We start from the raw sequence: 1142724 nt of genomic DNA on the forward strand, positions 1-1142724 counted from the left end.
GGCAACCTTGAAAGTCAAGCACAGGGCCGATATTTCTGCTACCCTTATGAACACACTGCTATCACTGTAAGGCTGCTCGCCTGTTTCAAGACTCAAGCATTTGAGAAAGCTTGATCATTGAGATGGCAAAAAATGTAATGCAGCAAAGTGCATTTAGAGACATTTGTGTAAAACGCCCCTTGTCCCTCTGGTTTTTTTAGACAACTTCCACCTCTGCTGCGTAACAGCTTCCCAAGAGTGAATGTGCAAATTTTGCTCTCAGTTGTGATCTAGGAAATGTAGTGATGTTTTCATGATTATTTCTACACTAAAATCAATTTTTAACAATGCTTACTCTAAAGTCAGTCCTTAGCTTGTAAATATCTGTCACCACTTACTGCTCAACTTCTTTTTAAAACTGGCATTTGGAGGCACAAGTGATGGGCTTAATCTAGTAAATGATATTGATATTGCAGTGCAACTCCTCATCACTCATTAAAAAAGGTGAAGGAAGGTAAGTACAGCTGAGAGACGCAGTTCTGTAAGATGAGCGCTCTTTCTTGCATACTTTCTACTTGAAAATATGTACTTACACCCCTCAGTCTCCCCACTGAAGCTTTTTTTAGCTGTTCCAACACTTTTTTCAGATAAATATTTTCAGCAATGAAATACATTAAAAAATAGTAAGTGGAGAGAATATTCCGTTCCTTAGACAGGGCATTCCTGTTACTTTGCTCAAAGAAAACCAAACAGGAAACAAGAATCTGATGTACAAAAGGTAAGGTAACTTGTTTTTCAACGCTGCCTAGCAATTACATGAAGTTTTAATGTGCAAGCAGTAAGACAGACTTGGACTTTCTACATTCTTCATTTTACAGCTTTCAAACTCTAGGTTGACATCAAATACTAATCAAAATAATTCTCCTTTTATTTAAAAAAAAAGTTTTCCAGAGAGAGAGAACCTGTATTAAATAAGAAGGAACAATTAGGTTCCTTCTGGGGGTTCAGTGCTAAACTAAGAGCAACCTTTCATAGAATCATAGCACCATGAAGGTTGGAACAGACCACTGCTGCCCCCTAACCCCGTCCTGCAGTGCCACATCTGCCTCTTTCTTGAACACCTCCAGGGACTGTGACTCCACCACCTCCTTTTTTTCATGCTTCCTTCTTTTGCAACACTAATTAAAATGAAGGTAAAATGAGAGAGAAAGGGCTGCAATTAAAATAACAAGAACACTATTGAAAAGCATGCTGATCTGTATACAGCACTGTTTCCATCACTGCCAAATGCACATTTTATGGTAATGCTCGGTTATAAGGGTGAAATCCTAATCCCTGGGTGATGGTCTAAGGACAGTCAAGCTACTTAACCAGTACATTCCTGGCTTATGTATTTTAAATTCTCCTCTACCTGAACAGAATACTATTTCAAAAAGTAATTCTTAGATCAGACCACCTATTTCTGGTCACCTGCTGCCTGATTTGACCAAAACACCTAAGGGAAATACCTAAGGGAAAAAACACAGGCTCCCAGAAGATACAATGCAGAGAAGTGGTGCAGGTAACTCACCTGATGGTTTATCAGTGTATGTATCCAGTAGATGCTGCTGAAAGATTGTTACAGTAACATCAAAACCAGTCTGTAAGTAAAGTGAATGGAAACTGATAGGTTGTCACATCTAGTATTTTATCTATTTTTACTGGTACAGTTAATATTTATCCTAAAAATTATTCAGAATGTTATTTCCTGAACTTTTTAGATGTAAATGTGTGTGTCAAAATATGAATTACTACATTAAATGATGATATTGAATCTTAAACCTAAAATTTAATTTATTTTATTAAAATAAGATAATCAGAGGAACCTTGGCTTACAATAAATGCATTTTCTCAGGAGCAATAAAAACAAAATTAAAACCCAAATCAGCAAGAAAAACTGTATATGCTCAGTTTCCTCTTGATAGTGCATCTCTTGGACGACAGCTTCAGATGGGATGAAAACTATGCTCATTCTGCAGAAGTATACTGATACTGTTAATTAGCCTTTATCAGCCACAAAAGCCTGTCTTTCTGCACTTTCCACCTCATTGGGCTGCAAGAAACAAGTCCGTAGTACCAAAATAAGCCGCTTAAGTTACCAAAGATGACCATAGCAAGACTGGCTAGCTTCCTTCTCTGAGCAGTACAGTTTAGAATATACTCCATTCCTTTGCAAGAGTTTTTTTTCTACGTGCAAAACTATTGCAAAACTATTTTGTGTTGAATTAGCATTTTAACTTATTTCATTGGCTTGATGAAAGCTCTTAGGCAGGAGCTGATTTCCAGAAAGTTTTTTTCTTCTTCCCTCAGTCTTGTTTGCAGATACCCATTTCCAGCAAAAGTCCCCTGACGTGAAGCGGCACGGGGCAATCAGAGAGCACCAGATCACATCATCTTTCTTCCCTCAAGTGCCAAGGCAGGTCATCCCTGCTGTAAAAAATACCAGTTTATCAGCAGATTCAAATCAACCCAGAAACACTGCCAAAGAAACATCCATCTCTTCTGTGTGTGGGAAAAATAAGGCTCAAGTGCATCTATTAAAAAAATAGTAATAGATCTCTTGATTTGTAGTCTGTTAACTATCCCAGTAGAAGAAACTGTAGAAAAAGGCAATGTGGAGCTTTGTCCCTGCAGGGTAAGAACTGCAAACATCCTTAGCAGCTTGTTCTTAAACGGGGATGCGGATGATCCGGCTGGTCACTGATCCTGTACACTGAGGCATTAAAAGCACAACTTCTGTTACTTCTGTTCCTTTCCCATCACTGGAGAGATCAAGGGAAGGGGAGCACAATCCTAAAAAACAGGCAGTCTTGTGGATGTTAACGTGCAAGAATTTATGTCCTCTGTATGGGATGCGCGGTGCAGAGATGGTTCGGAAGCACTCCGGTTGATCTTGGGTAAAGAATGTTGCAGCAATTCAATGGAAGACAGTATCTGAGAAGAAGGCACATAAAATGGAAAGGTGACGTGTTACAAAGAGCCACATTCTTTTCAAGTAAGTCTTAAAACTTCATTTCTTAGGGCTTTACCAGTATCCATTACAATATACTACGTGGAGATACTGAAAACAATACTCAAGGAATGTTCCAGTTTAAAGAATCCAACTCTGCCACAGAGTTTCATTGCTGTGAGGACCCTCACTGAGTTTCAGGGGACAGGCAGATACTTCTCCATTAACAGTTCATCAATATAGCAACCAAGAGGCAAGCATCTATGCACTCTCCAACAGTGTAACAGGGAAAGAATAGCATCCTCTTCCTAACTGTCCGAATTTAGAAAGAAGCCAAGTACAACTTCTGTTGTTTAACAAGTAACATCGTTTTGAGAAGTGCTGCAATTCAATTCCAGATATTTTAACCAGTACCAGGAAGTGCCTGCATTATCCTCACAGTGACAGGAAAAGGTCAAGTATCCTTTGTAAAACAAGACCAAAACTTGCGATAGGAATATTAAATCCCCCTTGTGAATTTTGTTTGCTTGTACAAAGATGTGGGGAAAAAAATGAATTGTCCTTACAGCAAAGTGCTCTGATGTTAGAGCAATACGGTGTTCAACACTGCTTCAATCAGGCTGGGTATTATTTTTAACTTTTTTGTACCTAAATCATGTATCTCAGTATTAGAAACTGCACAAGGGAGCCGGGTTATTAAAGGTGCACATGTGACTAAACAGAACCAGGAAGCATGCTACTCTTCATTCCTGCATCTACTTCCAGTTTCTAAACGTGTGCTTTTATCCACCTATGGTGCTTTGTGGTAATGGCTATTTATAAAATACTTAGGAGTTGTTACATGCTGAGAAAAGCCACTTACTTGCGGAAACAGAGGTCTTTCTTCCCTAACTTTCTTCAAACAATCTGCTACAAGCCTCTTCATTGCTTTGGGGCAGTTCTTGTACAACTTGCTGAGGTCTGGAGAAGCATATCCTCGGCCAACCATGAAAATAATCTAAAAAAAGAACAGCCAGTAGGTAGCAGAGAACTGAAGCCAAACAAGCTGCTTTGCTCATTCAAAGCTCTGATGTCCCAAAGTCATTAAACGTGAGTGCCAAAGCCAAGCACACCAGCAGGCCTTGTACATAAGTCCAAATCAGTTAACTGAAACAATGGCCTTGCTTTTGTGTAACGTAGAACATAATTAAATCAGAGTGACGCTGTGGTTTATAATACTCCCGAGATGCAAAGGCATTATTACAGTCAGAAAAGAACAGGACATACTATGTGACATGGCAGTTTCCTTCAATTGAGGATTACAAGTGACAAATGATCCCCAATTTGAGCACTTACAAGCTCAAGCCATACGCTATCAGGGTTTGGCATGAACATGTTACTGCTCAGCAGAACTGTATTTTCAGGTATCTCAGTAAATACATCTGCCAAAGCAGATTTACAGCGAGTTGAAAGTGATCATCATGACTAATGTAACTACTGCAGCATAAAGGAAAAGGGGTTAAGGCAAACACTAAGTGATATTATTAGCGATGGAAAACATTTTCTGTTTTAGTCCAGCACAGACTATAAAATACAACAGAGGCAAAAATAATGGTTTCTCCCCATGCAGACACGTGCAATGCTCTTAATTCAATCAAAGCAAAAAGCAGAATGCAACAAAGCAGCAATCAAAAAGCTGTAACAGTTTATGTTCGTGCTCTACAGAAGAAGGCTTTCAATAATGAAGTAACATTTAATACTGAAAGATTTGATCATAAATAGCCACTTCTTTTTTTGCTTAGTAAAAAGCATGAACCTAACTTTACTGATTTATGAACAGATATTTACCTTCAGAAGGAAATTTTTCCTACATACGAATTTACTTCACTGATGTAACTAAGCACATCAGCAGGACGTGCTTTCCTTGAGTTACTGCCAGTATTTAAGAAAATATTCTACTACACACATTTACTGCTGACACAAACAATACTGTAAACAGCATTCCAGTTCTTGTTTTGCATCTGTCCTACACTTCTTGAGGAAAATACAGCACACCAGAAGCAACATGCAGCATTGAGCAACCGCTTCTTACCTGGTCGCGGTTGTTGATGTGGGAGTATGGCAGCTCTCCTGTCATTAGCTCATACAACACTATTCCATAGGAGTAGACATCTGACTGAAAACTGAACGGATTACTGTCCTGCATCCGTATCACTTCTGGTGCCTTTAGAAGGAGAAAAGCAATTAGTGAAAAGTGGTATTAACAAGCTAAGAAACAGAAAAGACAAGTGAATGGGAAAATGGGAGGCCAAGAGGAGTCAATCAGTAATCAGTGAACAAAGGATGGAATCCTCAGGACCTCCTCTAAGGCACTGGAGCAGTCCTGTCAGTGCTATTCTACATCTTACTAAATGAGTAAACGCACATTTAGCATATATGTAGATATGCCTATAACAACACTTCCAGAGAACCCTCAGAAAATTTCCTCTATTACTTGAGGACTTCCATACATAAACTGACACTGATCTGCAACAACTGAGTTGCCTCAAAGCTTACTGCAATGATCAGCCACAAGGTAGAGGACAGCAGCGGCGCTAACAACCATAGCTTGGTACACGTCAAGCACCACAGATGACTTGTGCTCACTCCCATGCTTCAAGGAGAGCTCTGCACACTTTCCCATCCACTGATAAAGCTGCTGAATGCCAGATCAGCAAGCATGCATAAAAAGAGATGCTGCCAGGTCCTCAGCAGGGAGCAGAGGAAGAAGAGACGAAAAAAGAAGACAGCCAACAAAGACAGGGTTCACCCATTCCACAAAGCTCATTAAGCAGATTCAAGGCCATTGCTTGCTCTCCAGTTGAGAAGAGCCCTTCTGGGGAGAGGTGGTCCTGGGACTACAGGAAAAAGGCTCTTCCCTTGGAACTGTTCCTCGCAGTGCTATTGACAGCCCTTGACAGCCTTTGCCTTGTATGTTTAGAACTCCAAAAACGCAGGAGGAAACACTGCCGAACAGTGCCTACTTTTGGGCAGTTAGACACTCCAGCACTTTATTCTTCAATTTTAACCTATCCTGTAATTGGAATAAATGTCTGCATAGTGCTAACAACATAGGTTGTCATTTAGATGTAAGGACCTGTCAAAATTACTGCATTCAACCAATGAAACTTGTATTAACAGAGTGAAAGCAAACTATTAACACAGCAGCAAAATACTTTGCTCACCATCCACAAAATGGAACCAGTGGGTTGCTCCACCTGTTGCGATCCACTCCACCTGGATTTTACAGTTGCTAGACCAAAGTCTCCTATTTTCACTGTGAGGCCTTCATGAAGAAATATATCTAAACAGTTGTTAAAGAAATTCTATAGAAAACCTGAATGAACAATTCTGAATTTTCTGACATGAGTACAAAGTCTGGTGAGGGTTATCAGAAATCCAAGAACTATCCAAGAATATTGCTGGGTTTGGTTTTTTGTTTTGTTTGTCTTACCTGCTACAAGTTGTATCTTAGAGAAAAAGTAATTTTATGGCACCCGTTACCAATTAACACCCATTAACAATTGGCACCCATTAACAATTAACCGTTAACAAAAATGCAGGTGTGCAATCTATCTACTTAATACTGAATGTTCCTTCTTCTCAAGTTTAAATTAAGATTTCTGGCTTTATTTGTGCCTGTCTTCTGAGGATGTTTTAAATTTATTAAAAATATACGGGACACAGTATAGGACATACACACATATCCCTCATCAAACAGAAAGCTTCTCTCCAGCACACTATCTAGATAATAGAGACATCATAACACCACTATTGATATTATTCAATTAAAGTAAGTCCCACGTGAAGGATGCTGCTTCTCCTTTTGTCACCTCTATAACAGCAGTTCGTTAAGAAAGCTATACCTTCTATGAAAGACCTTGCTAAAAGTAACTTTGTACTCATCACAAGAAATTACTCATTTTTGTTACATGCCTTTACAACAACTACTTCACACACAGCCCCCACCCTCTCCCAGAAAAAGCTCCAAGTTAACAACAAATCACTCTCATGTCACAGTGAGATGAAATTAGGAAAGGATACTATTGGATTTCATGTCCCTATGGATGATGTTCTTTGCGTGTAAATAGCTGTGAAAGAAGCAGCAGAAAAGTGACATAAATGGATACTGTTCATACAAATTTAGTTTTCTGATATCAGTTTACCACATGACTAATGGTCTAGCATTAATTAAGACAGGATTCCATACAGGAAAAATACAAAAAGAACCTAAGTGCTTAATTAAACATGTTACAATCTTTGTCACTTGAGAGCTTAACATTGCGGTCTTTAACAAGTCCTTTAACATGGATCAGATACTGAGATACAGACCTATGTGGCAAAGACTTAAATAGTGTTTAAGAGGTTCTGAAGTATTAGGCAGATTCATCCCCAGACATCATTCACAGCATCTGTACTCAGACATGAGCTCCTGACTCAGCATACCAGTTTGACCTACTGCAGTGTGACAGCAGTAGCACATACCAGGGCTCGGGGAAGAAAAAGGGAACATCATTCCAACAGATAAAACAGGCACAGACACTGCTGCTTATTCTACTCACTCCATTCCCTGTGCTGTCTGCCGAGCAATGTCAATGAGCTGGAACATCTGGAACTTGGTCTCTTGAACGTGCAGGTGTTTATACAGACTGCTGCCTTCACACCACTGTGTGACAATGGCCAGGTTATCTTTAGTCATGTAGCCCATGAAGAGCAAAATGTTAACATGCCGAGTCTTCCTAATAGAAGTAGCAGAAAAAGAAATTAGTATCTTTATTAAAATGTTTTCGTGTTCTTTTGAAAAATGTTCTTCTTGTCTGAAGGGACACATTTCAGCTTTCAAAAGTGAACAAAAAAAATCTCATGAAATGAATTATTGTTTTTGAAATCAATAACCACATCCTGCTCACATTAACAGAAGTGACTGGAGTAACAGAAGTGACCTTGAAAGCTGAAAAAGTGACAGCTTAAAATATGACTGAATCCCAAGAGGAAACCAAAGGGTCATGATAAACTGTAAGGGAACAAAAAATATAATTCTTCTATATAGGTTCAATTCCAGGATTCTCTTTTAAAATTACAGTTACTTAATAGGACATTACAAAACCAGTATTTGAAAACAAAATACATGGATCAGAGAATAGATTAAAAAAAGGGAATTATGTTGCAAACTTAAAAAGCTGTACAGCTCGAGTATTCTGCCCAGCCATGAGAATTACAGAAGGACTTATTGGTCTTCACATTCTCCTATATGCCAAACATGACCTGAGGGATTGTGGATGTTAGTATCACTTATCTGAAAAAGCTTCCAGAAATCTCAGTGAAGAACCACTGAATATCACTGCTGTCTCACAGCTCTACAACAGTATTTACCAGTATCACTGTATGCTCTTTTTTATTTTTATTTTTTGGAGATCTGCTTTTGCTGCCCATTAAGTACACACTATTCAGCAAGACAGTTTAGTCTGCAGGCAAATGCTGTGGCTTCAAATAACAAAATTTAGCAAAGAAACTGCAAAACTCACCTTAATACAGCCACTTCGTTTCTGAAAGCCTGGAACTGTTCTGGGGTCGGATCTACAACTTTTAATATTTTCACTGCTACATCCCCTGAAAATACATTTATAGTTCAAGTTAGTAGCAATGCAGTTTCTTCCCAAAAATCACATTACCACATTGTACACATAAAAACCCAACTTTGTGCACAGAATGCCCCTAGTAATCTGTGAACAGACCAAGACCATAAACTTCTGCAGGACCACATAATTAATTTACCTGAATTAGAGAACAGTAAAAGTCATTAATTTTACACCATGCTTCCCTATCTAGAAAACAGTAGAATGGAACAGATTATAAAAGGTACGATAGTAGAGTGAAGCTGACTGTTCTAAAGGTAACCACTAACAGCCAGACCCACCAGTTCCTCCGTGAAAGAGGCAAACACCAAATTCACATTAACTATGGATGGTCGGAATATTTACAACAGGTGGATAAAATTGCCCTGATGCTGCCACAGGAAGGTAAAAGGAGTTAGTAAACTGGAACTTAGTCCACACGTAAGAGAAAATGCAGAGACTTTCTACTTCCAATTATGTTTATCCCACAATATAAAGGCTGCTGCCACTTAGCATTACAGAATAATCGCTTACATTAGGATAAAAATCCCTAGGAGGACAGATTTATCTGCTATTGCAATTACCTCATCTTCTTACTATCTTCTCTTTTCAAAAACAGACTTGAAAAACCTTAGCGCATCTCTAGAATTGTACCATCAACTAATTTCGTTAGCAACACTGACAGCTCAATTGAAAACAATGTTTGGAAAGGAGATGTAAATGGTACTGAAGGATACAGAGAAAGTGCCCTGACAGAGACAGTGGCATCTTCCACTGTAGTTACCAGCTGTTTAGTTTGCTGTGTAATTTGAAGTCAGAAAGTTCACAAACACTGAACACATTCTAATACATTCATATTTTCCTTCAACTTCAGTAAATGCACACACTTCCTATTTCATCCTTCAGCATCTTCCTAAAGGGAACCATCTCATGTTTTCAGTATGCAGAGGTCTGGTGGTTTGTTTGTTTTTGATGATGTTGGGTATTTTTTTGTTTTTATAACTGAAGAGATCTCTGCTCACACATCAGAGCAGTACAACACAAGAGGCAGAAAGACTAACAGTTTCACATGACGATCAAATCAGGCTTAAAAGGGGCCGGTTCCTACTGCAACTACTGTTTATGTACAATGCAAGACCAATAAAAGGTCTGTCAATATTAGAAGCATTTTGCTAGGAGCTATACCAACACAAGGATGCAGCATCCACTGACTGTAAGCCAAATGTTTTCAAACTGTTTTTCAATATAGCCTCCATTATGATCCTTGCTCCACTGATGAAGAGATATTTTTAACCTCAAGTTTTTATTGAATCATGTGCCACACCTTTCTAAGCTCAATGGCATTCTCCAAGCAGTTTTCACTACAGAAAGAAATAAACAACAGCACTTGTTTTGTTTAGCAGCAATCTGAAGACAATTAGCTTCCACCACCCCCCAACCATCAAAAACCTAGAGCTGATTACCAGGGCCAAAGGGGAAATGTGAGTGTTTATGATAGGTAGTCTTCCAACCCATTTAAACTGCCTTGGTTTTCTTTCCTCCTTTTAAATTTAGAAGCATGCTACAGGACACTACAGGATCCAAATGAGGTCTGTAACAGAAGTGGTGCAAATATTAAAATTAGTACTTAACCATCAGAACAATCTGGAAAAATATGGAAGTGCAAGACTATTCAACAAGACATGCACTCCTCATAGCAAGACCATCCTTGGCACTATCCGCTTCATTTTTATTTGGGAAGGCTAAGTCAAGGAAGTTTATTGGAAACCTAATACAGATTACACACAGTTGTACACATCCTCTAGCAGGCCTTCCATAGGTGCTCTCCAAAGGTTCAAACAGCCCTTCAGCACTGGGCATATTAGGAGGTCTGACACCTCCATTCTAATCCAGAAATTCGGTTTAAGTTTGCAGCAATCTGCCCCACTTCGATGCTTTCAACTTCACCAAGAGATTTTAGTTGCTGCATACAACAGCTTACTACAAAGAAAAGTGTACAATTCATTCATTTGTGCACTATGAGCTCCCCGTTCTAAACAGAAAAAACTAGAAACTCTTTCCAATCTTTCAAGACCACACTACAAATGATGGCAACAAAACAAAAACAAATAAAACAAAAAGCTCTCCCACTATTTCACCTTTAATAGAAAGTCAGTACCATTAAAAAAAAAGTGTCAATTATTTGCTAACATCAATTTAGTTTATAAAATCAGATCCAGCTGTCATTGCTTGGTAATTTAACCTCAGCTTTCCCCAGGAATCAGGAGAACTCTGTACAGTTACCTTAGATGTGATACTGAATCCTATTTACACTGAATTCTGTGATAGCTGTACAGTCCTTTTATGTGCACAACTAAAGGTTATTTGTTACTATGTAGCTCCATGCATTTCCTCTTTAAAACATCAAAGTTCTTGATACATGAAGAGTAGTTGCAAACATTCTGATGAAACATATTAATAAGAAACTCACATTCATTTTTAGATTGGGGCCTGAAGGGAGTTGTGCTTCTGTTTAAAACCGGACGCCCCAAATTTGGACCTAAATCTGGAGTCCTGCAGTGTGCCTCTTGTCAAAGTCCTCAGCAACTTTTTCTCATTAACTCTCACATCAACCATTTCTTTAATTAGAAATACTCCACCATTAAAACAATTTATACTTACTTCCTTTCCCTGTCACCTCGAGTACAAGTATGCTAATTAAACGACAGGTATTCAAAATAAAAACCGGAAAGTAAACTTAATTTAACATAATGCTGTGAAAATTTACAACGTGCTGATAATGATGCTGGATTCAGCATATGGATGGAGACAGAATTAGCAGCTGTAAGGTTCAGATTTCAGCACAGGCACTGTGCCTTAATTTTCTCAATGGAAAAATTAGGAAATCCGTATTTCTCACTTAGTTCTTTTGCTGGTAGATAATCACACAGCTGCACCATTCAAACACCTTTTTTTTTTCTGCATTATTGTCCTTCTACAGCAGTAACATTTTGAGAAGACAGTGATAGCTGTGAAGAACTTACCATGCCATTTGCCCTTGTAAACAGTTCCAAAAGAACCTGACCCTATTCTGGTAGAAAGCATGACTTCACTTGCTTCTATTTCCCAGTAATAACTAGAATCTCTTTGTCCACGAGGCCTCTGCAACAAAAGAAAATATTAAATACATATGGTACTTATTTTATTAACAGCATTCAGGAAAAAAAACTATTTCATTGTTTCCCTAGCTACTTTTTCCCCACACAAGAAAGTCAGACATTTCAGTGTAAGGCTTCAGGCGCTTATGAAGGTATCATTAGTTCTGCTCTAGAGATACAAACTCTGATCTGAGATCACAAGAGGAATGAGTAATTGGGGATTCTTGAATTATTTGAAGATATCTTAAATATTTAAGAAGCTTACTTTAAAAAAAGTCACAATGCTCAAATTACAGAACTCTGATATATTTGAAAACAATAAACAAAAAAATACGAGAGCAGAATTTTCAAACATCCATGTGATTTACAACTGGGAGTCCCACTGAGCAAATGTACTTTTAAAAAACAGAATAACTTAAAAATCCAGACACTATTATTTTTGTCTTTTTCTATGTTTAAAATCAAAGCTTTGAGGAAAAGTTGCTGTTTTGTTAAATTGACTTTTCCAAGACTCTTTAACCAACTTTGTTACCAATATGATGGCATATGCATTTTCTATGAAAACCATGGCAGTGCAATTCAAAAAGCACTAAGGAGGTTAAAGATATTAAAAAGAATAAAAAGATGCAGCCCCTAAATATTTAGAAATGTAAGCCTTGAATCTATACTGAAAAATAATCTCAGAACTCTGTCTGAAATTAATTTTTAAATCCAAACGCTTTTCCAGGTACTGAAATCACAAGCTGGATTTACATCCCTGTTACACATTCAGTGCAGAGTAATCAACGAAGGTTTCCATCAGCTTTCGTTGACTTTCAAGTACAGATCTTTATCCCAGCACTCCATTAATTTCACCCCACTTTAACACACTGAAAGTATTTACACACAGTGGTTCGAAAACACTTACAATTTTGTTTTTTTCTTGTGTATTTGTCCCAGGGGCTCTCTCTCTCTGGGCTGGGACTGGGGTTTTGGGCTGAGACCAGCCAGTCGGGCTCATATTGTTGGGACTTCCAGACAGAGCAGAGGGTGAAGCTTATATTGAAAACAGAAGAAAAAGAAGTTACAAGCCATGAAATAAACACAAAATACAATTGCAGTACTTGATTTTTGGAAGCCATACCTGATTCACTATGGTTTCGAATTGCATCCTAAAACAGAGAAAATATCAACATAGTTAATAAAGTATATGGCAGTGCAAACAACCAAGCAGAAATAAATGTGTTGAAATAGTTCTCGACAGTTTAAACCAAGTGTCATACACGACTGACCAAGTCCCTTTAAAAGATGGCAGCTTGGTTACAAGAATCCTATTTGCTTTAAAAAAAAAAACAAAAAAACAACCAAAACAACCCATGCAGCTGGCAAATTCTTACAGCACATTAAAAATATTCACAGCATATTAAAATTACTACCAAAAAAAAAAAAAGGGGGGCGGGGGAAGAAAAACATGGAACAAGAATAAACATGAATAAACATGAGAAATACTGTCTCCATTCCCACCCCTCCATTGTTGTTCATGCTTGTTTGATCTGAACATAGCTCCTGTGATGGCCCTGCATCTCCAGGGGACAATCATGTAAAAAAGGTTCTGGACTTTACGTAGGAAAACTTTTAAAAGGCCCTAAAATATTCCAGGTCAATAAGCATTTAGAAACAATATGGTAGAGGTATTTCAACACATAATAGACTACATCTTGTGCTCTAACACAAAAACATTTCCATTTCAAAACAAGTGCTTTCCACAGAAGTTTGATGATGGTTGAAAAGCATGTTCTTACACAGCTCACTACTCGGGACAGTGCAACAACTCTCACCTCATGCCACAGGCACTTTACAACACAACTCTACAGCCATGCACAAGATAAACTAAGCTCTGACAAACATGACTATACAACTTTTCTCACCTGCTATGCATTATCCCAAAGTACATACAGGAAACGTAAAATATCCAGGTACTGTATAAGTACAAAGCAAGAACATGCACTACAGAAATGTTAAATACTGTAAAAGTTAATAGAAGTCAATTCAAACTTTCTGACTAATTAGTAGAATAATAAATGTAAGACTTCATAGGAGGACAGGACAGGCCTATATTCCACTGAACGGCTTTCAAATTAGCCCAGAATTTCCTTACTAATGATTCATTTATGGAATACATCATTGTTGCTAGTTAGCTGTGTTCTCCCAGGCTTGAATTCCAACTAGCATATTCTTGCAGAATTCCTCTACTCTGTGCCTGAGTGAGTTAAAATCTCCATAAACTACCAGAGAACTCTTGCAAATTACTACCTTTGTCCAGTTTGAGGATGTAAGTCTTTTTAAGAATCTGCATTAATAACAAGTGGTGTTTTTTCTACACTGGCCTGAGAATGTAACTTCTTTCAAGCAAGCTGGCAAAGAACCATTAAATAATCTTCAATTTCTCTCATATTTAATTCTTAAGGAATTGCTACCTGAGGAAAAAAAAAAAAGTATCTTTGTTGAACTTCAGTTCTGGTTTGAATATATTTTCTTTTTTCTTATGGCTCCTATAGCAAATACACCCCAAAAAGCATTCTTCACAGTTTTTCTTGCAACACAAATGACACCACACAGCAGTGCTGCATTCGGCCACCTTTGCTCTGATGTGAAGTGCATCATATTCGTAATCCACACTTTTGCACAGTTAAATTTAACAAAATAGTTTCCAGAGGAAGACTGTCACACACAGATGAACCTGAGAATGTTTTATACCTCAAAAGCTGTGTGACCGAGCAGATCCCTAATCCAAGCTTGTTTCTAATGCATAACAAATATCACAGCAGTATGGTTTCACCCAGCTTAACTGAAATTGAACTCTTATCAATTTGCCTCTTCTAAGTGTTGTCCTCAATATTTATGTACAAACATGCTATAAAGACTTTAATTAAATCAGCTCCAGATTAAACACTTCATGTGGACACTGCCATAGCTTACAAGTTACAGCAATCCTGTTAATCACAAGAAAACAAAAGGCACCAAGAAAATACCTACTCTTCCCCTCAAACAAAATCGTCTGCACCAGGAACTGGGAGAAGCATTCAGGCTGTTATTCTATGCCAACAGGGTAAGAGATAACAGAAAGAGGAAGTATAAAAAAATTAAAACTGAAATTAGGATAAATGAAAGAAAAAGTAACCAAAGTTGTTTGGCATATGATAATGCAGTGAAACTTAAATAACTATTCCTGTTCCAGCAATAATCAGTCTGAATAAGGTGACTTTTTTCATACCATTCCTAAAGGTGCTCACTACCTGTGTCTGGTTGTTTTTTTAAAAGCCTACTGAAGAAGCAGCTACTGCCTCTAAGACAGGGCAGCTATTTTTATTCGATCCGCTATGATAGGCAGAATAGAAAGCATTTCTTTCTCTACCACTAAGCATAAAGAATAAAGAAAGCAGTATCTCAAACCTTATCACACCACTAAGCCTAATAATTCACATTCTCTTTCTGTAAGGCTTCATTTTGTTTTTGTGCCATAGAAGACAGTAGGTTCAAAGCCTCTGTGGGAGGGGGGGCGAGGAGCAGACAATCTTAGCCTGTAAGGAACGGTGCCTCTCCCCACAAAATCCAGCTTCTAACCAATGCTTCTAACCAAGAAATTGTCACAGGGTTGCAGCGTACTTCATTTCACCTCACTGAAGATGCAGAGCAGTTCTCTGGCACATTTAGGAGAGTCTTTACATTTCATAGAAGCCTACAAGCTACCAGCTGAAGCAATAAGCAAGTAAACTCAGAAGTCAAAGGATTTTGTTTGGCCAAGGACTTTTTAACTTATTTTAACTTATTCCAGGAGGGGCAGGGGGGAGAACAGGGTGCTCTCTGAAGTCCTGCTGTTCATCACTTTGTTTCTGCAAGCCTTTCCTGTAAATCATTCCCTTACACAAACAAACAGGATCCTTTAGACTTCACTTCCAAAACCTCTCACTGTTTCCAGTGTAAGGATCCAAACTAAGGGGAAAAATAGATTAATAAATAATAAATAAAGGGATTACTGCAATCAAGTAACAGCAGAAGTATTTTCAGATACAGGTGGCTTTCCTAGGATCCACAGTTCTGTAAGGGTGTAACACAGCTCCTGGCAGTAAGCTTTGACTTAAGCATTCAGACTCTGAGAACTGCAACCAGACTTCCACCTCTAGTCTCTTTTTAAACAACCATCGGTCCCCCTCCCCCAGTCCAGATCTTTAAGTTTCAAAGAACATTCTTAAATATCTCAAATAACACATATGTTCAGACAAGCTGAAATTGTTCCCTTTTCACATCTGCGAAACTTACTTGTTAAGCCTCCCTCACGACTTCAAAGACATTGAAATCTACCTAGAACTTAACTGAAGTTGATAAAGACTGTGAGAATGAGCTATTAACTTTCTAGGCAGATGTGCCATCTATATATTCTTATCACAGCCTGTTAAGGAAAACAGTACATGAATTACAGAGAAAGAAAAAGCACCAACCAGTGACTATTAGATAGCCAGTCACAAATCCAGTGTAACTGAATGACAATCCACCCCCATCAGTATTACCTCAATTATCCGGCTGTCTACGGGCATTGTAGTGCTAACCATGTGGACATTTGGTGTGGATGTAGATCGCTGTCTTTGGGAAAGGGTGCCCTCAGAGGAAGGATTTGATGTGTTGAATGTAAAGACATGAGGTGTAGAATACCTGTGCTGGGAGCTAAAAGAAAAGAGAGAAATTTGTGGTTATTTTTTTTCCCCTCTCCCCTTTAGCAGTCAGAAAAATATTCTTCAGTGTAGTCTACCAAAAGCAGTAATACACACAAAATTTCAAACGTGGGAAATGTTGGGATTTATATGCTAACTAAACTATTTGGTCAGCCAAACCATTTACACTTTAACTTAGGAAATAAATTTAAGAACTTGGCACACGGATCTAACATGTTTAAGTGTACTTCTGCCATTATAAAATGTGCCACAGTTCACCTCAGTCCCCATTAAATTATATTTAATATATTGATGAATTACAGGCTCTGTTGGATTAATTAATTCAAGCAGTTAAATTTAAACTCTCATTTCAAGCTTATTAAATGAATAGCCTGAAAGATACTTTTTTTATTGCTAAGCCCTGAGTTTTTGAAGGTTGCAAGACTGTTCAACTTCTCACACAGAACAGCCAGCAAGGAAGTCATGAAGCCCAACAGCAGTTAGTAGGAGGCCAACAGTAAAATCCAGTTCAGCAAAGAATTATAAATCACAGCTAACCTTAATCAAACTTCACTTATCCCAAATAACAAAAGTAGCTTAACCAAAACCAGACAGCCTTCACAAAAACAACCAGCTAACTAATCACTAAGTCATTGTGCAGCAACACTAGAAATAGAATAACTTGGCAAAGAAAATGAACGCAAGATCAATTTCTGATGTAGTTCCCAGTAAAATAAATAAATAAATAGGACCATTTGCAAGTCAGCTACGTGCTGTGTGCCTCATTCCTGAACAGGTCAACATTTTTCAAAGGGATGGAGAAAAAACAAGATGGCCTGTCCTCTCCAGCCTCTAGAATTTCAAGGAAAAGAATACAGGCACAAATTATCATCAGAAGACAGGCTGCTTTGGAAGGAAAGTGATTTATATTCTAGCATTAAGGCTACAGGAATGTTCTTAGTAATCAGGCCTCAGGACTTTCTGTAAAGTGAGCCTATTTTCTATTTCCACTGCTCTCTTTAATCTCTTACCTATAGTCACAATTCAAGATGTTATTTTAGTTTATGCATGTGACTCACGCAAAAAAAAAAAGCAAGCTATAAACCCTTACATGTATGCTACATGATCAGACGAAATAACACACAATATCAATTCTTCTTAGGCAGGTAAACAGAGGTCTCCACAAAACTTTTAATATCCTCACTTAAAATCTTCAGACTAAAATTTAAAAACAGAAATTCCAGGATTGATGCTTTGCTTGAAGCTGTAAGAAATGACGCTAGATATTTTCTATGTAGGCTGTTGCCTTCTTGCACATTTATCTCAACCTTCTATGTTCTTCTACTTTCAAGGAGTTGGGAGTGTGGATTTTTTTGTTTTTAAACAAGTGTATTTCCCAAAAGAGAAATGACAGGAAATACTAGCTTACCTAACAGGTATCCGGGAGACAGACTCCCGCATCCGTCTCATTGTCAAGGGAGGTAGTGCAGGGACACCACTGTCACTGATATTTGAATTTGGGAACAATCTGAAATATCAACAAAAACAATTACAATTTCAACTGCTACACTACCTCCTGTACAATGCTCTTAAAACTGAGAATTTAAAGGACTTTTGCTCTGCATGAACGCGTCCCCAGTTCCTGCATACGTTTGTTCTCTGTATGGTACAACTAAAAACTACATCATCGGACTCTCACGGAGAATTTCCACGTGTTCTTAATAAAATTAAGACTTCAGATGCAAATCTGCAATACTCCAGACTTTCTCAACAGGATATTTGAGAGTAACATTTTTTAATTTTTATTAAACTCTGGTAGCATCAAGTGACGCAATTATCCTAAATTCTGATTGCTCATCAGAATAATTGCATGTCCAAGTTCAGTTATTAAAAAAAATAATAACACAATCACTAATAAAGATACAAACATATTCATAGGTTTCAATTGTTACGCATATAAGGACTTCTAACAGCGATTTTCAACTTTCTCTAATCAATATTTTCTAAGTATTATCCTTCATCAGTTTTCTCACCATTCCATTCCTCTTTGGTGGCCTATCAAAAGCACTGACACTCCTGAAACATTCATCTTTCCAACAGGTAAAACCACCGAGTCGTGATTTTTTTTTCTTATAACTGAAGTATTATAAAAGAGGAATTAGGATGCCTTCCCACGCTAAATCAGAAGGGCACTATAGCACCTGCCTGCTCATTCAATACATTCATTTTTTGTCTGAGAATGCTGAAATTCACAGCACTAACAAAATGCATGCAATTGGCCTTCTTCTCCTGGGAACAGACAGTCATTGCTGGCTGCTTTATGAAATCAATACATGTATTCTGTAAACTGGTGAACATGATTATACCTCCCAAAGATCCAAATCATCTCTATGGTGAGATTTTAAAAACAAAGAACAACCACCAGAGCCCAAGAGAGCCACTACTGCTATTAGAAAGGAACAGTCCTTACAAGAGTTGCCTGATATTGCTCCAGTCGACACACATGGTTGGAACTTTAGTGCTGCAGTGCTCGTGGAATTTATAACCGCACGTCTGACACCGAAACCCATTTAGGAGGAACTTCTGGCAGATGTCACAGAAAGCAAGCTTTAGAAATGTCTTCCGAGCCTAGAAAATGCATGTAATCATCAATCCAACATTCTCTTAATTAGCTGAGATGAACATCTTTAGAGCTTGACATAAATAAAAACAATGATAAAATGTTCCCAGTGCCCCCAAGATGTTACTGAACGTAAAGTTACACAAGTTTTCTTGTGTGTATTTCTTGTTTGGCTGTAAACCTGGAAAAGCTTACAAATAATTAGGGCACTGCCTGCCCAATCATTTAAAATGAAAAGAAAAAGGCACACATCTGTTCCACCAGACTCAAAAGCAACATCTTGCACTTGGTAAGGTGACAGAGATGGGTGGGAATTGGTTTTTTTGTTTGTTTTCTGTCTAGTTGGTATCGTCAGAAGTGAAGGAGGATCAGATCGTAAGAACCATGCCTTTTTCTTTATTCATCACAGTATCTGTTGTGAGCCCATAGGTAACCAATAACCCTAACACAAGAAATCCTTTCCTTAGGATATAAAGCAGTTTAAGGAAATGCCATTTTTCAAAATGACATCCAACATTTTTAAAGCTTCTGAAATCCGAAGAAAAGACATTAAAATGAATGGATGAAAGGCTTTCTGCCTACAATGGAACTCTACCATACACAACAGCTGCAAGTCTGAATTTCCTCCGGTTCTGGAACAAAATATTAGGCTTTGTAACAAATTGCAAACAATTTTATTTCTATTTTTCTAATACTGCTAAGTATAAGCAAAGCTATTTTCAGTTACTGCAAATCAATCCTAGGCTCTCTAACTGGTAAGTGATAATCACTTTGTACAATATACTTCTGGAGCAAAACAACAGGCTACAAAGCAGAAACAGTTGATTCACATGGAAAACAAAATAGCAGAAGGTGAAACTCTCTAACAGTTGGACACAATCGCTGTTTAACAAAATAACAGCCTCCATCATCTACTTATCTGTAACCTTGATTGCTTCTTCCTCTACATATGTGAAGGCCTAAAAGTTTTTATTATTAATTTATTAGCTCTATTAATTTGCCCTATTTTGAGCAAATCTTATATTTTCCCCCTCCCCAAAAGACTGTCAATTTACCAGGCAGTATCAGCTCTCAAAGCAACCTCAAACCTCACAGAACTGACAACACCTTTACATATTCAGTACAATTGCCAACAGAACCATAAGGCTGCTGAGCTTGTCCAGTGTTTTTTTTAATTTAATCACATAAACACTGAAAATGCAAGTTGCCTCCCAGTTCTGAACTCTAAAGACCTGATATCTTAATATAATAATTACAGAAATATACCCTAATGTAATCCCAACTAATAGAAATGTTGATCAGGGTGCTGGTGGTGTAAAGGTAAGCTTCTAAAGTCTCTGACATCTAGAAACCGTGAATATAAATAAAATTCTGACACTCCATTGTCAATTGATATTTAGCCAATTTAATTAATGGGGAGCAGTGGGGAGGAAAAAACAAACCATTACTTCTGAAATTCCAACTCCCATGTTTACAGAGCTAGAAGGCCTCTATATTCCTTTAACATCCCTTGACTGAATATGCAATTCAACTAATAACATGTATTTCAAAATACACAAGAGGAGAGAAGCTTACAAAATTGTGTGTAGTGAGTGGAACATGATCAAGAAAGTCCACCTGCAGTTCTTCACCAATCAAGGAGGCAGCATCGGTGTTCCAATCCAAACGCACTTTTTTACTGAAAGAAAGAAAAAGTGGGCAGGCCAGATTTACTTAGGAGGTAAGAAGTTGCATCTATCAGTGATCTATGTTTTGTGAGCTTTCTTGAGTCAACTGAAAACAAACAAAAAAGCACAGCTAACCTCTTATAATGATCTGCAGTTCAATATCTTTACCTTAAAAATATAACTGACTTTAAGGCATAGCAATTAACTCTTTTTGTTTGTTTTAAACAAGTCATTTGAATACATGGATTATTTGAAGTAATCAACCTAGGAGCTACAAAAACAAAACAAGAAATTATGAACTATGACTTAGTGACATGAAAGCTGTATTACATGCTTCAGCACTGAAGTTACTTGTGACCTCAGAATGGACTCAGTTATACAGAGCTGTGAAACCACAAATGATCGCCTTGTGACCGAGGCTTAAAGGAGCATTAAGCCCACGCCTTTCGAGGTGTGAAGTTAAACGTATTAACTCCATGAGATACCTTCACTCCCTCAGCTTGTAAAAGAATCATTTGGTATTTAATAGCAGCATCCCCGGTCCTACAAAAAATAAGGAATACCTGAAGTGAGATTTTAAGTCCAAATATTGAAAATGTGTAGAGGAATGCAGGGCCTTAAAATTGAGCACAGAGGAGATCTTCAGTCAACTTGGTTTATGAACTACAAACGCAGAATGAGAACTGCACCTCAGATATGAAGGCATATCACATCATTTCAACGAGAGTATGAGAAAAAGACGCAACAAGCACTTGGCATGTAGCCCTCATTCCTCATTTAATACTTAGAAAACGTTAAAGAAATACCCAGGAAGCTTAAGGATTTGCGCTAGCAGAGGGTAAAGAAAGCAACACGGAAGTGTTCACAGTCTGCATTTTCAAAAGAAATTAGCAAAAAAGGGAAAGAAAGCATTACTGCCACTACTCTAGAAACAAGATTTTTAAATTCTCTAGTTGACAGTTTCATGTATAACATTATGGACTCTTACCCTTTTGGTTCAGTAACAAGACGAAAAACTGCACAGCATTCTGGCTGCAGACCTCTTACTTTAAGTGCCTTCATGAGACAATCATGTAAGGTCATCCCATTTCGCACATTTACCTGTGTCCAAAGGAAGAAGAAATGCACTGCATGACGGTACAGTTCATTTAAGCTTCTTTGGAGAAAAGGAAAGTATTATGCCTCAACCCTTTTCTGCAACTGATGACTTTTAAAATTAACAAATAAATAAATAACTGTCCAAATTATGTAACAACAAACTTCTCTGCCCTCCAATTCAAGTCACTGCACATTAAGCCAACCTGTCAGGCAGGCATGTTTTCTGCTATCCTGCACTTAGGCAAAGGAAGTTTTAAGGCCATTTTATTACTTTCATTTCTTATAGCTACTAAGTTTCTTGTAAACCAGATCTGTACAAAGCTCATATACACAGGTAGGCTACAAAAACAACAGAAATGCAGGCAAATGGAAATACTAAGGTTAAAAAAAAAAAAAAGAATTTAGATTCTAGAGAGCTCTGATCAAGATTTTAGTTATTACTGGTGTCTTCAGCTCTGGGAAATCTCATAGAAGTGAAGCTTCTTGAGGGAACACCAATTACCACGCTTCCCTGTGGGCATACTTCAAGTGAATACAACAGTGATAGAAATAACTGTGCTCGTGCACAATGGAAAAATGCAGCAGCATGGTAGAGAAATACTAGGTCTCAAAATACAGCCACACAGCTTACAACATGTGTCCTCAAGAATTGGAAAATTGATGACACCATATTCAAAAACACAAGGTTTCGTGAAGCTTGTCATTTCTATAGTAAAAATAAACGTCATAGCGTTAGCAATGCACCACAATTCTTCCATCAAGGTAACACAGACTTACCACTGTACGTTGCTTGTTGGGCAAGAAAACTCGAATGGTATTACTGGTTTTAGAAGTATCTGATATTTTGCCATCATCAGATGCTCGGCGCTGATAACCAAACTGCTGGACAATGGTTGGTGAAATGCAGTTTGGGCCATCAAAGACAGAATCCTTGAGTCCAAAACCATTACTGATAGTCTTCCAAGCTCCCTGAATGTGCTCCATGGATGCAGTCTAAGGAAACAACAAAATTAGAGGAGTGAGGGAAAATTACAGCATCTTTCACTAAGAGCTATTGAATCTTCCTGGCACAGCAGACCTCACCATCTCTTTTCAGAGGTATCTGGGGACTGCACTGCCTCTTCCTTTTTGACAACCTACACATATACAGTACAGTTCACCCACATCTGTGAACTCGGCCCGAGTTTTGACAGCACTGGACTTTCTGCACAGATCTACATGTATGTATGTGCAATTGCATTCTCACTACACCTGTAGTTGTTACAGCAGCTCGTTACCATCATCTTAGTTTAGACAGTCAATGCTTGAAGCTAGCTTTGATGCAGGCCAAAATAGTCCTGTATGCCAGATGCGGTTGCAATCATTAGCATACCTGTATTTTAAGAAAGAAAAAGTGGCCCAACAGAAATTATAACAAAAAGCAATGAAGAAATCCCATTTTTATCAGTGATGTCAAGGGACTGGTTTGGGTGTCTTTCTGTTCTGTGGTTTGGGTCTTCTTTGTTTGCTCCAAAATTATTTAACTCCAAATTATTTTCCAAATCTTATTCAAAAACTAAGCAAAGTCAGAAACAAGTTTTGAAATCTAAAATGAAATCCTTGGTAAATTTCAAAGTGGCCAGATTGTCTACTAAGCTTTCAGAAAGAAAATAATAATAATAATAAAAATAATAATAGAATAATGCAAATAAGCTTAGTAGTTTATTCTCCCCCATAAATCTTCATCTCTCTGTAAACCTCTGCAAACTCAACGCTTAGAACTGCCCAGTGCAAGTGCCAAGTTAGTAGATGAACTCCAGATTTGCTTTTAGTGACTTCTGCACACTGCCTACATTCCTGGTCACCTCTGTGAAAGGGAAAGAAAGTCATATAAAGCCTACTAAGTCAAAAAACACATAAGTCAGGAAATGCCAAAATAAAGATCTTCCAAGCAACTGCAATTCTGTCCCCTTATGGTACAAGAAAATACTAGACTGACAGACCTACACGGTTCCCCAGATACCCAAAAAAATCAGTGCATAACACCAAAAACTCCTTTACTGAGCGCCTATCAGCTTCTAATATGTCTCATTTCATTCTGTGCTTTCTCTGTTGCAAATTATTTGAACGCTCCCATCCATTTCCTCACATCCTTGCTGTTTTCTACAATTGAAGAGATAAAGCAATAGAACTCATGGAAAAACATCTCACTAGTATTAAGTGCCCATCTGGGGATGTCCAGCAGGGTAAACTTGAATTTGAAAGTGTTACTCAAAGCACAACTCCAAAAAGCCTTCGCTAGATTCATAAGCACTCAAAACTACTGAAGATCTGAACCCAGATCTGACAAGCATTTAAAAGGAAACATAATCAACAACTGTAAAAAAGGGCTGGCTCATGTGAGCCAACCTACCATCGCACACAGACTTTGCAATAGAAGAAGAAAATAAATAATCCAGCCACTCTCTGCTACCTACCTCATTCTTTAGGCATCTTTGAGCTTATGTAATGAATCCACTGTAGGTGATACTGCTAAAAATATTAACAGGAATATCAGGTTTCTGTTTCATATTTCAGTGAAACCCTATCAGACAGAAAGGAAACGTCATAATTTTGGTGCCATTTTATGGCCTCCAAGTAATTTTCCATCCCGAGAGACTGCATACAAGATTTTGCCACAATCTCTCAAAAGCGTATTTCTGCGGTGTGTTTTTAGCACCTCCATGTTTGTCACGTCCTACTGGTATTTCCTAGCAAGCTCTTCAATCCACAGCCTCAAAACACCAGCAAGCAAGATGACATCATAAGCTAGGCAACAGTCAGAGAACCATAGAATGGCCTGGGCTGAAAAGGACCACAATGATCATCCAGTTTCAAACCTCCTGCCACAGGCAGGGTCTCCAACCACCAGACCAGGCTGCCCAGAGCCTGATAGACGGGAAGTCTGAAAACGTTCCAGCAAAACCACAGTGGTAGTGACTCTATGACTGATACTGTAACAGTGGCACTATTCCTGAATTTGAAGATAACTGAATTAATCTAAGTTAGTAAGAAACCATTGCAGTGAAAGAACTGTTTTCTCCCCTGTAAGCCCCTCACCCACAGGGTCAAGCGAGCACTTGTTCTGCCAGAAGACTGCAGGCTGAGGATGGGCAAATGTGCAGGAGAGTGAATGACTGTCAGTCCAACCTGCTCAAGAACTGCGTAAGCACCAACTGTGAACCCCAGACCAGATGGCCCTGTCCAGTTCTGCCCTCAGACTCCTGGTACTCCAGTTCAGAAGCTCTGAGCTGCAAAAAGTCACTATAACTATACCAAGAAGGTTTTCTTTCACATCCTCACAAAGAAAAAGCCACTGTGGTGTAATTTCAGGTGGATAAATAAAAGGTCTTTTGCTCACCCTTTCACTTCTAAGGCCTCCATACATCTGCCTGTCAACTATCCCATGAAACTTACTGTAAAACCAAAACCATGTCACGTATCTCCATATGCATATTAAGAACAGCACACCTCCACCCTCCATTCCACATTCTACACTATGGCCTTTTATACCCTGTGCTACAAAGGGACCTTACGAGTTAGTTTGTGAGCATTTCTTTCACTGACAATTCATACAATGAACACAGACATCTTCTCCTTGCCAACTCGTGTCATCCCTGAGTCAGTGCTGTCAGCTGTCCAGGCCCAGTTGCACAAAGTTCTGGACGTTGTTTAAAATATCAGCAACATTTAAAATTCAGTTTCTAACCAAGTTCTAATAAGATTTAGATACTTGAAATTATTATTTTTTTTTTAAATCTATGGAAGGTAAATAACAACAGTTTTATACTTGATGTAAAAGGGATAAGAGAAATGGCAAAACTGAACCTCTGAAAAAAGGAGATAGAAGTGAGGAATACAATACAATACTTCTGCATATACAACCAAGTACCAGCACAGTGGTCTAGAATTTGAATGTATTTTCCTAGATGTGAAACAGAAAGGTGAAAAAAGTTACGTGCAGTTGCAACAGCCACATTATGCATATAAACAGCCCTAATAAAAAGAGTGGAGATAAATTGATAGGTAAGGGTATCAGCATGAAAACCAGTGAAGTTTGTCTTCTATCCTCTCAACTTACGTAATACTTCATGTCAAATGTCTAGATACTATATAAATCATATCACCAAGGGTGGAAAAGACCTTCAAGATCATCCAGTCCAACTGGACTCCTTCTTGCTTTTGCTATTATGAAAGTAGGTTGACCACAACGTAACATTACAGCCTATACATTCAGTATTTTGATTTGCTGCCAACATTTCCTGAAGAATTCAGAGAAAACAGGAAATAACAAAACATTCAAACTTGAATCTTGATGAAAGCTGCATTTTGTACCATAAGAAAAGTACTTCCCTACTCTTAGCAGTGTTCTCTCATCCAAATCTGAGAGGCCTACTGCACACTACAGAAACTAAAGGAATTGGTTTTGTAATTGCATGTACAGCAGGCTCAAGATCAGCTGCTGTCAGCCTTCTGCACAAGGCAAACATCAGCACTGTCTCTGATCACGCACTCCTAGGACCTTTATTTAAGTAACTTATTTAATTCCCTTAAGTAACAGTTACTTAAGGGAATTAAGCTTTCCAAACACTTCTCTTCAGACTGTAGCACTCTGAGCAGTTACTGACCAGCAATTCCCACAGATACAGAAGGGCTGCTCCGAAAGTAATGCCACCTATGTTATTATGTTGGCCCACGATGTCGGAGATGGATGTTGGTCGTGTGGCAGTAGAGGTGGAACTTCCCACTGGAGAGGACAGGCTTACAGTTCTTGAAGAAAGACAGAGAAGTCGTGAGCCCTTGTAACTTTGTTCTTGATGTCTTATTTTTCTTGGATTGATGGAGGGTTTAGTCTAGACAAGACTTGCATTCCGATACCACATGGGCCACTCCTAGACACCTTCACTCCCCAAAGACCAGGGACAATTAAGCCATCCCTTAAGAGGTAATTTATGAATTACTTACACCTTTCCACTGCCCTCTAGGGTAAAGAAAGCCAGCTAAGAAAATTATATATTTTAAAAACAAAGATACAAAACACTGTGTATTCAAACAGCTCACTGCATGCATACCAGTAAGACACAAACATGGTAACCGTGTGACTAGCTCTGAACTGGTAACAAATACACCATCACACAAAATATGCACATGGACTCTAGTTCTTAATTGAACACGACAGCAGATGACAACAGACACCAGATTCACAGGACATGGGTGGGTTCCATTTCTGGTCACCTCCTTATATGAAACACATATAAGCACTGCTTACCTCCTAGTGTCCCACATCCTGTGCCCTAGCATTGGTTTATTTATTCATTTTGGATCTTCAACTGCAACCACTATCTGATGAAATACATTTCTACTGAAACTACATTAATATTCCTCAAACTCTCCCAAGGTCCACACCAATCCATTTCAGTGAAGAGATGTCCAATATCTTCTAAGAGAAATTTAATTTAAAATATAAGGATTTCACAACAATGCCTTCACAAATACATAATTCCAAGTTTATGTCTATCCCAGCAGAAACTAGTTTTTCTTCTTTTAAATGAATTAAAAACACATTTCTGAGACATGATATTACCTGTTATTAAGGCTTGCACTGTGTCCAATGATCCATTGCCAGCTGAATGTTAGATTTTTGTTCCAGCTACTCTTCATCAAAATTACTACAGTCTGTCTACAACTGAAGAGCTCCAACAGCAGCATTCAAGTAACATTTTAAGATATTAAAGTATGAGCAAATTGATCTCCTTCTAGGTCCACTACCACTAGAAACTGACTGTGATAAATCTCATATTAAACACTCTAACAGAAAAAGATCTCCTACAATTCCCTTACCCCCCACAGATATATGACACACTATGATCCAGACTGCACTTTTAACCAGTACGCTTTGAAGGATGACAGCCATTTGTACACATTAAAAGCAAACACAATAAACTGCTGTGCCATGCACGTACTGGCAGCAACAAATTCCTAAAAATGATTGAGTGAATTGTCCCTAGGCTTCATTTCTAAAACCAGATTAGGCAGAAAAATCTCACCAGTGATAAGCACTCTAAAATCTGATACACACCAGAAGCTTTTTTCTTCCCTCATTCACAGTGACATTACAGAGCAGTGTATCTGCTTTTATCTATTAAGCTTTACCAATACTCTCCACAGACAACGTCATTACAAAAATTTAATCCCATCCTAATCACAGCCTGAACAAAAATTTTATTTTTTTTCACAGTTGAATTACTGTGAAAGTCACATTTTCCTGAATCTGTTTGCCTGCTAGAATAAAAATCAGTACTAAAAATTAAGAACTATTAGAAACTGTAGACAATCTACCTGCATAGAGTAATCATGTTTGGAGAATAAAAAGAAAGATATCCTTTGATTGGGAAAGCTGGGAGAAGCAACAAAGATCAACAGTTAAATGTATTTCACCAGCATGAAGTCAAATCAGAATCCTGTCTTTTACCATCTACAGAGCGAATCCCCAAAATACTTAAAGTTACTTAAACTCTTTCCATGACCAGCAGAAGTGTTTAGTCTGAACTGTCGAGAATCCGGGTCCGTCTCCCTGAGGAGTGCTGACTGCTGCAAGAGAAGGCTGAAAGCTCACAGGACACAAAGCGCAGCCCCCTCTGTATACTAAGTGAAGTGCCTTGCCCTTTCCTTTACTTCTGGAAGAGACTCCAAGAGCTTTTAAAGACAACATAAATCCAGTTCTCCCTTCCAACAAACACACAACTCTGCCTGTCTTTCCCACGTGAACAATTAATGGTCATGTTCACATTTAGCAAAAATGCATACGAAGGCAAAATACCAGAGAACAAAATGCAGAATTTGTTTGAAAACTGCCTTTTAACAAATGTTTCCATTTGAAGAGCTGCTCACGAGAAAAATTTTTATCACTGTAACTAAAGATCATCAATATATTCAACTGCGGTCCCCCTCAGCTCCCCTCACTTACAGATTTCCAACTGATTCAGTACTGCTTGGGTGAGCTGTGGGAAAACAACACAGAACAGCAGCAACAAACAAACAAGCCCTCTGCACCAAACAAGTACCTACTGTGACACATGGCTGTACTTCCTAAACATCTATCTTTACATACCAGAAGATAAATGTAGACCCATTCCTAATAAATGAAGCTGTTATCCATGCAAATAAGCATGGGGCAAGAGTTAGGATCATGGCAAGAACTCGAGCGCATCTCCCACACACCTGTAAGTTTGGGGTATTTCCTCCTAACCCTGATCCATGACATACAAACCTTCTATGTTTCCCTAACAGTTTTTCTGATCTTTTCAGCAGCTGTATTTCTCTGAACCATCCATTTCATAGTCACCAATTCCAACATTCTCTTGCTATTGTAACTGTAAGGTATTCAAGGAGGAAAAAGAGTTTTTTTCACTGTTTGTTTTTCCAAGCACTGGGATCTACTTCCAGCAGCAGGGGATACAACTGCTCAGGCTGACATACCTTCAGATAGATTAAACCTTTGCAAGATTAATACTTTCCTGTATCTAAGAAAAACTTTGAGACTAAAATTTTGGTTAGAAAACATCAATGAAGCCATACAACTGCAATATTACAGCCCTAAAGGGTTCTGGCTTTTTTTTCCTGGAAAATGCAGAACATTCAATAAGCTTAAGCCATAAATGTTTTGAAACAGTATTTGCACCTCTGGAAGTATGATTAAAATAAATATAAAAGCCACCACACATTCCCTCTGCAGTAATAAAGGCAGCACACTGCTTGTACAGTGACCCAGAAACCATGGAGCTCTACAACGAACCATCTTCCTTTTCTTGCAGGAAATCACTTTTCTTAAGACATTTCTGCTCCTAGATTCTACTTCGGGCTCTGGCTATGAGGTGCTTATCTCCAAAACTATCTGCACCTTCAGCTGCTTTGTGCTTCTCCTCCTGGTGGTTACACTGGCTCCAGACTAGTTCTCCTAACCACGTGCTGCTACCATCTGTTTGGCTTGTGCTTTTCCACACACACAGTCTGGCTGTCAGTCACCCATTTCTTCCCATGTGAAATTTCTATTAAGTCCAAACTAAGAGAGCAATGTAAGCTCCCTTATAAAAATCCAGATTCCCTCGTCAGAGAACCAGAAGCACTAAACACTCTGCCTGTATCTAACAGAACATCACACAGCAACCACCTCAGGTAAAGAAAAACACAGCTGGTATTTACAAGCACTCAATCACAACTTTTAGAAATTGCAGTTAAGTACAATTGCTGACTTTAGATTCCCCCTCAAAAAAAAAAAAAAAAAAAAAAAAAAAAAAAAACAAAAAAAACCACCCAAAAACCAGCAACAAAAAAACCATTAAACTGTTATTAGAACAGCCATGAAAGAACAAGATGACCTGGGAAAGCACAACATTTTTTTCAATTTACATTAGGTAGAAGGTTTGTTAACAAAGCACCATAACCCTACAGTATGGCATAAAACCTCCATTCTTTGATGTCTATTCATTAGTACTAGGAAGAACCCTAAACTGATTTAGCAGCCATTACCTGAAGTGTGATGTCCTATAACATTTACCTTATGATAAAAATTGATAAACATTGAGAGGGGCTCACTGAATGTTTTAAGGTGTTCTTTCAACATTATGAAGATTACTGCAGCCGAAGTGATATTTAAGACTTCAGTTTTTAAATGTGGTAAATTCAAATGCATTACTAGAAATAAAAAGCATATTGACCAATGCTTTACTTTACCTGATTCTATCGGAATTGCATTACATGACACTCGTGTCACACTCAGACTGGCTTTTCACCATAATGTTACTTTCTTCCCAGCAGAGTTCATCAGAAAAGGATGTAGAGAAACAGACAGATGCCCAAAAGGACCCTGCCTGCACAAGCAGGGCTATGTGTTCACAGGGTTATTCACATTACACAGGCAAGTCAGACTTTGGACAAGCATTTTTTTCCCACAAGTCTTGCTATCAACTGCACACACATTCTCAGCCTATTTGCATTTTGAGCTTTCTCATGCTTGAATTGTTTCAAGTACGGATGAAAGCCCCAAACTGTGTTAAGAGTTCCCTGGAACTCATCCACTTTACAGCAAGGATGAAAAAGTTACTCAAATGTCAGCAATCCACCAAATGCCCTTCCCACACAAGTTCTTGAGAATTGAACAAAACTGACGGAGAATTTCAGCACAAAGAATTATCAGCTTTCTCCTTCAGCTGCATGTAGTAATTGAATTAACACTGAGGATGCCACAACTGCTCTTCAAATAAACACCAGTTTTCCGAAAAGAAAGCCCGAGGTGAGGTCAACTAAGTAACTACTGACATGTGATAGCTATGCAGGCTACATACGTTCGAATTGTTACGCAGCTCAAGCACACTGCAACTGCTGTTAAAAATGGCTACGAAACAGCAGACAGTTGGAGGAGGATGCAGAGATCCAAAAGATTCAAGATTCCAGTGTCCTCAGACCAGTTTTAAATTTTAAGTGTATTTCACTGAATGGGGATCTGTGCCAGAACCAGCAGTGCCACAGGAGGTCAGTGCAGCAATTTCATGGAACTGAGCATAGAAACAACGAGGGAACCTGTCACGAGTTTGGGATTCCCTACCCCATCCCACCTGGGGGGCGTGAAGGAGCGGCTGTGCAGTGATCAAATGGTGTTTGGTCACCGGGCCTGTGGGACAGAGAGGAGCAGGGGCAGCAGTAGCCAAGAAAAGTCTGAAGGGAACCTTGAAGATACCTTCTGTGAGCTTACAACACAAGAACAAATTATTCCTCCTCGTACTTCAGAGCCAGTAAATGCACCTGGGAATAATTTAACATAAGTTTCTGCAGCGTGAACCAAAGCTAACATGATAATACTTGAGTATTTAAGTTACAACATGCCTGGACAGCTCGACTTGTTTCCAAAACAGATACTTGCAAAGAAACCTGAAAATTGGCAAATAAAAACTGAAGGAGAAAGTACAGACTGTATCCAAGCAAAATTACTTAGAACATCTCAAACACTTAGTGCCCTGAGTGCCTGCAAAGAAAAATAATGCGACAGTTCTACCCTATATTATCTTACTAAATACTTCCATGAATTTACAGTTGTGTGGGTTTTCACTAGTCAAAGTATTTCAGAGGTACAATCTCAGGAAAAATAAAAATTTTTTTTTAAAAAAAAAACAAAACAAGGAAATCCCACTACTTGGAAGATAATGCCACAGACCTGACTTAGCGTGAGGTCTGAATTATTCACAAAACATATGTAGTTGTGTGGAAAGGTAAACGGTATCTAGAGGAAAATATCAATAAAGTTCCAAACAGAGGAAGAGCTTTGCCCTGCAAAGTAAATACCCGTTGATACTGACTAAAGAAAGAGCTTAAGTTAAACATACACTTCTGATAAAGCAAACACTGAAACAACTCTAGACATCATATGAATGTTATGGAATTTTTCAGAACACAAAAAGCAAGTTTTGGTAATGGTCAAGGAATACAAGCACAGAACTCATTTGTACTGCGCCCCTCCCCCTGAGGATAACCCATGGAACCTGGAAGGAAGGATGAGGCAGGATAAGGAAGAAGGGCATGGCAGAGATTTGTACCTTTAGTTTTCCTTTATGTCAATGAAGTCCTATGACAAAATGATGAAGTGCATCATCTGTGGAAGACAAGACAAACAACATTTAATAGGCAAACTCTAGCACATATACAACACACCAAATCAACAGCCAACCAATGATTTCATCAATTACAACATTAGAGTTACCTTACTTTCCATCTACTAGCAGTTTTCATGGCCATCTACTGCTTTTTAGACAACACTTCAGTGTAAGGAGATGCACTGTGTAAGGCCAGACTACGTGACCACCACAACTCAGTATAAACTCACAGTTATTCAAGAAACACCACAAAAGTCTTTTACAGCTGAAACTCATTGAAGTACATACTTCCTTCTCAGACATCAGGCCTTTAGTTACACATGCCATCACCTTGCTGACTCACAAATGTCCCATCAAACCTTGAATTATATAAAAAAAGCAACAAGCTAAGTCTCTAAGGTTATTGCTATCTCTTGTGTACAACTGTAATTGTAAAAGGAAGAATTCTTAGGGAATCTGAAGAAGTCTTGATTAAAAATACAAAGCTAAGATTAGCTAAAGAAGCAAGAGTCATATATACAGAAACATTCACTAGAAAGTAAAGAGTAAAATGCCTTCCCACTTCACAGTTCCCATCCTACTTAGCCATTTCCAGAACAAATCTCATGCTAGAGAAAGCAAAGACGGCCACACAGCCATGAGGGCTAGCAGCACCTGCGGAGCACCTCTCCCTCCTATGATGAAAAGTTGAGGGAGTTGGGCTTGTTTAGCTTAGAGAAGGCCCCAGGGAAACCCCACTGCCACCTTCCAGTACTTGAAAGAAACTTAAAAGCAGAGGGGTGACTGACTTTTTAATAGTCTGATAGCGATAGGACAAGGGGAAATGGCTTTAAACTAAAAGGGAGATTTAGGTTAGATGCTGGGAAGAGAGATTTTGCTCAGAGGGTGGTGAAGCGCTGTAACATGTCAACCAGAGAAGTTGTGGATGCAGGCATTCAAGGACGGGATCCTGAGCAGCCTCATCTAGTGGCTGGCAACTCTGTCCATAGCAAAGGGCATTTTTAAGGTCCCCTCTAACCTAAACCATTCTGTGATAAGCACAGAGTGTGGAGAAGGCATGGCGCACTGCCCGCCACACACCAAAGAAAAAGCTGACTGTACAGTTCTAACAGAACTGGTGAGCAATAATGACACACTTAGGAAATAATCCATACTGGATCAAGTTTTGATTTCTTCTTTTCTCCATACAGATTACATTACTAAGGAATACTAAGGAATACTGTCTAGAAAATAAGACCAGAGAATACGTGGGGGCCAGAAACAGAAAAACAGAGCAGATCAGAGGAGCAGAGAGATACATCCTCAAAACAACTACAAAAGACCTTTTAAGTGGATATCGTGGCAGTTAGCAGACTGATAAAAACAAGGATACAGTTACAATCCTCAAATTTAGTTAGAAGTCTGAGACAAAAAAACAACTTGTACTACAAAATGAGTAAGAAGAAAAAGAAATCCCAAATACGAATTGAGAAAACATAGCATAAAATTCATGTGATGGGTTAAAGAAGGAGCAGTTACAGCACTGCTACCTGTACCCAAAGCAACAGCTGTAACGGAGTAAAGCTGTGTACTTTTCTTGACAGATAAGAGAAACATGGAAAACGAAAATCACAGGAGAACATCTGCTAACAGAATTGGCAAGAATCAAAGTTTAAGTAGTGAGTGAATTGACAAAAATACCAGCTGCTATTGCAGATGTGAGATTCAATTAAGTGTAAGAAGTGGAATTGTTTGCCTAAGACAATGGCAAAACTAAGGGAGAAGAAAATGCCTGCATATTGGAGGAAGTGTGCCTACTTGCAGGATTTCCACCTGAGGCACTGCAGGACAAGACAAGGAGCAAGGGAAGCAGGTGCTTTGTACAGGAACATGGAACTTGCACAAGTTCATCATGGACCATACTTTGGTATCAAAACACTGCATTGGAAATATTAAAAATTCTGCTACAAAAGTACACCTCATTTCACAAACAGGCAGAACAAGAACTGTGAAACAATAGGTTTGTGTTTCAGTGTTTTCTGGTCATTTTTTTTTTTTGCTGAAACTTTTAAAACATACACCTGGACAATATTTCAGGTTAGAAAAACAGAAATTAAACATTTCACTATTTTTGATTCAAGCAGTCCTTCCACAAGTGACGTTCTCCACGCGATGCTTCTACAGCCAAACCACACTTTGAGGCCACTCTTGCTGCTTACTCAGTTCTCATTACCAGTTGGGTAGGTACAGCTATCTGCCACCAGCAGCGCTGGACATCTCTAACAAGAAACAATACTAACTCCTTTCCTAATGGGTGAAGGAACCCATTAGGGTTCCTTGATGAAGGAACATCAAGTTTAGTTAACATCAGTTGGAGTTTTTGGAAGTTATGACTAAAAAACTCCAACCTGCTTATTCCTGGGCTTGTCCTTTACATCACATTGCTTATTTAAAGCTTCCACGTGAGAGATGAGATACACAACACACTACAGAAAGGAAACCAAAACAGAAAAACAAAGCAAAACCTCTGCCTGCCATGAAATACACAAACAGAAATTAAAGAATCACAATTAGAGCAGAAGTATTTGTGGTGACAGGAGAAACAGTATTTTCAAACATGAGAATTTTAGTCTTGATCTGCCTGATCATTTTATTAAAAGTCTTCGTTAGAGCATATAGTGCTTCTGTAAAACAGAATAATTCCAGGTAACGGCCTGTAATTTAACATCACAAGGGCAGATCTTACTGGAATAGGTAAAAATAGCACTCGTGGACATGCCAAAGGAGAGTCTTTCCACTATATGGCCACTGCCTGGATTGCAACATCAGCTGGCTCTCTTTTTATAACCACTTGATTGCCAGTGAACAACTTACCCAGAGAACTCAGAAGGTTGGAGAAACAGAAGAGCAAGGCCAAAATTGACTTTTAGGTGAAATCAATCCACTGTATCACCGACACATGGTTTCACCATGCTATTATTGCCTCTGTAAGCTTTATACTTGCTTCTAAAAGCATTTAACACAAATTAATCATGTAATTCAGAATAGAGTTTATTTTCTGTTAAACGTCAGCATAAAATTAGAGGCCACTGTTGTTTCTTTTGGCTGCAGTGCATCCTGGAAGCTACCTTATGCCATCCTAGTTGCCATTCTCCAATAACCTCGTTTTGACCAATTTCTGGGAACACACCTCGCATTTCCAGACAGCTTGGAACAGCTACTTTGTAGCACCTGAACCCCACAGATTCCTTTTCATGCTTGCAAGTAAAGACAACATCTACAACAACATGAACGTTTAGAACTGCTAGACCAGGGATCAAACAGATAGGAAAGTTATTTTGCTTGAAAATGTTCCTGTCAGCCAGCCACTGGACTTGCCCAGCTTTCTAATTGGTGCAAGGAAAACCAGCATCCTCCAGTCCCCAACAAGGCCAACAGGGTTCTGCCTGTCCATACCTACATGGAACGGACTGGACATGGCTTACACGGCTTTTTGAAGGGGGACTGGAAAAGGCTCAAAACAAACAAACAAACCAAGAAACACGACATGACTTGGCTTACAACGTTACTATCACATCTTTTACCCCACTACATAAAGATGGAATGAATAACAAAATATTTAGTTCACCTTAAGCTTCAAGCTGCTGCTATAATAAAAAAATGTTTCCTATTCACACACAGCAGCCTCAGTATGAAATAGTTTAGGCCTGAAAGGGTTCATATTCAACCAGGGATTATTAAAAATAAGGAAAATATTTACCTGACAGTAACTTGTCATTGACAATTGCTAGGTAAATCTGGGTCCTCTGGAATTCTGAAAGAAGGTCTTATGGAACGTGAAGCTGGAGCTGCATGCTACAAATATGATCAACTTTAGAGCAGCTTAAAGTTTCTAAAACAAATCTTGAAAAATATTAAGTTCTACTGTGACTCAAAATGCACCTCCTTCAGCTGGAAGCTGGTTCAGAGGTTATCACTGGTTCTTTCAGCGTCACATTAAGCTTTTTATTTTTCAGTATATTTACAAAACTAGCAATTCTGGTTGCAGTTTTGGTAGCAGTGAGTTAGGAATTTGTTTTTTTAATCATTAAAACAACATCTAGCCTTTTCTTCCTTCCGGCAGCACTGCTACCATTGAAGCTTCCCATCTAACTGTACTCCCTCCACGTGCTGCTCTGCTCTGCAGGACCATCACTGTGTGCCTGCAAACCTCACTTCCACAAGCATTCCATGCAACTGGATGGCAGGATCTGCACCCCCACCTGTTACACTGTGCTTCGTTCAGATTCACCAAGAAGTTCTCGTGTCAAATATCACACTTTATTTATTCTAAACAGGGAAAATTGTGGACTAAAGCAAAAAGGATGGTAATTTACATGTTTGTCCAACAAGCAAGTGGTGTTCGGGGGGGGGAGCGGGGCAGAAGATACTTAATTTTTTCCACAGGTAGAAAGAGAGCAGAAAGTGAAAAGAGCAGTGCCTTTGGAGGCATTCTCACAGACAGGAAGATCACTCCAGAAAATACTCAAGAGCACGAGCAGACTAAGCAAACATGGTGAAATGATCGAGAACAGAACAAGAAAGTAGAATACACACAAAGAAGTTTGAATTACTGATGGAGCCAACAGAGACATGTACTGAAGCAAATGACAACCAAAACAAAACACTACAGGAAAATAAAACGGCAGATTAGTCATATGTTGAAGTTTCTCAATAAATACTTAAATGTTAGCCCTGCAAAGGTACCACCAAAGACACCTTTCCTGCAGCACAGCACTACCTTGCAGCTCACTGGTGCCTCCCCAGCCTGGTGCTGCCAAAACACCCATTTCCAGAACTCCAGCTTGTTCTCTTGTGAAAGAAATTATGTAACAAAGCGCCCTGCTGGGGGCTCTGAGCCATTTTTTAAAGTCTAAACCTCTGAGCCAGCTTTAATTAACATGGTTAACCCCACGCCACACCCTGCTCCAAGTTAGTGAGGCCACCTCCCTCCAGCTCGCGAGCTAAAAATACGCAGTCCCACTGCTCCTAACCGATACTACATATTTCGGCTGGAAGGCAATATTAATTAACACCTTTTTGGCAGCTGTTTGTCAGAAATGAATATTTTAGCGTCAGCAGCACAAGCTGAATCCAAAATGCAGCAACGTTCTGCAGAGGTAAGAGAAAACAGGCAGCGCTACAGCAATCGGTGCAACATCTGCAAAGAGCCACAGCGCAGCGAGCAGCGTGCAACCAGGAACAATAAAACAGCATTCTATCAGTAAACCTGGAAATACAGGTCCCATCTGCAGGGTTTTCGGTGAACTGCAAAGAAAACAAAGCAGAGACACACACTCATCACACACAAAGATGGCTGTGAGGCAATTCCAAAACTCTTTTGCCTGAAGTTAAAACCAACTGGCTTTGGTTTAACCACGCGAGAGCTGTGCTGCACGTAGCGTGGTGAGCAGGATGCGCAGAACGCAGACACACCTGCAGCTGCAAACAAACGACTGAGCAGGATTCACTGCTGCACTGTTCCACGTGAACCCATGGCTACACAACAGCCTTAGCTCTAATTCTTGGCATTCCCCACCAGCAGGCAAAAACCTTTGGAAAACAAATAATTGCATCCCACTGTGTCCGTTAAAAGCCTCTAAAAAAATGCTCACTCCTGCAAACACTGTTTACTGTCACTTACAACTCTTTGCTGCGAGGCGTAGCAAGAAAACGCTTTACTCGTTTACAAACGACTTGAGAAGGGTTTTGTTTATCCCCATCTACTACATCACTGCAGCATCTCAGTACACAAGATGACCACAGTCTATTAAATTGCAAAAGGTCAGCACTCAGTGCTGCGATAAAATCAGCCCTGTGTGAAATAGATGGCATTTCTAGTACAAACGCAATATCCAAGTCACCAAAGGAATACGCGCATGCCAGCTGCTTTTCAAAGCAAAATTGTTGTTTGCAGAAAAATAGTGTACGCAGCAGGAGCCAACAGAGCACTGGGAATTATTCACACAAGTTTGGCCCAATCACAGAATTGAATCACAGAATTGTAGGGGTTGGAAGGGACCTCCAGAGATCATCGAGTCCAACCCCCCTGCCAAAGCAGGTTCCCAAACAGACTTTCTTTTCAGAAAGGCAACGAACAACACCAAACACACATCTGGATTGCCAGCACAGAAAGCCATGCAAATTGAGGTGAGCTTCATGCTGTCTCAAAGCCAGTAAGACAAAGCAAGTGCATACTCATCATTAAAAAAAGAAAGAAAAAAGCTGTTAATTTGCCACAAAGGTAGCAGCAGCATTTGGACACAATTTCCGAGTGCTGTATCAACTCTTCTTAAAATTAATTTCTAATTTAGAAGCTGCTTTCCACGATTAGATTTCAGATCAGAAAACAACCAAAGGTTTTTGTGTAAGCAATTACGTACCAAATTGGTACAATGTTGATGTAAGCCAGCCGCTCATTTACAAATGTATTTATCTTACGCTTACTGAAGTCATGCTTAAAACACTGATTAAATCATAAGTTTTAATCTTGCTTTACGTATTTCTGTTACTTCCTCAAAGAAAGATAACTTGGATTTATGCAATTTGGTATTTTAGGAGAAACTGAAGCTCTATTTCTCATTACACATTCCTTAGATTTCTGCATTTTTAGGTTGGAATACAGTCCATGAACTTACTCCTTAAGAACCAATCGCCCTTTCCAATTATTCATCTTTTTTAAGCTTCATTTACATGCAAGTTTTGGAAATCAATCTGCACGCACATTTTCACTCCTGTTTCCTCAGCAACTGGCTTTATGTTACTATGCCATCCACTGTCCTTCCTCCTCGCTTCCAAATGCTCTTGGGCTTCTTTGCTTATTTCAGCAAAGCAGGCAGGTAGAGGCATCAGGAATACAGAGCTCCCACAGGCTTTGGAAATAGGAGGCCAGGCTGCAGAGGAACCTCCTACTTACCCCACCAGCACTGCAGCCCCAACCCCAGGTGCCAGGTGCAGCACGTCCCACATGGCAGAACCCAACCAGGGAAGCTGCTGGCAGCCAGGAGGGAGGCGAGACACAAAGGAGCTGAAGAGAACACGCCTGGAGAGGTTCCAGCATGGCAGTATCGAAAAGGGGATGCCAGGTGTACTGCAAAGCAGTGGCGAAGGGAATGACTGAAGGTATCATGGAAGGGAGCGCTGGCAGAGCGCAGAGGTAACACAGACCCAAACACAAATAACAGCCTATTAAACGCAAATATTTAATTTAGCTCATTTGCTTAAGTCATTTAAACATTCCGTGTATGTAACACAAAAATGAATTTATTAGCACAACTCCTCCATCTGAAACTCACTGCTTAAGGACTTCTTTAGTCACAGCAATTTCACATAACAGCTTCTGGTTTCCACCTCCTGCAACAGCTGTAGAACTAACAGCTTACCATATCACCTTAACTTGTTTCCAAAGGCAGAAAACCGGGAAAACTTGTTTTTTTCCTCAGCTCCCGGTTTCTCAACAGCAAATGTGACAAATAACTAAAGTGAGGGGCATGTATGTCCCAGAAGAAACCAGTGCTGATCGAGCACACCAAGAAGTGCTGACCAACCATTCCCGTAGGTCATGTCTGTGGTTTATAAAATAGGAGTTATTTTAATAAGCCATAGTAAGTTCAAGCCCTGAGACAGCAGTCAAATCCTTAAGTTAGTCAAACAGACCTTATTGCTGCTTAAAAAAAAAAAGATAGCTTTTACATGCACAGCAAAAGCATTAAACGGACAACAATAGTTTTATATCTTCTTTGGAAAAAGAGAGACTTTCCCTGTCACTTCCAGCTTTTTCTTCAGAACAGGTCTGTCAGCAGTGTTGCACAATACATTGTCCAGTCCTGAAGATATTAAGCATGGCAACAAACCACATGAAAACACATTCCAGATTTCTGGAAGCACTGCTGCTCTGGCCCAAATAAGCCAGTCCACTGCTGATTTAATGATCTAAGATTGAACTGCTTACCGTATTCGTCAGTCATCCACTACATAAGCATAAAATACAGATCCACACTTATTTTTATGATTAACCGTAGCCTTAGGGCTCGCCCACAGAAAATATTCTTAAGGCAAATTAATGAAAGTCACTTCCATTCTTAATGAATGTCCCCAGAACAGATTTAATCAAACTGCTTGGAACTTAACCCTCCTATTCATCACTGCGATCTTTTCTTTTGCACCTACACTGCAGACAAGCGCTAAAGGATAGGAACATCCATTCCAGTTATGACCTGATATTACCCAACAAAGAAATCTTAGGCAGCACTTGGATCAGGGTCTTTCAGAAGCTTTAATAAATAGGTAGACAGATTTTAAAAGCTCTGAAGGTCTCCTGTACACAATTACTTCCAAGTATTTTGACTGAAGTTTAAGGCTTACTGCACCATAGTCCTTTCCCAGTCTGCGTGCCTGCAGCACCCCGCAGCAGCACCCAGATGGATACAGGTCGTGCCGCAGCAATTCCACCATAGTGCCCGAGGCCTCACAGCCCCAGGTGAGGTCCCTGCACCTGCGGATGTGCCCGAGAGGCTAGGAGGGTAAACCCACGCAGGTTGCTGTACCTGACACGGGCAGGGCGCGCAGGGGACAGGAGGAGCGCTGCTGTCGGCGAGGTTATTTCTGTGCACATTTGAACCGTAGATAAAAGAGTCCGGGAACAGAGCAGCACCACATCTGCATGGCAACAGCGGGGCAGTGCGAGGGAGCCGGGAACCTAAACAACTACACTCCGGTTTTTACGTACTTCTTTTTAAACTGAATCCGAACGAACGCAAGCGAGCGGCTCACGCCGCTCTCAGTCATGCTACCGCGATACAGACCCATTTTCCACTCGGCCAACGGCGGATCCCGGCCCAGAGCGGCCGCAGCCCCGCAGGAAGCAGCGCGCAGACACCGAGCTGCAGCCAGCGGTGCCGAGCGCGGAGAGCCGAGGAGGCGCTCTTACGGCCCGAAGCCGCCGGGCAGCCCCCAGCCCTCAGCCCCGCGCCGGAAGACACGCAGTGCCGGGCCGGCCGCTCCCCGCAGCCGGGCGCTGACAGGCAGAGGCCGCACCGCGCCCGGCCCGCCCGGCGGCCGAAGGACCTCCCGCGCCCCGCTGCCGCCTCTCCCCCCTTCCCCCGTCCCTTTTGGCACCTTCCCCGCCGCCGGGCCCGGGCTCAGCCGCAGCTCTCGGGGCTGAGCCCCCCCCCCATCCCCGCCATACGGCTACGGCCGAGGCCCCGCCGGCCCCGGGCCCTGTCAGCGCCGAGCGGCCGCCTCTCCCCGCGGCGCCGTGCCCGGGGCTCCGCTCCAGGCGGCGGCGGCGGCGGCACCGAGGAAGAGCAGGGAGAAAGGGCAGAACGGAGAGAAGCGAGCCCCTCATCTCCGCTCGCAGCCCCGCACCGCCCTACCTATGTCACTCCCTCCCGGCCGCCGCCTCCGGGCTCATCTCCCCTCGGCGCCGTTCGTTTCGTTCCTCATCTAAAATGGCGGCCCCGCACCCAGCGAGACATTTATCCGCCGCCCATCGACCCGCCGGCGCTCGGCTCCTTCCCCGCGCCTGGCTCCTTCCTCCTCGCACCGCCCTCCTCCCGGGCGGCCGAGCACCGAGCTGCCGATGGAGCGCTCCTCCCCGCTCCCCCGCCCCCTCCAGGCGCCGCCATTTGGGAGCGGTAGCGGCCGAGGAGGTGCGGTGCGGCCCCTCGGAGCCGCGCGGGCACGGCGGGCTGCGCCCGTGGCGGCTCCTTAAGGCGAGCGCCTTCTCAAACGTTGGGCCCAGCGCGGCCCCCCGGCCCGCACCTGCCCGTAAGTCTTACCGGGAGCAGTGAGCCCCGCGCTGCGGGGAGCTGGCGGCGGCCCCAGGGGCGGTGCGTGCCGCCAGGGGTGGGGTATCACCGCCGGAAAGGTATCGGGAAAACACGGCCCGGGCGGGCGGCTTTCCCCTCAGCGGGCGAGGAGGAGCCTTAGGACGCGGGCTGAGCCTCGCTTGCTCCTGGCACTGAAGGCATCGAGTGCCTACGTTAAATGGCAATGAATTTATCGTCATAAAAACGCGGAAGGATAGCCACTGCAATATAAAACCTTTGTCCTATTGCTTTTTTTATTTTTTTTTAAGAACATGCACGTTTTCAGTCGTTAGATTAATTGACATTCAAACCAGCATTTCTCCAAAGAGAGCCTCCAGTAAAGCTCTCTCGGCCTTATTTGGCGCTTCTCTGCAGAGGGAGGCTTGTGCTGCATAATCCGAGGCTGCAGCTCAGCTGAAGTCACATCAGCAGCAAGGACAAAGGAAAAGCAGCGGTGCTGGGCAGCCTCTCCTAAACACCAAATAAGAAGAAAACAAGATACAAAGGCTGCAGCTACTGATGCCCTCCAGGGAGAGGTGTGTAATTGCCATCCCCATTTCAATCTGCTATGAGGAACCCTAGAAGGCTGGAACAGAAATCTCCATGTCCTCAGAAAACCACAATTCAGTGCGTGATTTATGAACATAAATCACACCTTTCAAATTCTCATGGAGTAGCCTTCCCCGTATGTGTCACGTTTAAACCAAAAGAGTCATCTGGTGCACACACAGTTTACATGACTTTAACAGGATTCATAGCCAAACTGTTGGCCCAGGAGAAACAGGTAAATTCACAGCTGTGTGTACAGTGAATATTTGGATTGCTCAAGAGCTAAGCATGTCGGTGTGACGTTGTAGGCAGCAGTGCAGATATTGGTAAAAGGAGAACCTTAAAGTACCTTAAAATAATGTAAAATGAATAAAAACATGACATGAGAAGCTTAAATTGTAACATTTTAAACTTTCAAAAAGAATAAATCAATATCAGAGTCACAAATCAAACCACCTCAGATAGGGAAGATCTCAAGCTGAGTTTCAGATAGTTAATGTCATTTATAATTTGTTGGGTTTTATGTCATTTTTTTTGTCTGCTTTTTATTCCTGAATTGTAGAACTTAAATTGCTTGTGTTTTTATAACAATAGAACATCTTACATCGAAGTTCACAAAGGAGTATACTTGTCTTGCTGGAAAGGAAATTAACAGTCTGTTCCTATGAGTTATTTTTGCTATTTTTGCTATTTTATTCAGAACAGACTCTTTTCATTTTATCCGTATCCAACTAAATACGGATGCTGTTGGTCTGACAACATTGCATACTGTCACTGTTCAGACACATACCTTTCCACCTCTCCAGTCAGCATCTTTTCAACCACATACTGAAGCAAAGCCTTGGAAGCTTGTCTTTTCCTATGTTATTAACTTAGGACACCTCCTCCCAGGTTCAGTCTTTACCACCACAGATAAGTGTGCAATGATCTCACTATTTCCCTGGAAAGCATGGATTCTGGAGCAACCTGTGCTCTCCAAGAACTCGATGGAAGTTGCTCAGACTGAGATGGGGTTGTGTAGAGCTGTGTGCCTGCAGGTTCTAACTCCTGAAGGTTTGCATTAGATCTTTTAGATCATCATTTAGTTTGCTATCTAGCATGGACTGTCCAATACAAAGCTTGTACATTAATATCTGTATTTAAATTCATGTTATTTGTTTTCAAGGTCAAGCTAACCTAAATACTTGAGAGTTAACACAAGAAATTTTGCACAACAGTTCAGTATGCGTTACAGAATCAATTCATCTCTAATACTTTACTCCACCTATTAGGCACACGTATGCCTATGATTCTTATGTTGCCCTTATATAAACATAACAATAAAAATATTTGACAGAAATGTCAATTGAGGTAGGTTTTAAATGCAAATTTATGTGGAAACACTTCAAAGTAAAATTGAGTTTTTCATTAAGCATTACTGAAATAAGTTATTTATTCTGAGAGTGCAGCTCTATAAACAGTAAGCAATGATCTTTTACTGTAAAAAAACATCACTGATAGTCTTACACGAAGTATATTTTTAAGATTTTCAACAAGCTGCCTACCAGTTTTCAATCCTCCATATGTTCTCTCTGCAATTTGTGGTATTATAGATATCCAGTATCTCAGGCTTATTATATGTAGTGCAGCAGAAAATTTCAGCTCCAATTTCAACGCAATGCGACTTGCTTCTAGGAAAATCCAGAGATCCTGCACTGCCCCATCCAGTTCTCTCAGACTCCTCTCTAGACAGGAGGTATTAAGTTGCTTTCTTGAATTTTTAGCTATTCATTTGCAGTACCTATTACCAAGACTTATCTTCTAACGTGAAATGGAGCAGTGACATATGAGAATGCTGGTCAGAACTTTGGAACTTGAGAATTTAAACAAATGTGCTGGTTACAAAGCATCATCCCTGCTGTGCAACTCAGCCTGAGTCCACTGGCTCACTTGGTGTTATACACACCTTGGCTGCCCCTTTATTTACAACGGGGTAGCCTGACACAAAAATAAACAAACCAACAACCCAACCCCCTCACCAGCAGAGCCATTTGGATTAAAAGTGACCTCTGCCAAGTTGTGTGTGACGCAGCTGTATTTTATTAAGTAATCAGCACTGTAGCTGTCTCCATCTCCAGATAGAAATAGATTGGAGAGAGCAGATTCTCAACCTGCGGACTGACTGATGTACCTTTGGTCAGAAACAAACTTACAAGGCTTGAAAGAAGAACACGAGGCAAATGTCAATCAGAACACCACTGTATACTGAGAATATCAAAGCAAGAAAATAACAGAGTGAGGATGCTGAAGTGATCTGTGCCATCTGCACAGTGGAAAAATAATTAAAAAATAATAATAAATACAAATCAAGGCTTTCATTTGTTTTGCTACCTGGATAATCCTTGTTACTTCTTGGACAACAAACACAGTAGTTTGACATATACATGTAGTCTATTTTAGAAACCTGACCAAGCTGGTTTATTGGGTTTATTTTGACTTTCAGAAGGAGCCTAACAACAAGAAGATCTACTCACAGCTAGGTACTACAGTCTAAAAATAACCATAAGTAAATAGCTCCTTCCTGACAAATTTCTGGAAGATTTTTTTATTATTATGTTTCAAATACCTGACACAGAGCTGCATAAATAGTCTGGTATCTGACTTGAAATGACCTCAAGCTGTGCATTATTTTTCCTGCATATGGACAATTTGTTGTGTGCAGTATCTGAGCTGCATTTTGTACTTAGTTTGTCTAGAAACTGGCCATTGTAGTGATGCACACAAAATGACAACAATTTCAGCTTCATGTGAAGAGTGATGGGTATTGAATCAGTAGCAGCGGAATAAGAAAAGGAAGATGCATGCACGTGCACATGTGCATGTGATTATTTCTGAGTTTGTGTACACGTGTTCAAACATACTGAGGGATGACAGGCAACAGAACTAAAAGTTTTAAGTTTCCCTTCATCTTCTCACAGATCATATATGTTGTGATTCTTCAGAAAACTTTTTTTTTTAAATTGATTTGAAGAGGATCCTATTCTTGTAGACATACAGTTCTGTTGTACACAGAAACACTGGCTTACGTTCTTTTTGACATCACACAGCATTTATCAAAGGTGGATTTTAAGAGACACGAATCAAAAGCAGTCTAGCCAACCTATCTGACAGCTTGCAAGCTTCTCTCCAGTACTGTTATTCCCAGATAAAGCCAAATTAATTATAATATAGACAGTAAGTTATAAATACCTGGCTTCATTCAAGGGTTTGATGTATTTCTGCTTAGCAGGAAGATAGAAGTCTATTTCAGTTCATACACACATGTTCATATACTAAGAGAAGTTAGATCCTTCGTTTACTGAATTTATTTTTTAAGTATTTGCTTTTAGCATAAATCGTTATCCACTGTTTTTCAAGTTCATCTTAAACATTCAGATGAGCAGAGATAGGTGATCAAAGGCATATATTAGCCTTGGCAAGCATACCTGTTTTAGCCACCCTTTGATACTTGGTGTATCAGTGTAACACATAGCAAATTGTGCTTAGAAGGATATGACAGATGTGCTTATGCCATAATTTTAAATTTTCATTATTCTATTTCTGAAATTATAACAACGGTGAAGGATTTTTGAGTTGGTTGAGCAGTGTTGGTAACGGAACTGTGAGCTATAAAGCCTGCTGGCACACAGTATTTCAGATCTAGGCTGAAATGCGTTGGTGAAAGTTTCAGTGTATGCTGATGGGCCACATCTCTGTTACAGGTATCAACATCAGCATTCTTGCCAGCAGCAGAACACATTGCTAGCCTGCAGCATGTGAGGCTCCGTTGGACAGTCCAGTGTATGTATGCTAGTTCAAAGAAGTATATGCATGGTTAATTTAGAGTGTAGATTATCAGTTTGAGGGATTTTTTCATCAGATGTTTGATGTCATTTGTTAATTTTTGCTTGCTTTTGTTACAAATTCATTTCTCTTAGACTCATCTATAGTAATCACATTGATTACATGTGTAAGAACATGCTTTTCCTCCAGTGGAAAAGTCAAATTACTTTTAAAGCTGCTAGTACAAGATGGTGTTCATTTTGGTCATATTTTTGTAAAGCTTTCTTTTGTTGTTTCTTTTTGCAAGATTAAAAAAACAATGCTATGAACAAAACAACTAAATTACTTGAGCAGTAATTAACAAAGACATCAGGTCAAAGGAATGCAAACATACAAGTCTACTGCTATGCCTTACTCCAAAACTGAGCTATGCTGTGTTAGTAGATTTGTTAAATCTTTCAGCAGTTGCTGAGAAATGAGTATCAACATGCCTGGTCATACCCGAGTATTTTTAATACTTTCAAGATGGATATCTAATACTCAGATGTTGTCAGACCTAGTTATTCAGCCTTTCCTTTACTTCAGATTTTCCTGGTAGAGACAGAAGCTTTGTATTAGCAACAAAACAGGTTAAATGCAGAAGAAAAGCTTACATAAATGAAACAATGACATAAGAGTTTAAGTATCTGCTGAAACATTACCGCTGAGACATCAGTTCTGTTCAATTCTAGGGCTGGATAAGAAAAGCAGAATTTTTGTAGAGGAAAGTTATGCACTGCTAACTGCTCTGTGAGTTCGGGTATTCTGACTCTGTGCTCAGACACTAGCTTTCATACAGGAGATCAAAGAAGGCCTTCCCCCACCACACCCCTCCATATATTTTATAGTTGAAGGGGAGAACAGGAACATCAAATTCTTGTCACCAGTACATAATATATATTTATATGTAATTCTAGGTTGGAGATTGATGATTTCAACGTATCACTGCTTTAATTCGTCCATATATTCCACACCGATACTTTAATCCCAAGAGGAATATTGCTTACAGTGTTACAGGGCCACGGATGCTTTATGAGGGTTCTGACAGACTAACTGAAAGTAAAGTTAAATCTTTCCTGAGGCAAGTAGTGTGAAACTCAAAAGCTATCTGAGAAGAATCAATGCTGAGACATCTCCCCAGGACACTCCTGTCAGATACGTATCTTTCAAGACTATCTTTTCAAAATAAACTGAGGTGGATTTCTTGCCCTCTCTTCTGAAGGCTGTGAAGTTAATAAGAAATATCGCGACCAGAGTTATCTTACATTGATGCATGCAGTCCGCTTGACACCAAAGCACTTTGTGCTTGCTTGACCTAGCCACACTGGGTAAGCGCTCTGCCTTGTTGCACCTTTCAAGAGCAGAGTTCAAAAGTAGGCATTTAATTAAATATTTGGGTAAAACTTTGAATGCAAAGCAACAAAGTTATTTCCTCAAAGTTATATGGATTATATTGATTTACTGAGTTTAACATGAGATCATGCTCTTAGCTGACAAAAATGCAAGCAAAATTATTTGTTCTTTTTTTGCTAGATTCTATTTAATGTTTGATGCCATGTAGTCAGTTCATTGTTAAATGTGCTTGTGTCCATCAGCACAGTTTTGTTTGAAATAAGCAATGCGTACTTTATAAGCCAGTTTTCAGATTATTTGAAATATATAAGATTTAGCAAAATTTAGTAGATTTCCTATTAGTTGCATGAAAGACAAGTCAGCTCTTCCAGATGTACCTGGCATTCTGATTTGCTTCTTGATTCTCTCCAAGGCAGGTCATTCCTTCTAAACATGCAAATATGTGCCAAGCCTTAGCTTAATTATGTTTTCATTTGCACACAGCATAGATCAGACTACAGTATTAAATGTAATCAGTGTAAAGCTTTGGCATCATGCAGTACAGAAAATACCATATTCAACATGGTGAAATTTGGTATTACCATCTATCCCAACCCCTCTGGTAGCCAGAGTAATATTGAGTAGTTAAGCATTATCACAGCAAACTAAGTTAAAGGTGTCAGGCAGGTATATTAGCCTGTATTTTATACTTAAAGCATGGGGTTTTAGAAGCTTACAAAAAAAAAAAAAGGTGAAATCTCACAACTAAGTGAACAAAGGGAAAAGCAAGCCTATTCAAGAATAATTTCAATTTCTGTAGCAACCACAGGAAATCTTTGAGAATGGGAAGGAAATAGAATCTGTTCTCACATGTGACAGTATATGTCACGTTAAGTGGTACATCACAGATTTGTTTCTTTTAATAAAGGCAATGCAATTCACTTGAGTATTTGACTTAAACATGCAGAAAATCCTACTTTCTCTTAGGCATATAAAATTGACTCAAGTGATTAAAAAACTTCTGTTTTTTTTTTCCTGGTAGCTTTCTGTTGCTTGTTTTTATAGGAAGTTAAGAATTCTCTGAGGAAAGCGCCAAGATGTTTGTGTGGCTTTATGAGTAATGGAAAGAATTTACAACAAAATATGCTACTGCTGAGTTGTGATATGGAACAATAAATAGTAAATCAGTTCAGAAATAAGGATAGCTGAGATTCCTATTCTATAAAATAGCTTTTCCTTGAGGAATGTGGAACTCCTATAGAACAACTTATATGAAACGTTAGAGAGGGTACTTGCCAAGGAAGCCTTTACTTGGAATTTGACAAAAAGCCAAAATGTTTTAAGTACCTTTACTTTGTAGTTGAACTTCTTGGTAAGAAAGTGCTACTTGAAAAAAAGTGCTGCTGCTCTAGCGTCTGATTACCCTGAGTAAATTCAATTGTTCCACTGGGCCAGAAACCTAAGCAGCCTTTCAAAGAGCATATTGAAAGTAATGTTTTATAAAAAAGACTTGATAAGGAAATAAAATCCTAGGTAGCCAAAGTTAAGCAAAATTTTAAATACTTAAGTAGGTTATTAAAATAAATATTTTCTTATGGAAACAGGTAGTTTTCACATGGAATACTGCATTTCTCATTCAAGGGAATAAAAGAGTAGCAGCTTCAAGAAGGCTTTCATTATGAAAGGACAGAACATAGAGTTATTCTTTCACAGTAATTTAATACAGAGAAAATCTTTCAAGGCAGTAAGCAGTATGAGTGCTACTCTTACATACCACTGCTGACTACGAGGGATAACGCTGCTGGTCTTCATTAGCATTATAGAATAAGTAAATGTAATTATGAATGCCATTATGAGTGCCAGTATGTCATACTTAACCAGCTGTTGGTATGCTGTATGTATGCTAATGCTCCTGAAAGCAGCTATCTTCAAACAGTCTGAACTGCTTTATTTTTAAGTTTAACCTGAACTTGTTACTCTGACTTCCCACTGATAATACAAGAGTAAACAAATAGCAAAAAGAGCACTGTTATCACGGAGCCTTAATGGCTCTCTGCTTTTGTGCTTAGTTCTTTCTTGCCCTGTCTTCACAATTGCCATCAGTTCTGAAGCTGTTGCATCACTTGTGTGGCATTAGATCTGTGCCGCCCAGCATGCTTTCCCAGCAAGAATGCCAACTGCATTCATCTATTTTTATTTATATAAGGCTGCAGTGGGCCTTTTGATTCATAGATGCAGGCTGAAAATTAAGATTTCGCTAGTTATTCTAATTGGAACTAGACACTGCCAAACAGACTGAATTGATCTTTTTATTTAATTAGAGAACTTCACTTATTGACTTTATTTCTTGGCGCAGGTTTTCACTTTCTGCATAAGCAATCTGAATACTGACCAGCATAACAAGCACAGATGGGCACAAAGCAAGTCACAGGTCTGATGATGTGGGCAGCCATTAATCTTTTTTTTGTGTGAGGTTAAAACTTTACCTTGAATCAGAACATCTGGGCGACATGCCTTTAATGCTCTGGACTGGGAGTGAGGATATTCTGGGTTTTGTTAACTTTTCAGTACAGATTTGTCCTCTGTAAAGAAGTAGGAGCACTATGGCTTAGGTGCAATTTCACAATACGTTTAACACAGTCTAATTATAGACTATTCCCAAAAGAACAGTTCTTGCCTCCCCTTTTCAGCCCAGCTGCATGTTTCCTGCCCTCTCCCTCGTACTGGATTTAGCAATCATAAATGCATGTGGTGATTCAGATTTTTATGTTTTCATGACTAATCCCACAGTCCTGGGACTTCTTGATCAATGCAAGGAGAGGAGCAGAAAGGCCCAGCTTGTGGATGGTGTGTACAGAGCCTGGAATCTCCCCGCTGAACAACAACCTACACATCCAATTATTTGGTTTGTGAAACTGCAATCTAAATAGTTGGAACCTCAGGATCACAGGAAGAGTATCTTTCTGCATTTGCAAAGTATATCTCAAAGGCCATACCTTCTCACTCATCTGTTTATCACACTGATAAAAGAAGCAATATTACATACAAGCACAGCTGAAGTTATGAAAAGTATACAAACTACTTTAACAAGTTCCATTTGCTGTAGTTTATTACCTCTTACTTTATAGGTTCTGCTTGAAAAAAAAAAAAAAAAAGCAGAATTTCTTCAAAAAGTTGAAAAAAAACAAAAACAATTGGAGAGATACAAAGGTAAAATAATTTGCTGATAAACAGAGCTTTAAAGATAGTCGAGATAAATGCAGACATTGAAAAAAAAAAAACAATATTAAATTATGAAATAGATTAAATCTTTTGCAAATTCACTACTGGGAAAATAAAACCTACATCATACAATGGGTTTTCTGGTTCAGCTCTTGTCAGATAGATAACGAGATGTGGGATTACTGTGAATACCTCCCAGAAATGCCAGCTCAGTGCTCAGCAATGGCTAAGACAACAAAAAGTGTTGGGAATTTAGGATGAGAACTGAGAACAGCAACAACAACAACAAATAGGAAAGGAAAACTTATTTTATGGTAAAATAAGTCAAGCTTGTACCCACATTTTGACTACAGAATGCATCTAACAAAACTGAAAGAGGAACAGAATAGGGCTAAAAGGATTGTTGAAGATAAAGAACAGCTTCCACAAGATAAGCAACTAAACAGATTAGGACTTTCCAGTTGGAAAAGTAAAGTTATTTTTTAAGAGACAAGTACTTGTCACATGTCCATTTGTCACATGTCACATGTCCAAAATCTTTTTCCCTATCCCCTACAAGATAATTAGCAAGTGGGCAATTGCAGAAAGTGGATACATTTGTAGGCGTTTCCTATTGTAAGTTCTGAATTCATGGCTAGATTATTAGGAAGACTGCTACAAACAAAACAAAGAAACAAAAGTATTTTTCCCTGACTGTGACCTCCCAGGCAATCAAAGTAATTGATTTTCTAGAAATGAAGGCTGATTTTCCTTGCATTTGAAAATGTCTTCTGGTGTTTTTATGCTTTCTTTAAGTTATCTTTTGCAGTTTGTGTCTGCTTTACTATAATTTTATATTTAAGTTGTCCTTTTGACAAATGACTTCTTGCATCTGATAGCACTTTCTCTTCAGCTGATACTCCTTTATGTTTGCAGGGAAAGGTCCTTCCTAGTATTTTAGTTTGTTTTGCTTTTTAGAAGTCTGTAGGCTATGCTGGATCTCTAACACCTACAAGCATTTTAATGTTTTAGCTGTTACTTCAAAATGAAAACTAAGTACACATTGTGTCAGTGAGAGGTGCCCATAACAAAATTGAGTAGCAAAGGCTGGCAAGCCTGTTGTTTTGATATCCAAACCATATTGCTTTGCAAGGAGGAGTCTGTCTGCCAGAATATTTTGTGTTATTCTGATGACTTGAGAGGAGTTTTGGATCAGGAGATACTTCCACAAGGATCTAACTGATCTATCAATCCTTATAATTTGGCCTTTACAAGGAGGCTTTTATTCACCTGATTAATAATCAGTAAAGCACGTAGGAAAAGCACAGCTCATGATTCAGAAGATGGCCTCTAACCTGAAGAATCTAAGTTAGTGTTCCAGAAGTCGTGCTAACTGAAATGCCTTTTGCAGTTAAATATATTTTCAGCGCTAAGCAACATACCCTGCAGTGGTCAGAGATCTAGCTGTGACGCAGTGTAAGACAGAGGGTAGGCAAAAGTCAGGTTTGAGAAACCTCATTATCACAACACATCCATCTACTTGCAAACTTGGTGGGAGAGTTAGCTTTATGCATGACCAATCGGGGAGGAAGTTGTATAGTGTAATGCCAATAAATCTAGTGTAAGAACAGCTATCATCACTTCTTGGCAACAGTTCCACCGTACAACCTGTTACAGCTACCTGAGATGTGCTAGGAGTCAAACAGCACTGAAATATCCCTATACATCAAGATTTCACTTTTGTTTTTATCTCAGTACAGGCCACAGTGAATCAACTAAATGAATCTAGAAGTAACTTACAAAGAAAGTACCTTCCATTCTTAACATATTGGGACAAAAAAAGACTTATCTGAATTCAGTTATCAGCTTTCCATTTAGATTCACCTCAGAAAAATTAAAACATAAATCTTCACGTTTAGTATATGTGGCAAGTGCATGTAGTAATGATAGAATTACACGGCAGATTCCCACCACACAGGTGTACACAGCTGTTCTGAAATTATTTTCTACTTTTATAAAATGCAACCATATTGAATAGATTACATTTACTTTAAGAAAGAAACCCACACACCTTACTTTGGGTGAAGAAAAAGATTACTGATTATCAGTTTTTCACTTTTTAAATGGCAGTTCTCAGTCAAGTAATTTCAAGCCATTTTCATCCCTTAAAAAAAGAAGTACAATGAGGAACTCTGCAGTCAAAAGAAATACAGAAGTTCACAAATAAATTAACATTCACTGTTAAAATTTATCATAGGGATTCTAGGAACTAAGTGATATGACCATAGGCTACAAAAATAGCTACAGGAGAGTCACATGGAATGATGTAATGTTAATGTGGAATAAAACCTTGCTTTTTTAAATTGAAGGAAATTACATTCGGTGAAACTCGAGGAAAAGCATGAACCAGCAAAAAAGTTAATCCCAGTGCAGTGAATCAAGTCAAGGGCAGTGTTCCTCTGTATGCATTCACTGCTTACATCAGTATCCCATAGTAGAAAAATCTGATACTAACCTTGGCATATGAGTGCAAAGCACTGTACAGAAGTAATGGATAAGACCTTCATTTCTGGAAATGTTACTCTGTATTAAAGGCATCCTCGTGCAGCCACTTAATTTCTTCTGCCCAAGGACAGAAGTAGATATAGGAATTTAAAGTACTCCATTATGAGGCTCATGTCATGTATGGAGGATTTTTGGTCTGTTGCTTTTCTACTGTATGTTCTTTTAAAGAAGCGTGCACAGGAAATTTGAGATGCAGCAAAGGACAGTGCATTGCATTTCAATTTTGCTCCCACTCCTATATTAATAGGCTTCAGGATAGAATTTTCCCAAGTCTGAAATATTTTGGAAAATTCATTCAGAAGCGTTATCCTAAAACATGACTAGGCTAGTCAGAAAGAAAAAACGAAACAACTTTCATTATTTCTATTAACATAGATTTGAAAACACACAGACTGCAGTACTGAGCTGTAAATGGTTAAAAAAATAAATAAAAGACGGTATGCAATGTGCTAATATGCTAATGGAAGCAAGAGCTTCATTCCATATGCCCTGGTACATGAGATCATTGGCCAAGTGGCTGGATATTTCAAACCACATGAGAAGCACTGCTCTTTCCAGCTTGGAATACGGCCATGCACAATTTTAGAATCTCCTTTAAAAGAAAGGAAAACAAAAAATAAGTGGTCCTGCTACAAGTTGCACAACTTGCTAGATCCATCTTTTAGAACTGGCCTTGAATTTCTGGTAGCCAATAAATATATTTGTTACCTTCTCTTTCTACCACATTGTTACACAGTTCAGTAGCAGGCTCTTTTGGCTTTGAATACTGTCATAGCTCCTGGTTGCTAGGGGTACTCTTACCATTCAGCTCCATTAGCTCCTGTTCACTTTTATTCTAGAGTGCTTGAATGTTCAAGTGTAATGTTTTGTACAGTTTAATTCTCTTTGTAGAGCAAGGTGTTAATGAGCAAGTAATGTGACTATAAAGTAAAATGTGGAATAAAAACATACATCGTAATATCATGGCAAGTTTTAGATTATAATGAGCAACAACTACAAAGGCACTGGTTTTAAAGCAGAGATGGGTTCAACTTGTGGCTCTGCCAAGTCAGTTAGGTAAGTAATTGGAATGGGCTGAGGCAGATGTTAAGCACTCTGCCGGTCCTGAGATTAACACAAGAGATTTTCCCAAGAATCCCAGGGTGACTTTGTTAGTGAAAGCACATGTAAGGAAAAATTGTCAAGTATCGACGCAGTAACAGGGAATATCTGTGGTTAGCCACACCTATAGCTGCTGCCTCTTCAGCAAACAAACCCAAAACAAACAAACAAAAAACCCACAGCCATTGAAACAAAACCAGAAAGTTATACCATGAGGAAAAAAAAATCCTGTTTAAAGATTAGATTTGTTCCATGGAGGAGGAGAGTAGGGAGAAGTGTTTGTTGGTCGTTTCTACTCCCTCAGCTACCCCCAAAAGATAAGAAGATAGCAGATATAATTTCATTGCCACCATTCTCAAACTTATTTGACCCTAGATTCAGGAGCTCTTTCTCACGTTCAGATTTCAGTCTCTTTACTAACAGAAGTTCCACTTCCTCTTCTGGCCTTATCTACTGCTAGAAGCAGCAGCAGCAGAAAGGCTACTTCTAGCAGTACAGCAAGGAAAGCAGATTTTCAGAAGAGTTTTGTCCTCATAGAAGGCTTTGCAAGCCACAGTAGGGCTAGTATTTCTCATATCCTCTTAAGGTTAATACCAGCCCTCACCTAATTTGCTTGATTCAAGGAAGTCACAGAACTTGGCAACACCAAACTAGGGATTGAGGTGGGAACCTTAGCCCAAGTAACACACATGTGCAGAACTCTCAGCAAAGCTGCGTCTGAAAGGCTCTGAAAGGGCAGAGCAGCTATCACCACAACGCTCCTGAGCACCTATTACCTATTGCACTTCTGCAGGCTGCTAATCTACTGCATGCTTATGAGGTGTCACCTTGTCCCAAAAATATGCTCCAGCTATGCCCAAGGCAGTACCAACAGTTTTAAAGCCTTAATGGAAGAGAGGTCTTATCACAAAGGCAATCTGTGAGATCATCTCTGTGAGACATAAAGTTTTAGTTTTCAGTTCTCAGTCCTGTTTTATTTTTGTTTTAAACTTCATTTGACAAGGAAGGATGAAGCAATGGATGGCAAACTTCACAAGACTCCTGGATTCTACTTTAACAAGGATTAAGCTCCAATATTTTTGAATGTATTTAGGAAATGTTTTGTTCAGTAGGGGTCCATTGCTTTGATATTCATTGATGCTTCAATTTTCTAACCTTGGAAAGGAAATAGTCATGTTTTCCCTGTTCTTTAAGCGCTTTTAACTGTTTGAGGCAATAACATTGGCTATATGAAGGATATACCCATTCATAAGCTAAATTCCTCTAGTATGAGAAGTAACTGGAATAATGACAAGAAAAACACCCAAAATAGCTGCTAACACTGGAAAGCTATGAAAAAAAAAAAAAAAGAAAAGAAAAAAGAACTGAACTAGTGAAGGGTAAGCTACTGGAAACTGAAGAAAAGCAAATGTTTTGAACAGCAAGAACAATTCAAATGCATGCTAGACTGCAAAGCAGAGCTATCTGCTACATAAGTTTCCCTCCCCAGCCATGAGTCAGCTATACAAGTGTTCTCACTCGTTGTGTATAAGAGGCAGAACACACAGCTGAAATCAGGCAGGAGCAAACCTCACTGACGTTCCCGTGCCAAGCAGACGTATGTGCCTATATTTACACATAAGAGAGAGAGTCCCATCTGCATGTAACAATCTCTTTCTTCATCTGAGTTATCTGCTCCTTTCTTTTTCATTTGTCCATGGGAAAAGCAGAGAGCGGAAGAAAGAAAAAAAAAAAACCATCTCAAAATGGACTCAGTAATTGGGAAGTTTACCATGGAAGGGTGCACTACCTAAAAGAATGTTATATGCACATCTTTTCCCCCTAGAAAAACTAATTCAGATTTAATGCACCTTTCTTGCATTCTTACTGTTTGTAGAATTTGTGCATTTGTTCTAAACATCTACAAAATCTAGCATCTATGAGGAGTTTCTATAGACCACTTGCAGCATGAAAAGTCTGCTGTTCCTGTCCAAATCATAATGAAGCCAATACTGAGCAAGTTGTTCACTTCTTTGCATACTTAGATGATATTATAATATATGAACATTACACTTGCATTGCTAGCAACAATGTTGTCCTTATGGCCTGTGGTAGAAGGAAGAAAATCACTCAGCTCAAGTTGCAGTAGCTGGAGATGCTACATAGTCCTTCTGACAATATTTCATAGCAGCTATATTGGTCCAAAATTGTAAACGTCTGAGAAGTATCAAACATAAATGCCACCACAAATCATCAAGTTCCATAAATATTAAATCCAATTATCACTTCATTTGCAAGCAGTCATGTAATATACAGTTTTTTCTTATTTTGACTCATCTGATCTTTAATGGGATGTACAATTAAATACTGTTGAGATATTCCATACCAGGGACACACAGATACCAGGGAGAGTACAAAGGAGTATGGATTGCAGATCTTTTTGGAAAGAGCATGCAGACTTTCAGTAGCAAGTTTGAAGTAAAAAGTTATGTGGCAACAATTTATCTTAAGTTCTCTGGCCAAATACAAGTTCTTGTTAGCAGTAAGGTCTGGTCTCCTGCAGCCAGCTGTATATCAGCAACTCTGTGTTTTACCCTTAAATTCTGATGCATATCAGAAATTACATAGCTCATCCATGAGACAGTCTGTTCCTCAGGCCAAACCAAAATTACAGTCACTGACCAATTCCTTTGAACTGTGACAGTAGTGTTGCTAATTCTCATGATTCTACTGTGTGTAGAATGATTCTGTCCTGCGTTCCAGCCAGACTTTTGGCAACCCAGCAGCTCAGCCCTCATCTCATTTCCAGCCCTATCTGTGCAAATTCTCTTTGACTATTTGATACTTCTGTTTCCTGGATTAGAGCATCTAGCCCATTACTTCACAAGGCAGAAGGAGCCTTCCTTCTCACCTTCAGGATCCAATTTGACTTTTTCCAGCTCAGGTTATACAGGTATGGGAATGATTAATGCCATCCTCATAGGAGGAAAGGAAGCAGAAAATATCTGCATGTCTGGTCCAGCACACAGCCCTTCTTCCTGTTCATTTCCACAGTGACCCAGTGGAGTTCTGCTCTCCCTTTCAACTTGGAGGAGGACATAAGAATGGGGTTTCCTGTATTTGTTCAGGTCTGAGAAGAGAACTCCATTCTAGTAGCTGTCTTAAGTCTGTAGTAAGAGCAGGTGCACACTGCAATGCACAAGGAGTAGAGATGTAAATAAGAGCATCAAAGCCATGATTACATGAAAGCTAGCTACGGTAAGTATTGATGAGGGATGTTGTCTTCAGGTGCATCACTAACTCACATCAACAGATAGATCAGCAGAACAGAATGTGAGGCATTGCTGGAAGCATTTATCAAGCAATTTCAGAAGTTCATGTGCCCTAAAGGCAAATTGCATTCCACACATTTAGGACAATTGGCAACATTACAGAGTCAAGTTCAGAATGCTCAGGATAATTTCAATAAATAAAACACACATTCCCTCCGTATGTTTTTCTTGTTGTTGCTGCTGTTGTGAAAGCTTTCTTCCTCAGGATGTTTCAGCATCCAGCCTGTGCTTTTTGAATTCTGCAATACCTACTAAATTTATAGTTGAAGACATTCTGCAGTTGCTCAATACTGAAAGCCTGTCCATAATACTAAAGCACATTACCTGAGGATTAACTAGTAGAAGCACACAGACATGTGAAGTCATACTCTTAATATCTGAGTTTTATGTCTGTAGGAAATTAATTCAAGAAACAATATATGTTAGTTTTTGTTTTGCATCCCTGTTTCCTCTAAAAAGAAGTGAGGTTTAATCTGTCCTTTTTTCTTGTGATGTCTCCAGGACTAGACCATGAAGAGTCAAAGAGAACATGAATTATCATTCATTTGTTTTCCTATCACATACTGGAGAAATACTGGTATCTTAGATTATACTTAGTATGAAAGCAGATGGTGTTAGGAGAGAAAGACGTAGTTGAAAACTAAAGGGAAAGGATTGCTGTGGTACCATGCACAAAAGGCTCAAGTAGGGCACATTCTGCTTTAAAGAAGGAATAAGGTAAAGCCTCGTCAATAGAACAAAAAGTTAGGGATAGGTCTTTCCAGATGGAGCTATTTTGCTTCAAGTAACACATATTAATAGGAGCAAAATCCTGCAAATTATTTTGTTCCAAGCAACTGGCCTAGTGACTACATTATTTTCTAACCTGGAACAAAGGGCTGTCTCATCTAAACCAGAAATCTGGTCTTGAAAATTAATCTATTTAGATGAAACTTTGGTCAGAAAAGTGTTCCATGCATAGCTTTTGCCTCTGAATGTCACTTTCCTATAAAAAGCTTTTTTTTTTTTTTTGGGGGGGGGGAAGATTCTTGATGAACTCTTTCTAAACCAAAATACATTTTGAGTAACGTTTGAAAAGTCATGAGCTTTATCAGTGTCATCCAACAGATGCACTTTGCATAAGTAATTAACTTGAAAGAAATAAACATTCTTTACTGGTTTACAGTTATTTTCAGGATATAAGTAATCTAACACTGCATGCATGAAAACAGCTGCAATTTATAGATGAGTAATTTTTGCATATGAATAGATTTTGTTCTGTGTCTGACTAATTTCTTCTTCTGAAAGAAATTAAACATCTTTTCCTGTTAGAAAGCAATTACAATTTACATGGACAATTTATTATTATTATTTTACTTGAAGGAAGTATTGCATTTGCCATATTGAACACTGACGCTAGATTGGAAACTATATTTCATTTTTAATTTACTTCAGTTTTGAATATTACCCAAGAAGTTCCACTGGAGTAGAATCTTAAGGTCCATCACATGATAAATTACACATTCACATATTTTAACTGCTTAGAGTCATGAGGGAATCTGAATGCTTTGAATTTCTTTGTGCTTATTTCCAACATATGTTATATACAGTACATCTCTTTTTGTTCATGCACCTACATTACGAGAGGACGATATATCCATGCTAGTTATGGTACAGGCGGTACTGAGATTTAGTTATTATTATCAACACAGAAAACAAGTTGAATGTATACACACTCCATAGACTCAGAAGTGCTTGTGCTCAAGATGACGGTATTGTTACATGTCCAAAGTTCAGTAACACTAAGAGAGATATGTGTACTGCTCCTATAACACGAGCTTCACGGGGAGTGTTGGTACATCCTGTGTAAGGAATTCAGATTTGAATTCGAACAGTTGAAAAGGCTCAACTTTCATGATGTAGGAACTGTTAGGTATTTCAGTGTCTGGGCATAATTACTGACACTAGGATTTTTATTTATTTATTTATTAAATAATCTCTGGTCACTATTTGCACAAAGATTAATGTAAACAAGACAAGCATCCTTGTGAATATCCAGTTTCTCTCTGATTTCCCCCCCTCCTCTAGTGGGAGATTGACTTGAATACTTTATATCTTATACTTAGCTACACTGTAGAAGAGGGACCACCAAGACTCTTTTGACATGACCAGTATATTGGTGGGTGTTTTGTTTGGTTTGTGTGGTTTTTATTTCAGACTTTTCTAAAAACCAGTCCTACATCCATGCAAGAGCTACCAAAATTGCACTAAGACTTCTGCAGCTATGTTGAAAAGAGCAATGAAATACTTCATTTTGCTTGTTGAATTAAAAAACATAAGGATTAAGCTCACTGGTAGTTAGATACGCTTAAACAATGAGATGATATCTTTTCATATTAGAATTTAATGCATAATTGAAATCTGTCTTTTGAAAACCAATTGTATCCATGCAGTATGCATGAACTCATATTTGGAAGATACAGGATACAGACATTTGGTGCAGTTTGTTATAAAGAGGTAGAGTTTCATTCAGGAAATTAGGAAGTATGACAAACAGTGGCTAAGAAGGGCCAGTGTGAAGGCTATGCTGGTACTTCAAGCACAAAGAATTTCACCGGGTTCTATCAGAGAATGATGACCCTGCTTACTCTGTGGGTCATTTCTTGTATCTATGTCTATGAAAAAAACACTTAAAAGTCAGCCATCTCTTTCACTCACAATTATCCTGATCAGAATATGAGAGTTCATTATACACCATAGCATCTATTTAGACTTTAGTATAACAATCAAATTTGATTCTGAACGCAATAAATAAAGCAATATTGCACACGACTAAGTCTAAAATGATAAGATTTGGCTCTAGTTTCATGGAACAATTCTTCCTCAGTAGCCTACTCAAAAATCTGTGAAATTCTTTTAAATTTTCTGCAAGTCCCTGTTAGCAAATAAACTTTGGTCACAGGAGTTAGAAATTTACATTTTTATCAGTTCTTCAAATGCTATTAATTGCTTGTATACTCCTGATGGAAATTAGTCTGTCATGGCATTATTTCAGCACTGTGTGTATGTAGCATATTCTGGTGAATAAAATTATTACAAGAAGCCCTTTCTGTATATTCCCATGTATATCAAAAGCATCATCTACCATTCAGAGTATAGAGATAAAGTCGTTGATGGGTAAGGGTTAATCTGAACAGAAGATAATAAAATAGCCAGTTGCACTACACATCCTTTAGCTTGTGAACTAACTGCAGTGATTTTGTAAATTTCTGCACTCTAGTTGCTTGATTCAGTTTGCCATGTAGGCCTCAAGATGTACATTCTTATAAAGCATTTCTAAGCAGTGTTTATTTAAGGTTTGTGCTGAATCCATATGAAGAGAATAGAGAACTGTCATAAAGAACTGTTATCTACTTCATGGAAACTTAAAACTGGAGTAGCCTGCAGTCCATATGTACAATTAGTTATGGTATTCAAATGCTTTACTCAACCAGCAGTGTACCAGTTTATGAAGTACTACACACTTAGCTCTCTAGACAGTAGCCATATATTTTTGTACTTAGTGGACAACATATTATATACTGCTCAGAGTCAGACTATCCACACAGGCAACTTGAAATCCTTGCTCATGCCAAAACAAGATTTATAAACATTTAACCAACATTAATATGTAATCTGAAGAAGACCAGAGCTGTTTCTACACTTCGAAAACATTATCCTTGATTAAACAGTGATTACCATCTTCCCTCAGATAATATATGTAGTATATATATATATTTATGTATGTAATTTTAAAATCAAAGCCTTGTACTTACTGCATCGTCTTCTGCACATCATCTGATGGCACTGGGAACAGATCCCAGCATCCCAGAATGCAGCTTGGCAGGTATTAATCTCCTGCTTATAATGGGCTCTCTAATTGCAATGCATTTTTTTCCCTTTTGAACTAGGTAGCTAACCTGTAATTTTTCTTGTTATCTGCCCAGAGCTAAATGAAGTATCTGATACACCCAAGGAATTCCTCACCTGCTACAGGTGACTTCAGACTGGGAGTTGCCGTCACCAAATAAGTATGAATCTACATGTAACCAGGTTTTAATAATAACCCCAGGCAAGGCAGATTGCTCGTGCTTCCATTTTTATACTGTTTATTCTTATGAGAGTAGCAAAGCCCTCAGCATGCAGGTCTCCTCCCCTGAGCGCCAATGCAAGGTTGAAGCTGAGAGATTCTGATCATTAAGCATGTATTGACTTGATATAATAAGGCAAGGAGAACCTCAGTGAGCAATTGCAACTGCTTCTGCTACCCATTAGCTTCAGGTGCTTAGCAATTCAGCAGATCAGCAATGAGTATGCTTAAGCTTGACCCACTTTCTCTTCCTCATTTTGCAAAATCAGTATTATTCTTGTTATTTTGCATTTAGCACTTTGCATTTAAGCAAATGCATTACAGTAAATATCATCTACTGTCACAAGTTGAGAAGAATCTGTTATTAATATACCTAGCTGTAAAAACCAATGCAAATGCAAAAGTGAGGAAGAAGCAGAATTAATTGCAAATTAGTGTGCAATGTTGATGCAACAGCAGCAGGAAAAAAAGGGGGGAAAAGGGGAGAGGCTTGATCTAAAATACTAAAATTTTTCTCTCCTTTTTATTTGATCAGCCTTTTGCTCTTTCAGCTGTTCCTTTCCCCTACCATCCTTAGTAGCAGTTAACAGACTTACCAGCTGCCTCTGTGGTCCAGATTAATATAGTGTGGTTATGGGCTGGACTACATGTCTGTTGGTGGACAAAAGTAAGTGCTTTTACTTAGAAGGTAAATATAAATACGCAGCTTCTCTAAGGGTGGAACTGCTGTGACCAGTATAGTGCTTCTCCTTTAGCTCTTTTCTCTGCTGAAGATAAAAGTTCTGCAGCATAGCAAATTTATTTCTGCAAAAGCATGGAGTCAGGGAAGAGAGTTTGCTTTCTTTCTTTTGTTGTTGTTATCGTGTCATTTCTTTCACTGTGTTCTCCATCTTGTGAGAAAACAGACAAGAATCTTAATAATAATATGAGGAGAAGAAAAGCAGGCTCCTTATTCAACATGTGTGAGCTTTGAGTAGAAAGAAAACTAATTCTCTTGCAGGAAGATGCAACATTTCCCTACTGTATTTCCCATATGATCTACTGGTCAAGGCAATGTTGTGCTAAAAATGTTGTGCTACAGCCTCCCCCAGTATGGGTTGCATGTAAGCTAAATGCAAAAAACCTGTAGTTAAGAAACTAGATTTGAAAATCAAACACACAGCCAATGCAGAATGAATGTTGCAAAACATGGTAAAACAACAGCTGCTTATATCATTGCCCTTCCCTGAAGCACAAAGCCATACTTATGCAATTTTTCTCTTATATTTCTGGTGAAATCTTCACCTTCCTAATTAGAAATCTAAGCAAGAGATCAGTTACTTTTACTAATATCTTTAAGTATACTGGGAGAAAAAAAAGAGTCTGAGTTGGATGCTTACCAGAGAAATAATTAATCACAAGTATTTGAAGTTTGGCTTTTGGAACAGAAGGTGCAAGTTTTATAATAGAAATACTTGGGTAGCCTTCATTGCTTTCTCTGCCTGTAGTTACAAGCTTCTGTATCCAAAACTGTTTCATGTAACTACCAGGCTTGTTTGAAATCCACTGCAGGTTTCCTAACAAAAAAAACGGTTGAGTAATTTTCCAAATGAAAAGTTTGCAGAAGGTGCTTGGTTTTAGCCAGCTTTTTATGCACGTGTGAATAGGCAGACAAACAGATTCAACTAGAATTATCTCCATGTACCTGATAAGAAAAATAACTAGTAAAAGGTTGCACAAAAAAAAGCTGATGGTTAGGCTTGATTTCAGTTCAGCTTAAAAAAATGCTGTCTGTAAAAATGAATGGTTTTAGTTCAAGCGCTTTTTTTGTGTTTTAGCTCACACTTGGACTGCAAGTGATGCACAACGTGAACAGGGGGAAGCAGGCAGGGGTTCTGTGACGGTCTCTAATGTACCATTACAAACTTGGAAGAGGTTGTGACACTAATGAATGTGTTTGTTCATTCACATGTTTTTGGCTTCTGCTTCAGATCAGTTTAAGTCCTGCGTTGCCCACCTGCAGGTTCCCTTGTTTTAGAGAAAGGAGACTTGTGCATATTCTTTAGTAGAATCATCTGTTTCAGATAGCTTGTTGGCAAGGATCTCTGTGAGGTGACTCTTTACACGTATCGTGCTGCTTTGATCAGCATGTTAATACAGTGAGAAAGATTTTAGGTGTGTGAGTAGATACTTTATAAAGGAAAAGCAATCTACAGGTGCAACTAAAAATACTTCTGCATGAAGTTCAGTCAACTTGCTAAAAATGCAAATAAAGCACCTGCGTCAGAGGGTTTGAATCTATCATCATTTAACAAAAAAAAATATTTCTGCTCTGTATTTTTCCCTTTAATACAATGACTAAAAGCTACTCTGTGGTTGAATGAAGACATACTGCAAAAATGCACTCTGGGAGCTTGGCCTCTATAGTGTGCTCCAGCTTTTAGATATTTTCTTCCAGACTTCTGTGTACAGAGTTTTATTGTATATGCAGATAACATAGTGCAGGTGTCTGACTGGTGTTTGGGGCATACAAAGCCAGGGCTTGACAACATTTTGATTTTTTTTTTCATAGCCAAACAATCATTTCACATCCCAAAACGTTTGGGCACCAGAGGGATGTGTTTTTCCATGTCAAGAAAAACCTTTGTTCCTTATGCAACTATTTATGTTTTTTTGTGCTGCAAATTAATAATGGTACAAGATACCAGAGAATAAAACATAGAGTAAGAATTCTGGTACCATTCTCAGTTGCCTTAATAGCAAGAAAGTTTCTGTATTAACTCCTTGACACTTACTGCAACCCAATACACTCCATGGGAACAAAAGGAGAGTCTCCCAAATGTGAGCTGGAGATAAGAGTGGTCCCTGGTTGGAAATATCCAAAGGAGGGAACAAGTTAAGGAGACTCAGACATCTTTAAGCAGGGACTTCTGCATTCTTTCTGGAGTCAAAGTGAGCAAGTATTAAATTTGAGTATCAAATTGAATATACTTGTATTCAGTTGACCGACAGATTCAATAATCTCCCAAGTGAGAGAGATGAAATGAACAGATATTCAATTAAACTGTATGTAAACTGTAAACTATATGTTTAAAAACAAAATAAAACCAAAAGTGGTTTTATTTTTGTAGGAGTACTTCTTTAATGTAGTATGGTTTTGCAAAGGAATCATTTCAATGGCAAAGGAAACATAGTTCATTTTCTTGCAAATGCTGGTCCATTCTTCAGCTTTGCACACAACCAGAGCATGATTACTGATCTGGTTTATGTGTACAGCATCACTACCTTCATTTGGCTTGCCCACTGAGAGTGACTGTGCTTTGAGCATCTTTGTGCTGCAGGGAGAAGAGGTACAATCCGTATTCTCTTGTTCCCCCACCTACGAAGAGGGTCTGAAAGAAGCACAGAGGCCTCCAGCAGATGACACCACTCATGCTATAGGAATATAAGCACACACACAAAAAAGCATACAGACTTTAAAAGTTAAGCAGGTAGAGTCCATATCAACTATAACGTAATCCAGACTAATTTGCTGCTGAGGCAGTGCTAATTTAATCATAGTATGCGGAATAGATAGCCAACAATATTAATCTAATGAATACCCCAAATACTCATCTCTTTATTTTTACTTCAAATATTGAAAAAGTATGAGACATCTGCCAATGATGTGAAATAGAGAATACTTTAGCAGCTTAGATGGATCCTAAGCACAGTAACCTAACATTCTGGAAAAAAATCGGGTAACATTTCATTTTGTTATACCCATTCTTTTTCCTACAGCCTGATTAATGGTAAACTAGCAATGATTTCGGTTCAATTCAGTTGAAGTTGGAAATGCAGCTTGACATTAATATGAAAACCTTGTAAGTGCCTTCCTCGAAGCAGATGCCAAACAATGTGTGCTTGAGTCTGAAACACGAGCACATATCACTGCCAAGAAAAAGGACACTGGGCTAAGGGATTCTGATGGTTATTGTTTGGCTTGGGTCTGTGTTTGTGAAAAAAATGCACTTCCAGTCATTTGGGTGTGGGGATTTCATGGAACAATCTTGATTAGCTTGCTTTCCTAAGGAAAGGAAGCTTATGTAATGGTTCAGTTTATCTCTCACTCCAAATTTCGTACATATTTGACACATGAGCCAAGGTCTTAAAAATAATTACATTTCTACAAGTTTCTTGGAAGTCTGCAACTGCAGGGAGAAAAAGGAACCATACTAATTCACTACCTGAAGAAAAAAATAAAAAACTCAGAAACCAACTATTGTACATCATGCTGTTGGCCAGGCACTATTAAAGCTGAAATAGCCACAGTTTTTGAGATGTTTGCCCAGTGAGATGACACTGTAATAGGAAACAGTCAGATATCCTTATATATTCTTACAATTTATAACATAGTTGAGGCACCAAATAATTAAAATACTGGATGGAAGTATGTGCAACATTTTGGTCCTAGCCAGAGAATATTTATTTCATGTAGCTCTTGAATGGGTGATGGTGGGCAATGACTTTCGATCAATCTATTCAAGATAATTTTCCTTTACCCAGACTGCCAGAGAGTGAGAATCTGAACGCAGCTGCTGTTGGCATTATGTTGACTCAGGCTTTTCTCAGGAATAAAAGCAACGCAGTGATATAACTGTGCTGGAAACTGCCCCAAATCACGAGCCTTTTTTTTTCAGCTATAGGACAGCCATATCTGTGTCATTCCTTTTTTCATTTGTTCTCAGTCTGAATTCCTTAGATAACTTTGCTAGAGATTTGAGCTTTATTGTAGATATGGAAAGCTGCCTAAAACTTCTGCTCCTTGGTTGTTCTGGCTGCCTTCCTGCCTCACCAATACTCAGATGTAACATATTCTTGCTTCAGCAAACGTTATTTAAAACACGGCCAAAAAATTGACGCTGTGCAAAATGAACTCTGCTGCTACCGCAGTGACTTGAGAAACCTGCAAAAGTGAGTTGTGAACTGGATCTTGAGAGAACTAGCCCTAATTCCATCCCACCGGTTATGTGGGTCTAAAGTACAGCAACAGGTAAAGGCGGCAGCGTTAGCATAGAAGTCACTGAACACTGCTCAACACTGCAGATCTCAAATTACTCATGTTTATATGACCATCCAGTGACCAAAGAATTTTGGTAGCGTACTCCAGTCTGAGCAGACATTTGAATTGTTCTCAGTGCTGGTTTGGCTAGCACCTGCTGCAGACAGTAGTGCAAATGCATGGGGGGGGATGTTAGGCAACATGGTGAACAAAAGCTGAACTAACTTCTGTGCAATGTTTGTGGCTGCATACAACAGCAACAACAACAACAAAAGTGTAGAATAATAGATGGAGTTACATGAAGCATGCAAAGATAATAAGCTAGATTTTAAAGCTATATTTAAACACGACACTTAATATACACTACATATCTTAGTGGTATAGATATCCATGCCTGCTTGATGTTTCCAAGCATAAAATTCTGACTTCTGTTCTTTGTTAGTTTGCCAACAGATTGCTTGTGCTGTAAATTTTTATGCTGAGTCTCTGCTCTAAGATGATTTTGTGGGTGTGGGTGTCCACATAAAATAGCAATAGTCCCAATCTTTTCACATATTTCAAATGTAATGAGTTGATTGCTTTAGTTAAGGATGTGTCTGTTGATATCTTGAAGAATGATAAAAGTTCCCCTTGCTGAATATTCACCAAATTTACTTAGAGGTGAGTCATTTCTTCATTTGCAGTCCCTAGCAAACCAATAATAAACAGCATCAGCTTCTGCATGATCTGCAGGGGGCCGATGTTGTGCCTGTTGTCCTTTCTCATGGTGAGGGTTTAAATATCCAATCCCTGAAACTTAAAACATCTCCATGAAGCCACTCAAGGAACTTTTGCATGTTGCCTAGAGCATACCCCATGGTCACTGTTTGCACTCTCAGAGAACTAATAATGGCCAAACACAGGGCCCAAACAGTGCCTGAGTCTTTTAACATATTCACTCTTGGAAGGTACATCAAAGAGAAGAAAAAAAACCCCACTCTTATTTCTATCACTTGATTTCCTCACTGCTCTTGAGCAGATCAGGATCTGTACTATGCATCTTTTAGGTTTCCATGATTCTTTTTTGTGTACCTTGACTTTTCTGCAGAGCTTCTATCTTTCTGCCTCTCCTGAATGTCAGCTTATTTTGACAGCATTCTGACCTACCATGAAATTGAGTCTACCTGGTACAAAAGTCTGCTTGTCTCTTCCTCTATGGCACTCGTAGCTTCCTATGAGCTTCAGAGACTGTTTAGGTTCCCTCACCAATGGTGGAAGCTGTTTCCTTGAACTATTTGCCTAGTCTCTGCCTCAGCCCTCTGTTCTGGAAGAGTGGAATTGGTATTTTATGTCCCTTACCTTTTGTCTTGACCTGTTTCAGTTACTAGAAGAGGTAGAGTAGACTTTCCTAGTAGGTATATAATAGCTTATTTTTATGGAACTGTGAAAGGAAGGATTTCCCAAGTATCTTAACCTACAGAACAAGATTTAGGGAGTTAAGAGAAGTTAGGATTCTGTGGCAGCTGAAGAGATTAGGAGTTAGGAAGAAGCTTCAGACTTTCCTGTGTGCCTGCTGTATTGTATACATGTAACCTTTCTGCAAGGAGGATATCATTGCTTCTTCTTGCAATTTCTGACCTGCTATCAGAAATTGTCCCATGGTGGACAGCTACCAAAATGCTTGCCTTTTTTTTTTCTGTCAGAGGATATAAATGGCTGTTACGTCCATAAAATTAATTACAAATAAAGGACTGAAATGTATCAAACCTTAGACTATCCAGGAAAACAAACAACTAAATCTTCCAGAGGTGAGGGTGACTGTTTTCTGTTCCAACAAGAAATTTAACCTATGCACTCATTTTGATTATATAGAAGCTTCAAAGGATTTGTTCTAGAGTTGAGGCAATAGTTTGATGAGTTATTACAAGATCCCAGCAGTACACAGAGCAAGAAAATGAAGTTTCTTATGTGTGTGTGTAGTATGTGGCTCAGTGGGGCTCCCATCCTGGCTTGGCCTTCTGACTGTTTCATAATGTCCCTGAGTCCTCACAGAAACTCTGCCTCGACTCGCACTAAGTCAGGTGTACTAAGTTGGGGACTTGCATACCATAATACAGCAGGATCTTTCATTCCTTTGTACTCTCACTGCAAGGTGCACTTAATCAGTTATTAAGCTGCAAACTTGAAGCACTGCAAAACTATGAAGAAGTCTGTCATGTTCATATTCATAAATGATAGATGTTTTGGATATTTATTTTTTAGTTGGTTTTTGTTTAGAATACACACAGCCTGAGACATTGTGAAAAAGCTTCAAATGCCTGCCAGATGGTACCATTACCTTTTCCTCTGCTGCAAATTAAAATACACAGTTCCAAATTTGTTCTACAAAGCTAACGAGGGAATGAAGAAATAAAAATTATCAGTACAGTTTTAAAATACTTGAACTGTGTCTGCTAAATTGTTATATACTTTAAAAAAAAAAAATAGTTTTATCTATACTACTACAAAGCAATTAACTCATAAAAAGCTCGTGTTAGATATTTTCAAGTCACACAGTTTGGACAACAGAGGTCCTGTCTAAAAATACTAGAAGTCACCCCAACAAAAATGCAGTTTTAAACACCCATTTAATAACGCTAGCAGAAGATCTCCTCTAGGTTTCTTTAGAAAGCACATCGTGAGCTTAACATAGATCAAGAACCAAGGCACATCCTAAAATTGCATAACATACAGGGCCAAGAAAGCAAGGTATACAATCCCATTGCTTCACTGACTGCAATAGAATTAATTGCAGCAGTGCATTGAGAAACTGAGTGCTAAAATGTGACAGGGTAGCATCTCAACAGCAGGGAACAGGGCTGGCTGAGGTACACAGGGCTGAACTTTCTTTTGTTCCATATGAAGGAGCAGAACTTCAGAGCTTTCATGAATGCTGATGAGTCCCATGACTTTACTGCGGCATACTTGGAGACTGCAATCCATAATGCATATAATCTCAATCATCATTTGGAAACTTCTGACCTGTTTGCAAACTTCCAAGGAGCTACCACTGCAGATACATTATCACTGCAATTACGGGTAGCCATGGAGCTCTAGTATTGTGTATATATAATACATTGTTATGCAAACACACATCTTTTAAACCTCAGTTTCACAGTCATCATGGTTTTAATTTCAAAGCATTAAAAAGGAGGCAAAAATAAAGTCTTTTGCAAATAGATCTTGATTATATCTGGGAAGAATTTTTGCAAACAATTCAGAAGCAGGCGGTCTGAAAATCCAAAAATGGAACTGTGCTAAGCAGGAAGGGACGGCTATGGCAAATGTTGCCATTAAAAATGAAGCTGTATAGTTAATAAAAATTTTTGTGCTGGTTTAGTGTTTAAACAGGAAAAGATAAATTCAAAGATAATTAAATTTTCCTTCTGAATATGAGGAAACTTTTTTTTTTTACATGAGACTCATATAGTGCCAGTTAGAAATAGCACTCATCTCTCCCTATCTGAACTCAGTCTAATTATTTCAACCTTGTGAAGCAATATTTAATCCTGCAAGTATTTAATCCTGACCATTTAGCCTGCACAACTCACAGATTAATTCCTCTTCTGTTTATCACTGTACAATCAAAAGCTCTGCAAAAACAGTGACAATAATATTCCCTATCCATTCCCCCGGGACTCACCAGAGCCTGAACACACACCCGGCAGCCCACTGGCACCATCAGCAGTGGTTTTGATCCGAAGGAGAAATCCAAAGACTGAGAAAGGATCCCATCTGTGAGGATGTGCGTAAACAGAATCAAAGTGTACCTGGGGTTAACAGTTCTTGGGGAGAGCAAAGGGAATAAGCTGAGATGCGCCTTTCCAAAAGGCTGTAATGAATTCTTTGTGTTGGCAGAAATACCTGGACCCACACGCTGAACTCTTGAGTGTCACATGGGTGAGGAAGCTAAAAAAAGGCAAACCTATAGGCTTCGTTTAAACTGCCCCCAACATGCTAGTGTTTTCCCCCAAGAAAACTAATGTGTTTCTTCCAAACTTTTCTACAGTTTTCTTGGGATTTTAATATTTCGCTCTCCTTAGTTTCATACTTTTTAACTCTTTTATTTTTAGATTCCATATTTCACAGTGGTCTGTAGAGTCTGCTTGACGCCAGCGAATGTAACTGGATCCCAAGCCCCTGCAAGCCAGGAATTGCAGCCATGATCAGCATGCTGCCGAGAACGCAAACCTTGGCACTGGCCAAAACCAAATACTCTGAATCCTCTATTTATCTTATGGCAGGGCTTGGGAAAGGAGGAAAGAGGAGTTCATCAAAAGGTGAAAAAAAAATGGCTGGGAAAGGCTAGGAATAAGTAAATAGAAATCCACGATGCAAATAAGTCAGTTCTACAACAGATTTATGAAACTTCCAAAAGCTAGAACAGGGGTTTGCAAAAAATATTTCGTTCTCCAGTAACCTGGTAACAGCACAGGCACGCACAAAGCAGATCGCCTTTATAAAAAGCTTGTGTCAGCAAGGTTGACTTTAGTGGAATAAATAAGAATAAGCTACTTGGCAGCAGATCACTGCTGACAGTAATCTCACAGGTCAGATTTTCCAAGTTCATTTCATAGCTCATTCAATACACACATAACTCCAACTACCATTTCTGTCTAGGAATAATACGGGGCACCATCTTCCACACAGCCTTTGATGAGGTGTTGGGTTTTTACCTTAATTTTACGTGGTGTGCTGCTGAAATAAATCTGGTCTCTGACACTAAGGAGCTGTATTACTTTGCCTGAACTCCTTTTTTTCTGTCACTTACAGCCCTTTCTTCCTGTAGAAGAGAACAAAATGAAGGATTGATGGTTTATTTGACTAAGAAGTTGTTCATCCTAACTATTCTAGGTTTTCTAACTTGGGTAACTTGTGCAGTGCTCACAACAGTGTGAGCATTTCACAGAAGAAAAAACAAGTGTATCAAGGCAGTTATTTGCCAAAGGTGACATGATGAGTCAGCAGCACAGCCAAGATTAGAGTACAGCGTTCATACTGCCCATCCCACATGGGGCTCACTAAACCACTGCTCCTCCTGCAGCCTCCAGGGAATAAAGTTCATTTAGTTAGGTGGTAAATGCTCAACTCCTGCCCTTGCACTTCACCTGTTATTTATCTGAGTTTTGGCAGGCATAATTGTTTGTAGCCAAGAAAGACTACAGCTCAAGAGAAACAAAAAAAAAGCATTGATCTTATCTGTGCAAGAAGGGACACTGCAACAGCAAAGTTTGAGAGAACAAGAACAGCAGTCTGCACTGGGAATATAGGTTGTATGTAGCACTGAAATTGCTTGATGTGATTTTTGACAAGTCAGCTTCTTTGCCTCTTCATCAGTAAGAAACACAGAGCGAAAGACCTGTAAAGCAAAGATCTTGAGCACAGCAATTGATTTTATATGTCACTTTTTGTCAGTGTGTAAAGAAAGTTCTGTATATTTTTAAAATCCATTTAGCAAATTATGTAGCACTAATGTATTTTCTCCTCCTGGCATAGATGTATTTGGTATTCACATTTGCTCAGCTAACAAGAAGCCAGTCCTCAGCAGTGCTGCCAGCAGAAAGTGATGCTGCATTACACAGGTGCAGGAAGTGTTCTGCCTTCAGTGGGCTGTTGTAGCGTGGCATTGAATATCTCAGTTTAGGAGTCGCTGTTGTCACTGTGGTGCTTCAGTTTCTTATCATATTAAGTATAATAAAAGTGGGAATCTTGCTGGTTTCCCATATTGCTGCAGCTTTTCTTTAGAGTTGTTCTTACGAAGAATTTTCTGTAAATGATCCCAAACTATAACTTTATCTTCCTGCTCCCGGCTAGCAGCAGCCTGATACACTTCCTTGAAAAAGCTTCAGATGCTTAATGATGAGTCGAAGTTTTTAGTAATTTACACATTGGCAATTTGTCCACTGAGTTGCTTTTTATTTTTTAAAGGAATTGCCAAAACTTTGTTGATTGTTTTAGTAAAGGAGTTTCTGATCTAGAGTACCTATCTATTTATCTATCTATTTTTTTTTTGTTGTTGTTATTTATTGTCTTCCAGCATTCAGGACGTTCAATAGATTATGTAAAACAGTGTAAACTGGCACAGTAGTTGTTGGAGATTAATAATATCCCTAAAAGCCCTCTGCTTGCTTCACAGGGCTCAGAAAAGGCTCACGGAGCAGAAAGTCTAGTGAGTGCTATGAGGGCTGGTCTCTGGGAAACTGCAAGTAGCTAAGAACTGTTGCCACAAAGCAACCTCTTGAGGTCAGCAGAACCCAAGATGGAGTGAGCACTAGAAAGCAGGTGACCACCAGGAAAGAAAATGTGTGACAGTGGTCTCTGTCAGTGAGGTACTTTCCTACTTGGGAAGAATTTTCCATGAGAAAGCATGGATGGCTGCAGTACAAGTTCTTATAATATTGAGAGCCAAACTGTAATTTGGTGGTATATATCACATCCTATTTAATAAGTTATCAGGCTAAAAATGGCTTTAAGTGTGGAATCTGTTTCTACATGGATTTGAATGCATATGGCAGTACTTTTTCTGTGATTGATGATGCAGAAATGCTTGTGCTGGCAGGAAATGCAGCCAGATATTCTAGGAAGCCTCCATGTTAGGCTAAGACAGCTATAAAAAGAAAATAGGGTGCTGCTTAGATGGTTTAATAGTAAGAACTGAGTTACCATTACTGGTCATGTTTCATCAACTTTTTGCATTTCTATCACCAAGAAATATATAAATGATTCCATGAGAGCAGGACACACAGGCAGCCTTAAAGCCCTTAGAATGTAAATATTTGTAAAGCAGATGGTGAGCCCTGAGTATTAGGGTAAACATAAATTTTTCTGTTTTATTCTTATGTGCAAGTGTATTTTATTCAGACCTTAATCTTTGTGCTGTGTAACTGCCACTAAATAAACAGTTTCTTTTCAACTAATCTCTAGAGAAAGATTGCTTCCTACCTATTCCTGTCGTGCTTCTTGCAGGCATGTTGCTCCTTCCTTCACAGACTGACTCTTCCTTTTATTTGGGGATAGTAAATGAAAGACTAATCTAGACATCTGTGGAGAAAGTAGATTTTAAAACTAATGATACACAGATATGATGTGGGAGGTATAGATAGTTTAAATTCAAATCCTGAGGTTTTTATTCGGTTCTGTAACTGTAAGGAGATGAGCTGTAATTATGTTTTTGACAGAAGAGAGCAGTATCCTCGCAGTCTGACTGGCAGTGTGTAACTTTAGGGTCTTTCTGGGAAGAGGTGGATACCGTTCTTTATTTTGAGTTGCTTTCTGGAAGATCCTGTCTCTGTCTGTTGAGCACAGAGTGTGCCAGGATTAGCAGAGCCAAACCTTGTTCACATCAATTCCTTCAATGTGGGGGTTTTTCTTTAGACTGAGGAGCATTCGATCTCCTCTCTCTTATTTCAGCTGCAATGAAAAAAATCCTGTCAAATGTTAATCAGATTCAGATCCTTTAGCTCCACTGGTGTTTTGCTCAGTTAATTATTCTCACTGCTGCTTTTCCCTGTCATTTTTGCCATCAGCTGAAAAGCTGAAACTCTACTTTTCTAAGTATTTCCATCAGCTAGGAATTTCATACGTGCCATGATCTGAATTTATCAATGGACTGAACAGTCATTTGTAACATATATTTTGTACTTCTTTGAACCATTTGTCCACGTGCAGAGAGATTACTGAATTAGCTGTAGCAGGTTTGGTGATGAAACATTAAGTATGCAAAGAATATTTCCCAGGAGCTCAGTTTCCCAACAGTGCCATTCTGTTACTGACTTGGGCTTGCTTCATGACTGTTGTTACAGTATTTTTACTGGATTTCTTTCTTGCTTTTTTGAAGTATGCTTTGTGGTTACTTACTCAGATCAGAAACCAAAGCCCAAAGGGGACCAAGTGCTTTCCCAATTGTAGATACACAGACTTGGGCAGGACAGGCACACAGATGCCTGGATGTCTGTAGCAAATACAAATCTTGGCTGCTATAAATATATCAGCAGCAAAATGAGCAAATATGTTATTCTGAATAAATGATTTTTTAGATGCTACATTTTATTACAATGTTCAAATGGTTTTATTTATTTCAGAATCAATGCAGTAGACTACTCTACTTTTTATATCACTTTTATATCTTGATAGACTTGTGCCCTCACTTTCGTGGGTTAATACTGAACAAAATTAAAGCCAAAATAACATTAGAAAAATCCTGGATTTTGTATAGAACTTCTGTGTGGCCACTTTGATAACCTTTGATGATGTACCAGTTAGCATTTTGTTTATGTGGGCTCTCAATACCCTCGATATCTCTGTGTAATATATAGAAGGAGACAGAGAAAACCAGCAACTAAATGGGAAAAGGGGAATGAACTCCCATGTGACTATTACATCATTGAGAAGTATCACCAGTCTCTCCTCATGGTATTACTAAGTAACAACTTGAATTTTTGTACATTTGGGACTGGGCTGAGTCTAAAAATGATAACGTAAGATATTGCAGAAGTTCAATAGTTTTGGAGGGAAAGAACCATTTTGTTTTGTTTATCTCAGAAAAATGATGGTCAGAATAGTTCTTGAGGGTGAGCTCGGCTGCAGTACACAGCAGGAAGCACTGAGGTGCTGGGCTTCATAAACTGCCCTATGAGTAATTTGGCATCTCGGCAGAGGCAAAAACAGGGAAAGTCCCCCAAGTCAACAGACACAGCCGTGTTACTGTAAGGACTTGTGGAACAGAGCTCTGGGTTTTTATTCTCAGACCTGTCACCCACATGTGACTATGGACAAATTCTCTGCAATGCCATTAATAACATAACTGAGTAACACAGTATCGGGTGTTATACTATCAACATGATCAACACGCCATCCAAACTGCATGGAGCAGACGTCAATATTCATAGATAATAAGGATTTTGAAAAATGTGTACTTGCTGTGTATGTACTGTTCAACAATTACCACTATAGCTGCTTTCCAGTAAGCAGAAATTTCATTAAAGATATTGTTGCATACAGAATAACATACATACTTTTATCAGGCCAAGATTTCAACTGAAATCGTTGGAACAAGATCTTCAGACTTTCATTGCCGTTCATTTTTGCTTATCCCGTGCAATATACATACATAGGAATAGCAAGCACAAAGCATGCTTATCTTCAAGAGCCAGGATGAGAAGAAAGACACTCCTTGGTGTTGATAACAACTGCTTTGTGGTTGAAACTGGATCCTTGATGTTCAGTGCCTTGTTTTATGTGGTGAGGTGGGAGGAGTCCTTAGGCTCCGTATTTCTCTGTTATCAGCTGGGAAGCAAGTGCTTGAGTTTCTTTCCTGGGGGAGACCAACTCCTGACAAGGTTCTCTCGCATTTTAACAAAGGGCCAAGACAGCTTTTTAAGTAAGTATGCTTTATGAAGTTTGGAATCAGTGTCCTAATCTTAGGAAAAAATAAAAGCAACAATGAAAGTCAAATCAATGAAAGCAGCTTTTATTGGTTATATATAGACAGATATTTATATCCGTATAATTTTTTGCAAACCAAACACGTATTGGAGAGTGAAACTCAATAGATGCAACTTCTATTCATCGATCTGGTTTCCCTTCCAGGACAGAAAGTGGAAACTGTAGAACAAAATAAAATAGAAGTTAAATTTCAAATCTAATTGTTTAACTACATAGTCACAAAGAGAACTTCATTTTTCATAACCATACATTCTAACTGTAACTGGTCAATCCTTGCTGTTCACCATATAAAAAGTAGAAGATCCTAGAAAATAATGGAAGAAGTAATAATTACAGGGAGCTTTTTCTAAGTTCCAAGAAGAACAGAGCAGAAAAACCAGTCACGTTAAAAATCTCTAATTATTTAAATGTATAGACTGTTTCAGGCCAGTCACAGTTTGACATTTCTAACAATAACCACAGCATGTCTGTTGGTCCAACTGTGACACTTTGAATCTCCGCATGGCTTTGATTGTCACCTCAAATCAGGTAGCTGAATTGTACCTAGAAAACAGCTGCACATGTGTTCAGCTATGGTTGATGCTTTTTAGTAAAAGTGCTGTTGAAATAATAGTTTTCATCAAGGGTAGGGTTAAATGAGTTTCACTTAGAAGTTTTCAATTGCTATCTATGAAGCATGAATCAGGAGGAATCCTGCTTGGCTCTAGGCTCCCCAGGGAACAGGCAGACTTGGCAGTTCAAGGAAAAACTTGTTCATAAAATGAACAAAAGACAGATTGAGACAGCCACAACGTCACTTTGAGAGTCACTTTTAAGATTAGAAATGCACTTTAGCTGGGCCTGTCACCTGCTCTCAAGCCTGTTTACTGTACACATTACTAAGTGCAGTTATTACTGCTTGCTCTCTTTCTCAGATCTGGGCGTACCTTTTCAAAAGACATTATGGAAAATGCCTAATGTAAACCTAGCTTGCTCCTCTGGAAGCTGGTCAGCTTTGTAGCTATTGTTCAGCAGAGCACTGGTTATCTGACACTGCATACCGGGAAGGTTAAGTGAATGTCAGCTCCTTTAAAGGCACAGGTACCTGAAGCACTGAAGTTTGTGTCCGTCCTTTATATGTGGTTACATGCAGCCTTTTTCAAAGTCATTATCTGTCATTCATAGCCTAAATGATTTTGGCTATATCAGACTGGGTCTAAATTCCAAATGACACCTACCCCTAAGGCTTTTTATATAAAGGTAACTGGTCTCTTGCATATGTTGTAAAACATGCTGATCCGCTTTGCATACTTTTCTGCTCTTCAGCCAGTCTGTCTAACAAGGCCAAAGGCACGCTGCTGACTCAGGCACAGCATCTCTTACAGTCTGTAGTTCTGTGTCTCCAGCCAAGTATCCAGAGAGACACTGCAGTTCATTAGTGAAAGAGGCACTGCAAGTACTGGGGGAAACTACCAAACCAGAAGTGAAATGTTAACATTAATTCAGTATTAAATTGGAAAATTTAATTTAAAAGTAGTCTTGCATCTCTGAATCTTCCATGTTTCATATCCTGTATACTTTATGTAGTCTGCCAAGAGCAAATAGCTGTGACAGTTGAGTTCTACCTCACAAAGGGAAATATGTAACCAAAGCCAAGTTAGCATGTGAACAACGTGACCTTTAGAAATCACCAACTTTTGTAAGCTCAGACTCTTGATTTTAGGGAACATTTATATTTCTCTTATACTCTCTTTTTCACAGAAATGTAGAGTTACTCAGGTGGGAAAGCTTTTGCACCACCTTGAGGAAGGAGCTATTTGATGAATATATACGGATTCTCTTCTGTGCAGTCGAGCATAGGGCAGGAGGGCTGTGGGACACGTCACGCCCAGTTCTTGCACCAGCCCCAGTACAGCTCTGAGAATCTCTGATGAGGATTCCTCCCAAAGCAATGTTAACCCATCGGGCTGAACTGAGAGTCACTGAGAACTGATTCTCCAAGTCCAAAGAGGGGATGACTTAAGTTGATTAGAAATTTGACTAGCCAGAGGGCAACATTTTGTATCACAACATTGAAGTCTCTTTCCTACCTACTCTCATTTTTGAAAAATTCACATCTGAAAACTCATTTCATTTGGTCTTAGAAACATGAAAGTTGGTCTCTGGTCTGGAACCAAGCATAGTGAGCTTTGACCCAAGAGGAATGTACTTATTAAAACTAGAAACAATAGAAGCAAAGGTCTTAAACGGACAGCCAACAGTACGTTTTTAAAGACTACTTTATGAGTTTGCTAAGGTTGTGTATAAAGATTCAACTTACAGATATAGTATAAAGTATTATATTTATTGGAGTTCTTCCTTCTGTGCAGTTCTTTCCAAACCAACAGTTAGGTATTCTGATAGTTTTCATTTATTTACAGTTTCTGAGCTCCTTTGCTCCCCTTGCTAATGACAATTCTCTATCAGGCTAAGAAGTATCCTTGGACAGTATCTCCAGAAAGGGGTATACATAGTGGAGTATCCTGAGAAGCTGAAAGCAGTCTGGCAATACGTGTTTCTATGCTGCCATCACAGCCATCTTCCTGATGCCTCCCAGTCTGCCTGAGCTGTGGTTTGGCTGGGGTTCCAGCTTAGTGCTGCTGCCAGGGCTGCCTCTAGCAAGATGGGGGCTGATGGTGGCCTTCCTTTTCAGGGGACTCTGAGACCCCCAGCCAAGCAGTCCCTGCACTGCGTGGAGAAGCCCACTGCTGCCGCATGCCCTGGCTCCTCCTGCAGCTCCTCTGATAACATAGGGGTTGTGCTGGGGTGCTCAGAACCCCCACAAAAGATGCCAGGGAGCTCATCAGTCCTGGGGCCTGCAGGGCTGGTGGAGCTGACTGCTGGGCCACAGTCAGGAGGCTCCTGATGGGAGGCCTGCTGTCCTCCTGCCCTCTTGCAGCACAGGTGTCCTGGCGGTCCTGCTGCTGGTGGATCTGTGGGCCATATAGGGCTACAGCAATGATAATGAGCTTCCTCACAAAGTGTGCTGTGAAGCCTCTCAGACTGGGCTGCAGCTTTTGCAGCAAGGTTGCTTCGTCATACCCATACTTGCAGATGAATCCAAGAATGATGTTCTATTTCGCATGTACGTCCCACCACCCATCAGTGCAGATCCAACTCATCTCTTGCTTCAGCCATCGGAGCAGGAGCCCGTTGTCCTGGATGTTTTTGAAAACAGGCAGCCCAGACCTCAAGCTTGGAATGAGCACTGGCTCTGCAGGCCCCTGCATATCCTGAAGGCCATTACCTGAGTGTGCTGTGGGGTGCAGGACAGGACACTCAAGATAGTCATCATCTGACCTCACTGAATATTGAATTGTTCTTATCTTATGCCCACATATGGCACATCTTGGCTTTTTTGCCCACCACAGTGCACTGCCATAACAAAGCTGGTGAAAACAGGGCGTCATATAGGCCACATTATCCTGGCTGTGTCACAGATGAGGCAGTTTGATGGCACTTCCATGGCCATGGAAGAAATAGATAGAAGCTGGAAATGTCATTTATTAAAATACAAATTTTCTTATTCTCTTGTCCAACAAAAGTTATATGGTGCTTTGTTGATATGTCAGTACCACTCACACACTCAAATCCCTTCCAACATTATTTTTATAAATGTTTTTGTGACTCTCCTAAGCAGGCTCTTAAAAGTTTTCCTCCCTTGGAAAGTCAGAACATGGCTTTAATTTCTGCTAAAAGCTGTCTGAGAAACTGCGTCATATACTGATTGTTGTCATATTTCCTTTCCTATTTACATCAGTAGTAGTTTGAAAATATTATTTAAAGTGTCTGCAGCTTTTATGGGGAAAGTTGCATTGCACATCCAGACTATTAGGAGCTCAGCTGTGTGTGATCCCTTAAAGCAACATGCTAGCGTAGTGGTACAATCTGATGAACATAGCCTCCTGTACATCAGATCTGAGATGGAGCAGAGGCTGATGATTAAGTGAATGGGGACTATGTACTGTATTGAGCATACGCTATACAGTTTTGAAAATTGTATTCCTTGTTTGACTTCAAACATACTCTGTGCCTGGACTTAAGTGGTACAAATTCAGACTTGAGTACCACAAGAGGAGCAGTGAGAGTAAATCCTCCTTCTCACCTCAAAGCAGATGACAACTTCCCATTTTTTCTTATGTTGAAACTCAGAATACTAAGAGCTTTGTTAGGTGCTTGCTTTTGGCCATTAAGCCTATGTGGGTTGTGGGAGCTCCTGAATAAAACACTGCCATTCATGCATCAACCCTGTGTTTCTGTCTCACTTTCAGATTACAGATTGACCTGGAAAATGTTAAAAATAATTTCCCTGCTGTCTTGCCAACAAGTCTTTCTTTCTGTAGAATAGCTGCAGGTAGCTAGAAACAATTTCCTACTGTGATATAGGAGCAGAGAGTATTCTGAAAACATTTCCTTCTGCAGCTAGCAGACAAGCAGTAATGAGCATTTCTTCTAATGGCTAAACATTAAGTCACTAATGGCTGTTGCTGTGTTGGATGGAGTCTATTGATTAAAGGTTTGAATATCTGAAGACTCTCTTTCAGGTGACTGCATTCAAATCACAAAGTTTTGTTGATGCTTATGTCTTTCTCAGAAAGATGTGGATTCTGTGTTCACTGCTGGTTTGGGAGTGCTGGAATTAGCACGTCATGGCTGTAGACTAAAAAGTTCCAAATACAAGGATATAAAGAACATGTAGAAGCTTCTGCAGCCAAGTGCTTGCAATCCATAAACCACAAACTGTATCCACGCTTGTGCAGATGGCAGGCACTGTAATTCATTAGTGAGTACAGCTGCACATGTAGAGGACTCTGTATTTTAAGATGTGTTTGGAGTCTGTATGACTGTATCATGTATAAGCTGTTGCTGTGGTACAATGGCTAAGCTGTTCTAAAGGACATAGCTGGTATTCAAAGACATCATCACAATTCTTGTGCTGTAGAGTCCATGACTCAATTATATGCATCTTTGTAAGAAACTGTGAAACAAGGCCTAGGAAACAAGCAAGAAGATTTATAACTTTATACCTACATTTCAATGTCAAAAAAATAAAAAAAGAACAATGATAAAAAAATGAGCTGCATTTCATATTTTTCTTCTCAGCTCTAGGGAGTCAAGTCTGAAAGGCCCATCAGTGCAGCTGGCTGTCAAGCAACTAGACAAAGTGAATACCTGGTCAAAACAAAACTACTACCAGTAAGCAGTTAATGTCTATTTCTAAATTAGACTTTAACTTCTTGGAAGTCATCTATGAATTCTCCCCTAAACAGAGGATTACAATGTGCATGTACATGATGTAATTATTCTGGCACAACTGTGAACTAATTTTGCTGTGATTATTTCATTCGCAATAACCAAGTAACTGAATTAATCTATATTGTTGTCCAAATTAGGACATAGAACTAGGAACCTCAGGTTCAGTCCTCTTCTTATCACAGAAAAATTGCTTATTATCAATTGAGTGGTGACCTGCTACCTCGCATTCTTTACTTTTTGAATTCTACCTGGCCCAGCAGAGAAGCCTGAAGGAGCTGGTACATAGGACTGGTTGTATAAACAATGCTAACATCATTTTCTCTGTGTCAGATGATAAAAGATTTGTTTGTGCCTGGAAACAAACCATTTGAAAATATAAAATTTAGTAATTTTCAGGCTTTCCTCTTTAGTATTCAGATGGCAATACATTAATTTGGCTGGTGATGTGTAGAACAGAAGACAGTGAATATGCAGAGTACAACCAGAGCTGTGGTGACACTACTGTGAATTACACAAGTAGTGCTGAGTAGTTGAAAACAAAAGCTTAATGCATTTTGTAATGGGTATATTGTAAAGTATATGCTTGAATGTGATAATTCTAATACCTGAATTTCTAAGTTTTGTCAGCTTACATTTTCTGTGACTTGATGTGTTTCAATGAGTCATAGCATGTTTAGAGTTATAGTAAATGCCAGCAATTGTGACCACTTGCTATTTATAGAATGGAGAAGTGCTAACTAGTATTTTCAATGTAAGAATTTAAGCTTGCTGAACCCTTTCCAGCCAGGACAGTTTTCCACTTGAAAATGTTGATTGAATGGAAACTCCTTGAGCTATTTGTGGTTGATTCTTAATCTTAGCATCTCTCTGCTGACATTGAGATGCGTCTTGCTTAGCTGATACTGTGAATGATCTTTTCTGCTCATTTTAGAATCATAGAATCACCAAGGTTGAAAAAGACCTGGAAGATCACCCAGCCCAACCATCCACTGATCACCAATAGCTCTCACTAAACCATGTCCCTCAACACAACGTCCAAACGTTCCTTGAACACCTCCAGGGTCGGTGACTCCACCACCTCCCTGGCAGCCCATTCCAGTGCCTGACCACTTTTTCAGAGCAGTATTTCCTAACATCCAGCCCGAATCTCCCCTGGCGCAGTTTGAAGCCAGTCCCTCTAGTTCTATCACCAGTTACACGAGAGGAGAGGCCAATCCCCAGCTCACTACAACCTCCCTTCAGGTAATTATAGAGAGAAACAAGGTCACCCCTGAGCCTCCTCTTCTCCAGACTGAACAATCCCAGCTCCTTCAGGCGCTCCTCATATGACTTGTGCTTCAGACCCCTCATCAGCTTTGTTGCCTTTCTTTGAAGACGCTCCAGCGCCTCAATGGCTTTCTTGCAGTGAGGGGCCCATTTTCTTCTTCAGCTCAGATCCAGTAAAACTGTGGGGCTGCCTTTGCACTCTAGTGCTGTATTTTACACAAAATAAACTTACAGATATGAACATGTGGCTGCAAGGTCCCTTCCCAGTTTAGACCATTTTCCTCCATGTTCTTTCAGCTGACGTAAGCCATGCTGTTTAAGTCTGATATAAACATTTGCATCATTAGAGTCTGCCACTGTCAGCCATCCATCCTCGGGCTACCAGGCCAACCTCCATCTGCATTTTGCATTGTTCAGGATAATTCCTAAATGCAGTGAATAACACTGCCTAGCTTCTTCTGAGGGAGGTCATGTCCCTCTAGTCTTCAGAATTTGCTACTTTCTCTGTCTAATGCTATAGTAAGAATTTCCCTTCTTGATTTTAAAACTGACCGTCCTTATTCTTGCTTTGGACTATCTCAGACTTTGCTCTACTGTGTACTTCTGCTGCAGTGCTAATTGCTTTTGTCTCTACAATCACATCATATTGGATACAATAGCTTCCTCCTGTGCAACTTTCCTGGGCCTCATTAACTCATGCTGAAGTTTCATATTTCAGATGCCAGTTTAAAGCTTTGGTCATAATCTTCAAAGTAGTTAATGGATCAAGCCTCAGCTGCATTAAAGGCTGAATTTTGATCTGTGATCCATCATGACAGCTGCACTTCCTTGGGGCAATGTAGATTACAAAGCCTAGAAGGAAGTATATGAAAGGGAGGAACGAGGCAATCTTAACTGAGAGAAACAAGTGATGGAAAAAATATCTGGAAGATATTCTACAGATCCAGACCTTTCAAAGCCTTTCCTTTTGAATCACTCAAAACATTGATTTCCCCACTATCCTAGAACAATCCTACCAAACAAATGAACTAGCAATACCTCAGCACTATCCTTAAAATAAATTCTACTGTGACAAAATTAGAGAGCTGCCAAAAGATATTTGAACACAAATTGTGCTTAAATGCAAAGTTCTGAAATATCCAAGTGATAAAATCTTTTCTCTGTCATCTTCAGTTGCATTGCTGCCTATGTGTTAAAATTGTATGAAGCAGAATTAACAACAATTAGTGAGAAGTATTAAAATAAAAAGAAGCAGATTCAGAGGAGTATTTCTTCAAGATGATTCTCTTCTTCAAGAGAGACTCTCTGTGAATTTTGTGATGAATATAGAACACAGTTTACATTTGAAGTTAAACTAGACTTTTTCTTTCCAGTTCTAAGCTGAATTAGTGTATTTCAGGCTTAGTGTTTATGCAAACACAAAAGTCCCAATGGTTAATCTTCCATGGAGGTTTTAACCTATTCAGTAAAATTGGTATAAACACTTCTGTAAAGACTCTTAGTTTAGTTTATGTCAACTTGGAATCTGTTTATGGCAACCCAAAATAAGCTACTCTTAAACTTGACTACAAATGTCAGCCAACTTCTTGCACCGATTTTAACTAAACTGATTTAAAATAGAATCTTAACATAAACTGGTGTAACTTTCCTGTAAACTGGAAATGAATTTGGTAAATTTCAGCATACTGCATGTCACGTCCTCCCTCTTGTGGCTGACACAAAGATTCGCAGTTGGAGGAATGCAGATTGAAGCCCTAAAATGGATTAGGCTGTCCTTAGCCGTGATCTGGCAACAGGGACAGTAAACCAACAGTAATTTTAGTATTTCAATATATACAAGGCACAGCTTTATAACAACAAAATTACAAAATACTTGAAATTGTTAATTTGGAAAGGAGAATTTATTATTGTTTTGGAAGATAGGGATTTGGAATAAAGTTATATGATCAGTAAACATTTCTGTTAAAACTGTTGGTGTTAGCATAGCTTGTACTGAAAGAACACAAGACAAGGAGAGTTGGCAGGGATGGATAACCAGGAATTGGAGTGGCTTGAGTTAGGGACAAAGAGAAAAGCTCCAGAGGAGCTATTCTCCAAGCAGAATAAGACTCGCAGATTAGAGAGACAGACTGGAAACTACATTTTCCAACTGAGTCCCCCTTGCATCCTCTGGTGGTAGGAAAGTGGCTGCAGAGCAGGGCACAAAGGAGATACTGAGCACCAGCATCTGTGCCTCACTGCACTGGTGCAGCATTTGTTTGCAGTGTCAGGCCGTGCTGGCCTTCCTAACCTGCTCTGCCCATTTAGAACTAAAGAAGGAAATAGAAAATTGTGACTGGTGGGTGGGGTAAGCTGTAGTTCTACCAAAGACAAAATAGCTGCCCAAGAATTCAGCAGAACCATAACTAAATTAAATTCCTGCCTTTATTTGGCTCCGCCTGATTGATTATCTAATATAACTAAGCAACCATGAGGTGCTTTTAAACATGCTCAAGGGAGGCTTGAAGTTATGCGTGGATCTCAGTCCTGAACACCCAGATTTATTTAGTTCTGACACCATTATAAGGTTTGCTTCTTTGGAATTGGTGCCAGACGAATACTATATTTTCTTGCTCTACTCTGATAGGATAAGCGGTTTTACATTCAGGCACAGCATTTGCCTATTGCATATAATGTATTTCAGAATGAAAACTGAAATCTGGAAGTCGTTTTGGATCTGCAGAATCCTTTTTTTCTGTCCAAATTGTTATTGATCTCTATGCTGCCAGCACCAGAGCTTCCCAAGGCCCTTCTAGCCTTTGCAGTGACCTATTCAAGTCTGGGTGTAAGTCCTTTTACTGCCTCAGTACCTAAATCACCAGGTTGGGCAAAGGAAGAAGACTTTCCACTTCCATTCTGAGAAGCAAACAACTCTTCTGAAGGGAAAGATGATCCTGCAAAGAGAATAAAACACATCATTTGTAAAATGTAAAATTGATTGAGAAATATTTCCTTGCTGCAGGCGTAACTTTCAAAAAGCATTGGGAAGCTGCATGTTAACACATAAAGTATCCACACTCCTTGGCACTTTATCCGCATCCTTGCTCCCCACTGTTTGCACAACAGGTTCCCGTGTCCCTATTATAGCTCTGTCCCACATGGTTCTTTGCACTAAACATCTCAGTTTCTTCTTATAAGGGTGGAACAATCCAACCTTGTTAGTATTAACCTCTTTCATGAGAGCACCAAGACCAAAGAATGTGAGTAAGTCTGCGTATCTGGTAGTCCACAAACTGTTATTCTAGGAAAAGAATAAGGTGGTGGCACAGGAAGTGTATCTCAAGGAACAGATGAATGAACCTATGGCAGTCAACAAAATTCACTGCACCAACCAAGCAGGACATTGCATGCAAAATAAGTAACATAGGATAAAGCATTTGTGTTTTGCAGCAGGGTTGGTGGGATAATCAGAGTTCTAAATTATTTCTCAAGATTTTTTTCCAAGTCTCTCTTCAGTTCCATTGTCACCAAATCTTGGATTGTCTGAACTTTTGGAGGAGCTGTGAACAACTCCAGACTAACAAAGCTGTGCCAGCTGTCAGCAGCAAGTGCCAGCTACTCCCAAAGGGAGCTCAGCCAGCTGCTGAGCTACTAACACTGCCACAAACCAGCAACTTAGTACCCAACCAAGGAGAGCAGACAAGCCCAAGATGGCAGCTAGATTCAACCATGAGTCTGGATCACCCCATAAGTTCATAGCGATGAGGCAGTACCAGGGTCAAGTCAGGAAGTCAGCCCATGAGTCAGGGCCAGGTTCAGGACTCCTGGGAGTCTACAGTTCAGTGATTGCCAGGCAGTTCCCTAGTTAAGAAATAGATCCAAAGTCAAACTGGGAGATCAGATCAGGGTCCACGGGCAGGTACAGCCGTGGTAGAGCAGTATTCCTGCAGCATAGCCTGGGCCAGGACTGAAGGCTCAGGGCTGTGCCTAAATGTGGCTCCATGGCCCTCATGCAGGGACTGCAGGAGGAGGCTCGATGAAGACCATTAAGGCCCGTCAGTGTTCTCAGGGCCCTGAGAGCCAGTGTGAAGTACACAGGTAACTTCTGGCAGTGCCCTCCAAAAGAGGGAATGGAGAAAAAAAGAGAATCCACATGGGAAAGATAACTGGACGCGTCCCCAAGGAGCCTGGGGAGATAAAGTGTTTGAAGTGTGTTCATAGCAGATCTTGGAGTGGCCAGGAGAGAGGGAGTGTATTTGTTAAATATGTAACGGCCAGTTTGTCTGCATGTTTCTGAAAAGACTGGGCTTCCATTCAGCAGAGCCAGGATTTGTGATCACTCAGTCCTGAGAGGAGAAGTACACTGAATTCAACATGATCATGAATTGCTTTTGTCATAGTTATTCCCACAGTAACAATATTCTATTGTTAAATAGAAATGTAGTGTGTGTAAGGATTTCAAGAGAACAGCTAGGCCAAGGATGAGTATCTCTTCCATACGGAAGGCCAAACAGGCATTTGATGATCATAAACCCTTACTGACATCCAGTAATAAGGAAGAAAATGTCATTTGGCTATTTAGCTTTATTCTGGAGTTGTACGTCTTGCCTAATAATCTGGGCTTTTCTCTCTGATCTTGGCTATTTTTCTGTGAACACACACAATAAAATGGCAACTGTAAGGAAAGGAAAGGTAACCATGCATAAGGTACCCTTGCTGAAGAGCAAACATATAACGTATTCATTGGCTGGGCACAGTGAAAACTGGATAAAATATTGCGGAGTTACTTTGTTTCACATGTATTTATTCAACCCACTGACACAGTCAATTTTATGCTTTGCATTAAAGCATTATGAAATTCCAAATTCCAGATGTTTTTGGATTATTTTGGTTGTATAAAGAGTTTGACTTGGGTACATGGAAAATGTAAAATACTTTGGTAGTAGCTTTAGCAGGACTGCATAGATTGCGTTTGCTTTATTCTTCAACTATTTTATCTGCCTTCTACACATTATATTCTGAGTCATGATAAAACTGTAAAGCATGTATTGAAATTTACTGACTTTCCAGAACAAAGTATGTTCTGTAAAATGCTTAAAGGGGTTGACGTGAAAGGAAATTTTTCCTAAAGATCTGCTTATGTTGAGAAACCACACAGTGAATTAAAATAGCCCTCTCCTTCTGAATGCATGCCTCCTAAAAATGCATTCAGCATGGTCCTGAATGTGAAGCTAAAAAAGAAAAATGAGTAGAGGTCAAGCATACGTCTTTTATTCCTGTCCGTAATTATTTTGCTTGCTTTACCTAATGAGCTAAATGAGCCATTTACCCACTATTAACAGGGATTGCATTTTTCTGATGAGCTTTCCTTGCTGCAGCAGATGAGCATGAGAACTATAAATACAGAGTTAACTTGAAATTAGATCTGCTGGAATTCACACATCCTGTTCTACATAGTATGAATAGGGTGAAATGGCTCTTGTACTTTCTGAATTTCATCCTGCATGGACCACTGTCCTGTCACGTACTGAGTGGCTTCTGCCTTGTCATTATCCAAATATAGAATTACTTCTCAGATCCAGACACATTCCCAAGTGCAAGAGGAAAACATTGACCTGGTTAGACCAGTAGCTTTCTAGGATATAGTAATAAAAGTAAGCTGTGTTGTATAATAGAAAATTGTAAAGTGACTTCTTTAACTGCGTGTAGTTTTCTCTGGTGTGTTTAAACTCTCAGAGACGAGCTAGAGACTGCCTTTCTCTCAGCATCCTCTTTTCCAATTTTTGAAAATACTTTGCTGCTTTTCAAAGGTAGCTCAAAAACAAGGGTATGACAAATGAACAGTGATCTTTTTCTCAAGGCATAAAGGGAAGCAAGCTGGTGTCTCCAGGGGAATTCCACTGGTTCTGCTCAACCTTTTCTAGCAGTTTTCACTTCCCCAATTTCCATAAGTATTTTTTTCCTGAGTTCCAGAGAGGCATTTAAAAAAAAAAAAAAGAAAGAAAAACAGGAGTTCCAGATTTGTTTTTGTATTGCCAAAGAGTCTGTGTTTCCAGTTGTACTGCATTCAATAGACTGAAAATCACGGACTTACATTTCATTTAGTCAGTCTCCAAGTGTTCTAGAATTATTTGCAAGTAATTCTGTCAAGTTTATTCTCTAAAAATAAAGTAAAATAATGCAAAGATAAGGAGTCTTGCAAGCTATCACCAAAAGCTGTGAGCTTCAAATTAGACCTGCACAGAACAGTGGTCAGTAACAAAATTGTACAGGAATCACTACTCTGAACATTGATCTCTTAAGGTAGTTTCAGCTGAGTTACCAATGCAACTGAAAGTAGCTGCTGATGCCAGCAGAGAAGGTACTAAGATCTAGTATTTTTAGAGGGGTGGGGGGCTGGAGGAGTGGGAATAATTCCAACTCAAATGTCAGGCATTACAAAGTACCATGATCTTGCTGAGGTCAGCATCACACCCAAGATTTAGAAAGGCTGACTGCAATGGTTTAGGTCATAACCTTAGAGCAGGATGTGTGCTGATGGGTTTGCTCAACTCTTCACTAAGTTACAGGGTGGGGTATACTTCAGAAAGGAGATTTAGAATTAAACAGTCAGGATACCTAGACATAATGGTAGAATGAGAAAGCTTGTAAAGCAGATATGAAGCTTAGCTTTGCAGTTACATGCAGGAGTTTTGTTTTTCACTATCTGCATTAGTAAAAATTGTACTTGAGCAATCCCAGTTTTAATGAATGATCAGCATAGAGGAACTTGCATGAGCAGTTTTTAAAATCTTGATGTTTGACCTATTATGTATCGAATTATACTTTTTAAAACTAGAAAGACAGTCTTCCTCACTTGGCCACCTCTCCCACTGGCCTGCCATCCATCTGGAGGCAGTCCAGAGAGGTCTACAGTAATGTGTTATTTCCCAGTGCTTTCCTTTGGAAGACTCTGGTGGATTGCTACCAAATTTTAATAATTTTCCTACATTTTTAAAGCCAAATATCTTCTCCCACATGGGTGGACACCTGGTTAAACATGCCCATGGGGACAACAGTTTTCAAGGATGACTTCCTGTTTAGAAGTTGCTGCTGAGACCTCTTCTGAATTTCTCCAGTACGTTCTTGCATCAATGAATGCATCTACAGTTTTGATTGCTCCTCACTTCTGAAAGTGTCTCAAATAGAGAACCTTTGAAAATGAAACATATAAACGTAGTCACCACCCAAGAAAAGTTTAGTTCATGAGAATTCCCTTATCACACAGATACTCAGTAACACAAACACAGATAAAATTCAGTTAAGCATGACTTCGCTCAGTTTTCTAAGCCTCCTTTCTGTGTCCTTTCCCTTTCCAGCAGCCCTCTCTTATGCATCTGCTAGTTTTTACAGTAAGGTGCACAAGCCATTGTCATGCAACCCCAATTCACTTCTAAGGAGGCTAGTGAAGAAGATAGTGTTCAATTACTTCTTTAATGGCTATTGTAATTCTGTCCCCAAGATTTTTATAGCAAATTTCTATAAACAACCCTATCTCTAGCACAGTTTTGGAGTGCTTGGTCTATAACCTATTGCATATGTTCTAATAACTCATTTTCTGCATGAATTTTGTCTAGAAATTCACTTGCATCATCAACATTCTGCAGGTACTGTTTGTGCAGGAACTGGATTTGCCAAAAGGCACTTTCCTGTGTTAGTAGGGGAGGTTTCATTTCATTAAATCAAAATTTAATGAGAGAACCAAGTCAGACCTTCCTTTGACGGATGTGCAAGGGAAAGAGATTTCTGTTTCCACCAGAAGACACCTGAGCTGTTTGGTTAATGGGACTCCCTGTTCCTCCTTCAAAACTGGAAACTTGTCCAGACTTGCAGGAATCGTCACCGTTAGGGAGCAAAAATTCTCAGCTCCATGCAGAAACATCTGCCTTTTGGTCATGGATTGCTAGGCAGATTCCAGTCATCAGGACCACCTACAACACAACCTGCAGCTGTGCAAAGAGTAACAGTCAGCACTACAATGGAAATCCTGGATTTCAAGTTGCTATTTCAAATCAAATGGATAAAGCTTTTAATTACTCATGTAGGCTGGCAGGAGTTTCACGACCATAAACCTGTTTATCAAGTTGACTAATTGACATATTTGTTTCTGAATGTTCCAATGCCAATGTTAGTCACTGCATGAACACTTTTAACAATAGTGGGGTCAGGCAACACCCAACGTCATTCCAAAGAATGAAAATACATTATTGTTGTACTTTCCATTTGCTATCACTTCTCTCTCTTCCCACTTTGAAGCTGAGTGAGAACTGCTTCCAGGAAAACACTCACAACCCCAGCAGGTGATGTGTTTTTTTCTAGTGTACAGTAAAGACAAAAATGTGTTAATCTTCTTGTTTTAAAGGGAGGAATCAGTTAACTCTATTTATTCTTCAGTTTTCAGGGGTTTCTGATTTTTCTTGTAATTTCACATACAACTTCATTTTTCCTACCATTTGCTAGAAAACAATATTGTGTCGTTCTCATGCTCATATGGATAAAATGTTCTAGATGATTCATTTTATTAGTATGGCCAGCCCTAGCTATGCTTGTTTGTGATACAATTGTGCCTAGACTTCCAGTTGTCAGGATCTTAAATATAATTAAAAAAACCCTTAAGATCTTAATGTGAAGTGTTCCTATTAAAGCTGGTGATAAAACTAAGGCTCAAATGAGTTACTGCACATTTCATTACTACAATATGGTATTAAAAAGAAGAAATTCAGTGAGGGAAAACAAACCATTCCTTTGAGCAAAGAGAGACTTTTATCTCCATTTTATTTGAATAACAAATGCTGTAAACACATAATTTCTGTATCATCCTCTTAGGTGATTCTTTTCTATGTGCTTTTATAGAGTTTGTATAAGAAACAGCCTTTGTACATAGTGCTTGTTGTGCTGTCAGCCAGGAAATAGGGATGCCTTCAGAACCAAGTGTCTACAGTTCTGAAATCCATATGCACCATTTGATATACGTTACCAAATAGACAAGTGGTGATTAAATCACTCCAGTAGCTCATTTGGAATCCTCATTTGGAGGATGAATAAACACTCTATTCCACTCATCCGTATCTGACACTGAAGAAAGAAACTTTGCTGACAGCTCTCCTCAAAACTACATTATAATTGTTGTATTCCCACTTTTTTTTTTTTTTTTTTTAATCCTTGAAAGAAATACAACCTAAAATGCTGGCCAAATTGAATCAGCAGAGCTTTTCAGCAGATCCTGTTTTCAACCTGGGAAACTCTACTTCAGCAACAATCCTGTTTATCTTCTTTCATTCCCAACATTTTGTAAAGTTTCATTAATAATTGTGAACCATTGGGGGAAAAAAAAAAAGCCTTAAAACCGTGAGGTGTCATTGCTCATGTAGTAAGCAAGAAACAAGCAATTCAGACAGCATTCCCAAGTGTTCTGAAAGACCTGGAATTGTTTCTCACTCCTCCTTCACTCTTAACTTTAAGGCTAAACTCTTCAAAAAATGACTTCTTATCTTGCTTTAAAAAGTCAGTATTAAAGACATACTTGAGGCAAAGTTGTGCCAAACAGGTGTCCCTGTTTATTGGGCACTATTTCTTTCTCTCAGTGTGAATGAGGATTAAGCAGCAGAGTTGCTAGTGGCTCTTCTGTTCCTTTCACAGAATCACAGAATCGTAGGGGTTGGAAGGGACCTCCAGAGATCATCGAGTCCAACCCCCTGCCAAAGCAGGTTCCCTACAGCAGGTCGCACAGGTCGGCATCCAGGCAGGTCTGGAACATCTCCAGAGAAGGAGACTCCACCACCTCCCTGGCAGCCTGTTCCAGTGCTCCGTCACCTCACTGCAGCTCAGTCAAGTTAGAGAACATGCAAGAATGAACATCTTTCTCTTTATTCCTTCGTGCCACGTTTGGATATAAAAGCGCTTAATCCTGTAATTTTCATAATAGAACCTTTTGGTTTTTCTTGTTTTCATTTATTTATGGAGTGATGAAAGCCACTTTTCATTAGTGGCTAAAAGCAAGCGAGGTGTTTAGTTACATACTATAGCCTATGTGCAACACTTGTGCAGTATGCGTAAGTCTGAAGTCATGCAGTGTGTGCAAGTGGGTTTTCCAGCCACTCCAGAGAAACCAGATGGGAAGAAAAAAGCTCAAGGGAAACAAAATGTCACTGCATAAGAAAATTACAAAACAGAAATAACCAGAAATATACAGCTTCTTTACAGGCCAGATGTTGGAAACACCAGCTTCCACTGAATCAACATTTAAGGAGTTCCAGTGCTCTGTGTGCATATAATGGAGGCTGATGAGATAAACCTATGAAAATCAAGGACTGTGCTTCTCAAAGGAACATGTGCTATGTTGACACAGCCACTGGTCTCAAAAGCAGCACTCTAGCTACACTGAGTTGTGTTGATTCTGTTAGCTATTCATACATGCAGATAGACATCTAAGAGATGTCAAAACCTTTGAGATTATGAAAGTTCCGATGATGGCAACACATGGTCTTAACTCACTTTAGTAACAGAACTCAAATTGTTAACTGAGTTGTGGATGCCCTATCCTGGATGTGCCCAGGGCCATGTTGGAAGGGGCCCTGGGCAGCCTGAGCTGGTGGCTGGCAGCCAGCCCACGGCAGGGTTTGGAGCTGGTTGGGCTTCAAGGTCCCTTCCAACCCAAGCCATTCTGTGATTCTGTGATTTCCAGGACAATTTATCCTAGGAGGAAGTAGGCCTGAGAAATCATTGTAACAACTTGAGAACGTCCCAATAAAAGAATAGCTCACATTGAAACTGAAGATTTTCTTTTTTGCTTGAAGCTAACAATTAGATCTCTAAGTTTGTATTATTAACAAAAAACTATAAATAAATAAAAAATAAATTATGTTATTATACAATTATCTAAATCATATGAAGTTGTCATGAAAGGAGTGCAAGTCAGAACTAATTATAAGCATTTTTACCTGGAAACCTTCACCTTTAACAATTCCAACCACAGCGTGTTTGCACTGCTGGTGAACCCTACTGTATCTGGGATATTTTCTTACCTTTTAACACTGCCCCACTGGTATTACTGCTCTAACTTCTTATGATGTAATTTAAGCAACCTCAGCTCAGGTCTGTACAACACTTAACATACATGTCTTTATCGTAACTTTTCATTCTCATTTGTCTGTTCCAATGCTTTTTTCCACCTTCAAGCCATGCACCTTTTTATGATCTTTTACTCATCCTCAGCTTTTAGTTTCTCATGCGGTTAAAGCGAGACATGCCTATTTTTAGCACATTAAAAATATTCCAGGAACTACAAAACTGTTTGTCATCTCTGTTGGTAGGGCCTGATAGTTTTCATTTGTTAGCTGGTTGAAAATAACATGGAATTCAATTATCTTGCTGTTGTTGATAAGGTTTACATTTTTTAGATAATTTCAGCCTTGACTTCATGCTGCTCCTTCCCAACACATATCCCCTATCCTTGCTTTCCACAGAAAGCAAGCATCTTTTTTAATTTGGTTACCAGAAGAGTATTTTTTATAATTATGCTTGTACTTTTACTTAATATTTAGTGAAGTTGAAAGGATGCTGGCATTTTTATATCCACGCTTCAGTAAGAGGTGGATAAATCCAGTTAGCTCTCTTTCATGTATACTTTGTACTGTTTCACGAAAACAGCATACTGAGGAAAAAAAACAAAGAAAAACTGATAGATCTCTGTAACATAAACACATTTTTTTTCTCCCATTAGATATCTATCTTTCTATATAGAATTTATGTCTGAAAGGAATGTGGCTGTAGCATTTTCCATTAAAGTTTTGTGCTGCTAAACCTTTCTTGGCAAAGATTATGGTATGGTAAAGAAACTCAATTGCTTGCTTGACAGATTGTTCCAACAAAAATGTAGAGAGGGAAAAAAGTTGCTAATTATTTCAGTAATGAGATCTAGGGGGAAAAGAAATTTTAATCCCTTTTGCTTTGACAGGCTGCAAACAGGACACCAAATGGGATATATTTAATAAATAAACACTGCAGTCTGATCCAGCTACAGCCAAGTCCTTACTCAGCCTTCTCTTTCTGAAGTCATTTGGAATCTGGTCAAGTAGAGATAAAGAGCTCGTTTCATTTTTAGATGCAAGCTGAGCATTGGTGCATCCAAACTGAGTCAGGAATCTGATACTGGGGAGAGGTGGGAGTGTGAAGGGACAAAGGAGCTTTGTTTTTGTACTTCTGGTCTAGGCTTTAGCTGTCTTGTAATCAAGTCGAGTTAGAACACCCAGTGTTTACCTGTAGTTGTCACCTGATATCTTAAAAAAGCTGTTCTAGAGTCTGCATGTATCTGTGCTGCAGCTGTATTATTGATACATTACTTCTTGTTTGAAGAATCTTTTCCCCAGAGTTAACTGGAATAGCGGCGTGGAGAGGCCCTCTAAACAAAGTAAAACCTCAGCTGTCCACACAATTGCTTGGCAGAAAAACATGTGATGATACAGCATGGGTCGATTATGAATCTCAGATGTAGACCATACAATCCACTCTACACAGTTCAGTACAATTGCTCACAAAAGAGAAGTTTCAGCAATTGGATCGGATTCTCTTCTGGAGCCACAGATCAGGAATCACCCCATAAATGGAACTGTGTAAGCATTCAACTGAGATCTAAATCATGGAAAACTTGGGACTCATACAGTCCAATCACATTAAATTAATATTTTTAATTGTATTTGGAATAAAACACCATGTACAGATCTTTTCTCACTAGTTTCTAGTCAGCAACATTTAAGTTTTAGAATCACTTGTGTCAGTAACTGGGTGAGTGAGAAAGGCATTTGAAAGCAAGCAAGCACCCACCCAGCATTACAGATTGACTGCAGCAGATGCCTGAGGATCAGACAGCTGATAATACGTTTTAGCGTGCTTCAATGCATTTGCTGGTACAATCAAGGGTACCTCTTGACCTTGATTTTACAATGTAATGTTTTATCCTTAGAGCACTGCCCAAAAATAGAAGAAGCAGCACTACAAATTCTGACCTTTTAGTTGAATATCCTGCTTTAGAGTGATACCAGAACTCCATCAAGAGCATGAACACTGCTATTATTATCACAGTGTAGCGCCTTTACACTCTACATTATGTAGGTTATTCTTCAACCTTTTTTATGTGAATGGTCTCACTGATGTACTTCAGCAAGGACTGCTCCATCATGCACTAAACAGTTACTTCACGTGTTATACAGGCCATATCTGAGTGCATTTTTTAACACCTTTAACATCTCGGTCAGCAGGCATTAACAGTTGCCTCAGTGGTGCAATTGCCTCAGTGACAGAATGAAGTGACAGCTTGAAAATGGAAACAGCACAAGATCTTATGTTGGGCAGTCTGGAACCAACATAGATTATTTAAAAAATAAGAGGACAAAAAGTTTAGTTTTTTTATATAATATTTTATTTTGTGTGTGTGCGCCAAAGAACACGCTCAGAGAATACTTTATTGAGAGATTTTCACACTGTATCTCAGATTGATACCCTGGCCATTGGTTATGTGGGATATGACCTCATAGGTTCTGTCTTCCCATTTTCACGTGACATTGATTTACTACTTCAGACATTTGCCCTAACTGACTCCTGAAGACTTCTGACTTCCTTCACTCCTTTTAAATTCTAACTTTTTTATTCCACAGAACATTCTGAATTAGCAATTTCATGTAAATTTTAAACTTTAAACTTGTCTGGCTAATGTACTCATCTATATCATCAGCGAAAAATCAATGTAATCATTCACTTGAAGTACTAAATCTTACAGCAGAATCACTGAGTACATTTAATATCAGAGCCATGAGTGTACTAACAGAGTCTAATTGCTTTAACCAGCTTTTCCTGGTGTGTCCAGACACCCCATTTAAATCACAGCCCTGGGTCTTCTACCCCTTCCTGAGCCATGCTGTGAGTGTGCTGGTCCAGCTCCACGTTCAGCTTTGGTACAGCCATGTCCACACCTGGTCATAGCCTTCCCTTATTGAAGCCTGACTGTCTTCTTGGCTTTATTGCAGCCCTGCCTTTGCCACCGTGGACTTGGATGCAATCACCAGCCCGCATCTCACCTTGCTGTCACTGGACCTGACCTTGATCTGCAGATTGACTTCTAGGCGTCACCTCATACCTGCCTCCTCATTACGAGCCTGTGGGATGAGCTGGGCTGCTGGCTGACCCCAGCTGCCAACCTGGAACTGCGTGCTGCGGGGATTGGCCCTGCCTTGATACCCACTAATCGTGCCTGGTTCCTGCCTCCCTGCACTTGGGGAGCAGCTGGCCTGCTGCATATATGTATCTCTCAAAAATATTTAGAGTGTATAGCAGTTCTCCAGGCATATTTAAGAGTTTTATTTTCTTTAGAGAAGAAAATGATGTGAAAATGATGGAAAGATGATTGTGTTGCTGGACTTTTTAGTTAGCAAAGGAAGTTCTTTCTGACTCTGGGTTAACATGGCTTATCAGTCTGTGCCATAGCCATGAACTAACTACTCATTCTGTATTATTATAAACATTAAGTAATTATTTGAAATCTCATCAGCTCATTATAATAAATTGAAGTAAGCTTTTTGAATCAGTCAGAGTGATCACTTCTCTTCAACTAGCATAGTTTTACTGTAGAAGTCTTTATATGGCTAATTTAGAATTGACACACTCACCAAGAAAATGTGTTTATAAGCATTAAAATTATGAAGTAACGATACATGAGAGACCATGAAATAATTCAACCATAAAGCCTGAATAGAAGTACAGATATTTTATAAAGAAGCAGGCAGATCTTTCCTAGTATCTGTTGCTTCAGGTATTGGAGACTTGGAGACTGTCTTCTGTATTTCAGAAGTCTCGTGAGATTACCAGTGAAGCTCAGTGAAATGCCATGTATGTAGACAAGTATTAACCAGAGTCGAGTTTGTCTTTGCTCCACACTAACTGATTTCATTGGGTGTTTTATCAGACCTCTTTCAGTGTCCAGTTGTCCATTGGCTTTTAAAAGTAAACATACAGAGCTGGATGGAAGAATCACTTGGCTTCTTTCAGCAACATATGATTCTTTTTAGAGTCTTTGTGGATCTTGCTGACCCATTGGGCTTAAGATAGGTAAAACAAGTTTCTCTTAGATGTCTGACACTGTAAGACAGAATGTCACAAGGAATTTACTGATCACAGGGAGAAAATGTCACTTACCAATCTTTAAAAACAAATAATTTCTCCCTTTGGTATCGTTCTACCAGTGAAACTGTATTTTCTGCAGAGGCTAGCACAAAACACCCAGGAGTAGAACTGCGTAAAGATAACTGTTTATTCCTGCTCTGCTCTATCTTCCTGACATGAAAAATGAATGGTTGGGACTGGGGAGGGGAAGGAACAGGTGACAGATACTACTTGCTCCGAAACTGCTGCTGACAAGCTGTTTTCAACTAAGCCACATTCCAGGAGATGTTTCTCTTTTGAATACTTACAATTCCTAATGATTATTTTAGGTATCTTTGGCTTTGAAAAATCCCTCGTGCAAAATGAAGTAATATTTACTTTAAAAATAAAAATACACAGCTGAGAAGCAATGGCAACTGCTCAGCAACAAAAACAGTTTTCCATCACCGTGTCCAACTATTTGGAGAAAAACAATGCAAGAACACTGGTTTCAAGAAGTGATTTAAAATGATTTGGCTCTTTATCCAACACTTCTAAGAACTGCCTGCATTAAGAAAGATATATTGCTGAAACAGCGGATTTACCATCAACTATTACTGCACTTGAGCTCCTCTGAACACTGTTTTTGAGTTGTTGTTGAGGTTTGGAATTTTTGGACGGACTTAACACAATGGCGGATTCTTGAGCTAACATAAACTTTTCTTTGTACCTACGAAAACTGAAGACTGCATTTCTAACTTCTTTGCTGTCTACCTTGTTTTCTATAGGAAATACTGACTGCACCAGAGAAAAGCTGTCATGCTTTTCTCTTTTGTTGTTGAACTGCAAGACTACCCTTGCCTAAATATGAAAGAGAAACCTGCAAAACAAGAATTGCAAGCTTCACTGAGATATAACAAGCCAAATTAATTCTTGAGGTAAGTACACAAAACAAATGCTGTTAGAAGACACTTCTCTATCAGGGGAAGATTTCATTAATTATAGTGAAGAATAGCTTAAAATAGTTTATACTGTAAGATCACTGCATTTGTATTTGAGGCAGTACACTTACAGTGGATAATCATTTGTTTTGTCACTAGCAGTAACTCTTGAGTAATACATTTTCACTTGCAGTTGTTCCCTACTTTCAGGTCAGTGCAGGGAGAGTCCATTACATGATTTCAAGCTGCTCCAAATAAAGCAAACAGTTTTGATTTCTTCAAGGGAATTTACTGACTATATCAATCACAAAACTTTGAATGACATTAAGCCTGCAGATTACTACTCATGTTAAGCGTGAGGTTTCCTGACCTCACAGACAGTAGTAGAAGTACAACCAGCAGAACACTGGAAAAAGTTAGGAAAGCTATTACAATTGTTTTGTCAATCTAAAATTCTTGAGTCATAGAAGCATAGCCATGGATTCCTATCATAAAGACGATATAGAATATAGAAGCCATATTCTATTTTGAAAAAATTAATAAGCTAATAAGAAAAATTGGAGAATGTATGATTTTCTTTCTGCATTCTTTCTCATCGTGGATTTTTATTTATTCCTTTAGCTGACATATCATAACACACAAAAACACAGCCCAGGAAACACAAAGAAAACGAAGCGATGTAAAGGCCACGCAAAGAAGAGGACACACGTTGTCCTTCCCATTGGCACAAAGCTAACCGTAGTGCTGTAAGAGGGAAGGCACACAGCTGGAGGTGAGGGGCTCCGAGCTTCGTGCCCTCGCTCAGTGCAGTGCCCATCTCAGCTCCGTGAGAGCTGCCGTGCAGGCTGGAGCCTTTCGGCAGGCACCCGAGCGGGGCGTTTTCAACACGCACACCGAGGAGCTGTGGATAACGCTGCGTCGTGCCCTTGCACCCCACGGGATGTTCAGACTGAAGCGGGTTTGGTGCAATACTTTGTTGCTAATTACGTGCATCTGAGTGAATTCGTTTTAGTAATTCAGTGCTTAAAAAGAAAATTCCTCTCGTATCTTTCGGTTGTAATGTGGGAAACCACCCCGGTCCCGTTAGCCGCCGGTGGCAGCTCAGCCCCGTGCGCTGCGTCCACCATTTCGTCGCTGCCTGCAGCTCCGCGCCCGCTGCCCCGTCAAGATGGCTGCCGCCGCCCCGCGCGTTCCCCGCCTCGACCCCGTTCCTCTCAGCCCCAGGCCCCGCTTCCAAGACGTGGAACGGAGCGCCCGCCGGAGGGCGGGGGGAGCGCGCGGGAGCAGGGAGGGGGCCGAGGCAGCTCCGCGCGGGCACGGCAGCGGGCGGGCCGGGGACGTCCGAGCGTGGTGCGAGACTCCCTGAGGCGCGGCCCGGTCCCGCCGCCGGTTTTTGCCGCATCACTGGGCGGCGCGGTGCCGCCTCCGGTATGGGGGAAGGGAGAGGCGAGCAGAGGAAACCGGAGCTGCTTAGGCGGTGAGTCACAGCGCGAGGGACAGGGAGGGGCAGGGCGGTGCCGTAGCGCCCGCCAGCAGCCCGACTGCGCCGCGCCGTCCTGCACCGCACCGGGAGCTCCCGCCAAAGCCGCGCTCCCGACTCTGCCCCCCCAGCACGCAGCCGAGAGCACGGAGGCGCCAGGCGGAGGGGGGGGTAGGGGGGCGGCTCTTCCCGCCTTCCGGCAGCGATGATTGGTTGTTTACGTTCTCAACTCTGATTGGCCATCCGGAAAAGCGTTCTCACTCATTGGCTGAGAGGTGGACTCGAGCGAGCCGTGTGCAGAGTTGTAGGGACGGGCGGGGCCATCTAGGGGAGAGCGCGCTGGGCCGTGTGCAAGCCGCGTGTGGCGCAGCCAGAAGGGATCCGGGAGCGGCGGGTACGGCCGGCAGCCAGCGGGGCCTAGCGACGTGCGGGCGCGCTTCTGCCGCAGCGGGGTTCGGAGTCTGCAGGTAACCGCCATGCAGGGCGGGAGGGCCGGGCGCCGGGCCGGGAGCGGGAGATGGCGGCGGGATGATGGCGCTGGCGCACTCCGGCCTAGCGCGCGGGAAAGCGGAGCCGGCCGGGTTCGGGGCGGGGAGCGGGGCCGGAGGGCGCCGGGAGGGCGCGGGGCCCAGCGGGACGGCCGAGAGGTGGCGGTGAGTTGGGTGCGGGCGGGCTGCGGGTGGCGCCGGGGAGCCCGCACCGCTCTGGGGGATGGGAGGCCCGGCCGGGCGGGGGCCGTCCCGTGTCGCTCTCCGCGCGGTGGCGGCCTCCTTCGGGGTGCGGTTCCGCGGTTCCGCGCTGCTCTGGGGCGGGTGGTGGCGCGGGCACCTCGTGGCGGGGGCAGGGCGGGCGGTGCGGGCTGGGAACGGCGCCGCGCGGCGGGGAAGCGCGGGTAGAGCGAGCCCCGGGGCCGGCGGGACGTGGGTGGAATAAAAGCGTTCTGGTTTTTCTTTCTATTTTTTTTTTCTTTTTTTTAACGATTTCTGTCTTTTTAAATCTCTCCCGAAGCCCGCTCCGCCGGGACGGACGGGGCACGCTGGCGGAGGTAGTGCGGCCTCGGCCCGACGCACCACGTGGCTCCCCACGTGCTGGGCCTCCGCGGGCTGAGGGTCGAGGTGTTGCAACTATGGGTCTCCGACCACGGGCGCTGACGGTGGACGCACATCCAAGTGCGACCTGTAAATGGATAGGAAAAACAGTCTGACATCTGCAGAGCACCAACCAGAGGAGATGCTTTTTTTTTTTTTTCTTTTTTAAGTTCCTGTCAGACTTAGTTTTCAAGTAACTGCTGTTACTCATTTAGTATCCAGAACGGTCATAAGGCGTTATTAAATGTAATAGTAGGTTCTGCTTTAATTTCAGCACTTAATTAGATCCCTTCACATTAGAGTTGCCTGCTCCGTGATTTCTTCCTCAGTGCAGAATGGTGTAGAGAGCCATCCTGTGCCCGTCCTCCAATTGGTTCCATGAATTTGCCAGGGCTGCATAACAGCTGTGTTAGTGCCATGCCTCACCTCCCTTGGGTTTTTTCCCATTAACTCATTTCATTAATATGATATTTGCACATTACTGACATTGCTCACTTTTCCTAAGTTTGAAACTTGGTCCAAATAGCAATAACAATTAAAAGGGAAAGAAGAGAGATACATATTTGGCATGCGTGTCATAGCCATACAACTGGCTAGTAGAGATAGGAAGAGCTCCGCTTTCAGCTTCTGCAGGTTTGCTTGAACTTTCAAGCTGCTTCCTTTGGAAATTAAGTATTGTTATTTGGTGCCCAGAATACTTAAGTTTTGTATCTTTCCTAGTAACAATAAAACCTGGAGGCTGAGGCACTGCTAAATGCTCTATCATGTTTTCAGGTTACAGGTGGGGAAGTTCAACTAAACATACACTGAGGAGTTTCCATGGCAGTACTGTCTCTTGAATTCTGGAATTCCCAAACATTTTTCTTAAGGAAATAAAACTGTCTGTAGGTAGTTATTATTTTAAATGAGTAATATTTTAACTACTCCACTGGAACTGAATGCTAGTACTTTGTTAGTATTGCTTTATATTTATTGATCTTCTGAAAAAGCAGAGGTCTGCTGCTGTTGCACAGGGTTTTTAACATTTCAAGTGGGCTCTGGCTGACGTATCCCATTTGACTATGGCATGGTGCACGGGTCACCAGCAGCCTGCATGGAAATGGGTGGTTTCTAACAGTGTTTGCCGAAAAGGTTTCAAGTATATGGGGGTTAGTGCTTTCTCTCTAGTCTGTCCGTTTTAGTGTAGTCCTATTAATATCAGATGTGATGCTTGTAGATCAGAGGGAGCATTCGGTAAGTATAATGGCTATAATTGCCTCTGGTACATTCAGCTTAAACTGTTAGCAAGCTGTTGAATTCTGAGGAACTGCTAGCATTTAGAGGAATCTTGAGTAATACGTGTCACCTGTAATTGCAACGGTTGTCTGCTGCTCCAAAGCAGTTATGTTGCTCTCGGTATGTTCCTTCCTGTTTTAGTCCATCCCTTCTGTAAAACAGTGCTTGTACAGAAAGGACTGCTCATTCATTTCTAAGGGACATTACAGTACTGGACAGGAGTTGCTGTTCAGTGTTCATGGCTTTTCATACTATGAAATGTGATGTGAAGTGCATGTAAAGTACAGAGGAGGTATTAACAGGCAATGCTTAAATAAGTACATATTAAACTGTTTTCATGAAGGCTCCCTAAAGTAGGCAAAGGGGAACATGTGTTCAGAGTGGGAGACTATAGGTCTGTGGGCCTGATCTTTTCTCCTTAGTATTTTCACACATTACAGCTCTCTTGCCATTATGTGGAACAGAGCAGGGTTTGGCAAAGAAAAATACATTATTGCTGCCTCTCTTAAACAAAACCTGCACTGTTTTTTTCTGTGTGGCAAAAGGTAGTATCAAAAGTGGAACTTCTGCTGCCTGTTGCGTTACTCGGGGTTGTTCTGAACAAATTCTAGCTTCAGCTTGTCAACTGATTTTGGAGGTTGCAGTCAAATGTCTTTCAGATAACTGGAATAAGTGTTCAGTACTGGAGTATTGCCAGAAATGCTTTGCTTCCCTAATTGGAACAGGGTTAGGTTAGTGGGAAATTTAGCTTCCTCATTACCAGAGGAGCTCAAGTTAGTTTTACTTTGATCTGTTACAGCAGACTCTAGGTGCTGCCTGAGAAAGTAGAAGCCATAGAATAAGGAACATCACAGAGGAGCTCAGTGGTAGTTCTTTCCATTTTCTGGTGTAGTTGGGCTACTGACTCAAACTGGGAAATTTGAGTAAGTTTGTGAAGACTGGATAGTAAGTGTTGTAACTGAAAAACCACAGAAGAATGTCCATACTGCATTTCAACAGAAGCGTCTTGAGTTCATCGTGTCAAAGTTTGGTGCTAAGGCTGCAGTCAGAAGAGTCAAATCTGACATAGGAAACCATTGTGATAATGCAGCTTTAAATCTGTGAGCTGCTCAGCTCTTTAACTTCAGTAGTAGGGTGGTCATCCAGAACCAAGTCTAAAGTAAATGGGATTCACTGAATAGTGAACAAGGTGATAACTTCAGCTTCAGACTACAGCTGAGGGTGTCTGTACAGTGAGCTCTGGTAAACATCTGCCTTCTCTCCTTTGTAGGGAGATGTTATTTGAGGCGACTTCATTTGTTGCCTTTGAAGTTTTGGAATTTTAACTGAGCCACTGTCTCATCAGATCTGTCTTGCAGAATTTGACCAGGTTTGGATAAGCGAGATGAGCCTGTAGTTCTTCACTTCATTTTTTCTGTGTAGACTCTGGTGAGGTGAAAGGGGGGTAAAATTGTTCTGGAATGTAAGCAAATGGGGGGGAGTTGACTTGTGTAACAAGAGTTAAAGAAGTCATTGGTAGATGAGACTGAGTGAAAACAGCATGAGCTAACTGCCTTGGTACAGAAGGCTCATGGAAAATGGCCTTGGTAGATAGAAGGAATTGCTGAGAAGTAATCTGTGATGACTCCATGAAGAAGTAGTGACTAATAGAGGAGCACTTGTGTGGTTTTCTAACTTTATTTTTTGTCTTGTAAGTAACTGAATCATGAAGCTGTGTCCAAACTGCTTGGAGGGTATCCATTTAAGGACTTGTCTTCTGAACTGGCCTTTTCTGGATACTGTTCATAAAAAGTGTCTGGCTTAATTGGAAAGCTAAATTCTTAACTCTTCTTAAAATGTTTATGTAGTTGATGAACTTTGCCCTGTTTCTTAGAGCACGGGGTGAATTAAAACTAGTATCGGTTAAATCCACCTCTAGCAGATGAACTTGCATTCAGTTTCAGATCTTCAAGAACAGAGCAAACATTGAGCATTAAATACTGGTGAGGAGAGGAAGTCCAGGCAAACTGCTTGGTGCTTTCAAGTGTTCAAAGTATCCGAGGATGCAGTAGTACGCTTCGTAATTGTGTTGATTGCAGCTGTGACCTTCAGAGATGTCAGAGTTCAGGGAAAAAAGCAGGCCTTTGAAGAGTAAGGTTGCGAGGTGAATCTGTCTTGTTCAAGCTGTGCAAACACTGTTGTTTGTCTTTCTCTGGATTTCTCACTCAGTTTGCCTTATCTTATTTGGCCTTCTTGATAAATAGCGGAAGAGAAGAGTTTTTCTCTTCGAGTCTTTAAAAAGTTAGGTTCAGATGTAAAAGTACATCTCAGATTGCTCTGGAGCAGTGAGTACTGTGCTGTTTTGCACCTTGTGCTTACAGTTACTGGTAAAGGAGATGTGGGCTGACAGCATATCCTATTTGAGAAACTTCCACTGTGTTTCTGAAGGAGATCTAGTTCACTTATAGAACATTTCTCTTACTGTACATCAGCTTGACTGGTTTGATATGCAGGTAACTGTTGGGGATACTTCCTCATTGCTTCATGTTGAAGTGTCAGATGTATGGTTTGAATGAGACCCTGGGAGTTACTGCTTCAATCAATAGGCATGTATTCCTGTTCAGTTCAAACCGTTGCAAACTGAGCCAGGAGTTGTCTTGATACGCAAATTGGAGGCTCCATCTTGTGCCTCTTGAAATGAAAAGCAGCATCAAGTATTGAGGGGCCTGAGATCAGCTCCTGCAGCTGGCTTTGCCTGTGTTTTCTGCTGTGTCAACATGGTTGCTATGAAAGCAAGCATAAACAGTGGCACAGAGTACCAGCTGCTGCCACCATTACAGAGAGCTCTTCACCTTTGGGTGTCCTAATACATTTGAAACTTTGAACAGTGCGATGGACCAGTGAATACCTGCTAGCATGTGAAATGACTTAGTTTATTGTATCTTAGGCACTCATACAGCCAGCTTTATTCTTAACATTTGTGTCCTGCAGAATTTCATTTTTGAACAGCAGCTGGAAGATGTGGGATTACAGAAGTAGCATATGAAACTTCTCTCATATTTTAAATTCTCCTGCTTTTACTGTGGTGGGAGAGACAGATGGTCACTGGTAGAAGGTGACTGAAGAGGAAGGAAGTGTTCTGAGAAAGGAGTGGCTAAGCCACTGTAATTCATTCTACATTCAAGTACCTTAAAAATAACTGAATAAAAATTGATGTTCATATCTTAAATCATAGAATCACTAAGGTTGGAAAAGACCCACAGGATCACCCAGTCCAACCATAAATGGATATGGTATATCTCCATGCTGGAGTGCTAGTTCTGGTTCCTACTTGAGATCATGTGTCTTGCTGCTTCTATAAGGACTTCTTCAGGATGCTGTGTATTCATGTTCCTGGTGGTTTGGGACCTTGAACAGTTGTTTTTTAAGTACTGGTGCTTCTGGTCATAATACTAAGATGTCACTTCTTTCTTAAAAGTGTCCCTGTGGGAACATACAGATAATATTCCTGTTGTTCTGGTATTAAACTTGATTTAAAAATAGTTTCCGTAACATGGATAAACTAGGAAAATCAGTCTGGAGATGAGATAGCCTAATGGAAGTAGAATTATTAGTGGTAAGAGTAAGGAATTGGGTGAGGCCTAAGGAGCATTCAGGCAGTTTGAGACTTCATGAAAGCAAAGCTTAATACGCAAATTTCTAAATCAGTGTACTTCAAACTTAATATTTAACTGAAGCCTAATCTAACTTGTTCTTTTGCATCTAGTTCTAAGAAGTGTTGCTTTGTGTTACACCTTAGGGGGGGAGGTAAAAGTACAGTGATTGCAATCTGTTTAACCTGCCCCATCCTGACTATGTTCTGTGGTCTGTAGCAGACTGACTTTCCTGCTCAATGAACCACCTTCCTCCATTCCCCAATATGGGCAAAAGTGCTTTGTACTGTCATGGACAGGCGTGCCTATCTGATGTTTCCCTAGCATTCTAAGGATGTTTTCCAAGTTAGCCTTGTAGATATCTGGCCAGTGTCTGATGTCTCTTAAGGAGCCAGATTTCTTAAACATTTTCTTTTGTGTAAACTAGGGAGTGAAGAGTGAAGTATGAACCCTGAACTGTGAGATACTGTATTGAAATACATGGAGAAATGGTGGTTCTTCGTGTCAGGTCTAACTGCTCTTTCAGTAGTGGAAGCACTGCAGTCTTTCATACAACTGCATTGTGGCTTGTTCTTACAGGGTGTCTAGTATGTATTATATAGAATATATGTATATCTATGTAGAATTGATTAGTGAATGAACTCTGAGTAGCTGTCATCCACCCATTCCCATGAGAAATGTAACGACTACCAGGAAGAAATAATTCATAGATAGAAGTATCTGGCTTTTGAGCTTACCTGAGTGATAAGGAAGAGGTAGTTGCTTAAAAAGAGAGAGCAAAGACAGTGCTGTTAAAGCAGTAGTGAAGAAGTGCACTTTTACCCATTTTTAAGCATTTTGTAAACATTCGGAGTGAAGACTGGCTACAAAAACTGATGAAAGGAAGGGCTGTCTAGTTCACTGTGGTTTGAGCTGTTAGCAACTCCAAGCCGAAATGAGATACTGGCTATTATCATGGCTTTAATACTATTGCATGGGTATTGTACAAGAAAATTCAAGTCATAAGTTCTGCTTTGTTTCCAATTCCTATGCTAGAAGGACATGAAACCTCTAAGTTTCTTACTTTAATGTTTAGTTGGAGGAAGATGTTCTAAAAATGTGATTTGTTCTTGTTCTTTTTCCTCCTCAGGCAGCTGATCTGCAACCATGAGCAGCAACGAATGCTTCAAGTGCGGACGCACTGGCCATTGGGCCCGGGAGTGCCCAACTGGGATTGGCCGTGGTCGTGGGATGAGAAGCCGCGGCAGAGGTAACTCGGCTGGGTTTTCTGTTCGCTGTACAGTGAGATCTCTAGCTGGCTGCTTTGAGTAGTGCGTAAAATAGCATCTGGTCTGTCAAGAAGTAATACTGAATTTGTTAATGAAGTTACCTGGTTCTTAACCCTATAATTTTTTTTCCACTGTTTCTGAGACTAGACCTAATTTGTCTTTAGTTCAGGTGGCAGAGTCCTTGATTAACTTTTAGAGATGAAGAACATTCTTAAGTATTTTTTCTCTTGTTACTCATATCAAGCAGGCTTCCAGTTCATGTCTTCATCTCTCCCGGACATCTGTTACCGCTGTGGTGAGTCTGGCCATCTTGCCAAGGACTGTGATCTTCAGGAGGATGGTAAGTATCAATAAATATTCTTTCTCTTCAGTTACGTGGAGAGAGGCCTGTGGTTGAAGAGAAAGATGTTGTATGCTCATCATAATTAGCTGGAACAGACAAAAGTCCTTCATTAAGAGCATGCTACCCTTCACTTAACCAAGGTTTTATAGTCTTGTTTGGTATGTTTTTCTTATTGTGGAAGCCTGCTATAACTGCGGTAGAGGTGGCCATATTGCGAAGGACTGCAAGGAGCCGAAGAGGGAGAGAGAGCAGTGCTGCTACAACTGTGGCAAACCTGGCCACCTGGCTCGTGACTGTGACCATGCAGACGAGCAGAAATGCTACTCTTGTGGAGAATTTGGACACATTCAAAAAGACTGCACCAAAGTGAAATGCTATAGGTAAGAGCTGAGAGAACAGGTAAAAGCATGAACTGTACCCAAAGTGATAGATGCATTCTTTGTCTTACTTTGATGGGGAAGTTAAGCTTCAAACCTGGAGCGTAGCTTACTTTGAAAAATGGCTATCTACTGATACTTAAAACTGAGAGCTGTTAAATCGGTTTGAAAAGCTGGCTTCAAAATCCTGTTTGTTCTGTGAGCACGGAACACAACTGCAGGTCTTCTAGTGTGCAGTGATGACTGAGTTGATCAGTTGGGGAATGATTTTTTGCTATTGTTGAAGACAGTAATAGTGCTCATATCTAAGAATGTCTGAGAAGCAGAAGTCTTGAGTGCAGGTCTGGCATCACATGCATCTTCAGTAGATAATGCACTGGACAGAGTGGGTTTGGTTTTCTGTGCAACTGATGAACGGTTTCATTAAAAGCGTTCTTCGTTTCTGTTTTGTTTACCCCCTCCCCAGGTGTGGTGAAACTGGCCATGTAGCCATCAACTGCAGCAAGACCAGTGAAGTCAACTGCTATCGCTGCGGCGAGTCAGGGCACCTTGCACGGGAATGCACAATTGAAGCTACAGCCTAATTATTTTCCTTTGTCGCCCCTCCTTTTTCTGATTGATGGTTGTATTATTTTTCTCTGAATCCTCTTCACTGGCCAAAGGTTGGCAGATAGAGGCTACTCCCAGGCCAGTGAGCTTTACTTGCCGTGTAAAAGGAGGAAAGGGGTGGAAAAATCAACTTTCTGCATTTAACTACAAAAATGTTTATGTTTAGTTTGGTAGAGGTGTTATGTATAATGCTTTGTTAAAGAACCCCCTTTCCGTGCCACTGGTGAATAGGGATTGATGAGTGGGAAGAGTTGAGTCAGACCAGCAAACCCTCTCTGGGTTACATGGAAGTGATCCTATGCAGGAGAAAAGAAATTCTGGAAGTGTCTGAACTTCCTCATAACTTTAATTTTATTACAATGGCCTTGGATTGTCTGACCTCAGTAGCTGTTAACACCAAGTAATATCTGTATCAGGCCCTACATAGAGCATATAGCTGAGTGGGAGTAAATAAACAAGATGCACATGCCTGTTGATGGCCACGAGAGAGAGAGAAATCAGGAATAAACTTTAAAATACCAGTAATTCAGTCAGTGAATGTCCATGTTGGAGAAACAGAACGCAATGGGAAGCTTTTGAATAAATACTTCAAAGTAAATCTGAAACCCAGACATCAGTGCTCATAGCATATACAATTTGGAGCTATTCAGGAGTTGCAAATAAATGCATTTTCACAGAAATCAAGATGTTATTTTTGTATACTATATCACTTAGACAACTGAGTTTCATTTGCTTGTAATCAGTTTTTAAAGTAAGATGGTAAAAGCAATTGAAGTCCTAGAACATAGAAAATGTAATTTTAAACTATCAATAAAGCTGGAGGAGGAAGGGGAGTTTGGCTAAAATTCTTTGTTTATTTTTGGTTTTCATGTACACAGTGCAAAATAACATATTAAAAAGGGGTATGTGGAGGTGTAAAAAGTTTACTTTGGACTTCTCTTTTGTTCTGCCTTGCATCGAGTTTCTGTTCTGTAGCATCAGACTGTAAATACGCAGTCCTTGTTTCAGGCTGCTGAGCTGCCTGAGGATTACCTGCTCTGTGGGGGCTCGGGCTTCTTGCTTTGCTGGTGTGGATAAAGCATTTCTTTCATTATGACTTTGAAGACAGATCATGTTCTAGATGTGATCTGGAGTAGTTCCATAGTGTGCTGTGATACTTTGGCCTTCAGCTATCAGCACACAAACTAGTTAAAAGGCCAAGAAGTGCAAGTACATGCTGTTTTCATACTTTGTTCTCTAACATAACTCGTTTCTGAAGCTACACGCGAATTGCTGGCAGTAAGCACACGAAGGGTTTTCCACCTGATGTGAATGCAGGCAGTTGTTGACTGCTCAGTGGCTGACTAAGGGGGCGCTGGGGCCGCGCTGCTGTCTTTAGCTCGGGAATGCGAAGGAAAACCAGCTTCCAGGTGCCTGGGCGCTGCCCTGACGGCGAGTGGCAGCCTGTAGCGTAAGGAGGCAGCTAGCAGTGGGAGTGCTGGTGTTTGGAGCTGGTACAGCGGGCTGTGGGTGCTTTTGTGTGGGCGCTCCCGTTTGAAGTTGTGGGTCGTGTTGGGTGAACGGAGGCGTCCTCAATCCGTGGCAAATGGCGCGGAGCCTTGGGCGCGGCGGCCTGCGCGGCCCGCTTCTCTTCTCCGGGCCGCGCATGCGCAGTTAAGCGGTGCGGCGCTGACGGAGCGGGCCGCCGAGCGGGGTGCGCACGCGCACGAGAGCGAGGCGCCGAGCAGAGGACTTTGCCGCCGTGCAACGCGCTGAGGCGAAGTTCCGCTTCCGGGGTTACGGTGCGGCGCTTCCGGGTCCCGCCTGAGGGGTTGGCGAGAGATCGGCTGCAGCCATGGTGAGTGCGGGGCCTCGGCGCCGTTGTTGTCCTTTGCGTGGCGCTCGGGGCTGCTCCGGGAGGATGGGAAGTGAGGAGCCGCCAGGCGCCGTCGGAAATAACGCGTTTGTTTTCCATTACAGGCTCGGAACGCGGAGAAAGCCATGTGAGTACGGCTGGAGATGAGGCCGGCAGGCCGTGTGCTCGCTGCTCCGCGGCGGTGTCCTGTCGCTGTGCGCTGTCCGCATCCAGACACCCGCTGCGAGGCACTGCCGCTCCGACAGCGTTTGTCAGCGCCTTGCTGCGCGTGTCGCGCGGTTTGACGGCGCCGAACCGAACGGTGCGGTACCGCGTGCTGCCAGCAGCTCTGTTCCTTGACGGCTCCATGCTGGAACGCGTGGAACCGGTCAGATGCCGAGTCCGGTTATGCATTTAAAGGAAGGGTGTAAATTGCTCTCGGTTGTTTTGTGCTCGTTCACGTAACGACTGAATACCTTATAAACGAATGTAACTGCGTATTAAAAAGGTGAGGCCTGTGTAATCTGCTCCGGTGTGAGAGACTCAAAGTAGTCATGCCAATAAACTCGGCTACAAACTGCTGCATTCCTCACTGAAGCTTTTCTCGTCTTGATTTTTGTGTTTTGTTTACCCTTGATGCTTATAACTTATTGACACCCTTTGGTATTAAAACTTTAACATGCTGAAATATGCTAAATAGAAAAATCAGTTCATTTCTTGCTAGAGTTTGTGTTTACCAAATAAGTTAACGCCTGAGGTTTTCTAGAGTTGAAACAGTTGCTGCTGAGAAGAGCTAGTAAATGGATGTGTAAGCCTTGCTTTTCTACAAACTGTATTAAGTCCATAACAAAAAGCCACAGCAGAGCTTGCTACTGTTGGAGTTTAGTTGTGTAGAAGTAAATTTTGCTTCCTTTGTTGTTTTTTTTTTATTTTATTTTTAGGACAGCCTTGGCAAGGTTTCGTCAAGCTCAGCTTGAAGAAGGAAAAGTTAAGGTATGATGTGAAACAGTCAAAAAGCCTTATGGCTTTGTTAGCTCTGAGTGTCATGCAAGCTGTGTATGTAACTGTGGGACAGCTTCAGAACATCCATATGCTGGACGAAGGCATCGTATAGGAGTTAGATGTTCGTATATGGGAAGGGTTCAAGTAGAAACTGTGCTTCACTGTGTGACCAGAGAAAAAAAGTTAATAAAATTTTCTTAAACAACCTGGTTTGAAGGTTGTGTATATGTATGTTTGAGAGGTACATTGGCTGGGCTGATAATGGCAGGGAAAGATTGGGCATTGTGTATGTTTATGTAATATTTTAGGAAGAAGAATATCGAGTCGTTTAAAAAGCTGTAGTGGCATTTAGCTGCAGGCCGTGTGCTGGGCAGAAAATGATCTTTTGAGATTTATCTTCTGCAACTGCTTACAGAGGTTGATGTGCATACGCTTATTTTTACTGATTGTAATCATAGGGTTTGCTTGGATATTTTCCCAGAAAAGGTTGAAAAGTCCTTCTGATCTTCCTGTTTGTTGGTATAACAATAATATTGAAACAGGACCTTCAGAATCATTCTGAACTCGAGGCTTGCATATGACCCAACATTGGCATGTTACTAAACCAACACGTGATGTCTGCAGCTGACATAACTGCCTGATGTTTAAGGGTAAACTTGTGGAAGCACTGTAGGGAAAGGGTCAAAATGCTTGCATGCAGCATTCTGCAAATAAGATGAAATATTACCTTGTGCATGCAAGTCAGTGGACTGTGATGATTAGGAAAATCATTATTTTGGGTGAAGAATAGTGGGGAGAAGGTAAAATGAAGTTATGCTGGAGAAAAGTTACAGCATTTAGATTGTAGCAGTTAAGAAAGAAAGGCCTGAAATTAATTACTGCTTGGAAACCAGTGTTTTTTGTTTAGATGGCAGTATGCTAAAAATGATGTGGATTGCAGCTGTCTTAAATGAAGCATTGTTTTTGTAGAATGGTATTGTGGGGTGATACGAAGAAACAGGTGACAAGTTTTGCTTTGAATAACATTAAATTAAGTATATTGTAATGTTCTTGATGGTTTGTTTTGGTAGGTCTGTAAATAGTCATTTTTTCTACTTATAAAAAGTTGGTGGGAGCAGAAGTTACCAGCAGGAGGCTGGTAGCATAGTTTGGGACTAATTGAGAGGTAATGTTTGTATGGAATGCTGTGAGTGTATTGCTAGATTAAAGCTTTGCTGAGTGTGGCTTTTTATCAAACAGGAGCGAAGACCTTTCCTTGCATCAGAGTGTAATGAATTGCCAAAAGCTGAGAAGTGGAGACGGCAGGTAATGAGAAACCATAGTTTTTTTTATTTCTGTAACAGGTTGAACTTCTGTAAGCAGGCTGTCTGAAACTGAAGAGCCAAGTGTTCCAGACTTCTTGAGTATACAGGCAGTTAAATCGCAGAATGTTTTACCCTGGAATATGGTATCATTCACCACGCTTGTCCAGAGCTGATTCAGCCACGTTTTACTACCTAGGACCATATCCAATGCAGTTTTTAATATCTTATGGGATTGGGATTTCACAGCTTGTTCTGGGCCCCTGTGCAAGTGATTGAATACCTTCTTAATGAAGGTTGGATGGACATTCTTACCCACTGGCAAATCCTGTATTGGCTGCTCCTTGTCACCACCTGGGTCTTTCACTTCCTTGGGAGCCCCTTCTGGGAGGATTGGCTCCATAACCCTTTGGTCAGGCTGACCAGCCTGTCAGACAGTCCTTCAGTCCTTTCTGCCCTTCTTTGCCTGGAAAGTCAAAGGTGAAGTTGCTGGAAATATTTATTAGGAATTTGGTTATGACTGCTGCTGTAAAATAGTTCCATGTAGTTTAAGCCTCTGAGGTACTACATTTGTCTGAATAAAATGTTGGTATTTGAAATTGTTAAGCTCAGATCTACTTTCTGGATCAAAACAACTTCTAGAAGGATCTTACCACGTTTTCTAGTTGGTTGGGGGTGGATTTTTTTTTTCCTTTATGGAGAAATTCACTTCTGTGTTCTTGTTTAACTAGATCATTGGGGAAATTTCCAAGAAAGTGGCACAGATTCAAAATGGTAAGTTTTTCTAATAAAATTTTGTTTGAACCTGTAGTCCTACCCTGTTAGAGTAGAAGTAATGGTATTCCATGTGAGCTATGTGCTTAGAGTTGGATTAATTCTGGTGTTCTGGAGCTTCTTGTAAACTGCTTAATTTATTGTCTCTTTTCCCTCTGACAGCTGGATTAGGTGAATTCAGAATTCGGGACCTGAATGATGAAATAAACAAACTTCTGAGGGAAAAGGGGCACTGGGAAGTCCGAATAAGGGAGCTGGGAGGTCCTGATTATGCTGTAAGTGTAGACTGTTTTGTACTGTGTGGTTCTTCCAAGTGACTAACAAAAAATCTTATGTTCAATGTTTATTATTTGTCCAATGTTTACTAGAGAAGAATTTAATTCAGTCCCTAAATATTCTTTCTAGCACGATCTGACATACTTGTTTCCATGATGAGCAAATTTGACTTTGCTTTTGAAACACTACTTTAAGCAGTGTTACCCTTCTGTTAAAAGTTCACAGCAATGTTCTGATTTGACCCAGCAGTAGGCCTTGTTTTTTCTGCTTTATACCTCATTAGTGTGTAGAAAGATTTTAACTTGGGTCACCTCGTTACTGCTAAAAACAAAATAATGAGACTCTCGCTTTCCAGAGCACTGAAGGTGTGTTTATTGTCAGACACACTGGTGCTTATTTGTGGGATAGCAAAATACACTGGGGCAGAGAATAAAAGAGCTTTACAAGGTGAATCAGGTATGGGCCCTTCGTGGTTTGCAGTGTTGTTTTAACTGTGTGATGTCTGCTAAAAGTAGATGGTATATAAAAATGAGCTATGAGGGCGCTGTACTTGTTCTCTATCAGTTCAAACCACCCTACGTCTGTTTTCTCAATCCTATATCTCATTAAGATGCCCAGGAAAAAGCAGGAAATACAAATGGAAGAGGAATAAAACAGATCTACTAATTGTTTATTTTTCAGAGAATCGGACCGAGGATGTTAGATCATGAGGGGAAAGAAGTTCCAGGAAACAGAGGTTACAAATACTTCGGAGCTGCAAAGGATTTACCAGGAGTTAGAGAGCTTTTTGAGAAGGAGCGTAAGTAAATATCGGTTCTTTCTGAGTACGAATCTACGTAGCAGTAGCTGTTGATGACAGTGTCTACTGTAGTACTTAGAAAATGCTTGTAACTGTATCTTGTTAGAAATGAGTGAGAATTGCTTGGCAGGCCTGCTGAATCACATCTTTCTTATTTGCCATCTGAAAAAATAAAATAAAATTATGGGGGGTGTGAAATTTTCTGCAGGAATTTACGACAGTTTTCTAGTTCATTTTGTACGCTAATACTGGTCACTGTGGGGACTTGAGGATAGGGAAGGAAAAAAATAATAATGGAAAGAAGACAGGGTTGCCAGAGACTGGAAAGTATGTGATAAGAAGTATCCATCTTTGTTCAGACAGGTTTTTTTGCAGGATGGAATAAAATACCAGTGCTTCTGATACTGTCACTAGTTCAAGTGATCCACTGGTTGTTGGCTTAATGAGGTGGCTGTAATGGCTGTAGGGTTGGTAAGATCCAGAAATGTATTGCAAACTATCAAGACTGACTTATTAGAAGGATGGTCATGTTCTTCCAGCCCTCCCACCACCCCGGAAAACTCGAGCAGAACTGATGAAGTCCATTGATGCAGAATACTATGGCTACAGGGATGAAGATGATGGTATCCTAGAGCCCCTGGAACAAGAACATGAGAAGAAAGGTGTGTGAGATTCAAAATCCAACATGAATAGTCGTTGAGTTTTACTTGAAATAAGATGTGTAGACACTCAAGTATCCTTGCACCTCTAGTGTAGGCAGAAGTCACTCTTACCTCTTCTTGAAGTGACAGCGTTGTTTACTTGTCCTGTATGTTACTTCATGGTGACATTCTCTAGTAGTTCTGATTGTGGATCTAGCACCCTCTTTCCTGGGGAAACCTAATTCCAAACAGAGGTGCACAGTTCTGAGACAGTTAACTTTTTTTCCTATCTTGTTAAATAACAAGATTTGACATTTCATGTCCCATGCTATCAGTCCCAACCAAATACATCTGATTGAGATGTACATTTTTTTTCCTACTGACTGTAGTGTTTTGTAACTAAGCAGTGGTCTTGTTAAGTAACTTCTTTGATCCTTCTGCCTCCTCCAGTTCTCCCACTTGCAGCTGGCACAGTGATTCCAATCTTAGCAATACTCTGCTTTGCCCAAATCCAGCACATCTGTTAGTATCCATAAGTAATAGAGGGTGGGCTTCTCACCAGAAGAGGGAAATTTTTGCAGGTATAAAAGGAGTCGAATACAGCAGAAATAAGCTTTGGACTACCAGAAATACTTGCAGGCAATACTGGACCAGATAAACCTGATTTTAACCCAGCATATCAGTTCCCATGAAAAGCAATGAAGGAATTGGGCCTTAAATTTGCAGGAGATTTCTTGTATACATTTTAATCCTGTTCAGGTTTGGCTGATTTGGCTTTGGGGAAATAAGTAGGTATGAAAGTAAACACTGGACTGGATACCCAGGGGAGATGGGGGACTGTATGCAGTAGTATTTGAGTTCATTCTTAGCCTCCTGTTGTGGCTAATGCTATTCTTAAACCAGAGTTGGTTTTTTTTATGTAATTGCTGATAGAATCTTTTTTATATAATTGCTGATAGAGTTTGGTTCATTGATTTTCTTATTTTTGTTTCTTTTCCTCTTGTGGAATCTGTATATAGTTATTTCTCAAAGATGTAATGGCTGCTAGGAGCTTATTAGGTAAGTGGTTTTTTGAAAACCAGAAGCAGCTGCCTTTGCTTTAGATCTGCAGCTAAGATAGCTAATGCTCTCTTGATTTTCTGCTAAAAGGAGAGAAAAGATTTCTTCTCCAGGCTGCTAAAATTTTTTTAACACCTCCTCCCTCGTTTCCCTGTGCAGGCTTAAGAGGTTATTCTTATGTACACATTCTTTTCTCTGTACCAAAACAGTTTCATATATTTTGATCATCTTTGTTCAATGACGTTTAGTCAGGTTTTGACTGATGCTGAGTGTTACGTTTTGTGTGATTCAAAGTCTTTTTGAACATTAAATCAGACCAAGAAGGAAAGTTGGGGAATTCTGAAGTTCAGATTTCTTTTCTCCCTGTGGGTGATTGTGTTTGGCTGTCTGATCTCATCTGTCACGAAGATATCAGTGACTGTTGCATAAGGCATTTCTGGGCCTTTCATCTTTATATCTGTTAGTGGGTTTTTAATTATTGTTTTTTAACAATTCATTATTTAAGCTAAATCTCTGCCTTTTCATGCTTACGCGTGTAAAAGATTAGATTGCAGGAGACATCTATGAAGTTGAGAGTTTACCTCCCTGTCTTGTGAAAATTGCCTGTACAGTGTTTTACATTTCAGCTGGTTACTTACCTGTATTGTGTTCTTCCTCCTTTAGCTGTTAGGCTTTCTTAAAGTCCTCTGGAAACCCTGAAATCTAGATGGCCTATGTTATTTCTTCACAGAGTTGTCAGCTCTTGGAATTTCAACATGCTTGTGGTGTTTTCTTTTTCCTTTGAAACACAAACTTACTCAATAGATGACATTTATTCATATGCCTGCCAACATACTGTCCAGCTTTGTTCTACTGACTTGCCCAGTAAAGACAGGATTAGGAGTTGAGTTTTTGGAACCCTCTTTAAAATCTGGCTCTGTTTGCCATCTTCTGGTGTTTGTGTGGCTTTAAGGAAGACAGTGCAGCTCTATGAAGAGCTTAGCTGTTGTGTAAATAGTTCTTCTAGTGACTTCTAGTTCTTCTGGTGAACGGTCAGCCATCCTGGCAATTTGTTACTACTTCCTTCCTGTTTGTTTTATAATGCCTTCTACTGAAGCTTACAGCATTTTTGTTATGAAAACCACACAGAACACAGTGATGTGATTTAGATTCTGCTTTCTTAGGGAGAGCATTTTAATGTTAACTCTTGGTGCCAAGGAGCTTGACTGCTGACTTCTGTAGCTATAGGCATTTCTGCTGCCTACTTGCATGAATCTTGCACCTCCCTAGGATTCTAAAGCACTGATGTGACCAATGTTACATGTGACCAATGAAGTTTTTTGTAAAAACTTGTATTATTAAAACTTGCATGAGTTTTTTTCCATAGTGAAGATAGAGCCACCTAACAGATCCTAGCTAGGAATGGGTTAGAATTTGGATCGTGCTACAAAATGACAGAAGTGCATTATGAGATGAGAAGAAAGTGAATTATGTGGGTGATGACTTGTGATCATATTTAATTGACTACACTGTAACCAGTATTCCTGTAGCCACTGACGTTTACAGAACAGAGTCGCTTCGCATGCCTGCGTGACCCTGTGCTGTTCAGAAGGTCAGTTGTTTCTCCGTGACACTTGGACTCTAACATATCTCCAAATGAACACTGTTACAGCATAATAATTCTTTACATTTTGCTTAGACAGCTCTAACAAGGTTTACAGTAAAGGTGTGTTACTGATGCTGAGGATTTAACTGAGAAGTTTAAGTGTTGAAAAAGCTTTAGAAATAGGAGACAAGTCAAAGGAGCTCTAGCTGCAGTTGTTGGAGGGTTGGAGGGCTGCTGCGCTGCTGTGGAGAAAACTGAGGTTAAAGCTGGAGCATACTGCTTTAAGTTACTCTCAAATACACTTCATACACATTTTCCTTTGCTAAACAGTTATAGCAGAAGCAGTGGAAAAATGGAAGATGGAGAGAGAGGCAAGACTTGCGAGAGGTGATGAGGAGGAGGAGGAGGATGAGGAGGAAGCAAATATCTACGCTGTCGATGATGAGGTATGTGATGGCTAAGGGGATGTTACTTTTTTCTGTCTTCTGTGCTGCCTCCTTCAAAGAAGAGTTATTTCACTGAAAACCTTTCTGCTGTGCTGAATTCTGCCTAACTTCCTGTTCAGTTGTCCTGTTTAGTAATAGATGAGTATGTTTGGTTTAAGTTTAGAGAGTGATGAACGCTGGTGGCTAAGAAAGGTGTTTTGCTAGAATGAAAAATAGCAAACAGCTTAGACCTTGTTATGACTACCTGTCATTGCCTGGACTGCTGGTATTTGTAACATTAACAGTGCAGTGTTGAGTCATGCTTCTAAGTACGATCTGTACAGGGTTTTTTCATACTTGAATTCTGATACAAGGTTTTGCTGATGGTGCAGTCATTGCTGTGACATGGTTTTGGTTCTTTATTTCCCCTGCACCCAAAGGTAGTAAAAAGCATTCCTAATGCTCTCTGAGTTTTGTGAAAGGGATATGGAGCCAGTTCCTACCTAAGTGGGTTTGTCTCTAGAATAACAAAGGTAGCCCGTAAGTTAAACCTGGTCATTCCTTCAGTGTCTTGTGTTGTTTGTATTGTCTCATAGTTCATAAGCCCAGCTCTCAGGTGTAAGAATGAAACAGTGCAGTTACACAGAAATGGAAAATGGTATGTTATTTTTGAGACATGGACTTTCTTCTTGATAGCTTAGCTCTTCTTTTGTTTATAGATGTGCTGTGGCAGCCAGAGACATGTGGAAAAGGGGGGGATGGTGGCTTTATGTTTGTGTTACTTCCACAGAAGAGAAAAAACTGTATGAGGAACAAAAGCAGCAGTCCTGAAAACGTAAAACAGCATGAGATCCGAATGTGATGCTTGATATGTTCTGTGGTTGTTTGGTCCTATACACCTCCATCCTGCATTTGTGTATCCACATCCATTTTCTGCCTGGCTCCTTCTTGCAGAACTGTTTGACTTCTTCAGAAAGCAAACTTGATGTGGCTTCTTTTTTATTTATTTTTTATTTTTTTTTTCAGTCTGATGAGGAAGGTGGCAAAGAAAAAGAAGGTGAAGAAGGCCAACAGAAATTTATTGCACATGTTCCAGTGCCGTCTCAACAGGAGGTAAGACATTAGAAAACTGAACTGCAGGGATATGCTCCTGTAATTTTATTCTGTATCTGTTTAGTGCTCTTGCAAATGCTATGAAATTGACCAGAAATAAGGTACCACTACTATATCCATCTTCATCAGAGAGTTGCCAGAAGTGTCATAAGTGTTGCGTAACACTACAACACATTCACACTTATCATAGAATCACAAAATTCTGGGAGAACTAGACCTGGATGTAGTACTCCAGGTCGGGTCTCATAAGAACAGCACAGAGGGGGAGAATAACTTCCCTTCTAACCACATTTCTTTTAATGCAACCCAGGATATGACTGGTTTTCTGGGCTGCAAGAATATGTTGCCAGCTGCCGTTCAGTTTTCTGTCCACCAGTACTTAATGTCCTTTTCCACAGGACTGCTCTCGCTCCCTTCGTTGTCCAGCTTGCGCCATGCAGCCAGTGTTTGTGTTGGAGATTGCCCTAACCCATGTGCAGGACCTTGCATTCAGCCTTATGAATTTCACAAGGTTTGCACAGGCCTACCTCTCAATGCTGTCAGACCTGGATGGCATCTCATCCGGCACCACTCCACTTGGTGTTGATAGCAAACTTGCTGAGGTGCACTCAGTCATGGTTGCTTATGATCAGTTATTTATCAGTTATGATCAGGATAACCCTGGTTTCCCACTAAATCTTTACCGTGCTTTTCTGCTACTGGTCTAACAGTTTTTTTCAATTTAGCAATTAGTTCTAAATTGCAGTTTGCTCTCACTTACCAAAAATGATTTGGGTGGATTGACTTTGAGTGACAGTTATGGACTGAAATAACTCTAGGATATATATTGCATTAACCATGACAGGTAGCTTGATATGTAACACAGTCAGGAACATTCTGGAGTTAGAAATGTGTTGGTAGGTATGCCTTGATGTCACTCAGATGGCTTGTGGTGTTTTACCACCTACTGTCATCTTGTTAGATCACAATGCTGTATTCTGCTGTGAAGTCATGATTCTGTACCTTCAGCAAAATATTTTTAATGAGTTGTCAAAACTGTGAAGAGAGAAACGCTGATTGAAAACATTGCTTTCTGACTGATGGTCTTCTCTAAATGAAGAGAGCGTAACAGACTGAAGACTGGTTTTGACTTAACCATTGATTGACATAGCAGTCTCCCTAGTTAGGCAGTAGTTAATTCAGTCTTTTTTTGAAGTGTCAAATCATTCCATGCCTTACGCCTGTGGGATTTTGCATTCTGGATTCTGAAGTACAATTGCAGCTAACTTCCTCATAGAAAAGGGGAGGGGCAGAGATTTGAAATAAAGACATCCATTGTGTTGCTTGTTTTGACTGCCATGAACATTTGAATATTAAAAGATGAAATTGTTGATTCATCTCTGTTCCACTAATTTATAGTAGCACAGGCCTCTGTCACTGCTTCTTTTGCATTTCTCTCTTAATAGCTGGGCATTCTTGGTTTCAGCATCTGAGTTAAGCTGAATGTTTTCATGTTTTTATATTTGCAGATTGAGGAAGCTCTTGTACGGAGAAAGAAGATGGAGCTTCTTCAGAAGTATGCTAGTGAAACTCTGATGGCACAGAGCGAAGAAGCAAAAAGACTTCTAGGATTGTAACATTGCACGAGTATGTCCTGTAGTTCTATAATCTGTCCTAAAGCAACAGTTTCTTTCTATTCCAGCAGCAACAAGTTTAAGCTCTGAAAGTCCTGTGAATAGAAGGAGTAAGCTGTGATTAAGTTAGTGTTTTCTACAAAAGGGAAAACACCCTTTTTGTTTTATCTGCTAGGATGGCTTGACTTTGGTGCTGAGAAAGATCAAGCCTAGTTTAACTTGATCTCTGCATCTTCAGTAAACAGTCTTCAGTCCTTTCACTTTGTGTGTCTATGCAGTGGTGCCTCTTACAGGTAGAGCAGCAAGCCGAGTCACTTACAAGCAGTGAGAGAAATCTGACTGATGGTTCTGCCATTCTGTATCCTGACAGAAAGTGCACACGTTTTTCTCGTGTTGAATTTAGCTGACCTGAGTCCAGAAGTAACTTCCTCTTTGATGCCTGGTTAGTTTACCAGAATAGCCTAGGACCTGTTTCAGAATGACTCGATGGGCAGATCTTATGATTGGCTTTGAAGGTGATTTGCTTCTTTATGTAAACATGTCTAAATTTGTTGCCATTTTTATGGTTTATAGCCATGTTTGTGTGAATTGCCTGAGTGCTGGATATTTCAGCAGCCATTGTAAATACTTGCATCTTTACAATACCTTGTTCAAATATTTTTAGTAAAATTTTTGTACAGACTGATGTCTTGTTTCATTCTGGCTTAAGGATCATTTTCTCCTTAATCACCATGAAAGAATGGGATCATGAAGTCAGACATGCAGTGATTTGCAGTCGTGCGCCCCTGCTGCTCACAGCCTATGTGTAGTGGTAAGAGACAGCACAGTAGAGGACCTGCTTAGGGTCTTACAGTGACCCACGGTGTTGTATGGGTCTGAATGAGGGGAACTTCAAACTGTACAGCCAAGGAGCAGAAGTGCTATCTATGGAATGTAGTGTTTAACAGCTAACCGTGCCAGGGAGCTACAGAGTTACTAATTGCTTTTAATTTTGATTTCTGTTTTATTTCTATTTCTAATTTAGCTCTGTTGTTACAAAGCAGCAAGCTAGTAAGTTTCTGACTGATTTGGTGTGCTTTGAGTTGCACTGTGCATCTTTCTGACGCTGTTCTTTGGTTTTTGCTGCCCCTTGAGTAACGGTTTCTGGTCTCGTTTTTATAAAGTTAGTGCACTTCATCTGCAGGCTGTTTGTACTGCTGTGGAAGACAACATTTTTTCCCAGAGTTTCTTCCCTGAAATGTCTGGCCACCAAAGATGAAACAACAGGCTCCTCCTATGTTGGCTCAGGCCCATGGACTGGCAGTACTGGATCACAGCAGTGTACTTCACCTATGGGATTGTTCAGTGTGTGCAAGCTGCCCAGCACTAAGCCACTGAGTTCCTGGAGCTTACTACGGCAGGCAGCCTGTTAAGTCCTTGCCATTGGTCAGCCCTACCTGCTGTAGGGAACCTGCTTTGGCAGGGGGGTTGGACTCGATGATCTCTGGAGGTCCCTTCCAACCCCTACAATTCTGTGATTCTCTGAAATATAAAATAAAAAGCAAACTGGAACTGCCTAATGGGCTTGCCAAAAGGGCAGTTAAAGCTCGCTTGTAAACAGCCCCTTTGCAACCATGCTTCTAGTAGGCTGTATTTTTTTGTTGTTCAGTACAATGACTTTTTCTTCTGGTGGAATAGTTGTAAGAAAAATGCAAAACTTGTTATGCTCTGCAGATAACCAAGCTAGACTTAGCGGGGAATAAACCCACTAGATCTTATGGCCTGCTGTGGTTTGGGAGTTTATGCACACCTGTGGTTGATTCTTCTGTCACCATAAGCATGAAAGAAAAAGGACAGACAGAGATTTGGGGCAAAGTAATGAGAAGTGGCATAAAAATGAATATTCAGGAAGAATGAGGAAAAGTTTAAAACAAGATAGTAATTGTATTCATGTTCGAAAGAGTAGCTGACAGCTCTGAGCAAGACCAATGTAATGAGACAGAAGTTGTTGAAGCAAATGCTTATTTCCAGTGACCAACACAGAAATGGAATATATATATAAAAACGCAGTGTGGAGCTGTGCAGTGCAAGCTGCCAAACACTGCAGCACTGCATGAGGAATGTTCTTCAGCATATCTGAGCCAACAAATTGTGCCGTAGTCATTTCTCAGCAGTGACCTCTAGCAATACCTGCATAGTGCTGGCTTTGCAGGCTGTTAGGCTGCTGGCAAGTTGCTGTAGCCGTGAACCTGAACTAGCAGTTTGGCTTGGCAAACAGAATGGTGCACAGGCTCTGTGCTAATTGCTGCTTTGGGTGTGCAGCTGGACTTAGAGATGTGGATGTAGGGGGCTTCTAACTACCACTGGTGCAGCAGCTTAGCTTTGACTGTGCCTGGGTGATGATGATCACTGTGTGTGTGTGAGCATGTGCTTTTGTGTTGTGGAGTTCTGCGTCGTGCAGGATCTTGGCCCAGACCGTGAAGGAATGATCTCTGTAGTGCTTGAGTTGCTCTGTTCACCACAGCGCTCTGCTCGTGCTGTTGTGTTTCAGAAACGCATTGGCTTTGTTTCATTCCTGCCACCCGCTGCATAAGAGCCGTGTGGGCCCCGGAGCTCCGTTTGTCCCTTCAATCTGAGGGGCTGGTGGGAAGAACGGCTCAGGGTGCGGTGCCGGGACTGAGCGGATCCGCTTGACGCGCGTTAGCCGACAGCACTGCGGGGTACCCAGCCCCTGGTAGCGCTGTTTGGCTCCTCGCGTTTCAGTCCAGTCGCCGGGAAGTGCCGCGATGTCGGTCCTGCATCCGAGGTACCGCAGTGCCCCGTACAGATGCGATGCGCTTCTTTTTCGAAGGGCGGTGACCCCGAAGCGCCGGAACGCGTGCCGCTGTTGTTACAGAAGAGACGCGCCGTTCCCGGTGGAGGTGCTGCGCCGTGCCGCTGTTTCCCATGGCGGTGGCCGCGGTTCTGCCGGCGTCGTGCGGGCGGCGTCCCCGCGGCTCGGGGCGGGGCGGGGCCTTCCGCGGGGCGGGGCCGGGCTTTGAAGCCGGGGCGGCGGCGGCGGCGCGGCCGCTCGTTCAGTTCCGCCATGCGCTGGGCGCTGCCGCTCCGCGGGCTGCCGGGGCCGCTCGGGGGCGGCGCGGTGGGGCGGCTTCCCTGGCTGTCGGCGTTCGGAGGGCGGCGCGGCGGCACGGCGGCGGCTGCGGGGAACGGCGGGAAGGTAGGAGAGGAGAGGGCAGGGCTCGGCCAGGCGCTGCGCGGGGCGGGGCGCGCCGGAACGAAAGCGAAACGGCGCCGGGCGGAAGTGCGGAACGTGGGGAACGGCGGCCGCGGGGCGGGTTCTGCTTTCTGCCGGGCGCCGTTCGCTGTGCGGCACGTGGGACGGGTGTTTGCTGTGCCCTAAAGCGAAGGGCTGCGGTTATGGAGAGGAGAAAACAGGGCTGTCCGCGGGAGCTCGTGTGCGGAACTCCAAGCGGCAAGCGGCGCGGATAAGTCAGTGATACCGCGGTGCTTTTAAGGCACTGACTTCGTTAGGTTGGGCTCTATAGGGGAACTCGTGGGTATGCAGACGTGCTCTGAGTCGCGGTTTTAGGGAAGCGCTCGTCGAGGCTCGGCCGGCAGCCACGAACGGTGGTGTCCATGTTGTCCGTGTCAGCGCTGTGCCCGGCTGTGGGAAATGCGTCAGATGAATAATCGATGGGGAGTGAAGCGCTGCTTTGGAAGGCAAGGTGCCTTTGGGCTGTGTTGTCATTCTGTCCCTTCAGAGAGCTTCAGCAGCAAATGCTGTCCCGGCTCCATTGCCTGCAGTCATTCCCTCCCCCCTCCCCCCGTTCTCGCTGTCACGCTTAGCACTGGCCCTTATCCTCTCAGTCCGTGTTAATCCTGAAGCCCTGGACTCTGTTTCAGGGCTGGCAGAGGAGTGAAGCTTGGTTCCTTCTGTTGTGTCCCTTCTAACCTGGTGTGGTAATAGTGCTGTCCATGGGCAGCCCTGCCTCACCCAGCTGGTTATGGTCCTCGTGGGCCGATGAACCCAGTTCTTCACTTATTCAAAGACAGAGAGTTAAAATTCTCAGTAACAGCTTTAATGAAGTGCCAGCTTTAACAGCAGGCATTAGTGTGCTACGTACAGAACTAGGAATTGCTGAAGTACTGTATGAGGGCCAGGAACAGATAGCTGTAGCAGGGCCAGGGAACACAAAGAGGACGAGTGGCAGCAGGAACAGTTCCAGCACCTGGTTGTCTTGTAAGGGAGGAGTCTGTGCAGTGTGTGCAATAAACCCCTACCCACTCCTGAAACGTTTCCATTTCTTGTTGCTTTTAGTGGTTTCTGTCAGTATTCTCTGCATTAAAATTGCCTTTTGGCTCCCAGGTCAAGTGAAATCAGAAACAGGCTCACTGGCATCTTGCCCCTCGTTTTACCAGCATAGCTCAGTTTGTTCTGGTCTCTGAAACCACACAGACTGGGCAGAACTCATGGGTCATGTGGATAAGGAGAAGCAAGCTGTAGTGTTGCAGCACGTGCCTGTAAGACACATTAAGAAGTGCACAATAAAAGATCCATTCCTTCCCTGTGGAAGTGTGCGTTTTAACTGAGCTTCAGGTACTGTACTTTTTTTCAAATGTGTGTGTATGGACAATTAATGTACTCCTGCTTTTCTGTTCCTTCTCACAGCTGAATGTGCTGCCATCCTTTGGGTTTCTTTTTGACATTGACGGTGTGCTGGTACGAGGAAAGACTCCAATACCTGCTGCAAAAACAGCCTTTCAGAAGCTGGTTAACTCCCAGGGCCAGTTCTTGGTGCCTGTAGTATTTGTCACCAATGCAGGGGATTGCCTTCGCCAGAAGAAAGCAGATCAGCTGTCCCATGTACTGGGAGTTCCAGTGAGTAGCCTAAATCCTATGTATTTTCTTACTTTTGGTGAATGCATCTAACACACGATTTTCCACTACATGCTGCTCAATGAGTTTTTGTTTTAGCACCATAATTAAAGCCAGAGCATTTCTGAGTTTTCTGTCCCCATCTGTTTACTAAATGAATTTAGAGAACCTTGTGTTTGTGCTGAATAGAGGAACTGTGGAAGCTGGAAGGGTTGTGAATTAGTAGTGTAGTTATGTCTTTTTTTCTGGAACTATCAGTACTTTAGCTGTGAATATTAGGAAGAAATGATACGACAGGGTTTTATGCTGACATGTATGATTGGTTTGTAATTCGTAGAATATGCATATCTGTTAATTAAATATATGTATAAATAGCTTCTCTGAAAAGCAATATGCTTCTCTTTGTTTTTAAATTCCAAACAGATTTCACAAGACCAAGTGATGATGTCTCACAGCCCACTGCGGATGTTCAAACGTTATCATCCAAAATGCGTTCTTGTATCTGGACAAGGACCACTGCTTGATATTGCTCAGGAGTATCTTTAAAAGGACAAAATAAACTTTCCGTTGGAGTATTTTCCTTAATCAAGTTCAGACCAAATATTTTAGCACTACAAATTCAGTATTGAGAGTTCACTAATTAGCTACTTTAATTCTTAATGTCAAATTTAAGTTTTGAAAATGGTTGGTTGTTGATTTTTGCTTCAATTTATTCTACACTTTTTCATATTGCTATTACATATCTTTAATTGGGAAGGAAAAATGACCATTATTTCTTTGTCTTATGTACGTGTAGTGAGCCTTTGGCATAAGGGTTTGTGTTCTCTTGAGGATGAGAACATGGCATCCTTCAGTACTCTGTAGTAAATCATATAGTTAGCTTTATCTTAGAAATGGTATTTCAGAGCCTGAATTTATTCTTTCTGTTCTTTTGTCTCCTGTTGTCGTTCTTCAGGTCAGCCTGCTCAGGTTTGTTAGGGATGTTAAGAGAGAAGAGTGTGATAAGATTGAATGCAGCAAATAAGCAGCCAGTTTGTTAGATAGCATTTTTACAGGGGATAATCTTATTTTCAAACAAAACCCGTAGTGTTAATTCTAAAAGAAAATCCAGTGGCTCTGCTTGTATAATCAATATATTTAAATGCCTGTTGTTTCCATACTCATTGAGGAGGTCTTATTGGTAGTAGCGTCCCTGCTGCTTTTTACAAAATGAGCAGATTTAGTTTGGTTATGTCTTAAGTGAGTTTAAATTAATGGGATGTATCTGTATTTAAGAGTAGCACTATGCAGATCTGGGAATTTTCTCACTTTTTGCTCCTTTCTTTTTTTTAAAACATGTTTCTAAATTTGCCTTACCCACCTGCAAGGCGTAGTTAAACCTTATTGGTCAGTCCACTGTTTTGCAACAGACGGAGGTTTCCTTCCTATCATAATTACTTGAGTTGTTGACTTTTTATGTTTATGTAAAGATAATCTTGGGGGAGTACGGCAGGTGTTGAGTGCCTTCTTCCTTTTCATCTTGTATTTTGAGCCAGCTCTCTACGCCATTTCTGTCAAGACTTCAGACTTCATATAGGACTTTGTAAATGAAGCAATGATCATTTATCTCATGCAAGAAAAAGTCTTTGGTAAAATGCTTACAATTCCAAATAGTTTGTTTTACCAGATGATAAGCAGCACATGTGAACATTAATTGTCAAAATTGAATTACAGATTAAAAAAAAATATATTTTGATATAAGCAGTTCTGCATCCTTAACTGGTGTTCTGCCAGCCTTGGGTTCAGCCAGCCTGTCACCATTGAGATGTTGAGGGCGAAGCACCCGCTGCTGGATGTGGTTGACCACGACAGAGCACCGGGTGTTTTGGTGAGTCTGTGTCTAAATATTTTTATTTGGTCATTAGATGACATTCAACTGTGGAGGTCAATATTTGAACTGTAGAGCTGTGATGTTGTCTTATGTTGCATCATGACTTTACTTTTATTTCCTGCTTCTCTATTTGTTTCATGGCAACATTTTTCAAGAACCATGCAGAGTTTTCCTTCTGTTAGTGGTAATTCCTTCACAAGTATTTGCGCTTTGTAACTCACTGTTGTGTGATTACTACAGATATCTAATTCAAAATCTGTTTTGGAAAGCTTATTGGCTTCCTTAGATGCATGGAAGATGAAGTAAGCTTTTTCTTCCGGTAGAGGAATGTTGTGGAGCTGACTCTATAGGCCATGAAGTTGCTTTGGTTGCAATGATTTACAGCTAATGAACTTTTCTCCAAAAGGCTGCTTTTATCGTTTGTATGGTTATTTAATTATATCTAAATATTAACAGTACCTACTGCTAGTTTACATAAGCAGCATGTTTTAAACTGAGTCTTGCAGAATTTCAGAAAGAAGTGAATGCATATGCCACAAATACATGCATGTATATTGTGCATATACAGGGTCAGTAAATGAGGGGGTTCTTCCCTTCTGTGTAGACAGAAAGGTCTTTGTTATGGTTCGTACAATTCATTACTTAATTATATTATCTCTTTCCTTGCTCCTCAACCAGGCACATTCAGAAATTCAAGAGACTATTCATGTTTTTGTCACCATGGGCTGTAGATCATAAAGTAAAAACTGTTTCTTTAGCAAATATATTATGAATTAACAATATATTTCTTCTTAGCACTGTTAAAGGCACGTACTTCAAAGCAGGTATTTCAAATCCTTTGTTAGTGCTGGAGGACTGTGTTACTGCTATAGAAAAATAAACATCCATGCTTCTGTGCAGAAGTGAACCATCAGCTGAAGCTCTGAGCCTTGCCAGAGGTAGTTGAATAAATTGTCTGAAGCTTCTGAATGTGGAATGCAATAACTTGCCTGGTATCCATTTGCTGCTGGATTTCAGTTTAGAACTTGAAATGCAGATTTCATAGTAAACTGGCCTTGGTTGCTGGAGTAGTAGCTGCACCAAAATAGTGCATTTCCTTTCAGTGTTGTGGAAGGCAGCTGTGGGAACTGTACTTGAATTTTATTCTCTTGAAATAGTAGCAGATGTTTAATCTTGCAGAAAACTTGCACTTTTTTTCTTATTTCAGTACCCCTCTGCTGTGGAGCTTCCCAAGATTGAGGGTCAGTTATGTTTACTTAATTTGTAACTATCCCTTAGTAGATGGAATATCTTTATTATACTTTTCATTATCGTTAGAATTTATTTTCATATTGGTCATATTGGGAAGTTGGCTGAGACAATTCTAAAGCTTCCTCATTGGTGACATCTGTTATTGATACAGAATGTATAAGGTGTGGAAAAGCTGTTTTATGTGTACAGTTTTCAGTCATGTGTTTTTAAAGTTTCCAAAGGAAGGAGAGGTCTGTTTTCCTCTTTTATCTTACTTTAGCAGGCTGTTACTGAATTCCTTTTTAATATTAAGAATGAGTTGACATGTTCAGAAATAACTGGTCTTGATTTCAGGAGGGTGACCTGAGAGCTGTAGAGTGAGAAGTATCTTGTTTCAGCATATCATATCTTGTCTGAATCTTGTCTGAAGAAAACATTAAAATAGAAACTAGCCAAAGATTAAAATAAAAGTGCCTTGATTTTTGGAGACCAGAAAATTGGGTAGAAACAGCATCCAAATCCTGTTTTAACATGAACAAAGTAACATTACTGATGGATTATTTCAGTACTGTACATGAACTTAGAGAGTTCACAGAGGTACAGAGAACTTAGAAGTATAATTTATAAGTTAACATTTTGTGCTGTGGATCAATTTGGCCATTGCAAAGAATCAAAGAATTTCTTAAACTTCTAGATTTTGCATTGGAAGCTTTGTTACTTCTGATATTCTTTTGTGAAAGAGCAGGAAACATTAAAACATTATGCAGGTATTTCATTTTGTCACCTTTAAATCAAAGTAATGTTCAGCCTTGTTAAACCAAGCTTGTATCAGAGGTGTGGTGCCCTGCTAACTCTGTTATGTATTTCTGGGTTTCATAGCTGTCATTTTGTTTGGGGAGCCTGTCAGATGGGAAACCAACCTTCAGCTTATAATAGATGTTTTGCTGACCAGTGGCTACCCGGGAAATCCATATCACCATGAAAATTACCCTCAGATACCTGTACTTGCTTGTAATATGGATCTAATGTGGGTAGCTGAAGCACAGTCTCCAAGGTAAGTGCAGCTACAACACCATACAGGTATGCCATGTGACATCTTAGGTTTTTCCTCACTTCTTTAGTACAATTAATAGTCAGTATTTCCATACAGCATTTTTATATGGCTTTATGGTGGATCTCAGATTCAAATACAACGTTTCAAAAGCAGCGTGCTGTCAGCAAATACTGCCTTATTACTATCTGTGTCATTGTATCAGTTGCTGGATACATTGAAATCAGTTGCTGGAGATAAGACTGCTTTTATGAGGTCAACTTTTTTGTTTCCCCACTCACAAAAGAGAGCTTGAAGGCTTAGAGTTTGTCCAAAGGGAAAAAAAAAATCAAATCTAATGTTTCATTTAATTAGATTTTTTTTGTTGTTGTTGTTGTTTGTTTTTGTATTTTCCAACTTAGTTTCTGGCAGGGTGAAGAATTGTCACGCTAGCTAAAAGCAATGAGTTCTTGAGCTGAAGACAATATAGTGTAAAGGAACATAGGAAAAAATGAATAGAACACATAGGACAGGATGGCATGATCTCTGAGAGTGTTTTATTTTGACTTTAACAGAAGGCAGTTCTTTAACGTGTTTATTTCCCCTACCTTCCCCCTCAGTGTAAAATGTGAACATACACTGAAATAGAAATTGTTATTATTGTGACCTGATAACGGTTTTGATCTCAGGTAGGTGATCTTGTCAGATATTCCTAGTTGGTTATGAAGACCACATCTAACATTAGCAAACTATGTGTGTGTGCTAGTTCAGCTAGAGTAAGGTGATGAGAGTGTGTGTATAATGTGTAAAAGAATTAAGAGGCGTATTTCCAGTAGTGTTCCTCAGGAAAGATCCAGTATTAAAACTGAAATAAAGTTTGCTTTTTCCTTCGAGTTTGTTACTTTGTCTGTTGGAAAGTGACTCCCTGAGCATGTGGTTTTAAATTGCTGTTGGTATTTACTGGAAATAACTTTATGCTGATTTATTCAGATTTCTTGAAACAATAAACTGGGTGGAGAGGGTGAATGAAGTGATATGTATTAGTTCATGCCTAATTCCACATGCTGATTTCACTAATGATGTAAAGCTGCTTTTTTGGTTATGAAATTATGTCTTTTACTATTTTACTGCCTTGGATGATGAGCTGCATCACTTGCTGCTCACACCTTGCTTGAGCAAATAAATTGAGTTATCAGCAGCTTGGTGCAGTGTTAATTTGTTCCATGATTTTTTGCATCTCTTCTTGAGAGAAACCAATGAGGTTTTTGTTTTCACATTATAGACTGCATTTTGGTATACTCTTGTTTTTAAAAACAGAATAATTTTCCTCCTGTTGGTTTCTGACTTTCCTTTTCCATTTCTCCTCTTTGTTATTTCAGCTGCTTCTGTTCAGTCACTGCAAAGAGCAGATGACAGCCTAGGCATTTTTTCAAAGGGTGTCCATTCTGAAAATGATCAGATCTGTGTAAATGCATGCAACACCATTACAAATTATTGCTATGTTTTTGAAACCAATAATTTCCAATTATGTTTTCTTCATTATTATCTTTATAGGTTAGCTAATCAGCACTTAATTATTACTGAAAAAGCTGTGGGAATGCTGCATGCAAATGGAGAGAAATCTCATAGTAACAGGAATTGACTCTCAACAGATAATGAAATAAAAAAGGTCTTGTTTTTTTTTCTGTATGCTTGATGTAATTTGGTTTGTCACATATCTTTCCATCTTCTTAGGTTTGGGCATGGGACATTCATGGTTTGTTTGGAAAACATCTACAAGAAGATTACTGGCAAAGATCTGAAATATGAGGCCTTAATGGGCAAGCCTAGTGAATTGACCTATCAGTATGCAGATTACCTTATCAGAGCTCAAGCAGCAGAAAGACAGTGGAAGCAACCCATTCTAACTCTTTATGCTGTTGGGTAAGAAATTCTAAGTCTAATGAATACATCAAGAAATTACTTTCAAGATAAACACTGAAAAATAAAAACACACAACTCTTTGTATGGTTAGGCCCATTATGTCACTGCTGGGACAACTGAAAATGGTTAGCACTGCGTTGTACTTAGGTGTTTTCATGCCTCTCAGTTTCTAGCCTTCCACTTGATTCTTAGATGTATGTACCATTTCTGTGCAAGTATGAAAGGGAGGTTTTATGTTTCTTATTAATTTATTTAAAATGCTCTTTGAGCCCTTAACAAAAAGTTTGTGAGGGATTGTTTTGTTTTCTTTAACTTAGTGGTATAACAACCACAAGCTTTGAGTAGTACATGACATTTTAAGGAATGTTGGAGCTAGAGTTGATTTGAGGTGTAATTGAACTTGGTCATATACTACTATGCGTGCAGTGAGTGACATTGTAGAATCATTTTAATAGAATGAGATAAAGCTGTGTTTTATCAAGGATTGCTCCAGAATCTCCAAGATGCTTGGAAATATAACCTTTTTAATGGACTGCTAATAGCTGTCCTTGCTTTCCCTTCACCCTATCCCAGGTCTGGAAGTCTCAGTACGGGGAATTTTCACTCCCATTATTTGTCACGGTTAATGAAACTGCATAACAAAATTGCTATATGACTGGATTTTCTCCTGTGTAAATAATTCCACACGAAGTTATGGAAAATGCAGAATACATAGTTAAAACCTTGATGTCCTTTCATACACTTGGAGAACTAAAATTGTGCTGCTGACTGAAGTACTATTTGTATTTCCAGAGATAATCTCATGACTGATGTCTATGGTGCTAACCTTTACAATCGCTATCTCGAAGAGAAGAATTCCAGAAAAGGCTCAAAAACATGGATTCAGGCCAAAGTTGCTGGTGGCAAAGGGTCTGCTGCTCTCTCTCAGGATGATGAAATAGTCAACAGCTGGGAGAATGAACTGGCATCCTCTGCTGCTACCCACTGCAGGTCTGTTCTGGTTTGTACTGGGGTTTACAACCCTCACACAGAGGTACCCTTGGATACCAAAGAGAGCAGAACTGAAACGATATTCCATGGCCACAGAGATTTTAGGTTTGATCCTGGTTTAGTAGAACCAGATCATGTGGTACCAGATGTTAATGCTGCTGTAGACCTGATCTTCCAGTTGGAGAACTTTGCTCCTAATTGACATGACATGATTTCTTCAGGACAGCTCAATGTTACACTTGTCTTCCCCAAAACTGTGCTTTAAAATCATGCCACAAACTGCTTTTTTATTTTTAATTTATTTTTTTGTTTACTATTTAACATATAATACTATATAAATATGAAAGTAGATTAATGTGCTTAATATACTTAGTATAAGACTATGTAAATTAAAAAAAATCTGTTTAAAATATTTTAAGATTGTATGAGTATAAATAATACTTTAAAAGTATTTCAAACTGATTTATTGCTTTAGCTGTTCTTTATTTGGATGTTATTCATTATTTTAGGTATTCCAATAGTTATTTTTCATAATTGCTTATGTTTTATCGGTCCTTAAATTCCTGTGTGAACATTCTTTTCTTTCTTGAAAGATTTGCCTTCTAGTTATTGGAGGTTTCTGATAGTGAGACTGGGTCAATCACATAATTACAAGTTGTTTGATATAGAGCACAGTAAGTATTCTGCAAAAGATGAGCATTCTTGCAAATATGTTGCTTCACATAAGAGTTGAATTCAAGAATATTCTGTCTCTGTACTCACTCAGATGTAACCATGCAGCCTTTCTTTTTATCTGTTTTCCAATGTATCTGGACCTGCATTGCTGCTATGCTCTGACACGTAAACCCTTAAAAGAAACGCCAGTATAAGCTGATGAAGGCTGAGTTGTTAACAGAAATTTTGGAACTCCTGCTAACTGAACAGTCATACAGGGAAAGCAGCAGATAGTGAGTGTCCTATGTGGTGTAACACCTGGCCTTTTTGTTGTTGCCTTTTTATTTGCACTTCTGTGGGTAATTTTGGAAATTGTTTTGGGCATTTCACCTGGACTTTTCCACTGAATGAGTGACTGCTCTTTGGGCAAAAAGTGCCTACTAGTTTACTTGAAGCTTTGTACCACTGTGGTAGCTGACTGCCCTCGAGTGTAATATGCTTTGTCTTGTGTCAATGTTATGTGTTTGGTTCATGGTTTTTTATAATTGTTCATTTTTTAAAATACTTATTTTTATAAAATACTTCTAACCATTTTAATCCAAAAGATGTATTTGAAAATGTCTTCTGTGTTGGTTATAACACACTGAGATAACACTTGAGATAAGCTGTGTGTCTGTCCCTTATTGCTTGGAAAATATAAGTCAATTAAATGCTTAAAAATGAAGTCAACTTACATGGAAGTAGCATGTAAAATCACCTTAGGACTAGTGAGGTGTGGGATCTGTTTTGTTTCAGAAATAAGAAATGGTACAACAAATCTGAGAGTCTTCCAGAGTTCTTGCAGAAGCAGAATGCTGCCTTACAAGCATTCTCAGCTGGTGGGGTAAGGAGAAATGATGTCCTGGCCAACTTCTATGTTGCTTATTATCCTGAAATCCAAATCTGAGTACTCTTCATGTCATGAAGAGAACAACAGTGCTGCCATTAAGTCAGGCTTTTGTTGTGTTTTCTGTTTGCATGCCACTCCAGTCACTTCCACTACTGTCAGGATTGTTGATTAATTCACTCGTGTTTCGTAAGTAGCTTTCAACATACCTTGCTGGATGCAGGGTTTTAAGTTTAAGGACACTGTTCCAAATATTGTATTTTGTTTTTATTCACTGGAAAACTATTACAGCAGTCCATTCTTACCTTTCTTACTGTTGCAGCAAGTGAATGTGTCTGTTTCTTTATCTCTTTTCTGTAATATGCCAATTACTTACGAAGCATGCCAAATGTTTTTAAGTAAGAATGTTGTTAAGGTTTTGTAAGATGTCAGGATAACCAGAGTTGTGTTGTTTCAGTATTGAAGCACATTGCTGAATTCTTTCTTACTGGAACCCGTTTCAGACTTTCAGTGAAGCAAGGAATAAAAATGTGGAAGTTGATGAAGAAGGCACTGTTCAATTTTTCTCCTTTTATTCCCTCCCAGATATGCATGAACATTTCAGCATCAGTTGTCATTTGTCTGTCAGCACAAAACAAAATATAGGCAGTTGGTGCCACGGATGATGAACAAAGATGACCTATATATTGGAATTACTGTAAAACTTGAAAGAACTGTTGGCATACTAAAGCACTGGCCACAGCGTGTTAGCTAGGCTTGTTCCATGTTGTACAAGTGAAGATGCTACACTGGCAGACTTCTCCTTTGAATGTTGTATCTTGTTAACTCAGGAAGTGGTGCAGGTGAGATTTTCCTTCAGCGTGTCATAGAACATTGCATCAGAGTCAATAATGAAATGGGTAACACTGTCTGTTAGAAATGATGCTTTAACGTGGTAAATTGGTACATTGGTAAATGAGTTAAATGTGGAACTCTGTAGAAGAAATGTTTCCATTACTTGAAAGGTAATGCGTAAAGTGAAAACCAGCATGGTAAAATGTTCTGTCTAACCAGTGAAGTGCGAGATGAATGAATATCAGGTTTGTTGAGAAAAGTCTCAAACTGTATTAACTTTTTGTCTCTTTGATTGTCCTCCTACATGGATTTTCACTTGTATTCTTTTGATGTGTTTTGAGCTTCAGTGCTTACCTCACTGAAATCGGCAGCACGTCCCACGTGTTGTTTGGTGTGTTTGGCCGCACTGCTGGGTGTGACAGCACTTCTTTCAAGGCTAAAACGTCCTGTTGGAAATGCAGGTGGCCCGAGATGCTCCGGAGTAACGCAGTGAAGTCACTGTTAGCAAATGCTGGGGGTTGTGGTGAAGTTTCCGTCGTTACAACTTGTCCTTCATTTCTGCACTGGTGGCATTTTCTGTATTCGAGCATTTTCTGTAAAAAAAAAAAAAAAAAAAAACCTCCAAAGCAACCTCTGAAGAATAAGTCCTGTGCTTTTTACTAATGTGAATTTGCAGTATTTTAAACTCCTGTCATGTATGCTCTTCAGTTTCGTATCTTTTTCTTTGGGAGTATTTTTGAGGAATTTAAAGAGTTAAAGTTTGAGGAGTGTGATGCTTAAAACACTTTTGAAGATATTTCTCCATCCATATATTTAAGAAAACAAAACCAAACCAAAGCTTGATTTAAAATAAAACTTATGTCACATCTTGGAACTCTTAAATGTCAAGAAAGGAACCATCGGCTTTGCAGCACGCCTGCACTTTTGAGCTGGGTGCCGTGCGCCTGTCGGTACCGCTGGCTGTGGGTTAATCGCGCTTCCCGCGGTGCAGCTGTGAGAGCCGCCTCAGCAGAGGGGCTGCGCTGCCGTCGCGCGCCGTGCCCTGCCCAGCCGTGCCGGTGCTGGCGCTGCAGGCGGGCCGCGGGGGGCGCTGTCCGCCATGCTGGCTGCCCGCCATGTTGAGTTACCTCAGAGGGGCGGAGGGGCCGGGTGTGGGAAGGCGGTGTGGTGGAGGGCTGATAGTCTCTTCTCCATGCTTTTATTTGTTCAAGTAGTAGCTACCGCCCTCACACGTTCTCCGAGGTCCAGGGTGTTTCAAGTTCATCCTCGTGGACCAAACCCCATGTTGTTAAGTGGTAAGTTGGTAAAATGCTGCAAAAATGGCGGGTGCCAGGATACATCCTCTCATCCACTCTTGATTTCAAATGAATACTAAGCACTCGGTCCCTCCTCACTCAGTGTTTGTGTCGGACGCGTTCTGCCCTAGCAGACTGAGAGACGAGCTCAGCATGGTGCGCCTGAAAGCAGCAGCCAGACGTTGCTCCCCAGTTTGGCTGTAGGTGACTTCAAATATATCAGTCATGTTAGATTTGGGAAAACATCTGAATTCTAAACAACTGGTTGGGCTTTCTTCAACGAGAGACAGGGGAAAGAAGTCACACTAATTTATTTGTTTTTCCTGTGAAATGTGAAAAGGCTATAGGAGCTGAAAGGCCCTGGAGCATCTGGGTTTTGTTTTGTGGGTGGATTTGCAGAGACCATACAACCATTATGTTTTCCTTGCACTGGATTTTCAGAACTTCAGTTTGCCAGCTCTCTGTCAGCTATTTCTTGTTCAGAACGTGTTTCAGAGTGATGCATAGAAAGGAAAACTAACAAATTATTCACAGAAATATTTTTCTAAGCTTTGATTTTGCCACTGTGATTTTTTTGTTCCCACCACCTACCTTTGAATCTCAATAGGGTAAATTACTTGTTAGAAGCAATTATTTTCAGTGCAGCTCATAGTGTTAGCACATGGTGACACAGAGGTATCATTCTGCCTTTGTAATGACTGAATATAGTGTTGTAAACTGATGTGCAAATATATCTGAAACTAATGCAGCTACATGTTGTTTTCAGTTATGCTGATTGCACAGACAGCTGAAGGTGTGTGAACATTGGCTCAGGCCAATGGCTCTGATCACTGACTAACACAGACTGTATTCAAGTATTTTGTATACAACTGTGGATTTTGGGGTGATGAGATATATCCTGCTTTCAACATTCAAACAGCCTGCACATCAGAAGTTTCTGAAAAGAGTGTGTGGTCAGTTCTATGAATAACAGATCAATATGTATTCAAAATAGCAAACACAAAGTAAACCCACCTGAAAATCAGCTGAGCCTGAATCTCTTGCTTAATTAATCTTAAAAGATATTCTTCTTTGCTTTTGTTGATCTTGTATGCCAGGCTAAGAATCCACGATCATGCTAAACATGTGCAGTTAACACCCAGCTAGCCTTCTGGCAGGTTTATCTATTACCTTCTTCTGTAGCAGAAGCAGTGCTTGTAATGTAGCTAAGAGTTTTTCTCAAAATTAGAAGTGCATTTTCAATGGGACTCAAGTCTCACCTGTTGCTTTATGACAGTGTATCTGTGTTTACGCTTTCCACTAGCTTAATAGTTAAGTTCCTGGCCATAGATGAGGATGCTTTGTTTAATTTACAATAACTAAATAAAATCGCGGATCTAAATGTTCCTTAGGGAAGGTGCAGTTTTAACCACATTGTTTACATTTAATTGTAAACATTGAGGAAAAGTTATCTGCACCTCCAACATGGAAGACTTTGAATCCTTTTTATGTGCATGCATTTATGCAGGTGATGGGCAACTCTAAGTATGTATGAGTCAAGTACTGCTTGTTTAACAGAATACACTGAGCTATCTCGTCTAAAATTAAAAGAACATACAGCACTGTATAAAGGATACAGAGTTTCTTAGATTTTTCATTTTTTTGTTTTGGATAAACAGCCACAGCAAATTACATGCATAAAATAACCACAAAAGATATTAATTGCCAAATGTTTAATTAAATTTTTAATGATACACAGTACAATGTATCTACTAGACTACAATTCACAACATAAAGCAGGTTTTGTATCTGCTTAGAAATATTCTTCATAATAAATTTATAAATAGATGAAGGTAAAGTATAAAAAGTTACTGTAGTATGCAAGCTTGCTCCCTTGTCTCCTCATATTCCAAATGACCCAGTCAATATTGTAATAAGAGAAGTAGTTAGTGATGATTAGAAACGTACAGCCTGCATCTCTCGAAGAAACCTTGGAAAAAACAGCAACAGATTTGTCCTAGAAAATGCAGAATATTTTTAACACTGTTATCCTCTAAACCCTTCACATCATTTCGGAATGCAGTGAATGAATTCAATATGAATCAGAGATTTGTATTTTCTCCCCAGCAGGTGCATGCGCCAGACTCACTTGAATGCTGTTGACTCTCTGGAGTTGTGCATCTCAGGAGACTGGGTGTTCCAGCCATCAGGTATCAGTGAGCGAGGCACAAAAGAGGGAAAAGTTGGTTGAGAGCACTGAGCACATCTGACTATTGAAACTCTTAGCGTTTCTCCACAAAGGCAACATGAAATCTTAACACAGTTACAAATAACTAAATTCACCTTCTGCTCAGTAAGCCTGTATCTATGCTGTACCTGGGAGGTGGAGCAGTGTCTGGTCTGGTGCATTGGTTCCCAGGTTTTGAAATGGTATGTTCACATAGCACCATTTCAACACTCAACTCTACTGAATCCCTCATATTACGCCACCGAGTTTTAGCAGTTACTCGTCAGTACATCGCTTTCTTAAGAAAACATACATAGAGTTTTCTTTTGTCAAGTATCAAAACACTTTTCATACCTAGATCTATTTTTGTACCACTTACAAAGGGGAAAATCCTTATCTATGCACAGCATTGAAATAGGGAATTAACATGAAAAACAAAGAATGAGTATGCTTTGCCTTCTGCATGAATGTATTTTTATCTGATAACCATTTCCTTTTTCTGAGAATCTAGTTCCACACAAGTCTTGTGCTTTTTTTGCAGCGGTAATTGGTGAAATTCAGCTCTTAACTCTTACGAGTAGCTTCCAATTGTCAAGGCAAGTTGGCATGCCATGTTCAAAAGACAATCTTTCATACCTTTGTTTTCATATGGAATAGTTTAGATAGTCAAAATGGTCAGATGTTCTAAAAAGGCAGTTTCTAAGGAAAAAGTCTTTCATTTAATGCTTTCCTGTTTCTGTTTACAGAAAGATGTTATGTGTATATTTTGGTTGATTGAATGATTAGAAATCACAACTGCTAGCTTGCCCCAGAGTTGGTCATGTGTAAGGTACTTAGAAACTTGGATCCCTCAGCTAGCTACTACATTTGAATAATGTGTCCTTTAAGATGTCTTGGTGAGTGTGGGGGGCTTAAGACTGAAACTCCTATGGTGTAGCCAAATATTAGTTTGAGTAAGAATAAACTCAATAGGGGAACTGTTGTTCCTAGTATCTTAATCCAGAATGTAAACATCAAAAATATAAATGCAGAGTGATATTTTGGTTTATGAGTGATTTTAAAAGGACATTTCACTTGTAGTAATTCAGCTGGAATACCCAAGTTTGCATGGTTAAGCAAGCTTTAGATGGAAGTGGCTTAGACAGAAGCAGCTTTGGGAAGCTGCTGTACCTACCAGATGTCTTACCCTGCTTACAGCACCTCATCAGCTGAATGAGTGCAAAGCTAAACTTAACTTTTTTTTTTTTTTTTTTTTTTTTCAGAGTACAGTATTATATGCATGTTAAGATCTTAAGTCACTGTCACAGAGGTGGGAGAACTGTAATTACACGTGCAGAAAACCTCTGGGTTACAATCCCACTGTGCCCCTTTAGAGATTTGTGAGGAGATTCTTCTTCTTTTTTTTTTTTTTGTATATTTGAGGTTGAGAGAATAGAAATCAGTATCAGCAGTTCAGTTCAATAATCAATTTGGAAGTAACTCAAGTGAAATCTAAAAGTGTCTTGCAAAAGAAAAATACAAAGTAACTTTTTAATGATAAAAGAGTCTCAATTTTTTCTTTTATTGATTGCAATGAGGTTGTATCTGATCCCCCACTATTCTCAGAGGATGTCCCTGGAGAAAGGTGATGTACTTTTACATTAAGCTACTCTGTTATGTCAGCTATAGTTCAGCATTCCACTTTTGTTGGAGGTAGACAGCCATCAAAAGTCAAGCAGGAAAACCTGTAACTACTAGTGCAGAGTATTACTTTGAGAAGAAAATTACCTGCTTTAAACTGAGTAATCATTGACTAAACTGCCCAGATTTAATGAGATAAAATAGAAAATTCTTCTTGGCTAACTCAAGCATAGGCTTTACTTTTCTCATTCTCGGGAACTTACTGTTAATTTGTTTTCCAGTGGCCTCATACAAATCAGTACGTCAGAACAAGGCCACTGTTGATACAGTCTGCCTTCAGTCACACCTAAAGGTACAGAGGTAATCGGGGTACCTGCTGTTATCAGTATTAGCGTGACAGAAACCCTTGTTGAAAAAAGACAGTAAAAACAAAGGAAATAACAATTTAAAAAAAGAAAAAAAAGAAAAAGCTCTTTTGTTCTTCAGACTAAAATGAAATGATAAAAAGGGGTACAGAGGGCTAAACATGCCAGGAATCAGAATGTCTTGTTGTAGAATAGCTTTTTTTCCTAAAGTATGTGGTGGGGACTGCATGGAAGTCCAGGGAAGCACTAGGGAAAGGCTTTGGTGTTATTTGAGTGTACCACTGCTCAGATGTATGCAGAATGTTCAGGTTTACTGCAGTAATGCATTTAAACTACATGTGACAATCTGTTCTTCATATAAATATGGTTTCCTCTGAAGTCAAACAGCAGTAAGAGCCCTGGTTTTCAGGAAGCCCTAAGAAATCTACGCTGTGTACAGAGAGCTTCATTTGGTTTTGTTACTCCCTCATAAAGTCACCTCCACTACACTGACAGCAGTAAAATCATTAGGACTTTTCTTCTGTTCTCATGTTTTAAATTATGTATATATATATATATATATAATTTGTTTTGCAAAACAAATATTAGCATGTTTCTAGGTTTACATTTATTTGATACAATGGTTATGTAATTATAAAATCCCATCCATTATGATGGACTGGATGGCTAACCAGAGGTAAAATTAGCTTAAATCAAAAATCAGTACAGAGAATAACACTGCCCACGCTCCTGGGAACCATGTTCTGCTGATCGTTTCAGTTCAGTATTTGCCTCTGCATTCCATTCTTAATTGTTATAGGGCAGGGATCAATGTTCCCTTCTGTGTTTATGTAATATTTTGCACACTTTGGGCACTGCCAAAACCAAATGATAAATACCTGGTCAGCCAAGGAGATCTGCTTAAAGGCAGTTAGTGCACCATAGTCTTGTTAATGATCAGCTGCCAGTAAACAGGTCTCTTGGCAAAAGTTTACGCTGTGAACTGTAATCATGTGCTGCTGAATTATTCACTTGATGTACATCAGCACATTTGTAACCTGAGAGCTGAAACCATTTTTTTTACCTGTAAATCTCAGATTTATTGCTACTCACTCTCTTCATCCAGGTAGCCTTTAGAGTTAGAGGACAAAGCCTACCTGAAGCCACAGTCCCTTGTCTTTTTTACAAAAAACAAACCGCTGAACCAGTGAGGGTCATCACTGGAAAATGCAGTGAACAAATCACTGACAAATCTCCTGTTTTCTGATTGAGACAAACCCAGCCTACAGGCAGAGTCACAACCTTCAACTGTAGAGTAAGAGAAATGGGAGCCAATACTAAGGAAAGGTCAGCTCCTTGGTCTGTGGCTACTCATTTACTAGACGGGACTTGAAACTAAGGAAATGGATTTCTCCATTTACTGTAAAAAAAAAAATAATAATAATAACAATAATTAAAAAAAAAATCACTGACTGCACTGGAAGATGTATGTTACTTTTGTGTCTTGATGCAGTTTTAAGTTGATTTGCTGTATAAACTACTGATTTTGAGTAGTAGCAATACTGTCCTTAAATGCACATGAAATTTTATCTGCGTGGATTAAATAATTTGGCACTAATCCTGCAGATACTGGAGGCTGAGCTTATCTGAGTGTCCATGTGCATGCATGCAGACCTGCAGGACTGTAACCTACAGATGTAAACTATGAGAAGTCATGACAAGTCCAATGCTTGCCAGTATTCTGTAGCTTAAGGACCATCTAACTAGGAGGAAAAACAGCAATCAGGACTGAATTTTAGCTTGGACTGTCTTCATAGATTTTCCTGGGAGCAGAATGCATGATTTCCAGGCAAAGTTTGGACGATTCTAATTTTTGGTTTTTAGCTACCACTGGGAATTCACTGCCTGCTATCTTTGGATGTAGGAGAGCTGAATATGTCCTGCAGTGCTACTGGGTATGTCCTCTAAGTGCTACTGAATACTGTGGCTTAATCTGCCCTTCCATATAAAACAGTTGTGAAAACAATGCTAATTGAAAAAGGTAAAGCCCTTTCAGTCTTACAACTATAAAACTTGAAATGTAGGCCCTTAGGTTAGAAGCAAACAGGATACAAAGCCAAGCAATTCTTCAATAATCCTACCTCATACTTCAACAAACAAACAACAACAACAAAAAAAAAAAACGCAACAAAAACCCACAAACAGAAAGACCAAGGAATGATTTAATATTTTCTGTGTGAAAATGAATAGCACTGAAATTAGGATCTAATAGCCCTTTCTTCAGTCTTCCAGACTTTCATGATACCTGATATGCTGAATGGCTGAAAACAGGTGTAGCCTTGGTAGCAAACCAATCCACCTGGTCAAGATCCAAGATTTTCAAAAGGAACAAAGTGACTTCACTTCATGTGGGTGCTTTCTGTAAATGAGCTACTTTAAATTATCTAGATTGGAAAAATCATTTGTCACTTCTGAACACCTTTGCTTTAAGTGCAGATCTGAAGATAAGCCTGCTTCTGTTCCTTTTTCTAATCTGAGTTTGTGAGGTGCTTCACGTGTAAATCCAGGGAGGACTGCTGCCATCAGCATTTCAACTGTATCTACAACGTGCAGTACAGAGCTGAATCTGAAAGACAACTATGTGATTATGAAATCTATTTTACTTCATAATGTGAGTTTTGAGCAACAGTAAAAGATTTTCCCTGCTAATTGTTTTTAAGAAATAAACAGCAATTAGTGACAGGGAGAGAGAAGCAGAGGAATACAAAGGGGGAGGCAATCCCTCATGAAGATGCTAGACTCTTAAAACCAAAAAGCTGCAATGCATGCAGTTCTCAGCTGATGTGGAAGTCTTCTTTCTAATTACATGCCCAGATTAGATTTAAAAAAGATGGTTAAAAATCAACCGAATCCTACTTACACCACTTAAACAATAAACACTCTGGTAACATTATGTCAAATGTATGACCAGAATTAACCCTGTGTATGACCGTGAGGCACGTGGCAAGGGATGGCTACCACTCAGTTCAAGGTTTCTCCAGTTCCTGTTTCCAGTGGTGCAGGTCTTGAGTTTCAAATGAAATTAATAGACCTGAGGGCAAAAAATCCATGACACTCACTAGTAAAAGGGTGTTATCACTGCAAACAGTAACAAATGCAATACATTTTCCCTCTTCTCAAGACTATATTTAAAATGACTGAACTGGTCCAACCCTGCCTGACAGCAAGTCAGATATCAGCGTGATATCGCTCAGGGTGATTTTGCTATCTGTTAAAATGATAACTTAAGAAAATGGAAAAAAAAAACCAACCTGAGAGAAGGCTGCCCTTCCTGGGCCTGTTCCATTACTAGCTAGCAATCCACATGCCCTTGGACAGATGACTGCTATTTGGTCCTGTATTATGGGTATTTTGGAAACTGAAATACCTTTATCAAAGACATTCCTTGTCACTTCTAGGCTTTCTGGTCACTTGTGGAGCACTGAGGATTTGAAGAGACGCTGTCAAGCGTGCCTATTCTAGAAGTAACCTTTGCCAACAATTCCATGCTAAGTGCTTCAGTACTTTGGATGTGAGGCAGTCTTTTCCAGCCATCTGCCTCCTACCCTGCATCACCAGTTCAAAGTTTCTTTTCCCATGTCGTTCCTGGCATGATGGTTACAGAAAAGGAAATGGCAGGGAAAAATGCTGATTATGTTTTTACAAAGGGCCTAACTTTCAGGACTACCTCTCAGAAGTCCCCTTATTAAAAAAAGAAAAAAAACAAACACCAAAGCAACCAGGATTGTGTCTAACTAACTTCTACAAAATGGCTGGTTTCACAGGAGGAGGAGAATATGGCTACTGTGCTACTCAGCATTAGGGTAAAGCACCATCTAAATTCCAGTAAAGTCAGGGATTTCACCTAGCTCGTATCAGCAACCACACCCCCAGCCTTCTACAACGTCTTTGCTGTCAAGCTTGATGCTGTCAGTATTCTTCTCACTGAACATTGGGCCTCCATGCCTCATCATGAGCTCTGTAGCCATCTTCACAAAAGCCTCCTCCACGTTGCTGGAGTCTTTTGCAGAGGTCTCTATGGCACAGATGATATTATCATAGTGTTCAGCCAGACTCTGAGCTTCTTCCAGCTGAACTTCTCGAAGGTCACTTAGGTCAGACTTATTTCCTAGAAATAAGAAAGAGAAATTTATGATGACTGTTTATGCCAGAGCTAGAGTTTGGTAGAAGGTTGTCATGTCACCAAGAGCAGCTGCAGAATTTCCATTCTCGGAGATTTTCAAAATTTAACTGAAAAGGCCCTGACCAACCTGACATCAACCTTGCTTTCAGCAAAAGGTTGGACTAGGTAATCTCCATAAGACCCTTCCAACTTGTATTTCGGTGTGACTCATATATAGAACAAAAAAAGTCAACAACCAAAGTGACAGGATTGAAGAGCAATGGCTGGAGAAAGAAAAGTGGGTTAGAAATCAGAGCTAAAATCATTTTGTGAGAAAAAAAAGAAAAGAAAGACCCACTGAAAACAACAGCAGTCTTCTGGTTCCTAAGGACATCTGGGATACTGAAGTACTAACAGATTCACAAGCCTCAAAAATGGTGTCTGAGTCAGAAACACTGGAGCTGGGAGGCAGTATTTCAAATAGGGAACTGATGGATTCTAATTGCACTGAAGTTCTTCCAAAATCTTCGGTCTGCTGAAGGATGTGGGTACACTGGTCCATCAAAACACGACTGCTTGATATGATGGAACTTCCTGCCCTAGAAACTTTACAGTTGTACTCATCAGAATAGCTATATAGCAGCTCTCCTTCAGAACCTGGGTATTTGGGTACTTACTTCACCACTAAGTGAGACACAAGGGTTTAAAAGCTGGCTTCTGATACAGAGCTGCCTAACGCTTAAAAGAACTTAATCAAAGCAGACAGGCTTCTTAAGCATATTTGCCTGATGAATCAGCACTTTCTGATTAAAAAAAAGAAAAAAAAGAAAATTTCCAATCAGCTCTATTATGTACATTTTGATTTCAAGCAAAACCAAAACTTTCAACCATCAATACGTACTGCCACATTGCCCAGCATCCTGTAGTACTGAGTATTAATATTTTCAGTCTGTGATTTTGACTCACCAATCAGTAACTGCACAATGTTGGAACCAGCATACTTTCTCACATCCTCGATCCAGCGAGGAATGGACAGGAAGGAGCCTCTCTTGCTGATATCATAGGCTAGGATTGCTCCGTTGGCGCTGCGGTAATAACTCTGTGTGATCGTTCGGAATCTCTCCTGGCCAGCTGTGTCCCAGATCTGCAACTAAATAAAACAAAGCATGCAATGACACACTGGCTAGTAAAGGTTTTAAAATACATTAAGTTCTCCTGAGTCAAAAGATAGGACTTGATTCAATCACCTTGTCATAAATCTCCCTTATGTGTAACACACTGTGGCATTATACTTTTCATGTCCTTTGATCATGATTTAAGGATAACAGTGTATACTGGAGAACTTTTCCATACTTGGCTGCCTGAACTTGGTATCTGCACTGAGATGCTTTGGGTTCCAGCCAGCGAGCTCTGATGCAGTCTGCTGCAGCAGACTATGAAATTATCACTTTGGAGTGTTTAGACCTATGCCTCTGTCCCCTTCAGATACAAAGAGCTTCCAGACACTTTGCTTTTAGGTGGTAGAACAGACTTCATATGGGAAGGAAGAACAAACGCTCAGCTGATGTACTTTTGCCTCAATCCAGTAGTGTAAAAACTATAGATTTAGTGTCAAGTTTTGAGTTCCCAGTACTAGATGTTCCAGAGGAAGAAGCCAAATAAAGAGAGAGAGTGCACAAATATAATATCCTGCTCATATGGAAAGTTTATTTTTAAATCCTCTTGTTTTGCAGGTTGTCTAATGTCCTGGAACATGACAGCTTGTATCATAGGAGCTTTTAATGTAAATTAACTGTGGATTCTCATTCTCCATATAAATCTCTAATTCTTTCTGAATCCTTCACAACTCTTGGGTGCAAGCAATAGTAATAATGGAAGCAAAGATTTGTTTTTTAATAATTTTAAATTTCACTTCCCCTCCTCCTCATTCCCAAACAATGATAAATGAGTACACCATTGCTTTTTTGTGTGCATGTGTGTGTTTGTACAATTCATTACATTCTGTATCTCCTCTTAATTGGATCGGACATAAGTAAATACTCTTGAGTCTTATTCCTTATTGTGGACCTTTTGTTAATTTGTTCCCCTCTCTGAACCTCTTTCTTTTAAAAAGCTGGTAGTAACTTCAGTGATGTTTTACACAGAGCAATACAGAGCCAGATTCAATGTATTTATTTTACAAATCAGTATTTTGTTTCTATCATCTGACTCTGCTGCATGAAAGGATAAGACTTCAAGAGGTGCCTGGGTGAGGAGCTACAGGATAGGGTTTAGTAGCTTGTGCTAGCAATAGTAATGGGAGGACAGTTGGACCAGATGATCTTGTAGGTCCTTTCCAACCTTGTGATTCTATGATTCTATGCTCAAGCAGAAATTTTCATTTTGAAAAAGGCTGTATTGATCAGATAACGTTCCCACGCTAAGTAAGCATTTAGATCTCAAACAATGTATGTACAGCTTAAAAGGAATCGATTCAGTGAAGAAGTACTTCTCAGTTTTGATAAGTTTTCTCAGAGAAGGGAAAGGGACTGTAATGGACTCAAGAAACCACAAAACCACACTTATTATTGGAACTGTTAATGATCTAGAGAAGCAAGCAGACAATTACTTGATAAGGAAGTTAATGGCAGGCTTTTTATGTTCTCTGTACTCAAGTCTCCCACTAGACCTTTTTGTTCTTTATGTAGTTTAAGTTTCAGCTCTTAAGGTCATGTGCAAAATAAGGCTAATGATGATTACCCAACTCCTGGGAGGAACTGAGAGATATTACACATATAGAAGACTTAAAATATTTTTTTTAATAAAAACTTTTCATGTGGTATAAAATGATTTACCTGCAGAAAGACTAAGCAAGCTGGTCTTGGGCCTTATGCCATATACTGAATTTCGAAACCATCTCTACATGTACCTTCCATAGAATCACAGAATCATGGAAGTTGGGACACATTTGAAGAGTTGACAGAGACAACCACCTGCTCAAAGTGAGATCAAAACTTAATTCTCTGAGGAGGATTTGCTCCATAATTTTCTGAGTGACCAAAATGAATCTGATCAGCCTGTAGTTGTCAGCATTTCTTGCTCTTTCTGAACTCGAGTATGACCTGGTGTCTCTGATCCTCACAGATTTCCACAGTTGTTCCACAGCAGTACAGCAACATCACAGTGACATCAGGAAGCTCTTACAGCACTCCCAGACATTTTTTACTCAAGTGTTTATGTCTGTGTTTCCACAGGACTAAATGTACAAAGTTGCTGAAGCTCTGAATCTCTGCTGGGAACAGCACAGACCACAGGCTTGATCTTCTGAGGAGCTCAAACAGCAATCTTCCTCCCAGCCCATGTGCTCCAGGTAGGTTCTCATAGAATTCTGATGCTTGTGCTTCTCTAATTGTCATTTCTCTTTTATGTAAAGACAGAATCATTCAGCTTTTTGTGAGATCTCATTTATTGTGGGTTTTTTTCCAACGCTGAAACTACAGTATGTGTTAGCTCTATCTCTGTGCCATAACCCATAAGCATACATACCACCTGACAGACCTTTCTGTCGCTGCTCCCGTTGCTTCTTGCAGAAGGAGCTAGGTGAGTGATCACTCTATTTCAAACAAAGTCAGGCAAATAAGGACATGATTTGCTTAAGCTAAACTAAGGCTACACCGTCATCAAAGACTTGCCCTCCCAGCTGCATAACCTTGCCCTCTTTGTGCTAGCAGCTGCTAATCTGACTCACTATATGGCTTCACTCACAAATGTACCTAAAAAATAAGGATTTTTCTTTCGTTTGAAGAGTTAACACTTTGTAGTCAAAATCCCTGGAGATTTTCAAGACCAGACCAGTTTAGACCCTGAACAACTTGGTATGTTCTCAAAGCTGACTAGTTTGATCAGGAGGCTGGATGAAAGACATGAAGTTATTTCAACCTGCAATACTCTTGATTCTATGCTTTTAGATTTAAAAACGCATATATATCTGCCTGAAAATAAATGATGGCAGGCAATCATGTTTAACAAAGCCAATTCAAAGAAACCTGCTTTGCACTTAGAAGAGTAGATCAACCCTAATACACAGGTTGCACAGTCAATTCTTGTTATCTGAGAGCATGTGCACAGGACTCTTATGGTTCTGCTGAGAAAACATTAGGCAAAATATAGGAAAACATTCCATGTATTTATATGCACCCATGCTCCTTGGATGGTAAGATAAGCCAAATGCTTTGTAGGCACTTCAGATTTTCTGCAGATGTTTCAGATTTATAGTGTTTGTACTGTTTATTTGATCTATCAATGTGCACGAGTCTGATATATCTAAACCAAACCTGCACTGTGTTATGGAACTGTAAATAAACAGCCATTTTTATGGGACTCGTGGAGTTACTTTACCAACCTGGTTATCTGAGGTGTGCTGCTTTAACTAAGATGCACACACATTCAGAGTATGTGAAGAAGGAAGATGGAGAACCCATATGGAGTTACGAACTCCAGCAAATCACACATGCCTTTAAGTCAGAAGGTGGTAAAATATATGATGGCTTTCTGGAAAATCATTCTTGATTGTCTGATTAGGCTCAAAGAAAGCAGAGTTTCAACCACAGAAACTGACCACGTTGAAAATGGTGAGTGATAGACTGACCAAAGAGCACAGTAAATTAGTGTTATCAAATGATTTAATTTGGACTTGCCTTGCATTGATAAACATACTGTTTATCAAAGGTTAATGCTTAACAACTGGCCTCAGGACTATTTAAATAAATTCCCCTTCCCTTATTTCCTACATAATTTATAAAGTACTTTTCCAGTTCTTCTAAAATACTGCAGGAGTCCAGGTTTACCTTTGTTTGTGAAGCAGCATTAACAATAACTAGGAGTCCCGCAGTCAATAACTTCTATTACAAAGATAGAAATGTCATTTTATGTTATGAATTCTTCAAAATATAGCAACTTCCTTAAATTTTCCCAGCACTAAATGGTGGATGCAAAATCTCTGCTAAATGATTCTAAACCAATAGGCTGTGTCTAACAAATCACAACATTACTCCTAACAAGTCTTACTGAAACAATCTTGCAACTTTGACAGAAGCACAAAAAACAAGCTCTGTATAGCAATATATTTAAAGTAACATTCACACATGCAACAGGTATGATAAACTGATCCTCTTGATTATTTTCACTACAGAATTTTCAGAGAATGAAGAATCACTGTTTGCTAAGCATTCTGCATTCCTGTTTGCTCTCGTGTTAGGAGTGTCAAAGTAGTTGAGAAGAGAGCTATACTTTCCTCTGAATATCAGATTACTGCTTCCATGTAATAACCAATTGATTTGGTGTTTTTAGCAGTGTTAGTAAATGCAACTCTTTCTTCCATCTTCCTTTCATTCCTATCTTTGATTTTTGTCTTCTTCCTCAAATATTACGCATTTCCCATTTTATTCTTTCTACTATATATGATACCATTGCACACTAAATTTGGGATTTATTTGGAGTCGACTCTCCCATCAGTCAGGAGGCAAGACAGCTAACAAGCTGTAATTTTATATTACTTGCAATTTGGCCAGATAATAACACATTACATTATGAACAGAATATACATATGTTGCTCTGAAAGCAGTGCTTCCTATTTATTTCCACAGAAACGACAACACATACAAGGAGCACAATACCACCATTTGATAGTGTCAATTCTCAGCTACAAAATGCTCTTTCTCAACACAGGCACCACCATTAGCTGTGCATTTTCATTAGTGATGAACAAGAGCCTGCATGCCACGCTCATAAAAATAATGCACAAGTGGAGGTGACCCACAGTCACAGTGGCCACTGTTAAAAATGTACCACCCACCTCACCACTGTGCTCACACCCACTGTTTGTCTCCATAAGCGTTCAGCAAGTGTTGATGAATGTTAATTTGTACAATTTTTTCTGCATGGAGGAATTCAGATCCACTCCCTTGCTTCATACACGCTTCCATGTCAGACACCATTCTGTCAGGCTGCCCCTCTGCTGCCATCTGTCACATGGCGACAAAAGGTAACGGAGTACTGGTGGGGAAGGTTCAGCCTCCACTTCCATACCACCACCATCTGCCTCTGACATTGTGGGCCAACATAATAAAATAGGAGGCATTACTTTCAGAGCAGCCCTCCTGTTTACAGCCATAAAGTCTGAATAAAAGGCCAGAACCTTCATAACATATGGACTGAAAAAGCCTGTAAGTTAAAGAGTGCAGTGGTACATGAAGAAGTATTTGTTTTAAAATGAATGTTTGTTTTCAACAATTCTCTTCTGCTGCTTTTCTGAAGACACAGTAAGAGAAAAAAATATAATGGAAAAAAATATTTGCTGTATGTAAAATACTTTAAAATGGCAGCATGAAATAGACTTTAAAGATACTCCATTAATTCATCAGTCCACAAGGAGGTTCATGAAAAGAAATGGAATTTTGTTATTTCTAACCACAAATCACAAACTTGGACTTAGGAATATCCTTGATTTTCATTGTGCAAAATCTCAGTTCCAGTTTTATATTTTCTTACAATGACATAACTGTTAAAAATTTTTGTTCTGTTTGCCACATTCTTTCTATCAGTCAAAGAACAAAGAATTATTTTATCAATAGGATTTTAATTACTATGCATTACACCAACAACCATGACTTTTGGGAACTATGCTCTCTGTTATCTAGGGTTTAGTTTGCTAAGGAGAGAGCATGTAATAAACCACAACTGCAGCTTATAAGACAGCACACAATAAAGCATTTTTGTTCATGAAGATAGCTTTACGAAATCAACAGTAGAATGGCTTAAGTTGGAGGGGACCTTAAAGATGATGTATTCCAAGCCCCCTGCTATGGGTAGGACTGCCAGCCACTAGATGAGGCTGCCCAGGATCCCACCCAACCTGGCCTTGAATGCCTCCAGCAGTAGGGCATCTCTGAGCAAAAAATGTCTTCTCAACATCTAACATCTCCCCTTTTAGTTTGAAGCCACTCCCCCTTGTCCTGTCATTATCAGACTTTGTAGGAAGTTGGTCCCACTACTGATCGTAAGCTCCCCTCTTGGAAGGCCAGTGAGGTCTCCCCAGAATCTTCTCTTCTCCAATCTAAACAAGCCGAGCTCCATCAACCTTTCATCACAGGAGATAGAGGTGCTCCAGCCCATTGATCATCTTCAGTGCTCTCCTCCAGGCACACCTCCAGCAGTTCCACATCCCTCCTGTACAGGGAGTCCCAGGCTTGGACACAGCATGGAGCCTCACGAGGGCAGAGTAGAGGGGGATGATCATCTCCCTGCTGACACCCCTCTGTGGATACTGTTGGCCTCTGAACAGTGAGAGCACACAGCTGGCTCACATCCAGCTTTTTGTCCATCAGGACCCCCCCAAGTCTTCTTTGTAGGGCTCTTCTCAAGGAGTTCTTTTCCCATTCTGTATACATATCTGGGATTGCCTCAACCCAAGTGCAACTTGGAAATCAAGATGGTAATCACATGCAGTTTGGATTTTGACATTCCATTAGAACCCAACCTGCCACATCCCCACGTGGCTCTGTGTGACATGGTCTGCTTTTTAGCCCATGGCTCACAGAAGCCTGTCCCAAGATAGCTGGCTCATTTAATCCACTGGACAGTATCTCAAACTGCAAACAGAAATCTTAAAGAAAGTACAAAAAAAGAAACAGACTCGTTGGCACAGAGAGTGTACTTGTTCTTCCTCTCTGGAAGTGGTAAATCTCTGCAAATCTGTGATACCACATACTGGGGATTCTTACACTACCAGTTCTTTATGTTTTGTTACTACAGAGAAAGTTTCAGTTACCAGGACCATCTGTGAATAGCTTCTTTCTCCGGCCTCTCTTTATGTATGATGCTTAGTCAGCTTCAGTAGCTGCTGAAGCACTGGTGTATGAGATGTCATTTGAGACATTTGAAAGAATACAGCTTTAAGATGAAAGTCTTGTTTGAGTTAGGAAAAAAAAACATTATCTGCAGATCCTTCAACTTTACTCCCCCAACACGTTTCTTTTCCCCTATTCAACAAAAATGCATCTAAAGGAAATCAGACTTAAAATCCTTGGGCTCCAGCTATTTCAGGCACATATAACGGTAGTGAAAACATTCAAGGTTTGACACAGAAAGGAACACTAACACAATTAACTTGAAAATGTTTGTTTGAATCTCAAAATAAGTGTCTGATTCATACTCACTCAGCTGTGTTGAAATACTATCCTTAGCCCAACTAAAAATGAAGCACAGGCCACTGGGGATGTGGAGGAGGTAGTGTCCAAATGCTCCTTGGGACTTTTTTGGACACGCTGTTGCTCTGAAAGAACTTCTAAAGATGATCCAGTTAAAAAAATGGATTTTCTCATTTGTGCACCATTTGCTGAACACAAAACAAGCCTTCTCATTCCTTAGGAAGATTCTGCCTTGAGTAGCATAAATCCACAATGAAGTTGGAGCTGCACAGGGACATCGCCTGGCATGCATTGTAAGGGTCTTAACAATCAAACTTTATTTTAAACACATCTTGGATGCTTCTTAATTTGAGGAACCCCAATTAACAACTTATGTGAAACACTTTTAAGCAAGTGTGTCTCACGCGACTGGCACAATGAGAAGTTGCTCTTGTGGAGAACATGTGCAGGCTTGTTTGCCAACACCTTAGGATGTGACCTGTTCGGACAGCTAAAGAACTCTTCCTAGCATCAGTAAAACCTCCAGCACAACCACACCTGTACAACGGGTCAGACACACACACCTGACACTGAATTTAACTACTAGAGAAGGGAGCTCACAACAGTGTAAAATAATGCCTCCTTATTTTCTTTTTCCTATGAAACGCAGAGCAAACCTTTCTACATCAGATGGTCTGCTCTGAAATCTCAATCCAACTGGAAAAGCCTGACTGAAATTTAACCTTTGCATATAATTCACACCTTAACAGAGCAAACAAAAAAAAACCAACCAAAACTCCAAGCAATGTTTTCATATTCTAGCTGCGGCCCTGGCTCGGCAGCTAACAAAAACACTTACAAGGTAAATCAGCAGCAATATTGGATCAATTTGCCTAAATTTGTGCTTAGAATAACATTCTTCAGCCTGTGCACCCCTGAATTTTTCTAAGCAGAAGTACAGGACAATCTTAAGCAAAAGGAAGCCTCGAGAGGCCTACATTTTCTTGTCTTCTGTAAAGTACTGAGTAATAATCCACAGGTTTTGCTACAGACTGGCAACTAACGCAGGGATACTCAAGCTTAAGTACTGCCAACATGGAAGAGCACACCTAGGGAGTTAGCTTTATTTCCAGGGCTAGTCGTCTCCTAGTCGTGAAGTCCCTAGCTGAGACCCCTGGCACCAGTAACAGATACGTGTGTCAATCTGTGTGGCATCTAAAGTCAGCCTGGTTTCAGTGTGCGAGGAGAAACCTCTCTACTAGCTGCTCACTTCCTGGAAAGCGCAGAAGAGCACAAGCTGAGCATCTGTGTTTCCTGTTCAGCAGCTAACCTCATATGTCATAGAAAAGGTGGAACACCACAAAGAAAAGAGATATCTTTGCTAGGTCTTGGACTTCTCATCTTTTTGTAAAAGGTGAGCCTTCATTTCTTCCATTTTCTAGAACTTTATCTGCTTAATATTCTGCTCACCACAATTAATTTGTAAGAAAAAAACGACAGAGAACTTTCACCCCTACTTTGTTAAACACAGAGCAAAATTCAGCTGCAATTATCGTATTTCTTTCCATGTTTCATTTCAAAAGCTTTACAGTTTTACGGTCATTTTCTGGGCAATGACTGAATTTGTTCTTTTTAGTCCCACTGGGAGTAAGCAGAGATAGCTGTATGTCCTCATTCCAGAGGGGAACAGCACAGGTTTTTGTACCGCAGCCCCCCACAAGTTGCTGTGTGCTTCAGCCTCTCTTTCCTACTGCCTGACAGCATTCCTGCACCCAGAGGTCAGGTCTGTTGTACGGAGTTTGTGCCACGGAGTAAGGATAACTTCACTGGGTAAAAATCGGGTCTACCCAAACAATTAGCTAATTTTCTATAGCACGAGAGGAGCAGAAGTCAAATTTAGGGTTGGTTTTTTTTTTTTTTTTTTTTTTTGGATTTGAGAACTATAGAAGCTGCACTTTCTAGCACACTCCATTAACAGTGCCTTAAGACAACTTTTAAATATATCTAATTTAAAAAGTGTTGCCCGCCTCCTCGGAGGCTGCCAGCTCCAAATCCCGTTCTGCAAATAGAACACCGCAGCCGAGGTTCTTTCTGGTTTGTAAACAAACCACCGCCGGTCGCCCGGCTGGAAAGAGCGGCACCGCTGTTAAAGTACAACCCAGCAGAGCGTCCTGGGGCGCGGGTTTGCAGCTGGGCTTCTCCCAGCCGGGAGCCGAGTGGTTACACAGCTGGTCCCACTGCAGTTAGAGAAGTTAATATATAGGCTCCGTTCAGCCTAGTGCCCGAGGCCGTTTGGGAAGGAGGCACCGGAGATGCGCAGCCCTTCCTCCAAGCACAGCAGCACCGCAGGGATGGATAAGTACACAGTGGGCTGGGGAAGCCGGCAGCGGGCCGGGCAGCCCTGCGGCAGCCGAGGGCTGTGCCGAGCCGAACCGAGCCGGCCGCAGTTCCCCCCGCAGTTCTTCCCGCCGGGCCGGTACCGCAGCACGGGGTAGCGGCCGTCCCTCGGCCTCGCCGCTCACCTTCACCCGCTTGCCCTGGATCTCCAGGCTCTTCATGGTGAAGTCCACGCCGATGGTGCTGCCCTGGCGCTCCGCAAAGGCCCCTGTTTTGAAGCGCTGTACGAGGCAGGTCTTGCCCACGCTGGCGTCCCCGATGAGCACCAGCTTGAAGAGGAAGTCGTAGCTCTCCTCGGGGTCGGGGCCGGACCCCGGCGCCGCCGGGCCGGGCATGGCGCCGCCGCCCTCGGCCTTCCGCCCGCCGCCGCCGAGGGGAGCCGGGCTCTGCGCAGCGCCCGCCGCCCCCCGCCGCGCCGCCCGGCCCCGGCCTCAGCCTGGTCCCGCCCCACGCCCGCCTCCCTCCGCTCGCCGCCTCCGGCCACGTCCGGCCGGGCTGCTGGCGGGGCGGCGTCGCTCCCGGCTCCGCCGCAGCCTCGTTTCGCTCGACGGCCTGTGGCCGCCCCCGAGCCGCTGCTGGGGCCTCGGTGGGACTCGGGTCGCGGTCCCACCGACGAGTGGCACGAAAACGTCAGCTGTCACGGGTAGCTGTGGGCTGCCGGTCGCTGCCGCTGGGGAAGCTACGCGTGCAAGTGTCCTCATTTGTTTGGAGTGACGTTTTCCCGATACGTTATTTCTGGCCCGTTTACAGTTACATATGCGCTGAAATAAGCAGGTGCAGTTGCACCATTAAGTCATCCGGGAAGTGCAGCCGATTTACTTCATCTTGCTTTTCATTTTTCGGCCTGAGCTGGGGTGTGGTTTGTTTCCAGAGTTCCAGCCCAAGGCTCGGGGCGATGGTTTCTCCCTGCACGGTGCTGTGCCACTCATCTTTCAGTCTGTTAACATCATGCTAAGTGTCTGACATGTGACACGTGTCTGTGCGGTTGTGTATCGCCTTATAAATTGGCTGTGCACTAAGAGAAATTGTCTCAGCAATCTGGTGTTGCATTTTAACTGCTACCTAGCTTATCTGCAAAACAAGCTGCTGTTTAATAGATACTCCCTTTTAGATTATGTAATGAGTCAAGATGCTAATAATAATAAGTTTTGCTAATACTTTGATACAGCGCTTCTTGATACTCCGTTCTTTGTTTTAAAAAAAAAAAAAAAAAGCCAAATTCTCTTCTCAGTTTGAATGGACAGAATTGTGAAATGGAGTATATTAATGGTAGCATTGCTGAATGAGAGGTGCATTTTTCTTAGATAGCTCTGCAGGACAGCTGGCCACAGCTAGCTTTGTGACTGAGCTAACATAGGCCAGCTTGGATTACTCTGAGTCAGTGGATTTTTGGGTAGCTTCGTGGTTATTCCTTTTCAAGTTCCTGTTTGGCAATCCATAGTAACCTTCTAGTGTGAGCAGACATGTGAGTACTTGGTTGGGCTTTGTTTCAGGTAGTCTGCAGCTGTGAATTCAACAGGCCACTGACTTCTAGTCTGTTGATCAGCCAGGACAAAGTGTTAGAAGAAAGAAGACATCACTCTCACATTAATTAGCACTTCTTATGTTTTCAGTGTCTAAGCAAGGCACTTCAAAGTATTTTTATTTAGGAAGATATATTCATAGAGATTTAATTCTTAATATTTAGAATTAATTGTACAATCTCATTTTAGTGCAAATAATTATACTACCTCCACTGAGATAATTACATGACCAAGTCTTCCTCTGTCTTTGCTATAGATCATACATATTACATCGGCAGTCACTGTTGCTTGTCTTAGTTAGCTTTTAGAATCAGTTAAAACAAAGAATTGCCCAAACGCAGTCTTCTGACTTAATGTTTTCTGTTGCTATGCTTGTGTAGAAGGTTTTTTGTTACTTTTCAAATTGTGAAAGCTGCAAATAGTGGTTTGAATGTTGAAACACTTGTCTTTGATCCCCAGGTTCTACTGAGGATTAGCACTTATTGCATGGAAAGCTTAGGAGAAGCAAGGGTTTGAGCCAATTTCAATTTGTATCTGCCTGTGTACTTGAGAGTCATTCATCAGACAAGAGCAGAATGATAGAAAAAAAGCACCAGAACATGGTGGGAGGATCCCCTAGGCTGGCCTTCCTCACAATCCTTTTCTCTCAGCTAACTCAGTTTAAGAAGCAGTCCAATTTCTCATGTCTAATAAAGAGGTTGAGTTGCAAAGCCTTTGTTACAGGTGCAAGATTGCTTGCGCATTTCCACATTTGATAATGGAATTTGGTTGGTGGTTATATTTCAGAGCAACTGCTTGAGATTTGAAGTTACAAAGCAAATTAATTAAGTTCTGACCCTTCTAATAAATGTATATGGTGACTTTACATGAAATGCTGTGGAAGAAAACCCACAGAGGAATCCTAAAATATACTACACAGTCTTCTGATGCACTGCTGCTGGTATTACAGACTATGCTCTATTATAGAAATGAATTGTTCTGAGTTTTAGCTAGAATAATTTTGTAGTATTATATTATTTAGTAATTCATCCTAAACTGAAGGATATGCTGATGTAAGTAAATTTGTATCCAGTTTAGCAGCTCCTGATCCTTGCTAGTTTAAAATACTAGATTTAGATTTAATTTGTTAATGTTCGACAGCCTTTTTGAGAAGAAAAAAAGCAATTATGAAATTTTTTTGAGTGTTTGATATTTACAGAAGAGAGGAGATTTTGTACGTGGATAGGATGGAGACCTTTTAATTCATTTGCAGAGGGCCAAGACAAATATTAATAAAGTTACCTTGAGGTCTCTCACCAGTACAGCAGAAGAATCAGTTGACAACACAGCCTCTGTTCTTCCAAATCTGTATGTTTGCACTGCATGAGAAATAATGAGGGAACTGCATGTAGGTGGGGATGTTCTTTAATGTAATGGTAATAATCACAATTAATTGGGAAGCCCCAAAGTTTTAGAATGGTTTTGTCCTGGAGAGTCTTAAGTGCTTTGTTCCTCAAAACCACCGTGGTTCCTGCATTAGGAGGCACTAGGAAGACTCCTGGAGTCCTGAAGAGTGATGGACCATGTAGTGCTTGTGGCCTATTCTAAAGAATTGTTGTTTTTGCTTGGCATTCTCTTATCATTGTGGCAGTGAAGCTGTCAAGTGGTAAGGAAGTTGCTGACTTAGTAAACAGGGAAGAATTTGGTGGCTGGAACTCCTCCAATGAAGAATTTTTGCATTCTTCTTGTACGTTTGCAGAGCCTTATCTTGCTCTGAGAAAATGTTCAGAATGTTCAGTGTCTCCTTCATCATCATCATAAGCGATGTAACTAATGTTACACAGCTGCTAGGCAGAGTGTACCTCTTCGTCTTATGTGACGTGTTTGTTACCCAAGGCAAGTGCTGAGTTTATCAGCCAAGCTGCAGAGCAAGCTGGTAAAAAATAAAAAAAGCCTTCATGTGGTTTTTGAACTTACTGTTTTGAGTATTAGAAGCCATAAGCTTTCATATATCTGTGTGATATCATGTGACAATCCGCATGATTGTGGATACTGGGTTAATTGTCATTTAAAATTCCAAATTCGTGTACATAGCTTAATCATCTGTATGAATGCAGTGCAGATTCTCCTCTGTTAAGTTTCCGAAGGCTTTTATCTGTCTTAGTCACCCATCCATTTTCCTTGTCTGTTTTCAGGAGTGTAAGAGAGGATGTTCAGCTTCAGAAACTTTTCCTGTTATCAGAACAGATTTCTTAAAACACAGCTGTTAATCACAGTTTCATGCACCAAAGGGTTGCTGATGAAACTGAAAACCTTGGTACCTCTCAGTCAGACTGGGCAAGTCACCACAGACCAGAGCCTAATTCCTGGTATCTTTGTGTGGTTCCTTGAGTTGATTGTTGACCTCTACCATCATCACTGCAGACTGGAGGTGCCACTTCAGGACTGTAGGGCAAGGGGAATACTGAAATCCCTTTGAACAGTGTGTGTTCCCATTAGTATTCCCCTTTTTTTTTCCAACTTCAATCCAAATCCCATGGAACAGCAGTGTGTACATGTATAGACACTACCAGTTGGTCCACGTGTGCACATTCCCAAAATGTTGCTTGATGTGCTCAGTAAAGAAACAGCTGGAAATCTGCATGGTTCATTGACTTTGATTCTTCTAGGCGAGATTAATGTGGTGCATGTAAATTCACCAGACATCCTAACAGCAGCGTTCTTGCAGTATCTGTATGTCCGTCTGCGACGTGTCAGAAGAGTTGGAGTTCTTGATGATAATTTCTGTCTTCCCTGGTACAGATTTCTGGGCGAGCTGAGGCTGTCCTGAGCAGATCCAACATGCTTCTGGCTCACAGCTGCAGCCCCAGGCTGACAGCTTGTCTTGTGTCTCTGTTTTAGCAGCTGTGCTGTCGATATTTTTCCACCAATCACCACATGCTGTTTTCTTCAATTTCTTTGCTTTATTTACTTAATCTACATTTATTCCCTCTTTATTTTATTGTAGTTTGATAGCATGATATTACAATGGTAAAGCGGTTATTCAAATTATGATTTGCATTTAAGCTCTTCAAGACTTTGGAGGATGGAAGAAAGAAAATGCGGGAAGCTTTAATGTAAAGATGGAGCTGTGACTTTGGGTTGTAGTAGCAGAAAACCTGAAGTGGGCCTAAAAGTTATTAACCAAAGTGTGTAAAATAAATTTTTACGTGTATTGCCCAACATCCAAAAGTATACTAACTTTAGGTTTCTGTCAAGAAAAGGAATTTTTTTTCTGTAACATCTGAAATTTCATTGCAGAAATTATATTAACGCTTTAGAAAGAGCAAACAGCACTTGTGGCTTGTTTGGAAAATCACTCTATATCAACCTGCTACTGAGATGCTGATAGGAAAGGGCGGGGAGCTCCAGGGAGCCATTGGGTGGCGATGTTGATTCAGTTTCAAGCCGTGTGAGTCTGAGCAGGCTGTTAGGAAGTTAAAAGAACCACTTCAGGACTTCGGTTTGTGATTCATAAACAGCAATTGCTCTTTTTGTTCGGGCTCCAATAGAATCGAAATAGAATAGAACACACGCTTGCTTCTAAGTGAGCTGACGGCAGCCTGTGGGGAGTAATTGCTGACATCTTCTGCTGCTTTGTACTGCTGCTGGCCTGAGTGGGTGGCGAGAGGCATTTTGTGCAGACCTGTCAGCAGGAGATTCCGTGCTCCTGCTCTGTGGTCAGCAGACACAAAATAGAAATCCTAGATGACTTCTTAGTATCAGAGGCAAAAACAGACAAACAAAAACTTTTGACTCCAAAGGACTTCTTTCATACCAAGGCCATTAAAGGATGGACTTGTGATTTTTTAATTTTTATTATTTATTTGTTTGTTTGTTTATTTCTGATTTAAGATGAACTCTAAATGAGCCCTGAATTTCCTTAGCATTAGATATTCTTGAGAGGAAAGAGGTGTCCATCCACTTTTCCTACAGATTGTACCTGTACAGAACAGTGCAAGTGACCTTTAACAGCTATGGATACTTGATGGCCAAACAGGAAACTCACACCTAAAGCTAAATTAAATCTGAATGAACTTCTTCAGGTAGCTGAGATTTGTTGCCTCAAAGGAGCTTGCTGTGTCAGTGAGCAGCCATGTACTTGCTGAAATGACATCAGTGCTGCTGCCCATGGGCATTGCTTGGATGCACCCAGAACCAGGGGAAGGCATGTTGAAAGGTCTGCCATGGAGCAGATTGCCCCAGGAAAGGAGTTTGGCACAAAAAGCAGCCACATGGCTGTTATGCAACTAAAGCAATTTGTTGTCATGCTCTTGTTACTGAGTGTAATCTAAATGCAATTGGTATTGATGGAATAGCAAAATATTTACATGGATTTTAGCAACAGACTAAGGGCTTTTGAAACTGTTTTGTGTAGTGCTCTGAAGAAAGCAATACAGTAAGCTTAAAGCAATAATTAGACAGGAATTGTTAATTTTTTCAGTGTAGTCAATTTTTCCTGTTGATGTAAAAAAAGGAAGTTGAGTTCTGTATAAGGGTAGTTGCAGACTCAGTTGTGGCATCAGTATTTGGCAAATGAAATCAGACTTTCACTTGCAGAAGGCGGTATTTGAAACAATAAATTTATATTCTCAAAATACTGGCATCCTTAGAAAACAAGGGTAAAAAGATCAAATACACTGAATCCACAGCAAGTGGAATGATTGTTTAAAAGCAGACACTTGTGCCAAGGCAGAGAGAAATGAGCTTGCTCTGTTTTAAAGCCATGTAGTTACATACAGAGCCCAGAAATGCTCAGCCCTTCCTGACACTGCAGCTGGTAGCTGTGGTGCTGCAGTCATCTGTTTGCCACCTCCACTCATTTTCCTTTTTAGTTCCTCCCTTCATGTACAGGGCATGCTGTGCTTTTACTCCCCTGGTTTCTCTGCACTTCCTGTGGTTTATCCTGAGGAGCTGAGGACCTGGCCAGGCTATTGCTGCCCCACTGGAAATGGCACTTCTGTTGTTGGTTTTTGGTTTTTTTTTGGTCACATTCTGTCAAAATTTTGTTTTGCTTTCCTTGTTGCTTGCAATCTTGTAAATTAGCAGAAATGCTTTCATTCTTAAGTGCCAGGCTACCTCTGGTGAAGAAAACAGCATTTGTAGCTAACTTCAGAATACACTATCCAGGGTGGCTGCATTCAGCAGAAGGCGTTAGTGGCACTAAGCAAAGCTGCCAGATCTAAAGAGCTGTGTAATGATATTACAATTTGACTCCATTAATGCACGGAGGCAGCTGTAATTGACACAGTGTATGTGTCTTTCAGCATACCCTGAGCTGAGATGTCATTTGTAGAGAGTGAGCTTTTTTGTTTTACTTTATAGAGCTCCAATGCTGGCTGTTAGCATATTGAAATAAATGCCTTCCATTAATAAAACTGAGGCCTTAAGTGCAATAGTGAATAACACTGTGTGATGCATGTGTAACTCTAACATGAAGGTAGGGCACATCTGAGTTACTGAATTTATGGAAAAGAAAAATAAGAACAAAAATCCAACCAAATTAAGTGCATCAGAAACCAACCCAAGACAATGTGTGGGATGAGCTGTTGAAAAAAATAAATAAAATAGGAAGTCTGCCATTCTCTTCAATAACATTTGCAGTAATTTGGGTGCAGGATGCAATTGTAAGGACAGAACAAAAGGATCTAGTTTGTAAGCCTCCCTTTCTATTTATTTACTTAAAAATAAGCAGCTATTTTGCAAAATATGCTGAACATTTATTACTGTTGAACAAAATCCAAACAGCAGCAAAATTTCCTGATCATGAACTCCAGCAATTCATCTGTAACAAACCTAAGGGTAGACAGAAATAATGCATTGAACTAAACAGAAGTTGTTCAGGTTGAACAGCAACGTTCTTCAATGTTAAGAAAATATTAAGCATTTCAAGAAAAATTGTGACCAATTGGCCATTCTTTTTAATAAATGAAGCCCACATATATATGCCCTGTTAATTGAATTGCAGTATGCACAAATCTACTCTGCATGTTAGAGTGAACTGTGTAAAAATATTTGTTATTCATACTCCATAGTTCTGCACGTGACCACTTGTCTTGCTAAACATCAAAAAACCCAAAACCTTTATTAATATATAATTAATCCCCACAGTCACGTCTGTGCCACCAAAGATTGCATCCACCTTTTTAAAGCACTGCACTTGCTGTAACTTCTAGGAGAATGTGCAACATTTATTACTGGTTTGCATTTTTGCAGGCATAATATACTAATGCTTTCACAGTAGATTCTGTGATCCTTACAAACTCCTTTGGGAATACTTCCTGCTTTCTTTTTTTTTTAGGTAGCTGACACTGTATTCTCTTGTCCTTGCATATTGTTAGCATCTGAAGTATTATTTATGGCCATTTCGTGGAGTACATGGCTTAAGCAGGATACCGTGGCCTTGCTGATAAACACATGGATGTTGCTTGTGAGCCTTTACTTAGTGGTTCCAGCTTTCCTCTATTCAGACTTTTTTCAGATAAAAGCCAAGTGGTTCACAGGTGATAAACACAATTCTGTTATAGTGGAAAGTGAAATCGTCAAAGAGGAAATTCCCCCTTCTTTCAACTTATGAGGCCTGAAAAACATTTCCTCAAACTGCCATTTTTTTCTGTATCCTGTGTGTTGACACAAGCAGAGAAGTTTGCTAAGTGCTCATTCGATATGTTTATACAAGTAAAGCTCTACAGTAGGGCATGTTACTCTTTTATCTATAGTAGCAAACTTTTAAGTTGACTGGATTCCAGTGCTTTATGACTTCAGTTATAACTTCATCCATTCACCTGCATTGATTGTTGTTTTGGTGTAGGTCCATTCAAATTCATTTAGTTTCATTGCTTGTTTTTATGACAAAAAATGCTTATCTAGCTTTGTAGGCACAAAGGAGCTTTTAGTATTAATAAGTTATTTCAGAGAAACAAAAAATATCATTTAGGAAACTCTCAATTGTAGAGTGCATTTCTTATGTACTGTTCTGCATGATCACAAACTGGTGGTTGCCTTTTGAAGACTTGAAAAGTTCACTGCAGAGAAAATACCCTAAAACGGCAAGTGCAAACGTCATTAGTACCGCATTATTTGACTTCTCCGAACTGTCCTCAACCCCTTTTTTATTTCTAGATGCATGACCTTGCTTTGGGTCAGCACTCCATGTAACTCACTGTTCTTTGCATTTATCTGTTCCTCCTCGTTCCCCGCTGTGTGTCACTGCAGACTAACATTCCACAGTGCATGTTGTCTCCCAGCTATGTAATGATTTTACAAAGGAAACATCAGACTCTTCCTTGTCTCAGCCTGAAGCCCCATCCTACGCTTTGTTATTGAGCTGTGGAACCCTCTGCCTGCAGTGCATGCTTTTTCCCTTAATCTAACTATTCGTCCCTCATGAAAGTGTCTCTCAGCAGTTCATCTGTACTTGGCCTTCCCTTGTATGCCAGGCAGGGACAGGTGTCAGTTTAGGTTAGCAGGTGGTGATGTCTCTGTTGGCCTGTCTGTGCTAGGAGGAAGAGAGGACCAGCAGGGAAGGTAAGTTGGGGCAGGGTGTGTCTCAGTTTGAACTGCCAACAGCTGTATGAATGTAGGAGGCCTTTGGAGATCTCCCACCTGATCAGCATAGCTTCAACTGACTGGATGGGATCACGGCATGACATGGTGTTCGTGGAGTCTTATGAATAATCACAGCAAAGAAAAAATGATATGCCCATGAGGACCACAAGAATTGAGAAGAGGAACGTGCATAAAATCCTGTGTATCAAATGTCAGTAGTAAAACTGCAAGAAAATCTCTGGAAATTTCTTGGCAGTTTAGAACTGTGAGAGATCAGACTGAAGTGAGCATGAATGTTCAATAAGCATCCTTTATTTTAATTTTGCGTACATTTTTATTTTTATTTTTATTTTTTTAATCTGGGAAATTCAATGATATTTAAAATAATTTTTACTGATTATTTTCTCATTATCTGTCTTAGACATATTATGGGATACATTCAGTGGCTGATATGTTAGTAGTTCTACTGATAGGAAACTTCTGAACCCGAGGAAGAGAACTGAATTTGTCTGCACACATGTATGATCCTACAGGCCACTGGGACTCTGAAGGGGAAGCAGAAACTCACACAAAATAAGAAAAGAATTGCTAAAATACCATGATCAGTGCTCATATCCACATATTAAAAAGTATAGGTTTTGGTAGGGCAGAGAATTCACTGGAAAAATGCAAAATTAAAGGATTCTTTAGAAAATATAGAAACTACTTTCTGTATGAGTAGGCAGTGGCAGATTGAAATTTTTCATTCAACGTATCACCAATCTTGTTTTTGAAAGGAAATTAAACTTGCTTATCTGAGGACCCAGATTTTGTGTCCTGGGATCCCTCAGTAGCGTCTTACTGTTGCAGCTAGCATTGCCTGTGCACACATGTTTTCTGTGGTCGAATGGTTTGATGGTTCTGCTCAAGCTAGTGAAGAGCTCATTGCAGCTTGTAGCTTTTGGAGATATGTCTCCGCAAATACGAACGCCTAGAAGCGTATTGACTTAGTTCTATTTGGCACACCAGCTTTTTTGAGGATCTCAGAGCCCATCCTAGTAAAATAAGGGTAAAGATTGCTGCGGCAATTAAAATGAGGTCTCTCCAAAAGAACTCAAGGCTTTTTATTGGGAGAAGCCTTTTGCAGACCCCCAGCTCATTCCCCGTCAGCTGATTCAAGGGCTTCATCCTCACAGAGGCAGGCGTTGCACATCTGATGTTTGCAAGAGAGGATTCAGAGATATCTTCCAGCCAGAGTTTTAAATACAGAATATGACAGTCACAGTTCCATGGATTGTCAAATATTTTTATTTCCTCCAGGCTGAGCAAGCTGTCAAAGGCACCAGGAGAAACCGTGGTCAGGCTGTTATTCTGCAGATAAAGCCTCTTGGTGTTAATGGGTAAGGAGGGCACTTCCTTCAGCTTCCTTGAACTGCAGTCTATCTGCAAGCCCTTCATTTCCTCCAGGGGCTTACAATTGCAGGAAGGAGGACAGACTTCAGTTTGGATCACGTGCAGCAGCAATGATATGGCAAATCCTGCAGCAGTGATGAATCCTGCCTTGTTCATGCTTTAGCTACCCAGAGAACAATAACAATAATAGCAATAAGTATGATTAATTAATTAGCTATGTCTAATTGCAGAACTAGAACACAATTGTTTCTTTCTCAGGATGGCTCGTGAGGCTTCGGTTTTTGGAGGACAGTCTTTACCTTTCTTTATTTCCTATGAGCCATTCTTTCTCGCACTAAGTATCTCAGAATGGTAGAATAACCAGAGTTGGAAAGGACCTACAAGGACTATCGAGTCCAACTCCTAAGTACAGTAAATACAACTGAGAGAGAGCACAGAGGTTCCATTTTTTGCCTCTAATTTACTGTTTTTCCTTTATAAGTGTGCAAAATTTGTTATTGTTTAAAGTTCTGGAACAGAATGACAGCATGATGGTAAAAACTAGATTAGTTTTAAGCAAAGATTTTGATTCAGTTTCTGTACTTATATAGTGTTAAAGTTATGTGTTAAAGTCAGATTTCAAAATTAAGTTTAAAAGATTGAATAACTGTAAACTAAATAATGTTCTTTCTGGGACTTTAACCAGAAGAGAGGATTTTGTGGTAAAAAGTTTGTTTTTTCCCCTGTCCTGTAGCTTCATTTCACCATGTCTGACAAAAGACAATAAGATCTGGATAAATGGAAATTTTGCATATTTATTACTGCTTATTTTTTAGGGATTAAGTTATATAGAGAGGCTCCCAAGAGACATCCACCGTAGTGCTTTTTTTTTTTTTTTTTTTTTTCCCCCAATTTAAAGCCTCCTAACATGTTTGCTATTCTGCCTTTGTTGTTATTACTATTATTTTGATGTAAATACAAACCCCCTTACTTTAAGGTAAGGGGGTTTTGTATTTGATAAGTTTTGATCTTGGAACCACATTTCTTTGAATTTAATACCTGATCTAGTGAATTCACTTTTTTTTTCTTTCCAATTCACTTGGAATAAGTAAGTATTGAGATAAAAGTATCTGACTGTGCATTGCCTTGGTTGCTACTTGGAGAGTAACAGGTGATGTAAAAATGATGTTTTTTGTATCACTACACACTTAGAAAACCTCCTTCTTCCATGAAGATGGTGAAAACAGGTGAATCATTTTGTTTGCAGGCACACCTTAGAAGAACTCTGGATGTGATTTACAGTTACACTGATCAAGCCTTAAAAATATCAGGCAGATAGGACTGTCCTATAAACAGCAACAAACACAGAGTGAAAGAGTTTTTTACTTACCTAAGGTGATACAGAGCTTACATTTTACTTATGCAGAATGGGATTTTAAAAAAATAGTTTTCAATTCAGTGTTATAAAGTGGAGAAAATTTTAGAACTAAAAATGATTTTTTTTTCTCAGGTTTACAATAGCTTGTCACTGATTTTTTGTTTGTCAAGGAAGTTTCATTTAATAAAGGCTAAAATTGTATGTGGGGGAAAAGGATTGATTTTGTTTTAAATTAATTTTGTTTATGTAGTTAGCTTCTCAAAGTTAGACAACTTTAGATTCCTGTTCTAAATGCTACATTTCTATATTTTAAATGGAATTAATGCTACATAAAAGTACAAACTTCAATAACAGAGTAGCTGAAATATTAATCTTGACCTTGTGTGCCTCTGTTAGCATGTGTTTGGCCTGGATATTTTTGGTCTGAACCTACATCCTTATCCAATATTTTTTGAAATTCTATTAGACTTTTTTTTTTTTTTTTAAATAGACATTTTAAAAGGACAGATGAATGTCCTCAGATATAACTGAAAAGTAATATCTTACAAAAATAAGAATCTCTTCAGGTTTAGTATTTAAGCATGAGATACTTCACATCAGGTAAAATTAAGAACTGGCAAAAATGCAGAAAGGAAGGGCTGATGAGAAGGCAGATGCTGACACTTACCTTTATTTTTCACCTCTTGCTTCCTTTCCTCTGCTTGGCTAAGAGCTGGAGTGCATATAGCAACCAGAACTGGCTTTTTAAAGAGTCAGTAAGGAAACAGCATAAAGTTGATGAGCTTTTTTCTGTGCACAAATAGGAAACCACTCTCAGTGGAAATTGTCTTGTCAAATGGTTGACATCTGTCATGGCATATTGTGCTTGTCTGTTTTGTTTTATAGTGTTTTGTCTGTTACAGACAAGAGGAAATACTTCTCAGTTACTTTTATTGCCAATATATACCTATTTTTTGCAATAAACCTGAACATTTTAATTTCATACAAATTTAAAATAACTCATCTGATAAATTTCTGCCGTGCTGTAGTAATCTGTATGCAAGTATATAGGTTAGCTTCAGCCTCACCTTGGTACTTGCAAGCATTTCACTGAGAAGCAAAATTTGTAGGATTAAAGAAACGCCATAACACCAAGATAACATGTTTTAGTCAGATGAGATCGTTAGGGGATAGGGAAGCATTAATGGCATTATGTTGACATAGGGGTGAAAAAGTTGCCCAGTCCTTGGATAGTGTGTTGTTTTGGAGAAAGGCTTTGAGCTTGTTCTGTGTTTTGGAATGAAACTCAGATGAGTTTCCTGTCTTGCAGATGTGCTGCACAGACCTGCTTCTAAACTCTTGTTTCTTTGTAACATGCTGTTCTTGCAGGTAGGAAAATGTCTTACACGTAAGATTATTTGGATAGTGATTACTATTTAATTCTTGTTTATTTTTAAATACTTGTCTTCTTTGAGCCCAAATCAGTTACCATAGTCTGAAGTTTGTTACGAGCTTCCATAAGAAAATGTATTTCTGTGTATTTCTGCTCTTCTTTAAATGATACTGTAAAGGTACTTTAAAAGGTACTTTTAAAAAGTACTTTAAAAGGTATTTTAATACAGCTGTGAAGAGAGGAGGCAAAACTACTTCAAACCTGTTTTGAATTTTATTTTTCTATAAGGTGGGGGAAGTAATTCCTCCACTGAGAAATGAATAGTCCTCCTGCCTCTCAGATGTCCAGCAGCTGGACCCATGAGTGAACTGCTGATAATGGGAAAATCCTTCTGTCTTTGGGGTCGTTTCATAAAAGGATGGATATATGTGGGATAACCAGTTTCTGATCTGTCACTCTTTATGAAGTTGAAGCACCTTCAGCAGAGATTAGAATTTTCAGATGACAGGTGTCAATTGTGGTGGCAATGCATTCAGATAGCAAGAGACCAGATTAAAGTGATTTTTTTTTTTAAGGGAAATAGGAGTTTGCTTATATTTTTGCTCTAAATTTCATCCAGTACATATTCTACTTATTGTGTTCTTTCAAACTGCAGTTAGCTTAATTTAATTTTAGCAGTGTCAAACTAAATACCCAATTTAGTACAAGCAGGTAAGCTCTGATTACTTAGGAAATTCTTCTCCTAAATTATACTCCACCAATTTTATCAAATAATTCTTTCCTTTCTCTTCCCATTCTCATAAAAAAAATCTCTCCTTGTTTTCACTGAGCAAAACTGCTCGCTTACTGTGTAACTCTCAGCTATTGCTCGTCTTTCCACTAGGTGTCATTCATGTTATTCTTTTGTTAAATGTTGCACCTACATCGAATCAGCCTTTTAATGGAGTTTATCAATTCATAATGATTGTCAGAAAGACTGAAATACTCATTTGAAATACTGACTTCTCCATCACATCCAAGACAAAAGTTTTAGGCTTTGAGACTGTTAATGAAAGAAAATACTAGTAGATGATTTGAATTGAAAATGTCCTTAGGAATATACTGCTATCATGTATGCTAAGTTGTAGCAATGTTGGAGTGCACGTAGGGAATTTCTAGAGAGAGGATCTCTAAGAGCCTCATCTTTAAAAAGCACCATCGAGACAGTACTTCCCACAACAGGATCATCATGCCTTGGCAGTTCCCTGCACACAGTTCAATTAATCAGCTCTGAACAGGCAGCAGGGAGCCCGGTAATCTCACTGCAGTCAGTGCTGTCAGTGTTTCTTTCATGCATCTCATTAGCTGAAGGTTGCTGCCTCGATGGGAAGCACTGGGCTTGGTAAAACAGAGTCAGCTGCACCCCTCTCTGCCGTGCTGCTTTGTTTAATTCAGTATTTTGCTCTAATTTAAAATAATCAGTTTTCCAGCTCTTTAGCAGCAGTCACCATTTTCAAAAAGCGACGCTGAGTTCCACTTGAAGTGTTACAACACAAAGCACCATTTATTTTAATATTTTTCTGGGGATCAGGATTGAGCTTTCAGAACGAATCTCGCAATCTTCTGCATTTTCTGTGTGTGCCTAAATTGTGATAGACACTCTGGAAATGCATCTGGCCTGCTCCAGGTGCTAATGGAAGTTCAGTAGTAGGGGCCAGACCAAAGATAGTCCAAAATAACATCTTCCCTCCAGGTATGCATGGTTGGATGAGATATCTTCAGTTCCAGATTGTTTCACTGCCCAGATCCAGTTTGAGTATATGGATGTAGCCAGAGTGACAGCCAAAGAACTCTCTGCAATTGAACCATGTCAGAATGCCAGTCAATTCCCTGGTAACAATGTAGTCAAGCCTGCCAAAGATACCCAAGTGTTCTTACCAAGTTACAGAGTAGTAAATGTGGTGAGCTTATTCATGAGAGTGAGCATTGCTGAGTGTTGTGATGAGCTCCTTGTTTAACAAGTTTGATAATAAACAAAGTCAGTCTTCAGTGCCATTAGCTAAGGTTCTGCTGTTTTCTGCTTGAAGAGTTAGAAATGTTGAAGGCAGGACATTGAACTTCATGCTCACACTGAACAGTTAGATCTTGGAAAGATCAATTAGAAATTAATTAGAATCTGATTTAAAAGACTGTATTGGAAAAGCCTAAGCAATGAGTTTCCTGTGGTAATTAATTGTAGAATTTAAGTCACTGTTCATAATGAATTAGAACTGAGTTTTTACATTACCCTTTATAAAGCTGTGACTACATATATATATATATTAAATAAAGCATTTGATTTTGGATATGTTTTCAGTGATGAGATATTTTCTTCTGGTGTGACTAACTGCAGTCACATTATTTTTTTCCGTACTAGTGTTGTATTTATGTACTGTTTGTATTCATAGAATCATAGAATGGCTTTGGTTGGAAGGCACCTTAAGGATCATCAATTACCAACCCCCCTGCAGCAGGCAGGGTTGCCAACCACTAGATCAAGTACTAGATCAGCATTGCTCAATCTTGCAAATTTGCAGACTTATCTGCAGTTCTTTGTGCCACAGGGACCTGCAGAAAATTCTGCCTGGACTTCTGATCATGGACAGAAAGTCACTGAACAGATTGGGCTCTGCTGCCTTTGAACTCTGCTGCAAAGCAGATGGATTGCTAAGAATGCACTCTCTAGCTAACACACTTAGCCTATTTAGAAGGTGCTGACAAAACTGCAGTTTTCACATGGCTGGGAAGATAGTTATGAACAATGCTCCCAAAAATGTATTACCGTACAGTATTTGCTTTAGTATGGGAGTTAACTTTACTGTCAATCCCAGTTTTCCAATTCTTGCACTGCATCCCTAATAGCATAAATATATTGATTTATTTTTCTTTCTTTCTTTCTTTCTTTCTTTCTTTCTTTCTTTCTTTCTTTCTTTCTTTCTTTCTTTCTTTCTTTCTTTCTTTCTTTCTTTCTTTTTTTTATTTAAGATTGTGGTCATTAAAGCTTACATTTTTTTCAAGGTCTGCTCACAGTCATTAGTATTATCAGTAAAACCAGAGCTTCATCTATCATAACCTGACTTCAAGTGTTAGGTTCCGAAGGAAATCTTCATATAATGTGATCCATGATAAAATCGTAAGAGCAGAAATGCTGCTATGCTAATCCTGTTTTTTTCTATTACTGAATCCTAATATACTTAGCAGCTTGGAGAGTGGGTTTTATCAAGCTGACAGATGAATTAATGATGTGACCACATATAGTGGGGAACAAATAAGCAATGTTCCTCTGAGGAGGTTTGGAAATTCATTTAAAGATGCTGTAAGTCTCTTCCCACATAATCTAATTCTTTCTTTGCCCTCATTTGCTCCTTCTAGCTCAAACACAGTGTTGATGGCTGTACTGCAGTGAAATTTCCTAATGGAGCTAGTTGGAGGTTATTTATAATTCATTTCCACATCAATTTTGATGAATGTTGGTGGTATGATGTTGTCCTGCAGTGACACAGCGTAGTTCTCTCTGTGCTGGCAGGCAGGAAAGGACCAGCGGTATCTGAGCATCTAGCAGGGAAAAACGGAACTCTGGGAGAGAAAAGTTTTCTATCTACTTTAGTCAACAGCTTGTGCTGATTATACACATGAAATCAACTGGTATTTATGTCATACCTTGCTGGCTTCTTTCTGAAGGCCTAGCTTAGTTTACAGAAGCTAAAGAACATTGTTCAGGTTTTGTGAATGCAAAAATGAATATTTTCTCTTTCATTTTTTTTTTAATGCCAACAACTTCTGTGAATTATTCTGAAATCCTAGGTTTTTTTTTTTTTTTCAGATAGAAGGATGAAAAAATGAAATCCATGAGATTCTGTTTCCCTCCCTTTGCCATTGAATCCCTGTGATCAGCTTCCTTCAGAAATACATGGTAGTTTTCCCTCTTTTAAAGGGGGGGCCTTTCATTATGATCCTAGAGCGTGTTGGTGAGATCAGAGTACTTTGTCTGATGTTTTACTTCCATGTTTTGCTTTTTGCTTATCTTCTGCACTATTTGGGATGTTTTAATACTTCCCTACAGACCCCTGTTATTTTCCCTTTTCTTCCTCTCTTTACACAGGGGCATTTCTGATAAATCTAAATCAATAAGGTGGGCGACAACTATTTAATCACTCCACAGCCAGGTGTATGATAAGGAAGCTATGGTAGATGTATACATGGAAATGGAATTGATGAAATTGCTACTCAAGGTAGTGAATTAAGAGCCTATAGTTTCGTTGTAGAAAACAGTGCCTATACATAAGCATTTTTTTTTTTTATCTTAATGTGTGTCAGCACCTGGCTGAAAGAGGGATTCTTGGAAGAGAAAAAAACTAACTTCTAGGGCTAGGACCTAGGGCTTGAGGCCAAGACTTTCGTTTATATGATCAGTAAATAGGTGTATGTTTTGGTTAAAAAAAAATCTGTTTCATGTGGGAAGAAAAAAATGTGAATCTCTTAATTTCCAGAGTTCTAAAATTACTTTTTTTTTTTCTTTTTTCTTTTTCCGGACTTGTCAAGCATCACCATCCAAACCCTAAGCTTGAAAATGCTTGTTCAAGAAGCATCTTGTTTTGGCTGTGATTAATGGTGGAAATAAAAGAACATACAGAGCAGTCAGCAATTTTACTTGGGGCAAAGTTCTTAGTGGACGTAAATTGAACATCTGAGAAAAGAAACAGAGGAACTAATTCTCAATTCAGCGAAGACTGAGATTTTCTCAGCCTGCAGGATACTGGATACAACTAATACACAGTGCAGATGCCACCTTATTTTTAGGCTTCTATTATTTCCAGGGAAGTCTGTAAACTGATTTTCAATACCTGTCTTTTTTCCTCAGAGTCAGCACATAAACCAATGTCTTGAAGAGGGTGAAAATACTTGTGACTCTGAACAAACGCTCCTGATATTCATCTCTGAGCGGTTTTAAAGTTGCTGGCGTGATGGGAATTTTCATGAGTCCAGAGTTGCTAACGGCATTTTTCATTTATGTGTGGAAAAGCCCCAAGGGCAGAATGCTTAAAATACAATGAACAGCCTGGGTGCTACCTGATACAGTACAGAAATAACAGCAATATCATTGCACAGCCGCTGCGGAAAAGCAGACAAGTGTATAAATCTGCTTGTGCAATCTGACCATGACAAAGGCTTTTGTGGTCATCCTTGGCAGTGTGAAAAAGAGGACCTGCAAACGAACAGCTGTCACTACATTCTTAACAAGACAGCCTTGGCGATGCATCATGGTATTCATCACATGCAGAAAGCCAAGGAATCACTCAAACCCCATGTAAAGCCTTAAGCGAATTAAGAATTATAGTGATAGTAGGGATATATATTTCCTCTTTAGAGAACCAAAGTAGACATGGATCGTGGAGGTCTCATTTGCTCAGCAGCCTCTTCAAAAACAGCTACTCTTGATGAATTCTTTGTGGACGCATGCTGCAGAAACTCTTTCCTTTTCTTTAATCCAAAAACATTTGTCAAAACTGAAGAAGAGAAGGGCATATTATTCCAAAATAATATCCAAACACAGTAATAGTTACAATTTACAAATCAGCACAACTTATCTTTAATTAATAGGGAAGAAAAAGAAATTGAATAGCTAATATACCTTTTTCAATTTCTCTCTCTAAAAGCACTTCTTTCTGTCTACTCCAGATTCTTATTTCAGCATTATGATGCTACCAGAGACAGATGTATATTCTTCACCACTTAGTTTTTCTCTTTCATCCTTCCATCTGTTCCAGCTATTACAACTCCATTATTTTCAACAGAGATGTATGCAATATGCAGATTTATCCTGCAGCTGTTGTCCTGAGGAGAAGAGGCATAGTTTGTAGTAATTCATAACCTGGTTCAGGCCTACTTGTTCTAGAACAGGTCATTTGTCTTTATGTAGTTTCATTCTTTCAAGCATTCAGAATGACTGTGAGTATATGTGCACGCATGAAAGCTGCCCAAAACCAGCCTAGGTTTAGAGCCCTGCTGAAATTCTGTTGTTGTCTGGACTATATTCCAACTCTTAATTAACAAAGTTGCACTCAGCCTATTATTGTATAAGAATCATAATATATCACATCTTGAGATTTAGTACTTTTTATGTGGTAGTTTTCCTTAAAAACTTCTACTTGTCCAGACTGTAAGCTAAAGACCATTTGCTGCTATTTTCATGTTAGAGATAAGTGGGTGCAAGAAACAAGGCATTGAATGATCTTCTACTAATGCAACTTCATCACAGCTCTGAGTATGAGAATGCCTTGCACTAGGCTTTTGGAGTAGATGCAAATCTTTTGGCTTTTGAGATTTTGGCCACCAGGCTGTCTCAGACTGCTGAAAAAAGTGCATAGAGGATGGGTGGGAATAATATTATCTGTCTGCGAAGCAAACAAAATAAAGAAGGCATGTGCTTGCTGCAATTCTCTTGCTTTTCAAATGCAAGCATTTTTGATTGTTATGCTTACAGTTTCTGCTCATGGTATGAAGAGAAATATTTCCTTATTCTTGCGTATCCAATATTTATTTTGTTCAGAGAAAAATGTGAATATCAACTGATGAAACAATAATTATGGATATTTCCCTCCTAAGGAGAGTTTTCCACATAGCATTGTGAAGTTGGTGGGAGTTCTGTGGGCTGGTTCATAATAAATAATACATGCGTTTTAGAGCACAAAGACAAATGAGAATTGTTAGAAATGAGCAGGGAATATAAAGCACTGACACAAGTAGTTGTCCTTGACCAGACAGTGTAGAAGATGGTTGTTGGGAAATATCTCTTATCTGCTTTCTGCCAGACAAAGGACCATTTATTCTTCTGAGACAAAATCTAGGGTCAGAGGAAACAGTGAATACTGGAAGATCTGAAACTGGGGAAGGTTGGATTTCAGTGATTGGCTAAGTGCTGCAGATGTAGCTGAATAGCAATTTATCATTTCATTGTCATTGCTGATTAAACAAAGCAAACATGGAATGCACAAATTGTTTGAGTAGCAAAATTACATTGTGGTTAGTTAGGATGAGGTAGTGTGTAAACAGCACAGTGATTGCTGAAGGTATTTTCTGAACATTCTTATAACTTATTTCAAGGAAATAAGCTCAAATCTGAATGACTTTTCAATTATAGTTCATTTTTCTCCTTATCACGGTGAAAAATCTTTCCAAAGACCTTTCTGGGGGTCTGCTGAACACACTTGCGAGGTAACATAGCCACTGTAGGCCACAAAGTGACTTGTCAGCACTCCTCGGTCTGTAGCTGCAGTACTTTGCATTGAAATTTTTATGTAATATTGGCTGGAAAAGGAGTGACAGTGAAAAAATAAGGGAAAATGTGAATTGTATTTGCTATTTATTTGTCTGACAATTTATGAGCCAGTCAAACTACACTTCCACTATCTTCCAAAGATCTCCAACTGTTAATTTTCAGCAGAAGTTCTAACCAGGTCTCCAAAATGTTATCATTCAATAGCAGGTCCAACTTCAAAATTATTTACAGAGTTTATTTATCTGCACAGAAGTGAATTGAATCTGCAGTCTGTAACAAGGAATTTCCAAAGAATACGTACAAATAGCTGGATTTGGTTCTTTCTATTTTTTAGTAGCACTTGGGCCTATATGTTGATTTTTGTTACTAATTCCGTTCCTGCCTATTAGGGCAGACGGCCCGTCTTGCCCAGGCTGAGCAGCCCTAGCTTTCTCAGCCTCTTTCTCAGCCTCTCTGTCAGCTTCTCCAGTCTCTCGATCATCTGTATGGCCACTGTAGTGCTGCACTCAGCACTACAGATACAGTGCTGAGCAGAAAGAAAGGATCAATCTCTAACCTGCAGCCCAGGATTCCATTGGCCTTCATCTAGGTTGGAAGACACTGGGATTTAAGTCCTTCCTGATCCAGTGCACAAACCTGAATTTCCACTCCACTTTTCCCAGATGGCTACTCTAGCTACTGTACTGTTCAGACTTGTGTGAAGGTGGGTGTAATCCTGTTGCAGTGCTGCAGTTTGAATGTAGTACCATTCTGGGGCAAAACCCTGTACCTCTGTATTCTTAGTTCCTCTCTGATGATGTCGTTCTATCAATAGGCTATTGAATATTTAATTATTTGTCTTCATGTGGGTTGATCAAATATTTGATCTCTTAGACCTATGTGGTCTCATAGTACAAACAAGCATGATGTTTAGTTATTTCTCATATGATTTACTAGTCAGTAATCTATATTTAAACTTATATTAAATTCTACTGAATTATATTCTCCCTAATTTTACAGACTTTTTCAAATACTAATCCAAGTTCTGCTAATGTACCTTCAGAAACATTCCTCAAAAAAGGAAGATTTTTATCCTAACTTGCCATGAAGTTCTTCACATTCAAAATTTTTAAAATATTAGTGGTAACATTTAAAATGCCACGTACAAAAGCAGCAGTTCTACCTTGCCAGTGTTGCTTCAGTTCTACATCTGCTGCCATCCTGTTCATACGGGAGATAGAAAAAGAACATGAAAGAGTTTGGAGATGATTTGTACATTCAATAGAACAGTATAGATTGAGGTCAACACTCAATGACTTGCAACAACTGCCTTTTTATGAAATAATGGTTTCTAGATGAGCAATTCTTCTCTCTTTGGAAAAAAAAGTTAGAAAAAAAGAAACCAAACAATAGTTATAAATATTAATGTCTTTCTTGAGGCTTTATAGCTGTTGAAATGGAGGGCTATATGCATAAGCTAAAAATCTTGTAGTGTAAGTGAGAGCAACACATTTTTGTTAAAAATATCACCACAGAAATAAAATGTTCACATTTATCAATATAATACAAAAACCTTATTTATGTTCATTAATAAGTTTGCTTTCCAAATTCCATGCTAAAGACACTTCCTTCATAGATGTGACATCTTGATTCTATACTTCAAATAATTAGGTTACAGTGTTCACTGCAAAAAACTCAGATTCTCCCATCTGCATCAGCAAACCTTTGGTGTTCTCTGAGTAGAAAAGCATCTGATATGCAATTATTTCTTATTTCTCATGTCCTGAAATATTTCTGTTTCGGGATTTGAAATGTTTCCCGTTTCTTTTCTGTCTCTACTCCCTAGATTGTTGTTTGGTTCAGTGACTCCTTAAATCTGATTTTGTGACTCAAATTATTAGTTCTGTCACTTTTATTTATATGTAGCTTCCGCCAGATGCATAAAAGCAGCTCCAGTTGTGTTTTCCTTCTTGATAGATTCTCTCTAGCATTAATGATTTTCTCTAAAGCATTAGTTTAACACAAGTTGTCATACGTCTGGAGTTACAAAATGGATGCATGGGATCAGGCATTTTGCTTCCCTCCCTACAAGACTAGAAGTGTAACAGCAGAGTCTGAGAGAACACCTCACACATAGTCTGTACATTCCCGTTTTTATACTGAGGAGAGTATACCTTGTTATTTGTGGCATATTATGTGCAATTACAGTAACAGTTAAGCTGTTTACTGCATTCTTCATTGGAAAGAAGTGTGCTGTAATGGTGGAGCTGGTGATGTTTTCTCTGTGCTGTTATGTAAAGGTGACCTAGAAATGGTTTCCATGGTAGTAGCATGTGCTACACACTCTCAAGTGGCAGCTCTCAGAGGGGCCCTGGGAGGCTGTTGTGTTTAAAATCTGAGCACATTCAAGAGTCTTTCAAATGACTCTCAAAACCTGGTGACGTTTTTGGGTGACTATCAGTCTTTCAGTGGATGAGGCAGTGGTGTCTCAGCCCAGCACATGACAGATGTTTGTTCATGAGCAATTAGCAGCAGCACTGACTTCTTTGGGTGTCCTCAGAGCTGATCCCTGCTGGTTAGAGCTACAATGCTTGACAAGAAAGCAAGCAGTACACAGTGCTGGACTAGCACTGTGAATGTATAATCAGTTTAAAAACAAAATGACCTTCCCTTGCTATTGCTCTTTTTTTTGGGGGAGGAGGGAAGGAAGGGGAGGGATGTCTAAATATGGTTAGGGCACGTTGTCTCCTTGTATTTCCAGCTTTCATGTCACTCTCCATGTATTTTCTGGTTTTGCTTTTTTTCTTGTGTTTTTTTTTTTTTTTCTTCAGTTTTTTATTTTATTTTTTTTTTTTGCCATCATCCAGATAGAAAATTCCTGATAACGTACTGAACATTTACTTTATCAGAGTAATTTTTTCCACTCGTACTTGGAAAAAAAAAATAAAAATCAATACTAAAGAGTCAGCACAGCCAGAACAATGAAACTTTCTTCAAGAACTAAAATTATTTTCAACTACAGACACTTAGATCTTATGACCTTTTTGCTTTGCAGTGAGGATGTGGGTAAAACCACTTGAATGGTGATATTTTTCAATGTCATCCTACAGTCTTTGCTTACTCCTTGACAAAGATAAGTTAGCTCATAGTTCTTTGAGGCAGAATCATAAAATAGTAATTTGTAGGGTAATTGTGTCATGCTCTCCAGAGTGCCATTCATACAAAAAAACCCACACAGAATAGAGTATCTGAGTGTAGTTTGGAGCACAACTGAATTGCACACTAAGAAACACAATCTGGTGCTTTTGCATTATACAGAATTATGAATAAAATTATTAAACACATAAGATAATGTAAATATAAAAGGATTGAATGTCTTTAAATTCCATTAAATTATAAATCTATGAGAAACCCTTCAGCTGGTAATGTGATAAGACACACATGCTGGGAATATGTATTGTCATTCTATCATACCTAGCAATTCCATTTTATGCAGCACTGTTTAATAGTGTTCTTAGCAGTAAAATGAATACAAAGACTGAAGTCTAAACAGTCTTTTATCATGAAATGCACCATCTAGTAAATTAATTGACTGTGTCATAAAGGAGAGGAAATTCAATGTCAGCAAATTCAGCAAACATACATGCCAATGCCAGGGATTTTTTTCTTCCCAAAGTGTATGCAAACACCAGTTTTGAGCCTTTTAGAGCAGCTCTGGCTGGAGACTTCCACATTCATTTGGTGCTAAAATTCTGTAAATCCCGTAGGTGACAAGAGGTCACTTTGAGCTGTTTCAGAGAGAAGTTCAATGAAAACAAATGGTTTAATCATTATATAATTTTATATATCAGATGGAGTTTAAAACACTAGTAGTTCATAACTTGTAGTAAGTAAAAAATGGAGGAGACTTGTAGGGGTGACGTCAGAAGTGCTGGACCATTCCAGGCAGCTCTTTGGGGAAAGGGTGGACATCAGTGTTAAAGCGTAATATCTGAGAGCCTGAGGACTTACTGCTCTGTAGTTAGTGGTGAGCAAGGAACTCTCTGTGGGAAATTAATTGTATTCGGGAGTTCCAGCAGACGTGAATCAAAGGAAATTTTCTGTTTTCTGTAAGAATGGAATTACTATCTGGGGAAAAAAAATGTAGATTTTGTAATGAGCATGCTGGTGGCAGAGTGAAATCAAGCATGATATAAGGCCGGAGTTCAACTACAGTGTCTCAAATCCAGCATAACTATTTAGCCCTTGTATCTTTTTAGCCCGTTTATAGATGCCCGTTGGCTTTTTAAACAAAGACAATAGTTTGGTTATCTTCTACAGCCAAGACCTAAGTGACCTTTTACCAGCTGGAACCTGTGCAGCAGAGCTCTGGTCTCATCTGGTAGCATGCCATGTGTGCTCTTCCATACTGTTCTTCCTACTGAACAAAGAAATGCTGGGAAGGTATGTTCTGAGGGCTTTTGACTACGTATGCAAAGTTTTAGATGGGCAATTACACTTGCTATGTTTGCAGCACATGTGCTGTGAATTTTTTTTAACTGACAAGTAAACGTGGAAGCAAATGGCCATTTTATTACCGTGTGGTAAACATAAAAGAGTTTGCAGAGATCTGTGATAGGGGTTTGCAGTTGTACTTTTTAAATGGGAGGCTCTTGAATGTGCTCTGTTATCTTTTCAGTTTTTGTCATGAGGACAATTTTTTTACAAAAGGTGATCTGTTCCCTGCAATGTGAAGTGCTCATCTCTGAAAATCTAAGATCCACATGCTAATGAGAAATCACACAGCAAGGGCCATTCAAAGGAGGCATTTGTTATGCAGCCAACAGTGCGGGTCATAACTGCTCCCACATTAATGTTTGAAATGGTGTGAAGATAATAATGAGACATGATCAGGTATTTCTGTTTATTTGGTAAAAATTCAAACACTACAAAAGGCAAGATTTATTTATTTTTTTTTTAATAAAAAGAAGCTGAAATCTGTTGAGGTAATTGGACTGAAGGAGGTCTCCAGAAAACCTAGGGCGCTGGGTTTGCTTCTCAGAATTTCTATACAGTCTCTCTTGAATGAATTCCAAATAATAAATTAAGCTGTGGAAGCCTACCTGCTTTTGAGGCAGAGCTAGAAATTTCTCAGTTACATTGATCTAAAATCAGAGATTTATACAGCTTCGTTTTAAATATTAATCAGCCCCAGTAACACTGAGGTTGACAGACTTAGTATAAAACATTGAGGTAAAAGTATTTCAGAAAATAATCAATTTTAAGGTCAATAAAGAAGGTCTTTAAAAAGTACAATGCCTTATTCTGCCTCTGATTTACAGGATATGAGGGCTGCCTCTTGATCCATCCTGAAGAACATTCTTCTTAGGAAATACTGTAAGTTTGACTTGCTCCACATAAATTGCCTTTTGAAGTTAAAATAATCAGCCTTTTTTATATGCACCTGAATTGCTGCAGCAATGAAACATTCTCTCCAGCTACACTGAAAATAACAGAAGGAAGTGCAACTCTAAAGATTAATCAGGATATGCTGATGTATCAAAAATCATTTTGATATAGCCATTTCTAAGGAAATAAATTGAAGCTAACTTAACAAGATATGATTTAGGTGTTTCTTATGTCAGTTAAATGGTGTCTGTTTATTCAGAAAATCTTCCATTTATCTCAGCTGTTTGCTATTTCCTTAACACCAGCTTAGGTGATAAGTGGCATTTTCCAATTTCTGTTTATGGCTCAACTGCTGCTTGGCTGAGCTGGGCAGCACTCACTCAGACTGTATTGCTCCTCCCCTCTTTTGTTATTAGCACATCAGTCTGCTTACATCTAGAGAAATAGATGAGAAGGTTAAGTAGAAACTTGGTGAAAAAGATACAAAAAGTATACAATTAACATAGCACTATTAAGGCATTGTTAAGTATATATAATACAAGTACACATGCATATGTATATCTAGAGTGGATACAGTAAATATTACTAATTTGGATGCTAATAGAATCCTGCAATACATTAAGGTAGCCATAATCAGGCATGTACATGTATTACAAACCTATTTCTGAAATGCTCCTACTGCCAAATATACACACAGATCATGCTTATCTAATAATTTCATGACATTTTCTCTCTTTCTGGGAAAGTCCTAGGCATATATAAGCTATAGAGTGCATTATGAACAAAAAGAAATAGAAATCCTCTTAATCCCCATATTGGATTGTGGCATGGATCTTTTTTTTCATATGAAATCAATTTTCATGGAAAAAAAATTCATATATGCACAGTTCTGAATTTGAAATGCCTTATTTCATCGCTGGCACTATCTCAGGCAAATAAATTCATATTCTTAGAAGATCTCCAGTGCATTTTCTAAATAACGTAAGTTCAACTGAATGGTTTAGGGACTTTGCTTCTTAATTTCTATGTTTGAGAGTTGAATAAAACAGTGAAAGTATTATGGAAGCAATATGTATTTTTCTTCCAACTCTGCCCCCAGGAATTATTTGGTTGCTGATTAAAATGACACCATGGTTAGGGTCAGCATTTTACTTTAATTTGTTTGCTAGTGGGGTCCATCTTTGTGTAAGTCCACTTGCACTGAGGGAAATTAAATGTGAGAACAAGGTCAGGTACTGCACGTGGCTTTTGCTTGTGCAACAATGGCAGCTGCTGCAAAGTGAATGTTTCGGTCCTTCCCCTTGGGCTGGGGAGCAATGTTGTATTATGCCTTTTCCAAGAAGTAAAATGCAAATTTTAATATAAAATCTAAGCCTTTTGTCAGCAAGGGCTATTGTAGGCATCTGTGTAATTGCAAATATGAAATTCAGCATAGCGATAGCAAATCTATCTTTAGCATTAAATAAAATGAATAACTGAATCACATATACAGACGCACACAAATATATTTTATACATGAGTCCTTAAGACTTGCACTACTGGCATACATTTGAGTGTATGTTTTTAATATAGTCATTTGGTTACTTGTATGTTACAGAAGCAGTTTACTTGCTACTGAATACATAGGCAGACTTTTGCTTTTGAACTGAGTTATGACAAAAGCTAGAATTTGTGCTCAGGCAGCGCATAACCAGGGCTGTAAATCTAAATGGGTCAGTTGATGTATTTGGAATTCTTTTTATTTGGTTAACCAGTTCAGTTCCAGGTCCACTGTGCAAGCGTGGCTAAGCTGCTAAGTAAGGTAATGCTCTTTAACTTAAGGGAGGACGTGATGTTAGCTGACAAACCACTGCTCTTCCCAGAAATGGCAGACGTTTGATATCATGGCTTTATTATTTTGTTGCTCTTCTCCATTACTGAGCTAATTTGAATTTGACAAATCTTATTCATTCATCCCATCTTTGAATGAATGAGAGCTGTTGCTCAGTTGGTTGTGTGGCTGTAGCTGGCACTGCTGCTCAGCAGGAGATGACCAGTGGGTTAGACAAGGACTGGCGACTCTGAGCCTTCTCCAGAGGCTGGCTTTGTAAGATTTCACAGGCTGTCAACTCATGGTAAAGAGTATCTAGGACTTCAAACAGGTGGGCTTTTCCTTTAAAAAGAAAATGGCAAACATTATCATTTGAACAAAGACAGAAATTTGCACTTAAGCTATTATAACTCAAGCTGTCTTCTTTACAGGTACCAGTGCAAGTAGTTAACAAACAATATCTACATTCTGAGATCAAATGATAAATTCCCATTTCTACAGAAAAAGGGTCTGCTTTCTTTACTATTTCTCTTGCTTTACTCACTGCTTGTTGAGTTCTCATGTACTTGTATAAAAATTACTATTTTGTATCACAGTGAAAAGTTGCTCATCCAACTATCCACTTACTTAGTCTTGTCAAACATGTAGGAAATGTTTGATTCAGAGACTTAGGAAAGCTGCTTAAGTCACATTAAGTGCGCAGTCAGAAAATGGAAAGCAGAGAAGGTGAAGAGCTTATGGCAATGGTGATACAGAATGTACAGAGAGCTTCACAAGGCTACTTCAATATTCAACTCATTTTAGAAAGCTGAACTGTGCTGCAGTTACAGAGGGAGGTAGTTTGTTTCAGCAACATCATTCAGAGTCACCACTCCCCTGCAGCATGAGTAGTGCCTTTGGACATGTGTAGTGTGGATTCTCCCAGTCTCCTCTTGTGTTTGACAAGGCAATACCTGATCTATAGGTCAGATACAGTTTCTTTCTGTATGGGTGTCTTGGAGTCAGTTGCCGCAGAGTAGCAACAGCAAGGCTTTGGAACAGAAAAACTCAGGATGCTTTGTATTTGTTCTTCCTAAATTACTGTTACTAATATTCTCCAAAACCAAACCTTTGGGCCACATCTACTCTTCTATAATCTTGTCTTTGATCACCATCTCCCTGTTAAAAATCCCCCCAAACCATGTTCTGAAACTTGGTACAGAATGTTCCTTCTTTGAAGGTAAGTACAAATGCTCTGCTAATAGGAACAAAGTAATCAAGTCTAAACCTCTGGGCTGTGATCCCTGTATAGTTCCTACAAAGACAGCTCTGGTACACTGGACCATTGTCCAGGGAGAGGATATTGCAAGCTGAATTTTCGTAAGGGGAAAATGAAAGATTATTAGAGGAGTTCAAGGTTGAAGCAGTTTATGAAAATATTTTTTTAATCCCTTCTTGTTGCTGCAGAACAAGAATACGACATGCACCCAGAGAGGAACCTAATAAATAGCTGGCTTACATATTCAGCGTCATGTTTTTGAATGAGGCCCTAATGACATTAGTGGAGTACTGAACTGTTCCCCTACTGCCAAACTCCAATTACAATCTAGCTAAAAAATGCCACGGATGCTTTTCTATTTCTTAAGTGTAGTAGATTAGAAAGCATCATTGTCTCCTCGTAATCTTCCTGGATAGTATTTCTTTCTCCCACTCTCTCCCCCAGCATTTGGAATATTTTTTTCACACTTGTTTTTTCATTATCCAGTGTTGTTCCTAAAAGGACTATTTTCATCCTTCTTGGTCTTCATGCATGATTTACTTTCTTACCATGCTGGGGGTCATGACAGGATTCCAAAGTGCTCAGCAAGATTTTCCCCAAGGCTCGCTTAGATATGTTCTTTGAAAAAACAAAATAATATTATGGCACAATTATGTTCTTCACCAGTTTAAATGTAGGCAGTAAAATCTATGCACAATGTGTTTGCATTTGAAAAATCAAAACAAAACTGAATCCTGATGATACAAGACCTGGTACTGGCTTTATTTTCATGCATTTTAACTTAGATACTGCTCAAATAACGGCAGTTTGTCCCCAGTCCCTTAATGTGGATGTAAAAAGAGAATCTGTAGTCAGTCAGTGTTGTTTTCTGAGTCTTGTGTGTGAACAAATCTAGATGGCAAGCAGTGTAAGCAGCAGGTGCATAATAAATGTTCAGGCCTCTGCTAAGCCTGTGTTGAAAAAGAAATGGTCAAATATTGTACTGTTATCTCAGAAGGAGCTTCTCAGCCCCATCTGTTCTAAGATTTACTGGGGACTATTTTAGGTGTAGACAAATCAGAGATTGTTTATGCCATGTGGCAGGCCTGCTATTACCTTGAGATTGAGATGTAATAATCATTAGCAAAAGAGGACTGTAAAAACTACATAGGATTTGGACAGTCTGCTTTACTAATAGTTTTATATTAGAAATTTGTTGTGAGGTTCATAATAATCTGGAAAGCAAACTCTCTTAATTTTGCTATCTAGACACTAATGCATGCTTTATGGGAAATAGTCTTGCAATTATTTTAATTAACACTTAGAGCCTCCATGTCTACAGGGACAGATTGTTCTTGTTAAAACTTTGCAAACTGAAATTAGATGAAAGCTGTTCTGGAGGAAAGATGATGCACCTACCAGCAGCTCAGGCAACACTGCCACTGCTTTCTAAAGTCGGTCATCTGCCTTCTGCCTATCTGCCCCAGTGGGGCTGGTGCACAGTGAAAAAACAGGTTCACGGAATCAAAAATAACAGAATCACAGAATCTTAGGGGTTGGAAGGGATGTTTAGGGATCGTCAAGTCCAACCCTGCTGTTAAAGCAGGTTCCCTATAGTAGATTCCACAGGAAAGAGTCCAGATATGTTTTGAATATCTCCAGAAAGGGAGACTTTCGTGGCAGGCTGGGATTACGCAGGATCTCTGCAATACATTGTGAGCTTTTAATACTCCTGACAAAGTGTGTTTGCCTTTGGAAAGTCATTGCTCTCTAGTAGATTCTGTTGCAAATGAGATACTGGGATGTTTGTAACATGAAGGAATATGTAATAAAAAAAAAAAGGCATTTAAAACTATAGTTACTGATGAATAAGTTTTCTTTTGCTTGAATTGTAACCCATTAGAGATTTAGGGGATCCTTGCTCAATTCTACTGGGAATGCTGTAAATCTCTTTGTTCACTGACAATATCATTGTCTGTACTCGTGCTATGGAAGCTGGCAGCATGTGATGGCTTATTTCTAGCAAAGATTAGCATTAAGTGCTATTATCACCAAGACATGGCACGCTGGGAGATGGATTGTCTCCTAAGCAGAAATGATTTGCAATAATATAAGTGACCAGTGAATGACATGTTGAAGTCTTGACACAGGAGGTTATTATGCAGGCTGCCACTCATAATTGTTACTAGTTTAATCCTCCACTGGATTGTTATTGATGCATATGTCAGACTAACAATATGAAAGGAGAATTTCCTTGTCAAGTGTAGAATAAGTTACCACATTATGAGATATTGCATTTGTTCCCTGGAGTCATCAGTGGAACATGAACATGCTCCTACCAGAGCACAGTGCTCATCTGAGGAAGCATTCTCATCTCACACAGATTAAGTAAAGCTTTGCTGAAAATTGAGGAGAATTCTGAATCATTATCCAAGATATTAGCTCCCAACAGTACAGTATGGCTCCCAACACACCCCATGTTCTGCAGATTACCCAATTTGCCTGTCTTTTGGCTGGCCATTATCAGTCCCCAAGAAAGAGACTGAGATTTGTTTTCTAAAGGCTTACCACCCTGGCTGTGTACTTCTGTGATGTCCTTGTATCCACCTTTATAAATGCATGCTTGGATTATTAATCAGATAAGAAACTTCTCACAGAAAAATACAATATTGGTATATGAGAAGGGGTATTTTTAATACTGAATCAATGCTATTGTAGGATGCAGTTTAAAAAAGGCTCCCAGCTTTTTCTTTTTCTTTTTTTTTTTTTTTTAATTTTGCTGCAGGCTTCCTAAACTGCTGAGGAGAAGCTGGACTCTTATTCAACTACAGAACACTGGCCTCAGGTTCAGGCTCAGGCCTTGGCCTCCACTGGTGCCAGGAGCCCGTGCTTTGCAAAGGCAGGATCCCTCTGATCAGCTGCTATGGCAAGGCAGAAGATGCTGCTGTGCACGGGTGCTGTACAGCAGGTAGAGCCTGAGCCTGAGCACAGTGTTGCTGGTGCTCCTGGACAAGCTGTCATGGAGTGCTCACTTCCTAGCCTTCTACAACTTGTGACTTGAGACTGAGACATAAAAAGGTTTGTGAAAAAAGAGATTAGAGTGTTTTAGCCAAATTCTAGCCTGGAAGGCCACTTTCTGCTTACCTAAGTACTTGACAAATATTTTCACTTCCTTCACCATAATGTCATGTAATGTACTGAAGGGGATGGTGTTGTTGCTGCATTTTACCACACCTCCGTGCAGTCCATGCTGATATGTAATTTCAAAGGAAGTTTATCTTGTTTCCTCTAAATAATGAGAACCTGAGGACCCACATCCAAGGAGACCTCTAGGACTCTTTTTGAAAGTCATCCTGAGTAGTTTAAAAGTTTTTTGAAATCACTAGGCAGTTCCAAAGGCAAATGCATGTAAAAATGTTTCTTGGTGTAAAGGACTTTGTGCTGAATGGAATGTATGAATATCATTTTTTGGTTTGAAGAAACACTATCATAAAGAGCTTTAAGTTACTGGACTACTTTCTTGCCATACCAAGTCTCGCAGCTGTTGAAGAAGCTGTAAAACATCCATGAGCTTTTCTTCCACCAGTGACAGCCTAACTCTCTCAGTCTCCAACATCTGTAGCTCCATCTTCAACATTTCCGTTTCCTCCACCTTTTGCTGCAGTTCAGTTAGCAATGGGCCTTTCATCTGGATAATGACACAGGAATTAAAGCACTGGAGCTTTTAACTTTCTTGCCTAACAATTGCAAAGCTGAGTTATCCCCTTTATCTGGTAAATGTTAGTTCTCTTGAGAAGATTATCTTGAAAAATACATTTCTTTAATGTACTACATAAAGAATTAATAGTTGCTAGGAAATGCATGCTTCACACTTGCACATAATGGCAATTCATTCAAGTTTGGATGCTAGCAGATCATTCTAGATCTTGTAAGTTGTAAGTACTGCCTTTCCTACTTCAGCTTTCTAACGCTTTGCATTCCTGTGGTCCTCTATAAAACATAACTGATTTGTGTTCCCTCACCAATGTCGTTGTGTTTTGGTCTTGCAGCTTCTCCAAGTCAGTTCTCTGTATATTCACTGAAACAGGAAGGTAATTACCCAATTTCTTCAAAGTATTTTGGCTGAGGGAAAAAAAGAAAAGTCCTACAGAATGATTTCCAAGACTCTGGTTCTGCAAAACACTGGTACGCTTTGCAACTAAGCACATAAAGGTCCAGATTCAGCAAGACTTTAGAATGATGTACAGAAATTCTGCACAGGAGTGGTCTTCTTAGATCTGGACCTACCAAAGCTGAACCAATCTGTTGTTTTCTAAACCTGCCTGTGAAAAAAAACGCTTAGGATTTGAACATTACTTTTTAATGCAGAACTTAAGTGAGTAATACTGTACTAGAATGCCACTGCACCTTTTCAAAAAGTGAATATCTTTGTTTGCCACAGACCCACACCCACTGCAGATGCATTGCTAACTTGAGCCTGGAAAGCATCCTCTGGAAAGTACGTCACTTATATGTCAATTCTGGACCTTTGAGAGCACTGACAGATTTCAGTTTTATGAACTTCATTTCCCACTCGTTGCTGAACCCAGCATTCTGAAATTACCAGTTTATGAAATTTCTTGTTGCAAATAGAATCTAAATCTGTTTATTAACATTACACTGAAAACCAAAATCATGTGAGGTAAATGCTAAGTTTGCTGGCATTTGTTTGTCATCTTTTATCTTTATTGCAGTTTTAGGAGCATTTACAGAGAACCAGAAGGGCTGCAGACCTCAATATATGCAGTACTTAATAGATTTTATTTGTGGAGATTTCTATCTTAATGTATTTTTAATAAATGGGAAAGAATTTCAGTTCCCTAACACATAAATGTCATTAGAGTCAAAAAATAAATTAGTCCCTGATTCACAATGAGCCTTGCAGAAGGTTTTAGTTTCTGACAGTGCTAAAAGTTGGCTGTTAGTTGGCACTTATTGCTCCATCAGATGCAAATTTCCCTGTTACATTAACTCGCTGTGTGCTTTGCTGTGTGAGGCTTTCCAGCTCATCTGAGCTATACATCTCAGAACAGCTACAGAAGCTTGAATCACTTAACCTGGCCCATCTGCAAATAGTGATTTCAACATCACTGTCTGAACACAATTTTAGACAAAGAAACTAACATTTTCCTGTATGTTGAGCCAACTTTGTTACCCTAACGTGGCAGCAGTCTGACTGGGATGCTCTAGAGGCTATGTGAGGCTTTCAGTGAATTAAACAGAAGGTTTCCTTTATTACATTGCAGAAAGCCTCTGCATTGTAAATGCCACCTGCCACAGATGTTCACTAAACACAGGAAGTGGTTATATTTCCCTGTAGAGCAGAAACAGTCATACAAAGTTACACAAAAGGAAGAAATGTCATTATTTTTATGTGGGAAATGGACTTTCCAAAAATGCAGTCAAACAGGCGCTCATGGAAATTGGTAACTGGTACCCATCTATCCTGCCAGGTCCCTGTGCCCATACCATCATGTTGCCACTGCTTTCAGCTGCTGCTTTAGTCGTGTTGGCTTATAGTTAACCTTTTTTCTTAGCTGTTTTAGTATAATGGTCTTCTTGTCCTATGTAAGCATGCTAGTTTCTGAATACTGTTATATTTACATACATTTGTATGTATGTGTATGTTGGGTTTTTTCTCTCATCTTATGTGCTTTCAGACAGTAGCTCAATGTAGTGTTAAAACATTCTGACTGCTTTCCCTAGATAGGTTACATTTAACAGCTGCTGATAACATTTGCAAACAAGAAAATGATGATTGTAGAGCACAAGCTATTTTTAAAACTTAGATAATGAGGAGGGGTGGTGAATAATTGGGTTGCAGGGCTCAGAGGAGTGGGCTGTGTCCTGGGTTCTACCCAAGTCCCTTAGCACAGCCCGATTTTGGATCTGCGCCTTGGTGGTGAAATGGAAATACTACCTTGCCAAATGTCAGTTTTGAGAATAAGCCGTTTGCTGGTAGGTGGTACGCTTAAAAAAGAGAGAGAATGCTACAGGAAAAACCTGAGCTCTGGAGTACAGCACGCAAATAAAGCTAGAATAATGAATAAGAAGGATAATGAATAAGAAAGACGTGGAGCTCTTGGAGAGGATCCAGAGGATGGCCACTAAGATGATCTGAGAACTGAAGCACCTCTCCTGTGAGGAAAGGTTGAGGGAACTGGGCTTGTTCAGCTTGAAGAACAGAAGGCTCCAGGGAGACCTCAGTGTGGCCTTCCAGTACGTGGAGGGAGCGTATAAACAAGAGGGGGAACAGCTGTTTGTGAGGGTGGACAGTGATAGGACAATGGGGAATGGTTTTAAACTGAGATGGGAGGTTTAGGTTGGATATGAGGAGGAAGTTTTTCACCCAGAGGGCGGTGAGGCACTGGAGCAGGTTGCCCAAGGAGGCTGTGGATGCCCCATCCCTGCAGGCATTCAAGCCCAGGCTGGATGTGGCTCTGGGCAGCCTGGTCTGCAGGCTGGTGACCTGCACACAGCAGGGGGTTGGAACAGGTGATCATTGTGGTCCTTTTCAACCCAGGCCATTCTATGATTATATGATTAATTAGTCTGCAGAAGTCCCTGAAGGACTGCATTGTATTTTCTACTGAAGTTAAGGAGGCTGTCATATTAGTCTCATGTTTGCCAGCAATGAAGCTGAGAAAGGTTTCCCAGAACAGGAAGAAAACAGCAACAAAACTCCAGAATGAAGTGATGAACTGTGCTGTGCAAACTATCTTTTAAATCAATTCACCCTCAAAGGAATGGAGGGTGGCCAATGTAGCACCAGTTTTTAAGAGATGCTGCAGAGATTTGAGGAGCAGCACGTCGCCTTGGGAGTATCAGTTATGCTGTATGGCAAATTGTCAGGAACTGTAATGCACAAGGGACTTGGTGAATATGTAGACAAACATAAAGAAGGAATCCATTAGATATATTTGAGAGCGTGTATAAATAATGTTAATTCAGATGAGTGTATTTTGAAAAAATAAATAAAAGTTCTCAAAATAAAAGTTTTGAGAAGATACATAGCCAAAATGTAACTGGACGCACAGTGATTAAAAGATGGGGGTTGAGCACAGAATGGCAGACCCAGACTGGAGGGTCAGCTTTCACTAGCAAGGATCTCACAAAGATCTGATTTAAGACCTGAGCATTTTCATTAATTATTTTGAGGAGGAGTGAACATCAAAGTGTTTGTTTGCTACTGATACGTTTTGAGGGGGTGGGAGGAAGGATGTAATCAAAGCTGTCTGCAAAGAATTACTGCTGGATTGCATGAGACTGAATAACTGCAATAAAAGAGCAGAAGAAGTTCAATGCCAATATAGCAAAATAAGGTATATAGGAAAGGTACACCACGTCATAAACATGCAGTGATGATTACTACAATTCAAGTAGATCTAGGAGAGCTGTAATCTCCTGGGAATAGCTCTGTGGTCACCAGAGATCAAAAGGATATTTGCTAGGAGCTATCAGAATAGGAAGTGGGAACAGAACAGAAACAATAATTATGCTGTGATGGACTTCTATTCAGCTCTTCTCATTCAAAAAAAGAGCTTGAAAGGTACATTGAAAAATAAAATAGAATAAGGGAAGGAATGGTTTCTATACAAAGAGAGCTGAAGCAGGCTAGGAGTAGTTGGTTACACTCACTGCAAATGACTATAAGCTATTTTTCCCAAGGAAAAGAACTAAGTAAGAGTGGATGATTCAGCGACGGATTTAAAGTGAACAAAAACAAGTCCTCAAAGCTTGTCTCTTTGTAACTAATTTGTGTGACTCCTAGCTGGGAGATACCAAATGCATTGCCAGCGAAAGAAAGAGGATGTACAGAAAGTAGATGTTAAATAGCTCCAAAACTGGCCATTAAACGTGAAGCTGTCAGTGCGTTGTCTGGTTGAAGGTGCGTCTGTTCCCTGTTCATTGGAAACCAGGTGACTAATACCAAGAGGAAAATTCTCTGTACTGTTTTTCATTCCTTTTTTCTAAATAACCATTGCTTGTTGCCATCAAGCATGTGATGTTAGAATGAACTTTTCATTTGAACCTGTATGACAGATCATTAATTACTGTCTTCTAATTAGACTGACAGTTTTAAAGGGATCTTTTAGAGAAAACCATTGGCATTTCTTTACAACACAACACCAGGCAGCATCTCTCTGTATTGTTAGAATTTGGTCATATTTTCTCCACCTGTTGTGCCCCTGTCCTGACGTCTTCCTCCCAGGTCTTCAGTATTTTTTTTTTTTAATAGTTCAGTTGTTTGAAAGAAGAACTTTCAAGACATGAAAAAAATTCACCCTGGTTTTACAGTGTTCGATTGGATCAGTTATTAATCAGTGTTTGAGAGTGTTGCTTTGCACTTGCCTGCTGAGTTTCCTTGTTAGCTTTGCTGTTATTTCTCTATTCTTTCAGCCTTGAGCAAGTCCAAACAGAAGTACATAGAGCAACACACAAAGTATTTTTTTCAGGTCAGAAAAAGTGTTTTGGTGGTTTGTTTATTAAACCACCAAATATATTTATTTGCAAATCAGATCTGAGAGAGCATTTCTCAGTCTTCCAGTTCATGTGGTACTGATTACAAGGATGGTAAACGTCTTGGCAGAAATTACTTATTACTCTTCTGCTTGTATTGCAGCAACAAAAAATACCAAAAGCTGTGCATGAGATACAATACTGGCTAAGTAAATGTAAAGGACCTTAAGAATACATTTCTACCAGGCTCAAAATGACTAATCCTTCTGATTTTAAATTTACATTGCAATGAGTCAGCAATCTGTCTTATTTTGTTTCATGGAAAGATTGATAGCATTTAAATCTATGTCTTTCATTGGCTGCCATTTGCAGGATTTAAAGTTACATCACACGGGACTATCAGGATGCTGCACTGAGGAACTACTATGGTTACAACTTGTTAAAGCAAAGATGAGCATGCTGCTAAACCTGGGAACTATTTTTTTATTTACAAATATGCTAGTTTTAAGTCTCAGAGCTGGCCAGACTAAGCTAAATGATTTTCTTTTAAGGATAGAAAAACGGTGAATATCTGCATCTCAGTCAGCTGAGGGATTTCTTGAAGTTGTTGTGCTCCCAGAGGAGAAGGAGGACACAAAGTGTGCATCATCCAGAGCTGAGGGACCACTGACAGCTGCCTATAGTAACCCTGTTGTTAGCACGTTGCCCTTTGGGCTATAGCAGCACCTGTCCTAAAAACACTATCAGTGAACATCTTAGGCCAGTTCAGTAAAGAATGGTATTTGAAGAGCTTGGGTTTGACTGCAGCTGATGCACATTTCATCCTCCAAACAAATGGAGGTTCAGGTTGGAGCCATGCTGAAAATGCAGGTGGCACGGGAAAGCATGACATAGTTTTGCAAAAGAGTAGCAGAGGGAGAAATGCCAGGGAGAGAAAGTGGAAGGGTTAGAATAAAATTCATATGGATATGGGCATAGCCACTTAAAGGTACAGAAACAACTGCTTCAGCATATGCTTGGCACCTGTTACCTCCTCCATATCTGTTTCCAGTTTCTTCACCTCGTGCCCCTTAAGCTCCAGCTGCTCACAGAGCTGGCTGATTCGCTCCTCTAGCTCCTCAGCAGCTTCATAGCCATCAGCACTGCTGGTCTCCAAGTAAGTCATGAACTTTTTCCGTTTTTTTTCATCACATCTATGAGTATATATATGAAGAAAAAAGTGAGTGAAAACTCATGATGATCTGTGTTTTAAAAATATATATAAAACAACATCAAAAACACACACAAAAAAAAACCCAAATCAACCTTCCCCCAGATCTTTTGGCAGAGCAGGCAATGAATAGGTCCCAGCTGATGCTGATTAGGATTAGGTGTGAGCATTTAAGTCATTGTTTGCCCCATGCTGCACATGGGCCTGCTGGTTTTGGTTCTACAAGATTGCTGCCTCTTACTGAAGCCACAGTGCCCACAGATCACGAGGGAACATTCTCAAAGGGCTCAAGTAAAACAAATCTCAGGAACATACCCACTGCCACAGCAAGGGAGCTTGGCCACTATTTCCTTTACATAGGCTGCCTGGGGCTGCTGGCCTCCTGCCCACTTCTCCTCCTCTTCATCAGAGGCCGCCTGGCCCTCCACTGCCCGGAACAGCTGCTCATCTGCTGAGAAATCAGAGCTGCTCAGCTGCAAAACAACCCCAATGTACCACAGCTGTGACAACTGACATTGGTGAGACAGAGGTTTAAATTGCTTGAGTAAGGCACAGTACTGGGTCTTTCCTCAACTGTGGAAAGAGGCTTAGAGCTTGGGCGATGTCATCTCAGCAGAGATTATTATTTTAGGAACACTGAGCACTTCAGCACCCTCTTGCAGGGTAAAGGTTTCTTTACTTTCATTTAAGTGTGAATAGATGATGTATTATTAAGGAGCACAATTGCCTTTCACATATGAAATTGAATATATGATCTTCAGCAGGTATGAAACTGTTGTATTTGTTAGGGTGGGCTTTTTTTGTTTGTTTTTCACCTTCCAAATGTGTGTCTGGAGTGCAAGAGTTTGAATTAATTTTTCTCTGATTTGTTGTCTTACTGTTTTTTATGGGGAGGGTGATTTACATTTGACGTGTAGGTACCAACTTTAGGTGTATCTCTGTAATGTAAACATAATGCCTCCTCGTGTGCCAAGTATGTTATTAATGATGTGCCCATAACGTGTGTATGCATACATGTACCGCTTCAGAAACATTTCAGTACTTTTTAAGCTGTACGTTAGAAAAGCTGCTGTATCTATCTCTTGCTTCTACTCCAAGAAGGTATTTGCTGGATCCCGGGAGGCTCGCGCTGCTGGAGTGGACGCAGCGCTCCATTGCGTGCCGTTGGAGCCCAGCACCGCGCCGTGCTGCTGGCAGGAGCCCCTCCGGGGGGCAGCCGCGCTCCGCCATCGAGCCCGGCAGCACGCGGCCTTTGGGCGCTGCCGGCTGAGGGCGGGCGGCCCCTGCTGCCTGCTTTGCCTTCGGTCAGTTCGCCACGTGCGTGTTAATGACATTTCGGTTCCAGTAGCGTTCAATAAGTTACTGGCTGAACACGAATAAACATTATTGGGGAACTAATTCCTTATGGTTTTGTTTTTTTTTTTTCTTTATAGGCATTTAAAGGGATAATGATCAGAGTTCACAAACACAGCAATACGCAGCCACTTCAGAACTTCAAACTGGTATGTGTAATCCACTGCATTCCTTTTGCACCTGGTTATTATTTTTGCTAGCTGATACTCGGGTTAGATTTTTAAAATTAAACAAAAAGTGTATGAACCTCAAAGTATTCTCACACGTATCTGAAGAATTCCCAATACTTTCCCTTTCCTATGTGATAATTTCCTCTGCTCTGTTTGAAAATGCATGTAGGTAAGGCTATTTTAGGCATCCCTCATGTAGGTTATGATTAGCAAGTTTGGAAGCCAGAAAAGAAAAAGCCAAAGTTCTTAAGTATCTCTCTTTATGTAAAGGCAGTGTTTTAACAAAACACTTCCATTCATAAAATCACAGAGCACTTTGTTATTATGACCCTTAAGCAGTAATTTGTAACAGTTAATGCAGAAAAATCTGCACAATTCCATTGATCCAAGTGCTCTTCTGCTGTGAGAAATCAATATTTGTAAAAGTGTAACTAAAGATTTCTGAAAATATCTGGATTCACGCACCTATTGTATCTGGGTTTATCCCAGACATCCAGCCTTTCTTTTTTTTTAATTTGCTCAACTTTACAGTTTTGTCCTGACTCATTTTTCTTCTCTGGCTAACTTATTTGAGAAACTTTTGCTAGAAAGCTCTCTGAACTTGAACTGTGACATATATCATATGTAGAAACTATCTTTGAGCTGGCTAAGTGCCTGATTTAATAATGTTTGTATATGCAGGTTCATTTTGTAAGCCTAGCCAAATGGAGAACATGCTGTAATGCTGTGCTTATGTTTATTGTTTTTTTGCATCCCTGAGCAGCTGCTTGCCAACTCCATTACATACCCTAAGCCTAATTTTACGCATTACAAATAGATCTCTTAGTCTGTGGTAAAGATGTGTTATTACTTGCAGCTGATCTCAGGTAGCTGTTTTTCACATCTTTGAATGAGATGTGTTGAAAATCACTGAATTGAATTGCAGCTGGATTTGCTTTGCTGTTGCTGTCTACTTGGCATTGAGCAGGAGGTTGGGAGAAGTTTGGCGTTGTCATAAATGTCTCCGACGATTACGGCAGTTAAATGATCCACCTGAAGTGGTCATCTCTTTAAAAGCCCTAAATCCTAGTCTAGGTCAGTTTCAGCAAGAGCTGGTCTAAGCAAACCTGAGGATCTTAGAAGACTTTCAAAGAATGCTTCATTCAGTCCCATGAGGAATGTTAAGTGAGTAGCGCAATGACTGTGGTTAGGGGTACATGTGCTAAATAAGTTGGATCGTCTCAGAGCTGCTGAAGCAGCCAGAATGTTTCCAGGTATCGTGATCAAACTGTTTTCTTGTAAATAATTTTAGCTGATGTTCTGAGGTTTTTATTGTTGAATTAAATAAATAAAAACTTCTAAGAAAGGAAGGCTGCTTTGGTAAGGCGAATAATGAGGGAAAAACAGTTACTTTAAGTCATAACACTAAGTAAGATGTTCAGTCTTGCATGAAGCAAAACTATGTTGGGAGGGAGAAGTAGAAAGCTGCGATATTACCTTTCATTTAAATCAGGGTTTCAAGCTATATTGAGGCTTATTTGTGGCTTTGGTGCATTAATATCTAATCAGTTTTCTGCTGAGGATCTTTAAAAATAGCTGAGGGAGTAGTTTAGTACTGGGCTTGATACCGTTTTCAGAAATCCCAGCTCTGCCCATGGGAGATGTTCGATCTTGTTGCACAACAGAGAAGCAGCATCTTCCATCTGACAGAGCTGCTGCATCTTTCTGCTCTGGGCTGCTTCTGGAAGCAAGCTGAAATTTCACAATTTCTGATCTGGAAAAAAAAGACAAAGAAAGGTGAACTTGTAGGAAATTTGGAGAAAACACAATGAATGTCCACAGCGTGACATATGAACGATGAATGAAAAATACACTGTTCAAACAAAGAAAGGGTCATCATCCTTCAATGCCTGTGAAATCAAACTGCCAGGGACTGCATTGAGTCCTTTTTTGCTGGAATCAAAGGAAGGTGCATTTCAAATATTCTTATATTTAGATAATAAGAACTAAATTTTGCCTGTAGCTTTTAGTTCATGTCAAGGGCTTCTGGAAAATATATATGGAAACAGTCTACTCTGGCCATAAAGCCTCCCTTCTCCACTGGCAGTGAGAGAGCACGTGCTTCATTTTTAACATGAACACACTTATAGCTAGGGTAGCAAGTCTTACATCCAGTCACTTAGAATGGAATGCAGGCTTACAAATGTCAGGCTACAGCACTGAACCAAGACTCAGTTCAGCCTAAAGACCAGCAATAGAAAGCAGTTCTGCAAGAATATAATCTTCCTTAATGCTGATATTAAAGGCTTTTTGTGAGTCCCACAAATCAAATTGCAGGGAACGAGGTGCCATGTAGATAGCAGTAGCAGCCAGCAGGGTTGTATTTCTCAGGTTCAAACACTTCATATGTACTCCGCAATTGGTTTTCATACTGCCCTTGTCAGACATTTCAGTATACCTTATGCGTAAAAATACGTATTTTGTGGTCTGCATTTCATAAAGACATACAAAACTTGTTTCCATTTGTTTCAGTGACACTGAGATTTGAGTTATTTTGTTTGCAGGAGCTTTTAATGATACTATGCAATTAATTCAAAAGCAAAGTTAAGATTAGTATGAAGTACTTCTGCCTTCTAATTCTGTGCTCAGTTATTTATAACAGAAGACAAGGTGCCTTTAGGCAGTTCAGATCTAAGCTTCCTGAGCACAGGGGATGAAGAGACTGGAAAATTGAAAGGAACGGCACGTGAACAGAATCACACACCTGCAAATGTGATCACTGCTCTTCTGAACTGCTAGCAATCCTAAATCTCTCTTAAAGAAAACGATTTTTCAAAGCATGCTACTCCTGTCTTTTTTAAGACAGGGAAATACCCTGATTATCAGCTACGTTAGACACAAGTAGCATTGCTTATGGATTAAAAAAAGTGTACCTGATGAATGCAAGTCCTTAAACTTGTCAACAAAATGTTTTTTGTTTTTTTTTTTAAATGTAGCTGAATTTATGAGAAAATAATGATTATTTGAACTGAGGAAATCATAGCAAAATGGACAGAGTTGAGGCAGTACCTTCAAGGAAATTCAATGTAGGAGTAATAATACAGAGTAAATTTTCATGCAGTTGAGATTAAAATGCTCTAATGGATACACTGAAAGACAGTGTAGTTATCACCATTGTTACTTTAGACAAAATACAATGGCAGTGTGCAATATTGGTGACAAAGGAAGTGAATCCAGATGATCCTATTTACATCCAAAATAGTAGAAATGCAGTTCATGGAACTGAGACAACTTACAGTACTGAATTTATTTCAGCAGTCCAGTTCTTTTCACTATATATTAGTAACTCAATACCACAAATGGTTAGTGAAATTAGAGTTACGATGGAATTCTAAGACCAGTTATTTGTAATAAATACATAGTTGTATCAGATAAATGCAAAATCAGTCTATTCATAAACTTTGTATCAAGTATTTTCAGAGGTAGGAATAAGCAGCCTTTGGGATATGAAGCTCAATGAACAGAGACAGCTCATTACAAGGTTGTATACGTTACACGTGTATGCAGTGAAATGTAATATACTTCATTAGAGTACTTTTCTATTGTTTCCTTTTCTACAACTTGGAGAACAATTGACTTTCAAAACTGAACATCAGTATACTTCCCCATTTACACCACACAAACAGCACCATCACGTTGTTTTCCCAGTAGGAGCCATCACATAGGTCATAAATTGTCTTCTGCATGTAGATAGCAAACAAATTCAGATCTACAGTAAATTAAGTTCCCTCTAAACACTACCTAGGATTAGTTTTGGTTTGATGAATGCTAATTATTCCCTGCATTTAACACACTAAATATTCATCAGCAAAAACTGAGAGTTAAAAGTCCTAGAAAATTCTGCTGAAGCGAGTTATAGAACACAATATTGCTGTGCAAATCTTACAAGTATTTCCTGCCAGTAAGTTCAACTACTGCTCAAAAAAAGACATGACTTGTAGTAAGATGAAAACTGGTGCCAAGTTAGAGATAAGTATTGCTGGGAGCTTTTGTTTAAAATACCACAGCTGCCGTTGGTTTCTGAAGAACCACAGCAGTACTGGATCTCATGGTGTCTGTGGGTGTACGTGCACTGGGTGTCACAACGTGACAGTTGTGAGTTTAACAAAACAGAAAGGCTATTTCAAAAATCTTTAGGCTAAAAACTTGAGGCAAACCATGTTAGAAAACGTTGCTTCTTTTTCACTACCTCCAATAGAGCCAACTGCATGAAAATTAACAATGTGTTTTGTTTACAGCTTATGGTATTAACTTAGCAACAATCACACTTCCTGCAAAGTCAAGGGAAACAGCAGCCTCCAGAACGAAGCCTGGCTGCTCATTTAGCTTTCATCAGTTCAGGGAGTGGGAAGAAGGAGGGAAATCCTTAAGTAGCCTGCAAATAGCAAGTCTGGGAATTCAAAATGGAGGCTCCTGGGATCGTCACTACAGGGTTTTGCTGTGAGTTTAGTGTTGTGGTGACTGTGAAATAGAGCAAAATATTTCCTTTGACAAGGATGTTACACTTCATTTTTCTGAATTATGCTTATTTCCTTTGTTTCTAAAGAAAAATAAGTTGAGGTCTGATATTCAAGAGATGCCTGATCAAGGGATCATTGATAGTCTTCTGATGGCTGTCTGGTATTTGTGGGTGGTTCTTTTAATTTTGAATTACAGTGTAATTTACATATGTTTGGAGATTTTTAGAGATACTGAGATCTCATGGACTACTAACTGCAGTGTCAAAGCTGGTTAAAACTTTTAGCCCATAAGAAACTCAAAAGAATATTGAAGTATTTTGAAAATCTTTTACACTAAAGTGGTAAGTGCTGTGATGTTTAATGGGAGAACTGTTGATGGTAATAATGTATTACATATGGCAACCTTGTTTCAACTTAGCTTACAGTCCAAAGAACATTGAGAAATTCTGATTATTTTCTTTCATTAAAAAAAAAAAAAGCAAAAAAACCCCCACATTTTTAAAAACCTTTCCCATAAAATTCAGTGCCTTTATGAGGACTTAGATAATAGACTATATCCACTCTGGCCAGTTTCAGCATAGACATAAATAACACCTTTCACCTCTTCGCAATTCTTACAAAGGGAGTTAAAACTAGATAATGAAATACGAAGTACAATCTCTGTAGTAATTCTCCTGAGGTGTTGTCATCAGCTCTCTTTAAATGTTGAGAAAGAAAGAGAGCCATACAGATGGTGTGTTACGTCTTCCTGCTCAATGCATGATGAAAGACACCCATATTATTCTCCTCTGGAGATACTCACCTGGGCAGCTAGAAAGGGGAGCCCTTTGAGCAAGAGCCTTCAGACCTGGTGCTTCAGAATCAAGATTTAGATCTGGCTCAGGCTCTGTTACTTATGCCTTAGTTTCTCCAACGGAAATATAGCAAAGCTAGAATTTCTTATGCCCTAGATAAAGGGCAAAGATTACTAAAACTAAGCATAACAAGTGTGAATATTTCAAGGAGCTTGGGAATGGAATAAATTTAAATGTGTGAAGGAACACATGGCTGGACAAGCTGGAATTTCAGAGCTTTTCTGTGCCAGATAAAAAATGAAGAAAATATGGGAGGGCGAAGTGAGTAAATATGGATATTTTTAATAGAAAACAAACAAAATACCCAAGAGACTTTCTATTTGATGAGCTAGAATAAAATGTCAAGGATCTGTTGGAAATAACTGCGCTGGAGATAAATTGCCATGGTGTGCCTTGCCAGGCATCCAGAATGTGATGTTGGCTGCAGTTTTTATCATAACAGTGAATGGGGAAGGTAAAAGGAAGGGCCGTGAAGGGAGGAGGTGCAGGGATGGGAAATGTCCTGTGCAATGGAGTTTTAAGGAAGGGATGTATTAAACAATTGTTTCTCATTCCTGTAATCCAAAACATTTTAAGACAAGTTTGACAAGTTCAGAGCCAAAGATCAGAGAGGCAGAGCCAGAAGTCTGACTGTATGGAAAACTGGGGGTAGGGGGAAAGGGAACTGCTGCTCCTCACATTGCTGCAAGGAAAAGTTGGGCATTCCCATTGCTAGACACTGAATGTGAGATGGATTCTCATCTGAGTTTGAGCACAGAATTAGAAGAGTAGATTTACTTAAGCAATGAATCTTTACTGTCTACTGGAAGAAAGGAACTGTTTATTTTACATGAAAATAGAACTCCACGTTGAAGATTTCAATATTCAAGAAGGCAGTAAATTTGTGGCTGGATTTTCTCAATTCTTCTGAGTTTAAAAGTAGACTTAAACAAACCAGCAGCATTTTGTTTCATGCTCCACACTATTGGAATACACAGTATTTCATACCCCAAAGTGAGGTGATGGAGGCATGAATGGAGGCACGATGATGTTGTTTGTGGTGGTGGAAACACCATGATCTCCTGATTTCTCATCATATGATTTAACCACTACATTATTTTTTCTTACTTGAGAGCTTTTTGTTGTTCAGTAAAGCTTAGAGTGAGATCCAGACACTACATTTTGAACTGAGGGGGGATCCCAAGAGTTAAAGAACAAGCATAATGAAACAGGCCAAGCAGTCTGCCTTCTCTGTCATGGTAAGTGCATAAAAGAGGAATCTCCACTCATTCTTAAGCGTTGATTAAATTCTTTTCTCATTAGTATGCATGCAGCATCTAGTGGGTCTTCATAAATGAGAAGCAATATGAATAAACAGCACGTTTGTTTAGGGCAAAGATCAGAGGGGCAAGTAGTTCTGGAGGTGCCTGGGAAGCGTTTGTGTTGGGTGCAGTGAGGTCTCCCTGGTGACAGGCACACAGTGCCCATGAATGTTGGGTCTTTGTAGTGAGAATAATGGGCAGCTCCAGAGAAGGGAAATTGAAGAGCAGAGAGCTGGAAAGAACTGGACCTTAAAGTAATATCCATGACTAATTGGCTTTTAATTGGCACTGCGCTTATTGTTATGGAAACTTCTAAGTGCAGCAAAACTGCACCTGCTTCTGGTGCTAAACAAGTCTGACTTAAATAATTCCTCACTAATCATAAGATAACTCTAAGGAGTTATTTACCTTCACGTTCATAGATCCTTAACCGTTCCCTTTTAGAGGCTTACTTAAAGCAGATCGAACAACTGTGTGGGCAAGTACGTGGCCCAGAGGACCAGTCAGACAGACTGGTAAGCAGTCTGGTAAGCTAAGCTTTGTTTTGTGTTTTTAACTAAAATCAGTGTGATTTATTTTTGTGCTACTTTCACCCAAACTATAAGAATTCAGGGAACTTGAAATGGTTTTGGTTTTGACTTGTCTCCAACAGGGAATGGCAGAGCTCACAGTGTGTGCATATTTTGTCTCATTTTTGGCTTTTCACTTATCATACAGATGAAATCTGTTTTCACTCTTGAGCTAAGAGAATAAATCTGCCTTTGGTTGATGCTTTAAGCTGTGCATCCCTCTGCAACAGAAATCAGATTGAATGAATATTCTATGAACAACTTAGATTTTAAATTGCTCAATCTATAAGGCATTAAAAAGAAATTTCTGAAGGCATGATTTTTCTTATAAAAGGATGAGTAAATATCCTGCTTTTAAAATGAAATAAGGGCAAAATTGTATCATAAGAGCTTCAGTAATACTGGTTACAGTTTGGGGAGATCTCCTGTTACTAGCTGATCACTTCAATTTTCTTGCCAAAATCACCATTGCCCAGCAAAAGTCATCGTGCTGATGGCAACACGTTGTCTGGCTCAATCTTTCCATCTACTGTATAGAAACAGGCAAACCTTGCAATGGTACCATCATGCATACCAGAGTTATGAATTGTTTCATACAGCTCTGTCTACTATGATGTCAAGTATTTTTGAGACAATACCAGCACTTTCCATCTTCTGATTTTTGGAAAAAATATTAACATTTGGATCAGTGCATAGCCCCAAGCATTGCATTTTCCAGGGAATGCAAAAATGCAGGGCTTTGACAGGAGAGCAAAGCTGGGAGACAGACCTTTCAATCAGGAAACAGACAACTGAGTGAGTTGTAAGGGCCAAGCACACTCCCTGATGAAATTTCATATGGTATCCAAGTTCTTGTCATCTTGCCATTCTTCTATCAGTAAATGTTTGGGAAAAAGCAGCCACAAATTAGCTTCTCTTCCCCTCCCTCTGCAATCCACATGGAAGATAATAATTTACTGTGCTGTTAGCTGTTCACTTAGAGCAGAAATCTGTGAAGAGAATGTAGAGAATCTGACCCTGTTGGTAGAAAACAGATGTTACGGTGGTGCTACCTGACAGAAATACTTATGCTTTAAGCAGATTGTTTTTTCCCAAGGCTCTCAGCTTACACAATGTCATAAGGTTGCTTTAAGTCTTGGAGCACATGCATTACATTAGAGTTATTTGTAAGATCGCCGTTTATTTTTCCTATTTGACCCTTGCCCCATTCCTGAGAAGGTTCCTTATTGACTGTTGCAGAAGCTGCTAGTACCCAGTCAGGTGAGGAAGGATGTTATTGTTAAGCCAGAGAAATTCTCTTTTGTGGAAGAGGGCTCCTGTCTCTGTGGAGTCCCTGCACACTGCTAGGTGAACTACTCTTGTTAAGCTTTCATAGGTAATTATTGTTACCTATGTACAGTTAATAACTGGGTCCTGATTTTGCGTGGGATTTGAGTCTTTGGGTATGAGAAATGCATTTGAAGCATGAAATCACAAAAGCTATAATTTGTGTTTTGCTCTAAAATACTAGGTACTGTGAATGTTATTGTAAGTCAGGGTGAGCACCTGAAATGGCTAGCGGATTTTGATGGTAGCCTTTCTTGTCTATTATGTTATAATGTGAGATGAACCAATCATTTATATTCAGACTAACACATACGGCCACTTTCATTATATTAAGTAAGAACCATCTAGATGCCTTTATGCATGGGTACACACACTCATGCAGTTAAATTCGTTACAAATATATGAGAAAGAAAGCTAAACTGAAATGGCATGGCCAGGTTTTTCCTGTGATTTGCAGAATGCATGGCTATCAGCTCTGAAATGCAGCTCAAGATCTAAGCACTGCTATTTGATGCTTTCCTAAACTTGTTTGTCTTTGAAACTTTACCATTAATAAACTGTTAGTCATTTGGACTGCTTAATGGAAGATGGAAGATAATTAGGCTAAACAGAGGAAGTAATTACAATGCTTTTATAAATCCTATACTTAGTGAGGGATTATATTGCATGGTGGTAGTTCTGAGTATATATGAGATGAATGAAACTGCTCTATGTGGGGTATTTTGTGTTCAGTAGCCACTGATTTATCTAGGAGAAGTATGCATCACTTTGGAATTATGTCACTCAGATATTTCTGCACCATTAAGGAATTGTTTTGTAACAAAATAAAGGAAATAATTTCCAGATGTTGCTCTACTGGAATGAAAATCTATTGCCACACCCTTATCTGAATTTCTAGAGCTTGCATGCATGCAATTCAGATTTAATTAAAGCTAGAAAAATATATATCACTTGTTTTTGGTTTAACCACTAGCTTAGAAGATATTTATTAAAGCTTGAACAAAACTTCTTGAAAGTGTTTTCACTTTCTTGGTGAAAACCCTGGGTTCAACCTTCCTACAAGGCACGGAAATGGCAGTCATTCCATTACTCCTTTTTTCTTATCTTTTATACAGCTGTGTCTTTCCCTTCCTTCTGCACTGGAACAATTATTTTAATTTACACAGATTGCTCTGAAAATAATGTGTCCTACTTATTTCTGTGGAAATGGCAACAGATACAAAGAGCACAGTAGCACCGTTCCATAGAGAAAATTCTCAGCTACAAAACATTGTTTTCCAACACAGTCACCACCACTAGCTTTGCATTTTTGCTGGTGATGAATAAGAATCTGCATGCCACACTTGTAATGAGCTGCACCAGAGGAGGTGACCAACTGTCACTACTTCCAGAAAGCCAAGTGCTTCACTGTGCTCACAACCACTGTTCGGTCTCTATCAACGCTCAGCAAGTGTTGATGATTGTCAGTGCGTTCTTTAAAGCCTACGACCAACAGAAATAACTAAAATACCACAAAATTTTAAACCACAAGGGTATAGATGAGGAAGATAATTGATATGTGGCAGACAAACAAGTGCAACAGAGCTGTAGTGCTGTAGATAGTTTTCTTCTGCCATTGCTTGTATTTATAAAGGAAAAAAGACCTTATATATTCAATTTGTGTAGCCAAGTGCTATTTAATTCCTATGAATCTTTCTCTTACTTCCTGTACACTAGAGTGTATGTCATTGAAATCTTTTTATTGCCTCCTAGGTAAAGAAAAGTGTTCTTCTAAAGGGTAGGGGCAGTCGGATAGAGATCCTACTGAACTCAGCTCGTAGAGCTCAAAGCATTTGATAAGACATTGTTTCTCAGTTCTGTTTGCATGCATGGAAATCTGTATGTATCACTTAACATAGCAGAAACTGAAAGTTCATAGTTAATGTCATGCAAGTTCCTTCCGTACTTATCTCAGAGCTTCACACAGAGCCTAATAAATTCGGAGAGGCAGAGAAGGAAGGTTAAACTGTGTGTGAGTTATTTCTGAGTAGTCTTTATTAGGTATTTTGGAAGATAGGGTACTGATGTTAGCAAAGGAGGCAGTAGCCATCAATGCCCTAAGTCAAGTACTTGAGTTCTCCCAGAAAAGTCACAAGTAAGTGCAAAAGTGTTCCTCCAAGAGAGCTTTCCTGCTGTGAAAGATGAGCCTGGGAGCTCAAAGTGAAAGAGTGTAGGACTGCTTTGAGGCCTGAGGCGTTGTTGCCAGCAACTTTCTGTTGTGAATGTGGGGAATTTACAGCTTCAATGTTCCTCAGATCCTGTATCAGGAAAAAACGATAACAATTACCTCATCGTGTTTTGTTTTCTATTCCACTAATGTTTGTAAAACACCCTCAGATCTTTAAAGAAGGCTATTTAATTATTAGATACTGTTCAATTCTCCAAGCTCCTCTATATTTAAGCTCTGTGCCTACTATTCCAGTGTTTGTTTTGAAGTAGTTTTAAGTTTCCTGAAAGCAGCACGTCCGTTGTTTTCAAGTTTTACATTCTGGTAGGTGATTTGCAAAACACAACAGTGCCTTTACAGTAATCCCCAAATAATTAATTTCCTTCCTCATAACTTATTTACCAGTTCATAGAGATCTGACAAGTTTGCCTATTATTAGGTAGACTTTGACAGCAACTATAGCAGCTTCTGTTTAGCCGTGTGTTGCTTTTATAGCTGAATAAGCAATGTAATTAGGAGGAAGAAATGCTGATGACAAAAATGTAACAACCATATATAGATGCTCCTTCTCACGAAAGAATTTATTTCTGATGCTGTGTGCTAAGCCTTCTCTGGCCTCCCTGTTGGTGGATCTCTGCTTACCTCAGCAGTATTTCAACTGACAGGTCTTCTGCTTCATCTGATGAACCTCAGTTCCAATAAGTTTGTCAAGCATACAAGATATCTTTTCCTACAAGAGCGAAGTACTTGAGAAGGTGTGTAATTTTTGCTAAGTGTAGCCTCATTGCCACAAAAGAGTTTAATGACATTTTATTTTCAGTAAGGTGCATTATTTAGGTAGGACCTTTAATCATATGTGACTCAGTGCTACACAGCCTCACTCGTTGAAAAATGGCTGGTTATGGGTGGACAGCAGACTCCTGAGCGGCCCTGCAGCCCTTCTCAAGTGAGAGAGCTAATAAGTGTGATGAAGGGGGGCAGATGGAAATTGTTACAAGGAAAATTCTTCATAGGAAGGTTGGATAACCAGGATTCACTTTTCCCAATCAAAATTAATTTAGATTATTTTTGACAAAAGGTTTTGGCTTCTCACTTTTTTTTTTTCCTCCCCCTCTTTTTCTTTTCTTTTTTTTTAAGCTGACAATACTTAAAAAGGGAAAACCCTGCACTTATTGGGCCTCCTGCCGTGCAGTGGCCCCACTGCATCAGTGAGATGCAGCCTGCTCACATGGGCTCACAGCTGCCTCTGTGAGACATGGTGCTGCTTACAGCAACAGGAGCCTCGGAGTGGCAAAGATGGTTCTTTTGAACAGTCTTACAGGTATTTGGAAGCAGATACTTCCTTTTGTTTTCATAGAGCTTCCTCAATAGATTTCCCCAGGAAAAGAGGGAAATCTGTATGAAAAACAGGAAACAGTTCTCAGAAGCAGAAAACTGTAACAGAGCACTAGGAGGAAGACTTAAAATAAATGTGGTTGTTTGAAACTGTAGGTGATACTACTTGTATTATCCTACTGCAAAAACAATGATTAAATTTAACATCACAGAACTAAAGTAAAAATTAAAAATAAAAAGGTATTTATAAAAATATATTTAGCCCTTCAATTTAGTTCATAGTAGGTGGCTAATATCTGTACAGCTGCAGCCAGATTTTAAGCCATATTTTCCATTTCTGATTTCTTACCCTGGACAAGTCTTCTGGAAAATTTCTCATATGCTTCAGCCTTGGATGAGATCCCAAGCTTCCTAAAGCTGATCCATCCCTCTTGCATCTGAGACTTAATATTTTCCCTCAGCTCTGTGTTCTACAATAGAAATTTCAAATCCTAAAATTCATGGGTGTGTTATAAAAAGCATAAAATCTGACATGCAGAAAAACTTGCTAAACTAAATCCTCTACTGATTTCACATCAAAGCCCTTTATCCATCTGTTATTCTCAGAGTCTCGTGAAGCACTAACTGCCTTGGAGAAGTTATTTTAACTTTTGCTGTAAGCACTGAGAAAGGATGTGAAAGGTTGTCCGTAACTCTCAACCTTAAAAACAAGTGTGGTCACATAAGGAAACTGCTGGCTGCAAAGGGGACTTATTAGCCTACGTAGATTTGAGGATGAAACTCTTATGTTTGTAAATCCTTGAGGAGAAATTGGAGCTTCATCTTACTTTCATTTTGTATATTTAATAAAACCAAACTCCAGGAGAACATGGGTTTGGCCTTCACACTGTGTTTGTATTTGAGAATATCAGGGATAATATATCCTGTTCTCATTTAATACAGAAGTGGGTTAAAAAGAAGTTAGACATTATCACAGTGCAAATGCATCTAATAAACCTTCAAGCCTCAACAAAAAAAAACAAACAAACAAACAGAAAAACTGAGCAAACAAGAAAGCCTACACAGAAAACGACTTCTTACCCACAGCATTTGGCTGGCAATGCTGCTATTTTAAATTTTATAGCTGTACTACCTACATAATAGAACTTCATGAGAACATTTCAGGCTTGGCGTATTGTACTTCTGAAATTTCATTAGGCTGAGTGAAAGAGGCTTTGCAGATCTGAAGCAGTCCCATTGAAACCAAAGCAGAAACAGGCTTGATGTGCCGCAGTGTTTTGCAGTTTCTTTCAGCTTAGTCCCTCAATAAAGCCTGCTGGTTTTTATTTATGTGCATTAAAACTACTGCGTGTACTGGTGTTTGCCTACACATCTCATGCAGAGCGTATAGATGTTGTTTGATTAGAGATGAGCTATAACAAAACGGTAATAATGTAGATGTTTTCTTATTTTTGTTTTCTGTGGATGCTTTAAACAACCAACTGGGGGAAAACATGATTATAGTGCATGTGCAGCATGTGTATCATTCAGCCTGAAATGTTCAAGTAGAGACCCCTTCTCATTCCAAAGCATCAGTTCCAGTTATTAAAATGATCTTGATGTACTTATTACTTGAAGGAACGTGCAACAATCTGTCATTCTATGATGTTTCAATGCTGTACAGTGTGCCATTTTGTTCAGTAACTGAGAGATGCTAATAATCCTCCAACAGTGGATTTTTATGCACTGTAGTGATTAGGCCAGTGATAACAGCTAAGGGTGGAATTTAACTGCTTGTCCTGGACATCTGGTTATAAATTCCTTGAAACAGGGCATGAGCACCCAAACATCAAATAGCTGACAGGTCATTTAAAACAACAATAAAGATACTAGCAGTAAACAAAGGCAGCTGTGCATTTATGCCCTCAAGGGATTAATGACCACATCCCATGATCATGAAGAAGTCTGGATTGCATTACCAAGGGCTCACTGAATTGTATTAATCCTGGCCAGAACTGGAACATTTAGGATAAATATTGCTTGTTTTCAAGCTTCTGTCCCACTGGAAATAGGAATGACTTGAGGTTTCAGATGTAAGGGCCACTACTAATGCTTTTTTGAGAAGAGATAGGCCCCAGATTTGATGAATAGTCTAGGCTGGTTGTTTGAAAAATAAAATATAAATTCATTTTCTAGCAGAAGTGTTTTGCTTAAAAGTGAAAAGCCAAGCCCTTCATTTCCAGATCTCTAGTTATAATCTATGCACAATGTTAATAACAGAAAGAAAGGATATACCACTCTCAAATCTATTTCAGAGGATTTCAAATCACATCATGACAGACTCATGCAACCTTTAGGTGCCTATTCTGATTAATACCTTATGGTGAAAACTCTGGCAGCTGTTTTAAAAATGTTGTTTAGATATCCTCATCAAAATAACAGAAATCTAGGTTCTTGGGTTCGTAGCAGTGTGGGAAAGACACAGTGGCAGACATACAAGCTCCCAGCATCCCTTAAGACCACTGCTTACTTTGGTTCTTAGGCCAGGCTGCATCAAAGGTTACTTGAGAGTGTATTGTTACTGTTCAGCAAAGGGTTTAGCAACATCTTGACAAATGGCAGAACTTAAATGCCTGCATTCATTTCAAAGGAGATTATTGTATGCAGCCTTTTAATCAGGTTCAGGTTTGATTCTATGGAAGTGTTTTTTTTCTAAACTAAACTGCAGGATTCTAGGAAATACTGTTGTGGGTTTTTTTTGTTTGTCTGTCTTGTTCTGGTCCTGGATAACCTGACATTGTCACTCTAGTTTTATTCACTTGATTGTATAACTTTTCTGTTTCAAATGGTGCCTACAATATGAGGGCTACAATAATATAACTGTTGTTAAAACTAGATCATATTTAATGCATCTGCTTTGTGCGTGTTGCACTGCTCATTGCACGCTGTGTTTAGAGATGGAGACAACTGGAGTGCTATTCAATTTATCTTACTCTTCCAGTACACATATGGTAACTTAGCAGAGCCAAACCCAACTGATTTCAAGTTTTGGGATGTGTTATTGTTGCAGCTAACTGTATTTATTTTCTGTACTAGGGCAGAAGTCCACAGGGACTCATGAAGTACCAGGTGTGCCAGCAAGTCACTGAGACTTCCACCACTGTTGTGGGCAGGATTTACATGACCTATTCATGCTAGCATTAGGGTGAATTCCTTGATCAATCAAAGGGGGAACCTTTGATTAAGTTTTTCTTAAGTCTTTATGCTTAGGAAATTGTAATTGAATTCTGCTATTATTGTTGTTTTGGCTTAAAGCCTAAGATTAAATAAGGTCTCATCTCTTACCTGTTAATCCTACTTTGTATCACCTCTGTACAAAAATGGTAGCCTTTGCTGTGGAAGGACCAAGGATTCCCCTGTTACGATTCTAAAGCCAGAGTTACTTCTGTGATTATCTGTTCCCCAAACCTGTATTTCAGAGTATTTGTACACATATTCACAGCAAAGCTGTCTGTCCACCATGCTACATGCTAGGCAGACATAAGCTTGTGCACAGGTTAAATTCTGTGATAAAATGTTTACAGAGAGCACTAGAATTATATAACATTCATCTTGGTCAATTTTCTATTGAAGGCTTATAAAGAAAAATTATTTTGTGCGGGACTGAGTTGAATTTTAGAAGTTACTTGAAGCAGAGGTGGTTTACAAAGTTGATTAAAGACCCAGTTAGCACTGGGATTATTGGCTGCTATTGAACAATAATGGCAATCTAATTACCATGCTTTCTTGAATAGAAATAAGCCCCAAAATTGGGAGCTTCATAATATAGAATCCAAATTTCATATCACAAACATTGTATTTTTGTGGCTCAGCTTAAGCCACTTGGAGCATGACTAAGTAATGATGTTACATCATGATTTAATATAAGTAACTGAAATCCAGGTGAAGTGCACAGCTTTACAAGAATTCTTTTTTGAAATGAATACAAGACTATATATAAGAACTTGAGAACTACCATGCTAGGTTTTAGAGTTTCAACACTGTCCCGTCTCTGATAGGGATTTACAGTGGAAGCTTCAAAAAAGAAACACACACACACAGAAAATTTAGAGCAATGTTTTTCCCACTTCCAATAGTGAGCATTCTGAAATTTTCCACAAATCTAATGTGCGTATGGACTGCAGTGGTGTTTTGAATGACACATAAAAAATGTATCCTTAGTGATATGTAAAAGCTTATTTAGGTATTTAAACAGCTTCACAGTTCCCCAGAACCATATCATTAATTTTGACCACATTTATTCCTCTCCATTGGGAAGGACATTGGTTGGTTAAATAGCATGGAGTGCCCTTTCTCTCTGAATGCTGGCTCTCTTTGCACAGTAAGAATGAGCCAAGCATGGGTTAGAGCCTATTACTTTAAGGTACTTTGCAGCAGTAGACACACACAGGACAATAATTCCTGCTGAGCAGACAGACCACTTCTTGCAGTGCAATAAAACCAGGCTGTGCTTATGTACAGTGGATTGGAAGGCTTCAAAGGTCTCACGGAGGACTTAAGAAAAAAATCACATTTACTCTTTTCAAGCTCTGTTTATTTCTGTCATCCCGCTGAATTTTAAAGGCTGCATCTCATCAAAGTTTTGCTTGCAGAATAGCCTTTTTTTAATCCCTAAGGGTGGAATTAGTTGATGGGTTTTGACAGTTTCCATTAGGAAAATTGGATTTTGAGCTGTAGTTACAGTGCTGCCCTGTTCAGTGCTCTTCCTGTTATTGAATTCTCATGTCACTACGTTATTTCAGAAAAAAACATAAGCTGATAAATCTTAACACGTTAATGAGACACCAGCCTGAAAGGTACTCACTTCTTAGTACTTAAAAACTCCTGCAGCTACCAGCAGGAACTCAGGGCAATTAGCACCTCTCCAAATAATACCTGATGTTCTTGAGACTCCCTAATCCTGTATAAGAAATGCTGAAGTCAAAGCAACAGCATTTTGAGACAATATATTTATTTCTTCTACAAGACACATAAAAACTTTGAATGTAATGCTAATGCAGATCTCAAACTGCTATTAAATCAATCTCACCTCGTGCATGGGTTCATTTCATAGTTACATGCTTTTTCTTTTCCTGTGCATATATGGCCAATTGCAAAGTGCTTTGGAGTTCAATTTTAGCATCATATATAAAATCTATTAGAAATGAGTTTTTTAAAGCAATGTCTGCTGTTAGGCATTTGCAATTGTCTGTCAGCACAGAACCTGTAACTACTGAAAACATTTCTGAATCATAGAATCCACCTCTGTAATGCAGGGGAAAACCACAGTTCAGTACTTGGAATACTGATGAATTCTCCTTAGAACTCTTCTTAACTATTTTTACTTTTGAAAGTGTTTGAATTTTGAAACTCATGATGTTAGTTACCTAGAATTCAGGACATGCAGTCTTTTCCAATGCATTCACCGACAGGAGTAGACACTAGATTAGATTTTCCTGTATTAATCTAAACAGATAATTTTGGCATGCTCCATACAAAGCTGCATCCTTTCCCATGTATGGCTTGTAGTTTGAATCTTCTGTTCTAGCAAGTACACAGTAACTTCTGCAATAGAAACAGCCAGTGTTATAATCCCAGTTCAAAATACCCATAAGTCCTTGACCAGCTTTGCACAGAACAAAGTAGTAAGATCTATTACACAAACCTACTTTCTCATTCTGCTGTTTACAATGGAGTTATTATTCTGGTGATGTGAATTATTTCAGTGGTTGAAAGGAGTTGAATAGTACAGTTTGAGTGGTCTCCATATAATTATTAATAAAAGTCTAATAGTACAGGAGAAGCAGCACTATTTAAAATCAAATTAATTGTATTCTTAAGTAGCAATACTGGTCACAGCTTGGAATGATTAATTCCCTAAAGAATATTCAAGACATAAGCAAATTATGCAGGTGGTCTGAATGTGTTCTTTAATAATTTGTATCATTAATTCTAATTAAGCTTTCTATTCTATGGGACAACTACTTCTGTCTGATTCTCTTCCATTTGTGTAGTCAGGCTGCTTTTATTACCCTTGTAGGGACTCTTAAGGGAGTGAAGATTCTTTTAATGCATTTTTAGAACCTCTTCATTCAATTATTTTTTTTCAATTATATGTTATAATATTGTATATTTCTTATTTCGGGACTACTTGGACTAGAAAGGGGGGAAAGCCCTCTTCCAGGGCTATGGAACACCATTTTTGCTCCCTGACGTTCTCTGGCAACATGTGAGAAACTAATTTAGACATGCATTTTGGGGCAGGTACAGACACTTGAAAATGCACTGTGAATGTGACGTATCGTAAAGTCCTTTAAATGATCAAATGGAACCATTAATACCACATGCATATGCATGTAATAAGCTGCTAAGATTGAAATGAGGAAATGTGAGTGAAGTAATACCAGTATGTCAATGACAGGCAGCTGCAAACAGCATGAAAGTCAAGTAAATGTAAATGCTCCAGTACGTATTTTATTTCTGATAAACATACAGTATATTTAAAATTATCTGCTTGCCACCACATCATAAACTATGATGTTAATCATCGGCCCAACATTTATACAAATGATCTTCTTCAGTTACTTGGCTGCACGTAGGAAATATTTGCTATGCCAGCAAGTCAGAAACTCTAAGCCTTGATTTTCAGACTAAATTTTGCTGTATGCATGAATGGATCAAAAGGATCTTTGCAATATTGGTATGGTTGTCTTTCACACAAAAATTGACAACTACATTGAATAGTGTATGCTCGTTTCCAGCTCGGCAGGGGACTTCTGAATTTGAATGGAAATGAATTAAGTAATCTGAACCTGGACAATAGACATCTGTCAAGCTGAGTCTAGGATGTGAAAGCATGACTTGAAGGCAGGGACTTCTGCTGGGTTTTGTCATATTCAATTTTGGTTAGGCTCTTCAGCTACCTAATCCTACATCCTATTCATTATGTCCCATGAGCAGCTGCTTATGAGAAGTGTGCAAGGCATCCTGTGATAGGATGTTAGGGGAAAGAGAACATAGTGAAATAGAGGGTTGGAGATTGTTCTTAAAATCTAGCCAATATTTATCACTACAACTTGGAAGTTCTTTGTACTGGAGTAATAGTTTGTCCATTTTAAATTCCAGTAATCTCCAGGTATTGGTCATACTTTGTAGCAAAAATACTTCAAATATATCCTTGAAACCACCTCTCATTTGGTTACCCAAAGAATTATAAAGGGCATCTGTAAATTTATAGTTCATCTTTTCCATGCTAAAGGTAATTTTAGAAGCATTAAATTCTGTGGGCAATAGCAGCCTATGTCTGTGCTTATTGTAATCTTACCTTTTTAGATGAGAGAAATGATGTGAGAATAATTTCAGTGACTCTTATTACGCTTAGAGCTTGGATGCTCCTGAGTTTGGAGGTACATGAGATAAACCAGAGGTTTCTCAAATTCCTCTAGATTAAGATAAGGCACCCTTAATTTTGTCATTTTATGTATATTAAAATTTCAAATATAACACTTCTATATATTTTTCTCAAATAACTACTTACTGTGTTGTATCCTTATTCTTTCCCTGGAAGAATGTGTGTAGATTGACTTGCTTGGTGACTCAGATATTTGCTGCTTCTGGAACACTTTTCTAAAAATCTGTATTTTATTTTCTTTTAAAAATCCATGTAATCTTTCATCAAACTAAGGATCTTGCAGGAAGGAATTCCACACTTCCCTTCACCTGCTGTATAAGAACTGCCTTTTTCTGTGTGTTTTGAATGTGCCTCCTGCTTTCACGTGATAACCCACAGTTCTTTTGGAATAGACTGAACAATTATTCCCTATCCATCTTGATGTCAGTGGAAATTTGATCGACGTTTCTCACAAGTCCCCACAGACTGATATCTACAAGTGGCTAAGAGTTTCCACATCTCTTGTAAATGCGTTTTCTATGGCTTTTCCAGTTTTATTCTATCTGTATTAGATGGAAGAATCCCAATATCTTGTGTCTGACGTAGGTGGCTTGCAAAACTGTGATTGTTTTGTTTTCTTCCCTGTTGCTTTCCTAATAAATTTTAATAGTCTTTGATTCCCTCATTGCAACTTAGCAACTGAACTGACACACTCCTACAGTGACAAAACCCTAAGATCTCATTCCTGAGCAGTTACAATCAGCTCAGTCATCACTGTATCTGTGAAGCTGGACCTGTTTTTTTCCAGTGCCTCTTCATTAACACCATGTCACCTGCCATTTTTATCATCCAGTCGCTCAATACCCTAAGATCATTCTACAGTTCTTCAGTTGACCCTTGTTTTTAACATCGTGAAGAATTCCAAGTAATTTTTTACTCCCACTTTCTCTAAAAATAAAATAACTATTTTTACTGTTATTTTGCCAGGCGATAGAAAGCACTGTGTTTCTCCAGCTAAAATAAAGACCAAGCAAAAAACATTTTCAGGTACTAATCAAGGCTCCCAATCACAATTAGCATCAAGATAGTGATTCAAATGCACTTTTAGTGAAAACTGCTCTGAGGCAGAACTTCACTGCATTCAATTCCAGAGGTGAATTCACCCTCAACTCTGAACCACAGAATCTTCTGCAGTGTTTTTAATAAGATACAAACATCTTGACAGGTCGTGTTTGCTAATGTGCTACAAAGCACCTTCTAGCACAGGTTTATCTTTTTAAAGTATCAAACTTATAATGCCTACCATCTAGGAAGTATATTAATGATGTATGCAGTGTGAATTTGCTTAATTGAGGGAGGAAGAAAGGTCATTTAAATTAAGGATATACAATCAGGGCCATGTAAACATGACAGCTGTTTTATAGCACTCACTTCTGACCTAGAACTTTGTATGCTATATTCTGAGCCAGACCAGATTTTTATAGATTCATTTATAAAGGGCTTTATCTATATACAATATCTATCATGTGTGTAATCATGGCAAAGGAGCATATGTTCCCACAGTCTTGGGAGGATTACTGTCTTTAAAAAAGTGCTTATTTAAGGTTGGTTAAAACACAAAGCAAACATTAAAAAGAATCAGTTTCCTTAACTTCACCAAAATAATAGAAACCTGAAACTGAATTAGGCTTTCTGCATCCTGAACTGGAAGATAATTCGTGAAACTGATTTTAAAAGCAATACGGCATGTAGATATCTTTCCATGTTTCAGCAGCTCTCCCACTTCATGTTCATCTTGCCTCTTGTGAACTGTTACATCAATCTCCTTGCAATGCAGAACTTTGGTGAAGTCAGCCATGTTTTGTTATTGAAGTTTTATTTTGAGCCAGCGCTCCAGCCATTTCTGAGATCAATCTCATCTTTGTTACTTTGTTCTTCCCACTAATCCTGTTCCCTCTGACCACAAAATAGGTATCTAAGCCTCTAAGTGTATTTTATGCATGCAGGAGCCATACACACTGTGCTTACAGTCAGAAAATGAAGGGGGGTTCATCTTCCCACCAGGGCAGGTTCAAACACTGGCCTCTGTCATAATGAAATTGAGGAAACAAACAGCTGAGTGTTGTCTATCTGCTTTGGATGGGCCCCCTTTTTTACCACCCTCCACAGCCTCCTTTTTTGTTTAGTACAAACCATGCACTTTCATCATTCATTCTGACTGTTTGATTTAAGCTTCCATCCCTTGGGTCAAGAAAAGGCTGGCAAAAAAGGAAGGATGAAAGAAGGTGACATTTTGACAGCTCCTTTTTCACGATAATGAGCAAAAGTGCTTTTTCTTCCCCTGCTCCTGCTCTTCATGGCCTTTTCTTTATAGAGCCACATGAAGGGAGAAATTGCCAGTTGAGATCTGCCTTCCATGGACTGACTAGATAAACTGGAGGGATCCATGTGGCTTTTGTGAGCTCTGTCTATACAGTCACTGCTTTGTTCACGGGCTATTTTCTGTGTTTCCTGTATGTAATCACAGGTAAATGCAGATTAATAGAATTAGACTTGAGTAGGTGGAGCACCAAGGCCCATGGCTCCTTGTATCTTCTCATAATTTGGTTCTAACCAGGCAGAACACTTTGTCGAGTGTTATATGACTGACCAAAGAAAGTGCTTGACAGGTTCCATAATTGACAGCTAACAAACATGATTTCTGTTGCAGAACATCAAACTTAAAATGACTTTTCTAATCAAAGCATCATGTAGTTGCCCATTGAATAATTCATATACTGTCTAATATTTATCTAAACAGCTTTAAGTTTATGTACTTTATTTAAAATGCATTTGTAACCACTTGGAAACTCAAAATGATAATGAGCAAAAAATAAAAAATCAGACTGTAGCTGAGATGTAATAAAAGGGAGACAGGAGAACACAGCACACAGATGATAGGAAGGACACTACTATAGAGCTTGTTTTTTTGACAAGGGACAAAGTGGCAAGTGCAAGACTTGCAGCCCCAGAATAGAGCAAGTATACGGAGATTAATCATAACCGTTCTGACAGGTATCAGCCCTCTGGCTACACTGAAAGGTCTTTGGTTCAAAGGTGGTGCATTCATCCAGGAATATTACCTCAGTGGTGGTAATATTTCACAGCCAGAGGACTTTCCCTATTGCAAAGCCAGGCTGATCACAACCAGGGCTCTGGCAGTACTGGCTCTGAGCTCAGTGGGCACAGTCACTGTCAGAGAGGTCAGTTATTACCTTGTGCCAGATCTGTCACCAAGTCAAACCACTACAAACAAACACCTCCCCTGTTTTCGTTTTGCTCTGCAGTACAGAGTACCCACTGGAATTGGGCTTTTAGGGGAGAGACTATGTTGTATGGTATCAAAATCACATGAACTAATTGCAGAGAGCTGGTGTTTGAGTGTTTATGCCATGCAGCTTTGAGGTGCTGAGAATGTTGTGCTGATGCTGCTTTGGTGCACTCAGCTCTGGAGGAGATGCAGGGGGTGTCAATACCTTGGTGCATCACAAAATATAGGTGTAACTCCAGTTGCACGTGTACTGCTGGACATCCCACCTTTGGATATTTGCTGATACAAATAACCTGCTGCTCTGCAGTTTTCACGAGCACTAGCTTTGATTGCTCATTTTTCAGCCTTGTGTAATTTTCTGCTAATCAGAGTTCTGATTAGGCACAGAAGCACTAGGAGTGTGAACGTTCCACGTTCAGAGCTCTGCTTAAACCTGACCAAGTTGTGCTTTCAACTTGGCTGACCTCACCATATGCAGTACCAGATACTTTTACGTTACATGAACTAATGCCAAGGACATGAGATGGGGTCAAGTACAGAGAATAGAAGCAGAGCAGATGTGCTCTGTGTACCAGATTTTTCAGTGTTATGAGTAATGTGACATCATGAACCTATACTGAAGCATTATGCTATGAAAAGAAACAAAACACAGGGCCTGACTTTATTCTATGCATCTATTGAAAGGTTTGAGAGCTTTCCAGCATAATCCATTTCCTAATACTTGGCACCTCTTTTCTTGAAATGGATGATGTGTAATGTGATTGCAATTAGCAACTTGAAACTCGGGCGCCCACTCTTGAGAGAACTTTTTTCCACAAAGGTGGAGGATCTGCAACACACACAGTCAATCAAAGCCTCTGTGCTGTATTTTTTGAGTGGTTTTATGCTATGAAGGCTGAAGTTATTTGTTCTACAAAGGAACAAATCCACATTTTAAAGATGTGCCATGCTCAAGGTTTACATTTGACATTTATTATCCAATCTGTTATTTCATAAAGTATGTTCCCATGTACTGATTGAAATGACATTTGTGAACAGAATTCAGTCATTATCCTGTGATAAAAGGGATTTGCAATAATGAACAAGCTTCATTTCATGCTTTCAGTTTACATGTCTTTGAAGTTGACCCAAAACTTTGTGATCCTTTAAGGACACACATGCATATTTATCAAATTTAGTCAAATTTTCAGGTGGACATTACTAGAAACTACAAAAACACATTAAAATGTCTTATAAATAAGATCTAATGCTCGGTTCTTAATATTTCTCACAACTTCCATGTTGCTGGAGTTGAGCATATAGATAATTAGACATCTGGAATTGTGGAAACATCTCCTCTAGAACAGACTGAATCAATACTTCAAACAGCTGATCACCCATCTCTATTTCTTTCCTTCCTCCCCTTGAAAATGCAAGATAGAAATTCTAGTTTGTGTCCTGCTTTTACAGTTTGGGAATGTGAATTTAAAATCAGATATGGAGACTGCTCAATCCAAGTTTTCATGACCATGTAGGACATTCTTTCCTAGCTCTTTTCTAGTTTAAGGGCAGCAGTTTTGTTTAGGTTGGATCAGTGGTTACAGTTCTGAATAGCTGAGATACAGACTGCCTGGCAAATCTGGCAAGTATGCTGAGTAGATTTCACAAAGAAAAGACCTTCAGTCAAGCACTAGAAAGGCAATACTAGTCTAGATTTTAATCACCTGCATGGCATGCAGACAAGATGATGATAAAGCTGAAAAAAAATGTGCATGAAAACAAAGGGAAGAGAGTAGCAGAGTAAACATAGCCAATGGTCCAACAGAAATTATGGCTACAGTGAGAAGATGGACAAACAGAATATGGCACTCCAGCAAATATTTGCAGTACTGCTAAATAACTGTCTTGTGTCATTGCAAGCTGCTTCTTACAAGTCAGAGGAGTTTGAGTTGTTTTTTCCTCTAGCATTTCCAATTTTCAGGATTCTGTGCTTTTTCCTGGCACATAAATGAAAAAAAAAATCATTTTTAACTTTTATGTGCAAATCTTCCTTGAATTATTCCATGTGACTTCATATCTCATCAGATCATTGTCATTTTTGGGATGTATTCACGATGATGCCTCCTCCCCTGTAGGCTATTAACCTTCCATATTCTGAGAATATTTTGGCAGAATGAATCAGTTTGATTTGTTTGAAAACTTAGGTGATCAGTATCTGTTTACAAATTATCTTATATATCCTGAAAGTGAGATGAGGAGCAAAGAATAAATAATTGCTTCTAATTAATGAAGTAATTTTCAGGTTTTATGTAGAAAAAAAAAATTACAATTTTCTTCCCTTCTGTACCTCCAGTGGAGTACAAGGCTTAAAGAAACTCAGAGTTCTTTGGTTGTTCCTGAGATAGATTATCAGCACTGTTTGATTTTCAAAGTAATTTATGTGAATTAACAGCAGAACTGACATGCACTAAAGCCACTTGAAATAGGGCTGGTATGTTTGCTTTAGTCCAGCCTCTGGAGAGGCTATGTGGAGTCACTAAGCACTTGATGCTACACGTATGTTTGAGTGCCTGACTACAGTACTGTCAGCAGCCTGGTCCTCTCAGCATCTAGACTCTGGTATTTTCACTTCAGATTTTTGTCAGTCTTTGATGTCTAGGGAGACAGACTTAAAAGACTCAAGTTGAACATGAACAACTACTTTAAGATATAGTATTACTTTGTCTCACTAAACTGAAGAAATGGAACCTGAAGAAAAAGCAAGGTTTTAAACTATGGCTGGCTCCTTAATAAAGCATCTTTCAGGAAGATTTGGAAGACTTTCAATCTGTAACTGATTTATCTCTTGGTTATGGTCTTGTTAGTCCTACAAGCAGAGGAATGCCCCCAGTGAATCCAACAGGTCTGACCATATGAGCCACAAGAAACACAGTGTGGCCCAGTCAGGCAGAGCTGTGTTAGTGAGACAGGGAAAACTGAAATGCTTAGGCAAACTTCCCTATCTGCAGATGCTCTTTTGCATAAAAGTGATAGAACATGGCAGGTTTGTGTAAGAAGCAAGATAGAGGCAAACAGGTGACTGCAGGCACCACTAGCAGTCCTTGTAGCTGGATCATGAGGCTCCTAATGAGCTACGACTCTGTGACAGGAGGCTTCAAGCTCCTGGCTCACTAATGCATTCTGCTTGGTAACATACAATTGTTCTTTTTGCACAGCTCTCATACACTGATGTTGGTTGGTTTACGGGTCAAGAAAGATGCATAAATCCCAGTCTTGTCAAACTGACAACTCCATTCCCAGAATAACCATGATGCAAGCTTTAGTTTTCTTTGCCTGTATCTGTATGCAGAGGGGTCTGATTCATCAGTACTGCAAGCCCAATCATATCAAGCTTAATGCAGTTCTGAGGTCTGTAAGTTGAGCACACCAGCAGTGCACTCGGTGACTGTCACTAGTGCTGGGACTGTCACTGCCCAGCTGGGCCCTCAGACAGAATGCACCCAGGAAGCCCTGTGGCACTCAGGTGACACACCACCCATGTTTGGTAGAGGAGGGGTCAGGCAGCAGTTCGTTTAACTGCAGTGCAGTTGAGAACTATTTATGATGTGTGCCTTTCATTTGAATTTTTGTTCTGGCAATAACTGTGGAGGTGACTGTTCCAAGCGATGAGCACAGCCTCCAGCAGGGATTGCATTTTTACAAAATAATGTGAAAGGTGTACATCAGAGAGCAGTTTGTTTTAGTTAAAGAGTTACCTTAGTGTGTGAAATTGATCTTTGCATTTTGCTGGCATAATCCCCATTGGATAACACATAGCAGCACCTGGAAAGTTTTGGCAGTAGAAGGCACCTTTTTTCTGGGTGAAGGACTGTAAAAGCCCAGGGTGCATGTCTGGGCAGCCAGCAGAGGGAGAGCAGTGCAGGGCTGTCCCAGAGTTGGTCGGGAGCTGCAGTAATGCCACCTGCACACTCCTTGGCAACAAGTGGGGCAGGAGGGGTTAGAATGATTCACACGATGCACAGAAGTGCAGAGAATGGCTTTAAAAGGCAGCTGTGTGATACTGCAGGTGACAAAGCGACAAAGTTAATTCCTTTGGCTCAGACTGCCTTTTTGTTGCTGTTGACTACAGCAAGGCTGCACACTTTAACATCCCAATTGCTAGGAAGGGCTGTACAATGGGGGCTGCTGGGTGACTTCAGCCCATTCCACAAACTGCTCCTCCTCACAGCTGCAGAGAAGCCCTGGATCCGGTGAAAGCCTGTCCAGCCCAGTGAGCGGTCGGTGCCATAGATGTGTGTCTGCTAATGTGCTCGCAGTGAATGACTCCAAACACAGCAAACAAGGGCAGCCAGATAAGAAGGTGGGTTTAGCGAGGAACTAGGGAAAGCTTTCCCCATGTAATCATCATTGCAGCGCTGAAGAAGGCAGAAAACTGACTACATGTCATATGTCAGAATTAGCATGCATGCTTCCTTATGGATAAACGGACTTGCGTAAGTTTTAATGTTTTAAAGTAAAGGTTTTGTTATTATTATGGGAAGTAAATATAATTTAAATATATTTAAAAAACAGTTCTTGCATTTAAAATAAAACTAATCCTTTCATAGAAAGATGCTATACATTTTCTTCTCTGTACAATTATTTCTCCTATATATAAAAATACATTCCAGTATCCTGTTTTATAAAATCACACATTTTCTTTAAGTTGTTCCTAATGAGAGTAGTGATCTGATTTGATTGTTTAGCTTATGATTCCCCTGTTGCTAGAGACATGCAAATAGCCTAAGGCTGATATGACAGGAACGTCTTAAGCTGCTACTGTTAACTTCTTGAAAAACTTTGGAACTTCTGACATTTTTGGCAGACTTCTATGTAATACATAACTTCTCACAGTCTTAGGTAGAAGAAAATATTAGATGTAAGCAAAATTAGAAAGCAAAATATCATGAGTTCATATGAAGTCTGAATGTTCTTAGAGATGAGGACTCTATAAAGAAAGCTTGTTTAATGTCTCTGATCTTCATGAGTTCAGCTTCCTGTCATTGTTCTTACTGACTGTCACCATTGTTCCCTGACTGTCACCGCTCTAGTCCAAGGATGTACTTATCAGCTGTGGTTCTATGCAGTCTTTTGTGTAGTCCAACAAGTATACACTCACAGGCTCCATTTAAATTGAGCCATCTGATAAATCCCCAAAATGCACATCAGCTTACAATCAGCAAGTAGCTGATATTGATGACGCTACTCAAGTAGAAAGTTGTCCAGATTCCTTTTATTCAAGGTCTAATTTTCTAAATAAAAGAACAGAATGGCTAACTGTAAAATGTACATTATCATTCAGACTGGACTTAACCTACTATTTACACCTTATTTTGTGGATAGGGTTTCCTTCCTAGATCTTTTCTTTATTCACAGAATCACAGAATCACAGAATTGTAGGGGTTGGAAGGGACCTCCAGAGATCATCGAGTCCAACCCCCTGCCAAAGCAGGTTCCCTACAGCAGGTCGCACAGGTCGGCATCCAGGCAGGTCTTGAACATCTCCAGAGAAGGAGACTCCCCCACCTCCCTGGGCAGCCTGTTCCAGTGCTCCGTCACCTCACTGTACAGAAGTTCTTGCGCACATTTGTGCAGAACTTCCTATGCTGCAGTTTCCAGCCGTTTCCCCTTGTCCTGTCTCCACTCACCACTGAAAACAGTCTGCCTTACCACTCTGCCCCCCACACCTTAGAATTTATAGACCTGGATGAGGTCCCCTCTCAGTCTCCTTTTCTCAAGGCTGAACAGACCCAGTTCACTCAGCCTTTCCTCATAGGAGAGATGCTCCAGGTCCTTCACCATCTTCGTGGCCCTCCGCTGGACTCTTTCCAAGAGATCCTTGTCAATTAATATTCAATTAAGAGAACTGATTCTGTACTGGTTAGGAATATTTCTGTATTCCTTTCTTTTTCTTGGATTATTGATTTGGGTCTGTTTGTTCCATCTTGCTATGTTTAGAGATAAGGATAATCAGGGGAGTTAGAGAAAATATCAGGACACTGTCTGCTAAAAGAAAAGAAAAAATTGAACGGCTTCTGTTATAGGGATAATATAAAGTGTAACTATTTAGAAAGATTAACACTGACAACTTCGTCAGAGAGGAAGATGGGGGAGATGATGCTATAGAGGCCTCCATCTTCACGTTTATAAGAGACAGGGAGGAAAAGAACCAAGCCACACTGCATTCCAAGTAAAAAAGATTCCTACTCATTAACACATAGAAATGCTGATGGATAATTAAGTAATTTGGGAGACAGACCATGAATATGGGAAGCATTTTTGGTATTTTATGGCCCCTTTCACTGACCTATGTAATTACTGTCCTGCTGGCTAGCACAGCAACATAAAACTTCTGTGAACATCTCCATTATGAAGTCTGTGTAAATCCAAAATGACCCTTCCTTTTACTTCTTACACTAGGATGAAAAAAAAAAAAAAAAGAAGGCTGTTAAATCCTATTATTCCCTCCAATGCTATTAAGGAGAAAAAAACGGTAAATTTTATTAAGTGATCAATTTTTCAGCCATCTACAATGTCGTACAGAAAACAGAGCCAATTTGTATCTGGCAAGAACAATTCATGTCATACCAATCTTATTTCCTTCTCTGACAGGGGAAATGGCTGAATGGAAAACTAGGAGTAGTAGCTAGCATTTTTGTGTGACATTCCTATGATATGCACCATAGGACTATATCAGAATATATGGGTGGTGTCACCTTGAGCTGGAATAAAATTTACTGTGGGGAAAAAAAAAAGATTTCAAGGAATAGCTGTTGGTGATTTGCACTCAGATTAAGAGCATCAATCAAGCAGAGGTAGCCAGAGCCTGTCCTGGCACCACATTCAGTATGTTCTTTCATGCTTCCAACTTGCAAATATACAACTGACACCAAACTGGGAGGGAATGGCAGCATTCTGGAAGCTGAGTTTGAGTAATAACAAATGACAAGCCTTATACCTAGGAAAATGGAATCAAGTGTACCAGTTCAAAATAGGATTCTGTGAAGACCTGCATAAATATGTAGCCTGCATAATCTCTTAAACTTTCCTGTATACTGATGTAATAAATTACATATTTTTATTACAATACCACATGGTAAGACATACAATTTCTTGTGACATGTCTTTGTGCTCTAAAATGAATTTAACTCATGCTTTTCAGCAAGGAATTTTCTCTAAATTTACCTTTGAATTGTCTCAGCTGACTCATTAAATTGGTAGGGATTAAACAATAATTAAAGATTAATAGAAATTTCTAACAGTGGAGAAAACAGGGGACTAAAACCTGACACATGCATGGAAGAATACAGTGTGCATCTTAGGGTAAGGAAAGTCTTTGGTCTACTACGTTGGTTTAGGAATCTAGCAACGTGACTGGGAAATTTCAAACCCCGATGCAGCAAACTGTAAAATGACCAACCTGTTTTTAATTCATACAGCCATCAGTTAGCAAATATTTAACAGACCTTGATAGAAACTTTTGTCATGCGATTTACAGACACGTGAATCTCTGGGCAGAAAAGGTGATTGTTTATAGGTACTCCAAGTCAGAAAAATATTTAATCACTTGCAGGTACTTAAATGCTTTTAGGGTTTATAATTTCAGGTCACTGTGATTCCAGGACTAACTGATGGCCAGATAATCTAAAATGAAGCTATAGATGCAGGATCTAGGCACTTACAGAGCTTTGAAAACTGGAACCTAAAGAAGAAATCATTTTCTTCTTTACCTTGGAAATATTAAAGTATAAAGAGGAGAGCAGAAGAAACTCATAGACTAGTGTCATTATTGAATATGGTCCTCTCTGAAGGAAATTGGACTTTTCCTGAGCTAAAATAGTGGTCATACGAAGCCAGTTGAGGTAAATTCTCAGGAGACAAATCTGCAGCCTTAATGCTTTCTGTAGTATACTAAATCCCCACTCACTTCTCTCTGCTACTACCCTGCAGCATTAGCTCTTGCCAAACCTAGATCCCACTCATATGCTTACAAACATTGTGGCACATGGACACAGAGAACTGCCCACTGGAGTAGTAACACACTTAAATACCTACCAATTTCAATGAAATTACAATCAACTGTCTGGTCTAAGAAACCTGTAGGATATAGCAGCTGTTTCTCCATCTCCACGCTTTGGCCAACTTATTGTCTTTCCCTCAGCATAAGCTTCCTTGCATCTCTACTCAGCTATGCCCAAGGGTTTTGGGTTTCTGCACAACAGAATATAGGTTTCTATGAGCAAAATTAGTTTCTGACATCTGCATCACACCTGCAAGCAAGTAAATTGAGTGGGAAAAGCTATGATGTCAATGGCTGCATAGGGTAGACAACCACGCTGGTGTTAAGCTCTATCATCACAGTAAGACAGAGCTCTGCATTGCTTTATTTACTGTTTTTCTAGTTCTTTGGGCATCTCTGTACCACTGTATGGAATATGTGGAACTGCAGCATTCCACATATTGTAGACTGTGACCACAGGCATGGAAGTCATAACCATCATTAAGTGTTAGGCTGTTTATGCCAAGAGCTATATTACATAGAGATGAAAATGCTTTATGGCTAACATGGAATCAAGACCCATTAAAAGGTCTTGCATGTGGATGCTGCCCTGGTCCTAGGGTCAATAAGCTGCATGGTCAGTGCAGCATCTTTCCTGAACCTTATATTCACTTTAAATTAGCATGCAATTTTAAAATAAATTACTAGAGATGAAAATATCTTACAAAGAAGATATAATTTGGATTTTGTAATTCCCACTATTTGTTTTGATGTAACCCATAGAAGTTCCAGCTCTGCAAGTCCCAGTTAGAGTTTCTTACTTTCCTTAAGTAGTTCATCTCCATCTATATGATGGTGTTTTTTAATGATTCATCGTACTTTGGAGAATTAATTCTGCAGCACAAGAACTCATCTTAAGTCTGTTCTGCTCATGCCAGGGAGAACTTGACAGATTAGAAAGTAGTGTCATCTACCTCAAAAGCAAGGGTTCATTCATCCAAACATTCCTGTAAATAACAGTCATCTGGACATTACGTGAGCCAGTGGTGTTTTTAAAATCCTATAGACTTTAAAATAAATGTTTTTATCTTCCGCAAACACAGAGGTATTAACATACACAATGCTTATAGACACCGGATAAAATCATTATTTTTAGAATTTCCTTACTTCATAAGGCAGCACAATAGCTATGATGCTACAAATAACTCAGTATGAACTCTTCTCACAAGCAAACAGAGGAAGTATCAGTTTAGGAAGAGACAAGGAGTTCAGAATAGATAACATATGATAATGCTTGTTTTAGTACTCTTAGTACTAGCATTAGCTTTACTTCAGATCAATAAAAATATAAACATTTCATTCAACAGGTAATTTGAAGCTCAGGCAGAATTACCTGGCTAGCAACAAAAAACCATCCAAGTTTTAACTAACCAGGTTTTATCTGAGATAAAAAGCAACAAAACCAGAGTACCATTAAGTTTGTGACCAACTTTCTTAGTTTTGGAAACATATTTATTTATGTTATCAAAAACTGATTTCTAATTAGATGATGTATTTTTTGTTTGAGACTCTCACTGTTTTATAATGTGGTTTTAATGGAAGTGTTTTAACTTCTCCCTTCTTGAGTATTCCAGATTCTGCTGTAACTTCATCACTTTTTCACTGACAGAATTTAATGGCCAGAGGTTGGCCTTGTGTATTTTTCTCCAATTTATGTGACAAGTTGAAAAGCTTTAGTAGTAAGCAGAGCATCAGCAAGCTGATTGCAGCTGGTTTTGTATGTGTAACAGCCAGCGGGAAATTACTGAATTTATTCTAGTTAGTGAAGGTGAAAAATCAAGTGTTTTAGAAGCAGACTGAAAGACTGTTAAGAATTGCTTTTGAGGTTTTCTTGAGTATGACCATTGAGCGCTAGTGCCCTGCGTGTGAGGAGTAACTTCAGCTCTCCATAGATCAGCAGACATACTTTGGCTTACTTTCTAATGATGTTCTGGGATCACTTTCAGATTCCTACCTTGCTAAGTAGCTCCTAATTTCCCTCTGCCTGTATTTTAGAAGATGTATTTGAGGATTCATTAAGTTACAAGCAGTGATTTTCAAGTTAAATTGTGTTTACATACTGTGAATATATAGCCACTTTTTTGACAGACTCAAACTTACCTATAGTGCTGCAGTTCAGATTCTAGCTGCTGAATGTAAACTTGCAAACGTGGCACTTCGTTAGCTTTCACTTCTAGCTCCTTCACTTTGCCAAGACTGTTACGGACTGCCTGTCTCGCCTCTTCCACCTTTTTCCTCATTTCTGCTTGTTCCCTCTTCAGGTTACGGTTGCAGTCTTCCAGACTGACTAGTGCTTCCTGAGAGCTCTTCAGCTCTCGTTCTAGTTCTTGATTGAATCTAATTGCTTCTTCGATTTGCCCATCCCTGGAGCTCCGGATGAGTTCTACTTCTTTCAGGACACTCTGAAGGCACTTGGTCTGGGAGTGGTTCTGTGTCAACAGTTTCTTACTCCCTATAAAACAGGTTCCCTCTTCCTTATGGTTAGCGTGGCTTTTCCGCAGTCCTACCTATGTTGAACAGGAGCATAAAACAGGGACAAATTTATGTATTTTAAAACAACTGCCATTTTAATCAAGACTGAAAATGGCTTGATTGGTTTTTGTTTGTTTTCTTCAATAACATATAGGTGATCAGTGAGTAACAAACTGCCTATCTTTGCACAATGCAGAGACAAGGAAACAATCTCTGGAAGAAAGATTTAAAATATGTATCTACAAATTTAATTTTTGAATGATGCAAGAGGAAAATTATTTTTTGCAGTAGTTTCTATGTAGCTTTAATGTCACCACATTGGTGTGTGCTCAAAAGGCAAGTATTCTGGAAAAAGGTTTCTGATTTTATTTTTTTTTTTTTAAGCTGTGCTCAGCAGAAGCAGACCAAGAGCAGCTAGTGGTTCTGGAGCTCTCTCTCACCTTTGTGCTCCTGATTCCTCCTGGGACCTCTGACTAGTGACTTCATTTGTGTCCCTGTGCATTGCAGGGCAGTTGAACTACATGACCTTTAAAGAAGGTCCCTTCCAGCTCAAATTATTCTATGATTCTGTGATTCATGTCTGCCTCTGACTTCCCATTTGAAAACAGTAAAACTATCCTTTGCCTCTGTACTGGACACTATGAAGGTGGCCAGCCAGCTAATGCCAAGTGGCAAATATGGAGCAGCATTCCATGGCTGCTGTGATAGTATTAAATCCATCCTGATTTGAGTCACCAGGAATGGGAAACAGCCCTTGAGTGCTCTGTCTATTCTGTGCTATTTCACGCCAGAGTAATTTAACTGCTGTTAAGTATGTGCTTGTTTCACCCAAGCCAGTACAGCAGGAACAGGCCACAACTTCTGGGGCCCTGCACGGCAGCCAGGGGCTGTTCATCAGACCCCAGCAGAACTGGTTCCAGCCCTGGGCTCTGATGTCCATGCTCTGAAGAAAATACACTTCTAATGTTACCGAGTTCAAGTATTTATGAACAAGTAACTGCTTATGCAGGTATAAAGCTCCCAAAGCTGCTTCTATGAGTTAAAAAACAGCGATGTGTAAATGTTATTGAGCTGGCTGGCTGCTGCGCGACTGGAAAAAGCAGCATTATGCATACAGCTTCGTGAAACCCGTCTGCAATTTTAGCACGACGGTTTGCAGAGCGTCGCCTATGTGTAACGCTGCCACGGCTGTGAGCCTACAGCATTTCTGCCCGAAGAGCCAAGGGGGAGCGCAAACGAAGCTTCGCTCGGAGTCGCCGGGGCGGCAGCAGCCCCGAGCCGCCACAGGGCTTCGCACCCTCACCTGCAGCGCCAGGCAGCGCGCGTCGCTGCTCTGCAGGGCGGCCCGCATGTCCTCCACCAGCTCCCGCAGGCTGCCGTTCTCCTCCTCCAGCTTGGCGATGCGGTCCTCGGCCCGCTCCAGAGCCACGATCTCCTCGTAGCACTCCGGCGAGCACGGCCCGGCCGCCCGCCGCTCCGCCGCCTCCCCGCAGCGCCGCCCCGAGCCGGGCTCGGCCGCGTCCCGCCGGCGGCGGCGGCGGGGGCTGCGCAGGCGGATCTGCGTCTCGATGTGCTCGCTCTCGCGGCCCAGCGGCAGGCGCGGCACGGCGCTGCCCGCCTTGGTGCTGAAGTAGCCGCACAGCCGCGCGTGGAACTGGCGGAAGGTGAGCTCGGCAGACAGGCCGTCCCACAGCGCCGCGCACTCCTCGGGGTCGGCCGCCGCCTCCGCCGCCGCCTCCTCCAGCCCCAGCACCTGGCACAGCGTGCGGAAGTCCTCGCCGGGGATCCTGCCCTCCCCGGCGCAGTCCAGGTGGTGGAAGATCTCCTGCAGGTACTGGTCCAGCCCGGTGGCCAGCACGACGATCTCGTTCTCCACGCCGCGGTCCAGCCCGTAGTGGTAAGCCAGGGCGCTGACCAGCCACTGCGTGCGCCGGGCCGGCCGCCCGTACGGGTCCCAGCCCTCAGGCGGCTCCATCGCGCCCGCCGACCATCCTGCCCGGCCGCGGCCCCGCCGGCAGCTGCGGCGGCTGCGCCCCGCCCCGCCCCGCCCCGCCCTGGCAGCTCTGAAACTGCTTGCACGTCCCGCCGTTGGATGAGAACAGTGATCCACCTCCACGGACTGAATAATCGAGAAAAAGCATCTTTTACAAGAAAGTCTGTTAACTGTCCTCTACAAAAGATCCTATTTTTCATCATTTAACTTGGTAGACTGGCAGCATGCAAAGCTGTTTCAATAAAGATCTCCTCCTGGTTTTTATGTTGCAAGACCCAGAGTTCCTCCCAGGAAAGTCAGTGTTCCACAGAATCAGGCTTCCTGTGTCCAAGGGCTGAGTTCTATCCACCAATGATCTTCTGTGTGTTTATGATTCAAAACAGTAGTGTGGCCTTTGATTTTACAGTAATTAGGAATCTAATGTTCAGTTTATGGATTCACTTCTGGTTTTGTGTGTTTGTTTTTTGTTCTGGGTATTCTTGTATCTTTAAAGATACAAAGATATTGTCCTCTTGTTGGAATTGATATATGATTAGTAACTTAGGTTTTTGATTGGCGTGAGGAGTGACTGGATGAACTGATAAGTTTTTTCATGTTTAACATATACGTATATATTCATTTTCAGTAGCATAGATATGTATACCTAGAAAGCTTTTTCTTAGTTTGATAACTATTTTATCACTATTTAAGGTCCACCAAATGTTCAGTGCTGGAAAGAAAGAGACAGGAAAGACAGAACGTAAACTGTGAATGCTTTTAGCAGATATTATGTAAATCCACATCTGTTATCCACACACAACAAATGGGCTGATCCCAAACACCACCTAAAGCATAAAGGCCCTGGAGCAAGACAATGCCGTAATTTAAGCTTGTTCTGGCCTAGCTAGTTTCAATTGTAAAAATATTTATCAGGTTGAAATAATTGCTTTAAAGTCTGACAGACTCCCTGCAAAGCTATAAACATGTCAGCATAAATTTTCCTTCAGCACCAGTTTCCAGTTGGGTTTCTTGGTGGTATCTCTGGGTAGAGGAGAGGCATTGTTAGCAACACTGAGGAACATTTGGGCCTTAATTGAATTTCCCATTGCCCATCTGCTATTCTTCTGTTTTAAAAGAACGAAGGGTGTAAATGGCACAATGAATCTTTGGCTTTCTGTTTTACCTCTGCATCAGCAAAATGAGCTTGTTAGAATGATGCCAACAGAGTTTCACCTCTGAAAGCAAGCAGATATTAGATAATAGCAAAAAACCCCAAGCATTTGGTCTTTGTATCTTATTTGCTTTTTCAAGAAAAGATCTGATGCTGAACATTTTTGTTTTGCATCATGTTTTTGAAAAGAAAAAACCAACAGTCAAAGCCAATAATTTAAACACTAGGCAGCTGGGCCAGAGAAATGTCCTTCCTGTAACCAGGGGTTTGGATTCAGTAGAACTGAACTTTCTTTTTGCAACTTTTTTAAAGCAAATAAGCAAACCAGTAAACAACAGCAACAGCAAGAAACAAACAAACAAACACAAAAAAAACAAACACAAAAAAAAACCCCAAATGAACAACAAAAAAAGCCAACTACAACATAAAACAACAGCATGAATTCCTACACAGCCTTTCTTCCAGTGCACCATTACTGATACCAGTCATACAGAAAAGCTTACTCTAAGTGTAATGACAACTGCTGTATTTGCTGCTGACTTCAGCAAGACTCAGGTTTTACCCAAGCCTGGCAAGGTTTGCTTGATCCCCTGCTTATTCTCTGAACTTGCCCTGATGTCAACATTTTACCCAGTGCTCAAGGACTTTCTGTTTCTAGTTCTGATTGTGCACTTCAGCATGATAGGATGTGAAAAGAGTCCTAACTGCAGATAAGAGCTGATGGCAAAGCATGGTTTGGGTGGAGTGACTGTTTCTGCAGCGTTGTGATAGTAGTTGAAAATTAGAAGTATATTGAAACACTGTGTTTGGAATTAATTAACTGGAGATTTTAAAGAGATTTATAGGTGCCACAATCAGATTTAAGTCTGCCGACATCATTGATGAAAAGCTGTTTTAAATTGTATGAGGTAACAGTGGGATTAGGAAAGGCATATAAACTGTGTTTACAGAGAAAAATGTTTTGGACTTAATTTAACTGTGCTCATGCTTCATTTCACAGTTTATATATGTGGTGGGGCCAAGGATCAGCTCGGTTTGCTTTTGTGTCTCATGCCCCAGGGTATCAGTAAGGCCAGCACTTGTGTGGGCTGTCATTGAGTCGTGCTGCACACAGCCAGAACTGTTTGGCCATGAAAGGCACTCATCTTGCTGCAAAAATCTCTTCATTACTGTAAAAATTATTTTCTGTTGTCCAGAGTTCCTCCTGACAAGAAGAAAAGTGAAAATTTAGTGCTTTTTCTGACCTATTCTAACAAAGTCATACTGTGATGCTATAGATCATTTTTTAATTGTTTGGTGCTTATGAAACAGTTGTTTTTACAAGGAACTTCAGAGATGAGCTAAAATAATATTAGTGATGTGATGTTGTTCTTGGCATATTCTTTCAATTTCTTCTAATTCCTAAAATCTTAGGCGTTGTCATCTCTTTTGTTTTGCAGTGTATTTGGAACAGCCCTGTGTGCACAACACAGTAAGAGAAAGGAGGGAAACAGGAATGTCCCTATCTGTCATGTAAGTCTGTTCCTGCTTGCAGATTTTTTTCATTTAATACAAGTGTGAGTAATTCTAACCTGTGTAATAAGGTGTTCTGTATGTTCAGCTACATGGAAACAGGAAGGAGTGTCACTAATTTAGGGAACCTCAGTGAGCTTCTGGACATAAGAAAACTGTATATACAACAAATGGAGAAGAATGGAAGTTTGAAGACTCTTGTGTGGAGCTTATTGGAAACCACTGAGGTTAATGACAGATCTTAGGTACCTGACTGCAGTTTGTTTTTTGTCCTGAGATAATACCATTGCTAATTACATTCAGGTCATTCCCTTGCTGTAATTCACTTGGAGGAAGAAACAACATTACATAGTCTACAGAGGAAACAGCTGCAGCTCTCTGAACAACCAGATGTGTTGTTTGACATTTCTTAGCTATTCAGCATCTGGAGCAGTTTTAAGGATCTTCTACATTAATTAAAGAAAAAGAAGTCTGCTGCTTTCAACTTTTATTCGGTGGTATTCATGAGATGGTTCTATTTTATTTCAGAGTAAATGGAGGGGGAAAATCACAATAATTTCCTATAGCATGACTGAGACCAGAGCATGGCTCATGGTGCTGAAGCACTGCTGGCTTTGTGCTCCTGCAGCTAGTGAGTCGGTCTGCAGTTCTCATGGAGGCTGCAGGTAACAGAGACGTGATCTGAGCCTCTGCCATGAGGTTGTGAGTCCTGTTCAGAGTATGTATCTAAATTACTTCAGAAAAGTATTTTCCTCCTAAAACAGCTGCAAAACAGCTCTGAGGACTGGAATGGAAGGCTGGTGTCTAGGATTTGGGCTTTGATCTAGAATAGGTGTGAAAGGAGGACCAAACTTATTTTAAGAGTTGGATCCTGTAGCAGAAAAGCGAAGTCACAGCATGAAACAGTGATGGAGCCCCTGATGGGAAGGCAGGGCTAATCCAGGGGAGCTCAGGTGCATACAATGCAATGCACCTGAGTGACCAGGAGGGGTGAGCCAAGATCCACCTCTTCCTCATTTAAGGGTTGGCAGTGGAGGCAAGGGGCAAGAAGTATCTCACTTGATATTCCTACCTACCTGTGGCCTTCTAAAGGTAAGCAGATTCTTTTCTTTGTTTCTCTGGCTGTTGCATTTGGGCTTATCTTTGCTTGTTGCTTCTTAGGACTTTGCTATGCCACTATTGTTGATGTGCTTTCCATTGCAGTATAGTTCTTTTTTGTGGGTGTGTCTTTTGTTATTTTCAATTCTGTATGAAAAAATCAGGTGCTGTTGTTGGATCTGTCTGAAAGAGATCTGCAAAAACCTGTGTGTGGAGGCAGTGGCAGGTACAGGAATGGTGTACAGTAATCCATGCACTCTTTCTTTCCCATGGAATGCTCCCCAAAACATTGAAGATCTTGTCTGTTAGGAAGGTGTTCCATTACAATTATGTTTTATTGCTTTAGCATTTTAGTTTCTGCCCTGCTGCTGCTTCTCAGACATCAGCTCAACAATCAGGTGTGGGATGTGGTTGTGTGGAAAAACACAGAACAGGGATCTGTGAGTTGAATTGCTTCCCGTTTTTTTTTGCCTTGTTTGTATGAAATACTGCCAAATGACCTTAAAATTGAGCAGCCCATCTCAAAAACGGGGCGTTGTGGTTTGTGGAGGAAGCCCAGTTGTCCAGTTTGGAGTTGGTTTGTAACTGTTGAGCTGACCCGTGGTGGTTTTGCTGCTCTGAGCAACACGTGGGGGTTGGTTGGCTGTGCTGTGGGCGAGCTGAGAGCAGCCCAGCGCCAAACCTCGCCTGCTGGGTTCCTGCTTCAGAGCTCGCCCTGCTTTTCCTGCGAGAGTAACACGGGGTTAAATACATCTCTAATCGTATCTCTCAGGTTTGTCCGTATTTCAGAGCCCGTGCGATGGTTACGCTCCTCACATTAGCAGGAAGCGAACACGCGTCTTAGTGATCTGCTAACGCCAGCGGCTGCTCTCACACCTAGCGCTGCAAACAGCAGCGATCGCCCGGGGCTGAGCGCGGTGGAGCGGAGCGGAGCTCTGCGAAGCAGGCCCGGCCGTTCGGCAGGCGACGCGGGGCGGCTCCTGGCGACGAAGCGCCGCTCGGACCCAAGCCGCGGTAACGAGGCGACGGCCGAAGCGCGCCGCCCGTTCTCCTCCGCCCTCAGCGGGGGGCGGCTCGCGGGCAGGTGCCGGCAGGACGAGGGGGCGAGGGCTGCGGGCTGCCCGCTGTGAACCGGCCGCGTAGCCGCGCAACGGCGGAGCAGGAGCGTAAGGATTAGAGAAGTTAGCGGGTGAGGAGGAGATGGAGGAGGGCGGTGCACAGGAGGAGTTGGCGGAGCTGGGTGCTGGGAGCAGCTGCGCGAGCTCGGAGCGGGGCAGCAGCCCTGCGGGAGGCGCGAGGCAGCCCAGCGGCACCCACCGCGTGCCGTGCGTGCTCACCTTATCGCTCGCTATCCCTGCCTTGGCCGCCAGTAAGTACTTGGCCCAGTGAACCCTTTATTTATTGCTCTATAAACGCGTCTTCAGTGGTTTAAGGAGGTAATGTTAGAAAAGATGCTAGCTGATTTGGAATTTTCTCTGTAGGTTGTTAAGGAGACTGTGTGATCTGGGATCATTGCAACCGGTGCCTGAAAATGTCTCCCAGCAGCCTGTTACTCAAGTGTTAGCTGTTATTTATCAGTCACTGTCTAATGGTGAAAATAAAGATGTTTTTGACACATGTGCTCAGTTTAGGTAGTTAAGGGTAGGAGTGTCATGTTAGCTGAAGGGAGCAGCTTTTCAGATGAGGCATGGATCTCCTGCAGCATGGAGGTTTTGGGTTTTTCCTCTGGGCAGCTCTGCTTTATGCCTGTTGTCTGGGTGGCAGGACGCGTGTGCTTTGGGAGCTGCAGGCATGGGGTCATGCTTCAGGAAGAGTGGGTGGAAGGAGCAGTTCCTGGCATTTTGTGGGCCCTTATGGCAGTTAAACCCGAATAAGGGCTGCATGGTTGGTTGAGCTCTGGGATAAGTGTTTCGTGTTCTGCAGCTGTGGTCATCATTTTTCTGTTGTCACTTTTTAACTCCTGTTGCCATTAAATCAATGCAGAGTGTTTCCCATGAAACTATCATGTTTGATCACACTTGACACTTTCAGATGATTCTCATATTTTTTTTCTCATATTCTCCAGAGCAAAAGCAGATGACAACCAGTCCTCCTAATAGGCAAGGAAAGGGAGCTCCAACTGATGAACTAAGAACGAAGCGTTGCTATCACATTGAGTACTTCCTTTTACCAGATGATCTCGTGCCTAGAAAAATGGATTTGATGGTGTTTGGGACGGTTGCAAAGCTATTTGCAGAGTCTGATTCCAAGGTAAGGGATATGGTAAGGCTGGGTAATCCCACACATCATGCATGGAATGCAGGAGGATGTTTTCCAGAGCGAATTGTTCTAGTTGTATGTTCCAACAACTGCTTAGCCCCTACTTGCACACACGGATTTGGAAATAAGTATTGAGGATTAGAAATGTATGCTCCCAATCTACATCACCAGGAACTTCTTAGGTTTGTAATCAGAGGTTGTTGTCTTTTGGAGTTTTTATAATTTTATAATATTAATTATAAAATTGCATTTGTGTAGATTATTGGAATTGTATGTTTGTACTTCAAAGGTAGTAATTTGAAAGCAAGTGCACATTCCATTAAAAGATGGGGAAAAAATGAGAATTATGCTTCTGATCTTTGAGAGGAAGATGATTTTCTTTTCTTTTTTTTTTTTGAAGATACTTGAAGAATGTTGCAGATGTCTTGCTTAGACACATCTGGGTAAACCCTCTGTGTTCAAATCCATCAATCTAAATGTTGGATGTGTTGTTCTGAATTCACTTTAGTTTGTTGAGAAATGATTTTAGCACTGACTTTTTAGAAATAATCTGAAAGAAGTGGGAGACTGTTGCTTTTAAAGTACTGTGTATCGTTCTCAGCCTGTATCTGGATAATCCTAGTAAAGATAGCTTATGTGACTCGAGTTAATTCTGTTTACCTAAGTCCCAGTGACCAATTATTCATTTGAAAGCTTGTTGCGTTTTTCTCGTTAATACTAAGTAACAAAATTATAGCTGTCTTTTACCATATTTCCACTTTTTGGTGAAAATCCTGCAAGTAGGAAGAACTCAGAACTGGTGGTTCTGTTCATTCACTATTACATGCAGTTTCTTTTAGTATTAGTCTGTTAATTCATGTTGAGCTATAATTATGCCTCAAGTTACATAAGAAGAGAAGACTGAACTTAAAATAAGCCCAGATTTTTTTTTTATTCACAGACCTTTTAATGCAAAGGCACAGTTTGTAGAACAACTTTCTGGAACAAGTCCAGTAATACCCTGTAGGAAAGAGTGAAACAATTAAATAAAAGTATTTGCTGTTCAAAATCTCTTGTACTTTTGACAGTCTTTCTTCTCCCTTGCCTCTCACTGATCAGCAAAGAGAACAACCTAAGAATTCTGTACCATTCCTAGTACTGAAGGTATGATAGGTAACATGGTCACATCTTTCCCTTGCCAACTGTACTTGACTTTTAAGTACGTAGCATTTAAGCATACTTATGTAACAAGCCAAACAATAGTGTGGGTAGGCTACAGTGTAAATGAGCTTAGTCTGTAGCCTGTCTATACCCCAAGAATAGGATGTGAACAATCAGTGTAATGTACAGGTTGTTAGATGCACACGTATAGGCTTACCATTCATAGTACAGTTATGTTAACTATGTAGCTAGTGTTGCTGAAAGATGAATGACTTGTAAAAGAGACACAGGAAATGCTGTGTAGAGTAGTGCTCATGTTTTCCTTTGTTAACACCTGTTTTTTTTAAAGTGTCTGTTTTAGCTTTTGTAGTATTCCATTATGCTATTGGCATTCATGTAAGATGTAGCATGATTTGGAGACATAAGAAAGGCACGCTTTGAGAGTAGTAGTGATGATGGTCAGCATGTGAATTTAACCACTTCTATTCTGATGAAAGCCTTTACTGGAGTTCATCTTTGTTTTAACAGACTATTGTGCCATGGCTTGAAAATGACCAGATGTGGATCTCGTGGAACCATCATACAAATGTCAATGTCACTAATGAATTTCTAATAAAATTAAGAGATCATAAAATAACCTTAAAACTTTGGGACACCAAGGACAAGGTTTTCTCAGAAGCAAGGCTTAGTAAACCAGATGCGTCCTCAACAGAAAGAGATGCAGAGTCAGTTGGTAAGTCTAATGCAAACAGATGTGTTATCAAATGTATCTTGAAGCTGTGACTATACCTATTACTAAGTTATGATGAGATTATCTGATACTTGCCTGTCATTGCCATTAAAATAATTCTAGCTTGTTTGTACTCTGAAGGCTTTAGTTTCTGAAAATTCTTAAGGTAGAGAAATGTAACTGGGACTGTCATCTGAGCCTATGTGAATTGAGGAGCTATTTTAGGCTATTGGGTGCTAATAGTAGTAGTGAATATGCTCACTTTGTTTTTCTTTTTGTGCTGAGAAGATGTGGAACTTGTACAGCTGTGTTTTTATGCTGTGCATCTTTGTTTCATCTCTTCCTCTTGTTACTTCCCGCAACTTTGTAACTTCAGTCTATGGCTAAGTTCTGGCTATGCTGAGTTGAAGGTCAGAGGTGTCAAAAACATCTTTCTGTTGTGCAACTCTGCTAATTTTTACTAGTTGATTTACTAGTTGAATTAATTTGAGGATAGAGACCTTGTTAGAGCTCTTACGGACATGTATGAAAAAATACATACCAGAGAGGCAGCCATGAGATGAAGTGCACAGGAAATAGGGTATCCTTCACTCAGCAGGTATGGAACTACTGTTAAATTAAGCACATTTGAATAGTAAAGTTAATTTTATCAGTAGAATACTGTAACTGTTTTCTCTCTATGTATTAATGGATAGTTATTGGATGATGCTACACGATCTCAAATGCCAATTAGTATGGCTTGGGTTTCTTTTTGATTGAACTAATATTAATAAGTATTTGCTCAGACACGGTGGGCATTGTGAATAACTGAGCTTTGCATCTGTTTGTGTTTGTAAGATAGACTGAGCATCTCAGTAGCTGTTGTTGAGGAATGGAAATTTGTCAGTAGTTCTTTCTCTTCTGAACAGCTGCTGTAAAGCTTAGCAACAGGGGGATTAAAAGCTTTCCTTCCTGAAACTGCACTGTTGCAGGTGTCTGTGTGGAGAGGTCCTACTCACTTCACTGTCAGGGCTGTTTGCTTCGTGGGTAAGCCCAGTATTCTTTGAGCTCTCACAAGCCTCACCTGCCCCAATGTTTTCCTAAAGTATGCATTGTTGAGGAGAACATTTAATGCTGGATTCTTCAGCAGGCTTGTAGGTAATTCTGGTGCTTTTCATTCCCACATGCTATGGGAAAATAATTGCTCAAAACTTGAGTGGCCCAAACAGAACAAGCAGAAAAATCAGTGTTTTTATTTATTTATTTCCTTCTCCTGGTAGGTGGAGTAAAACACACAGTACTGCTGCAAAGAAAATGGTTTGAAGGGAATCAGCCAGCACCCAGCTGTACAAAAATTAGACAAGCAAAGGAATCCAAGGCACAGAAAAAGTCTTCAGCCCTTCCAGTCAAAGGTATAATATGACAACTAGAACTGGCTTTGTGGGCTGAATGGGAGAAAAAAAGCATAACTGGCAACTTGAGTAATGAGCAAGCAGGGACATGGACTGAGGGAACAAGATGCTGCAGGAAGGCTGAGGATATTACAGTTGGAGCAATTTTCTTATAGCTTTAGTATAGATCTCTTTTGTACCTCAATTCTAGCTGGCTCATGGAAGGTTTTTAAGGAACGCTAGAAAATAGTGTTTTAGTTGTGCTGCTGCTTCATGTTTGGAGGTGATTGTATTAATGTCTAGAATTTTGGCCTGGACAAATTTCTGCATTCTTACTGTTTCTCAGTTGTTGGTAGCTATCTGTAGTCCAGTACAGGATATTTTGTTTCCTTTGAACTGCTGGTGCAGGGTGAAGTATGAAATCTTATTCCTGACATTGATGAGATCCTGATTTTATGGAGTTTATGGTGTTGCCTTGTGCCAGCTGAGAAATTGCTGCAGAGCTGCAGGAGGTTAAAAAATGTGGTGTAGTGTTCAGCTGCAGCAGCACTCGTTAAGCCAAGAAGGGGAAAACTTCTCCATCTAGTGGCAGTGTTGTTTGTAGCCCCATCTTAAAAACTGCTGGTCTTGTCTGTATGGGAGCCTTACTGAGTCCATTGTCTGGAGGGCTGCCCCTGAGATTTCTTTGCACCTGGGCACTGTTGAACTGTGCAGAGCGCTTTGCTGTCAACTCCAAAAGTGTGTGGTATCAAAGTACTTTTTAACTTAGCTATTTGTTTTCACCATTAAACAATAAAACTACTTTCTCTCCCTTTGCTACACCTACAGTTTTTGTTAGATTTACAGATGAAATCTTGGGACTTGCCAAGTATTTAGATAGAATTCTCTAAAGAAAAGTGCAGTGAGGTACCAGGGATTCATGGCTTCCTCCTACCTTTAGTATCTGTTGCAACACTACATCTGTCCTTGTGGGGAACACTGAGTCACCAGTTTCATATGATTTGTCTATAAAATTGTTTTTAGTTTTTCTAACAATTCATGCCATGCATCATCGAAATAGGAGCAAATTGCTGGTGTAATGAGGCGGCGGAGTGCATCTGCATTTTGGTGGTAGTGCCATCTGGTGACAGGTCGAGAGAGGACTGATGGACCAAATGAGGTGTGATGGTCAGTACACTAGGAGGTAAAGGATGGGAGCATAGCTTCCAGTTCAGATGAATGGAAAAATGCCAGTGTTTGCCCTCAGTGCTCACCTGGTCTGCATTAAGAAAGAAAGCAATGTTGTGAAGGTCTCCTAATGTTTTTTTCATTGACCTTAAAAAATCATGTGTGTTATTGGGTGTGCAATTACTGTGCTCTGTGAAACAGGTGAGTAGTAGTAATTTCTCAGTGTCCTGTTTATACAGCTAGGTAAAAACCTAATATTCCATTGATCCATTGTTGCTTGGTGATAGTGGCAAATTTTATTCTTTATTGTGTGACACTTATTCAGCTAGTTAAGTGCAGACTTTTCTTGTCATTCATATCATGTTGATTTGCTCTGATCTTTCTGTGAGTAGGAGATATATCCTGTAATTAAGACTGATACATTGTGAGGCTAAATGTTGAGTAATTAACACGTAGGTCTGTGACTGTAAATTGTTTTTCTGTAATTAAATGACATCTGAAGCCAGTTAGTTATAGTATACCATACTTGTGGCATATATAAGCACTGATCAAGTATCAGAGCACTTCTCTATATTGTGTAAGAGATCTGCACACTGGGCATGTCACTTTTTTTTTTTCTTTCTCCCTGGTTTGCTAGAATAACTATTGGAATAATTTGTTGGAATAAGGAAAAATAATGCATGATTTCTTATGGATGTGCATTAAGATAATGTTATCGGTACCTACTAATGTACAGTTAGGATATTTGCTGGTAACAAAATATTATTTGGATACACTTCATTTTAATTACTTTTTAATTTCTAGTTTTGTTTTGAATGATAATTACTGTGGGACTTGATTTTCTAGGAAATAAAGCTCGACTTATCATATATTTGTTCTTGCATGATCTGTCAAAATGCCTCAAATTATTTTATATATTTTAAGCTTATTCAAACTCAGCCTTGGCACAAAGATGAAAGTTAAACAGATTGTGGTTCTGGGTTACACATCAGCTTGCATTTGTGTGCTTTGCAGATGCACTTTCTTGGTCTTATGAGACTCGTCAAAAGTAGACAAATTTAGAATTTGTTTTACTTTCACAGAAGAAACTGATCAGAGAGGACTAGAAACTTCAAGTTATAATGTACTACATCCTTCAGGGGCAGATGACTTCCTTACAGTAAGGTAAGCATGCTACACTTCCATGGGAAAGTGTTCATGTCCTAATAATACAGTTGAAGATGCATATTTTTTAGTATCTATGTTTCTTTTAAGCTTGTTGTAATTATACTCTGCTTTTGGCTGACTGTTGCCATAACACTTCTTGCAGTCGTGCCTGCTGATCATAGGACAGGACCGAAAGCATTGTTCTCTAACAACTACCTTAAGAATTTTAGTGGTAAATTTCTAACAATCAATGTACAACTTTCTGAAATTGAAGATTCAAGACCTGAGAAGCCATAGCAGTTTTAAAAAATAAAGTGTTTCTCAAGTTTTGTTCATGATGCAGAACTTTACTATGTCACTATTGCTCTTCCAAGCACCTAAGCATTTTCATTCTATCTGTATTAAGAATGATATTTCTTTCTATCTCATTGTTCAAAGGAATATTATTGTTGTTATGATCATTCCTTGTGGAGGGCTAGGGAGTTATCTGACAAGGAAGCTGTGCTTACTCTAAAAACACATCTGAGATTCAGAAAGTTACATTTCACCTGTTTTATCATTGGCAAAGTTTTGCTGATATTTTGAATGCCTGGAGAAGAGTCTTTTCCCTTGTCACTCACTTTATGTCAAAAGTATTCATAAGGAAGTACAATCATCATGATCCAATATCTTCTATGCGTTTGCAATGTGCAGTGGGGAGATTTCCAGCAAATCCACCAAAAAATTCCATGCTATCTCCGTAAACTCCACAGTATGATTTCCTTCACCAACTCCTAACATCTGGAGGTTGCTGTGTATTGTGATGGTTTCCAGGGCCTTTGCTGTGATTTTCTTTTATTGATGCAAATGAAGCATCCTTATCATTTTTATTTTAGTGGATATATATGTAACTTTTAATTTACTTTTAAAACCACATGTAATTCTGTTTTAATTTTGATTGCTTGTTTGTGTCATATTTGCTAGAAACAGATTTGAGGGTAAGGCCCAACTTCTGAAACAGAAAGCAGTTGCTGCTCCTTTGCGTAATACAACTTCAGAAGAAACTGGGCAAACAGCCAACAATGTGGGAATTCTGATGTGTCAAACAGACAAGACAGCTACCTGGAATGGTAAGTTCTGGATGGAATTATGGCATAGGGCTTATGAAAGCTAGATTTTAAAAGGTAAAGGGTTCTGTTTGTGTATTATTTTTTAAAAAGAATTCAAGATTAGAGAAGTGTGTGTTACCAGACCTGCATTTTAGTCTTTGCTTTCTGTGTTTCTTCAGAAGCAAGTTATATCTCTTGTTTTCTTAGCCAGTAGAATAAAGCGGGGATGCTGATGGCCCTTTTCCACCACTTTAAGTGTTCCAGTGGTGAAATGATGGATATTTGCAAGGGCTGTGAGTGTGCAATAATAAATTTTGTAAAACATTTAAAAATTAATGTTGTAGCTGAAACAACTGTTACAACTGTGAGACTACCAAGCTTGCTATTCCACATTGCTTGTGCTGCAGTTGCCACTAGAGGCCAGGTTTTCATCTGTGGTTTATAGTCCATATTTATTTCTAGTGCTTCTTCATGCTGTTAAATGAAGAAACACATCTCTACTGACAAATATTTTGCTCTCTCATCTGTAGCTTATGATTAACTAAGGTTCTATGAAAGATGATAACCACAGCAACAATGAACACTACCATATACGTTAAATCACCCGTGTTGAATGTCATGCTTGTCTGACTGAAAAACTAGCATGGTGTCCCAGGGTTCCTGCTCACATTATCCCAATATACTTTATAAAAAGGACATTTGCTTATCAACAAGCATCACTGAGCATGAATGTTAACATTCAGTTGTAGTTCATTCAAATTGAGTGAATGCATCAATATTGTCAACCAAGTTGTCAAGTCCTTCCTTGACAACTATTTTGTGGTTGGGCAGAGTGCCTGAAGATAGGAGTTACATAAGTGGAGGCTGTGGCTAGTTCTGCTGGTATTGATTATGTAAAGATTGAATGTGGGTGAAAGGAATGTAGGGAATAATCACTCACCATCTGAGTAAACTGGATATTGATTAGCTTGTCTTGGTGATATCCTTGGGATTTAGAGGAATGGCATTACTCCTGTTTTGTGAGCACAAAGTTAAAAGATGGAGATTTCTGGAAACAGTAAATTACATGTTGCTAAAAATAATCACATATGCATCATAATACATATGTGAAAAGGAAGAATAGTAAGATGGCAAATATAACTTTAATCTTGGTAATTCCATTAACTTTTAATGCCTACTGCTGTAAATTTTTTTTTTTTTTTGAGATTTCATATACTAAAATACAGTGAACTGTGCAGAGGAGTTCTGAGCATATTGAAATACTAGCCTAAGTTGGTTTTAGAAAGAAGAATTGACATCTTTTTCTAAGGACGCGTAACTCACTGCGTTCTGCCTATAGCAAACTTTAAATCGTTTCCTCCTTCCTTGGTCTAACCCTGCCTTCCATCAGCAGGTAGAAAGAATCCTGGTGCTAAAAAGGACATGGGTACTACTAGGGCAAACATTGCTTTGCTGCAGTTGGATCTCATGCCTCTCCTCTCAGGTATTATTCTGTAAGGAAGAGGCAGGGAGGGAGCAGGATGTGAGATGTGCTGTGTGTGTCTGAAGCAGCTGTGCTGGTGGGTCTGCCTGGTGGAAAACAAGCTGTTTTGGTTGTTTTTTTTAATCTGTTGAGAATGTGTTGGAAATAGGATATTGGTCAGAAGAAAGTGGATTCGTTCTGGGGCTTTCTGACTGTAACTAGATTAACATCACACTGTCCTGTTTTTGTGTGCAGTGACTTAAATCTTTCTGTGCTCATAGACAGAATTGCCAAGATGTCATAGAGGATGAAACTCAGCTGCTGAGTACATACAGCAAAATTTAACATCCAGAAACATTTAAATATGCTTCTGTACCTTTAACAGAGACTTTAATTGTGATGAAAGCCTCTAAACTGTTTTAATATTTATGTGAATGGTATATTTGCATCTTCAAAGTGACAGAAAGCTTCAGTACGCTTTTAGCTCTTAGCCCAAATGAGACTTCTGGCATTGTTCTAGATACTATTTTCTTCCCCACTGCAAAAGGTAAATAATATATGAAGCAATTATTATTCATTTTATTTCAGTACAAATTCAGTGGAGGTTTTAAATTTAATCAAATACTGATGCCTTGATGAGATAACTTCTGTAATAATATTTCATCTTGTTTTTAAAAGGAGAAAACTCAGTGATCAGTCGACTGGAAGAAAACAGTCCTATTCTTTCAGATGCTTATGTGTCTTTCACTGTAGAAACACCTCTTCTGTCTGAAAGACAAAGGCATGAATTGAATCCACTGGTTATAAAGATTTATTCAGCTACCAGCCTCCCAAACACACCTATACCAATAGAAGAGCTACAGGTAATGCATCCCACTCCTGCTTTCTGAAGGAATTCTCTTTGTTACAATGAAGTAATGTTGCTTACAATACGGGCATGGTTTTAAAGAGAAGTTTTCTTGTCGCTATTTGGCTAGCATTTCCTGAGAGAGGTGTCTCCAGAGTAGTGCCTCTGTATTGTAGGCACTGACAACAAAATTGCAGTCCTTGCATTTTCCATGGGCAATAATTTACATGTAATCAGCATATTTTTATTTTTGAGCAGTGGAACTTATTTAGTTCACTCACTGTGCTGTATTGTTTGAAGCTTTGCTGACAAGTCAGTACCTGATGATTGGCTCATTCAGAACAGCTTCTGTGTTGAAAGTAGTATTGAACTTGTAAAGCATTCACTTTTTTTTTTTTTAATCTTTAAAAAAAGGTGAAAATTATAGTTCTAGATTGTTTTGTTGTTGTTTTTATAAAAATAGCTCAATGTTAATGTCAGGAACTGTGTATCTTTGAGTTTCACGTTGCAGGCCTGTTGTGGCAGACTAGGCAAATTGATATACCAGTTATGAAAAGTAACAGGGAAAATATTGCACTGCAGTTTCCAGTGCAGTCTTCAGAGTGATCACAGTTTTTATTTTGTTTCCTTTGCTAAATGTGGTGAAATCATGCATTGTTGAGAGCCAGGAATTGTCAGGTTAGTCCTTGACAGCCAGCTTCCTCTTTGTGCTGGTTGCCTTAATGCTGATGAACACTTGCACAGAAGAATCACAAGTATTGCAGAATGGATCTTGCTATTTAGCCCCAAATGTCTAAGTAGCTAATAATGGAGCTGATACTGTCCATTCCCTATGGTATCTTTGGATAATTGTTGAATTTTATAACTACCTATAGGCCTTGAATCCTACAGATACACGAAGATAAAAATATATATATCAAGGAGTCTTTGCAGTCCTCTGCATGCCTCTTTAATAATCTAGAAAGAAAAGGTGTGATTATTTTTTTAAAATATGTATGGAAAATCAGGAAATTTGTGGACAGACAAACGAAGGGGACAGTAACTTCCTGAAACACAGGATCCAGGCATGTAGAATGGCCTCCTTGTTGCCTTGAAAGACATAGTTTGTACCATAAAGTACATCCCCATTTTGCCTTCTACAATAAAGGCCAATTATTCTGTAATATGAAAAATAAGAGGGAGGAAATTAACACTTCAATTATCTGTTTCTCTCTCTCTTTTTGTTTGATAGAGATTATGTGTTCCTACCTATTGCAAATACAAATTTCACAATTTTCCAGCTCATCAGACTCATGGACGAATCCATGGAACTCATGTCTACTTTAAGGATGTTAATGTATTTTTAACAGGAACAATGAAACCTGGGGAGTTAGAAAGGTATCTTAGAGGTCCACCTTTGGAGATTGAAGTTCATGATCGGGATAGAAGGATTGAAGACAACAAAAAAAAGCCATATTTATTTGGGGAGGCTCAAGCTGATGAAAATCTGGGAGAGGTGAGGCCCCTCGCTTGCAAATCCACAATATGTAATTCTTCTACAGAGAATGAAATGTGGCATCCACATGGGGTAGCTAAAGTAAGTCTAACTGATCTATTGTTGGGTAAAAAGTACATGACTATTAGTGCGCCCATTCGTAGCTGTTCAACTCCAAATACATCTGCTTTCAATAAAGAGGATAAAAGTAAGAAGATAAGGAAGAAGCATCCACAGGTTCTGTTACCTATGGGACATTATCTACAATCAGACTCAATTTTGAAAGTGAGAGTGGAAATAGCAGTGCCATTGAGAATGCATGCAGAAGGTGATGATGCTCAAGTGGCAGATTGCCCATACAGTTGTATAATCTACATTTTTGACTACAGTAATTCATCTTTATTACGTGATTTGGTGGAAGAGATTACAGAAATCAATGCTAAAGCCCTTCAGCTGGACTGTTATCCTCCACACGTAATCAGAATGACTCTTGATACATTAAAACTGAAAAGCACACTAGAGAAGGCTTCTGAGTTAGATATTGTTACTGGCTTTCACCTACTGGATGGAGCTTTTCATCTCTTTGTCTTGGAGGGATTAAAAGACAAAGCCATCAAGAGACTCTGGGATAGGCACTTTGAAAGGTAAGAGTGACATTTTTAATTAATTATTTCCATTGGCAGCTGAAAGTTGTAGTTTCACAAAGTGAATTCTGCTACTTTCTATAAGTGGGAGAGAGGGCAAAGAGAATGATTGATTGGAAAAAAGCTTTTAAAACTCTGAGACTATACTACTTCACATCTTGAGGATACATCAGCACAGTAAAGGCAGTATAGTTTAAAGAAGCTGAAATGATGTGCAGAAAACATACCTGACTTCCAAAGCACAGGTTGTCTTAGCTTACTTGACATCACATACACTGATGTGTAGCCCCGTGCTATTTCTGTTGGCCAAATATCTGTCCTAATTTTCAGTGGGCCATACAAATGTGCTCCCAGTTGAATTTGGCCATGGGACACCCTGGCATGTGATCTGTCATGTGAGTCATTGTTTGCTAATACCCAGTGGGATCTAAAAGCTGTGAGGAAGCTGGAGCTCAACCTGTATTTTTCCTTCATACTTAGGAGGAAAGTATAACAAATGCAAAACTAAAGTTTCCCTCAAATTTCATGTTTAAAAAATAATACTTTTTTTTTCACTGCTATAATGTTATTGAAGCTTTTTTTTTTTTTTTTGTGCAAGTTGCTTCATTGTGCTTGCTGAAATTATTTGTTACATGAGAAGTCATCTCTTGTTAGAGGTAACCCATAGCTTCGATTGAAGCTTTGTTTTACTGCTGCAGTATGAATTTTTGTATATTAGCAGAAATATTTAGAGAGAGCTCTTGAGTAGGGCCATTAAGCACACAGATGAAACTGAGGTGAGCTGCTTTTGAGATGACTGCAATGTGGTTTAAAAACAAAATCCGTTCAACTCATTCATGACATGAAGGTTTTGATGTTTTCTTTCTTTGTCCATAATCACTTTTTCAGAACAGTTCATGTGAAGTGGAGGCTGTGGAATAAGACATTCCATTTAAAGGACAAAAGGCAGTTGGTTTAATGAGAGATAGTAATTGTATGGCAGAACTGAGGAAACCTGAGATATGAGCTGATGGTTCTAACCTTGTCGTTGGCACGCTCTGTTACAGAGCTTACAGACGTGAAGATGGACAACTGGAAATACTGTATGATTCACAGCTGTCTTTCAGTCAGCGCCTGTATACAGACCTGGAAGCAATCTTTTATCATTTCCACCTCTGTAAGCCCCTCTTCAGTATAGCAAAACAGCCGCTGCTTTATGTCAGAGGAGCCGTTCCTTGGGCATGTTTCCAAGCCTTGTCCAGGTATGACTCTTCTAAATTTGTAGTCAAGAAATAAAGAAATATTATGATGGAAGAGTGAATATTTGATATCAAAAGTAATATTCCTTCATCTTTTCCACCATGAAAGCAGTCTGTGGGTGTGGTGAGTGGTTCAGGTTCCAGATGACTTACAGGCAAGCATGTTTTACTAACTACTGATGTAATGGTAACTGGATATTGGTGAGCTCACTTCTGTGGGCAGAAATTCATAAATTTTTATTTTAAAGAAGAGAACTGTATCAGTAGGGTAGTATGTTGGAACATGCCTGAATGTAATACAAATAGAAGAAAGAGAATTTGGGTGCCAGAAGCATCAGCTAGGAAGGATTTATTTCTCTGCTCTGTTCTCTTGGAGTGATGATTTAGAAGCGAGTAAAGGAGAAGGACTTGTTAGAATCAGAAAGTCACTTGAACTAAGTGGGAAATTTCATGAACGGTTTTCCTGAGGTAACTGTAATAAGGAAGGGTTCTTTATGAGTTGGGGAGACACTGTTTCCTTTCCATAGCTTTTTCTTTAAAGTTCTTTTATGTGATTTATTGCTGAGTCTGTCAGTTAGCTCACTTTGTCTGCGTGCAGCAGCTGTTAGTCTTAAAGCATCTTGACAACTTCTGAGGGGGATCAAAAAAGAAGTGGATAAAGCTGCATGTGCATAAATTATCAATATAACTTCTAAAACCATGAAAAATATTCTGTGCATGTCTTTATTTGTCACAAGTAGCTCATAGGATAAAAGTTGATCAAAACAAGTAAAATAAAAGTGAAGCAGAGGTGATTTTAGTGAAATTTGGCAAAAATATGAGTCATGTACTGGAACCAACGTGCATGAAGGAAGTTTCCTTTATTGGCCCGCCAGCCAGGGAATAGGAATTCATTAGCTAGTAACTAATCTTATATCTAATTCTAGTGCCAATGACATTCCCAGGCTATTCCTAATAGTTGTAATGAACTGTTATCCTTCTGTATCACTGCCAAATACTCACACATCTGAGCTGACCTGAACTTGTTAATAAATAGATAGTTAAAGTTCCCCAGTAATTTTAGTGGTGATGCTCTGATTGCCATAAAGTTTTTATAAACTAATAAACTGTTGATATCTGCTTGTAGGCTCAGTTACCTCTGTCGCAGTAAGAGGTTGAGGGATGTTATTCAGGGGGAGCTGCTGCCCTCGGCAGAAATGATCACAGCGCTGAGTCGAGAGTATGGAGCTCCATTAACTGATGAGGATCTCTTCACTCAGAAACCTCCTTTACTCTCATTTTCCTCTGACTATGCGCCACCAGGAGATGTTAGCAGAGAGAAAAAGACAGGATATTCTTCATTAGATGACTACAATGAAAAATACGTGCAGTGGAAGAAGGAAGTAGCAGACAAAAAGTCTTTTGAGAGAAACCATATTAGGGTGAGTTGTTTGTTATGTGAAAGAGGCAAGCCTAATAGCTGTGTCACTTCATATCTTGATTAACACCCCCTTCTTCTGAAACCTTAGAAAAGTTTTTAAGCCTAATGTGTTTGTAAGTGTTGTACAAACATTACTAAAGTGTAGGGTGGTTTTATTTTGCAGAGGCAACTGTTTTTTAAGGGGGAAAAAGCAAATTTGCTTGCAAGCAAATAGAGGAGGTGCTGTATGAGTGGAAAGAAAACTGATGGATTATTTAAAGGATTTGCCAATTTCTTCTCAAATTCTTCTCGTTGGTTCCTATTTTTGTTCTTCTTCATAGCATCCCCACATCAACCAGTTACATAGTGCTTTGTGGGGCCAGGCCAACAAAGCCCATGTAAAATTTGTGCTGCTTTCTCTTGCCCTGCAAAGTACTTGTTTAGACAGCCAGAATGGTTAGCCAAATCAAATCAGCAGTTGAAAACAGATCTTTTAAGTAAAAAAACAAAACAAAACAAACAAAACAAAAAACAAAAACCTGGAATAATTTTATTACTCTTCTGGTTTGTTCCAGGCTGCCATCTGCCCCTTCTGTTGTCTCGGGGCAAACATTAGAATTGAAAACCTTTCTGTTCAGGTAGACATTCGAGCAGAGATACCACACGTGTTTCTGGGGAGTCTGAAGTGTTTTTTGAGTACGTTTCTTAGCTGAGGACTCTCACCATCCCATGGTTTGTGAAGGCTAGTTTGGGCTGGTTTTAACACAAGGAAGTTGTCCTTGATGTTAAAAGCTGCGTTCCTGTGTAGGGGTACTGCCTTGGAATTATTGAACAACGTTGAATTTCTAAGTATTTCTAATTGTAGTTTGCTGCTAGAGAGGTGTTTGATGAGGCTAGAAGAGAAAACAATCTTAAGTAACATCATATTAACTTAACATATTAAGTTCCTGGTAGTTGTTTGTAACAACATAAGAGGATGCAAGCAGCAGCAGTCTTTGGTCTGAACTTTCTGTATAGATGAAGTGTGGGGTCATTTTTTTTGTTCGTTTGAAGTTTGCAGTCTTCTGAGTATACGTGCTTCAAACAGCTCTTATTTTATAAATGCTTTGAATCAGGAGCACAATAGAGGGACTGAAGTCCCTTGTAGATTAAAAAAAAGAAAAATAATTATTTTTAAATAACAGGTTTGATTAAAATAAATACATCTTTTGAATTGAAAAACTTGAGTGTGTTAAGGAGTTTTAAACATTAAAAGGAAGTGATGTCCAAAATGCAGTGTTGCTCTTTTGCTGCAGTTACCTATTGTGGCAGTCTGAATTCAAAGCCTTAATTTCCATAAGCAAAGTTCGATAGTGTTGGCAAGTAAAGTAAAAGATGTGAGGGTTTAACTACACTGTGTCAGCAGAGAAATTTGAGGAGTCATAATTAATATCGTTGCTCATGTATGTAACTGCAATTGCTGGGGTTTTAATGGAATGATGCAAATGAAAAAACTAATCTTATTTCATTTGATGAAGACCGGCATCAGCTCTCCAGAACACTGATCTGTCTATAAGCAGAAGCCATTCTCTGCTGAGTCCCTGCCTCCAGTGCACTGCCTCTATCTCAGTGTGTCATTTGCTGGGACAAAATGAGCGGCTAAGCTGTACAGAAAATACAGTCCTCTTGTGGAGAGTCTTATTAATGAAGAACTGTTGTGCACTTTGTATACAAATACCTCTTTCTTTCTACTTGAGCATCTTCTGAAAGCTTTTTAATGTTTACAGTATCAGTATAATGTTTACAGTTTGAAATATTTTTGTAGCACTCTAGATTTCCAATTCAGATGGAATTCACACAGAATCTCTCCTAGCAGGCTAACATTGATGCTGTGTGCCAGCTTAAAGGAAAGATGAAGAAGCTGAAGTTTGAAGCTTTCAGAATTTTTCCTGCTGATGGCAAATCTGTTTACAATTATAGCTCTCAGAGACTGAATTCTGCAGAACTTGCAAAGGAGCATCTTCGGCAGGAAATGGCAAAGGTAAGCTATGGAAGACCTTGGATTGCTGTGCGTAGGGCTAACAAAGAGAAGAAATTAATTAAATAGACCCACAGGATGACTTCCATATTAGCACATTAGTTACATATTAGTACATAGGATTGGAAGGGAATCCTTGGTGTGTAAAATTATTATTGTTGTGCATTGTAGCCAAGTTGTCTCCTCTTCATGATTTGGGCTCTGAGTTTGACAGTGGACTTTGGTATCCTAGAGGTCACAATTCTGAATTCCACATATCTGTAAGCAGTGAAATTTGAGGGATTGCAATGCTGATATGGTATAAAGTGATCTGAAGAAGGCATTTGTGAGTATACTTGAAGAATCTCGTTTATCTGCTGTTCTCAGTATTGCTGGCTTCAATCTAAATAACAAATGTTTTCCTATCCACTGGAGGAGATGAGCTCTGTGAAAAGTGTTGATAATATACCCATGAACACAATATAACCTAAAGTTACCTTTTTATAATCAAAAGTAAATAATATTAAAGATTTGTCTTCCATCCTTGGATCATAATGTAATGTGAAATTCAAAAGCAGTTTTTTGATTGCTTAATGACAGTTCTTTTCTCTATATAATTCTTATCTACAATTACTTCAAGCCTTAAGAAATGTTCCTGCTTCTGTACTTTTGATTGTTTTCCTCTCCCAGCAAAGGGAACTTCACGTTACCATTTACTGATTTATTTATTTTTGTAGGAGCCAAAAACAAGGTTCACTTACTGTCACGAGTATCTTTCAGCCATGTTTGACCCAGTTGATGTGGTTACTGCCTGTAAGGAGTCCTTTGCAAAATCCAGGAGTATGTGGCTGTCGCCAGATGGATTTGTATTTCCTGGGTTTAAGAGCAGCATTGAAAGCAACCTGCACCCTCAGATGCCTGATGAGGCACGTGTGGAGGAGTTACAAGAGGTAACAGAGTACTTAAATGAGCCAAGGGAACAGAAGCATTTTAGGAGACTTAAAAGAGGATGACTGCTTTAGCATGTGGAATTCTGTCTTGTGGAGTACAGCCCAGGCAAGCCATCTGGGGATACATCTGAATTTGCAATCGGTGTATATCAGAGCCCAGCTTTGGATATGCAAACTGTGCTCTCGGTGCATACAGAAAACCTGTTGGCCAGTATTACCAGTGGAGTGCATTGTGTTTTGTTTTACATATAAAAGTGAGGGTATAGAATAAAAACAAAAACAAAAAAACCCCTAGTGTTGCATTGCATGGTGGATGGATTTCAGGCTGTTCTTCATGAGCTGCCAAGTTAATTGTAGCCTTCCTTTATCTATCCGAATTCCCTCACTAGTTATTTTCCCTCCATCTTTTATTTGTGCCTTGTAGTTCCAGTTTATTAGAAGTTTTCTAATCAGTTTCTCTATGGGTTTCTTGCTGCTGTGTCCTCCGTTCTTCTGTTTATTCTTTACTTCTTGTTTTCTGCCTTTTTACTGGCTGTCAGCTGGACTAGCTTACTCTTCCCCATTTTGAATAGTCTTCAGCATTGTCACCTAAGCACATGTGGTCTGCTATGAGGTCTACTATTAGATGACTTGTATGTTTTTAGAATTGGCAAGGTAAGGAAATAAAGGGAACAGAACAAATTATTGTTTTTTGTTTTTTTTTTTTTGTGCAGGGCAAAATTTATTGAACGCAGTCACAGCATAGAGTGGAACAGGCTGAGTGCTGGGGGGTTACCTTGCAAAAACTCTCTTTCAAGCATGTGTACGTGTTCAGTTAATTTGCAGATTTTATTTAATTTTTTTCCTCTACAAATTAAAGTAGTTTCTCAGAAAGGTTAGAGTATAACTGAAGTGAAGTAGTGCAAACAAGGTGCTTTCTTCTAGTCCATCATGTTGGAGAATGAACTTTTTCTAGAAGGGAGAGATTAACTACTCAAGAGTAACAGAAGCAAGTTAGTGCAGTATCATTTCTGTTGCCTTTTGTTGAAGGCAGCGGAGAGGAAGGCAGCTAAGCAGTACATGATAAAGAACTGGGCAAGCTGAAAAAGGAGCAGCAAAAGGAACAGCAGGTTTCTTAAAGGGGTTCAAATTTATTTTAGAAATGGCAGGAGAATGCTCTGTATGCTAACATGAAGCCAATGCTGCCACGGGGCAGATGGAGCTGGGACAAACGGCATGTTGACTTCGAGCTCTACAAGAAGCCACCTGAACCCCCCCTGACAACAGCCTCACTGTCAGGTAAGGTGGTGTTAATTAGCTACTAACAAAGCTTTTAACTAACAAAGCTTTTAACTTGATGCTCTGATATACAGGTCCTGAAGCTTGCTCAGTTCTGCCATCAAGGGAAGGGAATGTAAATGTAAAGAGGCTTATCAAGGACATTAATGTACAGCAAAACTGTTCACACTTGAGCATATGAAGCATTAGAGGATGTAAGACAGACCTTGACCATACTCCAGTCTAACCCCTCCACTTCCTTAACTTCTTAGCTTTAGTTTCTTTGCCTGCCGTATGACAGGAAGCTATAGAGCCTTCTTGGTATACTCTTCTGTAAAGCTTGTCCTGGTGGCTGCCTTTTCTTTCTTCATATGGGTCAGTAATGATCAATCAGCTGTTGTTGCTGCTGAGGTCAGACAAAGAGCTGTATCACAGTCTGCAAGTAATACCAGCAGCTGAATTCAGAGGGGCCCCAAAATGAGCTGGTTAAATGCCTGTGCTGTTGTTACAGCAGCCCGTAATGCGTGCCCTGGTGAGCTGGTCAGTGTCCACATGTTCTCCCACTAACAGTGAAAGAAAAGGCTGCATTTAATTATGATACAGTAACTTGACAAGTTTGCTGTGTGTTTCTCTTTGCTCAGAACCCAGTAAGACTCAGTGGCATGTTCAATGGTAGAAAATAATAGATGTCTCATGATTACTGAAATTGTCTTTTAACTTTTCTGCTGCCACATTACCTGTAAATTGTAAAACACGTGAGTAGTGCAGTTCTTCTCCATTGCTTCATACAGAAAAATGCTTCTGGAAGTAGACAGGATTAACTAATTCGTTCACAGAATCTACAGGACTATGGATTGTCTTTGCTGTGAGGCACCAGCCATTATTCTAGCACCAATATTTGTTCTTTGATTCCTTGTGAAAAATGATGTTCACTGCAATAGCAGGCTTTTAAGCACCCCTTTTCTAAGTCAAAATTCTATCTTTCCCATCTACAAACATCCTGTTTGTGTCTTTTTTTTTCCTCTCTCTTCAATGTATTTTGACCATGTGAAGCTGCTACTCATTTTGTGCACAATGCATTTGATGATACCAAGCTGAAAGTTCACCGGTGCTCCGCAGCAGCCGAGTTGCGCACACGAGGTCCAGGAGCCAGTTCTCAGCTACAGAAGCTGCAAGGACTTCTGAAAGATGAGCCTCAGAAATTCTCACTCAGGAAGCCAGGACTAGTTCTGCAGGTAAAGGATAACTGCTATCTCTGGGTGCTGATCTTGGCACCTACCTTTGTACAGCAACACCAGCCCTGTACTTTATGGCAGGCAGATAATGACAGCTAATGGAGCAGAACACTTTCTGAAGTAAAAATGTGTGTTAGGTTGATGCTTAAACTTACGAAGGTCTTTAAAAAAAAGAAAAAAGGCACAAAATTATTCTTACTACTACTTTGCTTTGGTGGTCAGAGACAATGGAGTATGGGGGAGGATTTCAGTTAAGTTGCCTGTTGCAAGGGATGAGAAAGGAAGAATGATTTTTAGCCAGCTGGCTTCCCAGCTTTAAAAGGGATTGTACTGTTCTCTAATGAAATCTGGGGGTCGAGGGACTTCTGTTGGCTGCATGCTGAGTGTGTAACCTTGTGCTTGATTGCTGTAGTGCTCTGTAGGCTTTCAGAGCATTGCCTGTCAGCCTGTTGGGGCAAAAATTGGATGCAGGCACCTCAGTTTTGGAAGACAAAAGGATCTGTGCTCATTAATATGAAAAGCCGCATGGGTGGCCTGCATCTAACTGTCCTTTCGTTGGCTGAAGCACAGTCAGTGCTTGCGTGTGAATGGCCCTAGCACAGCTTGCTTTTAAAGCTGATTTAGATCAAAGGGAATGAAATGAAATCTGTTGGCTACAAATGCTCTAGAAAAACAAATACAGGAATTATGAAAATGCTAATAATAAAAGCAGAGCTGCAGCTTGGGAGTCTACACCCTTTCCCCACCCTCTCTGCCCTTTCAAAGATAATATTCTAAACACCAGTTCTTGCATTAAATGGATGTATAGCAGCAAAATGCCTATCCTTAGTTTAATGTCAGACTTTGAAATGAATGCTACTTTGTGCTCTGCCTTCTGTTTTGATTTGGCTCCTCAAACTATTAAACTTATCCACCTTGGACTGTGCTTGTTTTCTGTTCTTTTAATACACAGGTTTGGTTTGTTGGTTTTTTTTGCTAGATTTGATGCAGCTAATAGTATTAATTTATTATGTAACTTGTAGCTTGTGCTTTGTGATGTTCTGCTTGACTGTCAGACTTCACTTAACTTGGGCTACAACGGTCTGTTAAAAATATTTCAAGGCTTCCTGCTGAAGCCCGTAGGAAGATATTTCTGTCACAAAATTTTTGCCTCATTTGTGAGTTTGCAGTACCTACCAGTAGTCTACTTTGTGAGAAACAAGCATGGAGGTAGAGGGCAAGAAGAAAGAGGAGAGAAGCTTCCCAGAACAAAGCGTGTTTTCTTGTCCTAGCCTATCCCAGCCCTGTCAGCGTTGGACTCTCAGAACAGCTCAGATGTCCTGCCAAGAAAGAAAAGTGTTTGTAGTGGCTTTGTACCAGGCCTTCAACACTGCCACAGCCTGAAGTGGAACGAGAACAGTATTGTTCCCTGTCACAACAGAGAGCATAAGAAGTTTGAAAAGAAAGGCGCAGATTTCAAGTAAGGTAACCTAATGGCTGGAAGTGGCTCCCAGAAGTGGTTCTATGGTATTTGTCAGGAGTTACAGGGTGCAGGCTGCAATAATGAATTACGAGGTTGATCGGTTTTTTGAGTGTCTCTAAATCAGTTATGTAGGGGACAGGTTGTGGTGTTCCTGGGAGGCTGTCTTTTCAATCCTTAACCATGAAATTAACGAACTGGGATTGCCCTGTGTCACTGTGTGTTACCTACAGTCACAGAATTGGGTTCTCCACAGTACCCTCAGAGGCACTGGCGCTTCAGCTGTGTTTCATCTTATGTTGTCTGTTACTGCAGAACAGTTTTACAGTTTTAATTAGACTCCTAGAAATCTGAAGAAATTTCATGATGTTCAAACTCTCTAAATGACCTCATGAGACAGCACATCTAGCATTAGCAAGAAACTTCTTTTAGTTGTTCATCCATCTCACCTACAATATGGAATGCAAAGTGGCTTAATAGATGCACTACTATTTATTGTGGAGAACAATATTTGTTCTTAATTTCACAATCAAACACTCAGAGATATTCATCTTTCATTTCCTTGTTCAGTCCATGCAGAACTGTACTCTTCCAGAACGCCATACTTGTCCTAAGTCATGCCTAACGAGGTCAGGTTTCAGCCTTTTCCATTTGTGAAATGATTTATTAGCTGTTATGTCTAATCTGATATTCTAGTCGGTTGAACAGTCGACTTAAAAGCTGAGTAACAAGAATGAAGTCATGTAGTCACAGTAATTGATATGTGTAGCAAGCTCATTTAACAGGTTCAGTAGCAATTAGTAAGCCTCTTAATATAATGGTGTTGCAATTATTCTTTCAAAAACTTGTGGATCAAAGAGATGCGGCCTGATCTTAGAGTACTTTTTTTGTTCCAGTTTACTTGGCTCTAAACAATCAGTTGACAAGAGTGAGCAAGCAGCAAGCAGAAGCACTACTACCTGTACACAACGGGATGACCCTCTCCAGAATGATATTCCGAATGCAGGTAACTCAGTGAGTAGAGAGAATGTGTCACAGGACAGAAGTGATGCGCTGAGCTGATGGGTAACTAAGTTATATTTGGGGTTCCCAGGAGAGTGAATGTGTACCTTGTCATCATATCTGAATAATGGTCATGAAAGTTCTGTTGTCCGTGACATCACCATCTTGGACAAGGCAATGACAATTGTGGTTGGCCCTGCTGGCCACAGTGCTTTGAACAAAATCAGCTCCTGAGGTAACAAAATCAGCTCCTGAGGTCCTTTCCAAACTAAAGGGTCCTCGTCCTTCAAGTCTTTCAGCGCTCCTCTGAAGGCGCGTAAGTCGTGGATTTAAGCTTAAAGAACCACATCCTCTTCCTGGGAAAACATAACTCAGTCTGGATGTCAATTGATTTTTATTTGGCATCAAAGATAACAAAACATATTTCTAAAAATAAAACTTGAAGATTACAGTAATTTCTTTCTTCATCCTCTTTATATGAATGAAGTTGGTTTTAGTCTTATTTTACAGATACAGCTACATTTTGTAAACTCATGAAACAGTTGTTTTTAAGGTGTCAAATACTTGAACTGGAGAAAAATAGTTGCTGTTTGTGTTACATTCATCAATATTAGCTGTCAATGAAGTAATTAGAATGTCCTGTCCAGTGGGTGTGAACAGATATAAGCTCTCTTTTCCAGTACCTGTTTTGCAGCCTTTTTAATGTAGTCATCCAGATTTTCATCTGCATCTACGGAAAAGCAAAAGAGCTGTTGTTCTAAATTTCTTTCAAAAAGGATTGCAGAACACAAATTTAAGTGTCTGAACATCACTGGTAGGAAAATTCTAAAATGATTCTGATTATGGCTGATTGAGTCATTCCCAAAGCAAATCCCTGTTGGTTAGTATTCAGATGAACAAGTCATACCCAATTGTTACTTAATATTTTCTTCACAGGAGTATTTGTTACTAATAATTCTTCTTCACCACAGCTGAAAAAATAGTTTATCCCAATACTGGATTCATCTATAAGAGCAGAGACTGTTCCACTCACCGGTTCTGTTCCTCATCCTAATTAAAGGCAGAGCAGAACTGTTCTATTGGTTATATCAAAAATACCTACTTTAGTTGAGAAACTGCGAAAGCCACTGAGTACAAAATGCATTTTATAAAGCTTACATTTTTGCAGTTGAGCCATGGCATAATTATTCTTGAAATATGCTTCGCTGCAGAAGATATTTGTAAGAAGCACCTGCAAAACAGAGTATTAAAGTTTTAACTTCATAAAAAAAACAATGCAGGAAAAATACAATACTCTAAGTTGCTAAATATGTAGTTTGTGTCTTAGATAAGGAGCCCTGTAAGAGTGGTGTATGCTGCAAGCTCAGTTATTTATTTCCCACAGCTACTGCATCACAGTGCTGGGATGGCCCCCTCACTGGATACTGACTGGAAGACATTGGTGCTACTACGTTCAGCAGGACTTGCACACAAGATCTGAAGTCTCAGGACCACTGAAATTCAGCAGTTTGGATTTGTCTCACAATTAACTGAAGCAAACTTAATTGTTATGCAGCGTAATTGTAACTATGAAACCTTACATGAGCTGCATTATCATCTCCAGTGTGTCAAAGTCTCTCATTTTACTGTCGAGACATTTAGTAAGAAAAAGTTGTAATAATTTTTAATAGTTGATAATGTGGAAAGAATTTGGGAAGAACAGCATGATGCTAGAAGGGTTAAGAGAGTGTGTAAAGCCCTAATTCATTCATAAGTGTATGTAGGTCAAAGGATATGGATAATCACAGAATCACCCGGGTTGGAAGGGACCTCAAGGATCATGTAGTTCCAACCCCCCTGCCTAGCAGGGCCACCAAACACACACATTCAGATCAGGTTGCCCAGGACCCCGTCCAACCTGGCCTTGAACACGTCCAAGGACGGGGCATCCACAACCTCCCTGGGCAGCCCGTTCCAGGGCCTAACTACTCTCCTTGTGAAGAACTTCCCCCTAACATCCAACCTAAATCTTCCCTCCTTCAACTTGGATCCATTTCCCCTAGTCCTGCTGTTGGCAGCCCTTCTGAAGAGTTTACTCCCCTCCTGGGTGTAGGTTCCCTTCAGGTATTGATAGGCTGCAATGAGGTCGCCCCGCAGCCTTCTCTTCTCCAGGCTGAACAAGCCCAACTCCCTCAGCCTGTCCTCCTAGGGGAGGTGCTCCAGCCCCCTGATCATCTTAGTCGCCCTCCTCTGGACCCTTTCCAAGATCTCTCTGTCTTTCTTGTACTGAGGGCTCCACACGTGGACACAGTACTCCAGGTGGGGCCTCACAAGAGCCGAGTAGAGAGGGACAATCACCTCCCTGTCCCTGCTGACCACCCCGCTCCTGATGGAGCCCAGGATCCCATTTGCCTTTCGAGCTGCCAGAGCGCACTGCTGGCTCATGTTCAGTCTCTCGTCCATCAGGACCCCCAGGTCCTTCTCTGCCGAGCTGCTCTCAAGGACCACTCCTCCCAGCCTGTACGGGTGCCTGGGGTTCTTCCGGCCCAAATGCAAAACCTTGCACTTTGTCGTGTTGAACCTCGTTAGGTTCACCCGAGCCCAGCCCTCCAGCCTGTCGAGGTCCCTCTGAATGGCATCCCTTCCTTCCACCGTATCAACCGCACCACTCAGCTTGGTGTCGTCAGCAAACTTGCTGAGGGTGCACTCAATTCCCTCATCGATGTCATTAATAAAGATGTTAAAGAGCACCGGTCCCAAGACAGACCCTTGGGGGACACCACTTGTTACCGGCCTCCACCTGGACATGGAGCCATTGACCACCACCCTCTGTCTGCGGCCTTTCAACCAATTGCTTATCCATCGGGTCGTCCACCCATCAAATCCACTTCCCTCCAATTTGGAGATGAGGATGTGGTGGGGGACCATGTCAAAGGCCTTGCTCAGGTCCAGGTAAATGACATCGGTCGCCTTCCCTTCGTCCACCAATGCCGTCACTCCATCATAGAAGGCCACAAGATTAGTCAGGCATGACCTTCCCTTGGTGAAGCCGTGCTGGCTGTCTCGGATCACATGCTCATTCTTTATGTGATCGAGCATGTTGTCCAGGAGGATCTGTTCCATGATCTTCCCAGGCACGGAGGTGAGACTCACCGGCCTGTAGTTCCCCGGGTCCTCCCTGCTCCCCTTCTTGTATATGGGAGTGACGTGACCCTTCCTCCAGTCATCCGGGACCTCACCTGACAGCCACGACTTCTCAAATATGATGGAGAGCGGCTCAGCAACCACCTCAGCCAGCTGCAACCACCTCAGCCAGCTAATAATATAATAATATGGCAGCTTGTATGCTCAGAGAACTGGAGAGGTAAGTGGTGTGGTTGGAGGTAAGTGGGGTGGTTGCTGTACCCAGGCGTGAATCAGTTGAGAAACAAATGGGTGCAGTTTCATTGGAGTTTCATGGGAGTTTGCTGCAGTAGGTGCACATCCTTCACAAACGCAGAGTGTAGCTTTAGTGTAATGAAAACTATTTGTCACTGAGGTTTTAGGCAGTGGGAGACATGAGCATGCACTGTCTGACAGCTCAGCACGCTTTTTAGAACGGCATCACCTTGTGAGGCAAAGAATGCAACGGCTGTATTTCAGAGGGGAGGGGAAGTTGGCCAGTCGAGGAAAAAGCAGCTCGTTAGAGACAAGTTATCCAGGTTAACATCTCAAGGAAAGGTCTAAGCATAAATATATTGCACCTTACTCATAAAACATGCAACTAGACAGAATGATCCTAATCACTGCTGTGTTAGGGAAACCCCTGGGCACAGATGTTAGATGGCTGTGACTGATACTGAAGCACACTTACTTCATGGTCGTGGTTTCTTAGGCCAATGCTGATGGACCGGCTTGCTCTGGAAATAGCTGCTGTCATGGCATACAAATTAATACAAATATCTGCCACTCTCTTCAGAGCCAACTGCTCATCCACTATTGTCTAGAAGAATAAAAATGATCAGGTTATAGGCTTCAGTCAGATTGCTTTTTTCCGTACTTTGTATTTATGTTCATGCTTATTTAGAGCATAGACAGGTAAGTTATTACACTGAATTTCCACTCCTATGATTAAATATGCTCCACCTTTTCCAGACTTCCTGGCTGCAGCCAGAAACTACTTTGGTAAATGCTAAATCACAGAGGGGTTTTTGGCACTTGAATTTCTATCTACCCCCAAACAACAACCAAACACATTTGTTAATGCTGAGTGGCGCAGTCTAATAAGCATGCTCAGAACTCATAAATCTGGGGTAGCCATAGCTCCCATTTTAGCTAAGCTGCTTTGCATGGTGTAATTCTGTGTTTGCTGTATAATATGAATGAATAACCATAACAGAAAGCATGCTGGTACAGCTCTTCTTTTGGGAAATGGATTCCAGTGACTGCTTACAGCAGCATACTTAGAATAGCCACAGCCACAAGCTGTGGATTTGTGCTTACAGGAATATAAGGACACATGAACCTGATCCCAGTGATTGCTTAAGTAAGTGAAAGTTGTTTGTTACATCAAGTTAGTATAGAGTTGGAGAATGTTTTCTCAGTCAACAGCTATCAGTTGTGCAAAGGAAATCCTGGCTCTAGCCATACACTGTCCACTCTAGATTGCAGTGCGACCAGTTGAGGAAAAGTTCAAAGATAAAACTCAACACCATATTGTTGTTACCTTGCCAAACCTAGTGAGTAGGCCTCTCACTGTAGTTCCAAAATAATAAACATTTTCCTCAAGTTTCTTGCCACTCTCCTAAAAAATAAAACAGACAAATACATACTTAAAATATTGAGTATATTTAAACAATTTGAACATTCTCCAAAGGTAAATGAAAACCTTTCTTTACCAGAAATGGGATGCTTGGATAACCAACATGCTGGGATTTGTGTGTGCCACTTCTAGTCAATGAAAAGAATTCCCTTTTAAGACTTCAGCGTTTTACATTTCCCCAGCTATCAAGGATAGAGACTTGGCCTGTGTACTTAATGGGATTATAAGCCACAGAGTGGAAAACTACTGCATAGTTGTATTCCTTTTATCTGCTAAATTTTTCTCTTGCCAACTACGGTGTTCTTAACACTCAGTTAAAAGCCAGTTAAAGCACATTTCTTTAGCAATAAGATAAGCATTAAGCAGTTTGATTTTACTTTTCAGTATAACTTCTGATTTAACTTTTCAGTGTAGTCTTCTTTATGCTTACACAAATAATAGTTTGAAAAAAGTCTGTGCACCTTCTGCCCAACAAACCCGATTCATATTTTACGCACCGCATGCTACAAAAACCCTGGAAGTCAGTATTGTGTGCTATTGCCCATGTTTTCAAACTTTGCTGGTAAGGAGGTAGGAGAGTTTCCAGTGCCACGTTTGGCTTTTATTAATTCTTGAATGCAATTGCTAATTGGTTCTTGTAATATGAATGGGTATGGTCTTCATGTTTGAGGTATTAGAGGTGCTCCCACCCAGTGCACAAGGTAGGTCAGCATCACTGCTGTTAACACAAGCCACCCACGTACACTGGTGGCACTGCAGGACACACAGTGTGTTTATCTGAGGTGAAAGCAGGGCCGTGTGCACAGCACAGGATTAGCAAATGCTCTTACATGTGTGCCTGACACAGCTGACCTGGGGCCACAAATGCTGACATCTCAGATCATTACAAAACACCATAGGAAGAATATATCATAATCTTTCCTTCCCTACTAACAACTTTAAAAACAAAACAAAAAACCATCAACACCTTTTATCTTCTTGGCCCTAAGAATTAAGTGATGAAGCAAGTGTGTCCATAGATCACCAAAATTCATAGTTACAAGCACATTACCATTAAACAGGAAAGTAATGTGTTATACAGCTGAGCATATTACGTAGAGCAGTTTGTAGATATTACTTGAAATTGATATAAACCTGGATTTGTTGCAAGCACAGAGTTGTAACATGGTTACTTACCTCTGAAATAATACAAACACCTGCTTAGATCTGCACATCTCCCCCTTCCTAATCATACTTCATTCTGCATCAACAGACACAAAGTTGTGACAAGCCTCCAAGGGAATCAAACATAGAAGAGCAATGCCTGGCTCTCACCTGGAGGCTGGGATGCACCAATCCACCTCGTTCTTCCATTATCCCATAATCCACTTTTCTGCCCGCTGAGTCCCTTACTTTGTTTACCAACTCCTGCAGTGCCAATCCTATGTTTCCTTTCTTGATTTCTCTAAAATGTTGAGTAAAAAACAGCTGCTGAAATACATTTGCTGATTTGCAAGGGAAGTTTCAGGATAAATTAATTATCTAGTTATCTGCAGTGTTTTCATCTTTTGAATCCATTTTACTATCAAGTCCAGAGAAGCACACAGCCTTAAAAGCACTCAGCACGGCCCGTTCCTCATGTCAATACAGTGATTTGCAGACACCAGTCTGTGTATGCACTCTGTCTTACAAATAACACTTTGGTATAAAATCTTAAGCTGTTTTAATTACTGGTCTTATAATTGTACACAAGCTGGAAATATAAGGTAACACAGTCAGCAAAGATTCCTAAATATATAAAATAATGCCAACTAAAAAGAAAAAAACCAGACCCCTATACATTGAACTGCCCTTCAGAGAACTTAATAAGAAATGCAGTTTTTTTCGAACCATTTCCCCCTTAGATACAGTTAAAATTATCACTGTTTAGTTCATTAAAAACTATTAGCAATAAATAAGAACATACTTAATTTTGTCAGTTAAGATTCTGCCTGCATGCTGCATACCCGTCAGAGCAATATACATTCGCAGGATTTCATTTGTTCCCTGCAAAACAACCAGTAATATATCAATAACATCAGACTGATATGTAGTATGAAATAAAAAAGTGTTTTTAGTATTCAGAAAATCTGGATATGCTGTGCTAACATTTTATGTATTTCCTTGTTTCAATGCTGCTTTCACTGCCTACACAACTTCCCTCCTTTTCCTGGGAACATTCTAACATGCATTACTGTAAGGTACAATTATGTTGAGAGATGCACAGCAGACAAAACGTGGCCATCACAGGTAGGTAAATGGTTTTGCTTTTTCTAAGTACATGCATGGTTTTAAAGAGAGGTTCTTTTGTTAACTATTTACTTCATACATTTCACAATGTAACAAATATTTCTAAGCAGGTCTTCAAGCTGATCTTCCCCTTCTAATGCTACACTGCATCAGTTTTAAAAGATCACTCTTTACCAATCCGTGAATGTTTGCCAACTTCTCCTTTAGCTCACTGAGTGATGAAAGTCTGACCTCCTCTGATTGTGAAGAGTTGAGCTTTTCGTTATTAGCTTTTCGTTATTTGTAACAGAGCTAGAAGGAAACCAGGCTGAATGCACCTGGATGAAAAAATAACTTCTGTATTGTTCCAGTAAAGGAATACTTAAATATTCCCTTGTGTTCATTATGCCCATTTGGAAAGCAAAAGCAGATCAGGAAATGGAGATCATGAGCCTGTACAAACGTGACGTTCAGGAATCCACTGTAAGATTGATTGCCTTAACACAGATAGCTGGAAAATAACTTCATGAACAGGGAAGAATAGTGAGAAAATGAACTGAGATACTGAGATGTGTTGTTGAACACAACACTTCCTAAAGCCAATCCAACAGAGGAGGATGTTACATGCTGGCAGTTTTTGCTCGAGTCAGTACTGGAGTTGACTCTTCCTACTTATGTGAGATTTCCACAAACAGCTGGGGGCAGGGTTCAAGCTCAAATCCTGTTTGAATGTTCTTGCTTGCATTCACTTCCAGCTGAGATCTTTGCTGCCCTGACAACAGGAGACAAACACTGATGCAGAAAATGCCCCTCCCTTTGAGAGGAAACAAACAGTATATTACAGTACTGGGATACAAGTTCTTTCCAAGGGCAAAGTCAGTTCCTAATGGGCCCACGCTTTGTGGTTAATCTATACAATCCATGATCTCCAAGTTTATTATAGGTAGTATTCTTCCTACATCACCAAAGAAAACAGGATTAGTTCTTCAGGCTTATTCCAACCATTACAGACTTCAGAGCTACCAGACAAAGGCCTACTCAAACAAGTACTGCGCTGGATTTGTTTCACCTCAGGCTTACAGAAGGTGTGTTTCTGTCAGTTTCTGGTAAAACAAGCAGCATATTCATACTTGCCTCAAAAATGAGCAGTATCCTGGAATCTCTGAGATAGCGTTCATAGGGGTAATCCTTCATATAGCCGAGGCCTCCAAGAATTTGCAGAGCTTCACTTACACAAGCCCACGCACCTTCAGAGCTGAACACCTGCCATTAACAGCATTCAGTACCAAGGTTCACACAGTAAGAACAGACATCATAGCTCTGTTACTACACTGCAAGTTAAAACAGGAAGTAGCACTGGATTTGGAAGGATTCTATCTGTGCACCATTACTGTAACATTCTGTAGTGCTTCTACAGTAGTCCTGTATAAAGTTTTCCTGCAATAATATTCTTGTGCTTCAGTGTCAACATGAAAAGTTATGTGAAAAATGAACGTCTCCTGTATTTGCAATCCACATAAACTTCTCAATAAGGCAATGTTTCCATGGGGGTCAGAGCCACAAGCTGAAAGAACAAACAGCTGGTCTTTCTGAGTGCTTTACATTGCCTCACTTCACAGGCACATGTCCTGAACTCAGCAGAAGACCAGCATGGGGGCTGAAACTTCTGACTTCTCTTCAAGGCTGCACTGCCAGCCTATGGCACCCACCTGTGTGCTGCAGGAATGCCTTAAAAAGCCACACTCCTTCAGAGAGGGCCTGGCTCTCACCAAGTTTGAATTCTGCATTCAAAGCAGGAGGGAAGCTCCCTAATCAGCTCTGTAGCTGGAAATAAAACTTAAGCACTTTTTTTGTGTGTGAAATTGCATACAAAGAGAATGCAAGAGGACCCCAATATGCCAAATGTGCTATATGCAGCCTGACTTTTGTGTGGGGATACAAACCTGAACATAAGGTACTTTGTAACGTATGGAAAACAGAAGTCTTTTTTTAATTTTTAAATCTAGCTGAGTCTTTGTATGTACATCTAGAGTAACACCTGAGCCTCTATGCAATCTGTAATGTAGACTGAAAATCAAGAAAGGTGTTTGTCTTTATTGGCTCAGCACTGTTGGCAAGTCCTTCAGTAAGATTAATTACCTTGACCATGGCTGCCTCCACGGAGCAGTCTGGGAGGCCTGGCCTGTCCATCATTCCTGCTGTGAGGTAAGCCATGCTCTCCATTACGTACGCTTTCACAGCCATAAAACAAAACTTCTCCTGTCAGATAGGAATGAAAGGAGTCATACACTGATGCATACACTGATGTAGTCAAGCTTGCAACAATGCTGAAACTGAAGAGTATATTTTCCTATGTTTTAACACATTATTCAATAATACTTAATAAAAGTACTACTGCACGTTAAAATGAAATATTTTAAAGAACTTGCTTCATTTGTTATTCACTTAAAATTACATAAAAGATCAATGTACAGAAATCTGCACTGAATTTATAGAAATGCAGCACCTCTTGTGTTTTTTTTAATCTAGTACACTCTGAAGGATCTCAGCACAGTCTGTGTCACAGCACCTAAGCAAAGCACAGAGATGGAGCATTGCATTTTTTTTTAATTACCTGAATTAATCCAAACTCGCTCAGTTTCTTATTGAATTGTTTCCTGGTACAAGCGTGCTCTGCTGTCAGTTCTTCAAAACAAAACAAAAACACCACAGAACAATAATCTCAAAATAGTACAGCTATCATTGCTGTGATGCATCATTCCTGCTCTATGGAAGCGGTGTTTTTCTACTGACTGATCAACCCCTACTGCTTCAGCAACAGCACACAGTGAAAAGCACCCTCAGAATGCCTGCACGATTGAGTCTGGGGGTGCTGTGCCAAAGGCTTTTAAACAAGACCCACCCACTATGCCAAATGTGCTCAGAGGAAGCACATTGTAACGCTAATTACTTTTTTGAGAGATGCTGTTAGTATTTTGGGTAACTATTGGTAGAAGCCAATTTTAGTACTTAGCAGTGCGTGTAAGCCTTGAACATGACTGAAATTTGAAAGGAGGCTACACTGCCTAAAAGCAGTCAGATATCTGTTATGTAAGAATTCATTACCTCAGAATAACTGTAACAGAGGCATCATCTTCAGTTTTTTACAAGTTTTTAAATCAAAACTTAAAATAAAATTAGTGCTTTAAATACATCAAAGTATGTTATGACTGCCAGTAGTGATGTTCTGATCAAGATAAATGTTATGTATTGAATCAGCACTATCACATACCTTACACAGATCAGATTTTTTTCCCATGGCATGCAGTAATCCAGAACACCTAATTCACTCACCTATCAATTTTTTAATCACTCCAGCAGATGCACTGCCCATGCTGAATCTTCCACTGTTCAGGATATTCATGGCAACCTGTAAAAATAAAAAGAGCTTTTTTGTTTAAGGTGAAAAACTGCTCTCTGGCTTCATGTTTTTAGTGTTTCTTGGATTTCATTCATCACCACTTACACTTCTTACCTGCAATACCAGTCCTCAAACTGGGCAGTCAGTGCAGCATTGAGCATCTCACCAGAAATGCTTTAAAACCAGGTATTTCAGACAACCTAGCACATCCGATTTCATACACAAAACAGTTTTCTGATGCTGATGATTCAGTTACTCATTATTCAGTCATTTCTGTACTGAAAAATGGACAAGGTATTGGATTTCAGAGGGCTGAGCTGGAGAAAACAGCCCAGAAGAAGCCCCCAGACAGAGAAATATCTGTTCTGTATTGCACAGCAAAAAGGCACATGTTTATACTTGTGCTACAGCTTGTCTCTGCTGTTATAGAGGAGGAAGGCAGAAATTCTACTTAGAAGCACAAATACCCATTCAGTTTTTCTTTTATATTTTCACTCTATATTCAGCAGTCTCATCTTAGTCTTACCCTTGGGCAGGCTGTAACACCCACCCACTAAAAGCAGTTAAAATGTACCAATTCTTTTAAAAAGTCATCCTGAAGCAAAACAAAGGACTCCTGCCTACAGAAGGCAGAATTTTGGTGATGTAAGATGTTCATTCAAAATACATTTTGGGAATATGTGTCTGTCTCAAACAGCAATTAGCTTGTCAAAATTCTGCTGAATCTTACAGCAATGTACAAGAAGGGGAACAAGATGAGAAGTGCAGAAATGAAATACAGACCCACACTGTATAAAGATGCTGAAGTTCAGTACTATTGCTTTTCAAGGGAAACATAAATGACTCAGTTCAAAGACAGACACTGTTAAGTTTAGCAAAAAGCCACCACTACCTTTTAAATTGTGGTCATTATATGAAGGAAAAATTGTGAAACTTACCTTTTCTTATGTTAACTACATTGGAGGGAATTCTATTTAGAATTTAGAGCTGGAGCTGAATGCTATTGGAGCAGTAAGAAAACTGTAAGGACCATTAAGGAGAGTTTTCCAAATCACACATCAGACTCAGAGAAAGTGAGCAGTACTGTCCTTAAGGTACCACATTGCTTGGGTGCAATGAAGAGAAGCCACGCCTGCAGCAGCATTGCAGTGTCCTCCCTGCACCCTGTGCTCTATAATCTGGTCCTGGGAAACCTCACTGTCATTCTCTTGGCTGCTGTCTGGACAGACTTTCCTTGAACTATTTCCTGTTACACTCATTTCTGTCTTCCCCCTTCTACAATCCAATTCTGGCTGCAGAAGAAGATGACAGCTGAGTGTGTAAGCTCTGTTAGAAGTTCCTTCCTCTCCAGAAGAGTGCAGAGTGTTTCCTATACTAAAAACCAAACAAAAGCAGGATCTGGTCAAGGATTTTACGGATACCCAACTCAGAGCTTATGGCACATTCATGCACTACCCTGGTGAAACCAGTGAATAATACCAGGCACATCAGCTAAACTGAGAATTCTGTTCTTGTTTGGGAGTGTTGATACTACCAATGAGGAAACTGTAGTACAGTTTAACAAATAAGAATAAATCTTCAGATCTGAAAGAATTGTTACTGCTGGTTCCTGCTTACCTTAAATCCTCCTCCTACTTCTCCAAGCACGTTCTCTACAGGCACTTTAGTGTTTTCAAAATGCACTTCACAGGCTGAAACACAGAGTTAGTTTGTTAGTAACTGTTGAATCATAGTGCAAAAATATTTAAAAGGTGTCAGGAACACAACAGACTTTTGTAACAAAAAGTAAAGTTTTCCTAATGTACTGTGAATGAGAGATTATGAAACTTTGCCAAAGGAGCTTGAATTTAGGAAATGATTGTAGCTGACATCAATTACTGATTTAAAATACTCAATAGAATTAATGTACATAAACTACAGAACTATAGTTTTGACTCTATTTTATGGAATTGATACCACAATAAAGTCCAAATGATAGACTGTGAAAACGTGCAACCATCAGTAAGCTGAAGAAAAACCTATGAAAACTTACTTCTAGATTAAAGTTACTTGGTTACTGAATCTTCTGAGTTATTTCACTGCATGAAAGTGCAGCTTCAGGTGTGCAGAAAAGAATTGTACAATATGGATTTCTTATTTCAGAGCCTGCATGAGGAAGGACTCAGAAGAAAAGCTAGGTAAAGAAACATGAAACTTACACTGATACATGGAAAAGATACTGATTTGCCTTTGAATTCAGACGATCTTAACAAACAGAAGTATTAAAACAATTTCTGTTGACAATTTTAAATGATCCTTACTATTGGAGCCTCGAATGCCTAACTTATCCTCAGGTTTCCCATGTGTGACTCCACCAAAATCTCGCTCTACGATGAAAGCAGTGATTTTGTCTTTTACTTGTCCATCCTTCTCAGCAATCTCTGTCCTAGCAAACACTGTGAAAACATTGGCAAGGCCGCCGTTCGATATCCAAACCTGTTTTCAGAGGGGAAAGAAATACACTCATTTTGAGTTTATTACCACTGTTAATTATTTTGTAACAGATGTCAGCAATGAATGGAGCAAAAACAAATTGTTTCCTCCCTTACAACCTAATGAGTGCTCTGCTACTACTTTGGCCTTGTTAAACTGTTTCCAAAGATAGTTGATTGGAGTATGGTCAGTTTGGAGCAACTGTACAAATAATTTGTAATAGAACTGAATTAAACAGTGCATTTTCCCAAAAGCTTGTGCAGCCTTTTGTGTATGGCACGTGAGGGGTGCAAGAGCAATACAGGCTCCAGACCCCTCTCTGCCCAGTACAATTTTACCTTTGATGAAAAATACCAAGTTTTAAGCCACATATTTATGACCTCCACAGATGGTGTCACCTGACAAACGTACCAAAAACTTCAGATCAAAACCATCAAATACTGCTGAATGCAGTATGCTGTGTATCTTTCCAGAGTATTTTGCCAGTTTTAGAATGGTCCAAGCAGTCCAATTTCTAATTCACGGCTGATTTTTTCTTCCAAAAGTAACTACAAAATCTGGCATGACGAAGAATGAAAGAAGGGGAAAATAAGGTGTCAGGTATCTCTTCATCTATGGTGTCACAGGAGAGCTAATTCATCCACCCTACAAACCTAAGCACTGATTTGGGGACACGAGAGAAGGAACTTGATGGGAGGGTGGTCTGTATCTTCATCACTAAGAGTTCAAAGTTAATCCCTGAGTTGTGCACTTTTCTGCCTGGCCCACTGTCATTCTTCACCAGTTTGGAGACCCTCAAAGTCCAATGCAGTTGCCCAGCTAGAATCTTACTTGGTAAAACAAATGATAATGCTGCAATAGACTAGAGTGTTTTCTATAAGCTTTTAACAAAAATATATTTCCAGTCTGTGAGTGGATACCTTGGAACCATTTAATAAGTAGTATTTCCCATCTTCACTGAGGGTTGCTCTTGACTGGATGGATGCAGCATCACTTCCACTAAAAGCAAAACAAGTTGTTCATTAGTGTTTAAGGACATAAACGTGTTTTAGGAAACAGAACTACTTTTTCCCACCTCCTTCCCATCTTTTTTTTTTTTTTTAAAAAAAAAAAGGATTAATAATTGTATGCAATGGTACAATATCAATTTTCATTTGTAAATAACAAGAAAACTTCCTAGATTCAAAAACACTGATGAATTCTACTTAAGTCACCCTGAGGGGGACATTTCTGCTGATTAACTTCTGTTATCCACCTTATCAGCTGACCCAAGCATCAGAACGCCACGTAAGCACCTTTGTTGGGCTGCACTATCAGCTATTAGGCCATATGCTGAACCTGTTACCCTAAAGCACAACCAAGTTTATAACATGTAAGCTACTCCTCAACAGCTTATACCCTGCTTGGATATCCTAACAGAAAAAAAGGCTCAGCAGAAATGAAAAACAGATGAATATGCAACAGGACTCCATCAACAAACATTTGGGCACATCGCATGCTTTCTACAGGAGTAAAACTGCAGGCAAATTACAACAAAGACATCGAGAATTGCTGTTCTGTGATTAAATGTTTAAGCACTCCCCTCGATCATCACCTTATTACATAGGTGAGAAGCACCTCATTTCCCCCTTGAAACAAATTTGAACACAACAGTGTCTCACACTGGGCTTTCAGCTGTAGACAGTCAAGTTCCTGGAACACCAAGATCTCAGCTGATGCTTTAATAGGATCAAAGTTTTAAAATTCAGCTGCAAAAACAATGCTCCTGTGTGCTAGAACAGAAATACCAACAGAGACTGAAGGTGCACTTACCAGACTAGCAATTTTCAAAAATGATACAAGGCTAAATAAAGTTGTTAGGGGGCTTCCAGAACACAGTCAGCTCTTGTTTTCTTCCTGCACATTATTTCAAAGTCCCTTGCATGGATGACTTTGCTAAAAGCTTAAATGTTACTGGTGCATATTCTGCTTGCAAACAGAACAGTTTTTAGAGGGTCAAAGCTGGGCTTATGAGTAGAAGTCAGCACTGCTAATGGAAAGAAATCTATATCACAACAGCATGAAGATAAGCAAGTGAATCAGTCACTGCAAGGCATATTAGCAGAGAAGGTGTCAGAAAAGACAGTTGGAAACTACTGCATTGTACAGGTAGGTGAGATTCACCTTCAAGTATTTGACTGCTCTGTCCCTCTACCAGTGCCTTCAGCCACCCACAGCAAACCATCTGCCTGCATGATTTTAATAAAACCACCTCTTCTGCAGTGACAGAACTCGCTGGTTTTATCGAAGAGTAAACTCAAATACAACCCTGTCTTCAAAAAGAAGTTGCTGCTCCAAAGACATCTTGTCTAAACTCTAACAGTAGACCAAAAATCCTTCTTATTGTTTTTGGTAGCACCTTCAATACTGGTGCAGGCTTTTATGATTTTGAAGAACTGAAAGTCACAGCACATTATTTTTAAAAGTAGATGAAGAGTTGAGCTGGGAATAACTGAGAGCATTAATGCAGCTACAATCAAACACTGGTTAGTGATTTCCTAAAGGCTGCCATAAGCAGGGGGGAAAAGACAAATCACAAGGTTTTAAAAATGGATACTGACATACACAGAGACCACAGGCACAAATTAGCAAAGATTTGATACAGTGACAAAGCAATCAGGCAGTAAAGAAAGTATCATTTTGGTGTTTTGGTGCTTTCTGAAGATTTCATAGTTGCAAAAACAGTACCTTCCAGGTTCAGTGAGACAAAAAGCTGCAATGTGCTCCCCTGAAGCCAGCTTAGGCAGATACTTGGCTTTCTGCTCATCAGTGCCAGTAATCAGGATTCCCTATACAAAGAATTAGGAGAAAACTTCTCAGCATCAAACTACGTCAGCAGAACTGAAGCTGGCAAACTGTACCAACTTCAGGAATCTCCATCTACAAACCATACGGCATAAAAAGGCAATACTAAAAAAAATTTAACAAACGGACATTATTACTGATCTGGCATTAAAAGATGCCAAAGTAACAGCTGTTCAGAGGGCCCCAGGAAGCAGCTCACTGTTGAGGCTGCCCTCTCAGGGAGATTTCTGGATCCTTATGCCTTAAGTGAAGATGTAACTGTTGCTCTGAAAGGCACAGAGACAGTCCTCCCTTCGTGACTTGTCATACCTTCATTACGGTTTTATTTAAATAAGTAAATCAAAAAGCATCAATTCCAGAAGCTCCAAATCAGAGAACAGAACACGATTTACCTAGTTTCTGGATTGTTTCACTACACCCTCAAAAAGCATTAATTTTATTTTAATTACTTCTTTTTGTAGAGAGTTGTACTTATTTTCTGTACAGGGGGTTCTTATGATCAAGCAGATAAAATATCAATACCCAACAAATGAGGAAGGATTAATGTCAACTGATCCAAACTGGTCAAAGCAGGAGAAAGAGCAGCAGCATCTGACACTGCACTCCTCACCAGACTGCTCTGCAGCCCAGGCAGCTCACTGCAGAGGGGCACTGTAAGGTGAGCTGATTTGCTGCGTGATATGGTTTAGTACTAGTGGTGGCAATGGTGATGAGGAGACGGTTGGACTGGATGATCTTATAGGTCGTTTCCAACCTTGTGATTCTTGATTCTTGTGAGGAACACGCACTCATTTTTAATCTGCTCAATTTTTTATTCTAAAGACCTCTGTGCTATTTTAAGCTTCAGAATACTACCAGCCATTCCTCATAAAAGCTGTTAGTGTTAGATCCCTAAGGCTACACAGAAAATCAGTTTGAAATTCATGCTGGCCACAACACGCTGATCTCAGGCAGGTTTTCTCTGCTTACTTCCCACAATATGTGGCCTTGTTCAACGACAACTGAATTCTCTGTATGACTTCCTACGATGTCAGCCCTGCCGATATTTTACTGTTTTCAGTACTTCATTGTTCCCAAAGCTTGGGATTGTTTCACTCTGATTTGCTATAGGGTACTCACAGCCCACACGTACACAAACGTCCTCTCACCTTTTCTACGCACATCGCACAGAACTACTCGACATAAGAGCTTTACCTTCAGCCCAATAGCCTGGTGAGCTGCCAGAGTCACTGCGATCGATCCATCTAACGAGATGATTTCTCCCAGCCGTGCATACATGGTGTTTGACAGCCCGAGACCACCTGCAACAAACACTGTGCTTTATTCCAAGTACATACCTTGGACTTCAACTCACCCCCTCCCACTCAAAAATTAAAATAACACTGTACACCTATGTATAGACTGCGTCCACAAACAACTCCACGCTGCTGCACTTGTGTCAAAGAGTTGAATGTAGTTCTGTTGAAAAAAGCACATCATCTGTGCTCAGGAAAGCACAGCAAACACAGCATAATCCACCAAATGGTAGGACAGGCCAGTTAAACAGTCTCCACGTGAAAACAGTAAAAGATTTGGTACAGAAATGTCTTGATTCTAAATTATGTGCAACCAGGATAAAATTATTTTGTGACCTTACAGAAGCAGGCAAGGAAACCCGGCAGAGCTGTGCAGCCACCCGGCAGGAGGCAGCAGGGGGAGCAGTGCTGCACAGGGCACACGCAGGGCACTCAGCCAGGCTGTCCCAGCGCCGGTGGGAACGGCAGGAAGTGACATGGAGCAGATCTCCAGTGAGACCTTAAACGGGCACTGAAGGAGAATGAAATGCAGCACTTCAAAAGATGCTTTTAATTTAAAAAAAAAAAATTAAAAAAAAGTGACATTTTCAAGAAAAACTTGACACCAAAGTCTCCTTTTGGAGGCATTTTGTGATCTGCTGCTGAAAGTACTGAGGCTGCTGGTAAGGAACATGGGAAGAGCAGAGGACACGTCACACATGCACCCGTCTGAGTGCAGCGTCCAAGGACACGATGACCTCAGCACCACTGGTCCCACTTCCCGTAACTTAAGACTACTATGTGTGTTACTGAACAAACAATTTTATCTCATCAAGAGAATCTTTTGCCCAGGTTTCTGGGTTTATAATCCTTTACGAGAGACAGCGACAGAAGTCAGGATAACAAACACCCGAATTTCAGCAGACGTCTCAATAGTGCTGCTATTTTCTGTGCATGAAATAAAGGCCAGAACAAGTCCCCTTGATGCCATTCAATCCAATCACTGCTCCTTACACCCTCTTCCTTCACAGCACACTCAGATCATTAGAAGTCAGAGTCCCACCCAGCCACAGCTCTTTCTTTTCCCACTCTGAGAGGCAGCAGGATGAGCGCTCAGCTCAGAGGACTGATGTGTGCACACTGACTGCAGAGATGACAAGACAACGAGAAAACTCCTACAACATGTGCATGAGCTCCATTTTCCCATTAAAGTTCTGCATTTTAAATGCAAATACACCACTGCTACAAACCCTTACAAAAAATACCATGCAATGAACAAAGCATCAATTATATGACTGAAGATTTTTCGAGTACAACAAGCACCTCTAGCAAAAATACAGCAGGTTTAAACAACAAAAACCAGGAAATAACCTCATCATAAGGTGTATTAGTTATGGTGCAGTGAGAAAAGTAACTTGTTTGTAGCAATCTGATTTTTATCCAGCATATATGAATACCAGACAGCAGGACTATGATTTTCTGCAAGTACCACGAATGGACTGAAAGCTTTTAAAAAACAGAAGCTGACAGAGTATTATATAGCAACACAAAACAAAAAGTAATAATAATTTATTAAGGATTTTAAGTCAGATACTAATTTCTAATTAACAGTAAATTACATTTTCAATGCCACGATGCTTTCTCATGATCTGCTCTGAGTTTCTCCTTTGTTCTCTGCTTCCAGCACCTCCTTTCATCAGACATTAACTTCCTGCCTTCTCAGTATGCTTCTTAATTCCCAATTGCCCCCTCTCCCCATGTGGGTTAAGCTCCGAGACAGTCTCCCGAAAATAAAATCCTGACAGAGCTTGCAGATCTCTTCTCCATCCTACTGCCTCTTCACCTTGCCATACTCTAAATACCCACTGAAAAACACTTTACAGGATTTCTAATGCATTCCAAAAGCATTAACGATTAAGCAGAGATCACATAATGACACATTATGTGCAAGCTGTCCAGAATACTCTGATCTGTATAAAATCTCTTTAAGGAGTTGAAATTAGTGGAGCTCAGCAGCACCAGGTATATTAATACAATAAAACAACAAACAAAAGCCACTATGAAAACAGGATATTACCTCATCGGCAAATAGACACTGAGGTATGTCTCCAGCTCTACACAGCATTCTTAAAATATGCTGTTTCACACTGTTCTCTTTAAAAATCAGGTATCATCCCCACTGAAACTAGTTTCTGCAGATTGTCAAACCCAGTTCTATTATCTTCCTTTGAATTATTATCTTCTTTTACACTTGAAAGCAGACAACACAAGCATCTCTTTCATTATTTTGTATATTTCAAGTAATGAACCAGTTTCAATCACATTTTCAAAATGCATCAGAATATGATTGTAATTTTCTTGCCATTGCAAGTTTAAGAGTTAACCCACTGAGTAACTACTGTCTGTAGTTACCCATATGTCTCCCGTAAAGACATAAGCTTTGTGTTCAGTACTGTTTTTACACAAAAGCTACACTGAATCACTAGGCACTACACTTCTGTAACTGTATAGTCAAACACATTCCTATCTGTGAATGACAGCTTTGACAAATCCCTTCCATGAGACACTGTTGTCTGTACCTGGTGTAATTTTAGAAATCATCAGCTGATACTGCAAGTCCCACAGAACATCAAGCTCCACTACCACCAAAAATTGAACAGAAAGGAAAATGCCACGCCAGGGAGAACGCACACCTTGTACAGGTAGCTACCCAATTCAGGTACCTCTAAGCCAGGAGAGCACACAGCACCCTACTGACACCCCTGGAGCCCACACTCTGTTAACTGGAGAGCCACAAGAATGCACCGAGGATATTACAGACACATTATGTGAGATCCAAACTATCTTGTCACAGGTTACTGGGTGATTCTTTTTGATCACTTACCATATTCCTCCGGAATCTGCATGCCAAAGAGACCCAGATCCCCCAGTCCTTTCAAAGTTTCAGGTGGGATTTTTGCATCTTGATCGATCTTCTTGGAGTCCACTATAAATACAGAAGGTTTAATAATTTAAAACCTTGATTTTCAGCACAGAAAAAAGCCCTGAGATCACAGCGCTCTCAAATCAGAGCTAAGGTCACCGTGTTCATGAGTCACCGGCACTGTGCCCTCTAACCTAAATACCAGCTTGAGAAGAACTGAAATAGCCTGCAGAAAAAAGGGCTGCAAGAACAGCACGCCTCTCCCTCGTCTAATTACCCTACAGATGATTTCTGAAGCAGCTTAGTAATATTGTGCTTGTTGCATCACACACATACTTACGTACACCTCATCCCTAAGGTCAAAAGAGTTATTTTTCTAGGTTTAGCCTGATGTTATGAACCATTCCATTTGCCTCCAACCCCTCATGGCTGGAAATCTCAAACCCTAAGATGCCTGTAAGATTAACAGTCTCAGCCTGCTGCCCCAACCAGTCCTCCACCCAGCAGAGCAAAACACTTTCCAGTCTTTGAATGCTGACAGCACATCTACGGTCCTATATACTCCTGCTAGAAGTCCAACTCTGTTTCCAGAAAGCAAGCATTTCAAGAGGTTTTGTCCTTCAGGAGAGACATGATACAAATTAACGAGCAATCACTTTCCCAAAGGCTATTTTCTAGTTTTCAGGAATCACCAACTTTACTCACGAAATAAACTGAAAGCATTAAGAAGAACCTAACCTGCCATGGAACCAACACTCCACCTGATCACCCCACCTTATTACATACACCATTAAAGCCAAACCACGGAACATACTGGAAGCTCCCAGAACACCAACTATGACAATCAGATCATGACAGACCTAAGGAAAAGACTTGGAAGTGGGGAAAAATCTCATTTTTGTTTCATTACCTCAGATGCGTACAGCCCAGGACTCAATGACTACAATAAGTTAGGCATTTCTTCCTGAACTATACCATGGTCATAGTTTTTTTAGAAGTACTTAATCATGGAATCATAGAACGGCATATGACTGCAGAATGGGTTAATTCCACAACTCTTGTTCTTATGAGGCATTTGAATTCTTAGGAGATTACCACAGTGGTTTTGTACAGTGACAGGGAAAATATACCAGAATCACAATAGGCAGCTGAGGAAGGGTGTCAGCTACAGCACAAGGAATGTAAGCCATCTTTCCAGAGCGCACTCAGAAAAGAGTAACTCTGCAAAAGCAGCAGCGTGTTCCTAAAGGAACTTCCCATTCACCCTGGTTAAATGATTCTGTAATTTCTGTACGAAATGTAACAGGGGTGTGCAGCTAAGCATTCTGATCCTCTTCCAAGTGAGGCCATTCAGAAAAGACAGACATTTTTGAGGAGATTTTTTTCCCCACACAGATTTAAGTTATGCTGTAGAAGATCCATATGCCAGTGGCTCTTCTAGGAAGAACAATGCGGTCATTCCTTCCTCCCCCATTACACCCAGACCTCTGCACCACAGACTGCCAAGCTTGGAATGATGGCTGCACTAAACTTCTTTGGTTATCCAGTGCCAACCACACATCAGGTTTCCAAGCACCTACGGCTGCTCCCCTCATCTATTTTATACCACACCCACAAATTGTCCTAATCATTAAAAAGAAACAGCCATAAATGCAAACAAAGATGATCAATTCCTACCTTCTGTTCAGGTGTCACAATCGGATAGTTTTATTTCTCCCTTTTCACTTTTTTACTCGATAAATGTCGTTTCCCAACAAAGCAAAGAACTAAAATGTGTAATCTGTATAATTTTAATGCTAAAATTACCTGTATCTCATAAATCATCACCTGTGACATTGACATTACAGCTTCTTCAATCTCCCACAGCGCCCGCAATCCAGGCCTGCTATCTTTGTCAGCAGGAAGTCTCAGCTGACCCTTATTAACTGACTCAGAGATTGCTGTTTGGAAAAAACAATTTTCTCCAGCTGTTCTAGAGCTGGCTCATCTATTGCACCAATAATAGAAGGAACACCTGCAACCCTATCTGGACTGCATACAGCTAATGTGACTTTTCCAAACAGAATTACTACTCCTGATAATAGGAATACACATAAAGGCTTTTGATTTTTCATTGCTTCTCAAAGAGTTACCATTTATGAATGTCTACAGTGAACTTTACTGAGAATAGGTTTAGTACAGTACAACAAGTAAAATGTTTCACACAGAACTTGCAATATCTCAAGTGGTAAATGGCAATATGCAGACAAACTAAACACCATTTCAAATCCTACCTCTGAATCCTTTCAACTCCCTTGCTTCTTTTATGTATTTTAAAGATTTATTTCTTCTCAACAGCATCCAAATAGTCCTTTACACAGAAGCCATAAACTAACATGCCTGCATCATCGGCATTATTGTGCTTCTGGAAACACATGCACAAAGTAACTTATCTATGTAAATTTTAATAATCTTAATTGCTACAGTTAAACTACTTTGTAATCACTAAATCACACAAGTAATAATTATACCTTCTTCAGCGAAGAATTTTTCTACAGGTCCTACAAACTGGTTGATCTCCTGTAGTTCTTCTTTGCTAATTTCTGGGTAAGGGAAAACTTCTTCCTAAAATAACAGACATTTTGTTTTAATTAAAAAACAAACAAACAAACAAAAACACAACCAAAAACAGAAACAAAAAAAGCCCTAAAGCAATTGAAAGAAAAACTCAAGAGCGCAAGTCCTTCAAATACCAGGCTCTAAGACCTGTGAAAATTAAGGACTGTGCTGAGCTTTCAGAAATTTTAACTGATGCAATGAACAGGACTTGACTAAACTTCATATCAAAGCACATCAGAGACACCGAGCGGAAAACAGAGATTTCAAGAATTCTAAAGATACAGAAATTCTTTGTTAATCGTTAGTTTTGTCAACTTAATCCCACTTTGGGATTAAAAACAGTTTCCATCTGCACCAGAATCATCTTGGCACTACAGTGTTCTACATTGCGGGTACACAGATGTGGGGGTGCTGTTCCATGCTGCTCTTGATCATCCTCTCAGCAAGACAGATTCTTCATACAACCATTCTGATCATAGACTGAGAGTGGCACAACCCGGTGGGTCTGCATAAACAAAACCTTCCAAGCAATCAACATACAGAACCGTTAGAGCCGGGAGGGACCCTCACAGCCCACCTGGCCCCACTCCCCCATGCTGAGCAGGGACACCTGCAGCTCCATGCAGCGCTCAGGGCCTGCCCAGCCTGACCTTGGAGTCTCCAGGGCCTCCTCACCACAGCCTCTCGGTGCCAGTGCCTCAGTAAAGTACTCCAAAGTACAAAAATTCTTCCTTAAGTCCAATTTAAATCTCTCCTCCTTCGGTTTGAAAGCATTTCCCCTTGTCCTGCCACGCGCACCCTGCTAAGAGTCCGTCCCCTTCCTTCTCACAGTGGGGATGGCAGGGTTGCCGGGCCCCACACCTGCACTCGGCGTTGCACTAATTACACCTCATGAGGTTCACCTGGATTTGCTGCTCTCCGGGTCTCTCTGGATCTGATCAACGCCATGCTTTTTCAGAAGACTGCTCTGTTGAAATTTGAGTGGAAAAAGGCACACACCAACAGGCACCTCGTGGGACACAGCCTGACTGCGACTCACCCACCTCCCCGCGCAACGAGCTCTCAATACTTCGTCGTTAAACTCGGCGCTGTCGGTAACACTGCAGATTCAGGAGACCCGCCAGCCCGGTGAGGCGCACCCCGCAAACCTCGCACTGAAACGTCCGGCCGTCACACCGCCCACAGTCGCACAGCCCCAGACCCACCCGCAGCTCCCAGCGAGCCGACACACGTGCGGCACGCAGCTGCCCGGCCCACGGCACCGCCGGCACAGCCAGGCAACGGGCCGGGCACCCGCGGGGCCACCCGGGCGCAGATCGAGGACCGCTCGGCCCGGAATCCCCGCGGGGCCCTCAGAGCCACCCGGCGCCGACCCGCCCGCGGTGCCACCGCGAAGTACGGACGCGACCCCTCCCGCCCCACGGCGCCGAGGGGGCCGAGCCCCGCCCGCCGCAAGGCGCCGTTAGCAGTCAGCCGGTGCCCCGGACGTGCCGCGCTCACCTTGCGCAGCGCCCCCAGGAAGAGCTCCTTGGCGTAGGCAGGCCGCGGCGCGGCGGTTCGCAGGCGGCGGACGGCGGCGGGGCCGGGCAGCGCTGCGCGCAGGGCGCGTACCAGGAGCCCGCTCATGGCGACACGGTCGGCCGCGGCGCGCGGCACTGACGGCAAAGCGGATGGGGCCGGGCGCTGGGCGGGCGCGTGACGGGGCGGAGCCCGCCGTGCTGTCGAGGCCCCGGAGCGGAGGGCCGGACCGGCGCTGCACGAGGGGCGGGGCACGCGCTTCTTTTGCGCCACGCCCGGCCGCGGGTGCCTAGCGGCGGCTTTACCAAGTTTCGTTCACGCAGGAGTCGGGTGCATGTGAAACTCCTCGTTTAAAGGCTGCCATCACGCGTGCCCTCGCAGCTGCCTCTCGGGCAGCGCGTTGCAACGCGGGATCCGCTCCCAGCAGGCAGCAATGCCTGCCGTCCAGCGCAGCGGCCCCGTGCACGGCTCAGACCAGGAGGGGTCACGGCCTCACGCTCCGCTAAGTGTAAGCACAGGCACCGCGTGCTCGTGTTGCGGCAGCCTCGTGCAGGTATAGGGCTGATGACTGCACCAGCCACCGGTCTGTGCGATGCAAGGATGCCTTAGTAACGAGCACAGCAATAGATAAGAAATACCGATTTCTGTAACCTTTCCTAATTTTCTGTAGATAGAAAGAGACTCCGGTTCTCTGTTAGATGGCAGTACGTTCACATTTCCATAGCTAGGAGGATACAGGACTACCAAGTACCAAATCCAAGCTTCTGATCTCCACCTGAGATGATGGAGGCAATGCCTGGCACGTGTGGGTGAGGAACACTGAGCTGACTTTAGCACTTGGCGGTCCTTAGGGTGGAATAACAACACAGTAATGTCTCTAGAGAGGATAAACTAAGAGCGTAGGTAAAGGATTGCCTGAAGAAGGTGATCCAAACAGTGACAACAAAGCTAGGCCACTAGAAAACAGCAGGAGAAAGAAGACTCACTGGAATTTCAGAAGATCTGAAATAACAGCATGCTGTGTGTTTATTTACTGAGAATGAGACTGTGATCGTATCCTACAAGAAGTACCTGTAAAGAATTTTCTTTCAATCACAGAACAAATCACAGTGGAAAACAGCAGATCCACGGCATGAAACTACGAGCAGTCTGTCACTCGTGGATAAAGAACTCTCTGCTTAGTTCTGAAAATCTCAAGTCTACATCAGAAGTGTATCACACCATTTATTTTGCCCCCTTCATGCAACTCTTCCTAATGCTCTGTATGTGACCACAACTGAAAGCAATCTTCTGGCAGCTGTAGTTCTCTGCAGCTCGCCATGAGACTTAATTCCTCTATTCTGACTCTTAGCCATCTTCATTGCACAGAACTGTGCAATATGTTGCTAAAACATCTTTTCCCTCTACTGTTTTAGGGATGTCCCTGGACTTCTTCGCCCACTTTAACACTCATCTCTGCTGTCTGCCACTCAGCTATGCACCCACATGTTCATTTAATTCCAGCTTCCTCTGAAACTGCTAGGCTGCTCTTCAGTATACTGCCTTCCTCTAACAGAGAGCCGCTCAGCTGTTAGCTCTCCAGAACACACATTCTGTGCTCAAACTGTCTGCCACAGTGATGTCAATTTCAGCCTATTCCACACAGAACTGCTTTCATAAGGAATTAATACAACAGATTTTTGGATCAGTAAATGAGTATCATGAGATTATGCTACAGTTTTCTTTTTCTTTTTACTCTATTTTTCAGTAACTGCTTAAAAACTGGTATTCAATAATATAACTCATTGAGAGATGTATAACTTACTGAAAAAGTACCACTGCAGCTCTAACTTGCTTTACACAAATATTCGTCAATCCTTGCAGTTCTTCCAGGAAAATACAGACAGTTGCCTTAGTAGCTTCTTCTCTCTTTATAAAATTGTTTTCACCTTTTCAGTCAGACAGATGCTAGGGAAGTTTTAGCACGTGCAGTTCCTTACTATCTTCCCTTTGGATATGTGTTGCTGCATTCACTGCATCATCTCTCTTGTCTCTGAATATTTAAAGAAAGTTGGTTTACAAATTAAATCTTGAGAAAGGTGAGAGCAGAAACTGGTATCTCCATTTTATTTCCCAGCCATGTGCTGTGGGAGTAATGTCACATTTGAAACACGGATGTTAATGGTGTCACTGTGTAATGTTTGTCCAGGTTAGCGTGCATCTGGAATTGAACTATGGCTATCATGAGAAGTATCTGAGGAAAAGAAATGAATGCACATCATTAGTGAAAGGGATTTCCCACATCTTACAGTGGCACTTACAACTTACAGAGGCAAATCACCAATTAACTCTGGCAATCTTCATTACAGAAGCACTAAATTATCTCAGCATTTTATTCTGTAAAGTATTCTGATTCAAATAAGGAAGGTTCACAAAATTTTCTTTTTAACTCAGTACACATTTTCCATTGGGCTAGAGGGTGTTTCTTGTTATTACTCTTTTAAGCTTTAATCACTTTAGTTTTGAAGCACAAAAGAAGCACTCCAAACTATAGCCATTCTAACTTCTTTGTTTGTTTGTGTTTGCTCCATGTCTGAAAATCAGATTGCTCCTCATTAGAAACAATTTCATAGCGCTAATTATGAAATTAATTTCCAGCCATGAGTTGCCATGGTACCATTGCTGATAGATACCATTGCTGAATAGCATAGCCTTCTAATTCAGAGCACTTGCACAGTCCTTGCGCTTTCCATTCCCTTTGGCCAAAAAAAAAAAAAAAAAAAAAGAAAAAAAAAGTCACATTTCTTTGTGAAACACTTCTTAATCTATTTTTTGTAGCAGAAATGAGAAGTTGTAAAGACAAAGTATTTTCCACTATGCATGCATAACATTTAATTTCTGTCAGGAGGAATTCACCTCATTTATCTTATTAAAAGAGTGCTTTTTCCTTGCTCATTATACATATCTGTTTATACCTCTCTGTTTTACTGTGAAGAAATAAATGAAAACTGTATGTCATTTTACAACAGAGCTGATAACTTGTATGCTTGTGTGATTTATTTGAGCTGCCTCTGCCTTGTCAACCATGATGCTATTTCACACCTCAGTTATTACAAAGTGCTAAATAAAGAGGATGCTTTTTACAGCACTTTATCATAGAAATATGCATTTATATGATTGATTAAAAAAAAAGAAATCTAAACATCCTAACATTCACGACCAGTCTCTTCCTGAAGTTGATTAGTTTTGCCACATAATACAGAATTTGGCTTTAATTTTTAAAATAGTAGGAAACAAAAACAAAATGTTATTAAAAATATACCTAGGATAAAGCAATTTTTGCATCATACTATCTTCTTGTCTTGGAATTTTATATCAACAAAATTTAGCAGCAAAAACCACTAAGAGACTAGTAAGCTAGCTAGAGATGCAATATGCTTCCTTTTGAAAAGGTGTACGAATGCAGTCATAGCACTACTACAGATTTATTCTTGCATGCTACTCTAAGTACAAGTATGTTCTTCAACAAATGTTTATCAGTACATATATAATTTATCACACAATACTAACAGCATCATAATTCTGTCAGTTGTTTGAATACTTGCAGAAAAAACTCACTAGCAAGAAATTCATTCAAGATGTGTACTGACATATGACACAAACACCTAAGTAGACAAACACGAGGCTAATTTTAGGAGAAGTTTTCAAATCTTAGACTTCCGTGTTTTCTGGTTACAACTCATACCAGAAAACCTTGGCCTCGTCCTTAATATTAGAATTAAATTGCTTATCTCCCCAGGATGAAGGCAAAAGCTTCTTGACTGAAGGCATTTTTCAGTAGGTAGGCACATACGAGTTCTTATCAGCAAGATTTGAGGAATGCAATTCCAATAAGATGTGCACCTTGAACAAACAAGGATATTAAAATAATTTTAACAACTTAAATAACTGAGCATTAGACTATCATATGCTTAACTTACATTTATTTTTTAATAAGTTGCTGAGCATTATTGGAGCTGGTGCAAATCTGTCATGCAAATAGCATTTGACACTGACGTTTTCTTCGGCTGTTTATTTTTCTTCAGTAATGCCAGATTATAAATGCTTTCATTATAGTCTTAGTTGAGGTAAGAAAACGTTTAGAGATGTTATTTAGGCCCTACTTTTAAGATGGAACAATAAAAAACACAGATTATTAGTAATACCAATATTTATTTCTGAATTCTCTTAAATTAGAGAATTCAGACTACTTGGCTTCTCCAAAGGCAGAAATATACCAAAGTTCTCAAAATCATGGTTTCTAAAATAGGAAAAGAAAGACCAATGGAGAGCAGCACTGTCAGTTCTTCTATTACCAGTAACAGACTGTGTGATAGTACCAGACCTACTTTAATGTGTCACACAGCTCCAAGGGATAACACACTGGTAGTATCTAGAGATAGATGGGTACTCACCCATAAAAAAAAAAAGATCAAGAATGCACTTTCTGAAAAAACAGCCATTCAGAAAAGGTCTTAGTTGACTATTCCTTCAAAACAATTCAAGAATCTCCTAAAATTCATAGGAAAAGAAAAAAAAAGCAAACAACACTTAAATTGACAGGTAAGCATTAGTTTTAACTGAGACATTAGACGCACTGTGATTCATTTGAAGTATAGGAAATGAATAAAAGTAAAAACAATTGTCATCTGAAGTACCTGCTGAAGTACAACATGTGAGTCAAACATGCCTGCTTAGCGGTGTGTCATAGTGTACATTAAGACACAGCAAACAAACACAACAGGTACAAGTACAGGATAGCACTTACCTCGTTACATCACTTACTGAAATATGATGCTCTCTGCCAACAGGTGCGCAGAAGCAATGAATACTCTCTATTTGATCTCAAGAACGTAGATTACACTTAGGAAATGAAGGACATACCCCTGGGAAGGACAAACTTGAAACATAAGTCAAGGGTAGGCAATCATCTGAACATGGACTCCTACGGAAATGTGATAGCCAAAAGATTAATGGGATCAGTCCAACATGCTGGACAGCTCACGCTGAAGGAAATTCAAAATATGGTAACTATTTTTCAGTGTTAAAATGCTTTCAAAAATATTACACAAGAACCTCTTCAGTGTTGCCTGCAGATCTAAGTGTTTTCTTTATTGCCCCTTATAGTACTTCAGAACTAAGTATATTCACAGTACCACCAAAAAAACCTAAGGCCTACTGAGACGTGGCCACACTCTTCACAGTACCAGCCATTATTTCCAACAACTTATCTTTAATTTGAGATGAAGACAGAAACCTTGACCCCTTTGAAAAGAGTAGCAGAATTCAAATCGACCCAGCGGGTCCAGGATAGCACCTGAAGGAATTTCCTTCATTTCATGTCTGAATAATTAAAGTTCTTGGATTACACAAGATGAGAAACAAAGAGTTTTAAATGATTTATTTGATTTCTCCACATGATCACAGTTATAGTTTTACATCAATAGGGTCTGTTACTACTTACAAACAGAATGCATATTAAAATGAAAGCACTCCTTTCTTCCCCATAGTTACAAAAGGGGTCTCAAGCCTCCCCAGAACAGAAGCTTCTTGTAAGTGTAATTGTTTTTGAAGTCTTTAACAGTCTGCATTCAACACCTAATTCTAATAGTTTAATACAACTCAAAGCAGATTTTAGTTCCTAGCAGGAGATAGGTATTGTAGGCAACCTCCAAGTGACTGCAGACTTAGAGTAATACTAATTTACACACTATGTACAATTTAGAGAATTGTCTACTCCCCCTACTTGGTCCCATTTTCACCACCCCCTTTTCTATTTTCCAAATTTAATCTTGTTATTGGTTCCTCTTTTCTTTTAAATATATACACAATAATCCATTTTGCAGGCAAGAAGTGCGATGGTATTTTACAACGGAACAGCAAAATGCATGCTTAACTGCAGAAAACACACAGCTTCATATGGAACAGCAAGTCAACATCTAGAGATTCATTTTTTTAAATATCTGCTGACTGTCTTTCAGCTCATTTTATCAAGAAACAAGAGGCTTCTGCTGCATGCAGTACATGATGGGAAAATCATTCTACACTGTATGTTAGACTTTTTTCTTTTTAGCGATACAAGACGTACATTATATTAGGATGAACTCTGTTTTCTGTTTTTACATTGTTGCACATTTCCATTTTTAACTTAAAAGAAAATTAAAAACCCCAAATATATATTTAATTGTTGTCCCAGAAAAGATTTTTGTCGCCACACCTTCATTCTTTAGGCTTCTCTTTCATTTTTTCAAATCAGCAATACAACTTTGCCGCATTTTTTTTAATGGGAAAAGAGAAACATGGTCACTCTACACAGTTCTGTACCAGTTTTTATTTGGCAATGGCACTTGAGAAAAAAATCTCAATTTTATACCTGCCTGCAGGCTAAAATATATATATATATATTAGTTTTTTTTAACCGCACAGTGTTTCAAATACTATCATTTTCCTGTTCTAGACATGACTCACACTGTTCTAAGCAACTGTTAACCAAGAATGGAATCAGAGAAGTTATACTAAAACCCTTAATACAGTTTAAAAAAAATAATCGAGTCCACTGTTTCTCCCTATTGTTTTGAAATAATGTTTACAGTTACTGTGCTCCTATATGACCACCCTGATTTTTTTAAACTAGTCTCAAAATAGTCTGATTTTACACATGCAACTTAATGCACCTTAAAAGGTAGGCACAAATTCTTTCTCCACGTGCAGATGAAATCATTTGCAAATGTTTTTTGCATGCACAGTTGTGATTCTTCTGAACATTTAGTTGATTGCACATGGAAAATCAGTGATCGAGCATTAAAATGTGGCTTACAGTGTAAGTATAGAATATTTATATTTGACTAATTTAAATGAATGAAAGGGGTTTTGAAACAAAGCAAATGCAGATCAGGGAGATTTAAGGTCTTCACTGTTAACTGAGTAACACAGCTTGAGTCAGATTTTCCTCTCAGCTGTTACTGAACGTTCTGCATTTACACAGTACACGGTGAATTTTACATTAAAACTCTGCACCTGAAACAAATACAGTCTCTGCTACTCTCAATGAAGAGGAGCACTCTTACCTCCATTTCAATCGAAAGATGCAGTTTGTGAAAGATATTTGTAACCAAATGACTCTATCTTTTCTGGAACAACCTATAAATTACAATTAGACTCTACTATTGGTACAGATGTATGAAGAAAAGTCTACATATTGAAATATGTTATCACTTTACTTCAACTAATATCAACAGTTAACACTGATATATTTTGCAAATATACAATATGTAGAGTGTAGCCTCACACTAATAACATTAGATGACATGCAGACAGTTCTACTTTCCCCTATAAGAACAGTATATATCTTTTTAAACTGCAAGGAACAGAGCCTCAGGGGACCTGTAGGAGCCCTCTTAAGGTCAGCCGCAGACTTTAGACTTGTATGAGTGATACTTAAAAATCATAATGCAATCGCTTGTTTTCTTTTAATGAAGACAATTTAGAGAAGGAGCAGAATGGGAAAATATTGCACGCGCGGGAAACAAATATGGACAGCTTTAAACAAAAGGCTAAACTCTAGATTGCTGCATTTGCTCTCTGTGGAGGTTAACAAAGTGCTGAGTTTGCAGTTTTGCTGGTATTGTGATATCAATGGTATGGAAGGGAAAAAAAATTACACACACCCCAAATATTATAGATGCCATAACAAGGCAGAACAAGCCAATATGAAGGTTACTCTCTTATTCTCACTTCAGTCTCACTTTAACTTCTTTCCACTTTAACTGAAAAAATATTATTAAATATAAAATTGACTACTGTTCTTACTTTTACCCATCTCACACTGGAATTTTTTCCAGAGCTCATCCTCTTCAAGGTTTGCTTTTAGGCTGGTACAGTTTTGCAGTTCTGATTCCTTTGCCTCTACTGTTTAGGTGTAAAGTTCTTGCAGTGGCTCAAATTGCTGAAACTACAAAGTAGGTGCCATGTGTAACTGTACAGGGTTTAGGGATAAAATTTTATATCAATTTGCAAATGGTCTGACTACAACACATAAGCAACAACAGCACAGCCTGTTTTTATGTGATGTCTTGCAACTAACTGGACTATGGAAGTGAGGGTTTGAGCATAAACTCAGCCTGCTGAGTGCTGGTTACTTTCAAACTAACAAATGTGATGAGTAAAAATGGTGAAGCCACTTCATTGCTAGTGCATGGCTACATGGAATTACAGATCTTTTTTTCTTTAGTATATACATAAAAACCCTACACTAAATTCTAAAACAAACCTTCAAGTTTTAGAGCACTTCCACCTGGAAATGCTCTCAGACTAGAATTCAGCTTAACAGGGGAGTAAAAATAAGAAATTATGGTAAACAGGAAACAAAGTAGCTGAGAAAGATGGAAGTTTGCAATTTTCATGTTTGAGATGAATGTTTTTGCAGTGTATACATGCACCTGTTATAACTCTTCATGTGTGTTCATTAAAACATATGCATACAAAAGAAATGTGGATCATGTAAATTCACAGTTATCACAGCCTTTAAAGTGTCTAAATTTGTGTGACCAATGCTTGAAGATGACCACTGGTGAAAAGGTCATCCCTTACATTGCTACCATATAATTACTGCATCTTAACAAGTTTGCTTACCTGAAATAGAAGAGCAGTTATAATACTGATTACGTATGATATCATGTTAATAAAATAAGGATTTATACAAAGCAGTATTTGACTACAACAATTAAATGCTATGTTACTTGGCACATTTAATAATGATTGCTTAGAAATCTTAGCAAGTCCAGAGGACTGACTTCTAATGAAAATACTGAAATGTCTGAAATTTATTTCTAACATTTAGTGTTTTTGGTCTACTCTTTCATATGCTATTCATCTATAATACTGTCCTATCAAGTAAGTGGAATTCCTTGTAAAGTCTATATTGCTAGCTTTGTGGACTGAAAAAATTTCTTTCCAAGCACAAATGTTAACTATACAGTATATATATATATATTTATATGTATATATTTATATTATATAAAGTTTACTTACGTACTTTCATCAACCATATCAGGTCTACTTATTTTTTGCCCATTGACAATAAAAGAGCAAGAATGCAACACTTGGTTCTGTATCACTTTTTTCCTTTTATCATAGACTATGTTTTTATTCTGCAAGTAAAATTGTCAAGGGATTTGGTGTAAAAGGTAATTTTACTCATATTCGGCAAGCAGCATGTTTTCAAGGCAGTCTGGAAATAAGAACTAACCAGATGGTAAGCATCTATGGAATAGATAAGTGAAACCAGTATTGATTGCACTAACTTGACTTATTTTTAGTATCAGCAAGCCTTTAAGCTCACACGACTCAGTTTAATTGTTTGTCTAGGTAAAAACTGACAATATTATTTGTTGCTTCCTGTAAGTGCTTTTGTAATTGTGTTTAAAACTACAGTTATTAAGAGGGTCAATACGTTCTAGACTATTGTGCTGATGCCGCTGTGTTTGGGCTTAGTGCTGGCTGAAGTGGACGGAGGTGGAGGCGGTCCATGGTGATGCTGAGTGTGCTGGGGATGAGAAGAGTGCCCTGGGTGTGGAGGGGGCAGTGGTGGATGAGGAGAGTGCGTATGCTGTGCGTGGGGGTGCTGCATGTAAGGAGTATGCTGGGAGTGTGCCCCATGCTGGGAATGGGGCACGTGTTGGTGATACTGGTGTGGGTGCTGGATGTGCTGGGGAGGGTGATAGTGGTGGTGGTGGTGATAGGGTGGTGGGTTCTGCTGCATATGACAGTACTGCGAATGGTGAGAGTGTACTTGTGCCTGGGTCTGTCCCTCAGCTGGCCCTGCATGATGCATGGCAGAAGGATGCTGTGAGTGTTGCTGATGTGGGATTACTGGAGGGTGTGGAGGTTGCTGTGATGAGCCAGATGGTGGATGGCCTTGGGAAGGTGGCTTTCCCCTTTTACTACCAAATAAGGAACCTAGGAGTGAGGAGGAGTTAGGCATAGTCTGGTGAGGGCGAGATGGACACTCTCGGGTTGATGTAGCTCTTCGGCGCATGTGAGGACTGCTAATGATGGACCCCTAAAAAGAAATTAATAGAAATAAAAATTAAAAAAAATTTTAAAATGTTTAAAAGAAAAAGTTCACACTGACCCACAAACTCCTCCTTCAGTGCTCACATGGGTGGAATATGTTAAAGAGTTCTAGGAAAATTTTATTTCCAACTTCTCTAAGTTGCCAGCAAGGCAATCGTGCCCTTTTTGGGACATTTATAGGCATTAACACTTTAGTATAGAAAGCTATTGCTTTAGGTATGAAAAATGTCACGGAAAAGTAGCATGACAAAATATCTAGGAATGTGTATTTAAATGAAAAATACATTTTAAAATACTTAAAAATTACCATACTTGCTTTTTTAAAAACAACAACAAAAAAAGTTAACTCAAACTAAAAGGTTAAACACATAGCAGCAAACGTTACAATTCAGATTTCAAAAACAGTATTTAAACTTATTTAAATAGTAGTATTTTACTACTATACACCATGATGCTGCTTCTCAAGCGTACCTCTAAATTATGTGTTAAATGGAACCACATCACTTTTGCCACTAAGTTTTCTATGTGATTTTGTTTTCTGAGCTGTGGTCCAATGTTTTCTATTATTTAGCTTGGAACGATCTATTTAGTTTCCGGAAGTTTTGGGTTTGTATTTTGTAAAGAGAAATATGGGACACAACATTTACTATGCAAAATGTGCTAGACTTAAACTGCAATCTATCTAAAGCAAACCAAAAAAAAAAAGAAAAAAGAAAAAAAGAAAAATCTGCAAGCTGAATTCAGACATGAACAGTATATATAAATGGTTTGAAGATGAATGAAATCTCATGAAATCCACATTGAATTAACCTGTCTTAATTTATTTTTTTTTCCTCCCATGCCCTATCTGTGCAATTCCATGGTGTCATGACTGCATACACTGAACTAGAAAATAAGCAATGGGGATGGTTGAGCATGAAAATCAATAGTTTTAGCTAAATATCAAACAGCAAGAACAGTGTACTTTGTAACAAAGAGCAAGTGGGCTTTTAAGCTGGGACTAGACTGAAATGGTGGCAAAAGGACACATCATATTCATTTAACCATGCTTGCAGGAACAAAGGGAACAAGGTTAGCTCAAACCAAAAAATGGCATTGGTCTAAAACAAGCTGTCAGTGCTTTTTAAGCTGGAAGAATACAAAGTGAGTAGCCTAGGCATGCATTTTATTTGAGGCAGGCAGGTTATATGTTAGAAGAAAAAAGAGCAAAAAAATATGTATATAAAAGAAAGGTTTGAAATGCACATCATCACATCCAGCTAGACATCAGTAACTTCCTACTTACTTCCATATTGCTGTCTAGCGATCCTGCACTGCTGCGTCGCCCACGCTTGCCTGCCCAGGACATGCAACACCATAGATTAGAGACTGAGACAAGACCCGGGTGAAGAACAGCCGCTTGCCCTGAATCGCTAGAGGAGTCTCTAAATGCTACTGGGGGGTTGCAGGGGAATTAACATTGCACTGGACTGCTACAGTAGCTCCTGAGGCAGAAACTTAGGTTTTTAAGGCCGTTAGTTAAGTTTCTGTACTTGACTGTAACTTAGAAGGCATTTCTGCTGTGAATCAACTGTAAGTACTGGGGTGTGATATTGCAATTTGTACAACTCCTAACACACATGTCTCTTAACATCTACATTTAGCAGGACGGTCATGATGTTGACCAGCAACAATTTTAAGTTGTTCAATTTCCTGGTATCTAATTATTTATGAAGCTTTCTTTACAGACCTGTAGCACTGATATATATTCGTGGGGTGGTATTAGCTTAAACGCGTAATCTAATATTGGCAGATTCTGAACTTCACTGGGGGGGAATGCCAGTGGCATCAGTTTCAGCATTTCAATTTCGAACCTCAGTGGATTTCATATAATCTGCTTTCATGATGTTTTAAAAGAAACTAAACTTAATTTTTGATTAATAAATAAAACTGGAATCTGTCTTGACATTATGGCTAGATTTTGTTTGTTTAGCTGTGCAGTGCTTTACATTTAAGTTTGATGGACCTGTTGTTTGCTTCAATACTCTCAGATTGCCCAAGTCATTTGCCTACAGCTACACATGAAATACCAGGCTGTTTGCCTAAAGAACCAGTATACCTCAATGATTATATATGATTATATATAGGACACAGGATCCCAGATTTTATGTCTCATTTCAAAGGGGAGAGAAGCCCATGGCTGCAGTGGAACTAGGCATTTTTAAAAGGATGTGTTGTTGAGCATTGCTTATGAAAGTTTCAAAATACTTTACTGGAAAGGTTATAAATAATGCTAATCTCTGAAGAATAGCCAGTTTCTCAGGCTGCTGTAAAATTTGTATCTTTGTAGATAGATATGTTCTCTCAGTACAGCCATTTTCCTGCACTGCCAACTATCAGTGAATCTCCACTTTGTACTGGCAGGTTGCTGACCTCAGAATTTCCTACCCTAATTTCCTACCCTGATTTAGGAGAGAAATGTGAGAATTTCAGAATCACTGACCCTACAAGCCACACATCCTCACCTTTAGAAGCCCCAGAGTCCCCTAATATCTGTTGTGTATCGCAGATAGTTCAGAAGAACTTTGGGACTGGTTTGGTAGTGGTTCCTGGGAGGTTTGCCTTTGCTTTTCGACAAGCCCTCTCAGAGACAAGTTTAGAACATCCGTAAATCTTATGGATCAGTATGATCTAAGATTATAACCCAAGAGTGTTGGATCTTTGAACACAACTTTGACGTATTTAGCCATGGGATGCAGCCCTGCAATACAGCTTTCTCTTAAGAGCTACTGTTCTCTCTGGGCTACAGCAATATTTAATCCTCTCATTATCACTGAGAGTTACTCATGAGTACAACCTCCTGCACTGACATTAAATTCAGGGAAAAGCGTTTGTCGTCAGAGCGTTTTGGTCATCTTGTATGTTTGTTGGAATTTTCAGCAGCTCCCTCCAGACAGACTGTCATACATCTCTTGCTGCAAGATTTAGACTCATCAAAATCATAACCGACCCTCTCATGGTTATGACAATACTTCACTTTCACTTCTAGTCAGGCTTTGATCTTTTTCTGCTCTGCTAGAGGGATTAGTACTGATTAACATTCAAATAACTCTTGCTTGTTTACACAAAAACAGAGAAAGACAACCATCTCTGAACTTAGCAGTGAATATTGCAAGTAAGACTGACAGTTGCTATAAGTCATTAGGTATGGCCAAAAATAAAAGAAAACAGGAAAATCGAATCTATTTTGCATATTGTGGGAGTGAAAGTACTTAAATGAAATAACCATGAATGCAGTATATATGGACAGAAAGAGACAGATGGATTTTTGCTTAGAATAACTTCAAGGCACAGAAGTACGAGCCAAGAACAAATGGAATATTCTAATTTAAATGCCTGTAACTTCCCACAGATAGGCACTATCCCTACACAGAAAACTTTGTTTATTTTCTTGAAAACAAATTGAACCCAATTCCGCATTGGCCAATGGCACAATATGAAAGATATTAACTAAATCCTCCAGAGCATTCTCCTGTCAGTCTATGTTTCTACAAGACTGTACTCTGGCCTTTGAGATGACAAACCATCTAAAAATGTCTTTCTAAAGTAGCAGATCAAATTGCATTTCAGGAAAAGGGTGACTGTGCTAGAATTGTGTGAAAGTACAACTGCACTGATACAAAGATTCATTAGCTAATGTAGTACAGTGATATAATAACAATACACAATTTGGCTTTGTAGGTCTTGAAAAAAAAGTTTGGAAAAAAACTTTAAATGGTCTTTTTGATAAAGCAAACTCATTTAGCAGCTCTTCTAACAATGAGTCATTACCCTGACTGTGCTACACAGGTTGTGAAATTGAGATGCACAGCAGCAGCAGAATCTGCAACTACCTAGCTACAGATATAATGGATACTACCAACATAACTGGCTCAAAATTATCTACACAATAGGCTCTAATGATAATCCACAGAGACCACTTCTCAGAAAGAAATGTCTCTTTGCAACATCAATGTTTTCATCTTGTTTTCTGTGTGAGGCAGCTACAATACTGTGATCACAGGTCAATTGTGGAAACAGTTGCTGGGTTTCTTCAGAAAGACTACTCTCAAAATACTGATTACGTTCCAAACTGTGAGGGTACAACATAACTACATGTGACCTTACTGACCTCCTTCACTGGAAAAGCAAAGGGTGTCTTTTCCAGAAGACAAAGGTTGTTGACACAAAGGTGGCCATGAGGTGTCTTTATACAATATATCTAGAGAATAATTTGGTATTGACATGGACAAATCACAAAAAACCTTGATTCACAAAAATCTATTTTATTAAAAATTACTAAATTATATAGTGATCATTACTATTGTTATTCCATTGAAGAAAAGGAAACTGAACAAGACGAAGGGAAAACCTCTCCCTGCTCAGAAAACTCTTCTGGTAAGGGAGGAAAAGACTGCTGGTATTCTGTAAGATGCTGCAAAATCTGTGGGGGAGGAAAAAGATAACCGAGTAACCCTGCCTACATCCAATGAGGACAAAGCCAAGGGAATGCACCAGCTCATCACAGATTGAGTCAACAGATTAGGAGATTCCGTAATTGCATGAAGCCAGAGTCCCTTTAAGGGGATTACAGTGCAAAAAAGTTTTACAATCTTTTTTTAATTACAATTTACAATAAACTATTCTGAAAATAAATAAATGAAACTGTATGTCTGTGGGGGAGAGATGGAGAAACCTTCTCCCCTGAGCGCAGGAAGAAATATTTTAAAAAGTTAACAGTCAACAAATGAGACTACATGAAGTATATAGATAGAATTGTTTTAATGCTGGGACTGCTTTACTGCAAATGCTTTTAAAAGTGATCTCTACTGGTCTGTGATTGTTTTGACACTGCTCAGGAGATTATGAAACAAACACTATCTATATTCATAGTAACCACTACACCACCCTGCACTTCCGTGCAGATTTGAGTACACTATAACCTTTTAACCAATGCAATAAATATTATCTGCACCTTAAAAATTGAGAGTGAGGGGCATAAAGCTTGATTTCCACTAGTGCTCATTGCTGTAAGCCCAATGTGAAAGAACTAGCTCCTCCAGGAACAGAAAAAACCACTGGCATTCAGATTGACTAGCCCAAAGTCATCCAAAATCAGAAAATCAAATAGCTTAATCCATGCTCTGGCAAACAAATCAATCTTCCCACGTACTTACACTTTCCACATCTTCCTCTAAATCTACTAATGAAATAACTGTATATTGCATAAGTGGTGAAAAGGTCATCATTCCACTAGATTTCACAAAACTCAGCTACAACTGCATTAGAATTTGTTTATTGTTTAATATTTTTATGTAAATTAAGAATTCAAAATTACAGAACAAAATCTCAGTTCTTCCTCAATTACAGCTCAAGAACATGTAGTAAAAATAACCATTTTCTTTTCTTTTGAGAAAGAATAGAGCACAAGCGCTTCTGACACATTCACACCTTTGAGCAGCTGGTTGCCACATTATGCTTTTTAGTCCTTGGAAGTAACTGTCAATCCAAAGCGATCACTACTACCCACAAAATCAGGACCTCATTCATACCATTTTCACAACTATCATCTAAACTATCACGGCAAAAGCACAGAAGACGACCTCAGAAAGTGGTTCCTGACGTTTGCTTTCTGACAGAGAAATCTTGTTTTTCCTTATGGTTTACAGCTTAAGGGTAGAATCGTTATGGTATCGACACTTATTAGACCTAAGCTTATATATTCACATAGTTTTCCAAGACAAGAAATGTAAAGTCTGTTTCTACAGCCACTGTTCACCAGATGTTGTGACATCTGGTTGAGAGTAATGGACTGGTTGTTGTATTTTTTTTGTTTGTTTGTTTTTAAATACAGTTTTGTCATATACACATCCAGTTCAATCAGATTCCCCTTTCCTTGAATCAATCTTTAAATGTTTTTATTTGCTTTTACAATGTTCACTGGGTAGTTATCTGCCTTCTTGCAAGCGTATGTAACCAGGGAGTTCCAACATTAATTACTTATTTTTTAATATGAAAGGACCCTTTTGAAAAGTCACTTACATCCTACAGAAAGACACATATCCCAAATAGTCCCACTCCTCATTTCTCCTTGTTTTTTTCCATGTTCCATACCACAAAAAGAAGATTTGAGGCCACCTAAGTCAGCAACTCTTTACGGAAGTACTCTCATATGGTATCTCTGGGACACAGTAACTTGCTAACTAAAAGCGATGCATTTGTTACTCTTTGAATCATCTTTCCCATATCAAAACCAAGTCAGCCTCACATGTAAGCTAGTTACTGAGAAAAGGTAGAAAATGTTGGTATGATAGCAGTAAAATTATTATATGAAATAACAAAGCAAGTAACATGTCATTTTTCAAGTCAGTTGCACTGCACAAGACCAAACAGAAACTCTCCATAATTCTCAACTTGTTAAAATTAAGTTTAGTTGGGTTTAACTCACTGATAAACCCTGCAGTCTGTGAATGATTTCTATATTTTATCATGGAAAAAAGTTATTTTCAGTAATAAGCATGCCAAATGTATGCATGCCCTGTTGAAATGTGATGTTTTCATGATTATGAATACTTGTTTATTGCGTAACACCCAGAACATGAATTTAAACTTATGGCAACGTTCAAATGACTGGGATGAAAAATTTCTTTGAGATGAAAAAAATTGACTAAGAATTACATTCATGTGTAAACATACCTACTGAACTCACATATTTAACAATATGGCAGTTCTCATTCTAGTGAAATAAAAACAAAACAACAAAAAGGGATGATGAAAGTATCCTCAAATCTGAGATAAAGTAGTGGTGAAGACTTAGTGACTTGATCTAAAATCCATTGAAGCCAATCAGGCAAAAATATTCGGCTTCAACTTCACTGTGGATCAAGGCCCTAGGTCTTTCATATGAGGCAAATGGGCATGAGGATGAAAATCTAAATGGAGAATAAAACAATTGAAAGAGCTTACTCTCTCTATACTTGTATGCACATACATAGACCCACAAAACATTGGCTATAATTTTAGTTAGATTTTATTCATTGCAGCTAGAAACAATTTCTCCGTTAAAAAGAAAAAGACAGAGAACATCTACTACCAAAGACAGACACAGTACTGAAATTGTGGCTATACTGTAAACCATCACTGCAATTAAAAGAACAAATCAGATTAGGCAAGGCAGACTATGAACTAAAGAAAATAAAAAATATAGTTGCTACTGCTTCCAGAAGTACTTTCTGAATACTGGACATAGTGTTCAGATGTGACTTCTTGCAATGACAGGAATCACATTTAACACTGAAACACACGTTTACTACCTGCGGTAGCCTGTATTACCATGGGTATGGCAGTTGTGCATTACACACACAAATCACAAAATAACACGTACCAAACTTTCTCCTGATTCTTCTTTAGCTTTTAAGTCCCACCACCACTCCTTTCCAGTCCTTAGCCATATTTATCAGCTAATAAATTTTAGAAACATGAGTGGCTTTGTGGGATATCAGTATTCTTTTCCAGATTGGTTTCTTTCATTATATTGGCAGTTATATTTCACAGTCACCTCTTTTACAAGAATTAGGAACTTTATCTTGAATTGCAAAATAATAAGATAGAATTGGGGACACTGTATAACTGAATTACATAGTTCTAAACAGAATTTAGTAGGGCTTCACTCAATTTCATTCATCAGTGTGGTAACACAGGTACACTTGAGCACAAAATACATGGAAAGCAATTATTACACAGAGATCAGTTTCTCTGTTTCTAAGCCTACTTTATCAAGGGAAGAAGCAAAGCAGAAGAAAAAGAGAAAGGTAAACTAAGTGGGTTACTCTTAGCGCAAGTCAACCATTTCTTCTATAAAACACTTACAATTTTTCCACCGTCTTCACTCTCCTTTTAAAGTATATATAGCAATCTACAATGGTTTAAATGTTTTCAAATAATTGTGGCTCAACAGAACAAGGGTAAAAAAACAAACAAATTAAACACAAAGTATGACAGAGGAGCTATTAAAAATGTTTGTAGTTTCGGTGTTATTGTAAGTTACTCAAGTTTCCGTGCTCAGTTCTTAAGGCCTACTGTGAGCTGCGACTTATGCATAAATCACACATCTTTGCATGCTGTAGTCAAAGCAAGGAAATAAAGGCAGTGCTTACCTGCTTCAGACAGGTCTCTAAGGGAGCTGCTCAGTGCACTTCTTTTCAGCCCTTCCCCTGTAGCGTAGCTGTCATCCAGGCAAGCTCTGTTCAGTGTCCCATTGCCAGAATCTTTTTTCAGACTGGAGCACTGAGACATGCTTGGACGCACCACTCCCTTCTGTTTTTCTAACTCAGCTGAAACAAAAGAGAATAATTTTTCAATTCATAGTTACTGGCTGTAATGAAGCAGCGTAGTAACATCATGATTTCTGTATGTGATCACACAGATACTGTGGATAACAGCTAAGTGTTCATTTTGGTAGATGATGATAAATTTGAGAGGAAATTTAGCTCTGTACCAACAGCTTTAAAGCACAACATACAGGATGAATGGCTATTACTCTGTTGGAAAAACTGAAGATAAAATTCTGTGATTAGACAGTCACATGAAATCCAGCAAAATATGTATGTATGATTTGTATGAAAGCTACCTAATCAAGAGAATACAGGAATATAAATGTGGAAGTGCAGGAAAAAAAGCAGAATCACAGGATGGTTTGGATTGGAGGGACCTTAAAGATCACCTAGTTCCAACTCCCTGCTTCCTTTAATTATTGAAAGGCCACAAGGTCTCTCCCTGGAGACTTCTCCAGGATGAACAACCCCAACTCTCTTCAGCCTCTCTTCACAGGAGAGGTGCTAGAGGTCCCACAGCCCTCTGGACATCCTCGAGGCCTTTTCTGGACCTGCTCCAACAGTCCATGTGCTTTTTATGTTGGAGGGCCCCAAAACTGTATGCAGCTTTGCAGGTGGTATCTGACAAAAGCAAAGTAGAAGAGTCACCTCCCTTGCCCTGCTGGCCATGCTACTTTTGATGCAGACTAGGATATGGTTGGCTTTTGGGCTGCGAGTGCATACTGTTGAATCACATTAAGTTTTTCCATAAACTAACATCCCCAAGTCCTTCTCCTCAAGACTGCTCTCAAACTGTTCTCCACCCAGCCTGTATTTGTGCAGGACCTTGCACTTGGCCTTGTTGAATTTCCCGAGATTCACATGGGCCCACCTTTTTAACTTCTCAAAGTCCCTCTGGGTGGCCTTTTTTCCCTTCAGCATGCAGAAAAATTCAGTGAAAACTATCTGAAGGGCCGTCACCAAAAATTTCAGTCACATAAATTACTCTTTACATTCTTAATGTAATTTATACTAACAATTATAAATCTGTTGCTATTTAGAGTTTGTCCAGGCTAACTGTCCACTGCATCTATATTGTACTAAATTACTGTAAATAAACCTAGATGAAGTTTAAGGGATCATTGTGTTTTTCTTCTTTTAGGAATTAAAGCCATGGAAAAAAACTAAGTTATTTTGAAGTTGAGAGGAGTTCTAATGAGCTATGGAGACATTAAAGACTTTCTTACTTTGATTAGTTTGAAATTGCTCTACTATATGTACCTTTGTACTTACACTCTATTCTGTGCTTTTCCATTTCTTGAACTTCTGCAACTGACTCCCTCAAATCATCTGTAAACTTCTTCCTGTCCTGAGGATTTGGTGCATTGAAATTTATTAGTACTTTGATATCTGCTCCTGGAACAGCTGATGTGAGCCGTATGCCATTGGGATAATCTAAAAGAAAGAGTGAAGAAAAATGTGAATACCAAAGCTTTGATTATTTCTCTAAATTAACATAGGAGACAAAATCAGGGAAGTAAAAGTCAAAGGGCACGGAAAAACAAAAATCTGTAAGACATTATGAAACTGCTTAACTGTCGAGATACAGAATAAATATTGAAAGGCAATCTTTATGCAGCCTTTATCCTTAAGGTATCATGTAAAATATATAAGAAAAATCACAGAAAGAAAGAAAAATGTAGAGGGATTGATAAGTCTTATTTCACGGAACAGATCCCATTACCTAGCTTAATCAAGTTAAGTTTGCTGTGTAAAGACTACTCAAATATTTCTCAAGTACTAGAAACTGACTCATCCTGTCAACATTTTTAAGAACACAGACACACACTAGCGTGCAACGTAGTGTTTAATATTCCCTAGTAATTTTGCATCCTGGGCACCCTACTTGACTGTCTTTTTTTTTTTTTTTAAATTTTAAATGACTTGTGAAATTGCATACTGAGAAGTAAAATAGTCCATATTGTGGGCACCATCAGATAAAGAGCAGAACTTTCAGAAAAACCCTCTTTGTCTCTTGTGCTGTATGAGGCTAGAAATTTTAACAGCTACACAAAAATATTCTGTAATTGAGATAAAAGGTTCATTTATGGAAAGACAGTATATAATGTACAGACAACAGAATCAGCCTTCTCTTGAATCACAGATCTCCAGAGACAAGAGGTCAGAAAAATTCAAAACGTGCATCCCAATGCACAAAGTTTTCTTTAACTCACTGCTTGACTCAAATCTCTAGCTATATATGCAATCTGAAGTCCAGGTGACCCCATGTAGTAAAAAAAATCACTGAAGAACCAGTTGATGATGTAAGGTAGTGTCTTCCCTCAAAGTCATTAGGTTTCAACAATATATAGAATTAAAATATTGAGTAGCAAGTGCAAGTACTAGTCCATTCTCATACTGTTCTCTCAGGTGGAAAAAAAAGCTGCCAAGTACCCCAAGCTTCAAGGGACACAGAGAAAAAGGAGGGAGGAAGAATTTAATGCTTCTGCTAGGGTCTAATCTGCTTCTCCTAAACATATGACAATACCAGCTATCTTTCATCAAATAAGACAGCTGTCTTGTGTATTCTGCAGCTGCTGTCACTCAGGATACAGACAAATGGCCAAAACTACAGTGGAGTCTGATGCTAAGTAATGTTACAGAAGTGGATCATATGATATAACACTATGTATCAGTTTGAACCCTGAAAACAGATATCCAGAGAACAAGTCTAAGAAGTATATCAGTTGAAGAAAAGATGTTTTTGAAACTGAACAAGTAAAGAAACTTATTAACTCCAAACAGTCACATTAGCTCCTTCACAGAAGAATAAATAAACTACAAAACTTCACATATTACACAAACAAAACGTTTTATTTCCAAATGATACTTCCCTACAACACACTGATTAAGCATCAGGAAGCACTGACATAAGTATTAATGGGTTTTAGATATACTCTCTCTAAGAAGATTTACTTGTCCTGAGTATTTTCAGTGATTTTGACTGAAAATGTAAAATATTCCCTGTGGTCTACTTATTTACTAGAGATAAATGACATAATTTCTCTTATGGAGCTCATCCACCTGTCAACACAGCTGATTTCTATTATTAACCCAAATCATTTTGTTCAACCTCACTAGTAGACAAACCAGTATTTTTGTTGCTTCTCCTTTAATTACACTAGATTTCATTCACTTGAAATCAGCTGGTCCTGACAGCTGCTACATAGGTTTAATGACTGGCACGATGGCTCTGGCTAAGATACCCTAAAGCTTGACTGGAACAGGGAAAAGGGAGATGATCAATTTTATGAATCAGACAAGAACAATACTTCTCTTTCCCAAGTGAAAAATCACTGCATTCTACCCAAGAGACAGCAATATTAGAAGTACAATCAGCTCACTTATTCATCATCTTCTGGAATGTCTTACCTGAGAAACCCAAATAGATCTACTGAAGTGTCTCAGTCAACTGCCTACATTTCACTGGCAAGAATTAAATCATTTTCTACAGGTCTCACTATAGATATTTTTAAGTTTACTTGAATAAAGTGCTCCTACTTGGTATGCTTATTGGTATTTTTCTTTTTCTTTTTTTTTAAACTGATATCAGAGGAAATAAATATTCTTCTACTTACAGTAGAATCCAGTACAGAAATATTTGCAGTTCCTCTCTAAAAATGAATTTTATATTACATAGAATATGCATGAGAGAAAGAAAGAAAGAATGAAGATGTTTACATAAAAATAACTCATAGGCTACATCACTGCTATGAGGTCTTCTCATTCAAAATCTCCAGATGCTTTAACTCATAAAAAACAGTAATTTCTTTTGAGTTAGATGAGCGTTGGAGCTCATTTTCAAGGACAAATGAATATAAGAGCTTTTCACAAGAGGGAAGCACAGAACTACTGAATGTCAAACTGAAATGTATCCAATTTATCATGAAAATTGAGGTTTCATCAAATAGACTGTCTCCCTAAGAACCATGCAGACAACTGAGCATAGCCACATTATTACAGATATTGCCTCTGGCTTTAAAAATTGCAGGAGCATAAGCAAAACACTAGATTTCTGTTGGACTGTTGACAGCTAAGACTGAGAAAGCACTATGGAATATTGGATTTATGCAGATTATAGCTGACAAACAAAAAGGTGGCAGAAAATCCAAACTTCAATCCAGAATCTTTGCCTAATTCTGTCTGCATTTATATTTGAGTAGGTAGCAGACACAAAGGTAAGACCAAATCAGGAAAATATATGAAACAGTGGCTTAAGTTACAGAAAACACTATAGTAGTCATTATTATCATATACTGAGTTCCAACTAATTGTACCACTGATTCAGCAACATTTACAATTTATTTGCTTTTTTACAACCATTTTATTATTTACAAGTGTTCACAAAACACATTTGGTTAGATCTGGATTCTGACAACTACCAGTCTAACAGCAGTCTTTGCATGCTGACACCAGGCTACAACCTTCAGGACTAAACTCAACTCACAGCAATTTTATTCCTAAATTTAGAATCAAGTCCTGTCCAGCCTTTTGTTTTATACAATTTTTATTTTTTATTTTTTTTTTAATAAATAAAATCATGCAAAAACAGAGAAAAGACTTACACTGGTTCTCAAAAAGAAGAACTTGCATGCCATAGAGGGAAAAGGACTGTCGAAAGCTGTATGTAACAGAGTTCTTCTTCTTTTGAAATATCTTGGTCACCTAAAAGTTACCAAATAAATAATGTAAAATATCCCTTTTATCATGCATTTATAACCTTCCAGCAAAAATTAACTTCCTATTTCTTTCTTTTTCATATTTCAACTTATGTATTTAATCTGCTGCTACCCCAGAAACAAAAAACTAGCTTTGAAGTACTGCTCTCTCATTAGAAGATTCAATATTTTATCCAGATGCAAAGCCTGTGTTTTCTGTTCTCCAGGACTCTACTTTTCTACATTCAAGAAGAAAAAAACCTCACATTTATTCTACACTGCACATGTTAGGAAAAACATATATTTTTTAAAATAATCTTTTTAAAGAAATTAACTGCTACCACACTTTCCTTCATGCTTTCTTCTCACTTTGACTACAGACAGCCCATTGGTATGGACTTCTCAACCCAAGTTTAATTCTTAGCCCTTCTCTCACCTGCAGTGTGATCTTCCAAGCCTCTTCCACTTGTGCACCTCCAAATATTGTCTCACACCATCTCATCCAATGAAGCCATTTTTACCCTGTCATCCTATCTGAACAAAAGCTCCAAGGTCTGTGGAAACCTTTACTTCTTACTACAACACAAGTAACATAACCCTACTTACATCAGTTCTGGGGTTCTCCTAAGTAGTGAAGGGAATGACTCTCCAATATCAAGAGATTGATTTTTAATAGTTCTTTCTAACTTTTGCTTTTTCCATAGCATTTTACTAAAATTAACAAATCTCTTCTACACTACCTACAGAAAATTCTGATAAAATTACAGGCATCTAAGTAGATAATAAAAATGAACAAGAAGTTAGCAGCCTGAAGATGACAGCACTTTACCAATTTACATCCAAACTCACATTTATGTATCCTATTGCTGTTTCAGTGAATAAACATGCTTGGCTCATACAACGTCCACGACAACCACAGAAATACATAATCTTGTTTTTCTTCAAGTAACTGGAATTCATTATTTATTGAAGGGAGACATTCCGTAGAGATACACTTAAGCTAGAGGTTATTTTTGTTCTTTAAAATAAGAGCTATTGTTTTAAAGTACTTTCTTATGCTCTACTGCAGTAATCAATAAAAGGCTTCCGTTTAAAAATAATTTATATATAGTGAACAAAAGTAAGAAAATTAAGAAGAAAAATTAAGAAGAAAATTAAGAATTAAAAAGTAAGAAAAGTAAGAAAAAAAATATTAATCATTCTGAGATTGCAGGATTTCAGAGTAAAAGATATTTATGTCTAGGAATGTTCATGCACTTATTGCTGCTGACTTCACAGACAGAGGCATTTCTGAATACCACACTAGAGGTCTTTTCAACCCCAGAGATAGTAAAAGCATACACTGAAAAAAGAGAAGAAGTCATTTGTCCCCCAGAGTACTCCAGAAAAAAAATGTGTTAGATTTTATAAGCAATAGGTAAAAATCCCATGAACAACCTGGTGATAGTTCAGTAAAGGCCTCCCATATCATAGTCCTTACTCCTACACAAAAACACGGTGAGAATTACAGGCAAAATTTTGTTTCAGTGTAAGCACATGAACAGAATAAGTCTTGTAATATAATCAGGTTTAACACTGAGTAAAAAGGAAAAACATCAGTCCTCTCTGAATCTTAGCATTAGCAAAGGTAATCTTACAAAACAAAATGAAGCAAGACCCCCTGAAACTGAAAATACATACCACAAGAAGGTCATTAAATAAAAATATTTCCCGCTGGTGCAACCCAAGCTTCTGAGGTTTATTCGGATCAGGAACTTCAAAGAGTCTACAGTAGCAAACAAGCCTTCTGTGGGGTAGGGAGAGGACCTATGGTAATACAAAAGTTCATGGTTACTATAGCAATATTTAGCCAAAGAAGAGGACCTTTCATACCAGGAGTCTTTTATGAGTAATTCAAATATCTTTTACCTCTAAGCTCATTACACTTTTTCAATAAAAGAGGAACAATGCCAAAAAAAGATTTCTATGCTACAAACTGCATGACATTCAAACTTCAAGAACACTCTTTTATCAATTCTAACAGCCTGCATTTGGATGTCAGTGGAAGGCTCATTAGGGGTAGATCCTTACTTTGTGAAAACAATAAAACCTTAACAGAACTCAAGATTAAGCTCACAGCACATTTTATTTGCTGCTTTCCTGATCATTTTCACATATCAATATAGGAAACAAATTCAGCTTCTGTGAGATGACAAATTTAGCAACATTGTAGATTACTTTTTGTCAGCCACTGAGTTAAGTCAGGTTTTTCATTCCCTGACACAAAGGAAAAGGTGACATTAGGATAGTAAATGCGCTTTAGCATGGCTTGTTTTCTCACGCCAGCAACAAAACCAAGAATTATGTTCCATTTTTTTATTAGAAATGCCTGCTGAACCTATCACCAAAGCTGTATTTTTCAGTCCAGTGAGACTCCACTTCTTTCAAATGCAAAAGATTATGCTTTGTTAACAACATTGAGAGTAACCCTTTAAATTTTCAAGTAGAGAATACTCTTCAGTAACTGGACGTATTTCATTTATATCTTGTATTTACTTATAATTCCTGATTCCACATAGGAATGATGGCATTTACCAGGAAAACAAAAGCAGTCAGACTATTAAAGCTGCTTCTTCCTCTATGTGAGCAGGAAAAAAGAGCAGAGTGGAAAAAACCTTAGTGTTTTTTATCTGCCCTTATTCCTGATTGTTGTCACTTCATATGATGACACTTCAATCATCCCTTCCAAATAAAATGACAGCTGCTATTAACAGACAAAATTTTAATAGCACTTAATTTATCTAAGGCATTAGTTTAATTACTCATCCTCCCTGGACTTGCAGGGAAAAGGATTTAAAAAGTATATCTGATATTTTATAAAGAAGCCAATGTTGTGAAGAATGCTGGAGAAATCAATGGTTTCAAACTGACTATTCTGGTAATTGAACAGTTTATGGGGGTTCTCAATGAAAAGTAGCAGGAATAAAAGTTGCATGTCCTCATTGTTCCCTGCCTCCAGGTACATGGCAGACTTAAATTTGCTATTGCAACATAAAGGGTATCCACTCTATGGACTTGCAAACAACTACAGTGAGCTTGGTGTTGAAATTTAACTATAAAAAATGTTTTCACTCATAGCAATGGATGATCCTGTAAGATTCCCTTCCACCATACTTCACAAAGGTAACATCTTTCAGTTGGTTTTCACAATTCAGTGATACTCTTAGACATGCAACCATGAAACAAAGACAGAACAGAAAGCTAACTCTGAATGCTTTTAATTACTTACATGGCAAAAAAAAGAAAAAAAAAAGAAAAAAGTAAGAAATAGAAGGCAAACAAATGGAATTTTAAAGTAACCTCCTTGGATTGCCCTGAGTGAAGATGTTAACATGCAGCACATTATATTGATAAAATCATAATTGATTAAAAAAAATCATTAGGATCAAGTTTGCAGAAGGCTATCAGATTTCAGAATACTACATTCACTCCTTGACTATTTTTTTTCTCTTTATACGTTTGTTCTTTAAATTTAGAACTACCACCAATACTGCTATCATGAAATGAAAGTAACTGAAATACCGTGTCAGAAGAAGAGTTTCAGAAATACTATTTTATGCATTCATATATTTTAGTTTTATAGATGTTATTGAACATGTCTATCTGGAATCTGAAATCAGTATCTTCTGTGTAGATCTAACTCTCACAAGAGAACAGTTAACATAAATTGCAATATCTTTCTAGAGCATTATACAATATCAAAATGGACAAGAAATAACAAATAATAGACACTGGAAACCAGATGGAAAGGTGAGATACAGCTGTAAATTTGCTTGCTTGTTTACTTATTCTTTACTGGCTATTTAATGCCTATGGAGATTACAGCATTTGAAATAACAAAATGAGCACTATAAACTGCAGGCAGTAAATTAAAGAGTGTAGCTGGTAAACATACTTGTAAGGAAATCTTCATACTTTGCAGAGTTATTACAATAACTGAAAAAAATTTGCTTGATAGAAGCCCAATTTTTGAAAATGCTACAATGTAACAGAGTGCATCATCACCAGTTAAAACAACTACAAACTTTGAATGAGTACAAGAAAAATACCTACACAACCAAGTCCATGATGCAGAGATCCAATCTACAGTAGAAAGACATATACAAGTTCATTAAACTTCAGAGAAACACAGTACTGTATCATAGCAAGTAAATACGTCATGGTCTTACTATGACTAAATGCCTATAAAGTAAAAACAAATATTTCTATCAATAAAGACTACTGGCTATTTCCTATATTTTCTTTCACACAGTTAAAAGGATCTCAATAGAAGATCCTTGATCCTAGGACTCCATCGCAGCACTGTTTTTCCCCACAGCAAAACATGAGGCACCTCAGGTTACTCAAAACCAGTATTAGAACTCCTTGGACCTGATTTCCAGGTATGTTCTCAGAAAAATGATATGATCTCCTCTTACAATTACCAGCTCACTGAGCTAGCTGCAAAACTCAGAAAAGTGTGCATATGAAGTTCTCTGCCACCCTTTGTAAATTCTGGAGTCATAACTGATAGCATAAATGTTGAAATATTATTCTCCATAACATCACGTTTTACTGAGAGAAAATGTTGGAAAAAATATCTTAAATCGAGTTCATGATTTGGAATACCATCATTCACAAGTATCAGACTAAAACTGATTCCAAAACTAAAGATTCATCCGCACTGAATACCTGAATACTCCAAAATAAAAAACAATCATAATGATTTATTATTTTGTCATTTTCAACTATCTGCTTTTTAATAAGCAATTTATACATCTAAGCAATATAATTATGTGTTCTCCTATACTGTGCATTGCCCTACATCTCCTTACTATGTACTAAGTTACATTCTGGGCAAAGACTTACAGGTTTCTTTCCTACTATGAGTTTTTCAACCTTCTGGACTTGGGATACATGATCCTCATTTGTCTTCAGCTCCCGCTTGCGGATCCGCTCATAAATCCCAATCAGCATTTCTCTTGGGATATCTTCACCATCATCCACACCTACAGAATCCAACAGTTTTATGATCAATTGGTTTCGACTCATAGCTGTTGGACATCTCCCGTGATGTGCTTGGGCCCACCTTACCCAAGTGGCCCCAGTCATGTTACTGAGTACTGAAGCACTGAATTTTGCCCATATGCTTGCTATCTCCATACAACAAGGCATTGATTGAAATCAAACTATTGGGTTTATTTTTTTAATTTTTACATCATTACTCTAAAACTAATTCCTAAAAAGGCTAATTTCCAATATAGATTATTTCCTTTTTTTCTTTACTTTTCCTCTGCTTTCCTATTAAAGCTCTAATGAATAAACTAACTCTTTAGATATTAAAATATCCTTCTACCTCAGAACAGTATAACCTCTGCCCCAGTATTACTCAACACTGCTCAGAGATTCATTTCTACAAGACAGCCTTATAAATAACCAGTAAAATTAATTTAACCAGTATTTCCTGTATGATTTCAAAATTAATTAAGTTAGCCTGGAAAAAACCAGATCAACAGAAGGGCCTATTTACAACATCACTGTTTAGCACTGTGTGACTGTCATCAGCACATCAGCATACAAGCATCCCAACAAATGCCTGGAAGTTGAAAGCTTGAACATGCGTTTTTAACAGCAGTGGAAGGTGTCTGATTTCAGTAAGTGACTGAAAGGTAGCACTTCTGGCACAGGGACATGCATATTTTTTTTTTTTCTCACACTAGTTTTAAAGCAATAACCTACTGCTTCCCAGTCAGAAGGCAAAATACAATATTTTGTCACCAGGTGGAAAAATTGCTGCCACAGAAAAATACTGTGATAAAATATGGTTTCTTTGCAATGAGGAAAAATGACTTCTCTTTCACACCTGCAAATGTCCCACAGATCACCCTTGGAGATCATGGCATTTAAAGCTAGAAGTGAGGAAGTGAAAAATACCTACTATAATGAATTGCTGACATGTATGTTGGAGTTTAGAGAGACCATACTGCTCCCAATGCAACAAATACAATTGCAGTATTACCCTATCAAATGAATATCTGATGAATACCAGGTCATTCTTAAATCTTTGTGAACTTATGTTAAAATCTCAATGCTTACTTAAATTTTGCTAAGCTAGTGCACCTGCTAAGAATAGATTGTTCGTTACTGTCTTACATAAATCTAGGGGAATAACATCACCAAACAGGACTTTATTTTCAAGATATGAAACTCCAGAACATTACAAGTATTTTATTTTCACTAGCATTAAAATTATACTGGATGTGTAGCGTGCACTCCTGAACACCAACTGTCATATACCTGAGAGTATATCTTCTCATGCAGAGCAACTTAGTTCTGTCTGTCATTTGTTCCACTTCTGGGTATCACTGAGAGAATGGCTGTTAAACAGTACATCAACACTTGCTGATGCCTGCAATAGCTGGCCTGTTTTTATACAATGCTGTTGCATTCACTGTTGCTAAGAGAAGAGATGTGCACAAAGTTGTGCTTATTGTGTGCTTGAATGCAGAGGGAGGAGGAAGGCAGTGTTACAATGACTTGTGTTAAAATGCGATTTTTCTGGGCTGCACACGAACACATGGTAATGGAACTACAATGAAAGCTTCTCTTTCCCTACAGACACAAACTACCCTAAAAAAAAAAACAAAAAAACACTCGACATCTGAGTTGCAATAAAGCAACTGTTGATAAAGTAAATGTTATCTGAACACCCAGAAACAACAGAAGGTATCTTATCTCATGCATGATCTTCCTTAGCTGTACTGTGACAATTTCCTTTTAGACAAAGCTGAGCTCTTACTTCATAAAAATCTATTCTTTTTTTTTTTTTTTTTTTTTTAACCAGGAAGTAAGGTATAAAGAGCTGAGATACAGACATGGAATAAAAAATGTTTGGCAATGTAATTACAGACTTAGGTGTGCCATAAGCTGAAAAATAGTTCAATTATTAGAGAACGTACCAGTGAAGACACTGAAGAAATTTATGTACTATTTACTATGTACCTTTCAGGAAGGTTTTGAAGTTGTGATTCAGAACTAAATTTATATATTTGTAAACATGCATGTGCATATTCTTTGCAGAATGTCTTTACTGCAGCAGAATTTATTTACCTTCATTCCTGTGCACAGAAGTTGCTATCTTTATGAGTTGTCCTTGGACTTTGTAAAGGGTTTAAGCATGGCAAATTTCAATTGCATTTACAAATTTGAGGCACTGGATAGTTCTGAATACACGGTAACAGTCACTTTTCAGCTACACTGAAAGAACTGAGAATAAAAGGGCTGCCAATACGTCTCCTCAAGAAAGACAAGATACAAGTGACAAATCACTACATGTTTAGTTCTGTTTGCAGTATTGCAAAAATGTCTAAAACCTGTGCAAGGGATGGTGATTTTCAAAATCAGGAGAAATCAGCAGAAACCAACCCCCTGCATTTTGCTTTTTTCTGGAAGATACATGGTATCCTTCCAGTGACAGTTAAAGGGAAAAACAATGACCACTGTGGTTAGAGTTGGCTCACCCCTTAGGTTCTTGACAAAATCTTCTAGCTTCATTTTGCGTTCCGGTTTCACATTTGGGCTGTACATATCTGTGTTCAGCAGTATAATGGCAAAAGCTAGAATGAAGATGGTATCAGGATTCCTGAACTGTCTCACAACTCCTGGATTGCAGATGCAGTAACGTTGGCTATAAAAAAGGAGGAGAAAGCTTTCAGTGCTATGAATTAATATTAGAATTTCACCACATAAACCAACTGCTACGTTCCAGAGGCTGTGTAATTATTCATGCTCTATGCATACATTTTGTTTTCCATCCACATATATTTTTCCATCCACTATATTTTTATAGGCCTATCCTACAATTCTGGAAGGCTTTTGGCTTTTACTGCCTTTTTAACTCGTCTTCTTAGTACAGACCCTGAGCTCCAATAACTTCAACTTCTTTATTTTCAGTAACGCTCACTGACATCAGTTGAGAACACAGCATTGACATTGACATCAGCTCACTGCTGATTTACATCCGCCCAGCATTAATAAATTAATACTCTTTATTCTGCCATTGTTAGAATTATTAACGAAAGGTTAAAAGCATATATACTCTAAGAAGTAAATGGCCATATCATTTCACTCAAAAAATGCAAATATTGTATGCAAATACATTGATAAAGACATTAAAAAATACCTTGAATTTCTTTTCAACTGATGCATGAAAACTTTCAGTTACAGAGCCTTCCTCGTTAGTGCAAATAATTTACATGACCAGCACTAGCAAATAAAGCTTCCAGTAAGTTTTTATACTTAGTGAAACCACCACAAACAACACGCTGTATTTGAGACTGTCCATGACTCACAAGGACAGTGCAAATAAGGAGAGAAATAACTTAGACTCAATTTCCCCACCTCTCCAGTCTGACAGTTAGACAATAGCAAGTTCCTCGTGACTGAATAATTTATTTCAGTGTCATACCTAAAGGCTTCAATGAGCCGTTCTACTTTCTGGGCTTCTCCTTGAACACGGATATGAGCCTGAAATTTCCTGAGTGCTTCATCCAGTTCCATTGTTGAGAAGTCCATCTCATCCACAACACAACTAGGATAAAAACATATTGCCACTGAGTCACTGCATTTCCAACAGTACAGCACCAAAGGTAAGATTTTGAGACCAAAAAGTCCTTTCAAACTTCAGAGTTTTTTGAAACCCTCAGCAGCAACTGCAGTAACTGTAGGTGAACTATGAAGGAAGGACTGCAAAGAAGAGATCAATGAGAAAGTGCACCTGGAAGGAGGCCCTTAGTTGTGGTTTATTCTTTTTTTTACTTTTTTTTCCATTAAGCAGCAGAGTTGCTAGAATGACAACTGTCTGACTAATCAAAGCAACATGTCAGTATCAGGAATAATCACTGGACTTATGCTTCCTGCCCAATCAATAATTATTAGCCAGCGTTTATAATAAAGAGCTTATATTTTTTGAAATATCAAATTTTGCAGCTAGCACAATCACCTGTACCAAATGGTTGTATCTAGGAACATTCTTATACACTGAGCAAAAAAATTAATCTTAATACACGTCTACTATTGCTGTAATTCTCATCTCCCCATCATTTGCCATGTCTTTCAGGTAACTTTTATGGAAAAAATGATTACTTCCTTGCTCTGAAAATACAGTGCTGATCAAAAATAAAAAGGAACCAGTTAAATATAATCAACAATGCGAACTGTGCCATTCCAACACTTTGTTTAAAGACTGCTTTAAAATTGCAGGCTTATGAATTTCCTTTGGTTAAACTTTGCTCATAGTTTTTAAATAATCAGACATGAATCACTGCAAGTAACAACACTGCAGCGCAGAAACCACAGAAAGCAAGCACAGTCTGGTTTTAAAAGCCTTTCCTTAAATCTATAGTTATACAATGACAAATTAGAATAGCTCACATTGTTTTTTCTAATAATATTGTAGCTAATGTAGATTAATACTGAAGCAATTTATTCACTTGTATATTTTTTCTCTCATGTTGAAGTGCAGGGAAACAAACAAAGTTGGTATTTCTCACGCCCTTTGCAATCCACACCTAAAAACCTATTATCAATTCTGCAATAATGTTCATATTCTTCCCACCTATTGTAAGACCTCTAACACTTTCAAAAGCTCTTTCTTCCATCAAAGATGAATAACAAATGTGCAGGCAAGCTGGAATCCAACTGTAGTACAATTAAAACAATTAAGAAAAATGCTGGCCAGCAGCACAACAGGAAGGGGATTTAATCTTCATAACATGAACTGCAGAATCAGTAGGTACTCCGTTCTTAACTGGAATCAGTTAAGATTCTGCAAATATTTCAAAACAGCAAACAAAACTTTTCTAGTGTCCATGTAATGACAAAAAAAAGGGAGGGGGGAACAAATTATTTGGTTAGATCCATATCAAGTGAAACAGCAGTATATCACTATTACACACTTGTTAAATTTGTTGATTTTTTGTTAAAAATGGTTAACAAAACGATAACCTTTGATAGCAATATCATAATACTAATGGTGATGAAGAGAATGTGATCAAAAGGACTTCAGACACTGCAGGCACTTCAGACACTGCACTTCCTAGTTGTGTAGGCACTGCAGGTAAGAATATGTGTTTTAAGTGAAGACTCAACAAATAAGTCAACTTTTTAAAATTATTATTATTTCTGCTCTACTCTGTATATAAGGATAGGAAATTAATGACCAAACTGCTCAAGCTTAGTCTTCTGGTTCAGTTTTTTTTTTTTTTTTAACAACACAAACAGATTTTATTTATCTAATCTTTTGAAAAAGAACAGTTTGCACAGAACTCGTCAACATATGCCTGTACTCTCTAAAATCCTTGTTTATCTAGCACTTAAGCCATTTGGCTGTAATAGTTATTTTCATGTTCTGTTACTGACGAGCCTTATGTAGCATACAGTATTATTTTGTTTTGTTCAGTAAATAATAATGATAATGATGATGATGATGATAATAATAATAATAAATTGTTATTGTTATTATTATTATTATTATTATCATCATCATCATCTTGAGCAACCTAGTCTGGAGGAAGGTGTCCTTGTTTATAGAGGGGCTTGGAACTAGATGATCTTAGAGATCCCTTCCAACCCAAATCATTCTATGATTAGAGAGATTGAGTAAGGAAAAAGAGTTAAAAATAACATACTCTAACACCAGTGAAGTTAAAGCAGAAATTTGGAGAAATGTAGGCAACTACTGAATATATAAATCCTTGTAAATATCTTTCTGAATCTATAAAGGAAATTATGACTTAGCTGCGGAGCAAAGAAATAAATATTTGTTTCTGTGCATGTTTTCTTTTTGATCCTCAGAGTTTGGTTTCCTCCTCCCTCCCTCAGAACAATATCCAGAGAGGTGTGCAAAACATGCAGTGCAAAACTACCTCTACCCTGATGAAACATCTTACTGTAGACTAAAACATGCTTGGTGCTCCCTACATGCAGTACTCACTCTAATACATCTCTGTTGAACTGCTTCTGTCGATTTCCCAAGAACTCTCCAATCATTTGTCGGCTGAGACCTTTTCTTTGCAGGAGAAAGTGAGCAACCCCAACGGGAGTGTCGGGCACGAAACCTCGCTCAATTAGGTACTGGACTCCTTTTTCAGGTTTTCTGAGGAGAAATGAGAAGACAAAACAATATATATATATATATTTTTTCCATTGAAGACATCTGACTAGAACTTTATAGCCGTTTTCCTATCACTTCTGACTAACATATCACTACGGGCTCGTATAGTTTCAGGGTAATTGTAATCATGCCACAGAGCACGTGGTTTGCTGTTGATTGCTTACTGGCTTTGAAACAGACCTTTGCATGCTTTTACACATTTCCTGTTCCATACCCTTTTCCAAAGAGAAGCTTTGTATGTTAGCTTCAGGCATGAAAGTCAGCACTTGTGAAAGGAAAAGAAAAGCCCAAAGTACCCAGAAAGTAACAGAAGAACACCACTGACAACCTCAAACCTCTGCTCTCATAAGTTCAGCTAACCAAACAAAAACATCTGAAGAGGTATACCTTGCAAGCTAAGAAAACAAAAAATAAGGAGAAAAAAAAGAAAAGTAATACATAAAGAAGCATTTAAGATAGCAGAGTTCCCATCTAATTTTGTCTTTTTTTTTGCCTTGTCCTTTACCTTACCAGAACTCTTACCCCCAGATTTACCTCCCTCAGACAAGCACCATCATATTTTCTGGAGTATTTTACATCTCTTTCTACCTCAGCTTCAGATTTAGCTGCAATCATCTTCAGATCTCAAAGCATTTTACTCATTTTAACATGTTAAGCAGAGTTTGTTGGGGAGGAGCGTTGGGCAATGAAGTGATTTTGGGCAATAAAATATAATTCTTGTAAAGACAAACTCTGCTTACAGTATGAAGTGAGGTAAAACTCCCCTCACAGCATGCATTGTGCAGTGCGCTTTCCAGCAGCACGAGACAACACATAACCTTAAGTTCTCTTCAAGACAGTAAAGGAATACCTTCACAGAATCAGTAATCCTATCACCACCTTTATTTTGCAAGAACTTACAATACAGTGCCCACCCTTAGAAACGAGTGACATGCGCCACTTCTGCCCACTGAGAACAGAGTAGATCCTTCGATGTGGTGACTGCTGAGAGTCTTCCACGATCAGGAAATTTCCTAGCGATGGCTTGTTGATGACACATACAGGGAAGGTAAGAGTCTATGAATAGCAGCAGTGGAAACTGCATAAGCCGTGTTATTATTTTCAGATACATTCACTAATATAAAAAAAATCTTCTAAGCTCACACCTTACATAGCTGATGATACACATATTTACAGGACTTTTCACATTTACAGGACTGCCACACGTCCAAAACCAAGCTAAAAATCCAACTCAAAAGAATATATCAAAACGAATATAGGGAATGGAAGAAAAAAAGAAACAACTAGTACAAAAAGATGTGGAAAAGAAATATTGAATTAAGGTTTTCAGATGCTGCATAAAAGGCTAAGGAATTTCCTAGAAACTGGTTAATAACACCTTTAGGATGGTTTAAAGTGGCATTTAGGGAGAAATAATGGGAAAACAAAAGTAATAAAATTTTGAAAATAGTTGATCAAAAGAATGCACGTTTAAAAGCATGCTTTTTAGAGAGCACTGATCATCATCACAGCCAGTACAAATGGTAACCTTCATGTGTTTCTGAAGACACGTTGGATCCCCAACAATTACTGGAAATAGACATTTTTAAAGGAAAACACATTCCAGGAACGAAGATTACAGCAAAATCAGACACAAATACAATAGTATAAAAAAGAAAAGGAAAAAGATTAAAAAAAAAAAAAAAAAGAAAAAGTAGCATCCCTACACCAAGATAACAAACCCCTGCACATCACTGCTGTATCCTTTACTCCTTAAAATAATTTAAACATGAATATTTAGAAAATCTAAAACGTGCTGTAGTTACTAGAAGGAGATTACTTCTTTACTTACTCAGCAACTTATACACGTAGTACTGCAAGCATAACTTCAGGGGAAGCTTATATAGCTTGCTGATTTACCTTTTGGCTAAGTCTTAGACATTTGTCTAAATCTGCTAAATCAGTAGCTTGTTGGGGGAGCAAAGATAGGTATGCTTAAGAGTTTTGCTAATGTAATTGATCAACAAAGCTTTTCTAAAAAGAATCTAAGTATTTAATAGCACAGGGTAGAAGAAAAGATGAAATAATGGGGTAGTACTACCAGTTGGTACATTCCCAAGAAATAAAACCAACCCTGCAGTCCATGAATGACTGCATAAGGACCGTCAAAATCATGTAAACGCAGACACTGGTTTGACATTTCCTCTGCTTGAATTCTGTTTTCAGAGACGCTCAAGACATACCAGAGTTTAATAATACTACCGCACAGTAGATCATAAAAACATAAGGAAACCAAGAAAGCCACCATCCGGACCAGATCCTCTCTCCAGGGTGGGCAGGAGAACAATGTGGGATGGCTGACCCACTTCCCAAGCTGGTGCAGCTGCCAACAGCTGTGCTCACACAACCCAGCAAGCAGCGTAGCAGCAGGGGCAGAGCACAGATTGCAGGTTAAGCCACAGAAGGATTCACTTAGAAATACCCATTTATGCTGCTGCCATTGGACATAAAGCAACACTAGATTCAAAAAGTTAGTGTTATTTGGAAAATATGGCTTCGTGTTATCCAGATATTCAAAATGGTATCTTTCAAACTGTAGGAAATAATTAAAAACAAACTAAAATGCAGTGAATTTGAAAAGTGAATTTGGTAAAAGAAAAGCTTTTAGCCAGGCTACAGATGGTAAGGATCAGCTCTAACTTACCATTTACTGTCATCTACTAGACTTTGTGGTACAACCAGTCTTGATGTAAAACAACTTGAACTTAAGGGCTGTGGTCTGGTGAGTCTTTCAATGGCAGTGCCAGTACCAGCATCTGTCTCTTCTCTCATTCCCATTGCTAGCTCAAGATAAATTGAACTAGGAGAGAAAGCGGTTTTTGTGTTTTTTTTTAATCCAGACAAGAACTTCACCTAGCTGCACTTACAGCTGTAACAAAAAAGCCAGAGCACAGCTGCAGGGTCACTGCCTCACTTGTGCGGAACAGCAAACACTGTGTCTGAAAAAACAACTCAGCAAAACCACCTGCAAAGGTGTATAAAGCCTTCCCTGCTTTTGACTTGCTGGATACGTAAGCATAGAAGCATCTCAAACCACATTAAATCTTTTATTTCCTTTTAAATGCTCAGACAGCAAAGCTGCAAAATGGAAGCATTAAGAAACAAATAAGCACTGAAAACAGCTTGCCCAAGTCTAATATCTAGCAATGCCAGAAGTATCTTCCAAGGTAAACTAAGACTTTATTCACACAATAGAAATAACCACAGACATACTGTTCAGCCACTGTTCAATCTTTTCATGCTGCAGGGGGAGAATTTAATGCAGCTCCAAAGCAGGGGGAGAATTTAATGCAGCTCCAATGACAGCCCTGTGTTAGAAAAAAAAAAAAAGAAAGAAAGAAAAAAAAGAAAGAAAATCTTCCTTGTCTTTAATACTAGAGACACTGTTCTGAAAATATTTACAGTTCTCAAATACTAAGCATTAGCTTCTAACTAAAATCCAAGGATGGCTCTTTTAATTGAAAGAACCTAAGGCTTTTCTTGGTTACATTTAATAAATCAGTGCTTTTTTAAAATTGCAGCTGTGGGAGTAACAAACTGACTGAACATTCTCCTGTTTGGCAGGCAGCTACATTTTGTTCCCATGGCCGTATTTCTTCACTTTTGTTAAATACTCTACTGCTGCTGCAGTGACTCTAAGAGAAGCACTAAGCCCGTTTTACACCTTCTAAGAGAGAAGAAAAGCTATATACTTCAACTACTACCAACATTAGTACCAAGACAAACTGTCAAAGTTCACTCAACCATGCAGCAAGGCAAGAAAGAGACTGATAGGAAAAAAATTTAGAGAAACGGATGGTATCTTCCTCGTGTTACACAACTGGGCAATGAAGAGGAAGAAGAATTAGATGTACACTGCATCTTCTGGTAATTTTAGAGTCAGTAGGTCGAAAAGCAAATATATAACTGTGCCTTTCTTATAGCGCCTCTTTTTTTTTTTCTTTTTCTCTTTTTTTCCCATGAGATCAGAGAGACGGTCATCCACACTCCTTGGATAGAAGCCCTACAAGTTCTCCTGTATTGTAAAAGATTTCTCCCCATCCAATTATAAAAGATTACTCTTCTTTGCCTCTCTTGTTCAAGACCAAACAAAAAAACTACCACCAGACCGGTAGAGATCCCAGCTTACTTGCAATTACACCAAATTACCTGGAGGAACGTTCGTTCAGTGACAGTTAATTTGTACTACTGACAATAACAAAATAATTCACTAGGAAGTGATCTCAGTGACCACTTTTATTTCATTTGGAAGCAAAATAAAGACAGGAAACTTAGTGAACATTTCCTTTCAAAAATAAGTAGCTAAACAATTCTACAATTACTTTCCATCTGATGGCTTCTTTATGTGACCATTCCCTAGTAAAGTGCTAGGAACCTAAACATTTCACATCATCGCTCTTACTGAATGCTTAGGCTTCTCTGAAAATTATCACCTGAATTAGAATTGATTCAGTCACTTAGTACAGATCTGTACTAAGTGCAGGGTATATGAAAGTCAGCTAAAGGCTCCGAGCAGATTAAGTCTGGGTCATTCTAATGAAGTGAAAGACTAGAATTTAAAGCTATTAGAGAAATAGTTTTTTTCTGTATGAGAGGCATCAGCCTCAAGGGGAAAAGCAGTCCACACAGTGAAGAGAACCACAGGCACATCCCAGGCAGTTGCAGTGCAGTAGCTGGACAAGCCCTGGCTACCAATAACAATCCTGAGTCATCACACTACAGCAGATTCTCTGGCTCCTCATTATTCTCTCTTTCGGCAGTGCCACTTTTTTGGTGTGTTTTGTTTTGCTTTGCTTTTTCACTTTTACTTTCCTCACAAGAAGGAGGAAAATTCTCTTTTATTTAGAGAAATAAAAGAACCAAAAACACCATATGAGGATTTTCTCACCATGTCTGACCCAACTGTATCTCTGCATTTGTCAAAGCATAGGGAAAAGACTTCCCAGCAGCCAGACTAAAACATCTCTGCTTTGAAAGAAGGCAGATGAAAAACCTGCTGGATCTCTCAAAACTCTGCCAGGATTGAGTATTGCTTTTGTGTTTATGCAACTGTGAAATGAGACATCAAGGAATGAGACATTACGATGACTACGTCCTTGAAATTGAGGAACAGCCCCTGCCTTAACGTTGCCAGTGTCCCTGCCCTAAATTCTCTTTCCACACCCTTGCACCCCAGCTACATGTAACAGAAGTACTTCAGCTTTCATTTTTGCAATTCTGCTGACTGCAAACACAAAACACTAAGTCACATTTATTTTTAAAAGGCTGCCTTCTGAATTGGTGATGCAGAAACGCAGTTCAGAGACTTCTCAGATTTTTTCATTTACAGATGCAAACTGCAAATCAGAAGGCAGTTGTGCATTGTTAAAAAGGAGGCAGAGTTTGCCCGCCTTCTCTATTTCTTAGATCTCTTTCCAAAAATTCCTATATGCAGTCTGCTATTCCAGCTGCCCTCTGTATGCCTGCGCAAGCAGCTGGATGCATTTTTCATTCTCAAAATGCAGTCATTTGGGATTTGGGCAAGGGGAAGAATGAATTAAAATTCTGGCATGCAGAGTCACCTCAAACACTCAGCTGGGAGCAGCTCACCAATCAAGCTCCCCAGGCACAGGGTCATTTTCTAATAGGGGGCGGTATCCCGAGCACGCAGGCAGGCATTGTGTTCCAGCAAACCGGTTAGCAATTCCTGGCACGTAGCAGCAGCAGGGAGACGTGTGCCCAGAATGTTTAAGGGCAGGCAGAGCTGGTGGAAGATGAGGTAATGGCTCTTTCACTGTTCCAGGGACATTTGCACAGTTAGTGCTGCTTATAGTGCAGCGTTTCAAAAGACAGATTTGTTTTCAACATTTGGTAAAGTTTATGCTCCCTTTTAATGGCAATAAATGGGAATTATCCTTATGCCCATATGTGAAACTAATGTGCTTAAGTATACTATTGGTTGAATTCTTAGTTACACATTTCAGCTGGTTTTTTTGGGCATGATGCTGTATGCTAATCTCAAAGCACCCATCGTGGAAGAAAAGGAGAGGAAAAATAACCATCCTCGGGGAGAGAAGATAAATCACACAGAGAGCAAAACAACACAGCTTTTTTTTTTCTTTGGGTGTTCCCACTTAGGGCCAAACATTTTTAGAAATAATGAGAGTCATTCTAAAAACATTCTTTTCTTCTTACTGAACCCTCAGCATGTTGGAGGACAAGCTACATGCAGTGCTTTGATTTTAGCTTTTGTTGGAATCGTTTGCGGCTGAATAATCTGCAGTCCAGATGTTGCAACAACAGGAAAGTCCCTTTCAGCATATACAAGAGGATGGCAAATAGCTCTGTTGCAAAATCCTAAACAATCCTCCCGTCTCCGTCTTCCTTTTTCTACTGAATCTTCCCAAAACAAATCACAGAAAAATAAATTTTGCAAAGATGTTACAGGTCAGTTAGCAAAATAAAATAATTCTAAGGAAAAAGAAAACCAAGTCAGTTTCATTTACGCCTTCTTCCTCCCACTCAATCTGCATTAACAAATTCTAACATCATTAAAAACGCTTCCAAGTAAGCTTACAACTTAAAATGCTAAGTCCAAAATTACATGTTTTCAGATCAGACATTAGAAAGCTGAATGGTATCTTACGTGAAATTCATTAGGAATGCATTCCATACAAATAGACAAACAACAAATTAGTAGAGCTACTACAGTGTTTAAATGATAGCTTACTATAATGCTTTTTATATTTTCCTCTTAATAAAATCTAACATTTTTTAAGGATTTCAGATGGAGAAAAGGTTTGCAGTACTTTCTGAAAGTCACAGTACTTAAGATGCCAAAAAAACATTCCACTCTACCTACATGTAAATGATATACAACTCCGTTCAACAGATAAAGATCCACAGAGAAGTAAATGGCAAATGTGCCTCCTCACAGAGAGATATTTGTATCCCAGATTTTCAGCAGGAATCTCTCTACAATCAGAATTTGTAATTTTTTGTGTGGTATAATGCTTCCAACACATAGCAAATTCCTCTCCTATCTGCTTAGTAAAATAAACAAATACTTCAGTAAATATTCCAAGGAATCTAGATGTGCTTAAAAGAGACTGCTCGTGGAATTAATATTCAAATCACATCCATAATGTTTTTTTTAATTTTAAATAAAGCCATTCCTATCAAACAATAAACAAAGCCAGTAGGGCAGTCGAGGTTTACAGCTCCCAAGATGATCACTCATCATACAAATGCTCTCGCCGTTTTAGCTCCATCAATAAATCCTTTGAAAGAACCGAGGAGGAGTGGCACCTTGATATTAGCGTGTTCCAAAGGAAGCTGCAGAAAACTTCAGAACCGTAAGCTGTAATGCACTGGAGGCACACAGGGAGCAGTTTTCCATCTGTGGACACAGACAACTGGCAAGGAGCCAGGTACTACCACTGTAATGGTGGCACAAGGGAAGAGAACCTTCTAGCAATCCACTGCTTCCTGCATGTGCATGGCTCTGCACAATCTGCTAACTACTGACTGCTAAGCTGACCCAAGGGTAGGACGCGTTTCCTGATGTTGCTGAGGTTAAGCCCTGCTGCCCTATTTTAATCTCTTAGAACCATCAGTGCACTAAGAGTAGCAGAATGGAACCCGAGTATCCGACCAGTTTGGGCTGCAATAACTGGCAAACCTGGTGTTCCCAGACTGCAGTCAAAACAAGCATGAGAAAAAAATCACAGTTGTTTTTTTTTTTTTTTTTGTTTAAGCCGCAGTCAAAAGCCTTCTTGAAGTCTTATTTACAAGCAAATCAGTCTCAAAGGCTGAATTTGCATAGGCAGGGTTTGGAGACTGCAAAATAAACCTTTCTAGGTAGTGTTTTCCTTCTGCCTACAAGTGAGGGATGTTTTCCAGCATAATTTCTCCCAGACTGCATCCCTTTCAGACTGTGCTGAAGAAAAGGCCTAATTCAACACAGCTGGCCTCACCAAGCTTCCCCAGAGCCCTTGCACTCTGAGCATGCACCTGCAATCCTTCCTTTAGGAACTCAGTGAATGGCAACACACAATTGGACTCTCTATCGACTGGGTCAAATCACTACTACCATTCAAAAATACCAGGATTTACAGAAGCTGCTTCCTAGTTGCAAATTCTTTGACAGAAATTGTTCTCTTTTAGGGATACTATATATTCTAGTATAGTGAATGCCACAGACCATCTTTTAAATATGCATTTCCTTAACACTGAGGTTCCAAGTTGAGAGCCAAGTTCTTGCTTGAAACAAATTCTATGATTAAGTGATGGAACTCCCAGAATAAATGGTTTGAATCACCTGCATTTCTTTTCTCCTCTGTCCCTGATTCTCCATTCTCCAAAGATCTTTGTGCCTCTATGCTTTTGCATAAAATGGTGATCACGTGAACCAGCTGTGCTCAACTTTCACTCCGCACACAATTGGCTATTCTAATAAAGAGTTAAGAACAGCACTTAGTTGTCTGAAAATTATTAAAGTGATAGGAAAGCCACAAAAATTACAAAGCATCTGTTAAAATTTCAACAGCAAGGAGAGTGACTTTTCACGGTTTCTAAGTCTCCACTCTTACAACATTCCCATTGAACAAAGCAGAAGTATTTATTACAATTTAGGCTCTTACAATTTCTAAATTTTTGGCATTTTAGTCAAGCAAGTACCAAAAAGAAATCACACAATTATTTGTTACCAAAGGGAATCTTAATTTGCACAACCGCCTTCAAGGACGCAACAAAATTAACAGAAACTTCTTGGAAAGTAACTCCCCAAAATTTCCTCTTGTAGATGCAAACAACTGGAAAAAAATCTTGCCTCCTTGTACTAGGTGGCCTGGAAGCTGCTTTCAGTTCCATGCACGGCCCTTCCGCCTGGGTGGAGCCACCCAGCACATCCTCTCAGCTGCTCATCACCGAGACTTGCACTCCTCCCTTGCTTAATAATCGTGTGTCACGAACGAGGAATGACCAGAAGATATCTCTATGGTTCTGCAGCACTGACGTGAGCACTAAAGAACAAACTAAAAAAGGTACTCCGTTGCATTGCAGGTGTGTGTGTAGGCATGACAGCAACACAACACAAGCAGTTGGCAACACAAGGCAGTGTGCAGGCATGCCCCCTTCTCACATGAGATGCTGGGCAGATGCCAAGATGCCAAGCACCTGAACACAATCTCTGTCACTTTGATTTATCTCAGAATATGCAATTTGCAATCACACTGATTCCTGAAAGTATCCTGCTGAGCATTTTCAAGAATAAAGCTCTGGAAGTTTCCCAGTTACCTTTTCAGAAGAGTTAAAGACTCACTCTCCACCATACTCTATGATGGTTTAATACTTGACATCGGACATAGGGAAAATTAAGCTATTAATGAAATGTCACAATCTCTGTGGATTTGAAGAGCCATAATCAAAAACAAGATGCATGGGATATCTGGGGGCTGTCTGAGCTACCAACAGAATCAAAGTGACTCAGCATAAGGTAATGAGGCTCTTCAGTTCATTACCAATACAAGAGACAACACAGTAAGGGAGTGCAACCACCACACAGCAAAATACCATCCACTGAGGTGCAGCCTGGAGTTCTGCACATTGCTCTGTTTTAGAACTCACTGCTATGAATTTCAAGTCATCTCATAACTAGTCAGTATTTATATATAAATATTTTCCTATTTTCTGTTCAAGTCTGTGCAGCAAGATCACTCCGCTCAAGAGGTATTTCAAAGAGTTTCTATTCTTCCCTATTCTTGACATTTATTTTCCACTTCCAGCCTCCTTCTGATATGGTACAAAATGTGACACCAGACAATTCCCAATGCTCTCATTCACCTCTGCATGCTGCTTGAACACTTTTTCCATTCACTTTTTTTTTCCTTATATCCTTTTGCAATTGACTCAAAAGACTACATTATCAAGTCTGCAGCTCCCTGATCATTGACTACTTAAGCTTTAATTACTGTGCAAAAAAAAAAAAAAAAAAAAGAGCAAATACCAAGTCTTTTAAAGGTCAGCCAGCCAGTTCTAGAACCTACATCACTATCCCAGCTGCTGCCAAGAGCGTTCATGCTTTCAAATCTTGTGAAAAAGACTTCATAGTCTATTTCAAAAGCTCTGAAAACTGCAAAGATCCTCTGACCACTTCCAAATGTTTAAAAGCTCTTGTAAAAAAAGGCCTATTAACTTAAAAAAAAAAAAAAAAGTATATATATACTTATATACATATATATATGAAAAAAAAATTATATATGTATATATATAAATTTAAAAAGAAAGCTTTCACAGCCAAACTTGACTTAACCATACTTAGCAATAACCTCTGGTGATGGCATCAAAAAACTTAACTACATGCAATGTTACAACATATTATTACACAGTGAGCCAGTGATCTATTAAATCGAACAACACAAACCACAGCACTGCTAGCCACAAAGGAGGGTTGAAATCATTCAGGCTGTAGTAAACTACAGTGAAGAGCGGTCTATGGTAGCACACTGAAACAATTCCTACTTTTTCAGAAGTTACAATATTTTCATAGAGAAATCCTGAAATACTCTGCAGACAGCTTCAAAAGCTTCCACAAACAATACTGTGAGCTGTCAGCAACATTTTAATGGAAAATAAGAACAAATACTGGCACTTAGCATCTTTCACCTAAGTGTTCTAAGGAACTTTATAAGCACTAGTACCAGGACAGGTTTAAGTAAGAAAATTATGCCCACTTATGAATGGGAAATCAGCACACTAGACATCATCCGAGCAGTGAAGGAGATGTAGGATTTCTAATGACAACCACTTAGCTGTTCTTATCTTCAGAGTATGATAGTTCTAATGAGATCTGTGTAACTCCAGTAATAAGAATACACAGTTTAAGTAGTATATTTTCTGTTACCCTCTATCATAATATTCACACTTCCTGTATACGCACAGGAGTAACCAAAGAAGAAAGCATTTCCAAAAGAAGAAACTTAAGCATGTTATTTTATAGGAGCCTTCAACAACTCCGTAAGTGGGAAAATTAGCAGTCATAAATGGAAATGAACATTCTACAACAATGCTGTACTTCAAATATATATTTAGTGCAAAAATAAAGTTTTGATGAGATTTATTTATTGATTACTGAATAATTTTCAACCTCTGCCAGTGTTAAATATGAAATTAATCTTCCACTGCTTGTTATTTTTAATGCCTGTGACAATTGCAACTATACATGATTAGGGCAGAAGAGAATTTTGAATTTATTATACCTGCAAACACAAAAAATGGATGAGAATTAAACAACCATATGTAATTTTACTACCGTATTTATTTCCCTCTGAAGCTGTTTAACTACAAAGATACCAATTTGTAAGTACTCTAACACAAACAGCTAACATGAGCAGACAAATCAGTTATTAGAACTAGGCAGACTGTTACAATAACTGCCTACTCTGATTTTTAGAGATATTATGTATGTGTACGTATACAAAGTGTGTTACCTCTTTTAGCATCTCTACGAAAACACTGGGCTTATTTTTTTCCACTGAATAGCCAGTATCAGACTACATTCTTACTTATCTGATTCAAGTAAAACATTCCTTGTACCGTGGCCATGAAGAGGAAGAAACACTGCACTTACTTGTTAAAAAGGTTTAGCCCAATTCTATAATGCCGTTTCCTGATAATATCGTTACTGAAGGCAGGGGAATCCCAGCTGTTACGAGTTTCCTTGTGGTATGTTTGTTTGCTTAAGGTTTGCTCCCTTAGGCTGTCTCTAGAAGAAGACTCTGAGCTGCAATTTATTGTATCGTTAGAGTTGGAAGTGCTGTTGATGCTGTCATTGTCTCCATCCGAATAATCAGACTCTGATTTGCTTTGTCTGTTTGCTGTGCCATTAATAGCTAAATGACTGTCTATAGGCCTAGGCCTATGTCTTGCCTCCTGCTCCTCTCGGGATATGATCTTGGCAGGAATATTGTGAGGGATATGTTTTGGGCTTCCCTGTTGACTAGTGATTCCTCGATCATACGCATTTTGTCTCTTTAATGAACCTCTCTCTGAGCGATCGCTCAAGTCCACTGAGCTGTCACTGGGTGGCTCTATAGTTAGCAGTGGTAGGTGATCCATCCTTATCCTCTGTTCCTGACATTCCAGTGAAGGGGTGCTCCTGCAGCTCGTATCAGTGTCTATCTTATCATCTTTGTGGGTCATGGACCAGTACTCTTGAGAAGAGTTCACTGACCGGAGCCTCAGATCAGATTCTGTGCTGGACGGTCTGTCCACTGACTGGGAAAGCGGAAGGGGTGGAGATAACTCCTCCTCATCGATATACAACGTAACATCACTATAGGAAGCTGTCATCTCATCAAGCTTCCTGTGATCCACGTTGTGCATCGTTGGTTTGGTTTGAGCACAGCTATCCCTTTCCATTTCGTGGCTTCTGACTTGGTCAGGAGTTTGGACTTCATCAGAATGTAGGCTACGGCAGTTCAGTGCATCATCAATGGACTCGGCGAGGGATTTCACCTGCCTGGAAAAAGCATCCTCCAGCTCTGTTATAGCATCAGCAAAGTCAGTAGACGTTGCTGGAGACTTCATAGTAGCTGACTCTCCAAGGTCACTGCATTCAGATTGCACTAGAGATCCCAGCTTTGACCCATCATTTGTAACAGAAACTTGTTTTCCTTCAAAATAAGAACTGTGGACTTTCTCAGGTCCTTCAAAGGAAAACTGCATTCTCATATTGGACAGTACAATGCGTCTTGACATACGATTTTCAGACATAGAACTTCTAAGGCGCTCAAAATTTTTGTTCATCTGATATTGGCGAAAAGCTGTCTGGATGGTCCGAGCAGCATGCCGAGTTATGAGACGGCCTCCATACTTCCGTTCTAACATTTCCACCTATGAAGGAGGGAACAGTTACTTCACAACTCGATGAGGGTTACAACAACAAAGAAGATTAAGAATTCAGCAACTTTTTCATAGAATGTACTGTTTTGGAAAGTAAAAGCTCAAAGCTGTAGACAAATTACTGCACAGACAGTGAATAGTCATTTGCAGAGACCAGCATAAAAATACACACAAAAATACAAGTGTGGCAACTGAACTCTGCCATATAAAGCTGCTAGAAACTTGTGTGTGTTTTAAAGTTTGTTTCCACACATTTCCATTGGTGTGCCCATATCAAAGACAGCCTAGAAATGCCACATAAAGCAATGGCTCTTTCTAGGGAGAGCTGTTATGAAATACAAGTATGTTACAAGATAGCATATTTTAGTAATAAATTCTAAAAATGGCTGTTGCTATTCCAGGCATGCAACACTTTCTACATGAATAAAAAAGCACATAGCACCCTTTCATTGAAGCCTGACACCAAAGCAAAATCGAGCCTCCTAGGCTGCACCCTTCCAGAGAGGTTGCTCTGAGAAAGTATCCCATATATAGTCTTCTTCAAACCAAGAACATGCTTTTTAGACTTTCTAAAGACAATTTTGTAGCTATTTTCATTCTTGTAATTACACTCAGCATTGCCAATGCTTCCAATTAACAGAATGAATATGCAAAATAAATACACTGTAAATCCTATCAATTTAACCAGAAAATGACATCAGTAGTTCTGGAATACTCTTTAGATATTTTCAATCTTTCCTTCCAAAACATCAAAAATATTCTGTATTTAAAGATAACTGAGTAAGATTAATATTCCATCTTTCCTGTTATTTCTGTTCTTCCTGTTAGCCTTTACTGGATCCATACTATTCACAAATAGAAAATGTTCTTTCCAAGTAAATGTTAAGTTCAGATGTCAGTGTGCAGAGAGGAGTCATCCCCATATTGAGGAAAGAATGAAATGCTACTAGAAACATCCTCTGGTCCATAGTGTCTGCCATTGAGGATCAGCTGAAGAAGTATTTCTTTTGGTGCTAATGACAGGTTCAGCAGTTCCGGATTCCTTGCCACATAAAGTTGATCTTTTTAGCTAGGCTCTTTTTAAATGCAAATCACTGACATCTTGGTTTGTTTTTAAATACAAACCACTGATGTTTTTGTCTTGTTTTTGTTCTAGATGCAAAAAAAAAACATTGTGTGTGGTTATTGGCATAACTGAGGAGGACAAATGTACTCAGGTCAGGATTACTGCTAAAGAACTGCTCTTCTGATTGCGTTTAATTTTTCTTTAAACTGAATTCACAAAGCTGTGACTGATCTCTGAGATAGGATTCTGAACATTTCTCAAAATGTATCCCTATTTGCTTTTAAAAGACATTTGGCCTTTCACTTAAAGAGAAAGTTATGTTACTTGTTGCACATCATGAGGCTGTGAAGTTACTTGTACAGAATTCTGAAACTGAAAACATGACTATGACCTTCTATCATAACCCTGCCACTGCTGTCACACATTCATTACCATTTCTATCCATAGAATATACGAGGTCATGTGTGTTTAAATAAGTTGTAAGAAATTGTTTTCCTGGACTGATAGCAAGCAAATGATGGAAACTAATTTTCTATAAAATAAATAATCCGGACTTATTCTTGCAAATAGGCTGTTGTCGTTCAGGTTTACATAGAAAATGATATCATAACTGACTATCATAAATCAGGGAGTTTTTATGGGAATTCTAATTAGGAGTATCTTAGAACTTGCCTAGATGATTTACTGAACTTAAGACTGATACTTCTAATATATTTTAATGCATATTTAACACACCTGTCAAAGCATATTTAAATGCACACTGCCTTCAGGTAACACCTTGGGCATTTTCCTAAATAATTTACGTATCTTCTGAGATCTCACTGAGAGCTTTTTAAGAGCATTTAACAGCTCTTAGGTATCAAGCTCTCCTTATGTACCATTGTCACTTTTTACTGCGTAGCAGTCCCTGAACAAATACAAAATAACATCTGCAGTCCTCATTCTCTATCAAGCTGACATAAAAGGACACACAGAATTAGCCTCTGTGGAATATCTGCAGTGCAGGACATCTTTTTAGTGAGCCTAGCACTCTATATCAACCTCTTATGCAAGACCTATCAAAAAACTGCCGCAGGTATAAAGGAAGTAATGTTCAGACCTCACAAGAAGGTCTAATTTAATGGCAGGCCTGTCATAAGGCAGCTCAAGAAAGGGAAAAACTTGGTATTTTCCCAATATTTACAGAATTTGGTGAGCATAAAAGCAAACCTAAACGCATACTCATCTAGAGCACTGGCTTCATCTTTAAGTCAGAGCTCAAGCTCTGTTCTTCCAGGTCACTCTGGAGAAACATTATATGCCTCTCCAACTTGAAATTTCAGAACAAAAAGATGTCTTGACAGAATACCAGCAGTAACAGGCGCTTCCTTTCTTTCAGGATCAACAAAGATATCCAGATTTCAGAATGACTGACTGTCTTAGAAAGCCATCTTGCACTATTACATTCTTTCAAATAGTACTAATCTCAGGCATCAACTCACCATTCCTGCCAGTTTTTACTTTTAACAGTATTAACGTATCTTTCAGGTGTTTCTTAGAGATTATAACAAAAATTCAAAAAGAATTCAGAAACGTTCATTTTGAACAAAGTTGATTGCAGGAAAAAAAAATTTTCAGCATCCTAACTGAAGGAATGTTCAAAAAATAATTTTTCCAGCTTACAGACATGTTGTCATTGTCATAAATGAGGCAAAAAATCTCAAATACCTGCTTATCCTGTAGGTCTGAAGAGAGTTCATAGCTCTCAGAAAGTGATCTTGACCTTTTAATAGCTTCTTCCTCTGCTTGTTTTCGCAGTATTGATGTTGAGTGCTGAAGTTTTGGCCTCCGAGTTCTTTGTTGTCCAGGGGAGACAGAATACAGCCCGTAAGCTGAATGATCGTAATGGTCCGGACTTATAGCTGAACTGTGTGTTATAGGTCCTTGATGGTAAGCAGATGGGCTGTCCAAAGATGTGCCAGTTTCACTACTTGGAGCTTCACCCTCAACACTAGAGAGACAATAAGAAGACAGGAAAATCCTCTGGTGAGTATTTGTACCAAAATCCTCACTAACAAATAGCACAGTTTGCCTAGCATAATTCTGCAGCCATCCAGCACATTTCGTTTAAATTCAGATGCAGATATTATAAGGCAAAACAGACATTATGTTAAATACGACAGTTTTCACCATAATCTAAACAAGTTCTATTTTTGTTGTGGAGGTCACCTTTAGAAGGTGAGACATGCAGGAGAATGGAGATTTCAAGCATTATTTAACTTTATAGAGTAATTATCAGTAGCATCCAAAGTAACTTAGCAATTGTAATGTAAATGAAAACTTCATTTCTTAGAAGATTTTGTTGTGATCTTTTCCAAACTATTCTACTTCAAAATGACAGATGCTTATTTTTATCTCTTTCCTTGCTTTGACAAATAAAAACCAATACTTTCTTACCAATACTTTCTGAATTAAAGGATTACTTTCACTTTACTCAAAGGAGATTTGACAGGATCTTGTGGGCTATAATGTTCCTCAAAACTAAAGTTGGGAAAAAATATCTCCAGAAGAAATTTCATTTATTTCTCTGCTAGTGAAAGATTGCTCCCATGAGATACTTTTGGCATGCTTTCTATTAAAGTATCCCAAGGGATGGTGTTTCGAGATAATAGAAGTAAAATATTTTCAGGTAGGAAAGACAAAATAGGAGCTATAAAACGCTTTGTTTTCACATGAATGCTGTCACTGCTATGAGATAATGAAAAAACAAAACCAAAACAAAACACCTCTGCATTAAAGATTTGCACAAAAGGAAACATTTTAAAACTGAATCCTAGTCAGCTTTATGCTGATGCAGTGATGACTTTTTAATGGTAATTTTTTTTATTTGTTTGATATTTATATTAGGACATTCGCACATTACAATAGCACGTGTTCTTCTCTTTCACAGTATCTGTTTTTCCCATTTCACATAAATATTTACTATTTGCCTCATACAATGTACAGAGAGTACTGATAGAAAATGAAATCCTATTTACTATTCCTTTTTAATCACAGTCCCAGCAAGCGCTCCTCACACACACACAGACACGAGCACTTGCAGCACTTCCCCTACCTTTCGTTTTAGGAACAGGGAGATCCAAACTCTAAAGGAATACAGTTCCATGTGCTTCCCCAGTATGTTCTGGTTCATATAGTGCTTTCATTCACACATACGTGAACATCAAACATAAAGCCCTTCTGTTGTCTCTTGGAAATGAAATGCTGTGATCCTCGCTACACACACATACCACAGCAGTGCCTGCCACAGTTCAAAGTACGGAGCGACTTCTGAAAGAACATTCTCCACCGGACTGCAGTGCCAGAAGAGATCAAGGTTAACACTGTCAAAACTCCCCTAGCTTGAACACTGTGTACTTTCTAAAGTGCAGGGAAAAACAAGTCCCTCAGATGTCTCAAAATGTTTCTATAAACACGTAGAACTGAAGTTTCTCTTTCTTTGCAAATCCTCTTCCTTCGCCCATCAAAATATGACTCTATCCAAAAGGTATTTGCAAATATACTTTACCCAAGCTGGAAATATTTGCAGTCTACACACATCACTTTTTCCAAAAAGGAAGCTGACAGGAAACTAAATCCCCTTCCCTCAATGACACAGATGGCTTTCAACTTAAAAATGATAAATGATCCGGAGTTTTGCTAGTGACATTGAAACTGTGTAACCGCCCACTAACAGCAACAAGTTATTCTCCCTAACGCAGCCTTTAAGTACATTTATATACTCTAAAACTCTTCACATTCTCTCTTTAAATACTACAACACAATTCTCTGTTCTGCTGAGCTAAGAGACTATCAGAGGCTCCTAATTTAAATCTTATTTGTAAGTGCTTTTCATACACATACAGTAAATTTCTTTAATGACCCAGTCAAAATAAACAAGAATTCAAGAATCATCACTATTTCCCTCTTAGGTTCCACTGCATTTTTGCTTTTCTCTTCCCTTAATTCTTAACTATTTACAAACCCTTCCACACCAATAACCATCTCATGTTGGCATCTTAATAACAATATCCCCAACGGATCACTTGATCTTTTCTCGACAGAAACATTACTGCCCTGCTAGGAAGGAATTGGAAGCAGATCTACCCAGGGTTCCAACCAAAGCTTGAGGTTTCTTCTTTACTTGCAGTTTTTCTTTCGTACCTTTTCCCAACTCAAACATGAGCCCTGAATGAGATGGAACGCTTGATCTCACTTTGCTCACAGGCCTAATTCCCTGCCATCACACGTCAGGCCTCTGAAGCAGGAAAGTAATTACCTTTTGCAACGTGCAGCTTCCTGCACAACAGCACGATAGCCTTTAAAGCAACAGAGCACGCACAACTATGACTGCGTATTTGAAAGCTTTCTCCCATTCATTTCTTTCTGTTAATTGAACAGGAGCTGAGGCTTCACACAAATTATTTCATATAGATGAAAATTCCACTGACAAAAGCATTTTGATTTCTTCTTATTACTACTTTACATACGTTTGGAAGTGAAAAATATTTCAATATACACAACTGTATGAAGTTTTAATGACAACAAAAATGATTGCTCAGCTAAGGAGGAATCGCACACGGAGCATTGTGCAGGAGTGCACAATTGAGAACGGTCCTGTCCACGTCCATTCTGAAAAGCTGTGTGCTCAGAATGGTACCTTTGCTTCAGCCAGCCTCTGCAGGGTTAGAAGGTTCTTTCAGCTCCCTCTCACTAAAAATGCCAACAGATAAAAACCTCAGAGGCTCTGTTCCAAACTTGCAGCAACAGCTAGCAGAAGTCCTCTATGACAACAGGAATAGATGGGCACTTTGGGCATCACTTCCCTCAGCATTCACCTTGCACATGCTTTCTTATATAGGTAAGAAATTAAGTACCTTGAGTGCTCTGCAAAAACAGACAATGCTACTTAGTCCCAGGCAAAATGAGAAAGAAATTCCTAACTAAGGCCTCTGATATCTGCTACCTACCCACGTCAAGAAGAATTACTGCTAATTCCAGGACATAAACTCACAGATGAGGTTGGTTTATCTCCCTGCAATTTACCAGAGCATATTACTTGGGAAAAGAACACTGCAGCAAGCATTCCAATTCAGGAGAAGGCAGAACAGTTGAGACATGAACCTTTCATTTCTAGAACTTTATCTCTAGTATCGCACTCCTGCCTCAGGAGTAAATAGAGATTCATAATCTGCCAAGACACAAAACGAGAACAGTTGCTTGCCAGTATTTTACTGAGGAGCAGAGAATGGAGCAGCTTCACAGCACTACACAGAGAACGGAAATTAAACATCTAAAAATATTTAGTACCATTAACGTGGTTTTGCATGAATAGAACTTTAGAATAGAGCCATGGAAAATCTTTGCTTCTTTGAATATCTAAAATACTTTCCTGAAAGAGTGGGCAGCATTGACTGAATCAGCATTTTATCAAAAGGAGTCAAAAGCTTCTTCATGCACAACCTCAGCTTGCACTGCTATTAAGAAACACACTGTATCAAGGATCAAATGAGAAGATGAAAAGCTCAGAGAAAAATGAAAAACTAGAGAACGGGACTTTTGACATGGCAGCGGGTGTTTGAAACTACTGGCAAAAAAATCAGACGAACTGCACTTCTTCCAACTAATACGAGCCAGTGTAATGCCAAAGATAGATAGACTTGGGCATTTTCTTCTCTTTTGTGTGTTTGGCTCTATAGAGTTCCTGCAGAAGCTAAGTGATGCACTCTGCAAACATTTTTAAATTAAAATACATCAACCAAAGTGACATTTGTGCACAGGAGCAGGACCTGCTCTTTCCATCAGCAGGGCAGCGAGCTCAAGGTCATTCCGCAGTGCAGCTAACCCTGAGTTCGCCCACCACGTGCACTGGGCTCAACAGCAGCAGAAACAGAGTCCACTGCTCTCTCTGAATGAAAGGCACAACAAGGTGCAGGCAGTGGCTGCCAAGGAGCTGCTTTTCTAACTCATTTGCCTAGATGTCAAACCTGAATAGCATGGTGCATAGCTGTATCTTTGGACTCAGGTAGGTATACAATAGATCCAAGCTGACAAAATACAAAGCACAGGCTGCTGCTAACTAGAACAAGGTCTGTTGGATTTTTTTTCCTTTTCATACACTTGTTTCCCAGCATAGAGGTGACATGTTCATCTCTGGAATTACATAATAAGAAAAAGCTCTGTCATCCTCCTTCCCTCTGTCCATAGCTGAATGCAGTGACGTGCTTAACCACAAGGGAGGCTAACTGTTCCTCTCTGGGCACTCTAGTCACATGAACCTGGCACATCTTTTCTTCCCTGTATCTCATTTTACATCAGAATCTCATCATTCACATCAGAAATTAGTACTTGTGATCACACGGGCTGTAATTAGTTGATGAGTACACTAAATGCGTTACCATCTTTTATAATCACATATTAATTGGGATTTTTTAATATCTACTACATTCTTTGGTGGGGTTTGTTTCCACTTCTCAAAGACCTGTGGGGCTCTTACGTTCAGAACTTCCTGTTCCTTCAAACCTTATCAACTACAGTCTTAGCAAAAGCAATTATAAGCTCAATTAAAAAAATTGAAAAATGAGAAAGCTTCAACATTTGAGCTTAAAATAGAAACTGGAAAGAGTTCCAAAGACCTGAGTTTCAGTGAAGAGCAAACTCCAGGCTTTTCCATAACTATAGATTTGCTCACTGCACTTACAATAATGGCAAAACAGTCGGTTTGGATGACAGAGGATAACCAGAAAAAGTAGAAATTCACTTTCTTCTGAGGCCCGCTGTCCTATCTTTAAAACTGCACAATGTGAATGAACGAGCTCACTAACATCAGATGCAAGGAACCATTTAGTATTCCCATTTGCCCCAGAAATCTCACAGTTTGCAACTCCCAAACTGTCCCAGAGCGCTTACAGAACTGCAACACAAAGATACTGTGAATTTATGCCTACAGAAAACTTCCAAATGCTGAAGCCAATACATTGTAGCCTTTGTTTGGAACCAAAAGCAACAAGGAAATTCAACATGCTTCCAAGTAACATAAGTGCCAAACCAAAACTGCATGCAGTATTTTAAAATAGAACTAAAAAGCCCTGTGAGTAAATATTTTAAAAGTGACTTTACCAATGAACATCCTCTGAAATCACTAGTAATTTTCATCATTCATTTACAATGGGCTTTCAACAGCGCAATATAAAGACACAAAATTGAAAACAGGCCCCCACAACTGGATGGTACATTCACAGGAACCAATTTGTGTTACACCCATTTGTAAAAAAAAGTTAGTTTGGACATAAAAATTAACAGGAGAGTATAATGCCTTTGTGCTGTTACAGCTAAGATTTTTCCCGTAGTATTTTAGTACTCTGTAGTATTTTATATTACTAAAAGAATAAATACTAACTCAAAGGCACACACAACAAATCAATTTCTGTCTGACTTCTGGAATTCATACAAATACTATGAATACTCCTAAAATCACTGCCAACTTCTCACCCTGGGCAGCCCCACAGCATAAAGCCTGCACTCAGCCTCACTTTGCTCTTTAGGAAGCAGGTGATTTCTAAAGCATGGCTGCTGTGGAGTATGGCAGGCCAGAAATGGCAATCAGCAATCCAGGCAGCCTGTGTAACCTGATTGAGCTTAATGGAGTATTTGTACATTTACTTGTTGCGATGGTGGAGCTTTTGCATGGTAATTTTTCATGAAATTCTTCAATCAAATTTGTCCTTTCTCTAACTTGCTTGTTCCCTCAATCCATCTCATCGTATCTACACAGAATAATTCTGCAAGATACTTTCTTTTTTTTTTTTTTCCTTTCTTCTGATCCAAACAATGACTGTCCTGAAATTTTACCAAGGTGGCTACAATTGAAGTATTGAAGTACCTAGGGACTCAAACATGCTATCCATGGGATGGATTTAAATGCAAAACAAAAAGACCATAGACATGAAAAGTTCATTTCATAAATACAACACCCAGTGAATCTCCTATTCTGTTCAAAAACACATGTCCTATATAAATAGGCCCAATGCTCAGGAAGAAAGAAGTGCTTACACATCTGTTTTACACCAACTATCTCTTTTTAAAACTTGGAGGTTAAAAAGTCAAACTCGGATCATAACTCCTAATTATAAATACCCACTTGAAACTGATCCAAATTCTCTACCTTGCTCAAAGAATGCAGACCAAAAGTCGCCTGTGGAACTGTGTAACAGAGAACAGCTCAATGGCAGCTGCTACAGCAGCTGGTCTGACCACACATTTCCATCATGAATGCTGAAAAAAACCCTTACATTTAAATGGCAACAACGTTTAGGTCAAACCCAGGCATTCCACATACAAACAAATCTGTATGATAGTTAATTTCTTGCATAAAACTTTGTCTTTACAACAAAGACCTAATTTAAAACTGCAATGAGAAACAAAACACAGCACACAAACTATGACTCTCCATAGGCAACCCAAGCTGAGTACAATGATTCATTTGACACAAGGGTGCACCCCACTGCTTCAAAGCTGGCTTGCATTTCTGTACCTGTGGTGCTTTCCACTATCAACTCGGAGGTGTGCTTAATTAAGGCTCTGATGTATGCATTGCATTATCCCAAATTACTCTTTGCAAAAAGTCCTGAATGTAACCTCTTAAAATGCGCAACTAGCCATATGTAGTTCACACAAGCTAGTTTTATAAGATTTTTCTTTTCTTCCCTCTTCCACAATCCAATATTCCCCAATGGGGTGAGAACATTTGAACAGAAGTATATTATTAGTACAATTTGGAACAGATGAGAATCTAGTTCTTCCCATTTCTGTTTTGTACTCCTCTAGTACACAAAAGTCAATTTTATGAAGAACTTACACAAATCCCTAAATCCAATAAACGCAATAACATTAACAAACCAATCCACCTTCAAACATACACTGTCAAAAGTTCAAAGCCATTATGATGGACAGCAGTATTCACAGGCATTGACGAAAGCTTTGATCCAGGAAAGAAATATCGACCAACTTGTTTTACTTAGAATGCACTCTCACCAATTCAGCTGTTTTTGTTAAAAACAAATGAAACCTTTGAATGTACATCAAAGTAATGTCCCAGGTAATTCATCTTACTGAAGTTATATATCATTGCAAGAAAAATCCAGACAAAATTTGCATGTTCTCAGAAGCGAACACTAACAACTAATAAGCCAACCACTTTGCTCTGTAACGTTCTGTGTAACAGACTGCCAACAGCAGCCAGTTAAAACACAGTTTGAGGACCATTGACAGCCTGACCAGATCCGCAGACAAAACACCACTATGTGCCTTGCAAACTTCCATTTGCTTTCCAGTCCAAGCCCTGGATTCAAACTTAGAGAAATCCCCACCATCTGTTCGCTTGGACACTACTGAACTTTAATTCCCGCTGAATAAACTCACGAAAGGCATTTAAAAAACAATCTTTATTTTTAAGGCTCTCTGACCCACAACCTTACGTGCTGCTAACAACAGCAGAGAGCAGGGGAAGATGACAGATCATGTTCTCTTCTCTGGAGCAGAAATTAGGAATTAATGCACTCTTTCTTCTGAAGCAGAGATGCACATAAGCAAGTTCAAAAGAGACCCAAACAGAAATCTACCCTACTTTATTTAAGGGAACAACCTTTATAATAGATTTAAGAACTAAGAATGTTTATTTGAGAAGAGCTTACTTGAGATTATCTTCAGCTTCCAAGGAGAAGAAGGAAGGTTAAATGCCTCACGTATCACCTTTGTCTATGTCAGTCAAGGCAGTGCGTTGCCTAGCAGACAAGTTTCTGCTACATAAGGGTTAAAATCAACAAAAAAGCAACCCTCCCACAGCACCCATTCAATGCCTGATGAAGCTTCTCTGCTAAAAGCAAAGCTGTGCTTTATTTTCATTATTTAGCAGCTGGAATTATCATTAGTGATAGGACCGGGGGAATGGTTTCAAGCTACGGCAGGGGAGATTCAGGCTGGACATGAGGAAGTATTACTTTTCAGAAAGGGTGGTCAGGCACTGGAACGGATGCCCAGGGAGGTGGTGGAGTCACTGACCCTGGGGGTGTTCAAGGAAAGGCTGGATGTTGTGTTGAGGGACATGGTTTAGTGGGAGCTATTGGGAATAGGTGAACGGTTGGACTGGGTGAGCTTTTAGGTCTTTTCCAACCTTGGTGATTCTATGATTCTATGGAAAGTAACAAAAGAGACTGGAAGCATCAACAGAACTTAAGCACAGCTTGCTTACAGAAGTTACCTTCTATCTTAGGTAAAGAAAGTACATCATTCTCTGCTTACCTGTGATAACCATCGCCCGACATATGCTCATTTAGCAGTGACCATATTCTGTACTTCAAACTGTTTTTATAAAGTGGACAAAATAACATTGAAATAAGGCAACAGAACAAAGTGAGGCTTGTGGCTAGAAGAGTTCTCAAAATGATCAGCACAATTTTTAGAGGTTTGTTTTTAAGGTCAGCTCCTCTCTGCATGCCAACATAAAACGCTCATATCAGAACATTCTTCAGAAGGATGTTTACCTTTTTTAAGTGAACTAGAGCTAAATTTCTCAAGTTTAACTGCACCACCCCACATTAACAGCACCTGTGAAGGTCTCTACTACCATTACAGACTGTGCCCTGTTCCTCTTAAGTGAACTCACACAATCGAAGTGTTATAAATCTGTACAGTAACTCAGTGCAAGTATATAACCTCAACTATTAATTATCTGTTCAGATATAACATTCAGCACCTCGAATCCTCTTATTTACCAGACATATGCTACATGACACATATTTAAGATTGCAAGATATTAAAACATTCTACCATTTATAACATCATGACATGACCTTTATTCAATGCTAATTTTAAATAGGAAGATTTAGTTTCTGCATTTGAGAAAAAAAAATTCATTTGCATGCACAGCTGAAGCAGCATTTGATATAATGCAAAAATCCTTGGCATCGTATCCCAGCTATCGTCGTATTTCACCTCTGCTGTGGCTTCAGCTGTTGTGTCAAGGCAGCCAGAGGTGATGCTGAGTGACACTGCTGAGAAATCATCTTGCAGGCAATGAAGTTCTGTAAGAAACTATCTACTAGTTTGCTCTGCCCGTTCAGGTCTTGGTGGATAACAATATACTTTCATCTCTTGTGGACTGTGTTTATCACACATGTGAATTAGTTTGAACAGCCTTAAGGAAATCCTGTTCTCACAGTAATAAGAAGTTTCAGGCATTTAGATTTCATACCTGGAACAAAATCATATCATTTTAGATCTAAAGTATTTGATAAAGTCAATTATTTGACCAATTTTCAAGTTTTATCCCTTTCCTAGTTGAAATGATTACAAATAAACTACAGTATACACAACTTTCAGTGGTTGTTTGACTTCTTTGAGTACCAGATAGACCTGATGAATTGTAAGAGCAATGCAGTTACAAAAGCCAATCCAAATCCAAAGTCAGTATGGATTGCTAACAGCCAGATCAGAAAAGAAAAAAGAACCTTTCACAATCTGAATCTAATACACAAAATGCCGTCACTCAATTTTAAACACAGCTTAAACCCTGCCTTGGCTGCCAGTTACCTTGTGTTGGGACTGAAACAAATGAAAACAAGCAAGAAAAGACAAAAAGCCTTTACTGGTTTTCTCTAAGGGAAAACAGTGTAATTTCAACACACACAAATGCATACAGGAATGAGAACCTCACACTAACTAGGAGAAAAAACCACTGACAGAACAGAAGCCTTCTTCCTGCTTTCAGTGAAGTTCAGAGTTTTGCTCCAACGCCAGTGGGAGCAGGGACCAGTCCTGAGCATTCTGCACACATGGAAGAAGTCTGCGTAGTCACTTACTGGAAGAGAACCACTGCAAACCAGTCTTTAATCATAGGCTCATAAGTGTGAGATTTTTATCCTGTGCAACACACCCTAGTTTAAATTAAGGCATACAAAACTTAATGTTCAGGGAAACAAAACGGTAAGAGATCTTTTGTTTGAGGCACAGAGTTTAGCAGAAAATAAACTGTTTTAGGTATTACTCAGATTCAAGGCAATGTGTTCAAGACAGAAGGTACTTGCAGACACACTCAGACACGTGTGGATCTTAACTCTGAGGACAAATGAGACATCAGAAGATTACCTACAGACAGTCCCTAATCAGTTGAAAAGCTAACATGCTTTTTCTCATTCATAAACTTCCTTCCTTTTACATTTCCTCTCCATTATGCTGAGCCCACATATCTTACAGTTTGTTTTCTGTTAGCGAGGAATTAAATGTAGCCTTTCAGTAGGACTTCTGATCCATATCACTGATCACAGTTAACACGGGTCTTGGGAACCTATTGGTGCTATTTCAAAGCTTTCTATAAGAACGTTGTGCTACAAAGCCTACCCACTGTTATATTTTAAAACCTTCTTTATGTTCTATTTGTTATCTTGAATCAATACTGAAATACAGAGGAGCTGTACACACACAGCACTGGAGTGGAGCTGCCTGGCCACAAGGCAGCGAGCAGCAGCTTTGTTCAGATGCAGCACACTCACACCCACAGCAGCTCAGACTTCTGGAAGCATCAGGAATCCACACTGCCTTCTGCTGATACGACGTGCCTTAGCTGGGCATGTAAGGCTGCTCAACCACAAAAGAATGTAAGGTCTGAAGCACAGAACCTGGATTATTCTTAGAATTTACAGTCTATTTTCCATGACTTAATCCACAGATCTTTCCTCAACGGAAAATGGTCTTTAGGATGAGGGCAGAAGCCCAGTTCCTGAAAACAAGGTCACCTTTTGGTGAATCAAAAGTCAAATGTTTACAACAAGTTATTTGCCAAAACAGATTTAGAAAATGTCAAGACTGTCAGAATAGATCTCGTGCAACATGTTGAACTATGGCAGCCCAGGAAAAAATCTACTACTGTTCTTCCAGGCTGACTGAGATGTTTTTGATTCAGTTAAGTTTTAAGAATGAAAGAATCCAAAACTGCAAGTTTGTTACCATTTGAGCCAATCTCCAATAAATACTGGGCAACACTCTCTCTGTCTCACAGGCACTGCCCACTGGCACTAACAGGAATCCTCACTACAAAGTCCCACCCTCCCCATCTTGAAGCATTAGAACCAGCTCCTTCTTGAAAGCAGCCTAATCAATACTTCACAGCACCGATCATCTCCTAAACAATTTTCACAAAATAAAGAATATATGAACAGCAATAACGAACTGCCTTTTGAGAATCTAAGAACAGCTGAGAACATTATCTAACGTTCAACACCCTGTGAAACGTCGTTAACTTCAAAGCATGTGAATCACCCCAGACACCTCTATAATGGAAACAAAGCAGCTGTTTACCCACACATTACAATAAAGCAGAACCACGCAAGAACAATAAAGATAATTTTTATTCCCAGTTGAGATCGCAGAGAGAAAAGCTATAATTAAATAGAAACACAACCAGAAAGTTCACGCAGGCCTTCCCTGTCAGAACTGTTAGAGCTCTCAGAACAGCAGCTGGATCAGGAACGCTGCTGTCCACCTCGTTTGAATGATGACTTCCTCAACACAACCTCCCAAAAGCAGAGGGGAAACACTCACTTTGGTGTTACCTTTAAAGGCTGGGGTGCTTCCAACTCAACGGCCCGTTCCTCCCTAAAGATTTGTCCACAGAGTTCTGTGCAAGTGCTGACACAGTCTGCCGTCTTGACTCATGGAGCTGACAGGATCACAGCTATGATCGTTACGGCTGTAGGCTACACTACAAAGAACAGGCTAAACTCAAGTTATGTGCAGCCCAACATACAGATGTCTGAGCTTCAGCACTTATGGCCGCTGCTCTGTTTAACTCTCCACATGATCTGAGATCAAGTCTGGTCTGAAGGTTGGGAGTGAAAAATAAATGAAAGTAAAACTGTGAGCTTTGTGTAGTACAGATGTAGGAATAGCAGCAAATACACCCTGTGACAAATATACATTGGGTTTGTATCCACGTCAGGTCATAAGGATGGCCTGAGGGGTCACATACACGTATCAACAAACAGAAGGAAGTTTTCTTTTTCTCAGCTCTTACCGCAGCATTTCAACTCCTGACATCCATCCTCGTTAATCTGTAAGATCTCTAAGGGGAAACTGAATTTTTTTGGACCAAAGAACAGAGACCCTCAAAACAGGATTGACAGACTTTCGGTTCTTTGCCTGTGTTCCTCCCCTGTATGCAGTCACTACATGAATGGAAACCAAGTCAGAAAGGTTGCATTTTGTTTCTGTTCGTACAACACAAAGCAAGAGGGAATTGAGTCCTTTGTTTTTAAGCACAAGTTCAACTCAAATGACACTGAACTACTGAAAGAATCTGATTACCAGATATACTACATCAATTTCCTGAATTAAAGGCTCCCAGAGCCATCATTTCAATATTCCTCTTCTCCCACAAAGATAAAATAGTTTGATTTTTTTCATGCCAAAACTTTGCTTTTTTTTTTTACTTTGTTTTTATTAATTGCAATTTAAAATATTATAATTTAAGATTATTCACGATAATTTTATGAAAATGCCTTTGTCTAGGGTAAAGAAGGAAAAGAAGATTTATTTAGCTAAATTTGCAGCCCTCTTTAACGTAATACTGGGGCTTTGTGCTACAGTGGATTAAAGCAGCATCTGTTCTTCTCTGGAAACCTGGAGTCAAATCACAGCAGTGCAGCACACTTGCAATCTCTGTCTGTACCCTAATTACAATAGTCCTTACCCAAAAGAAAATTCAATTCCTGCACGATGCAAGAAGGTCTGTATTTATGTAACTAAAATGCTTTTGGTTACTAAGTGTTACCAAAAGCCCACAGTTGGTATCTTCTAGAAAATAAAGATGCATAAATTAAACAAAGTCCATATTTACATAAATATTGGTGTAAAATAGCAACATACAAGATGCTAAAAAAAATGAACTGAAGAGGCTTGATTCTATTCTTGCAATGCAACAGTCTTGTTAGACAATAGAAAAACAGGGAAATAGGGAGAAATAGGGAATGCGAATTTGGCTTGTGCCTGTACTCTGCTTAAATATAAATGAAAACTAAACAAAGCACTTACCAAACACTGCACTAACACGCCTCCCCTCACACCCTGCTCGTACACTCGAGTGTTCTGCTGATCAGACAATATGCAGGCTAAGGGCACATCCTCATACATTTAATGTAACAACTAAGGCAATCGGGGCTCCATCTTGAGGACAGTTTCCGAGACCTCCTGCAGTTCTGTTATTAAATAAACATAAAAAGCTACAATTGATTGACAGCTACCGTAATTAAAATATGCCCAGCTCTGAAATTAACGATAAAATTCCAATTGATTCTGATAAAAAAAATAACCTCATGAATGTTGAAACATTAAGAAAGTTGCATCCTTACTGAATCCTTCCTAAATGGTAACGAACCCTTGTAATGAAGAGGCACAGCCCAGTTATTCTACATCCACATATCGCGATGCTCAAAGCAACTAACTTTTTTTCCTCATCATGTTCCGCTGCTCCATACTTTTTTGAACACAAGAATAGCTACCATGTAGCTTGAACCATTCCTCTGCATCATCTGTCAGAACTGACCTGGGCATAAACTGGGAGCTGTGTGGGTTCACAACAAAAGGCACATCAGTCTGAATCCTATGGAAGTGTGGTGGATAAACTCAAGGATAGCTCTATGACATTAATAATTCCAAAATACAGACACCCTGAGAGCAGGCTAAATACTGTGTTACTCACTGAGAGAAGCACAGCCGAAGCTATCAAGTTAGGGCAATACAGTGCCTTGAATACCAAGTGGAACACCACATGCTATGCAAGAGGACTCCTTTCACTAGTAAAGCAGCAACTCACTTCTAGCACACATTTCCCAGTGGTCTGCTAGATGCCTGATGTCCACATTGGAGGGGTGTTAAAATCAAGAAGCACGGGTGAAATAAGCGAGGAAATATTAAATGCCACAGCCAGAACACTGCTGGCTTGGGTGCAGGATGACACCCTGCAGCCACCAATGGGTGCAGGGGATGGGCTACCACCAGGCGAGCCTTTGTCATCCACAGCTACAACTTCTTGCTGTTCAGGGCAAATGGAGTTTTCAAGGATAAATAATTAAGCATTCAAAATCAACTATATAATTACAGTATCTCCCTCTCTGTTCAGAAAGTTTGATCCCTGAATTGCCATCTTTATACCCAGAAGAAAACACGATCAATATAAAGAAAAACTCCTTCTTGAAGTTGTTGTTGCACCCAAAACCCTAGCAGCTAAGCTCCAGATTCCCACAGGTATGAAACAATTCCAACCTGTTGAAGTTGGAAGTTGATGGAAGACTATTCTCACGATGCTAAATACTTGGAGGAATACTTTCTACAGCCATACAAACATGAACACATTTCTCTTCAGCAAATTTTAATTCTGCAATTTTGCAACACAGTCACAAGGTGAGAAGCAATACGTAAGGCCGTCCAATTCTTCCTTGAGGAGAAACCACGTCCCAGGTCTCAAAAGAAGCACCCTGCCCAGTGCCAGCAAACACACCTCCTCCAGCAAGGAGCCAGAGCTCACTGCCTGGGCTCCTAGCAACCTACCCATACACACTTCTAAGCAGAGCAACAAACCAGTTACTGTTCTGCTTGGTATGTGTGTGTAAAACCAAACACTTTGAGCTTCCTGACCTGTATTCAAAGTATTGAATTACGAGTATTTAAAGGATAGAAATTGCAAATTGGTTTTAAGTGTGTCAGGAGAGCACCTGAAGGGGTGAAGAAACAACTAAAAGCAATTGATATAGTGAGTGCTCTAACTTTCCCTAGTTAGTTCCATTTCACGTATTAAAATTGGTATCTTTGACTACATCGAATTAGTCGAAATGGGGGGGGGGGGGGAAGATGCTAGCTGACTTCCCACATGAAACCTCACCACGGACTAGGCCATCTATTTAACTAACAACTATATTAGCAAACTGCAAAAAGACAATAGAATACTATGAGGCACTACCCCTAATAGCTGCAATTTCAGAACTAGAACAGGAGAACACAACAACAAAGCAAACCTGATACAAAAGTAGATGCAAAATGAGAAATGGGTCGTTTTACTCAGCAGGGCTTGAGTTCCCCAAAAGCACTATAGAGATATCATGAATTCTGATAATACATGGGTATCTGTCACAAGAACAGAAACAGTTAAACACAACCACCCAAACTAAGTGCTCAGCAATTCCTCTTTCAACACATCAGGCAGAATAATCAAGTTTAACTGAAAGGAAGTGCCTATATAGCAATGTGCAAACGTAGGAAAAAAAAACACTGAAACAATGACTGAATGGCAAAATATCACTGTGTGAATACGGGCAATGTGTAACTGAGGGAACGTTTAGGAATTGTGTTATGAGCAAGCCATGCAAATAGAATGTGCTTAATGCAAATATTGCCAACTGCACAGAGGAAGCTTACCAGCTCAACTTTATTGTGTTCCTTAAGGATAAAAACAGACTCAAATGCATGACTTTAAACTGTATTATCAAACATCTTTCTTCCCCCAAAAAGCCCTTTTCCTTTCTTTTACAGGACAGACACTGTAGAAAGTCACAAGCAGTTACACCGAATCTGGCCACTTCCTTCTCCGTGTTTCTCCGCACAAGCACACACCCCATTTAAGACACGGCCTGTCTCTCCTTCAGTTGTGGATCTCCGTAACAGTCCATCAGTCATCAAGTTCATTTCTTGGGATCCTACAACATCCCGAGTCGGAAGCGACCCACGAGGATCACCGCGTCCAACTCCCGGCTCGGCGCAGACCACCCAAAACCCAGACGGACGTCTGAGCGCGGCGTCCAGACGCCGATTCGTACTTCGTTTTGTAGTTTTGACACGTTACTCGGTGAGCAGCAGCAATACGAAGAGGCGCGCGTTAACGCGACGAGCCCCGACTCCAATCGCTCGCCCTGCCCTCAGCACAGCCCTTCGAGCCCCGCGCCCGCCCCGCAAGGCTGTGGGTCCCGGCGCAGCTCGACAGCACGAGGTGACAGCCGCGCGACGACTCGGACCGAGCGCAGTTAGCGGCCAGAAGCGCGCCCAGCCGGCGGCACGCAGCGAGGCGCGGCTCTGAAAGCTGCGGGCAGCTCCGCGCCGAGCGGCGTTCGGACGGCTGCGGGCAGAGCGATGCCTCTGCGCCGCACCGACCCGGAGCCGGCCCGCTTCCCCCGTTCCGAGGAGAAGGAGGCCGGGCGGCGAGCGGAGCCCTTTGTGTGACGGGACGGCGCTCCGCCGAGCGGGGCCCCGCCGAGCGGCTTACCAGCTGTCGAGCTCCAGCTCCAGCAGAGACTGGGTCCTCTCGGAGCTGCAGTGCAGGCACCACATGGCCGGGCCGGAGTCTCGGGCGCGCAGCTCCGCGCTGCCACCATAGCCGCCCCTCGGCGCCCCGCCCTCGCCCGCTCCCGCTCCCGCTCCCCTCGGCGGCCGCTCGCGGGGCGGGCGGGAAAGGCGCGCGGCGGGAGGGGGAATGGCGCGCTCCCGACGCGGCTCGCGCTCCCGAAGCGGCTCGCGCCCCCCCCGGCGTCCCGCGCGCACGCGCTGAGGGCGGTCGTCCGGGGAACGCGGGCCGCCTCGGGGCCGCCGGGCGCTGCCGGGCCGCGAGAGCGACAGCGGTGCCCGCCGCAGCCGGCCCGAAGCCCGGCGGCACGCAGGTGCCTGGCGGCAGCCCGGGAGGGGTTTTACCGAGCGCTAGGCGGGCATAATTAACGCCTGGAGACTTAATTACACACAGCGGTGCTCCGCGCGGCCTGCCCTCCGCTTCAGGAGGAGATCGGGGCCCTCCTCGAGCTCCTGCACCGGGCGCAGCGGGCTTTGCCAATGGCTGCCTTCCGAGCACAGCAGTTTCCTGACATCCAGATTATTACTATTTTTTTTTTCAGCGTCAAGCTGTTCCCATGTGCTTCAGTTCCCTCTCCCTCCGTCTGCTAAAAAATCCTGAAAGTTCCCTTGAAATTATTTAAAGTCCGAGGTGAGAGCGTGTGCAGGACTGAGGAGCGCCGAGGCCCGGCCCAGCTGTGCCTGCGCCCAGCCCAAGTTGCATCCCTGGAAAGCACAGCGCTCAATAGCAAAGCTAAAAATATTTCTGATCTGCCACAATAAGAGCGTAAAATAGGAGTGCAGCCTGTTTAAAACCCTAGCTCAAGGCAACGGCAGCAGCTGTGCTGGTGGCACGTATCCCACCCATTTATTCTGAGGCACGCAAGGAAACGGAGCGGTGTCGTCAACTTCACAGACATTCAAAACAGCAGCATCTAAGCTTCCCTGTTGTTGTTTTGAATGTTAGCATAACAGCTCCAATCCCATTTCTTTTCAATAAAGCATTTTTCATAGACTGCATTAGCATGAGATGGGCTGAGGTTCTCAATTACGAGGCAGAACATGAACTCATCCAGCAGAGCGCACACAAAGCAGCGGACAAAGGACGATGGCACACGCAGGGCTGTGCAGGCCTGCTGACAGGAGAACAGCCCTTCTGTGAGGAGAGGCTGATTATAACAGGAAAAAATATTCATCTACCAGAGCCAGATTTTTGGGATAAAAATGAATAATAAAAAAGAAAAAAAAAAAGTTAAGGTCCTATTATCCCTTGCTGCTTCACTGAATCCTGACCCAGAAAGCTTCTAGTTTTTGCTGTATCATGCCCTCAGTATTCTCAGCATTTCTAATTGGGAGACTTCCACTGCTTCAGAAAGCACAGCAGCTCTGTAGTAAAGCAAGCTCTGGCAGGCAATAGCTCCTCACTAGAATCATAAGGAATATCTGAATTTCATCATCACTCTATTTGACAGATGACTAAGAATCTCTCCCTTTTTTCTTTTCTTTTTTTTTTTTTTTTAAAGTGGATCCACCATGCAGTGATTAAAGTAATGCAAAAAATGAAGTCTAAACAGAGTTAATTAAAACTTGTTAATTTATAAATAAAAACCATCTCATCTCCTACAGGACTGAAAAAGGTGGTTTAGCTTTCATAACCTTACATACTCACACACCTCTTCCGTAGAAACCACACAGTTCTGCAAAAATATTAACACTGAAATTGCATGATTTTTTTCCGCACAATATTTAACACTTTTTTTCCTAATTAAAAATGATTAGGCATCATGAAGCTTTCCAAGCCATCCTCCCTCAAAGCCTGGAAAAAAGAGAGGGCTTGCAGTGCATCTGGAAGGTAAATCCAAGCTCTGTAGAGCTAAGGAACCAGCCAGTTCTGGAACCTGTTGCTGCCATGGAACAGTGCCTTAGCAGCTGCCTGCCCACGTTCAAAATGCATCCTGAGTTCCTCTGCTGATCTACACCACAAATAATTTTGAAGACTACCTGCTCCTCACAGTTTACAAAAACTACTCCCAAAGCATTTTTAGTTTTACAGGTCAAAAAGAACAGCTGAAACTGCACTATAAAGCCAGTGACAAATATTGCTGCCTACAGGTATACAGAAAGGAGAGTTTCAAAAAATAGCAAGGCCAGTATGATTAATATCCTGTAATAATACAAGAAAGCAAGATGAATTTTGAGTTTCCTGTGAAAACGTTTCATGGAACCATCAAAACAACTTGCTTTCCAAATTAAGTTTCCCTTCATCAAAATAAGCATCATGTCTGTGTAAGCTGGGGAAACTGTCTAACCACAGCCACTCCTTGTCTTCATTTAGATGCCAGGGTACTGGAGAACTGGAAAGTAATTAAGAAAACAGGAACCATTCTTGGAGGGCTGAGTTTTTTGTTCTTTTTTTTGGGGGGAGGGAGGGTGTTGGGGGATACATGGCCAGTGCGTTCACTGCTAAAGGCTTCACTCTTAATCATCTGCAGTTTTTAATGAAGTTTTTTCTGGATTTTTTTTTTTTTTTTTGAGGGAGAGCAATTTGCACGATACTTTTTAGTAATGAAAACATTCCAGCACATAAAAACAGCACAGATCCCTGCAGTTTAGAGAATTCTCAGAAGTTTAGTCAGAAGCTAAAAATGCTGCTTAAACAAATCAGGTACAAGCGAGAGCATAATAAAAGGTTCAGCTGTGTCCTTGTATTGTGCATGCAACATACTTCTTATTTACAATATATACCATGAGAACTGATTGTATCTGTCTGATGATAAAAGCAGCAAAATGACTTAAACCCAGTTAAACATTTGGATCGAATGTGCATTTTGCAGTTTCCTAAGGAGGCATTAGGCATGGATTCCAAGAGACTGGGTCTAACCAGCTTTCAGCGAAACTCAAATATATTAAGGACACACCTACACTAACTGTTTTGATAGTGATGTTACTGCACGTCTATAAACCAGAGACTATTTACACTGCAGTGCCTACTTTCAAGATCTCACATTTATCCAGGCAGCCTCTTCACACAGAAGTCTTTGACATCGTAGACAGACGCTCCAACTATTCCATGTTTTTTTGGTCCTGACTCAATGTGCTTCTGCTCCAAGCTTTGTCTCTATGTGTAATCAGGCACAAATCCAAAGCAGACATAAGCAGTCCACAAGTCAGCTGCTAAGTGGAAACTGGTTTCCAGAGGAGAAACCAAGTGCAGACAGTTTGAATGTAGGCTGGATATAAACCAGAAAGGGCAGCTCAGACACTCTGATCTCAAAAGCAGTCAAAGAATTTTCTGAAAATGTTTTTTTTCAGAACACGTTGCAGTCCTCCTTCAGCAGATACAAGCATGTATGCTAGATAAGCAAAACAACCAATCAGTGCTAACAAACCTCATTTCAAATACCACATGGATAACTGTTATAGCTTCCCCCACCCTCAACTTCAACAATCCCAAATTCTCAGTTTGCTTTGACCATTCTCCTGTAAAATTTCCATTAAACTACTTTTAAATTGTTTTTAGTCTTTAAAATCTGAAGTAGAGATTAAATGACAAAGTATTCTATAAACACAAGATCTCACATGTATTGTGATACGGGAAATTAAACACAGAAAAACAAATTATTGACGCACTACACAGATGGCATTGTGGCTTCTGTGTCAAGGCAGCCTGGTGTAATTATTTTTGGAAGGATCTTTTGTTTACGTTTAAGCATTCCAAACCCATCTTTGCTGGACCACAGTCCATCAGGTAACAGGCAGCTTGTGATTTTTCATAGGCAGGTGGGGCTTGACTTTTTAGGACAATCTTTTTATAGCACATAGCTACAGGTCTTTCCTGATGACACAGGAGCAGTACGTCATGCTTTGTACCAAACACAGAGGTGATGTTTCAGGCCTCAGAAGAGAGTGGCCAGGAGGGGATCGAACAGAGCTCACGTGTGGACTCCTACTCCACTTCATCTGCACTTTCTAGGAGGCTTTGGCACAACCAATAGCGCACACACACACAAAAAAGAGGCTGTACGCCCCTTGTTCCCCAGCTGACATTTTGACATCTAGCTGCTGCCACCAGGATACTGTAGAAAAACACAGAGCAGGGTAAGGAGACAAGAAAGTAAATTTTTGTATCTTAGTATCCTTGCTCCTAGCAAACTGTTGGAGCACAACTAATAATGCGACACAAAGTTATCTCTGCTTCATAAAAAAAAAGATCCAGCAGAAGAAATTAAGAACTAGGAAATCTGTGTGCAAGAGGAAGTAAAACAAGATTTCACACTATGAACTCATCCTCACTAGATTGGAAATTAGGGGTAAATAATTCCAAAGCAAGCAGGCTGGCTGACCTCAGGAAAAGCTCACTGTTGATAACTGGTTAACTCACTGTAGCTGTTGGTTCACCCACTGCATGTCACTCCAGTTTTTGGTCAGTGCAACCAGCAAATACTAAAAGACCTACTCAGAAATGCAGTTTCAATTTTGCTATTGTTGTTATATTTAACTCTTCAGTAGTGAATGTTTAACTGTTCAGTCTTCCTTGCTAAAGCCGTGTTTTATTTGTAGTACAGAAACATAATTAAACCTTAAATTAAGCACAACTCTGAAATTTTGGTGTACCCAGTAATTTACATAAATCATTGTTATTTAATACGTTAATAGCTAAGATAAAGTTTATAAACCCCAGAGTGCAACAAACTCAATTTGGAATTACAAGCACACAGCAATTTGTAAAACATGTCATCTAAATCTACAGTAATTATGACCCTGCTTAAGGGTAATTCCCAACTTAATCACATTAAATACACTATTATTTCCAAGACTTAAAAGGCCAAAATGGGCATTTATCTTGCATTTTGCTTGAATAAAAGCAAAGTGCTACCCAAGGAAGGGAAAAAATAAAGCGAAAAAGAAAAAAAACAGGGTTATAAAGTTCTGTCTACATATACAGAGCATGAACACATGACGTTTTGTACATTAAAATACACACATGGGCCTAAGTACCTCACTTCTTTCTCAACAGGCTTTTGGGAGTTATTAATCTAACTCTGCTTGAAAAAATTATGCTAACATGTAAGGACCCCCTTTCTCTTCCCGTGATGAATTCTCAGCTTCTCATGCTCCCTCCCTCCATGGTACCTGTACACTTCAGAAAAATAAACTGCTTCAAGAAAACCAGAACTCTGGGATATATTGATTTCCAGGATGTACAGCACAATGCCTTGTCACAATGTTTTCAGATGTCACGTGAAAACTGTTACTAAACATTAACTGATTCCATAACTGTATAAATGTAGCACACCATGGTAACTTTCCCACAGGAGCTGGAATTACCTAGAAATTCTCAAATATGCCAAATAATTCTTCACAAGCAAATACTTTACTGTACTTATCCTGGTTTTGTATCCCCAGAATGGATTTTGTATCTTCTCTCATATAAGCTCATTCATTTTCTTCGGCTGTGTCCTAGTCCACTTTTTCTTTTTAAATGCCAATAACACAAAAATTGGCATTAAAGCAATAATTACAACATCATTTTTTAACTGAACTTAAAAGGCCTTTAAATAAACACATCTGGGAAAAGGCCTTATGGCATCAGTTGCCATGGAGCAGGCAAAACAATGAATCTTTGTAATCACTCTGCTCTTCTAAGAACAGATCCAAAGGCTATTTAAGGCGACAGAAACCTTCTCTGACTTGGGGAGTTGTAGACTGCATACTGTAATTTGCAACTACCTATCTCAAAAAAAGAAAAGCACACCACACCTTTACAAAATATAAGACAGCTTTATCCCCGTGTGAAAGAGCAACACTGAAGGACAGAGACCATAAACCCTACAGAGGAAAACCACAATAACTATTCAACGTGACCTTGCAGATCTCTAGGAGAGCTAAAAGTGAAGTAGATCTATACGTTCAGCTTCTTTATTCCATTCCATAAAAGAAGACACTCAGCTTTTGACAGTGAGGAAAGAAAAGGGTCTGTCTTTCACTCCTCAAAGGAAACCTTGCCAGTGAAAGTCTGAAGTCTGTAGCAAACTCTCTCCTTAGGCCTGGTTGGTGGATCTGAATTAACATTCTGATTTTGATTTGGGGGGGGGGGGGGGGGGAGGAGGGAGAGAATTTCCACAGAGATAAAAACATTATTAAAAATTAAGATTAATCTCGTAAAGCAGCATATGCAAACAAGACAACCCAGAAAGCTACAGCAAATTGTAAAACACACAAAATTTCAGAGATGGAAATAGGAAAGCATAAAGAGGATTAGATCACAGTCACACCAGTCGCCAAAGCCAGGATTCCTGCCTGAAAATTCTCTGCTGTCAGTACTCTGACCTGATTTTGTGACTCAAAGTCAGCAGTTGATCTTCCAAACCCACACTTGTGTGGAAAGCTATTGTAAATGATATTTCATACTCTGCAATGCTGAATATTTACATCTATAAGAACAACATCCAAAGAAATGATATGAGAGCATTCTTACTTAGTACAGCATGTAGAATTTTCTTACAAAGAACTATGAAAAACTGATCATGCTGCTTCTGAGAGGATCCTTTATTCTCTCGTTCTGCCTACCGCCGCTTCCCTTAGTGCTGCTAACAGCAAGACATTCCCGGTGTTCAAAAGTAGTCAGCAGTTACTAGATAGCTACATATCATTATAATATTACTAAGCAATTCAAAGCTTCTTTTGACAGATCCATAGACCTGTGTGATTATTAATTTCTGTTTGAATTACATGCAAATTTTCTCTCAAAAAAAAAAAAGAAAAAGAAAAAGAAAAAGAAAAAGAAAAAGAAACACAACCAGGAGACCCTCAGCATCCACGCACGGTGCTGTGACTCACCCCAGCAGCAGAGCTGTGCCTGAGCAGTACAATCTGCGAGCTAGTTTACCAACAGCAAGCAGTGGTTCTTCAAGAGAAAACACCTTCTTTGTACAAATCCATGGTAAGAAGGAGAGCAGATGCTTGGAAATCCCCCCAAGAAAAGTGCAGGCACTGACAAGGAGCCAGAGAGCTGCTCTGGAAAGGAGTTCATCTGTAAGCTAAGAAGGCCACTCTACTATTGCCAGGAATTGTATATCAAAACAGAATAAAAAGGAGAGGAAGACCTTTGGTCTGCATTCTTAGGGGCAATAAATCCCTAAGGACTCTGTACTGCAAATACAAGGCGATTGCAGTTTGCAAGTCTGGCGATACTGAGGTACATCTAATAGTCCTTTGTCTCTGAAGAGCGAAATATATGACAGGCTCCACCTTTTTCTCACCTGGAGCGCCACATCCTCCAGTGAACCCAGAGTTCTCTTTGCACAGCAGACACTGGGAGGCAGGGGCTGGCAACATGAAGTCCCCAGTGCAGGATCTCACTGGTTGTGCCTGCAGGGCCACTGCCAAACATGGGTGGTATCACCAGGTCTGTGCTGATGCACACTGATGCTCCAAAGCAGCAGATCTCACAGAGAGACACACCAATGACTAACATGAAGTAATTCTCCTATACAGAAGTGCAGAGGAAGTTTTTCACACAGAGGGCAGTGAGGCACTGGAACAGGTTGCCCAAGGAGGCTGTGGATGCCCCATCCTCTGGAGGCATTCAAGGCCAGGCTGGATGTGGCTCTGGGCAGCCTGGTCTGCTGGTTGGTGACCCTGCACACAGCAGGGAGGTTGGAACTGGATGATCATTGTGGTCCTTCTCAACCCAGGCCATTCTATGATTCTATCATTTATGGCCAGATAAATCACTGCCACTGAAAGATGTGGTTTATCTTCACCCTGGACTCTGGTTGTCACCTCTGAAGCTTCCTAACTTTCTTGCAGACACATTTTCATTCTTTGATGCAGAGCAGGACATGAAGAAATTCAGAACAGATCTGATTTCGGCAAGTGAATTTTGGAGGTTTCAACTTGTGCAGGACAGTTGCAAGTAGCAGTTAGAACCTGTAAGACCCACTTAAGGCACAGAAGAAAAGCAATACAAACTTTCATTGTTGTTCTTTACCTTCAAGTATTACCTCCAAATGAGACTACAGTGAAAACATTATTATGATTTGGGGTATTTTAGCACGACTAAATACCACTGCTAAAAAGCCCTAAGGAAACCCACTGACACAGGGTGATGGCAAACTGCACACACAGCCCACACAGCAGTTAGCAAACTTGTCACCGAATGAAAAGCCCTCAAATGAGGTTGGACAAAATAAGAATATTGAGATGATCCCTACAATCCAGGCAGCTAATACACAGCATATTAATGCTCTTGAAGCACCTAGTGGATGTCAAGCTCCCTCTTAAAAATACACAGCATGAAAAGGTTTCCTGCAGCTTCCTCTTTTTTTCCACTTTCATTCTATGTCAGTAATAATGTGCTGTCTGTGCAAAGCGTTTATTTGGGCTTAGCAGACAGCTGAGATTAACAACACTTAGTTATGCTTCATGTCATCAGCATCGTCTCAAAAGCTCTCAATCTGCAAGAAAAGCCCAGCTTTGTTTGCTTAGAATGTTTTCTTTTCCTGTTTAAGCTATTCACAATTTCAGTAAGATGAGTGAACTTGTGCATGCCCATTGTGTTTTGTACCTATACAAAAGCCAAGCAGAACAATAAATGACTACTTTTAACACAGCTTTATGAAGACTGGCTAATTCTGGAAAACACAATTGTGTTCCTTTGAAAAAAGAATGTGAAAGAATTCCCAACTCCACAAATACTGCCTGAAGGCTATGAAAGTAATTATCAGCCAGGATTAAAGTGAATATCTGAATGTTGCTAATTTATGTTCTGTATAAAACAGTGCCTTTCCATATGAGCATTAGTGACATCTGGCTAAATAATGTGCTATATTGAGAAGTCATGTGTGCAGCACACAGTATGGAGAAGTGCATTCCATATCCTGCAAGTAGCACTCTAAACCCAGTATTTTGTTCTACTTGAAGCTCAGATTGCATTACAGTTGTTTATTCTGATGGCAACCACTAAGTTCAAATGGTTTCTTCGACAAGCTTCACTAAAATGTCTCACATATATAAAAAATGTATGTGTTACATATACATAGATGTCTCATGTATACCACACACATATCTATATGACAGTTGATGGAAATCCAATTTTAAGGTAAATAAATGACTTTTTTTATTGCTTATTTAAACAAATGACTAAGAATGTTAAGGAGAAAGTCTTATCACAGACCTAATGTTGTATTTAGAAGTATTTTAGTAAAATATTTTCATAGCTTCAGCATTAGTGGACCCCTGCACAATGCAGAACACAGGAAGAGTATTTATCTGCTTTTAAACATCTCACCATGAAGATGCACTGTATCACTTGAAAGCCTAAATTAAAAGCCAGGAATATTTACAGACATGCCACTTTCTAGCTGTTGCACACTCTTATGCTCATTGCCCAATACTGCAAACCACTCAGTTGGCACTGCAGAGCCCCTCACACAAAATTCACTGCAAGTCTGATGTTTACAGTTTTTTTTAGGATGCAGCAAAGTGTGATCACTAAGGAAAAAAGAAGTACACAAAACTGCATTCACCAACAGTGACCGCACTGCAAAACGAGCTACTGTACTAAGGTCACCCTCTATATATACATAACCTAGGAAACAGCTGTGGTGTTGACAATAGCACTGTGTGTGGTAGCAAAGTATAAACCTCTACTAATTGACATAAGTCCCTGAACTCGATTCAGTAGCCATAAAAACCCTTATGTGGACCAGCTGCAAGAAGGGGAATGGAGGAAATGGCATTTAGTCCTAGGGTAAATTATGCAAACAAATATTGACTTTCTCCATGGTAACTTTTATAGCTAATAGAAACTTTGAATGGTATTTTGAGCCAGATATAAATAAGCAGAAATACAAGAGAAACCAATAAACACACACCTCAGAAGAGAAACATTCCATCCCAAAACACAATAAATAGCTTTGCAACGGGAATATTTTTATTCTGCAGTTTCCTGAGACCAGAGGGCACCATTTTGTCCTCCCTATGGAGTCTGGATGAACTCTAAGAAAAGACTGGGCCACACTGCTCACTCCTACAGGGAAGCCTGATGTATTGCCTGAGCTCCATGTGCCAAGCTGCCCTGGTGCAGCAGAGCAGGACAGAACTGGGTGACAAAGATAGAATCATAGAATCATAGAACCAACAAGGTTGGAAAAGACCTAAAAGATCATCCAGTCCAACCGTTCACCTATTCCCAATAGCTCCCAGATGGGACACATGCTTTCCTCACTGACCTGCCAGTGGGCACCACGCACCTCTCAGCTCCAGTAACTGAAAACACACCTACCATGCACCTCCTTCTGAGCTGGGGAGGCAACACTGCAGAGTGGGACAGCTTAACATTACCCTTCTAGACACTGTGAAACAAGAGGAAACAAACGATCAGAAAATATGAAATTTTAGATACTGGACTGGAATTTACATGTAATGCATCAGAGATCTAGAAGCACATTATGCATCACTACAGAGTGATAAATTCAAGTATAAGGAGGGTTAAACATGTTCCAGCACGCTCTTGCAGATTTCTCCTTAATACTGTCCCTTAGCTTGCCACACTGGATGTGCCTCCATAGATCACACACTTAGCTGGAAACTTGTATCAAAATGTACCTGCAAATGATCTTATTTCTAACACTGACCTATGCTGGTATGTTAAGGAAAAATGGGGACTGGGAAAGTCTGTTTGAAAGCCTTTGGTGTGAACCACTGCACCTCCCCTGGGCCATGGCCAGACACACAGAATGCTCTGGGATCACTGCTGGGGAACAACCCCTTAAAAAGCACCTACCACATTTGCCTTGAACTTCCATAAGGCAACATTAGGAAAATAGAAGGAACAATTTGCATACACTGATACACAGTACATGTTTGTTCAAGGATGAACAGCATACTTGTTTCCTTTTGGAACCTCCTGAAGATCATCCTGCACAAGGCTGTATTTTGGCACAACTGCGCACTGACTGAAGAGATAATGGTAAGACAGTAGGATGCTAACTGTTCATCTTCTGAAATTACTGATTACTACCGTCATAGTTTTGAACCTACATCTAAAAAAAAAAAAAAAAAGTCTAAAAAGAGTGATTGAACAACATAAAGCAGCACTGCCACGTCCCAGTGAAGAGCCAGCCAGGGATCTCTGACCAGAACCTCCTGCCAGCAGCCCTCCGCTATTGGAAGGAAAATTCCTGCAGAATGTGAGCTGCCACTCGCCCCACAAGGTCTCAGGTGCACAACAGGAGACCTTATGCCATAAGCAAAAGTGTATTTTGATCACTCCCTTCAAAAAGCAAAACAGCAAAGAGAACTACGTTCCTGTTACTCACAACAATAAGATTACTTTGCAATACATTCCATTACTGAAGGCACTTCTGAGTTTTTAACTTCTCACCCAATCACAGCAAATATTAATAAATTAAGACTCATCTACAACCTAGACAAAAAGAAAATGGAAAATTATTATACTAATTAATTACATGGTACAGTCAACAATCAGTACCCACAAGGAATTTCAGATGCAACCACTTGATTTATGGTAAGAATCACCCTCAGGTGTCTTAGGAGAAGATGCTAAGCAATCTAGAGATCATAGGATCATAGAATGGCCTGGGTTGAAAAGGACCACAATGATCATCCAGTTTCAACCCCCTGCTGTGTGCAGGGGGGGCGCCAACCAGCAGACCAGGCTGCCCAGAGCCACATCCAGCCTGGCCTTGAATGCCTCCAGGGATGGGGAAATCAGAAACAGGAAGTCATTTCAATGTAAATTCATTTTCTCTGCCACCATAAAGAGGCAAAATCTCCCTTTTCCTCTCTTATCCATGTGTCCATGCTATAAAAGTGCAGTAATTTGATGAATAAAAATGAGCTAGAAGCAATGAAAGCAATAATATAGAATGTGCTGTAAATGGGTGATCTCTGGCACTTACTGTATGAATTTTCAGTAAACTACTTTGTATCAGCATTACTTATCCTCACTAACAAGAAGGAAAAATGCTCTGGATGCAAAGAACAGTTTTTCCTCCTTAGCTCAACACACACAGGACTGCAAAGCACTGGCACTTAATCACTTGGTATCCTTTCATGTTAACTGACCAGGGAGATTTCCTCCTACTCCAGGGTAGAATTTTTCTCAGCACATTTAAAGCTCTGCTGATCAAAAATCCAGAAGACTAAATTACAAGAAACGTTTTAACTTGTGGATGGGATTGCCCAGTGGTAACTGAGGGCAGAGCATGGCCGGCAACGTGCAGCTGGAATCCAACACAGCTGGCACAGGGTAAGAGAGGATCCAGTTCCAGCCAATGTTATTGTACGGAAACCTGCCCACGGCTTTTCTATCTGATGGGCCTGACAGGTATGACAAGTACAGATGATGATAAAATGGGCTCTTTCATAGGCTGAAAGTCACTGCTGACCACAGAAAGTTTCTAGTATGAATGCTGTTTTACCAACTGTTCAGCTGAACTCTAACTGAAATGGAAAGCTAAGCTTGAGGTGCAAACTCACCATGCACATACATAGGAGACTGCAGCACATTGGCAGAGGAACCAAAAAGGTGAAGCTAAAGAGTTGACTAGTAACACTTTTTTTCTGGAAACCCATTTTCAAGTATAGCAGGTATTTCACTCTTGGTAAAAACCTGAGATGAAGTGACACGACACCCACGGTGCCTCTGTGCAAACCCAGCTGACCCTCCAGATCCCAAATGGCATCTGAGAACATCACCAGCCATGCTATACAGGGACCACACCTCTGAAATCCCCCTCTATAATCCTAAAGGGACATTTACATTACTCACTGCTGTCCAAACAGCCCATTCTGTTCACCATGAGCAGACTGCTTTGGGCCTGAAGCCTCTCACACAAAAGCAGCCTGCTGAGCTAGCAGTCCAACTTCTGACATGCTCCTTAAATAACCCATGGAGTACAGAAGTGCAGTGCAGTGAGAACATCCACTGCTACCTATGGCTATCCTGGTAACACCAAGCTGTTTCTGTACATGCATAATGCCATGGTTATTCCTGTTTTCCATCCCTCTGAAAAGAATGGAATAACTGGAGGACAAGTACTAAGATTTGGTTATCAACAGAAAAATCCTTACATAAGCACAGGAAGAGACTTCTACCTTCCTTGAGATGGGAGAAAAATGAATATTACTGTAGCTCAAAAAAATGTTAGAAACCTTTTGCATTTACTTGATTGGATCAGCAGTTTGTACATTATGCCATCTCTCGTTTAAATTATGAACTGCAAAGTAATTGAAATGTGAAGTATTGCTCAATCAGTTTAAATTATGTCAGCCATACCTGACATCCAGTAATGATATTTTTCTTCCTACAGAAAAAAAAGGTCCAAAATTTTTGATCTTGCACTCTGCATTGGTTTAACAACTATTCTCCACTGGCAACATAATTCATGCTTCTTATGTCAATAGTTACGAAAAACTTTACAAAGATAATAGCAAAATTACTTTAATGTGTCTAAAATGCACCCAGTTTCTTCCTTGCACAGCCATTTTGGTAATTTTTCTTCCAAAACATGTAGCAATCTTTGGTTACCAATCACAATGAGTGTCAACAAATAACTTTTCAGATGCACGACCGGCAGAAAAGATGCATATTATCTATACGATTCTCCTTCTGCATGTTGTAAGCTACACTGTTTACCTGGGCTAATACAAATGAGGTCATTTATTTTGTGTTGACCTTGCCTATCGGATCAACAGAACCTATCCTGGTATTTAAGTCAGTGATGTCCCCTTGTATTTATTTAATATTAAATGTCTACTTGCAAGCATACTCTGTATATATTAAGGATAAGAGTTACATTCAGTATTGATAGCAGGATGGTGTTTGGGCATTTGTTCTGTTGTTTTTTCTTTGTTTTTAATTGATGAAATTAGCTTTCACTGATAGTGAAATACTTGTGAATTTTTTTTCTTTTTTAAATTGTTTTGAGAACTCTCCAGTAAGCCAGAAGGAAAGAAATAATCAAAGCATCCAAGCTGGAATTATTTCAAATGGATTCTTCCTCAACTCTGTAGAAAAAAATACATTTTGAAGACTTTAAAAAGAGTACAATGGATACCCTCAGACTTCTCCTTAAAATGGATAAGCACAACTTATGGACCTCATGCAGCCCTTCCCAAGACAGAGTGACTGAGAGGACATTATTTCTGCTCGAGCTCCTGCCCAGCACTGCGTTGAGCCCTGGGATGGAACGAGACAGACAAGACTCTCCAGCCTCACTGTAGATGGAAGTTGAAAGGAAACACATTTCTCTCAGCAGCCACTTCTCATAGCTGCCATCATCTTTCAATGCTACAGAGTTGAGGTGTTATGCATATAAAATTTAAGCCCATAGAAAGCATTCAAACACTGCTGTTTTTACACTGCTTTGTAGCGTGGTCTGTTGAAAAGAAGCAGCAATGCTGCTATCAAAGGAAGCCTTCCACACTGTGACACAGCATTCAGTGCTACTTAAATCCCTTCAGGCTGACCTGTCAGCCCTCTGGAACTTGCCTAAAACATTACTATAAGAGCTCAAAAGAAAACTGCTCATTTAACAAATCTAGACTTACCCTCCCTTCAACCAAACACACGCATATATACACATACGTGTGTGTAAAGCCAATAATCCAAAATACTTAAAAGGCACTGAATTCCAGCACCACCAGCACTCATCACACAGTATTCCATGCAGACCCAGTATTCAACCCCACTGCTGTTTCTGTCCGGATGATGAGAAATGTTATTTCTCATCCAAATGGTGTGACAGAACATATGTCTTAAGAAAAAACTCATTCATTGCTTCTCCTAAGTTTGCAAATATTATGTATGAGCATCCAAGATCACTCTTTTCTCCCCCGTTTTCAACACCAGTTGTACTGTCTGCTCACAAACTGAGATCTCCTTGTAAGTCAAAGACACGCTCTTGAGCAGACATCTGCTGAAAACTTCTGCATATGCTCTGCATGGCTTACATTATGCTACGGGCACCATGCAAGGGAATAGAATGGCACGTGTTCTTCATTAATTCTTTCAAAAAATGAAGGATTAATTACTCCAAAACTGTTAATAGAAAGCCCAAGTACTTCTATAAATTTTTCAAATAACTTTCGGTCAGCTATGGATTCTATTGCAGCCAGTAAATGACTACATAAAAACATCAGGGATTTACTCAGACTAATTCCAAATGCATGTGAGGTTCTCTCTGCCCACGACGCCTCTCTTGCAACACTCAGCTTTGCACTCCCATGTGTTCACACACACTTGTTCCATGTGAAGTACTGCACTCCTGAGTCTGCAAGTACGCAGTATAAACATAAAAAGAAAGGCAAATGAGCTTTCAGAAAGGTTTCCCAGGGAGCTTCATCTTGGAGAATATATTTCTGCATTTATGCTTCTCAGATCATGCTGACCCATGTGCGGTTGTGGCCCACAGAATGGCAATTCCCTTTGTGCTTTATGGAGGAGGTAGAGAAGCTCTGGCTCCACGTGAAAGCCAAGGCTGCAGAATTCAGACACAAACTCCAGCAAGTAAGGCTTTCTGCATGGCTGTAAGCACAGTTAGTGCTTCAAACAGATCTGCAAGCAGGGAAGGGTATGGCAGAATCCCACACAGGGAAAAAAAAGCCTGAAGCAATTTAGGTTCTGCTATAGGAAACATCCAGAAATATACTGAATGTTCAAAGTCTGTATCATTCAAAACCTAATTTAATCAATTTACCAGAGCCATTAGAATGCTCCCCTCCAGGGGAAAGGCAAGGGCACAAAAAAAGCATCTCATCTTGGTTCATTTCTATAAAGTGTGGTCAGACATAGTCTAATCAGGAGGCCAGACAAAAACATCATGATGCTGAAATGAGGGTTTTTTGCTGCTTTAGTATGGTGTTTTGTGTTAGCTGTTTTTTAAAAAACTGTTTTATTTTACATATACACTGTTAATTGGTGCACATAGCCATGCTCTGACAGCTTTCCCTGCTCCACTTTCTCTGTTTGGATGTCAGTAGGATTGTTAGAATGGAGTCACCCAGCCTGCTTCTGCCATGCCATCACAACAGTTTTTCAGTCACATTTGGACTTTGTTCCAAAAACAGGAAGCTGTTTGTTGGTCTTCCTGCTGCAGACAATCATAAAGTAATACTAATATTCCATGGGCTCAACCAACAGACACATTGCAGGTGGCACTCATAACCAGATGCAAACTCCTCACCATCAGCAAAAGCGTTGGCTTCAATGGAGCTGATGGGAAGTCAGTATGCTTCCACACTGGCTAGCTCAGGCTCAAATGAATGCAGATACCTATGCCTGTAGATGTGGTTAAATGTACACCTAAAGCATAACACAACATGCACAAACATGAAACCTATAAGCTTATAGGTGGCCCTTGGTGATCTTTCCTAAACCAGCTATAAATCCAAAGCTTGATGTGCAGCAACTAATCTCAAAAATTAAAGTCAAAGTTTTCTGGGGAATATGCCCTCTTCATTTAGCCTTCAGATTCTATTGAAATGGTAGAAATAACATGGATTTTCCGATCCATTTTATTAAAATAAATAAAGCCTGCAATTCATGATGAAAGGCTCAGTATGGATTTACATTTTTGTAGAACGAAAAGGTCAGCATGTGAAGAATTCCAGCAGCCTTACAGGTGAACCCAGCAGTGCAAGGAAGCACAATAGCCTTAGAGACTGGTGCTAAAAAAAGAGGTGGAACAAAGGCTCTGCTGAAATAGCTCAGTTCAGTATTTATAGCCAGCTTTCACAAGAACACCAGAAGAGATAAAACTTTGCTAGCTTTGTTTGCTGAAAACAAAAACAAATGTGGCTTAGAGAAATATATACATCCCTGCTTCTTTCTAGTCACATAAATCTGGCATTTCAGTCTAAAACATCCTGGGCATTGCCTTACCTGACACTGCTAACAACCACTGAGGGCAGCGCAGGCAGCTGCGGCTTTCCTGGGGTCAGCCTGCTGGTGCTGCTTGCCTTACCACAGCTTCTTTTCCCACACTGATTAAGTTGTCACTTGTACATATGGAAGCATTAAATATCAGGTGATCTATGCTGTACATTACATACTATGCAGTTTGCTTAAGTTTTGATGCAGGAAAGTAAAAGCTTATCAATAAAGATTTACTCTGGAAAACATCTTTCCTCCAATCTCTGATACATCTTGCTGCTCCTGCCAGGCAAGAGAGCAATTTATGATCATTGTCAGAATGATAAAGCAAGGTGCCTCTCTTTCACTGAAAAATCTGCACTGAAGCCATCCTGTTGCAGCCTGGAGAAACAGAACAGCAGCTTTGTGTAATGCCTGCCCTGAACAAAAGCCTTAAGCACCTTAAGGTGCTTTGCTTCTCAGATGAAGAGAGCATTCTGAATGTAAAAATACACATGTGGATAGCCAAGAGAGGGAATTTGTAGGGCATGAAATATCACAGATTATTATTAGCAATATAATTCATCTGTGTTTTCCAATACAGTCTGTTTCAAAGTTGCTCTTGATTTATAGGTGAATATGAAACCAGCATGCATCTTAGTGAAGCAAAAGAGCACACAGAATTAGGGGAGAAGTGGCAGTGAATGAAAAACCTGCAGTAAATATCTTCAGCAGTGCCCAACCTTGGCCCAGTACCTTGCAGCTCCACTGAAACTGAAGTGGTTTTGTTCTCTAACAGCTGGTACAGCTGATGAGGAGCCTGAACATGGGATAGTGAATAACTATTATTTTGTTTGTATTTTCCAAACCACAGAAATCACATTTTAGTTACTTTATTTTCTCTGTGCGCAGTAAAAGCTAACTTTTTTTTACTGTCTTTTTACTTCAGATTACACATTTGTTATATTATTTTTGATGGAAATTATAACATCTACATTAGTGCCTTGAATGCCAGTGCATTTTGTACAAGAATTTATAAATATTAACAAGATAAAATTTTAAAATGCAAAATACACCATTAGCTGTTGTAAATGTTTCATTTTGAGGGAATGGGAATAATATTTTCATATTAATGCAAGTCAAATTATATTAAAATAATTGTAACATACAAAGTGTTAAAATTAAGAGGACAGGCCATCGTCTGAGATTACTCCAAGGATTTTCTGCTCTGCTGTACAGTCACAGTTCCATGTATGAGTTTTAGATCCTAAAGGCCTGTTTGGTATTAGTAGCAGCTGGCAGTAATCTGGTAAGTGGAAGTCTGAAAAATAGTGCCTGTTTTAATAAGTCAGTGTACCTTTCCTGGCAGTGTTTGCCAACATTACATCTAAAACTAAGCTGGCTTTCATAAAGCACTTCTTACGTGCAGACCAGGCAAGGCACAGTTCATGAGGGTCCTCCTTGGCTAACCAGCCTGGCCGGCAGGTCGTGGCACTCATTGCTTTCCCCGCGGACAACAGGCCGAGATCTCCAGAAACTTGCTGAAAATCACAAGCTAGGCTACTACTTTAAAGAAATAAACAGCCTTTGAAACTAAGCCAGGGTTCAAAGCTTCCGGAGGAAGAATGAAATCTCCATCCAGGACTGAGGGACTTTCAAACAGATCGTACTTCTCACAGGACAGCAAAGGGCACCGAGAGCCCAATTGCTGGCTGTGATCTTGGCAATACCTGCCTCACACTAACACACAGGGCTTGGCTTTTAAAAATTCCAGCTAAGGTGTCTCAGTCTAGATGACTTTTTTTCCCCCAGAGCTGCAATATTCAAACTTTTTTCATAAACAGAACAAAATATTGGCACATTTATAACCTATCGTAGTTTCAACCTTCCTACTCAAGAGACACCCTGGCTGGAGTAGGAGATGAAATCAAAGCATTACAGGGGGCTTGGGGTTTTCTATCTTGAATGAGGAACTTGAGCTCTCCTATTTCATCAAGACCAATGAAGGCCAAGACCACAGCTCTGCTACAAGGTGGCGACTGGGAAATGATCTGAGTCATTTCATTTTTCACTTCTAGCAGCAGCAAAACATTTGGGAAAAGAAGAAATGAAAAAAAAGAAAACTGCTGAAGATCGGATTTCTAACAGCTCAAGATCTCAGCTGGAGTGCTGCTCCTGCTGCCCACAGTGGGTGCAGCACCCATTCAGATGGGGCTGTAGAGCTCTGCTTTCATGCTCACTGCAGTTTAACTCACAGTAATAATTTACTAGTCTCATTTTCACTTCTAAGATCCAGGCAAAGATATTAACGCAATAGAAATAAGGAATCTCATTTACGAACAGAATTTCCATACCCATACATCATACAAAACACAGTTCTGCAATATCCTGCCATGAGTCAAAGCAGAACAGCATCAGCGAAGCAGCAGCAGCAGGGGATAGGAAGATCCTCTGTTCACAGAGCTACAGAGAAGGCAGACTACCAGCTAAGCATAAAGGTACACCACATGAAAGCACTAAAACTGTAACTCATTAAGAGGGATACTTCCAACATTTCAGGAATAACAAAGTAACCTGTAATCACCTTAGAAGGACTTCCTATTCCTTCATTCTAACTCACACTGGGTGGTATTTTTCTCCTTACATGGGAGGAGGGAAACAGTATAGAAGGCAGGCTCTGAAGGCTGTCACACAAAGCAGACATCACAGAAACCAAAGCAGCTAATATGAGACAGGACTAAACAAAATTGTTCCACACAACCTGACTTTCTTAGCTTAGGCCAACTGCTGCACCACCAGCAGTAAATAACTGCTGAGCTGACAGTTGATCACACCATCACATCACTTTCAACACATTTTCTTAAGATACTGTCCAAAACAATGAAAATAAACAACATAACCTAATTCTCAAGTATAAACATATAGGCAAAGTGGATGATGAACCATTTAACCATTTATGTTAATTGCCTTTCACAGCAGAAAAAAAATCCCTCACAGCCAAGTCCATGCTAGCTTCCAAAAGCCTTAGCTGCTTACACAAACTGGGCTCTGAGACCAACAAGAACCCCAAGCATTAAATTCTCAAAGAGACTTTGCAGTTAACAAGTCCAAAAATCAGGTTAGACTTATTATTTCATAAATGAGATAGGATTGGTATTTTATCAGGTATATTCATAATAGAATCTTAAGACTGTCCTTCTGAGATGGTGCACAGTTCACACATCCCAGGATCCAGCTGGCTGTTTTGCTGTAGCTGCTGGATCACAACACACAAAGGGGGTCCTGGACTCTGGAGTCTGAAAACTGCTGGAGCTGCATGGAGCCCTCCTGGCTCTGCATTGCTCATGGCATTCTGCTTAAGTCTTTAAAGACTAAATGACCCTTTACTGATTAAGATCCTTCTGAAAACAGTATTTTAGTTCCATGACCTTCTGTGTGCGTACATACTGTTTTGCAAATACGCATAATATTTATATTTAGATGTATATGTTTAGCTATTCAGACTGTACTTAAACTCCAAGAGTGAGGAAAATGAGACAGCAGCGCAGGGTGGATGGGATGCAATGGTATTTTAATTATGCCACCAGTGAAGTGAAAGCAGCGCATTAAAAAGTGTCCTTGAAACAGCTGAACAGTCCTTAGTGAATTCCAAAGCTAAAACATTTACTTCTGCATTTTCACTTAAGCAGGTGCCCAAAACGCCACCATATACAATATGCCCACTGCAAACATTTGTGTTCTATGGAAGACAGTAGAGGAATATAAATCATCTACCAGAAAGCCAAGGTGCCACGATGTGTGTTGTTAATCTTCCTGTTCAGAACACACACTCAGGGGAGTAGCTATATTTAGATATGGACTTCTGCTATTTTATCCTATGTATACATACACAAGTAGCTCCCAGCTCTCAACTCTTCACCTCTATCAGCTGTTCCTCTTCCATAGTCTATAAGGCTGTCATTATTCCAGGTCAGGTTTCTTACAGCAGTAAGTACATCCCGCTTTCCACAGTAGTTTTATAATGGTAAACTGCCTACATTATCTGCAGAACAAGCTGTAAGAATATTCAAATATTTAAAAGCCTTCACCTCAACTGTATTTACAAGGTGTGGATGTACAGGCTGGAATAAAAACAGGTGAATTCTCTTCCCACTTGCTTTCTGAAATGAACAACAGAACTTCCCAGCCCCTGAGGTAATACTATTGGTTTCCCTTGTGACAGTCTGACTACGAGGCAGCCCCGATCTTACACCTAGCTGGTAAGCACCAGATGGCTTTGGACACTGGCATTGCCATGCGTCAGATCATTCTGAAAAGAGACAATTTGACTAAAACTGCAATTTCCTATTCTTTGTCATGTTCCTCCTCTATGAAAAAGCTCTGTGGGAACCAAGTCAAGATGCAGAGAGAGAAAGGTTATGTCTCAGCTTGGAAAGCCTCTTTGACCTCTCCAGAGCTACTCAGCATAGTGCCACACCAGGGAAGGGTAAGAGGGATAGTTCAGTCATCTGTCATGAACTAAGATAGCAATTTGTGACAAACTGTGGCCATTTCATTCCCACACCGATGAGTATTTTGCTCTCAGTAGGAGTGACTGTACATGGTGGTGTGAGAGAGCTGTTCCACCTTTGTGTAGCTGGAAAAGCTCCAGCTACTCCACAGGGATAGCAGCTGCAGAAGTCTGCCTCCACCCAACAGATCCTGCAGTAATTTCAGGAACTGGGAACAAGAATTTGAATGTCTTCTCCCCTGAAGCAATAACCTGAACAATCAAATTCATATTACCTGGAAGGTGCAGAACTCTGGTGGGTGGGCATCTAAAGCAAACTCAAATAAACACTGTGGCACTCTTGAACTTTATCACGTGAGTGCTTATGAATCACTTTATTTAACTAACTCAAGAGGCTGCCAATGGCACTGGGCTGTTACAGCAGCTTTTGAAAAGTATTTTTAAAGGGATCCTTCAAGCCAGGCAGCCTTCCTGAACTTGTTATGCAAGAGGTCTACGCACAGTTCATTCAGAACAGCCCCGAGGATTAGTCCTGTTGGACCCCTTGTGCTTAATCTTCGCCAAGCAACTGTGTGGTGCAGGCATTCCTCAGATGTGCTGACAGGAAGAATCTGCTGCCAAAAGTCAACCAAATATGCAAGCCTTCAGAATAGAGTATTTCCTTAGATACTTGACGTGTCTATTCTCCATTATCCCTCATAGTAATTACATCAGGCAACCTCACATTCAGTTGTCATGAAATGCCAACTCACTATACGAAAAACACGTAAGGTGGCATTTTAGCACTATTGTAAATGACAGTTTAGGGTCAGCAGCCAACCACAGCTGAAGTAAACTGTATAGAGGAGAATTTTCACAGTGCTAGCAATAAAAAGGGCTCTGCCACTGTTAGTAGCAGTCTTCTCTGAAATAAAGCTATGGTTAAGCCCTCAGTGGGTAAGAAGGGTGTTGTCTTGAATGCCTATTTATGTACATTCAACTATTGTAGGCTCACAATATGATTATAATATGAAACTGATTATACATCAATGTAAAATCCCTCTTCATTTTTTACTTTGCTGAGAAATAGAAGTACAAATATTACATATTCATCCTCGGCTCAGAAGCTCAGAGGTGTAGCCAGGCCAGGGCAACGTTGTTCACACCCATCAGGGAATTGTAACTGCAGACATTCTGCACAAGCTAATAAGAAATCAGTGGACTGAGACTGTGAGAAAAAAAAAAAATACTCTGAGAATTCACAGAATTTAAAAACGAACATTAAATTAGGATTACATCATCACTGGAATATACAGTGAACAGGTCGCAGCTCTTGGTAGTGCTGATCTCAGCCACAAAACTCAAAACTCCACCCTGTTTTGGCACTTGCTTGGAACATTTTATGCATATCGAAAAATTACTTCCTCAATCTCTGGCTAAGGCCTCCTCCTCTATTTCTGATAAAGAGTTAAAATAAAAAGACCTTCAGTAATTAGAAAAATACATTCCAGGTCCTCTAAGTATTTAGAAAATCTTCTGGACCTTCATTGACACAGATCAAACCTGCTTTTGTAAAGAGTTTTTATCAGAAGAGCTTCATATTACAATATACATAAGATGTTACACTAGCCAAAATTCCTTCCTCTTAATTTAAAGGTAGGGAAACGTGCAGTGCTCTGGTAGCCAAATAACATGGATGTTTTTGCTTGAAGAAACCCTTGTTAACTGTTGTAGAAAGAATTTTGGCAAGCATCTGCAGCAAAGCATACATCAGCAGCTACAATTCCTATTGCACATAAGGAACTGCCTGATGGCCCCTCCACGCTGACGATGCAGCTATGTCATTTGGGGTGGATGGTAAACTGTGCTTTAAAATTAATTTTTCAGTGTAGGAGTCAGCTCAGTTAATGAAGTCAGATGGTTTGCCCTCATGTAAAACACCGTGTTATGTCTCCACTGACTGTCAGCAGCTCCCTCTCTCTTGAGGAGGTCTTTGCTGTTCTCCCTGACCATGCTCTGAGTTTGTCTCAGAGCTTCTATGCTTTTGCTAAATAGCTGTGTGCTTCACAGGAAAAAAATCACTGTATTTCAATTTGAAAGACAAACATTCATGCCATTTAAGACACTGTTCAAGAGAAAGCAGCCTTTGTGTTTTCTGGTCCCTAGGGACTTCATACAACTCTCTGGTCCCATAGCTGCACCTGATTTAAAAGCTGCACTGCTGTGGATGTACTGCTTCCTAAAGTGCTTCTGCACAGCCCCACTGGCTGTCTGGGAGGGGAAACTCTCCTGTTCCAAAATCAGAAAGGCCAGGTTTCAGAAGTCATTGTATCAAGTTTCTCAACCAGCCAGGCCTCATCTCACAGGGTTAGGGAAGGGTTTCTCACACTGGGACTGTCAGGGTTTGGCAGATGAAGGTCACATCCAGAGAAGGGAGTTAGATACTGCACAGGCAATTAATGTCACAGAAGTGCCTTCCAGAGCTGTTCCGCCATCCTTCAGCTCATAGGATGGCTATTAAAAGAAAGCAGGTTTTTTGCAGTGATCCAGTCGCTTTGAACAGGACTTTGAACAGGACTGAACAGGACAGCTCTGGTCACAGCCTTTTCTATTCTTATTTAGGAAGCAGAGACCATCTAGTTATTTCTGCATAACTGAATAGGTCAATTGAAATATTAATTTCCATTAGTTCTAATTCTCTAAAACACTTCCAGATAGAGCACCCATAAGTCTTAACCCAAAGGCATCACAATGCTCAGGAAATGCTGAGCAGTTTAATATGAAATCTTTTGAATATTTTCATTTCAGATCATGCCCACAAACCTTTGCTTCTTTTACACTGCAGTAAGAGGGAAGAAGTCTCTGCTCTGTGCTGCCAGAACAGAGGGACGAGGAAATATCTCTGCCAGTAGTGAAACGCTGCCTTGATAATAAGAGCAGTCAGACTAGGCCCCTTCTCATTAGGTGCTCCAGGTGCATGAAAAACAATCAAACATTTTTTTCTTTAGGAACTGAAGGATTTTAAACAGTAGCTGTGAAACATCATGTATGCACACCTAAGATCTAGGCAAGTGCAGAAGCAGATGTCCACAGCGTGCCTCAGTACTTCAGTGGTGTAAGCACTATTGAGGTTACTCAAAAGACACAAGGGTGCATGCCTCAAAGTATTGCACAGCATGTCCCCTTCCTGCAGAAATGGTAACTTCTGCATTTCTTAGCAGACTTTATGTTAGATCAGCTCATTATTCAATGCCTGTGGATCCCTGTTCCAGATCAAACACACACAATCTATCCTCCTCTTCCTAACAGTAAGCTTTTGCCAGTTCTTACGCAGTAAGTATGCCCCAGAAGCAGACCGTCTCTTTACACAGGAAGCAGAAGGAAATGTTTTTCAGACTCCGTAGTTCCCTGCATGCTGGCTGAGCACACAGCACACCCACAGCACACAGCACTGTTTGCAGCAAGTTTCAGTAAACGATGACACTGATAGCCTGAAGATTGCACCCTGCTGATCTGCAGTTTGCATGAAGTGAAGAATCAAGATTGCTGGCTGGCTAACAACAATAAAAGAAAATCCTACTATAACTTTACACATCATAAAAATATGATCATTATCACTGTGATAAACTTCCTTGTTTTCTGTACTGCTTTGTGCTGTAGAGTACATGCAGCAGCCTCATTTTTCATCTTCCCAAATCCAATTCTGGTTGTATGAGAAACAAATGGGTACTTGGCTATCATTCTAATCTAAACAACAGAGATCAGTGGAATCTTTTACCTGTGGTACTGGTACTGCAGCTATGCCTTTATGTACCTAGGAAACATTGATAAATGTGCAAGGATGGACATTCAGCTACCTTGCTGCAACCATTTTAACACAGCCAGAGGGACAAAACCCAAGCCAGCATTAGAGATGAATTTCTTATCACCATTCCTAGCTTTTTGCTTTTTCCCTGCATTGCCATCTGTTGTTACTTGAGCCTATCTTTGCCACCGAATGAAGAGAGGTCACACCTTCAGGGGAGGGCTTGGGCACACAGAACTTGGTTCTACATTGAGAGAAGTCATGAAACAGCCTGAAAAAACAGCTCCAATCTGGGGAGGAAGAAACATCTCTCAGGCCTGGGAACTGACTGACCAAAACTTCAGGTTGCTGCCCTGAAGTCTCTGTGTAGGCAGCTACATGGAAAGTTACTCCTGTAAGTTCTGGGATACAATTTTACTCTGATGTACCTCATCACTGCCCCCTAAAAATCAGTATCTACACATGATAGTTTCTGCTTGTGTATTTTGGGGTGATTGCAGGGAATGTCATTCAGGTGCAGTATGAAGGGAGCAGACACAGCATTCCCCAGAAGTTGAAATTCTGCAAGAGAATCAAGGCAACAGTGGGCCTCCAAGAAGACCAGAAAGAAAGCACATATGAAAATGATACCAAAATAATATCTACTACGTTTAAACAATGTAGATATGGGGAAAAAGACTCTCCCAGTATCCTAAAGCATGGAAGAAGAATAAAGACAAGTTCTCTCTATTTTATACATATAGTATGTAAACAAACAAACAAACAATCTGTGTGGAAACAGTATCTAATTTCCCATGTCTGACCTATTATTTTACAATTTGAAATGTGTTGTTCCAAGTAACCAGGCTCTGTTAGATACAAGCCTATATTTAATGCAAAGCACCCAGACAGTAATTAGACAATCTTTAAACCTGAAATAAAGAGTTTACTCAATTTCATTTTGATGCCTGTTGTGCAGCAAAGTGTTTATAGTGAGGGATTTACTAAAAGATGACAGAATATCATTTTACAGTAATTCAAATGCTTTAAAGGCTAAGAAACCTCCACTAAAATGACGGGTCTTGTGAAGCACTTAGAAATACTGTTTCATCCATCCTAGACAGATTTAGAACAAGAAAATTCATATGTTCACAACACAAGATAACATGCAAAACTATTTCTATAATCACATTATCCACAATCTGGTAAGATTTGCAACATTAATACCAAATAGTTTTTCTGAGCTGAGATCCTTTTAGCTCCTTGAGAGAACCAGAATATCTGGGAAGACATTGCTGCAGACTGGGATCGTTCTTTTTAACTGCAGTCCCTCTATCAAGTTATCTGAAATTCTTTAGCAAGACTGAACATTAGCTTCCTTTGAAAGCACTGAGTTCAGGAAAGAGGAAACAGCTTAACCCAGTGCTTTTGTGCCAAAATAAATAAAAATGTCAGAGGAAGTGAATATTTTAGCAGATTGGGTAAACATATCCTAAGAGGGTGGCTCACTTTTCCTCGATTGTTCAAATACCCACACTTTCCCTTTTTCTTTATGAAAACCAACTGAAATGGCGCTCAGTGATACAATTCTCCTGCAAACACAAACAAGCAGAAGAATACAGCCTCTGTCCAAGATCCTGTATTTGGTCAGACCACGTTTGACTGTCAGCAGATACCATTTCTTTTTATTGGAGTTTGGTTCTCTACGATCATTTTCTTACCACAGCACGAGTAGCACGCAGTGCCTCCTTTGTTTATTCCAAAGCAACACTAAACTGAAAATGTGATTTAGCCCATTTTCCTCAGAAAGACAATCTTTTATGGTTCTGCCAATGTTTCAGTCAATTCAGGCAGCAAACGTTATCTAAAATTTTATCTACTGGTCTGAGCAACAGATAGGGGAGATGGAACAGCCATACAGTGATAAACCAAGGTACACAGTTCTCCAATGATCATTCAGTGGGCACAACACAGTTTCTCTTCAACACAGTATGTCCCCCTCGAATACTGAAGCTCAGTCCTGAAGGGGTGATACTGAGGGATATCCTTCAAAAATGTGTTTATCTGTACTGTGCCAACCTCAGTTTTCAATGCTGCTTCTCCTTTAGTAGGTAGATACTTTCTGGACAGCCATTTTTTAGCTCTCCAAGAACAAATAAAAGTCAACTTTCTGCACACATCTGCACTGTCATACTCCCACTGTACCCTTCAGTTTATAATCTGGAGTGATGACAGGCACTTTGCCCAAGCTTTGAACGCAGTTAATGATGACAGTCTTGAAAACACAGACACGAGTTCACTAGATAAGGAGACAAACACGGTTGTTTGCAATCTGAATAAAATCCAAGGCTTCATAACAGAAATCTCTCCTTACTTGGTGATCTGGTTCACAAACTGGATTTTTATAGGAATTACTGTTTGGCTTCCAGGAGGCTGTTTATCTTAACCTTTAAGATAATCACTTAAGATGGAAATTTTTGCTAGGCGGACTGGCAGACACTGAATTTTTTGCAAAAGTTATTCAGATCAGATATTCTGACAGGAGCACACTCAGGAGGATGATGCAACACTACACAGAACATATAGCATTCAGAAAACAACTGGAATTTGCAAGAGAACAAAGCTTGCAAAGCCAACATAAGGACTAACTGCATGTACAAGTGTTTCCAGCTCTGATATTATTCCTGACCTCAAGCACCAGTTATGCTATGTGTCAGATGCAAACTAGAAAACACTTCTCATATTGATATGCAAACACGCACATCAGGCATCTCGCTTTATTTCAGACTTCCTAGATTTGATGTTGCTGCAGCAAACGGCTTGTACTCAATGCAGAAATCTCAGCAGCAATGTGAATTGTTTGGTATTAGCTCCTTTTACATACTAATGCTTGGCATTCTCCTACAGCTGACAGCTATTTCATTCACTTGTGCTGATTTTGAGCTCTGGGGCAAAGCACAAAATGCATACAAATCTCTTCTGCAGGTTTCCTCATCTTTTCAAAAACAGGGAAGGAGCAAAGGCTAACATGAAAAGCTATAAGTGGGTTTGGGGTAAGACCAATTGCAGAAATGAGGACAAAAAGAAATAAGAGTTCTAGACCTACCTCACTTCTTTACAGGTTGAGGCTGCAGATGTTGGCTCTAGGTCCACTTCTAATTCAAAGTCTGCTGTAAATGCCTGGACTGAACGTACCTATCTCCTCTGGGAGCTGAGAGAACATGTCAACTCCAATCCAAATTCAGGGCTGCTGAACGCATCAGCAAGCACTGGAGAAGGAAAGAAGTTATCTGCATTTACGTTCTTTTTCTGTCCCACTTTGTACTTCAGAAAAATGTCTGGAATGTGAGTTTTGTGCTCATAAAGGTTGCTGGACTGACAGTTAAACAGGGCATGGTCAACGGCATGAAACATTACCCTTGTGAGATCCACACTGCAGCTTCCTGCTTCGCAGCAGCCGACCTTGCCTGAAAAGCTGGCTCTTGCCTCAGAGCCTGCAGAACACATCTGCTCGGGGGTTCTCTCACTGCTGCACAAAGCCTGCCCTGTCCTCCCCTGAAAGCCATGGCGTTCCTTGCAAGGCACTTCTGTCTTGGTCCCCTTGCTGAGCTCACCGAGCAGCCAGGATGCTTTGTGGTGCAAAGGTTGTGCTAAGAACCAGATCGGGATAAGCAGTTGTGTTGCTCGGACAGTGTGGACTTGCAGACTGAGCTGTATAGGAATGTTTTGCTGAGTAAAGGGAATAAGAATTTCTGAAGCGTGGTGTAGTGTGAAGAGATTAACAGAGCAGCCAAGCAAGTAATGCTGGTAAGCTATAAAGTTCAGAGCAAGCACTAGGGTGGGATGAAACAGCAAACCAAACGGTATTACAGAGGAGTCGCATGACAACAGGACTCAAAGTGACACGCAGACAGGAAGGGAAGGAGGAAAGGATAGCCGAGTGAAATTTAACCGTGCAATTATTTTCTTTGGCTTATTTCCTTTCCATACAGCCTTTTATGCTTCTCTGAGCAGGGTAATGTTTCTGTCACTCCCATCCTCGAGCAATATTCTTGAAATTCATGTGTGCCACTGATGCAACAGCATAAAAGCACAGATAAGCTGTTCTATGGAAAACAAATGCCTCATGCTCAGGCACTCAGAGCGGTGTCACTCTGCCCTCCCCATTTCTTATCACATCAGTTCTGCTACTGATAACATGCTGCAGATTTATTTTTCCATTAGTCTACTCACGTTGAGACACAAAACATCACAGTTCAAGTAACATCTCCTACAGACAGTATCCAACTAGTAAACTCTTACTAGCAGGAAATATTTTCCTATGGCCCTTCACTGGAAAGAAAACACATCTAAGGCCAGCCTGCTCTGGCAGCAGCCAGCAAGCAAAGAATAAGAGAGCAGTGTCTAAAGGGCAATGTTTTCTTTTTCATCCCATCTGGGACTGAATCCAAGAATATTCTCTGGATGGAGCTCTGTGGAAGGGGCATGCAGCTGAACCAACACCCAGCGCTGCGCTCGGAGCAGCAGAACAAGCACACAGCAGCACCATGGGCTGCTCCTCCAGCTGCTTTCTGTGGGCCCAATGTTCTCTGCTGACTGCTGCCTTCAAGGCTGTCTCAACGCACTTTATTCATCTTCCAAGCAGACCTCAGCAATTTGCACGATTACTTAGGAAAACAGGAGAGACTAGGAAATATATTTTCATAACTTCCCTTTTTCTGTAGATATGAGTTGCTTCTGTTGTTTCAATTGTCAGTTGGGCTCATTATCAGAAGTTCAGAGATGGTCCAACTTTGTTTCTCTGGTGCTTTAATAACACACTGGAGTAAGAAGTGGGGTGCAGTAAGCTGTATTCTGATACACAGCATACAATGACATACATTTAAACAATACTGTCAATTCAGTATTGTCTGCAAGACATATCTGAGAGATGGAGATTCCCTTGCACGATTTAGAAACACCTGCTACATATTGCATTCAGTAGGCACCACATACACAACATGCACACAAAATCACACATTATTATTTGTCTCTCTCATTTTTAGCATATGTGAAGTACTTGCTGTCTAACACTCCCAGGCAGCTGCATGAGCGCAGCATGAGGAACCAAGGCTTTCTGGACTCAGCTCTGCCTCCCGTGTCAGCTTTCCTCTGCAGCTGAACAAACGCTGCTCGCCCTCCCTCCCCTTTGGTCTTTCCATCTGGAAAAATGAATACATTTGCATCCGTCCTGTGGGTGCCTGTGCTACGTGTATAAATCAGTAAATGTTTACAGAAATGATTTCAAGATGAAAAGTTACACATTCCTGGTTTAATGCATTTGTTTATGTTTAACCCAAACCAGCAAAACCCCTAGCTTATCTACATTAAAGATCCAATCCAGAGTTCATGAAGCTATTTCCTTAAGGTTGCAGCACAGGCACCTCCTGCCTGATACTAAATGCAAAGGAGTTCTCATCACAACCTCAGCCGGACTTCTAGCAGCTATCGTGGTATAACAACGGCACTGAAAGGAGAGGGTGCAGCTCTCCTCCCTGTTTCTCCAAACCACATCCAGGTGCCACTGGAGCAATCAGCAGCTGCTGGTACCCACAGGAGCACCGAGGCGCCCACTCCTTTGGGCATACCCTAGGGCACATTCCCACTGCTCACATCAGAAAACTGAACTCAGCTTTCTATCAGAAGCTGACACTGCCCCAAGTGCAGACTGCACCCTCTTTGCATACATTAGGCCATTTTTTTCAGACTCCTGAACGAGGAGCATAGACAGAACTGCATTTTTTATTTTGGCAAATCTATTCTTTTGAGGAGGTAGCCAATGATGTGATCTACAAGGGCCATAAACGTGTTGTTTTCATGAGAACCAAGTACTTATTTAAAAATTTATTTCTTCTCTTTAACTCTTTCTTATCCTTCAGGAGGTAATTTAACTGACGGCCCTCTGCACTTGGGCAAATATGAACTTCCTCCTTCTGAAGGAGACCCGTCCGACACATGCCGGGCTTTCGGCTGGGCAAAGTCCCAGAGCAGGAATGAACTCCTGCAGCCATTTATTTCCCTAATAAAAATTTTTTCCTGGAAAGGGTGAATTTTTTTCTGTAAGCTTTCAGATGCTCTGAAGACAAAGCAATGGGGAAGCATTAGCATCAAAATACTGAGAGATCACCATTACAGCAAACAGAACGAATTCGCACCTGTCTTTGCTGAGGATGCTGTTGTGGCAGCACCACCACTGACAGGTAAGAGTGGCAAGAAGGCACAGCTGCCACACGGCCCCCAGCAGCCCTTCCTGCTCCCTCACAGCACTGCCCAGCACCTTGCTGCCTTTGTTTGTGCTCTTGCTCAAGCACAGCAGAGAACACAGGCGGTTCTGATCAGCCCAGCACACCACTGGTGCTGTAGCAAACTACCAATGTCGTGCCTGCGTGTTCAAGTAAACCTGATATTATTTACATAAAATCATCTAATATTGGTAATACAGTAATGGGAAAATGCACCAGCTTCCCGTAGTTGCTGATGCAGTGTTTGCCCTTCACAAACACTGTTTCAAACTGGCTGTGGTGTATATGTAAATGAGGGATTTTATTGCTTTACTGCTGTTCAGCATGGGGGCCATTCACTTTTTACTAGAGTTCCTTTGGCATAAGGAGCATGACTTGCCTAGCAATAATATGAGACTTGCCTTGTCTGTGCCCACTACAAAAACAATGCTTTCATTAAGGCCTGCAGGGTCCCACCTCAATTCCTGAGCTGAGTAAGAAACTTCTCCATTCCACGTGAACCATCATCGCTACCCAGATTTCAATAAAACAAAAAAAACCCCACAAAAATCTCCAGGTCTCCAACCATATAATCGTAACTACAACCACAAATTCTTTAATTCTAATGCAGCCATACATTTATAGATTTAAGGCCTACATTTTTTCTTAAGTTGCAAAATAGTATATTTTATTTTCATTTAATTTAGAAAAAATGTTGATTTAAAAAAAAGAATTAGGAAAAAAATGGCACCACATTTAAACCTAAAGAATAATTTAGTAAAAGAGAAAGTCACTCTTCATAATACTTAACTGCATTTTTTGATTAATCAAATACTTCTGAAGAACAGAAGTCCTCCTTAGGAGCTGGACCCACAGGTGTGGGGCATTGACTGGCACTCAGATCAGCACTGCATTGCTCAGGAGCCCAGCACATGCACTAGCCAACACTTTCCAAAACACAGCATGGTAGAAAGAGAAGAGCACACATCCCTGTTGGGTTGGCAGAGCTGTGCACATAGCAAGGCACTGGGAGAAACGGGAGAGTTCATATTTATGGGAAACCAAGCTGAGTTTCTCTGCCTGTGACCTTCTCAAAGTGACAAACATTCTCACCCCCAAATACTCTTCAATCCACTGATGCAATGGTACGGACACCTGTGTTGGGTGAAAGAAGTTCCATATTTAGAAGTCAATCTCATTCAGCCCCCTCAAACCTGATGACCAAGGCACTTTCACAGCATACAGAACTCAGGCCTCAACTTATGAGCATGTGTGATAAGTCCATTTTTGCAAGCTTTATACAGATTCTCCAACAGCAGCAATCTGGCAATGAATACTAAGTTTAACTAGCTATGATGGGCTTATTATTTAAGGAACTTTTTCGTCCCTTTACTTCTAACTGTATGCAAACATGACGAGATCCACTAGCAGACCATCTCCAGAATGTCTTGCTAAGTAGCATACAGAAGTTTTGTTATTAGATGGGAATCTCTCAGTTTCCTGTCCTGTGAACTGGCTGTGGTGGCAGGGCAGATTTCTGGTTTGTTGATCCTAGCCATTCATCAGCTTTGACAGAACACAGTCAAACCAAATTCAAAGCAATTTAAAGCAAGTTACTTAGTAAAAACAAAAGAAAACAAACAAACAAAAAACCACCAAAACACAAATAGGAAGATTAATATCACACTGAACTAAAAAATACTGGATTGAAAAGATAATAACCTAATGACATTGACAGTAATTAACAAGTTCGTTTTATGAGTCTATTAAGAAATACGTTATATACTAACATGTGCAAAAAATGAACTCTCAACTCCTCCATCCACAAGTTCCAGCTCTCTGTTACACAACCACAACACACCCATGCACATAGGCCAGGCTGAGTTGCGTTGTGGGACCTATTTGAAGGATTAGTCCAATGGGTCCACATGCTCCTGAGTACAAGACAGACATGGGACTGCTTAAAAAGAAACCCTAAAACAAATAAACAAAACTAAAAAACAAAAACCCCAAACATACTCACAGTTGACATTAAAAACACTCTGTTAACAACCGCACAGATTGCATGCGATTCTACAGAAAGGTTTTGGTTGCTGAAGCGCTCTGCTATGTCTGCTGTAGGATCACTTATCATTCTGGTGATTTATTTTAAAGCAGATGCACAGAGAAGAATAAATACATTGAGCAACAAAATCATCAGAAATTCACCAGAAGGGATGCAGGGTTGGCACAGACTTGATTGACTAAATGCAAAGAAGAAACCTGAACCTACAGTCTGGAATCAATGCTCGCAATCTGCATAACACAGTACATCAGCTACAATGATTAACAGGCTGATATTTTTTTTGAGAACTTGATATGCATTTATAAGAATGAAACACAACATTCTGTTAATTCTAGCAGGCTAAATACATAGCTTTGCCTCAAAAAGACAGTCTTTCTGCAACGTTAAGGAAAACAAAACCCTCGTACATCACTACTTCAGATATAACAGAAAGCTATTCAATTAGAAAATGTCACCCACTGCACTTAGAAAGCCTTACCCCCTGCCCAATACACGCACAAACAGGATCTATTAATATTTTCCTCCACCGTTTGCCCGATACATTAAATCATCATCTCTGTAGCAGAGCTATTGCTGCAGCAACTTCCTGCACTGCATCATTCACCTACCTCTGACTTCATTGTTCCGTAGGGCATGAATAAATAAAATCAAACATCCAGGTGGAGCTGTTACAGTTTCCCTTTGCAGCTGAAATAATATAAAAAGAGCTGGCGGGTCCTACAGGAGGAGAAAGCTGGGTCAGTGCCTCGTTATGGAGCAGGGAAGCGCAGGGCTGCGAGCGACGGATGCGTTGTGCTGATCAGCACATTTACCTAACGGCGTGGGATGGGCCGGACCCGGCAGCTTCTCAGCAGCTTTCAGACCGAACAGACCCTGCGAAGTACCACGTCGCTACGGCAATTGTGGCGAGTAAGCAATTCACAGCAAGGCCAGTGCCTCTCGCAGCCTTACAAGATGAAGCAGGCAGCTTCGGCAGAGATGCTGAATTCTATCAACATGATGACGCCATGTGTGCTTCCCCAGAACTAAATCAGTTTCCAAATCTGCCACTAATTCTCAGGTAATATTCAATTCCTATGTTTTTCAGCCCCAAACTCGGTATATTATTGACCTACAATGCAAAATTGGGAACTATACCATTCATGTATAAGCACAGAAACGTATAATCCTAAATTTATGCCTAAGTAGAAAGCATCTTTTTCCTTTCATCATTTTGTGTTATTTTACCTGTGCCATCTTCTTAAACATCATTGAAACAGAGAGGACATCTACCAGCCTCAGTGCTCCTGCAGTAAATCCCAAGCTCTGCCCATTGCCTCTGTCAGACTTTTGCATGCTCCTGGCTGTGCTGAATGCCTGCAGCTCTTTCTAGCTGTACCAACACAGACTGTGCTCAGCACCTTGCACTGAAAAATGCATTGCCCATTCCTCTCTACTAGCCAAAGGAAACAAGATTTCATATCCCTTCTTTGCAGCAGAACTATCTCCTTTTAACACTTAATCTGCACATTCCATGTTTGCTCTTACTGTGGCATTTTAATATACCTTGAAGTAAAACTGGCATTGCAGGTATTTCTCTGTGAAGGGCAGCCCAACTAGTTTAGGGTCTAAAATCATAAATAACACATAAAAATGACAGCATTTACACGACATCCACTTAGCCTATGAAATTAGAACTAATTGCTGACTTACCTCGCTCACTGCTGTGATTTGTAGAACAGCAAATCACAAGACAGCTAATGAAAGTAGTAGATCAGGATCTATTCACTCAAATGCCAAATCTTTTCCTCTGTTTTGCCACAGAGGCTTTCATATCCCTTGAAAAGGTAAAACAAAAACAGTTTTCTTAACTGCTTTAATTGAAGTCTTGTATACCTCTGCAGCAGTGCAGATTAGGAGCTTCAGGTAAGGAAGCATTCCTGTCTCCTTTAGGATGGAACTGCAGTGAGTTCAGCCAGACTCAGCTTGGAGCCCACAGGTTTTTCCAATCCTTTTCCCAACACCAAGGATTCCTTCAATTCCTTTCTTATTTAACAAATCCTTCTGATAATAAATTAACTTTATTTCAGTCAGGTCTATTGGTTTTCTGTGGTAGTATTATTGTTACTCTCAAAAACATCTACCAACAGAAAAGGACTGATTGGTTTTTCAATAAATGAGAAGTGTGAAAAAAAGTACAACTGAGGGTGGGCAGGCAGGGCTTTTCCCTTCTGATCAACTACACTTTGTGAACCTTGGTGCAGCATCTAACAGCCAGGCTGCCACTTCTCGGCCTGCCATAGGTTGCTGCCATAGGGACTCGCTCCTCCCGCTCACGCTCCCTCCTTTCCCAACCTTTCCATCCACCTCTGCAGGGTCACATGAGGCAGATGCTTTTAAGAGACAGAAATTGTGTTTTCAAAGGGCTGGAGTGCTGACACGCAATTTTGGGCAAATTCCTGATGCAGCCAAGTGAGCTCACTGTGCAGCAATGGCTGTGAGTAGTCAGTACATTTCCAAAATGCAGACATGGCCACACAAAACCCTTAAAAATATAACTCAGCTAGCACAGGAAATACAAAAAGCCTATAAGAATGCATGAGCACACCTGCCTGCCAGTCTCCCATCACACTTTCTCCATCACTCCCATGCATTCCTTCAGCAGCAATCAAGGTCTCCAAGGCAGCCAAGCCTTCCCTACCTCAGGCCTTGTCACAAGGAGGCTGTGTGTCCAGTGGGACCCTTCTCAGCAGGAAAGTCACCTGGTCAGTTTTCATGCTGAATGACTCCTTCATCAACTCTGTCATAATTTGTAAGCAAATAAAAGCAAGCTCTCTTCCAGAGTTCAAGGTCAAAATTAGGACACACCAAAATATTACACAGAGCTTCATAGCAAATGGAAGATCTTGCAGCTAGGGCAGTTTCTTGCTCCCAGGCCTCATATCACTGTCTCTGGAACTTCTTTCCAGTGCAAAGGTCAAATAGATAAATAAATAAATAAATAAATAAATAACTGACAGAAAAAAACTCCCCAAATGTCTACATTCAAAGTCTGCATATGCTGCCTCTCCAAAATACATGAGAGGTTCTTAACAGCTTGATTCAGTTTTCCCTACGGAAAAATAGGAGATAATTTTCTCTCTTCTATTGCACACATCTGAGATTTTCAATGCAAACATGCTGAATAAGTACAAAATGGTCTAAAAAGACGTACTGTCAAGAATAATTTATATTGCTCTCTCAATGACAAAGTCATGGAGACTGCCTGCATGCTTCAAGACCAGCTGGAGCTGGGAAGAAACGTGGCATGAGGCTGGCTGGTGAGCTGGCTGCAGGAAGGCACTCATCCCACTGCACTGCAGTCATTTCATAATGGTAGATCTAATTTTCCTGCTAGTTTTCTACTTGAAACTTCCTAATAGCTCGAGTGACCTCAGCCTCATTTAAAGCAAGTGGGTTGGGATGTCAACAGTGAGGATGTTGACCTTCAGAGACAGATGACATCACACTGTGAAACTCGGGCATCTGGGATGAGGCCCAGATGCAGGAAAAAGCAGGCAGAGAATGAGGAAGCCAAAACAGATTGAGGGATCTCACGAAAAGGAGAGTTAACAGAAGTACTGGCCTACCAGTGAATGGTGTCTAAGCAGCTGGTATGCTTTTACAAAGCATTGTTACCCCTTTTTTGAGTTAAAAGTCTATTGGCTTCTCATGCTTCTCCCTAAAAAACGAAAGAAAAAAGCTCAAGAACATAACTGTGATCCTATTTTTATTCACCTCTGTGAAATTAGGAAAATACCCATTTACATTCATCAGTTTGCAACTTACATCTGAAATTTACCTTAAGTATATTATGGTTTCTTTTCTCTCTTGGACTTGTACAACTCATTTGTGTAGTTTACTGTCTGTGTGCCTGCCACCCCCAGTTCAGAGAGGTGCCAGATGGACACTTGGTTCTGCTTAGTCAACAAACAAAATCCATGTACAAGCCCTCTTGACACCTCATCAGGCATTCGTGCACAAACAAAATATTGTGTGTTATTTTGCATTTTAGCATATGTTTAAGCAACAATTCCAAATTCTTCCCCAATGAGAACACATCTTTCAAAAGCCCTGCTTTGTCTACGTGCAGTTTTGCAATCATGCAAGCAAACATATGTTCTGCACTACCAGCAGCCATCCCTGCAACCTGCCATGGCCCACATTGTAAGACACAGGCAAAAGGAGACCAAGCAATTCAGCACCAGTAAACACATGGGTTTTCTTGGGAAAACTTAATCTTGAACAACAGATCATAGCTAAATATTGTCACAGTTCTCTGGTACAACTCACTGCATTCCTGAGCCAGAGCATGCCTGTTCAGCTGATGTAATTTATCAGTACAAATCTTAGCACTTGTAGTGTCTGACCTAAAACATACCACGGATGGATTTAATAGTCTAACTGCAAAAAGCTTGGCACTTCTGTGAATTCACAAGATCTTTCCTATGTAAGGCATTTGCATACTCATGAAAGCAGGCCAGCTCTGTGCCAACATTCCCTGCTGGGTGCAACACTTATAGCCTCTAAGAGTTATAGGAGGGAAACTAATTAGATCTGAAAGAACAGTTTATTCTAATGATCATTTCACCATAATATCATCAGAATCTCTCATAATTTATTCTGTTCTGGATTACTGACCTCCAAAAAATGCAGGCTGAAGGGAACCCGCATGTGCCATCACATATAGTACGATTTCAATTCCTTTATAATAATGCCAAGTCCAATGTGAAGAAATTGCTACATGGAAGGTTTGAAATTAGATGGCACAGAGATCCATTTCAGCTGTACTGTTGGCAGCAATTTAGCACTAGCAATGCAGATAGAAAAGGACATCACATAAGATGATTTCACTGCTGCTTTTTGTGAAAACAATAATGAGCACAGTACCCTCAGCCAGTCTGCAACCAGGAGAATCTGCTGGGACATGAAACAGAACTGTCTCACAGCTGTGCTGCATGCAAGCTCATGTCCCAGGGAACAGAGGCAGATGCACACAGGCTGCAGGGGCCTGGCAATCAGCTGCATGGAGCTGCAGAGGCTGCTGAGCTGTGAAGACCTCGCTATGCCTGCCTGAGGTTTGAGGTCGGCCCTCTGCAGAAACTGCACTGCAGACAAGGACTGTTGCAGCATGGCTGTGTCTGAAATCAGAGCATGTTACATGTCACTGAACCAAGACACGATCGTTGCTGCAGCCAAATGAAAGTGGTACTGGTGGTAAAACTGAGGTAAAAAGCTGTCAGTGGCAAGAATAAGTACCAAGTAGTTATAAATGGAGAATTGCTGCACACACCTTTCCTTTGCTAAGAATAAACTACAAGCAAGAAACATTCCTCTAACTACAAAAAAAAAAACAACAAAACCATCCTTTCCAGTTTGACAGCAGCTTAATCCTGATGCCCATTGAAGTTTACACATTGATCTCCTTATGACCATGAATAACAAATTAAAATAACTAAATCTTTAAAGACACTGTTTCCTACAGTGCATGGTAGGGGAGATGCTGGGCATTTCTTATGTATGAAAATGATCATTATTCTCCATCACTTGGAATGATCTTCACTTTCTAAAGAAAGAATTCAATTTGCTCATTTATGGATAAAGATATTTGCTTCTTTTATTTGGAGGCTCTCATGGTCACTTGTAACATTATCACTGCTGGCTTCACAGAGAGAGTTTTCATCATTTTGCAGGAGTTTATTTCGTAATGATCACTTCTTTCATGTTGCAGTCTCAACCACATTCTCCTTATTTCCCATTTGGAAGTCTAATTGCTGGCAGGGTATACATTCAGGGGAGAGAAAGAGGCAATGAAGACAAGCCTGACTGGCCATCATCATACTCTATGATCAGAACAGTCATAAATAAAACAAACTGCCTAAAATAATAGAAAAATGATCACAACTATAGACCAAATGTAATTTGAAAGATGATACAGATTTAGGTATAGATATATTTAGAGAAATGCATCACACAACCTGTAAGATTTTCACTGAAGCATAGCTTAAATTGGCATCTAACAGCTACATGCTACAGCTAACTTACTGCAAGAAAAACAGGATTTAACCCCTCTATTTGATTTCCAAGATTTCATCCATTTTCTCCACTCTTCTAAGGAGCTTCAGTCCTGAACTCCACAACATTTTGGTAGCACATAACAAACACTTAGGAAAATTAATTACAGACTGGCTGTATGATAAGTTAGCATGAAACTTCTTGACTTAAGTTCACATCCAAAAAACACAGACAGGAATAAATAAATACCATCAAATATGTAAATGTAAAATGCAGACAACAATAATTCCTATATAGGTGAGCAATTTACAAAAGAAAAAAAAATCCCTCTTTTGAAATAAATTCTGTGGATCCTTATGCAGAAAATTAATTGCACCAGCATAACTTTGAATGAATAACAGAAGAGCACAGGTACAGACACAGCAAGAAATATTACAGTAAGTGTTAACACACCAGTTTTAGATTAGCTACCAATACAACTGTCTGGTTCCAAATTCAGTCAGCTGAATATATGCAAGGTTTTACCTTTTTATGCCAACTAGAACATGAGTTCTCACAAAAAGAATCATTTTCCACTAGCTCAAGATGGCAGAACAGAATAAAGTAACCCAACCTATCCAGGCCCCATCTCTTAGAACTGCTCCTTCAATGCTTTTCTTCTCAGTTACTAATTTTACCTCTGCAAAGTAAGATTGCTCTGTAGATTATAAGACTTGAAGATATAAATCACCACTGACATTTAAACGAGGATGAATCCTGTCTGAATGGATCTCTGACCAAGCATCACTAGCTGGCCGGATGCTGTAACACCCCAAGCAGTGCTGTCCGAGCGCTGCGCAGCAGGCGGATGTGCTGCAGGCATGTGCAGGGCCTGCCCTGCCACCACAGAACGGCTGTCGAGTTCTGATGGGCTGGGCCAGGGCTGGTGAGGTTCCTGTTTAACAGAGATCTGCCGACAACTCAGGTTTCCCACTTCCTGTGTGTCCCTGTAATCAAGGTTAGCACATCCTACTCTTGCCTTGCACACAGCTAACTTTCACCCTGCGTACAGCTGATTTTCTTCTTAGTTCTTTCTTATAAACCACTTCTTCCCAGCTTATCCGCAGTCCAGCACTGCCCTGAGGAAGGGAAATTCATGGACTCTCTGTCCGCCTCTGGAGCATGTTATGTTTTGTGGTTCTCATTCAATGTTTGCCTTATTGGAGAACTTCCCATATTTCACTTCATTGCACTGCAGAGCTCATTTACAATATACCCCATAGGATTTTTCTCTGCCGCTTTTCACTGTTGCCTTTGCCCACTTTCTCTCCCTCTGTACCCTCCAGGAGTGCTTCTCTGTCACGTTTCATTTGGTCCCCACTTCTCATTTCTTCTCCCCAGGGTGCTCTGAAGATCATCAATGTTTCTACTCTAGGTACTGCACCTCAAATGCTTCCCAAGAATTAAAGTTACTCTACAGCTGCTGTCTTCCTTGGGGACTTTCTTTCAGTTGAACTATCTATCTGTTGTAACTCTGTTCAGAACAGAGTGAAAGTTATTATCTTCCCCTTCTCTTTAAAACAAAAAACAAAATGTAGAAATTACTATTTTGGCTACATTATGAGATCCTTTCATCTTGCTTACAGAAGTATGCCAATAAAACTACTCACTGAAGAAAATTAGGTTAATTTGATCCCTTTCCCTGCCTCCACTTATTTTCATCCGTTCTTTCTTCTAAAGCAACAAAAGAGGAAAAAACTAGATTTAATTTTCAAGATGTCTACATGCATAATGACAGCTTGTAAAGGTTTCCAGCACAGGTTATTTTTTGTCTTCTAAGAACTGATCCAAAAACCTACTTATAGAACATCGTCTGTAGAATCTTTATCCCATGAATACACAGTCACGCTTGACATAATACGTTGATAGTCAACTGTGACTAAATGAGATTAGCTAAAGAATGAGGCTCATCCTAAGTCAGTATTCAAGGACCAATTCACAGAAAGCAGCTAATGACTTTCACACAGGGAACATCACAATGGCACACAAAAGGCAACTCTTCTGGCTGAAGAAATAAATTCCTATTTTCCAACATTACCTTTTTGCTCTTTGATTCTTTTTCTTTCAGCTGGATCAGTCTGGTTCATGGCTCTGCCTCATACACTGGCACTACAGTTTGTGCAGCACAGCACAGGACCAAGAATTGCTTGTTTTAGGAGGCAGAAGCCATTTAAATGTGCGTCACATTCTGACCTCTCTTGCCAAAGAGCAATTATAAGCCTGCCACAGAGCTAGAAATAGAACTCACGTCTCTTGACTTTCAATCCTTTGTATAATTAATTTTTATTCACTTTAAATAACCCTTCCTATCCCCCTATTTCATAAAGAAGAGATTGTCTCTTTCCATTTTTATCAAAATGAAAAGCTATGGAAAGAACGAAATAAATCCATAACAAGTACCAGTACTTGAATAGCAGTTAAACTTCTACTTCCTACCTCCCACACATTCAGACACACTCTGTCTCCTCCCGCCTTTCAGGAATAGACCTTCAAAGGTTTGATGACACGAACAGGTTACCATGCTTAAGTTATTTGGGAAACCTGCAAGTTCCAATGCATTGCAACTAAAAACTTTCACTTCTATCAAGATCAAAACTGCCCAAAGGGGAGGTGAACCAGATAACTTACATGCTCCCTACTTCACCAGAACCCTTTATGTTCTCTGACTGACGAGATTTTAACTGTAGCCTCCTCTTCCACCTCCCTGCCTCCCAAAACTTAAGAATTTGATTAATTTTTCTGTAATTGCATTACACGTAATTATTTTATGCATTACATTTGAATATAATTATATGCTAAAGGTCACGATCTATGGAATCAAAGATTACATAGCAAATTAAATCTTGTGGCTCTGGAAACAGAATGTATGTTACAGATGTAAAGATGACAATAAAGTATAAAAAGTAGCCATTTAATTCAGAAATCAATTCAGTTGTACCTTGTAGAGAAGAGTTACCAAAAAGCATTGTATTTTACACAGAGATTATATGAAACAGTTGTTAGACAAACTGAGCGGTGACTTGGAATCAGGGCTACAGGATTTCTCTCTATTACTTTCTGTATTTCAATCTCTTCGAAGTCTAAAAAAGCAACACAGCTTGTTGCACTTCTACGAACACATAACATTTCTATGACCTGTTATGGAAACTTCACAGCCACAGAATGTGACTAAATGCATTTCCATGTAAAATGAAATAACTTAATGCAAGTTAAATATGGACTCAAGTTATCTGCAAATTAAAAAGGTGCTTCATTTCCTTATGAATTTATTCAGAAGGGCATTTTGTCAATCATATTATTTACCAGCACAGCCAATGAACCAGCCTTCTATTTCCTTTAGCACCCTCATAAACAGGGTCTTGCAGTCCCTGTTTGCAGTCCAGTCGCTCATATCTCTATATACTTGCTCCAAATGTGGAGGTTTAGCTAATATAAGAGGCACAAATGGATAACCATTTGAACACAAGTGGTGTTTGACTTCTTGGTACTCAAAGTTATCAAGATCAATCATAGAATTACTCTGACATCTGCCTGTGAATAAAAGAGTCAAGAAGCAGACTTTCTATTCAAAGTTTTCCCTGCTGTTGCTTGCTAATGCTAGTATTGGCATTTCTTTCAAGCGTTCTTTTCTGTTAGAAAAATTTCACAAGGATCAAGTACATCTGCAGAAACTCTTTCAAAAGAAACTACATCAACTCAGACGGTTGTCATGTGTCCTGCACTAATGCTATGCAACATCTGACAGAAAAGGAGATGCTTCAGAGCAAAAGGTCAAATTTAATTCAAAAATTATTCAAGACTTCACTTCTTTGAATTTCAACTGAATAAACAAAGACTCACTTCTAAATAAGTATTTACAGACGTGTACAGTTCCTGCAATTGCTATGGTTTATTACGTGGGTTTGTTTCACTTCCCTGGCATATATCCTACAGTACTGAGAATGTGAGAGAAAGAGGAGCTGGTGAATTTTCAGGAGCATGTTTTGGTACCTTCATTGGAAGCATCAGGCTAGTAGTTGTAAAAATTGAATGACACGGGAATGGGTTTCTTTCTGTTTTCAGTTTAACTATCAGTCCAAGATGCAGGGATATAAGGAAAAGCCCACAAGTTAGGCATTAAAAAAATCCTAAATATATTCATGTCAGACTGCCAAAAGGCAGGCTAGCAAGAAACCATTCTTCTGAAAGCCAGAGCAAACAGTGTAGGCAGTCAGCTACTCTGTCAGCTGTCTCCAGCTCTCAAGCAAGATATTTGTACCAAGTTGCTTCACTTTGGAAATGCTGACTGCTCTTGATGCTTATTTCGACTTAATTACCACGTCTGTTATACAGTAACAACCATTTCAAAACAAAGGGGAGACCTATACTAGAATAACTGTGTTGGTCTTCTGATCTATGCACTCTAAGAAAAAGTAAATCAAACCTTGCACTGGGTACATAGAAGATCTCTTTGGACGACTGAAGAAAAGAGAACCTTCCCTGACAAACATGGACTGCAAAAGATTGGCTTGTTAAATCTAAAAAAACCCAACCAAGCAAACAAAAAAAACCCTGGAAAAAGACATTGTTTTTTCAGTATATGCTGATGGGGTGAGCATATGGGCTAGAAATGAAAAAATATTCTTGGCACAAGAAGATGTGTGCACAAGTTGGAACTGAATTAGGATAGAAATAGAAAGCTTTCTAGCTCTATGAGCTGCAAAATTGTGGAGCATGACTGGATTATGAGAAGAAAACATACAACATTCTTGCCTGAGGTAATAGGAATTAAAATTGATAGCCCAGAAACTCCCATTTCAGTCCTCCTTCCCATAACTGCTGCTACTTTCAATGCTTATTAATCACTCCCTGGTATCTCTAGCTATGGCTTACTTTTTACAGGCAGAGGTTTGATCTTGGCAAACGTGTCCATCAGTCTCCTATCAATGGATGGAAGGACTGGACACCAGGCTCCAGCAAGTTTCCCAGACTTCCTCTAATTCTATCAACTTAGCATACATATACGCACATTGCTTCCCTTTCTTGCACTACCCATACACACATTTTAACATAAATTCACTTTTTCTCTTTCATCAAGATGCTTCTTTGTGAATGATGTTTTACAGCCTCAGCTTCAGCTATGAAATCACAGCAGTACTTAGCCCTTTCATTTGGAAACGTTACTCTCAGCTTTAAAACACTGCCTATGAACTGTTTAGGAATGACGTTCCAATTTTAGAAATGCAAACATTAAAAGGGCAGAGGGTTGGATCCTCAGCATGAGTTGGGACTTCAATAAAGAGCTTTAATTGAGCTTCTGCCAAAGATTAAATATTTTTCAGGATGAGGAAAAACCAGTTGAGATGATAGTCTGAAGGTTTCTGGTCAATCTCTCATTTAAGCCTATCCATTGCGGAAGGACTCAGTAAAATCATGACTGTGCAAAACAAACTGCAGTATTCCCTGTCACTTAGATACTGGCAATAGAAACAGTTGCTCACCTGCATAAGCTCAGGGTCTAAAATCTCTGCACGCTACTCTGTGTTTATTCAGCATTGTTCAGATGCCTGCTTTAAAGCCACCTCCATATCAGAAACGATGCAGCTGTACAAGATTGCTCCTACTCCACAGTGCCCCTGTAGGGCTGACAGGAGACAGAACACGCCCAGCACACAGCGTGTGACCATTGCATCCTTCAACGGGTCGTGATACACATGCTGCATCAGTGTCACGCACTGCCCATGTCACAGAACTTCATGAAGGGCATCTGCACACCAGGAAGGATAGACCACAAACTTAGATACAGGTTGAGGATGTTGATAAAAAAAGAAAACAATACATTTTGAAAAGAAAACACAAACAATTATGACTTTTAAAGTTTTGCACTCCTTCTGAAGGAATGAATGTCCATTAGAAATGAAAACCAGCAAGAAATAAATACTAGCAATACAAATGAGACAGGGAGAACAAAACCTCTTCCATTACCCTCTTGATGAGTTCATTTTATAATCCATCAAACCAATATATATATACCTCCTTTCTAGACATTCTGATTAACAAGATCAATTGTCACCCTGTTAAAGAAAACATTTTGTTGTTTTTCCAGTACTTTCCTCCTAAAACTGCTTTAAAGAAGCTTGATATTATACACTAATTCAGTAAGCTACTGAAGACAGCATCTGACTTTTCTTCATCTCTATTATCCATCTGTTTATGCTTGGTTCCATGTACATACTGAGCACTTAGCTGAATCACGGAAAAGAGCAACATCATGTCAAATGTTACAGATGTACAGCAAATAGGAACTTAAGCTTTTTGTTGGAATCACATCAACTTTAAAAACCTTTCAACATGCCAATTGAAAGCTGGAAATACAGGAAGAACTATACTAATTCATAGTTACTAGACATGTATGTATTTAAGAAAAGGTATTTAAGTTAACAAGGTAAAGGTAAAATTGGTCTGCAGTCACAACATTAACTCATTATCCATTGCCACTGATACATTGTCTAAATCCCACAAGAGGCCACTTGAGATAGTCATCCCTCAGCCTCACACAGCCTATGAGGGCCAGAAACCAAACCTATTCAAAAAATCCCAGACTGAAATGAACATTACGGCATCCTTTCTATTTTTGCTTTGAAATGGTGATCCTTACATAGGCAATGGCAGCAATTCAGTTCCCAATTAACTGCATGACCCGTAACTTCATTTTATGAGTCTTCTTACAGAAAGTATCAAGTATGTCAATAGAAAGCAAAATTAAAGTTCACTTACAACAGGCACAGAGAAAAGTGAAAAGGCTGCACTAGAAGATCAATATTGACTACAGTCCTGCGATGAGTTATCAAAATCTACAGCCTCCCCATCTTAAACAAATATGTAGCACCAATCTTCTCTTCATGCTCTTCAAAAAGCTTTTTCAGGAGATGTCAGGAGAAAACAGAAGTTACTCAAAAGGCTCGGGACTGCTGGTGTGCTGCCTCGACTGCTGCTACCACGACCACCAGCACCACTGCGTAGCACCTTCAGCATCAGCATCTTCATTGAACCCCTCAGGATCTCTAAGATGGATGTTTTTTTCTTTGTAAAATGACATACTCATTTAAACATTAAAAGGACAGCAATGCATAAGCTTAGTATTAGAATAAAATGATTTGGGCTAGGGTGTTAAGAATCAATTGTACAGTATGAGAAAGATACTACCCTCATTACTGTGATGGAGACACATAACGCTGATGTGACACACATGATGACACCTAATGGTGATGATAATGCTGGTTTCTCAGACAGTGACAGAGAGAATCCAAAGCAGAACATGGCAATGAACAGAAGGGTCTAAACCATGGCTTTGCCCACAGACTGCTTTTAGCTTATCAGGAAATTGGATGAGTTTCATACTTCTGCATTGCAGGTGCGAACTCTGCAAATCACAGCTATGTGCATCAAGGTAACACAAAAATGACAGTGTTTAAGTAATTAGCAAAAAGGAAATAAAGAATTTGGCACATACTGCCTGCTTGCACCAAGTTCTACTTGTGTGTGAGTGTGTATATATATACATATATATATATATAAAAGGGTGTGTGTGTGCCTGTATACATATATAAAAATATATACATATCTATATAGATATACACCAAATCTCTCTATTAAATTCAAATTAAAATAGTAGCACTAGGCCATGATGGCATTTTTTTCAAGTATTAAGTGACGACACAGAGCTCTAAAACCACACATCCAGTATTTCATATCTGTGCTTGACTTAAAAAAAAATAAAAAATCAGCACATGTGAAATGAGTTAGTAATGAAACTGACTAGAGATGACAGAAAAGGGGAATCTACTCAGCAGTTACTTCTGGTATCCAAAAAGGCATCCTGGACTTTGCAGTTTCTGAAGGTAGAAGCTACAAAAGTATTTCAGCTGAAATGAAATGCTGGAAACAGTTTGTGGAAACAAATAGCAAAGGATGCTTTACTGAAGGATATTTTGCTTCACACGATGGAGCATAAACAAAACCAGCTCTGATTCAAAAGCAGGGTTTGCTTAAGCTGAGAAACTGCAGCAGCTTCTGAGCTGGCATCCTACACTGCCCCTCCCATGGCTCAGGAACAGATGAGCTGCTTGTTCTGCTGCCTCACGCAGTCCATGTGCTACAGTCTGGCCCACCTCTGCATTCCATGTCCTTCTGTCTGCAGACTTTGGGAGTTCAGCACCCGTTACTTGAATCCAGCAAGAAAGATGCACAGATGACTGAGAAAAAACTGGCACATGGAGGAAAGTGCACCTGTTCATAAGTTAAAAGCCCAGGGAGACTTAAAAATAACTCAGCGTTGCAGAGATTTTAACATCATATTTCAGTTAGAAATTAACTAGTGACATTGTAATGTACAGTAAAAATAGCATTTTCCACTAACAAACATGGCTGGCTATTTCACTCACTCTGTCCATCCCCTACATATCTTAAAAAGGGGCACAAGAGGATTAAAAATTTACTACCATCCCTCCCATTAAAACTGTCAGTCTCAAATTTGACCTGGCTACTCCTGGACACACTGGAGACAAAGCAAGCATAGCGCAGAAGCACTTGAAGGCAACATCGAGATTCAGTGCCATATATTTGTTGTATGCCCTACCAGCAGATGAGAGGATGAGAATTGTGTTTCAACCATAAATTTGAGAGATTCAGTTTTTCAAAGCACAGGACCCAGCTCAATGTATCCCCACTACCTATTGCACGGCGTGAACTGCTGCCATAAGTACTAACATGTGCTCAGTTTGTAGTTCAGTGAGAAATCAAGGTTTGAGACCTACAAGCATTTTCCAACTAGAGTTGCTCAGTTGAGTAAAACTTAGGTTTATCCATCTCTACACCAGAATGTTGAATCCAGCACAATAAAGTGCCTTGAACACAATAAACTCCATAGAAAAGCATTAAGGCTACCATGACAAAGCTATTCCATATACATTTCTTACAGGATGGATACCAAAGGCAGTAATCAGGTAATTGCCTGTAAAACAGAATTGTTTTGCTGTATTTGTTATGCTTGTTAAGCTCTTTTCTTCTCCACCTCCCTTCAACAGAGTCACTGGAAAATAGATTTTGAAGAACTGTTTGGAGCAAAACACTGCAGCTGCAAATAAACATTAAAATTCAGCCTGGTGAGAAAACTAAATAAAAAGGGTGGATGCTCTTAAACAGAAGTACAAGAAAGTGGATTAATGATAGTTACAATTCCTTAAAAACTAATTAATGACACTGATAAATTCTATTCAGTAAACAATAACCAAAAGTGTAGTTCGCATAGTTGTAGATACGTTTAACACAGGACTAGCTTATTGCCACTCCATGAGTCAGTCCGGCTTGCTGTCTCTGCATACACACACATGTACATATGCAGTTATTTCCTCAGTGATTTCTAACAGACCTTCTATTTCCAAAATCATTTTTAAGAGTGGGTGTAACACCAGAACTGAATGTCAAAAGTAAGGTATCTTCCACCGCATCTGAAATTCCCTTCTGTAAGAGAATCATGCTTGACACTTTGTTTGCCTCATTAGTTTGCTGATAATTCAACATGGTCCTTTACAGAGCCATATTCTTGAGGTTCAGTCCCCATTCCTGTAACTGCAGTTTTCAACCCTAATGTACAGAAATTCAGATTTACATCTGAGCGTACTAACATGTGCACATCATTTGCTTGGGCTCTGCTGACAAAACTCTTTGAACTCTTGCCCTCTTTGTCTCCTTGTGTCATCTACAGATATTACAAGAATTTTCTTCCCACAATATTGGAATTTATCTATTGCGATTCCCTAAGTCTCTACTATAATTCTAAGTTGCAGCCAGGTTCGGAGGAATCAGAATTACATTGACCATGAAGGTTTTGTATTCTAGTTGCTTACATTGGTGGTCTCCAAAGTGAGGTACACAAGGTTATCTTTTGGGGCATAGGAAGCAAATATTGGAACTTTGGTAGCCCACAAACACAATTAACACAAATAAATAAATACTGAGAGTGTCTGCCTCAATATTTTTTGCTGATGGGGGTGTTTGATTAAAAAGAAATTTGGAGACCACCGCCTTGGGCAAAGAAATCTACCAAAAGCATACTAAACTGCAAAAACAAGCAATATCTGTAGAAAGAGAAGTCACGTCTGTTTAAAAAAAAAAAAAAAAAAAAAAAAAGTAATGTCAATAAACGCCATATAAATTAATGACAAAGAATAGCATAATTATGTTCCATACTGACTATTTCATGATTCTATCATAAATCAGCAGCAGGCTCACATATATTATCAACTGTCCAAATAATTCTTTTCTTCTCAATCATGGATATTGCACTAAGTTGCACTGGTGTGGCTGCTGTTCTCCCCATCCGCACAAAATAGCTGAACACTGCGTGTTGGAGAGAACGCATTGGCCAACTCTCCTTAGAGCTTCTGGATGCAGTTTATCCAGATGTGCTGCTCTGACAGGTGTTCTTTATCTTCTTGAAATACAGACTAGAAAATATGACCTCATAAGATGTGAAAACGTTTCCTAATTTGGTTCCAAAACCACAATGAATATGTCGGATTAACTACTTCTGCCCTAACTGACTAATCTACTAACTCTAATTAATACCATTAGAATTTTTTGGTTCAGTATGTGAAACATTGCCTCCCTGTGTCTGTGATGGCTGTAAACCAGCATTCTTTTGCTTCACTCATGATTCAGAACAATTTCTTACTTGCCTTATACTTGCACAGAACCCCTGTTCCAGTTTCTGGTGCCGTGGGTGCCTCTTGAGCAGCACCAACTTCTGCTTGATCAGACATTGTCACGGCTTAAAAATATAACTTAATAATAGCATTCACAGCCTCTACTTTACATTTCCATTCCCAAATTACATTCCTAAACTAGAAATACAGTTCATAAACTACTTGACTGCAGTACAATTCAGCTCAGTCACATCGCAGAACTGGTTTTCAGACAGGACCACCATTCATTCCTTTTTGTCAGAGGGAATGAAGTGCTGCTCACACCTGACAAGTTTGGGTCAAAGGAAAAAAGCACGTTTAAGCTTTAAGCAGCCTCACAAAGCAGAACACAGCGCGCCGTCAGCCCGCACGCAGCCGCCCCTACCGAGAGCTGGAGGCTGGCGGCAGCGGGGCTTCAGCGCCACCTGCAGGCGGAGCGGCCAAAGCGCTGCCCGTACGGTGACGGGTCCTCCGCTGGGAGGGATCACCGTGAGGGCTTTCTTTTCTTTCAGGGAGGGTTGTTCGTTAGTTTGCGACAGATACAAAGAGCGCAATAATGCCTCTTGACGGAGCCAATTCTCAACAACAAGCGACTGTTTTTCGGCACAGTCACCACCAGCCCTGCACCTTCATTGGTGATGAACAACAGCCTGCACGCCGCACTGGTGAGCACCTGCACCAGGGACCCGCTGTCAGCGCTGCTGAAATGCACCAGCTGCCCTCACTGTGCTCACATCCACTGCTTGTTCTCCACTACTGTTCAGCAAGTGTCAGTTTATGACAGCGGGTACCACGTGAATGAATTCAATGACAGCCCTTTGTTTCATGTGCACTTCCACAGCAGACACCGTTCTGTGACACCATCCCTCTGCTGCCACCTTTCACATGGCAACAAAACACAACAGAATGTGGTGGGAAGGTTCAATCTCTACTGCCATACCTTTGACATTGCAGGCCAATACCATAAGACAGGAAGCATTACTTTTGGAGCAGTCCTCATCTTCATTGAAACAGAGCCTACTAGAAGAACTGAAATTATTTTGTCACTACATCTTCGAGTCCAAGGCATTCTGAGAGGACATCAGCAAGAAACAGGATTTTGCCCTGCATAATTCCAGTAGCCTGGGACCTGTAGGACGTAATACTTTGGGTAGAAGTGCTGAAGTGCTGGCTATTTGAATGATCTGTTGAGCTGTGGCATTTCACACTTCATAGTCATGCTAAATAAAGAATTTTCTCTTTGGATGTGTCAGCATCTCCCTTCCTTTCCCAGCTTATCCCCACCCTAACACTTTCAGCTAGAAGCAAGTCAGACCCAGGCCCAGCTCTCCCAAAGCTCCCACATGGGCCTCAGCTATAAACCCTAAGCTAATCCAGAAAGCCTTTAAAAGATACTGCTTTGTCTTATGAGTTTAGGCCTAACAAACACTTTCTGTTTCGATGCAGCCCAAAATTGTTTAAAACAGAAGCAGAACCAGAAGCAAAAAGCAATTAAAAACCCACAAAACACAATGAAGACCTGTGGTTGTTGAGAAAGCACCAGAATCCCAAGTTCCCATTGCAAACTTGACTACAAGAACATTTTGAAAGCACACTCACCATGACACGAATCATTTAATAGCCATGGCAAACACTTAAAACACCAAATTATTCTGTTATTGTTAAACCATAACCGTGATCCTAAAGATTCAACAGCCTCTGGATGAAAGCTGTGCAATAGGATAAACATTTTCAACACACCGCATTCTTACACCATCTGTAGCCGCAGGAGCAAAGGAACTTATGTGCCACTGTTACAGCACCTGACCTTTAAATATCGCCTTGATAGAATTTCCAAATTATTTGACATTCAATATGCACTTGGAAATATTGAAGGAGAAAGAAGGAATACTCTGAAGAGGAAAACAGATACAAAAGCTATGGAACTTCATGCAAGTGCTGGAAAAAAGTGATCATCTCAATGTCTAAGCTCTGTGTGCTTACCAGAAGTCTTTTTTAGGTGCTGTGTGGGCTGAAAACGAGTCCTGTTAAATAGGACAAATGAACACAAAAGCAAGAAATAAACCTTTCCTGCAGCATTACCCCATGGCACTGTGACACACAGACCTTCAGGCAGCTGACAGAGCCATGTGCGCTACTGGACAGAGGAGCCACCAGGTAAGGGTAAATCCTGCACAACACTACAGGCTGAGAGGCTCCTATCAAGCATCTTTTGCTCAGCAATGATGGTGGTTTACAGCACTTCATTGTGTTAGCGTAATTTTTAGAAAAATAATTGTTCCTTTCTGAATCACAGTACACAAAATAATAGGATGCATGTCCTTTTGCCTTCCCACACTCTTTGTTCTCTGCACACCCTTGCACTATCTTATTATACAGCTAATCATATGCTAAAACTGCTTTTAATTTAGTCCACAAGGACAGATTGCTGTACGTGGACCACTGACTGGGAGCAGAGTTTAGCTTATATTACAATGATGAAGTGGGCCTACCAGCTGCCTGGGCAGCTTGTCAGTCCCCTCTGGTAGCACAAGCAATCAGAAAGTCAAACACATGCATGGCTGGGCTTTTGTTTTCACAGTCAAGTTAAAAAAATAAAATGAAAAACAAAGACCAGGAGGCATCATCTGCAGAACAGCCAGCTGATCAATTTCAGCATAAGAGCCACTTGGAGAGGATATTAACTGAGCACATTGGTCTCTTCACCTGCTAACAGGGCCGATCAGTGTAAAAGCAACTAATTAAGCTTTAGGAACATGCAAAATAGATGGAGTTGTTTAGTTTTAAAGGAATCAAAACTAGAATGGGTGGGCAACAATAGCAGAAAATGTGAGAAAAACACCAAAAGCAAGACTTCCAAGCCTCCTCATTAGATGCTCCGTAGACCGGAAGACATCAAAGTGCTTCTATGAGAATTCTTCTTTATGCTTTATTTTTGTATCGAGTTTTAATACACTCAGGCTTAGATTTTATTTTTTTTCCACACTCTTCCTTCGAAGCCAATTTTGGGTAAATAATTTAAAAGCTTGTGAGCTGCAGATTATATGACTACAGAAGGGTTTGGAAGTCAGCACGGAAATCTCTTTGAAACTGCCTGTCAGCTTTCACATTTCTTTTAAAATCAGACGTGTTAACTGTAACTAGAACAGATTAGCTGCACCTACGTTTGTAGCTTTAGCAAGTTGTTTGGCCATGACACAAGTTGCATTAGAACTGACACCTGAGCTAGCCCACATTCACAGAAAGCTTGTGGATGGAGGTGAAATCGGATGAGCAGCATTCATAGATGCACTGCAGAGCTGAGTCTGCAAATACACTGACTGTTTATTGTGCATTTGTGCCTGGGGGGAAGAAAGCAGCAGCAGTATTATTTGTACATATAAATGTTATGTCAAACTCAGGTTTACTGCTGAAGAATTAACATATACAAAGAAAAAGGACTTCCTGAAGAGAGAATAAGTTATCTATTTTTCTGGCCTAATGTTTTGTAACCTCAACTTTGGATTTATTATGTCTTCAAACACATTCTTTGTACGATCAGCTAATGCTTTTACTAAGAAACACCTTTACACTGTAAGTCCAGACAACAGTTTGTAGAGATAGATCTAGCACAGGACGGCTTTAGTGAGTGACATATTTGCTGCCATGTGTGATACAGTCTGCTCAAAGCTCCTAAGTTAAAGAAACCAAGGCATATTGCACAAAATGAGGTTTGTCTCCTTATTAAAGAGTTTAGCTTAGAGGTGGAGTTCAGCACGTGACTTCTTAAGTACTTTATGTGGGAACCTCCAACAATAATTGTATTTTTATCCCTGAGTAACAGAAACACAATAAGAGGACACTGAGTGACACTGACAAAGATCTCCTTTGCAATAATGATTGAAAGGAACAAAGGAACATTTCTCTGCGTCAGCATCACGCTGCTGTGTAAGTTTAATCGAATCTATACATATTTCTAAAGCTTAAAATGACATGGTAAAATCAGCAGAGAAGAGCACAAAACTGGCCCAGTGGGTAGAAATTGTTTACTAGAGAGAAGAAAGAGGCTCTTCTACACATCCTGTTAACAGATTGATTCCCCCAGGTTTGGACAAGAGCAGTTTCTTTCTATGGCACTGCTCCGGTGCAGTACAGTGAGAACAGACCAGCTCCCAGACCAACACATACAGGAAACACACAGATCAACATCCTGCTGTTTGCATTACCTAGGCTGTTTGACAGTGACACAACCCAAAATAAATCCAAGGACACAGTATTGCTATACTTGCACACAGCTGACAGTGAATGCGGGCGTTACAGTCCAACCTGTGCTCCATCGCAATTACTTTACATTTGTTATTGATAGTTCTGCAACAGCAAATAGGCTTTAACCATCCACAGGAACTGTAAAAGTAAACAACACCGTTACACTTCTTCCCTCCCTGCTGACATTTTCATGTGCCTTTTATTCCATCCCTTTTTTAGGGCACCTTCAGAAACTCCTTTGACATTAGAAATTGATGGGAAGGGAGTGTTGAACAAAATACCTCTCAAGCAATAGAGCATATCCTCTGGGGAATCTTTTCCTCCTACCTTGGTAATTCTTAGCAAAAGTCAACATAGAGTGGTATAAATATTTGATAGTAGTACAACAAATTGCCTTAATATTGGCAGCGTGAGAGAAGACGAATAAAAAAAATCCAGTGGAACCCATCTGGTAGCTAAGATGCACATAGATATTGACCATCTGGGATTTGAACTGTATACTTGACCCTCAGCTGGACAGCGTTTGTTGCCATAGTTGTTTAATTAGAAGGCTCCCTAGCATGGAGAAGAGGAAACACTTGGAAAATATTTGTAAAAAATCAATATGCCTCAGTCTGGGGTTTTTCCAGTGCCTTCCTTCCATTCAGGAACTAAATGTAGTTATAATTATTTGCATGCTGATTCATTATATTAGGCCTTCTTCAGCTTTTGTTAGGAATTAACTTGTGACATGTAGGTTGAAAAAAACCTCTTAATCACCAGCAAATTCCCAAGACATGCTACTGATTCATTCAACAGAAGTAATTACTTTAGCAAATGTTTGAGTATTTTAACACCAAGGGGAAGATTTCAGGTATTTCTAAGTTTTTTAAAGTTAGCCTGTCTGGTTGATATCCAGAAACTTCTAGCCACTGCGATGCCAAAAAATGGACACATCACTTCATCAGAAAAATGTGATGTTTCTCTGATAAAAAGATTTAAATGTTACTTTTTGTTTCTATTAATATATTCAGACCTGACATCACATGGTCCCTGGGTTTCCCCTGGGGGCATAGATTTTAAAAATCCAGTGGGAACTGATACTTCCATGCACTGATTTGCTGACATATGAGCTCTGAAATTACCATAGGAAAGAATTCTGATGTCTGCAAAGATTATTTCATGATCTCAAGCGCATCCTAGCCCTCGGCTTAGGAGCTTTTTGAAGGGAAAGTGATGAAGTACGAGCACAGACCGGGGACAGTAATTTTTTAAAGCATTGTTGCAAAGTCATCTCCCTTTTAATGAGCAGTAACTATTTGTACAAAACATTTCCTTTCTTTCTCTCAATAGATTCAGACGCAGTGAAATCCATCTTTCGCGCTTTGCTCGATGTGAAAAATTAGAGGCACATACAGAAAAGGCTGAGTCTACCATCACAAGTGTTGTTTTCTTAGTACTGCCCCATCTGTTTGAGACATATATACCCTTGGGGCTTCGAATTATATATTTGTTTCTGTTTATCTGATGAAGAGTAAGGTAAATAGCTCCTCTTATTAACAGCACCACTAGCCACTGGGATGGAGGAGGCAAGGACCATGCATCTGACCTCACCACTTAGAAAATGAAAGACAGAATAGCCCCAATGAGCTTAATGGTTCTGAGCAGGCACTGATAGATAGCAGGTCATCACCTCACAGCCTATTGAAGGTTGGACACGTGTGCATGTGAGGCAAGGAGTGATAATGGTCCTTTTTTATTCTTTGAAAGTGTAAGAAAGCTATGCAAGGATTTCTTCTCCACTCCTGAACTTGCATTTTTCAAGAAGCGTATGATTTTCTTTTTAGATATCTTTATACAAACAGATCTTTCCATTTTTTGCTTTGAAATGACACATATGGCACATGCACTTTAAGGGAGCCAACTCTCATATTCTTTAAAAATGTCATTTTTTCACTATACTGGAGGAAATGGGGCTGCTAGTGTGGTTATGCTTTTGTTTGCAGAACATTTCTTCCAGAAACTGCAATCACAGAACCACAGAATTGTAGGGGTTGGAAGGGACCTCCAGAGATCATCGAGTCCAACCCCCTGCCAAAGCAGGTTCCCTACAGCAGGTCGCACAGGTCGGCATCCAGGCAGGTCTGGAACATCTCCAGAGAAGGAGACTCCACCACCTCCCTGGGCAGCCTGTTCCAGTGCTCCGTCACCTCACTGTACAGAAGTTCTTGCGCACATTTGTGCAGAACTTCCTATGCTGCAGTTTCCAGCCGTTTCCCCTTGTCCTGTCTCCACTCACCACTGAAAACAGTCTGGCCTCGCCACTCTGCCCCCCACATCTCAGATATTTATAGACCTGGATCAGGTCCCCCCTCAGTCTTCTTTTCTCAAGGCTGAACAGACCCAGTTCACTCAGCCTTTCTTCATAGGAGAGATGCTCCAGGTCCTTCACCATCTTCGTGGCCCTCCGCTGGACTCTTTCCAAGAGATCCTTGTCTTTTTTGTACCACGGAGCCCAGAACTGGCCCAGAACAATGGCATAAGAAGCACTGATCACACTAACCTGTTAGCCCTGACCTGTTTTTGCTGCCTATTTTTGTCAGGGATTCTTTTCCTTGTATATCACCATGCAGCAGTACCCCCAAACCCAACGTGTCAGAACAACTGGATGAGATGAAGCAGACAAGAACAGCACTGGCACAAGAAGTACATGCAAACTATTATTTATACCCTTTCCAACATAATTTCTCACTATTCATTCCCATTTAAGAAACTCCAAGGCTATGCCTGCCCTTGCAACATCAACATTAAACGGAACAGTCTTACAAGATGCAAATATGAACAGTTGTAGAAGCCTCTATAACCCAAATAACAAACCTGCTCAAGTACTTAGAATAAGCAGGTAGAATAACCAGTAAAATGGCATGGGTTCAGAACCTGAAAGAAGACAAATGACTTGGGACAAAGCTTTCAAGAGATTGACTTTAAAGCACGGGTTCCTTTCCATATGTTTATTTTCAAAGAATTAATACTACTCACTTGGAAGGAATTCAGGTATTTATCTCAGTCTTACTGGCCTGATTCCTACACAAGTGTTTGTTAAATTAACTTGAAAATATACAGCTGAAGTGAAATTCTATCATTGGTTCTTTGAATACATGTCCAGAAAAATCACAGTAGAGTAAGAACCCTGCAGGATAGGGAAATCTCAAGTATTCCTATCCATGTTAAATTGCTTATGTTCAGAACTATACGCCTATCTATAAAATTTGAACTAAGCTCTCCCAAACAGGCTAAAAAGTATAGTTTTCACAATCACAACATCACAGGGGTTGGATGAACCTCTGCAGATCCCCGAAATCCAAGCTCTGTACTAAAGCAGGTTCTCTGAAATAAGTGACATAGGAAAGTGCTCAGGCAGGTTTTGAACTCACCAGGCCAGAGTGAGGGGCAAGATCACCTCCCTCAGTTTGCTGGCCAAGCTCTTTTTCATGCACCAAAGATACCATTGGTCTTCTTGGCCACAGGGGCACACTGTTGGCTCACAGTGAATCTGTTTGTCCACCAGGGCACCCAGGTTCTTTTCTGAAGAGCTCCTCTCCAGCAGATCAGCCCCCAGTCTGTACTGACACACATGGTTATTCCTCCCCAGGTGCAGGACCCTGCACTTGCTGAACCTCATTAGGTTCTGCCTTACCCAGCTCTCCAGCCTGTCCAGATCTCACTGAAAGGCAGCACAGCCTTCTGCTGTGTCAGCAACTCCTCCCAGCTTCATATCATCAGCAAACTTGCTGAGGGTGCATTCTATCCATTCATCCAGGTCATTAACAGATATTGAACAAGACCGGATCCAGTACCAACCCCTTGGGAGCACCACCAGTGCCTAGTTCACTCTCACTTTCAAGTATCAGAAGATAATTTCAGATGGATAATAAGCTATTCAAAAGACCAATCTGTCCCTATTTCACTGATGTAGTTAATTCTTACTGATTTGAGCATGGAAGGGAATTAGACCATACAAATATCTGCTAATACAAATGCATCTGCCTATACAGTATTTAAAGCTAGTATACATGTCTGCAGGCATTTTGTGGACATCCCGTAACTCTAACTAAATTGCAAATAGGCTTTGAATTTAAGCAGAATGACTACAAATAGAAATATGTATTTTAACTCACAGTTATTGCTGATTTGGTTCTCCAACCTTTGTTATATCAACTTCAATTTCCTTAAGACATTTAAAAAAAAAAAAAAAGGAATAACATCATTGAATATGCTTTTCTGACTGTTAGGGATTATTTTTTTTTTATATAATTGTATTTGTCAATAATAGCTATTATTTCTATTTAGTTGTTCTAAAGAAAACAAGACTCATTTCTGAATGAAAGAATCTAAGGCAAAAGTAGAAGCTTGCCTTTTATGTTCCAGGAGGCATCAGAAGCTCAGCATCACCTTCCCCAGCTTTCTCCAAGGCTGCTCAGCTGCTCTCACCCAGTAGCCACAGCTTCAGGACTCCAGCAGCTGAGGTCTGGGTGCACTTCCCAGCTGGGCTACCAAGAAGTGGTCAATAAACATCTTTTTGATGAGGAAGGACTGATCACAGTCACGCATTTTCCCTGCCAGCTACTAAGAGAGGAGAAGTAGCCAAAGAATCATTGAAAAGTCAAGAGGTGGAAAAAACCTTTGGAAAATATGAGCCAAAGATCCTATGAGCCTTATGATCCTCCAAAGCCTGAGAGTAACAGTTTGCAGTGTGCCAAAGGGCTGAGATTTGGGGCTGAGGTTGCAACCCAACTGTCATTTTAGAAAAACGTGTTATCCGTATGTATATATATTCTGAAGGCTCCTAAGCATCAAAAAGGTCAGATTTCCCTTTGCATCAGCCTGTGCTGGGCTTTGCCATCTGCCTTTTTGACAGAGCTATTTATAATGTGCTCAGATTTTTGGAAATATCTGTTGTTCCAATCCAAAACATGTGCAGGCTGCAGGTGATTTTGTACCACCAGACTCCTGTTAAAGGTCACAGTGAAATACTTACCTAGGAAGTGACAGCGTACGTAGCTAATGCTAAATACACAGCAGAGCCCCGACAGAGGTGCAGCTTCTTAACTAGGTTAAGCTGCCATGCTACCTTTGCTTTAAGTACAATGCTGCACCAACCGACAGATGACACAGAGCAGCTATCACAGGTATTCCATCTCCACAGAAGTTCACTCCACAGTAATTCAGCAGCGTGAAGTGTTCAGATGCTTTGATCAAGCATCTCTTCTGAAAAATCTCCTTTCTTGCTACCTGAATAATGCCAAGTTATTTTCAGGAAAGCAAGTGGTGACCAAACCATCTGTGAACACAGCCTACTCCATGGGATTATATGGTAAAAAGATGCTATCCAACATTAGAAAAACATATTAGAAAAACAACTTATGTGAAAATAGATAACTTTCAGCACTGCTGAACCAGAATGCTTCCCATCAGGGTGACAACTTCTGCTGTGCAACCTACAGTTGTGGTGTAGGGTAGGTGTTGGGCCTTGCACAAATCAGGCCCTGCTAGACCTTGAAAGCGCCCCCCTGATGGTTAGAGAGATTATTCCTCTCTCTTTGTTACCACAAATGAGAATTCATGAAACATAAAATGCTTTGCATGCTGCTGAGAGTTTTCCAGAATCAGCGCAGATGACCAACTCAAGAATATAATTTTTAATCCATCACCTTGCAGCATGCAGGCTGCTCTCATCACAGAAATGCTCTAGGAGCGAAGCCGCTCAGGCAGCCATGCCTTGCCTACCTCAAATTTTGCTTAAGTTTCATTATCTCCCTATTTCAGAAGACCAGATCTGAGTAGCTAATCAGCTTTGATTTTCTTGCATTTGTCAGCAACTGCAGCTGACAAGAGACCCTCCTAACAAAACAATGCTGCCATATCCCCAACCAGCCGTGGGTGCAGGGAAAACCAAAAACCGATCTGTTAACACCTGAAATACTTCAGTCACTCACTACCCATCAGACAGCTAATTAGACGAATGAACTGTCTCCTGCTAAGAGATGACTGAATGTGGGACACTGCTCACTGCATAAATTCATGCTGTTTTTATAATTATTGTCAAAGAAAATGATTAATAAGCAGATACTGCACGGAAACAGAAAAGAGATGTTCAAAACCCCTATCACAAATGAGAAATTGCAAATGGATATTAAAATAAATTTCTATTTAAAAAGGAATAAAAATTGTACAGAACAGAATTTTTTTATAAACAGAATTTTTTTCCCATTAAAACCCCTTTTCTTCATTAATTTCACTTTAAGTTCACAATCAATTTTTAGTCCCCACAGATGTTACTCACATGATTCTTAAGCACTACATATTGCTGCACTCACCAATTACTAACAAGTCATCTGACTCATTCTGGAAAACACAAAATCTCGTTAGCACCAGATTAGCTCTGAGCTTCATTTTTCTCCCTACCTAATTTGTTTTACTATTCAGCAGAAAATGATCCTCTTCAAATGTAAGAGTGGATAATGCTTCCATGTGGTTTGTTTCCTTCTTTTCCATGATCAGGGCAAAAAGAAACAAACTGAAAGGCTGCTTCAGAAGTTCTGCAATTATGATTAAAAAAAACCAATCTACACATCAAACAATTGGGTGATCTGTAACCAGGACCAAGAGCAGTACTCTTTCAAAACAAATCCTAAAAGACAATTTCTAGATGTGTCTGAGAAGACAACACTTGCAGTGGAAGCGTTATCAGCATCAAGCAGAAATCCTACTCTAAAAGTTTCCATGTACGTTTTTACAATGTGCATCACCTACTACAAGCATTAAAACGCAAAAAATTACCTTGAGTATGGCTGAACACCTCATGTCTAGAGGAGAGATGTTACCAGTTCAGTAACCATGGTTCTGCATCAACAAGCTCCTCTCAGAGCTCCATGTAACTAAATAATAAAACAGTCTGATAACTTCTCTGTAGACCGCCTTGGATTAAGTTTCTGACTTCTGGGGTTTCAGTGCTTATCATTATTCCGTGTCACAAAAAGAGCTTCAGCAGAGTTTCAGCCTGGGCCAGCCCTCAGATCTCACACTGTCCATCACCCACTATTGGCAATTACTTGACCCTTTTTTCCAAAGCCATAACACACTTTTCAAGTTGTTAAGAACCTTAACTCTTTGTAGAAGAAAGCACGCAAGCAGCGCTGGTGCAAGACTGACAGATTCGATATACTTCCATGTACTTACACACCCTAACCCGTAATTTTTTTTATTTTTTATTTTTTAATGTGAAAGTGGGCTTAATTATGCATAAATAACACAGCTTCTGTGGTAGTTCTGTAACACTGAAAGTCCACCAGGGATTACCTGGAAGTCATCTACTAACAGCCCCTGCTTATATGTTTTCAGCTTTTAGCCATAGCACTGCAGGTGGTGCACACAGAAACACTAAGCACGGGATTTTAATAAGAGCTCACAGCAAAAAGCAAATGGAACTGAAGAGAACCCGGTCCTGCTCCAACAGGTCTGGGATCTGTAATGCTCACTGTGCCCTTCCTGAACTCATCACAGCCACAGATTTGTACTAACGCTCAGGTTGAAAGAACCTAGCTGTGTAAACAGACACATCCTGGTTGAAAAGAAGCAACATTTAAATAGAATTTAAAATTTTCAATCCAAACAAAACTAAAACTATATGTAGTTCAGCCCCCGAAACAAGTCTGCTTTAGGCAGAGCAACTGGGCTTAGGTGTATTAACACCACAGTCATTTCCTCTCCAGATTACTATGCACAGACCAGAGCCAATAGGAAATGTATGGTATACTTAACCAAATAATATATTTTATTATGCCAAATGCACAGGACACATTGACACATTGCTAACACTGGATTCTAAAGATACCAACTCCATCCCAACTTGGCAATGATTTGTTATACTGGCATCAAGAGCTTATTACAAATTCATTAAGTGCAGTTGACACTGTCATTCTGAAGAGATCTTTTAACCCAAAGAAAGGTTTGAAGGTTTGCACTTGGATAATTTCAGTTTTACTGTATTAAAATAGAAAACTAATGGCTATGAGAGACACACACTATGTGAAGATTAAAGCATCCAGACTGCTAATGATGATAAGCATTCAGTTTTGTCTCAGAGCTTGTCAAATGCAGTATTTTGCAGATTTCAAGACAACAAAAAAACTACACAGCACTGTATATAAAAATCAATACATCCTGAAGATACATGAGTCAACGTGGAAGGCTTCAGAATTTGTTTTATCCCTTTTTAGTCATACAAACGAATATCTGTATTAGTAATTCTTGTCAGTGCTTAAAGCCATATAACTAGAGGGAAATCGCTTTGTTCATGTCTGACCTCTACAAAAGATGCCAACACTATTGCTTACTGTTATAATAAAACAACACATCCTCTTTCTCTGAGAAGTTTTACAGATATTAACCCTGTAGCTGCTAGGAGGAACATCTGAGGTGGCTACTCCCATTTCCATTTCAGAAAGAAAACAAAATGCGTAAGTGAAAGATCTGGTTATATACCCCATAACAATGGTTACACAAGACCATAACAAGAGGAAGGTGCCTTCCATGGATATTTGCCAAAGAACTTCAGAACGGACCATCCCCAGCCTTGTCTCTTAGCTCTGCCCTTACCCAGCCCATCTCCCATGCAGGGGGTGGCTGTGCTGAGGCTGTGAGCACTGTGTCCCCTGGCTCTCCTACCACAGCTCTTGCCCAATGCCAGCACAAACTGCTGTGCGCCCTGCTGCTGAACCCGACCTCTGCTTGGTAGGAAACAAAACCTTTCTTGCTAGCTGACTTTCCTGCACAGCTGTTCAATGCTGGTGCCAGAGCCATGTGTGGACATGGTGGAGGCAGGAGCAAGGAGCTGTGATGCACAGGCAATACCATCACACTGAACCTGAGCTTTGCAATAACATTCTTTATGTTGTTCCTTTACATTGAGCTCTGTTTAATGTATTATTGTGTAGAGCAGCTTAAGCTGTAGATACTCAGAAATGTTATGAATAAACCCCCACTATGAGACGCACCCAACTGCCTTTATACACTCACACTTCCCAGTCACAGTTGATCATGAGGCTCAAAATGCGATTAAAGCTCGAGCGAGACCCTTTCACTTGTCACAGTGCTGTTCTTTCTTGGTGAAAAAGCTGCACTGTTCTGTCAGTCTTCAGAAAAAACAAAGCAGATGACTAAAAATAAAGCGTGACTGAACTAAGATGGAAAATGTTTGTAGCAGAAGGAAAATAAGTGAAGAAACTCCATGACAACTCTTACTGAAGCCTAATTCTTACTTTTTTCCAGATGTGTAGAGCACTAAGAAGTAACTATTGACTATTTTCCTCCGTTACTTGCAAATGGAACTTCAAGATGCAAGCTGAAAACTATGCATTACATTATTCTAAACCCTTTAATTTATTCTCTGCGGGCTGTGGATCTGCTGATTCAGATGGCTCCAGTCTGCTCTGCTAACCACTAACCCATCCTGAGGGCTGACTGGCATGTGGCACAGTACTGAGAGCACGGGGAACATGCAGCTGATCTGCTCCCCTGCTTTGTGTGATGTGTTCCTCTGTTTTCAGACTGACACGACCCTATAAAAACAAAAGCTAATACGAATTTGCTGACAGACAATTTTACAGCTAAGTATTTGCCTATCCCCCATCTATGATATATTAGTAAAATGCAATGTTACAAGAAGTAACTCCCTACTGATTCTTTAAGCCCAGCGCTGCTTTCGTGCTCTGCCAACTTTGACTTCGGAGAGTCTTCCACCTGCAAATATCCTAACAAGCAGACATTTGCCAAAAGAACAAAGTGCTGTTTTTCAGGGCAATATGGCCTCAAAATGACATTCAGCACCTGAAAGGGCACTGTCTGCCCTTTGTGCACTAGGACGGGAAAGGGCCCAGTACGAAGAGAAAGTAACAGGGCAGAGGCTGCAGTGACAGCACAGCTGGCAGTACTGCTCAGGCCTCACTCAGCAAAGTGTCTGTGACACACACCACTGCTCCCTTCATCAGAGATAGCAGTGACAATTTACAGCACTTCTGGGCAGGAGAATGCTGCAGCCAAGGAGAGTCACAAACATCACGGTGTGCCACTAGTCCCTGCAGAAGGACAGAGACTGAGCACCAGAGACCAAGCACTGTAACAGGACAGAAGTTCCCTGGTACGTGGCACAAGATCAGCTCTGTTATGTTGATGAAGAAATCCCTTCATCTTTACTATTTTTCTAGTTCTGCTGTAGGAGCAGGCAAACACTGCATGCAAATAGACAAACAAAAGTCATGGCAAACTTAAGCATGCATACACGGATTTGGATCATCTCTCTCCCCGAGGCTCACAGTCTAATTAGGACAGACAACAAAGACTCAGTCAATTTTGTAAGTTGGATTCCAATGAAAATAAAGACCAACCCTGAAACCGAGCAATAATAATTTTCTTTTTGGAGTGGGACTGTTCTCTTGAGGCACAAACCCCTCATTCAGGCTCTGTGTGTTCGTTAGGAGCTGCAGCACAACCAGCCCAGTGTAGTCTGGGCCACGCAGGGCTGTGTGCTGCGGTGGCACGGTGGGTGTGCAGCAATGCCTTTGGCAGGGAGGCTCACACTGAGGAAACAAACATGCTCACTGACTATTTAAGACACATTTAAACTGACAAATCTCCAGCAGTGACTGCGTGGGTTGCGCAGTTTTCCAGAAATGGGAGGAGGCAGGAGGAAGACTGGTATAGCCTCATACTTGGTGGATAGAGACATGAGCCAGAAGAGTTGGTGACAACTCCTAGAATGTAGGGAGAGGTTCAGGATTCCTGAAGGACAATTGAAAAGCACATTTAAGGTGGTAGAGAACTTTTTCCACAAAGTAAACATTTTCTTTATGCTCTCAAGCTCACTGATTTGCTTACAATGAAATTATCACGCATTAGAACAGCCCAAAACTAATTGAAAATACTCACTGCACAACAGCAAAGAGGAACTTCATTTTGCATTATGCTAGCTGTGGGAGCCAGCAAGAAAAATAAGCCAGATCTAGAAATAAGCAACTGCAGTGAGCAATTAAGCTAATGTTGAACCTATGTGCTCTGAACAGTGGTAAGTTTACTGATAAAAGATGTGTCTCTTTACAGCTGAGCACAGCTTGCATGTTAAACATTAGAAAAATAGCCACACCCAAATGGCTATAGGAACCTTCAAAGCTCACTCTTACTAGGAACGTGCACTTTGATCACTTGCATTTTGCACTGGACTTTTCTCTGAGGTCTCCAGCAGCACCAAAGTCAGGATGATATCTGTGCTCTAAAGATGGTTCCACTGTACTTAAGCACCGGTTCAGTTTGTTTCAGGCTTACCCTCTATCTCTGGTTCTAAACCCAGATCATAAATGACTTTTATGTTAACTGAATCCTCTCTCAGGGATTATTTCCTGTTTCTGTTGTATTGATTCACTCTCTGACAACGAGGAGACATTTTAGTGTTATTTCAGCATCCTGATGATAAAGGCTCTCCACAGTCTCATTCTGGCTGTCACGAACATCCAAGCAGGAATTCAGGCTCACTACACTCTTTCCTCGGCACAAAATAATTATGCACTGTGAAAAGCAGTAATTATTTGCGTGACGTGATTTCTCAAGGGAAGCTCGCGTGACAAAATCTCATTATGGGGTTATATGGTTTGAATGGTACAAAACTATAGCATGCTATTTTTAAATATATCCAATTGCTGTGAGAACACACGATCACCAAGCGTCTCACTTAATAGCTCCATTCCTGGAATCAACTCTGCTGCAATCTACAGCAACTGCGCTTGGCAGGGAGCACGCAGCTTGTCAAACACCAGCGCTCCAGGAATGTGCCCGGTGATGCACGGCAGCCCCAGCCTGTCATCTCGTCCGTGTCGGCTGTGCTTTCACACGAGGCATGCAGGTAGGCTTCTAGCACCACGCTAGCTTAGAGACATTTGAAACTTGAGAGACTTTTCTGCCATAAAAGCCGCCGCCTTTTCTCCCCGCTTCTCATCCGCCTGAAGCAAACGACGCTCACGGGGTGCTAAACACACACCCTGCATCTCCACATTTGGGAGATACAACGAATTAAAGATAACAACGGGCAAATATTCATGAAAGTAAGGTGTCGGTGCTTTTCTTTTTTTATATCCCAGATTTTGTCTGCATGCAAATGAGATAGAAGTATTTCCAAAACTGAAACCATGAGAACTCCACTTTCCTTGAAGATTACTTTCAATAACCCTGCTTTTTTCCTTTCAGAACTTTACTATAAGGACAAACCAAAGCCACCTTAGCAATCATCTCAGACTATGCAGAGTTAACTGCACAGGGAAAATAATACAAACAGGGGAGAGACCATCATTAATGCATGCAGCTCTCAGAAACTTACCACAAAGTAAAGTTTTAAATATTCCTACTGTACCTGATTGTCCTGACAGAAATGCAGTATTTCCACATCAGATTCCACATTGCACTGCCATCTCCCTTCATGACCTTCTCTGAAGTGTTTGCAAATTTAAAAGGATTCCAAGTAATGTAAGAAAGAAGTTTAGCAGCACACGACAAAGTTAAGTCCAAGGTTCACACAGCAGCCAAGCTCTGATTCACGATTTCCAAGTGATTCCTCTGACTTCCACTCAGATGAACTCAGAGAGAAGCCAGCTCTCCTCATCTGAAGTCTCGAATTACTCCTTTCTTCATGATTTACGAGACTCCTTGTTTACATTATTCGAAAGCCAGAGACGATTATTAGAAGCTGTTCAGAAAGCTACATATAATATTGCTCCAAGTTGTCAAGAAAGCAAAATCTACCTATGAAGCATCTACACAAAGTTATTATAAATTACTCCACTTGAAAAAAGAAAAAACAAAAATGAAACCAGTCCGGCACCAGGGCCTTAGCAAACCATTTACTGGAGCTGTAAGACACACCAAACACACACTACATCATATCGCTGAGGCTGAATAAATTCCCAACTGTTTGCAAAATTTCTTGTGTACTGTAATAAACTTTGGAGTGCCAAAAGAAGTAATGAGTCATTTTCCAAAGATGTGTTTGAACTGCTATGATTTTCAGTGGTGAATGTCAGCTGTGACATTCATGATCCAGCCTAGAAATCACATCAAAAATAAAATGACAAAACCTGATTTAAAAATCCCAAACTTATTCACCATGTACGTAGCATTGTCTTACTGCATTGAAACCTCATAGATAGGTATATGGCAATTGGATTTTGTCTTTGTGTCAACATATAGTATAGTCTTCAGAAAGATCCCAAATCCCATACTTGACACTGCACAATTTCTCAGTGATGATAGGCATTTATGAGCAATATTAAACATCCAGCTTAAATAAAAAGTACCAGCGCGAATAATTTTGCCCTTGGTTTTGGCGGATTAAGTTGAAGTGCACTTCATTTATCACCAACACTTTCAACTGAATTTAAGCCTCAACAGACACATCTGGAATCACCCTGATAGAATTATTATTTTTGTTATTAGCATTGCTATCTTTTATTCACTGAAGGATGAGTCCTTGAAATTCTGCCCCAGTTCTTCAAGACCACCCAGTCAGTCAGTGTTGTTGCTATGACATGACAACTTCCTGAGCTCAGCCCACCAGACCGCATTTGTCTCAGAGGTCAATAGCACAGTTTTCAGGGCTTCTTCTGGATCAAAGAAATCAAATGTGTGTTTATATTATAAAACTTAATTAGGCAAGAAACTAAGTTCATGCTACTTCTTGATAGAGCCGGACGCTTTTGTAATTAAATGCCTGTTTTCTGTTGCATAACTTCATTCTGTACAAAAACATTTTATCTAGGATCTCATGGCCAGTACCACTAGGCTGAAATAGGCTCTGTTTCAGTGATTTTCTGACAACAATTCCAGGAATAAGTTACTGACAGCTCGTAAAAAAGTTAGAAAAAGTGGCACAGCATATTGCACATTTTACATCAGTAGACTTAATAGAGAAAAAATCACATCAAAAAACTTAGAGATCTGTTCTTGACATAATCAGTGAGATAGACTTAAATGATGGAGAAAAGTCACACAAGTTCTGCAGACCAGCTGAATCCAATCACTAACTTGCAAATATGAGAGAAGAAGTGCAAGAAAAGTACTTCTTACTCTTGATGCACTCTTGGAGTAATGAATTTAGCATAAACAAGCCCATTATGTCTTTAGTATTAAACTAACAGAAGTTATTTTCAGAGTAGCATAAAAGTATCACACATGCTAGTAGTGTCAACTATACCTGCTTAAGCATTTATTTCACGCATCAGAGTAATTGCTGTGCTTGTACTATGCATACATTGATTCATACTGAAACATTTTGACATTACCAGCATCCACAGAAATATGATTTTATCTGTTTCTAAGAAATAAATAAAGGCAAATATCATACTCAGATCTACAAGAGCTTTTTAAATACAAGAGTATTAACTACCTGCTTCATTCAAGTTTCTAGAATTTTTATGTATGTCCAGTGACCAAATGAATTAAAGTGACATGACAGTATCATCAGACAAAGCTGAGATGCAGCTGATTTTTTGCTTTTTTTGTTCTTTTAAATGATTGCTGCAGCTTGATCACATGGATAGTTCTATGAGACAGCAGTGTTTCAGCTGGGTTTGTTCACTAATTCCCAATGCGACCTAGGCAAATCAAGCTAGTCCTCCTCCAAGCAAGCATTTACTCTGCAGGGAATAGGAAGCTCAAATTTGGAATTATTTAGAACGGATAGGCAACCCGCAAAGACAAAATAATATACATCCAAAAAACGCTGAGCACTGTGCAAACCATGAAACAAGCTGACAAATCTAGTGTTTTGGTTCTACAATTAATTCTTGGTTGCAGATAATTGCTGTTTATCCTGGTGTAAACATGAGGAAAAGATTGCTGTGAAATGCTGCTGGAAATGATATTGGAGAGGCATGCTGTAAGGCATCACGAGAGCAAGGAGAGCAGCGCTAGATTTGACCAACGGCAGGTGTAATGTTATCAGCCATAGCAGATGATTTCTGTATGTACACAGATGTGGAGAATGGTGATTAGCTAAAGCCTATGGCTCATTCTGTGTCTCTGATGGGCTGCCTTTTCAGAAAACATCACCTTCATAGTACGATTAGCACAGAGGGAACAGAGCAGATATTAAAGAAGAAATTGACTAATAACTACTTCTTACTATTAAGGAAAGTCTTATTTGGGAATGGAAGAACTTTTCTAGCGGCAGTAAGACAGACAGTACATCCCTTTCATCTGAGCTGTTCTTTTCCTTTGTTCACAGGGACATTACCATGCCTGAAACAAGACGTAGATTAGCATATCAAATGAATTCACTTCTTTGAAGCCTTGTTTGCTTTTACTGTAGGACAAGTCAAGATGAGCCCCAGCACCGCAGGGGCGTTTTGGCATCATGTCTGCTTTTGACACGGATTTTCCATTTTGTACAACAATCACAATCTATTGTAATGATTCCAGCGACAATTTTCTTCTACACTCACACATTTGGCCAAGCAATCGCAGCCAACGCAGACTGTGGGCTGGTAACAAGGGCTATTTGGAGACAGATGCTGCCTGGCTGGTTTATTATTCCTCTTTGGGTGTGGTAATAAAAACTTCAGTTATCTCTTCCCCTTGAAATGAAACAACAGATTCCATTCATAGGACATCACTGCATCCACCCAGTCGCACTGTGCATGGAACCATGCGTAGTACGAAGCAGAACTCCCCAAACAGATATTCTTAATTTGATTTATTTTTCCCTTCCCATGATACTCCCTGGAAATCTTTACTGAATTAGTCTTGCTTGCAATCATCTACAGCAAAACCCTCACCCATAGCAATGTCCTGCTATCAGTGTCTCCTCTCAGCTGTCTCCAAATGACTAAGTTGCAACAGGAAGCTGAAAAGAGTGGCTCTGCTGCATTCCCACTTTCCCACTTTCCAAGGCCACTCATCACTTTAAATGTTTTATTTTCAGTGGATTAATGAAGTGCTTTCCCCTGCATCAGATGGCTGTGTTGTGCCTTGGTTTTCCCACAAGCTTACTTCCATATTTATGCACCGAGTGGGCATACCAACCCTCTTGGAATTGCTTTTCACCGTAACAGGTAAAACAGGTAAAATAATTCCAAGCTTCATAAAATACACACATCTTTTAAGGAAGAAACCTGTAATTTTGACAATTGGTAATTCGGACAAAGATAGTGCTGTGATACCAGCTTTCCCAGGTGGCTTGCAAGAGCTCACCCAACAGCTGAGGCAGCCAAGATGCATCTGCACTGTGCTGTCCCTGCCCCTCCCACAGGCAGTGCTGTGTCTTGCAAAGCCAGCATGAAGGGCTGCCTACTTCTCCACTGCCCCAGCTGCTATTGAGCAGGACCTGAAACTGCAGATGCAGGTGAGCTTGCACCAAGACCACCTGAAAGAGCTGAGACAGACACACTGGCTTTGTTTTGCTGAGTGCCCACAGCTGGAGCAGGGAAATCAAAGCAATTGGAAGGACACCATCCCAAACCTACTGTAACTAAACTCACCAGAAGTTCTCACAGCTTGGCACTTTCAAGCACCTACCAAATGTTTTAGTAACAATACTATGGTACTTTCAATGGTTTTTATTACTGAAAACCCAGTCACTAATAGGTTTCAACAGGATAAAGCACAGTAGTTAAGGAAAAATGTTACTGGAGAAGGGTAGGGAAGCAATGGACAGAAATGAATAAGCATTGGAAGATTTTTATATATAAATATGTTTTTACACTTGAAAAAAAAGCTGCTGCAAGCAAAGATGTAACAAGGTACATGAAATGCTATTTGAAAATGCTAGAGCTAAGATTCCTTTAGAAGCTGTGTGTGGTGTATTAGAGTGATATTAATAGAAAGGCGATGCTTAATTTGGAGGCTCACATTCTGTTATTCTCCCTGTCTCCTCCGATTCATTCCTGCTTTGCACAGAAGTCTGCACAACAAGCAGTGCTCAAACAGGGGGGTGAGTTGAGTGAGCCAAGCCTCCATCACACAAGTCATGGGGAAGGGCTCAGAGAAACTGAGCAGATATGGTGTCCTGGGTGATCTGCTTCTGGATAAAGTCCCGTACGCCGGATGCATGCGTCACTTTCCACATGACATGTCTACAGCTAAGGTCATCTTACTGCCTTAACTGTATGAGGTTAATACAACATTCCAAAGAAGAGGGGAAAAAGCATATTGAAGTCTTCATGAGTGAAGAAGGCATTTGCTCATTTTCCTGAAGTTTCTACCAAGACAAAATGATCAGAAAACAGAATTTAACAGCATTTCTATTATTAAGTAGGTTATATTTATAGGGCATTTAACAAAAGGAAATGGTGAGTGCTGGAGTTAGCAACTGTTCCTGGTTGTCAGGAGAATTCCAGATTTATTTTTAACTTAGGTAGAGCTGCCTTTATACAACAGTTATTACCAATTAAGGAGTTAAAGGAGTCTCCATTTTATTTTATTTTGTAATAATAAAAAGCAGTCCGACTTCTTGGGCAACTCTGGATATCTTTAAACTCTTAATCTGTAACAAGGCAATGTTTTCCTTTAATAGGGGAAGGTGTTTAGATATAATACAATGACTACATTTCTTCCTTTGCCTTCACTGGATTTTCTTTCCTTGCATTTAAGCCTCCTTTCCAATTTCTCAGACGTTCCTAAGGGCATACAAAGCACCATGTTTTCTGGGAGTTCACAGCAGTGACAGACACGTACCAATCCTTCTGTGGAACAAAGTCAGCACGGTTTTGGCATTTTGCTAAAGGGCATCTCAGCCCAACAAGCTGGCAGGCCTGTGCTGCCCAAGAGCCCTCCAGCACCCTTCCAGCTGCAGCTATGAACAGATTCCTCGTGTGCCCAGGCCTCCACCACACTCCCAACACCCTTTTCTGTGACTTAATCTTGGAAGACTATCAAAGGAAGCTCAGAAAGCTTCCAATTCATGTAGGCTCATAGCCAAATGCACAATTAAAATGTGACAGCCCCAGGGTCTGCCCATCCATCAGATGCATTTAAACACAGTAGAGACCAGACACTGAAAGAGAAAAGCCTGGCACACAGCAGGCTCTCAAGGGGCACAGCTAAATGGCAGACATCGCCAACAGCACATCTGCAGGAGTCCCAGCACACCACACACCGAGGTTCTTCAAAGTCCTGACACAAATCTCGGATTGTGGAAGGTAGAAATCCACACAAATGTGAAGAATGCTGAACGTGATCACTCTGAGTTGGGTCCTGGCTGAAAAATGCTTTTGGAAAAGACCAATGCTCCACCACTTACTGCAGAGGCAGAGAAAAGGCACACATGCAAGGAGCCATCTTCATTCCACAGTGCACACTATCAGTTACAGCAGTGGTGACAGGAGACACACAGCCCTTTGTATTTGCACAGGATTTTTGGCAGTCAGCAGCAGCAAAGACCCACAGCAGACTTCAGTGAAGTCAGGGCATGGAAAGGTAAGGGATTCCAAAAGATGGCTGTCCACTGCACAGGAAAGAAGAGCATCCCAGAGAGCTAGGAAAAGCCAGGAGTTTGAATAGAAGGTACGTGGGCAAAGCAGTTTGAACACTTTCATGATCACTGTCAGACACGTGGTAGCATTAATTGCATTGAAATGAAGGGTACAACGACACTAAAAAGTATTTGGGGTGTTTTAATTTATTGGCTTGAAATCACTACTTCCTTGAGTGTAGACAAGGCATTTTCATATTTTATTTATTTACTCAATGGCTTTCTTTTCATCATTTTTATGCTGAATATGGGAATGCTGCAATCTGCGCCTTTTGCTGGCTGTGCTTCAGGAGGATGTTGGATTTGGGGGATAAAGAGGAGGAGAGAATTGTGTGCTCTCAGCTGCTCTGTGATTGCATAAACACTGCCAGCATCAGCCTCCTGGGAGAGCTGTGCTATAGGCACTATGACTCAGTCCTGCTCTGGATGAAGTCACTGTCAAGCAGAAGCAACTATTTGTTTCTAACAACATATATGGTGAACTCCAAATGCAAGTTCAAGACAACTTCAGTTACTTATCCCACAACTCTGCTATGACTTGGTTCAAGACAGATTGCAGAGGAGCTCATAGTTCAAATGAGAGCCAGAAGTAAAGCAAACCAGCTGACATTGCTGTCAGTGTGAACAAAAGAAATGCTTGTTCTCATGAACAAGAACACAAAGATTTATTTTTCTTGCTCGCTGTTGGTGAGATTTGTCACTACTGTACAGCTATTGTTTCCAGGGATGTAAGATCACAATAGGTAAATAACATATCAACAGCCTTTATCAAATCTTATTTCAAATAATGGATTTAAAAACAGCATTCTCTTTACCTAAGTAGTAGCACATGACCACTGAGACAGGTGTCTGTCGTTTATGCTGTGCTTTACTTAAAGGAGGCAGCTCTGCTCCTTGCGTCCCAGCAGCCGCATTGTCTGACACATTGAAGCCATCCCACATCATCTACAGGCAGAGTCCACGCTGTCAACACCAGAGGTGAGGAACAAAGACTATCAAAGCACTTTTTTAAAAATAATTCTTTTTGACAAAGTACCTAGAAGACAATCCTGACATAGATCACTTACAGCACATACGCCACCGTTGGAACTGCATCTAAATCAGGACTGGTAATTCATTTAATGGCTTCAAACACTACAAATTTGTCTTGGATAACAGAATAACAAAGAGGATGAGCCCGGAACTGCAGGAGCCCCGCAGAGCTTGATGCTTGATATTGGAGGGGCTTAAGCAGCTTCTGAGACTCAGTTACTTTGTGACATTCTGGTATAGCAGCAATAAGCTGCTCCTGCCACGGAAAAGTTATGAAAGTGTTTTCTCTTATAATCATCACTGAAACATCCTAGTGGGACTGAATCATGCACCAAAATATAGACCTGCTCTTGCCTGGAGATGGGCTTAAGCACATGATTCAGTCTATCCTGAATCACAATGCTGGCACTGCCTGCCCCAACTGGAGACATTCAGAAACAATTCCAGCTAATTCCTGCCTCAAACAACCTGCCATCCCTCCTGACCTGAGTCCATTGGGGTGGCTGCAGTCAAAGACTCCTGCCTCCTTTGGGGTGAGCAAATTGTAAAAAAGAAAAAAGAAAATGAAGAGGTCATTTTTAAAAATGACTTTTTTTTTTTTTTTTTTTTTTTTTTTTAATATGTCCTCATCTTTAAAGAGTATTGCAAGAAGGAGAGGAAAATCCTGAGAAAAAACTCCCCCTCCCAAAGTACAGGTTGCAATCATCTTCACTGGCAGACAATTCTTCTCACCTTATGCTTTCTCTTTAATGCAATGCTAGCAGTAACAATTTCCCACACGGGCCATTACACACCAGCTGGCAGAAGCACAGCACGATGCATCTCCCAGCTACAGAAATCTTCACTTCCACACGTTAAATCTGAAGTCACGTGGTTTTATAATAATTCTCCAAGTAAGCACGAGACATCCATCCTCAAAATCACACAGCAACCCTACAGTGATTTGTTCATCTTACACTTAATCTACTATAGAAATTCATCTCCACACTTCTAGTATTTGTATTCAAAGGATACCAAAGCCCAGCATGTGAGGGGCTATAGCACTGACCAACACACAGCCACTGCTAAAGACAAAGAGCTGAAATTTGATTTCCTTAAATTAATGAATTACCAATCATTTCCATACTGGTTCTACCTCAATGTCCCAGCTTGCTCTATGCAATCTGCTGTCCCTTGGATAAAAGCAGTCTGTTTGCTCAGGTATGTGAGCTTGGAGTTAGCTGGACTGAATTTTGGTTTGTGAATATGCCATGCCCTGGCTAGGGAAGCCACAGCCAAGGTTAAGAAATAGGCTAAAAGCACAGTTTGTTTTGTCCTATTTCTCACTTTCCCCATGCTCAGAAAATATACCTGACTGAATTCATTCTTACAAGGGACTGAAAACTGCACAGAAGCCCTGGGATGGGTGTCTGCCCTCAAATGGGTTTCTTGTCAGGAATGTCACACACACAGCTTGGAACAGAGTTTTGGAATTGCATTTCTGCTTTGAGTACCTGGCTACAATAAGAAACTGCACCTCAGAAGGCAAAAATTGTTCTGTTTCTACTCTGTCCCATCCTCCAGAATTGCTGCGTTCTTGCCATGTCCCAGCAGGCACTGCAAGCACAGGGAGGGACATACTTGTCCTGTACCTTTCTGTGCTCCCAGATCTGGGCAGCAGGGACAGCCCTCCTCTCCACAGCCTTGCTCTCAGGGAGCTGAGGAAGACCTTCCCAGCCAGGTGCATGGAGAGCAGACCCTGTACTGTTATCCACTCAGCTGTCTGATTCAGGCAACAGGCTTGATCCCATAAGACATCCCTGAGTAACAAAATCCAAAACCACAACTCGACTTCTGAAATACAGCAGCATGCCACAGAGCTTCTGAACTGACAAGAAGCATTTACTTTAGTTCTCACCACTGAGCACAACTGAAAATAGAAGCCATGCTCTCCTCAGACAGGCCACAAAAGCAAACAGAAGAGCAGTCCCACTGCTTGCCATGCTGGCTGGCTGTGCCCTGCTGGGCTGGGTGAGTGCATGAGGAGTGACGGGCAGAGCTCACAGGGCAGAGGCATCCCACAGCAGCAGCAATGCGCCTTGAGAGGGCTCTTGCACAGCCTCCCCACACCTGCCCTGAAGTCACCTGCTGTCATACCACCACTTGCACATTGCAAAGGCCTTGGTGCTCAGTACTGCTTCCTTGGCACACAGGCACTTCCCTGACCTGGCACTGCACCTCTGCACGTGAAGCTGTGGCCAATTCCAGGTGACACTGGTGGCAGAAGGAACGTCATGCAGAGATGTCTGAACTCTCTGGCACTTGCATTCCCCTTCATCCAGGTGAAACAGAGGGCAGGCAAGAACCCTACGTAATACTAACCATTCAACAAGTAAGCCTCACACGAAGGAACTGTCCATTGAGTCCTATTTTGGTTATCTTATTTCATACATAAAAAAGGAAAATGTACATACATGTACACAAAAACCATTTTGGCTCTTCTCCAAGAGTCTTTTAGACAGCTTACAACTGCTGGCAGAAACTAATTCAAAGTAAGTCTAAAGAAAGTGCTTTTTTTCTTTACTTCTTTTTTTCTTTTTTTGTAAGTGGTCTTTCTTGCATTTTGTTTCTTTATTCATTCTGTACCATTTGCTTTCCTCACTCATTTGTCATTCTGCCTTAATCAAGAAGTTATTTTGTTTAAAATGTGAGAAAGTTCAAACTTCAATTCCCCTTTCCTGACAAGAACACATGACAAGAATAAGGTACTTCTATCTGATATTTACATGCTTAGGCTCTTTTTACTTCTGTTCATACAAATGCACTCCAGGAGGAGAGTTCAGATGCGTGCAAGGTTTGATAATAAACAAATTACTGTCTGGAAGGATGCAAGTGGAAAGTCCTTAGGTACTGCAGAGGTTTCCATTAGGAGATGCAGAATAACCCTAGGGTAAATCATTTGCAACAAAGATGGGAGGTCGCCACGAATCCAAGACATAAAGCTTAAGTTTAGTTGTATTTGCTTGCACCAAAACTGTCTGCCTGTGTTTCTTATTTTACATGGATTCTCAGCGAGGAAAATACACAATGGGCTGGGAATAGGTTGGAACTTTTTTTGGCCTAAAAACGAAACTTGTGAAAAGCAGTAATAGAATAAAGCTATCCTTTGAAACTTCAGCAGCCAATGGTCACAGATGAAGGTCCTATATTACTCAATGCCAGAAAGTGGGGGCACCCCTTAAACCTTGAAAAAGGTTGGAATGGTTCCCTTTTCCAGCCTCCAGTCACTGCATGAAAAATTCAACTGCAATTAGCATTTAGTACAAAGCACTTTCTGTAGGCTGACAATAGATAGTCAGACCACAAAGTGTACATAACAAGAACAGAATCCTGTTTTAAATTGCATGGGTTTTGTTAACAATGAAAATCTCTCCACTTTTCCCCCTAGAAAATTCAGAGACATACAATTACCATTGGTAGTGTAAATCAAGAGTAAGAAAACAGAAGTTTAGATTAAAAAACAGTGATCTAAGTTCAGGGACACGTTAAATGGAATTGCTTATTTTGCTGTTCCATTAAATAGGCAAGCTGAAAGCATCTGACATCCAGTGCTATTCTTTACGATCCCTATTCACCATCAATCATTTAGGCTGTACATCAGGCCCGCCTCAGTGAAGTGCCCATTGCTCTGAATGACGGTGATGTGCACTTTACACCAAGAGGGAAATGAAAGATGAACTATTATATTACTAAATATCTCTGAAAAAAAAAAAAGATCTTTGCATTATGTGAATTTCCATGACATTTCAATTAATCTCGGTGCTATTTGCAGTCTGTAAACTACACAACACAAGCTACTGTGCCTAAGGATTAAGTATCAGACAGAGAGTAAAGTACCAATCGAGTCTTAACTGAGGTGATTCGACTCAAAGTAAATGGTGAAACCAAACAGCATCCTCACCTTTCACATCTGCAAGCAGAGACAAAAGTGGCTGATAATGAAAGCAATAAAAAGGCAGCTTTACAACCTTTGTCACAAGTTCTGATTAATTCCCTACCACTCCCTTTTCCCGAGTACATCTGCCTTTCCAGCAGAGCAGCACAGTGAGTAAAAGCTCCGAGGGCATCGTGTGCGGCTACACAGTCCTGAAAGGAATGTCTGAGTTAACGTTTTCTTACCTTTTATAGAAGCCGTGGAGAGGCTGGAGACACAGGAACTGCCAGTAATCCAAGCAGAAGGCCTTTAACTTCAGCATTTTCAAAGAACTGTACTGCAGCAAGCGGATCCTGCAGCTAGATTTTAACACCACGAGTCTTCTTTTTGTTTTGATGTGAATGACTTCAACCCAACGCAACGCACCGCTCCCCTTATTGCTGCACACAAGCGTTTCTAAGTGCTGGCGGTGCGGCAGCCGGCGCACATGGCACAGCACCTGCACGGCACAGCACCCACTTCGATACAAAGAGGCAGCGCACAAAGGCTACGGCTCGCAGACGCTCTTTGATCCCCACTGCAGTTTATCTTCCCCAGAGTGTCCGATGCCACCGGCTAGCTGCTGTTACACACAAATCCCGCTTCTCCTTTTGGCTATTTTAGGCCACTCGGATGGCCCTCCGGACAAATAACGCGTCTTCGTTCCAGCTAAGGCTGCAAAAGGATCTTTGCAAAGCATCCTGAGAGCTTGCAGAACTTATGAGAAGACAAGCAATTATCTCAATCAACCTCACAACTGCCTGTAATCACAGCAGCGCTATGATCCCATCACACGGGAACGGCAGTCCCCCTGCTCCTTTTTTTTTTTTTTTTTTTTTTTTTTTGTTGTTGTTGTTGTTGGTCAAATAAAGCAGCACACAACTCCGCACATCAGCTCCTCCTGTGTAAACCACATCAGCCCCATTGTCTGCCAGCACCTATGAGAACTGTGGGCTCCTTATGACGGGGAAAAAAAGACCAAAACCAGCCCCCAAACCCGAAGCGCAGACCCTCCCCCCTTCCATCCCCCCCCATCTCCCCTCCGCACCGCGCCGCTCTCAGCGCGCAGCAGCGCCCGGCGCAGCAGCCCGGCGGGGCGCGTTGCCGGGCAGCGGCAGCACAGCGCGCCCCCAGCAGCGGGCAGCCTCGGCCCAGCGGGCACTTGGCTTGCATTTAGAATCTCCGGCCAGACGTGCTAAAAAGCATAGAGCTTTTGTTCTGAAGAGACGGCTGTCCAAACTGCTGTTTTGTCTTTAATAGAATACCCAGCCGATTCTCCCACCTTTCCGTTCCCTTCGAGCCCACAGCAGGTTCTCTCCTCGCGGGGTGCCCGGGCAGGAGCTCACGCAGGGCTTACGGACGGGAATGGCTTTAGAAGCAAAGCAAAGCACATGAGCCCTGCTGGACACTGACCAGGTCATATGCCCGTCGCTCTGCCAGAATCACCTTTCCTGAAAGTACAGTTTGGGTGAGGTTTGAAAGTCATCAATAGGAGCCACTGGGGGTACTGCTCACTATCAGTAGAGGGAAGGAATTCTACACAAATAACAGAACCAAGGGCAAAACCCAAGGAAACATATGAAACAGAACTAAACATCTCTTCTGTTGTGCTTTCTTCTTTTTTACCATTTTTATGCTGTTTAAAAAGAAGACAACCGAACTGCTGAGGCTTAACCAGAGTCCCACCAAGAGTGCAGGCACATCTGAGCCCCGCAGGACCATGCAGGGCAGTAATTCGGGGCCCTTTGGGTCTGCCTTTACTCACTGTCACCATTTAGTGCCACAGGCACCTTGCAATACCCTGAAACACGGTTGTGGAAGGGTAGTCGAAATGAAACCATAAGTTAGCTGCTTCTTCACTTTAAAGAAACCACTGATCCCTACTCAGATATGTTATGCTTAGGCAACAACCTTCAAACATTTGCATGTCACAATTTCTTTTACTTCCCTTGAAACAGACTGTACAGAACAGGATGGGTGGAGGGAATGAATTGATCACAAAGAAACACCTAGCAGGAAAAGAAAGAAGCACATTTCATTTGCATCTTTAAAAAAAAAAAATCTTAAAAAACATTCCCTTAAAAAAACCCCCAGCCCTTGCCTGGTGCCTGCACTCACTCGCTGGGATTTCTTTCACACCAGCAGAACACTGTTGAAGCGATTCCCAAGAAAACAACTGCTTGCATTTAATAAGCCAGCCCGCTAACAATATAACACACACCATGAGATTTCCAGCCTGCTTTTCTTCCTGCTCATTCTCCTGGGCTTCAGTAGCTTGGCGGTTTTCCAGAAAGTGATAGCATCAAGCTAAATGTTACATTTTCATATCAAAATCTTCCAACCCAGTGTTCCATCCCTAATATAGGCCTATGCTTTAAAGGGACAGTTTTATTTGAAGGGGAGCTGAGCAAAAGCCCTTTGGGATCCTGTGCCTGCTGGCGCCTCCCCAGTGTCCCTGCTGCTGAGCTCTAACTTTGGCTGAGATGGCACTTTCCCATTTTGGTGGTGTTTGATGGCAGTTACTGCTTGTAACAGACCAAGAAAATAACATGGAAACCTTATCCTCTTTTAGAACAAATGGATGGCCAGAAAATGCTTACCTTTGAGGTTTTCCCTATCTGAACATTCTTCTGTCTGAACTTCTTGAGATTCCTCAAGAAACACCCCGAAGCAGCAAGGAAGGACTTGCTCCATAACCAAAACCAGCTACTCTCAGGATCAAGAAAGAAGGGGAAAGCCATACAGAGACAGTTAACCTGATGAGACATCATCTGAAGTTTTAATGCCCAAATGATACTTCTGATAAAACACATCCTTTAACTATTCACATTGCAAAGTGATTTCTTTCTGTCCATCATACACTTTACTGGGAGAAAAAAAAAGAAAAAAAGGTATTTGTCACCTTAATTGCTTGCTTCTAAACACTGGACTTCTAGTGAGATAAAGCCATGTACCCATGAATTTTCTGACAGCAACCAGCACTGATTATACTGCTCTGCATGCAGACAAAATGCTAATTAGGGCTTTTGCAAATGAAAAGCACCATGTTCTCAACACAGTCTACATTTTCACTTGTCTTCCATAGGAAACCAACAAAGAAAATTGAGCTTCATCTCACGCTTATGCCAGTATAAAACTGGTTCTTTCAGAAAGACATTTACTGCTTCCCTTGACTCAGAATTCCCAGGCCTAATAGGGCAGTAATTTCTGGCTGAGCTGCAGCAGTGCCACAAGTGAGCAGCATGCTGGAAATGTTTGCAGTCATTTAAGTTTAGCTAAGGAGAGGCAGCTCTGGCAGCACTGTACTGAAGACTCTGACAACTCTTTCAAAATGAGCCACTAAAATAAAAAAGGCAAGATAAAACATACAGTGTAAAGTCCCATTTTTAGGGATGGCTGCCTTAGCAACCTGGGAGGCTGAAGTAAAGCTGTCCTCTGATGAGGGAGCATGTTGTATAAAACAAACCCACTATAAAGTCAGTGCAGGAAAATCAACTTCTCTAGCTACATGATCTTTAATTCTTGATAAAATACGTACACTCAACTGTTATACATCTTTAGTTACTTACACCCTTTATCATGATATGACAGGAAGAATCCTGAAAATGTTTTACTTGTGTGGAAGTCTACCTGTGTTTCTGTCTACTTACAGAGTACAGAAACAGGAAGCCTGCAGCAAGAGAGCTGTTTTCCATAAGTCCTTCCTGACTCCAGGACAGGGTATCAGGGTATGTCTGTAGGCACAGACAAGAACTTCAAGCTAATGATTCATAGGTTGTGGAGCTCTAGCATGTCATGAGAATAAGATCACGAGGTTCCCATAGTAATTCCATGACATTCACTGTGCATACCACATTGAGGAGCAAGGATTGTACGAAGTATAGTTAACATCAGATTTTGTGCAAATGAATAGGCCCTGAAGTAGCTTCTTCAAGGCCTCAGTTTATAGAATATAGTGGCATGTACAGCCCCTATATGCTGCAGCCCTTTCTTGATAGTGGAAAACAAATACTGTTCACGTGAAAGTGAATGGGAAGGTTTCCTAGGTTGCTCCTAAAAAAAAAAAAAAAGAGAATAAGGGATGTTTTCATGTTAGAGGCTCTGCAAAACCAGTCCTCTCTCTTAGGACCTTTGATGCATATCTGGGTGCCACATCAGCAAGAATCCCTTCCTGACTGGGTAAAATGGAAAGAGAAACATGAGCAGAGCTCTTGGGCTCTGCTGCACCATTGTAACACCCAGACGTGATGGGGATGTGTAAAGAATCAGGGAAGAAACAAAGGTTCTCGCTGCCTTCTCTTTACTCAAGAGGAAGCTCGGCTGCCTACATGTGCTCTGACAAGTTATTTTGCTTCACAGAGATCTTTGATTTATTCAGCTTCCCCACAAATTATTACTAATTGCCACTTGACATTATTCTTCATTCTTGGTTACTAAAGCTTTTGAAATTGGCAAAGTTTCACAAGAATAGTAAGATATTTGCTGTTCTGTTACTGAATGTCTGCTCTCTAAACAGATCAACACTGGTTGATCATCCTGTTACAGAAGATGATAAACAGGCCACAAAAATGTGAACATCTGAAGTAGGTGTGATAATACGACAGAAGACTCTCCTTGGTTCAGGAATCAAAATCTTTTCAGACACCAGCTGAAAGCTGATAGAGGACCACTCAAAATATCTGGAAAGTATACTATGTGCAGTCTGAAAATGTTTGTGCAAAACATGGTATGCATATATAGCATGTCATTGTGTACAGGTTTTTCTCTTCTCAATGGACATAAGCCCTTTTCCACATTAGCCTTTCTTCTTTACAACACTGGACTCCTTTCTCATCTCCCAGCTGTATAACTTCCCAGCTGACAGGCAGAATACAAGTGCAGTCTACACAGATCCAGGGGAAATAAGTAATCTGTTGGGTGGGGAATCTATGCACAGCTGAAATGAAACAAAATAAGATATCCAGGTCACACTGTTCCAGAGAAGCCAAGATCTAGAAGAGTGGCTTTAATTGGGCAAAACTTACCTTGCTGATGAAGACTGGAACTTGATGAGCATTATGCAAGAAAAGTAGCTTAGAAAATTTTTTTTGCTCGATAGGATGCTAGATGGATTCATATTAACTGATACCTTCTGTTCCACGGGTCATTCAAAGGAAAATTATTAAAAATTATTCTCTTTAATATTGCCTACTCACAGCTTCAGAACAGGCTTATTCTTACTTGACCTACTGAAGTCAGTTAGATTTTACACACTGTTTCTTCAATTATTTTACCCTAGGGAAGAAATCACTGTTTCTGTTGATGACATCTGGAAGATTCTTTAATGTCTCCTCTATGACTGCTTTATTTGAAAGTTTCTAAGTGTCATAACATTTTTTCACTCATAGTTAAAAAGCAGCATTTTCACTCCCTCATTTGGTAACTACAAGATATTTCTTTCCCATTCTCAAAATTCAAAAGGACTTTTCACATGCAAATGCATTTACTGCCAAATTATTTTTTATGAGGACAGTTCTGTAAAACAACATGCATTCTCAAAACATTTATTTGCATTAGCATAAGAACACGGAAGTTTTATGGAAGTGCATGGGATAAAGAGGGAAGTCTCGAAACCTCGACTAACTTGCAGTTTTTCTTTTTTTCTTTTTTTTTTTAGAAGGTAGAACATAGGCTAGAATAATAAACTTTTGTTTGAAATATAAAGAAGTGCAATCAAGGATTCCATACCAGTTTGCATCACTCTGCTGCAGGCTTAAGAAAAGAATGCAACCCACTGAATGCATACTAATGAGACCAAGGCCATCAAAATTAGCAGTGTGAGTGAAACTTTATGATTTATGGGGCCACGCAGCAAGGGCAGAGGCCACATTTGGTGAATAGTAAGTACTGCAGTCTCTTTTTTAGGAAAATAAGAGAGAAGAAGAAAATATTCACAGGTTTGTACAGTGCTTAGCAACTTAAAACCATTAAATCACTACATTTCCTAGGTAAGCATGTATTTGCACTCAAACTAAAGCTATACACTTTCCCACCGAGTTTAACCTGTTCTCCTCAATTCTTCCTCATCTCCACTGACATCCTCCCACAGAAAAAAAATCATTATAAAGAAAAGCATTGTAATAAAACTTGCTGTTCTCACAAAGGTTTGCCTAGCCTGGAATAAAGATGGCAGCAATGCTTTTCTCTGGGATAAGGTTCCCAGAGCCAGGTAAGTCAAACCAGCTACAAGGTTCTTGCTCAAGTAAGATTTCAGAAAGGCTGAGGGGAGTGGAAAGCTGCTTCCTGCGTTGTCCTGCCACACAAAGAAACAGCATGCTGTCAAACCGGGTGCTGGCAACAACATTGCAGTCAAATCTGTCTGTTGTCCACTGTGACTATGCTGAGCTGAAGACAAAGGTAATATTACTCACAGGAGCTCGTGGGCATTTTTTAGGAAGTGGCAGTAAGGCACGCGCTTCACTTTCAGGATATTGTGCACTGGGAGATGAATGAGAGAGAGAGAGGGCCCATATATTTGCATAAGGGTAAACGAAGCAGTTCCCAGTAACGCTGTGTCCAGGCAAACTTAAAACTATACAATATGGAAAAGTTTGCATCCTCAAAAGCAAACACCTTGGAAAGGAAAACATCTACCCAACAACTGTCAGTTTGGGAGAAAAGGACTTTGCCCCTAATTAATCAAAGGAAGCTTACGAGTGATGCACACTTTAATGTGCAGCTATGACAGTAAAACATCCAAAGTGCCCATCTGATATGCAGTGTTAAAAATACTAGCATTTTTTTCTTAACTGAGTGATCAAATTTCAGTCACTGTGATGGATTCACGTGGCCCTAATTTCTTAACTCTCACTTGTGATTGTATGAAAACACAAAACAATTTAAAAACAAGTAACATTTAAACAAAATGAGTACTGTTATTGAACTGCTAGGATGATCTGTTTAGCACAACTTAGGTTTATAAAAGTCTGAGAGAGATTGTTTTGCCATGTGCATGCACAAGCACGCCCTCTCTGTCCTTCAAGGTCCTCTGAGAGCAAAACCACAGTGCTGAATTTAAGTTGGAAACCGTGAAAGAGAGAGTTATCCCAAACTTAAAAACAAAAACCTGAATGCTTGGTCAATATGCCTTCACTAATTACACATTGTAAGATAAAGTTATGTGATGTAAAGCTGATACAGATTGGAGTTCACTGCTACTATTCCAAACCTAAAATGAACAGTCGCACTGCTACAGTACCTGAGCGGATCGGTGGAGATGCTGCTTCCTGTTTCCAGTGAGGTCCTGAGATGATAGCAAAAGAATAAAATTATAAAATATTAAGGCAATTAAAAAAAATTGTCTTCATTTTTTATAGACTTTATACAGTACCTAGCATGACATTAAATATAGTTTGCAAAAAAACAAGAACCAAACAAGCATACAAAAAACCCAGCAGCTATTTCCTATTCATTAGTGAAAGGGGAATTAAAGAAGCATCTTTAGGCAAAAAGTGATCAAATATGACTGACAACACTTGGCTACATGAATACCTGACCAAGCTGTACTGCATGCATTATTATAGTAAACATTTCCAGAGCCTCTCTTCTGTTTTCAGGCTTGCACTGTGTGCATTGGCAGTCAAATCTCAGCTCAATCCACCTGTGACAGTACAGCAGAACCTTGCAATAAACCAACATAAGTAGTACAGCCTTCCTTACAAAATGTCAAAAAGCTTTACACTGTTGAAATTTTCAGGCCACGCAAACATCTTTGGAGCTGTGAGCTCATTCCCCAGCAGACACACCTGCATGTTGTTTGCTGGGACCCAGCCCAGAGCACACGCTGCCTTTCAGCACACTGTGAAGCTGATTGTTGATTTAGGTATGTAATTTCAAGATCCAAAAAGTGTCCTCGCCCCACTTCCTACTGGCTAAGAGGAACCTCAGAACAGGACAGCACACAACCAAATCACAGTCACAGAACAGCACTGCAGCTCACAGCACGTGCTCACAGCCGCACTGCTTTCATCCTCAGTACATCTGCTACGCAAAAATAACAGTGGCACACAACAGGGAGCTGGGTGAAGCTCTCCTGTGAGACTCTTATGCGATTTTATTCTCTGGTAGCTTCTCTCACACCAGGAAACAGATTTCTTGCACGCATTTACATGCATTTAACAGAACGGTCAGCCTTCAAATCCTTGGGCTTCTCTCTCCAGAAAGGCAACTACAGTTGCTGCAACAATTCCCAAACAATTATTGCAGCAGGAAGTTTTAAGATACAAAGTACAGAAGTGACTGCAACTGCACTGCTGTTTAAATAGCAACACTTTAACATGAAGCACCGCATTAGTGATTAAACTTGCTCTCATTGTACATCACTTTAGGTTTATTATAAACATCCATATGACAAAAATCAAATTTTTAGAGTAAAAACAAAACAGAATTTCCACAGGCTATAAGGAGATGTTAGCTGAAGGCTCACAATGAACTTTCCATCATCATGTTAGGTACCATTTTAAATAGCCACTTGTACTTATCCGTTTCCATCCCTTACCTAAGCTGCCATTGGTCAGCTTCTCCTCTGGCAGTCATGAGCGTGTATGGTTACAGACGCTCACACAATTAGCTTTAGAATTGCCTTCATTATATTTACCGAGGTTATTTGTAAATCAATTGCAAGCCTTCAGTTTTAATACCAAGGTTACGGGCATGCTTACACACAGCAAGAGGGCTGTGTGAGAGGAGGTGGCCATGGGCACAGCCTGCACAAGAATCAGCTGCACAGGAATGGAAACGAACCACGCTGCCCAAATAACTGCAGCGCAGGCAGAGATTTAAAACAGACGTGAGGAGCTTTTCCCACCCTGTAATTTGTTTGCTCTCAGAGTTCAGGATCTGTGAATACCGATGCACTTTGATGGGTTGGTTTACACGTGCTGGCTATTTGTTCTTTTAACAGTTGGGAAGGGTGAACCTAATTTCTTTATAATTAAGTTTACTGCTGAACAATCTGCTGTCCAAGTGCCAACCTGCTCACTCGATGGACTTTTTGCCTCACTGTTAGCAAAGATTCAGAAACATTCTCTGAACAGTTCTAGCCCTTACTGCTATAAGTAAATCCTGACGAGACTCTGTGCGTGGTGACAATGCACCATGCATAACAAAGAGATGGTAATGACACAAGGCCTGGCTGATTAGCCTCCACGAATGCAGCTTTGATTGTGCCAAGTGACACTGAGCACGTCGTGACCTCGGGGACTCCTCGCACAATCACAAGGAGCAGGATTACAGCTTCATTAGGAATACCTTGTTTTCCATCAGAGGGCCCCCTGCGGTAAGGCTCCCCAACAAATGTCAGGAGATGCAGATCTTTCCGAACACAAGGAAGAGAGCTCAGTTTCCACAGCAAAAACGCCCATCTTGAGGCCACCTCCAAATGTGGCTAAAAGGATCTGAATTTATTGAGAGTTTTCCAGAAATTTTCCTGTTGCCAACAGTGTCGTGCTGTGCTGTTAGCAACAGTGTTTGTGCACCTGGTAACTGCAGTTAAGAACACATAATGCTACAGATCTAATTGATTTGGCAGCTAGCAGCCATAATAGCTGCTGACACACTTGGGCTTAACCCAGACTCGGGTCTGGTGGGTGCTGGGCAGTGCCATGCCATGCAGGGTTCTGGGCAGAGCAGTGCCCAGCCTGGGAAGGTCTCTGTGCTAGAGAACTCCCATCCATGTACAGTTTACTTCTTCAGTCAGACAGATGAGCAGCCCAATGGGGAAAGGCTTAGGACTGGCTTTCTGAGCTGAAGATCTGATATAAACATAATATCAAACACAGGAAAGGTTACTTAAACAGGATGGAAGTCACTGGATGGGAACAACCAAATAAATCACTGTTCCAGAGGAAGAAAGAAACCAAGAATTACGCTGAGGTGAGCTGTACACCCAGGCAGAGCCGCAGCAGAACCCTTAACCTGGTCACCTGCACCAAAGTCCAGCTCACCTCTGTGAGATGTCTCAGGAGCAGGCTGATGGCATGTGGGGCAAAGTTTTGTGGCCAAGAAAAAAATGACAGCAGAGATGGGAAAAATTAGGCTTAAAATCCATTGAGACATTTAAATTTTGGGGTACACAAAGCCAGTTAATTTCCAACAGATTTACAGAATACTCTTAATGCAATCACACAATCAGTCTTTTACACTAAAATCATATATTAGCTTTTGGTTCTTTCTGAGTACTGTACTGTAAAATTAATTTAAAACATAAAAGCAACCTGAAACCTAAACATGGTACCACTATGCTACAGCAAACAAAATGGATCATTTACACGAAGTGATTTCAGGATTGCCTGCTTCAAGAATATCTAAAAAAAAAAAAAATCTATTTTGTTTTGATTTTTTTTTTTTAAAAGAAAAAAAGCTAGATATGAGCTATAAAGAAAAAAAGAGGCAAATTTAACAACCCTATTTGTTCACTCATAATAGAATGAACTCCAAAATTCAGTACATTTGTCCACCAGAAAAAAAAAAAAACCCACAAAACAACCATACTTTAAAACAAAGTAAAATCATATTATACTTGTATTTGCCCAAGGAAGTGGCTGAAAATTGAACTAAGAGACTTAGATTCCCACCAAAAAGAAGGAAACCTACTGCAGAGCAATCCAGCATTATCAGGAAAATGCTGTAAGCAACCCTGTAAGCAGTTTTGTGTTTGTTTCCATGGAATTTAAAAAGCTCTTCTGGGTAAGGAGCAAAGGAAATCTGTACCAGCGCCACTGATGAGTCAGTTGAATGACATCTTCATACAAGTACTTAACATTTCAGAGAAAAGGCAGAGGAATCTTTGCATGAACTGGAACTAAAGCTAGCACAGAGGGCTACAGTTCAGCTGGATTCTTTGGAGCTAACATGGTCAGCATGAAACTTGAAGAATGCTGTAATTGTTGGTAGAAACAACCTCTTTCAAGGCTGAAAATTATAGGAAATACAGATATGCATGGTTTCTGATTTGAAGCTGCAAGCTCTAAGCAAATACAACAATCATAATCATGTTATGAGGGACAAAACAAATATTTCCAAGGAAAAAAAGGTCAAAAATTCAGACAATTGCTGTCTTAACCCAATAGAATTTATGTTTCCAAAGACACAAATATTAAATACAATACTGAGAATTCTGCCCTGAAACAAAACACAAGGCCACAGGCCATTACACCTGCTACCAGCACTGTATCAACTGTTAAAGCTGTGCAGTGAGCTAACCTGAATACGAAAGATGCCTGGCATCCATTTAAAAGATCATGTTCTAAAATGCTTTATCAAGTTTGATTCAAGCACAAAATTATTTTCTCGATACCTTGAGCTCTGACAAGTTCTGGGTTTTGCGCATGCGTGTGTGGGGGGGAGGTTCTTTTCCTCTTCATTTTCTTTCTTTTTGTTCTTGTGATGAAAGAGACTGCTGATTTCTGATAGGTACGGAACCACACTTAGTGAAGATTATGTAACTGCACAGCATGGATTTCCTGATGCCACAGACAGAGAAAAGCAGAAAATGAATGCCTTGAAGAATCAATAATCTGAAGTCTTGCTTTCTTCAGCTCTGATAATAAACAAGGAGAGTTATTGATCTAAGAAACAGCATTAGAAAGACTTTAAACTATTCTGTGTCTCAGCGTGGAACAGTGATGACGTAAATCATTATGATATTTCTAAGAAAGATGTCAATGTGAATGCAGCAAGCACCAGTGTAGTGGAACTATGCAGTAACTGCTCTTGCTGAGACCAAATAAGTAAAATATAGGAACTGCAGTAGCCCAGCACCGTATTGGTGCTATAAGGCTTCTGCAGAGTATTTGTTAAAAGATCTTGACTGAGCACAAAGTTATATGGAAGCTCTCACCAAGCTGAGCAGATCAGATGGTGCCAATCTCTGTGCTGTGACAGCTCAGTATGGCCGCCTCCCTTCCAGAGGTCCCAAAGGCAGCCTGCAACTCTTCAGGTTCAATTCTAAGCTCAGGCAGGCACAATCCATTTCCATCACTGGAGATGGCTGCAACTGCTTCAGTCTCAGCTAACTAGAGAATAAATGAGTTCGTGCTACTGCCTATCTTAATGGTGCTGGAGACTACAAGTAACTGCAGATAGTGATCAAGCATAGTGTAGAGAGTCAGAAAAATTTCCAATTTGAGAAAAGGAAAGATGTTCCAGCATGAAAGTATGCAGTAATGACAGATTAAATAGCTGCAATTGAAAAATCCACAGCTTGATCCTCACAAAAATTGCCTAAATATGTCATCCTTTGGCTAAAAAGTGAAATTTATTTGGGGCATCCCAGTACGTGCAAAGATAGACTGTCAGCAACTGATAACTCTGGATGGTGTGTATAATATGGGGGAAGATACAGTTCTGAGCTCCATCAAATCCCTAGTGCTAGAAACAGCACGGTATTGCCTCTTTCCAGTGCTGAGAAAAGGAATGCAGAACACTACATTAAAAATTTAAGACACTGCTACATACTGCTCAATGAATAACTTCTGCTTGTCACAGTTTCTTTGTACAAGCTAGCAGCACACAGAAGAAAGGCAAACCTTTACATTGCAGCCTGATGATGTTGATATTCCACATACAAAGAATGACCAAATTGTTCGTATTCTCTAATGCAACTTCATTACATAGAAGTATTTACGCCTTCTTGAAGGCATTCATGATGAACACTTTGTATGCCAGTACTCCCTTTAGTAGGCACAGCCAAAGCATCTAACCACAGTGGGCCAGAAGAAGGTAACAAAAGGAACAGTCTTGGCCAGAACACACTTCTACAGAAATGGAACTGAGAAGCCACTATCTGCAGCCATTACATTAGTCATCAAACAACCTACTGCCAAAAGCATCCTTTCATATTCTGTTATTTATTGTTGTATTTAAATTATTTTTAATCAATTCAGACTAAGCTTTTTTTCTTTTTATCCCCACAGACATCTGTAAGAACACATGCATTAGAAAAGGTATGTAAATTAAGCTCCACCTCACACTGTAGCTGCTCTGGATTGTATGTGTTTCACTGGGATCACGTTGTGTTCAGTTTTTCTCACTAAAACCAATGACATCGTGTGAACTTGCCCTAAGTCACTTCTCTGAGCACTGACAGGGCTCCTGGCTGTCCTAGTGTGTCAGCCAGCATGCATCAGCTGCAAGAGTTAGCCACCAGCAGCTCATGACACGCACTGGAAGGTGCATCTCTGTGATGTAGTTCAACAGCAACACATAGCCAGCTGCATCACCCTGCCTCTGCACCCCCCCTCAGTTGCTCAGTGACTCACAGCATGGTGAAGTTACTTAATGCAGAGCTTAGCGAAAAAAGCAAAAAAGTAACATTTGCGATCATTTTATCTTCCCTTCTCTAACGTCTGCTCAGCACATCATCTTGGCTTCCTTCTCATGAGAGGAGCCCGGCTTTGCCTGGGGGTCTGCCAAATTACCAAGTAGAAAACATTCCCCTAAACCTCAGAACTGCTTGAAGTTGAAGGGATCAGCGGCTTGCAGTTCAGTGTTTGCTTTTCTTACGCAGACAAACAGCCCTGAAGGAACCTGAAGGAAGCTGTGCAAAATTCTGCTTTGAATATCATGGATCAGAAGCTAACGACACCAGGTTCCTCCCGGAAATTAGAAGGAATCTGGAAATATAGCTAGAAGCTCTGCCATCACATCTTTTATGGATGGAGTGTCATTTATCAGCCATGCAGCTGTGTCCTGTACTAGTGCAACACAGGAACTGAAGGCAGAGCAGCACAGCAGCACGCTCAGCTCGCTCCCATACATCTCAGCACCACTGCAGAGCACTGCCAGAAGTAGGCACTGGCCCAGGTGCAGCACGGCTGCTGTCAGCCCTGCTTCCATCCACCCAGAGAAAGGGACAATGTCCCAGGATGGCTGCAGTGCCACTGGTAGCTGCACTGGAATTGGATTCACAAAACCTGTCTGATGGTAGCCTGTCTACACCATAGATCTGAAAGTAAAGTAGAACAACCCAACTTCAGAGGCTTCAGTCTAATGGCGTGGTAAATAGGACAGAACTAACCAGCACTCCACTGACATTAGTAAAAAAAATTACGCCAGTAGAAAACATGGGTAACTAAATCTTTCTTTTTATGTCAGGAAAAGATATTGCATTGTATCATACAAACTGGTACCAATCACCCATGAAGAAACAGCATTCATAAGGACTCGGAATGTTAAGTAATACCACTGAAATTCTTGTTTCTCATTTTCCTGTTCTAATATGTTAAGATCTGGATATTTTAGTGAAATACTTAGGCCAAAAAGTACTGAAATATGTTTAATGCTGCTCTTAGAAATAGAAAGCTTTCCTCTCCTGGGGCATGAATGGCACAGCAGGCTCCTGAGCGCAGTTCTGCTGGACCTGGACATTTCACACAGCACCCAGTTGGCAGCACGTATTTCATGGCCTCAGGCAGCAGCTCACTGCCTCAGCTCTACAACAGTTAAAGCTGGATTACAAGGCTAAGCAGGCAACAGATTATGACAGAACTGACTGATAATCAAAAGTGTTTTTTCCATCTCTTCCGGACACTGCATGGCAAAGTGACAAAAATATTGGCCACAGAGAAAGAAGCAAATCAGAGAAACCACAGCTCTAGGAAAACTTTGATCACACTTATCTACTTGACATACAGGAGACTACTTAGTTTGGGCTGCATGCAAGCTCTGTACATGAGCTTTCTTTTAGTTTTCCTCCTTCAGAACACATCCCTCCCTTGGTGTGACAGGTTTCTATCATAATTCAGAGAATCTTCAGCACAGAAGCATATTCAAACATTCATCTTCACATGTTTTCCAAACCAAAATATAATCATGGCATCTCAAATAGATTTTAATCTTTAAGAAAAAACAGCGTCTAGGAAACAAAGCCCTTTCCCCATGACCATGAAGAAATAGATTCAGAAGCTCAGCTAGTTTTATTAATTTGAGAAGACTGTGTGAAGGTAAAATTTATTTTCTATAGAGAAGGACAGATTATAATAAATAAAACTCACTTTGCACATAAAGACAAAACTGAGGCCTATATTCCTACAGCAACCTGTAGCCTAAGAATGGGGTGTCCTGGGGAAGCTTCCTTCTCAATAAATGCTGTAGTGTTACAGTAATACATTACACCGTGAAAGACAGTATTAAAAAGTAATAATTTTGAAAAACTCCATCAGCTACATTTGCTCCTCCAATAGCACATAAAAGTTAGTGGCCTTCATGCTTAAGGCTCTTCACCTGCCTTGTGATACAGTTTGAGTTCAGTGATGCCTTGCATGTAGGCAGCCCACCTGCAATGACTTTGAGTAGGCGTTCCAATGGAGCTGCAAAAATTCCCAACCTTCTTATCCTGAAGAAAAGAAATCACCCTCTTGACAATAAATGGTCAAGAAATCATAATCCACTGGACATCTAATCAGCATTCTTATTCAGGCTGATATCTTGCCAGAGGAATTGCTTTCTTATTAAAATATCTCAGGGATGTGGTTTGGGATGCGTTAGAAAAACACTCCGCCACTTAAATCACACTTATTCCCAGACTTACATGAGGATCAGATGTTTATTAACAAGCTTTACTACCATTTGCAGCTCAAATTTGGAGCCATAAAAACAAAACCAATTGATGTATGCAACATGGGAATAGAGATTTTCCAAAGAAGGAAGAGATAGTGAATTGTTGATAACAGCAGCCAATTGTGCACAGTTCAGTCTGAAGACATTCAAGCTTCTAGATCTGTGTTTAATCTTCCACGAGGAAGGACACTAATGTAACTTGAGAACTGAAGTGTCTGAAAACATTTTGTTCAACAATATGATGGAACAAACTTACTGCCCATTAAAAGTTCTCATTTGTGTGGCTACGGTCAGAAGCAGCTAACTTAACCTTTCCATTTGTGAATCATGCGGGAGCTACAAAGGTCTCAAGTCTACAAGAATCCTCACAAGGCATTTGAGATCATTAGAATGAAAATAGCAGAAGGTTATAAAGGAAAACTAAAATGGTCATATAATTTAAAACAAGTGTTTGATCCCCATATTTCCCTTTCAAAGCTATATTGTTACTACAGTCCTTCTAGAACTACTAGCAAGAGCTCTGCACTAGTGTAGTGAAGTCAAACAAACAAAAATTGAATATGACAGTGAATCAGCAAGAGTACATTATATGCTGAGAACACAGACTTTTGACTTCATCCTTTAAAACACGGGGACCAATTCTGCTGGGTGTATTTTCACATAGGCTTATGACATTTATGATTACAGACAGTTCAAAGTATAAGAGACCTTTTAGTGTGGAGCAGTAACACAGCTACATCACAGGAGTGGAGCACTGACTTCACCCCACGTTTCATACTGGTTAATAGAGTAAGAATTTGTTTTTCCACCTCACATCAGCAGATTTTAATTCCCTGGTTCAGAATGAGTGCTCCGAGAGAAACTTGCAGCTCAAGTATTTCCTGTGCACTGCTACAAGCTGCAGACACCTCCCTGTTTGTACTGTACCTGCTTACATGCACGCAGAAAAACAAAAGGCTCAAAGAAGAGCCTTTTTCCCTTGTACAGACCTGCAGGTAGCATGAGCCAAAGGCTGTGCTGCCTGCAGCTAACTCATCATGCACTACGACAAAGCTATTTGCTCCTATCCAGAAACATCAACTACAGCTTAAGAATTCATATGATTTCCAATGTACTTTGATATGTTCACTTGTAATCAATAATTATTTTTACACATATTAGTGATTTTTTCTTAGATTACCCAGCATTTGACAAGCAGCAGCAGATCACAAAAAGATGCCACGCGCGCAGAAGCCTTTTGTTTCCCAGCAAATGGAACACGATTACACTAGCAGTTAGGCAGATTCAAGGACCTGCAGTCAAAGTGCTGTTTCCCTACCAATCAGTAAAACTGCATCTATTTGTTATCATTTCTGAAAAAGAAAATTGCCAGATAAATCCACATAGGCAAAGTCAATGACTTAAAGTGCAGTGCACTACTTTATCAGTCTGCCAGAGGTTAGAATACTTCTTTTAAATATGGAAAATAACCTTTTTATCACTACAAAACAGAGTAAACAGTAATTTTGCTGCTGTTGGCTACAAACCTACTGAATTGAAAATTGAGTTAGATCATCTTAAAAGCATAACGGTTTTCTGGAAGAAAATGCTTACAGATGTAAGCGAAATAACATGAAAGCAGCTAACTCCTGCAGAATCTGAAAACAAGCACAACTGGAGCTACATCATCAGCACGTCTGTGGCAAAACAACAAGAGAGGTTAGTGGTGTGCTGCTGGAACCAGGAAGGGAAGCCACAGAGCAGCCTAGCCCACAGAAAGGAAACAAAGTTTTTCAGCTAACTGGCAGTTTACATTTAACAAATACTCAGAGTGAATTTACAGAGGTTCAATGAAAATGAAGCATGGATAAGAAATGGAGAGGCCCTTCCCTGACTGTACCAGCTGGCACCAAATCCTGCAGCCCCTGCAGCCCCAGTACTGCAGAGCTGAGGTCAGGGGGTTCTGCACAGGGCAGCGTGTCCCTTCATAGGGGCTGATGGGCAGTGGTTGTGAACCTCAACCTGAGAAAGTACCAGAGTAAGTATCAGATCTTATATTTTACATACCAGATTTTATACAGATTATATAAAACCTTATACATAAATTAAATTTGTTGTAATAATAATGGAAGAATAATTTTCATTACCATAAATTTCATGAAACAGATCAACCATAGCAAGATGACTACTTGGTTAGTACAAATTCAGAGCTCTAAAGAGATTCAGTCTATGCTCCAAATGGTATTTACAGTAGATCTGTTCAGGACACCTTTGTACCATCTATGGGAACTAGAACAGCTTCAGTGTAAACCAAGGAGTCAGAACCATGCAATGCCAGATGTATTTGAGAGGGCCAAAAGTTCTGGCTGCCAAGTGGATGCAGCTGTGTATGTTCTGGAGCGCAGTCACACTTGGGACATTGCTGTCTATATACACACAGGTATACATATACATAACTGCTGCACATATCACCCTGTGAAACTTTTGAAAAAGCCCTCAAAACACCAAAGTCATAGAACAAAGTCAAAGTACCTAAAAAGAAAGCTTTAAATGAATCTTTCCCATTCATTTCCGTAAGATTTACCCAGACCGTATTACACCATTTAGCTTTTCAGCACTATAAAATTGGATGAATCAAATGACTGGTGGAAACATGCAATGTTAGGCGTTTACACACATGCTTGGCTATGGCCAATTTAGTGCTAGCTCCTATTTTAAGCATTCAAAGATCTGACAGAGAATGCACACTACATGCAAATTAATAAATACTGCCTGTTGTATTTTCCTGTTCATGGGTAAGCTATCTCTGGACTAAGACTTGTGGCGGAAACCTTTAGCCTCATCTGTAGTAAAGCAATAAGCTTCCACCTACACCTAAACCTTTGCCTCCATTGATGGACCCGGTGCGCCTTCAGCCCCAGAAGGCAGCGGTACCCCGGGCTGCATCAGCAGGGGAGCGGCCGGCAGGAGCAGGGAGGCGATTGTCCCTCTGCTCTTGCGAGGCTCCTCCTTGAGCAGCACACCCTGGCCTGGGGCTCCCAGCACGAGAGCTGTGGAGGCATTCTTTTCCGCTGAATGCCACGAAATTGAAATTAGAAATAAATATAAAAAGAATTGTCAGTAATTAAGTCTGATCGTTAAACAGAACGTGCATCTTCGTGGGCTGCACAAGAGCACAACACATGCGGAGAGCACCTCAATTTAATAGTGAATCCTAGAGACAACAAATGCAATTGTGCAGCTTCCACGGTCAGCTGACAGCAGCAGGCACAGCTGAGGGCTCACTGACTAACAAAGCCCAGAGCCCAGGGAAACGGCTTTCATCAGGAACCTTGTAGCCAGCCAGCAAAGCTGTTGGTCAGAAACACCTGCTGCCTCTATGGGACGGAGCAGTGGGCTGCTCACCCGTTCTTTCCCGTATCAGAATACTTGTCAACTGATTAATAATAATACGGCTTTTTGAACAACAAAATAAAATTAAGTCACGTTGCCCGACTGAGATAAATTATCTCTACTATAGCAGCCTCTGGCAAAGCCTTGTCATAAAACATCAATTACAATTAATTTAATTCTCTATTAAGGTGAGTTTAACTGAGAAAGAGAGCAAGACAGATTTTCAATACTATCCAATTTTCAGGTGTGCCATGCTCCAGTGATGGGCTAGAAGAAATTCAGAGGTTAACGAAGCATGACATAATTTCTTTAGGAAAAATACTTACATTATTGGGTTATAAATTGGGTTTATTTCATGCATTTGCCCTATAAATGCATAGGCCAAAATCACTAAAGGCTACAAAGCATACAATTAAGATCAGAAAAGTAAGAACTATAACGGGTGTAGAAACAAAAACACACTTGAAACACCAGAAAAGAGGTCCATATTTTTTCATGAAAATCCATATCTTCTGTGCAATTTTTCACTCGAATACGGAAAACCAGATGTAATATTGGGAAGAAATGGTCCTTGGGTAATTGGAACATCAGTTACCCACCTTGTTTAGTAAACACAAAGTCTTTCACATTTTCGGAAATCCACTGCCAGCTCTAAAGGGAAGCATATGGGAAACACCCATATTTTACAGCAACAATCAGGGCAAAACATCGACTGCAGAGCAAAGAGGCCATACTAACCAGGATCTTTGAACTTCCCACCTTTCTAAGCATCTGTATTGACAGAATCAGTCCTTCATGAGTACCCAAACCATTGCTATATATTACGTATGTAAAGAATACTAGCATTATGGATAGTTGTTCTTTCCAGATCTATAATTTCATTCTCTAGCAAAAAAAAAAACAAAAACCAAAAACAAAAACAAAAACCAAAACAAAACAAAAAACAAAACCACAGAACAAAACAAAACAAAACACCAGCAAAACAACCCTCTTCCCAGGAGAATCTCTCCAACACTGCCCAGGAGGTCTCCAAAGTCTCTATTAAGAAGATGAACTCAGTTTTCTACATTACAGGGTGGAAACTGGATGGCAGCAGGACTGAGTCACGTAGTAGCCAAGAGCAGGAGGCTGTTTCCTTCCAACACAGCCAGGCAAAACTTACTCAGTTCATTACATGTTGTTTCTCCTTGTAGACTGACTCAGTTTATGCCTCCTCTTTATCTATCCATTTCTGACAGCTCACCAGAATGTGGGGAGCCCCCTGAACACAGCTAGGAACCAGTCCCTGCAACCACTGAGCCCAGTGCCTGGCACATTCTGGTAATCCTGCAACTACCTCATGACCTCCTTTTGGCAAGGGAGCCCAGTGTCTTTCAGCAAGTTGCTGGGGAGAACAGAAATCAGATAATCAAGTTCATAGCAGGTGAGTCACATCAAGCTGTTAGTGTGGCAGGTGATTGAAACCTGTGCAGCTGTGCTGCCTTACAGATCCCACCCCCAGTACTGAGCAACTGCTGTGCACATTTTGTCAAGTTAAAAGAAAACATGAAACAGACCTGCACAGAGAAGGGAAAAAGCCAATGCCCTTTCAATAGGAGCGTGGTACTCTTAACTGAATTGCTATAATTAATTTAGTAGAGGTAGAATAGTGAAACTAGAGTTTCTGTTGCTTTGACAATAGAAATCTCTCCAGTAGTTTCGAGTTGCTCACGCTTTTTAATTGCGATATTTTTTTTTCCCACTTAAAAACTGACTTGATAACAATGCTGGATTAGCTTCTTACCCAAATGTTCCTTAGCCTTGGAGAAGTACCACTGTGCATTTGTCCTGTTCTTGCACTCCTTTCTCCTTAACTGTCAGCCATCTGACAGTAGGACAGATGGATCTCTTCCATCCTACCCCATACACATACAGCTACACACTGCACTTCCCTGAACACATTCTGCATTGCAGCTTGAGAATGCCAAAGGCAGACTATGTTATACAAGCAGACATGTATATATGACAATAGATAAACAAACCTGACTGTAGGGCATGCTGGATATATATCCAATCTGTAATTCCACGTGATCAAACAACCCTTCATCTCCAGTGTTAACAGACTTTAAAAGTAAACGTAAATTAATCTAGGTTGCCTCTCCTTTTATCTACAGCTTCGTGCTGCCTTACCCACAACGACTTACTTGCAGAGAAAGCTTTGAAGCAGATTGCATTGGAGCTCCCTCTAGCCCCCATTTCAGGAATTATTCATTTATTATAAAATGGAAATTTTTGTAAAATTCAGTCCTGCCACCAGCACAATGATGCCCCATGCTTCCAGACCTTTGTGTAGATACTTTTATTTTTTTCTTTTTCTTTTTAAAAAAAGAATTCCTTCTGATTTTGTGCTTGAGATGAAGAAGGATTTGGTGCTGCACAACAAAACACTCAGTTTGGTAAATCGATATTATACACTAGGAATGTCACCCTTTCAAAGTTATGAATCAAGAGGTTTCAGAGGGACTCAGCCAAGTCCCTCACCCTTGTCAAAGACCTCAATGAGTCACCTTAAATGCTATTTTAATGCTGCTTCATTTTAAACAGCAGATTAAACTTTTCCATTCCTGGACTCCTGATCAAAGAGGTTTATGGCTAAGGAGCTTCCTTAGCCATAGACTGTGCATAATTCTAATTCATTATGAATCTTGAGTTACTTGAAATAGTGGCAATCCATAGCACGTTACACAGCTGGTCGAATAGCTAAGGGAAATTTTTGAAAGCTTAATTTGATTCACGGTGAAGATCTACACCCCATTACATTTTTCAGGGGATTATTCCTTCTCCTCATGTTATAAAATATTTTGCTTCAGCTAGTTAGTTACTTTTAATACTACTTTGGGAGATAAGACTTGAATTTATCACAGTCGAACTGTGCTCTGCTCCATCTAGTGGTGCATAAATATCCATGCCTTCCAAGCATCTGCATAATATGCTCTGAGCTATGGAACAACAGCCCATAATCAGAGCCACAGAGGGGAAGTGATGCATGTACAGGAAACAACAGCAAGTCAGTAGTAACTGCGTATAATGGGTCCTACCCACCTATTTTGGGCAAAAACAATCAAAACAACGTAAGAATGGAGTGTGTTTGCAAAGGAGAAATCCACATGGCAGAAGAAGAACAATTCCTGATCCTAACAGGTGAGAGTGCCTAACAGTGCCAGAAGAAAAACGTGTGAACAGAATTTCTACAAAGCAGCAGCTTTAGTCCAACCTTTCAAGGTCATGACTGAAAAGATTTGGTGCATGAAGACAAGAAAAATGCGATTTCCTTCCACCTTCCACACTAGAATGCACAATAAGACAGTGTTAACTATTCGCAAAAGCAGTTGAAAAAATCATCAAGGAATAGGGAGGAAAAGGGAATTTTTCCACTGCAGCCTGTGTCTTGTAATGTTGTGCAGCATTTAGGCTCAACTCAGCCTAGCTAAAAAGGAATCCCTTCCAGGTTCCAGTACTAAATCCAGAAATTCATTGCATGTTTTATTAAGCCAGCCATGACTTATTTAAATAGAAAAGTGTTTACTTGTGCATTTCTGACTTCACAGCATGAGAGAAGGTCACTTCTCTATCTGCTCCATGCAGAGTAAATGCCAGGATTTGACAATATTGTGGATATCAACTTAAATTGTTTCAAATGCCAGCAAATTGCAATGCTACTACCTTTTTTTAACTGGAAAACTACCAGATAGAAAACAACCAATGATAACATCCTGCTACAGCTAATAACACTGATCACTTCTCTACCTTGCTTCTCCTGAGGCCCATCATTAACCACAAACCACATTTGAGGCAAAAGTGCTGGCACCACCTACAGCTGGTGGCTTTAATTTTCACATTTAAACAGTAGTCTTTCTTCTTTCCTTTCCTTTATACAAACATATAAAAGATACTTATTAAAAGATTGGACAAATCCTACCCTATGGAAGAGAATAATTACAGTGCTCTAGTTCAGTGCACCAAGGAGAGAGAGCGAATTACTGTTTACATCTGAGAGGGAGATAAGCAAATCAAAATATCCGAAATTCCTCCTGTTGCTATCTCTGGGTAGCAACTCTGAGAAACTCCTCACAGCAGTTAAAGGCCAAAATGGTCAGCAACACTTACACGTGTTGTACCCTGCCCATGAAACATTAGAACACTTCCACTAACATATTGAACTACAGTGATCTACTACATAATTTCTGCATTGGGTAATTCACACATTTTACGATGGGAGTGAAAGACCTTCATGTTTATCCAACGCCAAGAGATAGGAAAACATGAAGCTATGGTGCATTCAGCACCAAATAATGGAAAAAGCCGTATCTTCTTTAGTCCACACAGTCACAATAAGAGACATGGGCAAACTGTCATAAAATCATAAAGGCAGATTAGCTTTCTACAAGCAAGTTCTTCCCTAGGCTTCAGACACTTCACTATCATGCCTACAATAGGCACAAGCAAACATTTATCAGGACGTGTAAGTTGGTATTGTGTTGAGAAGCAGTGAATCAACCCTAACTGTTCAGAGTCATAAGCAAAGAACATTACTATAGGACGAGACAATCTTACACTACCTTTCCAGATTCTTCCCTTGATTCTGATCTTCCATTTATTCTATACTCAAAATTACATATAACTAAAACAACAACAACAACAAAAAAAAAAAAACAAAAAAAACAAACCCAAAAAACCAAACCCAAAACAAACAAACAAACAAACAAAAAACAAACAAAAAAACCCACCAGAAACAAAACAAAAAACCACAGTTGTTCACCCTACACTCAAGCAGCTCTCTGTTCCAGAGAGCTGGAAGGAATATTTTAAACAGCCCCCCCACCCCTCCAATTTTTCTTCCCTGCTAGCTTCTGGCTAGTAAACGACACTTCATAGAGAATCTGTTTCCCATTATACCTGCTCTGGCTGTTTAATTTTGGAAGATCCAAGTAGTGGAAATTCTTCAGTTATTCTGGAGCAGCAAGACATGCCTGGAAAGATATAATCAGCAAAGTGCCCTTTGGGCAATGGTAACTTGGTCTCTCTTCTTCGACGCACATGGACATGTTCACATTTATCTACCTGGAGCTCCAGGGCTATTCAATTAGTTCACTTCATGCACAGCTTAGAGAAAAATATTTTCATCAATTAGGTACCTGAAGTATACAAGAAATGATCATGTGCTTGTGCTAACACTTCATATGGGACATTGACAAATACAGGCTAGCAAACTTAACAAACAGGCTGCAAAGAAACTAAGAAATGTAATCACTCAGACTATTTATCTGTGTAATAACATAGATGTTCTGGTTATTCATAACAAGCAAAAAGCAAAGAAACAACTGTTACATGTAATCTTTATAGAGTAACATGCATAAAATGTCATATTGGTGGTTTCCCAGCCTTGAAGCAAACTTCTAGGATCAACAGCAGAAAAATCTTGGCCTAACGCAGACTGTAATAAACAGCTTGTCTCTCTTCCTCTCCTACTAGGGAAGAAATCACATTAGTTTGTACCTTCATGTCACATGACCACATACAACAACAAAACGCACAGTACACTTAAAGACTTACGATACCGTTTATTTTACTTCAAAATAAATTGTGCAATTTATGTGTTTGTTTACAGTTTGCAATTGTTTTAAATACTGGACACAAGGAGGAGAGCTGTAGAAGAGCATGGAGAAGGGATTACCAAGTACTGATGGCAAAAATGTATGGCTGTGACATTCTGAATAAATCAAACTTGATACGAACAAGAATCCTATGGCATCCATGCAAGTTTCAGTCCCATACACACCAGTAAGAGAGAAGAGGAGAGATGGACTACACAGATGTAGCACTGACTGCACACTTAGCGACCCCGAGCTTCTCTGTTATCTTGAAGATGGACTACTAGACCCCGAAGGCGGACAGCAGAACTGGTGCAGAACATTATCTTCCCTGCCAAGGAAGAGGAGGGCAAGAAAGAAAAGAGACAGAGGAACAGAATCATAGGGAACAGCATTAGGAAAATTAAGCTTGAATTGTTCATTTGGTTTGCTTTTAAATCCACAAATAGTGCAATTTGCTGGTAAATACCAGCTGGCAGCCCATTTCACGTCAGCAATTGGACTTTCAGTGCAATGATTAACAGTGCTAAAGGAGTAGGCTAATGCTTAACAGTTAAACTCTGATCCAAGGATGTTTTTAAAAATTTCTATTTTTCCCATAGGAAAAAATTACTTTAAGCAGCCATATAACATACTCTGTCTACTATAGCCTCAGAGCTTTTATTTTAAAATGTTAAAGAGAAATGTTTCATGATGATTTTCACTTGTTTTTCACAGCAAATGCAGAACAAACACACTCCCCTTCTGCTGGTGATTTACACACAGAAGTATTGATGATTGATGGAGCTCTACTTGACCCTCCACACCATCTCCCTCCTCCCCCCCTTTTAAATTAGAGAGAACTGTTTCCATGCAGCATTGCCAGCATCATGAACGGTGCTACTAACCAGAAGGCACAAAGGCTGTTAAAGAAGCAGTTTGGAATACCTACATCTGTAATGCTACAACGTGCTTTATGGCAGGTGGAGGAGGGGATGCAGGCAGAGCAGGAAGCTTGGATGAGGTCACTTCTTTACCAGTAACACAACCATGGGTGATTGTTTCCTTTAAACAAAATAACAAGCTAAAGAAGAAGAGTGGAAAGGAACACAAGGAAGAAAAAAAAGCCAACAAGAAAATCCAAAACCAAATTGTAAATCTCACAGATTCTGCCACCTTCTGATTGTTTTCTATTAATTTGCTGTGTATGAACACAATTCACTCTTTTTGCATCTCTAGATCACGTAGGAATCAAGTAGAAAATTACAAGTTTTACTATAATTATTCCAGCTTTCCTACGCCATAGGGTATGAACACACGCCTTATGTAATCATCTGAACCTCGTACTGATTTCACACAGACTGTGTGTTTGGATTTGTTTTGCTTTGTTCATGAAAATCAGGATAACTAGAAGCAAGATGCGCTGGCTGGGCTGAGCAACATAGTTTTCACTCCTTTGCTTAATGTGAGAAAACATTGTCAAGCTTTTAAAACCCTGCATATTACAAAGACGACAGTGCTTGTGCATACTAGGTCATACAGCTAGGAATTGCTATTCGGTTAGAAATAAATTTCTGTTCAGCTTTTTTCGGTAGAAATTTTCAATAAGCAGCCAAACAAACAGTAGAAAGGACTCCGAAGCATAGCTCCTGCTGTTGGTTTTGTCTGTGACTAATCATTAATTGGGAAGGTACCACATGACTGAGGCATCTGTTTGGTAGCGCGGGATGCCTTTATAAATGCTCATGTGAAAGACATGAGAAATATTGATGATTTGTCTAAACCTGGCAAACAGCAGAGAGCTTATCAGCAGAAACAGAATCTGAAATTATCTGAAAAACAGATATTTTTCTACTTCAAGAATTTGAGCAAGAAGTTCCCAATTTACCTTGCCTAGTGTGCAAGAGTTCCCTCAGTGCTCCTGAAAAGAAGATAAAAACCAAAGCATACTGATTGAAAAGCATCTGCAGCCAGGCATCGTTGCAGGTTAAGCTTCTGCATTAGCCAGTTAGGGTAAGAAAATAGGTACAATGCCTACCACTGGTCCGGGGAAAAGAAATAGCACCATATCATTATCATTTATATCATCTTCTATACAACGGTTTGCTGCACATAAGCCAACATTTTCTGGTGAAACGAAGCTTCCACATTAAAATTTTACAGAAGTGAAGTATTTTCATAACAATATTTTTACCTCCCAGAGGTGCTGATTAAACATTAAGCAGGTAGACACTGCAAGAAAATGATGTGATTTCTTTGGTACTATAACATCCTTTGCATTATCTGTTTGTTTTCACAGGTACCACTGGGGAAAAAAAAAAAAAAAAAGAAAAATCTCTAGTTTCAAGATGCCTTTGGACACGATAAGGGCATCTAATTAAATATTAGAAGCATGGAAGGTAAAGCAGATGGAGAAAGCAGTGAGTGACAGTCAAAAGTGCATGCAAAACAAAACAAGCAAATCACAGAATCACGAACAAACACATCACATCACAAGATTCTTAGATATTAGGGGTAAGCAAATCTGCTTGCAGTTGTAGCTGCCTGTAATATACCAATATACTTGTACACTTAAGAGTATTCTCAAGCACAAGCACTCTTCATTATAACTTCTTGTCTGGAGCTATTCCTACAGCAACTTGCCTCACAAAAGGCTGAAGAGATGACAGCTACAATAGTAATCAGGCTGCAGGGCACTAAAAACAAAACAGCCTCTCCTCCCCTCACCTCCAATTTCAGCAGATTAGGAAGCCTTCTATAGGGCTGGCTGGCAAGCTACCCCCAGCCTACAACTTTAAGGTGTCAGTAGACAAGAAACTGGGAAGTTCATGTGAAAGTGGTGCACAATTTAAGAGGTGCACAGCGAGTGCATTCTGTTAGTGCAAGATAGCCAGCACCTGTACGGATAGACTGACGTACTAACTGAACCTTGTTGACACAGAAAAATGAGTTTGGAAAATGCTGGGAAAAGATTCTTCTTCAACAAGAAACAGATATGATTAAATTTCCTCCCTCTGAATGCCATTATATCTCTGGGCTTTGTTCTCACATGTTCTAGCTGCAAGGTCACTAAATTACCCGGGCCATACCAAGCAAAAGGCTCCGCAACAGATGCACAAGTAATACTACAAAGATCCACGGCTGTTTTCTTTTTTGACGCCTGTGGTTCCAGTCACCTCCTTTACTTTGCCCTCAGACCAGACATAAAATCCGTATTCAGGTGGTCACTAACAAAGATGGAGCACCTCATGGAATCTGCAGCTCGGAACTGGAGCATATTACTTCTAAGACTCTACACCGCAAAGCAGGAATAGGAAGGGACTCAATGAAGCCAAGCTACAGACATTCTTTTTGCTTTGTTTTCTCAACTTCCAAACCAGAATAAATAAAAAAGAGCAGACATAGGAGGCATATGGGCAAACTGGAACACAGACAGATAATAACTGGCTGGAAGCACGTTATACGCTTCCTATAACTGCCCTTAGAATAGGAAAAAGGCAAGATAACTCATTTTATTTCTATTTTGAACATTGTAAAGTGAGCAAGCAAGGGATTACTGCAAGAGCTGCAGTTATTAAAAATGCATTATTTCTCTATTAACAATTCAAAACAGATGCCAAAGATCATCTTGACTGGAAATAAAACTGCTGGAGTGAATAAAACATCCTGCAATTAGCTACCAGCAAATCAGAGATGCTCCAGATTTCATCGTAGTGCATTCATTAATTGCTTCTTTCAGAGCAAATTTAATTTTTAATTCTGGGCTAGAAAATTAATCCCTCTGAGTATTTTCTAAATAAAGCTTCAAATCTGAAGCTAGAATGAAGCATCCGTTCTTGTTTGCATTGTTTCCACCAACTTCTATTCATAAATTGATCAATGGGAAGACTAAGAGCTAATTTTAATACTATTAAATGTACGTGCAAATTAAAAGCCTAATTGTGCTAATATTCTAGTAGCTGATTTTCATTCAGAACAATAGGATTCCTGCTTACAGATCATTTATGCAAACATGCAGAATTAGTACTTGACTAAGAGATTACAGATGCAGGGGTGGCAAGCTGTAACAACCACTTTGGAAACAGCAGCTTCAAAAACCTAACTTTGGGTCAACCAAACTGTTGACAGGAGGAAAGAATACAGGGGTGACCAATGCACCACCATGCAGTAGCATGTGGGACAGACAGCATTAGCGTCCCCAAATAATATGAAACCACAGTTCTTCAGTCCAGTGAAGAACAAACTTGCAGCTTGTTTTTGTTCTCCATGGAGGAGTGCTTCATGATCACAGGATGCTTTATGCTAGAAGACACTTCTGCAGGTGCTGGTCTAGTCTTCTGCCCAAAGCAGGGCCAGCTACATAAGGTTGACCAGGGCTGTGCCCACCTGAACCGAGTACTGTTGAAGACAGAGCTACCATCTCCTTGTCTGGCCTCTGATCCAGTGTTTGGCTGCCCTCACAGTGAAATTCACTCCTCATCTTTCTTTATATCTAACTGGAATTACTGCAATCTGTCTGTTGCCCCTTGGGCCATCATTGCACACCTTCTAGATGAGGTGTGCAGCACCTTCTGCATATGCTCCCACTGAGGAGTTGAAGACAGCAAGTGCCCTGATCCTTTCCTTCACACCAAGCAGCTCCTTTCTCTTGGCTGCTCCTCACCTGTCACACACTCTGGCCCCCAACCATCTAGGAGGCTGTTTGCCAGACATGCTCCAGTATCCTGATGTCTTTTGAAAAGCCAAACCCCCAGGATGTGTTCTGGCAGATGGGGAGAGAGGCCTCTCTGCCTGCACTCTTGCTAACACAGCCCTGAGTGCAGTTGGCTGCTTTTGTCGTACGCTGCTGACTCAGTCTCACCCTTTGCAAAAGTCATCACCCAGGCAACTTGCGTGCTGGGGAGAAGATGTATGAGAAGAACAAGGCCATATCTAACTCCTGACAGCTCTTCTTCAGCAAGTCCTAATAAAATGGAGAGTTAGCACACATCACGTGCTGCTGATAGATATAAGCAGGAAACAATGAGGGAGGAAGGGAGGAGCAAAGCATGTTAGCTCTCCTAGCAGCCAGTGGCAAGCCTACTGCTTGCTCCATTACCACTATATGAACACAGGCAGTGCTGCTACAGTTATATTGTCAATTGTTGGGAGCTCTCATATCTCCACAGATTGTAGCTAAGTTCTCATTACACATACACACACAGTTGCAAAGTTTGAGAACTAAATTTCCCTGAGAGTAAGGTTAGTGATGAGTTCCTACACGCATCCCAATTCTTAAGCAAAAGCTTGCAGACTTACAGCAAGTTTGGGCATTGTAAAAATTGTTACATTTTGCATTTTTGCACACTAACATTCTCCATAACAAATCTGCACATGCTTTGCAGATCCAGCCACACTTATGGCATTTATTACTTTACTGCACAAACAAACACAGAAGTAAGCCAGAGATGGATGGTATTTTTTTTTCTCCCAAGGACAAGGTTACGCTGCTGAGTTTTCTTTCCAAAAGATATATTAAGACACACAAATAAATTTTGTGGTGCAAGATACTGAAACATTAAAGAAATTACTGATTTTACCATCAACATTGCTATGGGAAAATCCCTAAAAGAACCCTAAAACGAAGCATTATAAACTAAGAACAAAGGAAAAATAAAATCCTCATTAAAAAAAACAAGAGAGCAATCTAATTACACTGAAGTCGCACTCCTCACTGAAGAAATACTCAATTGTTTTACAATTGGGCTACAGATTCACTACCACCAAATAAAACTAAGAGCTTTAATGAGAGGAAAGAAAGCAGACAAAGTGACATTGCAGTGTAAAATAACAGGATGGATCCAAACATGCGAGGTTATACATAAGTAAGACATGAAAGATTAAAATCAGAAATATTTAGGCATTCACAGATTTAGGATTCAATTTAGGATTGTTTTTGCCTTTCTTTATTACTAGTGCAAAGCAAGTTGATTTTTCAGCACCAGATTTCCAATATTTTGATACTAATATTATTCATGAGCTGGCAATCATGATTAAGTTAATCACAGTTAAAGACAAGTTTCTTCATGACGTGTGCAGAGTTTCTTAGCAGTTTTCACATTCCTGGTAACTTAGGTTACTATACTTTGACGTTTCTGTAAGCTGACTGCTAAACTCTGGCACTGATAATTGCTTTTATTAAGATGTACAGTTACTGCTGCCCCCATTTAACCGAAGATTTGAAAACACACATGCTAAGTTACTAACTGAAAATCATGTATTTTAGATAGATGTAGGGTAGGCCACTCAGCACTGAGAACCTGAATCTTTTTAAAAACCCTTATTTCAATCAACAGGCAGCACCGAGCCTTCTGCAGGTCCACGCATTGCATAGAGCCATGACTTACCTACATACTGTTGTGAAATACTCAAGGGGCTTCAAAAAAAGGTTGTGCTTGGAAAACTTTAGCCTACACAAACTATGTGAAAATTTCAATGCTTGAGATGTTCGTTTTGTGAGAACTAAACCTATAATTAATTTCTTCCTATCTTTCAAAACGTCTGTAGCTTTCAAATAGTCTGGGGAGACGTGCCTCTTAAAGCGCATAAAACCCATTTTACTATCTAATTAAATAGTGCCTAAAATAAGCAAATAGCCCGACCCCTTGGGATGTTAAAGTTGTTTGAGACATTTCCTTAGCACTCAGTTTTTAGTTCATTCATTCTATATTTTAAAACTTAAACTGCCATTCCTCTGCTTTTGTCAAATCGTAAAATCAGGTCTCTCTTCCAAAGAAGCAAGTGGGTGGATCATATCTACTCTTACCTGTACTCTGAGTGTGTGGCAGGGACTGCTAGCTGGGTATGGTACAATGGAGCTGGACAGCAAAACTGGTGCAGAGTATTTAAAGACCTACGACACAAGGAAAAACACAAAGTCAAAACACCAAGTGTTTAGAAAGGGGCTTTTTAGGGAAAAGCAGGTGCTAATAAGTATAATTGAAAATCCTGTTAAGTTTGAATGAAATTTGAAATACGGCTGTCAATTTTGAATCCCAGGAAATGAAGAGGGAAATAGTCTAGTTTAAATACAGACATCGATAATGATAGGGATGAACTGTTGCAATGAAGAATCAAAGTTTTGTCCCAACACAAATGTAAAATGCCAATTTAAGACTTAATTTTTGCCTTGCTGCATGGAACAGAGGCAAAAGATAAACATCGAGGGTTAAAATTTGAATGGAAATGGAACTTCAGACTTGCATGTTACTCTGCACCAGTCAAGCTGTTTCTTTATTAATGACATTTCAAACACAGTGCTTAAGCATGAGGAAGTACAATGAGATGAATAAGGACATAAGCTTTCTTCAGGCCCAGCAATTATACACACATTGCAATACAAATTTGAAAGAATCTAAGCTTCAGCCAAGTTTTAAGCAATATCCTGAAATGCGCAGTACAAGTTTAAGTGATGTCATGTTGAAACATGAGAAGAAGCTTAACACCACAAAAAGATATCCTACATCATAGATAATTTGCATGTTTCAAATTAATGCAGACGGAGTTGCAAAAGGATACAAGGCACTGCATCTGAAGTAAAGCTTAGACAATCTTTAAGCAACACACAGTACACTTAGCATTGTTGATGGTTTTGCTCGGATGCATTAAACAAGGTTTAGCACAGTAAGTCATCCATGATAAAAGCACCTAATCAAATTTTTTAAGACACAGCATTCCCCTATGAAATCATACAATTTAGATCATTATTTCCTCACTCCTGCATTGTGAACACGTGGATGAAAAACCTTTAAACTGAAAATCCTCATTTAGAGTCAAAAGAATCCAAACTGACTATTTAATAGAGAATGTGTGCACGGCACATACATTTCCATCCTGCCTTGTCTTTTGCCTGGCATCTTGACAAATGTTTCAGAAGATTGATTTTGGTCTTTCTGAATCCCTGAGGCTTAGAGCAAAGTCCTGTGAGATCACACTCTCATAAGATCAAGCAGCATGGTTATGCAAAAGAAGTTAGCCCTTTCAAGAAAGGCATTAGTTACTAATCTCCTTAGAAAAAAAGAAACCCCATAAGGTCAACCTGTTCTGATTCTATTGCCAACATTGTGTCAGCAATTGCAAGGCCAAGATGAGCTGGATTTTCTGTTTAAAGATGGCAACTGATGGTAACTCCTATAAATTATCTGAGTGTTTGGAAACAAAGTGGCAACCGAATTCAGTCATTAGGCAGACTGCCATCATGGGACCTACCCTGCTAACACCTCGCAAGTGCAATGGTGGCACCTTCGTGCCACTGGGAAAGAAGACCTTCACAATTCTAAAAGAAGATGGACAACGTTGTCAAAAACACTGATGGACCACGACAAAAGCAGTTCAAACATGGAAGAGTAACGTTTCCTGACAAGGAACATATGATATTCACAAGCTGCTCCACACAAGTCATGGAACCAGGCTAGTATATTATCACTGCGCCTTGGATGGTAAAGTCTCACATTAGGTAGGGAAACTGATCACACTGATGAAATCGCTGCTCCCTGCTTTGGGAATACCTAAGGTTTTTGGTAGAAGCAAAACGAGGAGATTAGCATGAAGATGCCCCAGACCTCTCTTCCCTCCCCCACCTCCCTTTCCTTTTTTTTTATCCCTCTACCAATCTTTCCATTCCCATCAGTGGCATCTCCTTCAGAGAATAAACTAGTAAAGACATCAATGAATCTGTCTGTGCTTAGCTCTGTGCAGTAAAATATTCTGAACAGAGCTCACTCTCGGCTATCCCAGCAAGGTTCTGTCTAGAAGGGGGTCCTACTCTGACTTCTTAGGTTCAAAAATATCAAAACAACAACAAAAGTTCTCTCTGGAATCTGAGCTTCCTCATTTGCAGTTAAGGTCAATACTCACCCAATGCACAAGACTGCTTAGGAGCTCAACTGCTTTGAGTTTCTTTTCGAAGGTGCAGTGGAAATGCAAAAGTCCAGTCACCTTGACAGCAAATGAGAAGTGCTATAGGTTTGTCAGATAGCAACTACACTGGCACTCCACTGCCTTACAGATGAAGGTATGGAACAGACAAAACAGATGACAAAACATTCAACTGCAGACTCGTAATTAAGTTACCACATACTGCTTTCTTCCAACAAGAATATCCCAGATGTTAAAGACATATGTTCAGTATGTGAAGTTTGATTTCAGCCCTTTCTCATGGTGTTCAGAGATAGACTTTTATCTAAACAGTTACAGAAACAAACATGAGGTTTGGACTGTGCTCCAAGCTGTAAAATTCAGGAGTTTTCATGACCCAGCGTTTTGGTTCCACTAGGTCATAGTGACTGATGCCCAGTCAGTATGATAACAGATAAGGGCTCAGGCTTACAGCCTCTGTCAGCATACTAATTTTACCCAAAGCAAATCCACCTTCTGCTGGTACATGGTAATATCTGCATATTGCATTTTGTACCTTTGGTCACATGCTAAAGCAATACATTCATTTATTTTCTCCTCTGGATAGTATCAGTTCAGTTTCAACTTCTCTTTTGTAAGAAAGAGAACCACTAAAAACTTAAAAAATATACATGTTTCAATCAGCCTTCAACACAAATTTGCACTCAAAATAGAATTGATTTAAGTCATAACACCTGAAGACATAAGAAATAAATGTAAATAGTTTGGAGAAGTGATCACCTTCATCACATCACTGTTGGCAGTATCAGAGATGCTTGATTTTACATCTTCCAAAGGTGATTTAAAATCAGAAATAGAGGAGAGATGCTTCAGAACTGACACAAGACAAATGACTAAATTGATGAGTGCTGCTTCTGGCCATTTCAGTCTCTAAAACATCACTGCAACATTGCATGGAAGATTGGCATTTCCCCTTTGCAGGCAGTTTCCTCCAGCCCTCCCCACATTCTCATGGATAGGTAACCACTTGTCATTTAAAGGTTTACTTATTAGTTCTTTTGAGAACATACTACTGACACAGTATAAACAGAACTAATTCCAAAATAGCTTCTATGATTGCATGATAAAACCAGGAAATCACATTTCCTTCAAGATACCGATACCACCATTAAAGAAGTCCAATCTACAGTGTTAGCATGCAGACCCAAACGAGGTTTACCCATTCCTTTATCTCCTGTATAAATTCCCATATTTGCCATTAGGAGCCACTCATTTTAACATCACTTTTGTATTCATCAACTGAACAAAAACATCACTTGCTGCTCTCTTGGTCCTGCAGCCTCGTTTAAATACACAAATTAAAGTGACCTAGATCAGCAAGTAAAGCTACAACTGCAAGGCAAAGTATTTTCATTTTCTGCTATGATCAGCAATGAGCCTCCTAAACACAGTAGATGTATTGCTCAGTATTGGTTTCAAAACAACCTGGGAAAACAGAACACCCAACCATGAACTTGGAATTCCTTCTGCTTTAACAATCCATTCTCTCTTTCCCAAGGGAGCTGTTTGCAGGACAATGACAGTGCCACCACGCCACCAGGCAGCAATCACAGTGAAGCACCAGGATCCCACAGAAGGCTCCTCCTCCTACCTCTCACCAGCACGCGGCACTTCCTGCAGGATAGGATATCCTACTCTTTCTGTTTTACTGCTGTTTTATTCTAACTGCATATAACCTCTGAAAAATTTGGTAGAATTATTACACTTCTACTGTCATAGAACATCTTCCTAACAGTACTGTCAGCTTTCATACAGATGATTTTAGGTGGTACTTGTACATAGACATTAGAACACAGTTGTGTCATCAATAATTAGAAAACTGTATTAATACAAACATTTCTTCCTAATACAGTCCTGCGTTGACAATGACACAGCACCAATAGGTATATCTGGTCATCTTTACTATTGTGATGTTCTGTAGCCCTATTACTTCATATACTATTCCTCTTCTTTGTCTGAAAGAACAATCTGTCACCTCCATCTGCCAATATTCTTCTCTTTCTTCTGGTCTATCTTTACATCAACTGCTGCATTTTAATGACTATGTACAAGTACCACCTAAAATATACACCAGAACAGCCTCTTGTGCTGCCTAATGCAATCTGTATACCTGGTGCTAGCTAACACAGATCCATTTTTAAATTAGCTTGCAAACAGCAGATCTACTGGATAGGGCTATTTGCTCCACTGTCATCTGAGGCAGCTCACAATATAATGATTTATTTGATTGGATTCATGCCTACAAGGTAATAAGAGGAATGCTTTCATTTTAATTCCATTTTAACCTGATGAAGAATAACTTTCCAAATTGATAGTTTTCTTTTCCACTTCAATCCAGAGTTACGGTTATGGCTGAGGTTAGAAAAGATCACGTTTAAAAGATAGTAAAGTCTGTCCAGTTCCTCTATAATGAACCTAACGATTTCTTTAGCAAAAAATGAAGTTTTAAATATAATAACTGACTTCCAAAAGGATGGTCAAAAAATCAAAGGCACTGTAATAAGGGCTCATATCAACTCTACCTAAGTTTTTGTTAATTAACATTTGGTCAATCACGCTGGAAAGGCTTTCAGTGTGTTAACTATTCCCACAGGATAACTTTTTTTCAGAAATTCATCGTGCAGAGGAAACAGCAGATAGTTTTATACAGCAACTCACACCAGCTCCATAGTCTGAGTTAGATCTCAGCTCTCTGCAGACATGTCCACTGAGGTGCAACTTCGTGCGTATCACAAGATCCACGCCCAATAACTGCCAACATAACAGCACAACCATACGCTCTAGATCTGCACTGCTGGATCTCCCTCCTTCCCTCCCTGCTCACCATGCAGTTTTCATGTAAACTAATTGAAAGCAATATAGGACAGAATTTTTCTTAATAAAAAGCAGAGATAGTTTTACTAGGCATCAATAATGTTCAAAAAAATCAATAGCTCTAAGAGTTTAGTACATGCAGTTTAGAGTACAAACTGCTGAATTTTGCATAAGAATACGTAAATTCAGTTGTCATCAAAATGATGGAATATCTGCATTTCTACAAGTTACAATATAAACATAAATGGAGAGGTTCTTGTTTGTCACTCCTTACGTATTTCCAGTTTGAGTGTCCACAGCTGGATTTAAAAAATAAACAAAATTAAGTATGCTTGCACTCTCATTCATCACAAGGGCCTCAAAATAATCATCTCTTCAGAGAACAAGACCAGTACCATGACAACACACTAAACAAGAAATGTCTCATTTCTACCCCATCCTTGTGCTTATTAACATTTCAGATAATGATCTTACAAACAATGATTATAAATCATTTTTGGTTTTATGGAAATGAAGTATTAGCCCACATAACCCAATAAACAGGCATTAGGTGATTCTTTTACATCCTGGCCAATGCACAGTTTATAGGCAGTCTCCAAAAGTAGGATAACTGTACCTAGGGTGAACCTAATTAAGACTGTTCACATACAGATAAATACAATTGAGATCATTTGTTTTCCTTTTGACTAACTCTTAATGCAAGAAATCTGTTCTGAACAGTGACATACAGATATTTACATGACAAATAAGATGCAACTTTACGCGCTTTGATTACTAGTCATAATTTAACATTCATAGAAAAAATATACAATCCAAAACACGAAATGAAACAGATAAATGAAGCTGCACTTGATTGAAAGATGGTAATATTTTAAAGGGAAGCAGAAGATCGCATCTTTTCTACATTTCTTACTTGATTGTAAGTAAAAAGGTTTGAGATTTTCTGACGGAACTGCCACTCATGTTACAAAACAGAGCCCCATCTATAATTGCACAGCATTGATCACAGTAAAACAAAACACAGAGCCACATCTAGAAATGATGACCCTGATGAAAAAAAAAAAAAAAAAAAAAAGGGAAAATCAGTGCGCAAAGAATGAAATTAAACAGATACACATAAGAGATTTACAGCAATGCAAATCCTATTGTAACATGGCACAGTGACACCTTCTACTCAGCGCAGCTTCTGAAACGCGATGCTTTTGCTAATCCCAGGAGTCTGACATTACTGCTGCTCTAAAAAAGCCAAACCACAATCTAGATTTTTTTCCTGTATTTTTCATCTGAAGAGTAAAAAAGATGCATCTCATATTTTAAAATGCAAAAGCCCTTAGTGCCTATTATTAGTATGTCATCAGATTTACCCTATCTAAGGCTTCATCTCAAAACTAACCCACACATTAAAGAGCTGGTGAAACCAACTTCTTAATGTATTTCGTTTCTGTTTGGAACTCATTAGTTTTAAAGAACTGAAGAATTTACACACCGACACACAGACACGTTCTATAGAGTTGGTTCCATAACAGACGTAAAAGTCTTCAGTTGTCAGCATTTACTTTCTAATGGACGAGCAGTGATACAGAATAATATAAGGATAATTCACATCATGTTTTCTACAGCAACGTGCTGAGGCAAGTAAAGGATACCAACTGTAAACAGTAATAGAGGAAAGTACAGCACAAAGTGGTTCTACAAACGACTGGAAGCGTGGATGTCACTGTTACAGAAAGTAACCCACAAAGAGGAAATATTCTTTAACATCACGTGGTAAACAGTGTAAGAAATTCTGTTGCTGACTGAGAGTTACAAAACCCCCAAATACCAGAACCCAGAAAACAATGGAGTGTAATACAAATCACTTCTCCCTTGTATTGATGTGTGGCATTATTTTCAAAGCTGATGTGCATACATCTTGAAGATTACCACCTGTTTTCCAAGTTCACTTTTCTTGTTTAGATTTCCAATGTACGGCTCCAAGTTTACTCTCATTTTCAAGCATTTCAACTCAACCATTGATGCCATCTCTGTAAAACAACAGGCTAAAGAAAATTTAAGAACAGATTGCAATACTCTTTCAAAACTCGTTTTGGTTTACTCTTGAATGGCTGAATTTACTCTGCACGCGGACAGGGCTACTGAACAGGACATAGATTTAATCAGGACCTTCAGCCGCTCCTCAAAAAGCAGACAGCAGCTCCAGGGGACAGCTGCACCTGCCTTGTGCACGACCGCTGCACAACTCCAGTGGAACCCTCTGCGTAGGGGAACTTCAAGCAGAGTTCAAAAACACAAATAACACATACAGCCATTTCAGACCAGTGGATTAATAGTGAAGCACTGATAGTAGTGAGGGTGGGGTTTAAGAACAACTTAACTGCACACTCCCACGATTTTTATCTGAAGCAGGACAAAACTGCAGCACGCTTTGATAGCCCGCAGTGAGAGCCATGTGCAGCCACCAGAATTCGGCCAACCCTTCTGATTTCTGTATGCAGCCTGACGCTGACACCACAAACACGATCAAACTTCAGCACTGCCTTTCCTCTGCCTACAAGTGGATCAGCACTGAGCCATTCTGCCAAACGTGACAGCTCATGTGAAGAGCTGCTGCACTGCATTAAATGAACAAAATATTAAACTCCTGCTGCTTGTGAAACTGTTGGAGTAAATAATAAGCAAATAATGCATCTTTAGGATATAGACAAGCACATACAGCAACAAAACCACACCAGAATGTACTACGCTCATGACTGTAGTACATTCCTTTTCATTACCATTTATATATTTAAAAGACAGATTACATCTTTATATGACAAATCATTCAAGCAAAATGGAAGAGATTCTTGACTCATCCTAGCATCCTACATTGTTTTTATGCAAAGAATTGGTTGGGTTTTTATTCCTTTTCATCATTCTTTTCCACTGCAATAAACTGCTGGTTTATTCACTTTCATTAGGTTAAATTTTTGAATATCTATGCACGTAAACACAACCACCATCTGTGCGTTTCTAAAATACAGATCATTCATCTGCTAAAAAAGGTAACACCCTAAAAATGGTTCATGGAAAGAAACCTACCAAACAATAAACCGATCACTACTCCCACTTCTGGAATCCTCAACACAGATATCAGAGACGTGATGACAGATGAAGAAGGAAAAGGTACTCACAAATAACACCTTCTGCAAGCCATCCTTGAATGTGTTGTGGATCTGGTATTTATATTTTCTTTCACGCAATCTGAGGTAGAAAAGCTTTCTTAAGGAAAAAAAATTGCATTCACAGTTTTGCAGGCTCATTCACGATCAGCCATGGTGGAACATCACAGATAAGTAAGCTGGTGATGTAACCAGCCCCAAACACCGCATCAGATAAACCCAAAGGCTCTACAGGGTTATATTTTGCAAAGCCAAAAGGTTTTTCCCAGAGAGGAGGTTCAGCAAGCACAAACCAGTCACATTGTTTTCACATTCCTGATAGGCTTGCTTTCTGCTTCCAAAAACAATCCAAATCTGTATTTATCATTTAACTTCATCATCAAGAAAAAACAGTATGCTTCCTCATTTGATATTCAGGCTGAAATTTGAAAGCACCAAATGGTGCATTTTCGAATGCACCGTCTCTGTATGAGCACTGTAGTACAGTCCAAACCAAGAAAAGGCCATTGGTCCTTTTATCTCCATGGTAACAGCAGCATCTGTGAAGACGAAGCGAATTCCCTCCTCACTGCAAAGTCAATTTATAGTCACGTACTATGACATAAACTGATAAGACAGCAAAGCTAATCAGCAACAGGGAGAAACAGGAACCAAAATACGAGATTAAGCTCCTGCTCAAGAGAATGCTCTTCTGTGTATACCATTTCTCATGTGGAAATTGTAAGATGAACTCAATGAAGCTGTTCCTTTGAGCTGATGCAAGCTGGGAATTTGCAAACTACTAGTTTAGCTAACAAGGGCAGCGGTGGAATATTTTATAGAATGAGTTTTTTTATTAAATCCAGTTATACCACATTTAATGGGGTGACAAGCAACGTAGTTGTTTGCAAAAATCACTCAGTGGTTACTTAAATGACATTTTCCTTTCAACATTTCATCAAAAGACTTATCACTATTAGCAGAGGCAGAAGGTTAACAGCTCTATAAGAAACTGCCCCTCCCAGCTTTTTTTTAATTTAATTTTTTAAAAGCAACATCAACAATGCAAGAATTTCAGCAGCAGCATTCCTGTGCACTAGCAGCAGCTATCTCCAGATAAGAGATCATATGTACAGGCTTGAGGAGTCACATTCTTGCCTTTATTTAATTGCTGTACATGGTTGTCCTGTGATCATCAAGAAAGCAAAGAAATTATGCTTCTTCCTCCCCTTGCTTATTGCCCCACTCTGATGCTTACGTTATCAAGACAGCCACGCTGTCTCCCTTGCTTCATGAATCAATATAATGACCATCTGCTCACATTATTAAGTTAAATATATACCAGAACACACTGATGAGGGCAGCTGATTTGCCATGGTCAAGTGATCAGTTCATAGTTGTTCCACAGCCAATTGTAATATTTCCAGAATAAGAGAGAGCAGGTGGTCAACCAAATGCTACTTATCATAGCACTACCTGTGATGCTCCCCGGGCTAAAGAGAAGCATGAACTGTCGCTAATTCATGCAACAAACAAATAACAAAATGCTAAGGCTTTTCTGATGGTCTGTGTTCAGAACTGATTTGCAAGAGACTGCAAATTTTATTGAAAAATACCCTCACAGCTCCTTTTTGGTCAGGCCTAAAGCTGAGCAATTAGCTTCTAACTTCCCTCCCACCTCCACACAAATTCCCACTGCTCTGGAAACCAATGCAGAAATCTTATTTAACAGACTTGCACTTAGTTTTACCTAATCACCTTAACCTTCCTTCCCTACCGAAACAGAATTTATGCTCAGTTACAGAATTTTCAAGGAAGCCACAGCCCTGGAGTCACACCACCATGTGATAATGTTACATCAGTACAATAGGAAACCACACCTAATGCAGAGAGAAGTCCCCAAATTGTCCATTCATCCCCATAATTAGCCCATAATGCTTGCATGCTGCACCAACGGGCACTTTATCTGGTGTTCAGGTTAAGCCACATTTATCTAACTATAGACTCGATGTGACACTGCCCCACATAGCAGAGAAATATGGCAAATTCCAAAACGGATTTATGTTGCTCATAAAACCTTCACTGTGGGCCTGATCCTGTCACTCTAACTCATGCAGGCTCAAGGTTTGGCTCAGGTCCCCTAGCAAAATGGACCCATTCCACAATGTAAGCCTGATTTAAAGCATTCAAACCTCGATACACATATGGACAGCACTGCAACAGAGTAATATGACTGCTTGGAATCTGCTAAATTTGTAAGTTAAGAATCTTTTCCACAAATTAAGGTAAATGTTTTTGTCTACTGCACAGAGAATAGCCAAAAGGTAGCTTTCAATTTTCCATAAAAGTCTTTTTGGGATTTGAGTACTACCTTATTTTTAGCAGATCCTATATACAAAGTATTGAAGAAACAGAACAATTTTAGAAGGTGCTTAAGTATTGTGAAATTGTATATCAGAGCTAACGCCCCTTAACAGCAACCAATACATCACAAAAATAAATGCCTCCTAAGCAAATACAACCTCTGCATAAAGAGTCCCATAAAATGGCTTTCCAGCGTATTCTAATATCAAGTAGCTTAATCACCACTATTGTGCAAGGTAGAGGATATATAGACTTCTCAGCTTGGACTCGTTATTCTACTTTAAAATCCATTTTTTGCAGTTATCTGGCAGTACAGTGCACAGAATGAATGAAAAATGAAGAATAAGTTACACAGATACACAGAATTGAGCTCACTGGATGATAATCATTCCAGGAGAAAGTACTTGGGCCAGGTAACTGTAATAGTTAATCATTTCAGCTATTGTTTCAAAAGTACAGTTTTATGGAATAAGAAAAAAAAAAAAACGAACTGAAAAACCAAATAAAAAAGCACAAGCAAAGTGCACATTACCTGCATTCCACTAATGGCAATGCTGGTAGAGAAAGGCTCTCAGCTGCTGCACTCATTTTGAATTCTGTACCCACACAGGCTTAGGGCTGACTTCTGTTGTGCTAACTTAGGTTTCCTCCAATATTTTTAGTATCAAGCTTCTCCACAAGCAGTAACTCACCTTTAAGCCAGTTTCTTAGTATATGAAAGGTACATTCATAATATAACAACTACTTCTTCCTGTTCTCCGATGAATGTCATTGAAGGTGGAATTTTAGACAGGACAATAATAAGGAAGCTTTTTGTTGTGTATAACATTTTGTCTTGTTTGGTTCCAGTTTTCTGCTTGGTGTGTTCAGAAAAAGATAGCTGAAAAACCAGTCACCTGAGCCCTTACTGTTTTAGTCAGGGTAACTGTTTGAAGGAATACATCTCTCATGCATTAACTTCACCATTTCTCCCCTAGTAATATGAAGCTGGTCTAATGAGTAAGCATATGATAACACCTGCCCACACTTCTTTTATATGAATTAGAAGAATTTTACAATTGATGAAATACTAAGTACAGACTGCCAAGCCTTAGATTTTAACTTAGAAAAGAGATATATATATATATATTTTTTTAATATGAAAAATATATTAAGTAGGGCAGACTTGGAACATCAGGGTTGCAGTTTTTGCTGATGTTATGAAGTCTACTCAGCAAGATACTCAGAACAGTACGTTATCCAGTGCCACCCTGTGAAAAGACCTAGATGTAAGATGCCAAACCATTATCCTAATGAGTTTGCAGTGCAGAATTTTTAAATATAAATGCCCTGATCCCTCTTGAATTATTTGGGAAGAACTCCTATGGGTTTCACCAGGGGCAGAATGTCACAGTAAACATTCAGTTCTACTGATTCCTACCAATATTAGCAATCCGTCTATGCAGCAAGTAAAGCATTTCAAAACAAACAAAAAACAGTTCTCTCTGCTCAGATTCCTGTTCCTTTAATTACAAAAAAATAAACACACCACCTGAACAATGCCAAATAGCGGTGTATACAATAAACTTGGGGAGGCCACTGCAACTTGTGCACCACATGAGTTGTAACTCATATGCCAGATAACATTTACAAAGTAAAATGAGCCTCTACTACTTGCTGGCTCATTTGTTTTATATGAAGACCTGAACTTATCTTGAATGTTTCAGGATGCACTACCATGCACAGCCATTTGTTATCATTTATTGTATTCTCACGCTTATTACTTACACGTTGGTCTCTGCATGATTAAGATACTTAGTTGTTGATTCATTCTAGAAAATCAGAAGAAGCTCAGAAGAAGCCAGGCTTGTGTTTGAAGTTGCAACTGAAGTCACTTGGGATAAAACATCTTGCCCCTGAAGTCTCTACTTATCTGCTGGAATGTACAACCTGCCAAGTGTACTCCAAATCTCAACAACACATTTACTGGAACAAAGCCTTATAAAACCTAATTTTGATCTCTAGATTCTAATCATTGGGGTGATTAGAAGCAGCTGTATTGCCTATTGCCACGTTCTACCTTGTTTGCTTTAAAATAGCATTCCTATCAGACTCTGGTTCTTTGTTTCAAAGATCTCCTCCCACTTTTTTCAAAAATACTTCTCACAAATTAAATACAGACCTTTTCCTGTTAGTCTTCGTTGTCATGGCCCCAAAAGCTACCTTACATTTTTAAGACTTATCAGTATTTCTGGACGTCAAGGACATTATCTAAACATCACCATCAAGAAATACTTCTGCGGCTTCAGAAACATACAGACCTCGCACAGACTGATCTGGACAAAGTTCAGCGCCCTTATTCTGTTCGAGCCTCTTTTTTAAGCATCAGTGTTCCCGACAGCGATCAAATGGGAGCCTGCAACAGAGCTCCCCAACAGCAGGAAGGCTCAGGAGTCCCCATTTCTCTCCACTCGCCAAGTCACACCGCTCTGTATGATTCACCGAGGGTCAGCACTGTTATGTAAGTGACCGCTTTGCTGCACGCTGTTCTGCCGGCCGGCGCCAGCCCGCTGTGTGCCCGGAGGTGGCGGAGCGCCGCTTCCCGCCAAGATCTCCTGGCAGCGGCCCCATGCCGGCGTGCCGGGAGCAAGGAAAGCTGCGCTTCCGCATCCCGAAACACCGCGTGCGAACAAGTGCCTCATTTCAGCGTGTTAGAGAGAGATTTCCTATGCCTGTCTTAAAAATCCTAAATATGAGGGGGCTCGATGGTGCAATTACCTCAGCACGCTGAGGGTACAATGCTGACAACTGCCCCTCTGAGGGATGAGAGCCATTGCTTCCACAGGAAAACCATATTCAGTACTGGCTACAAATCCCCACACATTCATCTATCCTCTCTACCACACAAAACCGAACTATTTCTGAGAATCTGGGGCTTGCACTGCACCTCCTGACCTCCGCTCAGCTCACAGGAGTGCAGCTGAGGCATGGACCCAAACCACATCTGAGGACACCATGGATGGAACAGGGACCCGAACTCAGGGGCCAAAAGCACCGCAGCCCTGTGATCCCCTCACCTCTCTTCCAAGGCTCCCGCAGGGCGCACAGCGTTCTGTAAGGAGAGGCACTAGCATTCGCTTCTTGGCTTCACAAACAAGTAAAAGAGGATTTAAGCTGCACAACCAAAATCGTTATTTCCACAATAAAAAATAAACAAGCCTCCTTTTCCACACTGCATGGTGCACACCTTTCCCGCTTTAAACATTGAGCTGCTCAGTCCCATACCTACTTTACTGAATTTCTCCAACTTGCTCCTGTCTCACCCTTCTGCCCCCAGCAGCCAGCACTGCCTGCAGGCTGTCCTCGGGGCACAGCTGCCCGGAACGCCCTTGCTGATGGATGCAGCCCAGCCCAGTGAGGCAGCAGCTCAGCAGCTGTGGAATTAATCCACAGCTCTCACTGCTGAAAACTGCAGGTGTCACCATTACTGGCAGCACAAAAGAGTTCTGGGAAACTTGAATCATGGCCCACAGTAAATTCTCCCCTATTCAAGCTCTGGTTTTAGCAGTAAAAGTGTCCTTTGTTACTGGTAGACAACACAGACTCTAAGTCAAGAAACAACTTTCCTTTAAATTGTGCATAAGAACTCTGCTAAAGCAAGGTTCTAAGGTTCTAAGTACTTACTTCTACCCACTTCTCCTGGGCAAAACAACTTTTAGAAGGAAGAAGCCAAACAAAAATCTACCCCATCCCAGTTCCAGTGCTTTTAATACCCTTCTATCAGTCCTAACCACGTACTTTCATTTCAATTTAATAAAAACTATTTGTTACCACCTTAACAAAACTCTAAGACTTATTTTACTACAGATATAAATACATACGTGGTGAATACTTCTCAGTACCCTTACTCTCTGGACTTGCAAACTTTATGTTGTGCCAGTTTTATCCTGCAAGCTATCCAAACTGCCTTGCACTTCATATGACTAAAAAGGGCCTTTTCTCTCTGAAGGAGCCCAATAAACACTATTTAAATTGAAGTATCAAAATACCAAGTTCTGTAAACGCTTCTATACCAAGTAGGAACTATAAGTAACACTGTATCTCATCATTCCCTGAGCGCTTGTTTTCTGCTTACCTTTCTAAGGATTTCGCTTGTTTGCAAACTTGGAAAGAAAAGCAGAGCGATGCAAATACACTTGATACCTGTGTATACACACACATTTGATATGCTTTCAACTATACGATTCCATTTCTTTCACTGTAGCAAATACAATTATCTGTGAAAGAAGCAGTGGGATATGGAAAAGGCCACGTGTATCAGCAATATCCTCCCCTCAGATACAACACCAGCAGAGGAGAACTTCCTGCTGCATTCTGTGTAAACATTTTTTTCTAATAATCCCTGAACACTGAAAGGACAGCAGCCTAGTTGGCAACAACTGAGTTCTCAGTTTGAGTATCACACTTGCTTTGCCACTGGAGAACACTAGCAGACAGAGGGGCAATGCACTGCAGTCTGCTTAATTTAGAGCACGTACTTTGTGTGAACATTTTACAATAGGCTCAGCAGACCCCCCTGGCAGCGTTGTGCTATCAATCAGGATGTACATATGGCTTGTTAGATTAACTATTTTCCTTGAAATATCTAGGGCAAGGCAGAATTCTGAACTAAGGAATAAAGTGTCACTTTATTCGCTACATAAGCTCCAGCTCAGTGTACACATTTCCAGCTCAAGAATATTTGTTACATAAAATACCTGCTAAATAGCAAGAGATGGCAGAGGATCTGCAAATACTGATTTGGCAGAAATATTCCAAAAGACCTGTGCTGCTTCTGTGTGCTGTTGACAACAAATCCAATCAATTTGAAAATTGGCTTCCAAGAAATCCAACTGCATTGGCAATGATTTGTGATGATGAAGGGATTCTTATATAGATAAACTTTGCTTTGGTACTTTACTAGCTATTGCTTTTAGATCCAACTAAGATGTATGTACACTGGTAATAAGATCAAAATTTACATAGTCTTTGCAAGAGATGACCTGAAGACAGCTTATTCAAGTAACACTGCTATGTTAAATAACTGTCAGATATTTTCTTCTGACACCTGATAAAAAGACAGAAATATTTCAACAGAAAATCTAAGCAGTAGCAGGGCTAACTGGAATACAGCCTAGAAACAGTTGTGGGCAAAGAATAAGAACTGTAATTTTGGCCTGAGTCACTCTTCTGAGCTTCCTGATATCAGGTCACAGCTGCTGTCCTCCTCAATAAACACATACATTGATAATGAATCACACTGTAATAGGTATTTAGAAAGCAATTAATTTTCTTCAGGGTTGGGATGGCTTCTTAATTACTACTTTTAATTTCACATATAGCACGTAGTTAATAACAGAAGTAATAGAAGTAGAAACTATTTGCTCAGATTCATTCCATCATGCTTTGGACAACAGAACTGAAAATGCAAAAACAGAACAAGACAAATCTGCTGTACACACCTTTCAGTGTTTAGGATGGTATAAAACTGCGAATGAATGTCAGCAGAAGAATGAATACAATGAGCAGAATGTAATTAATGCCTGCAGATCCCACGGCCTAAGTAAAGCATATCTGTCACCATAAAATATCTCACTAACATTAGCAAACTAATGGGCAATGTAATAAATCATTTGAGAAGAGACAAAGAGGTGACTGTCTACAGCTCAGGATGTCACACTTGATGTTTTTTCTTCTTTGATATGTATTTCTGCTCTAACCCAGATTTAAGAAGTCATTCATCCAACAATTAGCGAATCCAGGGCATCTTCTCAGAAAAGCATCCAAGTGGGCTACAAATAAATAAAGTTCCAAAAAGATTCAAAGTTCAGAAGTATTTCCCACATCTTTTACTCGTAGTCATCATGCACTTTATTTATGTCTTTATACTTTGCTGACTTCAGCTGCTAGTCAATGGATTTTATATAACACTGCTGTTTCTGTCATTTGTTTCATTTTTGCTACATAAAAATGAGATGCCACCTGATTATTTTTTCTTAGTATTCATTTACTGTGAAGGCTTTTAAAATATATTTTGTCCCTGGTTGTTTTAATAAAAACCCATCTTAATATGTCTTCAGATGAAGGAAAAAAAATACAGGTCAATGATCACGGAACTATTTTGGCAACTAGTGCCAGGAAAGATTTCACAATAAGGAGCTTAAACTCAATTTTAGTCACTAGACTCATTGGAATATTTGCCACAGAATTATTATCTAGATGTTCAGTAGGTCAATTATATTAATTAAACAGACAAGACTGAAGACAACTGTTATCAATAAATATGTCAATATGTTAATAAAGACACCAATGCCATCTCTCTCCCCAAGGCAAATATAAAAAAAAAAATCTAGTTGGGGATTTCACGGGTGCAGTGCTGATGGAAGTACTGTTTTCATATTTACAACAATTAACATTCTCCATGAGCTTATAGAAGCTCCTGAGCACATAATAAAGAAGTTACAGCTGAGATCCTGAATTACAAGTGTTTATGTCTGTGTTAATCCCAACCCCTGGAAATGCCTGGGAAATACCTGAGTGGCTGGGCTGAACAGAGTGCCACAGTGGTAGGAACAGGATGAGCTGGCTGAATTGAGCTGCTTGTACATCCACAAGGAGTCATAGACTGCGTCAGCCTATTTATGGGCAAAAAAATTGCCAAATTTATTGCAGGGCTAATTGCCTGCACTTACATGACAGTCAACCACTGCAGCTTGTAGCACCGGTCTTGACAGACTGCATGAGGAGATAACAGCTTGTGGCAAAAAACATGGGAAGTGCAGAGCAGTCCTGCTCTGGTGTGGGGTCAAGGGCAGGGTCACCACCTGGTGCTAGAAGCCTGCCAGCATCGAGCTCCAGTCTGTAGGTTCCTACGTCAGAAAGTGGCTCATTATCCTTGACAGCCCAATCACACATTGTATGCGTTAGGTTTTAAAACATATTGTCAATATAGAGAAGGCCAAAGGGATTTTCAAAAACATTCAGGAGTTCTGAGAATGTGGAAGCAAACACCAATTTGATGCCGCTTGGTGCTGTAGGGGCCATCAACCCTGACAGCAAATAAATACAGGTCCCAAAGAACATTTTGGAAATGATCAGTGCTGGAAAAGAAGGGGAAAAGACCGTTCATTGGAAGCCTATGTTTGAAGTTCGGACACAGGAGAAGAGTGAGGCAAAGAAGATTTCATTGGAGAGAAAACCCTAGAAATCAGTATAGTGTGCACGTAAAATTAGTGCAGCAGGGCATGAAACTTCTGGAGTGATTTCACTTGAAAAAGCATCTGCAATATTCTTTCAGATGATGATTTATCTGCAGAAAATGCAAGTGGATCAGACATTCTAAATACTTATGATTCCATAGGTAAGTTTGCAGAAAAAATGAAAATTCAGGGTACGCATTCCGTGACAGTTGTAATAGAGTGGAAATTTTAAAAATCCATTTTATGGCTTCATGCAATGTCCTCAATATTATAAAGCATCAATATTCAAGCCAATTCTTATTCTTCCTTGCATTCTCCCGAAGCCTAAAGGCATCTGAGATTTGAGTCCAGAACAACACATGAATCCAAAGGACATGCTTCACATTATGCTCTGTTCTGAAGGCAGTTAAACTCCAGGTCACAGAGCTGATTATAGAGTTAAAGGCTTCAAATCAGAGCACTTGTTCATTCAGTGAGTGAACACGGGACTTTAAAGGCCAGAAACAGAGTCCTGCCATCCACGATTTGCTTCCAGGTCTGTTCCATTTGTCCTCTAATTCCCTCTGTCCTATCCTGTAGTTCTGTAATGGCAGAAATTATACTATTCCCATGTTTTATTTAGGCTTAAAATAATAGAATTCAGTATTCTGATAAACTATTGATTGACAACTTTTGCTCAAGAGTCAATCCCACATCCAGCAAGTAATGCTTCCTTCTTTTCCCCTGCGCTACAATTATCTCAGCATTTGCTTTTCTGTCCTGTTCAGCTTATGTTGCCTAAACTTTGAATGGCAGAGGGGAAATTCAGTGCTTCCAAAGGGATTAGATAGACAACTAAAATTTAGAATACTTAATACAGGAGCTCCAATCAAAAGGCCATCAGATTTCAAAAGTTATTTCCACAAGCACTAATACACTCTGACATATCTTTATTTATTTTAACTCACTAAAATGTCTTTTCAGATGTAAATCAGATCAGATTACTGGAATTAGTGCTGTGGGTGGAGGGTGACTGTTTCAGTACTCCTTTTTGTCATTCATTATATAGAACAGAATCGTCGAGTCACGAAGGTTGGAGATCTCCACGAGCATTCAGTTCAACTGTCCACCTACCACCACTATTTTCTCACTAAACCGTATCCCTTAGGGTGGCACATCAACTCAGTACAGGATTGCCCTTGCTTCATTTCCTCAACAGACCCAAATTTTTATTTTAATAATGAAAATTATGACGTGGAAAAAGTAACTAGATGAACTCCCACCACATTCTTGAATCAGTATTGTTTTTCCACAACTCTTCAGTTTACAGTCAGATCAGTTTTAGAAGGAACAGCTCTTAGAAGTACACAGTGCATCTAAAACTCCCAGAAAAAGTCAAACTGTCCTATATTTTTATCTAGTGTTTCTAATATGCTCACAGACAGGAATGGTTTATAGGTGAATTCACATTACATGAAAAAAAACCAACATAGATATCCATCCTCTCAAGGCCCTTCTACAAAAGCCTTAAATAAAATACCTCCACTCGTGGTGTTCAGAGTCTTAAAGACAACTCCATTTGAGTTTGTACACAGAAAAGTCATTTGCTCACAAGAACCACATAACACACACTTGTAAGCACAAAAATTCCTCTTGAGTACCATTTGCCAGTTCCCTTTTCTGGCAAGAGACACAGTGAGCTTGGCCAGCACTACTCAATGCAGCAGAGGCATCAGGCTGGTGAAACAGCTGCTTGCGCAGGCAGCCTGAGTAGGAGTAGCTGGCCAGCTTCTCTGAGAGGTTTTTGGAAGCCAGCCACCATCTGAGCGAGCCTGTTTGAGAGCAACTATATTGGATACTAATGACCTTGGCAGAACACATCATTAAAGTGGAGCTCCTCTAGAAGAATCCTAAAAACCTCTACACAAAGTTCTTTCAAAGGGTAATCTGCTGCTTCCTTCCTATGCTGCAGTGATAAGATATTGACAGCGAATACTTAAGAAATTTAAATGACCTTTCCAAGCAATGCAAACAAATAACAAAGCTCCTAGCAAACATCTGCTGTTAAATCCACATAAATGGGTCATTTTTGCAGGAATGCTTCAGCAGACATTTGCATTTCAAGCTGAAATTTGACATATTGAGCAATTCAACCTAAGGGCAACACATCTGAAAGTTTGATGGAAAAGGGATGAGTCATGAACCTATTATTATTATTTTATATGCCGAAATGATTTGAAACAACTTCATAAATTCTGATAACAGCATTTAGAATGATAAATTCATTTTAACAGCCTTGTAAGTTTATTCCATTTTAATTCTCCTTCACATGACCCCTACGCACATTTGAATATTACAGCTGTTTTAGAAAGAACAAGATACTGCCCTGCTTGCAGTTACCAATCACATAGACCTAAAGATTGTGTCCTTTGAAGCAAAAAAGAATGAGATGTTAGCATTCTGGCACGAGACTTGCCATTCACCCTTGATGGGCCCTAACACACACACACAAACCAGATAAAATGTGTCTGCTTTTAAGAGGTCTAAGTTGGTGCCGATGTTTTCACAGCCAAGCACTGGATCAGAAGGAGAGCCAAAGAAAAAGTATCAGTGTTACCCCTCACAGCACAGGGGATTTTAAAAGTTTTTCCTTATAATGTTACATTAAGTGATTTAAGAAAATAAAGAATTTAACATGCTTTTAGTTCAGTATTTGTGTATCATAACTGCATACATTCCTTATTTCCACATTATCATGATATCATAAAACAATTATATTATTATTTGATAGTTTACTCAGGCTTTCCTGAGATTAAAAATGACTAATTTCAAATGGTTTTTCTACATGCAATATGCAATTCTATGAGAGCATAACCTAATGAATTCTAACCATAAGCCTTTTGAACATAAGGTTGTCTGAACCCATTAGCCTCTTTTCTATGCAAACATCTAAAAAGAGAGCAGCACTTGACAAAACAAATTTGTTGTAGATTGGTGCAACCATTGCAGGTTGTTAGCAAACACCTACAAAAGTAACCGCACCAATGACATTTTCATTGGATGTTCAGAAAATCCAAGGATCTTTATGCCCTTTGTTATTAAGAAAAGACTTTCTAAAAATGGGAAAAAAGAATAACACAATTTACATAATTTTCATGAACTTCATTTCTGACGCGGTCTGTAAAAGGATGAATGCCTTGATGAACCAGCACTGAAAGAGATCCCAGTGGAGGTTTACTACCGTCATGCCTGGCTAGACTGAAGTTCCATTTTGTCCGGGAGCCCACACTTATCACCAGCCAATAACAAATGTGTATAGATGGGTACGAAGAGAAATTTATTCATTTATTAGTGAAGAGAAAAGAACATCTGGGGGAACTGAGTGCAGCTTCCCAGTACCTTCAAGGAAGCTACCAAGACTGATGGAGTCAAATCCTGCACTGCAGTGCATAGCTGGGGAAGACAGACACCCTGCTGATGCAGGTGAGTACTGGCTGAACAAGGCGAGCGCTTTATGAGGATAACTAAGTACTCAAAGAAGTCCCAAAACAGTTATGAAGTCTTCAACTTCAGAGGCACAAGACTTGGCCAGACAATCCTTCATCAAATTGGTCTGATTTCAGCGTTGATGCTGCTCTGGCAGGTTGATGGAGCAGATGACCTCCAAGGTCACTTAAACTTGAACAGTTCTGTGATTCAATCATACTCCGGTGCTTGCCAGTTTCCAAGTGCTTCCAGTTCAGTGACTCTCTAACCACATGAGTGTTTTAGAGGTTAATAACATACGGTGAATTTCTCTTCCATGACTGCGTCTTTTGAATCTGAATGAACTCAACTTGAACTACACACTATGGCAGAGCACTGGAATTTTTCTATTATGCTTTACAGGGAAATATACTCATATTTTCTTAATCAGCCTTCATTTTCTGTTCAGTAGCTATGATTACAGAAGAGGCTGAATGATTACTCTCACTCTCTCTATACTCTCAGTCCTACTGACCTTTTGCATTCCCTCCCTCTCTCCCTCCCTCCACCCCACTAGTCACAACTTGTCAGGCTGAAGGCCAGTGCACTTAATCATTCTTTGTACAGAAGTTCCTTTGATCAAAAGGATTCATAAGAAATGAAGAAAATTTTCAGCTCTTTTCAGCAAATAGCAAGAACAGCTGTCTTACCCAGCACAGCCTCTGTGAGAAAAAGCTTTTCATGGCAGGGCCAACTCCTTACTTCCTTATAGGATCAGGATCATCAATAGCTCATTATAAAACTTCCCTCACCTGGTAATTAGGTTGCAACTCGCAGATGTAACTGCGGTGTTTTGTGTCACTGCTATGACCATACAGGATATGGATGAGGACTGAGGCAATATGCCACCTGAGCTAGTTGAAAAAATGACAGATGGAGCTGGAGACAGTGATCAAAGCTATAGCAGGTAAATCTGTTCTGTTTTCATAATTATGGAGGGTGTTTCATTTGCTAGATTAATATCAAAAAGTCATGCCTATTGATTCAGGTTTTTGCAGGCCTCAATAGCATAGAGTATTTTTGTTCTTTACAATAAATATTCACCAGATCTTTTAGGTATGAACACATCCTTTTTTTTTCTGGAATAAAAATTATTGGCATCCATTTTACTTAAATAGGATGCTAGGCATTCCTTATCACATACTCTCCAGAAAATAACAGCTGTAAGCTAAGTTAAAATGGAACCCAAAAATTCAATTGCAGAACTTCGCAAATGCATCAGAAAAAATGTTTTGTGCGTGTTGTTTTCTGACAGTGCTGGTTTTAAGACTAACAATGTAGCTTTTTACTAGACATCTGACTACTCAGCCCCAGGAGCCAGTATTTTTCCTTTATGCCAGGAATTCCTCATATTTAAGGTCATATTAAAGATAATAACATGGATCTGAGGCACATGGCATATGTTGCATGCTTTCCTCTAGAAGCATATTCTTCTGCTTTGTACAAGCAGTGACCAGTGCAGTTCAGAAAGTGAACATTCACTAAAAAGAACTTAAATATCTCTTAAACTCCTCAAGTCTTTCAGTCTTGAGGATCATAAAGATATATAGGAATTACTTATACAGAACAAAATTAACAGTTGCTAAGACTTCTTAAAGTCCATAGAAAGAACAAAAGCAGCAGGCTCCAGAAGCTGTCCAGCAAAGCTGACTTCCCTGCTGGGATGTCAGGTCTGGTCCTGGCTCAGGTCAAATCTCCTGCTGCTGTTTGGTTTCTGTAGGTCACTGCACTCTGTGGAAAAGGGCCTCAACAGCACTTCATTCTCAAGCCTACCTATTTCACATAGAAGATACAATGGAACTACTTCTAACATGAAGATGAAAAGACATCCAAAAGACCAGATTTGCTTGTTTTGAGAGATTTCCATAGTGACAGAATGATGTAACCTCCTTGATACAAGAGCACAAGCTACCTAGGCAGAAAGGTTTCTGCTTTCTTGAGAAGGAGCCAGAATTTTTGGGTACCTCATCTGAGTTGGCTCGAGTAGCAAATTTTTTTACATCTTTGTGTATCTGACAACTCAGCTAAGAGTGAAAACAATATAAATTCTACAGAACAGAACTCTGATGTGACAGGACACCCCAGATTACAAGTGATTTCACTTCCTTAGCAGAACAGATAAGCTACTTCTGTCACGGTTAAGGAAAGCATGCAATTGTATGCCACATTTTCTGGAAAGAACAGCAAAGCTTATTACTCCCAGCTCTATTAGAGAAGCCTAATAACAACACACAAACATTTGTTAAGCCAGAAGTAATTTGCTCTGAGTATAGTAGACTAAGTTCTATTGAATTGAATTAGGAAAGCTAGGATTTTTCTTCTCAACACTTGCTTAATATTGATTTTTTCTCCTCTTAATAGAAAAATCTTTTTTTTTTTTATTTTTATTTATTTGTTTTTTTTTAAATTTTTGCAAGACAGTGAAAGAAGCAGTGAACAGGAAATCTTTGAAAACATCTGTGAGGGCTTTTATTTTTTATTATTTTGTTATTTATTTTTATTTTTTTATTTCCAATTAAGAAATTTGCTGAAAAAACAATTGCTATTCCTGATTTTTGTCACTTCCACTTTGTGTTTTTAATGAGATGAGAGCATGGGCATTACCTGGCTGCACCAACCCCATGGTCCTTTTGCTGGACAAAAGATACAACAGTCACAAGTCCTATGGGCTGCCAGAAAATCAGGAGGTACCCCCAACTTTGGCAAAGATAGAAGGATCAGTGTGAGGGTGTGCTCTGTTCTTGCCTTGCTTTTGTTTTAGTTTTGAAGGAGGATGGGAATGATTCCTGTTCCTACATTTTCGTACTGCTACGTGGAACCAAGGACAATTACTCCAAGCAAGTAGTTAAAACTTAGTGAGAAGTAAACTCTTATTCTCTAACAGAACAGTGAGAGTCTTAATCAATAATAAAAACCTTATAATCCTATTTTAGTTCAGTCAGAGTTGAGACTGAAACAAAACCTCTGTTCAACCTCTGTTGACCTCTGCTCAAGGTTCACGTTCTCCAAAAAGAAATTCTCCAATGTTGTAACATTCTCATGTTAGGATGCAGCACCAATTTAGGCATTAGTACAACTAGAGCGCTCATCATTTCCAGTAATGCCCTCCCAGATTTTCTCTGGAAGCCACATCAGGATCTGCAAAAGAAACTCACCTCAGACAAATTAAGAAGCCTCAGAAGCTCTGCTGAGCACAGTTATGTTTCCCAACTCCATAGAGCAAGGAGCCTGAGAAATCCTGTGAGCTCAGCTCCAGTTTTCCCAAGCCCTCTCAGTTCCCTGCTGTGGAGCTGGAATCTCTGGGTTTGCTCCAGACCACCTGGAGCCCCTCTGTTTCACAGCCTAAAATAGGGCATTTACAACCATTCTTCCTTGGGATAGTGTGCAGCCTGCTTAGTCTTGGGGGGAAAAGTGAAAGGAAAAACAAAAAACAAGGCTAGAAGCTTGACATAGATAGTGAATGTTCTAGATACCTGAGTTCCAACTAGAATGCTTTTGGCAAGCGGAGAAACTTCAGTGCCAAGAGCAAGTCACCCATAGTAAGAACAGAACACGGGCAGACCTGCCAACAGCTCTGAGCTGATCTCTGCATTCCAAGTATCTGGTGAATACTGGTTACTGATGTGTGCAGCTACACACCCTCTGGAGGGTATAATTAGGTACAGGAATTGATACAAGAAGGGCTTTTAAAGCTGAAATCAGGTCATTGCCACGGGTGGTTCAGCCTTGAACTTAAATTCAAGTTTAACACGTAGAAAATAGTTTCTAGAACTCCCTGAAGTGCTACTGTTGTTCCATGTCAATAATGTGAAAAGGAAACACCAAAAGAGTGCATTTCTCATACTGGGCAACAGGTGTTCCGATAACTGACATGTTACTGCGCTGGATATTAAAGAGCAGCTCATATATGCTGAGTGAACAGGTCTGCACAAGGTATCAAAGTGGCTCAAAGCAAAATAGCTTTGCTTCTTACACAATCAATACATGAATTACCTTGTTGCTATAACAACATGAATTGCCAAGGTGGAAAAACATCTGCTGGTGGTTCCTTCATGTAAATCAGCTCTTGTCCTATCGTATGCCAGACAACACATTTCAGATTGTAGGCACTGCAGTGGCCAGATGAAGCCAAAGGTTTCCCCTTTTAAGAAGATTCATTTCAATGTTAATTTTTTTCTTAACAGGTGAGAGGAGTAAGCTAGCTGCCCCGGGGATGACCAGATGGCTATGAAATACAGGCTGCTCACCACGAAAGAAAATAATACGCTCAGGCATGATCTGTGCAACATGCAAGCCAAATATCTTTCGCTTCTCTGATCAATGCAACACATTCCATATAAACTGTGTTCAGAAACACAGTTATAAGTAGACTTTATAATGTAGAGAATAACAGTAGGTCTCTAACATGAGTCACTGAAATGACTCAGCTCTCACTTGCTCTTGTTATTCAGACACTGATACAATATGGCACTAGTCTGCCTTTTTTAAGGCATATTTATAGAAGCTTGAGTCACTGACTAATGAAAACCACCTTTCTGAAATGAAACGAAACACTCATTAACGAGTCAGCTCACACATTATCCTAGCTCAAACGTACTGCCAGAGACACTATGAGGATATTACTATTCATATCTGAATCCACACTTATGATATTAAACATTCAGCACTTCTTATTCGATGTCTTTTTTTCCCCAACATCTCCACGTGTGATGTTCATTAGAGATTAAAGGTTTTATTAGTTTTCACTGCTGCACAGCCCTACAGACACCCAGCCATCACAGACTATTTCTGAAGGAGGATCTATTGGCATACTTATTTTAGGATTCATCTCCATGCTAACTATCCCAATATCCTGGAAGCAGGAAAAGTGCATAGGTTTGGTCAAAACCAGAATTTTACTACAAAAAGGGAAGCATGAAAATGTTAGATACTTTCAACCAAAGTGATGCAAACCAGTGAACTCTTATCACATCAGAAGCTTTCAGGAGAGGAACAGGAGATACCAAAGGAAAAAAAAAAAAAAAACAGCAAAACAATGGAACAGGTGCAGCTTTTCTAGAGACCAAGGGAATTGCTGCAGTGGGGTTTTCACTGTTGTTGTTGAGGTGTTTTTGTTTTCAGTACAGAAAGGTGCTGCTTAAGCAGTTACTTCTTTCAGCTGAATACTGAAAGCTATTTGATCAAGCTCACATCCTTCCAAGTTAAACAGCTTGGCAGATTTCAATAATAGATGCATTGGACAAATATCTCCTTCGTATTTCAAGCACTGTTCTTAAGTAATGCACTTTATCTTCTGATCTACAAAAAGATTTTCTTAATGTAGTCTATGTCAAATATTTTAGTCCAGAACTTATAGGTGTCAAATCAAACCAGACTGCTCAGCAATATAACCAAGGATGAAGATTCAGAAACCAGTCTGTATGAAAGAAGGCTATTTATGGTGTAGTTCTGGCTGTGAAATGTAGGTATCATATTAAATGTTTTATAACATGATCATTCTCTCACAGGAAGCACCTGCTGGAAGAAGGCAGGTGAGCAGATTTTTGAACACTAAAAACAATGTTACCTGAAGCACAAGGATGTTCTAAAGAATCCTTTGATGAGTCAGCAGATGAGTCCCTTGTTGGGGATTTGATAAAGCAGTGCTTGGAATAAACTTCAGCACTCAGATGGCTGCTCTCTTGCCATACATGTTCTGTTATGTCTTTACCATAGCTTGACTGGGACTGAATCACCCGGTGTAAAAGCATTAGAGCAGAAAGGAGGCCGACTGCAGCTGGGATCCCAGCTCTGCTCCAGCTGAAGGCAGCTCATTCACACAGCACCCGGCAGAGGGCAATGCCTCGCTTTGGAAGATTTTGCAGCCCTTTCGCTTTTCTCATGTACGGCATGCAAGCAAGAATAAATAGTTCTGCTACTAGCAAAATCACAAGCAAATACTCTGAAAGGAAGCTAAAAGAGCATGCTTCAGTTTATTTCTGCTCATTTCCAGCCAGTACTGGAGGCTACCCACAATAGCTGCACTTTAACTTTCTAATACAAGAGATAAACGGACTGAATTTACCCAGTGAGAAAGCAACTCCTTGTTTCCTCCGCTCAGATGACCAGAAAACCCTCTAACAGGCAGTTCCAAATGCAACCATTAGTTACCTTGATGTAAACCATTCTGGAAGCACTATCACAGCAGAGCAGGAGCAGCAGTACCCCACACCTGGGCAGCCTTGCTGCTAGTTTGAGGCTGACATGCAGAGAAACACAAGTCTCTTTTCCTTAGAGACTAATAGAGAGTGATCAGTGATAACTGTTGTAAAGGCCATGTCATTTTACAGCTGAAGTCCTAAAGCTCCTGATGGCCAAGTGGAATAGGCCCAGAAAGTCAACCCAAAAGTCTCACCTAATTTAAGGGTCAGTTCAGACCTTCTCAATAAAACAAGAACAGTCACAGCGTCGTAGAAAAGGGTAAACAAAAATGCTTGGTTTAGGAGCAATAATTTAAGTGTGCTTTTTTTTTTTTTTTTGAAATTAAATATTGAGAAATGGATTGAGAAATCGACTACATTGAGAAATTTTCAAGTCACTTAGGAGACTTCCTCTTGAAAATACAGAGGAAAAAAAAATGAGAAAATTGAGGAAAACTGCTCGTGATTTTAATGAAAACACTTCTTAAATGTACTTTTTTTTTTTTTTTTAGGTTTCAAGAGAAAAAGTATTTTCAAGAGTCATACAACTGCAGAATTCCATCAGTAAATCTACACTGCAAATTAAAATCAAAAGAGAGAGCAAAAAAAGCCTCCTCCTTTCAATCAAAGCCAATATGAGATCCGTGGGAAGCTATCTACATTTTTAGCAGAAGAAATTATTGCAGCAGACCCAGTTTTGACCTGAAACAACTGACAGATGAGTCTAGCTTCATGATTAAACTCTGCAGAACATTCCCATTGTCTTTTCTTTCTGGCCAGAACAGTTGAAGGCTTTGAGAGTATCTGATTTTGTCAACCTGGGTTGGGGTGCTGCAGGTGATTGTTGTTTGTTTTGTTAGTTTTTTTTCTCCCCCTTTCTTTTTCCCCTCCCTCAAAAAATATCAGAAAACTACCAACATTCTCATATGTGTGACTGCAATAAAGAGCGCTGAGAGCTGCCTTGAGACATCATGATTGCTGTAAGTACATTATAAAGATTGATCACTTCTCACAGCACAATAAATCACCACAGTGGTGCCTTTGGTGCATTTCAAAGTCTGAAAAAGTGCTTTTGTAAAGACAGATGAACTTCAATTTCTTGAGGTAATAACTTTTTAAATAAAGCCATGAAGTTCTGAAAAGCAGAAAATCTTGATTCTTCAGACGTATAAACTACACCTATATGAATTAGCCATCTTTACCATCAGTCATTTATTTGCAATTCTCTTGAGTTAAATGTTTCACTGTTACTGAAAAAAACATCCTCCCAGGGACAAAGAAGAGCTATTTAAGTTGAGAAGCTCCATCAGCATTACAAGAAATTGGTATGAAATAGATAAGTTAAGTAAGGATCGAATGGAAATGGGAAAGTTTTAAGTTCTAATGCACTCCTGGCATAGGCTGGATGCCTGGGGAAAGGCCTGGCCAGGCTTAGGAAAGAGTTCACAGGACAGCTTTCCAAGGAGAACAGGAGAATGAACAGCTGAGCATTAGGTTGACTTAACAGCCATGAAATAATCAGAATGAGTGATACCTTTTTTCCTATCTTTTGAAAAGGCCCCTTAATGCATCCCTAAGGACAAAACTGCCCAAAGACACACTGCAGCTCCAGAAAAAATAGCAGGCACCAACAAGCCACCAGAGGATATTTATTCATTGGAATTTACGGTCAATATTCCCTGAAGTTCAGCAGGTAGCAGGATCTCCCACATTCCTACTGCATTAATATTTGAAGTATACTGTTATTTTATTGGATTCTTATTTTATTGCTTCTGCACAGATCAGTGTTTCTGCTCCAGTAAAGGGAAATTGTTATTTTTTGGGCAGTTGAAAGTCCTTGTAACCTGTGAGCTGCCTCCAAACACTGTTGGGAAGCCATCGCTCCTCTTCCATAAATATCCCCTCGTAATTGATCTGCTGATTGAAGCAATTGAGCCCAGGGGAAGTGTGATCGTATCTCAAATGCCAGCTTCAGAGAAGTGCATACAACCACTGTTAAAGATTCAAAGTACAGAACTTGGAGACAGAGGTGCTACTTGCAGCAGGTGGACTGCAGCTTGCCCTTGCTTTCTTCTGCCCAGCACACAAATGGCTGTCAGCTTCAGTGCATGAGAAGTATTAGTTAACACTCAGATTTGATGCAGGATCAAAACTACAGCAACAGTGTTCTAGAGATAGCTTTTTGGTGTGTGCGTGTGTATATCTCACAAGACAACATTTTTGTAATTTTATACTACTACTTAAATCCAAAAGCAGAACAGTATCATCACAACTGGATTTGGTGCTCATAAGAGTGCTGTGCAGTATTTCAAGAAGCAATGGAAGATTATCACTGACAGCCTTGGTTCTGTGTCTGGATCCTGCCCACATGCAGACACCACCCCCAGAGCTGGGGCCTGAGATCTGCACAGATGGCCCCATGGAAGGGGGTGCTTGGGAGCACCTGGGTTGTTCCATTGCTGTCAGCAGCAGAAGAGGCTGCTTTTATTCCACTCAAACCAGGTGAGCCTAATGAAGTCGTACCTCCATGTTTATCAAGGGCTGCCAGCAGCCATTTTTCACAGAAACTGTACCAGTAACCTCTACAGGGTTCAAAAGACATGGTAAGAAATAAGGTAAAAAAACAAACATTAACTCCACAGGGCCAAAAGCAGTTGCCCAGTTTTGTATGCATTTTGTTGTTCTTAAGCAGAGTTTCTCTGCTTCTGGAAATCAAGCACCTCAGCACCAGAATTGCTCTGAACATCCCTCCTGGAGCCCTGCTGCTCTGCAGAAGATGAAGGCATTTTTTAAACATGGTTAATGCTCACCTGCAAGATTAACAGTGGACATTCAGGGAGTTTTGTGGGTTCATTTTCTTTTTCTTTTCCCTGGATTACTGTTGCAGCTGTTTGTACAGATATATACAAGATGCTCAATTCAAGTTGTGCAGGATACTGAATGTTCTTCTGTCTGTCACTTCAAATTTGTTTTCAAATTTTGAAGTCTTTAAAGTCTTGATACCTTGCTAGTATCAAGGTATCAAGTCCTCAGAGAGGAGAAATCATTCATTACATAAAGATCCTGGTGACCAGTCAAGAGATATAAGAAATTTTAAACACCCTGTCAGAATGATGAGAGACATACAAACACAGAATCACTGAGTCACAGGGGTTGGCAGGGACTTCAAGAGATCATCATCCAGCCCCCCTGCTAAAGCAGGCACCCCACAGCAGGTTGCATAGGAAAGTTATATCAATCCATCATAAAACTGCAATCCAATGCAGGATATGATCTTTCATAATGATGGTTATTTATAAAATATATTGCACAGTTAAATTATTAGAAAAACAAAAAAAAACTTTGTACTTTGACAGTTTCGTTGGTTGCTCCTGATACTAACTTCTCATTTTCCTATGAGAATATAACACTAGTCAGTCACTACTATGTTCAGTATTTTATTCAATTACTCTGGTAATTACCATGAAAACAGATGATCATTTTGTAAAGAAGAAACAGAAGACACTTCATTATTACAGTTTTTAAGATGCATATAGGTACTTGGAATTTTGTAGATAATTATTTGCTAACACTCCATACAAATGTTCAAAGTTTACGGAGGAGTGTATGATGTTCATAAAGCACAGCTGTGAGGAAGGTAAATACCAACATCTTTAAAGGTGAGAGAACAGATGCGCTGGGATTCTGACCATCTTACACAAAGAAAAACCAAAGCAGATTCAAAAATAGAATTTAAGTTTCTCAGCTTCCAAATCACAAGGTACAAACAGAAGTACAGCCATTAATCCCCTTGCAAAGTCAACGTTATTCTGCAGACAGCCAAGCAGAATTATTTTAATCTGCCTGCATATCTACAAATCTAACTTCTATTCTGCATTGAAACTTAGAAAGTTTTAATATATACTTAAACATAAATGTTATATTTTCCATTGTTGATTAAGATGTTATTAATCAAAGGAAACTACTCCACTGCAGTTCATTATTCATTTTTTTTCCACACTATGAACAGTTTTACATAATAAAGATAATAAATAATAATAAAGTTTTTTGAAGCCCAAAAAACACAATGATTCCTTTGGAATTCTGCTAGAAACCATGTAAGACTTTCCTACAGGCAGATTCCATGTTTGATCGAACACCTCTTGCAAGAGTTCTACAGCAGCTAAAATAAGTGAAACGCACCATATTAGCTTATGAGTCTAAGCAAAACTTAAATGTTACCAATGTAACATCCTGAAGTTACACACAAGTGACTTGATATTTGAGTTAATTATTGTATAAAAGCTTCCTGTGTTTTTGAAGTGTGCTGGCAGAATGGCTCAGAATTTAGTATTGTCATATGATGATATGAAGGAGAATGGGATTACTGCATTTATGCAGTGCATTATTTTGTATTATCAATTCTTACACAAAATAGGTGGTAGAGGTCTAGAATTTGACACACAATGAGTTTTGTCACGGTCACAGGCAGAAATGAATCCCGTTTTATGTAAGCCTTTGCAGCAAGGACATTTCCCCAGGGCCACAAGTTCATCCTAATGCATCTGGGCTAAGAAGTTGGATTTCCAAGGCAGGCACACAAAGGTGAAGAGATGCTGCCTGGCTTACTGCTTCCATGCAAATGAACAATTGTTTAGATTTCATCAGTAACTTCAAGTACTTAAATCAATTGAATGAAAGCAATGAAGCCCAAGCATTTACTTCAGAGCAAAGTTAGACAATATAAATATTTCTTAGTAGAGTTTCTCTGCATGAAGATCAATGGCTGATCACAAGTTGGGCAAGAATCTGTGTTGTTGCGCATGTGTGAATGAAAATATCAGTTGTGTTTTGGACTTGCTGAGCTTTCTGGAATACCCTTTCACTGGAGCAGCAAAGACTGGAGCAATAAGACAAGTAGGGACCAAGAACTCTCACCTCATAAATACTTTCACTACTCTATTAGGTATAGTTGCTGGAAATTTGCTGTGGATGCCCCATTCCAGGAAGTTCTCAAGGCCAGGATAGATGGGGCCCTGTGCAACCTCATCTGGTGCGTGGCAACCCTGCTCACAGCAAACGAGTTGGAACTGGATTATCTTTCTTTAATGTCCCTTCCAACCCAAGCCATCCGATGGTTCAGTGAACATATTCACCTCAGAAAGAAAAAAAGTTGATGCCATCTTTTAATAAAGCAGTGCCAATGCTCTCCTGGAGTGCCTCAGTCCATTGCCCACAGTGTTTCTACCCATCTCCAGTAACACCAAATTTAATCTCACAGGCTGATACACAAGGGGAAAAAAATAGCAGAACGTAAGCAAGATACCGTCACTGTTTCTATAGATATTTTCAAAAGGAATAAGAAGCACCCACTAGTTAAGAAGTGTTTCTGCCTATAAACAGATCTTACTCATGTGATTACAAATTGCTTGGAAAAGTCTTAGAGGTACGGGAGCGCTGACCTTCGTGTTATTACATCAGGCACTAGAAAGCTGTATGAAAAGTAAGGCTGATGTTTCTCTTAGGTTATTTTTATTTTTTCCCCTAAAACACACTGGATGTGGCCTATTTGAAAAATCAAAATACAGGTAAAAACTCTTACTTTGCTTTCTCAGCCAGTTTTTATAAAAGTACAGCCATCTTCTGTCCCAAAGAAAGAAATATACACAGCTTTTAATTACTCTCCTCTTGTACTTAATCTTATCACACTTGATGCTGTCACCATCTACTACACACATGTACTACCATAACAGACACATTTTGGTTGAACAAAAAATTGGCAGGCAAACACACAGAAATCTAAAGCCTTCTTAGAAGTTTCGACAAGCTCACCCTAACTAGACACAAAATAAAACAACATTGGGCACATTTCATTTTATGTTATAATTATTTACACAACATTATTTCCATGTAGGCTAATTTTTTTCTAGCTTCACAACAGTTTGCACTGGATTCTACATTTGTTATAGCAATCAAATTGAAAAGATGCTTGGATCTTCAAGTTTTACTGTTATGAAGCCTAGCTAACATCTTTGTTTTATCTAAGCAATTGGCATACAAATTACAGATGTGGAAAATGAGCAATCAACTGTCGTGCTTGCCATAGTACAATGTTTAAGAAGCATAAAAGAGAGCTTCAAGAAACAAGGAAAACCTATTTAGGCTTATGACTTAAAAGCAGATGAATAAAGAAAACTGGAATAAATACACAAGAAACAATAATTGGGAGAGGAGGTGGAGAAATTAAAAAGAACCACACATGGGGAGGAGAGAAATCTTTAGCTTTTCTCCCCTTACAAAAACAAGTCTTTGAAGGTTTGAGCATATTTCATGTCCATTCTGCCCAATACTGCTAAAAACAGTACTTTTTTTTTTACCTTCAAAAGACAATCTTTTCCATTCATTCCTTACATAGTGGTTGAAGACACAAAAGATAGTACATGAGAAGTCTGCAAGTGTTTAAACCCAAGACAGGGATCACAGCTGCAGTTCTTAGGTAAGTGTTCCCAGCCTGGCCATCCCTCCAGCTTAGTATATACAGACCAACATAGAACAAAAACCTAGGGCACGTAACGCTGAGAAAAACATGCAGCCTTAGTGTTATATTATGCAGTGCAGCATTCACAAACAGCCAAAAAGCACTGCCATTTTGATGCATATTGAAAGTAAACCAACAGCCTCTGAAAAACAGATGTAGGAGCAGAGAGAATGCGACTTTTCCACAGGCAACCATCTTTATTCCAGGAAAAAACTTGATGAGACTGACACCTTGCATTTAGAAACAATCAAACCTACCAACAGGCCTAGAGGAAGGAAGGGGGAAAAAGGATAAAAAAGGAAAATGAATTGCTTCTGAATTAAATTCCTTTCCCTATCCTTCTCTTATTTGCAATCATGTTGTAACCTTACCTCAGTTCTAGAAAGAGGGGAACTAAATTCCCATGAATGGACATAATTTTAGTAACACAAATGTTCACATAATTCTTCCAGCATTATTTTTAGAAAGGTAAATACAAAAGTTTCATGTTTCTCCTGAACATTGTTTGCCCATTACATCCTTATATGCAGAAAAATATTAACTAGAAGATTGTCATTAGAAGACTGAAATTGCCAGTATAAAAAAGAAAAAGCAGCCCTAATGCTGAGAATGAAAGCCAGAGCCTCCCAACGCTGCCATGGGGCTGAATTTGCTTTAATGAGTGAAGTTCCATGTTCCTATTTATCCAGCCCCAGAGGCTTCTACATCTCAGCTTCACAAACTCTGAAATTGAATAGGTCATCTCCGAGAAGAGTTTGCTCAGGAGATTCACAGACATGTGGAGGTACTCTGACCAGTTCTATGCACGAATGCCAGATGTATCCATAACTGATCTACGTGCGTATTTTTTAACAAGTTCAAAGATTCTTTTATAATTCTGGTTTGATACATTTCCTTGCCCATAATTAATCCATCTTTTAAATTCCAGCATTAACAAGCTTAGATAGTTTCGATAAATGCAGAACTCCTGTTCCGATGAACATTTTAGGAAAAACACAGGGGAAAAAGAAGTGGCAGAACAGTACTGCTTTGATACAGAGCTTCTAGGAGTACAGAAAGCAATAACTGCTGTGAGCAGTATTAACTACACGTAACCAGTAAGCCAGCTAGCAGCCACTGGATGTTTTACAAGCCCATGTGGGCCAATTTATAAACACAAATCAAGGGAAGGATTTTCAGACATAACTTCAGACACCAAATTATATCCATATTTTGTATGAAAGCATGCTGCTCCCACTCATCAAAACATCATAGCATCACAACTTCCACTAGCACGTGCAAAGGACTCAAGTACTCCTACACTGGAGTACAGAAGGAAGATTATTAAAAGGCCAATTTCACCAAACAAATAGGACACAATCTGTAATTATTATTACTATAATTAATATATACATTTAACCTCGATGGAAGCTGATGGAAGTTAATTCTCTATCTTCCAAAGCATCACCTTTAATACTCCTAATGAAACAATACCCTTCAGGTTTATCATTCATCAAATGCTTTTCTCCTGAGCATAGCAGTACTTGTACTGTACTTAAGAGTAGTTGTACTCTTAGGTAGCAACTGCCCTTTGTTCTTCATTAGCACTGCGGCTGTTCTGTAAGCCCTGCTCAGCAGCCTCCAAGCCTACACCACCCATCTAAGTCATTCTCCACTCATTCTGCTCCTTATTTCTGTTACAGCTTCACAGTTTGCATTTCTTCTCTCAGTTCAGGTAGTTCCCTGAACAAGGACATTTTTCATCTTTATTTGGTAAAGGAGAAGCCACCATTTTGTCTGGAATAATACAACATAACACAAGGCAAAGACGTAGTGATTCCCATGGGGAAAAAACTCACTAGAAAACATTGTACTGTCTTCATTAAGACAGATTTGGCCAATGCGATCCACTCCTTTGACAAGCATATGGATAAAATACTGAAAAAATAAATCACTTGGTAGCTGAAAACAAACACTCTTGAAAAATGTAGAGCCATACAGCTATTGTAAAGCTTGAAGAAACCTCTGGAAGCAAGCATATTCTGCACATTTCTTTAATATCTCTACCTGTAAATGAATTTAAGCACAGGGAATATCAATCTTGAAAAGGAAGGTGTTTGGGAAGGAAGCTGTAGCTGCAATACTTTTTTAATACTAAAATTACTGTGTATCTACATACACAGTACCCAACCTCACGCTTATTTCTCTAGCAGACTACTACTGACCGCTGTAGGGACATCATCTGTGCAACCTCGAAGCGTGAGAACCACAGCCATTACTGGCCACCCAGACTATTACTTTGCTGATCCTCCACCCCACAGTCTTCAGGAAAATACTAAGATTTTAATTACAGACTGATTATAGAGCCATAAATTTACTCTTGAATTCTTTCATTAGCTATAGATTTATCTGCAAGACAGAAACGTACACAACCAGCAGACTGCTAATGCAGCACAGTTCTGCTGTACGTGCCCCACTGCCCGTGTGTGCCGCACTCAGCTTGCCTGTGTTCTATGCCTCTACACAGGCAGGGGTCACTGTTCTCCCGACAGCTCAAAAGCATTGGGTAGCTTAATGCATCTTTCCTCAAAGTATTCCTGTATTTTTGAGATTTTCAGTGACTGTAATCATCACACAGCATTACAAATGTTTCTACTGAAATACTGCTTACAAATCCGAAGTATTGCTTACAAGCCGGGTTCTTTCCGGCTTCTGCCTGGCACGGGATGTTTGTGAGCTAGTTAAATTACTCACATAAATACTCTGCATGTGAGCTTTCTATGTTTTTCAGTCCACCCTCAGTAACTCAAATGCAGTGGGGATCTAGCAATCCTGTGGAATCACGGATGGTGTTGGTCTTTTATCATACCACCATGAAGCCCATACTGAATGCTTTAAAGTTAAGGGCTACAATTTAAAAGCAATGTGAGAAACATTTTTCCAGATTGATTCTTTCGTTGATATCAGTGGGATCAAGGTCAGCAAGCAAAATTTAATCTCCCATATTCCACCTCAAGTCAGTGCGACAAGGTATGAACAAAATACTTGTAGGATCATGATCATGTTCACAAGCTTCTTGCCTGCTTCCTCAGATAAAACACCCCTGAAAGACATGTGCAAGACAGGCACAATTCATTGCTGTGTTTCAGCAAAGTAAGAGCGTGTGCTGCCATTCCTGTTAGTGCTATTCCTAACTGGGCTGTTTCAAGTGAAATGTGTATCTAGTTCACCAAGACAAAGATCTGCTCTGAGCAAATTATACAGTGTTTGACTGTAGAAGCCCATCTCATTAGCAGATGCTGATCCCACTAAGTAATTAGCAAGTTTCCTTAGCTCTTAATCCCACTCTGATATATAGCAAAGAGAAGCATCCATAGGAAAGAGAATAGGAGTTGCAAAGGGTAGCACAGCTGAAAATTAATCATAGAATCATAGATATCACCAGGCTTGGCAAAGACCTCCAAGGTCATCCATTCCAATCATCCACCTGTCACCAATATTCCCCACTAAACCACATCCCTCAGTACAGCATCTAAACATTCCTTGAAAATCCAGGGACAGTGACTCCACCACCTCCCTGGGCAGCCCATTCCAGCACCTCACTACTCTTTCAAAGAAATAGCTTTTCCTAACATCCAACCTGAATCTCCCCCAGTACAACTTGGGCCATTCCCTCTAGTCCTATTGCTGTTGCCCAGCAGAAGAGGTCAATCCCCAGCCCACCAGTCTCCCCTCAGGAATTGCAGGGCGCGATACGGTCACCCTGAGCCTCCTCTTCTCCAGACTGAACAACCCCGGCTCCCTCAGCTGCTCCTCATAAGACTTGTGCTCCAGATCCCACACCAGCTTAGTTGATAAAAATTTTTGTTACAAGTACAAAAGAACTGAAAATCAAGCAGGAGCAACTCAATTTCTGATAACATTCCTTATTATTTACCTACAATACTACTTAGCCACTATTACAGCCACTCCAAAATAGAAGATAGGTTCCCAAATGCAGGGCACTGGCCCTAAGAGAGGTGAGGTTCCTCACTTTGCACACATAAGTGCTCTTTTTCTCCTCAAAGGCTGCAGAGAGGTTGGTTCTTTTCTGTTTTAAGTCAGCCAGTGGTTCTGAAAACCAGTTTCACTTGGAATAAACGATCCACTGTTAATGCTAGCAATTTTGTATTCAATACAAAACAAAGATGTTATTTGCTATTTAAAAAGTAGTTTATTAAATTTAATATAAATTAAATTTGTTGTAGCTGAATGATTTCACTTTAATAAACTGCCCCTGAAGAGTGTGAAGTACCTTTTCTCAACATAAATCTCCCTGCCCCGACTGGCTCAGTGCAAAGAGCGTATAACTCTCTCCTACCTCTCTAACAACAGAGAAGCTGCTTGCATTTCATCAATATTACCAGCACTCCATTAAGGAAATCTAATAGCTACTTCCAGTCATCTTTTTTTCCACACAGATTGATCTTCTCAGTGGCTTAGAACTTCTTGGAAAGACTACAACAATTCCTTCCATTTTCACATGCACATATTAAGCAATTATGTTAATGTTTATCTTAGCATTCTATTGAGAATTCTAGTTTAGCAAATAATTTTAGTTTCCAAAACTTGTATTTGTCATATTACACACAGCAGTAAAAGCTTATAGCCTTTATATACCATAATATGATGAATTACAGAGCTACCTCTGGAGTAATCACTGACTAGAGTGGTCCAAAGAAGAGGAATAGAGAAGTAAAAAGATTCACTTGCAAATAAGTTCCTATGAATGAAGGGGAATTAATTTTGTGGCCAAACAAGACATTCAGTTACATGCTGCATGCCACTGCACTGGAGTACTTTTAAGCTGTGCTTTTCTAAGGCACACAGTATCAGTATACACAAACTTTAGTAGCCCACAAAAGACTGAAATCCTCTCTCTCACAAAGCCAGTCTGCTTTAACAACAAGCACTGCTGACATAAAATTCAATCCAATACAGCCCAAAGCTGGCATAATAGATAGGGACTATACTCAGGGTGCCACCAGCAGCACTGTGTGTCCCAGCAACACACTGGGGTTCCTTCCCCACTGCTGAGTTCCTGTGGGATGCACAGCACCACAGCCTGGGTCCCCTTGGTGCTGCCTGCTGAGAGGTGATGCAGCCACACAGCATCATGCTGCCCACTGGGCACGGGGCTCCTGTGTGGTTAGACACTGCTTAGGCACTCTTTCAGAAAGGCTACAAGAGGAACTGTCAGAAGTCCAGGTTATTCGTGCTCTTCAGACAAAATTTCCTCCCCAGATTCACCATAGATCTTTTTGAAACATATTCTCAGTATTATACTAAGTTGATCTGGATCAACACCTGAGACAATGTCAGGCCTACTCTTAGATCATTTGGGCACAGTACTGAAGAGCATGCATGTTGTAGCACCCAAAGGCTGCCAGCTAACACACAACTTGTGTGACACAGTGCAGACTGTCATTGATTTTCTGCTTTGCTAGTAAACAGTCATTTTTCAGCCTTCACAGCAACACATAATTGTAATCTCACCTATGGTATAACCTTCAGAGTGTCTTCAAATTCCCATGACAGTTCTTAGTTTTTTATTCCTTAATAGCATGTACCTTTACCTCTTTTCAATATCTGACCTTTAAAGCTCCCTTTTTCCAGGACTGTAAACACCTGGAAATCAGAGAATGCTGAGATGATTCTTTGTTAGATATTGAAAGTGAGAGACTGAAGGAAGAAAAAAAAAGCTTAGGTCCTTTGGTTTTGCAGTGCCAAGGCTCACGTGTCTTTCTGGAAGGCATCACTGAATGTTATGCAGCAGCGCTGCTCTAAGCCTCAGAGGTAGGAAGGCTGAGGGAGATTTGGTACAGGGAAACAAAAAGGAAAGGATAATATTTTGAGGTGAAAAACAGTTCTTAAAGCAGGATACTAAAAATAGGAAATAGTGATGGTTCATCACCAAAAACAAACAAAAAAAGCCAAACACCAGAATTCAATCCAATGGTATGCTCTTGAAACATGGAAGTGTGAGTAAACCATCAAAATGTAACAATGGAAATGGCTAAGCCTTAAGTCTGAAACTCAGAAGTCATTCAGATGCAGAATGTGTGCAAGTCAGTACGCTTTTGCTACACTTCTATCCTTCCACACTCAGAAGTCATGGAAACACTCACAGTGCTGTATCTGCACAGCTTTCCCACTTGATTGAGTTGTCTTAGGATGCAGCATCCAAAAGAGCCAACTCCTCACTTAGCAGCACTGCTTGTGAGCACACCTTTAAAGGCCAAAGCAGTAGCAATGAACTACAGAGATTGTCAGCCTAGTTAAGTAACTAAAAGGAACAAAGATCTAAACTGAAACTTGCTCTACAGCATTTCACATTACAGTTCCCAATACTGCTCTGTTTACTGCATTATGATCCTTGGCAGCACAAGTGGGACTGTTAGGTTATTGCAATTTCTGTTATTTGTGCACACTGCACAAATCTCTCCCTCCTCAGGAAAAGAACTCTGAAAGCACTGGATCATCAGGCTATAAAATCTGTGATAAAAATATTTTTGTCATCTGTATGCATATTTTAGCAAATGTCTGACAAAATTAAATACAGGTATAATTTTTGAGATGCGCTGATGGCACTACCATTGAGTCTGTGCATACTGTGATCACATCAGTACAGGACAACAGCCTTTACAGCAAGGAACTCAGAGCACAGATGACTATCTGTATACATGTGTATAAACATACACTTGTGCACACAGATCAGTTTGATACTCCCGAGTTTGGGTTGCAAATTAGAAACATGAGCTGCAACTCACTCATGCCTCCTATTTTTCATCTTGTTCATTTCCGTGCTGGAAGGGAGCAGTGAAAGGGTTCTGAACCAGGTTTGTCCTGAGGAGGGCAGCTCTAAATCTCAGTGGTGGGATTCAAATGTTAGCATATTAGTCTCTGCATGCAGTGAATAGAATAGCATGTTAAGCAGAAAAGGGGAATGAATATAAAGGCAGGAAAACAGATTACTTTTATTAGAGAAGTGTTCCTAGGAAAGAGGGTAGACTGAAACAGTCTGAATTTGAAAGCCTAACTTCACGTTTCTTGAGATGCCTTACTTTTCTGAGAAGCTCCATCACAAAGCTAGCAGAGTGTTTTTTACTTGTATTTATTTGTAGCATGCTGTTTTCTTACTTACTGCCTTCTTCACTTCTATGAAGCTAGTTTTGTAAATCAACATGACAGGTCACATTCTTCCCTTGGCAATCACTGTGATTGGACTTCAGACATTTTATAGTCTGATGAGTGCTGTGTCCAGTTAACATCAGCAGTGCTTCTCTCCTAGCATTGTCTTCTGCGCTGTGATGCCAAAGCTCAGTACTGAACTCCATCCGTGTTAATTAATTCTAATTTTAGTTCCATCTCTTTTTGACCACCAATAAATCCATGAAGCTTTGCAATCCAGAACTGGGATGTGTTCCAGCATTACAGAACTTGGCACTATAAAACCATTTCTGTACCTACCCCATTTGGCAGCAATCTTTGTGTTTGGCATATAACAAAATATACGTATCTGCTTTCAGGTCAAATAAAGCCTATGGGATGTAATTCCCAGGACTACAGACAACAGAACATAGTGATGCCATTTAGTATGGAATAAGTTTATTTGTAGAAAGAGCATGACCTATTGGTCATCAAACAGGAAGTTCTTCCAGTGCATCAGCTACTAGAGACTGAAATTCTGTAGCAAAACTACAACATTCTCTGAAAATCCTTTACATTCCCCTCACAAAACCTTTATACCAAGACAAAACTTTGATTCTATGTGAAAAAAAACATCCTTTCTTGGAGTTTTCAGAGCCTTTTAAACATAAATGGTAACAGAAAGATGCTTTCATTAGTCCCAAGACTGTTGCTCAACAAATCCTCAGATATTTTATAAGCCAAGAAAGAACTCCAGGAACTCTCTCTCTCAATCCCCCCCCCCCAAGAAGATTTTTCTTATAGCATGGCTCTACTTATTTAAAACTGTGTCTTTCAAAGAATCCTTCTGTGATGAGAGCACAGTAGGTAGGGCTTTTACCAGGCTTTATTACCAAGGAAATTAACTGTTACAACTGGTGTCCAACCAACTTGACAGGGTTTCAGCACTGTGCTAAGCCCCATATCCTCAGGCACCTTCCAATTACACTCAAGCAGAAAAGACTTCCACTTAATTAAAATACAAGAAAATAAATAATTTGGTTCTAACTGAATGGGGGAACAAGGAGAACAGTCCATTCACAATGAAGAGCACTTGTTACGCCTGATGGAGGTAACAGCTGTACAGATTCATGCTCTTGCCTCTCAGGGACAGCATGAGAACCCCACTATGAACGCATTCTCCTGGTTCAATGAGATCTCTGAAGTAAAGGGGAAGGTAACTGACATGTTAGAAGGAATCAAAAGAGCCTGATAAACAGTATGGAACACAGTAAAAGTACCATTGCGTTGAATACTTAAACCAATCTCAGTGCACGATGCTTGTCCCACTTACAAACACTTCCAATCTAACAGTCCCTACGCTGTAAACAGTATTTTGATTAATCCCACTGAGCATTCTCTTCTCAGTTCCATATTCCACATTAGCGACAAACACTCAGAAGCACTGTATTTAAAGAAAAGCTTACCTATTAAATATACACAGCCTGCTTAATGATGAATGAAAACCCAAAATATATGAAGCTACAAAAATGTCTTTGATATACAGATTCCAGAGCCGCTTCTTAAACTTGTGCCTGACTGTCCAGAAGGATGACTATGCAAGATTCTGTCTATTTTGTCCCCAGACTCAGCATGACAATGGGAAGACTGGCAATGCTGCTGACAACTGGCACAGCATTTTCCAGGAGCACTCAAAGATAAAATGTTCTTTAATAGTTGAAACAGAACAAACTCATTCAACAAAAATAAGTTAATTCTCCAGCCCCATGCTGTTAGACTTAACAGTGCAACCCAGGGGTTGCTACCCTCTCTCCATGCAGTAGCCTGTTCTCAATGGCATTTCACAATTGCCAGCCTTTGAATTCTATTTTCAAACAGAACTGAAATGCAGAGCTGGGGATATTCTCTGTGACTCACATTTCAGCCTATGGACACTGAGATATCAGCACACAGCCAGCCATCCCATTATGTTTACAGTGCAGTTGTTCATACAGAAGCAGTGAAATACAGAGTGGTCAGTTACTCTGCAAGCAGATCTGAAAACAGCAGGAACTGACCCAGAGCCACCAGCCCTGTTGGGTGAGGAGCGCTCTTCCAAGCATGCCAATGGATCAGCAGGGAGGAATAAACTCTCAGTACATCTTTGTCCACTGTCACCAGTATTGATTCAAAGAAATACTCCCACAGGAAGACAGACACGAAATAAAGAATGTACTATAGATATTCTTATAGTCTCAGATTTTGTCGGTAAAGTATTAGCTGCTTCTAAGTAAATAAGTTTTTATTCAACATTAAAGCTCGAGGGTGCTACCCCTGCAGTCTAGAACAGGTACAAAAGAAAAGTGGTAGAAAAAAAGACAGTGAAAATTCTCCATAGCTGAGTTACCTATCCAAATATTAAAAAGGAAAAATTGAGATAGGAGAGCAACAACTCATGAGGCAAGTTATGCTTTCAGATAACTCCAGTCATGTAACCAACATATTGACACTGTTACACTGATACAGACCTGCTCTAAAGACAGTAAGATTTATACCTTATAGTAAGTCTTTGACTCGCTAGAATAATATAATCTCTAGAATTTTATTTCTTTTAAACAAAAGCCCGCTATAATGCATGGAGATGACTTCAAATGCAGGCAATCAGTACACCCATATATTTCAGATGTGGATTTACTCTATTCATTGCAAAAGCAACACCAACAGCTTCAGACATTTAACATCCAGCACTCACACTCAAACAATAGAATATTGCTCCAGAAATTATTTCTAAAAGGATCTCCCACCTCAAATAGCCAATAGAGCTATTGAAACATAGATCCTATGCATACACCTTTACTCCATCACTTCCACGTTAAAGCTCAGACTTGCACTGCTTGCTTTTACTTTCAACATTAGGTTGCATTCTACATAACTCTTTCTTAGCCAATGAAAACGACCAGAAATCTGTTTGCCTCAACTATTTGCACTTCAATGTGCAATTTGTATGACTCAGACAGGCGAGCCCATTGAATTCAACTTAGAAAAATGCGAACATAATTTTCCTTCTTTTCACATGCAAAATCACACACATGCTCTATTATTGCATCAGCATTAAGGAAAACTTCTTCTTTAGTATTTTAAACAAAATTACCTTTTTTTTTCATAATATAGCAAAAACTGAAACATCCATAAATTAATAAAGGCTTTAACTATTACTCATTTAACCACCAGGCGCAGAAATATTATCAGCTTCCCACTTAAGGAAGGTTTCACAGGCAGGCCTCATTAAAGTGGAAATTGAACCTGCAACATTGCCTCTCGAATTCAGCTGTTTATTGCCTGAAAGCCCTTCCTCTTGGAACGCCGGGCATGGCATTTTCTTTGAACCTGCAGCTTCTTTCTGTTAATCAAGAAGAATCCAAGCCCTGATGAGTCTCCTTTGAGAAATAACAGAATTTCTTGCAGGTGGAGGGGATTGGGGTTAACAAAGACATGGGTGACAGAATAACATCATTCAGGGGTATATTTTTGTTTCTAACAGAAGAGATCTCATCCTTCAAGTAATTATGTTGTTGGTGTTCAAGAAGTTGTTTGTTTCAGACAAAATTTACTCAGCAGTGCTCAATTTTTCTTTCTTTTTGTTCTCCTCTGAATCAGAAGGGGGAGGGAAAAGGTGCTGGACCACAATTTCAGAAATCTAAATTGAGGAGAGCATTTTAACTCATGCTGCTTTTGGGATAGAACTGCAGTCTGTGGTACAGCCTGCACTGTTAATCATTACGCAGAGGATGCTTCCTGCAGATCTAGCACAATTCCCCCCCACCCCCCCCAAAAAAAAAAAAAGAGATGAGATTTTTCTATTAAATATTGTTTTAGAAAACTACTCATCAAGACTCACAGAGAATTTACAGAGAAGTCCCAAACACATAATTTTTTCCAGGTTCAAGTAACCTGAGCAGAGACTAATCTCCGCTATGTGCTATAGAATATCAGGAAGACTGTCCCTGAGAGATTTTTCTTCCCTGTTAAGAAGTGAAGAAGTAATTCAGCTGATATTAGTAATGCCAAACTATTAACAATAATGCAGTGTTAGTAATGCCAAAAACAATGCATATAAAGATGTCTCAGTGCTGTCATTAAAGGACTTGTTGGAAGAGAGATCATGGCAATTGTGCCCATATTATCTTAAAGAACCTTAAATATATATTTAAGTTTTACCCTCTAGATGGAAATGCTCTGATAACTTCAGTCCAGCAGGTTGGGGCCTTACAGGAACTTGTCCTAGGGACTGGTTTATGTGAAGCACATGGACAAGGAACATCTTACTGCACTGAGCTAAAACTGTCCTAGTCTTGAAAATAGCTGCAGCCTTTTGGGCCATGGAGTTCCCCAGCAGCAGCAGGAATGTATTGCAGACAGAAAGAAGCTGCAGTGAGGATCTCGGCTCTCCCAGCTATTTAAACATGCACAGAAAATGCCATAGATACTTTAAAAATATCTTTTGCAAGCAGATACCTATAAGCATCTAATGTTCAAGAAAATGTGAATATTTTGCCAGCATTATTGAAGACTAAATATTTGTGACAATTTTGGAAGTAATATAGTGACATTAAGTATTTTCTATTACAACTGTGAGCTGACCCACTTTCAGACCTTCAAAGCTAAAACTGCTTGGCAGAGTGGCAAAACCGTGTGCAGACATTTTCTGCAGTAAAGAAACAGCAACACTATTAAAAAATCCAAGAGACAGCAGAGAGCAGCCTGGAAGACATCGTGGATGGCAGAGGAACGTCATCCATCAGCACAAAGTCAGGCAGTGCTTGTGTTAAGGAGACAGGCTGCAAAGGGGCCATCAGGCCCATGACTCCATCGCAGGTAGCTGCACAGAGGTGTCCCACAGCACGATTAACCTCACAGCTCTCAACTGAAAGCTGCCAACTGCCACTGCAACAGCACAACAGCTTCAGGAGAGACCCTGGTCATCGCCACACTGGGCCCTGACAACAGCAAACCCCCTGTTAGACAAAAGCACAGAAGTTCTCTTCAGAAATTTACTCCCAACTTCTTTGCCTTTTGTTTGCCAGTGTTTTAAAGCAACAGGATGTGTCCAGTGATGCACAGTCACACAGACAATCCCATGCCATGGGACAGCACTGATAGGTGGTTCTTCCCACGTTAAGTAATACTAGAAAAAGTAAGCCCAAGTGTTCAGAAAAAACCATTTGTGCTAGATCACATCAAGGTCCTCTGACTCGCACCAGTATGAAGTTTCTAGGCCAAGGAGTTTAAGCAGCAGTACGGGAAAGCAGAAGGCACCTGATCCTCCAAGAATTCAGTTCAATTTCTCAAAAAAAAAAAAACAAGAGCAATTCCACTGTCTTGTATCAACTTTAGCAGTGACGCACTAAGTAGCATCCAGCACAAACACACATGTACACCGTTGCATTTTCCCCCCTCTCTTTTCCTGTAGTCTGTCTCAGGTGGATTACAGATGGCTCACCTCACAGAACAGTTCTTCAGCTACACAGCACTGCACAACCAGGAGCCTGCGTGCAGGAGGGCAGGAGAAATACAGAGCATGGCTTCTACAACACCTAACTGTAACAAAACGGCAAATGAGATTCTGCCCAGGGCTCTCACTGCAGAGATCTCATTAGAGATCATTAGTTATTATATTAGGAAATAGTTACCATGGATAAGAAATACAGAGAAATACTGCAAGTGGGAGAAGAGTTATACATGAAAAAAGACTTCAACCCCCCACAACTGCTGAACAGGGCACAGGTGAGAGATGAAACAATGTTTCCCACCACAAAGTCCTCCTCAGCCCTCAGGGATCTTACTTTCTGGATTCTGTAAACCTACCTGATTGACCCAGGACCACGCAATGGCAGCCTAGTGGTAGGTACTGGTGCAGGTGGGGTGGCAGTGATACCAGCAGCAAAATGGACAGAGAAACACTTCAAGGCTATTCCTCAGCTATCTGCATCTGGATAGAATTTTATCATGCCAGCTTTGTGATGTCCAGTGAGAAATTACTAACAGAGAATGATTTGAGCAAGAGTCATTAACATGCCCTCTGAGGTTTAATGGCAGGATTACAGTAGGGCTCAGCACACCAGAAGGCACCATCAACCACCAGGCTGCTCCTGATTTTGGCTGCTGGCCCACTGGGGCTGCCAGAACTGAGCCCTGAGCACAGAGCAAGAGCAGAACAGCAGGGAGGAGTAACAGACATTATCTGGTCCCCAACACCAGAGCTTTCATTTCATATTCACTTTGCTGAGCTCTTCCTTCTCTCTGTGCACACTTAATCCACTAAGTATCCTGTGAATGTGTGTTTACAGCCTAATGACTTTTCTTATCTTGTCTCTTTTCTGACTGGAGCTGGAAATTAATGAACAGAAACCTCTGCCGCCATTGCAGTGCACTGTACATTAAGGAGCACATCCCAGGCACACAAACCATCAGCATCTAATTTGGAAAACCAAAAAACAGGAGACTTCTATAGCACGCTTCAGTGCCTCACATCTGTGGCTGTGGCTATTGCAGGAAGCAGAAGGGAAGGAAGTATTAGTGCAATAGGAATACTCCTCCCGTGGATGATGTTGACAAGAAAGCAGCAGTGTGTGATGAGCACAGCAAGTTCTTAAGGTCCAAAAAGCACTCATTAACAGTGAAGAAAAAGCTGATTTCTTGACAGCTACCTAGGGGTGAATTTTACTCCTTTTTCCTCCCTTTTTGCCTTTAGGTCATGACAAACTTTTACAAATGGATTTTATGGATTTCAATTTCAACATTTTTAAAAAGGTTTCTTAAAGCAAAGGCTTTAAAGGCTTCAGAGCACAGCTGGCTGGCAGGCTAAGCATTCAGTAAGGCTACATTTGGCAGACCAAGTGGGACACACAAGATGACTTAATCATTCCTCCCTACATAAAGACACGTCTGCATTTCAGTTAGCTAAAATCGCACCTAGATCTTTATATGGCTTTCTATCAAAGCACTTCAAACGTGACTGAATTAATCTTTGGTGTGAGGCAGACAAGTATCTAGCAGTTAAGTACGATCCAATTTTGCAGAGCAGGGAGCAGATTAAAACATCTGTGAATCAGTTGCACATCCTGTGCTTCATAGGCACATCCACAGAAGGTTGGATGGCTGGGTTCTTTTCCACTATGAGAAGGAACACTGATAAAAAGCAGTAGATGGAAATGATGAATTAAACAAGTTCACAAAATTCCCTGACCGAGATTTTATCTCAATCTGAAGAAAACTACCCAAGCATCGGGATACTGGGAAGTTGTTGCACACAATGTTCTCATCAGCTGTTCAAGACGTCATTAAAGCACACTCCTGGGGTTTGATCCCACTGCTGGCAGTAGCACATTTTGCTGTCAGGAAGAACACCGTCAGGTCAGTGAGAAGGCTGAAGCAAGTGCCAACGTAAGAGAAAAGGTGGCAAGTAACTAACATCATAGGAAAGAACTTCTATTGAAATGCACGAGTGCATCAGGAACAACAACTCCTCTGCATTATTTAAGGAGTTTTCATTTCTTTAAAAAGGAGAGAAAACATATTTTGGAAAAAATCTGCTTGAATGCCCTTCATGGACAAGCACAACCTCATGGTTCATCAGATCAGCAGCGCCTGTAAATCTGCACCCCAAGGAAAAACTGGATGAAGCTGCAAATTCACAGAAACAGTTTAAATGTTTCCCTTTGCAGTTTGATACTATAGAATCAAATCCCCTAGAGATATTCTTACACCAAAGCAAGTTTAACTCTAGTGCACAAACTACTGCAGTTCAAGCAAGTATTACAAGACCTTTAATCAGGAATGCTGGTCACATAATCTGTTTTTCTGACTATAACTGCTGAAGTTCTCTGCTAAGACAAAATCATACTACAGTCATGTATTTATCCAGTCTTTCCAGTTGGCAGCATCTACAGCAACAGCAAACAGCACACACAGGGCATGCTACCCACAGCCAGACATCTCATGCCAGTTACCTCAGTGCAAAACACCCATCCTTAACATCAGTTTTTCAGGAAACTCTGTTCCTGATCTGATAGCGAGTAACAAAAGCAGATTCTTATTTGCGACTATTGAGTTCAGTGAAGTTCTTTTGATCTCTGGATTATTGAGATGTTTGACTTGTTTTTCACTTTGCAGAGTCAGCAAAGAGCAGAGACAATTTACTGAGTGGATGTTTTCTCATTTCCTAATCCAGACACTTTGAGACTGATGTATTGTCCTTGAAAAGGTTTAGCACAGAGATAATTAGCAAGCATAATGGAGCTTTTATCTAAGGACTATCTTTATTTTCCTTTTTAATTTTTCACTTTCCCACCATTTGATCAATTCACAGATGTCTACCAAAGTTCATTATTCCCTCTCCTCACTCCCGATATAATTCTTGAGAAAGAGTTCGTATAAAATTATGATAATAGAGATCTATCCAGCAATTCTGGTAGCAATAGGCCAGCTGAAATCAGGCTGCATCTTAAGATGGATTCTCTTCACTCCATCTTTTTTCTGCTCTTTATATGTTTGTGTTTGAGGTGGAAAGAGTTAAAAAAAACACCACAGCAACAACAAACAAACAAACCCCAAACGCATCCACCTTCTCCAAGGATTTCAACTAATAGTTCCCAATGTAACCAAGTGGTTCTTTGTATTTTGGGAAGTTCTTAGAAAAAGGCTTACAGAAAACACTAACTTTCAACTAAAGACAACACTGTCTTGAAACATGAAATACCTTTTTCTTAACTGCTTGCTGAAGACCAAATTTCAGTGAAAATTAGATGTTACTACCAAGGATTACACTGAGGAAAAAAAAAAAAAGTAATGTTCAGATAGCATGTTTAGGGATGAAATCCAGCTGTAGACACGGATTAGGTTTTTATCATCCTTAGAAATATTGAATTTTCTTTATTTTTCCCAAATGACGAATTGGTTTTTAAAAACAGAACAGTGAATTGTTCTGGGCTGTAAAATTTGAAGCTCAGGAAGATGAAATATTGCTGATCTCACTAAGGAAACAGCCGTCCTTCCTCTACCTGTTGCTGTCATTCAGGTTTGAGAGAAAAGCAAAACCAGAAAGACAAACTGTGAGACTGTGAGGAAGACAACTCACGTAAAGATGTTCAGCTTTTTCAAAAAGCATCCAGCAAAAAGCTGGAGAGTTCTCAGAAGGGTTTTCTAACAGGTGGTGGACAAATGCAGGCTTTAAAAATATTCAGGTAATTTGCTGCCAACAAAGCAGAGGCAATTAAAACTTCAAGGCACTCCTGTCGCTGATCATTTGTTCACAAGCAGGAAGTGCTAATGAGACACTTGCCAGAAAGAATGGGGGGAAGGGGGCATTTATGAAAGGGGGCAATTTCTTTTAACCCAGCCAGAAGGTGAGAAAGGTGTATATCCCACTCACAGAAAAGCAGATGGGAAGAACCAAGTCTCCCTGCACTGAGGAGGCAGCTGCTGTGTGCCCCAGCCATTCGGTTCAGCTGGAGCTGAGAGGCTCTCCCACCTTGCTGTGTTTTGGGAAAGGTAGGCTAGCAGATGAAGCTTTTGTTTGCATGAAGATTACCGATATTCACTCACTGCCCCCTCAGTGGTTCGCTGTATACATCAGCTGAATTTTTTTGTTCCCAACATTTTTCACAGTAGCCTTTCATAAACATTTTAGACTATTGTCTCTCACCTATGCTGGGCTCACTTGAAACTTCTTCAAGAGGAGCCCATATTGGCTTTTATGAAATCCCTGGAAGTAAAGCCAGTACAGTGAGTTCAGGGCTCACTTTTGATTTCACATCATGCATATTTTCTTCTCAGAGCATACTGGAAAGGCACAACTCACCCAGAATCACAGCTCTGCTGCTGCGCCTCATAGGGATGAGCAGCAAGGCTCAGTAGTTCTGAGCTGTACTGTACATGCCCTTGACTCCCACCACCTGCTGATACCAGCTAGAGCAGCCCAAACATAGCCAAGGGAACCCCCTGGCTCCTAGCAGTACCAAAAAACACCTGAGCTAATATTACTCCATTGCAAACAATCTCAAATCAGGCTTGGAAAAGTGAGCATAGGCATTCTGCAGCACAAGACTGATCACACTTGTTCCCAGAGGCTCAGGAGTTACCTCAGTGAGAGCAGAACCCCTTCATTCAGCAGCGTGATGAAGGTGTGGTGCACACTATTTAGCTATGCAGGCAGTGCACGTGCAAGTTCACCGAATCCATCCATCTCTAACAGGACAAAAATACAAATCATCATCACCCAATTTCACTCCAGGCTATACCTGAAAAAACAGCCCATTTTCACACCCTCTTGAAGGACTGTTGGAAGGCTTATCCTCCACAACACTGTTGAAGAGGGAACAAATATTTTTAGTCTAGTGATAGACTAACTTCACAAACAGGTTCACAGCAATCAGGTGGCTGTGAGAAAGCAAAGTAGGAAGATAAGACAAAGACATGAAAAATGTGCTGTTTTCCCCAGTACCTACAACATTTCCCACGACCACAACTAAACCTTTGACCATGTGTAAACACGTAACAAAAACATGCCTGAGAGAATTTCTCTCACAAAAATACATATGAAAATCTGTGCATCCAATCAGCAGGAAACTTTGAAGAACTGTTTCTGTCTTTGCCTTTGGGGAACAGATGGGGCAGGGGGGAACAGTCCCAGCACCATGTCAGTTTACTACAAGGTAATCCTGCTACAAGAACTGGCCAGGTGCACCTGCATGGTGCTGGACAAGAAGTAGACATGCCTGCAGTTACCAAGCAGAATAAGGCTGCATAGAAACAAAGCATCTACAATATATTTGCAGTCAACTATTGAGTCTAAAACACTTTTCCTATCTTGCAGAAATTTGATATCTAAATGTTGCTCTTGTTCCAAAAACCACCTCACTCGGTATCAAATTCTTTTGAATAATTTGATGAAGAAAATCAGTTTCAATGTTAAGGCTCTTTACCTGTACCGCTTCTGCAGCTCCAGAAGAAATATTTCAGCGTATTAAGTCAGGGCAATAGTGCAAAGAGGACTAAAGAAAGCAAGTAATGCAAAAGGACTACAGAGCTCCAACCCCTGTTAATCTAGAAACTGCTGCCAGAACTGCTCAAAGTAGTTTATAATCACTGAGCACAACTCTTAATGGTGCTGATGGTGGCAGCTCCTATTCTTTTCAGTTGGAAGATTTATGACTATGGGGTTTGTAGCACTCAGCTCCTCAGTATCAAGACCACTTATTCACCATAGTAAGATATCTAGGAGGTCCTGAACACTTGACAGTAGCAGCTTGTTTAGCTGCTACTGGAATGTTTAAGAGAATTAAAGACACTTCCTGCATTTAATTGTAGAACTAAGTAGTATCTAGGCAGATGAAGACAGCATTGCCAAAGATGTAATTTTTGTATCTCATTTTCTGTGAAGCACAATTTGGCATTTTCAAAGATCAGTAAAGCTCTATCTAATCTAGGAGATCAAGTGTTTTTGGTTTTTTCTCCCATAATTTCTGCATTCAGTCCCAAGTGTTACCCATTTTATGTAATTACAGGAACAGAGATTTATTCATCAACAAACAGTTGCCCAGAAATAAAATTCACTTTTGTACAGGAAAACCAGCAAAAGTCAGGTCTCATGTAAACCCTGCAGTAGGCTTCACCCAATACACAAATGAACAGCACTTGAATAAAACCTCAAGTTAATTTTTCTATTAATCTAGAGCATAACAGCTCTTACAACCAACATTTATTTTAGTAACATTGTTTGCAGGTGTTAGCTGTTCAATAACAGCTTTAGTTTGTTCAGAAATTCAACAAACAACTCCATGTGCAGCAGTGAGTTGCTCAGCACAGCTGGACTCTGCGCTCTGCTCTCAGTGGGGCTGGGAATGGGACAGGAGCATCTGGTCACAAGGCACTGGAGCTCTGGAGCAATTGAAGCTGCACGATTTGCTGGAAAACACTTGACTGAAAAGTAACTCAAAATTTATAGCAGTTCCTAAGTTAGCTATTAAAAACTCTATTATAATGAAGTTAAGCCCAATTACATCGGTGTAAGGATGTGGCATAGTCACTGTTGTCCCACACAACGCACTTCACCACCACTTAGTCCTACTCTGGCAAGGCAAGCCAGCCTGAGGTCCTACAGTTGTATTTGAGACAGCTTTCCAAGTGTCTAACGCAGAAATTACACCTGGGAAGTTCTCAGTACGCAGCGGTTATTCAAGAAGCAGCTCCTCTGATAGCACTGCTCAGCATCACAATGGCAATTTCCATCAGATTTTTCATCTTCCTGCTTTAAATATAAAAAACTCCTGAAATATCGAAATACAAGGATCTAGTGCTGCAGCAGTTGAAATGCTAAGGAAAAACAGTCTGCATGTATGCATTAAGATTATATTAAGGATGTCTTCTAGAATTTTTTCAAATGACAGTATCAGCTGAAGAAGGCAAATATTTGAATAGCTTCAAGACAGAAAATGGTGACTTGCAGAACAAAATGCTGTAATTTCAAGAGCTGCACTTCATAATAATTTTAAACAGAGTAGGGAACAGTGCTACAAGCAGTGGGGATACAAACCTAACAGTTGCTGCAATTAACTTGTTTCTTTGTAGCTTCATATAATTGCCAGTTTTAAAAATCATTTTCTCTTTTTGAATACAATACCTACTTGATTCCTACCTCTGCTGGAGGATCTCTGGCCACTCAGCTCCCTGTGCCTCTATTTTCTGCTTGCTAGCTGCTTGCAGCGTGGGCCATGCTTGAGACAAACAGATTTAAGAGATGCTGTCACCTCGAGATCCCAGTGCAGTGTCACAAAACTCTTCCTACCACCTTGTGATCCTCTCAGTGACATACCCTAACACAAGAAAATCCTACCCGTGCTGTGGACTTGCTGAGCAGCTCTCACTGCTCCCATGGCTTTCAGCTGGGAAATACTGCCTTCCATGTTTACCATAGCCGTCAGTGGACACCTCAGAGGACAAATCCCAAGGAAAACTCAAGATGATTGCTAAGATCATTGCTAAGAGGGATCTGACATCCCTAGAAACAGGCTGGACATCCTGAAGAGGAGGTTATCTACTGGTGCAAGATGACTGTGGGAGAGCACACTGTGGGACATCCTGGCTTTGGCTGACCCGATGGCAGCAGCTCTGCTCTCAGCATCAGGGCACACAGGCAGGGCTGTACTCGTGGCCTCTCCACGAGCCTCAGGCTCAGATCATCCCAGCATGGCGCAGTTTTCTAATTCCACACCAACCAGAGTCCCTCCAGCTTACAGATTTTCCATATTTACATTCATGTTGCACAGCACGAGCACTGCTGCCTGTACAACTTCCAATCATTAAGGAACATGAATAAAGAACTGGCAGAGTCCAACTATGATTTCCACTTCCAGGGAGGCCTTTACTAGGATCCCATCAGCAAGCATTCATACCACAGCCATGGTAATTGACTGTCCAACCTTTAGTCTTGTGTAAATCTCAGATCAGTGCTGCACTTTATGCATATCAAACTTTAATGCACTCAAGAAAGCATGCAGAGCCTAACAAAAGCAAGAGCGATTTGTGCCTTGGTACAAACTGCAATAATCGTCTTAAAAACATTCCGTCTATCTTCACTAGGTGAAAAATCACTCATACCAGGGCAGGCAGCAGACTGCTTATGCATAATTTAAAAGCCTCATCTAGTTTCCACCAGGTCAATGAAAAATCTCTTGCAAACCTTAATGTCAACCGAATTGTGCCACAGGGACAGAACTGCTTAACTCAGAGCTCCCACATCAATGTCTGCAGCTCAGCTGCTCTTTCATTTGTTTCTCCATCATCTTTGCTCCTCAGTCAGATAAAAGAATATGTGAATTTAAAGCAGAAGTAGGAAAACAAGCAAATCTAATTCTATAGAGAACACAACAACAAAATCACTTCAGAGGAGCACAGATTAAATGTTTGAAGCACTGTGGTGCTTTGCATTACAACATAGCATGGCTTCTGGAAGGGCTGGGTAAAACCAAACAGAGCAGGGTGGCTGCTCAGCACAGGATTGGCAGCTGCTCCAGGGAACTGGGCAGAAAGCAGAGATAACAGCCTGCATTACAACAAACATAGCCAAGGCCATCAGGGATTTCTGTGCACGGGTTTTTGTTTGCTGTATTTTTATGTTTTTTAAACAATTGTTTTTAGAAGCAATTGGTAGAAGGGAAAACTAAGTCAGAACCTTTTTTTGTCACCATTATATTTTTAATTTCTGGGAGGAGGAAGAGCTTTCCTGGCACACTTTTGAAGTATGTGCCTCACTGTGCAGGCTCCCTTCAAAGAGGGATGCTAAGAGCCTGACCAGTTAGGACCGCAGCAACTAAACCCATTAGAGAGCTGGGGGCAAGGCTCAAACCGGCTTTATGGCGCTTACAGTCTGTGAGTAAAGCACTCTTTTTGTCACAGTTTGGACTCATGCCCAGTTACAAGAGCTCCACTTTGACACTCACAATCTACAGTCCAGGTACAATCAGCCGAGCACAATGCTTTACATTAACAGATGCGTCCTGTCCTCCTGTACATCACCGTGACACTCGTGTACCTAAAAGCTGCAGGTTTGATGCCCATCAGCTACTAACAGCACTATGTGAGATGTAACAGAGATTTTCCCCAAATCCAGCAATTTAGGGTGTGAAGCTTTGCAGTTAAAGTACTGCTAAGTTTTTTCCACTTTCTGTTCCACAAATCTTTATGGATTTCTTTTTCTTTTAAGCCTCAGTGCCCTCTCCTGTCATTACAAACACAAATTACGCTTGTTAAACATTTTAAGGCATGTTAGTAAGCTGTTAATTAAGTTTCCCTTCTGTTTTAAGATAGACCAACGCTTTGCAGTGGATATTTTCTGCCAAGAGACACTCTGTTCCCTTGCTACAATACTCAGCAGTGCCTCACGACTTTCTGCTCTGCAGCTTGGACTCTAACATTTGCCAAGATTCAGTCAGTTTTACAGATGAGACTTCCTATTGAGCTGACAGCTTTGATAACATATTTTTAGAGGCATTCACTGAAAAAGGAGAAAAATGGTCACTTGTCCTTATTCTCAAGAGGCTCCCCAGCCCCTGTGCACCAGCAGAAACTCCTCAGAGCCTTGCTATTAAGAACAGCTCTCACAGAGGGACGTTTGTAAAAGGACCGGTTCAGTTCTATCCACAATAACCTCAGTGCAAATCCACACTAGCTTGAACAAATCAGCCAAGTTCCCTCAAGTATTTCAATCCATTCTTGGATTTGGATATTCAAAGTCTAAGGAAATGAAATCCTCCGCTAACACTTCAGCTCTGCCTTTCTTCAGCAGGGAGCATGTGAAATGAGAAGGCTCTCCTGGTGAACAACAAAGTGGCCATTCCACTTCTCATATCATTCTTTCCCACACCTCATTTTGCAAAGATCTCAGCAGTATTTTAAAAATACCAAAAATATTTGCAGTATTTCATGTTATTTTCCATTAAGCAGCTGAAGCGGAAGACGAAACCCTTTCTGTCTCCTAACATTTATATACCTTGACTTACGCCATGCTACTGATCAGCTACATGTTTCTTTCCAAAAGCAGCAGCATGTCTTCCCCACCATCTTTCAGTCTTTGAAGTGCTTTAGCCTCACAAATGCAACCCACTGCCATAGATGTAACATCCAGCTCACTTATATGATGTTGCAGTGTTTTTAAAGGTAAGTTCAAGTACATCAGTATTATGAGGTGCTTTCATACCGCATTAAAAATTGAAGGGTACATCAGCCTTGGATCTCTGCATTCTCAGAAAGGTTCCTCAAACGTGTGGATTATACAGCTCCCTCATTCTAGGAGATAGCTTATCACTGCTGGCACCGTTAGGTGCCTAATGTTTCAAATGGTTGAAGTCAGCTCATCCAAATCACATCAGCTTCTCCATATTGAAGAGAAACCAGTACAAATGCCCTCCTACCACCCCTCCATGTGGAGTTGTGTCAATAACCTGCAGCTTTTTGTGAGCTGCAGAGTATCTGTGAGCACTTCTACATGAAAAGTAAATATGAAGTAATTAGTTATGCTGCAAATGCATTACAGGTTCACTATGCACCTTCTAAAGAAGTTCTATAGAAGGCAGAAGTTTCTGCCGATTTGTGCCTGTGCCAGGAATTCATATTCTTTAAGAAGTCTATGCTTTAGCAAAGAAGTTATTCCCTAGGGTCAGACATGCTCTTCTCTTAATTTGTCTTTATTTTTATATATTCACATCCCTTTCTTCATTATTCAACAGGAGAAGTAGTTACCTTTAAGATCTGCCTATGAGCAGATTATTAACAAAAGATTTTCATTTACTGCCTTGCTCTTCTGTTATGTGAAGATAGCAGCAAGTTCCATTTGCTGCTGGGTTTTCTTTTGTTGTTGTTTTTTTTTCTTTTTTGTCATTGCCATGCGAGTTCCCTGGACAAGTCTTCTTTTTCTCCCTACCACTCAGCTTGTGGCCTGAGAACAGCCAGTGCAGAAAACAACCTTCTGCTTCTTCCACTTTCCCAGCACCTCATTTTATGAGGATAAATCAGTTTAAAAGTGGCCTAGAATGCTATTAGGGATAGACTGGACAAGCACCCTGTGCACCCAGCTAAGATATCCAATAAATTCTGTCCCTGCCCTGCAGTCACTGGCTGCTGGTGATACACAGCTTAGGTGCAGTGTAAGAGATTGCACTTCAAATTCAGTGGTTTAATTTCAAAGTTGCAGACATTTTGAAAGATGCATTACTCATATTAAGAAACAGCATGCACCTTCTTATTATTGTTTTGTCCAGGAATGATGATGTAAAGTCAGTAGTCTTACTAAGACCATATCATTTTTTTACACCACACTGGGCAAGTCAACTTGCAACCATTTTCCCTCCCCTCCTTCCCATTAGAATCACAGCTCAGAGTAGACCAGAACAGAACTCCTTATGGCATGTCCCAGAGCAGACATCAACTCTTCCCAAAGCAAGTCATGAGAAGATGAAACCTCAATTTGCCTCAGCAGAACTTTCACAGCTACTATGCATAAGTGTAGTAAGAGCACCATTATGCCTTTTTTTTTTTTTTTTTTTTAATTATATTCTCAGGATTTATGATGGAATGGCTTTGTGACAGGAACACCACAAAAACAAAAGCATTTCTATCAGTCCTTTCAGAAAGGATAAACTCAAAAATCTGGTATCATGGGACCGACGTAAAATTAAAATCTGGCATTTATACATTGAGGATTCAAGTATGGGACACATTTTATACTGTTATATACCATGCCTGTAAGATTCATGCCAACCACTTCAGAATTGTTTATGCTGCAGATCAGTCTCTATTGCTTAAAAATATCACTTCAAATCAACTACACACAAAAAAAAAAGTCATGGAAGAGCATTGACTTATGCATTAGTTTTGTTGCATAACTTCTGGAGTACATTTTCTTGATAAGCTACAGTGACTCCATTTCAGATTGCAAATTTTCCTATGGAATTACAGCAGCTCCTTAGCTACAAAAATAGTATCGCCAGATATAGTTTAGAACATCACTAATAATCTTTAATACATTAGTAATTAAACTGATAACAATCAGATGTTAAACCTGCTTTCTTTTCTTTGCCAGATATCCTGCGTTACAATTAGCTTTCTATTCTCTGCATGTACCACAGTAAGTTCTGTGCATTTCTTGCAAATTACTCAGCTTCAGGGTCATGAACAACACCTCTTGGGAAGAAAAATGCAATGAATGTTAGTCCAAAAATAATAATGAAATCACTAATAACTGATTTAGTCTAACTATTGAATCTTGAAGAAAAAAAACTTGAGATGGTGATTAGGTAACTGAGTTTTCATGAACAACAGGAATCTCATCTCAGACATTAGAATTTTTACTACTTAGTGAGTTCAGATGCTACCTAAAGTACCCAGCTGACCCTCCAGTTCTCACAGGACTGAACACACAGATCATTTTGAGACGCTGTCACCAGTGCATCAGCTTCCTTGACATCTCGTTACAGTGTGCCTTGGGCTCCAGCTCCCTTCTCATGGCTACAAGAGCAATTCTCTTTGCCTTCCAGAAAATGGAATAAAGTAATATATGACTTCTAGTAGAGCACTGGTACAAAACCACACTAAAAATCCACTTAACATTTTTCAGCTTTGGTATCAGTGCCTTCTGCTATTCCAAATTGAATCCATTCAGCATTTCAAAGCAGGAAGCTTTCCGTGTCGACATTTTGAGAATGCATTTTTCAAAGCAGTAGGATGCTTCGTACACGCAGAGGGTTGCACACATGCCATGCTTACACAAAGTATTTATAAATCAGTTTCCCCTCTCAAAAACAGAAATGTAACAGGACACCAACTGTCTTGCTGACTTCAGAGTTCTTTGGGTCTTTGAAATGAAGAGAAATTATTTGCAGAAAGTCCTTTAGTAAAAGCATTGCTGTGCACTTGCACCAGGGAACTGATTTAATAAGCAGCGTGAAAAATACACGACGAAATTATTCCAGATACGTCAGCTCCTGGATCCCCCAGAGCTCACAGCTCCTAGGACCCCAGAGCCCCCTGCTCCGTCCCTGCTGGCACCAGTTTTCCCCAGGTTACCACACCAAGGTCTGCAAAAGCCTTTCCTATACAAGGATTTTCCTTGTTAGGGAGAGGCAGGTGAGCTCTTTCTGGTAAAAACTATTTACAAAGTACTCAAGGGCAGCTCAAGAAATAATCAGAAAGTAACGTATACCTTATCTGATCATCAAAGGGTTAATTTTTATTCTCAATCTCTGATATTTTGACTGCCATCATCATCATCTGTAATTATTCACTAGAAACTATTAAATAAAATCAGGTGCTTACATAGAAATAAGTGCAGATTCAAGTGCTTGGTTAAAAACATTATTTCTGTAAAACGTTCATTGTTTCAGCATTGCTCCATAATTCATCAGAAGGTGCTGACAGAACACGGTGCGTTATTTGATCAGGGCTGTGAGCTGTGGGCTTTCTAAAAATACTTTCAGTTCTATTTTTTGAGAACTCGATTCTATTTTTTGTTTGTATAAACCAATTTCACGGCAAGCTGAAGCACAAGCAATCAGCCAGTGTCATAAACATGCCAACAAATAACAAAAACCCTAGAAGCCATATTTCATTCACTCTAAGTTGCAGAAGTCCTACAACCTTAAATAGGGTTGAAAATGTTCATTCAAACAACATCCCCCCTAGGGTAAAGGAACATGCCCCTTTACTCTCCCACTGCACTCCTCACAAAACTTGCTGAAGTTCTCCTTCGGCACAGTCTATCATGTTCTAGAAGAACGCTTCACAGCAAAATGAGATAATCAATGTAGTAAATTAGTTTGAACTCAGAATAAACTTCTAAAGCCACACATCTCTCTCAGTAGTTTAATTTAACCACTTTCTAGCCTAGGCCAAGCACTTTTTCAAGTTGTATTTTGTAAATGTGAATTGGATACCGTGAGACTGCAGCAGTTCGTGCAGGCTTATTGACATCAAAAGGAAAGCCAATCTTAGTTGCCATGCATTATGACAGCACTGCAGAGATGCAAGTTGACATATTCCTGCCCTATTCCTGCCCTAACAAAGGAAATGGTAGGGCACGGGAAAGATAGAAAGACAATTTCCAGTATTGAAAGCTGAAGTAAATCAGGCAGTTCTAAATCAGAGAACCTGGTTGTCTATCAGTAACACAGGACCTGCATCGGATCTTTGAGACAGGTTCCTAAAACCTTCAAAGCAACAGCAGCACATCAGCTGAATAAGACAGAAGTGCGTGTGCTTACACTGTACTCCGGTTTACCTCTCAAATTAAAAATACCTATTTCTGATAAGTTATTCTGCAACACCTCAAAAGCATTGCTATGTTTCATAACATATCAAGCAACCCAAAGGAACTGTAGTGATGTACATTCAAGAACTTACAGAGAGCAGTCAGAAGTATTTTTGAAGTTATGAGTCTTAAGGAACAAAACCTACAAAAAGAATCAAACTAACAAAAGTAGTTCCCCAAACAAGTCAGACTACTGACATGTTGTATCAGTTGGAATTTTTTGTTGTTTTATATAAACCATCAGAAAAATCAGACCATGTAAGTGCAGAGGGAGCAGCCAGCCAAGCAAGATTTTCAGCCTGTATACCCAGATGATATCTTGGAACTAATCACAGAAACAGCAGCATGCTGAAGCTGAAACAGGACAATAACCTTATGATGGGTTATTATAACCTTATAATCAGCATAAACAAGAAGGGTTGGAAGAAAAAATACCACAAAAGGCTATTACAGGTATATCAAAACAACAAAGTGGATATCTTAAATATACTTAACCATTTTCCCTGCTAAAACCATACTTTAAGCATTTCTGTGTTTCATTTTAAGGTCCTTAAAAAAAAAATCACAAGCATTCTTTCATTTCTACAGACTTGCACCATGGCCCTTTTGCTTATCAGGAGAGTGAGGACATTCAGGGTAGCCTGCTGTCTGCGAGCACAGCAATGGCCACCGGAGCAGGGGACTGCAGAGGTATATATTCTTTGGAGAGGATTCCTTTTTATGTTCACATCTAACAAATCAATCAGGAAAAGGAAGGATAGAAAGAATACAGTACTTGAACCAAAGTTTGGCTTGTTTTTTTAACATCTAAATTGCTTAAAGGATTCTTCAAGAAGTTGTTTACACGTGAGTTTAAATTAAAAGAATAAGTCACAAAGAATGAATTTTTGCTGCACGGTGCCTTAGGAAAAAAAATAAAGAACATCCATTATAAAACTATAACTAGCAGTGGCAAACTGTACTGTGTTTATCTTGTCACTTGGCATATCAAAATACCCACTTAGTGTCAGCAAAACAGACAAAAGAGTCTACAAAAGCAGAATTTTGCACTATGTTTGGAATTCTTGCCCTTATTTCAATGACAAGTCTGACGAATACAAGAGGTTCTTAATTACACTCTATTTTTCAGTACTTACGAAACTGCAGACCAGCAGTGATGTTGTTAAAGAAAGGCTTGATCTGTGAGAGGGACTCCAAGTCAGAGGCTAGTAAATATTTAGAGACAGACTGGTTTTATTAGGTAGTAAGACTGCTGGATGCATTAGATGTTATAAATTCACACTACACAATCTCTGAGCAGACTGTATCTGGCCAGGACTGTAGAGGGACACACTTCTGAAAGGAATTCCTAAATAGCGACCACATTTTCATCTTTCACATCACATCTGCTTTCATTAACCTTACAGAAGAGATGATTTATTCATTATAAAGATATTAAAATGCACTAAGCCTTCTATTATCTCAAGAGATTTGTCATTATTTTGTACAGAAAATGGCACTTAGGAAGTTATTTGAAGTAACTGTCACTTCTTTTTAATTACTGTTTGCAATTGATTGTCTCCTTTATACACACCAGCCTATTCACAGATGTACTGCAGCAACCTCATGACGTTCCAGAAGCAGAAAGCTGTCACAAAGCCAATGAATCTAGCTGCTCACATTTCCCTGGAATGGTTTTCCTGGCAGCGCTCAAGGATAGCAAGCACTCCCTGGCTGAACAGACTTTATACACCTTGTTACTGGAAGCTCCACTTCCACTTGAGGACTTGACCACAGAACCACGTGTCTCCAAACTGACAAAGCCAGCTAAAAGTCATCCTTGCTCACAAAACATTCTCTTTGGTTGCAATTGCTTGAAGGCACGGCTATAATACTGCACACATCTGAGATGCTTCCATATACAAACATTAATCTACACACGTCCAGCAGATCAGCTATGACTCCTTAATAGATTATCCTCAGTTTAAGTCTTCTGCTCTGTAAACAGCCTGCAAAACACGCATTTCATCTGGTCGGTAACTTTTTATAGCCCATTTCTTTGGAGAAAAGTGTTTGATTCAATCTTCCTTCTCAGGATAAATACTGGATTTTGGTCCTCCCCTGTATTTATAGGGGCTGTACAACAGCACATCAACTGACTTTCCTTGGAAAAAATAAGTTTGATCATGAGAAGAATGAACAAGAACTGCAGTGAACATCTTAGACCACATAAAACAGATGTCTGTATTTCTCTACAGATCTACTTATTTGGCCAAGCCACTGCATTTCCTGTCCTGACTCCACTGATTGTTATAACTCCTCAGTTATTTCCCCCATGATGAAGGACAGCTCTACTCACCTATCCGAAAGTACTCCAAATTTAAATTGGTAGTAGTGGTCCATTCTCTTACACTTTGGTTACGTTTATCCTTAATGGAATGGTGAACAGAACAGACTTGGACAAGATCCAGCTGCTAGATGAATAGAAACATTGAACAAGCATGTACCCTCTACTTGGACAAGGCTGAACGTGGCAGAATAATTGAGCTATCTTGCCTTGCATAAAATCATTATTTCAGTATTAAGTTTCCTGAATTCTTTGATTATGATTCAGACACCATTTCACCTCGAGCTGTTGGTAAAAACAAAACAATAAACCTGTGGTTGTCTCTTCCAAACTGAAGATTTTAATTCATGAGCAGAAATCACAGGGATCACATACAGCAATCATCTTTTATTTCATGCTTCAGACGTGCTGAGTGCTATTTCCACTGCATTCAATTTATTACAGCCTGAAATCCATCTTAGCAAAATAATCTTAGCCTTTCAGAAGTATATACACTCCACTTTCCTCAGTTTTCAAACCTTCTACCTCATTCACACCACAAATCTACACTCATTTAACATAGGAGTCAAAACAAAAGACACAGAAAGGGAAATCTAACCAGGGAGCCATTATGTGAACCTCCCTTCCCACAGCAGTCTCCAAGCCTTACAACATTTACAGACCTTTTCAGCTCACTGTTCCAGCAATTTCACTGGAAAGTTTACATGATGTAACCTTACTGCTGCACAGCACAAAAAGATTTTGTACGAAACATACAGCTCACCACTAGTAATTAGAGAAACAGGAATTTCAGTGAAAGCTAAGAGATTGTTGTCTCTCAACCTAAACACCCTCTCACAGCAAAGCACTTGGCTATTTGGGGCCTGGTACAGCAGTGGTTGCTGGTACAGTCAAGTTCTGCAGGAATAAAACTAATTGAAATGCAGCTTCAGTAGGTCACAGAACTCTGTCCAAGAGAGCTGATAGGTTTAGTCCTATGCCTGGCATTTCGTGAGCCTCCAACACCTACTCTCTAATGCAGTGTTAGAGCCATTCACACTCCCCAAACTGGGTCACAGCATTTGGCTGTTGCTCTATGGTCTCTGCCCAACATCTCAGCTTCTACAAGGTGCCAAAAGCGATCTTTATAGATGGATGGAAGAGAAGCAGTGATTAACTGAAGAGGCAAAGCTGTGGCAAACATATGTGCTGCAGCAGTGAGGGTTAGCCTATGCCCTGCTCCAACAACATCCTTCTTATTTAAATAAGCAATAAAGTTTGCTTTTGCTTGTTCCCGAATAATACATAGTGCAATTGGACTAGAAACACTGCAAGCACAGGAAAATCCTCCAGGAATTGTAGTAAGAGATTTCTAGTTAAATCTAGCAAGTTTACTTAAAACTAGCTCATGAAAATTTGGTCTGTGATACTCAGTGTGTATCTTATTGTCCAAGATCTCTCAATACCAAGGTCATCTTTTTCTGGAATTTCACTAATTTCTTAGCACTTTAAAAACTTGCACCATCTTGTCTTGTACTTAATCCTCCTTTAAAGTAGAGATTTGGTTATTAAAGATGCTAAGGCAACAGAGTATTACTGTTCCACATTACGCTTATCTTCTAATATTAGTATGTTAAACTAACGAGCCTGGGTGCATTTGCATTCATTTGGAATGCACACATTGTTCACTTTTTTTTTTTTTTTTTTTTTGCAGTTGACAATGTTTCCTGTTCTGCACAATCAGCTTTTCTGCTAAGGCCCTGGCTGATCATTGCTGTTAAATTCAATCCCAGCCTAATCATAGGCATTTTGCAGCACAGTTCCTTACAAGAGTGAAGTCTTAGTACCAGAACAAATCCTTCAAAAATACTGTTAACAGTTCCCTGTGAGAATTGCCCTACAAGTTCAGAAACAAAAAAGAATTTGGAAAGAATATGGAGTTCCTGTTCCAGTGAAGGTGTCAAACAGCTCGTGTCCCTGCTCTTAACAGTGCTTCACCAGCTCTTGTCCTAGATTTGAGTTGGGTTTTTTTGTTTGTTTGTTTTTAAATAAAAAAGATTTGGACATGCAAAGGATCCCTAGAGGATTTTGTGGAAAACATTCACTAAGGAAGCTGACTGCTTCTGCTGGATGCAAGGCAGTAGTACTAATGAATTCACAGTTACTTCAGGAATTGCAGCACATTGTAGTGCCACACAATTACAAATAACATACTAGTTCATAGTCACATTAGACCCAGGTCTTGAAAGTCAAATACTAATTCACAGTAGATTAAGTGCACTACTGAATAATGGTCAACTATCTACCTCACATCATCTTGGTTAAAGCCAGCATTCAGCCTGTGCACCTGAAAAGCCTATTTGTGGCAAAGGCAGGTGTAGGTCAGGTTGCTTACAGCAGTGCTTTACAGAACAGTTAATTTCCAAACCAAAGGTAAAAGGAAAAGAATATTAAAAACAGAGCTGACACCTCAGGTGCGCCAAGCTTGTTTTAGTACGTTCTGAGCACATATAAAATGGCAATGTACAAGCTGAAAGGCTCATCGTCACTGCAGAATGGAAATTTTCCTCAATTTATTCATCAGAGCTGAGGGGTTTTATTAGAAGGCAAGTGATTTAAATCAACTCATGCTAGATTTTTGATGTTTGTATGAGGATAAAAGGACTTCTCCCCAAACTGAGTAATTGTAAGTCATCTTAATTCTTGCACATTATTGGTCTGCAGGAAGGAAAAATTTTATTGAGCTCAAAATTCACTTTATTCTCAACAATGTTCTAGTAATTACCAGTCCTAAAACACTGAAGATCAAATTACCTTCAACTGTACGATAAACAAAAGCACTCAAAGAAATTGAAAGACTGAAGATTTCTAAAGAGCGTTCTGTAAGTGTGCTGTTACAGATCTTCACCACGCAGCTCTTGAATGTGACTCATCACATTTGCTCCATGCACCATACATTAGAACTCCAGTAAAACCAGGAGCAATTCACTTAATGTTTATCTTCAAAATACTATTTTCCTACTTGTTCTATAGTGAGTGTAACTAGTATTTCATGCAGCTCTCTTAATTTCAGCTCCACTCTCTAATTCTGCATACAGAGATTGCTTCTTTCATTAAAATTCAAAAGAAGAATGTTATTCCCCTGATAAAGTTAACTATTATAAATAAATTAAAGGGGCATCCCAACTAATGTACTTGATTTAATCAACAAGAAGTTAATGAGACCAAATTGATAGCAGAAATTAGTCAAGACTAGCTGGCATTTATTTACAGATATTTCAGAAAAAGATAAGACTGGAATCAATATGGGGTTTCAGCAAGTGAGATCCTCCATTATAGAGACAAGTTAAAGTGCTTTACTTTCTCCTCTTAATCTGAACAGAGGACAGCTAATGATAGAGCAAGGCAAAGAAGCCCAAAAGGTTAGAGCTTTCAGTTAATCATTTTTACTAAAGAAGTTACAGAACCCTTAACATTCTTCACTGTGCTTAAAATACAAAGCATGCAAGGAAAGCAGCATGCATGAGTCTTCACCCAGTAGATTAAAGCTAGCTTCATTTCCAAACAAAATAGAAGTGCAAGTATAATTTGAAATTGGTTGATACAACATTTGTTTTCTGCCCCATTCCTGAAGGCATTCAAGACAAGGCTGAATGTGGCTCTGGGCAGCCTGGTCTACTGGTTGGCAACCCTGCACACAGCGGGGGGAGGTGAAACTAGATGATCTTTGAGGTCATTTTCAACCCAGGCCATTCTATGATATGAGTCTATGATTGTTTTCTAAAATATTCCATAAACAAAATCTTAAAATATTCCAGTTTCCATATGGCCATGCCTTATTACTGTTCTCCTACCAGTGATGTTGCTCATCACAGCAACCTGAAGATAGACATTAGGGCCAGACACTGAAGTAATACCATCACAGAACACAGATCTTCAGCTTTTACTTCCATATCCCAGAATCCATGGACATCTATACTTACACTTGGTCATTCACCCAAGTTCACCACAGTCATGCTTCCAGTCAATCAACTCACAGGACTGCTTCCAATGCACATCACACGTGCAACAGATAAAAAGTGACACAGCAGGCAGCTTGTTGCTAAGGTACTTTGCCCTTCTCTGCTGTTCTGTTTCCCAAAGGAAGCTCTGCACTTGGAAGAAATTACCTCAGGGATATCATTTTCAGTTGCAGCTTGCAGTTGTGATAGGAAATGAATTATCCACTGATACTCAGGTTCACTATGTTCCATATAAAAAAAATAAATTCTACTGCTTCTTTGTTATGCAGCAATGCAAAGTTTGTCTACTGCTTTTATTACTAATTCGTCTTTTCTGCCCTTCCGTATAAAATGCCTATAGATCTTTCCCCTGTTTGTTACAGCTCTCACATGAAAGACTGTAAAAATCTTGATACTGTTTAAGGATAAGCCCCCATATTAGGAAATATGTTCTCAAAGTCTGACAAAATAATTGACAGAATCCCCAGAAAAATTTCCGTATCTACAAGAGGTTGAGAAGTATGGCTGACATCCTTAAATGTGAATTAAAGTTTAACATGAGTGACGTGCTTCTTTATAGCAGCAGGTGTAAAATAATATCTGAAACTGAACAGCTTTCTTAGCTAGAAAGTAAGGACAACAAGCTGTTGCACAGTGAGCATTGTGCAGGTAATGCTTCCTGAAATTTAGGATTATATTCCAGGAGAGACAGACTTAAAAAAAAAAAAATCAGCTGAAACTTGAAAGATAGTAATTAACTCAACTGGATTTCAAGGTACTGCATACTCCATTACACTGGGCATAATACATTGATAAAATCTATTACATACACCAAGTTACTTTCCTTCTCTCTTTCAGTTAGAAGATGCATGCTTATGTGCTGGTTCAATTGTGATAACCTAGAAAGTTCTTTTTATTCTTATAGTGTTGTTAACACGCTCTTCTGTTGTCATCTTTTGAAGGCATAGCTTGCTTGCTTCATCTTCCCTTTACTTACAATTGCCCTTAATGGAAAATGTCTAAAAGCATCACTCAAACAGCTCAGATGATGAACCAGATACCTAAGTTGTGCTTACAGCCTAAGCCAGGGATCATTCTTGAACTACACTGAGACACATCGATTAGAGAAAGGGAGGGGAGGAAAGAAATTCTACAACACTATTTTTCCTGCATGCTTTTTGAATAGAATTAGTTTAGCCACAACTACTTGGGTAAAGCAATGAGATCAGAACAAAAAACTGGAAAAATAACATTAAAGTTCTATTTGATTTTAATGTATCTGTAGATTAGAATCCTAACAATAAATATGCAATACATGCATTCTTTCTGAAGATAGATTGCGTGCAAGATAGCTTAGATTTTATCGGAGCTTTATAGATAGCAATATTAAGAGAAGTGTCTCCAGCTCATGCTCCTGTCAGTTTGCACGTACACATTGATTTCCACTAGTTACTGGAGACTGTTCTCAGTGATGAGGACAAAAAGTATACTGGTTAATCGTGTTCAGATTTCACTCCTGCCCTCACAGAGTTGTTCTATTGTAAAAGACTAACTGCTATAAATAGATAAGCTAAGCTGGCTTCAGATCATACCCTCTTCTTCTCTGGATCTCCCACAGCCATAGCAGATGTGAGGTTCTGTTTGGACTCAGTGTGTCAGTTCTTTTCTAAAACAGATGTGGAGCTGGGACAGCTTTGTACTGAGAGTACACCACATTCTCTGTTCTTCTCAAAAAACACACGCAAAAAGAAGCTGGAAAGCAGCATCATTCAGTGAAAGCTGCATAGCAGGATCTCTTCAGCATACCACTGATCTTGCTGACAGTTCCTGTCCCACAAAACAGCTGGTAGGTGTGCTAAGTTCTACTCAAAATACATACTGCTTCTATTTGCCTTACCAAGAATTACAGTAAGAAATGAACTGAGTAATTACAAGCAGTTCAGCAGGTGCTGCAGAATCAAAATTGTCCAAAGCCCGTGAAGAATATTACGATAGAGATAGCAAGTCTAAGAGAGTCTCTTTTCTTTTCTTTACTCTCCTATTCCATCCCCCAGATTCACGCCAGTTTTTCATGTGAATTCTAATAGAAAAGAGCAAAAGCAACTCAGCATTTACTGTGGAATGGTGAAATCATGAAAGAAATTTAAACTACTTTATCTACACAAAAGATAAATCCTGTGGCATTACAAGTGCTCAACTTACTGAATTAAGTTGTACACACATGTTGCTCATTAGGCAGGCCTTATCTTGCACTGTAACCAGTGGGGACTACTTGTGAACAAGAACAACTCCTTCAAGAATTGACTGTAAAAAAAGTAGCTGCATTGAATTAATGTGAAACCATTTACAAAGCTTTGTCTTTTCTTCAAGACTGCAAATTTGACAACTGCCAGCCTGTCAAGAGAATTCTATTGAGCACAAACAGCACTTTGAAACTTACATAAATTACAGCTGCCTATTTCCAGTGGAAATAATCTCAAGCAAACTGCTTACATATGCTAGTTTATCCACCTGGATGGCATCCGAATTTAGCAAGAATTGATTCTACTTCCTGGTACAAAATAGTATTCTCAGTAATTCATAAGTCAAAATATTAATATTTTGACTTTGATTATTTGATACTGAAATAAAAAATTAAACCACAAACATATGCCTACCTATTTACACAATTACTGCCACAGTAAATCAGTCCTTTTCTAAATTGATTCACCTTTCAGCTCCATGCTATTTCTTTGCCAGTTGAGGCCAAGGAAATATTATTTAAGGGAGTTAGGAGTTTAAAAAAAAGAAGTTGGCTTAGTTCAAGCTTTTTCCCCAAATACAATTTGTGCCATGGCCGTGATTGCTTAGAATCATTTACACTGCTTGAAGCTCTTGAGTCATCAAACACTGAGTTCCCTAGAGTTTATTCATTCCATGGAAAAATAAGCTTACAATTTGAAGGACAGAACAATGGACTGTCAGGTTAAAGAAGCTCCATTCACACATCTTCCCCCTACTAGCTAATATCATACAGTTACAGGTATTCAAGGGAATAATGTGATTTTGTCTGTATCACCTGGGAAGAAGAACACATAACTCACTCCCTTGCTTGAACTTTCTCAAGAAAGAATGGTATCCTTTTTTTTTTCTCTTCCAGCAGAGGATAAATAAAAGCAATAGAAAGTCTATGGAGTTGGGTATATACTTCTCAGTCACATAATGATGACAACTTTCTAAAATTCAACTACTTAAAACATCTACTATTTCAGCCACTAAAAGGTAAAGTGTTCTGATTAAGAATCCATAGTTGATCAGCAAGGCTTTGGGTTATTTTTTTTAATATATGGGTCACTCTGGAAGTAATGTCTCCTGCCTATATATGGAAACTGCAACAGACACAGGAAGCATAAAATGCTGTTTGACAGAGCAAATACTCAGCTACAAAACAGTATTTTTCAATGGTTTCACAGCTGCTACGATGACAACATTGCTAAAATACACCACCCACCACCTCATTTATGCTTGGTCTCCATAAACATTCATCGAGTGTCAACAAATGTCAATGGGTGCCATATTTTCTGCATGGAGAAATTCAGCACCACCCCTTTGCTTCACACACACTTCCATGCAATACACCATTATGGGAGACTGCCCTTCTGCTGTCAACTGTTGCACAAAAACAGCATGTAACAAAATATTAGCAGGTTCAAGGATCAATCTCTTCTGCCATACCACCAGCACCTACCTGTTACAACATCGGTCATAATAAAATAGGAGGCATTACTTTCGGAGCAGCCCCCATATTAGTAATTCTGCTTGTCAAGTCAGTATGGAATTTAGAACACTTACAACAATTGCTCAGATACACAGTCGACCTTCTTTGAAAATCAGAAAGTTTTGGAACACCTCGAACTGAGTACTCAAAGAAAAAATTAAGGCACTCAGTATTACTAGGAAATCAAAGCCTAGTTGCAGTTGACAATCCATTTTCCTAAAACTCCAGTATCAAAAATGCCACTAATGACACCATGAAGTTATTTTGTTATACTGAATACAATTGCTTGCTCTTGAGCAAAGAGCTTTGCCACTCTAAGTGTATTCCACTTAGAGTTAAGTGAATGGAAAAAAACTGTGAGCACTTTACTATTCAAAGTCTCTGATGACATCAGTGCACAGTACATCCAGAACAGCAGGGTAAAATGTGCAGACCAGACTTTGGTTTCAGGTACCATTGCACTCGAAATAATGAAATGCTAGGGAACTGATTGCACGAAGCAGCATCACCTTCACCTCTCCCAGCTCAGCAGCTTGCAAACATCGTATCTCCCTTTGCCCAACCATCCTCTGCTCACTTCCCTCAGAAGGATGATGGAGATGACTGACACCGACCTGCAGCCTGCATCACTGAATTAAATCAAATGTGCAAAGAGTGACTTCTTGGTGGTCATGCTGCTTGGCACACTAGCAGTTGCCTTCCCAGCACATCTTAGAGAGACAAGCCTTACTGAGGCAATGGAGAAGAGAGAAAAACCCTATTTAATCTCAAACTATAATTTCTTTGTATTGCAAAGTCATTCTGTTTTGGTAAGGCATTCATATTCCATCCAAGCACCACCTCACAATACAAAAGTTGTGTTATCAGTTCATTTTAATATAACTTTCACCAGTGGTGAGCTGGTGTTTGAAATATAATTAATGGGAGTTTTCCTATTTCTACTCTCACTTACGCTACACTATTTGACAGTGGACTGCATTAAATTGTTGTTAAGTAAATTCTAAGAAATGACTTAGAAAAGTGTTTACACAAGAACTAAAAGCTTCTAGGAAAGGTCCATTTAGATTGCAAAGCAATTTGAACTTGAAAATGGATTTCACAAGTCTGACTTCAATTCTCCCAAATCTGTACTTTGCAGGTTATCAGAGAGGGCTGAGTCTGAGTTCAGGTGGATGTCACTGAAAATGTGGGGAAGGCCCTCTGATCCTGCTGCATTTTCCCTCTCTTTGGCTCAGTTAATGATGTTTTATCCAGGTGTTCAGCAGCCATTCCTCCAGCACTCCACCCAGCACATAGTGAAAATGATATTCTACAATTCTCTCCCTTGCTAAAGTATATTAAACTAGTACTTTTTCGCTTAATCTAATGTACATCTTTACTCAAATCGTATATTTAGCCTTTTTGCATGATCCTCAACAGATAAAAACAAATTTTAAAACATAAATAAATGGAGAATGCTGAAAAAGAATGTCTCAGACTTGATTCAGCTCAATCATTTAGCTGATGTTTTTCCTCCATAACTAATACTTCAACTGTAGAATATTTTTAAACCATCACCACACCCCTAAACCCCTTTGTATGTTTAAGTTACATGGCTACACACAGAGCATCACACTCTTGGCAACAGCCTTACAGCTCCCACTCCAGCCTCCATCACGCCCCCCTGCTGTTGCATAGTGCTGTTACTTACAGTTTAGCACATTTCGTACTGCATTTCTCCTTTAAGAAACACAGAATCAGGACAGAACAAGAGTATATAAAGAAGATAGGTCAAATCCAGTGGTTGGACTGAAAATGTATTTTTCACAGCAGCTGAAGAGACAAGTAAAAACACTACTGTACTGAGAACATCAAAGAGTGGCGATTAGTAGCTGTAGTGAGCTTTAATATATTTCACCTATTTTACTGCCAGAAGAGCAGCAAAGGAATACTGATAGAAACAATTAAATCTCATGTCTTTAAATCCAAAGACAAATGGCTATTACACTGTAAGAATGGGAAAGGAATGCAAGTCAGAATGTAGGTATTGCTTCTGTGCAGGAGTTGATTTCTGGAGGTGCTGCTAGTCAGAGATGCTTACTGATTTCAAAAGAGATCTTCAAAGTCCCTTTGTGGTCCCTGCTTGAATCCTCAATTCTCATTCTGTTGCCTTGTGCTCACTAAACACACAAAGTTCATAGTAAAGGCAAGAGAAACATCTACTTACTATAACTTAAAACATCTTAGTCTTCTAGAGTATGATAGATGATGTATAAATGTAGCATAACCTATTTAATCATACTACTAATTATCAAAATCTATGTAAATGAAAGCACATTTTCTATAACATAGGAAAAAAGACAGCTAATTTAAAAGGACCACCACACTGACAATTTCATAGCTCACTGTTCATGTATTCATTACATCTGAGAAGACAGAGTTTCCAAAGCCATTTGTCAAAGTAGTAGATTTAACATAAATACCAAAAATTGAAAATTGAATGGCATTCAAGAAAAGGAAGCTAATGCAAGTTTGTTATGGTACCACAGTATTATAAGCTGAACACATTTGAAAAAATCACACAAAGAACGAATAACTTATTGGTTTTAATCACACTGAGGAAGCCAAGGAAAAAAGTCAAGCTAATTATCTACTTCAACTGTCTCAGTATTTCATCTCTAAACACATTGCTTTACTGCATCAACCTTGCCCTTGCATAGCCAGATCCAGCATTTAAAGAATTTTAGGCTACTTTAAAATATCTTTTATATAAATTTGCAATTCTTATGGCAAGTTATAAAGCTACTGAAAACAAATCCAGAAAGACAATAATGTGTGCAGCTGATCAACTGTATGAAATCCTACTACATCACTGATAGTGGATATTCCATTCCAGTATGCAAAAAGCCAGGTATTCCAAAGCCTCAGGTCTGGAGACAGCTTATATTCACTCAACTCCATGTGCAACCTGAGCTGAACCCAAGGTTTCCAAGTGACAGGTAAATCACATTTGGTTTCAAACTCGTGTGGCCTGACAACCCCAGCTGCTTATCACAGGCTGGGAAGGTGGGGCAAAGACAAAGCCCCCCATAAGATATGCTTCTTTCCTCAGCAATCTTAATACTTCTCTTTTTAGCTTACAGGCACGATAACTGGTAAGAAAGATCCCAGCAGAATTAACAAGTTCAATGATCTTGTCAATACTGAATGTTTAAAAGGAAGGGGAAAAGAGGGATCTAATTTACTGTAGCACTCTAATACATACACGACTTCCACATTCAAGCACATGGGTTTGTAATTTTAGTTATTCATAGGGCACTGCCCAAAGTTCCACAAGTTTGGCCAAAACAGCTACATTTTCTTCAAAAAATGCCTTTGAAATAACATTTGAAAAACACTGATTAAGTTCAAGTACGTGACAGTTACATTAAATTCTCTAAACTACCTGAATCTTCCAAGTTCACAATGAGTATCATAGCAGTGAGTCAATGAAGATTCTCTGACAGATAAGGAAATGAAGACTGCCAAGAAAGCCAGAACTCCAGAACAGGTATGTGCCCTTTTTATGTGCCTAGAACAGCACCAACAATTGACAGCTACAGCACTCCTTTCTTAACAAGTGAGCATTTAGTACACACTATATATATTTTTTTTCATTTAAAATGCTGTAAACCAATTATAAACAATATTTTGCAATTACCAAAATTAAGATGCAAGTCTTATTTAAACCGTATTGTAAATAGAAGCATTCAGGAACATCATATTATTCAGTACTGCATCCACCCAATGCTCTTTTATTCAAAATACAAATGGCATGCTAAATACAACTAATAATCAAACAAAAAACTTGTACATCTGTTTCCATTCTACACTTAAAATTGTGCTTTTTAAATAAAATATTTTCTTAGAAAAGTTAACGCAATGTAACTGAAAGAGGGGGAGGTGCACATACCTGACACTTCTTGAACTGTCACCTTCGGACCTGAAAAATAAGACGCAAGTAGTTAGGATGACAGTCTTCCCACACATTCTCTTTATGTTTCAGCAAGGTTTTCTAAGGCTTCCCCGACTATTTAGGCATTAAAAAAGAAAACAGTTATTCTTAAATTTAGACTAAATCTATTAGAGATTCAAAAACCTAGCAGTTGAAACCAGTAACAGGAATACTACCTAAAATGTGTGGCATCAGTCTCTGAAACATCAGTGAAGGCCTGCAAACATGCAAGCTAAAATGTTTAGGAATCTAATCGCCGAACTTATCAGATGCTGCCCGGTAAGTGCTGCTGCTTGTAAAACTGTTCATAAAATTTTTATAAAACTACACATTTATCTGTTTCCCAGAGTTGTGAAGAAATAAGTGATAAAATAAATTAAGTTACAGAAGCTCTTGAAGACCATTTTTTTCTCATGGTGAGATCATTTCATCAAATCAAAATCAAAACAGGAACAAAATTTTTCTGACCCCTGTTCTCCACACTCCTTATTCCCATGCTTTATTTTTTTCTTCCAAATAAGGAAATTGCACTTGATGTCACTCATACTGACAAGTTTTCTGCCTCTTAAGATGAGCAGAAACATCATATTTGCAGCATTTCAGGAAAGAAAAAAAAAATCCAGCACAAAATATTCATCTTTTTGCCCCGTTCTGTTCCTTCCACGCTCCAAAGCAATCCAGCCTTGTTGCTACTGAACCCATAACTGCATGTCAGCTTTGTAAGCTAAAGCTGAGAAGTTGGAATAAAAAAATAATCAAAGCAGGAGATCCCAGAGCAAAATGAAGCTTCAAAATACCCTTTTCCATGTCTAAATCTTCAGAAAGATTCAAATAAAATCACGATGAATATTAATTTGCAATATCATGGACATTTCTTAGTGCAGTGTGACAAAAGATAGAATAAGAATTCTTCAATGATCAGTGGAAGAAATAATACAGGGAACCAATTCTAATTATTGAAAACATTCGTTTCAGTGTCTTCACCCAGGTAAGGATCAAAGATCGACATGAAGTTGATTAGTGATCACTTCTATATCCTGGGGAGCTCATTAGAAGTCCATATCAAAAGTTGCCCTTGGTTTATTAAGATTATTGGTTCATTTGACACTGCAAAAATACATCCAAGACTGCCTTTCTGTTTTCCCTCAACTTACAGCCTGCACAGTGCTGCATGCCAGGAAACCTCTCCAGCATCAGATGGAGCATCAATGCACCAGCATAAGGCAGTAGCAGGAGTGCAGCTATGCTGGACATCAGCCAGCATCTTTGTTGTAAGCCTTACAGACAGGCAAACATCTCAGCCAGAGCCAGGCAGGGTGCCCAACGCAGCTTCCAATACCTCCAGCCCTTGCTGGGGCTTTCCATATTTGCTCTGTTGCAAGCCAAACTACCTTTGAATTTTTATTTTTAAAGCGTAAGCTACACAAGATAATGTCCTATTTTTATGACTGCTGTTAATATCTCACATAAGAAAAACATCTGGATTTTAGTTTATTATAAAAAAACCTGTAGTTACATGGAAGAAAACTATGTCAAGCAAACTGCAAACTCTACCCCTTCAGAAACCAACTAAGATGGTGAGCATTACCTCCTCAAAAATCTAAGAAAGAACAGCTTTAGGAACATACTCAATACCAAATACTTCAGAACTTCCACTGACTGAAAAAGCAAAACAAAACCAGACTTATTTCTTACTAAAATGACTTCATCTGCACTGACTACTTGCATCTTATGCTAGTGGCAGAGGAAAAAAGTTGTGCTAAGTAAGAGTTTCTTAAATCTAATCTTAGGAAACAGTACTAAAACCTAATTTTCAAGATCTACTGTAGAAATAACTCTCAAAAACTGATACTTTTTTCCTCCCCCTTCTATCATGTATTCAAAACTACTTTTTTTCTTGAAGCTTAATGAAATCTGGATAATTTTGAGAAATGAAATGAAAGAAGAAATTACAGTCCACCTAACTACAGTACCTCCTGCTGCCAGAATATCTTCTGGAACAAGAGACTGAGTGCACATGGCCAGATATGCCTACAAGTAGGAATATCATTTGATGTTACTGACAGCTGACGCTACAAAATACTTGTGAACATATTTAGCGCAGCTGAAAATTCTCCCCAGCACAAAACAAGTCATTGTCTACAAAGAAAAATGTGGTATCCCAGTGTAGTATCTACCCATACAAAAAAACATTCTTGATCTTCATAAGTGCTCTGAGAATTTGGGTGTCACTGATGTGATTACATGCATTACCTGTTACCACCACATTTATTTGACTGCATGAGGAAGATTTTAGAAAAAACAACATGGAATGGAAGAACAGTTACACAAATCCACACCAAAGAAATCTTAAATGAATACATATAAAGACAACACATTGTCAGTTCTTGGTAATGAAGACAGCATCTGATACCAAATGGCTTTATATCCAACTACGTTGTTTAATTATTCAAAACATTTCAATTTACAAACGTGTGCAAGACTTAGAAGAGGCCTGCGCTTCCACCTGGGCACCCTGCCATAGCAATACGTGTAAGCTGACATCCATCTCTGTACATAATGTCTCCTTTTAACACATTCAAGATGGACCAGATCAGAGGTGAGGAAAGAACCGGCACAGGGCTAAGTTCTCACATCACACTGCAGTTTCACGAACTAAGTGCTCACTGTTAATTTGCTGGCCTTTTGGGGCTTCCTTTTTCTCAACCTCAACACCAACCCCAACATCTCCCTCAAGAACAACCAACCAAAAAAGACAGAAAGCCACTTCTGCCTGGTCATTTCGAGTTGTTTGATTTTAGACATGCACATGTATTCTGGTAGACCAAACGCAAGGCTTGAAACTTTTTTCTACATGATTACCCCATTCTTGAATGTTACTGAAACACAAAAGGAGGAAGGGTGGGGGGGGGGGAAGAACTCACCTATACATCCTCATTAGTAATTTAAAATTAATAAAATGCTTAACTGACACCTTCCCACACTCCTTCTGCAAATTACATCTTGCAAAACATACACCTCACAAATACCCAAAATATGCATAACAACTTGATGGAACAAGTTTTCCACACAGAACTGAGACAACTGGATTTAATGCCTTGATTTTCTGCTCCTCCTCTTGAGTAGAAAAACAAAATTATCTGAACAGGAAAATCCCTTTGCATTCTTAAAGGATTCTGGAGTCACGAGAAGCAACCAGCAGCCATCCAAGACAACCTTCTCATCAACTCACTATTTCTCACTGAAAGTCCATAAGTATTTTGAAGAAGGTGCTTTAGTTCAAGAACAGTCGCAAGATGAAGGCTGGGCAACTGCAAGATTTTGGTACTTGCTGAGTTTTTTCCAGGTTCACTATCCTGGAATCAGTTGTTATCCCAAGACAATTGTTTTGCTGCTCAACTTAGCTAAAAATGGAAATAGAGAGAACGAGCTCCCTTCTTTGATTTTTAGGATACCACCAGGTAAAAAACCTGTGAATCTAGCAGTTAGAAAATTTAACATCTTCAAGGTCAAGATTTTCCCAAGTACATTCCAGAGAGTTATTTACAGATTGTCAGTTTAACACATGCAATGAATAATTTGTATGGCTGAGTAAACACAGCTGTAAAAACTACTAGTGGTAGTTTAAAGTGTTAGACTTTCTTTAAGCACTTTAGAAAATTTAAGTTTTTAGATCATTGCTTAATGTTTCTGCTTTTATTGTGCATTTACTAGACTCTGGATTCTTTTCTCCTTTGGGCCAGATAAAATAATCTGTCACTATTGAGATGAAGAGAAAGGTGAAAAATTTCAGGCAGTATATAGGCTTACTTCTTGTAAGACCTTGCAGGAAGAAAAATATCTATCATATCTTCAATTTCAATAGAACTGAAATAGAAGAGAAACAGGAAATAATCCATTGATGAGTAAGTTATAGCAGTGATGTAATAAATGTCATGTAATTTTCTTCAAAAAATATTGAAGAAACTCTATGCTCATCCCTGGTTGTCTTCCAACATTTTACCAGCCTTTTGGAATAGAACTAAATAGTTATCTGCACACTCCACTGAAGTATAAGCTTGTCTTCTTCCTGGGAAGAAGGGAACCATGCATCCACAGGAAACCATCCTTCAAGATTGTTACAGCCAGAAGAAGCAGAAATGACTCTGCTAACAACAGCATTTACTGTAATTCATTTTCAAACAGAGGCCAGACATCACAGTACTAACCTAACAAAGCTTAAACCAACAACTGAAAGAAAACAAATAACAAAAACAACAGTGGCTAAGATTTATAGGGAACAGCAAACAAAAGTGGCTTTCCAAACCTGAATAATTTCTGTCTGTCTAAATTGAGTTTGTTACCCTCCGTCAGTCCATGTCTTTGATAAGTGAAGATTTTGGGAAACATTTCTTGTTACAAAAATGGGTATGCAAAGCAGAAGATAAATCAAGAGACAGTCACCATTATCTCCCTATGCATACACCAAGCAGGATGATCAGGAAGACAGGACTGTTACATAGTTTCACATCTCCATATCCACCCATTAGATAAACTCAGCCAGATCTCCTCACCTATTTAGGGAAGTCACTCCCAACAGAATACAAAGAATTGGGTAAAAGCCAACATTTGTAAACATTCTAAAATTTCCAGGTTAAATAGTCATACTCTACGTGAAATTAATTTTCCTGCAAACCTCAAGAACAAATTTTATTTGTTAGAAATTTCAAGAGACGTGCTATATGTAGAAATATACAGTTGCCACATATCAAAGGGCATTCATTCTAATTTCATTTGTTACTAAAGGAAAACATTGAACCTAACCTTTACAGAGCAATACTAGCTCAGTCATTTGATTAAAACTTGCTTTGAACATAGAATTTGTCCCAAGGAAATAAGCTACACCTGTTACTAAGTGCTCTTTTGTACTATATCACATCCTCCAGTATTTGTTATGAAGACGGCCTACAATGAATGAAGTCTCCCTGAGTCTCCTCAATTGCTATACAAACAGTGCTACTTCTATCACGAGACAGTGTTAGCACGCTTCAGTATAGAGTTCCCCTGTTCTGAAGGAGCAATTCAAAACTAGGCAGACTTGTCAGGAAACTTGTAGCCCCAGCTAAAGACTGTTAAAAATTAGAGATTTCTAGAATTTTATTTTAGCCTGCTGAGCTTGAATGACATTATTTGCCCCCATGGATCACAACAGACCTGCAGTACTGCATTAAGAAACACTCAGTCTTACAGCAGCCTTGCTTTCTGGACATAATAATCAGATACCTAAAACCTCTCTGAGCCTCAAAACAAGCACGTTCTCTGTTTTTTCCCTTCCTAAGTAGGTTTAGGTCAGCATCAGCACATTGCCAACTGTGTGTGGAACAGTACATCCAAGAACACAAACATATGGAATAGAGGTTTTAAAAAAAAAAATAATAATAATAAAAAGAGCTATTTTGCAAGATTTTGCATATTAGGCAGTTACACAGATAGGGAAATTCTACTGCGCTGAAGATTATTAAAAGAACTGATAAAATTTTTAGTAAGACCTGTGCAGCCAGTTGTAATTCAAACAAGGTATGTTTCAGGATGAGAAAAATATTTTTACCACTAATTTTGACTGTTCCAGCAAGATTCTGCAATACACAATTGAAGGAAGGAATGAGCACCCACTGCTAGGACATTCACTTGGGTCCATCACAGAACTGATAGAACAGATCAGTTACAGACTTACAATTACCACATTGCATTTTGATTTAATAGTGAGAAAAATAATTCTTTTGTATAGTAGGAAAAATAATATGGGTTTGCTTTTTTTTTATTATTATTATTTGGGAACAGTAATGACCTGATAGTTTTGTTCTTTTCCAAATATGAGAACTTAATGGTCACAGAATCTCTAAGAACTTTCAGTGAGACAAAATTTCTTTCAGAAGGCGACACCTAACAGTCAGATACTGCACTCAGGCCAGAAGTACACACTAGAGAAGACTGCTTCCAATCCCTCAAGCTAGAAGCATTGTCTTCAGATGCTGACCTTAAAGCACAGGGGTCACAAGCATTCTTCATGCACGTTAGGATTAGGAACAGATACGATGCAGCTGGTAACAAGAAATCTTTAGGAAGATCTGTGAAGTCAGAATAGAGGTAAGCTCAAAGACAAAAAATTAAAAGCAGTATAAACTTTGAGCTTTATTATATCAGTCCATTGGAATACTGAATGTAAGTATCTAAAAGCTGTTCCATGAGAACAGGAGCCATTATAATGACCTACCCATCACTCATGTTTTTGTATCTAAACTGTAATGTGCTCCAGTAACACACCAGAACAAGTACTTACCTAATAGAATAGAAAGGAGCTAAGTTTGATTTTAGCCGAAATATTTTATTTAGGGATATGCAGCAAATTGAGGACTAGCATATAACAAACAGTCATCAGACCTGGCACTGCATCATTGCCTACTATCATTACTTTCCAAATAACGACTAGACATACTGCCAGGGGAATCTCTTAATTCAAAAAGACATAGCATCTCTGAATTCATCTCTTCTGCCCTAAGGCCTATGGAATCGAACAGGAGATAGATGACAGCAATTAACAACACCCCAAAACTGGAATTTTATAAATGCATTTATACCCACACTTTCAGCACTAGCTGTTTATCTTTTACTCCTTACATTCCTACTGTATGTATGAATTTGCACCATATCTAGCAAGCAAGCAGCTCTTTTCAAATGCAGTGCATCAGTTTACATGTTATTACAGTGCTCCTACTTTGAGGATAGAAATCATCACTAAGTCAAACAAGAAGCATAACTTTCTAAGAAATTCCATGTGTTGTAAGAGCACCAAGCTCACTCTGAGGCCTCAAGATTCTTGGTCACTTAGGACAGAAGATTGTACTCCGTGTTTTTAAGCACTAGTTTCATGCTATGAATGTGTTGAATGTTTTCTGTTTCATTCTTCTCAATGCTTTTAAAGCGCTTCACTGGGCCCCATTCTACTGATCATATAATGCTGCATGTTCGTTCCCTTGAGAAGATGACTGGGACAGGTGAAAGACACTATGAGAAGGGCCCCTTGTGTGTCCTAACTATATGGAAAATGTTTTCAAGAAGTGACAACTTCCTTTTGCCTAAGAAAACAAGAAGCAAGCAAAAGCAAAACATGAGCTGTGCAGAAGTTGCCTATATAGGCTGCGAAAGCTCTTTTCTTACAAACAAATACTTTTTGATTGCAGAAAAGCAGGAAGAATTTAGAAATGATTTACCATTACTGAAATGGAAAAAAACACAGTTTCAACTGAAGTCCCAAATAGCAGAAAGCTTAAAACTGAAGCCAGAACTATACAAACTAAAATTGGGCTGGTACTTAGACTAATGCATCTCATTGTACATCACGCGTGAAAGTAAATCATCTTCATGTTATTTTCTTGTGAGAGGTAAGTTAATAGAAGGGTAAACAGATGAATCACTAGCTGGAAGATCCAGGGTTTGTTGTGTAAAGCACCATTTTCAAAGCAAAAACAGTGGCATCAGGTGTCCAGTTACCCTCGTGTACCACAGCAATACAGCAGGTAACTGCCAGTACACTGCTGGAACTGGTCCTCTATGACCAACCCAGCGCATGTACCTGTAAACAGAGTTACTGGGTTAAGGCAATTCTTCCCAATTGTAGTGAAATAAAAAACTGCAACAAATCCCACTGTGTTAGGAAGGGAAGAGGGATAGTGAGAAAGAGTTCTATATTAAAGCAAAACATGTGACTGACTATTTAAAAAGGACAAATTAGTCAACTGAATTGACTGAGTAGTAGACCCACAATTGCCCACTGTTTTCACTGGAGCACCACACTATTTCACAAAGAACATACGTACCTAACTTTTCAACCTGTATTTTCTTCAATTTCCATTAAAGAAAGTAATCAATTTTTCAGCTTTCATTAGCACACAGGAGCACAGACTTCAGAGATGAGCCTGCATGCACTCATATGTGCAGACTACTCCCATCCCATGAGGCCTTCCATTCCAGCTCTTGGCAGGCATCACTCATGCTTGTGGTGACCATCAAAGCCATTTCAGGCCTTACAAAGGTATTATATACACACACAGAAACTTGCAGCAACCATGTCAAAAAATGAGCTAAAAAAAAAAGAAGTTTGATATTCCCATCTAGGCTTACTGGTAGAAAACAGCCGCTTCCTTAGGTAGCAAATGCAATTTTTGTTTTCTGAAGTTTAACTGCTGCACTCAGACATCCATCTATCCATAAGAAGCAAAAAAGTAACTTTCATAGATAACTTATATTCAATTATCACACTACCAAAGTGTAGCTACTAGTACATGGTTTCTACAAAGAGCTTGTTATATCTATTCCTAGACTGTCTTCAGCCACTACTGCCCACAGATTGTTTTCCAAATGCTCCCAGCGTGGATTGATTTCTGATAGAAAAAAAGATCAGCTTGATTTTATTGCTCAGCTATCACTGCTGCATACACTGCTGAGCTTAAGGCTAGATAGCATTTGGGCTGAACTTATCATCTCTGCACTCATTTTGTTCATGTATCTCACATTTTATAGTTACTTAAGTTCTGTTTTTCTCCTAGTGTCTGAAAGCACTTTGAAGCAATGGTTGGAATACAAAGCCCCACATATTTCCACAAAAAGCAACACCCTCCTGTCCATGCCGTGTACTTCATAGCAAGGTTATTGATACCATCTGCCTGCTCAGTGAGAGGCAGAGGAACGTGCTTGCTCCAGCATGCAAATAAGGAGCTGCACTGGGCAGACAGTACATCCTACCACCACCTGGATAACCTGGAACCATCTTTAATACACAAATATTTAACAAAAACAGTTCAATACATAAAATACAATCATTCAGAATAGAGGTGCAAACTTCCTCAGGGCACTTCTAGTTACCTGGAAAAATGTTGTTATCTACTGCACGCAACTGTCCAGGTTATTTGTGAGAAGGAAGGGGGGAAACAATTTTTTCAGGGTACACATTTCTAAAGCGGCACAGACTGAAGTAACAGTGATCTAAGCACAAAACTACTGAAACATGATTTTACATTTCTGTATCAAAGAATTCTCTGCACACCCCAGGAAGGGGAAGCTAATAAGCAGAAGGATAAATTATACAAAGCAACCTTTCCCATCCACCCCCTGGGAAGCTTGGCATATGTCACAAAAACACAATTTCTAGACAGTTACGGTTCACATAGACAGGCTCATTCAGAATGCAATCCCTTTAGGTATGCTACATAGTGTGACAGACAAAATGATCTGTGGAATAGAAAATACAGCCAAGCAGAACACAAGTCAAAGGAGGAGGAGTGTGGAGTTTTGTTTACAAAAGTTTTCTATTATCCTTCCCTGCAGCAAGCTGCAAGTGTTTTGTGAAACTAAGGCCTCTAGAACACCACTTCACTCTGCTAAAAAGGCTCTGCTATTTCCACTTGCTTTACCTGAGGACCATTATCAATACCTATCTCATGAGATTAACTTGGATGTCTGTGGAGAAGTCAACTTACGTTACAGGTAAGAATATCAAGTAGCCATACAGAAGGAAATGAAGTATTTTGCTTTGATAAACCACGGATGCTATTAAGATCAGCATCAGGCAATTAAAAAACAGAACTGGAAGAGAAAATTGCTTAAAATATCTTGGCTTTATGATCTACCAAGATAATTTTACCAGTTTTGTTTTTTTCCTCCATTACTGTTCAGTTATTTGCAGTTCAGAATTCCTCACGAGGAAAAAATTGATACTACAAAATGATACTACTGAAATGGATCTGCTTCCATTGCTTGAAAAATCTCATGCTTGTTACATTAATCATTTTACAGGTGAAGTAATTGCATTTTTTCCCTGCAGCTCACAACTTTTCAAGCCATTTTACCTGCAGAGTTGTCCTTATTCTTCCCAGAGGGCAAGAAATAATAACTTCACTCAATTAGATGTGGGTTCCATTTTCCTTTGTTTTAAATAGTTGAGTAATGTCAAGTTCAACTCAGTAACTGCAGTGATTTTTTGATATAACCAGGCATCAGGAGTCCTTAAGGAAATTCAATGATGTTGTGATAATCTGTTTTACAACCAAGAAAAGTTCTGAAACTTTTTTGCACATGTACCAAGCAGTAATAAGGAGCATTACTGTGTTCTTCTGTACAATATACCTACAAAAGGCACCATTTCAGCATAGATGGCAAACTACTGGACAGGTTTCTTTCTGATTTTGAGGGTAAGGTCTTGCAAAGAATGAAAACATGGATTTTGAGGAGTCCTTTGATTTACAGGGTGCATCCTTAAACACTACATTAGAAGTAACAGTTAAGATACAAGTATGACTTTTCAACAGTTATGGCTCCAGTGCTTTTCCATTACGAATATATCTACAGAAAAATACAGTTTATAATCACTTTGACATTTAAGAAGAGCAATAATCAAAAGCCAAATATTTAAAAAGCGGTCAAATCGAGCTTGGTCTTTCATTTGTATCAATTATTTGTATTCCCCTTAACTTAGTTATCCATCTTCCATGGGTTCTTTTCAACATGGATTGGGAAGTACACGTGGATTAGAGACAGAATGAGCAGCCAGAAATACTTCATCAAGAATGAGCAATATTCTACATACAGAACTTATGCCTTTAACTCTCAAGCTTTGGATACCATAACATCTACACAGTTATCTTACACATAAAAAGATCTCACAGTATTTATCATCCAAGGAGAGAAAACAATAAAGTGTACTGAAACATAAATGGTGTCAGCCTTTCATCCCAGGAATTCAATTTTCAATTCAACAACAATAATAAATCAAAATTCACCATCTGGAACCTCCCTATGCAATTTAAGCCAAAAAGACATACTACTTTATGGATAAATTTTTCCAATTGAAATTACACTTCTGTTTTATTTCAAAACAGCCATCTGAACATTAAACTCTACACACAATTTGTTAGAAGTCCAAGAGATCTGTCTCTAGAAATCTTAAAAAAACAAAACAAAAACAGTGCTTTTAGAGCACTAACTAAATTTCCTATTAAGATGCAAGAAAAGTATTAAAACCTAAAATTCTTTAAATCTAAAGAGCTACCTTGTAGTCAGTACTAGCAGTATTTGAGATAATGTCAAACACAAAGACCATCAGAAACATTTGAAGACAAAAAAATCTGTTCCCAGTGGATTTTCACAGAATCACAGAATTGTGGGGGTTGGAAGGGACCTCCAGAGATCATCGAGTCCAACCCCCTGCCAAAGCAGGTTCCCTACAGCAGGTCGCACAGATTGGCATCCAGGCAGGTCTGGAACATCTCCAGAGAAGGAGACTCCACCACCTCCCTGGGCAGCCTGTTCCAGTGCTCCGTCACCTCACTGTACAGAAGTTCTTGCGCACATTTGTGCGGAACCTCCTATGGTGCAGTTTCTGGCTGTTTCCCCTTGTCCTGCCTCCATTCACCACTGAAAAGAGTCTGCCTCATCATTCTGCCCCCCACACCTTAGATATTTATTTACCTGGATCAGGTCTCCTCTCAGCCTACTTTTCTCAAGGCTAAACAGACCCAGTTCACTCAGCTTTTCCTCATAGGAGAGATGCTCCAGGCCCTTCACCATCTTTGTGGCCCTCCGCTGGACTCTAAGAGTCTTTTTTGTACTGGGGAGCCCTGAACTGGACACAATACTCTAGATGAGGCCTTACCAGGGCAAAGTAGAGGGGGAGGACCACCTCCCTCAACTTGCTGGCCATGCTCTTTTTAATGCATCCCAGGATGCCATTGGCCCTCTTGGCCACAAGGGCACACTGCTGGCTCATGGCCAACCTGTCGTCCACCAAGACACCCAGGTTCCTCTCCGCAGAGCTCCTCTCCAGCAGCTCATCCCCCAACCTGTACCAGTGCATGCAATTATTCCTCCCCAGATGCAAGACTTTACACTTGCTTTTGTTAAACCTCATCCGTTTTTTTTCTGCCCAGCTCTCCAGCCTGTCCAGGTCTCACTGAATGGCAGCATGGCCTTCAGGCGTGTCAGCCAATCCTCCCAACTTCGTATCATCAGCAAACTTGCTGAGGATGGCCACAATCCCCTCATCAAGGTCATTGATGAAGATGTTGAACAAGACCAGACCCAGCACAGACCCCTGAGGAACACCGCTGCTTACAGGCCTCCAACCAGACTCTGCACCGCCAACGACGACCCTCTGCGCTCTGCCAGTCAGCCAGTTTTCAACCCACCTCACTGTCCACTCTTCTATCCCACACTTCCTTAGCTTTGTTATAACTTTGTTATATATTTGTTATTTTATGTGGCTTTCACAAGAGGGAGACATTTTGCCAATCAGTATAAAGGCTAACTTCCCAGATCAGTATGAAATACTCAAGTCCTGACATTGTACACCATTCTTTAATAACTAGTCTAACTGTGTTAATTTTTCCCAGAAGTAAACCTGATTTCAGTGTACCTATGCATATACCAAATGCAACCTTTAGTAGTCATTGGTGTAACCAATTAATTTATAGAATCAGAAAAGATAAAAACATAAACCAGTATATGTTCCATTGTTATAACTCATTAGACACAAGGCAATATATTGATTCATCTAGAAACACAATAATTTGTAGCTATCAAATCTTTGCATACAGAAAGAAAGAAGTGTCCTACTATAAGGGCATATCCCGTAGTCAAGATACTTGGCTTCTTTTTTAGGTGCCTGGAGGCATGAGTTTTAATTATAACGGCTGTACTTACAGCTAATGGTTTTCTTGTTATTAGTCAGATTCCATCTGTCCTAAAACCAGCAGTGGTCATTGAATGAGCCATCCCCAAAACAAAATGCCCTTCTTTAGACAGTCTCGAGGTTAGACGGTCTTGAAGTGATTTTGGCAAGGAATAGAGCAACATGGCCTAGTTCTTATTTGCCAAAAAAGACCACACAACTTTTACTTAATTATTTATTTAAAATCACATCTTCCTCTCCCCAAAATGCAATCTTTAGCAACATTACAAAACTCTCAGGAAGAATTTTAATGACTTATCCATTATTTTACAAGCATTACTTCAATTGCACTAATACCTTATGTAAGCATTACTCGAACACTTCCCTCAGAGATCCCTCTATCAGCTGTACCTTTGATTCTCCTCTCAGTTTGCTGTCATCTATTTTCCACTCTCTTGCCATTGATGCACTGTTTTTAGATCTAAGCACTCCCCATCAACAGATACTGATCTTAACACAAGTCAAGTCCTCAGACTTTTGGATTCCCTTAGACTTCACAATGCTAAAACAAACAAACAAAAAAACACACACCATATTTTGTGCTAAAGTTCACAGTAGAGCATTTTCAGTCTTAATTTTATTAGCATGTTACCCTATGTGAAAGAAGATCATATATCCATTTGTTGGTAGGAACAGCATTACATTTTTTCAGTTAATTCTTCCCCACTACATTATTCTAACCCCCCTTTTCCACTCTTCCCCCCTCTCTCCCACCAAAAAAAACATTTAAAAAGGCCCTTTAAAGAAGAGGGACATTAGGACTTAAGTGGTGTTACTATCTCAAGTTGAGTCACATGGATATTTGTTCCTATATTTCATTACAGCTATACGAATTCAGATCAGATAATCTAACCCATGGTCCCACTAGCACTGCTACCTGCGAGCTTTATTCACTTGACACGATAAGCAGATGGCAAGATTCACAGGTTAACGCACAGTCACCTGCTAGCTTGTGCAATAACTTTGTTTTCTATCCATTCCTTACAATGAAAGAGCTTTTAGAACAAGTGAAACTACTCCCACAACTACACTCACAGTATTTTTTACAACTAATTAAGCCTCAGTATTTTCGCTTCTTAAAAGCAGCATTCATTCTGGAGCACTACAGCTGTAGTACATTAGAACCATAGTACTGTACAACTGGAGATATCGCCACACGCATCATTTGTCCTCACTATCTTTTTTCCTTGTCCTTTTGCCCTTACTTGATCTACTGAAAAGATGTAAAGAATCACACTGCTCCCCTCCTGCCAGAAAGTCCAGGTGACCTCTAGACCATTCTTTAGCTTCTCAAAATTTATGGTTATAAAGAAGATGCACAGCATTTCCACATGCTCAGCCTTAGTTCTTTTGATTGAAGAACACTGAAGGCTTCTGCCCTTTGATTCCTGCCCAAAATATTCTAACAGCCCCTCTGCTACCATCTTTGAGCATTTTCCTAACGCGCACCATTTACACAAAAGGGAACCTACTGCTTACTCTGAAAAGTTTTATTTTAGCTAACAGAACTTTTGTATAAAAAAGATCTCTGAATATTTGTAAGGAATATATTAACTAATAAATTTGTAAACCAATGCGACTTTATGTGCCAACAGGCACAGAAATGGGGAAAGAGCATCCTTTCAGATGTTCACCCACCAAAAACTTATAGTATGCTGACATTAAACAAAACTAAATTCAAAGATCAAACATCAGTGATACTCCAGAGATTTCTTTACGCATACACTGAAATCTAAGATTCCTATTATTTTACAATGAATCAACTCTCCATTTGAACAGTCACTTCAGTTTATGAAATGATTTTGATGGATCAGTGTTACCTCGCAAAATGAGCTCCCAAACTAATCTCACCTCACAGAATGTAGCCCTTCAAGATAACAATGCCAGGGTCCTTAGCCTAGTTTCCATCTATGATTATTTTAGAAATGGTCTTCAATTACTACTGGACAAAGGTCAGGGATAGCAGAGATGATATACGTACATTTCGCTTGAAAACAGATCTGGAAATTCACAAGCTGTACAAAAATTTTCACTGCTGAAAATGTTGGTCTGAGAGACCCCTGCAATTCCAGAACAACTGACGTCTCGTGAAACTGAAATATTTTCAGTAGAATTCCTTTTCCAGATTGTTACTAGGCTTCTCATACTTTAGCAAAGATTAGGCATCCATGTGTTTGTATGACAAAGTTTACTCCGTTCCCAGAAGGAAACAAGTATGTACATTGCACAAGTTGGACCATTTTGATGTACTGCCAGCCTGTCATGCTTGTTACATAGAGAAGTTAGGTCACTCATGAGGTATCATTCCTACAGAACTACAGCAATACTAACTTTAACTAGCATAACAGACAGCAACAAAAAAGATATGGCAATTTGCGTGGCAACATCAGAACAAACACATCAGTTCCACTAAAAATCTTTTCTATTGCATCTTTCTTATTATTTGAGCTATAAGAGAATGTCAGGAAAGGTATTCCTATTAATGGCAGAAGGGCATTGGAAGGTTGTCTTAAACAACTGTTTTACCTGAAACAGACAGCTTTGAAAGAATTACAAATACCCAAATACAATTAAACTTAATGTAAGATCTTTAATATTGAGAGGACATTCTATTTAGGAATATGCACAGCATACAGATTTACGCTCTTACTAGAATGATCTGTCATCCTATTAACACTGCTTACTTCTGGTAAGGAAGAAGACATAGGAAACTTATTCTTCAAGCCTAGTCCAAAAACAGCTGTTGTGCTTAATACAGACTTGGCTCTGTATGCTGCACCAAGTCTACAAGCCAGTATTTTTAATGAACATGTCTTGAACAGCTGAGATAGTTTTGCCTTCCTGCAAACATGCCTTTAGTACTTGTTGTGACATGCTCCCTGGGAAGGTGAAAGGGATAGAGTTATCTGCTCTGCGATCTTTGTCCTGCCATGCAGCAATTCCTCTGCGTAAGGAGCTGAGGAGCCGGGCTGCAGCTGTAAGACAGCAGTCAACTCATCCTGCCTGAGAAAACAAACAGGCAATCCATATGATTTGTCATTGGGCTATTTTTGATTCAGCTGTTCCAACTCTGTTACCCTATGGTACTTTTAACAAGCCAACAATTTTGTTCTCGATATCCAGGGTGGACTGCACAGTCAGCACAATGGTGCACTTGAAAATTCAGCACTAAGCTTGTACAAAGACAGTATTAATGCCACATTTCTACAAGTCGTTTTATTCCACAATTGTCACCAAAACTTCTTATTCTTTGAAAAAAATCAGAGAAAACCCATAGAAAGAAAGCTATTAATAAACAAATAGAATCCTCATCTGAAAGTTCCTGCTGCATTAAGTATTAGTGTTAATTCAGTATTAGTAGTCTTACTCTCAAGTAGAAATCATTATGAAAACTTAGTAACACAGAAACTTTGTTATTAGATTATGTGACCCAAATTGAGCCAATATCTTTTAGCAAGAAATACAAATTTCTTTTCTTGCTTACAACACTGCTCAAGTTTTCACAAAGCAAAAGCAGTAGAGCACAGGCCCTGGCATAAAGTCCTACTTGGGTTATCCACATTATTCAAAGACAAGCCTGGAACAAATCTTATCAACCTTAAAATAGTAAGTGAGAAAAATCACATCTTTGGTCAGAGAAGCAATACCACCAAAATAGCCTTTAAAGGTAGATTCCTATAGAAAACCCAATTTCAGCACACCTAAGTGTACGCTGCTTATCAGTCCCGAGTAATTAATTTTCTACCTTTCAAATGCAATTCAACATATACTCAGACTTTTTCCACACAGCATCTTTCACAAAATTGCCAAGTCTTCCTACTTACATTACTGTTCTAGTTTACATCAGCAGACTCAAAAGATTTGAATATCAAATAAGGTCAATTCTCAATATTTCACTGCATACAGAAAGACCAGCTTTCTGAGCTAGGCTGAGGTTTTGTCTTAAACTTCAGGCAAATAGATTTTAAAAACGATTAATTCACTTAGAAAAAGTTTTGACAAAGTTTAGTCAGATGTTAGATACTAATTTTGAATGAGATTATTTTTTCCCCACCACCAGACAAAACTTACTCAATAGCTCACAAAAAATACTTTTTCCATCCCTCCCTCCTTCCCCCCCAACTGGAAAGATTTCTTCCTTTCCTGAAAGCATTGCAAATTCAGTTCATGTCTAGGTTACAAAGTGAATTTTAATACATTCATTTTCACTCATTTTAATAAGGGAAATGTATTATGTATTAGAAGAAAAAAGAGCAAGAAAGAGCATTACCATTAAAAATCCAACTTGCATAGAACAAGTTAACATTATATTTTACTCAGACATACCATGAACTTCTTGTTATATTGCTTACTAGGTACCATTTACTATCTAGATTATTAATAGAAGTATCCATGGAAGAGAGTACTGAGTCCTTTCACATGGCCTCTTTCTTAGAGCTGGAACTGAGACAAATGTCTGGCAATTACCTTTTTACCTTCCAGTAATTACTAAGAGAACACTAAATTTACAGAGAATAAACTGCAATATATCAGACATTATAAATTTCTCAAACTCTGTACAGTTTCAGACAATGCAGACCAAGATGCAAAGAGGGTATTTCATTTATACCTGAAGAAGTAACATGTTACAAACGTGTCAGTGGTGTGCAGATGAAGTAAAATGAGGAGCTCTCTCTCTGTTTTTAACAGTCTCTTGCAAAGTGGTAGCCTGAAAGCATTCTGTATTCTCAAGCAGTGCACAATTATGGTAAGGAATGAGCAAGTAAAGCTCATAACAGTTAGACCTGCACCAGCAGGTATGAAGCTACCTTTTCTTGTAGGTGAACTGAAGTCACAATAGCAGCAATTTATCTTTATCTATGCTAAGGATATTTAAAAAACCCACAGCATTAGAGTGGCTATACATGACTGCAAAGCAAATGAGATATACAAACTAGATACATGATACGTAAAGCCTGCCAGAATTGGTAAAGAAAAGTACATACGAGTTGAAGAATCAGGTACCTATACTTAGATGGCAAATCTTTGCCTCTTGACACGCTAGTTCCAGCTCACAGAAGCTGATGAAAAAAGAAGTCCCTCCATAACATGGATCTCAGTGCAATTTTTCAGTGGATCACCAAATATTTGTAAGCATGAGATCCAAAAGCATTACTCAGCTCTGTAGTAAGAGCCTTTGACAAACAGTATAAGGTAGAAAACATCAGATGGTGTAAGTGTGGTCACAAACTTTGTAAAGCTATATTTTACTGAATACAATTATTAAGTGGGAAAGTCACACAAATTAAAACAAAACATTGGAGAAATTACATAAAACAACTACTAAATGTTTGAGCAGACTGCACAAACATGGAAGCAGTGTGTTTTTCAGAAGGTGACAGACTTGAAAGCCCAATAAAAATAAGAGCGTGCCTTGTCACATTTTGTATTGCCTGGGGAAGGCCACAGAAGCAGCAACTATTGTACTAAAAAGTACAGTGCCAACAACAACTGAAGATGTATTAATGCAAGGTTATTTTCGTTTGTTTTTAATTGGTCATTCACACACCTAAAATAATCCCTCTGGAGATGTTCATTAATGCCTGTTTCTACACGAGTCAATACAAAGGTATGATCTCACTATGGGAAAAAAATTAAAAGTGTGCACCATTCTCCATGATAAACTTACCAACCTAGAATCTGCAGTCCCTCAATTCAGCTACTGGTTGTAGTAGCAGTCAGTGAAAGTTTATTAGAATTAGGATTTTTAAATGGATGAACAGAACCTTAGCAAAGGGGTAAGAAATTCAATTTGCTTTCACGTTTTAAGTATTTCTATCAAATAGAATATGTATATATCTATGCTTTTTTGCACCTCCAAAGAACGTGAAAATAATGGTTTGAGTCTACATATTTTCTGTACTCTCTATGAAGAACAGTCTTGTGATGTGCGGTGTGTATACACCTACAGTATCATTAAGTTTGATGACTTCACTCCTGACATTTAAACTTTCTTATAAAAGACTAGATGATATTTTTTCCTAATAAATTCATTCAGAGTTCCATGCAGTGGCTAAGAATACACAGAAGAGATGACTACATGGTACTCCTTTCAGATTTTTTGAGTAAAACTATTCAGAGGCACATAAGTCAATGAAATTAACGCTTACCACCAGTGACAAGGTATAATTTCATTAGGTAGCCATGTTAAGATTAGTACAAATAATTCGATTGATGTTTGCCAAGCATTTCTACCTTCAATTAGATGTGCATAAACATATCTCACCATTTACCAATGTCTTAAGTCCCAACATTTATAATAGATCTTAAAAACACTTATACCCTAAAAAGAAAGCAGTAAGACTGCATTATTGGTGTAGGGAACCTGCTTTGGCAGGGGGGTTGGACTTGATGATCTCTGGAGGTCCCTTCCAACCCCTACAATTCTATGATTCAATTCTGTGATTATTCATAAGTTCTTATGGAGTAAAATACTATAGAATTGCATTTCTAGAAAAAGAAGACAGTTTATTAAGTATCAGTTATGAATGGACAGTACTTAAGGATTCACTTTTGCATTCATGTGAGCAGTAAAGCAAACAAATGAATACCAGGCTAGAGATTGCATCTTCTTATCACACCTTCTTGTAATTATCTGCCATTTATTGGTCAGTTGCCACATTAAAAGAAGATAGTGGAAAAAGCCTCAGAAGTCCCGACAAGAAGGCACACAAGGGACTGCAGACTTCAGTAGAACTAACCTTGGACTGAAGGAGTGTGTGCAGGAAGGGTTAAGACTTTTCTCCTTTCTTGTCTCTACGTTCTAAATATAAAAAGCCAAATTGCTTCTTTTAAAAAATGCCTAAGGTTAAATGTGCTTCCTCTGTGGAACTCAGCACAAGGAGAACAGCTAGAATGACCCAGTACAAGCACCTACCTAGGTACCCATCCATTTGCACAGACAACTGTGACATACTGGATTGCACTTTCTCATCTAAGGTGCTCCCAAGTGACAGCAAAACCAAGACTGGAGTAACCTCCAGAAGCATCTCAAAGAGCTAAGGCAATAGTGTGCTTCCAGAGATAAATGGCAAAACTATTCTTACTCTTTCATGCATCTTCTGGTTTGCCCAGCAAGTATTTACTCCAACCAGAAGAACACTTCAGAGTTCCATCTGGCACTTTTGTATCCAAACAAATTATCATTAGCTTGGGATAAATATTCATCTCTCCTGTGCTCCCAAAGAGGTGTACAAAGAGAAAAGTTCCTAATTTGGCAGATAAACTGTATGCTTCACAGATCAGATACAAGATCTACTGTGCAATTTTGAAACACATTTGGAAAGGGGTCCAGTTTAATCTCATGTTCTTTAAATACTAGTTTGGGACCAATTATCACACTTAACAAAACATTACAGCAAAATTTCATCATGGGTATTTTTGCTCTCACACCTGTTACAATAGCAGCAGACCAGGACAGTAAATCAGAGACAAATTCTCCAAACTGGAAATCTGACAAAGGCTTGAAAAGCACTTTCCAGGTCAATACATGTCTCAATTCAATTGTGTAAAAAAAAAAAAAATGTTAACAGGAGAAACGTCACCTATAAAGTCTTAAGCAAGCATTCTGTGAATTACTGTGTTCTGAAAAAAGCTAATTAAACAAACAAACAAACAAACATATAATGTAATTCAGGCATGCAATGCACCATCCTGATTCAAGTACTTTGGGGATAGATTCTACTGCATACTGCTTGCCTCTGCCAAACACGCTCCTCTTGATTGAACTGACAGAGTTCACTTCAGTAAATAACTTCCCATCAAAACAAGAACTCTCTCAGTAAAATTACAGGATAGTAATATTTTAGATTTTAGTCTAATATCATCCTACAAAGTGACAGACATCCAGCTGTAATAAACAAGATGGAAGGAGTTCCTGTGTAAAATGACTACCTCATCTGTGATTAGATCAGCACAGTGTTACTGAAAGCCTTTCAGTTCATGAGGAAAAAAAAGCTATTCTGGGCTCACTTATGTCTAAAATCACCTCCTGAAAAAACTCAGCATAATCAAATATATTACTACTAGTTTCCTCGAGGAAGAAAACTCATAATCTCATTTCTTAAGTTTCATAATATTGAATATTCTTTAGGAGAATTACACAGAGAAAACACGATTTGTATTCCACCATCATTCTTGCATATGAGTCAAAAGCACACCTGAAAACTGAAGAATTCAGTCTCAAAATTTCAACTTCAGGAGAGGTCAGAGCCTAAGTTTGTTTCCAGCCCAACTCAAGTTTTAGCCAAAAGGATTTAGAACAACCTTTGTAAAAATGCCACTTAAGTCACTCTGGAGTCACTTTTGCTGAAGCAGCATCCTCAACCTTCTGCAGGGGTGCTGAAGAAAGATTTAGGAGAATGTTTTAAGAAACACTGTTGAATGCCTGCATTTTCAGAACCGTAACTAGGTATAATTTCACATATGCAAAGCAACCTAAATTGAAAAGGGGTCAGCAGCTGCCTGGGGCTCAGTACCTCTGATAAATTTGACTCAAAACTGTATCAAGTATACAAAATGCTTCTCACTTCTTTTTGTACTGACCTTGATTTTGCTGCTATAATTAAGCAACACTGGGTATGAAATAGCAAAGATCTTTAGCTATGTTGACAACAGTATGTAAACACAGATAAGTAGGATCAGATTTAACAGCTGCTGCTGTCTTTGGGGGCTACTAGGAATTCGAAGGTCTTTGCTCAGCATTGCATGTCCCTATCATTCTTTCCCACTACAGCTTGCTAAGTGCTCACAGGTTTGAAGTAACATTTGCAACTCACAGTGCATCATTTCAGTATTTGAAATGTGCTATTAGGACTACTTGATATCAAGTGGTAACATTAACTATTGAATGATTACTTCCTATCATCAAATTAATAGTTGGGTTAATTTCTAATCCATAACTTAGAAATTATCAGGCTTATCCTGAGTCACACAGAAGTCTTCTTTAGCTGTTTATTATTTTTTCCTGCTTTAATTCACTGACATATATATCACAGGAAATATATATAAAGGCTTTTTATATAAAGCTTTTATATTTTAGTGCAATAGTCCTACCACTCTGTGACAGAAAGTGCTCTGTTCTGAAGTGGATTTCCTAAGTAACAAGAACAGCAAAGTGAGACAGGCGAAAGCTAGTAAACAAGGAGAGGAAATAAATGAGGTAATTTAATTCCTTGTTAATTTCACCAGCTTTTAACTTCTAAAGATAATTATTTTAACATTAAGTTTTAAGTTGAAGTGACAATATGACTAAAAAGAATAAAAGGGATACTGATAGCAGAAATGAGTGTACAGTAAAAGTATTAAAGATCCACTGCATTACATGGATGTCAGGATAAGGAAATATTCATCTCACACTTCACTGAAGTCTACAACAACTCTACCTAATAAATTGGCCCACAGAAGCTATAGGTTACCAAGGCAAAATTGGCCAAAAAATTAAAATTAAAGACTACTTAATATACCAGAATATCTACATAGTGGTGATGCCAGTAATAAAGCTAGAACAACAATAATTTAACTAAATATGCATTTTAAAGATACTGTATTTAAAAAATGCATTAGGGACCACCAATAGGTAAGCTGTTAATAGAATTACTGCCGAAACAGTGAATTATGAACAGTGGGAAGGAGTTTAAGCCTTAATTTATTGGTTTGTATTCATAATATTTCAAGAAACATTAATCTACCCTGAAAAAGCAATTCATACGCTAGCACAACATGCAGAACAGCTGGAACAGAGCATTCTCAGCTTACTAGATTTTCAGAATCCATGCTCTAATACATCTTTATAAAATAATCTTTACAAGAGCTATTTAGAATAGCTCAGTTTGCCAGCGCACACACACAAATGCTCCTATTTGCCAAGATTTAAGCAGTGTTTGCTTAAGAGCATTACTACAACTCCACGGACACGTTTAGTCCTTACATGCAAGCTGGCTTCTGCATGTTTAGGACACCCAGCCATGGTCAGCCCTACGTAAGCAGAAGCACCAGCTTCCAGGCCCAGGCTTGCCATCTACTTTGGTCATTAACCAACCTCTTGGGTGTTATTGCCTTCAGTATTTAAGTTGCTGATTTTAAACAACCACTTCGCCTAAAGAATGCACAATTGGAACTAATCATGGTAAATAGAGATTTCATGCTGGCATCTCATTACAAGAAGAGCAGTTTACAGTTAGGGAACTGTCCTACTGAAAAATCCAATTCAGAGAGTAAAAATCCTTATCTAGCAACCACTGAAAGTTCTACTGAAGGCAGTCTGAGAAATACTGTGTTTACATGAGTACTACTGATATAAAGAGCAGAAATGTAAGGCAAACACACCAGTACAAGAAAACAAGCATTCAAAACAAAGTTTGCGGGATTCCAACCCGTCTTGAGAGACCAGACTGGCACCACCACTGCTTTGCTCTGTGGTAAAGAAAATAGATTTGTGTGAGGAATAAAAATTAATCAGAATTGCTAAAGGATTTCAGCCAATCTCTATGATGTACAGTGCACTGGTGCAGCTTTACTTCAGGTTTGGTGTGCAGCTTTGGGGGATCAGGACATAAGGACAAAGAAGTATTAGAGGTCATCCAAAGGCAGAATATGAAGATGGTGAAGAGTCCAGACAGCAAGACGTACAAGGATGCTTAGGGCCCTGGGTTTGTTCAGCCCACAGCAGAGGGAACGGCACAGAGCTGGGGGGGGGGGGAAGGGGAGGGACGACGACACAGGGAAAGGCTTTGCTCCAGAAGGCAGCGAGCAATGCACAGGCTGCCCAGGGCAGCAGGCATGGGTCCAAGCTGCCAGAGCTCAAGGGGTGTTTGGAGAAAAGACTCAACCATAAGGTCTGGGTGGTGCTGTGTGAAGCCAGGAGCTGGAATTTGTGATCCTTGTGGATCCCTTCTAGTTTGGGATGTTCTACAATTCTATAAATCCAGAATAATTCAATAGGGTTTTGTAATCCGTAAAAAACTGTTCCTGAATTTGTTACTTAAAGTTATCAGCTTCTCTTTTTCCTTATTGCCTACTATACTTGAATAGAAACTGAGAAACTGTTCAATTTCTTGCCCTCGGTAAAATTCCTTAAAATATTTCTTTTTTATTTGTGAACCCTAAGAGCCCTCTAAGAGCTGTTACCTGAGAGATATTTGAACAAAATTCTTTTTTTTGTGTGTTGCAATATTTAATAGATTTTCTGGTTCCTGCATTTCCATTCTGCCAGGAAAAACAAACTCTTGGGACATGTCAACTCTAAGAAAAAACTGCTACATATAATACTGAGATATAGATATATATATCTCAGTATTGGATTCCTTCCACACAACGAAATGTTAAAAGTCATGTTTGATATATAGCTAGTTCATTATAAATATGGATTTGTACAAAGCAAGTATCAATCAAAACACTATATGCAGAGCTAACTTGCTTTAAAATAATTGTATAAAGTCAGGCAGGTGAAGAAAATTCGCCTATCTAGGAAAAAAAATAAAAATTACTGCAACAAGTCTTCAGGTAATTTGCAATGCAAGATAGTTCCTAGTGCATGCTCACTAAATAAATAAAAAAAAACAAAAACAACAAACATTGTATCATGGAAAAAGATACCACGATGTTGTTAACTTAATATCTACCTGAACCCGTATCTTTTAACAACCACTCTGGGATACACGATCTTAAGTGTTGTGTGTGACAAGAGAGCATTTGTATACTAACAGAGCTTCATGCATCACTTACAGCAAATGTTCCCAGCAGTGAGACATTCTAAAGCCTCTACTGCTGTTCAGAAGGAGTTCATGCTATAGCTAGAGAAATAATTGCCATAGGCTTTGGGGTGCAAAAAGCTCAGAGTTTGCAATATTTTTCGGGAGTACTCAGATTAGATTAATATGTATAATGTTATTATGTATTATCTGGTGTATTTAATGGACAGTTGGCTGAACGCGAGCCAGCAACGTGCCCAGGTGGCCAAGAAGGTCAGTGGCATACTTGCTGGTATCAGGAATGGTGTGGTGAGCAGGACTGGGGAAGTCATCCTGCTCTTGTACTCGGCATTAGTGAGGCCTCACCTCAAGTACTGTGTTCAATTTTGGGCACTTCAGTATAGAAAGGACACTGAGGTGCTGGAGCAGGTCCAAAGAAGGGCAACAAGGCTGGTGAAGGGGTTGGAGAATATGGCCTATGAGGAGAGACTGGAGGAACTGGGGCTGTTTAGTCCAGGGAAAAAGAAGCTGACGGGAGATCTTATTGCTCTCTTCCAATATCTGAAAGGTGCTTACAGCAGAGTGGGGTTGGTCTCTTCTCACTGGTGACAGGACAAGGGGAAATGGCCTCAAATTTGCCAAGGTAAGTTTAGGTTGGGTATTAGGAAACACTTCTTTACAGAAAGGGTTGTTAAGCACTGGAATAGGGTCCCCATGGAGGTGATTGACTCACCATCCCTGGACATATTTAAAAACTGTCTGTATGTGCTGCTCAGGGACACGATTTAGCAAAGGGGTGTTAATTATGATAGTATGGTTAGGTCATGGTTTGACTTGATGATTTGAAGATCTTTTCCAACCTGAGTGACTCCGTGATTCTATGGTCTACTGAGTACAAATAAGTAGAATCACAGAATCATAGAATCACCAAGGTTGGAAGAGACCTAAAAGATCATCCAGTCCAACCGTTCACCTATTCCCAATAGCTCCTACTAAGCCATGTCCCTCAACACAACATCCAGCCTTTCCTTGAACCCCCAGGGTTGGTGACTCCACCACCTCCCTGGGTAGGGAGTAGTTCTAATGCTGTAACAACTGAGCCACATTAATTATGACACTGCTGTTGCAGTAATGAATACCTGCAACATACATAGCGCTCTTTGCCCTGGTGAGTGTGTGATTAAAAGAGGAGACATAAAAGCAGTAGACGGGAATGATAAACTGAGGATAAGAGAAGCCTTAAAGAGACTTCCACATCTGCACTACAGGAATGGGTGCATTACAGAAATCTTGCTCCAATTTCACAGGGATGGGCTCATTTACTCTTCATAGCAAAGGGAAAGATTGCATCTGTAAAAGTTGAGAAGTACTAGAGACCAGCTTACTAGAAACTTTTACATAGCCTACTTGCTTCACTGCATTGTAGATTCCTTAACCAAGTCATATTAACACATGATCTATGTCTAAACAGAGCGTTGATTGAGAAAGACAGTTATTACAATCAAAAGCAATTAAAAAAAGCAGTCATGACCATAATATTCATATTTTCTTTAGCAAGTTACTACCAGCAAATCAGTTACAGAGCATATAAAATCTGGTACTAACTAGAGCTTTTGTTGAAGATTTATGATTCAGGTGACTAACTGTTGCTACAGATAGCTATGAACACAGAAGAACAGGAAATTAAGAAGCAATTTCTCCACATATTTTGAAGTTTCAGACCGTACTGCATGTCAGAGCCATGACAAAAGGCCAATCAATGCTGCTATTGAATCCAAGGACTAAATGCAATCAATGCCACTTAAGAACACAGATTAATTTCTGATTATTTGTGTATAAATCCTTGCCATGCTTCATTCCAAGGTACTATAAATGATTCTTATAAAGGTTAATGTCACTCAATTCACTAGCAATGCAGTTTCACCATTTGTGACAAGGAAAGGGGAATGGAGGAAGAACACAAGTTTGGTGAGGGCTTTTTCTTTTGCTACAAGAGGCCAAGTGGTCTCCCTTGGAAAAAGAGTTCTTAACATCAGAAACAGCCCCTTCTGGTTCTTTTTTGAATGATCATTAGCCAATTTTTGTAGTTGACTAAGTTTGCTCTTTCATTTTAGGGAAAACGAAGAATGAAGAAAATAAAGCAAATGCAACTAATTTATCCAAATTTACTGCTATCCTAAAACCTTCCAGAATAGTTTCCTCAAAAATTAATATTGGTCATTTTTTTTCCAGATTGCTTCTATCCACCATTCTCCCTCACAGACAGAAATTTCATGTAGTTCCTCAAGACAGGAAAGTTCCTCCACGTGACAGTTTAAAATCCTGTGACCAGGATTGATGGGACTGAACTGGACACAATGATATGTGATGCAAATATTAAGAAGGATAAAGAATAAGAGTAACATGTTACGCAGTATTATAAAAAGCTTTATGTAGAATGGAACAAAATCAAGAGCTTAAGCTCTTAAACAACACGTTTTCCTTTTGTTCTATTAACAGAACATTCTCCCTTTGTTCTATTAACAAAAGAATCTATGAAGTTCTTCTAGCAATAGAGAACATAACTCAAAATATATGTATACAAGCCAAGGTGACAAATATCTCAGACTTCATTAAGGTTTTTGATATAACTGCACAGGATGTTCTTCTCAGCAACTGATGGAAAACAGTGTAGATGAAACTGAGAAGCTATAAGGAGGACCAAAGTATCCAAGTTTATATTTCTAACAGATAATCAATTTCTGAGGTACGATATGCCTTTATGCATGCCTTGGTGAAGAGCACTACTTTGATATTTTCATCTATCATATGAGAAGTTAGAGTATACTTAGATTTGCAGGCTCAGTTGTAGCCTAATACAGATTGTTGCCAAGACCTGGTATCTAACTTAAGTTGAAAACCCTGTTCAGGAAAGGAGGAAGACAGAAGTCATTCTAACCATTTAACCAAAACAGTGATGGTAATGAAGTAGTTCATGCTGAACTGCCTGCAGAACTGCTCAGTTCCACCTACAAGCTTAAGCTATCAAAAGGATACAATGAACAAGTTATGAAAGGCTGTATTACTATGTCAGTTTCTCACTGATTTTGATTTTGCTCCAACATGAATGCTTTGCTTATGTGATTCTTCACATTCCACTTACATGCTATAAGAAAATTGTTTATATCTACCAGATGAAAAACAGCGCTTAAAAATTTAAGCAGCAAGTGACAGCTTAGACAGAGTTTCATCAGGTTATAATACAGTGGCATTCCTCTTTAATTCATATTAAACTTGCACTTAAGAACTACCACACAGTTTTCAAACCTGCAGTGAAAAATCAAACAAAATCCAGCAAACTGTCTGAGAAGCAAAGATGAATTCACTGTCCACAGCAATAGCATCTTTATCATCAACTTGATATTCACATACAGCAAAGCACAGAATTATTTGTCCTTTTTTTTTTTTTCTTTTGCAATTTGAGCAATTTATCCTCTGGGCCACTGCATGGAGCTGAGATTCAGCAGTGCACAGATCTAACCAGTGGCATTCCTTACAGCTGTGTCTTGCATGACTAAAGTTAACAATAGATGCTTAAGTACCTGAGTGAATTAGATCCTAAACATTTTTCATCCATCACTGGAAACTTGCCTACTAGCCCAAAACATAACAATTCCTATACATAGAAGAGAGAATTTATTGCAATCAAATTTATTATGCGCCTTAACATTTCCCAGAATGAGTCACAGACTGAAAAGTAAAACCCAGATTTTCCATTTGCACAGTTTAATTTATACTTCAGGATAATTGCCTTTTTTGGACATTTATGACAAATTTCACACAAAATGCCACTGCACTGAAGTTCCCAGAACTAACTAGTTTTCGTGATAGGCTAAAGCCCTGTGATATTTGAAAACTGCTTTTCAGAAGATGCAGGACTTTTCCTAGCAGCACTATATACAGAACTTCTATATTGCATTGTACTGTAGCTCCTCAAGAGCAGAAATGTGCACTTGAAGTGGAATTTAAAAAGAAAAAAAACAGATCAACTAAAGAGCAAAGTTTAACCTTATGATTAAGGTTCAAAGGGTGTGCTGGCTGCACATTGCATGCTGCCCAACTCATCCAGTAACACAGCGTTTCCAGCCTCTTGCAAGAGAGTCAATTTTCACCCATCACTCAGGCTCAGTGTTCCTTCCTAGCAAGATTTGTACACGTACAGCTCCCTCTGCATCATGACATACCCCACCTCACAGCCCTATGACCCTCACTGTCATCTCAGTACTGATCTGTTACTCCCGTGGCAGACAGAACTTTCCCAAGCTCTTCCCTCAAAAACCAAGGAGAACTGTTAAGGAGCTCTGATAAAAGAGTAGCTTCACGTTTTTAATAGAAGCCATTAGGTGTTATGCAATAGAGGTCATTAGTTACACAGTCATCAGCAAATCAAGGCACTCTCCCCACAACTCAGGCAAATAGAATGCTGTCCCTTCTACAGCAAGGTCTCTAAGGAACAGAAGGTGCAGAGAAGCATCCAGGATCACTGAGGTTATACAGTAGCATTGAAAAAAGAAGCCTGTCTTTCCTTCAGCACATAACTCTAGCCAATATGTTCATGGAAACAAGAGAAAGATGATAAAGCTAAAGTTTCATTGAATTTTCTTATGGTCACAGAAAATGTTTATTTTTTAAATAATAAATATTAATTCCTTAAATAATAAATTTTAATAAATTATGTCAAGGATGCTTACTCAGACCCAAGGCAGAATCAACACAGCACACAGTTAATCTTGACGCCTTACAAGTCAAACTGAGCCAGATGTTCCCTTTAGTCACAAGCTCTAAAATGATCATGAAAGCATTCCTTCTGCTAGGGTCTTTACATATGAATAAGGCGCCTCTCTTTGAAAGTGTGAAAAGACCTGTGCACAACATATTCCAGTAGTATTGAATTCAGTAATTTTCCCTTCAAATGTTCCAGGACTGATTTACTTTACACACTTAGGAGGTGAGATGGCAGGAATACAGTACTACCATGTCCCCAGCTGACCCTCAAACCAGAAGTAACCAGAAAAATGTTAAGCTCCAGTAACTTCACACCAATATAAAAGGTCAGCTTCAGTCAAAGCGAAGTCTGACTGAGAAAGCACAGAAGAAAACCTTTTGATTAGGGCAAAAGAACAACTTTAACATGGTTAGAAATCAATTCTTTTCAAGGATCCATGAAAGTCTGCTGCTATGAAAATTCTGTATTTTCTAACTGTGAAAATAGAACAGAATAGGATATTTTTCTAATTGGTGGAGTTCTGTCAAGATGCTAAATGCAAACATGAAGCATTCCTTGTTTCATTAAAAGTTCAAAAAAAGGAAGCATTACTCCGTCCTCCAAACAGGAAGCAAGAGTAGTGTTCTGTAGAAACCTCAAACATTTCTCTCCTCCGTTAGCTTTTTCTTTAAAAACAACTGATATTAATACTTCAAAGATCTTAGATTCTCTCCAGGAGTCTCTTTGTCCCAGCGTAGGACTCACACAGTGAAAAAAGCCTTTTGCTCCAATCAGTTGTAATTTAATCAGCTACCTGTAACTGGAAAGATGTCTTAGAATAAAGCCACTGCACAGCACAGTAAGTGAACTAAATCCATCCGTAGACACAAATCTTTCACTCTTCATCTTGCCTTTTAATCCTCAACCATTTGATGTGATTAAGAAAAAAATACAGCGGCTTCAGGTTGACTCGTTTCCTGTTGAATTAGACTGCGTACCAAGTTAACTATTTCCAAGGCATTAGCAGTTTCATATATGATTTTTCACCTCCAGTCTGGGTGTCCTGCCTACCTAATTCACTCATTGTTTCCAGTGGTTTAGATTTAGAGCAGCCAGAAGTTAGTAGCTACTTCAGGTAAGTGCTTAGGAGATGTTTCCTACAGCTGAGCAATGTTCTCTCAACTTCTACAGCAGAGCAATTTTCTACCGTTCTACCTCACTATCATAACTAAGCTCTGCAGTAAAAAGGCAGTTTGGAAGTTTTCACAGTATAAAACATTTCAAGTAAGACAATTAGGATTTATGCTTAAACCTGTTTGAAATGCCAAATGGATTTTTTTTTTTTTTTTTTTTTTTTTGAGAGAGAGACAGAATTCAGTTTCATTATTCCTTCATGTTTCTCTAGCAGACATCTATAGGACACGTTCTCAGAGTAGACCAAAGAAAAGAGAATATTTAGGTATTAAGTAAAAGAGAAATTGTCTCCAAAATATGCCACACACTTCACTCACAGTATGATATCAGACTAACTGCATTTCATTGTCTTTTGCCAGTGTACTTCTTTGTGCAGTATTCCCAGCCTCTGTTCATGTTCTTCTCTTTCCCCCCTCCCTACGTTCTTGCCACCAGATGAGACTGTATTTGTGTGCCTGTAGTGAAAAGCAGAAGCTGGCAGATGCAATCTGTTAACGCACACGTCCTTGTACTGTTGAAACGGAAAAAGTAAAATGAAAGAAACGGAAAGTAAATAATATTGTGTATCTAAAAACACCTGTATAGCTCTAAGAACAAATGAATGTAAACTGAAATCCGATTTGCCCAGCAGTATTTCCATAATCAGAACATCTACTCAATTAAAACTCAGCTCCATAAGTAATGTCAATAATAACAGCATTCTCCATTCATTATTTGTTTTCACAGAAAATGATTGTTACACAAGGAATAGGTTTACGGTAACTAGCAAGTAGATACCAGCATACAGGAAAGCAAACTTACTGTGTAATCATCCTGAAAGCTTATTAAGTACGTGGTTTCTCCCTTCAGCCTTCTTGTTACTTGGTAGAAGGTCTGAACTGTATCCATACAACAGCATCAAGGCTTAACCAGCCTCAGAAGGCCAACAGTCATGGCTGTGTGGTAGCACTGCCAATTCAAAGGGTTCAGCTTGCTTTGACTGGCTTAGAACAGAGGTTTTTGTAGCACCTTTCCCTGCCTATCAACATTATAAATTTGTTTCCTGCAAGGAACCAACTGGGAAAGAGATTTTTTTCCCTTCTCAGACAGGTCATCGTCTGGTATACTGTCAATGATATGCAAAACCAGCACCCCACAAGAGCTTATTTCAGTCATTTGCCTACAGGCTTCTGTTCGTACATCTTACAAGAGTCCATATGGTTTATTATATTGCACCGAGTTACAACAACTCCATTATCTCTGAGATCCAGCATTCTTCAGAAACGGAATGAACAGTCCCAGAAAGACAAGCAAAAAAGTGCTTATTTTCTTTTTGCAGTTGTCAAATTGAATGAGCTGTTTTTTTTTCCCTCCCAATACAGAAGTATTTCTGGTAAATATTGCAAAGTCTCTAAGTTCTTAAGCCTTTATGTAGGAGCGCTAGAAGAGAAAAAAAATATGAACAGGTGCCTAATCCAGATGGATATCCACAGCTGGCAGGCACTCTCAAGAAGCAGAGAATGAGATGGCAAAGTTAATGAGGAGGAATATCGATCACAACATAAACAACCTGGAATCACTGCACTGTGCTGTGAAAACAGAGGATTAAACAAAAACAGCTATAAATAGTAAGCAGCTTCCCACACCGTAGTCACCAGAGTGATGATTTATCAGTGGGAAGCCATGAAAAACTGATATGAAGATGGAGGCTAAACTGAAGCTTTTAGAACTACGTAAAACAATGCTCGGTCAGGCTTTGAATCACTCAGTTCAGTGGTCTTCAAAGATAGAGCAAGATTAGCAACATTTTAATGAAACTCATAAGGGGTTTTATTACTACATGAAAGAATTGAAAATGAGAACCACTGCAGTTCACGTCATTCAGAAGCCAAGGGACAAATCTGTATTTCAGATTTGATGTCAGTTTTCATATTTTGAGTTCAACCATATAGATGTGTATACACACAGATGTAAATATATACATCTTTCAACAATCTGCTGTGATGGTAATATTATGTTTATGGCAAGAACTACATTAAGTACTGAGATTCTTGACATTTTGTCCAAGCAGAACATTTCTTGTGATACGATTCAGAAGCAGCTGCAAGACCACAAGAAGACAGACAATCACAGTTAATCACTATTAAAGCAGCACTTAAGTTGGTTCTAATGTTTGCAATTATGTTTTAGAACAATTGGATTATTTGATCCTATCAGCAGAAAACATTCTAGAACATTCCTGCTGCACTTGTTAATCATGCTCCTTATGTTCATTTTTCATAAGTGCAGTTAACACTGCACACAGTACTTCTTCTGGTAGCTGCTATGTTCAAGCACTGTCAACATTTCACTTTTGTCTCTCACAACTATCACTAGGTGGAATGCTCTTGGGAGAATTTCACATACACTTCATCCATTAGAAAATTGCAGCTTTATCTTCAAGCTCTTTGTCACAGTTCATTGCAGTATTCTTCAGACTAATACTTATGAATCATAGAATATTTGCTACTTACAGTCATGAGCTGTCATTGACAAAAAAAGAGGTTCATGTAATCAATGCTTGTTTATGGTTAATATCAAAGATTTCATATTTTTTCTTTTCAAACTTTTACAAATATATTTTAACTACTCCAAGTGCAATATCTTGCACTTTGGTCGAGGCAGCTTCCATTACCAGTACAAAGTGGGGGATGAAAGGATTGATTGCAGCCCTGCTGAAAGAGACCTGAGGGTACCCGTTCATTGCAGGGGAGTTGAAACGGATGGCCTTCAGAGGTCTATCCAGATCTAAGGATTCTGTGATTCTAAGTCTCCATTGTCTACTTTGAAACAGAACCAGATAAGAAAGTCAATTGTTCCCCGGTAGTCCAGAACAGAATTTCAAAGAGTGTTGTTCAGAAAGCTGCTTTACTTGGAAAATTGTACTACTGTCTGCCTAAAAAATTACACAAAACAAAGAGCCATTCTTTTATATCTCCATCAACACAATGAGTTAAGCTGATTAAAATCTTTTTTTTTTTTTTTTAAAGAGGTAAATTACTTTTTCTAACAGACAGTGAATACTGCAGTATTTAATTTCACAATCCAATCTCCACACTTGCATTTTCTTTTTAAAACCCAAGAAAAGAAATTATACCTGCGAGAAAATAGATCAGGCTACAAGAGCTAAGTTGGTATTTTTAGACAGAACATAGGTTCTGATCTTGGGGAAAAGAATCATCACCTTGCCCCCTAGTCTGTAAGCAAGGGCACAGCCCTGTGAATGGCAGTAATCTGTGCAAGATATAACATGACTTAGTATCAAGAACTGAAACTATTCACATCAAATCAGAAGTGCCACCGAATGGCCTTTTCATGATTTATTTAGCCACCCAGAACTATGTGCTCTTACCGGTCATTCCAGCCAAGAAAGACAAGCAACAGAGACACATTTTAGATACAAAAGTAAGAATCCTGAATTAACCTGTCTATTACAAACGCGCCATCTCCTTCTGGCAAAGGAGGAAGATAAATGCGTTTCAGGATTGATTTGACAAAGACATCTGCTCAGTCGTGAAATAATTTTCAAAGAATATGGCACAGATGTAAAGCCTTTTTCCTTAAAGAATTGCAGAACAGATTAAGACAAATCCTTCCTCCAATATTCAATGACAGATTTCAATCATGGGGCCAACTACCTTATCTATCCCAAACAGGAAAGCAGTCATGTTTTCCAAGTGACATTAATTATTAAAAGATTGACTGAGCTAATACGAAGATACTGAAGGCCATCAATACAAGATCTTCAGACACATATATAACACAAAAAAACCCAAACCAAAACAAAAAACCACTGATCCAGCAAAATTATATTTTTGGTACACAGGTACCAAATATCTGACCAAATGTTCTCAGAAATATTTCCAGTATCCTCTCTCACCACAACTTTCTTTTGCCATTCTTTTCATCTTTAAGCCCCAGTTACAGTACTCATACGTTAAAGTACTGTAAGTTCTGTAACATTCAGTATAGTGCAGGTTTTTCATCTAAAATTCCATTACAGAATCCTGACCACAACTCAGTAATCACAGCCAGTAGTCAGGTCCCCCCCTACTAGAGAGCTCGTTGCAAATCACATCTGAGTGCAGACTTAGCTAGCTCTAAGGCATCACTGAAGCCCACCACAGAGCCCCGATAGTCAAAGTGCTACAGTGCTCTACAAACACAGAAACATAATAATTAAGTTTTCATATTATGAAAATCTAGAATTTGAATCTCTAAAGAATATTCCAGGTAAGCACTGGCATTATTTTGAATGACTGACATCAGTAGATGCTAAAGCATCTTGTTTCAAGGCTTTGGACATGTTTATATTACTTACAAATGTAGATTTTTTTTTGTAGTGCTCCCTTAAAGAAAACACAAAACAAGACTTCAAGTCATCATGTTTATAACTCACCTATGTACAGGCAGCATGCATTACTGTGTTATGCAAGTCCTAACAAAATATTGGTCAATCTGACACTGGAGCAGAGAAAACAATTGCCCAGGGAATCAAAGCTTACAGCAGATGACTAAGTCTCTGAGGGGATGTAAAGAACATTCTTTGAGATTCTCTAAATAAACAAGTTTCTGGAATGTTCTCACTGGCACTCTAGAATCATACTTTATTGCTGGGACACTCTTCTGTAGGGCTTAGTTAACTCAGAGAGGGGCTGATCCTAGGAATCCTACATTTCAAGTGGATAATATTCATGTTTATGCATGGGAACTAGCCTGCAGAACTGCTATTTCTGTGACAACATAAACAGTTCAAGGCTAAAATACAGTTCTGTTAATCATTATCATAGTACACTTAAAGACTCCATTCTCCAGTTTTGGTTTGACTCTTCTCTCAATTAATCCAAAGTCCATGAAACATCATAGTCTTCCTTTCTGACAAGAACCTTTATTTTAAACATCTTGAAAAGGTACTTACCAATATTTCTCTATTAACTTAATCTTTACTGTACCTTACTTTGAAAGCTCTTAAGTACGTTTTTTCCATTTTTTTTCTTTCACAATTTGTCCAATGCAACTCAAACCTCCACGAAAAGTTCTTAACATTCCTGACCATCTACGAATCTGAACTGCAGTTATGACATGAAGGCAGTATTTCATTCAGTGCTCAATTTTTATATTTTTTTCCAATAGAGATACTTAGAGTCAGTGTTTCTAATTCACTTTTTGAGAATTCCTTAGCCAGGCTTATTTAAGAGTCAAATTTACGAGCAGATTTAAAGGTACATACCATATTAACAGTTTGGTGCTGAAATCATAAATGTCTCAAACATGCTGCATTTGTGAGATGTTTTATAGATACTTGCCAAATTACTAAGATCCTCTTAACTGCTTAATAGTGTAAGAAAAAAGTGCAATTAACCTGCATGCCTTAATTTGATCGCTCTCCAAAGAGTTTAGTTTTGTGAGGGTTTTTGATACCTCTTTATTCTTCACAATAAAAAAATAAAAAAATCACAGCATTAATGTATGCAGTAGAGTTCAAATATAAGTACCTCAGACTTCTGAGGTCCGGCCAGACAAACAAGTGATGTTAAAGAAACAAGACTGTACAAAGCCCAAGGTCTCACAAGTCTGCAGCACGTTTGCTCTATCAGACTTCATTCATCTTCTACTTACTACTGAAGGATAACTCCATGGAATGGTATTCTCAGGGTTTGTTATCACTGTTATTAAGTATCTAAATTTTATCCTCTGAATTTTGTGTTAACATTTATATTAATTATAGAAATTTTTACTAATTATACAAATTATTATATAAATCATATGATAAAATTTTTACTAATTATACAAATTATTATATAAATCATATGATATCATTTATTACTATATTATAATTTAGTATTAATTATACAAAGTAGTATTTATCTCCATATATTAATGACATCAGGTTGCTGCCTCCAGATGGCTAATTCAGCTAAGACTTGCTATTTCAGTATTACTAATGGTTAAATTAACTCTCACAAGTCAGTGATAACAGTTAAATCTGTTTTCCTCCTATCTCTGGGAAGTTTTCATGTGCTCTTTAATGGTGCCATTAATAGTTCTGTCCTTCAGTTTCCTTTTATTCCCATCCTTCTAAAGTTACTTTTGTTTTATCAGAAAAACAAACAAACAAACAAACAAAACAGAGATGAACAAAATCACAGAATCATTGGAAGGAATCTCTGAAGATCATCAAGTCCAACCTTCCCTGCTAATACAGGTTCCTACAGTAGGTTACATAGGAAAGTATCCAGATGCATTTTGAATACCTCCAGAAAAGGAGACTACTCAAAGCAGCTTGTTCCAGTGAAAGGTCTTGTCCTATGAACCAAATGCACACAGTCGATAAGATTTCACAGAAGGTTATTTTGGGAACATTTACCAGCAGCTCAGCAGATACATCAATAGTTTGAAATGCAAGCTTATACAGTGAAACTAAGATTGCTCAATTGCAGTTATATATTCTCAGCTTACCTGGTGAGTAAAGTCTATATCTCTCATGAAGAGGGAAGAGCTAAAAATGCAGTGACAAACACCGAAGTGTATGTAATTGTTCTATTTTAACTGACTGATGAACTGTGCAAATAACTTAAAGACCTGCCCCATAAAAATCCCATAGTTTAGCAAGGCAAAGGTTGGTTAAGAACCAGCAAGAACTCTTCTGAGAACCCAGATGCTGTGAAGAGCTGTGTGGGCTGTAGAATCTGGGAAAGCTGTATAAATTATTTACTTTTCCCTAGTTTTATACATCCAAACCGACCCAAACTGATATTTACAACTGATACCTGACATATCACGTCTTCTCTGAAAAAATTCTGTTCTCCATTTAAGACTCAGTAGTGTAACTTTAAGTGTAACTAAATAAGCCATTTCCAAGATTACAAGATCTCCTTATGACTTCAGTACAGCACAGCATATACTAGCTAGTCAATAAGCAGGCCAGTAGCTAACAGTTCAGCATTAATGATGAATTGGTGCTATCTTACTTGTCACGGTGACAGCATCACTGGGTTTCAGTTGCCAATGTCACTTCTGTGGATTTTTTTTAAGATAGACCAGGTCAGCTAAAGGGGAAAGGAACCAGGCTCACTGAGTAAGTGTGGTGAGAGCAGCCATAAGGAAGTACATTGCCCCGACAAACCCTAACTCCTGCTTGTTGCTGCACTCTTTGGTCATATCACACAAAGTAGTCCCGATAGTGCTAAAAGAGGCTTTGCAGTAATAATACTCAAAAACTGGATTGTAGTATTACCATTTCTGTTTCCTCAGATATAACATGTCAGGAAAAAAAAAGCATGACAAAATGCTGTCTATCCATATGTATGCTTAAGTTTGCAGTGACTTATGGCAATTATTTCTTCCAGCGGACAGCAGGGTGCTGTCACAGCCCTTGTCTCAACAGGTAGTAGCTGCTCTCACCCCCCATTAAAAGAAAATACATTTCAGAGTAGTTGGTTCTTTGTCATAGTATTCCTGTTCGCTCAGTACAGCAGTTCTTTTCACAGACTCTAGCAGAGTCATTGGGTCTTAACCAGCGTAGAAAGAACAAGGACCTTCCAACCTGCTAATAGCAACATTTGATTTTTCATATGCAGAGTCCACAAACTTGCACATCATTGTTGAGAAGGATAGTGGTTGAACCATTAAAGCCACCCCTCTACTGTTTAGGACATTATAAGATAACATCCAGTTTAATTCTACCCATAAGATCAACTTCATTTCTTTTAAATACTAATTGTTCTTCTGCTGTTCTTCATGTTACCAAAAACCTTCTTAGATGCCAATTTCAATTGTTTTGGTCTGACAAGTAATAAACCATCTTTCAAGCCAGCAAAGCAGTAGTATTTAGACTATTGTTGCACATTTGTATTTTTGTTAGCGCAGATAATTCTCATTTGGTTTCCTCTATAGATCCTAGAAATAAAAGCAAAACCTCCAGGATATGAATCACTAGTTTATTCCATTCACATGTTATACTATAGCTTAATAAGCTACTTTGAACACCACTTCAGTACAACTGAGTACCCATGAAGAATATTTGTATTCCATTACTACTTTACTGACAAAAAGCACAAAGTGTAACACTACCCAAGAACTCCAATTCGTATTTTCAGAGATGATAATCAGTAGGAGAAATACTGCTGAAAAGCTGATGCTGCCAGAAACACCAAGCTAGACTTCTTCTGTAGAAGTTGTAGGAAAAACAACTTAACTGTAGAAGTTAAAGGAAAAAGAGTCAATTAGCCTCATTTGAGAAAATTAATAGCTCTTCCTACTACACGTCAGTGAAAACAGACCTGAATCATAGAATCACCAAGGTTGGAAAAGACCTAAAAGATCACCCAGTCCAACCGTTCACCTATTCCCAATAGCTCCCACTAAACCATGTCCCTCAACACAACATCCAGTCTTTCCTTGAACACCCCCAGGCTCGGTGACTCCACCACCTCCCTGGGCATCCATTCCAGTGCCTGACCACCCTTTCTGAAAAGTAATACTTCCTCATGTGCAGCCTGAATCTCCTCTGCCGTAGCTTGAAGCCATTCCCCCTGGTCCTATCACTGATGACACGAGAGAAGAGGCCGACCCCCAGCTCACTACAGCCTCCCTTCAGGAAGTTATAGAGAGCAGTGAGGTCTCCCCTGAGCCTCCTCTTCTCCAGGCTGAACATTCCCAGCTCCTTCAGCCTCTCCTCATATGGCCTGTGTTCCAGACCCCTCACCAGCTTTGTTGCCCTCCTTTGAACACGTTCCAGGGCCTCAATATCTTTCTTGCAGTGAGGGGCCCAAAACTGGACACAGTAATTGAGGTGCGGCCTCACGAGTGCTGAATATAGGGGAACAATCACCTCTCTGCTTCTGCTTGCAACACTGTTTCTGATGAAACAGCCTGAAAAGCTCCAGAAGCTACTGAACACTACCAGATCAATACCGGAGATCACTAATAACTAGCTCTACAGAAGGTGTTAGTACAAATGCTGAGGCGTAATAGAATGATTGAAGCAGGAAAAGCAATTCAGGCTATTCACAATAATTCAGATGGTGCAATATTAGGACGTTACTGCCTCTCAGTTGCCACCTTTAGAAACAGCATTTAGAAGCAGAATTTCTCATAAAATTTCTTTTTATGATAATCAGATTTAAAAATTCATTTGCCACATGTTATGCTTTATCACTGCTGCAGCATTAGCACCTATTCAAAGTATACAGTAGCATTGGGCTCTAATGGTTAGACAGCTCTCCTCAAGACTCCACAGAGAAGACAGACAGATTTGGTTTTTTTTATAAGGCCTCCCTTTGGAATACATGATTTACTAGAGGAAAAAAAGCATCTTTTGTTTTGATGGCTTGCAGGCTATTTTTAGCCGTTTGAAGTTAATCCAGCTCTGAGCTGCTAACAGTGATCTTCTCTCAGCCTCGGCACCAGCATGCTGGCCAGAATGCTGTAGCAGGAATTCTACCCAGGTATTAAGAAAATCAAGCTACCATTTTTAACACGAGATAGCTTAATTGCTTATGTTCCTGTCCAGGTATTAACATGGACAAATGCCTGCTCACGCAGACTGAGGGACTTTCCCCAGGGAATAGATTGGATTTCATGGTCCAACTTACATAAGGCAAATTTTATTTTTCTTAATTTCATTCTCAGTAAAGACCAGTTTTAAAGTCACATTTCCTTCAACTTGAGAGCAATATTTACACAGACTATTCTGACAAATAGTGTAAGGAGATAAATGGTGGTCACTGCTAGCAATGGCATAAGTATAGCAATACTGCTGAAAATAAGGGTAAATCTCACACACACAAAAAAAGCAATATGGTAAATAGAGGCAATAGATTGTTATTCACCTCATCTACAGCCAAGTTGTGAAACGACTTGGCATAGCAGTGAGCTGGCACCAGCTGTCAAATGAAGATTCCTCATAGAAGGAATGAAACAATATTTCTGACTTCAAGGAGAATGTGAAGAAGTGCGTGCCTCCCCAAATAGCCCCAACCACTGTGCAAAACTGCAGAATTAGATCCTTGGTTGACAACCAACTCTGGGACATGTAGTTCACTGGCATATTATATTCTGCCAGTCACACGCAGGAGAGGAAAGATGAACGCTCAATGGATGTCTAAAGTTAAACCAGATGCTAACATGTTCCTTTTGCGCCCAACTATACACCTACAACTGACTGAATTTCATAATCACAATCCTACATGCATTTCACTTCCTACTTCCAAAGGAAACACAGAACTTTTGGAGACACAGTTGAAGGAGGATGAAACTAATTTTGCACATCATTCAAGACAGACAATCGTTTGAGGCAGTTGTCTGTACCTACCAAGGACAACAAAACTGAAAACTTTATCAGGTGTGCAAAATTTATTCACGATCACAGCCCTTATAAATCCCACATATGAAGTCAAAATCGATCTGAAGCTGCAGTTTAGATGCACACAGTGAACATACAGTATTGCTCACCTCCCACAGTTCAGCTCAAACCAGCAGCTGAATGAAGAGCTAGTAGAGTATGCTGCAAACAACTTGTATTTTTAAGTGCACTCTGCAAGTAGTAAATTCACTTGGCAGGCTTGGGTTTCCTCAACTACTCAGTACCAGCAAACAGGGGTGGAGGGCATGCAGGCTTTTACTGACAAAAGAAAAGATTCAATTTCTGGCAGAATACACAGGTTAATTGTCACAGATGTGTTCATTCCTCTCAGACAGTTTCAGGAGCCCTTCACGTTTCAGATTTTGTTCCCTACAGTAAATCAAAATTAGACCCAGAGAAGGATCCAAAGATCATGGTAGGTACTTTACCCTTTTCTGCAGGAAACACTCACACGCAATAGCTGCATCAGAGCAATTTAGCTGTCATACAAAGAACTGCATCCTGTGAACACAGATGGCTTTCAGACCAACTGATCTGAGGCAAAATTCACCCAACAATAAGAATGAGCCACAAAACCAGCGGCTCTGAGAATTTAACAGCAAACTCTCATCTTCAGCTCCTTTCTAAATTATTTCTCAGTGCCTCCTGCCATACAGGCGTTGTACATTCATGTACAATGAAGCAAAACAAATCAAGCAATTTCTCCCAAACTAACAGCAGAGAAGATACTACTGTAAAATGTCTTTTTCTTTCAGAAAAATATTTCAAAGACATTCTGTTCCCATGGAGATGGAGTCCTACACAGATAAAGAAAACCACTTCCTAAGAAAATAACACACAAGATCTGAACTGGAAGGGGTATCTGCACATTCTGGATGCGGACTTTTCCCATTTGTTCATAAAAGTAATGCCTCTGAAAGTGGCTGTTTTTCCTCCCTGCAGGTATATATATACACACATATACACACACACACATTATATATACCCACAAGGCATTTAAACCACAAAAATAATTTATTCTTCCCTTCCCCCTTCAAACTAAGAATCCATATTGCAAAGTTAACTTTGTTTAGTTTATCAGAGAACTTGCATCTTTTGGTAAGTACTGGTACCTACAAGGAATCAGCTGAAGAAACTACAGACAGCACTGATAATTTTGTAAACAGTCCTGGTTAATGCAAAGATTTTATTAATGGATTTGAAGATTTAAGCAAGCTTTATATTCTGTGAAGTTGATGTTGTTCTGTTCGTTGTTGTAGTATTTGGGGGTTTTTATTATTGTTTTTTTTTGTTTGTTTGTTTTTAATAATAAAGAGAAGCAAATAGAACATAGCAACACAGCACACAACTGAACAAGATGGCTCTACTCCAGAGGCCAGGCAGAGCACGCCCACAGCACTGAAAGAAACCCAGAGCTGAGGTTCATTGTACTTACATACTGTGACAAGAAGTCTAAATCAGAAGATTCATTCCTACTGTTTCCTAGACTTTAAATGTCCTGGATAGATTAAGATTACAACCACAGCACTTTTTAAAAGCATAGAAACAGAAACCAATTTCAAAATAATTGCTTCTGTACGTTTTCTGCTATTTCTTTTGGTTCTCCCTCTCTGCAGTTGATCTACTCTTCCACTTCAACAACAGAACAAAACAGCCCTTAAGTTCTCAGAATAACAAATTTTATTCTTTTTTGGTTGTCCACAAGTGATGCTCATGATGAGACCAAGCATTCCTTTGAGTTGAGTGGTGTGAATGTTAATATTAAGGTGGTAATTACAGCATCCAGTAGCTAAGCTATGTAGAGAACCCGTAACTGTCCCATAATTTCAAGGCTTAGTGTTTCATCTACCAACAAATATACTGTGTTTTGCTGGCTTACCTCTCAATTTGTACACATGAAATTGTATACTTCAAGTAAACTGGTGAATAGAAAGTTCAGCAATAAATAAGATCACAATTTAGACATCTCCGTGACAAAATAATATATATAAATGTACAAAGAGTGTTACAAAATGTAATTGGAATATTAACATCCAAGGAATCATGTTAGGCTCACTATTAAGCAAAGTGGTATAAAATTAAATCGCCTTTGATTTTCTTTAATTAAAATTATAATTGATCTCACCTGATAAAAAGCACATTCTCAGTGTTAAATACAATTTGTAAAAAAGTTTTTGTAAAGTAACTTTAGACTGGTACCCTGAGTCTTGCTGGTAAGCTAAAAGGAGAGCATTAGAAGTAGGTCACTCCAGTGACATAACAGGAGTAGCTCATCTCTACACGGCATCTGAGAGGGCTGAAAAACATTGGCTGATACAAGTCAGATAAGACTTATCTAACATGGGGCAGCCCAGGTCTGCCCATAGCCTACCAAGTTCTATCGTGTGCTTTTTATCAGGGTTGGGAGGGAGTGAGAAAGAGAAGATACAAATTAAATATTTGCATCTCATGAGGAATAGTAGCTAATTATTGAACAAAATTCCATCATGTTAAACAAGAACAGGAAAACTAATGCTGCCCCATTATGGCTTATTTAGACTTCATTTGTAAATTAAGTTGTTGCTCATACTGCTGTTAAGGATTTACTGATGACAAAAACCACACTAACTGCAAAACATCTGCAAAATGCACCTATTGGGTCAAAATTTAAAGTGTTATCGATTTAAACTTGAAGTTCACAGTGAGGAAATTAGTAGCCTCTCTACCAGTTGATTATACCGAGGCCTTTCTCCTGCTCTTGACAGTTTTTTGGCAAAGACTTAAAGTGTGTATATATATATATATACACATATATACATATATACGTATATATATATATGTGTGTGTGTATATACACACACACACATATATATATATATATATTCTCTTTCAAAAGGAACAGTCCAGTCCATTGCTTCTGCTCTTTAACAAATAGCAATATTGAAAGTTATTACGTGCCGTGGCTAAAATCTATCAAAGAGACCACTTAAAAAGATCATAATCTCTTTAAATAAGAATTCCAAATTATAACCGTTGCAGGTGAGAGTTCAAATGCTAAATATTAGGGCATTTGGCAAAGGGTATCATTAAATAAAAGCAATTCTTTATCCTCTTTTTACACTATGCTCCACCTTAATCCTTCACTTCCATTTTAACAAGTGACAATTCCCTACCTTCATTTCATCTGTTTTTCTCTTCCTTAAAATAACAATGCACTGAAATCATAAATATGTCTAGGAAGATCTACGAGAACTTTTATGCAATTATCCCCACACAATTATTTTAGAACACTTCACTCAGCTGCCAGCTTCTCCTCTTAACAGCTGGTTTTGCCTTCCCTGCTGGCCAAAGACTGGCTTCTCTCCCTGGCTACAGCTAAGTTCCAGCCAGAGGCTGGAAATTGTGTTTGGAACAAAACAAACATTTGAAGCTCTTTAAAATTTTATTTATTAGTTTTTCTAATCCTGGAATGCAGGTTTTTGAGTGGCACTGCCATGCCTCATATATGAAGAGTGCTCTCTGTAGGAAAGAAAATAATGCTGGAGTAGTCTTTATATGAACCCTTAGACATGTGCACAAACAGTGACAACACCAGCGTTTCTTGGTTATCCCTACATTCTAAATCAGCAGAATCCTTATGTTTATAGCGACTGGGAGTCCCACTGGCTTCATTAACAACTTCTGTGCTGGAAGTTAGCACATTTTAAGGATTAGCAAGGCTTAGTGCTGCTCGATGCTAAGCTTCTTCAACTGAATTTATTGAGAGAAACTGAGCACTATTAAGAATCTGTTCAAGTAACCATACAGAAGTATTCATTCTGAACAACCTGCACTTGAGATTGCAGCCTGTCTTCATAAGTCTCAGCTAAAAGCAGTTTTGGTCCGCTTTAAAATAAAGGCAGACTGGTTGTAAGTTCATACTCATATTGAGTATTTTACTCTGCCTGAGACCAACTCCAGTAGAACAGCCCCAAATTACATATGCTAAAATGGATAAGAACCATCTCAATTTCAAAAATGAAGCATGTTCCTACATGTTCTTCATATGCAAGTGTTAATATTGGATCACTCAAACATCTACTGGGGGATTGTAGTATAGCTAGATGTACTTTGATATAAAAAATAAATGCCTGTTATATTAACAAACAGCTCTTTTCAGTTCTCCATCTGTAGTTCTTGCAAAAAGTGACAAACAACTCAATCATGACACTACTCCTAAAACTCCCCTGCGAGAAAAAATATGCATTTCTGATTTCTATTAAATACAAATTACTGCAGATCTCCAAGATTTTCTTACGGTATTTCTGAATCTTCACAACCATTCTTTGATGCTAACTTTACATCAGTTAATCTATGCAGAAAATTTAAATAACACACTATTTCATACTACACACTAATTATCTCTAACAGGAGTGGCAAATGCAGTAAAATCATTTGCAAGGGGTGATGGTTAGAAGTTTGCCAGGACTAAGTCATTTAGCATCATTAAATTGGAAATCTATTATCATTGTGTGTCTTCCAAGCTAGACTCCAGTTCAACTGATTTACCGTGACAGGGTACATGACATGGCTGCAAAACACGTGATCTAGAAACAGGAAGCTTACCTATAAACAGACATGTAAAATCATGAGTTCATAATGTCCTGGAACAAACAAGAGGACAAAATCACCAGTACAGTATCAAAATTGTATTTTGATTTTATGAGATAAAGTAACCAGAATCCATTCTGAATAAAACTAAGTGAACTTTTGTACAAACTCCAGCTCCTACACGTATTTCTTCATTTTAGCTACAATTAGGCATCCAGTGTACAATATAAGTCCGAAGTTGGACTTATATATGCATCAGTGTCAACAAAGCATCAGACACTGAGCCACAGAACTGATAATAAAAGGATGAGGAATAAAGATTAATAAGGGCACTACATCTACACACAAAGGCAAAGTTTAAAATTCATGCTCGCAAGTTTGCTGCTGCTAATGAGCATTTAATTCTTCTCTGTGCATATGTACCTGCTTTTCATTTTTGTGTGCACAAAAGCATACTTATATGTAATATAATTGCATTCAGTAGAAGTAACAAGCGTAGACATTGCATAGAGAAAGGTGAACTGGAAGCTGGGAGAAGTATTTTCCCCTACAGAAGAAAAAAAAAATATCACAATTAACTTGATAAAAACACCAAGCAATGTGCATGGGAGGCAATTATACACAATTTATCCTCAGGAAATAAACAGAGTTCTGGAATAGAAATGCATGGATTAACATTCCAGACAACAGCTTTAGTATTTATACTACTTGTTTTAGGTATTCTCAGTGTGCCAATCCTTATTACGTGAGCAGAAAACAACAACAAAGAAGGAAAAATAGTTAGGAATTCTGAAAAGCTTCTGATAACTACTGCCTAACTTCAAACTCAGCATGAAATTGTCAGAATAATGAAGTCACATTTGGAAAGTCATTAAAGCTGACTGAATTGCAAATTGCTCCTTTATTTTATCTTTAAATTTAGGTTTAATTTTTTTATTCCCATCAAGAAAAAGGCCATACTACATGAACAGGTAAATTCTGTCTACTGTAAAGAACTTTTCAGTTGAAAAGCTACAACATCTAGGTAAAGCTGAAGTTATCTCACTAACTTGCTTGGAAAGTTGGGGTTCATGCAGGAGAAACAGAACACCCAAAAATGGCTTTGAAATTACAACCCAGTCAAAGTAGTGTCAGTAAGCGAAGAAAACTCCACATACTGGGAAATTTTGAGTCACTGTGTTTATGCTTACTCACTTCTGCTGTGCCTGTTTTCCATCACTGAAGCGCTCCATGCAATAATGGAGATATAAAAACACTCTTACTCAGAGCATTCCTCGCTCTTCAAAGACTCCTGTATTCTATCATCTCTGGTCTGAACTCCATCCTTTCTTCTCCCCGTCCCGCTCTCAGCTCAACTAGGCAAAGTTTTAATTTGTTTGGGAAAGATGCCTTATATTTTCTGAAACACCAAACCTAACCTTTTTATTCATAGTTCTTATAAAAAGTTTTTAATTGTAAATATTCATCTCTTCAGTTTCTTATTATGTAAGCACTAAGGATAGAAGAGTAGCATTCACTGCAACACTTGCTGTATCAGTTGGCCAGGAAAGAAAAAGCACTTTTAGACAAACCGACTTCATCCCTCCTGGAATTCATGAAGTTTTACCCACACCCTCAGATTTTACTGAGGTGGATACAAAATAAGAAAGATTTGCATTCCTCAGAGTCTGTAAATGTCAGGAGCTACTCCTGAAATAACTGTAGACAGACCAGCTGATCTTTAATCCTCTTTTTGAAACAGACTTTTCAGTATTGAAATCAGTAGTGATTTCTGACTTTGGTTTAAAAATATCAACAATTGTTTTATACGCAAGAGGAGACATTTTGTCACAGATGCCTTTGAATTGCATTTCATGCAGTATTTGTGGTTAGATTCTCTGAACTTTTCTTGAGAGAACAAGAAGAAAAATGTGAATCCTTGTATTTTCTAGGCTGACTCTTCTGGAAAGATTTTCTTTCTTCTCTTAAGAATTTTTTTCATTAATGCCAGAGATCCAACACCAGATGGTTTCAAGAAAAGACACTAACATCATAGCTAGGCATTCTGTGCATACTCTTCAAAGTCTGAATTTTGTGAATACTTGACAGATAAATGGCACAACTCCACACGAAGCTGTGTCAAGACCCTCCTAGCTGCATTTACATGCATTCATGATGAAATCCATTACCATCTGAGGCTTCGATCTCCAACACACGCCCTGGAAAATGGTTGCAAAAAGTACATAGCATAGCAAGCACAAAGTCAGAAGAGCATGTCGGATGTCACTGTTAGCTCCTCAATAACTCCCCTCTGTTGGCAGATCAAGGAATGAATGAAATATAGATTTATTTTATCAGCAGTACCAGCTACTGAGAAATGTAAGGAAAAAAATGTCATAACTAATAGCACTTCTGGTCTTGCAACTCCTGATTGATTTCTTTACTTAATTACATATGTAAGAGATCAAGCTTCCTAAATTGTTTTGGTGTGTGTGTGTGTGTTGTGGTTGTTTTGTTTCAATTATTTCAATTCAAAAAAGTCCAAATAACAGCAAACTTCTTACTATGCCTTTTTCTACTACAGTGCTACCAGTGTAATTGTGAACTTAAGTTGATCGTGTGCTTCAAATGTTCTGTACTGGCAGAATATTTCTGAGCTGGGACAAGCTTCACGGCTGTCCACAACTGTCATGTGATTTCCAGATTCAAATCAAGAAAATCTGATTCTAAGAACATACAGAAGAACACTGGGGTATCTGAAGTCAAAATGTAGAAAAGTGAAATCACTCTAGAAAAGTGAAAAAGTTGCCTTCTATTCCTTCCACATGAAAAAAGGTACCACGGAATGCTTATTCAAACACACTGTAGACATTACATTAAAAGATCTTTTAAAATAAAAATTATTTTATTAAAATAAAAATTATCAACATTAAATCTCACAATGTCTCTTTTTCATACTTCTACTTAGAAGCTACGCCATTTTGCTTTTACTTGTAAACCTCTAAAAATATATTTTGAAGGAGGGAAAATTACTGCTGTTTCAAATAGCAGATGGGAAAGTCGGTCTCTCTGTGCTCCCCATAGTTACTATACTTAGCAACAGCTACATGATCACTACTGATTAAGTCAGGCATTTCGCAGTACATGAAGGCAGGATGGAAATAACATCTTTTTCTTCTTTATAGTGAGAAGCATCAGAATCAGAATAAAGATGCATTTTAAGCTCATTTTAAGATGCAATAGAAAGACAGACTAATGTCTCCACAGTTTCATCACCCAAGCAGTTTCACTCAATGAGCCTCTTCCTGAGCAAGCAGATAAGTTATATTAGGAGTGGTAAGATGGTAAAAAGTAATGCTCTCTGAAAACAGAGGGAGGCAGAGGTATTGTGAGAGAATGGTGTCTTACTCTTCCGTCAGCACTAAGCTGTATTTAGTACTTCGAACATGCAACACCCACAGAATATCTTACTGGTGGAGGACAACAGGAAATCAGTGGCAGTTTTACCATGTTTGCTTGGTAAGGCAGAATAAAGCACATTGCGTAAATTTCAGTGAAACCAGACAGAAAAGGTGATAGTTTTATTTGGTTGTTGGATTTGGAGTTTTTTAGTTGCTTTTGTGATTTTTGTGAGCTTTTAAAATGTATTTATTGATCAAGCAAGTAAGTAGAATTATTCTAAAGAACAATTAGTTTGATTTATGGTTCATAGTGTTTTCATGGAGGGAAACATCAAATTTTTCTTCCTATCAAAGCAAGTTAGTGAACAGGACTACATTTTTCAGTCTGCTTTTTTACTGCAACGACATATTAATTCAGTTCAAAGTCACCATTATGAAGAATTACATTTTCAAAATTGCAAAAGATAACCACTTCAAATGAGAGCTCTTTTCTCAAAGCTACTGAAGGAGCAAACCCAAAAGCAACCACTGTACACAGAAATAATTAATTGTTAATAATTCCATACTGCATAGTTATCTTTTGATGTTCATAATCTGTTTTACCAATAGAAAAAAATCTTCAGCGTTGACTTTGATGCCTACCAGTGGATTACTGGTCACATCCAGATAAAATTACCTGCAGCTCTCAGGGTTGTACAACATCAAAGGATTAGATATATGTATTAAGTTTAAAGATAAAACCAAACAGCTGATGTCCACACAAAGAAAGTCAGAAACAAGTTTGTATCAAATTGCATGCAAAGCCAAGATAACAGAGTGCCCCCAGATACACACTCCTGGGAATTTAGGAAAGCTAAGGAAATTCAGAAAGTTAAAATTGAGGGGGAAAGCTGCAGTGCTTTTAGAAGGGCTAAATAGAGTAAGCACAGTAGTAAGCTTCCTAGAAGCACTGCTTTCTAATGACAACGCAGCATGAAGAATAAGCTTTCCTCTTTTCTGAGGAATTATGCTTCAGAAAAGCACAAGGATTTAAAAGAAATAGCCTTAATCTTCCAAATGAGATAGAGGTTGGCCAGTAGAAAGCAAAATGCAAGATAATCATATCACTTGTTGTCTAAACATAGCATCTCGGGAGGGATCACAACATAAACTGATAAATAATCTAGTATCCTACCTGCACAGTCTGTGGAGCTAGTATTTTCAAACACTTTTTTTTAAAAAATGCTGAGGAATATCAGAAAAGCCTGCTTTCATTATGTATAAACATGCCAAGAATGTTCAAATACTGCATAAATAAGTGTCTAACCCCTCCTCTTGCTTTGACAGATAAACACATGGCAGGGTATCAGCAAGACAAAAGAGAGCTTGCTTGCCAACTCCATCCTATTTCTCTAAAGATATTGCAGAACTTCATTAGCACTGAGATGCTTATTAGAACTACACTGAACTTACAGAATACTCTCCTCACTGATATACTAGAGACCAGCCTCAATAGGAGGCCTCAGAAAGATCAAACAACGAATATCAGAGCTGATATTCGCTAGCCAAAATACGCTAAGTCTTAGCATGTTATCTGAACATGCTAACCTAGAACAGGGGAAAAATCTTCTTCTTTATAATCACCAAAACAGCAAATTAACACCAGCTGTATAAGAGATCAAACCTTGCGTGTGAGGGTATTTGTATTCCTCATATGGATACCTGAAACATTGGGCAAATGCAGTGCTAGGTATGTTGATAAAACATCTCCAGTAGAAGGACTAATACTTAATTTCCCTTTGCTAGCACACAAGTAGTGCAAGAACAACACATGCATTTGAAACATCTCTGCAATTAGTTCTCTTCAGTTAGCAAGCTTACGCAAGTCAACAAGAGCCATGAATTTTAGTAAAGTCAGTGAAAACTCTTCAACACTGTATCTACTTTGGTAGTTCTGTAGTGGGATCAGAATTCCTTTCCAAACATACACCTGAGTGATTCTTTTAGATTTGACACTCCTGTGCTTAACCTTCTGACCTATGTCATGTCTGCACAGGAAACCAGCTAGGATACATAAGCACACACCGAGAAGTCATCCTGCTACCATGATCCCCAGTTTGATGAAACTATATTATTTTCCATATACATTTAGTCTTGTCTAGGAGGCAGTATCTCTGACATTAAAAATACATATATTTTCAAAAACACTTATGCCCAATTCATTCACCTGTGTCTAGAAAATAAAGTTTATCAACTGTAAAAGAAGATTTTTCAATTTAAAGGAAAACCATCACACAGGATGTCTTAAATTCCAAAGCTGCAGCTAATGTGCTCAACTATTCTTTATTATATTTTCTCAGGCGCAGTAGAGGAGTGAGTACCTCTGCACATTATATTTAAACAAGCAAGTAGGAAATTAGTCAAGAGAGGAGAGAACCAGTTATCTGCTTTGACAGCATCACAAGCTACATAATCCTCAAGGCATTACAGTTTATTTTAGCTATTATCACCACATCCCAGGCATTAGTACTTGTTATAACAGCCTTCTATTCGGAAGAAGTCAGACTACCAGCTGGAAATCAAAAGTTTTTCCTACCTCCCCCTACATTGTCCTTACTCTTTAAAAGCAGAACCAGCCTGCCCAAGTGGAGGGGAAAAAAAAAATGTAATTGCTGATGATAGCATACTATAAGGACAGAATTATAAACACAGATGTATTGAATGAAACCCATTGCTTAGAAAAGGAGCAGATCCATAATAGTTAAGAGATCACTGCTAACAATGATTTCTACCTAAATGAAAATTTTATCTAGTTATCTCTCCACCAATAGAAATAACTATCCAGCTAAGCACAAGGAGTAAAATAAAAGTCCTGTGCTTAGCTGAGCAGGTGACAAATTTGAGACATTGTGTTGGCATTTCAGATACCACAGAGTATGGTGACTTACAAATTGGCTACATGTCTCTAAATGGTCTTTTTAGTTCCTTTCATAAAAGAGTTTAGAAAGAAGTCTCTAGCTTTCACATTCTGCACTGGCAACCAAATCTAACAAAAGAGAAATGAGTTGTTTCATAAAGTTTCCTGAAGTCTGAACTGAATGATAAACTCAGCAACACAGATTTACATTTCTAGGGCTTAGGTTCAAAAGGTATTTAACATTAAGCAAGCTACAATTTATAACTCTAAATTAAAGGAGGAGAAAAACACCCCATTTGGCAATTCCTCTGTCCTCTAGGTATTCTAGATTTGCCCCTAAAATTAAAAAGCATATCCAACCTGCTTTACTTCAGATTTATTATTAAAACAGCAAGCTATTGAACAGTCTCTTTCACACAATGCATTCAATCAGCCAGGATACAAAATCTTACTCGACCACAACGTATGGAGATTGACCAAATCACAAATCTGAACAAGCTACAAAATTAAATAAAGATGCAGTGACCTCTGGGAATATCAGTTACCTTTGTAAAGTTAATTAAATTTATTGGTAAGGACATTTAAATATCAAGGTTCATTGCATAGCTTATCACAAGTGAAGTATATCCTCAATTAAATAACATTTTCCAAGGGGAACCTTCATCTAGCCTAAGAGGCTTAATTTCCTTCACTCACAGCAAGATGACTCATGAAAGAGCTAAGAGTCACGTCATGCCACGTTTTCAACAAAAGCATTTCAAAGGATTCCTTAAAAAATGGGAACAAATTCCTTTTAAATATGCTTGCACAGCAGAAAATTGCTTGAAACAATAACAGTCTCAAGAGTAAAAGTACAATTCCAAGATACATACTTGTCAGTCAGTAGATAAACCAGATTAGTACCCAATTTACTAATTTACTGCTTTCCTTACTCTCAGTAAAACATACAAACTATTTTTCTAACAGCTTTTATTACTGCACCTGCTTAGACACGCTCAGCTCATAGAGGTAAATAAGGTCAAAACAGTAATAATGTTTTTCATGAACAACTAGATGTGAATATCAAAGGTTTATTTTGGCAAATTCTGAGGATATCTCACATGGAGCAAAGGAAGGCAATAATATTGATTTCTACAAGGATAGAAACACGCCTGTAAAGGTATTCATCAAGATACAGTTCAGAAGACAACTCAGAGAAAAGTACCTTACCTTTTTGAATGGTTGGTGAAGTCTCCAGATCGCCAAATGGCAATCTCCAAATAGAAACCATGCTCCCTCCTCTGCTAACCATTAAACGAGAGTGAGGAGTGGTGGACCCAGAGTCTGCCCCTTCTGGTCACCTGGGTGCAGTGCTTGCACCTGTGCACCCTGCGTTAGCCACACCTTCTCACCTGGTGTTCAATCACTGGTTCAGTCCATGACCTAGCAATTCCTATGCAACGTAACAAGTAAAACTCAGTTCTACAGACCACTTTCAGGGTGAAAAATTTACCTGCCTCTGTAACGTGTTAAAAAAAATTTCTTTCTTGGCCTTCACAGAGGGAAAAATGAAGCAGGCATCTCTCAGTCTTCTGATCAGAAACTGCTCTTATCAGGTATCTTTAGATAAACGTACAATTGCCACAGTAAGTCATGGGATGGTTGAGGAAATACAGGCCCTGACCAGCACATAAAACCTTCTGAGATGAAAGCCTGATACCTATCTTTAAGTAACAATATCAGCAGCACTTGATCAGTGATAAGTTCTGAGTAAGGCCAATTTATACCATTTTAAAGAAATTGACACCGTATTGAAATAGAATAGAGAAGGTGGAAAAAAAGACATGAAATTTATTCTCCTTTTATGTTATAAGATTCTTGATTTTCTTTAAGGTTTGAGATCTGACTGAAGATACTTCTGTCATTTAGACTCTTACAGTCTACTGCTCAGATCAGACTGCAATACAACAAATTCAACTTAAAAAAATGTTTTCATGCACATTTGAACTGCTGTCTGATTTGATGTATATAATGTTTCTACTGTCAGAGGATGTTTCTGCCCTAGGTACAAGTACAGATTGAAGTGGAACCTCATTAGAGAATACAATAACTAAGAATTGTTCCACGTTAACATGAGATTTCACGTATTACTCAAGTTAATACAATGCAGACGACTGTACTGCTTCAACACTTGTGTACAACTGAACTGTATTCCATATTACCACCACTCCCTTTAATCATACTGTTGTGAAGATATTTCAGCACAGAATTTGCCTTTTGGAGAATTAAAGTTGCCTTTTCTGAATAATAGAGAATCTATATTTAAATTCACCTGTCCCTTTCATTAAGCAGCAACAACCAGAAAAACTAGAGGATACCACACAGGCAATTAAGGAAAAGGAGGAGCAAAAACTGCTTGCCATGCTTCCCCTTCCTCATGTATCCAAATTTACTGTTGCCTGCAAATAATCTTCTATTTAAATGTTGAAAGAAGCACACTGAAATACGCTCCATCTAAAGGTACAATGGACAGGATATTCACAGGCACAGTCTACCAAATTTTCTGTCGCTATAGTTAAATCCAAGGCCATAAGTTTCAGCTCAAATTTAAAAATTCTGCATACCCAATATGAGGTGGCTTTCACAAGCCTTTTAGAGTTCTCTTTGAAATACCAAGAGTAGCTATTGAATTTACTGCTGCAGGCTGAGATTCAAACCACTACCTTGAAAGTTTTCTTCCCAAGCAGTTTTGGAAGACATTCACAGGTAAATTCTGTTCTCTCATTTTGTAGGTACTAACTCCCTTACTTCCTTCACTGATGCTTACATTTCTAAGTTCTTGATTAACACCCTAGCTAATCCCAAATAGATACACACAAGGCAGTGCACTGTGTTCCGTGCTAACATTTTACTAGCACTGCTGTTGTGAACTTAGTCAAACTAGAAAAAAAGTTATATTCTGCAAGACAGTGTCATTCTCTCAATACATAATAACCTCAAGCACTCAAGAGCTAGTGAACTCAATTAAAAGCTTAAAATAGAATCATATCTGAAAGGTGAATACAGATTTTACTTTATTCAAAAAGATCTAGTTAATCTACACTAGATCAGAGTCCTACCCCCCACATACTTACATATGTATACAGTTATAGGGGAAATTAATATAAGAAACAACATCGATACATGAAGAGAGAAACTCCTCCCAACTATTCACTTCATAAAGGTAAGCATACCAAAGATAAGGGTCAGACAACCATTTTATTTTTCTGTAAAGAGAGCCTGATAACTTCTATACCACTGAGATGATACAAGGCCATTTTTTATCTTTCTAAATCTCAGTGGTAATACTAAATTTTACTAGCAGTACAAATGTAATGCTTACTGTTCAAGAACCATCAAACAAAAAGCTACGTAGAAGAACAACAGATTAAAACAGAAGTTCTTTGAATTTTTGTATGGGAACTGCTGGGTCACGGCCTGAACCAGTGAGAGCACCTGGTGAAGGGGCATAGCCAAACCTGGGAGCACAGGCAGAAGCAGTTCACCTTGTGACCCTAACCTCATGTAAGTGTTGGCAGCTGAAAGGAAGAATCTCTACCTGGAGATCACCTCCTTTGGATTTGGGTGAGTCCTGACCCTCAGAAAGGGATAAGCAGTTCTTTCTTTATTACTGGATTGTGACTGCTACCTTTCTTATATTTAAAGCAGCTAGATTTGCTGCTGCCTAGCCTTACAATTGTACCTAGCATGAGAATAAACTCAATGTTTCTGCTCTGGGTCTATATGTAAAAAATGGAAGTCTAGTAAAAACCCAAACTACATCTATTTTCTACAAGAAGGAACCATTAATCTTAACTCCTAGTAGAGAGTGAATACCTAAAAGAACACTCCTACTACTGTGAAATCTTGCTTTATTATCACCATAAGGACCTTCAACATAAGCAGCCCTACTCATTAACAAATGACACCGCCATACAACCTAAAGAAAGTCAATATTAAGAGTGGTGTGTACAACACACAAACACCTCAGTGCCCGCAGTGCTTGTAGATCCTGCTGCTCAGGTAAAAACAAAAAACAAAAAAACATTTAATGCAAATAAATTTGGATGTAATTAATGCTTACACTTTCTCAGGTAAATACATAGCTTCCTCACCAAGGAAACTGCTGAAGGAACAAAACACTATCAAGCAGAATGCATTCCAAAGCTGTTTCTATTTCAAAATCTTTGGTAGAAGGAAGATGTATGGATGTAGAAAGGTAAGCAGCAAGAACAATGAAGAATGATGGCTTAACTCTCTGCAGTCCTTCCACTGCAGCCGTCATGATGAGAATTGCAAAGAAGTTCTTCTGGTTTTAGTACAATTACAGCATCCTGGCTGCATTGCAGTAAGGAAGATTAATGCCTGTTTGCAACTCCCCTGGATACTCTATGAACGGCAACTATAGATGACGTGGAACACCAGGACTCAGGACTTTTAGTTCAAAGTATTGGCAAAGGGTACAAATGGAACCTACTCCATTTAGATTTTAATGCTCATGTCAAAGACTGTACTCCTGGATGTGATAGAGCAGATACCTTTGCTACAGGCATGAGCACATGCAAAATTCATAGAAGCCCTTTAAGTTTCAAAGCTGACTGTATGTCTTACCAACAAACTATTAAAAGAATACTAGCATACATTATAATTCATCACAAATGATTTTATTTGCTTTTGGTTTGTCAGAAATTCTTCAGTCTTACAAAGTAGCTAAATTCAGGTAGAACTGAGCTAGCTAAGTGATCAAAATTGAAGAGATATGACACACTTGAACCCAAACTGAGAGATACCATCTCACTAGGATCTCACACTTTACTGGCATTTTACTTCATTTCCAGTGTCATTCACAGAATAGAAAGGACAAAGCATTCGCATTCCCCAAACATGAGCAGAAAACCACTGCATCTATGGGAAGGTAGTAAAAAATAAAATGTTGCTGTAGTCTGCTCTTTTGAAATAGAAAGAAAGTATTAACAGGGCAAATAGCGGTCTTAGCTCATCTTATTACAGCATCCTATTTCTTATGTGTAAACAGCTCCAACTATATATTGAAGTCTATCAGTCCAAGAGTGTGCGACCTATCACTGCCAACTGCCACAACCCAGTATTTCTCTTGAGCAGGAGGTCACAACTGCCAGTGGGCAAGAAATTCTCTTCAGCTTATTCCTCTAACTGCTGGGGATAACTGAATCCAATTCTGTAGACTGTCAGGCTGATACTTACTCTTAATACATTCATGAAGTAGTCTCCTTTCCAATACACCTTGTCATCCTATTATTTCAATAAGTCACTACTCTCCTAATTTAAATGCAGTTAGAACTTCTGAAAGTTTCTTCTTTAGTTATACTGGCACTTTCTTGGCATAAGCAATTATCATCTGGGTACTCTTAACCACATTTCGCAGTAGCAAAAGCCAAGCTCCTAAACAACTTAGTGGTTATATAGGAATCTTTATAGTGTTCACTGAGGGTTGAAGATGCTTTCTTTTCTTTTTTAAAGACTATTTCAAGAGTATGATGACTGGGGTAAGAAGAGTTGGAAGTCTTCTATACTTTGCAGGAGACCCAAGCTGGGTTACTCCTCCTGTTTTCCAAGGCTTTACAAAGCATAGAGAAGCCACCGTAATTTGGGGGGATGCAGTGCATGTTGATCCCCTCATATGACCAGCAGATTAAGATCTCAAATTCAAATGTTTACTTATTGAGTAACTGCAAAATCAAATCTGGTCTGTGACTTCATGAAAGTGCTTTCACACACCCTGAAACTTTCAATGATATCCATGGCACTCTGTAATGTACAGCGTTGAACGCAGAGCATTTGAGACCATACTCTCTAAGCTCCTCTTTTAGTAGACATTCCATTTGGAGGAAAACTGTGGAGCAATAAAGGAAAAAATGCTCCCTCGATGATTAGATATGTTCACAATTCCACAATGGAAAAATACAGGAGGAAACCACTCTCTGGAGAATTTGGTCATAAGATAAGCAAAATCTATTTTATAAAACAAAGAGCTTGAAACTTAGAGATAAGAGAAACAGAGGGTTCTGCAAATAGTGGTTATAGCATCACACTCAGTAAACAGAAAGGATGCTAAAAACAGCTGTGTTAGTTTGCAAGTATTTGAAATTTCTTTGAATGCACAGCTTGGTGCATACTGGTTCAACACCAGCAGCCAGGAAGTTGGCTAGGCAATCATTTACCATTCAGCATGGTAATGGTAGAAATAGTTGATGCTTGTTAGAAATATTGTAAAACATCATCCACCCATAAAAGTAGTTTTGCAAATTCTAAACAGAGGTTGACAATATCAAATCATGACATTTCAGAGACTCCAAAAATGATTGTTTCAAATGGTAATGCAAAAACCTAAGTACAGAGTTCAGAAAGAGGGTCAAATCTCACCTTGTTCAATACTCATTTCAACATTCATAGACCTTACGTTACTCAAATTTACAACTAAATTTTAGATATGACCAATAAAGCATTATGTTAATGCTTTTAAATATGTCTTCCAGGCCTGTACCCTCCATAGCTCAGAGTTTGCTCCTTTCAGAATGATTATATTGTACTATTTGGAAGTCCAACTTCATTGTTGGTTAAAATTCTCTTCTAACAGAAATCAGTTTTTCAGAGGTGGGCATGACCAGTAACCTGGGAAAAGAGCTTATTATTTGGCAGACTCAGGTTGTAATAAAGCTTGCAGTTTATGTACCAGATAGCTGCATGTTTCAATGCCCCCCAAAATTCAAAGCTTCTAACCAAACACATAAGCTGCAGTTTTTTTCAGCTAAGAGAAATCTAGCAAAGATGGAGAAGTTCAGACAAACCTTAGGTCCAAAGTACACCTTAAGTTTTTGGAGAAGGACAGGATTATGGCATCCCACCTTCTTTTCTCTGTTGCATTTATTCAATTATTCAGAGTAAAGAACTCTTTGTACCTAGTACATCTGAACCACGTGGTGGTGTTGTTTATTGGTTTTTTGTTTGTTTATTTGTTATGTTTGTTTCTTATAGCACTAGAGCATGTGTGTGTTCCAATCACAGCTGTCAGGAAAACATGGCTGGAAATGTTATCATCATTCAAATAATTAGATTTTAATGAATCGCTGTAGAGAACTATTCAACAGCGGTATTTTTCTTATCTAGCACGGCAGTGGGAACAATCCAGATTTCTTAGAGCAGAATAATATCTGCCTAGGGCAACCTGGTTTAGTGTTAAACGGGGAAGTTGGTGGCCCTGCCTGTGACAGGGGGGCTGGAGATTCATGATCCTTGAGGTCCCTTCCAACCCAGGCCATTCTGTGATTCTATGTGATCTTAACAGCACTTTAAAAGTTTGCCTCTGCACTTCAAGACACTAGAATAAAAAACTTGAGAAATCTTTTGTCACATTTGTAAGGCTTTCCAGCAAAGATGCCAAAGTAGTAGAGATGCAGCCATTCAAAAGAAGATTCTACACTACACTAATGCATATACATACATATCTGTACGTACTCTTCCTAAACTAGAGAACACTGAACTATTACCAGGAGCCCAGCAGAGGGAGCACAAGTCACTGAGACTCTGAAATGCTGGTATTTTAGGATCGGGAGAGCTGTTAGTCCATCCAGAACTAAACAAAAAGAAGAGATTCATTTATGGAATTTGCCATTCGAAGAACTAAGTATTAGGTTTCAAGATTCTTTTGTGAAAACTGTTATATTTTACTGCATTGCAGTAAATATTTTTCCATTACACTAACTGTGCAAATAACAATTAAACCAAATAAGTTAACATCTGGCCATTAAGGAACACGAGATTAAAAAAAAAAAAAAAAGAAAAAGATAATTTATGCAATATTTTTTCACCTAAATCTGAACAAATTATTAAGAGATTATTTGAAACCTTAACATTGACACATTCATTTGTATAATAAGAATCATTATCTGTGCTTAGTTTAGCTAAGGGCAAACAACAGGGAATAAAGAAATACATATTTTTCTCACTTCTGTCCTTAATTACAATACCATGGTAATGACTGTGGAAAGGCAAAAATTCTTATCCAGATTTCTAGCTTGCACAAACCAACATTTCTTCCACTATCTGTAATGCGATGAACTACAACAAATGAGAAATCCAGTATCTCAAAGAAATACTGTTAGGAATTTGCAGAGAAACCCCATAGCAAAGGGGGAGGGGGTGTAAGCAAGCAGTCCTCATCACCTAAAACCCAGCCAGAATGCATGTCATACACTATTCCTTCAAACCATGCTGCCCTGCTATATCAAAGCCTCTTCAGACTGTTCAAATATCTAATTCAACAATTCCGCAGAGAAAAATAGTACAATTAGGCAAGGATGCAGGCAGAATGAAATGGTGGCAACCTCATTCACAGTCTCACTGAGCTAAGATAAAAGAAATGAGCATTGGCAAAAACAGCCTGAAAGTACCCGCAGACGGCAAAACACAGGCAGAAAAAAAGAAGGAATTAACACAGCAGAGAGGGTATGAGTAGGAGTGATAGGATCAAACTAGAATAATGCAAGTGTGGGCTGCACATCAGGAAGTGCTTCTGGTCTGCAAAATCCACTTACCTAAGCAGCTTCCCACACACCCTCAGTGAGTAGCATGAGATGACCTCCTTGCCACCTGCAGGTGGAGGACAGGAGCCCTCCGACAAACAGGGAACAGACACAAACATTAGTCTTGATATAAGCTGCCTACTTCATACACAACTCTTCCCACACCAGGGACTGGAATTCCCGTTGAGCCATAAACTCAGGGGAACCTCAGTGTGTTGCAGTGTTTTGAAGGTCTGCACAGTTGTGCTGTTCAGGTGCCCACAAAATTAAATAGTGTCAGAATTGGAAGTGCGGAGGAAGCAGCTACTATGGCCATTCCCAAATGCTCTCATGCTCTTTAAAGATGTCCTGAGGGAACACATATAATTCTGTAATCATTCAAGGCAGAAACTCTGTTTAGAGGCCATGGCCTGACGTACAGCATTGAATCTCGCACAGCAGTTTCAGTTCAGTGCCATTGGCCTGTACATAAGACCCATCTAATTTCATTTTTAGATCCAGTAAGACTAATTTTTTTGAGATGCTATTTGCAAGAAGCATCTAATTATTTACTATACTATCAGCATGCTGCAAGAAAACGTCTTGAAATACTTAGTTCTTTCTCATAGCTTCTACAACCTGCCATTAAAGAGGCTCTTGCTACAGAGCTCTTCCTTTGAGCATTACGTATTTTGCTTCATGTTCTCAAAAAAGCTGCAACTCACCCTCTTGCAGAAGACACCTTCCCAGAGGTTTTATGGAAATTTGTCTTCCCATGTAAATAACCAGGCCAACAAGACTGCAGAACAGATTCTAAAATGGGTAAGTCGACGCTTCACATTCTCCCACAGGTGTATTATTTTAAGTGGAAAAGGACGAACTTGAACACCCCTCACTCAGGAGGAAGTTGAGTTCTTCAAAGAACAGCTCTGTTCCTGCTCCCCCCATCCTTCACGTTCTTTTGTAACTGTTCAGTGCTTAATCTCCCTAATATCTTTTAAAAATATTAAAATCTACTTTGCTGACAAGTAAGAATTACTAGACTGGAGATTGTGGTATTTTTTAGGATTCATCTAAAAGACATTGCCTGCCGTTTTAGGACAACAATACACTGCTCACAGCTTACCAGCTTTTCAGATGTTAGATTTGAGCAATAGGGCCTTTAAGTGCCTCTGTTTCACACATACTGTACACACAGATATTTTTGGTAGGATCTAGAAGATTAAGAATTGGGTCTTCCATCTCATACCTCACCTTAGAAATTCAGAGTAATCAGTATGCTGCTGGTATGTATAGTTACACAAACACATACATGTACATAGACATATACAGACACATGTATAGGCTTGTTTTGGACTCAGATCTTTTGGAAGAGGGGGAAGAGGATCTTGATCCTTGTACTTCACTCACAATAGTTATAGCAGCTCTCCTTTGCTTGCTGAAAAAATAGGATCCATGACCATATCCCAATATTTTCCACAAATATATGTTTGGAAATGCATTTCTATTTCCTTGCAATGAATTGTTAAGGAAGAACATCAGAGCACTGACCAGCATGAAAGAGTGCTTGGTTCTTGAAGTTCCAAACAAGAATACTAAAATTAGGAAGCTCACAAGTTGTGTTCTGTGTCAGCAGGAAAGAAGGGCTCATTAGAGAATATTTTCAGATTCACTGGGAACGAATTGTTTAGGTCTGATCTGCTTTAAGCAAGACAATTCACTTCAAGTTTTGAAATCGTATTCAAACTCAGGACTCAATAGGGTGGGTTACCTCCTGCTGTATTTGTCAAAGTAAAATTTGCTCTGTTAAAATAGCATGCATTTTTACTGTTTTATCCACACACCATATTTTCACTCTCTCCTCTGATTTTTCTTGATACCAGCACACTGTTTTGTCATCACTGTGCTTTTTGCTCCCCCTCCCCTTCTTTCTAACTTTTTTATTAGTTACATAGTACACAACCACAGTCAAATTAATTTTTTTTTCATTTTTCTTACCCATTTAGCAGATGTTCAGCAAAAGAATTTGCCCATTTTTCAGCAGAAGCAAAATAATTTAGTTGAGTTATGTTAGCAAGTTCTTGTCTTATTACACACCTTCACAGTATCGATTTCCCACTGTCTGCCAGAACAACAAATGCCTGTTTTAAGAGATACTCACTCATCTGCTGCGTACAAATAACACTAATGTTGAAACACATGCTTCAAGAGAAAAAGCACTGCCCTCGGCATCAAATCCTTATTCTCATAACTGTGGTCTGTTCAATTACATACCAAAGATAAAATGCACAAAACAGTTTTCTTTTATTTCAAAATGTAAGTTTAAGTTTTGCCCAACCTCAGTCTTATATCATCCCTATCTGACAGAGGAATGATAAAGAATAAAGAGCATTTAGTCACAGCAAAGTGTTTGCTTTGGATACAGACTGTGCTTTCCACTTAAAAGTAAGATAATTTTCATGAGCAAAATAAGCTCATGAAAGAGAAGTGGAAGTGGAAGTAGAAGTGAGAATTTAGTAGTAATCTGCACTTCTGCTGTAGGCTTCTTTCAGCAGGACTATCAGTCACAAATCACACTTCCCGTAGCTGATTGAAAAAGAGCTGAACAAAAGTATCTGGTGTACATTTCCTTCTGACAAGAAGGCAGAGAAAGCAAGATCTTGCCCAAACACGAGCACTCTTTAACAGATGTCAGATAACTCTACTTTAATTAAGGCAAACAAAAACAAGCTTCCATCCAAAAGCAGCACAAATCCTGAAACATCATTTACGTCATATGAACAGTCTGTCTCAGCAGAGAACATCTCTGGAGGCAAAAAAGTCAGGCTGGTCTCTACACTAATGCAATCTTTGGCTTCCTGCTGAGACTGTGTGCAAGGGTAGCACTCACTGCCAACAGCGACATGCAAAGTCACAAGCTCATTTTATGTAAGCCATAAAGCAGCCTTCACAAAGCACCACAGAGACAGTGCCACTCACCAGATCGCACTGAGCACACCTCAGCTCAGATTGAGAGCGTCTTCTAAATGCTGGAGACTTCGTAATGCTCTTGACTGTGACTTTTTCTCCCCAGAGAACAAAGCCATTTTTAAATTCATTTAAAAACAAATCAGTCAGGACAGGTACAGAATTTAGACTGAGCTGCAAATAACAGAGCTCTGAGATTGTTCCATCTTAACAAACAATTCCTTCTATACCTCCTCCCCAAACAAAAAGAGATTTCTCACGGTAAAAAGCAGAAAAGAAGTTAGCTTGGTTAGGTTTAGCAAAAACATCACTCCCCAGGTTGGTAACATGCCAGCTGGTTTGCCCATATTTATATTAGGAGGTGCTTTACAAAAGTTGGTGCATTGAACATTTCTTCCTTACACTGAACATCTGAATTTTAGAAGTTTTTGGTGTTTTATCAAATATTAAATGAAATGAACTAATTGCAAGTTAGGCTTATGCAACTTAAATAGTTAATTCACAGAATCACAGAATTGTAGGGGTTGGAAGGGACCTCCAGAGATCATCGAGTCCAACCCCCTGCCAAAGCAGGTTCCCTACAGCAGGTCGCACAGGTCGGCATCCAGGCAGGTCTGGAACATCTCCAGAGAAGGAGACTCCACCACCTCCCTGGGCAGCCTGTTCCAGTGCTCCGTCACCTCACTGTACAGAAGTTCTTGCATGCATTTATGCAGAACTTCCTATGGTGCAGTTTCCGACCATTTCCCCTTGTCCTGTCTCCACACACTGCTGAAAACAGTCTGCCTCACCATTCTGCCCCCCACGCCTTAGATATTTACAGACCTGGATATGGTCCCCTCTCAGTCTTCTTTTCTCAAGACTCAATATCTACTGTTACACTTAACATGCTGATTCACTGCATTTAACAAAGCTTTGCAATCAACTAATTATCCTCAATTATACTTGTAGATTTTGTTTGATTCACACTCAGCAAATTAGTACAAAATTAAGTGAAACACCACCCAAACTTTTTTTGGTACACTGTCTTCCTTGTAAGACAGTGAGTGCACCTACTAACCCATCCTATGCACTCGCCTTCTGCACTCAGCAACCTGCACTACACAGACATCCTTTCTACTCTGGCTCTTTTTTTATGGGAACAACTGACTACTTTTACTTTCTTTTTTGGACTCTTTTTTTCTTGCAGAAATCTATTACTGTGCTCACTAACAGTAATAGAACACAGCAATTCCTCAAACAAATCTGCCAACTTTTCCAAATTATTTAGTCAGACTTCAGCTATATTATTCCTACTGATATAAATTGAAAGTTTCAGAGTTTGTATAACACTTCTATGCTATTGCAAGTAAGCTACCATTTGGTAATGTGACACTGCCTTGACACTGCAGTGCCAGTCAGCAGCACTTGCTTTTCACAGGTTGAAGTCTGAAGACAGGAGTCTAAACTTTTAAGGAAAAACTACTTAAGCCCTAAGGTACAAATTCCATTGATGACTTCCCAGAAGCATAGATTTCTTCCTAAAAGTACTGATTTTATGAAGCATTTGGCAAAGAGAATCCCAGTTTCCTTTACAAAGGTTTCCCTTCGCTCCAGTTTTGAAGCAGTAATCACTGCCAGCAGCTGGGCACAAAGCAGCCCTGCTGCACTGGGATGAAGGTGGGTCCGTTCATGAGGGAACAAGGAGGACACAGCATCTCACAAGCCGCCTTCCTCCTGACACTGCAGATATCCAAAGCAAGCATTATCCACACTTGATATTGAACTGTTACAGAACTTCTGCAAAGAAGGAATCCTTATTCCCCAATTAAACATATGCAAGGTGCACATAACATTTAATTGTGAAGAAACTGAGACTTTTCCTCCTTGAATGGGAAGATACAGACAGCCATAATCTTCAGGTTAAGCTTTCAGAAAGCAAAAGTAACTGCAGGACTGGAAGAAGGCCTTAAAACAAGGGCAAGTTCTGTCTTCTGAGTTGGAGACTTCCTCCAGTTTCTGCATCCAGACATTAAACTGATCTGAAGCTGGCTTGTCGCACCTGCTGCCAGGTAGTTGGAGCCACAGCAGCTGCTGCCACAGCCCCAACACCGCAGCTGGGGAGCCCACAGCTGTGATCCCCCTACACAGCGATGATGTGTGGTGACCTGGAGAGGGGCCCAGGCTCATTCCATACAAAACAAAGAGGTAAGATGATAAATCAGGGGGAAGAGAGGACAGGATTTTTTATGTGAAAGAGGCTCTGAAGATCTGACTCCTCTGGATATACATGCAGGCCAGAGAGCCCAGGACCAGACATAGCGGGCTGTCTCCCAGCTTCCCCACTAAGCCCCGCAGGGTATGCCTCACAGCGATACATCTCTGCCATAAATATCCCAGATTAATTCTGATCCCAGCATCAAATCCACTTAAGAGACTTAAAAGCCTTCAAGTCCTCAGAGCTGCCTGCCCAAAAAGGGCTCTGCAAATGAGTCTTGGGCTGGTGGAGATGAGATGTTATCAAACAAGGCAAGCCATTTGTACAATTTTAGTAATGTCGTTTGCGAGAGACAAATGGGACCAGATAGCTGAGCTGACATCTTGTACTAACTGCACGGCCACAGGAAATCCTCGAAACTGGGAATGAGTGCATGGGGTAGGATTTGGGTAAATACTTTCTGTACATTTCCATGTTCTGTAAATTTGTACTTCATATGTATTTCCTGGAAATAGCTCTTCCTGCTTATAATGAGGACTGGTTGTTAAACGACAGCATATGCTCTCCAGCGTGTTTAAGGAGCTATTTGCTTAGCTTGCCTGGAGACATCTCTATGAAAAAGAAGTCTGAAAGGACCACTCCAGCGCCGCTAGAATACCCTGCGCTGTTAGCACAGACAGCAGGGAGGGAGCTGGGGGTGGGGTTGATTCCTTCCCTCTCTGCCACACCGAGGGGGTGAAAGACATTCGGGAACAGGAGCACGCAGAAGGGGCAGTGGGTGACCAGCGACCCTTTCTCCACTTCCTTCAACTCCCCCAGCAGTACAATAAAAAAACATAAGTTCAGGGCACCGCAATTTCGGGACTACGCAGCGACACTTCCTCCCAGATCATAACAAGCCCATCAGCGGGCTTGGGGCAGATCCCAGCTCTCCGAGAGGCACCTCCCGGCCGGGCCTCCTGAGAGATGCCTGCGGGCAGCCGAGCCGCGTTCCGCGCCCTGCCTACCTCGGGCAGCGGCGAAAAGCAGACGGGAGGCCCCGAGCCGGGCATCTCCCCGAGGAGCCACACCTCACCCCTCGGAGCAGCGGGCGGGTGGACTCGGGGGGCAGCGGAGCCGGTCCGGCGCGGCGCTGGGAGCCGGGAGAGGGCGCGCAGCGCTGCGGGGCGGCTCCGGCACAACCCCGGCCTGAGCCCGAGAGCTTATTTGTAAACACGGGAAACTCCAGTGTACCAGAGCACAAGCAGCTCTTTGTGCTGTAGCAGAGCAGTGAAGTGGGCTCTTAATACGATGCATGCTTTTCCCACTCAATTCAAGTAAAACTATGTCTTAAATTACTTGTCCGTCAGTAGAAAAGAGGCGGGTAAACGCTTCGACTTCAGTTATTGCTATTCTCGAATTTCTGTTACTATGAATCGCGCACAATTAAGCAGCTTTCTGCACACCGCAAAGGAGCCGCGATTAATTACAGATTGAGTCTGCAAGTAGACGCAAAGATTTGGAACAAACGTGTCTCTGAAAGCGGCGAGCCCGAGTTTGGATGAGTCAGTTCGCGCTGTGGCGAGCTGCCAGGGTCTGCTGACCCCTTCTCTGGGTCACTTTCGTTAGCGGCGAGAGCGCGGCCGCTGCGCGCTGCCCGAAGCGCTGGGAGGAGCGGCGGACCCGTGTCCGGCCGGCGGGGAACCGGCACCACTTGCCCGGGAAGCGCGGGCGGCTCCGGGTGCTCCCGCCCGTGCCCCCGGGGGGCAGCGGCTTCCCGAGGGGCCCCGATGCTGGAACGGCCGGGAACAGGCCCTAGGGAGAAGACTCGCCCCGTTTCTCCCAGCGCCCCGTTAGCGCTGCGAAGGTGGAGTGCCCAGGGGCATCCCTAGAAGCACGCGGGGCTGCCGGGGCACCGGCGGCGGAGATAGCGTAGAGAAAACTACAGGCGCAGCAGGCAGAAAAACCTGCCTGGGGGAGCCCCGGGCGTGCTGCCGCAGCTCAGACCCTGGGGAGAAGCTCTCCTCTGAATCCTGACCGGAGCGCCGGTGAAGCGCTAGCTTCCAAATGGGAAAGGAGCCGGGGGACCTGGCTGAGGCCGCCCCTGCCTGGCGAGGACCCCCTCCTTCGCGGCGAGCTGCCTGCTGAGCCGAGCCGCCCAGGGCTCCCTCCTAGGCGCACGCTGGAGGGGAGTTGCGCTCTTCTCAGAGCTTGTACGCGGGATGGCCTTAAGAAACCAAAGGCAGGAGACGAACGAGAAGGAAAGCCCCACCAGAGAAACACCCTCCTCGAAAAGGGCACGCAAACGCGGGAGCCGCTTACTTTTCGTGCTTTGCGTTTTCCTGGATGGCGCTCAGCACCCCCGGGTACGCGGGGGGGACGCCCTGCTGGAGCCTGCATGTGGCCAGGTGCCGGTGATGCTCATCCTGGAGACAGGCATTTTCATGGTACAACTTGGCCACTTGCTGCTCTAGCTCGTCTATCCTCCGCTTCTGCTTCTCCAGCAGCTCCTGCTGCGTCTCAATAATCTTGTTCAGCTCCTTCAGGTACTCCGCCGCCTTGCTAGGGTTTTCCGCCGGGCTCTCCATGGCCTCCCCACACCTCTCACCCTCGGAGAAGCAGGTGGGGGGCGCAGGTGCCGACCAGCCCGCTCCGCCGGGAACTTAAGCGAGAGGGAAGAAATAAATAACCCGCCGGAAACCAGCCCCCCTGCTAGCTTCGCTCTTCCCCTCCTAGAGCAGTCGCTGCCCAGGCGAGCGTAGGAGCGGCGCGCAGCGGCTCCTAGTCCGAGCCGCCATTGCTGGCGTTCGGCTTCCCACTACCGAGCGAGGGCAGAGCCGGCGGGGACCGCGGACGCCGAGCCGCCGGCGAGAGCCACCGCCGGAGCTGCGCGGAGCCCCGCCGCCGCCGCGCTGCCGCTGGCGCACGGGCGCTGTCCCGCCCCGCCGGAGCCGCAGCCGGGTCAGCCCGTCGCCTGGCAGCGCCCGCGCCCCCGCGGAGCTCGCAGCCCGGCATGGGAACCCGCAACCCGCTCGGTGCTGCGGCTCCCTGCCGGCTCCGGTCGCTCTCGCGCCGAAGCCCGCCGCCCGCCCGTCACAGCCGCGGAGGCCGCCGCTGTCGGGGATGCGCTTTAAGTAGCCGAGCTGCCTCCTGCGGGGGGCCGGGGGCTGAGCGGCTCAGCGGAGGGGCGCATCCCTGGGCGGCCCGCTGCAGCCTTTGCGGGCGCCGCCACCCGTCCCCGCCTTGGGGGGGCCGATGCCGGAGCTCGGTGGGGGAAGAGCTCCGGGAACGGCGCGGGCAGGGGAGCTTTTAGCCCGTGCCACCCTGCTCTACGGGCGCGCTCTGCCCACTGGGCTCGGGAAAAAGCGCGCTGTGCGGGAAGGCAGGCAGGGTAAGGCAGCCATGCGGGGAATCCGCTCTGCAAGACCTGATATAAGAGCAAAGATTTTCCCTGGCCCACCTAGGAAACGGTGATTTTTTGCGGAAGTGGCACCGGGGTGCCGGCTCCCTCACAGCCGGGAGCTCTCCAGCACTACGCTCGGAATCACACTCGAGCTAACCGCTGCGTAGCAGAGACCGCTGCCTTTCCGTCAGCGGCTCCGACATCTGAGACCTCTGTCGGTGAGATGCTGCTTCCAGTTAAGGTTGCATCAGGCCAAGAAAAGTTGCTGAGATTGGAGTCCTATATCATCCACACATGTACAGATGGAAACACTTAAGAAAACGGAATAGGAAAGGGAAACAGAAGGAGATATTGCAGGAAAAAGATAAGGTGAATAAGTGCTTTTCTCCCCCCTTTCTCTCCTTATCTCCTTAATATTTTTCTTGTTTTCTCTTTTCTCCACCTTTAAAGTTTTCAAGCTTCCAATTAGTATGATTTCCTCACAGCAGTTGTTGCTGCTGTCACAAATGGCACTGGTACACTCTTGGAAAGTCAGCCCTCCCTGTACAGCCAGGATGCATTGCTTTGGGAGTACAGCTGGTGCAGCAGGCTGAAGGAGTGGGGGAATCACAGCAGCCTACTGGGAGGCTGGAGACTGGGCTCTCCCCATCCCTCCTTGGAGGGAGGGGCTGAAGTTCTTGGAATGGAATTCTAGAAGAAGATATTTGTCACAGTCCCTACCCCAACAGCTTACTGAAGAGGTGAGGAGACCCCATCTAGTCATTTGAATGCGTATTCTGCTCTTAAGGTAGGAAGAAGTTATCCTCAGAACTGTTACTTTTGTTTTGGCCACACGTGCTGCAACCAAGGCCTGCTGTCTGTGTTAACATGACTGAAGCACAAAGGGCTAATTACACTCCTGCTGGGGACTGCAAATTCACAGAAAAATCTTTAGCTACTCTTTTCAGAAGCCAAGCTTTTTTTATAAATCTCACCAGAATTATTGAATTTATGAGTAATTACTTCTACAGAATGTAACAGAAGAATGGCCTGCCCATTTTGGAAGGAAACGCTTATCACAACATCTCACTGAGGCACCCTGCATCATTTTCTTTGTGCAGACCAGGATGCTTGTCAGGTGTAAATAAGTAGAGCAAGAGAACTTATTTTTTATATGCAAAATAAATGCAGAGTAAGACACTCAAAACTCAATGTACACAAGAAGCTTATAAAGCACTTCACAAAAAGGAATGCTGAAGTGTGCAGCAGTAAGTACAGCTAGCTCGTCTTTCAAAGAGATCTTGGGTAGGTAACCCTGAGTTCATGGTATCATGGAACACTGCTAAAGAGGTATGGGTCACTTAAAGATATTACTTTCCTTCTTTTACAGATTTAAGCAAATACTTCAGTTCCCACATGGAATAACTGTATCTTGTTCAGTCACTTACAGTCTTGCTAGATGAGCTGAGCAATAATACATGGGGCGCTCTTAAAATAGTAAAATAGAAGGCATTACTTTAACACGCTATGTCAGAGGTGGATGTTGGTGGGGTGGCAGTATAGGTCAAACCTTCCCACCAGTATTCCATCACATTTTGTTGTCATGTGACAGATGGCAGCAGAGGACAGTCTGACAAAACAGCATCTGATGTGGAAGTGCCTATGAAGCAAAGAGACGTGACTGAATTTCTCCATGAGGAAGAAGATGGCACCCATGGTCACTCATCCATGCTTTTTGAACATTTATAAAGACCAAACTGGATGTTGGCACAGTGAGGTGGTGGCTGGTACAGTTACAGTGATCACAGTGGGTTGCCTATGCTAATGCAGATATTTACAAACATGGCATGCAGGCTCTTAGTCATCACTAGCAAAAGTGCAGAGGTTATGGCGATGACTATGTTGAAAAATAGTGTATTTTTACCTGATAATCTGCTCTATCAAATAGCATTTATTGTTCTATTTATGTCTATTGTAGCTTACACAGAAATAAATAGGGAACATTACTTTCAGAGCAATCTATGTAACTTGTAAAGTGTCTAGTTTCATCTTCTGGATTTTTTTTGTCTGGCTCATTTTGGTTGATTTTAGAGGATTCCTTTGAGAGGATACCACTAGATTTTCCTTTTCTCAGGAGCTCAGTAACAACAAATTAATGAATTTCGCCTGTGCAACACAATGGAAAGTTTAACAATGACAGCAGAGCAGCAAGATTCCATAACACAGAAAGCAAAGGTTCATTGAAATCCAGCAGCATCTTGGACTCAGAAATAAGGAAAAAAACTGCTTACCTTTAGAAAACCTGAGATATGCAGGGACCTCCAGCAAGATACTCTTGCCTCCACTGCCAACCCTTAAATGAGGTATGGGAAGAGGTGGATCCTGGCTCCACCCCTTCTGGTCACTCAGATGCATTGCATTGCATGCACCTGAGCTTCCCTGGGTTGGTCCTGCCTTCCCACCAGGGGCTCCATAACTGATTCAAGCCATCACAAGTAGCCCAACTACTTATGCTTTCCCATAAATAATGTAGAAAGAATCAAACCTACTGGATATGTTCCACTAGGGAACTGTAGGTTAGACTGAAAATTGTGTACAGTAAGTCCTCAGAGACATCTTTGGGCTGGCACCTGGCTTTTCCTGGGTCATGTTACTGGTGTGTTTTGCATGTAGCTCAAGAAAGAGAATGGAGTACTCTGTGTCCAAGGGGATTATTTCTGTGAGCCTCCAAACACGTTTTATCACCCTTCATAAATTAGCAAAAAGAGTGTGAACTTAGAAAACAAGCATATTCATAAAATCAGTAATATGTTCAATTTCTGTGAGACAGATTATGAAAACAGATCCAGCTTGTTCAGATTTGCTCAGAAAATTGATATCAAGCGTAACCTTTTTGAGTAGGAAATTACCAAAATAGTGTTTTTATTAATTGCTAACATTTTATATTAGACTGTCTAATTTTATAAGGTAAATAATACATGGTTAATTTTTACCAGAGAAAGTGTGGAGGAATATTTTAATATTAAAGGAAATGTTGCTCATTCAGTAAGTAGAATCCTCTTACTGATTTATTATTAGCAATAAATAAATATTCCATCCCACTTCAGTGAATCCTTAAGATGATCATAATTTTAGACTGTTTCAGGTCTTGCTGCCTGGTGAATTGATACCCTGCAGAGCACAATTTGTGTCTGTTGGACCATCAGTGCCAGCATCTGGTCCAAAGTCTGACTGCGGTTCAAAAAGAACCTTGCCTGCAGAACTTAAAGGCGCCTGGCTTAATGTCCTCCATATGTCTTAGAACAGGTACATTTGTTTACCTGTCCACTTTAAAAAATCTGGCTCTTATTGGCACTTTCTACATGTCTGAATTAGATGTTTTGTCAGTTTCAGGCTTATTGTACTGCATTAAAATTAAGGTACGTTGTTATTATTTCAGAAGTTTTTTGGTATGGCTAATAATGTGATCAGTGAACATAAAGCCAGATAACAATTTCATCCAAGTAAGATATTTCCAGCAAAAAGCATTTCTAGTATATTTTTCATGTGAAATTAATTAGGCCAGTGTAATACAAAAAAGAGGGACCCAGAAGTCATGCAATTATTTGTACTTGATCTTAACTCTCTCTTTGATCTGTCTTAAAAAATTCTATTGAAAACTGCTTCTTTCTTGTTCACTTATTTTACTGTGCCTCTTCCCTCACCCCTCCTTGTTTTTCCTGTGTTGTATTTGGAGATTTAACATAATGTCAGTGTTAGTAGGGCTGTTATATTTTAAATGTAGGTCCAGACCTTGTTCCCACCATGCCCTTAATGCCTACCCTCTTCATTTGTCCTAATAACACAGGACAGATATGTTCCTTATCCATAACAGCACACTCACCACACAGCCAGAAGTGCTTCTTCGTGCTCTGTGGGCTGACAGTGGGAAATCTTCTGAGAGATGTGAGAAAAATCAGCGTTGTTTGTAGCCTGTTTGCTGCATGCTCCTGGCTCCCTGGAGAAAGAAGGCAATAAAAATTACTGTGCTGACTTGTACTGTTGTCCCAGTAGGCCAAATGTTTGCTGTGGGACTGCTGTCTGACTCCAAGGTACTGATTAACTATTGAAAAAAAAAAGAAAAGAAAAAGTGCAGCGTTAAAGACTTGAAGTCTTTTAGGAACTGTAGTGTTTGAGGCTTGTTCTCTTCCCTCCCCTGCTCAGGTGTAACCCACTTTTAAAAATGACAATTTATTACCTGTCTGTCTGACCTCTTTCAAGCACTGAGCTTCTTTACACCTTTTCCTACCATATATTTTTCTGGCAATGATCTCTTGAAAATCTGACCAAGTTGCCTTTTAACAGCTCCGTAGACAAACAGCACATTTACTCAATTCAGCCACTCTTCTAGAAGAATGATCAGTCAATCCAGAAGCATTCTGTACTTTATTCTAGCATACTTCTTGCATTGCTGTGTAGAATTTGTACAGCTATGCCATGAAAGCATTTGAACAATTAGCCTATGTTTCTATCCAGACAAGCCAAGCATGATAAAATGATTAAACTTATTTTATAAATGGTGTAGAAAAAAAAAATTTCTAGGTACTGTAGTTGAGATTCAAGACAAACCAGAGCTGGAATGAGGGACAACTTTCATTAAAGAACAATATTTTCACTTAAAGGATAAACAGTAAGTGAAGGAGAAAAATATATACTGCAGTATCAGATATCTAGTGCCAATAGCAGATAATTGCCAGGGGAAAATGCTTCATGTTAAAGATGAACAACACAGGCATATTGGCAGGGACAAAAACCTTAGAAATCAGATCAAGAAGCTGAACGCTAAAAGAGGAAAGCAAATAAACACTCTCTAAATTACAACTCATGAATTCACTGAAAGAAGGAAGAAATACCAAATGCTAAGTTGTGATGCCATGAATTTACTGCAACATTTTTGCTTCAAGGATATAAAGCCATGAAGTATCATATACAGTACAATAGAAATATTTCCATAAAATAGTATAATAAAGTTTTCTTGAGGTCTACTCTAAATGAAAATTTCTCCTATGGAGCAAATGCAAATTGCAAATAATTTGTATGCACTCTATACCATCGTGTGTGTATGATCGAAACTAATGGATAATTCTTGTTTTGGCACTTAATACATCTTGAATGCTAGAAAATTCACCCCTGATAATTTTTTTAAGTACTGTACATCTTTGTATCTTCTAGCCATTATGTGTTCAATCTCATTTGAGATATTTTATCACTATAAGTGGTTTAAAACAGTATTCAAAGTAAGATCTACAGATCAGTCAGGAAGCACATAGGTGACTGAAAAGGAAGCTTATGGCAGAGGCTCAGGGGAAAATAGCCAAACAACTTATTTTGCATCAGTTCCAACAGCATAAAGATCTTGAAGGCCTATGCTCAAGATCCTTTCAATGCAGTCCAGACTGTCTTTTGGCTGAGTATATTAATGCACATCTGACCATCTTTTAATAGTGCTGTGAAACACTTCAGCTGTTTTTTTCTGGTTGTACAGCATCCATAGAGTAGCTACACCACTTACTGTCAAGAATAACATAACAGGAAAGTATATTGTCTTGCTATGGATGTAGTTCAGCAGGTAGAAATGGGCAATGTTAATACATGCTGTCATTAACTAAGCAGGTCTGTAGCAGATAATTACAGATTGCTGGTCACAATCACTGCTCCCCAGTTTATCTCAAAATTCTGTCGTAATAAGCAACAAATTTCCATCTTTCTGTCTGCACAGTGGGCATTGTAACGCAGCATATGTGCAAGACACTCTGAAGAGTGTTCTGGTGCTACAGGTGGCTTTTACTTAGCCAAATGGTGCAAGGCAAAGATCCCAAAGAATAACTTTGTGTTTACACAGAGAAATGCTCTGCAGAGAACTGGCTCCGATATCGGAGGTGAGACATCAGCATCGGTGGAGTTCTTTGCTCCAGCTGGAGCCCTGCAGCCTGGGCTAACCAGCACAGGTACAGCACTGGGCTGATGATTTACATCCTGGGGTCACTCCAAGTCCCATCTAGTTCATGGATCTCTACATGGTCGTGTATATTGAGATTTAACATGAACTTCTATTACAAATATAACTGTGTACATAATAGAGAAAAAAGGGATCTATTGAAAATCTGAAGTATAGCAAAGACATGATTGTTTTTCACCATTAAATGCAAACAGCAGGAAGAGAAGGGGCACTTTTACTGGAAGTGCTTATGCTACAGTATTTATTCACAGTGTACTTTCCCCTCTCTCTCCCCCTTACCGCTGATGAAAAGATGACCCAGGGATTGGTGAAGAACCATGTAAAAAGAGAATATATTTACGTAAAGAGAAGGAGAAATAAGTTTTCATTTATAAAAAAGGTGTAGAAATCATATTTTACTTGCATCACTGAGAAGAGCTGAGAGCAATTTAAGTTATTTATTTTTGTTTGCAATGACAGTTAAAAGTAGATTTGCAAATTCAAACTAGAACCTTTTTCAAAAACTAAAATACATCACAACTCAGATAAGTCAATTTCCATTGCTTTTTACATAGTGCTAACCCTCAAAATGTCTTAGGCAAGGATTCAAAACCAGGAAATGAAAAGCTGAACAATGAAATACTAAGGTCCAACAGGATCAATCTTTTCTTATCCCTTCCCTTTCAGACTGTTGTGGAGCATACAAAGAGCAGAGTGAATTGTGTCGATGCTGGACTGTATCATTAGTCTGTTATTTATAATTTCAACCTAGAAGCCTCAGAAAGTATTTTATCACTTGATCTTCAAACCAGTGTTGGCCTCTCTCCATATTATGAGTATTTGAACTGTAACTGCATTGAGAAGCCTTACAGCAATGTAGTTAAGCTCTATTGAACTCTATGGAGGTGTACAGATAAGGGAATTATTTCTGTCAAAGCTAACATGAAGAAAAAAATGTTTCATAGTTGACAAATAGTGGCAAAGAAGCTTTATTTTATTATGTCCTTTTATCTACTCTTGCATTTGGAACATATTCTTGTATAAGCAAACAAAGGACAAGCCTTGGGACTCCAGTCTCAAGGGCATTTTGCCCTTTTTGGAATATGTGGCTTTGGCTGTATGTTTTCTGTTACTAATAATAGCTAACAATTAAAATGCTTACAATGCATAAACACAGTGTATCCTCAGTCTTTTAACTGGTCATACAAGCCGGGCTCTTCACATGCGAGTGGGTGGGAACTATTAGTGTAAAGTCTTCGTTTGGAGCAGCCCAACTGAAAGCATCCACCCTGCCCTCTCTCTAAAGAACTGAGAAAAATGCATGAATTTCTGCAATATTTTCCAGCTAGGTCCTTTCCTGTTTGAATTTAAAAGGGAGTGATGTACTTGCTTTTGGAAGGGAAATCTTTCATATCTGAACCGTCTCTCAAGAGGAGACTCCATCACAGACCAAAAATCTGTAATTTGGAATGGCAATATATTGTGGCAGTAAAATGTTCAGTGGCTGCTTATGTGGAATTCCATTCTGGAATACCACAGAATGGTAAAGAGAACAGCTTTTCTGGGGCAAAGGAAACTCCAGAACTGACCCTGCCAATAACAATCTGAAGGCAAAAATAACTTGATTCAGTCTGAAGATCTTTGAAGTTTTTTGGATTGCAATTGTACTAAAAGGAAAAGTATGAAGAGAAATGTGTTGCTTCTACGAAAAAATCATTATGGATACTTAAATTCCAGAAATGCAAAATGAAAAACTAGCCAATTTTTCTTGATATGTCTGCTTTTACATATTACTTTGTCAAAATTATACTGGCTATTATCTCAAGAGGAGAAGAACGATCTGAATAATCTCTGAGATCTCCATCAAAGTGTTAAGCAGATCTTTAGAGTTTTCCCACTGGGAAGGTTCTTAGAACACGAGGAGAAACACCACATAAAAAGAAGTTAATAGTGCAAATGACAAATGTAGTTTATTCCCAGTCCCTCAAGAAGGGTTGAAAACTTAAACTTCAGAATATGGAATGAACTAATTGGGAGATTGTGACGAACTCCTGGGACAAGCCTTTGGGTTTCTCTGAACTCAGATACCCTCTGAAGTAACTTGCTTCATTTCCAAAAGGACAGCAGCTACCCAAAGATGAATTGCTGTGCTCAGGCTCCTCAGCCATCAGGTTCTGTGATGTCTGTGCAGACAGTGCAGGTGCACTGGTTTCACTCCTGAGACTGATCATGTTGCTGCAAAGGTTTATAAAGACCCAAGTAAGAGGAAAGAAGAAAACTGTTTCTTATCTGTGTATGGAGTTAGATCCAAGCCTAGCAGAATCTGAAGGATCTGGGATGGTAGAGTCTTCCTTTCTTCTTCAGGAGAATCAGTGTTGTACACACATAAAGTTTCAATCACAAAGGAAGAACTTTGGAAAAGGACTGGAGAAGTGCGTGAGCTCTTTAAATCTCTCCCCTATGCTCTGGAAAGGGCATGGGAATGAATGCAACTTTCTTCAGGTGTTTCGATGCTCAGTATGTTTGGGAGAATTTATTTTCTTGACACTGACATTGTCAATTCCTACCATTGGAAACGCTGCTGGGTTTTGGTAGGGAAGGAACAATGTGAATTATGCAATAAATCAGGTCCATTTCCCACATGGAAAAGCAAAGGTTTCTGTATGAAGCTTTTAAATGCATGGAGTGCTGTAGCTCACGTTTAACCCATTTAACCAAGAGCAGTCCTCTCTATCTTGGATACACTCTAACATTCTTACAAGCAAGTAGGTACAACAGTAAGCAGTCTTTTTTAGCTTCTCAGCTATTTTGTCTCCATTTCTTTTCTATTCAGCGTTGGCTGTAGTTTATATGCATACTGAGAGGTATTTTCCTTCAGTGTGTCCTTAACTTTTAAAGAACAAGAATCAGAAGTCGTAGCCTTTACCCCGCATTAAATGTAAAAGCAGGGGATGTTCTAGAAATGACATGTTGGCACTGTGCCTTTATGTTTTTTAGTTTTAGTATCTACTATCTTCTCTCTTGTCTTTGTTCTTAAGTCTCTATTTCCCAGAAACTTTTTAATGTTTTTATTGATAGAAAGAAGTAGGGTTTTGTTCTTCAGCAACAAAATAACGCGCATGGCAATTCTTCAGTGCCCTACCACGAAAGGCACTTCCTGTACTGCCAGTCTGTTCTCAGCAGTTTCATTGTAACAGAATATTGTTCTGCGGTCAGTCAGGATTTTTCCTCCTTTAAGCTCCCAGATATTCTGCCTACATTTGCCATACGTGCTAGAAGGGCAAGGATGGAACATTTAGTGAATATAAGCATTCTCCTCGAAGATAGACTGCCCTCCCCAAAGCAAAAGCACAGCTTGCGAAGTCATGCGGGCCTTTGCTTTATGTCTTATTATTTAAGAGAATCCCTGACAAAAAGGGTTTTATCTCCATGATATTCAATGTCAAAACCTGCAGCAGACAGACAAAATCCTTGTTCTGCTTGCTGCAACCACAGCTGTAAGCTATGATTTTCTCTTTTTCTTTTCTCCTTCTTTTTTTTTTTCATTTTTCTTTTTTTTTTCCCCCCTATTTTTACTTCCTTCCCCTCCTTTATTCTGCCCCCCCCCCCCCCTTTTTTTTTTTCTGCAGAAAGATGCTGATGAAATCACTTATCAACCAGATTCCATTTCAGAGCATTTATAGCATCACATTGTGAACTCAAGGTCACCAAAAGTATAATTCAGACACTCTGCTTTTCATCTTACTTTAATTTGTTGCAAGACTACGAAGAATTCTTTACAAGGTTTGTACAAATATTCTTTCTAAAAAAAAGGAAACAAGTTTGCTGCTTGATGAAAAACTGCCTATGAGTTCTTACAAAATCGAACGGGCAAAGGATCCAGTCCCATGTTATGCAAAATCCTTGCTTGTAAACAGTGTCCTGTCTTTAAACTGATTTAATGCTTTACCTTAGAATGCAGTAGATAAGGCACTTATTTTCCCAACATAAACCCACTCCAAGTGCCATCTGGTGGCAGAACTAAATTAAATCTGCACAAAGTGTTGTATGGAATTATTAAAGGGTAAACTTTCAGCAGAATGTGAAGGGATATGACTATGCAAATTGCATTAGGAGATATATGCTACTGAGCTCACACTATGAAACATAGAGGATATGCTTCAGATAAGGTTTTAAAAATTCCCACAAAGACAGAATAACTTGGAGTTAAAATCTAATTTAGTCCATGATAGACTGCCATACCAGAATAAAAGTCATCTTTGTACAGGCATTAGGCTGCAATAATTCCCACCCTCCCACCCCTCGAAAAAGGAAACACAGACACTTGTCATGTTCCTGAGCTATTAGCTGCCCCTATTTGGGAACTGTCACTAATGTACTGAGATACCTTATTTTAAATGTCTTTTATTCACTAAAGGGATATTACTTCCACATTGGAAAGAACTTCACACCTCTGTATATGATCTAGTTTGGAATACACGATTTATTAAGTTACTCTAAATCTTTAGCTTTGGTAGTCTGGTCTCTAATAGATTTCACGCTTGAACTATTATCACTAAGACATTTGTGCAAAGGTGAAAACTATCTGAGATTCACCTATTCAAGGCAGGATTATGGAGTCCTTTTTATTAGAAGTTTTCTTGGGGTATTTTCTCCTGTGATAAAAATATTCATTTCTGGAAATGCAGTTCTACAGTGATGCATATTATCACCAGGATTACCCATATGGATTTTAAACACAGGCTCCATGTTCTTTTCTTACTATACAGGGAAATGTTCAGTCTTGGGAAGACAGATGCTGTATGGCAGCATTGCATCTGTTACAAAATCCTTCTGAGAAGAGAGAACTGAATAATAAGTTGGATTTTCTTTCTATCCTTGTCTCCAGATGTTCTTAAAGCGGAGAAGAATGTTTTTAAAGCTGACTAAGAATCAGAGCTCAGCGTTAGGTTAAAGTTCTCAAATTTTCTTCTTGAAAGGCCATGAAAACTTCAGTTGCTTCATACCTGTATGAATGATCCCTGCAAATTGTCTAACTTCAGGACAGTAGTCTATTCCCCAGAAGTCAATCTGACTTTGAACTGAAATAGTCCCATTCCAGCTGCAAACATCTCAGTCTTGGAACTGAATATGGGTGAAAGCCAAGTGGCTGGTTCTCTTAAACCACCTGTGTTTCTAGTGCTGAGTGTATGAACACAATTTTTCCTGCTGTTGTGCTGTAGTAGAGAGAATCATCCTTCAATTGCAAGATTTACCAGTGCAGTTTGTCTCTCTCTGGTTGCCGACTACTTAAGACAATGCATTGCTTGCTCACTCTTTTCTTCAGCTGCATGGAGTCCTCATTCCTAAGTGATATTATCTCCAGACTTGACAGACAGTGATACAAAATGTCTGCAAAAGCACCCAGTGCTCTGATCTCTGGCCCAAGGACATCAAAGAGAGTGCCAGAAAACCTGCAGAATTTGGTGGAAAAGTGGGACACAAAACTACTTTTTAGTCTCATAGTTTCAAGGGTTGAAAATATCCAGAAAAGAATTGTTTGTGGACAAGTATGAAATAAAGGGTAAAACATCTCTGCGGACGGTCATAAACTCTTTCCAGATAAAGCTTCTCTCTGTTGCAGAAACAACAGCAAGAGATGAAGTCATCACTAGATGCCAGCAACAATTGCCTGTTATACTCCTCTGTGAATCACCCTTTAAATGCAGCTCACAGTAACCTGTAATTTTCATATGCAGAATGTCCAATTTGAATGCACTGATAAACGAGAGGGAGGAGAACACATTCAGTTGAATCATTTGTATACATAAGTATCGGCAGGTACTGTCGAACAAAAAGGATGTGAGCCAGCTATAAGGCAGAGCTTTGTTTGAGGAGGGTCTTTTGGTAGAACACCCAGGACAGAAAACAGCCAGTGGTCTGCCCAGCTTTACTCTCTGTTGCTTGGTACCAGCGATTTAGCCAAACAGGGTGAACCATTAGAGGGCTGTCAGGCTGGCAACCATCTCCTCAGACATAAGGGGAGACATGAGGCCACCATGTAACAGCAGAAAATGCAGTGTGAGTCAGAGAGAGAGGTGACAGGTAGAGCTATAATCCATCACACTCTAACTGCTGCATCCACAGTGCTTTAACAGACCTGGTGCCTGGCAACAGCTTCAACAACTCAAATCCAAATGCCACCATGTCTAGAGTACGTGGGGCTGTGAAGGTTAAGGAAAATGGCATGGAAGCAGATTTGGGCTTGGTTAAAACTGGCTGTGTGTCACCATGGCTCAGAAACTGTGATCCAAGAGCCACCAATGTAACATGGAGCCTTTTCTGCTCAGCCACTGAATGAAAGAAAATGAAAAAGATTTTGAAGGGAAGCATTAAAAAGGTGAAAAAGCAGTAACACTAATTACGTTAGTGAGATGAAGGAATCTCCAAAAAGGCTCATTGTGGTCTATTTCTTTGGTATGGTCAGCTCTGAAACATTGGCTATGCTGTGAGAGAAAAACAGTCATGAAACAGGAAGCTGACAGAAAGCTCTTAATTGCAGAGCTGCAAAATGTCTCCCCAGCTGTCCGAGTGAAAAATAGACATTTTCCAAGCAGGATAGTTATAAAATAAAAATACAGTCAGTACCAATTAGCGAAATACTTAACAAAATGAGCCTACATTTAGGTTCAGAAGTTAAATGAAAAATAAAAAAAGGGAGAGGGGAAAAAAAACTGGAGGATAAATTCATCCATGTAGTTCTCCCTTTCTCCTTCTTATTGCTTTTCCTTTTTTGTAGTAATGAAGTACAGCAATAGCTCATTTGCAGTGTTGTACTGATTTTCTAAGCTAAGAAAGTCAAAAACAGGAAGTACAGGATTTGCATTGTGCTAATGAGACTGTCTACAAACAGCAACACAAGCAATAATGTTGAGGGCTGGAGAGCAGCAGGGAGCAGAACCTCCAATGCACAGAAAATAATAAAATGAGTTCCTGGGACAACACATAGAAATTGCAACACGGTCCCGAGCTTTTTTGCAGAAATTTGAGCTTTCAACAGGGGAAAATAAGGAGCCTCAGATCTGACATTCTAGCAGACCACTGAGGTGTAAACCTGTCTGTCTGGTAACAGTTCACTGCTCAGTCTGCAGTTCATGTCCCATGCTGACACAAGCACACAGATGGGATTCTTGTGTCTATGCAGTGTGCTCTGGAGGTTCTTAGAGATAATCATTGCTCCTGTGTTTCTTTAGCAGTATCTACTGAAAACACAAGAAAAGGTCTTTGGTGAGCATGTCAAGAACCCGAGGTTACATCCACCTCAGAGTTCAGGCTAGGACTGAAGCAAAGGTGGCACTGGCACATGGACAGCCTAAACCCATTTTGATGCCTGAGAACAGGGAACAAAGAGTAGTATTCCAGCACCTGAATAAAGGCTTTACAAGTGCTATTGTTCTTCAGCTCTTGCCTACTATTAGGAGGGACACCTCACCAATTAATTCTGAAGTAGTTCCCTGGGAGTATTTTAACCATTGAGCGGAACTGTTGATACAGGGAGTTCAACAACCATATCTGTTTAGACACATCCTGAGAACATTTCAGACTGATTAGAGTCTAAGGATTCAAGTTACTTTCCCTTCTGCTTCCCCTGTTTATCATTAGCATCTTAGCATCTTGAAAATCCCCCCCTCTCTCTCACACGTAAAAAAAGAAAGAAAGAAACAAACAAACAAAAAAAAACAGAACCGAAAATCAGCAATCTTTGCTATAGTGAAATGAAGTTTATTTTTAATATGACACTGTGATTTTGTAACTTCAGACCCTGAAGCTGTTGAGTCCCAGAGAGTCACTGATCCTGTCACACCGTTCTTCCTTCAAGATCTATCTATTTGTGTCAGTATTAAAATAATTTGTCATTCATCTTTCATTTCAGGCTGCAATTGTCACTCTGTAAGCAGCCACAGCTGCCTTTGTAAAGTGCCTTTCAACACTTGGGCCAACACATAATTTCTCAGTTCTGCATAAATATTTTAAAAACTGACCTTACCCTCCTTCCACCATCAATATGTGCTATATGGATGAATTACTATGTCTATAGCGTTTGCAATTGTATGTTAATTCCTATTCTTACATTATTTATAAAGGAGCTCTTGCACTTAGAGAAAGCATGAAAATTTGACTTTCTGCAGAACAATTCCTCCACCTGCTGCAAGCAGGAAACATCTTAACGTGGGAAATGAACTCTTTCTGTTTGTTAGTAGGGAAACATGCAAGGTTATGAAATTCATTAAATTCTGTGTGTAGAGTAATTGGATATGTCCCACCACTGGTGTGGAGAACACTTTGCATAGTGCAGCTTCATATGAAGGTAAAGGCATTTCCATTAAACAGCCCTTTTAGAATTTCATAGAGCAGAAATTCTTTAACAATGTATGTTTTTTGAATTGAGTTTTTTCCAAGGGTTCAACTGCAAAAGGAAATGCTGATGTTACAGGTTGATACATACTAATACTGCTCACATAATATGCTTTTTAAAAGATAATAAAACACAGTGGCAATTTGATACAAAGAAATTATTGTTAAGAAAGCCTGGTAACCTATTTAAACTGAATGTGCACCAATTCATTCACAAAAGCATAATGCAAACTTCTATTCACGGTACGGATGGCAGAATTTATACAATGCAAAGCTGTGTGTGTACACAGAGGTGTAATGTAACAGCTCTGTTACAGCAGCAGCACTCTCATTAAGGAGATGCCAACAAATTAAGATGTTCTCTTTGTTCAGAAAATAGTTTAGAAGCTATCCCAGTATAACCATAAAAATGCCCAATATGCTTATTGTACCTACAGGAAAACCGTATATTCCATCCACCAAAAAAGTGCCAGAAAGAATCAAGAATTTATCTATAGGAAAGCACAAGAATAAATTACTAAAAGTAGTTGAGAGAAGGCTGTATTGAAGAAAGAGTCATGCCCTCTCTTTTATTTCAGAAGAAAAAATGGTGCAAAGGTTATTAATTGTTTGCAGATGAATGCACAGTGCAGCATCGGACCAACTATACATAATATATGTTATTATATGCAAGCTGATGCCATTTACTGCCACAGCTGGTAGTAAAAAAATGAAAATTGAAAACTGTGGCTTATCCAGATCAGCACTTAAGGTTTTAGTTAGAAAATCAGTTAATTATACATTGATTTTACCATGCTAGCTAGCTCAGAAAATGCAAAACTGTGATTTTGGACCCCAAAAGCATCTACTGAATATTTGCATCCAGCTTCTGAATCTGAGCTAGTTCATTTTTTTCTGGCTCAAAGCATGGCAAGGAGATTAATATCTGTTTGCAACAAGCCATGCAGTCATACTGTATCCTGCAAAGTACATTCAGTTACAGAGTGGCCTAAGGGAGAGAAGAAGCCTTGTTATGCTGCCATTAGACAAGAATCACTGTAAATGTGTGTAATGGCTGCCCACTGCTTTTGTAGAACAAAATAAAGAGAAGGGAAAGCTGTTTCTTCATAAATGAACAGCATGTTTTGCTGACTAAGGCAGAAAATGGTGGAGATCCTTTTTCTTTTTTTTTGTTTCTACAGGAAAATCTGTGTGTACTCTTACCAGACGTAAAGCCAGGCACACGTGCATTTGAATATAAGACTCAAAGAAAGAGAATCCCACTTTTGCACTGAAATGCCCACTTCCTGAGCATGCACAGCTCCTTGCTATGCGTGGAATCTCTAAAATTTAAAGAAAGTGATTTCAGTGTGAATGTAGAAGTGTTGAAAGAAGTAGCTTAGATGTTGTGAAAGATAAGGGAACAAACTAAAAATATTAAATTGATGGGATTGTATTTTGGCAAGTGATGATGAAATAGGGAAAAATGGAAAATTTAAAGCTGTTCTGGTATTTAAAAATAATTTTTTTCCTTTAATTGGATCCAAACACCTATTACACAGAGCTTTGATGGAGTTTATGCCCTTACAGTGCTAGACGCATCTAGGGAAGAAGAGGGATTTAATCCCATTAAATATTTGTCAGGGATTTAATGCAGCAGATAATACAACAAGTGCTATTGAACTTGGCATTACAATTATCCATTTTTACCAAACACCGATGTCCATGAATTCAAAAAGAATTTCACTTAGGACTCAGTGATTGAACTTCATGTTTCATATTGTTTATCATGGTCAATGTTAGAGCTACTATTGTTTTCTGAGTTCTTTTGTCTATTAACTGTAAAGTCAGCTCTTATTTTTCCTTATTATAAATGTGTTCTCTGAAAATGCTGTAACAGGGCTATTTCTAAAACCTTCATTCCAACAGAAAGATGGCAATTTGACCTACTGATCCTCTACATTTTTTCCTATTAAGGAGCAGAAAACAATCATCAATCTCCATATAGTTAACGGACTGCTGCCAAAACCAGCTTTCTTTGCTAAGGTAATGACACATCCTGATATCTGCAGTCTATTTCAATCAAAATGTTCAAACTGTCAGCTTAAAGAATGCTTGGCTTCCAGGTTGCTTATACACTGTATTTTCTTCTGTTATCCCAACTTTCAAGCTTGGCTGAAAAAATGTAATATAAATAAAAGAGTTTTGAGTGCTGCAAGTATGGGAAGTTTTACTTACACCCAAGAACTCAATGTAAGGCATTATGTGGTTTTTTTAATGATTTATGCATATTAATTTCTACTTTTTCTTGGTTTCTGAGGATTTTTCTCTGCAATTCTGAAACAACACAGTGAATGGGAAGTATTTCTTTAGAACATCCTACTGCTCTGTCCTCAGAAATCTGAAGTCTCAGTGTCACCATAAATACCTCTATGGCAATTCAAATGCTGAGAATTCAGATACTTCTTTTGCTGTGGGGCTTTTTTAAAAAAATTTTTCATCTTCTTTTTTCTACAGCGAGGTTCTCCAGATTAATTTAAATGGCATTAATTAGTTCATTCTTCATCTTTTATTCTCTTTTTTAAATTAGAACTTTTCAGCTCTCAAAGCAAGGAACTGAAAGAGCACTCAGTGATTTTTGGTTCCTAGGCACCCCTACCGCATGCACACCACGCTGCTGAAGTGTGAACAAGCTGGGTATTCCACACACTACGCAACTCACTCATTTTTTCTGACCTGTGCATAACTAAAAGTATTTCTGAGAATTTCTAATGATGTGCTTTGTAGCTATTCATCAGATCACCCTTCTATACAACAATGGAAGGAAGTAAAACAGAAAAAAAAGAAGTGTTATTATGGACTAGACGTGTTTTGGAAATTCATGCCAGACTCCACATGAAGATAATTCAGATCCTGACTGCCAACGCATACATTTTCCGCTGATAATCCAGCTGCATTCCATGAAACAGTGAAACTACTCATATCTGTTAAAAGTGAGCCCAACTGTTTATCTGTTCTTTCTGTACAGGTTTAGGGCAGCTTTTACAGGATTTCCGGCTGTAGTATGAGGAGGTGAAATAAAACCAACACAGAAAAGCTAATTCACCCTCCAGTAAGACAAGGAGCACAGAGTATAACAAAGTACGACATAGGGAAGCCTATGGTTCCTGTTTTTTAAAGAAGGTGGAATTTTGCTTTCCTCCCTGTCTTTGGCACCACGTTTGAACTACGTAATCTGGAAAGGAAGGATGTTCTGAATCTCAGGATGCCTGGTTTCAAGTCAATGAATAAAATGATTACTTTCTGTGTGAAGTGGGGCACTTGGGAACATGGAAGTTACAGCTAAATAGAGATTATCTGGTGGGGCCAAGTCTTCATGATGTGCCCATGGGCTGCAATAATGCCAAACTCTGTCTTGCTTCCTGACACACAGCAACAATGTTCCTGGATAGCTGTCTCTGGAGAGCTCCACATGTAAGGAGTGATGGCACTCAGACTTGATTAGAAATCTTGGAAACATTCTAGATCTATGGTTGGTGTATTTATGGGATGCAGATTTTCTATCATAGCTGTTGCTTTGTTCACTATGGATCTTGGCTTTCTCTGGAGGTCACTTAAACTTTTTACTCAGGTACTGCTATCTGAATTCTACGTGGAACTGATGACAATTCTTCTCCATACCCATGTTCCAAATCCACTACTTTTCTCCTATCCTAAACCTCTTTTTTCATAGCAGGATGAAATAGAAACTTCTAATATTTTTCATGGTAAACAGAGTGGAAGAGAATGGGAACATTCCCAATAAATGCCATCAGATTTATGTCATTCTTTAAAAAATAAACAAAAATTCAACTTATCTACACTCTGTGCTGAAGCAAGATCTTCTACATGGCTGTAACCACAGTATACTTATGTATAAATATAGTTTCCCTACTTCCAATAAAATTGTGGATTAACTGCACAATGAACATTTACCTATCTTCTCATAGCAAAGGACAGTTATTTACTTGAGAACTACACATAAGATGCATAAAAGGGACATGAATCTTTAGTTTGAATTCATGGATCACATCATCTTAGAAATCACTGAAGATTAAAGTCTCCGTATTCTGATTTTTATTAATATCTCATTTTTCTTCTTGACCAGGAATTTGGCTGAGAGCTTCCTCTCCCAGGAAGTGCAAATAAAGCTGCTAGAGGAGATTAGTGAAGAAACTAACAGCTGGGCAGTGACTGCTAACTTTATTTTTCTTCTTTGTATTACCACATGCCTGGGAATCCTGCTCACAAATCAGACCCCATTGTGCACCGTGCCGTACAAACACTACAAAATGAAAGATTTCTGTCACAGAGGACAAGTAAGTTTTATTTATAAGTAAGCTTAAATAAAACTAAGAGACAGAGTGATGCCTTCTAGAAAGGAATCTGGCAGACAACATTATTGCAACATTCAAAAAACACAGTTAAATAGAGATACAAACCTCAAAGGGTTGGAAAGTATTCTCAAATTCTTTCTTCTGCATCAAGTAGCTACAGATACTGAGGATGCTTTGATGCTGTAAGAGAACTAAATCTCTTTCTCTTTGTCTCACTAAAATCTTGCAGAAAGACAATATGTTATGTTTGGTACCTGTCTCTACACTTCATACACAAAATCATGAAAAACTGATTTTCTATGTAGAAAAGCTCTGAGAGTTTGTTTTTTCCTCAGCTCATTCACCACTGCATCAGAAACTAATTTGGAAAGGCTTTTGAAAGGACAGAAATACAACCCTTTATTTTGAATTATCTCCCAAAACATGTGGCTCTCCAGCACGTGAACCCTTATCAGAATTCAGATCTCTAATTACCAATAATAGCAATAGGCTTCTATAATCCAAAGAAAAAGGATATCTTGAAGAAATAGTAAAGAAGGATGCATTTCATACCTGGTTTACGAAAGACTAATAAAATGCATGTGACTAGTCAAAAATAATAGCTAAAAGATTGTTTCTTCAACTAATCAACATTCATCCCTACTTGTACTCTTATCTATAATCTGGTAACAAACGTTTTGAATTTCTCACTTAAAGATTGAGACTTCTCACTCAATTCCTACGAGGAAATTGTAAATTCTTTGATTGAAAGTGCACTATAAATGTGATTTTTTTACTCCATGAAAATTCCCTTCATTTCCACCACTTCCTAAATTGAGTCTGGTAGATATTCTTTTCTACATACGAAGAAGATGCCTTCAGATTTCTACATTTATTTAATAAATCCTATCAGAAAACAAGAAGAAGCTGGTTTAAACAATAGTTTTACTGGATTACTTACATTATCCAGGCTTCATTCATATAGAAATGTCAGTAAATAAATTAATGTGTATCCTCAAGTAAGTCCTTTTCTTACTGTAGAGGCCAGTTTCCCTGCTTTTGTGGTCAGGAATAATTCTCCTCAAAGACAGTAAAATTAGTTCATCACATTAATAAAAAAAATAGCTCTAATCTTCCTGTGTGCCTAGCCTGCTGTTAGCAATTCATAATGTTAGCAATATATAATGTATTATGTTATTTTATTCAGGATTCCCAACATCTTGTAGTATAAGTCCATTATATTCTGCTTCAGATATTCTGGTTTCTAGAAGGATGCAGTGAACAACTAAAGAAGAACTTGAAAAAAGTGGAAAACGTACAAGTAGATTGTATTATCAATTCTATTTAAATAATACAGCAGTAGAGATGTCTGGTAACTACCATTTTTATTCAGTGTTTAAAATCTGACATCAAATTGCTCAGAGAGCTAAAAAAAACAAAAAAACCAAAAAAACAAAAAAAACAAACAACAAACAAAACAAACAAAACAAAACCCCACAACCTTCCCACTAACCAGAATTGGGAAAGGCACAGAAATCTTCATATTTTGAGATTTTTATTGGCAAGGTGAGTCATCATGCCTCTATTTCTAAAGATTTTTATAATGAATTATGACAGTAGCATGCACGATCCATCATGAAGGTAATAGTAACACGCTGACACATTAACCAAAGTCGTTTGGTAAAAAAGCTACAAAGGTTTTACTATCTGTGACTTCAAGGACTGAAATCCTAAATCTCCACTCTTTATACACCAAACATTCACAAAGTATTTATCATCAGCTTTGCATATACAAGAACAGATTTACAATTTTTGTCCCAAGGCACAGTAAGAAACAAAAGTACATAACCTTGGCACATCAGAATAAAAGTGATGATGCCCTGTAGAGAACAGGAAACAGACTGGGAGACGGTTAGGTTTAATCAGGATGTGAAGACCTTTGTTTCTCATATCATTAACCTTTGCACTTTTTATGGCTTTAGGCAGAAAAAATCTGTTAAATTAATTTTTATTTAAATTTTAAATTCCTGTATGTACCTGAAGTCATTAAGTGCGACTCAGTTTCACATTAAGCACTTGAGTAGAAATAATGTTTAAATCAAACATGAATTTTACACTGCGGGCTTTTCAGAGAATCCAAAAAGAGGAGGGAACTTTCCATTTCCTCTATTTAATAACATCCTGAATTTTAAATAATTAATATATCCTCCAATTCCTGTATTATCACTGACAATAAATGAATTTAAGCTTATACATCCTGAACACAATCTGGCTCTTATACTCTTAAAATAAAGATTTAGGAGGTGTTTTGCTATGAAATTGCTAGAACTTGTTGTGGATGAATTGACATTTCTGGCAAGAGTTCACTAGTGTTCCCTGTTTCATAAACTATCGATTTAAGAACAGTGGAGCTGCTACCAGAGAAAAGGATAGGCAGAAGGATTTACACATTAGTGTAGAGAACATATTGATAATAGGAATTAGTTAATTACCATTAATTACCACCAAACATTAAAAAGTAACCATGAGATTATATGACAAAGTATCTTGCTTTTAATTTGTAATGTATTTTGGTAGACATTGCAAGCAGAGCTGCTGTGCCATCCAAACTCATTGTGGATAAAGAAAATAGAAAACAGTGCTGAAAGGTGAAGTGTGCTTAAGGTCAACTTTCTGACAGCTGTGTGAAAATGCAACACGAGTGTCAGGAGAAGCTTTTTGGTCTGTCATTTCCATCCCGCTGTCCTTCCTTTTCCATACTGACTCAAAACATAAGACAACAGGGTTTCTCCTCACAGTCTCCTTATGCAGCTTAACTTTCTGTGGAGCCCACAGACCAACATGCAATGACATATTTTCTGTAGTTCCAGGTTCCTCATCATAATTTCATGTCAAAGTTCTGCTTGTTCCCATTCCTGGGCAAAGTCCAAGGGGACAATGGTTTCAGGAATTAACTTTGGCTCAAACCCTTTGCTTTAGGCCAGGAAAAAGTAAATAGCTTAAGCACAATTTAAATACGTATTTCCAGGAATATGATCTTCATACTTTGTCTCACTAATCAACTGTTCTTCTGCTTTGTGACAGTAACATTCTCCCATTAGCTAAAATTCTGCCTCCACTGCTGACCCTGAAATGTCCCAATACTGCAGTACAATACAACTCAAACATCCATTGCACAACTAAGAAAAGCTGAGAACACATTAGAGTCAATAGTTGGAAATAGAGACCAGAAAAAAGTTAATGGCCTGATCCACACAGTGGTGATTCAGTACTATCTTCTTCATCTCATCGAAACTGAACTCCTTTATGGAAGGGTTGCACTTCTATGAATGGATGATAGAGCAAAAATTTTGCCTCCGAATAGCCTCTTGTGTACAGGAAGCATGTACATGTTTGATGTTCCTACCTCTTGGACTCTCTCAAATTAAACGTGAGATTTGTGCCTGTATTACTTGTGCTATGACTCATAATACACTAAATGATCAGCTATGGAATGACAGCCTGTGTTTGGATTTTTTTTTTTTTTTTTGGACCGTTCTCTTCCTTTCCTTGGCCAGTGCCCACTAGTAAACATAGCCAAAAACTGCCTGTCAGGAACTATCTCTAGAACACCTGCTGAGGCTCCTTCCATCCTAAATTATCTTTGAATTCTGCTTATTGTGCTATAGTCAGGCCTTTTCCTTTCTGAGAGGGGAAGGTCTGTGAAACCACTGACAGACACAGAAAAACTTGACGCTAAATCCTAGTGACAGATAGGATTTAACACCATTGTCATGCCCTGATGTGTAGCTCAGATATCTCACTCTCACCATTCTGTCTGCTGTGAGGCAGAACTCTCCCAGTACCTGAAACAGAACACCAACATTTTGTTTTGTGGAGACAAATAACTAGGAATTTAACAGAGCAACTCTGAGTATCACAATGTCTGGGTTAATTTGTAGCTCCAGTTATCTTTTATAGCCTTTTTTTAAAAGCTACTCTTCCTTACACCACTCTATCAGAGCTCACAGTCACATCAGTGCAATGCAGACTGGCTATCAGCACTATAACCTCTGCAAAACCTAGATTTGAAAGAACTATTTGAAATCCCTATCTTATGCTTTCCATTCTACAATCCTTTAATAGAGTACTGTGTTAAAGTATAAATATTTTAAAAAAAAATCTGCAATAGTAATGGTTGGAGAAACAATTCTCAATAAAGCTCTGGAAAACTTTCCCTGATCCTCAAAGTATTAAGTCTCTGTCTACCCTGTCACAGCTTCCTTAAAGTACCACTATACCATTTTTTTATATACAACCAGTTATTTGTATACAACATATATTTACATCTGCAGTTCACCAATTTAAACTAGGATATGCACATGCATATTTGAAAACAGATCGGTGTTTTTTTTCCTAAAAGGAGTATAAACTATTCAAGGGCAAACCCTCTGACAGTTTTCTACTTGGCCTACAATAAAAAGTTACTGAATCATTCCCTAGTTGAAAATCTCACTTTAGAGCAAGAAAGGAGCATAAAGATGGCACGTTTTACTTTTTTTTTTCTTTTTCTCATAGGGCTCCAATACATCCTACATGAACATACGTTTGCTCCCACTGTATACAAACGTAAACTGCAGCCCACCTGAATCTCCTTCTGTCATATTTACAGTCCCTTGAGAGATCTGTAGTGCCACCTGGCCTTTCTCTGTACTGTAGGCAGTTTTGTTAGGCTTTGGTGAAGCAATTCTTCTCAAGGTAGGCTTGCCCTCACAGGCTTGCAGCATAGGACTAGTCTCAGAGATTGGAGAAGACAAGCTCCATATCGAGTACTCATATGATTGAGGGTTTAGGACAAGGCACTCACTTTGTGAAATGCTTTGGATCTTTTTACTTAAACATGGCTATTCTGAAAGCTTGTGTTCAGAAGCAGGTGTTCAGGATAATCTCCATAACTCCAGCATATTTTTATATACAATACAAAGATAGCTTAAAATAAGCTTAGCCCAGCACTTGAAGAGGAAAAAAAAAAAACCAACACAAAAGAAAAACAGGAACTGGCACAATTTCAGCTTTCTCTCTTGGCTCTTTACAGTAAGAGAGCAGTGTGGCCAGCTGCCAGCTCTCTCAGCAGAAAACAACAAACAAAAACCTCTGAACTCTTCTTCATCATAGGCAGACATTTTCATCACCGCAAAATTCTCAAGCTGCAAGTCAGATGTCACAGTCACAGATACAAATAAAACAGAGACAATGTGTTTTAAAATGTAGTCCCTGTTTTGTCCTAATTTTTACAAGTTGTTCCTAGCCTATTCATGATGCCTTTTGGCAAGTGACTGGTAGTTGTTACTGCCTCCTATTTTCAGAAGCAACTTGCAAATGAGCAGCACAAGACAGGAACTATCATTTTAGAAGGACACGCAGTGAATCAGGTTGGGTATTTATAGAATATTCCATCATTTCAAGTGTCCTTGGACCTTCTGATGTTAGTGGGACAGCAGCGCAGGTCAGAAAGGCTATATCCTCAAGTTCTCCCTAACACAGCTTTCTCTGTCTGTTCTCCTTTATAACAGGAATCTTTTCTTCAGTTTGTTCTTGAAGATTCAGTTCCTAAAGAACTTGAATGTCTCATGGTAAACTTATTTTATAAAAACTTTCACCAAGCTCACATTTGAAGGCAGAAGAATGTAACACTTTTCTCTGTTATTCTATTTCTGCTCAAAGTAGTTTGAAAGAATTGTGCCTGTCACTATGTTTCCACTGTCATGACCCCACTCTCAATGACACTTGCTTTTTAGATTTGATTATTCCCAATATTAACAAGTCATATTTGAAAAACTGACCTTTGGCTCACAATCTTGTCTGATGCTTTTGGAAAGTGTATCATCTTTTGTACACTGTAGGCTATGTTAAGTTCCACTGAATTCAGGAAGGATGCAAAACAAATGTTATCGATGTTTCCTAAGAAGGTTTGTTCCTAGCAAGAACATTAAGCTTGCTTTATTAATGAAGTGGCTGTGCTGTGAACAGATTATCAGCTAGCAAGAGGTCTAGCTTCACTGAAAAAGGTTTAATGAACTTACAACAGTTTGCAACAGCTGCATATTTTGACCATTGCAAGAAATGCTACTTGATCAGTTTCTTTCCTTTTCTTCAATGTATGACTGATTCTCACTTGAGATTCAATACTCAGAATGTATTTACCTCTACTTTTGCTTCTAAAGAAAGCTAAGAATCAGGGAAACAGGTAAAAAAAAGTAATAAGTCTCTGTGCTTGTGTTGCATTTTAAGACTTCTTAAAGAGCTAAAGACAGAAATTCCTTTCCCTGGCATTCAGTAGTGCTTTACTCCCTTTTTGTAACAGGAGTACAAAAACAAGTGAGAAATAAGATGTGCTGGGGTAGTTATGTGCAGCTCAGGAGAGGGGAACACAACCAGTCTTGGGATGCAGTCTCAGATTCCCTAGTTTAGAAATAGTCTCCTTCTTCAAAAAAAATGTGCCACTTGAGAAATGAGTTTTATCTGATTTTTGCCACAATACTGTAAGGTACTATACAACCCTGGTCATCTGTCCTGCTCTTTTCCCCTTGTTCTGATTTCTCCCTAAAGATTAGAAGTTATACTTCTTTCTGTGCAGAATATTCATTCAAAACTCTGGCAACAGTGGATTTGCTTTAAAAAGTTAAAAAACCGTCCTGTGAGTCCCTGAAGCCTAGGCATTTATTACTTTGTGCCAACTCCACTCCACAGGCAACGAGCACCAGCTGAAGAATGATTAACAGTTGGTAAGATGTAATGTCCTAAATCTTCACAGATGTCTGCTCACCGAATGTGAATCAGCAATTTTCATTAAGGAAGATTCTACCAGTCAGAATGGATTTCCCATCCTCTTAATATTTTCTGTCTGAACTGCCACTTTGAAGAATTCTATTTAAATTCCTTTTGGCTATTTATTTCACAGTAGATTGCTTGACTTGCAAAGGAACAGCACTGTGGCACTATTTTTAATGTTCTTTACATTCTCTGATATGCAGCTATCAAGTCAAATCATACAATTCAGAAGATACTGCTTTGTTTTGGTTTCTTTCCAGTGTTTATCAGTGAGAAGGTGAGATTAATAAGAACCTTCCATAATTCTGACACACAAAAAATGATTCAAAACCAAAGAACACTGACACCCCAAAACAAAACTGAGGAATTATAAGACACCTTCCCTCCTGAGTGTATTAAAGAAATGTCAGGGTAAATACCTGCAAATGAGCATGGAAAAGACAACACTTTTATTTAGAATGACTAAATCTGAACCAGTGAATTCAGATTCATTTCTTTCAATGAGAGCTAGATTAGAACTCCAGCAACTTTCATCATAGTACAGGTAATTCAGGCCAATTTATCAACACCCTGTGTAGAAACATACAGAATCATGCATTATATATATATTATTACTACATAAGGTTGTATATTCAATATCATAGTGCATGTGTGGACATGAAACCCACTTCCAGCTCAGAAAAAATTACTAGATTCTACAGTGCACCAAGTAGTAGAAGAGAGTTGAAAGAATAAGTGTTTCCTGGGGTATGAGCCTCATTTCACTGGAACTTCTTCATGAGATTAAAAATTAAGAAGGAACTCAATTACTGGTTGATGGCATTGATTTTATTGCCAAGATATGTACCTGGGAATGTATTGGTGAATTCCAAGTCTCTAGGCAAAGGCTCAGTGAGAACCTCGATGGTGGATTTTTTTAGTATTGGTCTACTGATCTAGATCAGCAGCAATCAAACGTGCAGGAGCAGCAAATCCAAGTCACGATATGGAACTGAAATTTGACTGAGCCAGTAAATAGAATTGGGCAAGCAGCCAGGGGAAAGGCTATAAGCAATGTTGAGGACGCTTCAGAGAACAGAAATTTACAGTTTGTGAATCAAACCACTCCCTCTCAGTACTCTCAACTGCAATGGTCTCTCTCAGCACTCCTGAAAAACTATAGCTCCTTGCAGTCTGCACACAGCCAAGAAGGCTCACTGAGCATGAAAGTGGGGATCATTCATTTACTAAGTCTCAACTGTAAGAAAAAAAACTAAACCTGGGTTCTTGATTCCAATGCTTTCAAATGCCATGCTCTGAAAACTGAAAAGAGACATGACATTTTAATAATTTAAACTAAATGTCTTAGTGCATGACCAGTATTTATGCTTTTTGTACCTGAAAGAATTCTTTTTGAATCCTGGATTCTCAAAGAGTCACTAGTAGTTTTTTGTTGGTTTGTTTTTTTTTTAATGTGACAAGTTAAAATGTCACTATTAAGGAACAGTCAGTGATATGGTGTTATTACCTACACTGAAATTAAAATATGAAGGGAGGGGTTTTGAGGGATGCAAGCTAGAACCATGAACAAAAATCTTCAGTTGCAACTAAAAACAGTGAGGATGCACAGCAAGAAGAAAGAAAGAGAAGATATACAAAATGATTGCCAGATCCCCTTGCAATTGCATTTCGATTCTAGACTTGCTATGATTTCATGACTCATTAGAGAAACTGCCTTTTTCAATGGAAAAGTATTCATACACACACAGTAAGGAGTGTTACTGATATCTATGACTTTTGACTGCCTCATTACTCAAACTCAAAGAGGCAGTGTTTTATGATTAGTTGTGTTACTGAAGTCATACTCCTATGTTAGGACAACTGCCAACTCTTCCCTACACTTGCTTCATATTCCCTCCTGAAAAGGTATTATGTGAACTATTACCACAGCAGTGACCCCAGGTGTTATTTTGTTTACATGCATACATTTAGGTATACATGATGTAAGCAAAGAGAAGTAGAATAAACATGATCCAAAAATAGTGAAATTTCTTGTATGTCAGATAAAATAACATCAATCTCACTAAAATGTAGGATTACATTAACAAGACAGAGCCAGTATTGGCCAATATCATATTGAGAAGCTGCACCGCGTCCCCTTGCTGACTTGTAAATACTCTGCTACAGTACAGTGCAGGAAAGAGAAGGCACAGTTCTGAACTGGAGCACTTCTATTTCAAGAGCAAGACTGAAGCTGCTGCCAATTCCTTACGACACAACAGTGAATCTCCTCTTGGAAGCCCAAAGTCCAACACTGAGTTAACACATACAGATTTCCATGACTACAGAGTTAACCTGCTAAAAGGACATACACCAGTGCTGCATTGTTTGCTGCAGCCAGAAACAACACTCCTGAAGTACAGTGCATTAGTTGTTATGGCAAGCTGGCTCAGAATTTTAACTGAAAATATAAAACAAGTGCAATTAACTTTTTCTGATAACTGCTTTAGTTAAAACAATAATAAACACAAGTATGCCTTCCAGTGTTGAAGGGAGATTGATACTGAGGTAAGATTCCACACATGCAGCCTGATAGATGCCTGGGCTAAGAAAAACAACACATTTCTCTTTGTCACGTTGGTCTAAAAACCCAATCTGTCAATCAGAAGCTGCTAAAACATTGTCTTAATTCCAACAGGATGAGTTAGTGCAATGTATTCTCCTAAATCAAGAAACAGAAAAATCATATGAAAATCAAATGATGAAAAATAATCTAGAGCAAGTTAACCAACATTTAAGTTGCAAGGAAGATGATAAAGTGAGGGTGGCAGAAGAACAATGGTAATATTATGAAAACATGGTAATATTATGGACTTCTACAAATAAAAGGAAAAGGTTGATGAGGAAGACCATATGAAAGGCTGACACTAAGGATGCACAACTTACTTCACAGTTTTATTGAACATGAAAGTACTTTGGCTTACCATCTTTCCCCTATAGAAGACATAGAACAAAGAGAACAAGTGCTTGAGTCTCATACTGCCAACTCTGTACAACAAAAAGGAGAAAACTGCAGGTACACCTTTTTGTTTGCACATAGGGGGTTTGCTACAGAGCAGCTGGGAGCAGTTGCAGTCAGAGGTAGTGTGGCATGCAAAAATGCAAAGTTTATTAATTACTAAATTCACAGATCAGAAATAGAGAAGAGACTTACGTAGCAGAGGAACAGAGGCAATGCACAAAATGCTGAAGTTCTTGAAGTAATATTCAATGCTACTTTCTTTACAAAATTGATTTGTGATGACTAGATGCTTGATGTAATTTATGTTAGCATCAGGCTAGATAATTTTTTTAAACAGAAAAGTCATAAAAGAAATGTCACTATGATACTTCAGGAAGTAGTCAAGCTGTCTCTCAGTATTACCAATCCCCCTCAGGAATTCCTGGAGGAGAACCTAAGAGAACCAAAGAAGACCAAAAATCGTTGAACAGAGGAAGAAATACTGGCTGGAGTTGAATACCAGTAAGATTAACGTAAGTACTAGAAGACACTAATAGTTATCAAAACCAATTTACACCTATTCAATTTATAGGTAAGAAAAAAAATCCAACTTTGATTACTGAGAACCAGTTTGCTTTCAGCCAAGTCTAACATCCTTCTTGTCAGTTCCAACATATAACATGTTTCTGAAAGAAAAAGATGCAACACAAATTCAGGAAGGATTTGTCACAGTCTTGCAAACTACACTTCTAAACAAATGAAGAAAATATATTCTAGATTAAATCAGTCCACAATATGAACATGCAGCTGGTTAAAAACATCACTTTGGAAAGACACACTCCAAATTCTTTGTTCTGTCAAGCAAAGCAATCTTGGTAAGACTTCTAACGTCCTGTTCTAGGCTGTGTCTGGCTAATACATTTAGCAGAATCTTGACTGATGGGAACAGTTATGCTTAAACTTTGCAGGGAATTTGGAGGAACTGGCATATTATGTGGAACAAAAGGTTAATATTTAATGTAATTTTGATAAAAACGGATGATGTTTTATTGTTAATAAACTAAGATTCTCACAATATCAAAAATGCTGTACCCAAGAAATAACAAATTATAAGCAAGTGTTTACTGAATGCTATGGAAAAAATAATCTACAGTTTCCAGCAGCTCAGAGTGAACCTTCTGACTGCAGACTGCTAAGAGATCTGTATACAAGAAAGAGGACTGACTTATTCCATATTTACTTTGAAGATGTAAGATGTCCTTTGGAGTAATACATCTAGTTTTGGACTCGTTCTTTGAAAGTAAGTAAAGATGAGAAAGGGAAGTGTTGAGTGGTGGAAAACTTAGAATCTTAACCAAGGAAAACAGATCAGTTTATGATAGAAAAAGAAGAGAACAAGAAAGCAAGCCTTTCAAGCAAAGACGATATTGATCACTGCATCACAGCTGAGAATGCAAGAATTCAGGTTTAACTGTAGAATCGAAAACACAAGTTAAAATGGCAAGAAAACCTCCACAACCAAAACCTACCTCTTCTTCCACGTGTCTAAACCAAGATATGTGCAGAGATGGGGATGCTTCAAGAATTCAGGGAAAGCTCAAACATTGTACATGCATCTTGCCCAGTGAATTCTGATTCACTGCATGCATTCCACAGTTTGCAGTATGGGAGCAAGCTAGAGCACAGCTTGTGAAACACCTGGGATTCACCTTCAAACTAGTCCTAATTTTAGTTTATCTATAATTATGATTTTGGGACACCTTGCAGAAATTCATCATTCATGAAAAGAAAAATAAATGCAAATCAAGTAGAAAAAATAATGAAGGTTGTATTATAACAATAATCCTAGATAAACAGAGGAAATGCCATTTAAAATGAAAATTTGATGTAGCAGCACAGTGAAGACCAGGGACTGTCAACATACGTTGGCTTTAACATTCCGAAGAAGACACAAACCCTTCCTGAAATGTAATTCAAAGATGCCATGTAGTCTCTTCATGCAATAAGCAACACCTGGCTTTTACAGCGCTTAGATATTCGCATCCAGATGCATCTGCAGTCTGAACTTTCCCTATCCTTAAAAAAAAGTTTATCAGAGTAATTCTAAAGTAGAAGAAAAGCAAATACCAATGCATCTCCCTAGCCTTCTAAACACATTGTAATTAGGATGATTTGTTCTTTGTGTGTTTACATGGTTAATCTGAAACCTAATCAGGAAGAAGCAGGGGATACTTTCTGCGTAGTATGCAAAGCTGATTAACACAAGAACCAGATTTTACTGCCATGAGCCATACCATAACAATAATGAATGTTTCCTTACATAGATGATTGCCATCACGTGTTTGAACGGCATTGCATGAAATGTCCTCATTATGAATAGCTCACCACAAGTCTAAACAAAGTTATCACCTGATGGCCTGTAAATTTTCAGGCAGAACAAAAAAAAAATGCCAAGTTACACTGCAGTTTAACAGCTCCACAGATAACTTTATTTACAAACTATTAATTTGTTTGCTATCTTGCCAATGGAATTGAAGTACAGGAAAAAAAGTATTCCTGTGGAATTCCAAAAGGTAGTGCCACCTGGAAAAAAGAATCTCTTACTATTTTTTAGATGACGTCTATAAATAAGGCTGGTTAACACCATTCCTCCCCTGTTTCCAGTGAGGACCTCAGCTATCCTATCATTGTGCAGGAAAACAAGCTAGACTTGTCACACACCTTTGCATTACTTGCCTAAGCCTGTATTACAACATCCACATCAATGTCTTCATGGATTCAATCTTTTAATTGCTATAATGCACTTTTATACCTCACCCGTTTGCCAAATTCGATTTACAGAATGCTGCATTTTCTAGAACACAGGGCACGGCCTGTATTTCCCATTAACCACTCCAGAAATGTTGGTATTTTTGTCTTCACATTATCTTTTCATACAACCCTCAAAGGCCTATACTGTAAGATTAAAACCTGAAAGCTTTATCACTGCACAACCATAAGCCAGAATTTTACCCTTCACTTAAGGTGACTTTATCTGTGCATGTGCATTTGCAATTTCCATGTTGGAAGCAAATAATTTCTGTCAGGGTCTATTTGAACAGCTCTCCCTACTGTTGGAATTATTCTCAAGGTCAACAGAGATACAATTGCAGGTAAGAACTGTTCACACTGACTATAAAGGGAAGTCCTGTATCTCCTTTTTTAATCAAACAAACTGGGGAAAACTCTAACTACATCCTTAACAAATTTAATAGTGAACTCAAGCATAGCTCACCCGACACTTTGAATTTCATTTTCAGTCTTTTTTTCTGCTCCAGGAAGATATTTTATTGTTCTGACAAAGCTGCTGAAGTCTTGATGTTGGTAACATTCCAAGGTTTAAATAAATATTTTAATGTTCTTTTGTTAACGTTTCATTCTAGTAGGGAAAAAAAACCACCACAAACAAAACAAAAATCCACACAGCTCATCCTTTCTTGTTGCAGACTGTTGCAACAATAAAACAACATCAGGACAAGGAACTGTTACATAACTGCAGCACTTTGCAGTGCTCATCCTGATTTTCTGGGCCATACAGTGGCCCGAAGTAATCTCCATCTGGAAGGCTTCCTTCATTTTCCTGATGCATGTGTATACATATGAATATATGAATGCACTGTGGTACAAACAAGACAAGTAATACAAGTAATTGAGAGGCAAACTCCTGAGAGAGTCTGCGCTAGGACCTTCTAGACAGCATCTTCCCTACCAGTCAGAGAAATAGCATTTGCAGCAAACTTTTGCACAGACTCACTTTGCAGAACACTGCCCATTTAACGTGCCCACCACCTTATTACCAAGCCAAAGCACTTCACTATTTACAGACAGAATACATTAAAAACAAGATGATTGAAAAACTGCCATTTAAATAAACCATTTTACTGCCTAAATCTAACAGGAAAATATTTTAGGTAATGTTTACACGAGCTAAACGCTAGGCTTTTTAGTGCAAGACAGAAAGTAGCTCTGCTCCTCTCATTAGTTAACTATATTGCTTTATTTTTGTCTAGCTGTAATTGCCTGCATTTTTTAAATAGTAAATATTTGTTGTGCTTTTTCCCTGTTGTCCACCAGATAGCAATTTTCTGCAGGATTAAACATCTTAAACTCCTTCAGGAATGTGTGCATCCCAACTAATTATTTCAAAGAGCTTGGTTGTTTGGCTTTGAACATAGCAGGAGGCTTCTGAATTACAAACAAAAATTTTATGCAGTTAAATAATTTCCATACGGATTTCTTTCTCTGCTCAAAGCCCCAATTCAGTAACATCACACTGGCTTGCTAAAAAGTTGATGAATTTGAGTAGAACAGTCTCAAATGCAACTAATTAAGTAGGTCTAATTTTAGTTACATATTTAAGTACTTTGATGAATCAAACATAACATTTTCGTTCTTCTCTGAAAAAAGCTAAAGCAACGTGGAAGAAGAAAGTGGAAGTGTATACCAAGGATTTAACCCAGACTCACTCCACATACATTTTGATATTTGGCAGCTCAATTTTCAAATTTTGTTGGGCATCTTACAAGAAACATTTTCATCTGAAATATATAATGCAGCTGTGATGTACAAATTAGAATCAGGTTCCCATTTATTGGGTAATGAACTAAACTTTATTGACAGTAAAATACTTCTAATGAGATGCAAATTAAAACTTCTCTTTCAAAACATTGACTTCCAGTTCCAACACCAAGAAGTCAGCTTCAGTAATATTAGTGTTGGACCCGTGGGATTGCCCGACCAAACATGTCCAGCTGAGCTCCACTAAACGATTCGTTATCTGCAATGTGATTAGCAGATGCTAAGAAAGCTTTTCAATGCAGGTTGTCCAAAGTCAGAATTTTTCTTCTTTTTTGAGCCCTACACTGACCTTGTGACGTATAACTAACCATTTGCTAAGCACCTCTTGTCTGATTCTTGGAAATATACACAAATATTCTGATGTGCTGAGAAGTTATGATTTTAACATTTAAAACAAGCACTGCTTTATTGACTGCTGACTTGCAGCAAAATTTCTCCAGCTCTAGAATTTGAACATTTAGACAATTTTTTTTTTTTGTGGAATGCAAATAACTTTTTTTTTTTTTTCCTAGCAATGTATTTATAGTTTAAAAGTTTGCAAACAGTAGACAAAGGTGTTAAACTTACACTAATGAAAGGGAAAAAAAAAATAGTATAAAACTCTAGTGAAATGGTGGCCAGTAAAGTATAACAAGAAACAATGATAAGGGAAAGAGAGAAAGGTTTCCCTAAAGGATCAGGAGGCAAAATGAATTCATCTCCATCATGGAAACACGTTCCTACAAACTTAATCAGAGGGAACTGCACATCATACAGTAGTTTATAAATGCCATAAACCAACTGAAGGGATTTCAAGAGACATGCTGTAATGGAGGCAAATGAAATCTGCTATAGCACCTAAAATGTGGATCTTCAGAAACTCCTATCCAATGAAGTCTCATAGTTCCATCTATAATTATTTTCCATTAAATGGAAAACGAGAAGCTATTTATGAACTTTGAATAAATGCTCCTGCATTTTTAAGTTTTGTTTTGTTTTTTAAAACAAATCACCACAATGCAAATTCAGCAGCTGCAGGCAATCAAATCACTACTATGCCAGGAACAAGACAGTGTTTTTTGCACATGCAAATCCATATAATGAAATATGGTAGAGTACCAAATAATATAGTACCATGATATAGTACCAAAATGTATCCACAGATTTGCATAGTCATACCAATTAAGACATACTGATAAAACTGAATAAAATGTTAATTCATAAGAAATTGTAAATGAGTATTTGTAAAGACACAAAACTGGAGGATGCAGAAGGCCTCGCTGGTTCTGTTGGAGTCACAAGTTCATTAGCTACTCCAAATACAGCTCTTCTCCTAATTCCATCAACTCATAAATAAAGTACAGATTTCTTGATGTGCCTTAGCAATTGTTTTTAACACTGGAGCTCCACTTCCAGCCCTCAGAAAAACACTGGAAAATTGCAGCTAAAAATTTTGTATGGCAGGTAGTGACTGAAAAATACAGGTATAACATTACCATGCTAAAACCTTATCCAAATCCAATGGCATTAAGTCAACTGAAATATATGAATTAAAAACTTGAGTATGAAAAAGGCAGACAGACAAATTAATTCACATAAATAGGTGGTTGATTAGTCACTTCCAAGAAGTTTTACAATATATGTTGCCACTTTTTGAAGGAGCAAGTGACAGGAAAACAGCCAACTACCCTACACTGACACGTAGTCCTAATTTAGGAATACTTTCAAGAAACTGGAGCTCTGAAGTATGAGAGTTCCAGAATTGTAAACTCCAGTTTTTCCTGGGTTCGGTGCCTCAGGAAATGATTTAGATGTTGGAATATGCAGCTTAAAGAAAGCTACTTTAGAACTTTGCATCATTCTGAGGATACTGTTTAAATTGCAGTAAAAGATGTAATCCAGTTATAGTGCTGTATTGAGACTCTAGAGACTTCATCCCTCTTCCTTGATCTATCACGAATTTGCTTTCTGGATTTGCAGTGTCTTGCGCACAGCTTTATTTCCAGTCTTTTTGTAAGAGAGAATAATACTCTTCTTCCTTACAGTGGTATTCTGTGGCACACTAATGTACGTGAGAAATTGTATTCTGTTAAGGAAGATAAGATTCAATTAATCATTGTTGAAAATCATGCAGTTTAGAAAAAGCAATTGTACAAAAAGAAATCACAGACCACTTCATCTGGGAGAGAAAACTCAAGAGGAAAGTAAAAGAGTGAGAGAAGTGAGCTTTCTGCATTTAGAGTGATAAAACATAGTGACGTTTCTCCAAGGGTTGGACAGTAATAAAATCACATTAATTTGCTTGCAGGATAGATTTGAGGTTAGATAGCATGTTGAAAAGAAAGCTAGAAATGAGCTCAGGTTAACTTGAAACACTAACATTTTCATAATTAAATGTTCTCAAGAACAGTTCCCAGAAATGAACTGTTCTCCAGAACATTTTCTTATGTCTCAAGATATTTCCTCTTGCTCTTTTCTAAAAATGAAAAAAGAAATTGCACAGCAATATGACCACTTTAGAAGGAATTTATCTTAGAAAAGTTTAGGCAAGTAGGCTGTATAATTCATACTGACATCCAGCTTTAACAAACATAACAAGCACCTTTTTACAGAAAAGCATTAATCCATCTCAAGCATTTCGCTGTGCAAGAAAACCATGAATTCTTTTTGACTGTGCAAAGACAGAAGTTGGTATTAAAGGAAAGCATCACTGAGTTTTTGGTCATTTACATGGCAATTTTTTTTTCTTTTTTGTATACAGAAACAAAGAGTACTGCAACAAACGACTATAGGCTTCACAGATCTATTAGGAGGTTAATGTGTTATGTTACTCAGTATTTAAACATGCCTAAAAAGAAAATGTGATACTTAAAAACCTCACTAATACCAATTTACAGAGATTTGAACTTGCCTAATTATGAATGGGTTTAGAGTTATCTAACTTGACGAGCTGATAGATCAGAATTTGATGTTATTCATGTGTATGCCTGTGTTAGAAATGATATTATTTAAAACAACCATTCTTTACAAGCACACACAGCTTTGTGTTTATTCTTGCTGTAGCCAATATATACATAAAGCCACATTCACTTAATGAAAATCAACACATGTAAATTAAATAAACAAATTCAGGAGAAGATACTAATGAAATTATTACTGTATCTATTACAAATGAATGCATGTCTGAAATTAAAACATTTGGAGCTTTAAGGAATCATCAATCTTGGTAGACAGCTAGAATGTCTTTTTTTGGGTGCCCAGCCTCGTCAGCCGGGCAAGGGAAGAGATTGCCCTGCTTGGCTCTGTGCTGGGGCAGCCTCACCTTGAGCAGAGGGTGCAGTTGTGCACACAATATTAGAAGGACATAAAACTATTAGAGAGTTTCCAAAGGGGGGCTATGGAGATGGTGAATGATTAGGAGCACAACATGTATGAGGAGCAGCTGAGATCCCTGGGTTTGTTCAGCACAGATCAGAGGAGCAGAGGGGAGGCCTCAGGGCCCTGCAGCTCCACACAGAGAGCGGAGGGGCAGCGCTGAGCTCTGCTCTCTGGGAACAGCGACAGAACCCGAGGGAATGGCACGGAGCTGTCAGGGGAGGGTCAGGGAAAGGCTGTGCCTCAGCTGCACATCCCGCATCGTGTTTCTGTGTAGCTGAAGGTACTGGAACATGTGTTCAGTTAAAATATTTCAGTTACTTGCAATCAAACAACTTAAAGAGCAGACTTATTACAGTCTCACCTACACATACAGTTGTCATGAGAGGAATTTATAACAACTGAACTCCTGAAGCACAAACGAATAGTGCAATATGACAAGTGTCAAAGGAACTTCATAGCCAAAATCCAGCAGAAAATATTCTCGGCTCACGCAAACATGTCATATTAACCTGAAGGGAAGTTGACTCAGAGTATCAGAAAACTCACAATTTCCAAACTAAAGTGCTTCACCTCCCTGCATTCCATATATATATATATATTCCATATGTCCAGGCATAAAAATGAAAGATGAAGACTATTAGCATCGTTCTCTTCACTAGTTTCCTTCTACTATATGAAACTACTTAAAAAGTAAAAACTGCCTCCTTTATTTCCTTTTGACACAGTGCCCAACACCTTTCCTGATGCACTCGAGGCTACTTTTGAGAAACTGATAATTTACTTCCAGAGGTAAAAATAACTCTGACTTCCATTCACAAAACCGCACAACTAGACCTTCACATTTAACATACTAGTTTCTCAAATTCTGTGGAGAAGCTATTGGTCCACCAACGCAAAACTTTCCACCTCAATACTGTTGTTTTTAGAAATCTCAAGACTTAAATTTACGTGTAAGCACAGTAGGTGGTACATTTGTAACACCCCAGTCAAACCACTTAGCACAGGGTTTCCTGGCAGCCTGGAATAGCAGTTGATGTTGCTTGCCACTGGGACCACCACAAAGCTCATCATAGTAAGACACAAAATTACATTTTAAAGTCAAAGAATTGCAGCAATTTTTCACTTAGACAAGAAACATTCATTACTTCCTATCTGCTACTGACTTTCATTTGTAAAACTGCAACTGCCTGAAGACCTGGGGTTGACTGCTGGAATTGTTTCATTAGATGAAAGGCTTCACCTTGAAGATCATTTCACAAGAAGTACAGGAAATAAATATTTAAGGTTCTATTCAATGGTGGGTTCTATATATAAACTGGTTTATTTTCTTGCTGAAACCAAAGAGATTTTATTCACGATAGCAATCACTAATCATAACAGCAGGATGCTGCTCAAAGATAAACCTACATTCAAAAGCTAGAATAAATTCTGACACTTTTACAATAGTGTTCTGAAAAGCCACACTGCTCTATAATTCTGCCTTTGTTGCAGAGCATGCTTAATGACTTGAAAAAGACATTTGACAGATTTCCTGAAAATATGTGTAAAGCATACACAGTCCAACTATATCAAAATAATGATATTTAAACATAATGGGTGAATCAGCAGAAAGACAACAGCCAAATCACATGGAAAACTTCCTCCGACAAGATGTTGTGCTCATTCACTGGTGTCTAAATGACAAAGACGTTGGTGAACAAGGTTGCAGAGTATGTAAGTCTGAAGAATACAAACCAACCACTCCTGGTCTGTAAGAGTATTATTACCCAAATTAAACATTACTTGTCAGGAAACCCTGAATTTACAGGGTTGGAAGTGAGGTACTTGTATATCATCAGATCAAGTCCCAAGTTAAGTCAGAGGGAAAAGTGCTGCTGACAGATACATGAAGAGCAGTGAGGCGCACCTGCATACAAAGATGCTGACTTCAGGTTGGAAGCCAGACATACTTACAGTGGGTGCAGAAAACCTACAGTTTATTTTTGAAGGAATACAGTACACTTTAAAGCCTTGTCAAAACAGCGTCGTTTTCATCTAAGTAATATATCTTAAGTCCACAGATGTTGCTGTTCGAAATATACCTTCAAAACTATGGTGTTGTGTAATTTTCTAAACATCAGAACACCTCCCCCTCGGTTCCCCCCTCAAATTTAGGAGAAAAACTTCTCTCTCCAATGCTTTCTATACATATTATGTCCAGTGGTGGAACTGAGATTTTTTCTACTTGTTATGTATCTTGGGAACATGTCAGTAGTAGCTGGAAAACACCTGATGTGTTTTCATTCTGCTTTTAATGTGTCTTTGGGAACGATAGCTTCCCTTGCCTCAACCCCATTACTTCAGATGCAAACTTGAACAGTCATTACACTGTGAACGTTGCTTGGAGAGGAACTGATGTATGAAGTAGTGATATGAAGTAGCTGGCAGTTGTAAGATCTGGATAGTTTGAAATAACACTTATATAGGTAAGAGCAATATCATAAATATATATTTAGCATACATAGTACTAACAATTGTTCAAAAATGTCAATCACTTTCATGCTGAAGAGTCATTTTTGTTGATTTTAGTACCAAGGATGTTGCAATTGAATGCCTGATGATATTACCATTAACTCTTGGGGCCTGTGCAGATGTGATTAGGTAAGTCAATTTGCATCCTACTTGCTGCAAACAGAATTGTAAGCTACATTTGAATTACACAGTCCTTTAATATGATTTTCAAATGCAACACAGCTGCTTTAAAAATGCATGGAGTATGAAATACAACCCAGGAAGAACTTGAGTTTTATATACTTCTGCACTTATTGAGATTTGCAGTGAAAGTGAGAACCGTCATCTTACAGGCTAGGTGTAAGGCCTTCACCCTTTAGGTATATTAGAGACTTGTTATTGAGAGGATTCTCTTCACATTAACCTGTCCAGAGATAGACTGGCTAGTAAACAAACATATCAATCAATGCAAGTTCAGATTTTGCAAAATTTCTTTTTGAAATTGGAAATAAATCTTAATATTTTCACAATCAGTATAAACAGAAAACCAAAAACAAAAAACCCACGCCACCAGGTGGCTGGCAAAGCCAAATCAGACTGAATAAAATTCTGGAAAGCATAATTTAGAAAGGATGCAGCAATCAGAACTCAAATATAATGGCAATATTATTCTTGAACGTCAACAACCTATAAGCAAAATTCTCTGAAGTGAAAACATATGAGAAAGGTCTTGGCAAATCCAGGTTGCTCCAAAATTTTTTTAAATTAAGTCACTAATGTTTAATCCCTAATTCAAACGCTCTGGTACCATTGGTAGAATTCCCAGTAATCTGTATGCCACTGCCTTTAAAAGGATATGAATTAAACTGGAAGACAAATGAAGTTTCTCTATTGCTCTTTATGGCTGCATTACATTTTTCACACAAGGTAGCTCTACGTAAATTAATTGTTTTAATAAAATCATTATTAGAGTGGTAGTGACTACTATCCGCATCATCAACATCTCATTTATCTATTTCTTTTTGGAGAAGAAAGACTCTTCTATCGGAGAGGCAAAGAAAACCACCCATATAAAAATCTTTGTATTAAGGGAGAAGTATAAAATAAAACTATAGCAAAGGTAATGACCTATGTGACATAGAATGCAAGTCCCAGCATGATGGAGTGCTTGATGCAGAACTACACAGTCAGTGACAAAAGCAACAACAACAAAAACAAGAAACACCAGTAAGTACAAAACCCACTGTAGTTAACCTTTAAACATACCTAATTAATTAGTATTTCTATCACGTTCTTGAATTAATCTCCTTCAGTTCAGGCGCTGATTTGGAATTAAATCCAGACATTCCAAGCAGGATGTTCAGCCTTAAATGTTTGGGTGCTTGCTGAAAATATTTTTTGTTTGGTTGTTTCATCCATTTTCCTCTCCTAGAAAGAACCAGCTGGCAGTGAGACAGGACCTGCTGAGGTCAGATGCTCAAGACAAGTTTTTTTCATGCTAAGAGATGCTTAGTGTGCTAGAACCAAGACCATTTATTTTCACTGACAAATTCTAAACCAGCATAAAACGAAATATTAATCTTGCAAATTTTATCAGGACATGGCCGTGAATGTCCTGATTCGAAGACAATTAATGAGTTACGACAAAAGACAGATGTGAAGAGAAAATTACGCAGAGAATGAAGCACGTTCAGTGGCTCCAATTACATTGTGAATTCCAGCACAACAAGTGTCCTGCAGTCTTTCTGCAGGCTGTAATGTAAGGCTCTCTCTAATACACCTTTACTACCACAAAAACGAGCAAGTGTTACAGAGCTTGTCCAGATAGCTACAGCTCAAGGTGTCAGGCTCTACCTCACTACAACCATATTCACATTTTAATTCCCTTGTTATGGGGACTAATATCTCAAAATGCAAAGAACAGGAAAAACACACATTGTCTACTTGTGATAATTCCCCCAGTTCCAAGATAGGTGGATACAACGGTCTTAACAACCCATCTTTTGTCATGTAGCAGATAGGTAATTATTTCACACATACAAGACCAGTCTGATGACTGTGCACAGTTAAGATACCAGAAGAAAATCCATAGAACATAGAAAACATAGAACACAGAGAATTCATCTGCCTGCTATCTTTAATAAATATTTTTTCTACATCCATGTAACATAAAGAAATGATGAATAAAGAACCGAAAATAATCCAACTAAATTATTTCAAAACACTCATCAGAACAGAACACAACAATCACTTACAATCACACAGCACAGATGAGCCTGCGTGTGAATTTTTCAGAACTATCAGAAGCCATGGAAATGCTGCAGCTAGGGCTATCAGGAAAGAGCACACAGACCTTGTCAGAGACCAGCACATTCCTCATCCTGCTTTCTACAGCGTTAGCCAGTGTACAAATACAGAAGTGAGAATCACGTCAGGTGACTGGTGGGCTAAAGAACAAACAATTGAATGGTGAAGCACGCTTCAGCCTGGAAATCTGTAATAAAGGTTGATATAGTACTTCAATATTCTGGTTCTTCAACGAGTTCATCAATTACAGCCAAGCTGCTTCTACTGTGCCAGATCCTTGGGAAAGAGAAGTTTGTAAATGACTGTTCTCTCAGAGCAGCCATGGCGAGTGTACAGATTTACTGGTTTAGCCATCTGATATGAAATGAAATTCCCTTGCTTAAGTGTGTATTCATGAGAAATGTCCTAGAGAAAAATCTGCAGAGTGAAGAACTCCCATGTTCAGAAATGCAGGATAGGTGCTATAATGCATTATTCACTGCTGAGTAGCAATACCAATTCAAATGATTGCATCTGTGTAATAACATCATGGTTTCTTCCACAAATATTTGCTTTTTCCCCCTCCTCTAGCTCAAACTTATTTTCAGTTACTTGGTTTATTTTGTTCTCCTACTTATTTTGTTCAACTTCATTCTTTCCCACTTGATATTGGTTTTGTTCCTGCTGTTATTGCAGATTTTACTATTAATAATGAGTAAACACTGAAAGAAACAATGAAGCCCATTCAATAATTCACAACAGTAAGATGCAAATTACTGACTCGATTCTGTTGGTTAAATATGTACCATTCAGAGCTTTGTCTCTTTCAATCTTCAGTTTTCCTCAACTTATTCTATTCCTATGCATGGCTGCTGTCACAATGGTTACTGCTGCTTTATTCTGCCATGCTGCTCCCTTTTTTTTGTATTCAGAATCTTATAAGAGAATTCTATTAGATAGCACTTCTGCCATATAATCAAAATTCTATATTCTATTCTAGGAATGAAGAATTCTGTTTGATTCCTGGTTTCCTACAGATTTGATTGATGTTCCAAACTCTCACTAACATTGGGCATTCATATAGATCTGTGTTTCGGGGTTTTTTCTTACAAGTTCGCAAATTATAAGCTCACAGTGCTAAAAGTAGAATTATAATGTTTCCTTTATGTAGGAATTAACTTTTGAAAATTCATGAGGACTTAATTATTGTTTAGATGTCTAATCAATGTCTTCAATGATCTGATCTGGTGGGAATCAGAGTAAAAATTAAAACATTAAGTGGGAGCAAACAGACACTGGAACAGCACAGCTGAGAACAACTCCTTTCTTTAGAGATCCAGGCTAAAAATATCACTGCTATTATTCTGAAGTTTCCAGCTCCCCCCCAAATCTAATTTATCCCCACACCTGGGAAAAGCTTCATTATAAATAAAAACCATCACAAAATAATGAAACTGAACTATTGTTAACAGCTACGTTTGGGCCCATGGTGACTTGAATCAGAATCGAGAGGGCAGAGGTGGCTGAGTGTCAAACATTACTGGCACAAGTCAGGTCGTAGTACAGAAACTCAAGGCTTCTGAGTATTTTTGTAGTTACAAAGCTGATTCTACTTCCATTAAAGGTAGTTTAATTGGCTCTTACAGGAACAAAAATGAAGTGAAATCAGCCTTTACATCTCATTTATAAAATTTCACAAAAATAGCACTCTTAATGAATAAATTTCATTAAACATTTAAGCTAAGTTTTGCTGTAGACTATTTAATGGATTGTTATCTTGTTATCAACATTTCTTCAGAGGTAATTTCTTTGTTACCTTGAAACATTTTGAAAAATAACTCTTTTAGTGCCTCTTATTTATGACTCACTCATAATAACCCAAATGACGCATGCTGTCAAATTACAAGCTCTTTATGAAATGAGTTTTTTCCCTTCCTTTTGGGTAAAATATGACAATTTTCACTATTTAGTTTTTCAGAGGGCAGTTTCTTACTTAACAGAAAACAGAATTCTGAGAACTTAAGACATATGCCACAAAATATCTCCCATCTCTTGTCTCTTTCAAAGATAAACAAACTTGATAATGATTTAAAACCATTTACAGAACTTCAGAGGTTGTTTACCAGTATGCTGTACTTCAGTTATTGGACTTTCTCCTGACAATTCGCAGTCACTGGAAGCCATTAGCATGCATTGGCTTAAGATTAGTTACCATAGATGCTAATGCTACAGCCAAAATCTCAAGCCCCATTCAAGCCCCATTTGCTGTGACCACTGGGCTGCCTCTCTGCTAACGTTACACCCTGCTTCCATACACAAAATGATGTTCTCATACAGCAGTTACCTTGAGGAACTGGGAATAGAATATTCAGTGGGTCAGAAAACACTGAATAAATTACTGACTTGATTCTGTTGGTTAAATATGTACCATTCATAGAGCTTTAGTTGTCTCATTGAATCTTCACTTTTCCTCAACTTATTCTATTCTATACATGGTTGCATAGTTTTTGGTTTTCTCAGACAGTCCTTCAGGCTTTCTCACCCCACAACTTCATTTTTCCTACGATGAACTCATGGAAAAGTACATAAGTACTCATACAGAAAAGTACCTAAATAATTTCTGTACTACTGTGCATACTGTAATCTCACATTGTTCTCTTACTGCAGATACATTTACTGATGCTTTAAGTCCTCAAAGTCCACCTGACCTTGTTTTCATGTGAGGGAACTGCAGCATTCTGATCATTTTCTGCAATTACTATCCCAGAAGCCCAGTATTGTAATGGTTAGTGCCTGCTTGACTTTGGTATTGAAATAACTGCAGGAACATTCTTTTATTTTCTTTAACAAAGAATTACTTATTCCTCCCTCATCTCCCTTTCAGTCCTGTTTGGCCACCCCTCACCCCCTTAGTGGATCGCAGTGGATGACATCCGTATTCTGAAATCTTCAGAAATGCAGGTGGATTTTCCTGATGTGTCATAGATAGAAAGGAAAAAAATAGACCCTAGCAGGACACACTGCCATGTGATTTCTGGGCTCTGTCAAGTTGACCCTACATTGCCATCTAAACGCTGATCAGGGGCTTTAGAAACTAAACAAGCAGTTCTTTGGCTTAGATATCTCCCACATCAGGATGTTCTTTTTCAAATTGCTGCAATTTAGACCCCATCACTGAACTCTATTTCTAGGCCTCCTGCTCAATTTTCTCAAACAGATTCTCTGCCAAAAGCAACATGCAGAGAACTGTTCTTCCCATTACACTCATCATAAACCTTGCTTCAAAGCCTTTTCTCCTTTAAATCCATCACACTTTCTGCCTCTGATGTCTTCTTACGGTCACAGAAAATACAGTCAATTCCACTGTTTGGTTGTTTATTACTTTTTCTCTAAAAATATTCTAATATTTCTTAACTATTTTTGTATTCATCCTTAGTAGAAACAAGTAACTCAGAATTCAAGTAATTGCACTGATTTTTCTTTACAGATTTGTTTTCTATATTCTGTTTCTGCTATATTCAAACCATTTGATTTTCCTTCATTCATTCTGCAATTTACCCTAGAAAATCCAAAATGTTGCTCAGCAAGTGACACTAAAATCTACTGTGCTGTTCCCAACCCCATTCCACATTTGGTTATTACAGGCCAGGTTCCAAAACAGACCCAGTCTGATGACACTGCAGCAGCTGAACACCTGCTAAATGACATCGGTTATGTGAGCTCAGTAGCACATATAGAGAAACTCCATACTGTCTCTGATGAAGTTTGTTTCTTTTCCTTTGTGAAGGATGGTACATGAGAAATGCCTCCTAAAATCCCAGGCATTTATTGAGGGTTTGATATCTGGTGCACATAAAGCAGCCTCTCACTACCGAAGCATCTGAATCGGAGCAGTCTGTATTTAGCAATAAAGCTATTTAACATTAAGATGCTTAACATTTTTCCACTGCTCAAGTGGAAGATGGTTGCCTTACCTCAACAGCAATGCAAGCAACTCCTAGAAATAAGTTTTAACATTAAAGGTGCAGGATTATGGCTACAATTTTGAATCCTGGCCTTTAATCATATTACCTCATTTTTACTCAGTGAAAAAGTATTCCTTATGATAAACTGAAGAAAAATGAATAAAATTGCATAAAAGTTACACATTTTTTACATACAAGTCCTTCAAAATACACTTGTTCATGCTAACTGCAGAAGTAAGAGGTGCTAAACAGTCATTTGAACTAGGCAAAACGGAAACAGCACTTTAAACCTGATGTAGCAACTAAGAAGAGAACTCAAAAACATATGACTGGGTGAATAATGAACACACACACTATGTCTGTAAATGGAAAATACCAACTGCATCTTGCAACCCATTTAGCAATTACGGTGAAACAGACCCTTAAGGTTTGAAATAGAGTTTAGTGCACTAAACAGAGAAACAAGATACCGTGCAGAACTGTGAAGACATAAATTGCAGGAAATGGTTTATTAATACAAAAAGCTCTGGAGCAGACCACCTGCAGTTGTAAACACAGTAGCTGGGATAAAAATAGCTCTGAAAACAGAGAGGACAAGTGACATGAGGGAAAATATGGAAAGCGGGATCAGACTTTCTGTTAGTAAATTCACAGCTCAAACAGTGATGATAAATATGAATCAGGGAGAAATTAATTTGGCAAGCTTCAAGAGAAGAATCTTAGAAATGACGTATCTGAATCTTGTGCCCAGTTACACCATGAAGTTTTCCTGCTGAAGTTAACAGCTAAGAAGTGAGCCCAGATTCACTCAAACTAAAAATAACACACATTTTTGAAGTATGGGTAATAAACCAATAAAATATAGCATACAGAATATCTAATGTCACATAAAGATCTTGAGCCTGATACTTCTTACTTACTAAATGACTTTTCTTTCCAATTTAAAGTTTACATACTTCTTACAAGGTAAAAGAAGAGTATCTGTATCATGGAGAAAGTGTGATTGGCTTTTCAAGCCAGCTAAAACCTTAAACTTGTAACTGAGACAACGAAGAAAGAGCTGAAAAGGAATGGATTTGATCACATCACAAACGTTACACAGACTAACATAGCTATATAAAGTTAACGTATAAATAAAATGTCGAGTTGCCTTCCCAAGAGTAACAACAAATACTTAAAAGAAACAGGATTCATCTGCATTCACATACCTTGCCTGCCTACCAAATGGGCTTCCCTGCTTACAGCCGATAAATCAGGGTGCTTCTGTACAATTACAGTGAAGCGATGAGACACAGCACGATGCGGGGAGCAGGCAGCAAGGTGCAGATAAGGTCAGGAAAGTTACTGGTGAACGTCACGATTTCAAAGTCTCTCAAGTAGGCAGCTATACAGAAGCTGTACTGTTGGCAGAGGATCTCTTGTCTGGGATGTCCTACAAGGAAAGGCCAGTGTTTAGGAAAACCAGGGGAAGGCACATTCTGCTATACACACCTTTCTGCTTCAATAGAAGTGAACTGTGTGGTACTCTCTGGTAGTGTAAGCTGCAGGCCATATTTAGGCATAAGTGGTATGCAGATCTAAGCCTAGACACAGGTGGCAGCAGTTTACAAATAGGCAAGCAACAACTACTTCATTCAAAGACTTCATATCCATGTAAATTTATGCAACCTGTGCACTTACTGTTGTAGGTAGGGATTGAGAGGTCATAAGTATTTATGAGTAAGTCTGTTGCACTCGTGGAATAGAAGGGACTTTCCAGGTGCTACCGCTTCCTCAAAACAACGAGGACAGACTTTGCCTTCAATATTCACCATTGTGTGAGAGTTTTTTTGATTATTTTTTCCTAAAGGCTTCCACCAGCATTCTTTCAAGAATCCCAGCTTGTTACAATATAATGGCAGTATATGCACTAAAAAAACCTGCCTAAAGAAATTGCTAAAAGCAACTGGTACACATGGATTGTATCTACAGCATCAGAAATGCTTTCATTAGATTTTACCTGACTGCTTTCTCTTAGGAGACTCTGTCAGAGATGAGTGCTTAAGCAACATACCCCAGCTGGTCCCTGCTCCACTCCGGTTTTATCTCTAACCGGGGAAACAGGAAGGAAGAGGCATTTTGTTTTTTACAGTATGAAAGACTTCCAGGCAGGTACCTTGAGGATACATGTTAACATCCAAATAGAGGAAAAATTGGGACATTCTCTTAAAGAAAATGCAGTAATTGGAGAAGATGCCAGATTAATACCTGTAAAACATAACCTCCTCAAGTAGAAAAACAAAAGTCAGCAAATGAGCTGATAAAACAAGCTACTAGGAGAACCTTCTCCTAAAACTCCACACAATAACTCTGATTCCTTATCAGGACGACCTTTAACTAAAGAGGTTGCTTCAACATTTTACTCAGTACCCTGCTGTGCTTTTTAAGGCGGGAGAGGGGGAGGTAACAAGTTAATATACAAATATTCCTTTGCAATGCAGCTGTTGATGAGCAGGAATTTTCTGGATGAATTGCAAACAGGCTCTCAGTACCTCAAAAGGCTGAGGTATAACCTGTGACCGTGTGGCAGTGCTCAGCTGCCCAGCACGTCCTGCTGGTTGTAGTGTCTGTAAAACACTTCTGCTCACACACACAGAAGACACCCCATCTCCATGCACCCCTGCTCACAGGAAGCACACCAGGGAACTGCGCAGGTTGCAGCCAATCGCATTGTCACCAGAACGGCACGTCTGCTGTCACAAGCAAACATCCTCCAACTAACCGCGACCTGGTTACTGTACGTAGGAGAAATAACTGTCACTTCAGCAAAGAGCATTAGGCTGATCCTCACTCAGTCCTTCTGCCTCTGAGAGGCACAGGAGACCTGGGGCTAGCTTTAATCAGCTATACGTGTATTCCTGAAACAGCAATTGTACTCCATAATTCTAACGAGTACTCTTGTTATTTTGTGATGTTTTGGTACAATCCTCAGACTGTTAATTTAACTGCTTTCCTGGCACTTCTTTCCTTCTGAGCACTTGAACATTTGCCAACAGCAATTCAGCCAGCACTGCCTGCTTTGCTGGCACGCGATTTCCTTTCCTCCACACAGATAGTGCAGCTTGACCGGGATTTCACCATAACTGCTTTCCAACAAAGTTAGCTCCTCCTTTTTCTAAACCCTGTGGACGTTGAGCACAACTGTACCTCTTAGATGACTTTTCACATCCGCTCCAATTTTTTCGACTAACAAAGTGTATAGCAAGCCTCCTTCCAGATAGAACTTCAAAAGCAAACAAAAAAATTCACAACAAAAAACAACAAAAACCCAAAAAGATAAGTATGAAAAGGGGCTGAGAGGAACTTCTGTGCAGCCAGTGCTCTCTCAGGCAGCTCCCTCAGGCTCTCCTCAGCACAGCCCAAGCTCTGGCAGCACCGTCTGTCACAGCTGCTGTGATTGGCTGAGAGCAAACTGTGGCGGGAAGGCGAGGCGCAGTGTCTGCAAAATGGCGCCCAGCTGCTACAAGTGCTTCACTGCACGATTTGCTGAGCAGCTCAGGATGGGATCTGCAGCTGAGGAGGGCTTAAATACATTGCTTGCAGATTGGCTTGCTTCTTTACATTAATTCCTACCAAAAGTGAAGACAGGCCCTACTCTGCTGGAGTTGATAAGTTAAAAATGAATACAGCCCTGATTTTTTTGTTAACCGATGAACTCAAGAAGGCAGATCAACTCACGTAAGTTTAGAATGTACCATTTGCCCGTATTTCCAGCAAAATGCTCAGGCAAGGAAAGAGCAGCAGGTGAACTTTTTTAGAAATGCCAATGTTTACACTGGCATCTCACCAGATCCCACCCTCCGACAGACCAGAAGAGTGTTCTGAAGTCAAAGCCTCATCACTTCTTGGAGTAGATTGGCTCCCACCCGACCCATTCCAGTTCTTCGTTTCCCCCTTTTTTCCTTCTCAACATCCCCCTCTGATTCTTGCTTGTGGCAAATCGCACTTCATAAAGATGTATGCCAGGAGTCTGCAATTACTTGCCTAAAAAGTTGAAATAGACAGTGGTCATTTGCCAAAGTGTCCCCAGCACTTGGAGCAACGTGTGTCAGGACATTCAGCACTGAACTGGGAGGCTGAATGGGAAGTGAAAGGAAGAGGGGAATAAAACCTTTCCTGGGAGCATCTCCAAAAAGTTTATCACATTAGCATTAATACATCCACAGCCCTTTCATTTGTCTCTGAAAGGGGCGAGAGCTGCTTCCTCAGCCACCATCACTGACTTCAGTAAGAACTGACAACACTTAGTGGAAATGAAAAAAGCTTCTGATAAGAAACAGTAGATGAAAAAATTGTCAGCATACTTTAAAATCATTACATTACTGACAAATGTGAAAAAGTATGACTGTAAAAAATCATGCAGATATTGAGGGGCTGCAAGAATATGAAATGATTGATATATAGCATGGACACCTACTCGAGACAGTGGTTGTCAGCCACTTCCTAACAGACTTTTTAAATATATATATATAGATATATCTATCACTGTAAAATATAACATCACACCATGTTTTTTATTTAAGATTTAAGATGAGACAACTAGCTTCCACTCACCTCCATTCTCATTAAGGGCATATATCCAAAAGCTTTACCTCATTCATTCTCCAGCTATGTTCTATATATATAAGCATTTTACCTCTACAGTTCATACAACATGCATAATAACACATTAACAAGACTACTCTGTTAATCAATGCAATTACCACATTAACACAACAGTAACAGTGTAAGAGCAGCACTTCTTCTAGTGATCCATGTTAATGCAAAAGTTGTTTTGATGCTATCCTGTATGACTTTCCCCATCTTCTCTGTTTCAACTATTAAGACATACACATGGCTTCACAGCTAGACATCTTCCTCTCATACCAGGAGCAGAGGCAATTGTATTGTTAAAAAAAAAAAAGCCAACACAAAAACATTCATGAGAGAATGGCTTATTACTGCACTGGTGTTGTGGAAGGAGAGGTATACTCACAAAAGCTGGGCACGAAACACAGAAGAGGAAGTACAGCCAGTAGAATTACATGCCAAATTCTGAGTAGCCACAAAAAGGAAAGTTTGTCAGCAGTATACTGAAGGATTCTTACAAACCTTTATTAAATAATACAGTTACAAATGATTATTTACAACCAAATTGTCCATTTTTAGTAGTAGCATGTAAGGCACACATTTTCCAAAACTAGAAAATAAATTATACAATACTCAGAACGTAACAGTGTTTTTTTTTCTGTAATATTGTATGAAACCAAAAATATATACCATAGTCTGTTTGCAATCCATTCCTTCAAATTTTTTTTCCACCTAATTCTTCACACTTTGCATGAGATCACTTTCATTATGGTCCTTAGGGGAGTTTGCACACCCAGAATATTATTCACAATTGACACTGATATTACTTATATGTAAACAATTCCTCACCTGTCAGCTATGAAATACTGTCTGCATATTAAAGTTACTGTGATTATGATGATAATTTCTCAAATGAAGAATTCCAACTGAGGTAATATTTTCTGTCCTCAGGGAAGTATAAGGACCAAGTAATACAACAAGTCCTCATCCAATCCTTTTCAAAATCAACTTAAAAAGTTCTAGTCACCAGACCTCATTGCCATCTTGCTTAGAAGGCAAAATTTATCTGAACATACACAGTGATCAGCTGCCTAATATAGCAAAATACTTTCTGATGTACCCTGAATTGTGCATTTTAACTCTGTGCGTCCTCGCAGACAGGGAAAAAAGCTATAATAAACCAATTAAAAAAAATAATTCTTATGCACTGAAATGCTATGCTGTACTTAAAAGATCTATAAATGTACTCTTAATGGTAGGATATTCAAGTACAAATATTCCTCAGTCTGGTCATACCAGTCACGTTTCATGGTATAGTTTAAATTAATTCTGGATGTGACTGTGTTATTATGTACACAAACACACTAGAGATAAGCAGATTGAACCAACTGAAAAGGTCACTCATTCTAAATATGAAATAAACCACTTACTTTCCAGTGCAACAGCTAACTAGTGGTAACAAGAGGTGGCTCAGTTTTTATTGAGGTACTTCCATGTGTAAAATAACTAATATAAATTGTATTTTTAATCAGCAACAGGTAAAACAATTGCCTCCAATTAAAACCCTTTACTACTAGAAGAAAATCCTCTTAGAAGGCACATGCTTTCACATTCCCAATCCAAAGAAGTGCTTACACAGTAACAAGACAGGAACACTGCAGCTGTACCCCACAGAAGCCACACTTGTAAGACTTTTTTTAAAATTTTTTTGGTTAAAAAACAAAGCAAAAAAAAAGAAAAAAAAAACACTTCAAAATCTGTTCACAGTTGTTCCAGCATTCCTGATGTTTAAACAGCAAATTATGATGATGAATCACATTGTAAGGCTAAACATAAGAACAATTATCAGTGCAGTACATTCCTGAGTCCAAATCAAAATTAAGTTGAAATACACAATCCTTCATATTTTTGGCTCATATTTAACCTGCTTTTCTATTTCCCTTTTTTAAAATCCTAGTAAAACAGAAAGTTAATTTTTGCAAGAGTAAATAAACTTGGGTCACTGTCACTTAGACAATTTCTAACTGCTTGAATCGCAAGATGGCTAGCTTAGCATGAACACTGCTTTTTGTCCATTCATCCTCATCAACTTTGCGTAAAGCAGCAGGTAAAATAAACTGCAGAGAAATGAAGTACATAAAAAATGCAAAGAGCTCTAAATATTAGAAAAAAAGGAAAAAAGAAACTGGTCATTTTCAAGAGATTACATGAGTTGCATCGAACTGCAAAAGCTTTATCCTCAAAGGCACTATTTCCCCCTAGTCCACCTCAGTCCTAGTTCATGATGAAAAGTGCTCTTTCCCTAACGCGAACCATAATCAGTGCTCCAGAGCGTGGTTGATGGGCTTGTTCTCCTGCTTGAGGTCTGAGGGCTGAAGGAAAGCACAGGTGATACAGAGAAACCTAAAAAGAAGGGGAAAATGAGAAAAACAATCACACTTAGGATTGGTGGAGGAAGTAGGAAAAAAAAATAACTGCCACTCATCATCTGCTGGAACACCTGGCAAGCGAGTCTAACAATCCATTCTGAGTTGAATTTAGCCTGCTGCCTGTTGAGAAGAGATCCTACATGTATCAAAACCTAGTAGGTCTTTCATTAAGAAATGAAAGAATTAACAAAGCTTTCTGAGGAGGGCACAATACATTTCACTTCAGCAAATAGCTTTCAGGTTGAACTCATCATATTTTATCTGAAGTATCAGATATTTTTACAAGTAGGACTGTAGGACTGTCTAACATCTTAACTACATTTGTAATAATGTGTACATTATTTGCTACTGTTCATCATGGACTTCTGCAACAAACAGGCTTTTTTTTTTTTTTTTTTTTACATGCTTCTGAAAGTTTGATTCTACAATACTGCAAGTAAAATGGGAATTAAATACAATACCAAGCAATACAGGTAAATCATGACTGCAAGACAAAAAGCAATGAAGTAACAAATTATTTCCTGAGCAACATAACTAAGTCTTCCATAGATTTGTGCCCTTCATCCCCCTAATATTTGCCCTTTCCTGCCTCTTACAGGAGCTCCAGTTCCCAGAACCTCACAGCTTGCTGATAGCAAAAGAAAAGCAGCCATGCTGCAGCTCAGCTGATGTCACATGAATGGAGCAACCAGTCAGCTGCTGCCAAGCATACTGTATCAGCAACCGATTGCTGCTTTACTTCCCCTTGAATCCTTGTGGATCTCCCCTCTAGCCACCTGGTGATTTTCATTAATTCTCAGGCTTTTAGCATGCTCATTTCCAATGTTGCTACATGTGACAGGAGTTTCAAAAGGATTGGTGATGGAGAAAAGGGCAGCTGGGGGAACCAGGAGGGGAGAGTAACAACAAATTTTTCCAGGAACTGACACAATGCCTCTTGTCATTTACCTCAGAACATAGACTAGTAGGCATACATCCCTACATTCAGTTCAAATGCAGTATCTAGACTAATCAATTACTTCATTTGTAACTGGACATCTGCTTACTGTTATGGCTGTGTTGAGGAGGTGTCCTTGGGGTAAACGCTGGATGAGTATGCTGCTCTTTTTGTGAGAAAACTGCATGATAGACTGCAAGACAGTTAGAAAACATGACTTAGTACTGACATTTTTCCTTTATATCTCACTACTAAAGTACTGCATGGAGTTATAGAAAAATTAGTGATCTTTTATTCTCTTACCTATGATCATAACAGCTGTCCCTGCTAATAGTGCAAAAAGTGTGAAGAACATTACTTGATAGGAATCAAGAAAGTGCTGGAATAGACTTGCTCCATCTGTAGAACCAATTAAGAAAGAACAATATAAAGTTACAAGAGCACCTTGTCTCTCCAATCTGCTTTACTAGTTATTTCTTCACTCTCTTTTGGCTCCTTCAGTTTGAGTAGCTATTCTAAACAAACTTAATCAACTTTAGCATGATTTCAATACTAACGACCATCTATAACGCACTCTTCAAATTTACCAATAATAAATTAAGACAATGATATGCAGTCTTTTTTTATTCTCCTCAGGCCCAATTTGCTAATCATTTTTGTTCTAAGAGTAAATAGAAGCAAAGCAAATAAATACTGTCGGATACTTTAACACTGGGATATTTATGCCAGCGTCAGATTATTTTGGGCTGGCCCAGGAGGAAAATATATTCTGCTTTGGTTTTAATGAGCAATAGCATTGAAGTCTTCCGGTCACAGCGAGCTGTTTGAATGTCAGTGATAACGTGAGCTGTCAGTTCAGATTTTAACACACCAGATTTTATCATCTCAAACACTAATGTAATTTATACTTTTATTCCGGCACAGGAAGTCTAGAGATAAACTTACGTCTCACTGGTGTGCTGGTTCTGTCAGTCAAATAAATCACTGTCACTGGAATAGTGATAGTCTGGTCAGTCACAGGACTAGAGACAGTTAGAGCAGTTGATAAGGATCCCTGGCTTGAAACCCTTGGGTCAGACAGACTAACAGTGTAGACTATGTAACTAGGCAGCCCATAGGATTTCTCCTTCTCGAATGCCTTCACCACTGGTGACCCGCATTTCACCTGCCAAGGAAAAAAAAAAAACAACCTGAAAAGACCACTTGAAGAAACACAGCACACATCCAACTCCCAGGCTGTGCTTCAGAAAAATGTTGTTCCACAAACCTAGGGCAACTCATCTCTCAGCAGGAACTAGACTTGATTGTAATATTACACTCATACTTGCATCATTTCACTCCTGATTTTTAAGACTGACCTAGGAACTGCTATTTCTGTGCATCAGCCAAACACATGAAAGCATCTTCTACTGGGCTATGTGAATTGTGGGCAAACAGCTACCCCTGCCACTAGGGATCAAGCAGATTTTCTACTCCCCAGTCTGTTCTAGTTAATGCATCCCAGCTAGCACAAAGGTAAGCCTAACACAATTCTTTTAGCCTGAAGCAGAAATGAAAGCTAGGGAGCAATACAATAAAGATAAACATTTCCAAATCATCTCAAAAACAATCTTGAGATGGCAAATGTGGCACAGTCTATTTGGTTAGAAAGCTGCATGTAACAGTTCAAAATGCTTTCCAACAGTGATTAATATTTTCCAGCAATACACTTACCTCCAGGGTATCAAGAATTTCAGTAGCACCAAATATTTTCACATCAGCGCTTGTGTAATGATTACTTAAAAGCATTTCTGTTTGGTCAGCATAAAACCCAGGATTGAATGGCACCTCAGTGCCAATCTGTTCTCCAGAGAAGCGACTGCCTCGGATTGAAGCCGTAACTCTGAGCGCTGTTTTACTCATACTGAGATGCTTCAGTTGCTTGTCAGTAAGCCTGTGCATTGTGATGGAACATGTGTAATGTCCTACAAAAACAAAGAAGGTGTGACTGTTAATTGCTCTTTTTGGTGATTTGGAGCTGTTTTGCTTTTTTTTCCCCTCCATCCACACAGAACAGGATCTTTGTGACATTTTTGGAGAAGAACTAAAAGGTTCAAATGGAATTAGGAACAGGTGGGTGAACTGGACACAGTGCATCACTCACCCAAGCATCACAATCCTGGCACTAAAGCAACACAATTTTTGCCCTACACTAAGCATTGAGGTAAGGGTAGTAAAAAACCCTCCTGCAGTATGGAAGATTCAAAGCACAAGTAACAAGCAGAGCTTGGCTAATTAACTATTTTACCCTTATTTTCTTTCCCTAACAAAAGTACCAGTGACAGCCACTATTATGCAGTGTGCAGTAGTGTTTTAAACAATGGGTTAAGGACTAACTCACTGGACAATTTATGTTACTTCCATACAGTTCATGGTTCTTCTAAAAGTCATCCTGTAGTAATGAACCACACGCTGCAGACAACTTTCACAACATTAATTCTATTTCCACAGTACCTGGTAATTTTCCCCCCTTTCAAGTCTCAGTTCATGTTTTAGAAGTATATAAGAATTCTAGCTTTCTTAAAAAGAAATAGCACTTGGGTTGCAAAGAAGCATGAAAGCTTTGTAAGTTCTAGAAATGTTTAGACTGCAGAATTCAAAATGCATCATTTTCAACAGATTTTCACTTTTAAACTATTTCTCATTTTAATAATTAAGGTTAGTTATACCTCAATAACAGTGGCAGCACTTCTAAAAGGTCAACAACTAATACGAATGGTTTTTGACTGCAAGGACAATTCAGTGAGATTTAATGATCCTTGACATCCAGATGACAAAAACTCATGATCACTTTTCTTATCCCGGTCTTCTACCACACTTCAGTATATAGCAACGCTTGTCTAGCAAGAACACATCTACATACATTTACCTACAAGCTCTTTATTACTGCAAAGCTTTCCAATTTTGGAACGTTTGTCACTGGAGTGCTCATTTGAAGCAGCTGAAGAAGGAAGTGTTTTGCTTAGTCTAAGAAACCAAGCAAGTATACTCAAACTAAACTTTGTATCACTTAACAAATATGGGGCCTGACACTTTTCTGAGTTAAGCCACATGCAAGGTACTTCTTATTTAATTTCTATTTTTAAACTACTCAGCTGGAGTACAATATCACAGCTACTGGCTTTCTGAAGTGTGCAACCCAGTTATAAAAAAAGCGTGCACCCGGTGTATGCCTACACTTTGCAATACTGTCACTTCTGTCTCAAAGCACCATTAGACTGCCCACACATCTATAAAAATAATGGTAATTTGCAAAATTCTGACCTAAATTTGTTGTCACTACAATTGAAAAGTTTGTCAAAGTTTGTTGTTGTCCCTCTGCACAAAATACTTCTTCAGCTTTGTATAAAGCAGAGTTTTTCTGAGGTATAGTAGTAAGTGTGGAATAAAAATACAGAATGGGCCACCACTGGTTTCAAGAAAACATATCAGTGTCATTATCAAATGCAGAAAACTCCTGAACTAAAGGAGAATGCACATTAGGGACTCACTGAAGCTGAGATCCAAAACAACAAAGCTCAGAGGCTTCAGCAGAAAATCTGTTTTTGCATTTGGACTACACTGCAGCAGAATTCCAAGTGTCTGCTTACAGCATGGCATCTTCTCTTATCTTACCTGAAACTGCATCAAATCCAGGTTCTGCTATAAATACATCACATGCTGGAAAGTCAAATGCATCGCTGTCAAATTTTACATGACAACTGATAATGGATTGTGGTTGCAATTCAGCAATGGCTTCAATCTGAGCAGGCAAGCACTCCCCTAAGGGAAAGGAAAAAAAAAAAGTAAATATGGGACTTCCCCATGAAAAAAAAAAACAAATAGCCTGAAATAGCAAGGTGTTCTCCTACCTTCCAAAACAGAACTGCTGTCTGTTATTTCCAGCTAGTTTCACAAGGTTATGATAACCTTAAATTATCTTATATCTAATCTCAAAAGAGAGAATAAATGAAGATTTTACAGTTATATACACGCATACATCTATCAAACACACGTACATCTACATATATAGAGATACAAAACAAATTCATATGCATGCGTATGTGACAGGAATAATTTGGTTACAGGATAGAATGAAGTAGAGAGGATTTTCAGCTCAGATGTGCCTGCTGGATAGCTTATGTGATCATGGAGCCTTGATTTATATTTCAGTTTCTGGCAAGATGTTTATAATTAAAATAATATTTAAAATAAAAAAATTAAAAAATATTAATGAAGTTGTCAACCTTAGTGAGCATGCTTACCTTACTGAGAAGGCAAACGGAATTAAACATAGAAGCTAATATTCAGCCAATTGCTGAATATCTTAACTATTTTTTTATATGATCAAAAGCAACCCTTCCACTATCTGCTTACTGTATCAATTGTGAGATCATAACAGGCTCAGAACCTGGCCCTAAGCTTCTCAGAGCTCCCGGGAGCCTGGATATGCACTACAGGTTCATGGAGAAATTCCTACACCAGCTTCACAGGCCCTTCAAAACCACACCTACCATGAATATACAAACATACTATGCAGTAAATTTTAATGTATATATATATATTTTTTCAAATCATACCTTGCAAATTTTTATTTCTTTCTCCAATCAAAACTATTACTTTTGAGGCTGCAACTCCTTGTGAGCTGGTTTTCGCTCCACTCACATGCATTGCTGTAGTCCTCTGAGGTATGTTAATCAATACCTGAATAAAGGATGAAGTACATTTTTAACAAAAACTGTATTAATAAACAAAATGCCAGCAGAAGAAATTGAGGCAAAATGAGATTGGACTGATTGTGGAGCACTCACCCTTTTACACAAAACAGATAAAGCCCCATGAGTTTGCGTTGGTCTTTATAAAATAAACAGAAGTTCTCTGATTTTACTAATTGCCTCCTGAGGCAATTTAAGTTAGTAAAACATTTTTATTTTTTCTATCCACCCCACACAACAGGCATAAAGTTTTAAGTGTGAATTCAATTTTAAAAAATTAAATAAATAATCATTAATAAATAATAATTAATTTAGTAATTAATAATTAAATAAATAAATAAAGGTGCTTATGTCAGGATGATGCAGTGAATTGCATCAAAAGTACAACTGCAATGTAGACAAAAATTAATCAAATAGTTCTGATCAGCAATACTTCATAATACAGTACATTACTTAAAACTTCTTGCTGACATTTCTGCCTGAACTTAAAAAGTTGTCCAGCATCTAGAAACACCATAGCCAAGCAATCAAATGTACAGTATAGGAACAGTATGAGCTAAAACCAGGAACTACTGATCTCAGATTATTCTAACATAGGTGATTTAAAAAAAACAAGATATTTTTTGACATGTATGTTTCTGCCTAGCAGTTAGAAAGCATACTTACGCATTTCTAAGGTTTTCTCCTTTGAAATGAATGATTTAAATTTCTATATTTATTTTTCATTTAACTAGATAAACCATATAAATAATAAACTACATAAATATATACATAGTATACTTATTTCTAAATATAACAAAAAACTCATAAGGCACATGCTGAAGCAAACAAACCCCAGTAGTTCTGGTAAGATTTAGCAATATCTTACCTCTCTGTATGTTTTAAGTAATCCAGGAATCTCATAGTAGACCGTGGCAACACCAGAATCCCTTGCGACAGCTACACCAGTCTTGGAGTCGATCTGAAGCACACTGTTTGATGAAGAGCTCCATATCCCTGGCAGGCCTGTAAAGACACAGCGTTTGTACACTGCACAAGAAAGAGTGAATTGCCCCAGTGACATAAACTTACGTGGTGTCTTTGTGTGCACAGCCATTGTATGGGCAGCACTGATTTGCTTTGTCACAAATTCAGACATGTAATTTGCAAGTACCTGGACAAAAATCTGTTAATACTAAGAATTACAAACAGAGAGTGAAGTTAAACCATCCTGATAACTTGTTTGCACCATTCCCATTTAAAAAAAAATAACAGCTTTTCAAGCCAACAGAATGGAAAACTCTGAAGTCTGACGCTCACAGATTCCATACAGCCAACATATTGCACGATACAATTAAAATTAGAAGAGCTGATCAAAGCTATTTTTATCATTAACAAGAACAGTGACATTTGATTCTGAGAAAACATCATAAATTATGCATCTAGTTTTCCTGAGAAGGAGTCAGACTGATGTCAATTTTATAGCTGCATAAACAGAATGACTGAAATGCCACTTACCTTCTTGGTTTGTGAATGAAGTACTGAAGCAGAGGACATCACCTACAACCACATCAGTGAGTTCAGGAAAAATGGCGTGTTGCACAGGAAGGGGGATGTAGTCTGCAATTCCACTGTGTTCAGCATCCCAGACTTTAAGCAAGGTCAAGCCTACGTTTACAGTCCGGATCACAAATGTGTTGTTTGTGGCTCCTTTCCCAATCTGTACAAAGTCATCTCTACATAAATGCACAAAAGAAAGCATAGTTTTTTTAAAAAAAGGTAAGTTTGCTGATGTCTTCATTTCTACCACAGAGAGCATGCACAAACACTGTTTTCATGTGGTGCATATCGCGTTCCTCTGATGGTTATCTTCTAATGAACAGGGACAGAATAAGGAAGATAGAAAGATGATTTAGGTGTTAGTGAGGTAAATTTCATAACCACTCCTATGTGGTTATGCTGAAGAAATACTAATGTTACAGCAATGTATGAAAACTCTTCCCCTAATTTTAAGAAGAGTAGAATTTTAGAAATTAGGTTGTTTCTTTTCTTTTTTTCTCAGGGAGCCAATAAGGAAATAAATTATAGCAGCAACATGCAGCTTTCCAACCACGTCTTTACAAAGTTAAATCAAATTTGATTACAAGATCTGATATTTCCTAACATTCAGCACTCCCCAGTGAACTAACACAAAGCACTTAAGCATACACAGCACAAAGACTTCCAACCCTGGCAGCACCACGAAGACAGCAGTCAAAGTCTTGAGATGAATACAGCTGGGTCACTGGAGCGCTGCTCCTGAGGTTAATGAGCAATGCTTCTGTGTTTAGGGCTAATTATCAGTCCTGTGCCGATGCAGCTCTGGCACATCTAGCTGGTAAGCAATGGTATTGCTAACTCACAGACCTCTGTAAGCGTCAGAAATTTCTGCAGATCATTTAGGTTCATTTAGAAAGACAGAAAATCTTGCATTCAACTTCTTTCCCCTCTCTGACCTCAACCCCGTTTTTCTGAATCATGATCTGAGTTGTAACAGAATGGCCAGGGTTGGAAGGGACCTCAAGGATCATGAATCTCCAACCTCCCTGCCACTTGCAGGGCCTCCAACCTCCCCATTTAATACTAGACCAGGCTGCCCCATTCCCCATCCAATCCCCATCCAATTCCCCAAGCCAGATTGGATGACACCTTCAGGGATGGGGCATCCACAACCTCTCTGGGCAGCCTGTTCCAGCACCTCACCACTCTCATAGTAAAGAACTTCCCCCTGACATCCAACCTAAATCCTCCTTCCCCCAACCTAAAAACATTTCTCCTTGTCCTGCTGTAACCATGACATGCTGTGCAAAAAACTCATTGTTACAGTAATGAAATTAATGACAATTTACTTCTGACCAGAGAAGGTTGTTTTGTGATATTTATTAGTTTCTGAGGCAAAAAGAAGAAGTCTGCGTGAGGCTTGGCTTTGCCACATGAAGACTGTACAAGCTTATCTGAAGAGACAGCCCCTGAACCAGAAAATCTTATATAAGACATGAGTCAGTGTAACAAGGCTCTAAAAGAAAAGGAGAGGAGGAGAGGCAAGAGGAAGCAAATGTTAATGAGATCAATTGTTTATATAGGCTGCTGATGTATGCAATCTCATGATTCAGAGTCACTTAAAGCAGAAATGTACCCCAGCAGGCCCCACTAGGGAGCACGCTTATCTGAACAACTTTCCATTTGCCAGACAATATCGATTACAAACTGAAACTCTTCTTTCTTCCACACTGCCTCTGAAGACCTCAGAGATAAAACTTTCTTTTGTAATCCCAGTTGAAGCTATATCTTCAACTGGTATCTCTGGAGCAATTTTTGTTCCTTGCCGTGATTGGCCTACGTGCATTTGGCATTATGTGCTCTCTGTAATTATATCCAACAGCAGATGCCTACCTGTTTGTTGCAAAGTTGAGCACAGAGTTATGTGAATGAAAAGTATCTCCAGAATTGTCATGAAAATGGACTGTAAACGTCAGTGTCACACCCAGGGGCAGAGCCAGTAATGCCTCTTTGGTTTGTGTACGCAGAATAGGACTCATGGAGATTCTTAGGTATGAGATGGGGTAGACCTGTAAAAACATCGAGTGAAAGATTTTCCTTTTTCTGATGCCTCTATAAAAACAGATCTAAAAGCATTCTTACCATGCAAAGCCTCCTTCAGCAATCACTTCCTGTATGTTTAACCATCTAACAGTACTGAGACATGTAACTTTTATTACCATACACATATTTCACAGAATGGCTGTGGTTAATATGGGCCTCTGGAGGCTGCCTAAGCTAAGCCACTCCACTCAGGCAGAGTTACCTACAGCCAGACACCCAGGAGTAAGATTTCAAAAACCTGTAAGACAGAGCCAACAATCTCTCTGGGCAACTGGTGTCATCGTTTGACAGCCCTCTCAGTGCTACCCTGCATTCACAGAGCTTTATGTGTTTCAATTTGTGTGTGCATTCCATCTTGTCTTGACACTGTCCACCACCACAAGGAGCGTGTCTTCTTTGCACCCTCCAACCAGAAGTTTCTTGTTGTTTTTCTGAAATAGGACTGGGAACTGAAGAAGAGAATACTAATGCAGACCTCAGAAAATACGCTGTTATCATATAAGGAAAAACTGTTAAGCCTTCCTGGGTTCACAAGGGAACAATATTTCCCAAGACTTCTCTCTAAGTAGGTCTCCAATAATTCAATCCTCGGTTACCAGAAATAACTTGCAGTGTTTGTGAGAGTAAGGGGATGAAACGGTAGCTGCTTGCCCAATTCCCCTGAGCTGGGTGAGACAACTGCGATGATGTGGGCAAATTCTAACAGCCTTGGCTCTGCCTGGGAGAAGGTTTGCTCAGACGAGAACACAGGAGCCATAAGTGCAAAGCTGCTCCCATGATCCCAGAGGAACAGCACCACAGACTACGAACCGCTGCCACTCAGCCAGGCCTGCTGTGGTCTAACACAGCTCAGACTGATAGAAGTGTAAGAGATGAGAGCAGCCAGGGCTAGCATCTGACAGATCCTAGCTGGTCAGCAGGCTGCATTTTGCTACCTCTCCTCAAACAAGACCGAAGTTCGGGAATTCTACTCTTAAGTTCTCTGGAGAGATCTGACAGACACACGTGCACCCCCCTATATTTTTGTACAATCACTCCTTTGAAGGAAGTACATCTCCAGATAAAGACCTTAAAACTTTCTATTTATTTAAATGCACTGCTATTCTTAACTTAGCTGAGTTAACTAACAAAAATGCACAACAAAAGAGAGAAAGTTACCTATTCTTTATGTTACAGCTTTTGGGAAACAAGTAATGGAAGGAAAGAGAAGCCAAAACACTCAAATATATATATATAAAACTATTTTAAATGAAGCCCTCGAGCCCTCTTGTAGGAAATTCCCTTTATTCTGACCTAAGAAGCTCAAGCTAAAATGTACAACCCTGCAATCTGAAGATGTACATGTCAAAACTTAAAAAGGGAAAGAACAAATTTGGCCTCAAGCAAATCGCATCTCTGGTGCACTTCAAAAAAAAAAAAAGTGGCTAAAATATCAGTACACACAACTGTCTACTCCACAAACCCATATACAGAGTTAAAATATCAGTGCACAGACATCTGCCCAACAAGAGCTGAAGCAACGAGCAAACAAAAACGCTATTTCCCTGACAGATTTTCAGCTGGCTTTACTTTAAGATTTCAGAAACTAACCCACAAGGGACAAGTTCTAGATGTAATATTGATGAAAACAGCTATTTACTGTTAAAACATCTGTGTTTTTAAAGTACTTGCTATTTAAATATAAATATATATATTCAACCAAGCACTACAGTAAGGCTGCGCATAGCTTGCTTCCATGCTAAGGCTTTGCACACTATCACTCCGTACTTCCATTGTCCTCCTTGACTTATGTAAGTCTGTTTTCGAGCAAAGCTGAAGGTCTAAGCATAAGGTGATGCTGCTACAGCAGGTTGGGTCTTAATTGCAAACAGAAACACAGACAAAACAAGAACTTATGGTAAGGAAGGACAGCATGAAGGAGAAAACTCTGCCTTACAGTGACACAAGATTCAGACTTATCTGCTGCTCCGTCACAAGTTTTTATATGTGACCTTCAGCAAAACCACTCAGACCACACAAGTCCTTCGTATATAAGCAGAAGACAACAGTAATTTCTGAACTTATGAGGTTTTTTGGGGTTAAAAATGCTATTTCCATAAAAACTAGTATGGTTCTAGTGAGTACAGGAAAACAATTCTGTTGTACAAGATGCTGAACAGAGATGTTTTTACTAGAAAGATTGAAGACTTAAAACTGTACTGCACTGACTCCACAAATCTGCAATATCATAACTTTACATGGAAAGAATGCACAAAGGGAGAATTCAACTTCAGTACCTCCGTATGCTGACTAAATGTCATTTGAGCCATCTCCCAAGTCATTAGATGTCTTTCACTGGCTAGATCCAGCCGTGAAGGGAGAAAACAAGGTCATCTATTACAGAGCAGTACGTATTTATTTGCCACCACCTAGCAGCAGGAGTAGCATTAGTGAAACCAAGCCATCATTTCTTTTTTCATTCACTTCCCAGGATGAAAAATCTATGAGCTATTCTACAGACAAATCTGAACATTATGGTAAAAGAAGATTAATAATAAAAGACACAATCAAGCCATTTCCCAGTGATTATGATAACTAACTCACAAATAATTTGAAGTCAGCACTTTAACTGTGTTTCTCTTTTAGCTGGGACATACTGGAAACATGCTGACAGTGTAAAAAGGGATATGAGGAAGTGGAGCAGTGGGTATCTCAAGGCTCACGCTGCCAGATGAATAAAGTTCCTGGGACAAGGACTTTCAAACAGAAATAAAGGACTGATCACAGAATTGCAGAGGTTGGAAGGGACTTCAAGAGATCAACGAGTTCATCAACTCCCCTGCTACAGCCGGTTCCTTACACTAAGACATACAGGTAGGCATCCAGACAGGCCTTGAATATCACTGTGGGAGACTCCACAACCTCGCTGGCAGCCTGTTCCAGTGCTCTGCCATCCTTACCATGAACAAGTTCTTCAGCATTTTAGTATGGAACTTCCTATGTTCAAATTTTAGGCCACTGCTCCTTGTCCTACTGCTATGCAGCACCGAGAACATTCTGGCCTCATTCTTTTACTTCCCCACCTCCCTTCAGATGTTCATTAACATTTGTCAGATCCTACTTCAGTCTTCATTCTCTCAGGATGAACAGACCCATATGTCCCTAGTCTTAAATGCCCCATCAGTAGGATGCAGTATACTTTTCTAACAGCATTCAGTTTAAAAGATGAAGTTTTGGGTAAGAAAGACCCAAATTTTTGACCCAAATTTGCCTGAAAATGAACTGTTGAGTTTTGCTGCATATCTGTGTTTCCTAAGGATTCATATTTTGGTGCAATCTGGACACACTCCTTGCTAGCCCACCAAACACAGGGAACATCAGCTAACTTGCGGCATCTGATAAGGCATGCCTTCTCATGCAGAAGCTCTCATTGTACAAAATCTGAATTGGTGGGAAGGAGAGGAGAAAGCCATATTTTGGAGCTGCACAGTTACATCTGATATCTAGAAAATCGAGGTATCACGTTTTGTAAGAGATGTTGTATTCATCACCCAGATATCTACCTTTTTTGTGTAATACCAAATGCAAGCCTATGACAGTAGCATTTTTTCTTTCAGAAGAATCTTCTATAGTGATCAACCTTGTAAGATAAATACATATTATTTTTTAAAGACAAACCTTGAAGGCATATGTAAACAAAGGCCTTCTTGTAACATATACTGTATTTGTAAATTTGCTAGGATTCCATCTTTACTAATCTAGCTTGTAAACTCTTTTCAAAGCCCACAACTGACCATTAATTCCTCCTCTTCATATTTTTCAGAATTGAAATCTGAAGTACAGTTAACTGACTCTGCTGCAGTAACAAACATTGTAACAGAAAACTAAATCAGTTTGACTCTAGCAAAGAAAAAGAGAAAAACAATACCTTAACAGCAGCTACAATGGTCTGATTAATTCCAAATGATTCTTGTGAGATTACTTCAATTGTTGATGAACCTATTAAAGACCCAGAGTTAAGAAAACCTCTGTCATCAATTTTTACAACAGGCACTTTATCTGGACCATCCAGGACACGGTAACTCAGTGAAGCCACTCGATCCCTTAAAGAAAAGAAAACACAAATTAATCAAACTTACAAAGATGCAAAAGGCAAGAGAAAATAACAACAAAAACAGAAAACTTCCACAAGTAAACAAAACCCAAAATTACATCAATATGTTACGCAAATTTAAGACAGACCTAATTGATACCTGTTTTTCCATATCCTCACAATAAGAGCTGAGAACACTGTGCCCTAATCAAAGAAAGAAAACTTCCAGCTCTGACTCAAGCTCAGTTGACAGAAGTCTCATCTGGGTTTAGGAGTGTATTGAAATCTAGTTGCTGCCCACTGCCGTGCAATATCATCATTCCCTGATGCAAACATGATCCCAAATAATATTGGCTAAGGCTGCAGTGTGCAGCTCCATCAGTCAACTTCTACAAACAATATTGAGAGGCAGGGTCAATGCTGGTATTAGAGGTAAAGTCAGGGACAGGATTAAGTAGATCTCATCAGCTTCCAGGAAACGGTTTTGCCAACAAAGCTAATTTCTGGAATAACTTTCAACATGGGATTTGCATATTAATAAAGTGAGCTCATACAAAAACTCAACAGCTGGCATCCTGAGACACTAGCTGCATTTGAGTGTAACATCACAAGTTCTGAAATGCTGTAATAATTATTTTCATCTTACTCCCAAACTCCTCCATTCGGATAGAAATACTCTATCCTAAGAAGCCCAGCATTCAAACTTTCAGTTGCCCTTTTCTTGGCAAAAGTGCAATTCCTTCTGATGGCAGAATTTAGACATAGGGGCTGTAACAATAGATAATGAAGATAATAGGAGAAAAATTTAAGAACTGCTGCCTAGCAATTTAATCACGAATTAATCAGAAAATTGCTTCGAAAAGTAACCAAATATTAAGCCTGAAACGAGCCTGAAAATGAACTACAAAAAATGGCATCTCATTTGAAAAAGAGATTTTCATCTCAAAAATCCAATCACAGCCTCAGTGAAAGAAATACATAAAACTATTTTCCATAAGGCCTTGATTGCCCATAAAAACTCTAGTGGAAGCACGCTACTGCTTCCTGGCTCAGCATCTTTTGAGATAAGCATCTAGAAGTCCTACATATATTGGGGGAAAAAAAAAAAAAAAAAATCAAACTACAATCTAACAAGATTTGACAAAGACCAAGAGTACAGACATATTTTGTTCATCGTCAGAACAGTTGTGTATTATTTGGACATACTGCAGTGCTTTTTTAATAGATTGAAAGAGCAGAACTTATTTTGAACGGAATTGCTAGTTTTGATAAACTGATGACACAAGTCAGAGTGTGAAAAATGGTCTTTCACCTGTTTGTTTGAAGTTTAATAAAGGAATTTGGTGACATTAAGATCTGTTCCGTTTCTACATCAGGAGTGACTAAATGAAGTTTTTCAAATACCTGGAAAATAAAAAGCAATTTATCCTACTGCTGTACATAGCAAGTCATTAGTTCCATTTATTTCATCTTCAGAACAACAAAAATACAGCAAAACAAAAACTCACCAACCTTTATAACCTTACACATAGGATATGAATATTTGAGAATGGGATACACAGTATCTTCTGCATGTTATTCTGAAGAGCATTCATTTCTATGGTTCTACTGGCACTATCAAGCAGTACGAACAATGAAGCATATTTGTCAAGTGAAGCTGTGTTGGAGATCCCACATTCACCCTAATCTGATCTCATGGATGCAATGTCCACAGAGGCACAAGGCCTCCTCAAACGCATCCTCCAGCTTTTCTCAAGGAACCCACTTCATATGGTCTGAAACTGCTCTTCAGAGCATCTTAAGCAGGGACAACCAGGAGATTCACTTCAGGAAACAATTCCTGATTCAAATTAACATTCTTACACAGACATACAAGCAAGCACTACACACAAATGGTACTAACATGTAGAGAGGTACTACAGAACCAAGGTTTTCATACAGCTCTAGTAACACTGCTTAACTGCAAAACACAAATCATCTCAATTTCAGGTGTTTGACACCAGAAACTAACTTGTGAATTTCATTTAGGCAATAAGTTGGTATGTGGCAGTTCAGTGCAGAAACCTGCCAGCAGTTGAGGAATTTGCAGTTTCCTAAATAGAGGCAAAGTATAAAACAACAGTAAGGGCTCAAAGATAAAACAAAGCCAAAACTACATCTCTATTTCAAATTCCTGGCTTCAAATACAGACTTTAATTCAGCTCTAAAATGTGCATTAAAGAATCATATCACATCATCGTACCTGAATTTGGATTTCATCAGATAGTTCTCTTGCCATGTTGTAAAACTGGTTGGCTGCAGGGTCGAGAGCTTTCACAACAACTTTCAGGCCTGTTCTTCCCTTTACTCTGCCATAAACATCCATTGCAAAGTTATATTTTGCAGGAAGCTGAAAAGAAGCCTTGGACAGGAGAAAGTGATTAAAATTTTACTCATGGAAAGAGTTGATGTTGATATAGAGGAAGGATCACACCCAGTACTGACAACGGCCCTTTGTTTTGAGCAGCAGTATTTTCTCAATCCCCATTGTGCAGCGTTTCCTTTTCCCAAGATACACAGGCATACAACTGTGGTCAGTCACACGCACACGTTACCTCACTGTGCCTTGTCTTTATGTCCAGAGTATCCCTCTTTGTGACAGACCAGTGGAATGTTAATCCTGGTACTGCATTGCCAAATGAAAAAGGTGTCTGACTACTGGTGATGCCCATCACGTAAACTGGCATCTGGAAACAGAGAAACCACTTTTTTAGGTAATTCTAAGATGATAATTAAACCTGCACAGAGCAAATCATTAAACTCAAAATTAATTGATCAAGATAAGGTACTCCTTATAAAGAGAATTTTTTGGCTATCTATACATCACAAGGGTGTACCATGCAGAAAATTTGAATGACCACCATCTTGTAAGATGTTCTGATTATCTCATTTGCTACCTGCTCTGCAAAACACAAGTACTAATTTTCCTTCAGAAAAGATTTGTTCATTTATTTGTTCCATTTGTAGCACCAAATCACTTCATCTTAGTTAAGTTATACACTCATGTTTTCTAATTCTTTGACCAGATGCTCTCTCCTATTAACAATTTGCTCTGGACAACAACCTTCTTTTCCCTTCTCCCCAAATTAAGCCAACGTATTAACTCTAAACAGAGATTTTAACAACTTATGGGTTTTAATCCCCAACTCAATTAAGTTGCCTGAGACTTAACACATCACTGGCAATTTTTGGATAAGTAACTTATAGAAAAAACAAAGACTGAGAACACAACTTGTTTAAAAATAATCTGAATGTTATCTGTAGTGGATTTACAGATACATCAGAGATTCTTAACATACAAAGGAGGAAAGCCTTCACTGCACACAGAATGAAGATGAAAGAACCACTAACTGATGAAATAGCACTTCTTTAGCTGGGTGTGAATTTCTGAAAATTACCTGGTACACAAGACAAACTTGTCCTGATTTGTTTTCTTTACTGCGTTCAGCTCTGGAGCACTGCCACTGAAATCACATTGCTTCCTGTATCAGCAGTGGTAGCGCTCAAAGCAGGAGGCAGCTCAGAGCTCTGATGATATTATCAGATGATCTAATCATGAACAGTCACAACTTGCAGGTCAAGTTTTTAAGGCAATACAAGCTAACCATAAATCAACTCACCTGCGTTCCAGTTTTCATACGTGTAATTGGTGCTCGAATTCTAACAGCTGTCAACTGCACTACTTCAACTTCCACTTTGTCCTACAAAGGAAGAACAGAGGCATTTTAAGCATTTATTAAATGTGAATGAGATTTCAAGATCTAATTGCTGATTTGTTATTATCTAACCACTCTAATCACATGATTTATTGCAAAAAAAACCAAAAACCAAAAAACAGAACACAAGTCAGTAGGATTATAAAAGAATTATCTCCTTGGTAAATTGAGAAGTACTTAAAAATTCCACCTAAGTCAACCAAGACAGAGTCACCACTCTGCTCAAAGCTCCTGCCATGATGAATGACGGAGCTGAGAGGTGGCAGACAGGTAGTGACTACAGTCGTTACTGGGAGAAGGATTTACAATCACAGAAGGTAAACAAAGCCAAACAAATAAGATGACATCAGCAGAATGAGAAGCAAATGAAAACAAAAAACAGCAGTGAGGATAATAAAAAATAGAAGTATGATATATATGGCATTCTGATGTCTTCTCTTCACATATCCTGATATTCCTGGTAAACTTTTAGTCCTTCAGTAAGCCGTGGAAGAAAAGTCAGATCCGGCCCTCACTAAATAACAGATTTAACTTTTAAGTTCATTTCACTCCTGGACAAACATCAAGGCAGACTGCTGATCCTACACAACAGAGGGCATGTGTGTACGCATGCATGGATGCCTTTTGTTTTTTTGTAAAGTTACTTTACCTCCTCCAGGCAACACCTTTCAAGCAGCAGAGCTTTGCAGCAGCAGCACCCCTCTACACTAGACCTCAAATAAAGAGCCACGAGCTGTCCCAGATAGCCTTCTGAATGTCATGCTAGTCCAAGGGACTTGCACTCCTTACAGGCCTGCTTGGCAGCCCCTGCACACTCAGGTAGCAGCAAATTGCACGGACAGACATAGTTGGAATTCAGGGATTCAATACTCCAACTCTGTAGATGGATTTAAACCGCAATGCAAGATGGTAACATTTTCCACAGCCTATAAGCTTAAGAGACAACAAAATTCCAGGAAACAGTCACCTTCTGACATCTCCTAACAAGATGTGCACCTAAAATGTAAGGCAATGCAGGGAAGGACTGCAGGGAAGCATTCTGCCGTTTCTGAAAGGTTTATTTAGATGAGCTTTTCAAGTCCACACATATCAGACATACCACTGATGACGTCTCCTTGGGATGCTGGTAAAATTTAGATTTAAAGTACAGGTACCCCTTGTGTCAGCAAATGCATAAGTTCACATGTCAGGGAGTAAGAAACAGCAGTTTCCTTAGGGACATGAAATTTCAGGAAAATACAGAAGATGACAGTACTGATGCAAAAAGACCAAGCAGCCCCTTTTCAACCAGATTAAGGAGTTAGAGACTTTTCCAGCCCCAAACAGTGTCAGAAAAACATCACCTGTGACACCACAACCAGCTTCCCTGTCTCTGCATCAACAGCTTGCACCACTCCCGTTACTGTCCCGTTCCCTGCTGCCACTCCTCTGATGAGTCCAGTGCTGTTCACCGATGCAATCTTCTCATTGGTGATGGAGAAAATGATGTTGGATTGAGGCTGAGGGCCTCCTTCTGAAGTGATCTACAAATAAAAGCACACAAACCAACTAAATTTAATCATCTGATATTTATTCTGATAAACATCACAACGCACCATCTTTTCCTGCTCAGCACCGCAAAGCCTTCAGTAAAAGGCAGTCCAAACATCCCCAGAGAATCTCTGGCTCATTTTCTCTGCCCACTGGTTCATCCATGATGTTGGACTGGGAAGCACATGAAGCTAAGTGATAAAAACAGGCTGGATGCTCTGTATAATGACACATTCCAGACAAGTCAAGAAAAAATAGACTTCACTTTCTCTCCACACCATATGCTATAGCTCTGCTCTGTATTTCTGTTTGAATAACTATCCCACTAAGCTTAATTTCATGCAGGTGATAGATTCACTAACACCCTCCTGGTATTCAATACTGAAAGAGCCTATACTCTCTTGACACAAACAAATACAAAGCCTCTGATCCGGTAATACAGTCAAATGGATGGCAGCTCACAAATAAAACTGTTTTCTGCTTGGGAAGAACACTCAATGCAAATATGCAATGTAAATGCAAAGTTAAATAGCTACTCCTGAAAAATAAATGGTATACATTTATTTTAAAATAGAAATTACAAAAGGAAAGATCTAGAAGATGCTTTACCTGAATCATGGCTCCTATTATTAGGGTCACTTTCCTTGGCAGTAGTCTAAATGGCGGAAAGACCTCAAAAAGAAAAAGAAAATGAGTGCATGTGCTCTTTTGATGAAATTATTTCACAAAACATCACATATTCACTAGTGTAAAATTGTCTCTCTATTAGCTTAATTACAGTAAATTGAGCATGCAAACTACACCCATCACTTGCAGTAGAAAAGCACCAAAATCAGAAACAGACTAGAAAGTGATTTCTGGGCAGAATAGATTACTCTGGCAAAATAATCATTATACAATATATCAATGACAATATTCCTGTGCTAACGTGGTTGTTTTTTTTTGTTTCTTTGTTTGTTTTTAAGCAGACATATTTAATCTGAAATTATTTACCTCAATCTGTTGTGGAGCAGAATTGATTCTTTGTCCTTTTTTGTCAGCAACAGATGCAGTAAGACTAGTCTGACCTATGGCTATCCCGTGCACTAGGAAAGCTGCAGTATGGTCATCAAGGGCTTCAGCAAGTGGGCTGCAGCAAAGAAATATCAAAATAAATATCCATTCACTGAATGAATCAGATGAGTAAGAAATGCAAGAGACTAATTTACTACATACCAGCTTTATCATAAGAATTATGATGTGACTGTATGTTAGGACAATTATGTATCATCTATAACTGTCACGGTTACAGGAAACAGCTCTTTATAGCCTGTATTTCTTCTTAAAATGAAGTACTTGAAATGAAAGTGAAACAAGATCATTAGATGGCACAGAGCAAAACTCTGCCAGGGAACCCCTGATAGGTATGGGCAAAAGTGGCACAGGCTTCAAGTACGTACTCTGACGCTCTTTAATGGAGCGAGATGTGTACAGCCAGGCTGTGCTGCATGATGTACACACAAACACATACACTTCCCCATCTAAATGGAAAGCTTATTTTACTGATTTGAACACTAAAATTCAACTGTCCAAGAAAACTTTTGTGATTTTTTTATCACTGTGTTTTCAGCTTGAAAAGAAGCTCCTAGGCAATGAGGACTTGACCTACCTGTTCAAAACAAGCAGACAGAATGAGCTATACAACTAGAAGTCTCCACAAGCACAGTATTTTATTTGACAATTTGCAAAGTCACTGCTTCCAAGATGCTTAAGGCTCCATGAAATGTTATAGCATAAGAGCACAGCTTTATTCATCAACCAACAAGACTTAGAGGGTTAACTTAGGCAATTTTCTTGACAATTATTTTAAAGACATCTAGCAGATAATCATATCTTTGAAGGTCTACTGAAAAACACAACCTTTGAAATGACGGCATCATCAAAACACTGATCAGTAACTGCATGCTACTGGACATCCAAGACAGTATCTTTACTAATTTTTTGCTTATTCTTCCTGTAAACACTTGCAGATTAATAGGAAAACAAACCAACCATGAACTTACACCAGTGAAACAATCTGGGAAGCCGCTCTTAGTTTTAGATCCATGACAGCAAAGTATTTAGCCAGAAAAGGTTTCTTAGAGTCATCCAGAACTCTGATGAAAGCCTTAACTGTTTTTCCAATCTCCACCTGAAATACAGGCAAATCCAGTCATTTCTCATTCTATTTTGAAAATAATTCTTATTTATATGTATACATGTTCTTTTCTTTCAGAGTACACTATTAGTAGAGCATTAGAGAGAAGGCCCAAAGGTCAGATTCCTGCTGATTTTAAAGAATAATTCCTGTCAGCTTTACTTACTGTCAAATTAAATAAATGAATTCAGGTCTTTCAGTCGGCAAAGATGTAATTAAAACATCCAGAAATACCAGCACTTATTTTGAATAAGACACACTGGCAAGTAAAGTGAGGTGGACATTTTTTTGGTGATCATTTTCAACGTGTGACATACAGAAAATGATCCTGGGGCAACATATACTCCTAAAAGAACAGCTCTCATGCATTTCAAACAACAGGAAATGTAAATTAGTATGTTCATATAAATTATGAATTAACATTGATGTGTAAAGGCAAAAGTTGAGATTGTAGCTGAGCTGAATATGAAGTAGGAGACGCATGATACTCTGAAAGACTTATAAAATGATAAATCTGGAGGGAGAAGTAAGCACAGGGAGGTAAAGCTATTTCTCTGAGGTCATACAGTTGTAGCAGAGGACTACACCAACCACCACACTGTGTCACCTTGTGCACTTCTTAGCCTTATGCTCGTGATCTGCACGAGGAATCACAGCAGTCCGGATCAGCTGTTAGCACTGGTTCAAAGACACTGACCTTGTCAACCACTCGGACATACAGTTCCTGTATATCAGAGACATAAACTTCAGCTTTGGCTGGTGCAGGGAAGGCCAAACACAAATCATGAACCATTACAGTCACGGACCCTGGAAGCAGAGGATGCACCTACAACCAAAAGAAAATTCTGTTACAGCAGTTCTTATTTTCATTTGCCCGTCATTTACAGAACAAGATTTCTTTCCCTTTTAGGGCAGAAGCACTTTCATGCAGAACTCCCTAAGCCTTCAACATAGATAATTCTTCCACTGAAGAACTGGAATGTATTTAACCAGTATCATACTACTGAGCTAGTATAAATGCCCTCTGAGCAGCAATTGAATTAAAGAATTTTCATCTAGAAAGATGTCTAATAGCATCCTGTTATTCTCCTTCCCCATCAGAAGAACACACAACAAATCAATCAATGCAACTTTTATCCTAAAGGACTGACAAACAACATGATTGGGTTAGAAACCATGCCTGTACAGCACCAATAGCACTTCCTAAGAGATTCAGTCATACTGCAGGTTCTTGGTTTTTTTGTTTTTTAATTTTAAGACTATTAGAAAGTGAGGTTCTCTCTCCATATCCAACAGGCAGTTAAAACAAATCAACCTCATTTTGCACTTCACAAAACCTAACTTGCCAGAACTGTTCCCTTACTTAAGCTCAGAAGCTTCGTTCTGAAATTATCACACACCCATCAGTTAAAGCACTGCTTAAAGCATCACCTCTCTGTGAGGGAAAGGCGACTGAAAAAGCACTGAGAATTTAAACCACGTATAAAATACAGAAAAATAAGTTTATCTCATCCATTTTTCCACATCTGCATGCCAAGATGACTTCTGAAAATATTCCCACATTACACCAGAGACAATCAAAATATTTTCATAATATTTTCCATACTTTCAAACAATGAAAAAATCCCCCTTATCCCTTCACAACTAATTTTTCTTGTGAAGTACAAATTCATTTGTTGTTGATAAATTTATGAAGAATTCTCTTTCAAATGATCTGCACCATTTTCATTTCTTGTCTAATGAATTCTACAATCCAAATAGACAGTTTTATTGTTGTTCACTTTACAGTGCATCTCATATCCTGGGCTGAGATTAAGTCAAGCATAACTGCTTTTTAATTGAATCTTCTAGCAGAGAAGTTTGTGAAAAACAAAATAGGGAGATCAGAACATAACTCTAATAGATATTACAAAATCAGAATGACATACTGTGATAGCAAATCACCCTGAACTGGACAGAAAGCTGGTATAATTTGAAGGGTTCAGAAGCTCTGTCCTGCAGCACATATTCCAGTATCACTGTAGATATGAGTTACCTTTTCAGATAACAGTTCTAGATAATTCTGTCCCATAATTATCCATTCTGAGTTTATGCAATCAGGAATGCATAATTGCAGTACTGCAATGGGTAAAGAACATCTTGATACTGCCCTTTGTCCTGTAAACACAAAGCATGTATACATAGCACTACTGTGCCAGAACACTTCCCTCTACTGCAACTGTCAGTGCAAAGACTCCTGTCTGGATCTCGGCTGTGGCAGATCCATACCCTGCATTCATTCACTGCCTATCTAAGCCACATGGACTAAAAAGTGACCAATAATGAGGAAGGTGCAGAATGAGAACTGGAGTAACAGAGCAGCCTGATGATACAGAACATACAGAATCCTGCTTCTAAACACAGCATTGTAAGCTTCCATCACGCACTTCAGCAACTACTTCTTTCAACGAAACCAGGATACTGAATTCTCTAAAATAAATGGTATTGCAATGTAGAACTTAAGTCTACAGTTCGTGTCACCCTAACCAATTGTTATTTTCTTAGATCTCTATTTGAGTACCGTTCATGAAATTATCTGATACAGGAAAAACTCTCAAGTTAATGTTGGATAATTGTCAAACATATATGTATGTACAGGGCTGACATCTCTACAGTTTGCTCCAAAAGCAACACCTTATTTCCACGCAAACTGCAACAGACAAAAGAGCACAATAACATGATTTCATAGAGCATACTCCCAGCTACAAAAACACCATTTTTTACACAGTAACAACCATTAGCTCTGCATTCTTGACAGCAATGAACTGGAGCCTGCACACCATGGTCTTAAACACCTGCATTAGTGGAGGTAACCCACTGTCACTACCAATAAAACTCACCACCCACCCCCTCTGTGCTCACACCCACTGTTTGGTCCCCATCAACGTTCAGCAAACAACTTCATGTCAGTAGTAGGTGTTTTTTTTTATTTTTTGCATGGAAGAATTCAATTCCACCCATTTGCTTCATACACACTTTCATGTCAGATGCCATTCTGTCAGACTGCCCCTCTGCTGCCATCTGTCACATGGCAACAAAATGTAATGGAATATTGTTGGGAAGGTTCAACCTCTACTGCCAAATTACCCACATCTGCCCTGATGTCGCGAGCAAAAAATAGGAGGCACTGGTCCTGGAGCAGCCCTCATAGCTATTGGGAGAACCTCCATCCCCACCATCTACAAATTTATCTGTTTATCAAAATAAAGGCAGTTATTAAAGTTTACACAAGCTTGATTTGTGGATTCTAATCTCACTTCCACAAAGATGGATCCTGATTTCTTTCATAGTTTCCACTATTATTTTGAAGCATTTGAGGTCAAACGCACATCAAGGCGAATTTTTTGTGAATACGTGTCGGTTTGGATTCTCCCAGATCTCTCACTACTCCTCATGTAAGGCAGTAAAACAGAAAAGGCAGTTAATTATTTCTTGGAAACTGCCAGACACACACTATCTGTATTACAAATCAAATTCATTTCACCAGAGCAGCAAGACGTGACAAGAGACACGTATGACACTTCACACAAATATGCAGTTCAACTAGAACTGATAAAGAGCTCAAATTATATATATGTGTGTATATATATGTGTGTGTGTGTGTGTTTATATATATATATATATATATATATATATATATAAATAGACACACAATCTATTATGTACTATACACATACACCTTATAAAACCACAATAGTACTGATGCATAATCATTATTTTATATGCTTACAGAAAACATGCATAGCTGAACTGGACAGACAGCTGTGAAAATTCTGTAGGTTGCCAGTGGGCTGAAATACAAGTCTATCATGCAGATATCCTTACTGTTGGGATAAGAACTGTGTGATCACATTTTTATTTATTCCATATGCAAGTCTTCTTTCTGCTCTAGAATACACAACTGCACCATTGTAGTATTTTGTTGCAGTTAATTATATTTTCTTCTTAAGAAAAACTGGATGCATTAAGAAAAAAAATCAAGCCCCAGTACATTTATTTGCCTCAAGTGCAAGCAAGATATTTCTGTCATCTCTACTAAAAGAATAAAATCATGTAAACATAAAAAGAATTAAGTCAATATATTAGTGCAAGCATCAGAAAGGCTTTGTTAGTTTTGTAGATCTGTAATCCCATTTAACTATTGTAAGCTCTTTATTATGGGTTAGAGGTTATCGAGGTTATCCCTTCCAATATCAAAAAGGACACGGAAAAGAAACCATCAAATATTCAGTCTGCCAAAAAGACACATTATTTCACTCACCACAGCAATACCTTGAGTTTCCTCAAGATCCACACTGACAACACTTGCAACACTTGTATTGACGAAAAAATATCCAGAACCTTCTTTGATGAACAGTTCTGCCTGCAAAGAAAAGCACCCAAAATAAGACTATGCATCTTCCTAGCACTTTGCTAAAACTTGCACATCATAATTCTTGATGCTTTCCTCCCTCAATTAAATAAGCAGTAGAGTAAATGCTTACTTGAACGTCAGGATGATTGTAAATGGAGACATCAGTAGGGCTGACTTTTACATCTTCCACTAATATCAGTTCAATAGTGGCAGACACTGGTAGAAGAGATTCATACTGAAAGAAACAATTCCATTTACCATGTGTTACAGCAAACATTAAAAAATTAAAAAACAGTGCAAGTATCTTGTACATGCAAGAAAGGATGCTTAATGCAGATGAACAAAGAGCCAGATTGGAAAAGTTTGTTAATGGAATGTCCAAAAGACCAGATGATTAGTTCAGCTGCTAACTTTCTTCTCAGCTGCAAGATTTCTACATCCCAAGTCATTTACAGGACATGATGTCAAATTCTGCATCTTTGTCCATGCCAACAAATGAAGGCCTATGTATCAAGATCTAGCAGGATCAATTGTGTCTGATATGTGATGATAGGATATTAACTCAGAAATACATTTTAAGTTCATATAGGACAATTAAGTACAGAGAAATAGCGTTTCCTGCTATTTCAATATCTTTCTAGGATTCTTTGTAGCAAGCAACCATAATAAATTCATATATAAATGCATAAACACTGGACCAGATGCAAATCCAATCATTCATTTGTAACAACATTAGCTTAGAATGGGAAAATGCTTTTTAGAGGAAGTTAGTATTACGTACCCATTTCACCTTATTAGTAGAATTATTTCCTTGATGTAGAAAGGATGTTATCTTTCCCTAATGAGATAATGACTGTTCCACTTAAACATGGAACAGTGATTAAGACATCTTAATATACCCCCAATAGATTTTTGAGGTTTTTTGTAAGAAAAAACATTAAACATGGATAGTTTTGAAAGCAGAATACAGAAGACCACTTCTACTACATCTGAAAAAAAGCCAGTCATCTAATTTACAAAAACACCACATAAGCCCACAGTAACTGCTGTAGAAATTATGTTGACAGCTACTTTTCAACCAGCGAAAGGATTCCTCCAAAACACAAAGACAAGAACATTAAGAGAATTCTTAGACAAGAGCAATAAGAGAACTAAGGACCATTTTGCACACATAAATTTCACAACGAAATAAAACAAGTATCCCCAAATTTGAAAGTATTTGAAAGAGATTCATGTTTTTAGTTATCTCTAAGAATAAAAAAAGAATATTGAATACTGCTTTAGAAAAGCAGAGTACAGAAAATTAAAAAGTGATTGAAGAACACTTGGTACCCTTCCTATAACTTCTTAAGAGATACCAAATCAAGTATCTCAGGTGGTAAAGTATGATCCCTATAACCTAGTAACCATCAGTGAGTTACAGTATAAGCAGCACAGCTTCACCGATTTGCTGAAGACCGAATAAAACCAAAACTAGATGAAGCAGCAGTCTGTAACTTTGCCCAAACATCACAGTGAAGAAAAAAAGAATTGGAGATATTTTATATTGACAGTAGAACAGAATGGAGAGGGAAAAAAAATTCAAGAAAAGCTATGAACATTGTAAGGTCTAGTGTTATTAATCTGCCTTCAGAACTATTCATGTTATGTCCAATTTTTAGATGGCTAAGCACTGAGGAAACAAATACACAAACAACACATTAAGCATTGAGAGGAAACAGGGATAAAAAAAACCTCTGTGTACCGGTGTTTTTACTTTAGCTGCCTTGAGATGAGACCGTTGGTATCCTGTTGCAGTTGCAGAGATAGCAGTAGTTCCAGACTTGTGATGAACTAGAACAGTTTGTAAGCCTGGAACCAAGTGAAAAGTGATATAAATCCTATTATGAGGGAAGAAATATACAAAGTGGACACTCAATCTCTTCCACTGTCATTCCAAAAGACAAGGAGTTTCTTCCCTAAAGACACACTTGGACTTGTCTGCTGGTTTTTGTTAATTAAAACATACTTTAAAAATGTACATTTAGAACAAGTTGAAATATGATTTCACATGGCATAAATTTCTTTAATTAACATAACATTACCATATAGATTTAATCCTGGCCTGTTTCAAATAATGAAATGCTCACTTAAACTAATTTGTACCATGCATTTTCCTTTGACCACTTCCATCATCCTTCAGGGTTAGTTCCATTGGCATATCAGGCTCAATATTAGCTAAAGATGGTTTTGTTGATTCCCAGATAACACTAAGAGAACTGAAGTTATCAAATTTACTGCCATGCTGGTCATAAGCAGCCAAATCCAATACTGGATTGCGATAATTTGAAACAGGAACCTGAAAAAGAATAAATATTTTGATCTGAAAAGATGCAAGAGGATTTTTAATCACTAAAAGAAAAAAACAACTAAATTTGAGTTTCATTAAATTCATTACATCACTCAGTACATGAGTTATGTTCACTAAAATGAGCCATCACTGCTAAGTCTTTAACTGGACTTCAGATACAAAGGTTTGGGTTTGTTTTTTTTTTTTTGCATGTTTTTTTTCTTTTTAATCAGTGAAATCCTTTAAAATAAAACCAAACGACACCCCTCACGTATACTGCCTTTGGAATTCAAAAGAATGAGAAGTGTTGCCATTAGTCAGTCAGAAGACAGGCATTCTAATTGTTTACCCAGTGAAATGTGTTAGCAATAGCAGAGCTCTGAAGTAGCTCAACTCCTGACACACTGAGAGCTAGAAAAACAAGTAAACATGTCTACTACATAGAATAAATAACAAAAAATGATTCATCAGCTCTATATTCATTGCAGCTTTATCAAACTAGGGTGACTTGCACGTATGCTTAGCAATATGATGAATATGATGAAACAGTTCACATGGCAGAGAACTGACAGCATTCATTTGGACACAGGAGAAAAAAAATTCACGCTTGATATTCTACACGTTGTCTGTGTACTGCAACCCAAATTTTCAAAGCTAAATAATGCTCCTGATGCCAAACAACACACTGCATACACTATATAGATGCTTGCATGTCAGTGTTTGCCCCTCTACTAATAGGAGGCACAAAACACATACTTGTGATAATACGTGCATCATAAAACCTGCCTCTACATACTAAATGGAATATTCAGATTAGGATGAAATGATACAAGGAAAAAGACTTATTTGTAAACATCTGCTGGAAACATGCATACTCCCACCCCTTTTTTTTTTTTTTGTTGCTGTTACAAAAGTTCAACCTGTTTTCCTTCTCTCATTCCTTTCTGCTCAGCCCATGTTTTCAGACAGGTCAGAAAGGCTTCTCACAGTGCTTCTTTTGTGAGAAGCCATTATCCATATGCTTCTGCATACATTCTATTTTCTGATAAGGCCCCCTTATGAAACTTTGAAATAACTACTGCAGGAAACTCACATTCAGACTGATCTCTGCAAAAGCAGACAATGATACAAGTGTAGTTACTGCTACCCTTGCAATTTCAAGTCAGCTGTTTTGTTTCTAATGTGGAAGTCCAAACACTGATTTAAGTTACAAGAACACATTCTTTTTCTGTTACATTTCTTAGACTTACCACTTGCTTGTTTTGTTGCAGCAAAGGACAGGAGAGATCAAGCTGAGGGCTTCCATAAATAGGAGTCAAAGTGAGTCGTGAAGGGACAGCACAGATAAATTTCACAACAGCAGGCTCAACTGCTGGAAAAGGGTTGGTCATAGTGGGGTTGTTTCCAACTGTTAAAGCAATAACCTACAAAATCATCAAGACAGATAAGCGAAGAGAGAGAAGATGAGTACCAGGCTCAGGCATGTTCTGTTTTATGTATACTGTTATACTTTGGTGTCACAACAAGCAAAGCGTGATCCTTGTGGACTTTACCAACGAAGACACAATAAGATATAAAAGCATAACACATTTCAAGAAGAGTTCTATATCTATATATATAATCAATATATTGTTCCTGGAAACTTTTCCTAGGAATTAATGTTCATTATTATCTAACTTGATGGAGAAAAGTCTTACATAAACTAAAAACCCAACTGGCAGAGCTTTTTTTTCTTGTTGATGCGAATGCAGAACAGCAAACAGACAATATTTACGGCCAGTTAAATATTTCCAAAATATTCTTTATTTTACACGCCCTCTTTAGCGCTCAGCAACGCAGGCTGTAAGCAGAGAAGGCTACCACAGCAGGCTGAGGCACTCAGGCCACCTGCCTGACCCACCTCTGTGCTATCACCTGCCAGAGCCATACAGATGTGATCTCTTCTGGACAACACTGGGGACCGACAGCCAACACATCCACTATCACAGGCAACAAAATGATGTTTGCACCTTCCTGAATTTGCATGAACTGAAATAGCTACACTTTACACAGTATGTGCTGAGGAAAACATTTCATCAATTTGGCAGCACTCTGAAATGCTCACGTTTCAAAATTGAGAAACAAACAGGAGGAAAAAAATGGAATCAAAACCAAATGCTTTATAAACTGGCCAATGTAAGCAAAGCAGAACAAATTACTTCTGCATGATGGAGAAGAGACCAGGTGCAACATGACTGCAGCCATTCACATGACTGTTATTTGTCTGAATAAACACAATTACGCTGGCAGATAACCAGGTGCAGGTGAACAGGTCAGACTGAACAGTCAGTCTTCTGCTACATTCCTATTTATGCAAACTGAAATTAGCTGTGGTAATTAGGATCTGTTCTAAAGCATTCTAAAACATAAGGTTACTGTAACTTGGCTTTATACTGCAATAAACTCATCATAAGCCACTTTATAACATAACATTATGAAATACTCTAAAGCCTGTATCAGCATCACAATGAACAAAACAGATAAAGAACGTACTTATGTGAGTTTTATACTGGCTTTTTATAAAAACTGGAGCTACACAGCATTTCAGAGGTATATTGTATCAGATCTGGTCAAAGCCTGTTCTCAGCTGCTTTGGCTCCATGTCTGATGGAGGATGATACAAACGCCTTCTAGTACTTACTTGCTCTCCCAGGCTTTTGCAGGATACTTGAACCCAATGCTGGATGTTATTTCGAGACATAGGAGGTGCAAATAAAGACAGACCAATACTTTCTGTATCTTCGGCCGTGACGTTCCTAAAGAACTTTGAAGGCTCTTGGACCCATGGTCTAGGTCCTCCCTCAAATAAAATATCTTTAGAGGAACCCAGAGTCACTAAAGCAACTGATGGAGGATCAACAGTCTAGAATGAATGACAGTTCAAGATTAATAATGTCATGGTTGAGTATTTCAATTGTTCTTTGCAAAAGAAACTTCTAGTCAAAGTGCTACGTTTGTCATTTTGATTAAGCTATGATTTTGCCATGCAATGGGTTGTAAACCTGATTACTTAAGAAACAAGCAGCACCAAAACAATTACTTATCACCTACTTGAATTTTTTGCTCAGATTCTATTCAGTGAAGGATACAGAAAGAAGTTATCTACATTCCAACATCATCTCTTTCATGATGAGGTACCACAAGAGTAAGACCCTGAATATACTTCTCTGAGCAAGAAATAATACTTTTTTTTTTAATGGATGGTACTTGAATGAATGAAGTAGTGTAGTGAAGTAGCACTCCCAGTTGACAGTGCTCTCTGGCACAGTTCTGAGCACATTATTTTTCTACAGAACTTTTACTTCAAACCTCTACAAGAAATTCCAGATTAATGTGTATCATCAGGACAGTCTGTGCTGTTTATCATCACAGAAATTAACTTAGTGTGTTAATACACAATGCCAATTTCTAGTTTGCATTCCATAACCTCATTTTAGTTAAGATTTTAGTAAGAAATAAATAACAGCTAACAAAGAATGGTCCAATTCTTCCCATGGGTGCCTTCAGAAAGGAAGAGGGCAGAGGGAAGAGCTGACATAAAGGTATCGCTTTTCTTCCATTTACTCCCTGGTTATATTTGCAATGCAAAGGTAAAAGTCCAATGGAAACTAAGATTCCATCTTCAGTGTCTGCCTGCCCTTTGGCTCCTGCTTGTTTTTCCCCTACTTTTTACACTATAAATTCTTTTATGATAGATATCTCACAGACAAATGCATACATCCTCTATTTCTGGGCATTGCAAATATTTCATTCTATAGAAAAAAGGGAAAAGAATGTGGTAACCATTGTTCTCTACTTTAAAGAAAAAAATCTTCACTGTATCTAAGCTTATCTAAGCCCAGATTTAGAAGTCATTACCTTTACTTTTTAAGCACATAAAACATAAGTATACATTTAAAATTGCACTTAATCTATTCTCCTTGCCAATGTACCTTGGTTTTATTGAGTAATCTAGAATCATTTTATGTCTTAACATTATATGTGAAAAGTCAAGCTATAATGCCCCACGGGGCTTGCTAGTATTTACTAGCACACAGAAGAATAAACGTAGTCTCCATAGATGGGAAATTGGAACACAATGATCCAAAACAAACCAAATGATTTTTTCCTGTTAATCAACCATTCACCACTTTTTGTTTTTTTTTTTTTTTTAAATGTACTACTTACATAATATCAAATTGTAGTTCATCACTTAAAGGTATTTCAAGGTATGGATTGATTTAGAAACAGATCAGACTTACTTTTAATGGTAGATAAGCAGCAATGATGATGCTAGCACTGAGGCGGACGTGAGCGTGGGTGTAACTAACAGCAAGTGTTGTGTATCCTTCACTTTCAGCTTTCACTCTGACTCCACTACAAAAATCAGCACTTGGCTTAAGTCTTCCTATCAAACAAATTAAAACACAAATATACATTTGGAGATAAATGCCTAAGCACTCTAACCTTAGCTCTACGTGGCTTTTCTAAGCAAAAGCATTTCTACCAGAAGTGAACTAGAGATGTGCTTTCCATCTGAGTAAGAAAAATGCTCACTTCCGTCTTCCATCTCAAATTCAGTATTTACTGAAGCATCTCAAAACTTATTTTCCCATTGTCCAAAGCAGGTCATGAATCCTTTCTCTGGTGTAAACTAGCGTGACTTGCTCTTGCTGCAGTACTTTCATTTTGTTGTTTTAAGATGAGCCTGGTGTTTAAGCACAAACAAGCTTTCAAAGCTTTCCTGCACAAAACACAGTGCCTACAGTTCAAGTTCTCTCTAGTTGAGGTTAAGTTACTTTCATGCTTACTCAGAGAACATTTTTGAGCGTGGGGATCTTTTTTCCCCTTTTGAAAAACAAAACAACATGCAGCACAACAGCACATTAGGCACTGATATTTAAAATAGCTGCCTCTCAGACAAACAGATGGTACAACACAGACTGGTTTTACTGGCTTGGTGGCAAATAAAAGAGCTCCCATACAAGAGATACTTGCAAAAATCCAATGGTACATCTGAATTACATACTGAATTAAGCAGATACAGGAGCAGCTCTGTAACTCAATGCCCACTTAGCCCAGAAATACTAACAGCATTCTCTGAAAATAACAAGCATATTCTATACTCACTACACTTTTTTTTTTTTTTTAAAGTAATCAGCTTAACAAACAGAGCTTTGGTAAAATTTATCAGCTGATCAACTTAATTCCTTGCAAGCAAACAATAGCATCTTTATAGAACAGAAAGCACTTCTGAACAAATAGGGGAAAACGATTTTTAATTTTAGCATCATGGCAGGTCTTCTAATGTATCTCAAACACTACCAGCTTTGTTACAGAAGCACATTAAAAATTCTGCATCAGTACAGAGATAATAGACAGCATGCTCTCCACTAAATTGGTTGCCAAAATGCTTTCAGAGTCTCTTAAGAAGTCAAAAATATCAAAGAGAAGCTCCACATAACAATACAAATGTTTTCAAAAACAAAACTGTATCTATTTCGATCCAGACCTCATAGGATCTATGATATCATAGACATATCTAGGAACACACAACAATTGAAACATTGATTTAAAAGAGATACAGAAGCACCTGAGAAAAGGGGTTAAATCACCTTGAAGTGGTCGGAACACTCCACGATTTTCTACTTCCACAACTAGATCAAAGTGTGAACAGTCACTTAGTGGGACTATCTCGCCTGTTTCAATGTTGGTTAGACCATTAATCCTCAGAGGCAGCTCCAACATTTGGCCAACCCGTGCCTCAACTTGACACGGTACGAACTCCATCCCGCTAGGTTCAGTTACATAGACCTGAACAGGAAAGAAACATGACAGCAAGGCATAAAAGCTACAAAAAGGCACCAGGAAAAAGAAGATTCCAACATGTTCTCCTTATTTTAACTCTTGTAGGCATCTCCCAGCTACTGAATTCTCCTTGATGGCTAAAAGTAATTTCTCCCAGTTTCCAACTTGCTGCTGTGTTTTTACCTGACACAAAAAGGTATTGTGGGAAAAAAACATGAAAAGCTTGTTGCTATTTTAGTGATCTTATCCCTTAAAATTTCAATATCATATCATTTTGGTGATCCCTCTACCAATACTTGTAATATTCTTGCTCCTGCTGTATTAAAGGTAAAGTGAGGTTTAAGGTGTGTTATTTGCCAGAGGTATCGTCCCCAGCTGGGTCAGGTTTAGTATCCAGCCTTGACTTGCACAGTATAAACATCTGAGCTAGACTCAACACAGCTAGCAAGGCTCCCCAGCCTGCACCTCTCACAGCAACACATCTGTAGAAGTTTAGAGAACTAAAGGCCTATTCTTCCAAAATAATATTTCCTTTTTCATTTTCATGCATTTCTGTCGGCAAAACATTTTTAAAGGTCTCCAGGACTTAAAGTTCCCCTACTAAGGTCAGGAATCTAAAATAAGTAACCAGATTTCTAGTGCCTAATCTTACAACCTTCTGCATCAGCAAGTAATCCTTATGCCAGAGATACTTTTGAAATCAAAAGGATTACTTCCTAAAATAACACTGGTAGAAATCGATCCTCATGTTCATATCTGATGCTGACAACCTCTCTTAACTCCATTGTTATTCTAATTTGCAAGTGTTTCCATTAATGTTGTAGAATATATCTTTGACTGCACATTTCAAAACAATCACCATGATCAAAGTGTTTCATTTGTGATGTCTTAGCTCCCTAACCAACTGCAAACAGCTTGAAAGATGGAATATTGCATCATATGGTAGAGTTGAAATTGTAACCTTTGCAGAACACAGCTAAATATTCCTAAAATTTGCTCACTGAAGTTAGTAAATACGATTCCTGCCAGTAATTCTATGAAGAATGTAATTCTGAGCACAAGGACAAAGGCATTCAAAAATAACCTATTCAGGTTATGCAATACACTGCTCTGAAAGCTCACAGAGAGAGAAGTATTTTTTTCCTGACTCTGAGATTTTGATTTATGCTCAAGGATAAGAAGTTGCAACTGAAAATCTTCATTATTCCCGCATTTCCAGCTGATAACTGCCACGCTGCTAACAAACAGCACTGCTAAAAGCCTGGGTTATTCAGGGAGCAAGCTTGTAAAAGTAAGTTTTAAAGACCAGAGTCATCATTTTAAGTATGAAATTCAATACCTATCTGAAATCCATCTTTCAGAATTGACATAATTAATCCACGCACTGAAATAAGTGCAAATTTGTCCCTACAACCAAAACAAAACAAACACAGTAACAACAAAAACAGCATTGGTAGCTGCAGTAGTTCCAAGTAAAACTTGGTTTGGAAATATATTTCCTAAAACATGCATACTAAAAAAAAAAAAAAGTACCTGCCTAAATAGCACTCTTCATTACGGGACAAATTCTGCAGTCCTGACCAAAAACATTTAACGCTGTCTGAAAAAAACTGTTATGTTGTGCTTCTGTTTTATCAGTTACAGCAGTGCAGCATGTAGCAACACATTACAATTATAAAGTATTTACTGTAAGTAATATTGAATACAATCAGTTTGTTCCCACCAGTTGCTAAATGATGAGCACGTATCCTGGAAGGAAGGTGCACTGCATCAGGGCTTGCAAGATGTGCTTCCTAAATGAACTGCTGCGCTCCATCACAAACAAAGACACCACTTTTGTAAAGCCACAGCCAGATGGAGGCTGTTTGCTGGCCTCAATGGTGTCCACTTGGCATAAACAAACCTATCTCACTTATGACCACAGTTCAGACAAAGTGTCTCTGGATCCCGATGAGTCTCACATGCTCAGCACACCAACTCTTAGTTTTACAGAGGTCAGGAGCAAAGTTCCTCTTTTCAGTCCAATTTCCATTCTAATGCTTAGCTCTTTGCTAAGGTATACATTTAAAGCACAAATTATAATGCCTGAATGCCACTTCACAGCAGTAATTATCAAACAGTGGTAATTTTAGCTTTTTGCCATTTTAAAGTGTCTGACAACTCTGAACAGCTAGATGGGAGTAAGCACTGACACAGTTTCATTAACAAAAGTGGTTTGTATCCAAAGGACACACTGAAATATTTCCCAAGTGTTATTCCTCGTTTAGAGAATAAAGGTATTTAAAATTGTATTTAGAGTAACGGGTAGCAAGAGCAGCTTCTTCACCTACCCTTGCACACACTTTCCTGTGGGTAGATGTCTTTTCCTTACATCATATACTTATCACCGTGACAAAATGCTAATAGAATGTGATACACACAGAGACGAAAAATCCATCTCAGAATGGGTATTTTTCATTCTTATTCTCTCCTATGCATCTGTAAGATTATTTTTCCTTGACCAGTTCTGGTATCTATGTTATTATGTGGTGTATAGTATTCCAGACACTTTTTCAGGCAGGAATTTCCTTGTACACCTTGATGATACCCATCATCATTTTCATTAAAGGACTTCTTACCTAATGGACTTCAGTTAAGTCCACTTCTTATCCTCCAAAATGCATTTTTTGTTTGGCTTGTCTGCTTAGATTGCTTTCCAATAGCTGTACTCAAGAGCAATGAGGGAAAATAAAGTTTTACCTTCATTTCACCATAATGCAATGGATTCTGAACATCAATTGCCTGAATAATACTGATGCCAATATCACTTCCAGTTGTCATTACTCCTTTGACTGTCACTGTAGCAACTGCCTGGTTAGAACAAGACCAGCTGAAATTTCCACTTCCACCATGAGCCTAGAAAACAAAGAGAAAACCTGGCTGTCAAGGCTTTGACTACGTTGCAGGAGAAGCGAGGAACACACTGAACAGCAATGCTATTACTCCAGAAATAAGTAGAATAACTCCTCAGAACTTTCAAATAAGCAAGATCAAGTACAAGATGAAAAGATTACCACTCTTATTCAATTTATTTCTGATTTCTTTAAGCACATAGCCTATCTCACCAGTGCTGCTAACCCAAATATATCTCTCAGCTGCGGAAATCTGATGCTGACAGCCCTCAGTAACTGATACTGCTTGGACTCAGCACATCATTTCACAAGCTGCCACAGCAGAGGCCTGGCACATGGGATTACTGTCCTTCTGAAAACTCCACTACTTTCCTGTTGCTGACAGCCAAAGTGCCAAACCAACAATTCAGGATCTCAGAGCTGCCAACCTGACACTTTGTACTGATCAGCTTCTGCCAATAGAAATGGTTAGGGATCTAAAGGGAAGATAAAAGAAGAGGGATAAGCAGGGAATGAATGGGACAGTGAGAAAAAAGAAAAAACACCTATACATCTACATCGCTTCTTCGCATTACTACTTTGTTTTATGCTGAAAGAGGCACATCTACCTGCAGCCATGCAACTACTGTTATGATCCTCACAGTGCTCATGGCAAGCACAGGAAGTTTGTATACATATCTATTGCTCTTAAACAGCTTTTTGTGCTGTGTTGGTTTTTGTTCTTTTTTTGTTTTGTTTTTAAATAGGGACTTTCACACTCCAAAATAAATTACAAATTTCAATCAGAATGGAAACTAGGGTGAATACTGCAACAATCTTTTGTTTATATGGCTTTTTTCATTCCTTTAGCTTCCTTTGCTCTAATCCATTTCATAAATCAATGAATTTGAAATAAATGTGTTGAAATGAGAAGATTAAATCTTGCTTAGAAGTAAGGTGTGGAAACTACATCTAATTTGGAACAGCCTGCTAATAGCTTCCACACAGAGAGGGGGGAAAAAGGGGAAAAAACCAAAACAGTTCTTTTCCCTTCTTTGTTTTCCACAAGCACATGCCCAACCTGATTACAGAAAGAGCACGAAGATAAACAGAAAAACAGGTAAGACACATGGGACGTGGCAAGAAATGTTTACTTAAGGTTCACAGCATCGTGTAAAGATATTTTCAATTATGACAGGAAAAAGAGCAAATAAAAAAAATAAAGCCCAATTCCTAATAATTCTGTATTCTTAACTCTTTCACACAGATCAGATGCATTACTACATTTTCTTTCTAGCTGTCAGTTTGCACCAACAGAGAATAAACCAACTTCCATTTCAGTCTAATTGCTACCCACAGCTGAACTTCACAAACTGTTACCAGACAGGACAATGCTCTCACTAGGAAAAATGACCTACACCTTGAAATCCATGTGTTGAATTTCACAAGACAGCACTTCACTTCTCCCATGCAGGTCAGGAAATATCTTCATACTATTAATTTTTAAATAAGCAGTAGCGATAGAAGCAATCTTATTAGCACAGATATGAATAAAACAACCAATAACAGACAGCTAAAAAGTCACTCTGATACCATCTGGAAGGAGTTACGGAATTTCGTTTGATCTAAAAATCCCTTTCACCTTATTTTCCAGCAAGTCTGTTCACCGATTCAAAGCAGCCTGACTCAAAAACTATTGAGTAGAAGGCAAGAGCTGACCTACAGGCTGGAACAACAATCAAGCTGTGTGCTACTGTAAACAACCATGAGTACAGTTGAACATGCAGACTGAGAAAGTATTCTCAGTTTTGGTAAATACAAACTAATTTAAATGTTGGGAGGGAAAAGAAAGATCTTTTAAAATGAAAAACATCACAGGAAAGTAAAACTATCGATGCAGCTTATCTGAATGACATGAACTAGTGCTCTCTAGTGAGAAGTTTGATTATATATAGATAAGGTGAGAAAAGTATTATAAAGGAGATGGAAAACAGAAAAAGCACATTTGCTTCCCACCAGCTGGGCTCCAGTGCAAATCATGAAGTATAGAAAATGTGTATTTGTGCTAAGAATTTTTACCACACTCTGCTGGCACGGTTGGGTATAGCATGAATGAAGCAAAAACGATCCCACAAAACAAAAATGCAGATGAGGAGAACGTTCAATTAAATGCCAATAACTTCAGATTTATAATAGGGAATGCAATTTGATCCTTAAGAGATTAATCTGCTACTTTAAACATCACCAGTCCTACTGTCTGATTTTGTACCCTCTTTACTTGAAACTCAGCACTTCTTCATGCTGAAACAAAGGCAGGAACTGCGCCTGAAACACCTGAGTGCAGGATCTTGGGGTTGCTGCAATACATGAGAGAGGACAAGCCACCTGCCTTACAAAGCCTATGAAAGGTTTGGCAACATGGGAACAAAGACACCACATAAAAACTGTTAAGAAAAGTCCTTTAGAAGGGGATACTGTAAATGAAGCCATCTTTCCTTTCCTGACACTTTTTATTACAAGATACACTGAGAGTGAAGGATACTGATGGCAAAGTTTGGTAGCACGTTGCTCATTCATCTTGCTTGGTTTTTTGTGGTCTCTTCATACTCCATACTTCCATCCCTTTACACAGAGAACGGCAATCTCCAATTGTTACTATAGAGTTTAATACCTAGGATATTTTCTGCAATTCCAAACTACTCCACTGAGCACAAGTGAGGGGGAAACAGAAAGTGAACAAAAGATAGAGGTAAAAGGATGTATATTTATTAATTACAATGCACATTAATTTCTGCAAAGAGCATCCAACAAAATTCTACCAAATAAAATTTTGGATATCACTGTGCATGAAGGATCCAAAGTCAGTTCTACATAAGTAGTTAAAGTGGTTACAGGCCTCACTGCATCTGCTTCAGCAATGCTTTCTGCATTTGGATATTCTTTGGCATACCTGTATCGTATACTGGTAGACTCCTGCTTTTGGCTGCCAAGGAAATGTCAAAATGCTGGGTGAAAGAACTATTGGAACATAAATTTCAACATCTTGCTGGTTTCGCACTGGAGCTGGTAATGTATGAACACCTCCATCCTACAAAAAAAGAACAGCACAGAATCACAAATGACATCATTGCACATCCTACAAATAACCTTCAGCCAACTCATTTAGGACATCTCAGATCGAAAGTAATTGTTAAGGATCCTTCCTGAACAACTCTTGTGAGCAGTCAGTCAGTTCATTCCAGTTACGCGTTGCTACTGTATTAAATGAGTAATATTACTACGAAGATTCAGGTGTCCACACTTCACTTATAGGCAAAGTGCAATCAGAAATGCTCTCACTACTGCTTTTCGAGGCATGGTCTAGAAAACTAATTTGTTAACTCCTCAATTCCATTTAGTCCTTGCTCACCCCGCTCTGCAAAGTGGAAGAAGAATCTCAGCCTAAATAATCCAGCTCATCTTGAATCTCAGCCCATCCTGGAACACAAGCTTCTGTAACTTCATAACTTTGCTATAACTGTGACCTTATAACCTTCTTGCACAACATACTGTTTCTTGCTGGATTCCTGAATGAAAATTTCAGAAGTTCTTACTGGCCCCCTCTGACACAGTAAATGAGTATGGCCCATCATACACAAGGACCAACCCTATCCTACTCAAGGATAATTAAGATTTCAGAGTAAATGGGTTGAAGTGTTCAGTCTTCCCAAGTTTCAAGCAAAAGCAAGTCACTTCCACACCACATGCCCTAAGTTAGCTATACATTTAGCAGCCTGCCCAACTAGCAGAAAGTTAATGAGTATTAATTTGAAGAAATTTTTAGGCTGATCTGTTTGGCAGATTTTCATTCCAGTTTAACATCACTTACCAAATGAGAGAAAACTTCCCAAAAGTAACTGAATGCAGAACAAGGCCAGAGTTTGATACTGATGATCCCACCACAATAAATTGTGAAATTCACTCAGAGAATGGTGAGAAGACCTTTGCACCTACACAAGGATACAGTATGTCCCACGTACAGGATCTAGCATGAAAAAATACATCAGTGCTGTGCACTGCTAGTGTAACAGGAGTTTGCCATCCATTTAGTAGCAAAATCCCACAGTGTTTATTCAAGCTAATCCTCTGTTGACAGTTTTCTTGAAGTAAGGATTTTAGAATTTGAAACCTGAATCTGTTTAATTAACAACCACTTAGACCCAGGAAATTTTTATCTTTTCTACGTCTGCCATCTGCTAAGTCTCCACTGTGCAAGTAAATTATTTTTAAGCCTACTGGAAACAACAGTACAGGTTTTTTTTAGAGACATACCTCATCCACTACTGATGTCAATGCAGCATCAATAATGGTCTGACCCTTCTTTATTGCTTTCACATAATGATATGATCCATTCAGAGATGACTTCAGGACCTCAAAATACTCCTCAGACAGCTTTGTATTAATTCGGATATTCTAAAATCATAGCATTAAATAAATATTGCCATGTGAAATTAGCATTAATGTTTTGCAGAAAGCCATAAATATAATAGCAATAAATGAATGAGAAAACTGCTCACTAATACAGTTCAAAGAAGCTCATCCGAAACTAAGAATTTTTCCATAGGAAAACAAAACTATACTTTTCAGACACAGCACTAACTCTACAGAAAATAATTACTGCTTATGATAACGACAAGAAATGTAAGTTAACATAGAAGTAGCAATATTTAGCACTAAAAATTCATATTTTAAAATGACAATATTAAGAAATTACATTTAAATACAAAATGGGAAGACCACAATTAACACATTTCTTCTGAGATTTGGCTGCAAATCAGATCTACATCTGAAGAAGCAAATAAGTACAAATTAACAATCAAAGAAACTCAATATCCTAAGCCATCATTTAATTAAATTATTTTGCTTGCAAATGAACTATTTCGATATTTTTCTAATAGTTTTTCAGGAGTGCCATATGCATGGTACCTAATGCCTACAATTTATCTCCTTGACTACCTAAACAACGACTGCTAGCTAGTCAACGCTTTTTCCATAATCAATTGCAAGGAAACTGCAAGTTCCTCAAGGGTATTATAAGCCTATCTCACATCTTTTCCATTAAGAATAGGAAAGATTGCCTCTACAAGGCAGGAAATTATTTTGGGCTGTAATCAAGTACAGCATTAGTACTGCTCTCCACAAATTTAATTTCCAGTGCACAGCCTATGCTGCATATTTGAAGCACATTTCTTCCAGTTTTTCTACAGCACTTACACTCTAATGGTCACTTTCACATGAATCACTGCTATACTTCAATCAAAAAAGAAAAAGGAAAGGAAAAGCAAGAAACAACAAGCTTTGAAAGTCATAGCTCTGTATAAAGGTGGCACTTAGAGAATTTTAAAGACGGATTTAGGAAACAGACACTCAGAAGTATATCAACATCTCACTTACATCAGATAAATACACCTTATTGCTTGATTTATCATACACTTCAATTGTAATTTCATAAAATCTGCCTGTTTCTAGGACCCATCTGTCACCTGGATGAACTGCAAATCCTACAAAACAGGAAATATTGAACAGCACAGACCAACATCCTCTATGCATTGAATACAAACACTAAAATTCTAGCTTTAGCCCACATTTTAAGACGTCCTTTAATTGTTTTAAGCTGCTTATTACAGATGAAAGCAAAACATTTACTGTTAAATCCATTTCACAAACACTCTTCCAAGATAAAGTCAGACAAGAAACAAAAGGGTGCACATAAAGAGAAAAACACCAACAGAAGAACAAAAGCAAATTACATTAAGCAGTGAGAAAAATTATGCCAGTACCAACCTAAATAACCAGGATTTACAACATAGATAGTGCTGTTTGGTAGCCTGGAAACACCTTGCATGCGAATACCTGAAATCTCAGTAAAGGAACACAAAATTTTTAATACAAGATCAGCATCTTCCTTTGGTTCCTTGTACCTGAGAGATTTGAAGCTACTTCTACACTAACAACAAAAATCATCCGAGCCACCCAGAAAAGGCATTGAGCATTTCAGAGATTACAGTAGAGAATCTAGTGCTCTAAACACAAAAATTAAATCAAGTCCCATCACATTCCCACACTGACTGAGGAGAACAGGCATGATTTCATTGATCTTTCTGTAGCCTCATTTCTTAGAAAATCCTAAGGATTAGGCTGCTCTTTTAAGATGGAATTCACAGCTGTACTGCTCTTCATGTCCCCACCAGGTGCTCCTGATTTTCAAGGCTGTTGGTACACATACACACCATTTCACCTCTCCGTGCTACAAAGGGAACAAAGTTTGTCTCCTGCCACAAGGATCTGGATGGAAAAGCATCACCTTGGAAGGATACTCTTGTGTCCAAGTATGAGATTAGTTTGCCCCTGCTGCATTGCAGTTACAATGGATGTTTCCTGGTCCAACCTGGCGACCGGCCAGGATGGGTCTCCCTCAGGGCCAAACACGTTGTTCTGGAGCTGCAGCTCATACTGATCAGACGGCATCATTAATTCTGGACATAAAACGAGACAACACATGAAACAATAAAAGCAAATATGTTAGTGTTTGGATGCCGCTAATTATCGCTGATTAATTTTTTATTGATGTCTAGAACACGCATTAAATTAGTATTTTTAATGGCTTGTAAAAATAGCGCTTCTGTGATCAACATGTGCACACACAAAAGTGAGCTGCCTGCTTTGTTTGCATTTCTTTGAAGTGCAATTTCCAACTGGTGTCACCCACTGCTCAGACCTAACATATAATTCGTTCCCAGCTTCAAAAGTGGTGACATTACTTTTTATCAGTTACTGATAATTTCTGCTGCTCCATCCTGTGCTACAAGCTGATGGCAGGCCTAGTAAAATACTTCATATCTAGCTGTTAGTTTTCTTTGTTTAAGGGAATTATTAACAGCACAGGCTCTTTGTAACAACAGAGGAAATTAGAAACTTCCACACCTGTAAGTGCAAGTAAAGCCAGCTGACCAACTCTTGTAGTAGTGCAAGAAACTCATTTGTCAAGAGGACAATCCCTGTTAGCAAAGGCACTACTCTCAATTCAGTTTAACTAAGAAAGTCAGACACAGTTTCTCTGTCAATGCAGAATCAGAACTACAGCACCAACCCTTCAGTTGCCCCCAGCTTTGTGTCCTGAACAAATCTGTGAGTACACTTTTTAAAAGCGTAATTTTTGTGAGAGAAATTCTGAACGACTGCATCACTGGGGTTCAGAAAAACAATGTTAAATATTAACAAAGCTATCTAAACCTATCAAAAATTTATCTGCAGTGAAAAACTCATACCTCATCTCAAAGAAAAAAAAGAATGAAAGAAAAGGAAAAACGGGGCAAACCTGTAATCTTCCCTTGTCTTATTTTCTGAACTCTGTACTTTATTGATGTTCCTACTAGAAGATAAACATCGTATGCTGGATTTAAAAGGATGTTTTCCAGAATAAGCAATCTGACTTCTGCTGGAGGTACATGCTATTGATTGAGGAGAAAAAGGAAAAAAAAAAAACAATTCACTTGTTTGAAACATGCCATACTGCAATAACTTAAAACCTATAAATTCAAAGCATTTCTTTCTTTAATTAGCTCTTTATTATCATCTTAAGATTTGCACAGACAGGGAAATGTACATAGATTACATCAACTGCAAAAATAAGTTAATGAAAAATAGACAAGAAAACTTATTCAAATCTATGCAAGCCCTTAAAAGTAACTGAATTAATAATTTAACATGTAAATGACAAGAGAAAGATATTTAGGAGAGTGGGATTCAGTGTAAGGAGGGATTTTTTTTTCCCTGTTAAAAAAGGGAAAAAAAATTGTCAAAGCACTCAAAGAAAAGCTGACTTTGACTGCTCAATTATCGTAGTGATGAAAACCTGTAACATTAAGTGAACACAAACTGGAATTGCTTTGTGCCAGGGGGATGGCAGAGCCCTCCCATTCTTCACATCCACCAGACACCATTCTTGAGCCCAGATGGGTACATGCAGAGCAATGCCTGGCCATTACTTTCTTGGCAGAAGCCAGCAGTGCTGATACATGAATCTGCTCTGATATCTCCCCAGCATCAGCATCAATACTGCTGTGAAAACTTACCCTCCGTGGCATTGTGCAGCTGCTTTAGCACTAGTGGGTTAGCTGTGTTCATCTACCACCACAGTTTTGAGCACAAGTTTTTATCCCCTTTAGTCTTTTTTTTTTTCCCCCTCCCTCACTCCTGGTTTAGCAGCAGGAGCTGGTTGATAACTTAGAACAATACAACATCTAGAAGCTATGGGTCTCAGAAGTATCTACAAACATTAATGCATCATGTCTTGTACTTCAAATATTCACCATCTATTCATTTTCAAAGAGAGAAATGGAGACAGAGGAGGAATCATCTGGACATGGTTCAAAAAGAAAAGTGAAATGAAATTCTTCTGGACACATTCCAGAAAGAATCTCTTTTACTTCATTCCCTTTTTACCACTAGTCTCCCCAGCAACTAAAAGTGGGAAACAATTCCCATCTATGCACAGTTTGGTAATGTTATGCAAGGCTGAAGAAAAACAAGTCTGTGTTGGACATAATTTTGGTTAAGTTTTTGGGAGAATACAGAAATGCTTGGGACAGATACACAGCAGCACAGTTACTATTCAGACACTGAAATTTACTTCCCCTACTGTAAAAGAAAGATGCCTCCATAAAACATCATTTATAACTTCATTACATAGTCTGTATCAAATTCACTGATTTACTACATTAGAAATACAGCAGACAACTGTATAAATTCTACTGCATTTGTTCGAGGGATACTCACTGAAAATGTGCAATCTGGCAGCAGTGAAAGATTTAAATGAACTACCAAGCACAAGCAAAGAACTGCAAATGCAAGTAATGGCATTTCAATTACACTTACCGTGTCAGCTCAAAATTAATTCAGAAAAATGTAAGACAAAACAAATCAAGCTAGAAGCATTCAAGAAAAAGTATCAATAAGGAGTTTGTCTTTAATACTGCATAATTTTAGGGCAACTATATTCAGCTGAATTACTTATCAAAGGCAGAACTTCACCAAAAAAAGGGTTCTTAACATGTTCTATTATTTCTACTAGTGTTACCTAGAATATTTTCATAGAACAATTTTTACAGGTATGGGTTAGGTAATTCTAGCTTAAGCAAAAACATTAAACATGTAGCAACACAAAAACCTCAAAACCAGACTGCAGATACGAGATGAACTTCAGAAAAAAGCACGATGTTGTATACAAAGATTTCTTAAGGTTGATAGCAGCAAAATGCCAAGTATTCCCCTTAAAATTTACCAGCAACTGAGATGGTTTTACTTACTGTTACCAGAGTTAAATGAAAAACTGTCACACTGTTACAAAGAAAGAACTATTGTGGTTCTATAACTGCTGGGAAAACTGCCAACACAGCAGCTGAGATCTCCTGTATCACTGACATTTCCATTCTAAAGCTCTATCTTGGAAACCAAGATCTAACAAGGTGGAATTAAATACAAACCAAGAAGTTGTATGACGGTCATCGCAGGCACAATAGGAAATAAAAGTACATCCAAGATAGCAATTTTCATTCCAGTTATTTATTAATTCAAAAAAGACCTAAAAAGTTCTAGTTTGAAAAAAAAAAACAAAAAAAAACAAAAAAAAACAAAACAAAAAAAACAAACAAAAAAAAACAACCAGAGAAACAGACTTAAAAAGCCGATGTACTACTGGACGTATTACTACTATCAGCATGATCCTCATCAGATACGTAAGACAAATGGCTGGCAGTAGTAATAAAAATCTCACAGAAGTATTTGAAGAGTGCTGCTCAGCCATGGGGCCTTTGTCAGAGTCTGGTTTAGGAACAATTTCTGGTACTTGTGCCGGGTTAAGATGGCTGCACCAAGGTAACTGCATCAAGCTCCAACCCCTTCCACAGAGAACAAAATTAGCACCTCCTGTGACACTGATCATGGAGTCAATCCAGTAAGACTGAGATGCAGCACTGATACCCACAATGGCAACAGATGATATTGGAAACCATACAGCAATATACTACTGTAACAGAGAACTGTAAGACTAAATTTAAAAAAATAGAAGGATGCATGCAAGTTTCTTACCTTATAGACACTCTCCTGTATTCTTGCTTTTAATTTAGAACTCCCTGTTTTCATTCCAGACACCAAAATTGTATCTCCTTGCTTGGCAACTTTTTCCATCTCTGATATGTAGGAGGGTGGAATATAAGTGGATTCTAAAAACTTGAGTATACTGAAAGGCAGAAAGAGAGCATAAAAATTAACCATCTTTATAAACCAGTAGAGAAACACCATCTATTCCCAGCTATTCCCATGTTTTTTTTGCAAACTTAAGATGTCTGCCTGGGACTAGATATCCAAATTTTACTTATTCTTGAACATATCTGCAGCTAATTTATGCGATTGATAAGTTTGTTTGAAGCTTGTCTGCCAGCTTTCAAAAGGTATCAGAGAACTGCACGCTTCCAATAACAGTTCCTCAGTTTTTACAGTAGGTGTAGACTGCAAAAGCTCTGCATTACTGTGGAACGGGAGATGTGAAAGACCCCACAGCTTATGTTTATAAAAGCAACAGCTTAACAAACCAGAACACAACTCTGACCTCTATAAAGAAGCGTGGATGTATTTAATAAATGACTAGGAAGAAAAAAAGAAAGAAAAAACAGGATCCCAGTGTGCTGACTCTGTTTTATTTCCAACACGTTGGTGTCAGTGTAAAGATAAAACTGGCAGAATACAACAAGAAAATGTGGAGCAGACCCTAATTTGAGTTAGTTTAATAAAAATGGAAACTGACATTTCTGTTTGAAGCCATTATAGTTCCATTACTCTAAGTTAAAACTAGAATAATAAAATCAACACTATAAAATGGCAGAGCACATAAATAAAAAGCCAAAAACAAAACAAGACATGAAGTGATCTGGGCAGAAACATAGGAGCAAAGAAAATCATAAACTTGATCTCTATTCCTACTCCTGCCACAGATGAGCTCTCCGACTTCTGAGGAAAAACTCCACCTCCTTTACATGGACAGAACAGTATTTCCCAACTACACAAGGACACTGGAAAACACTAAACTCATTAATGAGTTGGGGAAAAACAAAAAAAATCACTAATTTCCAATCAATTTATTTTCAGAGCCAGTACTGGTAATGAAGCAAGCACCATGACTTAGTTATCAAGTGAGTGCTTTCTACTCACTGCCTTGACAGATGGAACTCAGTGATTTCATCTGGCCTTGTGAGCCGTACCAAACTTGCAAGCAGCCTTTTGGTTCTTTCTCATTTAAAGGTTAGTTACTTGAAAGCTATTTCAACATTAGAACTGGGTGCTGACTGACACCTGAAGCAATCTGAGTTGAGAGAGCCCCTTTCTGGATTTTTTGCACAATACTCATTCTCTAATTAGTAGATTAGAGACACCTGGACTGCTCATTAGCACCATCAGTTTTTAAATTAAATAGAGATGAAAGTGCCAGGCTACTGAGTGGACAGTTCAAACAAACAAAAATACATATATACACATACCCCAACCAACACGTAAGCATTATCTTAAGTGCTCACTGGGTAAACTGCCTAGAAACAGGGAAATATTTACACAGAAACTTAAAGGACAGGAGTTTCATTGTTGTTTTTTGTTTTGTTTTGTTTTTTAATTTGAGAACAACATAAATGAACTTACCGCAGTGCATTGTGAGAATCTGAGAAGCCATCAGCCTCTGTGTCTTTTACTATCGTCCAGTCAAACACTAACCCTGCCAACGTGCTGAAAGTGTTTCCTACAAACCAGCAATTACAATAAAACAGAATTACTAACACCCATAGAGCCTTCCCAGAACAAAAGTTAGTTTCCCCTGGAATTCTCTCTTATCCCTAGGAGGAACACTGTCACTATTCTATCAGTACTTAGCTATGGAATTCACATTCTATTTTGCTTTACTGAAGTGTGCAAATTCAAGATCATTCTGTTTTTCACAGAAGCCACCAGACAGGGGCTGAATGAAGGACAGGTGCAGACAGCTGCACCTAAGATATTCTCAGCACCAGCCACCCCTTTAACTACAAAAGCCTTACTGCTTCTTGAATGTTGGCGGGACTCGAAAACAAGAAAACCCAACACCTTTCACTTACAAATGTGGGTCTGAGATGCCTTTTGGGAAACATGAGATCACAGCACTGATGAACTACACTCCCCACATATATCGCTCCACTTTTTAACACCTTTTATCTACAAAGCTGAACCAAAAGACTGCAAAAAAGTAAATATTAACAAGGAGCAAAATGGAATAAACAGACAAAGCAGGGATATTTCATGATTACAATTAAGTACAATGAGCTGCTAATCTGAAGGATTTTAAAATTTCAGTGTAGGCCTTGCTCTGAATTGCAGCATCCACTGGGACAAATAAACGCCAGCATTGATTTTGAAGTATACTTTCAATCGTGTTCCTCCATCTGGTATTTGCATTTACAATAAAATAAGAATCAAAGAAAATGTATTCTCAAACTACTGTGCTTTAAGGTTTACGATATCATAAAGCCACAAAGAGATTTTAAGACAGAATTGTACAACCTGCATATTACACTGCCTTTCTCATTGTTTACAACTTATTACAGATAGCCATTGTAGCAACTGGACAGATCAATATGATGTGACAAAGCGTAACAACAAAGGATTGGCGCAACAGAAAGGTTTTATAAAGGAAGGGAAGAAGACTGCTCACTCGTAGCTGGAGATTGCAGGGGAAAGCTCCAGCAAGAAGAAATCTCCAGCCAAAGATCCTTCCCCAGTGGCAGTCAGCCCTTCAGTGAGGTCTAAGAGAGGTGCAGCCAGGCTCCACCCATTCCTGACACACAGCTGAACTGCCTTCACCTGTGCTCCCAAGGCTGACTGGGTCCTTTCCCCAGATGCTCAATCAGTGGTTGAGGCCAGGACTCAACAGTTCCCATAGAGCCATAAATCCCAAATAAATAGGATTTTAAACAAAGAACTCCAAATGTAATGTATATGAAAATATAATTAAAATTGCTTGGAATTACATTATTTAACATGTAGTTAAGTTCAACATTTTAATTATACAAATTCTAGCTCTGCAAAGCTGTATTACACCTTTTCTTACTCCAACAAAAGGGTAAGCAGAGAAATACACTCACTGTCCAAGATGTCCAAAGTTCTCCCAGGTGCAAACCTTTTAATCAAAAAAGTTTTTTTGATTAAAAGAAACTGATTTTCAAAGCTTTGAGTGTTTTCCAATCTCTGAAACTTAGTCTGGGATGTTTAATCCTAAGGCTTGTAATAAATAGCTTCTTTCAGCAACTTTTCACTCTAAAGTAAAGGTTTGTTCTGGTTGTTAAACCTCTGCTCCTGTTCAAACTCTAACTTAGGCAGTGTCCAAGGGAAATTTGTCCATCAAGCACGCTTGAGAAGTTGCAGAAATATCAAACCAAGAATCTGGTATTACACATAATATAAAAAGAACCTTACGCTATTAACACAGTGCCACCCATAACCTGTAATGTTGGCTTGACAAATAAACTGATACACGATGGGTTCATTAACTACCCTAAATGAACAAGTCAAGCATTTAGAGCTGTTTATAACCTACCATTTCCTTCCCACTAGCTGTCCTAAATATCATTTAGTTTGCAAGAGTGTTCATGTGTGCACAAAAATAGACTGTAGAAAAAAGCATATTTTTTTAAACCAGTACCACAGTTCGTTCTGATGGAGCAGACAACAAAGAGCAGAAGTTTCATGCTCTTAATAAATATGGATTTAACTCACGTATACTGACGTTTATGAGCCTGAATTACACTTCCCAATAATGAGTGCTTCTGTAATGATTAAGGGATTGGTGATTGGTCCTTAACATCATCCCTGAATGTCCTGCTACATGTTTGGTTAGACTCGAAATGTCCCTTCACAAAATTCTTCACATTATCACAGTCAAAAGGAAAAAGAGAGAAGAAAAGTAAAACTGACTGCTTCAAAATCCTCAGCCTAGTTAAATCCTAACATGATATTTAAACAGAACAAGTACTGCAACAACTTCTTACATTATATTCTTAGTCCTGACCTGAAGGTATAATTGCTAACAGCTGACATCTTTATTTTACTGACTTTAAATTCTAATTTTCAAAACTACTCTTAGCGCTACCGTGGGCAATTAAGGAAAAAAGGCAGGGAAAAGACATTGGAAATCAAGTAGCATTTGATTTTCTTATTCAGGTAGTTGAGTATGTAGGTTTTATACTTAAACAAAATTAATAGATTATTGAATACGTTATCCAGAGAACTTCCTTTAGATTAGTCAGCTCGGCTTTTAATATTCAATACATCAGACAACAAAGTGCTTCAGCGCTAATAAATTGCTTACCTTCTGAATCTAAAGCTTGAATTTTTAGCTCTAGAGGTGAATCTTCAAGGTAGAGCTCTCTTGTTGTGGATACAATTTGTATGCCATGAATTATATCAACTATAGCATCACAACGAAGAACCTGTCCAGTCACTTCAAGAGAAATCACACAAAATCAGTAGCACTGGATGTGCTCATCATCCAAACAACATCAGTAACAAGATAAAATACACTTCAAATTTAAGCTGATGGTGCAAGACACAGACATTGAAGGAAGTGAAATTAGGTCATGACCTTGGCTAAGAAATGCTCGGTCAAATGGTGACTGTGGCTAAACAAGCAGTAGGGAGAGTAGAGAAGCAGCTCCCTCCTTTACAGTTCCCTTCCTCACTGAGAAAAAATCTTAAACATTTTTCATTTCCAACTACACTAACAGTAACATTTTCCGAGTATATATTGTTTGTACAGTGCAATTGTCAGACACAGCTCACATCCTAGAGAACTTAATGACTGCTACCCAGCAACCGTAAAATCCTATGTCACTGTGATTTAGTGACTGCAAGATAATTATTCAACCATCTGTTTCTGCATATCTATCATTCTAAAAACTAAGCAGGTACGTTGTCTGACAGACATAAAGGCAATTTCCAGCCTTCTAAAAGACAAGCTGTTTACAACTATCACCTCCATGTATTATTATTTTTTAACTAATTACCTAACAAAAGTTAGAACTTACTTGTATCTTCAGCAAAGATGATACTTGTCAGACGTGTGGGCTGTGAGGACCGTGCCTGCACAACTGCCCTCTGCGAACACTGGCGCTCACCCTGATCTGCAGGCTCTATGCTCGCGACCTCTGGCCTGGTGGAGGACCTGCAAGATTAAATAGTTGTATTAGCAGTGTTTGAACTACAGCCGTAGAGAAATCAAAAGGCTAGCATAAAGCCATCAAAATACTTTACATTATACTTTCACTGGAGCTGAATTGCAACAGCTCCTCAGGAACTTCAGCAAAAGCAAGCTTGGGCTGAGAATGGGAAAAGCACAGACCAGAAGCCCACCACAGAATCACAAGGTCGGAAACGACCTGCAAGATCATCTAGTCCAACCACCCTTCCAGAGCCAAGGCAGACAAAAGCAGTGCCCTCCCTACTGTGACGACTTCACAGGTGGGGCAATTCAGCCTCTTTAGAGCTATCTCCAGCTGTTTACAGAGTTCCAAAACCTTTGGCCTGATCACTTACTACAGTTCTGATGGAACCATTTTTCTGTCTGACAAATGCAATCTAAACCATTTAGTAGATTCCCACCTGGTTAAGATGATGACATTAATTGGATTCTGACTTCGTTGCAAGGAGGTTCAAAAACATCTACCTCTGATCTATGGGAAATATCTTATAAATCAGCAAAGATTTGGAGGCAGATTGCAAACCAACAGCAGTACCACACGTGCCCGTATTCAGAGGCTGGTTTTACTTACTCCTGTTGCTGGTATAACCAACCAATCCAAAGGAGCGAAGACAGCTTTCCTGTTGACTAACAACGTACCTGTTTCATAAAACATCTCAATACACTCAGCTTTCCAAGTGATACCAGTCACAATCTAGGCAAACACCGACCACTTGGAGTAAGGTCAGAAACACAACTTGGGTGACAAATCCAAGTGTACGAAACAAAATACCTATTGATTCAAAAATCTATTCAGCTCTATTCAGCTCAAAGCCACTGAGGCAGGAACATCGCTTTCCTTATAGGAACTTCACAGGAAACAAAAATAACTCTGAGCCACCTCTCTGATTCCCTGCACATGGGTCTGGATTTTATCCTGTTGTACCTGTGCAGGCAGCGAGGCCCCAAAAGCCTGTCATCCAAGGGCATAAAAGCCCAGCTGGAACATTTTTAATTGTGCCTGCTAATTGGAGGCACACAGGATCATTAGACACCACAAAGCATTATAATATGCTTATCTTGGGCAAGATCCATTAATTCAATGAATTATTACTTCATATTATTGGTGTGCCTCCAGCAACGTTTTGCTTACAGAAAGACCGGTCTTAAAGGATTTTAAAACAACAGCCATAACAGCTAACTTTGAATTTTCAAAATGTTTTGTTAGATTTGAGATACCTAAGCAGTGCACACAAATATCAACATATTTTTATACTGGCTTCACAGTGGCTCTACAATAATGCTGTGTTTGTATATTACCAGCACATTTACATCTGCTTTAAAGCTACTTATTTCAGAATCACCAATTCATTATTTTCCTGTTATTCTGTAGCTTCCTAAGCAAGCACAAAACAGTTTGCCAACATTTAGCAAGTTCCCTAACAAGATTAGTATTCACAACCAGGCTATCTTTTCTCCTGTAGGCTTTTTAAGCTGAGCTTGCAGACCTGACTTAATAAGCATTCAGGCAGTTTAAAATAAGCATGTACCTATGGAATTGAGTTTTATTATTTAGTTCTTCACATTGTTTAATATTCTCTGCCATGAGAATTTTTGATTAATTGAAGATCTGGCTTTTTTACAGTCTGAAATTGATTGTTTACTACACAACAGGGGTTTCGCTGTATTTGTTCTTTTAATATATCATTATTTCAGTACATAGCAACTACAGTTAGCACTAATAATAGCATTACAGAACTAAACTGAATCACAGAATAATTTTCACATTAGAAAAAGGAACAAAGAAATAGTTTGAGTTAAATTTTAGCTGTAAACATAGATAAGCTCTACAATTATAAAGAAAATTCTAAGCTTTTATGGCTGGATATGGGCTAACTCTTAGTAATAAAATCAAAAATGTAGTGTCAGCTGACAGGATGCCTGCTTATCTGAGGCAAGTACCTGAACTGGGTAGGTGACGTAGGGCCTACGGAGATTAACACCACAAACCAATTTGCCTGATTTCTGTCTTGCTTGCTTGCTTGTTTTTTTAAACACCAAGACCACAAAATATTTGATGAACCCTCTGTATCATTTGTCAACATCAAAAAAACACATTGTGTTTTCAGATGTCCGAGTCAGGGTCAAGCACAGAAAGCATAAGGCATAATCAAGTAGGCTATATATTATAGTGGCACTACTCTGCTGCAAGACATAAAGGGCTCGCTCTTGTGTCCTAGACAGACAAGAAACTTCTACTTTAAAATGACACAAAAGAGTGCAAATTATATCATCTTCCACTTACAGCAGGTCTTCAGCAGCACACCAGTGTGTGATATATTCTGAAAGCTAGGCTTGTCAGAGGTCAAAATTAGATCCTGAGAAGCAAGCAATGGGAAGCATGTCTGGCATGAGCTCTCAATCTCATATCAGCCTCTAGGAGGAGTGAGGTGGGGGGGGAGGGGGGGAACTAGAAAAAAAGGATGAGGTGGAGGTGAAAAAAAGCAAAGAGAAGTGCCAATATTTATTTCCCCTACTTATGGAAAAACTGACAGAAGTTGCAATTATGACAGCCAGCCCTCTCACTTATTTCCATTTCATTCATAAGCTTTTCTCTCTTGGACACAGAGCTGAGTGGCAAGATTACACCTATGGATCTATCCAGCTCCATTCCTGTATTTTTATTTACTGTTCTGTGATATCACATACGAATACTTCAAGGATTATATTTAATCTTATCAGCTGGTTTAAAGACAAGGCAAACATTATTTCCCTACATCCAGGAAAACACTACTGATTTGCATTGCTTCCACATATTACATTGCTTTGTCAGATCTTTGGACTAAATGTAACTGATTAAATGAGCAAAAATCCACCTTTGCAGAGATGTACCATAACCAAATTGAATATTTCAGAATATTCAGGTAAGTAGGCAGATGCACAACCAGAGAAAGCAGACAGTAAAGGTTTTAAGGAGTTTCATAGGACTAGATTGACCAATGCAGTAACTGCCTTATTTCTGCTCGTTTTGTATGCCAGCAGCGTTAGCCCACTCTAGAGGCTAACACTGCTGGCATACAAAAAAGAACACGAGGCAGAATAGCATACAGGCAACTGTAGTTATATGATAAAAACTATTTTCCTAGAGAATAGAGGATATGGAAACTGATCCCACTCCAAAAAAAAAAAGAAAAAAAAAAACAAACACAGAGGAAATCTGGTAGAGTCGCCTCAAATCTTAAGGATTTGCAACTATCCAGTGGGAGATTATCTATATTGCTCACTCAGTCCTCTCATAGGATTTTTGAAATACACTAGGAAAGCAAAAAGCAGCAAGAAATCCTCCATCCAGTTCTGCTTTAAAGGCAAATGGAAACATCACACACCACAAAATGAGCCAAGAATGAAGCTTTCATTCACGAGATGTATAAAGTGATCAGTTGACGTGACATTAACTTCAGAGGAGGCCAAGTTAGCCAGTGGTGATTGTTTTCACAATCCGACACAGCCCAGCTAACTTGCATACTTTATCAAATCAACAGGTGGCCCAAAGCATTTTACTGCAAGTGCTTACCTTTGTGTCTTGCCTGCAGGAGGGGAAATAGCATGCTGCACTGTCCCCCTGCTAGTCAGCTTGGTGTTTTTGAACTGCAAACATGCAACTAAAAGAATGCAACAAGTAAAGGTTTCCCTACATGCGTTTTTCTGATATTACCTTAACCTGATTTCAAAATAGAAAAGTCAGTTAAAAATGGTAGTTTCATTCTGAAACAGACTTCGCATTTTGCATTGTTTCAGACTATCCAGCCTCTGAAACCTTGTCATATGTAGACACCCTTCAATCTTAGATGATCCACATCCACATGAGAGCAAAATTTGTAGAGCGATTCGTAGATGTCCAGCAGTGACAGCTGCCAAACTAACAAGAAACATGAATGCCTGCTCTCCCTGTCCTCCTTCCTGGGCAGGACGTGCTCCGACTCAGAAGAAGCTTCCCCAGGAGTAAACCTGCACTGCAGGTTAACACATCTGCTAAGGGAAAAAGCACAACTATTTATTGTACCTCTTCAGTTCTGACAAAACAAATATACCAGGCTCTCATGCCACCCTCTCTGGTTTCAAACCACTGTAACACTGATGGTGCAGGGCCACAGCAGCACAGCCTGCCTCTGTACCCAACCTCAGGCTGATCCTGAGCTGATTCTACATCCACAGGAGTTCCCAATGGAGCTGAGAAAGCACCCACTAAAGGGTGGGCACCTCCCAGAGGAGAGGGAATGCTTTGCCACCCTCTACAATGGCCCTACCAGGAGGAAATGCAGTGCAGGTGGAAACCAAAGGAAGGGGTAAGAACAGCAGGCAGTAACAATCACTACATAACGAATATTTTTATAGCAAAGGAAGTGACAATCAGTGTCTCACACTAGAACTTTTCAGTTAGAAACTAAGACAAGGCTTCTGTAGACTCCTGCTAACACAGGTATCCAGGAAACAACAGCAGTGATGAAAAAGCCGAATATCTTTAGATTGTCAGCAGCAAAACAAGGTTACAGACTTGGTCAGCAACCCTGCTGTGTTATTACAGAACGCTGCAAGCCATCAGATATATCTCACGGAGTGATAAGACAAATTTACAAACCAATAACAGAAATGCAAGATAAGGAGTCAGAGAACGAGCTTTGCCAGCCATCTATTGCAACAGCAGCGTTGCACATAGGCTTTGGTTTCTCAGAAAGCACCATCCATGACAGCCCAAACAGCACCGAGCCACTGTATCTCAGCCAGCACCCTGCCACGAGGGCAGCAGCTTCAGTTCTGCCACCAGCATCCTCAGCAGCATATACAAAACCTTTCAAGAGAAATCAGCTCACCATCATCACAGTGGCAACAAGCATTACATGGCCACTATCATCTTTGCATAGCTGTAGCCCTTCCATAAGCAAACTGACCGTAGCGATCTAAATTTAATCAGTAGTATTTCTCAAAGCTAACTTCAGGAGCTCAACTTTCCATTGATTCTTACCATAAGCCACAATTTTGAAGACATGAAATAATACTGTTACAAACATGTCAACACATATAGATGCTACACATAACTTCTGCTAGAAATATCCTGCCATACTGTATGCCTTCAGGGAAAATGTTTTTGCTGTCCACTCTCTCCAGTTGTTATTATGTTGAGGCAGATTTCAAGGAAAGAATTCTCCTTCTCAATGCTTTCAATCTGCCAGGTGTAACTTCAGGATCAAGGTAATTAAAAAACAAAAATGTGATTTAAGTGCTGAATATATCCGCACAGGCTGTCTTATCCCAGAAGACAGTACTATGAACAAAACTTACAGGTAGGAAAGCCTTGTGTTTGAAAATAAAGCTTTAAAAAGAGAAGGGGAAAGAGGGGAAGGAGGGGAAGGAAAGAGGGGAAGGAAAGAGGGGAAGGAAAGAGGAACCCTAAGACCTGAAAGCACAAGCACCTTAAAAAAAATAAAAAAAATTAAAAAAAAACATCTGAGGAATTTTCAGCATCACAGTGATCATTTTGATCATTTTGCTTTCGGAGGTAAACATGGAGAGATAAACTCCAAAGGAAAACTAGAAGAAATTAAGTCACAACATATCATAGATAAGAAATGGGGCATGGACCCTGGATGCTTGGCATGACTAAAGCTGCACTTTTAATACTCAAAGGACAACTCTGGAAGACAGATGCTCATAACATGAGAGCAGGTTTCATATGCTACTTCCCACCCTACAATCAGCTGCATTAGACAACCTCAGTTCCTTCCTTCCTCAGACACATCAACAGCCCGAAATGTCTAATTTTTGCTTTTACACACGCAAACCTAACTCTTATTTTACAGATATGATCACTACTTCTGAGCTCATTATATTGGTACTTCCAAACTTCTGCAGCTTAATGGCCTATCTCCGTTAGCAGCTACTACCAACAGCCTTTTCATAAAGTACAGGAAACTTGTCAGCAAGTCAATATAGACTTGCCTCTGCAGTCTTTATCTCTTTCTAATACCCTGCAGCTCAAGGCTCGCAAGGGCAAGGATGCAGAGAGATGCAGATGCAGTCTAGCAAGCACACTCAGAGCATGACAAGCATTACTGCTTTTGCTCAGTCCCACACACACAGCTACTGCTTCCTTCTGACAGTTTTGCAAGCACATGTTGAGTTTTACCACCCACATCCTGCCAGTCCCTGCAAAGCAGAAGTGAGCAAAAACACATTTACAACCCCAGTACAGAAAGCGATGGCATCCTGTATGAAGCTGGTATAGGTTCCTTAATTCTCAACCAAAATCTATCTCTAAAGACATAGAGGATGGAAACTGCTGAAGCCAATGTGCACAAGGTATGTGACTCATGGCAAACTACCAGCATAATGTGCTCTGTAATGACTACAGATCACTCTCATTTGATCTCTCTCTAATGGACCAAGTATGGCATTTCTCTAGAGCACAGTCTTATCGTCCATCCATCCATCTATCCATCCATCCTTCGTGTGATATACAGATGCCCACATACTTCTGACAGTGTCTGGCATGTGCAGGAAGGGCAGCAGCCAGCCCAGCCAGCTGGTCACTGGCAGAACAGGGAAGGCTGCCCACACTTCCCAGACTTTACTAGTACTTAGATGAGTTTGTTCCTACTTTCTAGAATGTACTTCACCCCCCACAACAAAGCCTTTAAGGACTCAGTTACCTCCAAAGATTTCCTACAGAAAGGAAAATCCCTGCACTTTGCCACTAAAGCCGTCCATGTAAGTAACTTACAACACCACGTGCAGCTGGCTCTAACTTGCTTCCGGCCAACTCTGGATGCTCCAATACGTGGAATAACACCTGAGTTACCACAGACCTAAGCCATGGAACTACACAGGGATGGGAAGGGTAATAGCACAAATAAACTGATACAGTGAAAACAGACCTAGAACAACGTGCTTCAGTAACTGCCAGCTACCAAATAACAGCTGAAAGCTGCCAGCACCCGTTTGGCCTCCTCCTGAACATATCCCGGCTGCCACAGTTTCTTCAACAGAAACTTCCTGCTCATATAAATTATAGTCTAGGTATATTAAATAGGAGACAAGGAGCTGATGGCACTCATTTAACACGGAGGCCGCGACACAGTTTCTAAATCTGCAACAGCTAATTGTCGTTCAGTCCCTCGCTCGCCTTGGTAACCAAACCCCGACGCGGAGGTCCCTCTTTACTCAGCGAGGAAGGGGCATTTCTACAGCGGTAACAGAGCGCGCAGCTCGGGCGGCGTGCCCACACCTGCGCTGCTGCAGGGCGTGAGCGGCAACAAGGCTGCAGTGCGAGGACACGTGTGGGAGCGGGGCGGGAACGGTGTTTCCCCTCAGGGATTCCGCACGGGGAGCAGGCGGAGCGCCGAAGCGACGTGACCCCGCGTGGCGGGCGGCCTGGCGGCGCGGCTCCCGCTGCGGCACGGCGCGGTGCCCGGAGGTCGGGGCTCGCGCTCCCCCCGGGCGGAGGGAGGGAACGCCGCAGGTGCAGCCGGGAGAAGTGGCGGACAAAGAGCGGCGGCACCTGCACTCACCATCGGTAGCAGCCTTCGCTGGCCTCTAGCGTGAAGTTGACGCGGGTACCGCGGGTGAAGGGCAGCAGCACTTTGGGGATGTTGAGCTTGGAGGAGGCGGCGAGGCGGTGGAGAAGGAGCAGGAGGAGCAGCGCCCGAGGCGCGGGGGGAGCCATGCTCCGCCACAGGGAGCGCCGCCGTTGGGGGCGGGAAAGGGCGGCAGTGCGCCGCGGGCGGAGGGACGTCAGCGGCAGGGCAGGGCGGGACGGCGCCCCGGGGGGGGCGGAGGGGTAAAGGGAGGAGAGGGGACGGGCTGGGCCTGCTCTGCCCTGTCGCCCTGGTGTGGTTGAGGTCGATAAGGGACTGGTTGAACGTCCGAGGCGCGGGGGTGTGCGGCAATTTGATTATAATGGGCTTCACCGATAAAAAACGCAACCTGAATCCTCCCCCCAGTTCAGAAACACCAGTGAGGAGGTGCGTGTCACCTCTCAACTTTTACATTATGCATTGCTATATATTGCACTGTCACTGCGCTGGTTGTGCTGTTTACTGTGTTACTAACAGCTAGGCTAAACAGCGCTTTTATAATAAAAGATGCATCCTTCACATACATCCTACATCCTTTCTATGTCGTTCGAGTAGGAAGACGTATTCTCTTGTACTCTTCATGCCATAGGTGAAGAAGTGGTACATGGACCAAAGTGCAGAAAGAGGTTAAGGAAGCCAGAAAGGGAACTCCGTGAGACGTGAACTCTGTAAGCCAGGTGAATGCAGTGGTGACTGTGGTGTGAGCAGCTTGGAGCCCCTCCAACGAGCGCAGTAAGTAGGCGGATTTCCGTCAGCTGGCCTTATGCTGGCTTGACCTTTTCCTGTAGTGCTCAGAAGAGCGGTCAGACAGCATGGGAAGTAGGACAACATGGCAAGAAGAGAAGAGAGTGAAGACTTAACCAGCACTGGTAGATCTTTAATTATTTAAGAATTCAGAGTCTGAAATGGAATCCAAGAAGCACATATTTCAATTAAGCGTTTTTTTCCCTGTTTCTTTGTAAATAAATACCTTGCAAAACATATGCTTTACCACAAGGTACTTATTGGACTTTGTAGTGGAGGGCAGCACTGTAGTGCTCATTTCACTTTGTTGCAGGTATTTTTTGCTGAAAATTTAAAATGAATGGATGATGTACGTAGGAATAACTGTGGTTCCATATGATGGAATTTCTGTATTTGATTTTTTTGAAGTTTGGACACACCTTAAAGTACTCTGAAAAAAACACTGTATTTTGTAAGTCAAAAGCCAGACTGATATTGCAGTCATATCTTGTTGACAGTGTCTGCTCACATATATAATTATCTCGCCGTATGTTTAACAGTATGATCTCTTTACCATTCAGTACATGAGAAAAGTCAAGCTCCTTGAAGTAATCACTTCTGTCATGAATGAAGTTGGTTAGATATTCAGTGAGAAAAGGGACGCAAAGAAAGGAAGAATCATTTTGTTTTTAAAGTATTTGAATTCTGTTTAGAGAGTTTGGATGCCATCCAGGGGCATAGCTGATATGTTGCCCACTTACAATTTACATTAGTGAGTTCACTGGTTCTCATCTATTCTAAGCAAGTAAGTTTGCACAGGACTTATTTACCTAGGAGTATACTTTTTTTCCAGTATTTATTCAGCTATAGTGTGTTAGTTGTCAGACTGTTCCCTGTTCTGTCCTAGGGAGATGTGTTGTGCTGGACAGTTCACTTCTCAACTGCAGCTTCTGTTTGTATATTGCTCATTTTCTGAATGCACATAATGAAATGGCATGACTTTAGAGAAGGGCTGAACTTCACAGCTGCAATGTAAATCACTGGGAACTGGGCCCAGAAATATTTATGGTATTAAAATTTCTGGCAAATCAAGGCACTACACACTACACTGCTCCCCAGAAAACTGACACTTCTTTGTGTACTCTGTCACAGAGTTTGTAACCTTCTTTCATAGATGTGCTCTGGAGAAAAGTTCAGAAAAGACTCAGATATTAGGAAAGGATGAGATAAAATCACCCATGATCAAATCAATGCCTTATGTTTACAGTCAATTCCAGTGTAATTACAGCAGAGTGGCTAAGGAGTAGATAGCTTTGCTTTGAATGAGATGAGAAAAAAGTGTTTCCTAGCTGTTAAAAATTGGTTTTGCAATCTGAGTGTATCTTAAATCTGCAGTACCTGATGAGTAACTATTCTGTATTATTGGAAGATTGTTGTTCTTGTATAGTTAGACCTGGATGACTTAAAATATTTCATAAGTAACATCAACGTGCGCTTAAGACCTGAAGCAATTAAATATCTGACATAAGTGCATACTCAGAAGCTTTCAAAACAATTGTAAGAAGTGCATTATGGAGGACACATTGATTAGCAACTCTGCAATTTCCATTAGACAGTAAAATTATGAAGTGAGTATTCTACTTACTTAAATTGAAAGTACGCATTGTGGCACTGCGTTATCATTAGAGACTGTTTTGGAAAAGAATAGCTTAGGAGGAAGACTTGCTGCGCACTCTGAGAAGTTACTAAACTTGTTGGTTGCCAGTATAATTGCTGCAGTGCTTGGATTTCTTTTTCTATATTGGTATGGGACTAGTATGGAGTCAGCACGTCTTTCTCAGGCTGAAATGGCAATGCAAAGTGTGTAGAAATATTTTCATGTGGAATGGTGGTTAGCTGGCACATTAGACAATAGGAGCAGGAAAGATTTTTTGTAAAGTGAGACGTTTAGGAATGGTAGGAATGTAAAAGTAAGCCTGATGAGGAGCAAAAATGGAAATGTTTTTGGTCACAAAGAATGCAATTATTGAATGATAATGGGGAGTACCTTAATCAGCTGTTTAGCTGTGAGAAGGATAAAGGCAAACAATAAACTGTTATTCTCCAAGCAGCTGAGACTGAGTAGAAGAACTGTGTTTTAAAGAAATTTGAGAGGCAATCAAAATACACTGAGTAAATAACAAAACACCAGGTGCTGATGCAGCTTTTTCACTTGTCTTCTCTTAGAATTGCATCAGCTCTTCCCCTGCCTCAGATCTCAAGGATGTACAATAGGTGTCCTGTTTTAGCAGTACAACTGCTTGCAGGGCTTATGTTCAGGAAGGCTGAACCAACTTGATGTGGATACTAAGCATATATCTGTACACGTTCCTGGATTGAGGCCTGAGTATCTGCCGAATTCTGATCAAAGAAAACATCAGCTTCAGAAGAAAAAGCTTACTTAAAAAGAAAAGAAAAAAACAAAACAAACAAAAAAAACAACTAGCCAAAAATCACCTGCCTTTACTTTCAGGCATTTCATATTTTAAAATGTCTGAATAATTTTAAATCTTCCAAAGTAGTTCTAAGCAGAACAAACAAAATACCAAGTGTGAACAATTGCAACTCAAAAAGTTAAATTCTAGCCAAGTAACATAATGAGGTCTGGAAGATTCTATTGAAGTATACTTGTTTAAGCTTAGCATTACTGATAGAGCAGTTTCAACTATATCCTACGTGGATATGTCTATATGTGTTAACAATATAGGGCTCTGTGTTGCATGAGCAGATAAATGCATTGTGTGCAGTCTAATTGTATGGACAGTTTCATGAAACTAGAAAAATCAGAGTTCACATAGTAGATCAATGAAAAAAAAATCTGTGCTGTTGCCTTTATGAACCTTTCAAATAAATTAAGGTCTGAAGAAAAGCAACCAAGTAATTGTAATTGTAGTATGTTTAATGGAAAGACTGCTCTAAGAATGTGGATTCCGTGGTTGAGAATCCAAGGAAGATACACCAAGCTGAGTAGAAAATAAAAAGGGCAGGTTAATGGAGTTGGAGAAAGAAAGTGGGCTGTTAGTAGAATATCAGAGAATATGTGAGAATATCAGAGATATCAGAACCTTTTTTTTCTGGTGTTCTTTGTTTAAGGAAAGTAAAATTATATCCTGCAAAATAGCTGGGAAAAATGGTCAGTTTCCTTCCTTCTTATCAGGCCACATCTGATAACACTTGAGCTGCCCTCGTTGTGTCTATTTTACTCATCTATGCTCTCAAAGTACAGTGCTTTATGTGTATTTCCTGGCTGACTATTTCTATAGCTTTCATTGCTTTGCTTTCTTCCTGCTTAGTTTGCTGTTTGGTTCCATCCTCACATCTGCAGAGCCCTGTAAAATATCTGCATCAAAGAAGCACCAGCCATGGAAGTAAAGTAGTCCTATACATGAAGATGCACTTTAACAGCCAAGAGAAGAAAAGTAGATTGTAACAAACATCCCTTCTTGCTGTGACAGGAGTGGTGGGAGTCAGTAGTTTGCAGATCATTGTACTTGAGTGTTTGGTTTTAATCAGCCATTATTTCAAAACTGTATGAAAGGTCTTAGCAACGTGCAAACCTACACAGCTGCTCAGTCTGACTGGCAGAACTCACTGAGTTTGCATCCATCCTGCTGTCATGTGTGCTTCAGGTACCTGCCTCTGCTAGGACTCTGATCTGCTGCTACAGAGATTGAATTGCCAGAAAGTGCATTACTTTTCATTACTTTAAAATGGATATCATAGAAACAGAGTATATAAAGCAACATTCATTTTTCAATTATTTCTTTATTGCTTTCTCTACTGGTGGAGTTATCATGTTCAATTTACTGTATTAGACTTTTTGTGTCTTCATACGCATATTGAAGATTTTATGAGAACACTCTCAGCCTTACAACTATTCTCTGCAAAACTAATGATGGATTTATAGCAACTGTAAAACTGAACACTTTCGTTATTCCTGCCAGTATTTTCTTTCCAAGCTGCGTCATGAGAAGATGTTTGGCCAAAGGAAGGCATAAATTCAGGAAATTACTAAAATCAAGGCAGCCAGTTAATGGTAATAAGGAAAGAGTGTTAAATTCTAGCAAAGTTGATTTCTTTCAAATTATTTGGAAGGGACCACTTTTGTTTAGAAGCATCACTTAAATCAGAGCCAAATCTCTCATTCATTGCTTTATCTAGTCTGCCCTGGCTGCCATGGGTAGTTTTATTTTATAAAGCCATTTGATGTGCAAGACTTTCCCAGATAGAATAAAACACCAAGGGCTTACTCAATTATTCAGGATGTGTCTGATAACACTGAGATTATGAAACAGTAACAGCAGATAAAAATAAACGTTTTTAACATCAGAGTTTATCTACCTTTCTAATGTAAATTTATGGTTATTAAAGAAGCCTATTTATAGCTCTTTTCAAAGTGTTACATAATAGTGTTTTTTCCATGTGCCTTTATACAGAGATGGAAATCATATTAATGAGCTATTCACTGAACAACTGAATGAATGCATGAGTGATGAGAATTCACAAGAAATAGAAGAGTAACAAACAAACAAATATCCCAACCTTTGTTTCCCCTTAAATACATCAGGGAAATTTAGGAAATCACAGAAGTCTTAAACCTTGAAAATAATTAGTCAAATGTATAAATAGGCTTATGAATATGTTTAATGACTTAGGTAATGGCAATAAGGAAAATGAATTATGATCTTTTCAAGGTTACTCGATTTCATATTATGGTATGTACACCTCAGAAGTGTTAAGTGGGCAATCAAATACAATAGTTCTAAGTCTTTTTAAATGTTAACACTGTTCCAAACTGTTTTCTTATTTTCTATGCTTTAAACACCAATATGGGACAATTTATTATGCTTCAGCATCTCTTCTATCTTCTAGCAGAAGTACTTTGGGCAGAAGTCTTGACTTTGCTTATCCTAGCACTGGTAATGATTGTGTTATCCAGATGCCTCTTGAACACTAACATGCACAAGGAACAAACATCTTCTGGGAAGCCTAAAGCATTGTTTGACCTGCCTTACAGTGAAGAAATTTTTCCTTTTGTTCAGCCTCTGCTCACCTAGGACATGCCTTCCAGCCCTTTCATCACCTTTGTTGCCCTCCTCTTAATGTATTCATGTATCTTAAAATCCTTTTTATATTGTGGACCCACAACTGCACACAATGTTCAAAGAAGTTTTCTGTACCTACTTACTCAGCAAGATACTTCTGTATTTTTCCATGCATGCTTGCAGTATATAACATGCATTTCAAATGTAAAATTAGAGTTTACTTTCCACTCTAAGATCACAGAAGTACAAAAAAAATCAGGGACTCTTGCTGACCTTGAAGAAACATAGCACAATTGCTGTTATTTCAATAATGAGTTCTTCCAAAGAAGATTTAACTTACTGCAGTGGAATGATAGAAGAAAACGCAGGAGATGCTGCATGGACACCAGAATACAGTATGTTATGTGTGCATTAAAATCTGTACGGATCGAAGTATGAAGTCTGATTGCACCATCTTGTTCAAATTAGCTCTAAAACCTACAGATTATCCTTCCTGAGTCTATGATTGTATGATTCTTTCATATACCCAAGTAAATTTGGAGGTGCGAGGATATTTCTGTCAAAGTACTTTTAACGATTTTGCAGGTGAAAAATGCTTGAGGTATTACTGATTGCTTAATGATTCTTCCAGCAGCAAGTGAAGGAGTTACACAGAGATCAGGTGATCTTATTTATTAAGGTATATCCAGCTTCTTTAAGTATGGACAATAGCTCTTAGAGATGCATAAAACTGTATGCAGTAGCCTCTTTTTTTTTTTTTTACAAGTCTAATAACATTCAGTAGCAATTGCAGGTGTTTGTACTTGCTGAAGTTGTTTTCCTGGTGGTTTTTTTTTCCCCCTCTTCTTCAGGTTAGGGATGAAGCTCAACTCATTCTGATTTCTATTGCAGCACCATTCTTATGTGGAGAATTTAATTCATTAGGCTGTCAGTTTTCAATTCAGCAGGAGGTTAATATTAGTTTGTCCCAAGGATCTGTGTTATAGATAGTACTTAATGTATTCATTAATTATCTGGAGAGGCAGAAATGAAGGGTAGAAGAAAAAATGAGGTCAGCAGGATTTGCAGATGACAAAATTATTTAGCGTAAGTCTTTATAAGACGAGGCTGTGAGGAACTTCATAGAAACAGAAGTAGACAAATTGGCAGCATAATGCTTGATGACAGTCAGACATTGACAAACATAGCCTAGTGCACATAAGAATGAAAATTCTGAACTGCTTGTTTGCATGGTCCTGTTCTAGCTTATCAGTCATTGCAAAAGGCAAAAGGAACATCCAGCACAGTATAGAAATCCTTCTCAGTGCTCAGTAGCAGTCAAAATCTACATAAGATAATGTGATGCAGAAAAAAAAAAGCATAAAACTGATCCAACATGATAGAAAAATATTAGTTCCAGTTCAAAGTAAAAATTCACAATACACTAGGGTCATTCCATCCCTGTTAAGATAGGGACATGTCTGAATAATTTGGAAGTCCATCTTCAAGTCTGTTTTCTTTCCAATGCAAGTTGGAAGCCCTTCATTGTAACGCATGCTGGGTACATTTGCAATCTGAAGAGTGTTTCTCTTCCTTTGCTTTTATTTAATAAAGCTCAGTACCATTTAGTGATATTCCCTTGAACAGATTCCTGTTGCTCGATGAAGAAAAGATCTGTTGTCTACAAGATTTCATCAGTTCACTTTTATTCTTATGCGATTACCCTGCACATATCAGCATCACTCTTCCATTTTATTTCTCCTAACTAGCTGGCATCTTGGTGGTGCTGTTTTTTAAGTTCTCTGTAAATGCTCTCTCTTGGGACCCCAGTGACACGTTTGTTTTCTGTTTTTTCTCCCCAACTTTTTTATTGGCTTTGATTCCTTTTGAGGAAGTTTCCACTATCTCAGATCAGCTCTTTATATAACAAGTGTATTAATAAGGGGATAAAGAGACAGTTATGAGTTTTTTCTCATTGCACATGCTAAGGTTAGGGACAAGGTTATTTATAATATAAGCAACTGTAATTCTACAAGATTAGATGCTTTTGTAAGTTGAACTTTGCTCCAGAGTGAAATTAAAGTATTTTGGAACATTTGTTCTTGCTTCTCTCTTGTGGAAAAAAAAAGAAAAAAAAAAAGTGGATGAACTTGGATGAATAATAACTGATCTCACCACTGTCACGTTCTACTTAAAATTTGTAAAACCCTTTAAGTGTCCTAGCTAACAGCCCCAGAATTGCCATGCTGTCTTAAACTCTGTAGCTTGTAGTTACTATTTGTGAATTGTTCTCTCCATATTTTTATGCAGCACTGTTCTGAATTAGTTACAAAAATGGAGAATTTCGATTTTATGTTTGTCGAATGAGGTTACTGGTAGATTCCCAGCAGGATGTTGTATGAAGGCCTATGTTTTTGGCAATCCTTAAGTTGATGAAAAGATTATTTTTCATTAACTTTCATTTCACAAAAGTGATGCCCAAGGAGGCTGTGGATGCCCCATCCCTGGAGGCATTCAAGGCCAGGCTGGATGTGGCTCTGGGCAGCCTGGTCTGATGGGTGGCGACCCTGCACATAGCAGGGGGTTTGATACTAGATGATCATTGTAGTCCTTTTCAACCCAGGCGATTCTATGATTCTGTGATTGTCTTTGCTCATAACTGACTGTTTTAATTGGTAATATTCAGACTCAAAGCTATTATTTGAATAAAGATTTGTTATTATTTGAATATTTGAACTGTTTGGTTCTAACTAACTCATTAATATGACAGGACAGCAGAGAAAGGTACTAAATTATTCACTAGCATTTGGCTAAATTGGAATGAAATGATCTTTTCAAATTGAAAAACACTTGGTAAAAAGCAAAGAAGATTTTTCTGTATAAATAATGGAGTTTTTTTTATTATTTAGAATTCAAATAAATAAATAATCCTACACTTGTGTAGCTCTGTAAAACTGTGTGCTTTCTTTTACTGAGTTCTGAATACATTTGACCCTCAAGAAATTTCCTTTCAGATCTGATCTTGCATCTGCTTAGCTGTAAGGATTGTAATGCAAATCTACTGAGAAAAATTACACTGAAAGCCCCATAACCATTTTTTCCCATCCAATTTATGTCTGAATTTCATCTTGCAATGAACTAAGGAGATCAGTTATGCTGCAGAACTATGTGCATGTGCAAGTGCTATATTTGCAAAAATAACAAACGCTTCGTAATTCAAATATTAAGCAATATCTCAGTCCCTTAACTGTGCCCTCTTCTTAATCCTATATCTTCTTGTAAAGGACATAATTTAATTAAAACCAACTAAATAGAGCTCAAAATATTCCTTCAGTGCAATAACCATCTGTAACGGAACTAAATATTTTACTGACTTCCTACATTCTTTTGAAAAAATCGCATCATTATAATTATGGGCAATTTGCCCCTCAGCAGATTTATGCACACACTTATTTTGTACACTGCAAGCTCTGTGAATTGTTATACTTAAATTACATATTTTGCTTTAAATTGATCCAGAGATGTGAAATAAGTGTATCTGAAAAGTGGAAATCCAGTCTGGAATTCATGATTGCATTTGCTATAGCAAAATGTTGGCATTTTGCATATAGTGCCCTGAATCCTGCTACAGTCTGCGCTTTGTTCCACTGATATTGAGGTGGTACACATTCAGTCTAAGGCTAGGGATAAAAAAACAAAAAGACCCCAAGTTTTTCCCCTTAAGACAACAAGGAAGGCAAATTTTGAACCGGGTAAACCTACTTTTCTTTCAGATGGGAATGTAATGAATTGAAAAGCAAAGCATGGGTGTTTTTAACATTTTCAGTACTTAAATGAAAAATTAGAAAATAAAGTCAGTTTTCTTAACATGTTAGAGACTCTCAGAGACAAAACATCGCTCCCCAAAACAGCTTGTCTGACCCACACACCTAGTTCAGGCTAGTGACCTGAAATTATGCCTGGCTATTGATTTTAGCTGGTTATATATTTACATGCATTATGCATTTGAATTTAGTTACAACTTGTTGTTTACTTTTATCTTAGTGTTGCCCTTTTGCCCACTAAAGAAGCAAATCCCTACCATAGTAGCTTACGTCAATAATAAATTACATTAGTTGCATTTTAGTTACGTTATTACAAATAGATCACACGTCATTTGATAGTGCAGTCAAGTGGACAGATTTACTTTGAAAACAACTGAAACTTAATCTGTGTTATGTAAGTATTTGGGTTTTGATTAGTGAACCAACAGCTTGTATATCTGGTGTTGAAAAGCAGAAGATGTCCAAAGTTTTGTCTTCACATTAAGCTGTTCTTCACCCCCGCCCTTCCATCCCTTTTCCTCATTTATCCAAACAGTAGGGAAATGTGATTGTCTGATAATTAACAAAGTGGGTAAACAGTTCAGTGTCCCAAAGCAGTCAACCAGAAAGTAGGATCCTTTTCTAGAGAGGTCAAATTAGCATGTATTGTGCCAGAATTAGAAAGGGATAAACAGTACTTATCTTTGACTACATCACAACTAGTCAATCAACTCCTCATGTGATCCAGGAAGAGGAAAGGTGAAGTGCTGTCAAACCCAAAGCATATCACACTTCAGGGATCAATGTGAGTAAATATTATGTACAATTTATTTCATACTGAAAACAACTCACAATCTTTTCTTTCTGAAGTGAGATATTCCCTAGTGAGGTTTCTAATTAGCTGTAAGTTGAAAAGTCTGCCAGGTCACCTCAAGTCCAAAATGTGCTATGAGGTTTTATGGTCATCTCTGTATGCTGGCATCATGTCTGATGATTGGAGCAGTTATAGTGGAGTAAAAGCCATCAGCAAAATGCATTTGAAAACACAAAGAAGGTACCTCCTCACAGGCTTATTTGTCTTCACAGTTCAAGTGAATCAGATATACTGCAACTGTTCAGCTGTACTTACAGGGAAAATGGTTTCTAATCTGGATAAATTCCGCAGTGAGCAGGGAATACTGTGTTTCGTGAGGAGGCTAATCTGTTCAAGGGAAGGAAGCCAGCAATGAGTTTTGCTTTCTTCCTCCTGTTTCATTATGCTTACGTTCAAATAAACCAGTAATAGCTTGTGAGAAGACAGGCTGTTACAAAACATACAGACAAGTTCAAATAAAAATATGCTAGAAATCAAAACAAGAAAACAACAACTACACACAAAATGTATGAAGTACCGAAATTAGACTAACTATAGAAACTAATTCGCATCCTCTTTCATGTGCATAGTTTTTTAGTCTTAAATTACCTGTTCAGGTAGTGCTGCTGTATTGGCATAAGCCCTTCTGACGAGCTACCTTACTCAAGAGCACAGAACAGGCAACAGTTTTCTATTTTCTTTTCTCCTTATTATTGAAGTTTGTACTCTGAAGCCTTATCTCTACTGCACAACTAAAATATAACCTGAAGAAAAATAAGTTCCTTTTCTGCCATATCCACCTCGCCCACCCAGGTGCCACTGCTAGGGAACTGTCTCCCCAACATTCCTGCAAGCCAGGGGAGTTGTACTACTCATAATTATAGGAGTAGTAGTATTGATGAAAGTGTCAATTGCACAAATAACTCACAAGTACTACTTACTTGATATGTCTGGTTTTAAGGATGTACAGGAGAATTTCCAGCATTACTAGATTTAGATGTTGCTCTTATTAATTTTATTCATAAACAGTTCTGTAAGGGAGCCCCTGCCTCAGGCACCCCTTAGAACAACACGTTATTAGTGAGCATCCATGATGAGCTTTGGTTTAAGCCATGGAGAACTCAGTGTCAGAGGCAAGGCTGATACTGCTCTCACAAGAGGAAAGCCTGAAAAACAACAAACTTCACTGCATATCTTAATTCACCATATTTGTAACAGGTGTTTTTTTTTCATACATACAAAATTGCAAATATCTAGCTGCTCTGCCAGGTTTGAATGAGGGATTTTCTCTCTGTCTCAGAGACAAAGGATGCATGGATTTCACAGAGATCAAGAATTTTAACGGAAGCAGTAAGAGACACAGGTGAGCATTGTAGCAATTGGACAGATCAGCATGACGGGAAAAGGTATTTCACTAGAAGTGTAATGACAGAAGGAGCGGAAGATTCCATGTTTGCAGGTTCCCTTCACCAAGAAGGAATCTCCAGCCAGAGATCCTTCCCCAGTAGCAGTCAGCCCTTCAACGACATCTAAGAGAGGTGCAGCCAGGCTTCCTGACACACAGCTGAATTGCCTTCACTTGTGCTCCTAAGGCTGACCGGGTCCTTTCCCCACATGCTCAATCAGTGGTTCAGGCCAGGACTGAACCATGCAACCATACAAAACTTACTTTTTAGTTACTCCCTTATTTTTTAAGAACAAATTAATAATTGTTAAATTTGAGAGAGCAACAAATACTCTCATGAGTTTTGCTGATTAGAGAAAAGGGGGACTGAGTAGGAAGAAGAAATGGAAATCTGCAGCACACAGCAGGTCAGGGAGCTGGACTGCCTCAGCCATTGTCTTACTTTGCTTTTTCCCTGCATTTCTGGTGGTGAAAGAAGTAAGAAAAGCCACCGCCGCCACTACCACCCCCTGCTGCTGCATTTAATCACCATGTGCCACAAATCAAGATGGTATAAGCTGCAATTAATGCCATCCTAATATAAGAATGGGTGTAATCACAGCAGCTAAATGAGAAGGCTGCTAATTGCTGGTCATTGCCATGCTTCAACAGATGAGCAGCCTATTAGCGTTAGAAATGAGGGAGGTTTATTACTGCTATGTTATGTGATCAGCACGTCTTTGTCAAAATAACTTCCTGCGGAATAAAAGTAAGAAATGAGCTGCTCCCTACACAGTAAGAAGAATTTTGTTGGGATGGTTAAAAAACCATGGTTTTGCTTCACTTCAATTATGATAATTAATCAGATGGTGTGGAAAACAGAAGAGGATTGTCTTTTTCTGAATTTCTCTTTGTGAATGCTATGAAGGAGCCCTGACTTTGACACTTTCCCACAAGCAAAGTGTTTCTTAAACTTTGACTGGAGCAGGATGTGCGAAGTCTATATTTGTCCCCATTATACTTCTATCATCTCTTTATATATGTGAATAATATGTATATATAAAGTGTTCCTTTGCATATGTGTTTGTTTTTTTTTTTTTTTTAATTGCAGTACGGCCAGGAAATGCTGGGATTTCTATTTATTTGATTTTTATTGAGGAAAATAAATGCAGATTTTGTCCCAGCTCTGGGAATGTGAAGCAGTAGAATTTGCCCCAGCTGGATTTTGTGTAAGTTCTGGCTGGCAGCCGCTCCAGCCACCCCACAGAGCACCCCAGAATCATGCCCTGCATGCAGAGCTAATGTGGGTGCTCCTTTGGCTCTTTATCTCCTTGCTGATTGGGCTTGTCCTTGCCTCAAAGATTTCTAGCTTCCTTTAGTAGTTAAGCTGTTGCAGAGCCTTGCCTGCTTTCTCTAATTTCTGTGAGCAGTATATCCAGTTCTGGATCAATGCCAGTGGAGTTCATTTTATAAAAACGTTGCTTGAAGACTGAAAAAGGGAATTTAAGAAGTCCTGTAAGGATTGTTATCAATGTGACAGGAATGTTCTTCACCTTTTTACAAGTAAAGTGAATATCCCTACCATTCTGCTGTATATACTGCTTTGCTTTTGAAACACTGTGTAACAGATTAGTTTTTTCTATCAATAACCACAGCTTACTTGGATGGTGTGATGTGGAACAATTAACTGAGAAGCGGCTTTGCCTTATTCCAATATGTTTTACCATTCCTACATTCTTAGAAGCATTGCATCATAACCACTCAGCAACTGAAACATCTGTTTTCTCCTACCAGCCTTAATGTGTTGGACTATATTAGCTACCTGTTTGTTAAAACAAGTCCTTCACAATGTTGATATTAATTTATGATGCCTAATATAGTTTGAGTCTGATTGTATGTTAATTCATCTCTAAGTCACACAGTGATATTTGAATCATAGAATCACCAAGGTTGGAAAAGACCTAAAAGATCATCCAGTCCAACCGTTCACCTATTCTCAATAGCTCCCACTAAACCATGTCCCTCAACACAACATCCAGTCTTTCCTTGAACACCCCCAGGCTCGGTGACCCCACCACCTCCCTGGGCATCCATTCCAGTGCCTGACCACCCTTTCTGAAAAGTAATACTTCCTCATGTCCAGCCTGAATCTCCCCTGCCGTAGCTTGAAGCCATTCCCCCTGGTCCTATCACTGATGACACGAGAGAAGAGGCCGACCCCCAGCTCACTACAGCCTCCCTTCAGGAAGTTATAGAGAGCAGTGAGGTCTCCCCTGAGCCTCCTCTTCTCCAGGCTGAACATTCCCAGCTCCTTCAGCCTCTCCTCATCAGCCCTGTGTTCCAGACCCCTCACCAGCTTTGTTGCCCTACTTTGAACACGTTCCAGGGCCTCAATGTCTTTCTTGCAGTGAGGGGCCCAAAACTGGACACAGTAATTGAGGTGCGGCCTCATGAGTGCTGAATATAGGGGAACAATCACCTCTCTGCTCCTGCTTGCAACACTGATTCTGATGATGAGAACAAATTAAAAAGGTTCAGTCTACTTATGGCAAGATATTCCTATCCAAATGTGTAAACTTTTCATGGTGCCTGTGGGAGACTTTATTTGAAGGCCTTTGACTCTGAAATAGAATTTCTGAATAGTTCAGAGCTAATACAGCCTTTGAAGCCTGGAAAAAGGCTAAGGTATCTGGTAGGGTTGTTGTGTACTTTCTCCTATTTCTGTAGTTCCTTTACTTTTGTTGTCTGCGCTCAAGTAAATATTGACATTGACATTCCTTTAAGATATCTCTTATGGCATTACTTCATTGCAATTTATGAATCTAAAGCTAGCACAGAAGTATAAAAATATCGATGTGGTTAATGGATTTGGAAATTGTAGGGAAACTATTATGTATGGCTGAACTGATGATAAAGCACATGGTGAAGGCGGTGGCTGGCTCAGGAAGCACAGGTGCAAGCAGTTCAGGTGCTTTCCATTCAGGTGCTTTCCACGTGACTGGAAGGGGTGGACCGTGAGTCCATCCCTCCTTGGGCTCATTGAAGGGCCTGCCTCTGAATAAAGAATGGCTCTTGGACAAAGGCTACTGCTGGAGAAGGAGTGTTCTGCAGCTAGGGACCCTATGGTTGGTTGGGTGTGACAACTTTTTCCTCTGTGTGATTACTGATATTCCTTGTATTGTGAAGAACTTGCCAGAAGCTGGTTTGCTGCTTCCTATGTCCAACACTAATGTTTCCAGTATGCCTTGTGATGATTGTTCTGATGATACAAACCTCATGTGCTCCACTGAACTGTTGTCTTCTCTTGAGACTCCAGAGTTCTCTTAATCATTCCAGACATTAGTTGTGCTATGAGTATCAGAACATCCATGCTCCTGGCTATGTTTTATGTGCTTGGCTTTAATTTGTAAGCAAAGGACTTATTTTAGTATTGTGATTGTTTTTTCAAGTGATTTTTGTTCTAGGGGTTCCTCCTAGACTTTATTCTAGTGGCAGTGTTTCTCTTCTACTTACTGATATCTTTAGAGATATTCCTTAAACTGCATTTCCTTTCTTTCTTTCTTTTTTTTTTTAATATTTGGTTAAGTACTAATGCATTGTTACTAGGCAGTTATTATAGCAGTGGCATTGAGAAGGGGTAGCAATTGTTACTTGATTAATGAGGAGTGTACATGAGGCCATCAACAACACAAAGTAGTCCTGAAATCTGAAATGCAATCTTTTCTTGGTAGAATGCAGAAAACTATATTTCTAAGCATTTTGTCAGTGTATGCTAAACTTCTATCACTAGCTGACTACCAGATGCCTGAAAGTATTGCTGTTCAGAGTAATTGGAAAATGGGAAGATATGACAGAGCAATTTTGTTTTGTTATACATTATACAGTGACTACATATCAATCATGTCATCAAAGCATTTAAAAACTGGTACTAAACTAAACTAAACTAAATGCACTTAGTGGACCATGTTAATTATTATTCAGAGACAACAGACAATGTGTTATTAACTTCACCGTGTTTTTCCTCTGTGTTCCTGCCCACCCTGCGAAGTAGCTTGCTGCACCTCTCAAGGGGCCTCTGATTTCTTCTTTGAAAACTTTTGTTACTTTAGAGAGCACCTCACTGTACTCAATACAGCTTTCTCCATTTTGGTACTGACTTGTTGATGTTTACACTGCATGAAAGTGACTTAAGCCTCAGGCTTCTTTCAGTGGTTGGTTTAAGGCTCTAAGCTGAGTCACTCCCGTGAATTTGAAAATGCAATTTAAGGACTTCTTGGAACAAATCTTTGCTGGGATTTGTATCTTCTGAATTCTATTGTAATAGCCTGTGTCTCTCATCATGAAGATATGATTCCAAAGGCATGAAGTGGTGGCTAGTGGTATCATACTCTATTGTTTTAAAACCAGAGGATTTCAGTTAGATGTAATTCAGCAAGGGAGAAGGACTCAAACAGCAAAGATAAGAATGTGAGAAGAATAATGTTGTCTTTAAGGAGCTTTCAGGCCTTGCATTTCCAGCTGTTCAGTACCACAGTGAGGAAAGAGAACTGTATCAGTTTCTGAGCTATAAAAAGCACAGGCCTTTGTCTGCTCTGCTGGATTATCGGAATCAATAATTCCACATTTTCTGCATACTGTGAAAGTAAATGTCTGATCTCAGTCATGTCATCACATGGCAGATCAAAGCCCTCGGGATCAAAGAGATAAAAGAAGCACAGGTTCTCAACATTGGAAAACATTAGATGAGTTTCTCAGAAATTTTAATTAACAAATATCTATTAAAAACAAAAAAGTTCCAGTGAGAATAAATCTCTCATTTCTTTTTGTTTCTTTCCAACCATTTCATCCTATCTGCAGTACACTTTTTTTTTTTTTTTTTTAATACTACCTGTTTCAAAAGCTTAAGCTCAAAATAGTTGACAGTGTATTATTTGTGATGTCTCGTATTTCTGTCTGGATGATGTCTTGCCCCTAAAAGAACAGATGCTTTTTTTAAGCATTGAAGCTGAAGCAGTCACTGAAGATTGGCACATTGCTTTTCTTTTTTTTTTCCCTCAACAGAGCTCACGTTGCCATGACGAGAAATGGGGGAGAGATGTTGGAGGTGGCAAGATGCCTCCATGTAGAGGAGGGGGACACCTATGAGTCTGGCTCTGGTCAAACCGACTGGAATTATTCCATCTCTTGCATTACTCCAACTCTGAACGTTGCAGTCAGTAACAGGACAGTTTGTAGGAAGCTAAAATAGTGCTGTAAGGTGCAGTAATTTGCAAATGACCCAAAGGATTAATCACATGCAGATTATGGATAACTGGATCTGCAGACCCAAGTCTCACATTATCATGGTTTTGCTGTCACTCTTGTCTCTAACTTCATTGTTTTTTAATCTGGAAAAAATCATTGTGTTTTACCATTCGTCAATATTAGTCATTTCACCAAAATGAAACATTGTAACTAAAGTCAATTTCTGTTCTGCCTGAGGTTGAGAAACTAATGAAGGGTTTTTGCTGTCACTTCCAAAAGGAGATCATTTGCCAATTTTCCTCATTCTCCTAAATACGCATCACATTACATGGGCAGATGTAATAAACCAATACAGATACTGGTGGCCTGACCAGGCAGCCTCTTTCCTACAGGACAATGTTCAGACACATCTTTCTATTTCCCAAAGTAAGGCTTTCCTAGTAAGTTGGACTCCAGTACCCTGCTTTAAATGAATCTGCACAAGGGGATCCCTTCAAAGAGGCCAATCACATCAATAGAAGAGAGTTCCTGGGAAGACCAGGGTTGTTATCTGAAAGGGGGAAAAATAAAAGAATTTCAATCTGAAACCACATTATGAAGTTTTTCCCTTTGAACTCTTCCCTTCCCAAAGGTGTTTTTTATGGTTTTTAACATGAAATGAATGATCTCCCGGATGACAAAGAGCAAACTAAAGAGACCAACCTTGAGTTAATAAGTTGCTGGTTATTTATTATAACAATGATATGTCTGTGCTTTCGAGTATGCAGTAATTAATAAACTCCCTTACCACAGGACACCACTGTTATCCATAATATTGTCAAAACCATTCGAGTTGTACTTTGTGTCTACAGAAGTAGAACTGAGCAGGGGTAAATTGTCTTGCAAGACAACTGTTGTCTTGTAAGTTTGTCTTGCAGAAATAGAGCTATCAGTCTGAAAATAACATCAATACACTGTATAAGCTGGGCTGTATTTAATTTTCTCACTTTCATAATGCATTTGGGTCCTAATTTTTGAAGGATTGAAAAATGAAATTAGAGAAGCCTGTGTGTCTGTGTAATCTGTAACTATTTTTTAGTTACGTGCTTTTATTCTGGGAGATTTCAGTCATATCCTCAGAGTTTCTGCTGACTTCTGTTTGTTGCCTTGCTTTTGTAACCTGAGAACTGAAGGTTACAACTCAGGGGAACTTTTAAAGGAAATACCTTTCACCAGGAAGCATGGAATCAGCTATTCAGTACGTTTTGTGAATGTATATGAACTTAAAAGATTCTTATTTGATTGTGGTATTTTTTTTAGATCAAAGCATTTCACCTATGCATATTTCAAACAATTTAAGGATTGGCTGACTTCTAAAATTTTACTTTGTTTTGAACATTGCAACATTAAAAAAAAACAAAAACAAACAAACAAAACCCCAAACATTTGAACTCCATGTCTTCCTTGAGAAACTTTTTGAGAGTGAACTGAAAATGTAATCATTTGCTACGCTCTATTTTGTTTATTTGTTTTTTACAATGCCATAATGTTTCCTAATCCACTTGTCTTGAAAATTCTGCTGGTAGAGTGCTGGATCTCCACGCATGTCCAAAATCCAGAGTGGTCATTTCTGTGTGTATTTTGGGGCTAATTCATAAGGAGGTTTATGATGAGACTGAACAATAATATTATGCCTGGTATGACTGTTTAAAAACTGCTACTGGTTTAAGTGACAGTGGCAGCACTCATTTCAGTAATGAAGTGTAACTGTTTTCACAGCTGGATGGTTCATTCTCTGGAATGAGGGCTGTGCCCACGGAGGGCTTGCAGGGTGTTGTGTCCACGGCTGCAGTTCTGCTCCTGCCAATATTGCTGCAGTATTGACAGTAACAACTGCTGAATGCTCAAATACATGCAGAGAAACTCTAAGGAGTATTTTCTAATTTAGAATATTTTAAATCATGCGTCCTGCACAAAACAGGTGCATGTTACAGGTAGATGGCAAAAATAATCATCCTGCAGGTAGAGTGAAGGGTTGTTCTGAACATTCAGAGCAATTCCATAAGGTGTCTCCAAGAGAGCAAGCACGTCTGTGCCACTGCTGCAGAGAGAAAAGGGAGCTCTTTGAGGAGCTTGCTGTGGTTGCTCTGCAGGTGAGAATTGTCTAACTGCTGGGGCACAGGAGGAAAATGAGAGCAACAAATGCCACCACGAGCCAACAAAGAGAAGGTTCTTTCATTTGCTGTTGTTTGGGTGAAAAATTAATGGTTGAATCAACGTTCCATTTTGAGAAGTGTGGGTGTCAAAGTTTGGATGTGACTGCTAAATGGCAGAATGCACCTGAACCACAATTTTACCACACCAACAAGTGAGGAAACCTGTCTGCAAATGTGTTTTTTAATTTAAGTTTAGGAGTTAAATGAAAATGAAATAACGTATTTGGAGCTAATGAGCCAAATGACACTAGAACTTTAATTGAGCATCCAGCATTAGCTGGTTAGGGACAAAGAGTAAAAGGTATGCCGGACTGACATTGAGGCACATGCACAAAGGGCTGGAGCGAAGTTAATTAAAAGATAATGTCAAAGGGATGGAATGTTTTGCTGGGATGACGGTCTCCTGCTGCTCCATAAGTGCTGAGGTGACATGCAGGCATCCATCAAAATGAAGGCCAGCCGAAGGGGGCAGGCAGATTTAGAAAGGCGAGATATTTGTCTGCAGCTTTCACACAGGCGCCGTGCGCCTCCCGAGCGCTGCTGTGCTTTGTGTGCTGCTTGACGGATACTGCCGCTATGGATGGGCAGTTTCTCGTGACGGTGCCGCCGATGTAGCCGTACAATTGCATAAGAAATGCAGTCTGCACGTTCAGGCAGGAGGGAAGGCCCAGCACGCCGCCCCGAAGCCGCCCGCCGCCCCGCCCTCCCGGGCCCGGCCCCTCTTTGTCTCCGCCCGCGCGGGCGGGGCCCGGGGCTGGCTGTGCCGGGCCGCGGGGCGACCCTTCCCCTGCGCGGCCTCGTGGCGCGCCCCGGCCCGGCGCGGGGATGTGAGTACGGGCGGGGGCTGCGGGCGGGCCGAAGCCGGCGCCGTGGCAGGGCTGTGCCGGCGGCGGGCGACTCTGAGGGGTGGGCTGCGCGCGGGCCTGGCGGAGGCCTGCTCGGCTTTGGGGCCTGGCGGCGGGAGGGGCGGAGCCGCGAGCCGGCACCTGGCGGCTCCTGCAGTCCGGGCCGTTTCTCTCTCAGGTGAACGCTGTGCTGCAGGGAGCTGTTGGGGTGGGAGCACCGGGTCTGACTGCGCGTGTGTCCTGTCTGAAAGCTCGCTGTGTTTGCACGTGAGCCTGGAAACGTCTCTGGTTGAAGTTATGTTGTAAGGCAGAGCGTGATGAACATGGAAGGCTGTCAGAGAGAAGCAAATGTGTCCATTAATTCATGTCGGCAGTGAACTATGTATGCATAATTCACAGGCAGTACATTCTTTAGTCCTTTCTTTCTTTTTCCTCACTGTTTTTTTTTTGAGTGTCTTGACTGTGCTGCTGGGAAGTGAGTTGTGTATAAAGAACCGCAAAGCAGTGAACAGGTGCTCCTATCTGTAACTATGGGGAATGGCATCCTCAGGAGCTATTCCTGATGTTAAGCTGTGATTGCTAAGAACTTGTAGCTTGGGAATTCAGTGAAAAAATATTTAGATGCATAAGCAATTGGCTAAAAATGGTAATTAGTTTGGCTTTTGCTTTTCAAGGCCTCACAGAACTGAGTTATATGAAGGTGTTCCACCAACTTGCTGGCCTATCGTGTATTCTCCAGACTACAACATCACCTTCATGGGACTGGAGAAACTACATCCATTTGATGCAGGGAAATGGGGAAAAGTAATCAACTTCTTGAAAGGTAAAAAACAAACAAACAAAAAAACTCAAACAAACAAACCACTTAGACCAACAACATTTGAATGAACCAATGTTATTAATGCAGACTTGTGCTAATAACTGCCAGTGTGATAATGACTGTATGTCATTATTGCTCCTCGTATAGATCTTAGCTGTGCACTTTAATCATTGAAGTGCTTTAATATGTTTAAATAGTTGCAGACTTAAATCTAAAGAAGTTAAACTGATGGCAGAATTTGTGAGGTGGGTTGAATGCTGTATTGTACTTTTTTGAAGATGTTGCACATTAAACGGATGAAATCGTTAGAGCAAGCCTCCTACACCAGGGCTTTTTAATACAAAGGTTTATTTCACAGTCCTTTGGAAATGTCGGTTCTTGCTCGCTCCACTGAACAAAGCTCAGAATTGTCTCAGTCATGGTGCCTGTGCAGGGTGAAACTCGTGAAATGTGATTGAAAATTCAAGCTCATTAAACTTGCTCTTCTCAGTGGCATGAATAATGCTAGTCAGAGTAACCAGCTTGGTGAATTTCACTCTGGCCTAGAACTTTACAAGGCTGAGTAAAAAGGATTAAGGAGAAACATGAGCATAGCAGTGTGTTAGACAATCTTAAAATATTTCTAGGCTTTGGGGTTTGAAGACAAGTGTGAACTGTGCAGAATTTTGTTGTTTGACCTTTTCAAGAAGGGTGCGTGTAGGATGAGAACTATTTTCACCTCTGAAGTGGGTGGGCACCAGGGTCTTGACTTGAAGCATAGCCTGAGTCAGGTGCCATATGTGCATAGCACAGTGCCAATTTTTGATGTTCAACAGAGTTGTGATGATTTTGCCTTTTCTTGCAGTGTATGTACAAATGTGTGAGAATATTTCCGTTAAGTTTTTTCTTGAAGATGCTGTTTGCAATTCCAGTTTCTTTCTTTTTGAGGACTATGCCTGGATCTGAAATGAAATGCAGACTTCAGGTTTCTGGCAACAAGTGGAAAATCCCTCCTGCATTAACTGCAAGCTTACAGTGCATTTTGGAAGTACCATGTACACTTTTCTGTAGCCAATGTGCTTCCAATGCTTTTACATGTGGTGTAATAAGGAAGGAGACAGTCTGTCTGGCTTGGGAAACCAGGCAGTTGATGACTGCCTTGCTGCAGGCTGTAACGTAGTTGCTCGTGAGAGTGCAGGCAGTCTGCTGGCAAATGGCACTCTTCAGTGTGAAATACCAGTGCAACCTATCTAAATCTTTGTCAACCTCATGATACTACTTTGATAATATCTCTGGGGGAGCTTTGAAATCCCGCTGGTGGCAAGAAGAACTTTGTGTTGATGCTCATTATTGCTTCTTAAATAACTTAAAAAATGTAGACAAATACCTCAAGGAAATGCAAGCGTAAGGACTAAGATTAGGGTCAGAGCCTTTAAAGCCTTTATCTGAAACTTGAGTTTTCTCATTAAGTTGGAAGGGGGAAAACAAACAAGCAAACAAACCCTTGCCAAAACGAAGGCTGTCCAAGAGGCAGGCCTTTGCGGCTCATGTGGACCTAATGACTTCTTCAGCTGATGATCTTTCTCAGTAAAATGTTGCCCTTCCTACTTTAGGCTCCTTTGTATTCGTTTAACTGGGTTACATGACTTAAAACACTATTTATTAGCAGTGTTTTGGATCTGACCTCTAATGATCTTTACTATCAGAGTCTTGGATTTCATGACTTTTCTTATTCAGAACCTTTGCCTTTCTTTTCTCCTTCCCTGTGTAGTCTTTTTTTTTTTCCCAGTTCTTTTCTGTGTGAAATGTCTACTTTTCACTCTCGTCTTTCTCAGAAAAACAGTTTTCCCAAATATTTCACCCTCATTTCACCATAAAAGAAAAAAGCCACAGAGTACCTTATGACATTCCTGTTTTTCTCTGGCTCTGTAGCAACTCCTGGGAACACCTGATTTGTGCTGTTTCCTATTATCTTCTAGAAAAATCACAGTGAAAATCCTCATACGCTTACTTTCTTCAAGAATGGAGCTGTTAGCATGTTGGCTTTATGTCTGACGTGAGTGAATGAAATGCTTCTCAAGTGCAGTCCAGGGAAATGTAAGCTTGCCAAAATAAATATTATTGCAGGTGCTGTGCTCGTATAACACTAAGAACAAAATCTTTTCCATTTGAGTTCTTCCCTCCCGCCAAGTTTAAAATTGAAGAAAAGGTCTGATCTTGGAAATCTGCAGCCCTGCAGCAATTAAGTATTAAAACTTGTCTGGGAAAATCAGCGTTGGTGCCTGGTATTTGTTATTTGTAGTGATCCTGTGCAAAGCAACATTGTTTTTCTTCACTATTTGACTTTTTTAGTCAACACAGACTGGAACTTTCTGGCAAGTATATCCAGATATAAACATTCACACTGTTGGCATACAGAAATCTTGGAGTGATACTTTGTGAGTTACTCCTTTAAAAGCAGTTTTAAAATGAACTGTCTCTGAAGGAAAGAATTATTAATGGCTGTTTATTGGTATTTCTTGAAATTAAATGAAGTAAGGACGTGACAGAAATATCAGAATTAACAGTAAGTTTTCACGTCCATAAACATCCAAGTAATTGAGTTGTTTTTAGTCTTGATTTTGTGTGTACCATTTGAATTTAGAGCTTTGATACTATTATCAACTAGATTTACAAAAAAATCATATTAAAGGAATATCTGATGGTATGAACACTGAGAGTTCCCAAGCATATCAAATCTTAGGCTATAAGGAGCCTTGTAAGCTTTCTTGCCTGTCCATCCTCAGTTGATACCTATTTTTTCTTTTAGTTGAAATGTGAGGTTACCATGAATACACTATGAAAACTATCTGAAAAAAAAATTGATAACTTCTCTTTAAGAGCTTGTATAGAGAGTATGTATTTGCAAAACTTGCAAGTAAGCAACAATGGTTGCAGTGATTTCTGTAACAGATGTAGGAATTAAGCTCAAAGCAGTTTCTTTGACCAGGTGGAATATGGGAATGCTATATGGCATACAATGACAGTTATAATTTTTCTCCTGTTGTTTCAGAAGAAAAACTAATTGGAGATGACTTGATTGTGCAAGCACGGGAGGCTACAGATGAAGATCTTTTGGTTGTTCACACAAGGCGCTACCTTAATAAGTTGAAGGTGTGTACTTAAACTAATATGCTTTTCAAACAAAGTGTCTAGAATTAGTACCAAGTGCAGCAGATAGCCCACTTGATTCAATACAGAATGAACTTTTACAAAGCAGTGACAAATTTTGAATTCAGCGTTGTCATTGTGAATACTGAGAGAGAATAATGAAAATATTAGACAAGCCAAAGTGTAGGAGAGGGATGGGAGAGAGAGTCTACCATCTTACATAGCCATGTTTCAGTGAAGTTTAATGAACATAAGGAAAATAATAATGTTTGAGATGAATAATATAATAAATAATAATAAATAATATTTTCCTTGCTGCCAAGGCTTTGGTCTTAAATGTGCTTTGTTTTAGTCTAATGAAGTATGGTTCTGAAATTGAAAATGTGTAGAAGAACCCTGAAATTGATTGTTATGCAATATTTTTTCTTTAATGTAAAGTTTGCTGTATGGATTTGAAGCTTATATAATCTTAGAAGAGCATCCCTGCAGGAATTCTATCATCAGCCTGAGGGGTAGGGAAGAAAGAAATGGAGTTGTACCTAAAGACTACCTCTATTAGTGGAGTACAGAGAGAGTTGAAAGGTCAACAAAGGGCATAATCTTGTATGCTGTGTGTGTAAGAACACTTGCAGTAGCAGCTCATACAGGGTTGTATATTCACAAAGAACAAAGAGCATTCATTGGCTGTTTCTACATAAATGCAAGTTTAACAAATGAATGCTTCAACTCTAAAACATAAGAGATCTTCAGTTTTGAAAATACAGTCATCCACGAAAGGAATTGAGTAGTATCAGTTAAGATTGCTTTTATTTGGCAGCTCTCTACTGGAGGGAAGAGATTTGTTGTAAAAATTGTCTGAGAACTGTTGAGTCCTGGCCTAAACCACTGATTGAGTACCTGGGGAAAGGAGCCGGTCAGCCCTGGGAGCACAGGTGAAGGCAATTCAGCTGTGACAGAAAGGGGTGGAGCCTGACTGCACCTCTCTTAGACCTCATAGAAAGGCTGACCCCCACTGGGGAAGGATCTCTTCCTGGAGATCCCTCCTTGGTGGAGCTTTCCCCTGTGAACCTGGAATCTTCTGGTACAGGTGAGCAATCTTCTTCCCTTCCTTTATAGCACCTTTCTATCATGCTGGTCCTTCTATCATCACGTGTCTGTTGTAATGCCTTTCCCATTGTGTTGATCTGTCCAATTGCTACAAAAATAATCTTACATTTTGTTATTCAGAATAAGTTACTTTGAGTCATCTTTGCCTGCCTACGGTGTAAAATCACTTGTATTGTTATTTCTGAAATGTTGATGGTTTTTTTCTGTGTAAACAATCTTTGATTTGTCTGACTTTTTTTGCTTTATTCCTTTGCAGTGTTCACTTAGGCCTCTTCATTCATAGCTATGAAGTTATTTGTAATTTCATACATCATTAGATTTGATCTTATTGCTGCTATTCTTGATATTGAGCTTTTAATTTCAATGAAACACCCACCTCTTTTTACTGAGTCACCTCTTTGAAGCAGTGTAATGTGCGTAGCTCAGTTTGAAATACATAGTGTTTTTAGTACCTGTAGGATCTCTTCACTGAAAATTGGCTGATAACTTGTTTCCTGGGGTTCAAAACCAATGCTGTCTTGTACTTTCAGATGATCTTAATTCTCTCTTGTTCCCCTTTATTTGAGACCGTAGTTCCTACAACTGTAGCAATTAGAGGATAGCATATTGGTCTTGTCACCGAACTCCTACTAAGCAGCAAAGTGTTCACTTATCTAGCAACGTTATTTTTTGTTTACATGAAATGGCCCAGGGTTCCCTGTTTGCTGCCTTACGTAAAGTCCACTGCTATTTTTTTAATACAGACAAATACAGATTTACCAATAAAATGATATAATTTCATGTTAGCACTTCTGAAGATTACAAAGATGCTTGCATTGTGGGAGCATCTGGGTCTCTTAAAATAATGAATCATTGGAGTACTCCTCGTTTAAAATTTCAACATGAAACACTTGCAAGGGCGGGATGGTGTGTGATATCTCAGTTGCAGCTGAAGAAGCTGTCCTAGGAATGGGCTGAGAGTTGATTGTAGAGAAACAAAATGTTAAGTGCGAAGTAGATCAGAGAATACTGTCAGTCAGTTCTGCCTTAGGAGAAAGAGTGTCCCTGCTTGCCTGCTTAAGATAACATGAACAATCCTTACAACAAAATGTGGTATTTTGAATTGAGGTTACTTCTCCCTCAGTACTATTTCATGAACCTAGATCCGTAAGGTAGTGATGAGACTTTGGATAATCAGCTTGTTGTGCTTCCCTGCTCATCCTCTTGTTCCAGTGCTAGGTAAAATAATGGATTTAACGTATATCAGTGTCCTGATTTGTGGAAGGGATTAGGCAATGAGGTTAAACCTGTGTTTAGAACTTGTAGGTCTTATACTTGAAACTTTTTGATCTATCAGGAGTTTTAGGATGTGACTGAATACTGAAATGCAAATGACATGGACAGTGTTTGTTGTCAGCCAAATGCAAGACATGTTTTTCTGGAACAGATCTGAAGCAGGTAATCAGTCAAGCAAACTCACATGTTTTAATCTGCTTTTATGTATTTGCAAATGATGTAGGTATTTTTAAGAAAAAATCATTTTCTTAGAATTGTGAATATTTACATGTAGTGAAAAGTAAAACAAATCAAGAGCAAATAAAATTGTTTGGAAGTCTGGTTTTGTACAAGATCAATATGTAACATCAAGGACAATTGTGTCACTTTTTGAAGAAGTACATCAGTCCTTCAGAAAAAATTTTGCATGAGCCTGCTGGGCTCTGACCTTCTGATCACAGTGAGTGTTTTCTAGTGCTCAAGTGCTTGTGTGCTTTGACTCTCACCCTGTCATCTGAGTGAATCTGCTCTGGGACAAGAAGTGCGTGTCTGTTTGTCACCTGGGTGCTGGCAGTGTGCTCAGGAATGGAAGCTGTAGAGGCAGCCTTGTAAAACAGTTCAGCCTGTGTTGTTTTGAACATAATGGTAGCTGGTAACTGAATATGTTTGGATAAAACGCTGTACAGGAGGGCTTGGTTAGAGGGAGCAGTATTTGACAAGTTTCAGTATGTCCACTGATCTGCAGGCTCAGTAGAGCATTCTTTGCAGCTAAAACAACAATTAGGCTTCTTAAAAGGAGAAAGTAACATTTGGTGTACAGTGAGTTGTTTCTTTTCAACATCTAACTCTTCAGTTGGGAGAGTGATACACAAAAATGGTGAGGTTTGGCAGCTTGCCTTTCTGTGGAGTAGTCCCTGGACACCGTAAGGTATCACCAGTGCGGTTATCACCAGTGCAGTATCTTATTACTGTCCTTTATCCTTACTTCCTACTTCCTACTATCCATACTTCCTTTAAAGGTGACACAAACAATATTGTCCCCAGCAAGCTTCTGAATTAAAGTCTTGTTAGGTGCTTGGTGTTGGATCTGTGAATTCTCCCATGAAACTGAGAGCTGCTCCACAACTTGGAAAAGATTCAAACATAGTTTTAAATTTTGTTTTAAAAGTTTTACAAAACAGTGCTTTTAATGACGTGTTATTGGTTGTTTTGAATTACTGGGATGCAGTGAATGTGTAACATGAAAGGCAATGCATCAGAGGATGGTTTTGGTTGTGTGTGGGTTTTTTGTCCGGAATGATCAACATAAAACTACTGTCTCAGCTTTATCTTCCTAGTAATTTGCATGCTAATTTTTAGTGCTTGAATAGTTAATGCCACATATTCCAACTTGGAAGTTTTTTTATCATTCTTAAGAATGGAGGATTTTAGAGTTAGGGAGTATACACATTGATGCTAATTGAACATTTAGAGGGATATTCTTGTAGAACCTTACTGTAAAATATGGAGACTGAGTTTAAACAGGGACAGTTAAAAACTCTTAAATTTGTTTAGTTTTGGGGTGTATCACGTTTCACTTAGGCTATTACATAAAGTTTGGCTGAGTGATGCTGACTTAGTCCTTATTTTGGGAGGAGGAGGAGTTGAAGGAAAATTGTTGAAGCAGTGAAGGGTTAACCTGACTTCTTTTAAGAAAAATGAATGATTTTTGAGTCCTAAATTTGTACACAGAACTGCTTATCTGAAGCACAGGGAAGAAAATAATCACTAATAATTAAAAAATAAAGAAAATAAGTTAAACTGAGTTGATAGTTGAGAAGAGTAAGTGAAGTAACATTGAATAGTGTTTGTGTGGTTTTTACTTCTTCCTGAATGCAGGCCCAGTTTTAATTGGTTGTATAATTACATATTTACTAGAACATTAGTAGGGAATCGGTAAACTGATGGCTAAGTGAGAGCAAATATCTACCAAAAGAAACAGCATCTCCTATTCCTCTATAATATGTACGATTTGAAAGCAAAAAGGAGTGACTTTTAAAATTAATGTTTGAAGAGTTGGTTCTGTATCAAAGGAAGCTAATAATCACTAGTGTGAAAATTTACATTATTGAAGGTAACTGACAGCATGCAAAGCAAAATTGATGTCCTTATCTGTTCAAAATCATTTCTAATTTTTATGACATAAGATGCATAATTATTGAAAACCAATTTCTTTCAAGTCCCTTTGCAAGTGTATATATAACTGTTCTGAGAATTTATTCTGGATAATGTTGGAAAGCAAAATTAGCAAGATGAAGAAACAAGCAAGAATGCCCATGGTTTGAGGCAATGTATTTCTTACATTCTGCAGTGTAGTTTGTTTTGAGAACCATCAATGTCAGCAGCTGTATTCTTGAATCCCAACACTTTCCTTATGGCCAAAGACTAAATCCCAGACAGTGAATGTCTTTGGACTGGGAGCTGTTCTTGTAAATATCCTTAACTTTGAATAGGAAGCTTTACTTCTTGCTTGCCTGCACTACGTATGGATTGCTTGCAATCACTTGAAAACCTGCAGGAAAATACTTGTCAATTTGAGTCCTTATTATTCCTGCTTCTTCCCACTGGGATTGTTATTATTTGTTTGTTTTAAGATTGAGTGTTTAAGTGTTTAAATTTTATGGCAAGCTTGTCATTTGATATGAGAAAAACATACTTTATGCAATTGTAATCCCTTGCAATTCCATTGCAGAATGCTGAGATTTAATCTAGTTTGCTACATTGTGCTTATTTTAAAGCTAAAATATCTTGCAGAAGGATTTTTTCAAGTTATTAGAAAATAAAGTGCCTTCTTAGTGACTGAGAGCAGATGCTATAATTAGTGAATAACAATATGTGTATTTGTATGTTGACTTAGAGTAATACAATAATGAATTGTTGAAAGCAGTGCCTGTGCACATGATGCTAATGCCAGTGCCTCCCCAAAACCAAAACACAAATAGTACTCACCAGTTAGAGTGATATCTATGAAGTCACAGTAACTTACTGAGTACCAGAATACCCTGATGTTGGCATTTAATTGTTTTTCATCAAAATTGGCCAGTTGTGTATCCTGTCTTTGCTGACCAGCAGCTAGCCTGCAGAATGCGGTCTGCTTATATTTGTTAATGTTGAAGAAAACAGGATCCATATGAAATATTTGTACAGGCTTTGAAGCTTCCAGTTCTCAGGACTTGAATGTCTTAGTATTGATTGAAAAGGTACAAACTTGCTTGTGACATTGGCTGTGAAGTATATTTAGGAGTTTCATCCCTGGTAGCAATGTCATTAGTTCTCTGAAGTAATCTTTTGTTTGTTGGCATTTTTCCATTGAAAGCATTTACATACTGCAAATATTTGTTCTAACCTTCAAGTCACGTTCTTGATGATACGACTTTTTAACAAAATGTTTCCTCAAAACGTGTTTTAGAAGTATTTAATATGCTTAACAAACTTTAATTGATTCTCCATGCAAAAATTTGCACTGTGTGCATGTAGGTATTCAAACATCTTAGCCAAGTGGTTTGGTTTTGGTTTTTTTCCTTTCTCCTTGGTATATTCTATTGAATTGATGTGAGAAGTACTTCAGATATTAACTGTAGGTTGCTGTTAATTCTGCTGAAAGACATTTGATGATTCTTTTCCCCAACCCCAGGAACAGATTTATTTTTTTTTTCTTAAATACTGCCTGACTGAAAAATTCTTGACTTGGTACCATTGGATATTAAAGTACGGAGAAAAATAGTGGTGGTGATTAATTGAAATTTTCAGTTGTTAACAGTGTAACAGGAAGAAACTGTTTGGAGGTTGCCAGCAGACATTGTTGTGGTCACCTTCACTTGAGGGGAAAAAAAAAAAAAGCAAACCAAAAATCTTGCTAAGGCCTTATGGGTTCCTTCTCAGTGAGTAGTAATTGATGAGACATCTAAAGGACATCATTAAGACAGGCTACATTAATTACAACTTTTTTTCCCCCTCCTAGTGGTCCTTCGTTGTGGCTACGATCACAGAAATTCCACCAGTCCTCTTTCTTCCCAACTTCCTTGTTCAGAGAAAAGTTTTGAAACCTCTGCGAACCCAGACAGGAGGAACAATAATGGTAAGGAGTTCTTGATTTGCTGTGATGTATTTATACAGACCTGTGAGTTGTAATGCTGTTTGTAACTTAAAGCCTCAAACCCCAAAGCCCTGTTGAGGAAAGCAAGTTAGTGTACAGTCCTAAACATGAGCAAAGTCTGGCACTTAGCAAATAAAGAGATGAAGGATGAACCTGATTTTTGTTGTCTGTAATTTGCAGAAGCAAAAGAAGTAGTAAGGGGCAGCCTGTGCAGGGAACGAGAGGTGACAGGAATTATGGCAAATGCAAAAACTGCACAATTTGTAACTGTTCAAATACAAGCAATTTCTAGGAATGGATAGTTGTGAAATTAATAGAATAGAAGATACTTGAAAGCACATATTTACTAAATGGCTGTAGTTTGGTTACTTTCCGTATGAAGCGCTCATATCTTAAAGATGAATGTGATGATGTGGTTTTTTTTTTTTTAATACTTTGTATCTAATTTGACTAATGAAAGTTAGTTCATTTGTTCAATTGTGTATGCTGCATAAGCAGCTCAGCTGAAGTGAGATGCAGCCTGTTTCACCTTGACAGGGTTGCTTTCTGGTCAGTTAAATGAGTGCTGTGAGGAGGAGAGATGTGCAAGTCACCACACAATCTAATTTTGCCTGAGAAACTTCCATGACAGATGTTGAAGATGTGGAAAGAAAGCAGTTAATAGCTGTAGCCAGGGACTTACTGAGGAAAATATGCCTTCGTGTTTGTGAACCACTAACTAATGGGACCCTTTCTTCCCTTTATTCATTCCTTGTCTGTGATAAGATGGTAACAGTACCAATCTTTTTGTGGGTAATTGTCACAATTACATAAATGGAAAAAGAAGTCCTATCTGAAATCCTCAGTGTTATGATACAAATGGATCTTTGCTACATTTTAGCTACTACTGAAGGAAGCTGTTAGAGTGGATGCTTGTGAAAAGGATAGAAGCAGATATTGCTCCTTTTATATTCATTTGAAGCCAATTATTGAATAACATTGTTCTGCTGGTTGGCAAACCTCTCAGTATGTTTATACCAGATATAAATGTAGGATTTATTGCAACCACTAGATATTTAAAGTGAGCAAGATTGCGAAGCCATAATAGTATGACAAAGAAATGACATCATTTTCAAAAGTAGCCAAATAGGTAACTTCCCATTTCTGTTAAGAGTAATATAGGTACTTAGCAATTTAACACTGGAATTGAGATTTCCTATTTTTAAGTGTGTGCCTTCATGAATGTATGAAGAATTTGTTAAGGACATTAAAAAATAATGAAGAGCTCTTCTCTGAGTACTGCATAAAAGGTGGTGCTGTGCCTTTTATCTATCAAAATGTGGAATGTCAGGATCTGACCTGAGAAAGTAATGTGAGACAACCCAAAGCCTTGATGAAAGTTTTCCAAATACGTGACAGGGCTTATGTGAGACAGACTTGGGGCAGTGCTACGTTTGGGTCCTCTTTGCTTTTTTTCTATGTGAAATGATAGTAGAAAGCTAGTTAGGATCAGATAAGAGCAGAATGAAATACTTAGCTTTTCTGTTATATTTGTATCTTTAATGGTACAACAGCTACAATGTCTTGATCAGGAAAAATGGCATTTTCTTTCAGTATTTTAGTACTTTAAATGTGCATCCTGTCTAACTGCTGGATCTGTAAAAAAAAAAAAAAAAAAAAAAAAAAAAAAAAAAAAAAAAAAAAAAAAACCTGGAAGCTATAATGCTATATACTTAGATTTCAAAGCTTAATGGTCATGATGCAAATTACACAAGAATTTGCATCACAGTTGCCAAAAATATATGCCTATGTATATTTAGTAAGTAATGTTTTGTAACAGCATAATTTATATGGGAATTACTTCGGAAAACAAAATTATTTTAACTTAAAGGATGAAATCACAAAGTTAAATGTTAAGTGTCCATTTGCACTTCTGTGGTATCTTGATGCTACTTTTGGAAATTCTTTAATCTCAGAAGAGATCAGTAGAGCCATGAGAGTCTCCTCAAGAAGTGTTGTATCAGCAGTAACCAGAATTGTGTGTAGTAAAATACCTTCTCCTGGCTGTTTGCATAATATGGGAATGCTGTCAATAGGGATAAGCCTTCTGTAGGCAGTACCAAGTGGGGTTTTGTATAATTAAGAACATATTCTTGAGCAATCTGTGTCTGTGATTCCTAGATGTACTTGATGTCAAGGTGTGTAACAAAATATTGGGACTCAAGTTACTTTTCTCTATCCCCTTTTGTTCCCTTCATCTTTGGAAGCACGATGGATTTATCTTATTGTTTCCAATACAAATTTTGGTTTGTCATTCTGGAGATGTAAGAGGATGTATTAGTTACTATGAAAGAAAGTGAAAAGTACCTCTTGATGCTGAGTTTTGTTTCAGGCTTATTATTTAATTCAGCGGAGGATTGGCTGCTTTTTAAAAATCATGTGTATGATTGTATGTGTATGTATGACATGATGTACTATATATCTTATCACATAGAATACATTAATATAAATATGTGTATATATGACATGATGTACTATATATCTTATCACATATAGAATACATTAATATAAAATATAGCATATACTTATGTGTAATCCTATATGTGATTTTCTTTTTTAATAAAATAAAAATGCATCTTATTAATATGGCTTTAAGGAATCTTGCAGTTAAACACTTCCTTGAATCCTACTGGTCAGAATAACCTTTTTTTCCAATTAAATTTTATCACTTTAGCCCCATGTATCTTTTCTACTGTCAGTACATTTCATTTCCTCAATGTCATTTGATTTCATAGGGGAGTAACAGGCACAGATTTCATTTGGTGTCAGAAAGCAAAAATTGGTCACATTTATATTGTGCATGTTACATTATTTAAAGAAACAAAACAGGACACTTAATGCTTGGCATTTTTCTGTTCCCACCCACAGCTGAAGCTGTGTTAATCAGTATTTTCAGAATTTTGAGCTGAAGTTCTTCCTATTTCTTACATGAGAAGGAAGGGTATTGGAAGATTTCTGCTCACTTTTTATTCCTACCAATGCTTGTACCTTCAGTTTACCATTTGTCTGCTAGGGGTCAGTGTTCATCTCCACAAAGCCCAGTTAGTTCAAAATATGCTCAACTACAGGAAAGTAAAATACAGATGTGAAATCAAATATTTTTTTCTACTGATTTTACTGCGTATAGTTTTGTATGGCTTGTGTTGAGAGATCTGATTCAGAATGACTTCCATTGGTAAAGCATCTGCAAATGCAGTGGGTGCATTAGAATGCCAAGAGCTGCGTTTGGGGTGGGAGCACTCAGCACTCAGCGGCTGCCTCATTAACTCATCAAGTTCTTATTGTCATTTCCTTCAGGCAGGAAAACTTGCTGTTGATAGAGGCTGGGCAATCAATGTGGGTGAGTACAAATGGAAATTTGTATTAAATGATACTTTGTGTGTTTTTAAAGTCATTATTTTCATTCAGTATGATGTATATGCTGTTTATAATAAAGAGACTGGATTGTGTTCAACTAAAAGAAACTTGAAATGGAAAAAAAGTACTTATTTTCTTATGCTATCATCCTTGCTGCAGTTTTATAACTAGATAAAATATTTGTTGATAGGAAGGAGATAACCAGGTAAAGATATGATATTTATACACTGTGTGTGGATTGTAGTAGTGAGAATGAAGTGAGGAAAAAGGTGTTCAGAGTATGTGCAAATATTTCAGTAAAATATTCCTTTAAATTACACAGAAGTTAAATAGATCTTGCTAGCCGTGCTGTACACATGTAACACCAGACCAGGAGCTTGGTTGACGTGCTGTACAGCTGGTCTATACCAGTTGGTCTGCTTTTGGCTGTGTGGTTCTTCCTGAAAAAGGCTTGACTGAAGAAATGATGAAGAATATAAATCTGCACCCTTCCTCATGTCAAAGTAGTGATGCAAAACCAGTGAGCTACTGAACTAATGGTTTGTCATTTTTGGTGCCCGTCAATTCTGAGATTTTTCCATTATCTTACAAATACTTCTGGATATTTCTGAAGTCAATAAATCTTGCATAGTGTTATTTGTGCAACATTCCAGTTAACTTGTTTTGTTTTAAATAAGCTCCAAGTGGAAGGAAGTCTTGCTGTATAACACGTGTAATGTAAAGCTATCATTTTTCTCCTTTAGTACCAAATGATATTTTAAAGTATTATCTATAAAAATCCAGTACTAAAAATTAAGCACATCTTAAAAAAATCCTGTGATTTATTGATGTATAAATGAGGGTTGTTAAATTTCTTGCCTAGATGTTTGTAGCGGGTTTCTTAAACTCTTTTGGGTTAGTATAGTTTTTAATTTTATGGGAGGGCCAAGCACTTTTTTTGTTATAAAGAAAGTGCATGTTTGTTTAAAGATAAAGATTATAAAAGTTCCCTGGTATCTTGTTTTTACCCCATCCAACTTTTTTATGCTTAGGAGGTGGTTTCCATCATTGTTCAAGTGACAAAGGTGGAGGATTTTGTGCATATGCTGATATCACACTGGCTATTAAGGTAAGAAATACCATTTTGAGAGTATTTTCTACTATTTGTGCAAATGGAAAAATGTTCCAGAAATTCATAAGTACTAACATACCTCATATCAGAAGAAATAAAATGTTGTAGAGATGGGTAGGAATAGGAAAATGATGCGATATTTAATGTTACACAGCGCAGTGCATTGGCACCTGTGAAGTGGAAGGAAAGAGATACAGGGTCGGAATTATGAATGGAAATGCAAACTGCTCTAATTGCATTAATATATTCTTGCAGGAAAAAAAAAGCAAGCTAAAGCAGATTGTCTTGTAGTATCTGCACTGATAATTATCCCAGTCTTGCAGTTTGAGCCTGCAAATTCCATGTGAGTTTTGGTGCTCCTAATGGAGACTTAAATAGAGACAGAAATCTTTTCTTCAAATCAGGCTGCTCTGTGCGGTCCTCAGAGTAGCTCAAATTCACGAATAAGAATATGAATGTGTCCAAGATAATCACTGAATTTGGATGAATACATGTGCTCTTTAGCTGTTGAAAGGCTGAAGCAGGGGCTTTCTGCAATTAGAGCTTATTTCTATCAAGTGCCCTGTGGTGCATGTATAGTATAGTAGTATATTTTAGTATGTATACTAGAATATTTATAAAATATCAGTAATAATCAAAGCATAAAGACCTAATGATTGCAGCACACTAAATGACAGAACACCCTAATTTCTGTACACTGTAATTTGCAGAAAGCAATCCACAGCGTTGTGTTTTCTCTATCATTAAGATACAGATTGAGAAATTATAGCAGATAGCAGTTGACACAAAACCTTTACATTTTTTATGATATATATTTTAAAATAGTAATTTTGCAAAGTTGTAAGACCCAAAGAATTAGAAAAGCATATTTTTAATTTGTAGACATGCAGTAACAGATGAATTCTCTTACTAGCCTAAAAAGTGACTATAATGCATACAGCCCCTGCTGTGGTCAGTTTTATAGAGCTGGATTCCATCAGTGGAGTATTTCTCCCTTCCTGCTGTTAAGCCTCACTCGTGCTATCATTTATGTCTCAGGAAACAAGCTGCTCACCATTTCAGGGTCTATGCAGCTCTTGCTTCGCTTTGCCCCAACATACGGTCACTGCTGCTGCTGTCTCCGACAGCACCAGTGCCACAGTCAGCTTTATAATCCCTAGCTGGACCTGTCCTGTGCCTGGCTGGAGTGGGATGTGGAGACTTGCCACCTGTGCTTATGCAGATCCAGCACTACTACAACAACCCTTCTTATCCTGGGCTCTCCTGTGTTATTCAGTGCCATTGAGCTTAAGCCTTATTTGCAAAGTCTGTTTAGCAAATTAGTGTATATTAGGGTATGTCCTTCATCTTACTTTGAGCCTGGTACATTCTGGGGGGAAGAGGATATGAGTAAAAATAATTGTCTTCCCTCTCTTCACCAAATTCTTCTACAGGTAGGTAGATACCTGCACAGATGACTGTGAAATGCATGGTTTTTGCATTTCATATGATGGATACATACAGGTTTTTACTATATAATCACAAATCTTGAAATAATTCAACCCTTTATTTGATGAATGAAATGACATGCATGATGTTAAAACTGAAACAATAATACAGTGTGCAAGTTTCAAGTTAGGTGATAGATTAACTGAAGGCTTCTTAGCTGACTGTTTGTTTGTTTACCCCTCCAGTTCCTATTTGAAAGAGTACCAGGGGTGTCTAAAGCCACAATTATTGATCTGGATGCTCACCAGGTGAGTAATTTTGCTGTATTCAGTTCCGTTTAGTTAGAAGTACAAGTGTGTGATACAGACCACCTTTCTGTAATACTAACATGAAATATTAACTCATGGGATCCAAAGTTAATCATAGGTGGTAAAAGCTGATAATATTTTAGTTGTTTTTATTATTTTATGTTCCAATGGGCTGTTAAGCCCGTTCAATAAAATTAAACTGAGTTGCAGCTCCATCATGTGGTTAGATATAAAAATATTTTTGAATTGAATAGTCTGAAAAGTAGTTCAGGTTCTCGGAAGAAAGTAAAATCTCTTATAAGGAAATGGCAGCTAGTTCAGCTGCATGGTCATTGCAGCAGCTTTCTCAGGAGGTGAATTTGACCTTCAGTGTTATAATAGAAAGATTGACTTCAAGCTAATGAAGTAAATCATGCATCTCTCTTCCCTGGTAGAGTGATTTCTATGGATGCTGAGAATAAATCTAATCTTTAGGAAGATTTCCAAAATAAATCCTAAAAGGAAGGAAATAGTATTTTTAGAAAAGCACTAATGTGCTGAAATTGCATCCCATCTAAAGCATTGAAGATTTTTGTGGATAAACCATTGCAGTAGTGTTCCATCTTCTATCAGTTCTCTTTTCTGCAAGTTAAGGCATCCTAAAATTGCCAAAAAACAAAGACATATCTTATGCAGCAAAAAGATGCTTTGTGTTTCCCGTTCTGTCTGGGTATTCCCATCAAGGTGTGGATGCCTTTGGTTTTGTTTTTTTCTTTGTTTAGTGTTAAATTTTTGTTCATTTTTTTTCTTTTAAAAGATTTCTTGGAATGCATTTTTGTATTCAGCTGTCATGCCTGTGACCTCAGCCAGCATGCTGAATTGCCCCTTTCTGTAATTGTTTCTTTCCTTGGGAAGTAGGAGGTGTGTGGAGTACTAGCTCAGCAGATGCTTTTTGAGTGTGCAGACATTCTCATCCTGTGAGTGTCCCAGTTCTTGGTGTGTTTGAGTTTTACTGCTTATAGGAAAATGGTTTACCCAGAGGCTCTTGTATTCCTAGATTTATATCAGTAATGTTTCTTTGGACCAAATGTGCTGAAGAAGTAAGTAGGCATTGCCATGTTTTAGCCTAAAGAAATATGAAGTATTGTAGTATCCTATTCCTGTTATTGCTTGTATTGACTAGCTTTAGCCTATTGTTTCTGTGTTTGTTTTTCTTGTTTTGTTTCCAGTGGGGGAAGTCATAACAGAAATATAGTTTAAGTACTTGCTGGGGAAGATTATGAAATGAACACAAATTATATTTCTGAAGTATTGAGGACATATCTGGATTTCTGTTTCTAGTTTAAATTAAATCATTCTAATGAATATATGGAGAGTGAGAGAATGGGTTCCTTATGATACATTGATTTAGATGAAATTATCTTGGTGATTACTGTGAAAGGGTAACTGTACTAGTTGCAACAAGTCTACATGAGAGATAAAAGAACACTATTCAGAGATGGGAGAAGGAGAAAGTATTCAGAATCTGTTTTCTTTTGAGCATCTACCTTTTCACCTGACACATCTTTGTAGGGAATTTGTGGTGTTAAACATTAAAAAGTTAAACTATTACATTGCCTATTTAGTGTTCGTAATGTTTCCAGTGGCTGCTTATCTCACCAAGGCTTGAGTTATCAGGAAAACTGCAGTCTGATATTTTATTCTTATACAAGGATGTAAGTATCCTTGCAGCAGACTTCTAAGTATTGGAAGTTATCTTTCCAGTTGTATAAAAATGTACCTGTTCTGCAGTCTTGGCCACACTGCATTTGTGAAGCAATTATCTTCTAATCTTCACTTCTTATTTCACATACAAGAGAAAAAATATCTTGTAATTACCTTCGTGGAGATAGTAGGGTGTTGATTATTTATTTTTTTTTTTTAATACCTGCAGTCTTCAGACTCATACTGTCAAAGCCCACAAGATTCTATACCTGAAAATAGTCTTCAAGGCCATAAGTAAGGGATGTCGTGGGAGTTTTAAATAGTCTTGATTACGTTAGAATCTGCAGATTATGGTTCTGTGTGAGTGTGCTAGAAAGAACTAACTCTAAACTTCCTTCAGGGAAACGGCCATGAGAGGGACTTCATGAATGATCACAGAGTATATATCATGGATGTGTACAATAGATTTATTTATCCAGGAGATGGATTTGCTAAACGTAAGTATAATTGAAGTTCATATTCCAAAAGTGAAAGAATGGCCTTTTTTTTAATAACTTTTTCATTTACTGATAAGTTTTCTTGCAACACTGTTATCTTTTCTTCACTTCACATAGAACATACTACTTTGAATGATTCTGCTACATGTCAGAATAGTGTTGATTCTGTAGTGTTTCACTTTGCTTTGAGAATGAAGTGCCTTCCTTCATTTCTGCACTGAATGCAAGCTGTGGGTATTGGTTAGACAAGGCAGGGGGAGAAGCATAAGCATACCTTTATTTCACTGATGTTGAACAAGGAAAGCATTAAAAAAACAGTACTCAGCACTCACTAGGCAATAAGCATCATCGTGTATTAGATTTATTCATGCACACTGTGCTGAATCCATGCTTAGAATTTAGGGCTCCAAGTCCCTTAAGTTAAGGCATAGGTTATGCTGAGGTGGAAGTCATATATTGAAACAACTCTGACATAATTTGATTGGATCAGATTTAGAGTTAAGCATAACTGCCTAAAAGCAGGCAAAACTAGGCTTTATGACCTTCGATTTCTTTCTACTACCTTTCCGACACTCCTTTTCTATTTTTAATGCTTTATTATAAGTGTTTGAAATAATTTGATTTAAATTAAGAATAGATGTTTGCTCCTTCTGGTAGGATTACAGGGTAAGAACATTAAATTGAAAATGCTTGGGGCAAAACTAAATCTTGTTATATGTAAAGCAATTCACGTAAATTCTGTTAAATTTTTAGTGTCGCAATAAAAGTAAAACATCTTAATTTCTTAGTGATGTTTATATTGTGGATTTCTTTTTCTCTGCAGTAGCAGTTTGGTGTTCTCTTTTTATTATGCTTTACTTAGCTTACATCTTACATTTATTCTTTTTCTTTGCAGATTGGTGAATAGTGCTGTAGATAAGTTGTTTTTCATCAACGTTTTGCATTTGTGATTTAGGGAGATTTTTTTTCCCCTGCATTGAATTCTGTCCTCAGTGGAATTTTTCCAAGGTCACTGTGCTTACAGTTGATACAAACACAAGTATTTGAAAAATGTTCTTTAACTGAGGAATTTGTGAAAACACACTGCATTTACTTGTTCAATAACACAAACATTTCAGGTGCCATAAAACGGAAGGTGGAGTTAGAGTGGGGTACAGAGGACACAGAATACCTTCAGAAAGTACATACTCATGTGGAAGGAGCATTAAATGAATTAAAACCTGACATTATTGTTTACAACGCTGGAACTGATATTCTGGATGGCGATCCGTTGGGAGGACTTGCTATTTCACCTCAGGTTTGTATAACACTGAAATATGTGGAGATTTTCATTATTTGCCAAATACTGGAGTTGGTGCTAAGAGTGAATTGCTTGTGGCAGTTTGTGAGGCTGAGGTAAGGAATGTACTTCGCAGTAAACCAGAACATTTTTCCATTATAACTATGCCTCCATTGCTCACTGTATGTTTGTTTATTCTTCGTTTCCTGACTGTTTCTTCATGTGCCTGTTTAAATGTCATTCACTTTCTCTCTAAAATATACCCATACTGAACATGCAGATAGCATTCAGACAGATGTATGCATCACACTGCACTGCTTTTTCCCTGTATGATCATTCTCTAGTTCTGTCTGTTTCCTTTGCCCCTCATACAATCCACTTGATGTTTTTGTCACTTGTGCTTGGTATGTATCTTAACACTTAATTTCCTCTGTAGCACTTCTGTCTATTTTAAAAGTCTCCTCTGTTGTCTCCCATATCTAGCAGTCTTGTGCAGCCTGTTTGTTATTCTTAACAAATGAAGAGTTTTTATCCACTTTCTCCATTCTTTCTTATAGCACTATCACTTCCTTGTTCAGTTTAGTTTTTCTCCCTCGCTTAGTTTCAGATTTAAATTTTCATTTGTCCTGCATAGAGGTCTTCACCTTCTCAATATCATAACAGATAAGTTTTTCTCAAAATATGAAATTCTATAGCTCTCACATTTCCTCTTCTTTTTTGATAATTCTTTCCCTGGCAGTTCCTTGTCCTGTTTTCAGGCTTGTCTTTCTTTCTTTGTCTACCAGTTCAATACAGGAAGAAGAAAATGCTTTCTTGATTTATGAACTCTTGAAATCCTTCCTCTAAAGGAGCCATCACTCAGTCTGTTCTGTTTTTCAGCACTTTAGTTCTCAGTCTTCCACAAAGCTCTAGTTTCTTGTTAGTTTCTGTTGCCTTTCTGATGCAGTTCCTCATCCTCATTGTCTCCATCACCAAGCTGTGTGTTCTTGCTTTCTGATTGCCTCCAGATACCTTAATGAGTCTGGGGTAAAAAGATTTGGGAACTGGTTGGAATTTCCAGGTTTTCCTTTGATGACTGTGTAAAAGTTCCTCTGAGAAATGGAAGAGGTTTGGAGAGGAGACTGCCATCAAGTGATAAATGAAAGACACTGATGTGCCTTTTCAATTTTTTTTCTGCCATATCTTAATTGTTAAGAACAGTGAGTTGTAGCCAGTTGGGTGCTGTTTATATAAAATGTCACTAAAATTATTACACCTTTCCTTCCCTCCGTCTTTACAAGAAGAGGTGAAAGGCAATGTGTGCCATTTCTTTGTGTGACTGCTGTTTCAGACATCTGATGGAGAAAAGTTTCTGAACTGAGGGCAGGGTTTCTTTTCTCTGATCTTGTTGGCTTAGGAATGATTAATGTGTTTCACCAAGCTGGAAATCCTAGCCTAGTGGAACTGCCAAAACTGAAGACATTGAGCCTCTTCAAAGCGAAATAGTCCAGTTTTCAGTTGTGGATGCTGTTTTTGTTTTGAAGTCTCGCTGTAGTGTTAACTGTACTCAAAATGGGCTTCCACTACAGACAGAAAGTTTGATGTGCAGCAGGATTCTCTCTAGCTTGTTTCTAAATTGCAAGCGGAGTAGGCTTCAGTCATCTTCAATTTTTGTGTGTTCTTTTGCAGTAACATGCAGAAGCTGGGAGTAAACCCATGTCTGTTTTTTCAGAGCACCCACTAGAGATTTTGGAGGATTTGCTGAGGCAGTTCTGCTCCCATGAGTAGTGACTGCTTCCAGTTCTCCTTTAGGATAGCATTTTCTGCCTCTGCTGATTGCTCCCCAGAGGTGTACAGCTCGTTCTGTAATTCTGTTACTTCTTTGCAGGATCTGTTCCCAATATAATTCTTTACTTTTCTGTCTTGATTTTCATTTGTTAGTGTTTGCACCCACTGTTCTTTTACAGAGTCGTGTCAAACTAAAAACATCTATTTCATGGTTTTGCAAAATATTTTTCAGCTACATTTTTGAATTTTCCATTTGCTTGTGGACAGTTTTGTTGTTTTTTTTTTTTTTTTTTTTTACTTCCTAATATCTCATGGGCAAGAATTCTTATAAGAATTTATAGTAAGCAACTTTTGTCTGTTGTGTCCTCTAGAACTAAGACAAAGACTTTAGATTTGCTGTTTTTGTTGGTCGTTTTTTTTTTTAAAGGCTTATAATGTAATGTCTGTAACAAGGCTTTTAAAATAATTCTGTGTTCCCAATACAAAATACAAGGCTGAATTACTTGTTAAGCATCCCGTACTGCAAATCCATAAGCCAGCAACTAAGTCTGTTAGAACTAAAATACCATATTGTACCACTTCAGTTTTTTCTAACTGTTGTAAACATGCAGGGAATTGTGAAGAGAGATGAAGTCGTGTTCAAGGCTGCCAGAAGCCGTGGAATCCCAATTTTGATGGTGACATCTGGAGGCTACCAGAAGAGGACTGCCCGCATTATTGCTGATTCTATCCTCAACTTGCACAACCTGGGGCTTATTGACAAGGACCTAGCAACCAGCGGAGCTGAAAATCCTAAGGTAGAACAGATGATTAGGGACTCTGTAACAGACTTAACCAATTTATCACTGCAGTGATGGTTAAAAGTTTTTTTCCTTAAATTTGGTGTTTTAGGAGCAGGAAGTTTCCAAGGTTAATATAAGAAATTCACAAAGGACTGAGCTTGCCTGTAAAATAACCTAGTATGGACAGTGCACAGTTGCAGATTAGCTGTGTTTAACTACTGAAGCTGTCTAGAGCGAAGGCAACAAATTCTTCTGTGCTAATTTACATGTACTCAAGAGTACCTTGTTTCAGTTTATAATCTTACTGTAGAAAGCTTTAATTGCTTCCTATTGTTATGGATTGTCCACTGTGTTCAAAGAACTGTGTGGTTGGACTTTCCCAGGCCCATTTGGTGGTATGGTTCACACAGTGGCTGGAGTAATCTGTACTAAACTTATTGGTATTATTCTTAGATACTGCATAGTATTTATTGCTTTTTTAAAGGTTGTTACAGCAGTTCTGTGCAGTCTTTCAGTTTAACACTCAAGTGCAATAATAGGGAGAACAGTTCAGTTGCTTGGCTTTTAAGCCATAGCCTATCGGAATGAACATTTGTTAATGTATATTTTATTCCTGTTTACTACAGTGACGTAGATTCTGCTTTTAAGTACACTGAAAATAGAATATGAAATGTCTTTGGCTTTGTATGCAGATGGGCAGTAAGGGATCAGCAATAAGTGTAATTTTTGCCTCTTGAAATGAGGCCTGCATTTAAAGGCAGTAGTTACTATGCATTGTAGTTTGTTTACTCTGACTTACTAGAAAATTAAACCTAATTGTAGTGTTCTGAGAACTGTTGCAGAAAATGTCACGTAGAATTATGAAATACTTTTTATCACCAACTTGTCATATATAAGCCTTGCAGAGTAAACTTCAATTTTTTTCCAGCTAGTACCGTTTTTCACTTGCTTGAAGATTACTGATAGTCATAGCTACAGTCGTAGTTGGTAACCAAATTGTTTGTGTTTAGAAATAAAAGACTGTGAAACTTCTACAGTAAGCTAATGTAATAACCTTATATGGGAGGTTCTAGGAGGTACTATGATAGGAGAACAAAATAGTGCATTCAGATGCAAATTATTGGTGATTGACTGTAATGTTTGTTTTTGTTGGTACATTATGTATTAATTGCTGCTTGTAGCATTGGATCTTAAATGTACTAAATTCTATATTTGGCAAGAGCTTTCTTAACTTCCAGGTATTCACTGGTCTTCTGTTCAGGTTTGAGCCTTTCTGTGAAGGGACTCTGATGTTTTCCATGTAGTAGAATTGGTGTGTAAGCTATTTAAGGAATGTTTCATTCTGATTAGAGTACTTACCTCAGTATGTCATTTTTAAATGTATGATGTTTATTAATGGTTGGAATTTGCACAATTGCTATAAATAGCTGCTTTAAACCAGATTTGGCATATTGCACTAATCTTGATTTGCCGCACCATTGTTAAAAGGCACTTTTAAACTTCTTATTATAGGTGGTCAGAGTACAACTAATGTGGAGATTTATTTTTTTCTACACTGTCTGTGTTACTGAAAGATGTTGGTATTCTTTCATATAATTTTTATAAAATTATAAATGAAATTTCTATGAACTAAAATGCTGTAATAGTGCATATTCTGTTTGTGTTAACTTGTTTGTTTTACTTTAACACAGTAAAGATTAAAATAACGTTGAATAATGCTGGCGACTTTGCTTTTCACTTATTTTGTCTGTGAATATTTTGGATGAAACACTTCATTAAAAAGGTGCTTTTTTTGGCAGTTAAAATGTAGCTGAAACTGCAGCATATCTCAAGGATGAGCAGTACAGTGTTCGTCAACAGTGGAGGACTTCTCTTGCAATTACCTTGTTGGCCTCTCAAGTGAAGTTGGAGTTACGTCTGTAAATATTAAAGGAATCATAAGGTCATCATAAGGTGTTATGGTTGCTTTCTAATTCCATGTTGCGTTCTAGACGTGACTAAACTGTTAAGTTGAATTTAAACTTAGTGCATTATGGTTCATATCAAATCTTGTTACCAGTGGACAAGGTGCACCAAACACTGTCACGGACACATCTGCAGGTACTTGCAACCATCAGAACTGGCTGCTGGAAAGCTGAATAGTAGCAGATGATGATGGGAAAAGAGGTGGGACTTCTTTTCATTTGGGGTTTTCTTTTTGGTTTTGCTTCCTTTTTTTGAGTTGCGTTTTTTACTATAAATCTTCCCATAATAGGAAGGAATGTTTCACAACTGCTGCCTTAACGTGTAATAAAATACATCTCCTGAAGAAAGGCTGGTTGGTCATCTTTCCTAATGAGATATCGGTTTTCACTCAAATTCTTTAATTAAGAATAGATACATCCAAAAGCTTATAGTACAAAAGAATTTTTTTCAGTCAGCCACATGTGAAATGTGTTGAAAAACCTGAGGAGTTGATGCTGTTGTCCCTGATCTAACAGTTGGCCTGGTGAGTTTGACCCCTATCTCCTCACCTCTGTGTTTTACAGTCTATATACAGTGTAGAAGTCGGTGTTAAAATCACTGTGCATTGTGTTAATAGTCTCACAATGACTGCATTTTAGATATAGATGGTAATATCAATCTCTTTCAACTTGAATGTGATTTTTTTTGTTTGGACTTCTGATTTTTTTTTTTTTAACCCCTTGGATTCTGAAGTCCCAGACTTCTGTTAATACAAGGAATAAATAAATAATAAATAATAATTTATAATTACAATAATACAATACAATACAATAATAATACAATACAATAATTATAATATAATAAATACAAGGAAGAATTTGAGAAATGCTGTTGTCAGCTATAATAATGCTGTGGATTGATAGTCAGTTTTATTGTGTGCAGGGCAGGGACATTCTACAATGAATAATAGCTGTTTGACACACAGATTCCCTACCCCTTGCAGCTTGAAGAACCTGATGGTTCTGAAATCTGACCTTTCCTTGCTGCTGCACACCAGTATCTCAGCCCTCTCTTACGCATACAATTCTTTTGAGTGCTGTCTGCATACTTTTCTGGTGGGCTGTGAAGTGACTCATTTCTTGTACTTCACAAATTATGCTACATAATTGTGTCCTACAGCATAGTCACTTTGGGGAGAATGCTCTGACAAATCCAGATGTTAATAAGTTGATAATCTTGGAAATGGTCTTTGCTCATACTGTTCTGCCAAAAGCTAGAGCTGGCGGACTTCAGGGAGCTGCAGCTCTATGATCTTGGTGCTGTGTACTCTGCTAGTTGCTGAACAATTGGAAACATTCTGTGTTCCAGAAAACTGCATCTCCTTGCAAAAGAAGGAAGTTCATTTATTATCTCTAGTCAATGGGAAATGATCTTATAATCCCTGGTTGATTCTGAAATGCAGAGCATGTCAGAAACAGAAGGCCTAATCCCAAGTGGTTCTGTATCTTGAATTTACCTTGAATTTAGACTGTCCCAACTAGAGGAAGGCCCAAAGTTGTTTGATAGGTACTCGTGTTTATCTTGAGTTTTAAATAGTTGTTATTTCCAGGCTTCTAGTTTTAATTTGACCCTGATGTTTTTTTTTTAATTTCTTGGATTTCCCATCCAGTGCTCATCTACTTTTTTTTGCTTACTGTTATACTTTGTGTTGACAACTTTGCTAATTATTTTTTTTCTTACTTCAAAGAGGAACAGAATTAATTCCTTCCACAAAGAGATAACATTTTTTCTTATTACTGTGTTGGATTCTCTCCTATGCTTACTGCAGCAGTGAAAAGAGAGGAGACTGGTTCTGTTCATTTCCCAAATCAGTGCAATATGGTACCCACCTTTAGATGATGCTTAGGAAAAAGTAAACTGCTGCCTTACTTTACTGCTGCATCTCAAATGTGCAAAAATGCTACGTCTTGTGTATTTGAGTGGCTCTGAATTCAAAATGGGCTGATAAAACAAATTAACTCAACTGATGAGATAGAGTAGGAGGTCACTGTGGTGGGGCTGTGGCTCTGGCTTACTTGCTCACTGCAGTTCTGACCTTTCTCCCAACATCTGAGACCAAACTTCTGGCTGGGGATGGAATCAATGCAAAATTTTTGAGGAGGGTGTCAGTGCTGTAAGGCACACCTTGTTATAGCAGTCCTGTGGTATTGTGTTGGACCAGGGTGATGGGCTTTGGCACGTATTTCCTTCCCTTTTCCTCCCTCCAGAACTAATGTTGCAGGTAATTAAACTATGTTGTCAAATATAGAGCTAGTTATGCATCTCATTAATCATATCCAGACTTCTGTGTTTTGCAGTTGAATGTAACTTCCTTTGAGCTTGGCTGGAACAGAGACTGGAACAGATTATCTTTATTTTGGAAATCCATGTCTGAGTTATATAAAAATGAGGGAAATAAATCTGAGGCCAGCATAGAAGGATGCTGCTTATCTATGCAGTGTCTTCAAGTTAGTCCTTAGAAGAGTTGTAACAAATGCAGTGCTTTGTAAGAGAGAAAAGATGTCTCCTTTCTTTCAGTTTTGACATCGTAAGAAAAATTACAGTTAATCCTGCTAGCCAAATGTAGCTTGTCATTTGTCTGTGCTTTTGCCCTTGTATTTACTTAAGTACAGAAGAGAGTAAAAAGGATTTAGGATAATTGAAGAGAGGAGACAAGGAAACTGAAAATTTCTTGAGTAAAAAATTGCAGTGTGCTTTCTTTACATAGGATGTGACATTGAGAGCTGCTTTTTGTATGAATTGGGTACAATTTTTTTTTTTGTTATCAGATATCAGCATATTTTATTTTACTTTTTATGTCTTGCAGAGCTTCTGTTTTCATTCTTTACTAATCTTTCCTGAGACTACCACCCATCAAAATTGTAACCAAGAACATTTAACTATTTTACAGAGGTAAACATGAAGGCTAAGTGGAGTTTGAGCTTAATTGTCTTGTTTCTTAGTTACAGCAGCTGCTGGTCACTTACTGTATGGATTCTCAGCAATGGATGTGTACAGATACCCTGCATGTGTGCCTGAGTCAGTGGCATGGATGCACAGCAACTTCTGTTGATAACGCTTTCTGTTTTGGGTTAAGTAGCTTGGTAGAGAATGAGATGTTTGCTTCTTGAATAGAAATCATTCATAATAGCTTGTTCAGCAACTGAAAGAAGATTCCATTTTAACTTGATTCCTTTGAAAAGCAAAACAAATTGACAAATATCAGAAGTAAATGGAGATGTTCTTATGGTGCTTCCAGAAGCTAGTGTGTCTTGATGGTTCTCAAAGGGCTTGGAATACCACTATAGATTAGATGAGTTAGTCTTTGCCAAGACTACATCCTGTGATAATCAGAGAAATACAGATTAATGGAAAGCAGAGAGAAAAAGGAATAGCTGCAGGTGACATGATGCAACTGCTGTAATCACTCTCAGGTTGATATGATAATGCTGCTTGGGCTTAGAGGAAGGAATGGTATCAAATGCAGCCCTGCTCATTGCTTGTAGGAATAAAAAATGGGTGACATTCTGTATTAAAATTCCTAATTCCTGCTTTTCCCTTCTTCCAGAACACTTCATTATTTGAACATCGGGAGATTCAAATGATATTTTCTTAAAAATACAAAAAGTGTGGATTTTTTTTTTTTTGTAGCCTTCATAAGAATTCTCAGATGGGCACAAGCCATGGATTAGCTGCAGTCCAGCAGTGCACTTGAGCATGGGCTGCAGCTCAGGCACCCCAAGGAGATGATAGCTGCTCTGTAAGAGGGGCTGCACTTCTCTGCATAGCTCAGCAGCACCAGCTGCAGCCTGATGGCTGGATGATAATATCTCTGAACACTGGGCATGTGATCCTTGTCTCAGCAATATCTTAATGTCAGTTTTCAGGTAGCCTTAGGAGGTTACACAGTACACTGCCTATTATGATCCATGTTTTAAAGCAGGTTTGTAACCATTTCCTAAAATGCTTTCTGTGAAAGTCTTTAAACTACTGGGACTTGCAAACAGAAATATTGAAATTAACTTTTTCTGGAGGAATTGTTTAAACTTCATGGTATGCTGGCTCTGAGATTAATTTTGAGGTGAAATTTCTCGATCTCTCCCATTATTTCTAAGAGTCACCTTTTGTTAATTAAAAAGCAAAAACAACAGAACGCAATTTCTGTACGACTTTGTTTTAGCAGCGTGAAATGTGGAACTAAGAGAAAATAGTCCTTAAAGGATTTGTACTTACATTTTAAATTAAATAATGTACTTAAAATTATTCATACCATGTTAGGATCAGAGAGCAAAATTCTGCGAACACAGATTGGATTTCTGTACTCACATCTCAGATACCCTCTAATGAGGTTGTAAAGCCAGAGTAGAGATGCATCGCATACCTCCAAACACAACTGGCAACAGTAAGTACTGAAAGTCAAATAATTATTTTAGATGGTGGAAACAGAAGCTGGGAGTCTGTAGGAATTGCAGCATGCTATGTTTGTGTACAGGATATGTACAAGGCTATGAAGTTACAGTGCATCTCCTGAAGTGTTACAGCAGAACTTCTGCTAAATTTTACATGGCAAGAATTGCAAGACCCACTCTTCCATGCAGTCTGCAAATTGAAAATTAAATTTGAGATCTGTGATATCTTAAATAATGATCAGAATGAAATGGCAGCTGCGAAGTTGAGTCTGATACTGTTATGAGTACTGAGTACTGTTATGTCAGAATGCCTTGCAATTGACAATAGCTTTTTGTGCGTTGATCTGGTTTTATACAGTATTTATAGACAGGTGTTTTCTTACAGGATTGCCAGGAGTGTTGCTATCACTCTGAATGTTTTAGCTTGTTAAATAATAGATCATTAAGGTTGGAAAGACCATTAAGATCATCTGGTCCAGCCATCAACCCGTGCCTGTGACATCTGTCCTTTTTTGAACACCTTTGGGGATGGTGACTCCATCACTTCCCTTGGCAGCCTGTTCCACTGCTGCTCTAGATTTCTAAGAATTTTTTCCTAATATCCAATCTTAACCTCCCCTGGCACAATTTCAGGCCATTTCCTCTCATCCTGATGCTGTTACCCAGGAGCAGAGGCCTATCCCCACCTCACCACAACCTCCTCAGGTCAGGCAGTTGTAGAGAGCGATAAGATCTCCCTGAGCCTCCTCTTCTCCAGACTGAATAATCCCAGTTATTTCAGCTACTCCTCATAAGGCTTGTATGTGTAGGGAATGTAAGGCTCCATTCTCATGTTACTGTTAAAGTCTCAGTGCACTGCATTAGTAAAATGATTATGATTATTAATAACCATTCAGATAGTAACAGTACTATAAGAAATAGTGAACTGTCTGAATTAGCAGTTAAGATACTTTATTTGATTTGCAAAAAGAAAAGCCTCATTGTGTGTACGCTGTTGGTTTACAGAGGAAGAGGTAACATAAATGATCATTGTGAGCCTTTTCACTTTGGAGCTTGTTGTTTAATATGTGCACGTTGCTTTCTTTCTGCTCATGAAAATGCTGTTTGCCCAAATGAACAGCATACACAAGCAGGAATGTGCAAGGCAAGAGTGTATCCTTCCATGCCAGCATGCTGATTGAATTAAAGAATTTCATGAAGTGTGGCAGCAGGAGTGCTGATGAACTGCAGACATGTTTTTAGAGCTGGCTGCTTATGCTTGTGAACAATATTAAGAACTCCAAAAGCTTACCTTATTTTGACCTCAGAAAAGTAAATGTGACTGTCTGAAGGTTAACAGGCTATAATGGTTATGTTCTGAACTGTGTAGTTGCAGTAATTCTATCTTATTTGTAAGTACCTGAGGTTTTTGATGTAATGGGTCTACAATGAGAAATAAAGCTGAGTCAGCAAATGAATACAATGAACTGCATTCAAAACAATTGCCATCTGTTTTTTTTATATCCTTTCCTGTTAAAGCTGGAAGGCTGATTTTTTTTTTTTTTTTTTTCCAAGTGCTACAACAGAAATTAGGCATTCCCGTGTTTTAATGTGGCTGCTTTTATGTTGTTCACAACTGCAGAGTTACATATGCTGTCTCACTTTCATACTCCAAAGCTTCTTCAGATTATTTGCTGAAATGAAATATTTTCAGGATGCAGGCAAGGCCAAACCTTTTATTCTTCCTTAGGGGTAAGCAGTCATTACTTAAGCCTTACTAAATGTTGTTTTAAATAACTATATATGTTGTAATTCTATTTGAATGATTTGTTATTGAGGTCAATTTTACCAAAGAAAAAGGGATGAGAGAGGGATGGCAAAGGGTAATAGTTACTGTTTGATGAAAAAGAAAAGAAGAACAAGTAGGGGGAAAAAAAAAAAGCTTTAATTCACACTATCTTTTCCCAGATAAGGACAAGGAAAACTTCAGCTCAAATGTGGACACCTACGAAGCAGTGGCAAGGTCAGTGCTTAGAAAGTTGGGCCTGATTTATTGTGCATTTCTACAAGGGCAGCGTTTGGAGGGTTGGATTTGATTTAGTTTTTATCACTAAAGTACTGTCAGGAGAGGAAAAATAAAACTACCATACTGTGGATGAGCTGAAATCAATAATGGTCACAGAGAAGAGGTATAGTTCTCATATTTTGAGTTTGTTTTCATTTTGAGGCATGTTCAAAGACCTTGAAATTTTCAACAGTATGGAAAATTCAGCATCTCAGTAAAATACCGTCTTTGAGATGTAGTGAGTTGATAGGATCTGCTTCCACACTGGACAGCAAAATGTATGTACACCTTTCAGTCTACTTAGTATGGTCACAGCCTTTTAGAAGCCTGTGTTCTGGAGGTGCATGGCATCCTGCTGGTGACCTATGGTATGGTTGATAGGGGGCACTTGGAAATGTTGGTGTTCTTTTTTGTTTGTTTTTTGAGTTTTAGCAGTGGTTTAAAGAGTATATAGAGACTCACAGCTTTATTTTAGTTTGCAAATTCACAGTGGAGAAAAGAATAATGCCACTGAGCCCATAATGCCTCTTGAGCAGCAACTGTTATCTGTGCTGTCTGAAGGCAAAAGTGAGCCATGCTTTAAGGCACAGGCAGGGAGAAGTCCCAGAGGACATCAGAAAATGGTAGCTAGCAAAGGCTATTTTAGACTTAAAGTTGATTGTACTGATACTTAGAAATGTTCTGGTTTTTTGATTGCTTTTCATTTTTCCTTTCTATTGTTGGCAGTAGCTCAGGTTCACCAAACTGAACTCCTGGTGTATCTGATACTTGTGGTTCTGGTTACGTTTCATCTTTCTTCATCTGCTGTAGCTGTTTTGCAGTTCATCCACTTAAAAGGAGGTGGAAAAGATTTTGCAAATTAAGGGCTGGCTCAGTTCTTCCTTTGACTATCTGGAAGAATTCTACTGAGAATAAAACTGTACATCTGAAAAATATCTATGCTGCTTTCACAATGATACTTCCACTGCTTCTATGAAAATACTTTGCTTCCCTTTTGCACTCTATATGGGTAATTTTCAAGCTATTATTTAGCAGAAGACAGGAGGATCCAGTCTCTGTCATCAACCAGAAGTTGGGTTATTTTTGGTGACAGAATACTGCACATGAAAGTTTCTTTGAACATATCTGTGTGTTGCAAAGTATGCAGCATTCTGCTCTACTGAAACTGGGTTCCTGAATTGCATTGAGTCTGTTTCTTACAGGAAGAAATCATGGAATTGAGTTGGAAGAGACCTTTACAGGACATCTGGACCAACTCCTCCGCAATGGACGGGGACACCTACAGCTCAGAGCCCCATCCATCCTGAGTTTGAGCGTCTCCAGGGAAGGGGCAACCACCACCTTTCTGAGCAGCCTGTGCCGGTGCCTCACTGCTCTTACTGTAAAAATTTTCTTCCTTATATCCAATCTAAATCTCTCTTCCTTTAGTTTGAAACCATTTCCCCTTGACCTGTCACAGTAGACCCTGCTGAAGAGTCCCCCCCCTTCTTTCTTATAGCCCCTGTCTGGAGTCTGACAGGCTACTCTCAGTCTCCCTACTAGGCTCTAAAAAAGCCCCAGCTTTTTCAGCCTGTTCAAGTAGTGGAGGTGTTCCATCACTTAAATCATTTTTGTGGTCCTTGTCTGGGGCCACACTCCAACAGATCTATGGCTCTCCTGTACTGAGGACTCTATGTCTGTACACAGTATTCCAGGTGAGCTCTCACAAGGCGGAGCAGAGTGCCATCTCCCTTGCCCTGCTGGCCACGCTTCTTTTCAAGATGATATGGTGGGCTTTCTGGGTTGTAAGGGCATGTTGCTAGCTTGTGTCCAGCTGACAGTTATAAAGGCTACCACAAAAATGACAGAAAAGGTAGGGAGTTGCAGTGATTGAGAAGTTGAAGTCTGACGACCAGAGAGGCTTTCTTCCATGAATAACTAACATACGGAGCCAAAGTGAGGCCACAAATTGTAGAAACAATTTGCTTTGCCAATGATCCTTAAAGGGGGGGAAGTTGTTCTGGCCCATCTAAATAGAACTCCTTTTATGCCTAATAAAATACGAATTTCAAGATGAAACTTCAGTGTTAAAAGATATTTAATTTATTTATACTTATTTGACTATTTTCTCATGAATTATGGAGATGTCTCAAAGCTTCCCCTTCACAAACCTAAGCAGAAGTGACAAAACAGTGGTTCAATTTTGATTGCATACAAATTGTAGAGGAACTTATCTTTGCTATTGGTGTGTGTGTGTGTGTGTGTGCGCGTGCATATAATTATTTGGCACTATGTGATGACTGTTCAGCCAGTTTTTACTGCAAACAAGGATTGTATTTTGTCACCAAGGCGATTTCCTTCACAGCAGTCCCAGGTCCAGCTTATGACCATAAATCACTGATGTGTAACCAAACCACAGAATTTAGAGAATAGAGGCTTTTTTTTCCCCCCAGATTTCAAGAGCTCTCCTTGTTTCTTACGAGTTCCAGGACCTGTGGTTGAAAATGATGGCCATCACTTTCTCTTTGATTTCATCTTTATGACAATATCTGATAGGGGTGGGGCTCCAAATTAAGTGTGTGATGGCTTGTGCTGTGGCTAATTATCTTTCCCATTTGTTACCTAGTAGAATTTTGTAACTCTGGGATTTAAAGTTTGTCAGTCTTCACTATCTTTCCTCCTGAACTTGGACATTTCTGCCAAGGCCAACAATGAAACGAGCACATTAAAATAATAAATCTCCAGTGAACAGACTAAGTTATTTACTTTGGATGAACAAGACTACATGTAAAACTGGTGAGTGTTTGGGGTTGATTGGTTACTGGAGGTGGGAGTGCTCTAAGAGTCAAATGCTTCTACAACAAGCTTTAGTTGTGGGAACATTTGAGTCTGAAACGTGAAAGAATGCAGACCTTTCAAAATATGGTATGTGAGAAAAATGTATGATTTAGTGTTTCCATTTCCATAGAGGAAATAGCAGTACTTTGTTTCAACCAAATGATAAATTTCCTTTAGTCATATGATGAGGGAAATAAATACCCTCTTATTTCTCTCATAGCAGCTAAGAGAAAAGTTTAGGTATCTTAAAAATAACCTGCTAATAGAAGGACTTGGTTATATTAGTCATTAATCAGAGGATTACGTTTTCCCTCTTTTTAGAGAAGACTGCTCTAAAAAATAAATAGAACTGTTAATCAGAACTTGAGATGGGATTCTGCGGTCATTTGCACTGTCAGACCAGTTGTAAGCATTACTGCTTCTTGGAAAAGCTATGGTTGTTTGTTGAATAACAATAATAGTAATAATAGGATTGCAGTGCTTTGGTAAGACTGTGTTTTGGTATATGATCTTTGGTAGCACATTTTCTGCAATGAATGTTCTTCAGTATGTCATACAGCTTCCAACTGTGTATTGTAGGGAAACATGGACAGAACAACCTCTATGCTGCATCTGGGTATTTCTTAGAGTTCTAAGTGTGGGATTGAAAACTGATAGAACTAGGAAGGGCTTTTGTGTGTCTTGGGAAATAGTGTTGAAACATAACTAGGTGCAATAATTACATGTGGCTAAACATCAATAATAATCATTGCTACCTTTATGCCTCTCTTGTTTATTTTTTTGCTACTTAATCCTAAGAACAGGAAGGTTTTCGGAAACTGCATTAGATGTCAGAACTTAGTAGGGAAGAAGTGAACTGAATTTGTAGGTTACTGAGCTACCTGATGCCTAAGATGGTTTAATCTTAGTGTACTGCGAGGAGTGGGATCTGTAGTGCTGATTTCCTCAGAAATGGAAGTAGTTGTTTGAGAGCTGGAAGAAGATTCATGCTTGTTGTGACTGTCTGGAATGAACATGGCTGGCTTCTGGCAGCTTTCTCTTATGGTATTGCACAATGGAATTCAGTTTGAGTTTGGGAGACGTAATTATGTGATGTTGAAGCAGTTGTACAGTTGTACTATTTCCAGTGACACAATTTAAAACCTGCTTCCACAAAATTATACATCAGTGGGATGATCATTGCAATTAAAGTCAAGAATGCCCTTGTATGTGTTGTGGCATAGTCAGAATTCTATTTGATGGAGTCTGGCAGAGGCGTGTGGTCTTGAATTAGTATCCTTTCATAACAGATTTGTGGCAGGTCTCTTAAATGTGCAAAAAAACATGAGGTGTGTTATTGAAATTTAAACCTTTATTGCATTTATAAATAAGCATTCTTCAGTAATAATATTTTTAAAAGTATGCAGTTCAACAAGCTTTGAGCTACTGTATAAATCTCTTCATAAGCTGCTTCTTGGTCTACTTCTCATTATGGTACCATAATTGTGTGGCCTGGTTTGCTTCCAGTAAATTGCCTCTCTGGCCCAGTGGCAGCCCTACCACCGTCTCTTATTCAACCTCTCTTCACAGGAAGAGTCCGAAAAAGCGTAGTAAGGGGAGAGATGACCAGTGGCTACCGTACACTCATGGGGAACTCAGCTGCCCAGATGGGTTGTGTAGTCCTGCAGAGGAAACTCCTGTGCCTTGAAGAGAATGTATACCAACTACCCCTTTGGTAGCTCTATTAAAAGATGTCTTTTTCACGTGCACGCAGTTATATTTTAACCCTCCAGTCTATCTTTGGTAAGTTACTTGCTTGTTGCAGAAGGCCTAGTGGTTTTGTATTTTAACTGGAAGAAATGTCTATTGAATGTGTGTTGAATTTGGAAATCTGATTTGGCTCAATTAAAATGTGATTAAGCTTTCTGTCTCCATTGTAGAAGCTGTTAGTGCTCTGGAGAAACATTAAATGTTGAAGGCTGGCCTGCTGGTTTTGGCTGAAATAGAGAGAAATATGCAACGCTCTGAGAAATTCCAGGACTCCCACTAGGTCAAAAATTTTCTCTCAACTGTAGCATTTCATCAAGTTCCCCTGGTAACATGTCTCAATGTATCACAATCATGATTGCTTGGAAATCCACCAGCTCTGCAATGAGCTGAGAATATTTATTGCAAGTGCTAGATGGCATTCTCTTAGTAGAGATCTGGTTAGTTATTTCCATACATCCCAGTTTCAGAGTGAATGTTTCATTTATCTTACTGTATGTTACATGCTTTGGATTAGACAAATTCAGTTATGAGTATGTATCTGCTATATATATATATATATATATATATGTAATTAGTTATTATTAATTAACCAGTCTGAACATTTAAATCCAAGCTAAATCACAAGTTAACAATACTTTGAGAAGCTCTTGGCGTAATTCGAAACACTGTGGAGATCTTCAAAACCCCTGTGTTAGTCACCTTGTTATAACCAGACTAATTGGGAACTCTGTGATACCGGCTTGTTTCAGCACATCTAATTTTTACAAGACTCACTTCAAGCTGATCTTTTTATGGAATGTGATTTTTTTTATTTTCTTTTCCCAGGTAAAAATAAAGAAAGCTTTTCTTGAGGTTTGTGGTGCACCTGTTCTCTGCTCTAAAGCTGGCTGACAGCATAGCTGAAATCTCACAGCAGACATTTCCTGGCTTTGGTACAGTGTTTTCGAGCAAGCTGCTAAAAGTGGTCTAGCAAGTTGTTATTTCAGGAATCATTTTCAACTGAAGGAACAATGTGATTTGCATAAAGAACCAAGAAACTCTTCTTTTGTTGCTCTCTGGTCTAAAGATGTCATTAATATAGTAAGTCTGTAGTAAGATGAGCTGGTTATTTCCTCTGGAGTCAGAGTATGTTTAGTATTTTTTGACTCTGTGATGTGCTGAGTCTCCTAGACCCTTGTTCTAGGATGCATGTTTCAAGACCATTTCATGAGTCTTCACGGTGACCTGATGTACTGTTTCTTCATGAGAAACTTGGGAATCAGAGGTGGCATATTTCATATTGTGGGCCTCCCAGCATCGTCTCCAGTGGTCCCATATGGTAAAGGGCTATATCAGTTTTCTTTTCAATACCCTACCTGTTCTGTTCTCATAGAAGCACTCACTATAGTGTTCAGAGATGGTTTTTGACTTCATGGCTGCTTAAAAAATATAAAAGGTCCTAAACGTAGCTAATAGGACATCAATAAACATTAACTGGGACCTAATGTTTGGGCAGCTTGGGCCTGTTTAGTTCCTGTTAAGTCATGTGTGAGGCACCGTAGTGATGTTGTGGAACTCATGCAGAGGGAGCTGCCAGAAGTTGTGCCATGAGGATCTGTGTGACAAGGAGCATCCTGCTGGGCTCATGGCTCTGTCCAGTGCTATAACCACTAGGGGACACTGCCTCATTGTTACTGGGGAAATTAATCATTACATGTTTAATGCCAAATTGCAGAGGTTTTCCTCCTGCTGGCTTAAGTTAATCTCAGATACTATCAGGTACTATTTATTTATTTGTTTTGTGCCCTAACTATTTACAGTGCTGCCATATGCTCAGGTTCTACTTTAAGAGCTGAATCGATGCCCAGAGAAAGGCAGCTCTGCTGCTCTTCCCCAGGTGAAAACAAATGCCTTGTCTTATTGCTCTGTGTCTCTGAAAAAGTGTCTTTGGGGGCACAGCTTTGCTTCCTTTGGGAAGGAAGAAGGTACAATTTTTGTTCTTCTGTCTTCATCGCAGACAACTTTAACAGCTTCCAAACTAGGCTGTCTGGCAAATAGTGTTTGGTTTTTGGTTTTTTTTTTTCTGAATTTGAGCCAAATGGGAATACAGAGACATTTCAGGGAAAACTGACAGAATGTGCTGCTCCTTTCATTGACTCCAGTAATTATAAACTGATCCCATGGTAGCAGCAGGACTGCATCTAGATTTTAAACACCATGATTACGTTCAAATAACTGCTCCAACAATGAGGAATATCTCAAAAAGTAGTAAATATTCTTGTGTTCAATCCTACAGCTCATTCCTGTTGTACCAAGAACTTACCGAGTTTGTACGTCTTTCCTCGTGAATCAGATAAATGCATCTCCTCCACGAGCTGCCTATTTTCTTGTATACTGTGCATCGCTTCCCCTGCAGATTGGAAAGAGGTAATTTGCTGGTTAAATTACAGAGCTGGCTCCGTTATGTTGTCATGAATCACTGAGATGTCTAAGATTGAATTCAGCTCTGATAAAGTGGTGTTATAGCAGTGAGGAAATATGATGGTCTGGAAGTATTCATCAGTCAATTCCTATGCTGTGTCAATACTGGTATGCCCATGTGCATTGTATAGGAACTGCTTACATTTATCTGCAATGCATCTTGCTGATTTTCAGCGTCTCCCTCTGTACAAGATCTCCAAAATGTTCACTTTATGTGGAAAATCTTGTATTTTATTAATAATGGTGATGCAAAGAACCTAAAAGAGGAGCCTAGAAGGAAAAAATAGAATTTTGTCCTCTATAAATGACTCTTACAGTCCAGATGTGCATACAGAGCTTGATCAATTCTATATAGCTGGAGATCCAAACCAGCTGCATAAGCAATGAAAAATGTAAATAGGTTTGTGCTCACATTATTAGAGAGCACTTGGGTTTGTCTCTAAGACTTGCTATAGGACTGCATCAAATTCTCTTCTGTGTTACATCGATTAATGTGGTGGGTTTTTTTTGTTGTTGTGAGGTCAGTACTCTGCAGTTTGACCTCTACTTATACCTCCCAGGCCTGCTCACACAAACTGTGTTTTTGTCTTGAATCAGCTCTTCTCTCTGGGGGTGTCGCTTCCGGAGTTAGCACAGCCCCCAGCTGCTAATATGATCTCTGCAGTTTGACTAATATGTAGTGCTGTATCTTCTTCCATTTCAGTGGGGCTAATGTTAAAGGAGTGAGCCTGAGTGCAGCGAACTCAGTGAAATCTGTGATGAAAGCAGCCATAATCGAATGTTTGTTAGATTCATGTATGTTCATAGAATTAATAATAAAATAATAATAGAAAAGAAGTCAGTAAGCAGCCCAGCTCAGTACAACTAGGTAGATGAGCTGTAAGACCTCACCATGCCACACCTGGAGCAGATCATCCAGTAAGGAAGATGTTGGCTGCACTGTGGGACTGGGCTGGGGTAGGCTGGGCTGCTGGGGGTTGAGCCCTGGCTTGGTGTCTGACACACCTGGTGGAGAAAGGATGGGCCTTCATTGGGATCTGTTGCTTTCTGCTGTCAAAGCAGTTCTGCTGCTTGTGGTGATTAATTTTCTGTATCATTTAGAGGGCTCTTCTTTCCCTTTGGATTAAGGACAGCTGTAATTCTCTCCAGGACTGTGATCCTCTTGTATGTCTAACTGAGGGTTGCCCGTGTGCTGCCAGGGAGCAAACCGGATCCATGCAGTGTGTGAGTGAAAGCCAGGTATGCTATGCTATACGTGGCAAGATGTTATAAAGCAATTTTTAATTATCTTGTCATTTAGAAGCAGAATATTTTTATATTGTACTCACTATTGAAATCATGGGATGTCTTTTTCAACTGCGGTGCTGTTACCAGCCATTTCATAGAATAGAATGGCTTGGGTTGGAAGAGACCTCAGGATCATGAAGTTCCAACTCCCCTGCCACAGGTGGGATTGCTAGTCATTAGATCAACACTAGATCAGATTGCCCAGGGCAGTGTCCAACCTGGCCTTGAACACCTCCAGGGATGGGGTATCCACAACCTCTATGGGCAGCCTGTTAAGCACCTCATCACTCTCAGTAAAGATCTTGCCACTAACATCCAATCTAAATCTCCCTTCCTGTAGTTTAAAACTATTCCCCCTTGTCCGATCTCTATCTACCAGCATAAAAAATTGACTTCCCTCCTGTTTATAAACTCTCTTTAAAAATTGTAAGGCTGCAATGAGGTCTTCCCGCAGCCTTCCCTTCTTCAGGCTGAACAGTCCCAGCTCCTTTGACCTATCTGTATAGAGAGGTGCTCCAGCCCTCTGAGCATCTTTGTAGCCCTGCTCTGGACCCTCTTCAAAAACTCCACATCTTTCCTGAGCTGGGGGCCCCAAACCAGGATGTAATACTCCAGATGAATCTCATGAGGGCAGAGTAGAAGGGGGCAATCACCTCCCTCTCCTCTTCTGACGGAATCTGGGATACAATCAGCCTTCCAGGCTGCAATGCACACTGCTGGCTCATGTTCAGTTTTTCATCAACTAAGATCCCTTGGTCCTTCTCAGCAGGGCTACTCTCCAGTTCTTCTCCCATTTTGTATACATATCTGGGATTATCTCAACCTGTGTGCAAAACCTTGCACTTTGCTTGATCCTCTTTAGATTCATGTGGGGTCACCTTTAGGTTTATGAAGGTTCCTCTGGATGGCATCCTCTCCTTCTGCTGCATCAACTGCACCACTCAGCTTGAGGTCATCAGCAAACTTGCTGAGAGTGCACTCAATCCCATCATCTGTCATTGATAAAGATCTTAAAGGTCCCAAGACAGATCCATTGGATACACTGCTTGTCACTGGCTTCCACCTGGATAGTGCCATTGATCACTACCTTCTGACTGCAATATTCCAACCAATTCCTTATGCATCGAAAAGTCCCTCCTTCAAATCCATATCTGTCCCACATAGAGCCAAGATTTGGTGGGGGATCATGTCAAAGACCATGCAAAATTCCAGATGGATGACATCAGTTGCCTTCCCTTTGCCCACCAATCCTGTTACTCCATCATAGAAGACCACTGGATTGGTCAGGCCCAATCTTCCCTTGGTGAAGCCTATTGTCACAAATTACGTGCTCATAATTTAAATTATGACATATGTATTACAGATCATCCAAGTTCTATTTAATGTTTTTGTTCTTGAAGCAGATAGCATCACTGGCTAATAGCTGTTGTTTCAACAAAGGCTGAATTAAATTCTTTTCTGCTTGTGGCTGTAAGCTGAATTCAGCTCAGTGTCTCACCAACTGCCATGAATTGCAGATTAAAACAGAGCCCGGAGACAACCCAGGTTTCTCAGTACTGTGGTTCCTGTGGGAACTTCAGGTGCTGCAAGTGCTTCAGATGTTGCCTGCCAGCTCCACCTTCAACCACATCCCTTCCTCCCAGAGGTCAGAGCTGCAGCTTCCCTGTGGCCTCTATGCTTGGCATTTGTTCAAATCCATGAATCAACCACAGGCATTCCTGGCCCAGCTCCTGCAGTGCCTGTATTCATGGCCCTTGGTTCTCTGTAAGCACCAGGCCAACAGTGAGTATGCAACCTCGCCAAGAGGCACATGAGAGACTCAGGTTTGGGTATACGCTACTGGATTCTGCTTAAACTTCACTCTCTGTCAAATGAACATTAATGACAGCAGAGCCTCCTGCTACGCGTGGTGCCTGCCCTTGGTGGTGCCACACTGCATCCTCAGCTTCCAGCACTGCTGCTGACTCCTCTCTTGTTTTGTCCTGAGATCAATAAAAGCTTCCATTCATGAAGGACTTCAGCTTCAACGAATGAATAGATGCCAAGTAGCCAAACCCATGAGTCTTGACTTCTTGTCTCTCTCCAGCAGTAGTACCGCATGTTGGACGTGCTTGGCCTCAACCCCGATGGCTGTAGGTGCTTGGGGAGCTCAGCAGGGGAGCAGGGTGGGCAAACCAGCAGGACCTGAGCCAGGTGCTTCAGAAGAGCTGTTGGAGAAAGTGCTGACATTTCACTCCTGACAGCTTCGTACCTGGAGCCAGATCTTAGCATGGTGTAACTTCCACTGCCAAGAATTTTGGCATTGATTTGATGTATGGGAGTAATTCAAAGTAGGTGGAGATGGTGAGAGGAATGAACCCAGATGAATTTTAAAATGCTTTTCAGTGAAATTTTGCTATAGAGCCAGATGATCTGGAGAGATCAAGCTCTGATGATTAAATTCCATGTTTAAATAAGTAAACATATTAGAATCCTTTAGCATTAAATCATGGTGACATTATATTAGGCCCTGAAAAGACGATTGAAAAATTACTCATTTAGCAATATTCTAGAGATTATTTTATGTGCCTGCCTTTAATATCCTCTGACATGTACTTTTAAAGTGATTTATCCATGCGTTCATAGATGCCTTCTTTGCTTGGAATACAGCAGAACCAGGTCTTTGATATTGAGATCAACATAATTGTTCTTGGAATTTTTCTCTGGATGAAACTTTTGGCACTGATGATAACTTGATGTGAAACAACCCTGTATCTGGATCTCATTCATTACAGATCTTGAAAAGAAATGTCTTGGCTTCCAGATAGGGACATGGAACTCTTTAAATGATGAATTTGAACTATAAATGTGCATGTACATTTCAATATGCATTCCTTAAATACGCAGAGCTTATGTAAGCATCAGATTTGTATATTATAGGTAAGTGAAAATTTTAATATTTTGCAGGCAATGGAATATGCACCTTTGTATTAAGCTGGGTTTACATGGGGTAATATTTGGCAAGTATATTTCCTTGAATTCTGTTTTGGTTATGAATAAAAATCAAAAGTGTTCCTGTGCATTCAGTTCTGTCAGCTCGTTTTTGCTGTTTTTCCTGTGTTTTGTGCTGGGGTGTCCAGCAGTTGTACTGGGTTCAGCAGTACCCAGTACTCTTACAGGGAGTGCTGGGCTCCTGCAGGGAGCTGGGATCCTTGGGATCCTGGCACCTGGGCTAAGAGCAGTGCACAGTAAAGCACAACAGCCTCTCTGCCTGTTCACAAATTACCACAATGCAGCAGCAATGCAATAGCTTTTCTGTCTCTGATCTGGATGTTTCTAATTCTGAAAAGGTGTTTATGGGCTGTGACTCATCCCGCTGCACAGCAGCATAACTACTTGTAGTGTGTAGCGTTTAACTCATCCATCTATCACTTCAGGTTCAGGTTTATCACTGCAATGGGAGGGTGGTTCCTGGAGCCGACACTGTGGATGTGCACTGGGTGGAATGGAGTGCAGTACTGGGTTGTACTAAAGCAGCTTATATGAGCAGAGCCTGGCAATTCCAACTCAGAACCTTGTACACCATCTTTTGTCTCAGGCTGACCTATGGCATCAGCACTTAAGGACAAGAAGTGAATTCAGGCTCATCTCTGTGCTGCCTAATGTTTGGCCTCTGCTAAGTGTACCATGACTGAAGCCAGCGGTGGTCATGTGTTTGCTTCAGACTATCATAAATTGCCTTTATTAATGGCAGATTATATAAATTTCAGCCAAGTCTTTATCAGCTCTTAGGCCAGACACCAGATAAACAGTTGGCCTCAGTCCTGGCCTCTAATAAAACTGTGCATGAAACTGGATCTCAGCTTTGCTCTTTGAGCACATGCTTAAGCAGTGAGCTGGTTGCTCGGTGCTGTAAGCTGGCAGTGCTCCTCAGCCCCGCTGCCCTGGCTCTCCTGAGCACTACAGTTGGGGTTGCACCACACTTCTTTACACCTCCAGGGCTTGGCTGTGCCCCGCATTGCACAGTTTGAGGCAAGCTTCTCTCAACATCTGAGTTCCCTGCATGTGACCAGAGGCACCAGGAGAAATCTCCTACAGTGGGGAAACAATTCCCAGCTGTGCTGTGGTCACTCCAGTGGGGCTTTGCCCAGCTATGTGTGCTAGCCTTGGGGTCTGGCAGCCAGAGCCCTGATGGCACACGTGGCACAGTGCTGTGGGGCTGCACTGCAGAGCTCTGAGCTCTTGCCTTTATATACTGTTTTTCTAGCATATATATATTTTTCAAGTCTTTGAAATACTTTTTGACATCTGTTCTTTATTACACAACAATATAGCTGTCCTTTTAGGAAAAGAGATATTTTTCATTATCTATTTCAAAGTTAACAAACGTGTTTCAGAATGCCCACGATAGCTGGGAGAGATTTGTTTCAGGTGATTTGACCATGTGGTTGAGTCCAACTACAACACTGTTTCCTGTTCCATGTCTATGTTTTACCTTGGTTGCAACTAAGCAGGTTTCTATCAGAATTATGGATTTGCTTTTATTGAAGAAATTCTTTGAGTTAGCCTGGATGGATGGTGTGCAACTGGCAGGGAGCCCAGCACTGGTGTACTGAGCACATCTGCTCAAGGGTTGTGTTAGGACCTTGCATGGACAGCACGGTCATGTTGGGGATTCTCTCCAGTTAAGGTGTCACAGATATTTCAATTTTTTTACACCTAAGTGAAAAAACTATCTAAGCTTTGAAGAAATGTTAAATATAACATGAAAAACTTTAAAACAGAGACACGTAGCATCAAAAATTTGACCTCTCTTTCCCCCTTTTGTATCACACGGTATCAGTTGTGCGTCTTCCTCTGCGATGCCGGAGCTGAGCATAGGACCTGATCTGCTTTCCAAAAGAAGGATATAACAAAGGCATGACAAAGAATACGTAGTCTGCAATGGTAAGAGTGCAGTATGTCCTGAGCAATTATCATGGCACCACCTCAGTGTTGCATCTGGGATGTGCTACAGGTACCTCTCTCCTTGCTCCTGCTCTGCTCAGGCGGGCAGAGGAGCCCCGTGCTGCACAGGGCTGTGTGAACAAGAGGTCTTGCTGCTGCAAGTAGGGTGGGGGTTTCTCTTTGTCCTTGACTTGGGTTTGCTTGTTTGTCTTAAGGAAATGATTCAGCTTTTAATGTACAAGGAAAGGGAAATGTTTCCTACAGAAAAGGCTAATGAGCAGAGCGTTTCATTTGCTTCTGGAAATTTGTAGTTTTTTAATTGTATATATGTAAGGGAATTTTTCTTATCTCTGGGACAGTTGGAGGATATTTCAACCTTAAAATATGAATTTCCTTTTTAGCGATGTTTAACATATATTGAAAAGAAAAAGGCTAGGCTGTATGTATGAACAGCAGTGTTGTGCCCTGAAGCACACATCTCCCCTTTTGACCATGTGAGTCAGTCCACGCGCAGCTGAGCAGGTAATACAGGATTTTCTGTACCTGACACCTTTTGCAGATGCTGTGCTGGGGCTTCCAGCTCATACTGCCATCTCTTTGGTAGAGAAAATTAAACAATAGGAATAAAAAGATAGAGGGCATTCTGTAAGCAACAAGCACCATGCTGCAAGAATGTGGATAGCAGTGTGTCTTATATTTGCTTTAGGCATTATTTTCAGTCATATGCAGAGCACTTATCTCAGTCTGCGTTTGCAACCCAGAACAAGAGTTGAGCATTCTTATGTATGAGGTTTGTTCCATTCCAGATAGCAGCATCATGAGGGCTGCTCGTCTTCTGCAATACAGGAAAACAGTCAAGGTGAGCCTCCTGAAAACTAGTGTTAACTGGAGATACACAACTGACTCAGCTCGGTTACCACCTGAAATCACCCAGGGAGTTTGATCCCTCTTGTCTTTTCCAGTGTACAGAACTTGTCTGAGGAACAAAGAGAAAGCTGCTGCCCTCATAGGCAGGGGCACTTTGGTTGCAAAGCATGCGACTTCCTCATCCCTGTCCAACATATTTTGATAAGATGAGAGACAGTGTGTCCCTGGGCTTCGTGCTGCTCAGGGCTGCTGCTCAGTGCTCTCAAAATACCCTGAGGTTATCTCCCAAGACAAGGAGCTTTGTATTCTGCACCTCAGAGCTGGGCTACCACCCTCTGCTTGCTCTGATCTGCTCTCTTAAGAATTCTGGTGTCACAACCCTAGCAGACTGGATGGAGAAAATAAGAGCACTTTGTCCTCTACATTTACAACACAGCAGGGTGCAACTGGCTTTAGGCAGGACAGGGACCAGACCAGCAAGGCTGAAAGGCAACTGAGTTTGACCACTTCTTGATGGCCAAATGCTACTTGCTGTATTTAACCATTGTGGCTGCTGCAGTCATGGACAAGGCAGCAGCTCTGCATGAATCCTGACCCACCAGCAGCAATCCTGGCTCCAGCTGGCAATGCCTCACTGCAAGGCATGTTCTTGTTCAGCCTGTAAGGGAGCTTGCTGCCCTCCTTGTGCCTTGCCAGGTGTTATTTCTGATCCCTGTGTGCACACAGCTCCATTACAGCGTGGTACAGTTATCCTGGAAGTGATGGGTTACCTGCAGCAAGGACCTTCCTTCAGGCTGCTTTTTTCATCAGTAGTTTCCCTGTTCAGATTGAAAACATTTTGTAGTTGGCTCTGAATGCCAGGCACACAGCAATATCAGTTTAGACCTAATAAAAAATCTTAAAAATGAGGGTTATCATGTGGCTTTGCATGGCTCCAGAGTGATATCTACAGGCTGCTGTTGTATCTTGCTGCCTTTAAAGATTATGGTGCTGCTTCTCTTTCAAGGGATGGCAGTTTACAAAAATCCTTCAGATAGTGTTGCAATCTGAGGAAACAGTTCTACAGGTCAAGTTGTTAGCATATTTTTATTAAGTAACTCATGCTTATGACGATCGGAACATACAATGCATTTCCTTTTCTCCAGGGTAAAAGCATTGTTTCATTTCTGGAGAACAGAACTCTTCAGACCTGCTGCTTGCAAGCTGTGGAAAGGAGGGAGGGAGAAAAAATTGCCTTTGACTAATTTAAGGGGTCTTCTAATTGTCTCCAACGTTCAAACAAGCTTCTTTTCCTACATCTATTAGGCCCTTTTCTGTGCTAAATGGCTCCATTAAATGGTTTTCCAGGTCTTAAGCTGGCCAGACAGCTATTAAAGTCAATGGGAGTTTAGCCTCTGAAAGAAATGGAGCATCAGTTCTTCTGCCAGGTGAAATATATCATTCAACAAAAACTAAACCCTTATTCAGAGAATCTAACAAGCTAATGTAAACAAGGGCATAAAGCTTCTCGAATCCTGCTGAGCTGTTTTTGCAGAAGTAATGTCTTTTACAGCACTAAAGCAAGTTCCATGGGAAAGCAAGCTGGGAAGTGCATGTGGGCAGCTGCCTCCTCTGGGAGGTAGGGCTGGGGCTGCCCCGGCCTGGGTAGCCTTAATCATGCTGTGTTGGAAAGCATTACCTGGCCAGAAATACACAGTGGGTGAATTTGCAAACACATCCGTGACAAATATCCTCAAATATCCTTAAAAGTGACTAGAATTGTAAAGATTGTAAATTCCTTGGCTGTGACCAGGTGCAAATTTCCAGCAGATTAATTCTCACTACCCTATCTTAGTGTGTCCTACAGTAGAAATTTTGAATTAGATGCAGTTTTATCTTCTGCAGAAAATCTCAGAATAATTTTGATTTTCCAGAAAAGTAGAAATAGTTTGATAATGACACTGGTGAGGAAAAGTGGGACAACAGTTTCGTTTTTATCATGAAAAATATTTATTTTGTCATTTCTTTGAAAAATAAAAACAAAAAACAAAAACAAAGATAGTATCTAACTTCATCTTTTTAAAGACTTTTGGGCTCTTGTTTGTCTGCATGTCCTCCTCCCCTCCTGTGCTCCCAAAACGGGGATGGCTGGCCCAGCAAGGAAAACTGGTGTTCTGAAGTGAGAATGGTTTATTAGATCCACTTGTAGAGGTGTCCTCTCATTGCTGTCTCTCACTGAGTGGAATCTCTGGATCTTCTCTGTGGCCTGTGCTGCTCCCATGTGTTGCTGAACCCACCAGCAGCCTGTAAACGACAGCGGCTGCTATGCTTGGGATTCCTTCTATGCAGAACATACCACAGTACATTCATCCTCCTCACTCATCCTTTTCCTGTGGTTTTTGTGTTTTCTTTTGCCACACTGCCCACAGTGTGATAGGGAAAGACCATCCTGCTGCTCTCCAGGTGCTGGGGCCAGGCCTGGGGCAGGGCAGCCTGAGGGAAAGGAGGGCAGCGAGGGCCTTAGGGTGAATGTGCCCCTTCAGCTCGTGTCTCCTTGCTGGCAGGGTGATTCACATCAGTGATCAACCACAGGCTTACAGAGCTTCACAGAATGTTTGCTTTTTAAGAGGAATAGAAGGCTGAATGAAAAGCTGAGTCAGGATTTAAAGAAGTATACATGTGCTCCTCTTTATCGCCTATGGATTTGTCAAAAAGCGAATTTCTCAAGCACAGAGGTTTCTGTTTCTGTTCCTCTCCAGGAAAAGCCTAATTCACTGTACCAGAAAGTTGTTCACTTGAAAGGCTGCTGATGTTCTCACGCTGCCATTCATTATTAGAGATGGGCTGGTTTCTTGCTATTTATATTTGATTTTTATTTGGAAACAGTAAGAGGAAAAATGTGCCCACTGTGAACATTTGGTTCACACAGATCTGCATATTATTTCAGCTGGAAAAGTGCATTATGAATTCACTGTGGCTCTCCCAGATGAAAACCGGCACTGGTGTGTGTGCCCCATGAATCAGGAGCTGGCATCCTTTCTGCAGGAAGCACCACATCGAGTTGCTGGGCATATTGTGTTTGTTTGCTGATTTTTTACTGACTGCAATAGGAGCGGCCACCCGGTGTGCTGGGCAGCCTCAACAAGGTTTTGAGACGTGTGAAACAGATTTGCTTCTTCCCTGAATGAAATCAAACAAAGCAGTGATCACATAACCACACTTTTGTAAAAGCTTGTAAGTGGTGTTTAGAGATGGGCACCATGAAGAGATCAGTGCTGTTAGCCAGCTCTGCACCCTGTCCAGCTCCAGCACCACAGCTTTCTGCTCTCTCATCTGGGTCTCTCTGCCTGTCTCTGGTGCTGGTTTCTCTTCTTAGGACTGTGCTCTGCCTTGTTCCTGGTGGCACACTGCAGGTGGCTGTGGCAGTACAGAAGGGTGGTCTGTGCCATGGGAATGGTGCAGGGTTTCTGTAGCCCCCAGTTTTTGCAGTGGCACCGCAAGCAGCAGCAGTTTGGCTGGGCTGGGATGCAGGCACAAGGTGATGTGGCATTGCTTTGAGGTCCCACTGTGCTGTTTTTGTGAGGACTCAGAAGGATCATGCTTGCTTGAGCCTGGATCAGAGATCTGCTTGCTTCTCTCAGGAGCATGGAGGGGTTTTATGTGGGTGAAAGAAAAAGGGGTCACAGCCTCCACAGTTCTCCCTCAGCTGCTGGAGAAGGAAGAGGGAAAACAAGAATGAAAAGAAGCCCAGTAACTAACTACCCTTCTGCTTTCTCTCTTGTGTAAAAAGCTTAACTTGATGTCTGCTGTGTTCTCCACCTCCACTGTCCACTGCACCCCAGTAAGTGGAAGGGCTACAGTGGGTGTGCAGAAGGAGCCCACAGGGCATTCCCTGGGCTATGAGGACAGAGGAGCCTGTGACTCTAGAGGAGGTGAGGGATGGAAGAAGGGGCGAGGAGCTGGTGTGGGGAGAGGGGGAGGAACCAAGAGGGGAGATCAATGGCTGGTGGCTGCCTGCAGGTGGGTGGTGGGCAGGGGACACCTGCAGCTCTGAAGGACTCGTTGTGCCCTTGCTGTTGGGCAGCTGGCCCCAAAGGTTTGTTTCTGCTCCTGCCAAAGGGCAGACATGGTTGAGTTGAGACACCTGGTGCAGGTACCAGCGTATCAGAGGAAAACTGAAGGCAGTGCAAAAAATTGCCTAAGTATTTCCATATGTTTCCAGTAGGTTTTGCAGGCCATTCTGAGTATTACACTTATGGATGTGGTTATGCTGTTCCCAGACATCAACCTAACTGGAGCAGCAAGAGCTGAAATGCCTGCAAGGCTCCAGCTGCCTTCTGACCACAGTGTGGGTGGTGAGTGGGCACCATCCTTCCTTCCTGAGAACCTCCCTGTGCCCCACATCCGCTGAGAAGTCCTGTGAGGGTTTGGTTTTGGGCCTCAGCCCTTGCTTCTCCTTTTGGGGTCTGATGCGTGGGGCATGTGTTGATCTGAGTATTATCAGATGGATATTTTGGGTATGGATGTTTTCCGTAGTTCCTTGTGAAGTCTGGGTCTGTATCAGTAGAACTACCTGAGTGGGGAGAGTAATAATGACTTTAATCTTTCCTGCTACTGATGAGAGGGCAGAGAACTGGGTCACAGCTGTAGCTTGTGAAGAATGACCAGGTAGTTACAGAGAGACTCTGGGAATAATAAGCAGCATGGATTTGTCACCCAGCCTCAGAGCAGGGCACTTGGAAAATGCTGCAAAACGAACATCTGGGAGTTCATACATGTAGTGAAAGATTTCCTGACCTTAGCTAGCCTTACATACTCACCACACCTCTTCGTGTAAAAGCCATCACGGCAGCACTCTGCCCGTGCCGGGAGGTCTGTTTGTCCCCTGCTAATGCTCTGCAAGAACGCACTCTCTGTTTGCTGCTAGATTGCATTCTCTTGGGTCCCTACCACCGAAGGAAAACAAATCTGTTTACAAGAAACAAACAGCTCTGCGTAAACTTTGCACTACAGCTAGGAGCTGCCAAGTGCATGTTCTTCCAGCACAGAAACGCATACTTCCCCACCATAAAGGGCTCAGTACAGCTCCAGGGGTGTGTGGCTATGAGATCATGTCGCTCGGGACCAGGAAGCACCAAACTGTGCCCTGTGTCTTACAAATACAGATGTGTGATGATTATCTCATGATAACCAACAGAATTCCTGCTGTATTTGTGCTTCTAACAGTGCCGTGGGAAGAAGTGGCTGTGATGTGTTCCTGAACTCCAGCAATGTGTGGAACCAGGAATTCAGATAATTTCCAATTGGGATGATAGATAGTAATGCTTAAACCACTAACATCACCAACTAAGGTTGCAAGAGATTAGATAAGAATACCCTTATTGTCAACCACATTCCTTCTATTACCAGATGATTACTGTTCTTTCTATGTGTTTCTCCGTTATATATGTTCATTGTCTCTAGTCTAGGAAGGCTGCAGCTGCAGCAGAAGTGGAAGCACATGAGAAAATGACTCACCTCCCAGGGGCTAGACATGGATTTTCAACCCAGCAAAGCACAGGAAAAATGACATGAAGGTGGAGCTACTCGAGGAAAAAAATGTCATGGCAAATAACTGCTTCGACTGTGGTCTATTCTTCAACAGACTTGTAGGCTGTGAAGTAAGTGAGGAAAATGTGCTTATTGTTTCATTATAAAAGATCAAGTATACTAAACACCTTAAACAGCAAATGATCTAAAGGTTACTGCGGTTAGAGTTGATCCGTGCTCTGTTCTGCAGAAAGTTTTAAGAGGTTGTTAGAGAATAGCTTTTCCCTTATGCTTCTTATAAATTCCTATGCTCTCTCCAGTGAGATGGAAGAAATCCCATGCAGACCTACCAGCACTTCTTGCAGTGCCAGCACGGGAATTGCAGTGTCCTGCAGGAAGGACCTCTGCCAAATGGTTTTGCACTGTTTGTGGCCATGTGTGACACAGGTCCTGGCTACATGAAAGCATTTTTCCACAGCAGTTTGAGTAGCATTTGGGTGGTATATCCAAACTCATCTGAAGCAAAGCTTGCTTCAAGGATCACTTCAATCTGTCTCAAGTATTTTTAGGCTTCCAAAAAGTCCCCAGTGTGGCACTGGTATGTGGTAGGGCCTCTGAAGCATCCCTACGCCCTCATAGTTTTAGACTGTGCTTGGGAAATCTCAGCTAAGGGCCCCTGCAGCCAGCAGGTGGGCTGCTTCTGCCTTTTGTTTGCAGAGCCCCGAGGCAGGAAGGAGGCAATGGCAGTGGTTTTAGTCTCCAGCCACCTTGCAGGCCCTGTCCTACAGGAGCTCTGCAGCTTCTCCCTGTGGAAATCTCACACAGAAAACCCTGTGTACCTACACAGTTCAGAAGTAATGCAAAATCTCTGCCCACTTCCCAGAAATCTGGCTGTGTGTGTCTGCATGCCTGTGCGTGCCAAGTTCCAGCTCAAAGTGAGTTTTTGCACCTAACTTACAGCCCCCTGAAATAACTTTATGGTGGAAGCAGTGACATAACTTTCAAGCAATGTAAACACGCTGCTATCGTGCGAGCGGTCTGTGATGCTTTTACAAGGTGTGTGTGCACCAGGAGGTGTCCCCAGGGTGCCTGGCAAGACCCTGCTGGACAGGGACTGGGTGGCTGTGGGACAGAAGGGCTGAAGGGGAGAAAGCAAAACGGTTGGACTAGATGAGCTTAGAGGCCTTTTCCAACCTTAATGATTCTGTGATTCTATGAAAACCGTTCTGTAGAGCTGTTATTGAGAAGCTTCAGATAAGCTCAAGTCAGAGCTCTTACCTGCCAAAGACTGCCTTTAGCAAAGGGAGAGGGGAGAATGCCCTGTTCAGTGCATGGACCTCAGGCTTCAGAGCACAGCAATCGCAGCATTCTTGCTGCCAGGGCTACAAAATGTTCCTGGACTGGCTCAGGTCTGCGTAGGGGAACCTGAGAACCGTTTAAGCAGCCAGGTACTGCTGGAGCAGCCCCAGGTACCACAGATTTTAACTAAAATGTAAATGGCCTGTTGCAATCTTGACTTATTACTATAAAGAGGAGAAAATGTTTCATTAACATATAATTCCTAAATGTAGTTAAAGTTGTAGTTAAAGATGGGTTATTGACAAGAAGGGGTGCTTTTTGGCTAATTGGTTGCTAATTGATATATAGATGGCATTCAGCAACCAATTTGCATTGCAGAATTTGTAAGGATGAGGTGCTATTTCAAAGCTGAAATGCCTTTGAGCATTGAGTAATTCTGAAATTATCCAAGAATATATGTGCCTTTTTAAAAGCATTTTGTTGTTCCCGTTGCACTTATCACTGGCGTGTTGGAAGGCAAGCTATTTCACAATGTTTTTTTAGTTACTCAATGCTCTGATTGATGTGGAAACGCTGAACCAGACATCAACATGGGCAAAAGGACAGCTCTGGTTATATCTACACTTCTGCACTGTATCGCTACACAAACTGTTGACACCACAAACACACACAAACATATTAGAAGTCCAGTGGAGTGATACATCTGCAACAAACATCTAATCTATTACCAAACATGTGAACAAAGGAATTAAAAAGTGTATTTGTGGAGATTCTCAAGAAAGAGGTGTCTCAAAACAGCAAGAGCCATCGTAACAAGTCCAAACCCTAGAATCATAGGACGGTGTGAGTTGGAAGGGTCCTCAAAGCCCGTCCATCCCCAACCCCCATCAGCCCGGGCTACAGAGGGCCCCATCCAGCCTGGCATTAGGTACTCCAGGGATGGGGCACCCACAGCTCTCTGGGCAGCTGTGACAGTGCCTCAATTTCCTCTGAGTAAAGAACTGCCTAAGTGTGGTCCATCCATCAAATCCATTTCTCTCCAGCTTAGAGACAAGGATGTTGTGTCAGATACTGTCAAATGTGTTGCACGTGTCCAGGTGGGTATGTAATCTGCAGGGTGAGAGGAGGAAATGAGCCCAGTTTTGAAATGTGAATCAAACTGTGTATTTCAAAGCTTAACTGAGTCTCGAAGGCCATCCTGCAAGGCTTCTTTGGCATTCTTCTCAACTGCTGCTTTGTCTTTAAGATCAGATATGCAACCTGTGGTATGGCTGGGTGGGAAACAGACAGCAGCAGCCCCCACAGTGTTCTGGCCTTGGGCATCACCATTTAATTTCTATAGTATTTTAATATTAAAGACAAGGAGCACCTGTAAACTTTGTTTGAAAGTTTCACATTAACCGAGACTGGAGTACTGTCTGAATCCAATTTATTATTTTCTACTTGCTACTGTTAATTAGAATGGCAGGGTATAAAATTGCCTGAGTAGATTCATGAATAATGTATTACTTTTTATTAATTCAATTTTTTTTTTCAAACTGAAATTTGCAAATTGAATGCAAACAGCTAATTAAAGGTGCTAGTGCCAGCCAGAACTCGATGGCGTTCTCAACATACCTGCTTTTGCCCTAAGTGCAGGACTGAGATTTGAGTAAGGATGTTGATCCTGCCTTAAGATGCTCAGTGTTGAGGTTATTAATCCTGTGCTCCAGCACTTCTCCATGTGGTGCTTGTGCTGCTGGGGCTGTGCAGAATGTGGGTAGGGACTGGCTGCCCTATGCTGTCCTCACAGCATGTACTGGGCACTTGACCCCAAGCAGAGACTTAGAAAGCCAGGAATAGAATCACAGAATCATTAAGGTTGGAAAAATAACGCTGAGATCATCTAGTCCTACCCTCCACCTACCGCCAGTATAGCCCACTAAACCACATCCTTTGGTGCTGCATCTATGTGTTTCTTGAACACCTCCAGGGACAGTGACCCCACCACGTGCCTGGGCAGCCCATGTCAGTGCCCTAATGCTTTTGGAGAAGAAGTTTTTCCTAAAACCAACTGTGAACCTCCCGTGGCACAACCTGAGGCCATTCTCTCTTGTCCTACCACTGTTACCTGGGATGATAGGCAGACTCCCACCTCACCACAACCTCCTTTCAGACAGTTTGTGGAGAGCATATGTTTCTTGGGGAGCCAGGAACAGTACACGGGTGAAAGCAACTGCCTCCAAGTGGTAAGAAACAAAAGTGAGTGCTATATATATTGTTTTTTGTGGGTTTTTTTTTTTCCACCTAAAACCACATGTATTTTAGTGAACATCTAGAGAGCTCACTGCTATAGAAGAACTCAAACTCTTGTCACAACGTTGTCTGGACCAGGTTTTTGCACGTAGTTGGCACAAACTCTGTGCTTAAGAACAGTTGTACTTGAAACAAGCCTTGCATCTTTTATTACAGATCTTAGGACTTGTTTACTTAAGTCTCACCAGATGGGGAATTCAAAATACTGTGCACGTGTATTGACTGCGCACGTGTTACTACGTTTGCTCCTTTAACTCCATTTCCCTTATGGCTTCACTGCCTACAGTTCTGTTAGCAGTTCATGGTGTTTTTTTCAGCATAATGCAGTACGTTTGGTCATCATTTTCTAAATTTATTCTAAAATAGAAATCTACTAAGTGTCAACATGCAGAGCCATATGTACATATGTGTTGTATTTATACAAGATACACAGTATGTTCTGGTATGTTCTGTGCTATTTCCTTCTCAGCTCCTTTAGCAGGTGAGAAATACAAGGGGAGTAAAAGAGACACCAGGGTTTTTCACACAGGTCCACCTTGCCACCCTCAGAACCAGTAAGACTTGACTATTACAGCTCATTATTATGGGCCGTGACCTCCCTCCTTTGGTGCTGCACTGGCTTCTACTTTGCTCATCCCCTGGTCTTCCTGACCAGTATCTCCATCCCTGTTGTTTCACTGTCTCCTTTGCATCCCTCATGAAGACTCTCGCTTACAGGAGTCTTGCAGTCTGCCACTATCAGCAATGCAAAACTTCAACCTGAAAACTGAAAGAACCAGAAATAACAAAGCAGTTCTAGACAGGGGATCCTTAACTTCTCTCATAGCATGCAGACAGGTGGTTGTGGTCGCTTTGTTTGGTTGCCCACCTCCTTGCTGGCAGTGGCTGCTGTTCTTCCCAAACACAAGATTTTAGCACCAAAGAAGCTGTGCTTGTCTTGCTGGCACACGTGTATCAGAGTCCTAAAGATCAGCTCTCTGTGACAGGGAATTTGCAGTTCTCTTCCTTAGCACTCTTTTGGCAGCATAATAGGTAATAACAGTAGAGATAGATATCAAAGTCTGGCTTTATCATTTCTCATAAGGCTAGAATGAAAATAATGAGGAATAATTTTATTTCTCAATATGTGAATAGGGAATATTTTATAATACCGTGTGATTAATTTACTTGAAGAAAATGAAGTAGATTAGTTTAACATATGTACTACTTCTTTCCCCAGATGGTCATTTAACCAGATAGATATGCAAACCAACAATTAGAGCATCATTTCCACTGTTTATAGTAATGTTTTCCTGTGCACTGAAACTTGGCCTAGTTAGCCAAAGGCTGGTTTGTGCAACAACTGAGCACACAGAACAAAGCTTTTAGCAGTGTCATGGAATGATAAAGCACCATCAGTGAAAACTTGGCCTCCTCTAGCCAAAAGGAATTTTGTCAAAAGCATTTTGATTTGGACTGAAATTTCTAACAAACTGGTGTCGGTCACTTCCATGATCTTCTCTTACTGGCTTTTAAACGGTGTCCAGAGGATGATGTTAAAATGTTGTTCTGTGATTTGCTCTGACTTGGTTCTCAAGTGGCGTTCCCCTAAATGATCTTGTAAAGTCTTTGCTATTACTTAATTCTTTAGTTTTCTCAACTATTAACATGTGAGTGGGTTAATTACGATGTCTTGTGCTTTTGCTCTCAATAGTTTAGGGGCAAAATGTTATTTGGACGCAAGATGACCCTTTCTTGGCTTCAAGGTGCCAATGGAAACGTTCTCCCTTCTGCTGCTATTGTTTTGGTGACGCTGTCCTGGCTACAGAAGCCCATCCTCCCTGCATTACCCGAGGGGCAGCTTGCATGCAGCGAGGCCGCAGTGCCTGATCCAGTCCCACTGGATTGGTGCCAGGCTGCTGCAATGCTCGTGATGTTCCACAGCTCAGCCGAGCTTTCTGTAGGCAAAGGCCCGCATAGGAATTCACATTGTCAGAGGGAAGTTTATTTTCCTGTAAAGCCTGAATGCACTTTATTGGCAACAGATGGGGCCTCAGCTCGTCAGAGGCACTCTTGGCATTGACTGAACTTCCATGGTCACGTTGTGGCTGTTGAAAAGTTTTCAGAGAAGCTGCTCGATGTTTCCTCAGTAGCTGTTTTGAATTCTGTGGTAAATAATGAGCAGAGGTCTGCTGTGCTGCCATTTTTTTTCATGAGGTTTTAAATGGTTTTTGTGCTAAGATGAATTTTAATAATTTCTGCAGTATGCCATTAGTTAAAATGAAGCAGAAAAAAAACAGTTATTGAACTAGACTGCTGTGATTGGAATCTATAGCTGATATATTAAAGCCCTGCTGTCATGTTTAATAATTGACTCAACCCACTGGCAATTCTGGAAAAGAAAATGAGCATTAATAATAAGTTAACTGATCATTATTTCTTTTTACCCCTTACTATTAGAACAATATCCTGTACTAAATCAAGTAAAAAATACAATAATTCTATGTCGTGCATACTCTGTGCTTTTCTACCTCTTCTATTCCCAACACTACTTCCACGCAATTACTTCTCTTATCCTTGGTGTGCATAGGCATGAAGGGAGCCTTTATGGGATGCAAATATTATTTAAAACATCTTTGTTTTCACCTGAATCGAGGAGAAATGATCTACATTCAGACAGGCAGTACTTGAAAGCACTTTCTGTGCTCTCATTGTCTTCTAATTCCCCAGGCTGCTTTGGCAAAAAGATGGTGAGAACAGAAACACCCTAGTGAAGTGGTAGGTATATTGCAACATATGAGCCTCTCTTATGAAGCTCCCAGCAATTGGATTGATAAGCTTTGGCTAAATACCACCTCCAGTTGCACTTCAGCTGGAGCTCCCTCAAAAGAGCCATTTTAGTTTGTAACTTATATTCTCCATCTCTGCAATCTGTAACAAACTCATCTTGCGGTCCTTGCAAAAAAAGAAAAAAAAATGCCATTTTTGCCCTGAACTTACTAATACTTTTGAGAATCTGAGATAGGATGGAAATATTGCCCTAATTCAGAGTATTATCTCCTGCTGATGGCTCCCCAGCCCGTGCCTAGAGTGAGAAATGCTGGCAGCTGGGGAGAGCTGCCCTCTGCAATACAGAGCCCACCCAGAGCCTGTAGTGAGCCAGATTCCTCGGTACATTTACCTCTTCTGTTTGGTTTGCCCTTTATTCCAGGAGAAGACAAAACTGCTCAAACAGAATCCTGGGCTTAGTGATGTCAATGAGAGCTTATCAAACACTGGGTGATGCCCACAGCTGATGGTTTGCCCGCAGCAGATTGGTCTTTTTATCGTTATTCATAATTAAGATGCTGAATTTACAGATACACCTGTTTGAGGAATGGCTGAGCCTCAAAGCCATACTTGTTTGCGTCCTACAAAAGGTGATGTGTGTTTGGGTAACAGTGGTCACTGGGCACAATTTGCCTTCATTATTTCTTGGTCTTCTCCCCCAGCCCCAGCTGTGTCTGGTGAGAGGTGTGGGCTGGCACTGGCTTTCCATGGTGTTTTCTCAGACGTACTGCTGCAATCCTTGCTCAGACTGATGACTTTGAGTGTGGTAAATGGTGGGTATAGAGGTGTTGTAAACAGAACTTTCTGTATGACAGGGCAATTTTTCTAGAGGTTTACTTTTAAAAAGCTATTTATGGTGTGCAACTAAAAATACTATGGTTTCTAGAGTTTGAGTATGAGAACTGCTTGAAAAGTATTGCCTCCCATTTTATTAGAGTGGCCTATAGCATCAGCAGCAGGTGTTGGTGGTATGGCAGTGGAAGTTTAACTTCCCACCAGTTTTCCATTGCATTTTCTTGCTGACACAATGGTGTTTGATAGGGAACTGCAGGTGAAGCAAAAGAGTGGAATTGAAATGGCACCCACTGACTTCATCAATGCTTGCTGAACATTTATGGAGACCAAACAGTGGATATGAGTACAGCGAGGCAGTGGGCTGTGTTTTGGTGGTGGCGACAGTGCCACTGGTGCATGTTGTTACAAGCACAGTATACAGGCTCTTCTTCATTGCTGGCAAAAATGCAAAGCTAACAGTGGTGACTATATTGAAAAATAGTGTTTTGTATCTAGGAAAACCCACTGAAAATCTCTTGGTTATTGTTAATAGTCTCACATGGGATGCTCTGAGCCATGGGCACAGACCTCCTGCTTCCTGGGAGATGGCTTTGGCCATGCCGTGCTGGTGGAGCTGTCAGACTCAGTCTCTCACCATTCCAGGTCCTGAGAACCTTTCCCTACTGCTTCTGGGTCTCCTGTGCAGGGCCATGCTGGGGCAGCTATGCAGAAACGCAGTGCAGGGTTTGCAGCTTGAGGACGGACAAGCTGAGCATGCTCCCAGAGCCACAGCCCCTGCTCTGCTGCTATCAGCAAAGGGAGCGAGTTCATCAGTTCTCTGAAGGGCATTGAGCTGCAGCTCTGTTTCAGATTTTCCCAAGGAAATCTCTCTTCATGAGAGGCTGCCCTGGGGTCAGCTTCCTGTTAGCACAAGGGCAACAGGAAAATGTCTTCCAGCGCTCACCTTCCATGCCTGTGATAAATGGAGTGATGAAATCCAAGGAAAGCCCCTGTGGAAGTCATTGTCCCGCAGTTTGAGAAAGGAAGGACAAAAGAACTCCCTGAACTTACTAATTGGTTGTAGGGCTGACAGAAGAGCGTGTGGATGGATGTGGGGGATGTGCAGGGATGTGAAAAAGGTATCAAGGTATTTTTAGAAGGACCAGAATTAATGTTACTTTTCTGTACAACTCCCCTTATAGTGAAGCTTGCTATATTAATATCCCTAACAGTTTGAAACAAGTAATTGACTCAGTGCACTGGAGGATATTTACTCGCTAAAGTTTCTTTAGATAAAGCCCCCTGATACTATGTTATCTGACACTTCTTGCTTTTCTATATTCAACAGGATCCAAAGTACAAGCCTTTACTCTGGGAACCATTGCCAAAGAGATGATTATTCATTAATGGGGGATAAGGAAAAATTGGCTTAGAAAAATCTCACATCTCTGGGGGAGTCTCTGTGTTAATTTTCTGTCAAACTCCTCTTGGTATTCTGTGTAAGCATTACTCCAAATTAATAATGCAAAATAACTAGAAAGTTGCAGAAACCCCAAGGAGAACATTGCATTTTTTTTAGCCGAAATGAGTTTAATTAATATTGTTTGATGCATCCATTTGCCCCTGAAATCTGCTGAACTATTTCTGGCACAGGTACCTGAATAATTGCTTCACTGTGCACTTTATATAAAAAATATAAAGGACATTTTATCTCTCAATTAGAATTGGTGGAATAGTAATTCCAAATAGGGTGTATGATTAATTGTCACTATCATTACTGAGTATGTTTCTTATGAATAAATACCTTCATTAATAAATCACTTTTATAGAATATAAATACATTTTTGGGAGATACTTCCACCACTCACTGAAGTAATTGTTCTTGAATATATCTACTCCTTAAGCCAGCTGTATTCTATTAAGAAAGATACGAACCATAGTTCAGGGAAAGACTGTATATTTTTGAAGCCTGCAGGGAATATTTCTCTCATATCAGAATTGTTTCTATAGATATAATCTTTGACCTGGAAGCCCTGTGTTCTGAGCATAATCTGTGAAGCAACAGGGCCCTGGAGACAACCACATGTGTGTTTGAAGCCCAGCGCTGCAGGGAGATGAGGGGTGCTGACACCAGGTTTTGAATGAGCTGAGTGGTTTAAAGTAAGTGTTCTGATCTGCAGAGCTGTATTAAAGTGCCTTCAAGTGTAGCAGAATTTGAACACATCCCTTTCTGAGTGGTAATCTTGGGAACCTGAGCTATGCAGAAACACAGAAGGGCTGCTGTTGTGGTTCTTGCCTATCCCTAAATTTCATCTTGCTCTTATATTCATATTCATAGTGGAACCGTACAAATTAATGACTGTTTAGCAATAAGGATTGAAAGCAATGCCTCCTCATAGCTCGAGTCTTGGAAGAATGATGAGAAGACTCATTTTAGAAGGATACTGACAGCATCTGTCAAAGCACAGACACACACTGTAGCCTTTTCCCACAGTTAAGCAGGTTCACATTTGAACATTTATCATGGTCTCTAAATTTTTCACTTGCTTCTCAGAAGACGGATCCAATCTAATTTTGATATTTTTATACAGTAGCAATCCTCTTTTCATTTCAGGAATCTGCTCTTTTTATTCCTGTGACCAATTGTTCATCGACTCCTTGTTGACAAATGCCAGTTACTGTAGTTGGTGGGAGGAATTCAAGGAAACTATGGATTACAGCTTGTCTCTTGTTGGCTCTTCACTCTGCAGTCCATCTGGTAGACAAAATTCCTCAGTGTAGTGCGCCGAGGGATAAGAATGCCTTTGTCCTGGGCAGCACCACAGCCACTTCAAGGCACACACATGGCGTGTGGGGCTCCCTGCTCTGAGCTGCTGCAGACACCACAGGAGAGAAGGGCTGAAGACCATTTGTGGAACAAAAGCATTTGCCTGCACTGTAATCTGAATTCAGTTTAATTGGGTAACTTGGTTGGAGGTGATTGAAAAGAAGTAATAGTGCTCCTAAAGATACTAAGCCTCTTGTCCTGTACTGGGGACATACCCTTGACTATCAGGAATGCAACAAGCTGAGCTTCATCCCCAGGCATGTTTCTATATCTTTTGCCTGTTTTCCCACTACTGGAAAAAACCTGCGAAGGCCTTCTAATTGTTGTTACAAACACAACAGCAACAGCTCCCTTGTGCACTGGTAAAACGTGTTGATGCCACCTGTTTCACTGGGAGTTTCTTGGAATGAACCTTGCCCTCCAGTTTGTCTTCACAAATCTAATTGATAGAAAAAGTCTGGTTGTGGACTGTTATTTTATTTTTTAAGGATGGTCAGGGTCTCTAAAGAAATCCTCTTGTGCTGCCTTGCAAAAACAGGACAGCACTGCTGTGAGAAGGGACACAAGCAGGAGCTCCTGTCGCCCTGCAGCAATGTGCTCTAAAGGGCACAAGATCGTGTGGCTGTAGGAGAAAACTAAAGGAATTAAAAATAAAAAAAAGTCCCAAACCACCCTTGTCTACTAATGCCTGTCTTGGGCTCTCTGATGGCTACATGGGGTGTTAGCTTCATGGACTTCCAACTTCGTACCACAGAATTAAAGTAGAGGCCTTGCAGGCATTTCATATAACTTTTATTTTTTTAATCATAAGGGTTTTTCTCTAATATATTTCTCATCCCCCAGGTACAATATATCTAATATAAAACTAAACAACAACATGCAGAAGTGCTCAAAGGTTGGTGCTGAATGCTGTCCTGTGTTCTGGCAGACCTTTTATGTCCCCCAACATGTTCAGGGCAGGCTGGTACACTTGTACACAATATGCTCTGAAAAATTGTCGTGCTGTGCTTTTGGCACATGTAATAATAACACTGTGCATTATTTGCTAGTGTATTTTTTACATAATTATGTTCTGTGTAGTATTTTGCTATATCCTATTTGAATTATTTTCATCATTCAATACACATACTGAGGAAATTCTCTTTACGGTTGTCTTAAAATTTAGAGAGGTTTTGCTCTTTCTAGTGGATCCTACCATAGTATTAAATATGAGAGACACGATTCCCACCAGTACGTCAATGTTACCAAGCAATGAGAAGATCATTTGCACTGTTTTTTTAAAGAAGAGACTATATTGCATCTGTCTCTCAGAAATATCAAATACCATTTCGTAAGTAGACATTATTTCTAATTATGTGTTCATCTTGGGTCATTGTTTTTTTTTGTGACCTTTATTTGAATTGACACATCAGTGAAAAGAGCAGCCAACCACTGAAGAAAGAGTGGATAATTCTCTCTGCCTGCCTGCTTCGGTGAGGATATGTTTACCATATGCCTCATGAGGGATTTGAAATATGTGATTATTAATTAATGTTTTTGGTTCTTTTCCTCTCAAGTTTTTATAAATGAAAATAGAAGTGCTTCTCCCAGGTTTACCAAATTAGAATCAGAACTTCAGCTCTGAATGCTGGGAGAAAGAAAACCCCATTCTGTCATCGCTGAAGGTGTGATTGCTATGCGAAGAGCCCTGTAATCCAGGAACAACTTGTGAATGTGGGAGAGGAAACGACCACTCAGCCATGCATGCTGTACTTATATGACATTTCTTCAAGATGTGAAAGATAGTAAGAAGAACTATCTGCTGAATAAAAAGAAATAAATTGAAAACAAAGCTCGTACGTTGTATGGAATGCAGTGAAGCTGCAAGCCCACCCTTTTCAAGGAGTGGGGAGGATTAGGAGGCACCACTTCTACAGCACCCAACCTGTTCTGCATGCTGTGATTTAAATATTCTGGTAAGAGAAAGGGGAAAAAAAAATCTGCAGGATATTGTGGGTTAGGCTGTCCCTGTTCTGATTACAATACTGTGGCTTAGACTTTTTGATGTCGATCTGCCTTCTCTTCATCCCTTGTCTGGAGGACTCACAGTGGGAGGGGGGATTTCAGACAAATGCTGTCCTTATGCTACAGTTCTCAGTGATTTTTGGGTAACGTCTAAAGGAGGACCTTGCTGACATTTTAACTTGATGAAAACCCTGAGATGAGTTTCCTAGGCAACAAGGAAATGGTTGTGCTGATTTCCACCCAATAAAGGCAAACCAGTTATTTAATGGATGACTAAAATGGAACAAATATTTTAAATTCTTAAATACCATTGAGAAGAAACTAATTATGTAAAGCAAAAAGGCAAATTAGCATAAAATTTAGAAAAGAAGATATTTACATTTGATATCAGAAACGTAGTCGCAGGCCAACATATAGGGCTGTGACTAAAAGCGATCACGAGTCAGCACTTCCGCTGCAGGGGAAGCTGCAGAACTTGAAATTCTGTTTTAGCACAATTAACAGATCTATTTTTTTTCTATTTCTGCGTTGGCAGGAAAGTACCAGAGACACTCAATTCATTTCATCTTGAAAACTGTGAAGGAAGAGGATAGTTTGTAGGTACCAGGAACGGGCTCTCATTGAAATACAGTCCCAGCGTTTCTCAGCTGAGAGTTTCCTGCTCACCCTGTGCAGTCTGTGGGAAGCAGGGCACAGGGGCAATGTAAAGTTGGGGCTCCAGATGCCAAGGCCTGCAGCTGCTTCTGCTCAGGGTCAACCCACAGCACACGGCTGCCTCAGGGCCCCCGGGGCCCCAGGAAGCCAGAGGTGCAAACGCGTCTGCATTGCACAAATTGGATTCTGGGCACACCGAGAAGCCTGTGGTCCTGAAGCTCTGCAGGTAAACTGGTGGGAAGACTGAGTTTGGACTGCAATTCATCCAAGGTTCATCAAACCAGGCACATTTTTACAAAGTGGATTGATTTTGACTGATAAACCATTTCTGGACTGACAAAGAAAAACAAGATAAAGAAATTGTTGGAGAGCTCTCAGCTGGGTCCTTGCCTGTGGTATTTGCTGAAAACAGAGGAGGCCAAAAGAGTTCAGATCACCAACACAGGGAATGTGTTGGCTGAAGAAAGAGACATCCATGGACTAAGATCAAGATGTTTCAACCAATCTCCAGAGGCCTGCTGGTGTCACCATTTGGGCCATGTACGCAGCTTCTTCATTCCTTCCAGAGCACAGCGCTGCACTGCCCCATGCCCACATCATGGCAGCAGTGTCTGCCCTGCGCTCACAACATGACAACAGCTGTTGCTCCATGCCCACGACATGATAATAATGTTTGCTGTGCACCCACGACATGGCAGCAGGGGCTGCCCCAAGCCCTCAAACATGGCAGCTGCAGTTTCCCTGTGCCCACAGCATGGCAGCTGAGGTTTCGTTGTGCCCACAACATGGCGGCAGTGGCTGCCCCACACCCACAACATGGCGGCAGTGGCTGCCCCACACCCACTGCAGGGAAGCAGCCCAGTATGATTTTTGCCTGTGGAAAGCAGGTCTGTAGCATGGCTATTTGTGTCTCCATGCCATGTTCCAGCTTACAAAATGGTGGCAGTAGCTGCTCCTGGCTCAAGCTGACTGCTGATGAGCTCATCAGGAACACTCGAAGACAGCCATGTGTCAACACAGCCATCACAGAAGCTCTCTCCTGCCGCAGATAACAGGTGGGATGACTGCATTTCTACAAGGCCTGAATGCACCTGGGCTCGCAGCTCATTTTGAGGCATGGCACTGACTGCTGAGTGCTCCTGAACAGCCTCTTTCAGAACACAGCTCTCTTGAATTTCAGGTAGGCAATGTGCTGGATGGGTTGCCATGTGCCAACATCTGACAGTACAGGGAATTTGGAAGAGAAGCTGGGGTTATCCCCTCAGCCCCACTGTAGTGATAGAGTGAATGGACTCTTGGTAATTTTTAGAGTGAATAAAAGTGGGAGGAAAACTAGCTCACAAAAAGTAATAGTTGGCAATTAATGAAAACCAGCTTTGCTCTTTGAAGACTTCACAGATGCAGGGATGGGACAAATGCTTTTTGGTCGAGGTTCAGCAGGTTCAGGGGGGTCACGTAGTTCACAGCACAGCACTGGCCTGAGCTGCCGGGTGCGAGTCGACAACTTTGATCTCCTGTGCTCCTCCCAGTTGGCCGCTGCTGTGTCAGAAATGCCTCTGTTGTTCGTGGGGATGGGAACGTGATAAGGAATTTCAGAGCAAACTGAATGCAAAGCATCAGCTCTTTCCTGCCTCCAGAAGCCAGTATGGCTCCAGAATCGGCTGCATGGTAAATCTTCTCCTATAGCCAACCTCATTCTGAGATATCATACTTCTCTTAGCTCTTGCTTCCCATATACCACATGAACAAATAAGCAGGAACAAGCCCAGTGACCTCAGTCAAGTTGTGTTAAATCTTTTGCAGCCACAAAACATTTCCTCTGGCTGCCTGAACTGTAAGCAGACACCTGTAAGTTATGATTCTTTGCGGCTCAACCAAAGGATAGACAAGGAGACCACTGCTGCCACTTGGGAAAACCCATTGGCATTTACAGGAATGCTGAAAACATTCCCTTAGTAACATGGGTGGGAGGAGAGCTGTGCCTTTGAATCTCATCCCCAGTAGGAGCTTCTCAGCCCAGCAGGAGCATGGGGATTTCTGACACCAGGAGCAGATGCAAATGGCTGCAGGGCTTTACATCCCCACTGCAGGGAAGCAGCCCAGTATGATTTTTGCCTGTGGAAAGCAGGTCTGTAGCATGGCTATTTGTGTCTCCATGCCATGTTCCAGCTTACAAAATCTCCCAGTTCTTGGCATCCAAGTGAAAAGTAAATGAGGGAAGCATGTGTTTGGGTGATATGACACACTATGTGTTGCCTATACAAAGCATCCCCATCTGTGAAGCCAGCAGGATCTCGGGTACCTACAGACTATTAATTTTTCCCTGTGTAAGGACAGCATGAAGGAAAAAAGCCAACATTTTTGAAATCCAGTTCTAGGTTTACACTTGGCTGAAATGTCTTTCTGTTGCACAACAGCACAGTGAGCTGTGCTGGTAGAGATGGGATAGAGCTGGAGCAATTTTTTATTTAGGTGTACAGGAAGAGAATAATCTACATATACTTCCCCCATCACACGTGGATTTATGTGAAATATTGACATGATTATGTCCGTCTGTCAAGGTGATAGTAGCAGATTCAGCTTTTTTTTTTTGGACACACAGTTTTAAAATACAACTGTTTACTGATTTGTCATCTTTTCTCTTAGAACAAGGAAGGGACAATCTTGCTTTTTCACCTCAGGGATCTATTTAAGTAATCTCATCCCCTTATTGATGAATACAATCAGGTGTGATTTTCATACATATATACTCAAAACTACAGCTACCAGAGTGGCCCTTATCCTATGGGAGCAATGTCACCAGCTGATACAGTGAATTATTATTTTTAATAGTAGTTTTCTTTCCATAAAAGGTAGAAAAAGTCAGTATACTTTCTTGTATACTTTTTCCTGTTTTACAGAAAGGAACTAATTGCTCAAGGTTTTACATACGGTTTACAAAACTGTTCCAATTGCAACCAGTACAGCCAAGCAAAATATTTGCCTATTTACTGCTCGGACAGTCTGACAGTTGGAGCAGGGCAGGTGCCAGCACAGCTGTAGCATTTACCTTTGTAAATGATAAGGGTTTGAAAGATGACTGTGTGCATTAAATATCTGCGGTCAGGAGGAGACAGTCAGAAGTGCTGAGAATACGGAGCTGGGGATTAGAGCAGTGAGTGCCCAAGAGACTTATTGTAGGTAACTTTGTTAGAAACAGAGAAAGTAAAAATCAAAATGCTGGTTGTTGTGTGGCAGATAAAGTTTTGGGAGGTGCTGCAGAGATTGGAAAGTGAGACTGGGACCAAAGAAGGGAAATGAGGGAACTGAATGAAGCTCTGAGTTTGCTCTGTTAAAGGCTTTTGTCCAGTCAGTTCAAGTTACAGCAGAGAATCTAGCAGTGATTCTGCAAATCCACCAAAATAATGTGAATTTTACTTAGAAATACTTATTTTTTCCCTCGCTAAGAGATGCACATTTTTTAAAAAATCGGTTTTGAAGGTCCAACCTCAGGCAGTGCTGCAGCCCTGCCTTCCCTCTCCTCACTCCCAAGAGCTGCAGGAGGCAGAGCTCTGCATGGTTTTCATTAGGCAGAAGGATGAAGCGAGTTTTTTCTACAGCTCCTTATTGCTAGTAGTTGACAAGGACAGAGGGAGCTCAGCTTGTCTTGCCTTTGGTTTCATACCCTTAGCAATAAATAAATAATAAAAATATTCACCCCATGAACTGTGCACGACACATCATCATTTCCCATGGATTTCCAGATCATTAGGAAACCATGCCAGGCCAGCTTCCCATTGCATTGCAGAGTGGAGTTATGTTGGGAAGGAGAGGTCACTGAGGCGAGTTTCAGCTGCAGAGTGGAGCAGCACGGAGGGCAAGTAGCTGGTCCTGCCCCAACCACACCTCTTGTGTCCATCACCTCCAGTTCTGCCACAAAACAGGCTCAGGGAGATCAATTTGAAGTAGTGCGTGGAAAGAGCCTTAGAAAATTGCTAACGCCTTTCAAAGGGCTCCAGTCTATCCATTCTTGAAAACATGCGTGCAAGATCGTACAGGCACTGCTGCTGTCCTGGCCACAAAATTTAGCAGCTACTGGTGATGGCTGTGAAGGAAGGAGGCTGGAGCTGACCTGGAGGGGATCAGTTACTGGCTGTATCTGTGTTAACACACTCTAAGTAATAGTTCTTTTCTGGTTACTACTTCAAAGAAGGGATATTGGGCTTCTGAAGCATCTTCCACCCCTCTCCTGGTAACAACCTTCAGATTTGCATACACGGTAACCCAACCACAGTTAACTTTTTGGTGAGAGGCAGTGCTGACAAACGCTACTGGGCGAGTTAGAAAGAATCAACTTGCAGAAGCAAGACAAAACATGCAATTCATTAAGCCACACCATATGATCATCTGAGTTCCAAGAACTCTTCAACTCCAGAAAGCACTAGTTAAAATGAGACTTTCAGCTAGCAGAAATTGTGTGGTTGTCAGCAGGAGAAAGCAAGGCTGCAAACTCTGCTCCATGCTGCTGTCAGCCTGCGCTGGGGTCTGCTGCAGGCACAATGTGAGCAGGCTGGTGCATGGCTTTCTGGCTGCCTTGTAGTGAGTGTTTCATTGCAAACTCCACATTAATGCAAATAACTTGTTTGAGTGTGTTTCAGATGCCTGCAGCAAGAGTGTGTGTGTGAAAGGTGCCCCATCAGCCCCCCTGTCTGCAGCTTGGTGATCCCAGGGCTGCAGTGGATGGCTACTGGTCGCTTCCAGTGCTCTGTGGGCAGTTTGTGAAATTAGGTGTTTGGAAAAACTCGATAATATTCAAGTATACTGGAACATTTCTTGGATCAGACTTCAGCATTACTCATGCATCATTAATTCTCAAAATATTAAGGGAACATTTATTCGTATTGGGCCCTATTCCGTTAAAGAGATACAAAGCATCTTGCTTGATCTGAACCATGATGCAACGCACACCAAGACAATCCCCCATATAAGGATAGGCAGGAAACCAAAGCTGGGGCAGAAAAGAGTTGTGGGGCCTAAGTTCATGAGGAAACGTGGATTTTCTACCACACACTGTGGTGCGTCCGTGTTTTATTACTCCAGAACTGCTAGATCTCATAGTGAATGCTTGTATTGCTTAACTTTTACACAGTCTTTTCTGTTCTCACAGCAGACTAATTTCAGCTTCATTTGGCATTCCTTTAATAACTAAGACCACTACTAACTTTGCCTGCATGTCTGAGTATGATGAAAACGCAGCCTTAGTACTGATGGTATTGGGACTGCAGCTGCAATCATTAAATCCGTTTTTCAGTTTCTGCCATTCCAGCAGATTCTGCTCTGTTCCAGACTTAGCACTGCCCTGGCATTTTTGCTGCATTTGTTACTGACGTGCCAGAAATACAAACAAAATGTTGAGTGAGCCTTGTTTTTGACCTTCTCTCTACTGGTATATAACTACTGTACCTACTACTTAACTGCTTGTATCCCAGCTCCTGTGAAATCAGTAGTTGTGCACAACTTTTTGCAATTGGAAAAATTTGCAGCATGTCAGCAACAAACTACTAACTTGAACAGTTTTTCTGGACAGGCGATGCTGTTCCCTGCATTTTAATTTTGGCTTGGGGGCTGGAGCGTGATGTTGGCAGGATAGATGGGCAGCTCAGAGACTGCACCTGCCTTTTTATCACTCTCCAGACCCTCCTTCCTGTTACTCCTGAGCTCTTAATCTCCACTGGGTGACCTGGCTGCCAGGGTGACATTTTTGATGACAGGCTGACTTACAGCAACTAGCTCACTCTCTTACTTTACTGTATATTAAGTATTGTAGTTCATGGCTTTCTCCACTAATGATTCTTTAAGATGGTTTGTAAGTATGTAGACACTGTTTGAAATAGCAGCCCAAGTGGACACGGAAGGCTGCAGAAATGGCAAGGGCCACGTGTGCGATTAGAGGAAGTCAGGTAACCACAAGGAGCGTGATGCCCAGGCTGGCAGGAGGAGGAGCCTTGTGGTACACGTGTCCTGCCCAGCACTGCCTGGCTCCCACAGAGAGCAGGGCACTTCTGCCTCTGGGATCCCTTTAGGAACATTGATTTATGCAAAACCAAAATCCCTCTAAAGAAATGTTTGGATTTCTGCTTTATCTTTTGGAGCTAAATAGAATTTGCTCTCTCAGCATCCTCCTAATTTCCATGGAATGACACAAGCTTCTGCCAGCTCCTACTCCCTGAGCTCCAATGGGGCCTCTGGTTTGGAAGACACAGAGGCAGGAGGGAACGCGAAGCAAGGCTAGGTGGATAAGCCAGGTAATCTCTGGGCCCTGGGGACATTTATTCTCCAGCAGGCAGAATTTGCATGTAAGAGTTGACCAGCTTCCCCTTCTCTTGCATACAGGGTAGTTTATCTTGGAAAGACTTTTTTTTTCTATTTTAATGGAATTATTTTAGATATTCATGCTGGCTATACACACAAATTTGAAATGAGACATTGTATTTGCTTTTAGAAAGTGATTATTCTTTGTCACAGAACTGATTTCTTGAAGCAAAACCATTTTTTTATTTAATCCTTCTCACATGTTATTTCTCTTTCTACAATGTGAAAAGTAGTGCACAGAAATTAGACCCTTGTGTATAATGCAAAAGGCAGGCTTTAAATAAGAAAGTACTTTTGACAGACTGTAGGGTTAAATTCGCTAAGGTGAGCTGTGAGGAGATGCAATTCTGGGAAGCAGATTGGAGGCAGGTGAGCTGAGCCGGCTGATTTCCAGTGCTGGGGTCTTCCTGAGCTTGAAAACAAGCCCTGTATCACTGCTACCTGCTTTGCTTTTAAAGCTGGTCAGTGTTGATGGAACAATGGCAAGATAAAGCATGAGTCTTTATGAAATCCGAAGAGAGGAAAGGCTGCTTGATAAACTCAGTCGCTTTATTTTTCAACAATTGTCTCATCTCTGGCACATCAGGTGGGTGTTAGCATTTTCAAGTTGTTAGCACTGCGGGGAATCGTGATGCAGAAAAGCCTCAGCACGACACCACTGGAACTGGACTGTGGGCACCACGTGGTGCAGGAAGGGAACCACAGTCCTGCAACAGTCAGACATCACCCATGGTGGGAGGAAGTGGGGAGAAGCACAAATGATGATGGAAGCAGTGACATAAATGTCACAAGGGAGGCAAAAACTGCTTTGTTATTTTTGTCAATTGAACTAGAGTGGAAATTGGGATATGCTCGGAGTGGTTTTGCAATGGTATAACAGGTCTGTGGTTATGAACTACGGGGCTTGATGCAGCGGTAACACTTGGTAAGTGGTGCATTTTCTAGACATGGGATCTTAGCTAGGAGTGTTAAATAGCTGCTGTAGTCCTTCCCTAGCAAAGACAGCTGCTTCATTTTTCTCAGAAGCTTTTCCAAGCAGCCAGCCTTCCTTCCCACTGTCTCTCTGAGGGGCTCACAGACTGCTGAATGTCTTTTCAGTGTCTAAGGAGCTGGCTTAGTTGTTTAATGATTTTACATATATTTACATATATGCAATTTTTTCCTTCAGGGATGCGAAAAGGTGAAAGATGTCAAATTACACTATTCAGTTTAAAGAGATGCTCCCAATGAACTCACTGTGGGGTTAGATTACCTGCACAGATTTCTAAGGAACTCTGTGGTGGAGCTAAAATTGGAAGCCAGAACTGGACCTACGCAATGACTGTGCTCCCATAGTGGAGGTTGCCCTGGGTTGCAAGGAGGAGTCTGTGGCAGCCCAGCATCACTGAGGGCTGCTACACAGGCTGAATGCCTGTGCCAAGCTAGGGGCATCCAGCCCCTACAAAGGGTCTGCTCCTCTCTGGCATTTTGCCTGGTTGCTCAGGCAAGAATGTGTGCTCTCACTGTCCATTTGCAGTAAGAATACTTCATTCTCTTTTTGTGTGGGTCTGTACAGGCACAAGACATTCCACTCAGATCATGAATTCCTGAGTTCCTCAGGCATCTTCATGAAGTACTTCCAACTATCCTTGCTGGCCTTCTTTCTCCAAGGCTTCTGCTTAGGAGAAGGATACAGCATCTTACCAGAAAAGCTGAAAATCAAGATGAATATCATTTTTCTTGGGTATTTAGCTATGATCAGTTACTCCCTATGATATGGAAAAAATTGAATATGAACAGAATTCACCTAGCCTCCTGCTACAGATAGAAGTTTAATAAGTGCCAGCAAGTGGATGAAAAATAAATAAGCTTACCATTAAGCTAATGAGTCCCATATGTTTTTATAGTCAAATAAAAGTGAACTGCATGTACTGAAGAGCCAAAAAGCAGATGAATGAACCACCACGGACATCCCAAGATCACATTTAAAATGCAAATGTTGATATTTCTCACACACTTTTCCCTTATGTAAATCAAATCTAAAGAAGGCATCTGGTGGAAGAAAACACGTTTTGCCTTTGAGCTCATACTCAGGTGAATGCAGCAAACTGAACTTGAGAGAATACCTACTGGCTGCTATAGTTACTGGAGACTGCAGACAGTTGGGGAGTTACAGAACAGATTTGCCATCATGTAGGAAGCTGAGCCTTAATTTATATTCAGATCTACAAAGATTCATTTGAGAAGCTTTTTCTAAAAATGCAAGACACGCATTTTTCTCCTGGTATAAAACTAAAAATGTAGGATTTGAGGACTCCAGAAATAGTTGTAGTCGGAAAGCACTTTAATACCAGAGAAATCATACTGCTTCCAGGTTACCCAGAAGAAGAAAAAAGGAAAAACAAATCTCATTTTCTTATGAGATTGATGTTACTTCTGCTGAAAAGATATATTTAATATATATATTATCATATAAATTCTAAAGAAACGTATATTTTTATTCTTCCTCAGGGAAGAATTTTGGTTCCTTTGCTAAAGGTTTGGGCTACTTAGCTGCACTGTTGCAGTTCTAGCTGCTTAGCTGCTGCTGTCACTAATAGTTGTTGGTTTGCAGGTCTAACAGATTAGCCCATTTTTCTCCACCAGTGATGTCATTTAATTGGGCAAATTACATCTTAGAAATACTTCTGGCTGAGGGCTTCTCTCCAACAAAAAGTATGCCAAAATTCCTCTCCTTCCCTTTGAAGGTGCCACTTTGAATTAATGAAGCTACAAACTCAATTTGTGTGAGATGGACCTTCCTGCCCTTCACCCCAAACCGTGCCTCTCATCAGGCCTCAGCTCCCTGTTCCAGCTGAGGTGCAAGGATGGAGGCTGCAGTTACGTTGCGTGCAGTTACTACAGTGCATGCTCCTGGGTGCTAATGTGTACTGTTGAGAACAAAGTAACTGAATGGTAAATTTGGATCCATTGCAAAAGGAAACATGGGATGAAGTTCTATGTGATGATGGCTGTTTGGGTTGAGGAAAATGGTTCTTGGTCAATGCCATATTCACATACTTCTGCAATAGATGCCAACTTCCCCAGTGATACTGGGAAGTGATCTGGGAAGCAGCATGTGTGTAGACTCAGTTTTCTTGTGAAACCCCTCACACATAGTGATATATATATATAATGTACCAGGCACTAAATAATGCTTGGCTGAGTGGTGTTGGGTGTGTTTTGTTATCTGATTTTCTTTTTGTATGTATCATATATTTTGTCACAGTCTTTCTTGCTTTTTTCTAATAACCTTAAATTTCTGATTTCCTTTTTAGGGAGAGCAAAGAAGAAAAGTGCCCTTTTTTTCCTTACCTGCCTTCTATTTTCCCTATCCTTGGGTAGGATGCATTTCAATAACTTATCAGGTTTGTGCTCTGCTTTTCATGCCTGGGTTAATGTAAATATTCCTTTACCCAGCAGCAGCAAAGCACTGAGCAGCAGCACTTTGTCAATGTGTTGATACTGTCCATATGGTTTCACATAGGGCACTTAAAATCACCTATGAAATGCCTTGGAAAATTCATAGTTGCTAGAACTTCACTTTCCTTATCACTGCCACAGTAATTCTCATTAAATTGACTTCCTTTTAAACTACCTTCCTGAAAGGCTAAAAGCTGTGAATATTCATCGTGTTTATTTAATTAATAGTGCCCTCTCAATGGAAGGCTTAAATAGCCAGCAGGTGACTTCCCCTCAAAAGGGACACTTTGCCAGCCCAAGCTGTGTGTCCCCACTCGATGCATACTTGAGAGCTCTAACTGGGGACTGATTTTCACAAAACATCTTTTTAAACTTGTGCACAAAGTTTTTAGTCTTTTTTTTTTTTTCTGCGCTCTGAAGTGAGAATACAGATCTTAGCAACTATGAAACAAGAACTGAGCCCAGAATGGAGAGAAGTGGGTAATGATGTACTGGAGCTATACTGGTCTTTAATGCCAGCTGAAGTATTGGCTTTCACCTTCTGCGCACTATCTGATTACTCAAGTATTTGCTGTTGTTTTGCAATTGTTTTCTTGTTTGTTTATTTTCAACTTCCAGGTCTGTTGTTCTGAGATCAGATTGCATTCCTTCAACTCGAGACAGTCAGCTGACCAAGGTTTGTTTGTGCTCCACATTACATCCATAACATCACTGAAATACAACCTAGCACTGGGGAGAGTGCTCTAAGTGCAATATAAGGGTTATGTGACATTCCTTTGGCTGCAGCATGGTGCTGTCATGTGCTGACATCAGCTGCCAGACTGCTACAAGCCACTAATGACAACTTCCTTCCCTCATATCCGATTGTAAAGGCACTAATAGATCCAAACTGGAGATCATATCTTGCTCACCAGATGAAAGGAAATCATTCTCCTCCAGATTGGCAGAGTTAAAATGGGAACGCCATTCCTACTTCACCACAACTAAAGCTCATTTTACGTTTCAACACTGGGGAGAATAGCTGCATTTTTCCTGTTTTTTTCTCAGTAACCAAAAAAGGTTCCGTCTGGGAGATCGCACTATCCATCCTTATGAGGTGCACCATATGTTTTAGTCTTTTTTAATTACTGTAGCCTTTACGATCTCAGATAAATGCCATACTTAGTGCTTTACTTTACAATTAATTCTCTCCTGCGGGAAGATTTTAAGTCTCTGTCTCTCATCGTATGTGAAGTGTAAAGGAGAATTGCAAATTTACATTCTTATGGGCAAACAACGGCTCTGTTTAGAAAATAAACTTTAAACTACTATTACATCAAGATGCTTTTCAGCAAACACTGTTATTGCCACATAACAGCAAATGCTGGAGATGAAAGACATTCTCTTTACAGTGTGGTGTTGCATAAGGCAAGGCATTGGTTTATTTGAAGATAAAGGTCTACATAAATAAAGAAGACATCAGTTCAAGTCTCTGCATGTTTCTAAGACAACCTGTATTGAGGTCTAAGCGTGAATTTATGTCTCAAGCAGGATTTTGGTAACCTGTGAAGAACTGAATCTATTTGCAGTTCTCTCCCACTCCTCAAACCCACATGGACTTTGCATGAAGTGCTTTGTGCACAGATCTCTTTCTCTCTCTTTCTCTCTTTAAAAAAAAAAAAAAAAAAAGTTGTAAATAACAGCTTGCAAGCTTAAATTCAGCCCTGCTGAATCTTGTGCAGAGATGACTAAAGTTCTGCTGGGAAACTTCTGAACGGCAGGCAGCACTTAGGTGCAGAGCTGGTGGCGTCACCTGGGGCCTGCAGGCTGCTGAAATGTCACAGCTCCCTGTCAGACACAGGAGGGACTGTCTGCACCCAGCACACACCTCAGGGTGAAATTCAGTAGCGGTGTGCTGAGGGGTGAGCCATGGCTGTGATGGGTCCTGCAGGCAGCTGCTGGCCTTGGGCCGGCTTCACCAGAACCCCACACAGGGCTTGTGCTGAAAATAGGGGCGGCCTGGGTCCTTCCCTGGTGGAAGAAGCTGGCGCAGGCTGGAATCCAAGTGGGCTCCAGGTTTTCTCTCTGCTATTCCTCACGCAAGAGTGAAGCCTGGGCCAGCTGTAACTTTTCTGGAAAAGCCCAGAGGGCCAGCAGGTGACACATGGGTGAGTGGGGCTGTTCTGAGGAGCTGCTGCCATAGTATCTTGGTAATACCAGTTTTCAGTTGACAGATTTTATCTTGAATATGCACATATGCATCTATAGAGAGAAAAGACCCTCTGTGACCCTTTATTTTTGCATTCCTTTGAAGGTGCATGCTTACTCTGGAGAGCACCAGAATAGGATCTGTGCACAGCTGAGGATCTGCCCACTGCTGCCTGAAAACTTCAGAGCAACGTTCCCCCAGAAACTGCACTGATAAGACAGACCCATCTGCTGCAGGTCAGACCTCACTGTAGAGATTTTTTCCCCTAATGGCTGTAAAACTAACAGGCTTCATTTTCATTCTCTCTGGCATTGTTAAGGAAAAACGGGGATATCCCTAAATAGTTTACATCTGTGCTCTGAATCTCGAAGAAAACACCCAGCCAATTTTCAGGAGAGAAACTGGAGACAGCTGTGAAGGGGGTGTTGCTGCTGTCTGTCTTAAGGGGTCATCTATTCCCTTCAGTAGTAACAGGAGAACTATTTTCAAGGCAGTTGTGAGTTGGTCTGTGGTTGTGAACTGACTAGTGCCACATAGTATTATAGTCTTGTTACTTCTCTATGCAGCAGCATCCATAAATTCAGCACAGAAACACGTGCTGTAAAAGGGATATCTGTTGTATGGATTCAGCTTCAGCTGTAGTTTTAACTATAGAGGAGAAAAAGAAAAGGAAAAACCTCAGCAGGATTTTCCAGAGCAGGTAACTGTTGTGCTACTTATCCTTTAACTGAGCTGATTTTGTGTGAACTAGGTGTATTTATGCAGGATGACATCTCCAAGCAGTCCTTGTGGGTCTCATGAGGTAGTTTTGCTAACTTGGCTGGCTGCATGTCTGTGCTGCCCAACAACAGCAAGGATGCTTTGCCTCAGTAGATTATAACTTTTGCACGTTTTATAAATGCATTATGGCAGGAGTCAGTCCTCACTGGCTCACATGGCCTTCAGTTTTCCAAGACTAAATCATCAGGCCTCCACACTGATTCAAGGTTTTATTAGCTTTACATGTTATTCAATTTTGGAAGCCTCTAATGTGAGACCTTGGTCCTAGCTGGACAAGAAATATGGTCTACCAGACCTTAGTGACAGTTGCCCACATCCACATGGCTGTCAAAATGCAATTTTAGTTATTGCTTTGGATCGTTTACACATTAAAGCAAGCAAGAAAATCAGTAATAACAATTGTATGTTAAATAAGGCTGGAGTTGGTTGTCAACACAGTGAGTTTAAGTCAACATAATGCTAATTTCTTGTGCAAAATGTGCTGAGGCTGTTAATAGAGAATAGCTTTGGGGAAAATTAATGATTGCTTTGGTGATACCCGCTTTTTCCTTGTGAAGACAGTAGTACAACTAGCAGCCTGTGCCACATCTGTTTCCACTTTTGTCTATTGTTGGTGAACAGAGCCAGGTGGTGTGATGCAGCTCTGCCAGCATCAAGGCTGGATCCACTCCTGGACTAGGGTGCACTAGAGCTGGTAACGGTAATGGCTTGCAATAGCTACTGAAAGGTGTTATGGCAAGGAATTGTCTGTCATGCCCTTTCCAAACAATAGACAGCATCAGGTAACAAGTTCTGTGCAGGGTAACATTGTACCAGCTGAGGGAATGGCCATGAGTTTATTAGTATAGCAGGTATTAGGAGCTCAGGGTGACATCAAGGCATAGACCCCAGTATCTTGGGCAGTATGCAAGTGTTTCTATTTGATTCACCCACAAGAGGAAAACTATAGTCTGTGTGAAGTAATTATAAAAGTTTACGTGCTTCTTTATCAGAGGAGACCATGCTATATCTCTGAAATGCACAGGGCCCTCCTGTGCACATTGGCAGCGAGTCTCTGCTTGGAAAGGCTGAGCTGGAAAGCTCTCATCAGAGCGGTGGTCTCTGTCCTGGTCTGGTGGGTCACAGTGGCTGAGGTTACACCATATTCCTTGTGAAAATCTGGATGCTGGTTAGAACAGGGTTCTGAGTGCAAGTTGTGTATGAGGAGTGAGCAGTGCCTCATAAATGGAGTAGATGGGACAAAGCAACAACTCCACTTAACAAGTGAAGTGACAGAAAGTGCTGCTGGGGATTTGAGATCCTGATGGAAGGTGAAGAACTGGGGAAGGCTTGAACAGCATTTCCCTCTGTGTTTCTGAGTGCTGAAGATGAGACAGAGGTAGTTTCATTTATGATTCTGCTTGGTTGTGAAGACCCACATGTTTTCAGCAGCTTTCTGAAAACTCAGGGAGTGTGAAAAGTGGGCAATTCCATATGGGAAAGTAGAAACCTGGGAAATGATAAAATGGTACTTCAGGGACATGAAACACAGAATATCAGATGGAAATATTGCTTTGTCTCAGGGGTGAGGCTACAGTCTTCCCTGTACTGATAATGAAACGTGGTGGGGGAAGAAAAGAGCTTGTGATTGGGAATATTTAGGACCACAATTAAACACTGAAAAAATAATTTATTCTTAGGAAATAAGGGAATCTTACAGAGGCTGCTGCATGTGAAAAGCCCACAGATAACTAACGTTGTGTACATGGGAGTTAACCACAGGTTTTTCAAGAACAGAAATATGAGTGTATTGTGACCTGTCCGCAGGTCAGTCTGTGCCATGGCAAGCACACATACTCTATTTTTGTAAAGTTTTGTGGTGTGAGCACTGCACACATGGGCAGAGACACTGCCTCTAGCAACAACAGCTCCATCGAGTTGTTAGAGGGTACTGCAGCCTGAGGTGCATATGTGCTCATCTTGGAAGCAAATGGAAGAAATATTTATTTGAAGGTGGATATACAAATACGAGTCCTCGCACTGATGAGAGCAGAAATACTGTCATGAAGAGAAAAGCTCCTGGCTGCTGAAGTTGAAAAGGTAAAATTCAGTAGTCGGCAAGTATGTAAACTAAAGGAACGAGTAAAGGAATGACAGAAGATACAATTTACTTTGGGTTGAAAGCTCGGCAAGTCCTCACTTGTGCTGAAAGTGCAGGCAATTTAAAAAAAAAAAAAAAAAAAAAAAAAAAAAAAAAAAAAGCCCCACACAAACTTCAGAGAAAGCTTAAAGTTGGTCGTGCTGGCTGGCTGCCCGCCTGCCCCTGCAGCCTCTCCAGTTCCATCCCTGACAGGTGGGCTGTACATCCCCCCTCAGCCCCAGCTGCTGCCCATCCCCTTGCTGCAGGGCTGCTGCTCAGGGCACAGAGCTGTGCAGCCCCACTCCTTCAGCAGAGCCCCGTATTCCTACCCTGGGCTTAGATATTAACAGGATCAGGAGACTGTGGTCTGGTGTAGCCCAATGGGGGCACTTTGCTGCTTGTGTTTCCATTGCTGTCAGTCCCTCGGTGATTTTACTGCCTGTCGGTTGCTCAGTCGATGCTCTTTGAAAGACACTTTTTAATTCCTCCTGACCTCTGAATTATTCTGGACTGTGCCATCAATTGTCACACAGTGCAGCAGTGTGTATGCAGCTTCACTGGGTGTTTCAGCCCTGCTCACGGTTCAGCTGCCAGGCTTCTGCTCATTTACTTTCCTCTTGCAACCTGCAGCCATCTTGTCTTTCACACTGACTGCTCTCCTGCATCCTACCTACTGCTATATCCAGCAAGGCTGGGTGCAGTGTTGACAGATCTCTGCACCCACAGAGTCCCACTGACGTTTGCAGGGCTGGATGTGGGTGCAGAAACCCACATCAAAAGAGCCCACACAGGAGGAGCCCGTGGGCTCTGGGTCCTAGCAGGGAACCTTCAATGTTTGTAATGTTCTGCTGACATTTCAATACTGTTATCCCTTCTTAATTTAAGAGTGCTTTTTAGAATCCAAACATGAAGAACTACTTGGAGGGTAACTGCACATGATGCAGCATGTTGGCGGTCATTCTTATCTCGGATATTTGCGTTGTTTGGTTTACAACCTGCACATAATTCAATGCAGCAAATCTGAAGAGGATTTGAACAATGGACATTAATCATCTCATTCACCACCAAAGGAGATAAAGCTTCATTTTTTTTTTTTTTTTCCCATGACTTTCAAGGTCAATACTGAAACATTTTCGGAAAAGAAAGCAGGAGCTCATTGTTTCAATTTTATCCTCAATTTCTTCACTGTCAAAATGTTCAGGAGATCCTCTGAGAGGAATGAAGATTGCCAGGAGGAAACAGGAGAGGCCAATGGGGGTAACGAGAAAATGCAAATCTGCCTGCTGTCTGCATGCCTCTATTGTCAGATTTAAGTCTGTCTACTACTGCATAATGAGAAATCAGTCCAAACTGAAGCGTGTCTGATGCACTCAGCCAAAGTTTCTTGGGAACTTTACTATACATTATGAAAATGAAGGCAATGAGCCCTGGAAGAGAGCATGTCATACCTGCCTCTGTGGTCAGAGGGCAAAGGAAGAGGCTGATCTTGGCGGAGGGTTTGTCTCTGTAGCCAGGTAGTCCAAAAGCTCACAGAGCAGCTGATGTTTGTAGATGTTTGGGTGCTCCTTCACAGAGGGGCTCTGCATGCTGGCACAGTAGCCGCAGACATGTTTTCTTCTGAAAATCTGTTAGCAGTGCCTGTAGTCATGTCTGCCATGAGAGCCATGGCTTCTTTTGTGGATTAGTTGATGGTGCAGAAGGCTGAGAACAAAGAATAGCTTCCAGTCAAGTTCCAAGACAAAGATTGTTTTCCTGCCATTTTTCCTGAGGAGCCATTTCTTGTTTGCTTTATGTACAACTTTCAGATACTTGCATTAATCTGAATGAATGCCTTCCTGAATGCTGCTTGTGAGTGCTCTTAGTTTATCAGTTCATTAAATTAACAGCGCACCACAGCAGGGCACATTTGCTCCTTGTTCAAAGAATTATGCTTCATTGCTCTGTTTCACATGTGCAGCTTCCTCCAAGAGCACTGTAAGAGAGTGAAGGGTTTGGCCAAACAACTGCAGAAAAAACAGTTTATGATAAACTGTTAGAGTAAACAATTCTCACACCATGTTCACCCACTACAGTAGGAATCCTCTCGTAAGCCATTTCTTTAGCTCCCCACTGTAAGAGTTCAACCATGCAGGTCATGGCAAGACTTGGCAAGCCTCGGTGATAAAAATTTCCAGAGCAGTATGAGATTCCACTGGGATGTTCAGAGCAGAAGTACATTGGCTTTGTTTGGATGGGGCTGGTCTTAAAATGGCACGGTTTTCTTCTGATTTGAAATAAGTTAGAATACTGATGCACTGATATTTCAAAGCAGCCACATCTGCTTAAAGCTGTTCCTATATGACCTACACATTTCTCGTGTTTCCCAACTCTATGTTGCAATAAAAGGCATGCTGCTAAATGGCTGCCTTAGTCCAAGTAGGCATTGTTTTTCTGTTGCTTTATGACATCTTTCTGAACTCTGAAAAAAAAAAACAAGAACAAAAAACTGTGGTTGGATGAGAACCTGTGAGAAAATATTTCAGTCTGAGTCTGCCCACACTTGACAGTTTTTCAGCCCTGCTCTGTGGTTGTTCAGAGTAGCACTGCTTTGCAGTGGGAATGCTATAGCCATGTGGAAGAGATAGTTATGGAGTCGGTGTGGCCAAATAGCTCCTGCAATGTACAGAGGCAGGAAAAAAGGGGTAGAGGATGCTGCTGGTAGGGTCCCCACTGGTCTGCAATTAGGAAATCATTGTTTATGGCTTTTTTTGTTTGTGTGTAAGTCTTGGATTCTGAAATATAACCCCTTATGTCAGAAGAGAGAATTCCTCTGCTTTGGGGTTTTCTTGTGGAAAAGCTCCATCTGCTTGTTATTGGGTCAAGTTCTCTAGGCCCAACAATGCCACATATAGAGGCTTCTGTGTCCACCTTTCCTGACTGTTTCATGGAAGGAAAATGCAACACCAGCTCTCTCCCGTTTGGTGCCCCGTGCAGAGAGAGCTGCAGGATTGCTGAGGATGTGAAAAATGGACAAATGAAAGTCCAAAAGAACATTTTTCCTCCCTGAGTCAGACTTCCAAAGAGCTAGCTCAGCTTTCCAAAGCTAGTCCCTAAGTGGATATGTGCTAATCCCACCCATGGTGAAGGCCACTCTGTATCCTGCATGGACTCACACGGCCTGCCTTACCCTTTAGGTCCCTGAACACTGTCTTTTGTCAGTTTTCTTTCATTCGGAGATGATGAATATTTCCTTTTAGCTTCATTTTATTAAGTCCTGGATGCATCAGTTCTTCAGTGTCACTTGAATACAAAGCAGAATATTTGAAAAGACCTGAAGATCTTAGAAAAAATAATTACTCTATTTCTGAGCCATATTTTTACTCAGAAAGATGGAGTGATGGCAATGCCTAAGGATGGACCACAGCATAGGACTCCATCTTCCAGTTAAGGCTTCAGCCTGAGACCCTGAGCACAAATTCTCTGCGTCTTCTCCCACCTGAAGGTGCACCAACTTGTGCTGCTTCCATGTTTGTTTCCTCCACCACTGAGTGGTGTCCCTCACTGCAGTACGTTCACCTGTTCACCTCTGGGTACAGCAAGGGCACTGGGCATGCTGTTGCACAAGAGGTGAGAAAGACATTTAACTTTTGTCTTTCATGGGTCTGGCTAGCTGCCTCCTGCTAGGAGGGTCTCCTGCTGCCTCTGTCTGTGTTGATAGAACGAAAGTGGTGGTAACAATCAGTGGACATTTTCAGAGTGAGGAAATTTCATGCTGAAGATCTGATGGACACAGGGGTATGGTTCAGATCCCCTCTTGGATCTGAGGAAGAATCTTTGTGCCTGAAAGCTTGCTGAATTTTTTCCATAGGTATGAATCGGTCTGATTATACATGTCAGTCCTAGGCTACGTCTTGCTGAAGCCATCACAGCCCTAACAGGGAAAACTGCTGGAGCAATTCCAGGAGTCCCCTTAATTCCTGTTCTAGGCTATCACAGCCACAGGGTGGACTTTTGTGTGCTTTCCCAAACCAGTGTGACTCGAACCCTGGCACACAGTGCCAGCAGATGTGGGCTTCTCCCACCTCAGCCACAAATCTATGGTGCAAAGTACAGATGAAACATCTGACTGCTGCCTCCCATCTGCTTGTGGCACAGCAGGGTGGCAGCAAGTGGCACACATAGATTATCACCAGAAGATTTAAGGAGGCTGTAAATGCCACCTTCAGAGCAGCAGTGCTCATGGTGCGTTTTTGCTGAGGTGGAGAGAAATGCAAGTCCTCCAGCAAGTTATTCATCTGTTCGTTCTCTGATTCCTTCTTCAGTCAGATGAAATTCAAGACTGTGTAGGATCATTTTAGGAGTGTTGATTGTTTCCTCACAAAGTAAATAGCATTTTTCTCTTTAGCTAAAGTTGCACAACAGTTTTGTGCAGTTGTGCATGCCTTGAGGGTGTCCAGCAGTGACTGGCAGCAACCCCTCTCCCCATACACATTGCTGCATTGCACAATAAGGCAGTCCCACTTTCCCAAGCTTTGGCCGTGTCAGAGACAGGATACCACATTATTCAGAAATGGAAATTCTTACCCTGCTACTTTTCCATAATTGTACACGCATTTTGTCAGTGCAGATCTCAAACTTGCCTGTGAATGGGAGCTGTTGAGGGCCAGAGGCAGCCCAAGTTTCTCCAATTGCTAGGTAAAGTTCTGTTTTTACTGTCAGTGAGAGTGGGCTGGGCTATGTTTGCTAGAACGAGAGGGGAGGGCATGCTGAGGCATTTCCCCTGCTGTGGCAGAGATGGGGGGAAGCAAGTCAGCGCTGCTAGGAGCCAGAAAACCTGTTGCTCTCTCTCTCGGTCACCAGGAAAGCTGAAGCCAGCATCCAGGCTGTGGATGCTCAGCTACACCCATCTGCAGATAGCTGTCCCAGTTACCTGTGCTGAGGCCAGGCTGCTGGGACAGAACCCTTTCACTGAAGGTCTTGGTGGGGCACCGAGTGCTGGGTTTGTCTGGCCCTGCCTGTGCAGGACTGGGCAGAGCAGTGGGCTGCCAACCTCTCCAGCAGGCCTCAGGCAGGATGAGCGGTCAGGTCTGGATGTCTGGGATGTTTGGGCAGTCCCTTTTTTCCATAACTAAATGCTGGAGGAGATGGATGAGGTCTTTACTATTATGCCAGCCTGGTGTGTCCCTCTGCTGCCTGTCCCAGGACATCACACAGGAGCTTGAGCTCAGCCCTAGAGCCAGACCAAGAGCTGGCAGTGGCTTGTGTTGCACAAGCATAAGGGCAGGGGGACCGAGCCTGGTGTGCCATGCAGGGTGGGACAGGCTGCCTGTGGCTCAACCAGGGTGCTTCCGGGAGGCCTGCAGGCACAGCCCTGCTGCTTGGTGAGGGAAAGATACCAGGGTTATTCTTGAAACCCTCTGAGGGATGTTTTCTCAGTGCGTAGTGCTGCTGACTTGGTTCTTCCCAAAGTCTAGTCTCTGATTTGTACCAGGTCGGGTCTTTACATTTAGTCTCTATCGTCATATAATATGACAACTGGGCCATCCTGATGGAAAAACTTGGCTCAAAATGACCAAAATGCTCCTGTGACAGGTTGCAGCGAGGTAAGTGAGGGATGGCTTAGATCTCAGTCAGCAGCAGTGGGGCAGAAAGGAAGTGAAAAGCCCTCCTTAGCACGATTTTGAAGCCGACTTTGATTGACTGAGCGGGCTTAAAGCGGGCAAACCCAGCTGGCAAAGCACCTCTGCCCCCTCGGCAGGCGCAGGGCTCGGTTTTCACTCCCAGCTCATTTTTAATTTCTCTTAATGGAAACCCAGGAAATGGGATGCAGACCTTTCTCTCACGTGAGCTTTACAAAACAGCCTCCCTCCTCGTTACCGGCTGCCCAGCCCCGCTCCGCGGGCTCCTCGGGCTGCGGCTGGCCGCGCTGCGGAGCGGCTCCGCTCCCGGGCGAGAGGGGCAGCCCCGCCGCAGCTTTCCGGCCCCTCCCTCCGCCTCCCGGGGTCCCCTCGCCCCTTCCCCGGCGGAGCGGAGCGGAGCAGCACGGTAAGTGCGGCGCGTTGCCGTCCAGGGCGCCCGCCGGTGCCGGGCGGAGAGGAGCCGGCTGCAGCCCCTCGGAACGGGGGACGCGATCCAAAAGCCGTTTCCTGGCTACCGGGACAAATATGCAAATATTTCCTTATGCTGTTTCGTTTCTCTCCGTCTCTCTCTTTTTTCTTGTTGTTCTGAAAGTGGCAAATCGTCAAACAACAATAACAAAAAGTTGCTGTAGATGTTTTGGAGCTGTTGCTTTATGGAAAACAACTCCCTGGGTGGAGGCGAGAGCAGCTTGCGGTTCGGTGGGAGTGTTTGCAAATCAGATGTCACTTGGAGGTAGGGGAAATCTGGCAAAATTACCCTGTGAACGCGGTCTGCAAGCCGTGCAGGCTCGCTCGCCTCATGTGAGCTTAACGAAAACCAACGGGAAGTTTGCAAGGAAGAGGAGAAAATGCATGGGATGACTAAGAAAAGTGCTCGCTGCCGGGTTTTGCTGGTGTTTTTCGATTCCTGAGGCTGGGTGCGAGCACTCACTTGCTGCCTCCTAAGGAGAGCAGAGCGTGGGTCTGTGTCAAGATATGGGGAGCAGCCTTGAAGCACTGGTGGAGCAATTAAGCCGCAGGCGGTATTGTCTTGAAACTCGAGCGAGAGCCAGCCTGCTCTCTGCCCCATGCCTCCCCTCACCTTAGCGCTCTCCTGTTGCACGAAGCCTTGTGCTGGAGCCCGCTGTCCGCTCTGAGCGGGGCCGAGGAAGTAGGGCTGGGTGCGTGGTTTGTGCTGCCTGCAGGAAGGTCCCTTGAGCTCACTGGTGCCATAGCGGGACCGGCTTCTTCCTTTGGTACCAAAGGAAAAGATGTTATTGCAGATGAGTTCTTGGTTTTTTTTGCGCCCGCAGGTATTGAGCAGAGAGGTGATGATGGAGGGCGTGTCTTTGCCTCTGGCTTTGTAAAGGATCATCAGCACCTGAATGCACCTCCTTCTCATGGAAGGCTTTGCTGAAACAAAGGCATCCTTGCCCTGATGCTGGGTGGGAGGCTGGGCACAGGTGGTGGATACGGCTTTACTTTTAGCTTGGCTCAACTGTGATTTAACAACAGTAGACGCTATAGATTGTGGCAATATAATTTGCAGGTGTAAAAGTACTTGAGAAAGATGCAACTTTATAGTAGTAAATCACCTTTGTTATTCGGGTGGGTGAAACTAATTTCAATACAAAAGATTTTTCCTGGAGTGGCAGAATGAGGCCTATGGAGGCCAAAGAAGGCTTACCTACTTTTTAAACTGCTTATTTTCCCAAGGGTTATCAATTGGACCTGTGAAATCGCTTTGAAGACGGACGCAGCTACTCTAGCATCAATAGAGATGATGTTGACATAAAAATACCATCCAAAAATCACACCTTTAATTGGCATTAGTGTGTTGGCAGACCTTTTCCAGTGGTGCCTTACCCTTCAACAGCCATATTATTGTAACTGTATCATGTGCTGTGTCTCATGGGCAAAGGCTCTGGGCAGGATTTGTTGAGTTCAGTGTGATGACTGAAATTGTAGAATCACAGAGTGGTTTGGGTTGGAGGAGAGGTTAAACATCCACCGGTTTGAACTCCACTTCCCTTTCACCTTCTCCAGTGAAGACAAGAAGCCAGTGGCAGAGGAGCTGAGCCCTTCAGTCTTGGTAACATCTCAGTGATTCCACTCTTGTGGAGCTCCTGGACTGGGACCGCTGCACAAAGCTGCTTTGCAGGCTGCACTAAGATAGTGAGTAGGCAAACACTAGCCTCTCAGTGTATTTAAATACTAGGAAAAATGTGTTTTTTTTTTCTTTAAATTCAGGTGTTTCCTTGAATAGAGAGATCCTTCACGTTTTTCCTTCCTTCTGACTGTCCACCTGTCCACTCACTTTAACATCTTTTCAGTTGCATTAGGTGGTTATACGTCATTATAGTCTTCTAAATGTATCTGATCTACATAAAACTGGCAGAAGCTGTGTTTATTTGAACTTGTGCACTGAGTGGTAGGTAGCCTTACAAGGGTGATGATGGACAGCAAGTCTCATGGTACCTAACAGCACCAGGAATTACATTCAGTGTCATCTGTACCTTCTGTCCTGGTCACACCTGCAGCATTGGAGAGCAGCAGTAACTTGTGTACGTGAGAGCTGGTTGGGGGTGCATAGCTGGGAACCAGTGGACCCACTGGAAAAGACCCATGACCATGCAGGAGTCTGCACTGGAGTGCTCATGGGAATGGCTTTATGCTGTATGTGGGCAACACAAAGCCCTCCAGGCACCCCAGTCTGGCTTTTGACTCTAATGGCAGATAGCTCTGGAGCAGTAGTGCAAGGAGATGGCATCTTCCCACCTGCTGTGGCTCTGGTTGGTATTCAACCCTGTTATTGTGGTTTGTTTGTTAGTTTATAAAATATTTTGTTTTACTGGATAGTTCCTCAACAATGAAAAGGGAGGTGCTGGGGCACTTCCATGTGGCCAGAACTGCTCTAGTCCTGGGGATCCCTATTCCTCAGGATCTGCAAAAGCATAAAGTAGCTCCATGCCAAATCCATGCTGTGACCTGCTTTCTCTGTGTTGGCAATACTGCTTTTTGCACTTTACCTCTAAGGGCTTCCATGGTTGTCATTGCTGTAGTGTTTGGTATCTGCTCACAGTTCTCAAAGCCTACGTGGAGGCTCTTGGGTATGGAGAGTAACCTGATTGTCATCCTCATGCCCTTGGATTTTATATCTTTTGTGAATCAAACTGAGCCCTGCCCTTCACAGCTGCTTTCTTTCTTTTATTCTGGGACATGACAAAAAGTTTCTTTCAAACTGCTGTTTGGGAATTTTCCCATGCTTTGGAGTTTCTTCACCTGGTCTGTGGGTAAAAGCTGAAATTTAACTGCTTCTGGCAAAACCAGAAGAGTTCCTTATGTTATCCAGAGATTCTTGTGGTTGTTGAGACTTCACTGGGCACAAGCTTTCCTACAGCTGCCTTCTGGCTTTTCAGCATCATATCCTGAGGGAACCAGAGTGTGGCTAGCTGGCCCTAGAGTGTTTTGGGATTGCTTGACTCCCTTCTGAGCCAGCAGCCTTGGAGAATGCTCCCATCTTTTCTGGAGGTGGCCATAGTCACAGGTGTCTTAAGTTACCCAGGAAGAGGGCTGTGCCTGCTGGGATCTCTCCTTCCTCTCCTGTCCCAGGGCTGAACTGTACCTATGCGTTTCTTTTTTAAATCATATGCAGATCCCTAGTGGCAGAAAGAACCTTGACTCTTAATTATTCTACTTCTTATCTCTTCTTAGAGGTACCAGCAGCCCATATGTTTAGAATAAGGCTCTGATATAGTTTTATGGTTTCATGTATTCACTTTTGTTTAGCTTTTCCCCTCATTCTCTTGCATTAGAAATTTGGATTTCCTGCCAGCTCATTGGCACAATATTAACCTTTCTTTTTGCTGGACGTGACATACTGCTTTCAATAACAGAGGCTTGGATTTAATGTCCCAGGGGTCCTTTCCAGTTCTATGTTCACATTGATTAGGAGCTGAAAGAGTTTTATGAGAGGGGCTTTCCAAAGGCTGGTTTGTTTTCTCCTGCTTACATTACTGTGGTCTTCCTTTAAGAAATCAAACTCTTGAAAGAAATGTATATCCCACTTAAATATGAAATTGGTCTATGAAATTGCAGCTCATTCGAGGCCCATTTGTGCTCCTTCTTTTGAACATGCTTAGGGCAAGATCAGACCTTGTGACTTACCTTTCAATTCTTCTTACAGACCTACCGTATTATTCATGAAAATTAAGTTGTGCTAATTACATCTCCTGTTCTGCTTTATGCGAGACATACATTCCTGTCTGACTTGCTTGCTAATGAACATTGTGGACTGAATCCAAACCCAGACAGAAGTTAAAGCGCTGTCACAATCCATGCATGCAGCTCACTCTCATGTCCTTGTCCAGATGTGTCCTCCAGGCATCCTCCAGCGGCCAGGAGATGTCACTGACTTTTATTGCTGAGTGCACTGCATCCTGTGGCTTTCCTCAGTGTGGTCTCGTTTTTATGAATGAAGGCAGGCAATGAGTGTCGAGTTGTCCAGACTGGTGCCAGGAGCCTGGTGTTGTGAGGACTGGGTGGAGGCACTGTTGGAGGCAGTCTCTGGTCCCACCATGGGATGCCTGTATACGGCTGCGCTGCTGCTTGGGGTGGGCTGGGCTCAGGGGACACTGGGGAGAGAAAGCCATGGAGAAGTGTAACTTCAGCAAAGTGAAGGTTTAAAAATTGTACCTTCTATTTCAGAGACTTCTTCCCTGCTGATTTTGGTAGGATTTTATTTTCTTGGATTCTTAGAATAAAGCTTCCTTCAGTTCAGTTCTGGTTTTTACTCTTGATGCTATTTGGTGAACAAACCCTGGAGACAAGGAGCTCACTTTTTCTTGTATCAGCAAAACTTTTTAGTAACTGCTAACCCCTTACACCTGTACACGTCTGGTGAAAGAAGGATCTTAGCCTGATTTTGTCTAGACTGGTGATGGAAGGAGAAAAAGCAATTCCTGGGGCATGGATACTTTTTGGAAACAGAAAATATGACTAGCAAAAGTTATATCCCCAAAAGAGCTGGCGGGAGGGATCTTCTGGGTGTTCTTAATCTACCTTGCTGCAAAGTCAGCCAGGTTAGCTCAAACCACCTTTGTTTTGACTTAAATTAGCTGAGTCTGCAGTAGTGCTGTGAATGTTCCCTCTGTCCCTCCTGCCAGACGTGTGGTGGGGGACTACCAGCCAGCTGCTGGTCCTCAGCCAACTCCTGCTGCAGCCAGGTCCAGGAGAGGCCGTCTGTGTCCTGTGGGCTTCGCTTAAATCAGAGCTGAGCCATTTGCCCAGCATCAGTTTAATTAGCTTAAAGAATGTGCCCTATGCACTCACATTCATGCTGTCCTTCACCTTCAGCTCAGCATATATCCCCTAGTCCTAGTTCTGGTCTCATTAACAGTCCTTTCTGGGAAATTTCACAGATCACCAGAGCTCTGTGGCAGTCAGCAGGGGTGGGATCACTCCTTAAGAGGGTCTGCATGGTGCAGATGGAATAGTTTGGTGTTTGATTTGCTGATTTACCCCTGAAAGGAGAGGCCTGCTTAGTTACCTGATGATCTGTGAATCATTTAAGATGATACTGGATATGCATGCATAGAGTAATTTAAAGGATGCCTATAAGATTTGAATTGCTGTTTAAATTAAAGGCAATTTGGTGTGTATGTTTCTGTGACAATCCCATTCTAAGCATTTTATAGAAGCAACTTCTAGGACTTCTGCTCTTCCTTATGGCTCACTGGACTTTGCATACCAGGTTACTAATATAATGAGGGGAGCTAGTAAAGAAGTTTTGCTAGTATATCACAAATACTTGAGATACAAAGGAGACAGAATACATTTAGAACCCGAGATCTTTTCCCAGATGAATGCTGCCTTAAATATATCACTGAAAAGGGGGAAAAAAAGCCCCAACCCTGACAATGACAACCAAAAACCCAAATGTTTCTGCCAATGATGATGATTTTTTCTAAGAATTAAAAACAACTGTTTAGAAATGATTAATTATTGTAGCATGTGAGCACGGTAAGGTTTCATCCATTCACAGTAGTATTTCAAATGATTTAAAGTTGTTTGTTCAGGGTTTGCTTTTACTATGTCACTAGATGTCATGGATTTGTTCCAGCTGTCCTCCACACATGTATTGCTTGTGATGGATTTTGCGTGAGAACAGGCTGCCAGATTTTAGTCTTGATACCAAAGCCCAGTTTTGTTTCAGTTTTAAAACAATTTTGCTTTGCAGAATATACTGCTGGCCTTTAATAGAGTTGGTAGAGAAGATGCTGGCTACTCTTCTTGCACTGAGGCTGGGCCTGGTTTCCACATGTGGAAGGGTTTGAAGCTGAGAGCAAGCATGGGCATCTGAGTGGTGATCTTACCTGTCCCCTCTGAGCACAGCCACATCTCCCCTGGCAGCAGCAGTGCCTGCTCACTGCTTCCCATTGCTGTCACTGCCTCTTGGCAGGAGGCGGCAGCCTTCTATCTACTGGCTGCATTCTTCCAGTGAGCGCTGCCTAATTTGCTTTAGGCAAAATCAAGTGGATTATCTCAAGCCACTAATTAGACTATCAAAGATAATCCTGCTGGCTTTTGGGTTTGTCTTTTTCTTCCTGAAATGCGGTGGGGAGGATGGGGAGAGCTGCTCAGTGACCACGTGAGAAGGGAGCTGGGCAGTGCAGGGCTTCGCACCAGCGCAGCTGCAGCTGAGGGACAGCGGGCACCATGGCCTCAGCTGAGGCTTCAGGAAGTCATTCAGCTACAGAGATCTTTCTTCCTCATCTGCCAAAGCTTGCCCACTGGTTCCAACAGGTCTTTTTTTTTCCTTTTATTCAGTTCTTGTTACTGGAACACTTACATCTGGTAGCAGGTCATCTTCTTCCTATTTCACTTTTTAGTTTCCTAAACTAATCTAACTCAAGCGTGGAGCTCTGTTGAATAATCAATATAATGCGCTGTCTGATTATCTTGAAAGACTGAGTATGATTAATGTATTAAAATTGGATGGCCACTTGGAAAGGATATAATCTGATACTGGAGAGAGCAGATTGATTTGGGGGAATAGCATAGATGGGTCCATGTGCTCAGAGGAACTGCAGCGTGCTCTGAAACATTACAGCTTGCCTTTAGAGAAAACCAAAACTGCACTCTGCTCTCTGACACGCTGTTTGGTTTTTTGGCATGGTTGCTTGCTCTCAGCCAGAAGGATTTGCTCTGTGGAAAGTGTCTGAAATAATCTGCAGGCTTTTGTAAAATGCAAGCAAGAATAGCAGGAGTGCACAAGAAGTGATCTCTCTTCCTTTTTGTTAATATTTTTGCATTCTTTTTGAAATGTCAATTTAGTACACTATGCCCTGGGGTACTGCAAGTGTCTGAGTATTTAGGATGTGTAAAAGAACATGACTGTGCAATAGCATCCCCTCAGTCTGGGCAAGCAGGTAACCTTTAGAGCATTGCTTTTATTCTTACATTCAAACAAGGTGAGCTAGTAATCAAAAAGGATATTTACTGGTAGATTTATGTTTACAAAAAGCTATCCTCATGTACAGTACAGTAGAAAATATAAGTTAGCAGTTTATCATGAAGCTGAAGCATACCTCCAGACTAGACAGTGTCACAGTGAATTATATTTCCTGGTTTGGCTGCTGTGATCTAAGGTTGACTCTGAGGCTGGAAATGCCTTTTTTTTTCCTTGCTTGAGCACTACTGGCTACTGTGATGTCCTAATGTGCAGCTAAGGGTTCCAGGTGCTGCTAAGTGGGATACATCTCTGCATTGGAAAAAAACACTCAAACAGGCAGCAAAGTGTGTGTCAGGCAAGCATGTGTGTGTTTTAAATAAACCAGTCTCCACTGGGTTTAAAATGAAATGTTTCCATTTCTTTTTAAGCCTGCTTTTCTAAAACTCATTTGAAGAGACTAAATAACATCTGCCATCAGTGACTTCCTTGGGCCCTCGCCCTGCGAGCACAAAGCCTCTGACATTTGGGTTGCCATCAGGATGGGATGCAGGGTTGGGTGTTCCTGACAAGCACCTGGGCGGCAGCGTTTGTGTAACAATGCTTACTAACTTTTTCTAGCTGGTTTTCAATGAGATATTTCCTGATGTGCAAATGAGGTATGTCTTGTTTTTTCAAATAAGCAAAAACTAATTTAAAATGCTTTTTTTTTTTTTTTTTTTTCAAATCATGTCCTGTTCTTACTCTTTAATGAGCGTGGATTTTAAGTTGCAGAGTGGCTGTAGTCCTTCTGACCTGCTTCCCCTCCCCTCCTTAACTGACACTGATATTAGAACTATGGGAAAACTTACAGTGCTGGCAAAAGGGGTGGAAAATCAAACGTTAAATGTTTTGCTTGAACATTTTGTGGTTTCTCCTGAAATTCTTTGTCTGAAACAAAGGATGTTCTTTGTTCTTATCTGGGGGGGTGGGAGGGGAAATGGATTTTATTTCAAAAAAATCTGCAGTGTCATTGTGGATCACTAGGGTTTCTACAGAAATGGCACGAGTTCTCCACAGTGTTGTGATGGTTGTTTTGGTTTCTTTTTTGTACCTGAAACAGAGAAGGTCATTTACAAGCTGTCCAGAAAGTTGCCTGATGTGATGATGAAAAATTGCTTGTTGGCAGGTTCTTATAAATGCACTCGGAATCAAAATGTTAGTGATTTGGAAAAATCTTGAAATACTGTAATTTCACATGACCCCCTCTTGGAAGCTTCTACGTTTTGCATTCTTTGCTCCAGCACAATTCCCACTGAAGAAATGCTTTAAAAAAAAAAAAAAAAAAAAAGATTACGGCTTGTTTTAAAAATGTCTTTCCTTGTGTCTTTAGTACTGCATTAAGTTATGTTTATATGTCTTAGTCTTATCCTGATTTATATGATCAGAACTAAGCTTTCTTGGATTTGTCTGGAGTCTGAAAAGATAGGAGCTGGGCCACCAGATGCCAGTGATACCCCATGGGCTTGCAGGCTGTGGTTGTGCTGTGCTGCTCAGGGTTGTGCTATCCTTTCCCCTGCCCCATACCCTTTCCCTGACCCTGCCCTCCACCTACAGACATGAGGAGCAGTGATGGGCGCAAGGACTGGTGTGAGTAGGCAGCTGGAGCTGCAGCTGGAAGGGGATGTCTGCAGTCTGGGGTGCAGGAAGAGTAAAGGCCTGGGAGGAAGCAGCAGTAGCAGCAGGGGCATAGGAGTGACCCACACATTGCACTTAGTGTCTGCACATTGCTGAGAACAGGCATCAGGGCTTGAAGGCACTCTGAGGCAGAAGAAAAATGGTGGCCTAGTGATAGTGTGGGTGCAAGGACCTTTTAGTGATGTATCTACAGCCTCTTCAGTCAGACATGGTTAACAACACAAGACAGCATCATGGTAAAGTAGGTGCTAGTTGTCAATTGGAGAGCATCCTTCTGTTATTTCAGAATTACTGAGACACTTAATTGCCTGTTCATTAACTGCCTCAGACAAAAATAAGATTTGATTAATTGTCATTTCAGCAAATTAGAACCTGTTGTACAGACAAATGGAATAAAGCAGCCAAGAGCTGGCTTTCTGCAGCTAGCTGTGACCTGCCCTACCTGCACAGCGCTCAGCACCCATCGCTGACCCTGGGTCCTTGGGCTGTATGGAAACTGGAGGGGCCACTGGCATCAGTCCAGACTGTTCATGGAGTGAGGACCAGAGAGTGCTGCCCATGGCACAGTGGAGATTACAGTGCTTGGCAGAGCTACATGTGAACACAAATGCAGACAGATGGCAAAGGAGAGTGTGTTGGCCCTAATTCCTAACCTTTGAGATCACTTCCTTTTTGTTGTTGTTGTTGGTTTTATTTCTGTAAGCAATAGTCATTGCAACTGATTAAGATCAAATTTCCAAGCTGATTGAGATCTTGAATACATTATTGAAGACCGTATGTTTTTCTCTAAAATAGTCCAATATAGTATGTTATTTTTAACTTATATACATTCTGATTTTAAATATAACTGATTTTAGTTATGTTATTCAACAGGGAAGATGGAATTTGCACCTTTGCTATAGAATAAAGTGGTTTATCTAATAGTCAATAGAAGAAAGGGAAACTGCAGATTCATTATAGGAGCACTGAAAATCCCACACAAGGTATTTGCAGGTGTTAGTCACAAGGCTGAACATTTAAAAAGCAGATTCCTTGCCTGATATTGTTTGGCATTCTTCTGGCCAAAAGTTGAAGTTCCCTGAAAGCTTTTCTTCTTTTGAGCCATCTTTCTGTCTCAGATCCTTCCTTTTCCAAGATCCCCAATTGTTGCTTCCCTTTAATGTTTTCTAAGAGCTTTCTCACCTGTTTGAATGCAGCTACAGCTTCTCCCTCCATCTGCTGAGGCTTGGCCAAGAAAGTCAGTAGAAACCTCTCCTTTCTTTGGCAAGCCCTTGCCTAGTGAGGCTGGATGCTCTTTCAACCTCCCAGTGTAATTTGATTTAGAAATGTTTGAAACTTTGACAGTGTTGACATTGGGATTACATAGAATTTTCTTTCAAGAAAGTTGGGGATTAGCACAGCCATTAACTGCTTGTGCTTCATGCTTTTCAAGATCTAAACACTGAAGGAAAATCTACACCAGATTGGTGTCTTTGTAAACCACCTGGGTTTTAGGACCTGACAGTGTTGTTGGGTGTGGACGAGTGGGAGCGATGAGACTCAAAGAGTCTCTACCTCCTCTGAACCTCAGCACTGTACGTGTTTGTCAGTTTCACCACTGGTTTAACTCTTCTCAGTGCAGAATTTGGGAAGAAGAGAGATTTCATCCTTTGCAGTGCAGGTTTGAAGGTGATAATGACTGTGAACAGGGAACAAAAATAGATCAATAAAAATAGAAGAACGCTGATGAGAGAATTAATAGAAGAAAGTTTTGAGGGTGGTTTTATTTTTGTGTGTGTGTTTGTGATGGAAAGCTTTCTTCTATTAACAGAAGAAACTGACATGGCTTCTTATTTAGTTGGTGGCCACGCTGGAGTGGAGTGGTTGGGGTCTTGCAGTATGCCCTATTTAGTGCCCTCACTGCCAGAGGTCCCAGACCTGAGCTTCACTGGGGCTCGCTGGACCTCACCAGGCTCTCCGTGCAGTGCTTTGTGTTGGCTGTGGGGTTGGCAGTGGACAAAGCACTGCGGTGGTGGTCTTGGGCAGGGAGCTGGTTCCTTCGGGTAGGGGCTGTGCCACCACTGCGCGCTGCACCCTGGGGAAAGGGAGCCGTGGTCCTCAGCAGCCAGGCAAGTCCCTGTCCCAGGGACTGGTGTTTGGAAACGAGCTGCTTATCAGCCCCATCTGGGTGGAGGAGGCAGCCCTGTGTGCTCCGGCCATACCTGGGTCAGGCGGTCACACGGCTTTGAAATGCGAAGCAGCTTCCTTAGCATTGCAGGGGGTAAAACGTGAATTGACCATATCATAGGCACATGGTACTTCCCTGCTCAGATTACACTACAAAATCTGGGCAGTTCCTAAGATAGAGCTGGAAAAGGGGATTTGGGAGTGTGAGCAGCACTTGGAGCAGAGCACAGCTGACATGGCTGGGAACAAAAGGTGATAGGAAAACTCTCTGCATCTACAGTGCTGCGCATCCACAGGTCAGCAGAAATTTTTCCTAACTGGATGTTTGTTGCAGATTTGTTGGGAGAAGCATGAGATAACTTTGTCTGAGTGCTGGCTTTGCTTTATGCCTTACGTTCTGCTAGTTGCAAAGATTGTGTCTGGCTGTTTACTCTCTGATTTCATACTTTGTTTTCCAGATTTACTTTCTATCTGCTCATCAGACTCTAAAACTCTTGATTAATACCTTCATTTAACTGAGTTTAAAGATTTAAGTAGGTAGAGGCGGGTTTGCTTTGTTAGCTAAGGCTGCTAAAGCTGTGCCTATTCTGCTCAGGGACAAAGCTTTTTACAGTACGTTTTTCTGCAAAATTCTCTATAAGCACCACATGTGTGTTAGTGCTATTAGTCACATCTTCACAGGCTTTTCTTGCCTCTCCTCAGAAGGGAGCTTCTTACAAAAACAGTTATTTTTAATGTTGCTTCTGGCCTTTTGACTGTGAATTCAGAGAGCATTTTACCTCACATACTGAAGCGAAAGTTCGGTTTGTTTTTGTTAATGTAAGTCAAGAAATAGCAGTGATTCGGTGTGACAGGCTGAATGTGAGCCATATGAGCTGAGCTGCACAAGCATAAAGGATGATTGTGCTGCAAAATATCTCCAAGTAATTCAAATTTTTGACACACTTACCACTACTCAAGTTGCATTTCCCCCTTCCCACCACTTCTGCCCTTCCCCCGCCGTCAGGGATCTGATGGGATAGAAATATATATGCATTGTCTCTGGAAATGGTGAGGCTTGGTTTAAAAGTGCTTTCTTTCTGTGAATTTGATTATAGCACAGTGAGAACTTCAGAAAGGGATGGCAATAATTCTATATGCTTACTTACAGAGTCTTAACTAATGACTCTGCAGGCGAATAGCTCGAGCTTTAGCTGCTAACTTTTACCATTTAGAGTGTGTAAGGGTCACTGATTGCTCCGTTTGGCTAACATGTTTTGAAACACACTGACAGATCGTAGCTTTGTGGTTTAAGAAGGGCAACTTGTGCCTTGAGCCGGGGGAGCAGAGCTGGCACTCAGCTCCTGGCGTGGGACGAGGGTTGCATGCTCAGGAGGATGCCGTGTCCCCAGGAACCCGCAGCACTGGGCAGCGTGCCACTGAGCCCCTCTTGGGTGGAGGACCTCGTAGGGCCGTTTTTTTCCAATTAGGCACCATTGATTTCTTTTGCGTGTTTTATTTTCTTGGTTATCAACTTGTATTTAATCTGTCATTTCTCTGTATGGATGGCAAAATGATGCATATTCGTAACAGGATTTTACGTCCAGCCCTTCTATTGATTAAAATTCTGCATCTCTTAGCATTTGGATGTAGATAGGAATAAGAAATAATGGTTCATTTTTGAGTGGTGTTTCTTACAAATAAATGAAAAGATGTATGTATGTGTTTGTAAGTGTTTCATATTAGTGCAACACCTACAAAGTAAGACATATTTTACAAACTCTTAAACTCAAGGATTGAATTCTGTTCTCTTGGGGAGTTCATCTTGCACGTGGAACAGACATATCCCAGGGTAAATGAGAACAGAATGTGGGTTTTCAGTGAAGTTGTTCTAACCCATTGGACCAGCACAAACCCCCTGGAGTCATTAGAAAGGACCCCGCTGACCCTGATGAAAGTGGAGATAAAGTCAAGAATTAAGGTGGTCTAGGCTGTGACATGCTTTTGCTGCTTGATGTTGTGTGCAGTGTTTTTAAAGAACCAAACACAAAGCAATATATTGGACATTATTTTTAGGGCAAAATCCCAGATAAATAAATATCTGTCATCAGGTTCTAAATGATTCCTTGCTTCACTTTAGCAATGAGCTATCCATTATATAGTCTTAATTTATGGAATGTTAAACAGTTTCTGGCATTTCTCTGCCCCTGCAGGAAGAACAGATGGTACACTGAATGAGTTTTGCTATGGGATAAAATGTTTCAGGTCTTCAATGGATCGTATCCATCTGTAAGAAAGGAATAACATTTGTGTAAAATAAACAGGGTACCGTCAAACATCTTGAAATTCTCTGATGAATGAAAAAAAAGTGTGTGTAATCTAAAGTGGTAGTGTGCATTGGGAGGTAACATGGAGAACTACTGCTTAATGTTAGTTTAAAGGTGAACATTTTCTTCACTTAAATATCCCAACTGGGAAATCATATATGTGAGGATCTGGAAGGCAGTGGTAAGAATGGAACATGGGCAATATATACTGACAGTAGTCTCTTTATAAAAAGAACATTACGCTTACAATCAAACAGATTAGCTATGTCTTCTCATCTTGTCTCCATGCAATAAAGTTCTGTCTTATTTGATTTATAGAACTTTGGCTGTTCTCAGAGAAAACTGTTGAAGTGATGGAAAAATGGAATCCTGACAGTCTTTATCATATTGGTGTATAATTGGTGTATAGCTATCCCAGTAGAACCGAGTAGAACATCTCCATTGTGATTCACATCTTGCACCTCCTGCAAAAGTGTGTCCTAAAGCCAAACACTGGAATGCTAACACTGCAAGAAGTTTCATCTGCTATTCTCCTAAGTGTCCAGAATCTCTTAGGGATGATGAACCTCCATCATTTTTTCATAGCTTGAGTGCAGTTCTACCAGCTAGCATTTGGGGGAATTATTCCTTTCTCCTTATTGGCCTACATACTTCTGCTGTTCGGGTTTGGTGAGAATTTCTCCTTCTAACAATTCTGTAAAATTTGGTCATATTCTTTGTAAAGTTTTCCTTTGCAGATTGAAAAATCATGTGTTCTTCAGCCTTATCTACGTGAAAATAAGGGAATTAATCACCAAATGTCCCCATAAGGGGTGTAAAGACAAGATCGCATCTGCGGGGGGATCAGTACCATTCTAAAATGGATAGTCGGTAATATTAATTGCTCTCTAGAGTTCTGCTCATGTCTCTACAGACTGGAAGAAGAAGCTTCATCAGTGAAGTAACTTCTATAAAACTGAAGTTAAACTAAAGCATTGATCTGTAGAGGCTTTAGATTCATGGACCCATCTGGCTTTGTGCTTTTTGTAGCTAAGACGGTATCATCGACCCATGTTTAAAAATGATTCTGCCAAAGTTGTAGCACTCTTACAGCGATTGGCTATCAGATGAAAATCCTCCCTCTCCCAGCCTCCCCAGGCAGTCAGATGGTTGTGAACGTCTGACTGAGCTGCCAAAGCGTTTAAAATCGTTGTGGGGAGTGGCGGGGTCGTGCCGCAGGAAGGCTCTCTGCAGGTGCCGTTTCTGCCGGATGGCTGCGCGTTACCGCAGGCTCAGAGCCGGCGTCCGTGGAACTCTAGCAGAGGAATTTGAGGGAAGGCTGGACAGCTGGAATACCTCTCCTCGCACTGTGAAGAATCCTAATCACTTGGGTTAACATTAAAAAAAGAATTTTTTTTTTTCCTTTTAACCAAGTGTCCTGTGATTTTGGGAGACTTTATTTTGTCTTGTATGTACTAGCAACTTTTCTATCTTAATTCCTCTTGCCAGTCTTGTTCTGGCCTGTGCATAATGAGCATGGAGCAGGGATGTGGTTATCTTCTCATTCTTCTTCCCTTCTGTTAATAGTTTCTTTCCCCATACACAAATCATATTAGAGTTGCAGTTGGAAAATAAAATACTTTCCTCCCATCACAGGAGAAACACTGACCAAAGTACGCGTACGTATCTTAATGTACCAAGAACAAAAACAGCAACAAAAATGTTGTCAAAGGAAAAGAAGTATTCCTGTTATTTCAATCATATGCACATCTACCAAGTAATATATGAAAAAAAATAATCAGTTTGCATTTTGTGTTAGTGAGAGTTAGCTGAACGCACGTGATTTAATGCAAAAATAGAACTTTGAGCAGTGGATTGCTCTGGATTCTCTCTCCATCTTAGGAGGAATGTCTGGGTGCTGTCTGACATGAAAATCAAATCAGCAGTGTTTTAATTTTCCAAAAATTCTATGCAAGAAGATGGGTATATGTTACTTCTTATTTTATGTAGAAGTATTTGACTTCCTTGCATAAATATTATAGTAAGTCCGCTTGGTTCTTTCAGTGATAAGACCTGTTTTAAAATTTTTAGTTTTGAATACCCTACCTTTAGTTGCAAGTTATGATAGGCTTACTTGTATTTGTTGATGATAAATATTCAGGTGTATGGGTAGCTTACTTGCACAGCAATCTATACTAACTTCCTGCGGTAATGGAAAATGTAATTCATAACTTACAAAGTAAACAACACTTGCTCTTCTAATATTGTTCTGGTCTGTAGGGTAAATAGTGTACAGAACCACAAATCACTGTGATCAAAAGAACTAAATAGGTGCATCCAGGGGCACAAATTGACTAAAAGTGTTTAGATGAAGAACGAATTATCTGTGATGACTGAGTATGTCTGCATGAAATTCTGTACAGTCTGCTGAAAAAAGCACTGCTCTTCTCTCCAAGAAAGTATCCTTACATGTGAGGGGAGTACAGTAAGTATGCGTATTTATTTGTGTGTGTGTGTTTGCATGTTGTCACCTTTCAAACTGAGATAATACTTAGATATTCTACTTACATGAGTTTCAAAGTACATTGCTTTAATTTTATGGCAGCCCCTGAAAAGCTTTAACTCTGTGTCAGGTTGGTTGTCAGTGAGTTTTAATGAGGCTATTTCATCTAGAACACCTCTAGATCTTAATCTTCAGTGAATGAGGCAGTATTACTGGCCGTGGTGCCTCCCAGAGGATTAACATGGCTCAGGGCATTGCCCACCCAGGTCTCCTCTGGCAGGGTGCTCGTTCGCTGTGTCTGTAGGAAGTAGACATGTACTGGGCAACATCCAGTTTGTTTCCCATCACTGTGTGCTGCAGAAGATACCATAAGAGGTCTCAAGCATTGTCTGTGAGTTGGGTGCCTGGGCCCCAAACCTGCTTGTCGTGTCACCTCGAGGATTTGTTGCCCTCTGAGAAGCAAAACTTCCCTCCCTCCTGCTCAGCCCATGTATCTGTGGTTTACTTTCCAAAACCAAGAATCATGCAGCAGTCCTCAAGTTCTCTTACTCAACTCTTCACAGTCTTAGAGGATCAGCAAAGAATAAACACAGGGTTGAAGATGGGTGATATTGTGAGAGTAACTTCTATTAGTTATGCATGGCTTTGTTGTTGTCTGAATGAAGGACTCCAAGATGACATAACGAGTGGGCATCTTTTCACATCTTGATATCCAACAAAACAAATTAATTTCATTATCTTCTATGGAAAGTTTGCACAGGAACGGTTTTGATGGATTACATCTGTGGCTGCCGACTGATTAGCAGCATGATAGATGTAGGCTTCATTTGCAGGGATTTGCTTTCATTCATGAGGAAAAATGGAAGGTTTCTTTCAAGCACATTTTTTGCATTAAAACTTTGAAAAGTACTCAACAAATGGTAGACTTTGATTTCCGTTTGCTTAATGCCTGTGGTAATTAACATTTCTGTGAGAACATTTTAACCAAATGTTCTAGTTTTTCCTACATTACAATGATTTTTTTTTCTCTAGCAAAAGAATTTAATTGGTGTGTATATAATAACTGATTTGGGATTTGTTTTGTCACCATATGATAGGAAACTGTTGCTGAAGGATTGATCATTGTTTCTTTTTCTGGACTTTATTAATTTTATGATAGGCAATGTGGCTCGTGGTACATGCATTCACCACAGATGTGCTCTGTCTGCAGTCCGTCGTCTCATATGTGGGTGGAGAGATGGTATGTTTGTGAGTGCTGAAATAAACCCCATTTATCTTTGTCATACCAAAGGATACGTGCAATGTGCTGTGTCGTGGAGCTTGTAGTTCATGCTGGGCTCGCTCCTGGTAAGCCTTGGACACAGAAGTGATGGTGAGGGCAACTGTTTTTTCTCGTGTTGCTTATTCTCATCCCTTCTCTGTTCTGAATAGAGTGCAGCAAACTCTCAGGATCAATGTCAGGAGCAGAACTAGCAAATCTGGGGTGATTCCAGCTGTAAGAATGTGCTCAGGGCTGTTCCAGGGTTGTGAAGATGTGGGAAATGAAGAATTCTGGGAAAATTTGCTGTAATCTCAATGACTCGAGACAAAGACATTTCCTTGAAATGTGAGGTGAAGAGGACAGCAGCCTTCAAGAGCAATGCCTCTAAAACCCGACAAAGATCTCAAACTGTGTGCTTTCAATGAGTAAATTTGAGCTAGCTTTTCGTCCGCTCCCTATCCCAGTTTTTCTCCCACAGCATTTATCCAGAGTAAGAGGGCAAATATTGCCCTCTCTGTATGGAACAAAGTCGGTGATGGCCTCCTGTGCTGTCCTTATGTGTTATTAATTTAAGAGCTGGAGCACAGGCAGAACAGTGGGTGTGCAGAAGTTCACCTTGTGTCCTGTGAGGCTCAGCTAGGTGCGTGCTGCAGCTGGGAGAGCAGGAGTATTTTCTCAGCTGTGAAGCTGAATGTAGCTAATGAAAGGAGTTGGTTTGTTGCTACAGTTGTTACTGAAAGCCTGTTTGCTCCCTTGAGGGACAGATTTGGATCCCGTTGAGTCACAAAGGGAAAAGGTTTGATCCCAGGCCTTTCTGGGGGACTTCAGTACAATGTAAAAAATCATTGTGCATTTTGTCTGGAAGATGTCATGCATGGCCTTCTCCTAGGAAAATCCTGATTGCAGACAGCAACTGTGTGTGTTATGGACCAAAAAATGCATGTTGACAGAACTCTGTATAGAAGATGTGGAGAAACTGTGAACCCCAAATAGTAGGAGACTATGAAATGTTCACTCTACAGTCAGGGTTATTTTCAACTCAGCAGATAGGGTTTCACTATTAATCATGTCAGTGACAAGACCAAGACACGTACTGAAAAATTATTTACTACAAAATTATAGTATTAGCATTTTGTTTTGACATTCATTTGAAATTAATTTGCAGATGAAGTAAACCCCTCTGTGTTACTCTGGAGAGCTTCAAACCAAATTCTTCAGTTCTGAAGTTAAAGTTCAGGCTGGTGAGAGGTCCTGCCTTATAGATAAAGTACGGAAAATAGTGTTGCCATTCCCTTCACTCTTCTCTCAATGAGAACAGTTGTTAATTATTTCCAAATTGGTACATGTGAAAAAACACTGCTGTTGGTTAAATAGTAGGTTTTCTTTTGACTAATTTATGTTTTAGGGTGGGGAAACATTTTGGCTGTTCCAGATAAAAGGTCTGTACTGACTCTCACTGCAAAGGCTTGTGACGTTCAAAGTGCTGGCCGGGCTCCCACAGAGCAGAAGACTGGATTAAGGAAACAAACCCAAAGCTTGAATCCGTTCTGTAAAGAAAGTTCTAAATATCATCACATGCTACTGTTGGATACGGTGAAAGGGGATGGAGATATGTGTGAAAACAAGGTATTCAGATTTTGCATGTTACTGTCATTGAGACTGCAGCTGGGTTTTCCCCGGGCATGGAAAGGGCTGCCCAGGGAGGTGGTAGAGATGCCATCCCCACAGGTGTTTAAAAAATATGTAGATCTGGCACTGAGTGACATTGGCATGGTGGGGATGGGTTGGCTTTTGGACTCGATGATCTTGGTGGTCTTTTCCAGCCATAATATATCTATGATTCCTTAGTAACAGTGAGCAGCTGCCCTGAAAATGTGTGAGTGCTGGTGAGCAGAGAGAAGAGGCAGAGGGCTGGATTAACCTGGAGAAAGTCAGGGAAGTGAAGAAGTGTATCTCATGACCTGAAAGGATTATTTTTGAGGAGTCAGATTATGAGACCAAACACAGGCACAAGATCTGCTTTGGTTACTTATTCCTTCCATCAGAATGTCCTCCATAATGGACATAATTTACTGTGAAAACTAGGGACTTTTTCTCCTGAGTGAAAACTGAAGAGTATCACTCGCTAGGTAAATGTTAAAAATTTCTTTCCTCCTTTCATCAAAGCAGCTGCCAGTAGTTACAGTGCTAACCTGAGCCTGGAGCACTGAGGCAGTGCTGGTGATGCTCCAGTGGCAGAGCTGTGTCTCCATGTGCGTCTGCTCCTGGTGGTGGGGAACCCAGGGACACACTCTGCCTGAGTGCTGCCAGAAGAGCTCTCCCTGTGCTAATTAGTTCATAACTTATGAGCTTTGACACGTTTTTGTTGGCTGCGCCTTGGGAAATGTTTTTGAATGGCTGTTGTTGGCTCTGCTTTAATCTGTTCCCAGATTTTTTTGGCTGCTATGGAAATACGTGGATTATTTAATTGTGTTCTGGAGGTTCATATACAGTCAGCTGAAACTTGGTGATGTTAAAGTAATAATTAAAAAAAAAAAAGTATATTGATATTAAACACCTTTTCACTAAAAGTAAATACTTAGGCTGCTGCAGAGCTGCATGGCCCTGGTCTGGCTGCAAGTGCATGCTGATCCTCCTGTACACAGACATGGCATTTACATTGTCCTGAAGGAAACCAAATCTTCACTGGACTGACAGAGACTCGATCTCTTGTGCTTTAGGAAGCCCTGCAGCCCCACAATGGGGAAATAGGTTTAAAAAAATGGTGGATAGGGCTGGCTTAAAAGCCTGCTTGTCTCTGCCTGTCTGCACTGCTCCAGGACCCATGATCCTCTCCTCCGTGTGGCGCAGGCTTTCTGCAGCCATAGCAGCACTCCACGTGTTTTGGCTGCTCCAGCCCCCCGTCCACACACAGCCCCTTTGCTGAGCAATCCATTGCCAGTGTGTCAGAGCTGGGACGAGGACCAGCTCCTCCACGTGTGCTGGGCGGGATGCTGTTGCCGTTCCCCTCCTTTCCCCCATGTGAGTCGTTTCTCTATCACTCCATGCAGCTGCCATCCTCCCACTGAGTCACTTTGGATCTACTGCAGTGGTGACTCCCAATGACATAGAATTTTGCTGTTCAGTGAGCCAAATACCTGCCCTGTTGTTTTGGGCTGGGCTGGAGCAAGGGGGAGCATTGAAGCACTACACCCAAGACATGACTCTCCCTTCCACAGCTTTGTCCCGTCATTCACTTGGAACAAGGCTGCGTTTAGTCTCCAGTTCTTCAAAAATGGATTTGAAAGCTACACATTCTGGAGGAATATGTCCCAGAGCTGCCTGGTCACTATTCCTAACGCTTGGCTGCTTCAGCTGAAATACCTTGGGCGATACTTTTCCATTACTCTGGCGTGTTGGGTTCCTGTTTGGATTTGAGCACGGGCAGCGTCCTGGAGAGCATCAGGAGCATCTCTGCAGGGCGCCTGTGCTGGGCAGGGAGGTCTTGTCGGAACCGCTCTCAGGAATCCACGTGAGTTATGATTTTGTGCTTCTCACTCCTTGTTTGTCTCACACTTGAGTTCTCTGTTGAATTAAGTAATGATCCTCTGGGCTCCCCAATGTCCATTTTTTTAAGCTTTTCCATGAAAAGAAGGTTTGCAGTAACTTATTTCTTATTGAAAATAAAGCTAAGGAAAACCACCTGCAAAAGCTATGACTCTTGAAAACTGTCTGATTTTGCCAAGAACTGGAGCGTTGACAACTCTGAAGTGACTAAGTATCTTGTACTTTACTTTCAATAAGAAAAGGGCAGCTCCTTCAAATTGAATTTTCACTGGGGTTTATCGTACCTGTCTTTTCACCCAGCCCAGCTGCCCCAAATGAGGAGGTTGGCTCCAGCTCATCTCAGGTTTCATTAATTAGGCAGTAGGGAATGGCTCTGCACACTGTATGTTGCATAAGAGCAGTAAAGGAAATCTTTGCTTTTCATTCATCCATCTGGTGAATAGCACTGCAGTTACCTCTGCTAGCAAGATGGGCTGGGAGCAGCCAGCAGCAATCACTTCCAGTGCCTGGTGAGATCACAAGTTTCCGGATTGAAAGGGTGTGAAAGGAAGGTTTAATCCACGGGCTGGCACAGCCCAACCAGGAGTTACTGGGCTTAGGGTTTTTCTGTTTCTCATACAAGAAAAACCTCTCAAAAATTTCCATTTTTCTCCTGCATTTTAAAGGGATTGTTTTAAAATTGATACTTCCTTCCATTCCCTCCCTTCTTCCACTCGTAGTCTAAGCTATGACTGCAGCCATTTAAGAGCTGCTGGCAGCTGCAGCAGAGCAGCGAGGTCTGGCTGGGGAGAGGTGCTAAATACACAAGCAGAATGCCTTGTTGTGTGTACGATATGAGTGTGCATTTGTGCTTCAGCCTCTACTGTACCTACTGCAATGCTCTTACCAATGTGTTGGGAAGAGGTTCAGCATCAGAGAATGGGCCTGTGTTTGGTCATGGCTTTGTGCAACTTGAGCCAGATTGTACTGGGTTGCACCAGGAGGCCAGGAGAATCCTTGATAGCATTGCTGTCTTGATTTGTGCACAGGTGGTGAGTGCCACTACTGCATTCCCTTTTTGCTATCTAACCATATTAGTGTACGTGTGGGCTTCCTTCTCTATATGCATGAGACCTGATTGTATAGATGGACAGACAAGCAGAGCATCTCACAGCTCTTCCCTGCAGGGACTGTGCTCCCTGTCACAGTGCAGGGCAAGTTGAGCAGTTGTCTGCCATTTTCTGCCTTCATTTGGTTGCATCTGGCCCCGCATGCTGCTCCAAAGGAGAAAATGCATAGCAGAACATTACTGCTGCTTTTACTATTCCAGCAAAGAGCCATTTAGTGAGGGACACAGAGGTAGGATAGAGAGAACAATAATTCTGCATACACTGTTTGTCATAGCTCTGACTGGCTAAATCACAGATGCTTCTTCAAAGCTGGACATCTCATGCAGGTGTTCTCTGCAGTGGACTGAATTTATTCTGCTTATTGCTTTTTGTTTATAAACTTCTGTCTCTTTTTTTTTTTTTTTTTCCCATGAACGTTTGAAAGAATGCTCTTGATCCTGCAGTATCTCTTTCACACATGTACACCTTCTGCATTTGTTCTGCTGTCTCAGGAACAACCTTCACCAGGAAAGATCATGTTCCTGTAAAGGCTTTGAAGCAAAGCACCTCTTGTCACCTCTACTTACTTACAATGAGCCTTATGGTTTAGCACTGAAATGAAACCATCTGGAAAAAAATCTCCCAGTAAAGTACTCCTCATAATTTAAAGATCTTGCACATTTGAAATGTCTGGATGCTGTGTGGAACACATTGGTTTCATCAGCATTTTCAAGTAATACCAAACTAATCAAGTCAACATTCTTCATTTTGACTATATGTTATGACTTTGATTCAAGAAAATCATTTTCTGAGATATTGTTTTGCAGAAATCTCAGTATTTGTAAATTTCTGTTCCCAGACTGAATAAAAGTGCTAGTTGCAGTTCTGGTGGCTGCTGATGTTAGCCTTCAAGGTCATGGTGCACAGGTAGTGGTTTCGTCTGCAGCGTGAGGCATTCTCATTCCCTTTTCCATTAAGACATGTGCTCGCCCTTCACGTTCATCTAAAATCTCACTTCTTTAAAGCTGCTATAAAGTGCTTTGCCTTTCCTAGGTATCGAGTGGAAAGAAGGAGCTGAGGAATCATTGTATGACATTACGATTTCACAGCTCTAGCTTTTGATGCTGTTAGCTAGTAATTAGCTGCTGTTCCCAGAGCCCCTTCCAGCAGCAAGGATCCAGAGGCTGTCCCACATCTGCTGTGTGGGTTGGGCAGGGCTCTCTCGCTCAGGTGGGAGCATTTCCTCAATGGTGCTCAACAGTTGCGTCTGCCTGCTTCACTCCAATTTTTTTCTCTGTGCCTGACATAGAGGCTGTTTCTATGATATGCAAGTTTATGGGTTCGCAGAGGGGAGCCATGGGTGTGGAGAACAGATGGAGAAAGTACAGGGAAAATGCAGTGCTTTAGAGGAATAAAAAGAGATGCTTTTGTTGGAGTCGGAAACAAGAAGTCTCTGATGAAAGAAAATGAGCTTGAGGATAAGGAAAATTGTGATGTTATCAACAGAAAAAGGCTTTGTAGGGATTTGGACCTTATCAGTTTGAGGTTGGTAGCTTGAAAACTGAATATTCAGGGTATCAAACAAGAAAGGATACAAGGTGTCTGAGTGACTGAACAAGGCATTGAGCAGCAAGTATGGAAGGTGGGGAGCAGAGATGGTGCTCATCATGGCCCTGAGCATTCCAGCCCTCTGCGTGAGTGAGAGGAAAGGAAGCAAGGAAATAACAGAAGAAAAACTGGAAGTGCCTGGGCAAACATGCAAACCCTCGGGCAGCAAGGAGGTGGAGGCAGCTGGACCAGATAGGGCAGTCAGGGATGTCCTTCAGGAAAATGGGACTGTATTTGTGAAGTGACGGGAAGAATGCAGAGAGGGAAACAATCTGCTATTCCTAGGTTTATCTTGGTAAATCTTCAGCAGTGCTTGAGCTTCTAGGCAGCCTGGATCAATGACTTTGTGCTTCTTACCTCAAGACAGGAGCTAATTTGGGGTTTCCTAGTTTGGAGTTTCTGTTTTGGACCATGAACAGTTGCTGTTTGGATGTAAAAAGTGGATGTTGTATACAAGCTATGGGCAACCAGTGCCCTACCTGCATGCATGGCCAAATGTGGGGCTGTGACACCCAAAGCACCTGGGAAGAACTGGGATGGGAGAGGAACAGCAGGCAGGGCTGGGCACAGCTGCACCAGCAGTGATCCCACAGGAACAGAACTGACTTCCACGTGCCAAAGCATTAACACCAGGAGGTACCAATGGGAGGGAACTATGACTGAAGGCTGCTGTGGGAACCTTACTGAGGGAGCTTATTTTTAACTGTCCTTCCATTCTTTGTTCCCTGGCTAAAGCAAGGTAATAATTACACACTTTGATTACCCGCAGAAGCTGCTGGAAGTAGGATAAATTATTGATTCCCAGACTGCACCCTGAAAAATTAATTTCAGCACCACCTATTGCAAAATACTCCCTTGGACAAAATATCCTTCTTCTGGGAACAGTTCTGAAAAAGTGAGCTTCTTCCAAGCCATTAGCATACATTCTGAAGCTTTTATTTCTCATTGTTGGTGTCTGTTAGCATGCTGAACTAATATACTCAAATAGTAGTAAAAACCTTTCATTTATAAGAACTGTATCTCTGAACGACGTACTGAAGTAATTCAGATTCCAGGACAGAGCTGTGGAAATTCTCAGCACAGTTTGTCCATATCTTATCAGAACAGGCACGCTTTTCCCACGGCCTGGCTGCTTTCCAGCAGTGCCTAAGCAGACTTGTTGGAAGCCCGGTTTGAATGGGAGAAGTAATCTTTCTGAATGGATTTTCTGGCAGGATTCCTGTTGCGTGTGTGGTTTATTGTTCTTGGTGGTGTGTCTACATTTAACCCACTAGATAAAAGTTTCAGGGTCTTTCTTTTTCTTCTTTTTTTTGGGAGGGGTTCTGGAAAAATAATCAGATTGTAAATTCTATAGAATCTTATACACAAACTTTTTTTTTCTGTTTTATCTACTTTTCCGTGCTAGTAGTATAGCATTTTGAGCATGCTTTTGATGTAAAGGCCAACAGATTATTTCCTTGGACTTTTCCACAGTCAAAGGATTGAATGATTAAATAACAACAACTTTCTTTTCCTCAACCCATTTTAGCAAAGTTTTATCGTGCCAATTCATTTGATTTTTAAATAGCCATTCTATTCACAGTGTAGTAGTTCTGTATAAAGGAACAGTCGTGCTGTCAAAAAGAAAAGAAGGTTCCCACTGGTGGTGCATCCTGAACCGGAGTGAACGCCTGTTGGTTGTGCATTGGTTGTAACTCCAGTGCATGCAATCAATCCCCCATGCACTGCAGGCCTGCTGTGGAACTGAGCCAACCTCTGAGCTGAGGATCCGGCCTCTAATATGTATTGCAGGATAACTAATATGATGTTTAACCACTCGGTAACAGCAGTATACAAAGAAGTTCTATTTTAGCACCGCTGGGGCAAGAAAATAACTGTTAATGCTGAGAACTGAAGTGCAAATGATTGCTAAATGGAGGAAGGAGGCAGAACAAAACTCCTGTTATTTCGAGTTCACATGTGTTAACAGGCAAATTCTCAGGCTGAGTTTTGGCCATGAAAGATCCTTAAGATTTGGATCTTTCTAATTAAAACAAAAAGATTAAATATCTTAAATTTGTATCTACAGAGGAGCAACTGTCCATTTGTTTATTATCTGCCAAAAAAATCTCTCTCATTTTTTTTTCCTAGAAGGAATGACTTAACAAAGGGACACGAAGTATAAGGACCTTATTTTTATTTTAATATGCATATATATTCTGAGCAGATTAAAAATAGAATAGCAAAAGCCTTTTTTCTTTATAAAAAATAGGCATTGGAGTAGCGGGGGGGGGAGCTTGTAACTCCAAACTTAGTGCCTACAATGCTTGGAAGACTTCATGATTAATTTCATACTTAGGTTTCCAGATGTTGGATTTCATCCCAACTTTTAAAGACCTCTAATGTTTAACAGGATATGTGCTGAGTGTAGTCTTTAACAGAGTTTTCTTTCATAATTCTAGGGTCCATGAGAAAAGGTAACTCGGGAAAACGCTGCAGAATTGGAGCTGAATATACAGCCTTCTAGGAAAGAAACCAGCAACGCTTAGAAGTGCAGCTTTGGACTGGAGCTGTGTTTTTGGGAAGACTATGGATAGGCACCAGAGCTGGCAGTGGAGCTGTCTGAATGCTGCCTTCTTCATGCTGCTGTGGAGCGGCGTTTCCCATGCACAGAAGGACTGCACAGGTGTGGAGTGCCAGCCCCTGGACAACTGCATCGACGATGTGCTGGAGCCTGGTGAGTGCTGTGCCACGTGTCTGCAGCACGGCTGCACATGTGAGGGCTACCAGTACTATGACTGTGTCAACGTGGGCTTCGTCAATGGCAAAGTACCCGAAGGGCAGTCTTACTTCGTGGACTTTGGAAGCACTGAGTGCTCGTGCCCCAAGGGAGGGGGTAAGATCAGCTGCCAGTTCATGCTGTGCCCAGAGTTGCCCCCAAATTGCATTGATGCGGTGGTGCCAGCAGACGGGTGCCCTCAGTGTGGAAGAATAGGCTGCCTCCACGAGGGGCAGAAATACGTAGCAGGACATACCTTCCACATGCCCCCGTGCAAGGTCTGCCATTGTCCAAATGCTGGTGGTGAGCTGATGTGCTACCAGCTTCCTGACTGTAACACGTTCGCCTTAAACACCATGAGTCCCATGGATGCTGAAGACAACGAACCAGAGAGGCACTACGACGATCCGTACAGCTACGACCAGGAGGCACCGGAAGGAGACAACACCCAGGTGGAATCTCCAAAAAAATACAGGAGCTATTCTTCCCATTTCGAGCAGGAGAGCATCAGCCAAGAGCAAAGCGAGGATTACGACTACCTACCAGCCAGCATTGCCCCTTCAAGTTCAGCTGTGGCTGATACATATGCTGAGGAAACAACCACTCCGCTCACCACACCAGCACCAAAGCTCCTCTCTGAATTTCGCAGTGCCACAGAAAGAACTGAGCGAAAGAGGGTGCCCAGCACCACTGCAGCACCTCCCCAGCAAACAACATATAAGGAAGCCCCAGTAACAACCATTGCTCCTCTGGAGCACACCACAGCTACAACCGAGACACCCAAACAGCTGGGGAAACTGGAGAGGAGACCAAAGGTTAAGCAGGGGGACAAGGAAAGGAATGAGCATGAAAGAGCACCCCATTCTAAAATGAAAAAGCATGCCAGAAAAGAAGAACAAGGGAACAGTATTCATCTAGACTTGAAAGAGGTGAATTTAACAGAGCCAAGTTCAGCAAAATCTTCCCATGAAACACATGAGGGAAATGCCTTTCCCAAGGTAAAGTTCAGTGCAACAACCTCTCCCCCTGTTGCTCTAAAGGAAGACCGTAGTCAGTCATCCCAAAAGCAGTCACAGACACTTTATCGTTACCATCCTGAGGAAGTTGGGGACCCCAACTCTATTCACGCTAACCCCAGATTACCAGAAGGTAAGGACTATTTCCAGTGTAGATATGTAGATGTCTATGTAATGCTTACTTGCAGTGGCATTTCTCTTTCCTTATTTTCACTCCACACAAATATGAAGTCAAGCAAATCTCCAGTTATCTTCTTTTAGCTCTTTCAGAAGGTGGTTTGTCTTTCATATGACTCCACTGCTACTGTTTCACTATTGCTTGCCTTATTTTGATTTTGCAGACTGTGGATGCTTTTTTCCTGTGTTTTAACTTTATTTCAGATAATGATTTTACCTTTCATTATTTTCTCTTCTTCATTTCTAATGCAAGGTCAGATAAATCTTTTACTGTGCAGGAAAGAAATTGGATTTAGTTATTTATCTGTTTGGATTCTCCAGTTACCAGCTGAATGTAATCATATTTGTAGCTTTCATCCTTTACTAGAGGAAGGAGTGAGATGGTTATGCTTCTAGGGCACAGCGTGCATCCTACACAAACATTTACAGCACTTGTTGTAATATTTACCCTATGGCTGAAAGGCTGTCTAAGCTCATTAGTAGAAGAACTTGGTAGATACATTCAAACACCACTGAGGACTAGTACAGAGAAAGGACTGCCTCCTGCTTTGGATTTTTTTGGGGGCTGGAAGTTGATGATGTTTATGATCAACTGTGGCAAGTGTATGCATTTCCTCTCTGCCTCTGGATTCCTCTTGACATCTTCAGTGAATGTTGATTATACGCTTTATGCAGTGCTCATTACAGTAATGAATGCAAACTTCATCGCTATAAATTAGCACGTATACAGCTCATATTTTCAATTCATTTTTCATCAAATCAAAAATAATATCTCCATTTTCAAGATGTGGCACAAAATGTTCTCATGAGAACTCAAATGTATAATACTTGCAGTGTGAGTCGAGAATACTGATTACTCCCTAGACAGTGATATTTCTTCCTGGGTTACCTAGGTAGCCCTTCTACGTGTTAGTCCATCTACTCGAGAAGTTTACGGGAGATAGGAGGTGGTAGGTTTGAGAAAGAGCGGAGGCTCTCGGTCCCCATGTAAGCAGCATACCTTGTTTTTACCAAATTAAAGGGGTATGAGGTCCATGAATGGAAATGATAGCCCCTTCTTTCTCTTTCACGTGTGTTTTTATTGTAAAAGTTGACTTCATAGTCAGCCATAGCAGCCATAATCCAAGTCAGACATTGATGTCTTGATTTCAGCAGAACAATGCTCTACGGATCAGTTCTACCTGCAGAACTTTACCGCATTACAGTAAGCCAGGCAGCTTCCAAGAAGGCAGCTTGAACCCAGCGCCTTGAAATGAGAAAACATTGGCTGAACACACATGCCATGCAGAGGGATGTCATTAACAGATGGAGGCTGTCAAATGTGATGTGATGGATAGTTTACATGCTTTAAGCCTTACCTCTGTGCTACCTTCTCTTCATAGATGCCTGTTTTATTTCACATCTAGATACGTTTGTTCTGTGAAAGATGAATCTCCTAGGCCTGGCTGACTGATGATCCAAGGGGTAAACTGGTTCCAACCTTCCCGTTTGTCTAACCTGAATGAAAGAATAACACCTGTGTCTGCTCTGTGAAATGTGAGTGGCAAAAAGTAGGTGCCCAGATTGTGCACTGAGTTCACCTGTGCTCAGATTTACACTGCCAGGCTATGCGTAAAGCTCTTCCCTCGTTTCTTGCAGCCTACCGCAACATCTCTTCTGGGCTGTGTATCAAGGTTGTGTTATGCACAGGTCTGAGTTAGTACCACTGAACAAGAACCTATCTTCTGATGATATTTTAATCCAGTCTACTTAAATTGTTGTTTTTTTTTTCCCCTTCTCAAAAACGAGACATTGGTGAAACATTCTTAAATTTTCAGTAATAGAGTTTAAGAAAGGCTTTTGGGGTGAAAGAGGTCTTCTATAGAACTAGCTGCCACATTTTGGAGTCTCCTTAGGATGCTTTCAATCTGTCATCCATGGGAACTGCTTGGCTGGCACAGGACTAGCTGAGGTTCTTGCTGGATAGTAACAAAAAGTGATGCCCGTGTGCTGTGTGGGAGCTGCAGAACCTTTCCCAAAACCAGAAATCTCCTTGGACCTGACTAGTTGCAGTGCTCGTGCCTAGGGACTGCTGGATTTTCACTTGTGGTGGCGGTGTTCTTTTAATTGATGTGGTTGTGACTCATATGAGCAGATCCATATGTTCCATGTAATAAAACACATACATCTTCTGTCTCTTTGGTGATTCCTGAGCTGGTGATAGAGGGCAAGTGAAGACATTAGTCAGCCTTGAAAGGAACATTAATTCTGCCTGCAGATGTAGAATGAAAGCATAAATTTTGTGCATGTTATTTCTAACTACGAAGTGGTGTAATCTGCTCGAATTGCCAAATATCTTTTCCTCTCATCTTTAAAACCTGCATGGCCATGTTGCTGTTCCCCAGCAGGGCTGCTGCTATCATAACAAAGTGCTGCCACACCTCCAGCTGCATTCAGCCTCCCCTTGGGTGCTGCACACAGTTAGCCCTACAAAGGATGTGGGTAGGTCCAGCTCTGGGGTTGCAATGTGGGCCTCATTGCCTGCAGCCCTGGGGAGGATCTTCTCCAGCCTGGCTGCATGGGGACGCAGGAGCCCCCATGCTGTGGGTGCCCAGCATTGGCTGCCCTGCAAAGCAGGCTGGCCTAGGGGATTGCTTCGGTTCTTTTTGCATTTAACTGACTTATCCTGCTTTTCTCATCAGTCTGTGTGTGGGGGTGGACTTGCTTTATTTTAGGTTGTCCTTCCTTGAAATCTTCAGTATACTTACTAAAATTTCATCTTAATTGCTTTTTTTCCCCGGTCTTTATTTGGGTTCCCAAGTCCCCAAGTGATACATTTTTTTGTGTCTCTGGGGACTTCCTCCCTACTGTGTTATTTATTTTAGTATTTCTTTCTCCCAGGAGCTTAGAGAAGTATAAGGGTCTTCACAGAAACATTTGTTGCCACTGAAAATTCATCCTAGAGTAGATCGCTATTGCATTTTTTTTCCCTTCCTATTGGCTGTGTCCTGGAATCAGTGGTTGGATCCCTGGTGCCTCTGGTTAATCACTTGGCTTTGTGACTTATATTTTCTGTATCTCACTCCAGTATTACATGTAGCTGAGCTTTCATCTGCCAAGTCTCTGCTGCCTCTTATGCAATCTTATGATAGAAACAACGTGAGTAGGTGCTCGGGTTAATTTTGCCTTTTGATGCACATTCTCCTTTTGTGCTTCATTGTCCATCTGTATGTCAGCTGGAGGCTGTGAGGTCTGGGCTGGGCCAAATCTGTCTGTGTGCTGCTGCTGCTGTCAGACCCAGGTGTGTACAATGAGGTGTGCTATCGCACTGTGTTTCACAACCTCCTGCAAAGCTATCTATTTAGCATTTTCACTCATGTTCTCCAGCAAACTGCCGTTTCTTTCAGGATTTCTTCCTCATTACTGTTTCAGAATCACAGAATTGTTTGAAGGACTCTTAAAGGCCATCTAATCCACTGCACTGAACAGGGATACATACAGTTCTATTAGGTGCTCAGAACCTGCTCCATCCTGACCTTGAATGTCTCCAGGGTCGGGGCACCACTGCCTCTCCAGGCAATCTGTGCCAGTGCCTCACCACCCTTAGTGTAAAAAACTTCTTCCTTATATCCAATCTAAATCTCCCCTCCTTTAGTTTAAAACGATTTCCCCTTGTGCTGTCACAGCAAACCCTGCTAAAGAGTCTGTCCCTTTCTTTCTTACAGCCCCCCTGTAGATACTGGAAAGCTGTTCTGAGCTTTCCTCAAGCAGCAGTTCTGCTGATTACCTGGGTGCTACATGGGGTTGGGCCCCATGGCTCCCTATGGCAGCCCAGCACTCACAGCGCTAAGGGAGGGAGAGGGCACTGCTGTGGTCATTCCCAGTGGCCCTGCAGCAGGCCCAAGGGGACACTGGTGGCTCTGGGGAGCTGAGCCCAGCAGATGGTACCTGCCCCAGCAGGGCTGGTGGCTGTTGCTGCACAGGGGTTCACCATCCTGTGCTCTGTGTCAGCCCGCACCACTCTGCTGTAGAAACACTTCTGTCTTCAAACTGAGTGCACTTGTCATAGTTCCCATTTGTACACTGTTCTCCAGCCACATGCAGACCTATTGAAGCTGCTGTGGCAAATGCTAATTAATTCACTCCTAAAGGAATAGTAAGTGTAAAGTAGAGGTAATTACTCAGCTGAGAAAGTGTAAATTAAATACTGTTACCAAGGGAAAGGATGAGATTGATAGAGACTGTAGTCTTGATACAGTCTCTTTCCAAACATTGATCTTATCCTGTCATTTACTGCAGGAGCAACAGAGGGAGTTTTAATTTCTGTATTTCCTATTTCCTCATAATAAAAATGCCCTGAATAGGGAAGGGCTTAATAAAACATATTTAAAGATCTTACTGTCAGGTTTTTATTATTTTTTTCCTACTTGTTTCCATTTCCCCATGCACTGCCAGAGCAGTGCTGTTCCTTGGATAAATGTAGCTCAGGTAGCGAGCAGCCTCGATGTGAATGTTTTATGATTTGCGTTCTGCTTTTGGCAGCCTGAATAGCAATTTGTGTCTAGCTGGAACTATTGTGTTTCAGAACAGAGGTATTTTTCCACTTAAAAAAAATCACCAGTTGTGGATGAGTTTATCATGGTCATTTTCAGAGATAAGGATAATTGCTCTCCAACTGAAGTAAATTCGTGAGACAAGATCAGTGGATTGGAAAATAGCAGTCATTGCAAGTGAACCCTTATCAGAAGGAGGCATTGGGAGGCTCTTGTGCAACTCCTGAGGATGTAGGCAGGTTTTTTAGCCATCCACCTACAGCGTGTTTGCTCAGGGACTGAGGCTTATGAAGAAAGACCTCGCTTTTAGTAACTGAGGACAGATGGGAAACAAGAGATCTGTGGAGCACACCTGCACTGAGGGCTTCCCTGAGCACACCAGCTCTTCACCCCTTCATCCTGCTGCTGCTGTAAAAGGCACAGAGGGTGGGAAAGAGTGAAGCTTTGGAAGCACAATCTCAAACTGCAATTACTTTGTACTTTTAAATATTAGGTGATGTGTTTTTTCATGTTTGCTTGCAGTACCTCAGGCTTAAATCTGTATTATATACTTGGTCCCAGCTCTCTCTGCAGCAGGAAGAAATCAGCTCTGAAACCTCAAACTAAGATAACTGCAGAATAAAAATAAACCCGGGGAGAGTGGGATGTAGGGAGAAAAAAGCCTCCAGGCCAGCAGTATGAATTGGGCTGAGCTACAGCCCCAGGCGAGTGTTCAGCTGTCTCTTGGGTAGGCACAGCTTTGAGAGGGATAATGGAGGAAGATAGCTTCAATGAGTGTAAGACAGGCAAGAGTACTTACAGAAAGAAAGGGATGAAAATGCAATAAAATAGAGAAGCTTTTTAAGAGAGAACCACAAAATAGATGTTGTTGTTCTGCCCAAAATGTCATTCCCACCTTATCAGGTGGTATCTGAATGCTACCATGTACCAGGGGCTTCTCCTCTTAGTCCTCTCCCCTTGCTCATCTCTTGCTACATTCCTATGTTAATGAGAGCAGTAACTTCAGGCTGGTGTGCATTTGACACTGCTCATGGCACAGGACTGTGAACACAGCACAGTAAACCAAACCCTGCCCCAGCCACGTAAAAGGAGAACATTCACACTAATTGTTTGCAGCCTTTGAAATAAACAGTAGCCAAAGGTATCAAATCGCCAGGTGCTGCTCTGCCACATGTGACTGAGCTCCTGCTTTCAGTGGATGCACCACTGAGCTCATGTGAAGTGCTTTGAACGGTTCCTCTTAAGGAATTTGAGCACAAACCAGGAGCTGACCTAACCTACCGGCCTGGGCATGTCGGCAGCAGCTGAATTGTGGCTATCCAGACTTGCCCTAGCCAGGGGCATGCTTTCTAGGTCAGTGTTGATGTTTTTGTGTTTGTGCCTAGTTGATTTCCCTAGACAAGTTGCTGCATGACTGCTGCTTGCCTGTGTGTGTTTTGGGAGCTGCTGCAGGTCAGGCTGTTGCTGGCTTTCCAACTGGCAAGGTTCCACGTGATCCACAAAGCTCTGAGTTTAATGCATTCTTCTTTCTGCTTTTTTTTCTTTTCTTTCTTTTCTTTTGCAAGAATCCCCCTTGTGAGCCTCACCCAAGCCTTTCTCACCACAGACCTTGTTCCAGTCATCATCTGTCCCTTTAATAGAATGGAGATACCTACCAAAGGTCACAAGCTATTGCGAGTTGACCTTGCAAGTTGAGCTGTTGGAGAAGATGGGTCTCTTGTTTTCTTTTGTCTTCCATAAAGTTGAACAGAGCAGCTGCTCACTTCAGTGTGATCTTATTCATAAGGCTCTGAACTCCTGGGGACAATGGCTGGCAGCTACAATGTATGATACAAGGTGGGATGAAGTTGTACGTTCCTTCAGGTCTTGCTAATCTTGCCTGAAGAGCAGAATCTTTTTCTCAGCACTTGGTGTGATGATGTGGATTGGTCAGGTTTTCATCCACTGACACACATTTTATACACTGTGCTCTTCTTCCTGAGGCACAAGTACTATTTATTACTCATTCAGCTGACTGAATAAGGGAATGTACTGTGCTAAGTGTTGGCACCAAGGGCACCCGCAGACAATGTTTGAAGAAGGAGTGAAATGGGATGAAACTTCAGCTTCCAGCAGGGAGTGCATGCCTCACTGCTGGCCCTGATGTGAACTCAAAAGGCAGTGTTTGCCTGGGACGGGTTTTCCACAGTGACATGGGACACAGGCAGGTATTCTCAGGCATCCTTTAACTTCATGGGATTTGGGTACCAAGACAGTTTAAATCCAATATGTTGAAATAATAAATGTGACTGGAGTTGAGCATCTAATTTATTATAACGTGTTATCACCTAAAACCCCTGGGCATCAAAATATCTTTGGAAACTCACTCTCTGTACCTATTTTGTAGAGGTAAACATCATCCATCTTTTGTGATAAGTTAGTTTCATCTGTGGTTTGCAAGAACGTTTGATCTCAATTATGAAATTAAAATGTGCTGGAGACAAACTGTGGAATTGAGATGGGGGTCGTCTTGTGCCACTTAATTAAGCTCATGAAAACACAAGAACCCTGGGCTCCTGGGTATCTCAGATGATGGCACCTTTATAGTACGTATCTGAGAGTACTTCTCTTAAGAAACAGAATTAAAATGAGACTTACTTGGAGTAGTGTTTGTGGTGTTATAATCAATCACTGAGGTATTGACACAGAGTATAGCTTGTTAGAGGGAAGCAAATAGAAGTAGTAATTTCTGTTCCAAATTTTGTCAGACAATAACCTTTTGAACAGTTTCAAATATGTGGGCCAGAGGAACATAGCATATGCTTACTCATGAAAGGATTTGTAATTTCATTACCCCAGGCCTCTCAGCAAGCCATATCTCTTACCTCTGAGGGATTCTTAGGTAACAAGCCAGCAGTAATTGGGATTTTATAAAGATCTCCTTATGTGTGAGTGGGTTTTATGTTTTATTGACTATTCCCAATCTGTCTGTGCTGTGTCTGAGATGACTGATTGTCTTCTAAATCTACCAGAAAGTCCAAAACTCCTACCCCAAAGCACTGGTGTTGCAGACACCAAGCCCAAGTCTGAGGGGAGGACAGGAAAAAAGCAGTCATGCTATCATTTGGATCAGCACACCCTGCTGCATGTTGCCCTGCCAGTACTTGGGGCAGGGGGGCTGTGTTGCCTCACAGAGCCCTTTGCCCTGCTGCTACAAGCACATTGCAGGGAACAGGTCTGCAAGCAGTGATGTTATAGAGCCTGAGGGTCTGCAGTTGCTCACTGCCTGATGGAGCTTTGGGATTTACTCCATCAATGGACCCTGCTGATGGTGATGTACCTCATTAGGTGGCGGACAGTGGCTAACACGGGAGCTCTGGGTATTAACAGGGAGGCAGCTGCTCACTGCAATCTGTCTGGAGACCAAGGGGCAAATGAGGTGCACAGATAGGTGCATGTAGCTGAAGTTAGATGTGTCCAGCTGCCCATGGCAGATTGCTCATGCTGAGTGCAGTTTGAATACCAAAAAGGAAAAAAAGTAAAAATGGGGAACTGTAATTCCTTCTCCTTCCTTGTCGCAAGTGCTAGCTGCTTTTGTCTTGCTTTTGTGAGCTATAAGGATGCTGCTTGCATTTACAAGGGCTCAGAGATATTTGTAGTTTTGTATTACTGAATACTAAAATACATGTTTATGGTTCCAGCAGTTCTGGGTTTAAAAACTACTAACAAAATTACAGAATGGCTTATGTTGGTGGAGCTATAAAGCCCATCCAGTTCCAACCCCTCTACCTTAGGCAGGGTTGTCACACACTAGATCAGGCTGCCCAGAGCCCCATCCAATCTGGACCTGAATGCCTCCAGAGTTGGTGCACCCACAACCTCTCTGGGCAGCCTTACTGTCCTCTGAGTAAAAAAACATCCTCCCAGCTTCTTACCTAAATCTCCCCTTTTGCTGTTACCAACCCTATGGCAAGCTTCTGCTTGCATCTCGGGCAGCCTGTATTGCAAAAGAGTTAGATTTGTTTACAGTGTTATATACCTTTCCACTAAGGTAATTTAAGTTGAGCATGTGAATGTGTCTCATGGATAAATACGTTTTTTAGGATGAACTTTATTTTGTATGATGTCAATATGTAAAAATTTAATTTCAAGAAAAATGTGCATCTTCTCCCTTATGTTGGTGAGCAACTGTGCTGCATATCACAGAACATCATAGTGGATTTATCCCCTCCACCTGTGCTGCCTGTCAGTTCTTTCCCTTCCGATAGGCTTGGAAGAGCCAACTTTTGTGGACTTGTGGTTAAGGAAGCATCCTTTCACCTGTGTTAGTCACCTGCCAGAGAGCTGGCTTATTTGCAGAGCACAGAACTGAGGAGAAAAATCAGCTCTTGCAGCAAAACTTCTGGGGATACTTCAGGTTCTTTGTCGTACCTCTCAATATATGTATGTTACTTCCTGTTGGAGTTTTGAAATGTGCTGTGTGTGTTACTTACTGGAATGCTTTTCCGAGCACAGATTAAATGGTTTAACATTATAAGGTTATGCACCTTGTATGAAGTGAAGAATCAAAAATATTTCTTGTATTCGTGTTCTGATTGAGACATCATCCTAAAGAGTCTTAGAAAACAATCATTTTTCGTTGCCAGGGATTTGTAACAGAATGTGTTATACATAATACCAAACCTCCTGCGAGTCAATAAGTGCATGACACATGCAAAGGGAATTCCAGAAAGTATAGTTCCTTACTGAAAAAGTGTCTTTTTAATGAAAGCAAAGATTGCTATATAAAAAAGTCATTTGTTACAACTCTTTTCTTAAGGTTAAAGTGGTGGTTTGCATTGAAAGCAGAATGAGAAACTTTTGAATTGGTTTAAAGATATTTAAAAAGTCTTTAAATAATGGTCCTGAGAAATCACTAGCAGGAAGACTTGTAGATAAGAGTATAAAGTCAATTAATTATCTGTTTGGTGGCACGGAAAGCCCTACTTGGTAGTTGCTCAAGGAACGAGCAAGTTGGTGGCTATTTCTCTGCAGTGCACAAGCAGGCACAATTGCAATTCTTCAGATACCTCTATAAAACATCTTGTTTATGGCCTATAAGCTGCTCCGGATTAGTATAATTTTCCCTTATCCAAGAATTTTCATCTGCAATTTGCATTAAGTTTTCTTGCGTTGGAATTGCTTGTTTCATGAAACTACCAGTAGTTGCCATTTCCAGGTTCAAAACTACACTATTCTAGCCAAGGGATTTTGTAAGATATTTACTCTGAGTAACTGTTTTTGTTGAAGATAACACACACTTAAGTAACGTCTCGTATATTAATGATAAAATTTTTACTGGTTCTCAGTCAAAGCTGATAAGCATTGTCTTAACTTATGGCATTGAAATCAAAAGAGAGTTCGGTACAAAGTCTGTTTTACATTACCAGGTTACATAAATGTTTAATTTCAATTGGTTTGGCTTATGTGTAGTCACAAGCAAGTTGTGGTTTTGCTTGTATCTTTAAGTGAGATTGGAGATAAATGCGTAGGCTTTCCAAGATCTTGTGTACATGTCTCAGACTTTGGGTTGTTGCAGTAAACTAATTAACGTGCTTTAAATATATTCTTGAAATACAGAGTTGTGTCTTGCCCAGGTATGGCAGTGGGCAGCAATGCTCTCTGGACTGCATGTACCCCTTCTCCTTTGTGCTTGGCCCCAGGCTCAACAGGAGACAGCTTGTGCTGCAGCATGCCTGGAATCCACTGTGGGACAGGCAGAAGCTCCCACCACTTTGGCATTAGGTGAAAGTTGACCAATCTAGATGAAAAAGAGTTATAAAACTTGTTTCTTTGTTATTTCTGATGGATACAACTGAGCAGTTCAAGTCAGTGGAAGCTTTTAGAGTCAACCAATGTTTGCCTTTCAGTGTGAATAGATTGGTATCCTGAAAAATTCTGGTATGGTGCAGCAGATGCCAGGTTAAGTTTACTATTTATTCTCACACTCAAGTGCAAAGGTTAAATTAATTGAACTCTTTGGTGCAGAAACTGATCCACCTTTAACCTTCAGTACTGTGTTACTGTTCTCACTTGGGTGAGTGCCGACCTTGCAGCATGCCAGCACAGCCTGGCGGGGCACGCTGCTCATCTGCAGCAGGATGGTGGGATGCTTCACCTGCACTGCTGCTTGTCTGCACCACTACAGGCTATGAGATCTGACCTTTATTAGGTAACACTGAAGTCCCTTCGTAGTGTGGTGAAGCGGCTTTATGCAGTTTTGAAATCTGACCCTGAGATTTCAGGGAGTTTATCCATTCTAAATGGAGTCAGTAACATTTCTTGAAATAAGACTTTGAAGGTCAAATCCTGTTCTGTCAGTGCCATATTAACCCCACTACTTCCAGTAAGGTATATACTCATTTCAGTTTTATTACTTCTTCCTGTATTACTGTGAAATAGTAAAGGGCAACTGTTAACCATTAGAAATCCTGGAAACAAAGTACCCTCTTTAAAGAAGACCTCCTTAGGTTTCACGTGTGCATTGGTGAAGTGAGCTGCTCTCACTCCACAAGGCTTTCTTTGCAGCAAAAAACCCGTATTTGTTTCTGTCTGTTATATTTCCTGTCAGGCTCAAATTCCTCTCCCAGATCTTACAGTTAATTTATAGCAAGCAAATACCTCGTGAAATGTCTGATCATTATACAAATACGTTATTAGAGCCATTTGTCTTTTTGTTTGTAAATTCCCCAAATTGAATGTCTGGGTAATGGATGTTTATGGAGATGCAGTCAATAGCATTGAGAGCACACAGCACAATGTGGCACCGAGGTCACGAGCGAGCCACCTTATGTGTAGCAGGCAGGGGGGGCTCAGTGCCTCTCATCTGGCACTGCAAACCCTTTCCTTTAGGAAAAAAAGTGCTGGTGTTGATGGATGAACAGACTTCTCTCATCCATGCTAGTGCAACAGAACCGATGTTCACACTGCTTTGTTTTATGTCTGGTGTGGAAAAGCCCATGCTCCCCCATGGAGTTAATCATGTGCCTGCCCACAAGCATGTGGATTAAAGTCAGTTTTTTTCCATTGAGAGAGAGACAATTCATTGTTATATTTGATAAGCCTAGAGTATTTATGTTATCTCATAAATATATTAGCGTGAGGATCGTCCTTGTGTACTGCCATCATACTAAGTCAGAATACTGTAGTTCCTGGAGCAGATCTTGCCCTACTTTGGTGCAATTGCAACACAAGTAGGCATTTGTACTAGTGCAGAAACCTTCGCAGCACTTTCATATTTTATATCCTTTAATGCCAAGAAAGAAAAAAATATATATGCTGCAAAATAAAGGAATTAGCCCATATCCTGGAAGGCCAGAGGGCCACTGTGCTGAAGTGGTGCTTGAATCTATTCTCAGAGATGAAGTGGAGAGGCTTTCTAGCCCTGCCTTGTTTGTTTTGGCTGGCTGTTTGCTGCCACCTTGCTGAGGTTTTCTTTGGCTGCTTGAATCTGCTCCAGAGTCATCAGAACCTGGAAACTGCCAAAGCTGATGATGAATACAAGGGAGAGAGTGTAGCTGCAGTGCAAGGAAAAGACCAGTCAGCCATGGAGTAAAGAGCACTGATATCTCTGGCACTGTAGCCTGTGGTATGCTCAGTGCTGTGGGTACATGTTGCCATTCTCCCAAGAATGGAAAACAGATTATCTTCTCTCATGCCCTTCCTTCTGGCAGAGCTAGTGATACAAAGCAGGTTTATCAGCATTGTCTCACATGGGACTGAAGGGGTGAAGTTGAGGTTTTATCTATGCTGTATCTTGATCTAATTAGGAGAAGATGCAGCACACAGGCTCCTGCAGAGCAGCTTTGGGCTGGCACTGTGTGTGCAGCCAGTAAGAAGAGTAGACAAAGCTGTACCTGCATGCAGAGGGATGCAGGCTGAGCTGGAGCCTAGAATTTCAAACTGGTGTTCATTCCAGAAGTTACACAACATGCGGGATGAATGTGCAAATGCAGCCAGTGCTGGTGTATGGATGGCACATTACTCTGTTGGGTGTCAAATGCTTTTTAAAAGGTGCTGTGACTTCCAGCTGTGTGTTGGGGAGCTTTAGATAAGGCTGGAAAATGCCCTTGTTTTGCTTGCCTTCTTTTCTGATTCCCCGGTAGAAAGTCTTAGTTACTGACTTTCAAACTGCTGAGCAACTTTTAGTCCCTTGTACATGCTTTAGAAAACAAAAAACAAACCAAAACCAAATCCCTCTCTTCCTGACACTGAAGCACGTCCAAGCATGTTGCCTGTGTCAGGCTGTCCCAAATGGAGAGGTCAGCTGTGTGGTGGTGGTGGCCACTGCCACCATTTATTTAACTGAGAGTCGGCATTTTGTAAGCAGCGGTGTTTAACTGGCAGCATTAGCCCTGGGTTTGCACAGTGCCACAGGAATGCTTGCTAGCTGAATGAAAAGACTTAAGATATAAACACATGGAAAATCCAGTCTTGTTCCGAAAAAGTGTAGTGTTGCTGAGGTCCCCATAGGTTTGGCAACTGGAGGTCGGGCCACAGCACGAGGCACCCCTAGGGATGCAGGAAGCTGTTTGTTCTGTAACTTTTGAGCCCAGAGATTCAGTAAATCCTCACAGCAATGCAAAGTAGGTCCTGGTTTGCAAAACCAACATGTGTGGGGCTCTGCGTTTCTAACTGCAGCTTGCTAACAGCAGTGACTATGTAAACAGGCTTCACCTGGCACTGTGTTTCAGGGCACCATTGCTCACAGCTTGTTCTTGCCTGGATTTTTCTTCTATAATTGCCAGTTATGCAAACTGATGGATTTAACAAACTTCTGCCTTTCGTAACAAGTATTGCATAGAACAAGGACAAAGTGAAACTCTAGCATGTGACTAAGTTGCTTATCAAGCATTGTGCCCCACATGTAGAGGAGACAAATTAACACCATCCTCTGCTCCAGCATAGAGCTGCACACCTGGGGTGTCCCAGGCATGGAGTGGTGGCTGGGAGTGGAGGGAAACTGCCTTTGTGAGGGACCTCAGTTGTGCACCTGGTTACCCTCAAGCCTAGGAGCACGTTCATAGGAAGGTTGCTGGGACAAAGAACATCTGCAGAGGAGCCAGGTAAATGAGAGCGTGAAAGCGAAATTAAGGCATTTCTTTTGCTCAGACCCGCAAAAGGCTAAACAGAGTGCTGTCGAAATTTTAAGTAAGTAAATCAGCAGGCAGGTGTGTCCTATGTTGTCACACACTATGAGCTGTCAGAGGGGGGTGGGTGACAGGGTGGGCTTGGTCGTTTTTCTATTTTACTTTCAACCCGGAGGCGGCTAAATAGGAATGGTTTAAAATAGTATCATAGTTGCCATGGTTACTCGTCTAAATTGAAAATAGAGGTCTGGACTAAGCTTATAGTCTGTCCGCCAAAGCAAAACTTGGACCTGAGTGATGAAACCTGAGTGGGTTTGAGGAGTCACGCCGAAGCTCGCGCTGCTGCAGTCGGTGATTCAGAGCACGCGGCTGTGCTTGACGTCACCGAGCAGCTCCAGCATGGGTTCACATGGGCCTGGAGACACTGCAAAGGGAAAAATCCTTCAAGCTTCAAACGTTTTCCTCTTTTTTTCTTGCCCCAGGAGGTCTGGAAAACTCAGAAAAAATGCCATAATGCTGCTCTGCTGTGAATGATTTTTATTTTGCAGATGTTACTGTGCAACAAAGCAGCAGCAAATTTAAAGTAGTTCAGATAGATAAAAGCATCCCATTAAGGTAAATTCAGTGTATTTGTCCCAGGAATGTGTGGCAAATGTGTGTCTAATTACAGATAAGGCCTCTAAGCCTTTCATCTTCTTTCAGTGAAAAAGAATCTGCAAGTAAAGTGGAAACACAAACGTGTTTTAGTGAAATGAGATGAAGGTCTTTTCAAGGATTTGGCTATTGCAAATGAGTCCCGCTGGAGGGAATGGAAGTGTTTCCTCCTATCCTTCTGCTCTGTGGGTGGCACTGGAATTACCAGGACAACTTACCGCAGTTTGCACTGGAAATCTCTCACTTTGAGATAAAAGTCTGTGGCTCTGCTTTTGGAAATTCCTAGTTCCATCTGTTCATTTTCAGATGGGAGGGCAAATCGGTGCCAGTCCGGTGAAGATGCTGGAGATGCACAGAATACATCAGCTGAGCCTGGCCTAAAAAGTGCATGCTTAACATTGTGTCATATATCCTCTCCAATTTCTTGCTCAGTAGGTGGTAGAGAATTAGTGCTTAATTACTTGCAGGCTGTGGACAACAACCAACCCCCTTGAACTGTTTACATTTGTGGGTAAGGCTGGAGCTGAGTGTTCTTTGTGGGTTGATCTTTCTCAAACTCTATGGAAGACTTTATAGCACTTCTTTTTTATCTTTTATAACATACATGTTTGCTTCTAAAAAGCTTTTATTTATGTATTAAAAAAAAAACAAAAAAGCAACATACTGGAAACAAGAAACCCACAGCCAAACCATATACATTTGTGTATGATACATTCAATTTGTTTTGTACAGCTTTCCTCCTTGTCAGGAGGCACAGTCTGTTGTCTGTGCAACTCTGGGAGACCATAATGGAGCAGAAAGTCAGATCGAAGCCTAAAAGGTGGAGCTGGAGTTCTAGACATGCTTGGATACAAGGAATTACATCCAGCAAACATCACTTGAATAAAACATTAATTTCCCATTAAGCAACATTATGTTGCTGTGATAATTGTTCCTGTTTTGAGTGATCCTTACTTCCTGCATCTCTCTGGTGACTCATCACAGCGGAGATCTCGACCATTCTCCTTTGCAGATGCTCTCAAGATGTCTATTCCCAATCTGAGTCAGCTTCTTTATCATTATCCTCCCCTCTCAAAGCTATTGTGCTGTGAGAATGTATGCCTTGCTAAGGACTTTCATTCTCCTTCTAGTATACAAGTGACTGGCAGCTCTGGCTGCACTTTCAAATTTAAATCAAGTTTTAAGAAAGGTTGTGAGTTAAAAATTCAAATTTTGCATTTTAACATCTTGAATCTGTTGTGCAGCACAGCCTCATGTAACCCTCATGTGCCCCTGGGGCTGAAGGCATGATGCACAGGTGTCTTAAGGGCAGAATACATGTGAGAGTTAGCTGGAAGGGTGCTCTTCTTGAGGTTTAATGCTATGATTAATGTTTGATTGTCAAACACCACCAGATTGTTTGCCAGGAGTCCTGTTGGTAGCTCGTCATGCTCAGCCTCTGATGGAATTTGATGTCTGACACGACGCAGTGCCATGAATACACAATTTGTTTTGGTTTGTTGAGCCCTCACGGCTTGAGCTAAGTACTCCAAATTGGCCCACAGGTCCTTAGAGTTGTGCTGTTATTAGTTGTATGGCAACGTGACTCCTGGGCTGCATATCTGTGTGATTCTCTACGGAAGATCTTCAGTTTTGTCTTTCCCACTCATATTGTTGGCAGGTATTTAAGCTTCATACGTTGTGTTTGGGTAAAGGTTTTATTTCTGTACTGAGGAGAAGTCCGAGTAGTAAAGTTGCATGCTGATAACAGCACTCCCTCCATGAATGAGGAGCTGTGGCACAGGGCCATGCCTCAGACAGCTCTGAGATAAATCTGTCACTTGAGGTGGTTACCTCAGCTGTCAGTCTGTTAAAATTACGTTTTTAAATTATCTCCTCTTTATATAGCCAAAAAATGATTCAGTCCTCTTGCTTATTGTATTACCTCAAGCTCTTGGTATGTATTACATATGCAATCAAGAAATTAAAGAGTCTGAGGCTGCAAGATTTATTTAGTGGCATTAATGACTGCTTGCTAGTAATTTGATTCAACAAGATGAGAAATTTATTTTTGAATTGTCTTTTAATGAGCAGATGAGTGGGTTTCTGTATCACTCCAAAACTTCAGTCTGTCACTTCATGTCTGTGTTTTTACAGATGTAATGGGTTTGTTATCTCTAGGTGAGGTAGCAGGCAGCTGTGGCAGCTTCTTCGATTTTAAAGGAGTTAATTTTAAATATCCCTATTAGCTAACAGAAGAGGAAGAAACTTTCTTGTTTGTTTTAGAGGCATTTTCTTCTACTGTAGATTTGATACCTTAAGAAAACAGAATTGCTAGAAAATAACTGTGAGTGGTTCCCCACTGAATTTACATTATTTTTGTGCCTTGTGATCCTATGTGATCAGGATTGCTGTGATCGGAACAGGATGAGCAACACTCTGTGTGTGCGAGGGGGGAATAAAAATAGTTTTAGTTAACTAATAGACTTACGTAATGCTCCAACAGTTCATATTTCAGCTGAAGTTTTCTGGAAGGAAGGAAAGAGGGAAGGAAGAGAAGTGAGGTAAAGGCAGCACCTGGGGGTGGGGTGCCTGAGCTCCCTAAGCAGGAAATCAGCACCAGGCACCTGTGGGTTCTGCAGAACCGGTGAGCGGATGGCCTCCATTCCATCAGCCCAACCAGCTCAGCCAAACACATTTTCCTCCAGAGCTCTGAGATGCCTCTGTGGGAGGAGAAATCTCACAGGCGTTTTCCTCTTGCAGTTTCTGCACTGAGAAGAATTTGTGTCAGAAGATGTAGGTCTACCCGTTTAAAAATTATCAACATTTATTGCTTCACTTAAATATAGTCTTAGTTGTCCTAAATACTGGTTGTGCAAGCAGAGTTTTGGGAGGGTAGAAATTTCAAAAGAAGTCTTCCAGAGATGATTTTCAACTTAGTTGATAGTCCATGGCTTATTCACAAATACAAACCTTGACGGTGTTATTCAAGTGCCATGTTCTACAAGACACTGCAGATCTACGCCCTTCTGATTTTTTTAAGCTATCAGATGAAGCTGTAGAAAGTGCCATACACGAGATCTAATGAGACATATGGCTGGTCTTGTTGTTTTGTTTGGGGTTTTTTTTGCCAGCTGAAATAAACTTGCCACTATGCAACTTGTTTCTCTTCTATGTAAGTAAATCATTACTACTATAATGCTTATACCTGTGAGCCAGAGCTAGTCGAGCCAAGTCTGCCTGGGGGAGTTGGGAGCACATTGCATAGATATAGTAAATCAAGTGAACAATGCACACAGTTTGCGTGAACTTCTCAGTGTTAGCAGAGGTGGGGATTACTCAAAGGATAATTTCTGCCTGGATAGGACGATCTGCTGGCTTCTTCCCAGAGGAAGGAGTGATGTAGGCTGCTCCAGGCAGAGCTGCAGCCCTGGGCTCTGCCACTGGGCACCACCAGTGGGGCCCTGCCTCACATGAGCAGTGCCTGGGGCTCCTCTTGGTGTCGTGGGGTCATCCCAGCACCCAGGTGTTTTGACTGTTCATCCGACTTGAGGGAATTTGCTGGCACCTCGCAGGTAGCAGCCATGCTGCACCTCCTCTCCCTTTGGCTCGGCAGCCAAAATGACTTCGCACCAGCGAAAGCTTTGGCATGAGAGCTGGCAGACTTCGCTTGGGAGAGTGACATGGAGCAGGAGCTTGGTTTAAAAGTTTAGCCTTCTTGTTAGAGGAATCTTTTTAGAGGAGCTGTTGCCAGGAGAACTGGGAGATATTAACCTCGCTCACTGCGTTATCTTTTATCATGATTCCTCTAATGTAGTTTCCTTAAACCCTGCCAGTTATAAAAAGAAAATGAATGTGTTTTTTTCATTAAAAAAAAAAAAAATAATAATCTGTTCTTTATGAGAGAAGGAGGATAGGAGGGGGACTTGCATTGCTGTAGCTGTAGAAAGTGGAGACTGCCGCTATCAAAAGAAAAAGACCTTCTTAAGATGGTAAAAACAAAACAAAAATAAAGCTGCATGTTAGCTGGGACTCTACATCTAAAAAAACCCAAGAACATTCTGTAAAGGTGATGTGTGATGGACGTATTTGTTTCACTGAGGTAACAAAGGAAGAAAAGAGTCACGTGAGCAATGAAGATAAAATGAAGATTACCTCAACCATGCTACAAACAACTTCATTAATGGGAGCAATGCCTCATTTTAGCAGGCAAAGCCATTCTTAAGGCATTGGGAAGATTTTCAAGATTATGGATAAAGAGAGGTTATTGTGAGTTAGACTGCTAGGATTCAAATTTATGGCTTTATTGAAGGGAAAGCATCTTCAGCTGGAAGTCATTCTATTTGGTGTCAGGTCAGGCCGACCTTAGAAGTTAAATACAAATAGTTGCTGAGGACGTGGACATATTGCAGTGGGAACATTTGCTGGGATATGACTGTAGTTATTATCAGAATCACTTTTTAAATTGCTGATTGCAGGTATAGCCTTGTCAGGTTTTGGATCACTTGCACTCCTGCAACAGTTGAGTGGATGGTGCTGGCAATATGGTTCACAAACTCAGCTTATAACTTCTTTTCTTATGTTGGCCTGGATTGTGAAAATATTACCTCAAGAGTTAAAAATGTCAAGTCTTTCTTTTTAGCAAATATCAATGGATGTCAAGAAAACATATCAAATTTAATTGACTTCTTAAACATGAAGTGTTTTGGAACTATTCCATGGAAATAACATTTAGAAAGTCTTACCTGCCGGCACTGTTACTGTTCGAGTTGGATCTGTAAGTTGTTGGCAGAGAATTGGGCAATTTGGGCTCTTGCTGCTCTTGGGCTGAGACTGTTTGAAGCCAGATGTTGGCTCTTGGGGATTAATGTAATCTTTTGGGTTTAAATGCCAATGCATTGTTCTCGTTTGCAGTTTTTGGTTTTTGTTTGTTTGCTTGCTTTATGTGCCAATCTCCTGGTACAGATGTTTGTACATCTTTTTTTAATCACTGATTCTCAGTGACAGCTGATGTCATCCAACTTTTTGTCTTAGATGCAAATTGACGCAAAGCCTTGGGAAGCTGTGAGACAAAAGTTTCTCTAATCCTAGGCAATTCAGCAACAGTAACATGGGAGAAATTTTACAGAGGAAGGGAAGGTAGAAAGCAAAATTGTATTCAGAAGGCTTCTTTTCACTTCTTTCAGTGTTTAAGATTGCTTCCCCTCTGGATAACTATAATCTGCAAATCGAGTGCATAGAGTTGCACTAATTATTAGTTTAACAGATGATGGTGTGGGAAAGTAATTAGCCTCAAACAACAAATTGTCATGCCAAGTCAGATGGTTTTGCTTTATACCTCATATGCTGCAAATGTAAGTAATCTTAAAATCGTTATGAATGCATGAAAGCTGTTAACTCAGTTTTCCATGTTCTTTCAGCTTCTTGAAATGCTATTCACTCAGTTATAGTGCCAGTCAGTTCATGTGCGCACTGTGGAGATTAAAAGTCATATTAAATCAGTGAACTGCTGCACCTGAATATAATCTTTTCCAATTGTATGGATTCAGTGTAAGTATCATATCACTTCCATTTCATCCATTGGTTGGTGCAGAGGGACACAGCGCATGCTGGTACTGCCTGCAGTGTGATGGATCGCCTCTTCCCAGGCCCTCCATGCCTGCTGGGAATGAGCTCAGGGCTGAGAGCACTTTGAGCACTCTGAGCACTGGGAGCCCTGACTGCAATCGGCAGCTTTGCTGAGTCAGGGAGTGAATGTGCAAAAGGGTTTAAGAGTGACTAAGGGCTGAGGGGAGCAGATGGATCCTGTAAGCAGCGTGGTGCCCCATCAACATAATGTCAGTAATTGAGGGTTTGCTAGATGGTTATTTGTTTGGGGTCCTGACACAGAAGGGGAGCGATTTTATTTTATTTTCTGTTGTTGTAGTGTTTCCAAAAAGACACAGGAAAAGTGATAGCATTGTCAGGGAGATAAGAAAAGAGGAAATAGGAAGTATATGTGCAGTCAGCAAAGGGAGAAGACTAAGGAACTTAGAGATGAAAACCAGTAGTGAAAGGTAGAAACCTTCCAGGGTAAGAGCCAAAGGAAACCAGTTGGGCTCAGATGGCATCACTTCGTGTTGTAGGGGACTGGTGCTGTAGTTACCTGTCTCTGCTTCTGCAGCTGGGCTGCCAGTGCTCTTATCTGCTTGGTACCGTGCCATGGCATTCAGCTCCTGGTCACAGCTGTTTGCACATCACTGCAATAGCCAGTGTAATGTGGATGAAGCAAGAAGGTTGGAGAGAGCACACCTAACCTGCCAACATGTGGATGGTGCTTTTCTGTTGACAAAAGCTGAATTTGTAACAAACTGCCTAGAAAACTGATGTTCCCAAGAGCTTTCTTCCTGCCTTTTGCCCTATAGCCGATCTTTCATTACAATGTGGTTGCAATGCATTTCACTTGAATTTTAAAACAAACAACGCCTCCCTGCGAGCAGCCTTTCCAACAAACTCTGCTGGTGGTCCTAACCTTGCTGAAAGGTATGTGGCTCAGTGCGGGTGCTTCTCCTGGAGCTCCTGGGCTCCCCCCAGCATGGCAGCTCCTGCCTTTGGCTGCGCTGCCCCTGCAGAATGCCCTTCAAGTGTGCTCTCAGACTGCACATCAGTCACAAGGACGGTGTTAGGCCTCAGAAAGCTTTTTGTCTCGTCTGAGGAAAGGACTGGAGAATCCTTTGGAACAGAATGCAGCTTGGGCTGGTTGGGTTGGGACTTCCCAGAGTGCTTCTTTGTTGGAAACAAGTACTGGTACACTTGTCTTCAGTTTTTTATAAGCTTCACTTCTCTGATGTAATAATGATTTCTGGTTTTTATTTATTTATGTTTTTCCTGGTTTGCCATGCACTGTAAATGCTCTGCTGTAGGCATATATATCCCATCTTCATTCCACACTTCTTTGTGGCAGGTTTACGCACATTGGCAAATCCACACCAGAAGTCTGAATTTGACCCCGTATTTCCAACTGCATGGGTGGGGAGGGAATAATTCACCACCTCTCAGGCCTGCTTGGTGCTTGTAATACATGCAAGCCAGTGTCTCCCAGTGATTAGAAAACAGCTGGCAGCTAACAAAGAGTGCTTGTTGGCTGGGAGAAGCAGCAGATTCAAAGCTGAACCTCTCCTTGATGAAGAAAGATACATTCCTTGCTGGGGGAGGGATCTGGCTGGTGCCCAGCCATTGAAAAGAACGTGCTTTCCCATCCTGCTCTGTGTCACACATTGCTCCCACTGTGCTCCCTGCTGAGCTCTTTATAAGAGGATTTCTGCTCACACAAGTTAGTCAGGTATTGTGCTTACTGATTTACTTGGTTTTAATGTGAGCTGGGGCCTTCTGAAGGTGAGGAGGGTCCTTGCCACAGAACCTCACCTCCTTTCCCACCACCAAGATCCCCTCTGGGATGTGCAGGATATGCTGCGTGGCTCCTCATAGGCCTTTCTGAAAATGAGAAGTTGGAGTGAAGTTGCATCTGCAGAGGAAAATCAGGGAGAGAACATAAGGGGATGCTGCTGGTACCCTCCTAAGTGCTATGGATTTCCTTTGGATACTCTGTAGTGTTGTATTTGGCTTTTAAGCTTTATTTCAAATCCATTTGAGACTGCAGACACAGCATATAAAGGTGTAATTGGCAAATGCAAGGAAAAGCAGATTAGACCTCAGAGAGAAGTCATCATTTAAAAGTGTCTGAGAATCCTGCTATTATGTGTAGAGCACTGCTTCTATGGGGTAGTTTGTAACAGAGCTATTTTTTGCTGAGTACCTTCATGTACATAACTAACAAAATAAATCAGGTTGTCAGCTACAGAATTAAAAATCTGCGTTGCAGTGCCTTACACAGAATGATGTCAGTGTGTATAAATAGTACAGCCAGTGTGCCTAGACAGCATATGAGAACTCGGCACTGAGATGTTTCTCTCCTTGTCCTGGTTCTATTAAAAGAATGGGAGGGGGTGAGTTTATCTTTCACTCATCTTCTGGTGCTCTGACCTTGCTTAGAGAACCTGTTTCTCAGGAAGTGTATTGATGAAGCAACAAAAAGCACTGAAGAAAATACCTGCCCAGTGCTTTTTGGTCGCTGTGCGGGTTATAAATACATCCTTTTGATTCCAAGGGTGGTAATGCAGCTGGATGACTGAAGCACAGTAAGGTGGTAACCACACACTTGAGACCAAGCTCAGACTGCGGAGCTGCTTTTAGAGTGAAGGCAGTCTATGTAACTGGCTTTTAATGATGTCAGTGGTTACTGTGATCGTGCTTGAGCATACAAGAAGCTTTGTATGAAGTAATTACTGGGATTACATGAAGATATTACTTGTGTTTTATTGGGCTGTGAGTGTATTTTTCCTTCATCCAGAAAAAAATGGGCTTCTAAGTGAAGATGTAAGGATTGTACTCATTTTCCTTAGAAATTATTTGGCCACTGACAACTCTAGAGAGGTGATAGAAAATCTTTTATTTTAAACACATGCAAACATTACAAAGCTTGACTCTGCATCAACATCTTGAAGCCTGGGACTATAAATGAGCAATGTCCCATTTGGAACTATTGGCTAATTCAGCTAAGGGAGCACAGTTGTTAAGCTAACAACAACCAGAATTCAAAGAATATTATAAGGGATCCTTATCTTCCTAAGCATTGTGCTTGTCTACGTGGACTTGCATGATTTGGTAGTACTCCACAATTTCTCAGCCACTAAGAGCCTGATGTTTCAACCCCTTCCCAGATCCCAGTTTCTTGGGTTATGACTCAGCAAGTTATTTTCCATTTGCAGCTACATCCAGATTTTTCTGGCTTTCAGTATATAGACACTTAGTTCCTTTCTTAAGTGCTCCCCCAAGAGGTTTCTATCACTGAGAAGTGCTTTGTGTAGACTGTATAGCCAACAGCCTCTGATACAGAACTAAAACCCTACACATATTACTACCTATTAGTAGGCTGACTGGAACAAGAAATGTGGACAATAATTTTCAAAATTGAACCATCATAATGTTATAATTTAGCTATAATTTGATCTTTGAACAGACCATTAAAACTACTTCCCTGCTTTGATTTTCACCTACTTCTGTTCTCCATCATCTCCTCCCTTATCTACCTTCTGTTTTGTCACCCTGAACTATTGCTGTCCATACATAGATGTTGCTTTCCCTGCTCGTGTTCGAATATCGGAAAGGAAAGAAAAAGAACACTTGACTCTTTACTTTCGTGTGTACAAGTAACAAACCTGGTATTTTGGAAATATATAGCTGAAGCAGTATATGAAGTTCTGCCTTTTTTTAAAATATTCTCTTGTTCTCTCTCTTTTGGATGTCTCTCACAGTAACTGTAAAGAGTCTTTGTGGGAGAGGTGAGAAGACTCCTCCACCCTTCATTAGAATTTGCCATCTTTTCCTCAATGTTCCAAAACATTCAAATCGCAGAGCTCTTCACAAGTCAGTCCCTTTTCTCTCTCTTCATCTCTGGTTCCAAAGTAAAGTATGTTCAGGAATGTAAATTCCTTTAAAATTGGCTGCAATCCTCAGTTTCCAAGTAGGAAGTGTAGCCAGAGTCCATTGCAGGAGATGCAGTTCCAGCTGAGAGTTAACTTGCAGCCATCTCAGGTGCTGTGTGCAGGGTGCTGAGCCTGCACCAGTGCTTCTGCAGCACTCAGCCCTGCTGGGCTGGCCAGGATCTCAGCTCTGTACTGACTGTGTGGCCAAGCTAGAGCCTTTCCAGCTGTGTTTGTGCTTGTTTAAATCAATGTGCATGTAAAATCTTGAGAAGGAAAAGCATGGCAGCTATCTCTACAGCTCACAGAATCCATAAAATGCTGAGTCTGCTGAAGAAGTAGTTTCTGGAGAGACAGATAGAAGCTGTCAGCTAATGAAATGCTAATCAATTCACAGCATTCTTATGTTTATTTCATGCTTTGAAGGAGACAGATGTTAACTTGTTGAATGTTCCCTGTAGGAAGCACTGTCATACTTGTTCCCACTGTGACTTGTACAGGACTTGAGTAAGCAAAGGGCTTCATTCACCATGTGGACAAGCTTTATCAGTGCCATGGAACTAAGGACTTACTGTAAAATAGGCATGCTTATAAGTTATTCTGCATATTGAAGGGCTTTGTGCTCTCCTTTCAATAAAGATCAGATATGTCTTGTAGGTTGCCTTGGGTGCTGGTCAAAAACCTACAGAGTTAAGTGAAAACATCCACCTTTGCCACAGCTTGCAGTAGTAGTGACCTTATTTCAAGGTGACTTCAGGAACAGTGCTTACAAATACACAGTGGTATCTTTTTTCTTGATGAGCAGAAAGAAGCACGGCTTGCTCATTTGAATCAGCAAAATGGAGGTGAAAGAAAAAATGTGAGTTTTGTGTGTGATCTGGGAGGCATTACTTTTTGACAAGAGAGAATTAAACTCTCTGTGTCATTGCATTTCTTTCAGTATGTGGTGGCCAGAGGCTCAATGGGGACACACAGTTCCGCAACAGGGTGAGCAGGTCGCTTAGCCTGGAGATGAGCAAAATGAGTCACACAGTGCCTCCCCTGTAAAACCACAGCAGCAATATCAAACAAGGTGCTTCGTTTACAACTTGAAAATCCCAAATCTTTAATTTCTAAAAATCTGATGCATGTTGCATGGCAAAAGAGAAATTAACCAATGCACTTCCTGCTGCTGGCTGCTGAATTCCCCTAAAAGATTCCGAACATCATTATTCACCCATCCAAATTAGTATTTCCTCCCACATTTGTGGGGGATAAAAGGAAGTTTGTTATGTTGTTGACTAAAATATCCTGCTGAATTTCCATTGCAATAACCGCTCTGGCACAGAGTGCTTCCTGGAAAATTTAAACCTCCTTAGGGTTAATGGATCAAGGCAGAACCGTGGGCCATCAGCTCTTCCAGCCCATCGTTAATCCAGGAAATGCCCTGGGCTGCCATCATTATTGCTGAAAGTCTTGCACAAACACTGATTGCAGAACTTCATAAAGAAAAGCCAAAGGAAATGAGAGAGCTCTTCAGAACACCATAAAATAAATAAACAATCTAATTTATAATTATAAACCTGACAAGGACTAGCAAGGAGTACAGTAGGATACCCAAATAAGGAAGGCTGGAGCCCTACGACTCTTCTGCTCAGTTTAAGGATTCCTATGCACTAATTAGAAACTCAGTGGTTTCCTTACTCCTACGTTCTGAATTTTTTGGTGAGCAATCCTCAGCTGTGTTCTGAGAGAGATGGAGGGCACGTGCTTCATGGGTAGCAGGCAGGCTCCTGAAATATGTAATCTCACCGTTTCTAACCTTCTGAAGGTGTGCAAGGCTGCCTGGCTGGGCCTGCTGTGTATGCTGTTAATGTACTTTATTAAGTTACTTTCAAAGTTGTATTGAAAAATGTAGCGGAGAAAATGAGCTGACACCAGCAGCTGGTGATGAGTCAGTGAATGCATCTCCCCGGTTTGTTTCAGCGTGGTTCTTAATAGAGATGAGCATTCAATTCACAGTGAATGGCTTCTATGATAGACTTCACTTTTTTTTTTTTCTTCTTCGCATGAGTTGGTTGTGAAGAGAGAAAATTTTGGCCTTTTTTCCACAAAATAATCTAAGAGTGCTTATGGTGAACAATTTCTGCACAGGGTCTCCTGCAATGCTGCTCAGTGCGTATTCAGAGTCCGTGCTGTGTGCAGGTGTCCTGATCAAAGCAGATAAAGCTTGGTTATCTGCTTTGTTTTCAGTATGCAACTACCTGACAGCCTACAACTGCATCACGAAAGATGAGTGATTGTGGGTTTGGCCTCATGTGACTCTTTGTAATGAGCTCCCTTGTGCCTTGGCTCTTTGCAATTAAGCTTTGCTGGCACTTTTAGGGAACTGAACTCCAGAATAGCAAAGTAGTTTGGTTTGTCCTTGTCCCAGTCCATAGACCCCAGACATTTTTCACTGTTACATTCTCATGCATCAGTGTGTCTTGATGGGTGGCTGTCCCTACAAGAACAGTGTGGGGGTTTTAACAGTTGCTTGGTGAAATAAATGATTTTAACACACAGAAGTAGGAGAGCACATAGCCTGAAATTAAAACCTAATATACACATCCATTTGCTTCTTTATTTTTGTTTGCTTTTTTAATTTTTTTTTTTTTAATTTAAAATAATACGGGGGCATTTTTTTTCTGTAATTTATTTACCATTTATTTACCTGACAACCTCAGGTCAATCTGTAACTAAGAACACGTTTGAAAGTGCTTTCATTACTAAACAGTAGATTAAGTGATCCTACCCAAGTTTCCCAAGTGTTCTGTCAGTCTGTCCCAGACAACATCATTAGTCCTACACCTCTCAATTTTAACTTTAAATTTGGTAGGACTGGTGGAAATGCCAGCTTTGAAGGAAGGAGCCTACCCAGCCACAGAAAGGAGCACGCAAAGAACATTCTTTACCCAAGATAAATTCTCTACACGGGAATTGCAAGAATAATCAGAACCAGGCTTTCCCTAGCCCCAGCTCTTTTGAAAGCTAACAGACAGCACAAATACACTCTGTGCAATATCTGGGGAAAAAATGTTGAGGAGGTAAATACAACCAAGGCTACTCTGAAGGGCAAGAAACGTTATATCTCCTTTGAGTTACTGTAGTAGCTAATTGAAGGATGATTGTGTATGAGCTGCTGCACTTTAAATTCAATGACAGAAGGATAAATCCAAATAAGTCAAATTTTTAAAGGCAGAAAGAAATTGTTTAAGTTTTTAGCTGATGAGGAAAGGTTAAAGAATGTATGTAGCTAGGTTTTTTGGGACCCCTCCCCCCTTTCAACCTGGAGCTAATAAAGGGTGCTGTCATGGAAACATTAAAGACCAAACATAGTCTAAATTATCTGACCTCTGGCACAGGTAATGCAAGTTTTGACTTACTATGATTATCCAGAACTAAAGCCAGAGGGAATATAAGGTTGCTGTTCATTCACACTTTGAACAAAATCTGCCAAACAATCCTGGCTGAGGTTATGTTGATGTATGTCTGTATTGTACAGTGCATAGTAAAATGAGAACATTCAGTTTGTTTTATCCAGTTTTTCATTGTGCCTTTGGGCAGACACAACTCTTCATATTTTGCCAAGCAAGCCAGCATAAGGAATTTATGAAAAAAGAATAATGTAGGAAACAGAGCGTTTTCAGATTGAAATGGAAAGCAGATGCCTCCCAAGGAGTAAAGGCAATATAACAGGAACATGGGTGAATGGTGGGAAGGATTTCTAAAGAGACACAGGTGACTGAAGAGGAAGTAGGAAAAGGCAGAAAAATGCTTTGTTGCACGATGTTCAAAATGAAGGCAGGTTGCTGCAAGTGTGGTGGGCAACTCTTACATTACTGTCGTGATGGCATGGCAAATTGAGCCCGGTAGGAATGGAAGAAGATGATGGAAAAGAGGAGAGAAGGATTAGGAACTGGACTGAAGCCATGAGATGTGTGTTGAACTCTCAGCTCAGCCTATATTTTTCTTGCAATCTGCTTTATTCGTTATTTGCAATGAGAGGAGCCTAAAAGCCTAATGAGCACAGGTGGGTTAAACCTCCTCCCCACCAATGAGCTAACTGAGGTCATGGAAACACTCAGGAGCAACTTTCATTTCAGTAAGATTTAGGGTCAAGTATGCTCCTGAACAGAGTGATTTTGAGGAGCCTGCAGTAAGCAGCACAGAATGACCCCTACACTAATGTATCTGGGAACGGGTCCTGAAGAAAGCTTAACCAATCCTCATGATGTAAGTGATAGTTCTGTTTCAAGTGAAAGCAGCTGGATTTAGGGCTGTGTTGTCACCCTTCCCTCCCTCCCCTATTTTTGCAAGATAAATGTTCTTCTCTACTTTACCTTTCCTCCATGAAAATGTCTTCTTAGCTGTCTCAGATAAATCAAGAGAAGAACATGTTACACCACACAACCAAATGGTGAAATTCAATGAGGGAATTTAATAAAGTCTCTCAAACTATTGATAAGATAAGAAATGACAACCTATTAGGAGGTAAAGCTGGAGTACATTTTTTTATTTATTAAATCTTTAAACGAGGAAGAAGTTGGAGAGGATAAAAGTCCCACTGCAAACATGTATTTTTCAGTATCTCAAAAACTGCTTGAAGTTAATCATTGTCTGAAGTTCTTCTTTATTTGCTGTAATATATGATTTTATGTTCTCAGAAAATTATTTGATAAAGAAATACAATGCCTTATTTCTCCTGTGCAAGCAAATAATTCTTGTGATATGTGTATAGATATCTATAGATATCCTTTCCTTTAAAAGGGGAGATAGACATAAAAGTCTTAGCACTTTTTTCTTTTAATAACAAAGAGGGAAGCAAGTCCTGAGCATTGGCTAGGCAGGAAAAGCATCACTGTGCTTTGATCCCCTCCTCAGCCACGTGTGCTGATGTAAAGGCAGTGGAAACCACTCCTGTTCTGAGCTAATGATGTCTCGGTCCTTTTGCACTCATTTCTGGTGAGTGACAATGATTAGAGGCAATCTATCCCACCAGATGAGCTTTGACACCAAATAAGATGTTAATAAACGCTGGTGCTGTACTCCAGTAAATCCGGAGCCAGCCTTCGTGCCTGGCCACTGAGGAAGTCATGGGTGTCAGTGGACAGACCCACTGACTGCCTGCACCCAGCAGCTGGGCTGTTCCCTTGGCCTGCTGCAGGTGATGTGGCTGTGGCTGGTTTATGCCCTGTCTGCAGATGGGCAGTTTGTGCAGTTGCTTTTTCAACATTTCTTTCCAGCTTAAGGGCTGCGGCTGTCAGGTTCCCATCTGGATGAGCAATGAGGTCCTTCAAAATGAAAATGTGTTCTAATTTGAGTTCTTATTTTCTGGAAGGCTCTACATCCTTGTTATTACTCATAGTGCACAAACTAATTTCCTTATTTCATTTGTTTCTTGTTTGTTTTCTGATTACTTTTTTGTTGTTGTTTTTATTTTCCCCAAAAAAGTGAGTACAATAATTTTAAGGAATATTGTTTTCCTCTGCTATAGCAGCTGAACAGCATGCTTCATTAAAAGAACAAGCACTAAGCTCAGTTGTGACTGTTGCCACTTTCACACATGAGTACCTGAGTCCAACAATTAGCAGCATAAATTAAAGCCAGTGTTAAGGAGAGAGCTGCTTGGAGTCAGAGCCCAACACGTTGCTCAGCCTCTGAAATGCTGCTCTTCTCAGTGATTTGTGCTTCATCTGGAACATGGGGCAGTGACTTTATATAATGGAAATCTTTATTTGTGAACAGTGTTACCATTGAACTTAAACTGTGTCTTGGATCAAATGGATGTACGAAGCCCCTGCAATATGTATGCTTATCTCTCTGTTGACAATAATTATCATCTAAAGCTCTTTAATGTGTTATGGTTCCTACAGTTATTTTTAGTAGGGAGGGAAATCATTGCTTATTTTAAATGAATGAAATCTGGGTAATGTTAAAGCTAATAGCCAAAATGTAATGCGTGTGCTGCTCTTGAGTGGAGAGGTGGATGAGTTGGTTGGTGTGATTGTGAGGAAAAGCTATGAAGGTTCATCTGCTCTGAGAAAAAGCAGAAGACTTAAGGTTCATCTGTCTTGTGCTGGGTAGACAAAAAACCCACCATTGTGAGCAGGGAAATGGTGGACAAGAATATAGTAATAGCTCAGTCAGTGAGCCTGGGCATTTGCTGAAAGAATGGGTATCTGCACGACTGGAGTGATTCATTGGTGCAAATGTTCTGCAAAACCCAAGTAAGAATGGAAGAAATCAGAGGTGTTAAATTGTGTTAGTGCTCTGAGTGGAAATTCAGGTGACGCTGAAATCAGTAAAACTTGATTTAATGTCTAAAACCTCTGGAAAAAAAGAAAAGCTGAAATATTCTTTTCCTGCTTGATCAGCCATACAGTTGGCTGATGTTTCACAATTCATGGAGCACAGTTTGTGAATACTGGGGAATAAAATTTGGTGGGGAATGTTTCTTGAAAATCTCTTTTGTCTGCTTTACTATTCTAACAAATTTATGGTTCACTGTGCAGGGAAAATATAATCTAGTGACCTTTAACTGTGTGTTTTCCTTAGTGTAACGTTTGAGCTTCAGTTCTTAAAAAAGCACATATGCCAGATTTTTTCTGAATTGAACATGTGCTTCCTTGGAAGCAGCACATAAGAGCTGCATGGGTATGGAAAACCTTAATGTGACCCCAGGTCAATAAGAAGTCATCCCACTGCCTATCAGGTTGGGGCTGGGGGCTGGGACAGCATGACATTTTAAGGCACAGAGATGGATGAGTTAAAATTCTTTGGAGGGAGAAACGTTTCTGTAAATATTTGCATTAAATTATAAATGTCTCTAAAAGGCAATAAACAGTGTTTTGAGATTAGGCCAAAATGTGCTTTAGTTTCATATCTTTAGAGTGATGTAGAATGATAATTGTAGAAGATAAGTTAGTAAATTGAAAACAAGCGAGGAGACATGATGCCATCTTGCAGTACAGCCTGAAATAAATTACCTTTTTTTTTTTTTCCAGTGAAGAAATGCATAAATAGTAAATTATCTGTTAAGAGGTATCTTCTTAAATGACTTCATGAAGTATTGAAAATGCACACAGTATAGCAAATATTCAGGATTATGGTTTTCTCAAATGAGTTTGCTTTCCATGAGAGAGGCAAATTTACTTCTAAATCATGAAAGCCCCAAATAAACAAAGATCCCATCGAAATTCTAGGTATTTTAAAGTCTGTAACACATCCAGCTTTAAGTTTCCAACCAGTGGTTTGTGATCTTCAGTCTTGTGCGAGTATCTAGTTGTACGTATTTGTTCTCTCTAATGTACAATCAAAATCTCATAAATCCATGCTAATGACTACAAGACCTCTTATGAATTATTCAGTTTTTTAAAATTCTTGATTGAGATGAAATGCAATAGCTTGTTCATTTTATTGTAACTGCATTCTAGGTTTAATTATTTGCAAGATCATAACAAGAGGCAATATATTTTGTAAATATGACTGCTTAATATTATGGCACTTCAATGAGGCAATCTGATATTGAATCTTTAGTGAGGAATTAGTAGCTCATTTTTATTTGAATTATAAATCAAGTAGGATAGTGCAATATAGATTAGTAATTCTGCTGTGTTCTTAAACTAGCAACACTGTAGCTATGAATGTGTTTCAACACTTGGTAAAATTAATGGTGTTTCTACCAGGAAGTGAATTAAAACTGTGTTGAAAAACTGTTCTGTAGTAATGTTCTGTAATTATCTGGTACCAGCTGTATTTTCTGCTTACTCTGAATGCAGATATCATTCTTCTCATGTCATGTAGCAACTCTTACATATAACACAGCTTTCAAGACTCTTAAGGACAGCATTGAGTCTGCTTTGGGTTGCCTCTGCCCCTAAAACTTCAAGAAAACAAGGTAAAACTTATAAAAATGTGAGGTGCAGCCTCATTTCCCCTTCAAGACTCAGGATCTGTGCACAGGAATTTTTTTGTGCCTCTTCACTTCTTGTAAACATATGGAATATCATGATTGGATTTTGTGGGCACAAAAAACATGGTTTCTTTTTTGTGGAAGCACAGCCATGCCTCTTGTCCATTATTAAAACTGGTTAACTGCTTTTCTGGAGTCTCTGTTGGTTGATTCACTGCCAAACCATAGCGAAGGGTTGGGCGATATGTAGCACAGTGTTTGCTGCTATGGGCCATGAGACTGCTGCTGTTCCATCCATTGGAGTTAGTGACAAAAAGTTATTTTCCATGGACCATCTTCCCTTTTCACTGGAAACTGTAATTAAAAAATGGAAATATTTTTACCCCAAGTGGGTAACTCAAGTGGGCTCCTTGTTGGAAGCAAGATTCTGGGTCCTTGCTGCTCAGCAGAAGCAGAACACCTGGCAGCAGCCGTGCAGAGCCCCCTCACTTCCAAGGCAGCTCAGGTTCAGCCCTGAGCTCCTCTCATCCTGCCCATCCTTCGTGCTGTGGCACAGGCACATGGCGAGACCATCCCCAAAAGGGCTCCATCTGGCAACTGGAGTGCTCAGAGCTGCTCCTCTCCATTGTGCTCAGGACTGTTGTGGCACAGCTACAGTGTGTGCAAAATGAACCTCATAGGCATCAAAGCATGCCAAAGGAAATGCAACTTGCTCATTTTTATCCCGTAAGATCTCAGTCACTAATACAACATGCATACTTTCTTTTTCTTTCTCTCTTTTTTTTTTTCCTTTAGATACAGTTTTCTAAAGTGGTTTTCTCATAAACAGATGTGTTGTGATAGCAAGCATCATGTTTTGAATATATATTTAATTTTTCTAGTTGCTTCTTCTAAAGCAAGCCATGCTGGTGATGAGAACTTTACAGTTTCCAAAATGTAATACTGTCTCCTAAATTAACTGCAGCAAGTACAAAGGAATAGTTTATCATTGAGGAGTTTTCTATTATTTGCAGATGTACCAACATTCTTAACGTTGAAGATAGCACTACACATCATTTAAACTCCTTGATCTTGATATCCAGTGGCCATTTAGCTCTATAAGATTATACATAAAGTGCTGAACTGTAACCAGTTCAGCCAACATTTATACTTGTGTTAGATTTAAATATATATATATATATACACACATATGATGCAACATACCAAATGCAGACAAAAGAGAGGATTCAGCTAACTTCAACAAATCTGGCCTATTGGAGAGGTTGCCATCTAACATAAATGCAGGATGAGAGCGTTCTCTATTAGGATGAATAGCAGCAGAGGTGTTTTGTAAGCCTGAATGCAGTTCCCTAGTTCCCTATTAAGATCAATATAGTGCAAGGCCAGTCTAGTTGAGACTGTTTTCCAAATCTTTAGTTTTGTTGGTGTAAAAATCAGGGTGTAAATGGTATAGATCAGGGAGCAGATTATCTTCAGCAGTGCCAGTCTGTAGCAGGGTCATTTTTCCCCAAACCCTTGTAGAGAAAGAGGCCTGCTCTGCCACTGTAGGCAGAACTGACTCAGGAGAGGTTAACTTAAAAAGAGGCTGAGGAATTATGTCGTTCCACACATCTACATCTCAACTTGAGGCACAGCTTCAGGGTGCTTTTGAGTTGGTTCCTCTTCATGGTAACAATCCATGCCATAGACAGGCCTGGGAGGATTAATAACATGCACAAATTGTTCCTTATCTCCATATAAATGGATTTTAAAGCACTTCAGATGGAAGGGAACAGGCACTGCTCCAACTCGTCAGCACAGTGCCACTGCCTCTTAGTCTGAAGCACTGTCTTTATTATGTGTGCTGACATGTATATCAATACTGTGAAATCACAACCCTGAAGCATTTATAGCACGGCTCCTGTCTCTCTGAAAGGAATCACTTAACTGTATTCTTGCCCAACAGTGTATAACTGCTCCCAAAGTTTGGGATCTGGTAGTTGGAAGCAGGGCCATGTGCTCCGGGTTGGAGCTGGCCAAACAACATTTTTCAGTTTATTTTTCCAAGTGCATCAGATTGGGTTGTCTACAGGGCAGTCATGTCTTTTCTTCTATTTAAAACTGTCTTCTTTCTCTAATGCTACACTGAAAGACATGAGCAGGTGATCATTCTATCAAGGAACTGCTAGTATCAATGTTATCTTTCGATCATTTGTTGTGTTTCTGGGGCAGAGGGCTGGTGATTCCATATCTGCCACTAGTAGAATGAATTTGCGAGGCTTGACATATAACTAAGCACACCACGTACTACTAAAATATCTCTTGCAGTAGTATGCATACAATTCCAGCACGTTAAGAATTATGTTATGATAGTGGCCATTGGCCAAGTTATTATTCCGCAGTGAGGAGGGTTACACTGCAGATTAAAATCCAGTCCAGTGGATTTTAGTGTAAGTAATATTAATGATATGTAAGAATGAATGCAAGTTTCTATTTTAAGTAACTTGGATTTCTGTCTTCTAAGAATGCAGCTGAGTACAGTTAGGCTTGAGCTTGGATACTCCAAGGTTGATTAAGGCCAAATTCTGTTGATTCAAACAGAGTCAGTGAGCATACAGCCACTTGCTGAGAACTCTGTTTCCTTTCCTCACTAATATCATGTAATTCTTTGATGTTTTAAAAAGAAATTGTTTTGCATACGATCAAATGAAATGTATAAAAATCCGGACCCGTTGTTATTTAAAATATCTTCTCAACTAAGAAAGCAGAGCCAAACACGATACATTCTACACCAAATATTCACTGTGTGTGTTTTGTACAGGTTCTACAAAGGAACTGATTGAGAGCTGCTGTGGAGCTGGACAGCAGTGGGCTATAGACAACGGGGAGTGCACAGAAACTCCTATCAGTGGAGCGGATGGTGATATTTGCAGGTACGTAAGTCAAAACCAATCATGTAGTACTGATGTAGGGAGCAGCCTGTTGGAATAAATTAGATGATTTTCCAGTTAATGGAATGTCCAAGAAACTGGGAACTGTTTTATTTTTGATGTAAGTTATTGATAGACTGCAACATACCGTGGTAACACAGGGAGAAGGATTTCTTCCTCCCTTTCCTTAAAATCTAATCAGAGCAAAAGCCTTTTAATAAGGTTTCTTCTTCCTCTCATGCGAGCAGAGCACATATTTTTGTTTCCGAGTTCTGTGCACATCTGTGGAGTTGCAGATAAATAGAAGAGCAAAGTATCTAAATGTGTTTGTGTTCCATTTGGCAAGTGCTAAAGGCAGCGATTATCTGTACCATTAAATGGCGTGTTTACTTTCCAGTTTGAATGGCTGCTACTTCAGCCATTGATAACACTGCTGCTATCAGTAGCATCTGGTCTGAGCAAGGGTGCCAGGTTTGAACTCATTAAGAAAAGGAGGATGGGTACAAAGTAATGTGAACAATGTATTACGCTAGCTGCAGTTCATCCATCTGTTCTTGCCCCTGCCACTGAAACATGCTTCAGGGAGAGCTGACTGCAAAGCTATCTGAGACTCCGAAGATCCAACATAACCAAGTAGATTCCTCTAAGAGTGATCCCAGTGTTGTCAGCATTAAAGAAGTTTGGCAAATTTTTTTTTTTTTTTAATCAAAGTTTGTATCACTGCACCTTTGTGAAGTTACTGGGAGATCAAAATCTGCCCCCACTGGGAGTTGGCATGACATAACCCATACACACCAACTGTCCACAAAGTAAAGGTAGATTAAAAAATTCCAGCCTCAGCGTAAGTAAGTGCAAATCCAATACATTAATGAGTTGCACCTGCACATCTGAAGCTGAGCTTAGATGAAAAAGTTAAATCCTAAATGTTTCAGTCCCTGTGAATCCCTAGGATTTAAAAGAATATGCGAGCAGAAGTTTGTTTGTTTTACTTCAGAATTTCTGTTCTGTCCCAGTTTTAAGGATTTAAGAAACACCTCTAAATATCCTGTTTAAAGGTACATTTAATGTAGAGAAGTATTTGAAAAACTTCAAAGCAGAGAAAAATCTTGCTGCTTTCATTAGAATCTGTGCCAGCACGCGGAGCTGCTCACCATTCACATATCTGTATGCCCAGTGTTCCATCTTGTGTGCCCGAATCCCTGCAGTAGCACAAGCTCCTGAGCTGCTGCTAACTCAGCTTAGTGCCTACAGTTTAAGAAGCAGACAACAGATACTAATTGCAAGAATTAGTCACTGTTCTTCCAGGATAGTTGATATCTAAATCTGTGTTTTATAGGTGACCTCAGTGCACTGAAAGACGAATTTTTCCATATGGGGTCTTCACATGGCAAAAATGTAAATGTTGAAGCTACTTGTTGATGTATCTCAATGGCTCTGGACATTTCTATTCACGTCCTGACTTAGCCTATCTTGTGTAGTGAACAACACTAACTGCAGGGTGGGAAATGTGTTAATTGGAATTGATGAAGGTGAGCCTTTGGAAGTGTTCAGGCTAGGGTTAGCAGAGAGCTTAAAAGCAGGCAGGTAGGGGCAAGTGATGTGTAAAGTGCAATGCCCTACTTCCTTTGAGCAGTAGAATGTAAAGTGTTTCTCAGTCTTGGACACGCTGATTTTTTTGATCTGCACAAAGGTTTCATACAAAACCTCATTGCACAGTGGTGTGAATTTTGTGGTCTTTCCATTTTATCCAGGACTTTTAAATGTCATGCAGTAAAACAAACATTTCTTATCTGAAATCTTTATTTAATGTGATTTGTCTGTTTTCATTGATGATACAGACAATGTTGGTACTGTTAAACAGTGGGAAGTCATTACATAGGAATGTAGGAGATGTTTGTTGTAACTGGGATTACCAGGAAAAAGTTGAAAGAGTAGAAATTCATCTAGATGAATGAACTTAAAAAGGCAAGTTACAGGAAACCCTGGGACACTGATAGCCAGATCTAAAATTATTCACATGCACCACTGGCTGTATTATGGACAGGATGTCAGTCTGGATGAAATGTCATCTGACCCCATTTAGTTGTTTTTATCTCATGACTGCAATGTGTTATCAGAGCAGAGCAATGTTTGTTTGTGTGGTACCAGCATCAGGTGTACAGGTCGTGACTTTGCTGACCCCTTCATTGCAGTTAGCAACTCGTATCACTTTAGTACAGTGGCACTGCTGCACTGGTAAGCTGCAATAGGTAAGTTGCTTGTTCTTGAATGTATTTGGATAATAAGCATTCATATAACTCAAAAAAATACATATATTTCTCTAGCTGGCAATTAATACTAGATTAGAATGCAAAACGTGGTGGTGGTGGTAATCCCCTTCCTGTAATCAAACTCAAAACACCACTGCCTGGTTACACTTTTCTTATGGAATCCAGAGTAAGCATATGGTTGTAAAGCAGACAAACCAACCACTGGCATTCTGAAAGTAGCCAAGTGGCTGTCACCAGTTGGTTCCAACTGGAAGAAAAGATATGGCTTTCTTTTTTATTATTTTTTTAATTATTTTTTTTTATTGAACCATTAGATTGAAAGCTCTAAATTGGCAATGCTTAGAAAAGAATAGCTTTTGTTTCCAAGGATGACAGTATTTTGTAGCAGTGATAATAGTATCTGACTGACAAAAATTGTTTGCTTGCAAATATTTCTCTTGCAGGGCAGTTGCTTTGCTTTGAGAGACTGGTTGTTGGAATTTGTAAACCTTTCATTCACCAGTATGAGGGACCCCCATGAGGCAGTATGCCCTGTTACTCTGCATCAGCAACAAACAGACATCCATGTTGTTCTTGGGAAAAGAAAAACCACTCAATTCCTTCATACCACCAAATCTGCCCAAAACCAAGAGTCAACCCTTACTTGTAAGAAAATAGAGGATTTCATTTGAAGTTTAATGATTTCACTCTCACAAATGCCCAATGTACAGCTCATCTTTTCAATATAACCTATCAAGGAGACTCCCTGTAGCTTGCATCTCCCCAGTTCTCACTTTTCCCATCATAGAGCCCTTTGCTATCACAAGACCAGGCATCCCTCCTGTGGTGCCAGTCTGCATGGTGCATGGGTCAATGGGCTGATCCAGGGAGCAAAGCCAAAGGAAAAGGGTGATCTTTTTGTCTGCCTTTTGTATGTGAATGGAAAAAAAACAAAACAGGTATCTCTCTGATAGGGGGTAGAAAATCCACTGTAGATTTTAAAGTAGGCTCTAGCAAAGTCAGTAGGTAATGAACTCAATTTAATTAAATTTCATTTGGGAATTTTGTTGTTTGTGATTCAAATCTGTTTCATTTTGACCTTCAGTGAATCTTGTTACATGTTTGATTGAAGAGCTATATGCATTGGAAATTTAGGTTCTCAGTCCTTAGTACTATCCAGAGCTTCTGTCCTGTGGCTGTTGAAGAGGTGTGTGCAGGTACATTTTCCTTTCCCTGATTTTTAGAGAAAAAGGTATCTGTTTCCTTTTCTGAAACCTTCTGAAGGCCCCTGAGAAGGGAGTGAGGGACTGTTGCACAAGCATGAGATGTAAGGTATGTTGATGGCCAGACACTGAGAGACAGTGACCTCAGACTTGACCTTATGAGCCTTTATCAGCGTGTCTTTTTATTAGAAAGGAGAAAAAATACAACCTGCAAAGCTCAGTGGTATAAACTGCACTATATTAATATTGACATTTATGTCAAAGAGGCATTGAATGTGTGGAATGTATTGTGAATCCAGTAGCTTTTTTTACATCCTATCCTGATGTCCTCTGAACTTCAGTGAGCATTTGCCCTCTGTGATCCTTTGCAGAATTGCTCAGAAGCAGTGCTGCATCTCCACCGTCAAGGAGAACAGCTGCCTGGCTGGCATGATTGCTGCAAAGGAGGGAGATGCATGTGGACCAGAGGAAAGCGATACCTGCGGAGGATCATCATATAAGGTGAGCTGCAGTGTTGCTTCTGGAGCTTTCTTCTGAATATGAGTTGACTTCATTTCATGCATTTAGCAGTAACTTCTTGATGCATTATTATGGAGCTCAGTAATCTATAAAGTTGCAGGAGTGGGACAAGGGAATTATGCAGAACAGCAGGTTTTTGGCTGTTAGTGTTGAGGTTTCAATTGCCTGATGATGCAGCCCCTTTTAGAACTTCGTGGTAATGTTGATATGAACTACATTCATCTCTACTTTTGAGGTTTAACTTGCTGTATTACTTGTGCCTCCCTTCTTTGCAAGTAACGGAAAAGACCATTTTGATTTTTATGGTGGTGGAAGACTTTAGAAAATGACAGGGCAAAACTCAATCGAAGATATAATGGGAAAACCCATTATTGAACAGTTTGCTTGGGTACAATATTGAATTGCAGCCTCATTTCTCATTTAAACAAAACGATGAACTGGATGAACAAGTGTTTTAGATGATGATGGAGGCTTTTGTTCATAAGCCATGGCAGGCCATTAACCAGCGATTCAAATCACAAATCACAAGCCACAGCCTCAGCTTGTATAAATGAAATTTGCTTTATGAGAATCACTGGAGCCAAACCAATTTAAACCAGTTTGAAGATTCAGCATCTTGCTTGTCTTGTTTTTACCAGAAGGTTACATTTCAGAATTAACTTCACTCTGATAATAATTTACATAGCTATATCTAAGTTTAAGTGCAGCTTCTGTTGTCTCAGCAGGAAACTCATTAGTTCTATCTGTTCTTATATGCTGGTGATTCTTGTGGATAACTGTTCACTGGAAAAGCAAAATACATGAACATCTACTCCAGAGTTTAAAGTTTAATTAGTTTTGCCAATTTGTCATTTTCAAAACTACTGTCTACTTAAGCCTGGAGTTTACCATTAGCATACAAAGAGAACTTCTGCATTTGGAAGCAGACAAAATAATTCTGAAGTGTGATAGAATTATTAGGTTTTCACCAAGGGTTTTTTTGCACACCAGGCAGAGCGTAGGGCATGCAGTAAGTCTTATTGCACGTGCCATTCCTAGGAGTGAGTGGGGTGGGAAAACTGCATCGTTCCTGTTTTAGCTGAAGCGAGTCACAAAATATTCTTATAGAACAGTCCTTTGTGCCAGTCCAGTGTGATGTTCTCAGGGTTTTTACTTCCAGGTAATAAACGTGTGGGAGCAGAGCAAGTTGTGAATGACACAACAGTTCTCAAGATATGATTCACCATGTCAGTGAACAAACGGTTGTATCTGTTATTAAATGAGTTGTAGAATTCTGGTGAAATCCCTAAGTTGGATACAGAAAGTCAAAGCTGCTCAAGTTTTTGCTTTTTGGAAGAAACTTTTTGGTGCATATATTTTTCTACTGGAAAAATGAGACATCTGTATTCATCTGGAAAATATGTGAACCCGAAAGTGTATGACTGATTTAGTGCCCTCTGTGATGCCTGCACATGGGATAACTGTGAATCAAAAGTGTCTGAAAAAAACACATTTTTCATGGCAAAAATTACAACATTTTACAGCACTTTGGTGAAAAATATACTATATGTAACTCCTTTTATTCTGAATATGGAAGTTGAAATACATATATGAAAACTAAACATATTTACAGAAAATAGAATTTTGAATTGAGTTGAATGTGAAGATTCTGGATGAAAACAGGGTTTTTCTTAACCCTAACCTTCTATCATGACCATAGCTTATGATAGTTGGACTTTTTTAAAATGATTAATTTGGACATATGGTTTACTCCCTTCAGAGTCAAAAAGTAATTTAGCATCTTCAGGAGTTGTGCTGTAAACTTCTCACAGACGCATTTGAGTGCAGATGTCAGCCTGATCTTGGGGAAAAATGCCAAATCTTCAGGGGAGCGCAAGTCTGCAAACGTGAGCACTGAATAACTTCTACTATCAGTGATGTTTGGGGAGCTTCCAGAATAAAAATCATGGACATAAAGCATGAGCTGTTTTCAAGGGCACACAGTGAAATGCCCAAGAAACTCTGAAGCTGCAGTGTTTGACTCTTGAAGAAAGTGACTCAGCAGAAGAGTTTCTGCAGGTCACGCTGCTGGTGAGCAAGTTTTCCTGTCTCCTGGGTGGAGACAGACTTGGTTTTAATGCGGATGCCAATCTAGGATTGTTAATCATGAAACACGATTCTTTTCCATTCCCATACTGCGCCCAACCCTTACAACAGTGCTTTTCTTACTTGCTCTCCTCAAGTCAGAGATCTCTCTCTTGGGAAGGAAGAGCTTAGTAGCTTAGTTCAGTTTCTTCTGTTCAGCCCTTGGACTTTCCGTTGACATAGCTAACTGGTGCCAGTTTGAGTTATGGCCTTCATTTTATGTGTCTGACGTCTGCTCAGAGACTGAATGTTTGAGTAGGCTGAAATCACTTCTCTTGGTTCAGAGAGGTGCTTGGAGTTTAGCTGCAAACTCTAAATGAGCGCTGCTGGGGTGTGTTGATTAGTAGACGTGCTGCAGAGGGAAGGAGCCTGAATTGTATAACTATTCAATCAGAGTGAAGGCATCTTAAATCTCTGTGCTAGGGATGTCAGGACACTTCTATTTAAATCCAGACAAATATTTTCAATTCACTTATGACCTTTGTATGTCTCTATATCAGACAGTTCCTCAGCTTGCTTGCTTGCTTAAGGATCCACTTTGCATACAGTATGGACTTTTTGAAGTGTGTATGCAGTTTGATATAATTTGTCTAACACATTTCTGGTCTAAATGTGCAGTAGGCTTATACATGCTGGAGTAAAGCACGAGGCTGTTTTTGTCTGCAGCCTGCAGCAGCAGAAGCTGCAGGAGAGACTGCATTTAAGGGGTGCCTCATTGCATCAGCCTAGCAGTGAAGCTGCTGCTTTGGATTCACTCAGGAAGAAACAGAAGGCAAATAGGTTGTAAAATACTTCCTGGCCTTTCTCTGGTGTCGCTTTGGTGGGATGGGGTCCAGGACAGTCAGGTAAGTAAAGGTCACAGTGGTTCTGCAGAGCAATGTGCTGTAAGGGAAATAGTGTCGCTGACAGAGCTCAGGGGCTGCTGCTGCTCCTCATGTCTATGGAATGTGTTTACAGTTCTTTCACACTGCTTCAAGCAACAGAACATCTTTCAAGATCTAATGCAAAGATATATGTATCTGTATTATTTTGGTACTAATATACTGTACACAAAGCAACATGTAAGAGCTGGAAAAAGGCAGTCTGTAGCACTGCTACATCCTTCCATGGGAAAGGCTGAAATTGGTGCAACAGCAAAACTGTGGGTATCTTAATTATGACTGATCCACTTGTGCAAGAATGGCAAAAACAAGCACAAGTAAAGCTTTGATGTTTGCAACCTAAGTGCTTTTCCAGATGTTCCACTGTTAAAGAAAGTGAAGATCAGTTCCAGGTGTGTGGGGGGGGCTCTTCCCTGAAGCAGACTTTATGAAACCTTCATTACTAATGATCTCTTTCTTTTTCAGCAATGCTGTGATTGCTGCAATCTGGGCCTGCGATTAAGGAGTGAGGGGAAAACTTGTGAGTCCAACATAAATCTGGGCTACCCCTGCAGCCACGTGATGCTGTCCTGCTGTGAAGGCGGTGATCACTTCATCCATCCAGAAATAAAAAAGCATCCTGAACCTTCGCCAACTGCAACACCTGAGAAGAGTAAGTGTCCATTTTTAATTTGAAGACATTGCAAATGCAGGCTCCATCTTATGCTGCCACTTGGGGAGGTGTTGCAAATAGTAATGCTGTAGCAGCACAGTTGCCTTTCCTCTCAGACCAAGTATAGAAGTTGCCTTTCCTCTCAGAAGCAAGACTTGTTCTTAAAAACTGTTTTGAAGTAGAAAAACATATATGTAGGTGTTTCTAATCCTCAAAACATACCTTCCCTTTAGCGATTTATTCCCCTGAACTGCTCAGTACGGAGATCTGCTGCACATCAAACAGAAGTGCTGCTTCTTCTAGGTGACATGCAGAGTGTAACGTGAAGACCAGCTGAGTGCAACCTGTATGGTAGCTTTTTCTTTTTCTTTTTTTTTTTCCTTTTCTTTGTTAATCTCAAAGATCTTTTTTGACCATTGGTGGACAGGAAGCCACCAATCCTTTGTAAGAACCAAAGCTGAAGTTTGTCATTGCCTTTTTGCAGAAGCTGTCCTGAAAGCTTTTGTGTGAAATGAACTATGAGTTTTTTCCAGACAAAGTAGTCCCATCCATTATGATAGCAATCAAACCTGCAGAGAAGAGATTTCCTACTTTGCTACTGAACGTTACAGGAGCTGTCCTGGTGCACACACTGGAGAAGTCCCAAAGCACTGCAAAGTTTAGTTTGTTCTTTCAACATGTGAAGTTAACAGTGCTGAAGAAATCCCTGCAAGTCAAATGAAGTGTGACAAAGGAAGCATGACAAACGTGGAACTCAAACAGCTATGCTTTCTCCCTGAGCCCAAAATCACGCTCCTTCCAGCATCACTCTGCAGCCACCTGTCATGCATGAATTGTTTTGTAACCTCCTGGATAGGCTAGGGTTCACATTTTGTCCATTCTCTTCTCATGAGATAAATGGTGCTGCTGTTCTTTTTTTTTTTTTTCTCTTGTCAAAATAAGTAATGATTTATTTCAACTTAGCAGAGATTTCACTGAGCAATGAAATTCATGCGTAAGTGTTTAAGACAAGCTGACTGCGAAACTCACTGGAGAATTCATTTTAATGTCACGAAGTCTCCCCAAACTTGGTCAAGAGATGAAAGATGGCGAGTGCTTTTGCCAGTGATCAAAAACAATAGATAAGATGTCATTTTTAAGTGGGCCCCAGAATATTTGTAATGCTAGCTGCAGAATTAGCTAATAAATAAGTAGGTAGTGGCTTTGAAAAGTTTCCAGACTAACTGGTTAACCTTTGCTCCTGAAATTAAAAAAATATCAGTGAGGTTCTGCAATGGAGGCAGTTCAGATGGGGCTTCAGTGTGGCACAGTGTTGCAAATGGTGATAGTGGTGTTTGTTAGGGTGAAAGGGGAGCTTGTGACCTCGCAGCATCAGTCTTTTTCTCTGTGGCTCCTGTGAAATGTCTGTCCATACATCTCTACTGAAAGACACAGTGGACATTCAACACTGGGCTTATCTTCAGGATGGATGCATTTTCTCCTGTCCATGAAGTAACTGACTATTTTGGGTAGATTTTACTGTATCTGGAGTTTGCATAAACAAATGCTCCACACTGTGCAGACCTAATGCCAGAGCACTTGGTAGAGAACCTGCATGTTTTGTTCTGTGTTAGTTTCAGAGATGGAAGATCGCAATGAAGCTCTGTCCATCAGTAATGAAGCCGAACTGTCAAATAACCTGCCTGGAGATGACCTGGATGAATGTCTTCTGTATGGTGGGGAGCTCTGTCAGCATTTGTGTATAAACACTGTGGGGTCCTACAAGTGTTCGTGTTTCCCAGAATTTACTTTGCAAGAAGATGGGACCAGCTGTTCTCCAGGTGAGGAACGTGAGCAGGAAACACTGAATAATGCTGGCCTTCTTCTGCCTTTACTGGTCTACCAAGGGTTGCTTTTTTTTTATCTTCTTTGTAGGTGCTGAAGTTTTTAACAGGGATATTTTCCCTGGAAATTGTGCTGGTTAAAGATGTCAAGAAAAACAACATCCTAGGAAACTTAGATTGTGTTTCATTTTTTGTGTATCTATGGCATAATATCAGGGTGGGCATTTACTGTGTTCAAAGCAAGACTGTTTCCACTTTTCAGACAGGGAATTGTGAAGATTGTTAATAGAGTATCTTTTCTCCTTAGAGTAATTCTCTATTTCACAGTTAGCTTTCCCTTAGACAAACTTTATTTGCTTCATACACACAGCATTAATTCCCGAACTTCAATTTTTATCTTAAATCATTAAAATCCAAATATGTCAATTGCAGAGGAAGTCATGAAAAAAGCATTTATAGTGTAGTAATTGTATTGATGTCTGGACTTCTCCAATGGCAAGATTTCAAATCAGATAACCCAAAAAGTTGAAACCTTAGATTAGTTACCAGTGTTTTCAATTACTTAACAAGCAAAAGAAGTGTTGCTATCCCATGACAAAATTCCTCAGACTTCAGGTTCTTTCTGCCCAAGCCAAATAATGAGCATTCATTATGTCATTCTTCTCAACATGATGTTACAGCACTTACATCAATAATGTGTTTGACAGCATTTCTGCAGCAGCTGTCTGCTCTGTTATGTGTATTAAAATTTGGGGGAAAGAGCCTGATCCAAAAGAGGTAAAGAAAGTGGTTCTTATATTAGTTCTGCAAAATTTGGCTTGATCATCCACCTGGAGCTTATCTTTGTTTTTTGTTTTGCTTTGCTTTGCTTCTCTTATTACTAACTCCATTGAAACGTGGATTTGGGTTAATCTTGTATCTAAGGAGTCAGTATTCTTGGCAGACCTGCAAGACTGCAGTGCTTATGGCTGTGCCAAGAGGTGCAGAGGGGTTTACAGAGCTCAGCTGAGAGCTGAGTTGAGACAAGTGTAGAGAACTGCGAATGACACAGCTGAGATGCATAGGAAGAGTGAAGTGTAGAAGGGTTGCAACTGTCATCATGTCGTGTAGAGTCCAATTAAAGGCTGGGCAAGGGAGATGGCAGGGCACTTCCCTCACTATCCGTGTCTAAAGCATACGTGCTCTTCCTGGCGGTGTGGCATTCTGGCCTTTTGCTCCTCATCATTCCCCTGTGTATGTGCACATCTGTCATGTTCTGAGTGTGGAGGCCTTCATCAGACATCTTTAAATCTCACTCTGCTGTCCTGTGGGTAGATATTATGTTTTGTGTTTCTAGCTGCCCCAGTGGCATTTGGATATGCCATAATTGTGTGTCTTTCATTGTGTCTTTCACCATTGCCTGTGGTTTGTTTTGTGATGAAATCACTCTTCCCAACCTAAAACTTGTATAGCATTTGCACTTATTCGTTTACTGTTGTCATTGTTTGTTGGGTCATGTTTTTCTGTGGGTGATGAGAAATATGGATTTAAGTTTACATTTTGATGATATTTAGAAACTGGATTACTCTTAGCAATGTAACAGAGCTTCTTTAAAATAATAATTTTAAAAAAAAGAACCAACAAACCAAAATCCCATTCTGATACCTTTGAAGTTACTGTTTGCTAGAAATCTTGATGACAGCAGCTGTCATGTTTCTTTCTTGGTTTTGTAAAAGCCATTGCAGGGTATCCTTTTAAAGGTGAGCGTCTGCTTTTCATTTTTTATTGAAATACAGAAAGAATTTGAACTTGCTTTGGGTTCTGCTTTTTTTCCCTTCTTATTCCAAATGAAGACCAGCCACTATCCTTAAAATAAATCATTATTTGAAAAAATTAGCATTTTGATTCATTAGATGTTGATGTATTTTACTCTATGGAAGTTATCCAACCTAACTCCTTAGTCCATATCCATGGTGTTCGTGAGCATCTCCATTAACTTGCAGCTCTCTGCACGTGTGCACTGTTACACTTGTTCACATCAAACACTTGGCATCCTGCAAAACAAACTGTTCAGCTCCATTCATAGACAGTTGTTCATGTCATCAAAGTGTTTTCTCCAACAAACCATGATGAAATGGGATGAATGCAACTGGTACCCTTACCGTGGGGTTCCTGGAGGATATGATGCCACCCCTAACCCACATCTGCCTCCCTTCCTTACAGATCCTGAGCGAGGACAGGTAGCAAGGCTGGAAGTAGAAGCCACTATCCCCCCAGCAGCCTCTCCTTCTCAGCCTCTTCTCATTGTGTCCTTACAAGAAGAGCAGGATAAATGTAAAGGTATGTCAGAGGGATAAATTGCAGATGCAAATGGATGAGGAATGTTTGAAGAGTCAGAATAAAATTCTGCACATCCCTTCACGGATCTGTTTTCAGTGCACATCCTCAGTTGTTTACCTCTGGTATAAGCCTGAGGAATTATCAAGGGAAACCTGAGGAAGTAATTGGAGGCTGTACTGTGATTTCAGGGTTATTACACACCTGCTATTTAGTTTAAAGTAACCACCTCAGCTGTGCAGTGTAACTTAAACAATAGAGGTGGCACAGGTGTGTTTCTGTGTAATAGGAGGATTGTAAGTAGTGGTTAGAGATTCCTGGGCAGGTTGTTTACAAACTGCACTCCCCTTTGTCTAAGATAGGAGTATATTCTGATGACCCAGCCGTTTGTAACTTCAGCTGGTCTGCATTGTGGATATTAATGTATTTTGCAATTTTATTTTGTATAGATAATGGCCCCTGCAAGCATATCTGCAGTGTTGTGGAAGGAAATGTTGTATGCTCATGTTTGTCTGGATATACTATCATGGCTGATGGGATTTCTTGTGAAGGTAAGTGGTTGAGGTTCAACAACAACATGGCTAGAAGATTTTTAAATCATAGAATGGCTTAGGTTGGAAGAGACCTTAAAGATCATCTACTTCCAACCCCTGCCATGGGCAGGGTTGCCCCCCAGCAGATTAGGCTGTGTAGGGACCCATCTATCTTGGTCTTGAAAATCTCCAGGGATGAGGTATCCACAGCTTCTGTGGGCAACCTTTGCCAGTGCCTTACCACCCTGAATAGAGAATTTCCACCTACCATCCAACCCAAATATACTTTTTTTTCAGTTTAAATCAATTTCCACAGTCTGTGTACTTGATGAAGATGTTGAAGAGCACCAGTCCCAAGATGGAACCCTTGGGGACACCACTTGTGACAGGGCTCCACCTGGACGTAGATCCATTGACCACAGCCCTGAATTCCATCCTTCATATCCATCCATCTCCAATTTAGAGATAGGGATGTGGTCTGTGACCATGTCAGAAGCCTTACACAAGGCCAGCTAGATGACACCAGTTGCCCTTACTTTGCCCACCAATGCTGTCAGTGAGGTCAATGGTCTTTGACCTCAAGGTATTTCCTTAAGGAGTCTTTATTTTCAGTATTGTGAATTGCAGTACAGAGAAAACTACATCCTTTGAGAGCATTTGGCAGAAGGAGTACCAGGACTGCTTCTCAACTAACTTCTGAAGCATGTCTATCCAGTCTGCCTATTATCAGATGAAGACAAGCCTGGTTTTGTGCTCTTTTCCCCTGATGTCTCAGGCTTATTCTGAGCCCTCCTAGGTGTCTCTTCCCACTGCCTCTTCTCCCCAGGCTATGTCTGTTCAGCTGAAGATGTGCAGCTTCTCTTCCTGAGAATAGTAGCTGGCAAAATGTAGGCATGTTTGCTTCCTTGAGGAATCCTCCCAGAGCTACAGATCTGCTGAGTTTTCTGTTTTGACTTTTGGGTTTTTTGTTGTTGTTGGGTTTTTTTGCTTACCTTGAAAATTAAAGGCTTCACTGGTAGGATGAATGTGCTGTTGTGAGTCGGTGCAGCTCCCTGGGTTTCACTTGACACTGAAATTCAGGCATCCACATGATGAACAGTGAATTTCAAGGCTGCACCATTATAATTCACATTATATAAATTTTAAATTGACATGTTTGTGTAGTCACAAAGGATGTCTTTGCTCCAGAAAGATTTTGGAGTCAGAAGCAACACCCTGTGACATACCTTCATTATAAATCTGTAAGTATGAGAACAGTAACAGCCAGCAGTGAAATGCAAGTAGAAGTTTCTGAACTCAGAATTGCTCACAAGTGATCCATATCCCTCTTAATCTCATATCTTATTGAATAACAAATCATTTTGATGGAATTCCAGATACCCTGTGAAGAAAATGGGAATTTAATATCGCCAGATAAATTCACTGTGCATTGCTTACTCAAGTGTGGTGGAAGCTAATTTGATTAATTAATGTCAGAATCAAAAGGGACATTTCAAGGCAGTCACTTTCCTGCAGGAGGTGAAGAAATTCTGGAATGTCACTGGAAGTAATGAGTTTAAATTTTAGCAGGAAACATTTATAATCTACATTTAAAAAAGTATTTGATGGTGAAGGTGATAATGCACTGGAATATGTTACCTGGGAAGTATGTGTGTTACATCTGTGTCACTGCCTACTTTAAATCATAGAGTCATAGATTGGCCTGGGTTGAAAAGGACCACAATGCTCACGTAGTTTCAACCCCCTGCTATGTGCAGGGTCACCAACCACCAGACCAGGCTGCCCAGAGCCACATCCAGCCTGGCTTTGAATGCCTCCAGGGTTGGGGCATCCACAAACTCCGTGGGCAACCTGTTTTAAGGGCTCCTTCTGGGATGACAAGGGCGCAGAGGCATGAGCAAGCACTAGATGATCTCTGATGGTTTATTCCAGCTGTATGTTCAGCCTAACACTGTGTTTTTTTATAGCAAGTGCTGATGTGGTAGCTCCAAGACACTTCATTTAGAGATCTCCAGTGTGAAAGTAATGTTGTTTCATTTCAGGAACTGTTCTAATAGAATTCTGTTTCTCCCTTTTGGTTGCAACATGTTGATACAGATTTGGATGAGTGCCTCACAGGTGCTCACGCTTGTTCCAGAGCACAATTATGTGTGAACACATTGGGATCATTCTACTGTGTCAACCACAGAGTGATCTGTTCAGAGGGCTTTATACTCAACAGGCATAGAGAATGTGTTGGTAAGATGATAGGTATAAACGGTTCACCACAGCATCATAATTCTCCATGCTCCGCAATGCATTTAAACCATTTGTGCTAAAATTTTCTCTAGCCATCTTTGCATATGACATTTCAATATGAGTTAGTAAAAACACATGTGCACGGCTTGCTCAGCCACTTAACATCATGAGTTGTATGCTGTTCAGCTTTTTCCTTAGCAATACATTCTCAGGATACAAATAACTTTGCTTGAAAATCATAAAAGTTCATAACCTTGATGAACACGGCTGTACTGATTGATGGCTGTTGAAGTGGACTGACTGCATAGCAATTGATCTCCTTGCACAGTGTCCATACAGCCAAATTCCCAGACTTAGGAAACAGCAAAACTTCATAAATAAAGCTAAAGAAGTCTGAGTAGGCCCAGGCAGTGGAAAAGATCTGTTCAAGTATGTTGGAATTCTAAAATTCGGATTAGTCCTCTGATAATTCTGGCACAAATTTGTAGTATAAAAGTCAAAGATGCATCATACTTTTGCTATATCATCCCTGCTATTAATGTTCTTGTAGGAAACTAATCTATTTTTAAAAGCGTGTTTGGGAGATGTTTATTTAAGAAGGCAGGACCTGTGCTGATGAAAGAATTTCTTCTGGGGGTACTTTTCCACAGGCCTGAGCTGCTGTAGTGTTATATAGTAATGCCTGGAAAAACAGAGCACTTGGAGACCTGTCGCTAATGAAAGCTGTGGTGTCTATAGCTACAATGTCATGGGTGAATGCATTCACCTTCTTCCATCTGTGTCCTTCTCCCAATTTTTTAACATTCTTTTTATCACCGTCACACTCTCACAGTGTCACAGCTTCAGTTTCTTTCCTATCCTTTAAAGCTCTGTGATCTCAGCGTAGTAATGAGCATCATATGGCATGAGGATGTGAGGGGGAAGTTTATACAGATTCATAGAGTAGAAATTTGACTTACTAGCTTCTGGGTTTCCTTAAACTGTGAAAATTGGATTAATTTGATTTTTAAAATAAGGTGCACTGATAAGCATGCAAAATTAACGAAATTGCTTTGTTTAGAATAAATGGCTGAGAGAATGCCACTGGAAGGAAGGATACGTTCTGTAATAAAATACTGGCTTCTGAGATGGACTGCGGTACTTGCAGTTGGCTGGTCTGCACGGTGTCTTCATGGCTTCAGAGAGCCTGCTGCAGGGACCATGCTTCTGAGCGTAAGGTCTGGCAAGTGAGCAGCTGAAGGAGCTGCCTCACCTTGCGTTCTGCTTCTGAAGATCTTGCCATTAATCCCCTGGTGTTTTTCCTGGACTATTCATTAGTGACATGTCTGTACTTTTCTGCATCTGTCAGCGGTGTTTTGAAGCTATGTTGATTCACCCTTGTCAGCAGTTTAAGCAGAAGGTGCTGCAGCAGATGCCAAGTGCTTCCTTCCACTCACTTTCTTCCTTTCCTGTCCTCTATCTCATGACATTATTATTGAGTTTTATTGTGACTAATGCAAGGCACACCTCAGGCATTGCTAATAAAACAAAAGCTACAGCTGCCATTTGTAAAGCTAAAGATCCTCTTCTGCCTCACTAAATAGCAAAGCTCTGTGCTGCTTTGATGCAGGTCAGTTCTTTAAGAGGTTTCCTTGTTAAACAACCTAGGAAATGATGTTTCACTTCCTGCTGGCTAGATTCACTCCATGTTCTCCCTGCTCCTATGCAGCTCTGCTCTGTGAGCATTGCCTGGAGAAAGCTTGCTGTATTTGACACTTTTCCTACTTTTCTGGTCAAAGAGGAATGCCACATGCACTTTGTGCCTCTTAATTTTTTCAACTGCTTCATTTGCAGCTATATTTCCCCAAGGGATCCTTTTCCAGCTTAGCTGATCTGTGCTCCATCTTGAACTGTCTCAAACACGGGAGGAAAGATTTGTTCATTTGTTTGCAAATTGTTGTTTTCATTATGTAGCTGCATGCTTGAGGGATGGGAAGAACAGCCCTTGCACAGCGACAAAACAGCTGATAACCTTTTCTTTGAGTTTCCTTTAGTCGAACTCTGTAAGCTGATAATTCCAGGTGCACTCAGGAGCAGGCATCCAGAATTCCCTAAAGCCAGTCATGCACAATGAAGAGCCACCAGCTGCTTGAATCGCTCACACCAGCTTTGTGTGATGCTGTGAAAAGACATTAAAATATCTTTAAGGATGAAAGCCCCACGTTCCTCAGAGCCAGGCTGGGAGTTTTCAATAAGGGTTGCTTTTCCTGGTGACTTTCAGGCAAAGTCGTTACCGCCACCCAGATACACTGATGAGAGACTACGGATGTATTTTCTGTGCTATTTCCATGCAAACATTTCCTCCCACTGGAGTGAGAAGCAAGTGGTCATTTTTTTGCTGACTTGTACGGACTGTACTTCAGCAAAGCCACTAAGAAATGGTGGCAAAATAATGACAGATCTAAATAAAACAGGTGTGTTGCATAAAACAAATTGAGCTGATGGTATTTGAAGAGAAAGAATTCATGAGAAGCTAGAGATGCAAGAAAAAAAAAAAAAAGGTGCAAAAATGTTACTCTAATGTGGAAGAAAGTGCTGAAAAGAAACCAACACAGCAGTAGGTAAATGCTGATACTCCTTTGCAAAAATGTCTGTTTCTTAGATGCATGAAAGCTAAGCATATCTATTTTATACGTCCCAGTGCTCAACAACAGTTCCAGGAGAAAGAGAAGTATTATATGATTAAATTTCATTTTGGCTTTTACTGACATAAGGTGAGGAATGTTGCCACACACATAGAGTTAATATTTCTCAAAAATTAACTGTAAAACTTGTTTTTAATATTTTACTAAATTACTTTTTCTTCTTTCCCATTTTTATATATAAAACCTTGTCCTAACTCCCAGTCTTAATCATGCTGGAAGGCAGTGCTTGTTCAGTGTTGGCCATTAAATTTGTTTGAAACTGAAAATATACTTTTTTTCCCAGTGTTCTGCCAAACATCTTATAGACTTGTTGAGTTGTTTCTGATACTGGAGCCAGATCAGTGATGGGCACTTTTGATTTTATGGGTAACCAGTAGGGTTGTAACTAAACATAGTCAGACCTCACTTCCCTCTACCTTGTGCCATAAGGATGGAGCAGAATAATACTGGGTCCAGCCTGGGTTGAAAAAAGCTATTTCAGAAGCTTGTGTGCCTACTACAACACAAACTGGGACCATAATTAACCAAAGATGCCTTTTCCCACCCTCAGGTGAAGGGACACTGTTTTGTGATAGGCTTTGATGGTGATAGCAACAGCATGGATTGACGGAAATTCATGGGAAAGATGCTGCAGTCTTTCTCTCCTTCTGTGGCATGGCTCCTAGTTTAGTCTTTGCATCTCAGCCCATGTCACAATCATTAGGTTTCAGATGTTGGCAGGGTATGACTTGTGCACAAAACTTTCATTGAAAGTAAAGATTCTGCGTACAGTCTTCTACATTTCTGTGATTTTGATTTCCTAAGTTGCGTTCTGACCAGCTCCGTTTGGTTTCTGAAGTACTCGGGATTTTGGAAATTAAATTAAAAAAACAGACAAAACAAGAAATTTAATTAGTTTCCTTCCTTTCCTTCCTTTCCTTCCTTTCCTTCCTTTCCTTCCTTTCCTTCCTTTCCTTCCTTTCCTTCCTTTCCTTCCTTTCCTTCCTTTCCTTCCTTTCCTTCCTTTCCTTCCTTTCCTTCCTTTCCTTCCTTTCCTTCCTTTCCTTCCTTTCCTTCCTTTCCTTCCTTTCCTTCCTTTCCTTCCTTTCCTTCCTTTCCTTCCTTCCTTCCTTTTTGTGAAATCTTAACCCTCTTTTTACCTGCCTGCATGCACTGCTCCGGTGGAAGACTTCTGATAGATTCAGATTGTATTTCAAACATGCTTTCTTCCTTGCTGCAATTTTCATACTGAAGTGATCTAAGTTTGTAAAATGCAGTGCTGTGCTGACAGTGTATTTATATGGGACTTTTTGTGGCTGGCAAGAAAAGCCTTGTAAAGCCTTTTAAATCAGTGTCAAGTCTTGCTCCAGTACATGGTGTTGAGTGGCTCTTTATTGGTATTTTTGTCCTCTTTTTTAATTTGAAGTTTATTTGAGAACTAAGTCTAGTTAGGTGGGAAAAGTCCACACAGTTGATGTTCTTCTCTCAGCATGTGAGTTTCTTTTATTTTGAATTTTTCCCCATGATCACTTTTGAGAATGCTGATGTCTACTCTTCATGGTATTGGTTAAAAACTGAGAAACTGCAAGGGAGACATAACCTTCCAAAGGCTTTGGAATAGTACCTGCCATTGAATGAAGAACCATCATGTGGGACAGGCAGAAAGATATCCAGCCAACAGCAGTGACCTTGCTGCAGAAGCTGACTTTGGAAAGCAAGTCAACAGCATGTGAATAGCAATAGCTAACTACAACAAAACAAACACACATACACACACACACAAACCCCAATAAATAGAATACCCATCAACAAAACAAAACCGAAAAACAACCCCATAAATAAGTAAAAAGTGGACTGACCCCAAGCTAACATTGGTTTTACAAATCTCAGTGCACATCAGCCGTTAGCTGACTTCAGCAGGAACAGAAACATCGTGGTGCCGCTCTTCATTTGTTTGGCAGAGAACAAGCTGACACATTTTTGAAGACAAAAGCTTCTAACAGGGCTTTTCCTGTTTTCATTCTCCTCAAGGGGAAGTAATATCTCTGATGTTGTACTTATCTGGGAATGATGTTCTACAGCCAAAGCAAAAATCTTACTTAAACAATGCTTGCTTTATTGTGTGGTGTGTAAACAGCTCCGTGTGCAGGGCAGTCAGATGATTGGTGGTAGCTTTGGTCGTGTTTGGCATCTCTTTGTTCTAGAAATGCATCTTAGCTGTATGGAGATCTCTGAAAGTGTTTGATTGTGTGAGGAGTGGGGAGAAAGTTTCTCCCCAAATTCTACTTCTCCTTGTTGCTTTTATTTGCTCATCTTGATATCCCTCACTTTCACTATTAAAACAAGCAAAGCCTGAATTGGAAATTATTTTATCAGAGCTATCACAACGTGTGGCACATTTTTTCCAAACTGTATCCTACATTCCAAAATCTAGTATTTAAGTGATTCTTTAAATAACTTTTCCAGTGCTCTACCTGCTGAAATCAGATCTTTTAAAGGATGTAAATACAAATTTATGAAGTTGATTTAGCCTTGGGGTCCTCGCTCCATGTGTTCATGTTTATCCAGCTACAATTACATTATTCCTTGGGAGGTAAATCCATTCCATGACTCCACCTGCAGGAAGGCAGGAGGTTTCAGTACCTATCTCTCACAGCAGTTCCACACCAGCAGCTCCTCTGTGTAGCAAGAAGGAGCAGGACTGATACATAGTCTGAGCTATGAAAACGTGGTAATGAGCAATCAGTGCTTTCACTCTCAGTTATCCAAGAGGTTTCTATCCAGTTAATTTGGAAGCCCTCTGCCCATCACTGAATTTCATCATTTCTCTCATAGAATCATAGAATGGCTTAGGTTGAAGGAGACTGAAAGCTCATCCAGCCCCAACCCCCTGCCATGGGCTGACTGCCTCCACCAGCTCAGGCTGCCCAGGGCCCCATCCAACCTGGCCCTGAGTCCTCCAGCGGGGGGGCAGCAACAACATCTCTGGGCAGCAGTGCCAGCACTGCACCACCTCTGAGTAAAAAAATTCTTCCTAGCATCTAGCCTAAATCTCTCCTCTTTCAGTTTAAAGCCATTACCTCCTTCTCCATGCCCTGTCCAACACTATTCCCTGGAGGAGGGAGAAGAAGGAAATCTCTCTGCCATTGTATCTCTTAATGTTACTCTGCATTAGCAGAAGGTCCTTCATCAGAACGCTGTGGCAACGTCCGCACTGCATATCTTTTGCAATAAATGATTTGACTTGAGCTTTTGACTTCTTCCAAACAAGAGCAGGAAGAGACAAACTTCTTCATAAACATGAGGCACTGAATTATTTAACCATTTCTTGTAGACATCAACGAATGTGTAACGGATACACACACCTGCCAACGGAGAGAATACTGCGTCAACACGATGGGATCATTTAAATGTCTCCAGGAACTGAGCTGTCAGCCAGGTTATGAACTTAAGGATGGAGAATGTGTTGGTAAGACAAGTGGTTTTGCACTGAAGCAATTGCTTTTATCAGGAAGGGAAGGGAGGGGATTACAAGGCATTTTATTGTTGCTGATCTGTGATATCAGGATTGAACTAAAAAAAGGCTGAACTTCATGGAAATGTTTGGCTTTTTAAGTCTGTTCAATACTTTCACTTATTTGAAGCAATTTCCAACAATAACTATAAATAATTTGGAAAATATAGGAAACCTTGTGAAGTAGGATTTGCACTGTTTTCAGGGGGTTAGAGTGAGATCTCAGTAATGGAGGAATTCATACTGTGCTACTCTGGGAAGCTCTGCTCTTCTCTGAAGGGTCTGATGCTGTTTGCTGTCGGACTGAATCACAGCCTGAACAGATCATGGGGCTGGCTCAGTGCGGGCCTTCCTGTGTTTAGGATGTCTGTCTGCATTTATTTACATTGTGAATGGTCATGGGGTCAAGAAGTTATTCTTTAGCCCCCTCCCCTCACCCCCCCCTTCTTGGTCTGTATGTGGATCTAATGGAGGATCTAAGTTCAGCAGCAATAGCCTGGCAGAAGTTGCTCTGCAGTATATGAGTGTGCATAAGACACGTGCGCCCTGCTTTCCAGGACAAAATCAGAGTTTTAATTATTTTTACACAAGAACTTCCTGCCAGCTGGAGTAGGAGGTACCTAAGGAAAGAACTTAGCTCCTGGCATGTAGCTCAACATTGTAAAATAGAAATAATCTGAACTCTTGCTTTATTTATAGCACTCATAAGTAAACTTCGGATTTCTTAGGCTGTCAGTTATATTCCATTAGAGTCTGTGACATATCAAACATTTATTACCAATATGGTGTATCTAACGTTTATTACCATTCTAAATTGTTCTCTAATCCTAAAGCTAGGTTGCAGCAAGTTACAAAATTTACAATTTGTTATTATAAGTAGCCTTAAAATTAATAAGTTACGGGAAAGTCTGCAATTTCAGATCTACTCAATGTAAAACTGCCCACATGTAACTGTTTGTTCTGCAGTTTTATGAAATCACCAATTCTACATTTTTCTTTATCTCAGTCTACACATGTAATGGAAAGAATTATTCATATAATTATCTTCTGGGAGGCTGGTGATGTTCTCTTGTGACCTTAACATTTGACTGAAGAGTTGAAATGGAAAGAGAGGGGGCTGGTGGTTCTCCCCTTGTTTGCTTAGAGGACGAGGAGTTCCTCATGTGTGCCTGTATACAAAATGAAGTCCTAGCCCTTTTCAAGTGAGGTTCTCTTTTATTATCAGAATAAGTAGAAGCTGCTTGTACCTAGAATTTTTGAGGTATGTAAACTGTATGAGACTATTTTGCTTTTGAAATAGCGTTGTATATGTTTTATTCACACTCAGTTTTAATTTGAGCCTTCAGGATTGAAATCTGCAGATGTTTCAGAATTTGTAGTTTGCAACAGATGCTGTGAACACAGCATCAGGGACCTGCACCAAACCGTGGCACGACCTACCAAGTTCTGAAGCTTGTGCTGAAGTGGCTGTTGAAGAACAAACACAGCAATTCTCCCTAAGGCAGTTTTGGATATTTTATTTAAATGATGCCTCCTAACTTCCTTTCTGAGTAAAGTTAAAAACAAGCCAGGAAGTCTATTGAAAATGACTAGTCACAATTTGGTGTTGTGATCTGCTTAACAGATATTGATGAGTGCGAGAGAGGAACTCACAGCTGCAAAGTAAACTTCGTTTGTCAGAATACAGAAGGGTCATTCTACTGTGAGTCAAAGCAGCGTTGCATGGATGGGTTTTTACAAGATCCTGAAGGAAACTGTGTTGGTAAGTTTGACCAATCACACGTAAAGCAGCAATGCCAAACTTCTCTCCCTTTTAGCCAGTTCAAGGGGTGTGCATTGACTGCATGTATTTTTCTTTACATCTGCTGTGAAGTTAAACATTGCTGCTCTCTTAGAGATACGCACATTTGCATATTGAATTTTAAACTGCTATCATAGCAGACCTCCTTCAGCTTTTATCTTCAGAGAACAATAAATTGAAATGAAGGAAAAGAAGTGACAGCTGGAAGAAAACAGACCTGAAAGGTTAAATAGCTTCTCTCACTATTCTAATGCTTTTTTCTTTTTTTTTTTTCCCCACTAGATATTAATGAATGCACATCTCTTCCTGAGCCATGTAAGCCAGGGTTCAACTGCATCAATACTGTTGGGTCTTACACCTGCCAGAGGAACATGTTGACATGCAGCAGAGGCTACCACTCCAATGAGGATGGAACTCGATGTGTTGGTAAGACCAAGCTCCAGTCTCCACCCAGGTGCCTTCTCAGAGGAAGAAGTACATTTCAGGTCTAAAATAACTTGAGTTACTTCCAACAGTAGGAATTTGTTACATGCATTTGCTGTCCAAGTGGCTCAGTGGTTTGTTTGCACTCGAGGATGCTTCACTGCTGCAGGGAATTCTGGGTACCATGAGTGACTTTGCTTTCAGCTGCTGATGAGATTTACTTACTTTCTTTCTGGAGTGAATATGATTTATTTGCTTTTTAATCTCATTCTGCCACTCGAATCATGATCCTTCACTGTTTTGCACAGTATCTCACTGTAAGCAGTATGACCTGAATCTGTGCAATGCAGCATATTGGAAAGAATGACTTTTTGGACTCAGGAGTGCATGTTCTTTGTGGCACTACAGTTGTTCCCCATTCACACCCAGTTGTGCACATTTAGGATAAATTCTAATTGTCTTGTGAAGAGGATATTGGAATATTCACATATACTGGCATGCAGCTCAATACTGTCTTGTATTTGTTCCAGTGGGTGTATGGAGTTACTTAGTCAGAATAGTATATGTCCTATCTTAGTAGCATTTGTTCCATAAATGATCCTATTAGGAACAAGAAGGCTGAAAGCTTGATCCTTGGTAAGGCTGGCTTTGTATGTCTGAATCCCTGCGTCCTGTCCTGCATGGGGTTGGAAGTCATAAAACAAGAGCTGGAAACATAAATGGCAAATTAACACTTGTAATAAATGGCATTAACACTTGTAATGTCACTTGTTGTGATCACTTGAGAGTGATGAAATCTTAATGATTTATTATGATTCTGGAGGTGGGTGGTAGCCATGTTTGAGGCTATCTGCTAACTTGGCCGTGTCTACTGACCTGCAGTGAAAACTGCTGGAATGGATAGAAGACCCCAGGCAAAAAAATTTCCTCTTTCTCATATTTTCTTTTTATTATCCTTCATGATTTTTCCCCCAGAGCCATCTCCTTTGCCAGTGAGAAAAAGGGAAAAAATTAAGTGGGGGATGCCAGGGACAGTTAAAATGTACCTGAGGAGACTGAGAAAGCTTCCTAATACAGCTCTAGGGAGTTGCTTCTTAAACTTAGGACAGCAGTGTGGTCTCATTTGCTGTCTTGTTATACAGTAGCCTGAAATATTCTGAGTGTTATGAAATGAACATCTGTCCCAGCTGTTGTGTAAAAAGAGTTCTTCCTCTAATTTTTATTAGTCCTGTTTCAGCAAAGACAATAAGATTGGGTACATTTGCTCCACTTGAAGCGTGGTGAATCCAAGGGTTCTGGGGCTACCACTCTAATTACTGATGATACATTTTTCTTTAAATTACGTGACTGACAGTCTTGTTAAGGAGGTTGTACAAGGGTGCTGCTCTAGTTTGGGAAAACTAATGATTGAGATTGACTGGTGATTTCTGCTGTGTGAACTCTGTCTGCAGTCTCTTTCCATATTTATTGGTGTGACTTCCTTTGGGGAGGTGGAAAGCATGGGGATGAAAATGAAGAACATGTGGCCCTAGCTTCCCATCTGTATGCTAAAAGCTATTTTCATCAAGGCATTACAATGGTTAACTAGATTCCCGGTTCAGATGTAGTCACTGTAGTAAATTCACCATCTGGACTTGCCTCTCCAGCAGAACTAAGCTTCTGTGGTCATCTCTGTTTAGAGGATTCTGCTCTCTTCAAAATGATTGTTCTTCTGATCCAATAAATGAATTACTAAAAGCTGCCTCTTAGATTTAACTGAAAAGCACTGTAACTATCATGGAATACATCATAGTTCTGATGGGATGATGTATGAGCACTAGTTAAAGACTGAATGCAGCAGGAGATATAGTTTGGATAAACTAATGAGGTGGTTGCACTCATAAATTCATTGCAAATAAAACTGCTAATTTACAAATGTTTATCCACAATTTAGAACTTCTTTGTGGTGATACTAGTGATACTACATTTGATGTTAGAAAAAAAATGAGAAGACAGTATTTCAGCAGAAATGAGCCTATCAGGAATCCTTTCCTAGTGACTGGCAATCCTGCCATCACCGGCCCCAGTGCAGGCAGGGACTGCATTGGTAGGAATCTCTGCTGAAGTATTTCACATCTCACCATGGTTGGTACAGTTTCTGCTTCTCCAAATCCAAGATTCTGTTATAAGGAGCTTGCTCCCATTTCCCTATCATTCTATAGAAAGTGACTGCTTTCCAGAGCTGAAGGCTGTTGCGTGGTGAAGAACTGTCCAGGAACCCTTTGAAATGAAATAGTGCTTGAATTTATGAGTTGAAATAGGACAGTAACTGAAAGCACTGCAGTAAGGAGATCCTCCTACCTTAAACTGACATTCCAAATAATTTTACATGAACAGTAACTTGGATTGTCAAAGTAACTGAAGATGTGGATAATAGGAAGGAAGCAGGATCTGATGGCTTAGGAAATGGAGGTACTCATAATACTTGAAGAAATACAAGTTTCTGTGGATTAATCACACTTTCTGATGCTTCTTGTCACAGATGGTTACAGAGAATTGTTAAATACTGATGAGCTATTTAGCCATGTTGCGAGTCTTGTAAATCAGCCTGTATTGAAAACTTTCATCTCCATCTGTGAGTTTTTAAAATGAGATTGGAAGTGGTGCATGTGAGTGCAGAAGCAGCTAATTTGTTGGTGTTGGATTTCAGATGAGAAACTATGGGGAATAAAAGTGTGAGTTGACTGGGATAAGTAAAAAAGATCAACAGTGGGGAAGAGCAAAAGGTACACAACAGAAGCAGGATTGAAAGAACAACAGGAATTGACAACAGCAATTGCTTTTGTTTAAGGGATGAGCAGAATTTTCTGGCTGGTTCTTGGTTTGCTTTAGAAAGCTCACAGTGATTCGCACAATGGCAGAGCATCAGAACAGGGTGTTTAAATAGTATGGTGTGATCAGAATTAAAACGTGTTTACACTGAAATGCAGAAGGTGCTGAAAAGCTCCACTGCGTTGAAAGTTGCCACTTTCACTTTTAAAATAACATTGCTTTTCAAAAGTGTGGCTTAGAGATATGTGAGTCTGACTCTGAGAAGAACTGAGTGGGCAAAACAATTCTCTCTCTGCCATCAATTAGACGAATCGTATACTTTCTGTCCTTGTTATTTACTTCTGTTTTTATTTTCTTTCCACAAATTGTGACGTTTAGCAAACTTTATTTAAACTAATTGCTTTCTCTGGTTCTGCAGATGTGGATGAATGTCAGACTGGCGTGCACCGCTGTGGCGAAGGACAGATTTGTCATAACCTTCCTGGGGCTTATCGCTGTGACTGCAAGATGGGCTATCAGTATGATGCATTCAGCAGGAGCTGCATTGGTATGTAAGGTGCAGGCTGAGATGAAAAAACTGATTGATTGAGCCTTGGACCTCAAGGCAGTATTTAGCACCATTGTAGTGTGCAGTTATTAGTTCTGCAATGCAGTGCCTCAGAAGATAATGGATTCAACTCCAAAGCAGCCGCCGCTCAGTCGACCAGCTATTTAGAGCTCTGCCCCTCTGCAATGGGTGTGGACCAGGTGTCCTTGGTTTAGTTTGGCTGCAGGTTATCAGTTAAAGTCATCTGCAAAGTATTTTCCTGCAGGTTATGCTTCTCCTGCTGAGGAAATTTGTCTTTCTAAAGTCTTCTCAGCTTCCTTCGTTAAGAGACCATGATAGAGCATTCTGTGTTTTATCACTGCTATACACCAATTAGAGCACAAACAGAAAAAAATCTGAGGTTGCAGAATTTCCTGCTCTGCAAATCAATCTCTGACACTTAAAAAAATATCCTGCATCTCTTTTAATGCTTTTGTTTCTAAGTCAATTGTATATTTGCTTGTTATCTTGTCAGATATAAATGAATGCTGGAATTACCCTGGACGCCTGTGTCAGCACACGTGTGAGAACACCCCCGGCTCCTACCATTGCACTTGTTCTTCTGGTTTCCACTTGTCTTATGATGGAAAGCATTGTGAAGGTATGAGACTTGTTTTCCACGAGGGTGAATTTGCAGTGTGAATCAAGGAGCTCTAGAGAAGTTGAGATGAAGTGTAAATACAGGAAGCCTATGATGTGTGCATGCTGAAATGCATGGTACTGAATTAAACATTCAGACTCAGATTGGAGCAGACACATCCTACTGCCTTGTACTTACCCAGTCAGCAATGCACCTGAAAGTCTTCCCCATAGCTCCCACACAAGCACTGTTCCCCAGGAGCTGGGCAAAGCTGCCAGGTTTGCAAAACTGATACTCTTCTCCAACTAAAGAACATTTCTTATGACAAACCTTCCAGTATATATGATTTGGATGCATTACTTTTACAAATTCATTGGTGCTCACTGTGAGTAAAACTTCTCTTAGTATTTATTTTCTTTTATCAAAAATCTGGAGCTATTGTAAATTTCTGTTGTTGCAAAAGATAGGAGTGCTGCAATTGAAATATTATAGTGGAACATCTTTTGTCCCACAGTCACTTTTGCTGTGACTTAAAAAGCAACCGAAAATTCTGTAGAAGCTTTTGGATCCCATTTAAAATATTTCAGCTAAAACAAAGCTTTGATAGTTTCATTTTTGTTTCTGCAATTTCTTCTTTTCCCTCAAATACCTATTCCTTTCCTTCCAGAGGAGAGAAAAAGGAAAGAATGGTGGTGTTAGAATAGGAGAGATTTCATTCAAATTTTAATACAAATGAAGTAGTGACAAAACTTTAAAAAAGAAAATAATGAAAAGAATGAAAAGATTTGTATATTTTTAACCTATTTTTAATTAACTGTAGCATATAAAGTTCGAAACAAATGTTGGCCTGCTTACATTGGCATATACATAAATGAAATTCAGGTGCATTGTACATCCTTGTGCTCCTGGTTCTCTGTCCAGGGAGCAGACCCTTCTACTTGGGACATATTGGCTTATCTTTATCCACTCTGTCAGTAGAATCTGATAGCTGATTTTGGAGGCAAGAAATAATGAGAAATCATGTTCTGAACCAATAAGGCAATGTCTGTACCTTTATTTTTGGGTACAGATGTGAATGAATGTGATACAAGTCCCTGCAGCCAGGAGTGTGCCAATGTTTACGGTTCCTATCAGTGTTACTGCAGGCAAGGATTCCAGCTAGCAGAAGATGGCCATTCTTGTAAAGGTAAGGCTGCTGCTTTGTCGGTCAAGTGGAGTACGTATCACTCCTTCACAGTAAGGGCTGTCTAAATTTCACCAGCACCCGATGCTGCAGGTGATGCCTGAGGATAATGGTGAGTTACACTCTGCTGCAGAAGCTGCAAATCGTAACTTCAAGTCATTTTCATGCCCACTTGGTAGGTACCAGTGTACTATACAACCAGTGATGTTATTGTTTCATGGGGCTACAGCTTACAGCTGAAAAACTTGGGGCAGGAGAGGGGTTTACTTATGTATCATCAGCTGTAACTACCACTCAACCAAGTCTGGATGGAGACTTTCTCTGACTTCTGCTGGTGAGGAGTGAATGAGCAGCAGAATGATCAGAATGGAGTGAGGAAGGCTTTAGATTTTCTCTTAACGTTAGCAATACTGACACGTACTTTAGAGAGTCTCTGTTTAAGAAATGGTGAACAGTCTTCCAAGCACAAGAGAGCTCCAACAACAATCCTGGAGGATGAATTGCAGAGGTACTGGGATGGCATTTTCAAGCCCAAATGTACTCTGACTCACTGTTCTTTTCCATGAGTTCAAGGAGCAGTTCAGTGTTTGATGTTTCTGAAAGCACCATCGGCCATACTAGAGCAATGTCAAACCTTCATGGTTGCATTTTTCTTTAAGAATATTTTAGAAATGAATGATGTACAAATTTCCTTGCATTCTACTGCCTTTCCTTTCAGATTTCTAATGTTTTTTTTTTTCTTTTCATATTTGTAATTGTATTTTGTTGCTGTTTGTTTGCTCGTTTTCCCCAGATATCGATGAATGCACGCAAAGCGCGGGCATTCTTTGCACTTTCCGCTGTGTGAATGTTCCTGGCAGTTACCAATGTGCTTGTCCTGAGCAGGGATATACCATGGCAGCAAATGGAAGGACCTGTCGAGGTAAGGAGATGTTTAAGGAACTGAAAGAAGTATGTCTTGAAGGTTTAATCCTCAGGATGATTTAAGACATAAGATTATTTAATCAAGTCTCTATTTTGGATGTTAGTCATTGTTAAAATGCCAGTATTTGACAAAATTGCCAGGTATTGGTGTTAACAGTGTCATTTATCCCCTATTTTAGAGAAGAATGATGAGGCTATTTAGCTGTAGATGTGAGCTGATTATTTCCTATGGGGATTCACATCATCACCTGAATTGAGACATCCGGTTGTTTGCCTGGGCACCATGGTTCATCAGATCTGTTTTTTTGGAGGTGCCAGATGTGCAAATCTGTGACTTCATTGTAAGTTGTGATTTCCTGCACCAGAAAACTAGGAAAGTGAATGTAGGAGCTGTTATGGGGATGTGGGCACAGTGAAGTTTGCCATCTAATCTTAACTATGTTGTTGTTTCTCGGTATTAGTGTAACTGACATGTGTCCTCCCCTGCAACACCCCTTGTCTCCAAATTCATAGAAATGTATGCTGAGTGCCTCGTGTTTTTCATCTGGTGTGCAGCTGTCTGTTTTTGAAGCAAAAATACCCCTTTTCCAGAGGATGCACTAACTCTGTAATGAAGATTGAAGATCTGATTACCTCTATGTACTCTACACGCATTCCTGCATTCGGTTACACTCACTACCAGGCATTTCCTGCTCTTACTTTTTCAGGAACGCTTCATATAGCATTTGGTTACGTATTCCCTATGCTTAAATTCTTTTCTTGGTGGTAACTGCAGTGAATTTACACTGTGTAAATCACAAATGGCATGAGCATACTTGAACCTGCCTTGGACCACAGAAAGGAACTGAATAATAATAAGAATCTTACCAAGCTGTTATTGTTTTTAATCTGATTTTGAGTAAGACTTCAGAATCCACCTCCAGTTATATCCATGTGCACTTATATTTATATGTAAAAGTCAACTTCCAGAAAACCTGCAGCTGTCACTTTCCTCAGGCTTTTGTGTTTGCCATTAATTTTGAGTGCTGGCCTGCTTGTTGCCACCTCAGCCAGCACTGAGATTGGAGACGAGGATGTGTTCCAGAGCTAATGGTGTGAGTCATTGCCTTAATCTGCCAGCACAGCCTTCCTGAGCCAGAGATACCCAGTGTGCTCCTGGCGTAGAGGTGGAAGAAGAACATTTGGCACACACACATATAGATTGCACATTCATTGTCTGTCATGTGAATCCTCACTGCATTCTCAGCCTTAGTGAAAAGCGCTCCTTTTACATAGAGCTGCCCTTGCTGAGTTGAATGGTAACATACAGAAAACCTTTCCAAAGAACCTATACTATCTGGCACGTGCAGCCTCCTGAGAGCATGAAGTTGGTCTACTTGCAGAACTCAGCAGATGTGCAGCAGCTCTGTGGATGGCTGGGTAAGCTGGCACTTTGTCAGGCATTGGAAAGAAGACTTGGATATTTGCCATTTTTTTGCACAAATAAACACACAGCACAGACTTCTGAGGTCTGTAAGCATGTAGTTACAAGTCTAGGCAGGGTTAGGTATTGAGGCCTCCTGAAAATATGGTTAGAAAAACAGTCTGAATTGATAACAGCTGGATTATAATAAAAAAGGTCATGTTGGCTTCCATCAGGTGAGGATTTGGCCTCACTTGCCTATCATCTGAGCTAGGAGTTACTGGTGGTACATTCTTTGTACCCTGTTTTTTTCAGGCAAATGAGTCGTGTCTCATGTAAAAGCATCTCGACATATGGATCTTTTTGGAGAAACTGTGTATGGTATTTTGCAGCATAGCCAAACTGGTGAAGTGAGTGTTTTCATGACAATGATTACAATATGGAAGAAATTTTCTTTTCACCTAGAGGCACTTTGGAGAATCAGCAAGGGATTTAATTTACTTTGATTCTCTCTTACTTCCTATTGTATACTTTTCTTTGCAAGACTTACAAACCAGTCATCGCAGTGTATGAGATCAGTTCTCATCCCAGGGCGATGTGGGGAGAGGGAGGTGATAGGTTCCCTTCAAAGAGTCTGTGTCCTCTGTGACAATTGGCAGAACTGCAGAGTCCTGCACAGTTCACGTGGTTCATCTGTTAGCATTTATTTCATTTTAAAGCCTCCGTGCGTTGTCTAGACATTTGGGAGTACACAATGTGACTGTGAGGTCCTTGCCAATATTTTCTGTTTAAGCTAGATTCCTGTTATTGCGTCTGGTTTTCAGTGTTTTGAGGTCCATGGCTTGGGTATATGTGTTATTTAGGGACCAACATTTATGCTCTAGGCCATTAAGTGTCTTTGAGCTTTAACTGTTCTTTATTGTCTCTTCTGTGGCATTATTTCTTATAAAGAAGGGATCCTCATATTTAATTTAATTGCATTAATCTTAACTTAATCCATATAAATGCTAGTTAGTTAGATGTTTGCCAGCTATTCAGCTCATTGCTGTGCTCACACACCAAACCATACGAGCATCTCATTCATTTAGAAACATCTTGCAAGGCATAGGCTAGCTGTGAGCGTGGAACTACTCATGAAACTGTTTAAAAACCATTGTCAGTCCGCATGGCTGCGAGGATCCTACAGAGCACTGCGGGGATGGACAGATTAGCTGCTCTGAAAAGGTTTCTGCTGCCTTAGCCTACCACTATCTGATTATACTATTCTGTTTCTTTTAGCCTAGCTTATAACATTACTTACTGCAGTTTCTGATGCATCAGGACCAAGAGAGAAAATGACAACGCATATGGTTCTGTCTAGATGTTCTTGTTCAATTTGAACCTTCCATGTTTTCTTTTGTTGCAGTGGGAAGTGTCAAGACAGGAAGATACTGGGTTTTAAAACTTTTCTTTCTCATGTTTATTCTCCACTGGAAGTTAAACCCCGTGTTGCATCAGATATGCTTGGAATGAGATTAGCAAGGCTCACAGGAGTGTAAAAATGTTAGCAAAGACAAGAAACAAACCTAGGCCTTTGCAGAAGTCAGCCCTGGCCATGTCTGGCCATGGCCTTTGGCATGCAGAGAGAGGACTTGCAAAAAGCACAAGGGAATGGTTGGCTCCCTTGTTTATTGCATGTGATGTGCAGTGGTACTGACTACTTTTATTAACTGATAACGTCAAGGAAGCAATTTTTTTTTCTCACAGAAGACATGAATTATAACAGGATTGGAATCTATGTACTTCAGTTGTAACAACAAAAGCCAAAAAGCAATATGGTGAACCTGACATAGCCTAGCTGTTGTGCATTTCACATCCTGTGTTTCTTCTGGGGCTCTCACAGAGCCAATCTATGGGCAGTGAGCTGAATCACTGAGGACACAGCAACCAAGCAGCTGAAGTGGGAGCCCTCAGCTCACAGAACGCTGACTTGCTTCTCATGCACACACAGTCCATCTCATAAGCACATTATAGCCCAAAAACTGTGATTACTTACTATGTCTTTTCCCTTTGATTTCTTCTCCTCAGATATTGATGAATGTGCAATAGGAACCCACAACTGTTCAGCTGCAGAGTCTTGCTATAACATCCAGGGCAGTTTCCGCTGCCTGTCCTTTGAGTGCCCCTCCAACTACAGAAAGGTGTCTGATATGTAAGTATGGCCACTGCAGTAGTAGCCATGTTGGAGTTCTGTAGTGCTTTGGTGTGGGAGTGGTTCTAAGCACACAGAGCTGTAATGAACTGCTTTGGTTCCTGGAGCACGTAGAGTTTTCATGCACAGAATTGTCAGTTTTTCTCTTTTCCTTCTTCCAGACCCCAGAGATTCCATTTATCTCCTGCTGCTGTAACAGCAGTCACCAGAGCTCCAGTCATACTTTCCCTACTCACCAAAGCTCTAATATGACTCTGTATCTAAGTTTTAAAAAATCTACTGCTGCAACTCCTTGAGTGGTTTTAGGGCTCGTTGGTTAAAATTCGTGTTGCAGCTGCTCAGAGATGCTTGAAACATTGAAGGGCAGTAGGATAAGAAGGCTGGCAGGTTCAGGAACTGTTGGACTGCATAGCACCCAGTTCCTAAACCACTAAGAAGACGTGGGAGCCCCAGCATCTCCCTGCTCATTTCCTGCCAGCACTTTGGAAAGCCAGAGGAAAATTTAAAAAACTCCTGGGTTGCAAAGTGGGAAACAGTTGACTTGCAAGAGAAACAGAAATATGGAGGAACTTGGGGAGAATCTCTTTCTGTCAGAAATGCAAAGCTGCATTTGCTGTAGGAAATCTTAGTTGCTTATCACTTAAAACAGTCTTTTCCTGCCTAATAGGATTAGCAGCTTTTCAAGCTGAGGACTGTTTTCCCTTGTTTTGATCTTCTTGGAGCACTGTCCCAAGCTTATGCTGTCAGTGATGAATCAGACTCCCTCCAAGCTCTGTGCTTATGTTTCTTGTGCCATGATTGTTTTCTTCCTCTGTTGTACTCTGACAATTTTATCATCTACCGTTTCTTTACGGATGCTATAAAAGCAGAGTAAGCAGCTGGTGATTACACAGGTGAAGGATGGGACTTTTGTTTGCCTAGCACAGGCTGAAGACTTCCTTGACGTTGCAGTTCTCTGAAGTGCATACATGATTTACCCATTACATGGACACTGACAGTTCTTCATTTTGCTTCTCATAGGAGGTGCGAACGAATCAGTTGCTTTAATTATCTGGACTGCCAAAATACCCCGGTGCGCATCACGTATTACCAGCTGAACTTCCAAACCAACATCATGGTCCCAGCGCACATCTTCCGTATTGGACCATCGCCTGCCTATGCTGGAGACAACATAATCCTAACTATCAACAAAGGAAACGAAGAAAACTACTTCAGCACCCGGAGGCTGAACTCATACACGGGCATTGTCTATCTTCAGCGACAGGTCAAAGAGCCTAAAGACTTTTTGTTAGATGTCGAAATGAAACTGTGGCGTCAGGGAACATACACTACTTTCCTTGCCAAAATTTACATTTTCATCACAGCTCATGCATACTGAAGCATGTATTGACGTTGGAATTTATTGGTGCTATGCTCTTTACCTGTTCTACCAAAGCTTAATATTGTTGAACTGGCATTTAACGTATCTAGCCTTTATGTTATTTTTCTGTCATTGCTTTAAACTTTTTTTATTGGTTGTGTAAATTAAGTTAATTTTTTTCTTTGTTGTTTTGCTTTCTTATGTAATTCTTCACATCATCATTTGACAATGAGCAAAAGAAGGGTTAGAAAGGCAGTACATACATTGTGTTACATGCAGGAATCTTTTCTTAGAAATTACTTTTGGGTTTAGTCACATCTGCAAGGTATCGCACTAGAGAGGAGAGATGTTCACTTAGGAGCATTGCTTTTTGCATTAGGAGAAAAAAGGCTTGAGCAGTTTCTCTTTACTACACAAACTTATGGTTTGGCTGCTGAAGTTGTCCTTGTTGAGATACTGTGTCAAGGGCTGTGCATATGCATTGACAGTTGACTCACCTCCTATTACAGGTTTGTTTTCCTCCTTCCATCTTTTATAATATGTTGCCTTAAAATATATATAAATAAAAGAAAACTCCACCAGTGAACTAAGCCTATGACTGAGCCTTGCTTTAGTAGGACTGCTCCTATGATAGACCTTGGCAAGACCTTGGCCTTCAGAGGATATTGTGTTTCAGGGGAAAAGCTCGCACTGCCATTTTTAGTAGTTTGCTATAGGTTCTTGAATTCTTCTCTGCACAAAAGCACTGTGTTTAGGTAACCATTTGTGTAGACTAGATGTATTATAATTCTTAAAGGAAAGTCAAAGAGGAAATTTGGAAATAATCAACTGCTGCCCTTTATTTTAAGTCCTGTGTGTGCTGCTGAGGAATCATTTGCAATTTTAAATAAACAAAAGGGGAGTTGCTTCTGTTCTTTAGGAAAATTACTTCAGTTGTATTACCAAATGACGCAGAGGAAAATGCTAGTTAAATTGGTGGTTTGTATTATGCCGTTTAGAAACAGCACAATTTCAGTTTTGAGTTGGATTTCCTCTAGTTCCACAGGAAACTGGAAGAGGTCCAGAGCTGAAGGCCAGATGTGGTAAAGCTTAGTATAATCAAAGTGTTTGTTAGAATTTAGAAATGAACATCAGAGAGTCTCTTTTCTGAGGGAAAAGAAAAAGCTCCAGTGTTGAAACTCACTGAACTTCCTTTGTTCTGGCTATAATTACTCCGTAAAATGTTTTGGTGGAAAAACATAGCTACAATATATTTACACTGCATTTTGATAATCTGTTCTTTGCTACAGTCATTCCTATTTTGACCGGTGTGTACTTATAATTTTTCAAAAAAGAAAGAAAGAAAGAAAGAGAAATCTTACGGCTTTTTATGCTATAATCAATACTTCTATTATACTGTAAAAATAGTTGTTTGAAATACATCTTAAAATCTTACAACTACCACCAACAGGGTGAGAGGGGAGATGTACTGTGTTCATTATGTCCCAAGGCCAACTTCTACCACTCCAGGTAAATGACTTATTTAATTCAGACTCCCTTATTGATGATAAAGCAGAAATCTTTCTGTGTCTCACATCATAAAGACTTACTGCTAGAGAAGAAATATTGCTATTCCTTGGTTGTAAAACATGGGATATCTGTACGTTTGCATACGTTCAGTGTCTTGGTTTGTTTTTGTTTGTTTTGTTGTTTTTTTTTGTTTTTTTTTGTCTATAAAAGTAATTGTGTAAAAGCGATCTTCCATCTATCTTTTGTTTTCCATAGCTACCAGTTTCATAAGCTTTTAGCAAAGAAATGCTGACAGGGAAGCACATGTTTATGCAATTTGTCATCTCAATTAATGCATATCTTACAGCTACAGGCCTGGAAAGATGAAGAGGCAACTGTAAGAAGGAATAGGAGAGCCTTCCAGATTCATTATGCTGCATACACGTTAAGTGGTGATATGTTTCTCCATGCCCCAGTGGGACACATAGGAGCCACTGAAACCCAGAGTTTTCCATCAGCATTAGTATGTGATTGAGTGTAAATGATATTCATGCACCAACAGCCTTTCTTGTCAGAGAACAAATGGACAAGGCATTTGTTACTCAGAGACCTTCTGCTGACTACAAACAACTGCAGTCAATCATATTAAGGACCTGGCAGTTTGTAGCACAGACTTTTCATTTCATAGACAGGTAGTTGATGAAGAAAGTTTTAGGAAAGGCTTTGCATACGATTATAAGAAAAATGGTATGTTATTAAAAAATGTCATCATTAGCACTGTGTACAGCAGGCATTTGATACATATAGAAATGGCTGCTTGTTGCAACTGGTCCAAGCAAAGAAAAGACTGGTCGTAGAATGGAAGATTGGAAATGAGGTTTATGTGACTTTTTTGAACAATGGGTGTTCTGTTTAATTTTTCAGATTATTTACTCCCTGCCTCTATGAAATGACCTCTTTGTATTTGGTGATTGTATTTCTTGGGTGATCCAGCAGTCCTGAGGACTAAGGAAAAAGAAATGAAAACCTGTGTGTGTGCTGGAGACTTGAGCAGGTCAATTACAGTTTGAAACATGAAGGGTGTTTTTGACTGGAATTTTCTTAACATGTAAGTAGCAGTACGTGGGTGAGAAAGCTGCTTTTTAGTTAGAATTTTGAATGGCTTCCTTTTTGCACCAGGGAGGAAGTATTTTCCTATCTCTTTGTATGTAAAAATACACACATATGGATAACTCCAGCTACTGATGAGTTGGTACTAGTATTCCTTTGTGAGTTTAATATAGAAAACAGGTATCAGAGTGCTCTTCTTATGCCTTTCTCGTTCTGTTCATACTGGTGGGTAGGAGTATGGTTGCACATCACTGAAGAGTCAGCTGTAAATTTTAGTGGACTCAAATTCTGCTATTAGCTCCAAGATCACATGAACAAAACTTTATCCACCTTTATTTACATCTTTGTGTTGCTCGGCCTCTAACTCTGCCTTGCTGGTCTGTTCAACTTCTGCAACACTTTGTATCTCTTATTCTTGCAAGTTGGGACAGAGAAAGATTCCAAACTTAGGGATTTTATATTTTGAATCATCTTTTGAATTTGATACTGTAATAAAGGATAAACGGCAATAATGGTTTTAATATTATGGCACGTGATGGGCTCTTCTGCAAAGGTCCCATTTGAAACATTAGCAGTACAAGGTGGGGATATTGCAGGGAGCAGGGGAAATCCTGAGCCTTCTCCTCATTCCTCTGCTGTGAGAAGCAGTCAGTCAAGGAGGAGATAGCTCCCCTGCACACACACTTCTTTGGAGGAGGTACAGCTGCTCCCTGTTAATGGATATTACCTGGGCCACCGCTCACCTGTAGATTGCTACAGCTCTGGGAGCCTGGAGTCATTGTGAAACTAACGAATTGGCTCTGTGTCCCCAGCTGGTAGTGCTTTGCTGGTACCAGCACCTGCCTACAATCAGCTTCTGGGTGGAGCTGGCCTCTGGGCAAGGGCTATTTATCCTTTGCCTGCTGGGTCTGCGTGTGCTTGTGCTGTTATTTGCTTGTATGCTATTGGAGGTGGTGGTGTTCTGAAAAGTGTTGCTTTTCAGAGTGTGTCTAGAAAGAAGAGAGTGCTGAAGCTGTATGCACGAGATGGAAAGCAAAGAAGAGCAAGACACACAAAAAAGTAAGATTTTATGGTTGTTTGGTGATGTTTGTGGTGATGAATCTGGGTTTCTGTGTAGTCCTAGGTAAAGACTTGTGTGTGTGATTAAAACCAGTGTCCTTTTATGGGTAGGTAAGTTTTTTCCTTTAGACCTTTGAAGGGCAAAGTTGCTTTCATCTGGTTTGCAGGATGGGGGGAAGCTGCTGCAGATTCTTCTTCCCTGTTCTTTATAGTTGTTTTCTATTTTTTCATATTTCCATTATTCCTGCTTGTGCTATGAGGAAGAGAAAGTTCCAGCTGGGGGGAATTAGGATGCTAGAGTAAAAATAGATTCTGAGGTTAAATAAAAATGTCTTCCCATTTCTAGGATTCTCTGCGTGATGGCGATGTTCATTTTGAAACGGCTATTGAAAACTAGGATTTAATTATATCCAGTTTCCATCATGTGAAATGAAAGTCACAAACTTGAGCTTTTTGTCTTCTAAAACACTTTTTTCTCATTTGCCTGTGCTTTATAAATAGTAGTCTATGGGTGGGACCATTCCAGAGCTTAGGAGTCCTTCATTTTTTGTTCCTTAAGGGCTTTTGTTCAATGTACCCTGACACGGACTGTCAGAGATGGCAGGTTGGTGTCTCTCCTTGCTCTGGAGCTCTGTGGGCTCATTGCTGCCTGGTGTATGAGAGGAATGGTGTCTTTCAGCCTACCTGGCTCAGGTGTCTTCTCAGGAAAGGTGCAATGCTAGCTTCCCATGAGCAAAAGCTCCTGATAGAGTAAGGTTATAAATTCTAACATGTGTTACGGATTTTCTGTTTTTAGCTGGGAAAGAAGAGGGAAGGATGTCAATGTGGTGCCCTATATACTGAGAAGGGAGGGAGGGGAGGAGATCCTTTGTGCATCAACAAGTCTTCTGAGACATAGCCAAGAACTGTGCTAACTGCAAAAATTCCCCACAATAAATTAAAAGTCTCATTCTATTTTGGAATAATAGCAAAACACGCAAAGTGGTGAACTTCTCTGTGTCATCATTTTTAGAAAGTAATTGTGGAAAATATTAACAACAACTGATTCCACTTAAATTAAAGAGAAGATATGCTAAATGGAGATATTAAGGCTTTGAGAGAATGGAAGAGTAGATATGCCATTCTGGTTATTGTGGGCACCAATGAGCTATGCTCCAAACAGGGGTTTTGGCTCATTGTGTTTACAGAACTACTGTTTGCAGACACATGCTCTGGATTCTCCCAAGTATCGATGGCAAGGAGTTGTACATGGAATGCTTTCAGCTTGGGAAAAAGGCTGATAATCTTAGAATGAAGTATGTTTGAAGTAGAGTGCTGCCATTTTGGGAATTTGAACAAATATGTAAAGAGTGATAGGGGGTTGACAAGCACACATCTTTCTAGGCAATGTATCATGATGAAAAGTTTGCTTTTGTTAGCAATGGCAAAGTAAATTCTCTAAGCAAAGGATAAAAGTCATAGAAGTGAGAGATCCTTGTTACAACTATGAGACAGAACAGGCCACATCTGACTGTAGCTGTAATACCCAATAGATACTGGTCACTGCACCTTGAAAGTGAAGATGTTCCCTCATTAAGTTGGGATGGCAAAGCTCAACTCCCAAATGCATTTCAGGGTAGATTGAAACATGTCTTCCCTTGCTGCCATGCGGAACTTTTTGTGTTCTGCAGTTAAGATAGAATGTTGAGCTGCTGCAGTGAATGTCAAGTTCACTCACTTCTTACCAATGTCCTTCACAGGCTTATAAAAGAATAATCCTAGTTAATCTTAACTGCTGCAGATAACTGTTACAATTAATCTTATTATCTTTCAGGTGTACCTTTGAAAAATAGCTTTCACATTGACCAGCAGTATTTCATACAGCTTCAGAGTGTCTAATGTACAAGAGTATAATTCTGGAGTAAATATACAATGCTGTCTCAAACACCTACTGCGGGTAGGGAGGGGGGCTGTGACTGGCCATCGGTGTAATCATCAGCTTTGTGTCACAATAACCGTGTTCTACACTTCAGATGTTTTTCTAATTAGGCCAAGTATGCAGTATTATAACCAATATATTATATTGCCTAATGTAAATTAATGTGAATGTGCTGTGGTATTGATGAAAGCAAAATGTAATTCTGTAGTAACTCATGTTTGGTATCACTGGAGTTGGGAGGGCACAAGTGTGGAACTCAGTCGTGATTGTCAAGGATTTCTGAAATCAGCATAGCACTTGAATTTGCAGTTCAGGGGAGTCTATAACAGGAGTTGTATTTGTAGAGTGAGTTTTTCTATAGCACACGCTCTCCTGTATCTTCCCATATATTAGATGATGGTTCTCCAAACTGGACTTGCACATGCAAGAGTCTGCATTCTTATTTATACAAAATCAGCAGTTACTGATGCAAGTGATCCCATTAATTGGAAAGGCTTGAGTACTTGACTGGGACTCAGAAAATCCAGAATCTGTTCTGGGCTCTGTCCAAGTGGGTAACTGGATGCAAATCTATTGCACTTAGTTACAGCCTCCAGAAGTTCTTGCATTCAATACAAGAGTTATAAAATAAACCCTCTTGCTTTACTCTGTAACAGTGGTATCAACTGTGTATGTTGTGGTCACATAGGTATTATTCCAAGGTTAAAGACTGGCATAAATTCTGTTGATTCCTTCTTCCTGGTGATCAGAAAGTCTTGTGTAGCAGATGGCAGAGATGGAAGGGGTGAGATCAAGTGGGGTCACAAGAGTTTTTATGTCATGTACCACTAGCCATCTTCTGCTATTATTGTTGTTTAGTTGTTTTGATTGATAAGTGTTTAGAGAAAAGGAGGTACAAAGTGTTCCCTATCTCTGCTGTAGGTGTGTTGTGCTGGAAATGTGTGTGTCACTTAAATAAAGCCCAAGTCTTCATGCAGTGCAGAGAGGCTTGAGTTGCTTTGCACAAATGAAACTTACCTGCTCAGGACTGCAGAAGTCCCTACTTCGCAGTGCCCATAGTCTGCCTGTTTGTAGAGATCTCTGGACTTCCACACTGTATTTCGTGTTTCTAAATCAGCAACAATCTTCATCTCTTCCATTCATGAATTCCACTTGCAGCCTCTCTTCCCTTCTGCAGTTGCATCCTATAGTTTTCTTGTTTTTCCCCCTATTGTAGGAGGCATTTTTCCTCTATCTGTCCCTATAAAAAGTTCAAAACCACGATCATTCAAATATCCATCTACCTTTTCTTCATTGATTGCTTAGAGACTGCACCACTGTTAGCAGCTTGCTAGTTTCACAGCAGTGCTATTGATCTGCTAGTCCAGAATCTGAAGAATAGCAATTTAAATTACGCTATAGTTTTAAACTCTGCAGTGTGGCAGGTTTGAAGGCAGCTGTTCTGGATGCTGCTGGGAATTACCAGAGAACATGTTGTTGAATGAGTGTCCTGGGAAATCATTAATAAATACTGACTTATTTTCCCTTTTTTAATTTTTGTTTTTGAGTGCACTTGTGGAAGAAATCAAATGTGGTGTTTAATGTTATATACTTGTTCTTACATGTTTTCTATGTAAAAGTTTTTGATGGTTTTGAATTCTTCAGCTTTTGACCCTAAGCATCACCTCTTCTATCAGTTACCTTGGGGAAGGGCAGTGGGCACAGCCATGGCAGTGTCTGGCACGATGTTCAGGCCCTTCACTCAGTTCGAGGCATGTTGTGGATATGGACCTGGTTATTTTTATTCTCATTTTTGCTTCTTGTTTTAATGGTGATATAGCTGACAGTCTTGAACAGCTGAAGTGGAGACACGTTTCAGGGAAAGTAGTTGCGTGGTAATGATTGAACTGGTCATAGAAAGTGAAGGGCTGATGGGATGATTTCTTTTCTTTATCTGTTGACACTGGAAGATTTTGAGGGGGGAAAAAAAAAGTCTAAGACTAGTTGCTACCTGAAGCCACTGTTTTCCTAAACTTGCCTCTTCTCAGTGGTTTTTGCCATTACACTAACTGAATTATTTTGTAAATTGCTATATTGCAGGCAGGGATTGCCATTTTCAAATGCAAATCAAGGTATTTTATTATCTCAGTTGTACTGCAGCTTTCTTTTCAAAATCAATAATGTAAAGATTTGTGGGCAGGCTCACTTTCTTCTAACACTGATCTAGTTACTTAATAAAATAATAGTTTCCCCCCCTACCTTCTCCTACTGTTTTTCTCCTTATTTTTAATCTTAGCCACTGAAGAAATATGTTTTATGAGAGCACAGAAAATGATGCATTTAAACTTGTCACAGCAGTTCGAAGATAGAGAGAATATGTTTTTCTTCTGCTGATTGCTTTTCTTGGACCATTAGTTGTTCAAAGCAGAGAGGAAATAGAATGGGGGCAAGTCAGATTCAGTAATAATTGTTTGGAATTGAAACTGCACGTGAGCTCCCCATGTGTATTTTTTTAGTTCTTGTTTTCAAGATGTTAAATTGTTCTTTCTCTGCACATCAGTATCTTGTTGGGAAATACTTGTGTAGTAACTGTGAATGTGGTGGGCTGGTTTTCTCCATGGTGTAAAATGAGGCTGTGCCACATCCACCTGTGCAGCTCTGCTGCTGGCTGCCAGGGGCTCCCCTGGACCTTGTTTCTCCAAACTCTAAGTCAAGGTTTTGGCCATGCTGCAGCCTGATGAAGTGCGTAACTCCACCTCTGGTTTGTCTTGCGAACAAGTTGAACCACTTCTTTAACCTGTCCTGCAAAACAGGCTTTACTGGAAAACTGGGCAGCCAGGATTTTTTTTTTTTCTTTCAAGTCAAAACTTTAAGATGATTCTTCTGTTTTCTGGCACTGCTATTATTTTAAAATCTTGTGTGGAATGTGAAACTGAAACGTTGTATTAGCATAAACATTTCAAGGTCTTTCATCAGATTTTTGTGCTTGCTGTCAATGTATTTCATCATTGTTGCTCCTTAATGAGATCTGTGGGTACCGGCTAGACAGACAGTCATAAGTTCACTGTATTGCTTCATATGGGCCTTTCTGTTTTTTCTTTTTTCCTTCCCATGTCCGTCTCCATGAGTTTTGACTAGGTTTGCTTGGCTCCAAGGGTGCTGAGACAAACCAGTTTCTAGATTTCTCCTTATTTGGAACAAGTGCCCTTATCGCTGTTGCCAAGAATATTTTGTGCTTTGTGGCAGAGGTCCAGGAGCTCACCGCAGTGCTTGGAGTTCTGAGGTTCCCAGAGGAAACTTGGGCTGGGGCAGTTAGCTCAGAAGTGCAGCCTATGTCTGAAGGTGTTGGATAGGCTATGTGCAGTTCTGAGTCCTCTTCCTTGATGATTCACAATCACCGTTGCTGTAGAAATGCTGACATCTTCAATAACTCTCACATTTCAATTCAATGCTGAGATGAAAGGATTTCCTATGTTAAACAAAATTTACTTTTTTTCTTTTTGTAGACATCTCAGTTTGCTTGAACAGTATTTTGTCATCTTAAGATGTGTGGTACATGTGAAGACTCCTAGAAATATTGGAGATGCTCTGATTTGATCTTCATTTTCTAGACTATACAAAAAGATGATTTTTGAGCTCCCAAAGAAAAGTCCTACCTCTCTTCTTGTTCCAGCAAACAACAAACTATCCAACTCAGAAGAAAACTCCAAGAGCCTATAATCAGTTTGTCAAAGGGAGGGAATAAGTGGAAGAACCACTTAAAAAGAAAAATAAACAGGGGATCACCCACAAAAAAAATAAAGTTCCACAAAACGAAGGCTTTCTTCTAAATGCAATTGGTAAAAGCCATGACTGAACTGGTTGCAGTTATCCTACTCGTGTTGTCAGCTAATGATTAGCTAACAGGCACAATAAACATTTAAAACTAGCTTTAATGGTATAACGTTTTAAGGACCTTAAAACAATAAACTGTATGGTTCATTACCTACTTCTAATGAGTAGCAGTTAGGGAAGTAGCCCACCTCCAGGCCAGTCCATTTGTTGTGCCATGACCATCTGATCTGCACAGTGAGCCCCGTCTCTGTGTGCTTGGTCCGTGTGCTGGATACTGAAAGACAGGGGAGATGTGCTCTTGGAGACTTTCCACTATGTAGAATTGGAAAGCCCCATTTTGAGACATTGCTGCAAGGAATGAAATCCATCAAATTTTAAGTGCTGAGGCTTACCATGGTTCTGCAGATGCACTTGCCAGCAAATGGGTTGGCAAGATTAGCGTGTAGACTTTGATGAAGTCATTGCGGTGTGGCATGTGGCTGGCTTTAAAAAAAAAAAAAATGGTAAGAAGCAAGATTTCCCCCTTGCTGAAAGCTGGCAAGAACAGAAGGAAGGACTATTTTAGATTATATGAGCATAGGGCTTTGAGCAGAGAGCTAGCTGGCTTCACTGGCTTATAGCAGACTGACATAATGTTGAAGAAAGGAGCCAGAAGAGTGGGTGGATTTCTTGCTGGCGATGAATACGCAAGCATGGCTAGCATTTGTGATGTGACTGCACATTGAGAGTGGGTCGTTAAAGATTGGGCTGTCTCAGGTAGCAGCTGTGGCCAAGAGATTGCATCTTTTCCATTTGTGCCTGGGAGAAAATTGTGATCTTCATTAGGGATGCAGGCACCATTGCCCTGATCTGTGGCTTTGTCCCTTGCTCTTGAAAGATGGCACTGCTGGTATGCTGCTGAGATGGAGGCTAGCCCAGAACATGGATTTCTTGGGCCTCATTTTCTTTATTGCTGGGGTCACCATGCATCTTAGCAGTGTATAAATGAATTTCAGTGGGTAAAAGCTGTATCTGTATTCAGGCTGCTGCTTACTGGCAGAGTGAGGCCAAGGAGCGTGAGCATGTGTGTGGCTTTGCTTGCCAAAAGGCCTAGTCTCCCTTCTGCCCTCTGCAAAACCATGGTGGGACTTCACCCAAGAGAGCTGTTTTGGCTTTGGATGTTTGTGGGAATGCTCTTCTCAAAGGACAGAGAGCTGCTGTGCTGTGGGCACCTCCTTGGGAAGAGACCAGAGCTTAATTCCTTACATTTCTATGGAATTCACTAAGTGGACAAATCTGCTAAGCTCCATTCACCTTGCTTTCCTCTAGAATGGGATACATGCAGTCCATTAACATGCACTGCATGGACATGTGACAGACTTCTTTTTTTTAGATACAATAAAAATAAATGCTATCTAAGCACATGAAATACAAGTTTAGAATGTTTCCAATTTGCTTTAGTCTTTCTTATTTCTTCTGGGAAGAACTGAATCTAATTTTACTACATCCACAAGTCTTACCCTTAAATCCTTTTCTAGATTTTCCTTCAGGGTTTTTAAACTGATTTTATCATGCATATATTGCACTGAGCTTACTGGCAAGTTTTCTTCTGCCTACTTAGAGTTCTGGGTCCTATAGACAGGATTTCATATGGCATGCTCTGTGGTCTCTGCCACTAGTTTTGAGTAGGGAAATGAGGTTAATGTTGATGTAAAAACAATCAATTAATTGGAAACTATTATGTACAGGAGTGTGGGAGGGATGACAGGAGAGAGCTTCTTCTATGCAAACAGATGAAAGGTGCAAAGCAGACATCTTGAAGAAGAGATGACATTTTAAGCGCTATAAGCCTGCAGGGAGAGATAGCATCACTTTTGAGATGTACCTGGAAAAAAAAGAAAAAAAAAAAACACCAGACAAGCTTTAAAACATACAAGCTGAAAAAGCATTTTTGAGCCTGTAGCTTGCTGCTTTTTAACACTGCATCCTTATGTGCAGCAAAGATATGATTTCTTCCCTTTCAAATCTTATCTCTCTCGTATCCCAAGATCTCCGTGACCAAAATTACACTGGTAGGTTTTGACGTGTAGACTTGTTTTCCCATGCTTGATAAGATTGTCTGCATTTACTCACTTCTAAGGCACGTATGTTTTGTCCTGGATGCTTTGGGGAGGTTAAGCAAAGGATGGGAGAGGAAGAGTTTATTTTGATACCCTCCTGGGTTCTGTTGCTGAATGTTTATTCACCTAACAAGTTTCAATAAGCAGTCATTTGTACTGGATCTTAATTTAGATTAGGGGTGTCCTATGTACTGAGTAATAACTTCATTGTTTGTTATTAGGCTTTAAGTAACAGACAGGAGTGGAAAAAAAACAATGGTCCAATACCTATAAATGTACTTATTGTGGCAGTAAAGCCACATTTAACTCCCCTGGAAAAAGAAGGGGGAGGGAACCAACCAAAATACAGGCCATCTGAGTTAATAACATCAGAAGGGCTTCAGAAATTATGTCTCTTATGTTCACATGGGCAAAATCCTATGTATCCACAGTGTTGAGGTGAGGTTTGTTGAAGGATGATAGCAGTTGACATTATGATAAATGGTGGCAGAAAGTGGTGATAAATTCAATGTGTTACTTATTAGGACAGGCAGCGATAGGATAGTAAGTGATGGAAACTGATCAAGTGATTTATTTTAAGCGGAATTGAAAAGCATTCAAGCCCCAACTAAAATAGATGCCTTTAATGTAGACTGTATGCAGAGAAGTTGCTAAATAGTTGGGGAAAATACAGAAGTTGCAGCTGAATATTAACCTAAATGTCTTAATAAAAATGTAATTTGAAAAATACTCCTATGAGTCCTGTTAAGCTTGCTGAAGTAACTTTAGGTAGTCCTACAAGGCAAAGTTAGCCTTGCAGAAGTTCAGTGCTCAGGCTTCCTCACAATGCTTTTGTTGCCACATCAGTAGGCAGAACTGGTTTAGGGGCTGCACTGTATCACATCTGTATTGTAGTGCAGAATAACCTAATATGTTCAGTGAATAAAGGTTTCCCTTTACCAGCTCCCTGATGGAAAACACGAGTCTCATTTAGAAGAGGAGCGGGTCAGAATAACTTCTCCTGTTGTTTGCTGCCTCCCCCCAGATCGAATGAATGCGGTGTTTATCCTCATGACCTCCCCAGGTGCTGGTCCTGAGAAATGCAGAAAGTCTGCAGATTTTTTTGGAGATGATCATCTCCCCAGTTTTGGTTTAATGTGTCTGTCCTATAAGAAACGTACAGCATCTTCAGAAAGAACTTGTTATGAAGAACAAGTACAAACCATGCAAAGCTAGAGCAGCCACTGATCTTGTTCTGTAAGCTATGGACTGACATAAGCTAAAGCAAACCAAAAAAAAAAAACAACCACACCAAACTCACTTGCTGTCAAGGACTGTTTGCAGCTTTCAGAGGAAATACCAGAACAGATGGGTGAGAAGACTGTGAATGATATGCTGCATTTTGCATTCAAGGAATAATTACAGGGAAAAAAAAAAACCAACAGTTCCTTTCTTTTATTTTATTCTTTTCTTTCTTTAAACGTTGTCCTATTGTTGAGGCAGAAGCTTAATACACTTCATACACTATGTGTACTTAGTTGCCCTTTCTGTAGAAGATTGTTGAGCCAGATAGATGTGGTGTAAATGTACAAAAGCTTTAGAACACCAAGGTTTATTGTGGTCATGGAAACATTCAATGTAACCTTAGATCACCAGTTTATGCTTTAGAATATCTTCAAGAAGTTTCTTTCTTTTTCTCCTTTCCCCTAAATTAGTCAAAGCATTCAGCCTGAAAAGTATTGGTTGCCTGTGAGGTCCATCAACCTTTCTTTTTCAGATGTGGTGAAATGTAATGGTCTTCTGTCTCATACAAGTGCCATGAAAATATGTGGATGTGCTGTGCGTTAAGCTAGAAAACTGTATGATCACAATTAAATCATATCTTATCTTATCCAACTTCTATAAATAGAAATTAATACTAATAAGGAATAGAAATGCAAATCTTGGCAAATTGATTGAAGGGACAGTCTTGAGGATCCTTTAAGTCACACTTTCTTCAAAATTTAATAGGAAAAATTTGGTGCTCATTGGATTTTTTTTCCTTAATTTCTCAACCATCCATTGCTGTGTGAAACAATAGATCATAAAATAGAAAACCAACAAAAGTCCTTTGCTTTTTCTGGATTGCAGCTCTTAAAGTTGATTCTGTAGTAACTCTCAGCCCATCACACCAGTGCCATGAAGCTCTAATCCAGACCTGGCCCCAGGCTACTGCTCCTTGTTCCTGCAGCAAGGTACCCCAAAAGGCTGCTACTGTGCTGTAGTTTCCTCTCTTTCTGTTTGAAATGGAAGAAATTGCATTTTGTACTTTATTGGGTGCCTACCACCAAGTAGTGTTAGGGACACGCTCCTTATCCCACAGATACACAAAGGGAAATTCTTGGTTTTTGCTCTCCATTCCCTCGAAATTGTTGATCTAGAGGGGCTCTCATGAATGAGAGGGAAAGGGGTGGTAGGAGAGTTTCTAGAGATATGCAAGCTTTAAGGACAGGAGTGGGAACTCTGCTGTGTGGGCTTCATGGGGGTGCCACCACATATGTCTGAACTGAGATGATTTACAGTTATTTCTTCACATAGATGAAAGTCTTAGAGCCTTTCAGAAAAATAATGCAAACAGAGCAATGTCGAAGCTGCAATTTGGCTGTTTAAATCTGCACAGATTACAGAAGCAGCCTTTTACCTAAGCAAGTATTTTGGTACTGAATTAATTAGCAGTTTTCTTACTGCAGTGCCTACACAGGAATTGCATCCCACACCTGCACCCTCCACCTCACTCAGCTGCAGCCTCAGTCACATTGCCAGGCTCAGGATGTGCTAGCACAACCTGCACTGATTCCAAGTCATTCTGTGGAATCCACTGTGTTTAGAGTTATACCCACAATGACCTTGCTTAATTAGCTGTCTGCATTGTGTAAATTGTCAGTGCATCAGGTGGAGAAATTTGACTGGTGCTGTGTTTGAAATCTGAGGTAGAGCTCTTTGTTCTCAGTGGGCAGTTAGTGATGTGCAAGGTCCTGCACCTGGGTCAAGGCAATCCCAAGCATAGATACAAGTTGGGTAGGTAATGGCTTGAGAGCAGCCCTGAGGAGGATTTGGGAGTGTCATTTGATGAAAGACTTAACATGAGCCAGAATTGTGTGCTTGCAGCCAGGAAGGTTGCATCAAGAGAAGTGTGACCAGCAGGTTGAGGAATGTGATTCTGCCCCTCTGCTCTGTTCTTGAGAGACTCCACCTGGAGTACTGTGTTGAGTTTTGGGGTCTCCGCCATAAGAAGGGCACGGACTTGTGGGAGGGGGTACAGAGGAGGGCTACAAAGGTGATCAGAGGGCTGGAACACCTCCCCTACAAGGACAGGCTGAAAGAGCTACTGCTCTTCAGCCTGGAGAAGGCTCTGGGGGCAGGCCTTATGATGACCTTCCATACCTAAAGGGGGGAGCCTACAGAAAAGCTGGAGAGAGGTTTTCTGTAAGGGCATGTAACAACAGGAGGAGGGAAAAGGTTTTAAGCTAGAAGAGGTATTGAGGAAAAAATGCATTATTGTGAGGGTGGTGAGACACGAATGGGTTTTCCAGCAAGGCTGTGGATGCCCCTTCCCTGGAAGAGTTCCAGGAGAGGCTGGATGGGACTGTGAGTAACCTGGTATAGAGGGAGGTGTCCCTGCCTATAGCAGGGGAGTTGGAACTAGATCATCTTAAAGGTCCCTTCCAACCAAACCATTCTATGATTCTCTGTTCTCACAACTTGCCTGTGTACTGCACAGTATTACAGAAAGGTGATATTACAGCTGTCATACCCCTTCTGGCCCCATAATTCTTTCTAGCTGTGCAAATGTTTTTGTTTTTACAAGTCCCAGTAAATTTATGGCTGGTGGCCACTACCTTCAGTTATGGCATAAATTTATGTAACTAATGTAGCCTGGCTGCAAAAAAAAAAAAAAATAAAAAAAAAGGCATGAAACTGCTGAGGTGGAGCAAAGTGCAAGTTAAGGGGTGTGCTGAGCCAACACTATTTATTTTAAATAGAGTATGCAAAAATTGCAATGGACAGCAAACAGCTTTCAGAGGTGACGGACAATGCAGATTGCTAGCTAATGCCTAGCTCTGGTGTTACAGGTAGGCCCTCATTCTCAAAGTTCTGCTTTTTGGAGCTTTGCTTCCCTGTGCTGGACCCTGGGTGTCCTGGTGGATGACAGGTTGGCCATGAGCCAGCAGTGTGCCCTTGTGGCCAAAAAGGCCAATGGCTTACTGGGGTGCATTAAAAAGAGCGTGTCCAGCAGGTCGAAGGAGGTGATCCTCCCCCTCTACTCTGCCCTGGTAAGACCTCATCTGGAGTACTGCATCCAGTTCTGGGCTCCCCAGTACAAAAAAGACAAGGATCTCTTGGAGGGAGTCCAGCAGAGGGCCACGAAGATGGTGAAGGGCCTGGAGCATCTCTGCTATGAGGAAAGGCTGAGTGAACTGGGTCTGTTCAGCCTTGAGAAAAGAAGACTGAGAGGGGACTTGATCCAGGTCTATAAATATCTAAGGTGTGGGGGGCAGAGTGGCGAGGCCAGACTGTTTTCAGCAGTGTGTGGAGACAGGACAAGGGGAAACGGCTGGAAACTGCAGCATAGGAAGTTCCGCACAAATGTGCGCAAGAACTTCTGTACAGTGAGGTGACGGAGCACTGGAACAGGCTGCCCAGGGAGGTGGTGGAGTCTCCTTCTCTGGAGATGTTCCAGACCTGCCTGGATGCCGACCTGTGCGACCTGCTGTAGGGAACCTGCTTTGGCAGGGGGTTGGACTCGATGATCTCTGGAGGTCCCTTCCAACCCCTACAATTCTGTGATTCTGTGATTCTGTGCTGATCTGTTGATCCTGAAGCGTGAGCAGTCAGGCTCTGAGGCTTGGCTTCTACGGTTGTGTTCACACCACTAAAGCCAAATAATTTGGCTCTTCTGAGACAACATTCTGAGTGAAAACAATACCTAAGCATTATAGGTATGCCTGAATGAGAACAGTATTTTTAAAATCTTTTGTCATTCGTGATAAACTGTTGCCAGAACTCTTTCTCAGCTTCAGAGGATAAAGGTGTCTTTAAAAAGAGGAGTATCCACTAATCCAAAGTAAGGTAGTGCATTACATTCCTCAGCCAAAATAGTCAGAAAAAACATGATGGGTACTGCCACTACACCTAAGAAAAGTGTAATATCAATACCTCAAGGTTTTTGTTCAGAACTAAACAAACTTCCAGAAAACTGCAAACCAGAGATTCCTGTCATGATTATGTTTTTTTGATGAAATACAGATACAGGCAGGCTTTTCAAGTTGGATTACTTCATTCCTGAGGGCTACGTAGGCCATGCATCACATTCTCCAGAAGAAGCTTAGTTCCAAGGGTGGTCTGGCCTCTCAAAAGAAGCAGGGCAACCAAGAAACCAATTTATTCTTTAATTCATTTATTCTTACGAGTAATCTAATCAAAGTCAATGGAAATCCCCAGTGAAATCTCCTCAAACAGGTGATTTCTATCATCTTCTGGAATTGAGTAGCTTGCAGTAGAGGAGAAGGTGGAAGTTAAAAAAAAAAAAAAAAGGAAAATGTTGGAAACATTGCAGTAATGGTTATTTTGATTAATGTATTTCAGTCACTATAAATATACAGTTCTTAAAGACGTAGGAGGAAAGGTAATAAAGAGGCAATCTGAGGAATCTATTATTTCTAATATCCCCTAGAGTGATTATTTGTTAAAATTATGCTTGTCACCTTCCATTTTTATATGGAAGAAAGTACTTAGACTGGTTTCTGAGCCTTGTGTACCCCACAGTAGTGTGTGCAGAAGGGTTTTTTTTATTATTTACTGAATAGCCTCCCATGAAATGTTGAGGGTAGGAGAAATATAGCCTTTGTTTTTTGTGGCAGCAAGCAAATTGGGAAAACTCCTCTGATCTCCAAATAGTTCAGTCAAATGCTAAGAACTGTGTAAAATCTCTGCATCAAAAAGATGAGCACGTGTGTATTATCCTATACTTGATGGAAACTGCAGGGAAACTATACTACAAAACCATTAGGTATAGGCAAAAGAGAGTTCTATATCAATTTACAAAGCCAGCTGGATCTTCTGCTTGAATAGGAAGATAAGCAGAGGAAAATGTTAAGGTTTTATTTTTAATTGATAAATTGAATGGAAGTTCTCTCCTCTAACTTAAAAGCTGTTTTCTACTATGGGCTGTGCAGCCATGGTGTTCCTACCACAAAGGAGCCTGTTGGCAGAACTGGGTTTGGAATGAAGCTTCAGTGATACACAGATCATGAATCTAAATTCAGTGTTCTGGTTTACACTTTAATTGAAGTGTGCATACATTAAAATTCAAATGTGTAACTAATGTAAAGGTCAGTGAAATGCATGTGCTCTTCCTACGTTTTTAATTTTGTTTCATGCAGACAAACTTTCATACAGAGGAGTTGGGAAACTTAATCCAACAGTTTATAAGGCAAATTATAACAATGTCTTAATCTAAATTCAAATTACTTTCTTGTGGAGGAAAAATATAGCCATCAAAAACATTGCTGTAGTAACTGCAATTCTGTCACTTTTGTTATGTAACCTTTGGGGAAATTAGAGATTACAAAGCCCGTTTCTGATTCTTAAAACCTATAAAACAAACAGTAAAAATTGCCTTGATTTGTAATCTGCTCCTTTTGATTAGAGAAAAAAGTGCAGGCTAGAGATTTATGAATAACCATGACATTGACATAGTTTACTTACAAAGAAGTTATAGCCATAGCTCTCCATTAATCTGTAAATGCCTATAAATGAGAGCTTATTTATAAATGTTAGGAAAATGTTTGTAAGATTTACAACTGACATATGATTTATCTCAGGGAGTTTATTGTTTCAATTATATGTAATTAATAACAGTCATAATTTAAGATTTCTGGTTTACTAAAGGCTTTGCATATTGATTAGCTCTCTCTCATTTCTCAGCTAGACATTAAGAATGTCATGCTTTCAGTAGTACTTTGCATGATGAAAACCTACAGTTCTTAATAGCAAAAAATGGTGCAGATCTTTTCTATGTGATGTAGATAATACTCAACATCTAATTAGCTGGGTACTGAATTCAGGGTTTGCAGTTGCAGAATACTAATATAATATCTTAAAGACTTTAGCTCTTATTTCTCTTGGTTATGAAGGTGAAAATATCACTTTGTAAGTGTGGCTGTTGATCCTGGTATTTCTTGTACAGCACAATATCAGTATGCAGTGTATCTTTCCTATATCAGCTTTGTTCAGGGCACTGATAAAGTATCTCTGGTACAGGGAAGTTAGCAGGGACAGTGAGAGAAGGATACCATCCAGCCACTTTCCTCAATTACACATCACAAGACTGCTGGGTTGAGGCAATCTCTTGCCCAGGCTTGCCAAGCTGCCTGAGTGCTGTGGCTGCAAAGGGCTGTTTTCTGCAGTAGGAATAGCCAAGAAATCCTACATTTTCTGTGAAAACCACCTTTGCTATTGCGAATGCTGCTAGGATTTGTCTGCTCCAATGGTTCTGTGTTCACTGGACAGCTGGGTTATATTGGTGGACAGATTTTGTTCTTTTTGTTTTTTTTATATCACCTCAAGTACCAGGCAGCTTTCCTGTTGCAGTATCTTTGGACTTGTCTCAGTCAAACTCCTGAATTTGCAATAGGAAGAGAGATCCAAGCATGAATGCTTTAGCATTCTCTAGGAGAACAGGGCAAGGAAGGATAAAAGCCTGTTCTTCCTGGGTTTCTGTTGTTTGCTTTTAATGCATGATCTAAAAATGTAAATTATTATAGAGCCTATGAGTGCTTCCAGGCTGCTCTCAGAGGAGAAACCAGGCCCAGGAAGTCTTTGGTACAGGACAACTACTAGCAATCCAAGTTTTCCCAGTTTGACAAAGTCCTCAGTTCTCTCAATGTCAAATCAGTCAATGCATTGCTAAAAATACTTTACTTATGCACAAAGCCATCGTAGATGAAAGGCTGGCGTGCTTTGAAGAGGAAAGCATCCTAGCTGTCTGAGCTGATTGAGTACTCCAAAAAAGCATTCTGCAGATAGCTGCTCGACTTCGTGAATGGATTAGCTTTGGCTACACTCGCACTCTTTTGTATTTTTCTCTTGCATGAACATATAGGCTTTTTCTTTCTCCTCCTTTTTTTTGCAATGAGAATGCTTGCGGCAGGCTAATTTTAACTTGGAAGCGCAGACACCAGCAAGTGATGACTTTTAGTCTTACTTTTGAGGTCTGTTTTAGTCAAGAATGTAACACATTATGTTTATGCTGCTAGGGAACTGCAACAGTTCACAAGCCCTGAAAATAATCAAAGCTGCTGTTACCTATTTGGGTAGCTCATCAGTACAATGGCAATTAAATTTATTATTTTAATGCTGTTAACCAATATCTAAATTTACATAGTATTTTTTTCTGAGGTCAATAAAGGTGTAAAGACGACAGTGTTTAACCTTTGGGAGCTTCCATTTCTCATTTGCAGTGGAGATTATGTGCTCCTGTGTAAAGCTGCAGCATTTTGGATCATCATAACATTGAAAGATGCACAATAATGTGATAAAGGGGCTGTCTGTTTGCCAAGCAGCAAGGTTATGACAATATACAGTAAGTGGATGAGACAGGTTGAAAGAGAAACTGTGCAGGGTGAAGCAGTGAACAAAGCAAGAGGTGCTGCCGTTGGATGAAGTCTCTGAGAGTTTTTCCAGTAGCCATCTCCTTACACTGGTGTTGCAGTAGCACTGTGAGGATGGTGAAGACTGGATGATTGTCATGTTTTAAATAACTGAAATGTCCCGGTTGGGTAAAGTTCTCCTGAAACTTTTGTAGAAGTTTTTTGCTGTTTTGGGAAAGGCAAATAGGCCATATCTCAAAATGGAAAGCTTTTGAATGGACTTCAATTTGATCGTAATGGAAATCCATATTGTTTTCAAAGACAAATGAAGGTTAGGAAAGAAGGAGGAGAAGTACACTGGATCCAAATATATCCGAGGGTGGTGTTCAATTCTCAAAAAACCATGGGCTCTCTTCACGATCTGATTACATTGGGATTGTGATCTGATACTTAAATGGTAATGTCAGTGGTCCTGAGAGTTTGGGTTTAGCAAACCACTCCCAGGTGAGCCATGTGTAGGATAAGATATAATTCAACTGATAATAATTTACTTGCTTAAATGTTTAGCTGAGTTGTTCTTGTTTTCATACTCAGTCTCTACTTATGATGACATTTTCAAATTGCAGTATTAAATGCTTTTTAATGTTGAATTCTTGAGCCTCTGCTGAGAGCCATTACCTCTTCAGAAATTTGTGGCATTGTGGTTATTCCTGAGGATAATCCTTACGCTGTAGAAACTTTGCTTGATCCTATTGATTCATTTTTTGTGGTTTGATGTCTTGATGAAGTTCTAAGTCATGTTTCCACAACTGCTCATAATAGTGTCACTGAACGAAGTGCTTGCATTATATTCAGTGTCAAAAGCGGAGGCCAAAGTAAGGTGGACCCTCCTGTCTTTTTTTCTTTTTTCTCTTACAAGCTGTCATTGTCTAAAATACAGACTTTGCTTGCTAACATGCTCAATAACCAAGCTACAATAGCTACAACCACTGTGAATCTCAAAGCTAACACAGATGGAAGTGTATGCACTGGGCAGTAGCTGAAGTTGGCAGCATCCTGAAACACACATACTGATTCCATAGAGATGCCCTTCATAGAATTCATATATGTTGTCCATTTAGGGCAGGGCTTCAGAGTCTTGTGATGCAAACAAGACTCTGGCACATTGGTAGGTGCTGATGGCTGTCCTGGGGTGGGGACTGACTACTGCATCCCCAGGGAATGACAGCCAGTCCCTTCCAGATCTCTAGCCAAGTTCTCAACTAGGTGATGAATTCTTGATAGCTGAGCTGGGTCACCAAGTTCTACATTGCTTCTTTAAGGATCCTTGGAAAAAAAAAAATTGAACTAAAAAAAAACTTCAGGAAACAAACAAGAAAAATCAGTAATATCATTTACACATATCCCAAAAAGTAAAATCAAAAATCCTGCAGTTCTTGCTACAGAAGCTAACACTTGTCTGCTCATGATGGATGTGTGCAAATGAGAAGCGAAAGTTTGTTTTATTCTTAACAGCCTAGTGCCACAGTCAGAGTTTCAGTCTCTTAATCAATCAATGTCAGGCAGAGCCACAGTCAGTATGCACCACAGTTAGCACTGTGCTACCCTATTACTCCCATTACTGCTCCTGCTGCTAAGCGGGCTCTGTTGCAGAATTTTGTTCATCAGAAGACTGTTTTGCTGAAAACATTTGTTGGGCTTTGAGACATCTAGATTCCTGCTGGCTTCTCAGTTGGCTTTGTTAGTCAAGTGGCTGGGAAGAGTACATCTCTGTAGAACAGGGCGCACTCAATAGGGCTGAAAGGCAATGCATCAGCTATGTGGAGGACTGGTGGGGAAAACCACCATAGAAGGATTGGGCAGAAATAAATAACTGTGGGTGATTCAGAATAATGCTGGAATCTCCTGTTCTGGTGTTACTGCAGTTACCAAAGCAGGCTGGTATAGCAGCTCAATCAGCTTGCTGTTCTAACCCAGCTGGTGTACAGCAGGCAGGGGATGCGTTGCCCATCAACAATGCATATCAGCTCTTGACCTTCAGTTTATTGTTGCCTTTAATGTGGTACTGAAACATAAATCAAGCCAAATAGATTGCTTTTTTCTTTTCTTCCACTTAACTTTATGCTGCAGTCTCACTGCATTGCTCCAACTTCTACCTTCAGTTTTTTCCATCTTGGACTGATAGCTTGGATGAATTAGGGGGAGTATCCATTTATATGTATATATAATGTTAATACAAAATATCTTCTAGAAATAGGAAGACAATAAAGGAGTTTAGAAATTTGCTGTGAAGTATTTCTTTGAAGGTTTGAAGTTTTGTATGGCAGTCTTGAAAAGAATGCAGATCAAGAGCAAAAAAAAAAAAAAAAAAAAAAAAAAAAAGATGGGAAAATCATTTTCTACCTGACAGAGAAACAGAGTTTGGATTCATTTCATTCCAAGTAGCAATGAAAATCCAAGCTTATTCTCTCCTAAACTACGGCTTCTAGGAAAAGAATTCACAGTTTATGTGAGGGTGCTGTAGGAGATGGAGGGTTTTCATCCCTTTCAGCCGTAGACTCTACTGGTATTTCTTTCATCATGGTGTCTAGTAGATTCCAAACCATGTTTTGGTGAAAGTGATCTCTTCCCTGAATCCATCATCACCATTGCTGGGGCAGTGCCCTCAGAGACCTTGGGAGATGCCCACCACTGTGGGCTGTGCCTGGAACTCCCTCAGCCACAGAGCCCTGGGCTGCTGCCTGCCCCTACCTATAGGACGTACCTTCCCTGACCCAGAGGGCTGTTTCAAATCAAAACGTCTATGCACATCAGTGATATGTTATTACTTCACATATTTCACATTTTTTCTTTCTTCACATTTTCTTCACTGTGCTGTGGGTCTCAGTGTGAAGCCAGCCCTGCTCTCTACAGCGGCTCACGGCTACCACCTAGTGCTCTGCTCAGCATTCTTGCTTGGTGGGGAGCAATTGCTTTGATTTGCAGTGTAAGGTTGTGATGAATGGCTAAGAAAAAATACTTAGTCCTCTGTGCAGCAGCAGCAGCCTTGCAGGATAACTAAGAAGTGTGAGGGCAAGCACACACTAGGATTTTTCATGAGGTGTCAGTAAATCTGTTTTTATGTCTGCAGAAGTGTGCTCTAATTAATACTTACATCACAACCATTCTTTTCCCCCCCCCCCCCCCGTGGATGTAGGAATTTTTGTTTGCTTGTTTCTGTCCTTCATTTGTTCACATACAGGTGACACAAAAACAGTGAGTGGTACTGCAGCAGAGGCTTATCAACGTGAAAAATGGGGATTGTCAATGCAAGCAATAACTTTATCTTCTGGTTTGTTCTGAGGTCCCTGTCTGTTCACTCATGTCATCTTTTGGATGCTGCCTGTGCTGTGAACCATTCTGCTCTTTCACAGATGGGTTCTGTGCAGTCTTGGGGGTGCCCTGCTGCAGGAATTACCTGCTGTCCTTCCTCTTTGCATCCCAGGCTGACTCGAACCTTCAAGCATTTCAGGGCAAACAGCACGTATGCTTATATTCATGCCAGGAAATGATCACCTGTGCGGCCCATAAGAAGGGCATTACGTTGTTTCAAATGTTTTGGACTAGCTCCTCACAACAGAAACCAAAACCATGTCGCAGTGATGCACACTGACCACAAGACCACTGTGAGGCCAGGGGAAACCTAGATAAACACTTGTGCTAAGCAGAGATAAGCCTAAGCACTGTGCATGACAATCTAATGTTTTCACACAGAGATGAGAAGTTTCTTCTAGAGTGGCTGCATTTAGCACTGAATATCTGGGTATGCTGCAGTCATTTCCACAGCTCCCAGCAGAATCAGACACAGAGAACAGCTTTTGACTTCAATCGGCATGTTAACACCAGAAGCAAGTTAGCAAGGAGTATCTGTCTAGTAATCCTACAGGTATTGTTAGTGTTGAAAAATGAGAAAAGGAAGTGAAAAGAGCTACGGTACGCTGTAGATCACTTCTAAAGCAGAATTGAGTTCAACTGCTGCAATGCTGTGACAAATCAATATGAAAGGCTTCTGAAATCAGACTGGAGTGAAAATATTTTATTCAGGTGCTCTAGAGTAGCTTGGGAAGACTTTTTTTCCCCTCCCTAGAGGCAAGTGGAAGGCTATTTTTTGTACTGTGACATTTCCTTTTATTAGGATTACAGATCCCTTCTCAACTAAAATTTGTTAATTAGGCCAGATACTTCAAAGCTGGTTACAGACTCTCCTGATCCTAGATGCAGATCTGTCTAGATGAGTCAGATGGAATGCCAGAGAGATGAAATGACTTGCATGGAGTCCTAGTGAAGCAGTAGCAAAAACAAAATATGGAAGCCAGTTCTACAAGCCTGAAATCTACTGATCATAGTGTGCTTCAAGGATGCATGAACCAGGTGAAGCTTAACTGTAGAAGTGCATGCCTGGTCACTTGCTTCCAGTGAGAAGTTGTCCTGTGGGTGCAGTTTAAGTGTGAGGATGGACTGGGGTATGTGCTCCCCTGAGGTCAAAGGAGATGCCAGTTAAGCTTAGCTTTGTGTTTAGATGGCAAAAAAGCATTATAGCAACTCATTAAAAAAGGAGCCACATAAATTATCTTATTACTGAAATATTTTATGAAAGGTTTTTTGTTTCCTTCGACCTCGAAAGAGATGAGGCCTATGTAGAATGCAGCTCAGCACTCAGCTCTGCTTCATGGCTTTGGCAGGTTAATCATGCCTTGGGATGTTAGCCAACCATGCTGATTATTGAGTTACTTATTTATGTAATATTTATTTTTTTAAATCCCAGGCAGATTAAATTTTGGCAAGCACTGGCTGCTAGAGTGAATGATGCACAGAAGATCATAAAGAGAGTAACGTAAATCCAGCTTCCTCTTGGAACAATTTCAAATATGCATATTAAAATATGCTTAAATCACAATGAATGTAATGCTTATGTTTACCAAAACACAGCATTCATTTACAACCTACTTGCCCCATAAATCCATCTTTTACAAGGTCTGCAAGTCTCCTGCAGTTCCACCTCCACTTTAACTCAAATCTAAGAGAATTTACAGAGAAGGGAATCTACTTCATATCTTTTCACAAGCCCCTTTGCTAAAAGGTCGAATCTTGCACTGATGGGCAGGAGGTAGACTCATTCAGGCCTTAAGGAGGGATGGCTTAATAACTACTTCATTTATATGAGAAAGGTCAGTTATATTCAGTAACAGCAGCACAGCTTTGCCTTGCTATTCAGAGGCCTTGATGCTCTTGAAGAGTTCCAAGTTTGCTGCTCCTGTACCTCTTTAGATGCTTATTTCTGGGACTATATCTAAGTATGGGAAAGAAAGAGAAGAGCAAAGCTTGTTTACCTGATTTGGCAAATCAGCTACCCTTGTTCAGAGCCCAAAGTGAGCATAGCTCCTTGGTGATGTGTATGTACCCTATGCAGAGCTGCAGTCTTTCATTCTGTTTGCTCAGTCATTATTGTGAAGGGAAGAAAAAAGAAAACCACATTCCAAGGAAAGGCTTCTTCATTTTCATTTTTGTCAACTTTTGTGCTTGTACTTTCTTATAAGCTACAGAGACATGAGGATTTTTGTTTTTAAACATTTTCTAAGAGCTCCTTGTCTGTAAGCCTATGTGTCAAGCTTCTATCTACATATTTTTGAATATATATATATATATATATGTCAATCCCAAAATAATCATTTACAATACAAATGCTGAGGTGGACTGGATTAGACTGGGAAAATATTGTGCAGTGTGCTCTTGCCTATTTAAAAAAAAGAACTTTAAAAATTCATAAAAATAAATAGCACAGAATTATGACTGTGAAAGTACTATCTGAGTGCATCATTACCCCTTCAGAAGTCATTAACACTTATGTGTTCCTTGAGCCTCCATCGCTCATTTCTACTTTGTCCTTGTTTTTTCTCCTGAAGTGGTTCATTTGTGTAGTTAATCGTACTGTCTTCTACAATATGTCTGTTTCAGATGTTGGTGGTGGGTTGTTGTTTCTTTGGTTACCCCAGAAGCTAAGTAAGAATCACAACTCTTGTCACAGCAAGGTTGTTCTGATGCTTCTATGGGGTGCTTTGTAGTACCTTCAAAGAAGCTTAGCCATGCTCTCATTGAAGCCAGGGATTTTTGGCTAGAATTTGGCTTTGCACCAAGTTCCTTGCTTTCACTGAAGGGTTAAAGTGCTTTGCTGTGTTTTTCTATGTTAGATTAATGCCTGATTATTTTTTTTTTTTTTATTTTATTTTTTTCATTTAAAACATAGTTGTTTTTTTTCCCCTTGGGAGGCAAAGCCAGGTGCACTGGCCAGGTGGATTCTCCACAGTAGGACAAACTCCAAGAAGAGCAAGAGGTGTTTATTCAGGAGGCTAGATAATGGAGGCAGCATGCTCCTTCCACAAATAGTGGCAGGAGTGAAAATCTTGCCATAAGAAACCAAACTGGAAATGGACTGAATAAACTGAGGCTGAGATAGTAAATTTCAGGAGTCCCTTTATAACTGTTCATCATTTTTCAGTAAAAGCAAATTCTTGTTGGGAGTGTTTTGTGTGTTTGGAGGTGGGGACTTCATTTTATTTCTTTATTACTTTTCTAATTCAAACACTTGGCAGATGTTATGTTAGATGCTGTGTGGACTGTTCAGTTAGATTTAAATGGCAATCAAAAATGTGACTGCCACATGTGCATCTAATCATGAGCCAGCTTCAAACTGAGCAGTTTGCAGTCACAGCAGCATGGAGCTCTATGCAGTTGAGTCATACGTGTCTGTACTCATGATGTTCTAAAAAGAATATGTGGGTTGTATAGAACTTCATGCAGTTTCTTACATAAATATCAACTTGATTGCTTTCTGCCTCTTGCTGCCTTGTAGCATTCACCATGGAGATGGTTAGTACTCCAGACTAGTCTCTCAGTGCCTGGCTAAATAACCTCAGGCATTTGGTGTCTGAAGTTGTCTTTATAGGAAAAATGAGTCCCTGCGGAGCACAGTACTCTGAGTAGCATGCAGCTTGTATTGCTCTGGTGTGTACTATCACTAGAAAATGAGCTCAGAGGATTTAAAAATTGATTTCTTCTGCAGAAGGGGGAGAACTGTACTTTAGGCAGGAATAAGAGAAGTGACAGGGGAGAAAGTAACATACAGTTAAGACCTGCACGAAATTCAAACACAGATGTCGGTAAAGTGATTTCCATCACTGACTGCTGTCCTTGACTTTATTTCTGAGAAGTAAAAGCACAAGAGAGCTAGGTTGGCCAGCAGGTAAGGAGGAGTAGCATTTCTGCTTTTTGGATGCTTGTACTGCAAATGCCATGCTGTGAAGACATCCCAGTTTGCATTACCTTGAAGTCTGCGTTCTAAGTCTAGAGTTTGGTTCTAGCCAATGCCTTTTTAGTTCAATACTGAGGGAAAGGGGTAGCAGCAAAATATGGTCTATATAGATGCAAGGTTCAACATCTTTTAATATCTTCTCCCTGTTTAAAGATACTGCTTACCTTCTTTTCATTTGCAAGGAAAAATACTTGTTTTAGTCTGCTAATGGCCCACAGGTCTAACCCAGCAGAAAACTATACTTGCTGATAGAGTGGAGTCTTGGGATCCCTGCCAGCTGTATATTGGAAATAAGCATTATGGATTTTAATGAGCCATACCATGCCAACGTCAATCACATGACTGGAATTAAATTTGCCAGCACTGCCCTCATTTGCCCATCAGTTCCAGTGTCCATTGGCAAAGTGGTGGATTTCTTAAAAGCTATAAACATGTTCATGCCACAAAGAACACATTTCCCCAGTATGCACTTAATCAACAACACTAATTGCAAATGCAAAAGGAAGTTCTTAGATGTTGGTTGTAAATGAATAATCTGCTGTATTGAGCAATCAAACTCAAAATCCGCTCCAAAAAAACATGTTTTCATCAGCAAATTTTCAGTATCAGAATTTCTAATTTGTAAGTCTGTCCATGAACTATAAAACCAGAAGAATAAAAGTAAGTAAAGTCATTGTATTTCAGTATTCCTTTGTGCATTTAAACCAGTTCATTCCATTACAAAGATCAGTTTCTTCCTCCTTATTTCTCAAGGTCTGCCAACTAGAATATCACATTTTACTGGAAGTACAATTTATGTGTGATTTCTGGAGTGGGATGTGGAATCAGGGTATCTTGGGTGCCAAAGCCTGAAGCACCCAGAATGAATGGTTCTTGAAAACTACGAACTTCCTTAAAGACTCTGAAGACATGAGGTTGTCTTATGTGAGCCAAGACCAGGCCTTTGTTCTGCACGTGTTTTCTGCTCTTATTTCAATTGTGCTTGTGGCTGATGCTTCAAGTCAATCTTCAGCTGTCCATCTGTGAGCCAGAGACATCACCAAGGGCAGCGAGAAACCTCAGAAAGGAGGAGAAAATGCAGTTTCAGGGCTTCTTCAGGGCTCTAATCCGATGTTCTCTTGCCTTTTTGAATAATAGATCATATATTAATAAAGAAACAAAGCAAATTTGTATCTCTGTGAGTTGAAAGTATTTCTGATTCTTTTCACAATCCTCTTTCCTGGAGGTCTCACCAGGCTTGTTAGGTATCTTCATGTATCAAACAGCTGAGATGTATTGCTGAGTTTATTGTGAAGTCTTTAGAACCTTTAAATGAAAAGATTACACCACATACAAGCAGTAGGATAATGAATCCAAAAATACTTGTTGACTTTCTAGACCACATGTTTAAAAGAGCCTCTGCTTGTAGTTGTCCAAAATGGACATTACAAGTTCAAATATCAGCCTTCTGTTACTTTCAGAACAATTGATTTCATTGCTTTTGGATAGTTGCAATAATCTACTCTCTGCAGAACTTGAGTCTGTTTTATTCAGAAATGGCTCTTCAGTCAGTGATGTAGACAGTTCAGTCTTCAGACAGTGGGCATTCTCATCCTCTGTGTGTTGACAGCCCCTGGATGACTGTGGACAAAACTTTAACCAGGTTATCGGTCAGCCCGATACCTGCTAAGTTAAGTAGCAAATTCAGTATTTCTTTATTATGAGCTTTATTGAGCGTGATAGGTCAGCAGCAGTAGGAAGTTTAATGCTAGCTGTAAGGTGACTATCACAGTTGTTTCACTCAATTCAGTTGCCTTAGAGAAGAGCCTCACTTTAGAGTTGCAGTTTCTGTTCTGCAGGGAAGGGATGGAAGTAGGCCGTAACTGTGTAGCTGACCATTAACTTCTGCCCAGATTGATGATGATGTCAGAACTGCAAAGGAACCCCCAAGAAAAAAAAAAAACATATATATATAAATGATGACTCATGATGATTCAAGTTGTCCAATTTGTTCCAAAAGTATTTGGGTAAAAATGTTGGCATTGACCTTAATCACGTTTCACTTGATTCTGGCTCCTTCCTGGGTTAATGGCTGATGCTGGTGAGTAAATTTATTTCTCTCAGTGAAGTTTTCCTATTCCTGGAACTTGTTAGTTGTGCAAGTAGCTGATGTGCAAGTATTACAGTGCTAGCTCATAGTTTAATTTAAAGCAATGTTTCTGTGATCATCTTTTCATAGAAATATCCTTCCAGATTAAGGAGATACACCAAGTGATGCCTTCTGAGCTGTGTCTGAAGGGTACGTGAATCAGGGAGTTAAATAAAAGCGATAGTGCTCCCCTTCAACTCAGTTGTGTGACATATCTGTCAACCTTAAGTCCCCTAATTCCATTACTCAGCAAGCTGCTGAAACTAATGTTGGTTTCCCAGCTGTTAGTGAGGAAAACTTAAATTTTTACCAGATTTCTGGCTTTCAGCAAATTAATGTGCAGACAAGGTTCTTCAGGGAAGAACAAGAAGCAGAACAGTTAGGGATTTTCATGATTTAGGTAACTTTAGGGGAGGAAAAAAAAAAAGGCAGTTTTCTCTATAAAATCAGTTTAGTCCCACTACTGTGATTTACTTGTATAAATGGAGGTCTGTGTGTGTATATATGTATATATGTAAAATTCTTTCAGGTTTCTTTCCCACATGGTAAATTCTTATCTTACAGAGGGTTTTTGATGTCAGTCTTGTCTTTCACTTCTTACTTCATTTCATTATCATGAAGTACACAAAGTGCCACCTTATCCTTGCTTCCACCGTCAAGACATCAGAGGGGCTACTAGCACATATTTCTTTGTCTACTTCCACTCTTCCATTTGCCTCTTCTGCGCAGCAGTATCCACCTCTCTATGTCATCCCTGATACAATTTTTTCACTGTGCTGCTTGAGGAACAGACACCTCTTCACACACACATAGTCCATTTAGTTTTGGCCTCTCCTTGAAAACCTGCTTCTACAAGTGTCCTCTGCCTCAGCATCCTTGGGGAACATGAGCTTACTCTCATTTAAAGAAACTAGAAGAGTTTAATGGTATTTGCAAGACAGAGGGTTAGGAGGCATTGCAGAGCAGTAATCTCAAAAGCAGCAGAGGGCCCTGCCAACAAGGCAGATTTCTGTTTTACCTGATGGCCAACTCGAGCTGAAGTTTGAGTGACAGTTTCAGTCTTGGCAGAATGCATGTAGCTGAAACTGTCCAGAATTACTCAAAAGCATTTTGTCCTTACTCCCAGAACTTGGGTAGGGTTGCAGAGAAGTTAAAATCTCTCCACCATCCCACGTATGATTGGGATTTTTGGACATAGAAATGTCTTTGGTAAGCCAACTGTTTTTAAAAATGTTGTCATATATAGGTAGTAACTGTGCTGAAAGCCATAAGGCATTTTCGTCTCAAATTTTAACAGTCCATTGCTTTTTATGCATCGATGATGACATCTAGTGGTTTCTGATCCTCTTGCATTGCCTGGCAGTAATTTTTCCTGCACCTTCCACCAAAGTAATTAGGTTCTTACAGGGTTTTCCCAGCAGTTTCCTCTCTCTGTTCCTTCTAAGAGGAAGGAACAGAAAGTATCGCGTTTATCCTAAGCCAGCAGTTTTAAAACTTCAAAAAGTGTTTATTCCTGCAATAGGGTTTCTTAGGAGACTGGGGGCAGGGGGATGTGGAGAAGGGGATTGAGATTTTTCTGGGTGTTTTAAACCTCCTTTTGCGGGGAAAGTGAAGTAAAACCTTCCCCCTGTGGCAGGGCTGGATCTGAGGAGCTGCAGAGCTAGGACTGATGCATGGCAGAGGCATGAGAGGAGGCAGCCATAGCCAGGCTTGACCTGCAGCTCCACACAGAGGGAGGAGCAAGGATGAGGTAGGCCTAGTGAGTGGGATGTGCTGAGAGGGTGGGATGTTGAGGGTATTCTTCCCACTAGATACAGTGGGGTCAGCAGACACCTGGAAAGGGGCAGTTGGCACGGAGCAGGCAAGGGCTGGGTTTAGGGGTACAGTGTGTTCCCTCAGCAGATGTCCCATGACACAGCTCAGTGTGCGGCAATGTCCCCCCCTCACTGGGGGTGCATTCCCTCAGCTGATCAGCACAGACTCTCTGCTCGGTGCAGGGTAAGATATCCTTGGGACAGGGGACAGCATGGAGCCAGCGGAGAGCATTGCAGGAGGCTGGGATGTGACGGGACAGGCTTACCACAGGAGGTAAGGGCAAAACATGGGTGGGTTGGGGAAAAGAAACTGAGGGGTCAGGGCTGTGAGTTGGGAGGGCTGGAGAGTGCAAACAGAGGGACATGGCCACAGAGACAAATGCCAGAGCCAGGCTGTGATCTGCAGCTTTCCGTGCTGTGGGGCCGTCTGTGTCATTGCGTCACCTCTTTCCTTGGGAAAGGCATGTGCCAAGTACGTTGCTGACCCTGGCACATCACTTTTTTTTCATTAACAAATGAAAATAGTGATAGGGAAAAGGAGGTATTTCTGAAGGAAACTTTCACTGTAAACTTTAAAAGATGAAATCTGCTGATTCAAGATAACTGATGTGCCCTACTTCCTTACATCTGTCACCTCATGTTACGCACAAGATGTGACCTGTGAGCATGCGTCACCAAAACAAGCTAGATTACATCTAGGCACGTCAGAGGCTCCAGGGGTTGCTCTGAGAAGGGCAAACCCAGGCACGCTGCACAGCCTCACTGACACCAGTAGAACTGATTTCCTCAGTGTTTATGCAAGCTTTACTCATCCAGATACCCCTGTTCAAACTTATGCAAGTTCAAAGCTATTCCAGGTTTTAGATACAGGGTTCATTTGATCAATAATAGCAACTCCTTGGTGTTGTTCAGTTTTCTAATGCTACTGGCTTAGTCTCCCAAGTAGCATAGTGACCTGGGAGAGGTACTGGGCACTGTTCCCAGACGCTGGTGCCCTACTGCATGAACCTCCCCTCTTAGCACTTATCTTGTAAAATGGTATTATCAAACCTGGGCTGGACTGGGTGAACGATGACAGCTTAAAGACTATTCAGGTCTTTTTTTTTTTTTTTTTTCCTTCTGGACCTTTCTATTTCCATTTTGCCCAGGAGGGCCACAAATTCAGTTGCATGGGCCAAGATAAAGACCTATTTCCAGCATCCACCCAAAGAACACCCATTTCTTACTTTTTACTTTTTATTTATTTATTTGCAATCGGAGGCAAGAAGCTGAAAGATGAAAAACAGTAACTCAGGTGAATAAATCCCAGGTCATTTCAGGCTGGACCTGTAATTATCTTACAATGCAGGAAAAAAGAAAAACCAGCAACAGAACAGAAGTTCTGGTGGTAACATGTTACAAGCAGTTTGTTCTCTCCTGTGTTCTATGGATTTGTCAAAAGCACTACTGGCTTGTTTTTCTCATAGTGAGAGTTATGGGACTCATTATGTAAAGAAAATGGTAATCTCATGGATATATTAAAGCTGAGTATAAGACAAACAAAATTCTAGACAAATATAGAACTGAATATTAGCATAATATGTAAAAGTCATCCATAATTTATAATATGGATGCCATATAGAATGGTAAATAGTATCAAGATATAACTTGTGACTGCAGGAAGAAGGCAGATCTTGGAGGTTAGAAAATGAAGTGATGTTGAGAGTTCATTTCCCATATCTTCTCTTTATCATCACTTCATTTTCGTCAGGTTTTCCAAGAGGAGACTAACTTAGAGAATTAAAATACTTGTAGGTTGAAAAAGTGTTTCCTCAGAGGCTTGCTCTCCTCCAGAAAAAGAGAGGCCTTGGAGGTTTATAAAACTGACAACCAAATTTACAAATACAAAATATATTAAGAGGAGACAAGAAAATTCTCTATCCAGATAAGATTCAGGACCAATAAGTACAATGGAAATAGACTGTGAGAGTTTGCACTGCAAGCATTTTTATGATGTTCATAGATGGAAACAGTCAAATGTATTTGTTTATAATGACTCGTTAAAACTCATTCACAGAAGTAAAAACTGTGAAATTTAGATGCTACTGTTTAGCATTAAATTGCTTTAGAATGTTTCAGTTAAATTGCATTTTTGGCTTCTCCCTGCCTACATTTTGTACACAGCCCTGATCGTTAAGTGCATGCTTTACATTCAGGTCTTATTAATGAGGAGATGTGAGCTGTTGGGGGATGTTCCTAAGTAAATGTAGTTGTGCTTAGAGCAGGAGGAGTTTTGCTTTTTGCTTGCATACAGCATTCAGCCAGCTATTCTGCTGACTTCACTGGCCAGGGTCAGGTGTCAGATGAGTACCAATTTTTGGATTATATTTGAAAATGCTATCCAATGCCTGAAGACTCTCCTATTTCACTAACATAACTGAAGCCACCATTTTGTACTGCTGTATTTTTACTGTGGGATCTCTGCTCACCAAGTAACAAAAACAGCCCTTTGAAAGCAAATTCTTGGCAGTTCATAGGAAGCTCACCATTTGAAGATATTTATTTGTGCCATACATTGGGGAGACTAGACAAATATATAAATTACTTATTTATAAGCAAATTGTATGTCCAAAGAGTTTCTCTCATTCTATTTAGTCCTACTGATGAATGTGACCTCTGATCATAATTTATTTTCCAGGAGGACTTGAAACTGCTATTTAACTTACCTAAGTAATTTCTCATTCTTCCTGAGGCACGTCATCGGAAGACTTCCTTCTTAATTATAAATATAGGAAAGGGTGTGAAAAGGACTTGGACATTGATATATATGGAACTGTACGTTCTATTAAATATCATTGTCTTTTGAATCACTAAAAATAAATTATAACTGGTTATAAATGATTAATTCAATTTCCTTTATTACTGTGTAATTTAATTTTTATTTGCCATGCATTTCCATTATATTTTTTGCTCTCTCATCATAATATATTATTTTTACTTCACCACTCCCCAAGATCCCCTTCTGTTTTCTCTCAGTAGAAATATCAGACTGCAGATCATCGTTACAAATATTAGAACAGTTAATGGCTTATTGCCAAAACCTGCCTTACAGATAGAGCTTGCCCACTGTCACACTGTCTCAGTGGAAAACAGTGTTTCATGTGCTTTAGTCTGTGCTATTTTCAGGTGTCAATTTTGACGGATCTATTCCTTCGTGAAGGTTTTCTGTTCTACAGCTCATTCAACATAAGATGTGTTGAACATGGTAGGCAGTATAGTCAGATCACTGTGCCTTTCTGCATGCATAACCCTGCTAGAGTAACTTCCAAGTCTGGGGCACTCAGAGCATTAGCAACAGGCAGGTAGTATTTGACTTCCCTGACTGCCTGTCCTGGGTGAATTGTGAAGATCAGTGAGTATTGGAACAAGATTGGAACTGCTTGGCAAGTGCTCTTTAAGGTCCTTTCCAGCCCAAACCTTTCTGTGATTCTGTGTCTTCTAGACTCTTGGAGACCTGCTATGCTGTCAGTGCTTCCTTCCTCTGCCCAGGTCCTGGCCATCACCCCTGACATAACCTCTCCTGGCCATGGAAGCTGCTATCATATGCTCCTGCTGCAAATTCTCTCTGTCAGTTTTCTGGGGACAGTCATATCCTCCATGGGGAAGGCTTGCAGAAGTACAAAAGACCTTTGGGGGCTAGAAAAAGGTGGTGTCATTTGTTCTTTTCAGAATCTCGGAGAGCATTTTAAGAGTAGTCTTCATCCTTCCCTTTCTTGACTGTGTACTCAGATCTCAGATTATTTCCCAGATATTACCACTGGATATAAATGTAGAAAGGAGAGCATACCCTACGTGTATTTAGGTTAATCCAAGATAACTTAATGTGAGGTGAAGGAGCCCTTTTCCAGCTGTTCATCTCTGCTCGTTAACCATCCAGGATCTTCCTTTAAGGTTTCTCATCTTGGCAGCACTTCTCAGGCAGTTTCAGCTTAAGTTCTCAAGAGTGGACATGCTTAGTATCTTGATTGAACACTGTCTATATTAAGCTGGTGTGTACCTCAAAACCATTGTAGTTCCTAACTCACCATGGTTCGATTCTTCCTGCATTCTTCACTGGGTATCCTGAAGAGTCCACTGGGTACATCAAAAGATATATTTTCCATTTCCTTCCTAAGCATTTACAAGTAGGAGACAGCGGAAAACCAAGCACTCTTGGGAAGCTAGGTATGAATACTGGGATGCTGCCCAGTCCTTTTACTTAACTCAGCCATTTTTGGGGCTTCAGATACCTGCCTAGGGGAATGAATAACTGGTTTCATAGCAATGCTCTGCATTATAGTATTAAGCCTGACAGCCAAGAGAGAAACTGCACATGTCATGAGATCAGAGATCTCAGGGAATAGAACTCGTTTCTCCTTTTTTGATAAAGATTAATGTATACACTTCTTTTTGTTATTAAAAAACAAACAAAAAATTATTTTCTTTTCAACAGCACCAAGACTGCTATGTGTTTCTGTGCATGGCTGTTACTAACTGAAAGAGCAACAAACCAACCCTGTCAGCTGGTTGCAAAAGGACAGGAAGGGAGTTTTCTTGTAGATGTGGAACTTTACCACCGTAACATAGCTTTGCAGAAGCACAGATACATTTCTTTATTTTTAGCAACAATTATATTTCCCTAATTCAATGTCTCTTTATATATCCAGCCACACATGCACTTATGAAATGCTCTTTGCATGAGTGATTATTTTTCATTTAGGGATTTGTCTGCTTGGCAAGTGCTCTTTAAGGCTGTGCTGCAGAGGCCCATGAGTCAGTTCTATCATCAATCTGTGTGTATGCAGCAGCTAGTCAGTCTGCCTGTTGTGTGTGTCATTTAGTTCTCTCTTGAATACATAAACTGTAGATGGAAAACATCACCTGTTACTCCTCAGTAACTTTGGAACTGTGGTGCATCTTTGTGATCTATTGATTAAGACATAGGGCTGCATTACAGTACTCCAGAAAAAGAAATATAGAGATATGGATACATTATCTCACTTTATCAGGGATGAATGCAATTGGATATGATTATGCTAATCCAGCAATAATCTGATACTGGGAAGACCTTTAAATTCTCTATTTAAACAATGGCAGGAAGAAAAAAAAAATGCAGCAAACTTGATTCATCTTTTCTCTACCAATACTGTTCTTTTTTCGTTTGTTTGTTTTTAAATTATAACTGCATAGGAAAATATGGCGTCTTTCAGTTAGGTGATTAGGACGGCTGATTCATTGATGCTTCTTTACATCTCACATCTATCCTCTCCCTCCCTCCCTTTTTCTACTTGACATGTTTCAGACCAGATGGACGTGCATAGCACAGGTCATGCTAACAGTCGCACTGAGGATTGTGCTGCCAAAGCAAAGCTGTAGAAGCTCTTTTCTGCATGTGTTTTGCACACTGGGCATGGGTGCATTGAGTGCATTAGTATTTGAGTGCAAAGTCTGAGAGAAGTGGCTGAAGAAGAGGGACACAGTTTATAGTCCTGAAGAGAGATGATGAGCCATTTATTACTCTTATCCAATTTGCTTCTAGTATACAAACATGAACTTTCCAGCATATATTAATGCCCCTCCACTAACCTTTTCTAACACTGTTAATTGTGACTGTTGCAATCAGCAAGGTAGTGGGCATTCCTCCTGCCAAAAGGGAAAGGCTAATCTTGCAGCCTTCTCCTCCCAAGGCCGCAACCAATGTCTCCCAGTGAATCTGCTGCCAAAGGATATTCCTGCTAAAGACTGTTCACGCCCTGTAACTTTTGTCTGTTAGCTAAATATAACATGGGAATAATGTTACTGACTCAAGGTAAATGGGCATCATTTTTCTTTGTAAAGTCTCTGTTTGGAATACTATATTATCTATGGCTTTAGTAAGGAGACATTTTTCCTAAGGTATGTAAATGCCTTGATGCCATATTGCAGTATGTTATACATTGGTTAAATTGATACTGTGGTGCAGTATTTCACTTTTTTACCAATTCATCTGCTTTGATTTAAAACATTCAGTCTTGGAGGTTAGTCTCACAAAGCTGGAACAGAGCGATTTTGTGTTCCGAAAATCATTTTCAGACAAAAGATTTTTACAATCCTTTTCTGTCCTAGAAAATATCATTTTCAGTGCTACTACCAGTATGATTACTGGGTTCAAAAAAATATCATCCTAAATGGGAAATGTGACCTAGAAAATTTGTATTCTGAGGCACAGACAGGGTCAGGCTTTTTGCAGAAATGCAAAAGAGTGATCGGTATTATTTAAAATAAATAAGCAAATAACGATTGTTTTTCTGCAATATACTGTTCAGTGTCCTAAGGGATTTGTCAGGAAGTGAGATATACAGAATTTCCTCCTCTGGTTGTATTAGCATCCTCAGGTCCCATCTTGAAGGAGAATGCCAAAACCAGCAGACTAGTCTGGACACAGGCAGTCCTCCCGGCTCCTGCTGAGCTCTGTAGTAAATAATTTTTATTGGGCCAAATAGAGGGGACAGGGTGAGCATGACTCAGGGAAATCATTTAGGAGGAAAGATTTCAGTTTCCTTCTCCCAGGACTAGCTCTTTGCCTTTAAAGCACTACATTCTGTGTTCCAAATATAGCAGCAATCTTGGAAACAGAGTTCAGATCACAGAACTGTTCCCTTGCAGGCAAGCACTCTAATCTCAGCAGTGTGGACTCATTACTGTGCTGTTTCAGTAAAAGCATTTTTGAATTATGCCCTGGGTCCAGCAGAAGGGAAGTGAACACGACCACTCAGTAAAGCTGCTATGTGGTGGTTAGGACACGTTACTGGGAGTGAGAACAGGAGCACAGAGCAGAACTGCTGCTGGGGTGAATGGTCTAACCACCTGTGTTTCCACCTCCACTTTCAACTCTTTTACACCCAGTTGAGTTGTTGCTAGCCTCAGAGAGACTCGTCTGCTGCCCCTTGTTCTCGGTTATGACCTATAAGAAACAACTGAAATCCAGAACAGGCCTTCAGTTTTCACAGTATACCTAAGAGCATGCAGGCAGCTGTTTCTCAGTTCTTCAGACAAACTGAAAGTCAGCTGCCTTGGGCACAGGGATGGATGACTTAACAGCTCTGTCATCATTACAGCACTTCTGCATCTTCTAGGTAGAAGCTGATATTCAGCTACTGCAGAACATACTCTCCTTAAAGCATCATTCTAGTTCACATTTCTAGTGTTCACTTTAAGAACAAAACCGTACATCTGATTCTTGTCATAATCATTTCATGCTCTTTTACAAAAAAGAAAAATTGTTTTTTTTTCCTATTTTTCCTCTCAGAATGCAAATGTAAACATGACAGATGGGGAAAATTTCCTTAAGAATGTGCTCCTTTGTGTGTTGTAAACTGGAGTACTTGCCCTGGTGGAAGAATTAGAATTAATTGGCTGGTTGAGAGTTCTGGCATTAGGAGATTTTGTCAAAGACAATGAGCTCTGAAATATTGTATGCTGCTGCAACAAAGGATTGGGGGTAAATAAATGGTGGTAATAAATAAATGCATGGTATTCTTAACGCCCAACCCAGTCAAATGTTTGTTACGTATGCATATTGTTTTTTGGCTTGTGTAAATGTTGTCAATGTTACTAAAACATACAAATCTAATACTGTTATTACTGAAGCTTTAGGGGAGCAAAGAAGCCCATAAACAGGAAAGTTAAAGGGTTTACGTTAATTTGGCTAATCCTCAGTGCTGAAAGATTGCACGGAGCCTGCACCTCCTGGATGAGAGCTGTCTTGCTGTGGCAGGCTGCCCACAGCTGGTTACATAACCCTGCACACAGAACCAGCTGCTGGCAGTGAACCTGTGCCAAAGGAACATGAACTGGCCTCGTTCTGCTGCTACATTCCAAAGTAGATCAGGGTAGAAGCCCCTCTGCTAGGTCAGGGGTGTCCTGGAGATGGAACATGCTGCCCTCAGCTACACTGGCCCAGCAAGAGTCTGGTGTCAATCAGCCCAATCGAAAACAGACAGTAGGGTAGCACTGAGTGGCTTTAAGGGGACAGAGGCAAACTATTCATAGAGGTTGAGAAATGTGCCTTTGGTAGAAAGGCGTAGCAGACACAGAGAGGAGGAATTACTATGTTAAATCTTTAGCCATACAGAGGCCCCGTTTGTGGGTTCATGTATTTCTGAAAAACATGAAACCAACATAATGTATAAATTGGTTGAACTCTTTGTCTGCAGGCCATCATCATGCAAAAAAAAAAAAAAAAGAATGCACTTGCATTCCTTTTTCATAGCAAGGATCAGCTTTGAGACATCAAAAGGAAGCAGAAGTGCAGGAAAGCTGGATTTCTTCACTGCATAGTTTTAGATGATGTAGATAGAACTGTCAACACTGCAATCATGTTATCATAGTTAGTATTCATAGGAGGCATAAAATTGACCTCTTTGACATAACTACCAAGCTGCCAACAAACCTAAACAAGTTGTGACAATTCATTGCTGATTAAGTGGCGTAAAACTCACCTCCTTCACTGTCCTTTGAGAAGCAGGAGAGCTCTCAGGAAGGTCTTCAGGCATATTTGAAGAGACCACTTCTGCTTTAGGAGGTTGGTAAACACTCCTGGTTGTAGTATTAGTGCGTGAGTTGGCAAAAGTTCAGATATCATAGTAACAGATACAAATATTTGTTTACAAATGTAAATATTTTGGTGAATGACACAAGTAACAGTTTGGAGACTTGAATGTTATTTTGGCAAATGGACTGCATGAATGCTTTGAATTTCTTTACAAAACATCAACAACTGTTGTGTCTGATAAAATGTAATACTGGCAAATGCATCTAAGGGTCTCACAGTAGATTTATATTTTGGTAATACATTTACATACTCTGGTATGAAATTTAAGTTCACCAAGATTCATTGAAGTGAGAAGCTGTTCAGTTCTTAATCTGTCAGATGACATACAGTCAGCAGTGTTGACTTAAGGAAGGGATGGGGGTGTTCACCTAAAAAAGGTACAGTTCAAGAAAACTTTTCTTAATTCTCCTTTCTGCCCCTTGACTTTTACATGGTATCTTGCACATTTCCTTTCTGGTAAGAAGCAGATATGTTGGAGAATGCACTCTTGCTCAGTTAGCATGGAGACAGTGAACACGGTGCTGCCCTTTCCTCTCTACAGTCAGAATCAAACTGAGAACACTTCCTTGTATTGATTTGCAGTGCTCTTTATGTTTAGGAGCAGTGAGATTTGACAAATTATTTGCTTCCCCCAGTGGCTTTATCAGTAAAGCTGTCCTAGTTTGACTAAATGCCAGGCTGTTTTTCGTAATACCAAGTGATGGGAAATGAACCAGAGACATTCTGTTTGAATGGCTGAGAAGACTTCCTAATGAACTAGAAAAGAGTCAGTGGAATAGATGGCATTTGCAGGATTTTTATGGATTGTGAAAATCATACAAAGTACAAGTTCTTAGCATTACACTAACAAAAAAAACCACAAAAAAACAGTGTTCTCCTGATCACTGGAGGAACTAATAATGAAAGGAGCACTGCTTTAGGGGATTTATTGTAACAATAACAATGGAGATTATTATTAACAATTATTAAAAACTAGTAAGAATTGTTCCCATCTTTTTCTCTACGTCTGCTCTCAGTTTTGTAAATTAAGGGAATAATTTTGCAGGAGGTTGTAACTAATTTTAGTAATACAATCATTAATTCTCTTTTTCCCTTCCCCTTTTCTGCACATCTGCGATTAAGCATTAAACAGAGAATGTTTAAATGTTCCCTTTGGAAAAATGTGTGTCATGTGGTGGGACAGGAATGGGAAGCTGGAGCCCCATTCTCCATTTCTTATTGTGTTTTGTATAATCTTGGTTCCGGACACAACAGAAGTTTACCCAAAACAACAATTGTGTCGGTACTCAGGTACTGATGGCATTTCCTAACAGCTCACAAGGATCAATCAAAATGTTTTAACATTCTCAGTTAGAGCCAAATACTACCCTCCCTTCATGGTTAGTTTGGTGAGATCAGAGAAACTCCCTTCCCTATTTCAGTTACTTTGGTGACATAGAAAGGAAAATTTAGCTCATAAATTTCAAATCTTTGTGCTGTCAGCCTCACCAACACTTAAACTGGACCAGTTTCATTTGCTCTCATGGAGGAAACCTTGCATAGTGGATGTAACTGATTGAAAGTGAAGCATTCAGAAGTAGCAGGAGGTGAAACAAGAACAGATTTTTACCTCTTATAAGGTTTTTCGTACTATTCATCACCATGGTGTTGGGGTGTTCTTCATGTATCAAAAGTTATGCTCCGGACTGCAAAGTAATTCAGGAATCTAGCTCCTTTAAGACACATGCTGCAATGCCTCTGTCAAGCTTCATGTTGACTTTGTGCTTCCTTTTTCAAGCTCCCTTTATAAGGTTGGTAGTAATTGTCAGTGGTCTCTGATGAAAAGTCCTTACTTCATCTGTGCAATTATTAAATGTATCATAAAGCTGTAGTCACAACCTGAGGGTAAACAGGGCTGGCTAAGTTTCAGCCATTCAAAAGGGAATGGGAAAGCTATGTTATTAACTAGACGTATGTTTTTAGTATTACCTGGACTGGTGAAAGCATACATTAGGTGCAATTCCATTCTGTGACTTCCTGTTCCCTTAGAACAAGGTCCAGGCAAAAGAATTTGTCGCTGTCTTGTCTTCTCTCTCATAGCTCACGGTCCCTTCTAGCAGCACATGAGCTTCAAGTCTCTGTCTCAGCCCTTTTAAAATCTAAAATGTGTAAGGGGAAATATGGGAGCTAGGAACAGGACTTAGACTAATCTCACTTTACTCACAACCCTAACCTCTCCAAGATGAGTATGTTACAAGTTTTTTTCCCAGTGAATGTTGAATTACATGCTGCTCTGTGTATATTCCACAGACAGGACAACAGCCAAATAAACAGTTTTGTTGGGAAGGCGAGGGTTATGGCCTTCTACCTCCCTCTCGAAGGCAGCTGAGCTCATATCTCCTACTTCTTAACTTCGGGCTACTAGAAAAATAACATCCTCTACTGCTTATCAGAGCTTAAAACAAATTTGTACTTATTTTCTAAAGAGTTCAGTCTTGTTTCTGTGTAATGCACTCTTTAATAATGCCTACCACCACAACTTTCTGTAAGGGCATGGACTGAGGTCTAGGTCCTGTTTAAGTGCAGATCTCAATGCAGGGTATTTTCTGGGTATAAGCAGAGACAGAAATAGGAACCTCTAGGGATCTTTAGCATAAAAAATGCAGTAGCTGTGGAACTCTGAGGCAAGTGATATGCAAGAGAAAGGAACAGTTTTAGCCATAGACACTAGAACTTACCAAGGTCTTTGCTTAGGCTATGAATGGAAACGGAGAGGCGAAATTTGGAAGGAAGAGCAGAGCATGCAGTCTCCCTATTAAGACTTGTGCACTCCCTGATCAGCAGAATATGAGTTTCTGTCCACATCACATTTAAGTACTTATCTGGGCTGAACAGTGCTGTAGTATTTTATTGTTAAGGGTGCTAGGTGGTATGAGCACTGGGGGATTTTGTCCTTAATTTTCAGTGGAAGGTGCTTTCCCACCCCCAGGCTTTCTCAAAGTGAAACAAAAGTCCCTGTATCACCGGCACAGAAATGACCACTATTCATCTACTTGCTGTGGCTGAGGAAAGGATATACTTTTTTTCTTCCCTTTTTAACCTCCTCCTCAGCAGCTAGACTATCCGTAATGGCAAGGAACAAATGCTGTCTTGGCATATGCTTTTTTCTTTATTAAATCCTAAGTAATCAGATGCTTTAAGAACTTAAAATTTCATAGTACCACACAGGCATGAAAATGTAACTTAGAAGTTTAAAAAATGACTACGTAGTTCAACTCACTTGTTTTGTAGTTTGGAAACCAGCTCATGGATTTAGGAGGTAAGTTAACATTGGGGACAGGAGATGGAACTTTGTCTCCCTAATTTTTACGGTGGTGCTGTTTTGTTTTATATATATATATATATATATATATATATATATAAACAAAAATGCTGTTTTGTTTTTTATATATATATATAAAACAAAACACACACACACACATATATATATATTAAAAAAAACAAAAAACAATTTTAGCATTCAATGATTCCTGTTTCTTACATCCATCAGTACGTTAGCCAGCCTGAGAAATAAGTTGGTATGCTCTGGTTGGTGCTGCTTTTGCATCTATTCCGACCTGTCTATGCTTAAACCACTGGAGGGCAGAATAGAGACAAAGGAAACCTGTTTTGAAAAGAGGGCTTTCTGCGTGTTGCAGAGATCTATGTATGCATGTAATTTATTTTCAATGTTCTTCAGCTCCATTTCTAGTAGCAGTAATTAAGGCTGAACAAGTGAAAAGAATTCAGGCAAAAAGAATACGGGGAAAAATCCAGTTGTTTTGATCATTCAAAACTTTTCCAATATTTAGCAAATTCTTGTTATTTGTCTGCTGGAATAAGAGCCCCTGTGCCCTCCTCCTCGAGGCTACATCTCATAACATGCTGCAGAAATAAAAAAAATCTTGTCAGCAGTGTATCCTGTCCACAGGCTTTGCCTAAATAGTGCTGTCATGTTCTGTCTCATAGCTCCAGTTGTTTACAAGTGTAATTTATACAGACTTAGGTGCAGTGGTGCTGTAGTCTTTCTGTGTCCGTTTTGTTTTTAAGGGAAGTATATTCTGCCGAGAAGCAGTAACATGATTAACAACATACAGCAAAACCTCACTATCACTCTTCCAACAGTCTGGTAACATAACATGACAGAAATTAGTGAATGTTCATATCACTGCAATGAGGTAGCTGCTAGTACAAACGCCTAATGTATGCTATTGATCCTACTCCCTGTGACTAATAGAAGCAATAACCTTTGAAGCATAAAAGTAAACATAGAAGTTCTTGTGGTGGAACAAACAGGAGCAGCAGAAGCGGTGTGAGTTAGCATTCAGGGAGTGTGTTTCAGATGGGTGAAGTGCCACTAACCCAAAGTGTGCTGTGCTTGTGTCACCCCTAAGGCAGGAAAGGCCATTCCTCTGCATCCTGCTTTGCACCTGTCATAGGGACTTCCACGTTTCTTGTGATTACAGCTTCTTGTTTTAATGCCACAAATGTAATGCCTTCCATCATGACATATAAAGCAGTAGCTGCCGCTGGACCTATGATGTAAAACAGAAAGCAGAAATCTGTTGATATGAGGAGGCAGTGCCTCATCACCCTCTCTGCAAGCAGTTTAGCAACTGATGCCAGTGAAGGCAGTGTTTTACTAAAAATCCAGTTACTGTTCTTGTTCCCAGGTTACTCTGACTGAAGTAGAAACAAGCTCAGGTTCAGCTTGGAAGTAAAACGTTTGGATAACTGAGGGTAGCATTTTACCTGTGGTTTTTGTTGTTGCTGATTTGTTTGTTTGATTGATCAATTGTTTGGTTTTTTTGTTGTTGTTTTTTCCTCTCTCTTTAAAAAAAAAAAAAAAAAAAAACCACCAGATTAGTCTAGACTGGGAGAATAAGTGGTTTAGAAGATGCCATAGCTGATGTACTTTAACAGCATACGTACCAGAGACAGTGTTCATATTGGTGTATACTTCCTCTGGACCCAATGAGTAGTACTAAAGGCTCAGTGTGGCTTTGACAGCTTCCTAAGACCTTGCTTAATTTATTTCTAAGTGGTATTCAAAATATGTGAGTTAAGTTCTGTGCAGTAACCAATTCTGTAGACCCACCTACCTGCCAGTTCTCCATCCAGAACAATAACCCAGCAACTTCTGTGAGGTTATTACACTGTTTTGCTTTCTCACTCCTACTTTGATTTATGGTTTATCACAGTTCAGGTGTGAAGGGACTGGAAGACAAATCATTCCCTGTGAAAGTACATATCTTAAACATGTTCTATGTCATATTTGCCTGGTTTTATTTCCCTACAAATAGAAGCAGCCATTTATGTCACATTACAACACATCTAAGAGGTCTTAAGATACTCAGTTCCATCTTGAAAAAGGGACCCTGGAGCATGAATACCAACCAAAACAGATAAAATTATAATGTGCCTGCTTGCTAACTCTAATCAGATGCAGAAACAGCAATCCTGCTTGCACCTGGCTCCACATTTCCAGGACTGACAAGGTGAAGGCGTCAGGCCTGAAGCACAGTGCAATGATGGAGAAAGACATTTAGGAGAAGACAATTCATTTTTGACAAGGGGGTCTTCACTTTACTGTTGTCAAGTTAAAATATTCATGTCTAACCCTGTATTAGCAGTTTACGTTTTTGTCACGAAGTGAAAGCATGTTTTTGTTTGCTCATTCTGTTCTTCTGGAAATCCTGCTTCCGCTATTAAAAAACTGACTTCTTTTTACAAACTATGAATACCAATTCAGTATAACAGTACATTTTCCTTCTGGTGAAGACAGTATTTGAAGTACAGAGAGGCCATTAAAGATAGTAAAAAAAAAAAATGCAATATTTATGCTTTTTTTTTTTTTTTTAATTGTAGACAGGTAGTTTCATGTTAGAGATAAGCTTATCTGTAAGTGAAATAATTACTTTTTAATTAAGATAATTATAAAAACAGGAATGTAAATACTCAAGTATAGTATTCCTGAAAGTTATTTTTCTTTCACACTATCCACAAGCTTATCTTGCATACCTGAACCCTGTTTTTATTTAATGATTACAACAGCATATGCTAAGTTTTAAAAAGAGAGTGAGCTATTAGAGTCTATGTAGACAATTAAGTTAAAGAGCTAAGGAAGGCTTTTTGTTGTCATTTTTCTTGTTTCCCCAACCATTATATTTCAGCTCATTTTCCAAGGAACTGTTGGGATTCTCCCATCACTCTCCAGTTCTGAACTTATTTCCAGCTAGATTTGGTGAAGTGGCAATACTTCCTTTAAGTTCTATGAAAACAGATGGTCAAGTGTATGGGAACAGACAGCAGCAGAGGCTGAGCACTTACTAGAGAAACAAGTGAAAAATGGTCTGAACACTTCAACTACAGAAAAACAATTTTATATTTTGAGATGACAGGAAGTCCAACCATAAGCCAAGGATCAGAGGTCAATCAAACTGCATTAGGTCTGCTACTCAGGGATTTACTTCTGTTTTATCTATTCTGATAAATCACATGAAAATATCATAAATTGCATCTTGTTTCTGCCCTGGCAAGGGAATGAACCTGCCAGAACGAAAATTTTCAGTGTGATTTTTTTTACCTTCTTTGTATATAGAGCAGTATTGAAAAGCCAGATTGCACTGTTGGGTTGCGAATCCATTTTCTACTTAGAGGGAAAATATCTCATGTGTTGTCTTAATATATAAATGTAGTGATTTTGTAAGCAAAAACAAAAATGCAAGAGCAAAGTCAACAGTCTGTTGTGATCAAGGCAAACTTAAGGGAAAAACTAACTCTTTATGGGCCTAGAGGCTATTATTTATAGGCTAGATCCTGTTTTTAGTCCTAGAAAGTAATGAATGAAAGTTACCATGGCAGTTTTATGATTGCTTTAATAAAAAGTGGAAGTAGGCATATGGGATTAGCATTCTAGGGGAATATTTCTTATGCCCAACTACTATCAATTAAAAGTGTGCATTTGTTTCCCCCATTTCCTCATCTTTTTACAGACAAATATTTTTCTGATGTGTCTGTGCTGCATAGGGACACATGATGTCCCTGTTTAAGATAGAGATTTTTCTACCTGGATCGACTTTTTGATTGTTTGTTTGCTTGCTTCCCTATGTTCATATGAGCTGACACTACAGAATTTGACATGGAGAATTATCCCCCACAGGTCTGAGAAGCAACACTTCTGGCATGGTAGTTAAGATGTTGTAGGAAAGCATTTCCAAATACTTGGAAGCTGTGTTACGCATTCATTATGTTCTATTATCACAGCTTGTTGTCTTTCTGATCTGCCTGTGCTTGTTTTAGACTAATATAGTAGTAGTGTGGGAGTTCCATGTCTCAGTGCCAGAATATCTATTATATACAATGGATGTAGGAAATTCCTACATCTCCTGTGCAGATGTGGCACTGTACATGAAATTTCCTTGGCCTTAAGAAAAATAAAACTCATTAAAGATATGCAGTGGAGCAAATGAGAAGGAAAACCAGTATCTGACTTAGACTTCGAGTGTTAGTATCAATATGTATGGCAGAACAGCACCTATTATGGAATAGTCATTGCTGTTTGCTGCTGTGCTGAACTACATGGATCTGAACAATACCTCCTTGATTTTGTAAGGCACCAAATGAATTTGGGAAGGTGCTGAGTACCCTCAGCTCCCATTGAAAAGGGAGGCTGTAGCAAATTAAAGCAAGATAAGAGCACTCAGCACCTTGAAAATCAAAAGTAATCTTTTGGCTTGTCCAAACTGAGAAAATGAAAGTTAGGCAGTGTTCAAAGTGTAAACTCTGTGAGCAGAATTAACACCTACACAGAATTAGCATCTTTTTACTTCTGAAACTGAGTCTCATTGAGGCATTTATTGTACTTTAGCAAACATAGAAGGTATGTTCAAAGCAAGTAGTTCAATTTAATACAGCCTACCTCCCTGTGTTTCTTCCAACAGCTCAGCTCCACTGCAAAAAAGCACTGACGTCTTGTAAAATGGAGGTGCCAAGTTTGTGCAGAGCTTAAATGATGACTCAAGTCAAGGATAACTCCTGGACTCTTGCTTGATCTCTGTGTCTCCCTTTCAGATAGATGTAACAGTAATTGAGCTACTTCATATAGCTAGGCTGGGCACTGATACCTTCCAACATTTCAAGTAGCTGTATTTTATGATGCAGTAACCCAGTGCAAATTGGTAATGTACTTTCTTGGGAAAAAAAGTAATTCAAATAAAGCACACGATGACACTTTTGTTTGTGTGGACTCTTCAGAAATTGGTGCATGGCCATCCTGAGTGCTGTCAACTCAGTGTCATTTGCAACTGGATTGAAATCGGTAGACTTCTCGCAACTTTAGGAAATATTTGAGTTAGGATTCAATTGACCACTTTGGTTATTGATGTGTTGGTTTTCCTAAACATTTTAAAATGGAAAATGTTTCATTAAGAAAAAGTTGAGTACTGTATGTTGTCTTAACCAAAATGAGGAGGATCTAACTTTAGAAAGTTCCCAGTCTGGTTACTGCTTTGAGGGTAACATGTTTCTGAGCAAATTATGAAGAAAAATCCAAACTCAGCTTCTGAGTTTCTTCAGGTTTTTCTCTTACTAATTTAATAACAAAGATGATCAGATGTCCTTTTGTTAGAATAATCTTTTATTAGAATAGACTCCCCAATAAGCAAACTGATTGTGGAAGAAAACCTGTCACTTAATCTTTGAAACCAGTGAAGAAAATTTAATCAAACTGAAAACTTTCACTTCACAATGAACTTCACTGGTGCATTATCTGAATATCATTTGAACTGAATATTTGAATGTAATCTTTCATCTCATAATTTAATATGCTTTTTAAAAATACCTACTTAAATTCTCTAAAAATTTGAAAATTTTAACATATATCCTTGAGATTTGATATCCCAAAGGCAAATGGTAGTCCATATGTGTCTTTATGCACATATGGAGAGAGAGAAAGACCCCCTCCTTTAAGCCTGTCACATGAGCTTTTGGGGCTCGACTCACAAATTTTGAAAGAGTGAGGGGTTGGTAATACTGCAGAAGCAGCAAATTAATCATATCTGTTGAAAAGAGTTTTTAGGTTTATAGCTAGGACAGTGCAAATACTTGTTAGTGCTTTACCTGGTTGTGAAATGGCAGGTTCATTTTCTCATGAGATCATGAGAACATCTTCTGTTGCCATTGTCTCCAGTTCAAGCTGAGTTGGTACAGGATGGCATGCATAATCATACGGTGCATCAGTCTGGCCCAGAAGATAACACATGTCACCACTGTATGTCAGTACTCTATCAGCATGCTGCTGAGATTTGTTCTCTGACATTCGTCAAATACCTTGTCTTGTTACTACGTGCCTGAGGTATGAATGAAGGAAGGGGGAATCTTTTCCAGATCAAGATAATTCTCACAAATTCCAGTGACAGAATTCTTGAAAACAAAGCACTGCCGTAAAAATAAAATGTTATCTTTTTCTGGAAAGCAAAAATTTAATCATCTTCTGGAGGACGGGGAGTGAGAGAATAAACTGTTAAATTTAAATCAGAGGAGAGAGTCTGAATGCAAAACACAAGATGCAAAACTTTGAACAGCATGAATTATTCAGTGTCCTAACCTGTATATTGCAGGCTTTTCCAGAAGACTGAGTCATATATAAAAATAGACAGTTCAAGATTAGTCCAGGTTGTTAGTAACAGAAAATATTTATGTTCTAAAGGGTATTCAGCGAGTTTGGTAAGGCAGGATGCTGTTTGCAGAGTATAGTCATCCTAGCATAGCCATTACTTTTACCAGTAAACAGCACTGACACCTTCAACAAAGCAGGCAAGTAGAGAACGCTTTCCGAAGTGTGACCACTGTCCTGTCCACTTGGTGCTTGTGATTCTGCACTGGGACAGCCAAAACTCAGCCTTGAAAATTTCTCCTTTCCTTTGCCCTCAATACCCCTCCTTAAGTGTAGCGAAAGGAGCTTCAGACTTCCATTGGCCATTGTCTTCCCCTAAATACCCTAAACAGATGAACTGATGCCTCAGAAAGCTGTTGTGTTCATGGCATGCTTTTGCATACTTTAAGGCCTGATAAAGTGGTAGTCTTACAGAAAACCTTCATCCTTTCTAGAGTTATCATAATTTTTACGCTTAATTACATTATGATCCTTTTCCTCAATGAGAAGAAACAAACAGTCTACGTTAGAACTTTTCTAAGGAAGACATCTGTATTATTATTTCTCTTTTTTGGTACTGTTTATACAACTTGTTTTCAATGCAATTGACTATACGAGTGTGCAGCACCTTAACCCTTTGCAGCAGGTTCACTTTCAGTTCAACAGGATAATTGATCAGCGAAGGTACAGCAGGCAGGTGAGAATAGCCTGGAATTTGCCTGAAAGGAAAAAGGGATTAGAGAAACCTGGGTGCAGTGTTGGACTGTATCTTCCTTCCTGTTTATAACTTTGTGGTGGTGATGTGATTGGTATCTAATTGCTGCAGGGTTACCTTCAAACAAATGAGATTTTAAAAAAAACAACAACCAAACAAAAAGTCCAGCCCAGTAACTCAGATTCTAACAATCTTGTTGGGATAATTATTTTACCTCAGTTGGGCCTCTTCATTTGGAACTGATCAGCTGATCCACTGTGTGTGGCACAGTCTCACTGTGCATCACTGTATCTTTTTCACAGTAAACAACAAGTCTGCTTATCAAGATGTTTCACAATGCATATCTGAAGTAGATTGTTTACCATTTGGTGTTGTCCATGATATTTACCAAATGCATGACATCAAACAGTGATTCTGTGACATGGACCCCTGGATTCTATTCCCTGAGGAGCCCTGGTTCCCTTTGGGAATTTGGGCAAGTTGTTCTCTTTTGCGTGCTTTGGTTTTCTTACTTGTAAATTGGGAATTCTGTATCGATCTCCTTTTAAAAAGTAGCTATTTCACAGTTGTGTGCAATAATATGGAGTAGAATGAAACAACAATTGCTGATATCTATTGAATATCTTCATACTGTATTTCTGCAATAACATGTTTGCCTTTGCATGTTTTGCAATGGAACAGAAGATGAGGTCCAGATCATACCTTACATGGGCAAAAACTACATGGGTCTGGAAACACAGAGTTCATAAATCCAAGGAAATGCTTTGAATTTGCTTATCAGAGGATTGGCGTTGCCTTTCTCTCTCTAAGCAGGGTGTGGCCCTCCTAATCTGTGAGCATCTCAAATCCTGGAGGGAAAATGCATCTATTTGCAGGTACTGTAGAAAAGATGTCACATTAAAGCAGAATTCATGTCCTCGTTCTCCATTTTGTCAGTCCACTTTTATGCCAGTATTGACTCCAATAATGACATGTCAGCATGAAATGCTAATATAATAGTTCCTTTTCTGACTGCTCTGCCAGCTCTCAGCTTCAATGGCAGTACAGCTGGCAGCCAGTGACAGCTCGCTCCAAGCACCACCACTCAGTGGGGGAGAATGAGGAATTAATGCCAAGAGGTAAACCATTGATTAATGTACTTGAGAATTAACCCAGTTTCTTATGCCTGCCTGGGAAATGATTCAAATTGTACTCCTTGTACTCTATGTATTTAGTAATATGATAGGAAATGCACGTAATGCAAGACAAAGTTTTAGAAGGTAAAGTGACGTGTTCTACAGCCTCAGTACCCAAATTCCACATGGATTTACAGTTCACAGTTTAGATTAAAATGCTATAGAAGTGCACTTGCAGCAGTCTACTGCTTAACGAGATGTGATATAATATTTGTGTTAAATTGGAATACAAAAATGGAGTGGCTTAATCAAGTTATCCTTACGCATAAGGCAGAAGTGGCAAAATTAAACTGCAAATTCCAGTTCAGTGCTCATTTGATCTTATCTGATGTGTCCGGAGGTGACAGGTTATATCAGGTCGTATAGAGGTCAAGGGGTCACCTCTGCTCATAAGGTAGAGACAAGGAGAGGGATACACAGGTCATTTATCAGGGGAAAGTGGAAGCGGGGTGCAGCTGGGGTCTTTGCCTTTGAAGTAGAGGCAATCACCCATACAGATCACAGGTAAAGTCTACAAGTTTCCTGATGTTCAGGCAATGAAGGATGAGACTACAGATGAATGTACTTCACAGGATGGGGACAACTACAATTGGAGAAGCAGAAGATATGGGAGCCTGGGTTGGTCTTTAAAACAGATCAGAGTTTGGATTTGGAGAGCAGGAGACAGATGGTGGCTCCAGGCTGCACTGAAGTTCTGGGAAAGAACTTATTTCCTCCAGCCTCTTCATACTTATAAGGGAAATGATAAGAAAAATCACACCTTTGCTAAAAGACTATTCTGAATCTAGTTTCAGACTGATTACGTCGGGATCTGTAGTTCTGTGCACCTTGGTGATGGAGGGCTGTGACTGGTTGAAGGAGTAGAAGTGGAAAATGATCAGTCTGCCTGTGTCCTTTCAGAACTTCAGAGACTGTGTTAGTAGGCAACCATAGGGAAAATGATGAGAATGAAGTTTTTAGTGGAGCAATACTCATGAAACACTGGCTACCTTGGGTTACTATAAAAGTCTTTTGTGGCTGGGGCAACTTTAGGATCGCTTTCATATAAGCTGCAGCCTTTCAAGTCCTACCTGATCCTGTGGTTGGAATGAATGCAGGAATAATTAAAAGTAATCATTATTCATCTCTCTCTCTTTCTCTCTCCCACTTTGCTGCTTGAGCTAATTCTGAAAGAATTAGCATTATCCAGAAATGTCCTTTTGTTATCTTTTTCTAAAAATAATTATTAGGAATTCTTTTACTGCTTCTATGACTGTCGTGTGTTGCTCTGGTAAATAACTTTAAAAAATCAAATATTGATTTATATATTTGGCTTCTCTTTGTTCTATACAAGAGCAATGATTTCACTTAGCTATTATGATGGATAAAACTTCAGAGATAATTAAATACATTAAATCCCTAAGGGAAGACTTACATCAGGTCTGAAGTATTCAGACTTGAAAGCATTTGGAAAGCGTTAAACCCACTATCATTTCAATATTGTGCCTTTGAAATAAAAACAGAACCCCAAAAGCCTCACTGAACAGATGCAATACAAAGTTTTTTTGTTAAAAAGCATCTTCCTGTATTCTAACAACAAGATCACTATACTGAAGATATTTCCTTGCCTAACTGTGTACTCTTATGTAAGCCTTTAATACAACCAAACTAGTTCAATTAAACGCTAACTTGAGACACTTTTTACAACTGTGAGTGGAGGCTCAGAGCCTTGTTCTTTCATACCACTGGCACTGCCACATTGACCCTGCTGTGCTAGGCCTAGTTAAGGCCATCTGTGTGCCTTTTTAACCCTGCCTGAATCTAGCCATTCCCTTTTCTAATACTTATTAGTCAACGTGGGCAAGAACAGAAAAATTGTTTAAAACTTCATTTTATTGCAATGTAAGTTAACGCTTACTTTCCATAGTTAGAATTATTCCTTTCTGTGTATTGAATGCACGAATGTGGAGTGCAGTGAATATCTCCCACTTTTTCTCAATTTGTTCTGTATGAACATGGGACATGTTGGTCGTATTAAAGCAATTGGTAACCTGGCTGACCTTATCGTGTGGTGTTGAACCAAGCAGTCCTTATTAGGAAACCCCAGTAAGGAGATCTTGGACTGTAATGATTTGCACTGTCAATTACGTTCAAGTATAAATGTGTTTTTTTTCTATATTATTTTTTCATGTAAAAATATGTTTCTCCACTTTTGATGAAAAGCTGAAGGTGAAAGTGTGTCCATGTGTGAGTAATGCACATCTTCCTCGATCAGGCAGTATTGTCATACAGTAAGGCTCCCTGCAGGAGTCCAAGACTGCAGAGGCATATCAAGCACTGTCTGTTCGCTCATTTTCTCTTGTCTGTATTAATCAAGCAGCCATTGGAGACTCAGATGTATATCTAGAAAGCCTGGCTTTGCCTTCAGGCTGGAAGCATAAGCTGCCATGGTAGTGGTTTACTGCTAAGTGTTTGTAGAGGCAAATTTTGGCCGTGAGTTTTCCATGTCAGGTGAGATGAAACCAAGCTTTTCAAAATGCTGCTTTTGCAACTGTACAGATTTTAGGGGGCATTGGGACTGAAGAAGTGTTACACTGGTCCTTAGTTTTTTGACTAAGATATAGTTGTAAACAGAAAGAGTCGACCCTAAAACTAAAAACTAAAGAATATGAAAGCCTGATGTTTTTTGGGTTTTATTCTTTTCTGTTTGTTTTGTTGTTGCTGTTGAGGAAAGCAGTATTCATGCTGAATAAGTTGATCCAGGAGAACTCAATGTACTTTGTCTTACTTTTGACAAAAGATCTTGAGGAGCATTGGTCTAAGACAACCATTAACCATTTTAAGGCAACCTTGCAAATCACTGTTTGCTCAGTTGCAGTTATGGTACGGTGTCATACAGTGCCAGCAGCCAAGGGAATCGTTACAGACAGAATGTCAGCAAGCCTAGCCAGCAGGGTAGGGTGTTAAGGTTCTGTAAAAAGACTATGTGCATCAGAAGATTGATTAGTTAGAGAGTGAATCCAGTTGATGGTAATGTGGGAGACTTTGCATCTCTGTTTTGTCCGCTTTGTGAATAGTTATCTGTAAACTTAATGTAAAAAAGAAACTTTTAATATTAAAAAGGGTTAATTCTTAACTCATTTTTCTTCTGCGGACAAGAAATATTTTCTGTAAGTCATAAATAACACATTTTAATAAACTGAGACTTTGATTACTTCATGTGGTCAAACTTGCATTGTAATTTTGCAGAGGCTGTTTGACACCGTTCCAACATTCAGTTTCTGCTGCACGTATTAAAAGATCTACATATTTCAGACATGCACAGGTCTTCATGGTCTACTGGTGAACAGTGTTATTATTGAAAATATATTTGACCTTCTAGCAAAATAATTGACTTTTAACAGAAAGTGATTTTTTTTTTTAACTTCATTGTTTTCATGATTTACTTTTAATTTATGTTCCTATACTATGCAATCATTTTTCTCAAGCTGCTCTAATTCTATAGTTCAAACAAGGCTTCCATTTCACCCCTGAGCCAGGATCCCTGATTTTTCTTTCAACTAGGAGTGCACACGCAAATATTTGGAATCAGTTCAAGGTCAAATTCAGTTCCTTGGAGTTTTGTCTTGAATTTGAACTTTAAGAAAGAATGAAAAAGTGTAACTTTTTGTTAGTGACAAACACTACTTAGTATGTTGATTGGTGGCATGAAAGAGCAAGAGGACTAATGCTACCATTTGCTCCATTTCTGGAAGGGGAAAGATTACTCCTCTTAGTGTAACTATTACTAGGGACTAGTAAGTAATTCAAGCAATATCTAGTTTTCTAGTTAGTCCTTTAATTTATTTTTCCTTATGCTAATCATGAGGAAAAAAACAGTTTTTAGAGAACAGTTTTGATGTTAACTTCTGTGGTTCCCTCCCTGATCCCCAGAAAAAGAAATAATGACTTAATATATTTCCAGTGACTTCAGCAGGTGCATGTTGAACTAACATACATTTTGGTTTAGTTTAGATTGGAAATGTGTCTTATGGACTTGTAAAGCTAGTTCAATTAGGATTGAATTAATTTAATCAGGAGTATGAAAAGTATGTACTATAAGCTGCTACATCAACATTAAATCAGCTATTCTACAGGGTTAAAACAGTGCAGTGCTGAACATAATTCAGAGTGACTCAAAAGTTTGGCAGAGGTATGTAGTCTCTTTACTTTCAGCCTGATCAGTGAGGGTCAAAAGTCACTGGCCTCTGACAGTTGCTCACTTAAACGAATTAGTGCTTTCCATTCACTTCCGTACCGAGCGTGTCTGAAGAGCATGAACTGGTATCACAAACTGTCCTCAATGAATCTTCTGCCAGCAATTCAGAAAAACAGAAAGGCATATTGTGACAGATTGTTCACAAATAGAGAAGATTCCATGGGAAATATATTGTTTATTTCCCCTTGGGATGACCTTTTATTATCCAGTTGTAGACGTGCAAAAAATACAGAAGATAAATATTTACTAATCTTGTCCCATACTTCAGCAGGATGAGAAGGAAAGAACTTCTTCCAGAAAGCCTGAATTGTTTTCTCTGTTTTCAACAAAACATTATGAACTTCTCCCCACAACTTCTGATATTTCACTTTATTTTTGTTTATGTTATTAAGAAAGCTTGCATTTCTGTCATTGTAGGTTCTTTTTGGCATCGGACAGCATTCACACGAGTGACCTACTCTTTCTCCCTCCAAAATTATGGATTTTGATTAATGAAATGAGGAAGCCAGACTACTTTGTTTTCTACAGCACATCTATTAGTAGCTGCAGCCGCAAGGTAAGTGGCTGTTTGGAACATGTATGATGATGACTCCTTCTCTATCTTGCGTACTGAAGTTCTTAAGTCCGGCAAGGGTCCTAATTAAAAAACATCCATTGCTGTTGAGACTGTAGCCATTCTTTCCTGTGTGTGGAATTCCTTTGTTCAGATCTGACAGTTCATCTTTAACTCTGATTATTTATGGCTTACCTGATTTTGGCTGAGCTGAGTTCAGGTCTGAGCAATTTCCCAGGGTCTTTGTACATGATGAACACTTCAGTAAACTTGCTACCAATGCCTTTGATCAATGTTCTTGTATAAAACTAATTATTCAAGACAAAACAGCCTACTGATATAGTTCTTAGCTCTCCTTTGAACTGCCAGACTTCTGGATAGCGTATATATTCTAACTGTAAATGATAATAGTATTAATTTCTCCTTATTTACTGCTTCTACCAAATGGTCTGCAGTAATTTCAGGCTTTTCTTTTAACTTACCAAATGTATTGCTTATTTGTGTAGTGTCAGTGAAGTGGGTCTTGCACTGTAATACGGAGAGATACATAGGAATTTTCCTAGGACAGAGGGATGGGTCATTTTTAAAGCAACATACAGAACAGCAAATGAAAGATCAGGATCATTTGGATCATTTGGAGGTTGCGGGAGTTGCAGTAAAGTGCTCTTAGATAACTTTAGGGAAGGAGAGTGTTTGAAGGAAGAATTTGAGTAAGAACTTAAAATTCACTGTGGCTTAGGAACTGGGGAGGTTGTCTCCAGGATAAACAGAAGGATTAAAAGAAATAAAGACAAGAACAGGAGGAGACAGAAAATGAAAGATACAGAGAAGATCATGTTAGAAAAAGTGAGAGAAGGCAGGGAGGAGAGCCCTGGTTGCAGTAGTTAGAATCTGTGCAGATAGAGAAACCACTGAGTTATATCACCAGAGGTTTGAAAAGTGCAGTTGATATAGAGACCAAAAGAAACCTACCAGAGCAGTCAGAGAGAAGAGTCATTTGATTATAGAAACAGGAATGATTTTCAACTTCTTTCACAAAATCTTATGCAAGAGCTGTGAAGACATCCTGAACTTCGAAGTAACAGATGGCAATTCCCTTGGAGCTGCTGTTTTATTGATGCTATCAGAGGTCTGTTAGAGAGAGAATGTATTGTTTTCCAGAAACAGGCCTGATAAGAGCTTTTCACAGATCAACCTTCCAGGGTAAAGTGAGTCAGGACAGGATGAGTCAGCTCAGGAGTCAGAATGAGCAAAGTTCCTTCCCAAACATTTGATCTGAATTTGAATCTGAGCTTGTAAAACCTTGATCCACAAATCACTTGAGGCTGGGAGAATAACCATATACTTTAGTTTCCATTTTTTAGCTTGCTGAGTACAAGTTGTTTTTGTATCAAGCCTGTGTATTTTTACAAACAGTTCAATAATTTCATATTTAATTTCCAGTTGTTCTTATTAATTTTAGAGGAGACAGAAATCTGAATATTAAATATGCACTCCAGGGTTTAAGCAGAAAATATTGCCATTTATTAACATTTATTAATTTGCTCCCACATTTTTATTTAAAAAAAAAACACAAAGGAATTACATGAATTACACTGCGTTTGAATTGTGTTAAAAATCTCTGAAGTGTGTCTTTATATAAGTATTGTAAACCTAGTTATAAGAGGCTTCCAATTTTACAATACAAAAAAAACCAAGGTATTTGAGTCCATCGTGTCCCAGTTTGATTTCCTCTGTTATCCAAAATGATCATATTGACTTTATTTATGTATACTGGTTTTAGCAGTCCAAGCATCTCAGTGTAAGAGGTACACCTGCCAGACTGATGAAGTTATTGAGTGTTTGCATTTGACTGTTCCCCATACAAAGAAGAGTCATAGGATTCCCTCTCTTTTAAAAAACATAATCAAAAATTGTTTTATGTTCATATGAAACATCTAATTCAATTTCTGATGTTTGAAGATAACTGCGTTTTAATTGCATATGTCAGCAAACAAGACCCATTGCTAGAGATTGTTTTCATCAATAGTTTTTCAGGTTTTGCTGGCTCTTTTCTCCCTTCTTCAGGAAACTCATGAGACAAATCTAACTGGGAAAACATGCAAAGGGGATCAACTGAAAACTTTCCTATGGGACTGAATCCAAATGTAGTAGAACACAGTGGTTAATGAATTTGGCAACAAAGACTGACATGTACATCCAGGCATGGAGATTGTGTACACTCTCTGGAGAGTGCCAGATGTAATCCAACTGCAGTGGCTGTAACTGAGCCTTTAATATCTGATTCTTCACTGATTTTTTTCTAAGTGTGTTTGTTTGTTTTCTACGTGTACATAAAAGCCTATTATAAAAAATTACCAGGCTTGTTTTCTCCTGCCATTGCAAAATACTCCCAAAAAAGAAAATCACAGCATTCTCATGAGTACTTCATCCAAATACAGGCACCTCATTACTGTTCTGACCTATGTGTTCATGTGTATGTGATGAATTGATCTGATCTGATCATCTAATGTTGCACTGTAATTCTTGAGCTAAGATTGTAGCTTGATCTTTGGTGTAGTTTGCCATGCTCTTTCTGCTCAAAGTGCCTCTTTCTCTCTTCATGGACTGTAAAAGATAGTTTTATGGTATTTCATTTGAGTGGACTGAATATAAACCTGACACCTGATATGAAGACAGTAAATCCATGTTTGCAGTTTCTGTCTCATTCAGACAGCCTTCACACCAGAATAAAATCTCCTTTTGAATTCGATGAAATCAGATTTTATTAATCCATGTACAAATGAGAGTAGGAACTTGTCCACAAATGTTGAATTATTCATTGTATGTCTCTAGCAGGGCTTTCTAAGATATCCTGTATCTTTGATCTATGACATCATTAGTTGTGAAAGCCAAGAGGAGACATTCTGCAACTGAAACGTAAATTCCCAGATATGACCTGAAACATAAATTCCAGTAATATTCCTCCTCCAGGTGATCTCTTACTTCATACAAAAGCTAGTTTAACAAATGTCACCACTCCCATTGCAGTCAGCTTTGTGCAATTTGAAAGCAGTGATGCACAGCTAATTGCTAGTGCATTGTGCTCAGTTATAGCAGCAGTGAATGATTTCCAAAAGTTGATTATTCTTGGATGAATGATTTTTCTTACCTCTAGTACACCCAGGACTGCTGAAATATAATTTAGTTTTAGTGCAATGATAGCCAAATTACTATATACTGTGCTTCACTGATACATCCGTCTGTGGTAGTGAAATTCATTAAAACTTTGCTGTGTGCATGTTCTTGGATAGCTTTTGATGTTGATGTTTTATGCCTGTATGGTGCACATATTCATCAGGCCACATGCATTAGAGGGGCAAAGGACAAATAGAAAAATGGAATTGAATACCTGTAAATGCAACCTAAAGTCTTCAAAGAATTTCTAAAAAAAAAAAAAAAGTAGATAAAAAAAATACACATATACAGTAAGAATGAGAGAAATTAAACAAGTTTATGTGAGTAGAAGCCTAAATTTCTATTTCCAGAAGAACTTGGGAGTGGATTTCATAATGAGTTTGGGTAGCTAGAGACACGGTGAATGACACATGTTGCCTGCTCACTAGCAGGCAACTCTACTTAGAGACTTATGAAGCCCCCGTGGGAACAGGAGCTCTTGAAGGTCGTGGATACAGCAGCGAGGTGCTGCTTGTTTTACATGATTCCTCCAGAGCATTACTTTCACAGAAGCTGGATGAGGCAAGTGCATAGTGCCTATGGAAGCCGTGCATTTGAGATCCCAGGAAATACCTAGCACGGCCAGAGCTGTCTAAATGGTGTTGTAGTACCCTGCATTAACTTTTGTTTGTTGGAAGTCAGTGGGTTTTGGCTCCAAGAATCTCAGCTTGTGGTTTTTGTTTTTTAAAGCGTGTTACCAGATTTTTAATTACTTAGTCCAGAGTATAGTGTTATCCACTAGAGCTGGAACTTGTCAAGACCAGATCCTATTGTGATTACTCAGACAAAAGTATCACTGAAGTTCTGGAGTTTTGCCCGAATTAGGACTTCAGTGTTCAGCCCTTGGTCTTTTATGTCATCAGTGATCATAATGAGGTTATTTGTTAACGTTCTCAGCTAAATAAGATCTAACAACAAATCATCACGCGGGCTTGACAGAACAAAATATGTTTTCATGTTAAACGTGTTCTTCAAAATTACGAGCGCTGTTTACACCCAGGAAATTGCTTCATTTGTAGCAATTTCCTTTTTTTAATTCCATTTCCAATTCCCATTATGAAACTCCCAGGCATGTGGTATGGCCCAATAAATAGGTGGGGTAGGACCAGGAAGGAGGAAATACCTGCCCTTTTGTACGTTTTACTCCCATTTAGGGGAGGAAAGTAAAAGAAACATACACAGAAATCCAAAGTGAAGGCAGTTAAAATAATTAACAGCAAGATTAGCACTTGATTAACACTTTTTTTTTTTTTCCCTATCTCACTTCACAACCAGATGTAAATGGAATATTGTAGCTGACGTACTAATAGCCCTTTTAATGTGAAAATTCCAGTGCAAATTATGAAACTACGCCCCTCAAGTCAGCTGCAAAGGTGAATACCATTGTACACAGCTTTCCGATGGAGTAGCCATGTGGCAGCAAACCTTTCTGTGAGATCAGTCACAGAGCTGTGAGTGAATGCAAGCCAGCTGGATCCAACCCTAGGTTCTGTTCAGTTTACTGCCTTTCTCCTTTAGGATAAACATGTCCCCAGAGGGGCTGTGGGATGCAGTCCTGTGCGTAAGCCCTGCAAGGCGCTTTCTCTGTGGGACTCTGCCAGGGCTGGCTTTCCCCAGCAGATACCTGGGGAGATTGTAGGAGTTTCCTTTCTGCTGCCACTGGGGTGGTGCTGCTCCCGACCTGTGTGTTCCCAGACTGGGTAGGAGTTTGTCTGTTTAAAAACTAGGTAGGGGTGTCAAGAGTGCTGCTCTGTCTTTGTTTCCTAAAGACACCAGTATAATGAAGTTGTAAGATAGCCCACTGCTCCCACTCTCCTACTACTCTAGCCCTGTTTCTAGTCTGCAGTCATCCTTTAACACTAACCTCTTGCTTCTCTCCTTAGGAAAGACTCTGGTTTCTGTTGACAAATGTCTTCTGATACAGTGTCACTGGGAGTTTCATGTCCCTGCTTACAGCAGGGCGTGTAGTTCTTTAGCTTCCTACAAATAGTGAGATATGATTGCAAATCCAAATGTGCTAAAGGAATGGGAACCTTTTTTTTTTTTTTTTTCCTCATCCATATCATCTTCAATGTGTTTCCTTCTCAGCCTTCTTCATCTGCTCATCAGCTTCCCCACAGCCCCTGCTGCAATCAAAAGGGTGTTTTCCCTTGGAGATCTCTTTGCTAATGTTGTTACTATTAAGTGAGCTCTGAGGTGAGCACTGCTCTTCAGCAATGATGTAAACAGCACAGCTTTGGCTCAGTGTTTGCAATTAAGAGAGAGCTAATGAAATTGGAAAGAAAAAAATACAGTTATCCTGAATGAGATTCTCACAGTAGAGCACTGAGTTCAGAAATTACATCTCAAGTCAGTATTTTCCATCGATTTTTCTGTAAATAGAGCTGACTAAATCCAGCTCCTGAAAATAGGAAGCAAGAGTTCTTTCATTCTTCCTTCTCTTGTAATTGACATAGACAAATGTCAAAACCTAGGATATTTGTAGGAGGCTGACTTCATGCATGTGGTGACTTCAGACACCAGCATCTGTAGCTAATTGCATGCAAAGGACTGGGGTGACATTCCTTGCTTTGACTCAATAGTTGCCAATAGACAGAACTCATTGGGGAAAGAGCCATCAGCTAGTGAATACACAAAGGCAGTTCTTAGCAGAGTGGATAAGGTCATTCTGGTTCACTTACAAAGTGTTTATGAATAAATTCAGGGAGGTAACTAGTTTGTAAAATGTTCCTTGGCCATTGCAAAAAATATTTAATGGTTTTCTACAAAAACACGTTATTGTTTGACTAAGTAATATTTATTCAACAGCCAAAAATATATTTCAAGTCCCACGTTTCATTATCAGCTATCCTAATCCTATTTTATTAGATACATGTATGAAAGCAATTACAGCCAAACTATATGCCTGCAGCTTGTGCCTACCAGACATGTCAGTCCTGTACTTCAGAGAAAACATTTATGGCCCTGGCTACCAAGACTTTGCATACCTAATCTTGTCTAGTTCATCTCATGATTGAAACAACTTTTAGAAATTAAGATAGGTCATTTATCTGTTTTGTATAGATTACATGTAATGTAATGAGACTTTCTTAAAGTATTTCAAACATACTACAGATAGTAATATAAGTAACTGCTGCATCTTGGGAGCCATAGCAAAGAGCTAAAACACTATGTGGGGTTCTGGTTCAGGTGTGATGTTGTATTGTGTAAGGATACTACATGAGGTGCTGCTCAGGTGCCTTACGTGTAAGGAAGGAGACCATCCAACCACACCCTGCATTCTGTTGTTATCATCTCATTTATTTCCTTACTTTATTTTATTCTGCAGCTTGAGCCCTGCTGCAGGTTATGTGCAAGCAGCAGTAAAATGGTAGATTTGGAAGCCCCTATTTTCTTTTGATAATACCCATGCATATTAATTCCTAACAATGTTTTTTCCAAAAATAATTGGCACACACAGTTGTTAGGCGTTCCCTGTTAATTTCAGATCTGGTGCATTTACAGATGCCACAATTTTATCAGCCTAAATTCAGATAAATCTAAATTTAGCTTCTAGACTGAACTATAAATACGCAATAATGAAAAACAATTTTAAATATTCTCACAAAGCATTTTCTGCTCTTTTCATGTATCACAAAAATACATACTATGCAAGCAGCCTTGTAAGACTATGAGGGCAATAGTGAATAGTTCTGAGCTGTGCATCAGTTTTAAAATATTTCTTAATAGTTATCATTAGAACCTCAATGTTCTGATCTAATAATAGATTGACTATAATCAAGCCACTGGCAATGATATAGGGAGAAAAAAGATACCTCTATACACCACAATTTTTATTCTCCTTTTTATTCTCTTTTACTTTTTACCTTTCTGTCCGACTCCTTAATTGAAAGCTGGGAGGATGTAAACATGGCACCTGGAGTCAATGGGTTCTTGGCACAGGTGCTGCTGGGTGTGGGTGAAATCAGTGCTCTTTGCTGCCTCAGCTGAGCTTCAGCATGGGGGTTTCCAGGGCTGGGCAGGCATTTCTAGTGCTTTGGGCAGGCCCAGTTTAACAGCTTGATTTCTTCCTGTGGTGTGTAACCAGTCTGTTTTGGTGGTGGTGGAGCAAATGAATCTTTCAGGTGATTTTCCTCCCTGAGCTCTGTGTTCCAAAGAATGGGTTTTCAGTGTCAGATATTGTTTTGGATTAGAAAGGGTTGCAGTCTACTCCATCCTTATGTACCCTTGGCTGTGGGAAACTCAAGCGTTAATGGAATTTCAACCCTTACATCCACATAGTGGAGGTCTTGAGTTCTTCAGTGCTGTAGTAGTGTTTTTCCAGGTTTTTATAGTATCTAGTTCTGAGGAGCTTTCTATTCTAGTTACATCAAAAGTTCTGATTGTACAATGCACAACTCCTCTCCTTTAAAATGAAAAATGTAATTATGAGATTTGTCATTGACCATCAGCAGGAGTGACGAAGCTCTTCCACAGTGCGTGTGAAGGGAGAGATGCGTCTCTCCTGAGCTTTCTCTTATACTTATGATCTTGTGCCATACTACAGTGCTTAGGAATGGTGAATGTGAAGGGTATACTGCTTCTTTGATCATCTGCTTTATGGTTATGGAGCCATGCATGATTTCTGAAGTGATATAGTCAAAAAACAGTTGATACTATCTTGCTTTTGTTCAGATTTTGCGTTCTCTTCCTGGTTTCTGGATACGTGCTGTTCACAGTGGCTGGAGAAGTATGAATCTTGTACATCATTCGTGTTTTTTGGGATTTTTTGTTTTGTTGTTCTCTTCTTTTTCTACAGAGCATGTTCTGCACGTGTTCTGACCAGTGACTGTTAATTCTAAGCAACATCTCAGCATGATACAGGAGCTCAGACTTTTTTTACCTAGCTCCTCTACTACTACTTATGAAGGCTTGAGTTTAATTGCAAGTACTCCATAGTCACACTATAACGCCTTTCTTGTACTGTGCACTTGTTCTTATTAGTAGATAATGTCTTTAAAAAAAAAGTTGGGAGCAAAACAAGGCCTACACAGAACAGGCAGGGAAAGCAATCCAAATCTCTCCTTTTTCTTTTTTCTTTTTTATTCTCCTTGCTGTCTTCTCTCTGATGCATGAGTCTGCTGCGTCCTCTTGTTCGAATCATCAAGGATCTGCCCACAACTTTTTTTTTTTTTTTTAACAGTATTGATGTTAACCACAAAGCAATCACGTTTGGGTAGCCTTACTACGGCATGTAATCTATGCTTTGATGTGTCAGTGCTGCCCATGATAAATGTATACTCTACTTTCTCTAAATAATAAAGCTGATGTGCGTTGGCATGTATGCTTACGTTCCTGTGCTTTAGTGTTAATAGCAGATTGTGAAGGCAGTGACCACATCAGGTGTTTTTCTGCATCAGCTACTCCTGAAGAATCAACTTTGTGTACACCTTTAGTAGATGTTTAAGGTTGCACAGACTTCCTGTACACATTCCTAAAACTTCTGAGGTGGATCTGTACTTTTTTTATTTGCCTCTTGTATAAGAAAATAACATAAACATAAAATTACTTTCAGGAAAGCAGCAACAGATCAAAAAGTAATCTCTGAGAAGAAAGGTTAATTTTGAAGCTTTTTTTCCCAGAATAAAATATAGATTTGAGTACAATCAAGGAAGACAGCACAAGTCCTCTACTGACTCAAGATAGCCTTACATTAGACCAGATTTATACCTAGTACCATACAGAAGTATAATTAGCCCTAGCTTTTCAAATGCTGTAGTTCTTTACTAACCAGACAAACTGTTTTACTTGGTTGAACTTTTGGCAAGTGTTTCATGAGCAACCTAGCAGATTTTTATTGCTATTTTAAAAATACAACATTCAACAATCTTAATCCAAAAATGCAAGACACCACAGGTCTTTTTTCATTATTGGATTGTGGTAGGTATTGCTGAATCTAGTTCAAACAATTGCTATTCAATTTTATGGCTGCAGGCTATGCAATAACCTGGAATATAGTTTTCACTCTGATCAGTCACATGAAAAATATCTATTTACCACTGTATACCCTTCAGCATCCTTATTCGTTCGTTCTGGCAATTGTTCTACAATTTCACCATTATATTATGAAAAGAGTTAAGCAGTGCTCATTTTGTTAGGCAGCATCTTATCAGTGTTCAATTGAAAATCCTCCCAAAGCCAGACAGTCTGTGACTGATGGGGTAGGTCATAACATTCAGCCTGGAGTTTGGTGGACTTTACAAAGGGCCATTGGTAAAGAGATCACAGGACCTGTCTTAATGTGAGGGGAAAAGTAAGAAAGAGAAGTCTTTTTGAAGGCTTTTAAGGCTTTCATAATTCTTTGGGGAACATATAGAAGAAATTCTTGATGAAATCACATTACATTTATCTTCAGTTAGCTCTTCTAGTTTCCATTATATGTCGATAATTAAATTTTAAAAAAAAAGACATCTAAAGAAAGAAATCTGAGAAATGGTGGACAAACTAAAAGAGAAAAGAACGTTCCCCTTGTGCCTGTGAATCTAGAATCTTGGTCATGCTGCGAAAACGTATCATTTAATGCAAAGGTAACATTCCATGTAGAGTGAGTGCTGCCAGGTTAGCTTTTGACTTGTGCCTTGAGGAAAGGAGGCTGTAACTTTTGACAATGAGAAGGATCAATTTAGAGATCAAGAAAAGTAGATGATTATCTTCATGAAGGTCAAGAAAGTAGACTGTTTTAACTTTGGAGATTTGGACTAGTGATCTTAATTCTCTTTTTAAACCTCTTAAAGTCTGTGATTGTAGATGTAAAGCTATCTCAAAACTTATTTTTTTTATGTCCTTATAAATATGTGGCTCTTTAGAAATTCCTCGTTTCTGGTGGTATTATGTGTTCAGCTGCTGCTGCTTCAATGGGAGGAAAAAGGGTTGTTTTGTTATCGTTATTATTTTCTTTAAGCAAACAAATCTGTCTTCCAAAAAATAATAGGGAAGACTGAATCTTTCTGTATAATTTCTAGTGACAGTTTGTAAGAGAATTTAACACGAGGGAAATTTGTTTGGAAACTTGGTTAGTATGTACCAGCTGAACTCACATGCTCAAATGAGCTACCATTCTTAAGTAATGCCAGTACAGAGGGTGTGTAATAAAGGAAGACAGCAGGTAGACTCCGGAATAGATCTTGATAACTAATGTTTATCTTTCTTTAAATATGATCTGTGAAAATTGGCTGTAACACTCACTCTGATTATAGCTTTACCTACTACAAATTTCACTAACATTTGGTTGAGAGAGAAATAGCAATTATGCAACATGCAGGTGCCCTGATAGCACTTAGAGGTGTGTTGATGAAGTAAACAGCCCTGCAGGATCAATTTTCCCATTTTTCAAAGCAGAGTATGTATTTTCTAAATCTGCTGATGCTGAAAGATATGTTTCTTCACATATCCAAATCCCTGTGCCAAGCAGCTACAAAGAGTACCAGTGAAGGAATGACCTTGTTACATCTCTTGGAGGCTATGCTCTAATATGTCATGCAAAGGTAAACAAATACCACAACTTGATATAGAAGTGCTCCATGCTCATCATTAGTGCAAGGATTTTGGAAGTTGATAAGCAGGATATGAAAAATTCTCACTTGTATTTTATCTGTGAATCTATGTAGAAACTGTTACAAAAGAGAGAACACACCATGGACACAGGGGAAGTTGATGATATTCTCTACTGCACCTCTGCAGCACTTTTTAAAATAGATAAAGCATACAGAACCATTTCAGATCCAGCTTGTGCAGTTTAAATTACACTACCATATACTCACATGAAATACTTGCATAGTGAAGTATTTCCACTCTACAGAAAATTTCTGCATTACTGAATATGACTGAAAGAGAGCACAGAAGATACTTTCTGTTGTTCTCCCTGTATCTCCTGAAACATCTAGATTTTTTTCTGTATATTGCAAATTTCGTAGTTTCATATGTTGCATCTCAGATGTTGCTATCGTGTCACACTAGAGATCTTTATGGAGCTCCTTTCCTCTGTGGTGAGGTCTATAAGAATTTCCATTTCCTGATTATATTATTATCTATTTTCTCTTTGGTGCTTAAAATCCTAGGTCTGATCATGGTCTGAAAAACTGAAGCAAGTAGCAGAGCAAGAATTCTGGTGTGAACAGCATCAAGTGAATCCCCAAGGGGCACTTCAACACACAGGGCACAGCTAGATTCAGTAGTTTTCAGTTAGTGTAAGTGACTTATGACCTTACATCAAAAGTGGTAAATACTTTAGCCAAGAAGTGCCACCAGCCAAACTTTTGGAATAATCAAAAATGTAAAGTTCCAGAGCTGTTAAGTGAAATTAATGTAATTGTTGTTCCGAAATAATGTTACCCTATTATTTGTAATGGGGCAGTTGAACCATCCAAACATAGATATTTCATTTCAGAAGCATTTCAACCTGTTTTTCATACCATTTTTTTAACCAGAAAAATGAAAATAAAGCTATCAGAAAAACTGGCAGGTGGTGGAGTGTTGTAAGTGATGTAAGTTCTGCCTTTGGGTGGTATTTCACCTAAAGACACGTTCAATTCAGATTTCAATTTAAATAACAGAAGGGTCTCTCTGATAGCATTAATTGCTTTCCCCAGACCAATGTTTAATTGCAGGCAGCACACAGACCTTCCCATTCCATGCTGTCAATAAACAAAATCAGTTTGTTCTCTTCCATCTCAGAAGATGAGCAGCTGGGGCCCTGCTGCAAGATATTAGACCCATGTGGAACAGGGTGGAGCTTGGCTTCATATCACTGCTCTGAGTCAGCCAAAAATTGAAGGAGGTTCAGGATCAAATCCACCTGAAGTGACTGCAATAGTGATTGCTCTGTGAGAAGGAAAGATTATATCTGTGTAGCAATAGTTCTGTGCGCTTTCTGCGTCCTTCCAATATACAATGCTGGTTTCTAAATTCAAGTTGAATTTAAATTACCTAAATTTAGTTTCCAGAAAACTAACTAAATGTTAGGAGAGAAGAGAGAGCAGGCGTCAGGTGGCTTTTCTGTAGGTTGTTATTTGTTGGTTGTTATTTTCCAGTCACCTGTATCTAGTGCAGAATGTAATGGTTTTATGCAAAATAAAAGGATACTATCAAGGGTTTTTTTTTGACCTCTTCCTCCCCTTTCACAATCAGTATGCAGTATTTATAATTATAAAAAGGCTTTTTGCTTTAAATGAGGATGCTCTGTCTACTCTCTTCTCAAGCCTGATCAAGCCTTTTATTTGATCCCAAATAGCCCATGTTTTTAGTTTATAGAATTAGGAATAAAGGCTTCATATGCCATTTAAGATACAAGTTCCTTCTCATTTAGAAGTGTTTGGCATTTACGCTTCTTATTTAAACAAGTTAAAGCGTTTCCATTATTAAATATTGCTTGAGGGAACCAATGAAGGAGAAGAGATTTGGCGTAAGTCCCAGTGCAATTTGAAGGCGAAGGACTAAGGATGCTCACTATCCTATTGAATGACAGTAATTAAAATTAATGAAAAATCATTGCATAACACCCACCACTTGACATATTTCCTCAGGTGCTTTTTTGCAAAAATCTGAGAGACCTGTAGCTTAGCTCTTTGAAGTTCTCCCGCCTCTCCTCAGTCTCACCTCTGCTTTCATAAATAGATACTTGAACAAATATTCTAGGAAAAAGCTTATTAAGTTGTTTGAGATGAGAGAAACTAAAGTTCTATTGTAAAACTACAGTTTTGCACAGATTGGTCTGTTCCTCAAATTCTTGTTCTTCTGTACTTCAGTAGCCTTGTACAGTTTGATTTGCTGTGCACTCCTCAGGAGAGCTATTGGGGTGACACAGCAGGGCTGGCTGGGTATTGAGGGTGTGAAGGAGTGGGAAGAAAATGTTTTTAAAAAAATTGAAATTATCTTCAGGGGCAAGGAAGATAAGGAGAGAAACATGTCTCAAATGGGGCAAGAAGCAGATGGGCAGAGGAAAAACATGTTTTTCAGAAATGAAGCCATTTCTGACTGTCTTCAATACAGCAGAAACCCAGCAGCGCTGCAAGTGAAGAAGAGTCTCCCAGGACTCCTGTTCTTCACTGGCTTCACCTGGGGAACAATGGAGATTTCCTATGCTGAAGTAATATAGGCTCCCAATGTCCTTCAAATATAAAAATCTAGACATGATTTGAGAAGTATTTTATAGTAGCATTACCTATGGATGAATCCTCATATACCTATTTATTTATAAAATTTCAGATGTTGACCAAATTGTTCAGAACTAGTAACTAGAAGTGAAAAGGTCATCCCAGTGTATCCTAAATAAAAAGCTGGTTTTGGTGGTTCCTGTTAGATGCATAGTTTTGCTTCTTTCTGTTATATGTAATTATTACTTTGTTTCATAGAACAAGACTACTTTTCTCTGAGGGCCTTTCTCCAATCTGCAGCAAGGAGAGTTTGGTGATAGCACACAACTTTTCTATTTTTTCTATGGCTACATGCTGTTGAATAAGGTGGCATTAGTGCTGATTTAGGAGTTTAACACAGAAAAAAATATTCAGGAATCAGTTGAGGGTGTACAAATGTAGAAACTGAAAGGTGCTGTGTTTCATGTTTCTTTTTGTTATTTTTGCAACTAGCAGCAGAGCTCTGGTAAGTGATAGGACAAGAACAGCAGGAGGAAAGACAAACCATGTGAAAAAATGCAAGAGAAATTCATCTTTTCTGTTTTGATTTTCTTTTTTTTTTCTGTAATCAAGCACTTGTAGAAAGAGTCTTGAAGGAACCTTAATATATTGCACCTCCTTGCCCCCTCTCAGTACCTAAGGATATGTATTTGCTTCAAGATGAAGTAAAAATTGTGCATTTTTCCCCTGGTGCAATGCACTTAAGGAGGAAAAATCTGATCTATTTGTGTTATTTTTTTTTCTTTTGGGGTTACAAAACCAACATCTGTTTATTAAACATCTGTCTTGTAAAATTTTTGGTGTGATTTGAAGTGACTTTAAAAAAAAAAAAATTCTCTTGAATTAGCAAAGCATGTAACATGAAAAATATTGATGCTTCATAGACATGGTGTTCAGCAGAGTCAAGACTTTTTGCCCCAAGGAAAGAAGTTGTTTCTGTCCCTGGTACTTCTTATTCTGAGTTATTCTTTGTTTTTTTTTCATGTTGAAAATCAGCAGCGAAGAAAACTCACTCAGCAAGCTGTAAAAACAGCAACAAATGTTTACCCTTTGGGATATGTACTCTAGAGAGTACTCCCCACCCAAAATGTGTAGACACTTCGGGGTCTATGTGTACAAGTTTAATGTGGAGTGCAGGCAGTCAGCCAATTAAGAAATGATTTTTTTTAGGTTCATTTTTTTTCCTATCTAGCAGGTTAATAAGTTATCCATGAAGCTACAGAAGCTTCAGAACTGGAATTTAATAAATCTGTTATTAAATCTCTAAAACAAACATTGAGTACTAGAGAACAGAAATTGCTATGCATAAGATTTGTTTAATACTATCATTTCTCTCTTCTCCACTCTTTGAACACATTGCTTAATCGATGGTGAAGCTGTGATTGCTGTGATGCTGAAAGATAAGCATGTGGTGCCTTTGAGTTCTGCTGTGCATTTTCACTCTGGTAGCAATGAGTTGCCTTTTTGTTTTTGTTTGTTGATGTTTATTAATAACCAGAATTCAAGGCAAGATTTCCATGTTATTTTAATTACAATGAAATCTGCTTCTAATGAAGTTAATATGAACATTGTCACTGGCTTAATGAAGCAGGGTTTTTAAATTTCCAATGTATGTTTTCTAATATGCAGTGGAAAAAATGACGTAAGCATACCCCGTTCAGCCTTCTCCCCAGAAAGCTTGAGTTACAGGTCAGTTCCTTTGTGCCTTTTCTGGGATGACTTTGTGATCCAGTTTAAAGCAGGTTAAATAAGAATGTCTTTCAGCAGTCACACGTGTCTTTGAAAATATTCTCATGGAGTTTGTGCAAATTCCTCAGTCAAGAGTTCTTGGACAGTGGTTAGTTGTGTGCAGACATTGACTCATGAAATACTGCTTGTCTGGAAGCCTATATCAGAAAGTGTCATGCAGCGACATTAACACACCACTGACTGTAAACGTTCCATAGTAGAGACATTTTGGTTTCCTAGAACTGAAGAAACCATAGTCTAAGACACACCAATCTGCCACTGTCAGGACATAAGTATGACTGACTTACAAGTGCTCCCAGGAAAAAGTGTAAATGGCTTGCTTTACCAGAGCTATTCAACAGAAATTTTGCTGTTTTTTGAGTTAGTTCTGGAATTGAATTTTCAGCCGCCATTCTTGCTTGTTATATTTTGTTTCTTCCTGTCTTGTCTTCTAGGTTTTATGATTACTTATTTATAGGTTTGTTTCTTCCAGGCAGTTAAATTGATCTTTAATTTTATTTCATGACCACAGAGGAAAACAGTACAAGATTGAGCAAGTTGGGAAGCAGTCAGGTATTGTATGCACTTTCCTGAGGCTAAACAGACCTCTGCTTTAGTGTATTGGCTGTTGAAGTGTGCTCTCCTAAGGAGGAGAAAGTTGAAGGAAATCTAGGGCTTTTTTTGTTATTATTAGATAAAGTGGGAATAAGGATTTGTTGGTTGCTCAAATGCATGTGGTCAGAGTAGAGTCAGGATAAGTGCTTGGTTACTGATCTTACACTGACTCATTTGAAAGTATGAGTGTGGGTGTGGGAAGAACAGAAAAAGCATATCTCTTGGTGGCAGAACAAACCATCACTCTGAGTCGTGGCTCTGTCCACCCAGGTGTCTTTGGAGATTGGAAGGCAAGGTATTTATAGGTAGGTTTTATATCAAGATCTAATGCCTCATTACTACCTAAAAAAGTGCCTTTCACTCTAAGGACCGCTGGATTACAGCGGTGGGGTTTGAGAAAATTCTGCATTTTCAAACTTGTGAAAACAGGGCTGATGAGTGCCTGAGCGGTGTTTGATACTAATGGAATAGGGGTTGCCTTTACTTGCCAGGCAGCTGTTCCATAGATGCAGATCTGCAACGTTGTTTTGGTTTTACTAGTGATCCCAATACTTTGGTGAATAGGGTTTGCCACTTTGTTCCAATGCCTTGAGCAATTGTCAAGTTTTCAAAAGGAAATTGCTTTACTACAGTTTTAATTTCCACTTAAATGGTTTTTCATCTTTACTTTCTCTGTGCTTTTTTGGAATGGAGAAGAATCATTGTTTTGAAAAGACACAGCAGTTCAGAGATTTGACAAGTCCCTCTGTCAGGTTGCTTGATGGGCTGAAAAATACCATGCCAGACAACTGTGATATGCAGCTGTACCTTCTAGGACTCTTCTAGAAGAGTCCCAATTCTTCACTTTGTAATTTAGTGTATGTAGAAGTTATGAGAGGATGCTCCTTTATACTGCGTTGCCGAGTTCAGTCTTTGTTGAGGGCTAATGTTACAGAACTAGATTTCCTTTTCTTTCTTTGTCTTTTTTTTTTTTTTTTTTAATTTCTAGAATATGCATAATCACACAATACTTCTGTTGGAACTGATTTCTTTGTGTGCGTGTTCACTACATCCTCCCCAAGAGCAGGACATTCAAGAATTGGTCTTCTGGTCAAATACGTATAGATGGTGATTGAGCTTCCATTTCATGTTGCCAAAATTGAAGGTATTTCCTGTGCTGAAAGGTCCTATGGAATTAATATAGAGTATGAGTTGGACCAGGACTGTAAGCAGCACTTGTATATGCTGTTGCTCTTTCTGTGAGTTCTTCTGGGAAGGGTAGATCACCCCAGAAGGACATCCTGAATCATGGCACGTGACCCAAGCATGGAGCTGTTCACCAAATCTTGCAACACTAATATAGGAAATACTTGGGAACAAAATACTGCTAGCAGACAAACCTAAAACAATTGAAAAGGGACATAATGCCTTACACAGCAGGTAGTAATCTTCAGCCCAAAGCAGAGGTGCAGACAAGGAGCACAAGCAGCTTAAAAACGCAGAGAGAAATTCATGCGTGAGCCACCAGGGCAAGGCAGGGATGTCTCCTTAACGGCCTTTATACAGCAGTAGAGGGTGTCAGAGATGTACAGGGGGAACAACCTGCACCAAGTGACTGGGCTGGCTGAGTTTTGTCCTAATAACACTTCTTTACTAAACAAAACAGCAATCAGACCACCTTACGTATCACACCTTGTACTGGGGGATCTTACTGCCGAGCTCAACTCTGAATTGCTGTGGCTTTTGCCACCCAGAAGATGAAACCAGGAATAACAAGCAGTGCAATGTTACTTTCATGCTATAGATCAGTCAAGCATATGGCTAAACAGGACTTGGCTATTTCTGGACACAAGATATTAGCAGGTACCAAACAGGGAATCCACATTAAATTCTCGTAAGCTGTAGTAGAACATTACTTAATATAATTCTTCAGCTTTTGCAGAAAAGAACTGGTGCTGCTTTGGCAGGTTTAAAGGTTGTGGCTTTTTTTTTTTTATTATTGTGATTATGTGAGGATTATGTACATGTGTATTTTTGGCTTTTTTTTTTTTTTCAATTTTTCAATCTTGAAAAGGGCTATAATGGCATTAAAATTTCCACCATATGTAACAAGCACCCTCTTTGCCTTGTGATACCAGTAGGAAAAACATAAAGGGAGATCTCTATGTATAAGTTTCTGATTTCAGTGAAATGATTGGATGCACAAACAGAATTTTGTATCAGTTTTATTTTTATGCATAACCTGAAAAATGCTAAATAAAACATGGGATAAGCTCTATAAAATGCTCTGATAATTTTTCTGGATTTATAGTGCCCATGTTAGAGAAATAGTGTTTACTTAGTATTGACTTTTTCTTTGTTTCTTTCTTATCAAGTTTCAAACATTTTTGAGGGTTTGGCAAGAGTCCCTGATCCCTGAAGCTCTAAATGATTTATCACCTCCCTGTGCATGCACTGAAATAATGGAGTGCCAGATGCATTGTGTGCTCTGCTGTGGCATTCTTGCTCTTTGATCCAAACTCATATGTGTGCAGGCAGAGGCACACTGATGACTCTCCAGCCAGATCACCTGTGTCTGGAAAGTTTACCACTCATATTTTTAGATGGGCATATTCACCAAACATATTTGTAAGGTTGGGATGATATCTTCCTTCAAAGTCATCCTAAGATTACTCAAGTATTTGTTGACTGTATCTTATATCTGTGGTGCTGTGGATATGGACCCCAACAGTAAAGTAGTTTTATTGTTATTTTGCTGTCTCCTGCAAAGACATTTATAGGGTGTTTTCTCTCTCCTCTGAATTTCTGTATCATCACCTCATTTTAAAACAATAAGGAAATACATCTTTCCTGTTTAGTCAGAAAGCACAATTTCCTGGGTTTTTATTTTGTGTTAGCTTTTTCTCTCATCTTTTCTATAATCTTGTACCAGAAAGCTCTCCAACGCAGGTTCTGCCCCAAGTCAAAGTCCTGCCTCAGTGCTCCTTGGCCATGCCTTTTACATGTCCACAGAGTCTTTCTGCAAACAAATTTCTTTATCCTTATCTAGAAATTGCAGGACTTTTTGGTTTTGTTCTGTCTGACTCCAGAGGACGTTAAAACAAGCATGTCTCAGAACTTTGAGTACAGCAGTGACAGGTGCACCTTCAGATGTAATAGGAGCAAAAGATGTTTGAAAAAATAAAAATTGTGATTTAAAAAAAAAAAGTTTGCTCTACACGTACAAGGTGATTAAGGCAAATGGGCGCTGTCACCCATGCGGATGAAAACCTTGGCCCTTCCACTACATCTTGCTTTCGAGGATACTTCAGAAACTGTTATGTAAAGGCTGTTTTTCTGTTATACTTCTTCATTTTTGGATTTGAAGAGTGGACTATTCTGTGGTTAAGGAGTTGGTTAGAAGGTTGGGTCAACGGCTCAGTCTAGGTGGAGACTGGTAGTGAGCGGTGTCCCCCAGTGGTCTGTCTTGGGACTGATATTCTCTAAGATCTTTATTGTTTATTAGATTGATGAGATTGAGTGCACCCTCAGCAAGTTTGGTGATGACACCAAGCTGAGTGATGTGGTTGATAAAGCAGAAGGGATGCCATCCAGAGGGATCTTGATAAAATAGAAAGGTAGCCCCATGTGAACCTAATGAAGTCCAACACAGCAGAGTGCAAGTACAAACTGGGAGAAGAACTCCTTGGGAGTTGCCCTGCTGAAAAGGACTTAGGGGTTCTGGTTCATGAAAAACTGAACATGAGCCAGAAGTGTGCACTTGCAGCCTGGGAGGCCAATGGTATCCTGACTTCCATCAGAAGAAGAGTGGTAGCAGGGACAGGGAAGCTGTTGTCTCTCTCTGGTCTACCCTTGTGAGGCCCCAGCTGGAGTATTGCATCCAGGTCTGGGGCCCCCAAAACAGGAAAGATGCAGAGCTTTTGGAGAAGGCCACAAAGGTGATTCAAGGGCTGGAGCATCTTTCCCATGAAGGCAGGCTGAAGGAACTGGGCTTGTTCATCTTGAAGAAGAGAAGGCTGTGGAGAGACCTCATTTCAACCTTCAAATTTTTAAAGGGAGTTTATAAATGTGATGAAATCAACTTTTTATGTGGGTAGATAATGATAGGACAAGGGGGAATGGTTTTAAACTAAAGGAAAGGAGATTTAGATTGAGTGATGGGGAAGTTCTTCACTGAGTGAGTGATGAGCTGCTGAACAGGCTGCCCATAGAGGCTGTGGATGCCCCATGCCTGGAGGTGTTTGAGGCCAGATTGGATGTGAGCCCTGGGCAATCTGATCTAGCTCTTGATCTAGTGGCTGGTAACCCTGCCTGTGGCAGGGGGTGGGAACTTGATTCTTGAGGTCCCTTCCAACCCAAGCCATTCTATGATTCTGTGATTTTGAAGTGAAGTTTCTTCTGTGCTTTTTCTTCTGTGCTTTAACAGCATGCTATTGCTTACCACCTTTGGAGAAGGTGCGTCTTGACCTAAGAATCTGCTACTGCCAATTTTGAAAGGGCTGCATCTTTGCCTCGCAGTCTGATTCTTCACAGGGGATGTGGATGCTTAGGAGATAAAGCAGCATTCTAAGGATCTGGGCATCGCTGTTCTCACTTACAAGTAGATAACAATGACGCTAGCTAAAATTCTTCCTCAAATTTCTTACTGTAGAATGTGCAAAGCTTCCTTTTTATTGTTTGTATTTGGGGTGGGCTTGCTATTTGGCTTTCTCACCTTCTATGCAGTTTTTTTTGTTTGTTTGTTTGTTTGTTTTTGTTTTTTTTTTTGCCTTCAGAAACAGCAGTTTTCAGTATACAACATCTTTTTTCTTGCTGTTGAATTCTGACCATGTTCTCAGCTCTGCTTAAGACTGCTGTCATTGAATTGGTCCAGAAGGGAAGCAGTTATAACCAGCAAAGTTTTACTTGCTCAAGGGAATCTGGTTTGAAAATAAGAAATCAAGATTTCTCTATTACTAGTAGTTAACCCCAGAACTTTATCAGTTGAGTTAATTTTCCATGGTGCTGGAATTGTGAAGAAAACAGAAGTGTAATGACCAGTAGAGCCTGAAATGTAATGCATGATCTTGCTTCTCTTAAAAAATATTTCAAAACCAGAAAATGTTTTTAGTATTACATGATGGCAGAATGCCATAGTCAAAATGCAACTGTTAATAAATTTACACTCCGCAGAATTGAGAGGTGGTTGCACAGGAAGCATTTTGCTGCTAATGACAATGCATCCCAGACTAAAAGCTTGCAAGAAATCCTTGAGCTGGTGGTGGTAGGATCTTTGCCAGATTTGAATTTCTGCTCTTATGTCTTTTGTATTAACTAACATTGTTTCATCCTTTGGATGTTGTAAGTCATCTCAGAATAAGGAGCATGAAAGTAAACAAACAAATCAAAAACAACTAAACAGGGACATGGCTTTATATTCAAATAAATGTTCCACAGTATGCACTGGTACATAACCAAATCAGCTGACCAAGGATGCAGTTTAAATAGTTTGAATGCATCTTAGTGTCATGTTTGTGCTGGGTGTGTTTCTTTCATGATGTTTTACAGTTCTGGGTTCATGATCAAGATGCTCTTTTAAAAGACAATGGAACAAAGTCACCTATCTATAACTAGGTTGCTCTGAAATTAGTACCTCCTGTTTATTGCTATGGAGACTACAAAAGATGCAAGGAGCACAATGTCACTATTTGATAGAGAAAATTCTCAGCTATAAAACACTGTTTTCAATAGTCACTGCCATTATGTATGCACTGTTTTGCAGCTGTTTTGATGGCATCATCACTAGGAAAATGTTGCCCATGCACTCTGTCTTTTGCTGTGCAACATCTGCTGTTTGATCTCCATAAACATTTGGCAAGTGTTGATGAATATCGATGAGTGCAATTGTTTCTGCGGGGAGGAACTCAGTTCCACTCCTTTGCTTCATATACATGATACTTGCATATGAAACACCATTCTGCCAGACTGCCCCTCTGCTGCAATCTATCACATGGCAACGTCATAGAATATCGGTGAGAAGGTTCATCCTCTACTGCCATCCCATCAACATCCGCCTCTGACATTGTGGGCCAACATCATAAACAGGAGGGCATAACTTTCTGGGCAGCCATTGTGCATAACATTTCAGACCAAGATGAAATATTCTCTGGAACATCACAGGGCTAATACTGCAGCATGAGGACCAAAGTTGTTGGATCTCCTCGTTGTTCCGTCAAATGTTTGCTCTACACAGGTCCTTCATGTTTCTGTATGTCAGTTAATGTTCCTCTGTCTTTAAAACTGACATGGAAATGGAGCATGTGAAATGAATTCTCACAGCTATTGCTTGCAAAAGAGCCTGTAAGATGGCTCCTCATGGCAGAGATGGGGCCTTAGTTTGTCTCGTACGATGCTGTGTGAGTTTATGTACTTTGTGAATTTTTAATAAGTAGAAATGCAGTTTGTGGGAAGGATGTATCATATAGCTAATGCTGCACTTTGTCTATTTTTAGGAAAACATTTACTCTTTATGATTGTTGCAATCAGGGACAAACATTCTCTGTCAATGCACAAATTTAAAAGTTAATGTGTTGGTTTTGATTCTGAAGTCGTTTGGGCAGGTGATGCTCTGAAATAGCTCGATTGAAGTTAAGGAGTAAATCTGATCAAAGATGACATCAAAAGCAGTACAATCTATAAGACTATTTTGCTTGCATGTAGAACAGATTGTTTTATAGGAAAGAAGAGAACTGTATTGAATTACTTTAAATTGTTGTCAGTACTATATCCTGATCTCATTGCTGGATTTTCTAGAGTGACAAGGGGAGAACAATTGATTGTTTTTCAAAGGAGGACTAGTTTTGAACTGTTTGATGGAGATTTTCCTACAGTCAGGTCCCAGAATATGTCTGAGATTCTTGATGGTTAAAAAATGGGACTGAATGATGGGTTTGAGTGTTGGTGAAGGTCTTCAGGGCTGAATCGCACTGCAGCTGACACAGTGAGGCAAGTCTGTGCATTTTGGATGCAGGGAGATAAAAGTACTGATTTAAGGGGTAAGGTAGTACTGATATGGCATTCTCAGTGTAGGCAAAATAGCTATCCTTGAAGCAATGCATGATGAGTGGGAACATGGCAACCTTCTCCTGTTGTTTGCTGTGTACCTGCAGCCACTCTAGCACAACTATCTGCTCCAAGTAGGAGCCTCCCCTGCTCTTTTAGCTCTCTGAGTTCACTGAGTGAACCTCAGGGTCTAGCAAGCAGAACTGTAGGTTTAGAATGGAGTGAGATCAAATAAAGCCATGATTTCAGATGTGAGAAGCACACAGTTAAATAAGTCTGTGTGTTTCATGCTGAGGATCGATACTGATTAGACACTGAGAAGGGGGAAAGAGTTAGCAAAGCAGTGTCAGAGCAAGGCAGGGAATGCTCACGCTGCGTGTTGCCATCTAGTGGAGCTGCTGCAGGTTGTTCCTCTGCTAACATGCTTCATCTCTTAGGTTTGGTTTTAAAAGGCTGGGTTAAAAACTTCTTTGCTTTTTGAGATGTATTTTTTTCTTTTCCCATCTGTTCAGTGCAGTGCCAATTTAGTTCAGCTGTAAAGCAAAATCTGAAAGAAAACATCTTGGTAGTGCATTTGCTAACTTTTACTTACAGCACACTGATTTTATTCTCTGTATAAAACATCCCTGATTTCTGTGAAGACACATGAGTTTCTTCTTTGAGTTTCTTCTTCTTTTTCAAGATTTCCAATGTAAAAATGTATTCTCTCAAGCTTCCATCACAGCTTTTAGTGGGAATCAAGAACATATGTCAGTACTTGAATTAGTATCCTTATTAGTTTTGAGTAACAATGCTTGAGTGCTCTTTCTTTTATTCCTTCACAGAGGGCAAATCTAAGTTCCTGTAGTTGAACAGAACTTTTGATTTGGGTCATGGTGGTTTTTCTGTCTTTTGTTTGTTGGGTTTATATTTCTTTGTTTTATATTTAAGAACCAATTAGGAATTTGCTCAGCGTTTCAGTGCTGTATTGTTGCAGAAAATCTGAGATATCAATTATCCAAGACAAAATTAATTAAGAATGTTCTGTGTCTGTTACTGCATGTTTCCTCTGGTTAGTTAGTTCGTGTTTGAGAAAGTCTGTTCTATTAATAAAGGAAAGGTGTGGTAATTCTGGGGATGAGCCTCTGCTCAAGGAAAGCAGGGGAGTTACCAACTGAAATAGGAAACTCATGTAATAATTTTCTAATGAAAGGTTCAGTACTTCAGATCCAAATTCCCTACAAGAAGAGGAACAGAGATATAGGCAGTACCAGTTATTCTTTAAGCTATTGCTGAAAGAGAGCAACTGTAGACAGAATGAAGATGTACCTTTGCTCTCATCCTGTGACAAATTTAGAAACTGTAGGGAATTACTTCTATTTCATGTATGTCAAATATTTTCTGTGTTCAGAAGTATATAACAACATTGAGATGCCATGTTTTTGAAGACAGTCTTTAGACCAACTTACAGAGCAAAGAACATGCAAATATTACTCAGACAGTAGTACATGATAAAATAATTCCAATTCAAAAACGTATTTCAAAGTAAAATTTACCACTGCACTTGGAAGAGTTTTCTCACTGGAGATGCAGTTCTAATAAAAAGACACGCAGAAGTACTGAACATGGCTGAACTTAACTCATCCCAGTAAATATTAAAAATCAAAGGGTGGATAAGATGCTTAATCCTGTCATCTGTAGCCGTCTTGCTTTCAGGATCTGGCACTTTCTCTCTCTAATGCTTATGACAAATCATTCATTAACATTTCAAAGCTAGTGTTGAGTTCTTTAAGTACTTCTGTTCTTCTGAGTGTAGCTACCTGCTCATACAAAAGTCCTAGTGACTGATGGCAGTGCTAGATTACATATCTTCTCTTCAGGCAGGAAAATGCGGAATAAATTTTCCTTAGAACAAGCCTTACTCCAAATTTCTTGTCCCTGGGAATCCTTAAAAAAGTTGGCTTAGAAGCTCTGGTAACTGTTGATAAACAGTTGTAAGCCTCTCAGCCACAAATGCATCTGGTTGAAAGCCTTTCTATACCTGGCAGATACTGGTATTGAGACATCTTCAGTTCATGGATTTGACGTAACCATTGCAACTTTCTTCTAGTCTACTTGCTGTTTGCAGCAGCTTGGTTGCACTGTGAGAAGGCCCTATGCCAAGTACTTTGTTCCAAATGAAGGATCTAAATCATTTAACGTTTCAAAAACATGTCTAGAAATCAATAGAGGGGATTAGAAAATCAAATCTGTTCAAGTTCAGTGTAAAGCCACGAGGGTTGAAAAAGTGTCAAAGTATACTCTGAGTCAAACCTGGTTAGGCTTAGAGTGAGCCTTAGTAAAAGCAGAGCATGAGCCAGAGCCCATGCTGGCATAAACCTGCTTTGTTCTGAACTAACTGAGGAATGCAAACTAACACCAGCTAAAACTTGAGCAGGAAGGGTTGGCTTTCCAGCATGAGAGCAGTGTTCAATTTATTAAGCTATGAAACCCAAATCAATCAAACATGCAACTCCATGGAGGAAAACTTCAAAAGAAGTCTTTCTAGAATACTCAGGGAGCTTTACATTTAATCTTTTTATTCTCTATTCTTTCTTGCACCAAAAATCATTTGAAGAGAAAGATCAGGAAGAATAGTATTTAGGAAAAAAGCAGAAAGCAAGCTCTCCAAGCAGAAACTGGGAGGTATTACCATTGAGAAGGAAACTGTGATGGCCATGCAAGTTAATCTGTTCTTCTCCGGAACAGCAACATTGAAAACAAGCTTCTTCTGAAAATGGAGATCGCTGTAAATCGACCACAGGAACTATGGCAACCCTGTTAGTGCTAACAGGCTTGCTTGAGTGAGGAGATTCTCTTCGCAATTACTATCAGTATCCTCAAAGGAAAAAAATCTTCACATCTGAGTGCTGGTTTCTAAGGATAGGCTGCAGATCACTGAGAGGGGTAGAAACTGGAAGAGCAGTGGAAGGGTGTTTTGTTTTTCTTTTTATAACTTATTCAGTCTTTCAACTTGGATACGAGTTAATCAAAATCTGTGTTTATTAAGTTGCAGTCAAAGCTGGTAAAAAAAAAAAATGAAAAATCATATTTCCTGTCCCAGAAAGAATCTCTGAGCAAATGTTTGAACTAACATGCAGACTTAAAATGAAGGAAAGTGGATGGTCAGTTTGGGCTTTCACTGGAGGAGTTTTAAGGACCACTTCTACAGAGCTTTTCCATTCTTATGCTTTGAATGTGAACCTTTTCCTCTGATCTTCTAGACAAACATGTAACAGTAGGGATGTCTTCAGAGATGACGGTTTTCTATCATGAACCCCAGTGGGTTTTTTTTGTTGTGGAAAGGGAGGAAGAGAAAAGGGAAAAGGTAGATGTATATTGGATGCTTCCTGGCTGTTTTGTCGTAGTCGTATTGCAGAAGTATGTCTTTGATCTATTTTAGATCAAAGAAATGATGTGAAAACGCTAGAAATAGCTGTTTAGAGTTTGGGGTTTTTTTCCTCTTCTTCCCTTCAGTTGCTTTGTGGTCAACTTTTACAGGCTCTTAATGCTGTCAGATTATCTGGGAGATGCCGAAACCATCTTTGTAATGGATATATGATGTAATTATATTTCAGTATCCTCTAAATTGGGCCCTTTTACTACCGCAGCACTCCCAAGCACACACAGTTGAAAGTGGTCGTGAACTATCAGAGGGGTCCCAGAGCCTGTTGTAGTAGAGCTGTCTGTGTGAACGGCAGATGTTTCTCTCTCATCTTGTCAAATAATTTCTCCAAAGTAATACTCAAGGCTTCTTGCTTTTGACATTCTGCTGCAGCACTAAGAGACCAGAAATAAGAACCAAAGTCAGGGTGCAGGGATAAAAAAAAAAAAAAAAAGTCTTCCAGGACTTGAAGAGTTGGCCTTTTCACCTGTACTTTCAACACCTACCTTTAGTAAGTCTTTGGTGTGACAAAAGCTGCTGACTGATCACTGTGCATTCGCACTGTGTGGTGCTGATCTCCACCTACCTGTCAGCAAGCTACTGCTTATATAAAAGAAAAAGAAGCTCTATAAACTTGTTTGTTTTTGAAACTAGAAACATGTTCTTTCGACTCTCAGTTTACAAACTGTGGCTCAGCCTAAGTTGTGGAGCTAAAGGGGGGGGGGGGGGGGGTGGTACGTGGAGCCCTTGATGCTACAAATTGCATGACCTGGAAGCTGTATTCCTACTGGGAGCGCTGCTGCATTTTCTTTATCTGAATGCACAGAGGTTTTCAGGCAGTGATTGGCAGGAAACAGGAATCAGGGCATTGACTTACTTTGTTTTTAGGTGCTTCTGTTGTTGAAGTATGTTTCTGAATTGCAGTGTGTTGATTCCCAGAGCTCAGGGAGTTGGTGTTCTGGGGTTACATATGTTCTCCTTTGTTGTGTTCTTGTCAGTTTACAATTAATATATTGCCTTTGTTTAGAACTGTTTTTTTTTACAGCATACACATGGGCAGTTCACCCAGAAACAAAAATCCAAATACATTACTTTAGCCAAACAAGGCATTTTCTTTGAGAATATATTAACTTCACTAAGAAGTATTATTACTGGAAGAAGGAAAAAGCAGCTTGTACAGAGTGGATACTGCTTAAACTCACTGAGCATCTAGATACAAGCTCATTTGATAACCCCTCTGGCTGTTGCTGAATGTAAATGCTCACCTGTAACTGGGTCAGTTCCACATCTTAAAATCTTCAGTTAACCTAAAATGTGCCTAAATAAATCTCATGAAAGTCACTGGTGACTTCCCTTGGGTGAAGGCTATAGAACAGCCAAGTCTTACATGGTGGCTTTTAGAAAATAATTTGTATTTGATAATAATGATTTTCTTTACATGATACTTCATTTTGTGATTTATATTCCCAGAGTAGCTTGGATTGGGTTTCAACCAGTTTTTGTTTGCTTGTTTTTAGCAATCTGTCTTTCATGTGAAAACTGCAAAACAAAATAGGTGTGTTTTAGAGTAGAACAAAAGACAGGAGACAACTACATGAGCTGAAGGAAAAGAAGGGCGTTTTAATGACTATTAAAAAAAAAAAAAAAAAAAAAAAAAAAGGAAAAGAACCTGCCATTTCCCACAGTAGCAATTATAGAATGAACCACTGGAACATGACTCCAGGCAGAGTGACAGCAGATAAAGGAAGCCAGATGGTTTTCAGTTTTATCAGTCCCTGAGAAGAGTTATGAAAAATTTTTCTGCAAGGGCCATAAACCAGTCTGCGGTGCTGGGACTGCCTTCAGTGCTGTGGCTGTGGGCACAGGAGCAGGTTGTGAACACCCACGTGTTGACCTGGGAAGAGCACTATCTCCTGACAATGGCTCAGTTACCCTCGCAGTCATTTACTCATGTTTGTGCTGTGTAGTTTTGTGTCCTTTTCAAAGCAGCTCCATGTGTTTTGGTCATATGGAATTACACATGATTTAAAGCCTAGGCTAGCTATTTGAATGTGCCACAGTCCTAAGAAATACAGGACTTTAAAAATGCTGATGTTTTACTTCTGTATTCTTTATTTCTGTGCTACTTTTCATTCTTTTTTTTTTTTGTGTGTGTGTGTGATAACGTAGTAGAAAAAGATTCTTCCTGATGTGAATTTTCAGTGATCAAAATAAGCAAAAAAATAAAATCCTGAGAATTGTCTCTCATGATTAAAGAGGCTATAAATCAAAGCATGGAGGTAACTTGCTACATCTTGGCTTTCTGCTTTTGTTCTTTGATCTCCACGTGCAGATGTTCAGCTGGTGCTACAGTCAGGACTGGCAGTGGCTGACCCTGGAGCCCATGTTCCCTTATGAAGCCAGCCCCGTGCCCTCTGCCACTTGCAACCAGGAGGACAGGCACCAGAGCTGCCCCATCAGCTCTTTCCAGACTGCCACCTGAGCAGGTTCTGTGCTCACAGCTTTGGGGTGCTGTGCCATTTCCATGGCTGCTCACTGCACTTGTCTCGGGAGGTGCAATGCACTCTGATCTTAGGAAAACTGATTAGGCCAGGGAAGTAGCTCTTAAACTTCACTGACCTCCGTAGATAGAAAGGGAATAAGGCAATTTAATCAAATAGCTCCTATTGACCCAAGTGCCTACTGTCGCTTGTAACAAAATAGAGCAGTGCTGAACATATGTATAATGTTCTGTACTGCACCAAAGCAAAATAAATGATGGTCATTGTGTAAGCAAGTAATAACATCGCCCAAACAGAAGTGTTCCTGTTAATCATATTTGACTTCTCTAACTTGCTTGCTTCTCCCAACTAAAAAGGCAGGTTGCTGAAGTTGTGACAAATGCTTGCTCACTTAATGAAATGAAAATTGTATTCCCCCTCTTTCCCCAGTCGTCTGTGCCAAGAGTGCTTGGGATGAATTGTGTGGCCATGTTTGTAGGCTTTCTCAACCTGAACTTTTTTAATGGAATTCCTCTTAAACTCATCTCTAATGTGTCTTGTTCCTGCTCTTTCCTTTGCACTATATAATGGATTCTTTAAGCTTTGAAAGTGAGTTGTTGTGGCCTAAAGTAACAAATCAGTTTTGGAATGCATGCTGTCTGTTGTAAATGATTTGGGGGTAATAAATTTTCTGGTACAAAGCAATAGGCAGCATTTTCATAATGCTGAACGGTTTAGACTTGTCTAGAAGGGAACAATGTCGCTAAAGCAATGCACAGGTTCCAACTATTTGTTATTACAAAAGACAGCCTTTTTTTTTTTTCCTTAAGGTAGAATCCTCATCAGATTTCATGCTTTGCTGCAACTTGTTTTATTTCATATGTTACACAAATAAAAATATTTGAGCATAATTGTGTATCTGTTCCATCTTTTAATGCAGAATTTTTTAAAGCTGTTTTAGGAAAGCTTATACATGCTACCTTTTATATTAACGGCCTGTTAAAGTGGTTTTGATTACTTTCAGAACTTTTGAATTGTGCTATGTTTGAACCTTCACTGAAAAGTAAGGCTAAGATGTAGAGCTGTATGTGTTGCCTTAAGTTTAATAGAATCTTGTTTTGTCCCTCTTTAGATTCTCTCCATGGCACGTAAGTTCATGGCAGTTTCTAAAACTTTCCATTCTAGAGGCAAACATGGAAAATTAGTTCTTGGGTTCTCCAGGAAACTCTCAGACTAGAACTGGACTTTGGTAAAGTTGAATGTGAAATAACTATCAAGAGACAAGGCTTTTCCATACTAGTATTTGTCTCATTGGTTCTGGGTGTCTTGTAAGCTATATGAAGCCTGGAGTCATTATCTGAGTATTGCATTCTACTGATCACAGTGCATGAAAAAGTTTTCCTAATATCCAGCATCCACAAGAGTACCTTTTCTGTACTAATGCATTCTCTTTCCACACCTCCTTGCTTGCTGCAGTACTGCAGGGTGCCAGCCTGAGACAAATGATCAAGGTGCTTCCTGGTTGCAAATGATGAAATCAAACAAGGCAACTTTCTCTTTTACTTGAGAGCAGTGGGAACAAAATGGATTCTGTCCATATGTTAGTCTGATGCCATGGCATCGTCATCAAACCATTGACCATCCAGACCAATTGCTCATATTCCTGAGCAGGAAAAAATTGATGACGTTCATGCACTGCAACAGTGAAGTACTTGCTCCTCTAATGGGGAGTGCCAGCAATGCTACAAAGCTGATATTACTTTATAATGTCTCTAGATGCAGGCCATTCAAGTGCCTTCTAAGTGTTCAGCAAGGAATTTTGTGGACTCCTATTGCTGAGGAGGGAAATGTAGTTTTCCACTTCCCAATCCCCCTCCCTAGCTTTGGGAAAACTGGGAAATTGTGGAGTTGCAACAAGACATGATATTATATACATGCAAAAATGAATGACAGAAGGAACCATAGACTTTTGCTAGATGGAGCATGTCACACACAAAAATTTATGCATTTGAGTAAATGAATATTTCTGTGTCAGCCAACAAATGTGGCTTCAAAGAAAATAACACCTAGGTATAACTCTTGTGTGACATAACAAGCTTTGTTAAGCAGGTATAGAGTAGAAAATACCTGTTCATTTTGGGTAGGGTGGTCCATGATGAAACTGGAGCAATGCAGAAGGAATTTGTACATTCAAGTTGGATTAAAATCTGCTTAAGTGTGACCTCTGGCTGTGAATTGGGTAATAATCATTGCATAAATGTGTTTCTAAGATCTTACTAGGTTTAACCCATACTATTTTGCTTTTGTCATTACTCTGGAAAGAAAAGGGAAAGCGCTAAGAAATGGTTGATGCAGAAGATAGCCAGTTGCTCACAGTCCTCTAAACCAAGTGGAGACAAGCTCGAACTGAAAGCAGCTAACACTGGTAGTTGCATCAGATTCTCCACAATGGAGAATTTTAAGATAAATATGATGGTGACATTATATCTTACAGAAGTTTCCTGTGAGAAATTAGGATGAGAGCTCTGTCCATCATAGTAGCAGTTAATAGCTGAAGCCTTGTTCTCTGGTGATAGTCACAAGTGCCAGACAACAGTGAGAGCATGGGCGTGATGGAGACTGACAGTGAAAGTACTTTAGCTATAAAAGCTCTCTGTGTGGCTCTTGCAATCTGTAGTGTCTGCAATATCCGGGGTACCTTCCCGTGTTTCAAGAGGGTCACTGAGCAGATGTGCAGGAGGTCTCAGGTAGTCCCGAAAGAGGAGGAAGTGCCTGCTTCTGTTTGAGAACAGGGCTGAATTCACAAGCGGGATGTGCTGGCTGCTAGTCTAGTTCTCAAGTGAGACTGACTCAGCTGTTGTCTGCTGTGTAAGGGTTGCATAAGCAGGCTGAGGATGAAGAAGAGGAGCTGTCTTTGTAGAGCAGGGAAAGCCTGGGAGTATCTTGATTAAAAGAGTATATCAATCATCTCCTTGTGCAGTGTCCCTGTGTGTACCTGTCTGTAATCCAGCAGGAGGATATGGGATTGAGTGCCTACCAGAGTTATCTTTTCCTTTCAATATGGTTATTTTTGCTTCCTGCATGACTTGTTATTCCTAGGAGTAAAAATAAGTGTCCAGGAGGGCAGAAGCATTTGGTCCAAGCAAGAGGGGTCTGGCTGCAGTCTGGTACAGCTGAGGTGATGTTGCACTAGTACAAGCTGTGGGGAGATGGGAGGCAAAGCCCCATGGGCGTCTGTTCCTTACCTGCTGCCCTTCCCTTCTTCCTCCTCCACAGGTCTCAAAAGATGTAATCTAAGCATAGCACACTTGCTTCTCATTTCTGAGAGGTATGGATATTTCTTAGTGTGAAGGGAGAAGGGACTCTACCTAGAATGAACATCACAGGTGACTACATTGCAAGGGACTGACGTGCTGTTGGAGATGTCTCTCTCCAGGCCCATATTTCTGAATCCGTTTTTCCTCTCTTAGAAACCTCTCTTAGAAACCAGGAGCTGTATGGCCACTCAGGAAATTAACTTACTTATTGATCTTTCTGAGGGCTTAGGGATGTAATTCTGTCTTTATTACATCAGATTTTAGAAGATATTTTTGAACAATGGCAAAAGCATAAAAGTCACAGGAAAAAAAAAGCTCACTTAGAGGAGGAAAAAAAGAAGCCATTTCTTCCATCTCATATCCAGGTCTGTGCAGATAATCACATCAGTATTTAGGAACACGTGTATCATAACAAAGCTGATATTAGAATCAATTTAAAAGCCTCAGTCTTTCCTCACTTTACCTGGAAGGAAGAAGTATAGAGTTTATTGTATTGCTTTATTTCTGCAGCATATTCTCAGAACTACTAATCTTTATTGTTCACCTTTGCAGCCTGAAACTTGACTGGGCAGCATGAGAGGTTTTTCATGAATTTGCTTAAGATGTTCTCATAGCAGCCTGTGCTAATTTTAATACAGCAGATGTCTTATCCTCTTTTCCTAAGAACACCAATGGCATGTGTGACTTCCTCAACCAGCCTCAGCAAAAATGTGCCCTGAATCTGCAGTCATCTTAAGCTAGATCAATTGGGTTATATCATAAGAAAACTGAAGGCTGAAATGTTCTTTGCAGTTTGTGCTCTTCTCCCCCTCACTCCCTACCCCCAATTTCCAGTATTCTGCAATCAGAATTTCTGTTTAAAGCTACTGTTCATATATACTACTAACACACAATTTTGCTGAGGCTTATCTCCTAAAATGCTATTTGAAGGGGCTATTTTTAAAATTAAAATGGACTGACTTGGTGAGTTCCAAAGTGACAGAAGCAGGGCTTAAAAAGGTCACTGCTTGACTTGGGTGCCCAGCTGATGTACAGATAAGCTCAGGTAGTCAGTTAATCTGATTAAAAAATCAAGACAGCCAAAAGTGAATTTTCTCAAGGATTTTGTTTTCAAAACTTACTCCATACTTTATACAATACCTTCTATATACAGGAATTGAAGTCAGATCTGGCCGAAGACCAGATGGTAACACCATAAAACTTTTCATCATATCGCAATTAAACTCACTTTTGGCAAAACAGATAACATTCGTGAGGCTCACCAGAAATGAAAGAACAAGATGTAGTGGTGCCGATGTTTTTTTTTCCTTATTATAACACCAGCAGATGTGTATCACATTCCCAAAAGGCAAAGGATCCCAACTTTTATTATAATGCAGCTTCATTTTGAAGCTGTCAGATCTCAAAAGTGAGAAAAAGCAGAAGACAGTCTGTCACCTCGACATTTCTGTTTCCACGTTTTCCTTATCACCAAGCAAAGAATGTATTTTTTCATTTACACCTACCTGTAATTTCAAGTAGCACAACCAACCTTTTTTGCATTAAAGAGCAGTGGAGGTGTCATGCTAATGATACGTTCCTTTCTCTGCCTTTTGAAGGGCAATTTAAATTGTCTTCTTGAAGCGTGGCTTTCATTAGTGATGCTCAAATGTATGCATATAAGTATTGTAAATGGACGCAGTGTAGGAGTGAAGGTATTTCTTTCCTCAAGATTTAGCAGTGATTTTTTTTGTGTGTGTTATTGAAATACAAATTGCCATGTCAGTTGAAATCTGAAGTGTGGGGTGTTCTTATTAGCACCTCTTGTCTGAAGTCTTTTCATATTCAAATGACTTAAGCTACAAGGATTACACATTAGTTGCAATTTGAAAGAATGGGCTGAAGGGCTTCTTTCAGCTGTTTAGTTTTCATTTGAGAGTATAATAACCTTGCTCGTTTTTTAAGCCGTATTTAATTTTCTAATATTTTGGAACAGAAATAAGAGAAGGTTAGCAACATTTAGGCCTTGTGTTAGCTCAGATGGATAATCTGTTATTTTGATCTTGCCTTTCCCCTCATGCCGGCTAAATATTTAAAGAACAATTGAGCACGAATGGCTGAGTACTTCATTTTAGGATTCTATTTTTTTTTTTTGTTTATTGATGCATCCACTTAGCTTTAGCAAAGAGACTGTAAATAGATGGTTGATGCCCAAGTGGTATCACTATGGATTTTTGTAAGTGTATGTTCACACACTAAAATAAGTTTTTGTCTTCTCAAAACACGCATTGTGCAGCTTTAGAATGGAGTGTTAAAAGAGCACTCAGCATGGGATCCTGGGGTCTATCAGCAGGGCCTTGGCCTAAGTGTTTGATTTGTAACATTTCTTGAAAGCATTTGATTTGCAATAGCTTTCATGCATTTCTTTGATAGGTAGTCTAGAGAAAATTGTGGCTACAGAAGCTACTGAAAGCATCAGAGTACTGAATATTTTTGGATGAATCAAATATCATGACCCCATGATTTTAAGGATCTATGAATACCAGAGCTTCCTCAGTGGTGTAAGGAGCACACAGAGAGCACAAGTGTAACATGCTGGCTGCAAATAACTTTCCATGCTGCTGTGAAGTTCTGCGTACCCATGATAGAGGACCAACTTTCTTACTCCTCTATTAGTAAGCTATTTGTCATCTCTGCAAAGTATCTAAACTGCTTGTGAAGATTTTTGGTGGCCAAATGAAGTCCTGTCAACACTATGCTCTACTCCCATTCAGTTGCTTAATCTTTCTGAGATCACTGAAAAGAAAGTTATTCTGAGGCATGTTTCACCAGGTAGCTAATTTCAATATGTATCCTTTTCCCACTTATTTATCATTCGTTCATCTTAAATCTTCAAACTGAGTGCATGTGCTGGAGATGTTTTAAGGAATTGCTCCTCTCACTGTAGTGCTGAACCTTTGCTCCCAGTACTTTTGAAATAAAGCTGCTGTCTTGTTAATAGCATTCATCATAAAATTGCCAAAAAAAAAAATCTGAGGTAAATTAGAAACTTCTTCAAATGCAGCTATTCTCTTTTTCATATGGAAGGATCTGGGTTTTATTTCCCTCCAAACAGAGCCATTTTAAGGTGCGTGAGGGGCAGAGGGGAGATGTTCTGCTGTTTTCCTGCAAATGTTACTCAAACAAAATACCTTTGGGAATGAATTCGGCTTAGTGGGCTGCTTCTTTGTCAGTGTTTGAAGTAATTCACCAAATACCTTTCCAGAAACCATAAAACATTGTTTTGCCATGATGACTCCAAGCCAATATGGAGAACAGAGATAGAAACCTTTGAAAATCAGCACGTGCTATTACTATTTCCCACTGAATGGGCTCTTATTCTTTTCCTCTGGAAGAATGTTCATCATTCATTGCAATATCTCCACCAAAGATTCTGCACTGCTCCTCTCAGCCTTATCAGCTCCCACAGATAGCTCCAATAGCTGCTCTGTTTCTTAGACCACAACCCTCATATAGCTGTGCAGTGTCCTCTTGTCTCTGGCCAGTGGAGTAAAGAGCAGGAGAAGGCTGGGGAGCCAGTGGGGAAGGAGACCTGCTGAAAGAAACACAGATAAAAGGAAGTTTCCTACCATCTGCCTTATGTTGCAGTGTCATTCTTGTCCCAAAACTGCATTTGCATCCATCATGAGATGTGACATACTTGTCATCCCTACCGTGTGGCACTATCTGCAGACTTATTCACCTGACCCTGTCCCTAGTTGCTGAGCACATGGGAGGGCTGGATGATTTGTTACCAGAATATGTATGATAGACTAGCTTGTAACACAGAAAAACTGAGGTGAAAAGGATATAAGAGTATTTTGCTAGCAGTCAGGTTATATCTTGGGAAGACATGGGGAAGAGTTGGTAGATAAACTACTGGATGGTGGGTTTGCTTCAGGTGTTTTAAACAGGAAAATGTTGATGAAACTCTTGATATCCAAAATGTGAGTTTCCATATATTACTATCTACCAGATAATGATCCCAAACTAACTGTTTTGTTCCTGGTACATCTCCTCCCCAAACTACTTAACAGCTGTATGGCTACTTTCAAAGGTTGAATACTGTTCTAAGTGGACTCTTGGTGCGACAATACAGGCAGAAAGTAACAGGAGTATGTGGAGACTCATGAGCCCCATCTCTACTTTGTCTGTTGATGGCACTGAGTTAAGTCACAGTGTAGATTTGCTGCAGAAATATGATATTCTTCTAATTCATTGGGGAAAAAAATAATCCTGACAAGTGCTCTTGTTATTCTCAGAACAATTATGGGGTTTAAGTACTGAAAAAACTTGCCATTAATGCTTTGCCAAGAGCATGTGCTATAACTTAACAAAATAGGTAGCAGTTGGATTCTTTTGAGGATGGCTGTTTGCCAGCTTCATATGGATTATTGGAAGGAGGGAAAAAAATTGACCCTACACCTGGCATTGACAATTGTGTGGCAATAGGAAAACACATCCATTATCTGGCTTGCACAGTGTGCTGCTTAGAGAGCAAGAGCAGTGGGTGTGTGTGCATGTGTAGCAGTTGATGTCAAAATGACTTCTTATCTTATACCACCTGGATCTTCTGCTTAATATGTTTTGGAAATCTTTTTTCCCACCTTCTATATTATGTGGTAATCTTATCCAAAGATTCCTTGTGATACATTCTGAAGCATCACTAGCTGCTTACAGAAGAAGCAAAAGATAAAATCAAGGCGGCATTGTGATTTGGTGCTCACAATTTCAAGCCACCTGGCTGGTTTGTTCTCAGCCAAATCTCTCAGATCTGGAAATGGTGATCTACAGGATTTACAGGACTGTCAAAAGACTTTGGAGATGCAAGGTCCGAGCCTGTCTTCTTATTCTTGCCAAGAATGGAGAAGAGCAAGTTTTGGAAAGGAAGCACAGGGATAAATCAAAAGGAGAAAAATTACCTCCTAATATTGGTTTGAAAGAAAGGCCTCAGGTTCAAACTTGGGCAGAGGTTCAAGTTGGTTCTTTATCTAAACCGGTTCACCTAACCCTAGTTATCAGCATCTTTGCAGGCACAAGTTGCTATGCTGCCAAGGGAAAGAACCTTCCCGGTTAAGAAATACCAGGCAACTTGCCTCAGCTAGTTGCACTAGTTGAAAGATTATTCTTTTTGTTTTAAGATTTAGATTTCACTTACACTTTTCACTGAAGTCTCTTCCTTTTCCTTTTTTTCTTTTTTAATATGCATCTAACAATCTTTATGGGATGTTTTTAGTCTTTGTTTTGGACCTCTGAGACTTTCAGCTATCCTACTTGCTTCTTTGAGAGCAGGACTTGTGCCTGTTGCTAGATACAAGGACTGCTCTGAAAGTAATGCCTCGTATTTTATGTTGTTGGCTTGCAATGTCAAAGGCAGATGGTGGTGGTTGAAGCTTCCCACCAGTGTGCCATGAAGTGTTGGTGCTGTGTGGTAGATGGCAGCAGAAGGGCAGTCTGACAGAATGGTGGCTGACGTGGAAGTGTGTATGAAACAAAGGTGTGGGATTTAATTCCTCCATGCAGAAACCATTGTACTTTTTGACATTCAACACTTGCTGAACATTTATGGAGACCAAACTTGATGTGAGAGGTAGGTGATGTGTTTCAGCAGTGGCAACAGTAATGTGAAAGACAAGCAATGTTCTGGACTGGCATACAGATTTTCACAAGCATAGCATACAGGCTTTTGTTCATGGCTGGTGAAAAATGCCACCACAGTTAATGGTGGTGAACATGTTGAAAAACAGATTTTTGTAGCTGAGAATTTGCTCTATCAAATAGGGTTATTGTGCTCTTTGTGTCTCTTGTTGTTTCCGTGGAAGTAAATAGAAATACTTACTTTCAGAACTACACATATTCTGTGAAGAAACACGTACCTTGAGTGTTTTAGAGACCTTGCAATTTATTTGCAGATAGTGGTAAACTCTTATTTGTGTAATCCATGGGAAGTACTAAATGTGTTGTAGGTATTTTTCTTCTAGTACAGAACCTTGCCCTGAAAAACAATAGAAGTGAAGCATTTATGGAAAAACTGGCCATCTGTCCAAACACGGCTCAGTTTTTTGTCCAAAGGCTATTTTACTGAATTTGGTGTTGAGTGTTTGTCTGTGCACCTGTGGTTGCACACAAGAACACTTTTTCTTCCTTAGATAAATATTTGCATAGGAGATACTTGCACTTAATACTGCTTGTTTTCATTTTGGTTTAGTGAAAATGTTACTGTTAAAATAGAATAGGGCAGAAATACGATGCAACTCATCTACACGTAGCAGGTCAATCTGCTCCTTGAGGTGAGCGTGTTTCACTGGCAGGTCACTGAAGAGCTTCCCCAGCATTGAAGCCAGGAGCCGCAGGCTACTGGCAGCATTACTGTGGGATAGGACTGACCTCAAGGGACCTAGGGAACAGCAAAGGTTTTACTTCTTCCTTTGGGGAGGTCAGGCACGCAGCAGTCCTTCCTCTATGCCCTCATTCAGTACATTTGTTACACTTGAACCACTCAGTGAGTTTGAATGAGTTTGAATTCTTGGAGGTCAAACATATTTCTGTCCAGATACCTTGCCATGTCACATACCTCTGCAAACACTTACCTGCTGGGCCATCCAGAATGCCTGCTGAAGTGGCAAGCTTGCCTTGGGCTCTGGGATCCTTGTCCTGCAAAGAGTACAATGCTGGGCTTTACTGTTGCTCTTTGCTTCAGCATTACTACAGTGATCCCAGGTGTGCAGGCTTACCAGATACCAAATAGGTGGCTTCTTCTGGCTGGTCATTCCTTCAGTGCTGCCCTGCTCCAGAAGATTGGAAAAAAGTCTTTATCTTTTTGACTGTTTGAATTACCAAAGTCTTATTGATATCTTCTAAGGATAAAAAAAGCATCTTTAATGAATGAGTTGCAGTTGGAGTTTTGTTTTTTTCATGAGGGATGAGTTAACAAAGTGAAATACAAATAAAATTCAGCTCAGTGGTTTAAAACTGAATTGCTGACCTAAAAGAAAAGCTACACCAGGAGAAACTTTAAATCCTGCGTTCTGTTTTGCTGCAACTTAGAAAGCTTTTCTTAATTTGTAGTTTATCTATGATTTATCAGAACATAGGTGATTTTTTTGCATTGCTTTGCTTTGCTGTGTGGATTTGGCAAGTCTCTCATTCTGCAGAATTATTATATGCATTGCAAATAATTTAAGTCCTTTTTGTTGTAGGGCAGTGTTCATTCTTGGAAATGGTCAATAAATAGCATGTCTAGCAGTATAATACTTATACTGGGAATAAAGCAACCCCTGTGACATCATAAAGTATCAATGGTTAATTATTATTTCTTTTATGTTCCATGAATTTCTAATATTTGGTGCTGCTCAAGCCTATATCCAGTTTTTCCAAATATCTAGCTTGCTATTTCTGCATAGTAGTCTGCTTTTAAGCAATTCTTAATCTTTACTTTTCTCTTGCTATCATGTCCAATTGCTCTTTCTGCAATGATTAGAAACCTTCTTCACCCTTTAAGAATGGCATACAGTCACAAACAATATATTGAGATGAAAGGGAAATACTTGACCAGCATGTCTCAGCAGCTCTTTGATCTCCCAGCGGAAGGCTGGTGCATCTTCCAGCCATCCCTTTCGGAAGGTGAACAAGTGAAATATTGTCTTGTTGGGGCAGAGAGGTCTGCATACTTCACATAGAAAGGAAAACTGACCACCTTCTATACACCACACTGGAAGGAAAATTTAGGAGATGTCCTGGGGGCGGGCAGGGGGTGTGGGTGTGGAGAGAAGAAGGGCACGATAGCCAAGCTGCTGTTAATTAATCGGCCAGCCGCTCCTGGCGTGTATGTGTATATGAGGTGTCTTTGTGCTTGTGTGTGTGAATTTGACAAGAAAAATGTTGGGTAGTTTTGAACTAGTCTATCACAACAGTCAGAGTGCAATTTTAGACACCTATCAAGAGCAAAATAATGGAAAGGCTACACTTTTAGGTAGTATTTGGCTTCATTTTGGTATGTGCTATCTGTACTGAGTTTAGGTTTTTAGGAAATTAATTGAGAAACATTACTTGAATAAGCAATACTAGCTTCTAGTGGTCTAGTTGTTCAGATTGTGTGAATTCATGCTGTGATAGCTTGTATATTAGTTCCAACACTTGGGGGTTTTATCTTTTAAGATGTATGACTGCACAAGAAGGACATAGATATTGTTCCATTTGACAGCACTCGGATCTGGAACCTTGTCAAAACCACAAAAAATTAGAAACCTTTGTATTATTGCCCTTTGAATTTAAGCTTGAGTGGTATGGTCAAGGTCATAGAGAAAGCTCATGGTATGTTGATGGTGGACCATGAATCCCGATTCCAGGATTCTCATAAAAAATGCTGCGTTTTGCTCCTTTGAGAAAGGCTTGTAATTATCATACTTAAAATTACAGCTGGTCAAATGCAGGAACCAAGCAGACCCATCAAAAGCGTTTGGCAGGCAATTTGCCAACACTCATTTCCATAGTCTCCTGTAATATGGAAAGAAACCCACGTTTGCATTCTCTGTGCAGACCCCAGCCTGCAAGCTTCTCAATCTTGACTTCTGATCATTATTATAAAAAGGAAGGAGGCAAACAGACTTCTTGGTTGTGTTTTGTGTTTTTTTTCCCTTAAACTTGCCGTGACTGTGTCTTACAGCCTGTCTAACTTCTATGCATTTTGAGGTGTTGGTTACACTGATAGTGAGCAAATAATAATTTAGGTGTAATGAATACATGCTGATAGACAGATAAATCTTTTTCTTGGATTTTTGCGTACATAAGAACCTGGCACTGCTCCCACTCCATTGAGAGCAGATGAGATGCCTATAAGATTAGTCCCATATTAATGACTACAGAACATTATGTCATATAGAGGTATAACAAAAGATTGTGTCATATAGGTACTAAAAAAACCCAACATGGTTAACTTCCTAAGGCAGTTTCAAAACCTGTTGGTTCAGCAGATCTTGCACTAGCATAAACACTTTTTTCTGTTCTTTAAAATGCTTGCATTACTGAAATGCTGATTGATTTCTGCTGTACTATTGTCCAAAATAAGACCTTTGGAAAATACTGTGTGATATTGTTTTCCCTTTACTTCTTTTGAAGTAGTTACAAAATGTAGAGATGAAACAAGATACCGTAAAATGCAATCTAGATAGATTCACCCTGATCCATGGGTAATGAAAGGGATGCTGTTTATGGTCCCAAGAGAAACAGAAACATTTGGGCAGTGTGCATGACAAAGCTTGTAAGCAATATCCAAAGTATCAGATACCCAAAAGCTAGTCAAGAGTGACTCAGCATACCAAGAGTTATTTTGCCTCAAAATATAGCAGATATCCTACAGAAAAATTTTTTTGTATAAATGTGCAGGTTAACACTGTATATGCACTCAGGTGCATGGAGGAGAAGATTTATTTCTAGAAAGGCTTCCATGTAAAGTTACATATAAGATTAATACTCATGATGGATGTCTTCAGAATATTGATATCATGTTACTCTCTCCATCAATCACATCATTTTTTGCAACTAGTTTGTAAATGAAGGTCTATCAATTAAAATGGCAAAAATAGGGTACGCAGTTATTAAAAGAAGTTGCTGTATTTCTTAGCAGAGAAAGCAGTTGCTGAGTTCAAGATCCCAAGGACTGGTGTAGAACCAGTTTCTGCTCAATTAGCCCTGTCCTGACGGCAAACACATCCCCCATGAAAACGTATCCAATAAAGGGCCTTTTTCTCTTGAATTTAAGTTGTCACACCCATGAACTTAAGTACTGATAGTAGATGTGAGGGACTTATAGCTTGGAAAACCTTTAGGCCACTATTTAAATAATTCCAGAAAGTGTTTCAAAATATTAAGCCATGTAATTATTACAGTAAATTCTCTCAACTCAAATCCTGTTTACCTTCCTTACTGTGGTAATAATCAGATACTGCTTTCTTGAAATCATCCAAACAGCTGCTAGCAACTGCCAAGCACCTCTTGCAAAGTTCATATTAGCAAAAAATAATTGGATTTAATATCTTTTACCACAATTTGCAACAACAAAAAGGCCAAAAAACCTAACCTACCTTATAAGAGCAAAGAAGGATGGATAATTGAGGAGACAATCCCTGTCTCGCACATGTAGTGACAAGTTTTACATGATTTTTACTGCAATAATTACTGTATCCTGCTGATCAAGAATAATTATCATTACCATGGCAACTTCCTACAGAAGGAGTGATTGGGGGTGGGCTAGAGCAGAACAGTTCCTTGAGAGCAGCATTCAACACGCACACTTGGTGAGGTTTCGTGTGCCTTGAAATATTAATATTAATCCTCTGTGCATCCTTTAGCTTCCATATCAAGTAAGAAAGTGGGGGATGCTGCAGCAGCACACTAATCCAACTCCTGTGGAGCCACTTCAATTTTAATGCTGGTTATTTGTTCATTTAGAGGTCAGAAGCACAGAGTCCAGTGCTCCTAAATCCAAAGAACTGCATCTTTTCTGTGCAGGTGCTGCCTTTCTTCTTATTGATGAGGTACTGATATTGAAGTAAGCAAAATGAAGTTCTGTGCATATTGATAATGGAGGAAGGTGAGGAGACTTAGCTGACTTTTTCCTGTTGTGCATCTAAACTAGATCCTTGGGTAATGACATACATCTACTTTTTTTTTTTCTTTTCTGTATTTGGCCAGTGTTTGCTCTTTTAAAATCTTCTGTCCTCATGATTTCTTGCAACATTCAGTGTATGTTGATCTCTCATTACTTATAATAGCATTTCACCTATTCAGAGATTATACTGTTCCAGAAGCACTTTTCAGGATATTTCAGATATAAAAATAACATTTTTAAGACTATCAGGTGACCCAGATATTTATGATTTGTTTTTCAAAAATCACTCTAACTTTATCACATGTAACATAGAGCAGCCAGTGGTTTAAATAGACAATCAAAATAATTCTTAGAGTGAAGATTATGCTGTATGAGTTCATAAAGAGAACTTAGGACATTCCAAAGCATTGATACATCTTTCCTGATGTTTCCAAATGGCTGATATCAAGAGTTAAGGCAACACATACCCAATATTTTGGAGAAACTAGAAGAAGATTTGAGATACACAGCAAGTTTGCAATATTATGCTGTCTTTCCATCCCTGAGGGCATAGTCAGTTGGACTAGCTCACTGCAAGCATTGTCAAAGTAACTACATGTGAGGAAGGGCTGGGTTGAAGATGTTTGACATTCTGAAAATGTGAACTTCAGTAACTGGTCCACATTTACCTGCTTTGTGTAGTTTTCTTAATAATACTGTGTCATGGAGTGATTTCTTGGTGGGACTGAGAGATTTTTCTCCCTCACTCTGAGACTTTTTCTTTTGTATTCAGATGTATCTTCTCTCAGTCCCAAGTTAAACTGGTGCCATATAAAGGCTACTTCTCAGGTTTGTAGGTTGGTAATGGATGATATTCCCAGTCTCTAAAAGTGCACCATTTGTAGATGGCTCTTGATAAGTTCAGCTAGAGGAAGGATGTCATTCAGAGCTTCTGAGACCTGTTGCAAAGCATCAGTGTATGTGGATACAGTGAATATACTTGCTATGCTGAGGCATGCCTCTAAGGGATGAATTAGGTTGGCACTGTTGGCACTGTAGGAGTTACTTTCTTTTCTTCTTTTGTGCCTGGTTTCTTCACTCTATCTTGTAAAGAAAGATGTAGTGTGATATGTGTGTCTACTCTAAGAGATCAAGTGTATCCTGTTTCAGGATGGAATTTCATAGCCTGTTTCAGGAAAAAAAAAAAAAAAAAAAAAAAAAAGAGTATGTAACTCTTGGCTTCACCAGCTGATAAGTGAAGGGAATGCTTTAGAAGGGTTTTTCTGAAGCACTAAAGTCTACAGTGAAAACAGGCCAAGTATTCGTGGTCCTTAGTTATACTGCCATGAATTTGACTGTAGGATCCCACTTTTTAAGTATTTGGGAGACAATTTTCACTCAGGCCACTGGAACACTGTGGTGAGTATTGGTTTTTTGCTTTGTACCAAATTAAGCCCTCTGCTCCCACTGGTTCCATGGCAGTGCCCATATCTATCAAAGAAGAGGTTCAGCACACAGCTCTCTTTCTCTACTTGCATCCATTTGGCCTCCAGTCTCTCTCTTCTTAATTAAGGTTAAGTTTCCTTTTGTGTTTGTGACAACTCCTGCAAGCTGAGTGGAGGTCTCCACAAGGGTGGAGGATGTGAGGAGAGAGAGGGATATCCACAGGAGCAGCAATATGGTACATCTCAAATAAAAGGGCACATCTTCTGTATCCACCATTTCACTGCCTCCACATGTGCTCTTTTCTTTCCCTTGGTCCTGCAGAAGCAGTGGTGTTACAGTTATAGCAGTGCACAGCCCCAGGAAGTGAAAATTAAGAAGGCAGCAGCCCTTTGACACTTCATGCTACATGCACTATCACTGCTGTTAACCAGTCTTGCTCTTTTCCAAAGATTTGTTTGCAAGTGTTGGGCTCTGACAGACATTCAGGATTTGAGCTCCCATTTCTTTTTCTGGCACACAATTCCACGGCCAAGAAATGACTGCTGTGGCTGATTCAAAATTATACTGCTCTCAATGCTGATTAAAATCTTTCATCTCCCTTTCACTTCCTTCTCATTGTACCACCTTTAGGTTTGTGTGTGGCCGCTGAAGCACTTCTGAAGTAGTAGTCTTAATCTATAAATCTGATTTTTGAAGGCACAGAGCTGCTAAATGAGGCCCTAGCAGTGCTAGAGCAGGCAGGCAAGCCACAGTGTGAGCTCAGTGCCCTGTGTCAGCTGCCAGAGGTGTTGGGGCTGCTGTCCCCTCTTGCTGACAGCAGTGCTGCTCGCAGCCTGGAGTTGCCCTTGTAGGACTCCAGGTCCTCAGCATCCCAGTGAGCATGCTGCTCTTTTTGGTTAGCTGTTTGTACCAACTTTAAAACATCATCTACAGCAGTGCTTTTTTCTTAAACAAGGAAAAGGGTTCTCTGACTTCGTTATGGTAGAGATAATACTCCATAAATATGTGCGTTTTACCACCTTGCAAAGCTTGAGATAAACACAATTTTCATCACAAAGTATGAAAGCAGTTGTTGTTTTAGGAGTTGTTTACCTGCCAAAATGGAAACATAGCCAGTGGGGAAGGCAAGATGAGTCTGAGGCTGTTTTCTTCCTCTTAAGGATTTTAATAGTGTACAAAATGCTGTCCTATAGAAGTCAGTATGCTCTGAACACACAGATCTGTAGAGCAGAACAAGTGCTCTTTTCAGCTCTGGTAAAACAGTGATTTCTTATGTAGATGGCTAGTCTATCTCCAGTCTAGGAAATTATCTATGAGGACAAGGTTAAGATAACTTATGTTCTCTATTACTAATTAAAGAAACATCTCTGTAACAACTGAAGTTTGATGAGAAAGTGCTTGTGCTCCTCAGTGCTGATATTACATCATCAGAGCAGCCTATTGGGCTGGGCTGTATGAGCTTCCATGGCAAGTGAAATTACTCAATTACATTTAGGCAGCTTTGGAATGAATTGCAGGAAGGCAGCCAGAAGTCGGGAGCTGCAGGAGGAGACGAGTGGCTGGAGGTCAGGGCCTGGGGGTGTGGGAGGTCAGGACACACAGTCAGAGTGGGCCCTTCTGTTCTTAACAGCTTCTAGTCTCAGCTACTGTGTCCTGATAAATCATTAATGATTTGCTTCTAGTTTTTGTAAATAACGAAATTATGGATTGATAAGTTTTGAATTGGAACTGTTTCAGTTTCTGCACTTTGTCCTGCTTTTCCACTTGTGGTAATTACTGGGCACAACAATGACAGCAAGAAATGTTTAGAGAGTGTGACCAAATATCACATAATTAAGCAATTTGACATTGGAATGCAGAAAACAAAATGTAACAGTAAAAGACTGGTCTAGATTTCATCTGCTCAAAGTAATAATAAAGACATCAACAGGGAAATCAGTCATGCACATATATTATTTGTGTGCACTTAAGTTGGACAGATAGGATAATGGATGTAGTATACACCAGATGTTACATTTCCTGAAAATAGATATGTTAAAGGAGCTCACAAGTGGTTGTCAATGCCCCTTTCATTACCCCATCAGTCTAAATTTATCCAGTTGAAATAAACATCTTAGTTAGTCTGAACTTGGGCTTCACCTTTAAATATTCTGTGCTACCTTTGCATGCACAAGATAATAGTTAATAAACTTTTCCATGCTGTGTTACACAGTTTCTCACGTCCTCTAATAGATTAAAGAGCAACTTTCTTGATGCCTCAGTTTTCAACAAGAACCACCACCAAATAGGCTCCCCAGCACTAAAACATAATGAAGGCCTGCACTTCCATAATTATTTTATTTTGTGGATGAAAATCACACAGAAATAATACTCTCAACTACATGTACAACTAGGTCATAGCTGTAGTTGTCAGTGCAAAGAAATGGCTGTTACAAGGCAGTCACTGATAGAAATTCCTGTTATGAATATACATGTAGCTGTAGCAGGTTTTCATAGGGTTTTTTTGTTTTGTTTTGTTTCCTGTGGAGCTCGTGCTGGAGAATTTCATGGCATCTTTGATGCTGTGTGGTAGGACAGGTCTCCTGCTTGAATGGTGGTCATTTGTTCACTCTCCTGGGGGCTTTGTTGGCTGGGGTACCTTTGCTTTGTAAATCAAATGCAGCTTCTCAGCAGAGAAGGCATACAAGAGCAGCTGAAATGTGCTTTAGCACTGGCATGGGATGTTGTGTCATGTCCTGTTCACAAGGAGAGTCCTTCCCCATCACAGGTAGCTGGGGCTGTGTCCGCCTGTGAATGGTGTGATGGCAATATGTGACCTTCTCTGCATGTTTAAGCAGTACTTCTAGTTCATACACTGAGAAATGGATAAAAAAAGAGAAGCTATCTTGCTTGAAGGAAGCTTAGAAGTGAAGTCCCCAGAAGGGACAAAATTGGAAAGAAGCTGGAAATTCAGAAAAGTAATTTTTGAGGAAATATTTCTCTTAGAATCCATTAATACAGAACTTGTTTTATTCTATAGGACATCATTGCTCTAGCACATGAGGCAGGATTTTTTATGAAACTGTTTTTGAAAATTAGCATACACCAAAAAAAAAAAGGAATTCTTTTTAGAGAGAACATCATAAAAAAGTAAATTCTACTGAATATGAGGGAAGTCCTAAAGCTAAAAAACACACTGTGATGAATGCAGTAGTTTCAGAGTAGTTGGCCATGATTTTATGTACAGTTGTTTTTAAGCAATTAAAGAAGGAATAATAGAAAGAACACTCTTTCAACATGGTGTAAAAATTGCAGCTCAACAACCCAGTGTGTAGAGCACCAGGAGCTTGCATTAGCGTTTATTTCCTCAGTGGGTTGTGGGGAAAAATGGCTCTTAAACTAGAGAGTTGTTTCTGTGTGTAACTTATTCTGTGAGTTTTGCACATTCACAGCTGTACGTTTGTTTCCTATGGTGGTTATTGTCCCACCAACCGTGGGGATACCATATTAATTTCAAGGAACTACGGGTCCAGTCTCTACTGTAGAAACTCTTCAAGTCTTATGTGGAGGAGGGAAGGAATTTATGTTTCTGTTGACAATTGCTTTCAATGCCAGGAATCCTTTATTAAAAATTTCCACTCGAGGGGCAATGAGCTTTGGTTACCTGACCTTTTGAGCAATTGTCTTCTCATTTTAAGATTAAATCTGATACCAAATAGTGTTTTTCTGACAGCAGATTGATAAGAGATGCAGTACTTTGATATAATTTCCATGAATTTCATATTCAGCTCTGGTCCAAGGAAAAAGATGTCTTGGACAGCTGAACAGACTTGATGTTGGTATTATCAGTCTTTTGGGATGATGAGAAGTAATTCTCTATACTATAGAATAGGTTCTGAATAAAGAAGACTGAAAAGGAAGTACATCTGTACAGGACAGGGTCTTTGGAGTGTGTGGAATGCACTTGTCAGCAGGTGTATTTGTGCCAATAGGTTAGATAAGTGTTACTGTTTACATACCAATTTGCTCTGTTATTGAATAATTTCTGTAGTAACCAGGGTAACAGTTCCATCACGTGTAACGTTCACTACTCCAAAGATACAAATCTTCCTAGAGAAACTTCATTTCATCAGGTTACATAGAGGTTTGGAGAATTTACAGCATTTCTTAGACAGGCAATAGGTCCAGTAAATAAACAAGACTGTCCCAGGTCTGAGGTTTGTTCACAACCCTGTGGGAAGTACTTGAGTCTTCCTACTGACTAGATTGGATTTAGATCTAGTTTCTAAGTTCTGTTTAATGAGATCAGGTTCTTCATTTTTATTTTTACTTTTTTATGCTGCTTCCATTCGTGTATATCTGACTAGAAGCACCTGAGGATGATACAACTCTACATCATGGAGTCAGAATAGGAGATGATGCTTCTTTGAGTTCATTATGCCCATGGCACAGAATGAGGAGAGAGTAACTTCTGGTGCTTTTTCTTGTAATAGAAGATAATGAAAGTAAACTTTTGTTACTTGCCTTTGTAAAAATCACCGTATCTATCTTATCTGGCTGTACAGAGGAATGGTGGTTTCCAGAGATACACCTTGAATCTCAAATTAATCTCCTGACAGTGGAGGAGATTTTGTTTTGCTTCTGCAGCAAGATCCAGAAATTTAGTATGAAACCTTCTTCCCAGTTAGATAGCTTTAGAAAGGGGAAAGGAAGCTGAAAACATGCCTGGAGAACAGATTTCTCTTGAGGAGTATTAATAAAGATCAATATCTGCAGCTGGAATAAAACGGCCTGTGCACATCGGGGTGAGAAGTGATGCAGTTGGAGTAGTCTGTATGCCAGAAGATTTAGTTTATCTTGATTCAGGCTGGCAATAAATGGTCAGCATGGAACTGTCAGGCTAGGTAGGAGGAGAGACTTTCTACAACTTGCCCCTGAAAGGCAAATGTAAACTACTGGGCTCAGTGCAAGAACCAGTTAGTGAAAATCTGTAAATCCTGGCTAATAAAGGGTCTTATTACGTTACTGTACACTTGTGTTTTGATGTGCTCCAGCTTTTTGTGTTGATGTGTGATCCATCTAGAAGTGTGTGCTGCGGCAGCAGGTTGCCGATTTTTGCTAAATCACTTGCAGACATATTACAGATGTCTCCCAGACAGTTAAAACTTGATCTCAGTGTATCAAAGCAAACTGGCTACAAACCTGTATTAAGGGGATGAACCACTTAATAAGTTCAAACTTTTTTATCCCACCTTTTTCTAAGTGTGGTAATTCTGCAAGTCAAAGGCTTTTATATTATCAGTGGAAGAACTTTTTAACTACTGAAAGTAAAGACTTTGTGTACTATGAACAGTGCATAGCCTGATTGGATGCTGAAACTGTTGCAATAGGCCTCCTTACATGCATGTGCAAGTTACAGTTGTATAGGTCATTTTGAGAGTAATATAGACATTATACTGTCCAAGTGAAGAAAGGTTAGGGAAGAGGAACATAAAAGCTAAAATGAAGAGATCCAAGTTGCTAAATTCTATGCAATCTGTGAAGAAATATGTCTTCAGAGCCAAAGAAAATGGGGAAACAGCTCTATAATTACCCCAATCAGACAGTATGCCAACAAACAGGAACAATTAGTGATGTTCCCCAGTCAATAGATATTTCTCCTTAACTGAGTGATCTATTGAAGAGATATGTAATTAGAACCATGTAATAATAGGTTTGGTAACTCTATCCCTGTCAGAAAGGGAAGAAAATCCATCCTACTGATAATTGCAGGTTCCTCTGTATTTCACTTCTTTACATCCTCTTTTCCCCCTTATCAGATTCTTTAAACAAGTCTTGTTTTTGGTTCACTATATTTTAGTCAGAGTTATTGAACATATATATAGCATACAGTGAGTTAATAAAAAATAATACAAAGAGCATTAGTCATATGACTCCAAGAGAAGTTCCTGTCTTGTAGTATGAGATAAGACATTAAAAAAAAAAAAAACACCCTCTGATAATTTTAAGAAATCTTTTAATTATTTAATTACTATAACTTTAAAATGTATCTATACATAGGTGTATTTTAGACACAGGAATTAATTTTTGGAAACTCAGGTGGTACTGTAGGAAATTGAATCAGTGTGGCCTGATGGAAGAAACAGTCTGTCTTAGCATCCTATCTGTAAAAACATAAAAAGATGATGATGCCACTTCCTGGGTAAAAAAGTTAACTGCTGTTCTCAGGAAAAATAACCATTCTGCTGTGCTAGATCTCTTGACAGGGATGAACTGCACAGCATCTTGAGGTCCTTCCTGAGGTTATCCAGATATTCTATTGGAAAGCTTTATTTACGTAAACTTTAATTTCTCACTGCAAAAGTACTTCCAAAAAAGAAAAGTTACTGAGCCTGTCAGTAGCTCTTATTCTATTGGAGGAAATTGCTCGTGCTGCAACTTGTACTTCGTGGACATAAGTTATAAGTAGGCAGGTTTACTACTTACTTAAGTTCAAGTTCTTGGCTGGCATGTCTTCTAGTGCTGTCCATTGGAGATGGACCCAAAATGCACCACCTTCATCTATAAATTCATCCAATGCTGATTGCATGCAACAGATGAAGTGTGGAAGCATGAGCATGCTTTTCAGTGACACTTGTGTATTCACATTGCATGCAATACCTTTCCCCCCCAGAATAAAATAAAATAATAGACATTGAAAACATGTAAGTTTTGTTGGCACTTTGTTTTAGTAGTTTGCAATAGTGTTAATTTTGTTTTCAACTATAAGAGACATATGTACAACCCAGGTTGGTAGCACCACGACCTGGATGGTAGGAGGTTCTCCCAGATGTGAGCCCTGGATCATGTTAATAGTGAGAGTGATCCACTGCTCAAATGTTGTATGCTCTAACACTGGTACATACTTTTGATATTTTTGAAGAGAGATGTCGAAGGAAACCTTTTGTAGTGCATATGCATCACAGCAAGTCACCTGAGCTGTGCTGTGAATTCTTCAGCACCACCTACTGGTGCCATTATTAGAATATTAATAGGTATTTGAGCACTTTCATAGAATCATAGAATTGCTTGGGTTGGAAGGGAACTCAAGGATCATCAAGTTTCAACCCTCCTGCCACAGACAGGGTTGCCAACCACTAGATCAAGAACTAGATCAGATTGCTCAGGGCCACATCCATCCTGGCCTTGAACACCTCCAAGGATGGGGCATCCAACAATCTCTATGGGCAGCCTGTTCAGCACCTCATCACTCACTCAGTGAAGAACTTCCCCATCACCCAATCTAAATCTCCCTTCTTTTATTTTAAAACCATTCCCCCTTGTCCTATCATTATCTATCTAGCCAAGTAAAACATTAATTTCCCTCATGTTTATAAACTCCCTTTAAAAATTGGGAGGCTGCAGTGAAGTGTCCCCACAGCCTTCTCTTCTCCAAGCTGAACAAGCCCAGTTCCTTCAGCCTCTCATAGGAGATATGCTCCAGCCTTGAATCACCTTTGTGGCCCTCCTTTGGACCCTCTCTGCATCTTTCCTATGTTGGGGGCCCCAGACCTGGATTGCAATCCTCCAGATGGGGCCTTACAAGGACAGAGTAGAGAGGAACAATCACTTCCCTGTCCCTGCTGGCCACCCCTATTCTGATGGAACCCAAGATACCATTGGCCTCCTGGGCTGCAAGCACACACTGCTGGCTCATGTTAAGTTTTTCATCAACCAGGACCCCTAAGTCCTTCTCAGCAAGGGCTACTCTTAAGGAGTACTCTCACTTCATAGATATTTATTTATTATAGATATTAGAGCGCTTTGTGAGAGTGCATCTTGTTTGCCTGTATCCAAAATGTTTACCATGTGGCATTTGTAGCTTTCCTAAGCAAAGCCAGGATAGTGAAACTAAAATCTGCAACCCTTATGCTATAAACCAGAAATTTGACTTGAAGGGAAAAGAGACTCTGCCTTTCTTTCACTAGCAAGCTTCTTTCTATTCCAGAAACAGCATCTCATTTTTGACACACAAAGCTGTCTACAATTAATTGAAAATCTCAGATAATATCAGATTTAGAGCAGAAGTCAATTTTCACCTTTGCAGATCTGCAGACAGATGTCAATGCAAGAGACCTCAGGAGGCACTGCACTCCAGTCTCTTCACAGAATGTAGTGGATCTTCAACACTTTCCAGCCTACCAGTGAGATCATGAACAAAATGTTTCATGCAATTACTGCTGTGCTAAGGAGCTGAGACTTGCTGTTTGTTGTAGCACCTGCAATTTCTGCCAGCCTGATGGACAGGTTTGCCTGTTGGATGCTGTAGCTGCATCACAACTTACTGCTACTTCCAGAAAAGTCCATCTGTAGCACTGTGCCTAATTATGACCTGTGTTGCATTTTTTTTACGTTCTGGAAATAATATATATTGTGCAAGCAAACAGACCTTTTCAGTTTTCTAATCTGACATAGAATTGTTTTACCCCAGTATGTTCTTTTAATTAGAAGAGTCATATGTCAACATCTGCAGGTTTTTGGCTCTTTGTTGTTGGTGTTATACAGAACCAACAATTCTTTTTCCAGTGCTAATATATGAAAGCTTGATGAACAAGACGCAGAGTTACACCGGCATTAAAACAAAAATCAACTCTCCTGAAACATAAAGAACAAGATAGACTTCCAGCTATGTAAAGTCCATCCACATGATAATTTGCAGTTTCCCTCTCTTTGCGTACCTTTACATCAGCAAGTAGACTGCTACAAGTTTGAAGCCAGTAGCTGCCAGCTGTTTTCAGAAGGGGCATAGATGTCCTGTCACGGGACCCAGAAGCTAGGACTTTCCCTGGCAGGGGATCCATTCCCAGAGCAGTACCTTGTTGTCTTGGGCGTCTTCAAAACGTGATTTCAGATATGCATAGCAACAGACATTCAACAGAACTCCCTAATATGCCATGGTGATTTTAGCTGCCTGAAAGCAGTTTAGGACTTCCTAAATTTGTTCAAATAAGTAAGCATCGTCTTTCAGAAAATTACCTACAGAATTCAATATAGTTAATTAGAAGACAGATCACATAAACAGCATAATAGTGTACCTTTCATCCCATAATCTTTGTCCCTCCGGTGTTCATAGATAACCGAGCAAAAACAACCATAACTGACTCAAATCTTTTCAGAGAGAACCAGGATCTTTGTTCCTAGGGCTATTTTCTCCTTTTTTTTCCTTCTGTCACCAAAAAAAAAGGAAGCCAAGAATAATATTCTTATGGATTCCCAAACTTCTTGCTATGAATGTAATTCCTTCCATTACTACAAAGATAACAATCTATACTTGCTCTCCTACTGTCAGCAGTAAAGCTCTCCTCTGAAGCATTGCAGCCTGCAGAGATGAAATTTTGCCATCTTGCTTCACAATTCATACTTTGTTTCTACAAACAGGCAAATGGCTTATTCGAAGAATCTGCTTTTTCAAGTGCATTCAACAAAGATGCTGCACTTTCAAGTGCGTTCACTTTCCTTTTGCATTTTTTCCTTGTTAATTATTTTTGACCAACAAAACCAACCAGACTAATAGCTTTGTAGTTGCTTGCAGCCTCAATTCCACCTAATGACATGTTGATCTTTCCTGTGTATATCCACGTTTAACTTCTGTTCTCTGACTTTGGGATTCCAGTTGCTATGTTAGTTCCAGTGGTTCTTATTGGCTGAAGGGTCTCACACAGATTGCATTGCCTAGCAATGACACTGATTTTCTGGGAATAACATTTGGTAGCACATACAGGATGAAACAGACTAGAATGAGCCAGCAGAGCTCAAAGAAAGAATAACATGGTTGCAACTCCTCGAAATTCAGATCGGTCTTTCTGCTTCTGGTTAACATCTATTGTATACTCTCTTCCTATTCTGTTTTCTGTGTTTTTGATATAAAATCTGCACTATGTGCAGAAAACAATGCAGAGGTATTTATGGAGAAGATGCATTGATAAGTATCTGATCAATAATTGATGTCATCATTTCTTTCAGCTCTTAAGGCTTTCAAATAAACTGCTCCAAACAAAACATGCTGTGGTAATTAATTTTTACATCTGAAAATGAACGAATATAAAGGTTGCCCTTTGAAGTGGAGCATATGTGCCCTATCTTGCCATAGCATGACAAGGAACAGCATCTTCCAACCAATATAGGCATTTCCACAGCTGAGCAGAGCTGTGTGGGCAGTATTCTTGTTTATTCAAAGTTTCTAGGGTGAAGTTGAGGAGAAAAATGCTGACTTTCTCAAATTGAGCATTAGTCCAAAGCAGTGCTGAAAGCCTTCAGAGAGAATCCGTAAAATGCCCTTGGCTGTGTGGGGTTTTCTGCTACTGCAGAACCTTCTGTAGAATCTCCCACTCATACTCATGTTTGGTTTTTTTTCTCTCTCTCTTTCTCTCTCTCTCTCTTTTTAATAGTCAGCATCCCAAGACAAATTCTAGAAGAACCCTGATCTTAGATCTTCCTAGGGCTTGAACTGATCTTTTTGTGTGTATCAACAACCCGCAGTTAGAGCAAGATGGTATGGCTTGCAGTGGGAAACAAAGCATTAGTGTGGACGTGTGCTATGGAGAAAGTTACTGAGATGAAAGAAAGGTTTCTAGACTGCAGGCATTTCCAGTTCAGACGTTCGTGTAATGTTGCTTCTGTGTATAAGCTGTTGTAACATCTTGAAGCTCCCACCAGCAGTGGCTGCCTGCTCTGCAGAAGAGACACAGGTACTCATTCCTGGTCTGAGCAGCAGAGTGCAGGTGCTTGCACTGCCTTATGCTAGAGCCTACAGAGTTCACAGGTGGTGAGCCTCGGGAGTTAGATGTCCCTCCTCCTGCTTTACTACGAGAGAGAGCCTGTAGCTATCCATAGCTATCCCTAGCTATTGTTAGGAGTTAGAAGATACAGCCTCCTTTCCTGATTCTGATTTGCATTATTAGCTTTTAAACTAATCTATGCAGCTTCTCAGGGAACAAGATGTGCTTCTAGGGATATAGAAGCTGAGAAGCTGGTCTCTTGTTTACATCTTATATACACTTTGCATTGCAGCTTGCCTTATGATGAGTGCTTGTGTGTTAGTCTACCTTAAGGGGTAGCTTTATTAGATGGCATTTGTGAATAAAAGAATAATTACTTATAAACACAGATATACAAGGAAGCTATAAAGAGAAAGCAAGCTCTTAGATCACACTGGAATTTCCCTATAATCTCAAGTTGAAATTCCTGTTTTATTTCTGTCTACTGATACCTAATAGAAAATTGAAACCATTTTAGCTATCTGCAGTTCACACTAGTTTTGCTCACTGCAGTTCAGTGAAATAAGGATTATTTTACTACTATACATTTGTTCTTCTCTTGTCCTTTGATTAATACTGTCAACATGTTAGCACATCCTAGAGCTCAGCTGGCACATCTCCTTTAGCCTTTGGTGTCATTCTAGTAAATTCCTATGCATAATGTGGAGGATCAAATGATGCCCTCATTTTATGTACTTTGGGGTTTTTTTTAGGATTTATAACTGTTTGGATGTTGGCTTGCTGTTTTCTTCTGTGAGCTTTCTCTAAATATTAAGCTGCTATTGCAGGTGGAGAAACTGAGAAATGTCTGAGGTAGCTTTGCGCCTGGTCTGATGGGGACTGCAGGCCTCTGAAGTTTGTAGATCACAAACTTGGTTGTGCTGAGGGTGTTCACAATCTGTAACCCAGGCTGGGGTCAGGAAGTAAGATCTAATCATTGGGTAGGTACCAACTTTCTCATATTATTCACAAGAAAGTTGGTAGAGTGAGTTATGATTTATAATAGAAATCTCCAGCCCTTCCGCAGAGGGAAAAATAAAAAATAATAACTGCTATTGCATTTGCCATCCCAGTGCTTCTTAAAGGTGAAAGCATTTACTGTGAGGTAATGTAATCTAAAGCTCGCCCTCTCCCTCCCTTTGGCCCCTCCCCCATTTATGAGCAACTACAAGCAAAACAACTGCAAGTAAAATAATTAGTTGCTGGTGTACTGGAGCTTGTCAGGTGCCAGCTACAACGCTCTGCCAATGCCAAACTTTTTGTTTGCATGAAAAAGAAAATAAATAAAGAAATATGTGTGAATTTTAAACTGAACCTCTGAAACAATTAAGTGGAGCTGAACAAGTTCATAAAACAAAGACTAATGACATGTCCCCCACGCTGCTTGGCTGTGTTCCCCCATTGATTGACTTGTAGAATGTTACAGGCGTTAAGTTGGTATTTTTCATTAATTGCGATGAAATATGAGAATCTCTTACCATTCCCCCTGCTCAGTTCTGCCCAATTCTTGTAATCAAAGCTACTCAATCATTACAAGAAATCATTATTTACTTGTGAGTAGGAAAGAATCAAGGCTACTCCACAAATTCTAACCCTCCCATAATTGCTGAATTCCTTTCACTGTTCGCCTTTTCACTGTATGCTGTGGAAGTTTGTCTTAGCTGCACAAGAAAGGCTAAACGTGTAAATAATACTTTTGTAGGCAAGAGGGAAATGACAGCTTTGTTTGTAACAAACTTTTTGCAGCAAATGCTTTACACTCTGTTTTCCTTCCACATGTGAATTAATTGTAGGTCGCATGCAAGTATCAATTAGAAGATTAGATTTTAGGAAAGCATGTTCCAATGTCCACCTTAAATTTTATTTAGAATAACATGAAACAATGCTGTGGATATAACCCTGAAGGCAACTACACGTGAAGTCATTTATCACCAAAAAAAATGTGAGGAATGCTGAAAATAAAGTTAACGTTCATAGTCATATTTTCGTTTTTTTAAGCTGTAGTGCTAGAAGGCATTTTTCTTCATTCTCTGAGCATTTTCCTTCCTTCTTATTCTTTTTGTTTGATATCAAAACTGTCCTTGTATCAAAAGAGAAAATAGAAATTATTTCTTAAAATGAAAGAGATGTGTAAATGTAAGAACAGAACCAGCTTTTTTCCCATTTTCCCCTACCTAGAGGATTTCTTGTTGCCTCGTGACACATTAAATGTAAGCTCAGACTTAAAGATCTTCATTACCAGAGCCCAGCCAGCTCTCATTACTTGTCATGGCACAAATGCAGCCCCAGCTGTGTCCTCACAGTTGCAGTAGCCCAATGCAGAAACATGATGGGACAACAATTAGAGTTAAGTACCTTGACTCTAAATAGTGATAGTGCTTTGGTATCCACACGTGGCAGACAGCTCAATGGGATCTGTGTTATTATGATTAGCACAAATAAATGGGAGAATCCCAGGAAGGCAGGCTTTTTTTTTCATGTGGTTCTGCTTACAAGAACTGCTGCTGCAAGTGGCTAATTGTTGACAGACAATTATTCTCTGAGTGTGTGCTCATATCCAGTTGTGCACCATAGCATACCAATAAGTCGCTTCCTCTTCTTTAATCTCCTAAATCCACTCTTAGCTGGATGGAGGAGAATATCTTTCAAGTCTGCTATAGAATTTCCAGGTACATTCTGAACCATGTAGAAATAGAACAGATGCAAGTAAAATCAGTGGAAGGAGTGAAGTGTGACATCAAGCTAAATGCAGCATGAAAGGGAAGGAGGGAGGGAGTGAAACATGGTGAAACTGATGGGATTTGATCAGCAATAAATGTGAGCAGTACCTGCAGGCTCCAAGAAGATTTTGTAAGTGGTGGCTCTTCCAGCTGGGTGTGTGGTTTGCAAGTGAGGTTCCTGTCTTTTGCTCTCCTTGCAGCATAGCTGGGGTGGAGAGACATTGTGTGGTGACTGGAGAGCAGAAAAGTGGTTGTGCAGCCATGAAGGTGGAATTACAAATTGGAAAGCCTCGGGATTCAGATTGCAAAGGAGTAGAGTTTAATTACAAACTCTCTCAAGCATATTACTTCCCAACTTGCAGCAACACACACAATACTAATACATGCTAGCAGGCTGCTATACAAGTTGTTCTACCATTTGGCAATACAATTTCAGGAACATGTTTTACTGACTGAGCTCTCTCTTGCAGAGCCAGCTGGGAATGATCCTCATGTAGCTCACAGTGCTTGCCGAGCCACCTGCCGAGCCATCTTGTCTCTTGTGACTAGGATTTTAATCATTATGAGAACAGAGTCATTAACTCGAGACACTGAAAAACTGATTAATTGTTCCTGTTCAGGATTACTAGGTACATCTGAAGAGTGCAAAAGCAGTAGCTGAGAAACTGGTGACTTATAGAAAGCTTAAACTGACTGTGTTCCAAGTCAAACACAGTAAGCGGTAAACCCGATGGAATGTGAAAGAAATTCATACCTTAGTGAACCATAAACAGAATCACTGGTGATAAAATTTAATCAAAATGTTACATTGCCTTCGGGATTCAAATCCAGCCTCTTTTGATGATTAGCAGGATTATCAAATGTAGATGCTCTGTTGAATACCATAATGTTGTAATGTTGCACTCCGTGGAACATCAATGCCAGAAATAATTTAACACCTGCACATAAATCATTTTGCAATTATCTTTTGGGAATTATTTTATCTTAATCTTTTTATTTTGTTCCAAATAAAATTAGAGAGGAACACTGAAAGATGACACTAGGTGAAACAGAGGAAGGATAGGAGCACTGTCAGGTTATATAAACTAAGCTAAATGTCTGTTTTCCATTATTTAATTCTTAGATTGACATGCAGCTTTGGCTAAGGATTGTGAAACAGAATTGGTTTGTGTGTATGTGCATATAGTTACTTTAATTAAACTTTTAGCAACAGCAATATTGAAAATATATGCTCAGCACACTTTAGCATTAAGAAGAGGGATTTAATAGGTGGAAAGCCTTGAGCCTGTTGATCCTCCTTCCCCTAGAGCAAAACAGCCATTTAGTTTTGGGACTTATAAATTTATCAGTCAGAAGTTACAAAAATCTATTCTCTGATCAGGGAACAGAAGAGAGACAAACTTAATTCTTCCTAACATTAAGAGGAGCTGGGGGTATAAAACCCCTGTGCAATAAGAGAAGGATAACCGCCCCAGGTAACCTTTCAAAGTGGTGCTGAGTGACTCATTGATGTTGATGGAAACTGTGTGGCTAAATCCCCTACCTAGTGCTTTGAAAGTCTAACCCCCAGTGTAGGAAGCATATAATGATGGACTGTATTTATAGAACTATATAGGAAATAAAAATACTGTTACACTTTGGTGAACTTTGATTATGTTTTTGCATTCGATCAGCTGTGTTTCAGCAGTGTTTTCAAAGCTATTTCTTCAAATGCTATTGCAGATAAATATGTTTTCTGGTCTTAATAATCACTTTCTAGTAAAATCTAAAAGCACTTAACAGCCACATTTATGGTAAGAAAGCAAACTGTGAAAGAGGCAATAGAGATTCCACTAAATATTATGTCCAAAAAATGACAAAATGCCCTGCTTGGAAAGTGTCAATAAATAGCAAGCCAAACCCAGCATATATTAAAGCATGCTTGCAGAAAAACATTTAATCTAATGCTAGCAACTAGCCTTTATATTGATACAAATTCTCTTTATTTTCTGTACCAGTTTTTCATAGCAAGATTTTCCTTTTAGTGCAGAAGGGAGTGTAAGTCGGCTGCAGCAGGGGATGGGTGCCTGCCCACCTTCCTCTTTGTGAACAGGAAGTAAAAATGGAACCTTTTCATATGTCTTCATATAAAATAAAATCTAAAATTTTCTCTAGCCTATTTACTAATTTTCAGGTAGTGGAATGGCAAAGTTAAATTGTGTAAGGAACAGTGTGAGTTCTCTCTATGAAATACCCTCTCTAGAAGTGAAGTGGGATGCTGCTTGACAGCTGGCACAGCCTTTAACTTAGGATTCTGTTTTCAGTTTTCAAAATTTGATCAAACTTAACAAATTTTCAAAAGTGAAAATAACCAAGAAATTCCTGTGCTCTTCAGTGGTTTTATTATTATTTCTTTCTAGAATGTTTCCATAGAAGTGCCTGAGTCTTGTCTGGGAAGACGAGTGTGAGCTATATTGAGGACTGAACAGAACAGACTATTGATTTGCTTTGGGCACTGGTGATTTAAGCATGGTTTCTGCTGCTAAAGCTTTAATAATACATATGCACACAAAGGATGAGTTACAAATCTTGACACAATTGACCTTAATTATAAAATCTTAAGTAATAACCCCTTTATCTTTCAGTAATTACTACGTAGTGAGTTTTTTTTGTGGAGGCTTTTCTTTCTCAGAAGTTTGGAGATATACTGAAGTCCTTTTCTCAGTGGCTTTGTGGCACTTATGGCATCTGCAAAACTGCAAAACATCACTTCTTTTTGAGGGCCTTCTAGTGCCCATTGCTGGACACATGCTCAAGTATTTAGCAAGTTTGTGCTCATCAGCTCAGGCCTGTGCGGGTTTTGGTCGCTTACCTTTGGAATGATTGCTTTCAACTTGTGTTTAGATAAAAATGTTAAGCCTTCTATGTCTTCAAATTTGGAGAAGGGTTGGGTGCTTTGTAACTTGGTTTTTCAGCTGGTTCAGTGTCAGAAGTGGGGGAAAAAATCTCACCCTGTAAAAACAAAATAATAATAAGTTAGGTGGTGATAAAGTAGGAATTGCCAGAACAGAATGAACAACCTATGTTCAGCCTGTTACTTGTTCCAGTGTGATGCTCTCCACGTCTTTCAGAAGAAGGGGAAGCTGAGTGCTCCTCTTGTACTCTGAATAACTTCAGGACTTCAAGAATTGGATCCCTTGGATGCCATTCTTTTGAGGTTTTAAACCATATTTTGTTTGTTTGTTTGTTTGTTTTCTTTTTATTTTTTTAATTAAAGTTATTGATTATTCTATGCCATCTTAGGAATCATCAACATAGTTTAAAGAGAAGGTTTTTGATCTCAGTCTTCATGGAGATTGAACTGTGTTTTCTTCTGCAATGCCATCCTTAAGATCTCTAGCAAGGAGGTATTGAAGATAACAGTTGAATTTAAGTGACTTCTGCAACAGTCCAGAGGCTGCCACAAGTAAAGGGGGCCTTCAGTCATGCTCACAGCTGGATGCACGTGTTCTGTTTTGTATTCTAGCTTTTCCAGCCTGCTAAACAATCACTCTGATTAGCTAGATTTTAAAACGAAGTATGTAACATTAACCCAACTATTGCTAACATAGCTTATGCAAATCTCTCATCAGAGATGGAAAGATTATACCGCACTCAGTATAAAGTAAGAGTGGAGAAATCCTTCTTAATTTGAAATGAAAATTAAACTGGAGAATGCTAATGAAGAGAAAGATGCTGTATACCCACAGGAATTCATCACATTAGTGCATGAGCCAATCTGTTGCTTCAAATTTTTCTGTCTCAGTTTACTAGAGAAATGACTATTCTGGATTACTGGCATGGGTTTCATTGTCAGCAGTTGATTTCTCCACTCTTTTCAGTAAATTTTAGAAGCATTGCAGTATGGAAAAATTATGATTTAAGTATGAAGGATGTCTGACTGATCTCTGAAACATCTTGGATCAGTACTGGAGCGATCCAGCAAGGGGAGTTAAGGATAGAACTGAAATTCCCTGAATTCCTCTCATTTGCACTTTCCTAGGCTAGTCATATAGATGCACATTTTTTCTAAGTGTTTGCATGACTTCTCTTTCATGTACACAATTTAGGGCTCTGATAGAGAGTTTCTGGCAATTCTTGCATTAAAGTGGTAAGCTATGCCAACATCCTACACCACTGCCCAGTCCAGCAGGGACTTCACTACCACTCCTGATCACAGTACAATGACTTGTCTTGAATGTATGACAAATTAGACCTAATTTTAAAATGCCAGAAGAAAGGAGAACATCCAAAGCAGCAGTACTTGTTCTGTTAATTATGGCATGGTAATAGTTACTTTTGATAAATGGGTAGCAACAAATAGCTGAGGGGTTCTCTTGAGCTCATAGTTTGAATGCAGAATTGCAGCCTTGATTCCAGTTTCCTGTTGTTTAAGGTTCAGACACTTCTAATGATGACCTGTAGCTAAAACCAAATGTGCTCCACCCATTGGAAGGAAATTAAAAGGTGGGAGGATGGGAGAAAAAAATGTAGCAAACTCTTTTTATAATAAAGTGAAAGTTTAAAATATAAAATCAATTCTGAAAATGATATAATTGACAGTTTGTAAAGAGGTCAAAATATACATCTGAATCATAAAATTCTACGTAACACACTATGTGGTCCATTAGCCATTGTATCAGGTTGCTTTTTTGTTTTTTATTATCTTGGGATTTATTTTAATTTGTTGTTATTAGAATAAAGTAAATTATACAGAAAAAATTAAAACTATGACTATGCTGCTGCTGCTTTTATCTTGACAATCACTCTTGAAAATAGTTCTAGTTAAATAACGTTTCAGTCAGTTGCCAAGACTCCAGACCAAAAAAAAAAATAGCAATTTTCTTTGTTTTGCACTATTACTTTCCCTATTAATTAGCAGAGAAACTCATATTGAAATAATGTTATGGAATTTGAACTTTCTTACAAGGTTGCAGCAGCCTTAGTTATCTAAGATTAGTTATCAATTTTAAAGTGTTTGGTTCACAGTGGTAGCAACTTCTTAAAGTATGAGATTTCAGATGCCTTGAGGTTTGTTTAAAATATTAAGTTGTTCCTTTAAAACATTTCATAGAAATGGTATTCTTACTGTTGAGCTATGGTACATTTGGTTTAAATGAGCAAATAGAGATGCTGGGACTGCCATCTGGGAGGCTTGTTATCCAAAGCTGGATATATCAGTGGGCTTCTAATTGCTGCTGTACTTCCAACACTAATATTACGGACAAAAGTTGGAGAAATTTTATCAGCACTTGCTTAGATTTCATTGTCTTTAGTACACAAATTCATTTATAGAAGGAAAGGAGAGCAGTTAATAATACCAGTTAGTATCATTCAGGGAGATTAGTCTTGCTGAGTGAGAAGAGCACTAAGAGAAGCTACTTGCTAAGCACGAACTCTCAGTTTCTGTACTGAGGTGTGTGCATGCATGTATACTCATGTGATGCACTTCTATTCAGCCAGCTGTTTATGGTCAATTTATATATCTCATAGGTATATCAAACACAACAGTTTGGTTTTCCTCCACTTTTTGCAATCTGACAGAAGGCAGCACAGGGCTCCTCCTGAAATACCAGCCCCTCAGAGTAATGTACTTTGCCACTGTTAATCCTGATTTGACAAGTATACGGGGCAGTAGTGCAGCAGTGAAGAACTCTGTGAAGGCCTAATGTGTTGTACAGAGGGGAGATGGGATTTTTTGTTGAGGATAAAGAGGTGGAAAATGGATGAACTCACTGGATGAACTGAAAGCTTTAAAACTAATCACGATCCTCTCCCTTTGATCTACTGTAAAGCTCTTATATTGGTACATGTACAGGCAGGAAAATAAGCTATAAAATATCACTCTCTGGGCTTTGATTTTCAGTATTAATTCTTTTTGAGGCAAGTGGGCACACTGAAAACCACAGAAAGTTATACACAGAATTCTCAAATCATTAATATTGAAGGCATTCAAAATCATTTGCTTCCAACTTAAGGAATAGCGCAGCCCCTACAATTCTGTGATTCAGTAAGTAAATCACATGTAAAATATCCCTGTGTGTATTCTAGAGAAAGTGTTGCCTCACTTGACTTTATAAAAATGCACTCCTTTAAACAGAAAGCTAAACTGAACTGGTTTCATTTATCATATCTGTGAATGTTTATTGCATTGCTTGTTCTTTTCTGAGGAGAAAATAGAAGGAAAAGCCTTGATTACAGGTTAAATAGCACGTATCCAAGTGTTGCACCAAATCATTTCTTATATGCTTAATGCATTTGCTTTGAATCCAAAGCCTAGAGGTTTAACTTTGGATGCCTTGAAATAAAAGCACGCTTTGCTGATGAAGAAGGCATTTGCCTTCAGGTTGAGAAAAACTTAAACTAACGTCATCTCAGCGTGATTAGAGCTCATGTACTACTGACCTAGGGGCATGCATCAACAGGCAAGAGTCAGCAAAGACAATAAATTCATTCTCTTGCTTTAGAGAATGTAGTTCTCCAAAGGTGAAAATCTCTTCAACAAGAGTACATACATGCATAGTAAGGATCGTAATTATTAAGAAAGCAAAGGGCAAAAAATGTATTTGGGAGTGTCTTTGTTGTACTTACAATATTTAGAGTACGGGGTGCGTGCATTGACATAAAAATAAATTATTTTCAAACAATACAAAATTAAAGGTCAGTCCTAGAAGTGAGGCTCGGTTTAAGGAAATTGTACAGAGATAGAAGACTTGCAGAGTTTGGACTTCAATTAATTAGTGTCAATCCTGTCTTGAACTTTGTGTTTGCCATTTAAGTGCAGTGCATGCCAGACAGTTCCAATTCAACAATTTTTCAAGGAAGGATCGTCTCTTTGGCTTGTGGTTCTGTGGTGTTTACACTTAGACCTTCTACCTGGCCAGGCGTTATTATATGTGTTATTTCCACAGCAGAATCAAATCATTGTAACAATTTCCAGGCCTGATTCCATTACTGTACTGAAAACATATCCATGTACAACTTGGATATCTTTTCTGCTCTTTCCCCTTTCCCTCCTTCCCATCACTCTCAGCAGCTGGCGCAGGCATCAGGCCAGCCAGAGGGACAAGAGTCTTGTGGGTTGGTGGAGTGAAGGCAGTTCCTTGACCTCAAACATAACTACACCAGCAGTACCAGCTGGCTAGCTCTGGTAGAAATCCTGCCCCTCCTGTGTAAACGTGCGCTCATTTTCCTGTATCTAGTTTATGTAGGAGCATGTTGGGTATATTTCCTCTTTGTGTGCATAAGATCTCTGTTAGGAATGCTGTAGTGGAGCACGCTTGTGATGGCAGAGAAGTCCGGAAGCAGCAGGAAAGCTTCAGGGGCCAGCAGAGATGCGGGGTAGCCTGACACGGTGCAGCTCAGACTCCTGCAGAGCCCAGTGCCTGCTCGGTGCCCATGATGCACAGCAGGGCTGCCTGCACACAGCACTGGGTGCAGGGCCAACAGGTTCAGTGGGGCCTTATCTCTCCGTAACGTAGGCAGCTCTGGCTTTCATACGTTTGGCAATCAACAGGCCTCACGTCTGCACAGCCCCAGGCTGCCTCTCTTGGCAGCATTCTCGCCCATTGGTTACTTGAAGCGAGCTCCACGTCTCTCAGCTTGTCTTCTGCAAAGCTCCCTCCAACCAGGAACTGCAAGGCTTGTCCCTGGCCAAACAGCATTTAATCTCTTCAGGTTCTTTTGAGGGCGTGGTGTGATATGAACTTCTTAAGTCATTATACCAAATGCTTTTAGAGTATGTTTTAGGATTGAGAAGTGCTATTCAGAAAGAATGCAATTATCTTCATTGCAACTAAGGAATGAGTACACGATTCCATGTATAAATACACTGACAGATCCGCATAATACTTTCAACACATGTATGCCTTTATGCTCAGTGTTTGAACCTGGCCTTTTTATTTTAGGTGCCTCTAGAAATGGGAACAGGCAGTTTAAAACTTCTAAAACTTTCTTAAACATAATTTAAGGACAACTTGACAATGAAGAAAATGCATCCTTCACTTGTTCTGCTGTTTAAAAACTCAGGGAACTGATTTTCGTGCCGGAAGAACAATGGGAATAAAAGATGTTTTTATGAAATCAATGCAATGATAAACATCCCCATCTTTCAACAAATGGGAATACTCCAGCCTCCAAGTACATCCTTGCCAAGCCAGTAAAGACGACAGTCCAATGCTTTTTAGTGTAGAATAAATACCTCTGAAATTTTTTCTTTGTGTGTAGAAAACCAACAGTGGAACTGTAACAGTGGCACCCCAAATAGTGAAGAAATTATGACTGAGCAGAAATTTTCACAAATGAGAACAATAGTATTGATCCTTTCTAATCCAGTCTCTAAAATTTCCACAAGTGACTGTTTGAAGCATGAAGCATTTTTAAGCTATCATGCAAGGTGCCCTGGCAGTATTGCCTTAAAAAATTGTCACTGGAAGTGTCTTTATATACTTCATTATCAAGAGTAGCATAACAGGTTTCACCATGCTTTAGTACCAAGGGAGTACCCTTACTACCATAATCTCATTGACTTGGCAGAGCAACAACTGGAGGCGTGTGAGGACAGCCTGCTAGCCCAGGCTCATCAGCTCTGGGCACGGGGCTGAACTGTGTTCCATCAACGTGGGCACAGGGATCTCCATACACCTCCCCCAGCCTTGTTTCAAAGGGGAATGAGTAATGTCAATTAGATTCCTGCAAATATTTTCTCTGGGTTAAAGCTAGATAATCTATGCACACTTGCACTTGTGGATTGCCTTAGTGTTTACAATTTAGTGTTTACAAAGGCATAAGTGAGCTGAAATTAATTAGTAGTAAATTAACGTAAACTCAAGCTTAGCAATACATTTGAAGAAGTGATGAAAAGGGAATAAATCTTTAATCTTCTGTGGGCAAAAATACCACAGAAGGAGGATTCTGAATTTGAGAGCTTAGAATTTCTCTGGATAAGGAATGTTTGCACTGCAGCAATACTGCTCTCTTCAGAGAAAAACGCAACAGTAGCTGTACATCTCCCAGTTACTGGCAGTCTTGGGGTTAATTTCCATGGCAAGCACAGTAATATATTGTACTCTGGACATTTTTGTCATACATACATGTCTCATCTGTCTTGGTCTTGCTACACAATTTTTCCTTGCAGGACCACATGCTGCACTCTGTTACTCCATGTGCTACACCAGATCGTGCTGCTTTTTACATCAGCTGCGTATGTAGTGAGCTGGAAGAGCATCTGCCAAGCTACAGATCTGTTCTAATGTCAGCTGGCTTCTTATCTGGCTGGGCATTGGGCATGCTTGCTCCCAGGGTGTATTAATTTTTGAAAGTCAGATATTTGCTGTCTGACTTGAGGTTCTATCCTTTGGAATTCCTGAATTCTTTCCAAAAAATTTCAACCCCACCCCATTTAAGACCTACCTCATAGGCTCCTTTTAGCATGAGGGGTTGTTCAAGTCTTGTCATAAACCAGGAGAGGATTTTGTTTCTTCTGCATTTTGTTACAAGACTATTCTTCTGACAGCCAGTTCCATAAGACAGTGGTGCAGTTCTTTCCTGGACTTTCTAACCAATGTAGCTAGGCTTGCTGTCTCACTGCAGGTGTCTAACTCTGTAGCTGCAGCAGTCGTTTTCTTGTAGGTGCAATAGGCTATCTAAGATTAAATACCTGTTTTAGAGAGATACCTATCCTATCACCAATGGAAACCATTTCAAACAAATCAGTGTGCTTTATTAAGATCCCAGTGCTTTAGGTGCTGGCACTGCAGCTCACTCACTGGCGGAGCCATGTCCGACCTCAGCTATGACAAGTGTTTGTTTCTATAGGATGTGAACAGCTCTTGCTTTTTGCAGCTGAAGAAAAACTTTGAGGACAATTGTGTGCAGTTAACCTTGGCTAGACTTGCAAAAATGAAATATGCTTCTGCTTGACATTCACTAGAGCCTTACCACAAGTGACCCACATCACAGACAGCTTGCAGTGCCTGTATTGGAGCAGATCAAACAATCTGTTAGCAGGAATGAAGTTATCCAGAAGTTCTCAGTGTACCCTTCATTATTTCACTTTTGGTGCTGCTCAGAGCTCCCTTGCTCACAGCTGCTGCTGTCCCCATGTCCCCATGTGATGCATCTTTGTGCTGTGTGCAGGTGACCATCCTGAGGGGCACAGCTCTTGGATGAGACACTGGGACAGAGCATGGAAATAATAACTACTGCCTGTAACATCTATGTCAAAAACAAACCCAATTACTCTTGAAGCTTTCACACAAGGAGTCATAGATGGCTTGGGTTGAAAGGGACCTAAAAATCATCTAGTTCCAATCCCCTGCATGGGCAGCATTGCCAGCCACCAGATCAAGCTGCCCAGGGAACCCATCCAATCTAGCCTTGAACACCTCCAGGGATGGGGCGGTCACAAATTCTCTGGGCAGCCTCAGGCAGCCTCACCACCCTCAGAATGAAGAATTTCTTTCTGTTGTCTAACCTAAACCTCTGCTCTTTCAGTTTAAATCCATTCCCTATTGTCCTATTACTATTTACCTACGTAAAAATTTGGTCCCCCTCCTGGTAATAAGCTCTCTTCAAGTATTGTAAGATGACAGTGAGGTTTCCATGGAGTCTTCTCTTCTCCAAGCTGAACAAGCCCAACTCCCTCAACCTTTCTATTACCTTTGACTAATAAAATTGCAGAAGACTGAAGTGTAAATCCTCTACAAATACTTGGTGTATTTCTTCAATTCTTATTTGAGTACAGGGAGAATTAATGGTGTATCTCAGCATATGTCTTTATGAGGATTAGGATCTGTAAATGAGCTGAAGGAGGAAATGCTAGAGCAGTGGAAGGAAGCTGGTCTTTGGTGGCCTCTTCCAAGTTCTACTTGGAGAGCCCCATGTGCTGGGGCACCAGGACTGTCCCTGGTTATTTTGCTAACCTTTGAGGTAATTTTTTCTCGCAATTGAAAGAATTATGCTCTGCCCCTATCATAACCAAATACAAAATATTGCCAGCAGGTGGCATGCAAAGGGTGCTGTTTCTGATGGCTTTTTTCTTTGGTGGGGTTTCCCCTTAAAAGTACAATTAGGTAGAAATGGGAGCTCAAAAGATAGTGACATATAAATATGCTGTTTGCTGAAAGGCATCAGATTGCTGCTTCAGCATCAGTAAGAGAAACAGACCTCTTTTACTACTTCCCAAGAAGTCACAAAACTCACTCCCATTTCAGGAGCTCATTGCAGAGCTCTGGAGGCTGTGCCTGTTTGCTTGCTGGAGCTGAAGCACAGCGTGCTGCCGGGTGCTGGCCCTTCCCTGCTCAGTGCTGTGCACTTGACAGCGGTGCTTGATTTCTGCATGATGGCAGGCAAGAATGACAGAAAATACAAGGCACTTTGTTTTGTGGTGCCATTCCAAATTTTTCTGTGACAACAGGTCAACAGGCTGGCCTGCTGCCATTGGGAAACCACATTTGGATGAAAGAAATACTATTTTTTGTTTGTAGCCTTATTACAAATGTCTGGGTTTAAGAAACTTCTGCTTCTCCCACATTAACGCTCTAGACAAATCTTGAACCACCTTTGTGGCAAGCCCTAACAAACGCTGTCACTTTGACCTAATCCACTTTTCTGCACAGCTGTGCTAAAGTCACCTTTAGTTTTATCACATTTTAATGCAAACAAGGCCGGAAGGGTGCTTGTTTGGATTGAAGAAGCTGTGACAATTCGTCTGAATGGGAACTTCAGTAACTGGGAAGAAAAATGTGACAGGGAGCTTTATCACTGCATTGTACACAACAATCTGAAAATTATTGCTTCTTTAGGGGCCTATTCTCTCCCTGAGGCCTAGCACAGCCTATGCTAAGCAGCTAGACAGGACTGTGAATGGTTTGCCAGTCCTAAAGACAGACTTTAATTCTATTGTTTGTGGGTATCCCTGACTTTCCTAAGAGGATTCAAAGACAGGCTGCAGAACAGGACAACCAACATAAGACTTCGGTCAATCTTTAAAATTCAAGTAGAAAAGAGCTCTTCCCTCAGCACTCTAAAATTGGTCAAATTCCAACAGTGTTTGCTTTCAAAATTTGCATTCACTCAAAACTAAATGAACTTGCAAAATGTGCTTTGTTAAGTCGTTTTTATAAGTTTGCGTAACCACTGATTTCCTGTAACAGCATGAATAAAGTGGGGATGAAAGATTTTTCTTTTTAAAACCTTGAAATTACCAGAGTAAGAGGAGTATTTTAGAAATTATACATATATAAACATTTACCAAATATGGGCAAATATTTATATAGGTACAGGTCATGTTTGTACTTTATTAATATATGCTTCAGTTAAATTCCAAGTGAAACTGGACAAGTGCTTGAACGTCAAAAAGCTTTATCACAGACTTGGGTAAAGCTATTGCAAACCGAATATTTAGAGTATTTGCAGAACAGAGTTGAATGAATCCTCCTTGAGACTACAGAGTAAAACCTTAGATAGAGGGGAAAATAAGGGATTCGATCTCCTAGGAGACAGCAAACTGCAGTTCAGTGGGATCACAGCAGCTCAGGACTGCTGTCTCAGAGCTGCAAGCAGAACTGGTAAAGCAGTGCACATTGTGAAGGGCTTGCTGCCTATTCCAGCAGCAAAAAAGAGCAACTCCAGGAATGTGTGCACCTGCCTGGCCTGATGGAAAATAGCAAGTGAAACTCCTTCAAGAGCTGGACATCTCCAGTTCAGAGTGAAATGTCTAAAACAGATATGAAAATACCACACTGTGGCACAAATGTTAGATATGTACTTAGCTAATACTAACCTCTTGCAGCTGGTATGTATTTAGATGCTTTGTGACAGTGCAGGCATAATGTGTAGTTGGGAAAACCTCCTCCTTAATGCAAGTGCGTACAGGTAGACAGGAGGTCAGGGCTCAAAATGCCTCTGATCCCCTGAGAAATCAGCCCTTGTATTGACAAAGATTGCTAAAGGATGAAATTGGTGCATGGTCTTCTCCCTCTTCCACACTACCTTTAGTTGGTAACCATGCAAGAATAATGGCAGCACTAAAACCCTGAAGTGATCTTGGAATTTGTGCTATCAGACAGAAAAGGTAGCATCTGCCCGAGCCACCTTTCACCAAATCTGCTTCAGAAGTAACGTAATCCAATAGCTATTTATTTTCTTTAAATACTCTGCTGTATGCGCAGTGGCTGGGAAATATTTTATTGTGAAAAAGTGATTTTCTGGGAGAACTGTAAGGAAATAAGCATCTTGGGCTTCTGTAGTCTTTAACAGTAACAGCAGATCATAGCAATGCGATCGCCTTGGTTGTTTGTAGAAGCCCTGTGCTTTCTGAGGTGTATGAGACATTGAGTTGGCACTTAGGGCCTGGGAAGAAACTCCCGTTCTAATCGGGAATTACAGAGTGAAAAACCCAGCAGCAACTTTTCCTACAGAAGTCGTAGGGGTTTGTCACACAGCGGTGGACAGCTCCTCCATGCCTCGGGCAGGTGAAGGGCCTCCATGGAACCCCTGTGGGTCTGCTCAGGGCACCTGGCCTGAGGCACACAGTGCCTGTGGAGGCCAAGCAAGATGCCCAGGTTGCCACCCTCAGTCTGACTGATACCCTGGCTGGAGGATATTCTAATCAGTTTCATCAATATCTAATTAGTTTCGTTACATAGTAGTATCATGACACAACTTTGCAGTAGAAATGGGATGCTTCTGCCTGGATCCTCAGGATTTTACCCAGGTGACAGCTAAACATCTTTCAAAGGCACCTACAGTCCTGCAGAGGTTGCCTCTTTTCTTCAGTGTGTTACATGCACCTTAGCCCTGCCCACTGTCTATGTCAAGCTATAAAACTTTCTTCACGCTACTGGATATGCTATTAGAATTCTCTAGTTTTTACGACTTCTATGCCAAGGCTTGACTGCTGTGTGTGGCAATTGCTACATCATATAGACTTTTCAGGTCTTTCCTTTGCATCTTCTTATCACTTTTGCCAACAATTGCTCGTCACCTTTCTTAAACAGCATGTCCTTAACTTTCCATGTATTCAAAAGAAGAGAAAAGTGAAAGCTAAAATTGTCCACTAATTACTTGCAGGTTAGCCCAAATATTTACAAAGTGGCAAGTAGGAAGGAGACGCTTGGAGGCATTTAGGGCTAAAGAAATGGGCAAGGTCTTTTCAAACAAACCAAACCAAACCACAACTACAGAATCCTCTGGTTTTTTTTCTACAGGAATTTCAGATTATCCTCAACTTAGCACACTTGGAAAAAATGATTCTTCTCTTCCTCTCTGCATACTTGGCTGCCTTATGCTGACTGTACTTTTTCTGGATAAATTGGTAAATTCTTAAGCTGGGGTCTGTTCCTGTGCTCAGTGCATCTCTAATGGATCTGGTTATGCCCACAATAGCTCTACACTCAAACCACTGTCATGGACTTCATTGCAAGCTAATTAACCACAAAGTGAGTTACAAGTCCCAAACTGAAAACATAATGAAAATCAAGGTCAATTACCTAGTTGTAGGAGAATAGGAGGAGTCTTCTGCATGAGAGTTCACATTAGTGTTCCCACTCTGTTGAAGACTGCAGTTTTTAATATTTAGTAGGATTGTATCTTTTAAAAGCAGGTTTTAAGTCTGCTCAGTTATGAGGTTGTGAGTGGTCTTCATACTGATTTTTAAGTTGTTGTTGATTTTTTTTTTAACAAGTTAGTACCCACTAGAGCCAGACTACAGAATGAGAAAGAATAAAATTCTTCTAATTCATTCTTGGAGAATATTCCAGCAGTTGGGATTTATTCCCAGGATTATAGGGATGTAGAGTTAATTTCTGACAAACCTCAACAGTTTATGGGAATCAGCTTTGAAGGATTAGATCTTTGGGCAGTGCCAGAGCTGCTATTCCAGAAAGTATTTCTTTGATTTCTTACAAATAAAGCCTGTAGGTTTTGGCCAAAAACTGGAGGATAATAAAAGTCATGTTCAATGATATTTGAGACTGGGGGTTGATGAGATAAGAGGAGCATCTGTACATGTTACATCAAGAAGGAAATTCCATTTAATTGGAGACCACAGTCTTTTTATTTGTGTTCTGTTAGGGATGATGTTTTAGATTTCATAGCATTATTATCATGAAAAAAGACCAGCCATTGTCTACACAGTTGCAATCCAATATATAAAAACATTATTTTTAAAATTGCTAGTAAAGTCTATAGATTGGGTCATTAGATTCATGAAGACAAGTGATGTGTCTGAAACTGTCACTGCTCTCTCCTTGTCATAGATCTTTCATTCAGAAGGCTTATATGAGGTATATTTTAGCTTCATGGTCATGACTAGAGCATGAAAGGAAGTCTGTAATTTTTGCTCACTCTCGCCTAAAGCAGAGGTTCTAAGGGAGTCCTCTCAAATGAACTGCAGAAATCAGCCTGTTTGAGGCCAGCCATGAGTCCAAGCGGCTTTTTAGCTGAAATTCTTAATTCAAAGTAGCTATTTCTTGAAAGAGTGAATAAAAATACATTGTGAAAGTCCTGCTAGATGATACTCTCTGTTATTACATGTCTGCTGGTTTGATACACCCAGCCAGTACTCTGCTCTTCCTAATCTTTGCAGGGTTTGTACAGCATGCTTGGTAATGAGCTCTGCCAATGGCTGTGCTTATCCTGCTCTTCCCTTCCCACCTGGTGCCCTTGGACAAGTATAAATGGGGTCAAAACTTGGATCTCCTGTTCAAGCTTGCATAGCAATTTAATTGCTAAGTGCAAGCTAGAAACAAAATCCCACTTGCTTAATTTTGTGAGCTGCCTGGAGGGAAGTATGTGGCTTTTCAATAAAAGAGATGTGAGTTTTCTGTGCACTGGAAGAGATCTAATATATAGGAAGTTAATATTGTTAGGAATTGCTTTTCAAGATTAATATTAGCCTACAGTATCATATGGGATTCCATTCAGATTTGGAAGTACTGGTGGAAACCTCACTGCAGCTCAGAGTGGAGGGGACTACATGTGGATGATGGCAAAACCCCCCAAAAAATAGGGCAGTAAGAGCAGCAGAACATCTAATTCATTAATGCATTGTGTATGAACTCTGCAGAGACTGTACTGTGAGGCATGTTGTGCATAAGGGCACGTGTACCATTAAAAGCTCTCAAGTCAAGTATGTTGCATGTTTTTTATCAGTGCACTAAAGATTCTATGAACAAAAAGAAGCAGTCTGAACATAAAGCTTTGATTTTGTGTGAGAGAATTGTAACTTAGCTTCTGTAGCTTTTAGCTTGTATTGCAGCACTCACTGCTGTGCCTTTTCTTTGCATTTTCAACTTTCTTCCCAGCACATGAAGAACATTAGTAGTTTCTTGGTGCGTGATTATATTTATCTTGCACTTTATGGAATTGCTGTAGTCTCAATTTCACACTATTGTATTTTCATCTCTTCAAGCACGTTTCATCAACTCTACTTTCCCCTGGCATCTCCTTCCTGCATTTCTATACTGATAGAAGGAGGGAGTGAGTTTGCTTTGCCAGTGGCTTCCTTTCTTCTGTCCAGGATAGGCTGTCTCCCTCTTCTAATTTTCCCAGCTGAGACAGTCCCACCTTTCACCCAGCCAGATCACATCCCTCACTCAAAATCCACGTGCTGACTCTTCTTAACTTTCCTCCAGCAAGATCCAACATTACAGCTTTGCTGTGCTGGCTCATCTGATAACTACTTGTCCTTCACTCTCTGATCTTATCTATTCCATTTTCTCCATGTATTCAAATGGAGCTCATTCTGTCTCTTTTCACCCTCTTCTGCAATATTTATCTTTTATGTCACATGCTCCCCAATCTCATTTTCACAGCAATATGCACTTTTCTCCATAATGATAAAGCAATCTACCTCTGACTTCATGTGATTCCAAGTGTTTCCATTACATCCCAGTTTTTTCCAGTGTTTCAGGCTCAAGTCAGTACTGTAACAACTGAAGTGATCGACAGATCATCATTTCACCTCACCATCACCACTGCTTTCTGTCAACAAGTTTCTTTAGTAAATTCTTCTGCACCTGTCTGTTCTTTATTTGGGAAGCACATTACACACAGGCAACACTGCTAGCCTTCCAGAAGCCTCTTTCCAGCCCCCTCTGTAGAGACGTGTGATGAAAAGCCAAGGTGAAGGTTGTAAGGCAGATAGCTAGCTAAGAATGTTTGCACTGTTAATTGTGGTAAATCTTGTGGTAAATGAAACATTATCTATTTGTGCAATAGTCTCTCTGGAAAACAAGGAAATGAACTTTAATTTTGCTGTTGGGCTGTAAGATGCTCTTGACTCATGTCTTGTGTAACTGCACAGGTCAGGGCAGCAGGAGAGTATTTTGAGGATAAATGAGTATGTGAAAATGCATATTGCATTTTGACTTTTACAGAAGAAATTATGAAGGTGGGGGTGACAAATTCTACCTTGATACCAGCGCTGCCAAAAGGCTAAATGGTAATTATGAAGATTTTGGAAATGTCTTGGTATAACTAGATCCTAAGTATTTCAGATGCCAAATACAAGGTACTTTATGAGCTGGCCAGGGATTCATATGGGCAATTTCTATTAATGGAACCTGTTCTGGTGCTTCTGCATAGCTCTGATGCTGCTGTGTACTCACTCACTTCAGCTCTGTATAGATATGTTGAAAATAAGCAGTGTGCTTTTCCCATGGTTTGGAAATTTAGCTTTGTGTAGTATTACTTACAAGTACCTCATTGGTTCGTGGCCTAGAATCCATGAGCAAAAACTTTTCCATTTGATAAATATTGTAATTTTAGCTACTACCACCACCACCAACAACAAAAGTCTAAAAAAAATGCAAGTCACAGTGAGATAAATACATTGGTGCTGTAATGTTCGAAATACTTTTTAGTTTGGTTAACTTTTCTGACCATTGGTTGAATGTAACTGGGCCGTAGCTGAAGTGACCTCTGTAATATGGTATACAGACAGATCAGCTTTTGAAGTCTTATGTTTAGTGTTTCAACAAGCATTTCAGTAGACATGCAACAATGCAGCCTCAGCAGATGCTCGTCTCTTCTTCAATTATTGTTTCAATTTTTAAGTACAGCTGCAATACAAATGCTTCATTTAAATTTTTCTTAATTTGTGGATACTGTGGAAGTTCATTTTAAATTTCCAGTGACTTCAAATGTTTCAATGTTGGCATTAAGGTTCATTAAGTAATGTTTTTTTTCAAATAGTAAGTAATTAGAAAGAAGCTGTTTTGCTCAAGATATCTTAGCAGGAGCCATATTCTACTTGTTCTGTCCATTACTGTAAGTAATTAGATTGGCATTTCAGATGAAAAATGATATTAAAGGCTATTTTTCTGCATAAAAATTAGAAATATATATAGACAATAAATGGAAAAATATTCTAGCTAAGTGTTGCATAAATGGGTAATGAAGAATTGGATAACTTAGGTCTCTGGGTCTGAATTGCTGTAGCTATACTGTCTGTCCCAAGGCACCAAGTGAGTCATATTAACCTACTGTTACTTTGCTTTGTACTTTTTTGTTTTTAACTTCCGAACGCTTGCAGTAAAGCAGCACCAGGGGACAAGAGGATCTTGCTGCAGGGCTGCTGGTTGGTTTATATATTTATTTTCCAGGGATCTGTCTGTCTCTGTGCTACAGACTTGTGTGGTAGCTGCATAGAGTAACCGGAGATTAATATTCTGGAAACCACAATTTATGATAGCTGCGATCGCACAAGTATCAGCTGACGATACTGTGTCACGTTTTATTTCAAAGAAGTAGCGGTAACAATGGCTTATAGTAATAACAGTAATGCTCCTATCCCTGGGGGAAAGGCAGAGAATGCTATCTTGCCACATGATCTCATTTCTTTTAAGCTTTGCACTAACCGCTGACATATCACATAAATGCCTCCTTTATTACCTGCCAGTGATTGTCTTCTGTATTGGGAATAGCCTCCGGAACCCACGTCCACATGCCAGCAAAGTGCTTTGCTTACTCCATGTGAATTTGTCTCTGTCTGGCGCTCCATGAGGCCCCTTTATACACCTGAGCATCCTGACTACCTCGGGTAGCCTAAATTACACTGCCTCTGAAAGGGCTTTGTTCAGGTTCCTCGGTGGAGCTGGACTGGGAGTTGGCACAAGCCAAGGCTATGTTTCCATATTTGCCAAGTAAGTAATTTGCCATTTTAGTTAGGGGTGGGTGTTTAAGTGGTGTCCGGCTAGTAATGTAGTCTGGCCACACATCTTTGCAAGGATTCTGGCTCTTATCATTTTGATTGCTTTTAAACAAAAGCAGCATTCAGTCACATCACTTCCCTTATCAGCTTGAGAGCAGATAAAATAGTTATTTCTCAAATTGCTTCTCTCTCTGGTTTTAAATAGACCTATGTAGATATGTTTCAGTCTTTTTAGTCTGTAGACACTTGTTTCAAGTAAACAGAAGTTCATATTCTGTTTTATATGACTATTCATCCAAACTCCATTTCCATTTGGACAAAGCCCATTCTCTGTCTTTCATTACACCATGTTTTAACCTGTTCTGTCCAGCCTTTCTTCTGTTAAATGTAGGGGAGAAAGTAGCATGCAAGTCAGTGAACATTTTCCTCCAGTGCTGATGGTCTGCTATACACACAACTCCTCAGGCTAGTATGTCGCTGGTGGAATAGGCAGATGGCACCATTCACCTTCAGGGTTGGTTTTTTCCTTTATTTCTCTTCAATTTATAATTTTCAAAAGGCAATGGTAACAGCAAACTGCTGTGTCTGTTTTCTCTTCCCATCTGCTTTGCAGCTTTCTACTTAGCATAATTTCTCCAGGCCTCTCAAGATCTGCATGTCGTTCTCTCCATTTCTGTTCTTCCAGCTAAGCCTGGAGGCAGATTTGCTGGAGCCCATTAGCACAGCTTTCCGTGCAGCCAAAGAAATGAGTTGGTCATTCACCAGTCTCAGTTTTGATCCCCATGGAGGTCCTTCCAGCATTGCCTCTGCCTTGCATCATGGTACCACCTTGATCCTTTCTAGTGGTTCCTGGAACTCTGCTCTGAGTCCTAAATCTGTCTTGCAGGTACCTGGTTGTTCATGCACGGCTTCTCAATGCTTTTCACACAAGAGCAGTGCAAGCATTTCCAAATTGTCATCTTAGTTTTTCTTGCCACAAGCACTCTGCAAAGAGCCTATTTGTTAGTTACAAACATGCCAGAATATTCAGTAAGCAGAACTGGAGTTCTGCAGCCTTTTCTCTGAGCTGTGATTTTGTTCGAGTTATTTGGGCTTCTTGCAGATGACAAACTATGCAACTCTACCAGTGGGGTACCCTTAAAAGAATGAATTGGTCAAATGCTACTTTTAAATATTTTGGGATAAAGCATTCAAGGACTTATTTTCCTTTCAATATTGTATCCATTTTATTCCGTTCATATAATCTCTTCCTGCTGAAATTATGACCAAAGATGCACTTGTATGCTATGGTTTCAACTGCATAAATATCTACTTCACTTCTGTTGCCACTGCTCAAGCTGTCTAAACAATGGCTGTGAAGGATGGTAACAACTAACATGGAATAACCCTGGGAAAGTATAATAATGCAAACTTAGAATGGGGGCGAGGGAAATTGTCTTATTTTCTTTTCTTCAGAAACATGAACTTACTTCCCCCATTTGTTTGCTTTAGTTTGCTGATTTGCCAGGTGCACGGATCCAGTAGACCAGGGCGCACCCAAGACATTTGCCTGGATGGTTTTCTTTCCTTTTGCATTGCTCTTCAGATCCTGTTGCATAAATTAACACGTCATTTTCCCACATTTGGCAGCATACAGTCAGTGGTTAAAAGGTGCTTCGTTCTCTTCTTCGCTTGTGTTGAATCAACAGAGTACAGAGTTGGGTAGGATGCAGGTCTCAAGTATGAAGTGTTTTATCAAAGTATCTGAGTTTTCATGTTCTGTTGAGTATGAAACAATCATTGTTTCCTACTGTTTGCTCATAACTAGGATAGTAATGAGTTCTTGCTTCTGCAGTTGTTGGTCTTGTTTGGTACTTTCACAAATTTTTAATTAAATGTTTCCTTTTGGTAATCTCTGTTTTGTACTTGCCAACTAGTAGGCTTTTTCATTTAATCTGAGTCCTGTGAAAAATAAATACCACAAATTATCCCTTCAGTATGGGGATTGTTCTGCCCCTTGCTCTGTGCAGAACTAGAGGTGATTGAGAATCATTAAAAATGCTACCCCTGAAATGAGCACCAGCGCAGCCCACAGGAGCTGGGAAGTTTTGGTCCAGTGATTATCGGAAGTTGTGACTTTTGAGTGACACATTAAACCACAGTTGTATTTTTGAAGAACAGACTGTCTTTTACTTTACTTACTTAAAATTCTGCATGGAAGGGGTGGCTGATTGTTTTGCAGATGATTTTTATCATTTCAGTCCCTAGTGGTACTTCACATTTAAAAATACTGTTAACTGATGTAAGTATTGTCAGCATCGTGATTTAAAATGATTGCAAAGCAGTCGTCCCTTAGCTGAGGAACGCATTCCTTTCCTGAGTGTCACAAGTGCCTTTGGTTGGCTTGCAGTGGAGGATGAAGAGCTGGAAGATTAGAGCGTCTGTCCCTTGTGCTTTCAAAATGAATTTTCATTCAGTAGTGGCTAAAGCTGGTGGACAGATGGCTTCAAAAAGCCCTTTAACTAATACGTGTTGCCAGCCCTACATCCTCTCTTCTGTTAAACATTTCATTCATTATGCAGTTTGAAGAAATGGTGAGAGCCAACTCTTTCTGCCAGTGTCACCCCTGCACGTAACTCCCCCTTCATTCCAAAGAGCTGTCAAGAGGCATTTTTCTTCGAAAGGGGTGGCAATCTAAGTCTTGCTACAATCAGCTTCTGAAGAGGAAGGGCCACGCATTCAGCCACAGCAGTAGCATTTGCTGGGATGGAATTATAAAAGAGAAGAAACAAGAGGAAAGAAAATTTCAAAGGGTATCAAGGGGCTCAAACAGTTTCATCAGATGGAGTGTGTTGCACAGACTTTGTTTTAGAGATCAGTGTACACAGAGAGCGCCTCAGGTGCCGTGTGGGTTACCGACGAGGGAAAAGAGAAATGCAGCTTTTCCATTCTGCATGAGTTTTTTAATGGCTTCAAGTAATTAGAGGCTGCGGAGAAATAGTGGCTATTTTTCATTCCATGTCCCATTTTAATTCAGCTCAAAATCACCTGTTGGTAGAAGAGGAAAAAATCAACTGCTGGTTCTGCCTCTGGTGAAGTGTTCCCTTAAAAATGCAAGGAATGAGAGTTCCTCTGGGAACTGTGATCTCAGCTTCAGCAAACAGCTCAGCTGTGGGAGCTCAGGCACAGCCGTGCCTGGGGCAGCACAGGGTGCCAAGCCCTGGGCTGCAGAGAGAGGCTCTTCCAGATGCTCTGAATAGCTCAAGTGTGCCTACGTTATATTTCACTGGTTTTTAAAGTATTCAGGAAAGCTTCTCATGAGAAGGTGCTGATTTTAACTGAAGTGCCAAAAGATGTTTCTTGTCTATTCAGCTGTCAATAGGCACGTGCTCAGAACAAAAGGCCAGGATGTGGACAGTTTGTAGCTGTGTTCGCTGAGGCAGCCCCGTGAAGGTGGTTGCCTCAGGTTCTTGAACAGAGCTGCTGAGCTCACCAAGGCTGTGTGCTCTCATCCATAGGAAGAGAAAAATTGCTTTTATCCCAATGAGAAATGAAAACTGTACTTCTTCTCTTATGTTCCTCCTCCTTTCCCATATGCATGTGCATCCAAAATTGATGTGCACTGGAGTTTCCTGATAACATGGTGTCCCCACCATGGAAAGAAGGGAAGGAAAAACAGGATCTGCATTCTGATATTGTCTGTGATATCTTCTTCCTGTTGATGTTTCTGTGAAGTATAAAACGTTTTAGAGTAACTCCAATCATTCAGAGTAAATGGAAATAGACAGGGAGAGGAAATGTATTACTTATTTCAAAGCACATTCAAGCTTCTTTAAATTTGAGGAATTTAAAGCATTCAAGTTTTCTGGCTGCTTACTATGAGGAGAAAGGATAGGAATTTTTCCCCAATTGTAGTAAGATTTCCGTAAGTTGCAACAATTTTTTTTTTTAAGTGTTTACAAATCTAAGTCAGTTAACTGATCATATGAGAAGCTCTAAACATCTCGGTATTACTGGTGCACAGATCATGAATACGTGTGAAAAGCAGTTCTGTGGATAAATTTTGACTCCAGTCATGACTTGTGAGTAACTTCACTGCACTCTTGATATGTTGGGCTCTGCAAGCAGAAGATGGACTTTGGTGGGACTGCTTGGTGTGAGTGCTTGTGTTCTAAAAATTAGTGCTTTGTTTTGGAGCACCAAATTCATGTTTCTGTACACTTCATAAAATGCAGAATTTAAGTCTAAGGCTTCATACATCTGTCATTTTAGGGGAGATATACTTCGTCTGTCTTACATTAGTTAAGAACTTGGGAAATTTTGTTTCTTCACTGCAACGTGACTTTGCTCCAACTTTATTACCAAATTCTTGGTATGCAAAACCAAGGGATATGCTTTTAGTGAGAGTTAAGTGGGATTTTGCTTAAGTGACAAGTCAGAAATCAAAATAAATCTACATTTTGATACCTTCTTCTGTGCTCTACACACCAATCCCATCTTTCCTTTTGTTTTGGCTATCTAAACAGTCATTGTCTCCTAGTCTCAACTTCTTTCCACTGGAGCAGCAACAAAATTATATATGCAGTTTCTATACAAAATCTGATCAAATAAAATATTTCTGAAACCTGCCTCCCTTTACGGGTGATACAGAAACAAGAGATAGCTCTTCTTAGTGGAAATTCTCACAAGTTGGCAGGGGACCATGAGCCTAACTGAAAAGGAGGTGAAGTATGAATTTCACCTAAGAATTCTTTTGAAAAAAGCTTGTGAATTCCAAGACAGCAGGGAGTATGAACTGTTCAAGCTAGCTGTGAAAAAAAAGATGCTGCCAAAAGTTGCATAGCAAAAGACTGAATACAATTCATCCACTTGTAAAAACCACGATTACATGCAAACTGACCAAACAATCTGTTAATTCCGAAGATATGTGTTCTGCACAAGCAAATTGTGCACACTGTCACCACCAACAGAAAGCTGGAATACAGCATTTTGCTTGGAACAGATCAGTCACCAAAGCAGGATCCATCCCCTAAGCAGGGAAACAACGAAATTCTGTGGGGCCAGAATCATAGAGTCGTAGAATTGCTCAGGTTGGAAAAGACCTTAAAGATCATTGAGTCCAACCACAACCTAACCATATTACCCTAAACTCTAACAACCCTCTGCTGAATCATGTCCCTGAGCACCACATCCAAATGGTTTTTAAACACATCCAGGGATGGGGATTCAACCACCTCCCTGGGGAGCCTATTCTAATGCTTAACAACCCTTTCAGTAAAGTTTTTCCTGCTATCTAACCTAAACTTACCCTGGTGCAACTTTAGGCTGAACCCAGAAAGAAGGAAGAACCTGAGATACTTTGAGGGGACCTCAGGTTCCTTCACCATAATTTGAGACAATATTTCCAACAGCAAGTGTGAGAACACCGTGGTAACCCCACAGCAGCAGGCTGTACCTAGCATGGCTGGTACTGCTACACTGACCTGCCAGATTCTTCATGGACCACATTGCATCTCCCATAGAAAAGGGAAGTAGTATCATTCATAAAACTGTATACATCTGTGATTTGAGTGTTCTGCTATCCAAACTCATTCAGTCACCAAGGTAATTTGGCCTTAAACCATGCAGGGCTCAAATGACAAACCAGCAGAATACTTCAGTGGACACTGTAGAAAGCACCTCAGAAATATCTCAGACACTACTGTGATTTCATAGTAATTGATTGCTGATGTTCAAGCCTTCATGGGAACCAATCATGATGTGCTATGGGGAGAAATGGAAGCTATTTCAGGAATTTTGAAAAAGGTAGCAACACATGAAATTCAAGAAATATTGCTATGTTATGTCAGAAACTATACGTTTTATTTTTTATCTCTGCTGGAACTGAAAATTATCAGTGTAATGTGTAAAGTCAGAATGTATCCATTCTTTTTATCACCAGAAATCTCTTCTGAACTGTAAGCTAGTGTGAGTCCAGGTGTAAAATGCAATTTGGAAGGAGGTTCCTGTTATTGAAATGCATCTGGTCACTGAGATCAAAAGAGGTTTTGAATGGTTTCACAAGTGACAAATGAATAGGGAGGGATTTGGCAAAGAAGCCATAGGAAGGGGCAGTTCGAAAGAACCCAGTCATTCCCTGTTCCTGGATTAAATCAGAACAAATGAAAGACAATGAAATTCAAGAGAAGACTGAAATGTTTAAGTGATGGAAGATAATCTGTTCTGAGCCAAATCCTGCATTCCAAAACACCCAAATCTGAATTAACTTCAGTTCACAGCAGCATTAGTCAAGGACTTTAAATGCGTTAATATACAGGACAATATCAAGGAAAGCTTCGGAATTTGTGCTGAACTGACTCAGCTCAGTTGCAGGACAGATTAAAACTGTGACTTGACTATGACTAATTTGATCTGTAGAAGTCGTGTTGGGAAATTCTGGGAGCTTCTTAGGCTGTCCTAATATTTTGGCTGCTTTTCCCAAATTCACAAGCACCAAAGGATTTAAATGCAAATTTTAGGTTTCATTGTGGGGCAACATCAAATGTATGAATCTATATCACATCAGAGCACAATCCAGATCACTGCTTGGTAGAAAAGGAGACTATGGCACATCTACATGATAAATGATAGCAGAATTAAGCAATCTTGTACAAGTACTTTGCCAGCAGTCACTGAGCCATATTTAGGTGAATCCAAGAATATTGCAGAACAAAAGTGCTGGACATGCTGTTGACATAGTCATGGTTCTTCAGTGCTCATCAGACATGACCTTATACATTATAGAGAATACCAATAATTTTGCAATGCAGGCACATTTCAATGAAGAGGAAGGTGGTTTTTTTGTTTTCAGGAAGCGATAAATTCTTTCTACTGAAGAATTCTGTAATCTGAATATAGAGCCTAATAAGAATCAGCTGATCGTGGCTATGCAGTACTTGTCTCCAATTTTCCTCTGTAGAGGTACAGATCTTCATGTTACTTTCTTCATAGCAAAGTTTCCATTTTAAAACTGGAACACTCACCTTGTAAATCCTATTCGTAATGCCTTATAGCTTAGAAAATGAGATAGTATGTCCTAAATCAATAGGCCCCCCACAAAAATGCAAGCCTCAGTAGTGTAATTATCATGTAATGACATTAAACTGTGAATTTAGCTTTCCTGTATAATAAGTGCCTCGGTGGCTGAGATTGTAAGTTAGTATCTAATACTGTGCGTTCTATAGAGATCTTTTTTGTTCTGTGGTGGTGGTGTAATTTTTCCATTGCTGCAACATTAAACATAGCAGAACATCACTTGATTGCATTCTTCAGCTAGTCAAATTTCTCTGTGACTTCAGTCCACTTAATTGAGTTGAGCCACTGAGGTTTTAATAAGCAATTTTAAGAATGGACCACAGGGTTATTCCATAGAAGAAAGGAAGGTGTTTTCTCCCCTGGGTTGCTTATGAATACTGGTCTTGAAAGATGAAATCAATCTCATAACATAAGAAACTAGTAGAAGAAATTGTTCAGTATAATACGTTAAAGTACATTTTAGTAGTTTAACTGAATAATAATTGAAAGTCAAATTCACATTCAGTCATTCTGTAATCCTACTTACCTTTGATTTTGTTAGTTAATGCTTTTCAATTGCCAAAGCAATAACTGCAGAAGAAGGGAATCATTCTAAGCTAATTACTTCCAAATATTGTGCTATTAATACCTCAGGCAATCCAGGAAGTTGCCTTCCATTTTAAGACTTCTATGGAAAAGAACTGGAGCTAGCCTAGAAAAAAGCTCAGGATGCTTTGGCATTCAGAAAGGTGGAGAAGGGAGAATGTGCAGGGGAGAAGGAGCTGTCAGGATCTGCCAGGAATTATGCATGCCTAGGCAAAAGGTCTGGAACTCGAGTGTTGCTTCACAGCAATGTGGTTGCAGTGGTGCTTGCAGCTGCATAAAATACAAAAGTCAGCCCCTACTTTAGTGGGATGCCATCAGATGAGTGTCACAATACATGCAGTATACATGTGTGCACACTCCATTTTCTATAGTCTGGAAATGGCATGACTCTTGGCACTGAGCAGCAGTGGAAAGACCCTCTGATGTGTTTCTTGTCATCTTCAGCGGCTGGGGGAAAAGGGGATGCAAGCTGGTAACTAAGATCTAGTGGAGCGTGCCTGCATTCCTGCAAGTGTGGCAGCTCTGTGCTTCCATGTTGTGTCACATACACCTGAAGGTAGATTCGTCCCCTTCTGAGTCTTGCTGCACCTGAGAACCCTGTTTACTGGCAGAATAATCTGACTTAGCCTATTTAAAAACAGAATGCTTTCTTTAACTGTATTGGTGTTAACATGATAGATATTTCCAGGAAACTCATAAAGGAAAACATCTTTTCCAAGAGATTCACTTAAGATTGCTAGTGCTGCAATGTAGGTAGGGTGCTGTGTGGCTTTAAATATTCTGGATACGTAGGGTGCTGGTATATACTAGTGCTTCATTTTAGTAATAGTGAGATGTATCGTTGGCATAATCTTATATCTCAGTGGAAGGATTAAGGGGTATCAGGATGCTCAGCCTCACTCTATGACATTGTGAAGCTGTGCTATTTCTTGACTTGAGACATTCAGGAAGAGTTACACATGTAGAAGTTATTTTAGGTGATTGTCTCATTTAAGCAAATAGAAATGCTAATTTATGAAATGATCCAATCTCCATTCATCATTTCATACTGCATCAATCCAACTCCTAACTCCTAACCTTCAATGAGATGCAAGTCAGAACAGAATTTCAGCAGTTTTGTCCCTGGAAAATCAAAGACAAATCTTAGTAACTAAGCAGGTTAAGAATAAGCTTCTAATTATTAACATTCTTGAACAAACTACTGAGGAATTGGATGAGTGAGAAGATCCATAGCTGAGTTAATAATCACTTTTTGTTTATGCAACCATATCAACTTTTAGTTTAATACAATTTGGGCACATCATTGACTTACAGATGCAGCATATTGGAAACAAAGAACAGTTCTGCCTTGCTGGAATGAATTTGCTACTTCATTATAGTCATGCAGGGAATGATGAGATGGTACTGGGAGAATACAGAAATGAGAGTAAGGAGAGAGGAAGCAGTGTATGAAAGAGTTAATATGGGGGAGGACATAAGGGATAGTCTAGATAGTAGTCTCACTTGTAAATGCAGTCTGTCTGCATGGATCGCTGCCTATTTATTCTGACCTCTGATTTTCAGAGGGAGAAATTAACTATCTGTGAGAAATAAATATCTTATTTCTTATTAGCTTCTGTGTGTATATTTATGTAAACAAGGTTAACAGTCTAGAACTTGGTTATGTGAGAAGTGAGAAGCTGCCTACAGCACATTTCCTTTCAGTAGCAGCATACCTAAGTGAGGAGCAGTTACAATCCGTGGTGACTGAATAGCAAAAGGACAACCCTGTTGATTTTATTCTGTTTTTTTTTTTTTGTTTTGGGATACAGTTGTTTTTCCTTACTCTTTCATCTCTGAACTTCCTTCGTTGCTTGTGTACTGCTTACACTTACACTGCTTACAGCTTACATAGGTTGCTGGTGTCTCAAAATACTGTTGTTATCTGATAGCTATATATGCATTGAATATAAATTGTATCACTACATGCTGCAGGTCCTGCTGTGCTCTCAGAAGAAGGATAACTTCCTGAGATCTTGAGCCATAGATTGCACTCTGATGTCAAGTAGCCATCAAAACATATAAGCTCACAGGCAGATGACATACAGGGCCATATTTATATTGGAGTGCTTGCCATCACTAAGGCAAGATTTCATTGTCCACTGTTATTCTGTGTAGGTTTTTTGCTGACCACAATTGGCAACAACCATAGATATGATATAGTCACATAAAGTCAAATTTAACATGAATAAATAACTTGCTGTGATTAAAGGTACATTTTGTGGACACTGTTTATGCTCTTGGAAGTTACATTTTCAAGCAAATATACACAGGAAAGGTGGTATCATGTCAACAATAAGAAATTACAGAGATTAACTTCCTTGTCCAGTTTCAGTTCAAGGGCTGAAGCAGAAGCAGTGCTGCCTGTGGTATCTCCCTTGCTTCACTGGTTAAAGAAAATCTCTATTCTCTGGATGGAAGGGAGGGGAGATAAAGATATGATTATACGTTTTTCTTGTGAAAACAATGTGTTGTTTATTAAGGTAGATCTGCAGGAATAACAGGAAATAGGTTTTTGGGAGAAGTACTGAAGAACAATGTATGAGTAATCCCAGGCCATGATATATTTGGTTCTGCAAGTTATTAGCACTGATGGGACCTGGCTCTCTTTACACCAAACCAAACTCTGCATCTTCATTGATATCTTGTTTTATTTGATTAATTATCAAACTGATCCTTCTCTATTCAGTAAGAAAGAAATGACAATTCTTCAATAGAGGAAAATATGTTGTCTTTAGAAGTGGAAGAGCTACCAAAGAACCTGTCCAAGCCTTTCCAGGAAAGTAAGAAGTTTTACGTCCCTGTTGGTTTTCTATCAGTCCTTCTGGATTCTCAGGCAGGTAGTTGAATCTGCAGCTAAAAAGATAACTATCACTCCCATGTGACTGGGAGCAGTTGGCAGGGCCATGTGCACAATCTGTAGGAATGAGTTCTGAAAGGCTGTGGCAAAGGTTTCCCAGTGCCAGGCACTGAATTTTGAAATGTGTGCGTATGTATGAGAAAATTGAATTCTGACTGCAAAATGCAAACACTGCTTGACTCCCCCAAAATGCTGCTGTTCTTTTTAATCATAGAATCATAGAATTTTTTCAGTTAGAAAGGACCTTTAAAATTCATCTAGTCCAACTCCCCTGCAGTGAATAGGGACTATCAAGTGGTGTCCAGCCTGACCTTGAGTGTCTCCAGGGATCGGAGTCCAGCTCTCTGGACAACCTGTGCTGGTGCCTCACAGCCCTTAGTGTAAAAAACTTCTTCCTTATATCCAATATAGATCTCCTCTGATGATTGATGCCAGCTCAATGATGCAAGAGAAGTTGGGTCTCAGGGATTTTACTCATTATGTACTTGCATTCATGCTGTTGAAGGCAGAGTCGTGGCAAAAATCCTATTCTTTTGTCAATGGTCTTTTTTTTCTAATCCACTGGAAGGTCAGATCAAAATTTATTTGGTGATTTTGTCCTTTCAGAGAATTTGAAAACAGCAGCAGTAATCACTACACCTATTTTTGAAATTACTTTGCCCAAGTACTTGTCTGCTGGGTGTTTTGTCAGTGTTAATGTCTCCATTGCTGCCATTATTTCAGAACACTTGCAGTGCACAGCCTGACTAAAACACAAGCTGGGTGCAGAAAGCTCCATGCACAAGAGCGAGCTTGTTGGCTAGATTTCCCTGAGAGAAACTCCAAGGTGCCTTTGTAATGTAACCTTATTAATGATGGAAACTGAGTCAAAAGAAAGTATTGCAAGCCACTGAGGTTAACCAATATGCCACTTAAATATAACTGTAGTTTGTGTTATCTGTAACTGAAGAAGGTCATAGGATCTACCGTTTCAGTGGGAGTTTGCGGTGCCAACAAATTAGCATCAAAAGCTCTGGCTTGGCATACAGAGCAAGGGAATGACTGCAGCCTCTGAAACTTCTCAAGAGAGCTGCGAACGGAGAAGAACAAGCTCCCTCGAGCTTGTGATCTTATTGTCATTTATTACTACAACCCAGCTCTTGTTGCCAGCCTTAATGGGCTGAGAAACTGTCGGCAGAGCCTTAGAAAGCGAGCAGCAGGGCTCGGGATGCCAAGCTGGCCGGTGGGAAAGCAGACCCATGGGAGGTGGGCAGCTGGTGGGAGCATGAGGCCGCAGCACTGGGAGCGAGCCTGTCTCACTGCTTCACTGCTTCCTGCTCCAGGGCTTGGGCAGGGCAGCAACAGGATGCGCCCACAAGGGCTTTCGAGAGGGTAGCAAGAAAACCAATTTACTTCTAGAGTAATGAATTTAAGTGCTTTCGCCCTTTCTTTACAAGACTGGCTAAGAGGGCGAAAAAAGGGAGAAGGCAACGTCTCCCTCTTCTTCCCCTCCCTCTTGCAAAATCCTACATGCCCTTTTGGCAGAGATCCATCATTCACTTAATGTGTCCTGCTGAAATCAATTCATGTGTCAGGATTTGGAGAGAAAGAGACCAAGATTTGTTTGAACCCATCCACAGATCACTCAAGAGGATTCATAAAGGTTAGAGGAGGGAAAAAGAAAAAAGAAGACCGTTCAATTTCGTGTGATACATTAGAGAATGATGGATTCCAGCAGAGAGGAAGAAAAGTCTGATTGTATAAACCAGCTAGTGCACAGTCCACCAGCAGTTCCATGGAAGGAAATTTGCCTCCTTTGGCAACTGAAATCTGCCCTCTCTATAGTGAGCAACTGCACTCTGCTGTGCAGGGAGCTCGGGGCTGGAGGTGCTTTGCTGTGGGCAGCTCAGGTGCTGTTGTCACCACGTTTCTCCTGGGATATGCACAAAGGATAACTCCCAGTCCACACCCCATCAGGGTTGGTCCTCCACTTGTCTTGGCTAACTTCATGTAATCGGGGAAAATGCCCCCTGCTTTAGGATTCCTTGGTGTCTGTCTGCACTGCCACATTCAGTTAAGTCAGCATAAAACTCACCTGTGTCATAAAAACTGGAAAGGGCTGTGGAGTGAAGAGAGAAACAAACATTTGGTCCAGATGTCCATAACTGCCTGCTAATGAGAAGCACAAAGTTATGAGCTGGACTGACAGCAGACAGCATGCTGAGAGGTTTGCATTTTTGCTGTTGCAACAGACACAAGTAGGTTTTAGCTGTCAAAATTATTTTTAATTAAAAGCACATACTTAAGTCCATTAAAAAGAAAGCAGTTTAATCTCACTTTTGAATAAGAAGGATTGCTAGAAGTGTCAGTCAGCAGGGTGCTCAGCAATACATAAGCTCACTACCACTACCCTTCTTGCTTTTTAGGCAGAACGTCAGGCTGGGAGGCTGGAGCTGTTCTTACTCTGGCTGAAGCTCTGCCCAACGACATTAACCTGCTTATGGGCTGATGAGCTGCTTTATAACTTCCCCATATGTAGTTCCTCTGGTAAATAGCAGAGGCCCCATGTCACGCTTGCTTAAAGCAATTTGTTGAGTTGTAAATATCACTGATCAATTCCTCTGACTGAATCCTGTGACCTTGGGTGTGATCCATAGCAGTGCTGACTTTAATGTATTTTCTAGCCTTAGCAGAAGTACTTTTAGCTGCCCTTTCCCATTAACTTCCCATCTCACTAATAAAATACCAAGAGAATTATATTCACCACTTCTGCCAATTCTAACCGGAAGCAGTTCTGACTCAGGAGCATGAAATGCCTTGCTTTGACAGCTCCAGGCTCCTGCTGCCCTGGCTGGGTCTGGCAGTACAGGTCCTCGGCATGGTAGTACAGCCAGACATGCATTACAATACAAGTTCACCCAACCACAGTGTCAGACTTAAATCTAAGGGCTTTTCAATCATGCCCAAGGCAGCCCAGGGAATACGCTTCCTGTACCTGTGCTGGGTTTTATGGTGAGATTCCCCCAGCTTGAAGGCTTAAAGCTCCAAGTCTGCTCCTGCCCTCCCCCAGACCTGCAAGTAGGCACTTCTGAAAATGCTTGGTATTTGTTTCCACTTGATCATCTCCTGAAGGAGGAAAAATATTTTACTGAGTTATTTTATAGGCTTTTGGTGGGATGATTGAGGACAGGACGCTACTACCTGACAGGAAGGATATTTGCACTCAGGATTTTTTTTTCCTGACATTTGAGGTGATTCCAGTGACACAGGCCTACGTACTACTAAATAAATTATGTTTACACTATAGATCATGGGTCGAAAACCTGGGCAGAGCAGCTAGTTTGGCCAGGTTTCTCTGACTCAGACTGCTGAGCCCTGACACTATGGCAGTTCTATGTCCTCACACCAGTATTTTAAGTAAGGTCAAGAGCTAACGAGCAGAATGTGATCTGCTCTTGCTATCTTTCTGTGATAACATGCAAAATCTCTGCATGTTTGATTTTGCTTCTAGTCCTAGAATAGGATACTGGTGCAGTGGGTACTGGATACAGCCCTGTGGGAGTCTGGATCTCTGTGGTCCCCATGGAGATTTTACACTTCTGCAGCAAAAATCCTCATCCCTTCACACCATCCTAGTGAAAAGTTCACTTTGCAATACCGTCTTCTATATTTCTCAATACAGCTGAAGTAGCTTCAGCATCTTCATGTCACGCAGCAGTTTAATTTCAGCTGTCTTGGCGCTGTTTGCAGCAGATGTGCATTTCTGGTTTGCAAACCTGGTGGTGGGCAGAAGAGCAGCTTGTGGTCTATGCAAGTGATGTGGGTGGCAAGGAAGTGTGAGCTGCAGCCGACGAAGTTGCTGGAAAGTTTCTTCACTAGAATCTGAAGTTCAGACAAATAGTCCGTGCTGGCTGTAATTTAAATTCAATCAATATTCAGTTAAAAAATAAATAGAAAGCTTTTTAGATCGGTGATGTAAGGGAATGTTGGTTCAAGGAAGTAATTATATATTATGTAGAAAAAGTCAATTTAAGTTCTCAATAATTTACTTAAGTGATTTACGTGACTGATGTGTTGTCTTGACCCAGCAGGGCAGAGAAGCAGACACTAAGTTATGGCATGGTTCCAGCAAAAGCAGCCGTTGTTACTGTCCGACATAAATCATTAGCTACTGTCTCATTCCAGGTGTACACAGGTGCTGTTTAAAAAAAAAAGAAAAAGAAAAGCGATAAATTTTATGTTTGTAAACATAACTCTGTCAAAACTAATCCTGTTTCTGGCAGATGAAGATGTTATCCATACCGCTCAGTAAGGCAATATACATTTTCAGGAAATAAAGCTCCCAGTATATAATTAGCTTAAAATGGCAGTCCATAGGGAAGCAAGCGCTGTATGTTAAGCTGGGTAGCTGTGAAAGAAGCTGCTCTCTCTGTCAATATTGCATCTACGCTTGGTGGACCATTCCAAAAATGTCAAGTAAATGTGGCTGGGCTGAGCAGAACAGCTCTGGGCTGAGTCTCTGCTGTGGGCTGCGGGCAGACACTGCGACATCCCAAGGAGCTCTTTGGCCTTCTCCCACTTTCTATACCCTATGTGTGGAAGATAGAGATAGCAATTTGTAGCCATGGCAACCATGCTGGTGAATGCTGCCTTCCACTTTGCTCACCTACCTGCAATACACAGGTCCTTTTAAAGATTGGCTTTTGTGCTGTGCTCTTTTTGTAGAGGTGAGAGCCAACTTCAGCCTCTGAAAAGATGAAACCCAAGTGAGCCACTGATGGTGTGGGTAGGTCTGCTGCTAACTTGGAGCTGAACTGCAGCACGTCTGAATGCACAGCACTGAGCCCCTTGCACCTTCCTCATGTAGGAGAGGCTAGCTGTAGCCTAAGCTTAAGGCACTGTTACCCTACCTGCTATCTCTGCCAGTGCTCATGGGAAAGGTTGGGGAGGTGTGATGAGACCACGTGAAAATCTTTGAGCTAACTGCATGTTGTACAGCTGTGCCCCTTGTTGTACTCAGCCTTCCAAGCACTTGGCACAGCAGTGTCAGGGTACGACTCCCTTCAGGCTTTGAAGAAGCATCTTCCCATGGCACGGGGACAGGCAGAGCTCAGAGAAGCAGATCTCAGTTGTGGAAATTGGGTACGGCTGCCCACAGCGTCTGAACGTGGTTTTCAACAGATGCTTTTGAAGCTCTGACTTCACCACTTTTTAAAAAATGCATTGGAAGAAAATAAGTATTTTCTTTAAAAGAGTTGAAGAAACTGATAATAATAATGCATTGCAATATCATTCTTCCAGTGCTAATTCAGCCTTAGTGCTAGTGTTCATCATCACTGCTTAGAGGCATTGGAAAAACATCTACCGAGGGTTTTCCACATACATTCTTCTAGTAATCAGTAGCTTAACATTTCTTGAGCTTGGTTATGTAACTAGATCATTAGATTAACATTCAGGACCTGTTTACTGTGACAGAAAAACAATACTCCTATGATCTATCATGAGCTGGTTTTAGATTTCTAATTCCAACAGTAAATATGGTTGATAAACTTGCAATGAAATTAACATGATATCCCTGAAATATTAGCAGCATTTTGTGCTTTACAGATGAGAATAGATGTTGAAATTAGTTCTCAAGGAATTAATCTGAATTTCAGTCCTTTCAGGTTTTTGTTCTCTTCATACAGCCTATAAATACAACAGGCAGGGTTTATGTCATTGGACTCGTAATGTTATAAACATTTAATGAAGTTAGATTTGAAGTACAACACATTGTAAAATTGAGCTGATCTTGCTGGGGAGACAAAGGGAAGAAAATTGTTCGAGTCATTTGGAAAACAAATTAAGAATTATATTCACTTAACTTTGAGGTGGAGGAAAAAATACAATCAAGACATATAGACCCATTCTAATTCTACAGACAGGACTGGGACCAGAGGAAGCCTCTGTCCATGTTAGGTGCCATGCTACATAAATTAACAGCGCTGTCAGCAGCTGCAGCAGCCCAACATGAATCACTTGGGAGATGACAAGCAGTGCTTTCCTAGAAATTGGAGGAATCTCACTCTAAACACTGCTGCTCAGATCCATTTTTCACAAAGTAGCTACTCTAGCAGCTGGAGATTTCAGTGCTATCAGCCGTATGTTTTCACTCTAGCACCAACATTTAACTTATTGCGGGACGTTCACCTGCTCCCAGCATTGCTCCCATTTCATCAGGCATGGCTCTCACTGTTCGGCTCTCAAGCATGATGCTGTGTCCTTTGGCTGCAGGACAAAGCTCTCCCTCCCAGAAAGGCCTGCAAATGCTTTCCCGTAATTGGCTTTCTAAGGAACATGTTGGAGTGTAAGCTTCTCTCACCTTCTCAAGTGGGAGCAAGGGACTTCACTGGCAGCCAGATCAGCTTGCTGGTACGGTTTAACAGCACCTAGCATCCCCTAAAGTGCTAAGCGGGAAGAAAAACAATAAATAAAAATAAATCCCTATTAGCAAAGGATTACTGTGTAAAAATCTAAGACAATGAGCAGGAAAAGTGAAGGGCAACGGACGTGTTAAAATGCTGCAGACAACAAGCTGCTCAGAGGAAAGTGTATTTGTTCTTTCTTTTTAAAACTCATTATTTATCATCTCTTTTCTTTGGGCCTAATGTCTCACTAATGAATTCCAGGGGGATTTTTGAATCATGGTGATATCATGGGTTAAACCCCTCTCTACTTTTTGAATGTAAATTCTTCTTGACATTCTTACTTATTGCAGAGCATTGACTTCTTTCCTACAACAAAACCAAGCGCTATTTGGTTTTGCATAGTTAACATTTTGCTAATGGGTAGCCAAGATTCTCTCAGCAGCTCAACAACATTTTCTAAAGCACACTGGCGTTGTTGTAGCAACTGGTGGCTGATCTGTGAATAAAGCAGATGTCATTGTGGCAGGAGAAAGAGAAAATAATCTATCACCCAGCCACTACCATTCCTGCCCAAACAAGTCATCAAAATGACAACTTTGGTGTGCAGTCATCAGTTAAGATCTGCCTATCACCTTAACTCATCTTCTCGATGCATAGACCAACATTATGTTATAAATGCTGAGAATTTCTCAGCTCCTCACTGTTGCCTTTCTCATGAAGACGGCGCAGCGACAGCGAGGATGTGCAGAGGCACTGATGGTGTGCCAGCTTCCCTTTAAGCCTTGATTGATTTTGCACTTTCATCCAAGCTGGTCTGGCCTAAATAAACACAATATATATTCTGGGAAGTTTTTCTCTTTACTGCTTCATTTGAATGCAGTTCATGTGGCTTGCAACTAAAGATGGGCAAGTGTCAAAATATCCTGACTCATACCCAAGAGGAAAGACAGAAACAGAAAAATTACTGTTCCAACTGCTCAGAAAGTTTTAAATCTGTTTACGTATTTTTTAGCTTCTGTTCTCAGTCTCACAGTTTGTACTTAGAGAGCACAGCTCATTGACCTGAGTGAGTCACCTCACATCTCCCTCCTTTAGTAAAAGAAAACACTGCACAGTTCTGTGCTATCCTGCTAAATGCTTCCCACTAGAATGTTGGATAACTGTTTTATTTGCTTTCAGTGATGATGCATTGCAGTAACTTCTTGCTTTATGGAGACCCACAGATTTTATAGTCAGTTTTAGCTTTCCAGAAGCTTTTGTCCTCACTGCTGTCTGCATCTTCTGACTTACAAAGTTTGCTCTCTGCTACCTACTTTGCCTCACATCTTTGGCAGTCATTTGACTTAAGAAGACAAAACCGGAGAGCAGGTTTGTATGATTGCCCCAGTGTGTGACTCATACTTAATGTGGAGGCTATTTAATGAGGCTGAGAGCAGGAAGGACTGTCCTCACTTCAGCTATATATGGAGTACAGTGAATCTACTGCATGCAATGAATACATTTCTAAAACGTTAAAATCCGTTTATACATGTAAAAATTGAGGCAAATTAGATATTGCTCGAGTTCCATAAAGCAGCATGGCAAAAGCTAGAAATCTGGGCCACAGTCCTAATTCTTTCACAGGCTTCCTTTGTGCCCACTGGCCAGCCCTCTCGTGCTTTGTGTCCTGATTTCCTGTCTGTTTAATAGTGGCTGACTAAGGCCAGGCTTAGTGCAGAACATTTGTTCAGCTTGAAACCATAGCATTCTAGAAGGCCAAAAGGAGTTATACTGTTGATTTGTGGTGTTGGTGGTGTTGTTTTGGTTTTGTTTGTTTGTTTGTTCTTTAAGATATATATATATATATATATATATATTTTTTTTTTGGTAGTGATAAGTTATACACTTTTGTGTGATAGTGTTACGGTCCAACACTACTGTCTGTGCTGCATCTTCTGTGCTCTTCTCTGTTGACTCCCTTCTCAAGATGTCAAGTACTTAAGATACTCTGTAGTTATAAACAGTTCTGATCAAATATAAATAATTTGAAAACTAAGCTCTATATGGACAGATGTGTAGCCACCCATAGTACGTATTACTGCGGGCTCGCTTATGAAGGAATAGTTGCTAGGAGATAACTTAAGTGCATGAAACAACTCACAAAACAGTTTTCTTGCTGATTCAATGAAATAGATGCTTGGTTTTGCTTTGAGCCAAATACCATTGCACTACGAGCTGGGCAACAACTAAGCAGCCTTAGCTTGGGCTGAAATTTGTCCATTCAGCTAAGCCTTCCTTCCCTGGGACACTCAGTAATGAGTCTTCTGTGCTCTGAAATTTTCAAGGATTTTCCTTCCTAAATGCTGCTTCTGTTTTCCAAAGCTTTTCCAGGCTGCTCCCTATCTCCAATAGGAGATTAGTTTCTTTATCATTCTGGGTTATTCTTGTGTCTCTCTGTGATACTTTTCTGACAAACTGCTTTTCCTTGACCACACCAAAAAGTAGTCTGTTAAAGTTTGTTGGAAATGGCCTCTCTGAAAAATACTGTTGTCATCACTTGGAGAGTATCTATGCTGTGAATGGGTCAGAGTGTGTCACAGGAAAATGTAATGCCAGTGACTATACCACAAGTGCCTTAAATTGATTTTGATTTAATTTATTCTGTAAGCTCTACAACTTCAAAACTAAGCATCATCTCTGGTGCAAGTTCTTGTGCTATCCCATTTGAAATGATGGGTCTACCTGATTGAGAAAAAAACCTCAGCATTCCTTTTACAGTTTTTGCTACAATTTGTTATACAAGTCTAACCAACTAGAGAACACCTGTTCTGGCCCATTATTTAATTTTGTTTTAAATAACTGCCAATATGAATTTCTGAATAGTACTGAAATGATGAGTTAGGGGGACATGGTGCATTGGATGCAGAGTAATTCCAGATCTCTTGTTTTGGGCTGAAAAACTAGAGGCACATTGTGAGAGGACGAATGGTTTTGGTGCTGATCGTAGTGCTCCTCCATTGTGTTGTATCTCCACACACGGACAGAAGGTCATGATGCACAGGCCGTCAGGGACTAGGGGTGGATCAGTGAGCTTATAAACACTGTAGAGAGCTACAACTCCAAGTGCTGGGAGAAAATAAAATAACAAGTAACAAATATATGCTGTAGGCAGGCATGCTGGTGAAAATAGGACAGTGAAGCACTGCAGTACAAGAAAGTTGTGCATAGTGTGGTGTTCCCAAGGAAAATTGTCTGTCCATTAATATCAATAAGAGGTGCACAAGGTTTATGTGCTGCTTGTATCAGGTTGGTGACATACTGCTAATGAACTGCTGGTATGAACAGCCACAAAACTAACTGTGGATCTGGTATGATACACCAAACGTATTTTTTCATTGTAGAGAAAGGCTGCAAGCTAGCAGAGGAAACACAAAAATTAACTTTACATTTTCACATGAAAAGAATTTGGCTATGACTTAATAAGCACAAGTGCTGATAGAATATTGATATCATTCTCTTTACCTTAATTCTTGGTTTTGTGCATGCAAGCCTAGAAATATTTCCTTAAGTATATATGTAAGGTATGATGTAAACATAATCTCAACTTGTCCCAGAGATATCAAATCCAGTTACAGAGCAGAAATGTTTCTTAACAAGAGTTTGATACAGTAACATAGCTGACAGGAAGAAAAGATGTACTTGAGAGCAGCAAGTCATGCTGCCCTTAGAAGTGTGATTTCTCTGGGACTTTTTTGTGGCCCCTCTTAGTTGCCAATGGCACTACATGCTACCAATGAATCCATGAATGTGTATCAACAAAAGGGAAAAAACATACTTCCCTAAAACTCCAAAGCACCAAACTTAAAGGTTTTACAGCATCTCTTCTGAGCAGGGTAAGAGAATCATCAAGTTTTGGTATCCCTTCAGTCCTTTAGATCTCTTCTCATCTTGACTTAATCATATGTTATTGTTTGTTGCCAGAGGAAGAATTCCCTTAATTTTTGTTCAATAGTAAAACACCTGCCTTTGAGGAATTCTTGGTATGGTTTTGACCACAAAAACATAACTTAGGTTAGCAGACTACGTCACTTTTCATGGTGAGAGTTATCCAAGATAACCATGAATTGAGGAAGAATGTTTTGGAATGAAGCTGAGGTTTATTGTTTGCAGTTCTGCTGTGTGATAAAATTCCTGTACTCAGTTCAATTTGGTACAGTTTGGGAACAGTAACGCCTTGACTGAGGTGATACCCTGCTGGCTGAGAGCAGCAGTATCAGTTAGATTGGGCCATCCCTGTTTGTGCACGTCTACCACTGCATCTGCTGTTTTGCCAAAGAGAGCTGGAGGGCTTGTTTGGTTGAGCTTCTCGGAGCTATCAGCAAGGGGACTATAATAGTCAATGTCCTCATTTTCACAGTGCATCTCTCTGGGCACCATTTTAATGATGGACATTAAAACCTTGTCAGAAGTGCTTCTGTGGAATCTTCACTGGTATATGTGCACCTGACTGCAGTCTGTGATTCTGTATTCAACAAACTGTTTTTAAAGTGTGATCAGTAACAAACCATTTTATAATCCATGAGGTAATTCATTAAAAGCTTCGTGTAATATCATAGATGTCCATTACTTTCCTGTTCTAAGTAACTGTGTACCCTTACAATAATTTGACCAAATGAGCCACGTAAGTGTATATGTTAAGGATGTTTTTCATTTGATTATCCCTGTTGAAAGTCATGCCTCCATTAGGCTATGTGCATACATGGCAAAGAAATCTTAGTAATTGACCAATATGAGTTTTGGGTACTTCAGGTATTCAAGTGAATTGTATTCAGGTTAGTTGTCCTTTTAAAAAGGCACCGAGGTAAAATCCTTAAAACCTGTATAGGAATCTCAATCTGGAGTAGCATCTTTTCCACGAGTCAGGCTGTTAGTATCAAAAAAGGAAGTGATATTTCATAAATAACAGCTTTCCAACTTGCAGTTGTGTTTGCTCTCTTACTCTTTCTGCTCCTCTTACTCTTCCTGCGGCTTGAATGTATGCTTTCTCTAAAAACCTCTGCTAGGTCGTTAATGTGGATGGCAATCCAGCACTTCCCTGGGTTAGTGCAGATGAAAAGATGTATTTTCTTTTGAGGGCTGTATTGTTCTGCAGTTGTGTGCATTTCAATCCCATTGTGTGGTTCTTCACCAAGTCAAAACAGAGCTCTTCTATCCCTGAGGACAAAGAACAAACTGTTGTCGGGGGGAGAAATATCTACAAGATCGTAAATCTTTCTCCCTCTCCTGTTTATTCTTTATGCCATTCAAGCACATTTAGAGAATGGCCAATTAACTCCAGACACAGTGGATTCTGATGGCCAGATTTCCCTTATCTAAGTGGACACTGCCAAAAATTTTCAAATGCTCTCTAGTTGAATGCATTTGGTTTTCCTTGACCTTTAATTCATACTTTGCAAACTGATACTTCAGATTTCAGTCAAACTGAAATTTTCTCTAAGTAGTGCACAGATCAGCAGCAGTACTGTAAACCCAACAGTTGGGCTAATGTGTACTGAATTCATTTAATTATGCACTCCTTTATTATATGAGCAAAACTGTTGAAAGACATTTTTCCTTCAAGAATTATCCTGCTGGCTGTCCATTGCATGTCACTGCATACTGAAATATACAGGAAGCAGAAGACTTATGGGTTACTTTCCTATGGAAAAAGTTACAACTTGTAAAATAGCTGTAATCAGTGAAGAAAACACACTTCTGATGATATCTGCTAATGTAAAAAAAAAAAAAAAAAAAAGTAGAAATAAATACAAACAGAGGAGAAGAGATTCCAAAGTTAAACATTAGATCTGAGCTACTTAACCATAATGGAGCATTGTAATTAACACCCATTATTGTATGTACTTCATTACATTTTATGCCTTCTCAATTCTTGGTGCATGGAATTCAGAACAAAAAGCATGAAAATTCCATGAAAATAATTGCTTTTATATAGCTTTATATTGACGAGTCATAAGTTTGAATGTAAGTTATGTTCACCATTTTACCTAGCTCTTTCGTAACCTTTCATGAATAACAGAAAAATTATACGACATGTTAAGTGGCAGGTCTGCAAAAACCATATTTAATTCCAGCTATGCACTGCAAGGAAACTGCTTGGGCTTTTGTTCTTATATGAATATATGTGAGAGAGAGTTTGAAAGAAAGCCACGTCACATTCAGATAGCTTCTGAAAGGTCAGGCTATCCTACTGAAACTGCAGCATCTCTTAAAGTACTTCTGGATGTTTTGTCTCAAAAAGTTTTCTGACAATTCTCCCCATTGCAGTATTAGATGAGAGTTATGCCTTAGAAAGAGGATTGGTGCCAAGATGCGTGTCACCTATTTCTTGCCACACTTGCTGTTATTAACAGGGATCAGTGAATGTGGTGCATACTGCCTACTGGTTTGTTGCCCTTACTGATGCCTCATTAAAGGTGTGAGATCCTGTATTATCAGCATTATCATTAACTTTGGGCCACGTTTCTTACCCAATGGGGAAAAAAAAAGAAAAAAGAAAAAAAAGAAAAACATTGAAATTGGATTGTTTTTATCAGCCACAAAAGAATCCAGCAGGAGGAACAGAAAGCTTCCAAAAGCAGAAAAATATTTGCTTCTCTTATATCTGGAGAAATGAACAGTGATGAAAAAGGAAATGCCATAAAGGGAACAGAAGAAGGTTTAACTGGGCTCTGAAAAACAAGAGAGCAGTCTTTAAATTTGCCTAGGTGTTTTTTTGGGTTTTTGAGCTCCGGCCTTTTGGAGGAAAGAATAATGTAAATGCCAAAGAGAGTTGGACAAAAAGTAAGCATTGTATCCTATCTATGAGAAGCAGACGATGTGTATCACGCTAGTTTTTACAGTCACAGTCTACAGTCTTCCACTGATTAAAATCAAATTTGACAGTAACACAATATAGAGGTTTAACTGACAGCACACACAGCACATTTGCTAGTCATAACGCCAGAGTTTAATGACTGATGCATGTGGGAAGCTAATTCGGATTTTTTTTCCTGAATGGGATAAGTGAGCATCCAGTTAATACCAATCATGAATTCAAGCCATGTGACAAAATTGGTGCTACATACCATGTTCTTGTTTTGCAAATTCTGCAGATTGAGCTGCAGGAAAAGAGCCAGTTTGTACACACATCCGGAGAGAAAGTTCATTCTGCTTTCTGACACATCCACCAATTGCAGCTGAATGTATCCAGCTTGCTGCTGTTGTGTCCACAAGCTAATTAGCCTTTCTCTGTTAAATAGCCTAAGAATTACAAATTGTATGCCTGTTTTGAGAAAAAGTACAGGTTGAACAAGCAGACGTAGTATAAATAAAATATTTATATAAAAATAGTCTCTTACAAAATATACTCTCTTATCCTATGGTTGATTTTCCAAAAGATGGAAGTTTGTCTGGAGTTTCTTATTTTTAGACATATTTCAAACAGGATTTTATTAATGTTTCTTTCTTTAATTGAAGGAAAAAAAAAAGAAAAAAACCTTGGTAAAGATTTGCGACCCTTACCACTACCTTTTGTTCCAGACAACTAGCAGCAAACAGGGGGAAAAAAAAAAAAATTCAGTGTGTTTGTGTATGTACATATATATATATAAAATGCCAACTTTTGTACTTAAACATCCAGTACACATCCTGCAAGTCCAACTATTAGAAATATCCTAGGAAAGAACGATATATACAGCTCCAGTTTTACCTTGCTGTTTCTAGAAAATTATTCCACAAAGAAAGCAAGCTATCTACTTTAATTGCAGAATAGTTCCAAAAATGTCGGTAGAGTTCTTTTTAATTAAATAAATTAATATTAGTTTTATCTGAATAAATTGTTAAATATTGCTATTATTATGTCCCACGTGTCCCAAATCCCTGTGCTAAATCTGCAGCATGCACACGCACACAAAAGGCAGATAAAGCAGTGTCTACAGAAAATTTCAACAGTTCTGCTCGCTGTAGCAAATGTTATGAAGTGGAAAGATGGGCAAGACCAGCAGAAGCTTTTCACACGTGTAGAAGCCTACATCTGTATCATCCGCACACTCACTTGGGCGAGTCACAGCGGGGCACTGTCCATCGCCTCCTGTGCAAAGCCCGTGTCTGAGGGTTTGTCCCCCACTCTCCCTGCTCCTTCTACACACCAGTTTTTGACCATCTTTTTTTCCAAACCAAGAGTTCATTGCCGTGGTCAGAAAATTTTCTCCGGTGTCTCTTCACAAGGCAGTCACTGCTTTTTTGCTATAGAAGCGCAGATAAATTGAAGTCATCTCTCTGTCTCATGTGGCAGGGGGCTTAGTGGAGTTTGGGGTTTTATTATTTGTTTCTTGGATGACTTTTGTTAAGAGTCTGAAATATGTATCCACAAACGTAAGAAGAAAAGACAGGGATCCATTCATCAGCATTTCTTCTGGGAGAGCAGGTCTTTGCTACGGTCTTGTGTAGGTTTGTTGAGCGCATGTGCAAATGTACTCATGGCAGGGACACGGTCAGCCTGTCCAGCCACAGACTCACTTACAGGTATATACTTCTGTTCTTTCACTGCATGTGTTACATTTAACATAGCAGCACCAATGAAATTTGCAGTTGCACTGCCACACTCTCGAGTACTGGTGTGTGTTGTAACCTCGACCGCAGCACATCAGGTCGCAGCCATTGGACTGCTGGGCCGTCTTGTTGCACATCCTCCCCTGCGTTCCCACGCTGCCTGTGACGGGGTCTTCTTCACAATAATTGGGAGATTTTTCTATGTACACTAAATCTGTATCCATGGGTTTGCGATACGAAAGTGGCTTCTTTATTTTGAGGAAGGTTGGACGCTTGTTGCGACTTGCCCTCACTGGCTCGACTTGAACTGCTTCGTTGTATTTGTCCTTAAGGATGTAGCCCAGCTCCCGGAATTTCGGCAGAGTTGTCCAGCATGTTTTAGTGGTACAGGATCCCGAGACCCCATGGCATTTGCACTCTAACTTCATGTTCTCTTCCAGAATCTGGATTTGGAAGAACAAAGAATGATGCATTAATAAAAACTAGACGCTTTTAAAAATCAAAGTGGAAAAAAAAACAAAACTAGGGTTATCTGATGCACGTGGAGGAGTTTGTTCTCCATCATAAACTGTCACCAGACATAAGCTGGGTTCCCACCAAAGCTGTGGGTTCTGCTTTCCTGGAGATGCTGTTGCAGGTATCAGCTGAGCCCTACATGCAAAGCCAATTCTCCACTTGCAATTTGGGTTAAGCAGGGAAGGTGACTGCCTAATTTCACAGCCTGTGGACCAAGGGTAAATTGAGATCCTCATTAACCACAGCTTTTGTTCTCCTTCATTTGCCAAAGACTTTTACTGTGTACTGTGCTTCAGATTTGTCTCTTGTTCAACTTTTGGCATATGGCAGCAAAGTAAGGAACTTAGAAAAGCCCACCTTTACAACTGCAACTTTACACAAAACACCAAATGCAGAATTCCCTTTGAACTCAGCAACAGATACCAGACCTTAATTTTTGCAAATAGAGATTCCAGAATAAAGCACATTTTGGTTCTTTGACCTGAAAATGGTGTAAGCTGGAGCAAGTTGCGAACAAGCAGATAAATGCTATCAATGCTTATCCTTCTGTTGGTGCCACGCTCATCAGCAGAGTTGAGCAGTCATTCCTGCGGGCATCATCTATTCAAAGTGTTGCAAGTTAGTGCTCCAGTTTGGAAATCTTAGGTACTATTTCAGTATACCATAGCCTTAAATTTGCCTTTGCTTAATGTATAGTTTAACACAGTCTTCCCAGTTCTTTCTGGAAGCTTTAGAGTATTTTGCTATCTCTCACGTGGATAATGGAGCATAAAAAATGCCCAGGCTACTCTTCAAGAAAACTGGCTTTGTCTTAAAGCATGAGGAGTAAGAGTAAAGAGAAGGAATTCCATTCATGTTTTGCCACTGATTCTTGTTAACAAAAGAAATAAAAATCTACCTCCATAATAATGTAAAAGCTTCTCAAAATATTAATATCATGACTTGCTCCACTCTGTCTCACATTCTCTTCTATGTTACGTCTTATGTTTAAGACTGAGTTGTCACTACTTCCCTTTTGACAGTAACAAGCTTCGTGTTCCCTTCATCCTTCATATTCCTTGAAAATATCCCTGTATCTTCTCCCTCCTGCTTTTTGATTACCAGCCCCAGTCACAGCCAACTAGAACTGGATGCCAACTTAGACCCTGCTGTTTGTCCTGAGCCCGATAGCTGCCCTCACTTCATGGCTATACTATGCTAGTGCTAGAGAACATACTAATTGAGAGAATCATTCAAGCAATTAATTTCCCACTGGTGTTGGCTTGCAAAGAGAACAGAACAATTCCGATTGCATTGTGCCTGGCCAGGCAGATAGCAGCAGAGGGAAGCCGGGTGGGGGATTATCTGTGTTCAGGGTGTGGCCTCATATTTTTTCCAGTCAATTCTCAGCAGATCTGTGCAGTCCCAAACCTGGGCAGCCTGGAAGGCAGGAGGGAAGTCAGTGACATGGAAATCTGAATTAACCTTTTGCTATAATCCCCCACTTTTAGGCTTAGATATTAGGAAAACTTACCATGCAGACACCAGCTGCTTTCTACTAGCTTATTATTCATGCCTGTTCCTATGTCACCGAGGCACAGGAATTGCTATTACCTAACCTTAGGTTAGTATGCACCTGTTTTCTTAATTCACTGTTCTTCCTCTGCCCCTTTTCAGTGAAAAAAAAAAAAAAAAAAAAAAAAGATTTCAAAGGCATTAAAATGGCTTTGGTTTTATTTCAGTCCATCCAGTGATGTGTCAGTACAGGAATACTGTAAAAACCCCTACAAAGTATATATCTAAGATTTTGATGGCTGTGAACTTAGCCTGTATGGTATCACATTATGTGCTACTGTTTTAAAATTAAATTTCTAGGCAAACCATCCACCCAATGGCTGCCATAAAACTCAGATGCAAGAAACTTTTATATTCAGATCTACATCTTAACTTGTAGTTCTGCTCAGACTTTGGCTTACGTTTTGCATTATCTTGTTATCTTGAGTTTCTCTCTCAACCACTGCATACTTCTTTTATTGCTCACTCATTCATAAGGTAGTATGCTTAGAAGATAGATTAGGAGACAGAAAAGGAGTTATAGCACAGTAACCGGAAAAATAACATAAATTCTTTTAGTCTCATTTGTACCTTTTTAAAAGCTCTCCTTTTTTTAATTTGAAACTAGCCAGGGATACATTTCTGGGTCCTAATTCAATCACTGCTTGCGTTCAAATGTCTGGTCTTATAGCTGGTCAGATGTTCAAACTTGCAACAAAATATTTCTAACATTCAGATCCTCCCAATTGACTTGAAACATTAATACAAACCGCATAATGGCCTAAAGCCGTCTGTGCAGGTAGAGCTTTTCTTTCCTAAAGCATACATAGTCTATATTGCCTTTTGGTTTATTTCATTACCGTCCCACTTACAGACAGGGATCTCTGAGAGAATGAGCAGTGCCCCTGAAAAGAGCTGAGCAAGCAGCTGGAGTGGTCCAGAACCAGGCTACTGTGTGCCGTGTGCTGGCCTTGTGCTCCAGGCGACAAAATGCCATCCCCAACCAGCCACTGGATTTCTGGTCTCATCCGGGGCTGGATACAGGCAGTTAAACGGGCTCACTTCACCTGAAGATGGGAAGTTTGACCAATACTAGTTGAACCCAAGCTCTGTGGGTCCCTTTTAGGTGACAAAAAACACATGGGGGTGTAGGCAGGGAACGGACAGACAGATGGGAAAGAGTTTTGATGGCTTTTGTGGTTTTCTTTACATAATACTTTCTAAGATGTTCTAGCTAACTCTCCCATTTCTACTGGCACCTATTGGGGTTGCATTTCTGAGGAAACATGCTAAAATCATTCAAATACAACTGCCTAATTTGGGCCTACTGCACTATGCCATCAAACTTTCCATCTCTGACTCTCCTAGCCCAGACTCTCAGCCTCCCACTCACAAACCCTTGTATTGGTTTTGTTCTTTTTCATACATCCTCCTTGCAGTTTCTTTCAGTGCAGCATTTTGCAAATCCAGCTGGAGATTAATTTGATTTTATAGCATTAGAAAATAGGCTACGTGTAGTTTGAATCATCTGTCCCAGGCAAAAGCTGGTAATGGTAATTTGATAATTTCGTTGCACTGTGATATTTAGTACCTGGACTCTTTTTTTGAAAGTACTCTTTGGGTAGGAACAGGATGCCTTCCCTGTGGTTTCCATGAGCCAAAAGAAGCACTCTACCCCTTCTCTTCAGCACTCAGTCTGTGTTAAAAAGAGGAAACACTGAATCTTTTGAAAACAGGATTTGCTCCTTTGGAGGTTTTAGCCAGCAGCTCATACTTTTCATGTTAGATTAAGACTTCATGTATGTTGCAGACTGATTTTCCTAAAGTGTACGAGGCTTGAAGGGTGACAAATTTTAAATCTATTTCCTCTGTTTCTTACCAAATGACAATATCCAGCTCCGTTAGCCTTGGAAAGTAAACGTATACACCAGCGAGTGCTCTAAACTGGATTAGATGGTAACAAAGAGCTGGAGTTCTTTTAGCTTTGTCCACTTTTTCTTTGAGTTCCTATGGTAAACTGTCAGTACTTGTTTCTCTCTTTCTCTCTCCTTTGCCATTAGCCTCTGGGAAATAGTTTGTGAGAAGAGAACTTGCGCTGGCTCTCTCTGTTGATGTTATCTTCAGATATAGTACCTTTGGGCACTGCCATAAGGAACATAACATGTTTTTTCTTTGCCTTTAGTTTTGTAGAAAATCTGTAGGGTGTGTCAGGTGAGGGTGGCAAGCTGAAGCCCTGGAGAGCCGTTGGAGCAGCAGGAACTAAAGGGGATTGTGTATGTGGGTTTCAGCAAACGCAGAGGTGGCTGTGTGGCTGACACGGTCAGAAAGCTGGTTTCCCTCCTGCAATGGGTTTTCTCAGCTCAGCATCCCTTCTGGCTCATAACTGATCCAGTCTGTGCTGCGTACCTCCCCGTGTGCTCAGTACTGAAGCGCATATGGCTTCCTAAATGCATCTTCCAGGGCAGCCTGAAGCACAATGTGCCCCCCAGTGTGGACAGGTAACGCTGAAGCACAACGCTTCACCAGAACACAAGAAGACTCAATGCCAAAGCTGTCCTGACTTAAAAGCATGAAATACACTCAACCATCACACCTGCAGGGCATTCTTCACCAAGATTTCGCACAGACACTCCTGCCTCACAGCATGGTACCAATATCATAGTGCTTGAGGCCAGGGACCCTTTAGTGCAGCATCAGAAATAACTCTAACTCCAGTCTATGAGTGAAGCATATACAAACAGGGAGACAGTGGATACTGATTTCTATCTTACTGGGACCATAAACTCTCTCAATTTCATCTGATGTTGCATCACCTGATCAGGAAATACCTGTCTCCTATAAGGGCTTGCAGATACATCTCTACTAGAGATCAGAGAAAACAAAACCACCAACAAAACTGAATTTTTCACGCTGGAGAAGAACACGGAAGGACAGCTCTCTGGGAAGCAGTGCCAGTGCCTCACCTCTCTTTGAGTAAAGAATTTTCTCCTAACATCTCATCTAAATCTCCTTTCTGCTTAAAGCCATTCCCTCTTGTCCTATTGCTATCAGACTGTATAAAAGTTGGTCCCTTCCTGTTCATAAGTTCTCCTCAAAGACAGAGGCAAAGAATGCACATGCAGGCTGAAAAAGAGCTATCTCTATCTGCTTAAAATAAGTAGAAAATTACTCTGCCACTAATTTCATTTAAGTGTGACAATAATCTCAAAACAATAGAACCATTTAAGTAACTTGTTAGGACTGTCTTAACATCAGAGCTTTGAAATTTGAGGAAAATAAAGATAGTACTTAGTGCCTTTTGACTTGAAAACAAAAATGAACATGAAAGAGCATAAAAGGAGAAATGCTGCCAAAGAGAAACCCTAAAAAAACTTTAAAAAGTGTGAGAAACTGTGTATTTTAAAAGTACCGACATGGAAATCTAAAGTTGGCAAAAACATGAGCGAAAAGATTATTTACCACCAGTGGATGTCCAGTAGCGATATTAATAGAACTGTTGTAAAATGTGTTCTGTAAAGACAAAACATTTTTTGCATATCTTATGGCAAACTAACTGTGAATGAGTCTGGAATTGACTGTGTCCCACACTAAAAGTGACTCATTCCAGACAGTCTTTCATATTTCAGTTGATTGTATCATCAACGCCTTAATCAGCACAGTGAGATGATGGCTTTTCCTTATATTTTTTCATTAGTAAATCTGTGTAAAATCATATGTGAAATTGAAGTCAGCATCAGACAGATTTGTTACACAGGTTATCCCAAAATGCTACTACCAGTGGTAGCTTAAACCTTTTTTCTAAGAAATTCTAAGAAATTTTCCATTTCTAATAAAAAATGGCCAGGAAATCAGCATAGAACATGACCAATCATACAGCAATCAAATCACCATTACATTTTCCTAGAAATATCTGTCTAAAGAAAATCATGCAGACTGTCTAAGGACTAATTATGAAGACAGCTGTGAGAATGCTGATAAATGACAGAATGCTAGAAACATCCCAGCTTGTACCCAGTACAACCATTTACTTTCAATATTTTAAAGTTCAGAAACACTTCTTCCAAATTCTAACTCATAACTCCTTTTCATATGAAGAGTTCATAAATTCTGTTCTCTCATAAATTTAACCTTTTGTGCACTCCCACAACGCAGGAGGTTCCTCACCTTTCTTTACAGAGTTTGATAATCATTTTGATTCTTTCTCACCTCAAACGTTAGTTGCCCTTTACTTCAGCTTTGTAAAGTTACCACATGCAGCAGTTATTTTCTAAATACAGCTTCTATTTCCACAATGTATCAAATGAGTAAAGAAAAATACAGATGTTAGTCATTCAGAATGGTCACACCGCTCACGTAGTGGTGTCAGCATGCGCAAGCCAAATGAGATTTTCTTTTCTTTCCCTTGGTAAGTTGCATCACTTCAATTAGAGGACAGAAGACCTAATACCCTTCATTCAATGACTGATGCTGTGCAGAATAGCAAATGAACCCCCAAGTCTGAGAGCACCAGTAAAAGCTGAGAGGAATTAAGCAAAAACATTTTCTCCCATGTATTTTTCTTTTAGCTCTGTTAACTTTCAGGACTTGCTGTGCATTAAATCTATTATCACTGCTTCTGAGACCAAGAACGAAAGAGCAGTAAAAAACCAATTCTTACGGTATACCTTCACAATTGTTACCTTTGACAAATAGTTGGATATAGGATAGGAAGGGTGCCAGAGATATAATGAGACAGATTCTCACTCTATATTAAATGCTCTTCTCAAATTTAACCACAAGGCATGACCCTTGCCTTTCTTCAAACTGTAGGGACAGCTCTTTGAAATAAAACAAGGTGTCATGATACTTTGGCTTTCTGCCACTGAGGGGTTCCTCTAGGAGAAAACCTTATATCCCATCTAGCTGTTCCTAGGATAAGCTTCTGCCAAAACCTCTCAGCCTTACAAAAGTATCTAGAAAAGTGGATTCCATGTATGCGGCTCAAAGTCTGTACCTTGCTTGCTTGTTCCTCAGTATTTTTCTCTGACGGCTCCACAAATCTAATCATGGTCCCTGAAAGTCAAATAAGGTTCTTCAGTTTTTATTTATCTTCATCAAGATACTGCTGGAGGAGATAGTGGGCGCGATGTGGCAACACCTGATGTTAATAGCTCAACAAAATCTGATATGAACTTGAAAGGAATGATACACAAAGAAATCCACACTGCCACGTCAGGCAGTCCCTCCTCAGAGCAGGTCTCCTGCCAGGTATTCTCCCTCACCCCCTCCATTTGCATCGTATCTGATAACAGCTACAAGCTGGTAGTCTGTGGGATTCCTTGCCTTTTTACGTCTCTCATGAACACATTCCTGTTTTCCCCAGAGAGAATGTACCTGCGCCTTTCTCTCTCTGGTCATCAAAATGTAAAGCGAAACCATTAATTCATGAGCTGGAACCATGAGCTTCAGGCTGAGTTTCACATGCTCTTAAGGGATGTGGCTGGTGACAAAAGTTTTTCTGAGTAACACCAAATACAAAACCTTCTTCCCCACCTTTCCTTCTGTTAGCAGGAAGTCCTTTATAAAAGCTTTTCTCAACTATGAATTACGAAGCTAATGCTTAGATAAAGTTTTATACCAGGAAATGGACTTAAAGTGTTGTTTCTACTGAACTGCTGGCAAATAGGTTGTGAGATTGGGGGTTCTTGGTGTAGGATTTTTTGTTTTCCAAGTTGCTAGTGACAAATACACTGTACTTGAAAATCAGCTTGAGAGTTTAAGTGGTTACTGCTGTGATGCCTTTTTGGTACGTCTGTCCACAAGAATGGTCTGACTTATACTTTGTTTCTATAGATTTTTCTATTTAAAAGCAAGACAAGTATTTTAACAGGAAAAAAAAGGAAATAATTTGAAAACATTGCTGTCAATGTGTTTGATAAACTACTTGCTAGTTAAAAAAATAACTCTTGGGAGACCCATTATCACCTAAGATTAGACTGGATCAATGTAGTGCCAAGTAAGTGTCATCATGTTGGAAGTTTAAAAATCAGTCATAAAAAGGAGTTTGGAAAAAATAGTTCTGGAAAAAAAAAAAAAAAAAAGGTTTCTTTTAATGTGCTTTCACCTACAATTATTGGAAGTTGAATTTTCTTAGAGCCATTCAATAACTGGGGCTGTTCAGCCTGGAGAAGAGGAGGATCCAGGGAGACCTGAGAGCAGCCCTTCAGTAACTAAAGGGGATATAAGAAGGAAGCGGACAGACTCTTTAGTGGGGTTCATTGCATAGGACAAAGGGAAATGGTTTCAAACTAAAAAGGGGCGTTTCAAACTAAAAGAAGGGGGATTTAGATTGGCTATAAGGAAGAAGTTTTCTACAGTAAGGGCAGTGAGGCACTGGCACAGGCTGTCCCGAGTGGTGGTGGATGCCCTGTCCCTGGAGTCACTCAAGGTCAGGCTGCACGGGCTCAGGGCATTTGATGGAGCTGTAGCTGTCTCTGTTCATTGCAGGGAAGCTGGACCAGATGATCTTTAAAGGTCCCTTTCAACTTAAAAGATTCTATGATTCTATGTGAATTTATACTTGCTATTTGTATAAGTGAAAGTATGAATTCCTAATCCCAGACTGAAACAAGGGAATTAAGGGAAGCATTGTCTAGGATGCAAAACTGACACTGTGGGTATGATGGATTATAGCTTGTCAAATACTCTTCTTGTCTGGTTTGCCTTTATAATGAAGCTAAAGCAGACTGGAAAACGGGATGATGGTGCTACAGAATTATGGATAGAGTTGTTGGTTATATTATCTAGTTCACCTTCTTATCACTACCTAAGTTTTCTACAGTGTGTATCTTCCTCTGCAAAAACATACTGGACAGTCTGTTCATGCCAAAAGGGAATAAAAGGTGATGATGAAGGTGTTTTGAAAATGGAGAAACAACATGACGTTCACTGACACTAAGATGATTTACAAAGAAAATGACACAGCAATTTTTCTGGATTTGGACAACATAGCATTTCTTCTTATACAGAATCACAGAACCACTCAGGTTAGAAAAGACCTTCAAGATCATCAAGTCCAACCGCAACCTGACCATACTACCCTAACTCTTAACAACCACCACTAAAGCATGTCCCTGAGCATATCATATGTACTTTCCTTACATTCTGGTGACACATTAAAAATCACTCCAAAATACTTCTGAAACAGGCCTGTGATCTGTGTAGTATTGTATTATGTATTTGAAAGATGATGAATGTCCATCATTGAAAATGACACTTTCCCTAATCTTGCTTCATTCTCTGAGCTCATTGTATGGATCAGAGACTTATGAAGTCAGCTAAATCTTGACCAAGTAATGTCTGCAGACATAGACCTCTTCAAAGTCAATATAATCATTCTAACATCCTGTGTCCAGTGAATCTGGTTTTAGCTTTGATCTTGGGATGGTGATCTTCACTTGTACTCTGTGCTTCTAAATGGCAATGCATTGAGATTTAGGGTGGTGTGCCTTAAAAAATAACAATAAGAAATAAAATTTGTCTACAGTTTATGCGTTAGGATGCCATTTCAGAAGTAATTGGAAGTACTCCTAGATAAGATGAACCAAAATTTATTTATGTTCCTCAAGTTGAGAACACAACAGGTTAAAGACTTAGGGGTTACTCAGGTTTTGTTACAGCCTTGCTCTGCTAGTCAGGGATGTCAATGCCATTGCTTTGGTCTATCTCACACAGCCTGAGTAATACTTCACTGCTGAGGTAAAAGAGGAGGAAGAAAAAAAAGGTAGGGAAAACAGGAAATGACACAACTCAAATCCATCCTTGTCACAGCTAATGTACGCAAAGTGAGGGATGGTACAGGGTTGACTCATTCCCACTAAACTTCATCTTCCATTTAACTCTCCCCACAGGTAGCAAAGCGCTCAGATGAAGTGCTGCTGGCACTGAATAATAAAGAATTGGGAGCACCCAGGTAGAGCATTTTGACAAATGCTTAAGCTGTCAAGAGAAAAGTTTCCAAAGTGTGATAGAAACCGAACAGCCTTACTTGTTCCAGACAACTCATCAGAAAACACCTCTTGTGCTAAACTAATAAAGCCAGATACTGGCGAGAGCGCTAGTTGCAAAATAATATCACTTCATATTGCTTCCACATATTTTTAACCAATGGCCATACACAATTATAGGCTTTTTAGTTAGATTCCAGACCATGAGAGTTAACTGTTAGGTACACAGCAAACAATACAATGCAAGGAGTATTTCTCATGATTAAAAATAAATTAGTATCAGTTCTCTAAGCCAGTATATTTGGTAAATAGTGGATGATTTACCTTTCCATCAAGCTTTCCAGGTGATCTCAAAGTACTTCTACACTAATGTCTCAGTATTTCCTTTGCAAAAACTAGCTTAACTTCTTAAAGAACTCCTTCAGCCCAGAAAGAAGCACCAGTTATCTTCATGTTTGGTTCACAGGGAGAAATCACTTTGAGTCAAAATATTTACATCATAAAATAACATACTGTTAATTACGATATTCTGGGATATCATAATTAGGGTGGGAATAACTCTTCCACAAGGAAGACTTCCAAATTATATACCTAAGAGTTTTCCCCCTCCAATTGCAGTTGGGACAATAGATCCATGCTTCCATGTTTTCAAATAGCTCCCACTTATCAGAGATAAGATCCTACCAGCACAGTCTATCTCTGTAGCTTAGCAGCTGCCAAGATTAGCACGCCCTTGTCCAGGCCAAGAATTTTAACGTGGATCTTCTGGCCTGTTGTCAATTAAAATTTCCTCCAATGCAGAAGAACGTGGAATTTCCTAATTTTATTTACAATTCCCGGTGCAGTCTAAGTAAACCTCTCTGGCTTTCTGTCTTGCATACTAGATTTTTCTCTTTTTCATTCTAACAGATATTTTAGCAATAGCTGAAGCTTTTAGTTAACAAGTGAGTAATCACATGTTAACAGAAATTCACTTTTAAAGAGCAATATGTTGAAGCACATTATTACCCTCAGTCAGCTCATCCTCCATACCAGTCATAGCTTTTGCTCTTTGCCAGTGGATCTGACTAGCTGTGTATTATTTATTGATGACTTAAAAACCAACATCCAGCAATACCATTAATTGTTCCCCTTAGTAAGCCACTTATTTTCTATTAATTGAGCTTTGACATCAACACTGATAACAGAGTGTTAACCAGTTGCTGTACGTCTTTAGATCATAAGATCATAGAATGCTTGTAACAGCTTGTAAACATCAGCTTTACCCATTCTATAACAGAAACCATGGACATCTGTTACGCATTCAGTGTATTAATCAGATATTAATTTTATAAATATCCCTTTGGGGGGCACCTTCAGATGAAGTGTAACTCCATTATACAGAATTTTAAAAAATATCTTAATGCTGTGGTGTTCTTTAGTAGAGTTATTTGGATCCATTATGTTCCAGAAAAAGTTAGATTACACCATTTAGCCTAAACTTCCCCTGACAGTAGCAATATAAACTTCTCAGACCAATTTCCTAAAAAAATAGAGCTTACACATTTATGTGATGCCTGTCTCCCTTCTGCTTTTCTGTCTACTTATACTCCACTGGAAACAGTTGAACATTTATAGTATTTTCAACCCAATACGAAAAGGATAGCGTGAAGCAACTTCCACAAAAATAAAAGATCACAGGGAGGAGAAAGATCCTGCAAAAGCTCCAGGTGGCAGTGTGCATGCTCTCACTGTTACACCCCGGGGGCAATCTGCAAAGAGTCTGCCATGGCTCATAGGACAAGCTTATGCAGGAAGATGTCTCCACTGCTTCACAGTTCATGTTTTCTTGATCTTTTCTTTTTTTAACCAAGGTCTTAATCCAAGCCTTTTGGACAAATATTCTTGACTCCTTATTGAAATTCTTTATTTATGCATTAACTATTGTGCCATGTCAACAGATAATTGTTTTACGACTGTAGGGCTTATACACCCAAAGATAACAGTATGTTATGACTCAATTAAAATCTCATGTGTGAATAGTCCTGTAAGAGCACACATAGTTGTACTCATAACTGCACGTAGTCTTTCATTTCTTATAAGACCTAATATGCTTATGCTATGTCCCTAGCAGGCCACCAGCTGACACTACAAAGACAGCCTATTGCCACAGCAACTAGCAGTAAACACTGGCTTAGATTTTATTTAGTTTGTGATTTCTGATGCTTTCATTCCGTCTGTCTCAGGGGACCAAATGCAGGCTATGTGGTACCGCTCACTTTTAAGTACCAGAAGGCTTGGGGTCATTTCAATAACCGGTCCTAACACAAATGAATACCAGTGCCTTTTGGCACTAATTGGCAATGCAGAGCAAAGCATCCTCTCTGCAATTACCTGAAACCCTCATCCTTTAATAGATTCGTGCTACACTTTTCCAGTACCAAACAGGCCTTGTTTGTGTCCTTGAACTAAAAGGCTGTTCTTCACTGAATCGATCATTTAATTGTTTACTTCAAAATACCTGGAAATTCCATTAAAGCAGAAGTCTATTTCATTTGTACAGCAAATTCTAGCAATTATTGCTTTGTGTGAGTCTTTCAGGGCTTTGTAATTTCAGAGTTTTCTGTCACCAACTGTCTAATATAGCACTTGGACCAAACCTTGGTTTAACTTCCACCTTTACCAAAACCTCTGCAATGCATTGTTCCAAATGTCTCCGTTTAGCCCAACCATGAGTTCACATTGCTGAGTCATCGTGTCAAGGCTCTTGGGAATGTTTCTGAAGGTACTTTCAGCTCCAGAGAACTGGGTTATAAATGTAGATCGCAGTTTCTGTCCCTCTTGACCCAAAACGGTTTGCAGAAATTCAACAACACAAGCATGGGGTTGCATACTGAATGGCTGTACTTTGTTAGAATAATGAGACTGCACTATGTAAGATCTCCAACATCATTCAGTGCAAACCCTGCATAGTAGAATCAGTGCCTGCTTGTGTACTAAGACTGTTCCTAGTTAACAGCCTAGTCTGGCCCCCGGTTTCTTGCTAACTTGGCCAGTAAGTTCTTCAGTTGTTTTTTAGTGCCTCAAGTTTGCAAACAGGAGTGTTTAGCTTCGTGCAAGCATATCAGTGTGAAGTGTGACAAATGTCACCTGGTGAACACGGAAGCAACCCAGCTCTGCTCATTCTGTATTTCTGGCATTTTTTCAACAACTTTGGCTTAAATCTAAGCATGGGTAAGGTTGATAGATGCTGTTCTCTCTGTCTTGTGATTTTTAGTACACGGTCAGCATAAGGCTTACAGTATTGATATCCAAACACAGCAAGAAATTTGCTTTGAAGTTCTCATGCTTTGTGACAACTATGTTTATTTCAAATCAGTAATCTTAGTTTAAAGTCTCAAGCAAAGGTGCTGAAATCTGTGGGAGTCTTTCAGGGCGACCTGAATAACCTATACTGCAACTAATTTTGCTATATTTTCTATTACGTTCCCCTCTGGGTTCTGAATGACAGGTGTACACACTGTGGGAAGTGTTGGTAACTGTCCAGACAGAAGGATTGAATTAAGTTAGAGAAGTCAAAAAATGTGAAACTCACCCAGTGGCTTTGCTGAGCAAATTAATTGTTCAAGCAAGCATCTGATTATTTCAGTTATAAAAGGTGGGTGATACTAAATCTGGAATTTGAGATCTTTGTTATTTATTAACAGACCCTGGCCCTCAGACCCAGCTATCTTTGTCGGCAGCATGGCAGATTGTCAGCTCTAGTAAGCACATACATGAAATGCATGTTTTGCTCATAATGCCAGAATCCTCTAAAATTGCGACTGCAGGCAAGTGATAGCATTCATCATTCCCTAATCTTCAGCGTAAATCAGGAATTCAGCTTTCAACCACATGAGATATAAGAGGGAGTTAAAAGCCAAAATACAAGGAGGACTATGTATCAATTTCTGATTAGCTGGAAGTGGAGGACAAGTGGAATGAAAATTCATTCTTGTGGATTACAGTTTTTGTGTAGTCCAATTCCCTCTCATAATTTAGCCTAACATTAACGCTCCCTTTATCTTCCCTCTGCGTTGTTGAGAAGATGCAGAGCTTGTCTGTCAAGTTTGGTCTTGTTTTAAGACTATTATTTAAAAAAAAATTCGGGAAGTTATAAAATAGAACTTTGATCCTTTCAAATACAACCACAATACTGTGAGAGTGCACAGCTGTGTATTGGGTTTTTCACACCTAGGAGGTTGCCCAGCAGTGTCTTCTTGTGAACTGCAAGCACTCAATGGGGATGGGAACTGTTGGAAGCATTCATCTTTGTCCTGTGCTCCCACCAATATTAATGAGAGTTTTCCCATTCAGTGCATTGGGGTTGGCCTTACTGGAAATCCTGCTCCCCACAGCAACTGTATGGTGAAGAAATTGTCAGGAAGGACTTTGCTCTACTTAACTTTAACTCTACTTTCCTGATTTTGCTGAGCTGTGGTGCCAAGCTGTGGGGCAGGTGAGGGAGGAAGCTGTTAGGGGAGCTGGATGTAAAGGAGCAAGCATTTGAGTGTGCATTGCAGCCAGTCCTGGGCATGTTACACTCTGCTGAATCGGAACTTGGTAACAAGGCAAGGAAAGTTATTGCTGAACAACACTTTCCAACTTTTAGCCCCTCTAAATCAGGCACGTACCACAGCTGTGATTGTTTCAGCAGTAGATAGGATCCAACAATAAAGAGGAAAGTCATTAATCATTTCTGTATTTAAAGAGCATCCCTAATTCTAAAACCCAGAAGCTTCTGAATGCAAAAGTCAGGAACTTTTGTGTAGCCATGCCAAAAAAGAAAGTGAAAAACAACTGGAAAATAGTAAGTGCAATTGCAAGGGCACCGTTGAGTTCTGGGCGTCAAGAAACAGGCTGTGTTGCTGATGCTATAATATCACTTGATTGCTGGTGCCAGGACTATCAGGGCAGCCTCACCCAGTGCTGTTCTGCTCCAAGCTGGTCTCCTAGACTCTCTGGAGTCTATGGTAATTTTCAGCAGCTCCAGACACAAGCAAGTTTTATTCCGGTGAGTGTGTGCCATTAGATATGTTCTTTCTGATGGAGTTGTGAGGCAGTTGAATACAGAAATACATGGTTTGGTTACTACTAGCCAGCTGTGCTACGTGCAGAGAGTTTGAGGCCAAAATCAGCTGTTGTGTACATGTGGAAAGTAATTATTGGCTTCACCGTGGGTCCGCTGTCCTCCTGGATGAGCGACGGTGCCCTGCTAACACTGCACTCAGCAGGCACTGAGCATCAGGAGGCTGGAGCCATTCCCAGGTACAGCCCAAGGCTGCAGGCTGCCATCCCTCGCTGCCTGCCCCTGGCCCATCACAGACAGGACCAGAGCCTGTGCGTGCACATCAAGGCCAAGGTCAGGCAGAGCTACAGAACATCATGAAAATTATAAAGGCTAAATTGTTTGGTAGCCTATTTTATTAGTCTCTTTTCTGACAATGAGCTAGTGCTTATTACCTTTTAAAAGTTTCATCTGCAAGAATTAGTATTACTTCTTGTAGCAGGTTAGTTAAAGGAAAACATATTTGAATGAAGCAGAAGAAACCACCTCCTCTACAGGACAACTGAATCCTGGCAGTGGTGTGGTGAGGTCACATTGTGTGAGAACTGGAAGAGATTCAGCAAAGTTCAGTGGCTGCAGCCTCCTGCGGCCAGAGATGCTAGCAAAGGGCTGAGTGTCATAGCTGTGAGCTTTACAGAATAGCTCAGAAAAACTCCCCAACTCCATGTTTTCCAAATGCTCATGTTTCACCTCAGCTTTATTACAGCCTTCCCTAAAGAATACAATACTAAACACTTCCTTTTGTTATGATCATTGCATGATCCACTTTAGAAATACCTCCTGGTTTCTGGTAGCTTTGCTTTGTATGTACAGTAACACTGTTAGGCATGTTTTCCTATATGCTCTGGAGCTGAAAGAGAAAGCTGAGATGCTACTAATTCAGAGGATGGAGATGAGTTGCAAAGTTAGCACACCTATGTATGCCTCCAATGACAAATGCTGAATAAAAATCCACCTTGATGTGCTCTTGAATTGCAAAAGCCTTCTAATGTAGCCTGTGGCCATGATTTATAACAGTGACTCATAATATTGCATTATACTTAACATGATGTAACGCTGATGCAAGATGCCATTTGTGGAATTTCAATGTCACAGAGAAAAAGAGAGGAGGGAGCAATCTGGTCATGTACCATGTCATGCTGTTGAAATGAAAATGATACGGCCAAAGTACGTAGAACATTTCAGCACCTGCTTTGCTATTTTAGCAGAATAACTGGGAGAATAACATTTTTATTTCCTGGAGCATAAACATCCCTCAGACATACATTATTGTGTTACTTACAGTAATTCAATTATGTTTGTACTTGAAAAGACAAATTTGCTAACAGACAATTCAGTCTTGCAATTATGACCCCTCACATGGAAGTTTACAGGGCAAATCAGGATTATGCCTTTAAATTAATTCAAGGCTTTATCTCTTTTTTCTGACCCAGCGGTTATGAATTCTCCTCTTGTTCTCCCTGTCCTGCTTACTTCTTCCTGCAGTGAATCAGCATTTCAGGAAATACTAATTCAAAGAGGAAAGACACCCTGGACTCTGATTCTGGAGGTCAGAAATAGCTGCTCTCCAATGGATTTGACAAATGAAGCAAGGCTTCTTGAGATACTTGGGGCCAGTTCTGTAGGGTGTATGCAACCCCTGGTTTGAACTCTGCCCCTTACCCTCTGAGTGGATGAGGAAGTTTGGAGCCCTGCGGATGTGCTACACAGCAGAGGCCAGCTGATTTGGGGAGAGACAAGAGAAATGGAGAGTCAGAGCCCTGTCTGGTTTCTAATAGTATGGAAAACTGTTAATTGCTTCACCCTGCAACAGAGGGAGGAAGCATGGGTGTTCATTCTGTAGGAACCAGTAGCACCAGCGAGACATCAGCCTTGGTAAAGCAAGACCGTAAGGTGGAAAGCCTTGAATGGAGGTCTTCAAAGAGACTGGATCACCTCTCCTGGTAGCTCTCTGTGAGTTTGCACCATGCAGCCCTACCTATGCCCAGTTTCCCTGGCAAGCCCAGCAGTTATGCCTGCTGAAGTTCAATGTCTGTTGTCTCCTGCTTGCTGAGGTGGGGCACGTGAATCGCTTGGTGACACTCAAGAAGACAACCATTTTATTATACATGTTGGATTCACCAGAACACATCCTGAGTCACCTGCATCTAGTGGAAGTGGTCACAGCATTGAGCTTCATGGAGTTCAAGAAGTGTCTGGACAGAGCTCTCAGTCATATGGTCTGATTTTTGGGTAGCCCTGTGTAGAGACAGGAGTTGGACTCAGTGATCCTTACACGACTCTTCCAACTTGGGATATTTGATTCACAGGTTGGTCATGAGCACCCAGCAGAGTGAGGCACAGCACACAGTGCAGTTTCACACTGCAAGAGCAAAAATGTGGAAGAGGCTGACTTTTGAATACAGTAGCAGTGCCTATAGGTGAAGATAACAAATCAATGAGAACTGAACACCCAGTTTATTTTTGGAAGCCCAGTAGGTGCCAGTCTGTCTCCTAGGTGCATAAATACCATCAAAAACCTCGCCATGGGCAAGTAAAACTAGACAAGAATTTATAGCCCAGAGGAAAGCCACCGAGAATAGATTGTGTAGAGGCTGATAAGATCCGTATTGCTCCAAAAGAGAGAGTTCCACCTCAAAACAAGACGGTCTTTGTTGTGAAAGGGTTAGGTTGTGAGACCCAGCTTGCCAAATATCTGTAATGGCCTCTCTCTGCCAATTGTCTGTAAATACTGTGATCTCTCACATAAGTGAAAAGCCTGAAAGGAATCTCTCTAGCAAAAACATCATTTGTTCATTTTCCACAGGTTGGTGGAGTAACATGCCTCTTCTCAGCCATGTTACTCTTTCTTTTCCCTGAAGATTTCCAACAGAGATTTGTTCAAACAAAGATCAGTAATTTTGCTCTGTAAGGGATGCAGGAAGAAGCGTAGAAATATCTCTAGATCAGAACAGTTCCTGAGCCTGCTGGAGAAATGGCAGATCGCCAGAGATAGCACAGCCACTGTTCTCCCAGATAACAATGCGCAGAGCTGAATCTTCCAGGCATATACTTTTAGGAAAGCGAACTGTGCACACCTAGGTGAGAAGCAAGGAGTTCCTGTCTTCTGGGGAGGCTGCTGGATGCTTTGCCTTTGCACTGACCAGATCCTCCTTTGCCCTGATTCCATGCCTAGGTGACAACTGAGCCAAAAATACAATGAAGTAATGAAACCAACTTTTTTTTTTTTTTGCTATATCTTTGGGTTTTACATCTGAAATAATCTTCAAAGACAGCAGCTCATTCCATTTGTATTTTGAATCATGGTGTGTCATTACTTGCAAATGTTTTACTGCAGTCTCCTACTGAATAAAAGCAGCCCTTTCAGGAGAGTAGCTCTCCCACTGAACTGAAGCTCTGCTAGTTCTGATTTCTGTGGATTTGTGCCTGTATGGCAGAGCAGTTTAGGTCTCGATGTTCCACTAGGCTCTTCCATATGCATCTTTATTCCACCAGAAGCCAGGTAATATAGTCACTGAACCTCCAGTCATTTGATTCATCAATATTAATGGTCAGCTGCTGATGATTTGAAGTATCATGTTTGCACTAGAGAGCAAGACCCCAGCACTTGGGATACTGGGCAGAGTAAGAAACAGAATCATTAAGGTTGGAGAAGACCACTATAAACATCCAGTCCAACCATCAACCATCACCACCATGCCCACTAAACCACGTCCCTCAGTGCCACATGTACATGTTTCTTAAAACTTCCAGGGACAGAGGACATAATCTGACCTATGAAACTACTACAGTCGTACTACATAAAAAAGGAAAGGTTCAGCTTCTGTTTGGGTTGGAAATGGCTTGTCTTCAATACCATCTGCTTCGCTCCAGCATATGTACCTAAGTGGAGATGTTTCAGAGCCTACAGGTAATTACCACAACAAAAACAGTATCCATAAATGAATCGCTGTTCCTAACTTCCTTCTCCCATTTGCTTCTAAGTCACACTAAGATAATGCTAAAATGAGGATTAATGCACAGAACTGCAAGCAGCAGAGAAAGTAAAACAGAGCTAGGAAAGCAGGAAGCTGTGGAAGATGGGATTAACGAGATGGTCACTCCTGTGCAGGGCCAGGGCTGGATGGGTGCACACAGCAAGAGGCAAAGGCAGCCAGGCCAGGGCAAGCAGCTCCCAGAGCAGGCAGGGCACGTGTGTGTGGGGCTGCTGGGTTCTCGCCTTCCCCAGTGCTGCTGCTGTGAGAGCTGCTGGCAGTAACCCCCTCCCAAAGCATGGGAAAGGAGCGGAATGCAGTGCAAAACAGTAACTGCATGTGTGTGACAGTGAGGCTGTGGCCGTTGTGCTCAAGTGTTTTTCTCTTTTAGAGGTAGTCCTCACACAAAGAGCAAGGTTTAAGCAATTGGGTTGAAAATGATCCCTTTTTAAATGAGTGAGAAGTTCATGTCTGAACCTGACGGGAATCCCATTCACCCACACAGTAGCAGGCGAGCTTTTTAGCGTAAGAACCATTTGACTTTCCAGTTAAAATGTCTGTTTGCTTTTTCTTTTTACAACTGCAAAGAGCAACATTCAGACAAATGGTTGGCAGACAGGCGGCCCTACCATGCCTTGTCCCCTGCCCACTGCACGTGAGCCAGGCACTGGAGCACACTGCAGCACATGGCGTGGTGCAGGACATGGCCGGGCCTTTCAGGGGTGCAGGAGGACCTACCTTGCGCCCAGCCTCGTTGTTGTGCAGGTTCATCAGTGTCCGCGCGTTCTGCTTAATCTCCCGGGCATCCACAAACACTTTGGCGAATCCTATTCCGTATCTGATGTCGGCAGAGCAGCCGCCCCATTTCCATCCTTCCTCCTTGTGGTACTGTCCCTGTTTCTCTTTGTCACAGCCGCAGTCACTCAGGTTTCCCTGTGTGCAGGCAGCCGTGATGGCGTGGGCTACTCCAGCAGCAATGATGGCATAGGTGAACGCTGCTTCTCTGCTACCTGAAATGACAACAGTGCTGTAAGTGCATGGCACAGCATGGGGACATGAGTCAGAAGAGACAGGCAAGTTCCTGCAGTGCAAACATCAGATGGCTATTATTAGAGTGCTGCAAATCTGCACGCATAAGCAGGTCTCTGCTCTTCTAAGTATTGATTTCTGTGGATGTTCACTGTCTGAAATGGTAGTTCTCCTTAAGGCAGTAGGAGACAATGTATTATTCAGGCAACTTGTATGTGCATTTCCAAATGGAATTAGAAGTAGTCAAACTGAACTCTTCTTAGCAAAAAGGGAAGGAAATGCTGGAGCTCAAGAAGCAAATAAAAAAAGAAAACAGGTGGAACTGGGGAGTGAAAATGCTACATCAACCATATCCAATTTTTCCTAAAATCAACCTAGAAATATGACTGTGTTTATTATGGAACTTGTAGTCAGAATTAGAGACCGTGAAAGGATTCCTCAAAGTAAATCATAAAACGTTGATTTGTAACTGCAGAACTGGCAGGTGAGGCTTTCTAGAGTTAGTGCCGTTTTATGAACATCTGAGCATGGAACAGAAACCCTTGGCTTTAAGTGTACGTGAGCAGTGCTCTGAGTGCCCCTGTGCAGCCACAAGCACAGACAGAAGCTGTGGCATCTTTCTCATCCTGTCCCACCTTTATCCATAGCGACATCCTCACTTTTTCAAGTAGAGCATAATGAAAAGTGCACTGGTAAACAGGGAGGGTACAACAAGTAGTTGCAATTTCTCTGCTCAGAAGGCCCTCCTCAAAGAGGCAATGCACTACACCAGGTTCCATTTCATAGGACTGCAAGAGTGAGACAGCATCAGAAAACGGTTCTGCGTTGAAATTTGCCTTCAAGCCTGTCTAGCTCCCAGAAGTCAGCAAATAGGATAGGTGTAGGCACAGTCCACTCTGAAACTCTTCTGTGATGCTGCTTTAGCATAACATTTTTGCTACCAAGTGGGATCAGCATGAGAACATATGTTTTCCTGCCAATTTTAGATTATAAATACTAGCACTGGACTTCTAATTTCAGCAAAGGATCTCAGTTGGAAGCACTGCTTTAACAGGCTCCTTGCAGGCAGCTCTGTTACCCTGCAGACGCTGACAAGGGAGGTCCTGCTCCAACCTGATCTCAGCACGTGCAGAGGTTGGAAGGCACAACCTCATCCATTCTGGACTCCCAAAGATGAACCAGTTTTGGAAGTGACCCAATACAATTTGTGGAAGCCATAACTTTAGGGAAATAATTGGACCCTTCTTTTTTTTCTTTCTTCTTTATTTGTTCAGCCTAAGCCTGAAAAAATAAAGCCTGTGCATCTGTGCCTTAAATTTCATCTTAAAATTCAGTTAAAAATTCAAGATCATACTGTTAGCTTTGATATCAACACAACACTGAGATTCTCAGATTCTCTTATATATATTTTAACTGTAGATAATGGTGACTGTCGCATCCAAAATACTGAATAGAAGGTAGAGCACTCCTGTTTCAGGAGGATGAAGAAAGCTTGTGAAGCAGGAGATAAGGTGAAAATGTGTGCTTCTGCCAGGTTGTTGCTGGGGATGGGAGTAAAATACAGGATAAGGAAAGAGCAAAGGGAAAAGAACTGACAGCGGAGCACCACGCACTGTGAGACGTTCAGCCCACATTGGCCAATGACCAGAACAAGCAAAACAGTTCTTCCCCAGTAAAAACAGACCCTAGTCAGTGGGCTGACAGCAACATCAAGGATTTGTCTCCTTTATGAAACTGAAAGGGTGCAGGAAAACCCTAATGCACAGTCATTGCCTTCTCTAACTTGATAGAAAGGTCATACAGGAGCTGGAAAAGTATACAGTATGTTTTCAGCAATGAGATCAGGAAAGAGCTTTTGGAGATAGTTTAAACAAAATGTTACTCGTTGACATGAACAGCTACAACTGTCTCCTCAACAACTGCCTGACCCATGAGCTAGCACCACTCGGTGGAGGCCCAGGAATTAATTCATCTTGCAGTCAATTCCCATTAAATTCATCCTTAAACATCAACTTATTTTAACTCTATGATTTAAAAATAAAAAAATAGTAATTTTTAAATGCATGTAACAAACAGATCAAATGATTTTAGTGGGAGACAAATCATGTTCCCAGACACCAGATCTATTTAAAGAGTGTTTATGGAGGATGAGCACAACTCGAGCTGCCAGAGGTTGGTTGGGGATCTTTCCCCCACCTGTGCTGTCAGCCCTGCAGAAATTGCTGAAAAACTACAGAAAGCAAGGGGGAAAAGAGGGCAACCACACAGCCACCTGTGAGCAAGCAATCCTTCCTGCTTCCAGATGGCTCCACTTTCTTACTGCCTAGAATGAGCAAAGGCTAAGCACACACTCAAGCTGAGCTCAGATGTGAGAAACTTCAAAGAGGGGTCTGGCAGGCTTTCAGAAGCTGTCCTGTCCCTCCGAAGGCTGGTGATCCCTCAGAGCTTTCCAACCATGGCAGCACTGCCAGGCATAAGTGTTGCACTATTGGAAGTGATGCTGGAGCTCAGCTGGGGCTGGCTGGGACAGAGACAGACACCCTGTGCCTGAGGCACCACTGCCACCCGTCAGCACTTGGCTGGCACAAACTGGGTGCTGACATCTGCCTGGCTCCATTCCTCATCCAGAGCAGTCTGAATAAGTGCTGCAGTGCTGGGCAAGCACAGAGGCTGTTCTTCACGTGTCGAACACAAATATCACCCTGCTCTTTCAGTCTTTTCAGGAATACACAATATACATGTTGTGCCCACTGCAAATATATCCCCTCTCCTCCACTGAACAGTGGGTTGCAGCAGCTCTGTTGGTGGTAGCATGGCATCCATGACTTCCAGTGCTTCTGCAACTCCAATCCACAGTGCAAACCACCCTCCAAAGCACTGGAGTGTTGTCTTTATACCCCTCACTAGGTAGTATGGGACAACACCAAGCTCCTTAACCGAGACCTGCCCAGGCCACCATCACCACCAATCAGGTACCAGAAGGGAAAGCAAGAAGGGAATCACAAATAAGTGAAAATGTAGACGTTACCAGCACAGGTAACTTTCCTATCACTGAGCGTAATTATATACAACTCATGCATACCTTGGAGTATCAATCCTGCAACGCACACAAGTCACATCTTTGCTCTCATGTTTGTACGTTCGGCTGATCAGCAAGAACCTGGTTCAAAGAGAAGTCTGCGTTCTGGTATTAATTCAGCTAGCTTAATGTTTTTATATTTAATCTTCAATCTTCTTATTAAAGGGCTTCATTCATGAGGATTAAAAATGAGAAGCTGTTTTCAAAAAGAGGCAAAATAACTTGGTGGTGCACGGGAAACAGGGCCTAAGCCTGCATGACATGGGGCAGGCTTGACTTGCAGGAAGACAGCAAGTGCTTATCCATTGGGTACCTCTTCTGTGTGTTGCTAAACAGCTTGGCCCTGGTCATAAACTGACTGAGCTGTGAAATAAAAAAGACAAATTTCTATTTATCTCACTGGAAAACATGGGATGTATTTTCTGCTATTTAAAGCCAAAGGGTCAAAGAGGGAGTTATCTGCAGTGACATGAGCTGAAATATGATTGTGAAAATATAAAGATGGAAAATACAACGTACCTTGCCAATTATGTGCCATAGCTAACATTACTTCACCTCTCTCTATGAAGGTCATAATTCATAATGAGTAAAAACTAAGAGCAGAACTCATCCTCTGCCTGCTTTGGGGTGTGCCTCCTTCTTTCTTGATAGACGATGTATGGTCTTGGAGATTTGGTTGGTTTTTTCTACATCTTTCGTTAACCCAATATTTGTGAGCAAATAGTAGTTTAAAATCATTGAAATATCCCCTTCTTTTTTTTTTTTTCTTCCTCCTTTTGTTAATGGCTCAAAGTTTTGAGCAGTTTGGTGCCCTTAAAATACTATCTTGAAAGAAAAATGACAGATCCCTATAAATTGGCAGAACGTTCTCTGAAAAGATTAGTGCCTGTACTTTAAATAACTAGAGTTGCACTAAAAGACATTTCAGTCTTTGAGGGGGGAGTTGCTGCCCACTTTCACAGGCTGAAGTTTGGTTCTCCAATGGGGTGATTCTTAGAGCGAAGGCAGCCCAGATATAGTATCTATTTTTTAAAATATGAGCTTTAAGCTCATAAAGTTACTGCTCATGGTACCTGCATTACCACAATCACAGCCAGGATCTTGGGGTTCAAACAGCAGTTTCCCCTTTTCAGACAGCTTTGATCCCTCCACACCACGACGCCCTTTCAGAAAAGCCCAGGTACCGACCCTGCAGGAGCAGAGTCTTCTGCCTTCCTAAGGAAATGTAATCTTTTTGTTTCTCTGAAACATGTACTCACAAGACACGTCTGAAGGCAGGTATGAAAACCTTCTGATGGGAATTCCAACTACAGTGACCTTGGGGCAATGTTTTATCTTACCGTGACAGTCCCTGCTTAGAAAGATTGACTTTTTGGCGTAGAGCAGCAGGCTGGGGTTTGGATGCTTAGGCCATATTTCAGCCTGGCCTTTGTTTTGCCTGCAAATAACTGTTCACGTGCAAGATACTGACATTAGAAACTGGTTTCAGGGGTTGGAAACTTTGCACAAAAATGCAAATCCTGGCCCTACTTGATTAGGTAAAAAGGTTCCTGTTAATCACAATATTTATTTTCTGTATCTCTCAGAGCTTCTATGTATTTCAGGGTTAGCCACTGGTTCTGAATTTATCAAACTCTCTTCAAATATTGAACCTCTTTGGATAGTGCAGCAGCACTACCTGGTGTCCCACAGGCTTGCATAGGGAATCTGTGCAATATGAAAACAGCAAGAATTTTCATGTTGATTTACCTGTGGTTGTCCCCTAGGAGTCTTATTTTGTAACTTAAAGAGTCAGAGAGTCTAAAACCTGACACAAGAGACTATACCAGTACTTAAAATCAAGAAGCTCTACACAATGACTGAGGATGGAACCACTTTTTGAACACACCTGTGCTTGGATCTTTTCAAAAGTTTCTCTATTTATAACAATAACAAAATTAGGTTTTAACCAGACCAGACCATAAAGGAGAATGAACAAGAACTTGTTCTTTTTGCACACTAGCAAAGGAGATGCTTCCTAACTAGCAGCTGCTGAGCAAGCTCATTGAAGTTTGGATTGTGGGATGGTTGCTAAAAGTAGACTGCATCAAGATATGTTAACAGCCTGTCCAGCACTGATGTGCACATCTGGACATGTCTGCACTGACCGTTGAGCCAAGGCATTGCCCACAGTGCAGGCTGGTGCTGAGCTGGCCCAGAGTTTTAAAGCCAGTTTGTTCATGTGGAGCCTTCTTTTGATTTCAGCCTTACTGACTTGAGCAATGTCAGATGGATAGAGGTATCAGGGGGTTATACTGAAAAGCTTTCCAATGCAAAAGAAACCAAAGAATCAATGGACTTTACTAAGTCCAGGATGAGTAACTGGTTGAAACCACATTTGCTGTAAGGTTCTTCAGGGACCACCACTGTATCTTCATCCCTTGGATGCCTCCTTTCAGCCTCTCCCATGCAGGGCTCATGACAGCTTCCACAGGGTTGTGCCACCTTTCTTCTTGTAGATCTGCACTGACATGAGTTCTCACTTTGTTCCGTCAAAGAGATGCAGAGATGCAGTCAAACAGTTTGTATTGGAAAATTTTCATGAGTCTCACTGAATAGTGACAGCGATGTTCCATTATGACCAGAGGACATAGCTTTGACTTTTTTCCCTCTACATGCCATGAAAAGTACAGCCATCCTGAAGGAATTATTGAGATAGTTACTCCCTGCTTGTACCCTGGTGCATCACTGCCACAAACAGTGAAGCTCCTGCTGAGCACTTGGCAGCACGCTGCAGGATGGGCAGCCCTCAGCATAGCACCTGATCTTCCTGAGATCCATCTGAGCCCAAAGCTGACGGCAGATTCTGTCAAAGGCATCTGGTTGCTCACGTACTCTGGATTTGAAGCATATTTTAGCTGGGCAGGAGTAGTTGGGAGTTTTCTTGTCTATCCTGCTTTAAAATCTTGGGTTTTGACTGTGGCTGTCTTTGGGAACAGAAGTGCTGACCGCTGTCACAAATGTACTTGGTTTCAAGTGTCTCCATAATTGAAACATTGCATCATCTCCGTGGTTATTTAAAAATTCTCTTTGTGACTTTACATTATTAATAAGATTTCTACAGAATTGTCTAGAAAAATTCCTTGTGTTAACCTTGATTGCAGTTTTACAATTTCCTGTTGTAACTGGACCAAGTCTGGAGTAAACTGATGTCACTTTTACTGCTCTTTCTCTTCATGTTATTGGCACTATTGCCACCAGCTGTCGTGATAAGATATCCATGGTGTGTCAGTAAGGAAGAATCTCTCTTTTGAAGGACAAACCAGATAAAATGACACAAGAAACAGAGTGTATAGGCTGTGTACTGGTTGGAAGCAGGCTATAATGAGTGGAGACGCTCTGTATGAAGTATGGATTAATTGAAGTGACGACTAACTAACTGTAACTCTACATCTAATTCATCACTAGAAGACAGATTAAATGTAAATTTGTTAAAATACACAGACACATATGCTACAGAGAAGAAAAGGAAAATGTTGTTTGATGCTTTCTTTCTGCAGACTTCAAAGGGTTTCCCCAAGGCTAGAATCCCTGTTGCCATTTTAAAAATGGGAAAAGAGAAACAGAGAAGAGAGGAGGAGTGCTGAGGTCCCTCAGCCCATGGGGCAGAGCCACTGGAAGAAATCAGGCCTCTCGAATCGCCCTGTAGCGTGACAGAGGGAACTTGAACAATCTGAGTACGTTTGCATAGCATTCATAAACTAGATCACCCAGTACAGGTGAAGGTAATGAAATCTGTTTTTGGAGAGATGTGGCTCGGTGTGCCATCAGAATCATAGGCTGGGAAATAGTTCACAGGAATATGTGGTATCCAAGGTAACTTATTTGCATGGAATAACACACACACAAATCCTATTAGCATAAGAGTTACTTAAGCACATCCTCCCAAATTGATATTAGAATTTGCTTCCTGCACGTGCTCAGCAGCGCAGCGGCAAGGAGAGCCACATCACTGTCATTCTGAAGTCATAGCCTAATCTTAGAGAGAGTGCATCAGTGCTGCTCTCATCCCAGCACAGCCGCCCAGAAGAGCAAGTGGGATGAGGTCATGTGCCCCAGTTCCATCGCCAGCAACAAGACAAAGGTACCCATGCACCTCCAAGGTAACTGCTGCAAGGACGCAGCCAGCCAGGAAACACCGCCAGCCTCTGAATGCTATAGAAGGTGCTAATGCTTTAGTTGCTATTTGAGTGGTATTTTGTAACACACACAGTGTCAAAGGGCTGAGAAGCAAGAGCTGTTGCTACTAATCAAACTTATAAAATTATTATTATTTTTTTTTAAGAAGAGAAGGATGCAATATATTTGCATTAAGCGTGACCTGGCTTGTTCTTGTAGCTTCAAGTATGTCCCATAGCATACATGGCTCTCCACATTGCATGTCTCTATCTCTTGTTTAGGGTAAGGCACAAGGGCCTCATCTCCCATGTGGGGGCATTTGGCTTTGTGGCACATAGGGGTTGCCCTTCTTAACCAGAATCAGATGTTAGCCTCCATTTCTGTGACCGGTAGCCCAGAGCACACCCCCACAGAGATCTTAAGAGAGAAAAATCTAGGGAGTGGATACTTTTTCCTTATAGCCATAGAAAGTTGATTTGTGTCAGATATTGTAGGGCTCTACATATGCCAACAGATAAGGAGCAGAGGAACAAGGAGACAACCTGAGCAGTTCAGGTAGTATTTCATGGAGTTAGAGGGCCCTAGGATTTGAAGCACCATGCACGTATGTAAGATTCACCACTGCAGATCTCAAACCCTTTGTGACTTTTATTGAACGTTATTTTTAAAAGTAAATGCATAAGCTGTTTAAATTTGAAGTTTTGCTTATTCCTTAAATGAGTTTTATAATTTGGATGATGTTCAACACTTGACTCCATTCTGAAACCAGCGATGAATCTGCCCTATCCATCTTAGCATCGTAATGGATAGATAGAACATATTAAGAGTTATCACCTCAAAGACAGATCAAAGTCTACTTCCTTCAATATTGACTTTCTTTAAAAGGACCTAAATATAACCCACTAGCTAAATAATTCAGTTTTGGGAGGGGTGGAAGAACTGAGTGCCTGTTTATGCAACAGACCACAATAACTCCGCACTTTTATGATTTGCTAGGGAAGAAACCCTTCTCACATTTTCTGCTTAAGGAAATGTTACTCTTAGACTAAATGAGCCCAAACCTGTCAGCCATCCAAATGGACTCTTCACCGACATAAGTGGCAAATACTTGCATGGATCACTGACAGGAACAGCTCAGCTCAAGGAACAGAAAGCATGAGCTAATCTGAATAAATGGTCCATTTTCAGATGTTTCACAATGTCGGGCAGTGTGGTTTTCACGTACCCTACTTGAGTCACTGTGTTTGATTATCACAGGTGTTGAAAGACCTGTAGCTCACACCGGACTTTAAAATTTAGCTTTTTTTTTTTTTTTCTCTTTGTGTTCCTTCCTTAAGTACCTCAAGGTATTGGAAAATATGCCTATCAATGTGCACACGTGATAAAATAGCGTTCAGTTAATGCCAAGCATTCTTGGGCTTTCCCAAGCAGAGTGGCAATACTGTCTCTTTGTAAGAATGCCAAGAATGGGGTTCTAGGGCCAGATCCTGCCATTTGTCCATATATGAAGGAATGGCGCCTGGAAGGCAGTCCAGTCTGGAGGGTTTCCCTGTATGCCAAAAGCCACAGCTGTTGTAGAACTCTTTGGGGTTCTCACAGAACATCCGTGTTATCCATCACGCAAAGCGCTGCTTGACTGGCTCTGTGGTTTTTGTATCTACCTTCCAGATGGGGAGGAGGCAGAGAGACCTCAAGGCTGGAAACCACAGATCCCAGCTTCACCTTCTGGACGTGGAACGGCATACCGTGAGTGATCGACTTTCAGCTGTGGCCCTGAAAATGACTATACCTGTATTTGGAAAATACTTTTCCTCTCTCTTAGTGCTTTAAGTGCTGTGGAATCAACAAATATTGAGTAAGCTGCTCTACCCTGTCCTGTGTTCTGCAGTATAGGGCCGTGAGAGTTTTAGTCTCAGCTCTGTTTTCTCAGATACTCTTGTTTATCATTACCAGTGCTATTTTAGTTAAGAATTCTAATCTATTTTGTACCGTTGTAACAACTGCAAAAGATGGAAATGGGATCTTCTAACTGTTGATAGGAACAGTCCTGTTGCAAATGCCTTGACATCAAAGTGCAGCATACCCACTTATTCCTGGTGGGAGTCACTATAGAGTCACTATTTCACACAGTAAAAATCTCTTATGATGAGACTGATTGCTGGAGCTCTGTCCTAACAGTTAGAAACCTCAGGCCAGAGTCGCCGCTGAGGGCTCTGCACCCCAGCAGTGCAATTCTAACTCCAGTCAGCATTCAGTCTCAGACCTCTGCCTTTAACCAGAACCAAGCACCTTTTTCACATCCTCAGGTACACAGACACAAGCGATGCGTGCAGGCTGCCTTCTCCCAACTCCCACAGCCATGCCCGTGCCCCCAGCGCATGCCCTCTCAGTGCCACATGGATGGGGCCGGCCAACAGCTCGTAGAGAGGCAACGTACCCACTTTCAGCTCCTTCCCGAAGACGGTCCTCTCTCCCAGGGCAGAGCAGTTCCAGCGCCCGTTGCGAAACTGGAACTGGCACTCGTTGATGCCCATCTGGGACCCTTCCCCAATGACGATAATAGCGTCGGGCCTGCTCTGGCAGATCGCCCGCTGCCGGGGGGCGAGACCCGGGATCTTGTTGCAGATGATGCTGGCTCCCAGGGCCACCACAGAGGAAAAGCCCCTGCAACGACAAAAGACCGAGGTGGCTGCGGGGAGGCTCTTCCCGGAGGCAGACGCGGCGCGGTGTCGCGGAGTCCGGCGCCGGCAGGTGCCCCCGGAAAGCCCCCGCCTTTCCCACCGCCGCTTCCCTCTCCCTCGCTCTCTCCCCGGCTAAAGCGGAGATAAGGAGAGCGTGGGCTCTTGCCAAAACGGGACCCAACTTCCTCATTCGTAAATTCAAGCGCATGCAACAGCGTTGCGTGCCCGGGCCACGCACGGGCATCGGGCTGGGAGGGTTCTAACTCTCCAGTCGAACATTCAGAGGGAGGGGAAGAGCCCACGCTCCCTGCCCCGCGGCCGGGCGCACCTGGAGGGCAGCGCCGCGACCCGCTGCTGTCCCGAGCGTGCGGCGTTCCGTGCGTGGGAGCGGGACCGCCCCGAGCGCAGGTAGCGGCGGGTCGGGGGCGGCCGGGCCACCCCGCGCCGGGCACGGAAGGAACCGGGCCCCTCCGGGTCCCACCTGCTCCGCTCGGTGCCCGGCTGTCGCTTCGCCCCGTGCGAGCTGCGCCTCGAGGGTCGCTCGGAGGTGCGGGGGTTCTAACTATCTCTTACAAAATCATCGTGATCACCGCCACCGGGTTTTTTGAGACTTCCCGAGTTAAATAGTAACAGGTCTGGGCAGGTTAGGCTGAGAGCGAGAGGGAGCGCAATTGTTATAAAAGGCGGAAAAAAAAAAAAAAAAAAAAAAAAGTTACTTACCCGATCTTGATATACACAATCCCCAGGCTCAGGAAGATGTGGAAAATCCAGCGCCTTGTTTTCCTGTTCATATTCCTTGCTTGCCGTGTCTCAGCCCAACGAAATGATGCCCGCGAAATGATGCCCGCGGCGCTGCTGGGCCGGCTTCGCTCCCCGCTCCGGGCCGGGTCACGGCAGCGCGTCCGACCGGGGCAGCCCCCGCCGCGCCCCGCGCCGCCCGCCGCTGCCTGCCGGGGTCTGCCCGGGGCCGCCGAGCATGGCCCCGCGGGGCTCCGCTCTGCCCCTCTCGCCGCCTTTCCCTCGCTCCCGGATTTGTATGCCTGTCACACGCAGCGCTTTATTGCCGGCGATGTACGGGGCTGCGGGATCCTCCCGAGCGCCGGCGGCTCAGGGCTCTCCCCCCGGGTTCAATGTTAAGTATCTCCCCGTCTCTCTCTTTTTTTCTTTTCCTCCCTTTCTCTCTTCTTCAGCTACTTGGGCGTGTTCTCCAAAGGAGGGAGTTGTCCAGCCAGGGGGAAGAAAGGCGGGGGAGGTGGGAAGAAGGGTAACGAGAAATGGCAAACAGATCACCTGCTTGCCAGGAGGCTCACAGCGATCCTCCTCGGGCGGAGGGCACGGCTCCTCCGAAGGGCACGGCCCGGGAGAAGGCGACGGGGACGCGGCGGGGTGGCACCGGGGGGCGCCCCGTGGGCTGCCCCGGCGGTGCGCCCTGCTGGCCGCGGGGCGCCGGGCGGCATGGGGCCGCCGTGCCGGGCCCGCACCGCACCGCACCGCACCCGCTGCTGCTGCCGGCACGGGGCAGAAGCTTCAGCTGACCCGCGGCGGCCGCCCGCTCGGGAGCCGCTCAGCACCTCGGGCCGGTTTTATGCTCTCGCGGCAGCCCCACGCTCCTCCCCTCGTTCTGCCTCCACGCGCGTAACTCGCCGCTCCTCTCCCTCCCGGCTGCCCGGCCGAAGCGGAGAGGAGAGGGGCGAGTCCCGGACATCCCCGCACCGGGCGGCGGCCGCCCTCCGCCCGCAGAGGGCGAGAACGGTGCCCTTCGTCAACCGCGCGTCCCGTCCGTGCACCTGGAGCGCCTTTCCCACTTCGTCCGTCGGTTCCGCTGATGACAGCGATAGGGACAGCCCCGGCGGCGCGGCCGAGCGGGGAGCGCCGCGTGTCCGCGGGATGCCCCAGCCCCACGGGACGCGCACGGGGCGGCCGAGAGGAGTATCGCCGCTCCTCGTTGCGGGAATTTGCGCGGATGTGGCGGCTATTTTATTATCCACTTAAAATATTTCTAACAGGGAGGTTACCTAAATGATAACAGGGGTGTGGTGCTGGAATTGTTCTGCTGATAGTGTTTTTCTGAAAACAAAACAAAACAAAAAGCAATAAAACGTGCCCGGGATCCGCGCTGGAAAGCCGCAGAGACACCTCCGCGGAGCACCGGTCCCGGGGCGCCCCAAAAGCGGGGACGGCGGCGGGCGGAGGGCTGCAGACGAGGTTACTCCAGAGAAAGGGCACGGAGGGCTCTTGGCGACCTCCTCCACCGCCCCCCGGCCGTCTCTCCCGCCTCGCTCCATCTCCTCTATTCTCCTTTCCCCTTCTCTCCATCTGGTCTCACAGCACCTTTACATCCACCGCGCACCGAGCCCCCATCCCGCGGGCAGCCGGCGGGCGGCAGTCCGAGCCGGGCGCGGGGCGCAGCAGGACTCGGCCGGGCAGGTCGGGGCGGGGCGGGGCGCGCGGCGCTGCCCGCTCTCTCTGTTACGGCGCCACCTTGCGGGCGCGGCGCGGCCGGCTGCCACGGCACCTGCGGGACGGCACCGGCGGCTGGGCGGGGGCTGGGCCCGGCGGCGTGACCCGAGTCGGGAAGCGGCCCTGAGCCCGGCGTGCGTGAATGGGATCGGCTTAATGGGAAATGAATAGAAGGCTTTAGGGTACGTCTTCCCTGTGGAGGGGGAGGGAAGGCCCCCGCAAAAGGAATGGGCAGTTCAGAGAGGCAGAACGGCGTTCTTCCAGCTTGCATTTATCTATCATCTCCGTAAATCAGTGAGGAACGTACGGCGTTGAGGCTAAACGTGAGCCCGGCCCCAGCTATCGTGCCGGGACAGGCATCCCGCGCCGTGCAGCGGCACACGCGGCGCTGGCAGCTGTGCGTGGGGGGGTTGCTGGGGGGCGATGCAAACAGGTGTGCGACAGCCGGAGATGGACCGAGCGGCGGTGCGCTGTGCACAGAGCGCTCCTGCAGCGAGCACGTGCCGAGGTGTTCGCCCGGCTCCGGTGGGCACACGGCCAGCGCGTAGGGCGAGGCGGGGAGGCGCGGAGCCGCCGTGTAACACGCTTCCATTTCTGTAAAGGAATATCCGTGTGCTCCACGCATGTCACCCTTGCGCGAAAAGCAGATGTTTTCTGCGCCTTTATTTTTTGCTTGGTTCGGTGCCATCAGTGTTAGCGCAGTGCAAACCTGCAAACCGACATCCTGTGAGTCGTAGAGCTGCTGCTGAAGTGGTATCAGTGGCACGGGGGGGGAAGAGAGGGGCTCGCTGCTTTTAGTCCAAATGGCCACATTGACTCAATAGTCCTTGAGCAGAAATGAGTACAAACAGTCTCAAGAGTCTCATCTTGAAAACATACTCTCCGGAGAACAATCTCCTCCCCAGGTTAGCCTCTGATCACAAAAAGAATAGGGAGGTCATTTTCATTTTGCCTCTGAATTTCATCCCGTTCCATGCTGTGGTGGTCTGGCACACCAAATGCTGCTCAAGTGCCAAATAGGCTCCATTTCTGCCCTTTCTTTATTCCCAGTGCTAGAGTCGTTTTGTCTGACCCAGCACCAGCAGGGTGGCTGGTTAGCACAGCACAGGGTATGGGGCAGGTCAGTGCTAAGCAAACTGTTGTCTTAAGTTTCTGTGAGAGCAGAAAGTGGCAGAGCCTCCTCAGAAATTAAAGATAAACCAGTTACTGGGCTGATCAATATCTTTTTCTTACTCTGTTGCTAAAAAATTGTGACCCAGATATAAGCAAGTGTGTGTGCCACACTACACATGCGCACTACACATAAAATAACATTCCTGGCCAGATTACAGAAGGGCAGTTTGTCTTTTTTGGCAACGTTTCTAAAACATTTTAATCACCATTTAAGATGTTCATAGACCTTACATGGTCCTTCCATGCATGTGTTCTTTCCAGTGCTCCAATGTAACTCATCTTTACTTAGTTACCATGTGTATGCATATACCTGTCTTTTTCGTACTGCCTTCTATCTATTGATCTATAATCTCTTCATCATAAAATCAGTATGAGATGTTATGATGGATAATTCTATTAACAGCATAGCAACAAGTAATACAACACTTGGAACAATGCTTAGAAATGTCAGAAAAGAAGTAATTCGGATGTAGTCTTTGGAAATAAAAACATACTTGAAACCGTTGGGTTAAACCCATTGGGGTTAAAAAGAATCAGCAATCCTGATGTATGTGAAGATATCTGCAGGTGAAACCTGGCCCTCAGCTGTGACCCAAGAGCACTGTGCCTGCGATGTATGTCTGTCCTGTACGGCCAGAGCCAGCCTGTGTCTTTGAGTTATCAGCAATTTGTCTTGCAGTTATCAGCAGTTCTGCTTAGCTGAGATGGCGTCCCAGGTTTTGTCATTTGGTGCACTGATAATCGGCAGAAATCACAGGGTTTTCTTTCTTTGTTTCAGCCAATGCAACATGGCTGTGTAGTGCTGTTATAGAGATTTAGAAAGGAACTTTCTTACACTGCCAGGCACTCTCTTTTTAATAATCCAGCACCTGAAAGAGTTTTTGCACATCCATGAAGTGCCTTTGCTGGCATCATCAGACTCTGCAAGGGAACAAGCAGAAAGGAAGGCAAGATCCTTCCCCATGCAGCAGCCTCTGGGGCAGGCATGGGACAGCTGCAATGGCTGTGTCCTGAATGCAGACAGGGCAGACAGCAGCGGCCCACCTCACTGCCCAGCCTGCAACAGGCAGAGCCCCTGTTTGTCTACAGTCAAGAGCATTCAGTCCCCGCTGTGCAGAAGCAGGGCTGGTGCATGGCAACTCCTGGCTCTCAGCCTGCCGTGGGCTCTGGGGCCTCTGCTGAGATGCTCACTGCTATGAGGAAACATAGGAGAAGACTGAAGGAGAGCGAATAGTTTTATTCCAGATAGGATCTGTTCGCTCTCACCTTTTACTACCCTTTCTTTATTTAGCAGCAGCAACTTTCTTCTGAACAAAGCCCAGGCCCAAGCTACACCCTGGAGCCATCCATCACTTTTTGCCACAATGGTGCTTCTATTGTTAATTGTTTGTCAGGGTTGCTTTTTGGGGTTAGGCAGTGCAATGATTTAGTACGCTAGCTAATCAGCTCTAAGAATATATTCTCAAAATAAATTAGATTATGGAAAAAAAAAAAAAAAACAACTTTAAAAATCCTCAGGTCTCAGTACGCTGCTGGACTTGTGGACTGTGCTCACAGGGGTAGCACCAGGCCCAGGTCCCCCATCAGGCAGACTGGCTGCTGCTCTCAGTGCTGATGGAGGTGCGCGGAGCTCGGAGCAAAGCTTGCACAATGCTGCCTGCTCAGTGTGTGGTTCTGGTCAAGGTTATTAATGTCTCATTTTTCATAAACATAAAGAAACGCAAGAAACATACCCATGTAAAACAAAAAAAGAAAGGTTGTCTGTCTTTTTCTTTTTTTTTTTTTCCCTTTAAGATGGCCTCTGATAACACAAATTCACAAGGGAGAATGTGGTTAAAAGCCCATTTTGTAACTAGATCCTGGATGCACATACCATCAATACTCCAGCTCTGGCTCCCTTTTATCAGGCTAATCATAGCTGCACAGTTTTGTTGTCAAAACATCTCCTGTAAAAGTCAGACTAGAGAATCCTTTCAGTAGCAGAAATGTGATCTTAATATACCAACACTCGCTGTATTAAGAATCTCCTAACTCCTAAAAGGGTGTTTAAAAAAAAAAATGCAATAGTTATAAATAAATAACATTCCCAAAGCCAGTTAATTTCCTGGGCTCTTCCTTGCCTGCTCCCACAATATATCACTGGCAGCCACAGCAACTCATCAGCTGCCAGGTGCACTTGGGGGCTGCAAGGCAAGCACTTGGCAGCCTGCTGCTGGGCAGGAGAGTTGGTGCCATGAGGGGCCATCCAGGGCATGGTTGTATCTGTGCACAAGTATCTCAGTTAAAGCCCCTCTGCTGTAGTCTCTGGTGTGTCTGCTGGTTTCTGGAGCTCCTCAGGCCAGGCCTTCTCTGAGGGTGGGTTTGCTCAGACTCTTGAATCTAAGTATGGATACGTGAAAGCTGAAGGAAGAGCTTGCTGAAACTGCCCAACTTGAATGGCCAACTCACCAGCTCTGTTTTGGAGAGGAAGTCGTCTTTAAGTTTTGGGTCCCAGAGTTAAGGACGTGTCCCCAGGAGAAGATACAGTCTTCAACCTTTTAGGTGTTAAAGAACCGCCGTCAGAACACGCAGGTTGTATACCTGCTGTTTTGAAGTTGACTTGAATGGATTTTTCTGCACTCTCTGGAGGATTGGGCAGCTCGCAGTTACTCTGAAAGGTTTCCTGTGTCTTTCCACGTGTGTGTCTGCTCTCAGGCCTGATGCGGGGGCTGCATTCCAAAATGCAGTCAGTCTTCAGGCTGCCTATGGCTACGGATTTTGCCTTCCTCTGAACCATCTTGAGTGCTTGGAGTTTGGACCCTTGGTATGTGCATGGCTGCACATACCAGAAATGGAGCTAATGATTAATGCACAGGAAGTGAGCTGCCGTCTCAGACAGCAATCCCTCACAGCAGTAGCAAGGTTGGAGAAGCAGACCTCTTTTTGTCAGTTGTTTTGAGCAAAGTATGGGAATCCCAGTGTGAACATCACCACGTGCCTATTGCAATATGGCATGGAGGCCTCCAGTTCCATAGCGGCTCATTTCTTCTCTTTTAATCTCTTGTTCCCTACAGGTAAAAACATGGCTGTTTATTTAGGGGAACGCTACTCACTTGGGTTTTTGGTACTATTTCTTTTCTGCATGGTTTCTTTAGGAAGCTTTCCTGATTCCACCTCATAATGAGTCACACATGAATGTACTGGGCATACACTGTATGTAAAAGCTGATATTCCCTAGTTGTCACAGTCTGCACTTAGGCAAATACTATTTCCTTTAGTGACATTTCCTTTACACATTTATTACTGGACACAGAGGTGAAACGATGAACTGTCAAAGCAGATTGTCTGTTGCCAAATAAAGGTCTTAAACACCATGGATCTGGTCCAGACAGTATGACACAGTCTTCCAGGCAGCCAGGACCAGAGGTCTACACATGCTGTAGGGGAGAATTTGACAGCTCTGGAAATACCAAGTTTGTAGAGAGGAGGAATAGCAATAGTATGCACGGATGGAAGAGAGTTCTGTTGTAAAAGCAGCTGTCAAGCAGGTGTTTTGGTTACTTGTGGCCAACCAGTGTTGAATGTGGGTGTCCTGCTGATGCGTGGTAAGGTGACAACCTGCCAGATGCCAGTGATTTGCCACGCAGTCTGTTGGACTGACAACTGTTTGCAGTGCTGGGGCACTGCGTTGAGGAGTCAGATGAGGCAGATCTGGACTAGATGGTTCTGTGGAAAGGATCACAACATTTTGTTGGACAAATGGCCTGCGTGCACAGTGATGCGCAGAGCAGATGGCACGTGTGGCTGGGTGGGGAGCAGCAGCGTGGACAACAAGGGTGTTGTCCATTCCCCGAATGTGCACAGGGCGAGGTCACAAAAATTGTGTATGGGAAGGGGTAACAAATAGCATGAGGAAATCATGTGGAGATCAGGGGAAGCAAACTCATGTTCATGGCAGGAAGGAGAGAGGGTGGAGAAAGTGAAATGGTGGGGAGGAGGGCGCAGAAAGACACAGGTCTACTTTCTGTTCTGATGAAGGTTGACCTTGGATGCATTCACAGATCTAACAGAAGAACTGTTGAGACTCACTAGTGGATGAGATTCATATCACTAAAATTATAGCTGTAATTAAAATAATACTCTTTCAAAATGAAATTCCCCTCCCTCTTTTTTTTTTTTTTTCCCCTGTTCAAATGTTTGAGATGCAGTTTTACACGGCTGATATCAAGGTGTCACTAGAAATGCATGAGAGCATGGTGATATCATGGTGTCAAAGAGAGTTATGGGCAAGGCACATAAACCTAATGAAACATACTGTAACTTTTTCCCCTTCCGTTTTAGGCATTGCCTAAACTGTAACCATAAAACTGTTCTTAAAATAGCACTACAAGTGAAAAAAGGAAAAGTACTGAACTGGATTTTGTTTTTCAGCCAAGTTTGTTCAAACGGCCTTTGTTAATAGGAAAACTTGGGGGGAATTCTGTGGCCCCTAAGAGAGGGAGTTGAACTGCAGAGGTCAGGGCTCTTACTAATATTTCCTATTTCCCTGCAGGGGACTTCCTCAGGAACTTCAACCCATCTACCTGTGCACAGTTGTAAGGCAAAATAGGTTTTCAGTTGATATTTTCTTCCAATTACGTAAGTAATATTAACTAATCTGTCAAAAAGCATGGTCAAGGAATATACCTGAATAGGTTAATTTGCACTTCTGGAAATGTCACTTGTAAGGGCACCTGAAGCACATCTGTCCACCACAGACCTACTAGCACACATCCACTCGATCTTCTAGTTATGTATTTCCAAACGGTATGATGGAATAAGTAAATTAAAGGTATCAAATATATATTGTAAATTGTTGAGGATGTAATGATATAGAAGACAACTGAGTCCTAACATAATTTGTACAGTTGTGAAGATGTGAGGTGGAAACAAATGAGAAACATGCCACAAGACTTGGGACTTTTGTGGTTCTGGCTTCACTGGTTTCAGCTGATCTCACTGGCCTAAGCCAAATGAACAGACTTGGCATCAGGAAACCAATGCTGCATTGTGAATTTATGTTGTCAAGTAAAGGATGAGGGGTAAAAAGGAAACCAAGAGTAAGGCTGGCAGTCTAACCAAGGTGTCACATGGTGAGAGCTTGTCCAAGAGGGAATGGGCTCAAGTTTCTCCAGGGGAGGTTCAGTTTGGGTATTAGGAAAAACTTCTCCAAAGAATGGTCAGGCACTGGAATGGGCTGCCCGGGGAGGTGGTGGAGTCACCATGGCTGGAGGTGCTCAGGAAACATGTAGATGTGGCACTGAGGGATGTGGTTTAGTGGGCAGTATTGGTGGTAGGTAGTTGGTTGGATCAGATGATCTCAGAGGTCTTTTCCAGCCTCTGTGGTTCTGTGATTCTAAGTGCATAATTGGGAAAGGCTGTCATTTCTTAAGATTCTATGCAGAAAATCATCAGTAGTCTTAAACTGCATTTGTAGGAGAGGAATAATAAACTGGGCATTAGGAGAAAGATTGGAGGTTGGAAATGGTTAAGGATAATTAAAATAGAATTGTGCAGAAAGCTGAGATGGTCCTTTGGGAAGGGAGAACTCACCAGAGCTCTAGCAGAGAGACAAAGAAACCAGCCAGCTTATATTTCTTGAGGGAACAGGAGAGCCAGGAGGAGAAAGTGTTTGAAAAGGCTGGAGCTGAATCAGTGGGAGCTGTAGATACACTTCTTCAGATTCAGCTGGATCTTACAGCTAATTAGTTGGGAAGGTGACAGTTTGGAGAGGTAGGGAGAATGAGTTTGTAGCTATGTTAATGCCATTAGAGTGGAAAAAGCATGAGCTGAGCATTCAGTTGGCCAGCCTGTGGGTAGGTAGTCTAGACTGGACTGAAATTCAGCTTGAAATAAAATCAGGAATTTTCAAATGGAGAAAAGGACAGGGAGGAGAGGCCCACAAAGAAGAGGAAAGAAAAACTGATTGTGTTTTCTGAATGAGCAGTGACCAGAGGGAGAATTTGCATAGTGGAGAGATGACAAAGAGAGACTGTAGATGAAAAACATAGATTAACAGTTCCAGAGTCACCAAAAGAGTCAAACAAGGGCTACGGGTCAACTGAAGGCACAAGGAAATAGACATGCCATTGTCGGAAACTGAGCTGTCAAGTCAGAATCTGACACCACCAAGAGTGGAAGTGGAAATCTGGGAGGAGGAAAAGGCCTTAGCATAGAGGATGAAAAGAGGCTGGGCAAACAACAGAAGCACAAACAAGAGAGAAAGGGCTTGGAAGCTGTAGGGAGAGGAGGGAACCCGTGACCATTTGTTGCTGATCCAGGGAACTCAGAATAATGATGATGCGCAGAAGAGGAAGGGGACACAGGAAGGTCCTGAGAATTGCAGATGGCTGGGTGAGCCCAGGGACGGCCAGGAGGGGGAAGAAACTCGGTAGTGGCATTGAAAAGCAGGTGAAGATGAGGGGTGGGTATAGCTGGGTGGAGAGGACAGTATGCTAGGACAGGGACTCGATCCAGAGCTGTCAAAGGAAGGGACGAAGGGCATGGTGGGAAGAGGATAGGCTTGGCACGGAAAATGGGAGAGCGTAAGAAGATAACAGGGCCAGATGCTGCTGTGAACAAAGGGTGAGGTCAGAGCAGTGGCCTAGTGGCAGACAGACACATGTACAAAAACAAAACAAGAGACAGCTCCTGCCTGTGATTTCTAGGTACAGTGCTTGGCTGCCTGCAATCGGGAGTGATTGATCACAGTCAGACTTGTTCTATTTTGGCCCTGTGACTTCAGATGCTGTAATCTAAGCCCACTGTGTGCTTATCCTTGCAGAGTGGATAACGAGTTGAGCACAGGGATGATTTTGGGGAGACATGTCAGAGTGCTTGTCCCCAAACTGCATTTGTAATCCTGCCACTCCTCTCATCCATCATCAGACTCATATAACGCTGGCAGCGTGCTTCCTGTTGGAGTGTTGTGAATTTTCAAAGGCAAAGTACACTATTGTTTAATAGCCAATTATTCACCGGCATTGATAAACAGGCTCTGCTTGTGATTGCTGCAGCAATTACTCACTCTCCTAATTTAGACACAAGGAAAAATCAAGCTTCCAGTTGATCATTTATATCTTTGGCTTCTGTAATACACATCACAGTGTGCTGAAAACAACTCCACCATAGAGGAAACTGATCTGGTCACATTGATAACGTGTTTTACACCGGTTCTGTCACTGAGCAGCACGACTGAGCCCAAGCTGAAGGGCTGAGGCTGGGCAGCTTTTTTTTGGCTTTGCAGAAATCGAAATATGACAACCTTTCTGTTAAACCTTAAATTAAAAACAGAGATGAGGGATGTTACTGTGGCCAGGAGAGAACTCCCTCTGCAGCTAAACAAGCAAATAAAGCAGCTCAAGGATGTTTAAGTAATTTGACCTCGCCTTCCCCCAGACCACCCTTTGAGTGCTGATGGACCCATCTCCAACAGCAGACATCCAGGGCTTTGGGGAAAGCATGTGGGAAGAATGGCAGGGCGCTGACTGCCCAGCTGAGACGGAAGTTGTGGCCACGTACAGAAAGCTGTTAACAATCTTAGTGATGGTGAATTGCAAGCGTCGTGTTTGCTCTTTCTCATAATCAGGAGCAGTGAGATGGAAAGGCATCCACACACAGCTAGGACAAGGAAACACTTTTATTTATTTTAGCATAATTACAATTACTCTGCAAATTGGCTTTCTGTTGAGAAGGACACAAGAATTTCGTGGTAACTGCAGGCTTGAGTCTTCAGCATCTGAGAGGGTGAGAGCAGTGCCTGGGCAGCTCTTGGGCTCTGCTTCTCAGCAGGTGCTTTCACTTTCAAGGCTGTGCTGCTGGCAAGCATTCAGCTCCTTACCCAGCACAGGTGAGGAGGCAAAGTTCCTCCTGAGCCAGGTGAGGAGTGAGCACAGACAGACCCTGCGCACAGAGCCCTTTGCCTCTGCAGCTCCCTGCCTTTTGCCCTTCTAAATTCAGCTTTATTTACCAGGCTGCCCAGGAGAGGAGCAGGAATGCAGCTGGGGCAGCTCCTGGTGCCTGGACATAAAGGTGGCTGGAGGGGAACTGAATGGCACCAAGTTGTGTCCCCACAGGCTCTGATTGACACTGGGGCAGCCAGCAGCATTCAGCAAAGATGTTCCAAAGCAGAGCAAGCCTGCAGCTGGGCTGTGAGCAACTTCACTGCTGCTTTGTAGGGGAGCGAAGCCTTACGCTGCTCTCCTTGTATCAGGCCGTTGTGAGGCTGGGCTCACATCTCTGCCAGCCCCGATGCTCCAGGTGTGGGTGATGCAAGAGCATTCCAGGCTGTTATCCTGCAACTGGGCTGAGGGAGGCAAGGAAAGAAAGGGCTGTTTTGGATTCCTCTTATCTGAGGCTGCCATGCATGCTGAGGAGCTATGCGGTCCAGTTGCCCTGCTCCACCAGAAGCTAAGTACTCTCTAAAGTTTATTTCCTGTCTTTATAGCAACTGTCTGTCCCTGTATTATTTTGCTGAAAGCTATAGGCACGCTAAAAATAATTTTTGGAGCAGTTATTGTCGCAGACTCTAACAATGGCGAGCCACAATCAGAGCGGCTGGGCAGTGGAGGATGCCTCTTGGCCAACCTCTTCTTTACGAGCTTCCATAATTCTTATTTTTATGGTCTGTGCTCAAGCATTCAGCGTTCCTCACTGCTGAGAAGAGCTGACGGCTCACATTGTTGTTACCTTGGAAGGGGCAGTTATCACTGGTAATCCACCCTCCAAGGCTTTTCCTCAGGATAATTATGGTTTCAGTGATTCATCTTGCAGACCCTGCCCTTCCTTATTCACACAAAATATCCTGCTCCCTGCGATATTTCTGGGTCAGGCTCGTGCCACACACGTGACTTCCTCTTAGGCACGCAGACAAGAGAAGATGGATTTGGGAGTCAGCAAGGACAGGCTGGCTGCCCCCAGTGTGCAGCTCCATGTGTGCCCAATGGGTGCCACCAGCTGGGTGCCTCCAGGCGTGGTGACAACCAGGGCTGCAGGGGCACTGGGCTGCTGCCGTGCTGGAAAATGTCACTGCTCCCATCTTCAGTGGAAAACATTATCACCGGCACATCCTGGCATGTAATTTACTCGTTTATTATTGTCTAGCATTGGCTTAATGCTTATGGTGCATTTCTAAGGTACTTAAAGAGGGTTGTGGTTTTTCAAGGAAACATAACTCATGGGGGGACAGGGGAGGGAGAATCCTGAAAGTCTTGGCACAAATTGAGTCAATTCTTACTGAACGTGAAAAACACAACCTGTGCAGGCTTTGACATGAGCTGTGCGTGGCCCAGAGGCTGCGAGGAAGGGAATATGCCCGGCGGTCAGGATTACCGCACACAAGACCTGGGCTTGGCTGCTCCTGCCTGGCTCAGCGAGCTGCTTATGTGTCCTGTGTTCCCATGGGGTGCACCAAGGCCAGGTGGCACCCAGTCCCTGAGATCTCAGGCCCTCGCCCTGCAGGTGGGGTGGGAATCAGCTCACACGCTTCATGCAGTTTTGCTCTGTCTGAGCTGCTTCCCAGCACAACGCAGTGGTGGTTTGGTGGCAAGCTGCTACCGCCAAGCGCACTTGATTTTACTTCTGCTTTGGGGTGTAATTAAGGAAATTAAGTCTTTAGTAAGGCCCCTCTGGGGACAGAGAAAAGGAGGAAGAAAAATAGCAGCTTGCATACAACCTGAAAGGTGGCAACACCCACAGTTGGTCCTGCAGTCCTTCCACAGGCTGTAAGCCAGTTGTGGAAGCTGTTCACTGTGCAGCAAGGCATCTGCTGATACACTGAGAAACTGGGGTACGAAAGCTGCTCTTTCTTTTTTCTCCTATGTTGGAACATTTTTTTCTTTCCTTTTTTTAAAATACACTGCCTATTAACCTCACTGTATCAACACAGTCAAGCAGTAGAATGCTTTTCCTGTACCTTTCCAATGCAGGCGGAGCACGATAGCAGTTTCCAAACACGGGTGTACAGCCTCTGGTATCAAGAAATGACAAACAGCACACCCAGTGACACCCACATAGTGAAAACCTGTGCACGTAGCAGCCTGAATGTGTTGGTAAGGTGCTCCCAGGTGCACTCAACCACTGCCCTCCAGCAGGTGCCATCCAGCAGATGGGAGGTATGAACTCCCTACCCTTCATTTTATGGTATAGAGTTATGAACGGTGTGACTTATTAGTTGTCTTTTTTTTAAGTGAAATATAAGAGTAATTTTTTTATTCTCACATTTCCTTATTTAAAAAAAAAAAAAAAAAAAAAGTTAATGTAAACAGTAGCCAATATGATTTGTTTTGAAAATTCCTCCACAAGCCAATGCTTACGTTTGCATTTCAGTTGCTCAGAATGTTTAAGAGTATTGGTTCAAAGAACTGAGGCTTTCCTGGCAAAACTGGGACTCAATCTGGTACTACTGACTTGACAGCAGAAGCTGTTGAATACTTTGAACTAGATTCAGTCTATTGAAAATACTTTTTTTGGCACAGCAGTTCAGGAACAACACCTCAGAGAGCAGTTCCTGGAGGAAGCAACGCTTATTTCAGTGCCCAAAGCGTCAAAGTTGGTTGTGCAGTATTGAAGCAAAACTGTTCGCCCAGTGCAGGTACATCTTATGTTAATCAGCTTCAATTTCTACTTTTGTCTGTGGTTTTAACCAAATAGATTGAGTGCTTCAGCTTAAATGTGCAACTTATATATCCAGCTAGTGATTTTCAAACTTACAGTAAAATTAGTCCTGTTTTTAATGAACTCTTCTATGCATGGCAATAGTCATCTTCGTTTCACACTTGAGTGCATATGTAGACTGATAGGATGGCTTAGGTTGGAGGGGACCTCAAATCCCACTCAGCCCCAACCCCTGCCATGAGCCCTGCCCCCCACCAGCTCAGGCTGCACCCAGGCTGGCCTTGGGCACCTCCAGGGGTGGGCACATCACTGAACGTCTGTGGTACCACAGACTTGATTTCAGGAGCACAAACATAAGAATCACCTCCACTGTCCTCAACTGAAATATCAAATGGCACCAGGACAGCCACCAGCTGAATGCACCCATATGCCAATGAGTCACATGGCAGCAGAGAAAATAGTGTTTTGCTTGGTTACTTGTCTCATGGTAGCAGTTTTCAAAATGCTTGGTTGGAATGGACTGATCTCTGACCAAGCGAATAAGGTCTAATGTTAACAGAAGCTACAGGTACGTTTTAGGTTGGGTATGAAATGCAACACTGAAAGATTTTGTGTGCAACTGTTACAGGAATTTAGATTGCAAATCCATACTGTCCTTTTTAAAGCTTTGACCGTAAGCAGAAACGTGGAAATTAAACAAACCACCTCTGGAAAATGCCATGCGTGCCATGTTCTTAGAGAGCTGAAAATGGAACTACGCTTGGATAACTTCTTCTCTGTGAAGCAGCAAACTGTATCACTCCCTTACCAGCCATAGAACAAAATTTACATAAACAGTGATGACACAAAGCCTTATCTCATGAGCATATCTCATCGGCTCAGCCATGGAGGTGGAGAAATGGCATTATTTTTAGTATTTATCCCATATTCCATGATCACAAACCACATTTGGGTAAAATATTCTGCTGCTTATCTGCACACCTATGATGAATGTTGCAGATGTGTTTCTTGAACCTACAGCAAGGTCTGAATAGCTAATCATCCTTAATGCAATACCGTAAGAGGGAAGCTGTTATACAGATAGACATTTAATATTGCTTAGTAATATGGCATCTAAAGGGCTCAGACATACTGTGCTCCACATCTTCAAACACTTCTGAGCTTGTGGAGAATCAAATTTTCAGTTCTGTTTTGTGATGTTTTACTCTTTAACTTCCGTTTTACAATAGGAGAAACATTTGTCATGGCTTATCTGCCTGACAGATAATGTGTTTGGTGCTGGAAAGCTGATGTCTGTTGCTTGTACTCATGGCAAGTTATAGCCTGGAAAGCATGAGAGGTGAGAAAATACATAATTTTCATTTTTGAAGGAAAAAACATGTGAACTTCAGGCCAAAATCCATCCCACCGTATTTATGCTCTCTTGTTCCTACTCCACTTTGTAAACAACTTGTGATTTACCTGCTGAAAGCTAACCTCCATATTTCACACACGGAACTCTTCCCAATTCAGACATTATGAACTCTGCTTGCAACACAGATGGTACGGATAGTGGGATGGCTGTATTCAAAGGTACCAGTCAGCCAGGGTTCTGTTAATGTCTTCCTGTAATGGAAATTGCATTCCTATGCAGAAAACTTGAGATACTTGAATTACTAATTGCATTTTTTAGGGCTCAGTTTACTGCAGAAAAAAAAAATTGTGCGTGGAGGATCTACAAATATTTTATTGCTTCTCGAAGCATGAAAATAAAGAAAGAAGGGAGGGAAGAGATGTGGCAGTGTTTGTGGCAATTCACATTTGTCTTCTACTGAAGGCTCTCTGCAAATGAGAGGTTTGATTGTGGAGGAAACTTTGGATTGTGGAGGGACTACACAATGATCGATCCGATATCGGTGTCCATGAGGGAAACTGCTCAGTATCAAATTTGCTGATCAGCACTTCAGACTTTTTTATTTTTTCTTTTGGAAACTACTTCCTGAATGCTGGCATTTAAAGTAGGCACCCTGCAACTATGACATACTACTCAGGAGCAGCTTAGATTTGACTACTGGCATAGTTGCTACAAATGCAGTCTTAAAACGCCTGGGATGTCCACCTGTGAGTCAGCAGTGAAACAAATTGGCAGAGAAAGGTAGAAAACTTTATGTATAGTTGTGCTTTATGTAGATCCAGAAATGGACTCTGGATTTCATGGGACCGTAGTGCTGCTGCAAAACCCAAAGAAGAGTGAGTGGGGGAAGTCTGATGAAGCAATTTTGCTTTCTGTATGTTAAGAGTAGACTGGAAAACTCCTGTGTTGCCCTGGCCTGCAATACAACAACCTGCAGTCAGTGCCTGAGACCTGAAGGGCAGGCGATACAACGGATATTTTCACTTTAACAAGGTAATCTTTGCAAGGAACTTCTTGGCTGAGTTTTAGGATTTGTGAAACACAACAGAGTGCGCTGAGTCACGGTAATCTGGTGGGGACAGAAGTCCAGCAGGAGTTACAATGCAGAACAGAAGCTCTCCACGTTTCCCACATTTGACTACTCACTCAGTAAACAACAAGCTTTTCCTAGCTGTGAGTAATGTTAAAAAAAATGTGCCAATGCTTATTAATCATCTCTTACTTCATCATTATTCATGCTGATTTGCACAATAATGAGTTAGTTGTGTACTGTATTTCAATAACTTGTACAAATGTACTCGTGCTCAATGTGAAATCCTGCACACAGATTAAGGGAAGGATCTCCATGGACTTGAGCTGAATCAGGAATCAAATGTCTGCTCCTGCCAAAGGACAGCTTTCCAAAGCTTTTTGCTGGCAGTTCATTCATGCAAAGCAAAGAGCTTTTTGCACTTCAGTGCTGAAACTTCTGTAGCCAGAGTTTAGATGAAACTTTTTTTAATGGCATCCTTACTATGCTGTTAACACGTTCCTTGCTTTTGCACTCTTCAGATACTCATCTACTCTAGTTATTTCACACTGTATTTATTTATTCATTACTTATTCTCATGTCTAGTGCTCCCACTGTTTTAATTACCTTAGCATTTTGTTTTGTTTTCCCAATGCTCTGATAAAGTTTGATCTTCCTATTTCACTTATCAAAAGCACCAACAGTAGAACACATCAGTTGGTGCAGAACTGTCGTATCAGAACGGCATCTCCAGTGTTACTGCACTGTAAGTGCTGAAATGGAGAAGGTATGAACAGCAGAAATATTCTGACTGACTCAGCAATGGAAAATGGAGGGATAGTGCATTTGTTCAAAACATGAAGAACTGAGGAAAAACTGTCCTGTGCTATCTTTCCGTGCACTGGTTTCAGCAGCTATGCATCGCCTGTTTCACTGCTGCGTAAATTATACAGCAATTTAGGCAGCATATGCCAGCTGATGAAGTAATAATCAGGATGGCATTACATCAACACCTAAAAACAGCTTCACATCCTTCTTATTAAAAAAAAAAAAAGTATCAGGGAAAGTCTTTGTACTTATTTTAGTGTAAGATGCACTTTAGTTTTATGGACCAGGTCTTAACAGCATTGATCATAGCTTATATGAGAAGTCAGTCGAAAAAAAGTACTATTTGACATTGCACAAACTTCTTTTTGTTGGGAACTTTATACTATGTCTCTCTCTTCTTCATCCCTCCTCTTCTCTGCACTCACCCTTCTTCATTTTAGGCAGCTCTGCAGGAGGAGCCACAGAAGGTTCCAGTTGTGCATCAGGCTTCATATGTGGCAGCATTTCAGGATGCTGGGATCAGTGCAACTACTGATGACAGATCTATCTCCAAAGAGGCACTGTACTGAAGGGAGTAACAAGTTCTTAAGGCAATGCAAAAAGGTAAGCGTTGCAGAAATGCTGTCACAGCCTGATTAAGCACCCGGTGGGAAGGCAGGGCCAACCCAGGGAAGCTCAGGTGTATGCAATGCAATGCAGTGCACCTGAGTGACAGGAAGGGCGCCACCCATCCCAGACCTCATTTAAGGGTTGGCAGTGGAAGTAAGGGTATCTTGCTGTCTACCTCAGGTCTTCTGTGGGTAAGCAGATTCTTTCTTTTGTTTCTGTGTCTTAAGGTGCCACGTTTGGGCATATCCTCAGTTACTGCAGTTTAGGACTTTGCTGCTATGGTGCCATTACTGTGCTTTCAGTTGTGTTACAGTGTTAAGCGTAAGGCAATGTGAACTCCCTTGGTAGAACTGGGATTTGGAATTGCAATCTCGATCCTTTTCTTTTGCTCTATCTAGTTTTATGGTTTAAATAGTCACTTACTTCAGTTTACGAAGAATGCCAGAAATAGTGTGTGTGTGTGTGTGTATATATGGCAAATATGTATATGTATGTATACTACTTCTGGCATTGAAACTTTATATATATAATTATGTATATTAATTATATATTTATATTATTATGTATATTATAATAACATATATAATAATGTAATAATATAATAATTATATATATGTAATAATAAAAATTATGTGTATATATATATATTTTTTTTTTTTCAGTGAAGTTCTCCTATATCAGATAGGACCATTTCAGTTTCCCAAAATGCAGTCCTTAAAAGCACTATGACTTGCCACAACTTTGTATTTCAGCAATTTTTTTTTTTTTTTTACAAAGCTTTTTTGCACAGTTTTTTACTTTTTTTTACAAGGGGCTTTTTACAAACTCTTTGCTGTCATGGGTTTAATAGTCAAAAGCAAAATTCCAGTAACATTGTACGTGCAATAAGACAAATCTTATTTCTTGTATTGCAACAAAACATGCATTGCCATCTGATGTTTCCAGTAGTTCCTGTCACAACTTGTCTTCATAGAATGATTTCATAAAATACCCAACAGCTCGTTAGATGAAATCTGCTTTTTTTTTTTTTTTTTTTTTTTGGCTGAATCCAGCTGTATCATCTGCTAGAGCCCTTAAACCTTAGCAGAGGTCTGAAAGCCACACCTGGCTCTGATGCTTCTGGAGCTGAGAGACATGGTTTGGGAGTTCCAGCTGAACCCACTGATATTCAGTTGAACATGACACGCTTTTCTTTTTCAGTCAGTGCATTTCAGGCATTTTTTTTCCCCCTTACGTATATCAGATATTTATGCAGACTGCTTGTAAATTCAAGAGATGATGAACTCCCTATGTGTACCTGTTACTGAGCCAGGCCTGCTGCTTGCCCAAAGTCAGCAAGGGCTATTTTGGTGTAAGGATGGCATGGCGTTGCAAGTGACCACTGTACTGGATCAAACAGTCCAGGAATCTAAATATAAATAATATGGAAGTTCTAAGTGCATGTTGCAACATCTCTCTGTATATGTTTAACAGCAAGAGGTTTTGCCTTGCATTTGTTCCCTCTGGAAGGACAAAGAAGTACAAAGGAAAACTAATGGTTAAGAATGCAAACCTTTGCCTATCAGACAAACTCTAGCGGAGAACACCTTTTAAGCTATGGTAATACTAACGTGTGGTGGAATATCCTCCTTAGGAACTTTGTTAGCTCCAAGCTGTGCAGAAATCTCACAGTAATTCTTGTGGCAACACTATCATAATACAGTGCCTGCCACAATCCTAGATCTGTAAGGCAGTGTAGCAAAGGTAATTCTTAATGCATTAAGTTCATAGGTTGTGAACATGGCAGTAAGTGCTCAAAGTCTCCTTGGAAATGAGTGTTTGCTGGTAATGTTTTCTGGTATAGAAAAATCTCAGCAGGTGTTAGGTTTCATTCTACCAGGAAGATGTTCGAGCACACCTTCCTGCATCGAAATGCAGGGAACACAAATAATTCTCCTGGGATGTGGATCAGCATAGAAGCTGTATTTTATTTTCAGAGCTCTACTGGAATGCTTCCAAGACCACCATGACAAAACTACTTCAGTATGGGTGGTAAACATGTCTCTACTGTTACTGCAAACTTTTCTGCACTGTTTGCTATGCATTCTTTAGCTACTGTTTCTTGAGTGGAAGGATTCTTTCTGCACTACCACCTCATCCTTGGACCCCTCACTGGATATACAAGTGGAAAAAGGCAAACAAATCATGTATTCTGTTAAGCAGGGACCATTCATAGAGTGGAATCTGCCGGTCATCAAAGTAAGAAATAATCTGATTGTTACATGAGAGCTGAACCACAGTATAATTCTTCACTAGTTTGAGCCCTGTCACTTTACCAAGCTGCTTCCAGTTACAAGGAAGGAAATGCTTGCAACTGCCATGGGTGAGACGGTCACTGCTGGAAAGATGAGGGGCTGGAATTAGTATTATAAATGAAGAACTCATTAACTATTTAAAAATAATCAACTGAGCATAAACTGCTTAAGGCTGCTTATGTTCTTATATAAGACTATATACGACGTGGCAGTATCTCTCTCTGCCGTCTGATTACAATACATTGAAAGTATATAGAGATATTAATCCCAAAGTTCGGGTACTTCTCCCTAAATGGCACTTGGGAGTCCACAAAGAGAGGTTCTGTTTTTAACATTCTCTGATCAGTGCCTTTTTTCAATGTTGAGATGTATACAACTTCAGTCAAACCAATAAATTAAAAGCTACGTGTACTTTTTGTCTTCTGAAGTTAAAAGAGAGCCAGCAGCACCGACAGTAGTAATATGAAGTGTTGTATTAGCAGGACAGGTATCTGCATATCAAGCCTAAAACTTGCATATTACATCAAACTGAACATTAACAGGCTATGCAGCTGCTGTTTTCCATCTAGTTATAGTTCTTCCCTAATGCAGCCTTTAATAACATAGCATGGAGCGTTGTAGTATTAAGCGTTATGTATTGTCTTTCATAAGCATGCACATTATGCACAGATTAGTGTTCAGTATGCTGAAGCTTTTAAGGCATTTTAAACTGCAAAAAATGAAACTTCAGGGTATCTTTTTTCCCTGAATAGTGCCTGTTGATGCCTTACCAACTATGCAAAAATTAAGGTGTAGTCAAGAGAAGAGCTCACCTTCTCAAAAGTTTACATTCATGAGCAACACTTAAAACTTATGCTCAGATAACAGCTCTGGAGTAAGCAGAATTCCTACACATTCAACAGTTCTGTTGTAAATTCATCTCCTTTCTTGTCAGTGAAGTCTCATATCAAAAATCACAATTTACACTGGAATTTTTTTTTACTTAACGCTAATTCCTGTTAAAACCTTTTTTAATACTTTTTTACTTCAATAGTATGAGCGATGTTTTTCTGTCAAATTCACTTGTTGTGTAGAAAGTAACATCAATTCACGGTAAGAGTTCCATAAAGTTCGTTTATTGAGTAAATCAAGTGTGTACACTTTGAAGAATAGACAATTTCCATTAGCATACTCAATATGTTTATAGTATCTAGGATTCTGTCTTGCCATAACTTTAAAAACTGGCTGCTGTAAGCATAAGCCATCAATCTTACAGGATGATCAGCAGTTAAGGGTCTCTGTAGCCCTAGGCAGAGCACATCTAGATGAAGTCCTCCAGAACAATGGTGGTACTGCACTGTAATGACATGAAAAAGTTACCATCTACTTCTCAACATACAACTCCATAGCAGATATGCAGTCATTCACTTTGAAGACGTTCCTGTAGGACTGCAAGTATTCCATGACACAGCGTGATTTATTGGGAGAGCCTATCCTGCTTGCAGGAGCCTACCAGCGTTCAGGTGAGTCGTAAGTTGATCCTTGGAAACTTCATAAAGCCAAAGGAAGGTATGTTATAGCTGCCTGTTTGCAAGTACATAGCATGAGTACTTAACTGAATGTTCAGAAGTATGTAACACCTCCATCCTAATTGTAGGGAATTTGATCTTAGTCTTGGAATTTGTTTTCAGTATTTTCTTTGTAAGTTATCACAACACTGATGTCAACAAAATGACACGTGTGCCTTGAAATGCAGCATTTCACAATACTGAATTCCAGTTAATAGTACGCTCAAGTCTCTACAGATTGGCTGAGACACCAGTTTCATTAAACCTCAATATGCTTAGAAACAGCTTCATTTCTCTTCACATACCAAACCTGCAGAGGTTAGGATGGAGCCAAAATGGTGTTATAATAAAGCCCTAAGAAAGGCAGCAGGTTGTACAGTTACCTCCTTGTGAGCAAAATCCCTGCCCTAGAACTATGCAACCTACTACCTCTTCCTAGGAGCCCAATGCTTCCTTTTTGCAGTTCTTGCTTAGCAGCTGCTCTGTGAAATCAGCTTAGCTTACCAGCTGCTTTTGGTCTTCTGCATTTTTAGGCCAGGGCATGTACTACAAGTTTACAGTTAGCACTGTTTAACAAGTGGTTAACTAGTAACACTCCTGGCTTAAATACTCATTAATAGCTCCATTTTCACACTTACTATGCTGAACTTTCAGTCCCAAAAAGTGTTTTCATGTTTGGTGGTTGTTTTTTGTTTTTTTTCTTCCTTGTTATAGGAAGATGTCAGCTGGTCACTCTAAGGCAGAAGCAGCTAGATGGGGTACACCTAAGGCTTATGGGGGAAAGAACACAATCTCTAAATGCCTTATAAAAACAGTAACCTCTTCAGACAGAAGTTACAATTTTGGATCTTGGGCACTCAAATTTCATAGCTTTACATTCTCCTAACCAGTTGAAGGGATGAATCCAGGCTGCCCAGAAAGGCTGTGGATGCAGGGGGGTTGGAGATTCATGGTCCTTGAGGTTTCTTCCAACCCTGGCTATGCTGTGAATTTTGGCCATTCAACACTTTAATCTTTGTATTACGTTGTTTAAATCTCACTTGCTAGAAAAGCTAGAGAAAAATAAGCAGACATATTAATGAAGTATAACTGTAAATTTTCCAGCTTCTACTGAACAGTCACAGAATGTTAATGTATTACAGAAATTAAAACAGTTTATGTCACAATGTATGAGCTTGAGCCAAGACTTCTTTTAGATTCAAAACCAAATTGTTTTAGAATGATTTCCAGTCTATGGTGTATTCAGTTCTATATCTACTAAGAGATGCATTGTTGATGTCCAGACAGTGCTGCGCCACTCACCTTGGAAGAAAAGTCATATTAGTCAAATACCATTTGGGGTTTGCACCACTCAAACTGACTGTTAATTAGTGACAGAATTTACAGGATTAATTTGATTCTTTACAACCCTAAACTTCGACAAATCTGCTTTTAGTCAATGTGGAAATGCATGACAGCAAAGGACCGCAGTTTGTTTTACTCCTCAGGGAAGGCAATAGATTGTATAGTTATCTCCTGAACAGGGTAAAATAACTACCCTACAACTATACAATCTACTACCTCACTCTGATAGAGAAGCATGTACTTAAGCTCTTTGCTGAAGTAGCTAACCACAGTCTCATTCCAGAGTATTAATATTTGATGCTTCAGTTAGCAATGTTAACACAACTTATTAGAACATCAACCATTTGTATTTGATTACCCCACCTTAAAGGAATCAATCTGTTCTTACATTTTATCCTTAGAGAAGATAAATTAATGTAGAGAATGAGAAAAATCTAGAAGTAATTACCTGTAGATGTTGCAGAAATATGTCTCCTACAATAAACACTCCAAGTGCAGAAGAAATTGAACAGTCTCCATTGTTGATTTTCTGCTGCTTTAGGAAAGACAGTAGATTGTATAGTTATCTCCCAGTTGTGGGTATGACCCTAAAACTATACAACCTACTACCTCATCCCACAGCGCAGGCATCTTCAGAGGTGATGTCCAAAGAATGGTGCTTTCATAAAGACAACTTAAGTGAACTGCAGACATTTACAGTGTACAATACTGGTCACTGGGGGGGAGGGAATTCCTCTCTCTCTCCAGTTGTGCAATAATGTTGCTGTAAAGGTAAGATTGCTTCATTTCAAAAGTTTACCAACTGTTTGGGTCTTAATGTACTTAATCTTTAGACAGCTAGCAAGCTGCAGCAGTCATAGAAACTGCAGTCATTACACTTGTCTGTTACAGGAAAAATACTATTAGTATTCCACAGATGTAATCTCTCATCTGAAATATAAGAAAATGTCTATGAGAAACATCATATGCAGATCTACGTTCCTTCAGAAGTTAAAGTAACAAAATCTAGGACCATAACCATGCAGGTGATGTCCATGGATCAGTCTAAGACTCTAATATTTATAATTCTTAAGAAATCACTATTTTTATTCTACTTATTCACAATTTTAAAAATATTATTTTTAACAAACTTAATAAGGTCTTACAACATGACATTAATTGTTGAACTGCCGTACCAAAAGGCCTCTTAAAATATACATTGCCTTTAGATCAGAATCAATTGGGCTCCTCTGACTGCTCCCGATAGAGCTTTAAAGCCAATTTCTACATTACCAGAGCTCAACATGACCTCAAGCTAAAAAGTCTTACAATATTGAAATCAAAATACTTTCCAGACTGATGTGACTTACAGTCCCCTTCTTAGCAAGGACATCTTGAGAACAGAGCTGAAGAGGAAAACTGATCATTTTATCAATGTGATTTCTAAGATAGCTGAAAGTGCTTACTGAAATGCACAGATTTTCAAACATTAAATACATGTCGTACTCGTACTTCATCCCAATTCTGAGCTGAGGTTTTCAGACCAGTCATCAAACAAAGCCTTGATAGAACAAGAGCTCCTAATGCATGTTAATGTCCTTGCCAAAAAACACAACGCGTGATCCAATGCATTAATATACAAAGGGGTGACGTTATTCCTTAAGCAGAGGAAAAAAAAAAGTACTTTCCACCCCCCTCAGAGCTTTACTCCAGAATCCTTTGTACAAATATTGATGACAAATTTTGGTGAATCACACTTAAAGTCTTGCTTGTAACCACTTACAAATCAGAACACGTGCTTTAGCATGCGCAGATGGACACAAGCAGTTGGTCCTAATGTCCAAAACAGCAATAAATTACAACAGTAGCACTGTGACAAAGGCAAATGACCATGGAGCACAGGCACATATTGCATCCTTTGAATGAGCTTGGTTAGACATCCTCCTGTCGAGCAAATATTTGGAAAGGACACTGACAGTCCTTTCACAGTTTCTTATTCCTACGTGCAAACCTTCCCCAGCTGAGCAGAATTCATGCAAGGAGCCCATTCCTACATAGAAGAGGTGCTGCTGAGACCTCTGTCCAGTCAGCCTTGCTACAGAGGGTGCTGGTTTGCTGTTTTCAATCTGTCATTTAGTGAATCCATGATGTCCAAGACATTTCAATTCAGGTGGATCTTTAAGATGAAGCTGCTGCTTCTCTCAGTGCTGAAAATGTTTTAAGCGCTTTGGAGAAACTAGACAGATACTACTATACAAAAAAAGGTATTTAAAGAATATAAAGCATATAAAATTTGTAGGATACTTGTCAGTTTCCTTTTTTAAAATGAACCCAGGATACTAAAATTACTGTACAGATTATAATCTGTAGCATTTCACCACCTATAGATGGAGTTAAAGCCTAAACAGCTTTTATTATTATTATTGCTATTGACAGTAGGACTTCTCAATTAAGTTCTGCTATAAGAAATTCTGAACTATTTTCTAATGCTGCTGTGAAACTTTCCTGTTAGGTATGTGCAGCTCCTGAAGCATTTGTCTGCTTTGAGCTTCCAGAAACAAGATCCTTTCGTCATTACAGGTCTGGAAAGGCTATCTATTACTTAAGGTCAAAAATGTCCTTGAAAAAATGTTTTGAATGACATCCAATTGTTATCTTGTGGTTATATGCAACAGTCTGGCTTGAGATCGATGGTGAAGTGCACACAGGGCACTAGGAAAACCTCATTCTGCAACAAATACACCTTATGAAAGATCATCATGTATCCTGCCTTTTAGCTAGAGGAGAAAAGCAGTTTTATTGATGGTACATTACTCTGGTAGGTACTTACTGTCTTTTTTACTATTCTGTTTAATAATAGAAAGGTATAGAATTAAAAGAATCAAAAATTCTAGTCCAAACTGTCCCTTGAAGGTGTTGTGTGACATTCATGCAATCTAACCCAGCAGTGTTGTGCTTCACACCACTTCTACAGTTAATGGTTATTTCTCAGCTCCTAAAACCCGTCTCACCTAAGTTGCATTGTCTTTTCAAGGAGTGAGATCTGCCAGGCTGCCCTGATGTTACACATTACATATTCCTGGCACAGGTGGGCAGAGAAGCTTGACGTACTGCATGCCTGATAAATTATACTCCTGGCACAGCCTCTACTGATTTGGTATCTTCTCAGCTTTGTGTGAATCTGCTATGGATACATCCTTGCACTGAAGTCACCATGCTGATGATATCATACCTGAGTACAGCAAACCTGTGCTGCCACCAGCACGCTCACTACTTTAGCAGTAAACATTCATGATTTTTATATTTTAAGAAATACATGTTTGTTAACTTCATCAACTGCTGTGTTCAAAGTCCTGTTTTCCAGTCACCACGTGCTTGTATTTAAAAATATGCAAAGCAGTAAAAGTGAAGAAAACGGCACTGTAATTGTGCAGCAATTATGGAACATCAAATGAAGCTGACCAAGTTCACTACCAAAATTTCCTCCAGTGATCTGCAGCCCAGGGCTGAGGGCCCAGCCTGTGCACAGTGCACAGCTTTAACTGCGTGGTAAAGCTCTAGCATTCGCATTACAAGCACTAACGCCAACATCTGGTGCTTTTGCCCTGTAATTGCAGTAGCATCACCTGCACTGGAGCTGTGCTTTGACTCCCACTGACACTTTTGGTGAGGGAATTCCTGCCACCTTCTCCAGCCGCACGTGAAGACCCCACACATCGAGCTTCCACAGTGAGTATGTGCAGACTTGCAAACTTGCTTTTTTTTGGACTGGGAGGGGTGTTGGGGATTGGAGGCACAATAGTGTGATTAGGGCAAACTTAATTATCCTCCACATTGCTTCCCCTCAGCTGCCCTTTACTGCTGTCACACACTACATCCACATCTCATGGCTCCTTCCAAAAGAGCCTAAGATCACATAATTACTGAAATAAAAGCTATCTTTAGTGTGAGTTAAAAACCCATCTCTATTCAGTTTTGGATTGTACTTTTTTCTTAATACTGTGCTTGTCTTGATGGAGCCTTACTCCTACTTAGCATCCTAGAGAAGAGACAAAGTAGAATCTAAAGAGGCACTAGCTTTCTGAAGAATGCTTCACTTGAGTTTCCTGAACTACCTGTATATATTTGAAACCTCTGGAACAGTTATAAGCTGTATAAGAAAAAAAGCCACTGGAATTTACATGTTCTCAGTAACACACAGTACAACAGCAGCGCTCTTAATCAGTCTGTAACCTGTGGAACAGAAGGAAAAATAGCTCAAGCTGTAGTTATAGTTTGTATCCCTTACAGCGTGGAAGGGATAAAATATGACTTATTATAATGAAAGTTCCATTTCATTTCAGTGTGACCCTAAAAGATGAATGCTTTATCCTCCCACTTGATTTTGTCAATTTTGCAGCACAGAATAAATAACCTGAAGCTGAAAGGATGTTTGTAGAGGCAACGCTTCTTATCCTAACTGTGCTTTACTGACATCTGTTGTTATATGGATAAACAGATGCATCAATTTGAGGTATATAATGCTGTAGTACATCCGTCTACAGAAAGACCATTTGTAAACAGCCTGTTACCAAAGACTATTTCGCTCTAATGTTTAAATTCAACTTTTAAAAACTCAGTGGATAAAATAAAGTACAGCAGAAAAGATGAAGCTTTAAGTTTAAAACAAATAAACAAAACTCATGTATGACAGTTAGGACTTTCTTTTCTTTGCGCCAAGCAAATTCACCTATGGTGAAAACAGGCCCCATCCAAGAAAGCAAACATGCTTTAATGAGAATGCAGGATGTGGTGATGAAGGCCAGAAGCCTTTCTAAGAGTCATCTGCTTATGGCCAACACCTTAAAATTCAGTATTATTAGTATTTATTTGGTATGTATTTTATTTTTAGTATTTATTTGGACACGATAGTCAACTTAGCAGCAATACACTGGAGTAAGTGTAAATGTGCAGCCACACAAAGGACTGATATGCTTTAACTCCAAATATGAGCAGCACCAAAATCCATGCAGCTGGGCAGGTCTAAGTGTCCACTAGATTAATACCTTGGAGAGTCATCAATAATGTCTGTATCTCGTGTCTCCACCAGAAATGCCAAACTTTGTCAAAAAATCTACATCCCACTGACAATTAATTGCTTTAATATAAAGCATCCTGGTTTTGAGTAATTATAACATGAAATATTACTGGTTTATTCCATTTGCAATTATTATGTTTGATTTTCATGTATTTCTCTGGCCACGTCGTTACAGAAGGAATATAAATATCCAGAAACACAGCTTGAAAGAAATTAGGAGTCACTACTGCCCACTCATGCATGGAATGAAGCACATCTCCTGCAGAAAAGTAAAGTATGTGATCACGATTAATAATTTTGAACGTGAACAAAGAATGACAGGAATGCAAATTCTAGCAACATCCTCTGCAGGTACTCAGTTTTTACGTTAGCATTAAACTATCTGCATCTAAGTGAGCATTAGTTCTTTAAAAAAAAAAAGCAAACTACACAAATGAATGCCACATATTCTACTGTAAGTTTAACCCTTTCCACGCTAGTCAAAACTAAGCCCTACTGATGCACTTCAGTTACTTAGTGTTTAGAAATTGCCTCTTGTTATATCCATAAACCCAGTGTTCTACTCCAATTAGATTCCTGGTATTGTTTTTTAAAATGGCTTGGTGTTTGATAGAAACAAAAAAAAAAGACTGTGCTGAGTGTTAAAATCAGTGCGTAACTCTTAAAGAGCAGAAGCCAAGGTTTATTATTTACTACTGCACAACTACAAAAGAGCAAAGCATCTGTATAATTTCAGTTGACAATGCAGAATGGGAAAAAAAAAGGTCTGTTGAGGCTTCTAAGCGTTTACAAATAGTCTGTGAGTACGTATGGCTGTGCACGCACACGAAGACTCACGGGTCTGTGTAAAGATGTTGGGAGTGCACTGAAAATGCAATAAAAAACTGGTGTGTAACGTGCAGTTTGAACTCATCTTTTGCAGATGTGAATGCAAGATCCTGTGACATGACAGAAAAATCAGGTTTTCGTATTTCCCATTCAGCATACACTGAGTATGCAGCATACAGTGGGGTACGGCCCTGGCAAGAACCTCAGCAACATGAGGTAATGCAGTGCAGTAAGGGAAACAACTACACTGTGATGTCTTATTTTCACAAATCCTTTTGAATACATTTGTCAATCAGTACACTGGCAGTAGAAACATGGATATGAGCATACTGCAGTTTAGCTACGGCTCCAAATGCCATATGGTTCTCAATAGAAACCATCACTTCAGTTGTTTGATCCTGCTTCAAACAGGAATGTGCGTTTTATTACCAATAAATGCGTGTGTATTTATTCACTAGATCTGTCTCTTAGGACCTGCTACATTGGGAAGCAGGCAAAGCTTTTGTTCCAACAACCCCAGTCAGTTTATCAGAATGCAGTTAACTACGGGAAAAGTGGAAGAAATATAGGATTGTTTTTTAAAGACGAAAACTTACTGATACTTTATTGGCAACATTACCAAAACATTTATTAATGGTTGTTTTTCTCCATGGAATAGCAATTAAGAAAGCCCTTTTACCTGTTAACAGCATGTTACAGGCAGCTTGTTTTATATTAATATGCAATCTTTATGCAACTAATAATTACAATTCAGCAAACATTCAAGTTAGTACACATAAGAACATTCCCGATAATGCTGTGTTATGTTATTGACAACATAATTTGACATCTTTTGCCTCTTCTACATCACGGGAGCCTTTTATCTGCAAATGAAAGGATGCTTCCACTGCCAACAGAGCAAAATACAGAAGGTGTTTATCAAAAGGAAAGTGAAAATAAGGATATGCTTGGTAGTAGTAATGGAATGATGCATCTGTTTCCTTCTGACAAGTCACTGGCCTTATGTAAAGTAACTTTCTAATACAACTATATGCATCGATTTTGCATTTCAAGATATTTGATTTATAAAAAAATATCATCCCTAATACTGCTAATTAATAAGGTCATTTTCATGAAGATAGCTACTATGGGGCAAAAAAGGAAAAAAAAAAAGTTATTAAGTCTCCTCTTAAAAGCTGATTACTGAATAAAGACTGCAGGGTTTGGAGCAGCAGCTGCAATGAGTCCAGGGAGCTGCAGCTGTCCCACAGTGGTGCCTCGTGGGCACGAGGCCCTGGGAGCTGCTCATCTCCAAGGAGTGGAGCTGCTCATCTACTTGAGAGAGCGGCAGGGACACCCTATTCATTAAACGTTGCTGAGTAACAAAATGTTACTGATTCTGAAAGGACAAGCTCATTTTCCCAAGTCCAGATATGCGTTGGCTTTGACCCCACATTGCCAGACGCCATTCTGCAGGGTCACTCATGTTTTGCACTCATGTTCTGCAGGGTCAATCTATGTTTTAAGCGAGGCAGTTTCCCCTGCTGCTGCTTTTGTTAGCCAGGAAGCTGCTCGCACTAACAGCGTGTTTAAAGAGAAGCACAAAAGATGTGCAGAAGGCAGATCTATCAACGAAGCTTAACAAACCTCCCGCGTCGGGCTGAGTCCCCACTCCCACCCCAGAAATAAGGCCCGGGGAGCCGAGCAGGGTGCCGCGTTTCTCCCCGCCCCGCGGTGCGGTTAGGCTACAACAGCCTGCTACCAGCGCGGAGCCGGCCGCCGCTCCGCCCCGACCCGACCGAAGGGTTCCGTTGCCATGTGGCCGCTGTACGGCGTCCCTTCCCTCAGCTTGAGGCACGCTGCCCGCGGCGCATTGCGGCCCTCAGCCGCCTCCCCTTGGCGCGCCGGGCCCCGACCGCCCGCTCCCCGCACGGCCCGGGCCCCCCCGAGGCCAAGGTCTCCGCGGCCCACACACTTGCTAGCGGAAGTGACGTACCCGGCGCTGACGGCATCCGTAGCCTATCCCCGGCGGGCGGCGCGGCCGGGCCGCCAATCAGGAGCGCCCGGGGGCGGCACTTCCGGGCCTTCAAGTTAGTCTGAGGAGAGAGGGGGGGAGGGAAAAGGGGGAATAAAAACGCCTCCATTACGGTAAATAAACCGCCCGCGGCCCGACGATACGAGGGCCCCGCGCGGCGGCTGCGACCGCACAGCGCTTCCTGCCGCGCCCCTCCCGTAACCCGCACCCCTGGGCAGCACCCGCTCTCGGGGCCGCGCGCCGAGCAGAGGGGTCGGGCCGGGCCCACAACGGGACGAGGTGCAGTTCCCTCCTTCTCTTCCTCCTCCCGCCGCGCCCGAGCCCGGGCGGCCCGCAGCTCACCGCGCGGAGCCGGGGCCGCGCCCGTTACCTGCCGCAGGGTGACCCGCAGCCGCGCCGAGACCCGGATGGAATCGCGGCCGCTCCTGCCGCCGCTCGCCGCGCGGCACCACGGGAAAGCGCGACGCGCCCCGCGCCGTCCGCCCCATTGGCCGAAGGATGACGGGCACTGCCCACGGACGAATCCGGGTAGGAGGGGCTATTCGTCCATCCTCTCCTCTCTCGCGCTCTCATTAGGCTTGGGGCCGCGCGGCACCGCCTCCACCTGGAATGGTCTTTTTTCATTGGGTGGCGGGAAAAAGAGACCCGCCTCCCTCCGCCATTTATTGGAGGCGGCAGGGGGGCACTCCTAAAATGGCGCCCCCCGGCGGCGCGGTAGGGGCTTGAGGTGCGGGTGGGACCGCGCCGTGTCCTGTCCCAGAGCCCTGCGGATGCCTCAACCTCACCCAACGAGTTTCTTTCCATGTGCTCAGGGCTGGCCGAGGCCTTCTCGGCAGCGCACGTGCTGCTGCTGGCAGGGGTGGGGCCGGGCCCGGTGTCGGCTGCGTGCTGAGCTCCGGGAGGGCAGTCAGCGGCTGGAGTGCTTCTTACTGCTGCCCCGCCGCTTACAGGCACTGCATCCCAGCTGTATCCAGCCGTGGCTGCTTGTTTCATCATTCGCGGTTCGGCCGGTTGGCACAAGATGCTTAAGTTGAGAACTGACACCAATGGTTTTGAAGAAGTCTGGAGCTTTGGGATAAGCCGATGTGAATCAGGGTTGTCTCAGCTAGTCCACTTTTCAAGCAGTGCACACCGGGCCAACCCGGCTGTCACCTCTGTAACTGTGTTGTTCCAAACATCTTTGCTGCTGTGTTCCTGATTAGTTTCTGCATGATTTGGGAGTATGCAGCACCTGTAGGGCGCAGCAACTTCCAGAGGAGGTGGTCCTGCAGATTGTGTGTCTTCAGTGCTGTTTTTGTGGGTTGGTAAAAGCTCCCAGAGCTAAATGCTGAGTTTAAGATCCTTCATACACAAAACTTCTTTCCTATGTCTCTTGATATTGACCAATAGAGTACGTTTTATCTGAGTGATTGTTCAGGCTGGAAAAGAGTAGGCTTAGGGAGACCTCTCTGCAACTCTGATGTGGTTGTGGCGAGGTGGGGGTTGGCCTCTTCTCCCAGGTAACAGCAACAGGATGAGAGGGAGCGGCCTCAGGCTGTGCTGGGTATTAGGAAGAATTTCTCAGAAAGTGTGGTAAAGCTTTGGAATGAGCTGCCTGGGGAGGTGGTGGAGTCACTGTCCTTGGAGGTGCTCAAGAAGATGTAGATGCAGCACTGAAGGACGCAGTTAGTAGGCATGGTGGGCTTAGGCTGGCAGTTGCACTAGATGATCTTAGTGGTCTTTTCCAATCTCAACAACTCTATGGTAGCATACCTTAAAAAGTGCACGCATAAAGAAGCCTTCAATCTTTGCTAACAGGCCTTTCTATTCTTTTGAGAAATGTTACAAATCACGAAGCTTTTGTGATTTCTAGACAATTGTGAGAGTTTAGAATGTATATGGTGAGGTCCTTATGCATGTGGTGTCCCATCCTGCTTCACCAATAATTACTTTTATCACGAATGGGAGAACGGGACATGGGGCCTTGTTCTCAGTGACTAGAGTGGCGAATGGTTGACTGGGAGCCAGCTGGTTGGTCTGCAGAACAAACAAAGGAGTGATGCCTCCAAAGCCAAAAGTTAAACCCAAATACGGTTTTCATCCTTGTTCGGGTAAAACTTTGTTGCATAAATTTTGCCAGCTGTTAACTTTTTAATTTTCACATTCAGGTGTAATTTGATTCATTCTCTGATGAATACAGAAGTAGCTGCACTTGACTGGGTGAGAAGCTTCTCTCTGGTCTCGGCCAGGCATCTTTCATAGCTCCTGCATTTCCACTGCCGGTCACAAGATGGGGTCAGAACACCCAGGAACGACGCTTGTTGCTCTCAAGCACGCCGCAGTGACTAGCTGTCTCGGCACTAAGTTTGTCTGGCTGAGATAGTTCTTCTTGACTCACAGACAACAATCACTAGAAGTAGCCGTGATGGGATTTTGTATGTAAATTCAAATACACATTTCTATTAATTTCTGGTGTCTATAGTGAGAATTGCTGGAGCGAGCTAAGAAGGTCCGTTCTAGCTGTTGGATAAACAAGAAGAGACTCGGAAGCATTTTTCAAAAATGAAGCATTCTACAGATGACACATTTATTTCCAGAGCAGGAAATAATGAGTGGGGATATTCTCCCAGGCCTGCTGCATGGCCTGAGGCTTGCTGATTCATGGGTGGCCATTGTTCGTTACACCCATAATTGGAAAGGCACGTTGTTTTTGGCTTAGGAAAGAGAACAATGTAACAATGCGTAACAATGACATGTAAGACAAAATGCCAGTTCATACAACTTTGCAAATTATATAAAATTAGAAGACAGCTAGAATAGTAAAGGTGAAGAAAGTGTCAGAAGACATGGTAGTATTGGAGCATGGAGACACTCAGCCTGGTGTATGTGGCACAGACACGCAGCAGTGGAACTAGTGGAACCTGTTTTCTGTTTCTTTCTGGATTTCTTCTAATGCAGAAGCAGCAACTGAACTTATTCTTAGTTGGACCCAGTCTCCTCAGTTATCAGCAACACCTGTATTCACATGGGGAGGTTTGGCACTGAGTAGGCACAAACTAGCCCAGAGTTGAGCTGGGAAGGAAATCCTTCTATGCGTAGAACGTAATACCCGGGGTTCTATGGGCTTCTTCTCAGATAGCACCAGTAATATTGTTGTGTCCTGTGTTTACTAGGTTTCCAAAAAAGTAGTTCTGATGCTACCAGGAGAGCCAAGGGAAAGCCAGTCCGTTAACTTTTAATTAATACCTGTACCTGTAAGTTCAAAAGATGCATTCATATGAGTGTGTCGCCAGCTGTTCTTTGCCACTGGACAAAGATTATTAGGCAGATTACTGTTGTACCCTAATTTTAAAACATATTTACATTACCTTGTAATTCTCTTACAGAAGTTATTAGCTCACCTTAATAGGTAGGCTTATAAGGAATTGTGTTTGTTGGTGTTTTAAAGCTCAAATGTAAAGCTTGGGATGTGAATTACGCTTCTAATAGCGAGTAAACCTGACATGCTTGCAGCTCAGTGTCAAAGGAAGGGAGATGGAGTCACAATGCACACCTATCCCTGCCGTCCCTAACTGCATGCTGTGCCAGCAGCCTGTGGTACCAGCTCAGACACCCTAAAAGCTACATTTTCATTGTTAACACTTGCTTTAGTGCTGCAGTGTGGTTGAGGCTGTTTTCAGAATTGCTGTATGTCTGTGGGCTTTGGCAGCACCTCCTGGCAAGCAGTGCACAGAGACTCTCATATTAATGCTTTCAAAGTACTGTTTAAATTAAATGTACTTTCATGGGTCTCGATGTGAAGCCTTTTCTTAGAGCGTTTTTAATTCTTTTTCCTTGGCTTTTTTGTCCTCCTGTAGAAGTTACACAGGATGTACATGCTGTTCTTGGAGGGTTTCCATTTGATGGGAAGTCTGCTCACACGCTTCAGCTTTGTTTGGCACTTCTTGCACTTTTTCCAGTTTGGTAGAAAAGTCACTGTATAACTTTGAGAGCATTTCAGCTGTTCAGTGCAGAATGCCCATCAGCAAACTAATTCCAACCACGTCAATTATTACCAGAATATCTGCAACACCAACTGCTACTTTTTTAAACAGCTTTTCCCTTTCCTGTGTGAAATAAATTGACTGAACACGTAACTTTATATCATCAACATATCTTTCAGTAGTGTTCGGAATAGTTCCATGCCAAATGAAATATAAATAATTGTGCCCGCCAACACTGCCCCAAGCTGCTGGAGCTCAAGGAGTGTTTGGAGAATGCCTTCAGACATAGGGTTTGGTTTTTGGTCATTCTGTTTGGAGCCAGGAGCTGGGCATGATGGTCCCTGCTAACTTGGGGTGTTCTGTGATTCTTTGTTTTTCTCTCAAGCAGTAGGCTACCTATGTTCGAGCCTAGGAACTATTCAAACTCAAGGTACCTATGGATGAAGTTTTTTTTATCAAGCCAGTGATTCCTTTGCTCCTCAAATAAGTGACCTTTAAGTGAGGGGAAAAAAACTAATATAATTTGAAGGTTACAGGAACAATTTATTTTTGTGATAATTCAGTCTTATGTGGAAAAATGCATAATTTGTGCTTATTTACACTAAAGAGTTTTGAACCATAGTGAAATAGTGCAGAAATATCTAGGCAGCCATTTCATTCAACTATGTATTTGTGACTTTGAGGCTCATGACCATCAGCTGCCCATACTTTGTGTTTGGGTATAAAGAGTTTATCCTAAATCAACAAGACTTGCATTGTTTATTTGGGAATACAGAATTCAGTAAATCAAGCAGAGACAATTGTAATTTCTGTTAACAGGTAAAAATGGTATCATTTTTTAACTTTCATATTCAGAGGCAAGTCCTAAGAGCACTGTGAGAGTCCAGTTCCGAACATTTTACTCTCTGAAGTCACAGTTTACTTGCATACTAGACAGGGAACGTAGACATTTTCAGTTCATTCATATTCAGGGAATACAGACATTATCAGAACTTAACTTTTGTCTCCATAAGGAGCGTGAGTGGGTTTTAAACCAATGTGTGTTGATGGCAGCAGAATTATCCATAAGGAAGCCTTTCGTGGGGGACCTTGCACTTACAGAAGTCTCTAAGACATGAATATTAAAATAATTGTGTGCGTTCCAGTTATTTTCTGTTCTCAGTGTGTCTTCTCCATGCATTGCTTGCCGAGGTTGGGCATGACCAGGACAGGAGGGGTGAACAGCACCAGGCATATGGGGCCCAACAGCATCTCTCTAAAGGCCTCCATGCTGGTGTCTGACTGCATCAGGCAGCCCCTCTCTGCCGGCAGCCTGGCATTCTTGAACCAGCTCATATCTCTGTAGTAACAGCTCCATGGCAGCAGCTGCTCCCTCTGACGGCTTAATTGGGTCTTCTGCATCTCTCATCTCAGCAGGCCCTGTGAAATACAGCGATTTGCACCAGAATGTTCCCTTTTGTTGGAACACCTTGGGCTTCACTTAGGTACTTCCTTGGGTGTTTAACACTCAAATGTTGAAGTCGCTCAGTATCTGTAGCTCTGATTAGAAGAGTTTTACATCTCAATGCAAGACAAATTCCTTGAGGTGGTAAATTATTTTATTATTTTATTACCTGCTTTTTTTTTTTTTTTTCCTTTTAGAATCATCTTTTGCTTTTATTCAGTCATTTGAATTCACATTATCATTGCCTTGTGCTGAAAGCTTCTCCAGAAAGTCAGCCCCCACCTTGCTAGCAGTGTTTCTTACATTATCACTAACTGCTTTAAAACATTTTTTTTTAGGGAACAGGATCACTCATGACATTGAACATAAAAATGGCATCTGTCTGAAGAATATTCCAGTAACAAGTTTCTGGGGACCTACTGCCAGATACTGAAATATATGAAAGGTTTCTGTGTTCAGTGCAAGCAGCAGGCCTCATCCCTGTAGTTCAGGAGAGCTACTTTTCTGCAGTCTTTCTGATTCAAGACCTTTCCCAAAGAAAGTGAAAGGAATACGTGGTGAGGCACTACTCCAGTCACTGAAGACAAAATGCCTGCTTGAGTGTTCAGTCTGATTGCAGGCTAATCAGGATTGTCTAGTCACTGGAAAATGTAGAAGACAACTTGTAATCCCCATTTCCCAACGGCAGCCTGTTGCTGCTCTCATCTTGAGTCCTCCTTTTTCCATAATCTGTGTCCCACAGCTCACATCAGGTGGTGCAGCCTGGCAGCAGGTGCTCTGAGGTGTGCTCTGGAACAGACAGGATGTGTGCAGGTGTAAGAATAGGCATGTGAGGGCAAGTATCAATGGAGGTGCGTGGAAACCTTGTGCGGGAAGCACAGTGTTATTTTCAGCACTTACAGCGCTCGGTCACAGTGCCAATACTGAATGCTTTCTTTTTTTGCTTTTTTTTTTTTTTTTTTTTTTTTTTTTTTGCTTTAAGTTATTGTGAAGGATATTTTCTTTAAATTTTTCTGTGCTCTAAATAAGTATCTTGTCATAAAGTTTGTTTTCTGTTGGTAGAGCCCTTTGTTTGGTGTCGAGTGGGGCTGCAATGCGATCAGGATTCAAGGAAGAATTCTGTCTGCTTAGGCCATGGGGACAGGATCCAGGCTCCATCCTCACTGTGGCTGTGGTGGTTATGCAGGCATTTTATGCTAACTGGCCTCAGCTTATTCTTGAGAGTAAATGTGGCAACATTACAAAAAGCTAGGTGACGCTGATCAAAACATGCCCTATCAAATATTTGTTAATCTGCTACTCTGTCATATGTTGTAACTCCAAAACAAATCGGCTGCACAATCTTCTGTGGAAAACAGATGTGCGAAGTGGGCAGGGAGCGCCACTGTACCTCTGACACCGTGTCACTGAAATGAAGGGAATTCTTCATTTTAACCTCTACTACTTGTTTCTATAGTGAGACTGTGCTATGCACTATGTTCCTGAAGGAGCTGCTGTCTGTCATTGCCCATTGCTTTTCTTCTGCTCTGCATTCTGCTGCAGGAGAGCGAGAAGCTGGAACAGCAATAAATCTAAATTTATTCTTTCTTGATGGGCTTTTATTGATCTTCCAGCAACCCTAAAGCCAAAGAATGAAGCGAATATTGCACCCTGAAGACACTGGTGATCAGAGAATTAAGATCACTTTCCCTTCTCAAAATGCTTTATAAAGTAGCTAGATGTGTGTGTGAATTATTTACACTTCAAAATACGTAGAATCCTGTAGGAGAAGTCTTTATTAGCAGCTGTGCACAATTGATATGCTGACAGATCCAGACCTAGAATAAGTAGATTTTTATCCAAGAGCCACAGGAAAATCTCAACTCATTGTTTCTGTGCAGGTGGAGAAAGAAGTACTGAAGTGTTTGACTCAGAGCATGCTGTTCTCAGCAGACAACTGGAGCCAAGGAAAAGAAGCGGCAAGAGGTATTTGTTTACTAGTTGAAGGTTCTTTTTCATCTGTGAGTCAAAATGAAGGGAAGATCCTACTATTTTTCAGACTATTGGTTGTTTTGACCAAGATGTAATATAAATTTCATAATATTTTTTTTCTTTTAAATATTTCCATCTTATTTAAAAAAAAAAAAAAAAAAAAAGTTACATCTCTGTATGGAAACCCATAGGTAAAAGCAACTGACTGTGTTTGCTGATGGATGGGAAGTGAGAAGAGCACAGGGGGCATTATTTGCATGTTTTTCTATTCAGGACTCCTCTGGCGACATTTTGTTAGTCACTGTAACTTGCTATAAGTTAGGAGAGAGCTGGCTTGTGGACTTGAAGCAGGAGAAGATCAAGAGGAAGAGTCCTGATGTTATGGAGATAGGCAGTGCTGCACCAGTGTAGGGATTTCTCCTGGCATTTGTTGGCTGACAAGCCTTACTGAGTCTTGTCAGAAGTGCAGAACCCCAACTGTTTTATGCAGTCTCTTGCAGTAGCTATTGCAGGGAGTATCACTGCTGCTGCTGATACTGAGGTAACCTCCTGGTTAGGAAATGGGGTCCTCCTATCCCATCCTGCCACTAGCTCATGACTGTTTTGCTGCAGTGTGTTTAGGTAACAGATTGTCAGCATGCCCCTGCATTTCTCTTCTCTTTTCATTAAGAGAAATCTGCCCACATGTAG

The 1142724-nt window shown here is 40.1% G+C and overlaps 15 protein-coding genes and 5 long non-coding RNA genes across 67 annotated transcripts; 11 read left to right on the plus strand and 9 right to left on the minus strand.

The window, feature by feature from the left end:
• Positions 1 to 1801: 1801 nt before the first annotated feature.
• RAF1 (Raf-1 proto-oncogene, serine/threonine kinase) lies at positions 1802 to 42360 on the minus strand. Of its 6 annotated transcripts, none has more exons than XM_052678479.1 (19): positions 42273 to 42360; positions 32419 to 32474; positions 22589 to 22804; positions 21702 to 21814; positions 20622 to 20724; positions 18897 to 19054; positions 17856 to 17954; positions 16286 to 16439; positions 14754 to 14813; positions 12862 to 12889; positions 12646 to 12773; positions 11625 to 11742; positions 8512 to 8596; positions 7549 to 7725; positions 7031 to 7077; positions 6172 to 6290; positions 5040 to 5171; positions 3831 to 3965; positions 1802 to 2952 (listed from the first exon to the last, which is right to left on the minus strand). In XM_052678479.1, exons 3-19 carry the CDS (start codon positions 22793 to 22795, stop codon positions 2812 to 2814), a joined length of 2004 nt encoding a protein of 667 aa, XP_052534439.1. In that variant the 5' UTR covers positions 22796 to 22804; positions 32419 to 32474; positions 42273 to 42360; the 3' UTR covers positions 1802 to 2811. The 6 variants fall into 6 exon arrangements, with proteins under 6 accessions (XP_052534439.1, XP_052534438.1, XP_052534442.1 ...); XM_052678478.1 differs by lacking the exon at positions 42273 to 42360 and adding an exon at positions 41868 to 41996; XM_052678482.1 differs by lacking the exons at positions 17856 to 17954; positions 42273 to 42360 and adding an exon at positions 41868 to 41997.
• LOC128078370 (uncharacterized) lies at positions 41931 to 98370 on the plus strand. Of its 5 annotated transcripts, none has more exons than XR_008205610.1 (5): positions 41931 to 42261; positions 42678 to 42838; positions 46592 to 46670; positions 81919 to 82005; positions 97371 to 98370. XR_008205610.1 is itself a non-coding variant. In XM_052678494.1 (5 exons), the coding sequence occupies exons 1-4, from the start codon at positions 41943 to 41945 to the stop codon at positions 48003 to 48005; spliced, it is 651 nt and encodes a 216-aa protein (XP_052534454.1). In that variant the 5' UTR covers positions 41931 to 41942; the 3' UTR covers positions 48006 to 48019; positions 97371 to 98370. The 5 variants fall into 5 exon arrangements, 4 of the variants coding, with proteins under 4 accessions (XP_052534454.1, XP_052534455.1, XP_052534456.1 ...); XM_052678494.1 differs by lacking the exon at positions 81919 to 82005 and adding an exon at positions 47914 to 48019; XM_052678495.1 differs by lacking the exons at positions 81919 to 82005; positions 97371 to 98370 and adding exons at positions 47914 to 48019; positions 50380 to 50459.
• On the minus strand, positions 42532 to 63920 carry LOC128078376 (uncharacterized). The gene is made up of 2 exons (XR_008205616.1): positions 62906 to 63920; positions 42532 to 42773 (listed from the first exon to the last, which is right to left on the minus strand). It is a non-coding gene; the product is annotated as an uncharacterized LOC128078376 (long non-coding RNA).
• A 1024-nt stretch (positions 98371 to 99394) lies between the features above and the next one.
• CNBP (CCHC-type zinc finger nucleic acid binding protein) lies at positions 99395 to 110339 on the plus strand. 5 transcript variants are annotated; one of them, XM_052678503.1, is made up of 5 exons: positions 99395 to 99419; positions 108027 to 108146; positions 108410 to 108504; positions 108686 to 108888; positions 109352 to 110339. In XM_052678503.1, exons 2-5 carry the CDS (start codon positions 108044 to 108046, stop codon positions 109467 to 109469), a joined length of 519 nt encoding a protein of 172 aa, XP_052534463.1. In that variant the 5' UTR covers positions 99395 to 99419; positions 108027 to 108043; the 3' UTR covers positions 109470 to 110339. The 5 variants fall into 5 exon arrangements, with proteins under 5 accessions (XP_052534463.1, XP_052534464.1, XP_052534462.1 ...); XM_052678504.1 differs by lacking the exon at positions 99395 to 99419 and adding an exon at positions 101227 to 101369 and having other exon boundaries at positions 108410 to 108505; positions 108690 to 108888; XM_052678502.1 differs by lacking the exon at positions 99395 to 99419 and adding an exon at positions 101227 to 101369.
• Positions 110340 to 111226: 887 nt separating this feature from the next.
• On the plus strand, positions 111227 to 122598 carry ISY1 (ISY1 splicing factor homolog). 2 transcript variants are annotated; one of them, XM_052678493.1, is made up of 12 exons: positions 111227 to 111331; positions 111454 to 111476; positions 112270 to 112321; positions 113570 to 113635; positions 114363 to 114405; positions 114568 to 114680; positions 115363 to 115480; positions 116020 to 116142; positions 119096 to 119211; positions 120217 to 120303; positions 121812 to 121929; positions 122320 to 122598. In XM_052678493.1, exons 1-11 carry the CDS (start codon positions 111329 to 111331, stop codon positions 121917 to 121919), a joined length of 852 nt encoding a protein of 283 aa, XP_052534453.1. In that variant the 5' UTR covers positions 111227 to 111328; the 3' UTR covers positions 121920 to 121929; positions 122320 to 122598. The 2 variants fall into 2 exon arrangements, with proteins under 2 accessions (XP_052534453.1, XP_052534452.1); XM_052678492.1 differs by having other exon boundaries at positions 121812 to 122598.
• Positions 122599 to 124980: 2382 nt separating this feature from the next.
• Positions 124981 to 141778, plus strand: LOC128078367 (haloacid dehalogenase-like hydrolase domain-containing 5). The gene is made up of 8 exons (XM_052678490.1): positions 124981 to 125112; positions 126565 to 126774; positions 127195 to 127307; positions 128545 to 128638; positions 129849 to 129882; positions 130751 to 130925; positions 132636 to 132824; positions 133617 to 141778. Exons 1-8 carry the CDS (start codon positions 124981 to 124983, stop codon positions 134014 to 134016), a joined length of 1347 nt encoding a protein of 448 aa, XP_052534450.1. The 3' UTR covers positions 134017 to 141778.
• A 2079-nt stretch (positions 141779 to 143857) lies between these two features.
• Positions 143858 to 156768, minus strand: RAB43 (RAB43, member RAS oncogene family). Of its 2 annotated transcripts, none has more exons than XM_052678499.1 (3): positions 156503 to 156768; positions 146782 to 146959; positions 143858 to 145821 (listed from the first exon to the last, which is right to left on the minus strand). In XM_052678499.1, exons 1-3 carry the CDS (start codon positions 156710 to 156712, stop codon positions 145568 to 145570), a joined length of 642 nt encoding a protein of 213 aa, XP_052534459.1. In that variant the 5' UTR covers positions 156713 to 156768; the 3' UTR covers positions 143858 to 145567. The 2 variants fall into 2 exon arrangements, with proteins under 2 accessions (XP_052534459.1, XP_052534458.1); XM_052678498.1 differs by having other exon boundaries at positions 146782 to 146965; positions 156503 to 156759.
• An 8988-nt stretch (positions 156769 to 165756) lies between these two features.
• On the minus strand, positions 165757 to 168994 carry GP9 (glycoprotein IX platelet). The gene is made up of 2 exons (XM_052678501.1): positions 168883 to 168994; positions 165757 to 167021 (listed from the first exon to the last, which is right to left on the minus strand). Exon 2 carries the CDS (start codon positions 167012 to 167014, stop codon positions 166388 to 166390), a length of 627 nt encoding a protein of 208 aa, XP_052534461.1. The 5' UTR covers positions 167015 to 167021; positions 168883 to 168994; the 3' UTR covers positions 165757 to 166387.
• Positions 168995 to 181752: 12758 nt separating this feature from the next.
• Positions 181753 to 231914, minus strand: EFCC1 (EF-hand and coiled-coil domain containing 1). Of its 4 annotated transcripts, none has more exons than XM_052678484.1 (8): positions 231191 to 231913; positions 229516 to 229922; positions 198138 to 198283; positions 195323 to 195458; positions 194828 to 194990; positions 188828 to 188986; positions 185868 to 185937; positions 181753 to 184403 (listed from the first exon to the last, which is right to left on the minus strand). In XM_052678484.1, exons 1-8 carry the CDS (start codon positions 231860 to 231862, stop codon positions 184270 to 184272), a joined length of 1887 nt encoding a protein of 628 aa, XP_052534444.1. In that variant the 5' UTR covers positions 231863 to 231913; the 3' UTR covers positions 181753 to 184269. The 4 variants fall into 4 exon arrangements, with proteins under 4 accessions (XP_052534444.1, XP_052534445.1, XP_052534446.1 ...); XM_052678485.1 differs by having other exon boundaries at positions 195323 to 195455; positions 231191 to 231912; XM_052678486.1 differs by lacking the exons at positions 185868 to 185937; positions 188828 to 188986 and having other exon boundaries at positions 194821 to 194990.
• A 3739-nt stretch (positions 231915 to 235653) lies between these two features.
• CFAP92 (cilia and flagella associated protein 92 (putative)) lies at positions 235654 to 261279 on the plus strand. 7 transcript variants are annotated; one of them, XM_052678475.1, is made up of 18 exons: positions 236128 to 237009; positions 237706 to 237890; positions 239568 to 239772; positions 241029 to 241160; positions 243389 to 243470; positions 244416 to 244561; positions 245931 to 246023; positions 246681 to 246865; positions 248081 to 248967; positions 250014 to 250208; positions 251332 to 251626; positions 253457 to 253624; positions 254338 to 254550; positions 255690 to 255828; positions 256861 to 257042; positions 258314 to 258501; positions 259398 to 259507; positions 260888 to 261279. In XM_052678475.1, exons 1-18 carry the CDS (start codon positions 236841 to 236843, stop codon positions 260929 to 260931), a joined length of 3618 nt encoding a protein of 1205 aa, XP_052534435.1. In that variant the 5' UTR covers positions 236128 to 236840; the 3' UTR covers positions 260932 to 261279. The 7 variants fall into 7 exon arrangements, with proteins under 7 accessions (XP_052534434.1, XP_052534436.1, XP_052534435.1 ...); XM_052678474.1 differs by lacking the exon at positions 260888 to 261279 and having other exon boundaries at positions 235654 to 237009; positions 243392 to 243470; positions 259398 to 259732; XM_052678471.1 differs by lacking the exon at positions 260888 to 261279 and having other exon boundaries at positions 259398 to 259732.
• On the minus strand, positions 259881 to 283677 carry ACAD9 (acyl-CoA dehydrogenase family member 9). The gene is made up of 18 exons (XM_052678488.1): positions 283542 to 283677; positions 281954 to 282047; positions 279405 to 279506; positions 276441 to 276547; positions 275130 to 275230; positions 273323 to 273401; positions 272231 to 272405; positions 271548 to 271621; positions 269864 to 269939; positions 269145 to 269215; positions 268670 to 268789; positions 267665 to 267793; positions 266229 to 266308; positions 265598 to 265727; positions 264188 to 264265; positions 263336 to 263464; positions 260662 to 260734; positions 259881 to 260233 (listed from the first exon to the last, which is right to left on the minus strand). The coding sequence occupies exons 1-18, from the start codon at positions 283665 to 283667 to the stop codon at positions 260133 to 260135; spliced, it is 1845 nt and encodes a 614-aa protein (XP_052534448.1). The 5' UTR covers positions 283668 to 283677; the 3' UTR covers positions 259881 to 260132.
• A 5286-nt stretch (positions 283678 to 288963) lies between these two features.
• On the minus strand, positions 288964 to 607339 carry IQSEC1 (IQ motif and Sec7 domain ArfGEF 1). 15 transcript variants are annotated; one of them, XM_052678512.1, is made up of 17 exons: positions 607235 to 607339; positions 534571 to 534600; positions 459691 to 459777; positions 435545 to 435589; positions 333585 to 333867; positions 329538 to 330802; positions 317711 to 317872; positions 315185 to 315307; positions 314238 to 314404; positions 311587 to 311726; positions 310792 to 310821; positions 308380 to 308505; positions 306607 to 306706; positions 303263 to 303436; positions 301826 to 302002; positions 294937 to 294986; positions 288964 to 293637 (listed from the first exon to the last, which is right to left on the minus strand). In XM_052678512.1, the coding sequence occupies exons 6-17, from the start codon at positions 330794 to 330796 to the stop codon at positions 293032 to 293034; spliced, it is 3114 nt and encodes a 1037-aa protein (XP_052534472.1). In that variant the 5' UTR covers positions 330797 to 330802; positions 333585 to 333867; positions 435545 to 435589; positions 459691 to 459777; positions 534571 to 534600; positions 607235 to 607339; the 3' UTR covers positions 288964 to 293031. The 15 variants fall into 15 exon arrangements, with proteins under 15 accessions (XP_052534472.1, XP_052534467.1, XP_052534468.1 ...); XM_052678507.1 differs by lacking the exon at positions 607235 to 607339 and adding an exon at positions 602292 to 602827; XM_052678508.1 differs by lacking the exon at positions 607235 to 607339 and adding an exon at positions 602292 to 602825 and having other exon boundaries at positions 303275 to 303436.
• A 46334-nt stretch (positions 607340 to 653673) lies between these two features.
• On the minus strand, positions 653674 to 714902 carry NUP210 (nucleoporin 210). Its single transcript, XM_052679270.1, has 40 exons — positions 714695 to 714902; positions 706978 to 707114; positions 706263 to 706394; positions 703568 to 703664; positions 701969 to 702119; positions 699198 to 699330; positions 698197 to 698355; positions 697664 to 697732; positions 697274 to 697380; positions 696152 to 696292; positions 694791 to 694928; positions 691710 to 691865; positions 688778 to 688976; positions 687425 to 687570; positions 685825 to 686046; positions 684395 to 684568; positions 682961 to 683153; positions 682560 to 682666; positions 680946 to 681050; positions 680723 to 680824; positions 677120 to 677248; positions 676289 to 676416; positions 675240 to 675375; positions 674856 to 674918; positions 674060 to 674239; positions 672621 to 672701; positions 671556 to 671687; positions 671204 to 671362; positions 670274 to 670365; positions 668797 to 668971; positions 664680 to 664855; positions 662766 to 662983; positions 662137 to 662273; positions 661134 to 661257; positions 660190 to 660336; positions 658249 to 658499; positions 657481 to 657700; positions 656839 to 656934; positions 656645 to 656728; positions 653674 to 655572 (listed from the first exon to the last, which is right to left on the minus strand). The coding sequence occupies exons 1-40, from the start codon at positions 714847 to 714849 to the stop codon at positions 655472 to 655474; spliced, it is 5652 nt and encodes a 1883-aa protein (XP_052535230.1). The 5' UTR covers positions 714850 to 714902; the 3' UTR covers positions 653674 to 655471.
• Positions 713913 to 732698, plus strand: LOC128078749 (uncharacterized). 2 transcript variants are annotated; one of them, XR_008205784.1, is made up of 3 exons: positions 713913 to 714739; positions 715350 to 715492; positions 731648 to 732698. It is a non-coding gene; the product is annotated as an uncharacterized LOC128078749 (long non-coding RNA). The 2 variants fall into 2 exon arrangements; XR_008205783.1 differs by having other exon boundaries at positions 713921 to 714699.
• Positions 732699 to 734742: 2044 nt separating this feature from the next.
• HDAC11 (histone deacetylase 11) lies at positions 734743 to 759284 on the plus strand. Of its 2 annotated transcripts, none has more exons than XM_052679278.1 (10): positions 734743 to 734852; positions 735545 to 735693; positions 738722 to 738822; positions 745181 to 745297; positions 748652 to 748694; positions 749743 to 749819; positions 751496 to 751558; positions 753642 to 753738; positions 754857 to 755035; positions 757396 to 759284. In XM_052679278.1, coding segments are annotated over exons 1-10 (1071 nt in total). In that variant the 5' UTR covers positions 734743 to 734850; the 3' UTR covers positions 757639 to 759284. The 2 variants fall into 2 exon arrangements, with proteins under 2 accessions (XP_052535238.1, XP_052535237.1); XM_052679277.1 differs by lacking the exon at positions 734743 to 734852 and adding an exon at positions 735113 to 735252.
• A 1092-nt stretch (positions 759285 to 760376) lies between these two features.
• LOC128078750 (uncharacterized) lies at positions 760377 to 774815 on the plus strand. Of its 3 annotated transcripts, none has more exons than XR_008205787.1 (5): positions 760377 to 765960; positions 767205 to 767383; positions 770389 to 770601; positions 770739 to 772974; positions 774178 to 774815. It is a non-coding gene; the product is annotated as an uncharacterized LOC128078750 (long non-coding RNA). The 3 variants fall into 3 exon arrangements; XR_008205786.1 differs by having other exon boundaries at positions 760377 to 763951; positions 765906 to 765960; positions 767205 to 770601; XR_008205785.1 differs by having other exon boundaries at positions 767205 to 770601.
• Positions 774816 to 792184: 17369 nt separating this feature from the next.
• LOC128078751 (uncharacterized) lies at positions 792185 to 799107 on the plus strand. 2 transcript variants are annotated; one of them, XR_008205789.1, is made up of 4 exons: positions 792185 to 792791; positions 794803 to 794952; positions 795407 to 797574; positions 798159 to 799107. It is a non-coding gene; the product is annotated as an uncharacterized LOC128078751 (long non-coding RNA). The 2 variants fall into 2 exon arrangements; XR_008205788.1 differs by having other exon boundaries at positions 794803 to 797574.
• An 11654-nt stretch (positions 799108 to 810761) lies between these two features.
• FBLN2 (fibulin 2) lies at positions 810762 to 915505 on the plus strand. Of its 5 annotated transcripts, none has more exons than XM_052679275.1 (17): positions 810762 to 810957; positions 844779 to 846244; positions 880815 to 880926; positions 884767 to 884896; positions 888385 to 888571; positions 890185 to 890391; positions 892597 to 892713; positions 893160 to 893261; positions 901479 to 901613; positions 903283 to 903420; positions 903742 to 903885; positions 907112 to 907240; positions 907755 to 907880; positions 908929 to 909045; positions 909836 to 909964; positions 913436 to 913559; positions 914580 to 915505. In XM_052679275.1, exons 2-17 carry the CDS (start codon positions 844906 to 844908, stop codon positions 914935 to 914937), a joined length of 3594 nt encoding a protein of 1197 aa, XP_052535235.1. In that variant the 5' UTR covers positions 810762 to 810957; positions 844779 to 844905; the 3' UTR covers positions 914938 to 915505. The 5 variants fall into 5 exon arrangements, with proteins under 5 accessions (XP_052535235.1, XP_052535233.1, XP_052535236.1 ...); XM_052679273.1 differs by lacking the exon at positions 810762 to 810957 and adding an exon at positions 819041 to 819180; XM_052679276.1 differs by lacking the exon at positions 810762 to 810957 and adding an exon at positions 819420 to 819507.
• Positions 915506 to 1071409: 155904 nt separating this feature from the next.
• WNT7A (Wnt family member 7A) lies at positions 1071410 to 1104395 on the minus strand. The gene is made up of 4 exons (XM_052678856.1): positions 1104191 to 1104395; positions 1103227 to 1103453; positions 1093262 to 1093533; positions 1071410 to 1073872 (listed from the first exon to the last, which is right to left on the minus strand). Exons 1-4 carry the CDS (start codon positions 1104259 to 1104261, stop codon positions 1073393 to 1073395), a joined length of 1050 nt encoding a protein of 349 aa, XP_052534816.1. The 5' UTR covers positions 1104262 to 1104395; the 3' UTR covers positions 1071410 to 1073392.
• A 25848-nt stretch (positions 1104396 to 1130243) lies between these two features.
• Positions 1130244 to 1132877, plus strand: LOC128078504 (uncharacterized). Its single transcript, XR_008205682.1, has 3 exons — positions 1130244 to 1130467; positions 1131991 to 1132089; positions 1132738 to 1132877. It is a non-coding gene; the product is annotated as an uncharacterized LOC128078504 (long non-coding RNA).
• The last annotated feature ends 9847 nt before the right edge of the window (positions 1132878 to 1142724 follow it).

The sequence above is a fragment of the Tympanuchus pallidicinctus genome, unplaced genomic scaffold (assembly GCF_026119805.1).
Source record: "Tympanuchus pallidicinctus isolate F22 unplaced genomic scaffold, pur_lepc_1.0 scaffold17, whole genome shotgun sequence".
NCBI lineage: Eukaryota > Metazoa > Chordata > Aves > Galliformes > Phasianidae > Tympanuchus > Tympanuchus pallidicinctus.

Coding starts and splice junctions, on each gene's coding strand:
- RAF1 (XM_052678479.1), bottom strand. CDS start 22,795: ATGGAGCACATTCAGGGAGCTTGGAAGACTATCAGTAATGGTTTTGGA. Junction 11,743..12,645: donor CACAAGAAAAAAACAAAATT/GTAAGTGTTTTC, acceptor CTTTTGTTGCAG/AGGCCTCGTGGACAAAGAGA. Junction 6,291..7,030: donor TAGGGACATGAAATCCAATA/GTATCCTTTCCT, acceptor ACAACTGTTTAG/ATATATTTCTTCATGAAGGC.
- LOC128078370 (XM_052678494.1), top strand. CDS start 41,943: ATGGCGGCCCCGCACCCAGCGAGACATTTATCCGCCGCCCATCGACCC. Junction 42,262..42,677: donor CCCCCGGCCCGCACCTGCCC/GTAAGTCTTACC, acceptor GCTTCTCTGCAG/AGGGAGGCTTGTGCTGCATA. Junction 42,839..46,591: donor CTGATGCCCTCCAGGGAGAG/GTGTGTAATTGC, acceptor TCTCTGTTACAG/GTATCAACATCAGCATTCTT.
- CNBP (XM_052678503.1), top strand. CDS start 108,044: ATGAGCAGCAACGAATGCTTCAAGTGCGGACGCACTGGCCATTGGGCC. Junction 108,505..108,685: donor ACTGTGATCTTCAGGAGGAT/GGTAAGTATCAA, acceptor TTTCTTATTGTG/GAAGCCTGCTATAACTGCGG. Junction 108,889..109,351: donor ACCAAAGTGAAATGCTATAG/GTAAGAGCTGAG, acceptor CCCCCTCCCCAG/GTGTGGTGAAACTGGCCATG.
- ISY1 (XM_052678492.1), top strand. Junction 111,477..112,269: donor CGGAACGCGGAGAAAGCCAT/GTGAGTACGGCT, acceptor TTTTATTTTTAG/GACAGCCTTGGCAAGGTTTC. Junction 120,304..121,811: donor CAGTGCCGTCTCAACAGGAG/GTAAGACATTAG, acceptor TTATATTTGCAG/ATTGAGGAAGCTCTTGTACG.
- LOC128078367 (XM_052678490.1), top strand. CDS start 124,981: ATGCGCTGGGCGCTGCCGCTCCGCGGGCTGCCGGGGCCGCTCGGGGGC. Junction 127,308..128,544: donor CTGCTTGATATTGCTCAGGA/GTATCTTTAAAA, acceptor GTGTTCTGCCAG/CCTTGGGTTCAGCCAGCCTG. Junction 128,639..129,848: donor ACAGAGCACCGGGTGTTTTG/GTGAGTCTGTGT, acceptor TTCTTATTTCAG/TACCCCTCTGCTGTGGAGCT.
- RAB43 (XM_052678498.1), bottom strand. CDS start 156,712: ATGCCCGGCCCGGCGGCGCCGGGGTCCGGCCCCGACCCCGAGGAGAGC. Junction 146,966..156,502: donor TCCAGGGCAAGCGGGTGAAG/GTGAGCGGCGAG, acceptor TGTTTTATTTAG/TTGCAGATCTGGGACACAGC. Junction 145,822..146,781: donor CATTGTGCAGTTACTGATTG/GTGAGTCAAAAT, acceptor TCTTATTTCTAG/GAAATAAGTCTGACCTAAGT.
- GP9 (XM_052678501.1), bottom strand. CDS start 167,014: ATGAACAAGGCAGGATTCATCACTGCTGCAGGATTTGCCATATCATTG.
- EFCC1 (XM_052678484.1), bottom strand. CDS start 231,862: ATGGAGCCGCCTGAGGGCTGGGACCCGTACGGGCGGCCGGCCCGGCGC. Junction 198,284..229,515: donor TCTGAACTGCAGCACTATAG/GTAAGTTTGAGT, acceptor TTTTTTTTCCAG/ATCAGAAATTGTGAAATTTC. Junction 195,459..198,137: donor AGCTGGGATTTCTGAAAACG/GTATCAAGCCCA, acceptor CTGATTTCTCAG/CAGATGAGCAGCTGTTCCGG.
- CFAP92 (XM_052678471.1), top strand. CDS start 236,841: ATGGAGGAGGGCGGTGCACAGGAGGAGTTGGCGGAGCTGGGTGCTGGG. Junction 243,471..244,415: donor GATGACTTCCTTACAGTAAG/GTAAGCATGCTA, acceptor CATATTTGCTAG/AAACAGATTTGAGGGTAAGG. Junction 250,209..251,331: donor TGTTTCCAAGCCTTGTCCAG/GTATGACTCTTC, acceptor ATCTGCTTGTAG/GCTCAGTTACCTCTGTCGCA.
- ACAD9 (XM_052678488.1), bottom strand. CDS start 283,667: ATGAGCGGGCTCCTGGTACGCGCCCTGCGCGCAGCGCTGCCCGGCCCC. Junction 275,231..276,440: donor ACCAGGCTATTGGGCTGAAG/GTAAAGCTCTTA, acceptor TTCTTTGTATAG/GGAATCCTGATTACTGGCAC. Junction 269,216..269,863: donor AGTGATTAAAAAATTGATAG/GTGAGTGAATTA, acceptor TTTGTTTTGAAG/AACTGACAGCAGAGCACGCT.
- IQSEC1 (XM_052678507.1), bottom strand. CDS start 602,557: ATGGAGAGCCCGGCGGAAAACCCTAGCAAGGCGGCGGAGTACCTGAAG. Junction 330,803..333,584: donor CAGACCTACAGGATAAGCAG/GTATTTGAGATT, acceptor CCTCCTTCATAG/GTGGAAATGTTAGAACGGAA. Junction 293,638..294,936: donor CGCTAGACAGCAATATGGAA/GTAAGTAGGAAG, acceptor ATTTCTTTTTAG/GGGTCCATCATTAGCAGTCC.
- NUP210 (XM_052679270.1), bottom strand. CDS start 714,849: ATGGCTCCCCCCGCGCCTCGGGCGCTGCTCCTCCTGCTCCTTCTCCAC. Junction 697,381..697,663: donor TGTAAATCCTGGTTATTTAG/GTTGGTACTGGC, acceptor CCTGTTTTGTAG/GATTTGCAGTTCATCCAGGT. Junction 656,935..657,480: donor AACCAGCACACCAGTGAGAC/GTAAGTTTATCT, acceptor TTGGTTCTACAG/ATGGAGCAAGTCTATTCCAG.
- HDAC11 (XM_052679278.1), top strand. Junction 738,823..745,180: donor GCTACCTTAATAAGTTGAAG/GTGTGTACTTAA, acceptor TCCCCCTCCTAG/TGGTCCTTCGTTGTGGCTAC. Junction 745,298..748,651: donor AGACAGGAGGAACAATAATG/GTAAGGAGTTCT, acceptor CATTTCCTTCAG/GCAGGAAAACTTGCTGTTGA.
- FBLN2 (XM_052679275.1), top strand. CDS start 844,906: ATGGATAGGCACCAGAGCTGGCAGTGGAGCTGTCTGAATGCTGCCTTC. Junction 890,392..892,596: donor TGGGACCAGCTGTTCTCCAG/GTGAGGAACGTG, acceptor CCTTCCTTACAG/ATCCTGAGCGAGGACAGGTA. Junction 893,262..901,478: donor TGATGGGATTTCTTGTGAAG/GTAAGTGGTTGA, acceptor CATTTCTTGTAG/ACATCAACGAATGTGTAACG.
- WNT7A (XM_052678856.1), bottom strand. CDS start 1,104,261: ATGAACAGGAAAACAAGGCGCTGGATTTTCCACATCTTCCTGAGCCTG. Junction 1,093,534..1,103,226: donor CGGGAAGGAGCTGAAAGTGG/GTACGTTGCCTC, acceptor TTGTCATTTCAG/GTAGCAGAGAAGCAGCGTTC. Junction 1,073,873..1,093,261: donor ACAACGAGGCTGGGCGCAAG/GTAGGTCCTCCT, acceptor TTCCAAATCCAG/ATTCTGGAAGAGAACATGAA.